This window comes from Sus scrofa, chromosome X (assembly GCF_000003025.6).
Source record: "Sus scrofa isolate TJ Tabasco breed Duroc chromosome X, Sscrofa11.1, whole genome shotgun sequence".
Lineage (NCBI taxonomy): Eukaryota > Metazoa > Chordata > Mammalia > Artiodactyla > Suidae > Sus > Sus scrofa.
In genome coordinates this window covers 78,558,477-79,711,909 of record NC_010461.5, presented here as the reverse complement: position 1 = coordinate 79,711,909, position 1,153,433 = coordinate 78,558,477, and the positions used below count along the sequence as shown (strand labels likewise).

Here is a 1,153,433-nt window from a genome sequence, read left to right as displayed (position 1 = left end):
CAAGCTTATTTGATTTCAAATAAGGCTAAGAACATCTTTTCCTATTTTATTGGTTACATTTATATTCCTTGAAATTCTTTATGTACATTAGCCATGGGGGGGGGCGCCTTCTTAATGATTTGTAGGAGTTCTCTATGTATTATGATATGAACTCTTTGTCTATCATGTATGTTAGAAATATTTTTCACCATATCTGGTGTTCTGATCTTTTGAAATAAATCCAACTAGGAACCATGAGGTTGCAGGTTTGATCCCTGGCCTCACTGCTCAGTGGGTTAAGGATCCAGCATTGCCAAGAGCTGTGGTGTAGGTCTCAGGTGCAGCTCAGATCCTGCGTTGCTGTGGCTGTGATGTAGGCCGGTGGCTACAGTTCCAATTAGACCTCTAGCCTGGGAACCTCCATATGCCGCAGGTGCGGCCCTAAAAAGACAAAAGACAAAATATATATATATATATATACATTTTTTTTTGCCATATCCAATCCCTATCTTATCTTTTAATTTTGTTTAGTATACCTTTCATAATATATAAAGAAAATTTTAATTTTCATGTAATCATATCTCTCCATTTCTTCCTTTATGGCTTCTAAGTTTTATGCTCTATTTAAGAAAGACTTTCCCACATTTGAAACTATTTTCAAGATAGATATTGTTTTACATTTTCTTACAATATATTATTGCAAGTTTAGGTCCTCAGTATACAGAATCTGAAACAGAGTTTAGTCTTTTGGATGTTTATTATGGTATGTACCAACACCTGTGAAAATGGAGGTTAAGGAAGCAGAAGTGTTAAGAGGAAGAAGTTGGCTGCCATGCTTAGCCAGTGACAGCCTCAATCCACCTCAAGGGAAACCCTGGGATTCTAATGGCACTTCAAAAACTTTTTGCACTGGGCTAAGATGGCCAGGTCTATATGTTCCTGCCTTTTCTTCAGTCATTGGATGTATACTGCCTTGGAAAGGGGTGTGACTCTTCATGAGGCAGCTCTTTGCAGCTGAAGCAGTTACTGAAGAGACCAGTCTCTGAAGACTATCTCCTGGCAGTACTCTCAGCAGATGGGACAGTAAGTCTTTTACTGAAGAGACATCTGGGCAATACTCACAGTGTCCATATATGTATGGTTTAGAGTCTTTAATCCATCTGGAAATGACTTTTTGTGTATGATACAGGTAGACAGAGGTTCTGATATTCCTATTCCAGTAGCTAGTCAATTCTTCCAACGTTTGCTTGCTAATCCACCATTTCTCTTTAAACTTTTCTGCCATTTTTTTAAATTCAGTCAAAACGTTATTAAATTTTAATCTGCTTTCTTAGGGTTTATGTTAACCTGGTACAAGGTGGGTATTTCCTATTAAGATAGAGAAAAATAATTGTCTTCATTCAGGCTATTATAACAAAGCACCACAAACTGATTTATAGCAACAACAATTTATTTTTTATAGCTCTGTAGACTGGAAATCTGAGATCAGGGTGCCAGCATGGTCAGGTTCTGGGTCAAGGCCCTTTTCAATGTGGCAGACTGTTCCCAACTTCCTGTTGTGTCCTTGTATTGCAAAAAGAAAGAGGGCTCCACCCTCATGACCTAATTACTTCCTAAGGCCCCACCTCCTAATAGCATCTTATTGGGGGGTGGGGTATCATCATGAATTTAGGGGGAGAAACATGTAGTCCATAATCAAAAAACAGAAGAGTGTATCAAATCATAGGCCTACAGCAAAGAACTTTTTTTTTCTTTTTGTCTTTTTAGGGCCACACCTGCAGCATATGGAAATTCCCAGGCTAGGAGTCGAATCAGAGCTAGAGCTACTGGCCTACCCCACAGTCACAGCAACTTAGGATCTGAGCCACATCTGTGACCTACACTATAGCTCATGGTAATGCTGGATCCTTAACCCACTGAGCAAGGCCAGGGATTGAACCTGCGTCCTCATGGATGCTAGTCAGATTTATTTCCGCTGAGCCACGATGGGAACTCCTTTTTTTTTTTTTTTGGAGAAATTTTTATCATTGAAAAGTTTTTTTTAATCATTAGAGTCATAAATTGTCAAAACCATAAGGGAACATAGTATACATTTTCTAGCCTCATTTCCCAGATGAGAAAACTAAGACCTGAAGAATGGTGTGGAAAGATTAAAAACCAGAACATAAGACTTATTTTGAGATCACTGTTGCTTCTTCTATATCAGGTTGGCTGCTTCTAATATATCACTTTATAATGTAGGCCCCTGAGGCCTTTTAATACTTTCATGAAAGTATTTACTTGTTTATATTTATTTATATTTCTAGTGTGTCCTCCAGTTGAAAATAAGAAAACAGCACTTCTTTAAGTAATATTCTTTACTATAGATTCTTCACAAAGCTCAACTGGCCTCTCCTTGCATCCTCTAATTATTTGAAATTAGTATAAAATTTTTGTACCGGCCCTACTCTCTTAGAAACCATGGAGTAATTAGCAAGTAGAAGGCACACCAAAGGCAGATAATATTATATTGGCTTGTAAGGATAACTGTAAGTTTACTGATTGAAATCAATTTTTACCGGCTCACTTACACTTCAATAATAAGGCCACTGTGGCACTTCGCTCAAGGCACACAAGTGAGAGCTAGTGTGTATTTGATTTTAATAAATACTGTCTGTGGGAAGCCTGGACAGAAATGAACAGATGTTGGAAACATATGATAATAGTGTGGCAGGATAAAAAAAAACCTGTGCATTTATATGGCACACCTGGTGTTTATGATACTTTTGCAACTTTTATAACTATAGCATCTGGCCCTTTGCTGCTGTTCTTTAATTTCAAATACTCGGGATCTTATGTCTCTTACAGTGTAGACATGGCCATCATAAAACAAAAAAAAAAAAGGAGTAAACATGTCTTGAATTGTGCAGAAAGAGACTACTGCCTCCCCACAAGGAACTTATATTAAAATTGTTAGTGAAATGAAAAAATATGAGAAAACATTTGGATCAGCTTTTCCCAGCTTTTAAGGGATAAGAAAAATTCACTCAAGGATTTCTACATCATTCATCTGCATTGCAAATTTTCCCAATATTTTAAATTTGCAATATAGATAATTTATGGGGACTATCTAAAATTTGTATAGCACTATAGGCTCTATTTGATCCAAGCGATATAGGTTGAAGTGGACAAAGAGAATGTGATTTGATGTAAACTTAAGCTTGATTGAATTTCATGATTCTTTTTCTCTGAGCTTTAGGGGATGTTGATGTGTTAAAAGATACAAAATATGTAACCTGAAACTAACACAATATTGGAAATCATCTATACTTTAACAACTTTTTTTAAATAACTTTTTAAAAAGATACCATGTGTGAAATAGTTTCTCTAAATTTTCAGTTTTTCTAAGGAGTAAATCAGATTAATAGTATAACTCACTCAAAATTAGATTTTTAAAAACATCACTAGACATACACACATAGCTTTATACTAAAGTTCATTTGGTAACCCTCTAATCCTTCTGAAGTTTTCTGGAATAGAAGTTGGAAGAAACTTCAGAATAGTAAATACGATCTAAGTTCAATAGCAAAATATCCCCCCTGTAGAAGACCCCAATTTGGAAAAGGCACTTTTTTCCAAAGAACATATCCTACTGGGATTTTTGTGATGCTAAACCTGCTAGGGTTTGTCAGATATCAAGTTTATATTAAGATTTTCATGAATAGATGGATGTCATTGAGGAAGAAATCCCTCAGATCGCAACCTGAAACCCCTAAATCATGGATGGAAAACACTCAGTGGGGTAATGGATCATGGATTCTTTTTCACTGAGTACCAGAAACCTTCCACACAGAGCCATAGGAGCCCACTCGCAAGCATTCAGAGTTGGCTTATGGGATAAACCAGGAATGAAAGACAGAGGGCATGAAACAAGGAAAAAAATGAGAACCAATTCAAGGATACATTATCTGGTGGCCCACCACTATGAGTGTTCTATCATGTAAGGCCATCTAAGTTTCCTCAAGAAATGCATCCCAAAATCATCCATGTAAAAGAAAAGGAAAAGCGTGAAAAGTTGTCTTACAGAGTGTGCACTTTCTCCACCCTGCTTCCAGGTTGCCCCTGCTTGAAAGCCAAATGCCTTCTTGGAGCATCCCTGGGCAAGGAATCAGAGCAGTCCTGTGCCCAGAAGTGAGAGTCATTTGTGGCTGGCCAGAGACAAGGAGCAGCCAGTGGCCCTTGGCCTTGAAGCTGGCCGAGGCCAACTAGGTTGCCCAGGTATGACTGAGTGGGAGATGAAAACAGAGAATTTGAAGTGTTGCACAAGCAATGTTTAATATAACTTATACAGAATTCTTATGAGAAAATATCAAACTATTTCATACAGCAGTGACCAACAGAAGAGCAGTTTGTTTTTTACAGCTGTTATTTTTAAACTCTCCCACATAATTAAAGCCTAAACTATAAAATTTTGTCCCCCTTTCAATTAGTATTAATGAAGTAATGCCATTGAGATTGTTTACTGTGATAAGCACCATGGAACTGATGAAAAATGGATTTTTTTATTAGTATTTTATCCTAATAAGGAATTCCACAATCATACCATTAAACATAATTTTGAATAAGCAGCTTCTCATAATTATGAAATATGGAGTTATGGAATCTAATTTAAATAGTTCCACTTATTCTCTGAGATTCTTAATCATATCTGTGTTTTTTTTTCAAACCAAAGATGACAGGTTTACCTTTCATGAAAGAAAGCAATTTACTTATCAACAAAATATTATTGTATCATAATTACTAATGGGTCTGTTTCTCTTTCCAGCATTGATTTAAAATAATTGAAGTAATTATATTGCTATAACTTAACTTCGTGGATATGCTTCACAATACTCCTACTTAGCCTGTTTACTAAATTACTCAAGCAGATATCCATGCATATTGAGAATGGGGTGGAGCATTGAGGGGGGAGTGGAGGAAGTTCATTCTGGAAGGCAGTATTATTAATACCTGCCATTTATTGAACTCTTTAATTTTTTAAACTTTCTTTTTAATTTAGTAAACTCTTGAAATGTGCTAGTCACTGTGCTAAGCAAAGCTATTTGTATATTATGTTATTTAATACTCACCAATAGGTGTTTTCATCCTCATTTCATAGATAAGGAAAGTGAAGATCAGGTAGATTTAGTAATATATCCGTGGTCACATAGTAGTAACCGATTTAGCCAGGATTCAAATGAATATCTTTTATTTCAGCATTCAGGCTGTTATTCAGCACAGTTAGCTGCCTATGATTTAGATGTCTGGAATGACCAGGAGAGGACCTATAATTCTTTGTATATCAAGTCCATTAGAAATTGTGTCTTTTGCTAAGTGTCTGTAGCCAAATGTCTGGAAGTATCTGTCACTGCTCCCTCCTTTTGCCACATAGAGCCATGGATGTCCTGTCTAGCTTGGCTGCCAGGTACTGTCATTTCCTTGTCAGCTATAGTCAGACCATATTACTTGCCTTTCTTTCGGTATATTCTTAAAGCATTCCAGGCAGTGCCTTGTTCCCCCAAAAAGTAAAGCATAAAAAAATCACATCTCTATTCATTAATTTTTCATTAGCCTTACAGATGTCCATTTTGAGAGTTGTTAATGAAGTTTCTAAATATTAGCAATTTGAAAGCTTTGATGCTGTTTGGGCCTCTTTTGCAGGAATAGTCCGCATGGCCTCCCTATTCACTTTAAGCCCACATCACTCCCATCCACATTCTCAAATGTTGAATTAAACAATATTCATTAACCTCACCTATTTTTCTTTTAACATGTCCAAGTAGGGAAATAGGTACTTAACAAAATTATTATTCTTTATTTCTCATCCAGCAGAAATGACTCAGCCTAGGCAAAGTGGGCTAGAGGCAATATTCTGGGTTCTTTACTTCTAGAACATGTATGGCTCAAATTGGAGACAACCACATTTTCTCTGCCCCAGTCTCAGCAAATATTTCTCTATAATTGGTAATGCTTGACCAAATTAGCCTGTATGTCATGAACCAAGATGACTGAAAATCCATGAGCTTAATTAATTGGCAGGTAGAATGTCTTTCTACACATCCTAGTTCCTACTGGAGCAGTGTGAGTTCAAGTAGGTCATTACACCAAGACAGAGGTTGAATCTTTCATCTTGTTTTGCTTCAAGTTTTCAGTTGACATATGATACCATTTAGCAGTTATACGAATGATTAAAACACTATTAAAAAAAGAAGCATCTATAGCAATAATTAGCTAACTATACATCAGAAGGACAAAAGACATTTAGAAAGTTTGCTTACCTAACTATAAGCATTTCTCTGGGAGAGGTCAGGGTTCTTTTACTTTGGCAGGTTGTTAATGTCACTTCCTTGATAGAGAAATGGACATTGATGAGGACAGTTAAATTACCTACAGAGCAGTTACTGAATTGTAGAATCAAGATTCTTTGTGACAGCTCCCAAGAGGAAATAAATGCTTTTTTGAAATGTTCATATCACTGTCTCAAATTCTTAAATTAATCCTGGTCCATCAGAGGCTACAGTCACCCTATAAGTCAAGGCAGTCTAACTGTTGTAACAAAGAATTCCAATGTATCAGTGACTACACAGAATAAAGGTTTAGTTCTCATTCTCCATTAGCTGATGAGTAGGGAATATTCTACAAAGCCATTCAAGAACCATGACTCCTCCCATGGTGTGATCTGCCATCCCTAGGGCCCAGATTCCTCCACTGGATCCTCTGCTTCTGGCTAGATGACAAGGGGAGGGAGAAAATATGGAAAAGTTTTGCCTGTTTTTAACAGCCTTAGCCACACTGTGACATGCATGGCTTCTGCTCACATTCCATTGGCAGGAACTAGTTACATAGCCCCACCTAGATGCAAGAAGACTAAGATATAGTTTAGTGATATGCCCAAGAAAGGAAGAAAATGGTTTGCACCTGACTCAACCACAACACTAAGCACATTCCAAAAAGATGCATTTTGTAGCCCCTTGTTTATTTACTTTGTAACACATCACACAATGCCATTACTTTATATGTTGATTAACTTGAGGCTTACCAGGTGTTTTGTTTGTCTGTCTACCTAACAAGAATGGACTGAGGATAGTGACCATGTCTATGTTTTCCACTATTCTATTCCAGCCTCTGGCATAGTGTCTAGTACTTAATAGCCACTTAAAGAGTTGTTGAATGAATGAATGCCAGTGCTATGGTAACAAAAACTAGGGAATAACAGAAATAGTTCCTTAATTCTAAGATGTACCATCCAACAAGTAACAAATTTTCATTGAGGCTGGGACTCACCATCATAATAAATGCCCATTATGATAGGACACATCAAGATACCAGAAATATTAATCAGGAAAATATATAAAAATGAAGGCTAATTCTGCCTGATGGGTTCTGGTAAGTTTCACTAAGAATATGTTATTTGAGCTAATGGAGAGATGGCATTGTCAGTTTTAAAAAAGTTGGGAGAAGACATTTTGGACATGGAGAAGAACATACACAAAGGCAGTGCACCTTCCTCCCTTTGGGATGAGTGAGCAATTCAGTAAAGTTAATGTAAAGAGTGCTAGGGGGAGAAGCTAAGATGAGTCTGGAAAGGCAAGCTTCAGCAATGGGGTGTCATTGATTAGCTTCAAAGAAAAGAACTGTCATTGTCAGGCTCATGTTTTACCATGTTCATTCTGGCAGCAGTAAGAAGGATATAACTAATATGGAGCCAAGGAAGCCAGTTATGAGATTATCAGAAATGTGGGAGGTAAATGGAAGAGTGTATTTGCTCTATACATCAGCTCCATAAAATGCAGTATGAAAATACATATCCCTTCTTTACAAAATATAATTAACATAAATTTGAATAGAAAAAAAAACATTTGTTGTATGGGATTATTTATTGCAGACAATTCCTCATTATCATATCAAATTAGCTTGAACCACCCTATGAGAAATAGAAATGATTTTGTTGTACAGAACTCTTCTTTATAATGATATTCTCTGTAATGTCCTATATTGAAACCCAATTTTTCTTTCTGTATGTTTTAGCAAGTAATAGCATTTCATCTCCATCATCTGTTAAACTATTGTGTATGTGGGGATGGGATGTTTTGCCTTCTTTTTTTTTTTTTTTTTTTTTTGTCTTTTTTAGGGCCGCATCTGTGGCATATGGAAGTTCCCAGGCTAGGGGTCCAATCGGAGCTACAGCTGCTGGCCACAGCCACAGCCACAGCCACAGCATCGCCAGATCTGCGCTGTGTCTTCGACCTATACCACAGCTCATGGCAACACCAGATCCCCAGCCCACTGAGGCCAGGGATTGAACCCACGCCCTCTTGGATACTAGTCAGGTTTGTTAACCGCTGAGCCACGACAGGAACTTCCTGTTTGCCTTCTTTATGCCCATTTTCAGTTTGTTTCTTCTCCTATGTGTATAAGAATTTATTAATTTCTTGTTAATGTTTGGTTGACAGATTTGAGGCACTCCTAACACACCTCTTGTTCTTAATAGCATTGTAATTTTGGAGCTTAGACATGTCAAGCTCAAGAGGACTACAACTTCTACTAAATATATTGCAAAGATGAACTTGTGCTTTCTAGATATATCCCAGTTTAATGGAAAGAACACAGGCTTTATAATGAGAACAACTTGGGCTGAGTTCTAGCTTTGCCACTTACTAGCTCTGTGACTTTGGGCAGGTCGCTTCACCACTGCCTCATTGGTTAGTTGTGATAGGGAAGAGGAAGTGCCTCTCTACTGTAGGTCAAGGGCTTAGGACTTTGCTCAGGGCTCAGCTAACATGAATCTGATCCACCCTCCATGGCCCTAGCCAGCCAGATCCCTGAAGTTCAGATTCACTCCCCACCACCCCCCTTTTTTTTCCCACATCAGCACTACATTTTGGCTAGCATTCAAACAGTATTTGTTTTCCTTTTGTTATATTTATTTATAGAAAACATTTTTTCATAGCATTCCTTGTTGCTTGTGTTACATGTAAAGTTGTTTTCTTCCCTAAGTGGCATGGCAGGCAATTCTGCTCATTTCTTCCCATCGCCTTTTTCAGAATTTTCTCCCACAAGATTTTGTTTCCTCATCAGCAGTAGGGTTTGTTATAAAATTACATCAACAGGAACTATTTCTTAGCTGTTCCCTTTAACATATGCTTTTCTTTGTTTGCTTTTCCCAAGTAAGTAGTACTCTCATGATGTGTCCCTACAATCCCCCTTTTAAAGTCTTAAAAAAAATTTTTTTTTCTAAATTTGGAAATATTACTTCTCTCCCATTCAGAAGACAGTTTCAATGAAATCTCAATTTTCTAATTTCCAGTTTAGTGCACACAAATGTATTAATTTTTTAGTAGGTTTTAATACTTTGGATCCAATCTTCTCGTCCTGAACTTTTACTGAGGCCCCAGCCTTATAAAATCTTTTCTTCCACTCCCACACAGCTAGTTATTCTCGGTCCTTTCTCGGTCCTTAATCATTCCATTTGGGGTCTGACTCTGTTAGTTTTTACTTAACCTCTGCAAACATTCTTGCTTATTCCTCCTACTCTATTGCTTTGGCTATGTAAATTTGATTACATTAAAAATAGATTCCCCCCCCTGCATTTTATGACTGTCTTTCTTTCTTTCTTTCTTTCTTTCTTTCTTTCTTTCTTTCTTTCTTTCTTTCTTTCTTTCTTTCTTTCTTTCTTGATGGTAGTTGCAGGGAAATCCTTTAAAAGTTCTTATTTAAGAGAATTTTTTTTTGTTATTGTACAAGGTGGACAAGAATCACCACTTCTGTGCAGTCTTTCCTCTATACATTAAAAACAGCTTAAGACATCAGTCTTGAAATCTCTTGGGAAGTGGAAATTATCTCAGTATCTCCATCAGTGATTCAGAGCATCCATGTTTTCTACTGATGGAATTGAAAGGGACATTACTAATAGCACTTCCTGCCTCTAGCTTTATAGCAAAGGACTACCTCCCAAACCACTGAATATACTCAGAGAACTGTTAGGGAGGAGGATGTTTTCCTCTACTCTTCTAGGTCCTTCTGGCTGGCCTAAGAATTAAATTGATGTGAGACGGATTAATGGGAGAAAATCACGCAAAATGTTAATAACATGTATACATGGGAGAGACCCAGGAAAACTGAGTAATTCTACAAAATGGCTGAAATCCCCACCTTAAATACCATCTTCATATAAAGAAAAAGAAGATGTTTGTGGTAGTGTTTTATAACTTCAAAGGTGAGGAAATGGTAGTGTTTTAGAACTTCAAAGGGGTGGCTAAAATCCCCACCTTAAATACCATCTTCATATAAAGACAAAAGAAGATGTTGGTGGTAGTGTTTTAGAACTTCACAATGAGATAGAAAAGCAGATGTTTGATAAACAAATGTTTGCTGGGCCATGCAGAGACCCTGGAACATAGGAATTTTAACAATCTTTGCTAGGTTCCTTCCAGTTTACAAACCTAGTTCATACCATAGTTTATGATGACAGCTCCCTTTCTGGAACAGGTCCTCTGTCTACAATCTTTTAGAAGTGAGCAGAGAAGAAAGCTCTTTATACCTTTTAGACAAAGAAATAACATATTTGTGAAGAACTGAACAGACAAAGGGTTTTGGGCTCAGGGGAGCAAATCAGGAAGAAGTAAGTATGTTTATTTATACAGCCTTCTAGGTCCTAAATTACCTATCTCCAGTGGTAAGGGTGCTTATCTTCCTGGTATAGGGAGCGTTCCTTTCACATAGGATATTTATCTCCCCTTCTTTCACGAGGACAAAAGAGATTCACCAGTGACCTTCTTGTATCAGATGTTTCCTAAGTATATTTAATTCAAAATAATCAGTATGCTAAAGGGACATATTTGGGGATGACTTATTTTGCTACCCTTCACCAAAATGGCAGAATGGTTTCCAGTCACATATGCTAGAGCTTTTGTTTTGCAACTACATGAGGAAAGAAAAGGTTTTGGTTGGGAGAGGGGGGCTGAGGGACACTAGAGTGAAAGCTCAAGGGGATGTAATGAGTTCTATCCAGGCCAGGTCTTTGGACTGGACTAAGCACTCTTACATGGAGAGTAGGTCAGAGGGAGAAGCCAAGAAACCAAATACAACATTGCTACCCAGAAACAATAAGCTTGATGTAGACAAAGGCCTTATCTTGTTGAGGAGGAAAATAACTTTTTATGTTTTTCTATATTTTGGGGTGGATATTCTATTATACTTCATCATTATGGTCTATAAAAGCAGTGAGGTCCCACCAGGATATTATAAGGGCAGGGGATATAAACAAATGGGAGCTGCAGAGTAAGGACACAGAAGAACCTAGTCAGGAAAGTAACTGACACGCTGGTTTTTCGGCTAAGGTGAAATATTCCTCTGGGGACTCTGGAAGATAACTGGGGAACATGTGTAAGTTGTAAGTCTGAGACCCTGCTTCTAACCCAGTTGGAAATTAGCAAGTCAATGAACACCTGGGTTACAATTGGTAACACTTTCCCATACTAGCATGCAAAGCACAAGGTATAGAGAACTGTAACTCATAATTGTTATGTTCTGGTATCAAAAATAATTTAGGCTACTAACTAACCACACCTCCAGAAATGGAAAAATCTCCAGCCACTCTCTGATCCTATCCCCATACTCACCTCAACACAAATGCACACACATCTAACTTTGTTTAATTTAAAAGCAACTCAAGACAGGATTAACATGGCGGAATAGGACTGGAGCTCAACTTCTCTCCTAAAAACAACAAAATTCACAACTAAATTCACCCAAATGGACTGGAAACCTTAGAAAAGATGCCCTACTCCAGAAGAAAAAGAGGAGGCCACATCAAGAGGTAGGACAGGCGATTTCATGATATAAACAACCCCATACCTCCGGGATTGGAAGCCCCACTGACTGGAAAATAACTGGTCCACAGAGACTCACCTACAGGAGTGAGAGGTCTGAGCCCCACATCAAACTCTCACGTGGGGGGATCTGGCACTGGGAGAAAGAGCCCCTGGAAAATCAGGCATTGAAGGCCAGTGGGGCTTGTGCGCAGGGGCTCCACAGGACTGGGGGAAACGGAGACCCCATTCTTAAAAGGCACACACAGATTTTCACGTGCAATGGGTCCCAGGGCACACAGCGAGGTCTCCATAGGAATCTGGGTCAAACCTGACTGCAGTTCTTGGAGGACATCCCGGGAAAACAGGGGTGAATGTGGCTTGTTGTGAGGGAAGAACATTGAAGGCAAGGCTCTTGGGAATATTCAGCAGCATGCCTTTCTCTGGAGGTGGCCTTTTTGGGAAAAGCTGGCCCACCCTTCAGTCAGCTGCTGAGAAGCCCCAGGGCAAACAACAATCCAGGTGGGATCATAGCCCCGCCCCTGAGTAAACAGGCTACCTAAAGATCCCTCAGGCACACAGCTGCCTCTAATCCCATCCAGAGACTAAGCCCCACCCACCAGAGGGATTAGAATCAGCTCCACCTACCAGTGGGCAGGCATCAGCCCCTCCCATCAGGAAGCCTACAGCAAGCCCCCCATACCGACTTCAGCCACAGGGGGGCAGACACCAGAAGTAGGAGAGGCTACAACCCGATTATCTGTAAAAAGGTCACCACACCAAAAACCTATACAAATGAAAAGACAGAGGACTATAACTCAGATGAGGGAGAAAGGAAAAAAAAAAAACCAGAAAATCAGCTAAGCGATGAGGAGATTCTCAGCCTCCAGGAAAAAGACGTTGGACTGTTGATGCTGAGGATGATGCAAGACATTGGAAATAAACTGGAGGCAAAGATGGATAACTCACAGGAAACACTCAGCAAAGAGATACAAGATATAAAACTTAGGGAGAGATGCAGAATACAATAACTGAAATAAAAAATTCACTAGCAGCAGCTAACAGCAGAACACAGAATACAGGCAGAAAAACGAACAAGCCAGGTGGAGGACAGATTAGTGGAAATCACAGATGTGGTACAGAAAAGAGAAAAAAGATTGAAAACAAATGAAGAGAGTCTCAGAGAACTCTGGGACAACATTAAATGCACCAACATCCATGTTATAGGGATGCCAGAAAGACGAGAGAGAGAGAGAAGGGAACAGAAACCATATTCCAAGAGATAATAGCCGAACACTTCCCTAACACGGGGAAGGAATCCCTCACTGAAATCCAGCAAGCACAACGAGTACCATAGAAAATAAACCCAAGGAGGAATACACCGAGACACATATTAATCCAACTGACCAAAATTAAAGACAAAGAGAACATCTTGAAAGCAGCTAGGGAAAAGAAGCAAGTAACATACAAGGGAACCCTGATAAGGTTATCGGCAGATTTTTCAGCAGAAACTCTGCACGCCAGAAGGGAGTGGCACGATATACTTAACGTGATGAGAGGGAAAAAACCTCCAACCAAGACTAGTCTACCCAGCAAGGCTCTCATTCACATTTGAAGGAGAAATCAAAACCTTCACAGATAAGCAAAAGCTGAGAGAATCCAGCAACACTAAACCAAACTTACAACAAATACTAAAGGAACTTCTCTAGGCAGAAAAGACAAGACAGCAACAGGAAACAAAACTTCCACAAATGACAGGGCTCACCGGTAAAGGTGTATATATACAGTAAAGATACGAAATCATCCAAGCACAATTATACCACCCAAATCAGGAATCATGAGAAGAGGAGGGTACAAATGCAGGACACTGGAGATGCACTTGCAATTAAGAGAACAACAATCTCATATACATATACATATATATATACATATACATATAGACTCTCATATCAAAACTTCAGAATAACTGCAAACCAAAAATCTACCATTGATACACAAACAAGGAATCTCTGGAGAAGAAATATATCTCATAGTAAATAAGTGCATAATCCACCATGAAGGGGGCCATTTGACATCATTCTTGGAATGCTGAAGTCTTCTTAGATCTGATTCTGATTTCCTCTCCATCAAAGAATTTATGATAATTATAATTAAATAATGCCACTGTACAATTAAATAATACAGTTCTACAATTGTATTAGTAAGAACCATTTCTCTCCATGGTACAATGTAAGGTCCATAAAGTCTTGTTTATCACATCTCCTAGAATGGTGTAATGCCTATATTGAAGAATCAATAAGATGTAACAAATTTTCAGGACGTATTTATATAGTTACACTGTTTTATAACCAATTTATGCATTTTATATTTTACTTATTTTCAGAGGGTATATTATTTTTGTTATTCTTACCAGGTAAGTTATTCTTTTTATTATGCTATATAAAATATTTAATGGTATATAAGGCTTTCTTCTTTATAAATTTTAGTTGATTAATATACACGAGGTTAATATAATGCTAATTTTTAAAGGAAAATTGAAATGTACTAGATAATACTAAATAGTAAGGATGAGAGCCATACAAAATGGGGTAAAGTATAGAATAAATTTCCTATTTGTCTCAGCATATTTTCCATTCCACTTCTCCAGAGGAAGTCACTTAATCTGTTGCTTAAGATCCATGATATAATAATCTGTTTGAATGTAATTGTGTTTAAATGTATGTATTTTATTTTGTAAAAAATAAAAATAAAATTTCAGAATAAAAAAAGAAAAAATGAACAAAAAAATAATTTTTAAAGCAGCTCTTTGAAGTTCTCATGTGGTTAGTGGGTTAAGGATCTGGAGTTGCTATAGCTGTGGCACAGGCCACACCACATATCTTTTTCATATTCTTTTCCATTATAGGTTATTACAAGATATTGATTATATTTCCCTGTGCTATACAGGAGGACCTTCCTTATCTATTTTTTTAATAATAGTGTGTATCTGCTAATCCCAAGCTCCTAATCCCTCCCCCTTCCTTTTCCCCTTTGGTAACCATAACCATAAATTTGTTTTCTATGTCTGTGAGTCTGTTTCTGCTTTTTAAGTTTGCATCATGTTCATTTGTATCATTTTCTTAGGTTCCACATATAAGTGATATCATGTATTTGTCTTTGATGTATCCATCTTTTTTTCATTTTTTAAAGCTTTACTGAATTATATTTGATTTATAATGTGATTATATCTGCTGTACAACAAAGTAATTCAGTTATACATATACACAGATCCATTCTTTTTCAGATTCTTTTTCCATATAGGTTATCACAGAATATTAGGTAGAGTTTATCTTCTTTGTACATTCTACCCACCTTACTACTAGAAAGGGCCAAATAACCTGCTTTCAATAGGAAGGTAAGGCTTCTTTGCATTTAATCCCCCATGGGACTGACATTTGAATAAGGGGCAGTCCTCCAACCAATTACACCTGGGGAAAATGGAGACTTCAGCAAAAGGTCCTAAAAAGTTGGTAGGGAGAGTGTGGACTTTCTGCAGATCCTACCCTACCACTTAACAATTGCACACTTAAGGGTAGAGTAGGGTCTTTCAGTTTGGTAAAGCCTTGAGACTTCAAACCCACACACTCTTCCCTTCATCTTTTCTTGAATTTCATTTCTGTATACATCTTTCTCAAGTTTTCCAGGGAAGGAAGCATTTTCCCATGACAATAATAAAAGCTAGATTCTGCTGATCCTAGTTGTTTTCCAGACAAAGGGAATAAAATCATACTTCATGTAAGATGGAGGGAGAGACAACTGATCTTGGTGAGGGAATTTTCCTTGTCACTTTTATATAGTTACTAATTTATCTTTGGTAGCTATATAGTCTAGGGTTCCTTTCCGCTGAAGAATTTCATATACTCTTATTGGTCTAAAATTTGAAATAACAGTAGAAGTTATTTTGGTAATCAGTGAAAAACTGTCTTAATATGGTCTTGAAACAAGACCAGAATGGCTGGGAAAAAGCCATCAGTGAGAAAGGGGTCATTCTTGGTCTAGTTTGCAGTAATGAGGACAGGACCTTAGTGGGTGAGCCTAAATTATGCTGTTTTGTTATTCAGAAGCAGTGGGATGGAGACAGAGCCACAGGAATTGTATGTTCGTACGTAGAAGTAGGTTAAAGTAATTAATCCTATGTCTTGCAGCTCCAACATTCTCTCCCTTAAGAGAAATTACCCAGGGTCCAAGGCACCTAATAGCAAGTGGTTGAGCTCTCTTTGATTTGGGACCTGTTATTTGTTTAAATGTATGTTGTGTTCAAAGCACATGTTTTAAGCCAAAGAGCAATTGTAAATTTGGTGTCATCTCGAATCCTTCCCAGTCACAGATGTGGAAAATGCTTTAAGAAACATAGTCACATTTTTTTTATAATTTTTTTTTTTTATTTTCCCACTGTAAAGCAAGGGGGTCAGGTTATCCTTACATGTATACATTACAATTACATTTTTCCCCCACCCTTTCTTCTGTTGCAACATGAGTATCTAGACAAAGTTCTCAATGCTATTCAGCAGGATCTCCTTGTAAATCTATTCTAAGTTGTGTCTGATAAGCCCAAGCTCCCGATCCCTCCCACTCCCTCAGTCACATTTTTAAAAGCAGCTCATTGGAACTATTCAAGAAGCAATTAGATGCCATCCTACGGGGAAGAAAGCGTCAATAAAATGATTGGGTGATTTCTTTTAGCATTTCTTATATTTCTAGTTTCATGCTTAATGAAATGGAAGCATGAGAAAGAAGCTCTGCCCATTACTGTTTTTTTTCCCCCCTAGGGTAACATTGAAGCCATTTTTGAAAATTTCACCATTATTTAGGCTACTGGAAAAATAACTGCATTTAGGAGTCTTACTGCTACCATGTTAACCCTAGAACTAAATGCTTCATCCAGTCACACAATCCTAAACACCAAAATAACTTTCATAAATTCATCTATAGAACCAAAAAAACAAAATAAAAGGATGGATCTGCAATCTTAAGGCTTTGCCAACACAGTAATTGGCACATTCCTTTAGCACAAACAGAGAGTGCTTATTATGTGCCAGGCACATAATAAGTGTCATACCTAAGTTAACTCACTAAATACACAAAAATCCTCAGACAGAGGAACTTAGACATTCCCAGTGTAAATAGGGGGCAACTCAGGCTCAAAGAGGTTAAGTGGTTTGCCCCATTAAGTGGTAAAGCTGCTTCAAAGTGGTTCCAAAGTCCATGAATTCCTATGTATTCATCCCAGTATTTAGCTTTCCCTGTATACAACATGCTTCTAAGGCACATAAGTAAATACATGTGCCAGTTTGTGGGCATTAGCATTAAAACTCCTGGTCTGACACTGATTAGAAAGAGCCCCAGGCAGGTGTGGAGGAGCAGAGTTGAAATATAGTTTGCCTGGGAAACAGAGTCACTCGCTAGCTCAGCAACAGATCGGAAATCCAGGGGCTGTTAGTTCTCCTTAAAACTTGGAGCACAGATTGACCTTGATCTGGCCTCAGTTTTCTCATCTGTGACTTAGAAATGGAGATTTAGAACATACCCAGATGACAGGAAATCTCAAGAACCTAGGCTCTCATACTTGATACACAATACAGAGTTCTGCATAGAGTTAAGTATATGCTCTCTGCAGAAACATGAACAAAAAACCTGTTCCCTTTTAGGAAAAAAAAAGGCTTCATTTACCAAGTTTTTCCTCTGCTAATAAATGTCACCTTGATGGGATATGGCTAAATAGAGTATTGAAAGAATGGAAAGGCCTGCCATTTCCAGGGATAAGCTTTTGAATATTCTTTGGTTCTAGACTTAGTCAAAATAATACAGTTTTAATAATTATGGAACTAATAAAATAGTATCATTTTTTGAGCTTATGAATTGTAAAGCCTATTTTTATAATGATTAATGATGAATCATTTTATAAAGCTTGGGCGATTCATCAAGAAAGCAGCATGCCTTTAAAACAGGTGTTCTGGGAATTTAGAACCTCTGTAATGTAAAGGTTTTTTTTTAAGTTCTCCAGTTTGGGAATTTCCAAATTACCTGCAAATAGGAAGAGGAACCAGGAAAGTGGGAGATAAATACTCTTAACTCACATCTTCATGGGATCTTAATAAATTCAGCTATAACAAAATGTAAACTACAAACAAGTAGAGTCCAATTTCAAAGGACATCTAGCAGTATTATCTAAAAAAGATTGTGTGGCTTTTATACCAGTATTTTTCTTTCAAGTATTTTGTCACTGCTGTTATCTTAAAGGATTAAAAAGAAAACAACAGCAAAAAAAGGAAGAGTAGCAAAACTATGTCTGCTCCAGAGCTCAGACGTTTTTAAAAATGTGGACTGCTGCCCTGGAATTATTTTTCGGAAGGAAGGGTATAAACTTTATTTTAGATAGAAGATATAAGGTGATGTGACAAAGATCAAGGAGGAAAAAAAGAAACTGATAACTGTCCACTGAATTCCACTCCTCTGAACTCATAAAATTATCAGTTGGTGGAAAGATAATGATCATGACCATACTTTTGTCTCACGGTATTTTAGCTTCTCTGAAGGAAAGTACACATAAATGACCAACAATAAATGCTTAAATTTCAATATACCTGTCTGATAGAATATGCTGCAGCTATTATAGCAAATGTTTTAGAATATCTAATAACAGGTTGTTTATAGCATAAATGAATAAAAATAGCAGAATACAAAACTATAAGAAGAGTACATACACTCAATTTCAAATATATAACTAAGAAAAAAGAAACATTAATATTAATGAGTATTTCTGGTCATGGTTTTATTTGATTTTTTATACTTTTCCATATTTCTCAAATATCCTACAATGAACATATATTTGTTTTGCTATTAGAAAATAAATAATAATTTTTAAAGTCTTAAAGTTTAAAACTTCCACTTATTTTCAGACGACATGTCGACTTATCTTTATCATTCATTTTTATTTTTCTAGAGACAAAAGTTACTCTGACATAAGTCCAAGAGTGACAGAATTTTACTTTTTATACTCTATCTCTCTCATGCTCTGTCCCTTATTCTTGAGAGTTCTATAAACCTAAGCTCAGAAAACTCGTTTTACATTATATTTGGCTTTCTTCTATAAAGAAATCCATTGTGTTTATAATTGTCAAGTGTTAATGTTTGTATAATTATTTGTTCATTTATTCACTCAGTATTCTCTTATTCAGGAACACAGGTGTAGTACTACCTCAGTGTGGGGGATAGTTTGGAGGAGGAAAAACCAAAGACGGGAGACCAGTTAGACAAGGAAAGATGTACGCCTAAAATAGGCTGGTTAGTGTGAGAATGTGAAGGAAGAAAGTCAAAAGATAGCCTGGGACAGAGAAGACAAATATCATATCACTTATATGTGGAATCTAAAAAAAAAAAAAAATGATACAAATGAACTTGTTTACAAAACAGAAGACTCAAAGACAGAAAAAAAACATGGTTACCAAAGGGAAGGTAAGAAGGGATAAATTAGGAATTTGAAATTAACAGATACAAACTCTTATACATAAAATAGATAAACAGCAAGGACCCACTTATAGCACAGGAAACTATATTCAATATCTTAATATATAATTACAAGATGTATATGAATCAACTGAATCACTTTGTTGTATACATGAAACATTGTAAATCAAGTATCCTTCAATTTAAAAAAAAAAGATATCCTCAAAAAAAATTTTTAAATATATCCTGAGAATACAAAGAATATTGTGTTTGATGACTTTTGTGTGTAGTTTTGCCTAACATGTTCCAGATAGTGTGCTAATGTAGATTGTATGACAGTAACACCTTCTCTTCCTTCCTCAAACCTCCACCCCAACCTCCTCCCTTAGTCCCTATCACTCTCAACTGATGTTCTGGGAAAACAGAAGAAATCAGAAGAGAACTTAATCACAATTCTACCTCCAAATTTACAATTCTCTATACCCTATGCTATATATGCTGCCTTTCCTCCTGTTAAAATGGAAGACTTGTTCATCCCTTCATGTATGTCCCGAATCTTATCCCCTGTCACTTCATCAAGATCACTCTTATTATTGCTCAGCTATTCTGCATCTTCGAAATTCCCCCTACTAATGGATAATTTTTTTGCTTTTTAGGGCTGTACTTGCGGCATATGAAGTTCCCAGGCTAGGGTCGAATTGGAGCTGCAGCTGTCAGCCTATGCCATAGCCACAACAACACTGGATCTGAGCCTCACCTGCAACCTACACTGCAGCTCATGGCAATGCCAGATCCTTAACCCACTGAGCAAGGCCAGGGATCAAACCTGCATCCTCATGGATTCTAGTCAGATTCATTTCTGCTGCACCATGAAGGGAACTCTCTCTAATGTATAACTCTAATCAGCACACAAATATTCTGTTATTCTCTCCTCTTAAACAAAATTTTCCTTAGGCTCAACACTCTGACCTGCCATTGCCCCATTTCTGCTAAAATTAAGACTCTAAGAGCACATGGTCATATGATTTTGTGAAAATTATCATGTAAGATACAACTTATTCTAATGTTGAGAAGCAAACTTGAGAAGATGCTTTGGATACTTTCCATAAAACAAGCAAAAATTTAGACTCATGATTTGGCTGAATATAAAAGGCACTCCTTTTGTCATCTTTAAATTTATTTCTTAAAGCACAGAGAAAATTCAGATAAAAAATTAATGACATATGAAGTGAGTGATAAAAATGATGAAATCAATAGAAATTATTCTGACATTCAGAAGTGAATTGAAATATTTTTCCTGATTATGCCAAAAGCAGTAATTCATTAAGAGGAAGAGATAAATTTTGAATAGAAGTAATGAATAGGCTCTTGGATTGTTTAAGAGTTCAAATAGTGAAAAGAAGTGAATCATGGGAATATATCAGTAAAAGATTTAAATTTCTTGCTGATTTGATACAAAATAATGACATTGATGAAGATAACATAAAACTCATAATAATGCCACTCATAATGAGCACATCGATGCAAAACTGGTTAATGAATGTCACAAATTCAAATAGTATTTAATATTAGTCACTGTACAAAAAATTGAAATATCCTGACATCTTACAGCTCATAAATTAAATAAACTTGAAAGAAGTTTCCCAAATTTGGCAAAAATTCTAAATCTCTGTATGATGTTACCAATAATATATTGGGAAGGTGAAAGAAAGTTAAAAAGCTATCAATAAAAAGAATTGATTAAGGAGTTCCCATTGTGGCTCAGTAAGTTAAGAACCCAACTAGTATCCATGAGGATGTGTGTTTGATCCCTGGCCTTGCTCAGTGGGTTGAGGATCTGGCAATGCCACGAACTGCAGTGTAGGTCAAAGATGCAGCTTAGATCCAGTGTTGTTGTGGCTGTGGCAAAGGCTGGCAGATGCAGCTCTAATTCAAATTGGGAACTTCCTTATGCTGTAGGTGTGGCCCTAAAAAAGAAAAATAAAATAAAAAGAGAATTGATTAACCATGATAGAGATGGTTGACTTCTCAGAGTTTGCAGACAAAAGCCATAGGAAAAAAGATAGTATAGCCATGTATCAGACAGTTAATTACTAACAGTATTATGCTATTTTCTTGGATTTCTGTCATGTTTGTAGTATTTGTCAGCTTTAAAAAAAATAGATGATTTCTCATGATATCTTTTCTCATTCTGTCACAACTGTTACTGTCAATTGCTTCAATAACGAAATAGCCCCAAACTTAATAGCGTATGTATTATTTCACATCTATAGGTCAAGAATTCAAAGGTTATTAACTTGGTAGTTGTCGTTTAGGGTCTTTTTGTGAGGCTGTAGTTAAGATGGCAACGGGGACTGCACCTATGTGAAGGCTTGACTACTGACAGTGTTGGTAAACTTTCCAATGTAGTAAGAATTCCCTCTCCTCCAGTTTCCAACAACATTTCCCACTTACCTTTAAGACCTCATTTGAAGCCTCCTTAAAAGTCATCAAGATGCTGTAACAGTCTCATCAATGTTCTTTAGGCTTAACATAACACTTCATGAAAATCCTCCTACCTTCTGCTTACTACTTGGTTTCAAAGTTGCTCCATGTTTTAGGTTTTTATTATGGTAGCACGCCACTTCTGGCACCAAAATCTGTACTAGGCATCTTTTCTTATATAACAAATTAGCCCCAAACTTAGTGTCTTAATAAATATTTATTACACTTTTTCTGTGGGTCAGGAATTCAGGAATGGCAGAGCTGGGTGGTTCTGGCTCAGGATCTTTTATGACTGCAATTTAAGCTATTTCAGGCTGCCATCAAGATCATGCGGGACCATCTTGGAAGCAGACCACAACACATTCAAAATAAATATTTGCCTTCCTGTCTTGTTTTTATTTGTAATTTTATATTCATTACATGTATAATGCTTCTTTTCCACAACATGTGGTTCTCCAGTAACTCAGACCAAAACTCTTGACTTCTCTCATTGTCTCAGACTGCACAGATGGTCTCTTAGTACTTCTTGTTAGGTCTATCATTAAAATATATCCTCAGTTCAGTCACATATCACAACAACCACAGTTTCCATGCTTCTTCAGATGATAATCATAGCTCACTGAGATTTATTGCAACAGTCTTTTCCTTAGTCTTCCTGCTCTGTCTTTGTCTTTGTATCATCTATTGGTAACATAACAAAGTGGTTATTTGAAATAGCCATGTCATGTTACCACTTTTTGCAAATCCTCCAATGACTTCCTATCGTACCTCAAACAAAAGCCAACATCCTTATGTGTTCTATAAGGCCCTGTGTGATCTGATGCCTGTCTATCTCCCTGACACCATAGCCACTTCTCTCCTCCTTCTCACTGTATTCCAGCTACAATGGCTTCCATGCTGTTGCTACCTTGGAAATTTTGTATTTCAGCTATTTTCCCGAACAGTCTTTACCCAGTCACATCTCATATTCCTTACCCTCTGCTAAAATGTATGCTCTCTGAGGGCAGGATATTTGTTTTGTACGTGGTAATATTCCTAGCACATAGAACAAAGTCTAACACATGATAGATAGATATTCCAATCAATATGAATAAATGAAGGCATTATGGACAATTGAATTTTTGGAGAGATCATATTAGAACTAGGATATGCTGTATTAATAGGGTCAAGAGGAAAAATAATGATATGATTATGTTAAATGCTGTAGAAAGGTAGAAGAAAATGAGACTGAAAAAGAGAGAGAGAGAAAGGAAAAAGAAAGGTCAGATTTGGTGTTTTGAAGATTATTTGACGGAAGAGCTGTAATGCAGCTGTGGAAGCAGAAATCATTGCCAGAAGTTAATGAGGGAGGTAGGAAAGCAGAGATGCTGTGAATATCCTTTTACGAAAAAGGATAATGAAAAAAGGGAGAAGGGAGAAAGGGAGGGGGAAGAGAGAGAGGGACAGGCAATGTAAAATTTGAGTTTGATCCACTTCCTCAAGTATAGTAAGAGTTTAGCTAGTGCTAGCTTAAGAATAACTACATTTTTAAAAGTCACAGGGTTGAGAAAGGAAGCTCTAGTATTTTGGGAAGATATGGGAAGACTTGATCATGCTTAAAGGCCAAGGGGAATAAATTAGTGGAGGGAAGAGACTGAAGATTTTAGAAGTGTTCAAGTGAAATGGGAGAAGGCAAATATTGATAATCCTGAAAAGAGTGGGATTGAATGAGAAAAGCTTCTTTCTGACATTGAATTAAGTAAGGACAATTGAATGGATGACATGAACAAATTTAAGAGAAGAGAGAGAGCTGACCTGTATTTAATAAAGCAGAAGAAGTCAAGGCATCTGCTCAGGGGATGAAGATGAGTTTAAAGCTGTACAATGCACTTCCTCATTTTTCCAAATTTGCTTCACTTTATAAAGGCTCAGACATTATTTTTATTTGAATATATTCACTTTTCTACTTTCTCCAGGACAACAAGGTGCTGTCTTATGCCTGTCTTTGTAAGCGAGAGAACTTTGGAAGTTCTTTTGTATTTTATTTTATTTTATTTTATTGCTGCACCTTCAGCCTATGGAATTTCCAAGGCCAGGGATTGAACCCGCACCACAGCAGTAACCCAAGCCACAGCAGTGACAACACCAGATCCTTAACCCACTGAGCCACCAGGGAACTCCTGGAAGTTCATTTTTAAAAGATGATGTTCACAACCTGATAGATTGTACACACACACACACACACACACACACACACGCACATATATACACACACAAAGTGTGAATTGCTCTAGATGCATCTTAAAAAATTATTTAAGAGTCTTTTGTATCTCTCATACTAGGTTGCTAATAAATATATCAAAAATGAGTAGGTAAATCATTGGGCATTGTACTACATCAATCATCATGGTGATTGCGTGACATACATTTTCTACTTTTCTGTTTGCTAAAGCTAGTTAATCTAGTGTTTTGTTGGTGGTGTTTGTTTGCTCTTAAGGAGATGCGTTTCTTCTGGATTGAAATTAGGAGCGGATCAAAGATAGAGGGGACCTGGTAGGCTGCTCAAATATTCTACAGTACAGTAGTCACACTGAAATAGTCACATTGAGTAGAGTTGGTTCCCTACCACTGTGACAGTTAAGGCTGGTTAAAACAAAACAAAAGCTTAACAGCACTTATTGCTTCCTGGTGACATCACTCCAAGGTTGACCAGTTCTACTTGTAGCTTTAAATATACTGAGTGGGGTAGGAGAGGATGAAGGGGAGAAATGGTGGGTCAGCCCTTAGATTCGAAAATGGTTTTTTGGTCCAAAAATACCATCATCATCAAGAACAAAAAAACATTCATTGAATTCTTAGTACTTGAGAGTAATTCTAAGGTCAAAGGAATGATTTTAAATGTCACTGTTTAATGTTGGGAAATTTACCAAAGAAAAAGAAGACATAAGGGTGAAAATTACTTGGATGGCTTTTTAAAAGACAAATGGATTATCTAAATCATCCCCTCTTGTGTCTTCTAAATTCTTAGAAGCCAAAAAAAAAATTATTAATTTAATGTGGAATATGTATTGCATTTTTTCACACCTTTGATTTAGATAGGATCGTGATAGTTGCATTTTTTTTACATAATACTTGCTTTTGAAAACATGTAGAGGACGTAATATATCATTTGCTTAAAGCAACAATTATTATTTTTTTTGCTAATTATTCCTTAATGAAACTTCACTCAACCCCAATGATAATTGTTACTATGGAAAAATTAATTCATTTTATGATAGTTTTTAGAAACACAGTGAAGCAAGTAATAAGGATTGCAAATACATATTTTTTTTTCTATTTCAAAATATGTCTCCCTTGAATCCATACCATAAGATTTCTGACCAGCCTGAGTGTCTTGATTGGAATCAGCTGAGACCCATGCCCTTCCCACCCCCACCTCCCCAGGGTCAAGTCTTGGGGAAGTTCTGACTTGTTAAAAGCTCAGGTAGAGATTTGCTTTGGAGACCTGTTAAAGAATCTCAGGGAGAGAGGTGTGACCCAGGGGAGAAGGAAAAATGGCTAGAAGGGAAGTTGTGTTCCAAAGAAATGACTTTTTAAAAGGAAGGGTACTTCAGGATGTTCCAGAAAGAGACTATTCCGAAACTTTGAAGAAGCTGCTGGCCCTTCTGAGTTTCAATAGGATGGTGAGAAAGTAAGAACTTATATTAAACTGGAGTCTTAAGAGAACCTTGAGTGGCTTAGAAGCACCCCTGAGCAAGCTCTGTTTGGTGAAGTGGCCAGGGATATATGTTACAAGATGATGTGAAAATAGAGTATCTGACTTGTATTTCAGTTTTGCTTCATTTTTCTTGGCTCTGTATTTTAGTGTGCTTTATTTATTTACTTGGGGTTTGTAAAGTGAATGAAAGTGAACTAGCACAACCAATTCACCAAAAGTTTCAGCAAAGAGAACTGTTAGGTAGGAATAGAAATTGGAACAGTCTTTATAAAGGAAATTCACGTTGACTTTAGGTCCATAAAAATATTTGTAGCCTCTGACTCAGTAATTCCACTTCAAGAAATCATAAAGAAACAATCACATGTGCATATAGTTTTTGTTCAAATTTAAGTAATTTATTTGAATCAAGATTTTATACACAAGATTTCTCTAATCTAAAAGACTAACAATCTTCTCTCTCCTCTTTTACATTATAGGTGATTTAGAAACTACAAAAAACATCATAATAAAAATTACCTAGAAGTTCCCATTGTGGCTCAGTAGTAACAAACCCGAATAGTATCTATGAGGTTACAGGTTTGATCCCTGGCCCTGCTTAGTGGGTTGGGGATCACACATTGCCCATGAGATGCAGAGTAGGGCACAGACACAGCTCAAATCTGGCATGGCTGTGGCTGTGACTGTGGCTGGAAGCTGGAGCTCTGATTCGACCCCTAGCCTGGGAAACTTCATATGCCACAAGTGGGGCCCTTCAAATAAAAAAAAAAAATTAAAAATCACCTGTAATTCCGCTAACCAGAAACAATCATTCTAATTATACTCTTCTTGGTGTTATTTTCTTCCAAACTGTGTTGTTAGGTTTCTATTTGAGGCCACCATAACAAAGTGTCAAAAACTTAATGGCTTGAAACAACACAAATGTATTAGCTTACAATTATGTAGGTCACAAGTCAGATACACGTTTTACTAGGCTAAAAATCACTGTCTGCAGGGCAGTGTTCCTTTCTGGGGACTCTGGGAAAAAATTAGTTTCCTTTCCTTTTCCCCCACATTCCTTGGTTAATGGCCTCCTTCCTCCATCTTTTAAAGCCAACAATGTTATCTCTTTGTGCCTTTTTTCATATCTAGAGAACCCTCAGATCACAGCTGGGAAGGACTCTGCTTTGAAAGATCCATGTGATTAGATCGAGCCTATTCCAATAATCCAGGATAATCTCCCCATTTCAGGGCCCTTAAATATAATCACAGGTACCAAGTTCTTTAGGCCCTTTAAGGGAACATACGCACAGGTTTTGGGAATTAGGGCATGGGCATTTTTGGTGGGGAGAGGGCCATTTTTCTGCCTACTATATAAATGTTTTTATATATTCAAAATGTGTATTTTCTAAAGTTGTAAACAATAATTTTGAATCATGCATTCCTTCTACTTACACACATGTAATCTGCTTCCAGATGAAGAAATAGATCATTACCAGCATTCCTGAAGCCCCTCCTCATGACTCTCTCTAGTCACTCCCACCAAAGTGACCACTATCCTGATTTATAACAGCATAGATTACTTTTGAATGTTTTTGTAGTTAAGACCGCATGCATTTGTATCTGATTTCTTTTATGCAACATTATAAATTTCATCTGTATTGTTTCATATAGTTGCGGTTTGTTCTTCCCCCTACTCTGTAATATTCAATTGTGTGAGCATAACACAATCCATTTATCCATTCTACATTAGGTATTTAGGAAGTTTCTATTTGGGGGCCAGTGAGCATATAAACATGGTTATTAACCTAGGAGAGAAATTGCTGTGTCGAGCTTATGCATATAGTTAGCATAAGTAGATACTGCCAAACCATTTTTCTGAGATGATTTTACCCATTTCGCTCCCATCAACAATGAGTGGAAGTTCTGCTTGTTCTATACTTTGTCAACACTTGTTATCTTCTATCTTTCTCATTTTAGACATATTGGTGGGTGGACTCATACATTTTTATATTTATTAATCTTCAGTGTATTTCTATAGTTTCAGCTACAGTTTTTCTTAGTTGATTAAATACAGATTGTCCTCAACTTACCATGGGGTTACACCTCAATAAACCCATCATGAATTGAAAGTATCAAGTCAAAAATGTATTTAAGACACCTAACATATCATAACAGCCTAGCTTTCAGTTTCTTTAGTACATTTATATTAGCCTATGGTTGGGCAAAAATCATCTAACATAAAGCCTATTGTATAATAAAGTGTTGAATATCCTATATAATGTGTTCAATACTGTACTGAAAGTGAAAAAATGGAATGGTTGTCTGGGTAGCAGATGGTTTTAAGTGTATACCCTGGTGATTGCAGGGCTGACTGGGAGCTGGGGCTCATGGCTGCTGCCCAGTATCATGAGAGAGAATCATACTGTACAGTGGTAGCCCGGGAAAAGATCAAAATATAAAAAGTGAAGTACAGTTTCTACTGGATGTGTACTGCTTCAGCACCATTTTAAAGTCCAAAAATCCTAAATCCAACCATTATAAGTTAGGGACCGTCTCTAGTTATTTCGGAAATTTGTTTTGTTTGTTTTTTTAATTATAAATATTTGGGTCCTTTAAATTGTTGTTAAATTTCAGTTTTAGAACATTGTGATGAAATAATGTGGTCTTTATTATAACCTCTGCTTTTTGGAATTTGTTTTCTTTTAGAATCTAACGTGATAGATTTATGTAAATGTAAAAAGGATGGTTGAAAGTAATATATATTCTCTGTACTGTTTTTTAAGTTTGTTATGATGGCCTGATTAATATTTGAATCATTTATTGTTCTTTCTACTTAATCTGTCTAAGAAAGGGTGGATTAAAGATTTCCATTTCAATTGTGTTTCTCTCATTTTCTTGGAGGTAGCACACGTGGTGCAGAGGCTTTCAAATTTTAGCATGCATAAGAATCAACTGGAGTACTTGTTAAAATGCAAATTTCAGAGATTTAGAATATATCTGAGGTGACGCTGGGAGTTTGCATTTTTAGTAAGCATTCTGATTCAGTTAATGCAAGGACTAACCTTTTAGATATAGTAAGGCTCTGTTTTAGTGCTTCTCGAGTCATAAAGACCTGAGTCCAAATCCCAGTTGTACACTAATAGTAAGAACCTTGAACAAGTCATTGAACCTCTTGGTGCTCAGTTTTTTGAAGAATGAGAATAATAACCATGCCTACCATGTAATATTGTTCTGAACATTAAATTAGCTAGTGCATGTGAAAAATGGTAGTGCAGTACCTGGCCATGTTGTTCTTACTATATGACTACTCACTGATTGTATACTTTTATCAATGTAAAGTACCTCTGCCTCATTTATTGATTTCTGCTTTGATTATTATTAGTCACCACCTATGCATTTATTACATTTTTCTATTACATTTTTGCTCATTTAGAAATATTTTTAAATTCTAAAGCACTTTAGGTATCTCTCATAAGTTGCAAATAGTTTTGCTTTTCTTTTGTCAGTTTGGTCTGAAACTTAGAGGTGTTAACTCATTTATATTTGCTTTATCTTTATAAGCTCTTTTTGCTTTAATATTTTTATATTTTTATGCTCATTTTGTTGTATATAGTATATTTTTATTTGCTTTTTCTGTTTAGATATTTGGAAGAATTAACCATCTTTTAAAATTTATCTTTCTGTTTAAAAAGTTGTTCTTATATTTCTCTAGTCAATGTTAGGGATGAAATGGTATATCTTGATTTCTTCCCTTACACTATACCTAGAGTAATGTTTTACATACCTAGATATTCATAAGTCTTATTGTTAAACGTTGAATTTTAAGAATTTCAGGAGTTCCCATTGTGGCTCTGTGGTAACGAACCTGACTAGTATCCATGAGGATGAGGGTTCAATCCATGGCCTCAATCAGTGGGTCAGGAATCCAGCATTGTGGTGGGCTGAGGTGTAGGTCACAGACACAACTTGGATCCTGCATTGCTGTGGCTGTGGCTTTTAGGGCTTGACCCTGACAATTAAGCAGCATCAACTCTCCAATATTGTCTCAATATCCCCTACTGGGTTCAAAAGGCATTTGCTCAGCCCTAGCAAAGTATATGTTATCTCTGAATCTCTGATATAGAATAAAAATTAAATGGAGCTAATTAAACCACAATAAACCCTGACTCCAACATATAGGTCCTAAGTGGACTGAGCTATGGTGTGTGTAAGAATGAAGTTCTAAATGTCATAAGCCTACCTTATTTTCCTATCCTTCATTGTCTGCCTGCTTGGTGGAAGATCTCTTCCCACATGGATGCCCTGAGTTTAGGATGTATTGCCAGCAGAAATAAGGCCCTCAAGACCTTGCCTCTGCCTACTTCTCCAGCTTTATCTTGTTTTATTCCATAATCTTGTTATACTGTATGTCTTTTACTCTGTCAAATGCTCCATCAGTCAAGATTCTATTGATTTTAGGTAGAAAACACCGACTCAAACTAGCTCAACTAATGAGCATATTAACTCAAAACTAGAGGTCCAAAAGAATGGCAGGCTCTAGATATGATAGAATTCAATTGTTACTCAATTATTACTATGAAATACTTCAATTTGTTTTAGTTTTGTGCTAAACTCTCCAGTTTGGTTTCATGTTAAGGCTGGTTGACCTTGGTGTAGCAAGAGGATTGCCATTGGAAATAAGTGCTACTAGCTTTTTTTGATCACATCCAGCAGAAAAGAAAGGAAAATCTCTTCTTAAAGCATGGACTAGGGGGTCTTTCCCTTTAAGTTTTTTTGTTTTGTTTTGTGTTTTGTTTTGTTTTTGTTTTTGTTTTGTCTTTTGTCCTTTTAGAGCCACACCAGTGGCACATGGAGGTTCCCAGGCTAGGGGTCTAATCGGAGCTATAGCTGCCAGCCTACGCCACAGCAACACCGGACCCTAGCCACATATGCAACCTACACCACAGCTCACGGCAACACCGGATCCTTAACCCACTGAGCAAGGCCAGAGATCAAACCAGCAACCTCATGGTTCTTTGATTCATTTCCACTGTGCCATCATGGGAACTCCCCCTTTAAGTTTTATAGGACTGAAAAAATAATAGTCACCAAGGAAATGCCACACACTGATTAGCTTAAACTAATCAAAATATTCTGAATATCCAGAGATGGATCTGGCTATCTGAACAAAATTGAAATCAGAGTAAGAAAAGCGTAAATGGAAGAAGCAATGAATAGTGTCTACCACGGATGCTATCTTCTTTCTCAGATCATGATCTTTGCACACAATGTTTCCTCTACCTACTTTTTATCTCCCTCTAAGCTTACTCTTGCTTATCCTTCAGTTCTCATCTTTTTTTCACTTTTTTCATTCTTCCAAGTTTTATTGAAGTATACTTTATTTACAATGTAGTGAAAATTTCTGCTGTACAGCAAAACAATTCAGTTATATATGTACACACATCCATTCTCTTTCAGATTCTTTTCCCACATAGATTATCACAGAATATTGGGTAGAGTTCTCTGTGCTGTACAGCAGGGCCCCATTGGACAGTTATTCCAATACCATAATGTGCGTATGCCAATCCCAAACCCCCCTATCCATCCCTCCCCACCACCTGTCTCCTTTGGTAACAATAAGTTTTTCAAAGTCTGTTTCTGTTTGGCAAATAAGTTCATTTGTATCCCTTTTTTCTAGATTCCACACATGAATGATTTATATGGCATTTATCTCAGTCTGACTTCACTTAATATGATAATCTCTAGGTCCATCCATGTTGATGCATGTGCCATTATTTCATTCTTTTTTATGGCCGAATAATATTCCATTGTATATATGTACCACATCTTTATCCACTCATCTGTTCATGGACATTTAGGCTGCTTCCATGTCTTGGCTACTGTAAATAGTGCTGCAGTGAACATTGGTGCATGTATCTTTTCTAATTAATGGTTTTCTCCAGATAGTTGCCCAGGAATGAGATTGCTGGACCATATGGTAGTTCTATTTTCAGTTTTTTGAGGAACTGCCATAATGTTTTCCATAGTGATTGTACCAATTCCCACTAACAATGTAATAGGGTTCCTTTCTCTTCACACCCTCTCCAGCACTTATTGTTTGTAGACTTTTTGATGATGGCTATTCTGGCTGTCGTAAGGTGGTACCTCATAGTAGTTTTGATTTGCATTTCTCTAATAATTAGTGATATTGAACATCTTTTCATGTGTTTTTTGACCATTTGTATGTCTTCTTTGGAGAAGTGCTTATTAAGTTCTGCCCATTTTTTGATTGGGTTGTTTGGGGGTTTTTTTGTATTGAACCATAGGAAAGGATATAACTGAGATACAGCACTGTATAAGTTTAAGGTATTCAGTGTAAAGATTTGGCGTATATGTATTATCTAATTATTACTATAATAAATTTAGTTAACATCCATTCATCTCACATAGATATAAAATTTTTTTTAAAAAAAATGATTTTTTCTTCTTGGGATAACCATTCTTAGGATTTATTATGTTAACTTTCATATATACCAGATAGTGGTGTTAACTGTAGTCATCATGTGTACATTACATTGCCAGAAATTAAGTTATAACTGGAAGTTTGTACCTTTTGACTGCCTTCATCCAATTCCCCCTTGCTCTACTTCTAACCTCTGGTAAACTACAAGTCCATTCTCTTTTTCTTTAATTTTGCTTTTTTCTTCCTCTTTTTTTTAGATTCCACATATGAGATCATATAGTATTTATCATTCTCTCTGACTTATTTCACTTAGCATAATGTCCTCAAGTTCCATCCATGTTGTTATAAATGACAGGGGTTCTTCATTTTTAATGGCTGAACAATATTCCATTGGCTATATATACCATATCTTCTTTATCTATTCATCTGTTGATGGACACTTAGGTTACTTCCATATATTGGCAATTGTAAATAATGCTTCTATGAACATTGGGATGCACACAGCTTTTCAAATTCATGTTTTCATTTTCTTCAGATATATACCCAGTAGTAGAATTGCTGAACACGTGGTACTTCCATTTTTAGATTTTTGACAAACTTCCATACTGTTTTCCACAGTGACTTCACCAATTTATGTTTCTACCAATTGTGTACAAGTGTCCCTTCTTCTACATATCCTTGCCAACACTTGTTATTTCTTACGTTTTTGATAATAGCCACTCTGATAGATGTGAGGTGATATTTCATTATAGTTTTGATTTGCATTTCTTTAATAATTAACGATGTTGAGCCTCTTTTCATATGCCTGTTGTCCATCTCTATGTCTTCTTTGGAAAAAATGTGTTTTCAGTTCTTCTGCTCAGTTTATAATCAGGTTTATTTGTGGTTTATATAAAATTTGAGTTATGTGGGTGTTTTATATATTTTTGGCATCAACTCCTTACTGGACATATCATTTACAAATATCTCCTCTCATTCCTTTGGTTGCCTTTTCATTTTTTTTTTTTGCTGTGTAGGAGCTATTTAGTTTGATGTAGTCACATTTGTTTATGTTCTGTTTTGTTGCCTGTGCTTGTAGGTATCATATTGAAAAATCATAGCCAAGACCCATGTCAAGGAGCTTTTTTTCTTGGATTTTTTTTTTTGGTCTTTTGTCTTTTTTTGTTGTTGTTGTTGTTGTTGTTGCTATTTCTTGGGCCGCTCCTGCGGCATATGGAGGTTCCCAGGCTAGGGGTCTAATCGGAGATGTAGCTGCCAGCCTATGCCAGAGCCATAGCAACGTGGGATCCGAGCCGCGTCTTGGATTTTTTTTTTGTTCAGTCTTTATTTTGAGTTAATTTTTTTGTGAGTAGTATAAGGTAGGGGTTTTATTCCTTTAGACGTGAATATCAAAACACCTTTTATTGAAGAGACTACTTTTTTCCTCCATTAAGTATTCTTGACTCCTGGGAGTTCCCAGTGCGGCTTAGCAGGTTATGAACCCAGCTAGTATTCATGAGGATGTGGGTTCCATCCCTGGCCTCACTTAGTAGGTTAAGGATTTGGCATTGCTGTGAGCTGTGGTGTAGGTCACAGATGCAGCTCAGAATCTTCCTGTGTTGCTGTGGCTGTGGTATAGGCCGGCAGCTACAGCTCTAATTTGACCCCTACCTGGGAACTTCCATAGGCCACAGGTGTGGTCCTGAAAAGGAAAAAGAAAAAGTAGTAGAGTATTCTTGGCTCCCTTGTCAAATATTAGTTGACTCAGCTCTCATCTTAAACATAATTCCCTGACCCATGCAAACTGCTTTATGGAATTTGGAGCATGTCAATTTTGTAGGTTAAGTGCAATTTTGCAAATAGGCTGAGAATAACTCAACGATATTAGAAATAGTTGTTCCTAAAACAAATCTTGGGATAGAGGGGGACTGTACTGTGGAAACTCATGGGCCATGTGCTACAAATGAATGATGCCTCCTTGCCTAGGGCCATGAGGTCAGCAAACTATGGCCAGCAGACCAAATCCAGCCACCACCTCCTTTTGTAAATAAACTTTTATTCAAGTACAACCACATTTATTGACGTATGGCCTATAAGCTAAAAATATTTACTATGTGTCCCTTTATAGGAAAAAAAAATGCCATCCTCTGACTTGGACAACACAGAGGCCCTGTATTTAGGCCTTGTCTTACTGAGAGTTGCTACATGTGGAGAACTGACTTGAGATTGACTACCTGCACTATAAACAATAGGAATGTAAAGGGGTTCTTCTGATCCTTTTACTTATTCTTGGTGAGCATACAGACCCGTGACCATAGTCTCTATAATAACTGTGGAGGAGGGTGTGGGTATGATAGGAATTTAGAGAAATATCATGAGATTGACAATGATGGGTGGCTCATACTTGTTAAGTTCCTCATCCCATGCTGTCAGCAGCAGTTGTAAGTCACTGTGGAAAATTGGACAAATTGGAAATCTATACATCCACCCAGGTTCTTGCTGCTTTATCTTCTGTTTCATGCTATAGTCTTTGAATTGATGGTTTTCTGTATGTGATGTCCTTTATTTATTTATTTTCTTTTTCTTGGATGCCTGGCAGCACATGGTGTTCCAGGACCAGAGGTCAGATCTGAGCCACAGTTGCAAACTATGCTGCTGTGGCAATGCCGGATCCTTTTTTTATTATTATTTATTTTTTTTAAATTATTGTTTCCCCAATAAGATTTTTTTTTTTTTACTGTACAGCATGGTGACCCAGTTACACATACATATATGCAATCTTTTTTTCTCACATTATCATGCTCCAATGCCAGATCCTTTAACCCACTGTGCAGGGCCACAGATCAAACCTGTGTCCTGGGGCTGCAGAGATCCAGCTAATCCCATCATGCCACAGAAGGAACTCCTATATCTGACGTCTTTAAATAAATTTAACATCCTTTAACTATACAGGATATCCATCAATCACATTACTTATAGCTAAGACCAAATATGTCAATCTATGTTGATGGCTAAGTATCTTATGGGGATGTAAGGTATGTAGGTATTTACTTGGAAAGTTGAAGCTGATTCCTTTTTCCAAATGGTGAACTTGTTGAAGACAAGACCATATCTTATATTACTTTCACCTAGAAGAGGATTAAGTGCTATGTTGCTCAGTAAATGCTTGTGAATGTGGAATAAAAATAGCATAGTCTAGCTGGGCAATTAAGCAAGATTGAATGTTTTGGTTAATTAATTGTTTTAAGGAAGGAAATATTCACAACACTTCCTACTACCTGTAATTTTATGTGTTCTCTTATATAAAAGATGTAAGTGAAAGAATAGGAAACCCAAAATAAGTACAACTAGAATGTTATATTTGCTGTTAAAAGCACACATAAGAACTATTATGGTAGACTATAACCTTGATCGGTAGTCATAGCCATATTCATAAAAGGCTCAAGGACTTAAGCATGCTTAAGCTGTCCCAGACTACCAAAACAACTCTGCACTCTGTTTCTTGCAAATAGCATGTTAAAAAACAAACAAACAAAAAAAGACTTTGTCAATATCAGAAAGCTCAAAGTCCAATTACTCAGAAAGATGAGGCCTTTTTATAAACTCAAAAATGCTTGAAACCAAAGGTTAATTATGATTCCAGCCTACAAGTTTGGTTCATGAAAGGTAGTAAAGTTAGCATAATGCCAGCTATGTACTGAATATGGAGTCCTAGCTCTACCTTAGTTCCTGGCTCATTGCAAGAGACATAAGGCCACAATGTGAATTCAATAATTCTTCCTACCATGTGCCAGATACTGTTGAAAGCACTGTAAGTACAATATTGAATAAGATAAGTAAGGTCTTTATCCTCATGGAGTCTGTATTCTATTGGGGAAAGACATGTAAGTAATCACATTCATTGCAATATAATGATTTCACATAATAAGTGATAAAGTACTGGCTGCTATGAGAGCACAGATGAGGAATATTTAAATGACAGTGAGGATCTAGCAAGATCTCCATGAGAAATTACACAAATACTAACAGATGGGCTGAAATTGACTCAACACAGGAGGGAAGTGAAGAGTTGGTAAGAAGAGTGGCAAAAAATATCCCAAGGAAATGGAACAATGAATGCAAAGGAACTCACAACAAATGCAAGTGGAAACAACTTGGGAAAAATTGAAATTTTAGATGGAATAGGTGACTTTTTAGAAAAAAATGTATTTACCAATAATAATTTGAGAAACACCCTGACTGACATAAGATTAGGCATAAGAAGTAGGTTTGTTGATTGTGCTAAAGATTTTGAATTATGTTAATGATTTCGGAGCAATGAGGAAGTTACAAAAGGGTTTTTGAGCAGAATAAGAGCATGATCATATTTATATTTTCTTAATATCACCAATTATTATATAGAAGTCCAGGAATAAAGACAGAGTGAAGGCAGTTTGCCTAGTTAGGATACAATCCACTTCCTTCCTTTGCCATTCTTTCATTTCTAGGGAGTACTGTGTAGTATAACAACTACTACCTATAAGTCAGTTAATTTATTTGAACATTTGATTTAGGCAAGGCTGTTGTTATTCTTTAATAGCAAACAACCCCCAAACCTCCATAATTTCAAACAACAAAGTTTGGTTTTTGCTTATGATACATGTTCATCTTAAGTCAATTTTCCATGTCATACTCATTCCAGGACTCAAGCTGACAGAGAAGTTGTGAACTAGAGTATTATCCATTGCTGGGACATTCCCTTGGGGTTACATAAGTCAGCTAGCACAGTAGCCCCTAGAGTTTCCATCTAGATAAATATCACTTCTCACATCGAAGAGTTGTGAAGAAGTACAGTCCTATAATATAACTGAAAAGAGGATAATTTATTATGATCAAAAGACAATCTATAGAATGATAAAAAATATTTGCAAAACACATATATTATGAGTCTAGTATCCAGAATACAGAATCCATAAAACTCAACAATAAAAAGACAACCCAATTTAAAACTGGGCAAAGGAGGGACTGGAACTCAACTTCTCTCCTAAAAACAACAAAATTCACAACTAAATTCACCCAAATGGACTGGAAACCTTGGAAAAGATGCCCTACTCCAGAAGACAAAGAGGAGGCCACATCAAGAGGTAGGACAGGCGATTTCATGATATAAACAACCCCATACCTCCGGGATTGGAAGCCCCACTGACTGGAAAATAACTGGTCCACAGAGACTCACCTACAGGAGTGAGAGGTCTGAGCCCCACATCAAACTCTCACGTGGGGGGATCTGGCACTGGGAGAAAGAGCCCCTGGAAAATCAGGCATTGAAGGCCAGTGGGGCTTGTGCGCAGGGGCTCCACAGGACTGGGGGAAACGGAGACCCCATTCTTAAAAGGCACACACAGATTTTCACGTGCAATGGGTCCCAGGGCACACAGCGAGGTCTCCATAGGAATCTGGGTCAAACCTGACTGCAGTTCTTGGAGGACATCCCGGGAAAACAGGGGTGAATGTGGCTTGTTGTGAGGGAAGAACATTGAAGGCAAGGCTCTTGGGAATATTCAGCAGCATGCCTTTCTCTGGAGGTGGCCTTTTTGGGAAAAGCTGGCCCACCCTTCAGTCAGCTGCTGAGAAGCCCCAGGGCAAACAACAATCCAGGTGGGATCATAGCCCCGCCCCTGAGTAAACAGGCTACCTAAAGATCCCTCAGGCACACAGCTGCCTCTAATCCCATCCAGAGACTAAGCCCCACCCACCAGAGGGATTAGAATCAGCTCCACCTACCAGTGGGCAGGCATCAGCCCCTCCCATCAGGAAGCCTACAGCAAGCCCCCCATACCGACTTCAGCCACAGGGGGGCAGACACCAGAAGTAGGAGAGGCTACAACCCGATTATCTGTAAAAAGGTCACCACACCAAAAACCTATACAAATGAAAAGACAGAGGACTATAACTCAGAGGAGGGAGAAAGGAAAAAAAAAAAACCAGAAAATCAGCTAAGCGATGAGGAGATTCTCAGCCTCCAGGAAAAAGACGTTGGACTGTTGATGCTGAGGATGATGCAAGACATTGGAAATAAACTGGAGGCAAAGATGGATAACTCACAGGAAACACTCAGCAAAGAGATACAAGATATAAAACTTAGGGAGAGATGCAGAATACAATAACTGAAATAAAAAATTCACTAGCAGCAGCTAACAGCAGAACACAGAATACAGGCAGAAAAACGAACAAGCCAGGTGGAGGACAGATTAGTGGAAATCACAGATGTGGTACAGAAAAGAGAAAAAAGATTGAAAACAAATGAAGAGAGTCTCAGAGAACTCTGGGACAACATTAAATGCACCAACATCCATGTTATAGGGATGCCAGAAAGACGAGAGAGAGAGAGAAGGGAACAGAAACCATATTCCAAGAGATAATAGCCGAACACTTCCCTAACACGGGGAAGGAATCCCTCACTGAAATCCAGCAAGCACAACGAGTATCATAGAAAATAAACCCAAGGAGGAATACACCGAGACACATATTAATCCAACTGACCAAAATTAAAGACAAAGAGAACATCTTGAAAGCAGCTAGGGAAAAGAAGCAAGTAACATACAAGGGAACCCTGATAAGGTTATCGGCAGATTTTTCAGCAGAAACTCTGCAGGCCAGAAGGGAGTGGCACGATATACTTGATATACTTAACGTGATGAGAGGGAAAAAACCTCCAACCAAGACTAGTCTACCCAGCAAGGCTCTCATTCACATTTGAAGGAGAAATCAAAACCTTCACAGATAAGCAAAAGCTGAGAGAATCCAGCAACACTAAACCAAACTTACAACAAATACTAAAGGAACTTCTCTAGGCAGAAAAGACAAGACAGCAACAGGAAACAAAACTTCCACAAATGACAGGGCTCACCGGTAAAGGTGTATATATACAGTAAAGATACGAAATCATCCAAGCACAATTATACCACCCAAATCAGGAATCATGAGAAGAGGAGGGTACAAATGCAGGACACTGGAGATGCACTTGCAATTAAGAGAACAACAATCTCATATACATATACATATATATATATACATATACATATAGACTCTCATATCAAAACTTCAGAATAACTGCAAACCAAAAATCTACCATTGATACACAAACAAGGAATCTCTGGAGAAGAAATATATCTCATAGTAAATAAGTGCATAATCCACCATGAAGGGGGCCATTTGACATCATTCTTGGAATGCTGAAGTCTTCTTAGATCTGATTCTGATTTCCTCTCCATCAAAGAATTTATGATAATTATAATTAAATAATGCAGGTGTACAATTAAACTTTAAAAAATGGGCAAAGGACTTCAAAAGATATAGGCCCAAAAAAGATACACAAATGGCCAACAAAAACATGAAAAGATGCCAAATATCACTAGTCATTAGGGAATGCAAATCAAACCACCATGAATTACTACTTCACGCCCACTAAAATGACTAATTTTTTTAAAAAAAAGGAAAATATCTAGTGTTGATAAGGATGTGAAGAAACTAGAACCCTCATACTTTGCAGGTAGGAATGTAAAATGGTTCAACTACTGTGATTGCTCAAAAAGTTAAATATAGTATTATCACATCACCCAGCAATTCCACCCTTAGGTTTATACTCTGAAGAACTGAAAACAGGTACTCAAATACATATGAATGTATTCATAGGAACACTATTCACAGTAGGCAAAATATCCATCAACTGATGAATGAACAAATTCTGGTGTGTGTGTGTGTGTGTGTGTGTGTTTAATAAAATATTATTTAGCCATAAACAGGAATGAAGTACTAATACATGCGACAATGTGGATGAACCCTGAAAACATGCTAAGTGAAAGAAGCCAGGCACAAAACATTACATATTGTATTATTCTGTGTATGTGTATTATCCCATTTATATGAAATATTCAGAACAAGTAAATCTATAAGCAATAGAAAGCAGATTATTTTTTGCCAGGAGCTGGGGAATAGGGGAAAGGAGAACAACAGTTTAATGGGTATGGGGTTTCCTTTTGGAAGGCAGCTATGCTCACCACTATACCACCAATGCTGGGGTTTCCTTTTAACGTGATGAAAATGTTTTCAAACTAAATAGAGGTCATGGTTGCACAACAGTAGAATGTACTAAATGCCACTGAATTATTCACTTTAAAATGATTAATTTTGTGTTACATGAATTTCCCCTCGATAAAAAAAAAATTATTTATGACAAGAACTAATGACTACCACACCTCTCTCTAAAAATCTGTCATGAGGGAGCTTGTAGGTTATTTTGAAATATTTAAGGTACAAAAATACATTTTAGAATATAAAGTGTTTCTTTTAACTATAATCCCCATCTTCCTTTGTAGTTCTTTTGCCTCTATGTCAACATTGGATATTTTGCTACACATTTACGTATTTTAACTTTCTCTCCACAAAGGTTATAATCAGCAAGAATTTTAACCAAATATCCAATCCCTGAAGATCATTAGATATTCCCTTTTTCCTTTGTATAGAGATCAGGTGTGGTTACCATCTGATTATGTAAGAGCCAAAGTTAGCAGAGTATTCGTTATAATTGTTCAAGAGGAACAAGCTTTTAGTAGGGGTCAAAATGATCAGACTCTTTAGATCTGGCACTAAGTGCTTGTTCTGTTTTTTAATGATATCTTGGCCAGCTTTGAAAAGAATCCATCAAAGAAGCTAAGAAATAAAGAAGGTTAGGTATGCTGGCTAAGGAAAGAAGAACAGGCACCATTACCATTTCAGGCTGCAGAGTTCAGGCTATTCAGACCTTAATATGCTTGCTGATTAAGAGCATATTGATAAAAGTCTGAACACTCAAGGTCACTCTGGATTGTACTTCCTGCCCAGAGATGATTTGGTGGTATGGTCAAGTCATGAAATTCAATTTTTTTTTATTTGCAAAATAAAACAAAAAGATATTTAAATTGTTAGAGCAGGTCAAAATAATTTGTCTAATGGTTCCCCAAACAGTCACTGTCCTTTGTAATCTAAGTTGACACTGCTGACAGTAGTGTTTTTATGTCAGACTTCTCTACCTCAGCAAGCAATAGACAGAGAATCACTCCAGTGGTATGGCCATGCGATACCTGCCCTTTCATCTCTGACCAGCCTCATGCAAAGCATTATAGGTATTCAGGAGCAACTGCACCCCAAGAGTGGGAATAAGGCAATAATAGGTGGTCATTTTTTTTGGTGCAGAACACTAAAGACATGAGGATAGATAGAAACAGGCTATGATGTCAGAAAAGGGGAAGAAGTGGAGGCAGAGAAAGGCTAGTTGGAAGAAATTTTTGAAATGTTGAAAATTTTTAAATGGGGATTAAATTCTTGTTTCTACTTCCTACTGGTTGTGTGACCTTGGTCACTTATCTTCACTTTTGGTGCCTTAGTTTCTTCGTCTATAAAATAGAGATAATAATATTTCCTACCTCACTGGGTTGTTATGAAGAATAAATGAAATCATTTCACATGAAATGCTTAGAACAGTCATTCTCAAACATTTGCAGGCCTCACAACCACCTGGAAGTGCTTGCTAAAACAGTGCTTGTTTCTACTCCCTGACTTTTTGATTCAGTAGCTCTAGGATGGGGCTTGAAACCAAGCCTTTTTAACAGTTCCCAGGTGATTGTGATGCCTCTGGTCTGGAGAAACACGACTTTGCAAACCATTGTATTAGAATGATACTTGGCATGTGATAAGTTAGGAATTACTGTTTTATAAAATTACAACTATGGGGAGTTCCCATCATGGCTCAACAGTAACAAGACCAGTTAGTATTAATGAGGATGTGGTTCGATCACTGGCCTCGTTCAGTAGGTTAAGGATCTGGCATTGCCATGAGCTGTGGTGTAGGTCACAGACACAGCTCAGATCCGGCGTTCCTGTGGTGTAGGATGGCAGCTGCAGCTCCAGTTCAACCCCTAGCCTGGGAACTTCCATATGCCGTGGGTGCAGCCCTAAAAAAACCCAAAAAAACAAACAAAAAAAAAAACATGCAACTACAATTTATTAAGCATTTACTGTTTGCCAAGCACTGTGGAGATTAGTTTATGTGTATTACCTCACTTAAATATCACAACTCTCTGAGAAGATGCTATGACCAAGTAAATGATGAGAGAGGAAAAATGAACACCCAGAGTGGTTGGGGAAATTGACCAAGGCCTCAGAGCTTGTAAGTGGCAGAGATGCAAATTAACTCAGTCTGACTCCAGAGATTATGGAGTACTGCCTTCCATCTCAGTAGTGCCTTGACTCTGAATCTGGTACTGCCTTCCATCTCAATAGTTCCTTGACCTTGCCCCAGGAACTTTTGTGTTCTTGTCTTTGGTGGCACCAAGGCACTGTTCTCTAGTTCCAGGCTGTATTAGACCTTTCAAAATGTCTGTTTATTCTTCCCCATTATTTCTACCTTTATTTTCTCCACCTGTTAACCCCAATCAAAGCACACTTCCCCAGCGATCATAGCCTATGTCCAGACTGCCCCCAAAATAAATGGTTCCTATTTTTCATCAATAACTAGCCCAGATATCATCTTTAGAAATGCTTCCCTGATCACTTCTCTCTCTTTTTCCCCCTCCCTCTTGCCTTTTCTCTTTCTCTCCCCACCCTTCTCTCTCAACCCAAAAGAGTTGATCATAGTCTTTCTGAGAATGTAGTATAGTGGATAAGCACACAAGACTGGATTTGAATTCTAAACCTACCTCTGCTCCTTACTAGCTGTCTGACCTTGAGCAAGTTATTTAATCTCTCTGAGCTTCAGTCTCTTCATCTCTAGAATTGTGATAATAATAGTGCCTACCTCAGGATTATTGTGAGGATCAAATGAGTTTATCCATATAAAATGCTTAACACAGTTTAGAGGGTATATACTGTGATATATTTTTTAAAAAACCCAAAATATTAGCTATGATTTTTTTTCATACCATCTTTATAATACAGACCATACCTAAAGTCTATACCCAATATTGTCACCTTATCACCCTGTATTATTACCATCTGTTTCCTTACTCACACCCTTTGCTGGGCTAGGAGCTCCCTGATAAGCTCCCTGCCTCTGAAGTCTCTATACCAGTCGTTCTCAAAGTGTGGTCCCTGCTTGCAATGTGATGCTTGAGTTTGCAGTCTAGGCCATGAGCCTGAGTTGACAGCTCACTGGGTTCCGTTCCTTTGACTCCAGGCCATAAACATCTATTAGTTCTCTCAGCACATTGCAATTCTCTAGGGATGCTGTAAAAAGGAAGTTTTGGGGTTTGGGTTTTGTTTGTTTGTTTGTTTTTGCCATACCTGCAGCTTGCAGAAGTTCCCAGGCCAGGGATCGAACCCATGCCACAGCAGTGACAAAGCTGGATCCTTAACCCACTGAACCATCAGGGTACTACTTTAAAAAAAAATCTTAGGATTCTCACTATGTGGTCCTTAGACCAGCAGCATCAGCATCACCTGGGAACTTGCTAGGTCAGAACCTCTAGGAGAAGGATCCAGCAAACTGTGTTTTCATAAGCCCTCGGCTAAAGTTTGAGAACTGTTCTCCCATGCCTGGCTTAAGAAATACTTGATTTCCTAAGATTCTACTTTCCATCTGCATGCTTTTTTTTTTTTTTTTTTTTTACAAAGCATATTGTTTTTGAGATTTTTCCAGGGACATAGTCTAGTAACATCACAGTGAAATACACATTACTGGACTTGGAATTCATATCAAGGTTATGAGGAGAAAAAAAATGTGGATCTCAATATTGTATGTAATATTCTTAAACACACTGAGCATCAGGCAAGCTGAAATTTTCTAAATCTATGCCATTCCTAGGAGGACAATATCACTTTTAGCCATCCTTATCACAATTAATAAAGCATCAAAAGAAGGCCTCTGTCAACAACAACAAAAACACCCTTCTTTATGTTAAGCTAAGACAATTTCCCATTGATTTCAAGACATCTCTTAATCATATATTTAACTCCTGTTATTGAATTGTACTGCCTATTTGTGCATACACACAATTACTGAAAACTGTAGTGAATTTTCACTCCTTGAGAGGGTTCCAGAGGCAAATCCTTAGTGAAGAGAAGAGTGGCAACTTTATCAAAATACTGTAGACTTCATTTTCACACCGCAGTGTATTCAAGACTCTTGATAGCTCCTCAAACCATTACAACATGCTTTGTTGGCACAGTTCTAAGCAAGAGACCGGGCTGGTGAGGCCAAAAAATATCTCTTTGGGGGACGTCAGAGAACACTGAATGAGGAGTTAGGGCACCTGGATTCTAGCCCGGGCCCTTCTGTATACCAGCTATGCGACCTTGAACAAATCATTCCCCCTCTCTGCTGCATTTTCCCATCTATAAAATACGGAGGTTGGGCCATGTGATGTTTAAAACATATTGCTTCTCTGAAGTTTCCAGATGGCCTGAAGGTCAAGATTTAGAGTTAAAGTGATAGTAAAAACTGAGCTCACTTACTTGTAAATGGAACTGTAGGAACATGACTCTAATAGGGTCTTGCTAAGGGCTGTGTAGAAGCTACCGGTGATCAGCATAGATGTTATTATACTGATAGTGAAGGAGGATGCTTCCCAAGCTGAGGTTACTTCCTGAGCATAGGTCAAATAAACAGCAGATCCAGGGCCTCTTAGATTCACCTCTTCTGTTAAGGACCATCCAGGCTCATGCCATTTAATTTTGAAACCCCTTCCAATAAATTCTGACCCTCTCAAGGTGTCTAACACTCTTGGACATCTCTTTCTAGCATTAGGGACTGTGTCATCAAAGGTTCTGAAAGTAGCATGACTTCTGGGGTCTCTGTGGACTTAGGTAGGACTTCCTATGGAGGCTCTAGGCTTGGCGTACTGACTCTCTCTTCACTCTTCAGGTCATTTTGCCTTAGAGTCTGCTTCCATCTCAAAGGCTTATGCAATGTGAGAATTCACCCCTGTGTGCCATTGAAGCAGGTGCCAGAATAATGTGCCCTTGTTTTTTTTTTTTTCCATACTTTTTGTTAAATGCAAAACACTCATTAGAGCATCTTGGATGTCTAAGAATGATCCAGAAAATATCTTTGGATGTGGAAAATGTTTAGGTCATAGAGTAAATATCTATTTAAATATATATTTTATATATGTGTGTGTATATATATACATATATATTCTTATATATATATACATATATATATTCTTATACATATATATTCATATATATATATATATATATTCTTAAATGGCCACACCAGCAACATATAGAAGTTCCTAGGCCAGGGACTGAATCTGAGTCACAGCTGTGACCTATGCCACAGCTGTGGCAACACCTGATCCTTAACCCACTGTGCTCCACCAAGGATCGAACCCATGCCTCCACAGCAACCTGAGCTGCTATAGTCACATTCTTAACCCCCTATGCCACAATGGGAACTCTGCCATATACTTTTAAGGTATTAACCTATTTGTCTTCCTTGTAATATCCATTCTTAATAAATTTCTCAGAAACATGACCAAAGTAAGAGAGAGCTTCTGATTCCCTCCCAAGAAAGGAAGTAGTGATACTTGCATTCTCCACTAAACCCAGCATTTAAAAGCTTTGTATTGATATTGCTAATAAAGCTATGCCAGAGACATGTCAAAAATTACAGTTAGCCGCCCATGGCAACATTAATTGGCTCATTCTGTAGAAGTTTGTATTGCTACTTTAACGTCTAAATATGTGTTTGGCTCCACAATTATAACTTTGATAGCTCCTGATTTTGCCTGCCTGATTTGGATCATTATCCTTATTTTACTATTGGTTCTCATGTTTAAATTCTAAGGATTTTTTTTAAAGCTGGTAAATACTAAAACAGCTTCAAGATGAACATAAGCAACTGAGTGCCCTGGGATCTGGCAGTTAGATAAACAAATACAGTCTAAGCAGATGCTTGAACAGCCAGGGGAGGCCTTAGGCAGAACGGAGTACTCAGACTACAGGAGATGCTGGCAGAGCCCAGAGACCATCATTTCCTAGCTTGTAAGCAGCCTAATCCTCTAACATTATGCCTCCAGCTTGGGGAGTTTTATTTCAGGCCTCAAAGTACATTCCAGGAGCTTTGCCTTTCTTCTTCCAAACCTCTGCCTGAAAGGCCCCATCCCCCAGAGGCTTATGCCAAGAAAACCAAGTGAGGAAGCACAAACTCCAAGCAAGAGAAATGAAATCCCCAAAGTTCTAAAAACACTTCCATGAATTTTAAAATAAGAGTTAACATTTTTAGAGCACTTCTGATTTGCCAGCCACTGCGCCAAGTGCTTTACTGGGATTATCTAATTTAATCCCCACAGAAATTGAGGGGAGACACTGTTAACTTCCTCACACAATAGCAGCAAGGAAACTCAGGCTGAGGGAAGTTAAGGGGCTTGTCCAAGGTCCCAGAGGTAATGAGGGAAGGAACTAGAATTTGGAGTCATACAGTCTGACACCGGGCCCATGTTGTGAACCCCTACACGACACTGTGTAGCATGTGGGAGAGATGTCATTGAGGGGGCAGCATGTGTGGGAGTGCTACTGCTAGAGATAGTTGATTGTTCCAGATGTGCTGTGCAGGAGGTCAGCTGCATGCACACAGCCACTGTGCACAGCACTCAAGCCCAGGGCCTGGCCCTGCTGTCCATTGGCCACGTGTCTGTCAATATCCCTACAGTATAGCTTTGCTGGAAGAGGTTATTCTGCCAGGTACAGCTCCACAGATAAAAACCATGGCATTCAAAAATTGGCTTGACCAGGTGGCAAGGAATAAGAAAGGGAACAGTAAAGGCCTGAATGATTTGAGGGGAGCTGGAGGGTCCTTGGAGGCAGAGAATGAATAGCTTCTATAGATCGTTAGCTAAACGCAAATAGTAAAATTCTCATAAAAAAAATATCCAGCCAACACAACAATGAGAAGGTGAATAAGTGGTTGCTAGCAGGTGCACAAAACCATGAAAAAAAAATTTTAAAACCCTGCTCTTCCTTCACAGTCCCATCCTCGATGGCTCTTCTTGATGATTCTAGCCTGGCATGGCAAGGTTGCTTCAGCATCTGCCCTTTGAAACACAATTATCCTCCCCAGAGGAGTCCCTAGACTCCGGGTCAGCGAGAGTTCTGCAGGTCACCAAGCTGTTCTCCTTCTGGTCAAGGAGGCGGTGCAAACAGGAAAGCCTTCCAGAGGCTTGAAGGACATGCACCAGGAGGGAGGAATGGGTCAAATGGAAAAGAATGCTACAGAGAACCCAAGGTGATAGAGGCTCCTCAAGAAGTCCCCATGTTTTTTCCTCTTGCCCCATATATAAAACATTGAATTTTGTCCCCTAAACATTAAAATCCAGTTTACTTTAGTCATGATCACGTATAGTAGTAGTCAGGGATGTGAAGCATCTGCATTTTGATCATCCAGATGGTCCTCCTGGAGTATTTCCCTATCATCACTCTGCCCCACACCCCTCAGTTGTTATGTCTGGAGAATTTAATGAAGCCTGAGTATCTATCCCAGATTATCCTGCCTCCCTGCCTTGGATGCTCTGGTCCATTCATTAACTTGTTGGTGCATACTCTGAGCCAAGTTCTGTAGTAAGGCACCACCAACACTACAAAAGATCCCCCACCCTGGCCTCAAAGAGGAGAGAGAGCTGTAAAGAAGTGTTTTTCAACTTTGAATTTCCCCAGCCTCAGGAACTACAAGTACAGATGAGGCCACTTAATGGCAATGACCTGGTTCTCTGCTGCTTACTCCCACCTGCTGATGTAGGAACTGAAGGCTCTATGCCAATAATTTTAGTGTTTTCAGCAACGAGGCACTTGCAAGTTTTTACTTCTAGCTCAGGCCCTGCTCTCTGTGAGGTTTAGACAGGAGTTAATTAGGTAGCTGAGCTGGATGTTTACTCAAAAATCAGCACACAGTAGATGGGGGATACGAACTTGGGTCTCTTTGACTTCAGGATCTGTGATGGTAACATCTGTACTGTTATTATCTCCATACTCTTAGAATTTTGCTTGTTTGGGAATGTGAACCAGTGGAAATTATTTTGCCCTTCCATTTACACATTCCAAACTTGAGTTAGGAGTGTGAGTAACTGGGGACACCAGACAAGGCAATAAAAAAGATGAAAACCCCACACCCCTTTAAAGTCACATTTACAATCTCTCTCAGCTATGGAAACTAAGAATTGGGCTTTTCACAAAGCACTTCCCTGTTCTGAGGCTAGAGAGTTCCCAGAATTTTCCAGCTAGAAACACTAGACTGACAAGCCAAGCCATTCTCCACCTTTATTTTTAGATTCTTTTCTGTGTAATAGTGGTAGCTGAGGCTGCCTGCAATCCCTTCTTGGAATACGTTCTGCCCTGTTTTTCTCCCTAAGACTTTGGTTTCAAATCCACCTAATTACTTCCCTCTGCAGCATTAAATCACAGGAGCTTCAAAATGGAGATGACCCAGTGAGTTTAATTATTCTCTAATGTGCCTCACTGTGGCAAATGTGTTTACTACATAAATAACCATTCTAGAGGACATCAAGGGGTTTTGTTTGTTTTTGTTTTGTTTTGTTTTATAGAGTGTAAGATTTATCTGAGTTTTAAATCTTGAGTGCCGTTTTTTCAAGGAATGGTACACTACAACAAAACTGTTCACACGAACTCACTCAGAATTTTTCTCCCTGTCTTCTTTAAAGCAAGAGGCTGAGTCCAATTTTTAGGGAAATTGCATCAGCTATCACCCCAATGATTCTTTCTTTTTCCTGTGGAAATCAGTGATGTATTAATAAGCATTGGCACTATTCATCGTGGCATTAAGCTGGAACATAGCAATATATGTATTAAAATGAAAGCAAGATAAATGAAAGGATAGGAAAATAAAATTTGTTGGCTTTTTTATCCTTTGACCCATGTCGACTGGAAAATCAAAATGTTATTTCTCTTTGACTCCTTCTCAATTTCCCTTTTATTTTTTTCCTACAAAAGCAGAATTCAGTGTGGCTTTAAAGAGAAGGGACTCAATTCTTTCTAAAACAAGATGGTCACCTCTCTTAATTATCAGAGGCTATTTCATTCAGAAATGAATCCACAGAGAAGAAGATTTCTGTTGTTTTTTGTTTGTATGTTTGTTTTAAGAAGAGAGAGACTTTCTGGAAGGGCCTCGTGTATCCATTTCACAAGGAAGTAGAACCAGTTGCTCTGAGGTTGCTTTGAGTCATGATGTAGCATGGGGCTTTAGTACCCACTATAGTTAGACCCTGCTTAACTCTACACTGCAAAGAGTATAGCAAAGATATCCTAGGGGTCCCTTGAAAGAGGGCATCAAAGTTCAGGAGGAATTTGTCCATTTCACTTGTCATTCATCTCACCTTTCATCCTTGAGGAGATTTGTAATCTCATAACAAAATAGAGCATAGCAAAAGTGTTATGCTGAATTGAGTCAATTTAAGATCATGGGGTTCTGCTGGGACCAAAGAGCACAGGAAAGAAGGGCAGTATGCAGTAGACCATATTCATTTGTGCCGCCCTTTCTGATCCACACATTGCAGGGCCTGGCTACCTTGCAGGGCTTGGCTATCTCCACCATTCCATGCCTCTTTCACCAAGATGCCAGAATTTCCCATCCCTGACAAACACAACAAAGGGAATACTATGAGACTAGTGGTTCCTACATAGATTAAGAATTTTTACCAGATAAGTTAGAGCCATGGAACAGCATTGTCCTACAAATAGAGACTTGAGTTCTAGGTCAAGATGTGTTCATCTCTAACCTGGGGATTTCTAAGCCTCAGCTTCCTCATCCTTAAAATAGGTAGGTTGGATAAAAGACGTCTCTGTAGTAGCTTTCAGCTCTAGCGTTCTGTCATATTTCTCTTCTCCTCCTCCTCTTCCTCCTTTGGTTGAAAGCTAACCACTGGGCCTGAAGACTGGTTCAGTGCCATTGCCAAAAGACATTTGGGATACATGAGGCTTTGGGGCTCTGCACACATAACCTGGGTATACTCATGGCCAGATCCATCTTTATTTCCTAGGCAATGAACTACTATCCTCACCAAAACTCTGGTAAATGTACCTATCTTCTGGGGTGCAAGGCTATAAGCCATATTGTATCGTTCTTTCATTCTGCTTTATGATCTCTTCTACTTTCGGGTTCTGTTTTGTTTTGTTTTTTAGTTGGTTGGTTGGTTTTTAGCCAGGTAATGGTGATGATTATACTTTCTTTTTTCATACACCTTCAATTCTGCAAGTATTAATTAAATACCTGCCAACTTCCCACTGACTGGAGGTCACGGTGGGTTGAAGATACGTATGTATTTATATATATTATACACACACATGTATGTGCACATGCACTCAGGAGAGATGAGATTTACACAGGAAGTAGTTCTATACGGGCCCCATTTGTAAGTGTATTACATGTAATAAATTAAATGTTGTATTATATAATGGAGGCTGTATCAGCCATGGGCCATCAACAAGGAAAGAAGTAGTTCTAATGATTAAGGAAGACTTCATGAAGGAAATAGGGTTGTAATTGGTTCTTGAATAATGGGTAGGATCTGAATAGGTAAAAAAGTGGGAAGGAAGGCCTTACAGGATGGGGTTACAACCTGAGAAAATGTACTGCATTAAATTAAGGTTCTTTTGCTTTAAAGCAATAGAAACCATGCAGAGATTTGCTACTCAAATGTCATGCCTAAACTAGTGGCATCAACATCATCTGGAAAATTGTTGGAAATGAAGCATCTTGGGCCCCACTGTAGACCTACTGAATTAGAATGTGTGACTTACTCAGATCATCAGGTGAGTCATTGTGCACATTAAACCTTGCCTAAGATTGGAATAGGGTCACCATCCCCAGCCTTCAATGAATATTGGTATCCAAAATACAGAAGTAGCTAAATTAAAACCACTGAATCAATAAATAGTATTTAGTAAGAATTTATTATACATGTAAGAATAGTCTGCAAACTGAGGACTTGCAAATTCAAAGGTTCTTATGAAGCTGAGCAGCATGAAGTTACAGGATGGCCAAAAAAGTTAAAATGAGGAGATTACTTCTCCTTTACAATGACTGGTTATTACACTGGAGTTTCCAGATAGAAAAGGATTGGTTAAAAGTGATTATCTCATATAATTTTTAGGAAGATGACTTGTTTCTTTTATGTATTTTATTTCATTTTTGTCTTTTTTTTTTTTTTTTTTTTTTGGGCTGCACCCACAGCATGTGGAGGTTCCCAGGCTAGGGGTCAAATCAGAGCTATAGCCACCCACCTCCACCACAGCCACCGCAACACACAATCCAAACTGCATCTGTGACCTACACCATAATTCATGGCAATACTGGATCCTTAATCTACTGAGTGAGGCCAGGGGTTGAACCTGCGTCCTCATGGATACTAGTCAGATTCATTTCCACTGAGCCATGACAGGAACTCCATATTTTTTATTAGAGTATAGTTGACTTGCAGTGGTGTGCCAATTTCTTCTGTACAGAGTGACCCATTCATACATATATATACATTCCCTTTCTTATATTATCTTCCAACATGGTCTGTCCCAAGAGATCAGATATAGTTTCCTGTGTTGTATAGTAGGACCTCATTGCTTAACCATTCTAAATATAATAGTTTGCATCTACTAACCCCAAACTCCCAGTCCATCCCACTCTTTCCCCTCTCCCCCTTGGCAAACACAAGTCTGTTTTTCATGTGATTCTGTCTCTGTTTTGTAGACAGGTTCATTTGTGCTATATTTTAGATTCCACATATTAGTGATATCATATGGCATTTTCTGTTTCTGACTTACCTCACTTAGTATGAGAATCTCTAGTTGCATCCATGTTGCTGCAAATGGCATGATTTTGCTCTTTTTTATGGCTGAGTAGTATTCCATTGTATATATGTACCACATCTTCTTAATCCATTCATCTGCTGATGGACATTTAAGTTGTTTCCATGTCTTGGCTATTGTGAATAGTGTTGTTATGATAAAGTTCTTTTATGATTGTCAGAGGCATTTACAAGAAATAACCTGTTTCACTTATGTTCATGAAATAAGATAGATTTAATTTTGCTTACATGGTTTAGATGGTTTCTCTGCTCAGGGAATTCTCAAGTCCAGTCTCCATCTTGTGTTTAATTTTAACATTGGGATCATCTGGAGAACATTAGAAAAAATAGCAGGTCTCACTCCCATTGGCCTGAAGCTGACTTAATAGTGGGCAGTGAAGGGTAAGTTTACTGAAATGTCACTAGAATGTTTTTTGGAATTAGTGAAGAACTAACTCAAGGAGGCCAGAAACCAAGGTAGCTGCAGAGAAATATGAGGTGTATTTCATGCATCTTCCTTCTAGAGAAGAGCTTCTCAATTTTAACGTTTACCATCAAACCGGTAAACTGTGGACAGAAGATAGGAATGACTACTTTCTATTCAGGGTCATTTTCAGGGAAGGTAAAATTCTGAATGAGGCAGCTGCCCTACAAAACATCCACTATAACTGTCAGGGCAAAAAATGAGCATGAAACATGAAATTTCAGAACACAGAGGAGTTGGTCCCTCCTTTCAGTTGAAAGCTTCTTGCCTTAGATAACCATGATTGTGTTCATATATAATCTTACTGCTTCTTTGTTTTGAAGGTGTGGAAAAAATTTATCTTCTTCCGTTCTAGGTTCTTGGGCTAGTCTAATAATTAAATTGATATAAGACCGATTAACAGGAGAAAAACAAATTTTGTATGAACAAGAGCCCTATAAAAATATGAGACCCAATGAGCATCTAGGCAATTGAGGCTTATAAAACATCCTGAACTAAGGACATGGGTAGGAGTCTCGAGATACAGAAGGAAAACTGTTTATAATAAGGCAGGGAAGACATTCAGAAAACAAAGATTACCCTGTTATGCAGATAAGTTTCTTGGGTAAAAAGGTACCTCTGGTGCAGGCTGTCTTCCTGGTATAGGCCCCCTTTCCAATGTCAGTTTAAGCAGTTGAAGGGGAGGTAAGGAGCTTTTCCTAAATCTGCTGGATTTTGTTTGCCTTTAGTTCAAAGTAATCCCCAAGCTAAAGAGACATGTTTTGGAGTAGCAAAATCAGCTCCCCTTCGGTTTCATTTGTTTCCTTTTATATATATATATATACATATATATATATAATTATTTTTGGTTTTTTGCCTTTTCTAGGGCCACTCCCGCAGCATATGGAGGTTCCCGCAGCATAGGAGTCTAATCAGAGCTGTAGCCACCAACCTACACCAGAGCCACAGCAATGCAGGATCCGAGCCACGTCTGCAAACTACACCACAGCTCACCGCAACGCCGGAACCTTAACCCACTGAGTGAGGCCAGGGATCAAACCTGCAACCTCATGGTTCCTAGTCGGATTCCTTAACCACTGAGCCATAACAGGAACTCCCTATATATTTTGTAAATGGTTAATTTTTAAAAAATCTCTGATAGTACCAAATAGTGTACAATGAAAATTAAGTCTCCCTTCTGCCCTAGGTTATCTATCCTGCAGTCTTTTTAGGTTCCCTACCAGGAGAAAACCATACTTTGTCTCTCACACTTCTACTTTTGAAAAGCCCACTGTTTCTAGCTTTGAGTTTGATGCAACAAGCCTGTGCCATTTGGAGAGCTTCCATAAGCATTTTATTATGAAAAGATTTTCTAGGAAATAAATTTTATGTTAGCCATTTAAAATGGAAACAAGTAAATCAAATTAACATTCTAATACCACCTTACCCTTCTATCAATCACAAGAATTTAAATTTTACAAAGCACCTTTGTATGCATTATCTTAGTTGATCTTCATATTGTTTCTGTGAACTTCTGCAGGGCAGGTATTTTTCACCAATTAAGAAGTTTCTGAGGTTCAGTTTATGATTTGTCCCAAATTACATTGTTCACCAAAATAAAAGGACTTCTGAGGATGCATCGTGTATTTCATGTGTAAAATTGAAGTGTAGTCAACTATTTAGTTTCAACATTTCTCTTAGGAGCCCTCTTGCCCCTGCCTGCAAAATTCTACTTGGATTACACACCAGGAAAAAGCATCTGACCCCTTTTACACATTAAAATATTCTCTAGGTTTTCCCAGGCCCAGCTATTATAATTAACTAACCAAACTCAGGTAATAATACCTTGCTGTTAACTAAATTTCCTGGTTTACCACACAGCTTGCTGTTCAGGTAAGCATCAGTTCTTTCAACAGATATTCCATCCTACTCTGTGTCTGGTACTGTTCTAGGCACTGGAGACAGAGTGGTACATGAAATAGGGGAACCCACTACTTTCCTGTAGTTTACATTCCATTAGAAGAAGAGAGTCAAAGAAGCAAACAAAGGATAAGAAATTTTAGATGACATGAGTGCTATAAGGAAAAGAAAAGAGGAGTTCCCTGGTGATGCATCAGATTAGGGTCTGGCATTGTCACTGCTATGGCTCGGATTGCTTCTGTGGTGTGGGCTTGATCCCTGGCCTGGGGAATTTCCACATGCTGCAGGCGTGGCCAAAAAGAAAGAAAGAAAGACAAAATGATGGGTGACAATAGAGAGAATGACTCATGCAGGTTCTCACTGCTTTAGACAAAAGGAGTCAGGAAGACTCTTTGAGGAGTTAGGCCTTTTGGCTGAGATTCTAGTCCTGGAGCTGTGCCATTTGCTAGCTGTGTGAACCTCGGGCCAGTTACTTAACTTCTTTTAAGTATTACAAATGACTCTTGAACAACATAGGGAGTTAATCTGCCTATAACTTATAGTCAGCTACTCATATCCTTGGTTCCTTCACATCTATGGATTCAACCAACTGCAGACCTTATAGTACTGTAGTGTTTATTGTTAAAAAATATCCACATATGAGTGGATCTGCATAGTCCAAACCTGCACAAGGGTCAACTGTAATGTACTCCTCTGTAGAATATGGGTTATATATATAGTAGTATAGTGATATCTACCTCATGGTGTCATTTTGAGAATTTAAATGAGGTAATATATGTAGCAAATTCAAAGATTACTACATCATAAGTGCCCAATGAAGATTACTGTGTGGTTATTCATAATTTCACTTTGTCCATGTAAACAACCAGTTAAATTATGTTAAGGAAATTGAGATTTAGAGAAATGATGATAATGGGTCACTCCACATGGTTATAACTCACTCAGGTTGTCTATTTGCAGTTAAATAGCAAACAGTGCTATCTTTGGGATACTTTGACAGGTTGAAGACCAGAGCAATTTGGGGACAGCCAACCATTTCATGCTATTCAAATCAGAATAGAGCTTGCTATCCCATTCTCACACTTCTAGAGGAGTATGAAGCAATCATTTCAATAGTCTCTAGAAAGAAAACATTACAGGGAATTAGTAATACTAAATACAGTAGGTAAGTAGGTATAAAGCATCTTCATTAGGTTAGTTGAACACTAATAAGCAACACATTCATAAAAATGAATATTCTCCTGTAAAACTCTTAACCTATTTTTTTGCTTTGCCCAGAGCATTTTTAATCTAATAGGATTAGAAAAAATTAATTCACATGTGCTCAAATCATTACATTTTTATATTCAACAGTGCCTGATATATAGAATCTATAAAACTTGTGTTATTACAAACTGATAGGTTGTGATGGTGCATAATAAAGTTAAACCAATGTTCACAGGAAGGATTCACAACCCTATGACAAAAACAGCCAACTTAGTGAAATAATCTGCTCTAAAGGGGAATGCTAAACGTGTCTTCCCATGCCCATCAGAGAGGCAATCACAACATTCCTATTAGGATACCTAGAATCTAGAATCCCATTCAGGACAGAATCTGGGTTCTACTTTCATCCAGATCTTTAGCAAAATGACCTCGAAGAGACTTGACTCCCTGTCCCAAGTAAGATAAGAGGCCAATGGGCAGATGGATTGAATTATACTTGACAACAAAGATAGTCCCTTTTTGTAGTTGCACTTACTAGCTAACATACAGTTGTATTGAGGAGCCAGAGTTGGGGTACTCAATGAAGGCTATTCAGACTGTGACCTACTAGATAAGGATAAGGGAACTCCCAAAGCATCCTACCTTCCACTTTGGGGAAGTGAAACTCATGGGGTAATTTTGATTAAAGGCACAGTTTCTTTTTTTAATTTTTAGGGACACAACAATGGCATATGGAGGTTCTCAGGTTAGGGGTCGAATCAGAGCTGTAGCAGCTGGCATACACCACAGAAGCAGGAACACCAGATATGAATCATGTCTGCACCCTACATCATAGCTCACAGCAATGCAGGATACTCAACCCACTGAGTGAGGCCAGGGATCGAACCTGTGTCCTCATGGATGCTAGTTAGATACATCTCCACTGAGCCATGACAAGAGCTCCCAAAGGTGCAATTTGAATCAATTCATCCACACAAAGGAAGCAGAATCAAAGAGTTATTACTATGGAGAATAGCAGACTAGAGGAATGGACATCAACTTTTCTACTAAAAACAACAAAATTCACAACTAAAGACTGAGCAATCTTCAACCAAATGGACCAGAAAGAAGCCTTAAAAAAGATATCCTATTCCAGAAGACAAAGAGGAGGCCACATCAAGAGGTAGGACAGGCGATTTCATGATATAAACAACCCCATACCTCCGGGATTGGAAGCCCCACTGACTGGAAAATAACTGGTCCACAGAGACTCACCTACAGGAGTGAGAGGTCTGAGCCCCACATCAAACTCTCACGTGGGGGGATCTGGCACTGGGAGAAAGAGCCCCTGGAAAATCAGGCATTGAAGGCCAGTGGGGCTTGTGCGCAGGGGCTCCACAGGACTGGGGGAAACGGAGACCCCATTCTTAAAAGGCACACACAGATTTTCACGTGCAATGGGTCCCAGGGCACACAGCGAGGTCTCCATAGGAATCTGGGTCAAACCTGACTGCAGTTCTTGGAGGACATCCCGGGAAAACAGGGGTGAATGTGGCTTGTTGTGAGGGAAGAACATTGAAGGCAAGGCTCTTGGGAATATTCAGCAGCATGCCTTTCTCTGGAGGTGGCCTTTTTGGGAAAAGCTGGCCCACCCTTCAGTCAGCTGCTGAGAAGCCCCAGGGCAAACAACAATCCAGGTGGGATCATAGCCCCGCCCCTGAGTAAACAGGCTACCTAAAGATCCCTCAGGCACACAGCTGCCTCTAATCCCATCCAGAGACTAAGCCCCACCCACCAGAGGGATTAGAATCAGCTCCACCTACCAGTGGGCAGGCATCAGCCCCTCCCATCAGGAAGCCTACAGCAAGCCCCCCATACCGACTTCAGCCACAGGGGGGCAGACACCAGAAGTAGGAGAGGCTACAACCCGATTATCTGTAAAAAGGTCACCACACCAAAAACCTATACAAATGAAAAGACAGAGGACTATAACTCAGATGAGGGAGAAAGGAAAAAAAAAAAACCAGAAAATCAGCTAAGCGATGAGGAGATTCTCAGCCTCCAGGAAAAAGACGTTGGACTGTTGATGCTGAGGATGATGCAAGACATTGGAAATAAACTGGAGGCAAAGATGGATAACTCACAGGAAACACTCAGCAAAGAGATACAAGATATAAAACTTAGGGAGAGATGCAGAATACAATAACTGAAATAAAAAATTCACTAGCAGCAGCTAACAGCAGAACACAGAATACAGGCAGAAAAACGAACAAGCCAGGTGGAGGACAGATTAGTGGAAATCACAGATGTGGAACAGAAAAGAGAAAAAAGATTGAAAACAAATGAAGAGAGTCTCAGAGAACTCTGGGACAACATTAAATGCACCAACATCCATGTTATAGGGATGCCAGAAAGACGAGAGAGAGAGAGAAGGGAACAGAAACCATATTCCAAGAGATAATAGCCGAACACTTCCCTAACACGGGGAAGGAATCCCTCACTGAAATCCAGCAAGCACAACGAGTACCATAGAAAATAAACCCAAGGAGGAATACACCGAGACACATATTAATCCAACTGACCAAAATTAAAGACAAAGAGAACATCTTGAAAGCAGCTAGGGAAAAGAAGCAAGTAACATACAAGGGAACCCTGATAAGGTTATCGGCAGATTTTTCAGCAGAAACTCTGCACGCCAGAAGGGAGTGGCACGATATACTTGATATACTTAACGTGATGAGAGGGAAAAAACCTCCAACCAAGACTAGTCTACCCAGCAAGGCTCTCATTCACATTTGAAGGAGAAATCAAAACCTTCACAGATAAGCAAAAGCTGAGAGAATCCAGCAACACTAAACCAAACTTACAACAAATACTAAAGGAACTTCTCTAGGCAGAAAAGACAAGACAGCAACAGGAAACAAAACTTCCACAAATGACAGGGCTCACCGGTAAAGGTGTATATATACAGTAAAGATACGAAATCATCCAAGCACAATTATACCACCCAAATCAGGAATCATGAGAAGAGGAGGGTACAAATGCAGGACACTGGAGATGCACTTGCAATTAAGAGAACAACAACTTAAAACAATCTCATATACATATAGACTCTCATATCAAAACTTCAGAATAACTGCAAACCAAAAATCTACCATTGATACACAAACAAAGAACAATCAACTCAAATACAACACTAAAGATAGTCATCAAACCAGAGGAGGAGAGAACAAGCGAAGCAGGAAAGAAAAAAGAGCAAGAAAAACAAATCCAAAGCAATTAATATAATGGCAATAAGAACATACATATCAATAATTACCTTAAGTGTTAATGGACTAAGCGCCCCAACCAAAAGACATACACTGGCTGAATGGATACAAAAACAACACCCATATATATGCTGTCTTCAAGAGACCCACTTCACTTCTAGGGACACATACATGTTGACAGTGAGAGGATGGATGAAAATATTTCATGCAAACGGGGATCCAAAGAAAGCTGGAGTAGCAATACTCCTATCAGACAAAATAGACTTTAAAATGAAGAATATTTTAAGGGACAAAAAAGGTCACTACATAATGATCAAAGGATCAATCCAAGAAGAAGATGTAACAATTTTAAATATCTACGCACCCAACACAGGTTCACCACAATATATAAGGCAACTGCTAACAACCTTAAAAGGACAAAGCAACAACAACACCATCATAGTGGGGGACTTTAACACCCCACTTACAGCAATGGACAGATCATCCAGTCAGAAAATCAATAAGGAAACACAGGCCCCGAATGAAGCATTAGACCAGATGGACTTAATAGATATGTATAGGACATTCCATCCAAAAGCAACAGAATACACATTCTTCTCAAGTGCACATGGAACATTCTCTAAGATTGATCACATCCTGGGCTACAAATCCAACCTGGGTAACTTTAAGAAAATTGAAATCATTTCAAGCATCTTTTCCGACCACAATGCTACGCGACTGGAAATCAACAACAGGAACAAAACTGCAAAAAACACAAACACGTGGAGCCTAAACAACATGCTACTAAACAACCAATGGATCACTGAAGAAATCAAAGAGGAAATTTAAAAAATACCTAGAAGCAAATGACAAGGAAGAAAACGACACTCCAAAGCCTATGGGATGCAACAAAAGCCGTTCTAAGAGGAAAGTTTATAGCAATACAAGCCCACCTCAGGGAACAAGAAAAAGCTCAAATAAACAAGCTAACTTTACATCTGTAGCAGCTCAAGAGGGAACAAAAAGGCCTAACGTTAGTAGAAGGAAAGAAATCATAAAGATCAGAGCAGAAATCAATGAAATAGAAGTGAAGACAACCACAGAAAGGATCAATGAAACGAAAAGCTGGTTCTTTGAAAAGATCAACAAAATTGATAAACCCTTAGCCAGACTTACCAAGCAAAAAAGAGAGAAGACTCAAATCAATCAAATAGAAATGAAAAAGGAGAAGTAACAACGGACATCACAGAAATGCAAAGGATCATCAGAGACTACTATAAGCAGCTATACACCAATAAAATGGAAAACCTAGAAGAAATGGACAGCTTCTGAGAAAAGTACAATCTTCCAAGACTAAACCAAGATGAAATAGAAAGGATGAACAGACCAATCACAAGTACTGATATTGAAACTGTGATTTAAAAACTTCCAAGAACCTATGAGGCCACCATCACGCTGACACCAAAACCAGACAAAGAAGATACCACAACAAAAGAAAACTACAGGCCAATTTCACTGATGAACACAGACGCAAAAATCCTCCACAAAACACTAGCAAGCCACATCCAACAATACATTAAAAGGATTGTACGTCATGATCAAGTGGGATTTATCCCAGGGAAGCAAGGGTTCTTCGATATCCACAAATCAATCAGCGTGATACACCACGTTAACAAACTGAAGAAGAAAAACCATATGATCCTCTCAATAGACACGGAAAAAGCCTTTGACAAAATCCAACACCCATTTCTGATCAAAACCCTTCAGAAAGTGGGCATAGAGGGAACCTACCTCAACATCATTAAGGCCATATATGGCAAACCCACAGCAAACATCATTCTCAATGGTGAAAAGCTGAAAGAATTCCTGCCAAGATCAGCAACAAGACAAGGATGTCTGCTCTCGCCACTATTCTTCAACACAGTTTTGGAAGTCTTAGCCACAGCAATCAGAGAAGTAAAAGAGATCAAAGGAATCCGAATTGGAAAGGAAGAAGTAAAACTATCACTATTTGCAGATGACATGATCCTATAGCTAGAGAATCCTAAAGACCCTACCAGAAAACTGTTAGAGCTCATCCATGAACTTGGCCAAGTTGCAGGATACAAAATTAATACACAGAATTCAATGGCATTTCTATACACTACCAATGAAAGATCAGAAAGAGAAATTAGGGAAGCAATCCCGTTTACCATTGCATCCAAAAGAATAAAATACCTAGGAGTAAACCTACCTAAACAGACAAAAGCCCTGTGCTCTGGAAAGTATAAGACACTGATGAAAGAAATCAAAGATGACACAAATAGATGGAAAGACATACCGTGCTCTTGGACTGGAAGAGTCACTATTAACAAAATGACTATACTACCCTAGGCAATCTACAGATTCAATGCAATCCCTATCAAATTACCAAGGACGTTTTTCACAGAACTCAAACAAAATATTTTAAGGTTTGTTTGGAAGCACAAAAAACCCAGAATAGCCAACGACATCCTGAAAAAGAAAAATGGAGCTGGAGGAATCAGGCTCCCAGACTTCAGACTATACTACAAAGCAACAATCATCAAAACCGTATGGTACTGGCACAAAGGCAGACATATAGATCAGTGGAACAGGATAGAAAGCCCAGAATTCAACCCACACACCTACAGCCTACTAATCTATGACAAAGGAGGCAAGAAGATACAATGGAGAAAGGACAGCCCCTTCAATAAGTGGTGCTGGGAAAACTGGACAGCCACATGGAAAAGAATGAAATGAGAACACTCCCTAACACCATACACAAAAATAAACTCCAAAGGGATGAAAGACCTAGATGTAAGACCAGACACTATAAAGCTCTTAGAGGAAAACACAGGCCAAACACTCTCTGACATAAACCACAGCAACATCTTCTCAGATCCACCTCTTAGAGTATTGACAATAAAAACAAAAATAAACACATGGGGCCTAACCAAACTTCAAAGTTTCTGCACAGCAAGGGAAACCCTCAACAAAACGAAAAGACAACCCAAAGTAAAGTAAACATAGAAGTACCATTTGATCTAGCAATCCCACTCCTGGGCATCTAGCCAGAGTAAACCATGACTCACAAAGACACATGTACTCCGATGTTCATTCCAGCACTATTTGCAATAGCCAAGCCATGGAAACAACCTCAATATTCATTGACAGAGGAGTGGATCAAGTAGATGTTTTAGATATACACAATGGAGTATGACTCATTAAAAGGAACGAAGTACCATCATTTTTAGAACATGGATGGACCTAGAAATTACCATGCTAAGTGAAGTCAGCCATACAATGAGACACCAACATCAAATGCTTTCACTGACATTTGGAATCTGAAAAAAGGACAGACTGAACTTCTTTGCAGAACAGATGCTGACTCACAGACACTGAAAAACTTATGGTCTCAGGAGGAGACAGTTTGATGGGTCTGGGGATGTGCTTGGGTTGTGGGATGGAAATCCTGTGAAACTGGATTGTGATAATCATTATACAACTACAAATGTGATAAATTCATTTGAGAAAAAAAAAGTTACAACCAATCAAAATCTATGGGATGCCACAAAAGCAGTGCTTTTTCATACCATTATAGGCCTTCGTCAAAAAAAGAAGAAAAATCTCAAATATACAACTTAACCTACCACCTTGATGAATTAGAAAACGAGCAATAAAACCTACAGTCAGCAGAAGGAAGGAAATCATAAAGATCAGAGAGGAACTCAATAACATAGAGATTCAAAAAACAATAGAAAACAAATTTAAAAAAATAAAATGAGAGCTGGTTCTTTGGAAAGGTAAACAAAATTGACAATCCTCTAGTCAGTCTCACCAGGAAGAGGAGAAAAAAACACCAAATGAACAAAATGAGAAATCTCAACGGATACTGCAGAAATACGAAAAAAACATAAGACAATAATACTAAGAACAATTATATGCCAACAAATTTGACAACCTAGAAGAAATGGACAACTTTCTAAAAACTTAGAGCCTTCCAAAACTGAATCAAGAAGAAATATATCAACTGAACAGACAGATCACTAGAAATGAAATTGAATGTGTAATAAAAACACTCCCTACAAATTAATGTCCAGCACTAGATGGCTTCACAAGCGAATTCTACCAAACATACAAAGAAGAACCTATTCTCCTTGAGCTTTTCCAAAAGGCCGAATAAGAAGAAACACCCCCAAAGACATTCTATGATGCCAACATCACTCTAATACATAAACCAGATAAAGATACTACCAAAAAAGAAAACTTTTGGCCAATATCTTTGGTGAATATAGACACAAAAATTCTCAACAAAATTTTAGCCAACGGAATCCAACAACACATAAAAAAGCTCATGTACCATGACCAAGTGGCAATCATCCCAGGTTCACAAGGATAGTTCAACATACGCGAATCAATCAACGTCATACACCACATTAACAAAAAAAAGTCAAAAACCACATGGTCATCTCAATAGATGCATAAAACGCATTTGACAAAGTCCAACATCCATTAATGATCGAAACTCTTACCAAAGTGGGTATAGAGGTAACATACATTAACATAATCAAAGCCATTTATGACAAACCCACAGCCAATGTAATACTCAATGGAGAAAAGATGAAAGACTTCCCTCTAAAATCTGGAACAACACAAGGATGCCCACTCTCACCCCTGTTATTCAGCATAGTACTGGAAGTCCTAGCCATAGCAATCTGACAAACAAAAGAAATAATAGTTATCCAAATTGGAAGAGAAGAGGTAAAATTGTCACTGTATGCAGATGACACGATACTATATATAGAAAACCCTAAGGACTCAATCCAAAAACTTCTCAAATTCAGCAAAGGAGCAGGATATAAGATTAACATTCAGAAATCAGTTGCATTTCTGTATACTAACAATGAAATATTAGAAAAGGAAAACAAAAATACAATACCTTCCCAAAAAATCAAGTACCTGGGAATAAACCTGACCAAGGTGAAAGACTTATATGCTGAGAACTATAAAACATTAATCAAGGAAATTAAAGAGGATTCAAAGAAATGGAAAGATATTCCATGCTCCTGGATTGGAAAAATTAATATTGCAAAAATGGCCATACTCCCCAAAGCAGTCAACAGATTCAATGCAATCCATATCAAATTACCCACAACATTTTTTCATAGAGCTAGAACAAACAATCCAAACATTTATATGGAACAACAAAAGACCCAGAATTGCCAAAGTAATCCTGAGGAATAAAAACCAAGCAGGAGGCATAACTCTCCCAGAGTTCAGGCAATATTACAGAGCCACGGTCATCAAGATAGTGTGGGACTGGTACCAAAACAGACAGACAGACCAATGGAACAGAATAGAGAACCCAGAAATAAACCCAGACGCATATGGTCAATTTATGTTCAACAAAGGAGGCAAGAACATAAAATGGGAAAAATACAGTCTTTTCAGCAAGGGGTGCTGGGAAAACTGGACAGACACATGTAAATCAATGAAACTGGGACATACCCTCACACCATGCATGAAAATAAACTCAAAATGGCTTAAAGACTTAAATGTAAGACAAGACACCATCAAAGTCCTAGAAGAGAACATAGGGAAAACATTCTCTGACATCAACTTTACAAATGTTTTCTCAGTCAGTCTCCCAAGGGAAAAGAAATAAAAGCAAAAATAAACCAATGGGACCTAATCAAACTGACCAGCTTTTGCACAGCAAAGGAAACCATAAAAAAAAAAACCAAAAAGACAACTTACAGAATGGGAGAAAATAGTTTCAAACAATGCAACTGACAAGAGCTTAATCTCTAAAATATACAAACAACAGCAAAAAAGCCAACAACCCAATGGAAAAATGGGCAAAAGACCTCAATAGATAGTTCTCCCAGGAAGATATACAGATGGCCAACAAGCACATGAAAAAATGCTCAATATCACTGATTATTAGAGAAATGCAAATCAAAACTACCATGAGGTACCACCTCACACCAGTCAAAATGACTATTATTAATAAGTCCACAAATAACAAATGCTCGAGAGGGTGTGGAGAAAAGGGACCCCTCCTGCACTGTTGGTGGGAATGTAAATTGGTACTACCACTATGGAAAACAGTATGGAGGTACCTTAGAAATCTATACATAGAATTACCATATGACCCAGAAATCCCACTCTTGGGCATGTACCTGGACAAAACTTTCCTTGAAAAAGACATATGCACCCACATGTTCATTGTTCTTCACAATAGCCAAGACATGGAAACAACCCAAATGTCCATGGACAGATGATTGGATTAAGAAGTTGTGGTGCATATATACGACGAAATAGTATTCAGCCAATAAAAATAGTGAAATAATGCCATTTACAGCAACATGGATGGAACTAGAGACTCTCATACTAAGTGAAGTAAGTCAGAAAGAGAAAGACAAATAACTTATGATATTGATTATATCTGGAATCTAATATATGGCACAAATGAACCTTTCCGTAGATCAGTACATCATGAACCTGGAGAACTGACTTGTAGTTGCTAAAGGGGAGGAGGAGGGAGTGGGATAGACTGGGAATTTGGGGTTAATAGATGTAAACTATTGCCTTTGGAATGGATAAGGAATGAGATCCTGCTGTATAGCACTGGGAACTATGTCTAGTCACTTATGATGGAGCATGACAATGTGAGAAATAAGAATGTATAAATATATGTGTGACTGGGTCACCTTGCTGTCCAGTTAGAAAATTGACAGAACAGTGTAAACCAGCTATAATGGAAAAAAATCATTAAAAAAAAAGAAAATTATAATGTGGCAACTCCAGAAATAAGCCCCCCCGCTCCACGGGACTGTTGGTATTGCTTGGTATAGTATTACCAAGTAGTTTGTTAGAGACTTTCCTAAACTAGTTTTGTAAACTCTGTATTCTTTGTTGCAAATGGCCACTGAAGTCTCTGTTCTTTCAGCTTAGTGGTCAGCCAATAATTGCACAGAAATTTCTTTACAATTTAGAATTTTTAAAAATCTCCTAGACTTTGCAGATGGGCCCTGTGTGAGTGTATGTTTCAGGATATGCCCTCAATACTCAGTCAGGTGATTTACAACTCTGCCATTTTCTTCACTTCCTGTTTGTGCAGGGCCTGAAAGTCAGACAGAGGTGAGAGCTGAGGGCTTTCTCAGGTTGTGAGCATATATGTACAGCCCTTTGTGGATTTGTTAATTTCTTCCTTTAGTTTTACCAGCTTTTACTGAAGTAATATTATTAGCTGCAAAAACAAATTTTGTTGTCTTCCCCATATATTAACCCTTTTATAGTATGAAATTTACCTCTTTATCTCAGGTTATATTCCTTGCCTTAAAGTCTCCTTGGTCTAATAATAAAATAGACATATAAGCTTTCTTATATTTATTGTTTGTACATCTAATTTTTCCATACTTTTATTTTCAACCTATCTGTGTCATAATATCAAAACGTAATGTCCATTATAGCATAGATAAGGTTACTTAAAAAAAACCAGTCTATAAATCTTTTCCTCTCAGTTGGAGAGATTAGTCTACTCACACGTAAAATAGTTTATTGACATGATTGGGTTTAAGTCTAGTATTTTGCTCTTCAATTTGTTTTCTACTAGTCCCATTAGAGTTTTGTTTCTCTGTTCCTCCTTTGCTGTTTTCTTTTGGGTTAATTAATTTTTTTTAATTTTCCATTTGAATTCCTCTTGTAGCTTTTCAACTGTGACCTTTTGTATTATTTTTAGTGTGTGTTTTAGGAATTTTAATATACAACCTTAATATTTCACAGTCTACTTAGTGTTAATAATCTAAAAACAGTTTCTATGTACTTGGTTTTGGGGAAATTTTCTTATGAAGAGCCTTGGCTTTTGTTTTACATATTTATACTTCTTGAGAGTTCACTAAGCTTCTTAAGTTCCTTAGATTAGTACATTGATGCTTTTCACCAAATTTGGAAAAATTTCAGGATTGTGTCTTCAAATGCGTTTTTGCTCTGTTCTCTCTCTCCTCTCCTTCTGAGAATCCAAATATATATACATTAGATGCTGCAGTCTTATTTGCTTGAGTTACTAGATCAGGGGTAGACAAACTATTGCCTCCTGGCCAAATCTGGCCTGTTTCTTTAGGGTCCTCTAGCTAAAAATGCGAACTAAGAATGGCTTTTATATTTATAAAAGTTTAAATAAAAAAAGATAAATAAAAAAGAATATGCAACAAAAATTGTATTGTAATGTCTTAATTATTTACAATCTGGCTTTTTATATAAAAACATTCCTGTCTCCTGTGTTAGAGGACAGAGTCCGTGGCTGCTGTAGTGATTGTAATTTGAGGGGGGAAATCCTGGAAAGGAAGGAAACATACAGGGGTGGAGCTTGCAACTGTGCTTCTAAGCTCCCCTCTATTTCCATGATGCGCATGATGCTCAGGCTAGGAAAAGGGGAAAAGATTTATGAAGGAGGTCCTCAGTGTGATTTCCTTTTTTTAAGAGTCAAAGAACCCTACAGTTTCTGAAAGCTTCGTTTACTCTCCAGTTCCTTCAAATAGCAATTATGTTTGTTGTTGTTGTTTTCCCAGAGTTTATAATTGTTAGCTCTAGAAGTTTTAGTTGATATAAGCTACTCTTTCATCACCAAAACTTGCCAGACTCATTTTTTTTTTTTTCTAGAGCTGTACTGCGGCATATGGAGGTTCCCAGGCTAGGGGTCTAATTGGAGCTGTAGGCGCCGGCCTACACCACAGCCACAACAATGCCTCATCCTAGCCACATCTGTGACCTACACCACAACTCATAGCAACACCGGATCCTTAACCCACTGAGCGAGGCCAGGGATCAAACCCGCAACCTCGTGGTTCCTAGCTGGATTCTTTACCACTGAGCCACGATGGGAACTCCCAGACTCATTGTTTAATAGAATATGAATTATAATAAAGTGATGATCAAATGGGCAAATTGATAGACCTAGGTGTTTTGTTATAGAGTTCTGGGCTATACCTTGTTACCTTACCAAAGGGAGCATCTTCTAATCTGCACGGTGTCTTAAGTAAGAAAACTACTAAAATCATCAGGATAAGGCTATGCCCTCAATACTCCTTTTTAATAATTCTACCTCCAAGTCATAGAATCAGAAAGTTGGAATGGACCTCAGAGGATACACCCAATATAGAAATCTCCCTCATAGCATCCTGGATGAATGGACATTCAGACTGTGATTAAATTCCAAGAATTAAAAGCATTATACTTTTTATATTTTCTATACCAATGGCCTTTGATTTCAAATACTTCTTCCACATCATGATATGGCTTATGTAATTCAACTTGAGATTTAACAACTGCTGAGCTATGGATCAAAGCCAGTCTTTTCCCATCTATGCTGTAATTGGGTTAGTTCTCACCATGGACTATGGGCTATGGAAGGAGCTTTAAAAAAAATGTGAATGATACCCAAAAATTCATGGACATGTTTGAGGACTCTTTTAAGTTCTTAACTAAATCCTCTCAGGTAATCTTTAGACTGAGGAAGCAACTCACACTGGATGCCCAGGGAAAGCAACAGAAATACTATTTTTCTGATGTGCCTTTTTCCAGTTTAACAGCTGGCTGAGACACATCTGACATGTGGAAAACCAGAGATAACCACTTATAAAAACTTCTGCAGTAAACCTACCAATTAAGGTGTGGCAAATGCACTCTTCAAAGATGTTTGCAAGATAACTCTGATCTTCCTTTTCAGTCAACTGAATTTTTAATACATGAAAGATTCAAATTAAAATAAATATTTCCAACTTGAATTATTCCCTTCAATGGAAATCTTTTAACCACTTGACAAGATGTAGGCTATGAACTTTATTTATCTTGCATTTCTATCCACCTACTGCTACCTATATAAGTTAATGGGGAAAATGGCCATCAAGTAATAACTTGTGGCCATAATTTCATGTACAGGTTCATGCTGCTACTCTGGTATTATAATTTTACAGATAAATAAAAACTATATCTTAATATTTGCTCTCTAATTTCATTGTGAGATATAGGGCAGTCATTAGTCATATGAAGATTTACAACTTGAAAATACAGTTTCTAGCTAAGGCAATTTATCACCCACAAGAAATCTAGTGAAGAATACGAAGTATTTTCTTTTTTTTTTTTCTGTCTTTTTGCCATTTCTTGGGCGGCTCCTGCTGCATATGGAGGTTCCCAGGCTAGGGGTTGAATTGTAGCTGTAGTTGCCAGCCTACAGCACAGCCACAGCAACGTGGGATCCTTAACCCACTGAGCAAGGCCAGGGATGGAACTTGCAACCTCATGGTTCCTAGTCAGATTTGTTAACCACTGAGCCACGATGGGAACTCCAATTTTCATCTGTGTTAATTACCGTGCTTACTTTCATTTTCCATATATGTACTTGAACGATTTGCTTGCCCATAATCTCACCCTATTTTCTGTATCTATAAATAAGATATCTCAGGGATATTCATTCAAGCCCTATATTCCTCAAGTGAGAAATTAAAAGATGAGAGTGGTTAAAAAGAAAACACATAACCAATATTTTTGGGGTAGGGGAAGGTAGAATTCAATCATGGATCTTAAGATTTAAAATACCTTAACTGTACCATTTCTAGGTTATACACCACGGAAATTTTTATGCTTAAGTTTTTCTATCCAAAGTGTGTGTGTGTGATAGAGAGAGAGAGAGAGAAAGAGAGCTAGCAAGAGGTTTTTGTGTCTTGCTAAATACCATACTTTAGGTATAAATGCTAAAACCATAAATATCTTTTATAAATTATTTTTCTAAAGTGGAATTAAATTGTGTTTATTTGAACATATTGCAAGTAAGAAGGTATATGTATGTGCATGTAATTGTGTGTGTGAAGGCCGGACCAAATGGGCATTTGAACCATTTCTTTTATCAGTGTTGTCTGCAAAACTCACGTGATGCTTCGCAAATGGAAATGAACAAATAAATCCTCCTATTCTTCCAAGAATCAAACCACTCCTCATAGCACTACATTAACAAGCCTTTGTTTGCATTTCGAGGTGGGAGGTGAGGTAAGGGAGCAGGTTCCTGATCCCAGTGGCCACCACCAAAAGAAATAAAATTATTGGCCTTTTTGCTGTTGAGTTGTATAAGTTGCTTATATATTCTAGAGATTAAGCTCTTGTCCATTGCATTATTTGAAACTATTTTCTCCCAGTCTGTAAGTTGTCTTTTTGGTTTCTTTTGGGTTTCCTTTGCTGTGCAAAAGCTTTTCAGTTTGATGAGGTCCCATGGGTTTATTTTTGCTCTAATTTCTATTGCTTTGGGAGACTGACCTGAGAAAATATTCATGATGTTGATGTCAGAGAGTGTTTTGCCTATGTTCTTTTCTAGGAGTTTAATGGTGTCCTGTCGTATATTTAAGTCTTTTAGCCATTTGGAGTGTATTTTTGTGCATGCTGTGAGGGTGTGTTCTAGTTTCATTGCTTTGCATGCAGCTGTCCAGGTTTCCCAGCAATGCTTGCTGAATAGACTTTCTTTTTCCCATTTTATGTTCTTGCCTCCCTTGTCAAAGATTAATGGACCATAGGTGTCAGGGTTTATTTCCAGGTTCTCTATTCTGTTCCATTGGTCTGTCTGTCTGTTTTGATACCAGTACCACACTGTTTTGATGACTGTGGCTTTGTAATATTTTTTGAAGTCTGGAAGAGTTATGCCTTCTGCTTGGTTTTTGTTTCTCAGGATTGCTTTGGTGATTCTGGGTCTTTTGTGGTTCCATATAAATGTTTGGATTGTTTGTTCTAGTTCTGTGAAAAATGTCCTGGGTAATTTGATGGGGATTGCATTGAATCTGTAGATTGCTTTGGGTACAGCCACTATGGAGAACAGTTTGGAGATACCTTAGAAATCTATCCATAGAACTTCCATATGACCCTGCAATCCCACTCTTGGGCATATATCCAGACAAAACTCTACTTAAAAGAGACACATGCACCCGCATGTTCATTGCAGCACTATTCACAATAGCCAGGACATGGAAACAACCCAAATGTCCATCGACAGAGGATTGGATTCAGAAGAGGTGGTATATATACACAATGGAATACTACTCAGCCATAAGAAAGAATGACATAATGCCATTTGCAGCAACATGGATGGAGCTAGAGACTCTCATACTGAGTGAAATGAGCCAGAAAGACAAAGACAAATACCATATGATATCACTTATAACTGGAATCTAATATCCAGCACAAATTAATATCTCCACAGAAAAGAAAATCATGAACTTGGAAAATAGACTTGTGGCTGCCCGATGGGAGAGGGAGGGAGTGGGAGGGATCAGGAGCTTGGAGTTATCAGACACAACTTAGAATAGATTTACAAGGAGATCCTGCTGAGTAGCATTGAGAACTATGTCTAGATACTCATATTGCAACAGAACAAAGGGTGGGGTAAAAAAATGTATACATGTAAGGATAACTTGATCACCTTGCTGTACAGTGGGAAAAAATAAATTAAAAAATTTAAAAAAAAGAAATAAAATTATTTTAACAATTACCAAAATAAAATGACTGCATCTTCTTAAATTTGTTCTCAATGCTCAATTTCACACTGACTTGGCTCCATTGTTTGAACCTTATAAGATCCATTCTCACCATTTGCTTTGTGAATGAAGTTCATGGAACAGTAGTGAAGACAATTTCCTTGGGGCTCAGTGGAACTGTTGACCTCAAGTGTTATGATATTGGAGACTCTCTCCAGTCACACTCACTGACCCTCCTCCAGCACACATACACACTCCAGGAATTAGAAAGAGAAAGATGGTGTGTGGGAATGGTGTATTTTACTACTAAGCTTACCTAACTCGATAGGAAGAGCTATTTCCTAAGCATTCTCTGGAAGATTTGAGGCCCAGAGATGAACCTACAGGGCTAGTTATTGGTTGCTTGTATACTGATTCAATATTCTGCTAATTCTTAAAGGAATATGTGCAGAGAATTACCAAGAAATGTCAAAGCTCCTTTAAATACATTTGACAATTAAACCTTCTGTGCTTATAAGAATGCCCTCCCCCCATATTAGTCACTGTTGACTGGAAAAAAAATATACAACCTAAAATTTGAGAATTATGTTTTATCTGGAAGACTTTCTAAGGACTTAAATCTGGGAGACATTCTCTCAGAAAGCTCTGAGAGATGCTCCAAAGAGGTAAGGGAGGAGCCAGGATATACAGGAGTTTTGCAACAAAAATCAGGTAGTCAGAACACCAAACAATTAATGTTACTTAAAGAAAACCAGACATCTCGAGTTAATGAGTTTAGTGTTTTCCTATGTATGGGAAGATACAAGAATCTGGGCTCATTGAAATCATTCTGTTGATATGCACCTTAACTATCTAGGGCCTATATCCTGCTTTTCTCCATCCTGAGTCTCCTCAGGGTACACAATGGCCACAACATCCTTTGTTTACTGATATGACAGGTGACATTCTTTGTTCACAGTGCCTCCTCTTAGTCAGAGACTCAATGTTTAGGAGGCATTTTGTAATGTTCTTTGTCCACATCACCCACAAAGTCACCAGTTGTTGAATATTATCCAAATATCCTAGTCTGTACTCACCATGTTGAACTAGAACTAGACACTCTACTCTGCCTCAGGAAATACTGCTTTTCCCCCTATTTACGAGCACATATAAGAACCAGGTCATACTGCGTTGCAGGGACTAAGAGAGATTAGACACATATTTACTTCTTAGTTGAAAAAGAAAGGGTTTCCTTTTCTTGAGGCCCAAAATATTTAGCTAGGATGAAGGCTTACTTAATAAAAAGAATGTCGATTCATGCCATTTTAATGAGAGTCTTCAGCTGCATAGCCTTCTGATATGAATCAGTCACAGCTTGGCTGGCATTTAAAGTAGATGAAGATGAACAATAGGCAGACCTTAATATTATTTCTTCAAGGGTGTGGATAAAACTAAGTGTTTGGGGGACATTTATGCTCAAATAATTTAGTACATCTCACAGCCTTATTAACATATAAGGCTCTCAGTGCCTTCTTTCTCACTCAAATGTGTGCTGCATTTCACCACAGGCACTAAAAAATGTACTACATTTTATAGACCAGGCAGACATCAGAATAGCAGCAATAAGCTTTTTCTTTTTTCTATTTGGATTGCATTTGTATGTCTCTCAACTATCATAAGAATTTGCTCACTAAATGTGTTTTCATTTCATTTCATTTTTGTCTGCACACCCAAAGTAGTCAATCAAATGATTTTTACAGATAAACAATGCTAGATTTTTTTTTCTTTTTCTCTTTACAGACACGCCTGCAACAAATGTAAGTTCCCAGGCTAGGGGTCAAATCAGAGCCATAGCTAAGGCCTACACCGCAGCCATGGCAACACTGGATCTAAGCCACATCTGTGACCTATGCCACAGCTTGTGGCAATGCTAAATCCTTAACCCACTGAGTGAGGCCAGGGATTGTATGGCATCCTCACAGAGACTATGTCAGGTCCTTCACCTATTGGAGCCACAAGGAGAACTCCCAGTGCTAGATTTTTTAAAAGTCTAAATTGGTGACCAGATGTAAAAGGAAACTCTGCCTCATTTTAAAAGGATTTAGGGAGTTCCTGTTGTGGTGCAGCAGAAATAAAACCAACTAGTATCCATGAGGATGTGGGTTTGATCCCTGGCTTCTCTCAGTGGGCTGGGGATCTGACGTTGCTGTGAGCTGTGGTATAGGTCATAGACGTGGCTTGGATCCCATGTTGCTGTGGCTGTGGTATAAGCTGGTAGCTATAGCTCCAATTCGACCCCCAGACTGGAAACTTCCATATGCTACGAGTACAGCCCTATAAAGCATAAATAAATAAATAAATAAATAAATAAATAGTGAATGCTTTTAAGAAACCCAGGTAATTTAATTTATATAGCTTTCACCCAGATATCCGATGTTTAAGAATTCATCCTAAGAAAATAATCGTGGTTTTACACAAAATATATCCACAAAGTGCTCATCTCAGTGCTATTTTCAATATCACAATATTGAAAACAAGCTGAATGCCTCACATCAAGGCATTGGAATTAAATAAATAAAGGTGTAAACACCTGATAGAATTCTATTATGTGCATGAACACATACACACTACTTATATAAGTTCACAAGTGGTTCCCTCTAAGTAGAATTTTGAGTGGCTTCTGTTTTACTTAAAAATTTCCCCCAAAGAACAATGGTTTATTTAGCTCAAAAATATGCAGGCAAAAATTTAGACTATTTTCATCAGGGAGCTTCTGCTGATCTGGGTTAGGCTCAGAAGATCTTTGCTGTGGCTCATGCATGTGTCTGTGATTGGCTGCTGGGTTGGCTGGTGACTGGTTAGCTGTCTGGAGCCTGATTAACTATCTGCTGAGATGTGGTCTTATATTGTTCAGTAGGCTAGCCCAGGCTTATTCACATCCTGGTAATGTTCCAGGCTCATCAAGTCCATAAGGAGCAATGCACATTTGTTTTTCAAGTTATTGCTGCTGCTGCTTTTTTTTTTTTTTAACATTTTTGTGATTTTTATAAAACTTAAAATTTATGTATCTTAACCATTTCTAAGTGTACAATTCAGTAATGTCAACTACATTCACAGATCTCTGGAACATTTTGGGCAAGAGATCTCTAGAACTTTTTAATTTTGCAAAACTAAATTTCTATATCCATCGAATGGCAACTCTCCATTTTCCCCTCCTTCTAACCCCTGGTAATCACCATTTTCTGTTTCTAAGAGTTTGATTAGTTTATATATCTAGTGTAAGTGAAATCAGACAATATTTTACTTTTTGTCATAGGTTTATTTCAGTTAATATAATGCTCTCAAAGTTCATCCATGTTGTAGCACAGGAGAAGATTTCCTTTTTTAAAGCTGAATAGTATTTCTCTAATAATCAGGGATGTTGAGCATTTTTTCATGTGTTTGTAGGCCATCTGTATATCTTCCTTGATGAATGGTCTATTCAGGTCTTTTGCCCATTTTTCCATTGGGTGATTGGCTTTTTTGCTGTTGAGTTGTATAAGTTGCTTGTATATCCTAGAGATTAAGCCCTTGTCCATTACATCATTTGAAACTATTTTCTCCCATTCTGTAAGCTATTTTTTTGGTTTCTTTTTGGTTTCCTTTGCTGTGCAAAAGCTTGTCAGTTTGATTAAGTCCCGCCTCACACCAGTCAGAATGGCTATCGTTAATAAGTCCACAAATAACAAGTGCTGGAGGGGTTATGGAGAAAAGAGAACCCTCCTGCACTGTTGGTGGGAATGTAAGCTGGTACAGCCACTATGGAGAACACTTTGGAGATACCTTAGAAATCTATACATAGAACTACCGTATGACCAAGCAATCACACTCTTGGGCATATATCCAGGCAAAACTTTTCTTAAAAAAGACACATGCACGAATGCATGTTCATTGCAACACTGTTCACAATAGCCAAGACATGGAAACAACCTACATGTCCCTCAACAGATGATTGGATTCAGAAGATGTGGTATATATACACAATGGAATACTACTCAGCCATAAAAAGAACAAAATAATGCCATTTGCAGCAACATGGATGGAACTAGAGACTCTCATACTGAGTGAAGTAAGTCAGAAAAAGATAAATACCATATGATATCATTTATAACTGGAATCTAATATACAGCACAAATGAACATTTCCACAGAAAAGAAAATCTTAGACTTGGAAAATAGACTTGTGGCTGCCTGGGGGGAGAGGGAGGGAGTGGGAGGGATTGGGAGTTTGGGATTAACGGATGCAAACTATCGCTCTTGGAATGGAATTACAATGAGATCCTGATGTGTAGCATTGAGAACTATGTCTAAATACTTACATTGCAACACAACAATGGGAGGGAAAATTATGTATACATGTATGTGTAACTTGGTCCCCATGCTGTACAGCGGAAAAAATAAAAATAAAAATAAAGCTGAATAGTAGTCTGTTGTGTGTATATACCACATTTTCTTCATGCATGTACTGGACATTTGGGTTGTTTTTGCCTCTTGGCTACTGTGAATAATGCTACAATATGCGTGGGCCAAATATCTTTTTCAGATCCTGCCTTTTTTTTTTTTGGTTGTGCCTGCTGCATGTGGAAGTTCCAGGGTCAGAGACCAAATTGCACCACAGCAGTGACAATGTCGGATCCTTAACCCCACTGTGCTGTCAGCAGACTCCACTTCTTTTGGATAAATACTAAGAAATGGCATTGCTGGATCATATGGTAATTCCACTTTTAAAATTTTTGAGGAAACTCCACACTATTTTCCATAACACTGCACCATTTCATATTCCCACCAATATTGCACAAGTTCCAATTTCTCCACATCCTCACCAACACTTATTATTTCCTACTTTTTTAAATAGTCATCATTCTAATGATATCTCATTATAGTTTTGATTCACATTTTCCTCATGATCGGTGATGTTGAGAGTCTTTTCATATACTTTTTGGCCATTTGTCTACCTTATTTGGAGAAATAGCTATTCAGGAAATTTGCTTTTGTTTTTCTCTTTGTGGTTTTCTATATATTCAATTTTTTTTTTGCAGTAAGCACTTATTAAGGAGTTATTTGGGAATAATAATTTTAAAAAATGATGTATCTAACAAGTTGTTGCAATAAGTAGATGGGCCAATCTTGAGTGGCTAATTGAGGTAACATATGGGTGGAGCAATTGCACTTGTTTAGGATTAAATACTAAAAGAGGCAACTTTATTCCAAACCAAGGCCCCTCTATCTTTTGTGGATCAATTAGCTTGGGTGACATAAAGCAGGCCAGGCAGAGGATTAAGCAAGTCAAGCTGAGCTAGCAAGGCAGCCATGAAGCAGTAACAGCCTGTGCCCAAAACCCGTGTGGGATACTTGGTGATCTTGCATACAAAATCTTGGTCTGGATACTGCAAATGATTGCTCTCTTAGGGATTTTGATATTTAGAAGGGAACTTTATTATGTAATTAAGGTTTATGGCTTTTATCTAGCCAATTCAGAAGGGGTAACTGGCTAAATCACCAGTAATTTTGTAATCTGGGTTTCAAGAAATGCTCTGTAAGCATTTCAGGGGCCAACTTTGTATAAAATAAAGATAAGCAAAGAAAAGCTCATAACAAGGTTTTAACTTTAAAATTCCAGTCGAAACTTTAAAGCTTGAGTTAATGATGGGTGTTAATGAAGTGGATTTCCCAAAGGTCCAGACTGGTAACAGTACTAGCAAAACTTGCTGGATGGAATTCTGCCCTGAAAGGAAATAATGGGGAATGATGGCATTTAAACCTCTTAATTTAGAGTGCAAGGTATGATTATTTTCTTAGAGGACAGGCTAATGGGATAGCAGAGTGATCTGTCCAGGTGTACACGTTTATTCTACAGAAGCAAATGCAAACGGGACATCTAAGGCAATTATGGGGAAGAGATACTGGGTTCAATGAGCCAATCATATATATGAATATTTCCATTCCTGCTTCAGAACTCCTTTATTCAAATCCTAGAGAGCATGCATGTCTAAGACCCAAGCTCAGTCTTATTACCCTACAAATCTTTTCCTGTAATTTCCTGCCCCTCCCCCTCAGTGTCATCTAATTTTCAGTACCTCTCTCTTTCTTTGTGTTATTTTTCCTTTTTTCCTTTCATATTCCAATACTTTACTGCAACTGTATTTTTGACCACGTTGTTGTCTCACTGTCCACCTCCTCAGCATTACCTTGCAGCCGTAAATTTTCCATCTCATTCTCAATCATTCCCTGCAGTCCTGACTATATCATGTTTCCACTCCTACGTTTTGGATCAGCAACCTTGATTTGGTATTATAGTGTCCATCTACCTACAACATTAATATAACCCACCTCCTCTTCCTCCTGACTTATTTCCTCTGGGACAAGTCCATCTAATTATCCAGTCTTGTCTCTTGCTTTCTGTACCACAGTTGCTTCCTGCCTCCTAAGATCAGTGTCCTATTTCCTTTCTTGAAAGATTAGCTTTCTGTTTTGTTTTGTTTTTTTCCCTAGCCACAGATCCTTGCTCTATATTATTATATGGTTCACCCTCGTCCTCACTTGGCCTCCCATCTCTAGTCACTGGTTATGGATCACAGTATTCTATTAGCTTCTGATGATTTTTTTTCTCAGCTTTCTTCTCTTTCAGCTTATATAAAGTAATATACCTCTTAAGGATATTCTCTTCGTATCATTCCAAAATAAGAATGAACAAACACTCAATAGTCTATCACTATATAGCTGTTCTATAATTCTCTTACCCCTAACACCCCACCCCAATTCCAGTCTCTCTTTTCCTCTGGTGAGTTCAATCTTGCACATGTTTATTTAGCAGATTTCCACATTCAAGGCATTTAAGAAGATAATTGATCCTTAAAGTACTCTTCTGGGATGCATACCCAGGCTACAGAGGTAGTTGACATTAAGGCTGGGGAAAAAAAGCCCAAGAGTTTCTGTTTTCCAACTGTTCAGACTGTTTTCTTTCACTCTGTCTCTCTACAATTGAAAGTGAATATGAATAAATTACTTGGATTTAATTTACAAGGAAGCTGCCAGAAACTGTGTGACCTTCCTGATACCTCAGATTTCTCTAATCAGACCCAGGTCAGTCCTCTGTGAGCTGCTTGGGAGCAGCTGAGAGTCAAACCACAGAACAAGACTAATGCATATCATATGTTTTTCTTTCTCTTTCATGCAGAAAGACAGAATTATTCACCCAAATCTGCTATCACAATAAGTCACTTCTAAGAATATGGTAAGGAAATCATGTCTGGGAGCAGGGGGTGAACGTACAAGTTGAGAAAGGGAGAAGAATAAAAAATAGGAGGACTAAATCAGTGCACTGATTTGTGTTGCTGTGGTGACCACATTATTATAAAGATACAATGGGATAAGAGAAAGAGCTCCCTTATCCTCAACTCCTACCAAGATCCCTTTTTGAAAATATACTCTTTTCAGCCCTCTGGCTTATATGCTATATGGGCCATTTTGGATTTATAGTTTGGCTTTTAAAGAGCAAAACAAGTTATTATTTGCTAAATCATTGTTTTATCTGGCTATTATTATTATGCTACCAAGAAGTAAGGAAGCCTTTCTCTATAATGAGGAAAAATTACTAACAATTAAATGAATTTCTTCTTTTTTCAGTTCAAATGCAAAAGGTAATTGTTGAACAATACATCTAAATTAAGAAGGCCATTGGTAATCATTAATAAATAAAACTGTAAGTGCAACTGCACACTGAAGAAGCCAGCTCAGTCAACACTTTCTTGATCAAGTGAAAAATACAACAATTTGAAACATAGTGGACTTTCCTTTTTCTTTCTTTCTCTCCCTCTTTCTTTCTGTCTGTCTGTCTGTCTGTCTTTCTGTCTTTTTAGGGCCACACCCATGGCATATGGAGGTTTCCCAGGCTAGGGGTCCAATCAGAGCTATAGCTGCCAGCCCATGCCAGAGCCACAGCAACACGGGATCTGAGTTGCGTCTGTGACCTATACCACAGCTCACGGCAATGCTGGATCCTTAACTGACTGAGCTAGGCCAGGGATCAAACCCCCCTCCTCATAGATGCTAGTCGGCCTCATTAACCTCTGAGCCACAACAGGAGCTCCTAAACATAGTGGACTCCCTTTAATTCCTGTTGCCTTTCTGTGCAATAATGGACATTACTGTTCAGTCTTATGTGAAATATGGTAATGGTTGTAAGAAGAGCCTCATTAATTGAAACTTTTCCTATTCATAAATACCATTCATAGAAGACTAGACCATGGTCCTTATTGAAAGATGCAGGAAAATTGCCACATCCACTTTGGTGCAATTGTTTTAAACTAACTTAGGTCAAATAGTCATCTCAATATATATGTAAAAAATATTGACTTTCTTCCTATTAACCATCAAATAGTGCATATAACAAATATCCTGATCTTATCATTCCTGGGGTTCATTTCATATTAATAATTATTATGCAAGCAACAACAACTACAACTCATATTTATGTGTTTAAGTGCCAGGCAAATAAGTATTAAGGCTCAGCTTATACTTGCCATGTGTTATCTCATTTAACATTCATTTATTTACATTTGCAGATGAGGTAACTAAGGTTGAGGGATGAAGTGACTTGACAAATATGATCACTTTAGGAAATGGTGGTGCTAGAAAGTAACATCAGGTAGCTTGTTCTTTACTTAGTCTGTTTGGGCTTTTATAACAAAATGCTAGATACTGGGTAGCTTATAAACAGCAGAAATTTATTTCTCACAGTTCTAGAGGCTGGAAAGGCCAAGATCAAGGCACTGGCAGATTTGCACCTGGTGAGGGCCCACTCTTTGGTTCACAGATAGTACCAGAGTCTGGTTAACAGACAGTACCTTCTCTCTGTGTCCTGACATGACAGAAGGGGCAAGGGAGCTCTCTGAGGAACTGAGGCATTAATCTCATGCCCTTATAAAAGGTCATGAGAGTCCTCATGACTTAGTCATCTGCCAAAGGCTCACAACCTAATACTATCTCTTTGGAGGTTAGAATTTCAACATATGAATTTTGAGGAGACACATTTGGATCATAGCAACTGCTGTACTATATCACCTCATCCCAGGTTTAGGCATGGGAGAAGACCTTGAATTTTGTTTTAAAAACTTACTTGCTAATAAACCTTTCTTTAAAGCATGTAATTCAATGATTTTCTTTTTGGAACACGTACAGATGTCCCCAAGTAAAACAAACACATGGAACAACAAGAGCAACAACAAATATAATATAGGACACCACCATTTCAAATTGCCATGAATTCTCATCTATTTATTTATTTCTTAAGGTTCAAATCTTCACATCTACCCGGTAACAATGATTGGAAGACATAAGCAGTTTAAGGAATGTTAAAGTATTTCCTTGTTAGGCGAATACTATTTATAAATTACAGAAAATAGTAGTAATTTACTTATGGTTTACTATTTACCTAGATGGGGTGAGAATGTTCTACCTTTCTATCCCATGTCTCCCTGGGGTGAGCTATAGGAATATCACTTTCAATGTAAAACAAAATAAATCAATGTATTGCAGTAATTAAGGGAGCAATGATAATTTCCAATGACTTCCACACTCCTGGAGCACAGTTTCCAAGTCTGTTTTCTCATCTTCTCCACTCCTTTTCATTTCCATAAAGCGGGCATTAATTAATTTCTGATTTTGCTCAACAATGCTACGTGTGTGTGTGTGTGTGTGTGTGAGTGTGTGTATTTAATGCGTCAATGAGTTGTCCAGAAAGGAAAGAATATGCAAAAGAAGCAAAACTAAAACAAGAACAGGAACCCAGAGAAGTAACCTTGCTTTTTCTTTGAGGGCATTAACAAAACTGTGAACTAGAGCTTTCATTTTTTTATGACCTTGTGGGGTATGGTAAACCAGAGGCAACCAGGTGGGACATCTACTTTAAGATGCCTACTCTCTTGTAAAACTGGAATTCCAAAAAGCTATGTTTCAGTAAAAGGTAAACTGGAAATAAAGATACTCCTCCTCACACACTAAGGGACAGTAAAGAAAAATCACCCATCTGAAAGCTTGGTATTGGATAGTGGGGCAAAAATCCTCCCTGAAAAATAAGTTTAAATTGGCCTTTTGTTGGTAGTGACCCCATGCAGGTTTTAGTGGGTCAACTGGTTATATACATTTGGGAAAAAATTAATTTGGATCCTATGGCCAGTTAAAAATGGTTTCAAATGCTTGGAAACTCCCTTCATTGAGAGGTGGGATCTATTTCTCCTCTGATGAAATCGAGTGGCTTCTGTGTCTTTTTGTGAATAATGGAATATAATAGAACAATAGAATATGTGCCACTTTCTGGGCCTGGACCTTTAAAAAATGGCAGTCTTGGAGTTCCCATTGTGCCTCAGCGGGTTACCATCCCAAATAGTATCCATGAGGATACCGGTTTGATCCCTGGCCTTGCTTAGTGGATTAAGGATCTGGCATTGCTATGAGCTGTGGTGTAGATCATAGATGCGGCTTGGATCTAATGTTGCTGTGGTTATGGCTGTGGCTGACAGCTGCAGCTCTGATTTGACCCCTAGCCTGGGGACTTCCACATGCCGCTGCAGATGCAGTCCTAAAAAGCAGGGGCAAAAAAAAAAAAGTGGCAGTCTCCATTTCAGATCTCTTGGAACACTTGCCCTGGGGGAAGCTAGCCAACACCTAAGATTTTTGATTATTCTGAGATTGTCATTCTGTGAAGAAGCCCAAGCCAGCCACCTAGAGAAGCCATGTGGGCATACCATAAATAATATGGGCTGATCCAACCCACATTGTGTGAGCCAAAATATTTTGAAAAGGAATTTGTGATGCTGATCTATTCCTTTTTAAGAATGCTTGCTCATTCTACAACACAGTCATCCAACCAAAACATTCAAATATGAGGAAGAGAGCATCCTCCAATGGAAAAAGCTGTAACATAGGTTTGTGATTAGTGCATGGGTACCAGAGCCATAGACAGCTATACATAGATGGAAGATTAAGTGTATATTCTGAAAAGTGGAACAAATATTAACTTGGAGTTTACTTAGAAGTTTCCATTGTGGGTGTACTAATTGCATTTCTAGACTGAACTCCCAGCATACATTCCTTTACCTTTTCCAGCATAACCTGCATTTTTAAACTCAGGCCCACAATGTTTCATCAGAGTACCCTTTTATTTACCATTAGTCCCTAACTATTGCTGGGAAACAGACACAGAACCACGAAGCAGGCACAAATCTCAACAGTTAATGATAGATTGAGCAGGAGGGCATAAAGAACCCAAAGAATGATGTCTGAATTGCAGATTTTCCATGAAAGCTAAAGAAATGATGGGCTTCCTCTGATATATTTGCATTGCCAGAAATGATAAATGAAGCACAGATTCCATTATTAATAGTTTTAAGTAAAAGTTGTTTACACTACTGCTTAGTATTTATTTAACCTCCCTTAAGAAGTGCTAATTTAATAGCCCTCAGAATCCATCAATAAAAAGGGAGGTCACTGTTACCTAACCCATCTCAAAAGTGGAGAAACTTAGACTCCTACGGCTAGACTTCCCTATTATTACACAGTAATAATATGAGTTTGGGGGTTAGGTGGTGATGTCACTCCACACGTCTGTGATTGGATTTCAGCATGTACCTAAGATAAACTTTTATATATTTTTGTCCCCAGATTTCCTTACCTCAGCATGATATAAGCTGTCATGCAAATGTGAATTCATCTATGCATCTCATTGTGGGTCCACAGACATTCCAAGAACACATGACTCTACACAGAGAAGAATTAAGAAATGGTATTTTTTAAATGCTCTGATTAGTAAATAAACCCTAAGAATAAAGTCCAGACATCAGGTTTCTAGACCTGAAGGAGTTGGGATGGCAAAGAGGGAGGGGTGGGGGTGGGGTTTAAAAATATCGTGAAATGAGGAGCTCTGAGCAAGACAAGGCTTGGTGGCAGCAGGTACCTTAGACTATACTCTGAGTTGGTGTTTAACCACCTTTCTTTTCCCAATTGCAATACAGGATCAAGAATGTTGCTGTCTAGTCATATGCCTTTGAATATGCCCAGAGTTATATGCAATACCCTATTTTCTGTGTGTAACCCTGCCTCTTTAGCTGCTACACAGCTATGAATGGAATGCAAGTAAATGAAAGTGATGTCATTAGAAGGATCACTTTGGGGGAGTTCCTGTTGTGATGCAGCAGAAACGAATCAGACTAGTATCCATGATGATGTAGGTTCAATCCCTGGCCTTGCTCAGTGGGTCAGGGATCTGGAGTTGCCATGAGCTGTGGTGTAGGTCACAGACGCAGCTCAGATCCCGCATTGCTGTGGCTGTGGTGTAGGCTGGCAACTGTAGCTCTGATTTGACCCCTAGCCTGGGAACTTCCATATGCCAAGGGTACTGCCCTAAAAAGCAACAAAACAAAATAAAATAAAAAGTATCACTTTGGGAGTTCATGCTGTGGCACAGCAGGTTAAGGATCTGGCATTGTCTCTGGGGCAGTGTGGGTTTGATCTGCATCTTGGTGCAGTGGGTTATGGATCTGGCATTGCTGCAGCTGAGGTGTAGGTCACAGCTGTGGCTTTGATTTGATACCTGGCCTGGGGACTTCTATAAGCAGTGGGTGCAGCTGAAAAGGGAAAAAAAAAAAAGGATCGCTTTTGCTTTACTCTCCTTTAAAAAATAAAATCATACCCAAATATCAGTACTTTATGTATGATTTTCATCAAATCCCTTGCAACACACCTAATAACTCACAGACATACACATCCACTAGTAAAGCTTCCATCTTTCTCATCTGACAAGTCATACCCTTAATTTGTATGGCTAGAGTCTGAGCAAGGACTGATCTCATTCTTTGAATTCCTCACATGCACCTGGGTCTGCTCCTGTGGGTAATGTACTGATAAATACTTTTGAAGGGATAGAGGTTGGCAAATAGTTTATGCAGTGCTCTTAGACTAAGCTGCTAAGGAGGAATAAACACTGCTTTTTGAGAGGTTTGTCATTCGGTAAGAGATCACAAAGAACATGCTCAGCTGACTGACTCTAGACAGACTTTTATTCATTTTGTTATTCTGTTCTATTCAATGGATGCTGTATGGAGCTTTTCTGTTGGGCAATTGTGATCTATGAGTATGTCTTCAAAATCACTGAAGTGCCGTGAGCCTGGGAATTTCTTCTGTGTATACAATATGTTGTGGCATATGGAGAATCTAGGTGGCAGGCAATTTGGATAGTGGCCACAGTCACTAATCACAGGACAGACTTCACATGTGTTTAGTTTGGAAGGTCCTATTGATCCCACAGTGACCTTTTCAGTTACACTCACACACAGTTCATAATGGGTTTTCAAGTAGTGTCAATGCATAAAAATGTTAACAGAGGTTTAGGCACTGTGCAATGGCAATGGCAGAAGACTAGGAATCTAACTGGCTAAGCTTTTTTGTTTGTTTGTTTGTTTTTGTCTTTTTGCTATTTCTTGGGCCACTCCTGCGGCATATGGAGGTTCCCAGGATAGGGGTCAAATCAGAGCTGTAGCCACCGGCCTACGCCAGAGCCACAGCAATGCGGGATCCGAGCCGCATCTGCAACCTACACCACAGCTCACGGCAACGTCAGATCGTTAACCCACTGAGCAAGGGCAGGGACCGAACCCGCAGCCTCATGGTTCCTAGTCGGATTCGTTAACCACTGCGCCACGACTGGAACTCCCACAAGCTTCTTGCAACTAACCACCAATAGGACTGTCTGTCCCCTTTAAATTTGCTCAATTCTGTTACCCTGCTATGCCCACTCAGTAAATATTATTATTAATCATAATGATAGTTATAATAATGATATTTCCCAGGCAATGTGCTAAGCCCTTACTCTTGAGATAGGGAATGTAGTCCCCATTTTATAAGTGAGGAGAATGACTAATATAATGCTTAAGGTAGAAGAAGAAAAAATGGAGTCTGAACTCTGTTGTCTTATGCTCTTAATTAAATGAAATGCTGCTTCTCCAGTGAGCATATTTGCTAAGCCAAGGGACTAAGTCTTGGGACTTAATTAATAATAAAGCAACTAGCTGGATCACATGATCTACTTTACCAAAAAGCCATTGATATTAAATGTATGATAAAGGATATTATGTTGGTTTTAGTTGTATTAAACATATATAATTACTCAGATTTGTGACTGGGCTGATCAGATCTATAAAAATGAAGAAAAACTTTCAGTGCCATTCTAATCATCCAAGATCATTGGCTGCGACTTGATGTAATTGGACTAGAATCAAAGTCTGAATATCTGACCAGTGCCTTCACTGAGCTCGTTCAAATCTTATAAATATTTCTTATAGTTTTCAGTTATGCTGAATGTTTTTCTTCATGGGAGCAGGGCTAGTTGGTTCATTTGCAGAAATAGTCTCTAATCTACAAATGAGTTAGGTTCAGCCTATGGATAGCCAAATATATCTCTATGCATACAGGGAAACTCAATGATACAGGCCAAATACAGAGAGGCTCAGTCTAAATTTGTGAAGGGTCTACGTTACATATTTAAAAAATTAAATGTAGTTTTATTATTTGCAATAACATCTAATAACAAAGTCACTGGTAACAAAATATTTCCAAATGAAGCCATGTTATAAGAGTTTTAATGACAAAATAAGACATTTCAATGAATATCACTCATTTGCATGCAAATAATTAATGTGTCAAAGCCCTTAAAAAGAGATCAATCCCTCCTAGGTGAAACATGCCCCTTTGCAATCTTGTTTACACTATTACTTTGCTTAACTATCCATGCATTCAGAGATAGTACAATGATATTTTGAACAGGAAATGGGTGGAAATTTAATCACAAATTCTGAATTACTGGGGCCCCAGATAATGATGCTTTACTATGTAGTCATTTCTTGATTATCCACATCAATGAATGTGACACTGATAATTTTGAAATCATCTTTATTTTACCTTGCATATTATTTTGGGGAAAGTTACCATCTCAATTATATCTTGCTTAGGTTCCTGTTAAATTTGTATTCCCTCAGCACTCATAAATGGGCAGTCACAGAGACAGCCGAGAAGCATATAATAGAAAGTTATGTAAAGCCTGTCTGGGATGAATCACTGAGCATGGTTAATCTAGATTGAGAATCTTTATTAGAGATTTCTTCATTTTTGAAGATGTGTGCAACAAACCTCCCTAAACAAACAGGAATTCTCAGTTCCTAAGAAAGGATTCCTAAGAAAGGAACTATGTTTAGCCCCAGGAAAACCATGTGACCCCAGAACTGGGTTTTGGACCCCGGGTACATGGTTTAGGAACACCTTGAGGCTTCAAGATTCCACAAGAATTCTTATGAACAACCAGGACATCTGGAGCGGTAGGTACGATAAGTAGGTAGCTATGTAGGTAGGTGCATTCTGGAGTATTCAAAGCCACATGTTAATTATCTTTATTTAAAAAACAGTAATGGTTCAACTGATGTGCTTTAATCAGAGTAGCAAATGCATTGCCACCCCCACCCCCACCTCAGCATCATATTCTTAGCTTATCAGAGTAAAAATGAGACAGAGGTGATGTCCAGACTGTGTCATCAATAATGAACAAGTGAAACAAAATGCTTTGAAATCACTTGTGGGAGAAATGTTGATATTACATATGTGCCTTCCCCTTCTCTTGGATCTTTCTGGATACTTTTCTATTTTAAGTTGCTGTAAAAATTTTAGATTGGTAAAGATGAGGGGAAATGGAGAGTTGTTGATACATGATGACAGGGGGAAAATAGGAAAGCTTGATTTAGTTATTTTCTCCTTACCTGCAACATACACAGCATTTGGGACAGAGACTGCTAGTTGACCTTCAATATCTATTCTCTCTATATGTAAGAGAATTTTGAGTTTTAGCAGGACACATGCTTAATATTTTATTCCTCAACTGCACTTGTGCCTCATAGGGTCATGTGGCCAAGTTCAGACAATTGGTATGTAAATGAAAATTTCATGTGTGGCTTCTGAAAAGTGTCCTTAAAGGAAAATGGTGCACCATCCTTTGCCCCATTCTTACCTTCCGTTGTGTGAAAAGGTGACACAATAGCCAGGTTTAAGCAATCATCACAGGGTTATAAACATTAGAGACACACCCTAGTGATGATGGAGCTAAAATCTGGGAGAAGCCCATGTCCTGGTAACTTCATAGAACTGCTAAGCCTGCCCTGGATTGTCAACCTTTAGATTTCTCATGTGGGAGGATTAGATCTTGTGTGTTTAAACTACTGTTAACTTGGGGTTTCTGTCACTCACAGCTGTACCTAATCCTATCCGTACAGCATTTACTCAAATTCTTTCCTTTAGAGGGAATCTATTTCATGGGCAAAGGGTAGAGAAAGTCCTTCAGAAGGGGATGATTTGTTGGTGATTTTCTTGCCACCAAGTCAAAGCAGTCCTGTGTGCAGGAACGATCTCCTTGGCCGTAGCCTCTGTGTGCCAGTCAGCAGCTTCAGGCTGACAACATTTTGCCTCAGTGTTTATCTCCTGTTGGTTTGCAGCAACAGATGCTACTATTAATCCTTCCCTACCTGTAGACTAACTGCCTGAATGCTAACTTAATACAGATCTGCTTATTCTCTCATGACTGCAGTCAGGATGGGATGAGGGAGGGAGAATGGATTTTGGCAGCACAATCTGACTGTGCCAAAGAGCCCACTAGTGCCTGTGTCAGCAGCAAACACAGGAAACAGCTGGGAAGAGAACAGCCGATCCACTCCACGTGCAAATTGCTAAGATCCCCTCCTCATGTCACCATTATGGAAATGTTCAGACTGTACACTATGAGTTAATGGGGTTGACAATTGACTGTACCTAAATGGTATTAAGGTAATGCATTTAAACATCAAAAGTTTACAACCCAAAATTGATCACCTTGGCCAATTTATACAAGAGGGATCAATATAATCAGCTCCCCCTCTTTAAATGTTAACAAATGCTTGAACACAACATGCCTGACCATGGGATGAAGATTAAAATTAGATACAGAATTAAGTTCTTTCTACACAGTAGAAGAGTCAATTTGAAAATCCTGATAATCAGCCAGAGCTGCCCACAAGGCTTGACTTTATAGCATTTAACAAGAAACTAAGCTTGCTCCCCACACAACTAATGATTTTTTTCTTTTAATTCAGCTCTAGGAAAGACAGGGACAATAATAGAGTTTGGGATTTTTCAGGAACGGTCACCATTCAGTCCAGGGAAGGAAGAGTTTTGAGTTGTGCATGGAGGGTCCCTGCTCCCATCCCCCAAGAAATGCCTGCAAAGGAGAGCAGGAAGTTCCCCCTGCCCCTCCCAATTAACAGAACCAAGTGCAAGCTGGACCAGCCTTGCCTAGAAAAGTCCCGTTTTACCTACCGTAGGGGTTCATAGCAGGCCTTCCCAAAATATACCACTTTGGCACGTGGCATTTTTGAGCTAAAGCCAATAGAGATTTTGTGGGCTCAAGAGAAACTGCTGCCCCTCCCTAACTACCTAGAAGAATTTAAATTGGGGAATTTTCCCAAGGAAAAAAAAAAGTTATTACTAGAGAGAAAGTCTGTCGAAGTGGCCCCATCTACACAGCAGGGCAAATATCTAATTAGTAAACATCTGTTCTTTCTCTTATCATCCTATGAATGACCCTCCTGTCCCTTGAAGCCCCAGGTCTCTATCCCGTTCCTCAGCTCAGATGGCCTAGATACCTTGTTTTCTCTTTCTGTCTTTGAACCTCTCCTGTCTGTGGGGTCCCTGCATGTATGAACATAAATTTGATTTTTTTCCTGTTGATCTGTCTCAAGTCAATTTAATTCTTTACCAGCCGAAAGAACCTAGAAGGGGAGAGGAAAGTCCCCCCCTCCCAATACACACAGCAAAGACTACAATCATCCTCAGTAGCAGACCTGCCTGTCAGGTAAGCCTGATACAAGCTCAAGTGCAACCTCTGATGAGATGACACCTCATATCCAAGAGCTTCCACATATGGCCCATCTACTATGTGGAGGCAGAATAGACTTGTGGAAAAATTGTGAAGTAGTGCTCTCTCCACCAGGAGCCTGTGTCTTGCTGGTCCCTGCATTCTCACCTCATTCCAGTCATGCTGTCTGTGAACTGTGGTGTTGTATAGCTGGATACAAATTAACTCACATTCATTACATTCACATCTTAATGTATTATCTTTTCTAAAAATAGTTGCAACTTAGGCCAGAACCTACAACCAAAGAGTCTTTGATGGTGGCATTTCAGGTCTCTGATTCTCAAGCTCAGCCAGCTTATCAATCACCAGGGACGAATGCCATAATCACAGATTCCTAGGTTCCATTAGCAGAGAATATGATTCAATGGATCTGGGTGGGGGAAACCTAGAAATTTACTTTCTAAATGCACCCTCATGTGATTCCAATGCAGTTGAACTCCAGACCACTTTGTTCTAGGTAGTTGCCTACACTTTTGGTCCATTCTGTGAAATATTAATACTTTAAGGAAAATTCTTAAAATGAAGACCATTTGTAGTTTTTTTTTTCTTTTTTCCCCAAAAAATAAGCTTATTTTATTCAGGATCAGTTCTGGTCTGTTTGGCTTTTCTTTCTATAAATAGTTCTGAGGTTGACCATAATAAGGCTTGTACTGCTGGAGGAGTAGAAATCACCAAGGGATATTTGGGGCCCCAAACACAACAACTACCCACTGTCATAGTCATAGAGAAGCTGAGAATAAATTATTGACCCCAGCTCCACCTTCTTCTCACCATGTCTTTCTTCTGGGGAGGGGAAGAAAGAGCAAAAAACATATAAATGAGTTACAAAGGTGGGAAGGCGGATTGTTGCTGGGGACACTGATAGTGAATGACACTTTCTGAATTATGAAAGTCAAGGATACAGAGGATTCTATGCTTCTGTAGTCCTTACACCAATACCTGTCCATATTTGCCCTCCTTCATAAGCCTTCTTCTGGCTATAGCCTGTTTCTTTGCAGCTTCTCTTTCTCTCTCTCTCTCTTTTTTTTTTTTTTTTTTTTTTGTCTTTTTGCCATTTCTTGGGCTGCTCCCGCGGCATATGGATGTTCCCAGGCTATGGGTCTAATCGGAGCTGTAGCCGCCGGCCTACGCCAAAGCCAGAGCAACTCAGGATCTGGGCGGTGTCTGCAACATACACCACAGTTCACGGCAACGCTGGATCCTTAACCCACTGAGCAAGGCCAGGGATCGAACCCACAACCTCATGGTTTCTAGTCAGATTTGTTAACCACTGAGCCACGACGGGAACTCCTTCTCTCTCTCTCTCTCTCTCTTTTTTTTTTTCTTTTTATGGCCGTACCTGAGGCATATGGAAGTTCCCAGGCTAGGTGCTGAGTTGGAGCTGCAGCTGCTGGCCTACACCACAGCCACAGCAATGCTGGATCCAAGCCGTGTCTGTGACCTATACCACAGCCTACAGCAACGCCAGATCCTCAACCCACTGAGAGAGGCCAGGGATAGAACCCACGTCCTCATGGATCCTGAGCCACGAAGGGAATCCCTTTTTCAGCTTCTCTTTTCAACAACCATCCCCACTTATTGCACATATATACTTAGTACCAGAGACTCTAATATGCTTTATATATACATGTACATATTCCATTTCATCATGAAATGAACACTGATAGAGTTAAATTTATATATTAAGACCGACAAAATGGACTCCACCCCAGTAGCCCTAGCCCATGTCACAAATCTTAACCTAGGTCAGCCTACACTTACAGGAAACTCCTTATTGTCAAGGAGACCTAACCCCAATCACAATCCTTCAACTCAGCTTAAGCTGGTTTACCTTCTAGAAAATAGGATATGCCAGCTTTGTAAGGAAATCCTCCACCTCCTGGCCAACCATGCCCTGTTTCCAGGAGCCCTCTTCTAATGCCCTATGAAGCTCAGTTTGCCCAAATCCATGGAAAGAGTGCTCTGCATTTCCCAAATCCATGGATTGTTTTCCTGTGAATTAAAGGACATCAAATTAGTTAGTACATTGTTTTCGTTTTGTCATTTGATAACTCAAGTGAGATGGGTACTGTTTTATCTCTTTTCCAAGTGGGAATAATGAGAAAAGAAAGGCAAGAAAATGGAGCCAAATACCCTACTAAAATATGAACTCTACAAGGGCAGAAATTTTAGTTTGTATCTTTCACAACTGAATTCGGAGCATCTAGAACAATGTTTACAACATAACAGTCATTCAATAAATATTATACCTACCTGTATTTTTGCCTAGGGTCAATTATTTATTTAAAAAAATATGCACAGACTAAGTTAGGCAAATGGGATTTAGGTTAAGAAATACATGAAATCCCACAGTCCGCAAATAATAGGAAATACAGTCTGATCACGTTGTAATCAGCTCCTTTACCCCTTTTCTATTTGTTCATCCCTGTTTTCCTTAGACCTTAATTTAAAAAGATGAGATCACTAGGCAACATTTAACTTAACTCCTGATTTTTGCTTTACTAAATATATACAACACCTTACCTAACCTGTTGATTCCTCTCCTGGATTGAAAGGAGTAAGAATGAATAACTAAGTAGTTAAATAATGACTGACCCAGAGTTCCCTTTGTGACTCAGAGTGTCAAGAACCCAACATAGAGTCCAGGAAGATATGGGTTTGATCCTTGGCCTTACTCAGTGGGTTAAGGATCTGGCATTGCTGCAATCTGAGGCATAGGTTAGAGATGTGGTCTGGATTCCTTGTTGCTGTGGCTGTGGTGTACACCACAGCTACATCTCCAATTTGACCCCTAGCCTAGGAACTTCCATATGCTGTGGGTGTGGCTGTAAAAAGAGAAAAAGAAAAAAAAAAGAATGACCCTTTACCCCTATTTTCCCCTTAGTAAATTTGCAGGTGGACAAGAGAACATCCAATTGCAGGTGGACCATGTGAGCAAGACAGCAGCCCAGGAAGATGAGGAGAGGTCAGCAAGTCTACACACAATGGAAAAATGAGCATCTGACCTCCTGCCTAAATGATTAACTGAGATGGTTTCCCTTTAAAAACTGTCATGGCCAAGCAGAATCTTCAGAGTTGGTCTCTGGACACAAGTCCACCTTTCCCCTAGATTGCTGGCTTTTCTGATTAAAGCATCTTTTCTTTCTTCCAACGGTTGTCCCTTGATGTCTTATTGGCTGGCGAGTAGCATGCAGCCGAACCTGCGTTCAGTTACAAAATGGGTCTTAGAGAGTGCTGAGACAGATAATCTGCTTCTCTCTGTCACTTGCAGCCTTGAGGTCTCTCCTATGTGCTGCTATGTCTGCTCCCAATTTCCCTTCTGCAGATAGAAACTTCCCTACAAAGTTTACAGCTCCTTTTCCCTCTTCTCATAAGCTTGCACATAAGTTTGATTGGCCATAATAGTAACTCTGGCTTCAACCTTGCAGATGCCAGGTAAAATAGTTTCTCTTGCCAATTTTCATGGGCAACTGGGCCAGGTTTCCAGCCTGGATCCTATTAGGTATGATCAAAAGGTAGGGCCACGTGAGCTACCCTTTCCCACCAGCGTCTGGGTCAGATTACCTAAAGAGGTTATATAGGCAAGGAGGATATGACTGTCATCTCTGGACCAGGCAGGTAGCCAGAGACCCAGAGTGGCATCAGAAGAGCTGTGCTATATGCTAGAGGTATCTAGGGCAGAGGTCAGCCCACTTTTTCTGCAAAGGGTCAGATAGTAAATATTTAGTCTTTGAGGGCCAGTCTGTTTGGGCAACTACTTAACTCTGTTATTATAGTACAAAAGAAGCTATAGATAGTAAGTAAAAGAATGAGCATGGTGGTGTTCCAATACGATATAAAACACAAAAACAAGCAGGAAGCTGATTTTGGCCTGAGGGCTGTAGTTTGAAGACCCTTCTTAGACAAAGTCCTCACCAGGAAATGTGTTAATTGTCCACATTCCCATCAATCTGGCTTCCGGTTCTTTGGACCAATGACTTTTTTTTAATTATTATTATTTTTAATAGTTATTTCCCTAATACAATTTTTTCTACTGTACAGCATGGTGACCCAGTTAGACATATGTGTACACATTCTATTTTCACACATTATCATGCTCTATCATAAGTGACCATACATAGTTCCCAGTGCTACACAGCAGGATCTCATTGCTAATCCATTCCAAAGGCAATAGTTCATATCTATTAACCATAAGCTCCCCAACCACCCCACTCCCTCCCTCTCCCATCAGGCAACCACAAGTCTATTTTCCAAGTCCATGATTTTCTTTTCTGTGGAGACGTTAATTTGTGCTGGATATTAGATTCCAGTTATGTTATATCATATGTTATTTGTCTTTGTTTTTCTGACTCATTTCACTCAGTATGAGAGTCTCTAGTTCCATCCATGTTGCTGCAAATGGCATTATGTCATTCTTTTTTATGGCTGAGTAGTATTCCATTGTGTATATATACCACATCCTCCTAATCCAATTGTCTGTTGATGGACATTTGGGTTTTTTCCGTTGGACCAATGACATCTTTATTTTACTGATGTCTTCTCTCTTTCTCTTTTATTTTTAGCCATCAATGATTTTCAATGGCCTAATTGTTAAGATGTATAACCCTCTGTTAAACAGGGAATGTAAGTATATTTTGCTCTACTCCAAGAAGGGTGCTTTAAGGACCAAGTCATACTCACATGAGCACCTTAAATGAATGTGAGTGTGCTAGGGGAGTGTAATTATCCAAGCTCAAAGGGCCATTTTCACAGAAACAATTCATGTGCTCTTCCTCCCCCCTTGTCAACACTGGACCAGCATCTTAACTGGGAAATACTGTAGTGTGTGCTGTATTCTCGCTCTTTATAAGATACCTTTTCCAAAGCATCTTTATATAGTATAAGAAATAAAATAAGGGTCCAAAAAATGATGGGAACTGGAACCAATATGTACCATCATCAACTGCATGGATTGGTCAAGTACAAAGGCAGAGAGTTTTAAATGTAGTTTGATTTTAAATAGTCTGTGTTTGTAGATGCAGCCAATGTGGCTGGGGATAAGCTTCTAATATCGTCACAAGTGCTGTGAAGAAGCCCCAATTTCTCTCTGAAAGTGGTTTTGTCATACTGTAATATAAAAGGATAAGGGAGTAATCTGACCATGTGTGGTTGGGCAGATGCTGTTGCCTGCAGTTTATTATATTTAGGTAATGCTTAACTGCACACTTGATTCACATTACTTTTATGTTGTGGCTCCTGGACTGTTTTATGCTCCCTGGTCATTATGCTAAGAAAGGAGGTTCTCTTTCCTCTCCGAGTTGAAGTCCCCTGCTCTTACCCCATGTCCTACTAAAAGATTTTGACAGTGTTAACTTTAAAGCTAAGATCCCTCTTTTTCAACAAAAAGAGAGACTTCTCAGAACAGGCTTGTTGGAGCCCTAAAGATAGATAGATTTATGAATAAGATAGCTGGGTAGCAACTGGGTCAACACATTAATTAAGTGCTATTAAACAGAGCTGTCCTCAAAGTGCGGTGCAATTATCCAGCCACTGAGGGGAAGAGAATGCAATGAGAGTGTCTGTGGTGAGCACTAGCTCCTAATCATCTTCCTCTTCAAAGCCAAGGTTGGAGAGTTATGCCACCATCTTCCACATAGCTCTGTCTGTAACTGAGTAGGACCTTTATTTTACTGATGTCTTCTCTCTTTCTCTTTTATTTTTAGCTATCAATGATTTTCAATGGCCTTCCTGGGGCAGACTCCTCCCCCTTATCCTCTGGTTTAGCTCCTCTCTGAAGTACCTAGATAATAGGATCTGATGCCCGTTTCCTGAGGTGTTTTACAGATGCTAAATCTCCCACAAAATGGAAAACTTAATTACTTGATGACCATGAGCACACAGCCCCCAGGCCTACTAGAGCCTAAGCATTGATAATGTTAACGGCTGTGACACTGCCCTGGTATCACACCATCAACCAATCAGAGAAATATGCACCAGCTGCTCACATACCCTGGGACCATCCTCCTTTACCTGACCTTTAAAAAGACCTCCCTGAAACTCATGGAGTTTGAGTATTAGCTGCCCTGGAGTCCTTGCTTGGTACCTTGCAATAAGCACTGCACTTTCCTTCACCACAACCTGGTGTCAGTTGATTGGCTTTGCTTCACATGGCTGAGAAGACCCAAGTTTGGTTTGGTAGCAATTCCTTAGGCAGCATCATGCTTCCCCAGCTTCTCCCTTCAACCATCCCATCCTCCCTGGGTAATGAGCGTTGCAATGAGTAACCTATCCGAAGAAAAGGAAGATTAGAATAAATGATAGAACTGCTCTTTTCAAGCCACAGCCAAAATAGTCACTGCTATCTGATCCTCACATATTAGATGGTGCAGAATGACACCTTAGGCCCTCAAAGAATAGCAGCCTTAGTAAACTGACTTCAAGTTTCTTACTCTTTGTTTTTAGTAACCTCAAAGCCACAGAAAAGTTACAATTACAGTATAAATTATGTTTTTGCCTTGAACCATTTAAGAGAGTCAGTTGATGCCCCATCACCTCAGAATACTAGTTTAGTGCATATTTCCTACAAACAAAGACATTCCCCTATGTAGCCACAATATTATCACCCAAATCAGGACATTCATTACTACCATCACTCTGTAGGGGAGCAGAATTTGCCACCCCAAAATATGTATCTTTGGTGTATTAATTGTTTTAAGCCAGTTATTTTCTAAGAAACAGCAGACTTGGAAGTTAGTTTTTCTGGGTCTTTCTCATGTATTCATGCAATTTAACTTTGATTTTCTCCTGTTAATCATGTTAATGTCATTCTTAGACCAGCCAGAAGAACCTAGAAAGGTAGAGGAACATTTCTTCCTTTTCCTAAGAGCTCATTCAAGTTTTGCCAATTGTCCCAATAATGTCTTCTAGAGCAAGAGGATCCAGTTCAAAATAAGGAGTTGCACTTAGTTTTCATGACTCTTTTCCCACCTTGAGCCTGGAAAGTTTCCTCTGATTTTGACTTTCCTGATCTTGACACTATCGAAGATTACAGGCCAGTTATTTTGTAATTCTTCCCTCAATCTGTATTGTCTGATGTTTTGTCTTGTGTAGGATCAAGTTATAGAGCTTTGGGAGGAATATCACAGAAGTGATGCTGTTTTCTTCGCATTGCATCCATCATCACATGGCATGTAATCTCTATTTGTTCCATTATTAGTGGTGTTCACTTTGATAACTTGATTAAATTAATGTCTGTCAAGACTCTCTGCTATAAATTTAATCTTTTTCCCTTTAGCACATTTTGAAATTTTTAAAAAATATTCTTTTTAGGGCCACATCTTTGGCATATGGAAGTTCCAAGACTAGGGATAAAATCGCAGCTGCAGGCCTACATCACAGTCACAGCAGTGCAGGATCCAAGCTGCATCTGCAAACTACAACACAGCTTGCAGCAACGCCAGATCCTTAACCCACTGAACAAGGCCAGGGATCAAACCCACATCCTCATGGATACTAGTTGTGTTCTTAACCTGTTGAACCACTAAGGGAACTCCCTGAATTTTTTAAACTTTAAAATTATTTTAGATTTATAGCAAATATATGTTACAGCAAGTCTCATGTATCCATCACCCACTTTCCCCTAATGGAAGCATCTTGAATGACAATATTAATATTTTATGAGAGGGTACATTGAAGCCATATAGAAATCCATTCCTCATCAAACTTTCAGTTTACTCAGTTTTAAAATTTACATCACCACAGACTTAGGACATCCTATTTTATTGAGTATAGAATAATCCATTACTATCAATAACTATTGATTTTTATTGAGGTCAAATTCACATAAATTTGACTAATTTAAAGTCAACAATTCAGTGGCATTTGGTACATTCACAATGTTGTGTAATCACTACCTTTATCTAGTTCCAAAACACTTCCATAATCTCCAGATAAAATCTTGTACTGTTTTCCACAGTGGCTGAGCCATTTTACATTCCCATCAGCAATGTATGAGGGTTCCAATTTTTCCACATTCTCACCAACACTGGTTATTTTGTGTTGTTTTGATTCTAGCTACCCTAGTGTGTATAAAATGATAGCTCATTGAGGTTTTAATGATCATTTCCCTAATGACTAATGATATTGAGTATCTTTTCATTTGCTTGTTGACTATTTGAATATCTTCTTTACCGAAATATCTATTAAAGTCCTTTACCTGTTTTCAAATTGGATTGCCTTTTTTGAGATTGAGTTCTTTATATTTTCTGTATGAGAACTCTGTGTGAGTTCTTATATATATCTGGACAATTGACCCTTAACAGATAATATGATTTGCAAATATTTTCCCTTTTCTGTAGGCTGTTTTTTACTTTCTTGATAATGTTCCTTGGTGCAAAAGTGTTTTTAATTTTGATAAATTCCAACCTACGTCTTCTTTATTTTGTTGTTCATGCTTTTTGTTTTGTATCTAAGAATCCATTATCAAACACAAAGTCATGAATACTTTACTACGTTTACTTCTAAGCGTTTTACAGTTAGTTTTTCTTTTAGGTTTTTGATTCATTTGGGGTTAATGTTTGTATGTAGTGTGAGGTAAGAGTTCAACTTCATCCATTAACATGGGATATCCAATTGTCCCGGCATCATTTCTTGAAAAGACTATCCTTTCCCCCACTCAATGGTCTTGGTACCCTTGTTGAAAATCAATTGACCATAAAACTATGATTTTATTGCTGGATGTCCAATTCTATTCTGTTGGCCTATATATCAATCACAATGTTAGCACCACAGTATTTTGATTACTGTAGGTTTGTAGTAAGTTTTGAAATTGGGAAGTATGAATCCTCCCACTTTGTTCTCCTTTTACATTTTTGTTTGTGTATTTTGGGCTATGACAATTCCATATAAATTTTAAGATAGGCTTTTCCATTCCTGAAAAAAAAAAGCCTTTGGAAATTTGATAGGGAGTACATTCGATCTACAGATTGCTTTAAGGAATATTGCTATCTTAATATTAAGTCTTCCAATTCAAGGGGACAAAATGTATTTCCATTTATTTTATGCTTTCTTTAATTTCTTTCAACTATGTTGTATAGGTTTCAGTGTACAAGTCTTGCCCCTGCTTGGTTACCTTTATTCCTAGGTACTTTATTCTTTTGGATATCAAATTGTTTTCTTAAATTCCTTTCTGGATTATTCATTGCTATTACACAGAAAAACAATTGTCTTTGGTACATTAATCTTGTATTCTGAAACACTGTTGAATTCTTTTATTAGCCTTAGAAGTTTCTTTTTAGCAGATTCTTTGGCATTTTCTACATATAGGATCATGTCATCTATAAATTCAATATTTACTTTGATGCTTACATTGTCCCAGATTTGGCCAATGGGAGATTCATTCAAAAGAGCTCCTCTGTCCTTTAGACATGTTCTCATTATTCTCTGAGCACCCCCTTACTTTCTAGCACACACAATATTCTATGATCACTTTGTTTTTTCCCTGCCCTAGCCCCCAAATGATCCATTTCTCCAAAGAGTCCTTGTTCCTTTTAGTGCAGAAGGGTATTGATGAATCAAGATTTGAGTGGTAGATGTGTTTGTTGTCACTGTTCCCAGGCCCTCTCCATGAACAGAACTAGGGGACAAACATATTATATACTGTATGTACATATACACATACAAGTTAACATCCATGTTTAACTTTATCTAATTATGTATATTTATGAGTTGACACCAATAACTCATTCCAATCTAACACCACAGAATTCATTCTAGTTTTTTCCTTTTCCATATTTTCACTTTTGTCAGATATAAGTTTGCTCCTATTATTCTTAATGTATTTGATTATTTGATAAATCCTGTTACAAGTACTAATTTCCCATTGTTGGTGCCATGTCCTCCCCTGAGCAAATATTCTTGTCCTACTTAGGCTTTGAACTCCAGGCTACACAGCGGTCACTGTCCCCAGTGTGGATTCCTTCTAATCTGGCTTATGCTCCCACAGACATTACCAGTCATCCCCCATGCAGGCTCAGGCACTGACACTCTCCCTAGGTTACCTATTTCTGGACTGTCCCTCCACAGGGCACCCTCTTCACTCTTTTTTCTTCATACATCCTTTACTTGGTCACCCATAGGTATGGATTACTCTCTCATCCTGTTTTGCCTTCAACACCCTTCTTTAGGTCCCTTAGGTATCCCTGTTCTTCACAGTATGGATGCCTACCTTGCTTGGACCCTTCGAATGACTTTAGGACCAAAGAGTTCAGGAAGGAAAGGGAAGGGAGATAGATGGGGCATGGTTTGTTTGTTTGTTTTGACAAAAAAAAACTTAACAGTTAAGATGCTCTGATTTTTAAATCTGACTCTTATCAATATAACCTATGTTAAAAGTAGGGATGGGGCTATTTAGTACCATTGACTACCTGATATTGAGTTCCTTAGATAGACTATCTGACAAGGAGTTATCTAACTGCTTCTTGAACAGCTCATAACTATCATACTAGAAAAGAGATACCCTATAGACATATTTAACACAGGTGAATTTAACTATGAACACATAGATCAGAAAGGAGGGGAATAAAGAGGGGATGCGGAGGGAAAGGGAGAGAGGGAAAGGAAGAAAAAAAGAGGATAGGGAGAAAGATAGAAAAACACCATGAAAACAGTGCTGTTTGTTTTATTTACCTTTGTACTCAATGGATACATGCCTTGGATTCAACATTTAGTCATCACAGCATTCCTATAAGGTGGCCATTATTAGCCCCATTTTATATAAGAGAAAATTGAGGCTTAAAGAGACTAAGTCATGCCCCAGGTCACACAGCTAGTGTGTAAAGCAGAGTTGAGGTTCTGACCTCTCCATCTGACTTGACAGCTATGCATTCCTGCATCCAGGAATGTGAAGCCCACTTCCTGCCATGGCAGCCCACTCTAGCCTTGAACTGCCTTAACTATTAGAATTTTTTATCCTTTAATAGAATTGAAAATCTGTCTCCCTGAAGTCTTTCCACCCATTGGGCTTGGTTTTGCCCTTTGGGGATGTGCAAAACAATTCTAATTGCTCTTCCACATGACAGCCCTTAAAATATTGTAGACAGCTATCATATCCCCTGAGTTTTCTGCTCTCTAGGCTAGACAATTCTAGTTCCTTCAATCGTTTCTCTTATGAATGAGAAAATGACTTTCCTCTAGCTTCTTACACTGTACAAGTCTTCCAAGGTAAGGATTCAATTCATGCCCCAAACATATTCCATTGTATTGAGGGCAAAAGAAGAGTTAGATATTTGGTTTTAAACTGAAATGGCAAACATGGAATTCAATCTGTCTTCCACTGCAGAAATCTATTAGATTCTGAGATAAGTGCTAAATTATCTTTCTCACTTGGGTCTTTCTCTATATAAGGCCAAGCCATTGATCTAGATCTCATTCTTTTTCTGAGGAAGGTCCAAGAATTTCCATGAAAGATTACTACCAACTGTCACTAGGAATGTATAATATTATAGCTAGTTCAGTATACCTCAAAATTATCTGGAGCTCATGTATCTGGTAAAGGCCTAGTACCCAGAAGATACAAAGAGCTCTTACAACTCAATGACAAAAAGACAAACAACTCATTAAAAAATGGACAAAGGACTTGAATAGAAATTTGTCCAAAGAAGATAACACAAGTGGCTAATAAGCATATGAAAAGTTGCTCAACATCATTAGTAGTTAGGGAACTGCAAACCAAAACACAATGAGATACCACAATGAGATGCTCAGTAGGAGAGCTAGAAAAAAAAAGTGTTGGTGAGGATGTGGATAAATTGGAAACATCATGCATTGCTGGAAGGAATGTAAAATGGTTAGGACACTGGAAAACAGTTTGATGGTTGCTCAAAATGTTAAAAATGGAAATACCATATGACCTAGCAATTATACTCCTATGTACCCAAAGGAATTGAAAACAAATACTTTATACAAATGTTCATAGCAGCACTGTCATCAATAGCCAAAAAGTGGAAACAATCCAAATGTCCAACAAGAGATGGATAAAGAAAGATACAATGGAGTATTATACAACCACAAAAAGGACTAAAGTACTGACACATGCTACAATGTGGATGAACCTTGAATACCTTACGCTAAGTGAAAGAAGCCAGACACAAAAGACCAAATGTTGTATGATTTCATTTATATGAAATACACAGAGAGTAAATCCATAGAGTCAGAACACAGAGTAGTGGTTGCTGTGTGCTGAAGGTAGAGGAGAATGGGGAATTACTGCTTTGTGGGTATAGTGTCTCCTTTTAGAGCAACAGAATGTTTTGGAACTAAATATAAGTTACAGTCTTACGACATTGTGAATGTTCTAAATGCAACTTAATTTTATACTTTAAAAAGGGTCAATGTTATGCTATGTGAATGTCACCACAATAAACACATGGAGCTCTCTCTGGTGACTGACAGGATGGTGGGGAGGGTAAACAGTGATTTTCCCTACTTCTGTCATTCAAGGTTGAGTTACTTATTTCAAAAGACACTCTAAAGAAATCAGTGAAGCTGAAATCATACTAACTTAAGAATATGGTAACTGTACTTATCAGAGACAAGCCATGTTTTCTAGCCAGATTTTTCTTAAAACTATGTTAATTCAGTAAAATAATGACAATTATAAAGAAATAGCCACAAACACCAGCCTTCGTAGATGAGTATATTTATCACTTAAATATACAGTTGTTAAGTCAAGCATTTCTCCATTACGTACAATTTTGGATGGAACCAATCCTTATTTTCTGGAAGAAATAAATTTTAACTAGAACCATTGCACTTTAAATTTCCATGCAGTGCAGGACTAACTCAGTATTCATTAATATTTGCCATACATACTTTCACTCACAAGGTGTTTTCTTCTAGGATTCAATAGTCTACCAGAGAGTTGTGAAAAGGGATTGTCAGAGACAAAATCTCAAACTGCCTCCAAAAAAGCCATATTTTATCTCTGCTCCACATTCATTGAGTAAACTTCACGTATCTTTCATTGTTAATGAGCCAGATTCTCCAAGGGTTTCCATTCCTTCCTGGAGAAAGTTAGACACTTGGAGAAGCTGCATCGATTTACAGACTGCAAGGGTGCCATTTTGCAAATTATAGCTTCCATGTTCTGGGACCCTAGAGAAAACTAATACACTTTCCTAGACAGTCAAAGTTCTCATACGTAGATGGGGAAAGCAGTTAAAATACTGAGTAAAACTTGCATGTACTATTTGGATCTGCTGAGTCAACAGGTAAAATTAGATCGCTGTCCTGAAAATTAGTGGATGAAATAACTTTTTTTGAGTGCTAAGGTTAGGGTAGGTAACTGTACTTTAATTGCTAAAGTATCAGGAGGAAACTTTTTTTTTCCATCCTAAAGTTGGAAGGTTGGGAATTCTTTTAAATATTGCTCAACATTGCCTACAGCAAAGCAACAGATTCATCCAGAGTCCATCATCAATGTTTCTCCAGCCTGTCACCTTCCTCTGGTTATAGAGAGTATGTTACATGGTATCCTATAAAGAGGGATGGCAAGGGACTGCACTGGGAATTTGCTGTCTGAGTCAATCATTTTTTGTCTTTTTGTTGTTGTTGTTGCTATTTCTTGGGCCGCTCCCGCGGCATATGGAGGTTCCCAGGCTAGGGGTTGAATCGGAGCTGTAGCCACCGGCCTACGCCAGAGCCACAGCAACGCGGGATCCGAGCCGCGTCTGCAACCTACACCACAGCTCACGGCAACGCCGGATCGTTAACCCACTGAGCAAGGGCAGGGACCGAACCCGCAACCTCATGGTTCCTAGTCGGATTCGTTAACCACTGCGCCACGACGGGAATTCCTCTTTTTGTCTTTTTTTTTGTTTTGTTTTGTTTTTTTGTGAGTCAATCATTTTTTAAGGGGCATATGAATATCAGAAAAACGTACAGTAACTATTAAGTCAGTAAATTAGCAGGATAAAACATTATATCTGAATTGATTTTTCTCTTTTTCCTTTTCCTTCCCTTCAAAGTTCTATGTCTATAAGCATATTCTTTGTGATTATGTATCACTACAGACGGACAAACATTGAGTAACCAAAACAATTTTACCACCAAATCCATCATCTGGCTCATTACCACCACATTTCACATATGGGAGCAATAGATACAGAAAGCACTAAATAAAACAGTGTTGCTCTAAAGAAAGGCCACATTTATTTAAGAAAGCTTAGGTTTTTAAGAAAAAAAAATGCAGCTAAGAATAATGCATTTTCTCAACCCCTCTGCTTATTTGTCAATGGCTGTAGAAGACTGTGAGTACAATTACTAGTACAATTACTAGTTAGGGTGTCTTTGCTACTATGCTTCCCATCCATAATCTATCAATTATGCTTTCTTATCTTGCTATCTTATTGGAGATATGGATAAATAGGATTCCCCTAGAAGTGTGCAATTTATATTTGAGCTCCCATTCTGTAGATTTTGAGGTGAATTTTCCTTTTCTAGCTACAACTGTTTCATAACAAATCGCTTCAAAACATGGATGCTGAAAATGTTAACAAATATGATTTCTGTGGGTCAGGAAATCAGGGAAGGTTCATTTGGGAAGTTCTTGTCTGGAGTTGCCCATGTAATTGCAGCCAGACATTGTCTAGAGCCAGACAGCAGTGGGCTGGGGCAGAGGAAGTGGGCCAGACATTTCTCTCCTCCTATAATTTCAGTGCTTCTCCATATGAAGAGGTGGCCTAGGCTAATTCAGGCTTCCTCACAGTGTGGCAGCCTTGGGGCTGGGGACTGCTTAAAGGGTATCTAATGACCAGAATAGTGTATTGAAGTGTCTTGACATACTGGTATCTCACAATCTGTTATGAGATATGATATGGTGGCTTAAGATTTTCTGAAGTTTAGAAGATTTTTTTAACTTGAAGTATAATTAATATAAAATGTTGTGTTAGTTTCAAATGTAAGCAATATGATTTAGTTATATATATATAATATATATATATATATATTTTTTCTTTTTCATATTCTTTTCCACTATAGGTCATTACAAGATATTGAGTATAGTTCCCTGTGCTATAAAATAGGTCCTTGTTGTCTACTAAAAGGTTTATTTAAAAACTAAAATAAAAATAGAACATGTTCAAAGATAGTCCTACAATATCACCACCTCGACTTCTTCCGACTTGTATATACTTTCTTTTTTTGTTTCACATATTAAAATTTTTATTTGGTTCACAGACTTTTTTTTCCATTTTGTTTTAATTTTTATTGAATATAGGTGTTTTTTTTGTCTTTTTTTTTTTTTTAGGGCCATACCCAAGGCATAAGTTCCCAGACTAGGGGTCAAATCAGAGCTGTAGCTGCTTACCTACACCGCAGCCACAGCAATGCCAGATCTGAGCTGCATCTGTGACCTACACCACAGCTCACAACAATGCCAGATCCTTAACCCACTGAGTGAGGCCAGGGATCCAACTCATGTCCTCATGTATGCTAGTCAGGTTTGTTACCGCTGAGCCACAACAGGAACTCCATTTTATTGAATATAGTTGATTTACAATGTTGTGATAATTTCTGCTGTATGGTACAGTGATTCAGTTATCAGACACACTTTCTTGAGTGGGCAAGAATTATAGGGTGTACATAAGGAATTGTAGAAATCCTGGTATGTGATGGTAGTCATGTCATGTATGTGAATGTCATCAGACACATGCACTGCAGTGGAGAGAAGTTTGGAAACCCATGCATTATGAATCCCGAAGAGCTTGAGAGAAGATCCAGGAGAGATCAATTTCCATTTGATTGCAGGGCTTAGGGAAACCCTGGTGAGGGGAGGGCTGGGTAAGTAACTCTACTCTGGACAGGGAGGTGAGAACCAGAACAGGTCCCTGCAGAGAGAGAGGGCTGCTGCAAAAGATCTGAAGTACTGACAAAGGGGGAAGGAGGCAGGGCACCAAGGAGAGGTTTCACATAGCTCATCATTTTGTCCCCGACAAGCCCTGTTTATGCAACCTCGTTATCATACACTTATGATTTTTCATCAGGACAAAATTTCACATAATGAGATTCCATCTGTCTCATTAACAAGTTAATCAAAGTATTCATGAGGCACATACACAAGGCCCATAAGCTCACCTCCAACACTCAACAGTCTATATATACTCAAAAAAAAAGAGGATTCAATACCCCTGCCAAAAGGCCAAGTTATCTCAAATTTAGAGACAGCAACCCAGAGATAGTCCACTTTAGCAACTAAGGAAATAAATGCACAAGTAAATGGCAGAAAGGGGATCACAACAGTCTATCTCTATAGGGAAGTAGACTAAGTGCCCACAAATAGACTCTAAGTACCTGGAAGAGTATGTGTGATATTTTCTGTCCTTCATATTTCTAATTTTGTAGCATTGCCCTGTAAGGAAATACATTGTTTAAAGAAAAAGTAAAAAAATATCTTACAAAGGCTCAATTTAAGTATGCTGCCACCAGGCAGTGGTAGTATGGCACCACTACTACAGTCCAAGCAATAAGGAGCAAATTCGTAAATGTGTTTTAGGGAAAAGATTAGCACCCTATTCCCATCATCTATTGTAAAAAAAAAAAAATCTTTTTTTTTTAAATCAAAAACTTTGCTTAAACCTATAAAGAAATAATTTGGATTTTAAGATTTTCTTTTGTTTTATCTTTGTCTTTTTAAAGAATCTTATGACTATGTATAATTTGTTGTCAGTTTTACTAATATCTCATTTTTTAATATCATTCTTAATTATAGCTTAAAATCTAAAAGCTATTCTATGGATTTGATCCCAACTGCCAGGAGGCCAAAGCCCTGGTCAAAAGGACCAAGGTACTTCCCTCTCAGGTACTTTGTCTTTTAGTAAGCAGCCAATTCACCTTGCCTTGGCTAGTCTGAAATAAGTTTCTTCTGTCTTTGCACTGTATAAATGCCCTGCTTCTCTTCCCTAAACTTACCCAAAGAATAAGAAGAGAAAGGCACCTTGTTATTTGGAGCAACAACTTGTCTTCATAATGTTATTTGCTATATTTCCTCATTAACTTTCTCTCTCTCAATGAGAAGAGGGAGAAATGTATTATGTATTATATGATACATTCCAATTGGATATTCCTTTAAAAGGGCAAGTATATATATATATATATATATATGTATATTCATATATATGTTAGAATTTATAAAATAGGTAAAGTTTCTATCTCTTTAATATAATATTTAACTGCTTTGATTAAAACCACAGGTCTCTTGATTTATATAAAATGTTCTCTGACTTTGCTTTTAGCTATTTAGTAGGAAAATGGCCAGAATAGTGTTTCTAAGACTATTTTACAAAAAATAGAGCATTCTGCATTAAAAAACAGATTGGTAGAAAAAAAATTATATTGCTTACATCATAATATGTCCAAGTCTTATGGTTGGATTATGTGAGACTAATATTATCATCATCACCATATCATCATCATCATTATCATTATCATCATCATCACCATCACCATCCACCATTCTCTGAGCAATTGTTACCCACCAGGTGCTAGGTGCCGCCTACGTTTGTTACAACAGAACTCAACCAAAGATATCCTATTGTTCACAATGACCTTTCAGGCAAAATGTTCTTCATGTTACAAACCTCATGCGAAGTCCTCCCCTACAATTTTCCATGACAGAGAGCAGATGTTATTATAAAAATTTCCCAAAGGTGAATCAAAAGAATCAGAGTCTTTACTATAATGTATAGTAGCACATTCAGAACTCTATATTTGGCCACAGGAAGTTCTGTTTAGGGTGAATCAAACATTTTCAGAGTCTAGGCTTCTTGGCCCTCCTTTTTTTTTTTTGCCATTTTTTGGTGTGTATCTTTTACAGGCAATTTGTATAAATTGTCCCTGATGTGGCATTTATTCCCAAGACCATTTTTCACTGTGGCATAGGATAGTGACTAGGATGATGGTATAATATGCATTGCTTTTGGTATTGATCTGAAAACCAGGGACTTTTCACAGAAAGTTTATCCCATAGTAATGGCTTTTGTCATCCAGACATTTATCTGTTCTTCACAGGTAGTTCTGCGAGTCATTTAGCAAGATGACAGGGGTGACACATGGGCCTTGTTCCCTACCTTTGGGGTCCTGGTGATCAGATCAAAGAAAAGTGAACCTTGGGAAATCCAACTGAGCAATTGCTGCATAACTTCCAGTCTGAACCCCAATTTTTTCAATCATCAACTTTTGGAAATCTTAGTTCTATTGCTTTTGTTACCAAAAAGTATTATCATGTGGTATGTTATATTCAATTTTTAAAAAGAATTTTTTTAAAAAAATTATCACAGGTAGAACATATTCCTATCTGTTTGAATATCATAAACTGAAATTTTTGTCAACTTAGGCTATTGCTAAAAAGAAGATCAGCAATGGAGTTCCAGAACCTAGTCAGAATTCATTCTAGCAAATGTACCCCTCATCAACTTCTAATACTGCCAATCACCAATCTCCAACTCTTGGTGTGACTACGTGGAGGTGGGGATAAAATTGCATATATGACTAACCTTGTGAAAGATTTCCAACATTATTATCTCACTTTTGGGAACCAGCACTTTTAGTAGGTTCAGGAACATAACATCCAAGTCACATCTATTGTTGACTCTGACACAGAGAGTCAAATAGCAAAGCCATGGGTCCCAAGAGTACAATGAATTATGCTGGAATTATTGTTGTGAATCCTCTGAGTTTTACCTGGACTAACAACTCTTTTGAAACAAGTACAATATTGTACCTCTAGGTTTAGCACAGCATTCATGATTTCTTTCAAAATAGACCAGTATTACTGCAGATACTTTTTAGACATTCTACAAAAAATAGTTTACATCCACCTGAGATTAACCTACTGGCCATAGGACATGCATGGTTGATTTCTGGAGCTCTTGATCAACACCAAACTCTCTCCAATGTAATATTTGACAACTCCACTAATTTTAGGCAAATAGTGGCCATAGTGGTTCATTGTTTTCACTGTGAATTTTAGATTGTATGTAAGAAGATGGGGCTCATCCTGGTATTTAATTGCACATTTTTTTTCTTTTTCCTTTTTAGGGCCATGCCTGTGGCCTATGGAAGTTCCAAGGCTAGGGGTTGGATTGGAGCTACAGCTGCTGGCCTATGCCGCAGCCATAGCCACTTGGGATCCGAGCTGCCTCTGTGACTACACCACAGCTCACGGCAATGCCAGATCCTTAACCTACTGACTGAGGCTAGGGATTGAACCCACATACTTATGGTTCCTAGTAAGGTTTGTTAACCACTGAGTCATGAAGGGAACTTCTAATTACACTCCTTACTGAAGCAATGAGCTCTATTTTCACAATATCAAGTACAGCAGCAAATAATACACTGGACTCATTTTAGTGTATTATAGTCTACATTAGAGATCTAGTAAGTAGGGTTCATGGGTAAAGCATCAAACAGACCACTGTAGAAAGAAAGAGAAAGTAAAAATTCTACAGCTTTAGAAACAGAAAGACTTGGAATTATAGATGACAAATGGAGGAAGATTCAAAGCCGTATTGGACTCTAGATTTATCTCCCCCCATGTCTAAAGTAAGCAAGCAAAAGCAAAAACACCTGACCTACCATAACTGGTGTAGTACATGAGAGTTATTAAGGTAGAGATTGCTGATGACATTTTGAAAATTATTTAAGATAAAAATAAGTTAAAATTGAAGTAATTTCAAAATAAGGCAATTAGAGCAACATTAGCATTTGTTATTGTTTTCCCTCTTCTAGCATAAAAAATTTTAATAGGAAAAACTCAATGCAATATTAGAATGACTTAATTCTGTCTTAATATTATTTATTAAACTGAGGGTTTGGCCATCGTTTTTATCCAGGAATTATTGCCTCACTGTGCACCACCACAAGAATGGGATGGTAGATGTTACCATGGCAGCTTGGGATTTGCAAAAATTTTTCACAAGAGAGAAAAATGGGTTAGCAATTCAGAGAATGAAGGGGATCATACAATCTATACCAGAAAAATGAATGATGTACGAAAAAACACAAAAGAAGAACAAGTTAGGATTTCAAATTAAAGAAGGAATATTAAAATATATATATTGGAGAGTTGGGATTAGGATGGTGGAATAGAAGGACTGGAGCTCAAATTTTCTCCTAAAAACAACAAAATTCACAACTAAAGACTGAGCAATCTTCAAAAAACTGGAACGGAAACCTTCAAAAATATATCCTACCCCAGAAGACAAGGAGGAGGCCACATCAAGAGGTAGGACAGGCGATTTCATGATATAAACAACCCCATACCTCCGGGATTGGAAGCCCCACTGACTGGAAAATAACTGGTCCACAGAGACTCACCTACAGGAGTGAGAGGTCTGAGCCCCACATCAAACTCTCACGTGGGGGGATCTGGCACTGGGAGAAAGAGCCCCTGGAAAATCTGGCATTGAAGGCCAGTGGGGCTTGTGCGCAGGGGCTCCACAGGACTGGGGGAAACGGAGACCCCATTCTTAAAAGGCACACACAGATTTTCACGTGCAATGGGTCCCAGGGCACACAGCGAGGTCTCCATAGGAATCTGGGTCAAACCTGACTGCAGTTCTTGGAGGACATCCCGGGAAAACAGGGGTGAATGTGGCTTGTTGTGAGGGAAGAACATTGAAGGCAAGGCTCTTGGGAATATTCAGCAGCATGCCTTTCTCTGGAGGTGGCCTTTTTGGGAAAAGCTGGCCCACCCTTCAGTCAGCTGCTGAGAAGCCCCAGGGCAAACAACAATCCAGGTGGGATCATAGCCCCGCCCCTGAGTAAACAGGCTACCTAAAGATCCCTCAGGCACACAGCTGCCTCTAATCCCATCCAGAGACTAAGCCCCACCCACCAGAGGGATTAGAATCAGCTCCACCTACCAGTGGGCAGGCATCAGCCCCTCCCATCAGGAAGCCTACAGCAAGCCCCCCATACCGACTTCAGCCACAGGGGGGCAGACACCAGAAGTAGGAGAGGCTACAACCCGATTATCTGTAAAAAGGTCACCACACCAAAAACCTATACAAATGAAAAGACAGAGGACTATAACTCAGATGAGGGAGAAAGGAAAAAAAAAAAAACCAGAAAATCAGCTAAGCGATGAGGAGATTCTCAGCCTCCAGGAAAAAGACGTTGGACTGTTGATGCTGAGGATGATGCAAGACATTGGAAATAAACTGGAGGCAAAGATGGATAACTCACAGGAAACACTCAGCAAAGAGATACAAGATATAAAACTTAAACAGGGAGAGATGCAGAATACAATAACTGAAATAAAAAATTCACTAGCAGCAGCTAACAGCAGAACACAGAATACAGGCAGAAAAACGAACAAGCCAGGTGGAGGACAGATTAGTGGAAATCACAGATGTGGAACAGAAAAGAGAAAAAAGATTGAAAACAAATGAAGAGAGTCTCAGAGAACTCTGGGACAACATTAAATGCACCAACATCCATGTTATAGGGATGCCAGAAAGACGAGAGAGAGAGAGAAGGGAACAGAAACCATATTCCAAGAGATAATAGCCGAACACTTCCCTAACACGGGGAAGGAATCCCTCACTGAAATCCAGCAAGCACAACGAGTACCATAGAAAATAAACCCAAGGAGGAATACACCGAGACACATATTAATCCAACTGACCAAAATTAAAGACAAAGAGAACATCTTGAAAGCAGCTAGGGAAAAGAAGCAAGTAACATACAAGGGAACCCTGATAAGGTTATCGGCAGATTTTTCAGCAGAAACTCTGCACGCCAGAAGGGAGTGGCACGATATACTTAACGTGATGAGAGGGAAAAAACCTCCAACCAAGACTAGTCTACCCAGCAAGGCTCTCATTCACATTTGAAGGAGAAATCAAAACCTTCACAGATAAGCAAAAGCTGAGAGAATCCAGCAACACTAAACCAAACTTACAACAAATACTAAAGGAACTTCTCTAGGCAGAAAAGACAAGACAGCAACAGGAAACAAAACTTCCACAAATGACAGGGCTCACCGGTAAAGGTGTATATATACAGTAAAGATACGAAATCATCCAAGCACAATTATACCACCCAAATCAGGAATCATGAGAAGAGGAGGGTACAAATGCAGGACACTGGAGATGCACTTGCAATTAAGAGAACAACAACTTAAAACAATCTCACATACATATAGACTCTCATATCAAAACTTCAGAATAACTGCAAACCAAAAATCTACCATTGATACACAAACAAAGAACAATCAACTCAAATACAACACTAAAGATAGTCATCAAACCAGAGGAGGAGAGAACAAGCGAAGCAGGAAAGAAAAAAGAGCAAGAAAAACAAATCCAAAGCAATTAATATAATGGCAATAAGAACATACATATCAATAATTACCTTAAGTGTTAATGGACTAAGCGCCCCAACCAAAAGACATACACTGGCTGAATGGATACAAAAACAACACCCATATATATGCTGTCTTCAAGAGACCCACTTCACTTCTAGGGACACATACATGTTGACAGTGAGAGGATGGATGAAAATATTTCATGCAAACGGAGATCCAAAGAAAGCTGGAGTAGCAATACTCCTATCAGACAAAATAGACTTTAAAATGAAGAATATTTTAAGGGACAAAAAAGGTCACTACATAATGATCAAAGGATCAATCCAAGAAGAAGATGTAACAATTTTAAATATCTACGCACCCAACACAGGTTCACCACAATATATAAGGCAACTGCTAACAACCTTAAAAGGACAAAGCAACAACAACACCATCATAGTGGGGGACTTTAACACCCCACTTACAGCAATGGACAGATCATCCAGTCAGAAAATCAATAAGGAAACACAGGCCCCGAATGAAGCATTAGACCAGATGGACTTAATAGATATGTATAGGACATTCCATCCAAAAGCAACAGAATACACATTCTTCTCAAGTGCACATGGAACATTCTCTAAGATTGATCACATCCTGGGCTACAAATCCAACCTGGGTAACTTTAAGAAAATTGAAATCATTTCAAGCATCTTTTCCGACCACAATGCTACGCGACTGGAAATCAACAACAGGAACAAAACTGCAAAAAACACAAACACGTGGAGCCTAAACAACATGCTACTAAACAACCAACGGATCACTGAAGAAATCAAAGAGGAAATTTAAAAAATACCTAGAAGCAAATGACAAGGAAGAAAACGACACTCCAAAGCCTATGGGATGCAACAAAAGCCGTTCTAAGAGGAAAGTTTATAGCAATACAAGCCCACCTCAGGGAACAAGAAAAAGCTCAAATAAACAAGCTAACTTTACATCTGTAGCAGCTCAAGAGGGAACAAAAAGGCCTAACGTTAGTAGAAGGAAAGAAATCATAAAGATCAGAGCAGAAATCAATGAAATAGAAGTGAAGACAACCACAGAAAGGATCAATGAAACGAAAAGCTGGTTCTTTGAAAAGATCAACAAAATTGATAAACCCTTAGCCAGACTTACCAAGCAAAAAAGAGAGAAGACTCAAATCAATCAAATAGAAATGAAAAAGGAGAAGTAACAACGGACATCACAGAAATGCAAAGGATCATCAGAGACTACTATAAGCAGCTATACACCAATAAAATGGAAAACCTAGAAGAAATGGACAGCTTCTGAGAAAAGTACAATCTTCCAAGACTAAACCAAGATGAAATAGAAAGGATGAACAGACCAATCACAAGTACTGATATTGAAACTGTGATTTAAAAACTTCCAAGAACCTATGAGGCCACCATCACGCTGACACCAAAACCAGACAAAGATACCACAACAAAAGAAAACTACAGGCCAATTTCACTGATGAACACAGACGCAAAAATCCTCCACAAAACACTAGCAAGCCACATCCAACAATACATTAAAAGGATTGTACGTCATGATCAAGTGGGATTTATCCCAGGGAAGCAAGGGTTCTTCGATATCCACAAATCAATCAGCGTGATACACCACGTTAACAAACTGAAGAAGAAAAACCATATGATCCTCTCAATAGACACGGAAAAAGCCTTTGACAAAATCCAACACCCATTTCTGATCAAAACCCTTCAGAAAGTGGGCATAGAGGGAACCTACCTCAACATCATTAAGGCCATATATGGCAAACCCACAGCAAACATCATTCTCAATGGTGAAAAGCTGAAAGAATTCCTGCCAAGATCAGCAACAAGACAAGGATGTCTGCTCTCGCCACTATTCTTCAACACAGTTTTGGAAGTCTTAGCCACAGCAATCAGGGAAGTAAAAGAGATCAAAGGAATCCGAATTGGAAAGGAAGAAGTAAAACTATCACTATTTGCAGATGACATGATCCTATAGCTAGAGAATCCTAAAGACCCTACCAGAAAACTGTTAGAGCTCATCCATGAACTTGGCCAAGTTGCAGGATACAAAATTAATACACAGAAATCAATGGCATTTCTATACACTACCAATGAAAGATCAGAAAGAGAAATTAGGGAAGCAATCCCGTTTACCATTGCATCCAAAAGAATAAAATACCTAGGAGTAAACCTACCTAAACAGACAAAAGCCCTGTGCTCTGGAAAGTATAAGACACTGATGAAAGAAATCAAAGATGACACAAATAGATGGAAAGACATACCGTGCTCTTGGACTGGAAGAGTCACTATTAACAAAATGACTATACTACCCTAGGCAATCTACAGATTCAATGCAATCCCTATCAAATTACCAAGGACGTTTTTCACAGAACTCAAACAAAATATTTTAAGGTTTGTTTGGAAGCACAAAAAACCCAGAATAGCCAACGACATCCTGAAAAAGAAAAATGGAGCTGGAGGAATCAGGCTCCCAGACTTCAGACTATACTACAAAGCAACAATCATCAAAACCGTATGGTACTGGCACAAAGGCAGACATATAGATCAGTGGAACAGGATAGAAAGCCCAGAATTCAACCCACACACCTACAGCCTACTAATCTATGACAAAGGAGGCAAGAAGATACAATGGAGAAAGGACAGCCCCTTCAATAAGTGGTGCTGGGAAAACTGGACAGCCACATGGAAAAGAATGAAATGAGAACACTCCCTAACACCATACACAAAAATAAACTCCAAAGGGATGAAAGACCTAGATGTAAGACCAGACACTATAAAGCTCTTAGAGGAAAACATAGGCCAAACACTCTCTGACATAAACCACAGCAACATCTTCTCAGATCCACCTCTTAGAGTATTGACAATAAAAACAAAAATAAACACATGGGGCCTAACCAAACTTCAAAGTTTCTGCACAGCAAGGGAAACCCTCAACAAAAGGAAAAGACAACCCACAGAATGGGAGAAAATCTTTGCAAGTGAATCAACTGACAAGGGATTAATCTCCACAATTTATAATCACCTTCTGCAGCTCCATACCTAAAAAACCAAACAACCTCATCCAAAAAATGGGCAGAAGATCTAAACAGACAGTTCTCCAAAGACATACAGATGGCGGAGAAACACATGAAAAAATGTTCAACATCAATCATGGTTAGAGATATGCAAATCAAAACCACTTTGTGGTACCACCTTACATCAGCCAGAATGGCCATCCTCCAAAAGTCTACAAACAATAGGTGCTGGAGAGGGTGTGGAGAAAAAGGAGCCCTAAGACACTGTTGGTGGGATTGTAAATGGGTGCAACCACTGTGGAAAGCAGTGTGGAGATTCCTCGGAAAACTAAAAATAGAACTACCACTTGATCCAGCAATCCCACTCCTGGGCATCTATCTAGAGAAATCCACGACTGAAAAAGACACATGTACTCCAATGTTCATTGCAGCACTCTTTGCAATAGCCAAGACATGGAAACAACCTCAATGTCCATCAACAGAGGAGTGGATCAAGAAGAGGTGGTACATATACACAAGGGAAAATGACTCAGCCATTAAAACGAACGAAATACCGGCATTTTTAGCAACATGGGTGGACCTAGAAATTATCATGCTAAGTGAAGTCAGTCAGACAATGAGACACCAACATCAAATGCTTTCACTGACGTGTGGAATCTGAAAAAAGGACAGACTGAACTTCTTTGCAGAACAGACGCTGAGTCACAGACTTTGAAAAACGTATGGTTTCTAAAGGAGACAGTTTCTGGGGTGGCAGGATTCGCTGGGTTTTTGGTGTGGAAATCCTATAAAATTGGATTGTGGTGATTATTATACAACTATAATTGTAATAAATTCATTGAGTAACAAAAGAAAAAGTAAATAACATATATCGACCTTTGATTTTTCCTAAAATTTAAGGGGATATTTTAAAAGGCATAAACCTACAATAACAAGTAAATATGAAAGGTGCCTAACACACTAAATTTTTAGAAGCTGGAAAGCTTATGGATATATAATACCTGATCTATAAGAGAGCCTAATCCCAAGAGATCCTCATCCTAAACTGACAATGGGGAAAAAGAAACAAGTTGACATTTTCAAACTTTACATTAAGAAATGACTAGATCTAATAAATCCCCTTTTCCTCTCCATGCAGTGCAGAACCAGCCTTTTCATACCTTGACAGAAGATTAGGAATTTATTCTCTGTAAAGGTAATGAAGAGGCTCTGGGCAGGAGTCGCCAGTCTGACAGAGGGTTGGATACTACACTGAAAACAAAAGCATTAATTGAATATAGAGATCCCCGGAACACTCTCCCCACTCATCTCTCATAACGTCATTATCCAGGCAGCAAATCTGAAGTGCTTTTTGGTGAATCTAACCAACATAATAGGGAAGACCTAAAAATACTGAAATCAGAGTTTCTTCAATGAAATTACTCAACCAGAAGACTCTACAATGAAACATGTGAGCTCAGAGTTTATAACTGGCATTTCAATTTCTCATTATTCAGCATGACCAGATAGCAAAGAATGACCAGATATTTGAGGAAAGTCTCAAGTGAATGACAGAGACTGAAACAAAACAAAACAAAAAGTTAAACAAAAGGAACTGGGGGAGAAATAGACCATGCAGTGAGATATATAACATGAAGAAAAGATCCATGAAACAATAACAAGTTTCACACACACACACACACACACACACACACACACACACACACCCTGCTCAGGAATTAAGAAAGATACCTCAGAAATTTAAAAACATAGCAGAAATGAGAACACTCAAAAGAATACAATGTTTTAAAGACAAAGTCATTGGAAAATTTTCAGAATGTTGAGTAAAAAGGCAAAGTAATAGAAAAGGGAGAAAAACGGCAAATGGAATTAAAGGATCATTATAAGAAGTCCAACATTAGAATATTAGGGAGTTTCAGAAAAAGAACAGAGAAAATATAAAGAAGAAAATCAAAGAAATACTTCAAGAAAAAATCCCACTCCTAAAGGACATCAGTCTATAGATTGAAGGGGCCCATTTCCAAAGCATATTACTATGAAATTCTGGATACTTGGGAAAAAGAGAAGATCCCACGCTTTCAGAGAGAATGAACTAGATTTAGAATGCAAAAAAGTTTCTCAGTTGCAATATTGGAAACTAGAATGCCATAGAACAAACCTTCAAAATGGTTAAGAGGAAATTATTTTCACCTTATACTGCTATACACAACCAAACTACGAATCTACTGTGAGAGTAGTATTAAACACATTTTCAAACTTGAAAAGTCTCAAAAAACATCCCTCCCTCCCATGCACACTTTTCCAGAAAGTAACTAGGGCATATCTTCTTCTGAAATGGAGGGGTAAATCCAGATGGAGGAAGGCTGATCATAAAAGTCACATGGACTCCAATTTAGAAGAGAGGCAGGGAATTCCAAGAATGATGGTGACAGGTGGACCTGGTACACTCCACTCCAAATGCTATAGGAGACATTTTTGCCATGCAAATGAAATTGAGAGAATACTTGATGTGTCTGTATGTATTAAAGGAGGTTTTTACATGGGAAATAATACATATATAGAAAGCTAAGGGAAAAAAAAAGACAACTTAACTATAATTTTTGATTTAATCAAATGAGATAATTACTAGGGAAGGATGGGAGGATAGGAAGAGGGTATGCTTATATGTGTGTGAGGTTGGGGATGATAAAAGCGTTAAATCTTGTTTTCAACAATGGGATATTAGGGAGTTCCTGTTGTGGCTCAGCAGGTTAAAAACCCAACTAGTATCCATGAGGATGGAGGTTCTATACCTGGCATCACTCAGTGGGTTAAGGATTTGGCATTGCCCTGAGCTGTGGCATAGGCTGGCATCTGTAGCACTGATTCGAACCCGAGCCTGGGAAGTTCTACATGCTGCAAGTGCAGCCCTAAAATGAAAAACCAAACCAAACCAAACCAAAAAACCCAGTGGGATATTAGATTATATTGAGAACTAAAAACTAAAAAAGAAACAGTATAATCATATTATTTAGACCTGCATTCTCCAATAAAATAGGCACCATCCACATGTGAATATGGAGCAGCTGAATTGTGGCTAGACCAACTGAGGAACTGAATTTTTAAACTGTTTAATTTTAACCAATTAAAATTTAATGATCTTATGCTTAATTCTGTTATTGCAAAGCTTTTAAGTGTGTCCGGAACAACTTGAGTATATGAATTTCTTTTCAAACTATAGGGAATCTAAACACAGATCAAACATTTTTCAATGAAAATTTAACAGCTAAATAGAGATGTGCTATAAATGTAAACTATATACTGGATTTCAGAAGCTGAATATGGGGAAAAATGTAAAATACCTAATTAATCTTTTTATTGAATGTATCTGCAAAGATAGTATTTTGGAATTGGGTTAAATAAAATATTTTTAACATTTTTCATTTTTAAGTGTTGTTAATAGAACATTTATAATCAACATATGTGTTTCTAATATTTCTACTGGACAATGCTGATTTAGATTAATGGCATTATGTAGCAAAAAAAAAAAAAACCCACTGAAATAAAGTTATTTCCAGGGAGCAAGATATAGAATATAGGGAAGGTCAAGGGACCACTCTTTTTCATATATTATATTACAGAATTTTTATTTTATTATTCCAGAACTCTGTTGCATTATTTGATTTTTTTTCTTTGCTTTTTAGGGCTGTACCCATAGTATAGGGAAATTCCCAGGCTTTGGGGTCAAATCAGAACTGTAGCTGCTGGCCTACACCACAGACATAGCAATGAGGGATCTGAGCTGCATCTGTAACCTATACCACAGTTCAAGGCAATGCCAGATCCTTAACCCACTAAGTGAGGCCAGGGATCAAACCCTCATCTTCATGGATACTAGTCAAATTCATTTCCACTGTGCCACAATGGGAACTCTCCATTATTTGACTCTTTAATCTTTGTGCATGTATAATGTGGACAAAGAAAAAATAAGAGTAGAAAACCAACTTCTTAATATTTTTACAACTTCACAGGACTACACCTATTTTCATTTGCACTTGATGTTATTCTCTGGAGCTAGAGAAACACTGGAAATAATGTTTTTGAAAGAACCAGGATGCTAAGAAACTACCCAGTATTGACAGGCTGTGTGTCCACTCTGCCTTCTCAGTGTGTGCATCAGCTAGCAAGCTGTGCTTTATGCAATATTTTCTTTTTCCTCATAGGAGTCACTTGAGTCTTAGGAACTAAAGGCATAAAAACATAATAAAAATTCAATTTTCTGAAGCATTCAAGCTATATACATAAACAAAACCCCATGACAATTTATCATTAAGATCTGAAACTTCCTTTATTATCTCCTCTAACATGCCCACAATCTGCAATCCTTTTCTGGGGAACCATAGCATATTCTTAAAAATCAACTATTGTTGCTAATCAGGAAAGCAGCCAGCAACTTTGAAGCTCAGTCACTCCAGTGAAAAATAAGGTTGGATCTGCATTGTTTCTGGTCAGCTTCAGTACTACAGTAATTAGAAATGATTTTCTTGATTTTTCTTCAGTCTTACAAGGCCGTAGAACTCCCAAGAGAGAGGTGATGATTTGCAGTTCAGCTAACAGGCACGACAATGCATTTGAAATAGCAGTCCCCTGGAGAACTGTCAAGCACAGGCTGTAAGGGGAACTGAAAAAAATTCATGTGGGAAAATAGAAGAAAATATTAAAAAAAACAAACAAACCCTCTTCTTGACTCTTCCCTACTTGCCAAACCCATCTCACCATTGGAAAATACCTTTAAAAAAAAAAGAAAAGGCTTATCCTTATCATTTTTTGTGTGTATTTGTATTTTTAAATAGACTTTAGCTAAATTCCATTTATTTTTGTAATCTTTTGAATATTTGACCTCTGTACTTTCAGAGTACTTTTAGTTCTTAAGAGGGATGAGAAAAACATAGAGGTTCTAAATGAGAACTAAAGAGATGACTAAAAACTCAAAGTGGTAATGATTATTCAGTCTAGAGAAAGAGATGACAGGGGCAACTGAACGCTGGTCTTCAAAGAAACAACTTGATTTCTGAACAGTGAAGGTCATCAGCATTTGGAATATTTTACTACAGAGGGTGTGAAATTTCTTTGATAGCCTTCAACAGCAGGATAAATGTGTATTTTGTAGAGGATTTAACATGACTTTTAGAAAGTTAGGGAAATTAATCATATGGCCTTTCTTAAGGTCTTTTTCAGCCACAGGAGTCCCTTATCATTTCCATTTTAAACTACTTGTTGAATACCTATCACAGGCCAAATGTTGTGCTACGCCCTGGAGAGACAGCAGTGAACAAGGGAAATCAGCTCCTTACCACTGAAGCTTATTAAATGATTCCACCATGCTTTATGAAGGAGCTGGGCTAAGAAATTGCTATTATTCTTTCAGCTTGAAAATTCAAGAAGAGGAGTTCCCTAGTAGCTAAAGACAGTAAAGGACCTGGCATTGTCACTGCTGTGGCTCTGGTTACTGCTGTGGTGTGGCTTCATTCCCTGGCCTGGGAACATCCACATGCTGCAGGTGCAGCCAAACAAACAAAACCAAAAAAAAAAAAAATCAAACAAACAAACAAAAAACCCCAAAGCCTACACATTTATTGAAAAAAAAGTAAAAGAAAATTCAAGAAGATTGGCAAGGTCATTTCTTGTTAATGGCAGAGGGAGAAGTATAACCCAGAAAGAACCAGTTATGAAGCAAACCAATAGGTAGACTTATTAATTGCAAATTCTTAATATCTTGACAAAACGTTGTCCAAAAAAGTCAGTTTTTGGAAACCTGGCCATTTTTTAATTTAATTTTATTTTATTTTCCCACTGTACAACAAAGGGATCAAGTTATCCTTACATGTATACATTTTTTCCCCACCCTTTGTTCTGTTGCAACATGCATATCTAGACATAGTTCTCAATGCTATTCAGCAGGATCTCCTTGTAAATCTATTCTAAGTTGTGTCTGAAAAACCCAAGCTTCTGATCCCTCCCACTCCCTCCCTCTCCCATCGGGCAGCCACAAGTCTATTTTCCAAGTCAATGATTTTCTTTTCTGAGGAGATGTTCATTTGTGCTGGATATTAGATTCCAGTTATAAGTGATATCATATGGTATCTGTCTTTGTCTTTCTGGCTCATTTCACTCAGTATGAGATTCTCTAGCTCCATCCATGTTGCTGCAAATGGCATTATGTCATTCTTTTTTAGGGCTGAGTAGTATTCCATTGTGTATATATACCACCTCTTCCGAATCCAATCATCTGTCGATGGACATTTGGGTTGTTTCCATGTCCTGGCTATTGTGAATAGTGCTGCAATGAACATGCGGGTGCATGTGTCTCTTTTAAGTAGAGTTTTGTCCGGATAGATGCCCAAGAGTGGGATTGCAGGGTCATATGGAAGTTCTATGGATAGATTTCTAAGGTATCTCCAAACTGTTCTCCACAGTGGCTGTACCAGTTTACATTCCCACCAGCAGTGCAGGAGGGTTCCCTTTCCTACGCAGCAACCTCCAGCACTTGTTATCTGTGGACTTATTAATGATGGCCTCTGACTGGTGTGAGGTGGTATCTCATTGTAGTTTTGATTTGCATTTCTCTTATAATCAGCAATGTTGAGCATTTTTTCATGTGTTTGCTGGCCATCTATATATCTTCCTTGGAGAACAGTCTATTCAATTCCTTTGCCCATTTTTTCCATTGGGTGGTTGGCTTTTTTGCTGTTGGGTTGTATAAGTTGTTTATATATTCTGGAGATTAAGCCCTTGTTGGTTGCATCATTTGAAACTATTTTCTCCCATTCTGTAAGTTGTCTTTTTGGTTTCTTTTGGGTTTCCTTTGCTGTACAAAAGCTTGTCCGTTTGATTAGGTCCCATAGGTTTATTTTTGCTCTAATTTCTATTGCTTTGGGAGACTGACCTGGGAAAATATTCATGATGTTGATGTCAGAGAGTGTTTTGCCTATGTTTTCTTCTAGGAGCTTGATGGTGTCCTGTCATATATTTAAGTCTTTCAGCCATTTTGCGTTTATTTTTGTGCATGGTGTGAGGGTGTGTTCTAGTTTCATTGCTTTGCATGCAGCTGTCCAGGTTTCCCAGCAATGCTTACTGAATAGACTTTCTTTTTCCCATTTTATGTTCTTGCCTCCCTTGTCAAAGATTAATGGACCATAGGTGTCAGGGTTTATTTCCGGATTCTCTATTCTGTTCCATTGGTCTGTCTGTCTGTTTTGATACCAGTACCACACTGTTTTGGTGACTGTGGCTTTGTAGTATTTCTTGAAGTCTGGGAGAGTTATGCCTCCAGTTTGGTTTTTGTTTCTCAGGATTGCTTTGGCAATTCTGGGTCTTTTGTCATTCCATATAAATGTTTGGATTGTTTGTTCCAGTTCTGTGAAAAATGTCCTGGGTAATTTGATAGGGATTGCATTGAATCTGTAGATTGCTTTGGGTAGTATGGCCATTTTTACAATGTTGATTTTTCCAATCCATGAACATGGAATATCTTTCCATTTCTTTACATCTTCTTTGATTTCTTTGATTAAAGTTTTATCGTTCTCAGCATATAAGTCCTTTATCTCCTTGGTCAGGTGTATTCCGAGGCATTTGATTTTGTGAGGTGCAATTTTAAAACGTATTATATTTTCGTATTCCTTTTCTAATATTTCATTGCTGGTATCCAGAAATGCAACTGACTTCTGAATGTTAATCTTATATCCTGCTACTTTGCTGAATTTATTAATCAGTTCAAGTAGTTTTGGGGTTGAGTCCTTAGGGTTTTCTATGTATAGTATCATGTCATCTGCATACAGTGACCGTTTTATCTCTTCTCTTCCTATATGGATGCCTTTTATTTCTTTTGTTTGCCTAATTGCTGTGGCTAGGACTTCCAAAACTGTGTTGAAGAGCAGTGGTGAGAGTGGGCATCCCTGTCTTGTTCCAGATTTGAGTGAGAAGGCTTTCAGTTTTTCCCCATTGAGTATTGTATTTGCTGTGGGTTTATCATAAATGGCTTTGATTATGTTCAGGAATGTTCCCTCTATACCCACTTTGGCAAGGCTCTTGATCATGAATGGATGTTGGACTTCGTCAAATGCTTTTTCTGCATCTATTGAGATGATCATATGATTTTTGACTTTTCTTTTGTTAATGTGGTGTATGACGTTGATTTGTGAATGTGGAACTCTTTGTGAACCTGGGGTGAACCCTACCTGGTCATGGTGTATAATTTTTTTTGATATGCTGTTGGATTTGGTTGGCTAAGATTTTGTTGAGAATTTTTGCATCTATATTCATCAAAGATATCGGCCAATAGTTTTCTTTTTTTGGTGGTATCTCTGTCTGGTTTTGGAATTAGGGTGATGGTGGCATCATACAAGGTCTTTCCTTCTTCTTCAGCCTTTTGAAAGAGTTTAAGGAAGATGGGCACCATTTCCTCTTTGTATGTTTGGTAGAATTCACCTGTGAAGCCATCTGGTCCTGGACTTTTATTAATTAGTAGGGAGTGTTTTTATGACATCTTCAATTTCATTTCTAGTGATTGGTCTGTTCAGTTGGTCTGTTTCTTCTTGATTCAGTTTTGGCAAGCTGTAAGATTCTAGAAAAGTGTCCACTTCCTTCAGATTGTCAAATTTGTTGGCATATAGTTGTTCATAGTATTCTCTTATGGTTTTTTGTATTTCTGCAGTATCTGTTGTGATTTCTCCTTTTTCATTTCTAATTTTGTTTATTTGAGTTCTTTCTCTCCTCTTTTTAGTGAGTCTGGCCAAGGGTTTGTCAATTTTGTTTACCTTTTCAAAGAACCAGCTCTTGGTTTTATTCATTTTCTCTATTGTTTTTTGAATCTCTGTTTTATTGATTTCATCTTTGATCTTTATAATTTCCTTCCTTCTGCTGACTTTAGGCCTTTTTTGTTCTTCTTCTAATTCGTTTAGGTGGAGGGTTAAGTTGTCAATTTGAGATCTTTCTTCTTTTTTGAGAAAGGCCTGTATCACTATAAATTTCCCTCTGAGCACTGCTTTTGCAGCATCCCTTAGATTTTGAGAGGTTGTGTCTTCATTATCATTTGTCTCCAGGTTTTTTTTTTTTTTTTTTTTTTTTTTTTTTTGTCTTTTTGCTATTTCTTGGGCTGCCCCTGTGGCATATGGAGGTTCCCAGGCTAGGGGTCCAATTGGAGCTGCAGCCACCGGCCTACGCCAGAGCCACAGCAATGCAGGATCCGAGCCACATTTGCGACCTACACCACAGCTCACGGCAACGCCGGATCGTTAACCCACTGAGCAAGGGCAGGGACCGAACCCGCAACCTCATGGTTTCTAGTCGGATTCATTAACCACTGCGCCACGACGGGAACTCCCAGGTATTTTTTAATTTCCTTCTTGATTTCCTCATTGACCCATTGGTTTTTTAATAGCATGTTGTTTAGTCTCCATGTAGTAGATTTTTTCTCATTTCTTTTCCTGCGGTTGATTTCTAGTTTCATAACATTGTGGTCAGAGAAGATACTTGAGATAATTTCTATGCTCCTAAATTTGTTGAGGTTAGCTTTGTGTCCCAATATGTGGTTGATTCTTGAGAATGTTCCATGTGCAGTTGGGAAGAATGTGTATTCTGATTTTTTTGGATGTAGTGTCCTGAAGACATCAATTAAGTCTAACTTTTCTATTGTTTCCTTTAGGATCTCTGTTGCTTTATTGGTTTTCTGTCTAGAGGATATGTCCATTGGTGTGAGTTGGGTATTAAAGTCTTCTACTATGATTGTATTACCATCAATTTCTCCCTTTATATCTGTTAGTATTTGTTGTATGTATCTGGGTGCTCCTGTATTTGGGGCATATATGTTGACAATAGTAACATCCTCTCCTTGAATGGATCCCTTAATCATTAAATAGTGTCCTCCTTTGTCTTTCTTTATGTCTTTTGTTTTAAAGTCTATTTTGTCTGATTTGAGTGTTGCAACTCCTGCTTTCCTGTCATGTCTACTGGCGTGAAATATTTTTTCCCACCCCTTCACTTTCAATCTATATGTATCCTTTGTCCTAAGGTGAGTTTCTTGTAGGCAGCATATTGAAGGTTTTTGCCTTTTTATCCACCCAGACACTCTGTGTCTTTTGATTGGGGCATTCAGTCCATTGACATTTAAGGTGACAATTGATAGATGATTATTTATTGCCATTTTGAACCTCGTGTTCCAGTTGATTCTATGGTTCTCCATTCTCCTTTTTTTTGGTTGGATGGTCTCCGGTTATTATCTGCTTGAGCGCTTTTTTTTTTTCTTTTTTTGCGAATGCAATGTTTGGTTTTGGCTTGTGGTTGCCCTGTTTTTTAAGGATACTAACTCCTTCCCATAATTGTGTGTTTTAGCCTCTTGGTCCTGTAGGTTCAAACACTTCATTACTATATTAAAATTAAGAAGAGAAACATACAAACAAACAAACAAAAAGGGTTATTTATTTCCTAACATCCCCTGGCCACATTTTATGATTTTGATGACTCGTTTTTTTTTTTTCTTTTTAATTTTACTTTGTTTGAAACATCTTCATGATTAAATCTGTATGCTGGCTTATTTGAGTGACTGCTCTCTGATTGCGGTTTCCTCAGTCGTAGCTCTTACTCTTCTCTCTCTTTTTTTTATTCTTTTTCCTCCCTTTCTTTCCTTCCTTTCTTTTTGGTTTAGAGAAGTCCTCTCAGTATTTCTTTTAGCCTGGGTTTTGTATTGCGGTATTCTTTTAGCTTGTGTTTGTTGGAAAAATTTTTATTTCTCCTTCTATTTTAAATGATATTCTTGCTGGATAGGGTATTCTAGGTTGCATATTTTTTTTTTCCTTTTAGCACTTTAAATATCTCTTGCCATTCCCTCCTGGTCTGTAGTGTTTCTGTAGAGAAATCAGCTGATACTCTTATGGGGGTTCCCTTGTAGGTAACATTCTGCTTTTCTCTTGCTGCCTTTAGGATCCTCTCTTTATCATTAACTTTTGCCATTTTTATTATTATGTGTTTTGGTGTGGGTCTATTTGGATTCAACTTGTTTGGGGCCCTCTGTGCTTCCTGTATCTTGAACTCAGTATCCTTTAGATTTGGGAAGTTTCCAGAGATAATTTCTTCAAATATATTTTCCATTCCCTTATCTTTTTCTACTCCTTCTGGAATTCCTATTATGCGTAGATTGGCCCATTTTATATTATCCCATAGGTCTCTTATATTGCTTTCATGTTGGTTTTCTGTCTGCTGTCCTGATTGTGTGTTTCCATTATTCTATCTTCCATATCACCGATTCATTCTTCTGAATTATTCATTCTGGTTTTTACTGCCCTTAGTTCAGTTTGCATCTCTGCAAATGAATTTTCTAGTTTTTCTTGGCTCCTCCTTATATTTTCTAGTTCCTTTCTGAGAGAGTCTGCATTACTGTTCACATCTTCTCTTAATTCCTTCAGTATTTTCACTATTTCTCTTTCAAACTCCAGGTCTGTCAGACTGCAGAGATCTATTTCATTGTTGACTGCTTTAGGTGAGTTCTCCTGTTGGTTTAACTGGGGGTGGATTCTCAGCTTTTTCGTCTTGCTTGTTGTTTCCTTTTTCCTGAGGGAGTTGTACTCTCTGTGGCCGGGCAGTGTTTGCCTTGTCACTGCCATGGAATGTTTCCTGAGAGCTGGCATTGTTGGTCAGTCTTTGGAGGCAGTGTGGCTTTTCTGGAGTGTTGGTGGGGCTGACAGGGTCTCTTTGAAGCAAAGGAGGACTTCCTGAGGGCAGACAGAACTGGGAGGTCATGGGAGCAGATTTCACTGGGCAGGGCAGAGCTGGCTCTGGTGTTTTTGGGCTGTGGGGCTCTTGCAGGGGGCTGGCTTTGCTGGGCAGCTGTTCCGCGGGAGTGCAGCACCCCCCAAGTGCTGCAGCAGCTATCTGGGTCACTGAGAACCCAAGAGGCTCTTCCCCAGGGCAGCCCGACTCAGAAGGACTGTCTGAGAATGTAGGCAGATCTTTTCACAGCCCAGCCAAGCTTGTTCTAGCTTTTCTGGGCTGCGGGGGCTCCTGCAGGGAGCTGGTGGTCTTGGCAGCTGTTCCGAGTGAGTGTGGCACCCCCTGAGGGCTGGAACGGCTAGCTGGGCCACTGTGAACCCAAGAGGCTCTTCCCCAGGGCAGCCCAACTGGGAAGGACTTTCTGAGAATTAGGCAGATCTTTTCACAGCCTGGCCAAGCTTGTTCTAGCTTTTCTGGGCTGCAGGCCTTTTCCTGGGGGCTGGCAGTGTTTGGTGCTGTTCTGTGGGGGGTGTAGGCCCTCCAAAGGGCAAGCAAGTCAGGGCAGGGACAGCCCCTGTGGTGGTAGGTTTCTGGCAATTGTTGAGGCCAGCCCTCCCGGATGGCAGGCAGCCCCAGGTCCAGCATGTGCATAAGGGGTAGCGGGGGTAGGGGTAGGGGATGCAATGGGAAGCACAGCTTTCTGATAGCCAGTGGGCCAGTAAGCTCTCTGTGGCATGGGGAGTATTCTATGGGACCCACCCCTTCTTCTCTTCCCTCCCCAACACTGGCACAGACCCAGCTCTTCTCCCAGGTTCCCTCTGATGTGGCTTTCCACTTCCCCGATCTTAGCGTATTGCTTCCTCCCCCTGCTACACTCTGTTTTCTAGTCTCCCAGGCAGTCTCTGCCCAGTCAAACTTGACAGACCAGTTTCTAGACCTCCCAAGCAGTCTCTGCTCCACCCTGCCCCCCTCCCTCAGCCCTTTCCCAGGGACTAACCTCTGGAGCCGAGGTCTCGGTGCCCAGCCCCCACCCAGGCGTCTCAATTTTTGGTGACTGTGCCTGTAGTTCAGATGATCTGATTGGTTCTTGCTCTGCTTTTCAGAACTCTGACTTACTGCTATACTCTTCTCTGCCTCTGGAGATTCCTCCAGTTCAGTTGATCTTTCCATCAAGTAAGTGACTTTCCAGGGTGTGGGATCCTTTTCTCCTCCACAGTTCCCTTTCAGGAGCACCTGTCCAGCTCAGATTCACCTTCTCTCACTCTCGTCTTTTCTCTTATTTTACCTAGTAATGTCACGAAATTCTTGCCATTACTGGAGTTTAGGTTCTTCTGCCAGTGATTGGTTTCTGTTCTGTGTGAGTCATTTATCCTGCAGATGTGTTTTTGTGTGTGTGTGTTTGTGGGAGAGGGCAAGCGTGTCCCCCTACTCTTCCTCCACCCTGCCTCTCAAAACTTGGCCATTTTTAAATCTTTTCAAGTATGACATTTAAACAGCTAAAGGGACTTTGTTTTTCAAAGCAATTAATGATTGTGGATTTACCCCATAAATCTGGAAGTCTGTGGCTCTTGGAAGCCACTGACAAATATTTCTCAAAACCATCTCATCAGTGCTGGAATAGTACTTGCATAAAGCAAACTTCTACAGTTACAGCACATACAAATTTCTTCCTGGGAACTACACATTGCTCTTCAACCTCCTGCTTTCAAAAAGAGAAAGATTCTGTTGAAAAGAGTTCTTCAGAAAGGAGGAAGGCAGACAAAGTTGATAACAATCAGCTCAGGTAACAAGCAAGGCAGGATGTGACCTGTTTAGAAGTCAGAAAGATCTCCATGATATCTCAAAAGCAGAGTTTTCAGGGGTTCAGGCCACCTTTACTGTTTGTTATTCTCATCTTCCTCACTGAGAACAGGAAGTGAGACAAGTGCAGAGCATACCCAGTCACCGGAAGGTCTTGGGAGAACTGACATTGGGAAACTGGGAGAGAAGCCAAGTTCCTCTGGTTCTGTTCTTCACAGAATTTGTTGCATCCCAGATAGAATCATAAAAATATAAGATACAGGGATTTCCCTCAGAGATATACTCTTCTAGGGAATGCTCACTCAACATAGGTTGTTCCTTGTGTTAACAAATGCTATCTGGCCTCTCCTTCTCCCAAATTCAAAACAATAATAGAATTCTGTTAGTAATAACTGCCATAGGTTTGCCTCCATCCTACATATAATGAGAAATTGTGCAGAGAAACCAGTCTTCTAAGGGGTATCTGAGGAGGAAGTAGGGAACCCTACCTTCCTGTTACACAAGGTACTCTCAAGTGTGAGTAAAAGCTTGCTAATGAAACCAAGCAGGACATTGTAGGGCTCTGGACATGAAAGCTTTTGTGTCCTCACACTTCTTGTTTGTAGGGAATAGGTTTCAGCCTCCTCCACTTTCTCTAAGGTTCAAACCACTGCTAATCAGGAAAGGGAGAGGATGCAGAGAAAAGGGAGGGGCAATCAAGAGACAACATGGAGCCCTGGGGCAGGGTCCTGGTTCCTCTTCAAGGGATATACATAACAATTATCTTTGTTCTCTTGTGCAGAACTAAAACCCCCAACAAATGGAAAATGTTAACTGTTTAATGAAACAGTCCTCATTCCATAGAGAAGGTCACAGTTTGTTAACCTCAAGAACCACAAAAGCTCAATCAGGAGACCACCTGAGGCCAGATTAAAGGACTACAGACCCTGTACACATCCTGATCCTTATCGACAATCCCGTCCTTGAACCATTGCTATAAAACTCCTCACCAAATCCTCCTGGGAGGACATACAGTTTTTAGCAGGGTGTGTGTCCCTTTGCTTCACAAAGCAATAAAGCTATTCTTTTCTCCTTCACCCAAAACTCTGAAATCCCTCTCACCCTGGTGCATAGAGGCTGGGTTTTGGCAACATTATCTCAGGTGCCAAACTGCTCTGGTTCAATTTTCAGTAATGCCACTTATTAGTGTGGTACCTGGGCCAGAATCCCCTAGAGTCTCAATTTCCTCACTTTTAGAGCAAAGATAATAACAGTATGTTATGGGTTGAATTGGCACTTTACTCCCCCCTAAATTCATAACTTGAGTTCCTAACCCCAGCACTTCAGACTGTAACCTTATTTAGAGATAAGATATTTAAAGAGGTGATTAAGTTAAAATGAGGCCATTAGGGTGTGGCCCTAATCCAATAGGACACTTATCCTTTCAGAAGAGAAGGAAACACCAGGGGTACACATGCACAGAGGAGAAGAAGCAAGAAGGAAGCCTTCTATAAACCAAGGAGAGAGGCTTCAGAGGAAACCAACACTGCCAGTACCTTGAACTTGAACTTCTAATCTCCAGAATGTCAAGAAAATTAATTTCTCTTGATTAAGCCACCTGCTCTGTGGTGTTTTGTTCTGTTCTTTGTTAGTGGGTTTTTGTTTTTTTTTTTTTTGGTTGCACCCATGGCACATGGAGTTTCCAGGTCAGGGATCAAACCCATGCCACAGCAGCAACCTGACTCACAGCAGTGACATTGTCATATCTTTATCTGCTGCACCACAGGAGAACTACCACTCTGTGGTATTTTGTTATGGAACTTATACTAAACAAATACATAGTACTTATCTTAGTAAGAGTGCTATGAGTATTAAAATAGTCTGTGTAGAATGTCCTAAATGAAGGCCAGAACAGAGTTAACATTGCTGTAATGAGAAAAAGAACTTTTGAGAAAAAACACCTTTTGCTTTCCTGAGTTGCTACTCAGGCATTTTAGAGTATGATAGCCTGATCACACCTAGAGTCTAGACATTAAATAAGGACTTGAGTTTATGATACCGGCCTTAAGTGCCCAATATACCTTCCCCTGGGATACCTTTGAAAATAATCACACTTACAGTAAAGCCAGCAAAGTTAGTGACTTCTGCTGTAACCACCTTATAAGTAATAGCGGCTTCCTACTCTGATTTCTATCTACTTCTGGCTTGTGACCTGGAATGGAATCCTGCTCTTCCCCTGGCTCATTGTGCTGCCAGGTCCCCCAACCCTGGATCTGTATGTAATAATAAAACTTTTCTTTTAATTTAAATTTTTTTATGACTGAAATGAATTTATCACATCTGTAGTTGTATAATGGTCATCACAATCCAACTGCACAGGATTTCCATCCCACAACCCAAACACATCCTGCCACCCCAGAAACTGTCTCCTTTAGAAACCATACGTTTTTCAAAGTCTGTGACTCAGCGTCTGTTCTGCAAAGAAGTTCAGTCTGTCCTTTTTTCAGATTCCACACGTCAGTGAAAGCATTTGATGTTGGTGTCTCATTGTCTGACTGACTTCACTTAGCATGATAATTTCTAGGTCCACCCATGTTGCTAAAAATGCCGGTATTTCGTTCGTTTTAATGGCTGAGTCATTTTCCCTTGTGTATATGTACCACCTCTTCTTGATCCACTCCTCTGTTGATGGACATTGAGGTTGTTTCCATGTCTTGGCTATTGCAAAGAGTGCTGCAATGAACATTGGAGTACATGTGTCTTTTTCAGTCGTGGATTTCTCTAGATAGATGCCCAGGAGTGGGATTGCTGGATCAAGTGGTAGTTCTATTTTTAGTTTTCCGAGGAATCTCCACACTGCTTTCCACAGTGGTTGCACCCATTTACAATCCCACCAACAGTGTCTTAGGGCTCCTTTTTCTCCACACCCTCTCCAGCACCTATTGTTTGTAGACTTTTGGAGGATGGCCATTCTGGCTGATGTAAGGTGGTACCACAAAGTGGTTTTGATTTGCATATCTCTAACCATGATTGATGTTGAACATTTTTTCATGTGTTTCTCCGCCATCTGTATGTCTTTGGAGAACTGTCTGTTTAGATCTTCTGCCCATTTTTTGGATGAGGTTGTTTGGTTTTTTAGGTATGGAGCTGCAGAAGGTGATTATAAATTGTGGAGATTAATCCCTTGTCAGTTGATTCACTTGCAAAGATTTTCTCCCATTCTGTGGGTTGTCTTTTCCTTTTGTTGAGGGTTTCCCTTGCTGTGCAGAAACTTTGAAGTTTGGTTAGGCCCCATGTGTTTATTTTTGTTTTTATTGTCAATACTCTAAGAGGTGGATCTGAGAAGATGTTGCTGTGGTTTATGTCAGAGAGTGTTTGGCCTATGTTTTCCTCTAAGAGCTTTATAGTGTCTGGTCTTACATCTAGGTCTTTCATCCCTTTGGAGTTTATTTTTGTGTATGGTGTTAGGGAGTGTTCTCATTTCATTCTTTTCCATGTGGCTGTCCAGTTTTCCCAGCACCACTTATTGAAGGGGCTGTCCTTTCTCCATTGTATCTTCTTGCCTCCTTTGTCATAGATTAGTAGGCTGTAGGTGTGTGGGTTGAATTCTGGGCTTTCTATCCTGTTCCACTGATCTATATGTCTGCCTTTGTGCCAGTACCATACGGTTTTGATGATTGTTGCTTTGTAGTATAGTCTGAAGTCTGGGAGCCTGATTCCTCCAGCTCCATTTTTCTTTTTCAGGATGTCGTTGGCTATTCTGGGTTTTTTGTGCTTCCAAACAAACCTTAAAATATTTTGTTTGAGTTCTGTGAAAAACGTCCTTGGTAATTTGATAGGGATTGCATTGAATCTGTAGATTGCCTAGGGTAGTATAGTCATTTTGTTAATAGTGACTCTTCCAGTCCAAGAGCACGGTATGTCTTTCCATCTATTTGTGTCATCTTTGATTTCTTTCATCAGTGTCTTATACTTTCCAGAGCACAGGGCTTTTGTCTGTTTAGGTAGGTTTACTCCTAGGTATTTTATTCTTTTGGATGCAATGGTAAACGGGATTGCTTCCCTAATTTCTCTTTCTGATCTTTCATTGGTAGTGTATAGAAATGCCATTGATTTCTGTGTATTAATTTTGTATCCTGCAACTTGGCCAAGTTCATGGATGAGCTCTAACAGTTTTCTGGTAGGGTCTTTAGGATTCTCTAGCTATAGGATCATGTCATCTGCAAATAGTGATAGTTTTACTTCTTCCTTTCCAATTCGGATTCCTTTGATCTCTTTTACTTCCCTGATTGCTGTGGCTAAGACTTCCAAAACTGTGTTGAAGAATAGTGGCGAGAGCAGACATCCTTGTCTTGTTGCTGATCTTGGCAGGAATTCTTTCAGCTTTTCACCATTGAGAATGATGTTTGCTGTGGGTTTGCCATATATGGCCTTAATGATGTTGAGGTAGGTTCCCTCTATGCCCACTTTCTGAAGGGTTTTGATCAGAAATGGGTGTTGGATTTTGTCAAAGGCTTTTTCCGTGTCTATTGAGAGGATCATATGGTTTTTCTTCTTCAGTTTGTTAACGTGGTGTATCACGCTGATTGATTTGTGGATATCGAAGAACCCTTGCTCCCCTGGGATAAATCCCACTTGATCATGACGTACAATCCTTTTAATGTATTGTTGGATGTGGCTTGCTAGTGTTTTGTGGAGGATTTTTGCGTCTGTGTTCATCAGTGAAATTGGCCTGTAGTTTTCTTTTGTTGTGGTATCTTTGTCTGGTTTTGGTGTCAGCGTGATGGTGGCCTCATAGGTTCTTGGAAGTTTTTAAATCACAGTTTCAATATCAGTACTTGTGATTGGTCTGTTCATCCTTTCTATTTCATCTTGGTTTAGTCTTGGAAGATTGTACTTTTCTCAGAAGCTGTCCATTTCTTCTAGGTTTTCCATTTTATTGGTGTATAGCTGCTTATAGTAGTCTCTGATGATCCTTTGCATTTCTGTGATGTCCGTTGTTACTTCTCCTTTTTCATTTCTATTTGATTGATTTGAGTCTTCTCTCTTTTTTGCTTGGTAAGTCTGGCTAAGGGTTTATCAATTTTGTTGATCTTTTCAAAGAACCAGCTTTTCGTTTCATTGATCCTTTCTGTGGTTGTCTTCACTTCTATTTCATTGATTTCTGCTCTGATCTTTATGATTTCTTTCCTTCTACTAACGTTAGGCCTTTTTGTTCCCTCTTGAGCTGCTACAGATGTAAAGTTAGCTTGTTTATTTGAGCTTTTTCTTGTTCCCTGAGGTGGGCTTGTATTGCTATAAACTTTCCTCTTAGAACGGCTTTTGTTGCATCCCATAGGCTTTGGAGTGTCGTTTTCTTCCTTGTCATTTGCTTCTAGGTATTTTTTAAATTTCCTCTTTGATTTCTTCAGTGATCCGTTGGTTGTTTAGTAGCATGTTGTTTAGGCTCCACGTGTTTGTGTTTTTTGCAGTTTTGTTCCTGTTGTTGATTTCCAGTCGCGTAGCATTGTGGTCGGAAAAGATGCTTGAAATGATTTCAATTTTCTTAAAGTTACCCAGGTTGGATTTGTAGCCCAGGATGTGATCAATCTTAGAGAATGTTCCATGTGCACTTGAGAAGAATGTGTATTCTGTTGCTTTTGGATGGAATGTCCTATACATATCTATTAAGTCCATCTGGTCTAATGCTTCATTCGGGGCCTGTGTTTCCTTATTGATTTTCTGACTGGATGATCTGTCCATTGCTGTAAGTGGGGTGTTAAAGTCCCCCACTATGATGGTGTTGTTGTTGCTTTGTCCTTTTAAGGTTGTTAGCAGTTGCCTTATATATTGTGGTGAACCTGTGTTGGGTGCGTAGATATTTAAAATTGTTACATCTTCTTCTTGGATTGATCCTTTGATCATTATGTAGTGACCTTTTTTGTCCCTTAAAATATTCTTCATTTTAAAGTCTATTTTGTCTGATAGGAGTATTGCTACTCCAGCTTTCTTTGGATCTCCGTTTGCATGAAATATTTTCATCCATCCTCTCACTGTCAACATGTATGTGTCCCTAGAAGTGAAGTGGGTCTCTTGAAGACAGCATATATATGGGTGTTGTTTTTGTATCCATTCAGCCAGTGTATGTCTTTTGGTTGGGGCGCTTAGTCCATTAACACTTAAGGTAATTATTGATATGTATGTTCTTATTGCCATTATATTAATTGCTTTGGATTTGTTTTTCTTGCTCTTTTTTCTTTCCTGCTTCGCTTGTTCTCTCCTCCTCTGGTTTGATGACTATCTTTAGTGTTGTATTTGAGTTGATTGTTCTTTGTTTGTGTATCAATGGTAGATTTTTGGTTTGCAGTTATTCTGAAGTTTTGATATGAGAGTCTATATGTATGTGAGATTGTTTTAAGTTGTTGTTCTCTTAATTGCAAGTGCATCTCCAGTGTCCTGCATTTGTACCCTCCTCTTCTCATGATTCCTGATTTGGGTGGTATAATTGTGCTTGGATGATTTCGTATCTTTACTGTATATATACACCTTTACCGGTGAGCCCTGTCATTTGTGGAAGTTTTGTTTCCTGTTGCTGTCTTGTCTTTTCTGCCTAGAGAAGTTCCTTTAGTATTTGTTGTAAGTTTGGTTTAGTGTTGCTGGATTCTCTCAGCTTTTGCTTATCTGTGAAGGTTTTGATTTCTCCTTCAAATGTGAATGAGAGCCTTGCTGGGTAGACTAGTCTTGGTTGGAGGTTTTTTCCCTCTCATCACGTTAAGTATATCAAGTATATCGTGCCACTCCCTTCTGGCGTGCAGAGTTTCTGCTGAAAAATCTGCCGATAACCTTATCAGGGTTCCCTTGTATGTTACTTGCTTCTTTTCCCTAGCTGCTTTCAAGATGTTCTCTTTGTCTTTAATTTTGGTCAGTTGGATTAATATGTGTCTCGGTGTATTCCTCCTTGGGTTTATTTTCTATGGTACTCGTTGTGCTTGCTGGATTTCAGTGAGGGATTCCTTCCCCGTGTTAGGGAAGTGTTCGGCTATTATCTCTTGGAATATGGTTTCTGTTCCCTTCTCTCTCTCTCTCGTCTTTCTGGCATCCCTATAACATGGATGTTGGTGCATTTAATGTTGTCCCAGAGTTCTCTGAGACTCTCTTCATTTGTTTTCAATCTTTTTTCTCTTTTCTGTTCCACATCTGTGATTTCCACTAATCTGTCCTCCACCTGGCTTGTTCGTTTTTCTGCCTGTATTCTGTGTTCTGCTGTTAGCTGCTGCTAGTGAATTTTTTATTTCAGTTATTGTATTCTGCATCTCTCCCTGTTTAAGTTTTATATCTTGTATCTCTTTGCTGAGTGTTTCCTGTGAGTTATCCATCTTTGCCTCCAGTTTATTTCCAATGTCTTGCATCATCCTCAGCACAAACAGTCAAATCTCCTCATCGCTTAGCTGATTTTCTGGGTTTTTTTTTTCCTTTCTCCCTCATCTGAGTTATAGTCCTCTGTCTTTTCATTTGTATAGGTTTTGGTGTGGTGACCTTTTTATAGATAATAGAGTTGTAGCCTCTCCTACTTCTGGTGTCTGCCCCCCTGTGGCTGAAGTCGGTATGGGGGGCTTGCTGTAGGCTTCCTGATGGGAGGGGCTGATGCCTGCCCACTGGTAGGTGGAGCTGATTCTAATCCCTCTGGTGGGTGGGGCTTAGTCTCTGGATGGGATTAGAGGCAGCTCTGTGCCTGAGGGGTCTTTAGGTAGCCTGTTTACTCAGAGGCCCGGCTGTGATTCCATCTGGATTGTTTTTTTGGCCTGGGGCTTCTCAGTGCTGACTGAAGGGTGGGGCCAGATTTTCCCAAAAAGGCCACCTCCAGAGAAAGGCATGCTGCTGAATATTCCCAAGAGCTTTGCTTCCAATGTTCTTCCCTCACAACAAACCACCTTCACCCCCATTTTCCCAGAATGTCCTCCCAGAACTGCAGTCCGCTTTGACCCAGATTCCTATGGAGACTTTGCTTTGCCCTGGGACCCAGTGCATGTGAAATTCTGTGTGCCTTTTAAGAGTGGTGTCTCCATTTCCCCCCGTCCTGTGGAGTTCCTGTGCACAAGCCCCACTGGCCTTCAATGCCAGATTTTCCAGGAGCTCTCTCTCCCAGTGCTAGATCCCCACCCGTGAGATTTTGATATGGGGCTCAGACCTCTCACTCCTGTAGGTGAGTCTCTGTGAACCAGTTAGTTTCCAGTCTGTGGGGCTTCCCACCCGGGAGGTATGGGGTTGTTTATATCATGAAATCGCCCCTCCTACCTCTTGATGCGGCCTCCTCCTTGTCTTCTGGAGTAGGATATATTTTTGAAAGTTTCCGTTCCAGTTTTTTGAAGATTGCTCAGCCTTTAGTTGTGAATTTTGTTGTTTTTAGGAGAAAATTTGAGCTCCAGTCCTTCTGTTCTGCCATCTTAATCCCATCTGGATGGTTGTGTCTTCATTATCATTTGTCTGGAGGTATTAAGTAATTTTCTTCTTGATTTCATCATTGACCCTTTGGTTTTTTGGTAGCACGTTGTTTAGTCTCCATGTAGTTAGTTTTTTCTCTTTTCTTTTCCTGTGGTTGATTTCTACTTTCATGCCATTGTGATCCGAGGTGATACTTGAATCAATTTCTATACTCTTAAATTTGTTGAGGTTATCTTTGTGCCCCAGTATGTGATTGATCCTTGAGATTTTTCCATGTGCACTTGAGAAGAAGGTGTATTCTGATTTTTTTGGATGTAATGTCCTGAAAATGTCAATGAAGTCTAACTTTTCTATTGTTTCCTTTGGGATCTCTGTTGCTTTATTTATTTTCTGTCTTAAGGATCTGTCCACTGTTGTGAGGTGTTAAAGTATCCTACTATGTTTGTATTCCCATCAATTTCTCTTTTTATGTCTGTTAGTATTTGTTGGAGGTATCTGGGTGCTCCTATATTAGGGGCATATATATTGACAATTGTAATATCCTCTTCTTGAATGGATCCTTTTACCCAAATAATGTCCTTTGTCTTTCTTTATGGTTCATTTTAAAGTCTATTGTGTCTGATATGAGTATTGCAAGTCCTGCTTTTCTTCTCCTTTGTCATGAAATATCTTCTCCCATCTCATCACTTTCAATCTATATGTGTTGTTTACCCTAAGGTGAGTCTCTTGTAGACAGAAGATTGTAGCTTTTTGCTTTTTATCCAATCTGCCACTCTGTGTCTTTTGATTGAAGCATTCAGTCCATTGGCATTTAAGGTAATTATTTATAGATATATGTATTTATTGCCATTTTAAACCTTGTTTTCCAGTTGATTCTCTGTTTTTCCTTTCTTCCTTTCTTTTTTGGTTGGGTGATTTACAATTATTTTATGCTTGAGTACTTTTCTTTCCAGTTTTTGTGAATGTAATGTTTGGTTTTGATTTGTTGTTGCCTTGTTTTTTAAGTAAGTTAACCCCTTTCTGTATCTGCTTGCTTTAGCCTGATAGTCATATAGTCTCAAACACATTATTTTAAAAAATAGAGCCTAGATTTTCTCACTTTTCTTCCCCACATTCTATGATTTTCAAGTCCTTTTTTAACATCTTCATGTTTGTCCTTTTGCTGTTTATCACCACTTTTATAGTAGTTATTTTTTTTTGTTCTTTCTCCACTTTTAGATCTGCATGCTATCTTATGTAAGTGTTTACTTTCTAATTGTGGTTTCCTCCATCCTATTTCTTCTTATTTATTTTTTTTATTTAGAAATGACCTTTCAGTATTTCTTTTAGAATGGGTTTAGTATTGCTGTATTCTCTTAGCTTTTGTTTGTTGGAGAAATTCTTTATTTCCCCTTCTATTTTAAATGATATTCTTGTTGGATAGAGTATTATAGGTTGCAAATTTTTTCCTTTCAGCACTTTGAATATATCTTGCCACTCTCTTCTGGCCTGTAGTGTTTCTGTAGAGAAATCAGCTGATAGCCTTATGGGGGTTCCTTTATAATTAATACTTTGTTTTTCTCTTGCTGCTTTTAGAATCCTCTAACTTTAACATTTTCCATTTTTATTATAATGTCTTGGTGTGGGCATCTTTGGATTCAACTTTTGGGGCCCTCTGTGCTTCCCATATCTTGATATCTGTTTTCTTTAGATTTGGAAAGTTTTCAGACATAATTTCTTCAAATACATTTTCAATCCCCTTTTCTTTTTCTTCTCCTTCTGAAATTCCTATTATGTTTAGATTGGACAGATTTTTATTATCCCATAGTTCTCTTGTATTGCTTCATGTTTTTTCATTTGGTTTTCTGTCTGTTGTCCTAATTGGGTAATTTCAATTATTGTATCTTCCAAGTCACTAATTCCTTCCTCTGCATTACTCATTTTCCTCTTTAGTGCCTTTAGCTCAGTTTGCATTTCCGCAAATGAATTTCCTAATTTTTCCACATTCCTCCTCATATTTTCTAGTTCCTTTCTAAAGGAATCTGTGTTACTGTTCATATCCACTCTTAATTCCTTGATATTCAGCCTTAATTCCTTCAATATTTTCACTATCTCCCTTTTGAACTCAGTGTCTGTCACACTGCAGAGGTCTGTTTCATTGTTTGCTGCTTCAGGTGAATTCTCCTGTTCTTTTAACTGGGAATGGTTCCTGAACTTCTTAATATTGCTTATGTTTTTCTTTTTCCATGAGTTTAGGGAAGCCAACTACTGTAGTCTTAAAGGGCTACTTCTATGCAAGAGCACTCCTTTGTATTTTGTAGGGGGTTACTATTTATTTTTGGTGTGGGAGTTTGGATATTTGCTGTCTCTTTCTTTGGTATGAATATGCTGTTATCCACATGGTGCTGAGTGTGTTTCTGGGGAGAAGGAGACAATGGGTAGGGCTAGTAGTCAGTGCCTGGTTGCTGGGCTGTTAACAACAGCAAGGACCTGCAGGAAGGTGCCACAGGCTACTCCTAGTTGCAGGGCCCTGGGAAGTGGTAATGAGCCTTAGGCCAATTTATCAGGTGCCCAGTGCATTTGGCAGTGGCAGCTGCAAGATATGTGAGTTCCCAGGTGAGTGAGGGCAACAACAGGTGGTGTTCAATCACAGTGCCCTCCTCTGAAGTGACTAGGACCACAAGTGGTGCCTGTTCAGGGACCCCTAGTGGTAGATCTCCATGCCCACCTCTGGAGTCAGTGATAACTGTGATGGTTTGCCCACACCACTCATAGACCACACAAGAAGTGAAGCACCCTGTCCCACTTAGCCCACACAGGAGGTGCTACACAGGCTGCTCCTAGTTCTAGCACCCTGGGAAGTTACAGGGATCAAGCCTGTGGGCACTGCCCAGAGTGTTTGGCAATGGCAGCAACAGGGCGGGTATGCTCCCAGGAGAGTGAGAGTAACACCAGGTGTTGTTTGGTCAAAATGTCCTCCTCTGTGGTGCCTCTGATGTGATTGGGCTGTAGGTGGCGCCTGTTCATGGACCCCTAGTGGTGGTGGGCCACAGTCAGTGATTTGCCCCCAAAACCTCTAGACCATGCAAGAAGAACCCCATCCTGCTTAGCTCATGCAGGAGATGCTGCACCAACTGCTCCTAGTTGCAGGGTCTTGGTAAGGGACAGTGATCAAGTGCCTGGGCACTGCTCAGAGTACTTGGCAATGGCAGCAACAGAACTGGTGTGTTCCCAGGAGAGTGAGAGCAACAACAGGTTGTGCTCATTTGCAGTGCCCTTTTTTTTTTTTTTTTTTTTTTTCTTTTGCTGACTCCTGTGGAGACTGGGACTGCAGGTAGAGCCCACTCACAAGCCCCCAGTCATGGCAGGCCATGCCTCCCTCTGGCCTCCCAGACAACCACTGCAGTCCATCCCTGCTGCCTGTAGATCATGCAAGAGGCACCACATTGCACTTTGCCCCCTGATGCCCTTCACTGGCATAAGAGGTGCCCAGGCAACCATAGCCTACACAAGAAGTGCCTGGTCTCCTGTAGCTCTAACTAGTGGCTTCTTGCCACCTGTAGCCTGCACCAGGGGCGCCCCACCCTCTGAGAGCTCACATGTGTGCAAGGAGATTCTTATGGTGGTCCGCCCCACCTGCTCTTGCCCTCCCCAGTAATGGCACCTTGCTTCTCCTGCAGGCCCAGACCTCCTCCCTGGTTCCTTCTGCCATGGTGTTCCACTCCCAAGCCTGTAGCACACTACTCCCCCACCCATGGCATACAACTCTTTAGCCCCTCAGGTTGTCCCCACAAAGCCAAAACTAGTCCTCTCCCCAGAACTGACCTCCAGAGCCTGAATCTCAGCACCCAGCCCCCACACAAGTGTCTCAGGCTGTGGTGTCCAGGCTGGTGGTGCAGATGATTTGTGTGGCCCTCACTCTACTTTTTCCCTCCTCAGTCCAGCCACTGCACTTTTCTTGGCGACTTTGAGGTCCCTCCTTCTTGGCAGATCTCCCCATCTGTTAGGTGGCTTCCTAGGATACAGGTTCCTTTTCTCTTTCATTGTGCCCACTCAGGAATGCTAGTCCCATTCTGATTCATGTTCTCTCTCTCTTTCTTTTTCTTTTGTTCTATCCAGTTATGTCAAGAGTTTCTTGCCCTTTTTGGAGGTTTAATTTATTCTGCAAGCATTCAGTAGATGTTCTGTGTGAATCATTTTGTGTGTAGATGTGTTTTTTTGATGTATTTGTGGGAGAAGGTGAGCACGACATCTTATTCCTCTGCCATCTTGATCCTTCCCCCCACATTATAATTTTCAAAATGTTCAGATTTCAACAACAAAAAATTATGAGACATGCAAAAAAAATAAAGTATAGCCAATGTATAGGGTTTTAGCAATCAATAGAAACTGTCCTTGAGGAAGCCTAGATATAGGACTTACTAGACAAAGACTTTATTTTAAATGTGTTTATAGAGTTAAAGGAAACCACGTATGTACAAAAAATCAGAAGGAAACTATGAGAACGACAGCTCATGAAATAGAGAGTCTCAGTCAAGATTTAGAAATTATAAAGAGGAACAAATAGAAATTCTGGGGTTAAATAGTATAATAACCAAATGAAGAATTCACTAGAAACACTCAATAGCAGACATAACCTGACACATAAGTTTGATTGAGACTTTCTAGTCTGCGGAATCAAAAGGGAGAAAAATGAGGAAAAATGAAATAAAAAGAGCGTAAGATAACCATAGGACATCAACCCTAACAACATATGAACATATGAATAATGGGAGGCCAAAAAGGAGAGAAAGAAAGGATCAGAAAGAATATTTTCAGAAATCAGGAGTTCCTGTCATGGTGCAGTGGAAATGAATCTGACTAGGAACCATGAGTTTGCAGGTTCAATCCCTGGCCTGGCTCAGTGGGTTAAGGATCTGGTGTTGCCACAAGCTGTGGTGTAGGTCACAGACACAGCTCAGACGCAGCTCAGATCTGGCGTTTCTGTGGCTGTGGCATAGGCCAGGAGCCACAGATCCAATTCAACCTCTAGCCTGGGAACCTCCATATGCCATGGGTGAGGGCCTAAAAAAACAACCAAAAAAAGTTAGTATTAATGGCCTTTTTCTATTTTAATTTCTCTGTTGTTCATGTTTAAAAGACAGCTGTGCAAAACAATCATTATAAATCTACATTGATGGGCATAGAAGTTAAAAAGATGTAGTTTGTAACAATAACAACTTAAAGGGGAGGACAGAGCTATATAGGAGCAAAATTTTTGTTATTGAAATCAATTGGCAATAATCCTTTTATAAGTAGTTCATTGTAATTCTCAGAGGAATCACTAAGAAAACAATATTCACAATGGCCAGATGTACGATCGACACAAAATCAACCCAAATGTGCATCAACTGATGAAGAGATGAACAAATTGTGGTGAAGTCATTTGGTGGACTACTGCTCAGCAATAAAAAAGAATAATTAATGCATGGAACAACTTACTGAATCTCACAAACATTGCATTGACCGAAAGAAGCCAGACCCAAAAGATTACATAACTATATGATTCACTTTATATGCAGTTCTAGAACTGACGAAACTAATCTGTTGTGATGGAAATCAAAATAGCCATTTGCAAAGTGAGGTAGAAATAGGGCTAGAAGGAGGCACAAGACCACTTCCTGAGATGATGGAAATATTTTCCACTTAAGATTTGTGCATTTCGCTGACTATAAATTTTGCCCCAATTATTAGTGTGGTCTATCTCGTGGTTTATGAAATCAGTCATTTTAATAAACTTGCTCTAAAATGTAAAACCAAAGTTTGTAATGTTGTACTAGGGAGAATACTTTTCACCATTTTGCCAGTGAAGAAAGAAATTTTAAAAATGCTTTAATCTTGGATTTTAAAAAATTCCATCAGATTGTTCCCATTGTGGCACAGTGGAAATGAATTCGACTAATATCCATAAGGATGCGGATTCAATCCCTGACCCTGCTCAGGCATTGCCATGAGCTGTGGTGTAGGTTGCAGACATGGCTCGGATCCCACATTGCTGTGGCTGTGGCATAGGCTGGCAGCTGTAGTTCCAATTCAACTCCTAGCCTGGGAACTTCAATATGCCATGAGTGCGGCCCTCAAAAAAAAAAAAAAAAAAAGGAATAGGTCAGGTCACTCATTTATACAAAGGCTGTTTTTCCTTGCAAAGACCACTTTCTCCAATGTGCCAAAAAGCAAAATTTGCTATATGTATAAACTTCTTTGTAAAGATAACATTGTTTCCTTGCAATGTCCACTTTGCCACCCCCACCAAAATAAAACCATGTTTTGTAGAATTTTAGGTAGTGCTTATGTGGGCATGTTCAACCAGGTCTCTGCAGGGTTTACAAAGGGTTCATGTTTCTCATGATAGTGACACTACTTAGTAGATGGTTTCCTTTGAGGTGGAAATACCTGTTAAGATATCTTTTGCTTCAGTAGCTACTGAGTTTATTTCATAAGCCTCTGACAATGTAAACATCTGTCCAAGGGACATGGGAGGAATTTGGCTGGTGCATTTGCTTTCTTGTCTTTAGTTTATATAAAGTTGGGTTATTTGTGTGGTAAAGCATGCAGTTCGCTCAACAGAGAACATCTCTTTGCTTTCTCCAGGAGGGTCATCATTATATTACCTAAAAGTGGCAGAAGCATATTTTGTTAATGGTTTTCACAAAATCTTTAAAAAATATCTTTTAAATAAAGGAACTTATTTCCACAGGGTCAAGTGCTATCAAACACCCTTTACTCAAATTCCATTCACCAGCATCTCCCTAAGTGAAAGGTCTTAATTGGAGATATCTTAATGAAGAGATACCATTCATTCCATAAATACTCACTGAACACCACCTGTATGTAGGGTCTGAAGTGGGGAAAAGAACTTTCATGCCTGTCCTCAAAATCTCACACTCCAGTAATGAGTTTTTTTTTAATTCATGAGAATTAGGTTGAATCTTATAAAACTGTCATTTTTGTAGGTCGAAAATGGTAGAGAGTTCCCATCATGGCACAGCAGAAATGAATCCTAGTCAGAACAATGAGTTTATGGATTCTATCCCTGGCCTCGCTCAGTGGGTTAAGGATCCCGCATTGCCATGAGCTGTGGTGTAGGTGACAGATGCAGCTTCGATCTGGCATTGCTGTGGCTCTGGCGTAGGCTGGCAGCTGTAGCTCCTATTAGACCCCTAGCCTGGGAACCTCCATATGCCACAGGTACGGCCCTCAAAAGACAAAAGAAAAAAAAAAAGGTAGATTAACAGTAATTTCAAAGGATTAATTTAATGCAGTCTGAAGGGAAAAGTGTTCAGCTGGATGCAGTCCAGAGGAAAGGAGAGATTACTTTCCGATGAGGTGGTCAGGGGGTAGAGAATAGTAGAAAAGAGGGAAGTTGATGCCTTTTTGTGACTCATTTCTTTGTTCTTTTTGTGGTCATCACGAAGATTCATTGCTGCCAATCCAGATTATATAAATACTAAATTTGCGCTTAAAGGGGGAAGAAATGTGAAAATAAGAAGGATGATATATAAATAGAATGTAGGTGTGGAGCTGCCCACAATCTAGGCCTGTGAGTAAGGCATTGTGTGATCCTGAGATGTCTCTAGAGTGCTTACCACCTGGAATAGAGTGTGGGGTACTCTACATTTGAAAACTGGAGAATCTTTGTGGGGGCAGGGGAGATGCCTAGAATTCTTGGAATTGTAAACAGAAGTATCTGTGTGTTTGGACTGGGATATTGCATGTAATTTTCTTGGCAGGTGTTGGGGGACAGGTGACATGGGAAGAAATTCTACAATATTCATCAGATTCTCAAAAGGTCTATAACTCAAAATGGGCTAAGTACCATAAAGATGTGTACACACAGACTTTGAAAATGAATTATTATGCTTGGAGGGAGACTGTGATCAGTGCCATGATGTCCAGAAGAGGAAAATTATCTGTTTCAATGAGAGGGATCAGTGAAAGTTTTGGGAGGGAAGTTTAGCATTCAAGGTTAGGAGATTTTCTACACTGGATTTGGTGAGACTAGTGAAGTCTAAAACCATCGCAATGTCAGGGAAAATGGAGAGGTGAGGGGCAGAGCAAGAGCTGCAGAGATAAAATTAGCAATAGTTGGAGGCTGATTCACTGAGGGGCCAAGAGAGGTGGAAGATTTGAAGTTGAGTCTAAACTTTTAAGCCTGGGTAAATGGGAGGATCAACATCCCACTAAAAGAAATCTTGAAGTGTTAAATATTTCTTTATAAAAACCATGCTTCTGTTTTCTTCTTTAAAAAAAAAAGATTGACATTTTTAGCTTTTAGACTCTTTATAATGGAAATTTTCAAACATAAACAAAAGTAGAGATAATAGTATATTGAACTCTCTTGTCCCCATAACCCCATCACCCAAATTCGACAATGATCAATACACAAAGCCAGGTTTCTAGTTTAGCAACACCATAGCCTAAAATTAAATTCTCCAATAGCTCAATTCTCCATAGATAGGATTTCTTCTATGATCCCCTAAAAGCGTACATAAAATTATGTGTCTATGTGTACTTGGAGATCCACACAGAGAACAGATCCATAGCTTCTGATAGGTTCTATGATACGGCCCCATCCCAGGCCTTCACACCATCTTCTACTTCATAGGAAGTCCTGCTCATATAAAAAGAGAATGTATTAAGACATGCTCTCTGGAACTTGGATACAGATTAAGCATTAGTCTTGAAGAGTTATTCTGATTCTTCAAGAGTACAGTATTAAGGAGTTCCCATCGTGGCTCAGTGGAAAAGAATCCGACTAGGAACCATGAGGTTGCGGGTTCAATCCCTGGCCTTGCTCAGTGGATTAAGGATCTGGGGTTGCCATGAGCTGTGGTGTGGGTCGCAGATGCAGCTTGGATCTAGCATTGCTGTGGCTCTGGCGTAGGCTGGCGGCTACAGTTCCAATTGGACCCCTAGCCTGGGAACCTCCATATGCCACGGGAGCGGCCCTAAAAGGCAAAAAAAAAAAAAAAAAAGTGCAGTATTAAGGAGATAGGACACCAAGTGAGTGCATTCTCATCTGGGGCCAGGGAGGTCTTGAACATGGAATTATGCCCACAGAAGATGTGTCTAGATGGTTGTGGCCTATGGATCAGCCTGCAAGCACAGGTTGCCTAGGTATGTATTGAAGTTGTAGGATTAAAGGAGGAAGCTTAACAAGGAAATGATGTTGATTATATACAGAGTCTTCATTTATTTATTTAGCAACTATTTATAGTCTGTCTATTATGTACCAGGCACTATACTAGGCCCCAGAGGTACAGAAATAGTCTCTATTTATGTGAAACTTACATTCTGGTTGGGATGATAGATGTCATCCCAATTATCATAAAAATAAGCATATAAACAATAAGATATGGTAACTGCTAAAATTGAAAGATGCAAGGAGTAACATGTGCAAATGCCCTGTGCTAGGAATGAGCATGAAATTGTATCTACACCTTAAACCATGGCCAAAACTAGTGAAAACTAAACTCTTAAAAATAGCTGATGCTCAGATCGTGAGGAAAATTAGAGCGTAGGAGGAAGTTGAGGGAGAGGTAGGCAGAGGAGAACCTGTGGGATATTAAAGACCATAGTAAGGAATTTTGTCTTTGAAAACTATGGGAAGCTTTTAAAGTTTTTAGCACAGGTTCTGGAAGGAGGGAAAGTAAGTTAACATGATCAGATCTGCATGTAGAAAAGATGACTCTGCATGGTGTATGAATAACGGATTTTGAGAGGGGGCACAAGTGCATAGTGGGTGACCAGTTTAATGGCTATTGCAGTTTAGGTGAGAGATGATGGCTTATGTTAGGGTGGCGGTGATGAAGGCAGAGTGGTTTAATGGTGTGTGGTACTTTAGTCCACTAAACAACTTTGACACAACCCATTGCATTGGAAAGCATGAGCCCTCGGTCTGCATGCATGTTAAGTGAAAGAGAGTTTCTTAGTATTTTAGGTGTTCAACTAGGGTTAAAACTCTGGGACATGCCAAAAGCCACAGAGTATGTAGCCAAGTCAGACTTTGAGCACAGATACAGGCTCAGGTTGTGCATAGTACAACATAATAACCACTGAGTAATTCTTTAGAAACAGTTGATCAAGTGGCCCTGTGTAGTCGTAACCTCAGTCCATCAGCACAAGATGTCGACTGTGCATTATGCTGAAAACAGAACTATCCCACAAAAGTGGCCTCTAGTGTTCAAAGAAATAAGCACTATCTCAATATGTATGATCCACTCAATGAATACATTCTAAATATTGAATAGATACTCTTGAACCTAGCACTTAGGTCTACAAAATTGCTAAGGGCAATTCACAGCGTGGATATGCGAAGTCTATTTGGGCAATTTCTAACTATCAGGATGGGGATGTAGGGGAAAGTCAATTGTCTTAGGTGTAGATAAAAGAAGCTTAATGATTCTTTCTCCTAAACCAAAAGAGTAGCAAGTCTGATTTCTTTTTTTTTTTTTTTCTTTTTTTCTAGGGCCGCACCTGCAGCATATGGAGGTTCCCAGGCTAGGGGTCTGATCGGAGCTGTAGCTGCTGGCTTTTGCCAGAGCCACAGCAATGCCAGATCCGAGCTGCATCTGTGACCTACACCACAGGTCATGGCAACTCCGGATCCTTAACCCACTGAGTGAGGCTAGGGATCGAACCCGCAAACTCATGGTTCCTAGTCAGATTTATTTCCACTGCACCACAACAAGAACTCCAAGTCTGATTTCTTTCTTGATTCATCTTCTGCAATGGTGGTTTTTTTCCCTTCTCTTTTAGGATCTGTATATGACTGCCATTTATAAAGGTGTAGAGGCCCTTTAAGACTGAATAAGAGAATCCACAAATGCCATCCTCTAAAGGCCTTTAGTTTCTGGGAGAAGTTTGTGCACAATTTATCTCATGAGTCTCAGTTTACAGTAGCCCTCTGATTGGTCTGGCTGATCCTGCTCTGCCAACTCTCCATAATCTCTAGCACCTTGCTTACCTCTCAGATCACCCTCTGGCTACTTGTCTCCCATCTCCATCCTTTCCTGGATCTTGCCAGCCTCCCATTCACTCTCTGCCATCTTTATCACTGCCCATTTCTATGTTAACATCAACTTTCTTAATATGGCCTTTTGTCCTTCATTGGGACATCCTTGGAAATCCTTGGAAGAGTGCTCTCAACCAGTAGTTCTCTGTCCTCAGCTGTTGTGTCATAATCATTTAGCAGATCGTACAAAGGGATTCCTTGGTCTGCTATTGTGTTAGACTCTCTGAATAGTGATTCCCAATTGTGTGCATTTTCAGCAAGCTTTGCATTTGTTTTAGAAGCAGTAGACCAGTGTTTGGAAACCCCTGCAAACTCTCTGACTTCTGTTCTACTTAGAGGTTTTTTTCCAGAGGAGGAAAGATGGGTCAGTGTGTTTCTCTTTATCTTCCTCCTAAGAAAGAATTTACAATTTCCTCAAGCATGATACTGAATTAGAATAATAGTCTGAACTCCAGTTGATAGAGAACACATCATTCTCATTCATGATAACCATCATTTATTGAGTTCCTAATATGTGTTTGCCACCATGCTAGGTATTTTTCACAATTTTTGAAACTGAGTCTTTAAACTCCCATGAGGATTTACATCAATCAGATGAGAAAAAATGACACTTAGAGGTGTTAAGCAACTTGCAACAGGAGGCAGTGGTCAAGTGAGGATTTGAACCCAGGACTCTCTGATGGCAACATCCATGTTCTTAGCCTCATGGCCATCATCGCATAATAAGCAGGTGGCAGAACTGAGAACCAAATGAAGTTCTCTCTCCGCTTGTGGGTTCTCTGGAGCTCAATCTAAAGTGCTCCATAGTGTGGGCCAGACATCCTCCCTGTGGTTATCGGGGGAGTTAGGACAGGTAAGACCTGTGGTAGCTGCCCCTCAAAAAGGATTTGATCTCACTGGTGAGTCTCATGAAATGGTCTAAGGCGAAATCATAAGTGTTCCATACATTCAGGAGGTTTTTAGGTTATTTCAGGCACAAAATTCCAGTTCAATTCTCAGCCTCTTCCTCTATTTTTGCCATGATGCTGTTTACTCACTGTGAAACCCCCAGCTGACTGGAGATTGCCAACACTGCAGGTGAATTGGCTTGCATCAGCAGCAGTCCCTTGATACTATTGTCTTTCTGATCACTCTAACTCCCGTGGTCTCCTCCCCCTTGGTAAGCAGGGCTCAGAGTTCCCTAGCGCAGCCAGCAGCTTTTGTTCAGCCCCAGAGGAGTAGAATAAACACAAAAAGGTACCCTCTCCTTCATTGCTGTTAAACTGCTGTAATCAAGGCAAAGTGCTCTGCTAGTCACATGAAGTTGATGGATCTGTGGCAGAGTTCTAAGAAGTGGACAAGAAACAAAAGGATTTTGTAACAGATGGGATTCCTGTTGAGTTATTAACATTTGTATCACAAGTTCTATTTCTGCTACATTCACTAGGGACAAATAACACACCAGCTTTGATCCTGCTAGTCAAAAGGAAGCTGTAAGGTGTAGTAGTACAGAGGCTGCCTGTTACAAAAATCCTATTGGAATGCAGTACACTGTTAATTGCTCTAAGATTCCTCATAATTAAAATGAACTTATTTTTAAATGCAAAACTGTATTTTAAAAACTACTTGCACATAATGTTGGCACCAAATGCTTAAAGTAAAATTTGGTGGTTTTTTTTTTTTTTTGCATTTCCTTTCTCATTGTGCATATATTGCATTTCATTTTAAATTGTGTTACACAGTATTATAATCGCAAGAAAGTACACAATGAACCAGTCAATAGAAAGGGCTTACCCATTTCTGATTTTCTATGGAAATCAGATTTCAGTGAGGTGCTTCCTGAACAACCACATCTTAAATGTAAGGGGTAAAAGCTACAACACATGCAGACAATGGAGATGGTGCAGGGGGATGGACCGTTCAGCCATAGAATGGTCCCATGTGAGGATTAGAGGCCTCTTCTCTTTTGCCGTCTTCTGAAATGTCTCCCTGATCCAGTTTGCACAAGCAGAGAGATACTGAAATAATTTGACATTGGCAAAGTGTCTGTCAACTGTCTGAAGTGACAAATGAGGCATAAATTAGTTTTCTTTGTCACATCTCAAGACACAAAAGTGGGCAGAGCAATTTTGAGTTAATCTTTCAGGAGAGTCCAGATTCAGAGGCTGATACAGTCCAAGCTGCTTCTGTTCACAGTGCGGCAGCTGGGAAAGATCGGATTTGATTTCTAGTTGCCCCTCTCAAGAAACACAGGTCTCTGATTGTCCTCTTCCTGTCATCTGAGTGTATAGATGGACATTGCTTGGCAAACCAAGTCAGGCTTTAAAGAAAAAAAACCCTGGAAAAGCAACACCTTGCCTCTTCTTTTCTCCAAAATCTGAAAAACAGTTGTTTCAAAAGTTTTTCTCTTTGTTTTCAGAGTTGACCACAATTCTCATGACCATAGCAGGAAAGCTTCTGGAAATGCCACCTAACCTATCAGAAGTTTCTTTCCTGAGCTCAACTGCATACCCACAAGAAAATAGGCATTTGGGATTTGCATGGAGGGCTCCATCCACTAAACTTGACTGCAGGCTAAATTCAAAATTCTGACAACCTCTGTTAAGGAAGACATGAGTTCTCAGCACATTATTCATTTTGAAAAATCTGTATTTTGACTCCACAGACATGTTGTTTGTTTGTTTTGATTCAGGGTCATCCCAGGATCCCAGGACTTTAAAGGTAGAAATGATCTCAGTGTAATGAACATAGAGTAATTTTTCAAGGCCATTTTTTGTCTTAAGCAGAAGCTATTAACAAGCATGCCAGCGCCCTGGTGTAGGGACTGTCTACATGTACTTTTGTCTGTATTTAAAACAGAGTCTTCCTGAAGTGAGTTAGTGTTTTCTAGAAGCATTTGCCTACTTAGCTCCTTTAATTTATTCTTCACTGAAGAGAATACCAGATACGTAACAAAACTTATATTTTGTTGAGTGTCAGTATAGGTACCATCAGCAGATTTCTATGACAATCAGTTTTTATTGTTGATTACCCAACTGTCTGGTCAAACACAAATTTTTTCCACCATCTGTTTGGAAATTTCTGAAAGGAGAAATTGAAGCTGGCAAGACAAACATTTCCAGCTGTCTTTGGACAAGAGCATACCTCTTTGGGGTGATTTCCTCATTTTCTCCCCAGGTTTGCACATAATACAATGCTGGTTTGGAGGGTAGAATCCACAAAAAAATGGTGACTGGGCTAAAGAAGCAGTATTTAGAACACTGCACACATTCCACCAGACAGAGCTTTAATAGAAGCAAAATATTACATTATCAGTGGCAATGAAATTTGCTTACAAAGCTAGCCTCATCAGTATTTCCACTCCCAACTATCTTTTTTCTCCCACCTCCCTTATTTTTCCCCTTCGGTTGGCTCCTTAGAGCTGCAGTAAATCATGTTGTGAAATAAGATGAGTTTGAATAGCGAAAGCATTAAGATTTCACATTTTGCAGCATAACAATGAACTGCCTCATGTTAGAATTCAAGCTTGTTAGTAAAGCTCACAAATATCATCATCTCCTGTGGTGGCAATTTCCTATCCATCCAGGAAAGTGGTTTTAGCTGCTAGAGCCAACATCAGCCAAGCCTTCTGAGCTGCAGATGGGGTCTCTCCACCACCGTTCCACATTCTCCACTGCACAAGGCCCAATTCATAGTGATACACATGGGTGTCAACATCTGTGATGGATTGTACTATGGTGTCATGTTGATCACATGATGGGAAAAGTAGCTCATAAGTGCTTTTGGAAAGGCAAGGGCTGTTCCAAAGAAGAGGGGCAGTGTCCAGGCACAAGCCTGCTGGGCCTGTTGGCTGTGTGGAAATGGAGCAATGCAATGTCCTAGTCTGAAAGGGAGGCAGGTAGGCAGGCAGGAGGCTTTTCTAGTTAGTCATGATTCTTTTCAACAGCCTGCCTATTCAGTAGCTTGGAAGCTACCATTTATCCCCAGTAGCTATGCTCCAGTTCAGCCATGGGAATTTGGGGATAGTGGAGTTAGAGCATGCATAGTCAATTTGATGGGCAGGAAACACTTTGAAGATGATGGAAAATTCATTTTGAGACTACCAAACAAAGGAATTGCTGTCTTGGAGTGCCATCAATCTCTCCCTCTCTCACCTTCCCTCCTCTCTAACTAGAGGGGCTTAGAGTATTTTAAAAAGCCAAGAAGAAATATATTATCCCACTTGCTAACAAATATGGAGGAATAGGTCAGATGTGGAATTTTTCAGGCAGTAAACTGTTCGTGCTTGGAGCAAAATGGTAAACTTTTTTTTTTTCGCTTAACTCATAGCATGCAGAAATTCCCAGGACAGGCATTGAACCCATGCCACAGCAGTGACTACACTGAATACTTACCTACTAGGCCACCAAGGGACTCTTGTTTCTTTTTTTAATATTAAAGTTCCTATGACAAGAATGGGTCAGCAATCTGAATAGATAGAAAAGTTTAACACTAAGCAAGTAGATTTTTTTCATTTGATTATCAGAATTAAACTCTAAACCTCTGAAAGCCTGGAATTTGGCACATTTCAAATCTTTATCAAGGGCTAATGGCTATGCCTAGTTAGGATATAGATGAATAAAAATGTCTTAAAATTGACAGAAAGATAAGGGAAGAGATAATATGCTGATGGGAAACATGTTTGCATTCTCCTAACTCAAAAATAGTTTTCTAATTGGGGTTTTGACAAGGAAAGTTAACCTCTGTGGGGCTCTGGAATGGAAGTAGGTATTTTGATTTCTAATCATCAGGTCTGACCTTGAATGCAGGTTGACTGTGAATTTCTGCTCTTGCAAGAATGAAACCTAAGGTAATATAGGAATGAAAGCAAAAAAGCGTTTTCATTTTTTCAAAAGACTTGAATACTAACAATAGGAACAATGCTTTTGAAGGTTTATCTTCCCAGAAGGAGAAAGGAGATTGCTAGGAATAGTGCAGCAAGATTCCTGCTGGGGGGCTCATTGATTTACCCACATAGGAACCCTGAGATGCATAATTACATCTCTTGGTCGCATGGGAGAGATGAGGAAGGCATTTTAGGACTGAGTGGCTTCTGAGAAATTAAGGATAAAGACTCTTGAATTTGAAAATGTGCTCCAGTCTCTTTTCTTCCTGTGTTGCCTTAGGTTCATTCCCCAAGACTTTGCAGTTAATATAAATTCCATGTTATAGTCAATGAGTCAAAATCCTAATATTTACTTTGACCCCAGAGGCAATCAGCAGCAGCAACAGTAAAACTTTTCTCTGGAGTCTGTTTACTCCTCTTGATTCCATTCTACTGTTCTCCCTTCTCAGCCAGATTCCTCCAAAGAGTAATATAGTTGAGATTTACTGTCTCACAGTTACTTCTCAACCCACTGCGTAGTGGTTTTCCTTCCAGCTCCTAGAACCCCACCCCCAACACTGCCACTCCACTACCACTACTCTCTTGAGAATGTCCTAAGCATGGTAGCTGGTGTCCTGCATGTAATAAAATCCCAAGTGCTCTTTGTAGTTTTATTTTATCTTGTTTGACCTCCCATCTGCATTTGACATTTGACCTTCCTCCTTCCAATTCTGTCTTCTATTGGTTTCTGTAACACTGCCATCTATTGTCTTATTTTTACTTATCTGACCACTCCTCGGACTTTTTGTAAGCTTCTCTCTTTCCATCAAGACCTTAAAAGGCAGGCATTCTTAAAAGCTATCTTCTAGATCTTACGTCTTTTTACTCTACATGCACTTCATGGCCTACTTCATACACTCACTTGCCCTCACAAATATAACTTCATTCCTGATTTATCTTTTGTGCTTCAGCTCCCTATATCTGTCTATCTAGTAGGCATATATCCACTTGGATGTCTTTTTTTTTTTCCCCCTAGGGCCACACTTGTGGAATATGGAGGTTCCCAGGCTAGGGGTCTGATCGGAGCTGTAGCCACCGACCTTCACCAGAGCCACAGCAATGCCAGATCTGAGCCATGTCTGCAACCTACACCACAGCTCACGGCAACGCCAGATCCTTAACCCACTGAGCAAGGCCAGGATCGAACCTACAACCTCATGGTTCCTAATCAGATTCGTTAACTACTGAGCCAAGATGGGAACTCCCACTTAGATGTCTTAAAGATACCTCATGCTCCAAGCTCTGGCACTGAAATCATCTTCCTCCCCCAACCACCTACTTGTCTTGTATTTTCTATCCCGATAAGTGACTTCGCCACTGACCCCAGTAAGCTACCCAATCCAGAAATCAGATGACATCTTTGATTCTTTTCCCTGTTTTCCGATATCCACTTTGAATATACTCTCTCTCTCAAATCTGCCCAGTCAGTTCTATGCCCAGGCCAGGACCTCAGCTCAGGTCACCAAGACCTGTAGCCTGGCCACAACAACAATAGCCTCTTAACTCTTTTTCCTTCACCCCTCCTGGTCCTTCTCCAATTAGTTCTGCCACACTATAGTCAGAGTGGTCTTTCCAAAGTGCAACAATTGTTTATATCTCATATGTGGATTTCTGTTACCAAATGGTAAAGTCTAAAATTTTTAGAATGTTACACTTTTCCTGTCTTCCCAGTCCTATTACTTCCCTTTGTGTTCTACATTCTGTCTATGCTTAAGTTTTTTTGTTTGTTTTCAAAATTGCCAGGTTTTCTCTTTCTCCTATACTTTCATACCTGCCATGTTCAGAGAACAATCTCCACCTACCTCTTTTGCTTCTAGTAAATGCCTTCATGATTCATCTGAAGTATCTTTTTTTAAGAGTGGCTGTTAGATTCTAGTGAAAAATCTTTTTTCCCCTGCATAACACTTATTACATTTTTATGGAACTGCTTGTTTCCCTGCTAAACTGTAACCACGGCAAGTGTAGGAACCTTGTATGTCTCATTCACCACTTTATCCCCACTATGCAGCAGAAGTGCTCAACAGACATTTGGTGAATGATTAATATTGCATGAGGGAGTAACGGGAAAGGAGGTGGGGTAGAACTACTTACATATGCATTATCTTGAAAGAGTGGTTAATAGTCAATGAGAAATTCCAAGAGTTACTCAAAAACTTCATGATCCTTTCTGGAGGAAATTGCTGTAGTACTTCAAGAATTGTAAACCTGAAGGAGTAAGTCTACTTTGGATTGGGGATACAAAATCATTGTAATAATTATTTGGGACATTTGAAAATGCTATGTCCACGTGATAGAAAGACTCTCCTCCAGAATCAAGGGCAGCAGCACAAGGACGCAGGCGGTAGACATAGATCATGTGTCAGGGAATAAGACCACTGGCGAGTTCCTCTGTAACAGGGTGAGGACACCAGCTGTAACAGTGGCAGAGGAATCAATGATGAGCTCAATCATCATCAAAAACAAGAATTGCAGGAGTTCCCATCGTGGCGCAGCGGTTAACGAATCCGACTAGGAACCATGAGGTTGTGGGTTCGATCCCTGCCCTTGCTCAGTGGGTTAACGATCCGGCGTTGCCGTGAGCTGTGGTGTAGGTTGCAGATGCGGCTCGGATCCCACGTTGCTGTGGCTCTGGTGTAGGCTGGTGACTACAGCTCCGATTCAACCCCTAGCCTGGGAACCTCCATATGCCGCGGGAGCGGCCCAAGAAATAGCAGCAACAACAACAACAAAAGACAAAAAAAAAAAAAAAAAACAAGAATTGCAGATGCTAACGTCCTTGCAGTGGAAACTATAAGCCACTAGGAGCCTTTGGAAAAGGGCTGCTAATTTGGGGAACTGTTTGCATTTCCCTGGAATGAAATTTTTGTTTTTGTGACAGAGAAACAGTAAGAGACTCTTTGTATTTAGGATTCTCAATTCCATTCCCCACCCACAAATAGAGTGACCATTTCCTCTGAGGAAGATGGGCAAGCCCTCCTGACTTGCATACTCTCTTTTTTCCATTGAGCTATCATGTATATGCCGGCTATCACCCACTTCTTTTCCATCTGAGGTTTATGTCTATAGCTAATACAAGCTTTTTAAAGAAAAATCACCCAGTCCCTTTCCCCAGATACAGTGATTCCTCAAATGCTGCTTGCTTTCTAAACTCCAAATAGATGGGGGAAAAAAAAAGCCCTCCAGGTGGCAAAACAGATACTGAGAATGATATAGCTACAGAAGAAAAATCAAACTTAGCCCCTACATGTTTCTGACCAAGCAAAATACTTTCCCTTTATCTGAAGCTATGTGATTTTGGAGCAACAAAGTTCTAATGAATTCAAAACAGCATATTGAGCATATGTAATGCCACATTTTCTCTGTACCTTTACAAAGGCATGCTGAGAGGTGTTCCTTTGAATGTTCACACATGTGGTTATTAGAATATATGATTCAAAAGGATGGGAAAAAGAAACAGACAGGAAAAGACCTTGAGGTGATATTAAGCACTATGAAGCAAAATTGATCTCCCTTGATCGTGTTTCTTCCAGGAAGCTAATATGCTCGACAGCATCACCCAGAGCAGAAGCCAAATTACCTACTCTTAATGGTTGGACTCATCAGCTGCAAAGGGCTTTCCAAAAGTTTCACAAAAACAAGAAAATGAATTCAAACAATAACAAAAGTTTGTGAAGGGGCCACATTGTGGTCCTGGAGAATTGTAGGAGCAACCATTTGAGATTCTCCTTTTAGATCAGTTCAGGAAAAAAGCTGCTATACTTTTGGATACTGTATTATGATCCTGTCCTTAATTATTAAATATATTAATGATATATATGCCTACTTTTAGAATTATAATCAATATCTCCCCTAAAAATAGCCATTCATATATAGCAAATGTCATCAAGAATGAGCAAATGTGGTAATGTTTGTATCCTATACATTCAGATTAACCAAGGCCATCAGCAAGTCTTCTGAGAAAGTGTATGCATATTGGGTGTTTTCTTTCATCATGATGTCATGTTAAAACAGCACTGAAAATCCTATAGTATGGGTGAATGTAACTATTTTTGTCATCTGGATTTGCATCTCCTTCTCTGTGCCTTTTCTGCTTTCTCTGTCTAATTGGGATTTCTCTTTGTGTGTGTGTGTGTGTGTGTGCGTGCATGCGTGTGTCTTTTTTTCTTTCTCCTCTTTATAGCTGTCTATTTTTGTCTTATTCTGAAACTTTCCCTTGGACTATATAACTGTTTGTCTTAGCCTTTCCCTGGCTCTGTTAGTCTCTTGTCCGCTAGCCGCTATGCATTCTTTTTTTTTTTTTTCTGTCTCCTTGGTGAATTTCTACTCACCATTTGAGAACTGAAGGATAACTCAACTTCTTTGTAAAGCTTTCCATGACCTATCCTCCCTACTCCCTTTGCTTGCCTGTTTTGTAGCCCTTTCATGTTGGACTATAACCTGCAGAGAGAAAAGACATTATGATTGACCAGGTCTGCCCTCAGAGACAGTCACACATAATAGTTAATGTGGTTGAAGAGTTCTGGAAGGGAACCCTTGATTGAAATGACTTCTACTCCAGTACTTCAATACTCATTATTTTTAGTGCTGCAGCCTAGGCCTCTTGGTGCTAAAATGAGAAGGAAGTCTCTCTGTCTATGGTGTTAAACAATGGTTCTAAACCAGTGGTCCATGAAATGGCATAATAGTTTTTCAGGTCACTTATTGGAGAGAGGCATATACCTTTCCCTGAGTACACCCATATCTACTCATATGTTAGAATGATGTACCTTAAACTTTGCTGTGCATCAAAATTCCCTGGGGAAGCTTGTTATAAACACAAATGCCTAATCCTACCCTAGAATCAAACTTGGGAAGGGAGATGCTTGTTATTTGTATTTTTAACAAGTTCCTCAGGGTACTCTGATGCTCAGTTAAGGTTGAAAATCAATCATTAGAAAAGAATTTCCATTAGTTAAACATTAACCTCCTCCTGGCCCTCATTTAAAGTAAAAATACTTCTAGAAGAGAAATACAATAAGAGACCAACGCCTTGGTATGAATAAGTTTACCATGAGGGTCTTCAAAGCATGAAGGAAAGTATTAACATGTGTTTAGCACACACTGTGTTCCAAACTGTATGGTTACTAGGAGAACCCTCCACTCCTACGGCCTTATGGCTAATGCTCCTTCTGCTAGAGCAGCACTCCTAAATTTTCTTCTCATGCTTATTTATTTTCACCCCATGTGTAGGGTTGCCAGAAAAAATACAGGGTACCGCATTCAACTTGAATTTCAGATAATGTTGGGGTCATAAGTATGTCCCATAAACACTGCATGGGACATACTTATACTAAAAGTTATTTATTTTGTATCTGAAATTCAAATGTAAGTGTGTGTTCTATATTTTGTATGCTAAGCCTGACAATTAGACCCATGGGAAGAGGAGTGCATTACTTGAATAGATCCATTGGCCCATGTTTTGCAATTGGGTAGAACTAACAGGACATTTTGGGTAAATTTGTGCTGTGGATCCAAAGTTTCCTTCAGGGAAACCATCTCAAAGATTAGAGGTAGAGAAGAGGGAGCTACTAAGACCATTTGGCTGCATGTCAAAGTTATATCCTTGAGTTCATTATCAGTAATAAAGCTGATATTTTATCTTCATTTTCCCTAAGCCTGTGTATTATTTCTCAGTTGGCTTTGAAATCAGATATTAATTATTTCTTCCCCTGACAACCACAATGGTTATCTTATTTACTTTAATCTTAACAGTCCCTCTGTGAGTTGGTGCTGTAATCCCCATTTTACAATTAAAAAATAATGGGGACCTGAAATAGGCAATGGAAGGAGCAAAATTCAGATTTCCCAACACATGATTTGGCCTCAGGCATTTGACTGGGGTAGATATTTTCATCCTATTAAAGTGAAACTGACATTTGAATCTGTGTTTGATTTGGCTACTTATACTAGGCTTAAATCATGAGAAAGGAAAAAACCCTTCAGTGCTAATGGTGACTTTATCCAGTTTGACAAAAGTAAAAGTTAAGTATTGTCCTTTAACTCTCATCCTATGCTTTATGAATGCACAAATAATTTTTTTATATAAACAACAAGGCCACTGACCAAGATAAAAAGCAGCATGCCTAAAGGGAAAAATTTCCCTCTTCTCGAACATCAATTAGAAACGTTTATTAGTGGTATTCAATTGACAGTTCACATTTCTTTCCAAGAAAAGGGAATGAATCCTCTTTAGGCTAGAATGCTTAAAAGGCTACAGGTAGGATGTAGTGCTTCAGAGTAATTGCTAAAGACAAGTGACCTTTGGAATCTAGCATTAGCCAGTTTCAGGAAGAAAAAGAGAACATAGGCAAAAGACCTGTTCAAAACTCATCTTTAGATTTATTCACTGGCTCTTTATTTTAATCCATGAATATATGCATGAGTATTAGCTTTCTAAATAAATTAAAGGAAGTAGGAATAAGCAGTCACTTGAAAAGAGATTGCATGTTGACTCTTGAATGTGGATCTGAATAAGAGTCTATAGATCTCTGTCTGAATCTTTGAATGAGAATACTGTTGTGTGGTTTCAGATGTTTCTGTACATACCTGCTATGCTTTACCTTGTAGCTGGTGAGTTCTCTCTCTCTCTCCCTTCATCTATTATGGAACAAATAAAACAAAGACATTTGATGTCAGGCCTCCCCAGCTAGAGTCACTAATGCTGGGGATCTGCAGGTGCATCCCAGCCAAGTTATTAAGCTAGCCCTGACTGGGGCAGAAAATATGCAACATTAGAAAATATTAGAAAGTTTTAGCCTTACTCATTGGTGAGGGATGAAGTTAGTGCCATTGCCCTAGAACCATTATATCTTGTACCTGCAATGACCCTTTGACATCTGGGAGCTGCTTCCCAACCCCACCTTTCAGATAAGACCCTTCTGCTATCAGTTCCTATTGAACAGAGCCCAAGGTCATGACTCTTCCATGGATGGTCTACATTGGATTTTCAATTATTATCTTCATAATAATTGGTAAGTTCTGTACCCTCCTCTTCCATTGTCATTTATTTCTTTATCGTCTTGTAGCTATTCTTCCTTTTCTGTGTATTGAATTCCATTCTAGTTCTTACCAGATGATCATGTCCCAATACCAGGTCTATTGATGCTCACAGCAGAAAATTCTCACCTTCTCTGCCCACAACTGTGCAAATGTTATCCCTTAAAGTACATGAGCTTTTTGCCTCAACTACAAAAAAATCACTCATCACACCTCTGTTGGTCTATTATACAAATCCAAGTGATGTAAACATTCTGGTTTGCATAAATGTTGTATAGTATTTGCTGCTAAAAGAAGGACTTCATTTGGACTGCTATGGTTTTAAGCAGAAATAAGAATGTCTTCTTGGCTAGGGAAATATTTTCCTCATTCTTCCAATAGCCTTTTGTAGGTTTCTTCTAGACTTTCCATAGGCTTGAGAGACCCAAGCCATAGTTCTTCTTTACCACTATGTATACAGCATGAGTCTTGAGCAAATTGCGAAATATCTCTCTCTGCGATGCCATCCACCCTCCTTCCTGGATAATAATAGGCATAAAGATGCTTAACAGATGTTAAGCTTAACATGCATAGATGTTTCCCAGATGCAGCCACGATGCTCAGTTCTCCATGTCCATTATCTCATTTAAGCCTCAGAACAATTTTTTTAAAATATTTATTTATTTGTTAAAGTATAGTTGATTTACAATGTTGTGCCAATTTCCACTGTACAAAAAAGTGACTCAGTCATACATGTATATACATATATACTCTTTTTCTTGTATTATATTCCATCATGGTCTATCCCAATAGTGAATATAGTTCCCAGTGCTGTACAGTAGGGGCTTATCCATTCTAAATGTAATAGTTTGCATCTATTAATCCCAAACTCCAAATCCATCCCACTCCCTTCCCCATCCCCCCTTGTCAACCACAAGTCTGTTCTCTATGTCTGAGAGTCTGTTTTGTAGATAAATTCACTTGTGCCATTTTTAGATTCTGTTTATAAGTGATATCATATAGTATTTGTCTTTCTCTTTCTGACTTAACTCACTTAGTATGAGAATCTCTATTTGAATCCATGTTGCTGCAAATGGCATGATTTTGTTCTTTTTTATGGCTGAGTAGTATTCCATCAAATATATGTATTATATCTTCTTTATCCATTCATCTTTTGATGGGCATTTAGGTTGTTTCCACATCTTGGCTATTGTGAATAGAGCTGCTATGAACACATGGGTGCGTGTGTCTTTTTGAATGAAAGTTTTGTCTGGATATATGCCCAGGAGTGGGATTGCTGGATCATATGTTAGTTCTATATTTAGTTTTCTAAGGAACCTCCATACTGTTTTCCACAGTAGTTGTACCAATTGACATTCCCACCAACAGTGAAGGAAGGTTCCCTTTTCTCCACACCCTCTCCAGCTTTGTTATTCGTGGTAACTCACTGTAGTTTTGACTTGTATTTCTTTAATAATTAGTGATATTGAACATCTTTTCCTGTGCCTACTGGCCATCCATATGTCTCTGGAGAAATGTCTTCTGCCCATTTTTCAATTAGGTTTTTTGGGTTTTTGTTGTTGAGTTGTATGAGTTGTCTGTATATTTTGGAGATTAAGCACTGGTTTGTTGCATTGTTTGCAACTCTTCTCCCATCTGTATATTGTCATTTTGTTTTGTTTATGGTTTCCTTTAACACTCAGAACAATCTTAAAATGTAGAGTTTAAGCCCAGTGGTGCAGAGACCCTGTCTGGCTCATTACATGCAGTATCCCTAGGCCAGCACTGGGCCTAGCACATCAAAGGCCTGCAGATCTGTTGAATGAATAAATGAAGTAGATTCTATTATTAACCCCCTGTCTTACAAATGAAGGAAATGGGCTCAGGGGAGTTAAGAGACTATCCTAATGTCACACAACCAGTCAAGGGTAAAGCCAGAACTGTGACAGATCCATCTCACTCTAAAACCTGCATTCTTAGCTACTCTTTTGTGCTGGGTCCCTTTTCAGTAAACCTGTTCCCACCCATTTGGTGCTCAATAGCCCCATGTCCTCTAATAGAGAATTCCAATTGGGCTATACACATGAAGCAATACCCATGCTCACTGTATGACATCTAAAGGATCTGCATCATGAATGCCATCATCCCTGTCAGCTCACTTATGCTAACGAGCTCCTGGACTAACATTCCCATTTGAACCTTATGATTTTTTTTTTTTTTTTAGGGGCACACCCATGGCACACGAAGATTCCCAGGCTAGGGGTCCAGTCTGTCACAGCTGTAGCTGCTGGCCTACACCAGAGCCACAGCAACACCAGATCCAAGTCACGTCTGCAACCTACACCACAGCCCATGGCAATGCTGGATCCTCAACCCACTGAGTGAGGCCAGGGATCGAACCTGCAACCTCATGGTTCCTAGTCAGATTCATTTCCGCTGTACCACGTCGGGAACTCCAAACTTTATGATTTCAATCTAGTTACTTAACAAGGTAAGTAAGAGTGGCAATTTCAGGCAATGTGGCAAGCCACTGAAGAAATATTTCTAGCCCAGGACATTTCAGTAGGACATTTTGAATCACAACACATGGGAGTCCTAGTATTTAGGGACATTGTGAGACACAATCACTCTTTCACTACCTTCAGCACATTAGTATAAAAATGTGGTGAATGAATCCCTTCATGGTGTGAACAAGGTAAGAGGTAATGCACTGTAGTAAATTACCACATGTGACAGGACACCATACAGAGTTCTGTCAGGGAGTGGGGAGGATCGTGGTACAAAGCTGGATCAGGCAAGGTCCCTACCCTTCATAAGCTTACAATTTAGTTTTAGAGTTAAGGCAATTTAAGAGTAAAATCAATTCCATAATGCATGAGCTGTCACAAGGCTATCTGTGATTAACTTCCAAATGAGTAGTCCAGTCAATGAAGGCTGAGCTCAAAGGCATAAGACTTAAGTGTGGACTGGAAAGGCTTAGTTGACATCTCAGAAAGCTGCTTTATTGCCTCCTAGTATCTGGCCTATTATTTCCAAAGCACTTACCATTCAAATATTATCTTTTCTTTATTCAAAACATTGCTGTGTCTCTGTGAAAGAATGAAGGAGTACCTGTCTTCTAATGACTTCCCCTGTCTACATTCTATTTCTCTCTATATTAAAATCAGAATCAAATGCAGCTGTTGCCATATTTGTAGATCAGGTTCACCTATTGCAAAATACAGATTCTTAGGCCCAGTTCCAAACCCATTGAATCAGAATCCCAGTAGTTCGTAGTTGGAAAAAAAAGAAATATATATATAAATATATATATGCATTTTGCAATATTTATGGATGAAATGCGCTACAGAATAATCCAGGGGTTAGGTGGATAAGATATAAATGAAGCAAGATTGGCTATGGATGGTTAATTGTGGAAGGTTGGTGATTGTTATCTGGGAATCCCTTTTGATATGCTCTTTTTTATGTGCTTGAGGTTTTCATAATAAAAAAGTTTAATAAAACTAAAAGCAAATGTCTGTATTTGTCAAAGACCTCCTGGGTAACTCAAATGCTGTTGGTTTGCTGGTGTTTAAGAGCCTTTAGATAAGATTATCTCTCAAAGCTTTTCCAGGTAAGACATACTGCTCTTGTGCAAGGAGAATGACTTGAAATAGGACAAAACAGGAAGTGCCTTCTTGGTTAGGGATGTATGTAAGTTTTCATGGGAATAAATTTAGATGTAACCATCAAAAGTGGAGGAGCAGACACATGAAAAAAAAAAAATACTGCCTATTATTCTGCACAAGGCTAAAGCCAGGATAGAAGGTTGATTTTGTTGTTGTTGCTGTTATTGTTTTGGCTGGGGGTGACTGAAAAATAGACGTCTTTCCAATCCAGGTAACCAGTAAGTACGCAGCCCAGGAGCTCCTTTGGAACAGTTAGTAATAATGGTATCATTCAAATGAGAAACAGAGTGAGGAGTTCCCGTCGTGGCGCAGTGGTTAACGAATCCGACTAGGAACCATGAGGTTGCGGGTTCGGTCCCTGCCCTTGCTCAGTGGGTTAACGATCTGGTGTTGTGGTGAGCTGTGGTGTAGTTGCAGACGCGGCTCGGATCTCGCGTTGCTGTGGCTCTGGTGTAGGCCGGAGACTACAGCTCCGATTTGACCCCTAGCCTGGGAACCTCCATATGCCGTGGGAGCGGCCCAAGAAAAAGCAAAAAGACAAAAAAAAAAAAAAATAAAGAAACAGAGTGATAATGTCAATAGTTTGGAGAATCTTTCTAAATATATCTACATTGGCCGTTTGAAGCTCAGACCTCACTCCGTATGTAAAGGAGGAGGCTGGATGAGATGATTTGGGTGAGGCATTTCCAACATTCATGTTCTAGGATTCAGGGTGTTACATTGGCGTGGCAGGTTTTGTCATTCTCATTTTACAAATGACCACAGAGGTACAAAGAAATTGAGTCAGAGTATTTTTTAAGCTGCTTTGATACTTAAGATTAGTTGAACCTACCAGTATTTGCAAAGGGTTAGAACAGGCTTCACTGATCTGGACACTTCAGAGTACACAAAATTTTCTTGGGATGGGGGTGTAGAGTTTGAAAAATCAGCATCAGAGTTTAGGCTTCTTTGATTAATACAGGTACAGCTTCTTTGTCTTAGAATAATATCTCAACTAGAAGGTTGAGTACCGGGTTCTATCCCAAGAAGTAAAGGAAATGTTGGCACTGTCCACAAACTTTAGGCAGATCTAACAGAGACAGATTTATCTAGAAAAGTTACATTTAGGAAGATATAAACATACAGTGGATGTTTAAAGGCCTCTTTTGAAACATTTGAGAAAAAGTATTTCCTGTTTGATGGGTTCTGAGTTAAGTGTGATTTTGGATGTGGGTTTCCCTCACCAGGGCTTTAAATGATCACATGGAGCTATTTTTCAACTAATTCCTAGGAGTGTCATTTTGTCAATCAAATACTTTATACATAACAACCTGGATATTTACCTGTCACAGAATCATTACTAACCTTTTCTACACATAATCTAACATCATACTGTTGATGCAGTTGATAGCAGCAAGTCTGAAGAAATGTATTATCTCAACTACGAACTAATTTTTTAACTAATTAAAGGCTAAAGCTTTTTTTTTTTTTTTTTTTTTTTTTTTTAGGGCCACACCACCATTATATGGAAGTTACCAGGCTAGATGTTGAGTTGGAGCTGTAGCTGCTGGCCTATGCCACAGTTGCAGCAATGCCAGATCCAAGCTGCCATCTGCAACCTACACCACAGCTCAGTGCAACACCGGATCTTTAACCCACTGAGGAAGGCCAGGGATCGGACCTGCATCCTCATAGATACTAGTCCGATTTGTAACCTGCTGAGCCACAAGGGGAACTCCAGCTACAACTTTTCTGATAGGAAGTAAAGTTGATCTTGCTAATACTACTACACAGTAAATAAAGAGACCTGTGTTCTTATCTTAGTTCAACTTCTGTTTGATCAACATTGACAACTGGACTTCAAAAAGTTTTAAAGTTGATTAATCTCTTAGACACAGTCAGGTTACAAAGGAATAGTGACATCCTCAGCATAGTTCAGCTAATGAATGTTTCCTGTAAATAAATGAGCCACACATGCTCATTGTGTGAACTTGACCATCATTCCTTGTACAACAGTAAGCTCTCCTCTCCCAAGGAATAGTCCTTCATCTTCTACTGTGCTGCTATTCTGTCTCTGTTTCTACTTCTCCTATTACCGACCAATGGACTGAGTCTTTCTGAGTCTCAAATTGAGACTCCCCATGAGTGAGTATCTGGTTAGGATTCTTATGCTAGTCCACCTCAGAGGCCACTGGTCAGCCTATAAATACTACCTTTGGGTCTAACGTTGATACACAGTCTAGTTATCTCCAGGAAAGTAGCTAGGTCATGTCATAAGTCATCATCTCATCTGATCTCATTTACTGCCTTATTTTTGGAAATTTCTCATGCATGCTTTCAGTAGAAATTGGAAAAAAAAGAGTAGGCTAGGGACAATTATATCTAGTGGACACTTTCCAAACATTTCACAAATGAATTTTTCACAAAACAGGGAGATTATTTTGTACAGCAGATGGTTTTATCAAGAAACTTAAAATTATATATTGAGCAAAAACTATATCACAGAAGACATTTCCTAGTAGTCTTCCTAATCATAGAGACTAATGTAAATATGTATAGAGGATGGGCTACAATTACCTGAAAACCATAGCACTTTGACAGAATATTGCCCTTTAAATTTTCAAATTAACCCTACTTTTGGTTGGCTTTTATTTCATTTGCCCATTTGCTGGTTGGAACTAAAAAAGGAAAGTCCTAATACACAAACATTTGAAAAATCATTATATTAAAAATGGCTTTGTAAACTCTGTATAAATCTACCCAAACTACTCAGGATCCACAGGTCCTGCCAGTAGCATCTTATATATTGAAGAATATCCCTTATTGTATTGGTTGAAAGGGCAGATAAAATAACCACAATTACAAAAAAAATCCAAATAGCAGAATATTTGATCAGATAGAGTAATTGTGAGACCAATTACTTTTATGATTTTCCTGTGGCATGTCTCTTCTCAGATGAACTACAGAAACAACATGTGATATTAGAATATTTGGAGAATTATGACCAATTAGAAAATCATTCATATTGTCTAGTTGCTCTGTAGTTAAGGTTTTCACAGACAGAAGCATTAGCATGTTGTGCCTCCAGCCAGAGTCATAGGATTCAATGCAGAGTTTATCTATGATGGGAACTAAGGCAACCTATTGACTCAATCTGAGTTTTAAAAAATCTGGGTCTTCAATTGTCTTCTAGCCTAGTGTCCTAAATCTTTTTGTGTCTATGATTTTATTGGTTGATCCAAAGCTTAGAGACAAGCAGTTAATATATTTGAACTGTTAGATCTTGATTTGAGCTGAAGCTTTCCAAGTTGTTAAGACACCCATGGCGTACGGAGGTTCCCAAGCTAGGGTCAAATTGGAGCTGTAGCCACTGGTCTGCATCACAGCTACAGCAACACCATACCCAAGCCATGTCTGTGACGTACACCACAGCTCACAACAACACTGAATCCTTAACACACTGAGAGAGGCCAGGGATTGAACTTGCATCCTCATGGATACTAGTCAGATTCGTTTCCACCGAGCCATGATGGGAACTCCAAGGTAGCTCTTCAGTCCAATGCTGGCTCCACTCTTGTGTGAAATTCTTAATGACATCTGGTACTTAGAAATGGTGCATAACGCACTACACTAGCCATCCATTCTTCATCATCAGCAGCAGTTTCTTATACTGCTCCTCCTTAATTTCACTTCAAGAACCATAATTATATGCATACCACAAAGAGTGGGGTGGGTAACCTAATTGTTCCATTGTTAAGTGTTTCATGTAGAGGGCATTTGCTGGTTAAGGTGATAGCTCATAAGATTTGAACACACTGAACTGCAACTTAACCACTTGAACAGGGATTCCATTGTTAACTTCCAATGCCTAGACTAGTTCTAGGACCATGCTATTGAGTGCAGAAGCCAGTGGAGAGGGGTATTCAATGTCATGCTTGTCTGGCCCCCTGGCTGAGAATCTAAAGCAGATCTAAAGCTTAAGGATTTGTGCCAGTACCATATGGTTTTGATGATTGTTGCTTTGTAGTATAGTCTAAAGTCCGGGAGCCTGATTCCTCCAGCTCCATTTTTCTTTTTCAGGATGTCTTTGGCTATTCTGGGTCTTTTCTGCTTCCAAACAAACTTTAAAGTATTGGAATCCCCGTTGTGGCACAGGTTAGCAAATCCAACAAGGAGCCAGGAGGTTGCAGGTTCAATCCCTGCCCTTGCTCAGTGGGTTGATGATCTGGTGTTCCTGTGATCTGTGGTGTGGGTCGCAGACACGGCTCGGATCCTGTGTTGTTGTGGCTCTGGCATAGGCTGGCAGCTGCAGCTCTGATTAGACCCCCTAACCTGGGAACCTCTATATGCCACAGGTGTGGCCCAAGAAGTGGTAAAAAGACAAAAAAAAAAAAAAAATATATATATATATATATATATATATATAGTTCAAGTTCTGTGAAAAACGTCCTTGGTAATTTGATAGGGATTGCATTGAATCTGTAGATTGCCTAGGGTAGTATAGTCATTTTGTTAATAGTGACTCTTCCAGTCCAAGAGCACGGTATGTCTTTCCATCTATTTGTGTCATCTTTGATTTCTTTCATCAGTGTCTTATACTTTCCAGAGCACAGGGCTTTTGTCTGTTTAGGTAGGTTTACTCCTAGGTATTTTATTCTTTTGGATGCAATGGTAAACGGGATTGCTTCCCTAATTTCTCTTTCTGATCTTTCATTGGTAGTGTATAGAAATGCCATTGATTTCTGTGTATTAATTTTGTATCCTGCAACTTGGCCAAGTTCATGGATGAGCTCTAACAGTTTTCTGGTAGGGTCTTTAGGATTCTCTAGCTATAGGATCATGTCATCTGCAAATAGTGATAGTTTTACTTCTTCCTTTCCAATTCGGATTCCTTTGATCTCTTTTACTTCCCTGATTGCTGTGGCTAAGACTTCCAAAACTGTGTTGAAGAATAGTGGCGAGAGCAGACATCCTTGTCTTGTTGCTGATCTTGGCAGGAATTCTTTCAGCTTTTCACCATTGAGAATGATGTTTGCTGTGGGTTTGCCATATATGGCCTTTATCATGTTGAGGTAGATTCCTGCTATGCCCACTTGCGGAAGGGTTTTTTTTTTGTTTTGTTTTGTTTTGTTTTTGTTTTTGTCTTTTTTTGTCTTTTGTTGTTGTTGTTGCTATTTCTTGGGCCGCTCCCGTGGCATATGGAGGTTCCCAGGCTAGGGGTCCAATCGGAACTGTAGCCACCGGCCTACGCCAGAGCCACAGCAACATGGGATCCGAGCCTCGACTGCAACCTACACCACAGCGCACGGCAACCCCGGATCGTTAACCCACTGAGCAAGGGCAGGGATCGAACCCACAACCTCATGGTTCCTAGTCGGATTCGTTAACCACTGCGCCACGACGGGAACTCCCTGCGGAAGGGTTTTGATCAGAAATGGGTGTTGGATTTTGTCAAAGGCTTTTTCCGTGTCTATTGAGAGGATCATATGGTTTTTCTTCTTCAGTTTGTTAACGTGGTGTATCACGCTGTTTGATTTGCGGATATCGAAGAACCCTTGCTTCCCTGGGATAAATCCCACTTGATCATGACGTACAATCCTTTTAATGTATTGTTGGATGTGGCTTGCTAGTGTTTTGTGGAGGATTTTTGCGTCTGTGTTCATCAGTGAAATTGGCCTGTAGTTTTCTTTTGTTGTGGTATCTTTGTCTGGTTTTGGTATTAGGGCGATAGTGGCCTCGTAGAATGAGTTTGGGAGTGTCCCCTCCTCTGCGATTTTTTGGAATAGTTTCAGAAGGAGAGGTGTTAGCTCTTCTCTAAATGTTTGATAGAATTCGCCTGTGAAGCCATCTGGTCCTGGACTTTTGTTTGTTGGAAGTTTTTTAATCATGGTTTCAATTTCAGTTCTTGTGATAGGTCCATTCATCTTTTCTATATCATCTTGGTTTAGTCTTAGAAGATTGTACCTTTCTAACAATTTGTCCATTTCTTCTAGGTTTTCCGTTTTATTGATGTATAGTTGCATATAGTAGTCTCTATGATCCTTTGCATTTCTGTGATGTCTGTTGTGACTTCCCCTTTTTCATTTTGAATTTTGTTGATTTGCGTCTTCTATCTTTTATTCTTGATAAGTCTGGCTAAGGGTTTATCAATTTTGTTGATCTTTTCAAAGAAGCAGCTTTTCGTTTCATTGATCTTTTCTATGGTTTTCTGCGTTTCTATTTCATTGATTTCTGCTCTGATCTTTATGATTTCTTTCCTTCTACTAACTTTAGGTCTCATCTGTTCTTCTATCTCTAGCTGCTTTAGATGTAATATAGATCAGTGGAACAGGATAGAAAGCCCAGAATTCAACCCACACACCTACAGCCAACTAATCTATGACAAAGGAGGCAAGAAGATACAATGGAGAAAGGACAGCCCCTTCAATAAGTGGTGCTGGGAAAACTGGACAGCCACATGGAAAAGAATGAAATGAGAACACTCCCTAACACCATACACAAAAATAAACTCCAAATGAATGAAAGACCTAGATATAAGGCCAGACACTCTAAAACTCTTAGAAGAAAACATAGGCCAAACACTCTCTGACATAAACCACAGCAACATCTTCTCAGATCCACCTCTTAAGAGTATTGACAGTAAAAACAGAAATAAACAAATGGGACCTAATCAAACTTCAAAGTTTCTGCACAGCAAAGGAAACCCTCAACAAAAGGAAAAGACAACCCACAGAATGGGAGAAAATCTTTGCAAGTGAATCAACGGACAAGGGATTAATCTCTGCAATTTATAATCACCTTCTGCAGCTCCATACCAAAAAACCAAACAACCACATCCAAAAATGGGCAGAAGATCTAAACAGACAGTTCTCCAAGGAAGACATACAGATGGCTGAGAAACACATGAAAAGATGTTCAACATCACTCATTATTAGAGAAATGCAAATCAAAACCACTGTGAGGTATCACCTTACACCAGCCAGAATGGCCATCATCAAAAAGTCTACAAAAAATAAGTGCTGGAGAGGGTGTGGAGAAAAAGGAACCCTAGGACACTGTTGGTGGGATTGTAAATGGGTGCAACCACTGTGGAAAACAGTATGGAGCGTCCTCAGAAAACTACACATAGGACTACCATTTGATCCAGCAATCCCACTCCTGGGCATCTATCCAGAGAAATCCACGACTGAAAAAGACACATGTACTCCAATGTTAATTGCAGCACTATTTTCAGTAGCCTAGACATGGAAATAACCTAGATGTGCATCAACAGAGGAGTGGATCAAGAAGATGTGGTACATATACACAATGAAATATGACTCAGCCATTAAAAAGAACAAAATACCAGCATTTTTAGCAACATGGATAGACCTAGAAATTATCATGCTAAGTGAAGTCAGTCAGACAATGAGACACCAACATCAAATGCTTTCACTCGGAGTTCCCGTCGTGGCGCAGTGGTTAACGAATCCGACTAGGAACCATTAGGTTGCGGGTTCGGTCCCTGCCCTTGCTCAGTGGGTTAATCCGGCGTTGCCGTGAGCTGTGGTGTAGGTTGCAGATGCGGCTCGGATCCCGCGTTGCTGTGGCTCTGGCGTAGCCCGGTGGCTACAGCTCCAATTCGACCCCTAGCCTGGGAACCTCCATATGCCGAGGAAGCGGCCCAAGAAATAGCAACAACAACAACAAAAAAGACAAAAATAAATAAATAAATAAAAAATAAAATAAAATAAAATGCTTTCACTGACGTGTGGAATCTGAAAAAAGGACACAATGAACTTCTTTGCAGAACAGATGCTGAGTCACAGACTTTGAAAAACGTATGGTTTCCAAAGGAGACAGTTTGGGGGGTGGCGGGATGCACTGGGTTTGTGGGATGGAAATCCTATAAAATTGGATTGGGATGATCATTGTACAACTATAAATGTAATAAATTCATTGAGTAATAATAAATAAATAAAATTTTAAAAAAGAAAGCTTAAGGATTTAAGTGTATAGATATGCAATCTTATTACCTTGATTGGGATCTTCCCTCTAGGGGAGTTCAAGCTCATGTCACTCACACAATCCTGCACAGAGTCAGGATAATGTTATATTTGGGAGGAGAATAGAGGAGTTTGTTTTGTCATGGTATGCTCTGGAAGAAACAGAAGGGATTGATCTTGTCCATTGACTTAAATATTTATTAAGTGCTTCCTCTCTCTGATAGTCACTGTACTAGATACTGAGGATATGATCTGGGCCCTCAGGGAGCTTGCTGTCTAAAAGAGAAGATGGACTTTAATCAATTACAGTTACACAAATCATAATGATTGTATAATCACAACCTGGTATTCTGAGGAAAAGAAATATTATTATCTGAAAGGGCCTAGTAAAGGAAACTGACCTACAGTAGGGAGTTCAGGAGGTTTCTCTGTGTTAGAAACATCTGAGACAAGATCCAAAATATGAGTAGGGACTAATGTGTTTGTGTGGGTTTGTGGGGTGGGGAGGGGATGCTGGAAAGAACATTCCAGATCCATGGATGAGTATATGCACAGGTTCTATAGCAGGAGAGATGGGGTCTTGTCATAAAACTGAAAGAAAATCAGCATGTCTGAAGCACAAGAGAGCCAGGGAGATGGAGAGAAGATGAGGCTGAAGAAGTAGGTAAGGCCAGATTCTGCAAAGCCTTGTAGACCCTTATAAAGAGTTTGGTCTCAGAGTTCCTGTCATGGTGCAGTGGAAGCAAATCTGACTAGGATCCTTGAGGACTCAGGTTCGATCCCTGGCCTCACTCAGTGGGATAAGGATCACAGTGTTGCCGTGAGCTGTGGTGTGGGTCACAGACATGGCTCAGATCTGGCATTGCTCTGGTTGTAGTGCAGGCCAGTGGGTGTAGCTCCAGTTTGACTGCTAGCCTAGAAACCTCCATATGCTGTGAGTGCAGCCCTAAAAAGCAAGAAAAAAAAAGAAGGAGAAGTGTTTGGTCTCTATTCTACCAGCAACAGAAAATCACTGAAAGGTTTTATTTAAGGAAATTGATTTAAGCAGAATTTTATTTTGTAAGGAGCATTCTGGTATCTATATGGAGAATGGACTATTGGGCAGTGAGAGTAGAAGTGAAAGGCCACAAAATAGGCTAGAGCAATAATCCAAATAAGGGAAAATGGTAGATAAGGCCCTGAATAGCCTAATCAAGGAAATTTCAGTCAATGAATAAATCAGCAAGGAATTACTTGGCACCTATATAAATATGCATGGCTAGCTCTACTCATCATCTTGAAGGGAGATTCATCTTCAGCCTCCCACCTCTCTTTTGGGCAGCCCAGCTTCTGTCCAATTATCAAGAATTCCAATTTAATGGAGCTGAGTTAATAAGGTGTTACTTTATTAAAAGTATTAGCATTTAAGGAAATCTGAAGAAAGGATTGATTCAAGTGCTGCTAACTAGTGTCTTCATATAGAACACTATTTCTCAATCTGTGATCCAAAAAAAGTCAATGTTTCATAGTCTCCTGGGGGTTGGAAGAGTGGGGAAGGAAATGCTTTATGAAAAATCAAATTCCTGGGCCCTACCCCAGACTCACAAAACCAGAATTGTGTTATGATGCTCAGGAAAGGACATCCTTAATGGGCTCCCCAGGTACTTCTATAAAGATACTTCTTAAAGTTTAAGAACCACTGCATACAAAGCCTAATTTGGAGGTTGAATTTGAACAAAGCAAATGTCTATGACAGAAGAAAGGAGGGGACATTCCAGGTTGAGAGTGGGCCTAGAATCAGCTAGTTGAGTACAAGTAAGGAGAGTAGTAAGTAGACTGACTGACTTACCCAGGATGTGAAAGCTTTGATGGGAGCAATGAGAAAACCCCTTTAGTAGAAGAGAAGAATGCAAACTTGGAATTTTTTTTCCCATGAAATGAAGGGAACATTAATAGCACCCGTGGGCCACATAATAACAATAGCCAACCTCACTGAGGTTGCATGATGTGCCAGGCATTTTTCAAAGTATTTTAAATGCATTGCATTATTTAATCCTCACAGCATCCTTATGAGGTAGATACCCTAATTATCCCCCATCTATAGATGAAGAAACTGAAGCACAGAGAGGGAAAGTAACTTGCTTAAAGTCACATAACTGCTAAGGGGCAAACCAGAATTCTAATCCAAGTCTGTCACTCCAGATCACACCTTTAGTTACAGTGCTGGGTTATATCATTTCTAATTTATGCCCACAAGGATTCATAGTCCTCTAAATAAGAGTGCCTTCATTCCTTTGGACATGGTAATCATTGTGTATGATAGAAGCTTGGCCCTGGGACTCCAAAGACAATTCAGATCATAAGAAGACCTGGCTAAGCACATGATCTCATGCAATGCTCCCTACATTTTGCTTCGTAGATTGGTGATGGTCCACAATGAGACAAGTGTACCTGGTGAGAGTGAGCATGTGGAAACCTTATAGCAGTTTTACAGAGTACATTTATGTCTACTGATGCTCACGAAAACAATGGGGGCTTTTACTTTGCATACCTTCTTAAATTATATTTTTCTACTTTTTTTTTTTTTTTTGGCTGTGCCCATGGCATGAGGAAATTCCCAGGCCAGGGATCCAACACAAGCCACAGTAGTGACAACACCAAATCCTTAACTGCTAAGCCACCAGGGAAGTCTCTAGTAATTTTTTGTTGTTGTTGTCTTTTTGCCTTTTCTAGGGCCGCTTCCCACAGCCTATGGAGGTTCCCAGGATAGGGGTCAAATCGGAGCTGTAGTCACCAGCCTATGCCAGAGCCACAGCAACACAGGATCTGAGCCGCGTCTGCAACCTACACCACAGCTCACGGCAAAGCCGGATCCTTAACCCACTGAGAAAGGGCAGGGACCAAACCTGCAACCTCGTGGTTCCTAGTCGGATTCGTTAACCACGACGGGAATGCCATCTCTAGTAATTTTTAAATGTCTTATAAAGGTATCTATAGGCTGAAAATTTAGAACAAATTAAAATAAAAAATGCAGTTCTTCACCCAAGATGTTTGGTGACACATAAGTCTAGTAGATAAGAGAAAAATGTAAGCAACTAACCATACTAAGGTATTTTCAAGTTGAGGTGTGGGTGGTAGGTTGACTGGTAGAGCTGATCTGAACATTTATTTTGATGGCAGCCTCTTCTACATTATAGAAGCAACCCCCTTGAGGGTTATTATGATAGATTACAATGTGAAACCAGCTCTTTTTTAGTACTTATACTCTTAGAGGTCATGCATTCAATTCTAGGCAATTACTGTCAGTTTAAACATTCAAGATGGAAGAAGGAAGTGTATAATTAATCCAGCAGAGGCACCTAGATCCTGAGCAGTAAAGATTCAATGGGATAATAGACAGAATAGAGGAAATAGGGAAGGGAACCCTTGTCATTTTTATTGACACTGTTCCCAGAGTCATATGTTAATGGATCTTAAATACTTCCAGTGTGTACTTTTGCTGAAAACAAGAGTGAGATGGGGAAAATGATGTAGTAGCATTGAAAAAGTCCTCTTCTTGCACTGTTTTTTTCTACATTTTATTTATTTATTTAACTCAATGAATTTTATTACATTTATAGTTGTACAGTGATCATCACAACCCAATTTTATAGCGTGTCCATCTATAGCCCCTCTCCCCACTGGCACTGTTTATTTGTTCATTCACTCAACAAATATTTAATGTGTGTCTGTCACCTCCCTGTCACTCTGCTTGGCACTTGCAGAGATCAACCAAATTATATCCTTGTCCTCAAGGAGGTCACAGTCTAGTAGGACAAACATGAAAACAGTTATAATAAAACTTGAGAATCACTTCTATTATCAAAGGGATTTTTGAGAATTATATGTTTCAGAATGAGGGTGGGAGAGAAATGGTTTGAAAGATCATATCAACATTCTATCACTTTATACATAACAAAAAATAAGCATTTTTGTTTTTTTAAGAACAAAAGTAAAGATCAGTAAACTTTGGCTGCTGGGAAAATAAGATAATTGTTATCCAAATTAGGAGTCTGGACTTTCAATTGGAGGTGAATGTGTATACCAGTGTTTTGCAAGGAGCAGAGGAAAGGGGAGGAATGGCAGGTAATTCAAGATATTCATTTAAAGGGGGCGTAATTTTAAAAAGTCAAGAAATGCTTTTGAATTTAGGTATTAAAAAAATACCTGGAGTAAGATGGAAGGAGACATATAGAAACAATGCCTTTTGGGTCATAAATATTCAGTAAGGAGTCAGAGTATAAGAAATAAGAAGTGAATCCCCAGTGTTCATTGCAGCACTATTTTTTTTTTGTCTTTTTGTCTTTTTAGGGCGGCACCCACAGCATATGGAGGTTCCCAGGCTAGGAGTCTAATCGGAGTTGTTGCTGCTGGCCTACGCCAGAGCCACAGCAATTCCAGATCTGAGCCTCATCTGCAACCTACACCACAGGTCACAGCAACACAGGATCCTTAACACACTGAGCAAGGCCAGGTATCAAACCTGCAACCTCATGGTTCCTAGTCGGATTCGTTTCCACTAATCTAAGACAGGAACTCCATGCAGCACTATTTATAATAGCCAAGACGTGGAAGCAACCTAAGTGTCCAATGACTGATGAATGGATAAAGAAGATGTGGTACATATATACAATGGAGTACTACTTGGCCATAAAAGAGAACAGGATAATGCCATTTGCAGCAATATGAATGGACTTAGAGAATACCGTACTAAGTGAAGTAAGCCAGATAAAGGAAAATACCATATGATACTTATATGTGGAATCTTAAAAAGTTATTAAAAATGAACTTATTTCCAAAACAGAAACAGACACACAAACATAGAAAACAAACTTATGGTTACCAAAAGGGAAAGTGGAGTGGGAGGAGGGATAAATTAAGAGTTTGAGATTAACATATACACACCACTATATAAAAAATAAACAGCTAGCACCTACTATATAACACATGGAACTTTGCTCAGTATTTTGTAATAACCTATAATGGAAAAGATTCTGAAAAAGAGGGCATATGAATCATTTTGCTATACGACCGACACTAACAAAACATTGCAAATTAACTATAATTTTTAAAAAATAAACTAAAAAAATAGAAGTGAGTGAGACAGGGAAAGGAGCCCCTGATGGCCCCCTTCTGAAGCACATGGCTATCCCCCACCTCATTGGCAACCTGCAGTAACAGTGATGCAGAAAGCTGCTGCCTTTGAAGAATCTGAGATGGAGCACCATTGGAACTAGAAACTCTGGCTTTGAAATGCAGCTCTTTCACAAACAAGGCATGATAACTTGCGTAGATCTCACAGACCTGGTGTGAGGCTCAAAGAAAATACTAGATGAAAAAGCATTTTGTAGACTCTTAGAGAGTATGTGCTTGTGCGTTGATTTCCTCCGGCCCCCAAAGCCCCCATGGGCTTATCAAAAACCCCCAAGGATAAGTGAGTTTTATAGATCATCATTGTAGAATGTACTAAACCCCTCAGAAGGAAATTAGTTTATGGAAATATTAATAATAATGATCTAAATCTGCTTCCTTCTGATAATTCCCTTCTTTCAAGTCTTGACACCAATAAAGCCCACATACCATGCCCTCTACTGTTGAAAATGTGCTGCACGGCCATGTTGTTAGTTGCCTAGCATTTTGTTCCCAATTCAAAGGCAGTGGTTGTTTTTTCACTTTGTTTTTTTTAAATTCAATGCTTCTCACCAATATCTGGAGACAGGCTCTTACATAAATGTCACATGCATGCAATGCTCATCATTTCCTATTGTTTGAGGCCATATATCCAATAGCAGATCACAATGAGCTATTGGTCACATCTGGCAGAGCCCTTCAGGAAACTTTGATATTGGAATCACTGGTGGAGCAGAGCTGACTGAGGGCAAAAGATGAAGAGTGTGTTTTTTGAAAGTGAAATAATGAGATGATAACTCTCAGCCAAATGTCTTGGAATGCTCATGGTCCCTTACAATGCAGTTCCGCTCTTCCGACTTGAAAAGGCTTTACCTGTCACTAGGATCTCTTCTTTATCAGTGGGCTCAGACCTGAATCAGATAAAAGGTAAAACCAGGCCCAACCCAGCATGACCCATCAGGGAGAGAATTGGGCAACCCTTAGGCAGGGAGGGGTGGGCAGCGGTACCATGGACCAAGAAGAAATATTTCACATCCCCTTAAATACCACTGCTCTTCCTACTCCAGGCACTTCCTGGAGCTTCTTGGAGTGGTGTAAAGGTGAATCCACAGAAACTGTTAGTGAAGGCAGTCAGCAGCATTGTTCTGACCCATAAGGAGGAAGTAAGCAAAGTTGACCTCTGTGTAACTCAATTACCCTCTCATCCTCCAGAGCCCTCTCCTGGCCTTCCCTGTGCCTAGGCTTCATTTCCTCTTCTCCTTCATATGCTCTTGTCTTGTGTCCTATTTCTGAGTGTCTTCCCCAATTAAGTTCTGGTCTGATCAATTTATTAGAGCTAAGAAATGAATAGATGCTAATAGTTTTGCTTCTGAACATGGGCTTTCTATCTTCAAGCAAAGTAAGTAGAGCAGCAATTAGGTGTTAAGGGTGGAGTAAGGATCTGTTTCTGGATCTCTCCCTGTCAATTGATGGATAATGCAGGTGATAGACTAGCACTATAGGGAAGAATTTCCATTGTAATTTCAGAGGTACAATACAGGGCATGGTGATATATTTTGCCTTTACCTCAGACCGAGAGAACTGAGAGAGTTAGACACTACAATTTAATATACCAAGATTAAAGCAATTATTGTAAATTAGCTTAATCATTCCTCCATATGCCTTCAGAGACAGGGTTTCTTTCTTTTTTTTTCCTATTGTCACTACCAAATAAATGGAGGCTTGTAAATACAGATAAAAACTTAATTTTTAAAGGATTATCTGTGCTCAAAGGTTCCAATGCTCCTAATTAAAAATTTCCTCATTATATATAGGAAAGTGTGTTGAGGCAGTATGGGACACCAGGAGAGCATGAATGACATATGGGAAGGAAATACGTAGCTGTCTTTTCATTTCACCTACATATATTTTATTCTAAAGACAGCAAGATCTACTCTGAGCATGACTTTTTACTGACTCTGGAGTACTTTAAGACCAGAGAACCGGGAGAAGCTTAAATGATTCAGCCTTAGATTTTAGACTTGGGTTACTGGAATACTCCAGTAAGAAATCACTAAAGGGATATTCCAGAAGATGGAGAACAGTACTTTTCAAGCTTTAATGGGCATACAAATCACCTGAGAAATCTGTTAAAATGCAGATTCTGATTCAGGAGTCTGGAGTGATGCCCAGCATGCGTCATTTCTAACACGTTCCCTGGTGATGCTAATGCTGCTTGTCTGTGAACCACATTTTGAGTAGTGAGGAACATTCTGGATACAGAGTCTAGAAGCTGAGCCCTCTTTGGCTATAGCAGCGCAAGTATGAAGAGGCTCAGTGGAAAAGTAGCACAGTTCTATCTGGACCAATGAAGGGCAGAGGAAACAAAAGGGAGGCAGATGTGGGGCTGATTGCACTCCTGCTCCTGATTCAGATAGATGGGGCTCAAGCAATACATACCAGAAGGGTAGTTGCTTTCTCAAGCTAAGGCAGGAAATATGCCTAGTGATGAAGAACATATGTTCTGGAGTCATATTCCCTGGGTCTAATTTCTACCTCTATCACTTCCTAATAGAGATCTTGATCATGCCACCTTACCTCCCTGAGCCTGAGTTACTATTCTGTTAAATTTGAATAATGGAACCTATCTTGGAATGGATGTAAGGATTAAATGAAATAAAGAACATAAAGCCCAAGAATAGCACCTGCTATAGAATGCTTAATAAGTGGTAGCTATTGTCACACTTTCCATCTTTGAGCTGATCACATTTAAGTATCACTGGGCTTTATCGAAGTGTTAGCTAGCCATGGTAGTGCCATATCTGCTTTTGATGTGACTCTCAAAGCAGCTTCAGTTGTTTGAGACTTAAGAAAAGTTGGTGATTTTGGATTTAAATAAATGGGATTCTAGACAAAAGCATGAAAATGGGGGAAAAAAACTCCCTGGCAGGAACTATGCTTATTTTGTGTTTTAACCCTTGTCACTGCTTCTGCTTACAATTTCTTTGGCTTGAGAATCACTTGAAGAAAGAATGATTTAAAAATAAAATGGATTAGAGAAACAAACTGTCTTCTGTTTCTACAAAAAAGGAAATGTAGAATCTGGGCAATTATCTCCCAGCCTGAGGCAGGCCAGGCCCAAGGGAAGGGAAGGGAGGAAAGAAGGCCTGAAAAAAGACATTTCCAAGTCTATCATCTATACACAGAGCATCACTGAGTTGTAGGTGCTGTCCTGGGGTAAATAAGGGCACTATATAGAACCCCTGGGTTATGGTCTAGTTACGAAGATATTGGAGTAAAATATACAAACACATGCATGCACACACAGATGGATAACCATACGTGTCAACCTATGGCAGAACTTCAGAGAGGATACCCATTGATTAACACAAAGGGTGTGCTTCTAGGGAGTAGATTCATCTGGAAGGGTTCTAACTGCAAAGGTCCTTGAATATGAAGAGTATCCTGTGGGCAATTACAAGTTAATGGTGTTTTGATGAGGGTGGGTGCCATGTGTAAAAGAGCACTTTAGCAAGGTTACTCGGCTAACAGTTGGAGCAATTCATTTTAACACTTAGTGTTATGTATAGCACCAGAGCCCAAGGTGCAGAGTTATGCAAGGATACTGAAAAAAAAAAAAAAAACAAGACAAAATTTATATCCTCTGAGAATTAAAAGCTTTGTCAGGAAGACAGATACACTTTATGTATTAATATGAAATGATTTCCAAGACAGAGTATTATGTACAAAAGGGTAAGGTACAGAACAGTACATTTAAAACTTGCTGCCGTTTGTTAGGAAAGAATGAAGGGAAGACATGCATATTTACACATGTGTTTGTATATATATATAAGATTTAGCTGTAAGGATACACAAGTCTAAAAACTTTGGTTTCCTCTAAGGGAAGAAGTTAGGGTGGCTAGTAAGTGGGGGTGGGTATCATTGTATGCATATCCTCTGGTATCCTTTGAGTTTTGACACAAATGAATATATTATTTACTAATATTTTGAAATACATAATAGTGTGTATGACAGCATGAGAGGGAATTCTAGTTGAGAAAATCTGGGAAGATTTCTGAGAGCATGGGGGCTATGAAGCTAGGTCTTTGGAAGGTAGCATTTCCACATGTGATGGTTTGAGTGGGAGGTATTTCAAGCAGAGGAGAGAACTTGTCTTGAATCCCAAGGTGGGGGCTAGATCTGCACTGGTCAATATGGTAGCCACTTGCCACATGTGATGATTGAATACTTGAAATATAGCTAGCAAGTGTGAATTGTGATGTGCTATAAATGTGAAGTATTCATGGTATTAGGAGATGTAGTAAGATAAAAGAATGGAAAGGTTTTTGTTGATAATAGATTACATATTAAAAGGATATTATTTTGTATATATTGGGTTAAGTATATTAAAATTAACGTTACTCATTTCTATTTACCTGTAAGAAAGGTATCTACTAGATCATTTAAAAATCACATCTGTGGCTTGCATTAGATGTTTCTTGAACAGTGCTGATCCAGATAATGGAGATTTCCAGAGAGTGTTGAGTTAGGTCAGTATGGCTGCAGTAGAGTGTATATGGGTAAGAGTTGTGGGTCAGGCCAAACTGTTAAGGGCATAGGCTGCTGGGCTAAAGAGATTAGAGTTTAATTTTATATTCACCGGTAAGCCCCTGCAGGGCTTGAAGTGCGGGAATCAGACAATCAAATGGACAGAAAGAGCAGGTGTGACCAGGAGTGAGGGCTTGGGTGCTAGCTTGGAAATCAGAAAGAGATCAGTGTAAACTAAATTATGAAGGGAGAATTAATAGAACTGAGTGGAAGTGTAGTTATTAGGGACAACATGAAGTTTTGCATCCCTAGTGATTAAAAGCATATCTGTGCCAGTAATAAACATAGTGAAGCCTGGAGACGGAGTTGGACGGGATTTTCCTGGGAGAGAATATGATTTTGATTTTTTTTAATTAATTTATTCATTTTTCCACTGTACAGCATGGGGGCCAAGATACACTTACATGTATACATTTTTCTTCCACCTTGGTTCTGTTACAATATAAGTATCTGGACGTAGTTCTCAATGCTACTCAGCAGGATTTCATTGTAAATCCATGAGATGGCTGGCTAAAAGGTAAGAGTGAGGGTATGAGAGAACCAGATTTTGGGGTTGTAGTAGAGGTGATCAAGGCAGTCAGATAATTATAACAATGATTGGTATTTATATGGCATTATAATACACAGAAAATGCTATAACATAGATTATTTTACATAATCCTTACAATATCCAAGGCTCAAAGAGTTTGGTACTTGCCCAAGGTCACAAAGCAGGTTAGTGGCCAAGGTCATATGCCCAAACTTGCTTTCTATCACTGTGCTTGAAATAAAATGCTAGGGGGAAATGTAGAGGAAACTTTAGACTCTAGACTATACAATTTCAGTTCCTCCAAGCTGCTGCCTAAATTGAGGGTTGTACCTAACCCTGGGAAAACTATCTTAGGTTTCCATAAGTTGTTTTAAACATCCTTTTTAGAGATAAGGAATCTGGGGTCCTGGGAAGTTAAGTAAAATGTCAAAAAAAGTCTACTAGTAAGAGTGATAGGTGGAACTCACACAAGGGCTATGGTAACTTGTATGATTGTTTCCAGGTATTAACGTTTCCTCCCTGTTAGATAGTGTGTCTCTGTCTCCTGCTATGAGCCCTGCCAAACTGATGTAGGCTTGGTCATAGAACTTGCTTTGATCCATGGAATATGGGCCAAAGTGACCTCCAACGTATATACTCAGAAGCTTTAACAGCCATAATATGGTTCAGTCTTTGTGTTCCCTTCCGTCTGTGATGAGATGGCATGCCCCAAAGAAGGGCTCTTCCTTCAGTTGAGATCCTGGAATAAAGAAGCCATATGAAGAATTCCCGTTATGGCTGAGCTATAAGGAACCCATCTAGTATCCATGAGGTTGCAGGTTCAATGCCTGGCCTCGCTCAGTGGGTTAAGGATCTGGCATTGCTGCGAGCTATGGTTTAGGTTGCAGACATGGCTCAGATCTGGTGTTGCTGTGGCTGTGGATTAGGCCAGCAGCTGTAGCTCTGATTTGACCCCTAGCTTGGGAACTTCTTTATGCCACAGGATGAAATAGAGCTACAGATGTGCTGTAGCTGCCACAGGGCCCTTTGCTATATTAATTGAGTTTGAGGGATTGTTTGTAACCATAGTACAACCTAGCCTAAGCTGACTGACACAATCCCCAATTATATGTACTTTGTTTCCATAGACTCTATACAAATGCTCAGTTTTCACCTGGTTAACTTCTTATCCTTTCAGTCTCCAATGAAATGTCACTTCTTCAAGATGCTTTTCTTTACTTTTTTTTTTTTAATTATTATTTTCCCACTGTACAGCAAGGGAGTCGGGATATCCTTAGATGTATACATTGCAGTTACAGTTTTTCCCCCACCCTTTCTTCTGTTGCGACATGAGTATCTAGACATAGTTCTCAATGCTATTCAGCAGGATCTCCTTGTAAATCTATTCTAGGTTGTGTCTGATAAGCCCAAGCTCCCGATCCCTCCCACTCCCTCCCCCTCCCATCAGGCAACCACAAGTCTCTTCTCCAAGTCCATGATTTTCTTTTCTGAGGAGATGTTCATTTGTGCTGGATATTAGATTCCAGTTATAAGTGATATCATATGGTATTTGTCTTTGTCTTTCTGGCTCATTTCACTCAGTATGAGATTCTCTAGTTCCATCCATGTTGCTGCGAATGGCATTATGTCATCCTTTTTTATGGCTGAGTAGTATTCCATTGTGTATATATACCACCTCTTCCGAATCCAGTCATCTGTCGATGGACATTTGGGTTGTTTCCATGTCCTGGCTATTGTGAATAGTGCTGCAATGAACATGCGGGTGCATGTGTCTCTTTTAAGTAGAGCTTTGTCCGGATAGATGCCCAAGAGTGGGATTGCAGGGTCATATGGAAGTTCTATGTATAGATTTCTAAGGTATCTCCAAACTGTTCTCCATAGTGGCTGTACCAGTTTACATTCCCACCAACAGTGCAGGAGGGTTCCCTTTTCTCCACAGCCCCTCCAGCACTTGTTATTTGTGGATTTATTAATGATGGCCATTCTGACTGGTGTGAGGTGGTATCTCATGGTAGTTTTGATTTGCATTTCTCTTATAATCAGCGATGTTGAGCATTTTTTCATGTGTTTGTTGGCCATCTGTATATCTTCTTTGGAGAAATGTCTATTCAGGTCTTTTGCCCATTTTTCCATTTATTGATTGGTTTTTTTGCTGTTGGGTTGTATAAGTTGCTTATATATTCTAGAGATTAAGCCCTTGTCCGTTGCATCATTTGAAACTATTTTCTCCCAGTCTGTAAGTTGTCTTTTTGTTTTCTTTTGGGTTTCCTTTGCTGTGCAAAAGCTTTTCAGTTTGATGAGGTCCCATGGGTTTATTTTTGCTCTAATTTCTATTGCTTTGGGAGACTGACCTGAGAAAATATTCATGATGTTGATGTCAGAGAATGTTTTGCCTATGTTTTCTTCTAGGAGTTTGATGGTGTCCTGTCGTATATTTAAGTCTTTCAGCCATTTGGAGTTTGTTTTTGTGCATGGTGTGAGGGTGTGTTCTAGTTTCATTGCTTTGCATGCAGCTGTCCAGGTTTCCCAGCAATGCTTGCTGAATAGACTTTCCTCAAGATGCTTTTCTTGACCACACAGTCTAATTTAGAACTCCCTCCCCACTATACACATGTACTCCTTTATTTTCATCTATAACATCTGTATTTTTTCCTTCTTAGGCACTTAAAACAATTGTCCTTCTGTATACATTTGTTTATCATTGGCATGTTCCACTTTACTATAAGCTCATGAAGACCTGGATCACATCCATTTTTTCTCACTATTATAGTGCCTGTCACACAATAGTTGCACAGTAGATATTTGTGGAATAAGTAGTTACCAAATGAATAGCTTATTGTTATCATGGTTATTGGATCATAAACCAAAAAGGTAGGGGGATGCTGTGGTTAGGCGAGATAAATCTCCTAAAGAAACTTTTGGGTACAGGGATCAACTATTCTTTTTGCTTTTCTGTCATTTTATTTCAAGGAACTTTGAAAGCAGTGGCACTTTTAAAAACACTTAAAAACAGATTCACTTGCCAACAGACCTTTGCAGACTGGCAGGTTTCCTGCCTAATACCAGGAAAGACCATGGATGCCCACAGAATAGACTAGAAGAACTCCTTTGAAAGAAAAGAGGACCATTGCCATAGAATGCTTAGCTATATGGAATAAGAGTCACCTACCCTTCCCTTTCGGAGTGGGTGGTGAGATGTGGGGAGGAGCGGAAGAGAAAGAGACAACTGGGAAATAGAAATTATGGACAGGGTATAGTGGAAGATTTTCTGGTCCAAACCAAAGAAAAAAAAATCAGGCCTACTTGCCCTTACTTTCATCTGCCAAGAGACCACTTGCCCTTACTTTCATCTGCCAAGAGACCACTTAAGCAGTGGCTCTGGATTATATCACACCAAGCTGGCGATCAAAAGTTTGAAGGCTTTGTGCAAAATTGTCAGCCTCTTCCTGACAGGGACATATACACATGCTCAGGTGGTAGGAAGGAGGAAGAAGCAATAGTTCTGTATTTTATATCATGAAATCTCTTGTATGGAGAAACCCACAGTATCTCCTGGCTTGAGTTGTTGAAACATACAGTGAAGCCTGAGGTCAAGGCTACAGTGGCAATAGATGGAGTAAATGACCCTTTTTTCCAGGGATGCCCATTAACCCTGTGCCCCATATAGCCAGGATAGGTTCTTTAGGCAGGGATGGAGAGGGGGAGCTTATGGGGATATACCGCACTTTAAAAAAGTAAAATAAATTTAATAAAAAGCAGGCAGCATAATTGCCACGAGTTATACCCCATGACATTTGATAATAACAAGGTTGGTACACTACAAATAGGTTCCACATTTACAACTCTGCCTTGATATTTACACTTATTAAATTGTTTAGGGAGGTGGTTTCTAGATGCGGGAGGCCCATTTATAAAACATATTAGCATAATTGGAGTACAGCCAAATCCCTCAGCATACATTGCAGGTACTTGTTAAAAACCTGACCTTGAAGGGAAAGCCTTCCTCCTTGTCTTCGGTCGGTCATCAGCTCCTGAAAGTGCTCCTTTGAAATCAACCTCCAGTCATCCACAGTTAGGGGAGTTTGTCCATGATGCTGACCTTAGGCAGGCCCTCAGTTTCCAGGACAATGATGAAGGCTGCATTCTCACCTGGATGAGGAAATTAGCCATGATTTTTCCATTACCTATACCAAACATTCCTTTTGATTTGTTTAATTCACTGAGACTTGACACTACACATTAATTCATTGAGCAATTGCTTTGTGTAAAGGCCTGGAGATGAATGAGACCGTCATGGCCATTGAGAAACTTACACTTTCATCAAGGACACAGACAACTAACTCTAGTAGAAGGCAGAATGATATAAGGGCCATAATAGGAGTATGAACAAATTGCTGTGGGAGCATAGATAACACAATTTATTTTAATGAGGAAAGGGGAATTGAGGAAGGCTTCAGAAAGGCAGTATTGGTCCTTGAAGGATTAATAGGAGAAAAAGGGTGAAGTTGGCGGTTGAGGTTGTACCAGTCAGAGTAAACGGCATGTGCATAAAGTGGCATGAAGGTATATATCTGCTTAGGGATATATCATACATTTGTTTATCATTGGCATGCTCCAATGAAAAATCCAGTACATCATGGCTGGAGGGATGGCAAAGAGGCTTGAAAGTTCTGTTTGAGTCTGCTCCTGGAAGCTCTGAAGCTCATACTAATTTTGTTAACTAAGAGAAACAATCAAAATGTTTGAAGTGGATCGAGAAAAGCATTTTAGGAAGTAATTTCTAGCTGTGTGGAAGATGGGTTGAAGAAGTAAAAGATCAAAAACAGGGAAATCAAGTTTTAATGCCTGACTGGATATTAGCGGAGAGAGAATAATATAGATGTTTCTGGTGATTCTAGCTTTAGAGACTGGGAGAAGTATGGTGCCCATAAGGAAACAGGCAACCTAGACAGAAGGGTCACATTGCTGAAAAAGAAGATATGGTGGTTGGAAATATACTGAGTTTAGCATAGGAATTCTCCTTTACAGAAATATACTGAGTTTAGCATGTAAATTCTCCTTTGGCATGTGAATTCTCCTTTACAGGGTTCTGGTGAGATCTCAGCATCTGCTCACAGCAAATTGTCGAAGCTGTAGATATGGCTAAGATGACCCTGATGGTAGTGAGAATATGAATGAACACCAGAGATACTGCCTATATTTAGTGGTCATGGGAAGACAATCACTAATAAATGGGAGTGAAGAATTTTCTGCAGGGTGGGAGAAGACAGGGCTAGGTGTCCTTTGTGCAAACCTGGGGAAAAGTAGGCAGGATCAGGATGAAGGGGAATTCATAGGATTTGGCAGTTAGGTGGTCAATGATAGCCTTGAAGGAGAAAGAGTGTCACAGGAAGGTTGCTGTTGTTGTTTAATCAGATAAAGGAGACTTGAGGATGCCTGTAGACTGAGAGGAAATGAGATGATGAAATAATGGATGTGAAAAGTGAAAGTCCTTTCAAAAGTACAAAGCACCACACAATACAAGGTCACAGCAAGTCAGCTTTTTATCCCAGTTGCTCTGGAGTCAAAAGGTCATTGACATCTAACAGATGCTTTGATTTTTATTATTATATTGAGTTTTGATAAGGGGGTCTTATGCCTGACCCCTTTCATCTCCCTCCGCTTCCTACCCCAAGCACCACTATAAGTGATAACCATCCATCATTCACTGGTGTAAAATACTCGTTACTTGATTTTTGTTAGCAAGTATAGGCCACTCTGCTATTATATGTCATAGGTTTAGAAAAACCATTCAAAGAGAAAATTCATAGTATTTGGTTATTTTCAATGTAATTCCTATTGTGATATTCAGGTATTTGTAGAAAAATAGACAATTACACAAAATATTTGTGGGTTGGAGATGAGATGGAATAGAACCAGGTCCTCTTCTAAAGCAAAAGAATATTAGCTAAAATAAAGCCATTCAGTGTTGCATGTACCTAGCAGTTGAATATATTGAGGAGGGAAGCCTTATGGTTCTTTGAGTAGAAAGGTATTTAGCATACAGGGAATAGACCTGGGTAGAATTTGAAAGTTTGAAAAATTCTTGAGAAAACAGTCAAACGGAGAATTTGCTGTTATTTTAGAGAGTAATATTTGTTCAAGGCCCTCTTAAATGTATGGCTTAAAATATTAACCAGACACTTAAGAAGTCCTAGTTATGAACTAATTAAAGCTTTTCCCATAAATTATACTTCAGCTAAATGCCTTCTTTTCTGTCAATATGAGACCAACATTGAATCAGTATATTTTAGTGTCCACTCAATCTTTGTCAGCTTTTCGTTTGAACAGCCATTCAGTTTCGACTTTCAGTATTATTGAGAAGAAAAGAGAAGGAATTGGAAATGGAAAGAGAAGGGGAAAGAGAAGGAAAGAAAAAGAATACAGCCTAGAGAGTTTACACTGGCCCTTATTACCGTAATCACTGTAATATCACTAAATACGCCCATATGTGGAATCATGTTCTCCTGTCTGCTCTGTGGTTCATGACTTGATGCTCTTTGTATATGAGGCTTGTATGAACCATTCAACAACACAGATAATAGGATCGTATAAAGTGTTGGAGTGGCCGCTGTACATATCCATGACATCACGGCAAAGATGAGCTCTTCCTGTGTTCAATTTTTTCTGTAGAAAGTGGCCTACCATTCACTCAGACCTGAAACCTTGGTGTTGGATTTGAATCTTTCCTCTCCTCATCCCTCAACATCTAATTGGTTGCCAATTCTTCAGATGTTGCTTGGATCTGTCCCGCTGATGCTCCCCTAGCTAGGCCCCTCATTAATTATCTAAAGTGTTATTGCAAAAATAAAAACAAAGTATTATTGCATTGCAATAATTAGCCTCCAACAAAATCAGCCTTCTGTGACCTCTCCCCTCTGTCCTACACAGAGCTTCCAGCATCACCTTTCTTAAGTAATCTTTGTCATTTCTTTCCTCAAAATTCCTCAGTATTTCCCAGCATTTATGAAATCAAGCCATGAACACATAATCACTGCTGCTTTTCATGGATCTTACACATATTCCTTGCATGTGCATATCAAAGTTAGTACTTCTGCTCACACATTTCCACCCTCCTCAAAAAGACATTAAGTTCTGTGAGAATAGGGACCACATCTATCTGGTTCACTGTTACGTTCTCAGAGCCTAGCATTGCGGTTGGCACTCAGTAGGTGCTCATTAAATTTTGGTAGACTAACATCTCAAATGCCAGTGCTACCAAAAAGTCTATATCAATAACTGCTTTTTATCCCAATACCTACCTCACATCACCTCTCTAAAACTTAGTGAATTGTTTTTTCAGGACTCCTCTGGGCCTTATCTATATCACTTTTACGACATTGATGACTTTTTTAAAAAATTTTTATGGCCATACCCATGGCATTTGTAAGTTTCTGGGCCAAGACTGAATCTGAGCTACAGCTGCAACCTGAGCTGAAGCTATGGCAACCCCTGATCCTTTAACCCATTGCACTGGGCCGGGGATTGAACCTGTGCCTCTGCAGCAACACATGCTGCTGCAGTTGGATTCTTAACCCGCTGTGCCAGGGTGGGAACTCCCAGATATTGATCTCTTTCTTTTCACCTTGGATTATGATTCTTTTTGTAATCATTGTCCTACATCTTACTAGACTGTGAGGTCCCTGAAGGCAGGAACTGTATGTAATTCATAATTGTGTCCTAAAAAGTGGTATCCCCTGAATGGGCACTTGATGATTAGAATAGCCACAGTGGAGCTTTTAGCAAAGTAGAGAAGTTAAAGGTTTTTTATTATTATTTTTAATAATATAAGTGCTTATGCTTTGCTCATACACATCAAAAGGTGAAAATATTGCTTGCACCTCAGCCAAAGTATAGGTAAAAATACTGGCCAAACCTCTATTAGCCAAGATATGTCATCATGGCTAAAGTCTGAACTCTGGCTAATCTCCAAGAACTAGGAAAAAAGTCATAATTTGAACAATTCATGAATTTTGCAAGTTGTTTTTCCATACAATGGAAATATATTTATTTGGAAATATATATATATATATATATATATTTATTTGGAAATATACAATGGAAAATAATAACATTTTATTTGTGGCTATTGGGACACTAGACATCTAAGTAAATTCAGACTGTAAATGGGATCTTTGGCTCTTTCTTTTTACTATAAATCAAAACTATATACCATGTCACATGTATTGCATATATATCAGTTTCCAGATTTCTATTTTCCTTTGAGCCTTAGCAGTAAGCTTGAATTCCCCTAGTTGTGGACACTGATTTTCAGACTACCTACTAAGGAGTTTGCCTACTTGGGTCTCTGGGGGAGAAAAAAGCCAATGTATTTGATTCCTGAAGCAAGTCATTAAGGGGAACAATGATCTTGCCAGGTACTTTGGACCATATAGATCTGGTTATTACTTTGTGCAACCCTCCATCTTCAAGTCAGCCTACCTGTAATGAGAGATTCTTTTGAAACCCCTCCAGAGAATAATTATCTACAATCCTTTAATAATTCCAGATTTCGCCCCTCTGAGCATTTGAAGCACATTTACTTTTGTTCTTTAACCAAGGTAAATAAGCCCTTTTCTGTAGACAGTTTCTTTGGAGGATGTAAATAACCATTCTGACTTTTCTGGACTTTTTTTTTTTTTTGGAGGTGCTGGTAACATTTTATTTCTTGATTTGTATAGTAGATACACAAATTTTTTTTTTAAATCAGAGAGTTCATTTATTTGATTTTATGGTGTGTTCTTTATGGCTTCCCAATAGGATTATACATTTCTTTTTTTTTTTATTTTCCCACTGTACAGCAAGGGGGTCAGGTTATCCTTACATGCATACATTACAATTACATTTTTTCCCTCACCCTTTCTTCTGTTGCAATATGAGTATCTAGACAAAGTTCTCAATGCTATTCAGCAGGATCTCCTTGTAAATCTACTCTAAGTTGTGTCTGATAAGCCCAAGCTCCCGATCCCTCCCATTCCCTCCCATTCCCTCCCCCTCCCATCAGGCAGCCACAAGTCTCTTCTCCAAGTCTATGATTTTCTTTTCTAAGGAGAGGTTCATTTGTGCTGGATATTAGATTCCTGTTATAAGTGATATCATATGGTATTTGTCTTTGTCTTTCTGGCTCATTTCACTCAGTATGAGATTCTCTAGCTCCATCCATGTTGCTGCAAATGGCATTATGTCATTCTTTTTTAGGGCTGAGTAGTATTCCATTGTGTATATATACCACTTCTTCCTAATCCAATCATCTGTCGATGGACATTTGGGTTGTTTCCATGTCTTGGCTATTGTGAATAGTGCTGCAATGAACATGCGGGTGCACGTGTCTCTTTTAAGTAGTTTTGTCCGGATAGATGCCCAAGAGTGGGATTGCGGGGTCATGTGGAAGTTCTATGTATAGATTTCTAAGGTATCTCCAAACTGTTCTCCATAGTGGCTGTACCAGTTGACATTCCCACCAACAGTGCAGGAGGGTTCCCTTTCCTCCGCAGCCCCTCCAGCACTTGTTATTTGTGGATTTATTAATGATGGCCATTCTGACTGGTGTGAGGTGATATCTCATGGTAGTTTTGATTTGCATTTCTCTTATAATCAGCGATGTTGAGCGTTTTTTCATGTGTTTGCTGGCCATCTGTATATCTTCTTTGGAGAAATGGCTATTCAGGTCTTTTGCCCATTTTTCCATTGATTGATTGGCTTTTTTGCTTTTAAGTTGTACAAAACATCTCTCCACTACTCTGGCAAGAAGTGCTAAGGAATATTTTTTTAAAAATCTTATGATTCCCATAGGTATGTGTGTCTTTGAATATATCCCATGATTTCAACCTGATCAGTTCCTTATAGAAATACTTTTTTTTTTTGTCTTTTTGTCTTTTCTGGGGCCGCTTCTTGCGGCATATGGAGGTTCCCAGGCTAGGGGTCGAATCTGAGCTGTAGCCACCAGCCTAGGCCAGAGCCACAGCAACGCAGGATCTGAACCGCGTCTGCAACCTACACCACAGCTCATGGCAATGCCAAATCCTTAACCCACTGAGCAAGGCCAGGGATCGAACCCGCAACCTTATGGTTCCTAGTTGGATTCGTTAACTACTAAGCCACGACGGGAATTCCACTTTTTTTGTACTTTTGTTATGTTGAAGCTTCTGCTCTCCTTCTAGAATGTTGTTACATCCTGTCTTTATACTTCAGTTTGTGCCTTTTCACTCCTCCTTAATATTAATTATCATAGGCAGCACAACATTTAATGTAATCTTAACTTTATTGAATAAGTAGGCATTACAGATAGATCGAAAGTCATTCTTGGTCCTGCAAAGAGGCAGGTGTTTATTCCGAAGCAAAACAAAAACACGAATCCATGGTTCTACTGCTATTGCAATACTTGTTCTGAATGTCTTGGTATGGGCACAAGTTCCCTCAGTATCCATTCAAACAGGCCTTGCTGTCACCTCTCCTTTAAGCTGAGGGATTACAATATCTAAAATAAACTTATAAAGAACACTTCAATATCAGAGGTAGTTTTATACCTACATTATTAATCATAGAAGACATTTGGTCAAAGACTCCATAAAAGGGGTAGCAGAGATACACCAGAGCTCAGATTTGGAACCAAGTATTTTTTTCAAGCTAATTGGCCATAGTAACAAAATTATCAACTGAATTTTGACTAGCCTGTTCAGCCATTTAACATCAAAGCATGCAGTAGCTTGTGCATACAATAGCTTTTAGAGACAAACTCGAATTTAGCTTGAGCACCAAGGATACATTTTAAAAAGTGAAAAGTACATTTATGTGCAATGACTAGTGTCATGAGCTGCATGGTGGCTCCCCAAAGATACATCCATATCCTACTTCTCAGAACCTATGACATTACCTTATCTGGAAAAAGGGTCTTCATAGATGTAATTAAATTAAGGATATTGAGATAAGGAGATTATCATGGATAAACTGGTGGCCCTTAAATGCCTTCATAAGTGTCTTTATAAGAGACAGGCAGAGGTAGATTAGATATACAGAGGGAAAGGTTATATGAAGACAGAGCAGAGATTTGGCCACAAGCCAAGGAATGATGACAGTCACAAGGATCTGGGAAAGGCAAGGAACAGATTTTCTCCTAGAGGGAGTGCAGCCCTGCCAAGACCTCAATTTAGGACTTCTGGCCTCTAAAACAGTAAGATAATAAATGTCTCTTGTCTTAAGTGGCCACAGGTGGAGCAATCTGTTAACAGTAACTACAGGAATAGAATACAGACTTTAGTACCAGAAAGTCAGATACTGCTCTAACAAATACCTACAAATGTGTAAGTGGCTTTGGAATTAGATATTGTGTAAAGACTAGATGAATTTTTATGTATATGATAGAAAAAGCATAGATTGCCTTAAATAGACTGTTGGTAAGAATATGAACATTTAAGGTGCTTCTTGTGAGGGCTCAGAAGGAACTGAAAAATTTTATTGGAAACTAGAGGAAAGGTGATCCTTGTTATACAATGGCAAAAAAAGCTTATCCAAATTTTCTCCAACAGTTGTGTGGAAAGTAAAATCTATAACTAATGATTATGGATATTTAGCTGAGGAAATTTAAGAACAAAACATTGGAAGTATAGCCTATTTTTTTTTTCTTGAGCTTATATGAGAGGAAAGAGATAAATTGAAGAAAGAACTGTTAAGCATAAAAGAACCAGCACTTGACGATTCAGGAAATTCTGAGCCTATTCAGATTGCAAAAGATGATAAAATTAGGAGATTCACTATTAGGATAGCGTGCTCTGGAGATAAAGGAAGCCTGGATAACATTCGGCTGGTGCTGAAGAGATTAGCCATTGACTCATTAATCCACACAACCATCTCAGTAGAAGCCAGGAAGAGAGATGGGGTCATCTGGCAAAGATCTGTCAAGACTTTCTTTTCTCACTATTGAATCAATGTGATATATATGGGGAGCCTACAAAGTTTTGAAGAAAGTTATACCAGCAGAAACAGTTCCGACTTAGCCTGGAAGGGACAGAGACAAGACAAAACAAGAGAAGGTTGTAAGAGTACCAAAATTTTACAGGCTGCAAACAGGTGCTACTCTTCAATAGAAAGGACCAACCCTAGGGCAGAGCTGCAGATTCAGAGGCAGAAGTACAAGCCATGGCACATAGGCAAAGACTCAATCCATAGGCCAAGAGGCCAGAGCTGCAGCCTAAAGGGTGTAGCTCTGAGAAAAGGAGGATTATTGCCAGTCCTTGAAAGCTAAATGGATTCTTCCTGGCTGAATTCTGAAAATTATCAGAACAAGTGACTCCTTTCTCTGTTCCTTTTTCTCCCTTTTGGAATAGGAATGTCTACAGCTATTACCATATGCCTGTCCCACCACTGTATTTTGGAAGCAGATAATTTGTGGTCTTGTTTCACTGATTCACAGATGCAAAGGAATTCTGATTTAGATAATCTGGATTATGAGAAAAAGCAGTGATTTCATAGCAGCCTGGGCCAGACCTAGCTGCTGAGGGTCTCCTGGGGGAAATAGTGGCTGTGGCTCACTGTGGGATAAGAATACTGATGGTGGAGGTTGCTAGCAGTGCTCATCGGCATGAGCTCTCTTGGAAGTTGTCATTTTGATACCAAAACCTGGCCCCACCCAATAGGCTGTAGGCTCCAGGGCTGGGACCCCTCAGGCCAAATAACCAACAGGGTGGGAACACAGCCCCACGCATCAGCAGACAGGCTGCCTAAAGTCATCCTGAGCCCATAGCTGCCTCTAAACACACCCCTTGACGTGGTTCTGCCCACCAGAGGGACCAGACCCAGCTGCACCCACCGGTGGGCAGGCACCAGTCCCTTTCATCAGGAAGCCTGCACAAGCCCCTAGAACAACCCCACCAGGAGGCAGACACCAGAAGTAAGAACAACTATGATCATGCAGCCTGTGGAAAGGAGACCAAAAACACAGAAAGCCGGACAAAATAAGATGGCAGAGAAATATGTTCTAGACAAACGAATAAGATAAAACCCTAGAAGAACAACTAAGTGAAGTGGAGAAAGGCAATCTACCTGAAAAAGAATTCAGAGTAATGATAGTAAAGATAATCCAAGATCTCATAGAGAATAAATTTCTGATGTGTTAAGCCACCAGGTTTGTGGTAATTTGTTATAGCAGACGAAGGAAACTAATACAACCAGTAAACATTTTTAAGGGTTTTGCACTTTTTAAAAACTTTCTGAAAAATCTGTATAAAGTGCTGCTTCTCAAATGTGACGGTAATAAACTCAACAAAAGACTATAGTATAATTTGGTTCTATGCTAAAAATGTCACTAATGCACTTTTTTGGTGATAATTTTCAATCCGAAACAAAACTATAAATGGCTAGAGCAGGACCATTATACATCTGGGGAGCAAACCCTTTAATTCAGTGATCAGAACTTCCTGAAAGACCCTGAAAGGTCTTATAATGTTTGTGAAAAGCATGTGGGATTACTCTAAATACAAATATATAATTTATCAATAATAGTACTTCTTTTTTTTCTCACAAACTAAAAAATAAGGCAAGTTCACATCTGGAAAAGGTGATATGCATCAGTATTTCTACCTTGACCAGCTTGATAATAATGGCATGGCAAATGCCCCTAAATATTAGTCAGGGTTAATATTTCAAAATATCATTTTCCTACAGCCTGAAAACCTATCAAAAGACTCGAAAAAGCCATACCATGAAGATTTCAGAAAAGACTTCGTGAAGTTAAAAATACACAAAGTATTTACATAAATTAGTAGAACCTAAATCTTTGTTGTTATTATTAAAAAAACAATGTGTGAAGCAGATATGTCTCAAACTTTTTTGTGTGTGTATATGTATATGTCTTAATATAGGATAAAATTGTAAATCTCAGATCCTGTTACTCTTTTTGATTTCTCTATTGTAGCAGCTTTAGAACTTTGTAAAGGTTAGGACCCAAGTAAGAACGTACTGGAGGAAAAGGTAGCAGTTTGAATCACTATACATCTATATAAAGGAAACTGAGCTACTGGTCACTTGTTTACACTATTGTAGCTTCTCAGGTGGTGACATGTCAAGCCAGTCTATTTGTTCTTTCGGAATGTCTTAATGTGCTTTGAAGAAGTAGAAATAGGATTTCTATATAAGAAATATACATATAAGAAATCTTTTACAATAATCACAATCATTTGCATGGATTAGTCTTAAAATTGCACTCCAGAGAAGTTATACCACATTATTTCAATGCATTTTAAAAAATAATAGTCAAGTTAAGTATAACTGTTCCCCCGTCATCTATTTAAGAAAAATGTAGAGCCTGTTTTTTACTCCTAGAGTTGTTTTGGCAGCATCACTGAAATTTGTTACTATAAGGTAAGTATGACAATGATTGAGAAATTCACTTAATCACTGGGATGTGGAATTATTGTAGCAGGAGATATAAATATCTACACATATATACAGATACATACACATAATTTCTTTTTCTTCTTCAGACCACCGAGGCAGAATTGGAAAGGGAATTAGAAAGGCAGATAAAACAATTGACCTTTCAGACAGTTTTCTGCTGCCTCCTGCAGAGAGGAATCTTTTTCCTCTCAGGTCTCCTAGAACACTATTCCATGCCTTTAAGGGGGTCATGGGAAAAAGAAGCAACAAAGAGAAGAAATAAACCATGGAGTATAGGAATCAAAATTTACCTTTAAAAATCTAAATGAAGGTAGCAGAATTTGCAGATTCATCCCTAGCATAAACATTAAAACATGCGGTTTTTCTCAAAAATAGCCATACAAAGTCTTTGTATAAAGTAGATATATGTGCATCATTAGAAAATACCTCTTTAAATAAAGTTTAAATCACTTTCTCTAACTGCTTCTGTTAAACTTTGGTTTATTTTTAGCCACGGTAAGTGCCTGCAATATCATGCTGAAACTCTAGATTAATGATAAGTTTAATTTCAGCCAAAGCAGATGAATCCATCAACTTTCACTTGAGATAAGATTCTAAATAACTTGATGGGGGTGAAGCAGTACTTTTTCTGAGTTTCCAAAATGACTTCTCGTATAAAGTGTGCAATATCAATGCTTCTCCAAACCATTAACATACACATTTTCCTGGCCTTTTCCCTTTTTTTTTTTAACAATAGGAATCAGAAGCAGACATTGACTAATTCTTTCTATTCTTTTTCTTCTCTTTACTTCCTTTTTGAGGGAGGGAAGTGACTTCAAATTCGAGAAACATTATACATTTTTGACAGACTGAATGGTTTTGAAAGCCTCAGAAAGAACTCTTCAGTTTCTCACACTTTTCATTATCACTGTCAGGCCACACACAATAATGAATAATATACATCTTTGCACTAAAATGGAACACACATTTTATAATCCTGATGATTGTGTTGTATTTGTATAACTGTGGGAGGAGTCTTTCAGTAGCTTTAGAGATGCACGCTATTTTACACAGCTTGATCTTTGCAGAAACGCACTTATTTCTTCTCCATCCCTTGAGTGCATGTTTTGTTCTTCTCAGAATGAATGACTTTGTTGACTTAAATATTTTCATATTCTTTGGCATCAGGAATCACTTAGATGAGATAGCTCAATTGTGGCGAGAGCGTGACCTTTCCAAAGGTACTCGTCTGTTATCTGTAAGACAGAGTAAAAGAAACAAAAACATGGTGAGCTTTAGATCCTGGCTATTATGCAATGTCAGGTCAAAAGAGGTTTTCAAACACTCCCGGAAAATCACTTCAAATGAATATGTAAATAAGTAACGAGGAGTTCAGATCTCAGGAGTTCTTGCTGAAGCTTCCAGGCTGAGTTCAAGAGTTTGCAATCAGCATTAAATGACTTTTCTTGGTAAGTGAAGTCAGAGTGATAAAAGAAATGGAAGGATTCTCTCAAGCACACAGTCCCCTTGGAAATAGCAGGCGACAATAAAATTCCTTGGTAAAGATGTTAAATTGAAAGGATCTATGTACAGTGCCTTTTGTTGGAAAGCACTTCAATTCCCCATGAGTTTTCAATCTGGATGTTGGTTACCTCTAGAGGACAACAGCATGGGCAGAGCGAAAACGTTCTTATTTTTTACAATGATTTCAAAGTGTGGCAATCAAACCAGCTACTGATTCTTTGCCTGACTGTGTGATGTAAGCATATTCAATACATTATATAGTCATTACAGGAATGAATAATGAATAGGTCCCATTCCCCTCACCCATCACAGGAGAAAGAATCACTGTAGAGATAACTGTTGGCACAAAGCTTGGAAAGCAAAGTTTAAAAGCATTGAAAGTTGCTGAAAATAGTTTCAGCTTTAATAGGAAAAAGGATTACAGCTCTGTATTGTGATGATCACGACTATGTTATTATCACCTCTGTTTTATGCTCAGCTCAAATGCAATTGATGTGGGTGAAAATCCCTTTTTGACAAAAGCGTAATATACTTAGATTCTCTATTTAGAATGATACTAGGTCCCTAGAAATAATGACAACCACCAACACTTACATAAATGCTAACACTTTATACTCATTAATTTGCTAATTCACACAACATCCCCGGGAGGTAAGCCCATTTCATTCTATCCTATTATCTCTGCTTTAGTGATGAAGGTTATACAGCAAATCACTGGTATGACTGGGGATTATGATGCAAAGTTAATGCCTAAATGTCAGGCCTGCTTTGTTCAGAGGTAGATGTTGGGTCTCCCAAGCTTCTAACCATTTCCTAAGATGATGATACTCAAGGAACACATCCTTCCTGTCCCATGGGGAGGACAGACTGTGAGAAATGCTGAGGTTTTGCGATGGGACCTTTCTCATCTGTGCTAGTGGTTTTTTGTTTGTTTGTTGTTTGTTTGTTTTTTGACTGATTCCTGGTAGTCTGTGGTCAATACACAGAGCAAAGCTAACTGACCTTGGCCTCATTAACACCACAGTATGAGTGCACTGAGTCAAACAACCATAAGCTTAAATTGCCTTATAATGCAGTAATACCATTGAGAGGTGAGAAAGAAAGAAACATTTTCTCTCTTTAGAGATATATCTGAGGGATGAATTATTTGGATATCCTTTTAAGGATATCATTTTAAAAATCTATTATTTAGTTTGTGATATGAATCACAATTCAGCTAAAAGTGTGAGGATAACATTCCTAGATAAAGGGCTTATTACTTAAATGTCACTGGTTTGCATACAGATTGGTTTGGAACTTCTTAGAAAACATTTACAAATGAGATTGTAATATGGTGGTTACCATTGCATTGCTAATGTTTAAGCATTCAGTGTTAAAGCTATCAGATACGACAATGATGGTACCATTCACAAAGGATTGTCTTGGCTCAAAAAAAGGCTTGTGCCTTGGTGGTCGTACATACTAAGGTCAGCTGGCACCCACAGTTACTCCAGGAATGCTATTGGTACCTCATACCATTATTCACTGACCACTGGATTAAAGAGAAGTACCATATACAAGAACCTAGGCTTGCAGCAGTAATGATGTAATATGAGGATTCATATCAACCTGTAACTTATTTAGTAGCATCTAGTGTGAGAAAATAACTTTCAAGTCAAAACTGATCTGAGGAAAGGACACTGAAGCTTTTGGAAGGCAGGATAAACACCGGTTCAGAGTCCAAATCCAGCTTTTATTATACGCAAAAGAGAATTATTCTACATTTCCTCTGTTCCTTTCTCCTTCTTTCCTTCCTTCCCTTCCTCCTTCCCGCCCTTCTTTTGCTCTATCTTACCAATTTTTTGGTACCTAATTGATCCCTATGTTAATGAGGTGATTTAATAAGAAGAAATTCTGTAAAGGTCATTATTTGCATTTTTGAAATGTCAACGTATGACCTCATGTGTGAAAAATGCCATTAGAAACAATGGCAGCAATGACTGATCTGGATTTTTGTGCTTTATTTACAATTCTCTGTCTTTATGTTAAAAATATTTTCGGTACAAAATATATATTTATACTCTAGTATGGATCAGAGCAGAAGTGCAATTTCGAGATGTTATGTATATATAATATGAATATAAATATTCATCTCTCCTCACATTTGAATAGCTTGCAACCTAATGACAGCAACTCTTCATGCTTGCATTCATGCCTTCTTTGAGGCAGAGATTGAGTCACTGAATTTTTAAAAATGCAACTTGGATATTTATAGTATTAAATACTAATGGGTTAAAATCAGTGGCACGACCCTCAAAAGGTCAGCACATGTAGTTGGCATCAAATTTATGGGAAAAGAGCAAATGCTAGATAGTATTACTGTCAGAGATGATGGGGTAACTGAAGTGATTTGAGAGTTTATTGCATTTCCTTTCTTTTTTTTTTTTCATTTTTTCTTTTTTTCCCCCCTTTTTTGGCTGCCCCACTGCATATGGAGTTCCTAGGCCAGGGATCAGATCTGAGCCACAGTTGCGACCTATGCCACAGCTGTGACAAGGCTGGATCCTTTAAACCTCTATGCTGGGCCGAGAATTGAACCAGTATTCTTGGCATTGCAGAGATGCTGCTGATCCTGTTGCACCACAGCAGGAACTCTTTATTGCATTTTCTACTTGGAAACATAGATGGAGGGGGCAGGTGCCCATGTGATATGATTTGAGAGCTCCAGGGGACCCAGACTGAACCAAATATACTTTTCTAACCAGTCTTATTCTCCCAACACTACTGATACTAGAAGAGCTTTGATGAAAAAAAAAAAAAAATAGGAGTTGCTCCTCTAAAAAGTCAATAGTTTAAAACATATGCATTTACCTGAGATGATGTGGAGGGCTTTGTTAACAACTAGTGGCTTCCTTTTCCAATTTGCCTTGTCGTGTTTGGGGAAATTAAAGAGGAGAAGATGAGGGTGAGGGGAGGCATCTATCTATGTCTGTATACTTATTGGGCATATTGTGCAATGAGATACAGGAAGATGCATTTTACTAGATGTTGAGGGAACTTAATTTGTCATAACGTTCCCCTTGAATGCATGAGGTAACATAGTGGATAAGAAAGCCTAGAGAGTCTAATATAGCTTCATGGTTTAAGAATTTATTAAGGGATTCTACTGTTTATAAACACAGGGATTAATGCAACAGTAAATCTTGAGATTTTGGTCCCAAGACATACCCTCCAAACCCACCATAGTTGGGCATACCCTAAGAGATTTTCTTTGGTCAGCAAAGACTTGTCTTTGAAATGTGCTCATGTGAAGGTGAAAAGATTATGATATTACAGAGAGTGACCTGGTCAGAGTATGAAATTGAAGAGAGGGACAAAGTTACACGAAAACGTGCAGTCTGTGGAGGAAAGGTGACCAAATCTAAAACAATATGCCAATCTGCTAAAAAGAATATAACCACATGGACTAGCTTTAACATGCTTCTGCACATTCTGAATATCAGATTAACCAGTGCAAGCCACTGTCATAGCTTTCCCTACTGTCATAAGAGCAAGGAGCTTTATACTTTTTCTGAGCATAAACTGACTTGGCATTCATCTGAAAACCTTCCCAACTGAGCCCAGAGTGAATAGATTAAACTTGTTATTGTATTGGATTCATACAATCATTTATTCAACAATTACATACGAAGCATGTCATCTGTGAAATACCTGAATGTCACAAAATTTCAGATCCATACCTAAATCTACATTGCTAATTTTCTTCTTACTGGAAACTTTGTCAAATGAAATAACCGAGAAATAAGCATATCATAGATAAAGCCTAAGCAAAACTTGGTGTGAGACCAAAGGACTCAAGTGTCTGCGGTATGTAACCCCGGAATGTTCAATTACACCCCACAAAGTGAGTGTATGCCAAAGGTACTGTATGTTATATATTGCACGAGTAGGTCAAGTTGAGATTGAAAACCTGTGATAAAAAGACCATGCCCATTATTTATTTCCCCCCGGGTTAGGTGTCCATCTGTTGTCTATGGAAGAACCATTTCCTTCCCTGTGCTTCATAGGCATGTTAGATGTATCAATGTTGACCTAACAATACAACGATACCCTCCCAGCAGGGTAACATAAAATAAGGGTGCCTGGCATATATTGCACATTGTGCTATAAAATACCCCATTTGAATGCAAATTAGTTGGCGAGAAAACAAAGTAAAAGAAACTCTCTGTAATTTACTATGAGCTTTCTTTTCTCCAAAGCTCTTCAAAGATGATGGTGTGACAGATTGACCATAAATGGATAGGCATTGTTTCCAGCAAAAAGAGCAAACAGAGGATTGGGTTTGTGCAGCTCAGGCTAAGAACACCAAGAAAACCTTAGGTTGGTTTAGGAAATGTCTATTGGGTAGCTATTTCCATGCCAAACACTGATGAAAGAGAATTTATTTCAGACTGTTATATTGAAATCATTTCATATGAACTTACATCTTTTTTTCCCTTCTGTTCCACGATTCCCAAACTGTTTATTTATTTATTTTCTGTGCTTCTGGGGTTCCTAAATTGATAACAGTTTCTTACTCACTAGAAACGACTAAAAGGAAGGTAGCAACTAAATTAGGCTTGGGGCTAATTTCTTTGTGGAAGACAGCCAATTGCTCAATTTGTTGACCAGATTTGTTCTCTTCACTTACCAGAACAGTATCTTTAAAAAAAAAAAAGTTTGAGCTCAAACTATATATGCAGTTTAGTGTTCTACTTTTTCATTTAACATTTTATTGTAGAAATTTTCCATGTCTTTAAACTTCTGAAGCATGATATTGGAAACATGATTTTTAATAGATAAATATACCACAAATTGGTTAACCATTTCTCTACTTCTGGACATTGAGGTTGCCCCTCATTTTTTCTATTATAAAAAGCCTTGCAATGGACATCCTTATAGTTTATATCTTATTATGTGAATCATGTGTAGAGGTGGCATTGTTAAGTATGCAAAATTAAGTCCAAATTGTATTCCAGAATATATGTATTAATTTAAATCCAAATGATGGGAGGGGGAGGGAGTGGGAGGGATCGGGAGCTTGGGCTTATCAGACACAACTTAGAATAGATTTACAAGGAGATCCCGCTGAATAGCATTGAGAACTATGTCTAGATACTCATGTTGCAACAGAAGAAATGGTGGGGGAAAAACTGTAATTGTAATGTATACATGTAAGAATGACCTGACCCCCTTGCTGTACAGTGGGAAAATAAAATAAAAAAGATTTTGAATAAATAAATAAATTATATAATTCCATAATATCCATTTCGGTATACTTGGTATAAGGAAGTAAGCTATAATAATAATAGAAAATAAACTCTTGAGCACTCAAAAAAAAAAATCCAAATGGCAATAGGTATATGAATTTGTCTGATCTCATTGTTGGGTGCTAATCTTTTTAAAATGAGCTAATATAAAAATGTGACTAATGGCATCTGATTCACTCCTTTTGCTTTTCTTTAAATCCTAGTGAAGTGGAAACTTTCATGTTATTATATTTCTTCCTTTAAATGCTAGTCATATCCCTTGCCCATTAATTTATTAGGGTCTTAGGTTTTTGCTTTTTTCTTTTGAACTCTATATATTAAAGATGGTAACCAATTGAAATATTTATATAAAATATTTCCCTCAGTTTTTTGATTACCTATTTATTTGGTTTGTGTTATGGGCTTTTAAGGAACATATTGTTTCACTTTTATTATTTTTACATAGCTAAATCTATCAGTCTTTTTTACATTGTGATCTGTTCTTTTATTTTAAAGCTTAGAAAGTTCTTCTCTCGCCAAAGACATGTGATAAACATTCAACTATATCTTTTCTTGTTCTTTAAGGTTTGATTTTTTAAAAAAACATCTATTTAAACGATCTAGAATTTATTTTGTTGTACAATGTCAGGTAAGTTTCCACATTGCTTGGTTTTTTTCCACGCAAAGAGTAAATGGGTTGTTCCAGCACCATTTGTTGAATAATCATGAATTTCTACACTAATTGATGATACCTCTATATCATATATTATCGATACTAGCATACATTTCTGTTCCAGTAACCTAAGTATTTTTCCAACTATTTTTGTGCCAATTACTACTGATTTCATTATGTTAGTCTTATGTTTTAATATGTGGTAGAGATAATCCTCCATAATTTATATTTTCCTTTCAAATATGTCTTTTTTGGGCACATTTTAGAACTCTACATCATGGTATAATCACAAAACACATTGAAAACAATACAACCTGACAAACAAACACAGTGGGTACCAACTAGGCTATCCTAGTAAAACTAGGCATATGTCTATTTGTTGAGTGCCAATATGTCAAATGACTCTAAAGTCCCTAATGATGTACTTAAAAGTTCTCCTCAGGTGCTTCATTGTCTTAAAGACTTAACAAGCCTCTTTTCCTGTCTTCTGAGCACTTTTTTTCTGTTAGCTGACAACTTTTCTTCTGGAAATACAGCAGAGGCCAGCACAAAGGAAAAGAGCATCACCAATTCTACTTAGATGTTATAATACACTTATTATCACCATCTTTGCCTTATCAAAATTTTGAATTGGAATTAAATGTATAGTTTTGATCAAGTCTAATGCTTCTAGTTTGTAAACTTTTTCTCATGTTTTATAATGTTTTATAAATTCTGTTTCCACTAGATACCACAGCTGTTAAAATATATCAAATAATTTTATTCCAATAGAATTACATACAGAGTGCTGTGCAAAAATGCATGCCTAGAAGCCAAAAAGTTACCTCTACTTAATTAAATGGTTCTAACCCTATTCTAATCTCAATGACATTGTAATATTCTTAAAACTAGAAACAGACAATGTTGTATAATCTATATCCTTCATTACATGCAAATAAATCCAAGCAAAGAAAACAGAATCCCAGGTTACCATGGTAGTTCAGGTTAGCAGAGGAGATGAAAGTTATTTTAAAGAGGATGGTAATGGGAAGCAATAATGTTAAAGTAGTTCAGAGGTTACTATGACTATAGACACACAAGTCCCATTAACTGTAATTGGAGTTAAGCACATGTAATGATAACAAAATAGACCCCTAAATATCTTTCCAATTGGAAAGTAAGCAAATGTGTTCCAGGAAACAGTGTGCTTTTGTGTGGAAAATACAGAATTCTAATTGAGAAGCACAAAATATTTTCACAGGGTATGACGGTATTTTTCCTATGCTTGGGAATGTAGGTCTGCTAAGAAGTAACATGTGTACAAAGAATGCCTTTTCTTTTCTCTTCTTAATGCCCAGCATTCGTTATGTTATTAAAGGAAAAGTCTCAATAGTTGCAATGGATTTATTAATTCAGTAGCTTGTTATCAGCATGAAACTCTGCTGTGCTAGGGGAAAAACAAATTATATTTTACAAAACTGCAGTAGTGAGATTAAATCACTTTTCTATATTTCACTTTCTTCTTATCCTCCCTGCCAGGTAGTAACTCGACTCTCTATCTCTATTATGAACCTCATATTTTGCAAACTATCAAGTCTCATAGTAATATAAAGGTACATTATCAAGCAAACTCAATTATAGCAACTTTAGGAAGACTGAAATATGTGATAAAAGTAAAACCACAGAGTACAATAATATTACTTCGAGGCATTAAAAAGTTAATCCATATTAAGCTACAAATGTAGAAAATACATAATACTTACTTTTACCTATCATAAACATGATATTTTCATAACATGTACAACCAACTTCTTGGAATTTTAAATGACTAGGATTTACCTAATTGATAACTTGAGTATTTTAAAGGATTTTAGAAGGGTATGGCACAGAAAAAATAAAATCAGTATATTCAGCATTTCAACTGCCACAGACTTTCCTGTTGATTATCTTTGGACACGATGTCAAAGCTAATGATTAGGATTTTTTTTTAAAAATATCTTTGGTTTTGTTTATTAGCCAGGCATTATGTTTGCTTCTTTACTAGAAAATATAAGTGGTCCCTAAGACAAATTTTTTTATGAGGTTGAAAGTCTGATGACAATGCCTGCATATCTGGAAAATATGGGGAAAGGCAACAAAAATGTGAATAATGTTAGAAAATAGTTGGAAAAGCACCCAAGTGCATTATATATGTGAAATTTATGTTGAAGAGCAAACCAGCAGAAAGCACACAAACTGTAACACAGCCACTCAGGTGTCTATCATAGTGGACTACACATAGCAGTTTCTCAAAAACGTCTGCTGATTAAGTAATCATCCAATCATTAGCAATGAATCAGGAACTGGTCCTGCAATTCACCTTCCACTATACTGCTCACACACAGGGAATATAATTTGCCATTAATATAGGAAAAGGAAGAAAACACTTCCTTTTCCTATATTTTTACTGAATAAACTATCTGCAGAATACCATCATAGGCACTCTTATAAGTTATTAGGGAGGAATGGATAAATGTATACAAACAACTAAAACATGAAACTATAAAGTCCAAGTGCAATGGAAGTTCAGAGAAGAGAAAAATATCCCTTGAGTGAAGGAACTGGGGGTCAGGGAAAACTTCATCCTAATTCATCCTTAACAGATAGGTAGGACTTCAATAAAAAGAAATAAAAATTGAGGAGTTCCATTGTGGTGCAGCAGAAACGAATCTGACTAGGAACCATGAGGTTGTGGGTTAGATCTCTGGCCTCGCTCAGTGGGTTGAAGATCTGGCGTTGCTGTGATCTGTGCTGTAAGTCACAGACAGGGCTTGGATCCAGCATTGCTGTGGCTGTGGTATAGGCCAGCAGCTGTAGCTCCAGTTGGATCCCTAGCCTGGGAACCTCCATATGCTGTGGGTGTAAATAGACAAAAAAACCCAAAAATATAATAATAAAATAAAAATAGAGCTGTTAATTTTTGATTAGAAAAAGTGAGTTCTTACTCTTTATATTGCTGACTGTTTAATTACCAAATCTTTCATGAAAAGGAATGAACGTATAAAGGGAAAATCGGAATTTCTATACGTATTTAACCACTTTTTTTTCTAGGAAAAGAAGGAAAATAATGAAAGGTAATGCACCAAACTGGTTAGATTCATAGTGATAGCTATTTCCATAAACGTGTGATTTTTAAAGTTAATGCTATTTTTTTTTCTTTTCTTTTTACGGCCGCAACTGCAACATATGGAAGTTCCTGGGCTAGGGGTCAAATGGGAGCTGCAGCAGCTGGCCTACACCACAGCCACAGCAACACTGGATCGGAGATGGAACTGCAACCTATGCCTCAGCTTAGTGAGATGCCAGATCCTTAACCCACTGAGCAAGGCCAGGAGTAGAACTGCATCCTCACAGAGACAACATTGGGTCCTTAACCCACTGAGTCACAACAGGATCTCCCCTTAAGGCTATTTTTAAACAAAAAATCCTGAATGTTTTACAGAGAAGAGAATGGTTTTATTTCAAAACATACAAACAAAAAAAACCACCCAGAAAACCCAAACCAAACCAAATCAAACTACCCAGCAAAAATCAGGCCCTCTTTAATCATCTGCTTAGTTTCTGCTTCTGTTTCTGTTGTTGAAGCACTATCAAGAGGGGCAGGAAAAGAGCTGATTAAGGCAAACATAGACTGCACTGACCTGGGCCAAGAGTATTTGACAAGATGAGAGCATGAGCAACCATTTGGGTTGCTGTAGATAAACTAGCTGTTAAATGACAATGGGGATAAAGGGTCAATTCATTGCTACCACCTGTCATCTCTGCCTTTCTACTCCACATATGACATAGATCCATATGACTAAGAATGTTAGGCATCAGCTATTTCTCTAACTTTGACCATATGATGGACAATTATCTGTCATTCTCTGCGGCAGTTGTTTGTGATCTGCCTGAGCTTTGTTGGTGATATGCTGACCTAGAATATATTTACCTGTCATTTGCTTTCGTTTCTAAATCATTCTCAAACTGTATATCTACCCTTTGTTTTTAAAGTGTACAAGCTATCTCTTGGGTCTGGGCTACCTATTTCGTGCCAATGATGGAAGTTGGAGAGGAGTAAGGGCAGCTCCCCAGCTTCAGGAGCCCCAGGTACTCTGGGGTTATGGAAGCTCGCCGGCTTCTGCAGCAAGGCAGAAATGGCAGGCTTTCTCCTGCATGATGCTTCCATTTCCCAAAGGACAAGATCACAGAAATATCCCACTGGCTAGGATTTTGAGGAGAGATGCTATCAAGCTACAACTTACAATCCATGAGACTATATAAACAGATGCTATCCATTAGTAATGTTCCCCATGCCAGTCTGTGCTTAATTACTTAACCAGTTGTGAGGACAAAGGCAACCTATATGGTTAATCTCACATACACTTTAGCAGCTGCCAGTGCCATTGTTTTAAAATATAAACTGTCCCTTAAGGTAGAAGCCAGTCAGCAGTTGCTTTAAATATGAGCAATTATGACAGTTAAAACACAGCCTCTCAATGTCATATTCATAACTGACAGAAGTTCCTTTGTAATAGTTTCTAAGGCAATCTCTGCACAACCCAAGTGAAGGCTGAGCCTTTGAATGATTAAAAAAAGGGCTACTAACCAGCAACTTATCTCTCATAAAAGAAGTCTCAAAAACCTTTCCTGATATTTAAGTGTATTGGAATAAAGCCAATCCTCACATTATCAGACAAATGTGTAAATATGGATGGCTGGACACATGTTCTTTGCAACATTGTTAATACTAGTGAAAATTATAAAAAGCCTATCTGTCCATCATGGAATAGTGTCCACATACACTCAGATATAATGCAGCCATTTTAAATCATACAGATCTCTATGTGCTTGACAGAGGTTCATATTATGAAGCAAAAAGGCAGGTTACAAAAGAGGATATCTTCCCTTTCTTTGGGTGGGGAGTAGGGCCACATGCATGGCATATGGAGGTTCCCAGGTTAGGGGTTGAATCAGATCTGTAGCTACTGGCCTACACCACAGCTGCATCTGTGACCTACACCACAGCTCATGGCAATGACAGATCCTTAACCCACTGAGCAAGGCCAGGGATCGAACCCACATCCTCATGGATACTAGTCAGGTTCATTAACTGCTGAGCTATGATGAGAAACAAAAGAGGATATCATATTTTTATTTTGAAAAAAAAATTAATTTTTAGAAGTTTGGAAGGCTATGTACCAATTAAAAAAGTGATTATCTCTGAATGTTGGGATCATGATTTTTTTCATTTTTGTATTTTCCCATGTCTGAATTTTTGGCAATGAGCATGATTAACTTGGTAAATTAGGGAAACAACCTAGGTAGGATATAAAATTTTCAGCTTTGAGAGAAAGCACATACTGTTTTCAAAGGAAGAGCCGTTTAAGATTCAGTAATCTGCATTAACACTGTTGATTATACCATCAATAAGTACACTGTAATAGAAAGGGAAAGAGAAAGGAGGTGAAAGACTTAAATACTGAGAACTATAAAACATTAATCAAGGAAATTAAAGAGGATTCAAAGAAATGGAAAGATATTCCATGCTCCTGGATTGGAAAAATTAATATTGCAAAAATGGCCATACTCCCCAAAGCAGTCTACAGATTCAATGCAATCCATATCAAATTACCCACAACATTTTTTCATAGAGCTAGAACAAACAATCCAAACATTTATATGGAACCACAAAAGACCCAGAATTGCCAAAGCAATCCTGAGGAACAAAAACCAAGCAGGAGGCATAACTCTCCCAGAGTTCAGGCAATATTACAAAGCCACGGTCATCAAGACAGTGTGGGACTGGTACCAAAACAGACAGACAGACCAATGGAACAGAATAGAGAACCCAGAAATAAACCCAGACACCTACAGTTAATTAATCTTTGACAAAGGAGGCAAGAATATAAAATGGGAAAAATACAGTCTTTTCAGCCAGGGGTGCTGGGAAAACTGGACAGACACACGTAAATCAATGAAACTGGGACATACCCTCACACCATGCATGAAAATAAACTCAAAATGGCTTAAAGATTTAAATGTAAGACAAGACACCATCAAAATCCTAGAAGAGAACATGGGGAAAACATTCTCTGACATCAACTTTACAAATGTTTTTTCAGGTCAGTCTCCCAAGGGAAAAGAAATAAAAGCAAAAATAAACCAATGGGACCTAATCAAACTGACCAGCTTTTGCACAGCAAAGGAAACCATAAAAAAAAAAACAAAAAAACAACTTACAGAATGGGAGAAAATAGTTTCAAATGAAGCAAAGGACAAGGGCTTACTCTCTAAAATATATAAACAACTTATACAACTCAACAGCAAAAAAGCCAACAACCCAATGGAAAAATGGGCAAAAGACCTCAATAGACAGTTCTCCAAAGAAGATATACAGATGGCCAACAAGCACATGAAAAAATGCTCAACGTCACTGATTATTAGAGAAATGCAAATCAAAACTACCATGAGATACCACCTCACACCAGTCAGAATGGCCATCATTAATAAATCCACAAATAACAAATGCTGGAGAGGGTGTGGAGAAAAGGGACCCCTCCTGCACTGTTGGTGGGAGTGTAAATTGGTACAACCACTATGGAAAACAGTGTGGAGAAACCTTGGAAAACTATACATAGAACTACCATATGACCCAGCAATCCCACTCTTGGGCATGTACCTGGACAAAACTTTCCTTGAAAAAGACACATGCACCCGCATGTTCATTGCAGCACTATTCACAGTAGCCAAGACATGGAAACAACCCAAATGTCCACTGATAGATGATTGCATCAGGAAGACGTGGTATATATACACAATGGAATACTACTCAGCCATAAAAAAACCCACAAAATAATGTCATTTACAGCAACATGGATGGAACTAGAGACTCTCATACTAAGTGAAGTAAGTCAGAAAGAGAAAGACAAATAGCATTATGATTTCACTTATATGTGCAATCTAATATATGGCACAAATGAACCTTTCCACAGAAAAGAAACTCATGGACTTGGAGAACAGACTTGTGGTTGCCAAGATGGAGGGGGAGGGAGTGGGATAGACTGGGAATTTGGGGTTAATAGATGCAAACTATTGCCTTTGGAATGGATAAGCAATGGGATCTTGCTGTATAGCACTGGGAGCTATGCCTAGTCACTTGTGATGGAGCATGATAATGTGAGAAAAAGCATATACATATGTATGTGTGACTGGGTCACCTTGCTGTGCAGTAGAAAATCGACAGAACATGATGGAAATCCTGTGAAATCAGATTGTTATGATCATTATACAACTACAGATGTGATAAATTCATTTGAGTAATTAAAATAAATTAATAAATAAATTAATTAAAAATTTAAAAAATCGACAGAACACTGTAAATCAGCTATACTGGAAAAAATTAAAATCATTATAAAAAATAAAATAAAAATTAAGAAAAGAAAGAAGTCAGGGAGTTCCCATTGTGGCTCAGTGGTAGTAAACTCAATAGTATCCATAAGTACTTGGGTTTGATCCCTGGCTTCGCTCAGTGGGTTAAGGATCTAGCATTGCTGTGAGCTATGGTGTAGGTCGCAGACGTGGCTCAGATCCCATGTTGCTGTGGTATAGGCTGGCAGCTGCAGCTCCGATTTGACGCCTAGCCTGGGAACTTCCATATGCTGTGGGTGTGGCCCTAAAAAGACTGAAAAAAAAAAAAAAAGGCAAATCATACATCATTTTCTGCCCTGTTTAAAAAAGGGCCACAGAATGTTTCTGGTTCAGAAAATAATGCCTTACAAGTAGGCTGGTTTTAGAGCACAAATTTGACTTCATATGCTATTGTCATTTATAAAATGATTTTATGAATCTTCAGTTCTAAATTCTAAAAGATCTAGCCTTAAGAAGTGAACCTAGACATTGCCTCTCCAAAAAGATATGTATAAATTCAGGAGGATGAGAAGGTATGTCATGGTATCATATGGATATCATTCTTCAGTGGTAAAATCAAATGAGACAAAAATTTCTTTGCAGCAACGTTTTACCTACAAATGGCAAATTAAAAACAAAGGCTGTCCTTTGATGGTGGACAGTACTGACCTATTTTCAACAAGACATGCATAATGGGTTATTCTATCCAGTCAATGCATGTGGAGGCGAGTGTTTGACACAAAGCATTTCTATACTCTTCCTTACTACCCTTTCTACTAGTGGAACAAATAATGATGGGACAAAATAAAGCTAATGGGTATTTGATGTCTTTGAACTTATTAATGAAGATTACTAGACACAGGTTTTCTAATGAAATGGGCCACTCTCTTATATGTATTTGCAAATGATTCTTTCTAAACATGTTCCCCATCTGCAAAATAAGGATAATAATAGTACATACATTGTAGGGTATTAACAGAATTAAATGAGATAATCTAGTACTTAGCCCATATTAACCTTGTGATAGATGTGAAACATACACACACACACACAGGAATCATCAACAGTACCCAAGCAAAAACTGATTTCTACATCTAATGGTTATTCACAATTTTGTATTACAAAGTTCTCACTGCATGACCATAAGGGTTCAAATCTTTGTTCTTTTACTTAATAGCATTGTTTTCCTAAATGTATTTTCCCCTTCATGAACATGAAAATAATATTTAAAGACCCTCCTATTAGCATAGTTATAAGAGCTAAATGAGGCAATAATGTAAAAGGACCAGAATGGTACTTGACACAGAGTAAAACCTTAACATTTTTTTTTTATATTTGATATTCTAAGAGTCGCTTAGCAAAGATTTCAGCATCAAGATCTCATTATACTTCTTAAAGTTAGATAGCCTCATTATGGTGACTATGACATGTTTTAGCCACTTTTGGGGCAATGGATAAGATGCAAACAGATGTTTATAAAAGTCTTTGTCAGATTAGCCTATAAAAGCAAAGACTAATAAAGATCAGTTAGGAAATCAGAATTTATCAAGGTTCTGACTTTTTATTATTTATAATAAATTTTTAAAAATTAAAAAAAAATAAAAAGTCATCATGAGCAAGGGTATTTTTTTATGCCCTTGGGAAGCAATGAAAATCTTTTACATAAATTTATTTATTTTTCTTATTGTCATCCAGTGAGTAGAGATATGTAGCCAGGCTGCTTTCTATTACGTCTCTGCTTTAGGATTCCAGTTGTCTGGACAGATTCATCCCCTAGGGAAGGAAGAGATTATTTCTAGAGATTCTAGCCTGGCTTGAATGATGCATCTAGTAAAACTAGTCAGTCATTTTTTTTTCTAGGACAGCAGATTCACCAGGCAACCTGCTGGCCTTTAGTTTGGTTTCCTGAGTAGGCTTATTCACTGGAAAAAGGGAGCCTTGCCCTCATACCTGGGCTCTGTTCCCATGTCAGGTAGATTTTCTTCTGTCCTCAAATTGCACTTTATTTCAACTAGTCTTTCTCAAGCACTCACCATGTGCCTCTCACAGTGCCAGAGAGAAATGAACTAGTCTCTTCTTTCAAGGCAGGTACTAGGTAGTGATGGTAACCTTCTGGTTTAAAAATTAGTCCGATGAGATGCGTTAGAGCTTCTTCTGTAATCTGCTACACAGTTCTGAGTCACTTTTAGAGCCTGGATTATATCATGTCCCCTGATACAAAACAGAAAGTCTCAGAGCTTTCCCTCAAGATATTCTCACTGAAATGAGGGTAGCACATAAAGATAACTAGAATACGGTTACACTGAGTATTATGATTAGGATTATACTCTTCAGGAGCACAGAAAAGGAACACCTAGCCAAACCTTAGGAGAAGCATCTCTGAAAAGGATTTCTAGAGAAGGCAATGTTCTAGTTGATTCTTAAAAGATGAGAATGAATTAGCCTGGAGGAAAAGTATATTCCAGGTAAAGGAGACAGTGTGAGGAAAGGGAGAAAAGAGATAAGAAAAAAAAAAAGTGTGTGTACAACTACAAGTAAATCTATGTTGATTTTTAGCAGGGAACTATGGGTTCTGAGGCTAGAGAAGTATCATCCAAATTAAAGGCTCTTGGACTTTAGATGTTCAACAGGGAGTGAAATTGTTAAGATCGATCACTTTGGTGATCATGTAATTGGATGTGGAGGATAGAGAAAGAGTTAAGGATAACTCTAAAACTTCTAGCTTACACATTTGGAAGAATGGTGGTTCCATCCACTAAGATATAGGAGGAGAAGTTGCATTCAAAGAGAAGATGATGAGTTCAGTTTGGGATTTTTCAAGTTGGAAATGCTTTTAAGATATCCAGGTAGAACTGTTCAGCAGTCAGTTAAATATTATAAGACTGAGATTCAGGGAGAGGTCTAGAAATAGTATGAGAGACTTGGGAGACTTATCATAGATAGTAATTGAAGCCATCTCAAGAAAGTATGTAGAGTGAGAAAAGCAGTTAGCTGATGATCAATTCCTAGGAAACACTGATATTTAAGAGATGAGCATGGGAAGAGGAGTCTTTGAGGAAAGCAGACAGCAAATAATCAGACAGGTACAGAATAAAACATTAGAGCAGGTATCCAAAGGAGCAGATATTTTGAAACATGAAATAGGCAAAAAAAAATCGAATGCCCTAGGAAGATGTAGTAAAATAAAGACAGAAAACTATCAGCTTTAGAAATATGAGCGTCATTAGAGACCTTAATGAGAACAATTTCAGTAAAATAAGGGGAGCAAAAGCCATATTACAGAAGGTTGAGGAGTAAGTGGAAGCAATGAATATAACTTACACTTGTATTTCCCATGACCCTGAATGAACTGCTATTTTCATAGAGCAAAATGTTATCTCAGGTCATTGTGCCTGACATGCCCAATACCACTATTTGAAACTCTCCTGCTCACAGTTTTTTATTTTATTTTTTTACTTAGGGAAACAGCACTGAATAGGCTTCTTCCCCATCCCTCCCCCACCCCCCGCAAAGAGGCCAATGAATGGACCACAATGGACATGCTGCCCCCTCAAGTGCAGTCAATTCATATAGGCTGGCTAGTAACACATGGCATGCCTTGTGATGAAAAGCATTACTCAGTAGGATAATAAATCAGTTGAAACAGAAATAAAAAAGAACATAGAGACACAGAGAAGGAAGCGAAACCCGTCTGTTTCTTAAGTTGTTCTGAGTAATCTTCTGTTCTAAGAGAGCCCAATGTAACAGATATGGATTATAGGATGCAATTCCTAATATTGGGACCAGCTGCATTAAAATATAGTGAAGTTTGGAGTTCCCATCTGGCGCAATGGAAACGAATCCAACTAGGAACCATGAGGTTGCGGGTTTGATCCCTGGTCTCGCTCAGTGGGTTGAATATCTGGCGTTGCTGTGATCTGTGGTGTAGGTCACAGATGCAGCTCGGATCTGGCGTTGCTGTGGCTCTGACATAGGCCAGCAGCTACAGCTCCGATTCAACCCCTAGCCTGGGAACCTCCATTTGCCGTGGGTGCAGCCCTAAAAAGACAAAAAGACAAAAAAAAAAAAATAGTGACGTTTACTGGACCATTATTTCATAAAGCACGGTATATTTAAAGTTCTGTATTTTTCATTTTTATGTAAAAGCTATTGACATAAGCTTATGGTGTATCACATAAGAAACTAGTGTATTGCTCATGGATATATATATATATATATATATATATTTGTTTATTTTTGTGTTATATAAAATCCAAGCAATATCACATTGTACTGAGGTAATGACCATTTCACAATAATATGAATAAAGAAAATTTTTCAGAGAGTTGAGTCATCCCAGAGAGTGACACTATTAAGTACCATAGCTTAGATAAACTAGACATATAAGAATCTGTGACAAAGAAGTCAGTACCATCTTCACAGCAGAACATAGTCTTTGTGAACCAACTTGCAACTGTTAATTAGCTATAAATAGAGTGGTAAATGCACTGAAAAATTTTTTATGTTCCTAACTTCAACAATAAATGGATTCAATATCCATATTATGAAAATTTCGATCCTAGTCTTACTTTCATGTGAGCAAGACAACTTTACAAAATTATTGAGTTGACACCCTATTGAAACTAGAATTCGAGAGTTGCTCAATACGAGAATTTTCACTGTGTGGAGCCTGATGATCCTGAGTTAGATTACAAAGCCTTGATTAATACCATCTTGTTCAGTCTCCTAATATAGCAGAGGTTCTCTGCATTTGTATCAGTGAAGTCAAAATATATAAATAGATTCAAAGCCAAATCTTGCTACTATTAAATCTAGCATCAGTAGACACATTAATGTTAGTTTTATTTTCATGTTTTATAGTTTTATTCAAATTGTTAAAGCATAAGGAATTTATGCCTATTTTTATATTTGTGATAATTAAGTAACAACATATTAAAAGTAGTTTTAAGCCAATTACCAGAGACCCAAAAGAATTAGATTCCCATTAAAATGATATCCACAGATCCCTTTTACTACTACTAAAATTGAGAAACAAGGTACTGGCTGGGCTAATGACACAGATTGTCCTCCATTCAAGTTATCCTCCAACGTGCCTTTCTGAGCAGTGTTCCCAAAGACACCTTACTCCCCAGCTCAACAGGCTACAGTGGATTTAAACCAAGACTAATTTGGCTCAACTCTAATTTGAAGTGGTGGGGAAAAAAAGAGCAAACAACAGTAAAAATTGTAACAAATTAACTTCCACAAGGACTTTGGTGGGATGATAGATTAAAATTCATTGGACGATAAGGCATCTGAACATAAAAAGTGAACAGCAGCTCAGGGAGATTAGACTGTATATATAATAAATTTGGCTCTAAAATTTATGGCAGCTAGAAAAGGAAAGGATAAATTTATGGATTACATACTTGGTTTTGTTTTCTTACACAGACCTCACCCTATCCAATCAGGTTTTGTCCTATTCTCTGTTTTGTACCCTTGAAGCTAGTTCAGTTGGCTTCATAATTATTCTGTGAAAACTTTATACACATTCCAAATTTTTGCTTGTGTGCCCACCCCTACCCTCTCTCTCCCCTCTATTAAAGTCTACCCATCCTTCAGAGCCCAATTCAAATCCCCTCCTCCCTGACCTTCCTCGCCTTCCTTGATCTTTTTCCTCTTAACTCCAAGAGCACAGACTTTATCCCACACAATTCAGCTTTTAATTTTAGCCAGTTTCATAGTTTTCATTATCATTTCATGTACTGCCTCTCCAAGATGATAGTTCCATGATAGCCAAGAATGCGTTTCTTTGATCTCTTTATTAGCCTTTTCAATACTAAAGGCCATTTAATATATACCTGTTGGTTCTTTCCCTGAAAGAAAGTTTTATGAGGACTTATAGACATAGATATGCATTTGTTCCCATATACCTATATTTGTAAGGGATGAGAAATAGTTTACAAACTCTACCTTACCTTTTCAATACTTTCTTTTACTAAGGAACTAGATGGGAATGTCTGAATTTGGTTCTGGAGAGAGCTTTGTGTTTTTAGAAGAATTGGGGGAAAAGGACAATATGTGTGGTTAGATTGTGAAGCAGTACATAAAATGACATTACAGCCCTGAGAGCTCCAATGTTGACCACATGCAAACAGACAATGACTTTAAGGGAAGGTAATTTCCTTAGAAGACTTTCTACTAACCAACCACATTACAATCTCATTCTGAGAGGATCTATTTTATCCTATTCTGAGTTTTGGTCACAAAATACAATAATCATGCATATCAGAATTTTAAGACCAAGGCATAATTGTATGTATTGCTTCTAAGAGTATGTTCTGTCAGGATTATTTAACGACCTTTTGAAAGATACTCCAATAGTGAATACTTTCTTAGAGATCATGTAGAAAAATACAATTTCTCTAAGTATAACATGTTATACTGTATAAATAAATTCATTCTTTTCTCTATTAATACAAATAGAGTGAAATTCTATTGAAAATACAAGGCATGCTCCATGATGACCATATTTATGAATAGACCTTTTCTGAATCAATATCACATTCTTTCCTTAAGAATTAGAATTTTTCTTTTAATTTTTATTTCCTTGACTTTTCTGTAGCACCTGACACTGTTGACAATTATTGTGTCCATGAAAATCTCTCCTTTCCTAGCTTTTATATTACCATTCTTTCTTAATTTTCAAATTACCTCTTTGCCTGATGCTTCTCTATTTCTTTTATAAGCTACCATTCTTTTCCTTATTCCTTATATGTTAGTAATTTTCATGGTTTTATTCTTTGCCCTTTCCCATATTACTCTATATATGTTCCATGAGCTATCCTCTATGGGGATATTTATCTACTGGCCAAACTTCAAGTACTGTACTCTACTTTCTTTATGCTAATGGATCTCAATTCTACATTTCCTAAGCTACGGTTTTGATCACCTTCTAAACATTTCTCCTGATTGTTCCAAAGCTACCACACACTCGATAACTACACTGATTTCCTTTTCTTTTAATCCTATTCTCTCCTTTCATATTTCTTTATTTTGGTGAACAGGGCTATGATATGTGTTGAATTGGGTCCCCCCCTTCCAAATTCTTACGTTGAAACCCCAACCCCCATTACCTCAGAATGTGGCCTTATTTGGAGATGGGGTCTTTGCATAGGCAATCAAGTTAAAATGAATTCAGTCATTAGGATGTGTTCTAACCCAATATGACTGGTGTCTTTATTAAAAATGAGAGATTTAGAGACAGACACAAATGGAGAATGCCACATGAAGATAAACGTAGAGAGCAGAGTGATGCTTCTACAAGCTAAAGAATGCCAAAGATTGCCAGCAAATCCCTAGGAGCTAAGAGAGAGGTGAGGAACAGATGCTTCCCTAGCACTTTCAGAGGGAGCTTGGCCCTGCTGACACCCTGACTTTGGACTTCCAGGCGCCATCCCTATAAGACAGTAAATTTCTATTGTTTAAGCCACTCAGTCTGTGGTACTGTGTTATAGTAGGCTTAGGAAATGAATATGGCCATGATACATCAAGTCATAACAATGAAAACAAAACCATAAAAAACCAACCATTGCCCTAGGCTCCTTCCCATTTTCCATCTTCATATCTAATTGCTCAATAGGTTCAGTCACTTCTAACTCCTGAATCAAACTTGATCTATTTCTTCTTCCTGGTCATCTCCACTGCCATTGCTCTAGTACAGGCCTTCTTCCATTGTCTAGGCTCTTATAATAGACTCCCACTGAATCTTTCCTGTCTCTAGCCTTGGCCTAACTCAACCTTCCAAATTGCTAGGAGATTCTGTAAAAGAAGCTGGAAATGGCTCCTCATCACCCATGCAATAAAAAAAATAAATAAATAAAAATCAAACTCCTTAGTATCCAAGGCCTTTCATGACAATTCCTTTTTTCACCATGTCATATGTCAGCAACATTAAACTGCTTGCTCTCCTGTTGCCTCTGTAAATGCTGTTCTTTTCTTGAAACATGTTTCCCTTCCTTTTCCTTTTCCTGCCTGAGAAACTCCTACTCATTTGTTAAGATTCAGCCCAAGCTTTACACTGTGACTGTCCCTGTGTCATCTGTTTCCCTCACTTTACTGGGAACTGGAAAGGCAGGACCTGCCATTGCCATCTGTTTCCTTGATACCTAGAATATAGCAGGCACTCAAGAAATGGTGTTTTGAAAAAAATAAACATATTAATATGTTCTTTTGTTTATCCATAAAGACAGTGAAAATATTACAGCACAATATTTATGAGTAAGTGTGTGTGTGTTCAAAACTATTCTTTAGATAAGTTAATTCAGCTTTGGTTGTCTCTTTTGGTAACAAGGACTGGCTATATCTGCTTTTCTTTTTTTTTTTGTCTTTTGTCTTTGTTGTTGTTGTTGTTGTTGTTGCTATTTTTTGGGCCGCTCCCGCAGCATATGCAGGTTCCCAGGCTAGGGGTTGAATCGGAGCTGTAGCCACCGGCCTACGCCAGAGCCACAGCAACTCGGGATCCGAGCCGCGTCTGCAGCCTACACCACAGCTCACGGCAACGCCGGATCGTTAACCCACTGAGCAAGGACAGGGACCGAACCCGCAACCTCATGGTTCCTAGTCGGATTCGTTAACCACTGCGCCACGACGGGAATTCCATATATCTGCTTTTCATAGTTGTTCAGGATATACTGAAAATCTTTTAATTTTGTTGTGTGCTCTGAAGCCTCTAATGAGAGAGTTCTATTGAAAATACATTAGTTCAATGGTCATTATAGGACAGAATTAAATTCTTCTTTCCACTCTTTAAATCTTAATTTTCTTTTTTAGGTCTTTCAACTCTCCTTAGATATCTTGTAGGAGAATCAAAAGCAGTTTGCTCCTACAGTCATATAGTGACATAAGAGAAATGAAACAGAGCATTACTACAAAATGCCTAATTGCTCCTTGTGGCTTCAATAACCAAAACCATGCTTGATACCATTTTATTTTATGAAGGGAAAGAGTTAAGTGATCCTCATTTCTACTACGTTATTTAACAAGCCCCTTCCCCAATCCAGAGAGTTTAGTCATCTCATAGTACTGCCTCCAGGTGGCAAATGCTTGAGTGCACTTTTATTGTCTTTGATGGGAAGAAAAATCATTCCCAGTTATACACATCTCCCTTTTCATCCTCCCTAGGTAGGGATAGGGCACCAATATATACACACGGAGCTTAGTTAATACACAACAAATAACATATTGCCAAAACCTATTCAGTGCTTTCTTGTGAAAACAGTAGCAGGTCCCTTTGGACCACAGCATTGAAAGTGTTCCACTAAACCTTTGATGTGAATTTGCTCAATGGGACTGTGCATACAGGTGTAGAACAATTATTAGATTTGATATCTGAATGAGTTCAGGTTCCCATAAGAGCCTGACTGCTTCAATGACCCCATTATTTTGCTTCCACTGCTCCCAGAACTGATCAACTTAATTATTCTGACTAACGAAACATTTAGGACATGAATTTCTGATTTGTTTTAAACCATATGGGACATCTAAAAGAGCTTCACTTAAAAAAAATCATAATACAGAAAAAATGACTATGAGGATGTGTTGGATGCTTGGAAGTAGGGCAGGGCTGAGTCTCATGTTGGGGACATAGATATTGTCTTTCCTGTAATGGCCCATCTGTCTTGATCACTCTTTGGGATCAGTTACATCTTAGCAATTTCGCTCTTCCCTGAAATTTCACTCACTCAAAACAAGAAAGCATGCATTTGGCAATGGGGGTAGGGGCATGGAAGCAGCTGACGTTAAATCTTGCACTTCCTACCATAATACCTTCAGTTCCTTAAAACAACTAATGTTCAGAAGTGCAAATAAAACACTGCGCAGAGCAAACCAATGACAGTGATTATTTGGCAAGGAGAATAAAGAACAAGAAAAGTTAGAAAATGGGACTAACTTTAGAGTTGATGAGTAAGGAATGTGGACTTTTGGTGAAGGGTGTCCAAGGCATTTGGAAATTCCTGGGCCAGGGATCAAACACACCAGAGCAGTAACAACACTGGATCCTTAACCTGCTGAGCCACCAGGGGACTCCAGGAATATAGCCTTTTATTTGTGGAAAGTTAAAGTTGAATTATATGTCTTATATCATCTTTGAAATATTGGATTTTGACATTAACCACGGTGGTATATTAGTTACAGTATATACCTAGGAAAGCAAAGGATATGCTATTATTTTGGCCATGCTCACAGCATGCAGAAGTTCCCAGGTCAGGGATTGAACCCGAGCCACAGCAGTGACAATGCCAGATCCCCAGCCTGCTAGGTCACCAGGGAACTCTAAGGATACACTATTTTGATATAGAAATATACTTATTCTAATAAGTCACAGTTGTTTCATAAATGGCATTTTAAAAAGCAACTCCAACATCATCCATTCTTTCATTTTATATTAATGACTGTTAAAAAGTTTTATGTTTGCCTACAGAAATGAGGGCATAAAAGTATTGCCAGTCTCTAAAATTTTACAGATGTCAGTTTATTTCCCATCAGTGAATGCATCTGTCTTTAAAAAAAAATGAAAGTGACATAAAGGGTTCCCTTTGCCCCTTGCTTCCTTTCCCTAATGATATGTAACGGCTGCTAAACCTGCAATAAACGTGTTTGTGTCCAGTCATATTCCCATCATTTTACAATCCAATCTGATTTGTAAAAGAAAAAAAAGAAAGAAAGAAAGTCATAGGAGATGAGTCCAAGTTCCTGCTTCCAGGCATTCCCTGACATCAGCCTTCATGTCATACTTGTGCTCAAAGTGCCTGATTTGACAAAGCACACAGAAAGTCAGCAGACAAGTCTCTTCGCCTCCTCTCCAAAACTGTCTGACAGTAGTCAATAATGATTCTTTCACACAGCTACCATCTAACAATTTTAGATGAAAGTCTGAGGGGAAACTTTTTAGCTATTCCTTACAATATTTTATTAAAGAGGGGTGTAAAAATGCATTTGCCTCAGTGGTGCTATTCTCCTCCTCTGGTTCAACTCAATCCATTTTAACAGTTGGCAGTTTCAATAACAGAAGTTACAGGCTGCCATGCACAGACGCTTTGCATGCCACATGAAAGCTAAGGATTCAGAGATGGAAGCAAAAACGGAAAGAGAAAAAAAGCAGCCTCTCGTCTATAAAAGAATTTCTTTAATAACAGCAGCTGGGAAAAATTTCACTGAGCTTGTGTCCTTCTCCTACTGTTTTATATAAAGTGGCTACCAGACTTTTCTTCATAGGCTACATTTACTGACAGACTGTCAAAAGCAAACAACTTTTCCCCTTATATTGCAATAATTATCTTCTGTATTTTTAATGCACTCAAAACAGATTTTCTTATTACAACATCACAGTGACAATCCCCCCTGTATTCCCAATGTAAAATGATATATTTTAAATATGATAATCATAAAAGCAGCCTATTCATAATTACTATTTTTAGGTTAAATAAAATATCAACATTTTTTATTCATGTTTAGGTTAACATTTACAATTCAGCTTTTTGCAATATTTAAATGGAATTGAATAAGTTAGTTATAGGAATTTTTTTAAAAGAACAAACTTTAAGACTGGTCCTTTCTTGACTGCCTTGTCATCCTCACTGCCCACTCATGACCTTCACCATATAACATTAAAGAAGAACTTAACATTCACCAGATAAGCCCATTATTAACTATTACCTATGTCTCTGTGCACACCAACTGTGATTTAATGATTATTTAGAAAGAATGTCTATTTTTATACAATGTCCTGTGATTACAAAGATTAATAGAAACAACATAATTCACAAGCTTCTGACATTCAGATTGTAAATTGGTTAGTGTGGAGGAAGGGGAGCGATCGGGTTCTGTCAATGCATCTTGATACATATAAACTAACTACATATAAACTTGTGCATACAAACTAACTTTGTAGGCTAGGTCTGACAGTTTTCTTTTAGGAGAAATAGTTCAGGAAAAAAATTAGTAAATATATAAGTCAATGCAAAAAGTGCTTACCTGTAGAATTAGGAGAAATAACTCCAATCTTGTTTGGCACTTTCCTCCCCCTTTTAAAACTCCATAGATTGATTGATTGATTTTTGGCTGCACCCATGACATATGAAAAAGTTCCTGGACCAGGGATTAAACCCATATCACCAAGAAACAACCACACTGGATCCTTAACCTGCTTTGCCACAGCAGGAATTCCAAAACTCCCTGGTTTTCAATAGCTCTATTTTATAACAAGTGGCTACCTTACATTAGCATTTCCAGCTTCTATAGCATCTTTTAATGCACCATTACATTATCCACTCAGGATATGGGGCAGCTTGTTCCCTCTTCTTTTACCAAGAGAGTGAAAACTAGTCACTATTTAATCATAAACCTGGAGATGGATTATCCCTGTACTTTCTCTTTTCTTAGGCTAAATATTTCCAAACACATGTTCATATCCTTCCATCAAGGAAAAAAGTAGGTGTTTTTTTTTTTTTAACTTTCAAATGATTTTTATTTTTTCCATTGTAGTTGGTTTACAGTGTTCTGTTAATTTTTTACTGCACGGCAAAGTGACCCAGTCACTCATACATATATACATTTTTTCCTCACATTATCCTCCATCATGCTCCATCACAAGTGACTAGATATAGTTCCCAGTGCTATTACAACAGGATCTCAATGCTTATCCATTCAAAATGCAATAGTTTGCATCTATTAACCCCAGATACCCAGTCCATCCCACTCCCTCCCCCTCCCTCGAAAAAGTAGTTTTTGATATCACATCAGTTCTCCATTCATCCAGGACAATAAAGTATTTTTTAAATATATTTATTTTTTTAAAAGCCTTATGAACCCTCGCCCTGCACAATAAGATATGAAACTGAGAGGCTCTAAAGAAGGGAATGGGATGTAAAATAATGAACCACATAATTATAATTGTGCTTTCATTTATTGGATAATAGATGATTATGCTTTTAGAAAATATATATTCATGAAGAAAGATAGCAATAGACCATGATCTTCTGATGGTCCTATATAATAAACACTCTAAAGAAGTAATTAAGGAGGGCGTTCCCTTTTTGGTACAGCAGAAACAAATCTGATTAGTATTCATGAGGATGTGGGTGCGATTTCTGGCCTCACTCAGTGGGTCAGGGATCTGGCATTGCCATGACCTGTGGTATAGGCAGGTCACAGATGTGGCTCAGAACCCACATTGCAAAGGTTGTGGCTGGCAGCTGTAGCTCTGATTTGACCCCTAACCTGGTAACTTCCATATGCCTCGAGTGTGGCCCTAAAAAGAAAAAAAAAAAAAAGACATTAAGGAATAACAATAAGTTCAAAGTTCCTATAACATTACAATACAACATTCAGTAGATTCAGGTTTTTGGTAAGGGAAAGTTCACTGGACCCTATATATAAATCCTATAATAATATGTGTATATATATATTTTTATATATAATACAGATTATAGGAATATATACATATATGTATGTATATATCATATAATAGGATATATATGTATATATCCTATAATATGCATTTTAATGCACCTAAAACACTTTTGTATCATGCACTGTCCACAAAATCCTTACATGTTTATACAAAGACCTGAGAAGAAAAGAGCATAGTTGTCTGGGCTAGTGCCTTGCTGAGATGCACTTCGGGCTGGATGGATGGCTGTGTATACATACACACACACATACACACAAACCTATGTAAATGTAGATATGTATATATCTGATGTTTAGCAACACATCTTTTTTTTCATTTTTTACTTTTATTTTTATTGCTATTTTAGGGCTTCACCCATAGCATATGGAGATTCCCAGGCTAGAGGTCGAATCAGAGCTACAGCTCCTGGCCTACGCCACAGCCACAGTAACGTGGGATCCGAGCCGTGTCTGCAACCTACACCACAGCTCATGGCAATGACAGATCCTTAACCCACTGAGCTAGGCCAGGGATCGAACCCACATCCTCATTGATCCTAGTCAGGTTCGTTAACTGCTGAACCACGAACAGAACTCGGCAACACATCTTTATTGAGAGGCATTAAGACTTCTATATAGTTAAAATCAAAAAGTTTGGAGTTTCTATTATGGCTCAGCAGAAACAAACCCAACTAATATCCTCAAAGATTTGGCTTTGATCCCCGGCCTTGCTCAGTGAGTTAAGGTGCTGGCATTGCCGTGAGCTTCGATTTAGGCTGCAGATATGGCTAGGATCCCATATTGTTGTGGCTGTGGTGTAGGCTGGCAGCTGTAGCTTTAATTTGACTCCTAGCCTGGGAATTTCCATGTGCCACACCTGTGGCCCTAAAAACAAACAAACAAAAGATCAAAAAGTTAAAAGCTCTTTGAGTTGTAAATTTAAGTTAGAAAAGTCATAGCACTGCACTTTCTGGTGACTCCATCATGTTCCCCAACACTGATGGAAGGCACTCAAACCTGCTGGTATCACGTCAATATTCAGTGTCATTGCTTTTGTTAACCTTTGTCCTAACCTTCATGTTACTGACATACAGTATGTGCTTTAGTATCCAAGACACAGTTTTCAGGGTTTTGCAGTGAGCTGGGTATTTTAATTTAGGTTGATTGGTAATAAAATATAAATCAAAGCCAGGTGAATAAGTTAAATGAGTACTTGGTTTCATAAGTCTCTGTTCCCAATTATTCTCTATCATTAACAGAGATATTTAGAACTTGACTAGAAAGCAATACCTTTTTTGCATGCATTCTATATGCCACTTACTATTGAGTATCTGTTTTAAAATTCTAGAAAATACTGTCCCTTTCATTGACTTCAACTCAAATTATTTTTCTGAACAACGACTTCCTCATCAAGGTTTCTTACTCCCATGAGTCACAAACATAGTGACTAGAACAAAAGAAGGATGTTTGTATATACATGATTTATATTACATTACTCATTACATTAAAGCTACATTTCCTATTTCTAAAATATTTACCTTTCCTCCCAAACTCCTCCTTTTCTTCTATTAAACAAGATAGTTTTTCAATTCTTTTTACGTGATTCACACCAGCAGCCTCTCCTGCTCCCACCTTAAAATACTGGTGATCATCTGGTACACATTTCCAATCTCAATAATATTCCAGCAGTCACATAGAAGCTAGCATTGTAATCATCCCAATAGTCTTAATAATGTTATATGATGAGTCAGAAAACATTCTAATAGTTAATATACTTTATTTACCAATCACCCCTTGATGCTTCCATTTAGTCCCTGTAGTTTGTTATTTATGATTTTCTACAGCTTACTTCAAAATTATCCTTGTTTGCATTATGTGTTATATTATGCAATGCTACATTAATTTCCTATTGTAACTGGTCAGCATGCCAACATCATGCACCTCTTTAAATAAAGCTTCAAAAATTTTTATCAGCTCATAAGTTTTATTTAATTGAGATCATTAAAGTAGTAGAGAATCCTGCTGCATGTTTGGATTCCATTTAAATTGCTGGTATAATTTTGAATTGCTTTGTATCAAGTTTTCCAAATGCCCTTATAAAGAAATTTTACAGCAAGAGTATGCAATTTTTTTTAAGCGATGAAAAGCAGCACTCTTTTGTTGTTGTTGCTGTTTTTAGGAAGATCTTTCTTAAAAATAGGCTGCTTTCTAAAAATTTATGTCATATATTTAAAACAATACTGTGAGCCATAACACACAGTGTACCTTCTTTTTGTTGGAAACTAGCCACTTAAAAGGTACCATGACAGAAAAGAAAGCCCTGTCCTAGGCTCTGGAGAGAACTGACTACTGAAGTGATCCCTAGAGTATGGATTATATTTTAGACCTCAGATGGTTACTACCAAGATCAAGTGAGATATCACAGATATAGAGAACAAACTAGTGGTTACCAACAGAGAGGGGGATGGGGCATTTAGGGGTGGGGGAGTGGAATGTAGAAACTATTGGGTGTAAGACAGGCTCAGGGATGTACTGTACAACATGGGGAATATAGCCAATATTTTCTAATAACTATAAATGGGGTATAAACTTGAAAAATTATAAAAATTATTTTTAAAAAAAGATCAAGTGAGATCTTCTCTGTAGAATGTCAGGCAACAATGCAATAATGTTTGACATATAGCAGGCATTAAATTCATTCAGTGGACTAGATGCATATAAATCTGAACCTTAGAAATGTGTGCTAAATAAACACATCTTAAAGTGTCAACTTCGGGGGACAAAAACACAACTATCAACTAACAGAGTTTAAGAATGAGCTACTGATTATTGAGAGGAAGGGAGCTAGAATGAGCAATAACAAGCTTACATTTTCTGTATTTATTGTGGGGTAAAGAATTCATACTGAGGAAGAATTTAAAACACAGATTGTGAGGATTTATGAGGAAAAGATCTCTTCTCATTACTATAATAGACAGTGATCAAAAAATGGCTCATCAGACTTATGGCACAAATGAAGGGAAGTACAACTTTAATTACATCCTTGATTTATAGATAATGTTGCAACATCTCAAACAATGAACACCAAATTTTACCACAATCTATTTCAAAGATGTGTGTATGTGTATGTGTTTTAGAGGTATGATGGGAAATCATTTTTCATTTCATTCTTTTCAAATTAGAATGTACTTAAATAACTGTTCCAGAAAGAAAATGCAAATGAACATTAAACTACTTACATTCCTTTAAATTCTAAATTCTTTTCCAATATGTTTCAACATACACACATTATTATAGTATAACCAGTGTTTATATATTCTTGTGATCTAATTCTTTCACTTAACATTGTTTCATATACACACTTTTATGAGTTATCATGCAACAGCACCATCATCAAACTATACCTGTTTCCCTACAGTTCTTCTAACACCTCACTTTGTGCTTAGACATTCTAATAGATATATGTTACTACCTTACTTTTATTTTAATTTGAATTTATTGCTGGTAACAATTGCGTTTTTTCATGTGATGATTCAGTGTGTAGGTTTTTTTTTACATGTAAACTTTCGCTCTTCACCTTTTTTTTCCCCTATGTGAACTGCCTTGGAAACCATGTGTCTAGGACCTTTAACATTTATTGTAGTATCAACATAGTGAAATTTGTTGATTACTCCACTAAACCTCTACAACTAAATGCTACAGCTATTTACCTAATATACACATCATCCATCTTCCTACGCTTTTAAACCCAATATCCAAATGGGCTCCAAATCCTCTAATAAACCTCTAAAATTTTCCCCGTTCTATTCTTCTCTAAGACTACTTCCATTTCCTCACAGGTACTTTTAGAAATCAACCTAGAAAGATAACTAACATATAAACCTAATCACATAACTCAGTCTACAATTAATAAATCCTTTACTGCTTTATAGGATAAAAAATAAACTCTTTGAGCACAGCCGATAAGGCCTTTGCAACTAACCTAATCTCACCTACAGCACATCATTCCCCCAGTGCTCCCATAAATTCTATATTCCATATAAATGCAATATCTAAATGGACTACTCATTCCTAAATAGCCTTCTTGTTTTTCTTCAACCATCCCTTTGCTCATGTCATTTTGCCCCCCGATTAGGCTCAGGTCCCCTTTATCTGTATTCTACTCCAAATCCCTAGGAATATCTTACATGTCCTTTAAGTTTCATCTCAAATATGACTGAACTCCTGAAGTCTTTTCTGATATTTCTCAACTGAACATGGCTTCTCCTGCAGGGAATCCGCAGATCAGTTTATAGTTTTTTTATTTTCCCAGGTTAAGAATTATTTGTGTATTTGTTTTATCCCCTTGGAATAGCTTGTAAAATGCTGAGAACAGAAGCTGCAACTCACATCTTTCTCTCTGCAAATGTTTTGCACATAGGCATTAATACATTTTTCTTGAATTTAATATTCTCCAAGGCAGAAAATTCCTATAACTGCAAGAACTTTGCCTCCTAATTGGTTGTATCATCCCAGCACTCAACATAAATATGGAATGGATAAAAAAAAGAATCATGAATGCTTTCAAAGTCATATAATTAGATGAAAATTAAGAAAATGTTTATTTTATCCTCCTATGTATAAGGCATGCCTCCCCCTCCCAGTTATATCTCAGAAAAAAAAGCTGTTTTTTATTCAAGTCTTTATAAATTTATTAATTATAAGGATCCTCATCTAAATTACTATACTTTTTAATATTAGAGTACTCATTGGAGAACACACATTTGTCTGGAACAATCTCAATTGACTTGAGTTTTAGGTGATTTTAGAGGTAAATTTATAGAATTAGTTGGGGGGTTGGAAACAACAAAATGTGACACAGATCTAAGAATTATTTATAATATTATATCCTCTCAGTATTAAGTATTGGATATGACGGTAAAATAAAAATTTAAAAATAAAGGCCTTTGAAAGATCACCTAAAATTACAATTTGGTAAATATTTAGAGAATATAAAATACATACATATTTAGAATGAATGGAATAATCAACTGACCTAGTGTTATGCAAATGGATTATTTGTGGCTTAGGATGAAGATGGCAGTGATGCTACTCTACACTGATTAAAGTCCTGTATTTTCATCTAACAACTGAGATGGACATGAATGTGATGTGTTCCAAAAAACCATTAGGTGACACAAATTGGCTCTTGTGCATAAAACACTGATGTCAGAGCTATGTGTGAGGATGGAACAGAACTGTTTTACAAAATGGAATAGTGAGGAGAAAAAGCAATTTTTCTATGTGATTATATTACACTATATGCAATCTGAATACATCTATACAATTAAGTACATTTTGTATCATAATTAGACATTTTACTATTTCATCTACATTTTTGAGAGTCTATATTCAAAATGGTCAAAAGCTTTTGAAAAATCCTATTGGGAAAGTAGAGGCACACCTTATCTAGCATACTTGTTATGAATTTTTGAATCCAGGGTGGTGGTCATGGCTCATTAAAGCCACAATAATAGTAAGTGCAGCCACTTAGCATTTGCTGGATACCACGGACTTTGTTAAATGACTTGCATATGTTATATGTCAATGATTCTTCAAACATTTGTCAAGCCATTTGACAAATGAGGAGAGGGTGCCTCCAGGAAATTAAAAAGCTTGCTCAAGATCATGCAGTTAGTAAGTAGTAGACATCTGTGGAGTTTCAAAGTCCATAACCTGAACAACCACATTATAGGGACCACACAAACACTAAGCCTGAATTTCTAGCTCCATAAGTTTGACAGGATGGTGCTTTATATAAACTAAGGTAAAGTCAAAAGGAAGACAAGAACAAGAATTTTTGTAATCCATAAATGCATTACCGTCTTTAATAATAATGCTTTTAATACATTTTTCAACTAAAAACCTGAAGAATTCCATACTCATGATCTACTTAGCGCAACTCTACTTTCGGTGAGGGCCACCAAGTGATGCTCTGTAGAAAGGAATGGTCTGTCCTCCTTTGCTCCTCTACCCTTCTCTTTGCTAACCATGTGTCTATAGTGCTTGACCTGAGTCACTTTACTTTTAAAAATATGCTAGTTCTTTACAACTTCTGTGATAAATTATCCAATAAGTCATGAATAGTATTTCCTCTTCTCCATCACTGACCTCTGTAATGTTTCAAGGATATTCCTTAGTTCCAATATTCTTGCATTTGGAAAACAGGTTTGCGTATGTCCTATCCAAACCTTTTATGATTTCATTTGAAGGACTCTCAGCATAGCCTCACTCGACCATTATATTTTCCAACAGAAAAGCCCTCATCATTTCAAAACGGAATACTCACTATTTGCTGGTTCATTATAAATGCCTTCTCTGGCCTGACACAGCAACGGCAGCTTTTTTCAAAGGAGCAGCTATGAGAATTACGTGCACTATTTCATTAAGTCTGGAGGACCCTACTTATATACTAAGGAAGCAGAACATCTTTTGTTTGGATGCCAATCTCTTTCCAGATGCTGACTAGCAGAATGTTGACTTCTGTGGCTAACAGCACCTTCCTGACATCATTTTTTTTTTTTTTCAGGGAATGGCTACCAGTCACTCTTAAGATCCCTTTTCAAGACTAGAATGGAGAAGCCAGAGCCTGCCAGCCTGTGAATGCAACCTGGCTTATATTTTACTTTCTTTTTTTTTTTTTTTTCTTTTTAAAAAATACATTTTACCCACACGGAAGCACATCTGACACTTCTCGACCCACTCGTGAGCTTTGGGAGAGCTTCCTGCAGCTTATCCCTGCCAGCTTCGCATTTCACTCGCAGTGAACTCAGAACAGTGGAGTGTCAACTACAAGCTCTCCTCCTTCAGTTTCCTTAACTTTTAGACAGAGTCAACTACTTCCTCGAAGTAATTAAAGTGATAATGTTTGAAATTGAAGGAGAAATATTAAGTATAAAATTATCCTCCAATTAAACAAAAATGCTCTGCACAGTGATAGCTTTTTTTTATTTCACCCTTCTTCACGGTGGTGATGAAAAGCAGATCGTAAGAGAAGCCTAGATTTAGACATGCTAACGGCCTCATATCTCTGAGGGCATAAAAGCGAAGGATTAATATGCCAAATATCCCAAAATGCATTTACTTTCATTGTCATCAATCCTTCCAATTGGTCCCTCCCATGTTGCTTTGTAATTCTATATGACTCTTACATATTTAAAGAGCTTAATGTTTATCATTACTTCATTTTTAAAGCTTTTTTCCTTCTCTAGGAAGCCTTATTAATTTTTATAATATTCCCTTTTCAGACTGCAAAATAAATAAAATAGATTTCTAGTCTTCTCAGTTATGCCTCAATTGTATGAAGGCTTATTATGAATTAAAAAAAATCAATTAGCAGAATTCTAATTTTCCCATAGACGTTTCAATAGAAAATAATGAAGACGATTAAAAATTTTGTTGTAGCTAATTTAGTACATGAAGAAAAAGAATTCTAAGGGTATTTTTTTTTTGATCAACATTAATTTGCGCAACCCAAATAGCCTTACTTTTGGGGGTGTCTATGTGAATGTATACCACAGAGCAGTGATGTTGGAGGAGGAAATCATAACCTAGGTTTTCCCTTGACTACAACCTAGACCCACATGAATCCAACAGTTACACATTCTGTAATTGCCTTCATATCTACCTCAGTTTTAAGTTCTGTCCTGAACATAGGTTTTTGTGTCAAAGTTCCTGAATGATCCACCCAAGTCACATGTCAAAAGTAGATGCAGCATGATATAGTGGAAGGAGTACAGAATTTGGATTCAGAAGTCCTTGGATTAAATTTTGCTCAATCTCAATCAAGCCAGGGAACCAGTAAAGCGTCACTTAGTTTCTAATCCTCAGTCTCCTCACCTGCAAAGTGAAGAGGTCAACTTTATCTTACCCTGTTCACATGTTTCCTATGAGGCTCAAATAAGATATTGTAAAAATTTTAAAGGTAGTTAATAAATAAGTTACCAGGTAACTATAAAGTTTTATTAAAATGGGCTTTATTAACTATAAGTCCTATCTAAAAATAGACCCTCTTGCAAATGGGCCACTCTGTATCTTTTCTATTGTTGGCTCTCTATTTTATACTGTGGTCCCTTGAAAAATATTCATGGCTTTATGGTTGTGTTCATAATTAAAATTAAAAAAAGTATTTTTTCATACCATCTTAATAACACAGAAGAAAGGGCCTTGTTATTTTAGCATTTGTTTTAGTTAACTTTCTTCAGCACAAGTCACTCTGATGATGTTTAAAACCAAGATATCAAATGACACTGTCATGATCTGGAAATGTCTGCAAAGTCCAATAGAAAGTCTTAGCAAATGTCAGAGTACCTCTGAGGCAAGGCAGATCCTCAGGATGGATAATGATTCAAGAGTATAGTACTAAAGATTCAGCAGGGTGCCAGGGAAAGGCCTGCTTGAGGCTCAAAGGTCAAGCAGCACAAGTTTAATGCCAGTAAAGTAAAAGGTCACTTAGCATTGTGATTAGTGATGCTGAATGGGTGCAGGGTGATGTAACAGATATAGTCAACTAATACTTTCACTTCAGGAGGTGTCAGAATGGATATTTTCATCCATTCCCCTTCCTTTTTGACAGGTAATTAAAAAAATAGAAAAGCCAACAACTGAAAACATATCCTAGGCAGCAGTCAACTGTTTGGTAGTTAGTAGTCTATTGTGGTTGAATTGCATTTAAAAGGCATTATAGTGGAGAATAACTTACAGACTTTAAGGGAAGAAAAAATTGTCTCTACACATCTGTTAAGAATGATCTGGCTGGTGTATCCCTGGCAATTCAACTGTTGATTTTTCTTTTAAAGCAAAACAAATACATGCATCAAGGCAACAGAGGCACCTGGACCAGGAACTGATCCAAGCATATGATACTAATCAAGGATACTAAATATGGCAGATGCATAGTGATAAACACTAAAAGAAGGCAGCAAAATTCCCCCAATAACAATATTCCACTACTACCACCACTACCAACAAAATGTTCCTAGAAATGAAAAAATTAAAGGTTCCCCCTCCTCATCTGCTTTAAAAAAGTATAAGGAATGTTGAGATATATGGTAATGTGTGAAAATTAGCCCTAATACAAAGGATTTGTTACAGTGGTTAACATAATAAAATCCTTGTTAGGGTAATGGCCCATTCTAGGATATTAGGTATAATGGGAGTTGGACCTAAGGGTTTTTCATGTGGCATCCACAGGGTCCCAAGAAGAAAGTGAAATCAAAATGACACATTTGAAAAACAGAATATATATTTTAATCTCATTTTTGATCTAGTTAGAGCATTAAAGGATTATCCACACAGCTAACTGGCTATTCATGTGTATTCTGCAGTAGCCTTCTAGGGTTTATACAGGTTAGAACTGTAAGGTACTCAATGATTGTTTTTCTACCTTTTTGTATCTTTAATACCTAACATGAAACTTGCCACAAAGCTTGTGGAAAATAAAAGTATGTTGAATTAAACTTATAGAAACTTTGCTCTTATGGGCCTTAGAATCTTATATATAGATGGGAAAATATTTAAATAACAAGCAAATGAAAATAGATGCTAAGAATTATAATGAGAGACACTCCATCATGTCTGTATTTTAGAGATCTAGTGCTGTTCCTGGCATGGGGCAACCTTCAGGAAATATTGAGCTATCCATGTGTCACATAGATAAAGTGGAGTTTGAGAGGTGGGTAGGATTTGAAGATGTTTGTTCCCTACCCTTCTTAGCAACAGTTTCTAATGGAACTGGAGAAGGACATCCCTCCTCTAACCCCAAACATATTTATATGAGTCTCTTCTTTCTTAGTGCATGACCTCATCCTGGTCTTCATAGGATAGGTATGATGTGATGCCAATTTTCTGGTAGGTCAGGATTATATAAATCAGAGTTGGAAGTTGGACCAGAGGACAAATACCTGTGAATATCTGTCTTGCTCTAGAACAGAGCTACTTTTAACTTTATTTTATTTTATTTTATTTTTGTCTTTTTGCAATTTCTTGGGCCGCCCCTGCGGCATATGGAGGTTCCCAGGCTAGGGGTTGAATCGGAGCCATAGCCACCGGCCTACACCAGAGCCACAGCAACGTGGGATCCGAGCCGCGTCTGCAGCCTACACCACAGCTCACGGCAACGCCGGATCGCCAACCCACTGAGCAAGGGCAGGGACCGAACCTGCAACCTCATGGTTCCTAGTCGGATTCGTTAACCACTGCGCCACAACGGGAACTCCTACTTTTAACTTTAATCCTTATGAAACATACTATTGAAGTATGTATTTTGTTGGTTCAATTTTTGCTTTGTTTTTAATGATTTTAATTCAGCAGATATTCACTATGTCTACTGTGCAAGTAGAAACAAAAAGTGAGTATGTAAAATAAACACATAACACTATAGTTTGAATGATTTTAGCATTTTTAAAAAGTTTTGAATGTCTCTACTTATGGTAAATTATTTGAGCTGCTGTGACTATTATTAGGGATTTTTACCATATCTGTCATTTTTTATATTTCTAGATCAGTTTAACTGAGGCAATCCATACCCTGACATGACAAGGAGAGTAAAACTTATTATTTACAACAACTCATCACTGCAAATAAGAATTGTCTCAATGTGGTACGGTAATAAATCAGACATAATTTTGATGCTGAATCTGATGTAACATGGGAGCTGTAATGTATAGTCCCCAATGTTACATTTTTCAGTTTGGAGCTGTCGGTTTTTATGACCTCATAGTAAATAAATGTTCTACCTTTGAACATGCACATTTATTCTAAGAAAACACCATTCTTGGGGGAGTTCCCATCACGGCTCAGTGGTTAACGAATCCGACTAGGAACCATGAGGTTGCGGGTTCGATCGCTGGCCTTACTCAGTGGGTTAAGGATCCGGCATTGCCGTGAGCTGTGGTGTAGGTCGCAGGCGCAGCTCGGATCCCGTGTTGCTGTGGCCGTGGTGTAGGCTAGCAGCTATAGCTCCGATTAGACTCCTAGCCTGGGAACCTCCACATGCCACGGAAGCAGCCCTAGAAAAGGCAAAAAGACCAAAAACAAACAAACAAACAAACAAACAAAAAACCCCGCAATTTAAAACACTACTCTCATCTTTTAACTATTTTGGTTAGACAGAGGATTTTATTTGGAAAATTTTCTCTGCATAAAAGAACAAGTGTTTAAAAACTACTATTCTAGTCTCTTCCTCCAAATTGCTCCCAGAGGCCACTTTCTAAAACCCAAATTTGATCATGGCACCCTTCTGCTTAAAACCTGTCAGAGGATCTCATACCATATCAAACTCCTTTGTATCAGCACCCTTCTCAGCTGCTGTCCAACTCCCCAGCCTCATCTCTCATCTTGCCTCCTCACATCTATACCTCAAGTCAAATACACCCCCTACCAACCTTGAAATATATAGACTTTTAATTTCTTGCAGTTCTAGGACCATGGCAGAGCATTCATTTCTCCTAGCTTTGTAAAGAGCTGTGCCCCACACTTGGGACACTGACTGCCCAGTCTGGCCTCCTTGTCTATTAGGAAAACCACTTTTTATCCTTCAAAGTTCAACCTAAATGTAAAGCCTTCCCTGATCACCTGCTTCCCTTCTCCCACTAGAGTTGCGTCTTTCTTCCATTTCATTCACCCAGCAACCTGTATACACCATTATCCAACTCAACAAATTTGAATGTGATTATATCTGTTTCCACCTTAGTTGCTCATCCAAACTAGAATGTCAGTTATATGAGGATAGTGTCCTCTCATATCTTTGAGTCCTTGCTACTTAGGACAGAATCTGGCTCACAGATGTTAAGTAATACAATACTTAAATAAATAAAAAGTGACTAACAGAATTCATCAGTTATCCAGAGACTATGGTTGATTACTTTTGTTTAGCAATCTCCTTCCCCATAGATAATCTAAAATTAATAGTATAAATAAAATTATAAGAATATTTAAAATGCTTAAGAGAATAAACTTTTCAAATTCCAAGTACTTTATAAGCATCAATTTATATACAATTGATATGCTAATTACAATATAGCCATATTTGTTCATTAAAACTGGGTCCTTAAGGACCTTTACTAGGCAATGGTTTGAATGACTGAATCTTGTTAACTTAGTTGAAGTTAGTGAACATACTAGAGATAAATAAACATGCATTTACTTAGAATTATTCCATAATTCAAATAGTTTTCACTAAATCAAAATGGCCATTCTAATATTGCAAGATGCTTTATTAACTATGGTTTCACTTCATTTTATGATACTACTTAAATCAGTTCCTTGTTTTTTTGTGTGTGTGTGTGTCTTTTCTCTTTTTAGGGCCACACCCATGGCATATGGAGGTTCCCAAGCTAGGGGTCCAATTGGAGCTGTTGCCACCGGCCTATGCCAGAGCCACAGCAACACGGGATCTGAGCTGCATCTGCGACCTACATCACAGCTCAGGGCAATGCTGGATCCTTAACTCACTGAGCGAGGCCAGGGATGGAACCCACATCCTCACGGATACTTGCTAGGTTCATTAACCATTGAGCCACGATGAGAACTCTCATTCCTTGTTACTTTAAGGATTGGAAAATATCCACAATAGTATTGGTAAAGGCTTTCTATTATATATTATAAAGCCAAATTTTTTGACATGAAACAGAAGGCCCCTTACCATGTACCACTGATTCATTCTCTCCTGTGTAGCCCACCTGTGTACCCTACCACTCCCTATAACTAACCCTATAGTCTAGTTACAGCAACTCCTTGCCTTTCCTGAAGGATGCTGGGTCTTTTCACAACATCATCTTTTATACATATTGTGGCTTTTTTCCTGAAATGCCCTTTGCATACTCATGACCATGAATTCACCTTTTTCTTATGCCTCAAAAGACAGCTCTATAATAAAGCTTTTGGGTCACCTAGGACAATGGTTGTCTCCCATTTCTCTATGTTTCCATAGAGTTTTGTTGAGCCATCTATTATTTATGACAACATATCTTTAATTATGCATTTATGTCTATCCCCATTTGGATGAGGTCTTTGAGTGAAGAGACTACATGCTATTCATCTTCCCATCCCCAGTATCCAGCATTTTGTCTGGTACAAAGAAGGTACCTGTTGTGGGTTGAATTGTGTCCTCCAAAAAGATGTGTTGTAGTCCTAGCCTGTGGTACCTGTGAATGTGACCTTATTTGGAAATAAGTTCTTTGCAGATGTGATCAAATTAAGATGAGGTCATACTGGATTACATTGGGCTGTAAATCCAGTAACTGGTGTCCTTAGTAGGTAGGAGAAAGAGATCTGACAACACAGAGACTCAGAGGACACACAGAGGGAAGAAGGCCATGTGACAGCAAAGGCAGAAAGGCCAGTGATGCAGTTGTAAGCCAAGGAATGCCAAGGATTGCTTGCAACCACCAGAAGCTAGCAGTGAGACATGCAGCAGATCCTCCCACTCACAGCCCCACAAAGGAACCAACCCTGCCAATACCTTCATTTTGAACTTTGAGCCTCTATAACTGTGAGAGAATAAACCTATATAGTTTTAAGCCACCTAGTTTGTGATAATATATTATGGCAACCCTAGGAAACCAATGCAGTACCCGATATATTTTTTGAATAAATAAATAAATGGATGATGAAAGACTTAACAGAGGAGATCCTTTTACTCGGTAGAGGATCTATGTCCAATGAATTCTCCAAAGCATCTATCCTTCCCTGCCAGCTACGAGTCTCATTAAGCATTTGAGAGTCCCTGTACAACTTCCAAGATGATTCTGGATGAAAGGAAGGGAGCAGACATAAAACCCATGGAAAATTGACTGCTTCTCTCTACCATCATATCCACTGAGAATAGAGCAGAGATCTCAAAGCCACAGCTTAAATATTCAGGATCATGATTCACCCAGTAAAATCACTTCTCTATTGTGGGATATTCCCTTTGAAGTTGTGACTCATGTTCTGTACTATAAAGTGGGCCATAAGGTGCTAGAATCCTCATGTGAATGTTCCCGAGTCTGTGGTGGAATGGTATAATAAGGGGGTTGTTGCTACTATTGCTGTTGCTTACGAAACCTATTTTAGGTAGGGTTGCAACAAAAATTACAGTAATGCACACAGCAGATCCACATATAAAGCCAAGTAAGACATTACTTCTCTAGCCATTTCACTAACATGGCCTTTGCTATACAAACATAACCATCCTGGACAGTCACATAAAAATTTATTGTTTATGAAACATTTTGACACAGTCTTATTTGAAATACAAATAAAATCATCTTTTATTCATTTTTTTCATTAAAGAATTCCTTTTCTCCCTTACTTTTTTCTACACTGACATTGATTTCCAAGTTTTATTCTGAGGTCCTTTCCTTCATCTCTAGTGTCTACTTTTCTTAATAAGGCTTTCTCCCACTCACCCTATTTACAACTATAGTCATTCACATTCATTATAATAATGTCTCTGTAAAAATATTTCAACTCTCACCTTTGTACCTAGCTTTCTCTTCTTATCTCCCTCACTTAAAACTTGTAGAGTGAAATAAAACACAAACTGAAGGTAAAGGGAGACTGCACATCATAGAGGTTAGCATATAATTGCTTTTCTGAAGAATGAGGGTCTGGTTTGCAGCCAGTGGACATGCAACTATTCCTTTGTTGGCACCAGAGCTATCATGATCCAGAAGTATTAGAACTCAGTGAGACCCATATTCTTCCTCTCTTCCAGGAACTGGTTTAAGTCCAAATGACACAGATACGTAATGACAGAGAGCAAGCCCAAAAAAGACATATACTAGTGATGCAGACATGAAGAACACAGACTATAAAGCATCAAAGAGACACATACCAAATGTTCCACCAGCCTGTTTTTTAAAGCTCTTCAAGAAGGGGTTGGCTGAAATCAAATTATATTTTTCTGCTGATGAACCCCAACAACAGCACTAAGAGATCTACAACTGCCTTGCTGGGAGATCTCTAAGTGTATAGTGGCTCTTGGTCTGGAAGACCTGTGTGGAACAGACTAGTTTTGGGGCCACTATTTTAAGTAGCTTTGAGATGCCAGACGTTATTGGATTTTATTTATGTCACACATACTTAGACTAATTGCTATCACTTACTTTGTGCCAGGAACTATTTTAAGCATGTTATAAATATACATTTACTTAACTTTGGAATTCTACAGTGTAGATAATCTGATTACCTCCAGATTATAGGTGAGGAAAATGTGGTACAGAGAAGTCAAACGGCTTGCCCAAATCATACAACTATGAAGCTACAGAGCTAGATTCAAATCTGGGGAGTCTCTTTTCTGAAGTCTATGCACTAACCACTACCCATCCTGCCTTTTGCTTCTAGACTAACATGGTTCCAGAGGAGGGAACATCTTCAGCCTTTCTCAGTTTCCTGGATTATGGGTTAGTTTAGGATCCCACCAGACTTCATGGTTTACTCAGCATTTAAAGTGTGAGAAAGCTTCTAGCTGGTACTGTTGGACTGCATGAGGGAGAGACTTAGTCTTTGTCTTCTGGAAGCTTAAAAATGAGTTAATTATAAAGGCCACCTGTAGATCAAAGAAAAACTCAAGGACCTTTACAAAGCTTTCTACACATCAAAAGATTGTTCAAAGAGTTCCCATTGTGGCTCAGCAGAAAAGAATCTGACTAGTATCCATGAGGATGCAGGCTCTATCCCTGGCTTTGTGCAGTGGGTTGGGGATCCAGCGTTGCCATGAGCTGTGGTGTAGGTTGCAGACATGGCTCAGATCCCTCATTACTGTGGCTGTGGTTTAGGCCAGCAGCTGCAGCTCCCACTTGACTCCTAGCCTGGGAAATTCCATAGGCCGTGAGTGGGGCCCTAAAAAGAAAAAAAAAAAAAAAAAAAAAAAAAAGATTGTTCAAGTTCCAAGAGGCATGAAAGGAAGGGATTTGCATCCTGCACTATAATTCCCTTCTAGGCTAGAAGTAGTGTCTGAGGCAATCACTAGGCATGCTCTTAAGTATCCTATGTGTCTGCTTACAGAGAGATGTACCATTTGAGACTGATTTTGTCAGCTGACTATGTCTCCACTAGTTCCCACCATGAGAGCAGGACTAGCTTTTATTTGACGTATGTACACTCTAGTAGTCTACCAAAGGGAGGTGGGCAATTATGAAGATGAACTATAATATTTACACATATTACGTATGTGAACCATAATATATATGTGTATATATTAACCCATAATATGTATGTGTGTGTGTGTGTGTGTGTGTGTATATATATATATATACATATACATACACATGCAAGTACACATATAGTCACATAAACATATATAACCAGAAATTACTGAGAATTTACTCTTTGCCAGGCTCTGTACTAAATGCTTTATGTAAATTATTTTGTTCATCATTACATCAAGGCTATAATATAGGTATCATTATTTACTCCCTTTGACAGATGAGAAAACTGAGGTACAAAGAAGTACAGTTAGTAGCGAGTGGGCACTGTCAGGATACAAATGCAGGCTGTCTGTCACCATAGCCATTTAATCTATTGTTTATAGTTTGAGTTAGGCCTTATGCATTATCATACTTTCTCAAAACTCTTTTACATTTACATTTTCCCAAACATTTTTTTGACCTATTCATTATACAAAGTCTTTTAATGTCAGCTAGAGAATAGAGTTGAGGATTCAGTGAAATGTCATAAGTTGCAATTTTGTGTTCCAGCACTGGGTCACACTGAACTTGAATATTTTCCCTCTTAGGATTTCTATTTCAGGTTTAAATAACTGCTGCATATATAATATCCCTTGTAAAAAGTCCCTTGTGTTTGTAATTAATGGAGTCTTAGAAGTTGAAGGCAATAAAATTTATTGTTGCTATGCAAAAAAAAAAATTCCTTATCAACACAGAGAATGGTAAAAAAAAATGCCTGGTTTATTGGCTGATCTGTAATATGTGAACAACCAATTCTCTGTTGTGTTTAACAAGGGAAAAAAATCAAATGCTATGAAAATGTTGTGAATATTTAATTATCTTAATTAGGAAGTATTTTGAAGCAATAAATTTCACATCCTTGGCACATGGTGATAAGCTGATACATAGGCAAGGCAATTGTACAATCAAAATTAAATTATATTCAGTGCACAAAAGCAAAACCATAGTAAGAATAACATAAATCCAGGTTCATTATTTTAGAGATAAACATAGTGTTATGAGCTGAAATATATCCCTCCAAATTCTTGTGTTGAAACCCTAACCCCCTAGTACCCTAGAATGTGACTGTATTTGGAGAGATGGCCTTTAAAGAAGTAATTAAATTAAAATGCAGTTTTTAGGGTGGGCTCTAATCCAGTATGACTGGTGTCCTTATAAGAAAAGGAAATAGGACACAGACAACACAAAGGAATGACGATGTGAGGACACAGTAAGAAGGCAGCCATCTGCAAGTCAAGGAGAGAGGCCATAGAAGAAACCAAATCTGCTGACACCCTGATCTTGGACTTCTAACCTCTAGAATTGTAAGGAAGTAAATTTCTGTTGTTTAAGCCACCCAATCTGTGGTATTTGTTATAGAAACTCCAGTAAATTGCACACATAGCAATGATTAAGAAGTCAATAATTATTACTAGTTCTTCAAAACTGCATGATTTAGAAATTCCTATTTTAGAGGGGTTGTTAAGATCCCAACACATATATTACTTTTCTATATGGAGTTGTATTATCATTAAAACCAACTCTTGCCATCCTGATATTTTCTTTTTACTTTATCTTATGGGAAAGGAATTTATACTTTCAAAAAGAAAATCCTGAAGAGTGAAATAGATTAGATGCTATATTTTGAGGTGATGGTTCCAGAGAATAAAAACCTATTCCTTAGAATTCCTTAGGTATTCTCAAATAAAATTCAGCCCTGAATTTAATGATTCCATCCATTTAGAAGTCTGCTATTTAATTGGGATTGTATTCATTGATGATTCAATTTAATATTTATCTATTTATTGCCAACGGTTATTCCTGATTTTTCACACAAACTTTTTACATTCTTTTCCCTAGATACATACAAACAAAATAAGTTAATAGGGGTTAAGATAACTTTTTCATTTCTATGGAATGTGGTATAGAGTAGGAACTCAATAAATTTGCATCAATAAATTAATGAAATTTCCCCCCTTAAAATCCCCACTTTTGTAAATTCCTAATACTAAAACTATTGAGTTTATAGTTTGGGAGATCATCTAGTCCAGTGACCTCTTTTCATGCAAGGGGAGACTGTGGATGCCTAGAGAGCCTTAGTGACCAGATCAAGGTCACACAGTTGTGGAATAAAATGAGACTTCTGTAAGCCTTAGTAAGTCTAAGTCTATATACACTTGTCATGACCACTAGCTGAGTCAGTGCTATTTTCACAAATCATAAGTCAGAAATGTTTCATACGTAACTATGAATGATTTGACTCATTTTCCAGACTTCATGCTATTATTTGTTGGCTTTTACCTTCACAACATCGTTTCTAGAGAAAGGGGAGAAGGAAAAAAATATCTTAGGAAGGAAGTTATATGTAGAATAACCAGGATGGGAGACTCTATATTTTGGGAATAACCAGACTGAGAAACTACCTAGGGCCTTCTAAAAATAGCTATTGGATTAAACAAATTATAGAGGAAAAAAACTTTTAAAAGAACATACCATGACACATATTTTATTGTATCATAACAATGCAAATACAAGTTTCAAAATTCATACCACCAGACAATAACCAGGAAGTGTTAACTAATATTTGTTTTATCATCATTTGCAGATGTGACCAACTCCAAACCAGACTTGGGCTGCCTGGATTGGTGTTACCAGGCAAAACTGCAAAGTAAGTAGCCTTCTACCTATTTTTTGGTACCCATGCCATGACTCTTAGTTGATGTACAGGGTCCTCTTGCTACTCAATTCCCTAGTATAGGGGCACAAAGAGGCCCTTTCATCAAATATCCCTTGCTCTACACCACTTCCTCCATTCTCCCTGCTCCTCTCTAAGATAGTCTAACAAGCACAATCCAGAAAGTACTCAGAGTGGAGTCATTAATATGGAGGTGTGAAATATTGACAGCAATAGATACTCTTATTTGTAATTTACTGGAAGATATTGTTTAACTAAATGTAGCCTTAATTGGTAGAGGCTCTGTGGGAGGTCTTTTGGGGGAGATGAATCTTCCTAATTTCCCTTACCTATCCCCCCTTAGAAGAAAGATTCTTGAGAACTTCACTTGTCATTTTCTAGACTTTTGGGCTCAAAGTTAGCGTCCATATGCATGGTAGTAGGAGATGGTTGTGCAGTAGAATGTAAAAAACAAAAGTACTCAACAAGCAGCAAAATGTTCTTAGTTTAAACGTCCATGGAAGAAATATTGCTCAACTCAGAAGGAACAAGCAGTTATCTGAAACCTGTATCTGAAAGATAGATTTTCCTTATTATATAATACTGCTTTTTGAAATGGCTATTCTATATTTAAATTGAAATTTGGTTTGAGTGTTTTTCTTTGACATTCAAAAGTATCTTTATTTGGAAACATACTTAGGCATTATTTTGAGTTTTTCTTCTTTCTTAGAGGAAATTAAAAAGGAAAACATGCCTATGTACCTCTTTGGAGATGTACTATAACTTTAAAAACTATACTGTTTCTGAAGAGCACAGGTAAATTAGTTTGCAGAATGTGGATTTGTTTGATGTTTCCTCATGGTTAGGTTCAAGTTATGCATTTTGGGCATGCAAACTGTTCAAAGTTAAAGGGGGTTAAAAAAAGACATGATAACTAAATGCAAGATGGAATCTTGGATTTTTTTTTTCTTTTGTCATAAGGATATTGGTGAGAGAATTGATGAAATTTGAATAAACTCTATCCATTACATAGAGTTTTATCAATGTTTTTTCTTTTTTTTTTTTTTTTTTTTTTTTTTTGTCTTTTGTCTTTTTGGTTGTTGTTGTTGTTATTGTTGCTATTTCTTGGGCCGCTCCCGCGGCATATGGAGGTTCCCAGGCTAGGGGTTGAATCGGAGCTGTAGCCACCGGCCTACGCCAGAGCCACAGCAACGCGGGATCCGAGCCACGTCTGCAACCTACACCACAGCTCACGGCAACGCCGGATCGTTAACCCACTGAGCAAGGGCAGGGACCGAACCCGCAACCTCATGGTTCCTAGTCGGATTCGTTAACCACTGCGCCACGACGGGAACTCCGAGTTTTATCAATGTTAACTTACTGATATTGATAAACTTACTTTTACATAAAAGAATATTTTAATTTTGGAAAAATACATTTAATTATTTAGGGGCAAAGGAGCATCATGTTGCAGTTTACTCTCAAACATTCTGAAAAATATAATGCATGTGCACTTGTGTGTCTAGAAATAGAATGATAAAACAAATGTGATAAAATATTAATATTTGGGGACTCTGAATAAAGGATATATCGACATCTTTGGACTACTGTATTTTTTGTGACTTTTCAGTAAGCCTAAAATTATTTCAAAATTAAAAAAAAATTTAAATGCTATGGAATATTTTTCAATGTCTTTATGTATATTTTCTTTTCTTTTTTGGCCCACCCTGCAGCATATGGAGTTTCCAGGCCAGGGATCAGATCCAAGCTGCAGTTGCGGCAACGCTGGATCCTTAACTCACTGCGCTAGGCTGGGGATTGTGATCAAACCTGCATCCCAGCACTCCCAAGACACCACCTATCCCATTGCACCACAGGGGGAACTCCTATGTTAGGTTATTTTCACATTTATATATATATATACCTAGGCAAGAAAACCTGAAAGGCAAGTTTTAATGTGAGATTTTTATTTTTAAGATCCACTTTACAGTATATTAAATCCAAATACTGAGGCCATTTAGCAAGCCAGCCTATCTACAAATTGCCCCATAGGTGAATAAAAGCAAATAAATTGAATCAAAAGCAACTTAAAATCACAAAATGTGTTAAAGGTTTTTAAAATTAGTTTCTTTTCTTTTTCTTTTAAAATTTAGATAAACTATTTTCCCAGCACTTGGGAAAATCTTCCCATTTATAAAATCTGTCATTTTATAAATAGGCAGATTTCTCAATATGGGTTTTAATGTACAAATAACTCAGTAAAATTCCAAAAGATTCTTTTTAAAAATATCAAATATATAAATTCACTTTATTTCAGTTGCAAGTAAGTTGGTGTTCTGCTTGGACGTGTTTCAAGTTCTTATTGTGACAAGAAAAAAACTTTGAAAGCAACATAAAGGTTAGAGTCATCTTTGTCAATTAATTAAATCAAACCAAGGTCCAGAAAACAAAGCTATATTAGTCTTTTTACAGATTTTTTTTCTTCAAGGTGTCGTCTTGCACACAGCATACAAGAAAAATTATATATGGCATACACAAAAAACCATTCACAAGAAATGAGCAAAATATTACACTTTGGTTTAAAGGCATTGCCAATTTTGGATACAAGTGGGCTTCCATTTAATCCCCAATACCCATATCACTGTACATTTGGTTAAGTTAGATTAGAAAATGGGATTATATCATTGAATAGTGATGCCTTTTCATGATTAAGAAAAGCAACAATGGCTTCAGAGCCCTCCTGATACAGTGTTCTTTCCAGCCAAATGCTATTCCAGCTCTTTTGAGCATATTCGAAAAGGAGACATAAAAAAGAGAACTCATAACAAAGAACCTCAAGGAGAGTCCGAGAAGGGAGTCATACTGTTGTGAGCAGGTTGTAAGGCCAAGTAATCGGGAAAGAAGAGAGGAATAAATTCTCAGATTAAGAATGACCTTAGGGTTCCTGTTGTGACTCAGCGGGTAACAAACCCAACTAACGTCCATGAGGATGCTGGTTCAATCCCTGGCCTCGCTCAGTGGGTTAAGGATCCAGTGTCACCATGAGCTATGGTGTGGGTCACAGACATGGCTTGGATCCCGTGTTGCTGTGGCTCTGGTATAGGCCAGTGGCTACAGCTCCGATTAGACCCCTAGACTGGGAACCTCCATATGCCATGGGTGCGGCCCTAGAAAGACAAAAAGACAAAAAGACAAAAAGAAAAGAGAATGACCTTAAAATCATGTGTCCATAAAAAAATGTGTGTGAAGGGGGATGGGGTGGTAGTGATAGATTATGAATGAATGAATGAAAGAGTAGGGAGTTTGACTTTGGATTACACAAAGCATTCTGGCATCCTCAGGTCTTAGAAGAGAGTGGTTTCTGTTGTCAGGTATTAGAGCATGGGTTTGAACTTACATCTATCACAGTGGCCACTGGAAAATTTCCATCCTCACTGTTGAGCCCAGACTAGCTCACAGAACTGATGCTAAACTCACTATAGCTTAGTTCCAGTAGGATAGATATATATGAAGGACAAACATAAATAAGGTTTTTAAATAGGGAGGCAACACAAAGATTCCCAATCAGGCAGATCTGAGATATTTAGCAGTTGGATGAACTTAACTTCTCTGGGCCTCAACTGTTTCATCTATACAATGAGGATAATGATATCTATCCTGTAAAAATTCTTTGAGGATTAGATGAGTGGTAGTTCTTGCCCCAAACTGATACAAAAAAAAAAAATATATGTGTGGGAGCAAGGTTTAGAATGCTACCAACTGAAACGAGGCACAGAAAAACGAAAACTACCTCAAAGGAGACACTGGAGTTAGGAACTTCTAAGACAGGTTATCAGCATCCAATCTGCAGGCTGATTTTGTTTTATTTTATTTTTAAATTTTTATTTTGGCCATGCCCACAACATGCAGAAGTTCATGGGCCAGGGATCCAACCTGCATCCCAGCAGTGACCTGGATGCCAGATCCTTAACTGCTAGGCCACTAGGGAACTCCTGAAGGCTGATTTTAAAACCAAGGCCTTGGGTAGAAATTCAAAGAACAGCACATATGCAAAGTAAGAGGCATGCTGGTCATGCTTCAATATCCTTTGAAGCAAAAGCTTTGGGATTTGCTAACTCTCAATTATCCACAAGTGAGTAACTAGATTTTGGCCTTGATCCCCTCCCTTCTTTATACTTGTTATACTCATATTGTTCCATTTGTTGACATTTATACTTTTCTGGGTCTGGGACTACAAGAGCTAGAAGAGTAGGTCTAGTCAACGTAACCAGAGAAAACCCTCCACACCATAAACAGAGTTTGAGCTAGAAAAGTAATGTATCTGAACTAGAGAGAAGATAATTTCTTGTCAAGTTTTACCATCAGTCTGATAGGTGATACCACTGATCCCCAGCAAAAGTGGGGGAGGCAGGGAGGAAGGATGAAATATCCACGGGCATTCAGCTCTTTCTGACTGGGGTCCTTACACTTTGACCTCATTCTTTCAAGTGAAGTATAATGACTATCATGAACCATGTCTATATTCAAATGCTCAGTATAGAACTGGAGTTGCAAACAAATAATTTGGAGTTGTGTCTGCTACCAGTTCCTTTTACATGAAAAAATTAACTTCAAGCAAACTGCTGCCTGGTTGGAAAAAAAAAAAAAAAAAGCAGAAGTGAATAATACCCATGAGGTCATACTGCACAGATAGATACACTATCCTCCTTATTGCTTCAGTGAGAACGTGACTGTAATTCTACACTGCCTAGTGGATGGACATCTATCAGCAGCCTTATGACAGCTAAATGTACTGCTGAATAGTATACGATGCAACTTGGGGTAGGAAAAAAGAATGATTGGGGGAAAAAGAAATCTCACAAGGTTTTAAGCCTATTCATCATTTTCTCTCAACCTTTTGTAATTTTAATGAACTTTCAATCTAAGTTCATGTACAGATGTGTAGCTTAAATTAACATTAAGAGCTATATTTTATTAGTTTAATGTAAGTTAACATCTCTATGGCAATAATAGAACAGTTGGGTTTTAGAAACAGAGTTGTGATTTCAATAAGTGTTAGTATCAGTATTTGACAATAAAATTCATTTGGGGGAAGGAGGAGTGGGAGGCTTTGCTTGTAGAATAAACACTATTTAAATCTCATGCAAATCAATTTCTGTGTTATTGTAATGAATTTTCCTTTGATTTCCAGAGAATCACCTTATAGACTTAGCTATATGGACTGTCCATGTATTTAGTCTCCGGAATTTAAGAAACCTCTCAAAGTGAATGAAAATAAATTCCTCCCTCCCCCAGTGAGAAAGAACTATACCCTTCCATTTTAACTCAGTTAAAAAGGGGAAAAAATATTAAAAAGGAAAGAACAGCTTCTGAAGCCAATTGATTCTTTTCTTCCTATTAAGACTAAGTTGAAAATTGGATATCCAATTTACCACCGAGAGGGTATTCAAATATTTCTGCTCAATCCCTCATTGCTCCTAAATTCACTCAAAGGCAAGATTATTAATTCCTCCTGACAGAAAATCAAGATTTAATGAGCAGCTGACACCCCTTAGGAATTACTAGGGAAATTTAATACAATAGTTTTGACTAAATAATGTGCTTTTACATATATGAGAAACACATTATGCAGAACAATGAACATACAGAAAATGTTAGTTTAGTGGCTATATTTTGGGCAAGTGATTCATCTTATAGGAATATATATTTTTATCAAACTTCCAAGAAAAAAAGCTACCTCATCTCCTACATTGTTACCTAGACTATACATTTTGGCAGATGGCCACAACATTTTCTTGGCTTCAAAAATTTTTTTTTTTTTTTTGGCCATGACCATGGCATGCAGAAGTTTCTGGGTCAGGAACTGAAGCTGAGCTACAGCAGTGACAATGCCGAGTCCTTAACCACTAGGCCACTGAGTAACTCCTCTTGGATTCATTTTTAATTGAACTAAACAACTATTTTGCCTTTTACTAAGTACTAGGTCCAGGAGTAGATAGAGCTCAACATTGTTTCTACTTTCAGGCCTCCAAATCTAGCGGGTGGTGGAGATAGAATACAGGGACAACCGTAACACAAAGAATTTGTGCAGAGGGACAAGGGGAAATAGCACTAGACTTGGGGTAAGTGGGTGTCGTATATGTGTTCAGGGGGAAAGTCTTCATGAAGGAATTTGAAAGTGATGGGGAAAGCCATAGAGGTAGGAAAGGTAAGGTATAGTCAGAGAAAAGGGAGTCATTCAGTTAGGCTGGAGTAGAGGTTAGATGATGAGAGAAGTAGTGGAAAACACAGGCAGAAAAAGTCTATTGAAGGCTATACCACGGAAAGTCTTGAATGCCAAGTTAAGTCCATAATTCAGTGTTCAGTTTGTCTCACCAATGGGATTCTAAGTACCTCCGGCATAGAGATTGTTTCCATATGTCTTTGCTATTTCCATAGCAGTCAGGTATAGGAAGCTTGGATACAGAGTAGGTCTGCCATATATACTCAAGAAATTGAGTGGGTTGTAAAATTATTTTTCAATGGATTTTTTTTCTTTAATTTTTCTTAACCCTTTTTTTCAAACCTCCTTTAAAAGTACACTTTAAATTGCCTTTCTAAGATGAAAACATGAATAGAATGTTAGCTCAATGATTCAGACAAGCATTAATTAGAGTCCTGCCTAAAAGAATATGCCACTGTTGGAGGTCAGGTAGTCTGCAGAGCCTGGTGCCCCTTGAACCAAAACTGTTAAAGTAATATCTTGTGGTACATTTTATAAGAAATCTGACTTCCAGTCAGTAAAAATGACATGGCCTAAGTGATTTTTTATATAGGATTTTTAGCTTTCAGATAGCCTCCACAGGGAAATAACATCAAAACTAGAATTGAGGTGGAAAAACGGAGATGCAGAAAAACTGTGTCTTGTGCACTGAATTTATTTCTGGTCCTCTCTCTCCTCAGAGGAACACTCTACAACAAACTGAAAAGATGCTAGCGACAATCCATTTATAAATTTCATTTTGTTGACTGTATAGGCAATTGAATCACTTTGGTTTTAGGTATTCTACATGGTTAACTATCGCATTAAATAATATTCATTTAAGTACCTATGTTATTGAGTTAATATTCTATTAGCTTTCATTTCTTGGGAAGAGGATATGTTTTGTGTGCTTGCAATGTGATTTAAATAAGCCTTACTGGTTTTCCTCTTCCTTTCCAGCTACAATTTCATGTGACATGATATGATACTATTTGAATCTGAGGGAAAGTAGAAGGGTAATAGCTACAGGAGTTTGATAGGGAAAGGTACTTCTTATGTTTTTGATGAATAAATATAATATAAATTAATCTTTTTTTCTATCAAGGGTCAGTAATGCACTTATAAAAGAAGTCCCACAATTATTATAATAAAGCAGCAAAGAATCAATCTAGATCTAAGGTTGCTGATAGATTTGAGTGAGAGAGAAATCACAGTGCCTGACACCCATTAGTATTCAATGTTATTTGTCTTTTTTTGTTTGTTTGTTTTTTAGGGTCACACCCTCAGCGTATGGAAGTTCCCAGGCTAGGGGTCCAATTGGAGCTGCAGCTGCTGGCCTATACCAGAGCCACAGCAACGCAGGATCTGAGCTGCATCTGCAACCTACACCACAGTTCACGGCAAGGCCAGGGTTCGAACCCGCATCCTCGTGGATGCTAGTTGGGTTCATTAACGGCTGAGCCATGACGGAAACTCCTATTCAGTGTTATTTGAATAAATAAAATATAAATATTTCCCATTACTATTAGCTTTCAACAGATTCAAGAACAATATATGCAGAGACATTTAAAATATGTTAAACAGATGCTCTTCAAGGAGTACTTTAAAATGCTGGAAATTAAAAATGATTCCACTTAAGAATATACTAGACTTGGCCATGATTTTTTCCATAGTCCTTTAAATTCAATGACAGATTAAATATGAACACCTATTATGTGCAGCTTCTCCCATCTAGAGGTAGAATCTATTTCCCCACTCCTTCAATCTGGACTGGCTCTGTGACTTGCTTTGACTAAAAGAATGCAGTATAAGTGACAATATGTGACTTCTGACCTAGGTGTCCTGAGACTGTGTAGCTTCCATTCTTGACCTCTTGGAACACTACACTGGCCATATATAAGAAGCCTGCAATTTCTTCTGAAGAAGCATGGGATTGGAAATGCTGAGCTGAGAGTCCCAACTAACCACCAGACATGCGAGTGAGGCCACCCTGGACCATCCAGACCCCACAGAGCCTCTGTGTTGACTGTAGCCACATGAGTGGCCTTAGGCAAGCCTAGCAGGAGAACTGCCCAGTTTTAAGCCATTACATTTGGGGTGGTTTGCTATATAGTGATGAATAGTGGATATACCTTCCAATATTAATATCCACACTGTCTTGAGCCCCTTATCCTTTCTACTCTATCTTGTTTGCTCTTCTTACTTTTTACCTTGACCTCAGCCTATTTATTCCAGTATTCTTGGTTTTTAAATATGTCTCCTCCTTGTCATGTTTCCACCATATACTGGTGATATTTTTGCTATTGAGTTTAGCATATATGTTTAAGACCAATAAGCAGAATCACATGTTCCAGGATACAGAATGATACAACCTCACCCAGAGCCCTGGCAGGTAAAATTATGTCTCCCTTGGCCGTGGTGCCATAGCTATACAAGACTGTGAAAAGGCAACAGGTTAAACTGTTAGTTTTGAATCTAAAACACCATCACTGAGAAGTCCTGTTTCTTCACATTTAGCAGGTAGCAGTGAATCACGTTTTTCTGAGCTGAAAATCACGTTTTTCTGAGCAGAAAGAATTGCCTTTGAAAGACTTAAATCAGAATATGAAATTCAATGATCAAACCCATGTCTATATTTACTTACAGATAATACAAGTAATGTACCCACAATATATCTGAGTTCTCCGAACCAATAATTTAGCCTGGGCCTCTAGCACTCATTACTAGATAAATTCTCATATAAACCTCAGCAAGGGTCTTGACCTACCCTGATCCATCATCCCTCTACTTGAAGCCTGAAACACTTACTGAGGTGAGGGGCTTCTGAATGAGAGGTTGGCATAACTGGTCATCATATGACTATGTGAAAAATTAATTATGCTGTGGGAACAGCTCCAAGATTGTCCAGCAATCTGCTTAATCTCATGCCTAGCCACCCAAAAGAACCCATTTCATATTGACTCCCCATCTGATTCTGCTGAAATCATTTGGTCCCACAAGTAGGCTTGTGTGCCAAAACCACCAGAAAAACTGATCAGCTGCTATCTTTTCAACATGTTCTCGGAGATTGCACTGCCTCCCTTTGAAACACTTTTTCACAATCCTTATAAAATGAAACAATGCTTTAAAGTCCATGATCCTAGTTAGTAATTTAAATTGACTCTTTTTATTCCTTCTAAGAGGAAACAGAAAAACACCTCCTCTTTAGATTTATAGAGCCACATTTATCTTTGTTTTTGTGATTATGCTGCCCATCTACCTTGTCCAGAGCTCATAATGAAAAAAAAAATTCTAGAAAGCAATCAGTGAAGCCAAATTTTTCTTGGCATGTGCACTCATGCATGCACGTGCACACACACACACACACGTATGTATAAATACCAGAAAAAAGAATATCACTCTGGAAGTTCCCATTGTGGCTCAGTGTTAATGAACCCAACTAGTATTCATGAGTCATTGATAAGATCTAAGTGAAAAATCTTTACATTTTTTAAAGGCTTAAATGAATGGACACAGTTTCCTCTTGTTTTATTTATCTTTGTCCTATTTTCCACTCCTACCCAAAGAGTGCAGGTGTATTTAAAAAAAAAAAAAAAAAGAGGAGTTCCTGTCGTGGTCCAGTGTAAACAAATCCAACTAGGAACCATGAAGTTGCAGGTTTGCTCTCTGGCCTCGCTCAGGGGGTTAAGGATCCAGTGTTGCCCTGAGCTGTGGTGCAGGTCACAGACGTGGCTCAGATATCACCTTACTGTGGCTGTGGTGTAGGTAGGAGCTACAGCTCTGATGCGACCCCTAGCCTGGGAACTCCCATATGCCTCCGGAGAGGCCCTAGAAAGACAAAAAAAAAAAAAAAAGTTAAAAAGAAAAAGAACAATCACCCTGGGTTTGTCCTTGCCTTTCTAGCTCAAGTGCATCATGGCATACATAGCAATGTAGAAATATTTGTATTTCCTTGGGATATGTCAGGTATGGAAAGAGTCACAAAAGACTTAATTTAGGTCATTATATCTTCCTGTTGAGTACTTCAGTAACCTGCCCCCCTTTTCACTGTGTGTGATATGCAGGCAATGGTGACCAGAAATTTGACTTGAGAGAATGAAAGTTTGCTTTCCTCTGTGAGATGAATTTACTTACACTTTACCCAGCTTCAGTAACTGTATTATAGTACTTCTTGGAGAACTCATAATGATTCCTCTAATACCTATAAAAACCATTTCATCCAAATTTAAAAAATGCTAAATGCAAATGCTGCAGTGAAAAAGTGCCGAGTACCCTAGGAAGTATCTAAGTGAATTGAGACCCTCACAAAATGTAATTAACTCTTTTCTCTTCTCCTTATCCTCTTGACTTGAGTTTTCTTTAATTTACTTTACTTCAGAAACAGAATTCTAGCTTGACATATAATATCATGGTCAGTTGGGGAGTTAGGTTACCCATAAGGAATGGGCAATTTTCACCATGCATGTAAGTAGTAAGTAGTTCACTTCTCTTATTTCCCTGCTCCTGCCCTCTCTTTCACTTTCCCTCTTCCTCTCCCCACTGAGAGCCCAAGAGAGATATATGGACATATCTTCTCTAGAAATTTCATTATATGAAAAATTACTAGAAAAGTTACAGAATTTTTAAAAATATAAAATTTTAAGTATCTGTAACTGATGATTAGCAAAGGCATTGAAGGTCATGTTATCTTCTAAAGAAAGTTTCCAATAAGGCTGCTAAACCACTTGGCTTCCAGACTATCTTTACAGCTGTTATTTGTCAAGCGCTTGCCTTCATGGCTTTAAAATTCTGTAATACCTACCATTTTATACATGATGGATTTGTATATTTATATCTGCTAATCAGTTGCATAATGATGGTCAATTCTCTATTAATAACAGTGATATTAAGATTTTCTTTGTATTTTTAATTTGCAACCCTGTTTTTAAAAATATGCAAAATAATTACATATGATTATAGTCCATTAAACCATTCCAAAGTTAAGTATTACTTCACTTAATCTCAGCAAGATACTAATTATTAGAAAATTCTACTGTGGATTTTGCAAATCAAGGAAAAGCTGTTAACATCTGGTTTGCATTTGTATAAAGGATAAATTATATAATATCTCAGTCCCTGTGAGAGTGTCCATTTCTAGGTGACATTTCCCTCTTGTTGAACTCTTTTTCTTTCTTTTGTCTTTTTAGGGCCGCACCCATGGCATATGGAGGTTCCCAGGCTAGGGGTCCAGTCGGAGCTACAGCTGCCGGCCTACACCACAGCCACAGCAACATCAGATCTGAGATGCATTGTCTGCAACCTACACCACAGGTCATGGCAACGCTGGATCCTTAACCCACTGAGCGAGGCCAGAGAGCAAACCTACAACTTCATGGTTCCTAGTCGGATTTGTTTCTGCTGCACCAGGACAGGAACTCCTTTTTTTTGATTACACCCGCACCCTTGGGGTAGGAGTGGAAAATAGGACAAAGATAAATAAAACAAGAGAAAACTGTGTCCATTCATCTAAGCCTTTAAAAAATGTAAAGATTTTTCACTTAGATTTTATCAATGACTCACTGCAGTTCTTATATTTCTCTCTTCTGGATCCTGAATTGAGCTATTTGGGGCAAATATTTGCCTAGGCCAACAGCATACTGAGTATGACAAGGATAGAAGACAAGCATTGTCTTTGGCCTTTCACTGCTAGAGCGGATGGATAATCACAGGTCAATGGCTGAAATTAATGCCTTTGGATAGCAAATTACTTTATATCCAGTGGTATTTCTTTGCTCATATTTCTCATCAGTAAATTCAGCATAATCTTAAATAATTTATAATGGAGTAAACATGGAGTCCATTTCTTAATGAATGGGAATTATATGCTTATAGTATGGTGGGGATGGTCTATGAGGTATAAATTTGTATATATGTCTCTCTATTTGTTTTCTTTTTCTTCTTTTTTTGATATTTTAGGGCCTGTGGCATATGGAGGTTCCCAGGCTAGGGGTCTAATCGGAGCTGTAGCCGCCAGCCTACACCACAGCCACAGCAATGCGGGATCCAAGCTACGTCTTCGATCTACATCACAGCTCATGGCAACAACAGATCTTTAACCCACTGAGCGAGGCCAGGGATTGAACCTGCATTCTCATGTATCCTAGTCGGGTTCATTACCTGCTGAGCCACGAAGGGAACTCCTTCTATTTGTTTTCTCATTCTCCATGGTACCACCCAGTACTACAGGGTCTCAGTATAGAATTAAGTTTAGTTACAAAAAATAAAGTTGCGTGTCTTATGTATCTAAATTTGTGGATTTCAGACTCATGTCCATTATGTATATATATGTGTGTGTATATCAACAGTCTAATATTTCTGAGCTCTTTATTTTATTTTTCTTTTTAGGGCTACTTCTGTGGCATATGGAAGTTCCCAGGCTAGGGGTTGAATTGGAGCTACAATTGCAGTCTACATAACAGCCACAGTAACTCTAGATCTGAGCTGAATTTGTGACGTACACTGCAGCTTGTGGCAATGCTGGATCCTTAACCCACTGAGCGAGGCCAGGGATCAAACCCATATCCTTACAGATACTACGTCAGGTTCTTAACTCGCTGAGCCACAATAGGAACTCCTTCTGAGATCTTTTAAAATTGAGTGCCAAAATTAAAGGAATAAATATAATGATATATCAAAAGAAGTTATCATGTATACCTGTCCATACCAAGGGAGTCTTAACTGCAATTGCCAGGTCACCTGTTTCTTCTTTGTAATAGTCTTATTGCTTTAAATTTAGATTATTTTGCTTTTAGAAAATGACACATGCTAAGGGTCTGGCTCAAATCTAATGAAACGCAAGTGAATTCCAATTTTGAACCTGCAAATTTTCCCAACATTTGTCCTTTAAAAACCCTAATACATTTGAACGTCAGTATCAAGAAAGGAGAGGAGGGACTATATTGCTTTAAGTCAGAATTTGGTCACCCTTTTTACTCTTTAGAGAAGCTTGGACCTTGTGCAGGGACCTTTCTGGAAGATCTACTCTAATCATAATTGAAAATCTGACTACATCTTTTTCAGGCTACCATGCCTCACTGCTGTGATTACAGCTAAGGCACCATAGAGAGTGGCAAGGACCACTCTGACTGCTGACAAATATTTCTGTCCATGGATAGATCGGGAGGGACAACTTTTTAATATCCAGCTGTTTAATAATTTTGATTAAGTTACAAAACCAGTTGCTGTAATGCAGTGAGCAAGGTGGTGTTTTTCTCTCTTCTTTCTAAGCACATTTAGCATTCAGAAAATGAAAAAAGTGGGTTACAAATGAGAACAAAACAAGCAACAAAAACTAAAAAGCAGACTGATTAAATATAGTTCAAAGTAATTGTGTAGAACCAAGACAAAGTATAGAGTTTTAGTGAAGGCTTGAATCTATGCATAGGTGCAACTTTCTTTCTTCAGTGTTTTAGTGATAGATCTACTTAGATAGAAATCAACCACAAAGGAAAAGTCAATTTAGTTTATCTTCAATTTTGACTTTATTTGAGAGGGAGTTTCTGGCTAGCACAGCAATGTTTTCAATTTGTTTCCGTATAATATGCAGCAGATACACTTGATTAATGAACTGATTAGCACCTTCTTTAATTATTTTCCAGTAGGGTTTTTTTTTCTCCTCCCATTATCAAAGCTGTAACAAATCTGTAAAGTTACTGTTCTATAACTATGGTACTCTAAAAACTATAAAAATAAATTTGTTTTCTTAAGGATAAATAGAAAATGTGAGAAATGTCTAATTTCAAAATAGGTTCCTAAGATCTCCCTTACAAATAAGTCCTGTATCTTTCATTTCTCGAAAAGCTTTAAATGTCAAGGGATCATAAAGATATTTGTGAATGAGTACTTTACACACAGCCAAAACAACTAGAATTATTACTGGAGGGGAAAATATTTTTAGAACAAATATAATAGCTAAGATTATACAAAGAAATATGGAAAATATTCTGGATATTATTAATAATTCAGTAATCTTTAAGCTGTATGAAATATAGAAATGACAGAAATGAACTCTGATAATTTAGCACAAAGACAGGCTAGATATTGAATTTGAATAGTTATTTGTTACTTATTACGGCCTTAAAAATTACCCCCAAATTTAATGGCTTAAAAATAAAGTTGATATCTCACAGTTTTTACATGCTGAGAATCCAGGCTTAGTGGTTTAAGGATCTGGCATTGCTGAAGCTGCAGCTTGGATTCAACCCCTGGCCTAGAAACTTTCATATGATGCAGGTGTGGCAGAAAAAGGAAAATAAACAAACAGACAAGTCATAGGCCCAGCTCATACTCAAAGGACATGAATAACTGGAGGAAAGGATCATGAAAGGACTATCTCAGAGGCTATTTACCATAACAGTTAAAATTAAGCTAACAAATCAACTTAACATAAACTTGAGTCTTACTATTGTATCACCTAAATGCTCTCTGTCCTTTCTATCTATCCTTCATGTAATTGCCCAATAGATCATTCAAATGTCAGGTGTGGTTTTGAAATCTATCCCTCAAGAAACCTTAATGGTTCCCTACTGTGTGCAGAATGTTGTTCAAACTCCCCAGTCATCTATTTGTTCTCTTGTGATCTGACTTGTTCTCCTCACACTAGACTATTGTAAACGCTGTACACTTTCCCACCTTGAGTCTTCCTCTTTCTGAAATGCCTACACTCCACACTTATGTCCCCTCCTCCTACTGCAGTTTTGCCTGTCGAAGTTTTAACCCATTCATTTAAGACCCAGTTCAAATGTTCTGCCATGAATGCTTCCATGAGTTCCCTAGTAAGATCCAATCCTTCCTTCCTCCATATTTCCATACAGTTTAGTTTTTACCTCTATCACAGAATTATGCACATGTACTATCTATTTTTCTCTTTTTTTGACTGTACTCATGGTATGTGGAAGTTCCAGGGCCAGGGATTGAACCTGTGCCATGGCAGTGACCTGAGCTGCTGCAATTATGCCAGATCCATAACCTGCTGAGCCATGAGAAAAGGCCCCCACATGTACTATATTAAAATTACTAGCTTCTATATTTGTCTCTTCCAATGAACTGTATTTTCCTTGAAGATAAGGATTATAGTTTATTCAGCTTTATTTTTCAACTTTATAGCACCTAGCACTGTGCCTTACTTATAATTCAGTAGTAAATACATACATTTTGGACTCAATCATTTGTGTATAATTTTGTGTAATTTTTGTATAATACAGATTTCTATTGGATCTCACTCAGTCTGATGACATATTCTTTGGCAACAGTATTTTATGAGGTTGCAAGGTATCTGCTTCTCAACCCAATATTAAACATACTTGATAAGAGGCAAACTGGGCTGCTGGATTTACGGAAGCAGAGGGTGTGAAGCCAAAATGCCGCTGAAAGAAGAGGTAAATGATCCAGTGCAGAAATTCTACAAATAGGTATTTCTAGTGTGGGATATTTGAAGGCCTTGGTAATTTAATATACTCTGGTACAAATATGAGATGGCTATCTGTCTTTTAGGATATTTGTCATACCTCCAAAATATTCTATTTAAAAACAGCTGATCCAAATGTTGAGGATAATTTTCATGTAGTTATAATGAGTTAAGATCAGACCAATAGAATTTTTTTTTTGTCTTTTTAGGGCCACACCCGCGACATATAGAAGTTCCCAGGCTAGGGGTCAAATCAAAACTGTAGCCGCCGGCCTATGCCACAGCTACAGTACGTCTGCAACGTACACCACAGATCATGGCAATGATGGATCCTTAACCCATTGAGTGAGGCCAGGGATTGAGCCCACATCCTCATGGATACTAGTCCAGTCCATTAATGCTGAGCCACAAGTGGAACTCCAAAATTTTTAAAAATTAAAAAGCTGACTCATATAATATTTTCATTCTAAAGAGCCAGAAATGCTCATGTGGCTTCATGTGGTCAATAATACATCTGAGTAATTTGGTAACCAGGGTATTTATTTCATGGCAAGAGTTACATTGAGTATTTATGGTAAAAGATGGTATCAAGTTTTCAAAGAGATTTATTTTCTCTTTGTCCATAAAATGCCATATATTGCAAAGCTGAGTCTGAATTTCCATTGATACATTTTAAAATTTATATTCTTTATGATCCACTTATCTGCAGTTTCCTCTACTTATTCATTTAGTAAAGTCCTTGAAATTCTTAGAATTCCTTGCTATTACAAGTGTGTTAGCTATATGGCATCTCCATGAAGTATAAAGCAGTTATCTCATTTATATTGTGCTTTTCCCTAAGGATGCATAAATTATGTTCACCTATATTACCATGTACAGGGACCACAGCCTTTTAATCATTTTCTATTATTTTCAAGTTTTCTATAACATATAGTACTTGAAACACTAAGTAATAATAATGAGTATATCAGCAAATATCAAATTATATTTGCATACTTTGTTATTTAAAAAAAATAAAGCGAGATGATAGTGACCTTTATCAAGTATCAAAAAATTTTATGGTACTTTATACTTTCGAGAGCTTCCTGACTTTAGAATTTTAACTGTATATCTCATATCAAATATAGTATTCCCAAGGCACCTAAGTTTTTAAATAATTATTTTAAAATAATTTTAGATTTGCAGAAGAACTGCAAAGGTAGTACAAAGTTTCCCATATTATTATTTTCTTACAATAGTGTGGTATATTTGTCACAACTAATGAACCAACATTGATACATTATCATTAGGTAAACTTTCATACTTTACTCAGATTTCCTTACTTTTTCCTTAATGTCCTTTTTTGGTCCCAAGATCTCATCCAGGATATCATATCACAGTGAGTTATCATATCTCTTTGGGCTCCTCTAGATTGTGATAGTTTCTCAGACCTTCTTTGTTTTTGATAACCTTGACAGTTTTCAGAAGTAACGGTCAAATATTTTGCAGGATGTCCCTCAATTTGGGTTTGTCTGGTATTTTCCTCATGATTAGACAGAGGTTATATGTTAGGGGGAGAAGACCACAGACATAAAGTGTCATTTTTATCACATGAAGGGAACATAACATCTACATGTCTTATTATTAATTATGCTGACTTTTGATCACCCAGCTGAGGTAGTCAATGAATCTAGTTTCTATAATTTTTGTTTATTCAAAATGTATCAGAGACTTAAGGGAATAACTAGGAAGTTGTCAAGTAAACACTTTTTTTTTCTCCTATTTCAATTTACTTTTTGCGGTTACTAAGTAGTTAGGGTTCTGAAGATGCTGAATTTTATTTTCATTGAAACATTAAAATTGTGGGCTATTTATGGGCAATGCTAAATAAAAAAGATTAAAATTTTAAATTGAGATTAAAATTAGGTTTGTCAGGAGTTGCCTTTTGTACAGTTAACTCAATATATGACATCAGTTAGCACCTATGATACAAAACATTTTACAATATTGATATAATACAACTTGGATCTCTTTCATCATGATGCCTGAGGAGTCTCATCTCCAATTCTAGAAAATGGCCAAGAATTTTAAAATGTATGATACACATAAAGTATAAAAATAGGTATGAATGAAAACCTAACTGAAAAGTTTAAATACTCCCAACCACAAAGGATTTAGGCAATGTGCAAGGGCAAAATGAAAGAAAAATAGAAATACATAAATTAGATGAAAAATGAATAAATGGATGAAGTGATAATTTGTTAAAGATAGAAAAGGAATAGCTGAAAAGTTTGAAAGTACATAAATGAAATCTAGAAAAAATATGGTAGTTGGAAATTCTGCCATTGAATCAATTAAAAATACTTTCATTCTTTCAAGAAGCACTGAAATCATGTTTGTATATACCCGGTGTACTGTTTTATTAGAGTTTATTGTATAATCTGTTAGATTGCATTTATACATTTATCTTGATTCTAGAGCAAAAATCATTTGATTTTAATTTCTGCTGATTTTAATTGAGTTACATTGAACACACTGTTCTGTGATTCCATAGAGAACAATTACCTTTATTAGAACATTGTCAAAGGAAATCAACTGGATTCTTCTGAAAATTACCAGAATAAATGATTGGTTTTTTTCCTGCTCCAACAAAAATTAACACAAGATGACTTGCAACCACTGTGGTAAAGATTGGTTCAGGCAAGAATCATCAATAGTTGTTAAATCTACAGGCGAACTCTGACATGCAGCAATATATTTATATGGTCTTAAAGTGTCTTCCCACAGATTGCTTATTAGCTAGAACAGGGAAAATAATACCAGGCAACACATCGACCAGGTAATCAAAATGACAGTCACCAACGAGGGACAGAGAGACACTGTGTGCCTTTAGATGGGAAATCTTGAGGACATACTTGTTTTATGTCTAATAAACATATTCCAAATAGAAGTACATAACTTGAATCTAATCATCAGAAGAAACCAAACTAAGGAATGTTCTATAAAACAACTGACCAGTATTTTTTCATATTTAACAAGGTGGTACAATGTCATGAGGAACTGGTCCACAGTAAAGGAGACTAAAAAGACAACTAAAATGCAATAAAGGCTCTTGAAAATGCTGTAAAAGAAATCATTGGGACAACTGACACAATTGGAATATAGACTCTGGGCTGTTGATTAGACAAAAGTATTACATTAATGATAATATTCCAGAATTTGATAATTATACTATGGATACCTAAGAGAATAATCTTGTTCCTGGAAACAGCCACTGAAAAATTAAGAAGTAATGGGGCATAACCAAACAAAGGTGGCTAATTGTTTAAAATGAAATCTGAGTAAAGGGTATATGGGAATGCTCAATATTATTCTTGCAACTTTTCTGTGAATTTGAAATTACTGCAAATAAAAATTAAAAAAAAGGATGAGTTTGGGGAACCCAATCCAGATGTCTTGTCCCCTAAGATAAAAATTGCCTAATTACATATTAAATACAACAGACAAAAACAAATTTTCCCACATCACTTGCAAGTTGCTGGGCTAGCTCACTATGCTGTTAGTCAAGTGTCATTGTCCTCAAGACAGTCACACAGTCTATGAAGAGGTTCTTCCTTTTTTTTTTTTTTTTTTCCTGCTTTTTAGGGCCACACCCTGGGCATATGGAAGTTCCCAGGCTAGGGGTCTAGTCGGAGCTACAGCTACAGGCCTATGCCACAGCCACAAGCAACAGGAATCTGAGCCATGTCTGTGACCTTCACCACAGCTCACAGCATTGCCAGATCCTTAACCCACTGAGCGAGGCCAGGGATCAAACCCACATCCTCATGGATCCTAATCAGGTTCGTTAATGGCTGAACCACGATGGGAACTCCAGGTTCTTCCTTCTGTTGAGGAAGAACTAACATCTTAGGATTGATTTTAATTTTATGCTAAGTGGGGCAAAGGAATGTTTATCAGTTTGTTTTTACAGTATACTAGTGATTTTTACTTATAGTAAGTCGATACTTCTTTTTCAAATAGGATCACAAGAGAAAAACTATAGAATTAAAGCTGCCTATACTTTTGGATTTGGGATTTACTCTTTGAATTTTAACTTATTTCTAACTCTTAAGCATTCTTAATATTTGCCTGCTGGCAGAGCCATGCACTTTGTTTCAAACTGCCCACTTGCCCAGTGTAGGGGAAAAAAAGCCTTTGCAGGCGATGATCCTGCCACAATTCAAGATGGAATCAGATTTAGTGACACTTAAGATTTGGCCTGGACCAGAATGCAAAAGCAGAAGTTTTACAGTTCACCAAACTGCCTCTGCATTCACCCAGAAAAAAATGTTCCAAAGTGTTCAAGCTAGCTTTTCAGAAATATTACAGTTGTAAAATCTGTGACACCAGTATTAATTGTGCCAAGCATGGGTTTTATTTTTGTAAGTTGTTTACCTATGCCAATGTTTAAGTGTACGTTCTGTGCAAAAAGATGTGGATAATAGTTCTCTTTATAGAAAAATCAATGCACCCAAACAGTCATAAAATATAACAGTGTGTACATGTACATGCATTATGCAAGTACAAATAGATCTACATTGGGCCAGATGTGATCTAATCATTCTGGAAGTTCTGTTTAGGTATATGATATTAAAAAATGCTTAACAGGCTTTTTTCCTCAGAGTGAAGCCGTACATTTCACATTACTCCCGGAAAATTATATTTGACATGTAATTTTAAAATGAAGTTACTCTAATCTAAAGTAATAGTGGAACAACAGGAATAAGCACTGAAGCCTTTCATAAGACAAAATGGATTTTAAAATTCTAGAAAGTTTTAGTTACAAATAATTAGAAATGCAATTTAGAACATTTAAAATGTATTTCTTTCAATGGTTAATTACATTAGAACAGTTATTATTTTAAATGGTGATGAACTAATAAATTGTAATAATCATCTCACTAAAAATTGGATTCCAATGCTTTAATAGGTAGTCTGCATATGACTAGAGAAGGCTCTTTTCCCAACTCTGGAAATTTACTTCAGTAAAGTATGGATGCATATAGATACATGCACATAACAAATAAATATTACATGTATATATGAATATACACATTTAATTGTGGTCTTATATATGGGACTCTAAAAGGATTTTAGTTGTCATGTATGCTATGTCTGTACAAATTCATGCAGTAAAGTGGATTGTACTAGAATACATATCACTTCTAAAAATCATCTCAGATGTATGATAGCATGGCTTGGGTCTAAGTAGGTCTCTTTGGATATAGGCTCCCTCCTCTTAACCTACAAAAGTTATCACTCTTTCCACTATTAGAAACAAAGAAAGGAAACAAAGAGAGAAATGGAAAGGAGGAGAAAGGAGAGGAAAGAAAAAGGATGCTAAACACAAGTGGAAAAGGAAGCAGAAATGGAAATGTACACGGGTAGGAGAGGGGCGGGGAAATCCACCTTGTTCTTGAAGGTGTGAAAACTCACTTCCACCAGTACTCTGACCTCAGGGAAGAAGGACAATCATTAGGAAAAGAACAACCTAAGATTTTGGTCACACCCAATTTTGCCACCCTACCAATAATGTGAATTATTTTGTTTGTTTGGCCATATCTGGGGCATGCAGAAGTTCCTGGGCTGGGGACCAAACCTGTGCCACTGCAGTAACAGAGCTACAGCAATGACAATGCCATATCCTTAACCCACTGAGCCATAAGGGAACACCTATTTTATGTTTTAAATCAAAGTCAAAAGCAAATAGATGGTGATGAAAACATGATTGGGAATTTGCTATGATTTTAATGGAATTTTAATAAACATTTATTTTATATTTTTGGAGATTATTTTTCTCCTCATATAAGTCTGTACTCCATACCCTTTCCCCCCATGGGCACTCCTTACTCTCTGTTCCTCTCATAGCACACATACATCTATTTCAGTCATGGACGCCACACATTTAAGATAGTAATTAAAACAAATTTAACTCACTCTACCTCAGAAATGATAAATAATAACTTCATGTATCTTTTTCTTTGACCACAGCCTCCTATGCTTCCAGCTCTTTCACATAGTGACACCAAGTATACCCATTCTTCAGTTTAAAAGGCATTTCTTATTTCTGGACCCCTCTACTGTGTTTTTAGCTATATGTCCCTTCCTGTCCTAATTTCTCTTCATCTTCAGCCTAAAGCCCAGAGTGTATCTGTTATTTTCTTGCAGATACCAGTGGTTGCCTAATCCAACAACCAATGCTATTTACATTGTCTCTCACCTTTAGAGTTTAGTAAACTGAATAAATAGCCTTTTTACCAGCATCTTTTGCATGGAGAAATGTAACACAGGTCTTGCCAGTGAAATGACAGTGAAAGTTTTCCTGATAAAATAAATGATAGAGCAGACATTTTCCCTTTTTCCCATTCTCTTTGCCTAGAATGCCTGGAGTTGTGAAATCTGTCTTGTGACCGTGAAGGAAAAGTGGAAAGAATGAGACTCTAGCCTCAACACACTTGAGCCACTGAACTAAGGGGAGGAGCCACCTAGTTCCACATTTGTTATGTGAGAATAATAAATGCTTATTTGTTTAAACCACTCTAAACTGGGTCAGGTGTTACTTTCAACCAAAAGCATTCTTATTTTCTCTTACTAATACCTCAATTCTCATGATCCATTGTTCTTCTCCCTTCTCTCTTCAGGGTAATCATGCTATGAAGAGTTCCTGATCTCCTTGTTCTTACTGACAGCTCAATTCATACAATTTTGGGGAATTATCACACCGGTATAACTTGAACAAAGCCAAGCTCCCCACAGTTCCCTACTGGCATGGAGCTGCATGCAAGTAAAAATCAATCTGAATAAAACATGATTGAAAAACAATGTAAATAGTTACTGAATTCTCTCTAAGGATACCAAAGCAAGATTCCATTTATTATGTGCAAAAAAACTGAAAAAAAATTTCTTTCAAATCTTTCTCAGACTCAGCCTCTCACAACTCAAATCAACAAACGTTCCCTCCTCCATTCTAAGATCTATCCTCTACGACTGAACAAAAAAAGCCAATAAGTAGTTTTTTCCCTCTTCCTCAGCTCATGTAAACTTGGTGGCTTATTCTTTACTTTCTGTATTACCTCTTTATAATGTGGCCAAACTTAGCCTATCATATTTCAACTTTTCTATTTACATATATAAAAAATGGCCTGAGAGGAGTTCCCTGGCGGTCTAGGGGTTAGGATTCAGCACTTATACCAGTGTGGTCTCGGTTCAATCCCTGGCCTGGGAACTGGCATGCCACGCTGCATCCCCTCCCCCAATGGCCTGAGAAGTTATTAAACAAGCAAGAACTCCTTTTCCTTTGGATGGTAGTGCTTGTGGATTGCAAAAGCATATATGTTATTTACTTCTTTAATCCTTCACATTTGTATATGTCTCCTCTTTCCAAAATTTTCCTGATACCATATTTCCACCCTCCCCCCTTGCTTTGTTTTGACCTCCATTGTAGTATATTAGTTCCACTATAAAAACCCCTATTAAAAAAAAAAAAGCAAAAGTTCGCCATTTTTAAAATCCAATTAGGCTTGATAAAGACCATGTGTCATTTAAAGTCTTTTAAAATGCTCAAGAGTCCTATTCTGAGACTTTACACAATTTCAACTAACTTTGGCATCCTCTTCTAATTAAATCTCTTTTTCCTCGAGTACCACCATTACAGGTCAAAATATAAAATTCTCTTATCCAATGGTAGTGCTCTTGTTTTAAGACTGTATCACAAAAGTGTTTGCTTCTGTTCCCTGAAAATGTATGTGATTTTGTTGACATTATTGGTATCCTGGGAGAGCCCAACCACCATTTATAACATTGCTTCTGTGGGAAAATGCTTTCTGGATTCCAAACGACTGACATCCAAACAAAGTTTTCCCACTTGAGTAATCAGGATTCAAACAATAATATGCCCTACATCTGTCTACAAGCCATTTATAAAAAGGGTACTGCCTTTATTTGAAAAACACATGTTAGTATGTTGCTCTTAATCAGGGAAAAAGAAATATTAAGATGATGAGGTTTCATGCCTGGATTTTTCTTCCTAGTTTTCAATTACATTCCTCCGATCTATCAGATTAGACTCATGTAAATCCTAAAGAATATTCTGTCACTACAACAGATGCTCCATTTTTAATCTTTTGAGAATAATTTCAACACGTAAAACACCAGTTAAGCATTCAGGTTATGGAAATCTCTCAATAATTACAGAAAACAGATTTTCAGAACTAAGTAGATGGATTTGAACAGATGCTTTGCTTTCAAAATTTTACCTAATAAGTTGTAATTTTTTCTTTCACTAGAATGTACCCAATCAACATACTGCTATTGAATAGCATTCCCTACTGGTACAAATTAGCCTGGGGTCAACAGAGGAAGAAATGGTCAATGGCTATTTCCAGGGTTAAGGGTTGCAAAGCCAAGAGCAACTGAAAAAATTATGTAATGAGTGAATTAGGTTGAGTACAGTGCTAAAATGGCTGACAGCAGAGTCATGACTGGGTAGGGACAGAAATGAGACCAAGTAGAGTGCGCATGATGGAAGGAGAAGTGGCTGTGTTCAAATAAGAGAACTTTAGAGTACTGAAGGTGTAAGAGTTTCAAGTGATCTGCACTGGCAATCTGCACTGGTAATCACTGAATCTAGGGAATCCATGAGAGGCTTGAGTCAAAGTTGACCCTCAGGGTTTGAACTTAGGTGGCTGGGCTCATTATTATTAGAGATAGAGAAGGTAAAAAGAATAACATGCTTTGGAGGGAAAACAGACACAACCCTGTGCTGGGATGGATACTAAAGATGGTATAAAATTCAATGCCTGTTCTTAGCTTTTTGTAAACAAGTGACAAATGGATATGATAGCACTGGTTTTTATTTTGCATTCCTTCTTCTCAAGTCGCCTGAACACAAAACTTTCCATTCCCATGGATTCAATAAGAGAAGATTCTATTTTAAGACCTCAAAAGCAACGGCATTTTACCCTTCTGTTTGATGGGTCACTTCAGGACAGCCATTCAAATCCCTCATGTTCAGTGTCACAATCATCTGTATAAAGCAACCACTGCATGACTGCTTCAAAGACATTCGTGGAGGCTACTATCTGCTCAGGGGAAGAAAAGCTTTCTCAGAGAAAACTACACATTCCTCCTTGAGGTCATTTTTGTTAGGAAACAGGTCTGACAAGGCTCCACTGATACTAACTCAACCTGCCATACCAGGGTACAGTTATCTAAAGATGACAAGGAATTTCTCTGGACAGTAAAAATTGTGAAGTGATTGCCAGAGGCCTCGTTTGCTGACATTGATCAAGGTCAGGTTTATGTATTTGAAGTAGGAATGGAAGAAGCATTTTTCATTTATAGCAGTCATGCAAATTAGGTCTATAGTCCAGGGGCTTACATGGAACTAAGCCATGGGCAAGAGAGTTTCTATCAAAACATTCCAGCGTTCTGGCAGTTTATGTAGGCCCAGATACATTCTGTAAAATCAATGTCAAAACAGCCAAGGTGGATGAAATGGCAGTGGAACATAAGACTGCATGTGGGCTAGTAGATTATTGCTCTTTCGTGTTTTTATTTTCCCTAATCAATTTAGATGGATATCTAAGGTATCAGGAATATAATTTTATATTCTTTGATACTGTAATATTATACCTCAAAGGCACCCTCTCCTGGCCTGTTTCTTCTTTTGTGCATTCATCTATTCATTTACCCAAACATCTTGGAAGGGTCCATTAGGTTCCAAGTGACATGCTTAATTCTGGGGCTACATGCATGAATAGGACACTGTGCCCCCCAGAGAGCTCACAGTATGATAGGAGAGGCAGGCAAAGAAACCAACACAGATTGGTGTGGGAGTTCGAGAGGGCAATGTGCTGAAAGCATCAGAGGGAGGGCTGAGGAGATGTATGCAGCCCTTTTGGTTGTAGGAGCAAACTGGCTTTTGAAAGAGGAGCCAAGAGTAAATCAGGTGAAAAGGATAAGGGAAGGTGGTAGAGGCAGAGAGACACAATGAACAAAGTTAAAAAAGGACTGGTGGGTGAGATGGTGAATAAGACAGGAAGTTGGAGTACCATTTTGAAGATGGCTGCGCTAGTCCTGGCTACGGGCAGTGACAGATGGAAACAGGGCAGGGGAAATTAGGATGGCACAGGGGTCACACATTCAAGAAATATGTAGCAGCAAAAACAGGCAGGATGTGTAGACTTAGAGCAAAGATGGGGGTCAAAGATCACACCTAGTCCTTAGCCAGAGTGACTGTCTGGATGGTGGGGCTGCCTATGAAGAATCAAAAAAGGGAAGAGACTTTAGAGAAAAAAGCAAAGGGAAGAGTCTGACATGTAGTTGAAGGTGACTGTGAGACATATGGGTAGAACCACCCAGCAGGCATTTAGCTATGTAAGTCTGAAGTTCCAGGGAGAATTGTGGGCTACAGCTACAGAGCTGGGAACCATGTGATGACAGATCAATAAAAACATGAGAGTGCAAGTTCCCGTCGTGGCTCAGTGGTTAATGAATCTGACTAGGAACCATGAGGTAGACTAGGGATCAGGTGTGTCTGTGGGCTGTGGTGTGGGTCACAGATGTGGCTCGGATCCTGTGTTGCTGTGGCTCTGGCATAGGTTAGCGGCTATATCTCCTATTGCACCCCTAGCCTGGGAACCTCCATATGCCATAGGTGTGGCCCTAGAAAAGACAAAACAACAACAACAACAAAAACCATGAGAGTAGGCAAAGTCTCTCTCTCTCTCTTGCACACGCACGTGCACACACACACACACGGAGAGACTCATGTAGAGTGAAAAGGGCAAGGATTGAGAGTGGAAACTTGGTCAACAAGAGCACTTAATGTGCAGGGAGAAAAGGAAACATCAACTGAAGGAGGAGACGCAGAAAGGTATTAAACACTCAGGGGAACGGCTGTGTCACAGAAATGACAATGAAGTACAGTTTTGTGGAGAAATCCACAAATGACTATAGAGATGGTAGAGATTCTAAATTTTTTCCTGGAATTGTCCTAACAGAGTTGTAGCAAGGGTGTGGTATCTTAATTCTTTGTGTCCATATTTCTGAGGTATTGCCTAGCTCACTCTTCTCAATATTTTTTGAATGACTGAATGAATGCTTTTTAATGTGAAAACTGTATTTTTAAGTCAAATATAAAGGCACAGAGCTCTGTGGGTTACAAAGCTGACTAGTATCCATGAGGATGTGGGTTCAATCCCTGGCCTCACTCCATGGATTAAGGATCTGGCATTGCCACAAGCTGTGGTATAGGTCACATGCACATCTCAGATCTGGCATTGCTGTGGTTGTGGCCGGCAGCTGAAGTTCCATTTGAAACCCTAGCTTGGGAACATCCATATGCCACAAATGCGGCCCTAAATAAGAAAAAAAAGAAAAGGTACAAGGACGTGGAAAAACAATAAAGCTATTTTTTTTGGGGGGGGGGCTGTGCTCACAGCAGGTGGAAGTTCCCAGGCCAGGGATTGAACCCACACCATAGTAGTGACAGTACTGGATCCTTAACCCACTGAACCACCAGGGAATTCCCACTTAAGCTACTTTTATTATAACACCTTATTGATAATCAAATGGCAAATGAAGGTAATGCTAACCATCCAGTCTAGGGCAATATAGAATATTCCTTACAGCATTTGAAATGGGCAAGCTGTATAGGTCATGCTTACTAATCAATTCAACATTGACTACCTACTATAAATATTCGCCAGACATGGTTCTAGGCACTGGGGAGTCTTTGGATAACTAGAAGAGTCAAAACTTTATCCTCTCATGGAACTTACATGTTGACAGGGGAGGAAGAGAAAGAAAAATAACTAGATGGCAGATGTTGACAGACACTAAGAAGAAAATTAAAGCAGTAGGTAGGGTAAGGGGAGCTAAGAGGGCAGGTACTAGTTTATACTTAAATCTAGCTATCTCTTATTTCTATCATGAAGATGACTAGAAACTTTATGAAAAACAATACAGAAACTAAGTATAAGAACCAGATAATTCTAATACTAGTAACAGTTTAAAATATTTTTAAGTAGCTTAGCAAATAGAAATCAAATATGTTTTTAAAAAAAAAGTTGTAAAGAGGAAGCAATAACTGCTCTTTATTTCAAGTAATATTTTTAATGGACAAACCTGTTTTTGAAGCTGCTCTGGATTTTCTTGAATGAGTTCTCCCCCCTGGATTTTTTTTTTCAAATATTTCCCAAAGGGGTGTGGCAAGTAGGCTTCTACAAAGTGAATCCTGGGAGTTGTGGAAGCAGAGAAAATAAGTTCCCTTGGCAGGCTGTGTTATTATCAACGTTAGCATCCTTTGGCTAATTGGAATTCCAAAGTACAAAGATAACTACTTAAATAAAATAGGATTATGAATTGGAATTGATATGAATGAGATGTTCAGTCCATTTAATCTTGGTCATTATCTCAGGCTTGTATCTGAAGTTAGAATTCTTTCAAATGCATTTCTGTACATATTAGGAAGGGAGTACATTCTAGACAGGAGTCAGAGACAAAGGAATCCCCCATTGATCGTTTTGCCTCTGTTTGGTCTCAAAATACAGTGGCAGGGGTATGGAGGTGTAGAGGGACAGAGTGAGGAGAATATTCAAATTTCCCACTAACTCGATTTCAAAGTTTATAGGTAAAAAGGACAAAAGTCTTATAATATGACATCTTCTTTGCCTCTATAGGCGGAAATGAATTGCCATATTTTGTGAAAGCCCTATGAGACTGAGGTTTTACTCAACCAGCTGCCCTTTTCCTGGGATATCCAAAGGCATGGGGGAATGGATGGCACCGTCTTAAATAATGAAGCAAACAAGCCCTGTGTGAATCACTTACATAAAGGGTTAAAAATGCCTTCCATTCTTTGCTGGTGATCACCAGCTTTACTTTCCTGTACTACGATATCAGGTCTGGGCTGCTGCTGGGGAACAGACAGGCCACTAGGGAGGCCCTGAAGGAGTGAACATCAAAATCTTCGTCAAGTCCCTTAAACTGAGAAAGGTGTAGTAATGGGCAGGGGGAGGATATAGATTTACTGTTTGTGGTAATGATGCTCCTTTTCCTAGTAAAAACAAGAGCACACACAATATTAATAATGAACATGAGGGACAAAAAGTCAGGATTCCATTTGCCTAAAAGGCATCTTATACAATTATCAGTTAAACCCAGTTCCTGGTTTTGCCTCTCTGAAACACAGAATTGGGCTAATTAAAGTGCTAATGAGAGCCATTATGATTTTAAACAAAATGGACCTCAAATTATAAACTATATAGTTCCGAAGTATTTGTTGACTGAACGGATGGATCAAAGACTCAATCTGTTAGACAATTTCATTATGAAAGTTAAAAACTGAAAGTCTACATGATAATCGGGGATATAAGTTCTGTATAGAGAAGGAAAAGATTATACGAGGCTTGGGTCTGTCACATGTGGGGTTGCCACAACAATTTGAATGCATATCTAATTCTATGAATCTATGTTGAACAGTCATCAGAGGGCATGAGTTCTGTAGTGATTTTTCTACTAATGAGGTATACGAACCTGCACAAGTCCTTAACCTTTACATAAAAGGAAGGAATTGGTAACAGTACTTTAAGACCATGTTCATCTTGAAATTTCTTTTTTTTTTTTTAAGGAAGTGACATTTAACTTTATTTATTTATTTTATTGTTATTTCTCCAATACAATTTTTTTTCCTACTGTACAGCATGGTGACTAAGTTACACATACATGCATACATTCTTTTTTTCTCCCATTACCATGTCCCATCATAAGTAACTAGACATAGTTCTCAGTGCTACACAGCAGGATCTCATTGCTAATCCATTCCAAAAGCAATAGTTTGCATCCATTAACCCCAAGCTCCCAATCCACCCCACTCCCTCCCCCTCCCCCTAGGCAACCACAAGTCTATTCTCCAAGTCTAAGATTTCTTTTTCTGTAGAAAGGTTCATTTGTGCCCTAGATTCCAGATATGTGATATCATGTGGTATTTGTCTTTCTCTTTCTGACTTACTTCACTCAGGATGAGAGTCTCTAGTTCCATCCATGTTGCTGCAAATGGCATTATTTCATTCTTTTTTATGGCTGAGTAGTAATCCATTGTGTATATATACCACATCTTCCTAATCCAATCGTCTGTCAATGGACATTTAGGTTGTTCCATGTCTTGCCTATTGTGAATAGTGCCGCAATGAACATGCGGGTGCATGTGTCCATCTTGAAATTTCTATGACTCTAGGGCTTATATGCAAATAACTTCCATTGGCAGATATGCAGATAGTTATCACAAATTCCTTCTATAAGGGCTATGTGGTTGAATAGTTCTAGGGTTAACATTTCCTGTACACTTGAAATTGTTTATAATTTGAAAAGAGGGAGAGGCGCAGGTTGGCACTTGATACAGGCTTACAAGTAAAATTAAGATTTTAAAACTTCTTAGAAATAAATGAATTTTTCCTGCCCCAGAACTATCACCAATCACATAGTTTTGGGAGTGAAGAAAGGCAAGGAATGTGGGTAAATGGGAAAAGGGGAGTGGGGAGTAGGAAGAGGACTTATTCCAGAATAAATATTGTTTTCTATAACATCTTGCAAAGGTATTCCAAAATGCAATGATATTTAATTGTGCTTCACAAATGAACATAGTCAAAGGGGATAAGGAAGTGGCTTGTTGATGAAGCAAATGGTCATGAAGGACATTTTGGTACCATTCCCTATTTCAGAGATGATTTCATATCATCTCTCTCTAGTTTGTATCTCAACTTGCTATTGAAGACAATGTCATTCTTTGCCTACCATTTTGAACTCTTTGTCGTAATGAGAACTATAAAGTATATCACGTTTTTCTTTCTGGTTTGTCTTCTAGGAAGCTTGGAGCTAAATTTAATGCTCAGTAATAATAACATCCTTAATTTAGGTATCTGGAATAACTGTCTAAATGTGTCCATCTAATTTTTAATCTTATTTTAATGGCTTTTTGTTGTGAACTACCTGAAATTGTTCTAAGAAGTAGATGCGGGATAAATACATGAATGCATACAGAAAAAAAAGAAAAAAGAAGGAAGGAAGAAAGGCCTGCTAGCCAATTTAGATGGAAAGAGGGAGGCTGAATAACTAGCATTTTCAGTATTTAAATAACTCGGCAAAATGAATCACAGATACCTAATCTAGTTAGGATGCAATCAACATGTATCCATGTTCTATTTAGAGGGGGAAAACATTTCCATATGTGGAAATTAAAGTATATTTTAAGACCATGGTCCCAAAAAAATTCATTAGAAATAAATCAGCTTTGAGTAATTAATTCCATAAAAGCACTACTATGTGTGGGAAAAGGTATAACTTAACTAGCTGTGGAACCCTGAGACCAATCTAGAATGTAAAATTCAATGCCTTCAGCCATCACTGGGACTACACAGAGCAACAGGAAGTTTAAAGAAAAACAAGATAAAACATTTTTGAAAATGCAACATTTGGAAACTCTTTGAAGTTGTACAATTTTAAGTTTCCCTAAAAAAACAGAGTCTTACATACATCAAAAATTCCTTTTATTTCAATTGGAAAAGACTGAGAAGAAAAGAAGTTCTAAGGATAGCTAAGATTAAAGTAAAAACTAAATAATATTCTTGTTATCTAGATTGAGTAGGCAAATTTCTTGATGCTCTTTTAGAAAGGAACATAGGGGAAAGGGGGAGGATGAATATGGGGAAGAAGAAAAATTAAGGTGCTGCAGAAAAATGAATTAACAAATAGCTATTTGACCAAGATTGACTGATGCATATCTGGGCCACCAGAAAACAGTAACCTCTGTTGAAATTCACAAGCATCCTTATCAATCACATTTACAAGTAGACTGCATCTTCTTAGGTTGGTGGAAGGCTAGGCACAGACTACTATTCCTTTAAACATTTAAAGACTGTTTTAAAGGCATCTAAGCATGTTTAAGGAAAAGACAGAACATCTAGCTGGTGAGTGATATGTGGCAACGACTATCTTCTAAACTGTTCTGGCAGATGCAGATGACTTTTGATATATTTGGTACAGGAAAATTCTTCATAAATTTCATGTTTTTCTTTAAAACACAGATGTTCTAAACGCCATCAGGGAAATGACTAACTAAAGTAACCCTACAGGAGTTCCTGTCATGGCATAGTGGTTAATGAATCCAACTAGGAACCATAAGGTTGCGGGTTCGATCCCTGGCCTAGCTCAGTGGGTTAAGGATCTGGAGTTGCCGTGAGCTGTGGTGTAGGTTGCAGACACAGCTCGGATCCCGAGCTGCTGTGGCTCTGGTGTAGGCTGACCGCTACAGCTCCGATTAGACCCCTAGCCTGGGAACCTCCATATGCCACGGGTGCGGCCCTAGAAAAAGACAAAATAAAAAATAAAGTTTCCCTACAGTGAATCTCTTTATAAGGTAAGAGATCCATGAAGGGGGAAAAAATTACCTTCTTGGCTTATCATTTTTATAAAATACTATTTCCATTTATTGAGTTGGCTTAAATAGGGGCATTTCTGTATACCGCTGTGGGCAAAAATGAAGTAGCCTGGCCTGGCTTTGTGTATCTGAAATTGCAGCTGCTAAAATATACTGTTCAGAATGTTCAATTCTTTTTCTGGGTACCAGGTAATACATAGCCAACTCTCAATTATCTAGGCTAATGGAGAGGAACAGTGGCATGGCTAATTTAAAACAGCAAATAATCCAAAAATTATTTATGTAGATTTGGAAAGCCGTTTTAAATCCAAAATTATCTTTGAGATATGAGTCACTATTCAGAAAAGATTAGAAACTGAGCTTGCATCAGGCATCCTGAGGGCTGAGAAGACTTTCTTAATGGCCACACCCATGGTATATGTAAGTGCCCAGGCCAGAGATTAAACCCAAGCCACAGTTGCAACCTATGCTGCAGCTGCAGCAATGCCAGATGCTATAACACACTGCGCTGGGCCAGGGATCGATCCTGTGCCTCTGCAGCGACCTGAGCCATTGCTGTTGGATTCTTTGTTTTTGTTTGTTTGTTTGTTTGTTTGTTTGTTTTTGGTCTTTTTGCCTTTTCTAGGGCCGTACCCCCGTGGCATATGGAGTTTCCCAGGCTAGGGGTCTAATCTGAACTGTTGCTGCTGGCCTACACCAGAGCCACAGCAACACCAGATCAGAGCCGTGTCTGTGACCTACACCACAGCTCAGGGCAACGCCAGATCCTTAACCCACTGAGTGAGGCCAGGGATTGAACCCGCAACCTCATGGTTCCTAGTTGGATTCGTCAACCACTGAGCCACGATGGGAACTCCATGGTTGGATTCTTAACTCACTGCACCACAATGGGAATTCCTAAGCAAACTTTCTTTATGGATTCTCGAGGCTTTATTACACCTGCTTTGAGAATAAATGCAATAGAAGGCCTTTATCTATTATGCTTGGCTAGAGACAAAAGCTTAAGAATAGGAAAGGCAAGAAGGATCCAGGAGGATGAAGCCAAAAAGTTTCTTGGAAAATCCCATATTTTCTCATTTGGAAGTGTTCTACTTCATTGAAGGACTGAAACTGCACTCACAGATGTTCTAATCCACACACTCTAATCCATAGTGAAATCCATGGCTTGAGTAACCAGCCAGATTAAGTGGACACTACTGACAGAAAACTGGAAGACAAAAATATATATAAGGTTTAAAAATAACTGGAAGGAATTTTTCAAAAAAAATCTGCAGCACGTTTTCTAGCAAGGATTAAGAAAATGTCAAGCTGTTCAGGGGATTCTTCCCCATTCTGCTTTTTCAAACACAGTCCTATATTCTTCCATTGTCTCCTCTAGTTTTATAACTGCATGTAAAGAAGCTACTGACTTGAGATCTATAGGAGATATAAATATCACCATCAAGAACTCACTGTTTAACAACAACAACAAAAAACAAACAGACAAACAAAAAAGGAGTTCCCGTCGTGGCACAGCAGAAACAAATCTGACTAGGAGATTGGGGGTTCAATCCCTGGCCTTGCTTAGTGGGTTAAGGATCTGGAATTGCCATGAGCTGTGGTATAGGTTGCAGACACAGCTTGGATCTAGCGTTGCTGTGGCTCTGGCATAGGCCAGCAGCAACATTTCAGAATATTTCACTGTAGTAATCTCGTCCTTCCCTGAAGTCTTATAATCATGGAGGTTTTTCTTTCTTTTTTTCTCTAACTATGTGAACACATGATGAGATAATGAATTGAGATGATTTTGGAAAATCCAGGATATACCAGACCTGTAGAACAACCTTTTAGTATACATTTATTATTGTGTGTGTGTAATTGATTTTGATAAGTTTGGTTCCCCATGGAAAGGGACCATGCTTTCTACTTTTATACTTCTCTTAATACCAAGCTTATATTAGTTCCTCAATAAATACTGTTGATTGAATATCTCCATGGCTTAATGAGCTAATTTTATTGCATGAGTAGGATACTTTGGAAGTAGGGTTCAATGATCTAGAACCTTTCCAGAATGAGAAGTCCCTTCTCTCTTTTGCAACATAAGGGCATCAGTTAGATTCAAACTGGTATTATGAAAGACTGCTTTGCCCAGCAACAAATCCTGTGCCAAAATTGGATTTAATGAATGTTTCTTTTCTATCATTACCCAGCATTATAGCCCCCTTGAAAGGGAAGTTTAAGCTCTGTAAATTATAAACTCTGATGAGTATGAGGGTTTCCTATGTTTGTTACTTCATAATGTAATGACTTGAGATGCATTAACCATAGATTTGAGAGGATGGAGGTGGGCTGGGGGTGGGGAGCAATAGGTGCAGTTAAAGAGACAGCACATGTAGGTTTGCTGGCATAACTCTCCGCTTTACACAATTCCTAACAATGCAAATTAGGCATATCTATTAAAAATTTTATCCATTCTCTATGCTTGATATGTAATCTCATTACTCTTGACAATGGTCAAGAAACTGAAAGTAAATCTGTACATACAGTAGTATGCTTCAATTTCCTTCATTTATAATTAAGATTCTCCGCTACTGCATTTTAAACTCTCATTTTGTCAACTCTAAGTCTATGCAAGGAATGAGGAATGAGCAAGTCCTTAATAAAGCCAAGTATTTGGATTCATAGTAGTGCAGTATCTAAGAGGAAGTGTGCAGGATACTTGGAATAGGGGCCGTACAGATTAAAGGGCCAATGGATATAATGATTTAAAGAAAAGATCATGTGACTTTTCTTTTCAGATTTGGTTTCTCATCTACTTCTAATTTTCAATGTTAAAAGACATATAAGGAGAGTATAGGAAATTACTTGCTGGTAGTGATGGTTTGGGGTGGGAATAGGTGGGTGTTACAGCAGATAATTGGTGAGATGAGGGTGCTGGGATGGAGAAATGGGGCTAAGTGGGACACTTGGCCACTTAGGGGCTGGATAAGGCAATTATATAATCCTCTTTACTACCACAACCATAATTTGTTACCCCTACTAACCCCACCCTTTCCATTTCCAGTGTCCTTTCACAGGCCTGCCTTCCCTTGCACTCTCCCTTCAGCACTCTTCAACTGATCCCCAGTATCCAACCATTAGTTTCTAAGGGCTGTATGCTCTTCTGCAGAATTAGTGGCATCTAGGGCCTGACTTTATGAAAAGTTGCCATAATATTAGTCAACTGTGAGTCTCAAGCAGAAGACTTGTCTTTTGTAATGTGAAATAAAAGTCTTTCATCTGAATTCCAGTTCTCTAATAGCACAAACTTAAGAGAATTCAAGGATGGAGACTCCCTGGAAGGCAAACTCATTGTTTTAACTCTCACGTATTCAAAATGATCCCTTATAAGATATGCACCATTCTAGAAAGTGTTCAGAATCAAATGTAATTATGGTTACCTCTCATAAGAAGGCTCCATAGTCAGGACCTCATCAGGAATAAAAGTTACACTAAGATAAGAGACCATTATATTAAGTACCAGAATAAAATGTCTTTGACAAGTAAGCAGTGCTCCAGTTTTTTTAGTCTAAAAACTCTAGGAGCTCTGTGCTCAGCCCTGGGGCTGAGGTGTCCACACAGGGGTCTTGCTCTGGGAACTCTGGTCTGCAGCTCCAAGCGTGAGGCCTCTGCACCTGGTCTTCTATGAGCAAGTGACACTGGAATAAGCACCAAGGAGGAAAAAAGTTCCGTCTGTGAGGATGGGATTAAGACGGCGGAATAGAAGGACTGGAGCTCAACTTCTCTCCTAAAAACAACAAAATTCACAACCAAAGGCTGAGCAATCTTCACCCAAATGGACCAGAAACCTTAAAAAAGATACCCTACTCCAGAAGAAAAAGAGGAGGCCACATCAAGACGTAGGAGGGGCGATTTTGCGATATAAACAACCCCATACCTCCTAGATGGGAAGCCCCACAGATTGAAATTAACTGGTTCACAGAGACTCACCTACAGGAGTGAGAGTTCTGAGCCATACATCAAACTCTCAAGTGTGGGGAGCTGGCACGGGGAGAAAGAGCCCTGGAGCATCTGGCATTGAAGGCCAGTGGGGCTTGTGCACAGGAGCTCCACAGGACTGGGGGAAACAGAGACCCCATTCTTAAAAGGTGCACACAGACTTTCACGAGCATTGAGTCCCAGGGTAAAGCAAAGTCTCCAAGGGAATCTGGGTCAAACCTGACCGCAGTTCTTGGAGGACATCCTGGGAAAACAGGGGTTAACGTGGCTTGTTGTGAGGGAAGGACATTGAAAGCAATGCTCTCGGGAATATTCAGCAGTAGTACCTTTCTCTGAGGTGGCCATTTAGGGAAAATCTGGCCCCACCTGTCAGTCAGCTGCTGAGAAGCCCCAGGCCAAACAATCCAGGTGGGATCACAGCCCTGCCCAAGAGTAAACAGGCTACCTAAAGGCCCCTCAGGCACACAGCTGCCTCTAATCCCATCCAGAGACTAAGGCCCTTCCACCAGAGGGATCAGAATCGGTTCCACCGACCAGTGGGCAGGCATCAGCCCCACCCATCAGGAAGCCTACAGCAAGCCCCTACACTGACTTCAGCCACAGGGGGGGCAGACATCAGAAGTAAGAGAGGCTACAACTCTATTATCTATAAAAAGGTCATCACACCAAAACCTATAAAAATGAAAAGACAGAGAACTATAACTCAGATGAGGGAGAAAGGAAAAACCCCAGAAAAACAGCTAAGTGAGGAGGAGATTCTTAGCCTCCAGGAAAAAGATTTTAGACTGTTGCTACTGAAGATGATGCAAGACATTGGACATAAACTGGAGGCAAAGATGGATAACTTACAGGAAACAATGACCAAAGAGATACAAGATGTAAAACTTAAACAAGAAGAGATGCAAAATACAATAACCGAAATAAAAAATTCACTAGAAGCAGCTAACAGCAGAAGACAGGAGGCAGAAAAAGGAATAAGCAAGGTGGGAGGACAGATTAGTGGAAACTACAGATGCAGAACAGAAAAGAGAAAAAAGATTGAAAACAAATAGAGAGTCTCAGAGAACTCTGGGACAATGTTAAACACATCAACGTCCGTATTATATGGGTGCCAGAAGGAGAAGAGAGAGAGAAGGACACAGAAAACATATTCCAAGTGATAATAGCTGAAAACTTCCCTAACATGGGGAAGGAATCACTCACTCAAATCCAGCAAACACAACGAGTACCAAATAAAATAAACCCAAGGAGGAACACCCCAAGACACATATTAATCCAACTGACCAAAATTAAAGACAAAGAGAACATCTTGAAAGCAGCTAGGGAAAAGAAACAAATAACATACCAGGGAACCCCAATAAGGTTATCAGAAGATTTTTCAACAGAAACTCTGCAGGCCAGAAGGGAGTGGCATGATATACTTAATGTGATGAAAGGACAAAACATCCAACCAAGATTACTCTACCCAGCAAGGCCCTCATTCAGATTTGAAGGAGAAATCAAAACCTTCACAGATAAGCAAGAGCTGAGAGAATTCAGCAACACTAAACCAGCCTTACAACAAATACTAAAGGAACTTCTCTAGGCAGACAAGAACAAGAGAAGAAGAAAAGAAAAAAGAGCAACAAAAACAAATCCAAAGCAATTAATAAAATGGCAATAAGAACATACATATCAATAATTACCTTAAGTGTTAATGGACTAAGCGCCCCAACCAAAAGACATAGACTGGCTGAATGGATACAAAAACAACACCCATATATACGCTGTCTTCAAGAGACCCACTTCACTTCTAGGGACACATACAAATTGACAGTGAGAGGATGGAGGAAAATATTTCATGCAAACGGGGATCAAAGGAAAGCTGGAGGAGCAATACTCATATCAGACAAAATAGACTTTAAAATGAAGAATATTTTAAGGGACAAAAAAGGTCACCACATAATGATCAAAGGATCAATCCAAGAAGATGATATAACAATTTTAAATATCTACAGACCCAACCTCGTTTTACCACAATATATAAGGCAACTGCCAACAACCTTCAAAGGAGAAACTGACAATAACACAATCATACTGGGGGACTTTAACACCCCACTTACAGCAATGGACAGATCATCCAGTCAGAAAATCAATAAGGAAACACAGGCCCCGAATGAAGCATTAGACCAGATGGACTTAATAGATATGTATAGGACATTCCATCCAAAAGCAACAGAATACACATTCTTCTCAAGTGCACATGGAACATTCTCTAAGATTGATCACATCCTGGGCTACAAATCCAACCTGGGTAACTTTAAGAAAATTGAAATCATTTCAAGCTTCTTTTCCGACCACAATGCTACGCGACTGGAAATCAACAACAAGAACAAAACTGCGGAGTTCCCGTCGTGGCACAGTGGTTAACGAATCCGACTAGGAACCATGAGGTTGCGGGTTCGGTCCCTGCCCTTGCTCAGTGGGTTAACGATCCGGCGTTGCCGTGAGCTGTGGTGTAGGTTGCAGACGCGGCTCGGATCCCTCGTTGCTGTGGCTCTGGCGTAGGCCAGTGGCTACAGCTCCGATTCAATCCCTAGCCTGGGAACCTCCATATGCCGCGGGAGCGGCCCAAGAAAATAGCAACAACAACAACAACAACAACAACAACAACAAAAAGACAAAAAAAAAAAAAAAAAAGAACAAAACTGCAAAAAACACAAACACGTGGAGCCTAAACAACATGCTACTAAACAACCAACAGATCACTGAAGAAATCAAAGAGGAAATTTAAAAAATACCTGGCAGCAAAAGACAAGGAATATATGACACTCCAAAACCTATGGGATGCAACAAAAGCCGTTCTAAGAGGAAAGTTTATAGCAATACAAGCCCACCTCAGGGAACAAGAAAAAGCTCAAAACTCTAGGAAGAGATTCTTAATATAAAGATTTTTAAAAATATTTAGACACATCATATAGAATGTTTATCTATATTTTGTGATATTGAAGGACAGATTCCATATAGAAATCATTTATTCATTTCACAACCACTCATTGAGTATATATGCAAATAGTGTGGGGACAACAAACATGGGTTCCTATTCTGTGTAAGATAGATGTAGTAAATAGAATTCAGTCTCCCTGAAAGTAGGGAATTTTGGTCTGCTTTGTCCATTGTTGTATCCCCAATATCTAAAACAAGGGCCAGCAACCTTTTCCTTCCAAAGTGCCAGAGAGTAAACATCTAAGGTTTTGATGGCAACATATGGTCTCTATTGCACATTCTTCTTTGTTTTTACTACCTCTTGAAAATGGGTTCTTAATTCATTCCAGTCCTGCAAGTTGGATTTATCCCACTAAATGTAATTTGCCAACCCTGGTCTAGATAATTGCCTGGCACTAGGAAGAGCATATTGAGTGTTTGTTTAAAAAAAAATAGTGAATGAATGTATTCAATGGAAGATTGATAAGCAATGGAGAAATAAGAAAGATAGCATGGTTGATCCCCTCTACAAGCTAATGGATAAGGGAGGGAGACAAGGGGACAGATGTATATATAGAACTAATGAGAGTTGGAGTGAGAAGACTCAGAGGAGGAAAGTTGGAACGAACAAGGAATATACATTTGAAGTGATCTTGGACAGAACTTTTTAATGAAAAAGAGTTTAAATGAGTCCTAGGTGGTAAGAGTTCCTCCAATGACTTGAATTAGGGAGGTAATTTTGGAACTCACAGATGACTATATCAAGTTATTTCTGCACCTCTCAGAATGTATAAACCAAGAGTTATGGCACATGCTGAGTTTACAACTGTATTTCCTCCTAGTTCACTATTTGTAAGAATAAAAAACAAACAAAAAAACCTGGATATCCAGAAACATTATGCTGAAATCTTTTCTTTGGATGAGGGTGATGAAGTCAATGGTCCACTTTTGGTATCACACAAATGCCACTGCTACAAGGTGAACAAAGCCTCAGAGTCAAGACAAATCTTGCCAGGCTGGCTGTTAACTATAATCAAAGGAGTACATTTCACAAAGGGAGAGACAATTAGCAGACATACAGAGCCAAACCAACCCAAAAATTAATTTAGAGCATGATAAGTAGGACGGACAGTGACAAACCAGAGACCTTGTTAGTGAAATTGAACATCAGTATTTGTATACAAATTATTTCACATTTTCAGTTTGTTAGTATGGGTGTGGAATTGGCTTTAAACTGCTGTTCATTTAGGTTATAACAGATGCCAGAGATTTTTTTAAAAGCTCATAACTTCCTGAAAAGATAAGTTTGAATGTTCTAGGACTGATGAGTTACAAACAAAAGAAAATGAAAAAGCCCCACCTCATTTGCTGCATTATGCTTCAGTGATGGCTATGGCAGAATTGACCTTTCTTTACTAAGTACTGCATATGTTCATACTTTATATGGCATCCAAGTGATTCAAAAGGTGGTGAGGTTATTGGCTCCATTACTGCACATTCCAGGATGTTTGTTTACACAAAGGAGGTCAGTCTGTTCTTATTTTTCCTCAACTCAGAGCTAATCTGCACCATCTAGGATGCCTGTAATCATACTCAAACGGTTCCATGCATGCAGTTGTCTTTGTTAACATTGCTTCTGAGTCTCAAGTTTTTCTTGCTAAATTACATGATGATCGATGCCCTTTCACTGGTTACTTCTCCCTGTTGAAAGTCACTGTTGTCAGCAGCATGGCCTAACATGACTAGTGTCATACCCTATAATGATGATGATTTCAAGGCAGACACAACACAGAAAAGAAAAGGCATCATCAGCTACACAAGAAGAGGCCTGCTCTGCAATTTAGGCATCACAGCGCCTTTAATTACACAACATAACTAGGACTTTTATAGGCATAACTGGACATTTATGTCTATTATCATGGTTGTACTGATAATGTTGACCATTTTGTACCTGATCATCTAGAATTCCAATTAGGAAAGACAATATATTAAAAGAGTTTCCTGGCATTTGACTAAGTGAACCACAATTCTGACCTAAGTTTATTATAGCCCCATGATCCATGATCCATTTTATACCATGTCAGTGTGTCTATTAGTGATTTACTCTTAGAGACCCACATGACACTCTGATTTAGCTTGTGAGAAAGACTGGCAATTTCAAACTCATCCTTTGGGAACTAATACTTGAAAAACTTAAAATTAGTATATATATTTTTTCTATTACTGTATCTTTTGGGGATTCAACAGAAATGCAGTGAATTTGGATTTCTCCTCTCTATTTTACCTGGCATCGCTTCTGACATGGAAACTGACCAAGTTTCAATTAGGTTGACCGCAGTCATTGTGCACATGAAAGAAACAGTAAGGGCAGGACCTGCTTCACAAACACAGATCCAGGAGCAGTGATTTATTTGTCACATACATGGATGCTAGAAAATGGAGCCAGGATGCTTGGCTGGCAGTGGACTTACATTTGAGAACCAATGAAAACATTCTAATCTTCCTTTACTACCATAGCAAAAGACTTATGAGGCAGCAGAAGGTAAAATAACCTATTTGCACAACATGCATTTTCAAAGCATCATTGGAATGAGATGGGCAACAATTGGGCAGGGCAGGGTCACATTGTGACCAGCTGTGTATTCCACATTTCATCTGAAAAGGAGCAAGAGGATTCCCTGGTAGCTTAGCAGTTAAGGATTTGGGATTGCCACTGCTGTGGCACAGGCTTGTTCCTTGGCCCTGAAATTTGCACATGCTGCAGGTACGGCCAAAAGAAAAAAGAAAAGAAAATGAGCAAGAAAAGTAAGGAATTAAAAACAAAAAAAAACCTAAGAAAGGAAACATCTGGAAGGACAAGTAGGACAATGTAGGATCATTCTCATTCCAGTAAAAACTCTACTCTGTGGCTTAGCTATGTTATGAAGTGCTGTGGTGAACTTACGACAATTTCATAGATAATTACCAGAGATATTATCATAAACATAGTCCCCGTTTTCTAAGACTTTGAATATAAAATACGGTTAACAATGAAAGTAGGCTGAACATAGTAGAAATATTTTTTTGATGGTTCAAAAGGTACTTGTGGGTAATACGCTGCCTCAGGGTCATCATTATGCACATCAATCATCACTACTCAGCAGCTGTACAGATGTGCTGGGCAACAGAGTTCTGCAGTTTAATACATGGGTACCTAACAGAGCTGACTCTATTTATTTTGAAAAAAAAAATGTTGAAGCAAATTGAATGCATAACATTACACCCATGGCATTTTACCCTGTTTTTCCATAAAAACAAGTGCTAATAATTATTTCTTCTTTTCTTTTGATTTTGTTGTTGTTGTTCTTGCCATTGGGTTTCTCTGAATTTTCTCTCTGGTCTGTATTTGCTCCCTCCTTCTTTTTAATGATTTTTTCGCCCCATATTCCAATTTCTTTATTGACCTCATGAGCATTCTATCCAGAGCTTTTTTCCCCTCGTTCAGGGAATTTCATTTTTCCAAAGACTCCTTGTGCCATTATTTTTTACAATTAAAATCAAGGGGAGGATGGGGAAGAGATCTTAAAGCTAAAGGTTTGGGTTTGTCTTCTCCACAAAGACTGGAGTGAGAATCAAAAGAGCTGAATCCTAGTCCCCACTGTCATGAATTACTGTGTGACCTGGAATAAATTACTTACTTCACCCTCTCTGGGCCTAGTTTTCCTCTTCTGAGAAATGACAGATTTGGACCAGGTGATCTCTAAGAGCACTTCTGGCTCCATAATCCCCCATCTACAATTTCGTTGGCAATCACAGAGGATGACAGTTACACAGGGCTGTTCAAATACTGTAAGTAGCTTTGTCCATAATATGTCAATTCATTATGAATTCCTTTGCCATTGGCCCTTTGGAGGGTTTCTTCTCAGTGTATAGTTTCTCGAGGAAAGAAACCATCTCTTACTCCTCTTAGTGTCCCCAGCACTTAAAACAGTGCAAGGTACTTGGTAGCAGCTAATAAAATGGTCCTTCTACTTTGTGTTCCCTCACCTCACAGCATTTTCAGTCCATAAACTTTATAAGTTATTTTTAAGCTTTATATCATAAAAGTTTATCACATTTAACTTAAACTATTCAATGTCTATGGTGTTTGCCTACTTAGCTACCAAAAATATCCCATTTTGGAATGTAATATTTTCTCGTAAAATGGTAGGACCAATGGGAATGACACTATTTTCAGAAAGAGACCAGACTGACTCATAAGAGAATCGGTGTTCACCTCCTAAATAATTCACTAAAATTTACTACAAGGACTCTGCACTGGTATACTACTTGTGTTATGAGAATTTCTGTTCCTGCTTGAAATTGTGACTTTCAGAGTGAAAGGCTTAAATTGAAATGCTGTGACTTCTGGAAGCAGGTTTGAAAAATAAGCTACAGAAAAAATTAAAAAAAATTAATAATATGTTTCTGTTGCTCAGATTTCATAAGTAAGCTTAAAGTGGTATAATAAAAAATACTGTCACAACTTAGACTTACCATCAGTAATGGATTTTAGTGAGGGAACTCTATTAAAAGAAGTTCTTGGATTCATACAGTGATCTTACAAAAATAGGAAAGGAATATTTGTAGACCGGTCACAGATCTCAAATTAAAATACTGGTATTTGTTTGGATCACTTTGTATAAAAAGTATGCTTTCTTTACATCTTAAATTTTACATTTATAACATTTAATGATGATTAATCATAAAGGACACATGTAAAACTATAATGCAGCTAAATGATACGTTTGTAATTCGTGTAAAACACCATAATTAGTTCTCCAAGGGTTCATCAATATATTACTCTACTAAACAGAATACTTGAAAGTCCCACTTGAGTTTTAAATGCAATATGAAGCCTTTATTTTAAGCATGGCTTCCTCTGTGTAATATTCTCATAATTATTTTCCAGCAAGGAGAAATATTAGGTTGATTATTTTTATTCTAGCTGTTCGCCCCTCATGCTGCGAAGAAAGCAACTTTGTGAATTCATTTATTTTACTACAAAATTGGCATATTTTGGGAGCTATGTTTAAAATAAGAAAAACAAGAAAAGACCTAGGTTCAAAAATCTTACAAGAGGTGAAAATTTGAATCAAAATAATTCTTTTAAAAGCCTGCATTTTTTAAAAGCCAGAAAATATTTCTATCCCCCCCCCAAAAAAAAACCTATCACAACTATATATAAACGAGTAGAAGTCAGCTTTAAGTACAAAATCTGATTCATGGAAATAAATTACCATCTTTAAATAGAAAACATTGTATATACTAAGAAGAAAAACAAAAGGCCATCTTCATTTGATACATGTCTCTAAGTATAACACAAACTCCTAACACAAACTTTTTTTTAAAGAATATTATATATTGGCTAAACTGTTAGATATGAGTTAATGCTAGTCATACTGCTTACATAGTTCAAGAGAGTTCTGCTTCTTCTTGCAACTACTGTCTGGTAATTGTCTCCAGAAACTCTAAAACTTGAAAGATACATAGGGCGTTTGAAAAGAAGCTGAATGAGGTCATTCAATGTCTTTTTTGTCTTAAACTTCCAGGTGATGTGATTTTCAGCCACTGTTTTCAGTTTGTTTAGAAAATCCATGACCCCAAAGAATCGTGTTTGTCTTTGTCCAGTGGCCTGTCAACATGCCTTGCTATATAGGAGAACCCAAATTAGTGGCATGTGGAAGCAGTTGCTTAAATATTGCCAAAAGGACTGATGAGATTTCTATTCCTGATGCTGGATTTGAGGAGGGGGGCTGGTGGGGGAGTGTCTGCTAAATTAGTTTCAGACAACAGTAGCCTGCAGCGTTTCCTTCACATGAGCTGTTTTCTTTATCCAGGAATGGAAAATAGAAGATTGAAATAAAAACCAAAAGAAAGGAAGGAATAGAAGAGTGGAAGCAAGGAAACATGGCATATGTGCAGGACTGGGAAGGGAAGATTGAAGGACACATGTTCCAGGGTCCCTAGAAGGCACCTACAAAGACTAAGACCTAACCTTACCACCAAAGGACCAGTGAAAGGTCATTTAAGTAAGTCACTAGGAGGGCATTATACTAAGTGAAATAAATCAGATAGAGAAAGACAAATACTATATGATCTCATTTATATGTGGAATCTAAAACATACAGCAAACTGACTATAACAAAAAAGAAGTAAACTCACAGATAAAGAGAACAAATAGTGGCTACCAGTGAGAATAGGGAAGGGGGAGGGGCTTGATAGGATGGGGTATTAAGAGGTACAAATTATTAGGTATAAAACAAGCTATAAGGATATATTGTACACATGGGAAATACAGCCAGTATTGCTATATTTCACACCTGTAACTCATATATATTATATATCAACTATACTTCAATTTTTTAAAAAAAGAGCATTTACCTATTTGGAAGTGGGGTTGGAAATTGGGCAGAGAGGTATGAGAAGTAGACTTTTCACCTTACATATTTTCATACTTAATTTTTACATCATGTGAGTCATTATTTTCAAAAATATTAAATAAAAAATTCTGTGTTTATTTAAAAAAAAAGTTACTTGGAAATTACTCAAGGTAGTTAACGCTTGAACAACTTGGAGGTTAATCCAAGTATAACGTATTATCAGCCTGTGGATTTAAGCAATCATAGACTGTGTAGCACTACAGCTTTTACAATTGGAAAAGTATCTGCTTAGAACTGGACTCGCACAGTTCAAACCAACCCTGTTTAAAGGTCAACTGTACTTCATCCTATTCTGCCCATCAAAATATCAATAAATGGCCGCTGTGGAACCCAAGTGTATTTATAGACATAATTCTTCCAGTTCTCCAATATGTATAACAAATGGTACTGAAATAACAGATAGAAAGGTACTGTGTATAAGAGAGGGATTTTTATCATTAAAGTTTAAGCTCATTCTTAGGATATGTAAAGTTCAGGTTCATCAGGCTGGCCCTTCAGGTGTGCTCTAAGGACAATATTGGAGATTTGAATTCCTTCCCCAGAGCATAACTGAGAGTCTAGTTTGGGCTTAGAAGCCAGAATGCCCCCCTTGTGAAATTCTTCTTATGAAATATCTAGGGCAGTGACACATATAACCAGGCACTGTGTTATCATCCTAAGCCAGCTTTCTCTGGTTCATAGTTTCAAAGGAATCCCCTTGGGGTTAGGCTTGTGCTATAGTCTTAAAGTGTGTAGGAAAAGATTAGTTATCTTAAGCTTGAGGTCTCAGAAGGTGAAAGGGCCCCAAGAGACCAACCTGAAAATCATACCAGCTATCGAAATAAGACTGTAATAGCTGTGGAACCTATAAGCAGCACTCAGAGATTCAGCAAGAGAGAGTCCTCAGAGCCTTTTACTTTACCCAGCATTTTTACCCAACCCTTTTTTTTTTTTTGCACAAGATGTATAGCGACATGTGGTACAACAAATATTCAGTGGAAATACAATGGAAAATGTGGTCTTAACCAACAGCTATCTCACATCTCATATCTACAGATCTGGAGTAAACCTATCCCTGAATACTGGGGCCATTGCCTGGGAGCGCTTTCTCAGATAACTACCCCATTGGCATGAGAGCAAGTAGAGTTTGGTAAGGACTTTCTTCCATGCCAATCACATTAATATTGGACTTTACTAACAGAGAAGAGACTAAAAGATAACCATATTAATTCATAATTATGATTAAAGCTATGTTACTCTCCTAATAACAAAAAAAATGTCAACAACTAGGGATTATTCATTAATGTATCACAATTGTAAGCTTAACTCTCCTTGGCCATGCTATTTTAGGCACCTTCCAGACAAAACACAGCACTTATTGTTGTTGTTTTTGGCCACGCCCGCAGCATGTGGAAGTTCCTGGGCTGGGGATTGAACCATTGCCACAGCAGTGACAATGCCAGATTCTTAACCACTAGGCCACCAGGGAACTCCAGCATTTGTTTCATTAAATGACTCTGCTTCCAGAGATGTAGTTAAGGTACAAGTAATAAACAGAGAGGTGTTTTAAAAGACAAAAGAAATGACTTAACTGACTATAAGTGAGGACGTAATAGAAACATACCTCCCAGATCTATCCATGTCATTTAAACCGATATGGGAACGTGCTCCTCTCTCCCCTTGAATCCACCTTCTGATACTTGTCAGTTCCCCAAACCACACCCTAGACTGGTGTCTGGTCTCCTCTTCACTTGCAAACAGATACCCGGCTACCTTTTCCCCAGACATTACCTTCTAGACTCCCAGATTTGTGACCTGACCCCTAGCCTTTAGCATTTACTTCACTCTATGAGACACTCCTCAGGGACCTTCTCTGGGGGCTCACTTGACCCACTTTGATCCCATAACTATCTCAGATACATGATAGACACCATGTTCGCCTTTTCTAAAATGTACATTTTTCCCCATAACACCTTTGAGACTGGGGTACACCTAATAACCAATGGCATGGTGTGGTTTAATTGGCAGCATTTCTTCCTTTCTTAAGGGAACATAAAGTAAGTATATTTTACAACTAATTTCATCTTAGAATTAATGATAAACGGAATAAATATTAGTACCTCAAGTCCCTCCATGTGATGGTTCAATATACAGAATATTCTGGACATGATGCTTCTAGTTTGCACTGCCCTCTTCTGAGGTAACTTAAAGAGTCCCCTTCTAAAGAGGCACCTTATATATGGGCCACAATGCTTGCTATCAAATGTTCCCAATTCCAGTAGATTAGGTAATGGGTAAGTGCCAAAGAAAAATATCCATAGGCTATCTGGAGAGCTTGTTCTAGCAAGAACCCTCTGTTTTGAACCAAACCAACCAAACCTTTCTTTAGTGGAATTGAGTGAGACATATGCAGAAAGGGATACAAATGGTAGGCCACAGCAGAAGTTAAGAGAGATATGAAGCAAAAGCGACATTGCAGTAGAGGCCGTGAATAAGCAGACCCCTTGATGTAAAAGAAGAGAGAGCATCTTCATTGTTGATGGGTACAAAGAAGAATTAGATAGACAGAAAACCAAAATGCCCAGTTACCACAATAGCAAAGCATTGAGAGTAAGCAGATTAGTAAGCACAGGTGGAGTTTGGCACAACAGACATCTGTTCCAAAAGGAACACTACCAGCAGAGTGGTCACTGTGTCACCAGAGCTTCTGTCAGCCTGCCAGAGCCGCTGTTGTAAACTGGGACATTCCAGTTTTGAGGAGGCATGGCTGAGCCACCACTGTGTTATTTTTTTCCCCAGGTTTCCTTAATACTCTGCCATGCCTCTGTTCTCCGAAGTTGAAAAAGCCCTTGATGCAATATTAAACAACTGTGAGAAAGCAAAAGACAAAGTCTAGAGAGAATGAGCCACAGAAAGGAAAAGGAGGTTAGCTTCAAATCTTGAGATGGGGGAGGGCTGGGGAAGAGGTACAGATCAGAGAGGGGTAGGACAGAGGTAGAGAGCCAACTCCATTCTGTCTTTTCTTCCTATTCTTTCTATCTTCGGAAGGAGCATTAGCACACATACCAATTTCTTCTCAGTGATAGTGTCTTATTGGGTCCTGGTCAAATCCTAAAATTTGATTCTCATTCTGCTCCCCCCACACCTACCCCAGTAACACGCAGCTCACCTCCCTTCCCCAAATCACCTTGGACTAATCAAATTAGGGCTTCTTTCTAGCCAACAGATCTAACAATACTCCCAGGATTATCTGCATGAACTCAGGCCAACATTTATTAGGACATTGTCTTCCTGTCCAACAGACCTTAAATGGGCCCAAGCTCTTCATATTGAGGACCAAAAGAAACTACAAGTCACAGATGTATTGGTCTCTTTATTTTGGAATTTTTTAATCTGAAAAAGTATTGATTTTAAATTTTCATCATTGGAATATAAAATAATGAGAATTATTCTAAGAGAAAATTATCAATTAAAAGCTTCTCCTAATTTACGGTCACAAGGAACTACTTACCCAGGAAAGTACTAATTTGGAGGAGGGTATTTAAGAGAACTATTTTCATTCATTGTATTACCTCCTGTGAAGATTGCAAACTAAAACATGGTTATGCTCTCTTTTCTTTTTTAACATTTGAACAAATTTAAGACTTGAAATGTTAGTAATTCAAATCCAATTTGTTAATCTTTGTAAAGGTGCAATTCTATTGCTGTCTTTAGTATCTGAATTCTAGCAATAACTTCTGGGATAGTTTCTGCTCCTAAATTCAATGCTTTTCTATCACTTTTTTGGTTTTGAAAAGACCAGAGCTTGTTTCATTTGGGTATCTTTGTTGCTTTTTCTATGGTTTGACAATATGGAGTGAGCTGTAATTTTCTCACATTTTGGCTACCCTAATAGGCAATGATTTCTTAACATAACAGAATGACACTCTCCAGGACTGGTCATCACTATGGATATTACTGTGTAAGGGAAGGGATAAAATGAAACAGAGCAGTCATCTTGGCTCAGATATACATTTATCACCAGGATAAGAAAGAGTTCAAACTGTATATTTAATATGTGACAGCATTCCTTTGAAAACATGCTTTCAAAGACTTTTATCACTTCTCTCTTACCCTTTCATCATCTTGAATACATTTGTAGTCACCTTCTATGATCTCATTTTCCATCAACTTCATTAATAAAACTTAATTGTGGGAATTCCTGCCTCTTATCCTCTAGACTGGTGGCCTATGAGGAATATTTGGTTTTATATTAGCTTTCCAATGGCCTGCAGGGATCCTGTCAGTTACCTGGGGACCACACTTAAACCCTTTTTCCGCTTTGACAGTGCCAGAGTGGAGCAGGGGGATTCCAGGCGGCCTTTTGTAATTTAGTCATTCAAGGGGAAATATGTAGATCAACCTGCATTACATTATATTACTTACTTAAGGAAAATGTCCATTTAAATAATTGTCTGTTGTTTCTGGGGGAAAAAAAGCTGTTGACACTGAGCTAGACTAGTATCTGAGCAGGTAGGCTAAAAAGATATGTGGATATATACCACTAGTAATGTAAACTCAAGCTCTGCAAGTAATTTCCAGGCAATGCTTAGAATGGCTACAAGTCATGTACCCCCAAAAGGTTAGGAAATTTTCCCACAGCCTGGATAATTTTTGTTTGTTTGTTTGTTTAGGCCCACACCTGCGGCATATGGAGGTTCCCAGGCTAGGGGTGGAATCAGAGCTACAGGTGCTGGCCTACACCACAGCCACAGCCACTTGGGATCCAAGCCGCATCTGCAACTACACCACAGCTCACAGCAATGCTGGATCCTTAACCCACTGAGCGAGGCCAGGGGATCCAACCTGCATCCTCATGGATGCTAGTCAGATTCGTTAACCACTGAGCCACAATGGGAACTCCTATAAGCAACATATATACTGTTGCAACATATATACTGTTTAGGTAACAGATAAATAGTAGGTTGGGTTTGGCTTCATTTTTTATAACCCTCTCATTTTCTCTAGCTCTGGAGTCCAAAAAGTACCCAGAGAACACTGGTGCCAGGAAAGATATATTCAAACTACATGTTCTTTTCTTGGTCTAGAGTTATTTCAGAGGATACAGTTTAAGGCAATTAAAACTAGAGCTGTACTGTAAGTTCCATAATTGGTCTCAAAAGCTATTTTCCAATAGTGAAAGCTACTCATTTAAGTTAAAGGGTATGTAACATTGCGACAAAATAATTACCAATTGCCATTTCCATCAACTTTTTGTTTTAAATTACTTAGAGTATCTCATGTATATCTTCTTTAAGAAAAGAAGCACGAATGAGATAAAGTTTATTTTTCTTGAAAAGAAATGCTGACCTCTATTCAGAACCTGCTAATAGCATTATTTCTCCTCTTTCTATACATGCAGAGGAAGGGAGGGGAGGGGTATTGAGGGAAGGGAGTGTTACAAAGACCTTTTTGTAGGAGTGTTTTTTGCACCTTAAATTGCCTCATGGCAGGTGCAATGACCACTTTGTGCTCTCTTGAGGACAAAAGTGGCAATTTGTACTTACAAATACATAACTGTATCAGTAAAAATGAGGCCATGCTGAAAATCTGCCCCGAGATGTTTAAAGGACACTGAGTTTTGACACAAATTTACACATAAGTTAATGCCAAATGACAAATTTCAAGCTTTACAAGTTCAGGCATTGATCAGGGAATTGAAGATTCAAAGCTATAAAGCTGAAAGCTTTTGGACCAAGGAATTTTCTACAAAAGCTGTATAAAAATGCATCAATGAAATTTGGTGACCTCAAGGAAAAATCAGTACAGCACAACAAGGATTTGTTTGTTTGTTTTGTTTTGTTTTGTCTTTTCTAGGGCCGCACTCACAGCATATGGAGGTTCCCAGGCTAGGGTCCATTCAGAGCTGTAGCCGCCAGCCTACGCCACAGCCACAGCAACTCGGGATCCGAGCCGTGTCTGCGACCTACACCACAGCTCACGGCAACACCGGATCCTTAACCCATTGAGCGAGGCCAGGGATCAAACCCGCAACCTCATGGTTCCAAGTTGGATTCGTTAACCACTGAACCACGATGGGAACTCCACAACAAGGATTTGATGAATGATGAATGAAGAATTCTAATTTCATCTATTCTTTGGACTTCTCTAGAAAATGAGAATGCAATCACTGTCAAAAGTTGATAACTACGTTTTCCAAATGGACTTTCATTCCATTTGAAAAGGCATGATGTAATACCTTACATTTGCATAGAACTTAACAGTGTACAAATGGTTCCCACATATATTACCACATTTCCTTCTCACATCAAGGCTCTGAAATACGGCAAAAATGATTTATCCTCATTTTATACATAGAAGAGCTGGGGGTAAGAAGTCTGTCTCAGGTAACAGAGTATTATGGACTGCATGTTTATATCCTCACCTAAATTCGTATGTTGAAGCCTAATGCCCAATGTGATGGCTTTTGGAGGTGGAGCCTTGGGGAGGTAACTAGGTAATAAGGGTGGAGCCCTCATAAAAGGGTTTCTCATCTTTATAAGAAGAAACATTGTGAGAGATGATCTCTTGCTCTGTCTCTCTCTGTCAGGCATGTGAAAACACAATGAGCAGGCTGGCTATCTACGAGTCAGGAAGTGAGCCTTTATCAGACAAGGGATCTTTAGCACCTTGGTCTTGGACTTCCCAGCCCCAAGAACTGTAAGAAATAAATATATGTTGTTTAAGCTACCAAGTCTGTGTTATTTTTGTCATAGCAGTCCGAGCTAAGATACAGAGCTAGGAACATTGGTATTAGATATGAAAAAAAAAAAATTCTAGTGATCTTTTTTCTATTCCAGGCTATGAGGATAAAGACTCTTTCTTCCTGTTTAGACATGACTATCTTTGGGTGTAAAATGGGTGGGGCTGACGGTCACACTGTGAATTGCTTTTGGTGTTTACAGTATCACATTGACATCCTAGGCAATTTTTTTCCCCTCATTCAATAAGTTCCATACTTTAATGATTTTTAATTACACATTCATATAGGAATAATGTATAAAACTGGTTGCATACATACAGCTGAAATTAATAAGGATATTCTAGTCTATGAGAATAAGCATGTGCCATTATTTTAGTCAAAGATAGTTTTGTTTCCCTATTGGATAACATGAATTGATGGTATTATTAATCTTATAAACTCTTTGATGCATGGAAAATACATTAATATAATATTGAAGTAGAACCTAATATTTACTTTAAATGGAGGCAATATGAACAACCCATAAGAAAGAATCTATTTCTAAATCATAAAAGATAAAAAAAAATCAACTATAGGGACTATATATTGGTATTATAATCACCAGCTACTGTGCTAAGTACTTTACAATAATTACTGTATTTGATCTGCAGAATAACTCCATTAGGTAAACATTGTTAAGTACATTTGGTAGGTGAGGAAACTGAGTTTTAGAGAGCCTAGGTAATTTGTCTAGGTTCACACAACTAGTAATGGTGAAAAATGGATCAGAATTCAGTTTATCTGATTAAACACTGCTCTTTAACCATTACGTCTCTAATGTCCAAAGTTCAGTAGTACACAGAAGAATGACCTAGGGCACTTGCTGAAATGTGATTCTTGTGCACCATATACTGTGATTCAGTAGACTCAGGTGGGGGGGTCTGAGAATCTAAATTTTAATAAGCTCCCCAGGTAATTCTCATGCAGATTTTTTAACAGACTTTGAGAAATACCGCCATCCATTATACTGACATAGCTAACATTGCTTCCTCTGTATCAATTTCATGAGTCTATTTAAAACAAGTCATATATTTGAGGTTGTTTTCCTTTTTCTAAAACTCATAATGCTCATCGTCTCACAGTAATCAAGAAACTTACCAGGAGAACAGAAACTGTGATATGATAAGTGAGTGTATTGATATTTGCATAATGGCTGTATATGTATGAAACGAGTTTAGTCTGATTCAATGAGGCCTGACAACAACAGGCTCCCTCTATAGGTTTAAGCAAAGGCAGGTAGATAGGGAAGTAGGAGAAGAGGAGAGAAGGGAGAAATGAACACAGAAGTGAAAGAGGGCAGAAAAGAAAGAATGGGAACACAGTAAAGGATTGAGCTACTCTTGAACGCTAATTATTACATTTCTCTCAAAAGACAAACAGGTTCTCAAATATATGAGATCACTAATATGTGGAATCTAAGAAAAAATGACACAAAAGAACTTACTCACAAAACAGAAACAGACTCACAGATTCAAAACCAAACTTATGGTTACCAAAGGGGAAACGAGGGGAGGAGAGATAAATTAGGAGTGTGGGACTGACATATATATACTAACTATATATAAAATAGATAAGTAACAAGGACTTACTGTATAGCACAGGGAAATCTACTCAATACTGTGTAATAACCTATGTGGGAAAAGAATCTGAAAAAGAATATGTATATATATATATATATATATATATATATATATATATATATAAAACCGATATACTTTGCTGAACACCTGAAACTAACACAACTTTGTAAGTCAACTATACTCCAATTTAAAAAAAAAAAAGGACAAACAGATTCTGATTAAAATTTGTGTTTTGACAGCCATGTCTTTTATCTGGTTTTTGTTTAGGTCCTTAAATTGATGACAGGGCATACAATTCAATTGGCAGTTGTGATTAAGAGGTCAGGCAGTGAATTCAGTACTTAAAAAAAAAAAAAAAAAACTCTCTCTCTCTCTTTCTTGTCCCCAGTTCAACTGGCACTTCAGTCTTCTAACTTATTCATATCAGCAGGAAGCAATGGCTACACACCATCGTCCACACACAAATCTAAGGACAAGCTTCATTATTACTTTTTGCTTCATGGAAATAAGTTCAATGATGTTTAGGTAATCCAGGCCCATATACAGCTTTTCAGTCTCAATTATTGTTTTCTTTTTCTCTTTCTGAACTATTAATCTAGTAATGAAAAGCTTAAAAAATTAAAGGGGTTTTTAGAAAAGGAATCACTTTTGTCCCCATACAAAAGAACAGCAAAAAAGGTACTCTCAAGGACAAAGTCTGTTAAAAATCAGATTATTTCCACCACACTCCCCTATTATTCACCTGTCAGTAAAATATGTCCTCTCATTGTCTTGGTTTGAATGCCTATTTTTATCTGACTGAAGCTATATGGTCATTTTTGTATTTATTACTAAGTCCTTTAGGTTTCCTCCCCATTCTACTCTCCCCACCCCAGAGCATGTTTTTCTGTTCTTAAAAACTGGGCCACATGCCTCTGAGGAGAGAGTAGTGCATTATTTCATTCCCACCTTTTCTTCTTTTTTGGCATCTCTGAGGCCTGCTATGCCCAGAAGTGCTTCCACTCAAGCTGGACCATCAAATCAATTATCACAGCAGTCTGCTTTCTAAATATGAATGGCAATGAATGACAACAGAAAAGGCAAACTTTCAGCTTTGATTTGTCATTGGTAATGTAAATCTTTTTTTCCCCCTTGTCCCCTCCTCTTCTTGTTTTCTATCTCTCTCAATTTCTTCTAGTCTCTCCCTCTCCATCTCTCCCTCCCTCATAGATGTTTGAGAGGGTCCAAGCCCCTCCCCCACACCCCGCCTGCCCCTGCTGACTGCAGCTGCATTGTATCAAATCTTCGAATAAAAGCTTCACCTCTGTGAGTCAAAGTCACAAGAGAAAAATGGTACTGGGAGCCATTATTGCTATAAAATCTCTTCCTACTAACCTCTGAGCCTCTGAAGAAGCACAACAATGTTGCATCCTAATTCATTTGGGCTGTTTAAAATTCCTGCCAGCTCCAGTGTTTGAAGCTTCAATTGTTTTGTGCTTAATGTTGCTCATTTCATATCAAGTTCTTGGTTATGTGAAATACTTTAATTTTTAAAATGTTATTATATCCTAGCTGTTTAAAAAGATTGAGGAAGCCATAAAGAGAGAGACTGGTTTAAGCAAACTCTAACTAGCTTTCCTAATGCTGTACGTGATCATTAATCCATCACTTTGGCGGGGAGGTCTGCAATTTTTAGTATACTATAGTGTTTTTGTTTCTTTTCTGCAACTGGAAGCAATTCTTTTCATTGGCCAACGATGCCATACTTTTACCAATTATATTATAAATACTGCTTTTAAAAATGAGTTCAAAACAATAACATAACTTGAAAATAACAGGTAAGAGAATGAATCATGCCTACAGCTGTTAACCCGAACTTCTGTGCCAGAGTCTTAGAATACAGATTGTCTTGATTTTGTCAAATAATGATGAATTATGTAAGGCTATGCCTAGAACCAGTTAACTGTTGAACTAAGTTGTTGATTCTGTCATCATTAGTCCATCATAATAGAAAAATACTTATCACAACCTATTTTATGACATGTGTACACTGCTCTTTGTGTATCACAGGTATAGGACAGGGATCTAAGGATGTGAGTTATAATTCCTATCCTCTAGGAACAATCTGATTGAAGAGATAGATCACACACAGATAGCTTTTTAAAAATTATAACAAAGGATACTATTTGCTAAGTCCCAAGGCAATTACATAGAAGGCACAAATTATGTAATTGTGGGAAGCAGATTATTTCAAAATAGTGTGGTTGATGGTGCCTTCAGCCTAGTGGAAGCATGGATGAGGTTTTCATAGGTAGAGAGTAGGAGAGAGGTTATTCCAAATTGGCAAGTAAATATCTTAAATTCATTTATTCACTGTGCATTCTTTGAAAAAAATATTTTTGAGCTCAAAGATCTTTAGCATCTAACTGTGTAGTTAACTAAAATGGACAAAGAAAATCTGCATAAAGTTGAAAAAGGTATATCAATAAACAGATAAGAACTTGAGGGTGTAGTCTTTCTGTTGTTTACCCTTGGGTTTGTCTGTATGAAATCCTGGGTCAAAGGTGGCTTTCCAGGAACCAGTAATAGCTATAACAAATAGGATTCTAATTCAGGCTGATCAGGCTTTTATGTGCTCTTTTTTTTAAATTATTTCCCCAATACACTATTTTTTTTCCTACTGTACAGCATGGTTTTTAGAAGATCGTTCCTGATCTTTTAAGGAATTGTGAGTTACTCCAAAAGAGATCTTAATGGTCAATTTCCATCAAGATTTATAATAATGTGCTAGGCTGAAGGTGGATGTCTTATAGTGGTTGCAACCTATGACCTGTCCAGTCCAGAGCTGTATCCCTTGGGGACTCTTCCTAGTGTAGCGTCCAAACCTTCTGTATTAGTTGTCTAGGGCTGTTGTAATGAGTTACCTCCAACTGAGTGGCTTAAAACAACAGAAATGTATTCTTTTATGGCTCTGGAGGGTAGAAGTGTGAAATAAGGTACTGGCAGGGTTGGTACTTTCTAAAGGCTCTGAGGGAGAATTTGTTCCAGAACTCTCTCCTAGCTTCTGCTGGTTGCCATCAATCGTCAGCATCACTCCAATCTCTGCTTCCATCATCACACAGCTTCTCCCCGTGGGCCTCTGTATGTATCCCTTTATCTCTACATGGCCTTCTTATAAGCATTTAGGGCTCACACTAACTCCGTACAATCTCATCTTAACTTTCTTATATCTACAAAGACCCTATTTTCAAATAAGATCATGTTCACAGGTACTGGGGATTAGTACATCAACATATTTTTTTTTCCCAGTGGGTGGTTGTGGGGGGGATGCAATTCAATTCAATCCATAATGCTATCCCAATGATTCATTTAGCACATTTTTTTCTTTTGAAACTCACAAGTTCATATGACATCTACACCTAATAAATAACCTGACTTTCAATTAAAATGAAATGTCTAATTTCTAAACTAGTTTAGTACCTATTAGAGCTGTCTTCAAAATCTATTCTCTACTTCAAATAGCAGGAGCAAGGTAGTGAACTCAAAGTTACATTAGGCCCTGTGGGGAGATAAAAAACGATAAAAAAAAAATTGGCTTCTACTCTCATATAGTTTACAGCCTTGAGGTTTCACTGCATGGAATGTTCGCAATGTAAGGGATCATAAAGATCATCTATTCTAAACCACTCATTTTATAGATGAGGCCTTTGAGACCCAGAGAGGTTAACTAACTTGCCCAGGGTTCACAAAGTTAATTGGGGAAATAGAACATGCAAAAGAAACAAATGAAGGGCACAAACTTAAAGAAACTCCACAAAGGCTATTATTTTGCTTTCATACATGTGAGGTTATACACAAATGTTGATGATATGCTATGGAGAGATTAGGTTGAAGCTTAGCAGTTGAGAGCAAATCTGAAGTAGATGCCAAGGCTCTCTTCCTCCTCTCCTTTGCCCTGATCTCTGAAGTCTCCCAGAAAACAAAACGATTCCGGACCTTTCTTTTCCTGGGGCACAGGTGTAGCTCAAGCTTCAGCTGTCTGGGTAAGCAACACCTTTCCAGGAGAAAGGGAAGACACACTCTCATGGCCATGCTGTTCTGCCTGGTGTAATTCTCTGATAAGCACAAACTAACTGGGGAAAATTAGCCCCCAAGGAGGGTAGAAGCTGGAAGGAAAGACCTAGGAATCATAGATCTGCCACAGATAAGAGAACCGTGATACATGTTTCACTCTTTCCTGTCTCAAAAAGGAAATACGTGGTACTACTGATTTTGGAGGGGAGAAAAAAGGTGCATCGGTTACTTCAAATACAACCAACTGCTGGAATGCTTGCAAGTTACTCTGTAAATCAAAGCTCTTCTTTTTCCTTTTACTGAAAAAAAATTGATACTTAAAAAATGACTATCAGGAATGAAATTAAAAATAACCAATCACTAGAGTTAAAGAACAGTGAGGTCCCATGGTATTCTTATTCCGATCTAACTGAAGATTTAACAAACTAAGAAAAAAATCAAGAAAAAAAAGAAAATTATAGGAAGGAAGCAAGGATTTGCTTCTCTTGTTTTTTTTTTTTTTTGTCTTTTTTTTTGTCTTTTTGTTGTTGTTGTTGTTGCTATTTCTTGGGCCGCTCCCACGGCATATGGAGGTTCCCAGGCTAGGGGTCTAATCGGAGCTGTAGCCACCGGCCTACGCCAGAGCCACAGCAACGCGGGATCCGAGCCGCGTCTGCAACCTACACCACAGCTCATGGCAACGCCGGATTGTTAACCCACTGAGCAAGGGCAAGGACCGAACCCGCAACCTCATGGTTCCTAGTCAGATTCGTTAACCACTGCGCCACGACGGGAACTACATATCTTGTTATTTTTTAACAAGCATTAAATTATCATCAAATGAGCCTTGTTTCTCTGAATTAATGGGACTAGCATTTAATCTGACTTACCTGATGTAGGGACAAGCTTGATTCTTGTCCATAAAATGTACAGGATTTAAAATTAAAGTAGAAAAGCACCACTTTCCAAACCTACTGTTTTGGGATGTATTGAAAAATTAACTATGTTTCCACTAATTTATTCAATAGTTCATTCAAAATATTCTTTACATAATTTCATTTCTTAGAGCTAACTCGAAGAACTGCAATTTCAAATTAGGTGATTTCAAGTACCTATATGCCTAGATATGAATTAACACAAATTTTAGCATCATCAGCTTGAAAACAGAGCTGCATAGAAACCAAATAATGTGTTATAGATTAACAAAAACAAATTTACATACTCAGAGATTCAAAGACAGTAGAATGTCACATTTTCTCTGAGATTTTTTTAAAAAAGAATAAAATTTGACAAATAATCTGTGGTAATTACTATCTCCATGAGAGCATAATTGTGGAATAAAATTTTTGGCTTTACTAGCAAAAAGCATTATGAATTGAATGCTGTAAGTGTATGCACGTCATGCTTCTTTGGGGATAGTTATACAGTTGTGACAATACCAAAAGCTTAATTCTCATGAAATTTTTCTCCTTATTGGAAAGTTACGATGCTTGCTAATTTTGGAAAACTCCACAAATGAGTAACTAAGCAGAAGAGTCACTCTTCCACTTACCACTGGCTTCTACTTGGAAAGCTAAGATTTTGTCATTTATGAGATGTGGAGCTCTTTAGTATTTTTTTCATTAGAATCTTCATGAAGATCATAATTGGAAAAGTACCCATTACCCAGGCATTAAATCTAAATTTTATTAACAGTCCCTACACGTTACTTCACTGGTCAAACATACACACAGAAATCAATGTAAGCTTTCAGTAAGACATTTATAGGAAAATACATTTACACATGATAGTTGGAATGGAAATGTACTTCAATTTGTAATTATTTAATTCACCTTTTGAACACTATAGAGATGATTCACTTGCATAACTTTTTCTAACACAATGGATTATTTAATCTGAAAAGGATATATGTTTTTAAAAGTACTACTTGTTCAATTAAAATAAATTAATTCTATAGTCCAGGTTTTATTGAAGTCATATCTCATAGCACAAGTTCTGTACAAAAGCACTTTTTAAGTCCTTAAATACTAGTTGAATTTCAGAATTTCTGTCCTCAAACCAAGGAGACATACAATTTAATTAAGATTAGGCAAGATGCAGGCGTGGACACAATGGTGACAGAAAGGAACTTGAGCTTTGAGAGTTTACATCATCGTTATTTCCTCTCTATCACAAGCCCCAGTAGAACTTGGCCAGTTTATGCAGATCTTTGGCTGGAGGGAATGACTACATGTAAACTTACACTTTTACTATACTAATGTGTAAATCCACTACTCCTGTTGACTCTGTGTGAAAAGTACAGCTATATTTTTTAACCAAATCAAAACACCATAGTAAATTACAGGTGTATAGTTCATGACTTAAACCAAAATCTGACCATGCTTTTCATAGTCTCTACATTAATGTGCTGTGACTTACCTCTAAATAGACTGAAATTAATGAGAAAATGTGGACACTGCACTTAGAATAAAAGATTTAGATGACAGGAAATTTCTCTTAAGTTTGAATGTACTGGTTTCTACCAACACAAAGTAAAGCTGCAACTGAGCTGAATTTTACATGTAATGTGGTGCATGTAGGTGGATTTCTAATGTCTTCCTGATGACTCATGTACAGTGCTTTATTTTTTAAAATGGGTCATGTTGTTCACTTTGAAAGACTAATGCTTTTTTGTGACCATTTCAGGAAGCCCTACAACCTTTCCCTAAATTACTGAGAGATGCAGCTTGACAACTGTATTTACTTAGCTAGAATGATAATTAGAATCTAACAGTTTCATTTCAAGATGCCCTGTCACCTATATAGCTCTGACAATAAGCCACTTTCTTGGCAAAGAACTGATTGATGGTTCATTCTTAACATGCTTGGAGAAACACATTAATAAGATAACCCATGCCTTTTTTCGTTCTTTAATATCTACAGATGATCTCTATTTTAGATGACTCTAAGTAGCTAAACATGAATAAAAAAGAATACCTTTCTGGCTCATTAAGGCAATTGCTCAAGCTGTCATTACCATTACCTCTGTGAAAATGCAGTACAGGATGCAGTAGGCCTTGTCTGCTGTAGAAACTAATGGCACACAGCTACCTTTTGACAGAGGGACTAAATTTACATACTTCACATATTCAGTGAGTAAAGAATAATTTACATTAATCAAATAGGTTATGTTTGGGGGATTTCCCCCTCCTCTATTTGAAATATACTTATACACCTCATAGGCCTCATCACCCACGACTGCATACTAAACGAATTAATTGTGCCAAAGCAAAAGGGGCCTTTTTTCCTTATTTAACCCTCCCCATTATCTACAGTATAATGGTAAATTATGCCTTAGAAGGTAAATAGCCAGTCAGGCCTGGAAAGATGGGATGCTGTGGTTTTCGTCCTTAGACCTGCTAGGCTGAAGACCTATCAGAAAAGGTGAAGCCAGGATTATGCCTTGAAAAGCTGACAAACCACAGATTTTTAATCCCTAAGTCAAACCTGCTGGGTTGAAACTCTATGAACATTAATGATTTCATGTTTAATTAAAAGAACTAGATGGAACCAAACATGGTGGGGGTGGAGGTTTTGGCAAAGGAGAATTAAGAGAGTTGTTGGGGATGAGGAGGTTTCATTTTCACAAATCAAATTTCTCATTTCTAATAAAGCAAAGTTTACAGAGAGAGGAAATTTCAGGAATCACTGAGCTGCACAATACTAGAGGTTATCTGGTATATCTGAGAATGATAATCATTTACCCTGTTCTTAAGAATCTCCACAGGAAGAGGTTCTGCCTGGGTTGAGGTTTCAAACTGCTAAGGACACTACATAAGTTCACCAGACTTGGAGAAAATAAAGTGTTGCACTTCATCAAATAACAGACAAGAATGATCTGTGTTCCAAAGGTTGCTTTTATGATGATTTTTTAAAATTTCAGGAAAGATAGCGTAACTACCAGTCCTTTGAGAGTATCTTGTTTCATAATGGAATACTCATAAGATAACTGAATTATTTAACCAATAAGTACTCGCTGACGATCTATTCTAGCACTTGGCAAACTTTCCCCATAAAGGGCCAGGTAGGAAGTGTTTTAGGCTTTGTGGGCCATAGGAGCTCTGTCACAAATGCTCAACTCTGCTGTGGTAGCCCCAAAGCAGTCATAGAGAACACATAAATGAATGAACGTGGCTAGTTCAGAAAACTTTATTTATGGAAAGTTGAATTTCACATAATTTTCATGTCACAAAGAATTCTTCTTGTGACTGTTTCCAGCCATTTAAAATGTAAAAATCATTCTTAGATTTGGGGCCAGATTTGACCTGTAGTCCAAGGTTTGTCATCTCCTCATCTAGTCTATAATTAAATCATTACGTAGATGAGAGCAAATAGTGTAAAACATGGCCACTTTTCATGATGGTTGGAGAACCAAGGGTAAAAATATGAAAAGACTGGCAAATAATACAATAAAGGGCTAAGGCATGTGGGACTGTCCTTGGGGGCTAAAAGAATGGGGGCATGGGGGACACAATGCTGTGATAGCTAGAACAGTCAGGACAGGACTCATGTATTGACTAATTGTACCAGGAAGAACTAGTTGGATTAATGTAGATGGAGAAAAGAAGAAAAGATATCTCTACGGGAGAGAAAGATTATGAATGAAGACAGAGAAAGGTGAATTAGCAGGATGCATTGGTGGAAAAGTAGGAGAAACGCCTGTCTAAACAGCATCAGTTGGAGAAATTCATTCATTCATTCAATACATAATTATTGATCATATCTGTATCAAGTATTATGCTAACGACTAAAGATACTGTGATGAATAAGACAATTCCTGCCCTCCAATTGTTTGTAGTCTTATTAAACGCACAAACATGAAGTTACAATACAGGATAGAATGGGGGTAGAATAATTAAATTGAAGAGTAAAACTATCTGAAAACAACCGCAACAATTTAAAAAAATTATGTCACTTCTCAACATCCCATTCATTCACATTTAGGTTAGAGATCTGTGATTTAAACCATAAAGGGAATCTAAATGCAAAATAAAAATCTCTCTGTGACCCACCCAAGGCCTGGTCACTTAAATATTCACGTTTATCTGCCTTTCCTAGAGAAATGGCAAAAATCACATAAACTTCCTATGAGTAATTTCCAGGGACACTTTGAAGATCATAATTTTAAAAGGGATTATGATTTTATTGGCTCAATTCACTTGAACTGGACATCGTGTCGTTGGTCCTAACGACAGAAGTCTTTTCAGCAGTCAGGTAAATTACTGTGGAGAAGCCTGAGTGTTTTTCATCACAGATCTTTAAGAAAAGGATTTATATCTACCTGCATGAGATGGTTCAGGATCAATAGCTCCTAGAGCACAGCATGAATTTTCAACTCGTATGATTTGAAAACTCTTAAAAGTATTCCAGCGAATATTTCCACAAATTAATCACTCATTCTTTAAGAATGTAGTGGTGTTATTAGTCTTATATGAGGCCAGAACTAAAAATTCAGCTACTAGGAGTATGACCGAAGAAAATCTGAGTGATCTCATAAATCTTTTTGTATGAGCTCCCAAGTGAAAGGCTACATTACAAGGAAAATAGCAGAGCATGCGGTTTGGAATTGGACCCATTGGCGTTCAGATTCTGATTCAACTGCTCACTAGCTGTGACCTTGGCCAAGCTCCTTAACTTCTATAATCCCCCATTCCTTCTCCTATAAACTTGGGAAAATAAAACCTAACATTCAAGGGTGGTGTGAAGATGGAGTGAGATGGTTACTTAATGCAGTGCCTTGGCAGAAAAAAGAGAGAGAGAAAGAGAGAGACTGGGTAGAATGAATAATAGCTTGTTTTGCCATCTTTATAAGTCATGTTGTACAATCATGCCATCTTGTTTAAAACAAGCTCTTAGGCCATTTATGTAGCTGATCTTGGATTAGCCCTTGTTGTGCAAGTATGACTTACCATTGCAGAAAAGAAGAAACAAACAGAAAAATTCTTTGAAACGAGCAAAAAAAAAAAAAAAAAAGAAAAAAGAAAAAACAGTAAGTGTTAGACTGCCCCCAGAACACTGAGTACGAAAAAATTATGAACAGTTCACTTATAATATTGGCTCAGGATAAACATTAAATTATAGATTAGACACAAATCTCATTTTTATTTCATTGGTTATTATGTAGTTCATGATGAATATGTTACACAATAAAGGAATGAACTGGTTATTGCCAGCATTCCATCCTAAGCTGCATTCTTGCTTCCTTCATTGGAAAGTAGTAAGTTAATGAATAGATGCTATTTTCTATGATACGGATGTCCTTCGCTATTAGAATCTATTGAATTCAACAATGAATACATATTCATGAATGCATACTGTTCTCAAAACAGGGATTTAGACAGTCTACTCCATTAAACATAAGTTTATTTTTCTTCCAGGTGTCAGCCAGGAAATCAATATTTTGGTCAGTGGCCTTTTCATGATGTTTGTCCTAATGGATGCCACCTGGAAATAAAATCAACTTATGTTTAATGGAATAGATTTTCCAAATCTCCATTCTGAGAAGGATATTGTTTCAGGAAGAAGTGATTAATTCTAAATATTAGAATTAAAACACAGATTCATAAATATAACTCTAGCTTATTTTGGGGCTGATTAAAACAAGTTAAGCAAAAACTACATAATTTGCATTTTATTATATATGCACATTATATTGATGATGCTAATAATTAGAGCCTGCATGCCATCATCCACTTGTCATTTTCTTAGTTGAATTGTTTATTCTGCTAATACTACCAGGGCTTCTTGCATTTTTGATGAGGTCAACTGTGTTACCCATCAGTCTGTTTGAGTTACAAGTATACAGAACAGATTACCTTTGTGTTGATCTAGTGATCAAAATTTCTGATCACCTAAATGGCTAATAAATATTACCTAATGCATTAGTGTTAAATAAAATGTATACATAAAACCTAATAAACTGCATATTCAAACTGCATATTTTTGGTTTCCTATTTACCAGTAATAATTCAGTATTTTTAAAAAAGTGCTTTGAAGTATTCTATTCATGCTCAATGAATAGTTATACCACAGTCAAACTTAAATAACATAGGCTTGCTAAATACAAAACAATATACACTTGACAATATGGAAGAAAGACAATAAATAATTTTGGTAAATTTAGTGAGGGAGAGGGAATGGGGTGGTAAAGGCCATATATATGCTGGATTCACAAGTAGTTTCTGCTTTGGGTGTTGAATTGAGACCAACCAACATCTGAGTACCTTCTACGTTTCTGTCCCATGGTAAGATACTGGGGCTAATGGATATGACATGAGTTCCTACCTCCTTACAGTCTTGTGTAAGGAGAACCATTAGATTCTATTCACTCTGGGTGATGATGATGATTACAAAGAGGACAGCAGCAGCCATGCTCATAAGTGACCGTGGTAAGAGGCTGACATCTGGACATAATAATGGCCTAATATTCTACTTCCTGGGGTGGACAATGTGACAGCAGTAGGGATAGAATGTGGAAAACTCCTAAGTGGGAAATTTTTGCTTCTATCTATCTATCTATCTATCTGTCTATATATATATATATATATATTTTTTTTTTTTAAAGTATTCCCCTGCCAGCATGGTTTGATTGACAGCTCCTACAGACTGACCTAATGAACCTTCAGCCTGGGAGCCTTCACACATTTCCTGATAAGCAATGAACTCAAGTTTCACTGTAGGCATCATCTCCTAAACCCCAGTGATCTGACTAAAGTGACATGGCCTCCAAATACTACCACAAACAGTTACTGAAGGCCAATCCCAGCAGGAATGTTGTCAGACTGATTTTTCAGCTTTTATAGTCCCTCTGCAAATCAGCTCAAATCGCATTGTTCCAGGTTTAGATGAAGCAACTAATTGTGTATCCCCACAGAAAATATATGGTCTACTAGAATTTTCCAAAGGGGTAAAGTACAGTATATGAAAACACCAGACAAACACAAGGAAATATGTAAATGATCTGCTTATTCTGCCTGTAGACTGTGAACTATTTTAAAGTTCAAGTTTTTTTTTAATCGACTATTTATCTTACAGTTGTTTTATTTCTCTTGTTTTCTTCCTTAGCCATTAGAGCAGCTTATAAATGTAAAATAGGAAAGATGAGACATAAGCCTAGGAAAAGAATGAGTCAGGACTGTGATTAACACCAAAAATATGTCCTGTACAAAGGGATTCCCTGGATTGTGTTTAGAAGGATTCTACACTGTATATCTTAGGTCTTAAAATATAAATCCGCAGGTGTGCAAACCAGTATACTAGTAGAAAGAAGGAAGACTGTGCATTGGTTTCAAATCTTTGTGTAACAACAAAAAGGAATTCGCCTACTAGTAGTTTTCATTTGATCTTAGCCAAAAGGCCCAGAAGTGATACTAGTACTTTTCTAGAAATAACAAGTGACTTGCCTTGGAATTAAATGAGGATTATGAGACTTTAGTGTATGGAAGCTCTGATTAACATTTCAAACTTCTGAAACCACTTTTATGTTGGACTTTTCTAATCAGTTATTCTTTTTTTTGTTTGTTTATTTTCTTTTAGGGCTGCACCATGGCATATGGAGGTTCCCAGGCTAGGGGTTTAATTGGAGCTACAGCTGTCGGCCTATACCACAGCCACAGTACAGCAATGCCATATTCAAGACACTTCTGCAGCCTACACCACAGCTCACAGCAACTCCGCATCCTTAACCCACTGAGCAAGGTCAGGGATCGAACCCAAAACCTCATAGTTCCTAGTCGGATTAGTTTCTGCTGTGCCACAATGGGAACTCCTAATCAGTTACTCTTAAATTAAGGAAATTCATTGCTCTAAATCTTAGATAAAGTACATGTTCATGAGATTATACTGCCTAGATAGAATTCTAACTTTAGCTTTAAAATTCTTTTTTTCTCTTAGAAATTAGAATGACTAATCTACAAAGACTCATTTTTAAAAATGAGAGAAATGAAGACATCTGAATCTACAGTAAAAGAGAAAAGTATATATACACATAGCAGTTTTCTCAAATCACTTTCTACATACAGCATATTGAACCCAGTGATTTTGAACTTGTCAGCAGAAATACATCACAAACATACCCCCTCCACACACACACATTCAAGCTATACAGCTATCGTGATAAGAGAATGTCTAAACAACATGAAACCATGTAGATCTATTTTGCTGAACTCCAACTACCCCATCTAGAGTTTCTGCCTGTGCTGATAGCACTGACTTTACATAACTGTGGCAAAACAGTAACAACAAATAAGGGTTAATTAAACTGGCTGGTTCAGGAAGAGGTCTATGGCAAAGTGTTCTTTTCCTTCTTATAAAAGTTCTAAATTCATCTCCTTAGTTTCCCGTGTATACAAACCAATCTATATTTTTTTCCTCTGTGGACATGAGAAAAGTATAATGATGATGGGTCAATGTAGTTGAAGTAAATGGACGACAGAATTATTTTTAACACTTTTCTAAAGGAGTCTGACCAAAATTTTAAATTTCATAACTGGCTAACTACAGATTGAATTGGGTATTTGTATTTTGTATGCTTCCTTATAATATTGATACTATAAATCATGTGAATGATTTTTTTAAAATAACCCACATGTGTTGGTAAATGAGATATATCCTCATCAATGTAGTTGCTTTGGGAATTACAGAATCAAGCAATGATTGTGTGAAACATTTGTGAAGTGCCTCTTTGGGATATATTTAGAGTCAGCCTCACATTCTTTTGAATAGTTTCAGTGACAGCAAATCTTTTATCTTTTGCAGTACATTTGAGTTTTGGAAAACAGATGAGTATTTCAGAGCCAGATAGAATAAATAAGGTGGGTAATTAAGCAATGTAATACTAATGTTAGGTTAAAAACTAGTTGAAACCCTAAAAAAATGACACTGAATTTCTTCTTTAGTTCAAATCATGGCACTTTGAAGAACATATATTGGGATAAATAAGTACTTGTTGGTTTAGTAATAAAAGCAATACATCATTAAAATATAAATGTACAAATATATGTGTATGTGTGCATGCATATGCATGCGTGCATGTGGCAGAATTCTAAAGCTAGACAGTATCATTCGTTTTACAGTTAAGGAAATGGAGGCCCAGCACTTTATACTCTAGTAAAGTACCCAATATATAGGAAAGGGTTATTAAATCATAAAATATTATCTATGTAGCCAAAACAATGATCTATGGAGAAATACGTACTATGTTTGAAAAGAGCATTAGTGTTAGGGTTATGAGTACAGCAAACATCAGACCATTCACTGGCCTTCCTTCTCTTCTTTCTCGAGAATCTGCTATTTCCAAACCGTTCCTGCAAGAGGCAGCAATCCTATGCAATGTGTGGTCTTATCCCTCCCTGGTTGAATGTACACAGGTTGGACACCTGACCCGAGGGGAACAAATCCATAGGCTAGGCTGGGTCAGATGGATTCTGTCACAAGAATTTGCACTCAAAGAGACAGGCACTTGAGGAAAGGGTCGTGCTGTATCACAGCTATGGCAGTCACAGTCAAAAGAAACTAATGAAGAAAAAGAGACAGAGATGAGTGAGACCACAGAAGGACGGAGAAAGCAACTTACATTTCTAACTTGCCAGTTTGGGTTCTAGTCCAAGGCACACTATAGTCTAATGGTTGTTTCCTGCCCTTGAGTGTCCAAAAGGTCACTTATCATATCCCTGAATAAATTCCCCTTTATTCAAGCTACCTTAAGTAGATTTCTACGCCTTAAAACTAAGTGAGCCAAGACAAGGTGTTATTTGCCTGCCATTCCCCCTCTAAGCTTTTCAATAAAACCATTGGAAAAAAATAATTTTTAAACTGTTCATGGAAGGGCTGTATGCCATTAAGAAAAGTTAAGTGGGAGTTCCCATAGTAGCTCAGTGGAAACGAATCTGACTAGCATCCATGAGGACGCAGGTTCGATCCCTGGCCTTGCTCAGTGGGTTAAGGATCTGGTGTTTCTGTGAGCTGTGGTGCAGGTTGCAGAACGCAGCTCAGATCCTGTGTTGCTGTGGCTGTGGTGTAGGCCAGCGGCCACAGCTCTGATTTGACCCCTAGCCTGGGAAACTCCATATGCTACAGTGCGGCCCTAAAAAGACCCCCCCCCCAAAAAAAAAGTGATTCCCACCAAGTCATTCACATAGTGGCAAGTCAAGGACTAGCAACCAGATCTCTTAATTCAGGACATAACACCTCCCACTAGAGTATGCTGGTTTAGAGTGAAGACCCTAGAGCTACATGACCTTGCAAATGTTACTTAACCTCTCCTTGCCTCAGTTCTCCTCTCTGTAAAAGGGGGTATAATAATAGCACTTAACCTATCCAATAGGATTGTTGTGAGAATTAAGATAGTTATCACATGGCACATGTAGTGATGGCTGACTGAACCTGAGTAGAAACCTGACATAAAGGCCAGCCATCCTAGGCTCTGGTAAAGAAAACCCAGGAGGGGACCAGTGTACCAGATATCATTCCTCACACAGGAATGTGGAGTTGGGACCCAGGAATCTTTGTTGAGGGGTAAAAGGGGGCAGTTAGACAGGGGTAACAAAGTCTCCTTCCAAGCTCAGGATAGCAAAGTATCCCACCCCCCACCCCCTGCAACACACACACATACAAGCCCATGAACTTGTGTTGTAGAGAACCTGAGAGCTGTCTTGAATATAGAACAAAGATCCCATTTCCAGGTACTTAGATCTAGATGTACATTTCCTGTCCTCAATTCCCTTGAACCTCTCTGTATCTCTTCAATAAATACTCAGTTCAAATAGCTTTTTGTTCCTTGCAATCAAGAGACATAATTGAGTAAAATGCTTAATATTATCTTACCCTTTAGTGTGAACATTAAAAGTAATGACATTTATAGGGCATAGGCCCATATGCTTCCCACCTCAAACATATTTTTCTAGCATTCTCACACTGTTTTCCAGCTTCATCAACACAATACTCTCATTTCTCTCTTTCTGGGTAAAAGTGCTTTATCACCATCTTATCACCAGGAATTAAATGGCACAGGTCTTAAGAATGAGTAATTAATTATTCTATATCCATTTAGAGTCATTGGATTCATTTTGTTTAACATGATAGATAATATTTTAAGCCTACATTCTCCCAATTAAAATGTGAAAATGTTCCTTACTGAGGTCCTTTACTCTTAGAAGGATAACCAAACTCTAGAGCATATTCTATAATTAGCACCCTGAAAATAATTTTTAAAACAGCAAAACAGCAACTCGAGCACAAACGAGAAGAAAAACAAGACTACTGCAAATTGTAAACAACTTCAGATGATTTATAGGGAGAGAGTTCTACAAAGCTTCCTTAATGTCAGGATATAAACAGTTTTTAGTGCTATTTAGTTAAATGATAATTATAAAACTCATTGAGCTGAATGAGAATCAGGATTGTCAGACAAATGCTTGTAAGGGGTTAATTAATTCATATGAACCGCATAGCTCAGCTGAAAATGGGCTCATTATTCTAAACCACCAACTTTGTTTCTTAGTAATGTCCTCCTTTCTCCATCAGACTCACCCTGTTACAACCCACCCCTGTAGCAAATGCCAGGAGACAGAAATATTTTAAAAGGAATGTGAGATAAAGGCATTTAACAAGGGTATATTGGGGCTACAAAGATGTCTGATGGAACTCTGAAATGGAAAGATCATTTATTAGTATACCATGGTTCATAACATCCCAAAGGGTTCAATATTTTCATTACACACACAAACAGACCTCCCCCCCTTTTCAAATGCCTCATTACAGCTGAGCCTGGAGCTTTTTGCTTAAAAAGCTTTCCTCTGAAATTATTAATAATTTGAAGTTCCCTACAGGCCAAGAGTATTATTACAGTCAAAATGCATCAATATGTATATATACTTATATACTTTCTTTTATGCTATTTTAAATAACAAAGTATTTAGTGGGAACAGTATAAACTATATACAGAAAAGCCTAGAGGAAGATGGCAATATCCCAGGCTCTAAGGAAATGGCTCTTGAAGCTTATTAGGTGGGTGTAGGAGACTGTAATAGGATTATGAGTTTTGGTTTAGCCTGTCCATCATTTCAAAATCCCCATAACTAAAGGGAATATCTTCATAGGGGTCTGAGTTTAATATTGAAGCTGCTTTATTTAATTCTTCCTATTTTATAATGCTGAGTGCTAATTAGTTCCATCCACTTTCTTCAGGCTTGTCAATAAGGCAACTTGGAAGCCAGGAACCTGCTGAATAATGGATTAAACCAGTTCTGTAATAGCATGTTCAAGCAACCTAGTTAGCGACTCCCAAGCATAATGTTATTATGGGCACAGGAGAGCATAAAATACTCTTTTGTTGTCTTCTGCTAAAACGCAGAAAAATAACTCCCTAGAAGTAAACTGTTTATTCTGGATGTGTTAATGAACAATTTGGATACGTAAACTAAAATAAGTAACATTTGCTTTCATGTGTGTCCAACATAGCCTATTAAATTTACAACACCCACAATATCTACCACAGAAAACAACAAACTAGTCCTAAAATTTGTCTTGAACATACAAATTGTAAAGGCAGAAAGGACTGAGAGAGTGAAGTTGGCTAGTGAGTTCCCTCATCTACTTTCACTCTGAATGAAATTACATCCTAACCTCCCTGATCCTTCCCATCATTTGCTCATTTTGGTATTCCAATTGACTCCTTTCTTGTGCAGCTGGCCTCTACAAACAGTCCCTTAGGGTCATAAATTCTGGAGTAAGAAGGGATGTTAGAGATAAACAAATGTAGCTCTCTCATTTTACAAGGAAATTAACTGAGATCCAAAGATCAAGTGACCAATTTAAGGGTCATATAAGCTAGGTGATTGCAGAGTTGAAAAATGAACCCAAGTCTCCCAATTCCCTGCTCAATGCTCCTTCACTTCTACTTACCCTCATAACACTTACACTCTACCATGTTCCAACTTGCTGGCCTCATTAGGCTGCTCAGCTACCCCTCCAATAATCCAGGATCCCCACCCCCTAGACATTCATTTCCTTAGCCTCCAGAAACAGAGCTATGATTGAGTACAGCCAAAACTCGACTTGGCTGTGTCTACTATGTGCTCCCTGGCTCAGTCCCCAAGTGTGTCCAAACTCCCCTTGGGTCCACAGGCGTACAGTTTTACCTTCCTTTCCTCATTCCTAAAGGATGATCTCAATTTCTTGCTTGTCTGAATGAGTCTGTCTCCCAAGAGTTTTGACATCTGCCATTGCCTAGACATCACTTACTTTCTCTCCTGTCCTTCCCTGTGGTAGAAACAGCTCTCCTTCCTCTTGCCTCCTAAAGGTTAGTGCTCCTATGTTTATTCCCTTCCTTCTGAGCATCATCGATCTCTCCCTCTTAACTGCTGCCGTTTCTTTAAACTCAAACTAATAAAATAATTGATAATAATAAATCATGCAGTAATAACAACTAGCTCATATATACAAAGTGCTTATTACATACTAGGTAACACTTTAGGTACTTTGCAAGTATTCACTCATCTTATTATTAATATTTAGTATTAATCCTCATAATAACCTATGAGGTAGGTATTACTATTATGCTTGTTTTATAGATAAGGAAATTGAAATACAGAGAAGTTATGTAACTTGCCCAAGATCCACAACTATGAAGTTGCAATGCCTGGATTTGAACCCAGACAGCTTAGCCCCAGATTCTGTGCTCCTAATCATCACGCTGCCTCGTTAATATGTACCTCTGTTACTTTGGGCAACTTACTCAACTTTTCAGAGACTAAGTTTCCTTATATGTAAAATGAGAATAATATTTCTAATCTTGTAGGATTAATGAGGATTAAGTGAACCAGAGAATATATGTAATCCACCATGCCTGGCATATATGAAGCAGTCAGTAAATAACAGTTAATTTTTTTTTTCTTTTTAGAGCTGCACTTGCAGCATATGGAAGTTCCCATGCTGGGGGTTGAATTGGAGGTTGCGGGTTCAATCCCTGGCCTTGCTCAGTGGGTTAAGGATCTGGCATTGCTGTGAGCTGTGGTGTAGGTTGCAGACACAGCTCAGATCCTGCATTGCTGCAGCTGTGGCGTAGGGCAGCAGCTACAGTTCCGATTAGACCCCTAGCCTGGGAACCTCTGTATGCTGTGGGTGCGGCCCTAAAAAAGCCAAAAAAAAAAAAAATCCTTATATCTTGAGGATTCATATAGAAATGTTTACAGATATAACCACTATGGAAAACAGTATGGCGTTACCTCAGAAAACTAAATATAGAACTACCATATGATCCAGCAATCCCATTCTTGGGCATATTTCCAGACAAAACATTCATTCAAAAAGATATGAACATAGCACCCCTATGTTCATCATAGCATTATTCACAATAGCCAAGACATGGAAACAACTTAAATGTCCAACAACAAATGTATGGATTAAGAAGATGTGGTACATGTGCACACATACTACTCAGCCATAAAAAAGAATGAAATAATGCCATTCACAGCAACATGGATGGAACTGGAGATTCTCATACTAAGTGACGTAAGTCAGAAAGAGAAAGAAAAATACCATATGATATGAATATTATGTAGAATCTAAGATATGGCACAAATGAACCTATCCTAGCTATATAACAGAAACAGACTCACAGACATACCGAACAGACTTGTGGTTGCTAAGGGGGAGGGGAAGGGAGTAGGATGGACTGGTAGTTTGTGGTTAGTAGATACAAACTACTGCATTTGGAGTGGGTAAGCAATGAGGTTCTGCTGTATAGCACAGGGAACTATATCCAATCACTTGTGATGGAACATGATGGAAAATTTTATGAGAAAAAGAATGTATGTGTATGTATAACTGGGGCACTTTGCTCTACAGCAAAAATTGACAGAACATTGTAAATTAACTGTAACAAAAATTTTTTAAATAAAAATACTAGAAAATCTGAAAAAAAAAAAGAAATGTTTACAGGTAAAAATTTTAAAAAGTAATGTCTAGGATTTGCTTGAAAATATCCAAGGGAAGGAGTATAGATAGACCAAGACCGACTGACTAGGAACCGATCCTTGTTGAAGCTGGGTGCTTAATTCATTACATTATTCTATTTTGTAAATATCTGAACATTTACAAATGGGGGGGGGGACCAGAGAGCCACTAAGGTCCCACATCAGATGAAGCAATTCCAACTAAACCACCCAATTCAGAGAGGCAATTTCCCAATAGCCATATAAGGTTTATTGATGGGTGGCAGTATGTGCAAATCCATATACACAAAGGAAGGAGATAAGAGCAGTGAGATGAGCACAATGTGGGCCTTGGGAAGGGGGACTAAGGGAAATTGAGGGAACTTGGAAGGTTAGGTAATCTACTAAGATTGATGGGTATGTGTTTTGGTTTGCAAGATGGGGAGAGGACAGTAAACCTGGAAAAATCACCAAGGTATATGACTCAGTGAAATTAATGAATAAGGAGATTGCTAAGCAGGAATATAGACTCTATTAATGCTACAAGCATACTGTATACATAAACGATGGAGATAATATTTGAGATTATTCCACAAGGGTGATGAATTTGTTTTTGTTCTGTTGTTATTGTTTGATTTTTATCTTGAGAGGATTGGGTAGCAACTGTGCTTCAGTTGTGACACAATTAGCAAAGAAAAATGATTCAAAATACTATATTCTTTATGTTGTATATGTTTTTCTCCGGAAACTTTCCAAATAGCTTGAATAATTTAGGATGATTATAATATTTTGCAATAGTTTGTAAATATGTAATTATTTCCTCTCTTACTTCATGAAAGTCTGAAAAAGCAAGGGTAAACCAGCAAAGGCAACATCAAAAAGTAAAAAAACCAACAATGAAATATTAGAAAAGGAATACAAAAATACGATACCTTTTAAAATTGCACCTTACAGGGAGTTCCCGTCGTGGAGCAGTGGTTAACGAATCCGACTAGGGACCATGAGGTTGCTGGTTCGGTCCCTGCCCTTGCTCAGTGGGTTAACGATCCGGCGTTGCCGTGAGCTGTGGTGTAGGTTGCAGACGCGGCTCGGATCCCACGTTGCTGTGGCTCTGGCGTAGGCCGGTGGCTACAGCTCCGATTAGACCCCTAGCCTGGGAACCTCCATATGCCCCAGGAGCGGCCCAAGAAATAGCAACAACAACAACAACAATAACAACAACAACAAAAGACAAAAAAAAAAAAAAAATTGCACCTTACAAAATCAAGTACCTCGGAATACACCTGACCAAGGAGGGAAAGGACTTATATGCTGAGAACTATAAAACTTTAATCAAAGAAATTAAAGATGTAAAGAAATGGAAAGATATTCCATGTTCATGGATTGGAAAAATCAACATTGTAAAAATGGCCATACTACCCAAAGCAATCTACAGATTCAATGCAATCCCTATCAAATTACCCAGGACATTTTTCACAGAACTAGAACAAACAATCCAAAAATTTATATGCAACAACAAAAGACCCAGAATTGCCAAAGCAATCCTGAGAAACAAAAACCAAGCAGGAGGCATAACTCTCCCAGACTTCAAGAAATACTACAAAGCCACAGTCACCAAAACAGTGTGGTACTGGTATCAAAACAGACAGACAGACCAATGGAACAGAATAGAGAATGCGGAAATAAACCCTGACACCTATGGTCCATTAATCTTTGACAAGGGAGGCAAGAACATCAAGTGGGAAAAAGAAAGTCTATTCAGTAAGCATTGCTGGGAAACCTGGACAGCTGCATGCAAAGCAATGAAACTAGAACACACCCTCACACCATGCACAAAAATACACTCCAAATGGCTGAAAGACCTAATTATAAGCCAAGACACCATCAAACTCCTAGAAGAAAACATAGGCAAAACACTCTCTGACATCAACATCATGAATATTTTCTCAGGTCAGTCTCCCAAAGCAATAGAAACTAGAGCAGAAATAAACCCATGGGACCTCATCGAACTGAAAAGCTTTTGCACAGCAAAGGAAACCCAAAAGAAACCAAAAAGACAACTTACAGACTGGGAGAAAATAGTTTCAAATGATGCAATGGACAAGGGCTTCATCTCTAGGATATACAAGCATCTTATACAACTCAACAGCAAAAAAGACAATCACCCAATGGAAAAATGGGCAAAAGACCTGAATAGACTATTCTCCAAGGAAGATATACAGATGGCCAACAAACACATGAAAAAATACTCAACATCCCTGATTATTAGAGAAATGCAAATCAAAACTACCACGAGATAAAAAAAAAAAAAAAACAACCAAAAAAACCACCATGAGGTACCACCTCACACCAGTCAGAATGGCCATCATTAATAAGTCCACAAATAACAAATGATGGAGTGGGTGTGGAGAAAAGGGAACCCTCCTGCACTGTTGGTGGGAATCTAAGCTGGTGCAACCACTATGGAGAACAGTTTGGAGATACCTTAGAAATCTATACATAGAACTTCCATATGACCCCACAATCCCACTCTTGGGCATATATCCAGACAAAACTCTACTTAAAAGAGACACATGCATCTGCATGTTCATTGCAGCACTATTCACAATAGTCAAGATGTGGAAACAACCTAAATGTCCATCAACAGATGATTCGATTCGGAAGAGTGGTATATATACACAATGGAATACTACTCAGCCATAAAAAAGAATGACATAATACCATTTATAGCAACATGGGTGGAACTAGAGACTCTCATACTGAGTGAAATAAGTCAGAAAGAGAAAGACAAATGCCATATGATTTCACTTATAACTGGAATCTAATATACAGCACAAATGAACTTTCCCACAGAAAAGAAAATCATGGACCTGGAGAATAGACTTGTGGCTGCCTGGGGGGAAAGGGAGGGAGTGGGAGGGATGGGGAGCTTGGGGTTAATGGATACAAACTATTGCCCTTAGAATGGATTTACAATGTGATTCTGCTGAGTAGCATTGAGAACTATGTCTGTATACTTACACTGTAACAGAACAAAGGGAGGAAAAAAAATGTATACATGTAAGTGTATCTTGGCCCCCATGCTGTACAGCAGAAAAATAAATAAATAAATTTTAAAAAAAGGTAAAAAAAAAAAAAGCCTCACATGTGAGATAAAAAAGATATATTTTAACATCTATCTTGGCCATTTACAAAGACAATCACTTAAACATTTATTTCCGTGGCCATTTGAGAATAATGCCTCAATAAATAGCTATAGACATTTAGAAGAAGACACTTAGATAGAATAACACTGCACAATTTAATACGACAAATAGTTGAAGAGCAATTTTACTTTTAAAATAGAAAAACCTAAAATGAAAGCTATCCAGAAACTTCAGAGAATGAGTTGGTCTGGACAGCTGAGGGTTTACACATTTTAAATCACAACATTTTTTATTCTAGCTATTCTGTACAGAAATGTTTTAAAGATGTATTATACACTTTGCTGCCTTCACAAAGGGAATCTACTAAAAACACATCTTCGCTGATTCACGTAATTATCATGAACATCCAATACTATGCTGTACTCTAAATCCACTGAGGTCCTCAGGGCATACTTGAGGTGTGCCTATTGGTTTCTTTAAATACACCAGACTGTCTTTAAAGTTCTTTTTCATCTTAAATATTCATGTTTAAATTATTTTATTTATTCTAATGATATAATAGGCACATGGTTATAAAAGAATATTTAGGAAAGTAGAAAGTAAAAATCACCCAAAATACTATGACATAGGCCACAAAGACTGTTAATATTTGGACATATTTCATTGCGATTTTTAAAAGAAACTATATACATATATTTTACTTAGCCAAGATCAATTATAACCAGTTTTGTATCCTGTGCTTTTGCTTTGCAAGATGTTAACCTGCTTTGAGAATTAGTTCATCTCCTCCACTGGAGTCAGCATGTTACTGATCATTTCTTATTGCTGCCAGTGGGTCTTAACATATCCAGCCCTCTCTCAACCTTACTATGCTATTTCTCAATTGCTGGCAGGTGAAAAAAACAAAAAACAAAAAACAAAAAACCCCAGAAAACCCAATTTGACAGAAATGTCTTTAATAGAAGAATAAATAGATTTGAGTGAGGGACTGGGAAGGTGCTCTTCAGATGAAAGGCCATGTGCTGCTGTTTAGGGACTTGCTCACATTCCTTTTGCCTATTCAGAGATACTTGTGTTTTTGCTTACTTCCAGGCTTATGGTCATACTTTGAAGAGATAGATGGCATTTCCAGGTAGGCATGATCATTAGAATAGCTGAATTTCATAGAAGTGAGGTGTTACTGTCCTGCAATGCCAATGAACACCATAAATCGAATGCATGAGTCTGACCTAGCATCTTTCTGGTACAGGCCTGTGCAGACAAGAAAGTGCCCCACTCCAATTCATTCTTGCTGAATAAGCAAGAAAAAAAATCTACATTATCCCTCTTAAGAAGAACAAATTGCTTATACATCTGTGTTCCTATACTGCCATGTATTTGCTTAAATATTAAAGCACACTGTATTACACTAGGTGGAAACAAATAAAATTAACATTTTTGTAGATCAAATACTGACAGTTTCATATGGCTGAACTTAATGCTTAATTGCATGTGTCTCTGTTTTCCACACTACTCTTGGGGGAAGGTTCATCTTTGTGCCCTAAAGGTCCTGCTATAATAGATTACTAAAAATATTTCTTTAGGAGTTCCCGTCGTGGCGCAGTGGTTAACGAATCCGACTAGGAACCATGAGGTTGCGGGTTCGGTCCCTGCCCTTGCTCAGTGGGTTAACGATCCGGCGTTGCCGTGAGCTGTGGTGTAGGTTGCAGACGTGGCTCGGATCCTGCGTTGCTGTGGCTCTGGCGTAGGCCAGTGGCTACAGCTCCGATTAGACCCCTAGCCTGGGAACCTCCATATGCCGCGGGAGCGGCCCAAAGAAATAGCAAAAAGACCAAAAAAAAAAAAATATATATATATATATTTCTTTAAAGAATGTGAAAAATAAGTAGATTGAGCTAGATTTGGATTTATCTATCTATCTAAGATCAGCAATTACAGATTTTATGCTCTGACTTGACCCAGATGAATGATGCTTTTTACCTGGTAAGCTATAAATAATTCTCATTTCACTTCATTTACTTTTTTTTTTTTTTTAAAGATAACGTAGTGGATCAACTTTCTTCCCCCTTCTAATTGTGCATTTTTAGGTCTCTTGCCTGGAGTTGTTCTCATAAACCTTTATTTTCTCCTCAGCTTTACTGAGATATAATTGACCTATAACATGATGTGAACTTCAGGTGTACAACACAATAATCTGATATCCATATGTACTGTGAAATGATTCATCACCTCACGTAGTTACCATTTTCTTGTTGTTGTCACCAACATTTAGGATTTACTTCCTTAGCAACTTTCAGGTATACAATACAGTATTGTTATCTATAGTCATCATGCTGTACATTAGATCCCCAGAACTTATTTCATTTTCTAACTGAAAGTTTATACTCTTTGACCAACATCTCATTTCCCACACTCTCCAGTTCCTGGCAACCATTAATCTACACTGTTTCGATGAGTTTGTCTTTTTAATATTCCACATACAAGTGAGATCATACAGTATTTGTCTTTCTCTGTCTTATTTGACTTAGCATAATGCCCTCCATTTGGTCTGTAATGTTATTCAAGTCCACTATTTCCTTATTGATTTTCTGTCTAGATGATGTATCCAAAGTTGAAAGTGGGTATTGAAGTATCCTAACATTACTGTATTGCTGTCTATTTTTTCCTTTAGTTATTAATATTTGCTTTAAATATTTAGGTGCCTCAATATTGGGTGCATATTTTTCATAACTATTATTATCACCTTGATGAACTGACCCCTTTGTCACTATATATTAACCTTCTTAGTCTGTTGTGGCTGATGCTGACTGAAGGCCTATTTTATCTGATATAGCTATAGCTACTCTGACTATCTTTCAGTTAGCTCTTACTTGCAGGGAATATTTTTTTTTCCATTCCTTCACTTCCAGCCTATGTGTGTCCTTAAAGCTCAAGTGAGTCTCATAGGTAGCATATTATTTGAGATACACACACACACTTTTATCCATGCAGCCACTCTGTGTCTTCTGACTGTAAAATTTAATCCATTTATGTTTAAAGTAATTATTGCTAGATAAGGACTTACTATTGCCACTTTATTCACTGTTTTCTGACCGATTTTTAGTTCTTTTGTCTCTCATTTGCTGTCTTTCTTTATGATTTACTTTTTATAGTGGTGTATTTTAATTCCTTTATCTGTTGTATATCTATTATAGGTAGTTACCATGAGGCTTATACAAAACATATTATAGATTTAATAGCCTATTTTAAACTGGTAACAACTTACCTTTAATTGCTTACAAAAGCTCTCTGCTTCTACTCCCCCACATTTTATGCTATTGATGTCACACTTTACATCTTTTTATATTGTGCATCCATGAACAAAGTATTATAGCTATAGTTATTTTTAATACTAAACTTCTCATTTTGTTCATGCATCGTTTTGCTGTTTGTTTACAGGCTTATCTGTATTCTCTTGAATTTCATCAAGTTTATTTCAAATAATTATTCCGAATTCTTTGTCAGGGAATACATAGATCTCTCACTTTTTTGAGGTCAGTTACTGGACCTTTAGTTTCCCTTGGTAATGTCATATTTGTCTGATTCTTCATGATGCCTATAGCCTTGCATTGGTGTTTTTACATTTGAAGGAGTAAACACTTCTTCCAGTCTTTATAGACTAGTTTCAGCAGGTAAATACCTTCTCCTGTTGGTTCTCCAGGCTAATGTGGTTATCTTTGGAGTTACAATCCTGATGTGTTGGAGCTGCATCACAAGGCTATTGTTAGGTCTGCAGTTGGCAGGCTTGTTGCTGGCATCACAGTGGGTGTAGATCCTATCCGATCCCTGGGTGGATGGGATGGCCTCTAGGACCTTGTTCAGTAGGGTAGTTCTTGGACAAGGGTCTGCTTCAGGATCCACAACTGGGTCCTCAGACAGTATGTCTGTTACCAGGTGCGTGGATAAGTGTGGCTCTCACTAGGTCCTTGGGACCTAGGATCCTTTTGGGTCACAGGGTGGGTCCCTAGGCAGGCAGGACTGGCCATGGACTGGGGTTGAGAAGTGACAGAACCAAGTCCCAGGGCAACTTCAGGGTCTCCTGCCAGGATTGAGGTCTGCAGACCTGCCCCTGGAGGCTTAGGTGGGTATCTCCTGCCAGGACTCTGGGTCAGCTGGACTGCTCCCTGACCCTACAGGAAAGGAATGGAGCCAGGTACAGGGTGATTTCAAGATCTTAAGAGGTTCAGGTAGAAGTATCTCTAACTGAGTTCCTGCACTGGCAGGAATGCTTACGAGCTACAGCTACGAAAGACTAGAGTCTGGTAACATGGATGTTTTACAACTTCCAGTTGGACTGAGTTTGGTGGCCTTACCTCCAGGGGCTTCAGGATCACAACTGAGAAAGGTTGGAGCCCATTCACTGGCCATTTCAGGGTCAACAGCCGGGACTAAGGTCTATGGGCTTATTACCTGAGGCTTGGGTGGATGTGACTCCTTCAGGTCCCTTAGTATATAGTGCTGATGACAGGACCCAGGCCATATGAGGAGATAGCTGAGTCCTCTGGGGTCTAGAGCTATTTCTGGATTTTAGGTGGGATCACAGCCAGTGAGTCAGGCATCCAGGTGAAAGTCTGCCTTCCTTTTTTTTTTTTTTTTTTTTTTTGCTTTTTAGGGCTGCACCCACAGCAGATGAAAGTTCCCAGGCTAGAGGTAGAATCAGAGCTGTGGTCACGACCTACACCACAGCCACAGCAACACAGGATCCAAACCACATCTGCAACCTATACCACAGCTCATGGCAACACTGGATCCTTAACCCACTGAGTGAGACCAGGGATTGAACCCTCGGCCTCATGGATACTAGTCGGGTTTGTTACTGCTAAGCCAGGACAGGAACTTCAAGAGTCTGCCTTCTTGAAACAGATTTCCTTGGATGGACACGACCAGCCTTTCATAATCAGCTACCTAGATTCCAAAGCTCCCACAAAGCACCTCTGTCTGTGGATGGCTGCCAAATTTTTGTTGCTGGGGGACATATGTGCAGGGGACCTCTTATTCCACCACACTGCTGACATCACTCCTTTACATTTACTTTCTGAGCCCCTTGTAGCACAGAGGTGTGCTGATTTCTAAGTATATGCACTGTATGTTGAAAAATGTGTGCTACAACATTTATAGTAGCAAAAAATAGAAATGAATTCAATGTCCAAATTAAGGGATTCATGGAGTAAATTATCACATATCCATATACTATTATAATATGCAACCATTAAAAAGGTGAAATATAAAGAGATGCATTAATATATGAAAATGCTTACACATTTAAGTGAAAAAGAGACACAACTGCATATAACGTATAACATGAATAATGTAAAATAATGCACAGAAATGCAAGATAGAAAGAAATAAAATGAAATGTAAATGGTGGTTGCTTCTGGATATTGAGACTATACATATTTTCATCTTTATATATTATATATTTCCAAATTTTCTACAAAGAGTATATGTTAACTTTTGTAATGTAAAACATTCCAATAGAGAAAAAATATATGATGATAGCATATTTAAAATTATTTGGTCAAAGAAAGAAGAAAGGCAAAAGGGAAATATAAAAGATAAGCTAAAAGAGATAATATACTTATTTAGATAATTTATCCCACAAATCCTTGATGAAGATACACAATGTGCCAGGAATATAAACAATCTTAGCCTTTCTTTTTGAAATCGGTGAGAGAATACTTCAGAAGTCCATTTCCATTGTGTTTTGTGTTTTATCTTTTTGAAAAAGGAATCAAACCATAATATTTTAGTCAGACAGTTCTAGAATACTAGCAAGGGGGCAAAGACCAATTTGTAATTCTGTAAGTGATGTCCTTCATGTGGCATGGTTCCCTTTCACAGTCATATTATTCATCATCAAAATCAAATATAATAAGAGCACAAGAACTTCTAGAGAATCAAAGTTTTAAATAAAAATAATATTGATGAGTAAGAATGCAATCATGGTCATTTCTCAGGATGGCCAAATTCTGGATGACCTCAGCAGGAAATTCTAGTAACATTTTTTGGAGCATGCTGAATTTGTCATTTGAGGCCAACCCCTAGATACTGATAGTGTCTGTTCATAGGTTTCATGAAAGCAAGTGGAAAGCTAAAATATTAATAGTATGTCTCTGCTTCTGACAGGGTCATGATGTCTATGGCCCCTCTGATCATGAGACTTAAATATATATTTGTCTCCAGGAAGAGACACTTAAGTCAGAATAACAACACGAAAATCTTTGTGGTGATATTATTATAAGAGATATTTATCTCTTACATGCATATTTGACTATATGAGTTTCTTTTTTTTTAAGAAAGAGATATTACTTTTGCAGGCTCGTTATCACTAAAATGTTTAAATCCTCATGTATCAAGCCAAAATACTAGTACCATACATTTAAAATTTTTTTTTCTAGATTGAAAAATAATCAGGGAAAAGATTTTATTTTAACTCCAGGAGTTGCTTGTTCTTGATCCCAAATAATTTTTCTTTCAAAATTTTACTGCACTGTAGAGTTCCTGTTGTGGCTCAGCAGTTAACGAACCCGACTAGTATCCATGAGGACGCTGGTTTGATCCCTGACCCTGCTCAGTGGGTTAAGGATACAGCATTGCTGTGAGCTGTGGTATAGGTCGCAGATGTGGCTCGGATCTCGCATTGCTGTGGCTGTGGCGTATGTAGTTCCAATTCGACCCCTAGCCTGGGGAGTTCCATATGCCACAAGTGTGGCCCTGCAAAAAAAAAAAAAAAAAAAAAAAAAAAAAATTACTGCACTAGAATAGCTTATCCAGGAAAACAAGATGGTTTCTATATTACAGGTGTAGCCACACAAACAGTCTGAGGTTGAACTATGAAGGCCAGGGTACAGGAACTATTTCTACTGCTTTGTAAAGTTATAATAGTAGAAATACTAGATTTCATTATAAATATTGAGAACTGGATTATGGAGAAATAGATACTTTAAAATAAGATTTGTTCTACTTGTTCCATTTAGAAAATATCAGAACCTATATTAAAAGTCTGACAAGCAAAGCAATTGAAAGTTCAATATACTCTATTTACTGCTATTAATTAAATATCTCATAAATTCCAGCTTACATTTTAATTGTTCATTACTTTAATCAATTATAGATATAAATGAAGCCAATAACATTTACCTATTTTCATAATAATGGCCAAACAATCATAATAAAACTTATCTGGCATCACATTTTCTTCTTTTTTTTTTTTTTTTTGACTGCTGCGTACAGTGGCTTGATGTGGGATCTCAGTTACCAGGCTAAGGATTGAAACCAAGTTCTAACCACTAGACCACCAAGGAATGCTCTTGTATTACATCTTCTTAATCATCAAATTACTACTCAAATTTTACCAAAAACTCCAGTTTCTGGGATGAATACTAGAAGATCTTTTCACCCAAAACAATGCTTCTCTTTTTAATATGGTAGCAGTTTTGTAGCTGAGTGCTATGTTTCCTCACAGCCTTGAACTATTCAAGAAGAGGCGAGCAATGCAGGTACAAGTTGGATCACACAGAGCCTTTTCAGCTACTGTAAACATTTTGGATTTTCCTAAAAGTAATGAGAAGCTGCTGACATAAATGGTATTGATTTAATATAGTAATGATAATAATCTTTAAACACTTTAAAGCTTTGTTCAAGTTTAAATAAATACACTTTAAAAGTTTAAAAAAAATTCATATCCACCATCTCACTTTTTCCTCATAGTCACTATAGGAAATAGGCAAGGTATCCTGATTTGTGATTATCTTATGGATTCATTTATTAAAGTATGTCAAATGTGCTATCAGTATGAAGATTCCACCATTTTTCAACACTGAAACTTCCTCTTTTTTTGACAAGGGGTGGGTTGGGGTGGAGTATTAAGTGGATTAGCCATGGTAGATTTTCTGAGAGGCTTTAACATTTTTAATTACAAATTTTCTCTTCCTTCAAAAAAAAAAAAAGTGGACCATTTTAAAAGAGGCTTATTCTGTGACCTAAGGCTGTCACTCAAATAGGCAGTACATCTTAATGAATGGTGCTAATCGCATTAATATTCCATACTAACATACAAAAGCATAGCATAGAGATATGTTATTAAGAGATAGAGGCTGTAGTTAAAGCATTTCTGTAAATTGCAGACATAAGAGCTTGCAGATGGGAAGAGAAGAAAAGAGATAATGCAGTTGATCAGGGCAGAAGTCGTGTGGAGGTGGGGGTTGAAGAATGAGAAAGTCTCAGACATAAAATAGCCAAAGGAGAGAGTGGAAAACATGCCAGAATGGTACCTAGTTCTTACTTGACGCCAGATGAGCTACATAGAGGTATGTATACATATAACACAGCTCATTTTACCAAGTCTGACTTTCAAAAAGGCTTTTATAATTAAAATCCATCCTTCACAACCCCACATACTTTAAAAGAAAGTAACCAAGCCTATCATTCTAGAGCTATTTTTCCAAGGGTGTTGTAGGTTAAAAATTGTATACATACTTATTCATGGTACACACAGATGTCCCTAGAGTTGAACCACTGTTAAAACAGAGCTATGTAACATGATTTTACAATATTTTTGAGGATTTTTATCTCTTGATACCCATGTGCAAATTCCATTAAGATTAAGGTGTGGATTTATATGTGCTCACCCATGGATGTATATATCTATGTTTTATTGAAATAGAAGGGTCCTATAGTCACTGTTTATTTCCAGTCAATGTAGAATTTGAAGACTGGCATAAAGGTCCTTTTTAAAAAAGCCTAATGTTTATTTATTACCTTTCACCTAGATGCCGCAGCACTCAAGAAACTTGAACTGATATTCACAGAATAACATAATAATCACTTGATCCACTAAAGAAAAAAAAAAAAAAGAAAGCAGCTGCTTTGTAGGCTTAACCATGCAACATAATGCTGAAGACAGAACATGATAAAAACCATAGCCAATTGAAATTGTATAAGCAATTTTAGTAAGTAGAATGTAAGACATACAGCATCATTCAATGCTGAGTATTTTCACAAGCAATGGTAGGAGGTTCTAACCCAGGGCATAAAGGGTCCCTCTAAAGGGCACCATGGGGGGGGAGGACTCATTCAGATATTGGACCCCTTAGCCTTTGTTCCTTTGACTACAGCTCTCATTCCTTGCTTGTCATTTGAGTGGGGATTTAGGCAGATGAAATTCTCTAGGATTATAATAGGAATTGTTTTGTTAAAAGCCTGGTAACCAATTGAAAATCCTACCTTCTCCCACCCCTCCCCAACAATCTTCTTTTGGAATGACCATCAGTTGTTTCACAGGATAAAATACATTTATACTATGTCAAGTTGTTTACCTGCTAGTTAGCCGGGACATATTATACAGTTTTACTATTTTAATTACAAAAATCATAAAACAAAACATACATGCAATAAAGACAGATTATGCAACAAATACCTGTTTTCATATTGCCTTGGGTCTGTTTATGTAAGGGTTTGGCCTAATGCAATGACTAAAACCAGATTTGAATGCTATTATAAATAGGCATAGGCTTTCCTTACATAACCCATATTTATATTTATCAATAAAAGCTGAGACTTAAGGCTTGCTGTAATAACTTTGTGGAGAAAGCAGGGCAAATTTATTATCTGTGATCCCTTCTTTATCTCTCCCTATTACATCTGGGACAACTCTGTAGTACTTAGATGATATGACTAAATCTTATTAGTAGAGGGCTTTTCTATTTTCAGCACAAATCTGGAATTTAAGAATCCCAAAGTAAAAAATTAACATAGAGAATGTCAGGAAATTAAGCAAATTAAAAGATACTGTCAATAGCATGCAGTACTGTCAAAGGACTAATAACTTCAGTTAAATAGTATCAGGAATGTGTACTAGATTTTTGAAAAGTAGATATCAAAGCAAGAGAGACATTTTATGTCAAAGTATAAAAGAGCTTTAGAGCACAATAGCTATTATATTAAACCATCAGTCCTTTGATTATTATTTTATCATTTGCACAGTTGACACATATAGGTACAAATAACAGTAAAAATCTATGAGGTTTTTAAATTATCAGCTTGCACCAGGGCTAACCATGAATCATAACTAGTGCTACCATAAGTAAGATTCATTTCCAACTTAACACATTTATGTGTTTCAAAACTATCTTATTTAGGAAAGTATAATCTACCAAAATTGTTCATGATACACAGTCTTTTCAAAGCAGGCTTATTTCTTTTCATTTCAAAGCTTTATTTTTCCTCCCATGAGTTTTTCAGGTAGTCAGTAATATAAATTACTCATGTGAATTGTTTCAATTAGCTTAAGAAGAATTATAAGTTTGAGAAAAAAGAATTTTTAAGTTTGTTAGCGTAGGAAGAAAACACAACTTTACCATAACGAAATATTAATTCCCTTTTCCTTCTGATGCAGAATCTTGACATTATTAAAGGAGTTAGAAGAGTAGAACACTTTGGAGTACATATTGAATTTCTCACTTTAATAATGAAGATACGGTTCTGTGTAATCTAAAATTAATTTAAAGCTAGCAAAAAAGAAGTAATATTCCACTATCTCTGTTTTGTTCACTCCCATTTAAATTTAACAAGTGGTAGCAGCGTTCTGGGCAGCATGCACAAAAGATTCAAATTAGACATCAAACTTGAATAATTCAAGTTTGCCTCATTCTATTATTTGAATGGGACTAATTTATTTGATAACCTAATTTCCTAAAATTTATTATTCTCTTTATTTATGTTTTGGCCACGCCTGTGACATGTGGAAGTTCTGGGGCCAGGGATCGAACCCATACCACAAGAGTAACCAGAGCCACAGACAGTGACAATGCCGGATCCTTAACCTGCTGAGCCATCAGGGAACTTCAGACTAATTTTTTTATATAAAATTATTTTCTTCTCAATAAAACGTAAAGCTATGGAAAGTGCACTTCAAAAGTGGTGACCATAAATACTATGATATTCAAATTGAAAGCAAATAAAATGACAACTGGATGGGGAAGAAAAGTGGAAGAATCACATAAAAGAAATACTCTGACAGAAGGGGGATAAATGAGGCAACCCTTAGCAAAGTCCTCTCATTCTCTACCCCAAATGCAAGTCAAAAAAGACCTTTTCCTTTGGTAGCAATGTTGTCATATGACCAAAGAACCATGAAAAATATACCAGCGACTTGTTTTCATTTTACCTGCATTTCTGATGTTTTATGGCCTGTGGAGATGTCCTCTGTATCATAGGTAATGCACTGTGTGTCATCTCTAAAGATCACATTCTTATGACTGTATTCACACAGCTCTTCTTTGGGTTATTTCTCTAATAGGAAAAATTGACTTGTAAGTATTCATTTCTACTCTTTTACCCTGTCCCCATTATTCCTGCAAGCTGCATGGTCAACTGATGTGAAGTAAGTTGACAGAGAAACAATGGGCTTTAAAAACATGACCGAAGCCTTCACATCGTTTAGCAGAGTAAAATTCCAGGAATAAAAGAGCTTGGGTCTACCTTAATGCAGGAACTTCCCTGCAGAGAGAAATAGAAAGAAACAAAGGCACGTAATGTCACTGCAGCTGCAATATTTCTGAAGTAGGACACTCAGAAAAGGGCACACACTATTCATGTTTCCAGAAACATTACATTTAATTCCTCTGTGAAAGATTTAGCAGCTTAGTGGGAAGCAGTGGCACACAGGGGGGGAGGGGCGTTGTGGGGGGGGAAGGAAGACCACCACGAAAAAAGAGCACTGTAAGCAAATTTGCTTAAGCTAATATTAGAAAGAAAATATTTCGGAAATGGTTGCATCTAATAATCTCATAGCCTAAGGCTAGAATAAAAGGTCAGAGCTAATTGGTATAAAAGCAGCTTTGGATATATGGTTAGGAAGTGAAATTCTATGATGAATTCTACCCAGTCACTACCCTTTTTACCTTCAATTAGGCCAGGACATGTATCACATGTTATAGAGCCCCGAAAAAAAGCCCAAAGAAGGCATACTTCAAAATGGAGCTTCTTTTCCATTTAAAAAAAGCCACATGTAACTTCTATAGCCAAAGCAAGTAGGGTAACAAAATTTATTTGATGGTCAAGAATGGGAGTTAAGTAGCAGTTTGATAAATTACGCAAAATATGTAACAAAAATGTTTTTGCATAATTTGATGAAAACAATCACAACTGATAAAAGCTTCTACTTTCCAAGAGCTACACTTGGGTACAGGTAAACAGAGAAGCATGCACACTGTAGAATCTCAATTTTACCGGAGTTAGTCTCCAAGTTTTAAAAAAAATTTTTAAAAAGTGAATGAACAGAGGCATATGTTTTCAAATTATTAAAGAAAAAATTAACATATCAATTAACTTATAAGAAAGATGCTTTTCAAGAAAGTTTGTCTTAAGTGCCTTAGTAATAAAGAAAGCTCCTTGGAGTAGAACTTAATTATGACCTGTTCCCATATAATCTAATATTTTATTTGAATGAATTTAGAGAGGAAAAATTAAAAAATACTAAACCTGCCAAACTACTTTTGAAACCCAGAACGTCTTCCTTTTCATTGAACACATTCATACTTGTCATGCTGTAAATAACTATGCATTGTGGTTTGAGGAATTTTTATGAAAAGGTATTTTTGGTTTTCTTTTTAAGAGTGTATACTTTTTGAGAGCACAAAGATCATGTAGTCATTTAACAACTGTCTACACCAATTGATGCTTTATTCACAATCAGGAGGCATTTATAAATTTCAGCAGTGATGAGATCATAAAGGCTGGGAGCCAAGAGTCCCTCCAGGAATGTTTCTCTGTCCTTTTCAAATGTCCCTCATTGACCCCCTTCCCTGCCACTAAGATTGGGAACAATTTGCAAAAAGTCAGAGAGGGTTTATTTGGAACAGTAAGTACGGTCAGTGAGGGGTTTTTGTTTATTTGTTTTCCTAAAAGAGACAAGATGCTGAGATTTAAGAGGAGTGAAATAGACTCCAAACAATGCTGATACTATTTTATTTTCCCCCTTCCCCCTCGCGCTTAGTTTTTCTTTTCCACAGCTAATGTGTGGAATATTAGATTGGGACAATGGAGGTGAGAAATAGTGTTGTGAGGGAGATAAATTGATAAAACAGGATTCTTCTGAAGCAGCACAAGGAAAGTGAAGAAAGTGGTGTACAAAGGGCTCCAGAACCACAAAGTACGGTAAGTCGGAAAAAAAAAATTAAGAAACTGGAAGCATAAGGATAATGTATAATGCAAAGAATCTGTGTGGACAGCATTCAACTTGACCATAATCCTTTTTCAGTACTTTGCATCTTCCTCTGCCAGGAAGTTTCAGTTCTAAATGAGCCATGTAAACAGATCAATACTCTTTAAGGCAAATGAAAAAAAAAATTAAATTGCTAGATGTGATCCTTTTCTTCTCATTTGCCCTTCCCAATCTGATACCACATGAATTCAACATTTAAAATACCCTCTAATAATTTCCTAGAAGTTCATTATGCTGGACTTCATTTCTAAATTTATTTTGCATCTTAGACCATTACCCCATTACCTCTTGGTACCTTCATGTTGTAGGTTTTTAGGACTATTGACTGAATTTGTTTCAATGTTCTCTCTATGTGCATGAGAGTTCATTGAAATATGGACCTTAAAATGAAATCTACATACTAGAAAAGTTTTTTTTAAAGTCCTATTTCTTTTCAATTCAAGAATACTTAGGTTTGATTCCGATTATCTATTAATGACAATAAAATGAAATCTACAAATATTATTCATAAAGCACAGTCATCTCTCATGATCTCTGCCACATAAAATAATACTGATATGGATAAGTAACAAGGTCCTACTGTATAGCACTGGGAACTTATATTCAAAATCCTATGATAAACCATAATGTAAAAGAACATGAAAAAGAATTTATATATATATATATATATATACATATATATATATAACTGAATCACTCTGCTGTATAGCATAAATTAACACATTATAAATCAACTATATTTCAATAAAATAAAATAAAATAAAAATAAAAATAGTACTGATATAGATGACTGAGATGAAGTCATAAATATAGCTAAAATAAATACTGGAGTATCCACACAAAGCTATAATGCTTATCCCTTTCGGTACAAATTTCACTTCATAGGTTAACTCCAAATATATGAAGATAATCTATCAGTTTATTGGGAAACAAGATAAACATGAATACTTTTGATTAACAGCTATAAGGCTGCTAAAAATCTAACAGGAATTACAACTGTGCAAGAAAGATGAAATCCATGCACAATAGTATTAACTTTCCAAACAACAGCATGAAAAATCATATCTTTGTTTTTGTGTTTTTTCATTTCTTTGTGTCCAAGATATACATTGACTTTCTGAAACCACTGCAGAGTTGTGAATAATGCATGAAAGAAAAAAAAAAATCCCTGTTTGCTGTCCAGAGAGTACTGTACTGCTTGCTGTATACTACATCTATGCAAGACAAACAATAGAACAGACCAGTAAACCCAGAAATCTCAAGCTAAAACCTTCCCAAGTGGAAAGGGAAAATATCATCCTGGATTCTAGAGGTCACTGAAACAAACAGTTCAAATCCTTAGAATACTCCTACGTACTAGATAAAAACCCTTAAACTTCAGAAAGCTCTGTCCTCCTGAGGAAATCTGTGAAAAAACTGGAAAAACAATTACTTATTCAATGTTATTCTAAAGAGATTCACTAATTTCTGTCCACTTCCTCTATCTTGTAGAACATATTTGCAAAGACTGATGAGAAGATAAATAAAATCTAAGCAAAAGGCAGTTTTCAATCTATTTTTCCTGTGTTTTCTTTAGCAGCATTTAGGAAATTTGCCCTCTAAGTAATAGGAATAGAACAAACTACGATTTGACTTGAGAATGACAAAGAGGCAACAGTCAAATGTAAGCACAATGGACGCAAGAATAAGAGTAATGGCATATAGTTATAGTTTGTTTTTTATAAAAACTCAGCATTTTTCTTCACTTGTCAAGCCTAAACATAAGTGAATGGAAAGGTCATGTGAAGGTAACATACATAGGATATTCGAGTTTGTCCATAAAATAAACTCAGCTTTAATAGAATTCCATTTATAGTGATGCAAAATGGAATTTCTATGTCCTGCATCCCCCAAATTTCAAACTTGAGAGAAAACTTTAAGTACAATATATTGAAAAGGCTTTCATGTAGATTCAGAATTTCTTGTGGATATTTGTGAAGTATTCAACAAGCATTTATCAAAAGTATATACTATACTGAAATATGGGCTGGGTGCTAAAAATAAATCACAATCTTAATAGTGAGGTATAGTTATAGGCCTTGTAGTATTTTAACACTTTGTATCATCAATATCTTTAAGAGAGTTGACACTGAGCATAACCTTAAAAGGCTTCCTGGAATAGGTGAAGTACAATATTAGGTTTAAGGTGTCTGGGGCTCATAATTTTGCAAATGCAAGAGAATACCAATGAATAATAGAAGAACTTGAATCTCAAAAGGGTATTACAGAGCCTTAGATAACCACTGCCCTCTGCTCTCCTTCTTTATCCTTCTGCTCCACTCATTTTATTTATTTATTTATTTTTGTCTTTTTGTCTTTTGTTGTTGTTGTTGTTGTTGCTATTTCTTGGGCCGCTCCCGGGGCATATGGAGGTTCCCAGGCTAGGGGTTGAATCGGAGCTGTAGCCACTGGCCTACACCAGAGCCACAGCAACGCGGGATCCGAGCCGCGTCTGCAACCTACACCACAGCTCACGGCAACGCCGGATCGTTAACCCACTGAGCAAGGGCAGGGACCGAACCCGCCACCTCATGGTTCCTAGTCGGATTCGTTAACCACTGCGCCATGATGGGAACTCCTGCTCCACTCATTTTAACAGACACAAAGAAAGCAAGGCTCAAATTGTAATACACAGGAGAGGTGTGTACAAAGTTTTCATAAAAACTGGGAGATGTGTACAGAGTACATTCATTTCCAGGTCAATCTACCTGTCTCTGGCCACTGGGGCAGCAGATGGAATCCAGCTGGATGGGAAGCAGAGTTTATAATTTCTTATCCCCGATTAAGAAAATTTTCAATAATATATTACCAAGTCCATAGGAGAGAAATAAGCCTATTATCACAACCACCAATTAGAACAATTATTACCCTTTAGTTTTGAAAACAATTGGTTCCCTATAAAATTTAAGATACTTATAACAGTCTGATAAATACCTTGTCATTTAATATAGTTACAAGTGCACAGAGTGTCTGCTCATATTAGAACAGTATCACACACCTGACATATAGGGTCCCATTTATCCCTGAACCGAAGGTTTGTAAATAAACAGGTGGTTGTGTGAGCTTAGCTACCAACATTAGCATGTCTGACAATTTTTGACATGGAATTAAAATGACCAAGAGAAATTTACGGCTGAATAATAATTTCTTGTCCTAACTTAGCCCATATTCTAATATCTAAAGCAAGCCTCCTAAATTCATATTCTCGTAAAAATCAACTGAAATTGACCTTATCTCCTACTGGCTTGCAGAGATCATCAATGAAGAAATTGGCGGCAGAGCTGATTATATTGTGTAAGAGAACAGACAAGCAAAAGTGATTGAAATTTCTATAGAGAACATCATCAGTGCTCGCTTAGAACAATTTTGCATATAAATAGGGCATAAATGGTCTGTGTTCAATTTATTCTCTAGTTGTCAAAGAATAATCAAGGATAGACTACATAGCAATCTTCTGTTTCTAGCCTCCCTAATGCAAACCTTGATCTTATTAATCAATACATGTTTATGTTGGTCCCCAAAGTAAAATTTAATTTCCATAAATAAAAAGAAAAAACAAAAAATTAAGTAATACAGGTACACACTTCATTATAATATTCATATGAAGTGATTAAAAAAAGGACACTAAATTAAATGGACTTAAAATTAGTAGCATTTTAGAACTCAAAGCATCTACCTCACTCTCATCCATCCAAAAATACTCTCCTAAAACTGTTTTTGCTAACGTCACCAGTGAATTTCTAATGGTTAAATCCACTGGATCCTTTCCAATCTTTATTTTATTGGCCCTCCTGGCAACATCTGATGCTACTCAGCATTTATTTTTTGAAAAGCTCTATATCCCTTCAGCCTAGGTGATATACCACACTAGCTTTTTCTCCCCACTCCTTCATAATCAACTCCTTCACCTGCTCTTTCATGTGCTTTGGCTTCCAAGCTAGTCCCATAAATTGGTAGTTCTCAACACTTGTGGCACATTAAAATCACCTGAATTACTTTTTTAAATTGAAAAATAGTTGATTTACAATGTTGTATTAGTTTCAGGTGTACAGCAAAGTGAATCGGTTATATCTATTCTTTTTCATACTCTTTTCCATTATGTTTTATCACAAGATATTGAATATAGTTCCCTGTGCTACACAGTAGGTCCTTGTTGTTTATCTATTTTATATATATATTAGTGTATATTGGAATCACTTTATTTTTTTAAATTTTTTTATTTTTTTGTCTTTTTGCCTTTTCTTGAGCCGCTCCCGCAGCATATGGAGGTTCCCAGGCTAGGGGTCTAATCGGAGCTGTAGCCACCGGCCTACGCCAGAGGCACAGCAACGCAGGATCCGAGCCGCGTCTGCAACCTACACCACAGCTCACGGCAACGCCGGATCGTTAACCCACTGAGCAAGGGCAGGGACCGAACCCGCAACCTCATGGTTCCTAGTCGGATTCGTTAACCACTGCGCCATGACGGGAACTCCTGGAATCACTTTAAAACATACTATTGCTTAGGCTTGGACACTATAGATTTGGATTTGATTGCTTCAGAGAGGAACAGATGTGGGTATTTCTTAGAAGTACCTCAAAGTGATTCCAGTATGTAGCCAGGGCAGAGAACCAGTGCCACACATTTGTTTTCTCCAGGGTTCTCCCTTTGTCCACTCCCTTTGCTCTACTCATTTTTCCCAGATTATTGTACCCATTCTTGTATTTTTAACTGTCACCTGAATGTTGGTCAATTCATCAAGATGCTAGCATTTACCCTCTAGTTATTGCTAAGAGATAACCAAGCTAATACTATTGGGAACACTAAGTGGCTGACCTAAGGATTATTTGTTCCTTTTGGTCTCCTTCCCTACCTCCACTTCTAACCTGTACTTCTACTCAGTTCAACTCAAGAATACCCTTCCTTCACTTCCCAATCTATTCTCTCTATATTTGAGCCACACATCCTTCATTGTAACTTATAAGACTAGAACTCTGCATTGGATAGCTATGAATTGCACTCACACAACAGATGAGAAAGCACTTTGTTAACTGTAAAGCACTAAGCATACTGAAGTATTTTAACTACATCACACAGTATATGCTCAACAATACAGTTGAATTAAGAGGGGGAAATGCCATACATACAGAAGTGAAACTAGGCATAATAATTTAGGACTGGCAACTCCATTCAAGACATTTGAAAGGATCTAGAGTTCCCTGGGAGAATCTCTAGAAGAGACAAAAGTTCTCTTTTCATTCTCTAACTACATTCATTTCCTTCAAGCCCCAACATTTAAAGTACAAAAGGCATTCTTCCTTGTTTAATCCATAAAATTCTTACTCTTGACCCTCACAGTTACTGAAACTGCTTGGGAAAAGAACAGCTGTTACCTGCTAGTTGACAAACCCACTGTTCTATTTTCAGTCATCATTCTGCTTACTTAACTCTCTGTAGGATGTGACCTTGCTGACTTTCTCCATTCTGAAATTCTCTCTGCCCTCAGTGTTTCAGGCATCACTTTTTACTGCTTCTCTTCTTCCCTTTCTATTTTTTTCCTCAGTCTCCTTTGGTGATTCTTCCATTTACCTCTTAAATACTATAATTCCCAAAGGCACAATTCTTGGCCTTTATCTCTCATTGGACATACGCTTCTTCCTCTGTGATCCCAGGGTTTCTATAACCATAAATATGCAGATATCCCTGAAATCAGGGGTGTGTGTGTGTGTGTGTGTGTATGTAATCAGATAATCTTCTACTTAAAAACCTCTGCTGGCTCTTTGTTGCAACAAACTTTTAATCATTGCCACTGTATCCTCCCATGTCGCCACTGAATGTATTTGTCATCATTCCCCGTTCTCCTGACAAACTACTATTCATCCTTCAAAACACAGTTCAGGTGCTACTTTCATCATGAAAAGTTTCTTGAAATCTCTAGGCAGTTAATTCCTCTTATAGCACTTTATCCATACTTACAGCATGTATTTTGTGTATAACCCTGTCTTCCCCAGGAGATGCTGAGTTCTTGAGGGCAAAACCCATGCTTATCCAACTTCGCCCTCCAGGGTTCTAGCACTGTTGCCTGTCTTCTAGTGTTTGGTCAAGAAATGGTTGGATGAATGCCGTGTTTTTGTTTACTTATTTGCATTACGTCATTTTCCTTTACTAGATTTGGATTGCACATTACAATATAATAACCATACTACAGACAAAATGAGGTTTGGTCAGCTAATCTAAGATTCTAACACTTACAAATAGAATTTGAGGAAGATCCTGGGAAAGAACTCATCCTAGGGGAGAAAGAAGTAAACATATTGGAATGAATGATCAGCTTGACTTAGTAATTACATAGCCAAAACAAACAGAGATCCCCACCAGAACTTGTTCATCAAAAAAGGAAGATGAACTGAGGACCACATGGGATCGGTCATGGGCTTGTCTTTGAGCCTTGCTGTATGGGGCCAAATGCAAGAGAGATCAAGAGGGCAGTAACCTAAACCTGAAAGCTGTTTTTCTAAGAATGTCTGTAAGACCTTGAGGTATAAGTAGTATGCTAGCTTAGTGCACTGATGGAGTATCACACTAAATGCAGAGGCATTTCCCCCCACTTTGCCACTGACCACTCCCCAAGCTCTGGCATAGTGAAGGCAGGGGAGTGCCGGCTGCTACAGTAAACAGCAGGCAGGGAAATGCACAGTATTACAGGTGAAAGCAGAGGAACAGTGGCGAGTGACTGTGTTTATGAAATGCCCCCACTCAGAACATCTAGAAACACTTTAGAGGTCCCTCCTAGGCAGCTGAGGTCCTGAATGTGTATGTGGAGGCAAGAGCCATGACAACTTGGGTTTTAGTATTGATATGAGGTAGAGAGGCCTAACAAAATGTGGGTTTTGTTTTGCTATTAAAATCTTTTCCGTCTCTGTTCTCAAATGGTAGATTCTGCCTTCTCATTTATACTGTTATCTTGCTGATCCATAAAACTAGTACCATGTGTTTTTCCTGGTGTTCTATCAAATTTAGTTTTATTGCTTGCCCAAAGCCCAATTTAGTGTGGGTTTTGGGGGTTTTTTGGTTTTGTTTTGTTTTTTGCTGCACCCATGGCATGATGCAGAAGTTCCCAGGCCAGGGATCAAACCCACACCACAGCAGTGACAACAACGGAACTTTAACCATTAGGCCACTAGGGAACTCCCTCTGTGTGGTTCTAAAACAAAATTACATTTATTCTGTTTCCTGCTTTCAGTGCTTCACAATGCTTCTCTTGTGTGTGTTTTTCAATGTCTAGAACTATATATCAAAATCTACTCATAGCCAAGATAGCTAAGTTAGGTATCTATTGATTTGCTGAGAAGTCTGTTTATATTTATTTACAGTGGGAAAAAAAAGGAAGAAATGGAGTTGGTTGAAAAAGAAGAAGCTGTTCTAACCACCCACAGCTATTCAGAAATAAAACAGATGTGGCATTCTGTATTTATATTTTAAGTATGGTTTTCACTCCTGCAAGGTTTTTCTTTATGTGTTTCTTTTTCTTTCAAAGCTTACCTTTGATCTTAAAATGACAAAGTCAGGAATACTGATGGGCGATTCTTTACAAAGTAGATTGTAAGCATATGGGACTTATTACCATAAGAGCTAACAAAAGTTGTAACAGAGGGTCCAGATATATTTAGCAAAAATCACGGACGATGAATCCATACTAGATAATTAAGGAAAACTGAGATGCTCCTTTTACCCACCGAACTTCTAGAAAACATAATCTTCATTCTAGGGAACGCAAAGGTGAGAGGGCTGCACACGATTCCTGTCTCATTACGGCATGTACAAGATTGCATCGCATTTTTAATCATGTAGATTTTATTCATGCTTTCCCAAATGGTATGTGAGCTCCTTGAGGCAAGTGTTCTGTTTGGTGTTTGTCCTCAGTACCTAACCCAGGATGTGATGCTCAGGGGGCATTCGAGAGAATTGTGTAATTGTTGAATGAATACTCTCTATCCCCCCCACAGCCTTACCATCTATCCACTTCTTAGTCCCCTGCCTTCTGGCTCCCAGTACCATTCCAATATTGAAAAGATGCTCTTAAAATGTCACTAGAAAGCTCCCAAATGGCAAATCATTCTTCTTTATCCTTTTTGATTCCAATGTACCATATACCACTGTTGCAAATACCCACCTTTTTAGCCTTCCTTTGCTCCTAGTACAATAATGTCTTAATTGTCCCTACCAGCTACTCTTCCTGGTTAATCTCTGCTAGTTCTACTTTTAGTCCCCAAGAGGAGGCATTTTCAAGGTTCTGGTTTTGGATGTCTTTTCTCTTAATAATCCTTCTAATAGTCTCTTCCATTTTGAACAATAACCAGAAATCTCATTAGCTCAACCTTCTTGTGATAAAATCTACTTCAAATTTCCAAGAAACTTCTGGATATCCTGACCTCAATGCTCTGTTACCACTTTTAGTTCCACTTGCCCCCAACCAAATTTATTTTCTATCACCTTTTCCTGATTTTTCTTAATAGTTTTCTCTCATAACTCAACTGTCCTCCCAGCTAATTGAAGTCAAAACTCTAGGATTATCTTTGACTCCTATTCTTCTTATCCTAAATTAAGTAGAATCCTAATTCACCACCTACACCCCTAGAAATGAAATGTCCTAATACATAGCTTTGATCATGTTCTTCCACTGCTTAAAAACCTTCACTATATCCCCATTGCCTAAAGAATGATATACTAACAACAAAGCTTCTTGTTCTAGCTACTCTATGGTGAAGCATCAACCTATTTTTCCAGAATTATCTCCATACTTTTACACTTTATAGAACATATTTTCTTACTAGCTATACTATGCCATTCTCCCAAAATTCTTTGGACTTTCTAAACTGTTAATGATTTTTCATTAGACTAAGGCGCCCACTCCAAATCCCCACCTCCAACTCCTGCTAAAATCCATACTCATCCTTCAAAGCCTTTTCCTCCATAATTTTTTTTCTGATATATCAATAAGGCATAATATTTCTCTCCTCAGATCTATCTATCTATCTATCTATCTATCCGTCTAATGTTTTTATGGCCACATCTGTGGCATATGGAAGTTTGTAGGCTAGGGGTCAAATCAGAGCTGCAGCTGCAGGCCTATGCCACAGTCATGGCAACACTGGATCCAAGCCACATCTGTGACCTATGCCACAGCCTGTGGCAATACCTGATCCTTAACCCACTGAGTGAGGCCAGGGATTGAACCTGCATCCTCATGGACACTGTCGGGTTCTTAACTCACTGAGTCACCACAGAAACTCTAACACCTCTTGTATAATGCCCCTTAGTCTCTGCCTTGTCCTGTAGTCTTTCTGTATTCATCTTTGCTATAAAACACAAGGATCTTTTTTTTTTTTTTTTTCTTTTTGAGCCTTACCCATGGCACATGGAAGTTCCCAGGCTAGGGGTCGAATGGGAGCTACAGCTGCTGGCCTGAGCTACAGCTGCCAGCCTACGCCACAGCCAGAGCAATATGGGGTCCAAACCACATCTGAGACCTACATTGCAGCTCAAGGCAATGCAGGATCCCTGACCTAATGAGTGAGGGCAGGGATCAAACCTGCATCCTCATGGATACTAGTCAGATTCACTTCCACTGGACCACAACAGGACCTCCTAAAACACAAGGATCTTATGACTAAGGAAATCTTACCTATTTCTGCCTCTTTCATCATGTCTAGCATAGTACCTTTCATAGAACAGAGGTCCAATAAATTAAAAATGTTGAGGGGCTCATTTCCTAATATCTGAGTTGACATCAGCAAAGCCATAATCTGGGTTGATAGTCAGCCAGTAAGCATTGGAACAACCATAGTGCCTACCTGTTGCCTATGCATGTTCTGAATGGCTGGGACCCACACTATACCAGTTATCAATATTTTTAATATTTTCAATATAACTGCTGATGTGATCATCTCCCTAAAAATGGCTTTTGGTGCCTTTAACTGAAACAGCACACTCAACTACATGGGCTAGAGGTAGTATTTTGGAGCTCCTTCTGAGTTAACTCATGTGAGTTCTTGGGGAGGGGAACATGAGCTCACTGTGGAAGATTTTCCATTTAGGCAACTAATCATACCATTTATTAACATTTTGATTTTCTAATGAAGAATACAGACTCTCATCTCATTTTGTTTAAATATGGAATTGAAAACACTGCAATTAGAAGCACAATTGTAGGGCTGTGTATTTTACATACTGTGGTTTCCATCTGTAAGCAATGACAATGGAGTTGACAAGTAAAGCAGTACATCTTTACTGTTTGTGGTTGACCCTGATCTCAGATTTTTTTGTCTAGTTCTCTGATTTGACTCTAGTTGGAGAAAATAGACTTCTTTATAATTTGGCTTTTCTGCTTGTATCTCATCATGGTGAAACAGAGGTTTTTGGATAGGAACAAGGATGCTGGCTGGAGTTGGATAGTAAAGTATAGCAATATTAAGTCAGTGGGATCTTGGAAAGGAACCAAATAAGGTGCTTAAGAAAGCAAAAAAAGAAAAAAAAAAGAAAGAAAAAAAAGAAAAAAGGGGCCAGCAGGAAAAGATGATCTGGCTAAGAAAGGCAGAAACAAGGAGGAAATCTGGAAAAGCTCCTAGTTCTGTTGCTTTTAGAAAGAGGGAAACAGACAGGGGAATTTTGGGCAGACTTGCTAACTCTGCGCCAGCCTTCCTCTCTCGCTTCCCTTCAAGTGCTTCTACTGATGTCCAAGACACTTTACCAATCACTGCCACTGTCTGCCTTCTAGTCTCCTCTTACTGTTGGACATTTGCATTGGCTGCTGCCACTTAAAATTACTGCCAGTGCTAACTGGGCTGATATTTTTGACCCTATGTGTTCATGGAGGCCCTCCAACTTACAAATCAAAAGAGGTCCCAATTTAGATTACTTGGAATGAGTACTAAAAAAAAAAAAAATTATGCAGTTTGCGAATATATTCTTGGTGTTTCACAGTTGACAACACTATATTCCCTTGAGTACCAAACTCACAGAAACCCCATGGAATGATCTTTCTCTTGGTAGTCCTTCTAGAGTCAATGTGAAGAAGTGAGACTAATCAGATGGGGGCCTTAGCAAATTTATTTTAAAAATAAACAGCCTAGAAAGATGATGGCAGTTCTTTTATGACTCAGAATGATGTGGTTTTAATTATCAGTTGCTTAACAGAGAACTGAATTGATAGAAACATTATTTCATTTTGCTTTTCACTGACTACTAATGCTCTGATGGTTCAAGAAAGAGCAGGGAAGGTTTCTACTTTCCTTAAAAGGTAGAAAGGGGCCTCTGAGAGCGCAGTAGAACATTATCATTTTACAAATAAAGACTGAGGACAGATGGAATGGCTGCCTCATTGTTAGAGATTGGTAGTATTCCTAACAACCTGCCGTGCAGCATCACCTTAAAAAATTAGTGTGGACATATAAATATATATGTTAATTTTCTTTCCTCCAGCTTCCCACTTTTCTGTAGGCCATCTGCAATGTCTTTATCCACATAAAGCAGTCTTATACCCCAACCAAAACACTTTCTTCCACTCAACCAAATCTAACCTTCAGACTAATCTACCCATCAGGATTCACTCCAATGTGAAAAAGATGAATCTTTGATTGTCTCCTGCCATGAATTTTACCATTGCCAAAAGCTTTCCTGACAATTCTGCCCTGGGCTCCATTTCTTTCACTGGTTTGTTGGAGTACAATGGTTTTAAGAGGAATCAATTTCCATTTTAATGAAATATGGTCATTTCCATTCCAAACACAGAATATTTTTGAATTATAGGTTATTCAAGGCAAATCTTACTAATCTAAATTATGTAGAGTTTGCATATTTACTATTAATTTTCCTTTTTTCATTTACTTTTCCATATAGCTCTACAGCCCATGAAGGAAACTTTTACAACAAACACACCTAATTTATCCTACTTCAAGAAAGATATGAACTGAAAATACAAAAATTTCCATAGAAGAGGTGGATAGTGCAGCCTACTTGGATTATTCTGAGAGGAGTGATTATTTACTTTGGCCACAGAATATGAAAAGGAAAGATATAGCAATTTCTGGTTCCACTTGAGTGAGGGAGGTTGTTTTCCTTCTTTTATGTTTTTTTCATAAGATCATTTTTCATAGTGTGGCTTTGTTACTAATCAAACACATACAAAAAAGGGGTTCCAATGCTTTTGGACTTTGGGGGATGTTAGATTACCTGTGCCTCTCCTCTCTTTAGAAACATACAGAATGGAGAACGAACTGCACTGCAAAGTCAAAATGGCCTCTGGAAAGAGCTTTATCTCAGTTTCCTTACGTGTAAATAGCTAACGTGACATCTTTAGGGCCAATTACTTGGAATGATTTAATTACATGTCTGGTTTTTAAACCACCTATCCAAACCACATGCTCATAAAACAACTAAAAATATTTAATATTAAACACAGCAGGAATCCTTGTTTCTAAAATTTTTTGCCAAGTCTACAGTTATTTGAAGTTACTTTTATCAAGTTGAAACTTGTGATCAAGTAGATACAGAAGCCTGCTGAGACTTCACATGTGAACTGAGATGAACTGTCAAAAAAAAACAAAACAAAACAAAACAAAAAAAACAAAAAACCTTCACAAGGAAAGTTTCTGGCTTTGTTTTGGTTTTCTGGGTCTTTTTTGGTACTTGGCTCTGAACATTAACATTTTATAATACCATGTGAGCAGGAATGGGTTTTACCTGGATTCCTTGGAATCCTCTTTCTGCGGTCCCGGAATGCTGCACCTGATTGCAGGGCTTCTAGAAGATTATCCATCACGCCAGTCTCATCACCCTCTGGAGGAAGGGAGAAATCAGAATTAATCTTGGAGCAATTAAAGTTAAACTACGGGAAAATAAAGGAAAAACTCCTGTCAGATTTACATAATACCCCTAAATTAAAGACATATATCTGTTTTAACATAATGGATCCTGTCACTTTCTGGCACCACAGACTACTTTGCTTATTACGCACCATTAAGCAAAATTCATGCCAATCCCACTGTTCTTTCAACTTAAAGACCTTGTCTTTTGTATTATTGATGACATGCTCAGTATGCAAATAAACAGTAGCTGATCAGCTACTGGGGCCTTCCTGTTAAGATTCTTATAAGATATTCCTAAGCAAGAAACCACTGACCCAGCTTAATGCAATCAATGCACAGGGAGTGATTTGATGAAGCAGAGTTACACAAGGTTAAATACTGATTGTATTAAGACCTTCAGCATTCAACCATCATCTGCCATTATCTTAAGAAGACACTATTTGCAAAACACATTTACATTCAATTCCTACCTAATCCATATCCTTTATCCATTTTGAAATGCTGACATTGTAGAAGGAAAAGGTGACCACATCATCTGAAAGGCCACATTTTACATTTGAGAGACATTAGCAGGGTCTCATCACCCTTTTTAGAATGCTGTTGTGTTTCTAAACTTTTTCTATGAGCGGACTACTCAAAAGATGTTCATGGAAAATCCTAGTGGAAACGTATATAAGACATTTCCTGCTACTCTTATTTTTGAAAACCCTGGCCATCAAAACCACTTTTAAGATGTGTTAGAGCAAGGTGCCTACTGCCAGAAATTCTCTACTAAATTGTGGATAACCCAGAGTGAGTTGATGGTCCTCTTCTCAATGGGCCTCACTGAGAAAAAGGACCCTCACTAGGTGGTTAATTTCAGTGGTAACTAAGTGTGTACATACATACAATGGAATATTATTCAGCCATAAAAAAGAATGAAATAATGCCATTTGTAGCAACATGGATGGACCTAGAAACTATCATACTAAGTGAAGTTAGTGAAAGACAAACATCACATGATATCACCTATGTATGGAACCTAAAAAAAAAAGGATAAAAATGAACTTAAGTGCAGAGCAGAAACAGACTTAAAGACTTTGAAAAACTTATGGTTATCAAAGGGGACAGGTGTGTGTGCGTAGAGGGGGGATGGACTGGGAGTTTGGGGTTGGCATATGAACACTTGTATATGGAATGATTGGCCATTGGGGACCTGCTGTGTAGCACAGAGAACTCTACCCAGTATTCTGTGATAATCTATGTGGGAAAAGAATCTGAGAGAGAATGGATATGTGTATATGTATGACTGGATCACTTCGTTGTACAGAAGAAATTATCACAGCCTTGTAAATTAACTATACTTCAATAAAACTTTTAAAAAAATAAGAAAAAAAAAAAGATTTGTTGCAGCAAGGTGTCTATTGCCAGAAACTCTCTACTACACTGTAGATAATCCAGAGTGAGTTAACAGCTCTCCTCTCAATGGGCCTTACTGACAGGACCCTCACTATGTGGTTACTCTGAGTGGTAGCTAAGTGCGTAGGTATGGGGTAGAGGACATTTGTAGCAGGAGGGTAAAGGGAAGAAAAAGAGGGGATTGAGGGAGAAGAAATGGCTTCTGATGTTATTACAAAGTTAAACTGAAATCCTACTTTGTTTAAAGAATTGATGGTGGGTTACGAGATCGGAGGAAAAAAAATTCTCATAATGGGACAAGAATAAGGTAAAATCTTTCTTGATTATGCTCTTCATTTGACTTGAGATTTTTTTCAACGCTACAATCATTTATTCTAGGACAAGATTTTAAAGGAAAAAATAAAAGAAAACAGATGTTCTCAGGTATAACATTTGATAGAAATGGGAAAAATAAAGAGAAAGTAGAACCTCAATGATTAAACAGGGGGAGAGGATTGTAAACTTGCAGGAATATTAAGGCTGCAAACCATCTGAACCATCACCTGTTATTTGTAACAGAAAGAAAAGAGGAACAGAAGAAAGTTTGGCAAGGCTGGAATGTATCTGAGAGAATTAAATTTTATGCAGTAGGCACATTAGTAATACCTTTTAATCCTCCCAACGACATATCGAAGCAGGTAATATCTGTTTTTTAGCTGAGGATTCTGAAACCTTGAGAATTTAAGCATCTAGCTCACTCAGCTGGCATGCAGAGAGGCCCAGGTATGAACCCAGATCGATCTTTGCATGACAGCTAGGAGAAGATGAAATGGACTAGGCATGTGATGCCAGATGATGAAACACTGTAATTCTATCATTAAAAAAGAGAAAACAGACACAAATGGAATGACTTGTACTAAGACTCACATCAGCAAATGGAGACTTAATACTTAGCCTAATTGCAGTTTTAGCCCCTCTCAGGAATGTTCTCTTAACTACTCAGTATACAATTTCCTGGTCAAGTTAGTAAGGAAATCTACTGGATAGACCTCCTCCCCACCCCCACACTGTCCCACAAAGAAAGGTGACTTTGCCTGAACAATCCTCTCTTTGTTAGAATAACTTCCTTGTCTCCTCTCCTTCTACCTAGAAAAGTCTTCCATTTTGTACAGCTCTTTGGTGCGCCTATTTGCTAGATGAGATGCTGCCCAATTCATGATTCACTGAATAAAGTCAATTAGATCTTTAAAATTTACTCAGCTGAGTTTTGTTTTAAACACTATGACATGTGTTTGAGCACTATCCTATAAAGCCAGCACTCTCCAACAGATATACAATGCAGGCCACAAATGTGAGCCATATGAATAATTTTAAGCTTTCTATTATCATATTTAAAAGTATAAAAGAAATAGGTGAAATGAATTTTCATATATTAATATTCGATACATGCAAAAAATTATATATTTTGCAGTCTTTTATCAGACCAAGTCTCCAAAATCTAATATGCTTTTATTTCAGTACATTTCACTTCAGATTAGCTACATTTCAAGCACTCAGTAGGTATATGTGGCTCACGGCTACCATACTGGGCAGCACAGCCATAAGTAACATAGGAAGTGACTTGATCAGATTTATACTTTAGAAAGCACTGTGGAGAATGACTCAGAGGATGGCATGACAGAAGGCAGAGAGATGTTTAGGAGTGTAGTATAACTGTCTACTAAGAGATAAAGGACTAAACAAATTAGCAGAATGAATAGAGAGGAAGGATATTTTAAAGGTATTAATAGTATTAATAAAGTTAATAGGACCTGGCTGGGAGGATGAGATCAAGGGGGAGAGAAAGAATCAAGAGGACAAAGGATAAGCAGGTTTGAAAAAAATTATTTTTTGAGGAATATCTGAGTAGAAAAATCCAATAAGAAGTTGGAAATATGAATCTAGAACCCAGGAGTGAAATCTGGGCTGAAGCTAAATATCAGAGTACCACTGGAAGATGGGTGAGATTACCTGGAGATAATGTATGCGAAGAAGGTTCCTGAGGATCCTAGTTTATAATAGGCAGTCAGGAGAGAAAGAATTGCCAAGAAGATATGGAAGGATTTTTTTTGAGATACAGAAGTACGAGCAGAAGAGAATTGCAGTAAAACTTAATTTCATGTATCCTTATAAAAATAGTCATTATAAAGGCTGCAGAAAGATGAAGATATGTATACGAATGAACAGAACAAAATACCACAGTATGCATTTATGATTTATAATAGACAAACATGAAAAAAATTTTTAACATAATGACATTATGGATGCCATCTCATTAAAATTCTTAAATGCTATTATATTTTAGTTTATTGACTAAAAAAATGGAAAGAACAAATATGACACATAAAGAGGAATTAAAAATAAATCCCTTTGCTTAATTTAGTTGTTGACACCTGACAACACTTACCAAAATATTATGCCAGATCACTCTTTCTCGACTTTTTTTTTGCAATTATCATTCACTCTTCCCCAAAAAGAGCCCTGTTACATATTTTTCCTAATCACCACCATGACTAAATTCAGTATCACGTCTAAATTCAGTATCACAGATATAATTACATATCTATTCATGTATTATGGCCCTTTGGAAGGTCACAAACCATTGTAATATCTTAAGAATTTTCTCCACCCACCTCTCCAAAAACCAATATTCATTCCCTCGGGGGTGATATTGCTCCTGCTGAAAAGGCATATGATAGATGGTTCTTTAAAAAAAAATAAAAACAAAGCAAAAAAACCCCCAAAGCACAGGTCTTTATAAACATCACTAATACATTTAGGAAAAGAAATATAAGCTTCAGTCTAACACACTACCATTATCTTTTCATTTCCTTCATGATAACTTTCAAAGGGAGAGATTTTTATGAAATTTTCAACTCTAAGGAATTGATTTATGAATATATTATAGATTTATATTTCAGTTGGTATTCCTAAAGCAAAAGGAAAGCCAACATCATCATTCAAAAGTTACCCTTTATTGGAGTTCCCGTCGTGTTGCAGTGGTTAACAAATCCGACTAGAAACCATGAGGTTGTGGGTTCAATCCCAGGCTTTGCTCAGTGGGTTAAGGATCCAGCATTGCCATGAGCTGTGGTGTAGGTGGCAGACATGGCTCGGATCCCGTGTTGCTGTGGCTCTGGCGTAGGCCAGCGGCTACAGCTCCGATTAGATCCCTAGCCTGGGAACCTCCATATGCTGTGGGAAGCAGCCCTAGAAAAATGCAAGAAGACAAAAAAAAAAATTACCCTTTATTTTAAATAAATTTCAGTGAAATTTGGTCAGTGATTGAATTGTATGTGAGGCTGACAGTTCATTGAGAATTTCCACAGTCACAGAACCATTCATTCTCATTTACATGTGATTAGTAGTGAGTAACAGTTTTGATTTTTTAATTTTTTGGTCTGTGAGATCAGACTCAGGGAAAAAAATCTTTTACATTTTTTTTTTCCACTGAAAAGGAAAAGAGCTTTATTGAATTACATAGAAAAATGCATTTTCTTACAACTTACAATACCTATTTTACTGAGTGAAAGAATATCAAGGAGACATTTGGTAATGCTTTTTAGCCACTAAAATGGTAATATACGAGAATATCTGAGAAATAACAACTCAGAGGCAACTTTCTAATCTTTCACCTTGAAATTAGATCACAGACAGTATTAAGGAGCTAGGAGGGCTGTGAGCTACTTATCTTTGGGTAAAATGAGAGGCACTGGTTGTATCTTCTATTTCATGTTTCCAACAGTGTTGGTCATTCAGTAGATGTTGAATGCCCACTGATTTCAATTTTCAGCATCAATGCTTACCTGTGTTGTGTAGACTTAATTTCCCCAGAAGAGTTTGGAGATATCACAGATAAAAATTAGCACTAGGTAAATTAATGATCTCTACTACATGTGTAGGCAAGACTATTCCCCAATGGCTGGCATGAACTTATTTCGAGGAAATTTCAACGGGTTTCTCACATTTCCGTACATTTTGTGGGCACAGGCATTGATGACTTTTATTCTGGACTATATTTTCAAGGATATTTTTATAGTGAACAGCCTTGAAGACACAATGTCTCCTATCAGAGCAGTGGGTATGTTTGTTTACTCTGAAGACAGATTATATCAGGATTTCTGTTGTGGTGCAATGGAATCGGTGGTGTCTCTGCAGTGCCAGGACACAGGTTCAATCCCCAGCACACACAGTGTGTCAAGATAGCCGCTCTGAATCTGATCAGATTGTCTCACACCTGATCCCTGGCCTGGGAACTCCATGTGCCGTGGGGTGCCCCAAACCCCCCAAAGAAGTCCTAAAATGAAGACAGATTCTATCTCCCTCTAGGACAGATATCAGACAGGTTTACTTTCTGTCCATTATAAAACATGTGGGTTCGCTAAGTGTGGGTTTCTCACCTGTGACATAAACCCAGTGTGCAACATCCACCTGGGCCCACTTTAGTATCACCCTGTGGGAGTGGGAAGACAAGGGAAAGCAATCTGAACATGAAGCTCACACTGCTCACTGTGCTATGAATAAAGTTCTTTGTTTCTGAACTAGGAATCTTGTGTCTTCTGGTAGCATCCCTGAAACTGTCGCAGGTTGACTTGTTAGCATGCAAGTAGAATAAAAGCTCTGACCTTTCACAGTTTTTGAAAATACTCTGAGATCTTCCTTTTTATCAAATATTATTAATTAGCACACCCCTTATTCTTCTAGGAACCTAACACCTAGTACCTTGGACTTTCCCTTAACTAAGACCCAATTCTAGTTTATTATTCTTCAAAAGTGGCTAAAATAAAGCCAACACTATAAAAATAATTTCCTAAGATCCTAACAACCTGGGCATGTTGGCTTCTATATTCACTGCGATCGGCTCCTTGAATTCTCATATATAATTAAGGCTTTCTGGAAAAGTTGATCTATTCCTTAGAGATGTTACCATCAACCAATAATAATGACTTGATAGTCAATAAAGTGACCCAAAAAAAGCAAAAGGTTTATTAATGAGGGTAGGAGCCTACCATGTGAACTAATGCTTAAGTAAACTCAATAATTTTTAAAAAATAAAATTATGTTCTCTGTGGGCTTGAAGAGTTGGAAAAGACTCATGGAAGAATTAGGGCTTAAGACTCTGAAAAAAAATTATATTTAAAAGGTTGAATAATGACTGGTTTAAAGAGACAAAAATCTAGATTTACTATCCTCGTATACACATATAAGCTTACTTGTTCACCCTGTATATGTGTGTATATGACTTTACAAATATTATAATGCACATATCATGTGTACAGTGTGATGAATTTTAATGATCACCACCACAATGAAGATAGTGAATGTTTTCATCACCCCTAGAGAGTTCCCTCTTGTCCCCACCACTCAGAGGTAACTTCTGCTGATTTCTATAACCATATATGAGTTTTGCCTATTCATATCGTATAATGTTAAGAGAATAAAGTGTGTGAAAGTGGTTTTGAATCAGTGTAGCTACCTGAAATCTAATATGCATGGTGTCCATGATAAACCATGAGGAGAGCAACATCAGAGCGAAGTTCTAAAGGGCCTAGGATATCAAAGTAAGAAGTCTGTATGTGTTGAAAGGGCCTCTAAAGTGCCATTGGTAGATCTTCAGCAAGATAATGATGTGAGAAAGGTGACATTTAAGATCAGCCTCACAGTATTATGCAAAATAGACCGGAGTGGGTGAGAAATTCTACAAAGAAGACAACTGAATTTGCAGTGACAAACTTTTTGCACATAATCCTGGGCAAAGTTAGATGGTCAATTTTGGCATTCTTCGTACAAGACTGACTAGAACAGTAAAACTGGTTTGATGAGCAAGGTCATAAGCGGTGGTAAATGGAAGCTGACAGCATAAGAAGGCAGTGATAAGTGGAATGCAGGAAAAATCTGTATTAGATTCAATCTTTTTCACACTATCTTTTATAGGCCAGATTAAGACCCTGCAGCAAGATGTGGATTTGTAGATGACACAAAATTAGAAGACTGCTCACTTATCAAAAAGGAGTGAAACAAAATTCCTTCTCTGGGATCTAAAAAAAAAACTGAAGCCCTGGGGCTGACAAATGGCTCTTATAATTCAACACAATAAGAGGGAAGACATGCCAAAAACCTGAGCAAGTTGTATTGCCATTCACAAGCATCTAGAAAGCCTCTACCTGATGGGAGGTTTTTCGTTACTTTGCAGTTTAATTGGAAGTGAGTGAAGAATGGAGATAATGGTGACTTGGAAAACCAACAGATGGTAACTAAGATAATAGTCTATGAAGTTGTTTACCACCATAAAAAGTGTTTAAGAAAATCAAGATATTATTCCCTAGAGATTAAAAGAGGGCATAAATAGAGTGTAGAAAGTTCTAAAGAAGATAATGAAGGCAGATGCTCCTGTTCAAAAGAAGAAAACTTTCAAGAGGGAAAAGAGGACACAGGAGCTTAGAAGAAATTACCAGAAACCACAGGATGAGCTAGGGGGCAGAGTAGTAATTACATTATGCGGTAGTTGGAGATTTGTAAAACAAAACAGAAAAACATTATGCTCCCAGGTTGAGGCCTTGCACAGTGGTATGCACCAAAAAGCAAAATTAATCTCAGAGCAATTAAAGTTAAAACTATAGGGGAAAATGCTGGTTAGAGAGTTCATTCATCCTGTTATCTCATCTCCTTGCCAGAACAGGTAATGAACAGTTTCCTATAGGGAAGGAAATCATGAGAATCAGATAAACTTCATAGTGAATTCTACTCTTCCTTACCAATTTTAATTGAAGGTTAATGTTATGGATACATTCTATCGTGGGATAAATAATTGTATTAGGGGTCCCAAGCTAAATGGATATTCCACTCCAGAGAATGGTAAAGGATGAAATGATTTTTCTTCCAAATAGCAACGTGGTTGGTGCTACCTAATAGTCTGTCAGGGTAACTAAACTGGTGAGTTAACTCTTTAATGTATCTGCACTTAAAAAAAGAAGGGGGGCCTGCTAACACTCCTGAATGGATTTCTCCTGGTAGTTTCAATGAAGGAACTTTTTTGGCCAGAGGCACCTTTTGTCTTGCCTATGGTAAAACAGCTTGATAGTAAATGGTAGTAAAAAAAGTAATGTTTATGCTTGTTCATTTTTTTTTCCCCACGTACCTATATGCTAGAAGATTGGGAGAAGAAAATTACACATTCTATAAATAAGCAAATATCCAATAAACCTGAACGTTAATGCTTACCAGAAAACCACTGTTGATGCCTCTGGTAAAATATCTCACATTCAATGTTTTAAATAATTAATATTTCAAAGACACCTTTGAAATACTCTGTGTGTCTTATCAGAATCAATCATTTACTAAGGGCACGGAACACCTGTGAAGGGAGAACTAAGCAAAAGCAAACTTGGAAAAAGAATAAATTTTACTTGATTCAAAAGCATCCACCAAAGTAAATCTCAGTGACATTCTGAAAAGATAAAACACAGATGTTTTTAGAGGTAAGAATAGTAATAATACTTGCCATTTATTGAGAGCTTACTATATGGTAGGCCCTGCTCTCAGAGATTTACATTGGAGCTCCATACCAGACTATTTTTCAAATAACAAAACTGTGGCATATTTAGGTAAAGTAACTTGCTCAAGGTCACAGAGTTGGGAGATGACAGAAACAGCCTTAGAATCTGCGGAGCATGTGTCTAGAGAAGGGGTTCGCAAACTATAATCCCAGTGGTCAAATCCAGCCTACAACATAAAAATGGTTTTGACATGGTAAGTGTTTTGTGTTTGTTTGTTTTTTTTTTTAAATCAAAAGAAGACTCTTTCAGGCTACATTAAAATTTTCCCAAATTCAAATTTCAGTCTGGAACTTTTATTGGAACATAGCCATGCTCATTGATGATGTTATTGGTCTATGGCTACTTTCGAGCTACAACAGCAGAATTGAATAGTTGTGACACAGACCTTTTGGTCTTTGAAGTCCCAAATACTTACTATCTGGCCCTTTACCAAAAAACTTTGTTGAAACCTGCTCTAGAGCACACAGTGTCAACATCAACATCGTGTTGTGTATAGATACGAGTGGAACTCACAATCTTCCTCTGAACTGCTAAAGGACCTTGGCAACCTCCATGCCAGTAAAACGAGGTCTCATCATGGGTGGAAGGTGGGAAAGAACATGAGAGTTCAATATCAGCCTACTTGAAATTGAGATGCTTCCAGAAGAGTGCCAAAATCAAGACTGAGACAGAATCACTAATGAAGCAACAATTATGAATATACCTCTATATGGATTTATATTTAAGAGCCCTTGAAGTCCAGTTAGTTCCAAAAGAGTTACCAAAAAAGAAGCGAGTGTTTTCAAAGGCCGATGGGAGACGTGCTTTCCGAGTTTTGATTTCCTGTCTAAGAACCAGCCACTGACTGACACATGGAGTGAATTCAGCTCCGTTCCAGGAGACTTAGCTTCTTATCTATGGACTTCAACTGGACAGCTATAGCAGAACATAATACCATACAGGGAGCCTAACCGTCTTCATAAGAAATACACAACCCTAGTGAGGGAGAGAAGAAAAGGGATAGTTTTCAGCTTCCAAGGCACCATCAGGAGGTCAAATGCATACCTGTATTTTCCTCCTTGCCTAGTGCAGGCACCAGCTAAGGGAGGGATGGAGGTAAGGTTTCAAGAATGGCCCTTACGACAGTGCAGTCAGGCAGTTTTAACAAATGTCACAGACCGCAGCAATAATGGGAGTCCACCACCAGATATAAAGTGTTGTACATGAGGGAACTGGTACTTTTAATTACTGATTGTTGGAGTACAGGAAACAAGTAGACAAGTCATCTGTTGCTAGGCCCACCTTTAAATTCTTCTTCTTTTGTTTACCAGATTCTACATTGGGTTGACTCTCCAGCCAGAAAGGCAATGACAACTTCACACTACTTTTATACAGAAATTTAACTGCTAGTTATCTATTTTTAAAGTCCAAGGAGTCCTGTATGTGTGTGTGTGTTTCTGATCATGTCATTTTTTTTTGAATGGCTAGAGAATGTACACTGCTTCAAATGGAATTGTTCTTATTATAATTACCCCTTTCAAATAGAGGAGCATATATCTTATTTTAACAAGATGATGTTATACACTTTTATAAAAAAAAAAAAAGCAAAAAGCAGTTTGAAAAAAAAAAAGGCATGTGTAACTAACTAGTTGATCGAAAAGTCCCAACTCAGTAAACGTATCAACATGAAAAGCTTTTTTTTTGTTTTCTTCACCACTGTTCCTAAACATACAATGTCAAGCCTTCCTTTCTTTTTTTTTTTTTTTTGTCTTTTTGTCTTTTTGTTGTTGTTGTTGTTATTGTTGCTATTTCTTGGGCCGCTCCCGCGGCATATGGAGGTTCCCAGGCTAGGGGTTGAATCGGAGCTGTAGCCACCGGCCTACGCCAGAGGCACAGCAACGCGGGATCCGAGCCGCGTCTGCAACCTACACCACAGCTCACGGCAACGCCGGATCGTTAACCCCCTGAGCAAGGGCAGGGATCGAACCCGCAACCTCATGGTTCCTAGTCGGATTCGTTAACCATTGCGCCACGACGGGAACTCCAAGCCTTCCTTTCATGTCCCTTAATGGCATCTTGGGAAAATTCCCTAATTTTCTGGTTGTAATTTGAATATTAATCTTACATTTGCTTCAGGGTGTTTCCTTCCCTCATCGTTAGTTAGTCATTTGGACCCAAGTGCCCAAAGGGGTGAACGGGTGGCATAATCTATTGGCCCACTCACTCCCCCAGCCTCTCTCATGGAAGAACTTGATCCCAGTGGGTTGGGGCAGGGAGGAATAAAATGGAAAGAAGAGAATGTCATTATTCTCTTGATGAACATGTTAGATAGTTTGCAAGAGACAGAAGTGGGGATTTAGCGTACCGATGTATACAGAAATAGAAAAGGACTAGGAAACATGCTATAGCAGCAATATAGTCTGTGTGACTCACAAAGAACTCAAACACCATTCAAGACACAATCATGATTCTAATCCTACAGCTACAACAGCTCTAGTCACCCATTCATGTTATTACTTCAGTTATCTTGATGTCCATTCTCACTTACCATGTATACCTACTCTTAATGTTTGTTCTTATTTTCTCTTCTGCCACTTTCAAACTAATTCTCTGTCTTTGTGTCTTTGAGTCCAAACTCCCCAAGAAAAAGAATTGACTTGATTCAACCAGTACAGACCAGTCTTTTGGGAAGAATGTTCATGACAGGCTCTTTCTTATGAAATAGACAAGGCTACAGATGGCTGTCCTTGGGTCAAGAATCAAGCTCTGGCCAATTTTGAAGGTAGGGGAGGATTGCATGGCACAAAGCCTGGTCAGCATTGCTTAAGATGCTGCCTATTGCCACTTGCCTCAGCAAAGGAGCTGAAGGTATGCACTTCTGATATGCATTGTCATAACTCAATAGTGTAACTTACATTGATGTTTCAAAATGGGAGAGGGAAGGATTTACCTTTAAGCTCTGATCTAAATCCCTGAATAATTCCTTAAGAGGAATTCAATAATCTGCTCCAGGAGAGAGCCAGCCTGACTCAGAGCACGGTGGGATTCTTTCTCAATCAACTAGAATGGATTTGTACTTCTAGCAATCTCATTCCTCTCTCCTGATGGAATTGAAACAACTTGCTGAAAAATTATTTAGAAAGCAGAACAAAGTGTCATTGGACAGTCTGTGACCTTTCTTTCTCAGACTCTGGGAAGTGATCTCAGTTTCAAGGTTTCTGGTTCCCTCCTGTGATAGAGATGTCTTAATTCACAACCCTGCTATTTACTTTCATTCCCATTTCCAGCCTCAATCATCAGCTAGTCCCAAACAATGTTATTTATAGAATTTCCTGTCAGCTCAGACTCAATGTGTCTCAGGCTGATTGAATCATTCACAGATTTTCCCACCTAATCATACCCCTAATGACTACTTATCCCAATTTTCTCATTTTTGATTATCCCCTAAGGCTTAGAACCTTGGAATGGTCTCCAAAGTCAAATAGTGACTAAGCTATACCACATCTTCACAGGCAATACAGAGTCTCCTCCCCAAGTCTAACACTTATCCCTTAACCTGGATTACTGCTACATGAAATAACTTGGTGAATTTTGTCTCTAGTCTCTCCTCTCACTAAACTACAATAATCACATTATCCTCTCTTCCAAGATTCAATGCTCATCAGATCTAATCCAAACTCCCCTAGTCTCACTGATTATTTCCAGATTTTTCTTTGGCTGCTCCAACCACATCAGCAGGCTACCTCTATTATTTCTACAGTGTTCACACCTGTATGTCTTCTAGCATGTACCTAATTTAAGAAAGAAAAGATTAGTGTGAATTCTAAATAAAGAAAAAAAAAACCCACAAAAGACAGATACTTTATACTTTCAAGTTAAAATATAGCTTTTGGAAAGATAATTAAGTGAATATACTTTAGCTCACCAGATCTATTCAAGGGGTCAAATTCCTAGAGTGAGTGTTTTGGAAACATAAATAGCCTAAATCCAGATAATTTTAGGCAATTTATACAAATACATATTAACAATATCCTGCTCTATTAAATAATTAAAATTCAGATAGACCTTAATTATATGCTTTACTAAATAAAAGGAAGTTGGTTTCCAATAGAAAAAAAAACTTAATTTCAAAATAAATAAATAAATAACTCCCTAAGGCACATACTCATAGTAAATTTAACATACTGCTACTACCATTTAATTGAATTCAACCTTTAAATTAAAAAAAGAAGACATATTAAAAGTAATATGGTAATTGTATATTTGGCGTTATTGCCTTTTTTGTGTTTCAAACAATCAAGGCAACAGTGCTTAACCTCTTCATTACTTTATAACGTTCATCTGGGCAAAAAATAGCTCTTCCAAGTTCAAATTTTCTAAAATTGAAACCCACAGGGCTCCTAAGAACACAGGGCAGTAAAGCATAGGGTGCTTCATTAGAGGAAGTCTATAATTACAGATTACTGAGTAAATAATATGGATGCCATTGAATTACATGGGAGTCAATCTTAGTAGAAAATGGCATAAAATTACAAAATTAGGCACCAATACCTCAGAGACATAATTATGTCAATTTCTGAACATTACGTAGTTCTCTTAAAATAAAGTCATAGATGATAATTATGCTTAAAGAACCCACTGAAAGCTGGTAAAACCGGAGAAAATACTGGCATTTAAAGGTTGTCATTCCTTGGAGCTTAACTTCAAAAGTGCTTTATTTGGGTGTATCTATTTCACCTCTACATTTCTTTGATTTTACATTTAGATTCAAAATATATGTATTTCATGAAGTAACTACATCATACCCTAGCTACTGTTTGTAAATATTTTTCTATATTTCTGAAATGGATGGAGCTCTGTTCAGAGACAGATTTGCAAATAGGCACTTAATTCCTTACTTTGGATTGAGTAGAAAGATTTGCAATTTCAAATGTGTTTCAACCATGTCTCTTCTTGGGACAGTCGCCTCCAGAGAGGAAAGCAGGGAGGAGTTAGACATGATTAATTAGCATTGCTTCAATCAGAACCCCAGCACATTCCTTATCTAGCTTTTAATTCACTCTTCCAAGCTATCAACACACGATCACTGGGCACTTACTCAGAGGATAGCACTGAACAAAACAGGCAACTGTAGGGCATCCTTCTAAGATGTATTGCCAGAAATAGGTCAGTTATGTATTTATTTCACTGTGTAGTCTAATTTGGAAATTAAGAGAATTTTTGGCTAATAAAGAGTCTTGGTGATAAAACTGAATAAAACTGAAATAATCTGAAAATCTCTACTTGTTTCATATATAATATATCTGAAGAACTGAAAGAAAAATATTGTAGATTTCTGGCTCTTTGACCAATAATTTGACAGAACACCCTAGTTTTTACATTACAATTTGGGCATGGCTCAAGTGTTTGCAGAAGCTAAGATTCTACAGTTTGGAAAAGCAAATTATTTTTGTACAGCCCAGATAGTGATAAATTACCTCAGACAAATATGTTATAAAGGGAAGAACTGCTGATTTTATTCAATAAAAGGATATTAAAAAGACTTTATTTTGCTTGTCCACTCAACGGTAATAATTTTTAATACTCAAGTATTTCTCCTCTTTTGTATAAGTGAAAAAAAAAATCAAAAACAGGAGTTCCCATCGTGGTGCAGTGGTTAACGAATCAGACTAGGAACCATGAGGTTGCGGGTTTGATCCCTGGCCTTGCTCAGTGGGTTAAGGATCTGCCATTGCCATGAGCTGTGGTGTGGGTCACAGATGCGGCTTGGATCTCGCATTGCTGTGGTTCTGGCGTAGACCAGCAGTTACAGCTCCAATTAGCCCCCTGGCCTGGGAACCTCCATATGCCACGGGAGCGGCTCAAGAAAAGGCAAAAAGACCAAAAAAAAAAAAAAAAATCAAAAACAAATATCTGTTACTCTTCAAGGATGGGGTTAAAAAGTGGTAACCACCAAAAGGGTAGAAGGTGAAGAAGTTACTAAACACTCCTTGGCAAAGATTTAGGACCAAGTAATATTTTATTATTTTTATGATTTGTTTATCTAAACTCATCAGTGAAATCTTTGCATACTATCTGATTTCATTAGACTGTTTATTTCCTATTTATAGCCTATATCAAGAGGGTGGAATTGCAGTCCACAAAGAAATAAGGACAATTTTTCACTCAGCATTTTGGTGGCAGTTGGTGATGTTTAGTATAAGGGAAATTTATTCCCATCCTTTAGAAGGAATACACAACTTATGCTCTTATGACATAGAGAATCCTGGGTCGTCAAGAAAACTAGGATTTTCTACTTCAGGAAAAGGAAGAGGAAAACATGTACCACAGTTTCTTTAAACCAATTACCTGCCTTGTGAGGCTTTAAAAATGGAGTTCTATTTGTTTTAGTAAGTAAGTACTCACATTAGCACTGTCTTGAACAAAGAAGAAATACATTTAGAGAACCTATTCACTGCTGAAATCTTTCTATCCAGTCTAGAGAAAGCTATTTTAAGGTGCATCCTGAATTGGGGAGTAAAGTGAGGAAGAGGTCACTTCTACCTCAGAGTCAAATCTAGACAAGTCAACATGTCCTGGATAGATTAATCATTCTCACTGAAGAGGTGATTTGGAAATTGGTGGCTAAGGAAACCTTGTCAACATCCAGCTCCATCCAAGATATGACAATGTCGTTTAATCTCATTAGAATGACCAGGGCATATTCATTTGGAACAATAATAAAGAAAATGATAAGTTAACCAACCACATGGCACTTAGTCTGAAGAAATACAATGCAGACAGAAGAAATGTAACCACAGGAGACCAAGCAACTGATTAGGTGGTTTCATTAAGGCCTCTTTCCCAGGGAGCAGGTTTTCCTATTTCAAATCTCTCTTTTAATGCAAAAAAAAAAAAAAAAGTCTGCTCAAAATTTCTCCTACATGTCAAACTTAGCCAGTAAATGAGCAACTAAGACAGACTGAGTTTCATACACCAGAAAAAGTGGTTAATAGCCGAATATTACCTTTCTGTGTATCTTCTTATTAGATTGAGCCATGCAAGGTTGCCATTTTTATAGGCCAAAAAGTAGTCAAACAGAAGCAGTTTCATATGGTTCAAAGTAATATTTAGGGATATAATGAAGTCATTTGAACTATTACCAACTCTCTGAAACACGGTTTCAAAAAGGAGGAGGGAAGATTATACAAGGCAGGTGGCCATGACAATGACAAAAAACATTTTAAAGTATTTTCTGAAATGCAGAATTTGAAAAGCAAATCTTTCTAATAGTCCCTATTTTCCATAACTCCAACCTCTGCATTCTAACTCTGTATGAGTCATCAGTACAAAATCAAGACAAGCCAGGGCTTGACACACAGTTGGCACGTCCTCTGGGCTATTATACTCACGATGGCTAGGTTGCCAATTTTTCACTGAGGTCAGTAATTTGCATTTCTTTCCCTAAAGCTTAGGAATGGTTTTACAAGATCTCCCAGAACTCTGTCCCTTGCCCCTATTCCAGCACAGGGATGGAAGGCAGATTATCTTGTCATTTTAATGAAACATTTTTGAGGTATGATTTCACTGGGGAGGGATTTAGAAATCAAAGCATAAGTAGGGCTGTGAAAGTAAGTTATGCAGTACTGAGCAAAACACAATCTCTAGAACTCATTTTTTCCCTCAGCAAGCATTAATGAATGTCAAGCCTTTATAGATTAGTTAATATACTTAGAGATACAGAATGCATGTTTGTTTTGCCAAAACCTTGATACAGCCAGTACCTCACTGAGAATTGAAAAAATAAATCCACTCATTACAGTATTCTTTTCAGAGAAAAATTCAGCAATATTTGCCAAAAAAAGTCAAATATCTTCTTTTTCTATAGTAATCACACGGAATAATGACAATTGCTTCAATATTACATAGAATGCCAATATATCTGCCATGTTTGCACTTTCTTATTAATTATGATTTTATTTCTGTGTATTAGAATTTATCAGATAGGAAAACAAAACAACCAACCCAGTTCAACCAAACATCTAATTACAATTTTCATGCTCTTTGTCATTTTAGTGAGTTTCTTGTAAGAGAACACCAGCATGACTTTTATTAATGTCAGAGAATGCATTTTTTCCTTTTGATAAAAGAAGAAAGGACCTTTCACATTCAAAATTCAATTTTTTTCTCCTAACATTTCCAATATGACACAAACATATGATAAATAAAATTATTCTAATAAATATTAGAGCCAGTGGACCAGTGAGGGAAACTCTGAGCATGCTGTGAATATATTGAATACTAAAGAGCATCTGAAATATAAAAATCATTGAACTTTTAAGAAAAACTGAATAATTCAACAGTTTTTCATTAAAAAGAAAGAAACATACACAAGAGTAATGATTAACCAGGATATGTCTACATATCAAAAACGGCTGACAAATGGACGAATGTGATGACAAAGCTTTCAAGAGTTTTACATGGTGGTATATACTGGTAAGAAGGGTCTGTTTTCTTTTTCCTCCAAAAGAATAATTAAGGTTAGGTTTGGAAAGAAAGCATTTTGCCTGAAGTAAAGAAATAAGACATATCAAATAATTTCAATAAAAAGAAAAGAATAATGATTGCATTCAGGAACAATCACTTGCGAGGAATATAAGTGCATTGATGTCTCCCTGGACATCCCTCACTATATAAGGATTATTGGTGTTATTACACTTTCCTTCTCCTGGGACATTTAGAAACATGCTGTCTAACCATTTGTCTTACAGAGTTACATACGGGTATACCTTGAGGCAGGGAACTGGCCTGGATAATCTAGAGAGCATCTTAATGTTTTATGAAAACCAAATCAAAGAAAACAAATTCAAAGGAAGGATATTATTCTAAGTGCAAAAAGACTCAAAGACAATGCTGCAGAATGAAATCCTATAAGTCTTATTACATTACTTATGGAGAACGTGGTGTCAACTATCTGTAGATACGATACCTTGAGCCACCAGAGATTAAAAAAAAAAAAGAAATAGGAATTTCTTTGGAAAAATACATGAGAAATCTGAAGCTGTTTGCTCAGAGTATGTAAAGTATTCATCAGAGAAAAATGTTCAAACCTACTTTAAGAGAGGTGAGAACTATTTCTTAATATATCAGAAGAGGGCCGTGGAAGATTGTTTCTTGACAGAAGTTCTCATGGGAAAAGCTCCCTCTTTTATTTGCTACAGAGATCAGGCTGGAATTGATGGGGAAAGAACAGACATTATGAAATAAATAAAAGAGGTCACTTGCAGGAAGAGGTTTTTTTTTTTTAAAGAAGTGGATTCTTGTTAAAAGATTTTCACTTTTATTCAAGGTAAAATGCTCATTTTGTTCCATGAACAAAGGTGTTCAGATTTTATTTCTTCCATTCATGTATACTTAGACAAAATACATGGCTTCCCGGGCATGTGACCCATGCAGTCACATAGGGCCTCATGCTCAGAAGGGCACCACACTTGGTTTACTGCTTTGCTGCTGCCATCTTGAAATTTTTAGTTGTCTTTGAACAAGAGGCCCACGGTTTCATTTTGCAGTGGGCCCCACAAATCATGCATCTGATGCTGGTAAAATAAAACCCATTTGTAATATAACAAACTATCTTGATTGTCCATTTTTCACACATTTTTATTAATATTTGAAAAAAGATTATAAGGTCTTCGAAATGATGGAGTACTGACTACTGATAATTTCTGCATGCTACTTTCTTTAACATTCATAAAATCATATCAAAGAAGAATTTCCCCATGGTTAAGTCACTTCTTTAGAGGCTACATTAACTTTTTCGATTCTCTCAAGCGTGATTCAGTAAGAAAATAGTCTCAATGCTCCAATTATCATTGAAAAGAAATATTTGGCTGTTGAAAATAAAATTGAAAGCAGAAAAGATTGAAATAGTAGCTGTGTATTTTCTTTCCTCTAAGTTCATATCCATGAGGGTATATGGGGTAAAGATGTCAAGCCGAAAGAAGTGGAAACACACGTCTATTTGCTATCTGAATCTGCCCATCAAGAGCAAACAAAAGGCCTGTAATTACATACAAATAAGGATAATTATAGAACAAGTACACTAATACTTAGTAACTAATATAAAGTAAACTTGCTCTTCAAAAGATATGTTCCTAAATAGTTAGGTAATTCATTATCCACCTCCTCTCTATAACCAAGGAATTATATTTTAACATATCAGGGACATTGCTACTTCAGAAAATTCTTTGGTAATTCACTTTACATACACTTTACATACATATACATATATATGGAAATGGAAATGATTGTTCACTCCTTAGTAAATCAGTTGCTTGAGTTCATTTTGGTATGTTATAGTCAGGAAAGCATGGCAGTATCAACCCATAAAAGCCATATTGAGTTCCCTGTAGATTTCTAATGCCTAGGATATCCTCCAAACTTGTCATTGAAAAACACTTGAATCTGACTGATCTTGTCACATGGCAGAAGGTTCCAAAATTATAGGAATGTACATCTTGGAGGATAAGTCTCATTTTTCCCATGGACAATAATCTGTTGTGAATAAATTTAAATAATTAAAATCAATTTAAAGCACTAGCACTGCGGAGTAGTACAGCAGAGGGAGTGGTAGGCTGAGTCAGGGACCACACTTTGAGAACCACTGGTCAAGAATCTGAAGGGCAAGAATATGAACCCACCCACTGTGGAAGAGTTCTTGAGGCACTGTGCCCAAGTGTCCTTGTGACACCAGTGGCCAAGTGTCCCAAGGTATCAACAGATGACAGTGGTGGGAGTTCCCACTGTGGTTCAACAGTAATAAACCCGACTAGTATCCATGAGGTTGGGGTTTTGATCCCTGGCTCTGTGCAATGGGTTAAGGACCCGGCATTGACGTGAGCTGCGGTGTAGGTCACAGACACAGCTCTATCTGGTGTTGCTATGGCTGTGGCGTAGGCCGGTAACTGAAGCTCCCATTTGACCCCTGGCCTGGGAACCTCCACATGATTCAGGTGAGGCCCAAACAAAACAGAACAAAACAAATGACAGTAGTGTTCTTTTGAAGGAAGAAAGTCAAGGTGAAAGGTGGCACTGCATTAGCCAGCCAATTAGCAACAGGAGCAGGGTTGGGGAGAGGAGTTGGGTGAATCAGGAGGAAATCAGGAAATTATGACCTGAAACTGAGCGGAATAAGATTACACAATGCCCTAAATCAGGCAATAGAGCCAGGTTGAGCACAAAGCTACATGAAACACTTTGGCTTATAAACTAATGGATGGGGGAGTTCCCATCGTGGCACAGCAGAAACAAATCTAACTAGGAACAATGAGGCTGCAGGTTCGATCCCTGGCCTTGCTCAGTGGGTTAAGGATCCGGTGTTGCCATGAGCTGTGGTGTAGGTCACAGACATGGCTCAGATCTGGCATTGCTATGGCTCTGGCATAGGCCGGTAGCAACAGCTCTGATTAGACCCCTAGCCTGGGAACCTCCGTATGCCGCGGGTGTGGCCCTATAAAGACAAAAGACCAAAAATAATAATAATAATAAATAAATAAACTAATGGATGGGAGAAAAAGACTGAAATCAAAGAGTCAGGACACAGGGGTAGCACTTTTGGTGAGATGGAACTATAGGAATGAAAACTCCTGTGAAGTTAATAAGAAGGTCAAAGGTCCTAAGCTTTGGTGGAAGTGTGGGACAAAACTTGGATTTCTCTTGGGCCAGAAAAGTCCTAATGAGGCTTGACTCAAATAATGTACCATTTTTACCCAAAGGAAATTCTAAAATATGTTTTATAGGCAGAGTAATTCCAGATGTATGGTCTGAAATACAAAAAAAGGAATGCAGAGCAATACATTGGTACTATAAATAGACTGTTTGAAAATAATCATCATACTGTCTTGCTCTAAGGTGGGTAATGCAAGAACCTGACATCCATATTGTAGGCCTTTCTTTTTCAAAAAAATATTTAAATTGAAGTATAGTTGATTTATAATGATGTTTTAGTTTCAGGTATTCAGCAAAGTGATTTGATTCAGATTATTTACACACACACACACACACACACACACACATTCTTTTTCAGATTCTTTTCCTTTTAGGTTATTACAAGATATTGAGTATAGCTCCCTGTGCTATATAGTATGTCATTCTTGGTTATCTATTTTATATATAGTAGTGTATATATGTTAATCCCAAACTCCTAATTTATTCTTCCCCTGCCCCCCCTTTCTCCTTTGGTAATCATAATTTGTTTTTTGTCTGTGACTCTCTCTTTTGTTTATGAGTTTATTTGTATCAATTCTTTTTAGATTCCACATGTAAATGATATCACGTTATTTGTCTTTCTCTGTCTGACTTACTTTACTTAGTATGATAATTCCTAGGTCCATCCATGTTACTGCAGCTGTACGCCTTTCTAACTAGCTTTAAATGCTTCAACAGAATTTGAAAAATGAGTTATGATAGTTTGATTCTATTATTACATACACACATACAAATAGCCATTTATTTGTGTATACATGCATTATATACACTGTAACCTTTGTTATATTTAAAAGGTATCTGAGCTCATGCAGTAAAACCATATCCATACTTGCTTTTGAGCATATTAAATTTTTATTAATTTCACACATAATTCCACATCTACCAAAGCACCCAAAGCAACTGTGAATATATGTCTACATAGTCAAGAATAAAGGTCCAAGTTTAACGCATTCTCTCTTACCACTCTTTCTAAATAAAAACTCATTTAAAATCAGAGAAAATAAAAACATACTGATTGAAGTATTCATAATTCCTGAGATGTTTCTAGAAAATTAGCAGTTTTTTTTAAAGACATATTCCTGTCTGTGTAAATGTTTGGGAGGGCACCCAGAGTTGACAGACTTCTGGTTTTACTTTGGATTGTAAATTCCATTCAGTCCTTAGTTACTTTTGTCTTTAAAGAGCTATGTCCTGCAGAAGAAGCTTTAACTCCTGAAGTCTAGAGCACACAATAGCAGCTATTTTTAAGAATTTCTTGATAAAAAATGTTACTTTGTTCTGGGGGCTTAAAGTGGGAAGGGACAGGGAGGAGAGGCTAGGAACCACAGGGCAAATCCCTCACACCCATCCCCTCTTTCCACCTATAAGGAGAGAGGTACCTTTTGGGAGTTTCATTTACTGTCATTGTTACTCAAGCGAAAAGGGCTAGTTTTCAGCAGAAATTGACAATTATTGTAAATCAACTATGATAAAAAAAATTTTTAAAAACAGATTAAAATTAAAAAGGCCAGTTTTCAACATCCTCAGAGCACAGGAGCTTGCAAGAGATTATGGAAAAGCCCAGTCTGTGTGTACTGTGGGGCATGGAACGTGGGCACATGGAGCACTTAATGCAGCCATAGTTCATCTCTATAGCTCAATCTCCATTTGCCTTCAAAATATGATCAGATAGCCCTTGGAACAAAGCTGCACTGACTCTTTGAGCAAAGAAAAAGAGATGCAAAGAACAGTATAACAAGGCCTAACAATATAATGGATTCTGGTTATGCCAGATAGAGCTCTGACTCAGAACCAGTTGCCTCAAACAAGTAAAGCATCTTTTTAAAACACTGGGGAAGACACAGGGGAGGCAGTTTCATATACCATACTGAAGTTCAGTAGAACGAGGTCAGTTAAGCACTCTATCCTGAGACATACACCTTTCATTTTCAATTGTTTTCAAATAAAAAGAGAGAAATCCCCTTTTCAAGTTGGATTGTTTAAATGCACCTACAGTTACTCCTGTCTAGCAAAGGCTAGGCAAGCTCTCCCTACTGATGCATTTCAAAAAAGGTTCAATTGGCAAAAGAAAGCGAGTGCAAAGGGTTTTTGACAAAAGAGGACTAGAGGGAACACATTTTCCTTTCACAGAAATACTGTTCTAGAAAATCAGACCAGGTAGCAGCTCAAACCAGGAATGCATACATATTGGTGAGATAAACAGGGAATTTGGAAACTTCAACTTCAGACACTCAACTGCACAAAATTATTAGCTTAAAAACTGGGGTGGGGATAAATTAGGAATTTGGGATTAAGAGATACACACTACTATATATAAAACAGATAACCAACTAATACCTACTACATAGCAAAGGGAATTATATTCAATATCTTGTAACAACTTATAACGGAAATAATCTGAAATATATATTATATACATATATATGATACATATATCATATATATGTATGTGTGTATGTGTGTGTATATGTATATATGAATCACATTGCTGTAATCTGTAAAGTAACACAATATTGTAAATCAACCATATTTTTTAAAAAAAAAGGGAGTGGGAGTTACGTAATAAAAATGAGACTTAACACTTAAACAAAACAAAGTATTACGACTTTTAGATCACGCCACAGCCTAACCCAGCATACTTTGAGAATGTGGTTCTTGTACCGCAGAAGCATACAGGTCTATAAAGAACCCCTGGGACCCTGTCCTATCCAAGGTAGAGCTGTGCCTACAGCTCCCTAGGCCCATACACATCCATCCTGTTTAGAAGTGCTCCAAGTAATTCCCAGGCAGCCCTGTCCAGGACTTAGCAAACAGAAGAGAGTAAACCCAAATCAGAAGCAACAAAATATCTCCTCTGATAAAGAGATAATTTTTGTTTTTTTACATAATATACATTTAAAGTAGATTCCAATACTGGTTCAAACAAATAAAAGTATTATAGTATCCATAGTTAATTGCACATTTAAAAGGATAATTATTTTTTGCTTCGCAAATGAATCACATTGTCTTCTTCTGAGCTCTTATGAAATAGCATATAAAACCCATTGTTGATTTAGATAACAATCAAGAATTCTAAGTTTAGGTTATAATGTTTTTCTAGTACCATTACAACAAAAGCATAACTACTTTCTTAAACTAAGATTTTTTTTCCCTATATTTTTCACCACTAACTAGTCAAGATATTTTATAGACTGTTTGTATGTGAAGGGAGCGACCAAGGACTGAGGCTTGACTAAACATAAAGAAGAAAAATAGAAGTCTACATATACCAAAAATATGTGAAAAATGAAATATACATGTTATATGCAGCACACGGTCTATGTGAGTGGATACATATGTAGGTGGCAAGAGCCATTATTTCTTACAGCAGAGGCACACAGAGGGAGAAAGACTATCAGTTAGTAACCCCTGATGTAGGTTAATGTTGCTGAGTTATCAGACAACAACACTATGATTAGGGTGTGTCACCCTGTTCAACACACCATAGACACTCAATATACACTTTTAGAATTAAATTAAAAGTCACTGAAAGGTTTTCATCCACATTAATCCCTTTGAACATTTAACGTAACAACAGATTTTGTCCTGATTCTGAAGCAGTCCAGGAGCTCAGGGATTCAATGTAGGTGGAACAAATATAATTTAAAAAAAAAAAGTCATTAGAGACTCAGTTGGGTCCAGTGCAGTTAGTTGGGTTCTATGAATCTCTTAGGTATAATTATGGACGTGAATCTAAATACATTTGACTGAGAACAGAGCCAGGTTAAATGCAGTGTTGGTATATAACACCTGTCATTCATCTGATACTTTTCTTTAATAAGAATTAGAATGCTGAAGTATGGAGCTGAACCATGTTTCTAATAAGTGGTTAGGCCACCTACAATGTGTTTTGGTCATTTCTTATGTAGTCAATTTGACTTTTTTTTACCCATCTGCTCCAATATTTTCATGCTTTTCTGGTTCTTGAAGTTACATAAGGTGTGCGTGGCAACAAGCACATACTGTAGAGAAAAGCCAAGTTTGTAACTGCCAGCATTATCATTTTCTACATAAGAATTGATGAAATCTTGTTAAATGCTCAAGATACTGAAGACAGCTCTTCCAGTTTTTGCAAATCTGAGTTTCTGCATTTAGAATGTAACAACTCTTAATGAGATCTAAAGTGTATTACCTCTCGTTTCACATATTTATTTTTGTCTTCTATTTAAAAGAATATTTTTAGTTGATGTAGAAATTTGCTGTACTGCTAAGGCAGATAGAATGAGAATTTAGTACTTATTTCCAGTGAACTGATGCTAGAAATGTAATTATTCTAGTATGAGGTCAGAAAAAAATTACTGGTGATAAGTGGCTCAAAGAGACTACTGGAAAAAAATAACTAGAACCTTCAATTAATCTAGAGTGTATTCCAGAATTAGTACAGATGAAGCCAACTCTCCAACATTTGTGTGCTGTGATCACTGATGCTATGAATAAAGGCCTAGAACCAATAACAAAGTCCTAATGATTTATCAATGAGCTATACACACATACACATATATAGTACACTGGCTATATGTACAAAACTATACTTAAGTACTCTATGCTGCACATTTTTACTTGTGTTAAATGTAAAGTAAAAAATCCTGGGGTTTGGGAGGAGGTAGTTGAGTAAATGAGAGGAGGATTGTGGACTAATAGACTTCAGAAATATTACAAATAATAAAGACTGATGCACAAATGGCTTTCTATAGAATTTCAAAATCAGATTAATCAAAACACCTTTTCCCCTAGGCATTCTAGTCAATCAAGATTTTATTGCAGTGATTATTGCTATTTACCATTTTCCACTGAAGAACTATTAAGGGGGTAAGAACATTTTACACTTATTAAGCCCTAACCTTGTCCCAAGCTGGTGCTAAGAAATTTGCACCTACTGTCTCATTTCATTCTTATGAAAATTCTAGGAGGCAGATGCCATTCCTTCCCCAGTTTTATAGGCAAGACAGATGAGGATCAGAGGGGTTGGGTGAATTGCCCAAAGTTACACTGTTTAGTGGGGAGAATCAGGATTTGAATTCAGGTTTGTCAGGATTGAACTCATTTCAATTGCACGCTAAACCACTGAAGTCTGTCTGACATGTCACTGGGGGTGGGGGTAGGAGATGTCACAGAATCACCCAGCTGGGTGTGATGCATCATTTGATGGTTGCTACTGTGGGAGCTTCTATTGCACCTCAATGCCTCAATCCAGGGCTTCAACTTAGAAATTCAAGAAGTCTTTATTGAATGAATGTCACAATCATGGCATAATGTTACCTGAAATGGACCTAAAGATGTTTCACTAAAATAACAAAGTCCCGGAAGTATCCTTGTGGCTCAGTGGAAACAAACCCGACTAGTATCCATGAAGACTCAGGTTTAACGCCTGGCCCTGCTCAGTGGATTGCTGTGAGCTGTGGTGTAGGTTGCAGATCTGGCTTGGATCCAGTGTTGCTGTGGCTGTGGTGTAGGCCTGCAGCTGTAGCTCCGATTTGACCCTTAGCCTGGGAACTTCCATATCCCCTGGGTGTAGCCCTAAAAAGCAAAAAAAAAAAAAAAAAAAAAAAGTCCCAAGTTTATACTAGCTATCTTAGAGTTTGCTAAAAGCTCTAAAGCCCTGGGTAAATCTTTACTGGATAATTTTATTTGGGGAAATCTAACCATGACACTCACACACCACATTATTTCCATTGGGGGGGGGGAACAAAGAGAAAAAGTTCTGATTTTGAGTAAGCAGATTTCTTAAAATGTTTGCTGATATATGGAGCAAGGCAATTTATATAAATGGAATATCATCCAGGTAGTTTTTTTCTTCATAAATAAAGCTTATTAGGTCAATGATTTTCTTTTACGTCCACCACATATACACATTTGTTTAGCTTTGCATTAGCATCTATGAGCTGTTCATTATCATTTGTAAAATATGCCAGAATGGTGGTACCTACACTGTCTCAGGAATTTATACTATCAGGGGTGCTTTATTACTATTGGGATCAATTCCATTATATATAGGTGTTCTAATATATATTATTGGTTACTATAATTTAATGCCTGGGGTATGACATTAGGAAACATAGTTTTTGTCTATTGAGATTAAAATAACATAATGTAAAATGAACTGATTCACTTATAAGATGTAATTGTTTTAAAACTTAGAAAATAGAAAAATAAAATTGCTATCCACCACTAATGATAGAACTTAAATGTTTAGGTTTCTTGGTTAAAATGTGCTTATTCACTCTCAGAAGACTCATTTAGCATCAGATCTGATTTAGGTAAGCTTTCTTTATCATCATCATCTTTGCCTAGAAGTAAACAGGCAATTCTAATTTCCATATAATCTTATATAAGGAGGAGTAAAACTGTTCCTGATTAAATAATATTTGCATAAGAATCACACTTGGAGTTTCCAATTTCAAAATATCCTTTTAAAAATGCATTTTTTATTGCTTCCTCCAAGTCCTAACAATTAATTTGCTGATTTCTAGAAACGTGAAAAGCAAGAGATTTATTCACAAATATTACAAATATTTGCTAAGCTTTCTTACTCTACCTACAGAATTAATTTATTTTTAGTGATCCCTAAATTGATTATCATCTATATTAGTATAATCAAAGGTTGGAGAACATAAGTTATGCCAAGTACTTTGCATAGTTTATAACTATTACACACATTTTAGAGTACATTTATTGATTTAGCCTATTTTTTTGCTGCATTTAAATTAGCTTTCTCAACTTTACATTTAAATAAATGGAGTATTACTGTGCGTGCTTTAATTATAATTACATGGGAAATAGTGCAATAAATGTTGGTTGGATGAATGAAATAACCTTATGTCAAAAAACATCAATACATAGTTACACACTGATGAAACCATCCTGTTCTTAAAAAAAAAGTTTGCACACTAGTGAATCCATTGCTTGCAACTCCCACTGGCTTTTTTTTCCACATCTTTGTTATAAATTTTTTCCTTCCTGTTACCACCTTCTTAAACTGCCACAGATTGAAACTCCTTTGAAGAGAGCATCAGATATGAGCTCTCTCTCTTTTTTTTTTTTTTCCACCTTTCACTGTTCTTTTCTAGCTACATCCACCCTGTGTTTGTTCATCTCTCCTTTCTTGTGTTTCTGGCTCACTAACTGGGTAGGGAGAAATTCCTAAAATCACCTTGGCTATCCTACCTCATTTCCTCATAACCTATCCTCCACCATCTGACTTGGAAGGCTCTTCACAGTCTTTCCAACAGTCTTCCTACTTTTCCAATAAGTTCCCAATTCAAATGCTCCTCTGCCGACAACAACAAAGAGGACAATCGCAGCGAGAGAGAATGTTTCCTGGACATTGACCAAAGACATCAGAAAGAGAAGAAATCAACATATACGTAATAGAGTGTCAGTAACACCAGTCTCTGTGTTATCTCATCTAACTCTCACAGTCACAAGGAAAAGTACTATTATTTCAATTTTATAGAGGAGGAAATTAAAGAACATAGAGAGATGAAATACTTTGTTAGAGAATACATGGCTAGTCAGTTGTGGATCTGAGACCTGAACTTAGGAACTTTCCTCTTCATCATTCTGATATACTTTCCCATGAGTCACTGAAGAGATCCTCCAAGAAGCTTGCTGCCTTCCGTGCTGATGTGTACCACTGTTAATATTAAAAGTCCCATTTACTTGAATAGTTTCACCTCTGCTTAGCCAAATATTACCCATCCTCCAGCATCTAGTTCATCTGGTACATTCAGAGACTATATTTAGCCTTCTCTATGAAACTTTACATCACTTTACTAGACTTCATAGATCTCTCCTTTGAGATAGTTTTAAATATTCTCTCTTACGTATCATTACACTGTTTGCTGCCTCAGCTTTATTGAATCTGAAGAGTAGCATAATATGTCACCCCAAAATATGCCATTTTGGCATATGGATTATTTTTGAGCTGAAGGCAACTGAGAAGCAGACACCAGACAAACTCTGCCCTCTTGCTATCTGCCTAAAAGCAGGGTATAAGTGTGTAAGGTCCCTCTTCCCCTCTTTACCAGGAATAACATGTTATTCACCAGAGACAACTCTATCTAGATAGACCCTTATCAGCCCAGAGATGGCACCAGAGACTAACCCTTATCTTCCATTAGTTGCCAGTATATTTACCTTCCCACAATTTGCCACACTAGAAATGCAAAGTCCTTTTCCTTTACTTTATTTAAATATTTATAAAAATGTGTTATTCTTTTGTGAAGGTGCTATATAAGCCCAGGTTCTAACCACTCCTTTGAGTTACTCATCATTGAGGTGCTTCCACGTGTATGCACAACGCACGCATTAGTAAATCATTTTTCTCCTAGTAACCTGTCTTTTTGTCAGTCTAGTTTACAGGGACCCAGCCAAGGAACAGTTTTTCCTCCACTATGCATCTCTCTGACAAAACCGTAAACTTCAAAAAGAAGGGGACTATGTCTTGAACTATTTCCAGATTCTTCAACGAGCATAAAATGACTCTTTCATCATCATCAACAGCAGCAAAAATATTCTAGGACCCTTGTTATGTACTGTACTTAATTATCTCACTTTATTTTCACTAAAATGATAGGAGGTAAATGTCAGTATTCTACATTACAGATGAGCTAACTGAGGCATGAAGTGATGAAGGAACAGAACAAGGTCATAAAGTAAATAGGTAGCAGACCAAAGACTGATCTCCACTTTTTTAACGTACAGACTTTAATAACATTTTAGTCATGCCACTTAATGTTTACAAATGACTGTATCTTTAATATATAACCGTGTCACTTTCTCCTTTACAATTAAAAAAATACCATTTATTATCATGGCCTTTGCCTTCAGATCTCCAATTCTTTCAATGGAGCCTTGAAACATTTTTTTTTAAACATGATATTTTTAAATGGATTTAACGAACTGAAAAGATATAATTCTCTGCCTGCTTGGTTTCCATGATACCTTTACTTAATTCTGAACTCAGCTGATCATATCTAGATTACGAAAATAATCTTTTGCATTTGCTTTATCATACTAGTCTTCCAAATAGATTCTAAAATATTTCTCCTTGATGAATATATAAATTTTGCATGCCAGATAAATATATCTTATTGTTGTTACTTATTAGCTATATGGGATCACAGGAGATTTTAAAAAAGGGGAGGGGTTTGTAATTTTGCTAATTTGATATGAAATAGAAACTTTCCAGAAAGAGTTTTTTATTTTTAAAGCTGTAATTTTATTTTACACAGCAAAGGAAACCATTAAAAAGCAAAAATAAAAAGACAACCTAAGGAATAGGAGAAAATAGTTTCAAACAATGAAACTGACAAGGGCTTAGTTTCTAAAATATACAAACTCATACAGCTCAATAGCAAAAACTCCAACAACCCAACTGAAAAATAGGCAAAAGACCTGAAAGGACATTTCTCTAAAGAAAATATACAGATGGCCAACAGGCACATAAAAAATGCTCAACATCACTAATTATTAGAAAAATGCAAATCAAAACTACAACAAGTTACCACCTCACAACAATCAGAATGGTCATCATTAACAAGTCAACAAATGACAAATACTAGAGACAGTGTGGAGAAAAGAGTACCCTCCTTCACTGTTTGTGGGACTGTAAGTTGGTACAACCACTGTCTAAAACAGTATGGAGGCAGCTCAGAAAACTAAACATAGAACTACCACATGACCCAGCAATCCCACTCCTGGGCATATATTCATACAACACTTTCACTTAAAAAGATACATGCACTGGTATGTTCATTGCAACACTTCACAATAGCCAAGATACGGAAACAACTTAAATGCCCATCAACAGATGAATGGATTAAGGAGATGTGGTATAGATATACCATCGAATACTACTCAGCCATAAAAAAGAATAAAATAATGCCATTTATAGCAACATGGATGGAACTAGAGACTCTCATACTAAGTGAAGTAAGTCAGAAAGAGAAAGACAAATACCATATGATATCACATATCTGGAATCTAATAAATGGCACAAATTAACCTTTCTATAGAAAAGAAACAAACTCATGGACTTGGAGAACAGACTTGTGGTTGCCAAGGTGGGGAGGGAGTGGGATGGACTAGGAGATTGGGGTTAGTAGAAGCAAACTATAGCATTTGGAGTAGATAAGCAATGAGATCCTGCTGTACAGCCCAGGGAACTATATATAGTCACTAGTGCTGGAACATGATGGAGGATAATGTGAGAAAAAGAATATATATATATATATATATATGAATGACTGGGTCACTTTGCTGTAGAGCATAAATTGGCAGAACACTGTAAATCAAATATAATATAAAAAAATCTTAAAAAAATCCATACATTTGTAATTTTCAAGTGACTTTCTTTACCCAAGGGACTCTTTACTTGACCATCTTTGTTATAAGTAAGATCCCCTGGTTTCAAAGGCATATATCTCTAGGCACATGTGCATGAACTATCTCTACAGTCTACATTATATATATCTCACAATGGGAATCTAATACTCTATATCATCTTTCTTTCAGAGGAAAGTGGGTAACACTGTTCTAACTGAACACATTTAAAAGTTCTCTAAATCACTTTCTGATGGCTCCTTATTCTCATGTCTCCCATAGATTGACATTTTATGTAGTTCCACCATGATTCCTCCCAGGCTCTCAGAAAGTCTGCAATTGATTTCCACCTAGTTAACAATAGCATCTTATAAGATACTGAGAAACTCGATGACATCAAGCTCCAACTTGATACCCAATTACCCATCTCTGTTCTTATTCTTTCTTCTCTGCATCTTTTCATCTTCTTAATACCATACAATTTCAATGGGAGGATCTCTTTTTAAAACATAGTTGTAAGAACTAAAACAGAGATACCCTTAAGTGGAAAATAATATTACAATAAATAATACAAGAAGAAGTAGTAATAGTAGTAGTAGTATTTGAAACATATGGGCCACAAATCAAGAACCTAATGGTGATGTTTACTATTTAAGTGATCTATAAATAGAGATATGGTAACAATACACAAAAAATTAATCCTAAAATGTGTCTTTCATGTTCAGATCACTCCGCTAAGTACTTGCATAAAAATTTTATAGTACGTCTTCAATGATATTTGAAGAGGTCATCAATCAAATCTTAGCAAGTGAAAATATACATATGCTATAGATACACACAATCAAAACTGGTCCTTTCTTTCTTGTTTTCTTTCTATTGTAGGTATGTTTTTAAGCAAATAGTGAAAGGTTGATAAGTACTTAGAGAGGATAGGGGAGGGGGGCCAGTAAAATGTGGAAACACTATATTCTTGGCAAAAAAACTGGATATATTTTGTGTTGACTACTTACACTTTTCACCATTCACTCTGGAAATTCTCAAAGTGTAATCTTGGAACTCCTGGAGGCCTGAGATCATTTCAGATCTGCAAGGTTGAAACTGTGTTTGTAAGAATACTGACATATTTTTGCCTTTTTCTCTCTCATTCTTTCATGAGTGTATAGTGTTTTCCAGAAGTTTCATGATGAACACTACTGCATTAGACTGAATATATGAACAGGTATAAGAATCAAGCTGTCTTTTAGTTAAAATTTGAAGAGATTTATAACACTAATTTTTTCTCTTCTTACTACTTTTTTGAGAGGATTTTGGAGGATAAAGATACTTTTCATAAAAATGTTATTTACTAGGTAATATATTTATTAATATAACTAATCCAAACACAACACTAAAGATAGTCATCAAACCACAGAGAAGAGAACAAGAGAAGAAGGGAAGAAAAAAGAGCAACAAAAACAAATTCAACCAAATTCAAAACAGTTAATAAAATGGTAGTAAGAACATGAATACCAATAATTACCTTAAATGTAAATGGACTAAATGCCCCAACCAAAAGACACACACTGGCTGAATGGGTACAAAAACAATACCCATATATAGGCTTTCTTCAAAAGAGCAACTTCAGTTCTCGCAACACTTACAAACTGAAAGTGAGGGGATAGAAGAAAATATTCCATGCAAACAGAAATCCAAAGGAAGCTGGAGTAATAATATTCATATCAGACAAAATAGACCTTAAGATAAAGAATGTTATAAGAGACAAAGAAGGACATTACATAATGATCAAAGGATCAGGCTAAGAAAAAGATATAGCAATTGTAAATATATATGCACCCAACATAGGATTACCTCAAAATATAAGGCAACTGCTACCAGTGTTAAAAGGAGAAATCAACAATAACACAATCATAGTGGGGGAGTTTAACACCCCACTTATAGCAATGGGCATATCATCCAGACAGAAAATCAACAAGCAAACACAGGCCTTAAATGAAACATTAGACTAGATGGACTTAATAGATGTCTAGAGAATATTCCATCCAAAAGCAGCAGAATACACATTCTTCTCATGGGCACACGGGACATTCTCTAGGATAAATCACATTCCGGGCAAAAATCAAGCCTCAGTAAATTTAAGAAAATTGAAATCATATCAAATATCTTTTCTGACCACAATCTACTAAAACTGGAAATCAACAACAAGAAAAAAAGCTGCAAAAAACCCACAAACACGTGGAGACTAAACAACATGCTACTAAACAGCCAATGTATCACTGAAGAAATCAAAGAGGAAATTAAAAAATATCTAGAAGCAAATGACAGCAAATACACAATAATCCAAAACCTATGGGATGTAGCCAAAACAGTTCTAAGAGCAATACAAGCAATACAAGCCTACCTCAGGAAACAAGAAAAAGCTCAAATAAACCACCCAATTTTACACCTAAAGCAACTAGAGAAAGTAGAACAGACAAAACCCAAAGTTAGCAGAAGGAAAAAAATCATAAAGATGAGAGCAGAAATCAATGAAATAGAAATGAAGAAAACCATAGAAAAGATAAATGAAACAAAAAGCTGGTTCTTTGAAAAGAACAACAAAATTGATAAACCTGTATCCAGACTCATCAAGAAAAAAAGATAACTAAAATCAATAAAATTAGAAATCAAAAAGGAGAAGTTACAATTGACATCACAGAAATACAAAGGATCATAAGAGAATACTATATGCCAATAAAATGGACAACCTAGAAGAAATGGAGAAATTCTTAGAAAAATACAATCTTCCAAGACTAAATCAAGAAGAAATAGAAAAGATGAATGGACAAATTGCAAGTACTGAAATTTATTTATTTATTTATTTATTTATTTATTTATTGTCTTTTTGCCTTTTCTAGGGCTGCTCCGGTGGCATATAGGGGTTCCCAGGCCAGGGGTCAAATCGGAGCTGTTGCTGCCAGCCTATGCCAGAGCCACAAGCAACACGGGATCTGAGCCGTGTCTGTGACCTACACCACAGCTCACGGCAATGCCAGATCCTTAACCCACTGAGCAAGGCCAGGGATTGAACCCGCAACCTCACGGTTCCTAGTTGGATTCGTTAACCACTGTGCCATGACGGGAACTCCAGAAGTACTGAAATTTAATCTGTGATTAAAACACTTCCAACAAACAAAAGTCTAGGACCAGATGTCTTTGCAGGAAAATTCTATCAAAAATTTAGAAGAGTTAATACCTATCCGTCTGAAACTATTCCAAAAAATCACAGAGGAGGGGTCCCTCCCAAACTCATTCTATGAGGCCACCATCACCCTGATACCAAAACCAGACAAAGATACCACAAAAAAAGAAAATTCAATATCACTGATATTGAATATCAGTGATGAACATAGATGTGAAAATACTCAACAAGATACTAGCAAATCAAATCCAACAATACATTAAAAGGATCATACACCATGATCCAGTGAGATTTATCCCAGGGATGCAAGGATTTTTCAATGTCTGCAAATCACTAAGTGTGATACTATACACCACACTAACAAACTGAAGAATAAAAACCATATGATCCTTTCAGTAGATGCAGGAAAAGCCTTTGACAAAATTCAACACCCATTTCTGATAAAAACCCTCCAGAAAGTGGACTTAGAGGGATCCTACTTCAACATAATAAAGGCTATATATGACAAACGCACAGCTAACATCATTCTCAGTGGTGAAAAGCTAAAATGTTTCCTGATAAGATCAGGAACAAGACAAGGATATCTGCTCTTGCCACTACTATTCAATATAATTTTAGAAGTCCTAGCCAAAGCAATCAGAGAAGAAAAAGAAATAAAAGGAATCCAATTGGAAAGGAAGAAGTAAAGTGATCACTGCAGATGACATGATACTATGGCTAGAAAATCCTAAAGATGATACTAGAAACCTGTTAGAGCTCATCAATGAATGTGTTAAGGTTGCAGGATACAAAATTATTACACAGAAATCAACTGCATTTCTATATACTAACAATGAAAGATCAGAAAGAGAAATTAGGGAAATAATCCCATTTACCATCACATCAAAAAATTGAAATACCTAGGAATAAACCTATCTAAAGAGACAAAAGACGTGTACACTGAAAACTATAAGGTGCTGATAAAAGAAATCAAAGACAACACAAACAGATGGACAGGTATACCATGCTCTTGGATTGGAAGAATTAATGTTGCCAAAATGCCTATACTACCCAAGGAAAACTATAGATTCAATGCAATCCCTATAAATTTGCCAGTGGCATTTTTTTCACAGAACTAGAACAAAATATTTTAAAGTTTTTTGGAAGTACAAAAGACCCAGAATAGCCAAAGCAATCCAGAGAAAGAAAAATGAAGCTGGAGGAATCAGGCTCCCTGACCTCAGACTATACTACAAAGCTACAGTCATCAAAACAGTATGCTACTGGCACAAACACAGAAATATGGATCAGTGGAATAGGATACAAAGCCCGGATTTAAACTCATGCACCAAGAGTCAACTAATCTATGACAAAGGAGGCCAGAATATACAATGGAGAAAAGACAGTCCCTCCAATAAGTGGTGCTTGGAAAACTGGACAGCTACATGTAAGAGAATGAAATTAGAATACTCTCTAATACTGTACACAAAAAATAATTAAAGACCAGAAGTGCCCATAGTGGCTCAGTGGAAACAAATTATTTTTTTGTCTTTTTCTAGGGCCACATCCATGGCATATGGAGGTTCCCAGGCTAAGGATCTAATAGGAGCCACGACAGGAACTCCTCATTAATGTATTGGTGAGGGCAAACCAGTTATTTTATGGAATGCTTCTCAGAGACTCCCTAGTCTGGCATGAATAGATTTGGATACAAATTTTAGTATACCATAAACTTATTAGCTAGATGACTAGACATCTCTTCTCCCTCTGCAAGCCTTCATGCTCCTCATATATAAAATTAGTAGACTTTCTTTAGATGATCACTGTGGTAGTTTATGTACCAGCTTTTTTTTTTTTTTTTGACTTTTTGTCTTTTCTAGGGCCACACCCACAGCATATGGAGGTTCCCAGGCTAGGGGTCTAATCAGAGCTGTAGCCACTGGCCTTAGCCACAGCCACAGCAATGCACGATCCAAGCTGGCAACACCAGATCCTTAACCCACTGAGCAAGGCCAGGCATCAAACCCACAACCTCATGGTTCCTAGTCAGTTTCATTAACCACTGAGCCAGGATGAGAACTCCATTGTGGAAACCAATTTGACTAGCATCCATGAGGACACAGGTTTGATCCCTGGTCTCACTCAATGGGTTAAGAATCCAGCTTTGCTGTGAGCTGTGGTGTAGGTCGTAGACATGGCTCAGATCCTGTGTTGCTGTGGATGTGGTGTTGGCCAGTGGCTACAGCTCCAATACAACCCCTAGCCTGGGAACCTCCATATGTCGACCTAAATATAAGACTGGATACTATAAAACTCTTAGAGGAAAACATAGGCCAAACACTCTCTGACATAAACCACAGCAATATCATCTCAGATGCACCTTCTAGAGTAATGACAATAAAAAACAATCAAATGGGACCCAATTAAACTTAAAAATTTTTGGGAGTGCCCATTGTTTCTCAGCAGTGACCCCGACTAGCATCCATGAAGGCACAGGTTCGATCCCTAGCCCCACTCAGTAGGTTAAGGATTTGGCATTGCTGTGGCTTAGGTCGCAGGTGCAGCTTAAATCTGGTGTTGCTGTTGCTGTGGTGTAGGACAGCAGCTGCAGCTCTGATTCAGCCCCTCACCTGGGAACTTCCATATGCCACAGGTGCAGCCCTAATAAGACAAAAAAAAAAAAAAAAAAGGTTTCCCATAGCAAAGGAAACTCTAAACAAAATGAAAAGACAACCTACAGAATGAGAGAAAATATTTACAAATGAAGTCACTGACAAGTGATTACTCTCCAAAATAGATAAACACCTCCTGCAGCTCAATACCAAAAAAACAACAGCCCCATCAAAAAATGGGCAGAAGATCTAAACAGACAATTCTCCAAAGAAGATATACAGATGACCAAAAACAAAAGAAAAGATGTTCGACATCAGTAATTATTAGAGAAATGCAAATCCAAACCCCTCTGAGGTACCACCTTACACCAGCCAGAATGGCCATCATCAAAAAGTTTACAAACAATAAATGCTAGAGAGGGTGTGGAGAAAAGGAAACCCTCTCACACTATTGGTGGGAACATAAATTTGTGTAACCACTATGGAAAACACTATGAAGATTCCTCAAAAAACTAAAAATAGAATTACCATATGATCCAGCAATCCCATTCCTAGGTCTCTATCCAGAGAAAACCATGACTCAAATATATACATATACCCCAGTGTTCATTGCAGCACTATATACAATAGCCAAGACATGGAAGCATCCTAAATGTCCATTAACAGAGGAGTGGATAAAGAAGTCAGTTGCATTTCTGTATACCAGCAATGAAACATTAGAAAAGGAATACAAAAATACGATACCTTTTAAAATTGTACCTCACAAAATCAAATACCTCGGAATACACCTGACCAAGGAGGTAAAGGACCTATATGCCGAGAACTATAAAACTTTAATCAAAGAAATCAAAGAAGATGTAAAGAAATGGAAAGATATTCCATGTTCATGGATTGGAAAAATCAATACTGTAAAAATGGCCATCCTACCCAAAGCAATCTACAGATTCAATGCAATCCCTATCAAATTACCCAGGACATTTTTCACAGAACTAGAACAAACAATTCAAACATTTATATGGAACCACAAAAGACCCAGAATCGCCAAAGCAATCCTGAGAAACAAAAACCAAGCAGGAGGCATAACTCTCCCAGACTTCAAGAAATACTGCAAAGCCACAGTCATCAAAACAGTGTGGTACTGGTATCAAAACAGACAGACAGACCAATGGAACAGAATAGAGAATCCGGAAATAAACCCTGACACCTATGGTCCATTAATCTTTGACAAGGGAGGCAAGAACATAAAATGGGAAAAAGACAGTCTATTCAGCAAGCATTGCTGGGAAACCTGGACAGCTGCATGCAAAGCAATGAAACTAGAACACACCCTCACACCATGCACAAAAATAAACTCCAAATGGCTGAAAGACTTAAATATACGACAGGACACCATCAAACTCCTAGAAGAAAACATAGGCACAACACTCTCTGACATCAACATCATGAATATTTTCTCAAGTCAGTCTCCCAAAGCAATAGAAAGTAGAGCAAAAATAAACCCATGGGACCTCATCAAACTGAAAAGCTTTGCACAGCAAAGGAAACCAAAAAGAAAACAAAAAGACAACTTACAGAATGGGAGAAAATAGTTTCAAATGATGCAACCGACAAGGGCTTAATCTCTAGAATATATAAGCAACTTATACAACTCAACAGCAAAAAAACCAATCAATCAATGGAAAAATGGGCAAAAGACCTGAATAGACATTTCTCCAAAGAAGATATACGGATGGCCAACAAACACATGAAAAAATGCTCAACATCGCTGATTATAGGAGAAATGCAAATCAAAACTACCATGAGATACCACCTCACACCAGTCAGAATGGCCATCATTAATAAATCCACAAATAACAAGTGCTAGAGGGGCTGTGGAGAAAAGGGAACCCTCCTGCACTGCTGGTGGGAATGTAAGCTGGTGCAGCCACTATGGAGAACAGTTTGGAGATACCTTAGAAATCTATACATAGAACTACCATATGACCCCGCAATCCCACTCTTGGGCATCTATCCGGACAAAGCTCTACTTAAAAGAGACACATGCACCTGCATGTTCATTGCAGCACTATTCACAATAGTCAAGATGTGGAAACAACCCAAATGTCCATCAACAGATGATTGGATTCGGAAGAGGTGGTATATATACACAATGGAATACTACTCAGCCATAAAAAAGGATGACATCATGCCATTTGCAGCAACATGGATGGAACTAGAGAATCTCATACTGAGTGAAATGAGCCAGAAAGACAAAGACAAATACCATATGATATCACTTATAACTGGAATATAATATCCAGCACAAATGAACATCTCCTCAGAAAAGAAAATCATGGACTTGGAGAAGAGACTTGTGGTTGCCTGATGGGAGGGAGCGGGAGTGGGAGGGATCGGGAGCTGGGGCTTATCAGAACAACCTAGAATAGATTTACAAGGAGATCCTGCTGAATAGCATTGAGAACTATGTCTAGATGCTCATGTTGCAACAGAAGAAAGGGTGGGGGAAAAACTGTAATTGCAATGTATACATGTAAGGATAACCTGACCCCCTTGCTGTACAGTGGGAAAATAAAAAGAAGATATGGTACATTTACACAATAGAATATTCCTCAGGCATAAAAAGGAATAAAATAATGGCATTTCCAACAACATGGATGGACCTAGAAATCATCATGCTAAATGAAGTTAGACAGTAAAAAAGAAATATCATATGCTATCGCTTATACGTGAAATCTGAAAAAAGGATATAATGAACTTCTCTGCAGAGCAGAAACTGACTCACAGACTTTGAAAAATTTATGGTTACCAGAGCAGAGAGATTGGAGGGGAGAGATTGACTGGGTGTTTGGGATGGAAATGTTCTAAAATTAGATTGTGATCATGGTTGTACAAGTATAAGTGTAATAAAAGTCATTGAATTAAAAATGTTAATAGGTGATAGGTTTATTAACATAATTTAATAGAATAAAAAATAATTTAAAAATTAATTCTTAAATAATTTTATTACAGCTCTGTTTAAATTCTAATCTGATAAGTTGAAGTAAATATATAACCCAAATAAGCAACAGGTAGTTTAGGTGCTCAATAATTTTTAATCATGTAAATAAGTTCAGAGGCCAAATACTTTTAGAACTTCTGAGTTATATTTTACTCTGTAATCTCATTCAGACTCATGTGTTATATAATAAATTGTGTAATGAATTAAGGTGAGGTCATAATGGAGTAGGTTGGACCCCTAATCCAAATGACTGGTGTCCTAATAAAAAGAACACCATATGAAGAGAAAGCCATCAACACAGGGAGAATGCCATGTGAGGATCAAAGTTATGCTGCCACAAGCCAAGGAACCAACTAACTAACAAACAGGAGAGAGGCCTGGAATGGATCCTTCCCTAGTGTCTTTACAAAGAGCAAGATGCTTCCTATACGTTGATTTCAGATGCCTGTCCTCCAGAACTCTGAGACTGTAAATTTCTTTTACTCTAAGCCACTCAGTATGAGGTCCTTTGTTACAGAAGCCTTAGCAAACTAATATACCCTAACTTTAATCATCAAAAACCAATGATCCCCCAGGTCTGTCTGTCTAGTTAAAACTTCTTTTCTGAATTTCATAACACACATGCATGTGTGTGCGCATATATACACACAATGGCTTCTTTGACATTGCCCATCTTTACAAACTTTCTGAAAATAAAACGGGTTCAAAATGTCACTCATCATTGCAATCCTCCTGATAAAGTCTTGTCTATTCCTGAATTGCTTTTTCTTTATGAAGGGTACCACTTTCTTTAATAGCTCCTTCCCTTAATTCCCACATCTAACATCATCAGTGTCAGTCAGTTCTACCTTTTAACAACCCTCTGGTGATGGTGAATTTCATGTGTCAACTTGGCTGGACCACAGTACCCAGTTATTTGTTCAAACATTACTCTGGATGTTTCTTTGAGGGTGTTTTGCATTAATTAAATTAATCCATGTAATTCAGTGGATTTTGAGTAAAGCAGATTGCCCTCCCAAATATAGGTGGGGCTTATTCAATCAGTTGAAGGCCTGAATAAATAAAACACTTGATCTCCCCTGAGCAAGAGGGAATTCTACCAGCAGACTGCCTTTGGACTTGAACTGCAATACTGATTCTTCCCTGGGTCTTCAGCCTACCACTCTACCCTGCAGATTTTGATCTTACCAGCTTCTATAATCATATGAGCCAATTCCTTAAAATAAATCTGTCTCTGTATATCCACAAACTATAGAACTCTAATACACCTCTTACTGGTAACTCCTGTAAATTCACTCCCACTGATTAGTTCAGGCTACCATCATCTCTTGTCAGGACTGTGATAATAACCATAACCTCTGTTGTCTCCGGGCCTTCCCTTTCCAGTCCATTCTCCATGCTTCTGTCACAATGATCCTTCTAAGAAACCTATCAAAGCACATCACTTTCCCATTTAGAAACACTCATTGGTTTCCCATCACTTTCAGGGTCAGACCCTTAGTACAGCCAAGAGAATACACAATCTGTCCCCTACTTCTTCAAACCTCTTCTCTCACTACCCCTCCCATGCACATAAGGGAGCTAATGTTCATCACTGTTCTACTCACTCCATCAGCTAGCAAGGGAGAACTTCTTACAAGTGCCCATTGCCATGCCATGCCTAGTACTTTTCCTAATTGCATGATCTTCAGTCAGGACAGCTCTTTTGATCATAATTATGAGGCTTATTTGCTAAATTATGCTGATACTACTCTTTTACTTTGGCTGTTTACTTTTTTCTTTTTTAAAAAAGGATGTTATATTTATTTCCTGGGTGAACATTTCAACTCTTGAAAACACATATTATTTTAAAGGTATGAAGAAGAATGGCATAGACATTTTAGCAGAGTTGCCATTAAGAGATATTATGGCAGAATAATCAATATGATTAATAATTATATTAAATAATGATAATTAAAAGTACATAGTAGTTAATAATAGTTAATAATTAACTCTGGCCACAGACTGCCTAGGTTCAGATCTTGGTTCTACCTCTTAGAATCTTTCTGAATTTGGGCAACTTACTTAACTTCTCTGTGTCTCAGTTTCCTCACCTTAAAATGAGGGAGTAGCACCCTCCTAATAGGGTTTTATGAAGATCAAATAGTTCCAATACACAAAACTCCTAGAACAGTTCCTGGTACATAGTAAGTGCCACATGTTAGTTGTTGGTATTGTTATCGTTACTATTATTTGAAAATGGCATTTTAAGTGCAAAGATTCTATAGGCAGACTATTTAGATTCTAATCTTGCTGCTAATACTTCTCATTTGTGTCATCTTGGAAAGTTCCTTAATTTCTGTGAGTTTCAGTTTCCTCATCTGTAAAATGAGATGATAACAGTACCTACCTCATAGAGATATTATGAAGATTCACTGACTTAAAACATGTGAAAGTCTTAGAACACTGCTTGGCATATAAGTCAATATTATACAGTACTTGTAATTTTTACTATAATTATATTTATAAATAGGTGATCCATACTAATCATATCTTATATCTTATTCAGATTTTGTTTTTTATTAAGTTCTCTAACTTTCAGTGGCAAAGCTATACTTTTTCATTCTTCAATTGAAGTTATCTGGTACTAATCACTTTCCTTATCCCTCTCTTCTTTAAAAACAAAACAAAACCAAAAAATCCACCTTTAATATGTAGTCTTTCTTGCTAACCAAGCAAACAACTTACTTTGTATTATGTGGATATACCAGAATTTTGTTCTTAGGCTCACAGCTGGAGAAGGTGCCTCTCCTTGTTTTTTTGTTTTTTGTTTTTTCAACTTATACTAGTGCGTCAATATCCATTATGATTTGAAATTTCCAAGTCCCCGAAAGAGGGTGTTAATTGCTACTGTATTGTCAACTAACATGCATCAACAAAATAAAATTAGAGCCATAAAGCTCATCTCCCAAACCAGTGTTTGTCTTTCCATCTGACTCTCTTCTTCTTTTACCACTGCTTCAGCCATAACGTAATATAACTTGCTAAAACAAATGAAGAGAAAAAGACTTGTAACAACATATTACCTTGCATTTGTTACCAAAAATCCTGTGTTCAGTGTAGAATGACAAGAAAAACAGATAATATAATGAGAGACATTTGATGCAGGTGGCTAAGAATATTGTGAATTTTCTACCATGCACATGATTATTTATTTATAATTCAAGATATGTGTGACTGGGTCACTTTGCTGTGCAGTATAAATTGACAGAACACTCTAAATCAACTATAATGGAAAAAAATAAAAATCATATTAAAAAAACAAAAAAAACCCTAATTGATTACAATATTTTGCTCTTTATAACTCTTTTTTTTTGAAAATAGAAATACTTCATACCTTTGTTTATATCAATGAGTTGTTTCTTTTTCTTCTGGCGTTCCAACTTTTCTCGTTCAGCTTTTTCTTTTGCAAGCTTTGCCCTTCTAGTCTTCTCTTCCATTTCTTTTCTCTTATTGTTTTCTTTCACTGCTTCCTATACATATAAAAAAACAAAAATTCTTCTATTATGTATATATTGGAGGAGTTGTGCAATTTTAGAATTACATATACACACATGTGGATGCTCAGAGGTGGAAAGGTATAGCAGCTTCAAGGTACGTGCACATACTTTTGAGAGAAACAAATAATCCTAAAATATTTCTTCTTGAAAAAAATTACACACAACTCAGTCTTTAATTGCCATTACCTGGGTTGCTAGAAAATTAAAAACATGAAGGGTTTTTTTTTTTTTTTTTTGGCTGCATCAATAGCGTGTGGAAGTTCCCAGGCCAGGGACTGAATCCCAAACACACCTGTGATCTATGCACAGTTGCAGCAAAACCAGATCCTTAACCCACTGTGCCATAGCAGGAACTCTGAATGTTTTACAGATTTACCAATAAGCATATTGTCTTGTTGTTGAAATATGAAATTGTTTTGATACATAAAAAAAGATTTAATATGGAAATATGGCTTAGCAGGTATTTTACCAGTCTATTTCACATTTTCCCCTGATCTGAAAAATGTGTTGTTTTTTTTTTCTTTTAAAAAACTGACTGATAAAGTTTTTGTGAGGAAAAATGAGATACACTTATAAAGTGCTTATAATGCTTAGTCTATGATAATGATGGTAGTAGTTGTGATTACATCTAATGGTGCAGGGCATGAAACACTCAGCCATATTATCACAGGAAAGAAATCCCTGCAAGATTAGTAGCTTTTTACATGCCAAGATCTTTAGGAAAGCTGAAACTTATTTCAAGCTATTGTCTGTTTTATATTGGATAGGTTATCTGTGAAACTCAAGGTAATCAGTACATTCCAGTAGACAGTATGGGAGAATGTTGAAGTAAACTGTTCAGCTGGATTGATAGTATTTTTGAGTTCAGAGAAATCACTAATATAGAGATATACCAACTACAAGTTCCTTCAATCAAGCTGTTCTTTTTTTTTCCTATTGTGATTCATTAGACATATTTCATAGCATGTACCAACTCCTTCACAAAGACCATTTTGTTCCATAAACGCTGAAGATTACATATTCAATATAACATACTCATATACTCATATAGTATAAATAGCAAGAATAACAATAATCTATAAGGCTAGGCCTGAAGGTATCTATATTAAAATAGTTTCTTTCATATTAAAAGATATGATAGTTTTCAAAAGCACTGAAAACACTTTTAAAAAATCCTCCTGGCTTGCAAGAATTACTGGTACCTTCCCCTCTCTATTAACCCCATCAGGCTGGTACCTCTAGCATTAGGCTAAAAGTACAAAATGACAAACTCAAAGGTAACCACTTAAAGTGGAATAATAGAATTATAATTTTAGAGCAGGTGTCTTCACTTTAACATTATCTGACTGTCACTTTGGGTGAGACAATTCTTCGTTGTGAGAGCATCCTGTGCACTGTAAGATGTTTAGCAGCATCCCTGGCCTCTATTCACCAGATGCTGTTGCACTGCCTCTCTGGTTATGACCACAAAAACGTCTCCAGGCATTGTGAAATGTTACCCACGTTGAAAACCACTAACCTAGGCGGTTTTCATGGAGATTAACTGATTCACAAAAAATTGAAAAGTGTCTGTTCTGCTGAATCCAGCTTATTTTCACAGATCTGGAAACTTGAATTCTGAATGAGTTGAAAGACTTGCCTAAGGTCACAGATTTATGTAATTGCTAAGTTGGGAAAAGAACTTATGTCTCTCTTCTCACGGTTGAGTGTCTGTTTTATTCTTTAAGGAAGAAAAGACAACATGGCTATGACAACAAAAGCCCAAGAAAGCAAGGGAAAAAATTGATAAGTAAGACTTTGTCAAAACTAAAAACTGATCCATCAATGGACACTGCCAAGAACTTGAGGAGATAACTTAGAGAATGGGAGAAAATATTTGTGAATCACATATCTGATAAGAATATATAAAAATTCTTAGAGATCAACAATAAAAAGATACATAACCCAATTAAAAATAGGCAAAGGATTTAAATACATATTTCTGCAAAGAAGATGGAGAGCAAATAAGTACATGAAAAGATGTCTGACACCATTAATCACTAGGGAACTGCAAATCAAAACCACAGTGAGGTACCACTTCATGCGCACTAGGATGACTATAATAAAAAAACAACAAACAGATAATAGTAAGTGAGGAGGTGGAAAAATGGGACTGCTTTGCATTGCTGGTATGAATGTAAAGTAATGAGTCATCTTGGAAAGCTGTCTGAGTTTCTCAAAATGATAAGTAACCATAGAGTTAAAATATGACCCAGCAATTCCACACCAGATATATATCCAAGAAAAAAGAAAACACATATTCATTCAAAAACTTGTAAAAGAGTGTTCATTAGCAGCATTATTCCTAATAGCCAGTAAGTGGAAGCAACACAAATGTCCATCAGTTGATAAATGGATAAACAAAATATAGAATATATGTCCACACAATGGAATGTTATTCAACCATAAAAAGAATAAAGTACTGACACATGCTGAAACATGGATGAACTTTAAAATATTATGCTAAGTGAAAGAAGTCACACAAAAAAAGGCCACATATGGTATGATAGCATTTATATATAGTGCCCAGAAAAGGCAAATCCATGGAGACAGAAAGTTGACTAGTGGTTGCCAGGGAACGGAGGACGGGGAACGGGGGGGTAACTGCTAATGAGTATAGGGTTTCTTTTTAGGTGTGATGAAAATGTTCTGGAATTATATAGCAGTAAAGGTTGTCGAACATTGTAAATATCCACTGAATTGTATATTTCAAAATGGTGAATTTTATGATATTTAAATTATATCTGAATAAAAAATAATAGCAATTAAAAATAGATGTTTGAAAAAGGCAGGATTGACAATAAAATTTTAAGTAAGAAAAAAAGACAACATGAAAATAGAACATATATTCAGGCTCTGATACTAACAAGTTGTATCTTTGGTAAGTAATTTAAGAAGAGAAAACTAGAAAAAAACTGGTAACTTGCATTTGTATTGTTTCTTTGTTATAATAATAACGGCTACTCTTTAATGGAGATTTATTATGTACCAGGTGTTTTAAGTAAGTAACTTCAAATATTTGTAGGAAATCTGCAAAATAACTATTATTTGTTCTCATTTTATAGATGTTGCAATTTAGGTTCAGGTAGGTTAAGTGAGATACCCAAGGCTATACAATTACTTAATCAGCAGAACTGTGTATGTTCACTCACATTATCATGATGCCTTCTAAGTAGAGTCAGCACATAAAAAACAAGACACTCAGTTAAATCTGAATATCAGATAAACCATGAATAATTATTTATTATTGTTTTTCTTTTTGGGGATGCATCTGCTGCATATGAAAGTTACTGGGCTAGGGGTTGAATAGGAGCTGCAGCTGCTGGCCCACACCATAACCACAGCAAAACTGGATTGGATCTAAGCCAAATCTACAACCGAGACTGCAGCCTGCAGCAATGCCAGATCTTTGACCCAACGAACAAGGCCAGGGATTGAACTTGCAACTTCATGGATACTATGTTGGGTTCCTAACTCACTGAGCCACAGTGGGAATTCCATGGATAATTTTTTTGGTATATCCTATTCAGTACTTGGCATATACAAAAAATTTCATACACTATTTAGAAATGTTGATACTAAAAATTATTCACTATCCATACACTAGTTGGGATGTACTTACCCTAAAAAAATCATGTGATATTTGGGACACATTGATCACAAAACCATTTTTCATGTTTTTTAAATTTAACTGGGAATCCAGTATTTTTATTTGATAAATTTGATTGGCAATCCTATTTCCAAGATTCTGTTGATTTTTGTTGTTTTTTTTTTTTTTTTTTTTTTTTTGGCTGCGTCCTCAGTATGCAAAAATTCTCACACCAGGGCTCAAACCTGTTCCACAACAGTGACAATGCCAGGTCCTTAACTTGCTAAGATACTAGGGGAATGTGAGACTGTTGATTTTTTATAAGTATCCTTTCACAGACTAAGATTGTCTAATGAAAACAGTAATAATGAAAACACTTAAAAAGCTGGAATCTAAACTATATTTTGAGCACAGAAATGTTGATATAGATCACCGATAGGCATTATGTGGTTTCATGGATGTGAGTCATATTACTCCTGTAGCTTCTCCACATTTCATTTCTTTTTATTCCTTGAAAATATAGTAAAATTTTTATTTTAAAAAAGCTTATATATATATATTGGAGTTCCTGTCGTGGTGCAGTGGTTAACGAATCCGACTAGGAACCATGAAGTTGCAGGTTTGATCCCTGCCCTTGCTCAGTGGGTTAAGGATCCGGCGTTGCCGTGAGCTGTGGTGTAGGTCGCAGACATGGCTCGGATCCCATGTTGCTGTGGCTCTGGCTTAAGCCGGCGGCTACAGCTCCAATTGGACCCCTAGCCTGGGAATCTCCATATGCTGTGGGAGCGGCCCTAGAAAAGGCAAAAAAAAAAAAAGACAAAAAATAAATAAATAAAAAATTTAAAAAGCTTACATAAAAATATAAACTAATGCAATCTGGGGTAGAAGGAAACAAGTCAATAATTAATATCAGAGAATGCCTAGTGAGGAAATGTAGTATATGGAATAGGTTAAATTTCTATACGAAACAGAGGGTTGTAACTGGTACAACTAAAACCACCTGAATGTAGATCTGCAAATGATGAAACAGAACAAGTAATATGTCCAACAGCTATATGTTAAATGTTTCATGAATTAATTTAACTACAAAATAATCACACATCTTGAAATGAGAAATGTAATCCTAAGGAGACCAAAACAAAAGAGGAAGATAATTTTGGTGGTATGGCATTAATAAAAACAAATGAAAGCATCTACACAGGCATATATTGTTCAAGTTACACAGACTCTGGAGTAAAGATTCTGGTTTCTGATGTCAGCACTTCTGTCTTTATGAAGAGACCTCATGCTAAAAAGAAGACCCTATTCCTCTTGGTGTCTTTACTCTTTAGCTCTGGTTTTAGGAAATTAAGGATGGAACACACATGCCTGTTTAATTCTCTCTCCTTAAGCAATAAATTAAAAAGAGAAAGGGAAATCTTAAATATGGTTTCATATCAATAACCTTTAGTTTTACAAGAGAGAAAGATAAATTTCAAGACTGTTTAATTCTTCTACAAAAGTGAAAGCTGGAGTTCCTGTCATAGCTCGGCGGTAACAAACTCAACTAGTATCCATGAGGACGTGGGTGCAATCCCTGGCCTCGCTCAGTGGCCATGAGCTGTGCTGTTGGTCACAGATGTGGCTCGGATCTGGCATTGCTGTGGCTGTGGTGTAGGACAGAAGCTGCAGCTCCAATTCGACCCCTAGCGTGGGAACTTCATGTGTCGTGGATGCAGCCACGAAAAAAAAAAAAAAAAAAAAAAAAAGTGAAAGCTGATGGAGAGTGAACTATTTTGGGAGATGGGACATATTCTTTTCACTCTAATTCCTATAAAACAAAACCCAAATAATTAAAAGGATAAAAGCAACAGCAGTGGTTTTGAGCTCAGAACTTTCAATAAACCTTTAAGTAACTGTCTGTGATTCACAATACTTTATATTTGTTGAGCCTCACTAAATATTTCTAAACTATTTTAAAACACAAAAGACCCAGAATTGTCAAAGCAATCCTGAGAAACAAAAACCAAGCAGGAGGCATAATTCTTCCAGACTTCAAGCAATATTACAAAGCCACAGTCATCAAGACAGTGTGGTACTGGTACCAAAACAGACATACAGACCAATGGAACAGAATAGAGAACCCAGAAATAAACCCTGACACCTATGGTCAATTAATCTTGGACAAAGGAGGCAAGAGCATAAAATGGGATAAAGAAAGTCTATTCAGCAAGCATTGCTGGGAAACCTGGACAGCTGCATGCAAAGCAATGAAACTAGAACACACCCTCACACCACGCACACACACACACACACACACACACACACAAAAAGGCTGAAAGACTTAAATATAAGAGAAGACACCATCAAACTCCTGGAAGAGAACATAGGCAAAACATTCTCTGACATCTACCTTCCAAATGTTTTCTCAGGTCAGCCTCCCAAGGCAAAAGAAATAAAAGCAAAAATAAACCAATGGGACCTAATCAAACTGACAAGCTTTGCACAGCAAAGGAAACCCAAAAGAAAACAAAAAGATAACTGACAGAATGGGAGAAAATAGTTTTAAAGGATGCAACTGACAAGGGCTTAATCTCTAGAATATACAAGCAGCTTATACAACTCAACAGCAATAAAGACAATCAATCAATGGAAAAATGGGCAAAAGACCTGAATAGACTGTTCTCCAAGGAAGATATACAGATGGCCAACAAGTAAATGAAACAATGCTCAACATCCCTGATTATAGGAGAAATGCAAATCAAAACTACCATGAGATACCACCTCACACCAGTCAGAATGGCCATCATTAAGAAGTCCACAAATAACAAATGTTGGAGGGGGTGTGGAGAAAAGGGAACCCTCCTGCACTGCTGGTGGGATTGTAAGCTGGTGCAGCCACTATGGAGAACAGTATGGAAGTACCTTATAAATCTATACATAGAACTACCGTATGACCCAGAAATCCCACTCTTGGGCATATATCCAGACAAAACTCTACTAAAAGAGACACATGCACCCGCATGTTCATTGCAGCACTATTAACAATAGCCAAGACATGGAAACAACCCAAATGTCCATTGACAGATGATTGGATTAGGAAGATGTGGTATATATACACAATGGAATACTACTCAGCCATAAAAAAGGATGACATAATGCCATTTGCAGCAACATGGATGGAACTAGAGTCTCTCACACTGAGTGAAATAAGTCAGAAAGAGAAAGACAAATACCATATGATATCACTTATAACTGGAGTCTAATATATAGCACAAATGAACCTTTCCACAGAAAAGAAAATCATGGACTTGGAGAATAGACTTGTGGCTGCCCAGGGGGAGAGGGAGGGATTGGGATCTTGGGATTAATGGATGCAAACTATTGCTCTTGGAATGGATTTACAGTGAGATCCTGCTGTGTAGCACTGAGAACCATGTCTAGATACTTACATTGCAACACGACAATGGGAGTAAAAATTATGTATACATGTATGTGTAACCTGGTCCCTATGCTGTACAGTGTAAAAAATAAATAAATAAATAAATAAACTATTTAAAACACTAACTTGTGTACTTCAATATGATTCCCAAGTAAACATCAATCATTATTTCTTAGGGGTAGGAATGCCAACTGATTAGATTCTGTTAATGCATAGAACTGCATTCTGTTTAAAGGATGCTAATTGACCTGTTTTGGTAGCAGCCTCATACAAGATAAGAAATGTTAACAGAAAAAAAAAGTCAGTTTTACTGGCATATCTATTTTTTAAGAGTCAGGAAAAAGCACAAAAGCAGCAAAATATAACAAAAAATGTCTCTAGGATTTACTGCAAAATATATTCACCAACCTAATTTTAAATCTCTCACTAATTTTAAGTCTCTAATGCCTCACTGAAAAACACGAATAAATTAAAAATCTTATTTCCCTTGTTTTGCATAATTAACAAATTAGCCCTATGGACTAAAAATGTCACATGCAAAAATACAAAACAAAACAAAACAAAAAAGCACCTGAAAATGCTAAGATCTCTCATATCTTCCAATTAAGCTTTAAGAGATTTATGAAACTGGCTTAGAAAATTCCAAGGGGCTCATATGCCGGTCTCTTTCATGTCAGTTCTACAAGAACCCAGTATCTTCCAATCTCATGATATATAAAAACAAAAACCATTGCCCACCAAAAACCATTCCTTACTTCTATTGCCTTCAATCACTTTCTATCCCAGTCCTAGCTTCAGAAGCAGTTTGTAAGCACTGTGATCTCACTGAAAGCAGAATTATACTTGAGGGTTGGAGAGGCAGAGCAATTAGGAAGAAAAATGGATCTTGGAGTCACCTTAACCTGGTTTCAAATCCAAGCTGCCATCACTTATACTAAAAGCTGTATGACCTTGAATAAGTTAGTTACTTCATTTCTCTGAGCTTTAGTTTCCATATCTGTAGAATGGAGATACCCCTACTCAAATCACTTCGTTGTGAAATAGATTAAGGGAAATGATGTTTATATAAAACACTGACGATGATGCCTGGTACAGAAGTAATGCTCAACATATGGTGACACTAATTATTACGTGTAAAAGAAACATCAGAAAATTTAAACAGTAAGAACTCGGTCATTAAGGCATAAATGACCTCATCTGTTTTCAATAGTTTATTCTGAGCGACCCCTTCCCTCTTATTTGGAAGACATGAGGATATGACACATAATTAGTAATGTAGCAACTTGACACCATCTACCCTCATAAGCATTCTGAACGTGATTTTTGTTGTTGTTGTTGTTGTTGTTGTTGTTTATTTATTTATTTATTTTAGGGCCACACCTGAAGCTTATGGAAGTTCCCTGGATAGAGGTCAAATTGGAGCTGCAGCTGCTGGCCTACACCACAGCCAGAGAAATGCCAGATCCAAGCTACATCTACAATCTACACTGCAGCTTGCAGCAATGCTGAATCCTTAACACACTGAGTGAGGACAGTGACCAAACCCACGTCCTCATGGATACTAGTCGGGTTCTTAACCCGCTGAGCCACAATGGGAACTCCGTTTTTTAATTTTTTATTACAGTAGAGTTGACTTACAATGTTGTGCCAATTTCTTCTCTACAGTGAATGTGATTTACTTGGTACTCATGGGAAAAAAAATTGAAATGTATTCTTTTCTCTTTTGAGTTTTTGATCATCCTGGCTACCTATGTGAATGTATTTGGCAAGATTGTGGTTTATTTCAGTATGAGAAGCTGTATTAGAGAGTCACATAACCTAAAAAAATGTATTAGAAATGTTCTTGTGAACAAACTGGCAACTCTAGTGCCAGAGGCCCACTGTGATCACACTGCTGAGTGTTTCTTCATTCATCAGGGATGTTAGGAGGATTCACAAATGATACCGAGTCATATCATTTGGCAACAATATAAAGAAAACTGGTAGGTTTTATACTGAAAATCTTTTTATACACTAGACTTGAGTCACCAAGATATTACTTTTTAATGAAAACTCAATGAAATAGGTGAAATTCTCCCCACATCTTTTATCTTGAACTGTCCTAGCACCTGATCCTCTTTTAGCTTTAATTCAAACTGGGCTTTTGGAGCTCCTTTTCTTTTAGCTTCTTTCTGTTTTATACTAACCGCTTCAGAATTTGAAATTGTTTCTTTTAATCACCTCTTTTAAAATAACATAGAACCCTGAAAATTTCAATCAGAGGACTGCTGACATGGATACTGTAAATTTCTCTCTTTTCTAGATGAGTATGATGACTCTAAGGCTTCATTTTTTTAATGCATCTTTTTGATAAAATTTCTAAAAATTCCCAACCTGTAATGTTATGCCCAGAGTAAAAATAACGGGAAAGAGGCCTATATATTTTGCTCTTCTGAAATCAAGACCTACAATCCAAACATTCTGAGTAGAGCAGAATACCCTTAGGAGCAGAGGATGGCCTTTAGGAGCTGAGATCTGGTTTAAATCCTAGCTGTTTAGGGACCATCATGCTTTATCTCCTTGCGCCACTTATCTTGAAAAGCTCCTACTTGCTAAGCCTCCTTTCCTGATCTATGAAATACCTGTACTTCACAGTGTTGGTCTGTGATTTAATGAGATAAGGCACAGTGCCCGGCACAGAGAAAAGTACACAACGAACAGAGTGGTTATTATTATTATAGAACTCCACAGTCGAACAACACCAATTCAGGATCTGTACTCCATTTCCTGCATATGCACATGTGCCCTGGGGTGGGGGTGGGGATCTTTTGTGATACGGAAATCTTGTGATATCAGGTAAAAGTATGAAGAAAAGAAACAGTCCCTCAGACCCAGAACTTTGAACAGATGATAGGACTTGCCTTCTTGAGTCGTGAGAAAAAAAAGATATAAACAGAATGAACAATAAGTTTTGGGGAAAAATTCATGTGCTAGTATAGCATATATGACAAGCCATACAATCATAGAATATTTTGCTATGTGAACTAATAATGACACTCATACCTTAGTTAAGTTTTGATACACTGTATGAGATCATGGCTTAAACAGAGTGATGAAGTTTCCTGGGAGAAGGAATGAATTTTCTTTTTTTTTTTTTTTTGGTGTCATTGCTTTTTAACATCTGGAGTTAGTCCTGCCATCTCCTTTAGAAACTTTTTTTTTTTTTTTTGTCTTTTGTCTTTTTGTTGTTGTTGTTGTTGCTATTTCTTGGGCCGCTCCCGCGGCATATGGAGGTTCCCAGGCTAGGGGTTGAATCGGAGCTGTCGCCACCAGCCTACGCCACAGCCACAGCAACGAGGGATCCGAGCCACGTCTGCAACCTACACCACAGCTCACGGCAACGCCGGATCCTTAACCCACTGAGCAAGGGCAGGGATCGAACCCGCAACCTCATGGTTCCTAGTCGGATTCGTTAACCACTGCGCCACAACGGGAACTCCTCCTTTAGAAACTGAAACATAGATTTTAAGGCCATTTGATTTGGAAATTAAAAGTTTGATTTTATTTCTTTCATGAATATTTATCTCAGAATGTAATATTCACTTGGTCTGCTTATAGGAGAATTAGTCAGAGTTCCCTGGTAGATTAGTGGGTTAAGGACCTCGTGTTGCCACTGCTGTGACTCTACTGCTGTGGTATGGGTTCAATCCCTAGTCTGGGAATTTCTGTATGCAGCAGGTACAGCCAAAAAAAAAAAGGGAGAGAGAGAGAGAGAATTAGTCTACACTCAGTCTGCTACTCCAGGAGGCCTGGCTAAACTTTCTCAAACTTTTCCCGTATTACTCATAGGAAGCTGCTAGTCCTGCTAGAAAACCATCTACCGAAGGATTTCAAAGAGAAGGTAAGATGAATGGTACAATCTTTTTGCTTGTTGGCAGGGTTCTCATTTAATTCCAGGCATAACAGGAGGTAAATAGGTAGAGATGGAAAGGTTGTCCAGACCAATGAACTAGGGTTATAGCAGCAATATCCTTTCCCTGTCCCATAGATGTGCTAAGCATGACAATGAAAATGAAAGGCAATTTTATGTATTCTATGTATGATGCCTTTTTGTCATTTTCCAAAAAGATTTTCTTTGATAAAATTTTCCTTCCCATCTACTCTGCTTCATATAGACAGATACCTAACACGCTCTTTGCTTGAATTGTTATGGCAGCTAGACATTTCTGCAGTTTGCTGCACTTGCCCGTAACCAAGGAAAAGAGTTGCTGGGAAACACAGATCCCAATATATGTTACCACTACTGAAGTGTAACTTGGGCTGAGGCTGCTATTTGTTAGTAGAAGTAGGTGAGAATCCTAAAGAATACTAAAGGTCATAGTCAACCAGGACTCATCTACTCTTTCAAGTCTTTCTCACTCTTATTTGAGCATGATCATGTCAGGTTACAGATAGGAAGCTGTCATGTGAGCTGAGAGGAATTTTTCAGCATTTGCACAAAGAATTGAACAACAGATGATTAGAGAAGAAAACCTACATAAGATGGTTGCACTGCTTCGATTTTTCCACTGTAACTGGGCACAAATTAAGGCTTTCCATTAAAGAAAAGGAAAAAAACTTTGTGTGTGTGTGTGCCTTGCCTATGGCATGAGGAAGTTCCTGGGCCAGGGATCAAACCTGTGCCACAGCAGTGACCCCAACCACTGCAATAACAATGGCAGACTCTTAGCCTGCTGTCTCACCAGGGAACTCAAGAATCTTATTTTTAATTAACATCAAACAACTTTAGATATTTCTTTTCTCTACCTTCATGGTGTTTAAAGGGCATCTTGGATTGAGGGAGTCATAACAAATGCTCAGGGCAAAGCAGCAACCACCCTCTGAAAGTACAACTCAAAGACTCTATCAGCATCATCACGCTGCTAAACTTTTTCTTTCCCAGAGATTTCCACTTATTATGGTACAAGTGACCTATAAAATTCCTCTTATTCAAGATCTCATGAATACTTCATCAACCAATCAACTATGATGGTAACCAAGAGGTATAACTTTCTTTCTCATTGGGGTAATTGAAACGTTGATTAGCTTGCTCGAGTACTTAGTTGTTTCAGGAATAGACACGGAACAAATGTATTGATACTGTAGTTGGAGATTCAAGTTGTGCTTATTAATCTATGTAAATATGATATGAATCATAGATGTACAGGCTAAATAACCAAATCAAATAGACACTTTTTGTCTTCTTAGATTCCTGAGATGCTGTGTTCACTTCCTTCCTATAGACTGGTTTGCTCACTTTCTATCTCCTTTCTAGACTACAATGTCATCTCCCCCCCTTAATTTTCACCTTCCCCTAAATCTCTGTCCTTGGCTTTTCCCCTCTTCTTCCTTCCTCTTCCATTTGTCAGAGAAAAAAAAAACCCTTCCAACAGCCCACAGTGCCTGACATGATCTGGCCCCCTCCTACTTCTGCAAGGTCATTCCATCCCATCTCCATTTCCCAAGTTCCCTCAGAGCCTTTACACTTGTGTTCTCTCTGCTCTCAGATAGTGCCATCAAGTCTCTGCTTAAATGTCTCCTAATCAGTGAGGACTTCCATCTTACCTACAATAACCCCCAAATGAATTTCCTAGTTCCATCTTCCCTAGGTCAAAGCATAGTTAAACTTTAAATATACTTAACATTTTCTAAGAACTGGAAGCTGGAGTTAGTTGATCTTACATGATAATAGTTTTCAGCCTGGGAATTCTCAAAACATTAAATTACCAAGAACATCTTGACACAGAGTTCCCTACACATCTCATATTTATTTATTGTGGAAAAACTGAGTGGCCTTGTAATAAGCATCACCCACCTTCGAATGGTGGGTTTCTTTCCTAATCATCCACAGGTTACGGTTCACTGACTTCTTCATTTTTTTTCTTAAAAATGCCAATGCTGGAGTTCCCGTCATGGCGCAGTGGTTAACGAATCTGACTAGGAACCATGAGGTTGCAGGTTCGATCCCTATCCTTGCTCATTGAGTCAAGGATCCAGTGTTGCCATGAGCTGTGGTGTAGTTACAGACACGGCTCGGATCCCGGGTTGCTGTGGCTCTGGTGTAGGCCAGTGGCTACGGCTCTGATTATACCCCTAGCCTGCCAACCTCCATGTGGCAGGAGCGGCCCTAGAAAAGACAAAACGACAAAAAAAAAAAAAAAAAAAAAAATGCCAATGCTTACTGTTCTGAGGCCTGATATCCATGACATCTGTCACACTGACATAGCTGTGAATGCTACAGCGAAAATTCACTTGTGTAGAGATTAGTGTTTACACTGAAACTCCAAGGTTGTAAGATGCGTTCGTCCTAATTTTGCAAAGGAGATCTTGTTTTTCATGAGTTATTTGTATGATCCACATATATTAGAAACACATGGCTTTGCCAGTGATCTTTTGGTTTAAGACAAAACCATTGCAGGTTCAGGTGGAAGGTTGATATGAAAAGTTTCTTGAGTTTATTTGTATAAATGAGTCCCTTTTGGCAGAGGTTAGGAGAGGAAAGCAGTTAAGTGAATCCCAGTCCATGTTTACTAAAGTAGCCCTCTTGTGTTCAGCACAACCAGCTTACTGTTCAGCCTCCTTAGGAAACCAATAAAAAATTAATGCATCTTTCACACGCTGTACCTATCAGGAGGTTTGACAGACAAACAGATCTTTGCACACTAGCATGGTTGTGAAGAGAATCTCAAAGGTAAATTATTTTTAAAAAATGAGAAGGAAAAAAAGAGGAATGTTATGTGCAAATCTCCTTGGGTATTAAACTTGCAGTTGGTTACAAATCAGTCATGCACCAATAATGAAGGCTGGCGGTAATCCAAGGCCTTCTTTTAAAATTTGCCTTACAACTGCAAAAACATGTGATCTGAAATTGGAGGGAAAACTGCCTCTTCCATCACAGTTCTTTAGAATGCTGAACTCTGATTAGCTAGGAGTTAATCTACAATCTATAGCATGGAAGAGGTTTTCAAATGCTGCAAGTTTCTGCAGACGTATTTTTCTTAGTAGGTATTGGAACATCCGTCTTTCCATCTGGGAAAGGAAAACGATTGAATTTGACATGCCTCTGTGGACCTCGACTTGATTAAAATCTATGAAGTGCTTTGAGCATCTATAGGAAGTCTATTTATAATTTTTAAAAAAATTCTATTTTGAACCAAAGAAACAAAATGAAATTCTAAAGTGACTGATATTTTAATGGGAAAACATCTGGGGGGAAGGTTGGGTAGGGGAAAAGGGCCAAACAAGTGGTATGTTACAGCTCTGAGAGGAGAGTTTACCACCTTATTACTGTCATCATCTTAGAAGATGGACGAAGCAGCACAATCAATAAGGTTTTTGATAAGACCAATTTGGATGGGTTGAAAAGCACCTCGGAGACTTGGATAAGAATATCAAATTACCTTGACACAAAGAAATATCGACTTGAAACAGGAAAGACCCTCAAGAAATGCTCATTCTAGTCTTCTGCCTGGGAGTAGGGTTCCGTGATCTCCTGCAGGAATCTGGGCTAATACTTCATCTCTTCTAAAAGGAACTACTTCCTGATGTCTAACTAAAAGCTATCAGTTTCTTAAGCCCATATCTTATCTATTGGCTGTTGAGAAATAGAAACCTGGTCAATATCTTCCTTAAAAAATTCTTCATGAAGGAGTTGCCATCGTGGTTCAGTGGTTAACAAACCTGACTAGTATCCATGAGGGCATGGGTTTGATCCCTGGGCTCACTCAGTAGGTTAAGGATCTGCCGTTGCCATTAGCTGTGGTGCAGGTCACAGACGTGGCTCAGATCCCACATTGCTGTGGCTGTGGTATAGGCCAGTGGCTGCAACTCCAATTCCACCAGTATCCTGGGAACCTCCATATGGTGGCCTTATAAAGACAAAAAAAGAATTCTTCATGGAGGTATAACTCGTGTCCCTGAGAACCACCGTGGTGTCTGAGTTCCACAAAAGTGAGGCTGATCCTCAAATACGATGTTGGGGAAGATCTTCTTAATTTGTAGGGTAAATGTTGGGAGGAGGGATGGGGTCAAAGAGGCCCTTAGGAAAATTTGTTTGGACTCGAAGTTAAGCTATTCAATATCCATTTCTAAAATAAAAACTCTCTCATAGAGAGTCCTTTCTATAAATTTAATAATATTTAGGTTTTTCTCTGGGGCTTCTCTAGATGTTGGACATTATTTTTTTAAATTATAGTTTTCTCCATCCTCATACATATGCCCCCTCCCAAAATGAACAAAACTGGAAAGAATACCCTAAAAGATGGGTTAACCAATATCTGAAAATATTTCCAGTTTTCCATGCTTTAAATCTCTTAACAAATAATAGCATTTGTTTTATAACATTTCAAGGTGTAATTGGTTCCAATATGTCTGTTGAAACTGTGAATTCAGTCCATCGAATGGCCACCTTGGGAAGCAATAAACTTATTTTGGTGAGAGCAATTACTCCATGATTAAAACTCCTCTTTCAGAGAATTGACCTCTGTCTGAGTCAAATAAAATCAATGTTATTATTTTAGATTCACAATATTTTTGACCAGAGATTTTGTTACTCAGTTCAATCATACATCGTATCAATAAAACTTGGCTCAATATCACTTTTGGCAATTTTCAAAACTCAAATCCACCCTCAAATTGCAAAGATTTTGTACGCCTGAAAAGATCTAAAGCACATGCTACATAACCTTAAGAAAATTTTAAAACAAGCATTTCTAAAACCTTTAGGGAAATGTCATTATCTTTCAATAAAGATAACAAGGCGGATAAAGTTCCCTTGACTCTACACATTTCTGATTTGTCCTTAAAAAATAGTCGTAACTCATATACCGCTGATTCATACTTTGCATTAGTTACACTAAGAATCAAAAATCTTCTATGCATGTTCTTGTCTCTATACTGCCAGCTTAACGCTCTTAGTTACTTTATATTTTACTAATTCCTAACTGAACTTACGTTTTTGTCTTTTTAGGGCCGTACCTATGGCATATGGAGGTTCCCAGGCTAGGGGTCAAATCGGAGCTGTAGCCACCGGCCTACGCCAAAGCCACAGCAACACAGGATCCAAGCCGTGTCTGTGACCTACACCACAGCTTACGGCAACGCTGGATCCTTAACCCACTGAGTGAGGCCAGGGATCAAACCCATGTCCTCATGGATGATAGTTGGGTTCGTTAACCGCTGAGCCATGATGAGAACTCCCCTAACTGAACTTTTTAAAAAATAAATTTTATTGGAATATAGTTGACTCACATTTTTGTATTACTTTCAGGTGTGCAGTAAAATGAATCCATTGTATATATAAACATATCCATTCTTTTTTCCCATATAGGTTATTACAGAGTATTGACTATATTTGCCTGTACTGTACTGTAGATCCTTATTAGTTATCTATTTTATATATAAAGTGTGTGTGTCCTAACTGAACTTGATCCTATTTACAAGGGAACATGAACATCAAAGATCTCCATATATACAGATAGATATGAAATTATGAAATGTTCATATATATATTGAATTTTATTTGCATATATAAATAAATAAGTTTTCATGAAATGTTAGAAATTCCTCTGGACATTATTGTCATTGATAATTTTTCTGTCCCTTGATTGAGGAGAAAGACAGGGAAAAGAAGAGGCCAAGGAAGCAGAAAGACTAAGACAAATGGAGGCTTATTTGCATCCAGTGACTTGTACCTCCTCAGAGAGGCAGGAAACATTCATTGAGTAACAACCATGTATTGTTATATACAGTTCTGGGCCCTGGGGGATCAATGGTAAGTATTATAGACAAGGCTCTTTCGTTCCTGGCACTTAGGGATCATCCAAAGAAGCACTAGAGTGTTAGTCTTTTATTAGTCAATCTCATAGACTGTCAGTTGAAATAGTATTGTAGAGTCTAGATCCTATTTTTTTTCCCATACATCATTGAGAATAAATGTCACATGAGAGGGAATCAAATTCATAGTGAGACTTCTTTCTCTTGGACTAACAAGGCACTTATTCTTTCACAGAAGTAAACTAAGATGGTTTTGCTCAATTTGCTTTTCGCAAAGCATCTTGATTGCCAGTCAGAACTCTATGCTATTGCAGGTAGAGTGATTGTCTGTTGAGTTGTTGTCTTACTTTCCAGGATATTGAAAGAAAGACGTCCGTCCAGTAATTATAGGGTAGCACCTTTCCCTGTATTAATGTCTGAACAATCAGGGTAATATTTGTATGTCGAGAAACATATATAATACTAAACAACAAGCGGAAGCCAAGAAACACAAACAAAATAAGGAAGGCTGATGAGGTTACAGCAGACCCCTGAAGTGAACCTGACACTTCCACACTATATTGTTGGTAAGGGACATGTCATTTTCATTAAGTAGAAGAGAGAGAGCATACCTCTAAACTTCTCTTCCCTTAGATTCACATGGAGACACCAAGGGACTGCTTCCCTAACCATTACATTAAGATACACTCATCCCTTTTCATACATAATATTAATATATGTTAAATATTTAACATGCATTCAGATACCCATATATTTCCTTTATGTATGTTTGCATCAGTCTTGGCTTAGTTTAACAGCCTCTGAAAGGGCAGGTGCTGTGCTAGTTTTAGATTGCTATATTTAGTTGATATATTTAGATAGGTACTCGAGTATAAGCTGAATAGAGCATCTAATACAAAGGGGGCATGTAATAAGTATTACTTAATGAATGGAGACAGTTATGATTCATTTAGTGTAAATACTAGCTTAGCAGGTGTGATAACAACATTCTGACTTGGGTTTATCCCTTTTGACAGATTGCCCTTTTTTAAAGAGCTGTGCTTAACGTATGGGCTGAACAACTCTAAAGGCAGAGGCAGATTCACCATGAAGCTAAATTAAGCAAGAACATCGGGACCTTTCACTTGCATGGGGTGGGGAAGGGGTGCTGGCAATGTGTTCACCTGCCCATGAGCTTTTTGTCAAATTTTCAAAGAAAAATTTTTATATTCTTTTCCTTAAATGGTTCCTCTGAAATTATATAAACTTGGGTCTCAAAAATCTGGGTCTCCTTTTGTTTACGGGATATTTAAAAACCTGAGGAAAAGTCTGATGAAGAATAAGAGAAGTGCAGAGAGTTTGGGAAATGCCAGACCACAAACAAGAGGTGGATAATTAAGCTGAAGGAAGTGGAGATTAAAGTATATAACTCGGAGTTCCCGTTGTGGCGCAGTGGTTAACGAAACCGACTAGGAACCATGAGGTTGCGGGTTCGGTCCCTGCCCTTGCTCAGTGGGTTAACGATCTGGCGTTGCCGTGAGCTGTGGTGTAGGTTGCAGACGCGGCTCGGATCCTGCGTTGCTGTGGCTCTGGCGCAGGCCAGTGGCTACAGCTCCGATTTGACCCCTAGCCTGGGAACCTCCATATGCCACAGGAGCGGCCCAAGAAATGTCAAAAAGACAAAAAATAAATAAATAAATAAATAAAAATAAAGTATATAACTCTATACAGGGACATGAACTGAATATTTATTTAAAGGACTAAACAGAACTGATATCTTCCATATTTCCAGAGGTAGAATAATAGGGCTTGCAAATAACAAATGCTGGAGAGACTGTGGAGAAAAGGGAAAACTCCTAAAATGTTGGTGCGACTGTAAATTGGTACAACCTCTATGGAAAACAGTATGGAGATTCCTCAGAAAACTAAATATAGAACTACCATATGATCCAGCCATCCCACTCCTGGGCATAAATCCAGATAAAACATTCAATGAAAAAGATACATGCACCCCTATGTTCACAGCAGCATTATTCACAATAGCCAAGACATGGAAACAACCTAAATGCCCACTGACAAATGAATGGATTACCAAGATGTGGTACACATACACTATAGAATACTACTCAGCCAGAAAAAAGAACAAAATAATGCCATTTGCAGCAACATGAACGCAACTACAGATCCTAATACTAAGGGAAGTAAGTCAGAAAGAGAAAGATAAATACCATGTATCATTTATACGTGGAATCTAAAACATGGCACAAATGAACCTATCTACTGAACAGAAACAGACTCCTAGAGATGGAGAACAGATTTGTGGTTGCCGAGGAGGGGCAGGGAAGTCTGGGGTTAGCAGATGCAAACTATTACATTTAGAATGGATAAGCAATGAGGTCCTACTATATAGTACAAGGAACTATATCCAATCTCTCGTGATAGAACATGATGGAAGATAACAGAAAAAGAATGTGTGCGTACACACACACACACACACACACACACACACACTTTGGGCCACTTTGCTGTAAGCAGAAATTGATAAAATATTGTATGAATCAACTATACTTTAATAAAAAAATTTTTTAAATGTGGCCTTCATTTGAATTTTGAGAAAATCTGAGAACTTACAAAAATTTGAGGAGTTCCCTTCGTGGCTCAGTGGTTAAAGAGTCTGACTAGGAACCATGAGGTTGTGGGTTCGATCCCTGGCCTTCCTCAGTGGGTTAAGGATCCGGCGTTGCCATGAGCTGTGGTGTATGTCGCAGGTACTGCTCAGATCCCGCGTTGCTGTGGCTCTAGTGTAGGCTGGAGGCTACAGCTCTGATTCGACCCCTAGGCTGGGAACCTCCATATGCCGCAGGTGCGGTGCTAGAAAAGACACAAAGACAAAAAAAAAGACAACAACAACAACAACGACAAATTAGATGGTCAGAATGGCAAAGCAGTGGAACCAAGTCATGAACCTGATATCTCTAAAAATCTCTTTGCAAGAATAGCTAGTCAGCTGCTAAAAGGGTCTGGAAAACATGCCAGGAGCCTGAGTTATGAGAGAAACCCACAGGGAATTCCTCAGCTTCTATCCTAGAGGTATACATGTCTGAGACATTAGTTTATAAAACAGGACAAATAACATAAATACCTTGTAATTCAACATCTTGAATCTGGGATTGCTATAGCCAGGAAAGATTTGATCTGTGAAAATATCTGAAAACAATTTTATAGTGTGGATCACTTCAAAATTGGGTTTGGATGGGACAGAGGTCAGAACCAGGGTGTTCTGCTTTAAGATCCTCTTTGTGAAACTAGAAATAGCAAGGCCATTGTTATATAGTGGTGACTGCATTCTGGTAAGTAAGACATTCCATCTGTATAAGAGCACCTCAGTTACATTCCACAATGTAAAACCCATCTCACTTGTGATTATACCCTTGATCATGACCTAGATTTGGCCAAATATCACTGCTTACTTACTGATGGGAATATCCTTGTCTTACTATGCTAATGATCTACTGCCCTCTCCTTTACCTTCTTCCTCCCTGGATAATATGCCATTATTTATAGAGGCGTTTTCTGGCTTCATCATGAATCTTCTGCTTAAGTTGCCTTATTTATTGGTATAGAGGGATTTTGCCATTAGGCTTGACCTGTTAGACAAATAACTTACTAGGGGATTTAGGGAGTTTACAGACACAGTGGATTTTATTTCCTGTACCAAACTTAGCAATGATAAACATCAGGTTTTATATCTGACTTTTTTCAATGTGAACTTCTGTATTAAACCTTTTTGACTCACATATACTCTTCTGCAATGAAATCTCAATATTACTTTCTGCATATTGTGTTTATGCTTAAGTACTTATAAATGTAAACTATAATACTATACTATACTTAAGACATTTAATATGACTAAATTTTATCCTATAAAATATGTGACTATTTTTCTTCTTTTAAAGTGCAGCAACTCCCCCAAAAGAGAGAAGCTGAAATTTTTTTATTCCCTTCAAAGGGTTTTTTAAGATGGCAAGACTTAGAGAAGGTAGAAAGATCAGGTGTATGTTTGAAGAATAGTCCTTCTCTAATGAGTTTTGCTGTAAAGAGAAAAACATCCTAGAGACATAAGCACGGGAGTAGCTGGCTATGGAAAAATAATGAAGACTTAAGGGGTCATAGTCAGTCATAAGGGAATAGTAAATCACAAATTAATGCTGACAAATGAGAGGCTAGATACTAGAAAGTACCAATAAAATGCAGTAAACATGAGGTACTTCCTGTGCTTTTGGATAGCTCTTACTCAAGAGTTATGTGTATGTGGAAAATACAGTTCATTTTGGGATTTCATAAAGACAAGTGATGGGGTGAATAAGGAAAAATTGAAGTACTTTCATCAAATATTTGCTGAATTGACATTGATGAAGAGTCAAAGGAATCATTAAAATAATGAAAGGTTTTTGCAAAACCGACCGAGAGAGAGCAAGAGAAGGGGGAGGAGAGAGAGAGAGACCAGCTAGAGGGCCTGTGAAGCATTTAATACAAAAGACCATTTATGATCAGATGTCTAGCACACGAGGAACATGATTACCAGTTACAAATATGGTTACGGATCAATAAATATCTGCTCGCGACCTTGTGCCACACACTCTGCTATGTGATAAAAATCCAAAGACAGATGTGATACATTTATTCCAGAGGAACTCAGAGCACAAAGGAGAAAGCAGGTCTGCACACTAACGATTATAGTAAGTATGGTGTTACAACATGCGATTAACAACGTGATGTAAGCAGACAAACTAGGCAGGGATGACTTCTCCCTGGAGTTGAGAAGGAGAAGGGATTAGGAAAGATATAATGGAGAAAGTAGCCATTGAATGACGTCTTAAAGGATGATTAATGATTTTACCAGGTGGAAGGATGATGGTAAGCATGAAGGCATTCCAAGCAGAGGAAAAGAATAGTGGTTGGGAGGATGGGTAGTTAGAAAAGGATTTCCAAATGCTAGTTTAGATTCTATTGTCACTTGTGGGAATGTGATTTGGGCAAAACTGACATGAACTGGGGACTGCATAGATGTCAATGGTGAGGAAGAAGAGGACATTAGTTGTATCATTAACCAAAACAGAGAGTACGAGAAGAAATCAGGACAAGATATAATGAGTTTCATTCTGAATATGCTGAGTTTGAGCCAGCTGTTGGAAATCTAATTAGGGACATCCAACAGACAATGAACTTGAAGCTAGAGCTAAAGAATAAGATCCCAACTCAGGAGAGAATAGAAATGAGAATAGATATAAATCGCCAGGAAAAATTATGTAGGACAAAGGGCAGACCTCTGGCAATGCTATATTTAAGACTGGAGAATGCAGATCCAAAGAAATAGACCTAGGAGATATTACTACTGAAAGTCAAAACCAAGAAATTCTGCCCATTCCATGACAAAGGAAGGATTGTTCTGTGGATATATGTGTATCATACGCTAAGGTAGAACAGGAGGGAAACTGGGGGTATAAAGCACATATTCTGTACCTAATATACTATAGGCACTAAAAAGACAAAAAAAGTCTTTTGTTTCCAGGGACATATAAGTGAGATCAGGACTATTGGCTGAGCAAGACATGGGTCTCACACACTAAGCCTGGGGTCATCCCCTGCCAAGCATGCAAAATGAGGGCTATGCCTTTGACTCAGGGGCAATATACAAAGATGTGAATGTCACCTGGAAAGGAAAGTGGAAATCAATAGCCCAGTTGAAACTACAGCTCTTTCAATGAAACTCCTAATTCCCATCTACTCTGAAAGTTATCTCCTCTTAAGGAGGGACTGCATTTGAATGTTAATATGCAAGAGACTGTTTCTGTGTTGTATGATTTCACCATTAGAATCGTCACTTCCACACGCTTGTTTGCATGTACTATATTAAGGGTCAGCAAGCTTTTTCTGCAAAGGGCCAGATGGTAAATATTTTCAGTCTTATGGGTCATGTGGACCCTGTCTTGACTATTCAGCCATCTTGGAGTGAAAGCAGCCAAAGAAAATACAGAAATAAAGGAGCCTGGCCATGTGCCAAAACAACTTGATTAAGAAAAACAGAGAGCAAGTTAGATTTGGCCCTTGGGTCATAGATTGCTGATCCCTGATCTATATCAGGGGATGGGGGTAGGGGGGACATTACCAGAGAATGCCATCTAAAAAACATAGATATAAAGCTGGATTATGAGAGCATAAGAGACAGGTTAATTTGTGGAATATCCTTGATGGGAAGAAAAATTTAAAAAATCCTAGATTATGCAGCCACATACATGATACTCTTTCAGAGGTACAAGAAAAGCTGCCTTTTTCCCCAATATTTCCTCTATCAGCCAGCCATGCTGCAAGAAGTTCTGGACAGCAGAATCGCTCTGCCAGATTAAGGCACTGTCCTGAATTTAAAAGGCATGCATGTAGTACAGAATGAGTGACACATTAGTACTGCATTAGTTTACCACATCAATTAGCTGTCAGCTGGCAGAGAACAAGGACTGGGGGCAAAAAGAATCCAAGATCAACTAAATGTCTCTGTAAGTTCCCTTAGAATTTTTCATACTTTTGGCACTAAAACTATGCTTTTACTATACTACATGCTTTGCTATCCATCATGTCTTTTGTCAGAGCTTCCTGTCTGCTTTCATGTAAAGATCTCCATTTGTATATCCTCCATATTCCACAAGATAATGTTACAATTATTTAACTGAAATGATAAAGCCCTTAGTAAGACTCTTTCTCTCTCAAGGGGGGCAGAACTCATTTTCATATCTCCTATATTATATAAGGATATACAAGTTATGAAATAGGGCTTGCATAAAAATCAGCTAATTGTAACTAGTGAAGTCTTCTAAACAGGAAAACTCACTGGTTCCTAAACTCACAGGAAAAGAAGTTATAATGCTAAAATCTAAGTCTTAATTTAAAATATTGATTGTGTAAGGAACTTTAATGCTGAAATCTGTCACCTGTTGCCTTTTGCCTTTTCCATTTGGCACATTTTTTTCTTTCTAAAGAGTTTATTATATTCTAACACAAAATATAATTTTCCTAATAATTATGTTTATACTTTATTATCTCACTTTCCCCATTACAAGTCAAACTCCATGTGGGCAGAGGTTTTAGTAAACTAAACAGTGCCAGTAGCTAGAATGGTGTCTCTAATTTAGTGGGTTCTCAATAAATACTTTCTAGAATGAATTAATGAGAAAAAGTAAGCAAGCAAGCCAGAAAAGCAAAGCTGTCATGTATAAGTATATTCTAGCTAAAGACAGAAAAGAAACAAGGAAGGATAACTTAGAAATAAACAAATAATCTTTTCTATTTAAGTTTCTATTCCCTCAGATTCTTCTTAAATTATTTAAACAAAGGGTGCATTTCACCAATACATCTCCTTCATTTGTATTTTGTGAATTTAGAACTTGATGATTTCAACAATGCTGAGCAGCAATGTACTTTTGTGTTGTCTATACTGTTAGCTGCCTGCCCTAATCCATCCAACAAGAACCTTCTCACTTGCTGGCAGAGCCTTGGATCGGTTTGCCTGCTCACTCTCTACAGTCACAGGTTCAGGGAACGGGCCCTGCCCCGTTTCAAGGGTGAATCATGATTAATCTGGGATTCTCCTTGATGATAATTACTTTAGAGGTGGACATGTAATACAACCCTGGACAACAGAATTTGACAGAAAAATCTGTCCAGGGGCTTCTGGTAAAATCTTTATCTTTAGCAAAAACAAAAAAAAAACAAAAACAAAAAAAACACCTTCATAGGAAGCAACACCTTCTTTGCTAGATATCGGTATATTTGTATGTGATACCTGGAACCATTGCAGCCATTTTGCAACCATGAGCCAACATGCTAAGGATGGCAGGACAAAAATACCTGGAAAATCTCAGGCCCTGGGTGGTATCACTAAGTTACTGAATTAATCAATCCTGTAACTGCTTTACCTCTACATTTCTTGTGATGTGTTAAAGTGAAATCATATTCTAAAGCCAAATTTAGTTACAGTTTCTGATACCTGGCGGCCCAAACCTTCTTGATAGACTACGAAAAAGGGTAAATACCAAAACATGCTAGTCTGTTTAAAAGCAAAGTTAAAGCAATTATTTTCAGACACATATGAAAATATTCAAGCAATAATATCTATATACATAAGCAGTTATAATTTTAGTAATAGTTATAAATTAATTTGGCCTATGTAGTAAAGCTTATAGTAAACCTAAAAGGTTACCTAGAACATATATGGCCGAAGTTATGTTCAAACGTAATAAAAATGTATTTTATTGAAAATACTATATACTATAGACCTTTTATATAGTAGGAGAAAACAGCCCCATAATTATGATGGATTAAAAAGGCTTAATCTTACATTGATTTTTTACTTATAAATCTTTGTATTTTAAACTAAGGAACAAGTACTTGGGCAAATACTTTTGTATAGATATCAGCTGATGAAGGAGGATGGCTTATAACACTAAAAACAATTAATCTTTAAAATAAAGTTTCCAGGTTGTTAGGAACATCAACCTATATCTCCCATTCGTTTCATTCACATTTATTATTTCATTCACATTTTAGTTGATCATTAGTCTTGGTCTTCTGAATCACTATTGTGTTTATTTGTCTCTAATGTACATGAAGCTTTAATTTCTTTTACTCCTAGATCAAAGACAATTCAGCAAAAACAAATTATGCACTATTCCAAGCTGTACCATCTCCAGTATAAACAAGTTTGGCTCTTTTGTCTACTATTAATGAAATCTGAACAAAATGACTTCAACTTAACCATCATGTTGAGGAATCCACATATTTGAACACAGAATTTATAAGATCTTGAAGAATAACAGACCTTGAACATCTTCCAATTCCAAATTCCAAGATTTAAATGGATGACTATTCTATTCCCTGGCTTTTCAGGAATACCATACAATCTCTGATTTGCCTAAAAGTCCCATTAAGAATATCAGGAAATTCTGATTCTTGTGAGACCAAACACTTGGAGAAAATAAAATCAAAACAGATATAGGAGCAAAAATAGGAACCATTTTATCATTAGGATTATAACATGTTTCAGATCTAAAGAAAAAGAAACTGGCTTCAGAGACTGTATTCTATGACTTTGAAATGTGGTTCAAGGAGAGAATGAGAGGAAACAAAGGAAAAGACACACACACACATTTAGAAGGACTTTTTACTTCAAATCATACTATCACTTTTGTTAAAGGTTTTTGTGATTTTTAAAAAATTATAAAATTAACACACAAAAATAAAATTAACAGGTTGCATTGTTAGCTAAAAAACAGTCTAATCGTGGTAAATAATGGTTCTTAAATCAAAATATATAGCGGATACAGGTAGCAGAAAGTTTATGAAGCACTAGTGTGAATGTGCCCAACTGGCAATTTACCAACTACCAAATTAAGGCCCCTTGACACAGCAGCGAAGTTTGATGAAGGTATTACATAACAAACAAAAAGAGAAAGCATGATTCTATCTGGTCTATTTGCAGGTGACTTCCAAAAGTCAATGATGTGAGATCCTGCTGTGCTGCACTGGGAACTATGTCTAGTCACTTATGAGGGAGCATTATAATGTGAGAAAATAGAATGTGTACATGTATGTGTAACTGGGTCACCATGCTATACAGTAGAAAAAAAAATTATATTGGGGAAATAACTATTAAAAAAAAAAAGGTCAATGATGCTTAACATGGCACAAAAGACCAGATATTCTGAAAAAGGCATCAGAAACTGAGCTAATTAACATTTTAAATCACAACTGAAGGGATAACCAATGTCACTATACACTAAACGCTGATGATCATCTACATACAGGCATAATAAGCTGCTAGGAATTCTTGTAAGTAAATATAAATTTTAGGACTTAAATTTTCAGAAGACTTTTTGTTATTATTATTTTAAAAAATATATTCACAATCTAAATACACACATACACTCATAGAGAAATGTCTGAAAGAATATATGGCAAGCTATTAATATTATTTATCTCTGGATAAGAGGATTTTAGGTTTTTTTTCCCATTTTTGCTTTTATCTTCCAATTTTCCTACAATTTACATGGATGATTTAAAAAGCTTTACAAGTCATATGATCAGAACATCTTTCAATGATACAGAAAATATTAGTAATTAAAATAATACTTTATAGGGATCAATAATTGAAATTATGGTTAAAATCTTAAAGTGATGTGACAAATAGATGCAGTATTAATTGAGTATGAATTTTGCTTAATAATTTGAGTCATCTCTCATTGTTTTCTAAATAAAAATTTAAAAATCTTTAGCAGATAACCCAAAAGATGGGTTTTTCAATCTTGGTGATCCTTTTTTGTGCAGGACCATCCTGTACATAGCAGGATGTTTAGTGGCATTTCAGGCTTCACCCACTAGATGTTAGCAGCACCTCCCCCTGATTTGTGACAAGCAAAAATGTCCCAGACCTTGCCAAATGTCTCATGAAAGGCACGATCACTCCTGGCTGAGAACCACGGCCCTAAAGTAACACCAGACAAGTCAGACTTTAAGCAATTGATTTTGCCCTAGATAATCTGCATTGATTGGCCTATTGCTCAGGATGGCTGTCAGTCATGGGAAGTAAATGAAGCTTGGTTACTGCTTGTCCAAGCATACGATGCATAACCTTTAGATCATAATAATTACCTGAAAGATGTTTCCCTGGAAATGAAATGGCTGTCTTTTCATCTTTCCAATTTGAACTCAGCATGGAAAAATAAGAAATAATATATGTTTACCACTAAATATAAACACCAAATCAGTTGGGGAAGAACAACAACAAAAAAGGCCTTCTTTAAATGTGAAAGGCCCCAGTTTACACGTCTCTTCTTTGAAGCCTTCCTTAAATCAGAAAGAACAAATGCCTCTCTCCTCTGTGGTCACAAGCCCTTTGTCTATACGTATCATATTTTATTGTTAGTGTTTGTTCCTTAGACTGCCTTTCCCACTGCAATGTGAACTCTGGACAGCCAACATTTTGATTATCTTTGGTCATATTGACTGTTATATTAATTCACTGAGTCATGGAGATATATATATATATATATATTCTTGGTGATAAGCACTGGGCTTGAGCTATGGTAGGCTAATTATAGTGCTGGTCACTGAGGATATGGAGAGGTGAATATATTACAGGATAAAAGGTTCTAGGATGCTAGAATGGTATTCTTGGCTAAAGTTGGAGCAGTAGGGAAGGCTTCTAAGATCAAGTGACTTGAAGAAGTAGGCAAAGCAACTGGAGAGGAAGTGGGGGAGGACAGGAGGAGGGAGAACACATTTCTGGGAAAAGGAACTCCTTGGACAGGGTTCCAGGTAGAGTCCTGCCTTATACAGGAGATGCTTCTTTTCTGATAAACAAACAAAGATGAAGCAGAATGAAGAAAAACAGTAACCTGATAGGGCGGTACCAGTAGCATTAGCCTCTGGGATCTTCCCGCTCAGGTTTTAACAGGCAGACTTCGATAACAATCAGTAGCTTTGGCCAATCCCAGAGCCACCGGAAAAGGTCATACCTTCCCCTTTTTTTTATAACTTTCCTACTTCCTGGTGTTTGGACATGATTCAATAATAATTTATTTATGGGAAACACTTCCTTGAAAAATTCTACTGAGGTGTTACTGCTAGATCTAAAGATATTGCATTTTGTTTCCTGGCTCTAGTTATTACTAGACTTTAGTAAGAAAAGTAGGCATTGAACTTATTTTGTTAATATTTTCAGTGTTAGCTATTACATTGTCTTAGATTTCCGAAGGGCAATATCCAGCTAGCCATAAGTAATTCTGACAACTTTTCAAAATATTTTTAGAAACATTTATGATATCTTAAAATTTTATATTAATCTAAAATGTGTACACATTTAAAAACCATTTATATTAGCATTTTTAACATGCTGGGAAATGTGGGGTTTTTTTAAACCATGTATGCCATTATTACATATTCTTTTAGTTCCTTATGATGTAGTATTTAGCTTTTTTATACAGGAAGTAATCATATCAGAAAAATAGGACATCTACTTCTGGCCCAAAGCAAACAGGCAAACAGAATACAGTGGTTGATAGGTGACATTGTTTTCTAAAGAAGAATTCAATGATGTCTGTATAATTGAGTAAAGACTTTTCTGGCACAGCTGGGGAATGAGGTATTCTGGTCAAATATTCTGCTTAAGAGAGTTATCATATATTTTACATGGATTGCCGGTTTTCAAAGAGTTGCAATAGCAGAAAATAAACCTAAACCATGTAGCCAGGGTGGTCCCAGCTGAGTTCAAAGGGGATTATCGGGGTGTGTGTGATTAAATAGAGGGAGTTGGTGGGCCCTTAGGACTCTACTTGCAGAAAAAGTTTTATGCTGGTACTTTATCCCTGGCTTCTAGGAAAAGGAAGATACCTGCCTAGGTGCCTGAACAAAAGGGAGAATGGACCGCAGTGGAGGGGTGTATGGTCATAGGATCCCCTTTCAGTCTCTAGGACTTGAAGAAAAAATTTGTTTAAGCTTCCAAGGAGAAAGGGATCAAAAGAGAGAAAGAAACTGTTTTTAAGAAGGGAATCATGGCTAACTCTGCACTGAGCATAACCCCACACTACAGTACCACAAGGATTGGTGGAAAAATTGGAGCAGCATGAGGAGACTGCAACCTAGGCTGGATGAGGGCCTTATCACTGAGGGCAGTACAATCAACTTTGCCAACAAAAGGCATTCAGCAGAGGGGAGCAGGAGCTGCAAAAGGACAAGAATGGCAGGACGTTGTTTTGTGCAATGCTATATTGTCATCACCATAGAATAGTAGGTACTCAAATATTTGTGGGCAAATATCAAATGCTGACTATAGATGACATGGTTTTGAGCCCACATGAGATGACTCCCCGTATACTTGTGGGAGTGGAGAATTTGCAGAGAGCTTGAGTCCTGGCAGTGGGGGTAAAGAAGAGATGATTTGGGATATTTGGATTATTGTTGCTAGGGCAAACCTAATCTTAATTCAGAGGTGACAAGACAGCTTACAAATGAAACTATTTCATTCACGAGACACATCAGGGCATTTCCTGTTTCCCAAGGGCATTTTCATAATATTAATTACCATTTTATTGGTAAAACAAAGATGCATCAACTTATGAGGCATCTAACAGAGATTTTGGATGATGGAATTCCAGATAATAGAGTTTATATTACTGATTAAGATGTTTCTTTGTTAAAGAATATATTTGGTTTCTTACATAAGTCCAACATTTCTACAATATTGCACTAAAGTTTCTTTTAAATGTCAAGTGCTTTGTGAATTGAAGGCTTAAAAATATGTCAAAATAACTTAGTCTTCTTAGATCAGGAATTAAATACACAATCTTTTTATGCAAAAATTCATCCTCATTTCTTTAAAGGTAAATTGCCTTTAATGAATGAATAAAGTGTTCTCTACATTATCAATTTAGACTTTTGAGTCTAACCAAACGCAGATGCTCACCTTGGTTTCCAATTATAGTTCAGATTGAGGCCTTGTAAAGAGGAAGGAAGATGGCTTGAGGAAAATAAGAGCGTCTCAAAATTAAGAATCTCCATAAGCCAAAATGGCTACAAGGAGCTCTCAAATAAGGTTAGATTTTTAAAAGAACAACTACTTAAGAGAGAAGGAAGAACATCCCTGAGAATTAAGAGTGACCTCTGTTGTTATAACTCCAGATGCCATAATAGCTATGGGAGAAATTAACACAGGATGACAATCACACATTTGCCTCTGAGCCTTCAATTAATTTCAATCCTGTGGCCCACAGTTTCTCTCTGTTCTAAGAGGCTCAGGTTGTCTTAGGCACTTCCTGTTATTTTGTTCTGCTGCTTCCACTGTCCACACTTGACTTTTTCTAATGTGGTAGGAGAGTTCAGGTTAAGTGATTATGGCTCATTCAGCCAACTTCAAGATGGTCTGTGCCTGAAGTAATCTTAGTTCTTTAGATTTTGTAAACCATGTTAATTTTTGACAATTTAGATTTTCTCCTGAGGACACAAGTCATTAAAGAATATAAAGTCTGGAAAGTAATGTTATTTTATTTGAGTTCTACTCTGACTATAATGTGGTGAATAGATTCGAAGTTAGAAATGGAAAGAGAGGAGTTCCTGTGGTGGCTCGGTGGTAAGGAATCTGACTAGTATCCATGAGGACGCAGGTTCGATCCTTGGCCTCGCTCAGTGGATTAAGGATCCGGCATTGCCGTGAGCTGTAGTGTAGGTTGCAGATATGGCTTGGATCTAGCATTCCTGCAGCTCTGGTGTAGGCTGGTGGCTACAGCTCTGATGTGGCCTGGGAACCTCCATATGCCTTGGATATGGCCCTAAAAAGACAAAAAAAAAAAAAAAAAAAAAAAGGAAAGAGAAGTGTGTACAGACATCAGTTAGGACATCACTGTAATAGTCCCGTTGAGAGACAGTGGATGCCCAGAACTAAAATAGCATTAGTGGGCTTTGAGAGAAATGGGTGGATTCCAAAGATATTTAGGAAGCAGAAGCAACAAGACTGAACAGTGGCATTCAATTCCATGATTTGTAGACAACACTTTGCCTCCTAACACTTAGCCATTTTAATGTTCCTCTAAAAGCTATTGAAAAACTGGGAGATCCCATTGTGGTTCAGCGAGTTAAGAACCCAACATAGTGTCTGTGAGGATGCAGGTTCAATCCCTGGCCTCGCTAAATGGGTTAAGGATTCAGCGTTGCTGCAAGCTGCGGTGTGTAGGTTGCAGATGCGGCTCAGATCCAGATCCAGCATTGCTGTGGCTGTGGTGTAGGCCTGCAGCTGCAGTTCCATATAGACCCGTAGCCTGGGAATTTCCATATGCCACAGGTGTGGCTGTAAAAAGAAAAAAAAAAAAGTTGTTGAAAAACTGTTGAGTCCTAATTTTAAAAAAAGTTGAAATTTATTTATCAAATGTATAGTAACAAATACTTATTTTGTTGAGTGGAAATCTGCTAGTATGATTAAGAGTAATGGTAATTATCCTACAAAGCCTCGTTCCTCATATTTCTAGTATATGAGATCTAAAATGAGGACACTCACACAACAAATATTTATTGAGTGCCTGGGTAACAGATTGTTCTTTAAAAAACAAAACAAAACCAAAACACACAGAAGCAGCAGGAAACTGACAGATTTAAAAGAGAAAAGAAATATTTTCTATAATTTATTTGGAGCTATGAAAGTTATTGAAGTATAATACTTGCCTCAAACACTTTCCCAATAGCTGAAATTAATTTTTACGCCTAAGCAAGATACTGCATGGTGGTGAAAGCTATAAGGTCCACTGATTTTGAATATTCTATTCAAAATATGTTGAAAGGAAAAAAGACTGTGCAGTCCACTATCCGAACTATAGAATGACTGAAGTATAAAGAAGAATAAGCAAGAGATATTTTGCTATCACATAAATATGGGATTTCATTTTCTTCCACAAAATACTCAATTTAAATTTGGGGATTATTAATTATTCTTGCCTATATCATAAGCGGTTTTTAAAACTCATTTGCTCTTAGAGACGCTAACTAGAGGGTCTTAATTCTGAAGTTAGAAATGTTTCCAATTACATATATCTTCATGCCAATATATAGGACATTCAACTGAACATCTTTAATATCCCTATTAGTCGAGTGATATATAACATGAAGGATATGAATAATTTATTCATATCTCTTTCATAGAGATTACCCAATCTTGCTTTCATTAATTTGAATGTGATTATTTTGGAAAGGGTCTTAGTCCAAAACGTCAACCTTTTTGGTTTATTTCCATTTGCTCCAGCCTCTTAGAGGCGATCTCTCTGAAGAGGGTTTTTTAGTGTATGCATTTTGTTTATGCTACACATGCCAAATAGATCTCTCAAAATGAAACTGTGAGCTCATTTGGAAGTCATTTTTGGTAGCACATGAATCAGAACCCTTATTTTCTTCTCAGCACTACTGGTATTTTATTGCTTCCATCTATAGTCCAATATGCTTTTAAGCGCCAAGAACCCCAAGGCCAAACACACAAAGCACTAAGAAAATGGGAACTTCTGGCGATTACAACTTTTGTCTCTCTTTCAGGATTTTTCCTTCCCCTGGGAGAGTAAAATCACTTTTAGCTCACTATGAAACAGGGGCATGGTGAGCACAGATGATTGACTAAAGTTGGTGATGTTGATTTAGGAGTCTTCGGCTTATAGGTCAGGTGTAAAACCCTTAAACCTGCTTATCAAAGTCAGCTTGTCAGAGGCCTTTGGATTTTTCCAGACTCTGCCCAAATGTCACTTTTTCTATGAAGGCTTCTCTGGCCAGCTCAGGCAGAATTAGGCAGCTCCTCCTTTGTATTATTAGAACACCCTGACATATTCCTATGGCAGCACTTATCAAACTATATTACATTTGTCTCTCTCCCTCCACTCTATATGGATAGAGAAACTAATCTCTTCCTTTTATTCCTGGATTGGAGCATTACCAAAATCAAGTTGGTTCTCAATAAGTAATAACTGAATGGATGGGCAGAGGATGCCTACTAATACTCTCTGTCTGCATAGCATATGTTATGAGGTGTTTTCACATCATGGTGAGGAAGAAATGGCAGAAATTACTACTCACATTTTATAAATGAGGAAACTGATGCCCAGAGAGTTTATATTACCAACTGTGAACTGAAGTTTGGCACTTGCCATCTGCCTCTACATGGATTAAATCATGAGCCATTGCAGCTGCTGACCCAGTAGAGACCAGGAGTGAGGCAATTTGTGCTTGGGGAAAACTGGAAAAGCAGGTCTTCAGATAGTTAGATATTTTTAGAAGATTTTATGAGCCCACTTCTTGCATCTCCTCATATCTGGAAAAATACTGAAACTCTTCATGGTGATATCAGCTACTTGTGACTTGTAGTAACCTTCCTGAGACCAGCAGCAAACTTTGTAAAATGTGTGCATGGCTGCACGCACCAGCTCCCCTTCACCTTTATCATTTATATCTGGATATTGCTCCTTTTCTCTTTGGGGCAGTGCTTCAGAGATATCTGAAATACTATTGCCTCCTGGCAGTAGTTAAGTGGATAAAACAAAAGCTGTCACAGTCATCAGTCAGCTTAGTCACTCCCAAAGGTGGGCTGGTAAACCCTGAGGGAACTCAGGAAAGAAACAAAGAAGACTGGCCAGAGCTAAGGTGCCTATCAAAGGAGTGATTTCAGTAAGCCCAGACCTTTACATCTTCCCATAGAAACTTGTGCTCTCTAAATCTGGTAATCTGTAAACCTTTTGTTCCTACTACATTCCCTTTGTTGCAAAAACTCTTATATCTAGCTTCCTCCTTTACTTCCTTGGAGTGGTTTCTCAGGGCTGTCTCCAAGGCTTAAGTCCTAATTTTGCCCCAAATAAAATTTAACTTTCAACTTTCAGGTTGTGCATTTTTTAAGTCGACACAATCCAAGTTCAAAACTGCTGAAAAATTGCAAATCCAGGAGTTTCCCTTGTGGTTCAGTGGTAACAAACCCGACTAGTACCCATGAGGATATGGGTTCAATCCCTGGCCTCGCTCAGTGGGTTAAGGATCTGGAGTTGTTGCAAACTGTCGTCTGGGTTGCAGTTGTGGCTTGGATCCCGTATTGCTGTGGCTGTGGTGTAGGCTAGCAGCTACAGCTCCGATTTGACTCCTAGCCTGGGAACTTCCATGTCCCAAGATGCAGCCCTAAAAAAAATAAGGTGTACACCAACTTCTCACACCATCAAGTCGATGAGGGTGTGTAAATAGAAATAGTAGTAGTATTCTGTTGGACAGATGATAATGGCTGGTCAAGACACATACTGTAAAAGCTGCTTACCTGTTTTGGGAACTCCCAAATAACTCTTACCAGGTTCTCAAGAAGTTAACTTAAATGCATACAAAACCAGACTTAAGAATGTCAATGTATTTATAAGTAGAATGATTTGTGACAAATAATTTTCCTGTACTCAAGCTACACCCATAGCGAAGCCAGCAGACAAAAACTATGTCCTATTTATGCATGCAATACAGATGATTCTCTCTGAAATTCCCACCATGACTCATAGACTCTGAAGAGGAATAAGTTCTTAGAAATCAGGAATGTAATCCCTTAATTTTACTAACGAGCTTCCTAGCTATCTAACTAGCTAGAAAAATAAAAGACTTAACTAATCACACGTGGCTTGTTAGAATCAGTTCTTCTTCTTTTTTTTTTTTTGTCTTTTCACAGCCACACTTGCAGCACATGGAAGTCCCTAGACTACAGGTTGAATTGGAACTGCAGCTAGGACCTATGGCACAGCCACACAACAAGGGTTCCAAGCCACCTTTGTGACCTATGCCACAGCTTGTGGCAATGATGGATCCTTAACCCACTGAACAAGGCTATGGATCAAACTCACAACCTCAGGGGACACCCACAACCTCAGGGGTTCTTAACAGTCAGTCACAACTGGAACTCCATAATCAGTTCTTCTTAACCATAATATTCTTAACATTTTTAAAAACAGGTTATTTTTGAAAAGTAATAGAAGTATAGTTCTCAGCAAGCCTTCTAAGCATCTGGCTAACGTGACTGAACTAAACATAGTCTTCCATACAGAAATAGTCCTTCAACAAATGCTGCAACATGAGAGAAGTAGCGTAAAGCCTACTCTATGTCTGTGTATTGGTGAGTGGGGGTACATAACATGATAGGCTGTGTTTTAGGACCTCATCCATGTTAAAACAAGGTACTTTTTAATAGATATTGACAATATTAACTATATTTATCTCTATCCACCCATAGACATGGATGCTAACCCACAGATTTGTATCAACTGAATTTCCTTGTGTCAACTGAAGTGTATTTTCTAGCAGCCATCCTTTTTCAGCATACTTTTTATTTTCTTTTTGAAAATAACCCAAGTAGTTATAGACTGGGTGTGTTCTTATGTTCATGGTGTAACTGAGCTAGGGCCCTGTGGGGCTCCTAGGCACACCTGCCTTTTTTTTTTTTTTTAATATTTTTTTTTATTTTCCCACTGTACAGCAAGGGGGTCAGGTTATCCTTACATGTATACATTACAATTACATTACACCTGCCTTTCTATGTCCACCATTTCTTGTTTTTAGGGAATAAGCTTCAGTCTCCAAGATCTTCCCTGAGTTCCAAAGTACAGTTGCTAATCAGGGAAGGGAGGGGATGCAAAGACCAGGGAGGGCCAGTCAAGAGAGAGTAGTGCAGCCTTGGGGCAGGGTCCTGGTTCCTCCTCAAGAAATATACATAACAATATCTTTGAGCCTTTCTACAGAACTAAAACTCCCAACAAATGGAAGAGCTACTTGACAAAGCATTCTTCATTCTGGGAAGAAGGACCACCAGAACGAGTCCTGGGGCCACTAACCACCAACTTTGACAGACAGTGCAAGGAAGCCTCTACACTGATCCTTATCTACGGCCCTAATTTCCATTCCCCAAACTATAAAACCACCTCCTAATCTCTCCCAAGGAGGGCACAGTCTTTAAGGCATTAGTCTGCTGTGCCCCGCTTTGCCTGGCAAAGCAATAAAGCTATTTCTATTTCCACATTTGTATTCCACCTGTGGACAGAGGCCCAGTTCTGGCAAAAATGTCATATTTACAATTTCTAAGTTTTGAAAAAATCACTTATTGCCGGTAGAATACATTTTACTACTTCTTTTTTTTTTTTTTTTTTTTGTCTCTTTTTTGGTCTTTTTTTTTAGGGCTGCACCCGCGGCATATAGAGGTTCCCAGGCTAGGGGTCTAATCGGAGCTACATCTGTAGGCCTACACCACAGCCACAGCAATGCAGGATCCCAGCCGCTTCTGTGACCAACACCACAGCTCATGGCAACGCCCAATCCTTAAACCACTGAGTGAGGCTAGGGATCAAATCCGCAACATTATGGCTCCAAGTCAGATTAGTTAACCACTGAGCCACAATAGGAACTCCCATTTTACTACTTCTTGACCAGCTAAAAAGTTATGTGTGTCTATTAAGGGGCAAAGACCAAAATAAGCTAATATTCTCAGCAAAAAACATGACAAATAATCATATTTATGAGAGTTTTGGGTTTAGCTTCTATTATCAGAGCTGGGGGATGCTCTGTTGTCATATGTACTAAATCAATAGAAGAAAGCAAAAGCTTTCTATAAGTATATTTGTATCTCATAGACTGCAAATCACACCCAAATCAAATGGTTTCATGGGGTAACACCATCAATTAAGAGAGAGAGCCTTATTTAGCAAATAATTGCTTTGGGGATAGAAACATACTTCAAACTGCAATGAATTAGTTTGCTAATTGATCTTCCTGCTGGGGATAATTGCTAGAATTCCTTCTTTAAAATATATGGACTTTTACCTGTTCAATATCAGCAACTGTGCCTATCTTTCTGTTACTATCATAATCGGAGACTGTCTCTTCTTTGCCTTCACTGGGTGCAGAAAAGTATTTCCACAGCATTCATACAACAAAGCTTTTGTTTTCCTCTAGCATCATAAGTGGCACCCTGATGGTCCATCTCCAATTAATGCTAATGCTTACCATTATCCTCAACAGTTAGTTTGAAAAAGGAGAGCCTGTATTTTGAAAGTTTAGTCATTTGAAAGAAAGAAAGGTCATTTAGATGGTCCAATTTAGAATCAGTTTCTCATTTAGACTATGAAAGAAACTTGTTCATAAATCACAGCATTTTAATGTATTGAGTAAAATATGACTTTAGATGCTAATTTTTAAGCTAGGTCAAATTATATTATTATGCTGTGTAAAATATTAGGGTCATTTGAGTATCAATTCTTTCATTTTCTATAAAATTTCAGTAAAGAAATTCCCATGTGTACTTAAAGTTGAAGATAATTCATTTAGGTCCCCATTATACATTAAGCCAACCAACAATTTTTATCCATGTATCACAGGTATAAAATATCTGTCAGTTCCTGTTAAAGGACTATAACATGAAATCAATATGGTCAACAGGTACATAAAATAAAATGCCTATAGCAGAAAGAATTTAAAAACAAAAGCAACACGCCTTAACAATGCTTTAAGATCTATTTATTACTTACCAGGAACAAAGTTCGGAAGTTGCTGAGATCACCAAAAAATTCTTCTATGCTTACTGTCTTAGCGTCAAAAATAAAGTATTCTCCAAGAGTTTCATAGAGCTTTACCATGTTGTTGTGCATGGTATACAGTTTTTCATATTGGTCTCTGGCACTTTTTGTAAAGCTGTAGCTTTCTGTTAAGGAACATGAACCACAAGTACCTCAAACATAATCATTAGATGTTAAGATTGAATTACAGCATCATTTCCATAAATATTTATGCATTAGTTTGCTAGGGTTGCAACGACAAACTACCACAGACTGGGTAATTTAACGGAAATTTATTTTCTCACAATTTTGTAGGTTAGCGACACAATATCAAGGTGTGGGCAACTTTGCTTTCTTCTGTGGCCTCTCTTCTTGACTTGCAGATGGCTGCCTTCTTGCTGTGCCTTCACATGGTGGTCCCTCTGTCTATGCTGTCTGTGTCATAATATCTTCTTCTTAAGGGGACACTAGTCATACTAGAGTAGGGCCCACCCTCAGGACATCATTTCAACTTATTTCCCTCCATAAATGTCTTATCTCCAAATACAGTTACATTTGGAAATTTTAGGGGGCTAGGGCTGCAATGAATTTGATGGGGGGTACAATTCGGCCCATAACAACTTGCTAGAGTCATTATATTGGTTAGTGAGTTTTGAAAATCTATAGATTAAGTAGAACTATTTATTTATTTCTTTTTCTTTTTTTTTTTTTTTTTTTTTTTTGCCTTTTCTAGGACCACACCCACGACATATGGAGGTTCCGAGGCTAGGGGTCTAATCTGAGCTGTAGCCACTGGCCTACACTAGTGCCGCAGCAACGCGAGATCCCAGCCGCGTCTGCCACCTACACCACAGCTCATGGCAACGCTGGATCCTTAACCCACTGAAGAAGGCCAGGGACTGAACCCGCAACCTCATGGTTCCTAGTCGGATTCGTTAACCACTGAGCCACAACGGGAACTCCTAGGCAGAACTATTTATTGTATAACCACAAAGAACATGTTTGCTAAAATATGTCTGCCAAATGAAAGCACAAAAGTATAAATACCAGAAAACTGCTTCATCTTTTTCTGACAGGGTAGGGTAGAAACAGCAACAAAAAACTGAGGGAAAAATGTATATATTCTCTTTTTTTTAGTCTACATATTCTATATAGATGGAGAGGTTACTGTGATTTCTATATATAGGTTATGTGTGCACACATATACACATATATCCCATATGAGGAGAGGAAGGAGAGAGAGAAGGAAGGAGGAGAGGAGAGGGAGAGGCATGAAGAGAAATGGAAAAGAGGGAGAGGGAAGAAGGGAGAGTAGAAAGAGGGGAGAGAGGGGCAGAGAGAGATTCTACTGCAGCGCTAGAACCTTAATCACCCAAAGGGCTTGTTAAGACCCAGAATGCTGTTTGCTGTGCCTGAGCCAAGGGGCCTGAGGATTATAATTTCTAACAAGTTCCAAGGTGATGCTGAGGCTGCCACTCCAAGTCTAACCCAGCAGGACTTTATGAGGTCTTCCCAGAAGAGATTCCTCCTCCATATACTCTGTATTAGCTCCTCTCTGAACTACCTAGATAATATTATCTGATGTACATTTCCTGAGTTGTCTTATAGATGCTAAAACTCCCACAAAAAGGAAGTTAGCTACTTGATGGCCATAAGCATATAGCCCACAGACTTACTTGCACCTAACGATTGACAGTGTTAACCCCTGTGACACTGCCCTGTTCTCTCACCATAAACCTTATCAAAGAAATATGCACCAGCTGATCACATACCCTACAATCCCCATCATTAACCTGGCCTTTAAAACTGCTTTGCTGAAACCCTTCTAGGAGATCAGGGCTTTTTAGCACAAGCCACCCATTCTCCTTGTATGGCTCCTACAATAAATACTTCACTTTCCTTCACCACAACTTTGTGTCAGTAGATTGGCTTTACTGCACATGGGTGAGTGGACCCAAGTTTAGTTCGGTAACACCAGGACTACACTTTAAGTAGCAGTAGTAGCAAAGGATTTATCCTGAAATTAGTTATATCACTGTTATAAAATTTTTATCAAAAAAGTGAAAACAATTACTATTACCAAAGCATAAAATGAACCAGATATATAAATGTGTCTGAGTAAAGGTCTCTCATAAATAAATTTATACTTAACAGAAAGAAATTATCAACTTTATTCCTGATTATAGAAAATACGGATACAGCAAATCATGTCTTTAGGTGACTGTGAAATACAAAACCATGAGTAAACTAAAATTTCCAACAACTCAGTATTGTGATCATTTTGGAACATTTCCTTCGGGTCTTTCTTCTACGGCTGATAACTTGCATGTCAATTGATAAGAATGCTTCACAGAAAGGTAAGTAGGCTTATGAAGAACACAAAGGAAACTATGTACCTTTTGAAATTAAAGTTAAATCTATTAAAACTCAATAATGATCCCAGAAGTGAAATCCCTTTAGATGCAAAGCTACTAGACTTAAGATCATAAAAGAAGAATAATAGCACAGTTTGGGGTGTGCTATTTTAAGATCTACCACAGTGTATTCATGTTTTGTGATAATATCATTTTATCAGGTACTGATTACTGTGTCTTGAAATGCTGGATTTTATAAAATTTTCTGAATTCTTCAGTGTGTTTTATCATAACCTAGGGCCGAATTTATTTTCCATGGGAATATAGCTCTAGTTTCACAATGGAAGTCAGTGGGGAAATCAGACCTTTTCTGGAAAATTGCTTTGCAGCTGACACTTATGGGATACGGCAGGATTTTAAAAGTGAGAGGCCCCCTTTCTAGCTTCTTTTTTATGCTACTTAAGTATGAGCTTTCACATTAGCAATACAACAACCTCTTTCCTGCTAAGGAGTGACATTAAATCTTTCAGGCCTCAAGTCCATTTTGATGTCAATAGACTGGAAAGAATTAATGCATTTCTGACTTACTCTACTTTGTTTTTACCAACAAAAGTGTTGTGTGTCATGCTACTTATTTATTCTGATTTTACCTCTGAGATCATATATTTTTTGATTTTTAAGGAAGTGTTAAAACAGCCTGTTTGAAAGTTGCAGATATATGACAATTCTTTTTATTTCACAGCACAGAATGCAAGTGAGATTTTTGTTTTCTATTCTCTCTTCCCTAAATAAAACAGACTCATGCCAGAAACTTGCTAAGTCCAGACACTTTGCAAAGGTCACTTACCTTATTTGCAGCAAGGTACTAAACTGTTTATATGTTTCATAAGGCTCAACATGTGTACAACACAGAGAAAAAGTCAAAGATTAAAAAAAAAAAAGAAAAAATCCCTGTATGTTTCGCATTTACCATAACACATTTTTTCACCAGCTAAAATACGCCCATATGGTGATATAAAATTTCACAAATTCGTTCTCCTACAAGACAAACTGATTTCAGAAATTCTGTCTGTGTGCCAAAGTGAGAAAACTTGAAAAATTCTGGGAATGGTTTAGCTTAGAAATCTCAGATGGAAAGCACCCCGATCCCCAGGTCCTTTTGCTTATGTTCACAGTGATGACTCTGTAAAAGGGATGGAGGGCACTAATTGGCAATGAAATTGAAACCAAGCAGGCCCCTGTGGGGCTCCTGGGCACAAGAGCTTTTCTGTGTCCCTCATTCCTTGTTCTTAGGAAATGGGCCTCATTCAACCTCCATGACCTTCCCTGAGTTCCAAGAGACAGGTTCAGACAGCTGCTGATCAGGGAAGGGAGGAACAGTTAAGCAACAATAATAGTACAGCGTTATGGCAGGGTCCTGGTTCCCTCTCAAAGGATACACATAATAATATAGGCATCTTTTACACCTAAGAGAAAAATTATATTCCTATGCTTGTTTTAGAAATGCATACTTTAAAACTGAACAGCTTAGAGTTCTTCCTTGTCCTTCTCCCTGGTTTAATTACACACTAAACACAATCACCTCTAAGCTAAAGATTAGGCACCCTAAGCATAATTGCCTATGGGTTAAAGGTTATTAGCACATGTTGTTTTTCAGGAACTTTCCTACTTTGTTCTAATCTCTGATCAATATGCCCTTTTTGCAAGTACTGTTATCTAGGCAATAATCCAGAAGACCACCGCCAGGATCATGCAGAGATCTCCTGACTCCAGCTTTGATGACCAAGATTCCCTTCAGAAAAGAAGAATGCATGTTTGTCCCAAGCCTGATTCCTATCTGAAAACCTGTTTTTCTCCTTTTTACTCTACAACTCCTTGCAATTCTTTCCAAGGGGGGCAGTCTTTAGGGCACTAGCCTGCTATGAACCTCCTTTGCCTGGCAAAGCAATAAAGCTATTTTTTTTTCTCCTTTATCCAAAACTCTTGTCTCCGTGTTTCAATTCAGCACTGGCAGACAGAGGACAAATTTAAGCAACAAAATCTTTCACAATTGCAACACTGTAACCAAATCCTACTTGGGACTACAGTTGAAAAAGAATTATAGGCCATCACTCTTTTCCACCTCTTTAAGATGATTTTATTTTTAATTATTTATTTATTTTTAGGCTGTGCCTACAGCATGCAGAAGTTCCCAGGCCAGAGATAGAATCCATGCCACGGCAGCAACCAGAGCCATGGTAGTGACACCACCAGATCCTTAACCACTAGGCCACCAGGAAACTCCTATTTTTATTTTTTTGAGGGGCCACTAAACACAAGAATACTGTTTAGTATTATGCTAAGCATCGTGCTTGATGAAATGATCACCAAAGCCTAACCCGGACCCTGGGGCAGTTTATCAGCTAACATAACAAAATGATTCTATTATTAGCCATTTGCATTTGTTCAGGACTTTATAATTTTCGATATACTTTGACTTCCACTATGTCCTACAATCTTCACAACAACCTTAAAAAGGCAGAGAAATAACACTATTCCAATTTTTAGAGTTGTGGGAACTAGATAAAAGGCACTCATTTTACGAACAAAATCGCAAACATAATACATTACATTTTCCACACACACAAAAAAAACATAATACATTACATTTTCCACGCACTCATCTATCTCAGGTTAGAAGGTAGTGAAGGGGAGCAGATGCACCACCCCAAATATGTCTCTTTGGAACAGATTACTTTGAGCTATTTGAGGAACAGCAGGGCAGGAAAAGCTCTGCAAAAGAGTAATAAGTTACCCTTCTCGAAGGGAAATTTCCATTGATAAAGGAAATCTCCATTTGCACAGGTGTCTTCCTGTGTGTACCAGGAAGAGAAGAGTAAATCTATCACAAGACAATCAAGGGTATCAAGAGTATCACAGGTGAAGTTGCAAATTTAAATCTGCCTAACAAACCTTATCCTGGTTTCTGGTGCTCCCCTGCCCTATAACCCCCTCTCACCCATCATGGGCATCCTCACACCTTTCTTTTGTCTTTAGCTGAAGACAGTATAAAAGCTGGTGGCTTTGGCTACTTTGGAGAGCTCCTCATTTCTCTCTGTGTATCTTCCATATACACAGGAGGTATACATGTTAATTAACATCTGACTGGTTTTCTCTTATTGTTCTCTTTTCTTTTTTTCTTTGTTGGCCACACCTGCGGCACATGGAAATTCCTGGGCCACAGACTGAATAGCAGTGACCTGAGCTGCTGCAGTGACAATGCTGGATCCTTAACCCATTGTGCCACAAGAGAACTCCTCATGATTCTGTTTTTTATTATGGGGTTGGGAGGCGGTCTCAGCCAATAACTCAGAAGGGTAGAGAAAAAAATATTTTTCCTCCCCTACAGTAGGCATCATGATAGTCCCTTGCATGATACTAGTCTAATGCTCTCTCTCTCTTTTTTGTCTTTCTAGGGCTGCACCTGTGGAATATGGAAGTTCCTAGGCTAGGGGTCGAAATGGAGCTGCAGCTGCTGGCCTATACCACAGCCTCCGCAACTCCGGATCCTTAACCCACTGAATAAGGCCAGGGATTGAACTCATGTCCTCATGGATGCTGGTAGCATTCATTACCACTGAGCCTCTAATGTTCTTTTCATATGGTAGAAGTAAATTATTTATAATGACAATGACATTCATGCTGCCAAATCCAATATATATCCCTCTGCCCTCCTTTTGATGTCTCCTCCACATCTGTCACATTTAGCCACTTCTCTTAGTTTCTATTAAACACACCCTCATGCTTAAAATGCTTTTTTTCCTCCTACCTCCTCTCCTTCTCTGGTGACTTCTATAAAATGTACCCTGAGGGCTTGGTCCTGAGTCCTGGATCTATAGTCTATCTAACTGACCTCATCAATTCACATGAGATTAGTATCATCCACATTGATGACTCCCAAATTATATATGTACCTTGAATCTATCCAAAGATACCTTTTTTTTTTTTTTTTTGGCCACAAGCATGGGATGCAGAAGTTCTCTGGCCAGGGAATGAACCTATGCCACAGTAGGGACCTGAGCCACAGTAGTGACAACGCTGGATCCTTAACCTGCTGAGTCAGAAGGGAACTCCTCCCTTAAGATATTTTCATAGTCAACTGCCTGCTTGTCCTCTCTACTTAAATGGTTTTTTGGTTTTGGTGTGTTTTGTTTTGTTGGCATGTATTGGTATTGCAAATGTAAATACTCTGCTGAAAATCCTATAATAATATATCATAACACTTGGAGTAAAATTCAATTCATTTCCTAGGGTTTATGAGGCTTTACATGATGTGGCTTCCACCCACCTCTGCACCCTAACCTCACACCATTCTTGATATTAAGCACTATGCCTAGCCTCATTAACCTTCAAATTAGGGCCTTTACACTAGTTTTTCTTTCTGTCCAGAAGGTTTCCTTCCTACCAGGTTGAGCTTTCAATCTTAGCTCAACTGTCACCTCCTCAGAGAGGCTTTCCCCAACCATCCAATCTAAAATATCTACTCGCATCACTATTACTCTGGCCTATTTTATTTCATTCTAAGAAATTATCACTATCTGACACAATCTCTCATTTAATTGCCTGTTCACTGCCTGTCTTTCTCCACTTAAAAACATAGCCCAAGAGAGTAGACCTTGACTGTCTTGTTGACCAACTGGCTCACTGAAAACAGCTCTTTTGTTCCTTTCCTGTTTGCCCATTTCTGTTCCCCTTTAACCTTAAAAGAATCTATTAGGTTATTCCTCACTTCTATAGGCAAATTAACCTAACTCCCAACTTATGCTGTCCTGAACACACAGCATGCCTTGCCTAACCTGATTCTTTTCCTAGATAAAAAGAATGAAGAACTAAGCTGTTATGGAATTATTAGCTCTCTACCCCCAACAGCCCCCTTAGCACTCCTACAGGCAGATCACAAGGGCAAAATAAGATCTGAAGAGAGAGTCAGCCAGTCTTCAGTCAATGGAGAATGATGCAGAATCCAAATTCCTGCCTTGATGATTCACTGAGATTCTTCCCCCCTTTCCCCTTTAGAAACTGTCATGGAGAGCAGAGTAGGTAATACATCAGTCTCATAATAACTGCCATGGCTGAGCAGGATCTTGGGAGTTGATCTTGGGACATGAGTCCACCTTCTTCCCAGATTGCCAGCTTTTCTGATTAAAGCATCTTTCTACTGACATTTGCCTCTCATTTATTGGCTTTTGAGGGGCAAACAGCCAAACTTGAGTTCAGTGACATTAGCAGTCCCTAGGATGGCATATGACATACAGCAGAGATAGCAGCAGTGATAAAATATCTTTTTTTTTCATTTAACTTACTCTGCAGGAGGCACTGTGGAATGCTTCCTATGGATTAATTCAATAAATCCTCACAAGAGCTTTTTGAAGTAAGAATTTACCAAAGGTCACACAGCCGGTAAGTTACAATAATGGTAACAAAATGAGAATAGGTTCAGAACTCATATTCTTAACCACTATGCTGTACAGTTTCTCAAGAAATATTTGGTGAAGTAGTAATGTCTTACTTTAACACCATATTGAAATGTGAGCGATAGGATTGATTTGGATACTTGGGAAGATTAAACCCCTCTTATAAATATTAAGATAAGTTAATTTCAGAACAAACCTTATTTATAGATTATTTTTACAGTTATATTTCTGAGTATGAGAAAAATTCAATCCCCTCATATGTTTTTACCAATCTTCACATTTTACATTCATTTTTAAAAAGTAGGCTTCAGAGTTCCCACTGCGGCATAGTGGGATCGGCAGCATCTCGGGAACCCTGAGATGCAGGTTCGATCCCCAGCCTGGCAATGGTGTTGCCACAGCTGCAGCTTAGGTCACAACTACGGCTCAGATTTGATCCTTGGCCTAGGAATGCCATATGCCGCGGGTGGGTGGCTGGCCAAAAAAGAAAAAAAAAAAAGGAGGCTTCATCAATCATATTGATTTCATTTTAAAGCTATATATGCAATAGAGAATATATTTATCAGTAGAATGATGGGATGCTTAAGTAAAGTAGTTTACTTAGACCTAGATGTAGCCCTAGTGGATATTTTAGTAGATAAAATTTTAAACTGGGCATTTTATTTATCTCTCATGTTAGAGAACAGAAATCAAGAATACATTTTAGAGGAAATAAGTCTCAAAGTTATCTTCTGGGATGCTTGGTAAAGAAATAAAATATTTATAAAAGGTATTTTCATCCTAGAAACCAAATACCACTTTCTTGTCATAGAGATACAGGGCACTCTTATGTAGATTTCTGTACCATTTCTAATATAAAGTGGGTATAACTGGATTGCGCCCATGGAGAAGGGGGAGAAAATAGAGATTTGAATTGGGCTACTGCTCCTCATTTGGGATTATTTAAGATTGACTATAAAAGAGATTTTAAAAAATGTGTCGTAGACTCTTATGATGGACTTCTTTGGGCCAGGCAGCCTGCCCTTAGCTGGGTTTTGAGAATGGTGAATGAGAAGCCTGTGGTCATGTTCATAGTGTAACGGAAAAGCCCATTGTGGACACATTGCTTAACTAATGCTTGAAGCTCTTCTGATGCCTTTCCCTGAGGCACTGTTGAAGAGACTGATGAGAGCAGCAGGAAAAAGCCATTTGCTCCTGAAGGCCCAGAATTTTTGGCCTTTGGTGCCCAAGAGATGGTGATAACAGCTGTAATGGCATGAAAGAATAAGGCACTTTGGGGAAGATGATTAGACTATTCTGGGACCAAGACATAGAATGACCTCTTCTCACCTGCTTAAATAACCTTGGGAGTCCTTGTAATATTTAGAGAGAAGAACGTTGGGAAAACAATGGACTTTCCAAGATGAAGTTCAATGATAGGGGTAATTCATAGTAATTTATACCCTAAAAGAAATATAACCTTAAAGTGGTAAAGTGGGCATATCCAATATATACAAACATCAAATATAAGGGAAGAAAAGCAATTTAAAACAATTTTCCCTTTACTAGTTGACTTTTAAATTTCTTGTTCTACAAAGACAAGCATTTCTGATTTTTCAGCTCAGAAGGTATTCAAGATAACTGTGAACTAAAATTACATCATCTACTCTCTCAGAGAAGTGTTCATTGCAGGATTTATAAACTAAAATGTGGTCAGCATGTTAAAAAGCTAGGAGGTAAAAATAATACTCTCTTAAAAGTATTATGAATTTTAAACCATTTGATCTCAGTCATGAACCTGGAAACTTAATTTATTAAACACATATTTTAAGTCCCACAAAGCATTTTTATATTAACTCATTTGAAAATCTGACATAAGGAAGCCATTTTCACAATTATTTGGGTATTTACACACTATATAGATTGTCTAAAGTTTCTATCATCTATGCTTTTGTATGACTATATACAGATTTATAAACTATAGTCCTTACTAATAATACTATGGACTTAAAATTCAACCTGAAACAGCTATAATTCACCCATAGGCATGTATTCATATAGGAAATAAATTACTTTCTTTATACTTTCAGGTACATTATATATAGCTTTTAACTATTTTCAGTAGCTATAAGTACCTGCCTATAAACTGATTCAAGGTAGGTGTTCTAACCCTTGCCCTCTAACTGGTTCAATAGCCAGTGGGGTTCAGGACACATTACCTTAAAATATGGCACTGGGGCATATTGAATACTTTAAGCTGAAGGAATTTGAGAAAATGGAAGTAGGAAGGTCACTGACCTTCCCTCTGCTCTTCTCTCCTGAAACAGATCAGAAAATCCCCGCGTGAGAAGTAGCTTCCCTATACCTGGAAGAAAGGAAGAACCTTCTCTCCAAGATGATGGGACACCAAGAAGAACCTGAGTAAACTGGCCTTTTTTAGTTCCTCCCAGTTTACTATACTTCATATTCTTTGCCCTATCATATCTTTCCATGATTTTCCACTCTTTATCAAACCTAGCATAAAACCACTCAGAGTAAACCATTTCTCTGGGTCTCCATTTCCTAGTGAAAGCTTCCATGCCACATAAAACTTATAGTCAATAAATTTGTTTGCTTTTCTGCTATTAAATGTTGTCAATTTAATTTTCTGACTGAGCCAGGGACCTTATGAGGGCCTAGGAAAGCTTTTTTCTTCCCTGCATCGTATTGCTACATCAAATATTAGGCAGAGAAAACTATTTGTCATTTTACTTAATTTTGATGTAGAGAGTAATTGTTAATACAGAAAACTTTTTCCATTAGAACTGAAATAAGCATTAGCAGAGCACTGGGAATGAAGGAGTTTATGTACCTCACAGCTAATTGAGTTAAATCAGTTCTTACAATTTCTCATCTTCACAGGCAGTACATTAGTTATGATTTTAATAAAAAAACTCGAAATTTGAAATAACATTATTGCCAAATTGCTGAGAACATAGAAAAATCAACTTGAGATCCACTTAACCTTCACATAAGCTTTAGTTAGCAACATGTCCTAATTATCCATTTAAATAAAAGGAAGTAACAAATATAAAATCTATTAAAAAATATAGATATCATTCCCTCTTTCCATAGCCTGTCAGAAAAGATGACTCTAAATGCTAAAAACCAAATATTAATTTTTCCATTTAACCTGAATGCATCATTTTTAGTTAAAAATGATTGATATTTCACAGGAATTTATCTTTTAAAAATAATATTAAGGCATATTAAAGTAGCTGGAATTTACTTTGATACCACACATTATGTGATAAATATGCAATGATAAATATTTTTAAAATGTGAAACATTAATAAGAACAATATAGACTATATATGTTAATTTGCAATTGGATTCAATACCATAGTTTAAAATAGTTCAGGATTTAGATTACATAATTCTGTACAAACCAGACTACAAAATTTAGGCATAGGACATTTGATAATATAACAAAGATGGCATAGAAATGGTAAGGATTTTGAACCAAAGTTCTCAGTTTTTAACATATAGGAGGCAATTATGCTACCAGAGAAATGAACCTATTTTGTAATGAGCCCACTTTTCTACAGATGGCCTGAGTTGGCTGAGTATAAAGAAAATGCTTTTAAATCAGCTTCTAGGAGTTCCCACTGTGGCGCAGCGGAAATGAATCTGACTAGGAACCATGAGGTTGCCGGTTCAATCCCTGGCCTCCCTCAGTGGGTTAAGGATCCAGTGTTGCCATGAGTTGTGGCATAGGTCACAAATGTGGCTCAGATCCCATGTTGCTGTGACTGTGGCATAGGCCAGCAGCTACAGCTCCGATTTGACCCCTAGCTTAGGAACCTCTATATGCTGCGGGTTTGGCCCTAAAAAGCAAAAATCAGTCCTCAGTTAAAGCCACGAATGTGATGATTATTAGGTATAATCAGTTCTCCTACTTTTCCCTACCTTCTTTCATTATTCACTAATTGTGTTTCTTCTGTACATTTTTTACTCTTCCTTTAAAGATAGACTCCATCTTTGCATTCTGAGGCACCTAACAGAGTGATTTTTGATTTACTCAAACATTTATTAAGCAGCTACTGTGTGCCGGGTATCTTCCAGGTGCTAAGGATACTATATAGTAGTTAATATTGCCACAAAGTAATTGGTCACTGCTTTCCTGGAGCTTATAGTTTAGTGGGAAAGCATACATTAGACAAACAAAAAAAAATTTGCAAATTGAAAAATGTGATTGCAAAGCATAGGTTGCTAAAGAGTATATATCTGAGAGACATAACTTAGGCTTGTGAGGGTATGGATGGGCCATGAGTCTGGTAATGGCTCTTGAAGGATGAAATATTAAAATTCAGACCTGAAGGGGAAGGGCCAGGAGTAGCACTAGGGTAGGGTAAGTGAAGCTTCTGAAGAACAGTGAATATTTTAGGAGCAAAAGGAGAGCAGAAAAGGCCTGGAGTACTAAAGTCTACAGAGTAAGTGGGAGATAGCAGGGAGAGGGTTCCTGACATATGCAGGGGCCAGATTCTACAGGTCTCTTAAGCATTTTGTAATCTGTCCTGAGAAAGATCTAAGCCATTGAAGAGTTTTAAGCAGGGAACTGATAGTATGTGATTTCTGTTGCTCAAAAGCATAATAAAAATGCTAGTTAAATTAACATATACATATGCATACATACACTAACAACAATAAGGAAAAACCCTAGGACTAATGGAACACAGAATACTGTTCAAATAACAGTAAGGCTACTTGTTAGTTCTTAACTACTGATGAGAAGAGTATATATTATATAAATATCCAATTAAAGTATATTTGATAAATTATTGAAAATTTGCATAGTATCAAAGGAAATTAGAAAATAGCAAGTGCTATGCAATGTATAACTATTGAGACTGGCATATAAATAGTGGTCTTTAGAGTAACACAACTGTTATGATTATCAAATTTTGAGATTGATGTGTATATTCTGGAATGTCAGTATTATTGTTGAATATTCATAGTTGGCACACCCAACTGTTAATGAGATCAAGTACTACCTCCAGCCCTAACTCACGTTCTGCTCTCAGCATCATTTATCACGTGGCAACAATGTATAAGAAACTGGGAGATTAAGTAGAGAAAAAGAAAGCAAATAAAGTGATTAAGACGTGGCTCCTAACCCTCACTGAATTTATAAACTAGAGTTGGGAGATAGATAAATAACAGCAGAGCAATAGCAGCAGGAACTAATGTTTAGTGAACTCTTACAATGAACCAGGCACTGAGCTAAATGCTTTACAAGCATTGTCTTTTTTAACCATCCTAATGGCCCTATGATGCATATATACCATCATTAACTCCATTTTACACATGATGAAATTCGCCTCTGGGAGGTCAACTGACTTTCTCAGTGCCATCTCCAAAGTAAGTGGTGGATTCAGGATTTGAACATGGGTACCCTTACCACTCCCCCATAATATAAAACTATGAAATTAACCAAGATACCATACTGCTTCCTTTGTTAAAAAAAAAAAAAAGTTCACGGTAAAATAAACTAAGCTCCACAAAGAACTTCCAGAAAAATGTGGAAACACATAGAAAGAAGTGATTCTGAGGGAGTTCCCTAGTGGCCTATTAGTTAAGGATCTGGCATTATCACTGCTGTGGCTCGGGTTACTGCTGTGGCGCAGGTATGACCCTGGCCCAGGAACATCTGCGTGCTGTGGGTGGAGCCAAAAAATAGAAGTGATTCTGAGGTTATTAAGAAAAGTTTCAAAAGGAAATAACTTTCCAGTTCCATCTTGAGGTACAGAAAGGATTTCTCTGTCCAAAGAGAAGACACCACAGGCAAGGAGAACAGCACAGCAAAAGTCTAACTGTATCTGGAGTTATGAAAAAACTTGGACTGTTCAGAGATAACATAGTGTAAGAATGCCTCTTTGGCAGAAGAATTATTTTGAGTTGAAGGTACTTGGGAAAACAGCAAATGCAAGAAGAGGCTTTCTCTAAACTCCCCTTATCTGTGTAAAGACAGATCCTTTAAAAAGAACTCAACTATCATAAATTTCCTCCCTAGGGCAGTTCCCATCTTGGCACAGCAGAAATGAATTCAACTAGGAACCATGAAGTTGCTGGATCAATCCCTGGCTTCCCTCAGGGGATTAAGGATCTGGTGTTGCTGAGCTGTGGAGTAGGTCGCAGACGTGGCTTGGATCTGACATTGCTGTGGCTGTGGTGTAGGCAAGCAGCTGTAGCTCCAATTCAACCCCTAGCCTAGGAACCTCAATATGCTGCAGGTGGGGTCCTAAAAAAACAAAAGATAAAATAACTTTCTTCCCTGGGAGTTTCATTAACCAGAGAAGATTCACTCTTATCAAAAGACAGAAGGCTAGAAGCTGGCACCGCATACCACACCCAGACAAACTTTGCCTCACACTACCATATCTTCCATTTATTCTCCTGTGGGCCCATTCATCTTGCCTAAAAATCTGCTACTGTCCTCTAAGTGGCCTACAATTCCCTCTCCTTTCCCCCTATGAGGATGGTATATAAGCTCTCAAATCTGACTGCTCATTGGGGTGTTCACTTTTTTTCCCCCTGTAATGTCATAATTTTAAATCTTAATACATGTGTATACCTTATCTTCATGATAATATGCCTAGTGTCAGTTTGTTGCATAGACTCAGCTATTGAACCCAGGAACATGCAGGGCAAGCCTTTCCTTCCCTATGCCTGGAAGGGGGTTGAATGCATGTTAAGGTTTTCACATTTTCTTTGGAAGCAATGAGTAATCGATAGTTTTTTCATGAGGAGCAATATGATCTTACTGGTTTGTCAGAATCTCACTCTGGCAACTATGAGACGGATGGTTTGGAAAGATGGACAGTGAACCCTGGCAGAGCACCCAGGAAGCTAACAGAGTAGCACTGTGAATAGCAAGCAAAGGGTAGCTATAAGAAACATGGAAGACGTAGAGTACATGGGACATGGTGACTGACTAGATTATTAGTGGTTAGAGAGAGGGAAGCATTGAATATACTGGAGTTTTCTTGCCTGAGTAGCTCGGATATGTTTTGTGTATACTTTTTTGTTTTGTTTTTTTACTGAAAAAAGTTAACAGTTTATTACAATTTATTTTATTTAACAATCTAGGAAGTTCGCAGCCATCAGCAGTTCCAGTGCAATTTCAGGTGCAATTGGGAATTCAGGAATCTCCGTGGAGCTCTTAGTGTAGTGAACCTTGTAGGTAAAATACATGTGCACTTTTGATAGCACATGTGAGGGGATCTCTCTAAAATTGACTTCATTAGTTTCATTCTCAGCAAACTGACCAGGGCCACTCAACATGGCTTTTATTGTTCCCGATGTTAGTGCGTGTTCTCTTTTTACAATAAATTCATGAACATCTGAAGATATCAATTTGACATACATGGCATCAGGGCCCTCACAGCCACCATAGGTTTTCTCTTCTCCATCCATTATGTTCTCATGAAATTCTACTTTGCGTCCACGGGAACTTTAGGTTCCTGGTGAGGCAGGGACGCACTCTGTGTATACTTGTTTTTTAACAGAACTTGGGAGACAAGAAAAGGAACATGATTTTTTTTTTGGGGGGGGGAGTAATCACTAGTTTTGAACACACTGAGTTTGAGATTTCCAGGAAATATTGGGATGGTAATATCTAACAGATAGTTGGAAATAGTGGCCTCTTTGTTAAGCTGGAGATCAGCTTGTATGATAATGGTGAGAACTGCAAAGCCAAGGCAAAAGGAGCAAAGACTTCCCCATATTCAATCAGATCTAGATCAGGACAGTAACTCAATACTACTCCCCAAGAGTCTTATGGGTTCAATGAGTACGGTCTTAGTCTGAATATGTTTGGCCCTGATATGTTCTCCACAAATATAAACTATTCTGGAATGATGACTTCAGATAAGAGAAAAATATCAGATCCCACAGTATGTGCAAATGTCAATGAAGCAAAATATGTAGTCGGTGTGAATTTTGCTAAAGGATATGGTCCCAGGGGAATTGAGTTTTATTGTCTTGGGTAGTGACAGAGCCAAGGTATAAAGGAGTTTGACATATTACTACAAAAAAAAGTTAAAGTAAAAATAAAAGGATTTCCCTGGTAGCTCAGTGGGTTAAGGATCTGGCATTGTCAACATTGTTACTGCTTTGTTGGAAGTCATGCTGTGGTGCAGGGGTGTTTGATCCTTAGTCCCAGAACTTCCACATGCCACAGGGAGAAAAAAAAAATTCTGCACTTAAGGCATTTACAATCTAATCAAGGAGTGAAAACTAACCACAAGGGAGATTCTGAAGTATGTTGCCCACCCCCCCAAAAAGAATAATAATAATAATAAAGAAATATTACTACAGACTCAAGAATAACTGTATACAGTTTATGAGATTAGTTAGAAATGGTGATGCCAAATATCTGAGAATCCCTGTTTCTCTTCATTATTGTGCACTCTGTATTTTCTATTTTTTAATTTTTACTATACCAGGTGATTCTGCCATGTCTGCTGCTTTGGAATGAATGTCTAAGTACTTGGGATTGATTGTTTACTGTAAAATAATTCTCTGGGCATTTAAGTTTTCTATTTTTCCTACATTTGTTTTCAAGTGCCCTGTTTCAAGTTTGGGGATTAGTGCACTGAACTGCAGATTTGATTGCATTTTCAATTCAAGCGGTAGTTTCAAATTCAGCTGATAATGCTTTATCATTTTTTGCTTATCTTTCCTTAACTAAAATCATCAATGAGGTAAAGAAGTGGTAACAAAAAAAAAAGTCTTCAGAACCAAGTCTGAAGCCAACTCTGTATTGGCTCTTTTAAAGATCTATGAACTGAGGCAAGAGGTTTAATCCCCCCCCTTTCTTTTTTTTGCATGGACAGGGTGATCTGCAGGATTTTCTTCCCTCAGTTGTAAAATACAGCAACAAGAGTAGAAATTCTCTAGGGTTCCTTCTAGCTGTAAAATGCTAGATTCCATACATACTTAGGCAAAACAGAAGTACTAATATCTCAATAAAAAGTAAATGCTTTGTTTTCCTTAATGGAAGTACTTGAACATATTACTTAAATTAGTTGTATATTTTTTATTCAGTCTTCCACTTCTAGAATAAAGGCAGCTGATGGTAAAAATATATTCTGCACATCGTTTGTATGTTCTATGATCTCCAAAACAGGGATAAGAACCTAGTAAGTACATGGCAACCTCATCCTGAATTTAACAGACTATAAACTTTCCCAAGGACAGACACAGTACTCTAAGATAAAATAATGGCATTCAAACGTAACTTTATTTACTTTTATGACTGCACTTGTAGCATATGGAATTTCCCAGGCCAGGGGTCGAATCAGAGCCACAGTTCCCAGGCAGCCACAGAGACAACACTGGATCCTTAACCTGCTGCGCCACAATGCGAATTCCAAACATAACTATATATCTAACCCAACTGCTTATTGACAACTCTTATTTCTTTTGAATCTGGGCTGTTTGTCATCCCTGACATTCAACTTCCAGTTCCAAGTTCTCTAAACTTTGAAGATGTATGTTCACTTATCAGAATCTATTCATGCCATCACCTTATATAAATTTTCTTCAGATGAATGTTTAGCCCTAACCCTAATCTCTTCTTCGCTTATTAAAATTTTTTGCAAGGTTGAAAACAATTTGTTTCAGGATATAAAAAGCATTAATCTAATACCTCAGTCATGGCAGTGAATCTTTTTAGAATGTTTCTCTGCATTTATTAAATATGGACAATTATTCTGGAACAACCCTGGGCCAGAAATTCCACTAGGGAAGTTTCATTCTTGCTACATTAGAATTTTCTTAGACAAAGCTGTTTTTTGCACATTTCTTATGCCTTTCAAGTCTTCATCTATTTTCTTTAAGGCTCCTTAAATATGTATGCATGTGTATGTGCATTTATGGACCTATGTCTGTGTGCACATATATATGTAAGAATTAATTTTACTGCATTGTTAATGGATGCTGATGGATGCTGTTTTCTCTAGTATCAATTTAATGCATCTCAAACATGAAATTGAATTATTTAATTCTGAAAGGCATTTTGAGATGCTTTCTGTAGAAGAAGCTATTCAAATATAGTGGCATTACTTCCAAACAACACATCCCTTTTCTTTTCTCTCTTTTGTTGGAAAGATGAAACTGTGCCCTGTGAAAATGTTCTGCTTTAGGAAAACAAATAATAACAAAACAGCTTCAGTAGCGTTGCATTTGTGACATGGATATAAACTAGGACTATGAATCTCTCTTTAATGTGTCTGTTGTATCAAGGTTGTCTGTGACATCTCAAAAAATTACACATCTTAAGAACATGTACATATGTTTCAATGTCAATGTGCTATCCAAAGCCAGCACTTGGACTAAAAAAAGAAAAAAGGCAGGATTTCAAAGAAATATTTGCATTCTACCGCATCATTCACAATAGCCAAAAAGTGGAAACAATCCTAATCTGTGGATGGATGAATGAATGGATAAAGAAAATGTGGTATATACATACAAGGAAATATTATTCAACCATACAAAAGAAGGAAGTCTACAATATGCATAATATGCTAAGTGATATTAGCCAGTCACAGAAGGATAAATACTGTGTGATACCATTTATATAAGGTATCTAAAGAAGTCAAACTTTCCAAGGGCCGGGGAAGGGGAAAATGGGGAGTTGCCATATAATGGATACAGTGTTTCACTCATGTCAGACGAAAAATTTCTAGAGATCTGCCATACAACTTTGTGCTAAAAGCTAAGAATACTGTATTATACACTTAAAATGTTGTTAGAGGACAGATCTCATTTTAAGTGTTTTTTACTACAATTTTTATTTGTTTGTTTGTTTATTTATTTTCTTTATATGGCTGCAACTGTGGCATATGGAAGTCCCCAGGCTAGGGGCCAAATCGGAGCTATAGCTGAGGTCTACACCACAGCCATAGCAAGAGCAACACCAGATCTCAGCCACATCTGCGACCTAAAGTGCAGCTTGTGGCAATGCCTGATCCTTAACCCGCTGAACAAGTCCAGGGATTGAACCCGCATCCTCATGGCGGGTTCTTAACCTGCTGAGCCACGATGGGAACTCCACTATGATTTTTAAAAGGGCAAATTTCTGTTGAGGTCACTAACTTTACATAGAAACACACATATAATGAATCTAAAATTTTACTTGTATGTCTGAGTAATCTCAGGTTTCTGTGCAATTTCAAGGTAGAGGGGCCAGTGATTTTATCCTTCCTCCTGACAATTTAGTACACAGACTTTGCTTAGCAGCCCAGAGGAAGTGTAAGTGTGTGTGTGTGTGTGTGTGTGTGTGTGTGTGTGTGTGTGTGTGTATGTAGGAATGAAGTGAGGGCAGAAAATGCCAGCGGATGTGCCTAGATAAACTTTGAGACTTACATTTTAGAGCTACCTTATGATAGTGCCAAGAGAAGGCTTCTAAGTGTTAGGCAGAGTTACCCAGGGAACAGCAACACAACAGAAACATTCTGTGATTCTACAGTTAAGCTGACTCTAAGGAGAGAGAACCCTGCTGTCTTCCTTTGGTGTGTTCCCCTCATTATAATACCCCATGGCCCTGAAAGTCATGTTGCTGCCTGAGAATACTGAAAGTAGTTATTGGCTGGTCTAAGGAAATTCAGATGTTTCTACAAAAGCTCTACAAAAGCTCCAAACAAGTGAAAGAATAGGTTATATACACCATTCCCAGTTTAGTGAAACAGTCTCAAAAAGAAAAAACACTTAGTATATGTTTCTTTTGTATATTAATACTCAAATCACTCTGATATATAAGATTTAGTGTTTGTTTTAAAGTGGGTACTTTTCTTTAAGCATCTCAATGTATTCTCATTTTAGTGGAAGGAGTAGTTGGGAGTGATTTTCACTCATTTATATGTACAAACAAAACTGTATCTCTTTTATTCACAAATGCCCAGGCATTGTCAAGACATTAGAGCAAAGTGTGCCAAAATGTTAGGCTGTTAATTATTTTGCATAAAACACACATCCAAACACATATTAACTGAACAGCAGATGGCAGAGAAAAGAAAATCAGATTGCAGTGTGGGTGAAACACACCCAATAAGTTCTGTAAAGATGGAAATCTAGGCATAAGATGACACCATATTGAGTAAGCAAATGGAATATCTAATATGATTCTTTTATCTCTACTGCTTTTGATTTATCTTGTTTCTATAAATACATTATTGTTTTTATCATAATGCCTTAGAGCTACTTTTTGATGGAAAAGGGGAGTGGAAAGAATATGTTTATAAAGTAATACATCTTGGGGAATAATTAATCTAAGAATGAAGACTTTTAATGATGTACAGTGCTTCCTAATATTCATTAGTAGATGAAAATTAATTTAGATTAAACTATTCATGTACCAGCCAAAACTGATGAATATAGCTATATAGTCTAACATATACACGAGACGTGTCCTGAGCTCATTTTATGAAGCAAATTAACAGAATATATATTTTGTTTTTACTCAACTTATCAATTCTTTTCCCAGTCAAAACAAAATAAAAGTAGAAAATAAGGATAAGTGTCTGAAAAGAACATGTGGAAAAGAAGGACAATATTTGCACATTTACTATTGATTTAGAATTTGTAACTAACAAAGATGACATTTTATTGAAATTGGATTGAAACTGAGATGCATAAGTTGAACAAGAGCAAGGACAGATACTAGATTTAGAGAAAACAGTAAAATAACCTAATACCTAAGGAGCTAATGATATATATTTTAGGGCAAAATAATTATATGTTGAAACTAGACCCCCCAACACTACATACCTATATGTTTTGATATTATCATAAAACCAAAAACACATGCCCTAAGCTAACAACAACAGGAAAGAAAAGTGACTGCTTCTCAAGGGGCATCTTTGTTTTTAGACAAATTAAGAAGGAATTAATTAAACAGGTTGTAAGAAGGGTATGAAAAATGCTATTTAAAAAGGCAATGTAAATATTAGGGCCATTTAACTTTGAAAAAGGGTGAAATATATAACGAAGAAATTTCTTAAGCCTGCAGATGCTTGTCTATGCAAATAAAACTGGGTGAACATTTTTATATTTCAGAATGCAGGCATAGAAATTCTAATATAACTGTTGTGTTTGTACATGATGGGGATTTTTTTCTCAACGAGATTTTCGAACTGTCCAATTAAAAAACATCCTTTTCCTATTTACTTTAATCTGCTCCTGTTTCCCTCTTTTAGAAATGACCCAGTGAAAAGAGCACAGAGACCCCTTTCTATGAAAACACAAACAAAAGCAATACATACATTGGTCCCAAGGACAGGTGGGCATCAATTACCATGGCAGGCTGTGAGTGACTCTTAGCTATTGTGACGCTGAGTTTAATATATGCACATTTGCCAAGCAGAGGATATTAATCAATCACCGAGAGTCACTGAGTGATCTCAGCACAACTGTGGACCCATCTAGCTTGCCCTTGATGTCACTTGGCTCAAATCTTAACACAAGCAGCAATGTTGTCCTTCTGAGACTAGGTTTTGTGTCATTCTGGACAAGCTGAAAATGGTATTGTCACAGCCCATTATAATTTTCATAGCAGACATCCTGCAGCCCTAGGAAGCAAGTCTGTTTCGTATGCATAAAAGAGAGTCCCAAGTCTTGGGCAGGTGGGTAGGTGGTTACTTCTGGCTGCAATTTTTCTAAGTTTCTAAATCACTCCTGCTTTAATTAGGAGCTTTTCCTCTGAGTTATTTTGATGTTAATAATACACAGATGTCACATTCCTTGTACATGTTCCCAAACAGTGATACAAACACTATTAAATCTAATCAGTGTTTATGGAGTATTCCATATGCTACCCACTGTGAATCTTTTGAAATGCCATTTTATTGGATAATGTATAAAGAAAAGTTGATATGTACAATGATGTGCTTTTGTTCATGATTTTGTTCAAAAGCATAAAAAGTCAATGATTTTTATGAAAAATTTTCTACAGATGGTAGTTGCTTTCAATTTATATTTGACCATCTTTAAAAAGGAATATTTGGAGTTCGAATCTGACTAGGAACCATGAGGATGCGGGTTTGATCCCTGGCCTTGCTCAGTGGGTTAAGGATCCAGCATTGCCATGAGCTGTGGCGTAGGCCGGCGGCTACAGCTCCGATTAGACCCCTAGCCTGGGAACCTCCATATGCCACAGGCGTGGCCCTAGAATTGACACAAAGACAAAAAAAAATAAAAATTAAAATTAAAAAAAGGAATATTTTATTTATTAGACTATAGAAGTCTATAGATAATGTATATTTAAAAATCACAAAGGAGGAGGTCCCATCATGGCTCAGCAGAAATGAATCTGACTAGCATCCATGAGGAAGCGGGTTCGATTCCTGGCCTCACTGAGTGGGTTAAGGATCTGGCACTGCTGTGAGCTGTGGTGTAGGTTGCAGATGCAGCTCAGATCCCGCGTTGCTGTGGTTGTGCTGTAGGCCAGCGGCTACAGCTCCAATTCAGCCCCTAGACTGGGAACCTCCATATGCTGCGGGTGTGCCCCTTAAAAGACAATAAATAAATAAATAAATAAATAAATAAAAATAAAATAAAATAAAATCCCCAAGACTTTTAACCCCAAGGAGTACAATCATTAAATTTTCCTTCATTAAATTAAAGAACCAAAACAGTGCAGCAAATAGCTTAGATCAAATAAAGAAGATTATGTTAAAATGAGGCCTCTTTGGAGGTCCCGCCGTGGCTCAGTCCTTAATGAATCCAACTAGGAACCATGAGGTTGCAGGTTCCATCCCTGGCCTCGCTCAGTGGGTTAAGGATCTGGCGTTGCTGTGAGTTGTGGTGTAGGTCGCAGACGCAACTTGGATCTGGCGTTGCTGTGGCTCTGGTGTAGGCTGGCAGCTACAGCTCCAATTAGACCCCTAGCCTGGGAACCTCCATATGCTGAAGGTGTGGCCCTAGAAAATACAAAAAAAAAGAAAAAAAAAAAAAAAAAAAAAAAAAAAAAAAAGAAAAAAAGAGGCCCCTTAGAAGTGTGTGCTAAGAAATATTGAGCAAGAATTGAAAACCGGGCATAACAGCTGGAACACCTAAATTTTAGGAAGAAAACTTAAATTTTTGCCTCAGACACCTAAAGTGCCTGCTGCCCAGACTGAACCTGTGCTGTGCATTTCAATATAACACCTTCCAGGCTCACTGGATTAATGATCAACTACTAATATTCAATGTGGCCACTGAAAGTAATTCTAAACAGATGGTCCTATACTTCTGAAGATGTGTATGTGTGTTTTCTCTCATTGATCAATGCTATCAAGCACATTGTATCTCTAAGAAACAGGACTGCAGGTGCAGAGTCTGTACTAAGGCACGTGGTCAACCACAGAAGAGCCAGGTCACCACTCGAATGCATGAAGAGGACACTGTAGCTTGTCCATTTACCTCTTCATCTATAGCCATGTGCACGAAGAGCCGTTGACACTAGGGTCACTGTCTTTAAACTCTGAGATGAACAATATATGTTTACGAGTTTTCAAGAGTCATGAATATAGACGGTTTAAGTGAAAACTGCTTGAAGAGAGAGGCTAAAAAGAGCTGATGAGTACTGTTTTCCGCGTTCTTAAATCTTAAGCTACCAAGGGCTTTTCTACTGCACAATTTGTAGGTTCTTTCAGATCTCACAAACCTTTGTGTTTGAATACAGACTATCAAAATGTCTCTTAGATAAGACAGAAAAACAACAAGAACAAAAATTGAGACGCTATCATTAAGAAATGAGAGATGAAAAGCAAAAAAGTTGTAAAAGACAGATTTTAAAAATTTATAATTTGACTAGTTGATTATATCTACTGTGAATGTGGGGTTGACTGTTTTGTCATTTTACTGATCTTATGATGCTTTCCTATCACTATGGCATTCGTTTCTAAGATGTTATTCAATGCTGGTAAACTATAAAGGAGTTTCTCCCTTTTTTTTTTTCTTTTTGCAAATCTATCCTAAAAAGCACTGGAAGTGTATGATTTCTTTACTGTTTACTTTTATAGTTAAAAGAAGGACATTCAAAGGCTGGCAGGCAGGTACTGCTTTTTATAGTTAATGAAAGGAATTTTATATGAAATGACAGGGCAGTTGCCACTTGAAAATATTAAGTGGTACACCTGACTTTTAACTACATGAGGTATTTATTTGCTTCATTGATTATAACTTTCTATATAGAAGTGAACAATGTACCCCTTTTCATAAGCCCCCATCAACCTCTGTTGAAAACTTGTTAGAACCACTAGAGAAAAATAGCTTCCTAAATGAATATCATAGAAGTATTGGTATTACCAGCAAAACATTCATTTTCTTTAAATATGTTTTATTAAAAGCAGAATCATTTGGGGGCACCAAAGAGTAATTGTTTCCCTTAAAGTTGGTTATAAGCAGAGTCAGATTATAGAATTGAGAAACTGAATACAAATGAAGGCCAGATTTAGATGAGGTCAAATTAAGTTATTTGATTTGGCCTGTAAAGTGCCTCTCTTTTCTGTGCTTGCTTTTTAAGGACAGGGAAAAAATTAAGAGTTAATGTTAAACTATTTCTATTTGCAAAGATAAATCCTAGCAAATATGAAAGTTGCAAATGATTTTTTTGCTATGAACAACCTATTAGTAAGGAAGAAAATCTCAAAGCACCCTATCTCATCTAACAAATTTTGAGTGGTAGGTTTTCAATTGAAAATGTTTGGTTTTTTTCCCCTTTCTTTTTCTTGAAAAACTAATCAAAATCAGTAGATTTGGCCGGACTCTCAAACCTCTCCAAAACTGTACATATTAAACTAGTGGCTAAGATTCAATGATAGTTTCTGGCGTGTTTCCTTTCCATATGCCTTCAGGCACATACATGTAATTTTGTGCTTCAGGGAGTTAGTACTTCATAAAAACAAAGATGAACAGTTATAAAACATATACCAGTACCCTTTGGAAGTAATTAAAAATATGGCCTTTCCTTGTATTCATTTTCTTTCGTTGTGGCATTGCCCTTTCTATATCCTATGTGTGGCTTCCCCTCTAACTCACAAAATGTATTATTTCTTTTGTACTGTCCCCAAAGAGAGAAATGTGCCATGAATAATACTATTAGGCTTCTAAATACATTTTTAAATTGCATTAAAACTAATAAGAATATACTCTGAAGAACATTGGGTTCAATCCATAAACTATGTAGACTATTTTCTGTCCTGAAAATATGCTTTTGTTATCTTCTAAGGGGTCTCCAAAAGTGAGAAATATAAACACTGTATTTTTATGTAATACACTGGGACATTTATTTGGTGAATACATTAAAATCTACTTACAATTAAATGCTTAACTCTACTGCTGTGGGTTTTTGCATTTGACACTACCATTTGTTAATCCAAATACTTTAATAAAATTGTGTCTTTCCAAATTATACCACAGGCAAATATATTTCTAAAGGTATAAATTAGCATGTCATTTTGTTTGACTATGTATAAAATCAAAACAATATCCAGTCTGATTTTCAACCAAGATTTGAAGGCAACTTTAAAGATCTGGCAAGTGGGCATTTGAAACATATGTATGCCGGTATATGTGAATATATACCGGCATTCATAAATGTATGTGAATAGGACTGTAATTATACATAAGTTTGTTTAACTTGTTTTACTTATTCTGCAATGGCAATATTCTAAAAAGAAAACTTAGGAAAATAACCATTATATTAATGACAGTTAACACATTTTGTTGCACGCTAGGGGCTATGATAATGTCCAGATATCATATGCTATTTGGATTATTTCAGATTTTAACTGCATAGTAATGCTACTTTTTACATGACATACTTTGATCTCTGACATATATAAAAGGAGCCAGGTTATGAAGATTACTCCAAGACACTTTATCCTTAAATTTGTTTCCATACCACTGCAAACGAAACCCTAATTTCCTAGTATATAACATGAATCAGAGGTTAATTCTCCATCTAGCACTCTCTCTTTTAAACTCTAGCTATTAAAGAATTGCTTAATGGTATTCTAAATAGTTCAGCTTAGAAAATGTGCTCCTATTCAGTCATATTATAAATGATGCCATAAAGGATAACTGACAATCATAGTGGACTCATAAATATTAAATGAATTAGTAATAAAATCTCTACTATTACCATTTGAAATTAAAGATCTAGCCTTAAATGAAAGTAATTTTTAGACTCTTCTTTTTACTCCCTCTATGATGAATATAATGTTATATATTTCAAGTAAAAGGAAGGATCTTTCATTTGCCTCTCAGGTTTTGTTTTGTTTTTGTTTGTTTTGTCTTTGCCACAACAACTGCATATGGAAGTTTTCCAGCCAGGGATTGAATCTGAGCCACAGCTGCAGCAACACCAGGTCCTTAACTCACTGTGCCACAGTGGGAACTCCTTATCGCTCAGGTTTTAATGTAAGAAATTATCCAAAAGCTCAAATTTACCTATATACAATGCAACTGCAACTTAAGAAGTAACTGGGAGGGTGACTGGTTTGTTCCAGTTTCCCTAAGACTTTCCCATTGTAGCACTTAGAGTCTGTGGAAAGCCTGTGGTGCTTGGCAAAATCTGCAGGGTTGGTTACTTCAGAGATAATACTCAACTACAAGGTCCCTTAGGCTGTTTAAATACTTATGGCCTCAATAGTCCGCAAAAACAAATAAATGGACTTTGTTGTTGTTAGAAAGAGATGTGTCTCTTAGCACAAAAAATAACTTTTAAGGAATATATTTAAATGTGTGTCATTAGGAACACTGACTATGTCTTGAATACCTACTAAGTACCAAGTGCTATACTAGGCACTGATTCTTCTTTGAAAGCATATATAAGAATTTTATATAGAAATACTTGAAGGTTCTGATGACCTATTAAAGAGTTAAATCTTTCCAATTAAAGTAGGAAAAAAGATCTTTTTCCAAACTTGATTTATTATCATCTTTTGCAGGAACATACCCTAAAATCTCTGAACTGCCATGGGGGAAGGGGGTAGGCAAGGAACATAGACTAAAATTTCTTTTTATTGAAGAAATAGGATAGAAAATGTTAAGGACGGCTCTAGAGATAAGCAAATTCCTTATCAAATTCTGTACTACCTTTTGTTTCTTACTGTATAACCTGTTTAATCATCAATTTCAGAAAAGTCTCAAGATTATGAATGGAAAATAGTCATGCTCAGCATTCTATATTTGAAGAATTTTGGAAAAAAGTGTTTTGAGGAGCATATCAAAATACAGTAATTTAAACTAATTTAATCTGATCTTTTCCTTGGAAGGGAAAAAAAACAGCTACTATTGTTTCTTGAAAATTCTTTTGTGTTTGAGTCTTTACGAGAAAGCATTCTATATTTCTGATTCTATTAACAATAAAATTGAGAAGTTTTATCTAAGTTGAATGTTAGTTTTATCACTATCCTTTCTCTAATTATGGGTGATGTTTAAGACACTGGTGATGATTTGACATGTTCAAACTGTAATCAAGTTACAGTGGAGTGATTACAATCACTGACAAGGTCAGGAAACATTGGTTCATAAAGTGGAAGGGGTACAGATAATTACTGTTCCCTTCAGTCACATTTATGCATATGAACAGCAGTACTAGTATCATATTTTGTGCAAATGCAAAGTGTAATATTCCACAATTTCATTAATTTCCCTCTGCTATTATGAGTCAAAAATATATGTTCACAAAAGACTCTTATCTCTAAGATCAAGTTTGACATGGTTTGGTGTTAATACTGATATTTCTTCCAACAAATCAGTGTATGAGTTTTAACATCTGGCTGATTTAACCTGAATTATCATCAGGTAGTAGGAAGTACAAGAGCAATATCTGTTTATAAACAATTAAAAAAATGAAACAATCATCCCTAAGAAAGGAAAATGATATTCAAGTCTGAATTTTGCCTTGCATTCCCTAAGCCAGAGAAAGTGAGTCGTTTTAAAAAAAATATGCTCTTGAACCTCTTACTTTAAAACATTTTTCCTAAGTTATTTAAGTTTGGAGAAGTTAATCATGAGAACTACTGACAAAAAATGTATAGGACTGAAGAACTCACTTTGCAATCAAGAAAGTGGTGGTTGGGCTGTGAAACAAATGATGACACTTGAACATTTTCAGTGTTCACCTATTTTAGTTCATTTCCTCAGATTGCACCCAGAATGGACATGGTAATCCTTCCGGTTAAAGCTCAACGTAAAGCCATCCTGAATTTTCAGAAAATAATAGGAACATTACAAGTCATGATGTAATTCATATTCAAAGCAATTTGCTTTCTCATCTTGCCTAGACACCCTGCACTGGTTTCTATTACCTTTCTGTTTCAATTCGTGCTGTTCCCATTATGGGAGCTAGTGCACATCTAACTTTTTCATTTGGCATGGACCCCAATATGTAAACACATTTGCCCCATGTACACAAGACTGTTGTAGATTTTGCTCGAGGCAAATAGAAACCCAGAGGGAAACTAGTCAACTTGTCAAAACATGTTTTTCCCCCTTAATGTGTAAATAAAGTTTATCTAAATAGGGCTTGAGGTACAGAAAAAAGAATTGGACTCCCTTGTCTTGTTATCCCTACCCATAGTTTCCTCTATTATTTGGTCTTTATCAATCAGGGGGTTTGAGGACAAGAAAGTGAGAAGAGAAGGGAGAGAGAGGAAGAGGACAAAGAGGAAGGGAAGACGGGAAGGACCATCTATGCTTCTCTATGCATCTATATACAATTTATATATTGTGGTATATTTCAGAAATGATAACATTTTTCTGGCACCCTGGGGTAAACAGATGAGGCTGCTCATGTACTAAAACAACAGCTTGAGGGGCTGCTCATGTACTAAAGCAACATCTTGAGGGCACTGGCTACCCCTAGAGCTAAGGGGTCTGATACCTCATCATAGTGAGGCTAAAATTTGGGGATTCTCTGCTCTGGAGCCCCAAATTCTATACAAGTTAGAAAGACAAAAAAGTAAATGCCACAGATTCAAATTGAAAGGCTTATCTGTTTTGTGGGGAACAGAAACGAGGACAAACATATAGACAGTTTAATGAATGCCAGCTATGGTTATTTAGCCAAAGTCACATGAAGAAACTTAGCATAGACATGAAAACAATAATCATCAGCTTAAGATCTATGTGAAGCTGCTTTTTTTTTTTTTTTTTTTCCTTTTTAGGGCCACACCTGCGTTATATGGAGGTTCCCAGGCTAGGAGTCAATCGGAGCTACAGCTGCAGGTCTACGCCACAGCCATAGCAACGGGGGATCTGAAACGCATCTGTGACCTAGACCACAGCTCATGGCAATGCCAGATCCTTAACCCACTGAGCAAGGCCATGCTTCCTAGTCAGATTTGTTTCCCTTGTGCCATGACAGGAACTCCACCAATTTTTTAAAATACTGCCCATGATATAAAAATGGTTGACAAGAATCCACATTCTTCTAATTCAATAGAAATGTTTGTAGAGCCACGATGGAAAAACTTAGGTAGAGGGCTTATGGTGATGGATGACGTAAGCATCATCTAAGGGAAGAAATGAAATTTCAACCCTGAATCCTCTTATACCATATGGAATATCCTTCTCTTTCTACCATAGCTGTGATTTAAAAAAAATTTTTAATAAAAAGAATGCTTTCATTTCACAAAGCCTTACTTACACAAAAACATGAACCTGATCAAAGTGGAGCTGCTCTGTGTTTAGGGGGATGGGGGTGGCGGGCGGTAAGGTTCCATCTCATCAACAACCTTGGATACAGCTTGAGGAATATCCCTAGGACACCTTGGAGCACATTTTGAGAAACAAGTGCATTGAATCATGAAACCATGTAATTCACATCTAATCACATGCTAATTTCCAGTAAAAAAAAAAGGGGGGGGGCTTAAAATATAAAAGTATCTGTTATACCACATCAGGTCACATTTCCCGTTTTATCTGTGCACTTGTTTTATCTCCCTTACTGGGTCTTTAAGGGTAGACAAAAGAAGGATAAGAGTTTAATAAAAAGAGGGAGAATGATAAATAAAACTAAGTATAGAGTCAACATCCATATATTAAAGGTAGCTTTCCATCCTAAGGGTAGAATATTGTTTCTTATCATCCATTTCTAAGGGAGGGAAATGTTAAAGATGTGGACTAATTTGCTGCTAAGGATTCTTTAACTGAAACATTTTCCAGCGACAAAACCAAGCATACTTTCCAACGACTTGGGGCACCACTTATGCTCATACACAACATGTTATCTTGAAAATAGTAGCTTGAACAAACATCTTTTATGGTTTCTAAATTTGGGCACAGTGAATGATACATTTAACTATTCCTCTAAATTCTCTAATGCTTTTTCAGTCCAATTCTATTTTTTCCTCTTATAATTTCAAATGCAAAAGAAGAAATCAGGCCCCATAATAGACAAAGATATATATCACAGAGACTGCTAGTCAGGCAAAAAGATAACGTCAGGCCACCTCATAGACCCTTATCTTTAACCTGTCCTAGACAAATACTGTGACCCCTTTAAAAAGTATATTATCATCACTCTTCCTGACAAATAGCCATCAATTTTTGCTAATTTCTGACTTAAATGAAACTCAGTAGTATAGATTTTCCACAAAATTATATCTTGCTGTGATGAACTTGCCTCGTATCCTTCGCATACCTAAAGAAAATACGTTGTCAAATATTTTACTTTCACTTTTATGGATGGATATAATAGTCCTTACAAGGGCATCCAAGTAAGTGAGGATATAAAGTTAGTTCCATTTGGGCTTATGTGAACCTTCCTTCATTGTTTCCTGAGAGCAGTATTACGAAACAGTAAATGCTTACTCTATCCTTACTCCATGGTCCTATTTTCCACATTTGATCAGAGAACATAAAGGCAATTTTTCCAAGTTGTATGTACCAACATATACTTAGCCTAGTTGAATCTTAACTGATGTAGAGAGACAGGAAGTCGTGAGAGAATATAATAAAACAGGAAGAAAATGATCTGAAACAACAGAAAGTTAAAAGATGAGGTATGAGGAGAACCAAATATTGAAATCACATATTTTAAACCCTATTATATAAAAGATACGAGTAACACACTAGCCTTCTCCCAAGGAGATAAACATGCTGATCCAATATCAATCAGTATAAGAGGAAAGCTTGATTATTTTTTGCCAGCAATGAGGAGAGACCTACGATGAATAATGCATCTTATTATCTAGTGTCCACTTGTGACCACTGGTATATAGCAACAAAACAGTTGGCAGAAATTAAATTAATTCAGTGTCTTGAAAGGGAAAATGAACTAGCTCACATGGGTATCAAACTAACAGCCTTCGGTTCCCCATTATCTCAATTCATGGCAACTCTATTTTTACCCATTACTTAGGTCAAAAGCCTTGAGACTGTTCCCTGCCTCCTCTCCTATCTCATACGTCCATTCTATTATTTTAATAAAATTCTATATGTACTACCTTCGAAGGATTAGAAAGAACGCTACTAGAAGTCATTGTTTTTATTGATCAAAAATGGTCACATATTGGCAACTTTATATGGTTCAAACTAATATATCCAGGTATTCAACCCCTTTTTACAACCTCCACTAATACTACCCTAGTCTAAGCCACCATTATCTCCAGCCTGGATTACTGCAATAACTTCCTATCTGGTCTCACTTCTTCCAACCTGCCACACTTATCAGTCTTTCTTAACACAGAGTGATTTTGTCAATTCCTTAGAGCACGTCTCTCCTTTTTTTTTTATCCTGCTGAAAACCTTTCAATGGCTTTTAATCTTTCTTTAAATAAAAGTTCAGGTCCTTATAATGACCCATAAGGTCCTACATCATTTGGGTAGACAACTCTCTTCCCTCCTCAGGACTTTTCTGACCTTATCTTCTATTCCTCTTCCCCTCACTTAGTTTGCTCCAAGAAAACTGAACTCACTACTTTTTCTGGAACACATGGGCACACTTTTGTCTCCAGGTCTTTGTGCTTGTTCTTGCCTCTGCCTGAAGTGCTCTTCACTCCATATGTCTGCATAACTTACTTCATTTAGATCCTTATTTCAAAGTCACCATGTTAAGGAAGCTTTCCTTGGCTACCTTATCTCAAATACCAACATACCCTCAACTTCTTTCTTACTTTCTTTTTTCCCCTGGCATTTATCATCTTCTGACATACCCTGTAATTAAAAAAGAAAAAAAGCCTTATTTTTCTTTTAGTATATAAGTTCTAGAAAGGCAGACATTTTGACTTGTCTAGGACATTAGCAAGGTACTCAGTAACTTTTTGCTAAATAAATGAATCTTAAAAATTAAGCTAATCCATTAATTCACCCTTTGTTCTAGTCTATCATTCAAAACTCATTTATACTGATTCTTTACAGCCAAATTTGTCCCTTTGCAAATGAAGAGTGAGGAAATCTCATTGGACTCATGAGTCATTAAGTTTTCCTCTAGTCGGAGTTCCCGTCGTGGCGCAGTGGTTAACGAATCCGACTAGGAACCATGAGGTTGCGGGTTCGGTCCCTGCCCTTGCTCAGTGGGTTAACGATCCGGCGTTGCCGTGAGCTGTGGTGTAGGTTGCAGACACGGCTTGGATCCCGCGTTGCTGTGGCTCTGGTGTAGGCCGGTAGCTACAGCTCCGATTCAACCCCTAGCCTGGGAACCTCCATATGCCGCGGGAGCGGCCCAAGAAATAGCAACAACAACAACAAAAAAAGACAAAAGACAAAAAAAAAAAAAAAAAAGTTTTCCTCTAGTAGAGCATGAGGTAAAGCAATATAGGAAGGATTTCTCTAAATTTCTCTCTGGCATTCTTTAGGACTAGAATACCAATCTAACCTTTTATTTTCCTTTCCTTTCCCTTTTTCACTCCAGGAAGTTCATGATTGCTTGTCCACCAACTTTCTTGTTAGTCAAGAAGAGAACTGGCAGAGATAAAATAGGTTTGTGAATACTCCATGCCCTGGGCACTAAAACTGTGTTTCCTTACCCAAATTGCTCTATCTCTCAAGGACTCAAAGAGATCCTTCACAAGAGGAGATGAAATCCTCTACAGATTTTCCATAGTTTCCTATCATTGATATTTAATGCTGTCATTTATGAAAATGGTTGAGAACTGACCAGTACCTACACACAGCACTTTCTTGGGAGACATAAGAAAAATTGCCGGGAAACATTCTGGCAGCTATAAAAAGATTAAGAGAAATATTGCTCTTGAAATGTTATTTATAAAGCACTTTCTGTAGCCACACTAGCAAAACAAACCATTTAAAAAGTGTAACCACAATTCCTTCAGGTTCTTCTATGACAAAGTTACCTTATTGCTAAAGCCCATGCAGCATATTAGAAGACATTATGTCTGGCAGGTGCTTCATTATTATTTAAGCCTTGAGAATGCATCAATGAAAATTGGGTCTACGAAAAGTAAAAGTGAGCAAGCCACTGATAAAATGTTGAGTCAAAATCTGCTAGCAGAGGCTTTTTAACACATCAGACCTGTAGGTGGTACAGAAGTGAGGGGAAAATGGAAGACAGTAAGCCAAGCAAAGGGGCAGGATTTGAGGATGAGAGAAGCCCTGCCACTTCAGATACGAGGGACCACAATAAACACATTGTGGGAAGACTTCTGACCCAGAAGTGAGTCAAGGTCCATTTGTAAGATTGGAGGAGGTTAAGCAGTAATGAAATATCATTTCACTTAATTAGTAAGGTATTTGATTTAGGCCCAGGTCATTTTCTTTCTTTCCAATCTTGCCTAGGACTTTTTTATTTAATCATTGCTAATATGCACATCTAACTAATTACTGTTTAGACAGTGGTGACACTGTTTGAAAATGATTCCTTTTAACATCAGAAACTTACTGAAATTTGATGACAATATTATCTCTGAGATTCATCAGGCTATTAGACTCTATATGACATGCCTTTCAAGCCACCTGGGGGCACAAATGCTACCCAAGAGCCAGGTCGCTGAATGGCAGGTGTTAAAATACTAGGTAGCAACAACCAATCTCTAAACGAGATTTAGTTATGCCAATCTTGTTTTTGCTAATACTTTCTTACAGCTAATAGCCCTACGTGCTAAATGAGATTTATAAAACTAACATTTGTTCTATTTTCTCCTCAGAGCAAATCTGCAATCTATAAAAGCTTAGTAAATATTAAGAAAAAAGAAAAAGAAAACTTTACATGGCTTCCCAGTCTTTACAGGCAAAATTTATTGCTTATAAATCACATCTAATTATAGTCTTCTTGCAATCAAGTGATCGTTTAGTTCTCATAAAAGATTACTATCATTCTTTCCCAAAAGGGATTCCCTTCATGACAAAGAGCAAGTCTGTTTCAGACTAGGGCCAAATAAGACAGAAGGATTAAACCTGAATGGCAGGCAAATGCTACTAGCTTTTGCAAATGTTCTTTGCATATTCTTTTGTCATCAACTATGACTATTTCTACCTTTTTATTTTTTTCCCCTTTGGCTGTGCCCATGGCATGCAGAAGTTCCTGGGCCACAGGAGTGACCCAAACCACAGCAGGGACAATGCCTGATCCTTAGCCCTGTGTACCACCAGGGAACTCCATGACAATTTCTGTCTTAAAGGAATAAACTTCTAGCTTCCCATACCAAAGAGTCTGTGTAACTGGCAAGACCATTGTGATGATTCAATAGTGGCTTTTTCCTCATGTATGCTTCCTAACAGTAACACCCTACTTAAAAATCTGGTTTACACATTTAATAAAAGCTTCTTCCTTAGGCACTCAAGATTCGGAGGCGGCTAGTCTTGATGGGCATCTTCAACCTTATTTTGTACTGTATCTCATCCACATTTCATTATCTATCCAATAATCCAATTAAACAGAACAATCTGCTGCTCCTTAACTTTTAGGTTTTCCCACTTCCTAGCCTTTGTTAACTGTCCCTTTGATATGGAATGTCTTTCTTATCTTCGTTCCTATTTCAGATACATAGCTGAAAGTTAATTTCTTTGCGGGAGGGGATAAAGTTCCAAAGCAAGTGTTGATGGTTCACCAGGAAGCTATATTGATAAGCATGAAAGTACCCATGGTGACTATGGTTCTCTAAATGATCAGGCAGTATCATAACCCTTCAGATGAAAGGAAATTAGAGAGATTAGTGCATGTGGAGGAGGACAGGAGTGGCAGACTGACTGCAGGGAAGTGGGGAATGAAATTGTTCCAGGATACCTGGCTTTGTCTCTTTATCAAGTCCATGGTCTTAGTAATTCAGAATTTGGTTCAGGGGATGAGGAAAGCCCAGTGTGTGTACATATTCCATTAAATGATGATGTAGAGATGGGAGAAATATTATGTGAAAGGTGAGGACAGGTAGGTAAGAAAAAGAGCAGTGGGATGGCAAGGGTTGAACTTTCTGATCTGGTGACAGCTGATGATAAGGGGACAGCAAGCTTATCCCTCCCTATGGCTACGTCCAATGGCTCTATCCCCTTGTGCAACTTGGTGCTAAAAGAACTATGCTGAACTCTACTGTCTATACTTCTGCCCTCACTTCCTACAGAATGGTACATCCTAGGCTAACTAAATAGAGAAATTTTTCTCACCTGAGAAAGAGGGACTAAAAGAGGGAAGGAGAGCGGGGAGAAGTGGGGTTGAGTGCCCCACTAGTCTGTACCTGATTAGAGATGCCTTCAATGGCACTTGCATAGAACACTGTACATTAATTATACCAGGTTTCTTAAAGCTGCTTTTTTATATGCTTTCTATTCAACCATGTTCAATTTATTTTACAGACAAACCTTTCTGGGGCCAGACAGCAACTTGAAAATGCCACTGGGCATGGGATTGCTAAAAGCAGCTCCAGGTAAGAAAAACACTACCCAGGACAACTGATTGAACTGCCCTAGTGACAGCTTCCAGCCTCCTTGCCTCCCATTCTTTGGTTATTTTTTTTAGCCTGGGACCGCTCAGCTCTGACTTTTGGCCATGGCATTAGACACTGCCTCAGCTCAGCTTCGGAGAGAGAGAGATGCTTATTGACTTTAGACATTCTCCTCACATGACTCCTGGACTGTGATGAATCTATACCCCATCTCTTACTGCACACCCCTCTCCCTGGTCTTAAACTTGTTCTTCTATCAAGGCATGTTCAGCCACGTAGTATTGTCTCCTTTGCTATTTTTCCTTCAACGTGTACACTATTTAAAAACAAATACAAAATAAAAATAACACTGTGTCCTTACTGATAACAAAACAACAAAATATACTAATCGATCTGTTAAAATAACATAATCCTACTCCCTTGGTGGCAAAATTCTCACTTTACAACGTCACAGTGACTAGTGCAGCATACAGAATGTAATTTCCGAAAAGACAGCTTCCTGTCAGTGTTTATATGCAACAGCATCCTTTATTAAAAAGGAAACAGCTATAATAAACACAAATCATAGTGACAGCAGGAATCATGCTAGCAACAAACCCATCAAAATGGAATCAAACATCACGAGATGAATGCCATCAGAGAGATATGTACAAGGGCTTTTCCCATATGGGAGTCTCTGTGACTTCAATATGAAACTACAGAACTGGGGCAACTGTTTCTGGTGATGTATCTATGCAGGTTTTTCTCAGTGTTACTCTGTTCTCAGTAATGGTTCACAGAGGGTTTTCTGCTGTTTAACAGGAGAGTTTTTCACAATCACAGCTTCACTGCAATCCTGTGTTTTTAATATTGCTGTTATACATATTCCAGTTCAGCCACTGTGATTTATTTTGAGATCAACTGATTCTATTGCTAAACACCTTTAGAATGTCTTATGAGACTCACACAGCAAATAATATGTTTATAAACAGATAATCCTTAGGCAGTGGTTAAGGCACATTGGTGTAAATGGATCACACGTTCTGAAAGCACCACCATTCTTACTAATTAACAATAATTGAGCTTACATTCAGGCATAGCTTTATAATGTTCTGAAGTCCTATAAGTCATACAGTTTTTTTATATACTAGCTAAAAGTTTTCTATTTTTTCTTATATACAACAATAGGGGTGTTCTCAATGCATTTTTTTTTTTTTTTGTCTTTTTGCTATTTCTTGGGCCGCTCCCACGGCATATGGAAGTTCCCAGGCTGGGGGTCTAATCAGAGCTGTAGCCACCTGCCTACACCAGAGCCACAGCAACGCGGGATCCGAGCCGCGTCTGCAACCTACACCGCAGCTCACAGCAACGCCGGATTGTTAACGCACCGAGCAAGGGCAGGGACCGAACCCGCAACCTCATGGTTCCTAGTCAGATTCGTTAACCATTGCTCCACGACGGGAACTCCTCAATGCATTTTTAAAAGTCATCCTACTTGATTTTTTCCCTCCTCCTGATCGTTTCCGTTGGAATTTCCTAAAATCAGGAAGCTTTGCTAATAAGGTCTGTAGGCATTTAAGGTATGGTGTATAATAAAATTTTAACTTTTTTAATGCACATTTCATCTATATCATATGCATATAAGAATAGCTAGACCTTCCCAAACAGTGCACCATGCTTGAGATGTTAAAAGGTATTAAACACACACATGCACAAACATACAAATATGTATATATGGCTAAGTTGGGAAACATTTCATATTATAGCACCTCTTAGAAATTTATAATGGAAGTAGCATATTAAGTCAGGAGAAATTCTGCAGTAAATAGTCTTGTTGAACTTTATTTGACCTAGCATATCCACAACTTATTTGCCACAGACAATTCCCTTGCCTAAACCTCACCAACCTTTACTTTTTTCTTTTTAAATTTTGTTTTAATATCCTATGGAATGGAATGCTGTGAAATATAGTTTGAGAGCACTAAGTTCAATAAATAAATAATATCCCCCATGTATAATTTAACATAATCTCAATAAAATAACAATGTATGACAACCTTCTTTCTTGAGAATGCTAACTTATCAAGACGGGTATGTTACATTTTCTGAAAAATATGGGATTAAGAAATAAGAGGACAACACTTGGAACTTGCAGTGCTCTCTGTATATCTTAAAATATAAGCAAGCTACAGTTGGGTGTCTCATGTTGGTAAAAAAAAGTAAGATGATCCCTCCTTCGGGTGTTTGGATGGAGTTGAAAAGCAAAAGCAATTGGAAAACAGACCATAATCCAGTTGAGGTTAAACCAAATCCCTTCTCTTTACTACAAATACAAATACATTAAGTATCCAAAATTCAAACCAATGAGGGCACAAACCGTTTACCTATACCAAGCAAAAAGAAGTGACATGCACATCTGAAAACCAGAAAGTTAAGTCAAAGAGTGTCAAAAGTAGCAAAAAACAAAAACAAAAACAAAAACAAAAAACAAACAAAACAAAACAAAACAAAAAAACGGAACTGAGATCTGAAGCAAGTCTTCCTGGCATCACTGGGATATGCAAGGTATAGAGGGTGGCTAGTTGTGTGAGCCAACATACAACTCCCTAGAACCATATTAATAGTGAGTTTCAGGAGTTCCCACTGTGGCACAGCAGGTTAAGCATACAACATAGTAACTGTGAGGATGTGGGTTTGACTCCTAGCCTTGATCAGTGGGATAAGGATCAGGCATTGCCACAAGCTATGGTGTAGGTCTCCGAGGAGGCTCAGATCTGGCATTGCTATGGCTGTGGCAAAGGCTGGCAGCTGCAGCTCTGATTCAACCCCTAGCCAGGGAACTTCCATATGCCACAGGTGCAGCCCTAAAAAGAAAAAAAAAAAAAAATAGTGGGTTTCATGGTGAGCATATGCATCAGAAATCAGAGCTGCAGGTAAGGGATATATAAGAGAAATCTTCTCCTTTTTTCACACCGTTTCACTGACTCCACAGAAGATGAATAAAGTGAGTTTCCAGTACTTTTATGAAAGACTGCATAAGCATTAATATTAACACATTGATTGGAGCACACAGTTCTATCTCTGGCTGTGTGTGCTGAGTTCTACAGATCTCAAGAAATCAGATGAGCAAATACTACCCAAAGAACCAATTCACTCTGTGATAGGGGCTTGTACAAGAATGTCAATCAGCTATCTCTATGGGGGGAGGGGACAGGTACCTCACGACTGGCAATGGTCAAATCAGCTCTTGGTAATGAAGGTTTTCTCAGAAAATGAACTGCATCTCTTTTTTTTTTTTTTTTTTTTTTTTTTGGCTTTTTGCTATTTCTTGGGCCGCTCCCGCGGCATATGGAGGTTCCCAGGCTAGGGGTCTAATCGGAGCCGTAGCTGCCAGCCTACGCCAGAGCCACAGCAACTCGGGATCCGAGCCGCGTCTGCAACCTACACCACAGCTCACGGCAACGCTGGATCGTTAACCCACTGAGCAAGGGCAGGGACCGAATCCGCAACCTCATGGTTCCTAGTCGGATTCGTTAACCACTGCACCACGACGGGAACTCCTGCATCTCTTTTATTTCATCATTTTGTTCCTATAAATCTCTGGGTTTGAAATTTTGTTTAGGACTGAAAAACATCTCAGGAGAAAACTAGTGTTGTCTTGAGAACATATTTTGTGCTGATTTCCTATAAGTAAGCCACTTAAGACTGAGTCAGAGGTGGGTAGTAAATGATAAAGAACAGTCTGAGGAGTTCCCATCATGGCTCAGCAGTAACGAAGCCAACTAGTAATCATGAGGATATGGGTTAATCCCTGGCCTTGCTCAGTGGGTTGGCAATTCAATGTTGCCATGAGCTATGGTGTAGGACACAGACACAGCTTGGATCCCATGTTGCTGTGGCTATGGTGTAGGCCAGCAGCTGTAGCTCTGATTTGACCCCTAGCCTGGAAACTTCCATATGCCACGGGTACAGTGAGGCCAGGGATTGAATCCGCATCAGCATGGATACTAGTCAGGTTCCTAACCTGCTGAGCCACAACAGGAACTTCTTGCATGCTATAATGGAAAAAAACTAAAAATCATTATATAAAATATATAAAATAAATAAGCTTGGAGTTCCTATAGTGGAACAGTGGAAACGAATCCGACTAGTAACCACGAGGATGGGGGTTCGATCCTTAGCCTTGATCAGTGGGTTAAAGATCTGGCATTGCCATGAGCTGTGGTGTAGGTCGCAGATGCGGTTCAGATCTCACATTGCTGTGGCTGTGGTGTAGGCCAGCAGCTGTAGCTCCTATTCGACTTCTAGCCTGGGAACTTCCATATCCTGCACCTGTGGCCCTAAAAAGAAAATAAATAAATAAATAAATAAATAAATAAATAAATAAATAAATAAATAAAAAATAAGGAAATTGGAGTTCCTGTTGTGGCTCAGTGGAAGTGAATCTGACTAGCATCCATGAGGATACAGGTTCGATCCCTAGCCTTGCTCAGTGTGCTAAGGATCTGGCGTCACCAGGAGCTGTAGTGTAGGTCACAGACACAGCTCGGATCTGGCATTGCTGTGGCTGTGGTGTAGGCCAGCAGCTGCAGCTCCGATTTGACCCCTGGCCTGGGAACCTCCATATGCCACGGCTGTGGTCCTAAAAAAGCAAAAAAAAAAGAAGAAGAAGAAGAAAAATAAAAATAAGCTAATGACTAGCTACTAGTACAGTCAATCACTTTGGACATTGGAGGGTTATAAGAGTTAGGGTCCTGGTAAAATTGGGAAGACTTACTGAATTGTTCCCTCTCTATATATAATTATATATAGTTATTACAGTTATATATTTCATTATTGATCATATGAATTCAATTTCAAAAAAATAAAATATTGGCATTCCCGTCATGGCACAGCGGAAATGAATCTGACTAGGAACCATGAGGTTGCAGGTTCGATCCCTGGTCTCGCTCAGTGGGTTAAGGATCCGGCATTGCTGTGAGCTGTGGTGTAGGTTGCAGATGCGGCTCGGATCTGGTGTTGCTGTGGCTGTGGCGTAGGCTGGCGGCTATAGCTGATTTGACCCCTAGCCTGGGAACTTCCATATGCCAAAGGTAAGGCCCTAAAAAGAAAAAAAAAAAAAAAAAAGTTATTTATTTTTGGCAGTGACAATAAGAGATCTGAAGCTTGACATCTTTAATTTCTCCTCAAATAGGTCTAGGGACAGTCTAATTTGCTAAAACTTGTAGGATAAAGTGTCTTACTCATGTCTGTAAATATCAATCTCCATTACTCACTTGACAGTTTTTTTCTTCAGAAACCCAAAAGACAAGATGTCTGACTAACATAAATCTTAGTAATATGTTCTGGAATGTGACTATTTGCCAACTAGGAAACAAATCAAGATGCCAGTCAAATCTTTTCACTGTTGGTCATTATCAATCACAAGTCTGTTACCAAATTTGATTGGGTACTTCACTGTTGAATACATCTTTTATTCTATAACTTATGAGACCTTAACCACCCTGAGATGCTGTATCACCATATATACAATATATAGAGTTACATATTCTAAGATGGACAATATATTGGAATATACTTATTCCAAGAATTACTACAGGGAATTTCTGTCACTGTTTTAAGTCTTTTGGGTATCAGAAAACCTCCAAAACAAATTCATATGCAAATTCCTAAGAATAGCAAAATATGATATCTCTGCAAACAGCATAGAATTGCAAATTACCTATTCAATATCAAGCCAATGTTTGTCAGTCTTACAACACACAACTGGGAATAGAATTATTGTTACATCACTTATATCTACAATTATGCTTTCCTGTTCTATTACCAAGCACAGTTCTCAAGCTTCTATTGTTCTAAAAGAAAGAAGTGCAATAAACAAATCCCAACTAGTTTGAACGAAAAGAAAATTGACATGGTTTCTTTAGTTGGAGCACAATTTGGTCTTGATATTTGATTCTGAATGCATTTTAAATGTATGACATAGAGAATAAATTAACTATAAATGGCATTTATCATGCGGCTTAGATGAAAGTGCCTTAATTGAAATTTTAAAAGTCTATTTACTTTGATCACTATGGTTACATCATCTCCAATGTATATATATAATTCTTTACTCTCTAAATATTTTGCTTTAGAGTGACATTTGGCACCCTTTATAATATCCATTTGGAACACTGCTATCAGATTGTTTAAATGACAAGAGCACTGCACTATCTATGTGTCAGGTGTCTGAGGTTCAAGACCTTGTTTTGCCAATGACAAATGGTATGACCTCGGGTAAATCACCCAAACCTCACAACATTCTGAAAATTGGAGGGGTTGCACTCAGTAATGTTTAACGCCCCTGAAATTCAAATCTTTCCATCAGTGCATTTTTTATAATGTACAGCTCAAGCTATAGACAATCTACAAGTCAGGATTCTCAGACTTTTCCTTCTAGCATTTTCTACCAGAACTCTCCAAAATGTAACACTTTACCAGATGAGCTGATAGTAACCCTCACTGGGAACTTCATTATATTTAAGCCTGAATTGTTTAGTTTTCATATGTATCTCTTGTCACCTAAAAATAGAATAGTATTAACAATAGTAATATCTACATTACTATTATTAATGTCAATGATAATTCCAGGCCCCCAGGCTAATTTAGTTCAAGGCCTGATCAATAACAACTTTCTTTTTTTTTTTTTTTTTTTAGGACTGAACCTGTTCCCAGTTCCCAGGCTAGGGGTCAAATTGGAGCTGTAGCGGCCGGCCTACACCACAGCTCATGGCTATGCCAGATTCTTATCCCACTGAGCAAGCCAGGGATTGAACCCACATCCTCACAAATACTAGTTGGGTTCTTAAACTGCTGAACCATAATGGGAACTCCAAATGCTAACTATTATTATTACTTATGGGACATTATAGGCCACATCTGGGCTAGGTCCTTTTTAATTGGCTGATTTAGTGCTCACAAATGGCTCTTGTTACTTTCCCTTTTTATAGCTCTTTTCTAGTCTACCTCAAAACTGTGGTGAACCTCACAAGGCAGGTAGGCTAGTAAATTAACACTCTTTTTAGTTTGTGTGACAGGTACAAACCCAGAAAGAGGGAAGAAAGGAACTGTAAATTAACATACATCAGACCTATAATTTTACAGATTGTTTAATAACAAATTATATATCCTGGGCTGCCTAATGATGAATTTCTACATTTCTGACTTATTCAAATGAGTTTTGCAAGCATGATTTCTTAAATCTTATTTCATTTTCATTCCTTTAAATGTAACTAAAGTTAAACTATGTTGTATGTATCCTATAAATTCATTTCCATATTGAAAAAATAAGGAAATGATAATAAAACTCTGCTGACTATTCCTTGTTATCAATAATGTCAGGTGTCACTTTTAATCCATGTGTCTATTTTACAAACCAAATAAAATTCATTTATATCATGTTCATTATTTATTAAAATTTCGACTACTTAATAAATTCAAAATGCTTAGCATCAGGGTTTGAGGATAAAATTAATTTAGTTATGATAACAGCCAGAAAGAGTCAGGAAATACAGCCTTAGTTATAACTGAAGCAATATGCCTTAAGTCCTCAAAATCATAAGCAGAATTACGTACAGGACTTAACACTTGCACTTGACCCCTGAAACAACTATGATTGCACAAATGTGTTCTATTTTTGTTTGTCCAGAAGATTCATTGATAAAAATGTTAATTCTTATATCCAACTCAATACCATGGTATCCTTATATTAAGGGGTTAGGGTGGTTAAATATGGTATAAAAATAAAGAATTTCCCAAAGTCATGAAATTCACAAAAGAATCAGGACTAGGCTTACTTTTCACAATAAAAACTTGATTGAATTCCATCCCATATTTTGTAAGGTGGAAACAAAATTGTAATAGTAATAGCAATGCTTATCTTAGGGGGAAAAAATCACCCCCATGATAATATTTGGCATCTCTCCATTCATCAAAACAAATAGAACCATAGCAGTTTTTACTTGTACTCTGCTTTAGTCTGAGAACACTGGAAAAAAAAAATCAGTGCACTTACACATCACTAAAATAAACTGGTAGAGTAGTATAGGGAATTGTGTAGGATACTTTCACTCACTCACTCAGTCATGTTTGCCACTAGTGCTATTTCCATGAACAAAAATCTACAGGAAAATTGACAAAAACAAATTATTGACAGCTGGTTAGAGCTCTGTTTCTACATAAATTTACATTATAAAAAAAAAGAAAACAGTATGTCAGGACAACTTTCTTGCTTTCAATAAGCTATTGCATTGTTTTTCACTCTTAAAGCAAGCAACTCTGGAGGATCAAGAATTTGATATAAGCTGCTAAATGCAGGTCTCATTTTGGATATGTTCTTTAAGAAAATTATTTCCCAAAAGGCCATATTTTAGTTCTGTTTTCTCTTATGATTTGTCACTTGTGTAATCTCTACATGTCAGAGTTGGTTAGCTTATGGTGCTAATGAGGAAAAGGTCATGAGTCTGATTCTTGTATGAGCTAGTTAGCTTTGTAAAAAGGAAAAAAAAAAAAAAAAAGGTTCTGTAGCCAGTACCTATAGCTACAGATAGTCAGGGTGCAAATTCACATCTTCGGAAAAGGAAGAACCACAGAAGATATACATGGGGCTGTAAACACACCCCCAAGCAAAGGTCCTAATGGCAGTGAGTAAAGAATTTCTTCTTCACATTCAAAAGCCCTGTAATTTCACGTAAACAATGGGGAATTATGTTGTAAAAAACATTTTCAAAATAAACCCACAATGTATGCTTCCATACGAGAGAATTTTTTTTTCTTTTTGGCTTTTTAGGGCCATACCCACAGCATATGGAGCTCCTAGGCTAGGGGTCCAATCGGAGCTAAAGCTGCTGGCCTATGCCACAGCCACAGCAACACCAGATCCGAGCCGCGTCAATGACCTACACCACAGATTACAGCAATACCGGATCCTCAACCCACTGAGCAAGGCCAGGGATCGAACCCGCAACCTCATGGTCCCTGGTCGGATTCATTTCTGCTGCGCAACTATGGGAACTCACATATGAGAGAATTTTAAAAGTCTCAGAGGGAAAATAAGCAATACATATGATGACTATTATGTGGCCTGGAGATATATATGTACATAGGATGATGTATCCTATGGATAATTACAAAATCTCATATATAAATAAGAACATAAAACTGACAACTTCAAGCCTAGATAAATCAATACTTAAAGATAATGGTGTTTAAGCAAGTGATTAGGTTTGCTTACAGCACAGAATTAATGAAGAAGGACAGTTCCTGTAAAGGCTAGTGAGTTTGGAGCCACTCCATTTTTCTTTGAACTAGGGACAGTTAAATGCACCTAGCCATGCACTGGGACAATTTATCACAGGACATTACATGAAATGGACTGGAGGAGAGGAGACTCTGGGGAAATTGGTTAAACTACTATGGTATGGAGTTGCTATTATGGCGCAGTGGTTAACGAATCCGACTAGGAACCATGAGGGTACGGGTTCAGTCTCTGGCCTTGCTCAGTGGGTTAAGGATCCGGCATTGCCGTGAGCAGTGGTGTAGGTTGCAGACGCGGCTCGTAACTGGCGTTGCTGTGGCTCTGGTGTAGGCCGGCGGCTACAGCTTCGATTAGACCCCTAGCCTGGGAAACGCCATATGCCATGGGAGTGGCCCAAGAAATGGCAAAAAGACAAAAATAAAAAATAAAAAATAAAAAAATAAACTACTATGGTAGTAGTCCTGGCAAGAGGTAATGAGAGCTTGTAATAAGGTAAGAAGAGAGGTAACTGGATGGATACAAATCTACTCTACAAGTAGAAATTATAATACATATCAATTAAGTAATTGGTTGCATGCAGTGGCTAAGAACCTGCATTACAGAGCTAGATTGCATGGATTTGAATCCCACCTCTTCCGAGTATGAGTCTCATGACTTAAGGAAGCTGCCTAATTTCTCTGTACATGGTTGTTCCAACTGTAAAATGGGAATCATAACAACCCAACTCACAGAATTGTTCTGAGAATGAAATATCAAGTACTTAGGGTTTGGCATATGCAAAGTGCTGAACAGATGTCAAAAATTGTTATTATTATTAAATGGATGTAGGAAGCAAGGGAGAGAGAAATGTCAAGAACACCAGCAGTGATTGAATCTATATATAACTAAGGAGGGTGTTGGTAACATTAACAAAAAGGTTCCAGAGGACAGTGTACAAGTTTAGTACTCATTATACTGAGTCTGGGGGTGTGGGGATATAAATCTAGGTAAAAATATGTAGCTGTTTACTAGAAGATTAGGTCTAGTGTGTGGGAGAGCCTGTACAGTGAAGGATTTTGAACTTCTAGATTGGGGAAGACTGCCAATGGATGGTGAGGCAAGAAGGGAAGAGGGTAAAATTATTAAAGCAGATGTAGTTTTTCATATCCAAAGGCAAGATCCACTATGTTAATGGCACAAAATAAAATATAAAGTCATGTACTTGGGGACTTCCCGCTATGGCGCAGCAGAAAAGAATCCAACTAGGAACCATGAGGTTGCGGGTTCAATCCCTGGCCTTGCTCAGTGGGTTAAGGATCTGGTGTTGCCGTGAGCTGTGGTGTGGGTCGCAGACAGGGCTCTATCTGGCATTGCTGTGGCTCTGGCGTAGGCCGGTGGCTACAGCTCTGATTAGACCCCTAGCCTGGGAACCTCCATATGCCACAGGTGTGGCCCTAAAAAGCAAAAAAAAAAAAAAAAAAAAAAAAAACTTAAAGTCATGTACTTGGATCTTCATAAACATTAGTTGAAATTTTCCTAAGTTATAAAAAAAAACCTCTCTTGTTTTTAAAATCCAGTTCAATCGCCTACACATTTTTTAGAGAAAATAATATGACATGTTACAAATAGTTCCAAGGTTCAATAGAGTGTGATATATCTAAATTATTATGTTAATTAGAATTGATTTTTTTCTTGTGGTTGCTCCTATAATTATGTGAAAAAAAACGCAAAAAAAATAGTCCCCTTCTGTAACTAATATACACATGTGCAACTTGAATAACCCAACGGAAAATGTAATTCCTTTAAAAATTCTACAAAGCTCCACAGAAATTATCTTCAGATTCCAATAAAAAGGTTATAAAATGTTATTCATTGGAGACATAAGTCACCTTTCCTTCCTAAGTCTCAGTTTACCCATTCATAAATTAAGACCAATAGACTAGATCCTGCTGAGTAGCATTGAGAACTTTGTCTAGATACTCATATTGCAACAGAACAAAGGGTGGGGAAAAAAATGTAATTGTAATGTATACATGTAAGGATCACTTGATCCCCTTGCTGTACAGTGGGAAAATAAAAAAAATTTTGAATAAAAAAAAAGAAAATTTCTAAATTGTTTTCTATTCCTAATAAAGGTATAGTCTTTATAAAAATCTTGCTTGGATAGTCTGATAGTAGGTAGCAAAAGTAAACATGTCAGGTCACCATCAGATAATCCATGAGTGGAAGTCAGGGCCTATCTATGGCTTGAGAGGTGAACTCCAGGGTAGATAGATATCAAGGGCCAGTCCTTTACTGTGAGCATACCCATGATAAGAAGCCAAGAAATCCATCCAGGCATAGGGGTGACTAGGGGACTACAGGTTGGATCCATCTACTAAATTCTGCTATTGTTTACTTCAAGCTGTTTTGACAGAATCTCTTCCATATATGGCAGCTTGACTTCCACATGGTCTCAAATACTAAAATTGTACCTTAGATACTTTTAACATATTATTATCATAAAAGAAATAGGGTAGTTTTTGAAATACAAGTATTTTCAGTTTTAGGAGCCACTCTGAACTGTAATCATTCTCTGTGTACAAATTAGGAACAAACTAAAAAAGACAAGAGAATCAAGAAAATGTGAAACCCAAAGTATTAAAAACATGTCATTTTTCCCTAGAGTGCAATTAAGTCTAACTACTTAAATTACAACAAAGAAATGAAAATCTGAAACAATCCAAAGTGATCCCATCAAAGTAACCACATCTGTATAAAACATACATTTCAAAAATTTACTTGTTATGGGATACGGGACAAAGATGGCGGAATAGAAGGACTGGAGCTCTACTTTGCTCCTAAAAACAACAAAATTCACAACTAAAGACTGAAAATTCTTCACCCAAATGGACTGGAAACCTTAAAAAAGATATCCTACTCCAGAAGAAAAAGAGGAGGCCACATCAAGAGGTAGGAGGGGCGATTTCACAATATAAACAACCCCATATCCCCCGGGTGGGAAGCCCCATAGACTGGAAACTAACTGGTTCAGAGAGACTCACCTACAGAAGTAAGAATTCTGAGCCCGACATCAAATTTTATGTGTGGGGATCTGTCACTGGGAGAAAGAGCCCCTGGAGCATCTGGCACTGAAGGCCAGTGGGGCTTGTGCACAGGAGCTCCACAGGACTGGGGGAAACAGAGACCCCATTCTTAAAAGGCAAACATGGACCTTCACGTGCACTAGGTCCAGGGCAAAGCAAAGTCTCCATGGGAATCTGGGTCAAACCTGACCGCGGTTCTTAGAGGACATCCTGGGAAAACAGGGGTGAACATGGCTTGTTGTGATGGAAGGACACTGAAAGCAAAGCTCTTGGGAATATTCAGCAGCTGTCTTTCTCCAGAGGTGGCCATTTTGGGAAAATCTGGCCCCACCCATCAGTCAGCACTGAGAAGCCCCAGGCCAAACAACAACCCTGGTGCGATTACAGCCCTGCCCCTCAGAAAACAGGCTACCTAAAGACCCCTCAGGTACACAGCTGCCTCTAATCCCAGCCAGAGACTAAGCCCCACCCACCAGAGGGATCAGAATCAGCTCCACCACCAGGGGGCAGGCATCAGCCCCTCCCATGAGGAAGCCTACAGCAAGCCCCCCATAATGACTTCAGCCACAGGGGGGCAGACACCAGAAGTAAGAGAGGCTACAACTCTATTATCTGTAAGAAGGTCACCACACAAAAAAACCTATAAAAATGAAAAGACAGAGAACTATAACTCAGACGAGGGAGAAAGGAAAAACCCCAGAAAAACAGCTAAGCAAGGAGGACATTCTTAGCCTCCAGGAAAAAGATTTTAGACTGTTGATGCTGAAGATGATGCAAGACATTGGAAATAAACTGGAGGCAAAGATGGATAACTTACAGGAAACACTGACCAAAGAGATACAAGATGTAAAACTTAAACAGGAAGAGATGCAAAATACAATAACCGAAATAAAAAATTCACTAGAAGCAGCCAACAGCAGAATACAAAATACAGGCAGAAAAACAAATAAGCCAGGTGGAGGACAGATTAGTGGAAATTACTGACTCAGAACAGGAAAGAGAAAAAAGATTGAAAAGAAATGAAGAGAGTCTCAGAGAACCCTGGAACAAAGTGAAATGCACCAACATCCATATTATAGGGGTGCCAGAAGGAGAAGAGAAAGAGAAGGGGACAGAAAACATATTCCAAGAGATAATAGCCGAACACTTCCCTAACACGGGGAAGGAATCACTCACACAAATCCAGCAAGCACAACGAGTACCAAATAAAATAAACCCAAGGAGGAACACCCCGAGACACATATTAATCCAACTGACCAAAATTAAAGACAAAGAGAACATCTTGAAAGCAGCTAGGGAAAAGAAACAAGTAACATACAAGGGAACCCCAATAAGGTTATCAGCAGATTTCTCAGCAGAAACTCTGCAGGCCAGAAGGGAGTGGCATGATATACTTAATGTGACGAAAGGACAAAACCTCCAACCAAGATTACTCTACCCAGCAAGGCCCTCATTCAGATTTGAAGGAGAAATCAAAACCTTCACAGATAAGCAAGAGCTGAGAGAATTCAGCAACACTAAACCAGCCTTACAACAAATACTAAAGGAACTTCTCTAGGCAGACAAGAACAAGAGAAGAAGAAAAGAAAAAAAGAGCAACAAAAACAAATCCAAAGTAACTAATAAAATGGCAATAAGAACATACATATCAATAATTACCTTAAGTGTTAATGGACTAAACGCCCCAACCAAAAGACATAGACTGGCTGAATGGATACAAAAACAAACCCATATATACGCTGTCTTCAAGAGACCCACTTCACTTCTAGGGACACATACATGTTGACAGTGAGAGGATGGAAGAAATGTTTCATGCAAACAGGGATCCAAAGAAAGATGGAGTAGCAATACTCATATCAGACAACATAGACTTTAAAATGAAGAATATTTTAAGAGACAAAGAAGCTCATTACCTAATGAGCAAAGGATCAATCCAAGAAGAAGATATAACAATTTTAAGTATCTACGCACACAAGATAGGTTCACCACAATATATAAGGCAACAGCTAATGACCTTCAAAGGAGAAATCGACAGTAACACAATCGTATTGGGGGACATTAACACCCCACTTACAGCAATGGACAGATCATCCAGACAGAAAATCAATAAGGAAACACAGACCCCGAATGAAGCATTCGACCAGATGAACTTAATAGATATTTATAGGACATTCCATCCAAAACAGCAGAATACACATTCTTCTCAAGTGCACATGGAACATTCTCTAAGATTGATCACATCCTGGGCTACAAATCCAACCTCGGTAACTTTAAGACAATTGAAATCATATCAAGCATCTTCTCTGATCACAGCGCTATATGACTACAAACCAAAAACAAGAAAAACTGCAAAAAACACAAACATGTGGAGACTAAACAACATGCTACTAAATAACAAATGCCTCACTGAAGAAATCAAAGAGGAAATTAAAAAATACCTAAAAGCAAATGACAAGGAATATATGACACTCCAAAACCTATTGGATGTAGGCAAAGCCATTCTAAGAGGAAAGTTTTTAGCAATACAAGCCCACCTCAGGGAACAAGAAAAACCTCAAATAAAAAAGCTAACTTCACATCTAAAGCAGCTAAAGAGAGAAGAACAGACAAGAGCTAAAGTTAGTAAAAGGAAAGAAATCATAAAGATCAGAGCAGAAATTAATGAAATAGAAACAAAGGAAACCATAGAAAAGATCAATGAAACGAAAGGCTGATTCTTGGAAAAGATAAACAAAACTGATGATCATTTAGCCAGACTTATCAAGCAAAAAAGAGAGAGGACTCAAATCCATGAAATTAGAAATGAAAAAGGAGAAGTAACAACAGACGTCACAGAAATACAAAGGATCATAAGAGACTACTATATGCAACTATATGCCAAATAAAGCGGAAAACCTAGAAGAAATGGACAAATTCTTAGAAAAGTACAATCTTCCAAGACTAAACCAAGATGAAAGAGAAAAGTTGAATGGACAAATTACACAAACTGAAATTGAAACTGCGATTAAAAATTTCCAAAAAACAAAAGTCCAGGACCAGATGGCTTCTCAGGTGAATTCTAACAAACATTTAGATATGAGCTAACACCTCTCCTTCTGAAACTATTTCAAAAATTGAAGAGGAAGGGATACTCCAAAACTCATTCTACGAGGCCACCATCACCCTGGTACCAAAACCAGACAAAGGCACCACAAAAAAAGAAAACTACAGGCCAATTTCACTGATGAACATCAATGAAAAATCCTCAAAAAAATACTAGAAAAGTGCATCAAACAATATATTAAAAGGAGTATACATCATGATCAAGTGGGATTTATCCCAGGGAAGCAAGAGTTCTTCAATATCCACAAATCCATCAGTGTGATACACCATATTAACAAACTGAAGGATAAAAACCATATGATTCTCTTAATAGACACGGGAAAAGCCTTTGACAAAATCCAACACCCATTTCTGATCAAAACCCTTCAGAAAGTGGGCATAGCAGGAAGCTACCTCAACATGATAAAGGCCATATATGACAAACCCACAGAAAACATCATTCTCAATGGTGAAAAGCTGAAAGAATTCCTGCTGAGATCAGGAACAAGACAAGGATGTTGGCTCTTGCCACTATTCTTCAACATAGTTTTGGAAGTCTTAGCCACAGCAATCAGAGAAGTAAAAGAGATCAAAGGAATCCGAATTGGAAAGGAAGAAGTAAAACTATCCCTATTTGCAGATGACATGTTCCTCTACCTAGAGAACCCTAAAGACTCTACCAGAAAAATGTTAGAGCTCATCCACGAATTTGGCAAAGTCACAGGATACAAAATCAATACACAGAAATCGACAGCATTTCTATACACTAACAATGAAAAAGCAGAAAGAGAAATTAGGGAAGCAATCACATTTACCATTGCATCCAAAAGAATAACATACCTAGGACTAAACCTACCTAAAGAGACAAAAGACCTGTACTCTGAAAACTATAAGACATTGATGAAACAAATCAAAGATGACACAAACAGATGGAAAGACATACCGTGCTCTTGGACTGGAAGAGTCACTATTAACAAAATGACTATACTACCCTAGGCAATCTACAGATTCAATGCAATCCCTATCAAATTACCAAGGACATTTTTCACAGAACTCGAACAAAATATTTTAAGGTTTGTTTGGAAGCACCAATGACCCAGAATAGCCAAAGACATCCTGAAAAAGAAAAATGGAGCTGGAGGAACCAGGCTCCTGGACTTCAGGCTATACTACAAAGCAACAATCATCAAAACCACATGGTACTGGCACAAAGGCAGACATATAGATCAGTGGCACAGGATAGAAAGCCCAGAATTCAACCCATGCACCTACAGCCAACTCATCTTTGACAAAGGAGGCAAGAAGATACAATGGAGAAAGGACAGCCCCTTCAATAAGTGGTGCTGGGAAAACTGGACAGCCACAGGGAAAAGAATGAAATCAGAACACTCCCTAACACCATACACAAAAGTAAACTCCAAAGGGATGAAAGACCTAGATATAAGACCAGACACTCTAAAACTCTTAGAGGAAAACATAGGCCAAACACTCTCTGACATAAACCACAGCAACATCTTCTCAGATCCACCTCTTAAGAGTATTGACAATAAAAACAAAAATAAACAAATGGGACCTAATCAAACTTCAAAGTTTCTGCACAGCAAAGGAAACACAAAAGGACAACCCACACAATGGGAGAAAATATTTGCAAGTGAATCAATTGACAAGGGATTAATCTCCAAAATTTACAAACACCTTTTGCAGCTCCATACCAAAAACACAAACAAGCCTATCCAAAAATGGGCAGAAGATCTCAATAGACAGTTCTCCAAAGAAGACATACAGATGGCCAAAAAACGCATGAACAGATGTTCAACATCACTCATTATTAGAGAAATGCAAATCCAAACCCCTCTGAGGTACCACCTTACACCAGCCAGAATGGCCATCATCAAAAAGTCTACAAACAGTAAATGCTGGAGAGGGTGTGGAGAAAAAGGAACACTAGTACACTCTTGGTGGGATTGTAAATGGGTGCAGCCACTGTGGAAAACAGTATGGAGAGTCCTCAGAAACCTAAAAATAGAACTACCACTTGATCCAGCAATCCCACTCCTGGGCACCTACCCTGAGAAAACCATGACTCGCAAAGACACATGTACTCTGATGTTCATTGCAGCACAATTTTCAATAGCCAAAACATGGAAACAACCTAAATGTCCATGGGCAAAGGAGTGGATCAAGAAGAGGTGATACATATACACACTGGAATATGACTCAGCCATTAAAAAGAATGAAATACCAGCATTTTTGCAACATGGATGGACCTAGAAACTATCATGCTAAGTGATGTCAGCCATACAATGAGACACCAACATCAAATGCTTTCATTGACATGTGGAATCTGAAAAAAGGACAGACTGGACTTCTTTGCAGAACAGATGTTGACTCACAGACATTGAAAAACTTATGGTCTCTGGATGAGATCGTTTGGGGGGTGGGGGGATGTGCTTGGGCTCTGGGATGGAAATCCTGTGAAATCAGATTGTTATGATCATTAATCAACTACAGATGTGATAAATTCATTTGAGCAATGAAAAAATATTGTAATAAAAAATAAAATAAAATGTCAGAAAAAATTTACTTGTTATATGTGCTATTAAAGACTAGCTCTTCTAACATCTAAATCTCTAGCCATGATACCCACAAAATAATAAAGAAATGACAACAAAGGAGCGAGCAAAAATAAAAATTATGAGGTCTGAGCATGAGAGATGACAAAAAACTAAGATGATGTGTAGGACATAGAAGTACTGGAATTTATAGCAAAATTATACAATCTCTGTGTAGATGATTGGCTGGCTGAAGTCAACTGCAGGTTGACACATGCTTTCTGACTTGCCTGTTATCACTCAATGTTATCTTTCATTTAATTAGGGAATGCTTCTTTGACTTGTCAGCTACCTCCTGCTCAGCCACTTAACATCCCTTTGTACTGCTTCTTTTCTTTTGCATAAATTGCCAAATGGGTATTATTTGGTTTCTTAAGTAAGGACTTATATCCTGAATGATTCCAAATGGATTTCAAGTAACTTATCAAATTAATAGAAAGAAATTCAATATAACGTGAAAACGGTACTGTCAAGGATAGAAAATAGCAGCACCATCTAAAAGTGCCCCTTTTAGATGTCCGAGGGATTGGATGAGCTAATTTTGACAACTGGGTGCTGAGTGTGAATATAAATTCCCTGACAGGCTAAACAGTGGTGAACGTAACATTATTTAATATCCAAGTAAATGAAAACTGACATCTTTGTATAAAAAAATCTTGCTAGCATTAAACTAAAAAATACATCACGTTGATATTTGTATGAGGAGCTTTTAAAGCACTGATGTCAACTACAATTCACAGCAGTCCACCAAAAAATGCAAATGGACAAAAGATGCTTTAAAAATTGCTCTCATTAAACAGTTCTAAATAATAAAACTAGCATTATCAGTAGAGTCAAAACATCCAGTAGTGCAACGTCAAAAGAGCCGTTTTGAATCCCTTATACATCATTCACAAGTCATGTAATGTTTGGCAAGTCACTTAACCGTTTATCTATAAACCAAGGATAACAACATAGGCCTTGCGTGATAATCAGACAGTTGAAAGGTCAAATGACTGTACTGTATATGAAAGCATTTAAATGCTACACTAATGGAAGCTATTACTATTGCCACACTAATGGAAGCTATTACTATTGCCATCATAATAGTTAAAAAAAATCACAGAAAAATATGGAGACAGATACACCAGTTTTCACAAAAGTCCTTGGTAGTACCTGCTGTTTCTGCTCAACAATCTATTTTTCACTTAGTGACCAGAACAATCTTTATAAGGAATCTTAAGTCACTCCCTTCCCTAAGTCTTTCCGATCTCCCATTACCTTCAGAATATAATCAAAGTCAAGGCCAGTTCTGTGGGAAGGGACCTGGGCTGTAACACAGGGACCCATGCTTAGAAGGGTTCTGTGCTTGATTTAATGCTCCTCTGACACCATCTTAAAATTCCTAATGATTTATGAAGAGGGGACCCACATGTCACTTTGCACTGGCCCCACAAATTCTGTATTTGGTCTTGATCAAACCCCTTGATATAAGATCTAAAGTCCTTCAGTGAGGCTCATACTTATCTCTACAGCCACTCCAAGGCTCTGTCACACTAAACCACTATTGGCTCCCCCATTATCTCAACCTCTTTCATCTCATTTGTCTTGCTCAGTCTCCTTACCTGCTCCCTTTATATCACAGTAACATGAATGCAGAGCCAACGGATCTCCTTTAAAATCTTCAAATACAATAATCTTACTTCCAGAATCCTGTTGCATTTCGCAATGGCATTTGAAGCAGATGGAGAAATACTGAGCTCTTAGAACCCATCAATGTAATGGTATTTAATCGTATATATATATATATATATATATATATATATATATTTTTTTTTTTTTTTTTGTCTTTTTCCCCTTTCTTGGGTCGCTCTCGTGGCATATGGAGGTTCCCAGGCTAGGGATCAATCGTAGCTGTAGCCGCTGGCCTACGCCAGAGGCACAGCAACGCAGGATCCAAGCCGAGTCTGCAACCAACACCACAGCTCACGGCAATGCCAGATCTTTAACCCACTGAGCAAGGCCAGGGACCGAACCCGCATCCTCATGGTTCCTAGTTGGTTTCGTTAACCACTGAGCCACGATGGGAACTCCTAATCGTATATTTTTAAAAATACTTCTAAATGGAAAAAAATAGGAGTTCCCATTGTGGCTCAGCAGATTAAGAACCCAACTAATATCCATGAGGATGTGGGTTCAATCCCTGCCCTTGCTCAGTGGGTTAAGGATCAGGCATAGCCACAAGCTGTGGCATAGTTTGCAGATGTGGCTTGGATCCCGTGTTGCTGTGGCTACGGCCTAGGCTGGCAGCTAGAGCTCTGATTTGACCCCTAGCTTAGAAGCTTCCATATGCTGCAGGTGTGGCCCTAAAAAGAAAAAAGAAAAAAAAAAAGAAAAAAATTTAAAAGGTTGAAGGGATGAAGTAAAGAATTGGATTGTTTCTATTCTCATTACTTCAACCTCACACCAAGCAGAGTGTTCTAGGTGGCACTGGTCAAAAAATAAGAATTATCACCATGGTTCTCAGAGCTACAACTCTCAGAGATTCTGATTTAACTGGTCTTGGATGGTGCCCAGGCATCAGTATTTTTTAAGACTCCCCCAGATGATTCTAATGTGAATCCAGGGCTGAGGACCACTGAGTTACAAGAACTTTAAAGAGCAATAAGTTAAATGAGATGTAGCAGCTCAAGGTATTGAGGTATAAACAAGCTAACTAATTACCAGAGCAGGACTGCTGGGGAGGCCTATTAAATGGACAGTGTAAATGAAGACATACCAGACCACTGTTTAAAGCAAATCAAATCGAAAAGATTATAGACATTACAGCATATGTTGTATTTGTGATTTATCTTGAATATGCCCAAGTTCGTAAACAAATTAAACAATGTCCATACATGTTGACAGGTGAGCAGTGTGAAACTACGATTTTAACACCCGAGATTACAAATAACACAAGATTATAGATGTCACATTTTAATATCAACTTAGAAAGATATTATATCCATGCTAAGTGTTCACATTTTTCTCTCAACAATTCTGGATTTGGCTGATAGAGTTCACAATTCATTTGAGCAAAAAGTAATATGTTTACCTAGTAAACAACCATAAGAGCAGCAGTACCCTGGACTACAAATTGCTATGCTCAAAAAGTATCCTGGAAGAATTCCTCAATATAAAATCATTGGTTAACCAAGAAGTTGTTATAAGAGAAGGAAACCTGCTCACAATTGACCTGGCACAAATGATATGTTAAGTATGTGGGGTGCTAAGTAACCAAGAAGGATAGAGGAGGAGATGAGCCAGTTTCAACTGGTTGGCTTTCCAGTGCTATAGGCAAGTGCTCCTAGAGTGCAAGATGTTCTTAAAAAGAGAAAATAATGGTTTATAGGGAAAGAGCATGGTGTCATGGAAAGAACGTAGGCTTTGAAAGTCAGATAGATGTGGGTTCAATTTCTGGCTTAATCACTTACAAACTAGCTATGGAATATTGGGTAAAATGCTTAAACACTATGAATCTCAGTTTTCCTCATCTAAAAAAGGGATTAATTGGTAAAATATTAATAACTGTTGTAGTTGAATGACGAGTACATTGGAGTTCATCATGTCATTTTCTCTACTTTTGTGTTTGCTTAATATTTTCCGTAATAAACAAGTTAAAAAATAATATGTACCTTGATGAGTTAGGGTACAAATTAGTAATAAATATGAAGAGCACAATCAATTGTAGACACAAATATATTGGTCTTCTTTTCCTAATATAACTTTAATTTTCCTACCTTTCCACTCTTATCCTTGTTTCTTACAGGTACGCTGTTCAACCATAACACCACCCTACTACCATTCCATTGATACAATCTACAGAAAATTCAACCATGCCTATGAAAGCCTTGGTTCCTGACTCATAGATTCCTCCTCTACAGTAAATCCCACCTAAAATCATTGTGCATGACTCCAGTAGCATTCTTCTCTCTCACTGCCACACACTGGAACTTTGCTATCGCCCAGATGACATGTACATGCTTATTCCACTTCTGAAATCTTAAACTCAAAACCCCCCTCTATGACAAGAGTCTCAAAGGCCTTCCACCCTCACATACTCTCACTTTCCACAACATTCATTCCTTAATTTCACAGAGCAATTTCATTACTAACTTCAGGTATGTGATCAGACTACCCAGGACTATACTGCTCTTGGAATCTCCAAGTAAACACCACATTTTGTGATCCACTGTGATCACAGCCTTTAAGTCCTCTCATTTCCAGTCCACCTGCTCTTCACCTGCAGCAATCCTTTTATGGAAGCCATCTGTTAGTTGACTCTTGGCTTCCCTTACTTTAGTACCAAGCATGGCCCCATGGTTAAACTATGATCACTAGCTCTGTGAATTTCCTTCTAGCTTTTTTCTTTTTCTTTTGCTTATTCATCTGCCAAGGAAAGTGCTGATTCTAGACCAATACTACAAATACCATCTCTGCTTTGATACTAATGTGACTGGGTGATAGTGAAGAAAATCACGTAACTACAAAGTAACAATAAAACATCATAAATTCAACCTCAACCAAGCCCTCAGCATCATGCAAGCCCCTTTTATTTGAACATGGTTAGCCCTTCCTCCTATTCTGCAGCTAGTGGGAGCTAATATCTAAGACCCACCATCTTTCTAAAGTCCCATAACTAGACTCTCCCAGTCACATAGATAATTTAGATCTACTTTTAAGTCTTCTTCTCCAAAGACAAGAAGATGTTCGTCTTTTTGAAGGTATAATTGGCTTTCTTAAACTTCTTTTTACAGAAATCAGATATCAATTTCAAAAGAGGACAGTTTAATTCTGCAATCTAGATATGGTATCATCTATACTCTGTAGGTTCGTGGTGGCAAATGAAAACACCACAGATTAAAGAAATGCCTTTCGAAGCCCCACATTGCCTACTGACATATGAAGCATCCTAGGTGTGAAAATAACAATAAAAACATACTTAATATGTAACTAGATATTAAAATCGGACTCTGCTCAAACTTGACTGGCATGACAATGTCAGATAAACATTCAAAAGAAATATGTCTATAGACAGACTTCCATATGCAGAATTTTCAGAACTATAAAAGAGAGCAGCAGAGGAGGGACAGGATTTATAAAGAGATTCCATGGAGAAAGCTGTCATCATGAAGTGAGACCACATAAACACAGGCCAAGTGTGTATGTAAATGGAGATGCTACACCCTTTGATTTAAGCTTAAAGAAGGCAGCTTCCATCAGACTATTCAGAGCATGAATATGTTCTATGAAGTTGGGGGACATATAAGAGGGGTACCTGAGTCATTCCTAAAGAAGCTCAAGTGGCCTAGGCTGGTGGCATAGACACAGCTGGCTTCAATCCCTTCACTCATACAGTTTTTCAGGACAAAGAATTGCATGTTTTCCATGGACTAGAAGTGAGTCCAGTGTCAAGGGATGGAGGAGATGATCTGGAGCCTGAACTGAAGTCCTATACAAGAGGAACATCTGGGGGGTGAGAGGGGGTTACGCCAGTGGAGAATTCTTGGTATAATGCGTCTGGCATGGAGCTCTGATAAAAGTGGGATAAGGGGGAATTGGTAAACTGTAGGAAAGGCATCAGCCTGGCTCAGGGGATTTGCAGGGGAAACTCCCCAAGCAGGGGCAGCACTTCATCCCTTGCAGTGTTGCAATAGCCTAGCTTGAGAAGCAGAAATAATTTTACTTTAAATCTGTGAGTTCAGATTGCTAGTATTACTAGCATGCTAGATGCCAGCATTCTAATATCTGGATTGAGACTGTGTCTGCAATTTAGAGACTTCACAGATCTGAGAGCCATGGGGGACTGCCCATATTCTCCTCTAGGGGCAGGGCAAAATGATCCCCATGGAATAAATGTTCAAGAGGTGCAGGAGACATACAATTGCATTCTGACCATTTCCTATGGGACCTGCTTGCTCAACATACAGGTTATAAGTACAAGTTGTACGATGATAACAACAACCAAGTTTGCAGTATCTACCCTGAAATCTTGCTGCGGTATTAAAAATGGTGCAATGAAGCCTTTGAAGGAATCAGACAGAATGTTGGTCTGACTATAAGTGGATCTTAAAAGCCTTCAGTAAATAATGTGAAAGGTTCATGTCATGATGCATGAAATACAAGAAAGGTGGAAGGGGAATAATTAATTTAAATGAATAAGGCTGCTTTCAGTTTTCTATCACTGTCAATCTGATTGCTATAAACACTCGGCAGTTTGCTTTATAATTTGTACAATGAGGACATTATCTTTTTTTTTTTTTTCTTTTCCGGGCTGCACCTGTGGCATATGCAAGTTCCCAGGTTAGGGATCAAATCAGAGCTACAGCACCAAGCCTACACCACAGCCACAGCAATGCGGGGTCCAAGCTGCATCTGTGATCTACACCATAGCTTGCAGCAACACCATAACCTTAACCCAATGAACGAGGCCTGGGATCAAACCCTCACTGTCATGGATACTAGTCAGGTTCTTAACCCACTGAGCCACAACAGGAACTCCAACACTGTCTTTGTTTTATAGATAACAAGTAATCTTTCAGCTAGGTTAAAGACTCTGGCAAGATTAGAGAGCTTATTTCTTTTACTTAGGCTGTGTGATTACCAATAGAGTGGTATTTTATTAGTGGGGCAGAGATGAGTAAGATAGAGCCCTTGCCCTGGATATACTTATAGTCCAGACAAGAGGAAGATGCACAAGTAAGGTATGGCTCAATGAGCACATTCTTTCTCTATCTCTTACTATAACTCCAAATAGTCACAGTTGGAGAATTTCCTGGTGGCTAGTGAGAGGAAGAAAGGGGCTGAGGCATGTAGCTACTCTTAGTACAAGGGCTCAGAGCATATTCATTCACTTGTTAGGAATCTTTTCCCTCTTATGTATTGAACATAGGAACACCAATAAGAGATAACCTTATGAATTTTTCTTAATAAGGTAATAATTTGTCTTAATAAGATAGGTGACAACCATCACTGTCAACTATCTTGGCCTGTAGCATACTATACTGTGCTGATATTCTGCCATTGTACATCAGAATGGTCATGCTGGTTATTAAAATGTTAAAACTACTACCCATGTGACCCAGCAATTCCATTCCTGGGTATATATCTGAAAAAACATAAATATTAATTCAAAAAGATACATCCACCCCAATGTTCATAGCAGCATTTTCTGGAAGAAACCTAAGATATGGAAGAAACCTAAGTGTCCATCAACAGATTGATTTAAAAAATGTGGTATATATACTTAATAGAATACTTCTCAGCCATAAAAAAAACAAAATTTTGCCATATTCAGCAACATGGGTGGACTTGGAGGGCATTATGTTAAGTGAAATAAGTCTGACAGAGAAAGACAAATACTATATCATATCATTTATATGTGGAATCTAGAAAATATAACTAGTGAATAAAACAAAAAAGAAGCAGAACCAGGAGTTCCCATTGAGGTGTAGTGGAAATGAATCTGACTAGTATCCATGGTGATGTGGGTTCAATTTCTGGCCTCGATCAGTGGGTTAGGGATCCAGCCTTGCCATGAGCTGTGGTGTAGGTTGCAGACATGGCTTGGATCCCATGTTGCTGTGGCTATGGCGTAGGCCAGCAGCTGTATAGTGGAATGGGGTAAGGGCAACACAGGGGTGGGGAAGAGGAAGGCACAAACTATTGGGTGTAAGATAGGCTCAAGGATGCATTGTACAACTCAGGGATTATGCTATGTAAATCATGACACAAATCATATTTTTGTTGTTCTATAATACCAAAAAGAGCATTTTTGTTAAGGTAGAAAAAAACCAAAATAAACTACAAGCATAAATTAATTCAGAAAGCTATTACTATCATATTAGATCTGTTTTTCACCTCATTTAGTTACACCATGCCTCTGGTTGAAATCGTCAAAAAAGCAAAAATATAAAGTACATCTATCAAGAGGACAGTAAAAGGAAAAGATTAAGGATGAATTCAGTAAAAGAATGTGCTTTTCTTAATTCAATTGGCCTGTTATTTGGATACAGTCTTTTAAAAATGCACTGAAAGTGGCTACTGGGAATTGTAATTTGGCATTTCTGGGTGTGACTCAGTTGCAGCTGTAAAATTGGAGGTGCATTAAGACAAAATACAGGAGCCTTTTTCTATATAAAAGCCTGTGAGACTTCATCTAGTTTATTGGTGAACTCTAAGGGCATAATTTGACAAATTAGTTTTCTCACTCCCCAAACTTCACAACTGACACAACTGAGCTCTTAATCTGTAAGTAAAATTTTCATTTCCCCTTCCATTTTTTTTCCTTAAAAGCAACATACTGATGATGTAGGTTTTCAATAAAAAGACTCCTCCTTTTCTCAGAGTTAGAAAATTTAAAAGGCTAGCTTTTTCAATAAGTTATTTATTCCCAGTGCCAATATTGCTTAGTATATTTAATATTAATGCAATCTTTACATTTTGCGGTCTTATATATCAAGCTAAGGGGTTTTCCATTATACTTTTTTCCCAAAGACTACAATGAACTTCGTTGCAAAATGTATATGCTGTGAATTCTGTTTTATCCTAACCTTTCTCATAGGTCTTCTAAAATATTCCTCTACTTCTAGGTAATATATTAAAGGTTATCAATGATCTCCCCATGAATTTCAGTAAATTTCAAGAAATTTGTGAAAAGGGACCAGAGAGATCTGTTCAATCATAAATAGCTACAGGAGTTCCCGTCGTGGCGCAGTGGTTAACGAATCCGACTAGGAACCATGAGGTTGCGGGTTCGGTCCCTGCCCTTGCTCAGTGGGTTAACGATCCAGCGTTGCCGTGAGCTGTGCTGTAGGTTGCAGACGCAGCTCGGATCCTGCATTGCTGTGCCTCTGGCGTAGGCCGGTGGCTACAGCTCCGATTCAACTCCTAGCCTGGGAACCTCCATATGCCGGCGGGAGCGGCCCAAGAAATAGCAACAACAACAACAACAAAAAAAGACAAAAGACAAAAAAATAAATAAATAAATAAATAAATAGCTACAAACATAGTATATATAAGGGTATTAATCTATTAAAATCAAATTCTGAAGAACTTGTTCCAGATGGATTATGTTATTCCAATGATGTATTTATGCATAAATATATATCATTTTTCTAAGAAATATCTTATTTGCATGTTTTGTCTCATGTGAGTTTCAATAGCACTATTAAACATAAAACAATCCTCAAGGAGTATAAAGAGTTTTACTCTTGTATTTGGGTTTTAAGAAAATGTATCATGATACAGAAAGTAGAAAACCTTTCAATGTAAGTGCAACTTAAACACATTTCTACATTTCATTTCCTTTACTTTGGAAACTACTGAAGGTATACCTATGAAATAGTCACTACTCGATTTAAATTAGTGGTAGCTGAAAGCTATAAAAAAAAATCTGGTGGTTTTAATTTTATTTATCACATCTCTACCTCAGAGACCCAAGGAAATGCAGAGAAGTGTACTGAATATTTATAAGGCCTCTGGGACCCTAACAGGCTTCCAAATGCCTTGTTTGTTGCAATCTGCTTGTCAAACTATTAAAGAAGTAAAATTCACACTCTATCCCCTACTGTATATGCAGACTTTCTCTGTTAATTAAATCAAAACTGATTCTAAGAATGAGAAGTGATATAACTTCTAGTGTATCACACCATTTCTCATCAACCTTAAGACATAACAGCTCGAGTAACTGGACTTTCACTTAGGAAAAAATTGCTCTATCATGTTCAACAAATATTTTAACCCTGATTGATTACTCAAAATGTTCACTTAAACTTCAGACTTAACAGATATGTTATTAAAAATGTCTCCATTCTCATCCTTAATTGTAGCTAGTTACTGTAATTTTTTTTTCAAAATAAAATCATGTTCTGTCCCAAGAGATGGATATAGTTCCCTCTGCTATACAGTAGGACCTCACTGATTATCCATTATAAATGTAATAGTTTGCGTCTGCCAGCCCCAAACTCCTTGTCCATCCCACTCCTTCTCCTTCCTCCTTGGCAACCACAAGTTTGTTCTCTAGGTCTAATAAGTCTGTTTCTGCTTTGTAGATAGGAACATTTGTGCTATATTTTAGTTTCTACATGTAATGATATTATAATTGTCTTTCTTTTTCTGACTGACTTTACTTAGAATGAGAATCTCTAGTTGCTTCCATGTTGCTGCAAATGGTATTATTTCATTCTTTTTATGGCTGAGTAGTATTCCATTATATATATGTACCAAATCTTAATCCATTCATCTGTTGATAGACATTTAGGTTGTTTCCATGTCTTAGTTATTGTGAATATTGCTGCCATGAACACAGGGGTGCAAGCATATTTTTGAATCAAAGTTTTGTCTGGATAGATGCCCAGGAATGAAATTGCTGGATTATATGGTAGTTCTATATTTAGTTTTCTGAGGAACTTCCATACTATTTTCCATACTGGTTGTACCGATGTACATTCCCGCCAACAGTGAAGAAGAGTTCCCTTTTCTCCATACCCTCTTCAGCATTTGCTATTGTTAGACTTGTTTTTTTTTTATTACCCAAATTAATTTATCACATTTGTAGTTGTATAATGATCATAAAAATCCAATTTCACAGGATTTCCATCCCACAGCCCAAGCACATCCCCCCTCTCTACTGTAATATAATTTTACTATAGTGTAGACCTATTTATCCCTTAGTTGTAAGAAGTTAACACTAAACTAAAAATGACTGAGTCTAAGAAAGTTTGTAAAGATTAAGGGAAAAGAAAACTCAATGGTTTTAAAAGATGAAGAAAGGAGGGAGAAAAAAAATCCAAATCTATATATCTATATCTATATCTCTTTCAATGTATTTATAATGTAGAAAATGGCCGATTTTGGTACCCACCTGAACTTCAAACAAATAAGTGGAAGGACTAACTCATTCACCTTTCTTCTAGATAAGAACTTGGTCACAGGTGGTTACAGCATTACAAGGCTACAAGTGGCCTGACTGGAAACAGTTAAGAGACACCCCAAGAAGCATACTCCTTCATTTATTTTCACCAGTTACATTCCACAACACTATTATGGATATAAATAAATATTCACTATCCTTTAAGATCTACTATGTATAAGGGGAATAAGAGTTCACCTCCAGAACATTATGGAATTACACGTTTTAGAAACAGAAACCTAGATAGACATTTTCAATGCAGCCCAAGCTCAAACAAAGAAAAAAGATTCAGTCCCTTTCAATCTCTAGTTCTTATCTTTTCCACCTGGCCATTAAAAAAGAAAGACAGGTTGCTACATTAAAAATCAGGAAGCATGGGGTGAGATGAGAGGGGGAAAAAATGCTAGACCAATGTAGAGACTAAATTTCTAGTCCAAGCAGTGCCAACACTTTGCTGTATTATATCATTGAGATTAGTTAATTTCCTTCTGCTTTCTTTTCTCATCTCTAAAACTCAGATAATCACATTTCAGAATTTAAAGGACTCTTAGAGTTCATCTTGCACCTGCCTTATTTTCCAGATCAGAAAACCATAGTCCAGAGAGGCAAGCTGCACTGGTTAAGGCATTCAATCAGCTGCAGAACAAAGCCATGAGCTGCAGATGCCTGAAAGCTTGTCTTGCATCCTTGTCCTGTGCACATTGTTCTGTCCAGCAAGCCAGCACTGCAGATCCATCCCTCATCTCAGTGGTTGTGATTCTATGGTTGTGACAACAGATTACGTTACACTGATAAACTGCAGCTTGTGCCAGGGACAAAACCAAATAAGGACATGCCTTGGAATTATTTTTTTCAAAAACCCTGCCTGTTTTTCAGCATCCAGACAATGGGATATTATTCAGCAATAAAAAGAAATGAGCCATCAAGCCTCGAAAAGCCAAGGACAAACCTTAAATGCATATGACTAAGTGTAAGAACCCAATGCAAAGAGGCTACATACTGCATGATTCCAAGTGTATGCCATTCTGGAAAAGGCAAAACTATAGAGACAATACAAAGAGCAGTGGTTGTCAGAGGTTTTAGGGGATGGAGGGAAGGAAGGAGAGATGAACAGGGGGAGCACAGGGATGTTTAGGGCAGTGGAACTATTCTGTATGGCACTATAATGGTGGATACATGTCATTATACATTTGCCAGAACTCATAGACTATACAACACAAAGAATGAACCTTGACGTAAACCATGGACTTTAGTTAATAATAACATGTCAATCTTATCAATTGCAACAAAAGTTCTGCACTAATGCAAGATATTAATTACAGGGAAAGCTCCGAGGGGGTGGTGGGGGCATATGAGAACTCTGTACTATCTGCTCAGTATTTCTGTATACCTAAAACTACTCTAAAATAGAGAAAGTCCATTAGTTAAAAAAAAAAAAAAAGCAAGCTTAAAGAAGTTCTTCTTTTCAAGGATTTAAAATGAGGAATGCTAACAATAGAGCAGCATGGCCCTAAATCCATATTTTTGGAATAGATTTCAACTGGCTATAGTCATTTCTACAGATTGTTCTCAGTTAGGGTAATAGCACAGATTTGATCAGAGTTCCCTGACAAGGGGCATTCAAACTGAGGAGTAGGGTTGGGAGTAGGGATGGGAGGGGTGGGAACAGCTCAGAAATCTAGTGGGAGGGGTGCTGGGAGAGGACACTGATGGACTTACTAGGTGCTTTTAACTCAGCTAGGTCTTTGGGATATATGGAGCATCCTTAACTTGGCTAAAGCTGCCCTATCCACTCAAGCCTTTCTTGCTACTCCCTTCCAAAGGTGATCTTCTTCACCTTTGATAAATCCTTCCAGCATTTGGTCTAATATTTGAAAAGTTACCCATTTAGCCTTGCAGTGACATCTTTCTATACACAGCTCTTGGCTTCTCTTCTGGGCTATATATAGGCTGCTTTGGGCTTGGATTTTATAGAATGTGATATATACAACAGGTGCTCCATAGATGTTTCTTGGTCAATTTTCTTTACTACGTTGAACAAGCTAAAAGGTTTTTGGTTGGTTTAACAAACAACTCTCTCAATGAAGATACTACCCCCTATGTTTTTTTTTTATTTTATTAGAGTTATAGTTGATTTACAATGTTCTGTCAATTTCTGCTGTATAGCATAGTGGCTCAGTCATATATACATATACACTCTTTTTCTCATACTATCTTTCATCATGCTCTATCCCAAGAGACTGGATATAGTTCCCTGTGATATACAGTAGGACCTCATTGCTTATCCATCCTACATGTAATAGTTTGCATCGACTAACCCCAAACTACTCCTATATTTAACTGCATAATTTATTCATTTCTATGAATGGCTTTGTTGTACTTTTCAAGTTTTTTTTAATGGTCTTTATTTTATACAGGATTCATAGGAATTTCCAAATTGAAAGAGTAAACAATATTTAGATTCCCTGTGCAACTGTGGGAGCAGACTCGACTGTCAGAGCTAGAAAGAACTATAAAGAATACCTAGCCCAAATTCTTTATTTGCATGGATGAGGAAGATGATAACAGAGGGATGAACCAATTTTCAAACAAATGCACAGTTGTTTTGTTTCGTTTTTTGCAGGTTCAGGATTTGAATTCATATATTCTAATTCCATACTCTACTACTCCACATGCATTTTTAGCTGTAGCATTTTTTTTAGAATATTTTTTTAAAGCAATTTATTTATTTTTATTTTATTTTATTTTATTTGGTCTTTTTGCTATTTCTTGGGCCGCTCCCGCGGCATATGGAGGTTCCCAGGCTAGGGGTCTAATCGGAGCCGTAGCCACCGGCCTATGCCAGAGCCACAGCAACGCGGGATCCGAGCCACATCTGCAACCTACAGCACAGCTCACAGCAACGCCGGATCGTTAACCCACTGAGCAAGGCCAGGGATCGAACCTGCAACCTCATGGTTCCTAGTCGGATTCGTTAACCACTGCGCCACGACGGGAACTCCTAGAATATTTTTAATTAATCATGCAACAAGACATTTTAACATTGACCAGCAGAAATGGTCAAAGGTCAATCACAGATTACACCATTGAGACATTCCAATTTCATTTCAATTTTTTTTCCTTAATTTAAACACCTTAAACACTTTAAACATATAGCCACCTAAGTTGCTCTTCTTCTATGGAGTGAATAGAGTACAACTGTATATATTTCAGGCACAATTCTCATCTAAACGCTATTTACCATACCCCAAGGAAAGTATTTATGTCCAAACTGCTTAATATAATACTGAGTCATGATTATAGATGTTCTCCATTCATGAGGAGACATTTAAAAAAAATTTTTTTTGGCTGCAGTATGCGGCGGTTTGATGTGGGATCTCAGTTCCTAGACCAGGGATTGAACCTAGGCCACAGCAGTGAAAGCACCAAGTCCTAACCACTAGACCACCAGGAAACTCCTATGAGGAGACATTTAAATGGTAAACTCTGGAGTGGATAACATGTATGTTTCAGTTTACATACTCAAAGCAATGGATAAAGATCGCCTAGGATGCTGCAGAAGGTCTGAAGTCATATCTGACAGCGGAAAAAATGTTGATCTATCAAGTCTAGAAATGCGGATTGTTTCCCTGGCTCTGCTTGGCAAAGGACCTTCTGTGGGGTACTCCACTGCTCAGAAGTTTAAAAAAAAAAAAAAAAACACCAAACCAAAAAACAGATGAGGCTGGAATTTTGTGGCTCATGTAAATGTGCCTGGCTTAGCTGTGGAAGGAACTCACTGTAGTGGATCAGCAAGATAAAGCCTGACTTTGCTCCAACTTTCCTACCACATATAGTTTTAGGACTAGAGACCAACAAAAGATATCCTCCCCCAAATAAAAAGATGAAATCTTTTAAAAACTTGGGCTGATAAGATGATGGAAGAAAAAGATTGCCCTTTATATACTGATATGATACTTCTTATCCCATTACCAACAAGATACATGACTTTCAGTTATGTTTCTTGTAGCCATAATGGATTCTAATTATCCAGAGTCTTCTTGGTTCTTAGAAATGTGCCCCTGATCAACTAGTGGACTCAAAGATGTGTGTTTAGTTCATGTAGTTTAGATACAGAGAAAATCAAAACTGTTTCCAGGCTCTCTCTCTAAACACACACACATACACACACACACAGAGATTACTAGTTTTATTTGCTGTGAAAGTTTCAAGTCATTAGAAGGAAACTGATGATGACCACTTTTACTTCTTGCTGATAATGATGTCAAGGCCAAGAGTAAATATGTGGAATTACTGGCTTAGCGGAAAAGTTTCCTAAGGCCCAAATATTCATTAAAATGACCAATGTCAAATTATATATGAAACAGGGTACTGACTCAGGGCAAACCTAAAATAACTGTTATCTTGGCCCCCAGGTGGCCTGATTAGTCAAACAGACTTCTGGGGCCATTTTTATTTTTTAATTAATTATTTTTTTTTGCTTTTTAGGGCAGTACCTGTGGCACATGGAGGTTACCAGGCTGGGGTGGAATAGGAGCTGTAGCTGCCGACCTACACCATAGCCGCAGCCACACAGAATCCGAGCCGCGTCTGCAACCTACACCACAGCTCACAGCAACGCTGGATCCTTAACCCATTTGAGTAATGCCAGAGATCGAACTTGCATCCTTATGGATGCTAGTCAGATTTGTTAACTGCTGAGCCAAGCTGGGAACTCCCTGGGGCCATTTTAAATGTAAAAATTCCCCCTTGAGCATAAGCTTAATGGAGAATACCTGAGCATCACTGAATAGTATGTCATGAAGCTGATGGTAAATGTTTTACACATACATACACTTATGCAATCTTTCATATCATTATTAGAAGCAGCATAGAAGAATCTGAGTTCAAACTCAGCTCTACCATAAATGGATATGAAATCTTGGGAATTTTTGTAATGTTTCTTAACTGAAGAACATAAGTATTTAAAGTACCTAAACACAATGATACAGTTTACATTAAATAAATGTTAGCTTCTTTACAACTCTGTCATTCAGATGATGTAATTATTTTGATAGTTTCTAAAATGCACAAAGCTAACCTATTTATATGTAGAAATATATTCAAAGCCCCAATCACAAACAATAGCTGTTGCTTCATTGTCGTTGACAACAATATTTATTTATTTTATTTATTTATATACCCAATGAATGCAATGAATATTGCCTTTTATTTGCTGGAGTAAGGGATCACATGTGGCCAATGGAATTCCCATTACACTCCGGTATCTTATAAATTCTCTGGTCTATTTGAATTATCTTCCTGTCTTCATTGGTATTTTCTGTACCTATTAATTTATTACCCATGAACTTAATTAAAGTGTTGTTTATTGGTACTCCTTACAGATCATTAATGAAAATGTTAATTAATTACAGGCCTAGCACTATCAGAATCTCTAACATAATGAAAGAACCTCTCCCATCCCATTATATTTTAGGTCTTATCCTAGAGTCATTCCACAGAGGTCCTGTCCAATAAAATATTGACTTATTCTTAAATGATTTTTAAAAATTATGTATGTTAAAGTTCTCTATCATAGTTAATTATCAGTAAGGTAACACAAATAAAAGCATGATGTTAAGGTTATGCTAAGTGAGACAGCAAAAAGGATAATGATTTTCTCATAAATAGGCCCTTGAAGTTTTTAACATGAGCCTGCGTCATTTTATTATTTATAGTACCCTGCCACTCATACAGCTTTCACAGACTACAGGATAGAAAAAAATATTACACACACACACATCCATAGACAGCCTATCCTCCTCAAAAGCAGAGCAAACAATAATGTACTGGGGTAAAAATCTGATCTGAACTTGACTGCTTGACTGTGTGATGCTCTATAAAATTTCCAATTGAATGGTCAGAATAAAGATTTTATGTTTTTGCTGAATCCTCCACTATGATAACACTATTGGCCACAACAATAGACACCAAAGGAACACCCCACAGTGGTTACCTAGAAAATGCCTCTACTGGGCTTATCTGGTGGCAGAGAGCTTCTCAGATGATAACAGTGAATCTTTTCAGAGAGCTGAGCACCGATCAATACTATTAAAGTCCTATACTTCTGGCTGCTGAATCACCTTGCTGTCTTTCAAACATTTTACTCAGACATTTCTCCTGGGGAAATTTGCTTCCTTAGTGCTATTATTTAACTTGGCAAAGTGAATTTTTTAAAGAAATTCAAACAGCAAAGTAAAACTGTCTTCCTTATTGTTATTATCACATGAGAATTTCATAAGAGCAATCATCTGAAGCACAGCATTAATGAATACTGTTATTTCGCCTACTCCTTCGCTCACATACTCATTCATCCATTCAAAAATATTTATTGCTTACCCCACACAAGGCCTGGTGCGAGGTGCTGAGAGGGAATACAAAGCTGGATGAGCAGTCTCTGCCTGCAGGTTTATAATCCTGCCCCACAGTTAAGGCCTGCATACAAGTGCACCTAGCAAGCTACCACTTATTTAAAGCCTTACTTCCATTAGTGCAGACAATAGGTCTATTCCTCGGTTTGTATCTTAAATTATAATTACAGTATCTTGGGTAAGAACGAACAGCTCAGTGCAGAGAACATACTTTACTATTCATTCTCTCTCCAGTTGATAGCACCTGGTGTATCACAGAGTAGGAACTCCGTAAATAAATGTTCAATTAAATAATGGAATCTGCAAATTACTCTCAAATAACACTTTCTTATTAGAACTTGGTGCCCAATGAATGGAAGACAATGCAGAATTCAAGCAGAGGCATGGGAAATGTTTTCTGATACTTGAACAGTCAGCATGTGGAAGGAGGTACAGAATTAGTCTGTGTGGTGTCAGAAAGTAGACACAGGATCAATGAGTTTGGCTCAAATTCAGAACTCGCCAGTAATCACAGCTGTCCAAAAGTGTAGCTAGCTGTTTCAAGAGGTAGTTAGCGCCTTGTCATTTTTCTAGGTTTTCAAGTAGAGATCAAAATGGCCACGTGTCAGGATGTCATAGAGGGTATTCTAGCCCTGGTTTCAAGCAAAGGTGTCAACTTCTGTGTCAGTGGGTGATGGGGAAGCAGTGTAACAAACCTAGTTAAGGATGCTACCTCTAGAGCCTGACTCTCGAGTTCAAAATCAGCTCTGCCACTTAGTAGTTATATAACCTGGGACAACTTAGCCCCTCTCTACCAATTTTCCCCTCGTGTAAAATGAACTTAATAGCATCTATCTCACTGTAATTGTTAACAGGATTAAATGAGTTACCGTTGTAAAACATTTACAACAGGGTCTGGCAGATAGCAAATATTACACAAATGTCTATTAAAACAAATAAATGACATTGATGGTCTTCATATCTATGAAGAGTTTTTGAAGGAATTTTCCACACCTATCTCCTTTTATCCTCATTTTTCTCCTATTTCTCAGTCCCTGGTCAGAGGTCATTGCTTCCACTTCTTGCCAGCTCTGACACTTCCATATATCACACCTGTGCCACCGATTCCATCAGGAATTTATCATATTTGTACGCTTGGCTTCTTCCACTCCCCACTATACTGTAGACTCTTAAATATGGGGACTTTGTCTTGCCATCTCTCGCTCTATTTATCTGAACAATGCCTGAGTACATGGGAGGTTCTTGATAATCTCATTTCATCAGACAGTTATACCAGCTGGTGTTAACAATGGGGGAAACATGGAACTTAAATATTTTATCTGCACTGGATATTTATTGCATTGATTATTATAACCTTTTTAAGGTTTGGGAAGATGAGCAAAACCCTCTAATTTTAAAACTGAGTAAATTTGAGCAATAAATGGCAAGTGACTTTCCCAAGGTCACACAATTGGTAGAAGTAGGTACATAACTCTAACCTAAGTTTATATTCTTTCCCAATAGACCACATCACCTCCAAACAAGGAATATTAAACCCTAGGCAAGACATTTTGTTAATCCAGTCATTTTTAGGTGATCAGAGAAATACTATAATAATCCACATATCAGAGTTTCCCGTCATGGCTCAGCAGAAACGAATCTGACTAGCATCCACAGGGATGCAGGTTTGATCCCTGGCCTCGCTCAGTGGATTAAGGATCTGGCATTACTGTGAGCTGTGCTGTAGGGCACAGATGGGCTCAGATCCTGTGTTGTTGTGGCTGGGATATAGGCTGGCAGCTAAAGCTGCGATTTGACCCCTAGCCTGGGAACCTCCATATGCCATGAGTATGGCCTTAAAAAGACAAAATAATAATAATAATAAACATAACACAATAGCACAGTAAGTGTGAAATGATATATGATAACAATAGTCTTTTCAAGTTAGGACTTGGGAAAAATACCCAGCTGACTGGAATTAGAAAGATTTTAAAGTAAGCCAGAACACATTGTTCTGGAAGTAGGTAGAGTGTAAATAATAAATAAATGAAGTTCTTTGTAAATGAAATGAAATTACTCAAGTGTGGATAATAGCACAATTCAAGGGCCAGTAATTTGTTTCATTTTACAAATTAATAACAAGGGGCAAGAGCAAGCTACTCAAAATAACCCAGGGAGCTGCCAAGAGCAACACTGCACAAACACAAATTGGCTAGAAATCAGAACTTGCACATTTTCTGCTGAAACTCTCTGATTGTGGTAAATTGCCAGACTTAACAGTGCTTAACTTTTTCAGGCCACAGTGATTCATTTGGTAAATGGCTCTAAATGACATGCAAGTTTTCTTCATTTAGTGACCTGAGAGAGCAAGCCAACAGGGTGCAAAGAACTCCCTTTCTCATTTGAGAGAGGAGACTGCCTTGAAGCAGACCCTCCCAGGTGAGTAAAATATTTGGGGAGGGGTCATAGTTGTACAGTTTGGCTGTACTTAAGTCTTTTATGTCAGGTGGGTACCATTTTGCACACTGAGGTCACAAGAACATCAATGGTGTCCAGGTGCCCTAAAAGAGTTATACATGTAAAGTGCCTAATTTAGACCCTAGGGAATATCTTATTCACTAAGCAGGAACTGACACACTGTGACATGAGTTTTCCATTCAACTTAGTGAAAGCAAGTCCTAAGTTCATTCAATCACTGCTCCTGAGAAGATGCAGTTTCAGAAACGATATCTCATGGCCAAATTTAGTTCTTGTCTGAGGAATTAAGAAGTTAATGGTACTTACTACTTCTTAGCAGTGCAACTTGGAGCTTGGCATGTTCCATTTCTAGGGATTGTCATTCTTTATCTTAATGAGGGCACAAAAACAAAAACTGTTTTAAAAAACCCCTTGTAATTTAGGACACTGGAAAGGTCAGTGGTCACAGACTACCTCTTAAAGATTTTTTTGCTACAACTGAAGCAGGTTGCTTTTTTTAAAAAAAAAAAAAAAGACACATTTTAATGGATTAAAATATTATGCAAAAAGAACATGTGACAGATGGTAAAGCTGAGCAACATTTACTGCAATATCTCACTCGGATCTAGCTGATGCACCCCATTACATTTCATACACAGCATTCTTATTATTGATAACTCGGAAACTCCTTGCAGATCCTTAATGTGTACAAGTCAGACGGAACAATCAATAATTGGAGAGTTAATTTATATTACAAATCAGCTCTATGTACAGTCCAAGTGGCAGCATCCTGTGTAAGAAAATCATTTCTTTTATACATGGACATTTCTAGCCCAACACATCATTTCTTGGTTTGATAGCAGATATTAGAAAGCTTATTCTTGTAGATTAGCTATACTTTGCAACCTCAAAATAAGCAATTTGTTCTATGCCATGGGAATCATAACCACAGAAAAGAATGTTGCAAAAAACAAGTTGTGCTACACTTCAGAAAATCAACAAAAATCCCATTTCATGTACCCTGTTTTGACTCAAAGAATTAGTCTGTCATTTTTTGACAAATACAGCAAAGTGCAGTGATTTTTCTTTAAGGTAAAGCCAAAACAGATTTGGCAATTAAAAGCACGTGTGGATCAAAAAATTTATTACCAAGAGTAAAAAAAAAAAAGTGTACTTATAGTCATATTTTTTGTTTGATACTTTACTGAAGATTTAAGATGTGAGCTGCTTAACCAGGATAACGGACTGATGTGCTATTTTTTTTTCCTAAATTTTATTTTTCTCCCATTCCACTTTACAAATTAGATTATAGCAGAGAATTACATAAAAGGAGAAGTTACAAGATATCCAACCACCAATGAATCATTTGTTTGCAGCCAGACGGCATAACTGCTTTATATTAAACATGCTGCCAGATGTCCTGGCAGTGTTCCAATAAGGATGATGACAGTCACTGCATTAATTCTCAGGCACTGCACATAAAGATAATACTATCCAACCTTAGAGTGAATGAAACTCACACTTTCAAGTCTATCATCAAAATAAATGCTTATGGGACAAAATAATTTGCATAAAACAAAATAGAACATAGTCTATACAGTTTTTTCTGAAGTTGTGGGCAGGATTCAAAAGACTTATATTTTTATTTTTTTAATTATTTTTATTTCTATTTTGGGAAGAGAAGAAAAGAAAAAAAATATTGCTTTGACAGGCAAAGGAGGCCACAGCAGGCTGATGCCTTAAAAACTGTGTCCTCCCCTGTGAGAGATTAGGAAATGATTTTATAATTTGGCAGGGGAATAGGGCCACAGATAAGGCTCAGGATAGATGCAAGTTTTTATTCTTCTTCAAAATGGTCTTCAATGGCCCCAGGACTGGTTCTGGTGCTCCTCTTCTCTGGTTTACATTTTTGGGAGTTTTAGTTCTACAGAGGAACTCAAAGATATTGTTATGTATATTCCTTGAGGAGGAACCAGGACCCTGTCCCAAGGCTGCACTATTGTTTCTTGATTGTTCCCCCCTGGAAAAGGTACTTACCTTTTTAAATCAAAAAGATTTATTACTTATACTGGCAACTCCTTTGGGGACAAGTACCATGACTTATTCTCTATGAGATCTCCAGCACTGAGCTAGGGTTAATCCTAAACATGAATTCCGTGGGAGAATTTACTCAACTCAGGACTTCCTTTGTGGCTCACAGCATAACTACTCCATGTTGCTTCTACAGTGGCTGTGGCTTGAACCCAGCTTGGGAACTTACATATGCCACAGGTACAGCCACATTTTTTTTAAAGACTAAATTCAATAGCAATAATAGTATTACTCAACATCTAGATTGGTTCACTTATGTTTAAACTTCTTATTCTAGCCAACAAGGACCGACGTGGTCTATTTCTTTTCTGTTTCTCAGTTTTCATCTTATATTGTCACAATTTTGAACAAGCGCTTCTCCCAGCCCCAAGTGCTTTTACCCAGATATTTGTCAAATGTCACTTTGACAAAAAGGTCTTTTCTGGCCTCCAAACCTAAAGTAGCACCTTAGCCTCTATCACGTAACTATTTCACTTCCTCTAGTGGCACTTAATACTACATAGCACCGAATCTCCAATCCTCCCTGCAGCTCCATCCTAACTAAAATGTAGGCTCCTGAGTTCCCACGGTGGCTCAGGGTTAACAAACCCAACTAGTATCCATGAGGCTGCGGGTTCAATCCCTGGCCCCACTCAATGGATTAAGGATCCGATACTGCTGTGAGCTGTGGTATAGGTCACAGATGTGGCTTGGATCCTGCGTTGCTGTGGCTGTGGCATAGGCTAGCAGTTGCAGCTCTGATTCGACCCCTAGACTGAGAACTTCCATATGCTGCGGATACAGTCCTAAAAAGACACACACACACAAATGTAGGCCCCATAAAAACAGGAACCTGGTCTGTCACATTAAGCTCTCTACCTGAATAGCCCAGAACAGTGCCTGGAACATAGGAAATATTTGAATTTCTTAACTGATACTGCTATTTTCAGTCTCAATCCTTTCTTAGTCATGCTGCATGCTATGGGCAGAGGATCTTATTAAAGCACCACTCCTTTACAGGCCCCAGCTTTCTACCACAAGAGGAGAACATGTTTTGAGTGTGTCTCTCATCCTGACTGCTGTCAGCAGCCTCCTGCTTTGATAGTCTTACTTTGTACTGACCTGGATTGCTGAGGAAGTGGAACAAAAAATAATGATAGAATAACCCTTGCAGAAATGAAGAGCAATAACACAGGTAGTATACCCTGACAACAGAGAGTAAAGTCAGTTCTAAAGAGACAGAAGATTGACCATCCCTGCATTCCTGGAGGATGTAAGGTGAGGAGGACCAAAAAAAAAATGTAGCCCTGGAAGCCAAGGAACTTCTCTAAAATGTATGCTTGCAAGGACTAATTAACCACTTGACTGGGTTGCTCTGATGGCTTCAAAGGCATTAGTATGTGTGTGTGCATGTGTGTGTGTGAATGGGAAGTAAGTGAACAGCCACTTTTGCTTCAACGTAGTGCCCTGAAATAATGCATGGCATGTTCTGTGTGTGTCTGTGTAGGCATATTTCTGTGAGAAACACATGCATGTAGAGAGACTGAAAAAGACAGAGGAGAAAGGCACAGACATATATTCACGTATTCACGCATGTATTCACACACAAGGCACAATCATCTGGGCCTCAAGAGCACCCATGTGATATTTTTAAAGCAAAAAAAAAAGGAAATATACTTGCAGACCTCAGCATGGACAAATATAATACTGCATCATTAGGAAAAATATTTCTAAAGCACTTCACAGGAATTGATAATCCAAGATTATATGGATAAGGTTAAATTATGGTTGGAACATTTTTTAGGAAGGCAGATAAGGGTATAGTTTCTGTGCCTAAGGCAACGCCTAGCACACGGCTGACACTCAATTTAATAATGGACTTCGGAAGGCTATCCCCTTTCCCTCCAAAACAAACAAAAAACCAAAAAAATGGTGTACTTCTAGCATTTTACAAAGGGATATATGCTACTGGAAGTTCAGATAATTGAGATTTCGCTGAATACTTGTTCAAAGCATTTCATAGCCTTTAATGCAGAGGATTCTAAAAACAAGAAATGAATGGCTCATGGCAATTATTTGTGACTTAACTGACAACTTAATGGGGACATTTTGATTGATCTGGAAATACAGAGTCAGCTATGATTGAAGAAAAAAAATCTAACATAACTCTGTGTGCTATCTGAACAAACAGCGAAGTAAAAGAAGAAATGCATGACAGGAGCCTACATTTTGTCAATAAAATACTTAGAGGGTTTTGAAGTCACTAGCTCCTCTCTGCTGCCTGAGTTCAATGCCTTACATGTAATATTGGTTGAGAATTTAGCTAAACTCCTCCATGACACTGCTGCCTCAGCATCCATTTAGTGTGGCCAAGTGGCCCACAATGTCCTTTGAATGACAATGATGAAACTAAGTTCCCCTAAAACCAAGTGCCACTGTTGAGTTTATGATTAACCTCACTATCCAAAACGTTATTCTCTTTCTTGTCCTGCCTTCTGGTCCCTTGAGGATTGAGGAGTATCAAAGAAAAGGGGGAACTGAAACCTAGCAGGACCCTGTGGGACCCTCCCAGATAAAGAGGGGAGGGTCTGTTCCTTGCTGATAGAAAAAGACTTTGATCTCCTAGGCCTGCCCTGAGTTCCAAAGAGCAGGCACAGACAGGTATTATTTAGGGAAGGTAGGGAATGCAGAAGCAAAGGAAAAGCAGTTAAGAAATAAGAGTTCAGCTATAAAACAGAGTACTTCTTCCTCCTCAAAAGATATACATAACAATCTGACAGATATATTTGAGTTGTTTTGTAGCAACTAAGGCCCCTACTCAAGTGGAGGGTGGTAATTACATATTGACCACAAGAACAAGACCTCAGCCTGGTTGGAACCAGAAGGCTGATGACTAAGATTCCTGAAACACGAGCCTACCTCATCAGAAACCAATCAGAAGCAAGTCATATGGCTTGCAATCCTCACCCCAAATGTTCCTTTTAAATGCCTTCCTGAAAACCATCTGGTAATTTGGAGCTTTTGAGCAAGAGCCACCTCTACTCTTTGCTTAGGACCTACAATAAACACTGTACTTTCCTTCACTAACAACCTGGTGTCAGTACATTGACTTTGCTTTGCACTGGGTGGGCAGACCTAAGTATGGCTTGGTAACACTAGTCCCTCCAGAAAAACAGCCCTGAGAGTCACAAGCAAATATAAGTTCCTGACATGATATTCCCAGCAACCAACATAAGCAACAGCCTCCCCCACCTCCTGGGCCTTCACCTTTGGCTTCAGTAGATAAGACTCGGACAAAGCTTAACAATTGCCCCACACACACTCTTTTTGGTTTGAATCGCCAAATCCAGCCTTGGCCAGGAACCAGAAAGCATTCCACATTTGGACCTTAATAAAGGCATGTGCCCCAGTTCCTGCCCTCTCTCTCTGCCTGTACCCTGTATTCCTGCCGGCATGGGGCCCCTAGAGGCCTGCTACGTACTTCCTCCAGATCCCCTGAATAATAAACTTCCCTTGCAGACTTTTTTTTTTTTTGCTTTTTAGGGCTGCACTCATGGCATATGGAGGTTCCCAGGCTAGGGAACTACAGCTGCCAGCCTATGCCACAGTCACAGCAACATCAGATCTGAGCCGTATTTGCGACCTACACCATAGCTCACAGCAACACCGGATCCTTAGCGCACTGAGGCCAAGGATCGAACCCGCGACCTCATGGTTCCTAGTCGTTTCCACTGAGCCATGACAGCAACTCCTCCCTTGTAGTCTTTTGTTGAACTGGCTGGGGCTCTATTTGACAAATGTTAACAAAGTTACAACAATACCTTTTAAATCAATGCATAGAATAATGGGTCCCATCAAAAGGATCCTTCTTCAAACATTTTTGTTGCTTGGCTTTCAGGCCAGTACAGTTTTCTGGTTTCCTCCTACCACACTAGCTATATCATCTATTTCTCCAGTTCTTTTTAAAAAATTCTTCTCATCTTCCTAATTTCTCAATGGTGGAGTAGTCCAGACCTCAGTCTTTGGACTTCTCTGACTGCACTCTGTAGGTAATCTTATCTAGTCTTATAACTTTAAATATCACCTATATGCTGATGGGTTCCTAATTTTTTTCCTCCAGTCTGGATTTTCTCTTTATTTTAGGTTCAACTATTCAAACATTCTAGGCTCTGCATCTCCACTTGGATGCCTAATAGTGCCTCAAAACTGAACAGATATAAAACCAAACTCTTGATCTACTGCTGCCACAATTTCCCTTCTTACTCATCCAGTTATCCTCATCCCTCTGTCATTCAGCTCTTTTCAATCCTCAAATGGCTTTCATTTCATACATCATACATCAAGGTTTTCTATGATTTTACCTTCACTACCTTTTCTCCTTACCTTATATAAGGCAGCCACATTAGCCTTCTTGCTATTCCTTGTGTAGGGGAGAAAATTGTGTCACCCTAAAAAACCCCTTTGGCATCCAGATTAATTTGAGCTGAAAAACAATCAAGACCCAAAAGACTCAGAAAGAACCTTTGGGAGATCCTATGTGTCTCAGCGGGTTAAGAAACCAACTAGTATCCATGAGGATGCAGGTTTGATCCTTGGCCTCATTCCATGGGTTAAGGACCCAGCATTGCCACAAGCTACAACAATGATCGTAGATGGGGTTCAGATCCCACTTGCTATGGCTGTGGTGTAGGCCGGCAGCTGCATCTCCACTTCAACCCTTAGTTGGAGAACTTCCATATGCCACAGGTGCAGCTATTAAAAAAAAAAAAGAAAAAAAACAAAAAGAGAGAACATTTGGCCTACCCCCTAAGGACTTTTAAAATGTAGACAGAGGACTTGTTCCAGGAAGGAACTATCACTGTAGATAACTAGAATATGAACTAGGTGTGTAAATGGGGAGGAACCTAGCAAAGTGTTAAAATTCCTCTCAGCATGTCATAGTTTCTGCATGGCCCAGAAAACATTTGGTTACCAAACATTTGCTTTTCTATCTCCATGCCAATTGCCTTCCTTCCCTTGCAGGCCCAAACCCCTACTCGAAACATCCTCTTCTGTCTCCAGCTGAAGATGGTATTTAAAATGAGTGTTTCAGGGGATGGTGGGAAGATGGAGGAGTAGTAGGATGTGAGGCTCAACAACTTCCATAAATACACTGAAATTTCATCTAAATATGGAACTATTCATACAGAAAATTTGCTAAAAACTGATAAAATGAGGATTTCACAAATTTTATAGAATTACTCAATTGTCCTGGGTCTCCCCCATATATACATGTTATTAAACTTTTGTTTGATATTCTCCTGTTAATTAATCTGTCTCATGTCAATTTAATTCTTACACTAGCCAGAAGAACCTAGAAGGGTAGAGGGAAATGTCCTCCTCCCCGACACTTGCCACTTCAAGCACAGTCAAGTTCACATCAGAGAGCCTTAGGGTTGTTTTCTCTGCAAGGAAGGCTCTTCCCTCAGTTAATCACACAAATTATCTCCCTAGGTGATTTAAACCTCTGTTTAAATGTCACTCCCTCAGAGGAGTTCCTACCTGACCAATTTATTTTTTAAAAAAGCAATGTTATTGTTTATAATCATTTTGCACATCTTTATTTTTCTTACCACTTATCACTCTCTGGTATTATACAAAAAAATTTATTTTTCTTTTTAGGGCTGCACCCATGGCATATGGAAGTTTCCAGGCTAGGGGCTGAATCAGAGCTACAGCTGCCAGCCTACACCACAGCCACAGTAAAGCCAGATCTGAGCCACATCTTTGACCTGCACCATAGCTCTTGGCAACACCAGATCCTTAACACACTGAATGGGGCAAGGGATTGATCCTGCAATCCTCATTCTGATACTAGTCAGGTTCATTACTGCCGAGCCAAAGGGGAACATCTGTATTTTTTGTTGTTCATCACTGAAAAAAAACAAGCTTTGGCATATAGTAGGTATTTGATAAATAATTGCTGAATGAACAGATGAATTTTTTATCAGTAAAAATAATGTTACAGTATTATATTATCAATACTGGTAAAATGAATCAGAGAGGAAATTAATGCAACATCTATGCATTTAATATTTGAGCAAAACAAGGATGGATAATACTATATTGGATTAGGAATATAAGAATATTTTAGAGCTGAAAGGCACATTCAAGATTACTTAAAACAAGCTCTTTGTACTTAAAATGTATCTATTTGCATTAACTTGGAATTATCATTTCATTTCTCTGATTTTCTGGGTTCAGACTAATTTACTGAAAGCTGATACTTTTATTTCCTCTAAAGTAAATGAGTGTTAAAACACTTTATTTTTAGTAACATTAAGACAAGTAATAATCATTCAAAGATTCTGGATCAATATTAGCACATCTTGGCATTTTATGTTATGAAGAAGATAAATAAAAACATAAAATATACGCAGAAAAACAGTTAGGCTATATGTCCTATTTGTAGCGTGATTGAGTTAATAAAAGTAATTTTCCTTTAATTAACATGTCAATAGTTAATTTCATTAGTCTTCTGGTATTTCACACACATGCACACGCAAGCACATATTCACACGTGCACACACGCAGGACACAAATCAGAAGTGCCAGGTTTTTATAAACTTCCAATTGAAAAATGTGACCTCATAAAAAAAACTATATCTTTTGGTATTAAAAAAAAAACCCACCATTTTAACACCTAAACTTCCTGCAGGCAGCAGGGTTTCTTCTCTAAGACTAACCCATGGCAGCTGCATTTCATTTTTATTTGAAAAGACTGATCCAGTGTTTTTACAGCTCTTGATTAAGCTGTTTAAATAAAAAAAAGTAAATGTTGAAAGTGGAAACCACTATAGTTAAGATCTATGTAAATGAGTAATGGGCAAATCTCTGATGGTTTGAAAGTTGGATTTGGATAAATCTAAATCCATTCGAACCGCTTTAGTTAAAAATTTCGAGCTCCCACAAGATCCACTGGAACTGACAAAGCTTTTCAAAAATACCCACATTCGATTCCTAGCCAATAGCATAAGCAAGTTTGGTGGAAAAAAGTTAAGTTTTTGAAACAGAAAATGTCTTCAGTATTTGATTTGAGAGGTTTCTAACTCTCCAACTTTAAGACTCCACTACAAGTGCAAATCCAGTAAGACCACTGACAAGAATCCAGCTATTTTAGAATTGCAATGAACCAAATCATCATCAATGTCCAATCTGTCAAATTTTTTGTTTGTTTTTGTTTTGTCCACACCTTCAGCATGCAGAAGTTCCCAGGCCAGGGATCAAACCTGAGGCACAGCAGTGACAGCGCTGGATCTTTAACCCACTGTGCCACCAGGCAACTCCTGTCAGATATTTTTAACACCCCTAGATAAACAGGCAGAAGTAAAGATTCATCTTCACCTCTTCTCTGACTTCTTATCCATTCTTCAAATCTCAGCTCAAGCATTATATTCTCAAGAGGTATCTCCCTAACTAGATTGCTGACTGGCATAGCATTATAAATCTCTTCAATGGCACCTGCCATGGTTGGTTGTGTAGTTGGTTAATATATATCTCTTCCACCAGACTAAAACCTCCCTGAGGCTACGTCATGTCTTTTTTGCTTACCACTGTATTCCAAGTACCTAGCACAACACCTGGCATCAACGAGAATCAATCACTAAACAAATATCTGTAGAATGAATAAATCCTCAAAAATATCAATTAAGAGCAAGACGTAATGTAATAGCTTTCATTATGGAACATTTCAAAGGAGACACGAGAAGGTAAAAGAGCTCTATAAACTGTAAAATACTACACAAATATATAAGTTGTTATTGCTGTATTATAAATCCAAGCTATAGGGCCATTAAATTGAAAGGTAAAAACACTCATCTGCCCCATCAGACACATGCACATGTACGCAACCTTTCTAACACTGGAACCCGTTCTGATTTTAGTTCTTACTTGGATCTGTAGTTGGCAGGTGGCAAGCAACTATCATGTGGTAGTTGGAAACAGTGAGAGAAAGAACTAAAATTATTTGCCTTTCAGCTCTTTACATACAAGCCACCAAATACTATTCAAATTCTTCAGACTAGTATTCTTGATTTTTTGGGGATCTGACTTTTTACCCTTTTTCCCAGTTGTAACTCTCACTACTCTGAGCTAAACATGTGTACTTGATATTCTTTCAACACATTATTGATCTTTACAGATTGAGTCTTTACAGCTTGCCTGTAGTCTGTTATTCTCTCTAAAACCTTTGCCCAAGTTTTCAGTCAGTAGTGATCTTTCATTGGTCTGAAATACTAAGATGATGTATATGAACATTTTTTGAGGACTGGAAACTTCCATGAAGGTACTAGGATTTATTATTTTACAGAACAAATTTTCCATTTTATATTGCATTTATCATATCCATATTGTCTTAGAGTCATCTGAGTATATTGTTGATTCTGTTTTCAAACTTATATGTTCTGAAATGAAAAGTCAATGTCTTACTCATTTTTATATACCTTAGAGACCTAATGTTTTATTCACAAGGCATACTCTGGCATTAAAAGAATGACAGTATACATGCGGGCAAAAGGGAGATATGACTTAGAGCAGAGAGCAAACTCTCTGTGTTAACTATGTATTGCTACCTTTGAAGTTTTAGACAGACATGTTAGATAACTAAAACATGCCCATCATATGGCATCCCGATGCCTATAAAGCAATGAATTAGTTTTTAACATGAACTGTGAATTTAAGTTATCTAATTCCATAATATGGGAATTTCTGAACAAAACAAAATTTAGTAATAAAAGCTCCTATTTGTAAAATACCAAATGGCCTATAATGTTTAGTTGATCACCTTAGATCTTATTTTCTGATTTCCTTCAACTCAATCCAAGAATATCTGCACACAGTCCAGTTTGGGTGAGTTCTTTGACTACAAAATCATTTTGAAATTTATCTAATCAGACATAATTAGTGAGGGGTTTTGGGAGGGGTTTTTAAACATTAAATGAATTTCAAAGTCAAATAGAATCACATTTTGGATGAACTATGAGAGCATGTAGCAAAATATTTTTTTAAAATCTTGCTTTTTAAAATTCCTCATGTTTGTTTAAATTTTAAAGTAATAATTATAATTAATGAGAAATATAGGAAGTAAAATATTTCTATATTCTGCTGCACCAAAGCTGTAGCAAAAAATTTTTAACTATTACCTCTACAAAAATACTCTAATATCCTTGAAGTGAAACACCAGCAGAGAGCAAATCATGTATTCATTCATTCACCAGACATGTACTGAGCCCTACTATATGCCAGGCACTGGTAGTATAAAAGATGATCACTACAAAACCAACACAGTAAACTTCCTGCACACAGAGAGTTTATGTTGCAGCAGGAGTTGAATCTCTTCTCCCCACAAAGCTGCTCCAAACAACACCCTTCCCTACCTGGTTAATACATTTAAAACCACTATTACTGAGCAGGATCCTATGCAGCCTTCCTAGGACAGAACTCTCCCACTATGTCTTGTTTGTAGAAATGCTGCAGTCTCCCAGGCCTCCCCTGAGTCATAAAAACCTGGTTCATGAATTAATGATTGAAAGGATGTAAACATGTAGTGACAAAAATAGCACTTAGACTAGGAAAACAAAAATTCAAACAGTAAAATCAGTCATATGGCAGTCTCAGAATTTTTAGTTCTTCCCTGAAATACATAGATAATACTATCTGATGCACATTTCCGGAGTTGTTTTACAGATGTGAAAACCTCCGCTAAAGGGAAGATGTTAACTACTTGATGACCATGAGCCCTCAGCCTCTAGGCCAACTAGAGCCCAAGGACTGATAATATTGAACCATGTGACACTGCCCTGCTACCTTACCATGAATCAGAGACCTGTACACCAGCTAATCACATACCCTGCAACCCTCCTCCCTCACCTGGCCTTTAAAAATGCTTTGCTGAAACCCTTCAGGGAGGATCAGGGCTTTTGAGCACAAGCCACCCATTCACCTTGTGTGGCACCTATAATAGATGCTGCACTTTCTTTTACCACAACCCATAGTCAATAGCTTGACTTTAGTGTATGTGGGCGAGTGGACCTAAGTTTGGTTCAGTAACAATGTCATACGACTAAACTTTATGAAACACCATCTTCTGAGTTACTTATTTCTCATAGGCGTGCTCTTAACTAAGTGTTAAACTTCTTTAGAACAGAAAGAATATTTTCTACTTCTTTTTCATGCTTCAGTCTCAAGGTGCCTAGTATAGTGCTAGGTTCTTCAGTAGCTGCTTAATGAATACATGTTGATTGACTGATAAAAACATGAAAAGAAACTTATTTTTGAATCAGAGAAATTGTTGGTACAGTCAGCTCTTAATTATCTGCATTAAGGGAGATAGTTAATACAAAATAGAGAATAATATACAAGTCATTTCCATTTGGCTTTGGAATGCATTTTCATACTTTTCATTTGGGTCTCTTGCTTGGTTTGAGAATACATTTCTAACAAAATAATAAAGTTGCCATCTTAATTCCCAACTGTGGTCCAAGCTGGAATTCTGCCTCGCTACAGACAAAAGAGGTTAAGAAATATCAAAAATGCCCATTGCAATTTTAGCCTGTGCTACACTCATTTACAATAAAATCATATTGTATTCTCTGTTGTTATTTTCTGTCAGTTTTACCTTCCTGACTACATGCCTTTTGGAAAAGCAGAAAACATACCGGCATCTTTCTTTACAAGTGTCCTACCATTTTAGAATATCACCTTTCATGGAGTATGCAAGTCTCCTCAAATTCCATTTGTTGCTTCTTCCTCTCTTATACCTAAGAGCAAAAGGTAGGGATTTGTTTAAAACCAGATAAACATGCTCCTAGAACAATGAAGTGCAAACATCCTACTTCTTCCATAGACATTCACTACATGAATATAATTTTTCTCTTTCTGTCTTAAAAAAAAGAAACAAAATAGATAAAATGAAGCAGATTGTGGTATTTGTAAAACTCTTTCCTTGGGAGAAATGATTTCCCATTTGTGAGGTAAAGGGTAGAAAGATAAATGATACTTTGTGTTTTTCCCATGTTATAAAGCATGTTCAAAGTCATTATTATAGCTAGTCCTAATAATAAGATATGTAAGGTGGGCAAGGAAAGTACTGTACTATTGTTTCAGTTTTCCAAATGGGAAAGCAGAGTGTCTTTCCTGAGTTTCCAAAGACAAAACTATAACTTAGGTCTACTGATATGTAGACAAATGTCTTTTCATTTAAATGGATTAATAAAAATGTTTTTTTTTGTGTATATATATACACACACTTTCCACCGTATATATTTTTTCCAATATATATATGGGGCAAATAAGGTGGACAGAGTATTTCTTGACGGTGTGCAAAATGAAATGGGATCTCTTTAGGTTTTGAGTTAAGACCATAATATAGAAACCTGTAGATGAGTAATCGAAAAGAGATGCTGTACACAAATTTGACAATGCCTTAGCGGATATGAAAAGGCCATTTACTAAAATTTGCTTTGGATAAGGTAAAGAGAGGTTAGTATCTTCACCCCTTGGAGCCATTTTCAACTTAGCTACTCATGATTTTTCTTATCAAAACATTAACTGGTGACTGAATATGTCATTTTCTCCTTCTCACTGAAGATCTTGGGAAAGCTTTTCTATAGTTCCCTTCTAAATTTTTCATTAATGTTCCATTCTCCCCATTGGTGAATGCCTTAGCTTTAAATGAGTAGCTGAGATGTAATCCCTTCAAATTGATTATAATTTTAATGGCTTGTCTTATGAGGTATATATGTATATCTATGTTTATAAATATAAATATATACATCATCAAGATTCAAGTGGAAGGTTTCATTTATGGTTATTATGTTTTTATTTCTAACTTCAGTAATGAATTGGGACAATGTCATAGGTTATTATCCTATTTTTCCTTTGGAATCCAAAGAAGAGTATTATAATAGGATTATTAAATACATTAACTTGGTTTATTTTCTTGCATTTTTTTTTTACCTTATAAAACTAATTCATTTCCTAGAACTCAAAGTTTAAAACCAGAAGAAAGGAACAGGGAAACTTCAATGAAAAGCTAAGTTTACTTGATACAATTTTCATAAGTTATATCTCAAACAGATCCTAACTATAAATAACTGGAGAGATAGCTAGTGTAGAAAAAGATATTGATATATTTTTCTCCATTATATAAATAGTACCTGATTGAGATTTTGCAGCAAGAGTATATTAATCGTTACGTTAATGTCAACATCACTGCCATAAACTGTGTATTTAACATTCCATGCATGCCATGCATAATTGAAAATAAAGAGTTTTACTTAATTTTTAAAGCAAAAGGAAACGAACTTATAATTCATTGCTATGATATCCAATTTAAGCTTTAAATCATATCTTTATGTATAGGTATATGTATAAGCTACATGTTTTCTAGTATGTATGCATACACAAAAACATAACCATATTGGGTTATTTATTTTTTAAAGCTGTTTATATTATTTCTGCTTGGTATGAATAAATCTCATCGAAAGGTTTTTAATCTCTTCAAACTCAGCTTCTGGTGGGAATGAAAATTTGTCTGGTTGAAGGCACATTAACTCTTTCACACAACTTGTGTCCCATTTTATGTTCTGAAAAAGATGGTTTCCCAGATGAGTCTCTAGTGGCCTGAAAGGGTTCATGCACCCTTCAACCAAGCAGTGTGTTCTTTTCTCATCATTAGAATCATGCATCAACTGTCTATCAATTCCCTAAACAAAATTTGAAAAATGGAGCTTGTGGTAATTTCAGGCTGAAGTTCAAGCAAGCAAGTCTCTTCAAATAGAAATTTTTGAGCTGCCTGATCCTAAAAACATATGCTCCATTGAATAGTTTCTTAGAATGTGCTAAGAGCTAAAGAGATAATTCTTAATGCCTGCATTTTGAATCAAAATATATAAAGGAATAACACTGGAAACATGTTATACCCCTTTCTCTTGTCAAACTGAAGTGATGCCAGGATAGCAAGCTAATGTTTTCTATTTACTTTCCAGAACATTGTTTAACATTTATCATTATACATGACCTTTAACATATTAAAATAAACATTTATTAAGACAAATTTCTATGAGTTCCCATCGTGGTGCAGCGGAAACGAATCTGACTAGGAACCATGAGGTTGCAGGTTCGATCCCTGACCTTGCTCAGTGGGTTAAGGATCCGGCATTGCCGTGAGCTGTGGTGCAGGTCGCAGACGTGGCTCAGATCTGGTGTTGCTGTGGCTCTGGCGTAGGCCGGCAGCAACAGCTCCGATTACACCCCTAGCCTGGGAAGCTCCATATGCTGAAGGTGCAGCCCTAAAAGGACAAAAGAAAAAAAAAGACAACTTTCTATAAAGTATTATGCTAGGCTTGTTGTATTCAAAGTTGAATAAGGATTTTTATCTCAAAAGATTTTATAACCCAGTGTACAAAACAGACATGCACATAAGCAGAGTATAGGGAGGCCAACAAATACCATAATCAAAATATTAAAATGTTATGAGAACACAGAGGACAAGGAAATGAATTTTGATTGCTATAATTAAGGAAGACTTTGCGGAGGATATGGTGTAAGTGAGCAGCTAATTTTTAAATTAGTTTATAAGCTTTTCAAAAAGAAATTTATTTTCTATATGAGAGAGATTGAAAAATGAAGCAATATATAGTTTCACAGTGAACAAATATGGAATTCATCTCAAATTTATGAAGCTTTCTGACCCCAGAGACAGCACAATACCATGGTTACAAGCACAAGGCTTGGAGTCTGAAGGACTTTCTTGAATCCTGGCCCTCATTAACCAGATGTATAATGAACATGATCTCACACACCTTTGTTTGAACCTCTGAACCACCACCGTAGCCTCGATCTTCACATATTTGAAATGGGATTAATAATAGTACCTACCCCATAGGATTGCTTTGAAGAGCACTTAAGATTATATAGATACCTATACATTCTTAGTACTGTGATTGGCACATGACATTTACCAAATGGTTGTTATTATTACTACTTTATTTTCATTTTTATTTTTATTATTATGAATGATTATACCTTCTATTCCAAATCAATGTACAACTGAAGTTAAAAAAAATTCCAATACTATCATGAAGAGTGTATATCTCAAAGAATGCTAATGATCTTGCCATTTTTTTTTAAAAGCAATATTTCCCAATGTGATTTTCTAAAACAATTTGTTTTACAGTGTGTGTATTTTTTCTATTACTGATCATGCTCCAATGCTCTTTTCTCTTCTTTTTTTCTTTTTCTTTCTCTCTCTTCTTCCAGAACCCTCTCTCCCTGGTTAATCTCATAAAGAAAAAGGAAAAAAAAAAGTTTTGTTTTGATCTTCCTAATTTTCTGATTTAAAGACCAGCAGGCAATTGAAGGTAATGAGAAAGACTCAGTGAACTTTCCCTCCAGTCTAATCTAAAGTTCTTGATTTTTCTTCAGGAACTAGAAAATAGCCTGTATTACTACATTCACATTAAAAAAAAAGATACTTTTGTATTACTACATTCATTTGGTCTTTTATTTTTTTAGAAAATTCAAAGTTAATTCATTTCAAATTAATATAGTCCAAATGATTAAAGGTAAGAGAAAAGGTATTGATGAAGGTTTAACATATTTTATACGGCATATTCTCTACAAAGCATGGATCAGGAGTTCCCATCATGGCGCGGCAGAAATGAATCTGACTAGGAACCATGAGGTTGTGGGTTTGATCCCTGGCCTTGCTTAGTGGGTTGAGGATCCGGTGTTGCTGTGAGCTGTGGTATAGTTCACAGATGCGGCTCGGATCTGGTGCTGCTGTGGCTCTGGGGTAGGCCAGCAGCTGTAGCTCTGATTAGATCCCTATCCTGGGAACCTCCATATGCCGCAGGTATGGCACTGAAAAAGACAAAAAAAAAAAAAAAAAAAAAGAAGAAGAAGCATGGATCACCCTCTGCCTAAGATCTGTCCTGGGCATGTTCTCAAAGGTGATTAATGTTACCGTGGTATCCTCTTAATAATGAATAGTGAAAGAAAAATCAACATAATTGCAGTGCAGTGGAGACCCCAAATCTGTCTTGAATTGTCTGCTCAGGACGATGTGCTTCCTCAGTAACTTGATTTTTAACCACTTCAAAAGACTCTCCCTCCTACTACAAGGAAATCCCAGGTGTTGATAGTTGACAGGGTGTTAATGTCATTAACTTCCTGTCAGCTCCTCTTGTCAATGTGTTAATGGTTACCCCCACTGCTCAGTCCTTCCTCTCCTCCAGCTGGTGAAATAAATGATTTAGCCAGCAGTCAATCAAAAAGCTAAGCTGATTTTGGGCCACAGACAGCTCTGCGATTGACAAAATCTATGTGAGCAAATGTGGTAAGAAATTTGTCAACAGGACATAAGCAGTAAGGTCAACATTATGGTTAATGTGCTTTTTAGACAGTTTAAGATGTAAAGAATGGATCACAACACATTTTCAAGTCTAAAAAGCCTTCTTTGAAGAACAGTCTTTCCTGTTGTTAAAGCAAAGAGAAGTAAAAGTGATGCTTGTATTCAAATGAATGAAAGAAAGACTCAGTCACATGATTGGTCAAAAGACAAAAGCTGCAAAAATAAAAATCCACATATAATGTCAAGTCCAAGAGAATGGGCTTCAGATTGGTACACAGTCCATTCACACTGCTCCTTCTCACCTTCCTCAGCATGGGTTATTTTTGAAAATGTTGAAACAGGATGTGATTCTGAACCTCACCCCCCTCCAATTTCTGCAATGCATGCCAAACACAGACACAGACTACAGAATTCCTGATAATCTTAAAAGACAAAAATAGATGACCCCTCAAAGTCAGTTAATTTAAAACAATGGGGTTATGACAAATAACTTTTCTATGTCTATAAGTCTATATTTTAAAATAAATTCATTTATATCATTTATTTTCTGGAAGTTATCCTTAGACAACCTGAGCTCACTATAAGGACACAGGGATAATTGTGATCATTTTCATCACCAGATATGGAAAATGTTCATCATTTAATGAATAGGAATATTTCTTAGAAGATGAAGTCTAGAAAAATCAGTGTCTGATATATAGTAAACTTTTGATAGGAGTGAATATTATCATTTTTAACTATATATATATATATGGTTATATATACTGTTTTTCAGATATATGGTGTATATATATATGTGTATATATATATATATATATATATATATATATACTCTTTCTCAGATTTTTTCCCCTTGTACCCTTCTTTTTTTTTTTGGATTTCTAGGGCCACACCCACGGCATATGGAAGTTCCCAGGCTAGGGGTCCAATTGGAGCTGTAGCCGAGCCGTGTCTGTGAACAACATACACCACGGCAGTGCTGGATCCTTAACCCACTGAGCAAGGACAGAGATCAAACGTTGTGTCCTAATGGAAGCTAGTCAGATTCATTTATGTTGTGCCACGATGGGAACTCCCCCTTATACCCTTTTTATAACCTTGGGTATTACAAGATATTGAGTATAGTTCCCTGTGCTATACAGCAGGTCCTTATTATTTATCTAAGTTTTATATAGTAGTGCATATATGTTAATCCCAAACTCCAACTGATCCTTCCCCACCCCAAGTTTCTCCTTTGATAATCATAAGTTTTCTGTCTATGAGTCTATATCAGTTTTAAAATAAATTCATTTATATCATTTGTTTTGATTCCAGTTAAAAGCGACATATATTTTTATAACTTACTAAAAAAAGAATAGAGATTCTATTTGAATTTTCAGTACAAACAACTGACTTTAAAATTTCCAACATGGTTATGATGAGCATATTCACAAGAAGAATACAAAGAACTTTGCTTTAAAAAAATTTGAATTGCATATTTCGTTGCCCTCTGGCCATCATTCCACTGCTATAGCACTGAGGCCCTTCTGAAAGCCCAGAGGAGTAGCACTGGTATTCAGTTTTTGAACTCACAGTCCTTATAAGAGAGGTTACATTTAGGTAGGTAAGGTTTCTTTCAAAGCAAACTACCCCCATACTTGTGCCTGTCGTTACTTAATTTAAAGGGCCAGTGACCTGAATCAAAACAATTTATTGGCAGGGGACAGAAACATTGGAAAGATCATCCACTACAAAGAATCCTGTACTAGAAACAGAATCATGGTTCTAATTTTAAAACAGAATCAAGTATCCCACAGTAAAACATCCCTCTCTTTTGGAATTGCCAGAAGAGTAGAAAAAATATTAAATGGACACCAAAATTCATATAAAATATATGCATATGATGATTAGGCATTTTGTTTGTCACTTTCTAGAGGACTGAAACTCTCAAAGGGTATCCAAGGAGTATCCATTCTTCCAAAGCAAGAATAATTGGAGCAACAATTCTATCATTGTAATTTTTCAATTTGGAGTTTTAAACCAACTCAATTCAATATCCTAACTTTTTCTCTAAAATAAATTGCTGTATATTTTATTTTTTTTCTTTTAAAATATGATATGCAAAGTAACAGCCCTATACATTTTAATACAGTTTTCAATCCCCTTGTGGACAAATAGTCACACTTTAGTGACACTTAAATGAAGAATAACCATTCATCTGTAACATACAGATACAGAAGGCTCTGGATTTTCATTTTAAAGTGCTTAATTATCTGCATAAAGAGAGAAATAAAATAAAGAGTCCAGGCCAAGTTCATGAAGGTTTGAAATTACTTTTCTTTTCTAAATGAGCAACAAAGATTCCTCAGTGCTGCAAGCTGTTGTGTGGCCATAAGCCAACTGTAAAGAAAATGTCAAAAAGAACAAGAGGATCAGGAATTAAATAAATTCAACTCTGTGAGACAAGAATCAAAATCAAAAGTTGAAAAATGTAGGTGGTGTTTCCAGCCACAGGATAATATAACAGATTTGAAATAAAGCTCTAATCAGCAACAAAGTTAAACCTTCACATTAAATATTCCAATGTGGGTAGTTATGTAATTCAAGGTTATTTTTGAGGATTTCCTGCCTCTAATCACCCACAAACTAATGTTCTCAATATTTCTATTTATATAAATACTCAGCATGACTAAAGGACCACACAAAATACAGTATTAATTCATGAACCAAAAGACTGAAAATGAAAAATTTTTCCACATAAGTCGAAATTGCCATTCTCAAGTAATTCAAGTTCAGTACCATAACTTCCAAGCTGGGCAGGAAAGAAAGCATATATCAAAGAAGAAAAAGGCAATCAGATTTAACCTTGAAACAAGGTGACAGTCATGTAGTTGTTGAAGGAATTTACTTATTATCAGATAAAGAATTTATAGTATTTATTCTCACTAAAGATAGAAAAAGGTGACTCAATCTGCAGTTCAAGATATTTATTTAAACCCAGAGGAGGAGGATATGGTTCTGACTTTTGAAAACCAAAATAGAAAAAAAAAAAAAAAACAAAAAAACCCCAGCTCTAATGTAGTTTATCTGTAGACACCAGATTTAACATTAAACAATTCCAACTAAATAGTATTTCTCAAGTTTTCCTTTCATATATTTCTGTAACTTATATGAATATACTGTATGTAAAATAGGGATTTGAAAATATTTATGCACCAGGAAATGCTTAATGTTATACAGAGAGCTACTACAATTTATTTAAATACATAATCTACTGATCAATTCCCCTATCTGTCCAACCATGCATCCATTTTATTCTTCCTAACCTTTCAGTCTACTGATATTAGCTATCCTCTGATTGCCCTTGAAAATGCATGTCCCCTCAGAAAATATCTACATATAAGGAGAAAAAAAAAATCTCTGACCAAAAAAAATTCTTCTATTGATCATTTCCTTTAAATAACTGGTTATATAAGGAGAATCTTCATTTTGTTTTGTTTTGATTTAGGTCTAAACAAGCCTCATAACTGGAGTTCCCATCCTGGCTCAGCAGAAACAAATCTGACTAGGAACCATGAGGTTGTATGTTTGATCCCTGGCCTTGCTTGTTTATGGATCTGGCCATGCTGTGAGCTATGGTGTAGGTCGCAGAGGAGGCTCAGATCCTGCTTTGCTGTGGCTAAGGCATGAGCCGACAGCTGTTGCTCGAATTGGACCCCAAGCCGGGGAAAATCCATATGCTGCCAGTGCGGCCCTATAATGCAATATAAATAAATAAATAATGATATACATTAAAAAAAAAATAAACAAGCCTCTTAAGACTTACCTTGCATATCTTGTAGGCCTTCAAATTAAATTCTTCTTTGAGAAATGACATTATTTTCTTATATAATTGTTCCCTTGCCTACTCAATGGTTCTAAACGTCATGAACTAAAATTTATGGTGCTAATATAACAAACAGCCTTTAAACAAATTCATCCAAATTGTGTAAACAGACTGGTAGGTTTAGAACTAACCACAGACAATTAGATAGAGGGACAGACAGACAGACTCATATATAGAAACTAACAAAGAAACAAAATACTTAAATAAATAAAGGATATTGTCATCTTTTCCACAAACTTATCATGCTGATTTTCTGTTTGGGGGAATTGCTTGATGTCACGTTCCAGATGAACTATTTGTTGCTCCATTGCTGCAAGATTGCTCTTGAGAATTTGAGCTGAAACTAAAGAACAATGTGCAAAGTGTTTAGAACATTTTATCAGGTAGTCCACAAAACAATTAAAGGAAAACACTATCAGTTAAAGTATTTTTTTAAATGTGGAGAAGAGTTCCATGAAGTCAACTCATTTTTCTGAATTACTGCTCATAAAAATTCTACTCTCTATGAAATAAGTGAAAATGTAATATACCAAATCATCATGTTTAATATGAGAATGTCATCATTTTATTCAGCCATTAGCACAAATGAATCCATCTCTATTTAAATTTATTGATGGAATTCCTAATATTTCATTCTTTAAAATTTAATTTGAAGATTAAAGAGAAACTAAGGTTCAAAGAGATCCTATCTTATTAAGGCATGTTCTTGGCTATATAAATGATTTAAAGTTAAATTATATAAAAGGATCAAACATTTTTCTTTTGTTGAAACATCCTGATTTTTACAAACCAATATCTCTGGTAAAAGTTCCTGTCTTTAGTACATTTCATGCCCATAGAAACATGAAAAATAACTGTTGATACTGAGGATTTAGAGCTAAATGAAAGGAACACATATGCGCATACACACCCACAAAGCTTCAATGCACACTCAAATGCTATCATTACTTGCTTTAATTACCCCTAACATTCTCTGCACTTTTCTTTTCTCTCCCAATTGGCAACCAATAATTTTAAGTAATTTTAAGTATTGTATTCAAACTGCTCCTCAATACATGCACACTTTCCAGATCTCTCATGATGCTTTCTTTTCACAGAGGTATTTTTTTTTTTTTTTTTAGCTTTCACTATTTTATAGATACTCTATTACTATATTACTGCCAATTATGTATGAAGACACTTCTGGAAATATCAAAAGCATTTGTCAAGGTTCTAGTTGAAAAGATGAGGTAAGTATTAGAATCTGATAGGTAGCCTGTGGCATTGATTTTTAAATTCAGGCCTCGGAAACACAGTTCTTTTCATTAAAGGACCATGAAACAGAAATACAATAATATTCCAATTATTTTTTTTAAAGTAAATTTCAGTCTCATTCAGAGGCAAATAAGAATTACAATGAAAAATTCAAGAGGCTCACAAAAAAAAAAAAAAAAAAAAAAAAACCCTGGCAAATTTCAGCCAAAGTCTTCTGATGCAAATTCATCACACTGACATGAACACCTTTATAACTCAATGAGGAGAAATTGCCGTAAATATATACGGAAGTTCAAGGGACTGAAAATCAAACACCAACACTAAAGATGAATTATTTTTTTCTATTAATCTGTCAGTTCAAATAGCTATATCCAATTTAGTTCCATTTGTTTAGAGCTGACAAGCTTGAAAATTACTCTTTATTGGAGAAGTAGAAGAGAGTTTTGTCTTGCCAAAAATTTGCTAATGGCTCAGCAATCATTGCTTGCTTTATTTAAAGGATGAGTTTGCTGTGGAGGAAATCATTCTCTCTGACTTGAACTTGAATTTTTTCACTTGGGTTTTTCCAGGAGATTCTTGGTAAGTGGTCAAAAGGTTTCTCCATTCCCATGGGCTTGATTGAAAAACTGAAGGTATGGAGTTCCTGTTGTGGCTCAGTGGTTAACGAACCTGACTAGTATCCATGAGTATGAAGGTTCATCCCTGACCTTGCTCAGTGGGTTAAGGATCTGGTGTTGCTGTGAACTGTGGTGCAGCTTGCAGATGCGGCTCGGATCTGGCGTGGCTATGGCTGTGGTGTAGGCCAGCAGCTACAGCTCTGATTGGAGCCCTAACGTAGGAACTTCTATATGCTGAGGGTGCAGTCCTAAAAAAAAAAAAAAACCTGAAGATATGAATTTGACAAGTTGTTTGTGTTATTTAGGCTACACAGAAGAAATAAGCTCATGACAGCTTTTTGCAGTAAACAAAATGTGTCCAAAGGCTAGGTTTAAGTCACAATAGTAATCCTCCTACTAAAAAGCTAGAGTAATTCCAGTAGTAAAAAAGGGGATGATGAGAATTCTTCTGCTTGTTCAATAAAGAAACAGCCTAATCTAGTTGCTATGAACACAAAAGTCTAGATATATAACTCAAATAACAAGAGACATTATTTTTATCTAGTGAAATTGTTTTTATGCTAAAATTGGATCCTGAATAAAACAGTATTTTCTAGACATCTGTCCTCCTCAATTTCACATGTGGAATCCTTAGTCCTCTATAAATCCCTCCAGAGTTTTAGACCAAATTCTCTAGCATTTACAGATACCTTGGTTTGCTTAAGTGATCTTCCACATAACACCTCCTGCTTTAAATGAGAATTACTTTTCTTTCAGGTACCTGAACAAAGTGTCCATTATAAGACTTCAAACTACTTACATGTTAAGACCTCTATCTAATACTTTGCTTTTTCCTCAGCACTTATCAATAAATAGTTTGTTGAATGAATATGTATATTTTGAGACGTTTTGATTTGGATTTAAATGAATGCCCACTTATGCAACTGATTATGCAGGTGGAAGTTAGATACAACCATAGTGACTAGAAGTTAGCATGTCAATTATTACGTGACTATGAAAAGGAAGCAGGAAGTGAAGTGTCTAATGATAGGTAGAGGAGGTAGGGTTGCAGGGGATGTTTAGACAAAGGAGAAAGTGAGAAACTGACATAAGGAAGAGAAGTGAGGGGCACCTTTTCTTTTTATGGTTCTCTACTCTCCCCCTCTAATAAATTATTAAAATTAGGCCTGAACAAAAGAAAATAAAACACTGGAGATGTCATAATCCAAGGGTTTTAGCCCACATGCAAACTGATGGCTGCAAAAAAGGAAGAATACATTATATAAAATGTATCTCCTTAAATTGGTAGAAGTATGGTATCTTAGAGTCGGAAGTGACATTAGAAGGGATTTGAACCAGCCTCTCAAATTTTAAAAGCTCAGGTTACACAGCATCATAATCTACGAACCCAGAAAACAGAGCCTAAGGCAAAGCTTGCATGTTATAGCCTGACTGGGCAGGAGGGTCAGGCATGATGCCATGGCAACAGGCCTGAGGCAAAAGAGGAGAAAGCAAATGCAAGAGAGGAAGTTACTGAACTGGCCATAGCTTTACAAAAACTACAGCTGGTTGCTTAGTGTCTCAGGTTGTCTCCATCAGGGCCAACTTCACGGGCATGTGACTTGTGCAGTCACATGTGCCTCAGGCTTATAAGTGCCCTGCACTTTGCCAAATGTTTTGTTGTCATCATTTTGAAATGATTAGTAATTTTTTAACTGAGGCTCTGCAATTTCATTGTGCACTTGGGTGCCCTAATCCTGTAGTCAGTCCTGGTCTCTAGATAAGGTAAATGAAGCAACTCCAACCTGGAAGAGTTGGTTAAAGGGGTTAAGCAGTTCACCTGCTGGCTCCTTGTCATTTCCTATTCTCTCGCTGGTGAGATTTGGTTTCAAGGGGTGTAAACTCCTACGTCTGGCTAGCGAGCAAGACAAGTGGCCCAGGCTTGGAGGTGGGGCACTGGCACAGAATGGGTGCCCAGGGAATCTATGGTGGAGCTAAACTAGATCCAAAACAGAGGATTCACTCTATCCCCAAGCAGCTTATTTACTTTTTGACAGCTGACAGAATTAGAAACCATTTTATTTACTTATAATTAAAATCAGCCTACTTGAATTCTTCCTACCCATTAGTCCTTATTTTGCCTTGAAGCAACACTGCTCCAGTCTACTGCCTATTCTACAGGAAATCTCCTTAGTCTGCCCCAACTACAAACTGCCAGTTCCTTCAACTAGTCCTCATAAGACACAAGGGTTAGTCATTACTTATGCTCCTAAGTAATAACTAGCATTTACTGAGTACTTCCTACGACTAGTTGAGTTACTTTAAGCCAGACACGTAGCTTCTCTGGGTTATCATTTCCCAATTTGCAAAATAAAGATGATAATACCTTACTTAAAGGGTAGTCATTCAAGGTAAATGGATTGATAAATAAAAAGTTTCTATCATTGTAACAGGTACCTAATAGGTAATCTATAAATATTCATTTCATATACCACTATCCTTCCCACTATACCTTCCAACAACAAATTCCTACTATAAATGTGCCGCCAAGAATTAAACAACAATTTAGATGTAAAATGAAGAACAAATAAGCAGTTATTCCATACCTGCTACCTCACTGTGGCCTGATTTAATACAGGTCCTCTTTCTAATGAAGAGAATTAAACTTAGATTGTGTTTACAGGGTCCATGGAATTTTAGGTCTGAGAGGCAGTGACAATTATACTAATGAACAGCCAATTTGTTAGAGATATTAGCAAGTTTCAAATTTAAAGAACATCTTTGCAAATTAAAACCTGTGCAGTAGTCTGTATTTCTCTGGAGACATTTAAAAGTTACTTACTTAGCTTTTCTAGACATGTCTAAAAGATAACAACTTTTTTTTTTAAAAGTGTTAAACAGAATTAACATGTGTTTACCTGCCTAATTATTTGCCTTGAATACATCTGCTTCAATTTTAAAAGTTAGGAGACAATGTCGATTATGTAACTAATTAGATCCTAGCCTACATTACTTCTAATACGTCTTCAGGTTGTGTGTGTGTGTGAGACAGAAATACATATATATTTTATATATATAATATATATTTTATATTATATACACATACGCACACACACACACATATATATATATTTTACCCAAAGTGATGGGGTGAGGAGATGCAGAGCACCTGCAGTTCCAGGAACATTCAAACACCAAAGTGTGTTAGAAACGCTTGTGTACTGCATAGCTCCAGCCTCAGAGTATGTGAGTATATTTTTGTGCCTGTCATTATATTAGTTCACTAATATAAATTAAGGAGTCTTTAATGACAGTGCAAACATTTTCTATCTGGGTAAATTCCCACTACAGGCACTTTCAATGACAGATTAGTCAGTCTGGTGGCACTTTAATTTTCTTCTCCCATTTCATTTTTTACATCTACTACTGAATTACTGAATCTGAATTATAACACTAAAAAATTAAATTATAGCTATCGGGTTCTTTATTATAGCTTTCTTCCTTGTACTCCATAAATAACCTTTTAGGTTCAGAATACCCTCTTGAGTTATATGTAGGGAGAAACTTTGCCCACAAATCTTATTTATCTACTTACTTCAGTTGAAAAATATACATACAGTACTTCTTTCCCGGCTTCAAGCTAATATGTGAGAATGGACCGATCTTCACTCAGAACATTTTAAATGGCAGATTTGCTCCAATTCATAATTTCAAGACAAGTGTAGGATAAATATTTTAAGTGAGATTTTATATGGAAAAACTATTTAATTCCATAGTACATAAGAGAACTGATATGCAATTAAGGAAGAAAACTCACAGTACTCTGTTGACATCTTCTAGACCCTGGACAGAATGTTTAATTTTATGTAAATATAAAAGGTTTTCCAGGAACTTGAAGAATTTCTCTGAATTAAATTTTTCATTAATTTTAACCATTGACAAAGTAACTGAGTACTTCTTAACACCTTTGCTTTAGGAAAGGCCAAGTAAAAATTTACTCTTGCAAGCCTATATGTGAATAGGCCCAATGATTATAAGCACCTTGTATTTTCTTTAACTGAATAGATTGAGTTGAAGAATTACTATCAGCAGAGTGGCACAACATTAAAATGACTCATCCAGAAAGCATATGTAAAAAAGAAAAGTACATTACAAGCAGTCTGAACAATAGGCACCATTGTATTCTTTCTCTAGTACATTTATAAGTTAATAGTTTCATTTTATATGAGTGCTATACACGGAAATGAAGCAAATGTGTTTCTATAATAACAAGAGCAAAGGCTTAGCACTGTGGGCTTCTCAGGCCTTTAAAGAAAATGAGTGGTAAATGGCACAATTAAGAAATTCCTATAATTTAAAAAAAAAACTGTTAGAAAATGACTTTTTTTTCTTCTTTTTGCCATTTCTTGGGCTGCTCCCGCGGCATATGGAGGTTCCCAGGCTAGGGGTCCAATTGGAGCTGTAGCTGCCCGCCTACGCCAGAGCCACAGCAACATGGGATCCGAGCCACCGTATGAGACCTATACCATAGCTCAAGGCAACGCCAGATCGTTAACCCACTGAGCAAGGGCAGGGACTGAACCCACAACCTCATGGTTCCTAGTCGGATTCATTAACCACTGCGCCACCACGGGAACTCCTTTTTTTTTTTTTTTTTTTTTTTTGTCTTTTTAGGGCCATACCTGAAGTATATGGAAGTTTCCAGGCTAAGGGTTTAATCTGAGCTGTAGCCGCAGGCCTACACCACACCCACTGCAACACCAGATCAGAGCCGTGTCTGAGACCTATGACCTACACCACAGCTCACGGCAAACGGGATCCTTAACCCACTGAGCGAGGCCAGGGATCAAACCCAAAACCTCATGGTTCCTAGTCGGATTTGTTAACCACTGAGCCACGACGGGAACTGAAAATGACTTTCTTAGGAGAAAAAAAATCATTACAGTGTCACCTTAACAGAAAACACAATTTAACTAGCATCCTTATTAAATGACATTTCAACACATGTGTCCTCACTGTGTGTTCATGAGACCTCACTTGCCCCTGAACATGTGCCGTTGAGGATAGGGTGAAGGTTTTCTCAATTGTATCCATAATATGGCCTGAATTAATGCTGAGAGCAGAGGAACATCCATTACAAAACATGAAAATTACTTTATAAACCATATACATGTTTAAACAAAAACTTTGCTAAGAATATGTCACTGTCTGAGTTGATGCATTTGTACAAGTTCTCAGCCTGCAAACCTCAGTCTGAATGTTTTGTTTGTTGTTTTGGGATTTTTTTTTTAAAAGAAAGAAATAGGGCTTTCTAAAAGAAAAGACAAAACAAACAAACAAACAAACAAAAACCCCCAAACCAAAACACTCCTTACTAATAACCATGGAAGGCTTGGTCCAAGGAGAACTGGGGTAAAGGAGGAGAGAGAAAAAGTTTAAAACCTTCTGAATAATGACTTGCAGCCCCAAATTCTGCAGCCTAACCACTGACCCACCAGCAATGGACAGTCCAGCTGCCAGTGAAGTACTGAGTTCTTTCACCTCCTATCTCTTCTGCAACTGTTATTCCGCCTACAGCAAGGAATATGTGTGAATTTTTAAATCAAAGACTAAAAAACAAACTGAAATTTCCTACTCTTGTTGACAGTCTTAGCTCAAGGCCAGGATTGGGAGGTACAGATGCAAGCAGAAGCTTCTATAAAGTGATGCTGGATATAGTCTTGTTGGAATAGTTTGTTCTTGTTATGAAGACTCTTTTTGTAAAGCTCATTTGTTTTTCTTATGCTAAAAGATCTCTTACTCGTCTGCATCTCCAAATGGAGTAATTTTTTTTTTTTTTTTTTTTTTTTTTTGGTCTTTTTGCCATTTCTTGGGCTGCTCCCTCGGCATATGGAGGTTCCCAGGCTTGGGGTTGAATTGGAGCTGTAGCCTCCGGCCTATGCCAGAGCCACAGTAACGCGGGATCCGAGCCGCCTCTACGACCTACACCACAGCTCACGGCAACGCCGGATTGTTAACCCACTGAGCAAGGGCAGGGACTGAACCCGCAACCTCATGGTTCCTAGTCGGATTCGTTAACCACTGCACCACGACGGGAACTCAAGTGGAGTAATTTTGATGGGTCAAGTTATGTCTTTTTTGAATTGAGGCTGGGCTATACTGAATCATCCTCCCCTGGGGATTTTATGTAAATGGCTGGAATGGTATTCTCCTTAACAAAAAAGCTTGGAAGTTCCCATAGGGGCTCAGTGGTTGACAGATCCGACTAGGAACCATGAAGTTGCAGGTTCGATTCCTGGCCTTGCTCAGTGGGTTAATGATCCAGCGTTGCCGTGAGCAGCTGTGGTGTAGGTCGCAGCCGCAGCTTGGATCCCGCGTTGCTGTGGCTCTGGTGTAGGCCAGCGACTACAGCTCCGATTCGAACCCTAGCCTGGGACCCTCCATATGCCACAGGAGTGGCCCAAGAAATGGCAAAAAGACAAAAAGACAAAAAAAAAAAAAAAAAGCTTGCCACAAGCTTCAGATACTGATAAATCCTTTATGACAATCCATTACTGTCAAGTTCATGGAATACATTCTTCTTTTGCCTTGGAATCAGAACATTAGCAGTAAAAGGGACCCTTATGAAAGGAGGCTATTTAATAATAGCTATAATAGTAGGCCTTAAAAATAAATTAGTAAAATTATGGAAAATGTGTAAAATGTAAACTTGATTAAAACTAGGAGGGACAAAAGTCTTAATTTACAAAATCTGAAATTACCTGTTCGTTTAGTTTTGAGCTATAATAAATACTACTGGAAAAGTTTAAAAAATGTGAAAAGCAACTATATTCAATATTGTCACAGTTCTGATAAACTAGGTGTGAGAAATGAGCACTGTCTTTTTCCCCATAGCAAAATAAGTATCAGCTTCTTGATTAAGCATTCACAAATGTTTTTATCTGTGCAATCATGTAATGGCAACTTTACTAACACTCTCACTTCTGGTATATTATACCCTTAATAAGGTACAAATATTATATGGACTGATGAACCATTTGGAATACTTTCTTCCACATGTTATTTGGCAAGAATTAAATAGATGTAAATAGTGTCATCATAAAGCTATAATGCTATATTAAAAGAATGTTAGCCTTCTTGAGTGTAATTTTTGTGACTGTGCTCAAATTATCAATGAATGCATTCCTGAACTCATTAGGGAAATTAATGGGACTATGTGGTTTCCCAGTTATTCTTGCACTTGACTGGGTTTTCTGGAAAAAAATCTAATGCACGAAGTCCACAAGTTTGTATACAAAGCCATTAACTTTCACCCAAGCTGAATGCAGGTTGTCATGAGGTCAGTGTCAAAGCTGAGGTCATAACGCTGGCGTCACCAGAGTCCCTTCCACATTAGTGCTGTTCAGACTGGCAGTTCTACCTGGTAGTAGGGCTACAAGTCAGGTTGGAAGGGTATAGAAAGCTTATGGTTACATTTTTGTTATTCATTAATGGACTGTGGATACTAACAGGATTACTGTATGCTCACAGACAAGAGATTGGCAATGCAGACTAAACAAATTAGAGGATATAATAATTTTCTAAGTTCCTCATCACTGAAATTAGTCCATAAATAAAGCAGGGTTTTATCTGGGTGTTACCATAAATCTACTACGTCTTAAATATTTTTGCCCAACAACAATGGATTTAAAGGGGAAATGAGGGAGTTCCTATTGTGGTTCAGTGGGTTAAGAACCCAACTAGTATCCATGAGGATGTGGGTTCGATCCCTGGCCACGCTCAGTGGGTTAAGGATCAGGCATTGCCATGAGCTGTGGTATAGGTCGCGATGTGGCTTCGATCCTGAGTTGCTGTGGCTGTGGCATAGGCTGGCTGTTGCAGCTCCGATTTGACCCTAGCCTGGGAACTTCCATATGCCATGGGTGCAGCCCTAAAAAGAAAAAAAAAAAAAGAGGACATGAGGTTTGGAAGGTAAGTGGGGCCTTTGAGACCAAAATAAGGAGTTTAGGTTTCACCCTAAGAGTAATGGGAATGCACTAAAGGGCTTTTAGCAGCTGAGAGGTTGATTGAAGTTACAGTTTAAACCATATTAAACTCTGGCAGCTATGTGGTGAATGGGGGGAAGGAGTCAAGAATAGAAAAGGGGAGAAGAGTTAAGAAACAATGATTATGGTCAAGACTGGAGATGATGGTGGCTTGGATTAGAGTAACCAAAGATGAATGCAGTATGTATTTTATTTCATTTTGTTTTATTTTTCCTTTTCCAGCTGCACCTGTGATATATATATGTAAGTTCCCAGGCCAGGGATCAAATCTGAGCTACAGCTATGACCTATGCCACAGCAGCAGCAACATCAGATCATTAACCCACTGTGCCACAGTGGAAACTCCTTGCAGTATGTATTTTAGAAGTAGAGCTGACTGGGCTTGAATGGGTGAAATGTGAGAGGTAAGGAAGAAGGAATTATTGAAAATGATTTCTGGGTTTCTGGTATGAACAAAGGAAACGGAGACGTGGGGAGAGGAGATTTGTGAGGAATGTGCAAAGGTTGATTTAGCTTGGGACCTATTTAGTTTTCAATTGTATGAAGCATCCAAGTTGAGATTGCAAATAGGCAATTGTATATATGGATCTGGAGCTCAGAAGAGAGGTCTGACACAAGAAATAAAGAGGTATTTGCCTACAGATCCAACTTCAGTTATATTACAATGATATAATTTAGTCTACAGTTAGTTCTCTGGCTATATAAATCTAGGAAATAATTCCTGCATCCTTGACTCATTCCAAGTACAAACATTTCTAGATGTTGTGTAAGGTCATCTTCCTCTGGGCTATGCTTATAATTTATTTCTATTTTTCTTCTTTACTTTGCTGTGAGTTACTCTAAACTTGCGTAGGTACCATGGATATTCCTATTAAGCCTTTTTTTTTTCTTTTTTTTCCCAAACATCTTGCTGTTATCTTAAAACAAATGTTGCCAATAACAACCACACAGCTAATTGCATTTGGAAGTGGAGAAAGTACACTAAATAAAAAAGCTGCAGGTCTTTAAAGCACAGTCATGAAAATGTTTGCCCAGATGTCCTTACAAGAAGAAGGAGAAATTTAAAAGACCCAATTACTTTTCCTTCATAGCATACATAATTGGTACACTAACACTGGTACAGGGGTAAGGGTTAAGGGTGGTTTAGCCAATACAAGACAAAGTAGGTCTCATCTTTGTTCCCTGTCTCCAACTGGCTCCACTTGAGATATTCATGATAAGCATGTCTTCTTCCTGCCTGTAGCTCTACAGTTTTCTTTTAGGGTATACACATTTCTAGCTTTCACTGTGGGTTGTTTTTCTTCAAATGCTTGTTGCAAATAATTGCAGGGTTTCTTATCAGTGAACTGTTCTTTTAAGGCTAACAGCAATGCTTACCTGTATTTTAATCAGAGTGGAACAATAAAATTACTACTCCTGAGCATACTAAGTAAAATGGGATGCTGCACACATCTGCTTTAGTCGCCATGTCAGTGATTCTGTTGCTGCCCTGGATGTGATAAAGTCCTAAAAGCCTTCTAAAGTCCTTCTCTCCTTTATTTTTATTTTTTAATATTTTTAAAGAATTTCACCTTCCATTAATTTCAAAAGGTCCATCGTTGTCCCTCCAGTTAGTCAGCAAGTTACATTTGCTACTATAATCTCTAGCCTTAGTATGCTAAAAAAAGGTTTAAGAACTATGATCCTTTTACCCAGGTTAGTTTGATGACTTGCAAAGGATTTGGAGATCTTCTATGGAGCCAGTAATGGATAAGAAAATTCAAATAAGAATTCCACCCAAATGATCATTACTTTTAACTGTGGACAACTAGAAACAAACATTCATTATGTAGGTCTTATCAACTTTCCACCAAAACCAAAAACACTTAACTATTTCAGTATTAAAAATAGATGGCTGTGTAAAAGTTGAAGAATAAAATTTTTTAAAACTGTGATCACAGGAAATTCTAACAATGACACACAAACAACCTGATGGCATACAACCTTTTGTCATACTTCCTGACAAAAGAGATTTAGGCCCACATATCACATATATTCTTCCAAAATAGTTTTTCTCGTAGCTCAAACAAGCCAAACGTTATAAAACCTATTTTTTTTTTTCTTTTTGGGGCATAACCTTTAGCATATGGAAGTTCCCAGGCTAGGGTTTGAATCAGAGCTGCAGCTGTGTCCTATACCACAGCCACAGCAATGCAGGATCTAAGCCGCATCTGTGACCTACACCACAGCTCACAGGCAATGCTGGATCTTTAACATAAAGAGTGAGTCCAGGGATCAAACTTGAGTCCTCATGGATACTAGTTGGATTCTTAACCCACTGAGCCACAACAGGAACTCTGCAAAAGATGTCTTAAAACTTTATTACCTACTTTGAGAAAATTATATCATTCCATCAGTCTCCTGCAAGAGGAAACATACTAGTTTGGAATAAAACAGTCCCTCTCCCTTCTAAATTAAATGGAATTCTTGAACAGAAACTGTGGGTTTTATCAAAAAGAAGCAAAAGACAAAAAAGGAAAAGTAGGGAGTTCCTGTTGCTGCTCAGCAGGTTATGACCCCAACTACTATCCATGAGGACTCAGGTTTGATTCCTGGCCTCGCTCAGTGGGTTAAGGATCCAGCATTGCCTTGAGCTATGATGTAGGTCACAGACATGGCTCAGATCCTGCATTGCTATGGCTGTGGTGTAGGCCAGCAGCTGCAGCTACAATTCAACCCCTACCTGGGAACTTCCAAAGGCCATGATTGCGGCACTAAAAAGCAAACAAAACAAACAAACAAACAAACAAAATTTATGCTCCATATTGGGAAAAAAAAACTAATATTACCACTTCTCATTTTGTTGTTTTTGTTTTCCCTTCCCTGCTTTATTGAGATATAATTGACCTCTTCCATTGTGTAAGTTTAAGTATACTGATATGTCTATTTGACACATTTTTATATTGCAAAATGATTACCACCATAGTTTTGGTTAACACCTCCATCCTGTCACATAATTATCATTTCCTTTTTTGTGTGGTGAGAACATTTAAGATGTACTGTCTTAGCAACATTCAAGTAAATGATAAAATCTTAGTTACAGTACTATGCTGGACATTAGATCCTCAGAACTGGAAGTTTGTACCCTTTGACTAATATCTCCCCATTTAGTCCCCTCATCCACCCCATTGCCGTAGTAATCAGGTAATCACCACTCTACTCTGGAATTCCCATTCTTCTAGAGGTCAACTTGATAGAGTTTTTTGTAACATCTCTTAGAAGTAGTAATTCCGTTCTCAGTGCCCCCACAGTGCTTTTGATACTTTTAGTTTATTTACTTATTTATTTATTTATTTATTTATTCATTCTAGTAGTTTATATGGCTACTTCTTTCAAGGGAACTTTAGTTCCCTGAGAGCAGACTGAGGCCATTAAAAAATATTTTCCTTTTCTCAGCCTTTAACACTGTATCAGCCATACAATGAATGCTATGAAAATTTTGTTTGAATTAAGACCCCATGTTTCTCATTTATGCAACTAGCAAACATGGTTTTTTAAGTGTAGACTAGTGTACTGCTAAGGGTATAGTTACAGAAACTATTGAACAATGTAAACAGGAAAAAAAATCATAAATTTCTAAGAAAAGAATTAGAAAGCTAAATGGCTTACAATTATTCATAATCTTTGATACAGTAATACTAGTTGTTATAACTATCTTCAAGAAAAAAAGCCTGAAAGAGAAGCAAGCGTTTTTGGCCAAAGAAAATCATATGGTCTCATTTAAAATGGCAAAAAAAAAAAATGACAATCTAGATGATGAGAGATAAGGGAATAATTAAGTAAAGCTGTAGAGCAATGGTGTGATTACATAGGCAATAATGTAAAAGTCACAGAAACTTTGTAATAACAGAGAAATACTTGTGATTTCTTTCATATCAATTAAAAAATCACCTTATGAAAGTTTAGGTACAGCATGATCTTAACTGTGAAATGCATTTTCTTTTAATGTCTTTGTAAATGAAAAGAAACTCCCTCACTTTAAACGGTATCCCATGTCATTTACACGTTCATTCTGCAGTTTATAGGGGATAGAATACTGAGAAATAGGATGACTCTGACAGATAACAAAGAAGGAAAGGAACTTTTTTAAGTGTACAGGGAATTTCTATGAAGCAACACATACACCACCCCCAAATCATTAGAAATGTCTTGGGTTCTGAAGAAAAGAACTATCTTAGAAGTACAAAGGATGTTTTAAATCTGTCATCTTCCAAAAGACCTCCTCCCGGAAAAAATATCTTAACTTTGTTATTCACAGTTTTCAGTCTACTGAAATATGTTCCTGAAAAATCCCTACACCCCTGCAAAAAGGGACTCACCACATATACAAGGAAGGGCTACAGACACTTTTGTGTAATTTAAATAGCAACTAGACTTGAAAGTCATGCAAAGAAAAGCTGTTGAAAATTTTCATTCATCTACACGGGGGAGAAAACATTAGACAAAGTAAAGATGAATAAAAAGCCCAGGGACTTTGAAGCATTCTGGCAAAAATATCTACAAGCATACACACACACAATCTGGTCAAAGGCCCATCAGATTTTTCAAATGCCTCGTGATCATTTATGAAATAAGGGAAAGGAATGTGAAAATGATCATGAATACAAGCACTGCAAGGTAATACCTTGCATACTGTATGTCCTCAAATATATATATATGTGTGTGTATACACATACATGCACAAGTATAAATTGTTATTTTAGATCAGGAGTTGGCAAACCACTTGCCCACAGGCTAAATCTGGCTCACTGCTCGTTTTTACATGGCCTGCAAGCTAAGAATGCTTTTTACATTTAGAAGTGGTTGCAAAAAATGAAAGAGTAATATTTGTGACACATGAAAATTGTATGAGAATTCAAATTTGTGTCCATAAGTAAAGTCTTACAGGTATATGGCCATTTACATATTGCCTACGGCTGCTTTTGTGTTAAAGCAGCAGAGCTGAGTCCTTGTGACAAGGACACTGTGTGGTTGGCAAAACCTAAAATATTTAACATCTGGCTCTCGATGGGAAAGGTTTGCTCACCTTCATTCTATTTTTTAAATTGCAGTATAATTGACGGATATCAGTGTATTAGTTTTAGGTGTACAACATAATGATTACATATATATATATATACACACACACACACACAAACACATTGTGAAATGATCATCCCAATAAGTTGAGTCAACATCCATCACCTCACAGTTACAAAATTTTTTTGTATGTGATGAGAAATTTTTAGAACTACTTTCCATATAAGAAAGGGAATATGTATATATTTTTATATATGTATATCATATATATAATATATAATATGATATATATATAATTATATATATCTGGGTCATTTTGCTGTACAGCAGAAATTGGCACATTGTGTGTGTGTGTGTGTGTGTGTGTGTGTATTTATGACTGGGTCACTTTGCTATACAGCAGAAATTGGCACACTGTAAAACAACTATATATACATATTTAAATTTTTTATTAAAGTATAGTTGATCTACAATGTTCCTTCAATTTCTGCTGTACAGCAAAGTAATCCAGTCATACTTATAAATCATTCTTTTTTCATACTATCTTCCATCATATTCTATCCCAAGAGATTGGATATAGTTCCCTGTGTTATACAGTAGGACCTCGCTGCTTATCCATTCTAAATGTAATAGTTTGCATCGACCAACCCCAAACTCCCTGACCATCCCATACCATACCCCCTGGCAACCACAAGTCTGCTGTCCATGTTGGTGACCTGTTTCTGTTTTGTAGATAGGTTCATTTTTGCCATATTTTAGCTTCCACATATAAGTGATATCATATGGTATTTGTCTTTCTGACTTACTTCACTTGGTATGAGAATCTCTAGTTGCATCCACATTGCTGCAAATAGCATTATTTTGTCCTTTTTATGGCTGAGTAGTATTCCATTGTATATATGTATCGTGATACTTTTTTTTACCTTTTGTATTTTTTCTACTGTACAGCATGATGACCCAGTTACACATATATGTATACATTCTTTTTTCTCACATTATCATGTTCCATCACAATGATACGTGAATAAAAAAAAATTCAACAAAAAGAAGATCTACTCTCCTAGCAACTCTCAAATATATAATACAGTGGTGTTAATTATAGTCACTTGCTATCCATTATATCTCCAAAATTATTTATCTTGGAAGTTTTTACCTTTTAACCACTTTCACCCACTTCCCTCCCCACCCTTCACCTCTGACAACCACCTTGAATTCAAGATAAATAAAAATACACTATTGGGAGGGGCAACAGCAATTTCCTAGTCTAGATTTCTCATGATGATACGGAGACAGAGTTAAATCAAAAGTGACTGTCCAAAACTCCCTAACACCATACACAAAAATAAAATCAAAATGGATCAAAGACCTAAATATAAGATCAGACACTATAAAATTCTTACAGGAAAACATAGGTCGAACACTCACTGACATAAACCACAGCAATATCTTCTCAGATCCACCTCCTAGAGTAATGACAATCAAAACAAAAATAAACAAATGGGACCTTATTAAACTTAAAAATTTTTGCACAGAAAGGGAAACCCTAAACAGAATGAAAAGAGAACGCACAGAGTAGGAGAAAATATTTGCAAATTAAGTGACTGACAAGGGATTAATCTCCAAAATAGATAACACCTCCTGTAGCTCAATACTGAAAAAACAACAACCCCCTCAAAAAATGGGCAGAAGATCTAAACAGACAGTTCTCCAAAGAAGACATATGGATGGCCAAAAAACACATGAAAAGATGTTCAACATCACTCATTATTAGAGAAATGCAAATCAAAACTACTATGGCCATCATCAAAAAGTCTACAAACAATAAATGCTAGAGAGGGTGTGGAGAAAAGGGAACCCTCTCACACTGTTGGTGGGAATGTAAGTTGGTGCAACCACTATGGAAACACTATGAAGATTCCTCAAAAAACAAAACTGAATTACCATACGATCCAGCAATCCCACTCCTGAGCATCTATCCAGAGAGAACCATGACTTGAAAAGCTACATGTATTCCTATGTTCATTGCAGCACTATATACAATAGCCAAGACATGGAAGCAATCTAAACATCCATCGACAGAGGAGTGGATAATGAAGATATGGTACATATATGCAGTGGAATATTACTCAGCCCTTAAAAGGAATGAAATAATGGTATTTGCAGCAACATGGATGGACCTAGAAATTATCATGCTAAGTTAGACAGTGAGACACAAATGTCATTTGCTATCACTTATTTGTGGAATCTCAAAAAAAAAAATACATTGAACTTCTTTGCAGAACAGAAAGTGACTCACAGACTTTGAAAAACTTATGGTTACCAAAGGGGACAGGTTGGCGGGGAGGAGGGATGGACTGGGGGTTTGGGATGGAAATGTTCTAAAATTAAGTTATAATAATGGCTGTACAATTATAAATATAATAAAATTAATTGAGTTAAAAAAAAAAAGAGTCACTGTTCACATATACACAGCCAGGTCTCTGGATTTATGGTTCCTCTCCAATCGCAATGCAACTGAGTCTCTTTACAAGGTATTTCTATCTGTCTGGAGATAATATGCACAATGAATTCCAAAATGTGAAATTGATTATATAAGTATATTACACTAAATACGTCAATATAATAATCATTAATGGGACTATAAAAAGCATTTTATACAATTAGCACAATACCACAATACCAAGGCACCCATGGCAAAATTCATCTGAAAAACCTTCAAACTATGTAAATAAAATATAACAGCAAAAGGTACATACAGAAACTCAAAGCCAGGTCCTTTAAGCCAGTCAGTATAAGAGGAACAATCAGGCTATAAAAATCAGCCTAAAGTAATATGAAATTTAATCTCAATGGCCAAATAATCACTTCTCAAAATAACACAGAGGGATGCAAATCAAATTCTCCAGTTTTATACTTCCTTGAGTATTATATCTTTACCTTCATATTTTCTTTCAGACTTTTCTAAAGACCTAATAATTGAACAAAAAGTAACCTATATAACTTATTTATTTATAGTTCACCCTATAAGATATATCCTGTTATTTTCCTATGTACATGTGAGAAATCTAAGGCAAAGAGAGACTAAGTAATTTCCTCAAGGTCATATACATAGTAGGTGGCAGAGCTAGTATTTGAAGTTATTTAGTCTAATCTGTACTTTTAAGCAATATGCTCTACTGGCTCTCAGGAATGAGTAAAGGCATTTTAGTTAAGCAGCATTTCCAAGTATGAGAAGTAGAAGCTGAACCTGGCATGTGAAGTTCTTTTATATCCCTAATTTAACACATGATTATTTAGTGTCTGCTAATGGCGCAACACTGCAATGGCAAAGGACAGGACCAGAGAGATGAGTACGCACAGTTTCTACTATGCACCCACCTTGTAATTTTCTAAGGAGATTAAAACATGCACATACAAGGATGGATAAATTGATGAGAGTGACCAGTCAGATTACAATGCATTAAAGAATGAGTAGGCACAGATACTCACAAACTTATGATTACCAAAGGGGAAAGGGGGGGGGATAAATTAGGAGTTTGGGATTAACAGATAGATACATACTACTATATATAAAATAGATGTCAAAAGGACCCACTTTACAAAGGACCCACTTTATAGCAGAGATAACTATACTCAATGTCTTGTAAATAACTTACAATAGAAGAGAATTTGAAAAAGAATACATATATATAACTGAATCACTTTGCTATACACCAGAAACTAAAAAACAGTGTGAATTAATTATAATTCAATAAGAAAAAGCATGAGTAGGAAGTCAGAAAATTTGGAAAGAGAATAGAGGATGATGTATTCCTTGAGACATGTGACTGCAAATGAAAGGGGCAGTTTCCATATTCTCATTCAAGAGTGAGAAAAGGTGATTTTTCTGGGATGGACTTGGAGGCTTAAGGAAAACAAATAGTTTGGAATTTCTGCGGAGGGGGCAGGGGCCTAAGGTTAGAAATTATGGGATAGTAGATCCTACCAGATGGATTGTATGACTTTTGTCATCTATTCAGGACTTGGAACAAAGCAACAGGAATAGCTGGGTGTGAATGACAGAAGACTAAAGGAGGGAGGCATGAGGGAAAGTGTGGGGTTTCGCAGTGCTGACAGCATGTGCTAGAAATACACAGGTTATTTAGTAAGCACAGAGAGAGGGGAACTGATAGGTAAGAAGAAACGGGAGAGGGTAAGTTAAGAGTAAAGGTGAACCCATAATAAGGCCAACAGACAGGCTGGAGAGGCAAGGGCTGTGGGTAGAAAGGCACACATCGAAGTGTGGAATCCTGAAGGCAGCTATATTCTATGTGACGACAAAGTCTACTGTTTCCATGCTTACGAGGGAGCTGAAATGGAGAGAAACATTCACACTGATAGAATCAAGGCCCAGGATCTTTTGAGCCGAGCAGTAGAATGGGACATTATCAATGGTGGAGTCATCAACATGCATCTCTTATTTCCTCCTAAAGAAACACTTATTTCTTGGATTTTGTATTGCTTTATAGTTCTGCAATTTTCTTTCTTGGAGGATGTTTTTGTTTTGTTTCTTGTTTGGATGGAGCGTTATATTTAGAAAGAAGTAGGAGAAGAAGTCTGAGAAGGAGGGTATGATTAACATAAGGTGAAAATCAGATTTTAGTAGAGCAATATTTTATTATCTCTCAGGGGAAATGCAGATTAACTAAAACTGTGTTTTGGTTCATAGAATGACACACACGCAAACATCTTGAATAATTTTGTCTCCCATATTTCCAAAGGAGATAATATAAAAATAACTGGTAATTCTTTCAAAATGAGAATGGAGTGTTACTGCAAAAATGTTTTTCAGTTATTTAAATTACATGGAACTCATAAGTTACATAGCTACACTGGGATATTTTTAACATGGTGCTGTAAACTTGAAGGCTTTTTCTTTTTCTTTTTTTCAGCATTTTTATAAAGTGTCACTGAGCTACAGTGGATTATTATTAATTACATACCTACTGTTTACCATATTTATTTTTAAATGGCCACAGTTTTCAAACATGAATACATAATAGTAAAAGAAAATGAAACAGTACATCCAGATGTTAAGAGATGAGGGAAGTATTCCCTGACTGCAAAATCTACATATGTTTTGTAAGCCAGTTAACTTTTCTGGGTCTCTGGAGGGTACCAATAAGAACCCTTTCAAGAGCAATTTCTTGGAAAAGCTTGAAAGAATTGATATGCCTCAAAATGTGTCCCCCAAAAGCCCAGTAAACAATCACTTTTGAACTCTGACCTGATGTATGGAATATTGCTTAAATGGATTTTTATTCAGTAAAAGAGAGCCAAATCATAACATACCTTTAGGATTTGCTTTGATGAAGTTCTAAAGTTTCACTTTACAGGAAAGTTATAATAAATAGGAGTCAGCAGGAAAACAACAAAAAGAAAGCTGGTCTTAGAATCAGAAGACCTGAGTCCCACTTACTTTCCATATGACTTTTCACAAGACACTTAAACTCTTTGAGGCTGTTTTCTCACCTGTAAAACAGGAATAACACTACCTGCCTTGCTGACCTCAAAGGGTGGTTATAAAGATACAAATGAGTTGTGAAAAAACTCTTTGTAAACTGCAATATAAAAAACTTGAGGTGATGGTATTAGTGATCTTGCTATAGGGAAATTATACTTGGCAGCAGGATGGGGCCTAAATAGCCCCTTAACTCTTTTTAAGTTGCTATATATAAAGGTAATATTGAGAGAGCAAGGCATAGTACATGGGATATATTATTCATAGGAAACATTTCAGGAACGCCTCTATTCTACAACATGGATACTTGTATTTGTTAGAATTCTATCAACTCATAAAATGGTTAATTTTAGGCCCAAAGTATATGATATGAGATTTCTACGTATCTGGAAAAATTATTGGAGGCCAATACTGTAAGGCTGATTCAACTCCAAATACAAATCTCGTTCATTCTATACAGCAATATTATTCTTCTTTCTAAACTGTTTCCTTGGCTGCCTTCTCTGCCTCTTCCTACCTTGGAAGCATTCCCAAGACCCTCTGCTCTTTTCTCTATAAAAACTTCATCTTAAGGCACTGCTTTCATATCAAGTCTTTTGTTATTATACATAAGTTGAGGATTCCCAAATCTCTCTAAGGCCTTTGTCTCCTTTATTCACATGCCAACTAAACACATCCAATAGGGTGTTCCACGTCCTTATAAGCAACATAATCAAAACCTAAGCAACCATTTTGTCCCAGAAAACAGTATCTATTTCTGATTATCCTGTTGCTGCAATGGTATTCCCATTCTTTCAGCTGTCACTGCTTAAAACCACAGAGTTAGTTTTCACTCTTTATCCTTTTTATTAACCATATTTAACTGGTCACCAATTTTCATCAAGTGTTATTTTTGAAAACCCATTTCAACATCCATCTTTGCCTTTCCAATGCAACTGCCACTATTCTGAGGCTCTCATCACCTAAAGGTTAGACTAATGCCACGGGTCTCCATGCTTTCAATCCATCTCACAAACGCCTCCTGGGGGAAAATGTGTTCTTTTTAGAACACTGATGTCACCATATCACTCCTTGATTGTATGAGTTAAAATTAAAACCTTCAATTACATTCAAAGTTCCCTAAGCTAACAGAAGTTACAGAATGCAATTAGAAACTAATGAATATGACTAATATCCTGAATGCAAATCAAGAGGTTTTTTAGATAGAATGTATCAAAGTAATACAAATTAATAGAAGACTACCAAGCTATCCCAGAGATTAAAAAAAAAAAAGTCACGCTCTCCATGGTGGATATAAAATGAAATAGCTTCTGTAAACTTCATACACCAGCCTTATTGTCTCTACGAATTAAAAACGCACGAGCATACTTTTGGTAATCACGTGGACTCAGCTACACAGCGATGGACAATGGTGCATCCTTGTTATGCTACTTTTCTCTCTGTGGTGAGCATTATAAACTGTGATTTAAATCAATTCTTTAAATATGCAAATCACATTTCCTGCAGAGATCCCTCATTGATCTTGCAAAGACCAGCTCTCAGCTGCAGTTTTAGCATGACATACAGAGAGAAATCTCAATTTTGCCGAGATAATCTTGTTTTATTGCATTGCTACAGTTTCCTCTTTGCAAATTGTTACTTGTGTCACCCTTTAATGAGTAGCAAGGTACAGGGATTCTAATTTTATTTGAGATTTTATTCATTTAGAGGGAATAAGTCCTCTCTATTACTTTTCAGAAACAGAAAAACTATGTCTTATTTACATAATTGTAAACTGCTCATTTTCTTTTCTCCATTAGCTGGGTATTGCTGCCTAATAAAGGGTATGATCTTAGAAAGAAAAGTGATCATACAGTAATGAGTAGGACTAGAGCAACAAGCAAAGTTGGAAAACACTTTTTTTTTCACTTGTCTAGCCATACATCATCAGACTTCATTTTGTACATGAATTCTTTCCTCGTAAAAACAGTATTTTCAAATTTTCAACCATAAATACAGAACCCAGTGTTAGGATCCATCACCTCATATTATCGCCCCTGAGCGGGGCCAGAGATCGAACCTGCATCCTCATAGATACTAGTAGGGTTTGTTACTACTGAGCCACAATGGGAACTCCTGGGCAATCAGTTTTATTTAACTATGTCTTATATTCACTGCCCTGAAAGTGCCAAAATGGGTTTGACATTTTGATTATCACCTCTTATATGATTTAAAAAAGAATCTCAGTGCTTTGTTTTAGGATTCACTATCTCACGTGACTTTGCAAGAGTTGGAATAAGCTAAGAACTGTTTGAAATGTCTTTAAAACCTTTCTCTCAGTTACAGTTAACCTGATTACATTCTTTGCAATCATTTTATCATTTTATTCCTGTCACCTTTTCGAAGGCCAGGGGTCCCTTTTGTTCTTCTCACTGGGCCCATTACTGTGCATCACATACAATATAACTAAATAAATATTAAGTGAAATGAAAAAAAGATGTTACTATCCAATAGTCAACTAGTCAACTAAGAATAAACTATATCAAGTCCTAAATAATAAATGGACAGAATGGGGAAAGACCCTTATGTTATTCATGCATCATGTTGACCCAAACTGCTTCAATGATTTTGTCTAAGTCTTACACTGTGCCCAGATCACTTAAGTGCCATGAAGAGTTCAGGTATTTTGTCAGTGTTAATCATATTATGTAACTGAATTAATGTGATATAAATTTTAATACTAACATTTTCTATATTGTTATGGAATACTTATACATATTAAATGTGACCATTGGCTAGATACAGATATAAACATAGATATAGATATATGCATGTATACATGTCAACTGATGAATGTCCCCAAGGAAATTTTGAATATAAATGCAATGGTTGAACTATATGAAACTGCCATTTGTAGGCCAGTATATCCATGCCAAGGTTTAGATGATGGAACAAGTTCTAATTCCATTTTTTTTTTTCTTTTTATGGCCGCACCTATGGCATATGGAAGTTCCCCGGCTAAGGGTCAAATCAGACCTGCAGCTGCTGGCCACAGCCACAGCCACAGCCTCGATGGATCCAAGCTGTATCTGTGACCTATACTGCAGCTTGTGGTGATGCTGGATCCTTAACCCACTAGGCAAGGTCTGGGATCAAACCCACATTCTCATGGACACTATGTGGTGTTCCTAACCCTCTGGGCCATGACAGGGAACTCCTAATTCCATTGTAAGAAACAGAATTCCTTCAATTGACCACCTGAATATTTGCATTACAGGCTTTTAAAAAACATTCATTCTTCACCCTTCAGAAACAAGTCTTTGCATGTTTTTAATTACATTATATAATAACTCTTAACATGGTATTTATTTTTGTAATCTTATGTTTTATCAATTATTCTCCAATTTACAATGGAAAGGACATTCCATTGGTAACACCTAGATTTCTACGGTTTCCTGAACCATTGGTTTATTCAGTCATTAGACATGAGTAAACATTCGGGGATTGGTACCATAATTACGCTTTTTAGCTCTTCTTTCTCTTACTTCCTAGAAAGTTTATAATCTGCCTTGTACCATCTAGGCATGAGAGCATCGTATATGGCTGAGTGTTCCTTGTCTATACAGCCTATCTCTTCAGTAAGAAGGTCTAGAGCAGAGGGAACACATTTTTCTCGCAGGTTGTACTATGATTAAACCCCACAAGAAGCCCTCCCTATTTATCTCTGATAAGATTGCCAACAAAATTATGCTCACGCCACCATTAAACTCTCTTCTGCAGATGGTCTATATGCTAGTGATAACATATTCAAACCGGTAATAATAGTCACAATAGAGTGAAAAGAGACAAATGCCTTCAATATGTTTTTTTTTTATTTTTATTTTTTTGTTTTTTTATGGCCACACCTGCAGCATATTGAGGTTCCCAGGCTAGGGGTCGAATTGGAGCTGTAGCTGCCAGCCTACACCACAGCCACAGCAATGAGAGATCTGAACCGCATATGTGACCTACACTGCAGCTCATGGCAACACTGGATCCTTAAGCCACTGAGCAGGGCCAGGGATTGAACCCACATCCTCATGGATACTAGTCGGGTTCATTAACCACTGAGCCACAATGGTAACTCCTCAGTTTGTTTGTTAATACCTTAATTGGGTAAAATGACAACAGCCTATAGAAACTGAGTGTGTTTTGAGGGAGCAAATAGAAGTAAAAACACACATGGCCCATTTTTACACTGCAGAATGGAGGAAAAAATGATGGATTTAGAATAAGAAGTTAACATTTCTAATGAATATGAGTGAGTAGCAATAAAGTTTTTATACACTAGACATGACCAGAAAGACAATTAGAAAATCAGGCAAGGTCAGTTAATTAAAGAGTTCATTTAAAGTAGGTGTTCATAAAACATGATATACATCTTAAATTTTTTAACCGAAAAAGTATAAATAATATTCATTTGCTAATATTTTGATGTAGAGCTAAGGTATTCTATTTGAGTTAGGATCAACTGATTTGCTCTGTGCAGAGGCTCTTGCTTGCATATAAACCACATACAAAATATACCCTCTAAGAGTTCCCATTGTGGCTCAGCGGTTAACAAATCTGACTAGCATCCATGAGGATGCTGGCCTCGCTCAGTGGGTTAAGGATCTGGCATTGCCTTGAGCTGTGTGGTGTAGGTTGCAGACAAGGCTTGGATCCTGCATTGCCATGGCCGTGGCGTAGGCCAGCAGCTACAGCTCCGATTTGACACCTAGCCTGGGAACCTCTATATGCCGCAAGTGCGGCCCTAAAAATAGCAAACAAAAAACAAAAAACAAAAAACAAAAAAACAAACAAAATATTCCTTCTAAGCCAGTTTACAGATTGGTTTTGAGATTTAAGTTTCGAGACCTTAAATACATTAATGAAGCAGTCTCCATTCAGAAGGCTTTGGGGATAAGTTCTTATCTTTTAGGTTTGCTTATTTACCCCGATGAAACAGCAAATTTAAAAAGACTTTATCAAGCATTTCCAAAGCATTCAACATAGTTTTCATAAAAAATGGCAAACTTTTAAAGCACTTTTTTTTGGTTCACGTATTAATTCAAGGACATAAATGAAACCAACAAGTATAATTGACATAAAGGAGGTATGGAGAGTAAGAACAATAAACTCATGATAAGTCAAGACCTCAAATGTTAACAGTAAAAGTGCCAGTATGTACTTGAGAACAACCTACTAGCTTCAGTGAGTTAGAGTGCCCTGGAGATTAGTCAACACCTTATATTCAGTGAAGTGTGAGCATTGATTTCTCAGGCAACTTGGCTAAGAGGAGGTGGGTTAAGAGAATTTCTCCCATAAAGGTGAGAGAATGATAGCCCCACAAGAGATGCATCCTTTCTCAACCCCTCACTGAGATCATTTTCAATTCTTAGAGCATTCAAGTATTTTGAATTGGAAATTTTATGACAGATATCTTTCTAAAATGAATGACTCATGTAAGGATTAAGATGCCACTGATCTTGGAGTTTATCTAATCTTAGAAAATCTATTCCTCTGTCAAATCTATGTTGAAAACCTGAGAAAGAACGCAGTCTATGTCCCTTAAAAGATATATCGGTTCACCTAGAATTAATGGCTTGCCTTCATGAACACATCCCCCCATCCCCCCCAAAAAATCAAGGAAGCAGAAAAGCAACATATAAGCAAAGCATTTCTATTTAACAATCTTCTCCTCAAGAATGAAAGAAGAAAATGAGTTTGTTGTTAGATTTGCACACAATCAGAGAGAAGTAGAATCATTAGAGGCAGAAAGTGGTTTATTGATGGGACTCATTGTTCTCAGTCCATAAATGAAACCATTTTACTCCTAATGACCATAATCCCCTCCTTAATCTTGATAGTGCTAAATTGCTGTTGGATAGCTAATGATCTTAATCTTTCTCTTAGTTTATTAAAGCATAAAAGATTAAGTAGATACTAAGTGACCTGATGATAGTTAAAGAAAGACCATATCATAATTCTACGGACTAAACTCTGTGGTGATTAGCAAGACTGGCATTCGTCACTATAGTCTAATTGAAAAGCTTGACATGCTAAAAACTGCTATTTTCAGAAACTGACAACAAACTACTGAGGTAACACTACAACCTCAAGAAATTAAATACCATTATGTTTTTGTAGTTAATAAAGAATCTGATTTGGTGAGGAAATGGTGGGTTTTCATGAGTACATGCAATTTCACTTGATATTCAAGACTCATCTAGTCATGTGTTTTTCATTTTATTTTAAACTGAAAAGGGTAACAGTTATGGTTACTAATGATTTTCTTTAAGTTTGACGCACCCACCCGTCTGTTTTTTGAACAACCAAACCAAACCAAACCAAAAACATCAAACTTCAGAAATACATAATTGTTGCTTCCTAAATTGCTAAAGCTGAAAGTCTTCCATTCACACATCTTTGACCCTACAGATCAAATTCCTAAACTACAAGAAGTACAGTGTTGGCTTAAAGTCATTGTTATATGTACTAGGATACTACCAATTTAATTAGGTGGAAATATTGGTTTTACTACATTTAGGGAAAGTTTATGATCAATTACCCTACTACATGTTTTAGTAATTGGAAAGTACACAGTAAAAAATGGAGAAAGGTAGTATCAGTTATCAAAAATGATATTTGTAACTTGACTTACATTAAATATTATTTGTAAAAACATACAATCAAATAAATGAAAATACCTAGAAAATGAGAAAATGACAGTGTTTAAATTTAAAATAATCAAGCCACAGTGACTATAACGATAGCATACAATCCACCATTTTCTATTCCAAAAGGCCATGGGGTCTAAAACATTTACCAAAAAACAAAAACAAAAAAAGACAAGCTCACTCTTATTTAAGAAAATAAGAAAAACACTAAAAACTAAACCACACGTATAATAAGAAAATTTCCTAATTTAAAGTAGTAAACATTACATAGGAAGAAAATTCATTTTGGACTCAAAAATAAGTAAAACTCAAGGCCAAAAGCAAACTAATATTCCTTTTGCACTTTAACATAAACCACAAAACAGAGAATGATCTCCAAACAGTTCTCTCTCAGAATTCAGGGGTTACATTATACTAGCACTGTGCTTTATTTCAGGCTTGTGAATGAATAAGAAAGAATACAATATCATGACCTTTAGACATTCCTTGAGAATTTTTCCAAAATATCATAGATGTTACCACGAATTTAAGAGAAATCCAAGAAATGATTCATATTTAATATGTGTGCTTATCATTAAAAATCTATTTTAATTTCTGTATATAGGTTAACTTACTTTGGTTGGAAACAGTTTGTCATTCATGAACACTTATTTTTCTTTTTGATAACCTAGATTTTCCCTTTTTTTTTTCAAATGCTAAAATAAACAATAAAATGAAGGAACAAGCCTGGATATGATTAAGATACTTCTCAAAAATGATATTTGCCACAGTGTAATTAATATTATGAAGTTTGCTACAGACATGTAATTAACACTTTGATATAATAACTTCATCAAAATACAAAGCCTAGTTTAACTTTCATCTCAGTTGAAAAAGTAAGCACTTTTAGACAAAGGAAACAGATATTTAATACTAATATGGGCACGTTAATAATTCATTCTAATCTAAGAAATATCTTAGAAAGAAAAAAAGAGGATAACAAAATCATTTTTTCAAACTGTGAGACACATTTAATGCTATTGTTCCAGACAAAATTTTGAGCAAGAAATTTCAGTGACCACCATAAGAATGAATTCATTAATTTTTAAACACATTATTTAGCTGCCTTTCTGTTGTATCAAATATGCTTATATACAGCAGAGTTACTTCGGAGTAGCTGTATTAGCAAAAGAAGCTTTGGTTAATAAGATACATACCAACTAACCTTCTCAGAGCACTTTTATGAAGACAAATCTCAACACCTGTGCAAACACTATTTTTAATTGAACTAGGCACTCTGAGGGTTTGGAAAATTACATAATTCTCTTTATTTAGATGCAAGATTAGACACACATGTACATGGATTATAATTTATTCATTTCATCCAAACTCAACATAAAGAATAAAAAAAAAATTGATCAGATTGAACCATGCCAAATGATTATTTTATAATTCAAAACTGGTTAACTATCAGCAATTACATGTGGTTTGAACTAATACTATTTTTTTTTCTTCAACCATGCCATATGGCTAAAAACCCCAAGTCAATACACTATGTATATCCTCTAAGGGCATTTTAGGCATCAGAAATGGCAGTAATGTTTTCAATGGATGCATTTTTACAGAAATACAAGACTTTAGTCAAGGACCTATTTCAACTTAAATTAGGCAATTTCCTTTTTTTTAAATAATGGAAACCAGAATTTCAATGAAAGATGAGACAAACGCTCATATGAATACTACAACTAAATGGAAAAAGAGGAAAAAAAATCCACTGAACTGTGTTTAACAGTATTTGCTCCTGCTATATAAATAGATTCTATGGCAAAGCTATTTAAAATGAACCACATACACACACACCATGTGTATGTGTTATTATTAGGGCTGTTACATGTATTTACTATTCACCAAAATACCAATAAAAGTGAATATTTATTTTCTATATATGAGTAGGTTAAAACACACAAAAATAATTTTTAGACTACATTCAATGTCTGGAAAATGATGCTTTATTGGGGAACTGTTTGCAAAAGGGGACACTATATGGTGAAAGCAAAGGAGTAAGGTTTGAGATCACAAGCCACAAAGGGGTACTGGTGAAACATTCAGGCACTGGCACAACTTCTTAGCACATCTATCTCTTGGTAAGCATTCCAGCAATGCCATGGAGGGCCTCTCTTCCCAGCTACTCTCTGCCCCACACCAGCTTTCCCGTGCTTACCTCATCTCTATTGCACTTTTCCCCCTCCTTACCCTCCATCCTGTCATTTCACTGTCACACTGCTACTGGTGTGGCGGGGGGCGGGGAGCAGGTGGAGTAACAGAAATGTTTATCAGTAAACCTGCATCTTCAGGTCTTCAGGCTGTTGCTCTATTTGCTCTCCTCAAGACCCAAGTTAAATAATGACATTAAAGGACATCTTAGATTTCTTCTTCTTTTTTATAAAATTCCCTTCTAAAATTTGTAATCACTTATAAGGTCATCCTGAAAAAGACGCTTGTTAGAATGAAATGTATGCACATTCAGGTTTTGAAAAACAACTTTCACCTCTAGCTGGCTGGGAAGTACAAAAGTGGCAGAATCCAGGGAGTGAGGCCTGAACTGAACTACTTTCAACAAAAGATAGCAAAGGAAATAACGTTTTGACAGAAAGTGAGGTACATCTGGGAAGGAGGAAAATGCATTATATAACAAATGTGGCTTGACAATAAATACAGGTGTAATTTTCTACTCCCAGTGTTTATTCTGCAAACAATCTCAAAATCTGTTCCCCACCCTCTTCCTACCATGAAAGGAAAATATCCCTGAGAACTTATGGAATCACTGCTCTGATTCCACATGCCTATTGAGAGACCTATATTCAGTTTTAACTTGTCCTTGACAATCTTCTAAGTGGTCTATAATTCTCAATGATGAGTACTTTGCAGACAGTAAATCTAATCATTCTGACATCTATAAAGGATATTCAGTTGGTGAGTATGATGAAAAATGATGGTGCAGAAATATGAAAAGTCTATCTTGGGATAACAATAAGACTACAACTATGAGTAAGCATGTACTTTTACCAAGGTGGTTTCTCTTTAGCGCTCTGCTTCTATTCATGCATTATTGAAATCCCTGAAAAATCATCAAACATAAAGGTTGTATTTGTGTATTTGGTCATATTTATTCAGTGGATTTCATTAAAATTTTAGCTGTGAATCCCTAAGAATAAAAATGTGGCTCTACAGATGCAACTATTACATATAGGATGGATAAATGACATGGTCCTACTGTACAGCACAGAGAAAAATATTTAGTATCTTATAATAAACCATCATGGAAAATAATATGAAAAAGAATATACACATGTAACTGAATCACTCTGCTGTACAGCAGACATTAACACAACACTATAAATCAACTATACTTCAATTTTTAAAGCTGTGGCTCTAAAATGTGATCTTTAAAATATGATGAAAATTACAGCATTTATAAAATCTATTGGATTATGGGTACATTTTTCCTTCATTATCTTTACATTTCAAGCTTTGTGAAATACCATGGAAGAATATTTGTTTGCCTTCTTTTACTTGTGTTTTCCCTTAAACTTAATGACAACAACAAAATAATCCTAAAATTTATTTCAAATAATCAACAAGTAAACTATTTACATTCCCATTTGGTATCCTATAAGAAAAGATAGTTAAATAATGTAATATACATATGTATGCTTACTGTCTATCACAGGAAACACTAAGATATTAAAATATAGCAAAGAGTTTTAAATTTGACTATTTAAATTATTATATTCCTTTCTCTATGACTTGCTTACAGAAGAATCTGCTAAACATAAGAAAGAAGTTTGTACTCCTAGAGCTTTCCTCAGCTCTAATTTTTCAGAAATCCTAAATTTCTTTTTCTAAAAGTGTGTACCTGTTGTGTCACACATTTCCTCACTCCCCCATTCCCAATTATAGAGTCTAATAGTTGCGAGAAGGCAATAAGACATACCTTCAAGGTAGAAAATCATGAATTCCATAAAAGAATTATTTTTTAAAAAAGTGCTTGACTGTTCAAAGGAAGGTACCATGGCCTCCAGAGTGAATATTGCCACTGAAGAGAAAGTACTTGAGGTGAAGAGCTAAGGATGGTATATTTTATTTATAATATGGAATACTTCTCTCAGGGTCATACAAATGTCACAACTGGATTCCTCTTTCCTACCTTCCCCACTTGCTCTCCTAACCAACACATTTGTTGCTTTCTTAAATTTGTAGCATGAGCTAACAATTTTATCTGTAACCCACATGACAGGCCTCTGAACAATTATGAAATATCATTCACATAGTTAATACTACTTTATTTATTTATTTATTTTTGCTTTTCAGGGCTGCACCCACAGCATATGGAAATTTCCAGGCTAGGGATCGAATTGGAGCTGCAGCTGCCAACCTCTGCCATAGTCACAGCAATGCCAGATCTGAGCCATGTCTGTGACCTACATCACAGATCATCGCAATGCCAGATCCTTAATCCACTGTGTGAGGCCAGGGATGGAACCCACATCCTCATGGATACTAGTTGGGTTCATCATCCGCTGAACCGCAATGCAAACCATCTAGATAATATCACATTAAAAGGTGTTTACTAGAGATTGGAAAGGTGGTTACCAGGGGCAAGTGGGTGGGTGAATTGGGGAGATGTTGGACAAAGAGTACAAACTCCTACTTAGAGAAGTTGCATAAGTTCTGGGGAATCTAACACACAGAATTTTGATTATAGTTAAGAACACTGTGTTGTATACTTGAAAATTGCTAAGAGAGTAGATCATAAATGTTTTCATCACAAAAAAGAAATGGTCATTATGTGATATGATGGAGGTGTTAGCCAACACTATGGCAGTCAGCATATTGCAGTACTTAAGAGGATCAAATCGACATAATGTATGCAAACTAACACAATATTTTTAAATTTAATTTCATTGAAGCATAGTTGATTTACAATGTTGTGTTAATTTCTGCCATACAGAAAAATGATTCAGCCATACATATACACATATCCATTCCCATGAACACAACAGTATATGTTAATTATATCTCAAGAAAGCTGGAAAAAAAGTAAAAAATAAATAAATAAAAGGAGTTTCCACATAAGAGTCATACAGTATCTGCATGGGTATAAAGACATTCTTGGCTAACAAACGCAAAACATAACATCTCATAAGTAAATCTACCAATTCTTGGAAGGATCCAAATGTTAGTGAAAAATTCCTTCAACAGATGAGTCCAGTGAACAAGACCCTGACATTATGAGAAAGGGGTTAATCACTACACAAAAAACAGAGAATAATATAACTTTTGTCTCAAGATTTGATTGTTGAACCTGCTGGGTCAATTTCACACCTGTATCTTCATAAGCAATATATATATATATATATATATATTTTTTTTTTTGCCTTTTCTTGAGCCGCTCCTGCGGCATATGGAGGTTCCCAGGCTAGGGGTCGAATCGGACCTGTAGCCACCAGCCTACGCCAGATCCACAGCAACATGGGATCCAAGCTGTGTCTGCGACCTACACCACAGCTCACGGCAATACCGGATCGTTAACGCACTGAGCAAGGCCAGGGATCGAACCTGCAAACTCATGGTTCCTAGTCAGATTTATTAACCACTGCACCACAATGGGAACTCCATAAGCAAAATATCTTAAAGTATGTGAGCTATAAATGGAAATAAGCCACAGTTTTTCCTGTCTATAGGATATACATGTTCTATATAAATGTATGAGCCATATGTATATATGCATGTGTGTCTATATAGGTAAATATATTTTTTCTCATTATGGAAATGTAATTAACTTAGGCAGAAGGTGGCAGCTGTTTAATAGCACAAAAAACCAGCTAAACTGCCATTATTTATCTAATAGACTTTAAAAAAAAAAAATAAGAGGTTTCATGCTCCACTTTGCAGCCTCTCATCATATAGTCTCGTAGCTAGAAGGGCACATGAAGGCCTGGTGAATGAATGACAGAAGACCCAGCAGAGAATTTCTCTCTTAAGCCTTCATCTTCAATGATTATATGGCTGATGGTGAGCTAAGAACTTGATTCCCTTTTCTCTTTTCCATAGGCAGTGATGTGATTCACTTCATAGAGCTACCCATGGTTAGAACTAGAAATTAACAAGTTTTTTTAAAAAAACAACTGGAACCTATTTCCCTCTTACTGTACATGAATGATTCATATCACTGTTAATAACAGTTGAATTCATGCATGACTAGGGAAGAAAAATCTCCTCAGTGAAAAATGTTGACCCAACTCAGTAAAAGGCTTTTAAAGCAATCAACTGCTGAGATTCAATGAAACAAAACCTAATATCCAAGAAAACTGTATTACAAGAATTCTGAGAGGAAGCCCAGTAGTTCCCTGTCTCTCAGAAGGAGACAAATTTAATGAGATCATTATATTTCCTTTATACACGTTGTTACTAAAAACAAAACAAAACCTAAACCTATTCATCTAAATGGCATGCTATATAGAAATTGAATATCAGAGATTTGTTTTTTAAGCAAGATTACGAGAGGCTAAACCAACACTGTCATTTTCATTACTAGAATCTCTAAAATTTGACAAAGTTAAGCATGTCTTAGCTAAACTTTCCTTATTATTATAGAAACTTGAATAACTCAAGAAAAGGAGAAATTCGGTACCCATGTTTATAACAGGCATAAAAATCGAGGATTTTTTTTAAAAGAAAGAAGTTTCTGGGAAAAATATAAATATGAAGACATTATAATTTTTAGTACTATACACAAAAGAAAAACTTTTCATTCTCACTTTTCAGTGTAAACATGTTCTATCCAAATTCTATAATTAATATGGTTTGGCCTGTGGAATGTCAGACTAGAAGATTGGCCTTTAAGTTATCAAGTAGCATACATTTCATTCTATGCTCCTACGATTAGCTAAACTGTTGCCTATGAATATTACTTTCTTGACTCCATTTCTCTGCACATGCAATTCTATGTCCTTAAGCTCCTTCCCTCAGTAAACTGAGCAATCTCTTGCTCGTCCTCCAAGATCAAGATCAAAAGCCAGTTGCTCAGTCAGTATAGCTTTCCTGGACTTCAACAGTGGTTGTTATGTCCACTGTACTCCAGGCACTGGAGCTGATATTGGTACAGTATGAGTTCACATGCTGTACTGTAATTTACTTGCTTATATATCTGTTTCTTTTTCCACAGTGTGGGATTCCGGATGGCAGATGCTATGCTGTATTTATCATTGTATCCTCAAGATGTCTAATATATAGATATATAATAACTGTTTATTGAATGAATTAGTGGAAATGAAAATATAGCCATGCAAACAAAATGATTCTCTAAAGTAAATCGAGTGCATTTGCATACTGCCTAAGTAATACATTCAGCCCTTCACTAACATTTAATGTAGTTAAGAGTTATTGGGAACATTTTTAAAGATACAAACCAATATTTGCCCCATCGTAGCATCTGATAGTGCAAAGCAAAATTTTAAAGCATAGAATTTTAGATGGCTTTGGAAACTGATAACAATTTGATGAGAAATGAAAGAACTAACAGAGAGATTAGTCTTTATGTTATTAACACCATTGTGCCACACAGTGTGCGTATTTCAACATTTCAACGAAAATGCATTTCCTAATCTTGAGAACAAGTGAAAACAGCAGTATTCTTAGAGGAATATGATGAATAGTATAGAAAGGGGGAAGAAAATATATTGGTTGGGAGAAACCAAAACTTGATCCACATGTTTCCAACTGAAGTTAGAGCCTGATACATGTCTATTATTTCACTATTTTAACACATTTTCATTTCATATTGTAGTAATTAGTCTTGGGTTGCCTTGTTAAAGTTCATATACTCCAAAAAGAAAAAAATATGCAATTCTTTTCTCTATAGTGACGGTAATTTCTAGAGAGAAAAGAACATTAATCTATTATCAAAATTTGATGTGAATTCATAATTTAAATGTCAAAACATAAACAACCCAAACTGCATTTGCTACGCATTTCAACCATTCCTTTATAGCAGGCAAAATCAACCATAAAAAACATTCTATAATGATGAAAATACCCAAACCTACCTTACCAGTATTCAAGAAATGACTTACATAATGTAATAAATCACAGATGCTCCTGTGTGTGCAGTGAACCAAACACTTTTTATTTATTTTTTACTTTGTTCTTTTAATGGCTGCACCTATGGGATATGGAAGTTTCTGGGCTAGGGGTCGAATTGGAGCTGAAGCTGCCAGCCTACACCCCAGCCACAGCAACGCCGATCCAAGGTGCATCTGAAACTTATGCCGCAGCTTGTCACAATGCTGTATCCTTAACCCCCTGAGCAAGGCCAGGGATTGAAACTGCATTCTCACAGAGACAACAATCAGGTCCTTAACCTGCTGAGCCACAATGGGAACTCCAGAATTCATATTATTTAATATCACAGAGTTTATCTTTATTTTAAGAAAGGGAAAATCAGTCTCTAAAATACTTTTTTCTTGAATAACCTAGAAAATTGAGAATTAGGATCATTACTTTTTAAATGCCCTAAAATGCAGACTGATAACTTTCATTAAATATCTGTCATACTGTCCACTCATCATCTGACAATTTTACCTACTCCTAACTAGAGTTCACAATGTTAATTCAAGTGGCATGTTTGATGCAAAAAGGGATACCTTTTACTCAGTAGAAGACAGAATAAAGATGGTTATACCATATTATTTCAAGTCACATTAATAATCCTTATAGATTTTAGAACTAAAATTCATCATTACATGGAATGGAAGAGTCCCAAGACGCTACTAAAATACGTATTGAAATGGTCCCAGATATTCTTTTCTTGCCTTTTTACCAAACATGGAGGTTGACTGAAAACCCTTTAGTTGTTCTATGTATTTAGAGGTCTCTGGTTTGCTATCTTTAAGTTAATTTTTTTATACTTAAAAGACTGCTGTGATTCCTGTACACAGGGGCAAGTTTTCAAAATTTCAAATTTGAGTAGGTAGCACACTAACATGGTTTACTAAGTGAAAAGCTTCAAATCCAAGATACTTTAGGCAACCATATACAATATGCCAGATAATACTACTTATTGACAATGTGTTAAGAGGGCAGACTAGCACTCTAATAAGCAGTGTAAAGACTCAGGAGAAAAGGAAGAGCAGAGTTCTACAGATTCTGGTTCTTTGAGTCAGGGGAATGGTACACAAAGGTGGAATTCCTATGTTATGAGTGTGCATTATGGCTGGGTGGCGGGATGCGGGAATCAAGAAAAGAAAAATCAGCTGCTAGATGGTGATCCCAACCCTACGGAAGTATTCATAACTTGTCTTGCAATGGACAGTATGATCCAGGGCTGGCCAACATCTTTATGCCTGGATCACAAAGTGTTTTCAATTCAATCTAGGGGAAGATTCACCTTTCTCCACCTCTCACCCATATCAACCAATGAACATGGACCAGATTCTACAATGAAAAGTAAGAGGGAAATACAGTTGTTACAAAGTTGTTTTGTTTTGTCTTTGGATTCTTCTGTTTCTAAGGTAAGAGGAACATCTTTTGAGATAGCCCCTTTACTGAAAATGGATAGAATATTACACTTACCTTCAACTCATCTTGTGTAACACAAAGAATGTGAACATGCTTTTCCTAAATGGTGCTGGGGAAGGGAAGGAGTGTTGGTATCTTAAGTAGAGATATTCTGTTTGTCCAAATAAGGTAAAATGGGATTAAAACAAAATAAAATAATGCCCAATAATATATTTTGTAGTCATTCTTTACACTGATCTACTTCTTATGTGTTTTTAATCTCTCAATCCCACAGGTCTATTTTAGCAAAACAATATTTCAGTTTGTCAAAGATAAAGTGCATTGATGTCATTATCTTGCCCACTTCCTTTGCCAACAGGGACAGAACAAAATTTTAAGATAAGAGTGCTTCATAACAAGTTCAGCCCAAAGTAGCTCCTGGCCTCATCAGAGTTTAATGAGACATTCAATCTAAGAAATAAATTAAATGACATTTTGGGATCATGCTTAATGAAGCGGGTATCTGCAGAAGCTCTAGACTGCAATAGTGTTCTTATAATCTGCAGAGAATAGGGCAGGAAAATGTCATCAATCATTTGGGACAAAATGGCACTCTGTGGAATAGAAACTGTTGAACCTCAGTAGTTCCTGGTCTCAATCATAGCCCAGAACTGGTTTCTTGTTATGTCAGTATCATAAAACCGTTTGCACATGTCTACGTTAATTCCATAAGTCAGTGTCTCATCATTGTCATAACCACATAAAAAGGGAGAGTATCTGTGAAACTTCAGAATGAACAAAGCCAAGACAATAAAATGTTGGGAAGGTAAAGTAGAAAATTGTACAATTCTCCTATAAAAGAAATGAAAGTAAGTTAAGTGTAGCATGTCTAAATGAAATACTAAGAGCTGTCCTAGTTAAGAAGAGATTTTCTGTATGAATCTTCACCAAAGGAGGAGAATAAGTGGCCCTACTAAAAAAGGATACAGTTAGCCTATAATTACAGTTGTGATAAACCTACAAACTCATTTTGGCATCTATGATTCCAAATTAACAAGTTATTTCGCTTAAAAATTAAGTGAGAATAATTTTGAAGTAACTTAATATTTGCAAATACAAATATACTACGTCATAGGTACAATTTTTAATAAGATTTTTGAAAATTATAATTACATAACTATAATTAACCAGTGAATGAGGAAAGATTTATAGCAAATACATGACATCATAGAAAATAAAAAACAAAACACTTGACCTCAATCAATAAATGAACAAAGCAGAAAAGAAGTGACATAAAGTTAATTTTTAAAATGGGAAAATAACTTTCTTTCATTCACAGCCATAGGAATTTAAATAATAGCAAGAGAGATTCCTTAAAAGTTTCATTTGTGCTTCTACATTTTTATTGAGTTTGTGCATTTACTTCTTTTCACAGCTGTCTCAATCTCTCTTTGAAAGCAGGAGGGATATAAACAAACTAGATAAAAACTACTGTTTCTGAGCTTGCGGTGAATCTCATATATTTATTTATTCCTGATGACTGATACAATCTTCCTAGAGGACAATTTTTCCAGAAAATTCCAGAGCAGAAAAATGTTTACAGATCTTGGCATATTTAAAGGAAATAATCAAATCAAGGAAAGGTATATATAAAGAGAAACTATAGAGTTATCTTTAAGAGCGAAAAGAGAGAAATCTGTCTTATATAGTATGATACTGATTTGATGAAGTTAACCACATATTTGAGTCAAGATTACATAATAAAAAGAATCATGAAGAAAATATTGCAACATAGAAAGATTACTGTGTTTTTAAAAGATTACATATAATAAATGCAAATAAAGATCATATAATTCTGTAAACATTGTCTATGAACAAAGACTAGGGGAAAAAAACTAAAATGGAGACAAAAAGTACTGATCAATGTCTTAGATTCTTGAGAGAGGGGATCTTAAAAACATCCTTTCATTTGCCTAATGAATACCATAAATACCATAGAAATTAAAATAATTTCTATGTTTAAAAAACAAATGCCATAGAAATTAAAATAATGTAAAGGCTTACATAATAGTCCACTTAATTCTGGGCCAATAGAATGAGAATCCTACTCAAAGATATTTTTTGTAAGAACATTTGTAAGAATATTTTTTTATCTTTAAACACTAAAAGATGTCACACATTCTTCCCTAAATATATACTGCCACAAAAAAAAGACTATTCTGCACCTTAAATTGATATAGAATTGTACTAAACAATACATTTTGGCTTAAGTAGCTAACAGAGAAAAGCAACCCTTTATTTAATAGTAACTAATCCATTAATTAGATCCAAACTAATCTGAAAACAGACAGAAACAAATTAAGCAAATTAAATTCTATTTTGAAGCAAAATTTATTCTTACAATCTGAATCACAGAACTGGTGCTCTTTGAGAGTCCTTTAGGCTGATGAATACATAATAAAAAAAGATAAATGAATTTCTCTTTTCTTCTTGAGGTTAAGTTTTTTGAAAGCAGGGATCATGTCTTATTTACTATTATATTCTTATCACCTATGACAGTGTTGGTTGTACAATAGGTCCTAGGTGGATGGATATAGAGAATATTTCTAGGAAAATACACGAGACTTCTTTTCATTTACATGATGACTCACTCTGGTGGAAGAGTTCTTCCTTTTACAAATTAAAATAAGAATTTTCAGTAGCAAAAAAAAAAAATCACAGCTGTATATGGGTTTGTCTACTAAATATATGGGTAATGACTAGAAAGCAACACTTACTGAAAGCATTATATTTGTAAAGCTCCTTGAAGTTTATAAATTGGATAATAAGCAGAGTTAAGTTAAGACAACTCTTACTATCTCAATTTCATGCATGAAAAAACAGGGGTCAAATTCTGGCTCTTAGACTTCCTAGCTTTATAATTTTGGGCATGTTATGTCTGTTTTCTCACCTCTAAAATGGGATGATAATGGTTGATGTAAGGATTACAAAACCTCATGTAAAGTACTTAGAACAGCCCTAAAATATGCTAAAAACTCAACATATGTGAATTGTTATGATCATCATTATTTTCAGTATTAGTACTGTTGTTACAAATTTTTCATAGACAATCTTAAAGGATACCCCTAAGTGCTTACAGAAAGAGTATCTTTCAACCTAATGTGGGCTTATATTATGTTCATACTGTTAAAGTATTTCAAATGAACTCTGTAGACATGGTTATATGGCATCTATGCTATATGACTGATAACATTTTTTACTATATAGATATTTTATTTACGTGATTAGATGAAACATACAACATTAGATAAACATCTAGTTCAGCTACTAACTTGATCAGAAAGATCAATAAAGACACAGCTAGCATGATAAAGAAGTAGTTAGGAACAGTGACAAAAGTCAATAAAATGACAGTAGGTTTGATTCATGGTCCAAGAGATTAGCAGTGGGAAATACCAGGAGGCAATGAGGAAATAATTGGAGGTCACTATGAGATACTGAGAATAGAATGAGGGAGATGCCAAAATCTGAAATCCAGAGCAAATTTAGAAAACATAATCAAGGTAATTGGTAACGAAGAGATAGAAACAGGGTCATAGGCCATTAAAATCACCCTGCCAAATAATATCATTCCTGCCAAAGATGCTTGTAATGTGTCATGAGTATACATCACACTGAGTGTGCCTAATCCACAGCATCTTAAGAGCACTGCCTGACCTATGACAGGTATGACTATCTTGACTTTTCTGATCAAGCATAAATACTTTATGGTCACTAATTTTCAAAATTTTGTTTTAGTATAATCTCAGCCAAGCTTAAAATGACTCAAATACAAAATATTTATGTTTAATTATTTTTCAGCATCACAGGAGACATGACAAAGACATATGGATTTTATAAACGAACCGTCTAAACATATGCACTTCTACACGCCTCTACATGGTTCTTAATGTATGATCCAAGTCTTTCATTATGCCTGTTTGGACAAGATTTTCTGACGCAACTCTCCATTTTCCCTATTAAACTCCACGGTAAGTGTGAAACAGCAACTTAGGACTACATGATAAAGTACATTTACAATCATTCCACCATTGAAAAAGGTTAGTCTTTTTATAACATGTCATTTCCAGAAGTGGTCCAGAAAAAGACCTGAAGAATGGTAATAAAAAGGTATATATTTTATTATACTTGGTCTTGCTCTTTAAAAGTAAGTAACCTTTAAAAAGTACTTAAGAAAAGAAATATGAGACCACATATTCAGATTTTTCATGGGTGAAAAAGTTTCAAATAAGTCAATTCCACAGAAATCAGAGTAAAAGACAAAGCATTAAGTTGCTATTAAAATCAACATGTTTTTAAGGAAGTCTCCTTTCTTCAGCCCCATTCCCCCTAGCCCTAGTTCAAATCAGACCTGAAAACACCAGTTGGTATGCAAAGGTCCCAGCTTCAATGCTAGAAGACTAATATTCACAAGAACTAGAACATTCTGGGAGATGTATTAAAAAAAAAAAAAAAGAAGAAGGAAAAATAGGCATTACTTCGAAATTGCTTCAATAAAGGGGCAAGGAGTACAATGTGCAGGAAAAAAAATGTCCCTAGAGTTAAGCTTTCCATAAATGTTTGCTTGGGAGACTGGAATGTAGAATTAGTCCACTCCATATATTAGTATACATTATAAATACACATCTGCATACAAATATACATGAGTAGGTATATATACATATATATATTCCATGTGCATATACAGAATAAAAGCAATTTAAATATATCATGATAAAGCAAATTATTTTTATAAGTCCCATATTATCAGTTTTTGTGCTGAGATTTTATATATATAATATCTATACCTATAGATATATAATCATCAAAAAACAACACTACTGGGTAATTTTTTGAATCCAGGCTAGCTGACTATTCTAAACGGAGGTTGCAAAAATGGGATAAGTGAAAAACAGTGAGGTCTGCCTTCCCCCTGAAACTTGCTGATGGCCAGGTTCCCATCCTCCCACCTGCTACTCACTCGACTCTACCCTCCCAAGCCACCTTACTCTCTGCTTGTTAATTCTTTCTACATTTACTTCTCACCTTTAATAAAGTTTGACCACAGCACCACAACTCACATGCCAACCTAATACATTTGAAATACAAAGTATATCTCCTGCTTTCCTTTCTTAACAGAGTATAGCACTGTCAAAGTGTGAGGGGACTTGTGAGCTGTGAGGGATAGAAATATCAAATGAGTATGTTGGGAAATCACTGTAACTTTATGATGAAGAAGGGCCACACTGATAAAACTCTGTAGGTGAAGGTAAATCTATGTGATGGAACACATCAAGTGCTTACTTGTCTATACTCAGCACTGCACTAACAGATTAAAAATGTGGTAGCTAGTATGGACTGTTTGCCTGAAGTACTTATAGGCTTCATGGAATAAAAGATCAAAAGAAACAATATACTTAAGGCATTGCTGATGGTTCTGAAAACCTGTAATGACATCTTACATAAGGATATTGTATAATTATGTAATTATGTGAGAGTATTGATTATGAATGCAAATATAATGAATATAATTTCAAATATATTTGTGCCTGTATATATATATACATATATATGCATAATATACATGTTCAGATTAAATATATTCTAGTTTCATACCCTTTGTAATTTTTATGGGAAGCACCTTTGTGACCTTATAAAATATTGGACAATTTTAGCCTAAAGGAGATGAGGGGATATTAAACATTGTATTTCATATATATAGACAGATTATATTCCTTATATATATCCCTTATACTATATTCTATATATATCTATATACACTCATTATATATATGTATGTGTATATATAACACGTTTTTTTCTTTTCTCTCCTCACTGATTTGACCAACATGTTTTAGGTAAAACATCTTTAGGTTTCTTACATAGCTCTCTAGAGTCATCCAATGAGTTTAAGTTCTTTTAACATAAAATGAGCTTCTCAACATTCATGCCACAAGCACCAGAACCATTCATTCCCATTGTCTTTTGAAAGAAACAAACGATGTTCAGATGACTATCATGAATCTGCCAGTCTCTCTGCCTGAGTCCTATAAATATAGCTAAGTGATACAAACATAATGGGCTTGCTGTAGAATACTGAGTAGTCCTTTCTTTTCTATTTATTTTTATTCAACTAGAAATACACAAGGCTTGGGAAATACAAAATAACAGGTTTGGAAAGAACAACCTGATAAAATGACATTAGCAAATATCTTAGCCTTTGACAGTCACCTTGGTTGTGGTCAAGACCATAAAATGACCCAACACCTCTAACTTAACCTAGGGAAATGACCCAACACCTCTAACTTAACCTAGGGAAAATTATTAAGGGGAAGCTACAAATTTTGTAACTTACATATATCACCCTCCCTTGTCCCTGGTAAATAAATGAACTGAAACAAACATCACAAATAGTAGGCAAAGTACCTTAAAATGTATTTTAAACTGCAGATGTAGCTCATTTTCTACTGTAGAATTCTCTTCCAAAAAAGTAAGCTCATTAAATTTCTCACACATTGAATCAATTGTTAGCTACCTGAAGGAAGTTGCTAAGTATACTTACGCTGTAACCTTTTAAGAGATGAATAACCACCGAAATACTTCTCCTTTTTATGAACCTAGATGGTTTTACTTTTAAGTATTCTTAAAATTAAGCATATATACAAATTGAAACACAAAACACTTGATGGCTATGAAGATGTTTTGAGGAAATATGTTTTAAAAACCCAATAATGAATAATTGGAGAAGGAAAATGAAATGGAAGGAAAAGAGAAGGTAACTCCACTGCTTACGTGTTTTACATACCACAGCCACCTGCTACTTATTTACTTTCATGCACCAGAATAAAGATTGCTTCCCACCTAACTCATAAGTGTATAGTGAGGAGAAATCACATTCCCCATATTATGTGTTCTGAGTTACACGAAGGTTATCCATACATATATGCCTTTACACATAGAGACACAAATCATAAAGAGTATACTTTATAATTGTTATGTTCAATGCATACCCTAAAAAGTTTCACAGATCGTGATAAATCCATCTATTTGCCTCAGAAACAAACCATGGAAATAATGGAGTTAATTCACTATATTCAATGGAATGGGTCAAATCTTTTATTAAAAACCTTTTTTTTAATTTGCATTTTCTGAATGAAAATCAGATGTGCATCAGCTTCAAAAACATATTCTCAACATAGAAATCTCCTTTAAAATAACTATACAGTGGTATTGGCCTATTTTCTGTATTTTTTTCTTGAAAGAAGTGGTTGGTAAAGGGAATAGTGAACATTTTCCCTCTTTCTGTCAAAAATTTCCAGTACTAGCTCATAATTGAAACATTTCATGTTATTCCTTTCTTGGTATCCCTACCGCTTCTCTGTTTATTAACATTTGATGACTAATCCCTCGTTATTAGTTTTGTGAATTTCACACCACTAGAGCCATATTTTCTTTCAACAAATTTCTGTTAGCATTTGATGATATCCTAATGCCTACAATCTTCTGTTATATCCTGCTTAGCTTCAAAACAGATAAGAAGGCAGTAACATGGAACTAAATGAGAGACAGTAAACTATAACACTGAAAATACCCTTTTTTATTGTTCTTTCTCCATGCACTGCAATATAACAAAACTATACACACATACCTACCCATGTGCGTGCAGATTTTTCTTTGTATGCAGTTATAGTTCCAATTCTACATTCCAGATCCAGTGATTAGCTACCAAGTGCTGCTATCCTCTGCTATTGTCAGTATATATTTCAGGTGACTGATCATTTCTTAAGACATCAGCAGTATATTCTTTCGGTTGTTGTATCCCCATATTTTTTAAGCAAATCCTGCCAGAATTATATTATTTTATTTTTAAAAACAATGACATCCTATCATTATGTTTTATTTACATGTGCATTTTCTTATTTGCCTATAAGTTAATGATCCAGCTACAGGTAAAAACTCCTCTGAATACTAACATTCAGTATCACTATCCCATGGATATCTAGTCCTTTTTTAAAAATAATACAGTGTATTAGCTTCCCCTCTATTTCATTAAGATGTAGAACATAATACTTGAGTACCATAAACCTGCAAGATGGTAGGCTAGTGTTAGCTATCCTAGGGTCTGTGCCACTTTGTATTTACCAGCAACCTATATGCTTTTAACCATTTCCCATTTTGCCAAAGAGACTAGTCTATAGCAATTTCTAAAACCCACTGTAAGGGATTTTGCTGCACTTAAGTTACATTTTAATAGTAAAGTAGAAATTTATCCTGATAGCCATAATTTCCGAACTGTTATATATCTGGGTGTGACATATGTTTCAACTATTTCTCAGAGTATATCATTTGCCATTTAATTTTGTTTATACCTTTTTGGATTATAGAGTTTACTATTTGATAAGCATCTAGTAAACTGTACCTGTGTTTTTAAACCAAGATTTCACTATCTGGTTTATAGCAAGCCCTACTTTATCCTAAGATCAGACAATAGTCACGTTATGTTTTCTTCTACTGATTTATTAACTTTTGCTTTTTAAAATATAGATGGAAGGAATTTGCTTTAGGATACAGTGTAAGGTTGGTATCTACACCTCCCATCTAAATAGTTAACCAACTATCATAGAAATATTGAATAAGTAATCCATCCTTGACAAAGATAAAGAATGTGAGATATGGTTTTGATGGGCCTAAAATAAAAATGGACTTTTAAAACCTGAATGTGGACTCTTTTGCTTGCTAACATGGTTAACATGCTTCTGCATAGTGTTAGGCTATAAAATGGTTCATTGAATAAAGTTTATGAATTTATACTTAATTCAGGTTTAAACTCTAGAGCAATACTATTTATTCTCTTCCCTCCCTTTTCATCATCGTGGTTGAAGTGAGTTACCCCAAAAGGTGGAAATGTTAAAACAAATTCAATAATTTGAAAATATTTCCAGGATATTAAAATGACAATGGGATGTTTTATTAAGAATGGCATCACTGTCAGAGAGTGAAGGAGGAAGACATTTTGAGAATAATATGCAAAGAGAAGCACTAGCATGGAGTGGAGGTATGGAACAAATGCAGGACTTGCACTCATATGACCTGAGGTTCCAGTCCTGACTCTGCCATTTATTAGCTAGTGCTGCAGTTTGGGGCACATTGCTTAGTTATTTGAGCTTCAGTTTTGTCATCTATAAAATGGGAATAATAGTACCTATGTCCTTACAGCTTATTGAGAAAAAGTCTGACAATATATGTAAAGAATACACTGAAAACCAAAAAGAAATAAACACATTTGTATTATATAAAGTTACTATATGAATATAAATTATTATTATTATAACAAACTTATTTATTGACCAGGAATTAGGACCCATCATAGATGTATTTAAAATTTCCACCTGGCTTCATATCCTATTTCCAGAAGAGAAAACCAACTGACTAGGCATTTTCTTGGGTCAGATAACAATTTCTACTGATGCTAAAATCCTGATTAATAAACAGCAGAATAAAATAAATGAATGCAACATGCTATTAAATGCATCACACCAGTACCCATTCCACTCAACTTATCAGCATAAACTTTATCAGAAAAGAAAATAACTTTTCCATCACCAGGAGGCAGTCAAGTAGAATGCAATCAATGCCTTTCTTACATGATAGCAAGGGGAGACAATTTCCTAGTAAAAGAATGATGAAACAACTTACATTTTTCTTTAATTAATTTATTTATTTTATCAGAGTAGAGCCTGGGGCCCAAGATAAACTTACATGAATACATTTTTTTTCCACCATTTGCTCTGTTACAATATAAGTATCTAGACATGGTTCTCAATGCTACACAGCAGGATCTCTTTGTAAATCCATTCCAAGTTGTATCCAATAACCCCAAGCTCCGGATCCCTCCCACTCTGTCCGGCTCCCCCCCGGGCGGCCATAAGTCTATTCTCCAAGTCCAAGATTTTCTTTTCTGTGGAAATGTTCATTTGTGCTGGATATTAGATTCCAGTTATAAGTGATATCATATGGTATTTGTCTTTCTATTTCTGACTTATTTCACTCAATATGAGAGTCTCTAGTTCCATCCATGTTGCTGCAAATGGTATTATGGCATTCATTTTTATGGCTGAGTAGTATTCCATTATGTATATTTACCACATTTTCCTAATGCAATCATCAGTCAATGGACACTTAGGTTGTTTCCATCTCTTGGCTATTGTTAATAGTGCTGCAGTGAACATGTGGCTGCACGTGTCTTTTTCAAGGAAACTTTTGTCTGGATATATGACCAAGGGTGGGACTGTGGGGTCATATGGAAGTTCTATGTATAGATTTCTAAGGTATCTCCAAACTGTTCTCCATAGTGGCTGTACCAGTTTACATACCCACCAACAGTGCAGGAGGGTTCCCTTTTCTCCACAGCCCCTCCAGCACTTGTTATTTGTGGACTTACTAATGATGGCCATTCTGACAGGTGTGAGGTGGTATCTTGTGGTAGTGTTGATTTGCATTTCTCTTATAATCAGAGATGTTGAGCATTTTTTCATGTGTTTGTTGGCCATCTATATATCTTCCTTGGAGAAAAAGTCTATTCAGGTCTTTTGCCCATTTTTCCATTGTGTTGTTGGCTTTTTTGCTGTTGAGTCGTATAAGTTGCTTGTATATCCTAGAGATTAAGCCCTTGTCCATTGCATCATTTGAAACTATGTTCTCCCATTCTGTAAGTTGTCTTTTTGTTTCCTTGTTGGTTTCCTTGGCTGTGCAAAAGCTTGTCAGTTTGATTAGGTCCCATGGGTTTTATTTCTGTTGCTTTGGGAGACTGACCTGAGAAAATAATCATGAGGCTGATGTCAGAGAGAGTTTTGCCTATGTTCTCTTCTAGGAGTTTGATGACGTCTTGGCTTATATTTCAGTCTTTCAGCCATTTTGAGTTTATTTTTGTGCGTGGTGTGAGGGTGTGTTCTAGTTTCATTGCTTTGCATGCAGCTGTCCAGGTTTCCCAGCAATGCTTGCTGAATAGACTTTCTTTTTCCCATTTTATGTTCTTGCCTCCCTTGTCAAAGATTAATTGACCATAGGTGTCAGGGTTTATTTCTGGGTTCTCTATTCTGTTCCATTGGTCTGTCTGTCTGTTTTGATACCAGTACCACATGGTTTTGATGACTGGGGCTACATAATATTGCTTGAAGTCTAGGAGAGTTATCCCCCTGCTTGGTTTTTGTTTCTCAGGATTGCTTTGGCAATTCTCGGCCTTTTGTGGTTCCATATAAATTTTTGGATTGTTTGTTCTAGTTCTGTAAAAAATGTCATGAGTAGTTTCATAGGGATTGCATTGAATCTATAGATTGCTTTGGGTAGTATGGCCATTTTTACAATATTAATTTTTCCAATCCATGAACATGGACTATCTTTCCATTTCTTTACATCTTCTTTAATTTCTTTGATTAAAGTTTTATAGTTCTTGGCATATAAGTCCTTTACTCCTTGGTCAGGTGTATTCCCATTTTTTTTTTTTTGAGATGCAATTTTAAAAGGTACTGTATTTGTGTATTCCTTTTCGAACATTTCATTGTTGGTATACAGAAATGCAACTGATTTCTGAATGTTAATCTTATATCCTGCTACTTTGCTGAATTTATTAATCAGTTCAAGGAGTTTTGGGGTTGAGTCCTTAGGGTTTTCTATGTATAGTATCATGTCATCTGCATACAGTGACAGTTTGATCTCTTCTCTTCCTATATGGGTGCCTTTTATTTCTTTTGTTTGTCTAATTGCTGTGGCTAGGACTTCCAAAACTATGTTGAAGAGCAGTGGTGAGAGTGTGCATCCCTGCCTTGTTCCAGATTTGAGTGAGAAAGCTTTTAGTTTTTCTCCATTGAGTATTATATTTGCTGTGGGTTTGTCATAAATGGCTTTGATTATGTTCAGGAATGTTCCCTCTATATCCACTTTGGCGAGGGTCTTGATCATGAATGGATGTTGGACTTTGTCAAATGCTTTTTGTGCATCTACTGATATGATCAAATGGTTTTTGACTTTTCTTTTGTTAATGTGGTGTATGATGTTGATTGATTTGCACATGTTGAACCATCCTTGTGAGCCTGGGATGAATCCCACCTGGTCATGGTGTATGATCTTTTTGATATGCTGTTGGATTCGGTTGGCTAAGATTTTGTAGAGAATGTTGCGTCTATATTCATCAAAGATATTGGCCAATAGTTTTCTTTTTTGGTGGTATCTCTGTCTGGTTTTGGAATGAGGGTGATGGTGCCATCATTGAATGTCTTTGGGAATATTCCTTCTTCTTCAACCTTTTGAAAAAGTTTAAGGAGGATAGGCACCATATCCTCTTTATATGTTTGGTAGAATTCGCCTCTTAAGCCATCTGGTCCTAGACTTTCACTAATTAGTGCTTTTATGATATATTCAATTTCATTTCTAGTGATCGGTCTGATCAGTTGGTCTGTTTCTTCTTGATTCAGTTTTGGCAGGCTGTAAGATTCTAGAAAACTGTCCATTTCTTCCAGATTGTCAAACTTGTTGCCATATAGTTGTTCATAGTATTCTCTTATGGTTTTTTTGTATTTCTGCAGTATCTGTTGTGATTTCTCCTTATTCATTTCTAATTTTATTTGGGTTCTTTCTCTCCTCTCTTAGTGAGTCTAGCCAGGGGTTTGTCAGTTTTTTACCTTTTCAAAGAACCAGCTCTTAGTTTTATTAATCTTCTCTATTTTTTTTTGAATCTCTATTTTATTGATTTCCTCTTTGACCTTTATGATTTCCTTCCTTCCTGCTGACTTTAGGTCTTTTTGTTGTTCTTTTTCTAATTCATTTAGGTGGAGGGTTAAGTTGTTAATTTAAGATCTTTCTTCTTTTTTGAGGAAGGCTTATATTGCTATGAATTTCCCTCTGAGCACTGCTTTTGTGGCAACCCATAGATTTTGAGAGGTTGTGTCTTCATTATCATTTGTCTTCTGGTATTTTTTAATTTCCTTCTGGACTTCCTCATTGACCCATTGGTTTTTTAGTAGCATATTGTTTACTCTCCATGCAGTAGGTTTTTTCTCATTTCTTTTCCTGTGGTCATTTCTAGTTTCACGCTATTGTGGTCAGGGAAGATACTTGAAATAATTTCTACGCTTCTAAATTTGTTGAGGTTAACTTTGTGTCCCAATATGTGGTCGATTCTTGAGAATGATCCATGTGCACTTTAGAAGAATGTGTATTCTGATGTTTTTGGATGTAGTGTCCTGAAGTTGTCAATTAAGTCTAACTTTTCTATTGTTTCTTTTAGGATCCCTGTTGCTTTATTGGTTTTCTGTCTAGAGGATATGTCCATTGGTGTGATGTGGGTATTAACGTCTCCTGTTATGATTGTATTCTCATCAATTTCTCCCTTTATATCTGTTAATATTTGTTGTATATATCTGGGTGCTCCTGTTTTTTGGGCATATATGTTGACGAAAGTAATATCCTCTTTTTGGATGGATCCGTTAATCATTAAATAGTGTCCTTCTTTGTCTTTCTTTATGTCTTTTGTTTTAAAATCAGTTTTGTCTGATATGAGTATTGCAACTCCTGCTTTCCTGTCATGTCTATTGGCATGAAATATTTTTTCCCACCCCTTCACTTTCAATCTATATGTGTCCTTTGTCCTAAGGTGAGTCTCTTGTAGGCAGCAGATTGAAGGTTTTTGCTTTTTTATCCACTCAGCCATTCTGTGTCTTTTGATTGGAGCATTCAGTCCATTGCCATTTAAGGTGATAATTGATAGATCATTATTTATTGCCATTTTGAACCTCGTGTTCCAGTTGATTCTATGGATCTCCATTCTTCCTTTCTTTTTTTGGTTGGATGGTCTCCAATTATTTTCTGCTTTAGTGTTTTTGTTTTAATTTTTTGCAAATGCAGTGTTTGGTTTTGATTTGTGGATGCTCTGTTTTTTAAGAATACTAACCCCTTCCTATAATTATATGTTTTAGCCTGATGGGCCGGTAGGTTCAAACACTTCATTACTATACTAAAATTAAGAAGAGAATCAAACAAACAACAAAAGAAAGAAATAAAAGAAAAAATTTTTAAAAAAGAGAATTTATTTTCTCACATCCCTTGCCCACATTTTATGATTTTGATGACTCTTTTTTTTCTTTTTAATCTTAATTTGTTTTAAACATGTTCATGATTATATCTGTATGCTGGCTTATCTGAGTGACTGCTCCCTGATTGTGGCTTCCTCAATCCTTTCTTTTTGGTTTAGATAAGCCCTTTCAATATTTCTTTTAGCCTGGGTTTTGTATTGCTTGTTGGTCTTCTTTGAGGCAGTGTGGCTTTTCTTGTGGGTGGGTGGGGCTGACAGGGTCTCTCTGTAACAAAGGAGGACTTCCTGAGGGCAGACAGGACTGGGAGGCTGGCACTGCTATTGAAGCAGATTTCATGAGGCTGGGCAGAGCTTTCTCTGGTGTTACTGGGCTGTGGGGCTCTTCTAGGGGGCTGGCGGTGCTGGTCAGCTTTTTCAGGGATTGCAGCACCCCCCAAGGGCTGGAGCAGCCAGCTGGGCCGCTGAGAACCCAAGGGGTTCTTCCCCAGGGCAGCAGGGATTGGCAGCATCACACCGCAATGGAGGCAGATTTTGCATGGCCAGGCCGAGCTTGTGCTAGCTTTTCTGGGCTGTGGGCCTTTCCCTGGGGGCTGGCAGTGCTGGGTGCTGGTCTGTGGGGGTGTAGCCCTTCCAGAGGACAGGCAGGCCAGGGTAAGGAAAGCCCCTGCAGTGGTCAGCTTCCTGCAAATGGTGAGGCCAGCCCTCCAGGATGGCAGGCAGCCTCAGAAGACCTTACACTTTTTACAAATGTACCTTTAATTCACTTTAATAAACTAATATGCAAATCAATAATTAAAAAGAGCTTGACAAATTAACAACTGTATAGTGAACATAACCAAATGAATCACTGGCATATCAAAATATAGGAGATATGAATCTGCTAAAATGGGACAAAATTAAGGTTAACTTAAACATATAAATGTGTTATTTAGGAAAAAAAGCAGACCACTGATTCCTTTATTCAGAGCCCTGAACTAGGAATATGGATGCTTGGGTTCTAGTTTCAATTCCATGGTTTCCTGATACTGAAACATGGGAAACTCACTTGAATTCTCTAGGCCTTAACTTTTCTCAACTGTGTAATAAGGAGTTTAAACTATATCTGCTGTTGCCAGGTATTAGGAGTCCAGAAAGCATGTACCCCCAAAGAGGGAGGATGACTTTTCTATACTGCCAAATCAGGCTATTATTTTTTAAGGGAAACTGCCATTTATCACCACCAGTATCTCCTAAAAGTAAGACACTGATCATGAAAAATGGTGGAAAGAAAATCTTAGAACAAAGAAGCAGTTCCTCATATTTAATATGTTTAGCTTAACTTTCTGAGTGTGTATGAGCACATGCAATTAAATTATAATTTAACCACAGACTGGTGAAACATGACAGACTGACACTAGCCTATGCACCAGTGTTTTAGGACCAATGAGGCCTAAGAGTACTGCTACTAGCTCTTAGATTCTGTGGCTCTCCTCTCCTTTTGGCATAGCTTATAGTTTATAAAATTGGTGTATGTACTTGTAAAAAAACACATATTAGTGTTGGGTATTGGAGTGGGGATGGAGAGAGCTTCTGTTTTTAAGTACTTATGTTTCCTGGTGCCAAGGCAGTGTCTAGTCAGGTGTACATTCTTTTTTGCATGTGGCCATTTTCACATTAGAGTCATTGAACATACTAATCACTGATGTTTCATTCTTTCCTTTTGAGATGAATAAGTAGACTCACAGTCATCTTTTCAGTTCTGATTTACAGGTCAATAAAGCTTATCTACTTTCATTTTCCTTTCTTTTTCCTTAATCAACCTAATGTTTGATTGTAAATTGATTATTATGAATATTTAAGGACCAGCAGTGATTCATATTCTAAAGTCCAACTTACCCAGCTCATTCAGCTCACTTTTGCCTGTCACTCTTGCTAAAGAGAAACATGGGACAGCATCCCCTGTGAGACTGACCCTCACATCGCCTGAAGCTGCTTAGATGTATACTTTGTAAATTTCTCAAAGTTACACAACATGAGTTTAAACACTACTGGCCATTAATTAAGGGTACTTGGTTTTGAATTCCTGTCACTCTGCTGAAATGAAAGAAAGCCTGCCAAAAAACCTTTAAACCTTTAAAATCTTTTCCCAATCAGTACTAGCACAACATCCTAGAATCCCAAATCTCCCCATTTACCCTGGTGATGACTCAAGCCACTTGAACTAAAAACTTGTATCCCTCAAGATATAGGTGCTTTGGAGACTGGCGTACTAGACAGACACAAAGAATGTCCTACAGGAGTTTTCATTGTGGCTCCCTGGTAATGAACCTGACTAGGATCCATGAAGACATGGGTTCGATCCCTGGCCCTGCTCAGTGGGTTAAGTATCTGGCACTGCTGTGAGCTGCAGTGTAGCCTGCAGACTCGACTTGGATTTTGCATTGCTGTGGCTGTGGGTAGGCTGGTGGCTACAGCTCTGATTCCACCCCTAGCCTGGGGACTTCCTATATGCCATGAGTGTGGCCCCAAGAAGACCAAATATATATGTGGTATATGCAGCATACACAAATGCTACAAATGCACATGAAATTTGGTTAAAAGACCACATCATTGGTAGCTAAGCAAGTAACTAGAAACTGAGATTAAATTCTAAATCTGTTTCTGCTACTTCTTTGTTAAGAAGGGTAAATCTGTTTTTATACTGTCTATATGAAACATGCATTTTTCCACCAGCACTGGAGTTTTCCTCCTGAGCCAAACACCCATGCACAGAACATACAACTAAACAAGCCAAGAAAAAGTGCCCAGAGTTTGAGTAGGCAACCTTGACAGCCCACGTGGTGACAATCTCCGCCTCTGCTCTCACCCTAAGAATGGTGAAATCATCACACCTGCCTAGTTAAGCACCTGTCAAGGGCCTTGCCCTACAGAGGCAGGTAACACATCCTGCCTACTAGCTTTAAAGGTTACATTTTCTAACAATAAATCCCACTCACTTTTTGTTTTCTTTTTGGCTAGGCAAAGGGCAGGATTTTTTTTAGTTGCTTTCTTCTATTTCTTTTTTCTTCTCTTAGTTTCGACATTAATTTGGTACTTCGGGCCATTCAGGGCCAGCAAATTTTTTTTTTTTTTTTTTTTTTTTTTTTTTTTTTTTTTTGGGCCATGCCCAGGGCATGCAGAAGTTCTCAGACCAGGGATCACACACACGCCACAGCGGTGACCTGAGCCACTGCAGTGACAATGCTGAATCCTTAACTTGCTGAGTCACCAGAGGAAATCCCAAGGGTTGGCAAATTTTAATGAACCAAATGATTTTCTTTGGTAATAGGGAGTTCTAAATATCATTTATAATTCACTATCCATATTCCTTAGATACATCTGGAGATATGCAGATCTTCTGTAGTGTCTAGCCACTGCTTAGCATAGAAGGAAAGAAAGAAAAGAAAAAGAGAGGGAGAAAGGTATCCTGATGAAAGTAGAGCAAATTTTCAGAGGCCAATCTCTTTTGTGTTTTTTCTCAGAGTCTTTGGTTAACACAACCTGGGAGTTCTTTCTTTCTTCCATTCTTCCAAATACTATTGATGCTGGACCTCTAATCCACCGTAGTTATTGATTATTCTGGGTTCACATATGGCATTTTGTTAGTCCACCTTTCTCCTGACTTCCTTCCCTCAAGAGTCAGAATAATGTTTTCATTCATCTCTTGGACTTGCTTATATACCTGAATTATTTCCCCAGCTTTTCTCTTTCTATCTACCTAATTTTAAATTACTGTCCACCCTTTCCCACTTATTTTCAGCTACAACAGCTGTCTTAGCACAGTGAAGAAAGGTAATCTTGCCAACTCCTCTGCTGTTATTTACCTTTTTCATTTCTTAGCTTTCTACTGGCACCCTGTCTAGCACATGCACATATATATCTATGGAATTCAAAACTGGATTACTAGGGAATGTAAATGCCGGTGGCAGTTTGAAAGCAAGAAACATGAAAATGCCAAAGTTACAATCATTTTGTACCCCTCTACACAGAATATTTTCCATGTTGCATGATGTGGCATAAATGTGCTTCTATTACCATAACAAAATGTTTTTAAATTATTCTTTTAAATTATGCACATATGAATGTAATTAAAGTGCTCTGTAGCATTATAAATCCAAAGTAATTTGGAGAACAACTTTTGTTGCTTTTGCTGAAAAACTAACATCTGTCTGTTACTGCAGTTATGCAGAGCAAAGAACTCAATTAATTTCATTCCTGTGGTGGTTAAACTATGTACTCATTATTGAACAGTCTGAAGTAAAAATCAATTAAAATAGTAGAGCAAACTTCCAGTAATTTTTCAACAAGTAAGTTGAACTTCCCATTCCCTTTCTTCCCCAAAACTTTTGCTTAAACAGGAAGAAGCAAAAGTACAGCCATTTTCTTACCATCACAGCCATTTATATTGGCTAGAGCAGTCTTTTGCTTGTGCTTCCTCTATTCCTGGTCATATTACAAAAGGTCTTTTCAACCTGCCCTGGATATTTTCCTGAACCTATCCTATGGAATATCTCTAATAACTATGTCATCACCAAAAGTGAAGGCATGACACCAGTTTATACTTTTCAACTTCTGTGGGGAAGTTGATGATGCTGTTTTAGTAACCCTAATACTCTGGGGGTTTTGTGTTTTTTTTGTTTGTTTGTTTGTTTGTTTTTAAAGACTTTCTCTCCTTGGCTCCTGAAATGCAGCACCAGTTTTTTTTTTTATCCTCTTTCTTAATGCTCTCTTGGCAAATTCTTTCTAACCCTTATCCTAAATGCAGGCATTATTCTCCAAGATTTTATCTGTAAGTCCTTTCTCTTCTGCTCCAAAGACTATTCTGTACAATCTTTCTGGCAACAAATCCCAAGCATCTCTCTAGGTAGGAACTTCTAACTGTATGCTTAAAATAACCCAGAGTGTGCTAGTACCATTACCAACCCATCATGATTTTCATCATGCTCACTTCCTCCAGTAGATATCATTCCTAACTTCCTTGTTCCCCCAAAGAGTATCCCCTTTATTCAACCATCTTGGCTCAAAGCCTTTACTTATTATGTGATTCTTTCTTTCACTTGTTTCATATTTTCTCAATTTACCAATTCTACTGCTGGACCGTCTACCTCATTCACATTGCTACAAACTAGTTAAGGTACTCAACATGTCTCACTGGAAGACCATGTCTCACGTGGAAGACAATAACAGCTATCTAACTGATCTTCAATCCCTATTCCTTCCCCATTTTCCACTTTTCTGCCAGATTAAGTGGCAGTTTATGACCATACTCCTGGTATTGCCGAATGTCCACGTTGTCATGTTATAAAAAGTTAGGATTGTACTGAATCTGTATGGGAAAAAGTCATAACAATGTAGGAAGAGTGGAATTTCACAGAGAGGATACAGTCATTCCTGGTAAAAATCATGTTGAATTAAAGCATCTCTTTCACTTTAGAATAAGGGATAGAGAGAGTAGGACGGAGGTAGACAGGTGAGAGGACATAGCTTTTCTTGGTCTATATTCAAAGTTTATAAAATACAGGATGGTTTTCCCAGATAAGTATCAAATTAACACTCAAAACATGGATGCAGACCAAAATAAGGGGTCAAAGTGAAGCCTCTCATTTTCTATAGGCATCCATGTGGAATGGGTCAGACCCTGTAGGGCACATTTTCTAGAGAGGGATTCGACTTCTATACTTTGCAAATCAGTTTATTTAGATATCATATACCTCCCTGTTCCTCCCTTAGCAAAAGACTTGATTAAAGTATCAATGTTTCTCAGTTGTGTTAAAGAAAAGAAAGCATCTACAAACCTGTCACATGTGGGTTTGTCAAGCAATGGGTTTTAATGAGTTTCTAAAACATTTATGTGGAAAATCAAGAAGTAGCATGGATTGTGGAAAATAACTGACACCATACTACTGACAACTCTTTCTTAGGGAAAATTAATTGAAAGGTAAACACAGAAAATTTTTATTTCACAATGACGTTGGGGAAATTCTCTCCATACTCTTATGAGAAAGGAAAAGGCACACAAGTGGGATAACAGTATAGTTGGGTGGATTTTAATTTGGTGCAAAAATTAATTCAAAGGCTATTAAGTATTATAATAATGTCAAGCCAGTAGGAGGTTTCTGATAGTTAGTTCCTGGCATTTCTTCTTCTTCCTGTATTTTCCAACATATTAATGACATAGAAGATGTTTGAAGATATGCTTGTTAAACCTGCAATTGACATAACACCTAAAGAAATTCTAATAAGACATATGACAGAATAAGGATTCAAAGTTTTTCTAATAGGTAGCAGTACTGAACTGAAACCAAACAAAATTAAACAGGGATAAACACAATCTTACAGGCAGTTGAAAAAAAATCAATGGTGTAAGTCCAGGATTTGGGATAATATAACTTGACTGTGGTATGTATTTTTTAAAAAATAAGATTCTACTTGATCAGATTTAACATGTGCCTGCTATAAGATGCAATTACTATAAAAACTAAAAGTCTTAGTCTGTTATTGATAATCTAAAATGGGAACCTGTGCTCTACAGATTTGATCTTTAAACGTAACGTGTAAGATTTAAGTTGTATTCTGCAAAGATCAGACTCTATTTGGAGTGTTAGGTTAAATAATGCATGGTATTTTAGGAGGGGCATTGATATAATAAATGAGAAGGTAAGGAACCAACATTCTGTAGAGGTCAATGATCAAGGAACCATATAAAACTATGTATAAAGACCACAGCAAAGTACTTCGGAAAAGTGAACAAAATGGAAAGGACTTCAAATATTTGAATAGATATTATGAAGAAGAGATAAGTCTTGAATTCTGTATAGTCCTTCAGGGCAGAACTGAGTAAGAGCTTGTATGAAGACAGATCACAATTCACTATGAAGAATATATTTTTAATGGAATGGGAGCCCACAGAAAGTAAGGAATTCCCTGTCATTGGACATTTATCTCTCAGGTGTGTTAACAGAAAGTACTGCTGTGTTGGAAAAAGAAAACAAATTAGATGATACTCTAAGGTATCTTCCAAAAAACAAGACTTCATTATTCTATGAAATAGATGTTACCCTAAATCACACGAGGATCACGACTTCAAAGTTTTCTACCATTCTTCAATCTGCTACTCATTCAGAGTATTACAGTTTGAATGCTGTGGAAACAAAATCCCTGACTGCCTTAACATTACTAGGATAGTGTTTTGAGTTCCTTTGCCAATCATAATGATTGGTCTCACTGAGTCATATATGCTTTAACCCAATCTCCCAGGTTCCAGAGGCATATTTGTAAAAATAGCTAGCTGGATTTAGAACTTCAGTTTATGATCATGGAGTTTACATGGCGACTCAACAACATGCTACTAAAAAACCAATGGGTCAATGAGGAAATCAAGAAGGACATTAAAAAATGGAGTAGACATTTCCTCATATGAAGCTAAGGATCAAAACCTGCCTCATTAGACTATGTGCTAAACAGTTAACCTTTCTGCCTTTCTGCTTTACAGCCTTGGTCACACTCCTCTGTGATATGAGTTTATGCATGTATATATGTATGCATGGGGTTATGTATGTGTGTGCCTATACATATGCATGGGGGTATGTACATGTGCACGCCTATCTGTGTATGTACATGTATGTATAAATGACATGATGCAATAATAACAGAATAAAGGTGAAGGAAAAGAAGAGACAAGTGACAACAAAGCCATGTAAGATATAAAGTTGTTTACAACTAAGACAAGTTACTAGCAGATTTCCAAATTGAAAACCAGAAGAAAGCCTTTGTTTGCCAATGGTGGGGAAAAGAGAAAAACAAAAGCTCCTGGCCCTGGTGGCAGACAACTCAATTGAGAAATTTTAACTGGAGCTCAATGAAAGTATGATTTGCCCAAACATAATATTTTTTTCATGGTAAGCATCTCATTATTTGGCCACAATTAGAAATATTGGTCAAATAAAAATCTCTCAAAATGGGAAGTTTCACCTGGTATGGGGTTATAGTGCTACAAATCAACGGAAGATAGTCACAAGTAAATTGTGCATTGGCAAATCATTTTGTTGCTCATTAGCGTTTGAAGATTAGCACATTCAGTTCCATATCAGGGAACCTACAAAATACAAATAATGTCCTTTTCTTTCCCATTTTTTTGTTGTTGTTGTTCATGCAGCACATATTTATCTTAATGAGTACACGGCTTTTTAAATGATAGCTGTAAAACAAAACAGCACTATTTGCGTTTCAGAGTAATCAGTAATATCCAGCTTGAATGTTGTCCAGAACTAAAATGGTGCTGAAGAGAATCTGTCTCATGCTGATCAGTTCAAAATCTGAAATTATAGCTTTAAAAATCTGCCACAAAATGATAAAAATGCTTCTTGCATGTAATATTAAAATTGATAACAGACCTAGTTTAACACTGTGAAAGCAAAAAAAAAAAAAAAAAAAAAAGGCAATGTTCACCTTTGGAATATGCCAATTTATAAATTTGACCTCACTTCTTTATCATCTAGGACCTGCTGTGCCCCTGGCAGTCTCATCCCTAACCTTTTCACTCTCCTGAAACTGTCCTGGCAGCATCAGGAATCTGACCAAGGCCAACTTACTTTTTTTCATCCTCAACTCACCTATTTTCTCTTTATAATTTTCGATTGTTGATTAACCCTTCTTCCTGAAATTCTTTTCCACAGGCTTTCTAAACTGCTTTTGCATGATTCCCCCCACCCAAGCCTCTTTTCTTTCTCTAGCTACTCTCATTTCTGTACTCAAATGAGGTCTTCATCAAAGTTCTTTCCTTGGCTGTCTCTTTCTTACACTCTCTTCTCTAGTGACCTCTTTCAATTTCTTGATTGTAATTTTGATTTTCTTTGTAGGGATACCTCCAAGAACAGGTAATTACTTATACCCGCACAGACAACATATGTACAGCTCCCTCTTAGGCAACTTTAACTATATACTCAATCTATACTTCAAATCAGAGAAGTTCAAAAACCATACCCTCATCTCAATCCTAGTTTTCATCCCTCCTGAAGGACTAAACTTTATCCTTCCTATGAATTTATAACTCTCTCACTTAAAAAAAAAACACAACATCCCTATTCAGCAAGTTATTCAGGCTCAGAATTGTCTTTGAATTTTTCCTATTCACATTAAAAAAAAAGATCAAGTACTATGGAGTTATTCTTCCAAATGTCAGTTGCATCTATTCTGGTTTGCGTTCTTCTTTAGCAGACTATTGCAATAATCCAGTAAGTAGTTCCTCACTCTTCAGTTTTTCCTCCTCCATTTTATTCATATGTATCAGATCAATCTTTTCAAAACCACATCTGAAAATATTCCTCTGCTATTTAAAACTCTTCAATGGGGAGTTCCTGTTGTGGTGCAGCAGAAATGAATCTGACTAGTAACCATGGGTTTACAGGTTCAATCACCGCCTCACTCAGGGGGGTTAAGGATCTGGCGTTGCCATGACCTGTGGTGTAGGTTGCAGACATGGCTCAGTTCCCAAGTTGCTGTGGCTGTGGTGTAGGGTGGCAGCTGCAGCTCCAATTGGACCTCTAGCCTGGGACTTCCATATGCCTTTAGTGTGGCCCTAAAAAGCAAATACAATACAATACAATACAATACAATACAATACAATACAATACAATACTTCAATGGTTTGCCTACTGACTTATAAATAAAATCTAAACTCCTTAAAATAGTGTTCAAGGCTATCTTGATCAGGAGCCAAGCTTCCTTTTCAGCAGAATTTCTCTCAATACCATAAAAATATCCTGTTTCACAAAGACAGACTACTCACTGCTTCTCAAATTTACTCTGTACTTTCTTCATCTTTTATCTTAGTTCTTTCTACCTTAAGTTGTAGCCTCTTCTCTTGCCCCACAGCTTGCCTACCCACAAAGGCTATGCCAAGATCTCAACCAATTGGAATCCCAACAAGGAATTCCACTATTTATGAAGTTTTCCCAGTCCCCTAGCCAGAAGTTGCCCCTACCATCTCTGAAATCCCAAAATATTTTCTGTATTCTGTTTTGGGTCCATTTGCATTGTTAAGGATACTGACAAATGACAGCAAACAATGAGAGGCAAAGCAAATGTTTAACAGATGATATATATCCTTAAAATAGTGTTAATAAAGTTTTTAACAACTATCCTACAGATTATTCATATTAATGTACCATGATCTTTTTATAAAAACTAAATGTGCATGCAATTATTGGCAGCAATCTGTGTACCACATAAAATGTTAAAAGAGTTACCTACTTACATACTTTTGTAATCTTATAAAATATCATTGCCACATTAATTAAAACTAGGATTGGGATGAGGGTATGGCACAGAAGGCCTTTGTTAAAAGCACAAATTCAGAGCTGAGGATCACTACAAAATTATAGCCTCCTGTTCAACCAACATATATTTAACATTTACATATAAGTAACCCCACCTCTACCACTAACATCACTTTACTAGGTGTTTGGTAGAGGCTGGGTTAATTTAAAGCACAAGTACTAAGATAAGTGCAAAGAGAAATACAATCTTGTCACAAGGTTGCTAAATCATGGTACTGAAAAGCTATGGATATATTAGTCTTTAAAAATTAATAATAATAACCACCAATACTAAAACAATCATCTTTCTTTCCATATCTTAAAACATAGTAATACCATCATATATTTTCTGTGCACCATTCTCTGAGAAAGCCCTAAACATATCGAGACCTTTAAATTACATTTGGTTGATAACTCTGCAGCACAGAGAAAAACCACTTTATGGGTAGAAAACTGGAGCAGAGAGAGTTTATGTCATTGGTCAAGGTAAGAAAAAAGCATCAAGCTTTTCTTATTCCCAATCTAGTGCTTTATTCAGTAGACCAGGAAGAAAAGCCAATTAGCAAGGTGATTATTATTATTTTTTATTTTCTTTAAGTAGACTTTTCAGACGTTTAACAAAAAAGTGATGCAGGATAAAGAAACAAACAGGAAATTCAAAAGGAAAATTATAGATACAGCTATGGTTTCTGAAAATGCAGTAATGAAGGAGAAAGGAAGATCTTATGGGTCGGCGAATGGAAGAAAGGGAGATAGGAAATGGAAATGGGGCATAAGTGAAGATTTTAATATCAGTGTTCTGTTCTAAATATGAATTTCAAATCAGGGATATCACTAAGTTTGGTGAGAAAACTAAAGCAGCAAAGTATAAAGACATTCAAATGTACAAAGTCATGTCAGTTGGGAGGAAAAATTACCATGTGAATAGAACACTGGAATGCCAAGAGACCTAAATTCTAATCCTATTCAAGCCACTTAATCACTAGGTGATGTTTGACAGGTTGTTGAAACCCTAAGGCCTCAGGTTTCTCATCTGTAAAATAAGGTTGGACAGAAAAGCATCTCAAGCCCATTTCAGAACTAAAAGCATAAGATACATGATTCCAAAGGGCAGCATCATACCCAGCTTTGAGAAGAAGAACAGGAAATTGCTCAAAGTCTATAAGGTAGCTGGATATGGCAGTGTTCTCAGATATCATGGAATAGATGGAATGGAGAATCTAAATTCACTTGTATTCAACTAATCAAATTTAACACATTAATCACTAAGAGAATTTCTAGAGTATAATGTATGCTGAGAGAAAGGAGGGTAGAAGAGGAAGATTGAAGATAAAGAAGGAGAAAGAATGAGAAAGGACTTTGAGAAAAGCAATAGTTTAAAAAAAAAGGAAAATAAAGTATTTATCATGGATCCCTCTAAACTGGAGCTAAGGCACTTGACAGCAATTCTTAAAAACAACTTGTTCTGAGTAAGACCTTCTTTGTTGATGTTGGATGGTAGAAGTAGCTAGAGAAAGAACCTCTCATTTTTATGGTCACTTTCTTACCCAGATGTTCCCAGTTTTACCCCACAACTCCCTAAGTCTTGGGGCACAGGAAATTCATAGAGGATACATAACATACAGAAATTTCTAAGCATTCCATTTAGAAACACCTGTGAATGATAACTCCACCAATTGTTCTATAAAGTAGAAAAATGAGTCAGAAATAAACACCAAAGAAGACAGGCTGTCAGTTAATTTGCATAGTCATCATGTACTTGGAAAGTAACTCACTTTTGGAGTCCCCGTAATGGCACAGCGGAAACAAATCTGTCTAAAAACCATGAGGTTTCAGGTTTGATCCCTGGCCTCACTCAGTGGGTTAAGGATCTGGCATTGCTGTGAGCTGCGGTGTAGGTTGCAGACATGGCTTGGATCCTGCATTGCTGTGGCTGTGGTGTAGGCTGGCAGCTAGAGCTCAGCTCTGATTCGACCCCTAGCCTAGGAACCTCCATAAGCCGTGGATGCGGCCCTAAAAAAAAGCTAAAAAGAAAAAGAAAAAAAAGAAAGTAACTGACTTTTTATACATCTTTGTCTGTAAAAATATTTTTGTTAAGCTAGCACTAATCTCTGCACTCTTGTCTAATGCTTAAAATGAATTTACCAGAGCAAGTAGCATCTGGCTCAACTAATCATAGGTGGTCATCAGCTATTTTGCTGACAGTCATCAGTAGAAATGACCAAAGTTGGAGGTGGTGGGCAGAGTTTGAAAGGGCAGCAATTCCAACTCAACCAGTACATTAAAAAAAAAGTCATAATTAATCTCCATGGAAGCTGACGTCAGTGTTACAAATAATACCACCTGCCATTCCAGCCCTGGTATATTGCCACTCTGCCTGCCAGCAGATTCAAGAAGGCAGTCAAGCTATTTTATTAACAGAGAATGAAAGAATGCGATCTTTTGGACAATTTTTAGTTATTCATGAATTTCCTAAAAGCAGGACTCAGAAGACCTGTTTACATTCTCCCCTTTTGATATCACTGGTCAAGTAACATTTTATATTTTTCAACAATGTCCATCAGTATAGAGCTATGGCACCACCTATTGCGACATTACTTGAATGGTGATAACAAATGACAGCCTATTAAATACTGGAGGACTAGAACAAGACATTTAGTGTTCGAGGAAATGTAAATGATTATTTTCTCCAAGAGCTCCTTTGGAGGCCATAATGATACAAAAGATGACTGCGAAATAGAAGCCTGAAACCTTCTATTATAACTTTTTTTTTAATCTGATGGAAATAGGTTCATAATGCAGCATATGCACATGACCACCTTGAGTAGCAGTAGGACAGTGCATATTAACAACATTTTCATCCAAGTGGCCAAAAGCTGTGATAATGGTTACTATAATCTCCTGGCCAGATGCCTCTTTCAGGGTATTCAAACTAAATTCCTTTCCTCCCTCCCTCCCTCCCTTCCAGAAATTCCTGATACTATAACAGGTAGTGTATACTCACTGATAGAGCCCTCTCTAAGTCACTGTCCTTTAAGGAAAGGGAGGGTGGCAGTCCTAAGATGGTGTCTGTACATGTCAGGTCAAATTGGTTCAGGTACCTCTCCTTAATAAATGTTTTAAGAGGTTGTTCTAATTTGGAACTTAGAAGGTAGGATCAGTCAAAAAATAATTAAGATGACACAAGAAAATCACGTATGTGGAGTTTTACTAATGGCTCTTTGAAACAGACACAGACTCTTAGAAACTGAACTCCAGGAATTACGGTTCTAAAGAATCCCACTCTGGGGTAATTCGCTATTGACAATTTTCATGTTTCACAGGAAAATAGCTTCACAGGCATAAAGGAATCAGAATTATTTTATGAAAACTTGGATTTTTTTTCCCATTCATATTTAAGGCCACTAGAGATATATTCATCTAAGCTCCTTCCATTGGTGAGGAGCTCTTTTCCATAACAAAGTCATAAAGTGTATGCATCATCATTTCTTACCTGAAGTAGTGACCTCCTTCCTTATACACATGGGAAGACCATCCTAAAACCGGATATAATTTCTCTTATTGCCCTTTCTGGGTCCTAAGACTTTATTTCAAAACTTTCTATTCTGTCTTGGCCTCTCTGTGGAGACAAGTCTCCCCAAGTTCCACTTTCTTCATTTGTAAAATAAAGTACCTTATGGAGTGTGTGTGAAGTGTAAAGGAGATAATGCATATGAACAACTTATAATGTGCCATGTAATAAAGGCTAATATCATTCTATTCCTCAATATTGCAATTTTAGCTACTATTCTATTAAAATCCTTTCTCTCACTTTTCAAAAATACTCTTAAGAGGAATACTTATGACTTGAGAATACTCAATCTAAAACTCTTAAAGTTGCCACAAAGCTATATAAATATAAATCTACAAATGCTAGAGATTTTCATAAGGAAAGCTGACACTTATGGATTGTCTATTACATACTTCATACATTATAATAGTGTAAACAACACATCAAGAGTCTGCACAGTCACAGCAATGTTCCAGCACAGGGGTGGTCTGTGGGGACACAGAAATAAAGTTTAATGGAAGAGACTGTACTTTTAGTTGTGGTATTCAGGGAGGCCTACTTGGAAGGGGTAGCAGCTTAACTGAATATTTAAAATGATAAATAAGATTGAGATTTTCAAAGTCTTAGATATAGGAAATCTAGGTGGAGAGAATAACATACACACAGGAGTAAAAATGTATAAATTGTGACTAGTGAACAGAAAGTAACTCAGTTTACCTGGAGTACATAGTTCTCAGTGGGAAGTTTTAGGAAACAATTTGAACTAGGGGATTTGATCTTCAAACCAGAGTGTTTGGATTCTGATGATTATTAAATACAGTATGATAACTTCTATGCATATGTAATAAAGAGTCCCCATGAGGTACATCTGTTAAACTCTTCATTTGAACCCTCTTTTAATCCATCAAAAATAATAATCTTTAAAAGCTTTATTTCCCCCCCCCAATTTTTCAAACAGTGCATACTTACTGGGAAATAGAGGTGATATAAAAAAGAAAGGGGCTTTTTCTCTTATTTGCTACTGCTTTAGTAAATACAACATTTGAAAAGGAAAGTTAGAGATGCAGATTTTGCAGCAAGCAATAATAATATCCAAGCTATTTGGCCTTGGAAAATCTAAACTAAGAAATTACTCCTCATTGTCAATTGAGTTCCTAAGCAAATTCAACATCAGATAAAACACCATCTACAGTTGTCCTTTTTGCTGGAAATCACGACAGAAGCTTCAAGAAAAAAAAATTCTTAATTGACCCATCATGTTCCTCAAGACAGTAAACAAACTGGAAAAACTATAGAGTTCAAGTAGTTCAAGGTCAGGAAAAAATACATAAGTTTTATTTGTTCTCAGAAAATTGAATCCTTTCCAAATTTATTTTAAAATGTTTTTAAATTCTAGAAATCAAAACTTGTGTTCTGTAAACTCTAAGAATAACATAGCAATGAAAGTTCCTCACTTAAAACAGAGACATACGTATACATATCCCATAGGGCTGTATAACAAACATCATGGGACCTACAATTCAGTGAAACAATGGAAATTTCTGATTTAAAAATTGCTCCAAATACACATAACCACTGTGGATTCCATCCAGATCTTTTCTATGGATGGGACCACTTCCTGTTCTCCTCTCTACCACTCTCTGCTGCTAGACACATCTTCTCTTCCCCAGGAACCCTTCCAATGGTTGCTATGGGAACAACTCTTCCTATGTCCTCTCTTTGTATGACATGGTTGCCAGACCTATGATCATCAGAGTATTTCACTTTTGGACACGTTCCAGTGGATTTAATAGGCTAAACCATTAAGAATATATTAGTGAAAGCTCATTTTTACATATTCATATGTTCGTTGCAATGCTTTTCTAAAAAATAATGTTGAAAACTGAAAATAAGCTAAATGTCTAATCTGAGGTTATTGGCTGTAAACCATGCTACATAATAAAATGTTACACCATAAAAAATCATAAAAAATATTTAGTGAAAAGGAAAGATAAACATGTATACTGTTATACAAGAGAATCACAGTAAACATATGTACACTTTATTTTCATTTTGAGTCTAGAAAACCAACTTACAAAAATGCACACACAAAAATAAACCTAAAGCTATAAATCAAAATATTAACAGTGGTTATGGATGAATCATATAAAAGATTCATTTTCTTCCTTTTAAGCCTTTTCTAAATTCTCTACAATGAACATTAATTGTGTAATAAGTAAAAAGCAATGTATTTAAAGAATATGATACAAATGTAAATGCTTTAGAAGAAAATACTTATTATTACCAATTCCTTCCTTCTCCTCTCTTCAATTTACTACACTCAGGCTCTTCCCTGCCCCACCCACCCAATTTACCCACCACAACCTACCCGAATAGCAGTTGTTAAAGGCACGTTTTTCAGATCCCATGTCTAATTCTCAGTCTTCATTTTACTTGACCTCATTTTATTCACAAATTAGATCAGTCTCTCCACAAAAGACTACTTCCAGGTAGCTTCCTGGACATGATTTAAATATTACCTTATTATTTTTTTCTTTCCTTGCATGCTGATTTCTAAATTTTTTAAGATAATTATGGATTCATATGCAGTAGTAAGAAAAAATGCAGAGAGATCTCATGTAACCATTACCCAGTTTCCCCAATGGTATCATCTTGCAAAACTGTAGTGCAACCTCAGCACCAAGATATTGGCACTGATACAGTCAAGAAACAGAACAGTTTCATGACTGCAAAAACCCCTCATGGTGCTCATTTATAGCCTCATCCACTTCTTTCATATATTCATCCACTCAGCCGCTGGTAATCATTAATCTATTCTCTATTTCTATAATTTTGTTTAAATGTCATTTCAATGTCATTGGTCATGCCTCAGCCCCTTTTGTTGGTTCTTTTTCATCTTCCAAAACTCTAAACATTGCAGTGTCACCTGGATCAGAATCCGGGCCTCTTCCTTTTTCTATCTGTAATTACTCCCTCGATAATCTCACCTGGTCTCATGACTTCAAACACTATTTATATGCATCAATGCCTCCCAGAATGGACCTCTCTAAATAAGTCCAGACTCATATATCTTACTAAGTTGTCTTTTATTTCTTTTTTTCTTTTTAGGGCCACACTTGCAGCATACGGAAGTTCCCAGGCTAGGGGTCAAATTGGAGCTACAGCTGCTGGCCTACACTACAGCCACAACAGCAGGATCCCAGCTGTGTCTGTGACCTGCACCATAGCTCATAGCAATGCCAGATCCTTAACCCACTGAGCGAGGCCAGGGCTCGAACCTCCATTCTCACGGATACTAGTCAGATTCATTTCTGCTGAGCCAGGACAGGAACCCCTTACTATGTTGTCTTGACACTGCTATCCAGAAAACTCATGGGCAGGGGAACATTAACACATCTAAAAGGAAGTCCTTACACCTGAAACTAAATTTGTTCTACCTACAGCCTTCCTTTCTCTCTCCATTTTGCTTATGTAAAAACCTCCCACCCCAAATGAGGACTTGCTCATTTTTGACTCCCCAATTATTACTATTACTTTTTTGGTTGCATTCACATCATGCAGCCACAGTAGCGACATGAGCCATAGCAGTGACAACACCAGATCCTTAACGTGTTGTGCCACCAGGGAACTCCTGACTCCTCTATTCTTACAAACCATGCCTAACCAATTTCCAAACCTTTATCTTCAAAATAAATCAAGAATCTGATCATTTTTTTTCAACACTGCTACCACCTGGTGCCAGTGGCCACCAATTCTAACTGGATTATGAAAAGACTCCTAACTGTTCACCTGGTTCCCTCCCTTGCTCGCTAAAGTGATCTTTTAAAAACCTAAGTTATCAAAACATGTTATTTATGTGCTCTAAACTTAACAGGGACTTCCATCTCAAAATCAAAGCTCAAGTCTTTACAATGGCTCCGGAGGCCCTGCCTGCTTTGGGCTTCTCTTATTAACCTGGCCTCATCTCTGAATGTTACTCTTCCTCTAGTTCATGCAATTCTAACCACCCAGTCTTCTTACTTTTCCTCCAACCTTTCAAGGACACAACTGCCCTGGGAACTTTGCATTTGCTGTTGTGTGCAAGAACCTCACCTCTGACCACTTTTACTGTCACCATATTTATGATTCTCTATAATGTTTATCATCATCACATGAAATAATTACATTCTCATTTGTTTATTGTTTTCTTATCTGTCTCCAAAACGTAAACTCCAGGAGTCAAGGGTTTTATATACATACATATTTTTCACAGTACCCGAAACACTGTCTGACAGTAGTAGATGACCAAAATATGTTTGAATGAATGAAAGAAAATAATAGATGAGTATCTTTATGACCTCAGAATACAGTTTCTTAAACAAAACACAAAAAGTTTAAGTCATAAAGGAAATAAATGATAAGAATGACTATATTAAATTTTTAAAATACAGGTACCTCATAAAACTAAATATAGAATGACCATATGATTCAGCAATCCCATTCCTGGGCATATATCCAGACAAAACGTTCATTTAAGAAGATACATGCACCCTTATGCTCATTGTAGCACTGTTCACAATAGCCAAGACATGGAAACAACCAAAATGTTCATCAACAGATGACTGGATTAAGAAGACATGATACATATATACAACGGAATACTACTCAGCCATTAAAAGAACAAAATAACGCCATTTGCAGCAACATGGATGGAACTAGAGATTCTCTTTCGAAGTGAGGTAAGTCAGAAAGAGAAAGACAAATACAATGTGATATCACTTCAATATGGAATCTACTATATGGCACAAATGAACACAAAAGAAACAAACTCATGGATGTGGAGAATAGATTGATGGTTGCCAAGAGGAAGGGGGAGGGAGTGGGATGGACTGGGAGTTTGGGGTTAGTAGATGCAAACTGTTGCATTTGCAGTGGATAAGTGGATAAACAATGATGTCCTGTTGTATAGCACAGGGAACAATATTCAATCACTTGTGATATAACATAATGGAAGATAATATGAGAAAAAGAATGTATATACATGTATGACTGGGGCACTACTGTACAGTAGAAATTGACAGAACACTGTAAATCAACTATAATAATTTTTTAATAAAAAGGCATATAAAAAAGGCATGGTTTTAAAAAGTAAAAATAGAAGCCATAACTGAGATATTTGCATCACATAACTCACAATGGATTAGTATCTCCAATATTTGAAGAATTCCTTACTGGAATTAACAAAAGGATAACCCAAAAGAAAATGGGAAAAAGACCTCACAGTTTTTTGAAAGGGCAATAAAAATTTTGAGTCTAATTAGTAATCACAGAAATGCAATTTAAAACCACAGCAAGACATCATTTTACATCCACTAAAAAACTCTGCCAATACTTAAAGTTGGCCCAAATGTGAAGCAAAGGAAATACTTACGTCATGCTACTGAAGTATAAATTGATACAAATGCTTTGGAAAAAAAAACAGGTATTACTGAGAGTTCCTGTCGTGGCTCAGTGGTTAACGAACCTGACTAGTATCCATGAGGATGCAGGTTCGATCCTGGGCCTTGCTCAGTGTTAAGGATCAGGGGTTGCCATGAGCTGTGGTGTAGGTCGCAGACGCGGCTTGGATCTGGCGTTGCTGTGGCTGTGGTGTAGGCTGGCAGCTACAGCTACAGTTGGACCCCTAGCCTGAGAACCTCCGTGTGCCGCACGTGTGGCCCTAAAAAGACAAAAAACAAAAACAAAAACAAACAAAAAACTGTGTATTAGCTAGTAAATTTGAAGAGATGTATGCCATGACCTGATCATTCAAATTCTAGATTTATGCTGTCTAGGAACAACACAGATCTCAGAGGTTTCTTCAGCAAGTCTGTGAGGTGAAAACTACTTTCATAATATTACTGAGACTTTGTCTTTTTCACTCTCATTTCAGAAGAGTGTGCAGTGGAGTTTCCTACAGTCTCCATGAGGTGTAATAACATCATTGCTTTGATGGTTAATACGATGTGTGCTTTTGTATTCTTCTGTTTTAAAACTTTCTCAGTTCTTGTTGCTAACATAGCAGTGATACTTTTAACCCACATAAGCAAAAGTTCTTGGAGTCCTCAATTCTTTAGAATGTAAAAGAATTGTTCTGAGATGAACAAGTTTGAAAACAGTTGCCCTAGAGGAAAATCTCTGCATACTTGCATCATTGTTCACCTCAACTCTATTTGATGTTATTTATTATCTGATTAACAAAAGAGGAGGTTGGGGGTAACGGCATATACGACGACAATAGAGTAGATATGTAAATTTTGGTGTATTCATCCAATGGAATGCTATGTGACAGAGGAACTGAAATTCACGTATATATACCAATACTGGTAAATGTTAGGAACTTAATGTTTAAGTGGGAAAAAAAAACTAATTGTAAAATAATGCATATTTTACGATTCCATTTATCGGTTTAAAAGTGAGCAAAAGTAGATGATGTATTTTTTAGGGACAGCTCATGGTAAAATTACAAGGAAAAACAAAGGGATGATAGACACATAGCTGAGGACAATGGTTATCTTTGGAGTGGAAGAAAGAGGATGGAATCTAAGAGGAGCACAAAGGAGACACTCAAGAGCATCAGTAAAATTTTGATTGATAAGTTGAATACTAAGTTCATGAAATTTTAAATTCTTCTTTATCCTTTACATAGTATGCAAATGTGTGTATTCTTTTATAACCACAAAATATCCTGTAATAGTCTTTAAAAAGTCTTTACTAACATCTTAAAAATATGAAAGAGCACTGCTTAGATGTTATTTTCTAGGCTTTATAGAAGGGAGTGAGTCAGATGCTCTTTAATAGCCCATGTAGCCCTATGTGTTTATGCTTCTGTTTTCATTTGTCCATTTCTCTATAACATTCTAGCCTGATTTCAAAAAGTTGATATCCTCGTCTCTCAGTTTTTCTTAAACTTTTTTTTTTTTTTTTTTTTTTTTAGGGCCACACCTGCAGCCTATGGAAGTTCCCAGGCTAGGGGCTGAATCAGAGCCATAGCTGCCAGCCTACACCACAGCAATGACAATGTTGGATCTGAGCTGCATCTGTGACCTATACCACAGCTCATGGCAATACCGGATCCTTAACCCACTGAGCAAGGTAACAGATCAAACCCACATCCTCATGGATCCTAGTTGGGTTCGTTAACCACTGAACCATGACGGGAACTCCTTTCTTAAACATTTATTTATTCCATCATCATTAATGCATCAGAATGCTAACAATCATAAGGTCCATTTTATTGACACTACTGTATATCATAGAATGATATTCAAGACATTAATAAGCAGTAGGATACATTCCATTATGTCAAAGGCTCTTTGTTCCCCCATAAAACAGCCTTTGGTGATGATTTCTTAACTTTTTCCCAGATTATATAATTATTTAGTACACAATACCTAAGATAGTAGCCAATTAATAAACATTAAGGAGGAATTTTTGATAAATGTATAGTTTTATAAGAAAAAATCAAAGAAAATGTTTATAATTCAATGAAGAATAATGTTAACGAATATTTGGTTATCCTCAAATAACTCAGTATTTAAGCAACATGCAAACAGATTTAATATGCCTAAAGACAAGACAGAGGGAGAAGGGAGGGGTGGGAAGAAAAGAGAGAGGAGGAAAAGGGATGGAGGTTTTATGAGGAACTGAAGTTTTAATCACACAGAATACCTTGAACTTCCTGCCTATACTTGTTTGTTCTGAAATCATATCAGTGTGTGAAGAATGGATATAAAATGAAACATTCACGGAGTTCCCTTCGTGGCTCAGTGGTTAACAAACCCGACTAACATCGATGAGGACACGGGTTCGATCCCTGGCCTTGCTCAGTGGGTTAGGGATCCATCGTTGCCATGAGCTGTGGTGTAGGTTGCAGACACGTTGCTGTGGCTGTGGCATAGGCCAATGGCTATAGCTCAGATTGGACCCCTAGCCAGGGAATTTCTATATGCCGCGGGTGAGGCCCTAAAAAGACAAAAAAAAAAAAAGACCAAAAAAAGAAATATTCACAAACAAATAAAGCACAATTCACAGGTTAAGTTATAAAGCATCTTATTTTGATAATGTTTCTTTGGAAAGAATTTAATGCCTACCATGAAACACTAACACTGTCAACAGAAAAGACCAGAACCTCTTTCTCAGCCTTTAGGCTAAGTGGTCACTCTTCAGAGCATACCATCTCTGAGCATACTATCAGAAGTAGCATTCCTGCTACACCCACCCCGTGGTATTATTGTCCGTTTTTGTACCTGGTATGTTCCTTTCCTAGCCTAAATCAGAGTCTATAGTTATATAATTGTTATTGTCTGTTTCTCCTATGAAACTGTAAGCACCAAAAAGGCAGTGACCAGATGTGCCTTGACCATCAGTGTATCACCGGCGCATAGTATAATCCCGGGCATGTATTCAGCATTCAATAAATGTTTGTTGAAAGAATGAAATACAATGCATGTAATGTGCCTTCTACTGCTTTATTATTTACCTAGAATATTTCTCTCTTAGTTCTCTGTTGCAGTTTCCATTTTGTTTTGATGATGCCATGGGGTATTCATGAGAACAGATATATGACAGAGGACCACAAAACAAACCCCATGATGTATATATACATGCTATTTTTATATCACTTTATAAAATCATAACCCATCATTCATGTTCACAGAACTTATAAAACATTATTAGGTGAAGGGAAAAAGAAGAGAATTTAAATTCATGCTTAAATTTAAAAAAAGTAACAAAGACTTCTAAGAACTATTGGTCAAGAATGTAAAAAAAATATTTAGCATAAGAAAGCAGATAATAGGTACATATTATCTGAGAAGCTGTGTATGAAGATGACATACAATTCTAAAGCTGATGTTACTGCTATGGCTCAGAGCTGAGCATTTCAGTTTACCTAAAGCAACTTAGTTACTCCTTTTTGATTTAAAAAAAAAAATAATAGTGTTCACTCAGAACCATAAGTCTGCCTCACTTTTGCTGACTGATAATAATAAAGAATGAGGGGAGTTTACGGAACTTATTTTTGGAAGATAGGAAAGATAGGCATGCCTCAGGCATGTATAGATATAGCTGTATAACCTGAGACTTTAAGGTACTCCAGCCCAGATGACTCTGACCTACAGGAATTTTTGCAGTTTTACTTACTGCTTTTCATTATACTTCATTCATTTATTCCTTGCCTCCAACTAGACTATAAGTACCTTACAGATTCCATTTTTGAAATGGAACATAGCAATGACCTTAAAAATGTACTAGACTCCCAATAATTAACTCTTGATTTTAGTGACTCTTGCTTACCTTATCTGAAATCAGAGATCTTAGATATTACCACACACACAAAAAAGGTAATTATATGAGGGGATGAAGTTGTTAACTACCCTTATTAGAGTAACCATTTTGTACTATATATGTGTATCAAATCACCACACTGTATACCCTAAACTTACATCTGTTATATATCAATATCTCAACAGAGAAAAATAATATGTAAATGTATGACTAGGTCTCTATGCTATACAGCAGAAACTGACACAACACTAAAAATCAACTATACTCTAACAAAAAAAAAATTTCAAAAAAATCTTAATAAAGCTGGAAAAGAGGGCTTATGAATCAATTAATGCATACATTGAGCCACTTTATTCATTAAAGAAATATAACCTTGGTAAACTTACATTCTTATTCTTGACCATATGCCACCAAATGAAATGGTAGCATAAGCTAATATAAAAAGCTACCTACTGCTGCTATTCAAGTTATTCTATATCATATTTAAGGGGGAAAAAAAAGCCAAGTTCAAAGTTAAGTTTGGCAAATTCCCAGGGACGAGAAACAAAAAAGAAATTCAAAGCCAAAGTTCTGATAAGGAGCTAAAGGCTATGCCAAGAGGAAAATGGAACTAAATATAAGCATAAAGACTAGGGATTTAATATTGGCAAAGAACATTTATGTCACGAGCTTCATGTACAGGAGGAGCTAGAACTGAGGTCTCTGAGTAAGCATAGGAGCCTAAAGAGGTGTCCTATCTGGAAAACTAGGTGTAGAAAACCTGCAGCCACTTGCTAAGGAGTATAATAGGGAAATAAGCTAACCATGTAAAGCTGTAGGAAGAAAAGTAGGATGCCATGCCTGACCAACCTGTGTGGAAATCTTGTACTGAAAAATGAACATAAAAACAGGTAAAACTTTGCAGAGGCAGAAAAACAGAAACCATTCCAAATTGTACCTCCACAGCCCAGAGTGTCTGGAACATCTGAAGAAAATAATTTCTGCTGAAGAGTTTTCCCAGTTAAAGAAATTACAAATCCTATGAACACACCAACCACTAAGGGATAGTCAGCAGAAATAACAAATGGGGAAATTCATCTCTTAAGAAATACAGATATCAGAATAATTAAAAGGAAAATTTTAAATAAACATGGTCAATAGTCCAAGATATGGGTAAAAGAATGGACACTATAAAACAAAGGGGAAAAAGCATGGATAGATTAGAAGAATGAAAGAAGCTCTATATTTAGCTAACTCCCATACTAGGTTGAGTCTATGGAGGGAAGGGACTCAATTTCATTCATCTTTATGTCACCTTGCTGTAGTTAGCACAGAGTATTATACACAGTAGACAATGTTTATTTAACTGAATTATATTCTCTGACCATATTTTAATGCTACCAATCTTAAGAATAAATAAATATTCTTCAGGAAACCATTCTTTTTTTTTTTTTTTTTAAACCTCTAGCCAGCCTGATCAGGAAAAAATAAACACAAATTACAATATCAAGAATGAGAGAGGGGACCTTACTACAGATTCTAAAAATATTAAAAGGATAATAAAGGAATATTATGAACAACTTTATGTCAAAAAATTCCATAACTTAGATGATACAGACAATTCCCTTGAAAGATTCAAATTATTAAAGTTCACTCAAGAAAAAAGAGATAATTTGAATAGCCCTATATTTACTAAAGAAATTGAATTTGTAGCTAAAAAACTATTCTCACAAAGAAAATTCCAGGGAACCATTCTTAATGGCAGTCTTTCAATTCCATATCATCATATTTGTATTAAAAATATGATTGATGACATTAAAGATATGAGATTTAGCCAAAATATAACAATAGAATTTGTGTGTATCATAAGAATGAATGCTGGGAGATCCTGTCATGCTGCAGTGGAAATGAATCCAACTAGGAACTATGAGGTTGCAGGTTCAATCCCTGGCTTCGTTCAGTGGGTTAAGGATCTGGCATTGCCATGAGCTGTGGTGTAGGTCACAGACGGGGCTCAGATGCTGCATTGCTGTGGCTGTGGTGTAGGCCAGCAGCTGTAGCTCTGATTGGACCCCTAGCCTGGGAACCTCCATATACCACAGGTGTGGCCCTAAAAAGCAAAATAAATAAATAAATATTAAAAATCTTTGCAATTCTCACTTAAGATAAAAAAAAAAAAAGAATGAAGACTTTTTCTTGCCTACTTCCATAATATTAGGCAAGAATATATATGGTAGTGAAGGGTAGCAGGATGTGTCACTCTAGAATATGCCATGTTAACATATGCATTATTTTTAGCTGAAGGCAATTAAAAAGGAGAAATGAGGAAAACTCTCCCAACTCCCCTCCATACAGGGAAGGGCAGGATGATTCTTAATCACTAGTGACAACCCTAGACTCTCATCAGCCTGGAAATAGCAAGAGAAGTATATATACCACAAACCTCACTAACTTGCTCTTATCTTCCTTTAATTTTCCATATACCCTGATTTACCTTCTTAAAATTTGCTGTGCCTCAAAGCTCAAAATCCTTTACCTTTGTCTTGTGACTTCTCTACTTTTGTCTTTGTCTTCTACACTTCTTTTGTTAAGATGCTATTAAAGCTCAAGTTCTCACTCTTTTGAGTTACTCATCACTGAATACTGAATAACCAGGTGCACAGGTTAATAAACTTCTGTTTGTTTGTCTCTTGTTAATCTATCTTTTGTCAGTCTAATTTACAAGGACCTAACTAAAAAGACTTCTGAGGGTAGAGGAAGTAAAGTTGTTCCTCCCCTACAACAGGTATAATTAATAAAAAAGAATTTGGCAGGGAGACTTTGAAATGTCAAATGTTATTAACTTATTTTTAAAAGATTCCTCACACTAGAAAAAATAAATGTACTAGGAGAGTATTTAAAGAAAATGTTAAAAATTATCAGAAAAATATGTACTCATTATTTTTAACATGAATAATGCTTGCGTATTAAAAATAATGTACTGATAACACTTAGAAATAACACTTAAAAATTGTGAAGCACAATTTAAGACAAGTAAAGTCAAAGTTGGTACATTAGGGTTAGTTTCTGCCAGTAATAAAATCACTTGTACAATGGGCTCTTGAATTTCAGGTCTGTGTGTTGTTCTCCTTCATTGTCTTTTGTTATAAGAAACACTTTAAGTTGTTAGTTGGTGACTCAACTTTTCACTAATGACAATGCTATTTTTGTCAAAATCTTGTTAAATTTTTGTCATAATCTTGGTTTCTCTTGCTTAATACCAAGACATCTGAGGCATGAATTCTGCGGGGCACTTTAATAGACCAATTTTTACTGGCATAGGTCTCTACAAGGTTTATTTATTAGTTCCATGGAGAGTAGGTAACCTTTCTGGTAGAAAGATTTCGTTTTAAAGATTCACCATCTTGAGAAATTTTTACACATGAGTCTTGCTATTTTATTGACCTCTCACTGATCTGCAGTGTTCGCATGGCAAATTCTGATCATGAGCTACAAAGGAATAAGCAAGAGAAGAGAGGGTGAATCCTGGTAGAGGAAAATACCCGTAACGAGCTGGTATGAGGAAATATTGGCCAAATGAAAAAAGCCAAGAAAAATGGAGCTGGACAAACAGGCGGATTACTTATATGCTTCTAGGTTAGTGAGGTGGTGAGGAGGGGAGAGGTAAGAAGAAAAGGGGCTAAAAAAAAGAAAAAGAGGCATCTACACAAAACTTAGAATTGAGGCTGAAATCATTTATGATCATGAGGATGATAGTCCAAATTAGAGTAGAAACATGTACATAATCTCCAGAACTCAGTATAACTAACTTGACCTCCAAAATCCCTTGGCTGAGACCATGTCCTCTCTAAAAGCCCGAAGGAAGGCAATGTGCATACTCACTGAACACCTCCCTTCCACCAGGCACACAGCCAGGCACTTGGGGTTCTCGCTGACGCAGCCATTGTGTACCTTCCCAGCCTTAGCGTGTGCTGCTGACCCTTTTCTTCACTTGCTTATTGTCCTAGAACACGTTAAACTCTTTCTGCCTCAGACCCACTGTCCTTGTTATTTCCTCTACCTGGAAATCCTCAATGCCACATCCACAGAGAACATTCATCAACTCATCTGACCTTAAATAGGAGCCCCTGTCATTTCTTTTCATAGCACTTATCACAATTCATAAGTATATATTTATGAATCTGTTTGCTTGTCCTCAGTGTCTCCTACTAGACTCTAAGTTCCATGAGGGCAGGGACTAAGTGTCTAGTTCACTATCACATCCCTAAACATATTACCAAAAGTATAGCAAATGTTTAACAAACATCAGTTGAATAAATAAATTTTGTGTAATAATCTATTTAATGTTTATAACACAGTACGTATTATCTACATCTTAAGGAAGAGAAAAGTAAGGCTCACAAAGGTGTCATACCTTGCTTAAAATCATATATATAACTAGAAAGGAGACTCCAGATTTAAACTCAGGGCTTTCTGATCACAGAATTCTGTATTAAATTATACCTTATTTCTGTGGTGAATGTTTCCCCTTCAAGAAAAAAAAAAAAAAAAAACTTGGAGAAATGTTATTTGTAACAAAATTTCCTCCTTACCCACTTGTCAATAAGAATTCAAAGGAAATGATTATTCTATTGCTTGCTAATTTATAAATTTCTAAAATTCTTTTCCATTTATACTATAATCATCAATAGCAATCATACCAACAGAATTTCAGTATTTGGTAAGCACCTCTATGTAATCAAAATATAATAAATTCTATATTTTAAGTATTTTTTCTAATCCACAATTATAAATTGTTAACATTTGGGGAGGCAGTAACTAAGGTACCAGAAGAATGTCTAAAAACATATAAGACCAAGATTCTGATAAAGCCCTCGTTGTGAAAAATTTGCATCAGATTTCAATTCTAAAGTAAGATTAAATCATTAAACAGATTTCAAAATCTGCAACTATAGGTGATAAGTTAAATGTCACTAGATCCATATAGTGGAATACTGTGCAACTAGGAAAAGTAGGCCTTAGAAAAACATTTAATGATAGGTTTCTGTTCTCCTACATAGGAAAAAAAATCATACTGTAATTCAGCTTTTGATATCAATTTTATAATATATGTATTGTGTATATGCATAATACAAAGATTTAAAAGACATATACCAACATTTAACCAGCGGTTATCCCTGGTGTTTATTATTTTTATGTTTTTAATTCTTCTAGATTTAATAAATTTCTATAATATTTTAGTTTTCCTAACCAGTGAATTTTATGGACAGAAAAATGAGATTAACTCAAAAGAAATACATTTTTATTTTTAAAAAATCTTTTAGGTACCTGTTCATGTGGCTACAGATATAAAAATAAAATCTCAAAACTGTCAGTTTAACCTTTCAATCCTCATGGCACTCACTGATCTTTGAACAGAATTAACCAGTTTTTGGCTATAGTATTAATAGATAATGGAGTGCTCTTAAAAGCTACTACTCAAGCGGTAACAGGAAATGTTTTGGTTCAAGGCTCCAAGACAAGTTCAGAGTTTCTTGGCTACAAGGACTAATTAGATTGAGAAAAGTTTTCTTTAACTCTGTTAATCAGTTACACCAAGGTAATATTTTCAGGCGGTTTCTATAATTAAGAAACCACAATATATGATTCTATTGAACTATTTCATGGCATAAAAAGCAGTATATGTTCATTTGAATGTTTACTACATATTTAATCACACATATTCCCATCACTACCACCACAGTTTAAAAACGCATATGCCAACCTTCAGCCCAGGGTGACTTCTAAAGCTGAGTTATGAACCCCAACCAAAACAGTGGGGCTGATAATGGAAATGCTGACAACCCTGACTATAGCGACATGAACAACACTGACATAATAAAATCCTTGTTCAGATGTAACTCATATAAAAAGTAAAAGCCAAGGGCTGTGGGCAGCTCAGTACATTTAAGCCATTTTTCAACACTTTCAAAATCCATATAATTCTGTATTCCTTTCAAAGCAATACCTGATGGCTTTTCAGACTCTGGTGTTTTGTTTCTAAAAATCTGTAAACAGTAATATCTCATATGACTCCTTGTGAAACATTTTCCGCCTTTATCTTCAGCTAGTGAGAGTACTAACAAAACTTTTATGAAATGAATGTTATTTTTGTCTTGCTTTGCATTTTCAATATCCCAGGGAATGGATTTGTTCAGTGGATTGAGAGAGAGAAAAAGGGTCCAAAGAATTCTGATTTGCAAAGCCTGTTAAAGTGACTCTACATTAAAACTGTCAGTGTAAAATTGAAGAGGATAATATTGTTTCACAACAGTTTAATTAGCACTTCACTTTTCCCCCGTGGATGTCAAAGGCAGGAATTTTTTTTCTTTCATGAAAATAATAATAATAGTAATAATAATAATAATAGCAGAGGAAATCAACTACATGAGTGAAAACGCTCTGGCCAAAGCAGCAGTGACAGTCACTATTTATTTTTTAATTAAGGTGTTACAATACTCTGAGCACTCACAGCCACAAGCACCCTGCACACTTGGACAGCTGGCAGTAAGCACAGCCTAAGGGAACATGCTGACGAGCCACAGAGCTGCTGCTCTTGTCTGAAGATGATCCCTCAAGTCCGGCTGGCACAAATTTAGAATTTAAGGATCTAGAGAATGATATGGATTGATTTAGCTTATATTAACTGTTTCTAGCAGAATTTGAAAATAATTTATGGGAGACAGGGCTCTTTGTTTCCTCCATCTCAGATACTTGCTTATAATTTAAACATTATATCAACACAAACATGGTCCTGAACATCATCCTGCCAGTGGCCTCATTAATCAAAATCATTTCCCACTGTTTTAACACTGTGGAAGACCAGAAGCAGGCACAGAATGAAGACGATTAAATGATTACAGTTGTTAGGCAAGAAAAAAGGCTCTTTATAGATATAGATTTCTTTTTATATATAATAAATTGTGAATGTGATTGACTTCATACAAGACTACTTAGAGAGTGGCAACTCTGCCATGATTAATATCCATAGAAAATTAAATTATATTTTGCAAAATATTTGAACTTCACAAGCCTTTAACATCACAGTGAGGCTTGGCATACACTTTTATGTGCTAACTACTTTAAATGGCAGTAAATCTTAGAGAATAATTAGTTTTGACATTAGAAATACAGCTAAAACATAAAATTGCAAACATGGTAATTATCTGACCCTGCTATACACTTGTTTTGAAATTTGATCAGACAGAATAAATACTTCTCTGCTTTATATTTTCTTTTGAACTTAATTGAAGATATTGAATCTGAAATTACAGCTAATTCTAGAATTTTTATTTAAAGTGTTCGTAGTATGACACTGCTAATGCTAGAAGTGAAATCCATTCAGGGGATCATGGGTATTTTGAAAAATAGATACAGGTAACTTCAAATTATTATATATATGTTTTGGGTACAATATATGCATACAAATATTATTTCTATGGTTTTTGCAACCTGTATTCCCATTGGTGGTTTCCTTAACTACCACTCGTATCACATCCCAAATCCAGCAGACTTTTAGGTCCTGCATTTTTTTCCCAAATCTCTCCTTTTCTTTCTAGTCTCACTAATATGGTTCCTTAACTACTAAAAAGGGAATCCCAAATGGTGGAGAGCTTGATAGTCCTATAAAATAAAACTTGACTGTATAATGAAAACAGTTCAATTTCTGTTTGTAAAGCATGTAAAAAAATCCTCAAGTCTCAGAAATATTCTTCTTTCTGGGTGTTAATTGCAAGTCTATTAGTTTACTTATTAAAGACATGACAATATGGAGAATTCTGTAACCTATATTGCATCTTTTGAAGGGAATCATAAGAGAGAAAATTAAAATGTCAGTAATCACTTCTGCAAAATCCTCTCTAGGATACAAACCAGATAACACTTCTAGTGCTGGACCTTAATTCAAGATTAGATGGTTATCTACCATGCAGATGGAGTTTACTAGGCACATACTTGAATTTCACTTTTCTAGGCTTAATTTTGGTAAATAAGATTTCTCAAAAAAAGCAATTAGTTGGGATGATGTTGGCTAATAGTTTTCTGGAAGAACAATTATCTAGCTTCACTGCTAGCAATGCAAAAACTTCAGAAAAGTGTTGCTCACTACCATGCAACATTGGTGTCAGGTGTTACGACCAAACCCTGGCTTACTGTCTACTTAGTCTACCTATGTTTTAAACTGCATCTATTTCCTGAAATTACTTGCCTGTTTTAATTTCCCAGAATGATATTTCAGCACGTGCAAAAATAATAAACACACACACACATCAGTCTTTCCTTTATAAAAAACTGCTGGTTACAAGCAGGTATTTTGAATAGGTGTTGAAGGGATTTTTAATATTTAAAAATGCAGGAGTTCCCGTGGTGGCGCAGTGGTTAACGAATCCGACTAGGAACCATGAGGTTGCAGGTTCGGTCCCTGCCCTCGCTCAGTGGGTTAACAATCCAGCGTTGCCGTGAGCTGTGGTGTAGGTTGCAGACATGGCTCGGATCCCGCGTTGCTGTGGCTCTGGCGTAGGCCAGTGGCTACAGCTCCGATTAGACCCCTAGCCTGGGAACCTCCATATGCCGCAGGAGCGGCCCAAAGAAACAGCAAAAAGACAAAATAAAAAATAAAAAAAATAAATAAAAATACGGTGAGTAGTTGAAACAATAAAACTTTTAAAAGAAGAGACAGGGAAAAAGCTCCTTGACATTTGTTTTGGTGATGATTTTGTGGATTTGACATAAAAAGCGCAGTCAACAAATAAGCAAACAGAATTATATCAAGCTAAAAAGCTTCTGCACAAGAGAGGAAACAATCAACAAAATGAAAAGGCAATTTACGAAATAGGAAAAAATATTTACAATGTATTTGTAACAAGGGGTTAAGAGCTAAAATATATAAGGAACTCATGTAATTCAATAGCAACAAAGATTCTCAATTTAAAAATAGGCAAAGGATATGAAAAAGTGTTTTTTTCAAAGAAGATAAAGGAATGGCCACCAGGTATATGAAAAGGTGATCAAATCACTAATCAGAGAAATACACAAAACCACAATGAGATTATCACTTTACACCTGTTAGGATGACTATTGTTAAAATCTCAAAAGATAGCAGGTGTTTGTGAGGATGTGAAGAAAAGGAAACCCTCATGCACTATTGGTATGAATATAAATTGGTACAGCCACCATGGAAAACAGTAGAGGTTTCTCAAAAAATTAAAAATAGAACTACTATATGATCCAATAATCCTACCCCTGGGTATTATCCAAAGGATATGAAGTCAGTATCTTATAGAGATATCTGTTCCCTCATGTTCATGGCAGCATTATTCACAGCAAGCAAGAGATGAAAACAACCTAAGTGTCCACTGACAGATGAATATATAAAGAAAATTACACATGCAGACACACATGCACTCAACTTCTCTGGTGGTATGAGTTCAATTTTTTTTCATTTCACAAGTAAGTGAGATCATGCAATATTTGCCTTTTTGTCTTGCTTTCTCACTTAGCATAATGTCCTCCAGGTTCATCCATGTTGTTGCAAATGGCAGGATTTCCTTCTCCTTTAAGGTTGAATGATATACCATTTTCATTTAGATGTGAAGTGAAAAAAAAAAATTGATCTTATAGTACCAGAAGCTGAAGGGTGAGAAGGGGTTCAAGGAAAAGGGGAGATTTTGATCAAAGGATACAAATTTTCAGTTTTAAGATGAACAAACTCTGGAGACCCAATATACAGCATGGTGACTATAGTTAATAATAATGTATTGTACACTTGAAATCTGCTACAAGAGTATATCTCAAGTGTTTTCACCAAAAACACACCCCCACCCCCATACCAACACAAGAAAGGTAACTATGTAAGATGATGGATTGTGAATTAGCTAGATTATGGTACTCATTTCACGATATGTAAATTTATCAAAACATCACATTGTACAACATAGCTGTACACAATTTTTATTTGTCAATCATTCCTCAATAAAGAAATATATAATGAAGAATACATGGTGGTGGGGTCTCAAAGTACAAAATGGATTTTGTGGCTTTTTCCCTAATGCATTCTTTTGAAGGATTTCAATATGCTCAGAGTTCTAATTAGAAGATGTTGGAAACAGATTTACAAAATAAATAAAAGTAATTATACATATTAAAAAACAAGACTTCCTAGGTGATAAATATTTGTGCACTGATAGACCCTCTCAACTCCAGAACATAGCACAGTATTTCATATGTATTAATCTTCAAATAATCACCTACAGTAATTATACACAGGATTAGCTACAGGATCCCTCATAGATACCAAAATCCTCATTGCCTGAGTCCCTTACATGAAATGGCATGGCACAGTCAGCCCTCCATACCCTTGAGTTCTGCATGAGCAGATTCAACCAACTCTGGATTGAAATTCATTGAATCTGTAGATGCAGAACCTGTGGATTTGGAGGGTCAACTGTATTGAGTTTTTGATGATCAATAATTTATCAAGGCAGTAGTTCCCGTTGTGGCTCAATAGGTTACCAACCTAACTAGTATCCATGAGGATGTGAGTTCAATCCATGGCCTCACACAGTGGGATAAAGATTTGGCAATGCCATGAACTGTGGTGTAGGTCACAGATGCGGCTCGGAACCCACACTGCTGTGGCTATGGTGCAGGCCGCAGCTGCAGCTCTGATCGGACCTGCAGCCTGGGAATTTTCATATGCTGTGGGTGGGGCCCTAAAATGAAAAAAAATTATCAAGGTAGAGTTCTCTTTGTGGCTCAGCAGGTTAAGAACTCAAGAGAGTGTCTGTGAGGACGCTGGTTCAATCCCTGGCCTAGCTCAGTGGATTAAGGATCTGGTGTTGCCAAAAGCTGCGGTGTAGGTTGCAGATGCAGCTTGAATCTAGTGTTGCCAAGGCTGTGGTGTAGGCCGGCAGCTGCAGCTCTGATTTGACTCCTAGCCTGGGAACTTCCATATGCCTCAGGTGAAGCAGTAAAAAGAAAAAAAGCAAAGTATTTTATCAAGGTGCACATGTATCTACATGTGTGTGCACACACGTGTGTGTGATTTTCTACATGTATTTGTGCATGACTACATTAATGTCGATCATATGCCTAGCACCATTCTGGATCTTTGGGCTTTAGTAGCAAATAAAACAAAGTTCTCAGATTCATAGGCTCCTTCATAAATAATACAAAGGACTCAAGTGCAGAATAGAACAACATCTGGTTCACTGGTTTAATAGAGCATATCTAAAAGTTGTACTTTTCATTATTCTTTATAGTTTCAACCCAGTTAAATTATTTTTAGGACTAATATTCCACTGTATATATGTAGTACATTTTCTCTATCCATTCCTCTACCAAAGGACAATTAAGTTGTGTCCATGTCTCAGCTAATGTAAATAGTGCTACAATGAACATTGTGGTGCCCGTATCTTTTCAAATTATGCTTTTTTTCCGGATATATGCCTGGGAATGGGATCATATGGTAGTTCTATTTTTATTATTTTGAGGAACTTCCATACTGTTTTTGATGGTGGCTGTAGCAATTTACATTCCCAACAACAGAGTAGGAGGATTCCCTTTTCTCCACACCCTCTCCAGCCTTTTTGTTGATGGCCATTCTGGCTGATACAAAATGTTACCTCATCATAGTTTTGGTTTGCATTTCCCTAATAATTACTGATGTTAAACATCTTTTCATGTGTTTTTTTGGGCATCTGCCAGTTTTATTTGAAGAAATGTCTACTTAGATTTTCTTTCCATTTTTTTGATTGGGTTGTTTGTATGATATCATTTATATGTGCAATCTAAAGAAAGGATACTGTGAAATGAAGTTTGGCACTTGCAATCAGCCTCTACATGGAGCAAAACATGAGCCACTGCATGGAGCTCAGGGTGGAGACCAGGAGTGAGGCACTCTGTGCTCTGGGAAAACTGTAAGAGCGGGTCTTCAGATAGTTAGATATTTTTAGGAGAAGATTTTTATGAGCCCAATTCTTGCATTTCCTCCTATGTAGAAAAACCCTAAAATCCATCAATGATGACTAATGTCTGTGACTAGTAGTAGCCTTCATGAGACCAGCAGAAAGCTTCTGTAAAATGTGAGCATGGCTACATTCACCTCCCCCTTCACTTTTATGACTTCTATCTTGATATCCCCCTTTTCTGGGCTGTAGTTAGTGGGCAAAACAAAAGATGTCCTGGTGACCCATGAGAACAGCCACTCCCAAGGGTGGGCCAATGAGCCCTGAGGGAACTCAGGAAAGCATATCAAAGGAGTGATTCCAGTGAGCCCAGACCTCTACTTACTCCCACAGAAAAGGTTTTCTGTAAATCTGGTTATCTGTAAATCTTTTGTTCTTACTACCTCCACATTTTTGCAAAATCTCTCATATCCTAGCTTCCCCTGTTGCCTCTTTGGAGCAGTTTCTCAGGGCTACCTGAGATCCTGTCTCCAGGGCTTAAGTCCTAATTTCACCCCAATAAAACTTAACTCTCAAATTTCAGGTTGAATTTTTTTTTTAGTTGACAATACAAATGAACTAACTTATTTGCAGAAGAGAAACAGACTCACAGACTTTGAAAACAAAACTTATTATTACCAAAAAGGACAAGTGGGGAGGGGGTAGGGATAGACCAGGGATTTGGGATTGGCATATGCACACTGTGGTATACAGAGTGATTGGTCAACAGAAACGTGCTGTTTAGCAAAGGGAACTCTACCCAATATTCTGTGATAATCTATATGGGAAAAGAATGGATGCGTGTATATGTATAACTGAATCACTTTTTTGGATAGCAGAAATTATAACATTGTAAAGTATCAACTATACTTCAATAAAACTAAAAAATTGAATAACGAAAATTAAATTTTTCTGCATGCTGGAAGTTCCTAAGGCACTTTTATGCCCTTTCAAATGGGTGTCCTAATTCACTCAAAAGTACTCTCTTGGTTACCTAGATCCCTAGTCCCATGGTTGACTATTCCAACCTCTTCCCTTAGCTGTCTACTCTCACTCTCTTGGTGATCTTATTGACTCAAGCGCATTTAAATACTATCTATGTGCTGATAACCTTCAAATATCTATTTCCAGCCCCAATTCCTCCCTAAACTCTAGACTCTCTTATTATCTTATTATATAGACTCTCTTATTATCTCTCTTATCTCTGGACTCTCTAGACCTGCCTACCTGACATCTCCATTTTGGCATCTAATAGGTATCTAAAGGTTATTATGACCAAAACTGAACTCCAGATAGTCCCAACTCCAAACTCAGTCCTTCTACAGTCTCCCCCTTCAACTAATGGCAAATACATCTTATTTCAGTTGTTCTATTCACAACTTTTGGAGTCAGTGTTAAAGAATAATTGTGTCATGCTCCTCACCTTATATTTATAGGCAAACTCAGATGGCTTAATCTTTGGAAAAATAGGAAATCTACACTTCTCCTAAGCTCCACCACTGTCACCCTAACTGATGCTAACATCTTTCCTCATGTGATCAACTTCAATGGCCTCCTGATCTCCCACTACTCTTGCGATACTTCAATCCATTTCTCCACCTGGCAGCCTGAATGATTCTTTTAAAGCTAAGTCAGATCTCATTACTCCCATACTCTCTGCCTGCTAATAGTTTCCCATTAAACTCTGAATAAAAGTAAAAGTCCATTCCAGGGCCTACAAGGTTATACATGCTCTTGGCTACAACTTCAATCTCTTTGCAGATCACTCTCCCACCCACCTACACAAACCTTCACTCACTGGCTCCCTTGGTCTTCCTCAACTGCATTATGCACTTAGAAGGCTCAGGGACTTTTACATTTGCTGTTTCCATTGCTGGCAGTGTCCTAGACTGAGAGGTGAACAAGGCTTGTTACTTGAGTTTAACCAAGTTTCTGGCCAAAGGTCACCTATAACAAAGAGCTCTCTGTGACAACTACATGTAATAATATAGCACTTTCTGTCATTCTCTAGTCTCTTATCTTGCTTTATTTTTCTTCATAACACTCATGACTGAAGGGAACTATATTAGTTTTTCATATGAAAATGAGAACGTTGTTTTATTCACCACTAAAGCCAAAAGGTTCAGAATGGTGCTAATGCATATAACTGGTGCTCAATTTGTTTGTTCAGGAAATGAGTGAATGAATGAATGAATGAATGAACTGTATGATGAGCTCTATTTTTTTTTTTTTTTTTGGCCATGCCCGGAACATGCAGAAGTTCTCAGGCCAGGGAACAAACCCACACCACAGCAGCAACCCAAGCCACAGCAATAACAATGCCATATCCTTAGCCTGTTCAGCCACCAGGGAATTTCATGCTGGGTTATATCTTAAAGTTATTTCATGATTATAAATACATAGTTGATTCTCATTATTCATGGATTCCATATTTGTGAATTCACCTTCTTGATGAAATTTATCTGTAATCCCAATCAATATTCAAAGTGATTTTGTGCTCATTCATAGACATGCACATATGCAGAGTGATGAAAAAATTTGAGTTGTTGGGGTCATATGTTTCCAACTGAAGTTGAACAAAGTGATAATAGTGTCTCTGCCTTTCTTTAGCTCTCATACTATAAACAAGTAGCCTTTTGCAACCTATTTAGTACTCTTGGGGGTGTTTTGTTTTTTGGGTTTTTTTTTTGGTTTGTTTTGCTTTTTAGGGCTGCACCTATGGCATATGGAGGTTCCCAGGCTAGGGGTCGAATCAGAGCTACAGCTGCCAGCCACAGCCACAGCCACAGCCACAGCCACAGCCACGCGGGATCAGCGTTGCATCTGAGACCTATATCACAGCTCACAGCAACGCTGTGATCCTTAACCCACTGAGCAAGGTCAGGGATCAAACTCACAACCTCAGGGATACTAGATGGATTCGTTTCCACTGTGCCACAATGGGAACTCTGGTTTTGGTTTTTAAAATGACCCCCAAGAAAAGGGCTGAAGTGCTATCTAGTGTTCCTAAATGCAGGAAGACTGTGATATACCTTATAGAGAATATATGTGTGTAAAATAGGTTTCATTCAGGCATGAGTTATAGTGCTGTTGGCTATGAGTTCAATGTTAATGAATCAACCACATGTATCAAATAAGTTATCTTTAAACAGAAACAGACATAAATAAGGTTAAACAGAAACAGACATAAACAAGGTTATGTATTGATCAGTTGATGAAAATGGTGTGACCAGAGGCTTGTAGGAACCTAACTCTGTATTTCCCCTAGGAACAATGATTCAGCATTCCCTAATTCAGTGTTTATGATGACTTATTAGAACATAACTACTATAAATAGCAAGAATCAATTCTATATACCACAGAAATTAAACGGAAAATACAAAAATACTACTGATGGCTGTTATTACTATTAAGTATAATATGATTAATAAAATTTGGATCTTATATTATTTAAATTTACTATATTATTTGTATTCCCGTGTCATTAAAGTTTATTGAAAACGTCAGTTTATTGAAAACATGTTACATCATATGTGTGTTCTATGATTCATTTTATTATTTCTCTTAATTCTTAGCTCTAAGGGATATTTCTAATTTTCAATGTTACAAATAATGTTACAAATGAAATTCTTGCACATAAAACTTGATAGCCATTTTTGATCATCATTTTAGGACAAAGTAAAGGTCTGAAATTAGCTTGAGGCTCTTGGTACATTTTGTTTTCTGAAAAGATGAAGTCATCTTGAACTGAAACTATTAATGCATGTGTATCTCCCCAACACTACCTGTATTAGCACTGAGTATATGACAGTTTGTTTTTAATCTTTGTCAATTAAATAGTTGCAAACTTGTATATTATTCTTTTATGTGAATTTCTTCCATTACTGATGAGGTTGAACATTTTAGGTATATTTGTCTTCTGAGAACATTCTGTCCATAGGTCATTTGTCCACATGTATGGGATATGTATTAGAATTGTTTCTGGAGCTCCCATCGTGGCTCACTGGTTAACGAATCCGACTAGGAACCATGAGGTTGCGGGTTTGGTCCCTGGCCTTCCTCAGTGGGTTGAGGATCCTGCGTTGCTGTGGCTCTGGTGTAGGCCAGTAGCTAGAGCTCCGATTGGACCCCTAGCCTGAGAACCTCCATGTGCCACAAGAAGCAGCCCTAGAAAAGGCAAAAAAATACAAAACAAAACAAAAAAAGAATAGTTTCTAATAAATTTCTAAGTATGTTGGGATATCAACTGAGGTAATTTATAAAAGTGTATGAGGTAACTCATTTTCCTCTGACAAACTCCTATTCAGTGTGTTTTCTAATAGTAAAAGATACATGAATAAATGCCCAAATTAATTTAAACAATGTCCACACTTCCACAAAAGAGATAACTGCAGAAAAGTGACACGTTTGAAACAAGGGATACAAATGTGCAATTCAGGGACTGCACGTCCTTATACTACTAGAGATAAATAAACAAAAGTTTAGTTGGTGACCATATCCATCAAGAAGGGTGGTCAATGGAGATAATAATTGTTCATCATCACAGGTGTGTTACTGTTCTCTGTGAACATGTAGAAGGAAAAAATCAATTGAAGGAAAACATAAATCCTAACAATACCATTTTACATATTTAACAGTTTAGTTTTAAAGTAAACTAATAAGTCTCTGTATTGTATGATTTCATTGGGTGTTTCTAATTATAATAATGTTCCCCGTAAAATACAGAATTTATCTAAGTTTACATTGACTTCTCAGTTTTATCTTAAATTTATGAAAAAAATTATCTATTTTATATCTTTTTCAACTATGTTTTTGATATTACTCTCAGTGTTGCTATAATGAAAACAAGGGATACAGAAGTAGCCAAAATTTTGGCTCTTATTGTGTTATTTGAACACTTAATGTTCCTGAGACTCAGTCTCCTTTTCTCTAAAAGCAAGCTTACTGTAGTGCCAGACACTTAGTAAGCTCTTTATAAATGGTAGAGATTAATATTATCATATTAGCTATTATAAAAAAATGCATAATTAAGTGAAGAAGCAATAGCTAGCATAAATATTAGGCTTAAGTTTTGTGTTACAAATGCGAGCAGAATCCATTTCTTAAAAATGATCACAAAAGGAATGTTTTATTATCACTTGTATTAGTTATAATATTTTAAATTCACACCTGTTATTTTCCTCTAAACATTTACTATTAATTATTTATAATATTCAATTAAAACTTTTTTCGTTGCGTCTATGTTTATACATACATACAAAGAACAAAGATAACCTATCGAAATAGGATATTGGAAGTTTTATGATCAATTCTTGAATGTGGAATAATGATTCTTCCATCATAGCTTGGGGCCAGATGAGCCTATGTGATCATGTTTTTAAGAGTCTAACTTCTGGGCATTCCTGTTGTGGCGCAGTGGTTAACGAATCCAACTAGGAACCATGAGTTTGTGGATTCGATCCCTGGCCTTGCCGTGTGTTGGGGATCCGGCATTGCCATGAGCTGTGGTGTAGGTCGCAGACACGGCTTGGATCCAGCATTGCTGTGGCTCTGGCATAGGCCTGCGGTTACAGCTCCAATTGGACCCCTAGCCTGGGAACCTCCATATGCCACGGGTGCAGCCCTAGAAAAGACCAAAAAAAAAAAAAAAAAAAAAAAAGGAGTCTAATTTCAAAAAGACTACAAGACGGCAGAAAGTAAAAGAACATGCAAAAAACCCAAAATTAATGACATCATGCATTATTTCAGACAGCTTTGTGACTTAACAAGTGAATTTAGACCTTCATTTAAAAAATTTTTACATTTATTTTTTTATAGCCACACCCTCAGTGTATGGAAGCTCCTGTGCCAGGGATTGAACTCAGGGATCAAACCTTCATCTCCACAGAGACCTGAGCTGCTGCACTTGGATTCTTAACACACTGTGCCACAGCAAGAACTCCAAGATATTCACTTTTTTTTTACCTTTAATCAAACTGATCAGTAGCTTTATTAAATGATTTACAGCTTATTATTGGACTAAGTTTTAATAGAAATGTAGGACATGTGTTTCATGTGAGAATGAAACACAGTGCTGTGGCTGTAGCATAGGCCACAGCTGCAGCTCTGGTTTGATGCCTAACCTGGGAACTTCCACATGCCACAAGTGAGGCCATAAAAAATATTTTTTTCTTTTTTTTTCTCTTATTCTTTTTTTTAATTTAATTTAATTTTATTTTCCCAGTGTACAGCAAGGGGATCAAGTTATCCTTACATGTATATATTACAATTACATTTTTTTTCCTCACCCTTTGTTCTGTTGCAACATGAGTGTCTAGACAAAGTTCTCAATGCTACTCAGCAGGATCTCCTTGTAAATCTATTCTAAGTTGTGTCTGATAAGCCCAAGCTCCTGATCCCTCCCACTCCCTCTTTCTTTTTCCCATTTTATGCTCTTGCCTCTCTTGTCAAAGACTAATGGATCATAGGGGTCAGGGTTCTCTGTTCTGTTCCATTGGTCTGTCTGTCTGTTTTGATACCAGTACCACATTGTTTTGATGACTGGGGCTATGTAATATTGCTTGAAGTCTGGGAGAGTTATGCCCCCTGCTTGGTTTTTATTTCTCAGGATTGCTTTGGCAATTCCAGGCCTTTTGTAGATTAGATACTGTTCTTTAGTCTCCCAAAAGCCCCAACCCTTATGTCCCTAAACCAGCCTCATCCTTATTGCTGAATGCGGCAGAAGAATTGGTAGTGGTAAAAACTACAGAGACTGTAACCAAGTTGATTACTAGATTCTACCAATTTTCCCTAGATAATCTGTACTCAGGGCCACCCAAGACAAGAACCTCTGCTTCCTGACTCTGCTGTGACAGCAAAAGCTGGTTCTTTCTTCATTTCTTTCTTTCTTCCCTCTTCCCTTACTCTTCCCCTCTCTACCTTGACATTACTACTTACCACCAGTCCTTTAACCTCTTGCATCAAAGATGCCCCTGTGTTTTATTTCAGGAGTCAATCATATTGTAATTTTTGATGCCTGAATATTTGCTTTTCAGCTAACAAGACTGAATCCATAGTGAGATTAAAATGAGCAATACTCCCACATATCCTATTTCCTGACATTGAAGCAAAGATAACAATGACAGTAGTGACAGGTTCTTGGTGAAAATTTTAACTCAGGATGTGCTCAGGACATGTTAGGATTCAGTGATATACAAGACAGCATAATATTGACAATAGCTGCAGAAAAAAATCACCCTGAATATTTACATGGTATATAATGTGCTTGGTGGGTTCCCCCCCCTTTTTTCCTTTTTAATACTAGGACATATTGATTCATTCTCAAACTAAAAGACTCAAAGATAAAATTCTTAAGCTACATACAACTTGCAGAAAAAATCATAATCATTTACAATAATATCAGATCAACTCTGATAGCAGTTATTTATACATGTAATCATTATAACGAAGCACAGGGGGAAAAATGAGGACATTTTGAATTAAAATATAATATACTTCTCACTTTTCATCAGTCTTTACGCATTTTTTAAAAATCTGAATACCAGCTTATAAAAAATATGCTTTCTTGAAACACGTACATTTTGCACACAGTTGACAAGCTGGATGAATTTTCAGAAACCAAACACCCATGAAATTAAGCTTGGCCTTCAAAAAGATACACTGGGCTGAAAAGGGCCAAGAGAAGACTCAGAGTTGGGGGGATTTCAGTCTGGAAAAATACAGAAGCCCTGAGAGAGGCAGGGCATTGGCATGGGTGTGAGACAGATAAGCTGATGCATACATTTATCTAGCAGAAAAAGATTCTGGGTTCCAAGAGCTAAGATACCCTGACAGCTGCCTATATTAGTCTATCAAAATTTGTTGGTTTATACTGAAACATTTTACTGAAGTTCAAACGGCCATGGTCTCTGCTTCCTTTCACTGATCCCTGAAGATATTACTGTTTTCAACAAATAGTTTCCTCTGGAAATGAAAATGAAATAGAGTGTTTACATGTTATGAATTAAAAACACTGGCTGGTAATGACTAGATTACTGACCAGCAAGAAAACATGACCTTCTTTCCTAAGTCTTTTTGATATTTCAGGTTGAAAATATACCTTCAATGCATGTGTTGGACTTCTTGTGAATTGTATTCTTTTAAAGAAATTCACTTTGTTTGAAAGAAATTGGGGTGACTTGGTGAGAGTAAGGAAGAAAGAAGTCTATCAAACTGGGAAATGTATGAATTCGATTGCCTAAAACTTAATATTCCTCTAAATTTTTATAAGATATTTAAGGTGTTGATATGATAGAATACAATTCATTCAGCAAAATGATTTATTTTAAATAGTATATAAAAAAGTCCCAAAAAAGGTAAAAAATTTAATTTTTTTTAATTAAAATGATGTATTGGTATGATGTGTACTCAGTTTTATTCAGACTGCTAACCTCTAAGTAGGGTCAAATCTACTGACATTTTTAACCCTGCTTTATTATCATTCTATGCTTCTAAAAAGTTAGACCCAACTGAAAGTTTAAATAGCTATGAAATCCTACAGTTTAATATTTTTTCACTATCTTGGGTCCTATGAGTCATTGCATATTGAATGCTCTACAAACAGCAGGATTTTGTCCCATAACGCAAAAAAGATTTTTCAATAAAACAGTAGACACCATGAAAGTAATTTTTTTTCAGGAATTAGAATAAAAGAAGTTTTAGCAGTTAGTTAGATATTACATTAAGATAGCCATTTATCTTATGAGTCTTGGCTGCCATTCATTCCTATGAGACTTTTAATCCTTATTGTTCACCATAAACCTTTATGGTTTGGTAGTCTCCATAAGTTTAGATTTTTCTCCATTAATACTTCAGTGGTTTCCAATTTTAACTTTCTCCTTCAAAGAAGTAAAACAGGGGCCAGGAAATACTGTTTAGTCCTAGTATCGTCTCTAAATTATCTTGTTTTTCCCCTTCTAATTACAGTAAACAGTAATTTTAAGGTTGCTATTCTCTGTCAACTTTCCACAAGGTCTTATTTTGAAATACACGTGCTATACTGTAAACGGATCTACAATGATTCACTATAACAAACATTTATTGAGCATTTCCTTCTCTCTGAGATGCTATACTAGCACTGAGTACTGGGGCACATAGAGCATATTGAGCAACTCAGTCTAGAAGGTACAGAGAGAAGCAAACAACGAAGTAAAAAATGCAAATGTGGCATATGCTGTATTACTAAGAAGACTAAAATGCTGCTGTGACTCACAGAAAGGAAAGGGTAATTCCATCAAGATGAGTCTAGAGACACTGGACCATTATATAGAGGAAGTAACATTTATACTCTAGCAAATCTTTTATTTGGTCAGCACTGACCCTCTGTATGTTTTCCAATATGTGCGCATGAATCTCTGTTGTATATTTTAGACCACAAAGGAGGAAAAAAATGAAGCTGAAATATATGTAATAAAATAATGTAAGACAAAGGTCTGCAAACCTTCATTGACTTTCCCGCTCAGCTGTGTTATCATGGGCAATTCTTTCATCATTCTAGGCCTCAGGTTCCTTAACTGGAAAATGATGAATTCGCACTAAATGCCATCGTGAGTGTCTTTTTAGCAGGGAGGAGATGATCTCTAAAGCTTTTGCCAGCCCTGGAACTCCGGATTTTTTTTTTTTTTCATTCTGCCAAATTTTTCACTTTATGATTTTTTTTTTTTCCTTTGGTCTTTTCTATGGCCGCACCTGCAGCACGTGGAGATTCCCAGGCTAGGGGTCCAATTGGAACTGTAGCTGCTGGCCTATGTCAGAGCCACAGCAGCACAGGATTTGAGCCACATCTGCGACCTACACCACAGCTCATGGCAATGCCAGATCCTTAACCCACTGAGCAAGGCCAGGGATCAAACCCGCAACCTCATGGTTCCTAGGCGGATTAATCACTGAGCCATGACAGGAGCTCCGCACTTTATGATTTTACTTTTTTCTTTTTATTTCATAGATTTTTACCCTGTAATATTTCCTCTAATCTAAACTTTCATCATTATTAATCTTGTGAAGGAGTCAGAGTGGATAAATAGCTAATCAGAGTTACTAATATGACGTGGAAAGATGGCAGATATTAAAAGGTATGCTTGGTCATTAAAGTGTATATTAGTTGAAGTTCAGGTCATGGTGCAGTGGAAACAAATCCGACTAGGAACCATGAGGTTGCAGGTTTAATCCCTGGCCTCGCACAGTGGGTCAAGGATCTGGCGTTGCTGTGAACTGTGGTGTAGGTCGCAGACGTGGCTCAGATCCTGGGTTGCTGTGGCTGTGGTGTAAGCCGGCAGCAGTAGCTCCGATTTGACCTCTAGCCTGGGAACGTCCATATGCCGTGGATGGGGCCGTAAAAAGCAAAAAAGTATAATAGTTGATTTAATTCATAAGAAATTAACAATGTTTATAGAAAACTTAACTAGCTTTTATTTTCTAGGATGGTACTAATTTAACTGAAGTGAAACCCATTTCAGATTTATATAAAACTTTGGGATTAATAATGCCGTCAAATACATTAATACAATTTTTTCCGATTGAATGGAATAGTTTCGATTAAACTTTACCAACCCTTTTGGTTTAATCCATGGAGCTGACCTATAAAACACTAGAGGTTTTAAATCAAACTGTAAAAATCCTCAAAGCTGAAAGATAAATTGATAGTCATGGGGAGTTGGGGGAAGATAAAGGATTTATAAATTAGGTCTAGTAAATAAGCTTTATACAATATAGACCTATATATCTACTATATATACTTATACACACACACACTTATAATCTTTAAAATCAGTCATTGGAGAAAAGATAATGGTGGTTTATCAAATGTATTTCCAATATTTTAAAGGCATTAGAATCTCTATAGCAACCCCTGTTTTTTCCTCTAAAGACTCACTGGTATTTCAAACATGAATGAGAGGACATGCAGATATATCATTTAACTTAGAAGAAAATGACCACAGAAATATTATTTTATTAATTCCACTGGTAACAAAATTACATTGTACCGTTTGACTCTGAACTTAAGTAAGCCGATAGGAAGATCTGTTTAGAAGAAAGGCACTCTCTTCCCTCACCCTGCTGTGTTCCTCCCTCCTCCCTGCAGTAATAACTAAATAGATAAATAAATAAGTGAAATCAAACCAAAATAAAACCACTCTACAATTCTTTAGGCAATGCTTCATAAACTTTTCTCACCCAAGTGCCCTTAATGGAAGAGAAGATTGAACACACTCCCCTAGGGATCTGCAGCAAGTGTGAAATTTCCTTGAAGTCATCTATTTTATTTTAAAAATTCATGTGAATTTTGCATCCTACTCCATAATATATATCTGTTTTAATGTAAAAATGATGTGTTTTTCCCCAATATCTTTGAGTTACAGAGCTCTAGGAAAATATGCTAAGTTTATACCATAGCTTTGCATCTTTCAAGACGCACACAATTTTAGAAGCTCAGCTTTATAAGCAATCAAGGCAATTATAAAATACACTTTTCCAGCGATGTCGCATATTTCCTACTTTCAGTTTTCTTTTCACTTCAAGGTAATTTTATTCTTTGACAGTTAATTTGAAGTCAGTAATTTTAATACTGAACTGAAATACATTTATTTGCTATACCAGACAGAAAAAGATCCTTACTCTATCAAAATAGGTACTTGTTTTTGTTTGTTTTTTATGGCTGGACCCAGAGCATATGGAAGTTCCCAGGCCAGGGAATTGGATCTGAGATGCAGCTATGGCAATGCCAGATGCTTTAGCCAATGCACCAGGCCAGGAATTGAACCCATGCTCCACAGCAACCTGAGCTGCTGCTGTCGGATTCTTAACCCACTGCATGACAGCAGGAACTCTAGTACTTGGGTTTTATAATCAAAAACACAAAGAAGAGGAGAGAAATAAATGAGGAGTATGGGATTAACAGATACATACTACTATATATACAATAGATAAGCAACAAGGCTTTTTTGTATAGCACAGGAAACTATACTCAGTATCTTGTAATAACCTATAATGGAAAATAATCTGAAAAAATATCTATGTATATATAATTGAATCACTTTTCTGTACACCTGAAACTAACACAATATTGCTAATCAACTAAACTTTTTAAAAAATTAAAATAAAAGAAATAAAAAAGAATTTTCAAAAGTGCAAGAAAGGAAAAAAAACACTACAAATATAGATGATATTAGAAGATCTTGTTCTAATCTTCTAATTGGAAGATCTTGTTATTTAAATACTTGTTCTTTAAATAAGAGTTATATAATTCAATAACTAAGAGTTAGTTTCATTGTATCTATATTGCTCCAGTTTAAAAAGAAAGGCATTTTTTGTTTTTGTAGGCAATCATTTCACAAGGAACTAGTCCATGAGCAAGTGAACTCAATTACTCTATAGTGTTGATCTATTTTTATTTTTGTTGGTTGGCTATGAATATAGGTATGCTTTCTATATACAAAGTACTGGAGGTGACAGAATGGGATTCAAGCAGAACTGAAATCTATATTAAGCAAATAAGACAATTTAGACTCAAATACCAAGGAAAATATTTAACTATAAATAAGAGGCAACTGGGTTGACGTTCACCATGTTCTCTTCTTTTCCTACAGACTAAATTCAAAAGTATTTTCTCCTAAGGCTTTAGTAGCAAAACATTTAAAAGAAAAAAAAAAAGAAATGGATTTTTAACAGTGATTTGACAAATAGTCAGCTGTCTTAGAGGACAGGGCAGGTGAGATTTCCAGGCATGGGAGACAGCATGAAATCTTACACAGAGACAGGATTATTAAAAAGGAACAAAATCAGCTCAAAAGAAGAAAATGTCTGGGCACACTGAAATGAGAACCTGAAGGAAATGAAAGGGGGAGGTGTAAGTGGTGGAATATACTTTAGAACTTTTTTGAGTTGAGAACTCTGAGTCTGAATTTCATAGGGAAAGAAAAGGCTGGATTGCTGTAGCCCAAACAGTGAGATGGGAAGAGGATTTTTGGCAACAGTCTTTTGAATACAGTGGCAAGAAGACCACACAAAAGCAGAAATAAGCAAAATTTGAGAGAGACATTTTGCTCTTGAAATAGATAGGAAGAAAGAACTTGGTGATATTGTAAAAGAAAAATATGAAAAGATTTACCAAAAGCCCAGACATAGGAAAGAAACAGAACTGAACATAATATATTCTTAGCCGAGACTGGAGGAACTACAGGCATCTTTATGATTATTCCATTCTAACAAAACAACAGCAACAACCATAATATTCATTAAATTAAAGAACAGAGAAATATTATTGATTTCATTCAAGAAATATGTTGAGGATGTGATACCAGATCTACAGAGATGACCACTGAAGTATATTATACAAATGATATTCTGAGTTTCAGAGACATAGCTTTTTTTGTCTCCTTCAAAGGACACTAATGGGTTTATATGGTTTGTAATAAACTCGCTTTAGAGTCCTTTTTGAAAGTCCTCAGAGAGAAGTGGAATTACTGGAGTAAAATTTCAAATATAAGATTTATGGCGGACTTCTCTTATCTAAGAAGAAAAATGCACTTGTCTACATATATCATTTCGCCTTCCAAAAAACCACATTTCCTTGATCCTTCCTCCTTTCTTTGACTTTTCAACTTCTTGCAAGATAATATTTACTAACCAACAAAAGCTAATCAGCTCTAATTAAAGTCTTGGAGACATTTTTCTTCCCCCTCCTCCTGTTCTTTACAGGAGCCAAGTCCTGCCCATTCTCGTCCTTCTAGGATGCCCTGCTGCCTACTACATTAAGAGCACACTGCTTAACATGACACTGAAGTCTGTGATGACCACCTTACTGCTCCTGCCTGACAGTCAGTTTCCTCCATCCATCCTACCACCCACCTTCTGCCACCGTGCCTTGCTCATATTGTGTGCTCTCTGGAGAGCATGTCCCTTTTCCATGTCTAGGAAAATCCTATTCTCATGCTTCACCCTTTGGCCTCTTTCAAGAAGCATTCTCTTATCAATCCACTCAAAAGTACTCTCTCTCTCTCATCTAAACTACAGCCCATTATCTTTTCTCATATCACTTCTCAAAATCATTTTTGTTTCTTAAGGTATTTGTATATGTCTCTTTTACCCTCTAGATTTTAAACATATTCATGCAAGAACTATCTAACAATCATCTTGCTATCACCAAAAGCTCCACAACATGGTTCCTTCACAAACAATATATACTTAAGTGTTTATGAAATGAATGAACAAAGTACTATCTGATCAGAGATACAAAAGTTTCAATAACCTAGAAGCACTAAAAATAAAGTCAGTCAAAAACAAGACACTAAAACACACTATGCTGTTAAATATAAGCTAATGGAAACTATCTTCCTGCTTTTCTTATATCTGTAACCAAACAAAAAATATGATTAATGTTTATAGATTATTTAATCCTACTATTTAAAATATAGTATTTAGGCAAGACAAAGTCTCAAAGCAGTTACAAATCAATTACCTTTGCTTGCACTTTCTACATGTTCCAGTTCTTCAGGAAATTTCAGGATATCCCGGTATTTTTCTTCACAAATTTCAGCAATAAAATGCAAAAGGGTTGTTTTTTGATCTGCTGATTTAGTGTCTCGGATCTGGAAAGAAATAGGAGCAACTGGTTTTAGTATTTTTAGTAATGTAAATATGGACTTTTTCTTAAACAAGTTAAATAAATGAATGAATTCAATTCATTATAATGAATTTAAAAATTTTTTAAAGTTTGAGATAGTTCCTAATGGGGTCTACTAATAACGTTCTGGATTTTAAAATGAACTCTGTATTTTAAAAGTGAGAAAGATTACCCAAAAAAGTAAAAAATTAGATTTTAATATGTATTTCTTTAAATGTCTAAATTATTATGATAAAACAAACTATTCTTTTTATGAAAAAAGAACATTCACTTAAGTATTGATAATAATAGTCCAAGTTAATGTGTGCTTATGTTATTAGCATTTGGTTCGTTGCTTTATCACAGAAATATATTCTTAAATCTGGATGCTTCTGTAAGGTTGTATTAATTTCTAGCCGTCATTGATGCAAATTAATGTAAAAGAACAACCACATTTTACCCTCCTTTACTTGCAAGGGCCATCAAAAAAGGATAACTGAAGACTTTTTATGCTGATTTATAAACAGAATCTGACCATACAATTGTGATAATGTCAAATTTTATTTGTTTACACACTGTATTTTTTTTTCAGCGACACCAGAAAAGGGAAGCTACGTTTAAAACGATAAAAATCTTTAAAGTATAGGTCAGAAAAAAAATCTATGATGAGAATCTAAGTGTTTTCTTTAATATAACTCATACTAGACTAAGCTGGAAATGAATCAAGGATTTACTTAAAAATAAAGGATAAATACAGCATAATGTATCAGGTTTTCTCATTCTATTGGATGTTTTAATTCTATAATCCTTAGATGATGGGTTTGCCCACTGATGTTCATACTGATTTGGGGTTTTTAGCTTTAAGTATTATTATTTAGAATAAATGAGTACTCTTTACAATCAGGTATATGAAAAGGCTGAGGAGGATATTTAGGTAATTTTAGAGTAATTTAATCCTTATTGTTTTAGTGGCTAAGAAAAAAAATCGCATTTAATCATTCAGGCCCATACCTTTTTGTGCTACAGCTTATGAACAACTGTTAGGTCCTCATGATATGAACAATATAAAAGAAATGTTAGTCTCAAGGTTCAACACAAACAGCCACAGGAGGCGGGACACTGACAGTTCAAGTGGTCACAATGATTTCTTTTAGAATTTCTGGGATTAAGTTATCACACATAAGTAGAATATTTTAAAATATGCATTATCATGCTGATCCACAAAACACTTTTAAGTACTACAGCACTGAAAGGACACAGTTCAAGGACAAGCTTGTAAGAACAAAAAGCGACAAAAACCTCAAGGGCAATTTAAGTAAGGGATTGCAGCTATAGAACAATCAATGGGAGGTTGGTTTTCTTTCCTAAAGAGAGGTCTTTACCCAAGATTACAGTGTTATATGTTCACAAAGAGCATCCCTTTCAGTATATACTGGATACTCCAAGTAATAAGGCAATAAACATTTTCATTTTTTCTTACAAATTACTTGAATTGCTAAATCCTAAAATTCTAAAAACATTAGATGCTAAGGGAAACTGAAGCCACATCTCCCTAAAGGAAAGAAGATTGATCTATATTTTATCATCTCTGTGGAGGCAAATTATTTGCACGCGCACGCGCGCGCATGCACACACACTCCCCACTACCAAAAACCTACCCAACTTTTAGGACACTGAATTTTATAAGTATATAGTAATTTCTTTAAATGCACATGGCCAGTACTGGAAAGGAAAACACAAAAATAGAGAAATAGCACTGTGTTCATGTGGCAATCTTCTGGGTGTTTTAAAAATTTAGCTTTTGACATGCATGCTTATAAGCACTTAATTTTCACAAACTGTATTTAATTGATAATTATTTATCCAGAATGAGATCCATAAATTTACTTTCTATTAAAAACCTTAGTAGAGACAATGGTTACAATGGTTATATATTAAATAGAAACAAAACATAAAATTTTAATGTCTTTGCCAAAATCAGAAAGAGTGATAGAAAGAGTATGCATGTACTTTTTAGAATTTAACATTCCCTTCAAAGCACGGACAGATATGGCCAAGCACCTGTCTTGTCAAGATGAGAAATATCTTAGTTGGTATGGGAAACAAATGGCTAAATCTATACTGCAATATTTATTTTTTAAATAACCTCACACAGGGAGTCCATTGTTAAGGTTTCAAACTAGCAAGGAATAATCATGACAAATATGCCTTTTTTTATTTTTCCTCTATGGGCATGACACTTAGACCAACCATTTCAAAATGAATACAGAATATTAAAATATAAGGACAAAGGGTTTTAATTTATTAAAGTACATGTATTTTGTATTATCATGTCTTCAGTCTCTTTTAGCACATCTACACCATTCATACATTAGCCATTGTCTCTCTCAGGATCTACTGTATGGTTCAATGTCAAGGCAACTAAGAGTATTCACCTTTATCACTTCTAATGGCAAATGGCATTTATCCAATAATTTGCTCTTCCAAGTGTACTAGCTGGATAGAGACATCTCTTGGGGTAATACAAAGGTAATCTAATTTGAGTATGTGCAAAATCACTTCCAAAGTGTTTGGGTTAGTTTATTAAGACGTAAAATTGAAAAATAAATCAATAAAATCGACTTCCTTTGATATCAGGTTAATTCAAAATTATGTTAATTTTACATTAACATCAAATGTTTCAGTAATACTTGTCCAGATTGCCTAAGTCTCAGTGGTGGCTCTACTCTAAGCATTTCAAGGTTTGCTCCAGCCAGAAGCCAAGTGCCTTTGTGCATCCTGGCCTGTGCCTTCCCTCTCACCAGCCACAGTTAGGCATTAGACAGATATAGGAGTTCTCTTTACAATATGCAAAAAGATGAACAAAATGGTCACCCTATAATCCTCTGCCTTGTATATATTTTCAAGCTATACAAACACAAACAATTATTTGTTTGAAATTGGAATTATTTGAAAAAGCTGAAAACGTTTTATAATTTTTTTTTTTTTTTAAGGGCCGCACTCATGGCATATGGAGGTTCCCAGGCTAGGGGTCTAACTGGAGCTGCAGCTGCTGGCCTATACCACAGCCACAGCAATGCAGGGTCCGAGCTGCATCTACGACCTACACCATTCCTATGGCAACGCCATATCCTTAACCCACTGAGCAAGGCCAGGTATCGAACCCATGTCTTCATGGATACTAGTTGGGTTCGTTACCACGAGCCACAATGGGAACTCGCATTTTGTAATATCTTAATAAGGTGAGTTATCAATGCATGATAAGAACAAAAAGAGTAATTCACCATACTCACTGATAGCGTGCCATCAGTTAATAAACCGTAGAGTGATTTTAATTATCTGACCAATAAATGTTAACATAAAGATTAATAACTAAATTTATACTAATTGTATCTATCTAATCTTTTTAACTTTCTGAAATGGTATAAGAATACAAAATACCTTTAACAGATCAACACCTATTTCTCCTGCAAACTCTGTCCCTTTCTCTTTTTTTTCTAAATAAATGGGAGTGCTATATTATGAAAAATATATTTATATGTGATGTGTTCAAATACATTTCCAAAACTTCGGTTAGGCAGATAGCAAAATATCTGAATAACTAAGAGCCTTTTAAAAGTTTTTTTTAATTTTGAATACTCTCATTCGAGCTTGAAAATCTTCCATCTTCATCCTGTTTTTGAAATCAGGAGGGTATAGCACACAGAAGCCAGCGCACAACCAGAGAGCATGAGCCAACAACATTTTAATCATCTACGTCAGTCACACTCAATCTTTCTGTGAAGGACCCCATCTGGAGGTAATTTTCCCTTATGCTGAGATTTAAGCCTATTTCTTCTTGCTCTGTCCTCAGCGGAAACTGAAAATAACCAGTCACTATCTTCTTTTCTGTATAACCACCTATCACAGAGTGAAAGTTCCGTTCTCATATGTCCTGTTTTCTTAGGCCAAACAATTGCAGTTCATTTAACCTCTCTGCACAGATGTTAGTTTTCCAATGTTTAATTTTGTCAGGGTGATTAGAGCCCATTCAAAGTTGCCATTGCAAAGTCTCCCTTCAGCCACTAGAAAAGCATCTAGTTTTCTCAGTTCTGCATTTAAGGCTCATGCCTTGAGTTGGCTCATGCCTACCTTTCTAGCATGCCCCCTGCTGCCTTCTGACCCACGCCCTTCTCTTCAGTTTGACAACTGCTTTAACATACCATGCAGTGTCATACTACTGTTTTTTTGTACACCTCGTTCTCTTAGACCCCCCAACTTTTTTTCCTATCTGCCAAGTGAATACCTATTCAATTTTCAAGACTACTCAACTACCACCTCCTATCTAAAGACTCCTCTTTCTTAGGAATAATTAATACCTTCCTTCACTATAAACATTTCAACACAGTAGTTTCTCCCAGTCAGTATGAGCTCTTTCAAGAGAAGAGACCCTATTTTCCTAATATTTATTATCCATGGTACCTAGGAGCATGTTAGGACATACCAGGGAGACCATAAATATTTCTAAATGAAGATTTTTCTCCACATAAGCTCCCATTTGTGTGGGCTATAGATCAATATTTCTAAATTAAATTCTACTCTTACTAAAGAGAGAGAGAGAGAGAGCGAGAGAGAGAGAGAGAGAGAGTGTGTGTGTGTGTGTGTGTGTGAGCGCGCGCACACAAACACAGAGTGAATCCAAAGCCCAGATTATTCCAGGACACCATATTTGTTGAGAGCCATGTTGCAGTAAATGCCAGAATAAAGTAATAACATGCCTCTCAGGAAATGGAGCACTCTGTTTGTAAGGGGAGACAGGCTAGGAACAAAGCAATTATGAATGCAGAAACATATCCGATGATCCACCGTGGGCTACAGAACTCTGCTGGGCACTATGGATCAGAGATTTACTAATGCACAGTACTTTCTTTTTTCTTTTCTTTTATTTTTTTAATTTTTTTTTTTTTTGGTCTTTTTAGGGCCACACTCACAGCATATGGAGGTTCCGGGCTAGGGGTCAAATTGGAGCTATAGCTGCTGGCCTATGCCACAGCCACAGCAACGTCAGATCCAAGCCAAGTCTGAGATCTAAACCACAGCTCATGGCAACACTGGATCCTTGACCCACTGAGCGAGGCCAGGGATTGAACCTGCATCCTCATGGATGCTATTCAGATTTGTTTCCGCTGAGCCACAATGGGAACACCTGAACAGTAGTACTTTTGAAGATTTGGGGAACCCAGAAATCAGGGGGAAACACAGAATTATACAGAAAGGAGATGATGTAGAAGAGTAATTTGGTGGCAAATGTCAAGGACTGATATAATTAAAATGAAGACTAGGGTACATATTTTTAAAAAGGCAGAGAAAGGACAATTTCAAAACACATTGTGAAGACAAATAGGATTAAGTCACTGAAAAGAAATAGCTGGAATGAGTGAAAGGGAAAAATCAAACACTCCAAAAGTTTTACGTTCTGGTGATTAAAAGAAATGGTTGTATTATATCAATAACATGGAAAGAGATAACTCTAGAATAAGCTGATTTTAGGAAGGAAGCGGCAGCTCATTTTTTAAATGTAAGTCGTAGTAGCTATGTGGAGCTAACCTATGGGAAGGTGGTCATGGCCAATTCATTCTCTGCTTCATTTTATCCTATATTATTGCACTTAATAAAGCTTCTTAAACATCCACACGACCATGTTACTCTCTTCCTTCTAAAAATTGAATGGTCCTCTACAACTTACATAATAAAGTTCATACGTCTAATCAGAATCATTATTGAGCACAGACTTTGCATTCAGACATAACTGGGTGTGAACCTTGACTCTACCATTCATTAGTTATACGACCCTGAGCAAGTTACTTAAACACTCTGACTCAGCTTTCTCACCCATAAAATGAGCACCTAATAAGACATGAAGAATTGAGTAGGATAATGTAGTATCATGGCCATGATCATATTCCAGATGAGAAGTGATGAGAGCTCATTTTAACTTCCCATTTTCACCCAAATTCATTACCATCACCTAAAAGTCTCTCTGGGATCTGGTCCCCTGTTACCAGGGAGATCGTATCTCTAGCTATTATCCCTCACCGGCCCCCTTCAGCCATACTGGCCTCCATTCTGCTGCTCCTTGAAATCACCAGGCATGCGTCTTACATGCCTGTGCGTGCTTTACTTTGTGTGAGTGCTTTTTTTCTGCCTGGAAAGTTTTGCTTTTACTCATCTGCATGGCTAGTTCCTTCCCTTCCTTCAAGATCTGTACTCAAAAGTCACTTTCTCAGTATGCTCTAATATATACCCTATTTATTTATTGTCTGTCTCTGCTACATTGTCAGCTACATAAGTACAGGGCTTTTTGTTGTCTGCTGTGTTTACTTAATGGCTGCCATATAATAGGAGCTTAATTCATGTTTATTGAATGCATGGATGGGTGAAGGTTTCAACCCATTTCCTTATGTTCTTTCTGACCTTAGATGCTTTCTTCCTTCATTGGATGGTATTATACTATACTACCTTTAAGAGGAAGGAGAACCAACATTTTTAACCCATGTGACTGTGGGTCAAGCACTTCGATACATGTTTTATATGCATTACCTTTTTTTATGCTCAAAAGAATTTAGTTAGTTATTAATGTGCCCATTTTATAGGTAAGGGACCAGGTTTAGAATACCTAAGTAGCTTGGCCTAGGTCACACAGATAATAAGAGCTGGTGCCACAACACAACATGGTAACTTATGTACATTGGGTGCCTAATGCATACTGGACTGAATTAAGTGTCATGGGTAAGGAAGGTGACAGGAGTGGTGGGCAGGGTCATTCAGGGAAACTGGTGCTAATGATCCTCTTTTAACTTTCCTAAATGGAATTAATAAATTCTGGTTTTGTTTTCCCACAGTGATTTATATACATTATAATTATAGGATTTATTCCATAAAATATAATTTTGTTAGACAAGGAGTCTCACCTACTAAATTGTAAACTCCTCAAGAAAGAGGACTATATCCATTTTGTTGAATAATTGTTTGTTGAATGACTAAATGCTACAAAGAGGCCAAAGACAATTAGGACTTGATGATTAGAGAAACCTTCAGTGACCTTCAAGCAGAGTTTCAATACAGTGACAGGAGTGCAAAATTAAAAAGAATGGACAGTCAGAAAGAGGAGTTAACATGTAAGGTAATTCATTCAAAATATTGATTATGGATAACAAATAACTAGATAATTGAGGAATAGAATTATCTTAATTATGCTGCTAGTTTGGGTCTGCAACTACAATTTATTATTCGGATTCAAAAATTCTTGAGTAAATATTTACACAATAATTCAAATTTGCCAGTAAAAAGTGAGTTTGCTGCTTGAGTGAGAGTTGGAAGGCATGAGCGATCTGCTGGGTTATCTAGTCCATCACTGCTAATACAGAGTAGATAAGACACATTACAGCATCATATAAGAGTTTTTTTCAATACATTTTTGGGTGAAAAAGGGCAGCAGAACTAGCAGCTGGAAATTGGTGAGGCTAGTAAACAAAGGTTATTGGAATTATTTGTCCCGAATAAGTTCAGCATAATTAGGGCTGAAGGGAATCAGGCAAAGGAATAAGAATTAAAAATCATGAGAAAGGAAAAATGGATGGACACTGACTATTACACTGGTTCTCAAATCATGGGCCCTGAACCAGCCGCATCAGCATCACCTGTGAACTTGACAGAAATGCAAATTTCGGGCCATAACGGAAATCAACTGAATCAGAAACTGAGGGTGCAGTGCCTCAGTTAGTGTTTTAAAACACTGGCAAAAAAAATTCTGATAGCACCTCCAGGTGATTCTGATGCATGCTTAAATTTGAGAACCACCAACCTTTTCTGAAGGAAATTTCCAGGCAAGAATATGCTAGGCAATTGTCCACAGCTTGCCTGGGCCCTCTCATAATTACTTTCACATGTAGCGAGTTGATGTACCAACATGATGTCAAAGCTTAGAGGGGAATTGTCTAGCAATCTGTGGCACCTGAAGGACAGAATCACTCTCAATGTTCTTAATTTACATTAAAAATGAGACTGCTTTGTATCATAATTTGCCATCTACTTATTTAAGAGTAGATGATCCAAACAATATGTCCCATGCTGTGAAGCTTCTAAATGTGTTGTTCATAAGTCTTCTAAACTGTCCCTCTTTCTTCACCCAAAACTGTATTGAAAATACACTTTTATGATGCTGTAATATGTCTTATCTACTCTGTATTAGCAGTGATGGACTAGATAACCCAGCAGATCGCTCATGCCTTCCAACTCTCACTCAAGCAGCAAACTCACTTTTTACTGGCAAATTTGAATTATTGTGTAAATATTTACTCAAGAATTTTTGAATCCGAATAATAAATTGTAGTTGCAGACCTCAGGTTTCAATAATTTCCATAACAAGTCTTACATTGCAAATGTATTTTCACCAGTCCAAATTTCAGGGCAAATGTATATTGGCCCCAAGTAGATTAACGCCATGACCTATATGCGAAACAGAGGTTCTTCATAGGAAAGTACAGCGATCAGACCACAGTGGGTGAATGTAAGGAGAAAGAGGGCAAAAGGAGGGAACATCATCCCTGTCCATTACATGGGCACATTCTGATATTGCATTTCCTGTGTCAGCAACCCAATTTGTGGTGGAAGGCCAAGAATGAGAATGTGTTCGTTCATTACTGCACATTAGGTAGGAACAAAGCTATGGATCATATGCTCCTAACAAAAAAGATCTTAAACCCAACTTGCAGAGTGTTGCTGAGAATTATCAGAATGACTAACAAAGCAAACATCCAGCCAGCTGCCAGAGAATGTTCTCTTCCAGAAGAAGCAAGAATATGCAGAAAGAACATCAGGTTTTCTTGCATGGATTGCTGCAGAATGAATATTTATCAGAGATGAAACTGATTTTCTGTAAAGAACAGAAGAAATGCAGTGATAAGGCAGAGTGGATGTTACTTGAAAAATTTCAGGATGCATTTAAGCAGGTCGAAGAGTATTAAAACTTCAATGTGATGGAATCCAAAAAAATACAACAAACTAAGTGAACAGAACAAAAAAAGAAGCAGACTCGCAGATATACAGAACAAACTAGTGGTTTCCGGGGGTGGTGGGGAGAGTGAATGGAGGGTTGGGCAATATAGGGGTAGGGGATTCAGAGGTACAAGCTATTAGGTATAATATTATACATTAACTATACCTCCAAAAGAAAACTTCAATGTGAGGTAAGAGTCCATGTCTCCAGATTACATCAGAAGGAAGGCCTTTCTAGAAATGCTCTCTCCTTTTTCCCCCAGTGGTCATACAAATGGCCACATGAAACTCAGCAAACTTATCTACAGGTCCTTTACTCAGGAGAACTCTGGATTGCCTAATCCCTCTGTGTCAAGGACAGAGCCTGACAGATAGCAACACTCCAGGATCCACATTGTTATTGGAGTGGCCTTGGAAAAAACTAGAAAAGGAAAATGCAGTGAAGGAATGTGTTTGCATCATTGGAATAAACCCACCCAAACTACCAATATGATCAGATCATTCAACTTAATTTATTTTAGCAAAAATTGTCCCTAATCATGGTTCCTTTTTTTCCCTATTATATTTGTATATTCATGGAACAGTTAATATTTAAGCAATCATGAATGCTCCAGTGCATATATCAAAACAACTACTACTGTGTGTCAGTCTTGGTACAGCATGTGTATTCTAATGTTAAGCTCCTTTATTTAAACCAAACTCAGTTCTGTGCTCTCTATGAAGGGTTGTTTACAAATTACTGCTTTCTTCAACATCACCACACACACCACAATAGCACTGAGAAAGATAATGTATTTTTAAGGATCATATAAGGACATTAGCTTTGTAGCTACGACCAGACAGGTTTCAAACATGCTTTCCTGGCTATATTCCTAACTCTCACTCCAAATGCTTTTCTGGGTGCTCCATGACTAGGGCTGACGCTAATTCAGCTAAATGTAATTTACAGTAGAAAGATGTCTTAATTCTTTAGGGCCTGAATTGCCCCCCTTTGCACTCTTGGTTTGAGTATTATAATGTAATTTCCCCCCAAAAGAGCACAGATGATATCACTTGTGTAAAAGTCAAGCACTTTAAGAGTTTTACACTTGTTAGCTTAATTTATGGCAGCAACCTCTGAAAGAAAAGCTCAAACTTAAAATCATGACAACATTAACAGGCATAAGGATTCATCTCAATTGCCACCTCCAGGCCCAGCAGGGCACGGGTGACATTAGTTTCCCAGAGAAGACAAATTTTGCTTTGCTATTCTTCCTGCTCCACCTCTCAAGATTTTATTTTCCCTTCTAGCCTTACTTATTCAAGGAGAATGCCCTGCATATGCATTGGCCTGAAGTAGCCAGTCCCAGTGGCAAATCAACACCCATTTGTCCTTATTTTAGGAAAGGCCAGATAAAAATTAATGAATTATGTCTATACTTTAAAAAGAAAAGCTAGTCTGGCACTTTCAAGTGCTCGTAGTTATTCAACCTGCCTATAGGAGGCTTACCAAGTAGAAGTTCCTCTGAGAATAGCTTTAACAGAAATCAAGTTATTCTAAATTGGTACAGAATTAGTTTACAAGCATGAATATCCCTAAGGTCTTAAGTGGTTTCCTCTCAGAAATGGTTTAAGCATTTAACTAAAACTTGTAACATTTATTGTCATGAGTATTTTATTTAACATAACTGTTTGTATGCATGAGGCTTGAGAGTGGGTGTAACAATTTTGTGGTTACTTTTCTTTACATAGCTTTAAAGATTATCACCACCAAAAGGATATATAGAACTGACCTTGCTCTGTATATGCAATGTAAATAAGCAACGTTTGGAGGTGCAACATTAGTGGTTTTAGCTATTTAAGAACAAGATATGTAATACAGCTAAAGAATAATTAGAATCTGATACTGAGGAGTACCTCTTCAGAGGTGAGTTATATAATTAGTTATATCCATTCATTCATTTTCATGAATGTATACTGCTCCACCATATGACTGTAAATAATTTTACTTATATTCTCACGTTGAACATTTCCATTATCTAGCTTCCCTTTTGGGGGTGGTGGGGGAGTCATTACTGATATTATCATAGGTAATGCTGCAGTAAACATACTTTTATTTTAGGAAAATATACATAAAATCAAACTTACGATTTTAGCCATTTTTAAGTGTACAATTAAGTGTTGTTAAGTATAGTCAACATCATGGTGCAGTCATTACCACCTTCCATCTCCAGAACATTTTCATCATCCCAATACTACAACCCTGTACCCCTTAAACAATAACTTCCAACCCCCTCCCCTGCAACCTCTAGCAACCACTACTCTACTTTGTCGGTATGAATTTGTCTATTCTTGGTACCTCAATTAAGGCGAATTTTCAATATTTGTCTTAATGTGTCTGGCTTATTGCACTAAGCATAACGTCTTCAAAGTTCATCCATGCTATAGGATATACCAGAATTTCCTTCTTTTTAAAGACTGAATAATATTCCACTGTATGTGTATACCACATTTTGTTTATCCATTTATCTGTCAGTGGACAATTAGCTTTGGCTACTGTAAACAATACTGATATAAATACTGGTGTACAAATATGTGTTAAAGTCTCTGCTTTCAACTCTTTTATGTGTATACACAGAAGTGGAATGTTCCAGCATACTGTAATTCCAACCTTAATTTTTTGAGTACCATTTAACATTCATACAAGCAATGCACAAGTGTTCCAGTTTCCTAAACTTTTCTTCTTCTGATTTTTAGATAGTAGCCATCCTAATGGATATGAAGTGGTATCTCTCTGTGGTTTTGATTGACATATCCCTAATGATTAGTGATGCTGAGCATATTTTCATGTGCCTATCAGCCATGTTATTTATTTATTTATTTATTTTTGTCTTTTTAGGGCCAAACCTAAAAAGCATATGGAGGTTTCCAGGCTAAGGGTCTAATCGGAGCTATAGGTGCCAGCCTACGCCACAGAGAAAGCAACGCCAGATCCAGGCTGCATCTGTGATCTACACCACAGCTCACAGCAATGCTGGATCCTTAACCTGCTGAGCAAGGTGAACCCACAACCTCATGGTCCCTAGTCAGATTCGTTTCTGTTGCGCCACAATGGAAACTCCCCAGCCATCTTCTTTAGACAAATGTCTATTAAAGTCTTTTGCCCATTTTTCAATTTGGTTGCTTGTGGGCTTTTTTTTTTTTTTTTTTTTGGTTGACTTGTAGGAGTTCTTTATACATTTTGGATGTTAATTCTTTATCAGATATGTGATTTACTAATACATTCTCCCATTCTCTGTGTTGTCTTTTTACTCTATTGAAAGTGTCCTGTGATGCTACAATTATTCTTATATATGTCTCTAGAGTCCTTATGTAATAGCTTATCTAGAAAATATACTAGGAGTGACATTTCTGGTCACTGTATATTCAGCATTTCTAGATAGTTCCAAATTGTTTTCTGAAATAGAGGTACTAAGTTACATTCTCACCAGCAGTTCCGTTTGACACATATTCTTACTCATACTTTATTATCAGAATTTTAAAGTTTTTCCAGTCTCATGGGTATGAAATGGTATCTCATTGTGGTTTAATTTAATTGTAGGTGTGAATATAAAATGATATAGACATTTTGGAAAACAGTATCTTTTAAAATTAAACCTATACTTTCCGTAAGACAGTGTTCCCACTCCTAGGTATTTACCCAAGATAAATGAAATTTATGCCTTGTACATGAATATTAATAGCAGCATTAGGATTTCTATGGTGGCTCAGTAGGTTAAGGATCCAGCATTGTCACTGCTGTGGCAAGGGTCAATGCTGTGGCTTGGGTTCAATCGTTAGCACAGAAATTTCTGCATGCCACGGGCATAGCCAATAAATAAATAAATAAAAGATGCATTATTTGAAATAGACAAAAAGTAGAAATAACCCAAATCTCCATTAACTGATGAACGGAAACATGTCATATTCATACAAAGGAATATTATTCGGTAATAAAAAGAAACCATTGATATATGCCATAATGTACATGCTAAGTGAAAGCCATACTGAATACAAAGTAACACAAAACACTACATTACTTGATGATTCCATTCATACAAAATGGTAAAACTATAGTGACAGAAAGCAAACAAGCAGTTGTCTGGAGCTAGGAGTGGGGACTGACTGCAAAAGGCCACTCTAGATTTCAATGAAGGTTACACAACTGTATACAAATAACAAAATTTATCAGACTGCATATTTAAAGTTAATATGACAGTATACCAATTATACTTCAGTAAAGATACTATTAAAAATTACAGGTTAAGTTCAAATTGCTCTTGAAAGTGTCCTTTGATGCTGAACATGTTTTGCTTCTGAATTAATACAACAAACAAACAAAAGTCCTAAGAAGATACTTTCAGAAATTGATGGGTACCCTGGGGCCTTTCTCCTATATTTCTTGAAAGCTGAAACTTGTAAACATAAAGGGATCCTAATGACCCAGGTCATGATTGATAAAAATATCCTTGGAATCGTATACCTGCATCTCTCTCCAAATCTTTGAATAGCTTATGATGCTTTTCAGCTTTCTTTAACACGTTTCCAAGGAAAATATTGTTTTAATATAAGTATCCATCTATCTGCTTGAATTTTAATTTTGAGCTCCTTTATCTAAATAGTAAGCCTCTGAATAGCTTAAATCTCCTCAAAGTTTCCTGGACCCTAGAGTGAGTCCTCACATAGAACATTAAACAGTGACATTCTTCATTCCCATTTAACCTGAAAAAAAATCTCACAACATTCTCTTATTAAAAGAAATATTATTTTTCGTTTTGTTTTGTTTTGCCCAATTAGTGAATAATGAAGGGTACGGGCATCTAACAGCCATACAATAGTACGACTGTATTACTGGTTTTGAACAGGTATTGATTCACTTTGTCCAAAATTTCAAAAATACTAACATTTAATCATAGAAAGCAGGTAAAAACTTAAGAGAAGCAGTTTTAAAGCTACTCTTACCAGGACATAAAAGGGAAAAAAAGTATTCCGAGAATACAGATTAAAAAATAAAGGAAATGGGAGTTCCCGTCGTGGCGCAGTGGTTAACAAATCCGACTAGGAACTATGAGGTTGCGGGTTTGATCCCTGGCCTTGCTCAGTGGGTTAAGGATCCAGCGTTGCCGTGAGCTGTGGTGTAGGTCGCAGACACGGCTCGGATCCCGCGTTGCTGTGGCTCTGACGTAGGCCAGTGGCTACAGCTCTGATTAGACCCCTAGACTGGGAACCTCCATAAGCCATGGGTTCGGCCCTAGAAAAGGCAAAAAGACCAAAAAATAAAATACTAAAAAAAAATAAAGATAATGAAAGAAAAGAAAAAGTGAATGGCAAGTTTTTGTGTTTGTCCCAATGACAGAGGTCAGGAAAAGCAAAATCTAAAGTTTGGTGTGGGGAAGAGAAGTAATGCGCATGTAAATAAGTCTGGTATTGTGCTTTTCCTTTCTAAAGAAGAGGGGCAGCTTTATAGAATGGGCTACCTTGTAACAGAGGTATTTTGCTATCTTGTAGTTAGTTAACCAGTATTTATAGCAACATAGATTACTTTTCATGCTGTGCTATTATATAACAGCCTTCTCCCTTTGCTACTCACCCTGTCTCTTATTTTAGTCTTAAAACTAGCTGCATTACAATGGCATTGGCAACTAGTTCATCAAGCTCTCAAAGACTAGAGATGTATGCTTTATTTCTCTTTATCCTACAATGCATCCAGCACTGTTCCAGAGAAAATAATAAATGGGGCCATCTTACTGACCAAATACTACCTGAAAAGTATTTATGAATAAAGGTAATTCTTAGGTTCCCTAAAATTGTCACAGGGATGATTGGATGTTTAGAATTTTGTTTGAATATTAACTACTCATAAACCCCTTCCATGGGCATCAGCCCTCCTTCTTAAAATTATGCCATGCCCTCATTAATATGGTTTCATTGGGCAGGAAAATCAGTTTCTAAGATGATCAGTCACATGCAGTCACCAGAGCCACATTTTTGGAACAACAGTTTTATACAGGGTTGAAATCCTCTTCGAACAGAGCTTTTATAGAGTAAAAAGGCATTTGTTTTCCAACTTACTAATTATATTCACTAAATGCTGTTCATGTTGTCAACTTTCCCCTACTGTGAGAATTACAAAATCAGTCATAAGATTAAACTCAGAAAATGACTACAGCAATTCACAGAATACTAAGCCAGCTGGGTTCATTTAAATCTTCCATGGAAACAGTCTTTGTGGCAAACCTAGTAAGACCTACAGCTCGTCCCATAAATCATCATTTTTTTTTTGTCTGCTCCAGTGCTGAAATTGTTTATTGCCACCCCTGATATATGGGAGACTCATCAAGAATAAAAAAAGATTTTTTGTAACCTAGAGAATTATTCATCTCATCTCTGCCAGACATACTACCTAATATAACAGTTGACTATATTCATTACTGTTTAGTCACAATGACTTCAACCAGTATAGTTGTGGCACAGTATTAAGTTGATTGCATTTTTTCATATCAGTGCAGTAGGATACAATTTAAAAAATGAAAGCATATACAGATGTATTCTTTTTCTTTTTTTGCTTTCATTGAGATGTATCTGTATTTAATGAGTCATAACCAAGCCATACACAAGTCCTGTACTGGAAACAAATTCTATCCTTCACTATAGTTCTATATACAAATATATGTTGTTGGCTTTTTAATAATTATTATTGGCAGGAGATAAGAAGGATAATATGGCAATGCTTAATTTGCATTTTTAAAAGCTCTTTATGGGTTTGTCAATTTATGTATAAGAAGAAATATTTAACTCAATCCTATTTCTCTGGAATCATTCAATTCTGAAAATCACTACTGAAACATTCTTAAGCTTTCATTCCTTTTCTCTCTTATTTTGCCTCTCCATCTCTTGCTCTTTCATTCTTGTTCTACACACACACACATTCACTCACTCACTCACTCATTCACTTTGGGGCTTGGTCTGGCTTTTATTTCCTTTTTCTCAGTCCTTTTCCTAATATAAGACTCAAAAATTGGAATCCCTTCCATATCAAAAAGATCATGTGTTTGCAAAGGGGAGTCCAATAACTAGGCATAACCGGTCCACAGGGCAAGTATGTAGGTATATACCATATTATTACTCCACACAGCAAATTATCCAAACATATGGGAAGCAGATTTAACTGTTACACAGGAGGTAAAACCATGGATAGAATAAGAGACTCCACTATATTACAGATTACAGTTAAGGGCCTTGGTGTGTGTATGTGTGTGTGTGTATGTGATTAGAGGACAGAACATTTTTACATATCTAAGTAAAATAGAAAAGCTTATTGAGTGGAAAAAAAGCCAATGTCTCCAAAGCAGTCTGTATTGACAAGAAATGCTAATCAAGCCTGCATCAGACAAATTACATTTCCAAACTACTGTTCTCCAGAGAATTTAATAAACTGAAATTTGGGGAGGATAATGAAGTTTTCACACAACCTAAACTAAAGTGTTGTAAATGTGATAATATCTAAACAGATGTAATCAAATTCTGAGAAAACAAACAAGTGTTACATTTAAAGTATTAGCTGACTAATTTGCAGCAATGAATGTAAATTAATGAATATTTCAACTTAGAGAAAATCTTTAAATAAGCTCATGGGACTTCTGTATTTTTAGACACAAGTAGGAGAATAAAGGTGTGAGTTTGTTTTAATCAGAGCTCAAGATTTCAAAAAAGATATTCTGATAGACACTCTTTCATAACTATACCAACTTGAAGATGTATATCTATAAAACTGGTTAATTCCTGTGCCTAACATAATCATATAGTTTTAGCCCTGAGGAGACAGAAGTCAGTCTTTTCTCCCATCTCAATTCCATAATGTAGGCTACAGAGAATAAGATACAATGCATCTCCACGTTAACATAAATAAGCAAATTATTGTAACCATTTGGAAAAATTGAGATTACTTTCTTAAAAGAAAGCATCTCCAAAGACAGAAATACACCAGATAGAGAAAGAGACTAGGTATGCTACATCTTAGAATTGGGAAAAAAGGCTGATTTTCACACTGAAGGACAGTCTTCAAAGCAGACAGTAATGTATTCATGGGATAACAAAATTAGGGATGTGCACTCACTCATATGTTTTCAACTCTTAGAGGGCTGCATTTTTAAAGAAGAGAAACTCAGAAGTAGCCTGTGTTTTGCTCAGATCTTAAATGGCATAGAGGGCATTGGAGGTGAGGGCTCTGGGTTGGGTATGAGCTGGCATCCTGATTACTGAAAAGATGCAATGACTGAAGAGGTCTTTCACTATTAACATTTGCCTACACGCACAAGTCCACATGCACTGATTAAACAGTATGTGCCTCAGGACATATAATGAATCACATACGGGAGCTAAAAGAGCTTACGGAAAGTCATTTCTCAAAAAAAAAATAAATTTAGCATTCTATACATTTCAACATTTCTGCACTTACTGACTTAAGTAATATTAATGCTTGCTCTTTGAAAATCACAAATTTCAGTATACTGATTTTCATGAGGAACTACAGGAAACAAAAACCCCTGGCATAGTTATGGGAACGGAATTTAAAATGTCACAACTGGCAGTAACATAAAGGTTCAACATTCATCTTTAAGCTCAAGAAACTATTCAGTGGTTATCAATGATGAGAGCCCATTAAGCACAATACAATACAACACAATGGATTTAAATAAAGATCAAGGAACAAATATGCTGAACAAAGGAAACCATTTAAGATTAAGAAAGATATCCTGTCCTTATGCCATTCTATGGTGCTTAGTTATCTCAGAGATCAACAATGGTGAATGTTCTTGCTTCAATGTATGTAATACAATGAGGCAGAGACAAACCTTTACCTTGAGATGTTTGTGTCTACTGGTCATAAATGATGAGTGAATGATACAGTGTATCACAATATTATGTGGTAATATTTTAAAAATGCATAGTAACAGGAATGAGCCCCCTTGTATTTTGAAGTAGCATTGGATCTTATATCACTGATTATAATCAGGGATTCAGGGAGATCACCAAGTGGAAACTCAGCTGCAAAGAGCCCCACATGGAGGAAAATTTAAAGAACCCACAGGAAAAAAAAGGGAAAAAGAAGACTGAACATTCCATTCAACTCCATTCTTGATAGAGAATCTAATCTCTTTCACGTAATTTTTCTAAGACAAATTATATCCCTTGAAGCAACTCTCTTCTCAGCAAATTATCAATCACATGTGCCCCAAATCCAAATAATGTCAAACACTGTCTTCCAGGAAGAAGCATATTTGAGCGAAGCAAAAGAGATGATCAAATTCTAAAAAATACACTGAGCCACTGAAATAATTTGAAATTGTGGATTCGAATTCTGCTTCCGATCACTGAGTGATCCAGGTAAGCCAGCTCTCCTGTGAACAGATCATTTGTAGAAAACATGGTTTGAGAAGAATAGCCAACCTTGCCTACGCCAAACTGATATGGTCTGAATGCCTATACATGCACACATGTGATTGATCTATAATTATTCAGATTACTGAATGCTATTTAATTACAAATATAGGGGTTCTACTACCTGGATAATTAAAATCTATTACAGGAGAAACTTTCTATTAATATTCCCCAAATGCCTACTATTTCTATTTGAATAACAAAAAAGAGACACTCGCAATTTTACAAACTACTAAGGAGTCTAAAACAATCACATATGATTCTCCCTGTTTTCAGTACTCTGCAAGAGGCAGAGTTGGTTCTGTAATGCTTCCTTGAAATGAACCACATGTAACTAAAAAACATTCTGTTACAATGCAGTGAGAGGCAGTGTTGTAAATTCTGGACACAGAAAATTTAGATTTAAGTCCAAACTTGGGCATTTACCAGCTTTTGGATCTTGAAAAAGGTGTTTAACCCAACAGGGGTTTAGTTTTCTAATTTGCAAAATGGAGTTAATAATAATAAACTTCCCTGAATCACAAGGAAATTTATTTTATAAACCGTAAAAACAGAAGCAGCCAAATGCATAGACTACTCACCAGGATTTATTGATCTTTGCTAGGATGCCTTTTAGTATATCCTATAATGATTATTTTCGCAAATATTTTTGGTTATATATTAATAGTCCCATATTTATTTATTGACCCATACTTGAGGGTGAATCTCTGCTTTATATTTATAGCAAACAACATTTTTATGTTTTTACAAATAAACCATAGCAAAGTGTTACAATTCCAAATGCAATAGTTTTGAAGGTAAAAATACACTCTTTAATCTGTGAGGAACTAAATTCTCTCACTTTAAAAATGTTAATACTTATGCTGAACACTCACAACATATCCTTTATTTAATCAAATTGCCTAGCTTTCATGCAACGGTAGTTTATTGAGGGCTTCCTATACAATAGACACTGGGAATAATATGTAGAATAAAATAATAACCACCACCCCCCATGAGTTCTGACTTCTTAGAAAAAGAAACAAAATAATTATAGTAAAGTGTGGACATTCCTATAATAATTATCCTCACAATATGTAGTGGGAACCAGAGAAGAAGAGCTAAAAGGTAAAAAGCAGAAGAAGCAGAATAGCAAAGGACATTATAAAAACATGAAAGGAAAGCTCTTCCAATTACATTTTTTTAAAAAAAAGGGTGAGAGAGGGAGTTCCCGTTGTGGCGCAGTGGTTAATGAATCCGACTAGGAACCATGAGGTTGCGGGTTCAATCTCTGCCCTCGCTCAGCGGGTTAAGGATCCGACATTGCCGTGAGCTGTGGTGTAGGTCGCAGACGCGACTCGGATCTGGCGTTGCTGTGGCTCTGGCGTAGGCTGGCAGCAACAGCTCCGATTAGACCCCAAGCCTGGGAACCTCCATATGCCACGGGAGTGGCCCTAGAAAAGGCAAAAAGTCAAAAAAAAAAAAAAAAAAAAAAAAAAAGAGTGAGAGAGGGAGTTCCCATTGTGGCTAAGCTTTATGAACCTGGCTGTTCCACAGTGAGAAGGTGGCTGGCAGCAATCCAGGAAGAGAGCCCTAACAAGATATCAACCAGGTTAGCATCTTTATCTCAGACTTCCAGGTCTCCAAAACCATGAAAAAATACATTTCTGTTAAGCCACCTAGTCTGTGGTATTCTTTTATGGCAGTATGAGCTGACCAATACTCAACCAAAGTATTTCACTCCTCTGAGCGAAATACTTCTCATCTGGAGACTGAAGAGGTTAGACTAGATAATTTCTAATGTTAAGGTCCTAAGTTTAGATAAAGACACTCCACATTATTTCAGTTACAAATGATTAGATATTGTGAAATATTTAGAGTACTTAGATACAACTTTTTTCTTAGGTCCTTTGTAGATTCTCTCTCTCTCTCTCTTTTTTTTTTCCCTTGGAGGGCCGTACCCGCAGCACATAGAAATTCCCAGGATAGGGATTGAATCGGAGCTGCAGCTGCTGGCCTATACCACAGCCACAGCAACACAGGATCTGAGCCGCCTCTTCAACCTACACCACAGCTCACAGCAACGCCAGGATCCTTAACGCACTGAGCAAGGCCAGAGATTGAACCTGCATCCTCACAGATACTAGTCAGGTTCATTATTGCTGAGACACAACGGGAACTTCCAGTTGCTGCTTTTTAAAGCCAAAGTTCTGCAGCCTCTCCTCTGTTTCCAGCTGAGCTTCTCCCTATAAATTCCATTTTTTTCTTAAATCAGGCGGAGTCACTTTCTGTTGCTTGCAAAGAAAGACCCTTATCTGATATACCCATGAAGGTTAATGCCTAGGGATTTCTAAGTATTTTAAAATGTTTTGTTCCTATGTAGATTATACATATTATACATTGAAAACATAAACAACAAGTGACCCTGAAGTACAACATTTCTATTGGTTAGAATTTTAATAACCAACAGGCAAGCAGGGGCCAAGCTAACACTGGAAACACATCTGCATAGAAATGATTTTTATTACAGTTCAGCACCCTGGTTTGGTGACTCACAAGTGATAATACACTGCTGCAAATTAACAAAGCATTTTGTGGTGAGGGTAATACTTATAGTAATGATACCCTTTAGTGATATTTGACATCTAGGTTAACCTGTCTGTTTTCCTTTTCTTAGCAAATATTATAGGAGTCAATTTTGACCATTTGAATAACATTACTTCCCCACAAGAAACATCTGATAAGTTCGACTTCTTACGTCATCGTTCCTTTTTAAGTAGATGAATATAACATGATCTATAGCTTCTTGTGAAAAGCAGTGGGTTACAGTTTTAAATTCACTGAGAAAGAAATTATCATCTGGTTAGGTAAATAGTATCATTTTAAAAACATAATCAGTACTCTGCAAAGAAAGTTCCCATTGCTATTTTTTAAGGAAAAAAAAAACACTAAGAAAAAAAAATCAAATAATCTTCTATAAAATAACTGGAATTTAACAGCAATTCTAACTACATCTGTAGTTAGTTAACCCCATTTTAAACCTAAGCTAACTATTTCAAGGTATTTCAGTAAATTTCTGTCATTTTAGACATTTACATCTACTCAGAATCCTTTGTATTCCATGAACATCCTTTTAATCCTAGACATTGTAGGAATATCATGCATGTATATGATATTTCTCTTTCTTAATGACAAGACTGTCCCTGAAGATAAAAATTCTGCTGAAAAGTGGGGGAGGGGTAGATTTTAAAACATTCACTTCTTTTTCTTTTAGAACTTCTATTACTATATGATAATATATCCCACAAGATTATTTTTTACTTTATTTGGAGTTGGCAAAAATCTTTGTGTTGAATCCTTTGAGCATACCTCTAGTGATAGATGTCAGACCAGCACTGGCTAGAAGAACTTTTATTTGACAGGTAGATGACAGGAAGAAGCTTCTCTCCAAAATATAAGATGCAACTGTTCAATCCTTCTGTAAGATTAATGCAATCTTTTGTTCCTATGTATTAATGACTTATTCATTCTTACTTCCAAAAATTCAGTTCATGTAATTAATTTGAATACGTGAAATTAACGCATTTAAAAAAGGTAACTAGTTATTCAAATTAGGATAGTTTGTTCTAAATGTTTCTTACATGAATTAAATGTGAAAGAGGTAATGCTACAAATTTCTAATAATATTCTCTTTTAATCTATAATATTTTTGTAATTCTCAACCAAAAATACTTTAAGATTCACTCACTGTGCATACAGCATATACTCTAGACAAGCAGCATCTTGATAAGAGATGTTTTCACTAGTATTGAGAATATGCTATGCAATAAAATGAAAGGGTCTTAAGTATTTAGTTTTATCCTACAAATCTAGCTGTGAGTTATTCCAATTTATTCGAAACATTGCCTTATTCTCTTTGGCATTGTCAATAATTTCATGTTCCCTAATATCACAAGAAGAGGGGCTAAAAATGTTCTTTTGACAAAAATCTAGCATGCCAGACATCTTCCCTATTTTCCTTCCTTACACCCCTCAAAAATAAATCGGGAATAAACAGATACAATTTCATTATGCATCCTATTATCTCCAAATGTTACTTTTTATGTCTATCTGGGTTACAACTATCAGGAATACATCATTTTTGATACATACTAAAAATGCTAGTCCATGTGTATGTAATGCACATCTATTTAATGTATGAATAGAAAAGAAATTTATATCTGTTCTTAGATTGGGGATTCTTGTAATAATATACCTCAAGAACTAACCAAAATACTGTAATGTTTTCAGATGTTAAAGTAAAAAGACAAGTGAAAGAATGGTGAGATGTCAGCGATAGATAGCTTGTTTTCAGATTTTTGTCTCTAGCTTTCTTATAAGCCTTCATCTGAGTGTGTTCCATTTTCTTTGTGTAACAGTTCTTTTCCTTGAATAACTTGGTTTGCTCTAATCTAAAAGTGGATATATAAATCACTTTTGCACTGTCCTGTTTCTTTGTTTACTTTCTTTCTTTTCTTCTTTTTTTGCATTTTAGGGAAATCACTTTTGCACTGTCCTGTTTCTTTGTTTACTTTCTTTCTTTTCTTCTTTTTTTGCTTTTTAGGGCCACACCACAGCATATGGAGGTTCCCAGGTTAGGAGTCAAATCGGAGCTGTAGCCGCTAGCCTATGCCACAACCACAGCAATGCAGGATCCGGGCCACATCTGTGACCTATGATTGTCACTTGATTTTTTAAAAACTTTTAGTTAATGGTCTAGACACCTAGCATAAACTTAATAGCAAAAAACTATTCAACAATAAATACTATAATTTTCTTAGAGGACAATAAGCAAAGCATATTCAGAAAGGAATTTCTGGCTATTTACCTCATTAAATTTAGCTTCTCAACTACTTTTTGAAGAAACATAAATTAAGTGTGAAGGGATTGATATACAAGATTGTGGTCTACTTTATAAAAGGAATTGTTTTTAAATCTAAAAACTCCAGAAAGAATTGATCAGCAAGAGTTCAGTACTACACTAGAAAAGAATTTGCAGTCTTTGAGATTTCACTACAGTAAGATTTTTCAAAATCATTTATCTGTTTTAATTGAGATACCATTCACATGCCATAAAATTCATCCTTTTAAAGCATACGTGTTTTGGTTTATGTAGTATTGCTATTTAGAGTGAGCTCTCTCATAGAAGAGATTATTACTGTAAATTGGCAATATAAAATGTGACCTTACCTTACAGAGAAAGTTGATCTTAAAACCGAAAGACTGGGCATTTCTTGAGCCTGAGTTCATGTAGTTTCCAACCAAAAGGATTAACTCTAAAAGTCTGTGAAAGCTTTCACTTTTCTTCAGTTCTTCACAGGCCAGAGTTACTGCTATGATGCTTGGTTTGATGTTGTTTACATGTTCTTCAAACATGAGCTTGAAAAGAATGCTATTGAGACGAGGCCGCAACATTTTCACTGAGCTCATCTGTAAGATAAGGAATGCTGAATAAGAATATATATTTAAAGCCTGTTATTCTTCTCTCTAGTGGGGATAGTTTTATAGACAATATTGTAAAATTTCTGCATAAGATAAATTCTCACTGAGTTTTAACACATATTATTCTTGTTTGTTTTAGATATTTCAAAGGAATATTTTTATCAAATTTAAAAAGTACTTAGCTGTTGAGTTTTAAAGAAATAAATGAAATCATCATTATAGCATTAAGAAAATATTATTGAAGCTAAGCAGTTGCTATATTTTAACTGCATAAACATTAGTCATCAATAACATTTAAACTACCAAAAATCTATTCCTAAGGCAAATTACAAAAATATACAAATATGACAGTGAATTGAGTGAAATGTTGGGCCATGTATGAAAAATGCACATGATGATAGAAAATGTAAGTGAACCACATTCCCTAAAAAATTACCTATTACTATGCTGTTTGAAATCAGAGGACTAGCTCTGATTGAGCATTTAATAATTTTAAACTTATGATTTCTATTCATAAAATATATTAAATATTTACATATGTTCTACAGAATTTCACCTACTTGACAGAATGTTGATGTTAATTAAGTTATGGTAAAACCACATGAAGTTACTTTTAAGTACATTATTCAATAATTCTATATTGGTTTTCTTCAAAACAGTGCGACTTAGGTTTTAATTACTTGTTTCATAGTATTGGTGCACATTCTTTATTCCCTTTGGTATAGCTCCTATGATAATAATTTCCTTTAGTCTTTAAATTCCCATAACTCCAAGTCATTTAACTAGCTTTCATTCACCAAATGAATTCTGTGAGAGAGGCGAGGGGAGGGTAGACACCTAAGAACATGCACGAGGACATGCACAAATGAAAAGAATTATTAACAATCCAAGTTATATATATATATTACATATAGCTTAGTTTATGCCAGGCACAGATTAGGAACTAAGATATCTGTAGATAACATGAAAAGATTTTGACAGCATAAACAGAAGTCCTTAAGCCACAAACTAGCCTTCAAAAGCAGCAAAATGAGCTGTTTAACAGATTCTGTTCTAATACCAAAGCAAAGAATAATCCGTCATTTTTGCTGTTTGAAATGAATTTTCCCATTAACCATGGATGCCTCCCTCTCCAAAAATTAACCTTTGCCTTCTGCTAATTCCCTATATGCTTTCATCATTTTTATAGGCAAATGTATAAGAGTATGCTGAGAATATTTAACTGTTACTATATTTATGTAGGTCCTATCACTTACTAACAGCTTTTAAAACTATGATCAGAATCATATCCAAAGGATCCTACTGCTTCTTCAGTACTCACGTGGCAAGTATAAGACACACCATCTACTCATAGAAAGTTTTCAGTATAGCCTAAAACTCATAACACAATCACTTGAAAACCGTAGCTAGCAATAAAACCAGCCCATGATTCTAAATGGGTAAAGAAGAAATTAAGTGCTGGAAATGTTCAATGAAAGAAAACTTTAAACTCTATGACTACAATGTTTAATGAAGGCTTCACAGTAGAGGGGATACAAATGGGTAAACAGATAAAAATAAAACAATGGGGGCAGGACAGAGGGAGAGGAAGAGGAAGTAGTGGGGAGAGAACAAACACAAAGGGGGACCAAAAGGAAGTTGTACAGAGAAAGAATGGTGTGAGAAAAGTTTTATAGATTAGGAATATATGAGGTGTATACCTAGGGGCAAAATTTGGACAAAAGTACCATAAAATTTCACAAAATTGGAAGTTAACCATGTCTAAGTCTACAGCTCCATGAATGTGCAAATCTCTACCACTGCCTCCAAACCCTTTTGACTTAATTCCTCCTTTCCTTTCACTGTTAACTGGCTATATCATTAGCAGAGAACCATGTTTTCCATCATTTTATATATTCAGGGAACAGTTTTTCAGTTTCCTTGGTGGTTAAAAGCCCATCGAACTACTCTGACCAGTTGTTACTCACCATGTACCTGTCCTGGACATGTTCTGGAGGGCTTATAGGAACCCAATTCACTAGGGTAGCTTCTTTCTGAGATTGACAAGGAATTTAAACCCCAGGCTTACATAGATTTTTTTAGTCTTGCTTCAGTTCTAATATCACCTGCTTTTATTCCTATTTTTATCCACTCTGGGCTTTGTATTTCAATCCTTGGCCTACAAACCAGAGAGCATAGATTTGATCTTTTTTTTTCTTTAATACCAGATCCAACTGAAATAATGTGACTGAAGGTGTACTTTAAAATTACAGTAACATTAATAACAGCAATTAACATTTATTGAGTACTTTGTGCTGGACATCCTTCTACAGATATGTTTTATATATATATATATAAACTAATTTGATTCTTAAAACAACCCCAGGAAAAGATTATTAGCACCAGTCGCATTCTAAAGATGAGGAAAGTGAGGCACAAAAATACTAAGTAACTTGCACAAAATCAAATTAGATGTTGAAGACCTGGAGAGTTGACCTCAGACATTCTGTCCACAGAACCCAGACTCTCAACCACTATACCACACTTCCTCTCAAGTCATATTGGGAGTATATGTATAATTGGCTGAAGGAGAGATTAGTGGCAAGGATAACATTAGTAAGTCTTCAAATGGTCTTAGAAACAAATAGTGACCTAGGGTATTGACAGTAAGAAGGGAAAGGAAGTAACAGATACAAAAGGCAGAATTAAGGAGGAATCAATGGAACTTAGTAATGACCAGTTACGAGAGGAGAAACTCAAAGTTGACTCCTAAGTTTTGAGTCTGTTGTGAGATAGAAAGCTGTTGGCATTAATAAAGGCAGAAGGATGTGCTAATTTGCTGTGGTTTACTGTTTAGGTTTTTTGTTTGTTTGTTTGAGATGATGAGGGTATAGGAATTTGCTTCAACTGATCCGCTGCTGTCTCCAATAAGCTAATGAAGGACTAAGGCAGTGGGGGGCAGGTAGGGTACAGCTCAGTCGCAAATTCAGTCAAAGGACTGAACCTACCTACATTTGCATAGTCTGACTGTGTGAAACTAACCTACCTAATTTCTCTGCTTCAGTTTCCTCATTAGTAAAGAAGGGAAAATTCACGTCGAGTAATCTTATTTTGATAGTTAGGTAGGAGAAAAAGAAACGATCCATATATATTACTTCCTTCTTTTTTAGTGTTTGCCTTTAAAGTTGTGAAAAGGTGGGGTAAAGAGTACTAGATCTGCAAACGGAAAATACCACTTGGATGTTGCCAAAGGATTTTTATTAGCATTTAAGTGAACTTGATGTGCCATCTTCTCAGACATCAGTATATTTCACTACTAACAAAGACACTAGTAGGTAGATTCCCACTATTAGCTCCAAATCTTGGAGTCATATTCAAGTAGTGGTGAACACAATGTAATTGTGTAAATGTAACACCATTCCTTACTTATATTTTAAACTGAAGAATTTCTTACAATTGTCTTATTTTCCATTCTTGTCATTCAAGCTTAAAATTTATGTACTTCATAGCTAAATTACTAAAATAGACCATTTATTTTTTTTTATTTTTTTAATAATTTTTTTTTAATTTTCCCACTGTACAGCAAGGGGGGTCAGGTTATCCTTACATTAAAATAGACCATTTAAATGTGTTCCCTGATTCCTCCAGCCTTTTCCCCTCCAAATCCTCACATGAATCGTAAAATGACACCTTTCTAATAGGGAAATAATATTGCCTTCTTGGCATTTTGAGTTTTAGGGATTGTTCTGATATCTGTTAGCATTTGGAAATTCAGACCTTGAGTTTAGGAGGGGATAAGTATTGGAGTTGGCAGATGTGGAAGTTATCAGAATAGATGCTGTGGGAAGCAGGTTGTTGATGAGGAGAATGTATAGAGAGAAGAGTCAAAGACTGCACCTCATACAGCACCTAGCACAGGCTCCTGCATATATTAGAAATTCAGATATTTGCTGATTGATTTTAAAAGCACTCCTTTGCTGACTAACCATTTTCCAGATCTCCCAAGAAGGACAGATTGTCTATTGAACAAAATTAACAGTGAGTGGTAATGCTTTACTGTCCCCAAAATAGTGTCTTCAGCTAAGATGTCAAACCAGAAATGTGAGGGAATTAACTTTGTTGAACTGCTGTTACTGGTTAGATTCTATCATCAATCAGCTTGATTTAGGGCAGAGGTTGTGCATTATAAGGGGGTCAGAGTTGGCCTTTGATCTGCCAGAATTTCTTCCTTCATTTACCCACTAGAATAAAGTTTAGCACATAGCAGATGATAAATATCATAGGTGACTAGAAAAAAATCCTTGTAAAATGAATGAATGCATGGATGTATTCATTTACACAAATAGAAACTCCAGTATCTGCAAAGTGATGGACTAGGAAGTATATGCAAGGTATGAAGAGGGATCATAACAGGCTGATGTGGGGAAGGGGTAGGTACTCTACCTCCCATGTAAAGTCATTAGCTACCATGTGGGTCATTCCAATGACAGCCAAGGCTCAATCTTAGCCAAAATTCAGAGCCCTATCATATAACTATTTTGAAGGGTAGTTTTGAGAGAATTTCTACCCTAATCTTCAGAAAAGGAGAGAAACCATTCTCTAGGCCCATAAGGTAAGCTGTAGTGGAGGAAACAGGGACTTTTGAGTTACACAGACTTGGACTTGAACAACAGTTATGTTACTTTATACTTACAACAATGCGAGTTAGCTAGTGTTTCTGGGACTTTATTTCCCCATTGGTAAGTCACCCATGCAAGTTGTAAGAAGACTTAAATGAGATCCTATGTGTAACATTCCTGTTATGTTCAAGGACACAATGGAAGAACTCTAAAACAGTACCTATTATTGACATTACCCTGTTTACTCACCCTAAGAAATTCCCAAGAAGGAACCACAGTTCCTGACTGTTCTGCCAAAACTGAGATGAAGTTTCTCTCATCCACAATTAAGGGATATGTGTTTCCAGGGCTTGGTGAAGAACAGCCCTCATTATCTATTCAACACTTTGTAAATATCATGCAGCGCTTCCCTTCAGTCAGTTTCAATGCATACTAAGCATTTATGATTAGAAATGTGAGCACTGAAAATGTGTTACTGGGAAAATCAAGAGACTGTGGAGGAGGTGAAGCTATACGGTCTCTTAACAGGACCCACCAAACAGTATGCTATGATCATAGGAATAGAATTTGCTGCAAACAGAAGGGTAAATTTTTATGATCAGACCAGGGAACACTGAGAGACAATAGTTGAATCTCCATTAGAGGATCTGGGTGAGTAAGGGAATGTCTTAGATAACTAAGCTTAGAAATAATAATAGGAAGCACTAAGCAACATCCCCAGTCACAGATACAATTATTAAAAGGCTCATGTTTCTTAAAGGTACTTGAGTGCACCTAAGTGATATAAGCAAATATAACAAAAACTCAGCTGAAACGTATGTTTGTTTTTACTTGTGGTCCCTCGCAGCATTTTAGTTGACTGGCATCCTTTGTTTTATAATTCATTCTGTGAAGTGCTGTGGGATGCTGACCACGGTGTTGTATTATGTAGGGGATTTATTTGTGTTACAAGATGCTTGTCTATCAAAACACATCAAACAGCTATCATTTCTTTAGCTGATTTGCTCTATATTAAAAAAAAAAAGTACACTGACAGCTTCAGTGAGAGCAGCTACAAGTGGGTTATTTCCCCAAAGAGCTAGACACAGTTTTGTTTATATAATTTGAATTTTATACACTTCACTACCTATGCAGCTGGTGAATATTGATGTACTGCCAAACTACTATAAGAATCCATAGAGAAAGGAAAAAGGCCCAAGTGAAACAATCATGTGTGAAGGAAGAGGAAGTGGCTGTATGCTACTCCTCCAGTCACATGTTGCCCATCTTTAAAGTGATTTATATTATCTTTCTTTTTGTACTGCTAAAAAAAGTACCTTTAACTATTATCATATGTGAGCATAACTGATCCTCTAGTGTCTTAAAACAACAATATTAAAAATTCAATAGAATTAACAGATACATTTGTGACAAGGTGTTTCCCCCCATACCTAAATATTACTGTAATCCAATGTACATTGAATATATGGAATAATTTCATATAGTAACAATAATAAAGGTGATGATTATAAAGTGACAATAAAGAAGGGTAGATTCAAGCTAGACAACAGGCAGAACTGCCTATAAAGTTTGTGAGATCCAGACTCAGTGCTGAGCAAAAAAGCTGCTTGGAAGTATGGAAATAAGGCAAGGACATCTGTGATTCTCTGTTAAATAAATAATTTTCTTATCCTCTCGTAGGCATAACCCCCTCCAGAGTGGGCTCTCTACTGTTCATTTCTGTACTTTCTGTAGTACCTCTAGGACCTGGGCTGGACAAAATCATCAATACAAGGGCACCTGGTCTATAGAGCCAGTGGCAAATGTTTATATATTAGATGTCAGGAGAGAGAAGAGGCAGAGTTAATCTGCAAAAATGAGGCTTTGGAAAAACAGTGTTGAAAACACACGCTATTCCAGAAAAACAACGATGTGCTGATAGAGAATATTTTCCCTGAAGATAGTGATATGTAGAAATTATGCATCAACAAACATATACTCATCTTTAGTCTGGAACAAAACATGGTAACAATGTCTGTCCGAAGAGACATTGGAAACTCAGAAGAATTACACTAAGAATTGGAGCAAGAATTTCAAAACGTCCTACTGGAAACAAGGTCTGAGGCCAAAAACAGCCACAACAGCATCTGTAGTACTATGCTGTTATCTTAGGGATTACTGATATGTGGAGAGGAAAAGGGGGTTAATTTTACATTTTTAAAAAATTTAATGAAAAGCAATCAATAGCAAAATTGACTGACATTCATAGACTTAATTTGAACATTCAGCTTTCAGGTGGTTTTCTTTTACCTCATTTTTCTGCAAAAGCTGATGGAAATAAGCAGTCTTCACAAAATGGATTATTATGAGAAGTTAGTGAAATGAACAAGAATCTGAATACATGGATTTGGGAAAGAGTCATGGCAAGTTTTCTTTTACTTGACCTCACAATTATTAAACCAGCTCTTTTTTTTTTCAGATAAAATGAATGCACATCTCTAAGTAAGAGATTGTATTCATATTTACAGAAGGAATGAAAATAGAAACAATCAAGGCATTACATATCAAAACACTGAACACTTTGAATGAATGTAGATAAAGAAAAACGCAATTTTCCCAGTGAATATGCAAACCTGAATAATGATTTAATATTAATGGAACAGAAGAGCTACAATTTTTCATCCAAACTAATTGCCTTTGATGATATGTGGGAGAAAAAAGAAGCTTTTAAGAATTTCCTTTTCACCTAGTTAAGCTACCTTGAATAGAGCTCATAAGCTCTTAGGGGGATTTAAAAAAAATTAAAAGCACATCGACTTTATGGTTGTATTTTCAACTACAGGCGCAAATCCACTCCTCCTGCCTTCACATATTACATAGAGAAAGAAAAAAAATTAAATGTGCTGTCAGCAATATCACATAATCTTCGCTTTTCATTATAAACATTTTTATGCACAAGCCTACATCAACATCTTTCTCTTAGATTATAGCTTTAGAATGTTTTTAATTGAAAAATATGGGTAATTTTCAAGTCAGAAAAACAAAGTACGGTTTACTAAGAGAACTAATTATTGCCTTCTTTTTCTCAGAAGATGTGTTAGTTTAATAGATACACACAGTATGGGTCTCCATCCTCAGTGCAAGACAAGTGGGAATTTTCATAGCTCTGAGGTTTGAGAACAGCTGAGTTGCAAACATATTCGGAAGAGTCTAAAAGCTCCTGCTGGGGGTTCTAACTGGCAGAGATTTCAAAGATCTGTGCCTTTTTCCCCAGCAAAGGTACAGCACATAATTACAGCAATGTACCGAATTCAATTCTGTGGGAGGCAAGTTGGAGGACAAGTCAGTGGGAAGCTATGCAGCCAATCTACCCCGCTAAAGAAAAGGACTATTGATCATAGAAGGTGTAGGAACTAGCAAACCCCTCTTCCCAGGAGGTCTGCCTCTAGATAGAGGAAAGGTCCCAGGGTTTTTTATTTGTTTCTTCTCTCTCTCTCTCTCTCTCTTTGGTATCTTTGAAACTTATTATATGTGATAAGTAATGTCATACTTGCTTAAGCAAGCCCAATGATATGAATGCTAAAAAAAAAAAAGTTCAGAAAAAGCTTAGCAGCCCAGTCACTGTCTCAGTTAAGTGTATTTATTTTTTTTTTTAAAAATCAAAGCCAGATTGTTGTCCCCAGTTTTGTCAATTTTATTTTTTTCTGTTTGATGATGATTTTAAGGAGTCTTATAAGAGTCATCCCACTTCCGGCACGTGTCTATTCCTAGCTGATGAGATTTGGTTTTTATGATCCAGAAAGTTATATAGTAATGGAAACTCTACAGGACACTGGCAAAGATGATAGAAGTAAAATTAGAAAAGAGTATTTAGGAGTTCCCGTCGTGGTTCAGTGGTAACGAACCTGACTAGTATCCATGAGGACACAGGTCTGATCCCTGGCCCTGCTTAGTGGGTTGAGGATCTGGCATTGCTGTGGCTGTGGTGTAGGTTGCAGACACGGCTCAGATGTGGTGGTGGTGTTGCTGTGGCTATGGCATAGGTGGGCAGCTGCAGCTCTGATTTGACCCCTAGCCTGGGAAACTCCATATGTTACAAGCGTGGCCCGAAAAGGACAAGAAAATATAGGAAAGAGTATTTGTCATTAGAGGAGACAAAAACACAAAAATGATACAGTAAGGAATCTAACTTCTTCAATGTTATCAAGTGCCATGGGGATACAGAATTCGACAGGACCTAAAAGAGCCCACTTGATTTTGCATTCAAGTTATACATTCAGCAAACATTTAAGTACATTATCATGTGAATTAAATCAATGTGATATATACACTTAAAGAAGCTGCAATCTAGTAGGGGTTATAGATATTCAACAAATAATCTCACAATTAAACATTTAGTTAAAAACCATGATAATTTTGAGAAAGGAAATGACAAAAGGGGCTCCGAGAGAGTTTAACAGGGAGGCCTAATTTTGATTAATAAGTGAAGGCATCAGAGGAAGGGTGAAATTTAAGCTGAGACTCAGAATAAGCAGGAGAGAGACAGGCAGCAAGTGGCAGAAAGAGGGGAAGCATATGTTATGGTACAGAGGCAGGAAAGAGCATTGTAAATTCAAAACATAACGCACTAATGCTTTAAGCAGATAAATAATGATGCAACACAAATGCACTCTAGAAATGTCACATTGAGGGCTGTGCCAAGAGATTGATTTGGAGGAGAGCAAAAGCGTAAGTGGAGAAAACAGGCTGAAAGTCTATTACAATGGTTGAAGGGAAAGATGACACTGGCTTGGGCTAAAGTGCTGATAGCACAGAAGAGGAAAAGTGAGTCAATCTGATGTAAATTTTAGATGCAATTAGATGGTAATTCATGATCTCTCTTGGATCAGTTTCAATGTTGTCTTTTTTTTTTTTTGGTCTTTTTTTTGCCATTTCTTGGGCCGCTCCCACAACATATGGAGGTTTCCGGGCTAGGGGTTTAATCAGAGCTATAGCCACCAGCCTACACCACAGCCACAGCAACTCAGGTTCCAAGCCGCATCCGCAACCTACACCACGGCTCATGGCAACACCAGATCCTTAACGCACTGAGCAAAGCCAGGGATCGAACCCGCAACCTCGTGGTTCCTAGTCGGATTCGTTAACCACTGAGCCACGATGGGAACTCCTCAATGTCATCTTTAAGGCTGAATTCTGATTGCCGTTTGTTGAATAGTAGTAACTAGAGGTAAGGAAGTAGAGTAAAAGGAGATGATCTTTGAAAAAACTGATGCCAGGTAATGAGGAGAGGCCAATAACTATCATGGACCTCAGGACCAGTGAAGGGTTTTCATCCATCCAGCTATTCATTTATGCATTTTTAGTCAGGGAAAGGCTTAAGAAGATTTTTTTTTTTCTAAAGAGAAGGGCAGACTAGAAACTGATGAATTAAACAAGCAACAGAGTAACAGAAGAAAAGTAGGCAGGAGATAATGATGCCCTAAACAGAGTTAAGTAAATTATCATGTAGCAGAGTGTCTCACACATGTACACATGTGTGCATGTGCACACACACGCACACACACACACACACCAGTCCAACAGTGGTTAAAATCACTATCCTTGTCATTCCACCACCTGGAATTGAATGCTGCACCTCAGAAAAGGTCCCCAGCCTTCCTTGGCCTCAGTTTCCTCAGCCATAACATGCAGCTAATAATAGTGCTAATCTGTAATAGGGCCATGAAGAATTCCTGAGATGGTATGCATAAAGCTGCTTAACATAGCATAGGACACAGTAATACCTCAATACATTTTTGTTTCTGTCACTAATAATGACAAGAGAAATAGTATTAGTCATAACACTGCCCGTTTTATAAGGTTGAACAGAGCAAGTTAATGAAAGTTATGGGTAGAGATAACTTTGTAGATAGAAGACATACTGGAGGTTCTGAAGCCTACATGCTTTCCCTTTTCTCTGGTAGGAGATAATATTATAACCACAAGCCTGTTCTCTACGTCTGTGAGTCTGTTTCTGTTTTGTAGATAGGTTCATTTGTGCCAAGAGGGAGTGGGGAGGGAAGGGGATGGATTGGGAGTTTGGGGTTAGTAGATGGAAACCATTTAGATAAACAACAAGGTCCTACTGTATGACACAGTGAACTATATCCAATCTCCTGGGATAGACCATGATAGAAAAGAATATAAAAAAGAATGTATATACATATGTATATGTATAACTGAGTCACATTGCTGTACAGCAGAAATTGGCACAACATTGTAAATCAACTGTACCTTAATTTTAAAAGAGATTAGGATGTTTGCAGTAAGTGAAAACAATAAGGAGGGGAGGGAGAGAAAATCTGAGGAGAGCAGGTAAGATATGGTAGAGCCACTCTGGAAAAACAAAAGACTACGGAATAGGAACAAGTGAAATAACTGCTGAAATGGCAATGAGAGTCCCTCTGAGGCAAAAGCTAAAATGTCGTAAAGACATCAATTCACTCACTTCACCTAAGAGAACAGTGAGATATAAAGCCAGAGAGTTAGAGGCAGATTTAGAATGCTAAGGAGTTCGGGTTTTATTCTCTAAAATCTGGGAGACACTGAAGGGTTTTACTATAGAAATCATGAGATGAATAGAGATTTTAAAAAAAACTACACTAATTATTTTGGTGAGGGAAGAAAACAGAAGCAAGACAAGTTTGGAGTATTTCTCATTAGGGCAGACTATTCTATACATTTCCAAAATTATCCTAAACGTGGGCTATTTATATATTTTGAGGGTTAAAGAAGTATTTGGGCATTTCCAAACAGAAGTGAATCTAACTTCAACATAGAACTGGAGAAATATATCAACATAATTTTTACTTTTAGAGAGCTAAACTATGCTAATTTTAATCTCAGGCTTGCACTTGGGTTTAAGAGTTTACCTATAATTCAATTCAATAAATACTTATCTACTCTCTATTATATACAAGATATACATGCTGACATATGCGCTTAAAAGACTAAGTCAAATCATTATTTCAAAAACATTTTAGATAGATATGAGATTATTTAACCTTTATTTGGCAAATCCTGATTGATGCTGCCTTAGGTAATTTACATAACATGAACTACTTTGTAATGTCCTTCACTATTTTCCCTACAGACGTGTAGCTAGGAATGGGGAGAGTAAATAAGAGGACCAGGTGACCTCATGAACACAGCCTCAGAATTATTTATGGTTATGGGCATAAACAAGAAATCTCTTCCATTTTCTATTTTGCTTTGAGTTCAGACAGTATATAGCTTTTTATGTCCCCAAACTTCATTTCCTCAGTGTGGTACCAAGGATATTCCTCTTGAAGGACTTGCTTGGCAAACTAATACATCTCCCAAAATAAACTACATTCATGAAAAAAAATGGCTTCAGAGAAATTGTGTAATGTACCTACTGTAAAACTCATAACCATCATGACAAAGCCAAATTCTCAGATGGTCTACAGCTCTGCTTCAATTATAATATGAATCCATACAGCTTAAGTTTCAAGTGTTGACTTTGGTCTAGAAAATTTTATTATTTTGTGTTGAGTTAAAGTGCTGCTACTTAATAAATAATGTCTGGCAAGTTGATTAACTTTCATAATTCAAAAATGAGAGAATTCTCTTCCTCAGGTACCTTTCTGTGTTCTATATCACCCTAAATATAAATTCCCGATTTGGAGTTCTCATCGTGGCTCAGTGGTTAACGAATCCGACTAGGAACCATGAGGTTGCAGGTTCGATCCCTGGCCTTGCTCATCGGTTTAAGGATCGGGTGTTGCTGTGAGCTGTGGTGTAGATAGCAGATGCAACTCGGATCTGGTATTGCTGTGGCTCTGGCGTAGGCCAGTGCCTACAGCTCCGATTCGACCCCTAGCCTGGGAACCTCCATATGCCGCAGGAGCAGCCCTAGAAAAGGCAAAAAGACAAATAAATAAATAAATAAATAAACTCCTGATTTGCTTTTCTAGGATTTGACAGAATGCTCCTACATCAAAATATGTAATGCCATATCTGAGAATTAATAAACGCTAAATATGGGCAAGCAGTTATTGCATCGTTCAAAAGTAATGTTCTCTGTTCCATCTATTACATTTTGACTTTATTTTAATTTTATGTTTTTATTTTTTTACTATAGCTGGTTTATAATGTTCTGTCAATTTTCTATTGTATAACATGTTGACCCAGTTAAAAATACATGTATAGGTTCATCAGAAGTGATTAGACAATAGTTCCCAGTGCTATACAGCAGGATCTCATTGCCCATCCATTCCAAAGGCAACAGTCTGCATCTATGAACCCCAGACTCCCAGTCCATCCCACTCCCTCCCTCTCCCTTCCTCTCCCTCTTGGCGATCACAAATCTGTTCTCCAAGTCCATGATTTTCTTTTCTGTGGAAAGGTTCATTTGTGCTGTATATAAGATTCCAGACATAAGTGATAGCATACGGTATTTGTCTTTCTCCTTCTGACTTACTTCACTTAGGATGAGTCCCAAGTTCCATCCATGTTGTTACAAATGGCATTATTTTATTATTTTTTACAGCTGAGTAGTATTCCATTGTGTATATATACCACATCCTCCTAATCCAATCACCTGTCGATGGACATTGGGGTGTTTCCATGTCTTGGCTATTATAAATAGTGCTACAATGAACATGCGGGTGCATGTGTCTTTTTCAAGGTACATTCTGTCCAGATATATGCCCAAAAGTGGGATGGCTGGGTCATATGGTATTTCTATGCACAGTTTTCTAAGGTACCTCCATACTGTTCTCCATAGTGGTTGTACCAGCTTACATTCCCACCAACAGTGCAGGAGGGTTCCCTTTTCTCCACACCCCCTCCAACATTTGTTATTTGTGGACTTATTAATGATGGCTGTTCTGACCGGTGTAAGGTGGTAACTCAAAGTAGTTTTGATTTGCATTTAAACAGGATTTCAAAATTGCAAAATACCAAATCAGATCAATTTAAATACATTACTATTAAAGAGGTTATAAAATATTTTGGATGAAGCAGAGTGTTTGACTATTAGGTCTGATGGCAATTATTTTTTAAATTTTTATTTATTTATTTTGCTTTTTAGGGCTACAACCATGGCATATGGAAGTTCACAGGTTAGGGGTCGAATTGGAGCTACAGCTGCTGGCCTATGCCACAGTCATGGCAATGTCAGATCCAAGCCGCATCTTTGACTTACACCACAGCTAACGGCAATGCCAGATCACTGATCCACAGAGCTATGCCAAGGATAGAACCCGTGTTCTCATGGATACTCGTCAGATTCCTTTACACTGCACCACGATAGGAATTCCCAGTGATGGTGATTTTAAAATCCTTAGTATGCAGATGGAAAATAGTCAAGGAGCTAGGGTAGAACTGGCAGCAGTAAGAGGAATGTTTATTCACATGGTGAACAAACTTGTATTGAACATCTAAGTCAAAAATAGCATTTTCTTCAAGAAATTAAATAACCATGCTCTCTTTCCCATCTTTTGCTAATTCTTTGAATAAAAGCTTTGGGGAAAACTTACAACATATATATAACTATATTTTTAATGTATAATTTATATCTAGTTATCTTTTGTGCCCTTCAAATAAAGAGGAGATAAAAAAACATAATTCATTCCAAAAATTATTTAACCATGCTATAGTAAAAGTGTATTTAAAGCCTTCAATCAATTAATGACACTCTATGGGAAGTCTGAAAATTCTTGTGCTTTTTCTGATGCAATATACACCACAGAAAAGTGTCTCGAGAACAATGTTAATTATCTAGTTTCCACCCTTATTTTTAGCCTAACTTATTAAGGGCCAAATTCTAACATCAACATCTAAACTGAAGAAAAAAATAGTCAAAATAAATACATATATATATTATTTTTCATATATTAAATCAGCATTAATATAGAGGAAGATATCTTGAGGTATTTTGTAATATAAATCTTAAATTCTTTATTTTTCAATAATTATATAAATAATAAAAGATAAATAAGGATTTTTTTCTCACAATCAATGTTATATTAAATTATGTGGTTATATAAAAGGAAAAAATATCATCAATTAAAATGTCTTTTTTTTTTTCATGGTTTCTGATAATTGTTACCACCAAGGTGAGTTTGTAAGCCCTTGTGCTAGATACATACCACAACTCCAAATTGTTCAGGCTCACAAAGGTCATCATATTCATTCTTCAGGTGTGCTAATTCACTGAGTACCTTCTGCTCAGGAAGATGTTTTATAAGATTCTAAAAAAAAAATAATAAAAGCACAAAAGCTTAGTATTTCATTATTAGGATTATAAATGTACATTAACAACCTTAAAAGAGATTAACTGGGATAGTGGATAAGTTTCTGATTATGGCTCTGTTACAGTATCAATGTATTTTCTCCTTCTTCCCCAAAACCAAACTATAATTTAATGTGATTAAATATAAAAATGTGTTTGGTTTCTGTGCACTACAATGCACAAATGCTAAATTAAAAAAGCATATGACAATAAATAACTTTTCAAATTTGACTATCATTCTGGGCCTTAAACACAAAGCAAAATTTTTAGGTTTTATTTCCTATTATGGTAACTAGTCGATTCATGTAAAAAACAGGAAAATTCTATGTAGAATTAACTTGTGCAATAATAAAATCAACCCTACTCTCTGTAATTGCAAAATCTGCAATCATCTTCAACCTTATAAACTACACCAAGCCTGTAAAAAATAATTTCCCATTATTTACAATTCTGTATTTAAATATACAATATGTTCCTAAAGTTTCATGCATGTTCAAGTTTCATGCCTAAGAGAATCAAAATTAATTAATTTTTCTCAACATAGCTTATCTTGGACTTCAGTACAGTTCTAACTATCATCACATAAGCCTGCAGCCAACGATTCTGGGACTTATATGTAATCTCAAAAGACATGTGAAAGGGAAGAAAGCAGAAAACAAATATTTAAGAAAGAAAAATTAAAAAAAAAAGGCCGAGAAGGAAGTTCCAGAGATAGACCCCTCCACTAATGTAACCATTGAGCTGAAAAGGATGATTTAATAAACCATTTCAGAATGCTGGAATATGACTGAATAATTACAACAAGGAAAATGTTTGATGAAGAGAGATACTGCTGTTCTCTAGTAAGAGAATGACAGGCACAAAACAGGTACTTTTCCTCAGCACCACTGTGAAGATAGTGCGTGAGTTACCAAAGGGAATGCCAGAGTGAGTACTGGGGACCTTGTTCTCAAAAATTTGGAAATGTGCATTTTCATTGGTTTGGCAGTTCCCTAAAGTACCAGTGCAAATGCTTGCCTTGGTTTCAATACTCTCTGGTTGCAACTGATTTACCTGATGGTATATATCAGAAGATGTAAACAGAAATAACTTTCCAGCCTTTTAAACCCAGACATTTAAGGAAATCTTAGGTCACTGGCTGACAGAAGACATAATGAAACCCAAACTATAATAACCACACACAAGGATACACATTTTGCAGCAACTGTTTGAAAATGTAATAAATGAATGGCTACCACCAACAGCAAACAAAAAAATCAGCAGTTTGTAAGGAGTGGAGAATCAGATTCCCAGAGGTATAGTATACTCGAATATCCAGTTCAAAAAAAAAAAAAAAATCATGAAGCATAAGGAAAAACAGGAAAGCATTGCCTGCAAAAAGGTAAAAAAGGGTGTGACAGAAACTGTACCTGAAAAAGCTCAGACTTTTAAGGTATTAGTCAAAAATATTAAATCAATGGTCTTAAATATGCTTAATGAGCTAAAGGAAACTGTGGACAAAAGGAAACTATGGACAAAAGTAAAGGAAACCAGGAAAATGATGTAAAAACAGAATGAGAATATCAATGAGAAGTCAATAAAGACAGACAAATTAAGGAATCTAACAGAGATTCTGGAAGTGAAAAGTTCAATAACCGAAATGAAAATTTTACTAGTGTGGTTGAATAGCAGATATGAGCAGATCGAAGAAAGGATCAATGAACTTGAAAATAAGGAAATTGAAATGATCCAGTGTGAGCAGAAGAAAGAAAAAAGAATGAAGAAAAACACACAAAGCCTGAGAGATCTGTGGTAAACCAAGCACATCAACATGTATTTACATCACAAGATTCCTGGAAGAGAAAGGGGCAGAAAAAAATATGTGAAGAAATAATGGATGAAAACATCCCAAATCTAATGAAATACATAAATATACACACCCAAGAAGCACATCAACTCCAAGCAGGACATGAAAGAGGTCCATGCTGAGACAATTTCTAATCAAATTGTCAAAATGTCAGAAGAGAGAATTTTTAAGCAGCAATAGGGAAGTGAATTGCCATATTTAAGGGATACGCAATAGGATTAATATGATTTCTCCCACAGGAGACAAAAGGTAGTGCAATAACATAATTAAAGTGCTGAAATAAAAGACCGTCAACAAAGAATTCTATATCCAGCAAAATCATCCTCCTTCAAGAATGAAAAACTAAGACAATACCAGATTAACAACAACAAAAGACATAATTTTTGTTAGCAAACATGTCACGCCAGAAATACTAAAAGAGGTCCTACAAGCAGAAATGAAAGGTAATTAAACAGTAATCAAAAACATAAGAAGAAATAAAGAGCAATTATAAAAGTAACTACATATGAAAATATAAAAGTCAAGTTATACTTTATAACTCCTCTTTTTTCTATGTAATTTAAAAGGAAAATGCATAAAACAGTAATTATAAATCTGTTAATGGTATATAATGTATAAATGTAATCTGTGACAATAGCAATATGAAGGAAGGGAGAAAGATGTATAGGAATAGAGTGTGTATATATTATTGAAATTAAATTTCATTATTAAAACTAGGTTATTAAAAGTTTATGATGTTCATTATAATCTGTGAGGTAACTACAAAGAAAATAACTAAAAATTATACAGAATAAAAAGAAGAATCAAGGAGTTCCCATTCTGGCTCAGCAGTAATAAACCCAAATAGTAACCATGGGGATGCAGGTTCAATTAGTGGCCCCATTCAGTAGGTTGAAGATCCAGCATTGCTATGACTGTGGTATAGGTTGCAGACATGGCTTGGATCTGGTGTAACTGTGGTTGTGGTGTAGGCTGGCAGCTGCAGCTCCAATTCAACGCCTAGCCTGGGAACTTCCATATGCCCTTGGTGCAGCCATTTAAAAAAAAAAAAAAAAGGGCATCAAAATAATAGGCTACAAAAAAAAAAACTACCTACAAAAATAGATCGTAATAGTGAAATTAAGCAATAAAAACAGAAAACAGCAGCTAAATGGCAGAAATAAGCCCTTCCTTATGAACAATTAAATGTAAGTGAATTAAACTCTCCAGTTAAAATAAAAGAGTTTTGCAGAACTGATTTCAAAACAAACATAGTATACTGTTGGTAGGAATGTAAACTGGTACACCCACTATGGAAAACAGTAAGGAGGTTGCTCAAAATATTTAAAAAAGAACTACTATACAATCTAGAAATTCCACTTATGGGTATATGGAGAAAATGAAATCACTGTATCAAAAAAATATCAATATGCCCATGTTTGTTACAGCATTACTTACAATTGCCCAGGTATGAAAATAACTTAAGTGCCCATCGATGGATAAAGAAGATCACACGCCACACAGATGCACACACAGACACATACCCAGAGTTACACCCCTTCTCCCCTCCACACACACAATGGAATGCTATTCAGCCCTGAAAAAGAATGAAATGTTGCCATTTGCAACAACACAGATGAATCTTTAAGGCATTACACTAAGTGAAATAAGTCAGAAAGAGAAAGGCAACTACCATATAACCTTATATGTAGACTCAGAAAACAAAACAACAAGAAAATCAAACTGATAGATATAGAACAGACACTGGTGGTTACTTGAGTGGGGAGTAGGCAAAATAGGTGAAGGGGAGTCTAAAGGTATAAATTTCCAGCTATAAAATAAATAAGTCATGGGATATACAGTTAATATGCATATTTGGAAGTCACTAAGAGAGTAGATCTTAAAAGTCCTCATCACAAGAAAAAGAAAAAAATTCTATAACAATATGTGGTGATTTATTGTAGTGATCATGTTACAATTACACAAATACTAAATCATGCTATATACCTTAAATTGATATAATGCTACATATCAATTATACTTCAATGAAAAAAGTAAGTAAATATACAAACATAACCTTCCATATGCAGCCTACATGAGACTCACTTTCAATAAAAAGTCACAAAGTGGTTGAAATCATTAGGATGGAAAAAATATTGCATGTAAATAGTAACCAAAGCAAAAAAAAGGGTGAGGTGTCTAAATTATTGTCAAACTAAATAGACTTTAAGTCACAAAAAATAACGAGACAAGAATATTATATATTCATAAAAGTATCAACTCATCAAGAAGATATAATTATTATAAACACATTCCCATCTAAGAACAGAGCTCTAAAATATGTGAAATAAAAATTCACAAAATTGAAGGAAGAAATAGTTCTACAGTAATAGTTGGAATGCAGGGGTGAGTCAACATATAAAAACCAATCAATGTAATATACCACACTAATAGAATGAAGGGGAATAAACCCACATGACCGTTTCAGCTAATGAATAAAAAGCATTGGACAAAATCCAACACATGTTTGTAAGGAAAAAAAAACCAAAAAACAAAAACACTCTTTTTTTTGGTCTTTTGAGGGCCGCACCCGCAGCATATGGAGGTTCCCAGACTAGGAGTGGAATCAGAGCTGTAGCTGCAGGCCTGTGCCACAGCCACAGCAACGCCAGATCTGAGCCATTTCTGCGACCTACACCACAGAACACAGCCACAGCAGATCCTTAACCCACTGAGTGATGCCAGGGATGGAACCCTTGTTCTCATGGATGCTAATTAGGTTCATTAACTGCTGAGCCATAACAGGAACTGCAAAAACACTCTATAAACTAGGAATAAAAGAAAGCTTTCTCATGAATGAAAGCATATCAGCTAAGAATAGGAACTAGGCAAGGATGCCTGCTTTCACAACTTCTATCATTTTACTAGAAGTTATAACCAGAGCAATTAGGCAAGAAAGAAAAATAAAAGGTATCCAAATTTGAAAAGAAGTAAAACAAGTCTCTGTTTGCAGATGACATGATTTTTTCATGCAGAAAACATTAAATAGTCCACAAAAAAACCTCTTAGACATAATAAATGAATTCAGCAAAGTTTCAGGATACATAATCAGCACACAAAAATGGGTTCTATTTCTATCAACTAGCGATGAACAATCTGAAAGGAAACTAGAAAAACAATTCTATTTACAATAGCATTTTGAAGCACCCACAAGGACATATCATTTCATACCCACTAGAAAAAGTATCATCCAAAAATTTGAAAACAAGTGTTGGTGAAAATGTGGAAATATGAAACACTCACACACTGCTGATTGGAATGTTAACTGTGGAAAACAGTTTGGTGATTTCATAGAAATTAAACATGGGAGTAAGATATGACCCAACAATTCCCTCCTAAGTATACACCAAAAAGAACTGAAGACAGCCTCTCAAACAGATACTTGCACACAAATGTCCATCAACAGATACACTAATAAGATGTGATAGACACATACAACGGAATATTATCCAGCCAAAAAAGGAAACTTTGATATGCCCTAAAACGGGGATAGAAATATTTCTGCTTAGTGAAATAAGATAAACACAAAAGGACCTATATTGTATGAACCCACTTATGTGTGGTATCTAGAATAGACAAATTCTTAGACAGAAGAATAGAGACCACCAGGGGCCAGGGGTAGAGGTCAGTGGGGAGAGTTATTGCTTAACAGGCAAAGAGATTCTGTTTAAAATGATGAAAAAAAGTTATGGAAATAGTGGTGTGCTTGATCAACACAGTAAATAAACTTAAGGCCACTTAAATCATACACTTAAAAACAGGTAAGTTAGAACATTGCAATACTACAGATTTTTCCACATTAAAAAAAAATCAAGAGTAGACAACATCCTGTCCCACAGGAAACAACTATATATCATAGTCTACTTAAGTCCTCTTTTGTTCTCTGTTTTTATCTTTTCCCTCCTCCCACTCAAGTTTGCATTTCCATTAAGCTCTATATCTGCAATGGCAGCCACTGCATAACTGAAGAGACTGAAGATTTAAAATATCATGTCCTTTGACTTAAACGAAATATAAATTTTGATATAACAACAGAAACATATAATCAAATGAAATTAAGAACACCTACAAGTTTGCTTCATTAATATCTTGTCTTTTATAGAAGGAAAAGGTAAATAAATACCAAGGTGTTATTTCTATTTTTTCAGGACTACTTTTGACGTACATAAAATAATTGCTATTAAAATTTTTCTTGGAGTTCCCGTCATGGCTCAGTGGAAACTAATCTGACTAGTTTCCAGAGGACACAGGTTTAATCCCTGGCCTTGCCCAGTGGGTTAAGGATCCAGTGCTGCCATGAGCTCTAGTGCAGGTTGTAGACGGAGCTTGGATCCTGCGTTGCTGTGACTGTGGTGTAGGCTAGCAACTGCAGCTCGAATTCGACCCCTAGCCTGGGAACCTCCATATGCCACCGGGGCAGATTTAAAAAGACAAAAATAAAATAATTAATGGGACTGTTAATGGGACTTTGGGGACATATGATTTTAAGATAAACAAAGAGATTGGTAACATAATTTTCACAACTGCGAAACAATTAGAAATATTAAGGACATTATTAAAATTGTTAAAATAATATCAATTCTGCATATTTCAAACTCTCCATCTCAATTTTAAGTTTTAACTGTGAAAATAACTATAACAGAATGAATCAAGCCCAAAATAGAATTTCAATAGAAACCCATTGCTATTTTGCTTCTGTTCTAGCTATAGGTAACCTGTTATCTCTTCCATACAATGCAGGCCCCACAGTAGGTGACATATCATCTTTCTCTGTTAACCTATATGAAATATTTAGCAGATCAGTGGGCTTAGATATATTCAAATGCTGAATGCAGTATTATGACTACATATGAGCTTATATAAGTGCCAGTGCTTAATAGGTTCTATTTGCAAATACGGTTTAGAATAATTCTCTCAATGTGTGACAGATGCAGACTACATTATATTACTTATTGTGTATTAACCACATTGTCTCTAGAACTCCATGTTCTAAGTGGCCATCACAGCCAATACCTAAAGATACTTGATTTTATTTTTACATACATACTAAACTTATAGACAGTAATAGAGTATTAGATTGGACATTAATAATGTTTTCATGCTCATAAATTCTTGAAAGGAAAGGAAGAAGGATTAGAAGATAGAGGAAAGTGGAGTTCCCGTTGCAGCCCAGCGGAAACAAATCCGACTGGCATCCATGAGGATGTAGGTTCAATCCCTGGCCTTGCTCAATGGGTCAGGGATCTGGCGTTGCCATGAGCTGTGGTGTAGGTTGCAGATGCAGCTCAGTTCCTGCGTTGCTGTGCCATAGGCTGGTGGCTGTAGTGTAGGCTGGTGGCTGTAGCTCCAATTTGACCCCTAGCCTGGGAACTTCTATATGTTGTGGGTGCAACCCTATAAAGGAAAAAAAAAAAAAAAGATGACAACAGAAGAGAGAAAGACATGGCAGTACTCTTTGGCCTCTTTGCTCCTTCACCTACTCTTCAAAAACATGTCAAGACAGAAAATAGAAAAATGTTCTAGGCACAGTTCCTAATGTGGACAGTTCTTGGAATCAGAAGTCTATTTGTAAGGCTTCCTGGGAGAGAAATATCCCATCTCACAGAAAGGAAGTGTGTATCATACAGTCAGGCCAGTAAGAAAGCCAACGTTTTGGAAAGGATCAGGGTGATTCTGAGTGTAGTACATTTGTTTCTCGGATGTGTCTCCAGGTCTGGCCTACCCACCTGCAACATAGTTGTATGTCTGAGTGCTCCAGAAAGGGGAGCTGTGTGACAAGCACAGCTTGTGTATCCCCCCCCAAATCAAGGATGATATAAAAGAGGAGAAGGGAAAAAACACATATCTCTGAATTTTGCCACATACCAGCTGTGCGCCATGGGAATTTTTCCCCTCTCCCCACATACAGTCATTCTAGGAAAGGGTTCAAAACAGGGAATAAGGAAAATCACCTAGAGCTGCTACATGGAAATTGACAAAATTAGTTCATGAGATGTGGAACATATTCATGAGGGCCACAGAAACATCTAATGTAGGTGATTTTGAAAAGAGGGTCCTGCAAGCTAGGAGCCAGAGGAAGAAAAACAACTATGTGGATTGAGCTGGAGTTTAAAGGTCATATTGCCAAAGGACTCTGTACTTCAAAAATTTTAAATAGTTTTTGACTTTAACTACCGTATTGATACTACGGGTACTTATGTTCTACAAATAAATTGTAAAGATGAGCTCAGACACCCAGTATACTGTAAGGAAAAAGCTGTTAATAATAGCCAAGGCTGGAGTTCCTGTCGTGGCGCAGTGGTTAACGAATCCGACTAGGAACCATGAGGTTGCGGGTTCGGTCCCTGCCCTTGCTCGGTGGGTTACCGATCCGGCGTTGCCGTGAGCTGTGGTGTAGGTTGCAGACGCGGCTCGGATCCCGCGTTGCTGTGGCTCTGGCGTAGGCCGGTGGCTACAGCTCCAATTCGACCCCTAGCCTGGGAACCTCCATATGCCGCGGGAGCGGCCCAAGAAATAGCAAAAAGACCAAAAAAAAAAAAAAAAAAATAGCCAAGGCTAAAAATTATAAATTTTAAAATATAACTTAGATTCTGACAAACTGTGAGTTAACAGGCAAATACCCTGTAAAGTTACAACTCTTTCATTTTTCCCTCCCACTGCTCTTGCTTACTACTGAGCATCTTCTTTCAAATATTGTTAAGATTTGTGTTTAAAAGATCAATTCTGGGTCAGCATAAAAGTTTAATCTGAGAAAATGTCAATGAGTTGAAGTTCACAAAGAAAATAAAGGAGAACGCAGAAATGAGCACGTTTTTCCTCATCTTTTACGCATCAAAACTTCACTTTCTGATGACTGTCACAGTTATCTAAAGGGATTTCTTCTAACAGAACATAGGCTTTTAACCACTTTTTAGATTTCTGCAATTACTCTTTAATACTTTCAAAACTTTATTTCCGTTAAATGTTAACTGCACACTTAAAGGTTAGTTAAGTGAAGGTATGGAACCATAATGCCCTTTCCTTCTTGCAAAAACATAACCTTTCTTTTTTGTCTTATATCTCATTACGTCATTTTAGTGGGAAGAAAGCAGAATTAGGTTCACTGTGATTAAGTCTAGCATTCCCCAAGTAATTGGACTGGTGCCAATATTTCTTTATTAAAGTATACTATTTATTTCTTTAAAATATGTATTGGGGAGTTCCCTGGTAGCTCAGCAGGTAAAGGATCCAGTGTTGTCACTGCTGTGGCTCAGGTCACTGCTGTGGTGTGGTGTGGGTTCAACTCCTGCCTGGCCCAGGGAACTTCTACATGCTGTGCATGTGGCCAAAACAAATACACACACACACACACACACACACACACGATTTTACTTATGTCCTATACTAAATATCATTTTAACTTAGGTTGTCAAATACTTAATTTTTTAAAAAAATCAGATAAAAAAGTTCCCCAAAGTCTCAGATAAATTTCTGTGACCTTAACACAACCCTCCCCCTATTTTTCCTGGTCAAAAACTCTCAATCCCTTGACTACTATAATTATTATATGTTTTTCATCCACTTTCTCATAGCATGTCTTAAAATTTGTGTGTGTATTTAGTGTTCTTAATTCACATTCATGTGTTCGTTTTCTTTACATTGAGTTAAATGGCACAAACTTTGATGCCGGGCCTGGTACTACACTTATTTGTGTTTCATCCATCCGTTCAGCTAATATATACCAGTGGCCAATTATATGATTGCTACCATGTGAATGTGAACCACTAAAGATTCTGTCTGCATGAAGATTACAGGACCAAAAGGGCAATGTATACTCCCGCCTACACAGTGGAACCATAATCAACATATGACTGACAGTAATTTGTGTTGCATTTGATCCAAAATACACTTCTTATCAGGTGGTCATGCTACAATTTTCTCCTTTTGGTTAGGAATTTTGAACATTTTTGTAACTCCTAAAATAGACTGGAAGGCTCCACCATATTAAAATGCTGATTAAATGGCCTAAAGCATTCAGGGGGAGCCTTCCCAGCCTTCCTCTTGGAGCCATTCATTTCAAAAAAATATTAGTTTATTAAAAGACACTCAAGCATTGAAAACATATTGGAAAAATCTGTGACCTTGGCATAAGACAATTACATCCATTACAAAAACACAGTCTTTTACAAATTTTCTACCTATTTAATCTTCAACTTGGCCCATATAGGAAAACTTTTCACTATCACCTCAGCACTAATAACACCAAATGAACAGCTCCAGCCCTAATCACTCTTGCCCATCTATGAGTTCCACGTTTCTGACAGTCCGTCCCACCCAGATGGCCCATCATTTACTCAAATTCAACGAATCTAAAGAATTCGTCCTTACTCTGACCCCTCATACCTATCTCTTACTAGCTTCTCCTTGAGGCTCCATTCTGCCAACAGGACAGGCATCCTCCCCATTTCCTAAGTTTCCAAACTGGCACTTGTCACTCCGTCACAAGGTTTTAAGATTCTTTCTGTCAAAATCTCTTTTGGGTTCAACCCTTCTTTTACATTCTATAGCCAGAAATCTAGGCCAGAGAAATCACATATATCTAAACTTTCCTAATTTAAGTTCAGTTAAATTCCTCAAAGTGTTCTAGTTCTCTATTAGATTAATGGAGATCACAGATATATTTACAACTTCTATAAATATAAAAGGAAAAATTGTGACTACTTTGTACATAAAAATTTCAACTCCCACTGATGTCAGGATCCTATTTGAAGAAGAAATGTATTGATCTAAAATAATTTATAAGATTTACAATTAATCTGAAAGATAATTACTAATGGTATTCATTCTTTTGATGCTAATTATCTTTTACTTTGTTTATGTCCCACTCTGTACTCAAAAATAAGACTTGAAAATCTTATTAAACCTAAAAGGAACAAAGAAAAAAATATAGAACATACAGAATGAATGACTCACTATGGATATTGAGTAGCATGTGAGGTGGGTAAGGCTGTGCCTAAATGTAATGTATTCTGCCTAAGTATAATACAAATGGTATCCACGTTACTAATATTCCTTCACAAACTATATGGCCCTCATGAATTTTAAATTAACATTTTTCAAATTAAACATGAAATATATTCTCATTATAAGAGGACCGATATTCTCAGATATATAATAAAAGATTCATATGAGCTAAAATAGGTTGGCGGGTGTACAATATCCAGGTTATGCTACACGGCTTTCATTAGATATCATCTTACCATTGCCACAACAAACACATGCAAAGATGCATTACTATAAAATATTTTATATAGATGTTTCCAAAGCTAAATCCTATCTGAATAGTCAAAACACGTATCTAGGATAACTATAGAGCTTGAAGGACACTAATATCTTATAGTATGGAATGAAAAGAGTAAAATGTACTTTATGTGGAATATCCCAAAGGACAATCTGCAAATTTCATCCAAGTAGACAGGAATGTATGCTAATGCAATATAATGCAATCCTTTTACTTTGAGAAGTCACTGTTTCTCCTCCACAGTTTTTCTTTGGGCATATGGAACAAAGCAAGCCTAAGCAGACTATGAAAATTAGCACATTAACAGAATGTCCATATAAATGAAATATGTCACATCCAAATGCCACCACTCCTATGCAAACCCAAAGGTAGACACGCTTCACCATCTAGGAAAACAATCCACACAAAAACATGAAGTTGCTTCTATTTCCAAGATCATCATAGTACCACTAAATCATTCCAACTACTTCCGAAGAGTTGTAACAGGAACATACATGACTGGTTACTGTGCAGTATTTACTTCCCTCTTTTCATATAAGTACTGATTAAAGACACCTGCATCAAATACAAAAGTAGAAGTATGTAATTATGCTTTGAATTAAAGAAACAGTCACTTTGAACTATCTATACTACCCTGGGCATTTTTTGACACATCAAGTATACATGTCAAGCTGACAACATGTTTTTTTAAACTAAGCAAAAACAACATTTCTTTAAAATAACTTAAACATGGTGACAGATTAACAGTATCTAATATGTTTCTCCCAACTTCCCAAAAAGAGAGTCATCAAGATTATTTAGAAAAGACTTCTGTTTCTACCTGGTTACCCTACCCAATTGTGCAGTTAAACTGCCTAGGGATGTCAATTTACAGAGCACATAAAATTCTCTAAAAATACCTTTGGATGAAAAGTTAAGCTGTCAAGAAATTAAGAAATAAGCCTCCACTGCCCATTAAAGAATGAAAACTAAGGGAGAGCATTAATCCAGAGACAAAACAAAATACTGAAAGCCAGGCCTGCCCTAGGAACATCCACCAGTGTCCAGTGGTCTACAATATTTAGCTTTAATGGGCCTCACACATCAGATGGTACACAAAGCCTAGACCTTACACAAGATATAGGCAAACTCAGTTCCTGATATAAATCTTAAACCGCAAAAGGTAATCTTCCTAGTGAAAGGTTTACCTTAAATTTAAAAACAAACAACTATGGAGTTCCTATTGTGGCTGAGTGGGTTAAGAACCTGCTGTGGTCTCTGTGAGGATGTGGGTTCAATCCCTGGCCTCACTTAGTAGGTTCAGAATCTGGCATTGCCATAAGCTGATGTGTAGGTTACAGAACCAGCTCAGATCCAGCGTTGCCATGACTGTGGTGTAGGCCTCAGTTGCACCTCCAATTTGATCCCTGGCCTGAGAACTTCCATATGCTGCAGGTATAGCCTAAAGAGAAAGAAAGGAAACACACACACATATGTTTGTTTTTGCCCTGATTCTGGGTTTAGGGGTAAGGGATTTATTCCTATAAATCACTAACTACAAGACATGAAGGTTTTCGGTGGGAATTCAAAATTATTGTCCAAAAATATGCTGACAATTTAAATGTAAAGTCATTTTTCTTTGGCAGGGATCCCATATACCTGGCAGTAACTCATGCATATTTCCAAAAAGAAAAGTGCCTTTAAACTTCAGTTTCAAAATAGTTCCACAGATAAAGACTCGGCAATCATTAGTTCAGAATAAAGATACAGCTGATACAGAAAGAAGTAAATAGACATTGCGGAGTCAGTATAAACAAACAACAGAATTAGACACATAAATATGTAACACAATATTTGATAAGCAATCTCTATATATAAGACACATAATAAATGACATTAGAAACTCACTGGATAGGTAAAACAGATTGGACACAAATCATAAAAGAATCAATAAACTAGAAGTTGGACCTGAAAGAAAAACGCTGGAGTACATACAGTACATTAAAAACAAAATATGAGAAGATGGCGGAATACAAGGACTGGAGCTCAACTTCTCTCCTAAAAACAACAAAATTCACAACTAAAAGCTGAGCAATCCCCACTTGAATGGACTGGAAACCTTAAAAAAGACACCCTACTCCAGAAGAAAAAGAGGAAGCCATATCAAGAGGTAGGAGGGGCGATTTCACAATATAAACAACCCCATACCTCCCGGGTGGGAAGCCCCACAGACTGTAAACTAACTGGTTCACAGAGACCCACCTACAGAAGTGACAGTTCTGAGCCCCACATCAAACCCTCACGTGTGGGGATCCAGCACTGGGAGAAAGATCCCCTGGGGCATTTCCCATTGAAGGCCAGTGGGGCATTTCCCATTGAAGGCCAGTGGGGCATTTCCCATTGAAGGCCAGTGGGGCTTGTGCACAGGAGCTGCACAGGACTGGGGGAAATGGAGACCCCATTCTTAAAAGGTGAACACAGACTTTCACGTGCACTGGATCCCAGGGCAGAGCGAGGTCTCCATAGGAATCTGGGTCAAACCTGACTGTAGTTCTTAGAGGACATCCTGGGAAAACAGGGATGAATGTGGCTTGTTGTGAGGGAAGGACATTGAAAGCAAAGCTCTCAGGAATATTCAGCAGCCTGCCTTTATCCGGAGTTGGCCATTTTGGAAAAATCCGGCCCCACCCTTCAGTCAGTGCTGAGAAGCCCAAGGGCAAACAACAATCCTGGTGGGATCACAGCCCCGCCCCTCAGAAAACAGGCTACCTAAAGACCCCTCAGGCACACAGCTGCCTCTAATCCCATCCAGAGACTAAGCCCCACCCACCGGAGGGATTAGAATCAGCTCCACCTACCAGGGGGCAGGCATCAGCCCCCCCCATCAGGAAGCCTACAGCAAGCCCCCAGACCAACCTCAGCCACAAGGGGGGCAGACACCAGAAGGAAGAGAGGCTACAACCCGATTATCTGTAAAAAGGTCACCACACCAAAAACCTATAAAAATGAAAAGACAGAGAACTATAACTCAGATGAGGGAGAAAGGAAAAACCCCAGAAAAACAGCTAAGCCATGAGGATATTCTCAGCCTCCAGGAAAAAGACTTTAGATTGTTGATGCTGAGGAAGATGCAAGACATTGGAAATAAACTGGAGGCAAAGATGGATAACTCACAGGAAACACTGAGCAAAGAGATGCAAGATATAAAACTTAAACAGGAAGAGATGCAAAATACAATAACTGAAATAAAAAATTCACTAGAAGCAGCCAACAGCAGGATACAGGAGGCAGAAGAACAAATAAGCGAGATGGAGGACAGATTAGTGGTAATTAGGGATGTGGAATAGAAAAGAGAAAAAAGATTGAAAACAAATGAAGAGAGTCTCAGAGAACTCTGGGACAACATTAAATGCACCAACATCCATATTATAGGGGTGCCAGAAGGACAAGAGAGAGAGAAGGGGACAGAAAACACATTCCAAGAGATAATAGCCGAATGCATCCCTAACATGGGAAAGGAACCACTCACTCAAATCCAAGGAAGCACAACGAGTACCATAGAAAATAAACCCAAGGAGGAACACCCCGAGACACATATTAATCCAACTGACCAAAATTAAAGACAAAGAGAACATCTTGAAAGCAGCTAAGGAAAAGAAACAAGTAACATACCAGGGAACCTCGATAAGGTTATCAGCAGATTTCTCAGCAGAAACTCTGCAGGCCAGAAGGGAGTGGCATGATATACTTAACATGATGAAAGGAAAAAAACCTCCAACCAAGATTACTCTACCCAGCAAGGCTCTCATTCAGATTTGAAGAAGAAATCAAAACCTCCACAGATAAGCAAAAGCTGAGAGAATTCAGCAACACTAAACCAGTCTTACAACAAATACTAAAGGAACTTCTCTAGGCAGAAAAGACAAGACAGCAACAGGAAACAAAAATTCCACAAATGACAAGGCTCACCAGTAAAGGTATACATATAGTAAAGATATGAAATCATCCACACACAATTATGCCACCCAAATCAGAAACCATGAGAAGACATGGGTACAAATGCAGGACACTGGTGATGAACTTGCAATTAAGAGAACAAGAACTTAATCTCATGTACTTATAGACTCATATCAAAACTTCAGAGTAACTTCAAACCAAAAATCTACAATTGATACACAACAAGGAATCTCTGAAGAAGAAATATATCTCATAGTAAATAAGTGCATAATCCACCATGAATGGGGTCATTTGACATCATTCTTGGAATGCTGAAGTTTTCTTAAAACTGATTCTGATTTCCTCTCCATCAAAGAATTTATGATAATTATAATTAAATAATGCAACTGTACAATTCAATAATATAGGTCTACAATTGTATTATTAATAACCATTTCTCTCCATGGTACAATGTAAAGTCTATAATGTCTTGTTTATCACATCACCTAGAATGGTGTAATGCCTTTATTGAAGAATCAATAAGATGTAACAAATTGTGAGGACATATTTATATAGTTACACCGTTTTTTAACCAATTTATGCATTTTATATTTTACTTATTTTCAGAGGGTGTATTATTTTTGTTATTCTTACCAGTTAAGTTATTCTCTTTATTATGCTATATAAAATATTTAATCATTAAAAAAAACAGATAAACAATAAGGATTTACTGTATAACACATGGATTAATATTCAATATCTTATAATAACCTATAATGGAAAATAATCTGAAAAAATGTATATGTAAGTGTATCTCTTTCTTGTATACCCACAACTAATATAATACTCTAAATCAACTATACTTTAGTAAAAAATAAAAAAAAATATGAAAGAGGTGTAAAGAAAACAAACGAAAAAACCAAAACAGAGTGAGAATACTTCAAATGTGCTCAATTGTAGTTATAGAAAGCAATAATAGAGTATGGGAGAAGAATAATATCCTAAATGAAAATGGGTAATAATTTTCCAGATTTGATGGAACAAAACAATCTTTAAATTCAGCAAGCCAATGAATGAAGATAAATAGAATGAATAAAATTCATATCGATACATCTTTATAAAACTATAGAAAGAAGTTCAGAAACTAACAAAAAGAAGATCAAAAAGGAGAATATACAGGTTACCGCTACAGAATGTTAATTTACACTACAGCTTAACAACAACTGAAGCCAGAATATGGTAAAATAATTTGTTCATAATGCTGAGAAAACATACTTAGCAAGCTAGAATCATATATACATGGAACATATCGTTCAATAACAAAGATGAAATAAATACATTATCAAACAAATAAAAACAGTGTTTACCATGTCCAGAATCTCACTATACGTACTTTTAAAAAGATGTACTTCAGTAAGTGATCCTATAAAGAAGTTCTGTCACATAAGAAGGAAGGTATTCATGTCAGTTAAATATGTCACTAAGTTTAAGTAAATATGCATGGAAGAGCAGAATTAATGTTTAACCTGTTAAAACTTTTTAAATAACCCAAACATGGAAACAACGGATAGATTTAGGAAGGTGTTAAAAAAGTTTTTGAAAGTCATGAAGAAATAAATAGACACACATGCCATTTTCAAGGATAGGAAGAATCAAATATCATATAGATCTCAATACACCAAAATTTTTCCAGAGTTTTTACAATTCCAATAAAATATCCTAACAGAATTTGTGTTGTTGCTGGATCTTGATAAGATAATTAGAAAATTTATATGGATGAAGAGAAAATAATCAATGCATTCCTGAAAAACAAGAATGTGGTTGAATTCTCCTAGTATATATCAATTTTTTTTACAATTATATAATGAAAGAATTTAAAGAGTGTGTGATATTAGTACAGGAACAGATATATGGGTTGATAGATCAGGGCGAAAACCATAGAAGAGCCACACATACTTGAAAAATTGATACATAACAGAAGCAACATTACAAGAATTAGAGGAATGATGGATTACTTAATAAATAATGTTGGCACAACAGTTATTCACATGTAAAAAAATGAAATTAAATCTGTTCCTTAGAGTATACACAAAAATCAATTCCAGGGAGATTAAAGATTTAGGGTAAATGACAACTTCCTTAAAACTTTCAGAAGAAAACATGAGAATACCTAAATGACTTTAGATAAGAAAGGAATTTCTTAAATCAGACACAAAAACACAAATACTGAAAGACTGATAAATTAAACTACATTAAAATTAGCAATAGGAGTTCCCATCGTGCCTCAGTGGTTAACAAATCTGACAGCATCCATGAGGATGCAAGTTCGATCCCTGGTCTTGCTCAGTGGGTTAAGGATCCAGAGTTGCCATGAGCTATGGTGAAGGTCGCAGATGTGGTTTGGATCCTGCATTGCTGTGGTTGTGGCACAGGCCAGCAGCTAAGGCTCTGATTCGACCCCTAGCCTAGGAATCTCCATATGCCACGGGTGCAGTCTCAAAAAGCAAAACATAAAAAATAAAATAAAATTAGCAACAACTACTCATGAAAAGGAAAGATACTGTGAAGAAAATGGAAAGACAAGTGAACAGGAGAATATTTGCAATACATAAGAAAAAAATGCACCATTCCAAATATATCAGAAACTAATATAAAACAAATTTAAAAAGATAAGCGACAGAAGACTGAATCAAGCATTTTACAGAAGAGGAAACACAAATGGTCCATAAGTGGCTCACGAATGGCCCCAAAGGGGGCTCAACTTCATTCCTACTCACGAAAAAAAAAAAAAAAAAAAAAAAAAAAAAACACTGAAAGGAAAAATTAGATTCTTTATTCACATCTGCCAGCCTGGCAAAAATATAAAATTCCTTAATAGCAAGTGTTTTTTTAGGGTGTAGAACATTGGTTTTCAATACCAAGCTCACGTAAAAATAACCTTGGAAGCTTAAAAAAAGAGTACACTCAGAATAGCAAAAGCAACCTTGAGAAAAATAAACAAAGGTGGTATCATCTCACTGATTTCAAAATGTGTTCCAAACCTAAAGCAGCCAAAGCAACATGGTACTGACATAAAGACAGACATATGGAAAAAAAAATTGAAAGCCCTTATATAAACCTATACATATATAGTCAACCGATCTTTGACAAGTGTTCAAGAACACATGATGGGGAAATTATAGTCTATTCAACAACTGTTACTGGGAAAATTGAATAGATATCCACATGACAAAAAAAGTGGGATTTTTATTTTAAATTTTACAGAAAAATCAACTAAAACTGGATTAAACACTTATACATAAGACCTAAAATCATAGAGGAACAGTTGCATCATTTTGGTTGCGGTAATGGTTTCATGATAATGAAACTATATGCAGAAGCAATGAAAGCAAAAATAGACAAGTGGAAGTACATCAAACTAAAACCATTCTCTGCACAGCAAAGCAATAATCAGCAGAAAAGACAACAAAGGAATGGGAGAAAATATTCGCAAGCCATAATAAAGAGTTAATTTCCAAAATATATAAGGAACTCCTACAACACAATAGCAAGAAATCAAATAACCCTGGTAAAAAAGGACAAAGGACTTCAATAGACATTTCTCCAAAGACATACAAATAGCAAACATGTACATAAAAAGGTGTTCAATATCACTAATCACCAGGAAAATGCAAATCAAAACTACAGTTAGATATTACCTCAAAACTATTAGAATGATTGTTGTAAAAAAAAAAAATAACAAGTTTTGGTAAGGATTGGGGAAATACTGGAAATTGTGTACTCTGTTAGTAGAAATATAAAACGATGCAACCACTATGGAAAACAGTATGGAAGTTCCTTAAAATATTAAAAATAAAAATACCATATGATCCAGCAAACTCACTTCTGGATATAGAACTGAAAGAAATGAAATAAGGATCTTGAGGAAATATCTGAGTTCCCATGTTAATTGCAGCACTATTCACAATTGCCAAGACAAGGAAACAACTCAATTGTCTACTGATAGATAAATGGATAAAAAAATGTGCACACACACACACACACACAGGAATATTATGCAGCTTTAAAAAAGAAGGAAACTCCACCATTTACAACATGGATGAAGCTAGAAGACATGCTAAGTCAAATAAGTTAGACACAGAAGGACAAACACCTCATCACTCCACTTAAATGAAATATGTAAAAGAGGCAAACTTATAAACCCATAAAATAGTGATTGTCAGGCATGAGAGGAGGGAGGAATAATGAATTGTCACATGGTTATAAAGTTATAGTTATACAAGATGAATAAGTTCTAGAGATCTACTGTACAATGTTGGGCCTATGGTTGTCAACATGGTATTGTGTACTTGAACATTTAAGAGGATAGATCTCATGTTAAGTGTTCTCACCACACACATACACATTTATACACACACACACACACGTGCATTAAATGGACATAAGGAAACTTTTGGAGGTGAAGGATATGTTTATTACTTTGATGTGGTGATGGTATGGTATATGGGTATATGCCTATGTCCCAAATGAAAAAAATTGTATAAATTACTAAAGCAGTGCAGTTTGGGGTATATCAATTATAGCTCAAAAAAGCTAAGGGGAAACCAATTATGATTTAATCGGTCTGAGGGGAGATCTGGGCAATGGCATTTTATTAAGTTTTTAAATGACACTAAAGCACAACTGAGTTTGAGAATTACTCATTTAAAGCAATGAGAATTCTCATACAGTGTTAGTAGGAGGATGAACTGGTACAAGCACTACAGAAAATAATTCCATGTTCCTAGATTAAGCTGAAGAGGCATACACTCCATAACCCAATAAGGATCAGACTCTAGGGCCTGTGGCAATCTATTGTGTGCTATGGAATCACATGGAGGGCTGGTTAAACAAAGATTTCTGCCCCCTATATCAAAGTTTGATTCAGCAGGTCTGGATTAGGGGCAGAGATTTTGCCTTTCTAACCTGTACCCAGATGATGCTAAAGCAGCTTATCCAGTAATCACACTTTGAGAATTGCTGATCTCTGAGGAATGCTACAAGATTTGAACCAAAAGACATGTATAAGAATATTCACAACATGATTCTTTCATGATAATGATAACAATAATAACAACAAACACCTAGGAACAACCCAAATGTTCACTGACAGGACAATGGGGAAATGAATCCTGGGGTATGCATACTATGGAGCACTATATTATGGCCAAAACAAACAAACAAAAAAAGTACATACATCAAAATGGATGAATGAATCTCAAAAAAAGGTAGAAAACTAATAACAGAACGTGTATGCAGAATGATTCCACTCATTCGAAGTTTTCTTTTTTTGGGATTTCTTTTTTTTTTTTTTTTTTTTTTGTCTTTTTGCTATTTCTTTGGGCCGCTCTCACGGCATATGGAGTTCCCCGGCTAGGGGTCTAATCGGAGCTGTAGCCACCAGCCTACGCCAGAGCCAGAGCAACACGGGATCTGAGCTGCGTCTGCAACCTACACCACAGCTCACGGCAACGCCAGATCGTTAACCCACTGAGCGAGGGCAGGGACCGAACCCGCAACCTCATGGTTCCTAGTCGGATTCGTTAACCACTGCGCCATGACAGGAACTCCGAAGTTTTCTTTTTTTAAAGACAAAAACTAAATATGTATTTTAGGGATATATATCCATATATCATAAAATTATAAGGAAAAGCATGAGATGATAAGCCCAAGATTCAGAACAGCAGCTTCATAGATATTAGTGATGTGGGCGTATATGTTTACATTTTATTAATACTATGCTTTGCGTTCATACATACAGCCAAATATCAGAAAAGTATCCCAGATGATTTTTTTGTAAAACTTAATCTTCTGTTCTCAAATATTCTTCACCATTCTGGGAGATTTCATATTGCTACCTTAAAACTTTACAGCTTGGGACTTAGCTTCTATTCATCTGATTCAATTCAATATTGACTTCTGTTGAGCCCATCAGGGAGATCCTTCACCCAGTCATCATTAGGGAGATAAAGACTCTTCACATTTGCCAAGTCTAGACTTACTCCTCAGCTTACTTTTCCTCTACAGGCTAAGTAATAATCTCCAAAGTTTTAATCTATCTTGTTCAAATTTGTTATTTTTTAATGAAAAATAATTGTTGGCTTGTTGATTATTCCAAATATCCTACACATTTTCACATGGAGAAATTGCAAAATGAGTCTGAAAAGAATGTGATGAGAAACAATGAGATGATCCTGAACAATTGTTTTTTTTTTTAGGGCCGCACACTCAGAATATGGAGGTCCCCAGGCTAGGGGTCGAATTGGAGCTACAGCTGCCAGACTATGCTACAGCCACAGTAATGCAGGAACTGAGCCGCGTCTGCAACCTACACTACAGCTCACGGCAACACCAGATTCTTAACCCACTGAGCAAGGCCAGGGATCGAACCCGCAACCTCACAGTTCCTAGTCAGATTCATTTCTGCTGCACCATGACAGGAACTCCTGATCCTAAACAATTCTTATGCTTAGGCATTTATTTCCACCATCAACCAAGGGGAGCCAGTCAAAGAAATATCAAAGAAATCCTACAATAAAACACAAATCTAGTTTTGTTTGAAATATTTCCCCCTCGAAGCAACATTCAAATTATCTGTGAAAATAACCCATAAGATATATTTGGCCTGGGTCACTAAGTTTCTATACCAAAAAGAGTCTTCACTGCAATCCTCAAAAATTGATTGTTTTCCCAACTAGTGACATGTTAATGTTTATTTATAAACATTCATTGAGCAAACTTGACCACTGATCTACCATCACATGCAAAGCAATGGATTAGATTATTTCTAGAGAGGATCTGGAATATAAGCCAATGCCAAATTCCAAAAAAATAAAATGATTCTTAAGACAATATATCAATATAGGGTGACCAAATGCATTTGTTATCCCATGCTGTTTGTTGTTGATTAGGCAGAGTTTACCACCTTAGGAAATCTTGACTTCATGTAAGATGCAGTCCTACACCAAGCAGTCACTTCTATGTGGCTGCTCACTCCATCATCAACTAATTATCCACTCCCTGGATGTCTGCCCTCTTTATGACACATGACCTGTTGCCTCTTCTGAGGAGACTTGGGCATAAGATCAAATAAGTGAAGTCCATAGGTTCAGGATCTAAAGACAGTATCTGGTAAAAGCTCCCAAACTCCAATATTGGTAAGCTCAACCCTTCTCTAGTCTGGCGATATGTCCCCTTGTCCAAAGGGGAAGCATACGTTCACATTATATGCTTCCTGTACAGGATCTTGTCTTTTTTATTTTGCCTGCACCTGCGGCAGGTGTTAAGTTCCTGGGCCAAAGACTAAACCCGCACCACAGCAGTGAACCAGGCCACTGCAGCAATAATGCCAGATCCTTAATTCACTGAGCTGCACAGGAACTCTGAATCTTGTCTTTATGCTAGCTCAGATGTTCTTTATGTATTTAGGGCAACCAACAAGGTAAAGTTCCCTGTGTAAGATGAGACTCTTCACCAAAAGAAAATCTCTTCATCTGAAAGTAGCCACAATTTTTTAAAAATTATATACATCATAGGACTTACATAAAGTGGAACTAGTGGCTGCTTGCTTCAGATCTAAAGTGCTAAAAACACTACTTGCCTATATTTAGGGTCATAGAGACCACCAATATCCCTTTGGCTGAAACATACTCCCTCCAAAAAGGCAGTTGGGGCCCAGGGAAACTGTATAGACTAGAAATCTTTTCACCTCTCAGTGCAAAAGAAATTTCAGAGCAGAGTCATCTATAACAGAAATAATTAGGACAAACAGAAACAGCTACTACTAATCACAACTGTATATAAGTATTGCTTGACATTGTATGGAATCCTACACTTATTTACATAAGGAGCTTTGGTTCAACAAAGAAGGCTTATAATTCTCAGAAATCCTTGAGAGGTATCACAGACCTAAACAGTCAAGAAGAGAAAATACATAAATTATAAACCAATCTTAACATGGACTGTTCACCCCCCTCAATATGCACAGAGGGTCAATCAAACAATTTGATAATCTTTAATGTGTCAAAAAATGACATGATATGATAATATTTATCATATAAGCAGAACACAGTATCACAAATCTGACTGGTTCTAAAAGGATTTTTTAAATGACTAATACTGAGAATGCTTATGATATAGTTCAGAATATCAGCATCACAAGGAAAGATCATTTTCAAAGACCATTATAAAAAGCTGTGAATACCATAGTACAAAAGTGCAGATAAAGAATGAACACAATGTTCAGTTTGGTATAGAAAGTAGGGAGTATTTCCAGGGGAAGATGAGCTTAAAATCACATTTTGAAAGACATGAAAGAGACTTAAAAGGATGCAAAGGCATGGAGAAAAGCAAAGGTAAGTCATGTACGGATCATTCAAAATTAAGACTGAGAAATTCGACAAATCTATGAAATTAACTAGAGATCCCCTACAGTATTTAAAACAACCAACTAACCAAAATTAAATGGCAATCACTGCTACTGATTCTTAAGGAAGAAAATTGATGGAGGAAAAAGCAAACTGAGTTGAATCAAGTAAGATGCACTGGATGGGAGGCAGCCTAGAGACAAAAAGATCAGCTAGGAAAAAAAAAATAATAAAATGAGTGAAGTGATGAGAGCTAAGTCTAGTCCTGTGGGAATGGGAGGTAAGTGTGGCTCAGATAAATCTTTAGTCAAAGGATCAGTAAGAATGCATGATGTGCTGGAATGAGTCTCAGGCAGACTCAAAGAAGAGAGAAAGGATGAAAAAAATTCCAGGCAATAAGGAAGGGTCTTTATTTGGAAGACAGAAGAAGAAACTGAGTTCTTTGAGGGATGCTCTTTCAAGTAATAGGTAAACATTCAAGTGGAGAGTTAATTATCTTTACTAAATGGCTAGAAAATATGAGTGGTCAGGGTGAAGTAGATATCCAAGGGATGCGTCCATATTTGTGTTCTGTTTGTTTAGCATTTTATAGCTTGCATATATGCCCATATTTAATCATTATAATAATCCAGTTTTGTAAGTACACATTCCCCCCCTTGTAGAGGCAAGATATTTAAGGCTAAAAGAAGATAAGTGATTTGCCCAAAGTTCCACAGGGTTTAAGGGACTAACACCCAAACACAACACTTTTTTCCAACTACAATGATAGTGATATTTGAAGAATAAACCATGAAGAAGAGAAAGTTCAAGGAGATAATATAGCAATTAGTAACAGAACTCAAAGAAGAAAAAGACACCTTATTTCCTTTTCCTAAGAAGCAACTCATTTTTCAACTTTATTCAACTATATACATTGAAGAAAAATTATAAAATGAAGGCCAAAATATTTACTTATCTTTCTCAGAAAGTTCAAAGATTTCATTAAAAGAGTGCATCATTTTGAATGCTTCATATGGGAAAAATAAATTATATATTTGAACTACACTTTCATTTTACTAAAATCCTGCTTATTAAAGCAGAAATGGAATCCTATGCTCCTTATACTGCATTAAGTAAAATTAAGTCTTTATTTCTGTGCACTTAATTATATATTTCACAACACCAACAATACTGAATGTCAATGAAGACATTTATAATGTGTTCTAATACTAGAAAAAAGTATTTTAAAAGATAATTTAATTTCCACTCTGACTTCTGATGATAGATATTGCATTAACTGTTTAATTAGTAAACTTTTTGTGGCTACATTTTACTCTGTCCAACAGTAAACTCCCAACCTACTCAACCAATCAGCCTACCGTAGCAGGGAAAAACACAGGCCAAGTAACAAGAGTAAAAAAATAAATCGATGAACTCGGTATCACACAAACTAAGTTGCTGTAATACCAGATGAGCTGTGTGATATAAAGCTCTATGACCTCTGTTTCTCCTTCTACGAAATAGGGAAAATGAATAAAAGAAGGTATACAGTTAATTTTAGCTATAACTTTTGATGGTCTCTATTTCCATGATCGAGATACAAAGGCAAAATTTGAGTACAAGGTATATGGTCTGCGAGTCAATGGTCACACCTTAGGAAATACTTCATAGAAGAAAGTTCCATAATTGGAAGAGAAGGGAAAAGATCTTTTAAACTTTCCATCAGGTATTCTCTGTATCACATCTACTCTCATTCCCAGGCTTTCTTCCCATTCCTAGGAGGTTACACCCACGTAACTATCTTCCCTTTCTTTGCTGCCAAATAGCAATCCTACCCCAAATACTTCTGAGGCCATGTTTCAGCATTGTCATTTAAGCTTGTTAGCCCCTAAATGTGTATTATCTTTTGTGATTCTTTATTAGAACAAATACCTAAAGTAGCTATTAAATCATAACTAATTACTTGTAATGGATCACAACATTTCTGATTAACTGTTGAATATGACAAATTCACGTTCTCAATTTCAGGTACTTTGATTGACTGATTGATTTTTATTTATTTATTTTGCTTTTTAGGGCCACACTTGAGGCATATGAAAGTCCCCAGTCTAGAAGTCGAATTAGAGCTACAGTTGTGGGTCTACGCCACAGCCCCAGCAATGCGGGATCCGATCTGAGTTGGTGAACTACACCACATCTCATGGCCACGCCAAATCCCCGACCCACTGAGTGAGGCCAGGGATTGAACCTGCACCCTCAGGAATACTAGTTGGATTCGTTTCCACCGTGCTACAACGGGAATTCCTGATACTTTGATTTTTATAAAATATTGTTTACTAATGCTCAAATGAAAATAAACAATTTTATCCATAATAGATGGTAATTTCATAAAGCCATCATTTCATATGTTATCATATTTTATTTATTTTTTATTTTTATTTTTTATGCCTGAACACAGAGCATGTAGAAGTTCCCGGGCCAGGGATTGAATCTGAGTGCTTGCTGTAACCTACACCACAGCTGCAGCAATGCCAGATGCTTTTACCCACTGTATTGGGCCGGGGATTGAACTCACACCTTTGCAGTGAATAGAGCAACTGCAGGGGGATTCTTAACCTACTGTGTCACAGAGAGAACTCCTATGTTATCATATTTTAAATGATTCTAAATATAAAATATATGATTCTAATACTATCCAACATAACAATCCTAAACAAATAAAACACAAATATAAAAATGCCACGCACTTATCTAAAACATTTTCAGATCATCTTCCCTGAAGACCTCAAATTATGATAGCCTTATCTCATGCTTAATAATAGTAAAAACATTGAAAGCTAAACTTTACAACATGAAAAGAAGACATGAATAACTTACAGTAATATAGATTCGACCATGCAGGAAAAATTGTGGGAAACAATTGGTGCATAAAGTTTTATTTCATTTATTCAAGGAGAAAATTAAAAATCTGCAAAACACTTAAAAATAGTAAAAGAGGAGTTCCCGTCATGGCACAGTGGAAACGAATACGACTAGGAACCATGAGGTTGCGGGTTCGATCCCTGGCCTTGCTCAGTGGGTTAAGGATGCGGCGTTGCCATGAAATGTGGTGTAGATCACAGACGCAGCTCAGATCTGGCATTGCTGTGGCTCTGGCATAGGCCAGTGGCTACAGCTCCAACTAGACCCTTAGCCTGGGAACCTCCATATGCTGTGGGTGCAGCTCTAAAAATAAATAAATAAATAAATAAATAAATAAATAAATAAATAGTAAAAGGTTTTGATACCACTAGAGAGTCCCAATCTCATCTCTGCAAGTCTCCCAGAGTCAGCTCCACCAGCCAATTCTATCTTAAGTCAAGTATATCTATCCCCTTGGAAGGTTGCATTTACTTTTCCAGCATGCAAATGAACAGAAATACAAAATAAGGAATGTGATATAAAGGATCAAAGAGGATGAAGTGAAGCTTCTGAATTATCCCCTCCAAAATGGTAGACTTTTCATGGAGATTTCCTTTGTCCCTATTTGATGTCTCTATTTCTGACATTCCAGACAAGGCAGAGAAATGAAGAAGCCCCAGGAGAATTATCATCCTTCTGAGAAATCTTTTTATTAACATAGAAAACTGATGGTTGACTATTCTACTGAACATTTTGAAGGAGAATGTTTAAAAAAGAGCAAACCTAACTGAACTGATCCCACTCACTTCAAAGGACATTTGTTGTGTGCCTACCACATGACCAGCACTGTGATAGGGGGACTTCTGGGTATATGATTTAACTTAATCCTCACAAATAGACTCATGAGCTACTTAGTGTACGAAGACAACGTGAACAGAGAAGTTAGGCAACTTTCTAAGCTTCACACGGCTGGTAAGTGGCAGAGTTGGGATTCAGACCCAGCTTTTGACTCCAAACTTAAAGCTGTTAACACTATATTTTTTTGCCTTACCTAAATGACATTTTTAATGAGAATGAATTCTATCTGAATTTGAACTTAACATGAATACGTTAAATTCCTGGGAAAGAGATTTTTTTAAACACCTGGAATCAAGTTTTGGTTTTACCTATAATAATCCAATGTCCAAAATCTCTACCTTGAGGTTTCTAATGAACATAAGAAAAAAAGAAAGAAAGAAAGAAAATGATTGAAAGCTTATTATATTCTGAAACTTTACTATCTATATTTCAGAAATAATAACAATTCTTTAGACAGTGATTCTCAACCAGGGATCATTTTGCCCACTAGTGGACATGGGTCAAAGTCTGAATCATTTTTGTTTGTCACAACTTGTGTTGGAGGGGGAGGTGAACCTAGTGGGTAAGAAGTCAATGGTACTGTTAAACATCCTACAATTTACAGGACAGCACTCCACAAAAAAGAATTACTGAGTCCAAAATGTCAATAGTGCCAAAGTTGAAGAGCCCTGTCTTAAACATATGCTTTCAGCACTTGTCAAGTACTGTAAAATTTACTTAACGTGTAATATTTAAGACATATAAAAACATGTACACAGAGTTCCTTTGTGGTATAGTGGTTTAAAGATCTGGCATTGTCAATGCAGTGGCTTGGGTTCTATCCCTAGTCCAGAAACCTCTACATGCCATGGGAGAGGCCCCCCCCAACATATATATATATATATACATACACACACACACACACACACACATACAAGTGTACCCATACATACATAAGATAATGACTCTATATGCCTACCACTGAGCTTAAGAAATAAAGAGCATTTAATCTCCCTTGTGTATTCCTTCCTGTCTAAAACATTTTTTAAAGAGATTAAAATATTAATCATGCTGTATCTATATTATACTGTTAAAACATGCCATAGCATGTTAACTATACTATATTAGGTTAAATTATGCTATAACTATCATATATATTGAAGATTTGATGACTAGGTATATTTCTACTTTATATAGGAGATCTAGAATTAGAACAATAAAAGAGTTCCCTGGTGGCCTAATGTGTAAGGATCCAGCATTGTCACTGCAGTGGCAAGGGTTCAATCCCTGGCCCATGAACTTCTGCACACTGCAGGCACAGCCAAAAAAGAGAAAAAACAAAACAAAAAAAGAACACTGAAAAAACAGTACAGTATTTATTCCATATATAGAGAAAGGAATGTTTTGTTTACCCACTGAATACATAAAAGAGAGGAAGTGGTTTTATAGATGTAATCAATTACAAAGGTGTTATACTTCATTAAATATATTACTAGCCAATAATCTTTGGATTCAAAGAAAATTGATTTGTTGGGGGGGGCACCCATTGGCATATGGAGTACCCCAGCCAGGGATCAGATCTGAGCTGCAGCTGTGGCAATGCCAGACCCTTAACCCACTGTGCTGGGCCAGGGATCAAACCTGCATCCTGGTGTTCCAGAGATGCCTGCCAACCCATTGCACCACAGTGGGAACTCGGATTCAAACGAAATTAATACAGCAAAAAGTGACTAGGAAGCTAGCTTTGTTAGTTTCATTGAGGACATTGGAGACAAGATACTCTGCCCTCCATTTCTCTTGGGATGAGAGACTTCAGCTTTCTATCTAAAAGTGGCCTCATTGCTACACTTTAGAGTTGGGCGATCGGGCTTGAGTCTAACCTTGCTTGTCATTTCCTAGTTCAGGGTTCTTGAAGTCTGAGGAAAATGAGGGCACTTTCCAAGTTCTACAGTTGCAAGGGAATTCCTGGTCTCCCACAATCATCATCTCACTTCAGTAGACCCAATGGGTCTGTGGTACAAAACAGCCAGAATTTTAATGAAGTTCTTTTATGGCTTAAAGTCTACAAGACAGCATAAAATATGATCTTTGAGGCATATCTTGCTAAACTACTAGTAAGACCTATGCATTGTTCAAAGTATAAATAGACTAAACTTTTTTGCATTTAAAAAATGTTTTACAATCCAATTAGTATAAAAAAATAAATGAGTTGTTTAAAGCTATCTTTTCTTTCTTTGTAAAATGGTCCTGTATCATTTATGGACAATAGCACAACCGGGGATAGTAACAAATGAAATACCAGTATTAATTAACAATAGATATAGATAAAATGAAAATAAACAGTCATCACACTTGTTTGGAACAGGTGTAAGTTTACCAACAGACTAAAGTAGCAAACAAGTTCCAAAGAATACTTCAGGGAAGAAAAGAAAAGAAAAACTTTACTCAACAAACCAGTTAGAAGCAAAAGATGAAAAAAGAACAGCAGCTCATGGATACAAGTATTTTTAGATTGCAGTAGCATGCCATAAAATGACTATTTATCCACCATGATGAGAAGTGGGAAAGAAATGTTTTATGATTGTTGCTGTCATTGCTAATATTTCATTTACCCTAAAAAATTATGAAAATGAATGTGGTGAATACAAGTTGTTACTTCAGAGAAAAATGTTTTCAAATTCTACAATACTAATGCCATTATAGCCTTAATTGATATACTTGAAGTCTTCTAAAGTCATCACCCTTGTAAAGTGCACGAATACATGCAGACTTACAAGCCTGCATAAAATACAGATGGTCGATAGCAGCGTAAATAGATCAATGATTACAAAGATGGATTGAGGAGACAAAAACAAGCTCTACTATTACACATGCATGAACTTCCTGACTGTAAGAATAATTATATTCTATAACTGGTTAATTGAGGGAAGTTGAAGAATGTTTTTTCCCTTAAGAATCGATAGATACCCATCTATCTTTGATGACTTAGGAGGAGCATTGCCTGGAATCAGGGGAATGGATTGGATGACCTTTGCTTTCCCCTAATCATTTGGTCAGGACCCAATAATAGGTTCTATAAATCATAAAAATCTGTTTTGAGATGTAAAACAACATCTAAAAACATAATCATGTGGCTACTTGTAGACCCTACACATCAGGTTCTGGGCTGGATACTTGAATGGGTTTCAGAAAAGTAATTCAGTCAGCATAAGCATTAATTATCTAGGGGGGAAAAGGCCAGCTGGAATATTCCCATGCATGTGAAAGCAGTTCTTTTGTCCCTTTCCTGTTTGCCCATTTCTGTTCCCTTCTAACCTTAAAAGAACCTAATTATAGTAATAGCAAGTGACCCCTGACTTTTATGCTCTCCTGAATGCACGCCATGTCTTGCCTAACCTGTTGATTCTTTTCTGTGGGGAGACATGTTTCTACAATATTTTTGTAGCCTCTCTGTTTCTATTTTCTATGGTAAAAACTCCATCTTGTCCTGCTTTACCTTTACCTCTATTCCTGCTTGAAAAACAGTCATAATGCTGGCAAATGACTTAAGCTTAAGAACAAAGACCTAAAGGCATAAATTATTCATGTGGTCAGCTGAATGACGACATAATGCATTGGTCTAGGCATGCTGGACCTGTGCAGATAGGCATGCTATTTGCACAGCATGATATGTCCTCTTAAGTGTAAGAGGAAGATGAGCCTCATGGCCCCAAGGGGTTTATGAGGGGTCGTTAGCAGGATATACATTAGCAAGGAGTACCAAGATGCAAATCTAGGCATCCTGGGTGCTGCAGGTAGGCATGCCAGCCATCTGCAGAAGCACAATGGTGATTCTCTATATGCTATGCATAGATAGCTGACCCCAAGCTTCCCCAATGCTATTGATTGTTAAATGCCTAAAGGTCAGAATAAAAGCTTAACCAGCTACTGGCTATGTGACTTTTAAAATAATTTTAAAAAAACCTATATACTACACCTATAGCTTCCCTCCTCACTTGACTTAATCCTAAAGAGCACAATAAAAGCAGTATGGTTTCTTGAGGCTGCACTCTTGGTCCCTGAGACCTTGAGTCCCTGGTTCCCACCTTTAATTAAGATAAATTGGAGTTCCCGTCGTGGCGCAGTGGTTAACGAATCCGACTAGGAACCATGAGGTTGCGGGTTCGGTCCCTGCCCTTGCTCAGTGGGTTAACGATCCGGCGTTGCCATGAGCTGTGGTGTAGGTTGCAGACTCGGCTCGGATCCTGCGTTGCTGTGGCTCTGGCGTAGGCCGGTGGCTACAGCTCCGATTTGACCCCTAGCCTGGGAACCTCCATATGCCGCGGGAGCGGCCCAAGAAATAGCAACAACAACAACAACAACAACAACAACAAAAGATAAATGTCTCTGTGTCTTGTTTCATGTTAACTTTTTCCTTAAGTTTCACAGCACCCATTCTTCAGCCCTCACCTGCTGAGCTGGTCTCATCACTTTTCCTCAATAAAAAGAAGAATGAAGAAATAAGCTGCTAAAAAATGACTAGCTCTTTACTCCAAACAGCCCCCTTAACATTCCTGCAGGCAGATCACTGGGGGAAGGTAAGATCTGAAGAGTCAGCCAGTCTGCATTCAATAGAGAATGATTCAAAACCCAACCTCCTGCCTCCACTGGGATTCTCCTACCCGCCTAATTTTTCCCTTTAAAACCTGTCATGGCTGAGTAGAATCTTCAGATTGGTTTCTGGACATGAGTCCACCTGCTCCCCAGATTGCTGCCTTTTTTTTTTTTTAAATCAAAACACCTTTCCTTTCTACTGAAACTAGCCCCTTCAATTATTGGCTTATGAGGGGTGAGCAGCAGAACCTGGGTTCAGTAACACATTTATCACAGAAAGACATCTATAGAGGTATTTCTGTAATTTCCAGGTAAGAGGGAGGTATATTAAAGCCCCTGGAGCTCTACCTCACTAAGGCACTATTATGAAGAAAGATCAGGAACCTTTATATAAAAAATAATTTATTTAAAAGAAACAAAGGAAGAAAGGAAAAGAGGGACAGGAAGAAGGAAAGAAAGGATAGAAGTGAGAGAGAGGAGGAAAAAGGAGGGACAATAGGGAGGACAGGAAGGAAAATCCAGAGGAATAAAGCAAGTGCAGGGGGAGCAAAAAATAGTACACTGGACATTTGCATGCCCAACAGAAATGCATCTGTCCCTTAAAAATAAGGGAGACAGAGACCAAAAGACAATAAATAAAACATTCGCTTAAGGAGTAAAGGTGTCTGGTATGTAGTGTGGATTGTTTTAACAAAGAACTGTAAGAAAATAACTACTTCAAGTAAGTCACTGCAATTCAGGATATCAAAAGAAGTATTTTCCCCCTGATATCATTACTGTACTAGTTTCTTTCTTATTAGATTTTATTTTTTAGAGCAGTTTTAGGTTTATAGAAAAACTGAGAAGGAAATAAAGGGAATTTTCATATATTTCCTGCCCTCATGCATGTATAGCCTCCCCCAATATTAACGTCCCCATTAGAATGGTGTATATGTAACAATTGATGAACCTACATTGACATGTCAATATTGCCTAAAGTCCATAGTTTACAGTAGGGTTCACCCTTTGTGTTGTACGTTCTGTGGATTTTAATAAATGTATGGCATGTATCAACCATTATATGACTAAGCAGAACACTTCCACTGCCTTAAAAATCCTCTGTGCTCTGCCTATTCATCCCTCTCTCCCCACTAATGCCTTGTAAGCACTGATCATTTTACTATTTTAAGGGAAAAGCCTTGTAAATCATTTAACTGGGAAACCTTTTTCCTTTTCAAATTTTTTTCCAGTTTTGTTAAGATATATAACATTATCTAAGCTTAAGATTTGAAGTATGATGGTAAATACGAAAATATAAAAGTATATATTAAAATGATTAACACAATAAGGTTTGTTTAAACACCCTAAAAGATATAGTCATACTTTTTCTTTATTCCTATGAGGACTTTTAAGATCTACTCTGTTAGCAACTTTCAGATATACAATACAGTATTGTTAACTATAGTCCCTATGCTGTACATTACATCTCCAGAACTTATTTTATAGCTAGGCTTTTGTAGAGCTGGACCATTTCACCCATTCCCCCCTTCCCCTCACCCTTGACAATCAACAATCTATTCTCTGTTCCTATGAATTCCATTTGTCTCAATTCCACATATCAGTGACAGCCCATAGTATTTATATTTTCCTGACATGTTTCACTTGGCATAAGGCCCTCAAGTTCCATCCATGTGGTCACATATGACAATATTTCCTCCTTTTAAAAATCTGAATAATATTCCTGTGAGTATTGTGTGTGTGTGTGTGTGTGTGTGTGTGTGTGTACATACAAACATCACAAATTCTTTATCCATGCATCAATCAATGGACACCTAGGTAGTTTGCATGTCTTGACTATCATAAAAACAATGCAGCAATGAACATGGGCATATGGATATCTCTTTGATACAGTGATTTAATATCCTTTACACTGAAAACTAAGAAATTTAACTGTAAAAGACACAAATAATTGAAAAGATATTCCATGTTAATGGATTAGAATAGTTAATTTTGTTAAAATGTCCACGCTGCCCAAAGCGATCCACAGAGTCAATGAAATCCATATCAAGATTCCAGTGGCATTTTTTTTAACAGAAATATAAAAAACAATCCTAAAATTCATATGGAACCACAAAAGTCCATGAACATACAAAACAATCCCAAAAAAGAACAAAGATGGAGTATTCACACTTCCTAATATCAAACTTTATTACAAAACTATAGTAATCAAAACAATATGATACATAGATCAATGGAACAGATTCAAGAACCCAGAATTAAAATGCATGCATACATACTCAACCAGTATTTGGCAAGGGAGCCAAGAAGGGGAAAAGGATAGTCTTTTCAATATATGATTGAAAATTGGATTTTCATATGCAAAAGAATGAAACTAGACCCTTATCTCACACCTCTCACAAAAATTAACTTGAAATGGATTAAAAATTTAAATATAAGGTCTATACCATAAAATTCCTAATAAAAAGAACAGGGAAAAATCTCCTAGATATTTTTGCATGTGACACTAAATTAACAAGCAATAAAAGCAAAATTAAATAAGTGGGACTACATCAAAGTAAAATCCTTTCACACAACATAGGAAATAACAGAGTGGAAAGACAATCTATGGTCTGTGAGAAAATATTTGCAAACTGCATATCTAAGAAGGGGTTATTATCCAAAATATACAAGGAACTCATAAAATTCAACAGAAAAAAACAACTAATCTGATAAAAAGTGAGGAAAGGATTCAAATAAAATTTTTTGAAAGAAAATATTTCAATGCCCAACAACTACATGAAAAGATGTTCAATATCACCAAGCATCAGGGAAAAGCAAATTAAAACTACTATGAGATATCATCTCACACATATCAGAATGGCTGTTATCAAAAAGAAAGATAATGCTGGCCTCTTGTTTATTTCTGCTCTGATCTTTATTTCTTCCCTTCTACTAACTTTGGGATTAGTTTTTGCTTATTTGTCTATATTCCTTGAAGTGTAAAGTTAGGTTTTCTGAGACCTTTTTTTCTTGATGTCTTTATTGCTATAAATGTGCCTGTTAGAAATGCCCTTTTATCTTCCATTCAATTAGTTCTGTTATATTATATTTCATTTTGATTTGTCTCAGGATATTATTTTATTTCTTTCTTTTCATTCTTTGATCCATTAGTTGATCCACAGTGTATTGTTTAATTTCCATGTATTTGTGTATTTTCCAACTTTATTCCTATTATAGATTTCCAGTTTTAAACCACTGTGGGAAGAAAAGATATTTGATCTAAATTCAATAATCTTAATTTTGCTAAGCCTTTCGTTACCTATCCTATGATCTATCCTGGAGAATGTTCCATGTGTACTTGAGAAGAATATGTATTCTTCTGCTGTTGAATGAAATGTTCTGTATGTATCTGTTAGGTCCATTAAGTTATAATACTGTTCAAAGCCACTGTTTCCTTATTGGTTCTCTGTATGCTCTACCATTGTTAAAAGCAGGGTATTAAAGTACTCGATTATTACTTTATTGTTCTTTACTACTCCTTTTAGCCTTCATTTTAGTACTATTAGTATTTACTTTATATATCTAATTGTTCCAATGGTAGGTACATAAACATCTGTAATTTTTTTTATGGCCACACCTGCAGTAAATAAAAGTTCCCAGGCTAGGAGTCAAATCAGAGCTGAAGCTACCAACCTATGCCACAGCCACAGCAAGGTGGGATCTGAGCCACACCTGTGACCTATGCCACAGCTCACTGCAATGCCAGACCTTAACCCACTGAGTAAGGCCAGGGATCAAAACCACATCCTTCTGGATACTAATTGCGTTCTTAACCTACTGAGCCACAATAGAAAGTCCCCATGTACAGTTGTTATATCTTCTTGATGAATTGATCACCCTATGGTTATATAATGACCTTCTTTGTCTGTCTGTCTTGACCTTTTTTTTTTTTTTAACTTAAAATATATTTTGTCTGTGATAAGTGTAGTGACCTTTGCTTTCTTTTGGTTACCATTTGCTTGAAGTATGTTTTTCTATCCCTTCACTCTCAATCTATGTGTGTACTTAAAGTGAGACTCTTATGGACAGCGTATGTTTTCAATCTTATTTTTTATACATATAGCCATTCTGTCATTGACAAGAAAATTTAATACATTTGCCTTTAAAGAAACTGTTGGTAGGCTGGAACTTGCTTTTTGTTTTTTATTAATTATTTTCTGAATGTTTCATTCCTTGCTTCTTCCATTGTTTTCACCTTTTGTCATTTGAGTACTTTTTGCAGCAGTATGTTTTGACTCCTGTATTATAATCTTTTTTGAATCTGCTATAGGTTTTTCCTTTGTGATTACTATGAGGTTTACATAAAATATACTTATATAACACCCTAGTTTGAGGTGATAACAACTTAACTTCCACAGCATATTAACCTTATAATTTTACTCCCCCCCCCATAACTTATGCTATTTTAGGCTATTGATGTTACAATTTCCATTTTTACCCTGTGTATTTTATAATAGATTATTTAAGTTATGATTATTTTTAATATATTGGTGCTTTAACTTTTAAACAAGTCATAAATGAATTATGCAACACCATTATATTAGAGACTGACTATATGTTAACAATTATCAGTGAGTTTTACACATTTATATGTTTTTATGATTTGAATTAGCATCTTTTCATTTCAGCTTACAAAACACCTGTTAGCTGTGGCTCAGATTCAATCCTCAGCCTGAAAACTTCCCTATGCTCTGGGTGTGGTCATTAAAAAAAAAAAAAAACCTTTTAAAAACAAAAAATAAACCCCCCCTACCCTTTAGTATTTCCTATACAAGAGGTCTAGTGATGATGAACTTCTTCAGCTTTTGTTTGTTTGAGAGAATACATTTTCTTCATTTCCTTTCTTTTTTTCTTTTCTTTTTCTTTTTATGGCCATACCTGTGACATATGGAAGTTCTGGGCTAGGGGTCAAATGGGAGCTACAGCTGCCAGCCTGTGCCACAGCTACAGCAACGAGGGATCCGAGCCAGATCTGTGACCTACACCAGAGCTCACAGCAATGCCAGATCCCCAACTCACTGAGCAAGGCCAGGGACTGAAACTGCATCCTCATGAATACTAGTCAGATTCATTTCCACTATGCCACAATAGGAACTCCTTTCTCCTTCATTTCTAAAGGACAGCTTTTCCACATATAGTAGTCTTGGTTGACAGTTTTTATTCCAATATTTTGACTATATTATTTCATATTTTCCTGGCCTATAATGCTTCTCTTGAGAAATTTGCTGATAGTCCTGTAGGCTTTCTTTACTTTTTTTCATTCTTTTTCCTTTTTACCCCTATGACTGAATAATTTCAAGTGGATTACCTTCCAGGTCACTCAGGTTTTCTTCTGCTTGATCAAGTGTGATCTTGAATCATTCCATTGAATTTTTCAGTTCATTCGCACTATTCTTCAGCCCTAGGACTTTGGTTTGGTTTATTTTGATGGTCACTTTTCCTTTGTGGAACTTCTAGTTTTGTCTATACACAGTTTTCCCAATTTTGTTTGGTTGTCTGTCTGTATTCCCATAGTTCAGTGAACTTCTTTTAGAAGTTCTTAGTTACTTTTCAGAAAGTTCATACATCTTCATTTCTTTAGAGTTAGTTATTGGAGTTCTATTAGTTTCCCATAGTGGTATTATTTTTATCTGAATACTGACTAGTATTCTGCATCCTCATGATTCTGCATCCTCATGATTCTTTGTGATTCTTGATTCATTGTATTAGTATCTGTGCATTTGAACAAATAGCCATCACAGGGTAAGTCCTTCACTCGTCAGCTCAGCCTGAGGTATTGGATAAGTCAACTGGGGTCCCTAGTTGGGTCAGGCTACTGGGGTGCCAAGTAGGGCCACTGGCTGGACTCCCTGATTGGGTGGGGTTGCTAACTGTGTGTTCTTCAAGTGGGGCCATTAGCTAGGTTCTGTAATAACCTCTGGTCAGTGGAGACACAGGTTGTGTTTCCTGTCAAGGTAAGGTCACTGGTTGGATTTAACAGTTGTGCAGGGCCATGTGATGGGCTTTGCAGTTGCTACTGGTCAGCTGAGGTTTCAGGCTGTGCTCCTTGCGTGGATGGCACTGCTGGCTGGACTATGTTCACCTGGAGCTGTAGATTGTGCGGTGCCACCATGTGGGGCTTCAGGCTGTGCCCCAACCCTGGGCAGGGCCACAGGCTAAGCCTCAGGATTCAATAGGGCTCTCTGGTGGGATGTGGCCTCCGAATGTATCCTGCAGTCTGGTGTATTGTGCTCTGTGGTCAGGGAATGGTCACTGTCTATGATCCCTTATTAGGCAAAGCAACAGGCTATGTTCCACAATTGGGCAGGGTAATTTGCTGGGTTCCCTGCCTATGTGAGGCTGTGGGCCTGGGCAAGTTTGGGTGTTTAGCAATTGGGCAGGGTCATAGACTGTACTCTGCTACTGAGGGGGACTATAGGCTGGACTCCATAGCTTGGTGTTATTAAAGGTTTAGCTCTGAGACTACCCAGGGTCACTGTTCAGGCTCTCTAGTTATGTGAAGACACAAAATATGTTTAACAGCTGGGCAAGACGCCTGCTTGGCTCCCTGACCAGGCAGGGCTGTAGGATGGGGTTCACAGTTGCCTGGGTTCTTTAGGCTAGGCTAGTTGTTCTGGTAAGACTAGAACCTATTCTCAGCAGTTATACAGGGCTGCAGATTTACTTTCCTTTCCAGGCAGGACAGCAGAGCAGGCACCATGTCTGGTAGGGCCCATTAACTGGGGACTTAAAGCAGGCAGAACTGTCAACAAAACTCCCTAGCCAGATGGGGTCACCAATTTGACTCTGAAAATGGACCAAGCCACTGGCAAGGATCTCTGCTTAGATACTACTACAAGCAAAAATGCAGTCTACTAAGAACTGAGTGCTGATTGCTGTAAGCCCCATCCCGCCTCTACTTCTATCTGATCTCCAATGTTTGAGCCCTAGATTCCCCCATTTACTTCTATGAAGTGAGGTCCAAATGGGCCTTCTGGGAAATGTTTCACAATGCGGGGGGACCTGAAAGTTCATCCAGATTTCTCTTTTCCCCACTGGAGAAACTATTGGCTCGGGGGGGCGTGGGGGCGGGGGACGCTCAGTGTGGCAATGGGCCAGTCTGGAGAGGGGAAATGTGGTCAGAATACAGCTGATCATCTCACCCTTCTAATGTGATAATTAGACTCTCTGGTCTAGGAGGGTGCTTTAGCCTCACCCCTGGGTCTGGAATTTTCACAATGGTACCTTTTCTATGGATAGTGCGAGGGTAACTAAAGGTGGGAACAACTTATGTTTGCCATCTTGATTGAGAAACTTTTCTGTACTAATTTCTATCCTCCTTGTTTTTTCCATGAACTCTTTAACATCAGTTTATGGATCACTTCTCGAGATAAAATACATAAGAATACAAAATAAACCAATTATACTGAAATAGTTATCAACATATTTACGAAAATAAATTATGATATAATAATAGATCTGCTCTTGATTAAAGCATTAAAAAATAAGATCTAGTGGCAGCTTTAATAACCAGTATAATTTTGAAGTAGGAATGACTATAAATATTATTTCAAGATATCTGCCAATAATTTAATGTGATATGAAAATATTTATTATTTCCATTAGTGACAAAGTTTGAAGTACTATTAATTCTACTTTGATCTGCTGCTAACATTGTTAATCAAATGAAATCCAAAATATTAGTGAGAAATTAAAGAAAATAAAGATGTAGTTTTTTCACAACTAAGTTAAGACGACCCTGAATTCTCTCCATGGCACCTCAGATAAGTCTTTGAACCCCTGGTTATCAGCACCTGCTTTATATATATATAAATCTTTATAAATTATTAATACCTTTGTAAATTTTTCTGTAACAATTTTATACTGTCTTCTATGTTAACCATATTTTTCTGCATAAGCTTTGTGAGTATGACCATAAATGCCCTACCAATATTAAAGAATTATTTGCATGCACTAATGTTCTAAATTAGAATACATTTTTATTTTCCCTTTAACACTTGAGTCATTGTTTTAAAACTTATAATTCCATTTCTTTGTCAATGTTCTATATGTAAGTGGGCCTACAGATATTTCATTTTTGTCACTGATACCCTAAAAATACTCACTGGTCTTAGATTTTTCTCTCAATAGATCAAATTCAATTATGCCAAAGCAGATTTTCAAAGCTGAAATAATGACTGCAAGTATCACCTAAATTTAGTGCACATTATTTGGAACTAACTCATAATTGCATATATTAAAAACTCCTCAACAATCTCAGGATATCATGTACTTTTTAAGTGTTTCTATGTGTTAAGTATTTTAGGTCTTTTCAACTTCTTCTATATAGTGAACTTGGTTTCTAGCTTATATGTATATATTTTGAAATAAAGGAAACATTAATAGTTTTTATTAATAATCTTATATTTGGGGATTGATCTTGCTGATTAAATAAAAGGGTTTTTATTTTCTTTTTTTGATGGTGTTATTTTGGTTTTGTTTGTTTGTTTATTTTTGTGTTTTTCTTTAAGTAAGACATTTATCCTGCCAAATAACTAAAATCTATTAATTGTCTGGCAGGAAAGAGCCTACTGACCCATACAAGCAGAAGTAATACTGATGTTAATTCAAGTCTCTGGGAAACAATGTGTCCTTAATTGTTTTTTGTTGTTATGAGGAGACAACCATGCACATGAGCAACAAATTATGATTATGCATGGAAGGAGTTAGCACTGCAATCAAATAGAACTTACAACAAAGTTAATCTGATGATACATATTTAATGCTATGCATTATCGATGTGTTACATGGTAATTAGACATAAATGGTAAACATCTCCCTTGAATGGCAAATTGATGTTACTTTTGCATCATTGAAGCAAACTCTTTCTAGGATGAGAGGGAGAAAGGCACTGGTGAGTCTAGTCTTTTCTTTTGCCTGAGGGAAACAATCTCCTCTGGGTACTTAAAAATCAAATAATTGTTTCTACCCCAGACCTTCCTCCTTACCAGATGGTACTCAAGACATTTGATTTGTCTGGATAAACATCATACTAACTTTAATAACTCAGATGAGTTATTCACCATTTGTGCCTCGTGCCCAAGCAGCACAATTCCAATCATGCATACTATTAAATTACATGTTAAATTGTTTTCTCCTACAAGCAGAACTGAGAAAATGAGTTTTGGTTGAGCAGGGTAAAGAAGGAGAGGAAATTTTAGAGTATCTGGCATTGAGGAAAAAAGCAGGCCAGCCTGGAAAAAAGTCCTCAAGTGGCATGCCTTCCACAAACAGAAAGCACAAAATTGGTGAGGCAAAGGATGCGAGGGGTAAAACACAGAGATGTGAAAAAGAGAAAAGATAAAAGGCTTGGAAAAGGGAATGGGGTCTAGAAAAGAGGAGGAGATAAGACAGGCCCAGGTTAACCCATTCCCAGTAAACAGTATCCATCCCATATAAGGTGCACAGAAGGTGCCTGGCTGGATCTGTGCTTTGTGATTCTCCTTTGCTCACTTTCCCAGAGTACAACCCAAGATTTACAATAATAATATGATTTCACAACTAGTTTTTTTGACTGCAGAGTGGATAAGATTAAACCAAGCTGAATTTAAGAATTTAGACATAATTTACTGCCATCTCCAAATTGTAAGCAATTCATTCCTCCCAAGTGGACCAGGCAATTTAAAGAGAGAAACAAATATGTATCATTTATGCAACAAAATAAAGTGAAACAAACAAAAAACCCCAGGTAATACATTTCTATATATACGTTTTTAAAGCTTGTGGCATATTGGAGGGGCATTCATAAGTGAGAATTCTTCTGTTTTTCACATTCCCTAAAGAGTTGAAAATGTGACGTTAAAAATAATATTTTTTAATGCTACTGGGTAAATACCATAGTAGCATTCTGCACATTTACATCCTTTTTCATTTACCAAGACATGTGAAGGAAAAGCTATGGTTTTAATGGGTAAAATAAATATATCTGTAGTTTAATTCTTCAAAATACGGTTCTTTTACTACAATTTAATTACACAGAAAAGGCTAGAAAGCTTCAACTACTGAATAGGAGTCGGGAGTTTATTTGCCTTATTGTACTTTAAAATTAAACTGTCCAGTTGGGGGGGAAAAAAAAAGAGGGAGAACAAAGTCACATTTAGGCTTCCTGTCTTGCTTATTCTGACTTTTATGCAAAGAATCATGGGACTAAGATGGGGAGGACAAGTGTGATCGGCTCTCCATTTCAACTCAGAGAACTCTGGACTTGCTAGTTGGACAAAGGAAAAACATTTTTGAAAAAACAGTTCCACAAAGGGATTTCTTCTCATGGTGTAACTTTTGTTGCAGTTAATATGTGTCATAATGATAAAGAGCCTACATAAACTCATTAAACCTTTGTCCTCTAGAAAAGAAATACATCTATATTTAACACATATATATGAGATAAACTAATGCAAGCCTACACTACACAATGGAGGAACTTCCATATAGACATGGCCTGCTCAAATGACAGACACTGGTTCTCTGAGATTGAGAAATAGTCTAAGGGTGATATGATAAACTTATTACAGTATTAACTACTTGATCTTCTTAAAATCAAAGAAAACTGCATGGATCGAAAACAAATAACAACAAAAAACCTTCAATGACTATGCCTATCCATGAAAAATCTTTGCAGTTCTTCCTTCCAAAAATTAACCAGAGAGGGCCAAATATACCAAGAATTGTATGAATTAGTTCTTATATATAGCACTTTATTCTACAAAGCAGTTTATTTGGTTTAATCCTCACAGTGACCTAGTAATCTCAGATGAGGAAAAAGGCTTTGTCAAACTGAAAGAATTCACTCATTGGAGGCAGAAAAATCAAATAAAAAGAGCAATGGCTTAAGAGTCATGATAGGCTTTGTTCTGAATCTCAACTCTACCACTCTACCACTTACCAACTAGGCGACAGTGGGCAATCTCTCTAAGCCTCTAGTTTCCTTATCTGTAAAATGAGGATAATAGTACTTGTTCCATATAATTGTATATATAAAGTGCAGAATTCCTTGGTGGCCTAGCAGTTAAGGATTTGGCATTGTCACCGCTGTGGTGCAGGTTCGATGCCTGGCCCAGGAACTTCTGTATGCCATAGGTGTGGCCAAAAAACAAACAAAAATAATTAAAAAAAATTTTTTTAAATACTCATAGTATTTTTATTTACTTATTTATTTATTGCCATTTCTAGGGCCACTCCCACAGCATATGGAAATTCCCAGGCTAGGCGTCGAATCAGAGCTGTAGCCACCAGCCTACACCAAAGTCACAGCAATGCGGGATCCGAGACGTGTCTGCAACCTACACCACAGCTCACAGCAACGCCAGATCCTTAACCCACTGAGCAAGGCCAGGGACTGAACCCGCAACCTCATGGTTCCTAGTTGGATTCGTTAACCACTGAGCCATGACGGGAACTCCTATTTTTTTTTTCTTTTAATGTATAAAGTGCTTGGCACAATCCCTAGCACACGTTAAGTGCCTAACAATGGATAACTTTAGCTTGATCTTTACTTTATATTGAACCTGAAGAAGCTATTTACCATCTTGACCTCTATACTTTTACGTCCATATAAGGGTAATAACAATATGTACTTAACAAGTCATTGTTATGATGAAATACTTGTATTTTTATGTACAGGGAATGATGCGTCTATATGTGTATGGACTTAAATTTAAGAGGTCACATATCTAATAAATGGTGGAAACATAGCTAGAACTTCGAACTGCTATGTTGAATCCTCTTACTATCCACACAGCTAGATATTCCTAATCCTATTATCCAAATATGGAACATTTTCACACAACTCCGTTGAGAAGATAGAAATCTAGAAATATCTATGAAAATGAAATTTAAAAAGAAAATATGCAAGTTACCTGAATTAAGGCCTCACTCAACATATCTTCATTAACCTCCAGAATGATGTTTTTTATATCTTCATATGGCATACGATATGATCCTAGGAAGATAGCTAAAATAAAAATTGATTTTATTAAAGTGAGCAGCATCAGAATTTTAACGTCCTGTCAAATAATAACAAATACCTGATTCCCACTTCATAAACTGAAAATATGAAATTCCTGTCCCTAAAATTAATTTACAGAATTATGAACAAACAAAAGTAGTTTCCATTTGATGGACTACACTACTTATTTAGGCAAAATGGCCTATTAGCTCAGGTTCTACTGTTTATAGCTCATGCATATTTATATATGAGATAAAACTACTAACAGCACTGATGACCACATGCTTATGCATTTTAGATTAAGCTAATACAAAACAGCCTATGAAAAGTAAGAAGGTTTATTTCAAGTTGGCCTGTTAATTTAATGTAGGATTTACTGTGGAGATTGTCAGAGGCATCCAACAAAGTACTTCTCAAGAATGACAAGAAAAGTAACCCAGTACTTTAAAAAAACTTATCAATCTACTTTGTAGTTCTCCCACATAAGAAAAAATTAAAGTGTCTGAATCATTAATGTTCTCTGAATTCCTAATAACATTCATGCGGTATGCTTTTAGTTGCTTTTAGGTTGAATCACAATTTCCCTTGTCAACTTTTTCTTAATTGGATATATATTATGTTATATTGGAAAAACACAACCAATTACACCTAGATAAGCTTACACTGACTGAGAAAGCATTGATCAACAATACATTCCACTTTAACCTCCACTAAACAAACTTTTTAAAGAAGGCTCACATGGAGGTCCCATTGTGGCTCAGCAGTAACAAACCAGACTAGTATCTATGAGGATGCAGGTTCAATCCCTGGCCTCACTCAGTGAGTGGGTTAAGGCTGTGATGTTGCCCTGAGCTGTGGTGTAGGTCACAGACATGGTTCAGATCCTGCGTTGCTGTGGCTGTGGCCTAGGCTGGCAGCTGCAGCTCTGATTCGACCTGTAGCCTGGGAACCTCCATACACAGCAGGAGTGGCCTCAAACACACACACACAAAAGAACATTCATATGATCTTATCACCAGAAAATGAATATGTTTCTGAAAATTACTTTTTTGCATGGAAAGGTTATATGACTTCACTGATATCTAAAGAAAAAGCATCCTCCATGTCCAGGCAAATGATTAATCAGACATAAACACCAAATGAGATATCCATAATCCAAATAAATAATGTTGACAGATATCAAGTAGCAATTAAGATCATACTGTTTTTTTTTTTTTAAGTACTGAACATCCACTTCATAAAGAACATGGACTGTCAGGTAAGCAATGTACACATGCAGAACAGCTATTAAGAGATTGCTTTTCTGACCACAACATTCTTACTAACAAGAGAATGACGAGATGTTTATTTTAATCTGATTCTCGATAGCACATTCCTTCAAAAAATAAACTCCCATGGCACTTCTTTGAGTAATTACAAATGCTTGACATGTTGAAATTTCTCATGCATAGTGTTTTAGTATCTGCAGAATATAAACACAGTGTATTGTGGTGACCAAAAAAAAAAAAAAAAAAAAATGCTGAATTCAATACAGAGGGGAGACAATGTCAAAGAAAATGAAAGGCCTGCTTAAGTGAAGATGGTTTTGACTGTCCAGTTGCTTCAGCACAAGCAAACGTAAGGGATGACTGGTTTGTTTAAGGTTTTAAATTTAACTAACCAGTTTTAAAGTGCAATGGTTAACAATTTAACAGGCTCACATCACCATTACTTCAAAGGATAAAGGAGGAGCAGTAAAAGGCTTTGCCCAATGTGACTGGTGAATACTCTAAAACTGTCATTTCCAGGCTCAGGCAGGAGGAAAAAATAACCAAAAAACAATACTTTTTTCCCTTTCTGCGTTTGCTCTCACGCTGTTTCCTCTAACAATGCTGAATTATCAGTAATTTTCAAAGCTTTACTATTCTTAAGTTTCTCCTGGCCTGGCCAAGGCTAAATTATGGTTGTCTCTGTTCTGGCTGAATGACAAAAAGGCAACTTAAATCATGTTTACACAGAATTTTGTTTCTAGTAGATGCTAAATATACCTGTTCCAAGAAGTTACAACTTTGTTTAAATACATCCAACAATCCCTCATCACCACCATCACCCCAAGGCCCTGTATGGAAAATATCACATACACAGATTCTGGGCTGTTTTGGGATCCAAAATTCTCAACTCTTTCACTCTCTTCTTTGTAGGCAGGCTCTTCTTTTCTTCTAAAGCTTCTGCATTCTTTTGAACTGAAAGAAAAACGTCGATTCATAAATAACGGTGCTCATCCAAATACACGGAACAACATTAGCAAGACATATTAACTACCTTAATAAAGCTCATGCCAAAATCAACAAATGGGTTTATTTCAATAGTTCAAGGAAGAGGATAAACATAAAAATATAGACCTGTTTAGAGGTTTCCCTTCAAATTAAATATCAGCACTTAAGCAAAAAAGATAAGCCAAATAGAACCAAAAATCAATTGCTGCTTCTAACCTAATGTGCAGCATGAATTACTCCTTTACCAGGTTCCTACAGCAACACTGGAATTAAATATATAGTAAAATCTCCCTAATTTGGACTAATTGAGGAAAAAGGCAGACATGCATTTTTTTCTAAAAATATGCTAAAATTGAGGCAGGCCTTTAATTCACTGAAATTGCTTTAAAGCTATCTAAGGTAACTTTAGCTGCTAAACAGGTTGCCATATTAGAACTGTTGAGACTGCTTTGAAGAATAGATGTGAACTATTTGCAAGTTAGACAAGAGCAGCATCTATTTGAATGCCAATAATTAACTAACCTCAAAGACAAGGTCTTTTGAGTAAGTTCCCTTTGTCTCCCCCACCATTTTTTAGTACTATTTGCTTTGCTCAAACAAAAGATTGGTTTATGCTGTACTCAGCAGGTAACCCTCTACTTCCAAAAGGTTAAAATGTCCTGAAACTGTGAGGAGTGGCAGTGCCAAGGAGAGCCTTGAGACCCCAATCACCTCCCCTCAGCCAAATGAATATCCCCCACATCAAAGCAAAAACAAGTTGGTGTCTGCTATGGAAATGAAGCTTTATGTGAAATCCCTCAACTCCTCCCACATAGAAATTCTACAGCTATCACTATATTCATGTGTTGGCACCTTACCTCTACTAATATAAGAACAGGGTTATAGGTAATAGGGTTATAGTTAACAGAACCATGAGAAAAGTCAAGCTGAAATTTTTTTTCCAGTCAAGTAGAATGAATAGTACGCTCTTGCCCCAAAACACTTGCTGCTAAACTTCATTGCTAAATCATATGGCCATAACCATGCTGTTTCTTTATTACTTTAAAAAAATATAACTTCATTTTGAGGAAATCATCATTATTATTATTATTATTTAGCTGATCTTTGCTAAAGAAATCACAAGCAGGAAAAGTAACACAAGACTAGAGTACATTTTTTGCTAAGCTACATGTTCACAGATGTAAGCATGTGGAAAACTTTCTAGAATGCATCTAACTACTGTGGGTCCAGTAAGACCCCCGTTGGAATTCCTGCTGTGGCACAGTGGGTTAAGAATCTGATTGCAGCAGCTTGGGTCGCTGTGGAAACAAGGGTTCTATCCCCAGCCTGGTGCAGTGGGTTAAAGGATCTGGCATTGCTGCAGCTATGACGTAGCTTAGGGCTGTGGCTCAGATTCAATCCATGGCCTGGGAACTTCCGTATACCACCGATGCAGCCATTAAAAAAAAAAACAATTCCTTTTGTCTTATTGGTGTAAAATATTGGAAAATTAAATAAACTTACTACAAAAATAACAGGAAAAAAACTACCTGAATAACTAAATTCCTAACAGTTAGTGCTAAGTGTGGAAAGTAACATAATGTCTTTTCTATCAAAGGAAATCTTGGTTACTCCATTTTGCTCCAGTTTTGGCTGAAATGCCCACTGCAAACCCCTTCCTCTTTACCTCTTTTCTCAGCAGCAATTTGTTTCAATTAGCCAACCTGGAAGAATGCGCACCCTGACCTGACCAATGGGAAGGGGACAGGTACATCACCAGTGTTAGGGATAAATAGGGGAGGTTCCTTTGTTCGGTACGTGCTTTTTGGAGCACCCGCGCCCTTCTGCAGAAGTAAAGAGCCTTGTCGAGATTTCTCCTTGTCCAGTGTCCCACTTTCTGACACCGACAACCCAAGCCAGAGTTATCTTAATTTCCAACGTAAGTATGACTAATCTAAAGTGATTCAGAGTCAAAACAGACTAGATAATTACACTTGATAATCATGATCTTATAGGAGATGACAAGCAGTTTGACATGCTTACTCAAGACAATAGAGTTACTGCTACTACTCAAAGAAGAATGACTTTTAATATATTTCTTTTAAAGTCATCACAAATATTCCCCAAAGGATCTTTCTAAGAGCACAGTATCTTTCCTACAAAATAATCGGAATTTTAATTTCTCCTAATTTTTGAGCCACTTTCAGCTAAGGGCAACTCTACATAAAGAAATGACAGTCCAAGAGTCATTCCTTCTGTCAATTAAAAAAATTATCTGAATTGTACTGAAATCACTTCTAGAATCATTCAGAAATTTGTCCTAGTCAAAGAAAGAGTCAAGAAAACTGTCCTAATCTACCAATATGCCTTAAACCCTGCTATGGGAGACTAGTTAACAAAGTATATATACAATGAAAATGCTGTAGTAGGAAAGATACATTAAGATTACTTTGCAAACTAACAGATTTCTGATGAACCCAGGCATAAATAATTCACATTTTGTACTTCATATTTTTGCATTTTCTCATTGAAGTATATCTCAACCCCTCTTTTCAAATGAACAAAAAGCTATTATAAAATTAAGATTAAATGTCTTGAATACATAGAGTTCACAGTTTTGTTTTTTTGAATCCCAGTATATTTTCCTTGTATCATACATTTTGGCTTTATCTTGGGTTCAAGAAATAGTAAGAATTCCATGAGTGGGCACTGCTGTCCCAAGAATCAGTAGAGCAAAGCTAGTTTAAAATAACTCCTTAACTAGACAGGCTTTCAGAAATCATCATGATCAGTAGATACTGGTGGTTATTATCACCTTTGGCCTTCTTTAAAAGCCTTAGCAATCATAGCCACAGGCTTAGATAAATAGAGAATGTGAAGACAGGAAATGATACATGAAACTTACCTGGATAGTACTAAAGCTTTCCTATGTTAAAAATCTCCTGCTATCATAATGACTATAAAATGGCACGTGTCCTAAAATACTTTCATTCTATACATGCTTCTAATGCTTACAAAACTAAAATATTCCATAACTTAAAAATGGGCAATTCCATGACTGCATTAAAATGTGAATAGATATTTCTCCAAAAAAGATGTGGCCAACAGGTTTATGAAAAGATACTCAACATTGCTAATCATCAGGAAAATGTAGATCAAAACTACAATGAGATATCACCACAAATCTGTAAAAATGGTTATTATTAAAAAAAAAAGAAATAGGTGTTGGTGACGATGTGGAGAAACTGGAACCTTTGTACACTGTTGCTAGGAATGTAAAATGGTACATGGACTATGGAAAATGTTATAGAGATTCCTCATAATTAAAAAAGAGCTATCATATGACCCAGCAATTCCCTTCTGGGTATATATCCAAAAGAACTGAAAATCAAATCTTGAAGAGATAACTGCACTCCCATGTTTACTGTAGCATTATTCACAATAGCCAAGATATGGAAACAATCTAAATGTCCATCAAAGGATGAATGAATATATAAAGTGTAGTATATACATACAGTGGAATATTACTTAGCTTTAAAAAAGAAGGAAATCCTGCCATATGCAACAACATGGAGGACACTGTGCTAAGTGAAATAAGCAGGTCACAAAATAAAGATGACATGACCCTATGCATAGAAAACTCTAAGGACTCAACCCAAAAACTACTTGAACTGATCAATCAATTCAGCAAAGTAGCAGAATACAAGATAAATATAATATAATACACCTTTTAAAAATATACTACCTTTTAAAATTACACCCCCCAAAAATCAAATACTTGGGAATACACCAGACCAAGGAGGTGAAAAACTTATGTGCTGAGAACTATAAAATATTAATCAAGGAAATCAAAGAGGATTCAAAGAAATGGAAAGATATTCCAGGCTCCTGGGTCAGAAAAATTAATATTGCAATAATGGCCATACTCCCCAAAGTAGTCTACAGATTCCATGTAATCTCTACCAAAATACCCATGACATTTTTGAAAGAACTAGGACTAACAATCCAAACATTTATATGGAAAAACAAAACACCCAGAATTGCTAAAGCAAACCTGAGAAACAAAAACCAAGCAGGAGGCATAACTCTCCTAGACTTAGGCAGTATTACAAAGCCACAGTCATCAAGACAGTGTGGGACTGGTACCAAAACAGACATACAGACCAATGGAACAGAATAGAGAACCCAAAAATAAACCCAGACACCTATGGTCAATTAATCTTCAACAAAGGAGGCAAGAATATAACATGGGAAAAAGACAGTCTTTTCAGTAAGTATTGCTGGGAAACCTGGACAGCTGCATGCAAATCAATGAAACTAGAACACACCCTCACACCATGCACAAAAATTAACTCAAAACGTCTTAAAGACTCAAACATAAGACCAGACACCATCAAACTCCTACAAGAGAACATAGGCAAAACATTCTCTGACATCAACCTTACAAATGTTTCTCTGGTCAGTCTCCCAAAGCAAAAGAAATAAAAGCAAAAATAAACCAATGGGACCTAATCGAACTGACCAGCCTTTCAACAGCCAAGGAAACCAAAAAGAAAACAAAAAGACACCTTCCAGAATGGGAGAAAATAGTTTCAAATGATGCAAATGACAAGGGCTTAATCTCTAAAATACACAATTTATACAACTCACCAGAAAAAAAAGCCAACAACCCAATTGAAGAATGGGCAAAAGACCTGAATAGATGATTCTCCAAAGAAGATATACAGATGGCCAACAAGCACATGAAAATATGCTCAACATCCCTGATTATTAGAGAAATGCAAATCAAAACTACTATGAGGTACCACCTCACATCAGTCAGAATGGCCATCATTAACAAGTCCACAAATAACAAATGCTGGAGATGGTGTAGAGAAAAGGGACCCTCCTGCACTGTTGGTGGGAATGTAAATTGGTACAACCACTATGGAGAACAGTATGGAGGTACTTTAGAAAACTATATATAGAAACTTTCCTTGAAAAAGGCACATGACCCATATGTTCATTGCAGCACTATTCACAATAGCCAAGACATGGAAACAACCTAAATGTCCATCAACAGATGATTGGATTCAGAAGATGTGGTACATATACACAATGGAATACTAGTCAGCCATTAAAAAAGAACAAAATAATGCCATTTGCAGCAACATGGATGGAACTAGAGACTCTCATCCTGAGTGAAGGAAGTCAGAAAGAGAAAGACAAATACCATATGATATCACTTACATCTGGAATCTAATACATGGCACAAATGTACCTTTCCAGACAAAAGAAACTCATGGACATGGAGAACAGACTTGTAGTTGCCAAGGGGGAGGAGGTGGGAGTGGGATGGACCGTAAATTTGGGATTAATAGATGCCAACTATTGCCTTTGGAATGGATGGGCAATGAGATCCTGCAGTATAGCACTGGGAACTATATTTAGTCACTTTTGATGGAGCATGATAATGTGAGAAAAAGGAATGTTTATGTGTGTATGCGACTGGGACATCTCGCTGTACAATAGCACATTGACAGAACACTGTAAATCAGCTATAATGGAAAAAAATTAAAATCATTAAGTAAAAAAATAAAAAATTAAAAAATAAAGATGTTTATAATTTGTAGCAAATATAAAGATAATATAAATGGGTAACATTGAATAATTTACACAGTGAGAACTAACCATAAATCCTAACAAAGTTTTTATAATTATCTCAAAATTCATGTGAGCAAGACTGATTCTGAAGGTTGGCATCAATATTATTGATTCGTTTATCCAGCAAAACCCGTTGAACCCCTACTTTGTTTTAGCCTAGCATGAGCATACAAAGTTATACAAGACTTAAATGTCTACGCATATGTTTTAAATTAGCGGTCATAGGAAAACTGCTAATTGGGGAATTAGCTTCAAAAGATATTTAACAATTTTAATTTTCTTATCCGTAATAATATATGAACGAATACATGTATATCACTCAGCAAATTTTCTTTTTTGTTACTAGAAGTCATATTATTAGAGAATATTTCTATCTTTGAATCAGTATCAACTAATGTGTTACATCATATTATAAGGAATATATGGAAAAGTAAAATATGACACTTCCTATTAAGTACACTAAATACAAAGCCATGGTAAATAAAGCTATAACAGTAATGTGACAAGCCACACTGAATATTTATGTAGCTTCATGCATACATATATACATGTATAAGTATATTCAATAAGTAATGCCAACCTGTTTTTTAAATATGTCAGACAAATAAAGGAACGGTGACCTCCCTACATACATATTTTATCCATAAATATGCAATTCCAGAAGTGATTCTGAATAATGGAAATAATTTTCCATGTATTGGTTGAAATAGGTGTTATTTTAACTTCAATTAAAAATTCACTCTTTTGGAGTTCCTGTCATGGAACAGTGGAAATGAATCCGACTAGGAACCATGAGGTTGCAGGTTCAATCCCTGGCCTCACTCAGTGGGTTAAGGATCCAGCATTGCTGTGAGCTGTGGTGTAGGTCGCAGATGTGGCTCGATCTGGCATTGCTGGGGTGTAGGCCGGCAGCTACACCTCAGATTAGACCCCTAGCCTGGTAACCTCCATATGCCGCAGGTGCGGCCCTAAAAGGACAAAAGACAAATAAATAAATAAATAAATAAAATAAAAATTCAATGTTAAAATGAATAAAATTATGACAAGGTCAGGCAAAGAAAATCAATTCTGATTTTTGTGTCATAGCTGCAATGATTTTTTTTTCACTTGTTTTCTTTTACCTTTAAGCCACCTTTGCCCTTCCATTTCTGGAAATATTATACAAACAATAGAAAAATAGGCAAAGGATTATATATGTATACACACACATACATATTTACATATGTATGTTATGCATACGCAAACAAGAGAAAAGTGTAATAATAACTACAACAATAATAATGGCAGTAGTAGTACTAGCAGTGGTAGTAGCTACAACCAAAATCTTCACAAAACCCACGAAAATCAACTTTTATTAAACATCTGCCCTATGCCTGGAACTAACTAATTTAATTTTTATATTACCATATACGATAGGTATTATTACCATTGTCATTTTACAAAGGAGGAAACTAAGGAACAGAAAAACTGAGTCATTTATCCAAGGTCATATAGCAAAAAGATGCTCAACCTCACCCACAAATCAGGGAAATACAAAATAAAAAACAATGAAACACCATGTCACATTCACCAAATTGGAAATAACCAAATAAGTCTCACAATACTAAGTATGGATGAAGAGGTAGAGAAATAAGGATTTTGATTGTGCCAACAGTGACAAGCAAACTCAGGACAACACCAGTAAAATAAACAATACCTTGTATTAATGCAAGGTACTCTCACCGTAAGTATAACCCAATCCTTCCACTTATATGTCAAAAGGTCACAAAGACAAGAATGTTCACTGTAGCAATGATTGTAAGAGCACAAACACTGGAAACAACCCACATGCCAGGGATTATACAATGAGTAAACAAACTGTGGTATATTAGTATAATGAAAGGCAACCCAGCATTTACAGTGACTGTACTATAGCTAAATACTTTAGCAGGAATAGATCCCAAAGACGATGCTGAATGGAAAAATAAAAGTGGTAGAAAATGGTACACGCAATATAATAGCATTCATCTAAATTAAAAGTATTTTTTAAATTTATTTTTATTTTATAATGATTTTTATCTTTTCCATTATGTACTGTTTATAGATGAGTGTGTGTGTGTGTGTGTGTATATATATATATATACACACATATATTGAGATTATAAAAAACATGGGATAGATTCTCAGCAGATTAATGCTGGTGCTTGTGTTGGGGGAGGAAAGTGATACTGGAATAAGTAGAACCCTGGAAACCTCAACTTTAATGTGTTATTTCTTTAAAAGCAAAGGATCTGTAGTAACTATGACTAACTGTCGGCATTTGTTCATTCTGGGTGTGTGCTATATCAGCCTGTGCAAAGTTCCAATTGGTTTCTACACAAAAATAAAAATATGACTACATTGCCACTGAAATAGACCCATCCCTTTTCACACTTTACAAATTACTAGCCTTGGCAATCCCAAGGACCAAGTATAAACAGGAATCAGAAACAATAGGGAAGGAAATAATCAAAAATACAGGTAAAAGATTAGTCAGATTGGTAAAAAAACACAATTTTGTTCTCAATTGTTTGTGAATCCATTTTGGGAGAACTAACACAGTTGTTTACCAAACCTTGAGAGGAAAGGCTGATGCAACAGGCAGTAGGAACTCTCATTTCTGTCTCTTCTTACAAGCCTTGTGTTACAGCTGTGAAGAGCCCTCTCTTCTATGTTGCCTACAGCTGTGCACTAACTAGGGCATCCTACAGAAAGGTAGATTTCATTCTGACACCTGCATAGTACCTGAAGCCATAGGGATGGCATTACCAGGAGTGTTCCCGAAGGTTAGAGCACATTAAACAAGACTAATGGTTCTGATGGTGGGAATCACACACACATACTTTGTAATGATTTCCTAATTAAGGAACAAATCTTACTGGTTGTAGTTGAGACAAGAACCCCCCAAATCAGGCAGCACATGTTACTGCAAATTAACATCTGCGTAACTAATATACTTGTACACCTGTTCATTAAGCCAATTACTGAACACTGCTAAATGTCACCAGAACACGGTGTTTAACCACGTGCATAGCTAATGTTGTGTATCTTCAATTGGGCCGCCATCACTAAGCAGGTAATGTATATTTGAGGAAGGACAAATAAAGTTGGCTTAGAGGTTTTCAGTAGAATTTCCCTTGTTTGAAGTGATCATTTAAATGCCAAAACTGAAGTATGGTTCTTACTGCAACCTAGTAGTTGGGAGTTCTTCCTGTTAACCTATAACCTGTGCGAAATACCTTACTCAAAATGTAGTTAGGTTGAGGTGGCTCTGGTTTTGTAAGTATGCACTGATGTGTTTCTGGCCATCCCATACACTTGGAGGACCTCCGGTAATGATAAATTTCCTTATTCATGTCACAAATCAATAAGTCCAGCAAGAAACCCCAAGAGCTAAGTGTGTCCAAAAGGAGTGTTAAGAAAACATCACAGCAGGAATTACAATGCTAAAACCCAGTACTGCTAGGCTAATAAGGCACTTCTTGTTGAGAACAGAGGTTGGGCACTCATCACTTTCAGGCTCTTCTTGGTGAGCAAGAGTGAACAAAGTAACACCCCAAAAGATTTGGAGCCAGGGTTTTAACTTGACAAGGCAAGATTTTTCAGTCTGGGTTTCAGGAATACCTGAGCATGTCTAGAAGAGGAACCATGTTCTAGATCCCACCAGGGATTTACTCCAGAGAAACTATATATTCTAAAAAGAAACTTCTCATCTCCTGGATATTTCAATTTGATTGCCCAGTAATTGTCTCCAATTTAGCACATTCCCAACCAAACTCCTTGTCTTACTCCCAAACTTGCTGTAGTATTTTTCTCAACAAATGATAACTCAAATGCAATTGTTCAAGCAAAAAAAAAAAAAAAAAAAAGGGTCATCATTGACTTCTCTTTCACAGGCCACATCCCACTCTTTGGCAAATCCAGCATTTTATCAGTTCTCATCACCTCCAATTCTACTGAAGGGTTCCGAGCTACCATTGCTTCCAGCCTACATTATCGCAGTAGCCTAATAAGCACTCTCCACCCTGCCTTTGCCTTTCTTCACTATATTCCGATTATTCAATTTCTCCCACTGTTCAGAACCCTCCAACGGTTTTATGTTTCATTCAGAGTAAATTCCAAAGTTTTTACAGTGGCCTAGAATGCCCTAATGTATATTTCACATCCTCTCCTTAGCTGCTCTGACCTCAGCCCTGCTGCTTTCCTCTCATTCATTCTCCTCCAACCATGCTAGCTTCCTTGCTGTTCTGCAAATATACAAGACCAACTCCCAAGCAGCGCTTTCGCACTTAAGGTTATATCATCCCCAGATCTTCCCACACTTCTTTTCAGACCTTTTTTAAATTTTAATTTTTTTATTTTTTGTCTGTTCAGGGCTGCACATGCAGCATATTGAAGTTCCCAGGCTGGGGGTTAAATTGGAGCTATAGCTGCTGGGCTACGCCACAGCCACAGCAACACAGGATCTGAGCTGCATCTGCCAACTACACCACAGCACATGGCAATGTCAGATCCTGAACCCACTGAGTAAGCCAGGGATCGAATCTGGGTGCTCATGGATGCTAGTCAGATTCGTTTCCACTGAGCCACGACGGGAACTCCTTTTCAAAATTTTTTTTTGTCTACTTTTTTTTTTCAGATCTTTGTTCAATGTCACTTTCTCATGGAGACCTTTCAGCACTCCTTTCCCCTTTTGGCTGCTTAATTTTTCTCCATAGCATTTATCACCATCTGACATGACCCATGTCTTATTTACTTGTTTATTGTCTATGGCTTCCACTTGATGTCAGGCCCATTCAAAAAAAGGTACTTGATTATTTTGTTCACTGTGATGTGCTAGACCTAGACCTGTGCCTGGAAAAGAACAGGCCCTTCATTTATCTTGGGCTTTTGCTTACATATATATTCTCATGATTTATGTATAAGGTTATTTATTCCAGTATTGTTACTAGCAAAAAAAATATGGCTGTTCATTAATGAGAAACAGATTTACTGAACTATGGTACATTGGGCATTATTTTTACATTTTTATTATTATAGTTGATTTACAAAGTTCTGTCAATTTCTGCTGTACAGCAAAGTGACCCAGCTATACATTTATATATTCTTTGTTTTTCACATTATCCTCCACCATGTTTCATCACAAGTGATTAGATACAGTTCCCTGTGCTATACAGCAGGATGGGCATTGTTTATAATAGCAAAAGGTTTGAAATGACCTAAAAGCTCGTCGATAGAAGACTGCCTGATTAAACTGCAGTATTTTAATCAGATCCACTCTGCTGCTATATCCATGACCAAGGAGTTTCTTTATGGAATGATATGGAATGATTTTCATAAATACCTTTAAATGAAACAAAGTATACAAGACTATATAGTACTTGCTACCATTTATGGGGGAAAAAGAGGTTATAAGATTTATATGTATTTGCTGATACATGCATAAATGTTTCTGGGAAGATTTATAAGACATTTATTATTATTTTGTTTTTGGTTATGTTTTGTTTTTGTTTTTTTAAGGGCCGCACCCACGGCACGTGGAGGTTCCCAGGCTAGAGGGTCAATGGGAACTGTAGCCACTGTCCTATGCCACAGCCACAGCAACACAGGATCCAAGCCGCATCCTCAACCTACACCACAGCTCACGGCAACGCTGGATCCTTAACCCACTGAGTAAGACCAAGGATCGAACCCGGGTCCTCATGGATGCTAGGCAGGTTCTTGAACCACTGAGCCATGACCAGAACTCCTTATTGTTTTTTAATGATTTTTATTTTTTCCATTATAGATGGTTTACAGTGTTCTGTCAATTTTCTACAGTACAGCAAAATAACCTAGTCACAGACACACATATAGCTATATATACATAGTTACTTCTAGGGAAAGAACTAGCTGGGATACAGATAAGAGCCCTTGAAAAGCAGATGAGGCAAATTCTAGGGATGGCGTAAGTGTCAGTCCTGGATAGAACCAGACAGTCAATACTTAAGGCTTTGCAGGCCATACAATCTCTGTTGCAACTGTACTTCAACACTGTCTCATAGATAATAAAGAAGCATGGCAACCAATGAATAATACCTTACATATTTTCAAAACTAGATGGTAGGCCAGATTTGCCTTTTGTAGTTCCCCAACCCTTGACATAGTAAGTGCTTAAGTAAGTATCTGTTCCCTTATCCCCTTCCTTTTGCAACAGAGGTCAACTTATTCTTGCTTCATCTTCTGAAAATGTGAGTAAATGTTCAACCTTTTCCCTGCAAAACAGCACGTAGAAGTACCACACTACATCTGTTGATTGATAATAATGCTGTTCTTCAAATTATGCTCACAAAATAAAACACATATCTACCCCATTATGCCTTTTTAAATTTGTCAATCCTGCAGGGATCAACAATGTAATCCCAGATCATAACAGTCTCTCTCTTTTTTTGTGTGTCTTTTTTTTTTTTTTTTCTCTTTACAGGGCCACACCCGTGGCATATGGAGGTTCCCAGGCTAGGGGTCCAATTGGAGCTGTTGCTGCTGCTGGCCTATGCCACAGCCACGTGCAACGCCAGATCTGAGCCGCATCTGCAACCTACACCACAGCTCACGGCAACGCCAGATCCTTAACCCACTGAGTGAGGCCAGGGATTGAACCCACAACCTCATGATTCTTAGTTGGATTCGTTTCTGCTGCACCGGGACAGAAACTCCAAGTCTCTTATTTATTCTTCATATATTCTCATATGATTTTATATGTCCACATGTAAAATAACCATATAAAAAGGGAATTTTCATTTTGGCCCAGCAGTAACCAACTGTAATAGTATCCATGAGGACACTGGTTCGATCTATGGTCTTGTTCAGTGGGTTAAAGGATCTGGTGTTGCCATGAGCTGTGGTGGAGGTCACAGACACAGCTCAGATCTAGCATTGCCGTGGCTGTGGTATAAGGCGGCAGCTGTAGCTACAATTAGGCCCCTAGCTTGGGAACTTCCATATGTCACGGGTGAGGCCCTAAAAATACAAAAAACAAACAAACAAAAAAATAACAAAAAACATAAAAACAAATCAGCCTTAATAAAATCATAAAATTACTTTCTATAATCCCATCAATATCTGGATAGAAGGAGCTACACTGTTTGGTAATGTTTCACTTGGGACATACCAGTTTATGATAAGATGAAAACTAAGTTCTATAAAACACACACACACATAAATCAGACCTTTGAATTTCATCTAATACAAAGTTCTCTCACTTTATGTACATAAAAATATTACTGAGTATCTCAATTTGGTTTGTTGCTGGCTGAGCTCAATGGGAAACAACCACAGTTATATTGTCTCTGTTTTCCCCTTTCGGATTCCAACTGGTTTCAATTTTATCTTTCAGCAGTAATTTTCTTTAGCTCAGAAACCACATCAGTGTATTTGGTTCAAGGTAAAAATTTTGAGAAGAGTCGGAGGAGTACCTAAACTTTTTGTTTCTTTCCTTTTTCAAGGTCAAGTTTAGTTTGTTGGTATCTATTTAAATCAGTGAGCAATATGTGAGACTATTTGGGAAATGTTGCAAAGATATACTAAGAACAAAATTTGAATAAGCTTAGAGTTATCCTATTTTTTAAGACAGACTCATAACCCTCTTCCTTCCCCATCTATCACACAATAATACTACCAATAATGTTGAATGTGTGACGCCACTTCCTTGTCCTTCCCTACTCTCTGATTCATTTAAAATCTAGATTTGAACACAGCCATAACTATAGTCAAAATGTCAAGGTCTCTATAATTAGGGCCCCAGGATCTGGATCTCTCCAAAACTCCCCAGGCAATCCTGGATATTAGAAAGGTTTGGAACGACTGCTCTGTGGCCTATAATGCAGCATTCTGTAACAGCTCAATTGAAAATTACAATTATCATCAACAGTAACCCATAGAAGTCCTGTTTCTACTTTCTCTCACAGCTCAAAATCTAACACTGAAGGCAATGCTCGGTCAAGAGCTGGGAACACACTAATAACAAGTGATGAGATTTTTAAAGAAAGCAGATGGTCCTCATGGCATACTCTTTATTTTTAAATCAGATATCAACTAGATATATTCCTTGACGGCAAGGATCTTGCCCTATATTTCTATAATCTATCACTCTGCTAAGTATATAGAAATTTTAAGAGTAAATAAGAATGCATTTTGTATATTAATTAAAAACATGTATGTACGTAATACATTAACACGTGATACTAAAATATTAGACACCAGTGCCTATCTCCCCTTTTATAGATGTAGCTATCACAATTCTAGAAGAGAAAGGTAAAAAACAATGATTTGCTATTGAAAAGGAAAGTGAAAGGTGACTGAAGACAGACTCATCTTTTTCTTGATGTAAACATGCTCTTATTTTATCAAGTCACTGAAAAAACAGTCAGGGGAGGTAAGGGCTTGGAATATATGAAGCGGAGAAAGAAAATATTTTGTTCCGGAGTTCCCGTCGTGGCGCAGTGGTTAACGAATCTGACTAGGAACCATGAGGTTGCGGGTTCAGTCCCTGGCCTTGCTCAGTGGGTTAACGATCCGGCGTTGCCGTGAGCTGTGGTGTAGGTTGCAGACGCGGCTCGGATCCCGCATTGCTGTGGCTCTGGCGTAGGCCGGTGGCTACAGCTCCGATTAGACCCCTAGCCTGGGAACCTCCATATGCCGCGGGAGTGGCCCAAGAAATAGCAACAACAACAACAACAACAAAAAGACAAAAGACAAAAAAAAAAAAAAAAAGAAAATATTTTGTTCCATGAAAACTATAGTTTTCAAAAAAGGGAAAATTCAGCCTAACCAAAATCCAGAGTTGAACTAAATGGAAGGCTACCTAAGCAAGCACACCAACACTTGGTTTCACTGCTTTTACACACCAGAGAGCTGTTTAAATCTTGTACACCTTAGACCAATAGATCTCCAGAAACATATTCTAGTGAAAGTACACAGTCCCCAAAAAGAATACTCAGTTTTACACCAAGGTCAACTTCAGTTATGTTCCTAACTAGTGGCATGTTGATATCACCTATAAACAATGATAAAACAATGATAACCTGAGTTCAGCATGTAAGCTATTCATCAAAGCAAAATTAAGTTAACTTCTCTGAAACTTAGTCCAGAGCTGCACTTAGTTTAATATTGAGTCATTGATAACCACAACTGGCAAGTGTGTGTGATCACTAAATAGATCATAATTAGGTGGCTTCCACTTAACAATGAGCTTTCATGAGGTACTTTATTCTACTAAATGCCAGAAACAGTTTGAGTTGTAAGCTTTTAAGAACTTAAAAAAAGTTCTTGGATGTGAGCCCAGCTCTAGGAAACTCTGTCTCCTATGAGAACTATCTTTTAATAATACTATATTCAGTACTGTAGAGCATTTTTAACATAACTGCAAAAGATACTGTATAAAGCAAGAACATAAGCCTAGTAGTTTATTGTTAAATAATAATTGCCTACTGTGTACCTTTTATTAATTTTTGAGCCTAAGAGCTAGATAATAGGGTCCTGTATTGTTTATAAAGGACATAGAACATAAAAGCAAAGTTTCAGATTAAATACTAAATCTCAGAGCAAAGCAAAACTCAAATGTACATTGCATCCTCAATGTATGGCTCCCCAAATTCTCTGAAATCTGTAGAATTCAGATGGAGCTACACTATAAAACACATCTCATAAAGATTACAGTGAAACCTACATTATGTGTAAAAAAACAAAAACAAACAAACAAACAAACAAAAAAAACAACGAAATCCCTTGAATTGAAGGTTTTACCAGAAATGTAAAAGAGAAAGTAATAACCCAGGTAAGCAGCAGCTGCTAATAGTCACAGACAGCAAATAAATTTGACTGGATCAGGACAGCACTGGCTCTTTTTCCTAGCAAACTATTTCAGACCTGCTGTATTCACCCTTAGGCTGGCCTTTATTTCACCCCAGCCACTTCAGTCCCATCACTGTGGGGGCTCATTGTTGCCTTCCTCGTGGCTGCCACCAAAATGGGCCTCTGGTTTCAACCTAGAATTCTTTCAATCCGAACTTAGGCACTGGTCATAACTACAGAGAGGGAGCCAATACATAAAATTTAGAACAGAGGTATCATAAAGAAATATAATTAAAAGCTTTAAATTGGCTAATAAGGAAAATTCATTGTTCTTACTGGAAAATGGTGCTAAAATATCAGGTAAAAAACATGAACTCTAAAGTTGGGTGTGACAATCCATCAAGAAGAATGAAAAAGGCACTAACATATATAAGTTTCCACTTTGAGCTCATGGAAATAAATCTGAAAAATCATCTGGTGTAGTATTTTTAAAAACCAAGGCACACAAGAAACGAGTAAGCAAATATAGAAAGCTAAATGCTTATACTTATTTAAAATCACATTGCAAATTCTGCCTCTAAAATATATGCATTTTTAATATATTATGGGTATGACATGAATTATTGTGCATACTGTTATTCTGGGTGCCTAATACAGATGAAAAAATTGCAGGTTCTAATTTTAAGCAATTTTTGCCTATTGTCTACCTAAAGAGAGAAGAAGGATGATAAGACTCCCAAATGATTGCAAAACACTTTGAGTTTACCTTCCTTCACATCTCTGCTGTAAAACCTCTATCTATCCATTAAGACCCAAATAAAGTGTCACCTTCTTTAGGAAACCTTCTCCAATTACCACTACATTTTTTGCCTTCTACATCACTGAAAAGTATTTCCAACTGGTGTCCTACTTAACTAAGGCTCATGTGTGCATCTTATCACCTTCCCTAAGTTACAAACTCACAGGAACACAACATGTTTATTAGCACAACCTCATTCCCCACATCCATCCCACATCCCACATCTAGAAAATGTACTCGATAAATATTATGTGAATAAAACATGTGATATATGAGAGTGGAAAATGATGAGAGTGCAGGAAGAGAAATGCAAATTTGATGATCTTCTGTCTTAAAAGATTTAACTTAAGTCTAAAACAACGGTTGACCAGTCAGTCAGAAACAGTCCAAGACAGAAGATTAGACCCTGGGGAGAATGCCTGAAGTTGCGGACACAGAGAACAAGAGCCAATTAAGAGGACAAGAAGAACAATCAGAAAGGTATGAGAAACAATCAGAAAGGTGTGGGGAGAGCACACTGTGCCCACAGTGAGAAAGGAAAATGTTACAATAAGAGAAAGAAATCAAGTGTCAAATATAGCAGGAAGGTTAAGCATAGTCCAAGTCCGGACAAAAACATCAGAAAAAAATGGGGCATTTCAGACCAGATAGAACAATTTCAAGAGATCAAGGACAACAGAAACCATCTGAGAGGATGCAAGGAAGAAGAGAATGGAAACAGGGAATAAAGCAACTCACTTGAGAAGTTAGTAGGAAGAATAACTCTCTATATAGCATGATGGAGACAGATACAAAATGATTGAATCTCAGCTTTGTATAAGTTTGCCTATTACAAGAAGGCACCTGATTGTCAAATTCAAGAATAGCTTTTATGCCCAAAATGATTTCAGAACAAATCCAGCATACAATGATTTACTGGACAAGATCAATAGAAACTGTGCAAAAGAGATTATACTGTTCAGCGAGCCATGTTGCATCAATATCTATAATGGAATGAGACAAGGTGATACAATGGCCCAAAGCTTCCTGGAATTGCTCGTTAATGAAATCAAGCAGGAAGAGAAAGTCCACACAGACAGTAAGCAGGTACTCCACCCTCTTTTGACTGATGATGAAAGAGCATTTTCTAGGGTCATAGAAAGAGAAAAGTAGTATTTGGCAGCATCAACAGAACTAGGCTGGAAATTATTGCTTAGAGAGATAAATGTTTATACAGCTAGCACATCCCAGAAGGTCCTATCAACATCTATGGCAAAGAAACAGAATAACTCCATCTGAGTCAAGAAATGAACAAAATTGGTATGTTCAATGGTAAATGCTCCAGAAGCTGTAGCCTATGACATTTTATTCAAATACAAAAGTTTCTATATAACAAAGTGCTGATAAAGAATAGAGCACTATTTAATTCTGTCATATCAAGACTAAACTAAAATATGACGTGTTTATGTACAAATTTAACTGAAGGAAATAAACTGGCTGTCACCCAATCACCCATGGTGTCCTGAAGGTGTGAAATATGACAATATGCAAACCTAATAGTAGTTATTAAAGCTTCCCTCTACACCGAGTCCAGATGGACCAGCTAGGTGGCCTACCAACAAGACAGCAGGTAGCTTTTTGAACTTACTGATTGCATGTATAGTCTTATTAAGAGAAAGTAGTCAAATGAAAGAATAGAATCTGCTGGGTCAACTTAGTTACCAAATCAAACAATTTCAATGCAACACAATTAAAGTAATAGTTAAGTTCCTAGTAGGGGCAAGGTGTTACCCTAGGAAGTGAAGGCATTCTAGAAAATAGTCACTGACCTTAAGAAACCTATGGTATCCAACATGATTGCAAAATTAACATTTTAATTACATTTTTAAGTTGTACTTAAAGGTTGATTGCCTATACCTTCCCATGTCTCTGTATGCCACACATGAATTATCATTTAGTAATAGCACTCAGTGAAAACCAAATATTTCCTTTCTAATATTAGCTATTACTAATGATATTGATTATTATATCATTTCCTATTTAATAACTGCCTTAGGTTATGTATCTCCATCCTTTAAATCATCATAACTCTTCAAGGTAAATATTCTGTTTTTACTATACAAAAACTTAGGCTCTGAGCAGTCAGGTAACTTTGTCCATCTAATGAGTAATAAATATGGGATTCAAACCCAGATCAGTAGAGCTTTCCTATCCATATTCCTTCTGTCACAGCAAGCTGCTTCCCTTAGCGTGTTTGCCTATCCTATCATTAAGTGAACAAACATGTGTAAAACATGAAGCAGAGTGACTGGCATTTAATAGGAACCTCCCTAAATGCCCATACCCATTCCATAGTCTCCATAAATCATTTTCAAATACTGTGCTCCATGCTATCCAGCCCAGTGAGTTATTCAAAGAACAGGAGTTCTGTAAAGTTACAGGTAAGCATACCAGACATTCCAAATTCCATCTCTAAAGATGATAAAGGAAAAATCTGTTTTAACAAAAAGAACAGAAATGAATCAACGAGTATATCCACTGATACATTTAATGGTAATTGAAGCATGATGCAATGACTTAACTGCTTCCCAAAGGCAAGGATGATTATTTGTTGGCAGTTTTCTAGGCTAACTTTCTAATGTATATGGTCATTATCAGTTTGAAAATACAGAATCTCAGTGTGAATTTTGTTTCAGTAATTCCAGTAATTTACGATCCACAGTAAAAAATACACACTCCAAAGATAATATAAAACCTAGCCTTCTATAAAAAGTGGAATGAAATTTCCCTGACAAAAAAAATACCTTTGGGAATGAGTTACCTCTTGGCAAAAGAAGAATATCAAAATAATAACAAAAACACTGTCAAACATAATAAGAGAGAAGACATTGCATTTTCAGCAGTTATTAAATGCTGAAGTTCACCACCACATAAAGGCTCTTACAGCTACATCCTCAATACTTGGCTACATTAAAACCTTTTAAAGCATGTAATCAATGAAACTGAAATGCATAAACACACACAATCAAAAAAAAAAGACTACTTCAAGCTGATCACTTGAAAAATGAGAGAACCATTCTATTAAAAGAGGCATAAATCAAGAACTGTTTGCTTTTTTTTTTTTTTTTTCTGGTCACTCCTTCCTAGAAACTGTTCTATTGCTTTAAGATATGAAATTATGTAACACCAGATATGGGTGATCTCCCTAACTTTCAAACCTATATTAATATCTTTATGTTACATATATATCCATAATATCATAGACATCAATCCAGGAAACGAATGAATGGCTCTGTTTACTGAGATTACTAAAATAGTTCCGGAAACTTTCTCTTCAATGACTTTGAGGACCAGAGACTTCCCTGATAATCAAACCTATGCTTCTGAGTAGCCTTTGATGTGACACATTGTCTTCTCTTCTGCCTACTCCTTAAACAGCAGTGATGGTGGGGGGATGTGCTTGGGTTATGGGATGGATATCCTGTGAAATTGGATTGTTATGATCATTATACTACTACAGATGTGATAAATTCATTTGAGTAATAAAAAAATAATGTTTAAAAAAATAAAAATTTTGAATGCTTAAAATAAAAATAAATAAATAAACAGTAGTGACCCCAGGTTCCTCAGCTTTTTACTTTATATTCTCACCCTGTATGATCCGCTCCCCTGACTTTGATCATTAATCTATGTGTTTAAGTTTCTTGAATCTGTATCTCCAGCCCAGGCCTTTATTTCCTGAGTTACAGACTTATAAATCCAATCTCTTACTTCTTCCACAGGACCTACAAATAAAGATGCTCCAACATGAACTCACATCCAGTAACCTGAAAAGTAGTTTGTCTGTTCCCAACATTGGTTAAAGGCATCATAACCCAGTATCTATCATACAAGTAAGCAATCATCAAGTCATCTTTGATCTTTCTCTCCCTAAGCCTATTCCACACCAGGCAAAATTCTGCCTCCATTTCTAGTACCTTGTTTAGAGTCTTCAACAATCATGGCCTAGACCATTTATTCATTATTCTATTCATTCTACAGCTATGAACTACGGTTGGCAACATGCGTGCAAAAATGATTAAAGTACAACCTCTGTCTTAGGAAAGAACAAATGAGTAACTCCAACAGTGTATTAAGGTGTATGAAAGAGCTATGAATTTACAGTAGTTTCCTGGATTTTTGTTTTGAATTTTCTTCACTCCAATTTTTTCCTACACATACAATACTGTGGTTACCTTTTTAAAAATATTATGATGCTACTACTTATACATAATGTTTTTCACTGACTTAGAGGATAAAGCTTAAGTGTTAAGCATGGTAAAACCTGACTGGAAATTAAATAGCCGCCAAGGAGCTCAGTGCTCCAACCATACCAGAGAACTCACCATTCCTGGAGAAAGTCAGGAAAATCCAAATCTATGTGTCTTAGTTGAAAGCTCTTTATATCCCACTCCTTCTCAGCCTGAAAATATTTGGCTGGGCTAAAATACCATATCCTCCGGGATGACTTCCTGAACTCTTCCAAGTAGAATTAATTATTCCCTCCTCTGGGCCTCTACAGCTTTTTGTTCCTAGTGTGGATGTGGAACTTAATATATTGCATTACCATTAATTTAGATATCCAGCTCCGTGATTAAATGTGAGCTTCTTAAAGCCATCAGGCATAGCTTGACCATATTTATATCACTGGAAGCTAGTTGGTACATCACAGGTATTTTTAAAACATGATTGCTGAATTAGATGAAAGTGCTCTATGCCAAACCATAAAAAGTCTTCAAATTCCCTACATTAAAAAATAAAATGCATTCTAATTTAACAAATTAAAAGTCAGCCTTTCCATGGTTCTTGGACATCAAGAACCTTATATTCATAATTAAATTGAATTTAAGATGCCATGATTATTCATTGCTGCATATTGCATTTAATAAAGGTGGTTCTATGACTGATTTGTTTTCTGTTTCCATCACTAGCATGAAGCTTAACAGCTGGCATATGTATTTCTCTGGTAAAACCCATTATTGGTGGCAGATAACAACTAAGACAGATTTTCCTATAGCAAAATCCTACTGTCAAGTTACTCTACATGATATGCAGAGCCTCTGTGAATTCTTCTAAAGCCTGAAGCAACTGTATGTGGGCAGCTTTCACTCAATGCCCTATCCTTCTGAGCTGAAAATTCATAAACCATACAAATACACACAGAAGCACACATGCATTCTTTATTAGGGGCCCATTAGTAAGATATGCAGACTGTATTGATTTTTTTTGTCTTGGTCTTCTCCCCGCCTTTTAAAAAAAGTTCTTTTGTGAAAGACGAGGGGAATAATTCTGTGTAAGTGGGACTAGAAACTATACCTGTTGATAGAACATAGTTCTTGCCCATGAAATCACCTCTTGAATCACTATGATACTTCAATGGCTCATTATAATATTTTTCCTGTTCTAAATATGAATATTAACATATAACTAAGTCAGATCAGAAAAAGACTGGACACTATAATTTCTGTATTCAAATACCAACGTCTCATGTTTAGGAAATGCAAGCTAAGCAAAAAGATGAGAAGTCATTTTGAGATGTCAGGTATCCACAAAAAGGGGAGGGGGGGGGTCACCTGAAATTCTACTTCTAAAAGCGTGACTGGAGTTCCCGTCGTGGCCCAGTGGTTTGTGAATCTGACTAGGAACCATGAGGTTGCCGGTTCGATCCCTGGCCTCGCTCAGTGGGTAAAGGATCTGGCATTGTGATGATCTGTGGTGTAGGTTGCAGACACGGCTTGGATCCCATGTTGCTGTGGCTCTGGTGTAGACTGGCAGTTACAGCTCCGATTCAACGCCTAGCCTGGGAACCTCCATATGCCGCAGGAAGCAGCCCTAGAAAAGGCAAAAAGACAAAAATAAATAAATAAATAAATAAAAACGTGACAAAATATATATCCCGACTTACCTCCCACTGAAAGAACTAAACGTGATGAATGTTTTTAAAATAATTTTAAATGCATAGATTATCTGGCAAGAAAGTAAGGAATACCTGGAAGCCAAAGACTAAAGAACTCAGAGAGGTAAACATTGGTAGAGCCAACTTTGACCTTGAGTGAATCTGCAAAACCCAGACGAACTTGAGCTTCAGTTTCCAAGGCATCAAGTATGGGGGGATGGAAACCAAGTCCAGGATCTGATCAAAGTGGAAAGAATAACAGAAAATGGCCCTATAAACCCAGAGGACTATAACTAAGTTTAACAGTAAATTAGAAATAAAGTTGCTCATCTCTAAAGGGACCTAAGAAGAAAATAGCTCATATAAAATCTTGGTGCTAAATGGAGAAGGTAAAGATCTTCTCTGAAAATTACTAGTTGAAAGCCAGTCCTCATACAGCCTGAACTCACACTTCCTCAAGTCTAAAGAAACTCAAGCCAAAATGTTAACATGATCCTAGTTTCACAGCAACCTAGGAAAAGCAGACATGAATCTCCTAAGAAGGAATATTAGCCCTCACATGAGGCCTTAAAATACTCCCACAGATAAATGTACAAGAAATAATATGTTTAATATGTTTAAAGAAATAAAAGATTGAAATTATTAATAAAGAGGAAGATACTATTAAACCACTAATACCAATACTAAGCAGATCAGCAAAAGAACCAAATGAAATTTCTTAAAATTAAAAAAAGGTAATAATTGAAATTTTAAAACTCAGGGGGTTGGTTTACCAGCATATGAAACAGAGCTTAAGAGAGATTCATTTATTAGAAGATATAGCTGAAGGATTCTTCTAGAGTGTATCAAGAGATAGAAAATATAAAAAAGAGGTTAAGCAAAATATAGTATAGAGTGACAGATAAGGTATAATTTCTATAATCTTTTTTTTTTTTGTCTTTTTAGGGACCCACCCACAGCATACGGAGGTCCCCAAGATAGGGGTCAAATTGGAGCTGTAGCTGCCAGCTTGCACCACAGCCACAGCAACGTGGAATCTGAGCTGTGTCTGTGACCTATGCCACAGCTCATGGCAACGCTGGATCATTAACCCACTGAGCGACGCCAGGGATTGAACCACTTCCTCCTGGATACCAGTTGGCATTGTTAGCCACTGGACAAGAACTCCAACAAAGTCATTACCTTAAAGGAAAAAAAGAGTGAGAGCTAACTTATCAATAACAACAGCAGCCAAAACTGGGGGACCGATCTCTTTAATGCGCTGAGAGAAAATAATAATCCAGATTATCTGGAGAAAGTATTTTTCAAAAAAAGGTAAGATTAGGGCACTTTCAAAAAGGCAAAACCTGGGACTTAGTCACCAATAGATCCTCAACAGAAGAACTGATTAAAGGACATACTTTAATGAAGGAAAATGATTCTGGAAGGAAGGTAGAAAATACATGCCATGATGAGCAAAGAAAGGGATAAATACATGGGCACATCTAAACAAATGATGATGTCATAAAGCAACTGCAATACTACTTTTGTAGATGATCATGTGTATATCCTACAACCCAGCACATTCAGTCCCAAGAATAGACTTTAAAGGAATTTTCATCCAAGACTAGACTAGCATTTCTCAGCCTATTGGTTCTTCCTGGATACTGAGAACTAACAAGCCAATCTCAGGGTTTCCCACAACCCATTCATCATCTTCCTCTGAGCCTATTCCTCTCACTTTCCCTTCCCGAGTTATGTTTAAAGCATCGCCATTTTCCCAGTCACATAGTCTTAAAACTGCGTACTTGCTATTAACTCTCCCTATAATGCTATGACAGGACAATAATAAGTTGCCTAGTCCTAGAGATTCTAACTTAAAGCATTCATTCTTATTCATGCCCTCAGGCACTTTTACCTCAGCAATTCCACTAAATTTTCTTGAGGACAGCTTTGCTCTAGTGAGTCTTCTAAGAGCCCTCATTCCTTCCAAGTTTCTTATCAGCTAAAGTCTACATTTCTTAATCTAGCAATTAAAGGCCCTCATAATCTAGTTCAAACATATCTTTCTAATACAATTTTCTGCCATTTCCTCTGAAGTGCCCCCCTTCCATCTCTAACATGAACTCTGCAGTCTAGACACACGTTAACACACCTGCGGCTGCCTGGGGAACATGACATTATAAGCTCCAGATTTTTCAACATACAATTTGTTCTCCTGAAAGTACTATCTTTTCCTCTCAGCCATATTATTTAAATACCTGAATCTCACTCATCTTTAAAGGTTCAGCTAAAGTATCTCCACTTTAATGACACTTTCCACTATCTCCAATGACATTTTCACTCTCTCCCCTTCACTCATCCCCCTAAAACCAACACCACTTCATCTCAATCTCACCTACATGACTTTGGTTTGTTTGATATATTCTTATTAGCTGTGTGCATGTCTCATCCTTGAACATTAAGCTCCTAAATGTAAGGGTCCAAGTCTTAGTCATCTTTGTAGACCTCAAGATACTTAGCAAAGTTGCTTTTATATAGCTCAATAAATACTGTTTGAATTAATCAATAAATTGGCCTTAAAAGCACATATCCAATAATAACTATATTAATTGGCTATAAACTGAATGATGTGCACCCAAAATCCCTGTTGTCAGTTTTTCTTTTTAACCAAAGCAGCTAATGAGGTAAATGATTTAAAAAAAATCAGATTAGCCCAAGTTGTTCACATGCTGCCTCAGCTCAGATGAAATGCGTAAAATTGTTCTTCTTTAGCCTAGGTAGGTGATTTTACTATAGAAATGAGCCATGGAAATGAGGCTGGCTGTGGTTTTCACTTTCTTTCTTATATATAAACTTTTGAGCTAATTACATAAATCCTACAATATCCTTAAAAATACATGCAGCTAATTAATAGAAATGTCCAACTAATTTAAAGGTTATAATATATATATCCCCTAAGCCACTGAAATTCCATTGGGGGCAGGGGACAAAAAAATAAATAAATAAAAACCTGATGGTTTCATATGGTAAAGACTGCAAAGAAACAGACATTACAAAATGTTAAAATACCGAACAGATATCTGTGTCTCTACGTATTTGAGAATACTTTAAACTATGTATTCTATGTATTTGAGAACACTTTAAACTCCAGATTCTACAAACATCTGCTAAACATACCCCCCAAATCCACCAAGCTAACAGCTGTATGATCTATTCACATACTCCCAATGCCACCTGGAAAAGTGCAAACTGTACAGTCTCGTTCATAAAAGAAAATAAATAAATGTCTCTAGTGAATTTCTACCTTCCCTGTATCATAAAAGTTAACAGCCCTGCCAAGCAAGATTATACAATTAAGAATTAAAATCTTAATGACTTAAATACTCTAATCAGTCTTTGAAATCACCTTAATTATATGATAGATGGCCGGAAAGAGAGAAATTTGATTTGCTATATGAATTTAAGGTCTCCTTAAATCAATAATAAAAATGAGAATGAAGGCATATTTAACATTCATACTGTTCTAGATATTACATAGAACCAGAAACTACTACAACAGTTTAAGAATTTATGCAAACTGATACCTAAAAAAAAAAACATTCTGAGAGAGAGGACAAGATGGCGGAGGAGTAGGGGGACACGCTCGCCCTCTCCCACAAACACAACAAAAAAAGCACATCTACAGAATAAATGACTCGCACAGAACAGCAACCAATCGCTGGCAGAGGAACCTAAACTCCAATAACGGCAAGAAGTTCGTGACATTACTGGGCAGAACGGAAGAAAAGAGGAGAGTGAGAGAAGGTGAATCCGAGCGGGAAAGGCACTCCCTAAAGGGAACTGCGGAGGAGAAAGGGATCCCGCACCCTGGAAAGTCACCTACACGGGGGAAAGATCAAACGAACCAGAGGAATCTCCAGATGCAGAGAAGAGTGTAGCAGTAAGTTGGAGTACGGAAAAGCCGATCAAGAACCGAATGGACCATCTGAACTACGGGCACAGTCACCAAAAATTGAGACGCCTGGGTGGAGGCTGGGCACCGAGACCTCGCCTCCAAAGGTTAGTCCCCGAGAAAGGGCCGGGGGATGCCTGGGTAGGGGCTGGGCACCGAGACCTCAGCTCCAGAGGTTAGTCCCAGGGCTGGGGGGGCGGGGCGGAGCGGAAACTGGTTGGGAGGTCTAGAAACCATTTGACGGGGCAGAGACTGCCTGGGAGACTAGAAAACAAAGCTGTCGCAGAGGAAGGGAGCAATACTCTAGGGGCGGGGAAGTGGAAAGTCGCATCAGAGGGAACCTGGGAGAAGAGCCTGGTCTGCGCACGTGCTGGGGAGGGGAGAGAAGAAGGGGTGGGTCCCCATAGAATACCCCCCATGCCACAGCAAGCTCACAGGCCCGCTAGCTAGCTGAAAGCTGTGCTTCCCAGTGCATCCCCTCCCCCCACCCCCACCACCCCCTACGCTCTCACTGGACCTGGGGCTGCCTGCCATCCAGGAAGGCTGGCCTCAACAATTGCCTGAAGCCTACCACCGCAGGGGCTGTCCCTGCACAGGCCTGCTTGCCCTTTGGAGGGGCTACACTTCCGCAGAGCAGCACCAAACACCACCAGCCCCCGAGAAAAGGCCTGCAGCCCAAAAAACCTAGAACAAGCTTAGCCAGGCTGTGAATAGATCGGCCTAATTCTCGGACGGTTTTTCTGAGTCTGGTTGCCCCGGGGAGGAGCCTCTTGGGTCTCCAATGGCCCTGCTACCCGCCCAAGCCCCCAGGGGGTGCCCTAGTGGATCAGCTGCATAGGACTGCCAGCTCCAGGCAGGACCCCCTGCAGCCCAGAAAAGCTGCAACAAGCCTGGCCGAGTTGGGAAAAGATCTCAGACGGTTTTTTTGAGTTGAGCTGCCCCGGGGAGGAACCTCTTGGGTCTCCAATGGCCCAGCTAGCCGCCCAAGCCCCCAGGGGGTGCCCCACTCCTGTGAAATAACTGCTCAGCACCACCAGCCCCCTGGAAGAGCCCCTGCAGCCCAGAAAAGCTGCAACAAGCTCGGCCAGACTGTGAAAAGATCCGCCTACATTCTCAGGCTGTCCTTCTGAGTTGGGCTGCCCTAGGGAAGAGCCTCTTAGGTTCTCAGTGACCCGGATAGCTGCTCCAGCCCCCAGGGGGTGCTGCACTCCTGAGGAACAGCTGCCCAACACCGCCAACCCCGTGCAAGAACCCCACAGCCTAAAAACACCAGAGCAAGCTCTGCATGACCAAGTGAAATCTGCTACCATCGTGGTGTGGACCTCCCAGTCCTGTCTGCCCTCAGGAAGTCCTCCTTTGCTTCAAAGAAACACTGTTAGCCCCATCAACACTCCAGAAAAGCCACACTGCCTCAAAAAAATTGACCAACAACGCCAGCGCTCAGGAAATATTCCACAGCAGTGACAAGGCAAACACTGCCCGATAACGGAGAGTACAACTCCCTCAGGAGAAAGAAAACAACAAGCAAGATGAAGAAGCTGAGAAACCACCCCCAGTCAAACCAACAGGAGAACTCACCTAAAACAGTCAACAATGAAACAGATCTCGGCAGTCTGACAGACCTGGAGTTCAAAAGAGAAATAGTGAAAATACTGAAGGAATTAAGAGAAGATAGGAACAGTAATGCAGATACCCTCAGAAAGGAACTAGAAAATATAAGGAGGAGCCAAGAAAAACTAGAACATTCATTTCCAGAGATGCAAACGGAACTAAGGGCAGTAAAACCAGAATGAATAATGCAGAACAACGAATCAGTGATATGGAAGATCGAATAATGGAAATCACTCAATCCGGTCAACAGACAGAAAACCGAATCAAAAAACTGGAAAGCAATATAAGAGACATATGGGATAATATAAAGCGGGCCAACCTACGCATAATAGGAATTCCAGAAGGAGTAGAAAAAGATAAGGGAATGGAAAATATATTTGAAGAAATTATCGCTGGAAACTTCCCAAATCTAAAGGATACTGGATTCAAGATACAAGAAGCACAGAGGGCCCCAAACAAACTGAACCCAAACAGACCCACACCAAGACACATCATAATAAAAATGGCAAAAGTTAGTGATAAAGAGAGGATCCTCAAGGCAGCAAGAGAAAAACAGAATGTTACCTACAAGGGAACCCCCATAAGAATATCAGCTGATTTCTCTACAGAAACACTACAGGCCAGGAGGGAATGGCAAGAGATATTTAAAGTGCTACAGGGAAAAAATATGCAACCTAGAATACTCTATCCAGCAAGAATATCATTTAAAATAGAAGGGGAAATAAAAATTTTTCCCAACAAACAAAAACTTAAAGAATACAGCAACACAAAACCCAGGTTAAAGGAAATATTGCAAGGGCTTCTCTAAACCAAAAAGAAAGGAAGGAAAGGGAAGAAAAAAGAAAAGAAAAAAAGAAAAAAGAAGAAGAAGAAGACGAAGAACTAGGACTGAGGAAACCGCAATCAGAGAGCAGTCACTCAAATAAGCCAGCATACAGATTTAATCATGAACATGCTTCAAACAAAATAAAATTAAAAAGAAAAAAATAAAAAAGAGTCATCAAAACCATAAAATGTGGGCAAGGGATGTTAGGAAGTAAATAACTCTTTTTGTTTGTTTGTTTGAATGTCTCTCTTCTTAATGTTAATAGAGTAATGAACTGTTTGAACTTACAGAACCATCAGGCTAAAACACACAATTATGGGAAGGGGTTAGCATACTTTAAAAAAAGGGCAACCACAAGCCAAAACCGAATATTGCATTTGCAAAAAATGAAAAAAAAAAAAAAACTCAAGCAGATAATAACACAAGACCATTCAACCAAAAAACAAAAAAAAAACAAAAAAAAAAAAGAAGGAAGAATGGAGAACCATAGAATCAACTACAACACGAGGTTCAAATGGCAATAAATAATCATCTATCAATTATCACCTAAAATGTCAGTGGGCTGAATGCCCCAATCAAAAGACACAGAGTGGCTGAGTGGATAAAAAGGCAAAAACCTTCAATATGCTGCCTACAAGAAACTCACCTTAGGACAAGAGATACATATAGATTGAAAGTGAAAGGGTGGGGAAAAATATTTCACGCCAATAGACATGACAGAAAAGCAGGAGTCCCAACGCTCATATCAGACAAAATAGACTTTAAAACAAAAGACATAAAGAAAGACAAAGAAGGACACTACTTAACGATTAAGGGATCCATCCAAGAGAGGATGTTACTATCGTCAACATATATGCCCCAAATACAGGAGCACCCAGATACATACAACAAATATTAACAGACATAAAGGGAGATGTTGATGAGAATACAATCATAGTAGGAGACCTTAATACCCGCTCACATCAATGGACAGAATCTCTAGACAGAAAACCAATAAAGCAACAGAGATCCTAAAGGAAACAATAGAAAAGTTAGACTTAATTGATATCTTCAGGACATTACATCCAAAAAAATCAGAATACACATTCTTCTCAAATGCTCATGGAACATTCCCAAGAATCGACCACATATTGGGACACAAAGCTAACCTCAATAAATTTAGGAGCATAGAAATTATCTCAAGTATCTTCTCTGACCACAATGCCATGAAATTAGAAATCAACCACGGGAAAAGCAAAGAGAAAAAACCTACTCCATGGAGACTCAACAACATGCTACTAAAAAACCAATGGGTCAATGAGGAAATCAAGAAGGAAATTAAAAACTACCTTGAAACAAATGATAATGAAGACACAACCTCTCAAAACCTATGGGATGCTGCGAAAGCAGTGCTCAGAGGGAAATTTATAGCAATACGGGCCTTTCTCAAAAAAGAAGAAAGATCCCAAATTGACAACTTAACACTCCACCTAAATGAATTTGAAAAAGAAGAACAAAAAAGTCCTAAAGTCAGCAGAAGGAAGGAAATTATAAAGATCAAAGAAGAAATCAATAAAATAGAGACTCAAAAAACCATAGAGAAAATTAATAAAACCAAGAGCTGGTTCTTTGAAAAGGTGAACAAAATTGACAAACCCCTGGCCAGACTCACTAAAAAGAGGAAAGAAAGAACCCAAATCACCAAAATTATAAATGAAAAAGGAGAAATCACAACGGATACAGCAGAAATACAAAAAACCATAAGAGAATACTATGAACAACTATATGGCAACAAGTTTGACAATCTGGAAGAAATGGACAATTTTCTAGAATCTTACAGCCTGCCAAAACTGAATCAACAAGAAACAGACCAACTGAACAGACCAATCACTAGAAGTGAAATTGAAGAGATCATAAAATCACTCCCTACAAATAAAAGTCCAGGATCAGATGGCTTCACAGGTGAATTCTATCAAACATATAAAGAGGAATTGGTGCCCATCCTCCTTAAACTCTTTCAAAAGGTTGAAGAAGAAGGAATACTCCCAAAGACATTCTATGAGGCCACCATCACCCTCATTCCAAAACCAGACAGAGATACCACCAAAAAAGAAAACTATCGGCCAATATCATTGATGAATATAGATGCAAAAATTCTCAACAAAATCTTAGCCAACCGAATCCAACAACATATCAAAAAAAATTATACACCATGACCAGGTTGGGTTCATCCCAGATTCACAAGGATGGTTCAACATATGCAAATCAATCAGCATCATATACCACATTAACAAAAAAAAAGTCAAAAATCATATGATCATCTCAATAGACGCAGAAAAAGCATTTGACAAAGTCCAACACCAATTCATGATCAAGACCCTCGCCAAAGTGGGTATAGAGGGAACATTCCTGAATATAATCAAAGCCATTTATGATAAACCCACAGCAAATATAATCCTCAATGGGGAAAAACTGAAAGCCTTCTCACTCAAATCTGGAACAAGACAGGGATGCCCACTCTCACCACTGCTCTTCAACATAGTTTTGGAAGTCTTAGCCACAGCAATTAGACAAACAAAAGAAATCAAAGGCATCCATATAGGAAGAGAAGAGATCAAACTGTCACTGTATGCAGATGACATGATTCTATACATAGAAAACCCTAAGGACTCAACCCCAAAACTACTTGAACTGATTAATAAATTCAGCAAAGTAGCAGGATGTAAGATTAACATTCAGAAGTCAGTTGCATTTCTGTATACCAGCAATGAAATATTAGAAAAGAAATACAAAAATACGATACCCTTTAAAATTGCACCTCACAAAATCAAATACCTCGGAATACACCTGACCAAGGACATAAAGGACCTATATGCCGAGAACTATAAAACTTTAATCAAAGAAATCAAAGAAGATGTAAAGAAATGGAAAGATATTCCATGTTCCTGGATTGGGAAAATCAATATTGTAAAAATGGCCATCCTACCCAAAGCAATCTACAGATTCAATGCAATCCCTATCAAATTACCCATCCCATGTTTCACAGAACTAGAACAAACAATCCAAACATTTATATAGAACAACAAAAGACCCAGAATCGCCAAAGCAATCCTGTGAAACAAAAACCAAGCAGGAGGCATAACTCTCCCAGACTTCAAGAAATACTACAAAGCCACAGTCATCAAAACAGTGTGGTACTGGTATCAAAACAGACAGACTAACCAATGGAACAGAATAGAAAACCCGGAAATAAACCCTGACACCTATGGTCCATTAATCTTTGACAAGGGAGGCAAGAACATAAAATGGGAAAAAGAAAGTCTATTCAGCAAGCATTGCTGGGAAACCTGGACAGCTGCATGCAAAGCAATGAAACTAGAACACACCCTCACACCATGCACAAAAATAAACTCCAAATGGCTGAAAGACTTAAATATACGACAGGACACCATCAAACTCCTAGAAGAAAACATAGGCAAAACACTCTCTGACATCAACCTCATGAATATTTTCTCAGGTCAGTCTCCCAAAGCAATAGAAACTAGAGCAAAAATAAACCCATGGGACCTCATCAAACTGAAAAGCTTTTGCACAGCAAAGGAAACCAAAAAGAAAACAAAAAGACAACTTACAGAATGGGAGAAAACAGTTTCAAATGATGCAACTGACAAGGGCTTAATCTCTAGAATATATAAACAACTTATACAACCCAACAGCAAAAAAAACAATCAATCAATGGAAAAATGGGCAAAAGACCTGAATAGACATTTCTCCAAAGAAGATATACAGATGGCCAGCAAACACATGAAAAAATGCTCGACATCGCTGGTTATAAGAGAAATGCAAATCAAAACTACCATGAGATACCACCTCACACCAGTCAGAATGGCCATCATTAATAATTCCACAAATAACAAGTGCTGGAGGGGCTGTGGAGAAAAGGGAACCCTCCTGCACTGTTGGTGGGAATGTCAACTGGTACAGCCACTGTGGAGAACAGTTTGGAGATACCTTAGAAATCTATACATAGAACTTCCATATGACCCCGCAATCCCACTCTTGGGCATCTATCCGGACAAAACTCTACTTAAAAGAGACACGTGCACCCGCATGTTCATTGCAGCACTTTTCACAATAGCCACGACGTGGAAACAACCCAAATGTCCTTCGACAGATGATTGGATTCGGAAGACTTGATATATATACACAATGGAATACTACTCAGCCATAAAAAAGGATGACATCATGCCATTTGCAGCAACATGGATGGAACTAGAGACTCTCATCCTGAGTGAAATGAGCCAGAAAGACAAAGACAAATACCATATGATATCACTTATAACTGGAATCTAATATCTAGCACAAATGAACATCTCCTCAGAAAAGAAAATCATGGACTTGGAGAAGAGACTTGTGGTTGCCTGATGGGAGGGGGAGGGAGCGGGAGGGATCGGGAGCTTGGGCTTATCAGACACAACTTAGAATAGATTTACAAGGAGATCCTGCTGAATAGCATTGAGAACTTTGTCTAGATACTCATGTTGCAACAGAAGAAAGGGTGGGGGAAAAATATAATTGTAATGTATACATGTAAGGATAACCTGACCCCCTTGTTGTACAGTGGGAAAGTAAAAAAAAAAAAAAAAAATCATTCTGTAAACATACAAACCATTTAACTTCCTTCATATCACAGGACTATAAATTCAAAACACAATATTCCACATAATGTGCTTTAAATTCAGCAAGGAACATTACTGAGAGTAATGAATGCATAGATAGTCATTGAGACAGTATGAAAAATAAAATAGAAATAAATGCCAAGTTTTCCAAAGACGAGGCAAATCAAAGGAAAAAGGACTAGAAAAAAATCGTAAATCAGATGGACATATTAACTAGGATCCTGAGGCAATGATCTAGTTTAATGTAACACTCAAAGAGCATAACAAAGTTCTTCTGTTCCCTTAAGCTAAGCGAACATCTTTGTATGGTTTCACAAAACTGACACATTTGAATAAAGTCCAAAGCTGACTCCAGTTTCAATGTTAGTACGAGTATTTCTTTCCCAAAGAGGGTAAAAAAAAAAAAAAAGCATGATTTAATTATCTCTAAGTTGTCGATATTTCATATAGATTGGGTCAATCTAAAAGAAATTCTTTAAATATGCTCTCATAACTATGCTACTACTACTTAATGAACCAAGTGAGAATACATGATTATTCATAAAGCAAGAGGCCAAAAAAGGAAAAGATGAATCCAAAAGAAAAGAAGAACTGGTTGGAAAGAATACCCAATTTGGGCATGTCAGGAAAATGTCTAGAAAAGAAAGCACTTGATTCTAACTGTCAATGGTAAAGGGGGAAACAATACACGTAACATCAAATTCCAAGATATATTTTAGAGAAAACTTAATAGTTAAAAATATGAGATTTTAAGAAAAATATATTTAGAGAGAAAGGAGATAAAACATATATCTGCTCTTCACTACCAGGTATGGCACTGAAAATGAATAGAGAGGAGAAACTTCAAATACCATTAGGTTATAAGCTTCAAGCTCTGAACTTAATGCTTTAGTAACCTAGTAAGTAATGTATCTGACCAGTCGGTCTAATGCAGTTTGGTAGGGAGGGGACATACTCTACTACCAGCTTCATCAGAAACACCAAGTAATTCAAGCAATTTCTTTTTTTTTTTTGGGGGGCTGAGCCCACAGCGTATGGAAGTTCCCAGGCCAGGAATCATACCTATTCTAAACCTATTCTATGGCAGTGATAACACCACTGGGCCACCAAGGAATTCCTCAAACAATTTTAAAAGGAATAGATCTCTTCACAATGCCTTGAATGTTGTGAAGGTTTCAATTAATGTCTTGAGCATAAAAGAAAGTAGGCAAATGTGTTAACTTTCTGCTGCTGTAGCTCCATGTATGCTGATTTCTAGAAAGGTTAAGTATTTAGAGATACTAAAGAAAGAGAAAAATGTAGATGCTTAGGAGGAGGAAAGGAACTCAAATAAACAGGGTGATTTCGGAAAATAAAGTAAAACACTGAATGTAGGAGTTTTGAATTGAATTTTGAATTGTATTAAATTAATTGAATATGTAGGAGTTTGTTTCATCAACTGTTATTTCCCAACAACAATAAGATACACTCAGAAAAATCAAAGAGCTATTTATACATAGAGCAAACTCTACTAAACCCCATAACCTGGCAGATTTTTTAGGTTGAAAATATAAATTCAAGAAAATTTTGTTCATCTATAGTACTCCGTAGCGCATTATTAAAGTAATTGCTTAACTGAAACTTTCTGAGGTGGAAACAATTTATATTTTCTCACTAAAATCTCTTGCAAAATTCTGTTAGATATTTCAATTTTTCATTTTACAAGTTACCAAAGCAACTCGAATCAAGTATTAATGTACATCAATTACATAAGTTAGCAGTATTTTCTTCATGTTGGGGCAGTTAGGTACTTGCTACTTCCTTACCTTACACATTATTATTTTAAAAATTAAAATTAATTAGGCTACCACATATGGGTTTGAGATGATTTAATACCTCTATCACACCAGTGGGACATATATAAAAGTAAAACCCAATAACTTAGCTAAAAATGTCATATTCTAACGACATTTTTTAGTTTTTTAAATTATAGTTGATTTACAATGTGCCAATTTCTGCTGTACAGCAAAGTGGCCCAGTCATTCATTCCACACCTAGCATCTACGTATTGCTCTGTCATACAATTCCCCACTAAGAGGAACCAGATTCCTTAGATAAATAGCATATTCTAAGGCTATGGATGAGTAGGTACAAGATGAAACTAAAATATCTTCATATCAAAAAGTAAGGTAGTGCTAAAAGAAGGCAGAGGTGAGGTATGTCAAAAGGATAGCATAAGGAGGCTCTCTCTCTGACCAAATCTGGGAAAATTTGAGCACCAAAATAATTCAGTACAGTAATGAATTATAAACCACTGTAAAAAAAGAATTTATAAATCTTATTTTATAAATTCATAGTGATAACAAATCAATTATTAAATAGATTGATCAATAGACTGATCAATTGAGATGAGAAAGGATAGGTCTTACAGTAGAATGTTGATTCCAACTGTGTGGAGGGACTACTGGAGTTGGAAAATCTTTCATTTTACAACCATTGTGACAAATATCAGATAACCTAGGGGAACATTTTGATGAGGAGTAGGATATTTGCAGGGTCTTAAAATGTCTCTCTACAGACTGCTTATTAATTTCAAGGGAAAAATAGTAATTACACATTACAGAAAGCCTAGCATACCTCAACCAAGTGATCAAAATTAACATCAGCCATGAGAGTCAACCAGATATTGTGTGCCTCTAGACATGATACTGATATAGCAAGACCTCTGTATAATTCTGCCCAAGAATTCATATCCAAAATCTAATCATGAGGAAACCCTCGATATAAATAAGATGAAAAACATCCTATTAAAGAAAAATAGATTTATATTGTTCAAAAAATGTCAATGTGGCATTCCTATTGTGGCTCAGTAGAAACAAACTACAACTTGTATCCATGAGGATGCAGGTTCAATCCCTGGCCTTGCTCAGTGGGTTAAGGATACGGTGTTGCTGCAAGCTGCAGTGAAGTTCATAGATATGGATCGGACTTGGTGTTGCAGTGGCTGTGTTGCAGGATGGCAGCTGCAGCTCCGATTCAGTCCCTAGACCAGGAACTTCAATATGTTGCAGCTGTGGCCCTTAAAAAAAATATCAGTGTTATAAAAGCCAAGAATGGCTGTTGAAACATTACAGATTCAAGGAAGCTGGAGAAGCAACGGAGGTGGAGGTGGAGCTGGTGATAGGTCTGTGGTAGGGAAGAAGTGAGATGGAAAGAGACAAAGGTTAATGGGAGCAGGGACAGGGCAGAGTGGGAATGGTATGGTATCAATGGTAGGCGACTCTGAGTAAAAGATATAAACAAGTGTTCGTTGTTATATTCTTATTCTTAAAATTTCTGTAAGTTTGAAATGATTTCCAAGTAAAATTTTTTGTTTGTTTGTTTTTTGTCTTTTTGCTATTTTTTGGGCCACTCCCTCGGCATATGGAGGTTCCCAGGCTAGGGGTCGAATCGGAGCTGCAGCTGCTGGCCTATGCCAGAGCCACAGCAGCACGGGATCTGAGCCGCGTCTGCAACCTACACCACAGCTCACGGCAACGCTGGATCATTAACCCATTGAGCAAGGGCAGGGACCGAACCCGCAACCTCATGGTTCCTAGTCGGTTTCGTTAACCACTGCACCACCATGGGAACTCCTCCAAGTAAAAATTTAAAATAGGAATTCTTGTTGTGGCTCAGAGGTAACGAACCTAACTAGTACCCATGAGGATGTGGGTTCAATCCCTGGCCTGGTTCAGTGGGTTAAGTATCCAGTGTTGCCATGAGCTGAGGTGCAGGTTGCAGACGAGGCTCGGATCTGGCATTCCTGTAGCTGTGGTGTAGACCAGCAGCTGTAGCTCCGATTCAATCCCCAGACTGGGAACTTCCATATGCTGCATGTGTAGCCTTAAAAAAAAATAAAAAATAAAAAAAACGTTAAAATATAACTCATCTTTTCTTAGAGTTTCTTAGTTTAATGTTATGCTGTTTCCCTGGTCTTATTTTAAAGAAAATTATTGAATGTCTATTTAAATGATATTACAGAATAAGAAGAATATCAGAAGCATTAAATCACATAATCACCAATAGCTTGGAATCTTGTATCAAGGGGTTACAAATATACATAGCATATATTTATATTTGTCTACACTCAAAGTTAAGATATAATTTTCAAAGAAACATTTCAAATTAATTTTTTTAGAATCATAGTACAGAATCAGAGGATCCTTTAAAAATATCCTAATACAACTCCCTAATGTTTCTCTGTATGGAACTGAGGTCACACAGCCACAGAGAACCAAAACGTTTTAGTGTTTTAACTAGGAACTCCTCTTGAGCCTTGTTACTTTCCAAAATGTATTCTTGGCTAACATGAACAATCTGAGCTGTTCCATATCAATCCCTTATACACCATTCCTATGAAACAGAGTTAAAGTATGTTTTATCACTTAAACTGTGAAGACTGTCATATATTATTTTAAAATCATTTCTAATTACATATTTCTTTCCTTTACAACATGCTTTCTTAGATAAAGGAGAATATGTAAACATAACTGATCAAACTAAGCTTGACAAATTCATTGTAATCATAGCCAGTCATCATTAATGTCGTTCCACTTAAACTCTCCTCATTAAATGTACCCTCCGAACGAGATAAACACAATGGAATTCATTTTCATTGGGCTACCTCTAACAATGCATGAAGTGACCTTCATTTAATCATTGGTTTATAGGGTAATTGGTTTGCCAGTATTTAATTTACATACTATCCTTGTGAGATAAATAGGTAGTAGCTAGCATAATGCAGCAACACCATTTTTTTCTATTATTTTCAGATCTCGTGGTCACTGCCTTTCATTTACTGAGGACTTTAGCAACTGACATCATCTTTTTGTCTACTCTAAAATCTGTTGTTTTCACTGACTTTATCAGCCAGATCCAAAAGCGTATCTAGTCTTTCACCTTCTTGTGCTTCTTCATCTCTTTCACTGAATTCCACCAAAGCCATTCAACCTCATGGTCACACTGTGGTCACCAAAAATAATCTAACCTCCTAAATCCCAATTCAATCACAATATCTGATCACCTTTTCACCCACAGTTCCAGCTTTATCGATCGAGTAACCCTGCTGAATCAATCTCTAAGTGTCATTGAGATCACCAGTCCTTTGACCCACTATCCATCACTCCTCTCCTGTCCTCACTTTTCTCCCTTTCTAGTTTAAATTCCGAGGCCAAATAAATGTATTACTTGGCATTAGTAATCACTGCCTAACATACCATACCCAACACACTTGCCTCTTAATGTTTCTACTGTATTTCTTAGGCCTGCATTTGCACAGCTGATTATTTCTGCAAAAATGACACAACCGAGAAAAGTCGTATCACTCTAAAGTAATAATCACCAGTTTCAAATACATACTTAATATTGCCCAGCAATGATGGCACCTCCTTGCCAAGAGTTATTTCAAATTTTTTCAAATGACCTACTCCTCATCAAATCAACTCACACTGTTTCTAAACTGTTAGGTAATAATCCTGATGACTAATTTATGAGCAAATAGAAACCCTAATCGAATGGAAATACCCCAATCATGCCACCAGCAAATAGACCTGCACTGACACCATTTGCTTCTTTCCTATTTTAAAGGAGAAAAGGATCCTCTTATCAAAAGTAAATTTTTCTACATATGGATCTAGCCCTCCTTCTTTTTCAGTTTTTTCATTTTTATTTTATCTCTCCTACATTTTCAACCCTTCCTTCCCAACTCTGTTATTCTTATCGGCATTCAAAGATGCTATAGCATTTCCTATCTTAACAAAAAAATTAAACCGACTAATAACATACCACCTGCAGATACCACCTTCTCTGTGCTCTTCCAGAACCGTGCTTTTAAAGAGTTATTGAGCCACAGTGCATACACTCCCCACACCTATTTCACTCTTTAACTCACTCCAACATAGCATCTAGGTCAAACTTTATTCTGAAACTTCCTAAGGGCATCAATGACCTCAAAGTTGTCAACTCAATGGATATTTCGTAGTCCTTCTCTCTCATCTGTCAAATCATATCTTCTTTCTTAGAACATTTTCTTATGTTGGTTCTCTGACACCACATTATTCCACTTTGTTCTGGCCATACTTTCCTCAATTTGCTTTGCTGAATCTCCTTCTTTCTCTGATCTCTGATAGAATATACCAGAGCTTTGTCCCCATACTTCCTTCTCTTCTCCATGTACACACTTGCACAAAATGATTTCCTTTTTTTTTCTTTTGTCTTGTCTTTTTAGGGCTGTACCCGCAGCATATGGAAGTTCCTAGGCCACGGGTTGAATCAGAATTGCAGCTGCCAGCCTACAGCACAGCCACAGCAATGCAAGTTCCAAGCTGCATCTGTGACCTATACCACAGTTCACAACAACGCCAGATCCTTTAACCCACTGAGCAAGGCCAGGGATCAAACCAGGGTCCTCACATATACTAGTCGGGTTTGTTACCACTGAGCCACAACAGGAACTCCCATACAAAGTAATTTCATGCAGACACACTATTTTAATACCATCTATGTGACAATGATCTCAAATTAATATCTTTAGCTACAATTAATCTCTGCAATTCCAGACTCAAATCCAACTACTAACTGACATCGTCACTTTGATCTCTATCTAGAAGGTATCTCAAACATACCATGGCCAAAGCAAAATTATTTATTCCTAACCCTGACTCTACCACTATCCAAGTCTTCCCCTTCTCAATAAATGGCACCATTATCCCATTGCTTGGGCCAAACAATTAGGAGTCTTTCTTGATTCTTCTGTCTTTTATACCATATATCCAATTCACGTGCAAGTCTTGTTGACTCCTGCCCCCAAATATATCTCAAAAGCAATGAAAACAGTGAACAAAACAAACTGAAAAAGAATGGGCTAATGAAGAAGGAGGAAACCCAAAGATTATGGAGTCATGTATAAATGTCATCTATGAGAAACAGAATGATCAGCTGTATCAAATGCTTCTGAGAGGTTAAAACACTAAGAAGCAAACATTGAAGGTCGTTGGTGATCTTGACAAGAGTAGACTCTGTGGAGTGATAGGGATGAAAGTTTAGTTGGAGGAGAGTGAAAGAGTAATATGAGAATGTGAAGTCAGTATCAACAGAGATCTTTCAAGGGGTTTTGCTCTTGGGAAAGCAGAGAGATGGGTAATAGTTGGAGAGGGCTATGAGGGCAAAACTGGTTATTTTTTTTTTTCCTCAAGAGAGGAGATACTAGAGCTTGTTAGTATGCTGCTGAAAATGATCCATTTGCAATGAAAAAAATAAATATAGCATGGTGAAAGGAGATAAATCACTGAGGACTGGGAACCACTGCCCAAGTGGACAGGAGCAAGGACTCTTTTGATCCATAGTGGCAGGAAATGTAGATGCAGGAAATATAGATGCAGGACAATTTGGTAGATTTCACAGTGGAAAATGAAGAGTTTTGATTGAGTGCTTCTAGATTTGCCAAAGAATTATGACGCAGGTTATCACAGTATTTGTATATCTGTGTGTCTGTATGTGTCTGTGTGGTGTGTGCTTTGGGGATTGAGAAGTTGGGCACGAAAGAGGTTCAAGAGGAGAAAAGGTAGAAATTAGCTGTTTTAAAGAGAAGATACTAGGACATTTACAAGACAGAATTGAGTGTGTTTGGTTACATGTAAGATTTATATTTAACCAAAGAAATTCGTGTCTGTGTGTGTATGTGTGTGCACGCGTGTGCTATCAATTTGGTGGATTTTCTTTTCCCCTAAAGTTAGAATTTCTTATTATACAGCAAACTATTTTTGGAAGAAAAAACAACATTACTTATTTTCATTGTTGTATGCCCAGGCAGAAACTCCATTATAATGGTCCACAAATGAAATAACATTCTTGTAGACAAACAAGTTATTCATTTTTCTCTATACAAGTCTATTTCTGTATAGAGATGTCACAAATTAATTTGAAGATATAGAAGCATACAATTAATATTGCACTGTGGTAAAACTATGCCTATTTCAAACATGTTTCTATTATTCTGAGGTTTACCATTACATGATCAGAAAGCATTATGTCTTAATGTCAAAAGTATTTATTTAAAATTACATCAAGTAAGCAAGTTGTATTTACAATACCAGCAGCACCAGCTGAAATTGTTTGCTTTCCTTTTAGCATTTTAATTTAGAGCTTTCTAAATGCAAATTAGGGAAAGAAAGTCTCTGCTCACTAGATGGGAAGCTAGTTTTGTTTTTGTTGTTTTTTAATATCTCAATTGTATTAGTGGTGTTATTTTATTGGTAGTATATTTAAACACAGGCTGCACACAACATGCATGGCCCTGAAAATACTTTAATATTAAAAGCATGCCTACAATTCCCTCCTACTAAATCCCTGCAATGTACCATTAAAATTATCCTCCAGAAAAAGGAAGATATATCACTATTTTTATATAAAGAAGGGAACTGATATTCTGGACAACTGACTTCCCCAACAGGAAAAAAAAAAATTGAACATCAGAATCTATTACCTCCCCTAACACAGACACCTGGTATTTAATACGAAGTAAATCCATGAAACTTAAAACATCCCAAGTTATAAAATTCCCTCTGCTTTGGCCTTTCAATTCTCTGCTCCATTTTTATTATAGGAACTAAAACACTATGGGACTAAGTAGCAGAGGGAGTTTTCAGAAAGTCATCAAATTCCCTCTCTCTGTCAAAGAAAGATAGCAAAAGAGTTCAAGAGATAAAGCCTTTTGTGAAAAATGACTCATTTTAGGTTCTCTAAAATTGAAATGCTGAAATTGGTGAAGCTTGCCCACTTTCACAAAAAGGCATTCACTCATTTGAAAAAATACCAACAAGGAAAACACTCTAATCCCAGTAACACTTGCAGCCATATATTTATGAACTTTATTACCAAAAACAAGGTCCACTTGATTTTGCCAGCCTTTACTACGGATAAAACAAAATAAATCTCATTTTAAACATCAAAATAAATAAATTTAAACTTTCGGAATTAATGTCCACATATTTTAATCTATAGATCATTGCCCAACAAGTATGATTTAAAAATTCAAATTTTATTGTTTAAAAAATAAAAGCATCTTTGACAGATTTTATACCTACTTTAAAACAGCAGGTTGAAAAATCGATTTGACATATTTTGACCAACTACAGTGAGTTACAAATTTTAGCAGTGTTTTTTAATATAAACACACTTAAATTTTGCTTCAGTGTCAATTTCAGCAGCAAACAAGATGATAATGAGTGATAGTTTCTCCAGTTTATGATAATAACTGTTTCATTTCTTTTATTCTTACAGGATTATCAAAGTTGAATTGACCTCACAAAACAGAAATAAGCACAAACAGGATTTCAGTCATTTAGGTTAAAACACAATTACACAAGGACGAAAAGAAGCTTATTATTATGATAGTAAAACTCAAAGGCCAAGGATTCTTATTTTAAATTATAAAACAGTTCAAAGAATTTTGACTAGACTTTATTTTCAATGACTAACTCCTCTATTTTCTGAATTTCATCTTATGACATTAGCAATAGTCTGATATTCACTCAATGAAAATATAAATCAGAAGCTTGAGAGGGAGAATATAAAGTACTAGCTTCCAATTTACATAGAAACAGGACTATAGTTCTACATTTAACAGGAAATTTTTCCAAAGCACAGCCATTAGCTATGAAAAGAAAGCTCTCCCAATGTTCAATCAACTCATGTAAGAAACATTAGAAATGTATTCATGGATCAAGAAGTCCAACCTGGTCTATTACAACATAAAAGTCATTACTGTCACAACAAATTATTAGTGAATAATGGCAATATTTTTCATGTACATTTTTCTCTTTAATCACAATAACAACCATATGAGAAAGGTAGTATCATGACTCAGAAGAAACTGAAACTTAGCAAAGCTAAGATATTTGCTTTTGGTTGCAGAGTCAGAATTCCTGACTTCAAATCATACGTTTTCAATTAAACTCTTGCAAGAACAATAATAACGAACCTCTGCAAGAAGAACAGTTAGCAGATTATCTAAGAATTTAAGCTAACAGAAATTATGATGCCTGGAGCCATCATTGCCAGCTACTCAATGTACAATCTTATAACTATTAAGAGAAAAAGAATGATAGAACTAGAAAAGAAGATAAATTAACTCAAGTCTACATTTATCCTCTTCATTTCTGCTAATATTTAGTTACTTATTTGGAATTGTTTGTTCTACTAACAAAAATGATCCACGCATGCATTGTTGACCACCGAGGGAATGTAAATATTATAAATTTTTTCACAAATTGATAGACTGATTGAAGGAAATTTATAGGGGGAAATTCATTAAGTGAAATGAAAATTTCCCATTTACTTAGTTTTCCAGAAGTAAGGAATAATTAGTCCCAAAGAAAAATACTTTTTCTGATGCTTCCACTAATTTCTAATAAGGAAGACATGAAGATATGTCCATCATGAACAGGAAAATGCCTAGAATGGCCATCAATTAAAACACTGGACCACCATTCTGGCCACAAATTAAAAAGAATATAGTTAATTCTTTCAACTATATTTCTATCTTTTAACTATATTTGCCATTTCCTTGCAAATAAATGTCTAAAACATAATTGGAATACACCACCCCTGTTTGAATTTAGGGAAACACTTCACAAGCAGAAATCTAAAATCAGTAATCAGTTATTATACCATTTGGTCAGCAAAGGGTTTTCCCTTTTAAAGCCTTTTCTCATGTTATCTCATTTCATCACTGTGTTGTTGCATAGGTTGGCAACTTCCTGCAGTCAGTGTCTTAACACAGAAAGCATTCAGTAAATAGTTACTAGAGAAAGGTATGATTGAAATGAGTGAGTGAATGAATAAGTAAACCAAAGAAGAGGTAACTACACTATCATCAAAGGATGACTTAAATATCAGTATATGATATACAGGGTATTATGTATTTGTCAAAACTTATAAAATGTACAACACAAAGAGCGAACCCTGATGTAAATTATAAACTTTAGTTAATAATAATATATCAGTATTGGTTCACCAATTAAGACCAATGTGCCACATCAATGCAAGTTGTTAAAGGAAATTCTGTGGTTTGAAAGAAGGGGCATACAAGAATTCTGAACTTTCTGCTTAAATTTTTTGTAAGCCTAAGACTGCTCCAAAGAGAAAGTCTATTTTTAAAAATGAACAGTATATATTCAAGTTAGGAAATGCCAGGCCTGTCTGAAAAGCTGACATCATCATCATCATCATCATCATTATTAAAACTGGAAAAAGAAAAAAAAATCAAGGAGAAAAAAAGAAAACGAAAGATGTGTCCGTAATACTTCCCACGCAAGGTTATAGTCATCAAAAGAAAGACTACCAAGAGAAAAACAATGAACACTATATGTATTATTTATTATTTTGATTTCTAAAATGTAGCACTGCAAAAACGCCAGGAGCAACATGTATCAAAATGTGTCAATCTACATATTAAAATGAAAACCCTTCAAAACGACACAAATAGAAACTAATAAAGCTGAGATACACATGAAATTCAAAGTACTTTCAATGCAAGCACAAGTCTCAAATCGTTGGAAAAGATAAACCACCCAGAGGCAAGCTTGTTCAAAGCCCCGACATCTGATGATGTGAGCCATAGTCCTGTCAGGTCAGGAGGAAGTGATATATTTCATCTGAGGGCCCCACATTTCTAGCCTACAAAATCTACATCTTAAGCTGGGAAATGATAGCTAGCCCAAACTGCTGTGAGACCTATACCTTAAGTAGCACTCAAATTGACTGAGATATGTTTAAGTTATGTAAACTGTGAAAAAGTTTCTTTTATCTCACTATGTTAACAAACACATATATGTGTTTGATAAATGCTTTTCATAATAATGCCATAGATAGAATACCACCACAGACAACACATTCTGGGAAAAACCTGCAAATGGCTAGGTTATTTGTCAAGTTTCACCTCACAGAGTTTGTGATGAGAGAAAATCATGCACTATAGTAGCCAGGCTGATATTAGATTAAGAAAATGTTATACTCCCATATATAAAGTTCAAAGTAAATGTGTAATGACATTAATACCAACAAAGTCTCTACAACAGAATATGACTATTGGGGACTCAACCAAGTTCATTGTTTTTCAATAAAGTCTGTGTGCCTGAGAAAGAAAGCAAAATTGGTGTCTCTGGATTTGACTCATCTGGAGGGTGCAATTTTTAGACCATGATCCTGAAGGTCGCTTTCAGACTGAATACACTTTCATTTGATGACACAGATAGGATCCACTTGAGTCTTGGAAAACTCAGATGTTCTATACATATGAATGTATTGTTCCACCAGTACAACAGCTCCAAGCCAATCCATGTACAGTGACAGGGAAATCCTCCTAGAGAGCAGGAGAAGCTGGCTCAGCTCCAACCACAAATACAAAAGATAGAAGTGGACTGAAATCCTGCCAAGAGACTGTCACAGATGACGACTCAGGAAGGGGAATGTGAAAATAACAAAGCTAGCTTCATTTGAATGGAAGCCAGCAATAATGAATAGCACTACTTGAATAACTTCTCTTGAGTCTATATTATAATTATTAAACTCTCTTCTGTTTCCCTAGAGTAACTAAAGGAAAATTTTCTACCTATAAGGGAAATTCTAGTTTAAATGGTTCCACCAACTTTCCATGAAAACAAACAAAAAACTTCACTTCTTTCTAAAAAAACTTCCAAACAAAATTAGAATGCAAATGAAAACTTTGGGGGAAAAACTGCACATGCAACAAAGGTGACAAAGGGTTAATATAAACATACAACATGATCTTTAAAGAAATAAGAAAAATACTATGTCTATAATATAAAACTGAGTAAAAAATATGAATAATGGACAAAAAACACATGTGCTCAATAAAACTGTTTAACAAAATTGGTAAGCAAATAAAAACAATCCCCTCATCAATTTGTCGATTTTTTTTTTTTTTGTCTTTTGTCTTTTTCTTGTTGTTGTTGTTGTTGTTGCTATTTCTTGGGCCGCTCCCGCGGCATATGGAGGTTCCCAGGATAGGGGTCGAATCGGAGCTGTAGCCACCGGCCTACGCCAGAGCCACAGCAACTCGGGATCCGAGCCGCGTCTGCAGCCTACACCACAGCTCACAGCAACGCCGGATCGTTAACCCACTGAGCAAGGGCAAGGACCGAACCCACAACCTCATGGTTCCTAGTCGGATTCGTTAACCACTGCGCCACGACGGGAACTCCCGATTTATTTTTTAATTATGATACTCAGTGTTGGTGTGGTTCAAAATGACTACCACTCATTTATGGCTAGCAGGAATGTAAATGTAAACAGCCTTTTTAGAAACAATTTAGCAATACATAATAAGAGTTTAAAATAACTCATAACACACTTTTTTTAGTAATTTCAATGAGATTAATAAAAAGATTAATATATATAAGACTATTCCATGTGGCATATTAAGATCAAATAATTGGAAATGACCTAAATATTGAACAAAAGGGGAAGTGTTAAATAAGTCATGGTATACCCTTATAAGGGAGTTTCATACAGCCATTAAAATCATTTATTTGGGAGTTCCCATGGTGGCTGAGCAGAAGCTAATCTGATAGCATCCATGAGGACACAGGCTTGATCCCTGGCCTCATTCAGTGGGTTAAGGATCCAGCATTGCCCTGAGTTGTTGTGCAGGTCACAGATGTGGCTTGGATCTGGCCTTGCTGTGCCTGTGGTATAGGCCAGCGGCTGCAGCTCCAGTTCAACCCCTAGCCTGGGAATGTCCATATGCCGTGGGTACAGCCCTAAAAAGACAAAAAAAAAAAATCATTTACCTGTAAAATATTACTGTTTATGTCCCAAGAATACATTATATTCAAAAAGCAGAATACAGTATACATTATAAATACAGTAAAATACTATTTGATTAAACAGTATATAAAACAGATTAAAAAAGAACATAGAGAAATTATCACTGAAAGAATATATAAGAGTGGCTATCACAATTAGGTGACAAATTCAAGAGATAGTTTTTAAAAGTCTCTTCTATACTTTCTAAATGGTATAAAATGAACATACATACCAGAAATGGACATGAAATAGAACATTAAAACAGCACCCAAGGTAGCCCTTGGGGGAAATAGATACTATGTTGTAGCAACTACAGTGTCAAGACAAAATAGGCCAAATTACAAGCATTTGCAAGAGCAAAAGGTACATGGAGAAGTACAGGGGAATACATGTATCCCTGAGATCTAAGCAGCAGAAAGCCTAGTACGATTTTCTAGCAGCAGTATTTCAGTACAATACACAGAAGATGGAATGCAGTCATCTATTGCTCAGCTAAATCAAAAAGTTGGTTGAAGAGAAATTTTCATTCATCTCAGTGTTTAACTAGATAATTCAACTGTATTTAATTGGATTAAACAACTGAATTTTGGATCTACATTTATAAGTTGTGTGACTTCAAGAAAAATGGTTAGCTCTATAAATTTCTGCTTCTTCAAGTGCAATTTTTTTTTCTTCTTTAAGGGCCAAGGCCGGGCCCAGGAGGCGAGCGGGAGTGCAAAACAAGTGGCCGTACCTGTGGTATATGGAAGTTCCCAGGCTAGGGGTCCAGCCACAGCCACTGTAGAAGCAATGCCGAGTAGTTATGTTGTGAGCCATATGGGAAGTCCTTCAAGTGCAATTTTGAGGTTAAAAAACAGTTCCTTTAACTCACAAGGGATCTGCTAGTACTAAACGAGGAGTCTTGGGTAAACTCATCTAGCATATTATGTAGAACAATCTAAACGCTCAACACTCAGCAAGTATCCACTGCTATTTCGATGATTGCCGTGTATGTACTACATACTCCCAAGTAATATCCCTAAAGTTAAATATGTTCCCACAAAGTAAAGAGCAGTTATAGAAAGAATTAGTCTGACGCATGATCTGGTTTTTGTCAGTCAACTCTACTCAAAAATGCCTTAAGGACGAAAAAACAAACAAACAAAAAAACATGTGCTTTTTGACTCGTTCAAAACTGGGACAGACAGAATGATCATTATTTCTGAATTTGTTACTATTCCTATTCTATTTTCATCACCAACCATACTAATCCCCTGCTCCAGTTGTACCCAATGAGTACATATGAAAGTGTACCATGAGACCACTGAACACTATAAGCACTAAAGAGAGCCTGTTTTTCCACTAAATGGCACATAGCACCATGATCCTACATGCTAATAATCTGCTTCTTAGAAGAACTCTATAATGTAAATATAGAGATTATTTTACCTTGGTTTGTTCTAATTTCACATCTCAAAAACACTGACTTTTCATCCAGAATATTATCTTCTGTAGCAGTTTCTAAGATGTTCACAGACAGCACATGAAAAATGCTACTGTGGTCAAATATAAAATAAAATATAACATTAATTGTGTATTTTATATAAAATATAGCCATACATTTAACTAAGTAATATAATGTTTAACTTTTCTGAATGGGGTGGGAATGGTGAAAATAATTGCTTAAATTTAGATTAACAGTTATCAAAAGTAGTTTTAAATTCTAGGTAGTCCTATGCTAAATTGCAAAACTTAGATTAAGAATAAAAATAGTATTTATATTGGATGAAACGTCTAGTTTTCAAATGGATATTATACTGGCGGATATTTTTCCACTGGAGTTAAACTTTTTTTTTCCTTTTTCTTTGGGCAGCACTCACAGCATGTGGAAGTTCCTGGGCCAGGGGTTGAACCTGTGCCAGAGGAGCAACCCAGGTGCTGCTGTGAAACACCAAAATACTTAACCCACTGAGCCACCAGGGAACTCCAAATCTGTTTTTGAATATTGTTCCTCCTACCATTTCTTTGGTTCCCCTCCCAATGAGCCTTAAACAAACTTAAATTAATTCCATTCTCTCTCTAAATCCTTCATCTACACTGATGATTTCTTTGGCAAAGATATCATAGCGTCCCCAAAGAACTGAATCCAAGACTTTCAACTCGCTGGCTAGAGACACATATTCTGGAATATAGAGATCACCTTATTTAAAATGTCAAAATGATAATATCTACTGCATCTCTATCAAACTAGTCATTAACTAACTTAATTGGTTCTATGAAGGATAGCTACTATTTCCCACCTTGTGTATTTGAGACTTTGAAGAAAACGGGTCCATTTCATTTGATCATACTATTTCACATATGCAGTATCTTTTTTTTTCCTCCAGAAACTGAGACTATGCAGAACCAAAAAGTTAAAATACTATTTTAAAATTCTTTATACAGCATAACTCCCGAATTTCTCTTCATTAATTTGGTGCAAAATCATTCCCAATAATGAAGGAGTCCCATAGATCAAGACTACTTATATGAATGTATTCATATTTCATGCTAATTAGTCCCTGTACACATAATCTCTTTCCCTGGTGTGTCCAGTACACGTGTCTCTGTCCTGGATTGCTCATTAAATCTGCTATAGTTCATTTGAGCACTGCATCACTGTGACTGATGCACTGCAGAATCCAAGACCTATGAGTCCTTCCTCCTGTGTATTTCTTAACAAAATCTTACAAGCAATTCTCTGGTAGTGTTGTAGAAATAATGCATACAGTAGTCGATAGGGTCTGTAAGTATATAAACAAGGTTATCACAAAGCTAGACTGCTACCCTTGATGCCTCCATTGTGCATGCAGGTAATATGCCCAGTATCTGACAAGGTTTGAGGAGTAGCAATTCTTATTCTTTTTAATGGGGACCTCTGAGACCAACAATGTCTAGAAAAATACCAGGCTCACTGTTACACAGGGACTTTTCCTAGATTACTGGATATCCAGGCCATACACACACACACACACACACACACACACACACACACACCCTTTTTAAAAATTAGGTACCAGAGAGTGTTCAGTAGTTACAATAGTAATACATTCTGGTCTGAACTATAATGTTCTGAATCTAGTTCTTTATAAGTGACAGAAAGAGGTTATGTTAAAATAACACAGTGGTGCAGGGGTCTCAAATATGGATTAATTTTTAAATCGTTACATGGCGGTGGTTTGATTTCTATCTTTTTTCTAGTCCTACGTTATGAAAGAACATTGCTGGAGGATGAAGTTTTTGACTTTTCTTTCAGAACCAGTTCTGTACAATCCCAAGGTAAGATATTTTGCAGACTTGACAGTTCCACATTGATTTTTACTTTCCTATTTTTTGGAACCTTAGGCTAACAACATTTTAAAAAACCATGTTCTGTATATACCATATAGATTGCTTAAAAGACCTATCTCTATCATGTATGTGTTTCTACTCAGAATATATTTGAAACTGTTGATTAGCTATGTATCAATAATAAAAGTGGACTGCAATGCTGAGTGGAATAACAATATTCTCTTTTTCATTGACTTTTCAAATAGAATTTCTATACACAAACAACTCTGACCAAATGCTATCTGGCAATACCTGTACTTTTTTTACTTTTCACTGCTAGCAATAATAAAATATTTGCCATTAAGTTTAATTTACAAAACAGTATTATGGTCTAAGAAAGGCATACATTAAAAATGCCTACTCTACAAAAACTACCAAATTTTAATAACTGTAGCATTTGTCTAATTTATATTTGAAATACCTATTAAATTATGAATAACCTTCAATAGTAAGATATAAGAAACTGACTTAAGACATTTCCAGCTGAAAGATAGTTACAACTGGTAGAGCAGTTGTCTTTATGCTAATTAAAACTTACATATAAATATGAGGAATCATCATCAAAAGAGCAAGTTAAATAAGTTTGGCCCTTTAAATCTTTCTCTTGGGGGCCCTAGTGGTTAATCAAAAAACTTCATAATCATTAAGATATGGATATACATTTATAAATTTTTTAAGAATTTAAAAAGTTACCTTGATCCACAAATAATTAAAATAAATTACTCATATGTGTCACAAAATATCTGACCCCGAGAGAATTTGCTAATCCTTATGATAGTGACTTTTATTTTCCAACTCTTCTCTTTCAAACATCTTTGAAGAATGTGCTTATCTATGTTGTTTTGCTACTTAGACATTCTCTATTACTTTATTTTGCTTAAATACAGAGGCTTTAAATAATTCATAAAGTTCTCTATTTGGTTAAAAGTAAATTATGGTATACCTGTGGTCATTGTAAAAAGAAAAGAGAAAAAGAGAGGGGAAAAAACCTCAAGTACAGCAGCAGAGGAACTAATGGAGATGACCTTTCAAAAAGACATTTACTAGCACTCTAATGCAACTGACTCAGTTTATGAGATCTGGAATCTTTCTGCTCTCCAATGCTATTATCTTATTTCAGAAAATAAGCACAATTTAAATGTGAAGCGCCTCAATATTTAACGTTCCTAACGGATTTTAACTCTTTTCTGATCTTATTCCAAAAAATCTCATATTTTCATTTCATGACATAGAATGGATATCTCATTTACAGGCATCTATGCAAACCTAGCTATATATGAAGATTAAATATTCTGAACAAAAACATTAAAAGCCTAGGAGAAATTGTTTTTACAGTAGAAAAATAAGAAAAGTCTTTGTGTATGGGAGCAATGGATTTGAGACTTTCAAAATACAGAATCCAGAAACTTTGGGGGGAATACCATACAATGGTTTGCATGTGTTCCATAAGAGCACCATAGTGTCTTATGTAGTATTCCAGCCTTTCGAATAGAGTAGGACCTTAGTAAATGTCTGATTGAGATACCAACCATCATATCTGAAATGCTAGTAAGGGAAATTAAGTTATTTTGACCAAAAACAGGTTTACTATTTGAGAAAAACATAAAACCACCAAAGTAGTTAGTGGTACAAGTTAAACCATCTTAAATAAAGGAGTTCCATCCCTTTGGGCAAAACTTGAAGGATAAATATAAAACAAAGTTTTTATAATACATTATTTTCTTTTTTCTTTTTATGGCCACACCTGCAGCATATGCAAGTTCCCAGGCAAGGGGTCAAATTAGAGTTGCAGCTGCAGGCCTATGCCACAGCAGGCCTATGCCACAGCCTGGGACAATGCTGAATCCTTAACCCATTTAGTGAGGCCAGGGATCAAACCCCCATTCTCACAGAGACAAGTGGGTCCTTAACCTGTTGAGCCACAATGGGAACTCCTATAACATATTCTTTATAAAATGTTCTATGAAACATTATACAAGTCTTTGTGTAATTGTGATAATCTCTTCCAAATTATTTTAACACTGAAATTTGTGGATTTGAGTGCTTTTTAAAATGGAATGTGCCAGTAATAGGAGATGTAAAAGGAGCCATGAATGAAATGCCCCATCAGCCCCCAGGAGCTTAAAAATTAGAGAAATAAGACTAGTAAAAACCCTACACATAATAGCTATTATTAGCTATCTAGTGGCATAAAACTGAGATTAGTTCAAAGACATGGGCACCAAATTGCCAACCAACACTCAAAATTCTAATCAAGATGACAGGGATAACCTCAGGAAATAGAAATATAATTTAGTAAATTGAGTAATATAATATAATAGCCCTTATCATGTTTTAGGATTTAAATTTTATACTTTCTACATCTATAGAATTTGTGCCAGCCTTTATTCCCACTACTTTAGTTTCCCACTAGTTTAGTGTGTAATTGTCTTGCTTAGATTTCTACTGCAATAAGCTCCAGACAGGTTTCTCTTCCTCAGGTCCAAATGTCCCCTCAATACCTACAACCTTGTCCCAGTCATCTCATATCATAATCGGAGTGATCTAGTGTTTTTTAATCTGAAAATATCACTTCTGTGCTTAAAATTCATATTCCATGCTGCCTTTATGAAAAAAATCCAAACTCATAAATACTGCAGAGTAGGCCATTAATGAGTTGATGCCTTTTTGCATCTATACACTTATTTCTTACAACTTTCCCTAGAATTACACTACAAACTTGCTGTATCCAACAACTTAAGAGTTTCCTGAATACAGTCTGATTTCTCATATCTTATCATATGCCTCAATTTGTACTTCCACTCTGTCTAGAATTCCCTGTTAATGTAATCTCCTTTTTCCACTTTTGATTCTTTATTAAGACTTTGAAACTCAGACCTGGCACCTATATCCATGATTAATTCCTGTTTACGACCCTTCATCCAAATTCAGTGGTCCTCCGGTAGCCTACTGATCTCTATTTCGGTGTTTATCACATGTTTTGCCTAAGTTCCCCACTGTACTTGAATTCCCAGTGAACACAGAGTCTTATTCTATACCCCAGGCATTCAGCACAGTGGCTAGAAAAAACAGGCACTTAATACATGTGTATAGAGTGAAGAAAATAGAAAGGGGCAACTAGCATTTGCAGTTAAAATCCTATTAACAAGATTGGGTACAATAGGCAACTCCCAAATGGAATAACTGAGACAAAAAGATGGGCCTATATTACATGATAAAGTCAGAATGTTCATCATCAAGAAGTCTACAAACAATAAATGCTGGAGGGGTGTGGAGAAAAGGGAACACTCCTACACTGTTGGTAGGAATGTAAACAGTACAACCACTATGGAGAACAATATGGAGGTTCCTTAAAAAACTGAATCTAGAACTACAATATGATCTGGCAATTCCACACCTGGGCATATATCCAAAGAAAATCATAATTTAATTTGAAAAGATACAGGCACCCCAATGTTCACTGCAACACCATTTACAATAGCCAAGAAATGGAAGCAACCTAAATGTCTATCAACAGAGGAATGGATAAAGAACATGAGGTACATATATAAAATGGAATATTACTCAGCCATAAAAAATAATGCCATTTGCAGCAACATAGACAGACCTAGAGATTATCATATTAAGTAAAGACAAATATCATATATTACTTATATATGGAATATAATAAATTACACAAAAGAACTTATTTATAAAACAGAAACAAAGTCACATATTTTGAATCAAATTTAGGGCTACCAAACAGGAAACTATGTGGGGAGGGACAAATTGGGTAGATGGGATTAAAAGAAGATTATTTATAAAAATTCAAAAGACAACCCAATTAAAAATAGCAAAAGATCTAAATAAATATCTGCAAAGAAGATATACAAATAGCCAATAAACACATGAAAAGCTACCCAACATCAATAGCTACTGGAGAAATGCAAATTCAAATTGCATACCCTTTAGGATGGCTGCAAAGATAAATAGTAACGAATATTGGAGAGAATACGGAGAAACTGGAACTCTCCTATACTGCCTAAGGGAATGTGAAATGATACAGCCACGTTGGTTTGGTAGTTCGTCGAAATATTAAACACCCAATCACCATATGGCCCATTAATTCCCATTCTGAGGTATAGCCCTCCAAAACTTGAAAAGTCATTCATATACTTGTACATGAGTATCATAAGCAGCACTTTTCACAATAGCCAAAAAGTGGAAACAAACTTTATATAATATCTATCACCTGATGAATAAATTAAAAATCTGTGGTATATCGAGCAATGGAATATTATTCAGCCATAAAAAAGGAATGAAGGGCTGATATATACTACAACATGGATGGATCCTGAAAACTTATGCTAAGTGAAAGAAGTAAGATATAATAGGCCACAAATTATATAGTTCCACTTTTACGAAAGGTCAAGAATAGGAAAATTCATAGAAACGTAAAGTAGATTAGTGCTTGTCAGGGACAGATGATTAAGGATGGGAAAGGAGGAAAGACCGCTAGTGAGCTGGGGTTTACTTTTACATGCTGAACATGTTCTAAAATCAGGTTGTGGTGTAGCATAAAAGAATCCGACTAGGAACCATGAGGTTATGGGTTTGATCCCTGGCCTCATTCAGTGGGTTAAGGATCTGGCATTGTTGTGAGCTGTGGTGTAGGTCGCAGACGCAGCTTGGATCTGGTGTTTCTGTGGCTGGGCTGTAGACCAGCAGCCATAGCTCCAATCTGACCCCTAACCTGGAAACCGCCATATGTTGCGGGTACAGCCCTAAAAAGCAAAAAAAAAAAAAAAAAAAAAAAAAAAAGCAACAGATAAAGTATGTATCAAGAAGATCCTGTGAGGAAGTTCCCATTGCGGCTCAGCAGTAACAAACCAGACTAGTATTCATGACGATGTGGGTTCAATCCCTGGCCTTGCTCAGTGGGTGAGGGATCCAGCATTGCCATGAGCTATGGTAGGTTGCAGACATGGCTTGAATCCCATGTGGCTGTGGCACTGGCCCGGCATCTACAGCTCCAATTTGACCCCTAGATTGGGAACTTCCATATACCACAGGTGCAGCCCTAAAAAGCAAAAAGATCCCGTGAAGCATTATATAAAAATGAAGAATGATAAGAAATAGCTAACAGAAAAGGTTGCAAGGTAGTAGCTAGAAGTCAGAGAGAAGGTGGTTTTGATAAGAGTAGCAAACATGGGAGTTTTCTTATTGTGCAGCAGGTTAAGGATTTGGCTTTGTCACTACAGTGGCTCAGGCTGCTGCTGTGGTGCAGGTTCCATCCCTTGCCCGGGAACTTCCATATACTGCTGGTGTGGCCAAAAAAAAAAAAAAAAAAAAAAAAATGCTATTAAAAAAAATAGTAGTAAATATGGGCATCACACTGACAGGAATCAATGAAATTGACAGAAGTAGCAGAAGCACTGCATGTGGACATACCTATTGAAGATGACTAGCTATAAAAGGAATACAAAAAATCATTTAGATGCTAGGACAATAAGCACACTGGAAACAATTCCATGAGCATTTTTCAAAGATATTCTATGGAATATTTTGGCATCAGTGCTTCTATAATGCAATTAATTTTTTAATACCTTAAGAAGATTAAAGTAATATTTATGCAAATGACCAAGCTTATATATGACATTGCCATAGCTTTTTACGTAATACAGCTTTGGAAATTAAAAATTGCAGCTCAAACTTTTTCCATTCTGGTTCTGCATCAATTAGTTTTTTTTTTCTCCCCCTCAAAAAATAAAGACCTGGATGTAATTGCATGACAAGTGAAAAAGAAACATAGGCAGACTGAGTGTTTACAAGTACCCCACTTGTGGGAAGCACTGGTGTTTTCTGGCGTCACTGGAATGCTACTCTTTATGTAAGCCCATTGTGCAGTGATGAAAGCAATGGCAACTGATGCTCTCAAAATAAAAGACTCACTCTCCCTCAACAGAAGCAGGTGCTATCGAACAGCTACTGTTTGCACAGTGACTTTCCAGACAAAAACTTGACACAAAAGGAACATACAAATAATTCCTGGGAGGCCTCCTTTGTGAATCTCCTAGACAATAGCCCAGCTGCAGTAATGCCACATGTGTCATTCTTAAGGTCAGTTTGGTATGGGTGCCTTTTTTTATAGCACTACTACGAGCATATTTCTAAGGCACACATCACAGAGAATTCGACATTTGGGGTTTTATTTCTTTATTTGATGAATGTCTTTGTGTTAAGACCTTTATCGCAAACTATCTTTCCGCCGTTGATGCTTACAGCTGTAACACAATTAAGAATGGGCAAGAAGTCTCTTTATAGCACTTTTTCTATCACCCATCATATTTTAGACTAATCTCTTATCTTAAAAAGTAGCAGCTGCACATACTTTATGTACTCAACAAATGGAAGAATTAGATTTGTAGCTTATAAAAATGTAAAGCGATATTATTATTCAAGATAATTCAACAATCCACACTAAAGGCTCTGTTATTTCTAATTTACTTCTGCACAAAATTTGCGTAAATGTTTGTATCTCCACGCCTTCATGGTCCCAGGCAATTTCAATAAAATAAACATTAAAATGAACAAAGGTATAGATGAGGCTTAGGTTTCCACCTGGAGATGTATCAACAGGTTTTCACTTCCAGTTATTTGGGTACTTCTAAAAGCCCTTAGTAACCAGGTGAGTCCAAAATAAATTATGGGATAAAATAGCAATGCTACTCTGAAAATCAGAAGAAATATGAATATAATCATCTTTTTAAAAACAATGCTAGAATACTAGTGTACTTTTTAGAAGCATAATCTAGGATTGATATTTAATAAATCTTCATTTAAGACATACAAAGGAAAACCGGAAATATTCTATAGAAAGCTTAAGTAATACGTTTTTAAAAACCAATCTACAACATGTAAGAATACAAAGCTATGTTGCTTATGACACAATATTAAGACAATTATCAGAAGTTTCAGGAGGATGTCTGATAATCTGAGTGAAAATGTTTTTTCCAAGCAATCAGGGGACAGGAAGAAGGTAGAGCAACAGTTCTTAATCTAAACTTAGAACTGAAAGATCAAGAGAGCCACCTGCAGTTTAAAGTCCAGAAATATGAAAATTCCCCTGACCTTCCATTTAAAAAGAGTTTCTGATTAAGTTAGACCTGGTCAGGGGTACATATCATGATATAACCCAGATCTGCTGTAAAAGTAAAATTCATGTTTAAAGTGCCATGATGCTTTCAATATGAATTCTTTCTAATATAATTTTATATTAATGACCACTTGAAACATATTTATTGAGCACCTATTACATTGGTTACATTTTACTCCCTAACCAAATGGCAGCTAGGGCTCTATTACAAACGATAATCTTCCTATCTACATTACCACATTACTCTTCATAAGAAGAATCTTCCACTTTGGGGGACACTACAAAAATATAACATCATCATGTTGTTTAAAGTGAAGTTTCCATTTTCAACTGGATTACAAGATTCTTGAATGATTTTATTCCCGAGATCCCTAGTCAGGTATCATAATGTCCTCATGGCCCAAAGCAAATACACCCTCAGGAGTCCCCTGGTGGCCTAGTGGTTAAGGATTTGGCATTTTCACTGCTGTGGCTTGGGTTTGATTCCCAGCCCAGGAACTTCTAGGGCGTGGCCAAAAAAATATATATCCTCAAATAAAGGTACCACTGTTAACATATAAAATTGTCAGGCAGGAGCACAGTCTATTATGAACCATGAATCTAGGGTATTAGAAGGTAATGCTACACTTGGCATTGGCACCTAAGTCTCTGCTGGATCCCATCAAATTTCAGTCAGGAAAATAGACTATTTCCCATCTTCAGTTTTCACAGTGGATGACAATCTGTTTCACATGAGATTTAGGAGAAAATTGACTAAAATGATTTATAAGTCTTTTTACAACTTATAAAAATTACCACATGATTTTTAGAGTATTGACGACAATGGAACACTGGTTTGGAGATTACAGCATTTTTAATTGACCTCTGGGTAGGTAACTCTGAAATCTGAAGCTGAAACTAGCAATCGTGCATAAAACATGATAGAACATCAAAACTGTTGCCACCACAAACATTCCCCATAGAACCAGATGCCAGCTATATCAAGAGGAACAACATTATTCCCAATCTAGGATATTGGGAAAATTAGGTAATATGATCTAATCAACAGTAGCCTATTGGTTTTATAAAGGAGTGATCAGAGATGCTACACTGGCCCATCTCTAGTAAATTAGATCATTCCCAATGTGAGAAATGAATCAGCTGTTTTGAGCCAGGCATCAAGAACAATCAGCTATTATCCAGAGAGTGATAAAACTAGCTTTCATACTGGCTAGTTGCTTTGTTTCCCCACCTCTTCTCATCAGATTAGATTCAGGAGGAATAAATGGAAGTATAAGTGAATCCACTCAAGCCTGCTACTATAGCATAGCTCTGGTCAATTTACCTTTGAACATAACCACCCCCCCGCCAAGCTCCAACAGGGTTGAAGGAGAGGAGACAGGGTGGAAGAGAAGTGAAAATGGCTGACAAAGAGAGCTGTTTTTGCCTCTCTAGCTTACAAAAACCAAAGCATGTCTTCCCTGGTGAAGGAACATACTGAATATGCATCTCTTTCAGAGACAGTGCCTCCAGAATATGCATAGATAAGAATACTATTCCTAGGTGTTCCTTTGAAGGCAAGCTGAAGGTTTCACAGACACTCAGGGATTTTATAAATCTCTCCATTTCAAAGAGTTTGACAACATTAACTGCTAACATGAAAGACAATATCACATTTTTAGCAAAATCTATACAAAGAGTAGAAATATTTTTTTTCTATGTAAAATAGCCTAAATGTAAGACTGTAAAGATTTCTAATCCACGTTGATTAGCCCCAGTGTTCTAAAGAAACAATGTCTATCTTCCAATGTGATTTGAGATATAAGAAAACCTGCAATAACCCACTGTATTGCAGATGGAAACAATTTCTTTCTAGACTAGTACTTATACATATTTAGATGACCCTAACTTATAGGAATGAATAGTGTGTATGTGTGTGTGTGTGTATAATTTTGGTTTCAAAGGCCTGCTTATTGATTGGCATTAATTTCACTGGAAATCTGACTTCCCTTTGGTAACACTGGAGTAAACTGTCATTGTTGTTTTTCGCTATGCTTTAGTGGAAAGTGTCTTATGTGTAGTATACAGCAAAGTTAAGCAGTTTGAATGGTTTATTTACCCAGGTAAAAAGTAAATTACAAATAGAATATTGAATCTAAAAATCTTACCTATACTAATGTAACCTTTTCTCTTAATGATTATATTCGTAATTCTATAGGCATGAATCCAAAGCTATTTCTAATATGTTGCCCTTAAAAATATTTAATATTATACAAATAGCTCCTACAAGCCAACAACAAAAAAGCAAACAACCCAATCAAAAAATGGGCAGAATATCTAAATAGATATTTCTCCAAAAAAGACAGATGCACAGGAATAAGCATAGAAGAAGATTCTCAACATCACTATTTAATGCAAATCAAAACTACAACAATGTATCACCTTATACTGGTCAGAATGGCCATCATCAAAAAGTCTACAAACAATAAATGATGGAGAAGGTGTGGAGAAAAGGGAATCCTACACTGTTGGTAGGAATATAAGTGGGTGCAAACACTATGAAGAACATTCTGGAGATTCCTCAAAAAACTAAAAATACAGTTATTATATGATCCAACAATCCCACTCCTGGGCATATATGTGGAAAAAACCATAATTCTAAAAGATACATGCACCCCAATGTTTAGTGCAGCACTATTTACAATAGCCAAGACATGGAAGAAGCCTAAATGTTCATCAGCAGAGGAATAGATGAAGGAGATGTGGTACATAAAGTGTAATACAGCTCAGCCATTAAAAAAGAAAGAAATAATGCCATTTTCAGCAACATGGACGGACCCAGAAATTATCATACTAAATGAAGTAAGTCAGAAAGAAAATCGCATGATATCATTTATATGTGGAATCTAAAATATGACACAAATGAACTCAAACAGAAACAGATTCATAGATAGAGAGAAGAGACATGTGGTTGCCAATAGGGAAGGGTTGGGGAAGAATGTAGTGGGAGGAAAAAAACATTTAATATCATAGAGGTTAAAATGCATAGACATGTTTGACATGTAATATCAACAGAAAACAGAAAGTGAAGTGCTTTGTTTGGTAAATCTATTCACTTAATAAAATGTCCCAGAAGCCAAGAGAAGCAGTGATGAAGGACTTAGGAAAGAGTAAGAGCCATAGAGCCAGACTGCCTAGGTTCAAACTCAAGCTTCTTCACTTACTAGCTGTGTGGCCTTGATTCATTTAATTAATCTGTGCTTCAATTTCCTCATTTATAAAATGAGGATATTGTCAGCTTTCATTGGGTTATTGCAAAAATTAAATGAGTCAATATGTGTAAAACAGAGCAATGTCCGGCATGTAAGGAAGTAATGTATATGTGTTGGCTTTTATAGCCTTTAGAATAATCTGAATCCATTACAGGTATACAGAAAGACAATAAAACTACGAAATTTTCAATAAAATTAAACAGAAGGGAAATATTAGAATCAATAAAATAAGAAAGTCTAATATCTAACATAAAGCAATTAAAATTGTAATGTAAAATTACATCATTCCCAATGGCAACAGAATATTATGGATAATTTCAAACTACAAATAAGTGTGAATCAGAAATTTAAATTATTCAATCGGTTTCATAGTTTTTCATTATCCTTAAAATATCCCTAAAACTAGCTAATTAAGCAACTCAATAAATAGTGAGTCACCCACAAATCAATAACAGTGGGTTATGAACTAAGGGGTTCATTCTATGAACCTGAGGTACCCTCCCTAAAAAAGGAGGGATAAAATAGCACCAGCAATACAAAACTAAATGCATGATCTAGCAGTCACCCTCCTTGATATTTACCCAAATGAGTTGAAAACATATCCACAAAAAAATCTGCACAAAAATGTTTACAGCAGCTTTATCCATAACTGTTAAAACAGGAAAGCAACCAAGATGTCCTTAAATAGGTTAATAGATAAACTCTGGTACATCCATACAAGGGAATATTATTCAGTGATTAAAAAAAAATGAACTATCAGGCCAAGAGAAGATATGGAACAACCTTAAATACATATTGCTCAGGGGAAAAAGTCAATTTGAAAAGGTTACACAAAACTATGGAGACAGTAAAATGATCAGTAGGGGTGAGGGGTTTGGGCAGGGTTCAGAGAGGGAAGGATGAATAGACAGAGAACAGAAGATTTTTAAGGTATTGAAATCATTCTGTCTGATACTATAATTGTAGATACATGCCATTAAACATCTCTCAAAACATAGTAAGCATAAATGTAAAAAGGATTTAAGCTAATAACAATATTGGTTCATCGGTTGTAGCAAATGTACCACAATAACCCTAGGAGAAACTGGGAGCAGGGTGAGGGTATATGTAGAAACTCTGTACTTTCCACTCAATTTTTTTGTAAACGTAAAACTGCTCTAAAATAGTCTGTTAATTAAAACAATAACAATTATAATACCATGTCATTTATGAATACCTAATTAAACACATGGGTTTATAGTATACTATAAACTCATTTCTTTCTATCAAAGCCAATGTATGGTAAGCATGATACAAAATTATAATATATAAAATATGTTGGTATTTTGGTAATGTCATATTTGCAGCAAAGTAAATTTTGGACTTTTCATAAAAATAAAAACTAAAAACCAATAATAATAAAATCTTTTTTACCACCCTAGTTTGCAACGACTGAAGGGTATTTTTTTTTAAATCAACCCAAAGCTTAATAAACTAAATATATGTACATATAACTCTCAAACTCAATTTCTAAGATGCTACCTTCTCCTGTTTCACAGATAAAGAGGCAAACAAAATTAGAGGTTTGCTAATATAAGACAGATATGTTTTATTATTTATTATTTTTATTGAAGTATAATTTATTTACAATGTTTAGTTTCAAGCGTATAGCAAAGTGATTCAGATTTATACATACATATATATATGAAAAATTTTAAGGTTCTTTCCCACTATAGGTTATTATAAGATATTGAGTATTAGTTCTCTCTGCTATACAATAGGTCCTTGTTGTTTATTTCATATATAAAAGTGTGTATACATTAATCTCAAACTTTTCAGTTATCCCCCACCCCTTGCCCTTTGGTAACCATAAGTTTGTTTTCAATGTCTGTGAGTATATTTCTGTTCTGTAAATGAGTATGGTTGTATCATATTTTTTAGATTCCACATATGGGTGATATATCCATCTTTCTGTCTGATTTCACTTAATGTGATAATATCTAGTTCCATCCATGGTGCTGAAAATGACATTATTTATTTTTTATGGCTGAGTAATATTCCATCCTGTGTGTTTGTGTGAGTGTGTGTATCTTCTGCATCCATTCAATTGTCAATGGGCATTTAGGTTGCTTCCATATCTTGGCTAATTTTAAATAGCGCTGTTATGAATATTGGGGTGCATGTATCTTTTCCAACTAGAGTTTTCATCTTTTCCAGCTATATGCTCAGGAGTTGGATTGCAGGAAATGAAAAGACTAGTGGTAACTATTTATAATCCTTTACTCAACAGGCCATATTAGAAAGATTCCATATTACCAAGTTTGTATTAAGAGACCTTAAGGTTAAAGTTTCCAGGCAATTATGTTTGAGAAATATTAAATTAAGCATGTTTCAATACATGTACCTAAAAAGTTCCTGCAATTGACCTTAGGCAGCTCCAAGAAAAGTGTTCAACACAGAAGTGATGCTCAACTCCATACCCAGCTTCACAATGGGAACCAGTGACTCCCAGTTTTGTCAAGGAACAAAATCAATCACATTTAACCTTAACCAGTAAAAGTATATCACCACAAGAAACTGCTAGAAACTGATATATTATCTCCTGCTCACTACACCATCCAAAAGACCTGTGGTGTGAATTAAAGCACCTACAGACAAAGTAGATGGATACTACTTTTAGGAATTTAAGGAATGCTACAATTTAAGAGATTAAAACAAACAATATGAGAAAAAGAATGCATATATGTGTGTGTGTGTGTGTGTGTGTGTGTGTGTGTGAGAGAGAGAGAGAGAGAGAGACTGGGTCATTTGCTGTATAGTAGAAAATTTACAGAACACTGTAAACCAACTATAATGGAAAAAATAAAGATCATTAAAAAAATTACATTGTGGTGGGCAGCCTGGAAACCATAGAGGAATGACAAAAGATAAATAGGCAGCACCTAAGAATTGGGGGGCTCCTTTTGAACAACTTTCGTTGGTAAGAGACAGAAGCCACTTGTCAACCAACCAAAGGACCCCATTCTATAAGTAGTAAGCTCTCACATCAATGTAAAGAAAAAAAGGACTTCTCTATCTTGATCTTTAAGAATAAAGCAGCTTAGAGCAAAAACTCTATCAATACAAGCAATTCCTTATACAAAAAGCAACCCACAATATACAACATATCTATAGTTATAAAAAAGCTGATTATTTCTAATTTTATCTGATTTTTTCATAAAGACATTCTGATAACACTAACATTACCATTCCAAAATGAAAGGTCAAGAATAAGTTCATTTTAATATTTCAAAATACTTTCTGACAAATTGTATAAACTCACAGGCCTAAGTGAGATGTTCTGTAAGACAAATGAGAACAACTTAACATTAAGAAAAGCTGAGCATCAGTTTTTCAAGAATTAGCCACTGGTGGGTTTGTATTTCATAAAAAGACAGATTAAATGTTGATTTCACACTTGGTGAACTGCCTCACCTACCGATTCAAATGAAAACAGAAGAAATTTATCACAACACATTGGCACCTTGTGATCTGTTTCAAGACAAACCTTTTACCAGTACTCTAGTTTGAGAATCATATATTCCTACAAAGTTAATAGAAGTTCCCGACATAATCATTTTACTTTACTTCTAACAAAAAGGTTGAATATCTTTTTAAGACATTCCTAGCAACAGAGCTATTTAAACATAATTTGCTCAGGACTAAAGAAAGCATACAAGAATTGATCAATATAGAGTTTCAGTATACAAATATTAGAGCACTCTAGGTATAGCTATTAACTTTCTCTTAATACAGATCATCTGCTGCAAATGGATAGATGAAGAGACTTTTTTTTCTTTATTTTTTCCTTTTTTTTTTTTTTGGCCACACCCACAGAATGCAGAAGTTCTCAGGCCAGGGATTGAACCTATGCCAGAGTAGCAACCTGAGCCACAGCAGTGACAACCCTGTGATCCATAACCCACTGAGCCACCAGGGAACTCCTGGGAAGGCTTTCAAAAAAGAGATTTTGAGGTAAAATTTGCTTTAACTGAGGAAAGTGTGTTACACAGCAACCCTGTATTTTAAAAAAGTGACATTAAAATGTACACAGACATGTACTTGCATGTGAGTTATGAAGCACAGATTTAAAATTTTTTAAATAGAAAGAAAATATAAATTGGGCATAAGGTCAGCAGATTTGTTACTATAAGAAGCTTGGAAAGACTGCCAGAGCCAGGTAACTTAAAGAACAAAGAGTGAATGCAGGTAGGAAAGACAGTATGATAATTATTGAATTCAGTTTTTTTATTATTGTGAATTCATGAAAATCAAAATAAGGCCTTCCCTGAAATGAAAACACTAGAGGATTTATGAAGGGCAGAGCATTTAGATAATTGAAAATGGCCATATCATCAATGTGCCATTTAAAAATAATATTCATTAAAAATGCTTATTTGTTCACATATAAAAGTTGATATTAAAGAATATTTGAAACTAGACATGGTAAATTTTGATGTCTCAAAGACACTATACACAAGCTAATTTCTTTTCTGTATAACTGTCATGTTACTTTTATTTTTTAGATAAAGTGCTACTTTTCCCCATCCACCCTGAAATACTTAAATTTTTTTAAAAAAATTTATTATAGTTGATTTACAATGTTCTATCAATTTCTGCTGCACAGCAAAATGACCCAGTTATACACATACATACATACATTCTTTTTCTCATATTATGAAATACATTTAAAGACTGAATTAAATACCTATTTTAATAAGGAAATCCATTACTTTGAGGATAAATTTCCTCAGAATACAAAAAATAAAATCAATTATAAATGTGGAATATGTGACTAACTCATACCTATGCTTCAAGTCTATATAATAAACTAAAGTAACAAGAAGAAAATAATGGCACCTGACAGTCATAACATTGCTATGGACCAAGCTGCTATTCTAAACATTTTAATCCTTTAATCCTCCTTTTACTAAGTCTGTCAGGTAATATTCTCCTCTCTCCTATTTTACATATGAGGAAGTTGAGACATAAGAGGTTAGGTGACCTGTCAAAGTCACTCAGGGAGTAAGTGGCAGAGCCAGATATAACCAAGCACTCTGACTCCAGAGTTCATTTCCTTTAAGCACTAGGCTGGAGTTGTAATATCTCTACCCACTGTGAGAAAGCTGATGGTATCTCGGAAGTAGTTTTGAATTGACAAATGTCTATAACTAGTTGTCAGATGAGGAGAAGCTGTGGAATTGATCTGGTTCAAGTTGAAAAAGGGAATGTCTGGGATTTATGACAAGATTAGGAAAAAAAAGGAATAAAAAGATGATGTTTCATGAGGGACAGGAGGAAATAAGTGAGGGGAGAAACAGAAGCAAGGAAATGTATACGACACAAGTACAAAGTCTGGAAATCTGAAACGAAAAGAGAAGTGAATTTAATCAAAAGAATATACAATCACTCTTAAAAAGTAAAACCAACAAATAAATCACACTCCCATCTTTCAGCTCCAAAAATCTGGTTTGCTGATACACCACTTGACTGAAGCTGCTAGTTTTACCCATAAATTTCCCCTGAATTCTTCTCCATTCTTTTTCTTCTGGAACTATGACCCAACCCTAACCACCATCACCATACCCACTTTTCTACCTCTTTTCCCATTTTTTTAAGTGCCACACCCGCAGCATAGGGAGGTTCCCAGGCTAGGGGTTGTAGCTAGAGCTGTAGCTACCAGCCTACACCACAGCCACAGCAATGCAGGATTGGAGCCGCATTTGCAATCTACACCACAGCTCACAGCAATGCCGGATCCTTAACTCACTGAGCGAGGCCAGGAATCGAACCTGCAACTACATGGTTCCTACTCAGACTCGTTTCCGCTGTGCCATGATGGGAACTCCTACTTCTTCCTTTGTCATTAACCATGGCTACTTCCTCTGTTCAATGCTGAATTTCTGGTTCCTCTCTTCAGTGGCAATCTTTGAGAAGCTGGGCTTTCAACATCTATATTTTTAGTTACTGAAAACTCATCTCTAATTATGCACCCCACTGAATCATGGAAGCAAACACAGTAAAAATAGAAATGGCATTCTGTGTCACAAAAAGGCTCTTTCTCATTTCTCCATCATCTGGGACATTATTTCCTTAGGCTTATCAGTCAAGTGATCCTTTGGCTCCATATTCAATGCTCACGGATCTTTTAAGACGTGCCTCTTTCTATAGCCACTGCTATTAGCACATTTTCTCAGCTTTCATTACCTCCCCCCCTTGGTTGCTAAAACAGTCCAATATCTCATGCTCCTACCCAAACTGCCCCCTCTTCAGTGTCCACATCCACCTACACAATCAGTGCATCTCAAGCATCACCATGCAAGATCAGCCAATGTTCCCTCAGGCTGGCTGGATACAACCTAATCATCAACATTTCTTTTCAAACAAAGAAGTGAACAGTTCTCCTATCATTTCACTTGCCACCTCCTTAAATGCATTTCTTATTGTTCTTCAATGTACTAAGCTAGTCGAACCAAGTTGTACACTCCCATCCAATGTAATTTTCACAAACTCCTTACTCTGTGCCTTCAAAGGTAAACACCTCAAAATATCAAGGCCTTGGGTATTCTGAATAACTAAGGGCCCTTAATTCCTTACTGAGAGGTGGGACTATAGAAAATTTCACACTGATGGAATGTCTACCCTAGTGAAGGAACAGTTAGTCTTCATCACAATAGTGCAAAGTAGGTATTATTAAACAACTTCCTACCTAAGAACAGGTTAAACTATTTGTCCAAGTTCACACAGTGGAATCTCAGTTCAAAGTTTATGCCCACAAATTTTCCTCTTCTTTTCCTTTGCACCTTCCACCTTGGACCCCAAGTGGAAGCCACAGGCACCCTTGCTGCCCCTCTGAACTCAGCCATGTTTCTTCCTTGCTGTGCTGCTCTTCACCTGCTGATACTGGAGGATTCAAACAGTCAGGCTAATTTGGTAACATAGAAAAAAAGGTATTGCAACCTTTAATTTCTTTAATGCCAGAACTTGGGCCCTGACTACTGAGGTATGGCAGGTGGACTGACAATTGTACAAAATGACTGCTGACAGCAAGGGAGAAATCAAAATACCTATAAAAAGCAGACAAGGAAACTATTAAATGACAGCAGACTGGGACCATGAGCTGCTCCTGGTATTCGCTCTGCACATTCCTCTCCAACTGAAAGCTGACAAGCAAGAACAGAGCAGCCGTCCACTCCCTTTTCTCCACAACTATTTTCTATTCAATGAACACATGAATAAAAAGGCGGGTATCTCTCCAGTCCCTTCAGTCTTCTCTGCAGTTGGATCACGAGTGCCTCCTTTTCCTTGTAAAGATGCCCACATAACAGACCAAGGCAATGCTCAGCTCTAAGGAACTCTGTAAACAAATTTCAAGGGTTTTTCCAAAGGAGGCCTCTTAAGGCAATCATCCTTGTCTTTTAAACTGCTTTTCTGAAGTGAACTCTTACTCATTCTCCAAGGCCCAAGGCTACTTCTTCACTGATACTTTCCCTAAATACCCAGGGAATTTATATAAAGAAATACATGGCCAACCCATGAACCTGGTGGTATTGTTCTATACCTGAGGCAACTATGACACCAGGTATCCAAGGTCTCAGACCTAGTAAGTTTTATCTAACTTCAAAGGCCCTATGCTCTCCAGCTGTAAGTGCCTGACAATTAGCTTTTTTGACTGAAATCCGAGTGTCTGACATTAAGCTTTTGATTGCTGGGGCATCCACTTCAGAGACACCCTAAAGACATTGCCAGCTACCAGACTAGATAAAGAGCAAGGCTGCCCCTCTCAGAAATTTCCTAGAGAGGTATGGTTGACTTAGATAACTGACCATTTGACTTCTTTCCTTTCCCTTCCAGAGATTTAATTCCCACTCTTGTGTTTTAAATTCATCAATAAAGAATGAACCTGTGAAACCCGAGGGACCCCACTCTCAACCCTAATAAAAGACAGAACCTCAGGTTCTCACTCTCCTCCCGAACCCCACCTCTGTGACCACCCTGTGTGGCACCAGCAATCCCATGTACCTTCCTGGGCCTATCAGTAGTAAAATGTATTTTTTCCCAAAGTTTCGTGATGGTTGAGGTGCGTCTTATAATCATAAGAAGAACCATAGTGGCCAGTCTGGCCACAACACTGGCTCCATAGGGGAAATGTCTGTGGTAGGGGGCTCACGACCTGGGTGAGGGTCCCCAGGCATTTCTAGCCAATAGCATCATTACCCATAGACTGAGACTGGCACAAAACATCAACACCACCAAGTTTTCTCAAAGGAATGCTCTTTGTTTTTATTTGAAGATAGTAGATTCAAAAGTTACTCAGTGCTTTGTAGAGCCTTCTTGGTTTATCTTATTAACTATTCATCATAGCCCTGTAAGGCAGTTATTATTAAACTCAATTTACAGACTCCTGAGCCTCAAAGAAGCCAGACAAATTGTTGAAAGTTATACCGGTTGAAAGTAGCAAAAGCAGGGATTAAACCTGTATCTTTTGCACCAAACCCAGTGGTTTCCTCAAAATTAGAGCGCTGCCTCCAGTGTAGCATATATCATTTTACTCTATAATTATTTGAGTTGAATGGCCCAAGTCCTCAAATATCAAATCCTCAAGTAGAGAGGGTTTATATTTTTTCATTTCCACTGTAATATAGGAGATCGTTCATTGCATGGATGTTTATGTGAACAAAGGATCTAGAGTCAAATAGACTGGGCTTAAACCCCACTTCTGCCTTTTCTATGAGAGTTTTTGGGAGTTAATTACCATCTGGAGCTTCACCTCTTAAAAAACTGGGCTTCAATAACAGTATCTACTTCAGAGGGCTGTGAGGATTAAATGAGAGAATGCATTAGAGGTACTTGGCACAGAGACTAGAACAGAGTAACCCTTTGATAAATGTTAGTGGCTATTATTTTTATCAATGAGGCCTTTCACCTTAGGAACTACTCCTTTCAGAACCAGAGCTGTTGGCCCCAGAAAGCTTTCCCAGATGGGGCACAGTTAGGGATATCGGCCCATGCTCCTGTTGCATCTTTTTTTTGTCTTTTTTGTTGTTGTTGTTGTTATTGTTGCTATTTCTTGGGCCGCTCCCGCGGCATATGGAGGTTCCCAGGCTAGGGGTTGAACCGGAGCTGTAGCCACTGGCCTACGCCAGAGCCACAGCAACGCGGAATCCGAGCCGCGTCTGCAACCTACACCACAGCTCACGGCAACGCCGGATCGTTAACCCACTGAGCAAGGGCAGGGATCGAACCTGCAACCTCATGGTTCCTAGTCGGATTCGTTAACCACTGCGCCACGACGGGAACTCCTCCTGTTGCATCTTAACAGACACTATTGCTAAATAAAATGGCTGGTGGTTATCTGGTATAACATCTATCTTCAACTCTATAGGAAGCATTCCTTCTGGGTAGGAACCATCACATTCAATTTTGTCACATCATCATCTAACAGTGCCTTATGTGCATGCATAAACCTCTTTGCCTGGGATATCCTTTACTATCTTTTCTACCTGGAAAATCTCTACCTAATCTTCAGAAACAATGGGAAGCCCTTTACAACTATCTCGGGACAAGTTACAAATCCCAGACCTGTTTTTTCACACCTTGACTATACTACTTAGCACAAAATAGTATAATTTATTTGTTCATATGCATGCTTAAGTAGACTGTGAACTCTTCCATGTCAAGAATTCCATTTTATTCCTTGATTAGGTGATGCCCAAACAAACATAACATATAACAGATACTCAGAAACTAGTTGTTTTGATGAACGACCGATGAACATGCAAAGTTAGCAGGAACTAAACAATAGCTAATATACATGTTAAATGAAATTTGATGTATTATACAGTAACTAGGCTCCAGATTACCATTTATGAATTGTTGTAACAGCTACAGTTATTACAGGGAAGGGTATTTGAAAGGGATTCACACCTTCATGGATTACTTCACAATGAAGGGATTATAGAAAAGTATATGTGTAGGTGAGACATAAGAGGGCAAATAAGATTTTTGCTTCATGTCTTGAGTTGTTTAGAGAGCAGAACCATTGGACAATTTCAGCATAATAATAAATAATATTACATGGGATAGACTTTAAAAAGAGATAAAAAGATCATTTCCTCCTTGACTATAGGTTTGGGTAAAAATGAGCAAAGAAAAGAGAGAAGACAGAGTACAAACTGGAAATGGGGAAAAGAAAATGCAGACATGGAGGTAAAGACAGGAAAGGGGTGTAGTTTGCATCAGAAAACTAGAATGGGAAAGATCTATAGGTCATCATAAACTTGGACTACAAAGTTGCCTGGCTTTGATCTAAGGCTGTTTAGCCTGACCATTTTCACAAGCACCGATGAAAATAACACCCTATAGAATTTTCCATTGGGAAAATCACACTGTGCTATTTCCCTTTTCCATTTCTTGGTGATTTGGGAGCAAATAAAATGAGAATTGGAAATACTAAAAAAAAAAGTTTATTTTAGTCTAATCTCATAATTAATCATATACTGAAAAGTAATCAATCTGATACAGTGAGTTAATAAAGGAGAGGATTATTTTTAATATGTTACAAATTTTTTACTAGAATACAAAGAAAGTTGTCTTCATATTTGTCACTGTTTATTTGGGTGAAACAATTCCTCCTCTTTCTGAGTGTCCTTGATGCTAAGACCTAGAGTCTTAGCATGACTTTTTTGTACGTCTGATTTTAACATCCTGACTGAACAGCTTTACAAGTAATCTCAACTAACGAAGCTACGTGTTGCTTTGAAGGAAAGAATATTTAGATCTTAAACTCACAATTAAATCAAAATCTTCTATGGAATCCACATAGTCATACTTTAGGAAAATGTCAGTGCTGGAGTTCCCGTCGTGGCGCAGTGGTTAACGAATCCGACTAGGAACCATGAGGTTGCGGGTTCGGTCCCTGCCCTTGCTCAGTGGGTTAACGATCCAGCGTTGCCGTGAGCTGTGGTGTAGGTTGCAGACACGGCTCAGACCCCGCGTTGCTGTGGCTCTGGTGTAGGCTGGCGGCTACAGCTCCGATTCGACCCCTAGCCTGGGAACCTCCATATGCTGCAGGAGCGGCCCAAGAAATGGCAAAAAGACAAAAAGAAAAAAGAAAAAAAAAAGAAAATATCAGTGCTATCTATTGGCTTTATTCACATTAAGAGTTACTACCAGTGTAAATGAAATCACAGGTTTGCATTCAGATATTCTTTTTCCTTGCTACAGTCTGTACAGGATGGGCCACAGAACACTGAAATGTACATGTGTTCAATACAAGTTATCACTTCTTTTCATTGGGTAGTAAAGATAATGGATAAAACTTTTAATAATATACTCAAGCTTAGATATATAAAAACATGTAATGCCTAAATACACAGAGTTAAACGAAAGTGCAAATGAGCAGTTAAAACTATAGATACACGGATTAAGTTTGAGCCACTGAGTGACAACAGACTCTGAGCAAGTGAGACTAATACACATTCATGAATGAATGACTTGAATTATCAAGACAGTATTTGGTCATCAGCCTTTCTTTTAAGAAAAGAGTTCATTATATATCTATGATTTCATTTTTCTCTCTGATCTTGGAATGTTCATTCTGATTCCCACCCCCACAAAAAAGAAAACTGAAGTTACATAAAATAATGTACAAAATTTAGAAAATGAATATTCTTCCAAATGTGGTGCTATTTAAACACATGGCCAGATATGACTACCTTTGTCAAACAGGTTGGAAAAAAATTCAAAGCTACAGGTACAGTTTTCATTACCTAACATTTCTAGGTCCTGCTTCTCTTCAAAGTCAAAAATAAAAAATAGGTAAAAAGACAGTTCAATGTTGATACTCGCCACACTACTAAGGAATACATTTGGTTTGGGGTTTTAAAGAGATTTTAAATCTGGGGTTTTAAATCTCCCCAACTCCTTCATTTGCCTACTTTTCTATTATGTAAGCTAATTTCAAATAAATCTATAGCCTAAGGATTTCCGCACTGAGGAAGTTAGTTAGGAAAGAGCTTGAACTAAACAAGCAATGGTGTTGTGAAGGGAAGGAAAACAAATAGATGATCTGTTTCCTACCTTCAGGAAGCTAGAAACAGGTTGAGGACACCAGAGAGAATATTTAAAAGTAGCACAAGAGCATTTAGAAAACAAAAGGTACACCTTAATAGAATGCATATTAAGAAAATGATGAGATGGGATTAAGATGGCAGAATAGAAGGGCTGGAGCTCAACTTCTCTCCTGAAAACAACAAAATTTACAACTACATGATGAGCAATCTTCACTCAAATGGACCGGAAACCTTAAAAAAGACACCCTACTCCAGAAGAAAAAGAGGAGGCCACATCAAGAGGTAGGAGGGGCGATTTCACAATATAAACAACCTCATACCTCCCGGGTGGGAAGCCCCACAGACTGGAAACTAACTGGTTCACAAAGACTCACCTACAGAAGTGACAGTTCTGAGCCCCACATCAAACCCTCACGTGTGGGGATCCAGCACTGGGAGAAAGAGCCCCTGGGGCATTTGGCATTGAAGGCCGGTGGGGCTTGTGCGCAGGAGCTCCACAGGACTGGAGGAAACAGAGACCCCATTCTTATAAGGCACCCAGAGACTTTCATGTGCACTGGCTCCTAGGGCAAAGCAAAGTCTCCCAGGGCAAAAAGGAACCAAGCACTCAAATAGGAATCTAGGTCAAACCAGAATGCAGTTCTTGGAGGACATCCTGGGAAAACAGGGGTGAACATGGCTTGTTGTGAGGGAAGGACATTGAAAGCAAAGCTCTCAGGAGTATTCAGCAGCATGCCTTTCTCAGGAGGTGGCCTTTTTGGGAAAATCTGGCCCCACCCTTCAATCAGCACTGAGAAGCCCCAGGCCAAACAACAATCCAGGTAGGATCACAGCCCCGCCCCTCAGAAAACAGGCTACCTAAAGACCCCTCAGGCACACAGCTGCCTCTAATCCCATCCAGAGACTAAGCCCCACCCACCGGAGGGATTAGAATCAGCTCCACCTACCAGGGGGCAGGCATCAGCCCCCCCCATCAGGAAGCCTACAGCAAGCCCCCAGACCAACTTCAGCCACAAGGGGGGCAGACACCAGAAGGAAGAGAGGCTACAACCCGATTATCTGTAAAAAGGTCACCACACCAAAAACCTATAAAAATGAAAAGACAGAGAACTATAACTCAGATGAGGGAGAAAGGAAAAACCCCAGAAAAACAGCTAAGCCATGAGGATATTCTCAGCCTCCAGGAAAAAGACTTTAGATTGTTGATGCTGAGGAAGATGCAAGACATTGGAAATAAACTGGAGGCAAAGATGGATAACTCACAGGAAACACTGAGCAAAGAGATGCAAGATATAAAACTTAAACAGGAAGAGATGCAAAATACAATAACTGAAATAAAAAATTCACTAGAAGCAGCCAACAGCAGGATACAGGAGGCAGAAGAACAAATAAGCGAGATGGAGGACAGATTAGTGGTAATTAGGGATGTGGAACAGAAAAGAGAAGATTGAAAACAAGTGAAGAGAGTCTCAGAGAATTCTGGGACAACATTAAATGCACCAACATCCATATTATAGGGGTGCCAGAAGGACAAGAGAGAGAGAGAAGGGGACAGAAAACACATACCAAGAGATAATAGCCGAATGCATCCCTAACATGGGAAAGGAACCACTCACTCAAATCCAAGGAAGCACAACGAGTACCATAGAAAATAAACCCAAGGAGGAACACCCCGAGACACATATTAATCCAACTGACCAAAATTAAAGACAAAGAGAACATCTTGAAAGCAGCTAGGGAAAAGAAACAAATAACATACAAGGGAACCCCAATAAGGTTATCAGCAGATTTTTCAGAAACTCTGCAGGCCAGAAGGGAGTGGCATGATATACTTAATGTGATGAAAGGAAAAAACCTCCAACCAAGATGACTTTACCCAGCAAGGCTCTCATTCAGATTGGAAGGAGAAATCAAAACCTTCACAGATAAGCAAAAGCTGAGAGAATTCGGCAACACTAAACCGGCCTTACAAAAAAAAGTAAAAGAACTTCTCTAGGCAGAAAAGACATGACAGCAACAGGAAACAAAACTTCCACAAATGACAAGGCTCACCAGTAAAGGTATATATACAGTAAAGATACGAAATCATCCATGCACAATTATGCCACCAAAATCAGAAATCGTGAGGAGGGTACAAATGCAGGACACTAGAGATGCACTTGCAATTAAGAGACCAACAACTTAAAACAATCTCATATACATGTAGACTCATATCAAAACTTCAGAATAACTGCAAACCAACAATCTGCAATTGATACACACACAAGTAAGAAAAATCAACTCAAATGACAACACTAAAGGTAGTCATCAAACCAGAAGAGGAGAGAACAAGGGAAGAAGGAAAGAAAAAAAAACAAATCCAAAGCAATTAATAAAATGGCAATAAGAACATACATATCAATAATTACCTTAAATGTTAATGGACTAAATGTCCCAACCAAAAGACAAAGACTGGCTGAATGGATACAAAAACAAGACCCATATATATGCTGTCTTCAAGAGACCCACTTCACTTCTAGGGACACATACAAATTAAAGTGAGAGGATGGAAGAAAATATTTCATGTAAACGGGGATCCAAAGAAAGCTGGAGTAGCAATACTCATATCAGACAAAATAGACTTTAAAATGAAGAATATTTTAAGGGACAAAGAAGGTCATTACATAATGATCAAAGGATCAATCCAAGAAGAAGATGTAACAATTTTAAATATCTACGCACCCAACCTTGGTTCACCGCAATATATAAGGCAACTGCTAACAACCTTAAAAAGACAAATCAACAATAACACCATCATAGCGGGGGACTTTAACACCCCACTTACAGCAATGGACAGATCAACCAGACAGAAAATCAATAAGGAAACACAGGCCTCAAATGATGCATTAAACAAGATGGACTTAATAGATATTTATAAGACATTCCATCCAAAAGCAACAGAATACACATTCTCCTCCAGTGCACATGGAACATTCTCTAAGACTGATCACATCCTGGGCTACACATCCAACCTGGGTAACTTTAAGAAAATTGAAACCATATCAAGCATCTTTTCCAACCACAACGCTACACGACTGGAGATCCACAACAAGAATAAAAAATGCAGGAGTTCCCGTCGTGGCACAGTGGTTAACAAATCCGACTAGGAACCATGAGGTTTCGGGTTCAGTCCCTGCCCTTGCTCAGTGGGTTAAGGATCCGGCATTGCCATGAGCTGTGGTGTAGGTTGCAGACACGGCTCGGATCCTGCCTTGCTGTGGCTCTGGCGTAGGCCGGTGGCTACAGCTCCAATTGGACCCCTAGCCTGGGAACCTCCATATGCCCTGGGTGCGGCCCAAGAAATTGCCAAAAAAAAAAAAGAAAGGAAAAAGAAAAGAAAAAAACTGCAAAAAACACAAACACGTGGAGACTAAACAACATGCCACTAAACAACCAATGGATCACTGAAGAAATCAAAGAGGAAATAAAAAAAAATATGTAGCAGCAAATGTCAACAAAGATATGACACTCCAAAATCTATGGGATGCAGCAAAAGCCGTTCTAAGAGGAAAGTTTATAGCAATACAAGCCCACCTCAGGAAACAAGAAAAAGCACAAATAAACAAGATAACTTTACATCTAAAGCAGCTAGAGAGAGAAGAATAGACAAGAGCTAAAGTTAGTAGAAGGAAAGAAATCATAAAGATGAGAGCAGAAATCAATGAAATAGAAACAAAGGAAACCATAGAAAAGATCAATGAAACAAAAAGCTGATTCTTTGAAAAGATCAACAAAATTGATAAACCTTAGCCAGACTTATCAAGAAAAAAAGAGAGAGGACTCAAATCAATAAAATTAGAAAAGAAAAAGGAGAAGTAACAACAGACATCACAGAAATACAAAGGATCATAAGAGACTACTATATGCAACTATATGCCAATAAAACAGAAAACCTAGAATAAATGGACAATAGCACTATTTTCAATAGCCAAGACATGGAAACACCCTCAACGTCCATCGACAGAGGAGTGGATCAAGAAGATGTGGTACATATACACAATGGAATATGACTCAGCCATTAAAAGGAACGAAATACCAGCATATTTAGCTACATGGATGGACCTAGAAATTGTCATGCTAAGTGAAGTCAGCCATACAATGAGACACCAACACCAAATGCTTTCACTGACACGTGGAATCTGAAAAAAAGGACAGACTGAACTTCTTTGCAGAACAGATGCTGACTCACAGACACTGAAAAACTTATGGTCTCTGGAGGAGACAGTTTGGGGGGGTGGGGGGATGTGTCTGGGTTATGGGATGGAAATCCTGTGAAACTGGATTGTTATAATCATCATACAAAACTATAGATGTGATAAATTCATTTAATTAAAAAAATACAAAAGAAAAAATGAAAATTCTTCATATTCTTGCAAAAAAAAAAAAAAGAAAGAAAGAAAATGAAAGCCTCCACACAGGCGTACTTAGCCCTCCTCAGTATTCTCAAAGCTGGTATCAGGAGTAATTAGAAGTAAACAAGATTGGAAAGGAGGTAAATGCTGTGATTAATTGAGTCAGAGGTATCAGGTATTTCATTTGGAGAAGTCTACCTGACAAGAAGAGCAGACTGTGTCATGCACATGCACAAGTGAGAGCAACCAGACCTGCCTAGCAGAAGCAAGAGGACGGTTAAAACACATTGAACCCTAAGTTTGAAAGTAGTGAGAGTTAGATAGGGAACTAGTAAGTAAAAATAGTAGATCACAACAAGAACACATGAGGGATTATTAATTTGCATTGTATTACTGAATAGTGCTATAGGTATTTTTAAAACAGATATTATAATTTACAAAATTCATAAAATAGGCATATATTTTAAGTGTGTTCTAGAAACTCACATTTATGGAAACCTAAACCTCTATATTAGGAGGTGAGAGACGAGAATCAATACTATTCAGATAAAAGCTGCAAGACTGACTGAGTCTGAAACTTTCAGCAGTTTCTGTTTATTGAAGATGGAGGAATTTACCATCTCTTGGTTGTCAGACCTTTATTCTAAAAGTGGACAATTTGGAAATAATATATTCTACCTTTATTTTGAAAGTATGCAATTTGGTACTATATTCTTATGATTGATTTTTTTTTTTAATCCTATGTCTTTTACTCACAATGGTCAAAGCCCATCCCTAAGTCTTTTACATCTTTTATTTGTCACTAACCATATTCCCCTCCATTTTCAAATCTAACTTTAATCTCATATTATGAGTACATATACACAATTTCATAATAGACATCAACAGAAAGATAATTCCATAAAACTGCACTTTGGAGTTCACTTTTTTCCCTGAGAAAACCAAAACAACCATACCTATACTAACATTTCATACACAGTGCTTACACTGAAGAAATTCATTATTTAAAACTGAAGCAAAAAGATATGGCCAAACTTAAGCCATTAAAAACTAGCACCAAAGAAGCCATTAGAAGAACTATATTCTAAATCAGACTCTTAGTTATAAGCTTTATAGCCTAAAGTAGATACACTTCTGGCCCACAGTTTCTTTTTCTACAAAATGAGGTTGCTGTCTGTATTAAGTGCTAGCCAGACTCTACACGGAAGTTGAATGGGTAGTAATGGTGTCAAAGATCTTGACCATACTCTCTGCAAACAGATGACAAAGAATTGACTACACCCCTGGATCAAAAGATACCTTCTGATATAATAATCACACATTATTGGTAGAGACAAAAATGATCGCAAGAACTACCCCATCTACTACATGGCAAGTACTATTTCAAGCACTTTTCGTACACTGACTCAATTGTCACAATAAACCTAAGGGGTAGGTACTATTATTACCTCCATTTTATAGACAAAGAGATTGAGATATTAAGTATCTTGCCTAAGATCACACCAGGTACGAAGTGGTAGAAGTGAGTTTTGGGCCCAAACAATCTGGCTCCAGAGTCTTCTTTCCTAATTCTGCTTCTCTAAACAACCCAGCCCTACTTGTTAATGGGCCTTTGTTTCTCTTGTTACCACAACACCCTGCCACTCAATATAAAGTACAAATAAAGCAAGTGAAGTTCACTAATTTTTATTCTATCATAAAGGGCTACCTTTAACAGAAAAAAATGCATGTTAATCAATGTTTCATTCTCATCAAAGACAATTAGAAAATTAATATATGAGTTTGGCTTCACTTAACAATAAAAACTATTACTAATATTAAAGGAATCCAGTTTTTCTAATGAACAATGATTAATATATCCTCCATTAACTTTTTCATTTCTTTCTTTTTGGGGGGAGGGATCACTAAAATGTCATTTTCCCCCCAGTCAAAACTCTACTCAATAAAGTATGACAGAAAACATGTGAGTAAAATAGATTTTCGGGTTTTTTTTTCCTTCTTCTATGATAAATAACAGAGTATATTCACATATTCTAAACAGAAATGTTACAGAGCTTAAAGGCTAATATATATTAATTACTATCTTTATTGAGGTACAGTATAAACATTTCTTTCGAGTGTAACCATTTGTATTGACTGGCAAAATACCCAACTTAAATCACAGAAACTAAAAGCTAGAGATGTCCTTTAAGGAAAAAGCACTTGCTTCCTCTGTAAAATGCTGTGATTTAACTATGAATACAGCCTCCCACAATTTAATCTGATAAAACTAAGCCAGTCTTAGTGGACAATGACATTTATAATAAAAGCATGAATTACACAAATGATAGTTGGTTGCCTACCTTACATAGTTTAGCACTAAATTCACCATTTTACCTTTACTGTTTATGCTATCTTTTGAAATATCTTTTCGAGGCAGGAATATTAAAAGCATGACATTTAATACAATCAAAAATGATCGCAATCACTAGATGGAATGAGAAAATCCAACAGAGTACATAAGACATTGAAGATGGTTAAGAAAATGGTGATGATATCAGGGTGGGGGGAGGAATACAGCCCTTCCTAGAGAAAGGGCAATGATGGCTCAAGGTCTTATGAAGACCCACAGAACTCACAAATTCTCAGAAAATAAAGAATAGCTGTGTTCAGGGCTTTGAGATTCTGAGACACATCTATAATCATTAGTAACCAAGAGTCTCACCATTCTTATATGCCATACAAAATTTAATAGGATTGAATACTTCAATGAAGATCTTGAAGAGAAAAAAAAAACAAAACCTCAAGAGACCCAGAGAGTGTATATCCATTTGCTAAATGTGATTGAAAAACCCAAGTTAAAAGGTCATTTATACAATGGGACAGCAGGTATGGGGGAATATGATGCCATAAATACCATGAAAGCCTCTCTCATACACTAAGGCCAAAGTACTTAGAGGGCTAATTCACAATACTTACATAATTGGCTAGTTACCACAACCATAGCATCTCCAAGGATGCAGGAGTTTAAAATGTGTCTCCACATACATATGATCCCCTAGTTAACCAGGATTCAACTTAAAAATTTTTGACTTTATGATGGAAAAGCAATATGCATTCAGAAAAACTGTACTTCGGATTTTGAATTCTCATCTTTCCCTAAGGTAGAGATATGCAATACAATACTCTCTCATGATGCTGGGCAGTGGCACAGAGCAGCAGCTCCCAGTCAGCCCCATAATCGTGAGAGGAAATCATCGATATACATTACAACCACTCTGTACCCAATCAACCATTCTGTTTTCTACTTTCTGTAGAGTATTCAATAAATTACATGACTTTATTATAAAGTAGGCTTTGTGTTAGTTGATTGTGCCCAACTATAGGCTAATGTAAGTGTTCTGAGCAAGTTTAAGATAGGTTAGGCTAAGCTACCATCTTCTGTAAGTTAGGTGCATTAAATGCATTTTTGGTTTGTCATATTTTCAACTTATGATTTAGTCTTTAAGGATATAACCCCAACATAAGTGGAGGAAGGTCTGTGCTACATCAATAGGACATATATGTCCATACACCTAAGTGTGGATAAACAAATATCCACAGAGAAAGAGAGCAGTTGATATTTGTACAAGTCAACCTAAGAATTTTCTATCCAAGTACTCACTGACATCTGTAAATAAGAGGCCATCCTGAGATGATGGTGACACTATGGTTATATATCCATTGAAGGGGGGCAGAATATGCTACCCCAGAAGATGTCTCTTTGGCATAAAGATTATTTTGAATTCATTGTTGTTGAGAAGCAGCAGACACAGGCGAAGCTCTGGAACCAGAATAGAAGTTACGGTTCCATAAAGGAAATTCACATTTATAAAGGAAATCTCTGTTTAAAAGGACATCCCCCTGTCTGTACCAAGAGAAGGATGACTAAAATCATAAGAAATCATAAGAGAACCTTATCAATGGAGAAGGCAATGATTCAAATCTGCATAAAAAGCCTTATCCTTCTTTATTGTGCTTTTCCTGGTCACCTCATATCTGGCCTCTCTCCCAAACCCAACATTCTTCTTTTGTCTTTAGCTGAAGATAGTATTTAAGTGGGTGGCTTGGACCTTGGTGGGGGGGGGGTAATTTCCCCAGGTAAATAGGAGGTGTACATATTAATAAACTTCTCTTTGTTTTTCTCTTGTTAATCTGTCTTTTATTATAGGAGGCCTCAACCAAGAATCTAGAAATGGTAAAGGGAAAAAATTATTTTTCCTCACATATACCACATACTCATTATATTTCAATATTAGGCCTTCAGCCAACTATTGTGTTTACTATAACCATCTCCTTAAAGAGGGCTACTGTGAAAAATAAAAAAAAAAATACCTATGTAAAAACAGAAACTCTTGTTTAGGTGCTAAATAATGAAGTTAATTGTTCACAAAATATATTGTTATGACTAGGTGATAGGTATGTTATAAATAAGATGATTAAGACAATGTTCCAACTTTCCTTATTGTTTTTGTTTTGAGACTTTATTAGCTTTGAATGTGACTTTGTAGATCAAATTGTGGGTGTCTAAACTCAATACTGAATTCAAAAATATATTAAGATCAATTACCAATGCTCTTGGAATAACCACACAATTATATCTCATTCAAATGCACGAAAAGAATGTATACATGTATGTGTAACTGGGTCACCATGCTGTACAGTAGAAAAAAATTGTATTGGGGAAATAACAATTTAAAAAATTAAAAATAAATAAAAAATAAACAAATGCACGGCATATATACATAGTCATTGAAGAGGACACAACTGTAGCAATTTAAACTAAATATCTGTTAAATAAGAATTGAGACTGTGACCACAAAGTTTTGACACTTAACACACTCTAATTAAGGCAATATTTAATGAACTAGTGGTTGTTACTATGAAAAATAATGAGCAAAATCTGGCCTTATCATTAGACAATTTCTTTAAAAATGAGACAAAATCGTCAGTGAGGATTCAACCACCTAGTTAATTTCTGTCAACATTTTACTGACAAAAATGCCCTAATAGAATCCTTGACCTTCAATAAAGAGTTGAAACGCATCAAGCACAAATCATTAAGTATTTTTCAGAAGCATACAATAGCAATTTTGACATTTTACAAGGTCATTTTTCAGAAACATAAATGGATAAAGGTTTCATTCTGTAAAATCACAAACATAACTTTTATTAAATTGTATAAAATTAAAATTAATAAGGTCAATCACATTTCATGTTTTCTTTACTAGCATCAAAAACTATGTGACAAAAATAATTTAAATCAAATATCATCATTTTCATATTTCTGACTACTACACACCATTGTGAATGAAGTAGTACAAGGGGGAGGGAATTTTACTAGAGAATTTACTTCCAAAATAACTATTTTAGAGGAGTTTCCTGGCGGTCTAGTGTTTAGGATTTGGTGCTTTCATGGTTGTAGCCAGGGTTCAATCCCTGGTCTAGAAACTGAGATTTCACATCAAGCCACTATATGCTATGGTGCACCCCTCCCCCCACCCTAACAAATTAAATTTCAGCGCTCTCAGCTATTTGTCTTATGGTATTTTTGTCTCTTCGTGAAAAAGAGAGATAAATAAGCATATAACTTAAAATAGTACTTCATGAAAATCTAAAGTATAAGTACAGTAGAAACAACTTAATGATTTATAATAGTCTTTCTCTTTTTTCAAGGCTAGGTACTTAAATGGGACAAATCTTTGATTAAGTTTGGATTTTAAAAGGATGCCTGATTTTAACATTTTTTTTTCATTAACCAACATAGACTCAGAAAAATACACTCTTTAAGTATTAACTCTCTTAACCAATATAAGACCATACTCAAGTGATTAGTCTTTAGAGAAGGCTAAGCTAACACATTTCATTTGTTAACTGCCAATTGTCTCCTTTGCAAACTGTGATGTATGTATGTATAGCCATGATGAATTATACACAAAAATTGTCAATTGCCCATAGTGAACTTAACCCAATTTTATGTCAAATGTGGCTGAGGATATGCAGTGAAGCTTCAACTACTGAATAACCTCCCCAATCCTTCTCTCCAGGCCAGATAGCTCTCATGAGTTCCAGATCATATACTTTTCTAGTTACTGACCATCTCCAGCTGAGTATATTTAACAGGATCCACAGTTCATTCTGTCTTTCTCCTACTAAAGCTCAGATTCCTTCTGTACTATTCTCAATGGCTGGCACCCCAGATACCTCCAATAGTCCTATACTCCAAAGAATCTCAACCTGGTTGCCATTCACACCAACCCTTAGCAAATATGTTAAGATCACTAATGTTCCCCATGCTGCCATAACTAAGTTTTTTGCTGACCTCATCTGACTTAAGTTCCTGGCAATATTCTACCTGATTAAACCAGGCCCTTTTTTCTTCCTGAAATATTTTCCTCTTGGTTTTTAGTGACACATTTTCTTAATTTTGCTATGTCTTTTGTTGGCATTTCATTTGCTAGCTCTCCTCTTCCATCTGCCATTGAAATGTTGGTGTTTCTCAGCAATTAATCTTGGACCCTCTTTTTTTCCTGTCTCTAAAATTCTTCTTTAGGTAATCTCATCCATTCTCATTATATTAAATTCCATATACATGTAGATAAGCTCCCAATCTCTCTCTCAAACCCAAATATTCTTCTGAGCTCCAGTTTTCTGTACACAACTCCTATAGGACATGGCCAATAAATTATTTCATATCTCAAACTTAGTGTGTCAGAAACCTAATTTTTGTTTTTACTACTCTTCCTTAGCTCAGTAAGCAGCACCATCATCCTCCACATGGAAATCATATAAGATTTCTCTTTCCTCTTTCATCCCTCTTACCTCCACAGTTTAATGCCACTAATAACTGTTAATTTCACTTCCTAAATATTTAGTTCCCTCCTCTCCATCCCCACTGCCACAGCCTTAATTCAAGTCATTAAAATCTCTCAGATTATTGAAAAGCCTGTTAAATACCCTCCCATCAATCTTTCACTTTCCTATTGAAAGTGATCATTCTAAAATGCAATCTGATCATATACTGCAAACCCCTAATTAAAAATGCACTAAAGGTTAACCGTAGGTCATAATAAAAACATCCTTTACTAGTTGACTTCAACCTGTAATTTCCCTCCTATCCTTCACTCCACATTCTCTGGCAAAACATTTTATGTCTCACTCCCCAAAGTGTGATGCTTTATCATGCCTGCCCTTGTTCATGTTGTTTCATCAGCCCTGAATGTCCTTCTTTTTTGTGTGGTGATGGGGGCAACTACATAAACTTCAAGTCTCAATTCAAATCAATTGTTTTTCTTCCGAAAACTTACTGATTTTTAATTATTGTTCAATATATAGAGCAGATACTTCATGTATCTACTTCTCTTTGAGGAGGCAAATCCTTTCTTATTCATCTTGGTATACCTGAACTGTCAAGAACATGGCAGCCTGAGATGTAATACTGTCTCCAAAAGAGCCAACATATTAGCCTTTTGCTATTGTCCTACTTCACCAATAAACCCATAACAGGAGGTGCTTCCTCCTGCTGGATTAGCATGGAGCACCCTCTAGTGGACCACAATCAAAATGTCTTGTAACACTGGTGCAGTATCATTGATTCCAAGGTAAAATGCAAAGTTTTTTAGTTTTTCTCCATCCCTTCTCCCCTCCCAGGTCTTTGCAAATATGTTTTTGTTTGTTTTACTTTTATAAATATTGAAATTTGTGAATCCATTGCTTAAAAAAAACAAAAGAGATTCCATGTTTTCCCTATAATAAAGTTATTCTGACTTGCTTTCATTCCAACATGTGTTTTGACAGAGAAAGGGCACAGTAAAAGTTGCTGCTAGCAGAGGGGTAACTGCACAACACCTTGTATACAACCTCGGAAACAGTCATGATAGCAACATTGTTCACTGACTGAATTCTGTCAGGCAATGATTTGCTTGAGATCTTCTACCCAAGATCTCTCAACTAGGGGCAAATTTCTAGATCTTTTTTGATTCCCCACTTAGAGACATCCCAATGTTCTGCCTTTGTAGTAACTTCCACATAAGTCTTTCCTCACTTATTCTGCTCGTAGGCATTGGTCATATCACTACCCAACCCCATTCCCTGAGCTGTAACCAGTTGTGACACATGGATTACTATGGCTAATAAAAAGAAAAGCAAAATCAGATTGTCTAACAACATAAAAACATGAAAAAAAAACCTTAAATGAAAGGAACAAGAAAACCATTCTTCAAGGGAAGTGGCAGGGAAAAGATAAGCTGGTCATTCTGTACCATGTCTATGGTATAAAAGAGAAAAAAACATGGTGGTGTGAGATATAACATGTGTACTGTTATAAACTGTCATCCATTATTGGAATTTCATCAGGAAACTTCTGCTCTTGATGTCCTTCCCAAAATACTTTTAATTCGGAGCAAGTACCAAAGTACTCAAAAGGAAAATGGCAGATAATACAGCTTGTGTTAAAGAGAAAGTACACGTCCTTATCTCCTAGATGCTTTGATTATCTTGGTTATCACTGTTCTTTCTTCAATCACCTTTTGATGGTTCAATTGAGGTTTCATGCCAACTAACCAGTCAAAATGCAATCATCAACAATCTTCTTGTTTAATAGGTCCAAATGGATCCAATCTCCCTATACTCATCATATTAACATTTCAGACTCAACAGTGGTCCAGCAGCATGTACATCAAGTAATTCCCCTATACTTGTGAAACATATATCTATGAACTTTTAATCACTATTGGAAATCTCAGCTATTACAAAAATTCAGTTAGGGTGTAGGTCTTTTTGTGCTTGTCTACCTGGAGAGGTAAATATAGATTCCAGGAGAAAAAGACTAAGGGCAACTCCTCCGAAAGATGTAACAGACCAAATTTTTCATTACTTCCTTGCTGTATTCTAAGTATTTTGGAATACTTCTTCTAAAGAAACTGTTAAGTTGAGGCACAATAACTGCACTTAAGTTACACTGAAGTCTACACCATCCCTGTAGCTTAGAGACAGACAAAACAAATTGTTGGTTATATATGTGTTTACATATATACAATAAGCTGGTTCTTCCAGTCATCCATTATGGAAATGGAGTTTTTATAATACACTAACTTATAAAAGCACTACATTGATTAAAAAGAAAACCTCTTATACCTACTGATATGATGCTACTTTATCTCCAGTGAATAGCAAGAAAAAAATAGTAGTGATTTATGGCAGAGCAGGATGAAATGTTAAAGGAAAAACAATATTGAGGTAATTAGCAAATTCATAAATTATAGCATAGGAAAAAATGCCATGAAACAGAATAACTAGGTTTGAATCATCATTTCCCCATTTATTATTTGTGTTATCTTGGGCAAGTTATGTAACTTTACTGTGCCTTATTTTCCTCATATATAAAATGGGACAAATAACAGTAACTTCAAAGAGTTTATTGAGAAGATATACTGACTGCATGCACGTAAGAATTATAACAATGCTTGGCACAGAGTAAATGCTACATAAGTGTGAGCCATTACTATTATCACTTCCTTCCCAGCCTGCATTTGTGAGTTTATTTAAATTGGATTTTCTTTTTAATGTACAAGAGTACAATCATTCACCAAGAGGTCAGTAAGTATGCAAACTGCAATTAAGGATGCTGCATGTTGAAGTAAGGGGGTGCTGAGAAAAGAAAGGAAATGCTGAGATATATGCCAGATTCCAACGATATTGACATAATAATTACAGCAAATATAACTCTCCAGGTTAACATTTGCCTTATTCCCAACAAAGACAAATAATTAACCACCTTTAATGAAATTAGCTTCCTGCTAGCAAAGGAAAGGTAAAGAAGAGGCGAGAATAAATTAGCACAGAACAGGAAGCACTGCAGAATACACTTGGAGGGGAGTGTGTATAAAGGCCAGTAGTCATGCGTAGTGCTGTGTAGCATATGGCCAGACTGAGCTGCCTCTAGACACTATAACACTATTGCACAAATTAAACAAGTTAGATGTATACCTGTAGGTACATGGCTTGGCAAGTACAGCCTGTACCAAACTGCACCTCCCATTAATGGCTCAGCAGGGCATCCTTCTGCAGGGAACAACCAAAATGGAAGCCCGTGCCCTCTGGTACCATGCCCCTAGAAAGAGCTTCTCTAGAATACTGAAATGGAAAGACTGGGGTCTTCCAAATCCTGCGTGAAACACTTTTTGTACTGCTTAGTTTTCTGCTTTATCTAAGTTGAACTTGGCTTTTTCCCAGACTTAACAAAAAGCCCCAGAATGACCAATGAATTACTAAGCAGACCAGAATCTACTTTAGTAAAGGGCCTGCAAAAATGACTGAGATTTTATGTAGAAATGTAGAAAAGATATATAAATTGAAAGATTAGAGGAGAGAGGACAAGATGGCAGAGGAGTAGGGAGACAGGCTCGCCCTCTCCCACAAACACAACAAAAAAAGGCACATCTACAGAATAAATGACTCGCACAGAACAGCAACCAATCGCTGGCAGAGGAACCTAAACTCCAATAACGGCAAGAAGTTCGTGACATTATTGGGCAGAACGGAAGAAAAGAGGAGAGTGAGAGAAGGTGAATCCCAGCGGGACGGGAGCTCCCGAAAGGGAACTGCAGAGGAGAAAGGGATCCCACACCCTGGAAAGTCACCTACCGGGGGAAAGATCAAACGAACCGGAGCAATCTCCAGATGCAGAGAAGAGTGTAGCAGTAAGTCGGAGTACGGAAAAGCCGATCAAGAACCGAACGGACCATCTGAACTACGGGCACAGTCACCAAAAATTGAGACGCCTGGGTGGAGGCTGGGCACCGAGACCTCTGCTCCAGAGGTCAGTCCCAGGGCTGGGGGTGCGGGGCGGAGCGGAAACTGGTTGGGAGGTCTAGAAACCATTTGACGGGGCAGAGACTGCCTGGGAGACTAGAAAACAAAGCTGTCGCAGAGGAAGGGAGCAATACTCTAGGGGCGGGGAAGTGGAAAGCCACATCAGAGGGAACCTGGGAGAAGAGCCTGGTCTGCGCCCGTGCTGGGGAGGGGAGAGAAGAAGGGGTGGGTCCCCATAGAATACCCCCCATGCCACAGCAAGCTCACAGGCCCGCTAGCTAGCTGAAAGCTGTGCTTCCCAGTGCATCCCCTCCCCCCACCCCTGCCACTCCCTACGCTCTCACTGGACCTGGGGCTGCCTGCCATCCAGGAGGGCTGGCCTCAACAATTGCCTGAAGCCTACCACCGCAGGGGCTGTCCCTGCACAGGCCTGCTTGCCCTTTGGAGGGGCTACACTTCCGCAGAGCAGCACCAAACACCACCAGCCCCCGAGAAAAGGCCTGCAGCCCAAAAAACCTAGAACAAGCTTAGCCAGGCTGTGAATAGATCGGCCTAATTCTCGGACGGTTTTTCTGAGTCTGGTTGCCCCGGGGAGGAGCCTCTTGGGTCTCCAAGGGCCCTGCTACCCGCCCAAGCCCCCAGGGGGTGCCCTAGTGGATCAGCTGCATAGGACTGCCAGCTCCAGGCAGGACCCCCTGCAGCCCAGAAAAGCTGCAACAAGCCTGGCCGAGTTGGGAAAAGATCTCAGACGGTTTTTTTGAGTTGAGCTGCCCCGGGGAGGAACCTCTTGGGTCTCCAACGGCCCAGCTACCCGCCCAAGCCCCCAGGGGGTGCCCCACTCCCGTGAAATAACTGCTAAGCACCACCAGCCCCCTGGAAGAGCCCCTGCAGCCCAGAAAAGCTGCAACAAGCTCGGCCAGACTGTGAAAAGATCCGCCTACATTCTCAGGCTGTCCTTCTGAGTTGGGCTGCCCTAGGGAAGAGCCTCTTAGGTTCTCAGTGACCCGGATAGCTGCTCCAGCCCCCAGGGGGTGCTGCACTCCTGAGGAACAGCTGCCCAACACCGCCAACCCCGTGCAAGAACCCCACAGCCTAAAAACACCAGAGCAAGCTGGTGGACTTGGAGAAGAGACTTGTGGTTGCCTGATGGGAGGGGGAGGGAGTGGGAGGGATCGGGAGCTTGGGCTTATCAGACACAACTTAGAATAGATTTACAAGGAGATCCTGCTGAATAGCATTGAGAACTATGTCTAGATACTCATGTTGCAACAGAAGAAAGGGTGGGGGAAAAACTGTAATTGTAATGTATACATCTAAGGATAACTGACCCCCTTGCTGTACAGTGGGAAAATAAAAAAATAAATAAATTAAAAAAAAAAGAAAGATTAGTTTATTTGTACAACTTACAGAAGACACTAAAATATTTTGGTTACCCTTCTACATACAGATGCACATGTATGACTATACACATTTTGAAATCCCCATTATGATACCATATCTAAAAGACAAAAAAAGATTAGAATTGTGTGATCCCTTTTATACATTACTACTTCAAAATGTCAAATGATTTTAACACTGGAAACAGAAAAAAGAATGTAAGCTAAAAGATTTGTTCTGAAACTCTAATGTACTTACTTTCCAGTGGATCCCACTAATCAAATAAACCATGCTATATTAGATGTAAGATAGCATATCTCAATTGCAATATCCTTTTACATCATTAGAAGGCTGTTTGAAAAGATTATCATATAGAGAATTTACATTTTCTTTTTTAATACAATTTTCCAATGCTTTCACAAATCTAGTTGTTACACTCGTACTAAAACATCACTGTGCTAAATGGTAATGAAGAAAAATACTGCAAATGAATATATATCAATGGTCATGAATAAAGCTGGAAATCTCAACTAACCCATGAAGATTAAGATTTGGTGCTAAGTTTTCTGGGATAAAAAAGACAAGGAACTAATTTACAATCACAGTTGCTTTACTAATTCCATTCATTCTGTGAGACTAAGTTATCCGAGAAACAGTTGCTTAAGCATGAAACACCAAGAAATGAATGAGAAGGTCCTTTAGTACTTACCATAGATAATGCAGCCAAAGTAAGAACACTTTAAAAGTTAGGTGAACATTTTTGTCACATGTGTATAATCTAGTTTGTCAATTTCCCAATAATTAATAAATGCTGGATTTACTCTCAACTCCTAGAACAAGGTGATGCATAATGTTTTACAATTTCCTGGATAGTGGGTATTATTTCTATCTGGAAAGTGGAGTTTGGAATATGGTGCTTCAAGCCATTTAGCAGCAAATCCAAAAGAAATGACCTACATTTCTTTCTGAACTCGACATACGGTTTTTATCAGTATACTTTTGGTGCCCCTCAGGCACACAAAGAAAGTAAAGATCTTCCTTAGATCACAGATTTAGTTGGAATGAGAATAAAATTTGCTGTTCACCAGAGCAAAATGGTTCATTCATAATTAATTCACACGTAGTACACAGTATGACCTCAGCCTAGAGTAAATCAAAAGAAACACTTAAAAGTGCAGTGTTCATTTGACCGAATATTTAAACACACAGAAAAAAGTAAAGGTTGTCTTTACAGCCAAATCAAAAGAGGCACAAACCCCCAGAGTTGAAGCGAAGGTTAATGCCAAAGCAATGTATCTTATTTCCATGTCTCAACACTGAACTAATTTGAGCTACAATGTACTTCCTACCTTTGGAAATATTAGCCTAGTACATGCAAAGATGGTTTTATTTTTATTACCACATTTTTAAATCTTCTGACCACTTTTTCTGTCAACATCACCCCTCTCAGCCTTTTCTGATTCAGTGGCTAGAACAGGATATTCATTGTACAGTAAGGACTTTACTTGGCTCAAGCCCCAAACATACAAGTGATCAATGATCCCTTGTGTTTTCCTTACCCTAGGTACTCAACCCATCAACCATCCCCTTTGGCTTCTGCTTCTGAATATCTTTTTTAAATTCCCCAATTTATGTGCTTTTAAATTACTTCCCTCGGCAATGCCCTGATGGCCTAGCTGTTAAGGATCCAGCATTGCCACTGATGTGGCTTGGGTTCAATCCCAGGACCAGGAACTTCCGCATGCTGTGAGAACAGCAAAAAAAAAAAAAAAAAAAAATTACTTCCCTTAACCATTACACTTAATCCTCCACTTAAGGAATTCTCTATCATATTACTATATTTTATTGTCTCTACAATATGTAACACCATCTGAAATTCATATTAATTTAATGACATGCTTATTATTGTATTGCTTCTGTTAGACTGCGAGTCAAAATCACATCACCTTTTTTTTTCCATAGATGATTTTTTCATTGAAGTATAGTTGATTTACAATGTTGTGTTAATTTCTGCTGGGCAGCAAAGTATTTCAGTTTGATATTTTATATATATATACATATATACATATACACACACACACACTTTTTTAAATATTCTTTTCCATTATGGTTTATCATAGGACACTGAATATAGTTCTCTGTGCCATACAATAGGACCCTGTTGTTTATCCTCTCCATGTATATTGGCTTGTATCTGCTCACCCCAACCTCCCACTTCATACTTCCCCCAACTATCTTAATTATAGCTATACCCCCTCCCCCTTACCCAAGGTGTAGACAAGCATATTGCACAGAGTAGGTGCTTAACATTTTTATCTGTGAATACAAGAATGCATAGAAATATAAATTTACAGATTACTATTAATGGATTAATAGTTAATAAGAAAGACTAGTACTTACTTCTTAAAAACAAAAAATATATTGTTGAGAAAATATAAGCAGTTCCCTCAAAAAAAAACATCCAATCACTGTATTAATTTTGTAAACCAAATGCCATAGTGAGGTGACAAGCAGACCATATCACTCCTAAAAGTCTTTATCACAAACTTAGTTTTTCTTTTATTGGACACTCTAATTACTATCATTTTCATTCTCATTTCCAAACCTCAAAATATAAGTCAACGCCAAAGTTTACTGGAACTTTCTGGTCATACTGAGCCCTAGGAAGCAACAAGAGGACGCAGATAAAAATAGGGCAGAAATATGAGAATAATTATGCAGAAAGTTTCTGGAAAACACTGTCCATCATTGGATATCATTGGCTACTGTTTTGTTAACACAAAATAGTTTAAGCATGTCTAACCACCACCACCAAAATAATTCAGATCTTAAGAAATTTTTTTGTGTGTGTGTTCATGTACTTTATCAATTGGTATAAATTCTGTTTTAAACTAGATCTGCTTTTCCTTTATTTTATTTTTTTTTTTTATTTTCCCACTGTAGAGCAAGGGGGTCAGGTTATCCTTACATGCATACATTGCAATTACAGTTTTTTCCCCCACCCTTTCTTCTGTTGCAACATGAGTATCTAGACATAGTTCTCAATGCTATTCAGCAGGATCTCCTTGTAAATCTATTCTAAGTTGTGTCTGATAAGCCCAAGCTCCCGATCCCTCCCACTCCCTCCCCCTCCCATCAGGCAACCACAAGTCTCTTCTCCAAGTCCATGATTTTCTTTTCTGAGGAGATGTTCATTTGTGCTAGATATTAGATTCCAGTTATAAGTGATATCATATGGTATTTGTCTTTGTCTTTCTGGCTCATTTCACTCAGGATGAGAGTCTCTAGTTCCATCCATGTTGCTGCAAATGGCATGATGTCATCCTTTTTTATGGCTGAGTAGTATTCCATTGTGTATATATACCACCTCTTCCGAATCCAATCCTCTGTCGATGGACATTTGGATTGTTTCCATGTCCTGGCTATTGTGAATAGTGCTGCAATGAACATGCGGGTGCGTGTGTCTCTTTTAAGTAGAGCTTTGTCCGGATAGATGCCCAAGAGTGGGATTGCGGGGTCATATGGAAGTTCTATGGATAGATTTCTAAGGTATCTCCAAACTGTTCTCCATAGTGGCTGTACCAGTTGACATTCCCACCAACAGTGCAGGAGGGTTCCCTTTTCTCCACAGCCCCTCCAGCACTTGCCATTTGTGGATTTATTAATGATGGCCATTCTGACTGGTGTGAGGTGGTATCTCATGGTAGTTTTGATTTGCATTTCTCCTATAATCAGCGATGTTGAGCATTTTTTCATGTGTTTGCTGGCCATCTGTATATCTTCTTTGGAGAAATGTCTATTCAGGTCTTTTGCCCATTTTTCCATTGATTGATTGGTTTTTTTGCTGTTGGGTTGTATAAGTTGTTTATATATTCTAGAGATTAAGCCCTTGTCAGTTGCATCATTTGAAACTGTTTTCTCCCATTCTGTAAGTTGTCTTTTTGTTTTCTTTTTGGTTTCCTTTGCTGTGCAAAAGCTTTTCAGTTTGATGAGGTCCCATGGGTTTATTTTTGCTCTAGTTTCTATTGCTTTGGGAGACTGACCTGAGAAAATATTCATGAGGTTGATGTCAGAGAGTGTTTTGCCTATGTTTTCTTCTAGGAGTTTGATGGTGTCCTGTCGTATATTTAAGTCTTTCAGCCATTTGGAGTTTATTTTTGTGCATGGTGTGAGGGTGTGTTCTAGTTTCATTGCTTTGCATGCAGCTGTCCAGGTTTCCCAGCAATGCTTGCTGAATAGACTTTCCTTTTCCCATTTTATGGTCTTGCCTCCCTTGTCAAAGATTAATGGACCATACGTGTCAGGGTTTATTTCCGGGTTCTCTATTCTCTTCCATTGGTCAGTCTGTCTGTTTTCATACCAGTACCACACTGTTTTGATGACTGTGGCTTTGTAGTATTTCTTGAAGTCTGGGAGAGTTATGCCTCCTGCTTGGTTTTTGTTTCACAGGATTGCTTTGGCGATTCTGGGTCTTTTGTGGTTCCATATAAATGTTTGGATTGTTTGTTCTAGTTCTGTGAAAAATGTCATGGGTAATTTGATAGGGATTGCATTGAATCTGTAGATTGCTTTGGGTAGGATGGACATTTTTACAATATTGATTTTCCCAATCCAGGAACATGGAATATCTTTCCATTTCTTTACTTCTTCTTTGATTTCTTTGATTAAAGTTTTATAGTTCTCGGCATATAGGTCCTTCACCTCTTTGGTCAGGTGTATTCCGAGGTATTTGATTTTGTGAGGTGCAATTTTAAAAGGTATCATATTTTTGTATTCCTTTTCTAATGTTCCATTGCTGGTATACAGAAATGCAACTGACTTCTGAATGTTAATCTTATGTCCTGCCACTTTGCTGAGTTTATTAATCAGTTCAAGTAGTTTTGGGGTTGAGTCCTTAGGGTTTTCTAGGTATGGAATCATATCATCTGCATACAGTGACAGTTTGATCTCTTCTCTTCCTATTTGGATGCCTTTGATTTCTTTTGTTTGTCTAATTGCTGTGGCTAAGACTTCCAAAACTATGTTGAAGAGCAGTGGTGAGAGTGGGCATCCCTGTCTTGTTCCAGATTTGAGTGAGAAGGCTTTCAGTTTTTCCCCATTGAGGATTATATTTGCTGTGGGTTTATCATAAATGGCTTTGATTATATTCAGGAATGTTCCCTCTATACCCACTTTGGCGAGGGTCTTGATCATGAATGGATGTTGAACTTTGTCAAATGCTTTTTCTGCGTCTATTGAGATGATCATATGATTTTTGACCCTTTTTTTGTTAATGTGGTATTTGATGCTGATTGATTTGCGTATGTTGAACCATCCTTGTGAACCTGGGGTGAACCCAACCTGGTCATGGTGTATAATTTTTTTGGTATGTTGTTGGATTCGGTTGGCTAAGATTTTGTTGAGAATTTTTGCATCTATATTCATCAATGACATTGGCCTTATAGTTTTCTTTTTTGGTGGTATCTCTGTCTGGTTTTGGAATGAGGGTGATGATGGCCTCATAGAATGTCTTTGGGAGTATTCCTTCTTCTTCAACCTTTTGAAAGAGTTTAAGGAGGATGGGCACCAATTCCTCTTTATATGTTTGATAGAATTCACCTGTGAAGCCGTCTGGTCCTGGACTTTTCAGATCTCAAGAAATTTTTGAAGGTAATAGAAGAAATAGTTACATTGACTTTAAGTAAGCAAGCAGGGTTGAAAGTACAGAAATACAGGGATGCTGTTACAGCAAAATGAGATAAACAAAATCCTTTTCCACCACTGAGAATTCACAGTTACTCATTCTATGGGTCACAGGCCTAATGGAGCAATAAGCATTCTGAGAAAACTAATAGTGTATAGCATATGATAGAAATTCAATACATATTTGTTGAATGAGAAAATAAGACAAGGAAGACATAGACACGACGGCAGCTTGGAGGAATTGCTAGAGTAATGCTGTTATCTCATTGTTACAGTAAATTAGTCTTTGTGTAGGCCATCACTTCTTATTATTAATACCTACACATGAAAATATAGCTCCCAATACCCAAGCATCAGTGGATCCAAGTTTTGTGAAACATAAATTTGTCACCATATTGTTCATGCAGGTATCTGGATCCCCTGGGAGATGGCTGACTGCACCCCTGAGGGAAACGGGAAAAGGGACTATTTTACAAAGCTTAGCAACATTGAATTTAGACATGTTATTATGTGTAAGCTTTATAAAAAATTATTTCATTTTTCACTAAAATTTAGTCTCAGAAAGTCTTTAATCACTGCTTAGTAATGAATATTAGCAGGGACTATCTCTCGGGAAATGTATTGCCCACAACTAGCAAATTCTGTACAGTAGTGAGCATATTAATATATTAAATGTATTAGGTGGTTTATTTATAGCTGGTGCCTTCACTAAAAGTTATTAGTTCATCAAAATATGTCTGTTTTGACTGGCAAAGAGCTGTCTAATATTACATGTGCCCCAGTTTCCCACCCCTATATAGTAAAGGAAATAGGTTGCTTTAATTCTATATAATTCAGAGCACACATCCCCAAAAACGAAGGCTTTATTAAAACGGCCATTGCTTAAGTTTTATAGTTCTATTACTCAGTTATATGTAACATAAATAATAAAGCAGGGAATATTTCCATTTCCTCTCAAAGGATCACAATGATGAATTTTAATATGATAAGTAAATTACTGATATTCTATAAGCAGCCTTCCTACAAACTCCAGTGTCTTAGCAACTGTGTTAGTTTCTACACAGAGAGTCGCTTGGTTCCAAGGTAAATTTCCTTAATGACAATGTTAAGGCTAAGATTTGTTCAGAATGCTCAAAGCAACTTGATTCTAGGTAATTACTGATAGGTTTCATTATTCATATGTGCAACCATTAATATGCTGCAAATGCACATATTATTAATACCACTATGCATCAAACCTCATTTATATAACTCCTTTTGATGATTCAAATTTAAAATATTAAACCCTCTCATCTGACCTTAATTCAAAATTGGAAATAGCAGAAAATTTGAAGGGAATGCCCATGGATACCAAACATTTTAGCAAGCCAGTACTGATGGACATTAAACAGAATGATTCTTATAAATGATTGGGTGCTTTCCATACAAAAAATAAAAATGGCATAGCATGATTTCAATTTAAAACTAATTTGATAAAAACTGTTATAAAATTAAGCTTTCCACAATTTTTCAAATGGTTTATACACTTTCAGTAACTTGGTTAAAGCAATCTATTTGAAATAGTATAAAAAATGTATGTTGATAAGTTGACATCGATTTCTTTCAGTCAAAGAAATATGTCATGCCTGCAACTGCTATACACAGTCACCTCCAGCATACATTTGGAAATGACCTTGAAACTCAAAACTCCACACTTGAAAAGACTATTAGGAAAGCATTAATATTTATATTATGGGTGTGAAATGTAATTTAGGTACCTATATTATAATATTTCTGGGAGTAAGATGAACTGGAGGCCCTCAGGAAGAGAGGAGAATATTATATACTGAATCTAACTCCCTCCATTTAGTAAGATATACGTATGTGTGTGTATATATGATATTATACACACACACTATATCAAATGCACAACATAGTGTATCTGTTAAGAATCCTCAGCTTTTAACAGATGAGTGAAATACACTTGCAAAACATTTTGCAGTAATTCCTAATAAAAGAAACTCTGGGAGTTCCTGTGTTGGCGCAGCAGAAGTGAATCCGACTAGGAACCATGAGGGTATGGGTTCGATCCCTGGCCTCATTCAGCAGGTTAAGGATCCAGCGTTGCTGTGAGCTGTGGTGTAGGTCGCAGATGCGGCTCAGATCTGGCATTGCTGTGGCTGTGTGTAGGCCGGCAGCTGTAGCTCCAATAAGACCCCTAGCCTGGGAACCTCCATATGCCACAGGTGCGGCCCTAAAAAGACAAAAAAACAAAAACACAAACACTGGAACACTTCCTACAGAGCAGTTACAATAGGAAAGTCTTTTTGGAAAGAATGAATATAGAGTTGAAAGGGTTAAAACAACAACAGCAACTTGTTGAGTTTTTCATGTCCTTCCCAAATTGCAAATATCACCTTTAAGATGATTCAAAAACAAGTACACTTAGACACCAAGAATGAATAATATTATTCAGACTCCGAAGCAGCTCAGAAATGTGGATGGTCTGGAAATTCTCTCACAGCCAGCATATATTACTGAACCAGACTCTCTTTCTTGCTGTCACACCCATTCTGGCTTCCAAACAAACCCTAGACCTGCCTGGGCATGTATCGGGAAGGTGGAAAGGGACTCTGGTTCTATGATGTATATACTTCACGAATGTATAAAAAAGAGCCATATGTTACCAGTCCTATAACTGACTGAGCCAGTCAGTTTATAAAGTAAGGGCATTGGTTTCAAACTCAACTTTGTTATCTACTACCCTTGTTACCTTTGGGCAAGTCACTTGATCTTCCTATAACTCAGTTTTCTGATGTACATAACTGGAGAAAACAACTTCATCTCATAGGTTTTCTTTCTTGAGGATTAATTAAATGATTGAATATATGTAAAAAGTTCAGAAGACCATATGGTATGTAACAAATGCTTTGTGAATCAGCTCCTCTGTGTGTCTATATCCATTCTCCTATTGATAAATGCTGAAGTCCTAGTTCACATATAAGTTCCTGGTTGTCACCTGCTGAGTGGCTAAGAAATGCAGAGTACCCTCAGCAACCAGCCAATGGAATGCTCACAGACCAAACTGAATCCACTATAGATCATGAGTGAATTTGTTTTACATAGATGTATCACAATTGTAACCATACCAATCTTGAAGTGTTTGTTGGACCCTTACCAACAATACTGCTATTGCTATAAGAGACAAAAAATGGAGATGGGAGAATTAAGACAATCTACAAAAAGAGAGTCTTACAATTTAAAATAACACCCCATACATGGCAAACCCATTGTAATTCTTATGACCGTGAAGAAATTCAATAGTAGATACAGGGATTTCTGTAATGTACAGTCCAGAAGAAACTTAAAGCATGAGAGAGGACCAATGTAGGTTTCCCAAAGGCCAAGAGTACATTTTTCTCTCTGCTAACAAAAGTTTAAAATTATCTTTGAAAAATTTTTAAACAAGCCCCAGTAGATCTGACCAAAGGAAAGTTATTCTCATAGCTTCTTTTGTTTCTTACTCCCAATTCAAAATAACCCCACAAATAAGCCTGAGTTAAATATACTGTAGTACAAGAGAAAAAGCACTATAAAAACACTTAATTGCCTTTACCTTCTATTTATACTCTCGAAAGTTCCATACACTCTTCCACTTTGTTAAAGTAGGTAACTGAGACCTATCACACGTCATATATACTAAATTATAAAAAGATTACATGTTTATAGTCACTTGCAATGTCTATAAAAACCAGAGCAAACTCTTAAGACAATTACTTTATTAGATGCTGAAGTCTAGTCTAATTTAATAAACTTATTTATTGGTAATAATTGCCAAGCAAATATTATGCAATATATAAATGTTGATACATAAATATAATCTGTCCACCAAGGAAACTGAAAATGGTATTTTGAAAAACATAATTAAATCTAAGAGAGCTGATAATAATAGCTGACGATAATGAGCAATTGCTTCAACATCTCTGAAGGTATGAAGATATGTAGACTAGCACTAAAACAAAGTGAAAATGATACCATAATATTAGGATAATGATGAAAAGGCTTTGTACAAGTGACTATCTCTCTCAACAAAAGCTTAATATATTCACTTATGTTCCTGAAAAATAAAAAAAATAAGAATTTACTGACATATTTTTTTTAATTTATTTTTTTTCCCCACTGTACAGCAAGGGGATCAAGTTATCCTTACATGTATACATTTTCCCCCCACCCTTGTTCTGTTGTAATATGAGTATCTAGACATAGTTCTCAATGCTACTCAGCAGGATCTCCTTGTAAATCTATTTTAAGTTGTGTCTGATAAGCCCAAGCTCCTGACATATTTTTCTAAACAAAATTAATGACATATTGTTACATCCTGAACTGGTAAAGTAATAAATTTAAAAAGCACTTAAGTAAGTCTTCAATATTAAACAATGTAAGAACCCTATAGTATGAAGCTGTTCTCAGGCAAGGCTACTGCAGAAAGCAAATGCTACCAAATTCATATATACTATATATATCAAATTGTTTAACGTGGTTATAACACCACACCAAAATTATGAGTTCAACGCTTACTGGGTCAGTTACCTTGGTTCTACATCACAGACACAAACTTTCCCCCTAACCTATAGTCACCATAAATGAGTATCACTGGTCAGAAGAAGCATTAGGCAAAAATAGATGAAATGATTAGCTTAAAAAATTCCTACCACTGGAAATTAAAAGAGTTATCATGTCCTATTAATTATGATGGGTAGCACAATCCTTTTATAAGGATGACTGACATTAGTACACCAAGTAACTGACATATTTTAACAAGCAGAAAATAGTATGAAATACATCGCTGCTTTCATAGCAGAAAGTATTTTATATATTAGTGAACCTAAAAAACAATATGGCTGACTAGAAGTCATCTCAGGAAAGGGTAAAAAATTCTAAGTTTTTAAGAAATTGTTAATTCTAAAGGAATCCCTTGACTAAGTTATAGCTCAGTCTGAAATATTAAAAAAGGACTAGAGGAGTTCCCGTCGTGGCGCAGTGGTTAACGAATCCGACTAGGAACCATGAGGTTGCGGGTTCGGTCCCTGCCCTTGCTCAGTGGGTTAACGATCCGGCGTTGCTGTGAGCTGTGGTGTAGGTTGCAGATGCAGCTCGGATCCCGAGTTGCTGTGGCTCTGGCGTAGGCCAGTGCCCACAGCTCCAATTCAACCCCTAGCCTGGGAACCTCCATATGCCGCGGGAGCGGCCCAAAGAAATAGCAAAAAAAAAAAAAAAAAGGACTAGATGTGTCAAGTCCTGTTTCAAATCTAAGAAATTAATTGCCTATAACTTTATCTTTGTATGTCTTTATAAAGAACTTAATTTATATACTAAAATGGATTAGGAAGTTGTGTAATACCAAATGATCTTATTATTAATAAAATGTCTATAATTATGATACAAGGATTTTAGAACCACATTCTATTCCATCATATAGATATATCAACATTTGATAATAAATTATTAAAAAGTTGACAGCATTTGGAAAACAAAAGCATGTGAAATGCAATAAAAATGCCAATTATTAACAGGAATTTGATCTGATTGGTGCTGAAAGAGCAAATAGTACATAAAACCTAGGAGAGGAGTGATACCATTGCTATTATTCCTGTTAATGGAACAAAGGTACCTAATCACACCAGCTTCTCTTTTCAAAGAAAATTACAAATACCCTAATAGTATCACATGTCACAGAGCAGTTACTTCTGCTGCCTTCTATTAAAAGCAATTACATGCTAGGAAACAACACATTGCCCACACATTGCCAGGAGCATGTTATCAGTCTATTCTTATCACATGAAGCCAGACACAGTCAACTCTCGCAGTAAGCCATTCGCATGGAGGGAACACTGATAATCCATAATAGTTATATTTGCCATTTGAATGTATCACATGGTTTGTTTAAGCTCCTATAAAATTAATTTAAATTAAAAATATGATTCTTAAGCCTGCATCGATAGACGACAAAAGAGCATGAGGAAATGGTGCTGGGGAGGCAGGGAAAGATCAGACTACTAGTAATATTTGATCATGGACAAACCATAGGCAGATCACACATACGTGGAGAACTTAGCCAAGAGTGGCTAGGAACTTCAACACATTTTCCCTCTTTATAGATTGGTTTTATATTGGGAGCTATGTTCTTCCAGACACTGAAATTTTTTTTTAATTGAGTAAATATTCATTTAGTTTTGTCACTTTATGAGTATAATTTTACTGAGTCCAATTAATAGAAATATATTAATAGTCTACATAATTAGGTAAAATTGAGTACACAAGAGTAAAATACTTCAAAGGGCAAGATGACACAAATAGCCTGTGTCCTGTGAGATAGACAAGCAGATCTCGAATTGAGGATTTGGAAACTAGGACTTTTTTTTTTAATTGAAGTACAGTTGATTTAGATAACAGAGATTTAACAGGCACAATCATACTACAGAGAAACGCAGTAGTGTTGAAAAGCACAGTCTGCAGGTTCAGGCTTGTTTTAATGTACCCTATTTCCATAAATTTACCCACAGAGTATGCAGAGTAAAGCAGTGAAGCACGTAGGCTGTGGAACGCTTGGGCTGCTTGAGCTTGATTTCCATCTCCGCTGTGCTCATCTGCAAAATGGCTACAATAATAGTACTTACAGCATAGGCTAGATGAAAAAATTAAACATAATAATCCATGGAAAACACTTAAACTCTCTGGCATACAGCAAGTGCTCAACAAATATTAACATTTATAATTGTTAAAACTGGTAGTCTTGTTGAGTTGGTAATATACATTTATCTTCATTCTCACAAAACTCAGATTGATGGCTTTTCTGTTTTAATGATCATTATTCTACTTTATAAAGGTTGTTTAAATAGAGACAATAAGAAATTAGCTAGTTTCTTTACGGTCAAACAACAAATCAGGAAATAGACAATCACTTTAGCACACTAAACTTCTATTTATTGAAGTAGACCAACCAAATATTTTAAAACTTTATTGACTAAACCAATCATAGGTTGGATTTCACATTTGAAAATTTTAACACAGACACAAACACACACACACAGACACACACACACACACACACTCTCTCTCTCTCTCAAAATGAAGTGAATTACTACATCATAGAAACTTAAATGCAAATTAGCTTTAACAAACTACCACAGCCAGATTCAATTACGTAGATCTCTGGTATTTAATCAGTTATAAGAAGGATTTTCACAAAACAGATTCTTTTACATATATCACTGAATGAATCATTAAATACACACACACTTCCTACCATGTGCCTAAATTTTGGGTTAGCACCCATACGACGAAATTAAGTACACATAACTGTAATTCACTTGGGTGTTCACTGAACACACTAAAATTTGCCAGAAGCTGTACCATATTCTGGGAAATAACAATAAACAAAATAGAAACATTTCTTTCTGCTTTCAAGAAGTTCAGTGTCTAATGGGCAGTCAAATGAACGAAGACAATTATATAATGTATTATGAAAACCGCATTCTGACAGAAGTGTCATCTAAATAGAGACTAAATGAAGAATTGGTGAAGGTCCAGAAAGAAGTTGCAAAGTCTTGCAAGTGTCTCTGCTCCAGGAACAAAAGAGTTTAGTCTAAGAATATTTTAGGGGGAGTGAAGAAGCAAATCACCTTGAAAGACATTAGTTTAAATGTCCCCTTGAAAATAAAATGGGTGGTCGGTGAAATGTTCCAAGAGTGCCATGCTAATTTATACTTTAGAAAGAAAATCGTATTAGGTTGTAAAAAACTGATTGCAAGGAAAGACCTGAAGGCAGACACCACTTAGGATTCTGTTGAAGTCATCAAGGAGAGAGATGTCATTGCACTTGTAATTACTGAGAAATTAAATTGTATATATCCATATGGTTGGCAGCTTCTGAAATGGGTCCCGAATGCACTCTGTCTCCTGGTATTCATGGCCTTGAGTAATTTCTTCCCCATGTGTGTGAGGGCTAGACCTAGTTAATTGCTGCCAATGGTGAAATCGGATTACAAAACACTGACTTCCTTTTTGCTTTCATTTTCTCTTCACTTCTGGGCATGCACTGCCTTTTGTGAGCTGCACTACTGGGAGCCCCATGAGGCAAGGAACTGAGAGCAGCCTCTAGACAACAGCCAGAAAAGAAAAATGGAGGTCCTCAGTGCAATAATCCTGGAGAAACTGAATGCTGTCAAAAATTATACAGGTGAGCTTAAAAACAAACATCCCCCACTTGATCCTTCAGATAAAACCACAACCCTAACACCACCACTTATGCAGCCTTATGAGGGACCCTGAGCAAAAAGACTCATCTGAGCTCTGCCAAAACTCCAGAAACTGTGAAAAAATAAATGTGTGTTCCTTTAAGTTGCTAAATTTTGGAATAATTTGTTATGTAGCTATAGGAAATTAACATTATCCACAACAATAAAATAAAAAGGTAAAATTCTTTCAACATGATAGTCACACAAAAATGTGCATCTGTTTTTTAGAGTAATTGTATTACTAAAAAACTTGTGTTAAAATGGAAGTGATACTTTTAAGTTATAATTTTGAATTTCTTGGATCATCTTCCATACAGTGTCTGAAGGGCACTTAATTTAGCTCACTCAATCAACACACCTTACGAGGTGTTAAACATTGTTTTAAAATAATGATATACTCATAGAGAAATTTGTGATTGCCAGAGGTGGGGCAGTGTAAAGCAATAGGGTGAGGATGGACAAAAGATACAAATTTCCAGTTATAAAATAAATATGTTCTGGGGATGTAATGAAGAGTGTAACAACTATAGTGAATAATACTTTACTGTATATTTGAGAGTTGCTAAGAGAGTAAATCTTAAAAGTTCCCATTACAAGGAAAAGAATTTATAACTATGCGAGGTGATGGATGTTAACAAAACTCACTGTCCGTGGTAATAATTTTGCCACATTCATATATCAATCATCATATCATTATGTTGTACACCCTAAACTTACACATTATATGTCAATTATACTACAATAAAATTGGAAAAAATAAAAAAACTACAACAAAACCCAAAAAATAACAATATGAATATAATTTTTAATAATAATACCAAAACTATAGTTAAAAATTAGGGGAAACAAGATAATACCCAGATATTATTGAATAACATATTAAAAATAAACAATTTACTTTCATCAACAAGGACTGACCAAAGGGATTACTTATATATAATGCTTCAGAAAAGCTGCCAGATTTGCACTTCCCTAAATTAAATATATTTCTCTTAAACAAATCAGAGAAACCTCTCACTCTTACTTCTTACATCATGCAAAATATACATAGCCTGGAACTGGTTTAACTGCCATCAATATACAGCATGAACAAAACATGCCCTTTTATAGTTTGATATAGCTGTGGTTAAAAATTCCACTGGATTTCAATGTAAATAATTTCTATTTGCCAAAATACAACTAATTTAGCTTGAATAATAATTCTAAATGTGAGTGAGTATCTGTGTGAATTGTACATGCTTCCACCGAACACCTGTTATTGTGCTTAATTCATACAATGTTTAGAAGCAAAAATTACTAAAATGGGGAGAGACAGTCTCACTAACTCATAGCTAAAAAGTGTCATATTAAAATAACACGAGGTGTCTATAATGTTATAAAGCTAACCTCAAAGGAGCCATGTGAAAAATTGATTTCATTACTTTATGTATCCCATGTATATTGATATACCCTTACCAAATGCCTAATGACATGAAGACCACATCCCTTCATTCATTATTAGAAGAGACAGACCACAAGTCATAGCAGTGCTTTACAACTGATAGGTTCTTTGCAGAAAATGTCTTAAAAAAAATCTTAGCCATACAAAAAATAATCTTGTTCCCTGCCAAAAATACAACTTCCTAGCTTTGGTTTAAGTTCTAAAGAAGCATCTTCAGCACCAGAATAATAAGAGGATTATGCATTTCACAAGATAACATATGTGAAACTAAAGCTTTAAAAAGGGATCAGTTAACTATGCAACAAAACGTTCAGATTACTAAGAGCATAAAAGCCACTTAACAATGCAAGGAGGTAATTAAAGAATAAACCTGGGTTCAAAACTCAGCTTTGCCACTTAGTAGTTATGTAAACAAGCTACACTGCCTCATCTTCCACAGTGTCAGTTTCTTCTATAAAGCAATAATGCAGGTATCTAGGGTTGGTGTGAGGGCTAAATGAGATATGAATTTAAAATGCTTATCACAGCTCATGGGACATAGCAAATGCTTAATAAGTGTTCTACTATTGTTATTATTATGATTGCTATTAGTAGTAGTAATAGGAGTGATGGTGTAGGTAGCAGAAGTGGTGCAGTCACCACACCATCACCAACATATAAAGAAAGAGCTATTTTGAAGCTTACTCATTGAGAAGGCTGAAGATACACTGTTTCCAATTCTCTCTACAATTAGTGACTCTTATAATGAAACAATGGCATATATCTCTGGTTCATGAATTCCTTGTTATCTCTTCTACATGAAAGAGGTGACTGATTGATGCCAGAACATGCCAATGGAAATAAAAGCATGTGTTACCATAAATTAAATCACCTAAAATGTTCACAATAAAAAGGTTTTCTGATAAGGTGATAAGGATAATTAGTTTATAGAGAGAAACGCAAATAATTTAGATATAATAAAAAAGGAGGAAATTATATACACATTATGTATGGTAGTTGGTTGCCTGAAAAAATTAAAGCCTTCTCCATATTAAAGCTTACACTACAGAGCATGCATATTATGTCATTAAAATGACAAATTATTTGTTAGGACACCAGCTCTCTCGGGACACTTTAGAACCATTTATGGGGGTATGCACACTGAAAATGACATCTAATTATTTTCAAGTCAATTTCAGTAATTTCTACATTATGAAGACAGAGGTGAACTCAGTTTTAACACTTTTTTTGTGCTTTACATTCCTTCACTATATATATAAGACTCTATTAAGCAAGCAAACAAGGATGGGTATTTTCAAAAGCTGATTGTAAGACTAAGAAACACAGTTTATCTACTTAAAAGAGACACGTGCACCCGCATGTTCATTGCAGCACTATTCACAATAGCCAAGACATGGAAACAACCCAAATGTCCATCGACAGAGGATTGGATTCGGAAGAGGTGGTATATATACACAATGGAATACTACTCAGCCATAAAAAAAGAATGACATAATGCCATTTGCAGCAACATGGATGGAGCTAGAGAATCTCATCCTGAGTGAAATGAGCCAGAAAGACAAAGACAAATACCATATGATATCACTTATAACTGGAATCTAATATCTAGCACAAATGAACGTCTCCTCAGAAAAGAAAATCATGGACTTGGAAAAGAGACTTGTGGCTGCCTGATGGGAGGGGGAGGGAGTGGGAGGGATCGGGAGCTTGGGCTTATCAGACACAACTTAGAATAGATTTACAAGGAGATCCTGCTGAATAGCATTGAGAACTATGTCTAAATACTCATGTTGCAACAGAAGAAAGGGTGGGGGAAAAATGTAATTGTAATGTATACATGTAAGGATAACCTGACCCCCTTGCTGTACAGTGGGAAAATTAAAAAAAAAATTATAATAAAAAAAAAAAGAAACACAGTTTAAAATATGATACTAGAGGAGAAGTACTTTTACGTAAATAAGTCTTAATACTCAGTTCCAATACAATTTTCAAGGTAGGCCAATATTTCAAGCACTGCAAAATGATATTTAGATGCATTTAAATATTTATAGAACCTCAATTTTTCTATTATTAAAGTAAAACTGCACTACAGAAATATATTATTGAAGACACTAAATTTCATTAACCTTTTATGTTTATTTCTTACATTTCCTTCAAGCAACATTAAAACCAAAGAAATTGCTTACAACTTCCATACACACTATCTTTGTTCTTCCTCAAGCCTAGAGAACCCTAGAAATTCTAATTAGAATTAGCAGTAATAACCTATATATTTTATTATTTCAAGTTTAGTTAATAATAACCATCATTACTTTAATTCTTATATCTTATTACTATTGCCTATAGTTACTATATTTTTAAGGAAAAGGACACTATTGTTATAGGCTTCATGTTTATATGTCCCAAAATATCATCAAATTGAATAACAAATAAAACTAGAACACATATACAAATTCCAATAGCTACATATATGATGGATAGTCAAAAGTACCAATAGCATCTTTTCCAACTGCCTCTAATATAGACACTTTTTTTCCCCTTAATCCAGAGAGCATTTGAGGCCTAGCTTGTCATACAGCATCACTATGGCTTGTAAGAAGATCCTAAATATTATAAGCATAAGGACATAGGATTTGGAAACTAGAAGAAACCATAGAGATGAAGAATTCATACAGATCAGGATATCATCCTATCTTATCTAGCCTACTGGTATTTACTCACAATCAATGGTCCATCACCTATCTGTGAATTTTCATCATTTGTCTGTCAAAGGCCTGCTTGATGGTTAATCATCAAATTATTGGGCCCCTAAGGCTTAAACAACAAAAACCTCATTCCCTCAGTTTGAAGTTCACCTTACCACCTTCACTCCCCAAGCTCCAACCCAACAAGCTGTGCTTTCATCATTTCTCCCTCCCCATATTTTGCTAATGATGTTCTCTGCCTAGCATGCCTTATTTCCATCTCCCTATTGACGTTTTGCTTACATTTCAAGGACCAACTCAAATTATACCCCTTTTGAGATCTCCATTTGCCCTACTTAAAATTAACTATTTCCATTTTGTGCTCCTATGGCTTCTTAAAAATATCTAGCTTCAGCTAATGCTTAATACAACTTGACTAAATGGAATGCACCTCTTTCTCTCTCCCTCAACAGATAAGTCACCTACCTGATACAGAGATGAGACCTTATTCATTTATCTCCCTCCTATTTAGTATAGTATTTTGTACATAGTGGGTAAGCTACAAATATAAATTAACTTAAATGAGGAGTTCTCTTGTGGTGCAGTGGGTTGAGGATCCAGCATTGTCACTACGATAGCATCACTGCTGTGGCGTGGGTTCAGTTCCTGGCCCAGGAACTTCCACATGCCACAGGAAAGGCCAAAAAGAAAAAAAAATTTTTTTTTTAATTAAATGAATTAAATGAGAGGTCCAGTCCTTCCTAAGAAATAATTATTTGTATTACAATAGGAAATTTAAAATAATTTTCTCTACAACTCTAAGAATAAGTAACTCAAATAGAAAGTATAATCTGATGATACTCTCCCATATTAGACATTTATATATTTAACTATCATAGGTATTAGAACTAGTCTATGTTAAAACTTCTATTTAGCAATCTGAAGCAACTTTAAACTACTAAGTTAAACACTTTCTTAAAACACAGACCAGTAATGCTTTATAGCGAATTTAGGGAGAACAGAGATAGGAGCTCTCCAAACCCCCTGCAGTAGGGGGAAATTCTCACAGGGTTTGTAACACTGGGTCTAAGAGCTTTGGAAATAGGTCTTAGAGAGAATGAGTGTATTACTCCTTCCAGAACACAGCAGAGAGGGTGGCAAACAATAATACCACAATAGGCAAGAGAAGTTCCCATTGTGGCTCAGGGTAATGAAACTGACTAGTATCAATGAGGATACAGGTTCAATCCCTGGCCTCGCTCAGTGGGTTAAGGATCCAGTGTTGGTGTGAGCTGTGGTGTAACTCACAGGCATGGCTCGGATCCTGCACTGCTGTGACTATGGTGTAGGCTGGCAACTTCAGCTCTCAATATGCCACAGGTGTGCCCTAAAAAGCAACAATAGCAAAAAGAATGGGCGAGAAAGTGGTGTCCTGGGACTAGGAAAACCAGGGCAGTGTGGTTTGAGTTCCATGGAGCCAGAGCTTTCTGCTGATTTCTTACTCATCCTGCAACCTACTGACCAAATTATGAATCAAGGTCTAACAAATGACAAGGCACTTCAACTATTACAGTAAGATCAATCACCAGTTATTAAAATAAATGGCAGCTTGTATCATTAAAATTTGTTTTGGCTGTGTTAGACATGCCTGGAATATGCTGATGCTTAATTATTCCTTTAAATGTCCCTTCAGAAATAAATCTTAGTAAAAGTAATGGTACTGAAAGGTGTTCCTGACCCGATTTGAACTCAAATATTCAAAATCAGGAAAATAGAAGTAGTAGTAGTTTCGAATAGAAAATTCAGAGAGGAGTTACCACCACGGCACAACAGGATCAGTGGCATCACTGCAGCAGTGGGACGAAGGTTCAATCATGGCCTAGCACAGTGAGTTAAGGATCCCACATTGCCACAGATGTGGCATAGGTCATAAATGAGGTTTGGATGTGATGCCTGGCCTGAGAACTCCATATGACACAGTATAGCCAGGAAAGAAAAAGAAAAAAGAAAAAGAAAAAAAAAAGGAAAATTTAGAGAATCAGAGTCAAGAGAAATGGGAAAGTAGAATTCTAAGCAGTGAGTAGATGAGAGCCTTTATAGGACTTTTCTTTAGTTTTACTTTGGTTTAATTAGGTTTTAGCAACCATGGTAGAAATGGCTTGTACTGATCAGCTTTATGAAGTACTACTGAGAAGAGCAGAGGCTTCTCTTGCTAAATTAACAGGTGCATTGTCAACAACTAAAACAACACACACACACACACACACACACACACACACACCATGATGTTAAATGAAAGGGAAAGGGGAATTGATATTTATTGAGTGCCTCCTAAGTCAAGCACTATGCTGGGTGCTTTAAATATATAACCTTGTTTAATTCTCAGACTACTAGTTAAACATTAGCCTTACCCATTTTATAAATGAGAAAATTCAGTGTCAGAAATTGCTAGTATCACAGTGAAATACAAATATGTGTAATTCGATTTTCTCTGGGCTTTTCTCACTACACCACACTACCTTTAAAAACTCTCTAACGGGTTTTATACTAATATCTATCTCTCAAAATTAACTTTATTCATTTCTAAAAGAGAGTCTGCCATAATCACTCCTAAGGTCCAGACTGACTCTAAAATTTTATGAAACTTATAATTCTTATGGGACTCAACAAATACATTAGTAAGTAAAAGCAAATGTTCAATACAAAATGTACAAAGAACTAGAGAGAGAAATTCACAGAAAAAGAAGTTAAAATTGCCTATGAATATAAGAAAAACTACTCAACTTCACTCTTAATTGAAGCAGTAAAACTGGAGTTCCCATCATGGCTCAGGAGAAATGAATCTGACTAGGATCAATGAGTATGCAGGGTCCATCTCTGGCCTTGCTCAGTGTGTTAAGGATCCGATGTGAGCTATGGTGTAGGTTGCAGATGTGGCTCAGATCTGGCATTGCTATGGCTGTGATATAGGCTGGCAGCTACATCTATGATTCGCACTCTATCCTGGGAACCTCCATATGCCACAGGTGCAGCCCTAAAAAGACAAAAAAAAAAAAAAAAAAAAAAAAAAGAAGTTAAGGTGTTCCCATCATGGATCAGTGGTTAACGAATCCAACTAGGAACCATGAGGTTGTGGGTTCGATCCTTGGCCTCGATCAGTGGGTTAAGGATCCGGCGTTGCTGTGAGCTGTGGTGCAAGTGGCAGATGCAGCTCGGAACCCGCGTTGCTGTGGCTCTGGCGTGGGCTGGTTGCTACAGCTCCAATTCGACCCCTAGCCTGGGAACCTCCATATGCCATGGGAGTGGCCCTAGAAATGGCAAAAAGACAAAAAAAAAAAAAAAGTTAAAACTATAACACAAATGATTTACCATTTCACCTTTGAGATGTGGAAAGATTGCAGGGAAACAGATACTCATATATATTTTAGTTGTAACACTACAAATGGACAAAAAGATTATAGAAGGAGCTTTGGTAATGTTTATCAAATTTATAAATGTACAGAACATTTAATCCAGGAATCTCACTTCTAGAATTTATCCTACAGATATATATTATGTGTGTGAAGGTATACATGTTCACCACAGGATTGCTTGAAATAGCAAAAGATGAGAACTAATCTAAATATCTGGCAACAGGGGACTGGTTAAATACAGATAGGCTACTACTACAGACTTCTATGGAGTGTGTAGAGAGAACATAACAGATATGCATAAACTACTGTGGAATAATATCCAAGTATAATAAAGTGAAAACAGAAGCAAAAAAACAAAGAACAATACACATATATATGCTTCTAGACGCAAAGACTATTTCTAGGAAGCAATGTGAGAAATCAGTAAGAGGGGTTTTCTTTGGGGAAGAAGCTGTAAGTCTGGGAAGGAAGGGATATGTTTACCACACATTTTAATATTAATACTTTGATATAGTACATTACATTTTTTCAACTTCAAAAAATGATTACAATAAACAATAACCTCAGGAGTCCTTGAAGAACTCTTAAATATGAAGTCTACTATAGCAAAAAAGACAGAGGAAAAAAAGACTTTAATGGAGGGAATTTTTTCAAATATCAAACTTCTTCAGAACACTCTAGTCACCCCAGATTTGTGTGTATGAGAGCTTCAGCTGACACAGAACAACAAACACAGCACAAGAACCTCCAGTGCACAAGAAAAGATAGAAGGACTGAACAGGAATAATTTTCACCTCTCTCCCTCTCTCTCTCTCTGAATCTTTCAAAATTGACATTCACATATTCTAGGGTATGTTGTGACAAATCAGACAAATGAATGGTAAAGGTGCTAATTCCAAGGGCATGGGAATGTGGAATACATCAATTTCTTAGGTATAAAGACTCAAGCTGAAAAAACTTCTATGCTTAACTAAACTATCAATTTGGCACTAATTAGTAAAACAATGTTTAAAAAAGCACAAAAGTTCACAAGCCACGATGACTAAATATGAGATTGAGAAGTACCAATATTAGGTGTAAAATTCATAAGAGATTAAGGATCTAATCATAAAGAAGGTACTCAATTATCAAATCAGTAAAATATACTTATAAGGTATCATATTTTGATGTAATTTCAGAAAATCTGCTTACAAAAAAAAAACTATTAAATTTCCTAAGAAACCGAATGAATTAGTAAAAATGTACCACTAAATAAGCACTGTACTACCAATCCTATTGCAATTTCATGAAAACTTATCAGCCATTAGTATTCTGTTACATGATATTCTCTTTTATGGTGAATGAAAAATTCATCTCCTCTGCTTCTCAGTAAAAATGAAAACTTTAGGATTGGATTAAGATGGCGGAATAGAAAGACTGGAGCTCAACTTCTCTCCTGAAAACAACAAAATTGACAACTACATGATGAGCAATCCTTAACCAAAAGAACGGAAAACCTTAAAAAAGATATGCTACTCTAGAAGAAAAAGAGGAGGCCACATCAAGAGGTAGTAGGGGTGAAAATGTGACATAAGCAACCCCATACCTCACGGGTGGGAAGCTCCACGAACTGAAAACTAACTGGTTCACAGAGACTCGCCTACAAGACTGAGACTTCTGAGCCCCACATAAACTCCCACATATGGGGATCTAGCACTAGGAGGGAGAGCCCCCAGAGCATCTGGAATTGAAGGCCAGTGGGGCTTGTGTGCAGGAACTCCACGGAACTGGGGTAAATGGTGACCCATTCTTAAAAGGTACACACAGACTTTCACATGCACGGGGTCCCAGGGCAAAGCAAAGTCTACACAGGAATCTGAGTAAAACCTGACTGTAGTTCGTAGAGGATCTACTGGGAAAACAGGGGGTGAATGCGACTTGTTGTGGAGGTAGGACATTGCAATCAAATATCTTGCGAATATTCAGCAGCATGCCTTTCTCAGAAGGTGGCCTTTTTGGGAAAATCTGGCCCCACCCTTCAATCAGCACTGAGAAGCCCCAGGCCAAACAACAATCCAGGTAGGATCACAGCCCCGCCCCTCAGAAAACAGGCTACCTAAAGACCCCTCAGGCACACAGCTGCCTCTAATCCCATCCAGACTAAGCCCCACCCACCGGAGGGATTAGAATCAGCTCCACCTACCAGGGGGCAGGCATCAGCCCCCCCCCCCCATCAGGAAGCCTACAGCAAGCCCCCAGACCAACTTCAGCCACAAGGGGGGCAGACACCAGAAGGAAGAGAGGCTACAACCCGATTATCTGTAAAAAGGTCACCACACCAAAAACCTATAAAAATGAAAAGACAGAGAACTATAACTCAGATGAGGGAGAAAGGAAAAACCCCAGAAAAACAGCTAAGCCATGAGGATATTCTCAGCCTCCAGGAAAAAGACTTTAGATTGTTGATGCTGAGGAAGATGCAAGACATTGGAAATAAACTGGAGGCAAAGATGGATAACTCACAGGAAACACTGAGCAAAGAGATGCAAGATATAAAACTTAAACAGGAAGAGATGCAAAATACAATAACTGAAATAAAAAATTCACTAGAAGCAGCCAACAGCAGGATACAGGAGGCAGAAGAACAAATAAGCGAGATGGAGGACAGATTAGTGGTAATTAGGGATGTGGAACAGAAAAGAGAAAAAACATTGAAAACAAGTGAAGAGAGTCTCAGAGAACTCTGGGACAACATTAAATGCACCAACATCCATATTATAGGGGTGCCAGAAGGACAAGAGAGAGAGAGAAGGGGACAGAAAACACATACCAAGAGATTATAGCCGAACGCATCCCTAACATGGGAAAGGAACCACTCACTCAAATCCAGGAAGCACATCGAGTACCATACAAAACAAACCCAAGGAGGTACACCCCGAGACACACAGTAACCCAACTGACCAAAATTAAAGACAAAGAGAACATCTTCAGAGCAGCTAGGGAAAAGAAACAAATAATATACAAGGGAACCCCGGTAAGGTTATTGGCAGATTTTTCAGCAGAAACTCTGCAGGCCAGAAGGGAGTGGCATGATATACTTAATGTGATGAAAGGAAAAAACCTCCAACCAAGATGACTTTACCCAGCAAGGCTCTCATTCAGATTGGAAGGAGAAATCAAAACCTCCACAGATAAGCAAAAGCTGAGAGAATTCAGCAACACTAAACAAGCCTTACCACAAATACTAAAGGAACTTCTCTAGGCAGAAAAGAAAAGACAGCAACAGGAAACAAAACGTCCACAAATGACAAGGCTCACCGGGAAAGGTACATATACAGTAAAGATATGAAATCATCCAGCGCAATTATGCCACCCAAATCAGAAATCGTGAGAAGAGGAGGGTACAAATGCAGGACACTGCAGATGTACTTCAACTGAGAGAACAACAACTTAAAACAGTCTTGTATATATATATATAAAGACTCTTACATCAAAACTTCAGAGTAACTTCAAACCAAATATCTACAATTGATACACACAGAAATTAGAAAAATCAACTCAAATGACAACACTAAAGATAGTCATCAAACCAGAAGAGGAGAGAACAAGGGAAGAAGGAAAGAAAAAAGAGCAACAAAAACAAATCCAAAGCAATTAATATAATGACAATAAGAACATACATACCAATAATTACCTTAAATGTGAATGGACTAAACGCCCCAACCAAAAGACATAGACTGGCTGAATGGATACAAAAACGAGACCCATATATATGATGTCTTCAAGAGACCCACTTCACTTCTAGGGACACATACAAATTGAAAGTGAGAGGATGGAAGAAAATATTCCGTGCAAATGGGAATCAAAAGAAAGCTGGAGTATCAATGCTCGTATCGGACAAAATAGACTTTAAAATGAGGAATATTTTGAGGGACAAGGAGGTAACTACATAATAATCAATGGATCAAAACAAGAGGAAGATTCACCAACTTTAAGTATCTAAGCACACAACCTAGATTCACCACAATATATAAGGCAACTGCTAACAACCTTAAAAGGACAAATCGATAATAACACAATAATAGTGGGGGACATTAACACCCCACTTACAGCAATGGACAGATCAACCAGACAGAAAATCAATAAGGAAACACAGGCCCTGAATGAAGCATTGACCCAATGGACTTAATAGATATTTATAGGACATTCCATCCAAAAGCACCAAAATACACATTGTTCTCAAGCGCACATGGAACATTATCTAGGACTGATTGCATTCTGGGCTACAAATCCAACCTCGGTAACTTTTAAGAATATTGAAATCATATCAAGCATCTTTTCCGACCACAATGCTATGCAACTAAAAATCAACAACAAGAAAAAAACTGCAAAAACCACAAACATGTGGAGACTAAACAACATGCCACTAAACAACCAATGGATCACTGAAGAAATCAAAGAGGAAATTTAAAAATACCTAAAAGCAAATGACAAGGAATATATGACACTCCAAAATCTATGGATTGCAGCGAAAGCCATTCTAAGAGGAAAGTTTATAGCAATACAAGCCCACCTCAGGAAACAAGAAAAACCTCAAATAAACAACCTAACTTTACAACTAAAGCAGCTTGAAAGAGAAGAACAGACAAGAGCTAAAGATAGTAGAAGGAAAGAAATCATAAAGATGAGAGCAGAAATCAATGAAATAGAAACAAAGGAAACCATAGAAAAGATCAATGAAACGAAAGGCTGATTCTTGTAAAAGATAAACAAAATTGATGAACCTTTAGCCAGACTTATCAAGCAAAAAAGAGAGAGGACTCAAATCAATAAAATTAGAAATGAAAAAGGAGAAGTAACAACAGGACATCACAGAAATACAAAGGATCATAAGGGACTACTATATGCAACTATATGCCAAATAAAGCAGAAAACCTAGAAGAAATGGACAAATTCTTAGAAACATACAATCTTCCAAGACTAAACCAAGATGAAATGTAAAGAATGAATGGACCAATCACAAGAACTGAAATTGAAACTGTGATTAAAATACTTTCAACAAACAAAAGTCCAGGATCAGATGGATTCACATGCGAATTCTATCCAACATTTAGAGAAGAGCTAACACCTATACTTCTGAAACTTTTTCCAAAATATTGCAGAGGAAGGGATACTCCCAAAGTCATTCTCTGAGGCCATCACCCTGATACCAAAACCAGACAAAGATACCACAGAAAAAGAAAACTACAGGCCAATTTCACTGATGAACATCAATGCAAAAACCCTCAACAAAATACTAGCAAACCACATCCAAGAATATATTAAAAGGATTGGACGTCATGATCAAGTGGGATTTATCCCAGGGATGCAAGGGTTCTTCAATATCCACAAATCCATCAGTGAGTTACACCACATCAAGAAACTGAAGAATAAAAATCATACGATCCTTTCAATAGATGCAGAGAAAGTCTTTGACAAAATCCAACACCCATTTCTGATAAAAAAAAAAAAAAACGCGGAGTTCCCGTCGTGGCGCAGTGGTTAACGAATCCGACTAGGAACCATGAGGTTGCGGGTTCGGTCCCTGCCCTTGCTCAGTGGGTTAACGATCCGGCGTTGCCGTGAGCTGTGGTGTAGGTTGCAGACGCGGCTCAGATCCCGCGTTGCTGTGGCTCTGTTGTAGGCCGGTGGCTACAGCTCCGATTCAACCCCTAGCCTGGGAACCTCCATATGCCGCGGGAGCAGCCCAAGAAATATCAACAACAGCAACATCAAAAGACAAAAATAAAAAAAAACCCTTCAAAAAGTGGGAAAAGAGGGAACCTACCTCAACATAATCAAGGTCATATATGAGAAACCCACAGCAAACATCATTCTCAATAGTGAAAAGCTAAAAGAATTCCTGCTGAGATCAGGAACAAGACAAGGATGTCTGCTCTCACAGACATCCTTCGACACAGTTTTTGAAGTCCTAGCAACAGCAATTGGAGAAGAGAAGAAAATAAAAGGAATCCATATTGGAAAAGAAGAAGGAAAACTATCATTATTTGCAGATGACATGATCCTATACCTAGAGAACCCTAAAGACTGTACCAGAAAACTTTAGAGCTCAACCATGAATTTGGCAAAGTCACAGGATACAAAATTAATACATATACAGAAATCGATGGTATTTCTATATACTAACAATGAAAGTTCAGAAAGAGAAATTAGCGAAGCAATTCCATTTACCATTGCATCTAAAAGAATAAAATACCTAGGAGTAAACCTACCTAAAGATAAAAGACCTATACTCTAAAAAGTATAAGACACTAATGAAAGAAATCAAAGATGACACAAATAGATGGAAAGACTTATCATGCTCTTGGATTGGAAGAGTCAATATTAACAAAAAGACTATACTACCCAAGGTAATCAACGTAGTCAATGCAGTCCCTATCAAACTACCAAGGACATTTATTACAGAACGCTAACAAAATATTTTAAAGTTTGTTTGGAAGCACAAAAGGCCCAGAATAGGAGGTCCCATCATGGCCAGTAGTTAACAAATCCAACTAGGAACCATGAGGTTATAGGTTCGATCCTTGGCCCTGCTCAGTGGGTTAAGGATCCCGTGTTGCCATGAGCTTTGGTGTAGGTCACAGATGCTGCTCGGATCCTGCATTGCTGTGGCTCTGGTGTATTCTGGTGGTACTGCTCCAATTAGACCCCTACCCTGGGGATCTCCATATGCTACAAGAGTGGCCCTAGAAAAGGCAAAAAAAAAAGACCCAGAAGAGCCAAAAACATCCTGAAAAAGAAAAATTAAGCTGGAGGAATCAGGCTCCCAGACTTCAGACTATACTACAAAGCAATGGTAATCAAAACTGTATGCTACTGGCACAAAGACAGAAAGACAGCTTGGTCAATAAGTGCTGCTGGGAAAACTGGACAGCCACAGGGAAAAGAATGAAATGAGAACACTCCCTAACACTGTACACAAAAATAAACTCCAAAGGGATGAAACACTAGATATAAAACCAGACACTATAAAACTCTTAGAGGAAAACATAGGCCAAACACGCTCTGACATAAACCACAGCAATATCTTCTCAGATCCACCTCTTAGAGAAATGACAGTAAAAATAAAAATAAACACATGGGACCTAATCAAACTTAAACGTTTCTGCACAGCAAAGGAAACCCTAAATGAAAGGAAAAGACAACCCACACAATGGGAGAAAATCTTTGCAAGTGAATCCACTAACAAGGGGTTAATCTCCACAATTTATAAACACCTTCTGCAGTTCCATACCAAAAAAACAAACAAGCCAATCCAAAAATGGGCAGAAGATGTATACAGACAGTTCTCCAAAGAAGACATACAGATGGCCAAAAAACACATGAAAAGATGTACAACATCACTCATTATTAGAGAAATGCCAATCAAATCCACTACGAGGTACCACCTTACACCAGCCAGAATGGCCACCATCAAAAAGTCTACAAACAGTAAGTGCTGGAGAGGGTGTGGAGAAAAAGGAACCCTAGGACACTTTCAGTGGGATTGTAAATTGGTGCAACCACTGTGGAAAACAGTATGGAGAGTCCTCAGAAAACTACACATAGAACTACCATTTGATCCAGCAATCCCACTCCTGGGCATCTAGCCAGAGAAAACCATGACTCGCAAAGACACATGTACTCCAATGTTCATTGCAGCCCTATTTTCAATAGCCAAGACATGGAAACAACCTAAATGTGCATCAACAGAGGAGTGGATCAATAAGAAGTGGTACATATACACAATGGAATATGACTCAGCCATTAAAAGGAACAAAATACTGGCATTTTTAGCAACATGGATGGACCTAGAAATTATTATGCTAAGTGAAGTCAGTCAGACCAATGAGACACCAACATCAAATGCTTTCATTGACATGTGGAATCTGAAAAAAGGACAGACTGAACTTCTTTGCCGAACAGATACTGACTCACAGACTTTGAAAAACTTATTGTTTCCAAAGAAGAGTGTTTGAAGGGTGGGGGATGCACTGGGGTTTGGGGATGGAAATCCTATAAAATTGGGTTGTGATGATCATTGTACAGCTATAAATGTAATAAAGTCATTGAGTAATGAAAAAATGAAAACTTTATAATACAGGAGTATAAGTCTCATATTAAACAATAAAAAACACATTTTCAGTTGCATAATAACATTTATGGACAATAAGTTTAAAAGGAAAAAGAGCTATCCTTTAGTTGCCAAGTAAAATATAGTTCATATGTCAATCGACTTATGTTTGAAATATATACAGTGTGGAAAAATTATACTTGTATAAGCTACTAGAAATTTTTAGCAAAGCACTGAATTCAATATATCAGGATAAGAACTTTATATTAAAAAAAAAACATACCTTTCATTTGTGTAGCAAAATTCAGTGCCAGTTTTGCAAAAAGATCTGGATTTTCAAACTTGTCCTCCTTAACTTTCAACCAGAAACAGCTCTCAGATAATTCTTTGGGTTCAATCTAAAACGAAAGTAACAAAGAATAGTTTGTTTGTTTGTTTGTTTTTGTCTTTTTTTGTTGTTGTTGTTGTTGCTATTTCTTGGGCCGCTCCCGCAGCATATGGAGGTTCCCAGGCTAGGGGTTGAATCGGAGCTGTAGCCACCGGCCTACGCCAGAGCCACAGCAACGCGGGGTCCTGAGCCGCGTCTGCAACCTACACCACAGCTCACGGCAACGCTGGATCGTTAACCCACTGAGCAAGGGCAGGGACCGAACCCGCAACCTCATGGTTCCTAGTCGGATTCGTTAACCACTGCGCCACGACGGGAACTCCCAAAGAATAGTTTTAAATTATCATTTCATACTTATTTTTTCAACTAATTTACTTTCCCCAATGTTGAATAAAATTATCTTTATTTATCTACCTACTAAATTGATTTTAGGATCTTTCAAAATAACACTTTTTAAGTAAAAATTCATTTGGGAAAGCCACAGACTTCTATCAGTGTACAGAAAAATACATGATAGCAATAGGCAACATAGAAAATTACATTTTAAAAATCTTCTACTAGTGCTCGCTTCGGCAACACATATACTAAAATTGGAATGATACAGAGAAGATTAGCATGGCCCCTCTGCAAGTATGACACGCAAATTCGTGAAGCGTTCCATGTAAAAAAGCATTAAAAAATAATAATCTTCTACTATAAGGAATCTTAAACACATTTTAGTAAATCCCTCCCCCAACTTACATACATTCTTCTTGCTCCTGGATTTTCCAAAATGGAGAAACTGAGATTAAACAAAGTAATTTCCCATGTTTCCCGACTAGGTTCCCTGCAATAATCATAACAGCTGACAATTATATACCCGCTACAATGTGTCAGATATTGTTTTAAAGTGATTTCACATATTAACTCATCTAATCTAATCCTCACAATAATCCTCTGAAGCAGGATTTATGATTATCTCCACGTTAAAGATGAGGAAACTGAGCTCCAGAAAGTTTGAATGGCTGCCCAAGCCAATGAATGGCAAAGATGGGATTTAAACCCAGGCAGTGTAGCTCGGCAGAATTCTGCTCATAGCCACTACCCTGAAACTCAGTATTAGAAATGTGCATTTTTCAGTACATATCATGATGCTTTGTGATATGTAAGTGCCATTACACTGTGTGCTTAATTAATATATTAACATATCATTACATTTACACACACAGATAACTGGGCCATCAGCTTCTGGATCTTATAGTTTGGTGAACTGCACTTAATAAAACATAACTACACTCCAAAAATATTTATACCTCACTTATGAGTAAAGCATAAGTATATGTTTAACTTTAAAACTGATTTAAAAAGGATATGTATATAAGTGAATCACTTTGTTATACAACAGAAATTATCACAATGTTGTAAATCAACTATAATTCAATAAAACTTTAAAGAAACTGATTTAACCATTATTCTGGCCAAACCAATTTTATATGCAGATATTTTGGATATATCACTGTAAGTCTTGGAATAAAATGGTGGCCTGGGTAATTGTATTTTCATTAGATTAGTTTCTACCTATTTGAAACTGTGTCAATCTTGATAATAAGCATTTTATAAGACATGTTATTTGATAATAATAAAACAAAATCACATTCAAAAGAAAAAATTTTCATATATCATATAAAAAACTCAATTAGCTCATGTCTCTACTGAATGCTGTCACAAATTCCACACTATCTGAAAGTTTAAAACTAAAAAAAATTTCTAAGAACAAAAATAAATAAAAAGGCTCATTAATACAAGATTATTTTTAAGACTGTTACAGCAATTCAACAATGGTAAAATAACAAAACTATTTTTCATATACTATCCTCTAAAACCACTTTCACTTTGATTTTACTTTTGCCCTCCACATTAATTTCAAGATATCTATGGAGTTTCTGATTCTCTAGCTACTCGAACTGGAAGATGGAGGTGAGATGGTGAACGCAAACAAACGAAAGCAAAAGAATCAGCAGTCATGATCTCTAATATTTATCATACTTACATGTAGCAATGTTAGCATTCACACATTAATGATCAACAGTTGCTACACAAAGCCAGAAAGCCCCAGAGTATTACCTTTGACCAGTTGATTCTCTTCATGGACACCTCAGGTTTATATATTTTTTTCTGCTTCATTCCATGTGGTAGATCAAGTACTGTTCCTGGAGGAGGAGGAATTCCTCCAAGGGGAGGTGGTGGAGGAGGTCCCCCAAACAAAGGCGGTGGTATTCCAGGCCCTCCAGGTAAAGGAGGTGGAGGAGGAGGAGGACCTACTCCAGGTAGAGGTGGCGCTGGTGGGGGTGGGGCTGAGGGTGGCCCAACACCTGGCAATGGAGGTGGTGGAGGGGGGCCGGGAATGCCCGATGCACCTGAGAGTCCATGTCCCTGAAATATACAAAACCCAATGTTTATTTAAATGCTTACAGTAAAGTATAGTAGCAAAGAAAACTTAATCAGGAGAGACATTTGTGGTTGGTTTCTCTGCAATTTACTTAATTTAGCAACATCTAAGGGCCTAATAGTACATGTAAAAGACTTGCAAAGGTTTTCAATAAGCATTATATAGCCTGGATAATGACTGACTGTGTTAATATACTAAGGCTAGGAAAGTTGGCATCCTCAAAGATTTTGTGAAACACTCCTCCAAACTAATGAAAACTTACCTCTCATCATAAATACATGCAATGAAGAAGTACTATATATGTCTTGGCCCTGTTAGACTGGTTGGTATGTATATGGGGTGATTCATACAAAATCATAGATTTTATTTTCTTGGGGCCAATTAGCTTTACACAAAGAGTCTATCTCATAGCAGCAGTAACTTAGTTGTCTTCTAATACCAAGAATTAATGCTAGGTAACATTTATTTGCATAATAATATACATTTATCAAAATAGATATTTTTACATCTATTATCTCTTTTAATCCTTATTATAACCCTATAATATAGGTCAGGCATTTTCATCTCACCTTTATCTCACCACTTATAGATGAGCAAACTATAACTACAAAGACGTTCAATGACTAACCAAAGGTCCAACAGTCTGAAATGTGATTAAGATTCAAATGTGGTTCTTCTCATATCTAAGGCAGTTCTCTTTCTACTATAGCAGACTAGCTCCTCATGAATGGGTGTCAGGTGCCATGAGAGGAACTAATTCATACAGACTGCAGTGTGAGAAGATTATAACTTTTTTCTACCACCAGGAAATAACTTCAGGCTCATTCTCTAATGACAATGGATGACAGCTGACAGAGAACATTGCATTCCATATTGTCTACTTTTTTGATGATTAATCTGTACATGTTTCCTTAAACCATTACTGATTACAATGGTTTACTTTCCAAAACAAATGAATATATAGAAGTGAATGTGCTAATTATAAACATTCCTAGGAAATTCCTACAAGGAAACATATCTATTGTAATTGAGATATAACATTAGATTAAAGGAATAAAAAGTTTAAAACAGTTAAACTTTCTTTGTATCGTGTTATTTTTATTTGGAGAGAGACTCTTAAAATCTTTACTAATACTTAGCAATATCTTTACATAATAAATAAGTTGAAGCATATTTTTGGAGCAGTCGATTTAAAGGATTGACTCATTTACAAGAATATTAAATTTTAACAATCATAGGTAGAGAACATCACAATATTTTATTCGCTAAAGTGTTTATATACTGAATAATTGACAATCCTGGGATTAGGAAGAATTAAAGATAGGATTAAATTATTCAAAATTCTTTTTATTTTTAATGCAACAAAAAAGCCAAATTTTTTCTAATCATGATTGATATATCAGAAATTCTGGGGAAAATTAAAATAATTTTTCTAAAAAGCTCAGTAAATTAGTAATTTACTCTCCAAGTTTTGTGTATAAATGGATTTGTTGAATAATTTGGAAGGTAAAATGTATGTCCCATTTCTATTAGCAGGCAGCAAAAGTAAAGTAATACTTATTGTAAACATCACTTTTTCTATTAGATCATCTTTATAATATTAAACTTGTGTAATCACAAACATTTTATCACTTTAAATTAAGATTTTTCTTATTCAGCCATTTTCTTCTATCAACCATTAGGAATGGAACAATGAAACCACAATAGAGTATTAAGAATTGAATACGGCAAATGAATAATTTAGTATTAGACATAATTTGGGGTGTTCTAGAAAGTATTGTTTAACTCTGCACTTTTACAGATCAGTTAATAATAAATAAGCAACTAATCACTGAATGGCAAGGCCTTGTGCTAGGTGTAGTAGGGATTGTAATAAAAATAGAAGTAAAGCCATTGTCCTAAGGTGCTTATACTGCAGTGGCAGAAATAGAGTAGGCACAAAACCAAATATACTACAAGTGGTCTACAAAAATGATATAGAAGTTCAAAGAAAAATTCTCTAACAGAGTGTTGTTTCGTTTTGTTTTGTTTTCTGGCCATACCTGCAGCATATGGTGGTTCCTGAGCTAGGGGTCCAATCAGAGGTGCAGCTACAGGCCTATGCCACATCCACAGCTACACCAGATCTGAGCCAGGTCTGTGACATACTGCAGCTTGCAGCATGCCCAGATCCTTAACCCACTGAGCAAGGGCAGGGATTGAACCCAAATTCTCTATGAGACAGAATCAGGTTCTTAACCTGATGAGCCACAATGGGAACTCGCCTAACAATTTTTGGTGATGCTTTCCAAAGGGTATTTTTCTGAGTTTATTCTTAAAGTAGATATTTCACCAGCACAGATGAGTGAGCAAAGGAGGGCATTTCAGAGAATAAGTCAGCATTTCTTAACCAAGTTCCATGAAAATGCAATTTTGTAAGAGATGTTAAAAGGTGGTCTGAGATAAAGGGTTCCATGGCTAAATGAGTTTGAAAAAGAGACAGGTTTCTTCAGTGTAGGACCTCTCAGACCCTTTACTATGCTAATGAGTGTCATGAATCTCCAAGAGGAGAATTTCAAGTGTACCAAATTTATTGGACTATGGAATGCTTTCCTAATGAAAAACCTATTAGCATCACTGTAACTAATGTCTGGGAAATGCTGGCAGAAGGAAAACTGTGGGGACAGTAAATTCTAAATGTGGAGGGAGGAAAGGTGACTTAGCTGCAACAGAGGCTGGAGTTAGGGGAGCAGAGACGAGGCTGCAAAGGGGAGATAAGGGAGCCCAGGAGAGAAGGCCTTCCAATTCCCGGTAAGGAGATTTTTCTTTAATCCTGAATTCAACAGGCAACCAGTGAACATATTAAAGCCTGGAGTGACAATAATCGGCAGTGTTTTAAGAAGATTAATTTGCAACTGACATAAAGGATGAATCTGAAGAGGAAGAGACTATAGGCAAGGAGGAAATTTAGGAAACAATTGTAATATTCCAAGCAGGATATATAAGAGTGTGACCCTGGGGGTTTCTAGGTTTTGATGCAAAGGGAAGAAAGATGAAGAACTGACATAAAACAGTGACCAGCGTAATTGGTCAGGTGGCAGGGTGGGGAAAAGGCAAAGAAATCTCCAGCTTCGTAATGCAAAAAATTGGTGCTAAATTTAAACAAATAAGAATAGAGCACAAGGAACTACATTCAATATCCTGTGATAAATCACAATGGAAAAGAATATTAAACGAATGTATATAGATAGAGATATATATGTATACTTCAATCACTTTGCTGCACAACAGAAATTAACACTTGTAAATCAACTATACTTCAATGAAAAAAACAAACAAACAAACAAAGGAGACCAAGGTGGTTTGAGGAAAGGGAAGTGACCATAAATAAAGGGCTTGATTTCAACATGCAGCAGGACTGTCTATGCAGAGATCTAATCAAGAGCTGGAAATAGATGACAAAGCCAGGAGACTTGACATCCACTAAAACATGATATTTGAATTTACGATATTGAATTGGATATTAGCGCAAGGACAGAGGGGGGAAAAAAACAGAAGACAGAACACTGGGGAACATCATCATCTGGGGGATAAAGACAAAGAGAAAATGAGTTCTGAGAGATATAAAAAAGAAATATGACACAAAGAGAAAGATTTAGTGAAAAGAAATGATCAAATATTATAGAAAAGTGAAAGAGTCTAAGGGTAGGAAAAGGCCACTGCATTGGATAATTTGGAGTTCACTAGTGACTTCTGATAGAAATAGACCTGGTCAATCAAAAAACACCTACTGAGCATCTACTATGCTAAGTAATCTTAACGTTTTACAATATTCATTTAAAACTACATTATGTTGAGAGTACTTAATAGACTCTAAAAGACACCATCATTATGATTTTAAGTGTATATGGGAGCTTTTCTTCATAGGGAATGTAGGTGGAAATATAAAGTTTATAGATTTTGAAATTATAGTAGTAGAGATTTAAAGAGATCTCAAAAAACTTTTGGGATAATTAAAATTAATGAACATTTTTCCACATTCCTTTTGAAAGAAAATACTACGCATCTAACTTCCCAAATCACCATGAAAATTTCATCTCAAAGAGAGTTTTGCTCATGTAATATATTCCATTAAAAATATTCAGGGCAGTTTATGCAACTAATGACTTATTTTTACCCAAACATTAAAATGATTTATTGTCTTGAAAAAATCAAATCTGTAGTTATTTCACCTAAAATGTGGAACTGCCAAAAAGTCTGCTTCTGGCCACATTTTTCCTTCCATCTAACAAGATAATTTCCTACCATCGAACTCCCTGTGACATGACACAAATTCTATATCTTGTTTCATTACCTGGGTTCGAAGTTGCAGGATTTCTGTTTCAAGCTCTTTGATTTTTTCTTCCCTTTTTTGAAGCTCAGCTTGAGCTTCCTGTCGAGCTGTGAATTCTTCATCAAACTGAAATGATCACCACCACAAATGTACACTTAATAATACAGTTTGGAGTAAGCTTTAAACGACATTATGTATTAAGTAAGTGAAGTATGTTTTGCTTCTTAAATTTCCCAGATCACTCACAAAATCAGAATCTCAATTATTTTTATGGCAATTAAACATCTCTGAGAGGATGGTCTACTGCTTGTGGTGGAAGGATAGAAGAAATATGTCCCTCACCCAAGGTAAACAAACCCATTTCCACTTCTGAAAAAAATAACATGAAACAAAATTTTAAAAGTGTGAACCCAGAAGGCTCTCTTCATATATAATGGACATTTTTACTGTTTTATTCCTGAAAGTTAAATTTTAAAATTAATCATTTTAAAATGTTTCATCCCATAATTTTATGTTTAATTACAAAATGAAACCTAACAATTAGGCCACCAAGCAGTTCAGCTCCTTAAAACTATATTTAAACTTGAAAAGAGACTGCAGTTTTAGAACACTCAAATGGATGTACATTAATATAAATTAGAATACTTTTATTACAGTCTTAATTGTCTAACATCCAAAAAGTGATGCTCCACAAAATCTGAGAGCAGAATGATATATGCTGTAATGGCATTCTCATTCAGATGATTAACCCAAACACCTGTATAAAATGTTTTAAGAGGGAAAATGGGAGGTTCAACTATGGTGTGCTAAGCCAAAGAGACCATTGGAATGGTGACAATCCACTTCCTGCATTCTGCCCAGTCCTTACTTCAGTCAGGGCTCTAAGCAGACCCAAATAAGTCTTGGAATGAATACTGCTTATGTCCAGCTATACAACATTTGGCCTTTATTGTCGCTGTCACTTCAAGTCATTTTAGAAGTCTATATACATTATTCCAACAATGTTACTCTGTTACTAAACGTGATACATCTTACTGCCTAAAACTGGAACTATAAAAAGGCACGTTCACTGTTAATAAATACTCATCATCACAGTAGATTTGACCTTCAGAAATTGTAAAATGCCATTCAGATCCAAGTCTAAAGAAAGAGTGGGTGAGTAATTTGGATAATAGTGTTTGGGTCAAAAGAACCCTATGACACTGTTGGTGGGATTGTAAATGGGTGCAACCACTGTGGAAAGCAGTATGGAGAGTCCTCAGAAAACTACACATAGAACTACCATTTGATCCAGCAATCCCACTCCTGGGCATCTAGCCAGAGAAAACCATGACTCGCAAAGACACATGTACTCCAATGTTCATTGCAGCACTATTTTCAATAGCCAAGACATGGAAACAACCCCAGTGTCCATCGACAGAGGAGTGGATCAAGAAGAGGTGGTACATATACACAAGGGAATATTACTCAGCCATTAAAAAGAACAAAATACCAGCATCTCTTGCAACATGGATGGACCTAGAAACTATCATGCTAAGTGAAGTCATTCAGACAATGAGACACCAACATCAAATGCTTTCACTGATAAGTGGAATCTGAAAAAAGGACAGACTGAACTTCTTTGCAGAACAGATGCTGACTCGCAGACATTAAAAAACTTATGGTCTCCAGAGGAGACAGTTTGGGGGGTGGGGGGATGGATGTGCTTGGGCTGTGGGATGGAAATCCTGTGAAATCAGATTGTTATGATCATTACACAACTACAGATGTCATAAATTCATTTGAGTAATTTAAAAAAAAAAAAAGAGAGAAGAACCAGTGCCTTCCCATTTCTGCGTACAATGGAACAGAGGTCATAGCTGTTGGAAGAAACCAATATTCACTTCTCTCATTACACGTTTATTAAGAACCTCTACCTATCAGGCATTGGGCTGGGAACTGGGAACATGAAAATGAAGATTTGGTAGAATATAAAATTGCTAAGAAGACAAGGAATGGTAATTGGTTACAGATAGGCAGTAAGATGGGTGTAGGTTCATGGGGGACATTCTTTCTAAAAAATTCAAATTCAAATACTACTAATGCTTATAAAATATGAAGTTTTGACTCTATCCTACCTCTCATCACTATGCCCATCCTGAGATAAACATTGTTATCAGTATGATGTGGACCTTTCCAGATGTTTCTCTATGCATATACATGTAGCACATGCATATCAAAACCAATTCCTTATTAAAAATAAGACCACACCAGAAAAAAAAAATAGTGTTTGGGTCAAACCTGAAATACTACTTAATTAATTCTTTTATTCATCTCTGCTTGAGTCCCAGGAAAATGTTCCACAGAGCTTGGTCCAAATCATTTCTAATCTCTTTAAATTCCAAAGCCATCCCAGATCCTTCAGTGTCAGCAAATGACCTTGTTTCCTAGTTCACTGTGAAGATGGAGCTTTTTCAACTTCACTAGAATCTGTGTTAAAATTGATCTGATTCTCTACTGCCAGCCTCCTTCTCAGAGTTGGCTTCTCCTGTGTGCTTCTCAAGCATGCTGTCCACACAAACACACTCTACACAATTTTCCTCTATTAGTACACTTCAGGGTAGGCACACAATGCTTCTGCTGGTAATCTAAAACAATCTTAATCTGTAAACCCACAGAGTAGGAATCAGAGGAGCCTGAGATATGCACTAGAAGACTTGTTACAATTCCACTAACCTTATTCTCTCCTTTTAATGATGAAAACACTGTAAGATCCAAGGAGAGTAAGTGGCTTACTTAAAGTCACAGCTAATTAGCAGAAAAGCTGAGGTCAGATCTTACAACTGTTTCTCATTCTAGATGCTCCCTCTCCCCCCTTCTCTCTCTCTCTTTTTAAACTGCTTTATACTGCCTCTTAAAATCACCCAGAATAAGAGAAGGCATGCAGATAACCACTGGGAAACCAAATATGTTTTCATTATAAATGTTGGTGATATTTCATTCTCAATGTTGGTGAGAATAAAGCATCTAATACTGAAATTTTTTTTTTATTATTTCAAGACCCTTTTCCAATAATATATGCTTATAGAAATTTTTTACCAGATGGATCAGCATGATTTGCTCTAGTCTTGTGGTTGCTAATCATAGAGCCAGAGAAAAATTAAGGAGATTCCAAGATTTTCAAAGGGAATTTTAAATGTGCTACTTAAAAATGAACATTAGAAATATAAAGGTCTATTAATCAAAAAGCATGCATTTTTGTTTACCAATAAAATGACAGCTTCACAAACATTTTATGCTCAAACTCTTAAAATCTATTCCAGTAACTGAAAGAGCAAAGTCATTTCTTCAGATGCCCTGAAGTAACGTCAGTAATACTCTCTAATTTCTAGAGTGATAGCAAAAGTGATTATCTAATCTCCAAGGTAAGTCATAACTTTGAAGAGACATCAATATGTAAGCACTTTATCTTGCTTGTCAGAAGGATGAAAACTGGGGAGCTTTTAGACCCGTGCTTCAATCCTTCTCCCTGCCACCAATAGGAGAGAAACACTCTACTAATGCTTTTTAGGACCTAGAACCCAAAAAAAAAAAAAAACCGCAACTTTTGGTAGAAGCTACTAAAACTGCAGCTATGATTTCATGAAATAAGGAAAAGACTATCTGAGATACAAATAAAATTCAGATTAAAACTGGAATTTACATAAAGCATTACACAAAGAAGGGGAACCTTAAATTCTACCAAGCTTACATCCATGAAGTAGAGGCATCATTTGAAAAACTGTAATTATAAAATTCAAAGAAGATAAGTCTAAGTAGAGAAAGAGAAAAAATACTGCATCATTCTACTGCTATGAATAGCACTGATTTAAAGAATAAAATAGATAAAACTAGCTAAACATCTAACAGTTCTCCGAAGAGCTACTAGTTAAATAACAGTGGCAGAGAAGCAATGGGGGAATGTACTTTGATTAACCGTTTCTAACTCCATGCTTCCATCAACCTAATTTTATTTCATTTATCACTTTAGTAGAATACAGTTAGTGTTTTTCTTCCATAATGGATTAAAGGTGACTAGCAGGGAAGAGTAGCAACCTTATCTTACCAGCAAACAATATTCTGCAGTTGTGCTTGAATCCGGAAACAAAAAGTCCTATGTAACTGAAACATTTATAAGGACTTGCTTAATAAAACAAGGTAGCATATGTACTGTAATAAAAGTATAAATTTAACAAATATGGCTAGTATTTTATAAGCCTTACCTTCTTTGAAAATTCCGCTGCTTTTTGTTCACTTTCTTCAACTTTTGCCTTGTTCACACAAGCGTCTATTAAGATTGACCAAAAATGGTAAGAAATTACGGCATTGAATCACTAGGCAAATGATGGCTGCCAACATATAATTATACTATGTAGACTATTATTTTTATGTCAATTGCTATTAGAAAGAAACTGACTTATACTACACATCAAACAAACTACCAGGTTTTTCTTTCTTTGCATACTAACTGAATTCAATGATAGCATTGTTGAGGCACAAAACCTAGCATCTAAGAATATACAACAAAATCATCATCTTTTCAAAGATATTATTTACCAATTATTTAGCAATTATTCACTGTTTAACAATTACATAATTCTTTAAAATTTTTGTAATGTACTAAGGGTGGAGAAGTGCCAAAGAATCTATGCTTAAGATTATTAAAACTCAAAATGATCCTTAAAATAAGGCTGGAGGACAAGATACAATAACATTCATAAATTCAGGTTTCTTAAAGATTTCACTTGAATATCTTCTGATCAGGGGCAAAATATATTACGTAAATAAGAAAACAAACATCCAAAGTCTCAAGTCTAATCAAATACTTCAGAATATAAATAACTGAAGAACCCTTTGGAGGCAAAATTATTATATACACAGTCTATTCTATATACCTATACTTAGTCATTCCATACTTATTTATTTAGCCCAAAGAAATGAAAGCATATGTCTATACCCAGACTTGTATGTGAATATCTACTGAAGATTTATAATATCCTAAAACTTAAAAGAATCCAAAAGTCCATCAACAAGTAAATACATAAATAGATTGCAGTATATTCATAAACTGGAATACTACTCAGTTACAAAAAGGATTAAACTAGTGACACATAAAATGACATGAATGAATTACAAAATAATTATGCTGAAGAGAAAAAGCCAAAAAAGAGAAAAAATACAGTATGTTTCCATTTACATAGATTTTAGAAAATGAATCTAATCTGTAGTAAGAGAAGGAAGATCAGTGATTTAATCAGTACAGGGAGAAGTTGAGAAGAATGGGAAGGGCAGACTACAAAGGAGAATGAAGAAATTTTACTGGGTGACAGAGATGCTTATTATCTTGACTGTGATGATAGTTTTGAATATCAAATATCAAAATGTATCTAATTTTATACTTTAAACATATACAGTTGTTCTTATCAAGTATACTACAATAAAGATTTTCTTTGTAAAGAACTATGTGGCTGGAGCAAGGCCCCTAAGGAAGAAAGTGGGACATGATGAGATTAAAGAGAGGCCAGATCTGTGCTGTGCTGGCAATAGCTGGTAATTATTTTGATTTAAATTTCAGTGGGAAGGCATTGAAGAAATTTAGGCCAGGATATGATCTGATTTATACATTGAAAAAAATACTAGACTTACAGAACTGTGCAATGGAAAAAGGATCTATGCTTCTCAAATCCAGGTGATCTTAAAATAGCCATAGATTTCCTGGAAGTTCTTGAAGTATCTGCTAATTTGTGTGTCTATGTATGTGTGTTCTAATGAAAGTTTCACAACCTTTATCAGCAATTTAAGACTTCTGAACATAAAATATTAAGAAACACACATTCATGTAACTGATTTGAATTTAGAGTTTGAGGAGACTGAAGCCTAGAGAAATTAAATGATTTGTTCACAATTGCAGAGATGACATATGGATGTGGTCATAATGGGCTTTTGATACTGACTATGCTCTCTCACCTGATCCCTTCATGTCTTCCCACCCCAGTGCTCTGGATTAATTGTACACAATCCTAAGTACCTGGCACACAGTACACAAAACAAATGTCCGTTGAATATTGAATAAGTTAGCCAAAATCAGCAGCAGCAGCACATGTGTGCCAACTATGGCCCACAACAGATTATAAGCCAATACAAATATTTGGAAATAGTCCCTTATAACTCTTTAAACAAGATGTGAAATAAATACTGAGTTTATTATGCTCCAGGAAAAATATGCATTGAGTCCTGCATTCACATTAATTGCTGGGGCAATGTGGATCGACACAAGCTTTCTGAAAAGCTTTTGGCCTTTCAAAGTTCATACCCTCACTTAGAGAAATCAATCCTAAGGAAATAGTGAGAATAAGTCAAATATCTGTACAAAGAATATTTACAGCAAATTCATTTATAACTCTGAAAACCTGAAAACAATCTATAAGGACTAAGATGATTATGATATTCTATAAAATGGACTATTATACAGATATTCAAAGTCACATTTTGAAGGTTAACATGGAAAAAGTCTAATAATAATGCTCCATGAAAAATCAGCATATAGACAGAAGAGGGATGGAGGGACGGAGGAGAGGGGGAGGGGATAGGGGGAGAGACAGAGAAATAAGGAGATGTACTGAGCTAAAAAGAGAGCAATTGTGAAATGTACTGAGCTTGAAAAACAAGATTGGTAGTTTATTTTGTCACTTATGTTAAGTCTCTAGATCGCCAACAGTAAGTGAGCATTTGTTTTAAAACCAGAGAATAACACATGATATATAATAAGGAATTCGTCTTTCAATATTACTGTGATTCTTCCCTGTGCTATGGAGTGAAGAATTACATACAATTGGCATTCAACAGCTGTTGTTTTCTACCTTTAAAGACAAGACAAATGAGTTCATGCTTGAATCTTAGCAAGTGATTTTGATTAAGTATAAATAAAACTGCTAACCTATAAGGTCATATGACATAGTGTATTTCTCAAGAGATGTTTCACATCATCCTTCAGAGATTGTTTCAGAAAATGCAGCTAGCTACCAATCTTGGATGACATAAGATCATTTCCTCAACAATCCAAGTAGATGAACTTGATCATCTCGAATTCTCTCCTGGCTGTAAAGTCTATAAAAATATAAATTGATCTACTTTGAAAGAATTAAAAGGACTTAAGTTACTGAAATAATCCTGAGTTTCTTTTCTCAGACCTGAACACTAATAATACATTATTACTAAATAGACCCTATTGTACGTATGACTTCTACAAAACCACTAAGGTACCAGCATAAACTGAATCACAGGATTTCAGAATAACGTTTCTAAAAAGCAAGGCATTCATGTATAATATGTTTTTGTGAGGCACTGATTTCTGAATTCAAGAGCGTTGAAACTTAACAGACAGACTGGTACTTCCGATCACACAGGCAGAACTCTCATGACCATCATAATTAATAATTATAGCAAATGGGTACCCATGGACACAATGATTTACCAGCTGTTAATACAGGAAGTTTAGTGAGAGAACTACATTTTAAAAGTGTCTATTATTGGAGTTCCCACCATGGCTCAGCAGAAATGAATTCGGCTAGTATCCACGAAGATGCAGGTTTGATCCCTGGCCTCGCTCAGTGGGTTAAGGATCCGGTGTTGCCATGAGCTTGGTATAGGTCACAGATGCGGCTCAGATCTGGATCAGATTGCTGTGGCTGTGGTGTAGGCCAGTGACTACAGCTCTGATTCGAGCCCTAGCCTGGGAACCTCCATATGCTGAGGATGCGGCCCTAAAAAAAAAAAAAAAAAGTGTCTATTATATAAAAGAGAGTAAAACACAATCAAAAGACATTGAGGATTATATCACATACCTATCAGATGAGTGAAATCAATGTCTAGTCTTTGTCTATACTTGAAATCTGGGTCCATACCACTGCAGTGCAGCACTATCTGTGTAACACACTCCTCAATTATTTTGTAATACTGTGGCCTGAAAAAGAAAGGAAATATTCTTGAATACCTTCTCTACCTATACACATCAATTTTCGTAAGATGTGATTCAGCATGATAAAGAAGACTAAGTTATTTTCCAGCAGTTTAGAAAACTCTTTTCTAGCCATTACACTCCCTCAGGAGAAATACGCCTAAGCTTAAAGATGGTCTGGACATTATAATGTAAACCCATTTTGATATAATCAACTGTGAACACTTAGTGACTTAATACACCAGTTTGCAGGGATTCATGTGTGTGTTCAAAGATACTTATTAACTTTATCTACTTACTTAAGCTATTGTTCCTAAAGTTAGCAAAAATAAATGACTTTTTAGTCCTACATTTATGGATATAGAAATGGTTCTACACCCCTCCAAGTTCTCAATTTCAATAAGGAATGAGTATCTTGGCATTACATGGCAAACAATATCATGAATTTACAGCTACACTTTTACTCAAGATAGCTATAATAGCTTTTACAAAACTGGACTGAGCCACTTATATTACAGACTACTCTGGAGATCTATTTATAAACATATTTTAAAAGATCCATTTTATAGAAGCATCTACACTAAATATGCATGGCTATGGCTTCAATTTGCTCAAAATGTCAAAGGTTTTAAAACATATCCTAATTCTGTCATCTATCAAAGTAATTCTGGCCTTAAAAGTGACCACTTACATCAAAAATTTTGAAAAGGCACTTTTTGCATTAAAATTCAGGGAGAATTTAGCATTTATCAGTGGCTGATAACATTCAACAGAGAAAAATCGGAAGGAAATACTACTATGGACAAATCATGACATAAACACCCCTAAAATTAGTATGCTGATAACCAGCCAACCTAGTAAAAGTTTGCAAAGGTACTCAAACATATTCTAATTGCTCTTACATGTCTTTTGTCATGGGGCTGGTATCATGGATTACAATAAATAGTAATATATACTACATGTTTGAGGCTCTTTCAAGTCATTATCAGATTTAGAATAAATAATATTGGATTATAATTGATCTAAGTCAATGACTTTTTGGGTAAACAAGGAAAACACAATCCTTCTCTTTCAGGACAGAGTAATCATCCATAAGTAGAATAAAAGTGCTTGTCACACTTCTACCTCACATGGATGTTCTCGGGATGAAAAGATCTTATATTAGAAAAACTTTTCATTTATTCAAAGTTACTAAGGAGTGGATGGTCTCACACAAATTACCTGCCCAGGTAACTGTGTACCCCTGGGCACAGTACCCCTTTAGTTGGCAGCACTTATTCTAGAAAACAACAGTTGTTGAGTTGTGTTACTAACTTTCCTACTGAAAAAAATGGCAGATAATATTTTTGACATTTTTCTATGTCATATCATAACACTATGATGTCCATCAGTTATTATACTGGGATGAACTATAGAAGTTCTCTATGGGCTTCAGAACTGTCAATTTTGTTGTGACTGTACCTGGCCCCATGGTAGCCTTCCTTTGCCTTTTGATGGAGCAAGTTTTGAGAAATTAGAGAACCTAGGTTGCTAGACTTCCATGCATATGAGAGCATGAAAACCATGGTTAAATATAAGATCATGGTCAGCAGCTTATGGATAATTTCATTCACTCAGAAACCTTTCTCTAACTATCTGTCTTTCAGATATATTTCCAGTTGCTAGACTATGAAAGATCTGACTTTATGGTATTACTATACTCTTTTATTTAGAAGAATTACATTATTAGGTATAAAGCTGAAATATCAGCATTATTATTTTCTTAGATAAGATCACATCTACTACTAGATAAATAATATGCAAGAGGAACAACAATAAAGTCTTAACTTATTAAAATGTACAAGAACTTAAAAGTTCTACCAGAGAGTCTTTGAGAGCTTACTCTGTGCTACAAAAAAAATTCATCATGGGGTATGTAAAATATGCTGGGTTCAGTGCTATTAAAATGGCATACTCCTTTTTTTTTTTTTTTTTTTTTGGTCTTTTTGCCTTTTCAAGGGCCGCTTCCCACGGCATATGGAGGTTCCCAGGCTAGGAGTCCAATCGGAGCTGTAGTCACCAGCCTACACCAGAGCCACAGCAACGTGGGATCCAAGCCGCGTCTGCAACCTACACCACAGCTCACGGCAACGGCAACGCCGGATCCTTAACCCATTGAACAAGGGCAGGGACCGAACCCGCAACCTCATGGTTCCTAGTCGGATTCGTTAACCACTGCACCACGACGGGAACTCCCTCTATTTTTATAAGTAGATTCTTCTGACTCAATTAACGATAAATCAACATCTTTTAAAAAAAATGTCATCTAAAGTCATCAAACTCTTATTCTCTCTCTCTGCATATACTGTCTAGGCCCCACTACATTGTTAACTTTCCTTTAATATCTGATTCAAGTTACACAAATTATACTCTCAGAATGGCCTCTTACCTGATATAATAATCATTTCTGATGAGCAAAAAATGTTGTAGAATGGATAATAAGTAATTTTCAGCAGCAGTGTCCTTCAACATGTTATACAGAAGATGGTATACTTCATTCATATCAGTGGAAAGTAAGTAAAGGAAAAAATCAAAACTTCTTGATAAAAGTCTCATTCATAACAAAGACAGCTTCATTTTTTAAAACACTGATATTTTATTTCCATTACTCTTTCTAAATCTTCAATTCCATGATCCAGGATTTAAACAGTTGCATAACTAAATTTACTCTATGGAATCTATTTTTTAACAAGAGAAACAGACTTAGAGTATTTCTAAGACCATTTATCCCTTAAAAGCTTAAATTATCAGTTATTCACTTTATTTTAAATTCCAGATTATAGTTTGGACCCCTCATTGGAGAAGCAATGCCACTAATGAAAGTGGTTTTCTCTTGACCTTCCTGTGGCTGTGACAGACCACCTATATTATTCATGCAAGCCACTACTCCTCTCTTTTCACTGCCACATAAGACTGTATGGCAAACAAGAATTGCATGGACTGCTAAAAGTTCATAAAAGCCAGCTTTACTTTATACACATGAAGTCCTTTCTACATCCAAAATCATTACTGTTTGCATTTGTATTTCATTATTTGATAAAACAGAGAGACTAAAGACAAAGGAACATGAAACACATTTTCCTTAGGATATAAAGAGTGGTAGAAGTTTAAATGCTTTTAGTAAATTAGGAAACAGATTTCAAAAGGGGATTCACCGACTAGGAACCATGAGGTTGCAGGTTCGGTCCCTGCCCTTGCTCAGTGGGTTAACGATCTGGCGTTGCCGTGAGCTGTGGTGTAGGTTGCAGATGCGGCTCGGACCTGGCGTTGCTGTGGCTCTAGCGTAGGCCAGTGGCTACAGCTCCGATTGGACCCCTAGCCTGGGAACCTCCATATGCCGCAGGAGCGGCCCAAGAAATAGCAAAAAGACAAAAAAACAAAACAAAACAAATCAAAAGGGGATTCACTTTTATGATAAAGGCAAGGACCTGAAAAATTGATGTAAAAGAAGAGTAGAAGAGGACATGTAATCTAGCCTCTGAAAAATAACCTAAAATGTCAACATTTTCTCCTAAGTAGAATTAAGTATATGATGGATTACTTCTTAGACCCCATGTAAGAGTGTTGTGTTAAAGTCTCACAAGGTCCTTTTGATGACTTAAAAAAGATTAAAAAAAATAGCTTTATGGTGAAGAGAAATTCATATAAAGCAAGATATTTATTGATATAAAGTATTTTTTATATTATGTAAACCACCATAGACTAGAGTCACAAAGAAGGATAAGAAATTACTAGAAATGCATTTATTATAATAACAAAATATCCATTCCATTTATCCAGTGCTTATGTGTAAGACACTTTGATAGGGATGTTAGAAGAAAAGGTTGAAACACTTCTGCCCTCCATCTCACAGGGGCATAGGAGTGTACATAAATAAGACAAATGCAAGCAAAATACTACAGGGTGGGAAGGAAGACAGAAGAAGACATCACAGAGAAAAAGTCCAGCTCAAAGATCATTTTAGTTCTGAAGTATTTCCCAATTTCCCCAGAACACGTAAGTAAAAAATTCAATGGGTGTAAAACGAATAGCCAACAATGCTATGACAACCATCTTTTGGATCTAAAGTCATTTTGTATAAAATCATTCCCATAGGCAGGTTACACACTAGCTGTATTTGACTCAAAGGCTTCTACTTTAACAACCTTGCTACATTCAGACCCTATCTAAACTTTTTATTTTTATTTTTCCACTAAGGAAGCAAATATTTGGATTGAAAATGACATTTATTTGAATTGAATACTATCTCTAAATCACTGGAGTACTATTTAATAAACTGAAAAAGTATATTACCCATAGTCACAAATGAACTCAGTGAACTTTTCCCCCAATCCTTATCCATGAGGAAATACTGCCTTAGGCTCTTCTCTATTCAAGACCATTGAGCAGGGCCTACCCATAATACAGCAAGCCATTGTGCAGATTTCAATATAGTCTGTATAAATCATCAGGACAGTCTGACAATTCTTCAACATGAATCTCAAGGACGGCATCATAGTAAGGTTCTAATATAAATAAATGGATATAAATTGGGCTCCCAGACTAGAATTCTAATAATGGTTCACAAAATCTCCCATGAATCTCTTTTTCACAGTACACGCAGAATGATTTTTGTGCTTTGTCAAAAGGATATTCCATTTCTGCTCGAATGTCATTGAGACGGTGTGATAATTCAGTTAGGTCGTCCTCTTTGTTCTCATCAAATACTTTCAACTGAATATCAAGCTCATCATTCTCCTTTTCTTTCAGATCCTAATATATAAACATAAAACTTAACAGTCAAATAACAGTTTGACAACACTGTACTTTAGTAATAAAGGCCTGACACTATTATTCATTTACTTATACAGAAGAAATTTCAAATATTGACTCAGGTACTTGGATTCCTGAAAGAAAGTAAATGTGCTATGTTTTTCTATTTTAAAATAAAAGAAACTCATTGCATTCACTGCAATTTCTTTTCATGCCCCAGAATTTGATGATTCACATTACAAAATTAATGATCACTTTTACAACAGAAAAAACTAATTGCTAACAACCCAAATTAAATGCTGTCCTTTTGACCAAACACACTAATCAAAGATTGCAAAAGAACTCATGCAGTTAGAACATTTACATATGCCTCTGGCAAAATGCAAATATAGATCAATTGTATTAATGAAGAACAAATGCAAGGATATATTCAACCACAACAGTCCCAAGTATGGTGTGAAAACTTGTATAAACAAATTTATTTTAAATTATATTTTGTGATTTTAAAGCAAAGAGGCATTAGGGCTTTTTAATCAAGATGCATGTCTAGCCTCCTCCACCACTTTTCGTTTTTGCTTAGCCACATCACAAAATACCAACTTGGGCATCAAAGATTTGTTTTTGTAATACATTATAAGCACATGCATTACAAACCTGATAATTTTCAAAATAATAGTATAAACAAAATCTTTGGCAGCATACCACACTAGAGATTATTGGGCTTAATATATATCACCTGGAATATCTTTTAATATGTGTCCATTAAATTGCAGGTTTCAAAACCCAAAGAGAAAAATCACAATTGCGGATACTCAAGGGTGATACCGAAAGTGGGACTAGGATATTCAGAGCCGAACTTGAACTCTAAAAGGAAATGCAAGCACGGTGTACTTCAAATTAGGTTGCGAAAAGCAAAATCGGATGCATTTCTTGTTTCTACATTTATTCAATATGACAATTACAAATGGAGATGCAATGGCTATTATTGAAGCCAAACAAAAATGTATGCCATTTCTAGGTGTTTTCTTCCTAATATTCACATACATAATTTACTGACAATTTACCTACAGAGCAAATGAAAATATTAATATGTATACATGTATAACAAATACATGCATTCATACTTAGTTTTCTCTTTAGCGATAATTTGTTTCACGCCTAGTTTTACACTTTGAAGGGGAATGAATAAATTTATTGAAATGTAAAGTTAACTAACATTGGAGAGTTATATTATCAAGTGATTTCTGAACTCTATTAAGAGCAGAAACCAGATACACCCAATATGCTGGTCACTGCAGAAACAACCACCAACACATTTTAGAATATGGAACTTCTCCTCATTCTTATGTCATGATGCATTATTTCTTAGAAGCTCACTATCAACCTTTAACATATTCAAACATGTTTCAAAAATAGAAAATTAAATACTGTCATTTAATCAGCATCAGAAACATTTCATGTTATAAAACATGGAATCAATCTCTATGATTAAAATATTTTCAGTGAAAATAACTGGTTGAATGTTTCAGTTTTTCATTAGGACAACACATTATTTATATAATATATATGGTATGGGAATATACACAGCACAGTATAAAAATATAGAAATGTATAAGTGAAATATATTGTGTATTAACAATGCTCCATTAAAATACATGTATGCATATCTACATATACACACATATATAAAAAACTTCCTTTTAGTCAAATGTCAAACTTTGAAAGGTGTATTCAAATATTCTCTTTTTTTGTTTTTGTTTTTTTTTTGCTTTTTAGGGCCACTCTTGTGGCATATGGAAATTCCCAGGCTAGGGCTCAAATCAGGGCTACTACCGCTGCCTGCTTACACCACAGACGTGGCAATGCATTATCCAAGCCGGGGCACTGGATCCTTAATCCACTGAGCGAGGCCAGGGATCAAACCCGCATCCTCGTGGATACTAGTCAGATTTGTTTCCACTGCGCCACAACAGGAACTCCCGGTATATCCAAATATTCTTGATAAAATAAACATTTACTGAATTAATAAAAATTTTAAACAGCACGAATGTGACAGATGCTCTTGACAAAACAGAAATGCATCACTAAAGTTTTATATTTTATTTTTGTCTTTTGTATTTTTAGGGCCGCACCCGTGGCATATCCAGGTTCCCAGGCTAGGGGTCGAAATGGAGCTGTAACTGCCAGCCTATGCCACAGCCACAGCAATGCGAGATCCGAGCCAAGTCTGTGACCTACACCACAGCTCATGGCAATGCCAGATCCTTAACCCAATGAGCGAGGCCAGGGATCAAACCTGCGTCCTCATGGACACTAGTTGGATTCGTTAACCACTGAGCCATGACAGGAACTCCAAGTTTTATATTTTAAAATGAAGAATGCCATAAAATTACTGAATTATACTATTAATAATTACATGAAATACTGTAAATATGTTTCAGTTATTTTTTAAACGAATTGGCTGTACATATATAGAACATTTTCAGCAGATTCTCTAAAACATATAATTAAGTCTCTATAACATAGTGTACTTCAAAAGAAATCAAAGTCCATTGATTAACAGTCAAGCAGTCAAAATTGAATCTTCAAAAGAATTAGAAAGGGTTTGTTGGTCTAGATTAAGAATGATTGCTGCCTACAGACACAATTTCTTACTATCTTGTTCCTTCACATATCTGATTTATCTAAAATTTTCGTAATTTATTTAACTAAATAAAAGACAGATAGAGAAAACTTCACAAGAAGTCAATGTAAGTTAACTACAGAGCAATTATTTTAAAAATCACTGCATAGCATTTAATAACTCATTTATTCCAAATTGCTAAAGCAAATTTATAAAAGTGAATTTTCCATATAAGTGAAACATAAATTCTCTTTAAACATAATTTATCCATAGAGATGGGGAAATTCTTGAAAATAAATTTCTCCAGAATACAATTAAAATAACTGCCCTTGTCCTGAGGATTCCAATAATTGTATCAAAAAAAGTTTCACTCTGCTATAATGATGGTCTCAGGGGTTACTGAAATACTAAGAACTATTCTTCCCTCTTAATGATTCCAGATAGATATAATTTTTGATCTATGTATCAAAAATTTATTAGCCCTAGCCATGTCTAATTTGCTGCTTTGAATATGAAATATTCTAGAAAATTAGGAAGCTCTGCCTGTTAAAACACTATAGAAAATAAGAGTAAATAGGAAAGAAGTAAGTATATTAAAGATTCATCTATCAATATATTATTAGGCTTCCACACATGTGTAAAGGATGTTTAATGTTACCATAAATTCTAGCGCTTTAAATGTAAATTTTTAGTAAATGAGATAGTCAGTAGTTGACATATTAGGTACGTGAGTATGCATTAAAGCAAGACCATTCTGACTTTTGTTCCATATTGAAATTTGCTCCAAATTACAATTAAAAATCATTGTAGTGATAATACAACTACAAGAACAATGGCAACAGCAGAGAAACATATGGTATTAAAGTAAGGACTTCTAATCTTCTCAGCATCTATCTGCCAGGATTCCAATTCTCATCTTATAAATCAGAAATACCTGCGGGGGCTTCTTTTTTTTTTTTTCAAATGAAACATCTCTGTTCTACCTCTAATAAGATTCTGATAGAATCTCTTTAGGGGAACATGTCCAACTTCATGAGAACCAGAGCCACAGTTATCCATATTTCACTCCACTGTCATAGGAAGAAGAAAACATTGAGAATCCTTGTAGGTTCTATTCCTAAATATTAGGGGGCAGAAATATGGCACTTCTCACTTTCCTCTTGCTGAGGAATCACCGAGATCTAAGAATCAGGGCATACTAAAAAAATGTGAAAGTTAAAGAAAAATGTAACTGGAGGCATAAGAAGTACAGGGCACCCCCAGAGGCTTTATATATGGATATAGATAGAGCCAATGGGAAAGTATAGCTTAAAAACACTGATACAAAATCTCAGCTGTCAATTAAATGAAAAATACCATGAGACTACTGCAGCCAGCAGAGATGAGCACACCCTCACAAAAGTGCAAAAGATAAGGACAAGAGCTACTATGCATTCTCTTTGAAAAGATGAGGACTTAAATAAAATGAGAGTCATAGTTTTCTTGAACAGCCATTCAGTAGTATAAGGTAGAAGATGAGTGCTCAATTATAAACAGATACAGAGAAATGAAAGCTGGAAGAGTAACAACAACTAAGGCAGAAAAACATGACATATTAGGAAATGAGTAGAGGATATACAAGAACCCCTAAAGCCAGCAAGTATCCAAAGACATGATTACCCTCCCAGAAACAGGATGACCCCTGTGAGGACACTCATGGAAACCACTGAGCAGGCAACTCAAAAGCACACTAGAATTAATGTCAGAATATTACCTCTAGCTACAGAAAGCCACGGAGTTTTCAAGAGGGGAGATTTGTGATAAAACAAGAATAAAGTACATACACTAAAACTAGTGAATGTGCCTAAGCTAACTGCATATTGAACCCCTATACGGATCACTTACAATGATGCTTTGATTTACTGCAACCAATTCGTTGGTTTTTGAAGTCATAGATGAAAAAAACATTCAAAAAGTGGGACTGAAAGAAAAATTTCTAAAATGACACAGATGCAATCATATCTTACTAAAATGGGTTTCTATAGACCCAACTGTGTACATTTTATGATGATTACTTTCAACCACTTTCAGTTAAGACTATCAGAAGACAAGTTACAGGTACATGCTACACACTAGATCTTCACGAGAAAATTGCCCTGATTTTGGAATTTCTAGTAACAAGTGAATACTTTATAAACATGCTCATTGACATTTGTTTTTCTTCTTTCCTCATTCCTTCCTCCCACCCCACGCCCACGCCCACATGTACTTCTTGTTTATCAGGGAGGATCTAAGTAGTTTAACTAGACTATTGAGATTTTTACTTGTCTCCTTTAACAATGCCATGGTATTGAACAAAATGCTTCTTCAGTTAACATTATAAAGTCATGGTCATTGTCTTTCTATTTATAGAATAAGTGTGCTTATTTATCTCAGATCAAGCTTATAGAGTTATTTCAAAAACTTTTTTTTTTGGTCTTTTGTCTTTTTAGGGCTGTATCCGCGGCATATGGAGGTTCCCAGACTAGGGGTCTAATCAGAGCTGTAGCCGCCAGCCTATGCCACAGCCACAGCCATGTCAGATCCCAGCCGCACCTGCGACCTACACCACAGCTCATGGCAACACCGGATCCTTAACCCATTGAGCAAGGCCAGGGATTGAACCCGCAACCTCATGGTTCCTGGTCAGATTCATTAACCACTGAGCCATGACAGGAACTCCTCAAAAATGTTTTTAAGAGCATCATAACCAGAGCAAATATTCATACTCAATTTAAGAAATAAAACTGTTTTTCTTTAGTAAAGTTTCTACAGAATTGGTAACAAGAATACCATTCATAAGTAATATATCTAGAATATATGAATCTAAAGTCTATGCACATTTATGCTGAATATAAAGGATATCAATCCAAGTTATCAAAGAAGAAAGGAAAAAATTTTTAATGAAAATTGAAATTGAAAAAAAAAAAAAAACTAGCAGTCTTTTTATGTTCTCAGGACTGAAATTCAAAGAAAAGAAGTTCCCTTTCAACTTTAAGAAGAACAAAAAAAAACCCATCACGTCTGGACATATCATTAGCTGAATTCTGAATCATCAGTTGTAGGTAGAGACCAACACTACTGCTATATCAAAAGGCTTACAAAATGTCTAGTGCTTCACAAACAAAAACACAAGGCACATTTTTATTTACTCTGCTATAAGTACATTTGTCTAAAGAGAGAAAAATATTAAATTCTCTAAGCATAATAAATGTGCACATTCAACTTACAGGTAACATTGTTTTTAGTCCTGAACGAAGGAATTCATTCCTTAAATGTATTCGAAAATCAAGCTCATAAGGAGATGTAACCAGGGCATTTATAAACTGCATACAAGCCACCTGAAATTAGAAAACAAGCTTTGTTTAAAAAAAAAAGTTTTTTAATTAAAGAGACATTTACTTTTTGCATTCAGATCTTCTTTTTCCATTGACTAAAGGTATACATACATATATTGTAACATATATGAAGAAATACAAACATTTACACAAGTATACTGATTATGACTTTAAAGTAGAAAAAATAATAACAATAAAGTTTCTAATGTCCAGAGTAATTCTAACAAAGATAATGATGGATAGTTAAGTACTGCTTTGCTTTGCGGAACAATCTGAAGTAACATGAAACTCTCTCTGAGAAACCTCAAGTTCCAAAAATGTGGATATAGAGTGCTTTAAAAAAAGATCATGAAATGTATCTTTCATATCTGAGCTGTCCTCGGAGTGCACTTGGCCTCAATTCTATATGGCCATAAATACTTTTCTAAAATAAATCAAATAAGGCTATAAAATTACCCTGATATTAAACAGGGAACAGTGATAACTTAGAGATATTATTACATTGATTTATACTCTCTCCAACTATTATTGGATAGATTTGCACAAAATACATAGTATTAAAATATATGATTAAGATGAACTAATTTACTATGCATAAAAAATGAATCCAAGTGAATTAAGATTCAACTAGAAGGCAGTGAAGATACCAATACTTATGTGCATTGCATGATAATGTAAATATAAGGGCTTGTTTTCCAATAAAGATGATTCATTGCTTAGGCTGATTCTGAAAAATGAATTTTGCTATTCTTCTGATATTGAGGCTCCCTATTATAAAAGGGAAGGAACTTATTTGGGGGTAATTGCAAACTAAGAGAGTAGCAACCAAATGATGCCAGGTGTTCCATAGATTATTCCTCATTCTTGGAAAATGCTGCTCAAGTTTAAATCAATCGGCTAAAAGTGAAGAGCTGCACATTTACATTGATTTTTTCTGGCTGCCCCCACAGTATGTGGAAGTTCCTGGACCAGGGTTCGAACCCATGCCGCAATTCCTGCCTGCTCTGCAGCTGTGGCAGGACTGGATCCTTATCTCACTGCGTCAGAAGGGAACTTTCCTACATTGATTATTTTTAAAGTATGCAGTAAGTAGTAGAATGTTCAAAGAGTTGAATGCAAGGGGATCCCTGGAAAATATGTGAAGATATTAAGTATATACAGAGGGGGACAAAAATCAATAGTTAGCATAGGAAAAACCCATCAGCAAAATAAAAATATTTCAATGTATTTTGCGTTGACCTTATCCAGACCTGTTATTATGAGAGTGATTTTTTTTTCAAGTAAAGAGAAAATATTAAAAAGCATATTGCTTTTATTTTTATATCTTTATCTTAAGCATTTAAGCTTTTTTACAGGAGATTAGCCTATCTAGCTCACAGGCAGGTTCAAAAAAAAGCAAAAATTGCAAGCATTAAAGGGGATGGATCGAGGTTGTCTCTAACATTATTAGATATCTAAATGATAATTGAAAGATGCAGTCCAATTGCTATGAATGCTCAAATGTCAAACTAAATCACTTAGACATCTGACTAAATATTTGCCATTGACTTGGCATTACCTTAAAAGTCATATCAGATAAGTTATTAATTCACTTATGCCTTAATCGGTTACTTAAACTTCCTATTTACAGTAAAAAAAAATGCTTAAGTCTTTAGATAGTTTCAATAGGCTGGGATATAAGTTTGCACATTGTACATGTCCATGGCTATATTATCATTGCATTTTCTTGAATGGTTCTTATTATGCTACAACTATGACCTGACCGAATAAGCCAAAGTACATGTCCCAAACAAAATTAATAGAGAGAAAAGTTGCCATCTGCTAGGATTTTTTTTTGCCAGAAGAAAGTCTAGCTTAATGGCTTGTATTAATACCCTACAAGTAAAGAGAACATTTCCCTGAGAAACAAGTTAATGAGTCTTGGAATTGTACCTTTATACAAATAGAAGTAGTTAGATTAGAAAATGATAAAAGTAGTAAAAGTCAATAAAACTAATGCATGTGAATAACATCAAAATAATTTTATATTTAATAAGATAAATGTTGCAATGCTATTAAAAACTCAACTATAATATATGAATATGTAACTAAATATTAAGAAAAGAAGTTTATATACCTTGTGAAATAATTAGCACACACTTTTAGGTCGTTAGTTTAAACAGGTAACAGCACTGTCTTATCAATGTACTATTTATTATCATTATCATTTATAATCATAAATTAATTAATTTAATTAATTATAAATAACATAAAATGAATATTCATACCGTCATGTAATTTTCCAACATAATCTGCTAAAGCAAAGCTCTTTATTAGGAATATTTATATTTTATGAATGTGAAGAACAAAAAAAGTCATCTTAATTATCTCCATTCCTTTATACTACTACACAATTACTGCATTTTTCAGAGGACAGGAACAAAACCAATCCAACTGTCACTATTTACAAACACAAAATTAAATTTTAAAAATATAGGCGTTCCCGTCCTGGCTCAGTGGTTAACGAATCCGACTAGGAACCATGAGGTTGTGGGTTCGGTCCCTGGCCTCACTCAGTGGGTTAAGCATCCGGCATTGCCGTGAGTTGTGGTGTAGGTTGCAGATGCAGCTGGGATCCCACATTGTTGTGGTCCTGGCATAGGCAGGCAGCTACAGCTCTGATTAGACCCCTACCCTGGGAACCGCCATATGCTGTGGGTGCGGCCCTAGAAAAGACAAGAATGAATAAATAAATTTTAAAAATATAATTTAAAGGGAAGAATATATTATTACCTAATTATAGACCTGAAATGCCCATTGTGTGGATTCTCATAGCCAAACATAAACCCCCCAAACTATTACCATCATTATTATTTTGTTTTAGTTTTTGTTACCAGAAAATAGTAGGTGCTTTACATAATTCACCATCTAATCTCATCCTCACAAAAACCGTGTTACTATTATTTTTTTTCCACAGATGATGAAACTAAGGCTCAAAGCAAATAAATAACTTACACAAGGTCACATAACAAGAAGGAAACTCATGGAACTAAACCATATCACTTTACTCCAAATACAGTATAATTTTCAGCATGTATCAAAGGCCTCAAAAACTCCATTCTTAGATTAAAACAACAAAATATTTTAAGGATAAGTAAGACAATAAAATTCAACTAGTGCCTCATACATAATACAGTGGGAATGCCTAACTTTGAAACTATAGATTAGAAAAATATATTATTTTAACAATATGTTGTCTAGTATATAAATTGGTTATATGTCAATTATACCTTAAAAAATAGTGGTTATCATAATACATAATAAAACGCAAAAGAAAGAAAGGAAGGAAGGGAAGAAGGGAAAGAGACAGAAAATGGTTCCTTAGAATGTGTTACATCCTTTTATATATGTGTGTGTGTATATATATATATATATGCTGAACGTGACCTATGGATAGCATCCCATCATCCAAAACAATAGCCTCTCATTCTCCTTTACTTCTTGCTACTCCACTCCCTGCACTCCCCATTCAGCAAAGATGTGTATATGCAAATGCACACATACACACAAGCATGCCATTCAATAGAGATACTTACCACAACTTAAATTCATCTTAAATATGATTAAATAAAATTTAAAATCCAGTTGCTCAGTGTCATTAATCACAGTTCAAGTGTCCAACAGCCACAGGTGGCTAGTGGCTACCATATTAGATAGCAAGGACATAGGACACTGCAGAAAGTTCAACTGGGTAGCACTGCACTAGACACTTTGGCCTAGTATCTAAAATCTAACCACCAAAGCAATACAAAAATCATTCCTGAATAATGAAACTTTCGAAATTGGTATTTTCAATTCCCAAGCATATAAATCGTTAAGAGCACAATTGACTACATTCTCTTCTTACAATGCAAAATCAATCTGCTTTCAAAAAACAAAAATCCTAGAGTTCCCATCATGGCTCAGTGGTAACAAACCCAACTAGTATCCATGAGGATGCAGGTTCGATCCCTGGCCCTGCTTGGTTGGTCAAGGATCAGGCATTGCCATGAGCTGTGGTGTAGGCTGCAGGCATGGCTTGGATCTCAGGTTGCTGTGGCTGTGGCTCTGGCCGACGGCTGCAGCTCAGATTCACCCTCTAGTCTGGGAACCTCCATAAGCCACAGGTGCAGCCCTAAAAACCAAAAAGTTTCAACACCAGAGAAAGAAGGAAAAAAAAAAGGAGTTATGGGATTTTATAGCTATAAAGAACATAAAATATTCTGGTCCAATATCCTCATTTAAAGATAAGGAAACTGAAAACCTAGGAAAATAAGATGATTTGCCCAAGATTATATAGCTAATATTAAGCCATAAAGATTGGGCCTCGTGGCTTTTAGTCTTGGATTCTTTCTACCTCACTACAATGCACAAATCTAGCATTGCTGAATAGTATTTTTCCTTGTACTGAAAAGGAAACAACTGCCTTTGAATTGAAGTCAAAAATCCAACTATCCAGATTCCATCTATTGCTCAGTTTCTTTACAATGACTCTAAGGTTCAGAATAGGCTGCCATATCTATTTGTTTTACATTCTTCCATGAGAATTAAAATTTTAAAATCATAGAAAGTAAGTGAATTTTCTCCATGATTGATAAATATGCTTGGCTAGGACCACAATTCTGATTTTTAACTAGTAAAAACAGTTTCTATATTTGCAATTTTATTAAATGATCTCCTTATAAGGAGATTACTACATGGTATCCATATATACCTACTGAATAAATGCATGGACCTATAGATAAAAATGACCAACTTTATGCATGTCACAATGCACTCAATAATTTGTGCCATGCAAAATTATACTAAATTGAATGACTATCAGCTATTCCATCACATAATGATCCTTCCTTTATCATAACAGTATATGTTCTTTCAACAACAATCGCCTACATTCTTTAGAGGATGCTATTGTCTTCATTCTGGGTGTGGGATATGGTATAGAGAGTGAAATATCACAAAAAACATTTTAAACTTCTTCAAGATATGGCTATGTACTTGTTTAGGGTTTTCTTTGTAACTGCTAACTGCCCGCAATAAAATGTTTATAATGGGTGAACAGTCATTAGATATTTAAATTTTATCAACATTTTAGAACATTCTAGAACTTTAACTCACCAGCTTTGAAAACTATACATATAACATCTATCTGTCAGTTTGATCACCATTCATAGAGCTACAGAGTACAATAATTGCCAACTCCAGGACATTCTCAGACAGATTATCCATATTGCCATTAGCTGTGACAAATTGTGCTTTTAAAATGTTATTGACACTCTCACACATTGACCTTATTAAGTACTCTGTTGACATTAACAAGATCTTTCTTTATCCCAGCCCAGCAGGATTTAGGAAAAAATATGATTTAAGTCAAAAATAAGAACTAAAAAATTTACAAATGTACGGTGCAAGTTAATTAAGTCAAAAAGGTTGAAATATTCCAGGCATGGCAAAGCCATACACAATGGTATAGAGGTAGAGGGATAAAATAGCATACAATGTTCGGGAAACTGAGTATAGTATGACTAGACCAAAAAACTATATGTAGAAGAGTGGTGGAATTTGAACAAAGCAACAGTTAGATAAGGACGTATTTTCTGTGGACTGTTATTAGACTTTACTCCCAGAGGCTACTGGAAGATACAGTAATTTAAGCAGTGATTTAACAAGAATTGCATTTCAGAAGTATAACTTTGTGGAGTATAATTTAAAAGGGGGGCTATAATGAAAGGTATAAGATAATTCAGAGTCCAGGGAAATGATAAAACATTGAGATGTAACAATGCCTGGAACAAAGAAATGAGAGCAGGGTGTGGGGGATACCATAACAAGGAATGGAAGCACAACACTAAGGAAGTAGAATTGGTAGGATTTGGTGACTGAGGAAATAGTGAACGGAGAAAGAACAGATTATTATAGCAGACAGCTACGTTTCTGGTTCATGCTACTTGGTAGGTAATCTTAAGGTTAACCAAGAATGGGCAAACAAGAGAATGGCAGGTCAGTGTTGGAAAGGTGACTGAAGTAGGAAGGAGAGGATAAAGAAAAGGAATATATGTATAGTTAAGGACAATATTAAATTTGAAATGCAGTCAGGAGGCAGGTGAACATGAGACCTGTGAGTCAGGACTGTATTTGGAGTGAGGCAGAAAGATGCATCACATAGAATGCTGGTTGAAGTCATAAGGATGGATGAGGCTGTCCAAGGACAATGTAAAGAATGAGCAAAGGATGAAAGGACTAAGATCAAGCTCTAGGGATAAGTATATTTAATGGTCAAGTATACAGAAAGGAGAGTTTAAATGTAACTTAGAGATAAAAGAAAAATGAGTAGAGATTAGTATCACAGAAGTTGAGGGAGGAGAGAGCTTTGATACAGCAGTGACCAACACTGTCGAATGGTACTAGAGAAACCAATATGATGCCTTCAAAAGTGTCTGTTGCTTTTTACATCATACAAGTCACTAGTGACTCCTCCCTGTTATCAAAAATGATGGACTTGACAATTATGCAACTTTGAAAACATACTTAAAACACATTCTTCTTCAAGTCAGAAGTTATTTTTGTAAGTATTTGAAAAATAACTACAATGGAGAGTTCCTGTTGTGGCTCAGCGGTTACCTAATCTGACTAGTAACCATGAGGATGCAGGTTCAATCCCTGTCCTTGATCAGTGGGTTAATGAGCTGTGGTGGTGTAGGTCAAGACATGGCTCAGATCCCACATTGACATGGCTGTGGTGTAGGCCGGCAACTACAGCTCTGATTAGACCCCTAGCCTGGGAACCTCCACATACCTCAGGTGCAGCCCTGAAAAAAGCAAACAAACAAAGAAAAAAAAGAAAAATGACTACATGGTATAAATATCTCTATACAACCTCCATTTTACTAATTTTACTTTTTAAATGGTAGCAATATAAAGCTGTCAGTAAATAGAGAAAGTTTCCTAAGCAATATCAGGCATTTCTTCAACACTTAATATTTAACACACTCATTTATTTTCCACAAATTTTCTCCTTATTCATAGCTGCAGTGCCTTGTTTTGTTATAAATGTACCTTTACTGACAAATGATAAATGATCTGTCCAAAGTTACTTCCTTATATGTGATGATGCAAGGGCACTAATAGCTAATTTACAGTTAGGCTTAGAGTAAATTCTCAACTGTTGAGAACCACTGTGGAAAGAATCAAGCTACAAAAAATGAGTTCATATAGATGAGGGTTTGTCTCCTTAAGCATGAACATCTGTTTTTGCATAGAACTCTTTCTGAAGTGAATTCCATGACTCCCACATTCCCAAAATACCATATACATATGATATTTTATATATATGATAATATATATATATATATATATTGTGTGTGTATAACTTTTTTTTTTGCTTACTCTGGGACATGATTAAATACATGAATTAGTGAGTTATGATAGAACACAGAGAGACCCTCAGAACTCCTGATATATATATATATATATATATATATATATAGGGCTCCTTGCCCTGACACTAAGTGAAACCAAATGTTATAATTTTGGAATTTCAGTTCCTGTCTTTTATTATGTTTCTATCTCCTCCTCCTTTGCTTTCATTGTCAGTTGTCACTTCTTGATCATCTCAGTGCGCAAGTCTGAAATAAATCATCTTCCAACCTCCCAACTTGTGCTTTTAGTCTGTTGTGGATGGAAAACAGATAATCAAGCCCATTAAGATAGAGACTCTCGTACTAAATGAAGTAAGTCAGAGAGAGAGAGACAAATACCATATGATATCACTTATATCTGGAATTTAATATATGGCACAAATGAACCTTTCCACAGAAAAGAAACTCATGGACTTGGAGAACAGACTTGCAGTTGCCAAGGAGTAGGGGAGGGAGTGGGATGGACAGGGAGTCTGGGATTGATAGATGAAAACTACTGCATTTGGAATGTATAAGCAATGAGATCCTGCTGTACAGCACTGGGAACTATATCTAGTCACTTGTGATGGAGCATGATGGAGGATAATGTGAGAAAAAAATGTGTGTGTGTGTGTGTGAGAGACTGGGTCACTTTGCTGTACAGTAGAAAATTGACAAAACACTGTAAACCAACTATAATGGAAAAAAATCATTAAAAAAAAAAGATTCATAGGAAGAGTTAATAAGCTCTGACTAAAGGCCAAAAGGTCTTTGTCATCACGAGGGCATACTTGATGCATTTGGTGACATTTTGTAGGCTGCTCAGATTATTTGTTGTTTTAATTTTTTTTTTTTGGTTCTGAGTTACATTCCAAAATGATAAATCCATCCAATAGGTGAGGTCAGGATAAGTAGATCAACTGTGTATTTTATTTCTATGTTTTTGTGTACCATATCGAATTTTAACATGTACCTTTTTTTATTATTTTCAGCATTTTAGAAAACATTTTTGCAATTTTTAAGTTGTTATATTTTAAATTTATTTAATATATTTTTCTTGGCCATGCCCACAGCATGCAAAGGTTCCCAAGCCAGGGATTGAACCTGTGCCACAGCCGTAACCCGAGGCACAGCAGTGACAAAGCCAGACCCTTAACCTACTGCACCACCAGGGAACTCCTAAATGTTTTAAATCATGCTAAGAACACTTCTGCACACAACTCCTGAAGTACTTCAAGACATTGTACCTTTCAGACTAATAGCAGCCTGTGAAGACTGGGGATATTTTAATAATACATCATTGGAGGTTAACTATATGACTTTCTCTCCACAGACAACTATCATTAATGCTCAGTGTACCCTAGCTTTTCCTGCTGGACTATATAGAAATCAGTTTCAACTATATGTAGGTAGTACTTCATTCTGTCTTTTGTGAAGTGACTGGCAGACTACTCTGGCCTCTTTTTTTTTTTTTTTTTTTTTTTTTTTTTTTTGCCTACTGGAAACCCTTCTCCTGCCTCCATAACACTGGTTTTCTACTAGCAAAGGTAATTTTCTGGAAAATTCCCATTGATCCTTCGAGACCCAGTTAAAGCATCACCTTACCACTGAAGCATTCCCTGACCTACGCAGAACATACCTAAATTTTCCTTGTGTGCTCACTAAACCTACCAAGAGGAAAGGGATATGTGTGGAAAAGTGTTGCTATGTCAAGCAAAGAGTTCTATATGATACAATGTTAGAAGGAATTTAAAAGTCTACAGAATATTTGGGAAACACCAGGTTTAGTATGGCTGAAACATTTGGGAGAGTGACAAGTTTTAAGACCAAAATGTTAGGTTGAGGTCACACTGAAAAAGATCATTCACCATGATTAGGCTTTTTACTTTTCTCAAGCAATGGGTCAATAACATAGGTTTCTAGGAATGCTACCATGTCAGAATCAGATTTACTTTTTAAGGATAACTGACAGCAGTACAAAACATCTGTCTGGAGGGGAAGAATGTATCAGTTTGGGGTGCTAATTAGGAAATTATTGAAATAATATTGCTATGAGAAAATAAAGGCAGTGGGGATAGAGAGACTGGGATAGATTCATAGTCTTCAGTAAGCCTTGAGGATTGACTAGATGAAGGGAACAATGAAGAATGAAGTCTTGAGGAAAATTAAAGATTAGGCAAAAGATGATACTTCTATAACCTAAAATGAGAAAGACAGCAAGAAGAGTAGACTTCTTTGGGGGGAATCGTATGAAAGGACAGAAGAAAAATGAACTTACTTCATTAAGACGAGGCACCATGTATTAGTTAAGGGCATGTACACTGAAGCTTGATACCCTAGGGTCTAATGTGGTCTTTACCTCCAATTTACTGTGTTACCCTGGAAAAGTTATCTAACCTCTATGGGCCTCAGTTTACTCATCTATAAAATGAGGATACTACTACTGTCTCTCTCAAGAGAATTGCTATAAGGTTTAAAATGAAGTGACATATGTAAAATATTTAGAACTATGACACAGGGTTAATAAATGCCACTTTTAATTTTGTTTTTGATGATCCCTATAAAACATCCAGTTAGCTATTTGGACAGGGAGGTTTGAATAGACAGGGATGTGAGCTGGAATTACAATCCCTAGAACATGGTTGGATGTTAAAGTTAGAAAGGCAATTGAGAACATTCATGAGGAGGATAAAATATGTATGTGTGAACATATAGCTGTCTATGTATATGAGCGTACACACATATGTGTACATACGTGTGTGTGTATACAAAGTGAAGACAGAAAAAGACCAAGAATAGAATACAGAGAATACAATACCCAAGAAGTAAGCATAAACATGACAAAGATAGAGAAACAACAGTTAGAGGTAGTAAGAGAGCAAGGAGAAGACGGTGCCTGGAAAGCAAAAGGCAGGAAAATTTTCAAGGAAGAAATGATCAATGGAGCCAAGTATTCGGAATTGGAAAGAGGCCATTGGATTCTGAAATTCAAGGATCATTGTCAACCTTTCAAGAACTGTGAAAAAGTTGAGTTGTGATAGGGTAATTTAGGAAACAGAGAAAACAAGTACAGATGACTCTTTTAGAGATTTAGACTGTGAAATGAAAAAGGAAGATGAGAGGATACTTTGAAAGATAAGAGGATCAGAAGAAGGTGCTGTAGTATGGGGGAGATGTGAGGATGCTACTCAGCTAAAGGAAAGTCAATAAACAGAGAACATATGAAGATATATGGCTATTTCACGAATTACGGAAGATAATGAAACTCCTCTCACAGGTACAAATTTTCACCTTAAAGATGAGCTAGAAAACCTCTGTGAGAAGTTAATAACCTGTTTTTAAATCCAAAAAGGGGGGGCAGGTATATAGTAGTTATTTTAAAATATATTTAGTCCTGTATTTTAACAGAATTACTTCCTGAGACTATAGTAACATTCTGAGAAGTCTCAGGATCCTACAGAAATAGATAAGTAGTTCTGTTAAAATACAGCACTAATTATATTCTTTTAAACAAATTTAAACTTTTGCTTTTCATTCTGTATCTTCAATATATTTTTTAACTTTTAGATACTTTTTCATCCACATGAAATAATCCAGATAAACCTACTTCACAATTCTTGTGAGAGTAATAGGCTCGGTATAAAACAAATTACTAATTTTTGTACCTCATTAAAATAGGAAATTTCAAATTGTTATTTGCATATGTTTGCATCTGTAATTAGTATTCAACAATTTCTGGAATATCTAGCAAGATGTCTATGATTCTTCCTCATGTTACTTGTTAACAACTTGCCACTTTATCATTCCATTCAGTCCAGCTTCCTGAAGGCTAACAAATGTCATTCCCATCTCATTGTGTGGTTTAAACTACATTACAGCAGGGATGTCATTTTAAAGGTCAGCTAACACAGTATACAAATGTTGGCATCACAGAGACCTAGCTTCAAATCATAGCTCTACGTCTCAACAGCTGTGTGATTCTGAATGAGTGATTTGCGTAAATAATGAAAGCTTTGAAAATAGAAAAAAACATTTAATTCCTGCTAAACAAACTTTGCAAGATAAGTACAAATTCCTACATATGACTGAAAAATCAATGAAATATAGTTAGGTTAGCCCAAGCACAGGAATAAGAAGAAAATTTCAAGACGACATCTTAAAAAAAAAAAAAAAAAAAAAAAAAAGCACCTATTTTTGAAGCTTTCAGTAGAGATATTAAATTTTATTGAGATAAATCACACACTAAAAAGTGGATTATAGAAAGGGAAACACTGGGACTTACCGTAGTGACTCAGTGGTTAATGAACCCAACTAGTATCCATGAGGACACGGGTTCAATCCCTGGCACAGCTCAGTGGGTTAAAGATCTAGCGTTGCTGTGAGCTGTGGCGTAGGTCAGAGATGCGGCTTGGATCCCATGTTACTAATGGCTGTGGTGTACGCTGGCAGCTACAGCTCCGATTCAACCCCTAGCCTGGGAACCTCCATATGTTGCAGGTGCAGCCCTAAAAAGACAAACTAAACTAAAATAAAATAAAAAGGGAAACACCGAAGGGAAATAATCTGAGCATTAAATGCTGTAATACACTGGAAATCAAAGGCACACTATAAAGTTTATCCAAAATGGTCAACATAGTTGGAGTAGAGCAACAATTAATAAATTTGCTCAAACATCTGGAAAGAGATTAGCATTTTGTAACACTACAGTATTCTCTTTGGACAAGCTGTTTATCTATCTGTTAGAGTTTGAAACTCTGTTGAAAATAGGTATCAACACTTAATGATACAATTAAAAAGAGGAAAAGAGTTTCCGGTGGCTTGGCAGGTTAGTGATGTGGCCTTGTCACTACTGTGGTGCAGGTTTGATCTCTGACCTGGGAACTTTCACCTGCCATGGGTGAGGCCAAGAAAAGAAGGGAGGAGGGATAAAACTGCTTTATATAAGATCAGAAATTTGAGTATTTAAACACTATTAAATAATTCGATAAAATTAAATGTGGAACCATCTTTGTTGAATGATACTATAGGAGATTAAAAAATATTTCAGAAAGTGTTTTCCATGGTACATTAAATGCTAAGCACTGTCTAAAAGAAAGACATGGGCATCAAAGACCACAGACCAACAAACCTGGCATCAAATTCAACCATGCTGCTTACAAGGTGTGGTACCATAGACAAGTTATTTAATCTCACTTAACTTAGTTGTCCCATAAGCAAAATGGAGATAATAATAGTACCTACATAGCTACTAAATCTACTATCTATTAAATCAGATAATATATGTAAATTAAAGTGTTCAGTCCGGGATCTCACACTGTAAGTATTGCCAAAAAATGAGTTCTCGGGAGTTCCCATCGTGGCGCAGTGGTTAACGAATCCGACTAGGAACCATGAGGTTGCGGGTTCGGTCCCTGCCCTTGCTCAGTGGGTTAACAATCCGGCGTTGCCGTGAGCTGTGGTGTAGGCTGCAGACCCGGCTCGGATCCCGCGTTGCTGTGACTCTGGTGTAGGCCAGTGGCTGCAGTTCCAATTTGACCCCTAGCCTGGGAACCTCCATATGCCGCGGGAGCGGCCCAAAGAAATAGCAAAAAAAAAAAGACAAAAAAAAAAATGAGTTCTCATCATAAAGAACCCAAGTTCTCATTTATAAAATGGGTCATTTACTGAAACCATCAAAGAAAAGATAGTGAATTTTGCCATTTTTCTAAAGAAGACACGTACGCCAGGTCTACACAGAGCTATCAGATAAATGAGGACCTAAGAGTTGCAGTTCAACTCTCTATATTCTGGGGAGTCAAATTTCTCAATGCTGTGTGAATTGCACAAAAAGAGATATGTTCAGTGTTCTTAAATTTCTAGGACAAGCCCACACAGACTTCATTAACACTTGTTAGGATAATGGCAATGGCTGAACTGCTTGCCCTCTTGCCCTGATTATTGCTAAGACTTTAATTTCCGTGGCTTATTACACTAATTACTAAATTTCTACCCAAATACTAATGATAATCATGATCATCACATTTATAATAATCCGAAATACCTCCCCTAATTTTAAACATATTGTCACTTTCACTAACAAAACTTCTAGCTTTTACGAATGACCAAACAACAGGAAGAATTTCATTTTTACATTCCATTCTAGTTAAACACTAGCTAAAATGGAGTTAGTGTCATACAAAATGAGTACTCTAAATATAACCCTAGATGTAATTTAAGACTAACTCACCTGTAATTGCAAAGCTTCATGGTTTTCTAATCCTTCCACAATTGGTGAAAATCGTTCTCTGTTATTTCGTTCTGCTGCTGTAGTTATAGCTCCTAAAAGTTTATCTAGACTATAGACCAAAAAAAAAAAAAAGAAAAAAAAATATATATATATATGGAAAAGAGAAATACTTCCTAAACACAGAATATGAAAATGTGTTATCTCTTATACAGTCTTCCCTGTTTCCTTTCTGGTGCTTGATGCTTATATAAATAGACCACTACAGTTTAAGAATTGTGTTCTTGTCCATATACTTCTACAAATCAAATATTATAGCATTAATATTTGATATTAATTGCATCGATATTACAGCATCGAATATTATAGCATAATATTTGATCAAGGTATCAAAACGAAAATTCAACTTGAAAATCTTGAGGCAAATAATTTTTCTGGGTGATACTACTTAAAAGATAACTGATAAACATTAAAACTTTAAATTTCAGGTTTTGATATTTCATTTGTTAACATAAATACTAATGTCACTTAAAACATGATTTGGCATCTACAATTATTAAAAGTTCATTCAAGTGTAAACAGACTGTAATTTTATAATAAAGTGTTGGAGAGAGTAAATAATTTTTTAAGAACTTAAAAAAACTAATACTCTTTCAAAATGGAACAAGGAAAAAAAACCTGAAAGAGAAAGCCCAGTAAATTAGAGAAGCATCTATAATTGAATAGCACAAGAAATTTTTTCACCATAACAAAAATATTGGAAACTATCTCTGTACAGTCTGAGGCAAATTAACCTTGATGTAGTATACTATTCATATGAAACTACATCTGAAATTCTAATTAAGTCATAAAATATACCAGAGTAGGTTGAAATATATGAATTAAGTACTGAAAATCCAATTGACTAGAAAACTATTTCTTACTCATGTATACTGATTTATCTATAAAACTTAAGGAAGTCTTACTTTTGCACACATTATCTTATTCTCAGTTTGTTCTCATTGAGATAAGATAATGCTGTGTAATATTATTTCTGTTTAGTGTTTGTCTTTTAGTTTCAAAGGACTAACCAGCACCAATCAGTATCTCCTTTATTCCAAGAAGTATGAGATGGTCAACATATTACAATATTCTTAAATCTTTGCCTGGCCCTGTTCTGATTCAAATCAAAATGACTACTGTCACACAGAGTGTTGAGAAGAAATATTTTAGTTTGTGTCCTTAGCAGGCATTTCACTCTTTATCACAATGGTTTCTTACCAATCAGACATTAAATCTGAAATTTTGCTTCTGATTCAATATTATTTCCATAAGAAGAAATGATCTAATGCATGGCACATACATGCACTTGGAATAATTATGAACAGCCTTTTTGTTCTTTTTAACAAGTTAGTTTATGTCATTCCATGAATAATTGCTTCATCTTTTCACTTACCACAAGCAGGTCAAGTAAAATACTACTATAAAATAATACTACAAAATAATACTACAAAATAAAGGCATCTAATTAATTCAGTAAGTTAAAGTAGTCAAATGTTGTGATGTACACTGCATGGAGGTATGTTGTGGAGGGTGTGTATGTATATCTTTCTGGGTGTGTTTAGCAATAATTATTCTCTAATCTATTTCCATTTTTCTACTAATTTTTTTACCTTCAGCTAGACAAAATTCCATTCATTCACTTTGAATATTCAACTTAGAAGAATTCCCCATTAGAATTCTATCTTTTTAAACCTATTTTTCAAAGAATCCAAACAGAAAAGCTAAAATATAAAGTATCACTAATGTTTTCTATAAAATTTAATACTATTCTCATGCAAGTTATCAAAAAAAAACCAGCACAAAAGTAGAACTTGTTAATTTCGCAAGTGTCATTTTCTATGCGGTTAATTTAGTAATATGTAATACTTACATGTTCTCTTCCCCAACAATGCAAATAGCAGAAAGTATTTTTACTATTTCAGTCATCATGTTGGGTTGTTTGGGGTCAATTGCTCTTGCCAATAATAAAAGACTTCTTTCATCTCCTAGGATCCTTTGCAATCCAAACTGAAAAAAAAAAAGTTCATCCAAAATGTTTTTGGAATACATTTTTAATTTTAAAAAGCAACATTATAATGATTTTCTAAAAACCAATACCTCCACAATGAGGTTCTTTCTTCTTAATGATATGAATGTTTGTCAAATAAGGTTATTTGTCTTTGTTTATTTGAAATGACGGCATCTTGTAGTTTTTGCCCCGTGATCAAATATCTCCATTAGCCTGCCTAAAAATTCCATAAAAATTTGGGAGAAATATAGGAACAACCAGCATTTCTTCAACAGAGAAGCAAATGTAAAGCACATACTGATATGATTTTCTAAAGTAGTTCTACTTATGTCATTGGGTCTCCCTGGAGATGTCTGGAACTTACAGTCAAATTCTCCAATATGCTTATATGGTAAATTAAGTTGAAGAAAAAGGGTCAAAATGTTGAAAAGCTCTTTTGCATATACTACATGTCAAAGAAGCAATAAAGCTCTTTATGGATTTTCCCAAATCTTCTCTTTCTTAGCCTCCCTCTTTCAAGCAGCTGTGTAGCATTATAGAAGCTATAAACCCAAAGAAATGGTGCCTGGTTTTTAGGAAGTGTCAGTCAACTAGGAAAAGAGAGACACCATTTTAATTTATTCTCTAGGCTTGAATATTTGCATGCATGTATGACTCATAAGAATGAATAGGTAAAGAAATCTTGAAGAAAGACCCAAATTTGGGTTTTCACAACATTAAGAAGGTAATATTTTCTTTGATCTTTGTTCCACAAAATACTTCTCAGATTTCTTATGAAGTATGTTTGCTTCTTTTTACAGTACAACGATGAAACCTGACAACATTTCATTGGAGCAAAACTGCCATTTCAAACTAACATTTAGTTAAGTACCAAACATTTGAATATTTTTAGGGTTCCTAATTTTTCTTCTAAAAGAATTCAGGAGAAAAAAAAACAACATAGCTAAAGCTCTTAAATATGATTTTACTGGAGATCATAATAAATAAGAAATATACTGAGACAAAACAAAAAAAAAAGGAAATGGAAGAGACAAGATTAAAAAGAAGCAAACAGAAGAATAGGAATATGTATGTATAAAGGTGCCTAGTAGATAATAAATAGTAAGGAAAATAAGTGAATAACTCATGTGTAAAACTAAGAGATTTTTAGCACGCAATTACCAAACTTAAAAGAACAGCTTTAAAAGTTAGGCTGAGGAGTTCCCGTCGTGGCGCAGTAGTTAACAAATCCGACTAGGAACCATGAGGTTGCGGGTTCAATCCCTAGCCTTGCTCAGTGGGTTAAGGATCTGGCATTGCCGTGAGCTGTGGTGTAAGCTGCAGACGCGGCTTGGATCCCGCGTTGCTGTAGCTCTGTTGTAGGCAGTGGATAGGATACAGCTCCAATTAGACCCCTAGCCTGGGAACCTCCATATGCCACAGGAGCGGCTCTAGAAAAGGCAAAAAAGGCCAAAAAAAAAAAAAAAAAAAGTTAGGCTGAGAGTGAAATTGCTTAATTTTCAAATTTCCTTTTTATTATTTAAAGTAGTTTCTAATATATAGGGACATACTGAAAATAAAAATGAAGATATGAGAAATGATGGAAAACCACCAATCAAATCATAAAAGCAATTATTACAGCAATGGAAATTAAGAGACATATATGTTGCTTTATATGGTCCTATTTTACATGCATTATATAAGCAAAAAGTTTTTGAAGTAGGTAATCAAAATTCCTTGGGACCAGCAAATTTGATGTATAAGTCATGTCAGACGCAAGCTTCATTCTTTGATTATGACAATTTATTCCAGTATGAAATAGATACATCACTCCATAATTTTTTTAATTTTGAATGTGTACTTTATGCCTATTGTTTCACACACCTATAATTTAAAAGACCTACCATTTATCCATATTTGAGCACCTATGTGCAAGACATCAGCATGCTCTAATTAAAGCTTAATCTTAGTTGAGATTAATCTAAGTTAAACCACAACGTTCTTCAAAACTTCCAAACTCTTAAGTAATAATTACGTACTGACGTATCAATTTATGTCTTATGCGAAAAGGTTCTCCAGGAAATCTCACTAACATGACTTTTCTCTAGTAACTATACTAATTAGAGATATGTCCTGGAAAGCTGTAAGAGTTGACAATGCAAGTCAATAAGAATCTAGATCAGAGTCCTAATTTTACAGGTGAGGGAATTGATTGCCCAAGAGGTCAGACGATTTTTCTAAAGGCCACACAACGTAGTGGCAAAGAATGAACTATATTTCCTGATTTCTAGTACTGTGTTGTCTTTCCATTAATTCTGTTTCCCTCAGTTGAAGAAAGAGATCCATCTTGAGCTATGGAAAAGCAAAGCTCATTAACTGCTTTTGTGTAGGTATCAGACTCTGTATAACTTTGTCACCAAAGACTAAGAGCACAGAAGTTGAGAAATTCTGTACTAGTACTGATAGAAATCTTTCTGGAAGAAACTTCCAGAAACAGCACAATTAGTATATTCTATATGGGAGTCACATGTCAACTGGCAGGCATACATCAATTCCACATGCCAAAAAATTTTTTGCTAATACATGTGTGTATAATATAATCCATACTTAAATACAATCCCATACACTTAAAAAAGATTGCAGATTACTTACATAGATAGTCTTATTGCATTAGTTATTAATAGCTCTATTTCATATCTGACAGGTTTTTTGGTACTATATTTTTATTAAATATTTTGAGATTATCAGAACACCATCTAAAGGGAATTATTTAATTAGTGAATTAGTCAAAAGTATTTTACCTATAAGAATACAGGGAAAATCAGGTATAAGAAAGTAATAAAATGGTTTATAGAAAAAAAAATAACTATAGCTTCATAACCTGAGCAAAGATCACTTTTAGAAGAAAAACCTTAGCCTGGAATTCAGAGTCCCTCAAAATGCTACTGACATCATACATATATTTAAAAAACACTGCTATCTTCCAGAAATATGTTTTATGTATGTTAACTTACTGACACTCATTGAATATATAAAGAAAGAAAAATCTTAACCTTATACCCTTCTGAAACCATAAAGAAAAGAAAAAAGAAATCATACCATAGCAATGAATTTTCCTTTACAATGGAATAAAAACTCTGTAAGGAAATGATATTCAACTTATCACATTTAAATTTTCCTACTATCATTAAAAAAAAGGTATTACCTGATTTAGAAACAAGACTTGCATGTTTGCATGACTGCAAAAACCTGCCAATAAATATTTTGTAAAGCAAAATGTTTTATTTTAAATAACATTTAAATGAAACTCATGATGATTTGTATTACAAAGGCCCTTTTGAAAACTGAATAAGCAAGCACCCACTATTTTGCCTGTTTCAAACTTACATACTGCTAGTCAGACAAGTTTCTTACCTTCTGTGACAGAGGCATAAATAAATACTACTTACCTTATTGTTCATAAATGCTTTGAGGCACTGAATAAGTTTATACTGATTCTTCTTATCAATGTTTTCTTGCCTAAATAAAAGAAACATATTATGTTGTACCTAAAAAATTTCCCCCATGGTGATTTTTTTTTTAATGTTTATTCTTACTGTTTCTTGTCCAGAAGCTTTTCCAGCACATCCAACAATAGTCCAAGACCTTCATGGCCAAAGTTGTTCACCCAGCTATTAAAAAAAAAAAAGTATAAATAACTTTGTATAAAATATTAAATATCCAAAATTAAATTTTGATTTTCAAATTTTATAATCTCATCTTCCTGTTGTTTGTCATTCTTTTTTGCTACTCCCATTGCTTCAAGTGTTGACTCCATGAGGATGACCCAGGTATCTCAACCCCAGACTTTTCACATCTTAGAATGCCCATTCCTTGGTTGTTTCACCAGCATCAAATGCTTATACCAGAATTCTTAAGCCAAATTTATCTTCTCCTGTGCCTCTGTTCTCCTAAATCAATTTCTCTTCCATAATCTGTTAACACCATTATTCTTTGACTCCTTCAGACTTGAAATACTGGCATGATTTCTTGATCCCCTCTCTCTTTCACCTTTGCATTTATTCTGTTCATTTATTCAACACATATTTATTGAGTTCCCTCTAAGTACCAGGCATGTTCTATGTGATAGAGATATAACATGCCACAAACTAAGCCCCTACCCTCACGTTGATTACCATCTAGAAAAAAAGGAGACAAATGATAAATAAACAACTACATAATAATAATTGGTACTATGAAGAAAAATAAACCCTGCTAAATGGACTAAGGAGAGCTATGATGTTTTTGTTTTGTACATTCTTTTTTTATATATTCTTTTCCATCATGGTCTATTCCAGGTGATTCAAAATACTTCCCTGTGCTATACAGCAGAACCTCATTGCTTATCCATTCTAAATTCCATACTTTGCATCTGCTAACCCCAAACTCCCACTCCCTTCTCCCTTCCCCTTGGCAACCACAAGTCTGTTCTCTATGTCTATGAGTCTGTTTCTGCTTTGTAGACAGGTTCATCTGTGCCACATTTTAGATTACCCTTATAAGTGATACCATATGGTATTTGTCTTTCTGACTTAACTTCACTTAGTAGCAGAATCTCTAGTTGCATCTGTAGGATACTATTTTTTAACATGCAATCGGGGAAAGATTCTTCGATAAGGTGATATTTGAGCAAAGCCTTGAAGGAAATAAGGACTTTCCTAGTAGAGGGAATAAGGGCAAATAGGGTGCTCAGGTAGTAGCTAGTGTGCTTAGAATATTCCAGAAACTGTGAGGAGACCTGTGTGGTTAAAGCTAAATAAGCAGGCTTAGGGGAATGACAGGAGACAAAGTCCCCTGTGTGTAGAAGACTCAGAGATTGACCAGAGAGCTTAATTTTGACTTATTATCATCCAGTTATGACTATTCTACTTCTAGAATGAATCCTCTTTCATTGCCTCTTCTACCATTCTAGTTTAGCCCTAGTTACCTTTCCTTTTATATTCCAGAAGCCTCCCAACTAGGATCTCCGAGGTACTCTGCCCAAAAATTTTCTCTGCACTACCTAACATATTTCAAGTATTGATTCTGATCTAGCCTCAACCTACCTTTCTAGCCTCAGGCCTTAAACCACATGTTCTAATAAAAATCAGACATATTCTCTTTCCTGGAGTCTTCCCTGCATTCCCTGCTTTACTTCATTTTTCATTCTTTCTTTCCAGAAAGTAACTCCAACTCCATCTTTCCAAACCCATCAGGTTCAAACTGACTCAATTTCTCCATTAGTGTGTTTTCCCTCTAAGTCCTCCATTCAAATGAGTAATTTTCTCTTTGAATGCCCATGTATCTTTATCTCTTACTGCTTGACCTTATCATTCTTACAAGTGTCTTATCCACCTTTCTGAAGACTGTTATATGATCTCATTCATCTTTCTGTCTCCCACAATGCTTTTTAGAGTGGATTACCTACAGTCAACACTATGTATTTGCTAATTAAAATTTTATTAAATTTGCTGGCTTGTGTGGTTAAGAGAATCAGCAGTCTCATACTGCCCAAGAACTTCATAGGCATAAATTAATATATAGCAGAATTCCTGTGAAGCAATAATTAAAATCTCTACTCTACATATTTAAACTATGACTATAGTTCAATTCCACAGTCTTTAAATCATATCTCGTATCAACCTAAGGTAAAGCTTATCCGCAAAGTAGAGAGCTAAATTCTAAGAAACTGTCACTAAGAAATAGCCGATCACTAAAGAAAATATATTTTAAAAACAGCTCAAATATTCAGAACCAATCACATCCACAATATATATGGAAGCTCATTTTAAACAAATTGTGCTTTAATTTCCATAGTGGAAATGAGAAAAAAATCAATATGGCATTGTAATGATAATTGGCAGCAAGCTCCTATTCAATTGAGGCAAGTAATCAACCAGTACAATGAGCTATTTTCTTTAAAGACTCTCAATAATCAGTGGGGTGGTGGTAGAAGGATAAAAGGACATCAGCCCTCTAAGCATAAAATACCGTATTTCTACCACAGAGAGAAATCAGCAGATAGCATTACAGCAAAAAATACCCTGTGGCAACCTTAAAATAATAGGAATTCTGAACAAATTTATGTATAAAGCCCGCGGTATGTGCTTTGGCATTTGGGAAGATGAAATAATCTACGATTTCCTTATATTCAACACTTAGAAATTGTTTTAAGATTATAAATTTTCTTCATCCCTTTTTATACCTGGTGCTATTAAGGTTAATAGAATTACTTCTTTTTTGGTCTAGGGAAGTGTTTGACACAAAACCATGATTTCTATTTGTTCACTTGAAATCAGTCACCGACACATCCCAGAGTGTTTCAAATTGTGCAGTTTATGGTACTTTGGTTTCATTCAGTGAAAATTACTATTGGTCTGGGGAAAAAAAAGATACAATCATGAAACTTAAATGCGAGGAGGCAGGGCAGATTTATTACAAAGCTGGCAGTGAAAAGTCTTAACAGACTATGTTAGGCCAGTGGGCAGAGGTGGCCTAGTAAGAGTGCTCAGAGCTTTTAAAGAAGAGAGAACGGGAGTCCAAAAGGAGCCTATGGCTAGAAGGATAAAATAATTACGATATAGTAGGGTGATATTCAAGAGGTGAAGAGGAAGGGGTACAGCTATAGACATACCTTTTTTTCATTTTTCTCTTACCAACACCATTTCTCTGTCTTTCAAGTATCAAACACTTTGTAGCCTCTAGTCAAACTCTCTGTGTTCTGTTCTCTTTCTCTCCTCCCACTCTCCTCCCTCCCTCTCTCCTATATATGTTAGCCAATACAATTTCTACCACACCAAAATACTGTCTCATTCCTCTTTGCAATCAATCCCTTTTCCCTACTCCCAGCCCCATGGCAACCACTTATCTGATTTGTATACCTATAGTTTTGCTTTTTCCAGAATGCCATACATGGAATCATATTGGATACAGGTTTTTGTGTCTGGTTTCTTTCACTTAGTCTAAATACTTTAATATTCATCCATCCCCCCATTCCTTTTTATTGTATGGATATACCACAATTAGTTTATCCATTCATCAGTTGATGAATATCTGGGTTATTTCCAGGTTTTGATTATTATGAACAGAGCTGCTAAAAACATTCACATGCAAGTATTTGCGTAAGCATGTATTTTCATTTCTCTTAGGAAGTAACTAGGGGTAGAATTGCTGGGTCTTAGGATGAGTGCATGTTTAACTTTTTACAAAACTGCTTTCCAAAGTGGTTATAGCATCTGGCATTCCTTCAGGAAAGTGTAACAGTTCTAATTGCTCCAAATCCATCAAATACTTCATATTTTTAATCTTCTAGACCATAGTCATCCCCAAAACAGTTTTCAGATATGGAAACTGAGAAACAAAGTAGTCAAGCAATTCACCAAATGTCACTCAACAACTAAGTATCAGTTCTAGGACTTCCACCCAGGTCTGACTCCAAAGCCTATTGTTTATTTCAACCATATCATTAGAAATTACTAACAGGACCAATACAAACTTTTCTATAACAACATCTGGTTGATGGCTCCAGCAGTAACTCATTGAAGAAGAATTAGTGGTTGTTCCAAAACTGCATTGAGCTTATATATCCATGTCTAGACACACATATATATGCTTTGTATTATTGTTATTTTTTTTTTGCCTTTTTTTTCTTAGGGCCACACCCATAGCATATGGAGGTTCCCAGGCTAGGGTTCAAATCGGAGCTGTAGCTGCTGGCCTATGCCGCAGCCACAGCAACGCCAGATCCGAGTTGCATCTGCAACCTACACCACAGTTTATGGCAATGCTGGATCCTTAACCCACTGAGCAAGGCCAGGGATTGAACCTACATCTTCATGGATGCTAGTCAGATTCACTAACCACTGAGCCACGACAGGAACTCCTATGCTTTCTATTATTTAATACAGCTTAATTCATTCATTTATGTGTGATAAGTAGTTTTCAATTCATGTTTTTATTGCCTTTCAAAGTCCTAAGCTTCATAAGAAATTTACCAAATACTGTTAAAGGAAGCTATCTGGAGACTCCAACTAAAACTTCTAATCAAGATAAGGTAAGGAAGCTTATAAGAATAAAGGCAGAATGTAGCTTGTATTTTTGCTTTTTTGGGGGGGGGATGGGCTATATTTCATAATCTTATTTCTAGTTATTAACATATTGGTGATTTTGTTATCAAGTTACCTAAGTTAAAGAGTTGTCTTGACACACTACACATCTATGCTGATGTTTACAATCATCACATGACAGGGGCCCAGGTGGAAGAAACAAAAATAGAAAGATCAGAAAGGACGGTTAACATACGAGTGAGCAAGGGGTTAAGATTAAATCTGAACAGTGAAAAAGAAGCCAGAAGATTATTTAGGGAAGAAGAGAATAGATCCACAAAGAGACCGTATTTTCTGATCTTAGGTGTAAAAGGCACGGCCATATCTATCAGGCAGTCCAACATACGTACATTGCTCAAGAAGTCAAAAATTAGAGATCTTTTCACAAGTTTACTCAAAGATCAGGAAGATAATCCAACATCCATAAATGGAATTTCTCTGTAAGATCACAGAGTGGCAAGGTTAAATGCCTAAACTTAAGACGACAGATCTAGGTTCCAATCCCATATCTATCATATTCTAGCTGTGTTCTTTTTGATCAGTTACTTAAACCCTCTAAGCTTGTTTTCTCATCTTCGAATAAGTAGGGATGAGAATAGTCCCTATAAGACTAAGGCCTTTGTGACTATTAAATGAAATAATGTACAGTGAATAATGTACAGTGAAGCTTGTACTAAGATATTTTTGAAAATGCTGGAGTTCTCTGGTGGAATATCAGGTTAAGGATCTGGTGTTGTCACTGCTGTGACTCCAATAACTACTGTGGCACCTGTTCAATCCCAGGCCCAGGAACTTCTGCATGCAGCAGGTATGTTCAAAGAAAAGATATTTTTGAAAATGTTAAAAAATAAAAAACTTGAAGGCTCTTTGAATCTTCTAGTCCAAAATATAGTGTGAATTTTAGGCATAAATTAAAGACATTCTTTCAATAATATTAACACTTAATAACATTTCATCACTTATTCATTGAAAACTTTTAATTATATGAAATATGCAGAAGAATCTAGACACTAGACTTTTTGATTTTTTTTAAAAGATGTCATATTTGACACTGATATTACACGTGCTTTCTTTAACTCATTACTATTCAACTTTGCATATATTTATTATTACATTTACTGCTGGCCAATTCTGAATGAAAGGGACTAAGAAATTACAATGGTGGGGGAAAAGGGATGTAAAGAGAAAGTCTATTTATACTTCATGCATAGCTCTAACAGAAAGATATCAAAATATATTAAGGTTTTAGAACAGAAATCTCTCCTAAGCTTCAGGACTTCTGAGGTCATTATTTTTAAAGGGCCCACTTATACTGATCAGCACAAAGGAAAGAAGATCTTATATTTTATGAAAATATCAGAGGATTCACTGAACCCTAATAAGCCCATGAGAAAGTAAAATTCTTCCCTCTTCAGCTCTCCAAGGAAAACCAAATGAGGAAAACTCTATATAAATGTGCCTATTCTGCAAAGGAATAAGATTCTGCTCCCCCACATATACAGGAAAAGGGAAACACTTGACAGTTTCAAAAAATGTCAACTTTCATCCATAAGCTGGAAATTCAGATTCTGAATTATTTAATCAAAATTCATGCAAATATATCTGCAAGTCAGATATTTAGTGAATGGATTAGTTCAGTACACTACATGCAATACAGACATAACAGGAAGTACTGACTGCATGTACATTTATGATTGGAATGTCCACATTGATTTCTTTCTTTCAAAAGGGTTAAAGCTAAAATTAGAAAGTTCTATCCTGAGTCCCATAAGCTGTAAAGACAATTGGTCTCATGTGCAGGAGTCCAATATTAGTCATGTCATCACTGTTTGTGCAGTGCTAAAGTGTAGTATAGAAGGTTATGTGTTCTGTACAAAGGATTTTATTTCTCTCTAATGGTGTTCTATTCCCATGTGTAATCCCATACTACAACCCAAATCACTGGAACACCAAATAAAATGAATGATAGTTCAGAGTTTCTAGAGTGAATTCAGAAAGTTGGTAAATTTATAAGATATAAAACAACTAATTCAAAGGGTTGAAGAGAATTTAAAGATGACTGCAAATGGCGTTTACATATTTTCATACCAGGGAAATGTCTCATTTTAGTAACAATGTTGTCAGGGTAATGTTTTTTAATGAAATCAAAACCAAACGCTACTCCTACACCCTTACAAAAAGAAAAGAGGTGCCCAGTGATGAAAACCAATGTACAACCCACTGCAAACAGTATTATACCTTCAGCCCTTGGATCAATATCTCCAAATAGCGAAGTGAAACTTGGTATTTTCAGCCTCTTTAAAGGATAATTTGTTCAGTCAAATCAACTTCATAGTTACACTATCAATATACACATGCATTAAAAAGTAAAATGTTAACAAAGCAACATGGATTTGTAAATGCTATGATTGCCTTAGTTTTAGACAAATACACACACACACACACACACATATATATACACATACATATATCAGATTTGTCTATGTGAAAATAAATACCATAGCCTTGGGCATTTCAATGTCCTTCGAAACTATTCATCATAGTAGATTAGCGCATGAACTACTTCTGACCAATATAAAATATCTATTATTTTAATACTGCCATTTCCAGGCATTTGTGCATATTTCTTTGAAGCATGACATTCACTGACCATTTATTTCACCCGATTCATAAAAAGGTTGAATATGTCAATTTTCCAGCTCAACCTCTCAGTGTTTTTGACTTCATTATTGAGACAGATTACAATTTCCTTAGAAAACACCAAAGAAGATACTCCATTTTTCTCTACAGCCCCTGTTTTTTACTTAAGAAGGTTGTACCTGGCTGCATTTATTCTCACCAACAGGTCTCCCTGGAAAAATCCTGCTCTGTTTCATGCTACTCACACTTTTTAGAGCTCCTCACCAGGGAGGAAAGGCGTGCTCTTTCTAGTTGCTCTTATTAAATAAAAACAAATTTCTCTTACATACTTACAACAAATTGTAAGTGCCTGAGTTACATTTAAAAATCTCCCAATAGCAATATTTTTAAGTAAAATTCTCCCTCAAGGATAAAAGTTCCTTATTCATTAAAAACAATTTCTTAAGCTCTCAAAATTATTTTGGAGACAGTTGTAATGGCTTAAGTACAAATCTGTCAAAATGCCCAACAGTCTACAGAACAAGAATATTTTCCTCTGTATCCACCTTAAAAAATATTGTTAAAAAATATGAGATGGTCTTATCCCACAGTAATGATGAAAACAAAATATACAAAAAATGTGAAATTAAAAGTAGAATATTTAATCTACAATAAATAGAAGGGAAGCAGGGAGAAAGAGCATTCCAAACATTCAAGCGAATGCTAGTCATAGTTTATGTTTTCATCCTGTGTTTGAAATTGCAAATGCAATTATGTAAGACAACAACTAAAGTCATATTCGTAGTGATATAATGAGTCTAACTTATAAGAAAATGTTAACTTCCACAAGAAAAATGTATTGGTTTATTTTCCTAAGCTAAGTAATACAGTTAAAATTCTATCACACACTCCACAGGACGTCTAATTTCTTTTAATAGTGGAATTTTGTTAAAATGAACTTACTCTTAGAAATCACATTCCTAATCTATAAACCCTGGAAGAGAAACAGAGTTGACATCAAGTTTATCTGTTGTGAATAAGAAGTTCTTTGAATGCAAGTAGGAAAACAGACAGGCATTAGCACATACTTGTGCACACTTCCTCTTTTTCTAAACCAATTTGCATATTATACTGGCTGGTTCTGGTGGGCAGCAGCAAAAGTAAATGAATGTTCTTTCATGGTAATAAGGGTAAGGAGAGTTGAAAGATAATTGCTATTTGATGACTGAAAAACAGAAATACAACAGTCCTTCTCACCTACCAGGTGCAGTTCCAAAAACACATAATTAAAGACTCATTATAGAGTGTGATAGCTACATAGACAAAGATCAAAGATTTGTCTATGTGAAAATATTTTTGTTCTCCAATATTTTTGTTCTCCAATATTTTTGTCACAGGATAACTGCAACCAAACCAAAAAGAACCATTTCATTAGGTCCTCCTGGTGGATGTCAAAACATCTCAGCAAGTTCAAATGTTTTATTGTCTCAGAATGCAATCTGTACTGGTAATTTTCTGGTCTTTTTTGGTTTCTCCTAATATTTTAAAACCCTTTCCTCCTAAAACTGATAAAGATATTATGGAAATTATGTGAGGATCTGTATGCACATACTGTTAACTATAGTTAAATATCATAATACATCCAACCTCAATAAACTTTTTCAAAATATAATCACTGAACAATGAACAGTCAAAATCTTTAATAACCACACTAAACAACTTGAGAATTATTAAGGCTTATCAACCCAAATTAAATTTTAAAAAGCTCATTATTTTTCTCTTCTACACTGATATAAACCATCTAAAGCAATGACAACAACAAAATAATAATAAACCATATGTGACAAAGGGATGTGAAAAGTAACATAATGTCTTTTCTATCAAAGGAAATCTTGGTTACTCCATTTTGCTTTGGTTTAGGCTGAAATACCCTCCTGTGACTCCCTCCTCTTTCCCTCTTCTCCCAGTTAACAATTTGTTTCAAATTAGCCAACCGAGAAGAATGTGTGCCCTAAACTGACAGATGGGAAGGACACAGGTATATCACCTGCGTTAGGGATAAATAGGGAGGGTCTTTTCTTCTAAGCGTGCACTTTTTGAGTACCCGTGCCCTTCTGCAGAAGTAAAGAGCCTTGTACAGATCTCCCTGTGTTCATGTGTCTCATTTTCTGACACTGACGATCCAAGCCATTTCCCCAACAGGGATAAAACATTTATAGAGTTACAGTGCAGTATAAAGTCCCTAAGAAAGAAATATTAGCTTTTTACTATATTCAACATGGCTTGCGCTCATCTTCAGAAAAATCTAGAAAACATAGCTACTGCTAAAGGTTACAAATTTGGCAAGTCTTTCAGAACATACAAACGATGTTTTAAAGAAAATATAAAGTTTTAATTGCTGAAGTAACTCTTATCTCCTTCAAAATTGCAAGGACTTTCTTTTGAACAGGAACAGTTAAAACCCAAACAAATACTAACAAATTAACAACATGGTTTTATCTTCATTTATAAACAAAGATCTGTGAAAGAACACACACTAATAAGAGTGGCTTAACTGGTTATGAAATTAAACTAAGTTACCCAATATTGGCGACTTTATTTTACAGATGAAAATAATTTTATTGACTTATCTTAGATCAGAGAGCTTGTTAATAGCAAAACCATAACTGGAATCCAGCAATCAATCCTCAGACCTTACATACTTTGCATTCAATGATATTAGTAACAACTAACATAAATATAACCAATTAGCAGTTACAAGTTATTTTTGGCTATTTTCCTTTCATGAAGGAATATCAGAAGAAAGTGAAAATTTATTCAGATATCATCAATGTGTATATTTAGACACATAAGCAATACAGCTGAGGGTTTTTTAAAAAATTATATATTATGGGTTCCATCATGAAGCAGGGGATACTTTAGATAATAAAAACATTAGAGATGTCCAAAAATATACTTTCTTTCTTCTTTCCATATAACAATAAATAAAACAGTTACTTGCTCAGCACAGATGCAGGCCCTGTCATATTTTAATTCATTAGTTAGGATTGTAGACATACCAGTGAAGTACAAATGTGTAAAGATCCACTTCAAAAGAAGGACGCCAATTGTTAGTTGATATTTGGCCTGACACAAAATATAAATATTAGGAAGCACTTGGAAAAAAGGGGAGCCATGCAACTCTACTTTGGGAATTACAGTTCTTGGTTAGCCTTACTTGCTTCTTTACCTGGCAATGAATGAAGTGGCCAGCCATCTTAAGATTGCTTCTGGAGTTCCCACCATGGCACAGCGGAAATGAATCCAACTAGGAACCATGAGGTGGCAGGTTCGATCCCTGGCCTTGCTCAGTGGGTTAAGGATCTGGCATTGCTGTGACTATGGCATAGGCTGGCAGCTGTAGCTCCAGCTTGACCTCTAGCCTGGGAACCTCCATATGCCTCAGTGCGGCCTTAAAAGCAAAAAAAAAAAAAAAAAATTTCTGATGGAGTTCAGAACACACTACCCCAAAATATGGCACACTGGCATACTGAATAGCTTAACCTACAGAAATCTGAGAAATGGGCAGAAGAAGGTCACTCTGACTTCATTTCTCCCCACCTCACCCTTCTTCCTTGAAAGCAGGAGAGAAATTTCCCACCAGAAAGGTACCTATTCTGTCTGTACCAGGAGGAGGGGAGGCACTCTTATCATGGGAGACAGGGAATGGAGGGTACAGAAGGCTATATAAATAAACCTTGTTAAACTAACCCTTATCTTCCTAATTCTTCACCATTTACTACCCCAGTCCAAACCCTTGTCTTATCAATTCTTCACAAATTTGTTTCTTTGCCTAAAAGGTTAAAAAGTTTCAGGCTCTGTTTACTCCTTTGGGTCTTCATTCTCTTGTGAAGGCTACCATGTATACATAAAAACTCCGTAAAATGTGTATGCTTTTTCTTGTAAATCTGCCTTTGTCAGTTTAATTTTCAGACCCAGCCAGGGACCCTAAGTGGGTCCAGTAAAACTTTTTCCTCCCCTACACTTCCTGCTAACTTAACTTCCCCATCCCTCTGTGCTTTGCCTTAGTCAATTTGACTTTATTGAATTTTTAATGAACACAGTGAACTCTCTTGTTAGGTCATTTAGTTCCTCTGTCAATTCATGTCTGCAAATAGAATGAGGAACACTGAACTAGAACACTGACAATGGAAATGTGAAAACTATGCAAGAGATACTGCAAATAAGAAAATGAGCAAGTGTGATGAACAAGGAGTGTCAAAGCTAACTCCAAATCATTGTTCAGATTTCAGAGCCAAAACCTTGAACAGATGAAGGAGTGCTCTAAGTCCAGCATTATGCTTGTCTATAGCTCTGCAGCATGTGTCTAGTGTGATGCCTGTATCTCCATTGTTCTATTTGATAATTCATATTTTTAGCACTCTTCCCATCAATATGTTTCAGAAATTTCCAGCCACATATGTGAAAAAAACAATGTGCATGTATAATTTGTTCTTGCCTCTTAAAATTAACTCCTCTATAAGCTTTGCTTCCTTCTTAACTTTTATTACTCCCATTTTCCAAGAACATTAAAAAGAGTTGAGAAATGCACTAAGGTGAAAACTTGCATCAAACTATTGTCATCAACAAACTAAGACATATGATTTCAACATACAAAATCAGGACTATTATTTATAAACAGTGCGAAATAACAGAATAAACCAAAACAAATGAAAAGCTCTCACAAATAAGAACTCAGCACAGCATATCCTGCATTCCATTCCTGGGAGAAAGTTGTTTTTTTCCAAGTACAAAATATGTCATAGGGTCAGAGAATATCCCCATATCACTGACAATTAAAATATTTTCCCTCTTAACTGATTCTTATAATGCTGACCTCAAAAGAACTACAAAATTCTTAAGCAATTTCTATATCAAAGAAAAATGCTTAATGTAGTTTTAGTGCTGGATTCATTTTAGAATATTCTTATTCTCTGACAAATGCTAATTCACATAACGGAAATTTATGATAACCCAATTTTTTCAAATCCATTTAACACTCCAGTTCAGCACTTGGTCTTCAATACTTTTGATGAATGAATATTGAAGGTACCATTTAAGAAATGATCTCCAGGAAACTGTCTTGGAAGCTGATATCAAGGGTGGTATGGTAACAAAGCCTTGTGGCATGGAAAACTAGAGCAATAACCAGAATTCAGGCAGCATCCTCCAAAAGACACAGAATTAGACCCAATCTGCATATTTTCAGTAACTCTGGAAGCTGCAGAACAGACCTAACAAATAGAGGAGTGGGGTGATTTGGGGCATATGAAGGCTTGAGATTCATTTTCCTATGACAGGCTACTAAGCTATCTCATTTGAAGTTTGTTTTTCAAAGTCCACTACAATGTTATTCTGCCTTCTATGTTCTCCCTCCATGGATTCCACCTCAACAGAATACCTTCAGGTTTACACTGCCTGACACAAGAAGTTACCACCTATAGCTTTGCTGACCAGGTGGGAAATCTCCCCAAATTAGCCATCCATTATCTAACACCAGTCAAACAGCTGGGATCATAGAGTAAACACTGTTATCTAGTGCACATGGATCTTCTTTCAATCGACCACACAGAATACCTGCACTCCAGGTGCTAGCTGGCATCTAAATTGTGAATTGTCAGCTATCCAGCTCCTATCAAAAGTCCAGCTGAGATGATAGATAGTCCAAAGGGAAAGCCTCAGGGATATTTCTCAAGCACACCTTGGTAGCAGCTTAGATTATGGGGAAGCTGTATACCAGTACTATTACTCTGAGTCTTTGTAGAAACATCAGGAATTTTTTTTATCTCAAGCCCCCATGTAGGAAACAGACATTCACTGAAATCCTCTGTACTTTATGGAAAACTATCAAAGACTCACTCTACTGTGGTATTCAATACCTCTTGTTTAAAGAATCACAAAATAAAATTCTGAGTTTAGAATTAGAAAGAATGTCCTTCCTTCCCTGAAAAATGAATGTACTGTCATTCATCAGAAAACAGCCGTATCTGTCAATACCCTGCCTTTCCTCCTCCTTGGCTACAGGGAAAACTGGAACTATTTTATACTCTAATCATTACCTGGGAGTTCCCATGGTGGCGCAGAGCTAACGAACCTGACTAGTATCCATGAGGACACAGGTTCAGTCCTTGGCCTCGTTCAGTGGACTAAGGATTCAGTGTTGCCCTGAGCTGCGGCAGGTCGCAGATGCAGCTCGGATCTCGCATTGCTGTGGTTATGGCATAAGCAGGCAGCAATAGCTCCGATTCAAGCCCTGGTCTAGGAACTTCCATATGCCCTGGGTGTGGCCCTAAAAAAGCAAAAAAAAAAAAAAAAAAAAAAAAAAAAAAACAATCGTTACCTGGCATTGTCCTAGGCTTTTTGAAAGTTCCTCATTTACATGGAGCTTGTATTTTTACCCTCATCTCAATAGTGGTGGAATATCTGCATCTCTTCTTTGTATGTGTCTAAGACATTTAGTAAAGTTAATTCATATAAATCAAAGTAAAAATATTTCAAATGACTCATATTTACAAGCATTTTCTACCCAAGGCTAATTTTGAATATCTATAAAATATAATAAAATGCATATAAAATATTCTCAATGGAAGAAGTTAGCCTTCTATTAAGAAATCCATTTAATGTGCCTAGACTCTGCTGCTAGATTTTATATACATTTATAATTACATGTCCAGTCACAAGTTTCTAAAATTTTAGACAACTATTATATATACACATCAGTTCTCAAATTTAAAACATATCATTTATATGAGAAAATGCACTACCTTGGTCAAGCTTCATATGTTATATAATAATAAAATTAATGCCAACAGAGGAACCATCATTTATTCTGCCTGAATTTCTATAACATTTTCTCCTACTAAAATAATACTTCAGAAATTTGAATCAGTATTGCCTGTTCCCATGTTCTTTTTTTTGAAAATAATAGAGGACACATAACTCTGGTTTGGTCCTATTATGAGATATAATATTGGATCTTCCTTAAATTAAAATTCTGTTTTGAAGCTAATATTATAAAATTAAAATCCAATGTCACTGAATATTTAAAGAACCAACTTAGCTAAATGAGCGAATATGGTTGCTGTTAAAGCAAACTGTTGACAAAGATTTTAAAAGAAAGCATAAAGTTTGACAAAACTGCTCTGAATTTACTATTTTCTATTCTATGTAAAAATGTACTAGAGTCTTGTAAAATGATGTATGCATTTGAACTTGCATTTGAAAGTTAAAGTGAACAAATTTAAAATACCACCCTGCTTTCACAATACTGCACATAATACTGCCTTATGAGATGTGTTCACAATTTTAAGTCCTGTTCACATTTCTGCACCATAAAAAATTGTCCTCATTATTCTGTTTTTCATAGGTAGTCCAACACAAAATGTTCTAAGAGTATTGATCTGCACCTAACCTTATATTAACTTTGTAAGTGGTGTCAGCTGCTTTGCCAAGCTTTTAATAAGTTTAATACAGGCTGTTCAAGTAGTTATTAACACTCATAACTCAGAAAGTACTTTCTTTTCCTAATTTGTATTACTGTCAAGAGTCGGCTATTTTCATTACGATGATTATGTTCGAATGCATATTAATGTGCTAGAAAAAATATTTTAAATCTAATGGGAAGTTAGAAAACATCAAGTAAAAACAAATACACCAGAGGTAATGCAAATAACTACATATACAGAAACTCTGAAAAATATTTTAGCTGTTTTTACCTGCTCGAAAACATTGGCTGAGGAAGCTATGGTCACAGAAAGGAATATACACACTGTGCCATGAATCTGGCAGATAACGAAGATTCCAAGTGAAACAGAAAAAACAGTTTCCTAGTCGGGTAAAATACCCTTCAAGCTATAAAGCAATTTCAACGACAACTCTGAAAGAATTCTACACAATCACAACTCTCATACTATTCTTCAAACCAGTATTTGTTGTTTTTGTCATGTGTTGAGAAAGCTTAGTGACAATGATTTATTGCTACACCTTTCTTTGGATCTTCATAAAATGTATTGCCAAATACCTATACATTGTGTAATGGGTTGGCTGGGAATAAATTTGTCCAAAGTCACTGGTCACTTCTCAGCAGGCACTGCTTCCTCTCATAAATTTTAGTAAAGGAATATGGACAGCAATCTGTAAATAACATAGTTCTCATTCTGAAACACACAGACCACTCTTATGTGCAAAATCTAACACAATCTGTGATGGCAGATTGGGATTTACTTTATAGTCGAAACTCATGGATTTTTAGGGTGTTAAATAGAGTTGTAAACATTCTATTTCATTAACTCACCATGCAACCATAAAAAGATCATTGTGGAAAGCATGCTACATTGTCTGTAGCTGATGAATATGGTTCAAGTCAAACCAATAGGTTTCATTCCTGTGTGGAGGATGTTAGCTCCATTCTTTTTCTCTGATTACATCTAAAAATGCATGGCCACAAAATAGAGCCAGATTAATGCAAATTCATTCTTACTGCCAGAGAAGCATAGGTTGTTATTGATGGTGGGTCAATATCTACATCAAATCACACATTACTGTATATAAATTACACCATACCTGCCATCATGAAACAAATAAGAGGACAGGAGGGTCCCTTCCCTAGAAGAGTCTAAAATCTAAATGAGAAAAGCAAACATACATGCATGAAACTATTGCAGTTCCTGTTGTGGCGCAGTGGTTAATGAATCCGACTAGGAACCATGAGGTTGCGGGTCCAATCCCTGGCCTTGCTCAGTGGGTTAAGGATCCCACGTTGCCGGGGCTCCGGTGTAGGCCGGCGGCTACAACTCCGATTTGACCCCTAGCCTGGGAACCTCCATGTGCCCTGGGAGCGACCCTAGAAAAGGCAAAAAGACATGCATGAAACTATTATAGAGCATAAGCAGGTGCAGATGAATGTATACAGTATAAAATAAACACTGAAGGAATGTACAATAAGGGAGTGATTTGGAATAAGGCCAGTTAATGATGGTTTATAAAAGGGACTTTTTGATCCCTGGCCTGGAAACTTCCACATGCAACAGGCATGGTCAAAAAAGGGAGGAGGGGGGATTTTAAAATAAGCAAATAATAATATAATTAAATTACTTTCTTAGAGCCTTTATTATCTGAGTGATTAAAGTCTGTATGAATTTGAAAGCCATGACTCCATATGGTATTCTGAGATGACTGTGCTCTGAGAATATTTAGTAAAGCTATTAGTGTATGTGTGTTTGTATATTTATTATTTTACTAGGAGCCGAACAAAAAGAGACCAGTTAAAACTGTGATACGGAAGGAAATCAGCCACGAGTACACAAATGCTCATATTCTACCAAATATCAGCTTTGGAAAATAGTTATGTAACAGAGACTCAGAAGCTGCTTCCTTCAATATGTTAAAGGAAACTATAAATACCTGTCTGGAATTGGTTAAATATACTTACAATTTCAAGAAAATAATGGAACGCTAGGAAATGTTTTAGTCTTATGGAAGAACATTTTTCTCACTCTTCAAAATCATATCTAAACAATAATCTAGTTCCTATAGCTAAAGTAAGAGGATTGGAACTAAGCAAAAGAAAACACAGAACATAGAAAGGCTCCAGTCTCATTTACATATGGAAAAACCTAGGCCCAAAGAGTTCACTGATTGGACTAAGGTCATAGAGAATAAGAAATCAAGGACTGGAAATCAGATCTCAGGACAAGCAGCCTAGTGGTACTCTATCATAGAATGTGCTCTCTTACTCCCTCTCTGAATTTCTTCGTATACAGAAAAAAATTCGTTATACAGAGAACAAGACTAACAAAATTTAATTTCATTAACGATGGTTCTACATAAGGAAAAGTTCTATAAGTAGTACATGGTTCTACTCTTTCAAAAATTCCGGGCTATTTTATGTTTTTACCTTGACAGAATTTAACTTATTTAATTTTGTTACATTAGTGTTTTTAAGGGTAATTTTCTTTTGCATGATTGTAGTGGGTTGAATGGTATCTATCCAGAACCTCAGACAGAATATGACCTTATTTGGAAATAGAGTCTTTGCAGATGTAATCAAGGGAAGGATGGACATAACATCATACTGGATTAGGGTGGGTCCTAAATCAAATTATTCTTTTTTTTTTGAGTGTTTACTTTCTGTTGGTTTTCAGATACATTTAGAAAGCTGATAATCGGAGTTCCCGTCGTGGCGCAGTGGTTAACGAATCCGACTAGGAACCATGAGGTTGCGGGTTCGGTCCCTGCCCTTGCTCAGTGGGTTAATGATCCGGCGTTGCCATGAGCTGTGGTGTAGGTTGCAGACGCGGCTCGGATCCAGCGTTGCTGTGGCTCTGGCGTAGGCTGGTGGCTACAGCTCCGATTCAACCCCTAGCCTGGGAACCTCCATATGCCGCAGGAGCGGCCCAAGAAATAGCAACCAAAAAAAAAAAAAAAAAAAAAAAAAAAGAAAGCTGATAATCAAATTAGCTATTTTCTTAGCATTACTTTAGATACAGTAATTTAGCTCCAAGCATAAATGGTCACTTTGTTACATTGTTTTTTTTAATCAGTTAGATATCCCCTACCACAATTAATTTATTGTGATAATGAATTCATTGATTTACATTTTACCAACAAGTCTTTTTTATTTGCCTCCCTCTCCCTCACCAAAGACAAACCTGGCTCAACTGTAGACAGTCACCTGACCAGTGGTGTGGCAAGCACTGAAGTGGGCCTGTAGGCTGAGATGGCCTGGCATGAAAAGCTTTTCCAGAGTAAAAACAAATGGGAACCAGAGTTTCCCCATTAAGAATTTGAAATGGGGAATATAGGAAAGGCCAGGCAGTTACTTTCAGGAAAAGAAGCAGACTCAGGTAGAGTCCAAGTTCATAATGGAACAAATTGGAGAGATGCAACATGAATTTCTGCTGCTGAGTTGAAGACGACTCATGACCAAAATACTAAGGTTCTAGGACTACTTTGGGATGTCAAATGACCTTCCATGTCTGCCTCCATGATATATAGCTATACGGCTGTCTCTACAATTGCTGTGACATTTCTCGCTCTTTTACTGCAACATATAACATGGACTCTCTGCTTCTACTCAGAGTAATCCTTCAAAAAATCTAGGTCAGTGTATTACTCTCCTAAAAACCTTCTAACAGGTTCCCAGCTCAATCAGAGCAGGGGAGCCAAAGTCCTACCAATGGCTCACAATTCTCTGCCTCCAGCCACACTGGCCTCTTTGACATTCCAGGAACAGGCCAAGCATTTGCTCTTGCTATTTCCTGTTTCTAACAATGTTCTTCCTCCAATGGACAAATAATTCAAACCCACACTTCCTTTAGATCTCTGCTCACATATAACTAAAGTCAAGGAGGCCTCCACTGACCATATGATATAAAACAGCAACATTCCCTCTTCAAAACAGATCTCACCCTGACGTCTTAGGTGTATGGTGTTTTTGTTTTGTTTTTTGTTTTGTTTTGTTTTGTTTTAGTATCTGACTTCTCTTACTAGAATGTAAATTCCATACAAACAGGCCCAAATGGATAAGAACTGATTTATTTATGGGATAATTATCTGCTATAAAGAAAAACAAACTACATAATATTAGTGCTATTCACTGAACTGCTCCAAACTAAGGTATAATCAAAAAAATAATAATAGTAAAAAAATTAATTTATCATAAAATGGTAAATTGGAATAAATATAACATGGATGGCATTTGAATTACTAAAGGTATCATCCATAATGTATAGAACAAAGAAGTCCCAAATTTCACTACACAGAGCCCTGAGGTCATAAGAAAAGGACTTTTCAATGTGATTATATATATTAAGACAGTTCATTTCAAATAATAAAAGCATTGGTTTCTAGAAAATATAGAAATTCTCGACAAGTATAATAAAATAAAGTTTTGTTTCTTAAACTGCTAGATAAATACACAGGTGTTTTTATATTCTCCTTTATATTTTTGCTGAAATATTTTACAGTGTTTTAATTCACGTCAGGCAAATTTTAAGGAAAGAACTGAAGTAAAGATTTAGTATGTGAAATGAATGAAAAGAGACTATTTTAAAATATTTTCCTTACTGTGAGATAATATGAAGAAATGGTTAAACACCCAGGCTCTGGCATGGAACCTTAGATCTGACACTATCCATGAAACACTAAAATGGAACAAATTACTTAAACTTTCTGAGCCTCAAGCTCCTCAAGTATAAAATGAGAATATTAATAATAATAATAATAATAATGACTTCCTGGTCATTATTTCAAGATCTTAGAATATTTCCTGGGGGACAGTAAATGATATATATTTGTGTTTCTTGGTATTATTTTACAAATGTTTTTAAAGGTGCCTATAGGGCATCCAGGAAGACATTTGGAGACAGAGTCTGAATTTCAAGAGAATAGTCTGAGCTGGAAATATAAATCCAGGCATCACAACGACATACACACATACTCTCTGTCTTAGAACAATGCCTAGCAGATAATAAGTACTATACAAACGTTAAAATATTAAGTATTATTTTTAATAATCATTTCAGAAGTCAATTAAATTTAAGCTTATTAAAATGAAAGTTAACACTTAAATACATATAATCAGTGCTCACTAAAGGTTTAATGACTGAAAATAATTCTCAGTGGTTACCTTTTATGATTCGTCATTATGAAAAGTTATCAGAAATTGTAAAAAATAAAAGAATTTATATTTCTCATATTACACTTAAGACACAAATCTAAATTTAGTAGGTAAAACTATTACTAACAATTGTGACAACAATATTAGCTCTGACGTGAAAAAATTTTCAAATTTATTTATTCAGTTCATTTAGAATCAAGTTCAATATAAATACATACACTTTATACGCTTATAAGCCATAGAAAAATCTGATTCAAATCAACAATTATGTTCTTCAGGCTCCTCGGACTTAAAAATCCCTGACCAAAATATTCAACAGTATTTCCCCAGGATTTCTAATCTTATACTCAAAAGGTCTGGCTCACATACAGGGCAGGACTCTGTGCAATGGCCAAGTTTATTCACCATCTAAATAAAATTGAAAAAGAAGTCTACATGCCAGGTAGGTAAAAATGAATTTTAAATATCTGCTACCCCTAACATGCATGAAATATGCATATATAAGACAATGAGGCAATTGTTTTCTGCCTCAAAATATTTGTTGATTTCCATTCACATCGGAGCTAGACCTACTTACTATTCTTCCACTGCAGTCCAATTACCTGCAGCAGAATCCCAGTAAAGCACAAGAAGAATTAGGGGAAAGAGGTGCTAGGGTAATTAACAAAGCTAAAAAGTACCCCAAGGAACAAAGACGAAGGACAGTTCCCCTCAAAGAATGGGTGAGGTAGTGGGGGTGGTCCCTATCCTTAAATTCAGGTATACATATTGCAACATACCAGTTCCCAGGCACAAAGGAGGCAAAGGCAGCCAAAAGGGCTCTTGGGGGCAGGGTTGCTATTTTCCTAGTTCTGAAAGAATATTGCCAGAGTGAGGGGAAAAGTGGCTACTCATCCAATCACCAATTGAGTCAATTCTGACAATTAGGAAAGTGACCTATACATATCAAATTCTAATCTCAGGGTTCCTGCCTTTGTATAAGTGATACTGCAAAAGAATAGTATGTCTCTTAGACTCTTTCTTTGTGCACTGAGATTCTGAGGAAGAAACATGCCCCTCATCTGTAAGTATGATTTTCCGCAGGGCAGGCAATCTTTTCAATAAGTAGTGGTTCAGAATTTCTTATGTTTATGAAGATGAGAATTTGGGAAGATGTGTGATAATATAAATAATAAACAGGTATGTAGCATGTTAACCATTTGTGCTTTTTAAAAGTGTCATTTATGATTTCTTTGCTTTTGAAAAGAAGAAAAGTTAAGTTTTTGCCTTAGGAGGCTTAAGAATTGGTGATAAGTTTTCCTAAGAACTGGCAAAGAGAGGCCACATTCTGACAGTATAGATTGCTAGCAATGGTGCATTTAAAAGATTTTTCTGGTTTTGCACCTTTTCATGATTAAGACAAGTAATATTTTTCTCTTCTACCTATCTGAATGAATACATATATTTTTTCTACTAATGTAACATAACTACTAATTTAAAAGATAACATCTTCAGCATATATACAATTGAGTGCTTGCTTTATTCAGTTATTTAAAAGCCTCACATAATTACTACAACCTATACTAGAATGTATTTATTACAACTACAATATGTTATTAATATCATAGAACAATTATTCTGGATAATAATATTAATATTCAAAAGCAAAATACTTTTCAAATGAATTAGAAAAAATCAGCCAGGTAAGTAAAGATTTTGCAAAACTATTTTAATAAAATGTTTGAATAAATTGTGGTTAACATGCTAGGCTTAATAATATTCCTATAAATACTTTTTGTTTGTCTAACTTATAAAAATAACACCTTTGTATACATAAAACAGAGCATTTAGTATTATAGATAATTCATAAGAACATGAAACTTACATAAAGTCTGACATGGGTGTTAAAATGCAACTACAAGAAATTGTACTTTAATCCAAATATCATCATATTGTATTGGAAATAATCATTAATCATATTTTAAGAAAAAAGTAGTCAAAGCTGACTGCCATTTAACATGGCACAATCATATCTTTTAAAAAACATAAACCAGGAGTTCCCGTCGTGGCGCAGTGGTTAACGAATCCGACTAGGAACCATGAGGTTGCGGGTTCGGTCCCTGCCCTTGCTCAGTGGGTTAACGATCCGGCGTTGCCATGAGCTGTGGTGTAGGTTGCAGACGCGGCTCGGATCCTGCGTTGCTGTGGCTCTGACGTAGGCCGGTGGCTACAGCTCCGATTGGACCCCTAGCCTGGGAACCTCCATATGCCGCGGGAGCGGCCCAAGAAATAACAAAAAGACAAAAAAAAAAAAAAACATAAACCAATGCTAATAAGAGCAAATCAATCAATGAACATTTGAACTGGGTACTTGAATTCATAAATTGCTTTCTTTAGCACATCTGAATTAATTACTATATTTAACAAGAGATAATATGACTATAATACACTAAATTCAAACTACAGATCATAAATATAATGTAAAAACAGAATTTTTTAAATCACACCTTGCTTCTTGACTGCATCTAATAAGCAGTTGTCTCAGAAAAATAAGTTCCCATGCAACTAAATAATTTTCAAATTTTTCTGTAAACCACCCCCCACCCCCATTCATCCATCCAGGAATGTTTTAATTTGCTTGCTGGTAAATCCTATAGAAAAGCCAGTCAATTTATCCATCTCCCTCTGAGCTTCAAATAGAGTTAGAAAAACAGAAAAGTTCAAAGCAGCTGTTACAGCCTTGAGGTTCCAAAGGATGCCAGTTGCGATCTTTTGTTCAAAAAAAATCTACTTCCTGAAAGTCAGAGTCAAACTCAGCCACAACTGGAGGCAGTGTCTTCGGAAAATGAAATAATGTTTTGCTGCTTCAATCAGCAAATTTAAAGTGCTTGCCATCCACAGTGGGGTAGATGTGGCCCTCGACAGTCAGATAATCTATGGCTTGCTTGATGGTTCTGATGCTCAGGTTGCGAAGCTCCCTCTGGAGCGCATCGATGCTCTGGCCTTCCTATTGAGGACACCTCCTTCTGAGCCTCATCCATCTCTGATGGAGTGACAAGGGCACTTTACCTAGAGGCCAATTGGTGGGCTTTATCCAGCATCAAGTGTGCATTGACCATTTATAGAATATGTGTGGTGAACTCATTCATGTCTTCTATAACACGGATTTTCACCACGTCAATGCTCTTCACTTCCTCAGAATATTTGAGGATATTGAACACTTTAGCATATATTCCCACTGGAAGCAAAGCCATCCTCTGCTTTGCTTTATCTCTGCTGACCCACTTGTGGACCTCGACAGGCTTTGCGGTCATATCATCAAACTTGGAATGAATGTAGTTTGCAGCCCTCTCTGCCTGTCTGGTCATCCCCACAATAGAGACCTGGGAACCTCGATTCCCCTAATCTTGAAGACATTATCAACCAGAGTGGAGGTGAGCATCTGGTTCACACAACAAGGTATATAATACCTTGGATTTGGACCCTAAATTGAAGAGCTACCCTGCCCTGAGGCGGTGGGTCGTTGCTTCCTCTGGCTCCACAAGAGGCAGAGATGCTGCCAAAGCTCCCAAATCCACTCTTACTCATTTTAAGGACAGCTCCAGCAGACGAGGAGGTGGGGTTTTGACTCTGATCAGGAAGTTCCGCAGATGGCTTGGAGTTATAGCTTGGGCTGCCGCGAAAGCTGGGTCTGTGACCACACAAGTAGCCCCGCACAACAATAGAGCCAATCAGCTGCCAGGATGCAGCTGATTCTAGCCAATCAGAACCTGGCCTCAGAATTCTTCTGAGAAGTCTGGCAGTTACTCTGCTACATTTTTAAAGATCCACTTGTAACTTCAAACCTTTCCCGCTATCTTTATAAAAATAAATTTTACTACCCTCTTCCACAACGCTTCATTCCTAAATGTCATGACTTCTGTACTCCCTTCTCAAAGATTCATTTATTCACTCTTCCATTAACCGTTCAACAGAAATTTCCAGACCAAGAAGTTCACTATAGGTTGCGTGTGGCAGCGGCGCAGGGCAGCTGGCAGGTACAACTGAGGGCAACATGTTTATTGTCGTCAAAGAACTCACACCCTTGATCAAATCATTAAAACCAGAAGCGTGCTGATAAAAATGGCAAAACGGCCACCTCTGAAAAATTATCATATTCAAACACAAGTCATATCCTACCATTACGCTTTAAATTTTTTTTTTTTTTTTTTGGAGAATTACACTTTCCCCATTCTGCCAAATGCATTACAGGTAAAAATAAATAGTATAGTGTACTTCAATTTATATATAAATTCAAATGGAACAACTAAGCTCTAAGTTATTTTCAAGGCCCTGTGGATAAGTCAGGAAGAACAAGATGTGAGCCCCATCATATATAAGGAAAAACAAGAATAAAATCAAAATACAGTTTCTACATGCTTTTATCCAGTAATTTCTGAACTCAAGATTTTAGTAATTGTGTAAATAGATCCCATAATATTTTTAAATTACATTGAAAATCTATTTTTCCTTATAAAAAACATTTTATTTTAGGTATAATTCATTTAAAGCCTTGTTCTTAATAAAAGAATGTCAGTTATTAGAATCCACCATTGACAAGAACTCCTCCTTAAAAATCTTTTGTTCCTTCATAACTTACATGTATAAATTTTTGAGGATTTATATTTTCCTATTTCTTTTTATTGGTTAAAATAATTTCTGCTATTCCAAATTACAGAAATGTGTGGATAATATATATCTGAAACTTATACGATGTAAAATTATATTTACTTTTCAAGTTAAAAAGTAGCATCATAGGGCAAACACAATATGTTCTACAAATAAACATATAATTGTTATCCGAGTACAGATTTTCATATAAACATGGATATTTAACTTGTAGATCCATATTTTATATAATGAAAGAGTACTTAGCCATTGGAGTAATATTTGTATTCTTAAAATTGCACATTATTAGAGATCAGATTGATTCTATTTTTTAATGTTCACAACCTCATAATTAGACATTGTTTTCTTATTAGCGAATATCACACTTCTGGTCAAGAAATCTTGAGGTTACAATGATGTAACTGGTTATATTCCCGACACTTATATACAGTACGAACTGTATAAATTATACCAAAACAGTAAAAAGCACTTACCTTACAGGATTGCTGGTTAAAGAAACCCTCAGAGATTCTAGGCAGTTAAGAAGTTTCTCATCTGAAATACCAGATCGTAATTCATGAACATACTCTTGTGAAGACAGGGTGCACTCATGTTTGCTGTTTTTCAGCCCTCCCTATGAAAAAAGATAATATTTTAGATAAACAACAGGTTTTTCAAAAAACATTTAAATAAAATAATGCATAGAATATGCAAATATTTTACTAGATAAAAATGTGTGCAGAGGGCCCAGTGCTTAAAAACTCTTGGTTATAGAACTGACATGGTAAAATCGTGTTGTGTATATCTCAATACTCTCTTCAGCCTCATTTAAAAGAAAATTACACTGATGGTTTTCATAACGTGAACAGAATATGGACTCGAGTGGCATAAAGTATCACTGACAGGAATTCTTAAATTTACAATATCCATGTATTAGGATTAACATTAGCTGGTCCTCCTTAACCCACAAGATGAACATTCAGAAATTATCTTATTAATTTTCCTAGTTAAGATATTTACATTCTATTCTACAAAACACAATGAACAAAATTTAATGCAAAACATTACACATAACTCAGCTCTATTGAAATATGTCAGTATATCAGCCTATTTCAAAAACAAAGTGAAAATAGTTATTAAAACAATAGTCTCCAATCAGCAGGTTAGTTAACACATTAGTCAAAGTAATCACCAATTCCCAACTATTCCTTCCAAAGTGTGTTACTCCCAAACTATAGATTAATCTTAAAAAGTCATTAAATGTGTTTATCTGATAGTGACAAGTTTTTAGTTTAATTTCCAATGTACATGGGGTTATTTCTAGAACTCATTATCTCATCACAACTCCTTAGCTTCATCACCTTGCCTTAACTATGTAAGTAGTTTGGAGAAAAGACTGGGAGAAAAACATCATCAACATACTCATTTTACTAATAACTCATAGTTTCACATTCTAGACATACATAATCATAACTGCCCCTTTCCTATATTACAAATGTATCTGCCTGAATTAAAATTCTAGCTTGAGTCCCATTTTGTAAGTTCATATGAATTACTCTCAGTTTATGCTAAGTATCTAAGCTAGAAGTGAATTTTTTCTCCAATTTCATAGAAGTCATCATCAGAGAATATAGAATTTAAAAAAGAACAATATGTTAATAATGAGAAATAGATTCCCTAGGGTTTCATACTATTTGGCTTTTTATTGAGAATGCCTTCTGATATAGAAATTGTCAATCATGTGTAATATCTGAATTTTTTAAATTCCATTAAATAGTAAATGTTTAAAGTCTTTAAATGATAAAGTCTCATGTATAGGAACTCCATTCCCTTATGCCACTGTGGCACTATCACTATTACAGCACTTAGGACACTGAAACAGAGGGCATTATTTGTCTGTCTTCTAGAATGGGAGCTCCATGTATGCCAAGTATCTAACACAGTGACTGAGTTTAGTGAGCCTCAACAAAAGTGTGCTGTTATTGAATCTGTCCATAACAATTTTAGAACAAGGAATACAATTTCATACATTTTGCTCCCATGTTTTGTGTAATGGCCACTGACTTGATTTTTCTTGCTTTGGTGGGATATACAGTAGATACCAAGTAAGTCTACTAAATGAGTCACCACGATAGATGGTTCAGTAAGTAAAACCATCACTGAAATCATTTCCACATTTCTGTAATTTATTTGCCCATCTCTTAAGGCTACAATTCATAAGAGCCAGTAAACATTTATTGTATAAAATGTTTCAGATCTGCTGTCACATTCCACTTTCATATGATCCATAAATGAATTTTATTAATTAATGAATGACAAGGCCCTACCAATCCTTCCCTGAAGATTTATATAGAGAGCTTATTCCTGTAGAATGACCTTTGCATTGACTGTTTTCTCTGCCTCTGATCTCTTCATTACTGGATCTCATCTTTAAGTCTCAGCCCAAGAGTCTTCCCCCTGCACACTGTACTTATCATAACAACATCATTTTAAATCTCATTTATCTTAAAATAGCTTTATATAAGTTTATCTTATTGAGCACTTTACTTGTTTACTGTCCTTCTCATTAAAACATAAGCTCCAGGAAGCCTGCCTATCTTGTTCACTCGTTCTAGATCTTAACACAGGGCTTTGAACATAATAAGAACTCAATACATATTTCTTGACTACATAATGGATATATGGATGGTCAATAACCAAATGAGTGAGGGATTGATGAGTTTCAAAATATTGAAGCTTCCAAATTCACTTGAGTTTTGCTTCAGAATATTACCGTTCTGAGACAATTCATTACAATATATTCAGTGATATTACTATAGAACAGTTAAATTTAGACAGTATATGGTATACTAGGGATGCTCAAATTGCCACTGGGAATGAATCATGTCCCCATCACTTACCTTCCAGGTAATCTTTGAGAAGGCAACTGAACTGATCTCTATAAATTTTTTTGCTCATCTGTGGTATTGGAGTAATAAACACCTCCACCTCATATTTGTTATAAAGATTAAGATAATTGGCATTTAGATAACAGGTATTTCTTGTGTGGTGTCTCAGAGTAAGGTGTTCAGAAAATGTTAGTTCTATTCTTCTACATGGTTGTTGGTGAGATATTCTTTAGGAAACAATGGGGCCAGCCCATCACCTTGGGTCTGACCCCTCCCCCAAATCTTAGAAATAGATTTAAATTTTATAATAGAGGACACTCTGGGTAATAACAGATGGAAGTAAAGAATCTAATATGGAGCAAGACAGAAAATATATAACTTTATAGAACAAATGCCTTCTAGCAAGCTTAGAAAGACTTGGGGATTTTAACATTAGTTCATATTTGAAAATTATGAAACACTATAACATGGAAAGGCTGTACTGGTCCTTAAAGACAAGCTCTTCCGATACCCTCACTACATAAGTTGAGAATCAAGTTGATTTCCCAAGTTCATGTAATTAGTAAGAGAATAAATCACTAACATTCTGATCCTTGGGTTACTTCTTTTTCTATATCACTTTTCTCAATATTGAGTAAAAATTAAAGTAAAAAGTATTTAATTCTGAAATCTCTAGTACACAATATCAAAGTATCTTCATCATAATCAATATGGTACAACACAATATTAAAGAAATCACATAAAAAATGGTGCAATAAATTAAACTAATTCTCACTATATTTAATAGGGCTGTAATATAAGAATAGCTTATTATTAACATCATGTCCTGATATTGAACAAAGGAAACAACTAGATAATGGATGGATAATAATGGAAATTTTAATTAGCTGCTCTGTATGAGATTAATGAAAATTACCAGTGTGCCCATTTGATCTTTAAAAAATAATGCAGACAAAGTTAGCAATTAGCATACATCATGCTATTCCAAAGATAGGTGAACAAAAAGCTTTCCTAATTTGAAACTATTCCTTAATTTGAAAATCATTAGGATGGAGATACTCGTCAGTGTGACAATGTTTGTATTATTCTAACACAGTACACAAAGAATCAAAAGAAGCTTTGGACCAGTTTAATAATCATAATCACGCTTCTCTGATTAAAAAAAAAAAAAGAAGTTAGTATCAGAACCAGACACACAATATTATTAAAAAGAACAATTTTAATTTGCAGTGGAGATACCACTTCTGATTTTAAATTGACTTGGTCTTTAAATTGACCTGTCATTCTTTAATGTAAATACAGATTTGCTTATAACTTGAGGAAGAGGCTACATAGTTCTCAACTGTAAAGGTATCTTGCTGCAGACAGCAGGGAAACACTATTGATTGTACACAGGTCTTTTCAACTACAGTGTGCACACAAATAGCAATTACTATCAGTAGTATCATCTTCAAATAGGAAAAAAAATATTGTTGTGAAAACAGTAATAGCATTACTGTTATTGACCATGATTTATAAACCCTAATGTAGTCAGGTTTCTTTGGCTACTATAATCAAGTGAATTTTTTATCTTTCATTGCAATTCTCTGAAAAAGCAATGTTATAGATTAACAAATTTAGAATTATATCTACAAAGGTCCACAGTGTTGTTTTTGAGAGGCACCTATGAGTTGAATCTCATACTGAGTGAAATGAGCCAGAAAGACAAAGACAAATACCATATGATATCACTTATAACTGGAATCTAATATCCAGCACAAATGAACATCTCCTCAGAAAAGAAAATCATGGACTTGGAGAAGAGACTTGTGGCTGCCTGATGGGAAGGGGAGGGAGTGGGAGGGATCGGGAGCTTGGGCTTATCAGACACAACTTAGAATAGATTTACAAGGAGATCCTGCTAAGTAGCATTGAGAACTTTGTCTAGATACTCATGTTGCAACAGAACAAAGGGTGGGGAAAAAATGTAATTGTAATGTATACATGTAAGGATAACTTGATCCCCTTGCTATACAGTGGGAAAATTTTTTAAAAAATTTTTAAAAAAAAAAGCATAAAAAAATTGAAAAACCATTTTCCTCATCATCAGTTCCTTGAGTTCCAGTAGAAAAAGGAAACAAGCAACAAGTGCCTGCGCCAAGTGGATCTACCTATTTATTTTAAGGGTGATGTATTTGGTTGTCTATACAAAGCTGAATATATTACTGCACCTTTAGAGGGCTTCTCTCTAATTATATAAGAAAAACATCTCATAAGGGAAAGTTATTATAGTTACATAATTAATTTATCCCCAAAATGTAAGTTACTTCAAAATAAATATAACAATATTTCAAATAATTTTATATACAACTTACAATGAAAATTCATTTAATTGCATGAAAATTATAGTGTAAAATATACTATATATTATCAACTCAGGGTTTGTAAGATTAAAAACCTACACAAAACATTAGTACTGTGAGTAAATTCATATACTGTCACTTCCCACTGCAGGACATGGTTTAAAATATAGTCCTGGAGTTCCCGTCTTGGCGCAGTGGTTAACGAATCCGACTAGGAACCATGAGGTTGCGGGTTCGGTCCCTGCCCTTGCTCAGTGGGTTAACGATCCGGCGTTGCCATGAGCTGTGGTGTAGGTTGCAGACGCGGCTCGGATCCCGCGTTGCTGTGGCTCTGGCGTAGGCCGGTGGCTACAGCTCCGATTGGACCCCTAGCCTGGGAACCTCCATATGCCGCGGGAGCGGCCCAAGAAATAGCAACAACAACAACAACAACAACAACAACAAAGATAAAAAAGACAAAAAAAAATATATAGTCCTTTTCAGAGGGTGAAAATAATATGCGAAATGAGAACATATCCTACCACTAAGCAGAATAACATCTGCATTATGGTCCCAGAAGGAAAATAGAGAAGGGGCCAAAAAAAAAAAAAAAAAAAAAAAACAATTATTTGAAGAAATAATGGCTGAAAACTTCCTGAATCTGTAAAAAGAAACAGATATCCAGGTCTAGGAAGCCCAGAGAGATCCAAATAATATGAACCCAAAGAGAAATGCATCAAGATGTACTAAAATTAAAATGTTTAAAGAATGAAGAGAGATTCTTAAGAGCAGAAAGAGAAAAGCAGATTATGACTAAGGAAATCAGATAAGGTTATCAGCAGATTTTTTTTTATATAGAAACTTTATAGGCCAGAAGGGAGTAGCAAGACATATTCATAATGCTGAACAAAAAGACCTAAATGTGAGACCAAAAACCATAAAACTTCTAGAAGAAAACATAGACAGTACAGACTTTGACACAGGTATTAGCAATATTTGGGGGAACCTGTCTCCTCAGGCAAGGGAAATAAGAGCCAAAATAAACAAATGGGACTCAATCAAAATTTTTGCATCAACAAAATGAAACAGCAACCTACTGAATGTGAGAAGATATCTGCAAATGATATGTCTGCTAAGAGGTTAATATCCAAAACATATAAAGAACTCATACCAACTTATATCAAAAAACCAAAGAACCCAATTAAAAATTAGCAGAGGATTTGAACATTTTCACAAAGAAGATATACAGATGACCAAAAAGCACATTAAAAGATGCTCAACATCACTAATCACCAGGAAAATGCAAATCAAAACCACAATAAGATTATCACCTCATCCTTGTCAGAATGGCTATTAGCAAAAAAAAAAAAAAAACAAAATAACAGTGTGTTGGTGAAGACTTGGAAATAAGGGAACCATTGTACACGATTGGTGGTGCAGCCACTACAGAAAAAAGTATGGAGCTTCCTCAAAAATTTAGAAATAGAATTACCCTATGATCCAGCAATTCCACTCCTGGATATATATATATCCAAAGAAAATGAAAACACTAATTCTAAAAGATATATATAGCCCTATGTTCATTGCAGCACTATTTATAATAGCCAAGATAGAGAAGCAACCTGAGTGTCTATTGATAGATGAATAAAGAAGATGTACACCATACACACACACAAGAATATAACACAGGCACTAAAAAAAAGAATGAACTCTTGCCACAGCCACAACATAGTTGGTCCTAGAGGGTACTATATTAAGTGAAATAAGTCAGAAAAGAAAGACAAATACTGTATGATTTCACTGGTGTGTGGAATCTGAAAAGCAAAACAAAAACATACTCATAGATAACAGAGAGCAAACTGATGGTTGTCAGGAGAGGGTGGGTAGGAAGACAGGCAAAATAGGTAAAGGGGATCAAGAGGTGTAATATAAGAGGATAATTACTCTTTAGATTATACATACCATTTGTCTCAAAAGGATCTGACTAAGGTTATTTAAGTATGATTTTTTTTTTTTTTGTCTTTTTTGCTATTTCTTGGGCCGCTCCCGCGGCATATGGAGGTTCCCAGGCTAGGGGTCGAATCGGAGCCGTAGCCACCAGCCTACGCCAGAGCCACAGCAACGCAGGATCCGAGCCGCGTCTGCAACCTACACCACAGCTCACGGCAACGCCGGATCGTTAACCCACTGAGCAAGGGCAGGGACCGAACCCGCAACCTCATGGTTCCTAGTCGGATTCGTTAACCACTGCGCCACGACGGGAACTCCTATTTAAGTATGATTAACTAAAATGTTTTAAGTATAAGGTTTTCTATGAGAAAACATTTATTATTTACTTATTGACGATTCTACATATTAAAAACCAGATTAAATATGTGACCCCCAAATCACAGAGTCTAAGACCATCACAGAATGAATACTTAATCATTCTTTCAGCGCAAGTACTATTAGAAGAAGGAAATCCTTAACATATATTTAAATTCTGTGGCTGTACTGTTATCTCTTCTCTTGTGAAACACATATTTAATTTAAAGTATGGAAGACAATACTTTGTAGTAACACCAAATTACTAAATTAAATACACAATAAATTTTAATTTTTATCACTGACTGAAGCAAAAGTACGATATTTTAATAAGGAGAATTTTGACCCACAAACACTCAACTACATTTCTTATAAAACAACCTTATCTGCTCTAGACACTCTGGGAGACATTAAGCATGAACAGCTAAACGAAAATGATTTGTTAGAGAAAGCTAATTAAAATATTTAATGAGGAGTTCCCGTCGTGGCTCAGTGGTTAACGAATCCGACTAGGAACCATGAGATTGCAGGTTTGATCCCTGGCCTTGCTCAGTGGGTTAAGGATCCCACGTTGCCGTGGCTCTGGCGTAGGCTGGTGGCTACAGCTCCGATTCGACCCCTAGCCTGGGAACCTCCATATGCTGCGGAAGCAGCCCAAGAAATGGCAAAAAGACACAAATAAATAAAATAAAATAAAATATTTAATGATATTCAAATGAGTCAACCTGCACATTAAGCAATCAGTCTGACATGTTTTTCATATCAAACACAATAAACATGTGGTCTATTTCACACCTAAAAACCTATCTATGCTTAACCTTTTATAAGTAGTATTTAGCAATAATAGTGAACAATGTTCATATGAGTAAATGGACACCAAGTAAAATTTTAAAACTGTAAAGTGTTGCTACTAGCATTTTTATGAGCCCTTATCACCACTTACTATACTTGATAAAAGAAAGCTTAAGCATTATGTTTATCTTTTATTTGACAGAGGCCCTAGAGATATTTCAGATAATGAAATATAAACAGATAGAAAGTAACCCAAGGGGTTCTTAACCCTGGGTCCCAATTCAGGGAGAATGTAAACTTGGAAGATGAAAAATGACATCTTTATTTTCAATTCATAATTGCATCTCTTTCAATTATGAATATAGGCAGCAGACCACAGTGAAGTAACCAGCACTTACCTACAACTTGGTCACTGTGACTAACAGAAAAAGTCACAGATATTTTCCTGTCACACCACACATACCGCATTTGTGTGGTATTAAAATACCACTTATATTCATCATTTATTCAAAATTCACCTTGGTATACAAGTTACCACTTTGTCTTGTTTCTTAACAAATCTTGTAAAGAAACCCATCACTGTCTCGTTTTTTTCATTTTTGAAATAATTGTAAGTATCCATGCAGTTGTAAGAAAAATGCAGAAACCCTTTGTTTTCACCCAGTGGTAACGTTTGGCAAAACTATATTACAACATCACAACTGGGATATTGACATTGAGAAAACCCACCAATCCTACTGAGAATACCTTAGTTTTACATGCACTTATGTGTGTGTGTGTGTGTGTCTATTTGAGTTCCTTGCAAATTTGATCACCTGTAGATTCATGTATCCTATCATCAAAATCAAGATTCAGAACAGTTCCATCACCACAATGATCCTTCATGTTGCCCCTTCATAACCACACTCAAATCCCTCCCACAATCCTAGCACCACCCCTGGCAATCATTAATCTATTCTCCATTTCTATAAATTTGTCTTTTCAAGAATGGTGAATCAGGAGTTCCCGTCGTGGTGAAGTAGTTAACGAATCCAACTAGGAACCATGAGGTTGTGGGTTCGATCCCTGGCCTTGCTCAGTGGGTTAAGAATCCAGCGTTGCCCTGAGCTGTGGTGTAGGTCGCAGACGGGAGTTGGATCCCATGTTGCTGTGGCTCTGGTGTAGGCCGGTGGCTACAGCTCCAATTAGACCCCTAGCCTGGGAACCTCCATGTGCCGCGGGAGCGTCTCAAGAAAAGGCAAGAAAAAAAAAAAGGAAAAGAATGGTGAATCATACAGAAGTAACCTTTTGGTATGGGGTTTTTTTTCACTCAGCATAATGCCCTGGAGATTCACACAAATAATTGCACATATCAATAGTTTGTTCCTGTTTGTTGCTGAGTTGTCATCCATGGTATGGATATACTACAGTTACTTAACCATTCACCCTTTGAAGACATTTGTTTCCAGTTTTTGTCTATTATGAAAAAAATTGCTATGAACATTCATGCTCAGGTTTTTCTGCAAACATAAGTTTCTACTTCTCTGCAATGTGCCATAAATTTTAAAAATACTTTGATAAATATACTTTAATATAGTTTCCTTAATGTCCAACAGGATAATCAGTCTATTTGGCACAGCCAGTTTCTTCATGTACCATTTAAAGATAAGAACAATAATCAGAGCTGCAGCTGCCAGCCTACACAATGCCGTGTCGACAATCTGCACCACAGGTCATGGCAATGCCAGATCCTTAACCCACTGAGCGGAACCAATGTCCCCATAGATACTAGTCAGATTCGTTTCCACTGAGCTACAATGGGAACTCCCTGTAATGGTCTATTAAGAATTGCTGATTTTATAAAATGGAACTATTTCAGTATCAGGAAGTCTACATTATACTCCTTTGTTTTTGTCTTTTGTCTTTTTAGAGCCGCACCCAAAGCATGTGGAGGTTCCCAGGCGTGATCCAATCGGAGCTATTGCTGCCAGCCTATACCACAGCAATGACAGATCCAGATCCGAGCCACGTCTTTGTCTTCGACCTACACCACAGCTCATGGCAATGCCACACCCTTAACCCACTGAGCAAGGCCAGGGATCGAACCCAAATCCTCGCAGATTCGTTTCCACTGTGCCAAGATGGGAACTCCACATCTTTTTTTTTTTTTTTTTGGAGATTATACTCCTTGTTCGCTACTAATAATCCCTGATATATTTGAGTTTCAGGTTTTTTGATTGCAAAATGAAGAAGTTATGTATATCAAGTGGTTCTGAGATAACACTGACATTAAGAGAAGACAACTATCAGACTAGCAACAAAGAGAATAGGACACAAAATGAAAAGAGCAAAATCACAGCAGCTGGGGACCATTGTGGACAATGAAATGTAATCCTGTATACTGAGGTAAAAGGTGTCACTGTTTTGCTGTATGGCATAAATAACTGATAAAATGTGATCATGCTAAGTCATCAATAAAAAGGTGAAACTACAAAAAAACAAAAAAAAGAACAATAGGGAAAGGTACATCAGCATGTATTACACCGGGCAAAGAATAAAAAGTTATTGAAGCATAGCACATTGCATATCAACTATACTTTAATAAAAAAATTAAAAATAAAGACATTTAAGTATAAGATATTTAGGATATTCAGAAAACAAATTTATGGCTACCAAAAGGGAAAAGGGGGAGGGATAAATTGGAAATTTGAGATTAACAGATATACACCACTATGTATAAAACAAATAAACAAGGACCTACTATATAGCACAGGGACCTATATTAAATATCTTGTAATAACCTACGATGGAAAATAATCTTAAAAAGAATAGATATTTTTATCTATGTATAATTGAATCACTTTGCCGTATACGAGAAACATCATAAATCAACTATACTTTAAGTACAATCTTCTCCCCCCTGCTTTACCATTTTTGGTGTTTTTTTTAATTTGTTTTATTATAGTTGATTTACAATGTTTTTGCCTTACCACTTTTGGATCCACTTCAAAGAGTAACTTTTGACACTGTAAGAAAACCAGTTTAATAATACTTTTGCAGATTATGTTTCCAAAAGCCTAGATAGAAACTATACTTTAAGTAGGTAATGAAGCTATAAACTCTAAATGAAATAAAGAAAAATTCCTTCCACAAAACAAAAAATACCCTATTATTTTTAGACACCTAGCTTTCTAAATATTTTACCAAGTGCTCTTCACCAAAATGAACACACTGAATCTTATTCAATTCCTTGCCTACCTGTAATAATAGTGCATCAATAGTAAAATACCCAAAGGATAGAAAAACAAAAAAAAAGCAAAAGATCTATGACTAATTGACATGTAAATAAATGGACGTATGTCTTCATCACTGAATGACATTCATAGATTTAGATATCAAAAGGGCCTTAAATTTCTATAGCCAAAAAGCTTTCAGAACTTTTCCTGTATACGCTTTCATCTTAATCTAACAACAGGGAAAGATATTGCTAAAACCATTTTTCTTTCGTGCAGTTGTGAAAATTGAACCATGGAGAAATCATGACTTGTCTGAGACTATCTAATTGGCAAATAATTGTCAGAAACAGGCTAGAACCTAAAATAGAGAGTATCTTTCAGAATACAGGGTAGAACTATATTCAAGGGAGCACAACTTGCTCCCAATATCAGATTATAACAAAAAGAGGAAATGTGGGCAAAAGTTTCAGAAATAACCCTTACCCTCAAAAGCTGTGTGAATGCAGTTAAGTTATTACTTGACCGCAGGTTCTTAATCTGCAAAATGGGAATAATATAGCACCTATCCTCGGGGTTGTTGGAAGAATGAAATCAGAATCCAGGTAAAATAAACTGCCTGGTATATAATAAGCACTCAGGTAATGCTTGCTGCCATTATATTTTATCTTATCATTAATTTAGGGAGAACTTTCTTTAAAAATACCCTAATGAAAGAAATACTGCTTTTCTGAAAGTAGTCATCTCTTGTCACCTTATTCAGACGATGCTGAGTTGGGCTGCTAACTTTCTGAGATATTCAGGAAAGGATTTCTACCTTAGGCAAATTAGGTTATTATTTTCAAACTGTATTCTGAGGGTCCACAGAGTTCCTTAAGTTGTATTCAGGGCTTTGGTGGCTGAAGAGGCTATGTGTAAAGAGGAAGGCTCACTGAGATCCTGTCTTCCCTGAGAATAAGGACACTTGCACATTTGTCTGCTTTATCTATTCCTGTTCCACATGCAATTTCTTATGTATAAGAAGTGCTTAGTCTTTTTCTTTTTGGCCATGCCTATGGCATGCAGAAATTCCTAGGACAGGGAACAAACCCGCTCTGCACCAGTGACCTGGGCCACAGCAGTGACAAGTCCAGATCTTTAACCCACTGACCCACCAGGGAACCCCCTGAGAAATGCTCGGATCACCCACCAGGCTGGGTGATCTCAAAGGTCTTGCCCTTGTGAATCTATGACTGAGAACAGGTCACCATTTAGGCACTAAAGCATAAGCTTTTTTAAAAATATAAAATTTAATTGACTGCCATATTCTCTGCACACACATGGATGAGTCAAGTTTTCAGTTGCTTCACAAAATAGTACTGCAAAAAGATATAGCCTCTCTTTTGCATATGGTGTCCTTTTCTTATGAGAATATTCCCATTCAATATTTACTGAGTTTGCATAGGTTCCAGAAACTGGGAATAGAGACATAAACCAAGACATACATACCCCTGACATCAAAGAGTCTGCTCCCTGGGTAGGGGTGAGGGACCAAAAGCAGACTTATTAAGAGATGTAATCAGATGACAGAAGTAGATGTGGGGAGGTATGGGAATTTGAAGGATAGACCATCTGATTTTATTTGAGGGAAGATGGTCAGGCAAGTTGTAAAAGGTGAGTACATGTTCACCCAGGGCAGATAAGGTTATTTTCGTGAGAAGTTACAATAAACATTGAGGTACAATAATTAGGAATTTGCTAGTAGGTCACTAAACCTAGAGCTAAGGGGTAATGGCTTCTGAATTGTGTAAGGTAACTTATAATCTGCAATTTCATTTCATAAGATAATGTGATAAAGTTACACATTAACTGGATTATCTGGATAACCATGTCATACCCAAGTACTGCCACCTCATCTCAGCATGCACAGTTGCATTTAGGATCACACTGTCACTGGGAAGGATGACTTTCATTACCTCAGACTAATGAGCAGAGATGGGTGGCCTTAGCAGGAAAACAATGTATTTATACCAAGTAAAAGCCAAATGACATTTCAGCATGCTATACTTATCTAAATTTAACCACAGATGGAATAGAGAAAACGGATGGTACAATTAAAAAATAACCACTTGTACTATAGTATCTTCAGATTGTAAATAGCAATTTAGGTTCGGCAAAACATCATTTATCACTTAAAATAATGTTAATTTAAATTTGATTAGTTTTTGTATTTTACTTTTATAAGTATATTTGTTTTATAAGTTGTAGAAGAGCTCTTGGCACACTTTACATATTATTTTGTGTTGGCACATATTTAAATAGTTTAATTAAAATATTTTGAGTCTTTGCTAAGGCTTTTCCTTTAAAAGGAGTCTAATTTTTTTTTTTTTTTGGAGGGGGGCAAATCTGAGAAACTGCCATAGGTGAGAGGAAGGCACTGGAAGAATTTAAACTCTGGAATGACCAAATATATCTGTATATTATATATCTGCATTTTTAATAATGGCTTGAGCAGAGAGGTGAGTAGAAAAGCACCTAGGGGAGAGAACGGGGCAGTATGTTTGTTTAGGGAAGAATATGGTGAAGTGCTACCTCTTTAACATTGAAGTTTGAAAGAAGGCTGGATTGGAGAATTGTTTTAAGACCTAGACTTCTTTCACCTGGGGACATGAATGGGGACGCTATGTCAGGTAAGACAGAGGAACTAAGATGTTCCCCAGACTTAGGCAGCTGCTCTGAGCTAAATGATAAAGTGATCTGCATTTTTACAGATCAAGAAACTGAGGTTTCAAAAACTTGAGCAAGATCACATTGCTATTAAGAACCTGAATTTGACCCCAAGTTTGCCTGACTCAGGCTTAACCACAGAGCAGCACTGCCTCCATATTAGCATTGATAGAGGTGTGTTCAAGATTCCCACAGAAAATGCAGAAAGTGATAAGACAAGGCCAAGTAAGAAAACTTAATTGTTGTTTATATTTAAAAGCAGAGAGCAACAACTACAGAATAATTTATAGCTTGACCAGAATAAGTGAAAGGAAAAGGATATTTTAATTTGTGTATATGAAATACCCAATTTTCCCTTTTTGTGATCTAGCCTCTAAAACTTATTGCAACATTAAAAATGACAATTTATTTACAATAAAATCAACTAGTCCATAAAAGTTCAGTTTAATGAAAGAAACTGACATCTTTGGGATCAAAGAGTACTTTACTAGGATAAATGGGCTTAATATTTAAAAGAAGAATGAGTTGTTTAGGTTTGTATATGTAAACTCTAAGACTAACTGGAAGTTGACCTTTGGTTTCATTTCAAAAAAACTGATTTTACCTAACAAAGTCAAACATTTGTTTGTATTTTTTACAGTAGTGATGGATTTATGGGTTATTCAAGACATTTTGTGATAAATAATTCATCTATGCTGCATGAGAACCAATTCTAGTTCTCAAATAGTATACAACGAATATCACAAAACACTGCTTGCTCAAAGCCCTAACCTAACTTGAAAGAACAACCTGATAAGAATACTGAGCTAGTACTTGAGCATGTAGTCTTCAAAGGTTTTTTTTTTTTTTTAATAAAAGTACAAACAAAGTTCTGGCTCGTAAGAGCCAAATATCATGTTAGAGTTTATACCAATAGAAATAACAGTATCATATTAGCCAATATGGCATTACTTTCATAGATTACCAATCATCTGTTTCAATTTGTAGCATTCTTACCTCTAAAAACTTAAGTTGAGAATTTGACTGTAAGAGAACCCACATTTCTAGTTCATCAAAATAATCATTCTAAAAATAACATTTCTTCATGGTCTATTTTCAATGGTATATTATTTTAGCATATCATTTACTTCTCAGAGAGAAAAATTAATATAATCTAACAACTCAACACACACACACCCCTTTAAAAGCCTTTATTTCCTTCTACTACTACCCAAAGTAAAACATCAATGTTTAATCTCCTAAATAGTTAAGATAATCAGGAGTTCCCATCATGGCTCAGTGGAAATGAATCTGATTAGCATCCATGAGGACACATGTTCGATCCCTGGCCTCACTCAATGGATTAAAGGATCCGGCATTGCCCTGAGCTGTGGTGTAGGTCTCAGACACAGCTCAGATCCTGCATTGTTGTGGATGTGGTGTAGGTCTCAGACACAGCTCAGATCCTGCATTGTTGTGGATGTGGTGTAGGCTGGCAGCTACAGCTCCAATTCCTGGGAACCTCCATATGCTGTGGGTGTGGCCCTAAAAATTCCAAAAAAAAAAAAAAAAAAGAAAGAAAAAAGATAATAATTTCTAAACATCTTCACAAAACGAATGAGCCTTTTAATTTATCAAATATATTCAGTGAGGGTTTTGTACAGCAAAGAATAAAGAGTATAACTCGTGATTTTTTAAAGTGTGTGTTTACTCTACAAGCACAACAATTTATACTACCCAAATCTGACACCAGTCTGAGGGCTCTGCTGTCATTTCTACATACCTTTAAACAAAACAAGACAAAGCAAGACAACCCAAAAAAGTCAGCCATCTGGAGTTCAGTAGGTTAATGCACCATTCTGACATTTCCAACTGGAACAATTAAGGGTAAAACATTTTTAAAAGAGGCTGCTATGTGATGTATGCCTTGGAGAAAAAATAAGGAATTTTGCAAAAACAAAAAACCTGAAGGTTCCTTAGGTTTCTTCAAAAGTTGTGGCATGTTGTTGGCAATTATACTGTTATGCACATCCACTTAAAGAACACAGTAAGAGTTTCTAGGAGGAACAAGATATTATCCCAAGAATTGAAAGGAATGTGAACAGGCAGGAACATTCCTGCCCTGCAAGAGATATTTATGGAACATAAAAGACCGAGCTCACCTCTAAAAGTATGTATAGTCACAAATTCCATTTACATACAAAATCAACCAAGACATTATAATTCGTTTACTCCCTTAATATAGTAGTAGGAAATAATAGCAAACTTACGTTGGCGTTATGGAGATTTGACTTTAAACCCAGTATCTACTACTTAGGACTGTTTAACTGAACAAGTAATACTTTTTCTGAATTTCTATCTTACAGAATTGGTTTGAGGATTCAAGTAGAAATACATGTAAAGCGTCCAGGACTATGCCTGACACATAGTTAGGTATGCAATGGAGATTTATTGCTTATCATTATCATCAACACCCAACATCTTGAATGTACTATGCACCAGTCACTGTACTATCAGTTAAACATTTTTTATCCTAATCCTTCTAAACAGTCTGGGAGAGGAGTAATCACTCCCAATTCACATATGTGAAAACCGAAGCTCACCGAAGTTAAGAAACTTATCTGAGGTCACACCGCTAGTAAGTAGCAGAGATTCAAACACTGGTCCATTTGAACTCCTTGCTGAGGTCTACAAAGCCCTGTGTAATTCTGCCCCTTCCTATCTCTACAGCTTCCTCTGGCTCCATCTTTATCCCTACTTCACAACCATGGCAGCCTATTATTTGGCACTCAAACATGCCAAGCCCATTCCCACATTAGAGCCTCTGCGTGTGCCCTTTTCCTGAATATGTGCATGATTATCTCCTTCCCATTATTCAAATACCACCCCTTCACACAGGCTTTCTCTGACCATTATATATGACTTAACCCATCATTGAAACAGCATCCTAAAAAAAGAAAACTCATATCACTCTGTCTTTTTGGGATCTTATTAATATTTGGTATATTCTTTGTGTATCTGTTAGATTACCTATTCCCCTGCACTAAAATATAAATCCCATGGCAACAAGGACTTTTGTTCTCTCTTCTATTAGGCTGTATCCCCAGTCCATAGCACTGTACCCAGAACACCAGAGATACTCTTAATATATGTTGGATGAATTAATGGATAGATACACACCAGAGCTTTCAACTCTGTGGCTTAAATACACAAAAATACACATACATATAAACATGGATAAACCCCAGATTTGAAAAGCAGATGAGTTATAGGTGATTTTTCATGAGACAAACTTGACAGAGTTTCTGGCACGTTTCCTTGAAATATTGCATAGTATACATATTGGATATGCTCATTAACCTGCTATGAGAACAAACATCTTCCCTTTAGTCAGATTCCCTTACATCTAGAAAGCTATACCTTCTGTGACTCCTGGAAACAAATTTCTAGGTGCCTGATCTTGGAGTTCCCACTGTGGCTCAGAGGGTTAAGAACCCGTCTAGTATCCATGAGGATGGTGTCTGATCCCTGGCCTTGCCCATGGGGTTAAGGATCCATCATTGCCATGAGTTGTGGTGTAGGTCGCAGACATAGCTCAGATCCCACATTGCTGTGGCTGTGGTACAGGCCGGCAGCTGCAACTCTGACTCGATTCCTAGCCTGGTAACTTCCTTATGCCGAGGGTGCAGCCCGAAAAAGAAAAAAAAAAAAAAAAAAAAGAAAAAATAATAATAAAAACAATAGATTCCTGACTTTGCCCAAACCTCCTAGAGCAACTTTTTTTAATCACACAGCGATCCATAAATCAGTCCATTTGACCTGACCAGCTGACGTCCCACATGAGTCATTTTAGTTGAGCAGAATGTGGTAAAAGAGACTGTGCTAGTCTAAGTTGCCAATTAAAACACAACAGTGATAAGAAGGAGGCTGGGTGCTAAAGAGGGAAACTTACTGGAGCGGAAGTTATGGCATTTATATTTTAAGCCTGGATCAGTCACAGTTTGCTTTGTGCCATGAGATATAGAGGTTCTCTAGGAGAATATGTTCCCTTCTCTTAGGAAAATAAGGGAGGTGTTGCCTAGAATACAATCTTAAAGGTTACTTATACCTGGAACATTCCACAGAACAAATAAGGAATAAAGTAATTGCTTGGGGCATGTGAGAAAGTGTGGCCACTATCAAGAGAAAATACGGGGTAGAAGGACACACATCCCTGAGAACATTAAGTCTCTCCACAAAAATGATATTCCACTGAGATCCTGAGTCCCATATGACTTGCCATTTTTCAATTTATTCTCTGTCCCTGCATAGATAGCAGAGCTAAACATATTACTTACTCCCAAGTTTACTTACTGTTCCATTATTATTCTCAATAATTCTTTCCTTCATCCACCAGCCACTATAAGTTTTACTCATTCAGCAGACTTTCCCAAGGGCAGTGACTTTTTTGTAATGGTTTATGTAATTCTTCAGGGATAGATCTATCATTCAATGTGTGATATATATTTTACATTACTAGAACTTTACAATACTCTAGGATTGGGGGAAGGGGCTTCTTTCCTCCACTAGATTTTTTTCATTTACTGAAGCACAGAAATCTGCATGCATGCATGGCAGAGAATTTTTATGAAAAATATATACATTAGTAAATTTATTAAGGTAGATCTCACAACTAATTTGCAACAATTCAAACAAAATGGTATGTTCCATTAACACTAAATATGGCCCCCGAAATTAAAACGATTTTGAAACATTACTGACATTTCAAAGCATTCAAAAACAGAATTTCTCTAAGAATACTAAAATTTGCTACAGATCCACTATCAAACTGGCTAAGTCCCTGAAAGCAAAAATAAAATAAGAGCAAAAGTATGGAGTTCCCCAGTGGGCCAGTGGTTAAAGATTCGGCATTGAAGTTCCCATCACGGTGCAGTGGAAGCGAATCCAACTAGGAAGCATGAGATTGATGATTCGATCCCTGGCCTCGCTCAGTGGGTTAAGGATCCGGCATTGCTGTGGCTGTGGAATAAGCTGGTAGCTGTAGCTCCAATTAGACCCAGAGCCTGGGAACCTCCACATGCTCCAGGTGCAGCCCTGAAGAGACAAGAGACAAAAGACAAAAAAAAAAAAAAAAAGTTTTGGCATTGTCACTGCTCTGGAGCAAGTTTAATCCTTGGTCCTGGAACTTCTGCATGCTGTGGATGTGACCACCCCCCAAAAAAATTTTTTTAAAAAGAGAAAAAGTGCTACTCTTCTCCCAGAAAACAATAATTTGTGTGGCTTTACGTAATGCATGAGCTCTTGGTGGTCAAAAGAGAATCAATCTGAAATATCCTCACCAAGTATTGTTTCTACATCAGAAATGCAAATTCTGAAGAGCAATAAATGCTTTGAATTCTTACAGAAGTACACTACATGTGAGAAATGTTATTTCAAAAAACATTTTAACTCCTATGTTGCATTATTTTTCTTGGAGTCAGAAGGCCTTTATGTATCGCTTTTCTTTTATGTCAACCAGCAGTGTAATTTCTCCACTAAACATTTCCTAAGCACCTATTGTGTGCTAGGTACTGGGTATACAAAGATGTCTAAGACACATCCCCTCTCCTCAAGGAGCTGAAAGTGAGGTTGAATACCATTTTCTTTACCAGGAGAATTTTTAATGAAAGTTTCTAAGTGAAGCTTAGGGATTATTTAAATTTGTCAAATAACTCTTCTACTAATCTCAAGATTCCCGCTATTTTTGGAAAATACTCACTGTAGATTAGAAAAAAAGGGGATCAATTTATAGACAGAACTTTGCCAAATTTAGGGGAAAAAAAACACTGATTCAAGCAATGAGGATAAAGAAATTCTTTTTCATGCTACAGTTTGCTAGCCCATTTCTTAAATTTATTTTCTTTTCTCTTTTTTTTTCTGTTTACTTGTTAGCTTATTTATATATATCTCTCTCTCACCATCATTCCAGGCATGTAGGGGTTTTTTTTGGGGGGGAGGGGATTTATTTATTTTTTGTTATTTCCCCAATATAATTTTTTTTTCTACTGTACAGCATGGTGACCCAGTTACACATACATGTATACATTCTATTTTCTCCCATTATCATGCTCCATCATAAGTGACTAGACACAGTTCCCAGCACTACACAGTAGGATCTCATTGCTTATCCATTCCAAAGACAATAGTTTGTATCTATTAACCCCACACTCCCCAACCACCCACTCCCTCCCCCTCCCGCTTGGCAAGCACAAGTCTATTCTCCAAGTCTATGAGTTTCTTTTCTGTGGAAAGGTTAATTCGTGTCTTTTATTAGATTCAAAATATAAATTCTCTTTCTGACTTACTTCACTCAGGATGAAAGTCTCTAGTTCCATCCATGTTGCTGCAAATGGCATTATTTTATTCTTTTTATGGCTGAGTAGTATTCCATTGTGTATATATACAACATCCTCCTAATCCAATCACCTGTCGATGGACATTTGGGTTGTTTCCATGTCTTGGCTACTGTGAATAGTGCTGCAATGAACATGTGGGTGCATTCATCTTTTTCAAGGAAACTTTTGTCCAGATATATGCCCAAGAGTGGGATTGTGGGGTCATATGGAAGTTCTATGTATAGATTTCTAAGGTACCTCCTTACTGTTCTCCATAGTGGTTCTACCAGCTTACATTCCCACCAGCGGTGCAGGAGGGTTCCCTTTTCTCCACACCCCTTCCAGCACTTGTTATTCGTGGACTTGCTAATGATGGCCATTCTGACTGGTGTGAGGTGGTATCTTGTGGTAGTTTTGATTGACATTTCTCTAATAATCAGGGATGTTGAGCGTGTTTTCATGTGCTTGTTGGCCATCTGTATGTCTTCCTTGGAGCAATGTCTATTCAGGTCTTTTGCCCATTTTTCCATTGGGTTGTTGACTTTTTTGCCGTTGAGTTGTATCAGTTGCTTGTATATTCTAGAGATGAAGCCCTTGTCCGTTGCATCATTTGAAACTATGTTCTCCCATTCTGTCAGTTGTCTTTTTGTTTTCTTGTTGGCTTCCTTTGCTGTGCAAAAGCTTTTCAGTTCGATGAGGTCCCATGGGTTTATTTTTGCTCTTATTTCTGTTGCTTTGGGAGACTGACCTGAGAAAATATTTGTAAGGTAGATGTCAGAGAATGTTCTGCCTATGTTCTCTTCCAGGAGTTTGATGGTGTCTTGTCTTATGTTTAAGTCTTTCAGCCATTTTGAGTTTATTTTTGTGCGTGGTGTGAGGGTGTGTTCTAGTTTCGTTGCTTTGCATGCAGCTGTCCAGGTTTCCCAGCAATGCTTGCTGAAAAGACTGTCTTTTTCCCATTTTATGTTCTTGCCTCCTTTGTCCAAGATTACTGGACCATAGGTGTCTGGGTTTATGCCTGGGTTCTCTATTCTGTTCCATTGGTCGGTCTGTCTGTTTTGGTACCAGTCCCACACTGTCTTGATGACTGTGGCTTTGTAATACTGCCTGAAGTCTGGGAGAGTTCTGCCTCCTGCTTGGTTTTTGTTCCCTCAGAATTGCTTTGGCAGTTCTGGTTCTTTTGTGGTTCCACATAAATGTTTGGATTGTTTGTTCTAGTTCTGTGAAAAATGTCATGGGTAGTTTGACAGGGATGCATTGATTCTGTAGATCGCTTTTTTAGGGCCATACCTGCAGCATATGGAAGTTCCCAGGCCAGGGGTCAAATCGGAGCTACCCCTGCCAGCCTAAACCACAGCCACAGCAATGCCAGATCTGAGTCGCATCTGCAACCTCACAGCAGCTTACAGCAATGCTGGATCTTTAACCCACTGAGTGAGGCCCAGGATCAAACTCACATACTCACAGAGACAAAGTTAGGTCCTCAACCTGCTAAGCCACAACAGGAACTATTATCTTCTTAAATCTTCTTACATTTCATTTCTTTTTTTTTTTTTTTTTGTCTTTTTTGTCTTTTTGTTGTTGTTGTTGTTGCTATTTCTTGGGCCGCTTCCGCGGCATATGGAGGTTCCCAGGCTAGGGGTTGAATCAGAGCTGTAGCCACCGGCCTACGCCAGAGCCACAGCAACGCGGGATCCGAGCCGCGTCTGCAACCTACACCACAGCTCACGGCAACGCCGGATCGTTAACCCACTGAGCAAGGGCAGGGACCGAACCCACAACCTCATGGTTCCTAGTCGGATTCGTTAACCACTGCGCCACGACAGGAACTCCTACATTTCATTTCTTAAATGAAAATATCATAAGTGAGCAAAGCAAAATACTTGTATACTATTTTTAGACTCACCTTATTAAGTCACAGTGGATTTTTTTAAAGGAATTCATTCTCCTTTCATTTTAATGTAATAAGTGATAAATACAGAACATATGTAAAATGATGAAGGTTTTAGAGGAGAAACTAATTGATCATAAACCCAATATCATTTTTTGCCACATCTGGAGAAATACTGTATTTAAGCTATACTTTGTATAAATAACCACTAAAGGCTTTAAGTTAACAAACTAAACTGGGGATATAAAAGTTTGAATGTATAAATATTAATTTCTACTTTTAAATTCACTTTGACTAGTTTTTTATCTCTTTTGGAAGAACATAAAATGTACTACAAAGAAAATTACATTAATCCCTCTAGCAGTCCTGTAAGGTGAAACATATTATTCCCATTTTACAGATTGGGCAAGTTCTTTAATCACATTTGACCATGATACACAATGACAAATGGAACTGGGAACAGAAACCAGGGCATCTGACTTCTAGTCCGGCATTCTATCCATTAGTCTTTTTCTCTCTCATGTCTTTGGCACTTCTCATTGTCCTAAAAGACAGTCCAGGATCACTTATTCTTCAAAGTACAGGCTCTGTTGTCAAGGCTACAAAGACACAGAACTTACAAAAAGAAAAAATTAATTGCTTTAGTTTGGGATTTAACAAAGTAGTATAATGTCAGAGTAATAACCCAGCAGAAGAAATGATGCCAAGTGTAGAAAAAATATATCATGTAACTACTGCTTTCAAAATATGCTGGGTAAGATTCAAATATGTGTACATAAAATAATACACTTGTTTAATGGATTAATTTGATAATGCAATACACAGAGCTATACAGAAATTAAGCACTTATTGACATAGAATACAATTAAAGCAACTAAAAACCCTGCACATGTGGTGAGATGGAAGTTATTTTCCAATGCTGAGAACAACATAGAGGCTTAGTGTAATCTTCCTGTAAAGCCATTTGGGAAGAAGAATCAAGAGTGTCAAAAAGTTGGAGTTCCCATTGTGGATCAGTGGGTTAAGAACCCAACATAATGTCCATGTGGATGTTGGTTCGATCCCTGGCCTTGCTCAGTGGACTAAGGATCCGGCGTTGCTGTGAGCTGAAGCGTAAGTCACAGATGAAGCTCAGATCCGGTGTTCCTATGGCTATGGTGTAGGACCCAGCTGCAGCTCTGATTCGACCTCTAGCCCAGGAACTTCTATACGCTGCAGGTGAGGCTATTTAAAAAGAAAAAAAAAAGTAAAGAGTCTCAAAAAAGTATGCATTTTCTTTGACCTACTAATGCTGCTTCTAAGAACCTATCACAAGAAATGAATTGTCAACTGAGCTTTATGCTCTAAGATATTCAAGACACCATTTTTTTGAAAAGAGGAACTTGTAAACACTTTAAGACATCAAATACAGTGAAAGGAAAAGGTAAACTATGGCATCTACTTAAAATGGAATATTATGCAGACATTAAAACGTTTCTATGATGTGGAAATATCTGAGTCAAAGTTATGTGAAATGAGATACAAATCTCCTTGTACAGTATGATTTCAATTATGTAAAAGTGTTTCTATCATCTAAATGGTAATCTATGTTAATGGTAATTATTCCCAAGTAATAGAATTTTAAATGTATATTTTCCTCTTTAAAACCTACTGTGTTTCCAGATTTTCTAAATTTAAGATTATTACTTTTATAATTAAAATACATCAAATATTTTTAAAAGAAGAGTCTAGCATCTGTTCTGGTTGAATTTATGCATATACACAGGTATATACACCTGAATAAACAAAAAGTGAGTAAAAGAGATAAGGGATAAATAAATAAATAAATAATTGATAAATGAGAAGCACAAAATAATACAGGGAAAATGTAGAAAGGGGCGTTCCCATTGTGGCTCAGCAGAAACAAATCTGACTAGTATCCATGAGAATGCAGGTTCGATCTCTGGCCTCGCTCGTTGGGTTAAGGATCCAGCATCACTGTGAGCTGTGGTGTAGGTCACAGACAAGGCTCGGATCTGGCATTGCTGTGGCTATGGACTAGGCTGGGGGCTACAGCTCTGATTCACCACCTTGCCTGGAAACCTCTCTATGCCATGGGTGTGGCCCTTAAAAAAAAAAAAAAAGACAAAAAATAAAAATAAATATAAAAATGGAGAAAGAAATAAAATTGAGGACACAAAAGAAAACCCTTCTCTCATAACAAGGCAGGTACAATCTCTCTTGCTTTAATCACAAAGATTGGTACCCTTTCAACCTCAATCACCAAGAGGATGTTTATTCAAACATGTATCACCTCTGTTTGTTACAAAGGCCCTGAGACATCTCTAGAGGCAGACATTTATAAGTAAACATATTGATGAAAGGAGAAGGAGGTGAAGGAATATAGATTACATATGATCTGAAGTTCTATGCTCAAACAGAAATGAAGGAAAAAAAAGAAAGAAACTTCCCCATAAAGGGTTCCCCACACATATTTCCTTCAGTTAAAGATCCTTTCTCAAATCCTAGTACACTCTCATTGATTACAGAGTGAATGATTAGGACAAGCCCTGGACTTTGTCTTAAAAGTTACAGAGCAACCCAGGATCCTTTGCAAGATCAACACAAAAACAGCCACAGTAAAAACAAATCAACAATGCAACAATGAGAATTTTGACTCTCTGTAGCGTGGGGGTATCATTTTAATGTGACTAATCAGCATAAATGAATATGAAACTAGTCTTCTACCTTTAAATAATGTATGTTGACATGACCATGCATACATGTACATAAATATACAGAGAAGTCTAGCTAAAGTTCAAACTCTAGACATGATCAGGATCAACTAATTAACACTAGCATTAGGTGGAACTCTAGCTAGTGTTCAATCTTGAGAATAATTATTCACTAAGTGCCTACTATATGTAAGTCACTATGTTAGGTACGAGAGATTAAACAGAGACAAATGAGACAGTCCTTACCTTCAAGGAACTTAGAGGAAGAATGCTTATTAACTTCAGTGAGGTACAACCATTACAATGATTCATTCATTCAAATATTGAGTTATTCATTCATTTCAAACCATTACTGAAGATGTACTGTGTGGGGGAATTAGTGCTTGGTGTTGATGAACCGACAAGTAAGAAGACAGTGCTCAAAAAAACTGAAAATATAAATCTTCAGGGGTTTACAGTATTCACAGCAGACCACAGCCAGAGAATCATTCAATGGATACATATTGAGCAGCTCCGAGGGGCCCAAGCTGCTAAAATTGACCACGCGAGAGCAAACCAAGTAGACAACGGGCTCCACTGGTGGGGTGGTCCTTACTTTCTAGTAGTATGGATAGAAAGAGAATAGTATGGATAGAAAGAGAATAGTATAGGGTTGTATGGGAACACAGAAGGACCCGACCCATATATCCCAAAAGGCTGCAGGGAGGAAGGAATGTCTAAGATGAAACCTGAAGGATAAGCGAAAATTGAGGAACATAGGAAAAAGCTTGAGTGAGATTTGATGGGTGAGAGAGAGCCTGAAAACTCAAGTGATGGGAAAAAAATGTGTTAGAGAGAAAGAATGAATGAATGAACGGATGGATGAATGAATGAATAAAGGAATGAATTTATTTGCTGGGAAGCAGATGCTGGTGAAGCAAATAGAGGCTAAGGCCTGAAGTCCCTTGAAAGCCCCACTAAAGGATCTGGACTTTATTTAGCAAAGTAAAATCACTAAGGATTTTTGAAGCTGTGAAGTGATGTGGAAAGTGGAAGAAGAAGCAAGGCTGAAAGAGACTGGTGGTATAATCTAGGTGAAGAGGATAGCGATGGGAACGCTACACTGTATATGGGAAGTAAAGGATGAACCTAGGAGATATTTCAGCAGTTAAACTCAAGAGAATGTGGGACCAGATTGGAAGTTGAGAAAGAGGAAATGTGAGGAATCACAAAGGCCAAACTTCTGGCTCAGGCATCTGAATGAGTGGTGGTGACCATTCCCCAAGGGTGGAGAAAACAGGAAGAGGAAAGCATGTATGTTTGTTGCTGTTTTGTTTTGTCAACTTTAAGTCAAGATCTCTTTTCTATCATTTTTCCATTGCTGATAATATTTGATTTTTGTTTTGAATTACTGTACTGGAATGAGAGGACTACTCTAATGGCCCTTTCCTATCACAGCTCTTCAATGATTTGGAGACAAGTATATCCTTCTGCTCTCTTTTTATACTTTCCTTTTTTTTCTTGTCTTTTTAGGGCCAAACCCACGGCATATGAAGGTTCCCAGGGTAGGGGTTGAATCAGAGCTGCAGCCACTGGCCTACACCACAACACTGGATCTGAGCCGCATCTGTGACCTACACCAAAGCTCACGGCAACGCCGGATCCTTAACCCACTGAGTGAGTTTAGGATTAAACCTATGTCCTCATGGATACTAGTCAGATTTGTTTCCGCTGAACTGCAATAAGAACTCCTGTTTTCAACTTTCAAACATTTCCGAATGAGAGACTCCATGCAAAACACTGAAAGTGGTTCCTGGTCCACTGAACATGATCAATACAAGTTTTTATGCAGCACAGTTTAGCATTCCTAACATTATTCTTAGAAGTCTGGGCCATTCTCATTTTCTCTATACCCCCTTAAAAATAAGTTTGGCAAGAGGAATGTTTTTAAAAAAATCAGTAAAAAACCCCCTCATACCAGACACTAGTTTTTACATTGTCATCTAATCTTCGATTATATGCTTACTAAAATGTAATAGTTGAAAGCATACATCACACCAGGTACATAATTCATTTTAACCACTGTATCAGAAGAACGTCTGCATTTTTCTACATCACCTATATAAGTTATTTTAGTACCTAACTAATATTCTCCTAAGGGTTTGGCTCATAATTTCAGCATTCCTTTCTTACTGGAATTAAGGTTTCCACCCACCCTGATTTTCCATTAGTATGAACTATCCTGCAAGGAATCACTTTTTCTTTTTTCTGGATAATTTCCTCAGGATAAATTCTCTGAAGTACTATATAACAAGGGTCAAAGGGTACCAGCATTTTTTATATTCTATCAGATTGCTTTTCTAACAGATTTAATGCTACCAGCACAACACAGTAAGGTATAAATTTCACTGTATTAGATAATATCACTCTTATTGTTCCAACTGAATAGACGGAAAATGATACCTCATTTTCAAAATTTGCACTTCTAAATTGGTATATTAAATTTTCTCCCATTTTCCTGATTTTATTTCCGCTTATGTGAATTATCTATTTCTTTCACACATTTATCTATCCAAACCTAAATGCTCTATGCAGTGCTTAGACACTAACATTAATCTCTTGTATGATAAATTTGTAAATATATTTTTCAGTGTTTGTTTTAATAGTTTCTGTACAATTTAGCTTTTATTTATTCAAAGGAGTAAATATTTTCTCTGTAACTTCAACTACTTCAAAGCCTACAGAGTTTTCACTTTGATACTTTTAATCGCTGAGTTATGGACCTATCTTTTCCTCCAGATTTATATATAGGCAGATTAATAAATGGTGTTGGAGTGCCAATCTCCTCCCCTTATATTAGATATATATCCTTACAAAATATTTTCCTTTCCTTCTTCCTCTCTTTCTCTCCCTATTTAGCCAATCTATCTATAATATTATCGGATTTTCTTTACTCATACTTATCTACATGAATGTGTATGCTAATCAAATATCTTCAAATATCTCTCTTCTTCAAAATTTTTAATTTTTTTGCTTTTTTAGGGCCGCACCCATGGCATATGGAGTTTCCCAGGCTAAGGGTCTAATCGGAGCTACAGCTGCGGGCCTACACCACAACCACAGCAACACAGGATCCGAGCCACGTCTGCAACCTACACCACACCTCACGGCAACACTGGATCCTTAACCCACCTAGTGAGGCCAGGGATCGAACCCACAACCTCATGGTTCCTAGTCAGATTCATTAACCACTGAGCCACAACGGGAACTCCTAAATTTTAATGCATTAACTTCTTATGGGAGAGTTCCCTACCACGAAAATATTGTCCTTGGTTCTCAAAATGATATTTTATATTCTTGCCAGTTTCCATATATATAAAAATCTTGTCATATTCAATAAATTCAGTTAAAATGTGTGTTTTTTCATTATAGTTTATGTTAAATGCATAAATTAATGAGAAATTTTTATCTTTATGGTCTTTATTCATCCCATCCAGATGAATAAAGACCATAAAGATCTTTTTTTTTTTTTTTTTAGGGCCACACCCATGGCATATGGAAGTTCCCAGGCTAGGAGTCAGTCAAATCAGAGCTGTAGCTGCCAGCCTATGCCACAGTCACAGCCATGCAGGATCCAAGCCGAATCTGCAATCTACACCACAACTCACGGCAATGCTGGATCCTTAACCCACTGAGCAAGGCCTGGGATCAAACCCACGTCCTCATGGACACCAGTTGGGTTTGTTACCACTGAGCCACAACAGGAACTCCCAGAATTGTACTGTCTTTATCTTTATTCTAGTCATTTTCTATAACTCTCAAAGTGAGATAGATCTATTTATATAGATCATATACATCTCCTATTAAGTTCAATCAAGTCATCTTATACTTAATTACTATTTTGATTGTGATATTTTTCATTGCGTTCTTTTTTGAAATTGTGGTTAAATACACATAACATAAAAATTTTACTATTTTAACCATTTCATTGTGTTCTTTAACTAGCTATCAGATTTATATTGGCTATTTCCAGACACTGACATGTTCAATCTGCAGGCTCAGTTGTGACCGAGGAACTTGAAATATTTAGGATCTTCATCATTGCCTATAAGTGGTGTCTAGATTTAGCTTTGCTGTCATAAATCTAGAGCCCATTTTACTTAGGGTAAGCATCACCTGCTGGGATAGGAACTTGCCATGAACCCTAGCTAGCTTGGCATCATGCTAACCTTATCCCCTAGGACTTGAATACAGCATCCTAAATTATGAATCCCAAATATTGGCAAGTTTTTTTCTCCCAAACCACCAATCAATGTGGAACTGCATTATTGCCAAAGGTCTGCCTAGAAGATCAAGAAGCTGTATCCTAATTATCAGATCAGAAGACTCCTTGGATATTGTCAATGGGCCAGATAAAAGACCACTTCCCACCATCTCTAGAAATCTTGATTTCAGCCATGGCCATCCCACATGGACCTCAACCAAGTTGCAAAACTGCCTCATGGTTGTCAACTTACTCCCTTTTTATTACTGGCCATTACATCGGTGGTCACAGTAGCCTCAAGGCTGAAACTGCCCAATATATAGCAGAAATAACCAGTATCCACTGTGAATCACTTCCTCTAGAACCCTGGAATACAAAGTTAAAGCTATCTACATATGTACTTGAAAAAATCAAATGAGCATTGTTATTTTACTTCACATACTATTACATGCCTTGTATTTATCAGATTTTCTCATTGATTAATCATCAAAAAATTATCATTATGTGGATACACTTACTTCAAATATTTACTGTGACAACATAAGTCATTTTAACAGGGGGAGAAATTTAGATCTGTTTTTTAAAACATGCATAGGGTTAACTCCCTTTACTTCATAAAAATACTCATAGCTTAGCTTCCAAGTAATAGGTATACTTGACATTACATAACAAGTTATAACTTAACATTTTCACTTATATTATGCCATTTAATCCTCATAACAACCACGTGTGATATTTAGGGCAGATAAGTACAGAAAAAAGAAAACAAGGACCAAGCAAGCTGAGTGTTTCCAGCTGATCACGGGAAACAACAGAACCCAGGTGTTCTGGCTGTTTTGGTCAGTGGTTTTCTTCTACATCATGTTCGTTTTTCTTTTTGGCCATGCCCACAGCATGCAAAAGTTCCTGGGCTAGGGATTGAACCTGTGGCCCAGCAGTGACAACATTGGCTCCTTAACCAACTATACAACCAGGGAACTCTGAAATCTGGTTTTTTGAAATGGGAAGAAAAATCTAACTATATAATAAATACCAGCATAATTTTCAATAAATATGTGAAACACACAAGATTGGTGGCAGTGATACTTTTGAAAAATAGGTTTTTCTATGGAAATTTAACATATATTGCAGGAGTTCCCGTCGTGGCGCAGTGGTTAACGAATCCGACTAGGAACCATGAGGTTGCGGGTTCGGTCCCTGCCCTTGCTCAGTGGGTTAACGATCTGGCGTTGCCGTGAGCTGTGGTGTAGGTTGCAGACGCGGCTCGGATCCCGCGTTGCTGTGGCTCTGGCGTAGGCCGGTGGCTACAGCTCCGATTGGACCCCTAGCCTGGGAACCTCCATATGCTGCGGGAGCGGCCCAAGAAATAGCAACAACAACAAAAAGACAAAAGACAAAAAAAAAAAAAAAAAAAAAAAAAAAAACATATATTGCAGGAAAATTTTTAGAAATCTGTATTTAAATGGATTGTGTTTTTTTTGAGAAATGGACAGAGCTTTAGAAATAGTAGTTCAGAACTTTCACTGCTATGACAAATCTTGTTAAAGTAACAATTTGCAATTTCTAAACATTTTAAAAATATGTAACTATTACGCTTGAGTGTATTTTTCAGTCTTTCCTATAAAAATGGAAAGAACACACACCTGCAGATGATGTAAATAAGCTTGCAGAAGTTCCAACAAGTTCTATAATATGAATACTCAAAGAGCACTCACATTATATTCATGTATAATACATCAGAAATGAAATACTAAGGCAAGTATTTTCAATCTCTCCCTAATTTAAAAACAAAACAAAACAAAACCAACCCTCAATTCAGAAGGATACTTGCTGTTCCCATCTCATGGTCTGGTGAGAATGTGCATATCTTTCATTTCACTGGTTATATTGAAAACTCCTCAAGTGCAAAGACCATGTTTTTGTTTCTTAAGGCTATCCATTCAAGGCCACACACCAGAGACACTCAACAAACACTTGCTGAAAGAGTGAATGAGTAGGTACAGAGAGCTTTGAATTATCAGAAAGCTTCTTTTGTTTTGCCTCTGAACAAAGCTTTTTTTCCCCCTTTTTAAAAAAATCTTAGAACAAGTAAATATTCAACTCTTCTGAAGTATACAAATCTAATTAGGACCTGCACTACTGAAACACAACACAAACTTTAAAGACAATGTCACCGCAGTAACAGCACCACAAAAAAAAAAAAAAAAGAAAAAAAAGAAAAACCTTGAATTCTATTTTTAAATCTTCTAACTCATTTAGCAGCCACACAACTTACTTAACTTTGTGAGAGCTAGAGTGTCTGAAGGCAGCTAATAAGATACCTTTTATCACCCAGAGGGCCCAAGCATTCCTAGAATAGACACACTGAAATTTGTTGTTGGAGTAAAATTATCTAGGTAAACACTTCAAAATCATGAGTTACTTGGGTCAAAAAGTCAGACAGGAGTTCCCGTCGTGGTGCAGTGGTTAACGAATCCGACTAGGAACCATGAGGTTGCGGGTTCGGTCCCTGCCCTTGCTCAGTGGGTTAACGATCCGGCGTTGCCATGAGCTGTGGTGTAGGATGCAGACGCGGCTCGGATTCCGCGTTGCTGAGGCTCTGGAGTAGGCTGGTGGCTACGGCTCTGATTAGACCCCAGCCTGGGAATCTCCATATGCCGCGGGAGCGGCCCTAAAAGGACAAAAGCCAAAAAAAAAAAAAAAAAAAAAAAAAAAAAAGTCATGGGTAATATGCTTATTGAATGAGAAGGAGAATTCAATATCATGATGGCTTCTTATAAGCAGCTTTCATGTTTTGCTCTATCCTCCCACTCCATTACACAGACACACATATACACACACACACACACACACACACACACATGTTAATGGATTCATTTTTATTTATTAAGTACTTGTGTTCCAAATTCTGTTCTTAATCAAAGTAGCCATTGACATTTGCCTGGCTGCCATATTTCCTTCCCAAGACTCTGTTTATAGGCAACTGAACCAAAGTGTGGCCTAGAGGTTCATTCAAAATAAAACCTAAATTCAGTAAGATTAATCTTCAGCAAGGTTCTAAAACTGGCACATTTTGTTATTTCCATGCTGTTCCAGAGCTCACAATGTTTAAAAAAAAAAAAACAACTTCAATCTTGGTTTTAATTATCCTCCATCTCAGATTCTATTTATGTTTTTATTATATGAAACTCTACCTTGCCCATATTGGAAAATGTTCTTCCTGCTTTCTTTGATTAATCCTTACTCAGCATTAAAGTGTCAGCTTAAATATCAATTCCTCAGGGAAGCTTTCCCTGTACTCCCAAACTAGATTCCTCTAATTTTCTGGATGTCTCCCTTATGCACTTGAGATAACTAAAGTGAATGTTGGTGTTATACATTTCCCCCTTGTCTTCATCAGGATAAGGGACTATGCTATACTTGCCTATTGCTGAACCTGCTTGTACAATATTCAACAGAAAAAAAATGTATACTCAATAAAAGAATATACAACAAAACATATTCCTTTCTCAATACAGATCATATATATCTAGAAATCAGAAGGCTACATAAACCTTGCTCTTATAAGCTATGTACATAATAAACCAATCCTAATTTGAAGGGTATTACAATAAGGGTTAGGAATGTTTGGGGTTTTATTGCCAAAGCTAGGATCTCAGCTCTCAGTTCGAATTTGGATAAAATACGTTCAATTGTGAATTTAATCATACTATTTCTCTAGTTTATTAAATGAAGAAAAACTATCATACTAAACCAACATCTCAGAGAAAGTCTGAGAAGATATACATTTCTAATTACTTCAGAAAGATATTCTAAACAATAGAAAGAGGGACTAATCATAAAATATAAAATTTCAAATTTAATTTAAAGTGCAGAACATAGCACAAATTAAATTTGAAAATTTAGAGTTAAGAAGGAAGCCTAGATTTAAGGAAAAGATAGCTGATATAAAATATTCACTCAATATTTCAATTTTCAATTCAGATGCATCTGTGACTACCTAAAATGCAAAGATTATGTTTTAAGCCCAACACTTGCTCAGGGCTTTAGATTTTTTGTTTTTCAACTAATGGCATTTCATTTCAAAGTATGTTAATATAAAACCCATAATAGAACAAGCTATGCTAGGGAGGGAAAATAAGACTGCCTGTTTTTTTATCCTGCATGTCACTACTTTGCACATTTTTGTTTGTTTCCTTTAACTGCTGAAAAGATAAATGAGACCATTTGTATTTTTGTTAGTTTCAATATAAATTTTTGTACAATATTATTAGACTCTCTCATTGTGATGTAAGGGAAATATCTAGTACCAGTAAAAAGACTTAGCTTTGGATTAAATTGAATAAGAATACAGGGGGAAATAAAATTTCACCAGTACTATAGTACCTAATATTTTCATACATCATATAAGGTGACACCAGTTAGTGCTGGTATACTGTGATACAAACTGAAGCTATCCACAATAATTTTAAAAGCACGATTCTTCAATTTCAAAAATAAATATAGAGCTAGTATATAGATCTTCTTTACTAGGTTGTCAAAAGCAAGCATTAAACATTTAAATCTAGTATATGTACAATATCATACGTGACTCACCTATCTTCCATTAAACTATGAAACATAAAGCAGCTTTCAAAAAATATAACCAATAAAATGCTATAGTCTTAAAGCGCAATTAACCTATTTTAGAAGCTATAACTAATAACAGATATTGTAAATAGTAAATGTTTTAAGATGGGTTCAGAAATACTACATTTATAATGCTTAATAAAGTTTTACAGCTATTTCTGAAAAGTAAAGTCCTAAAATAGGGAACAGTAAGAAACAGTAGTGAATCTATTTTGCAGTATAGGGTATCTTTGAAGTGAATGTATTTGAATATATTAATGGAAAATGGGAATTTCTCTTTAATGTGAGAACCAACAGAACATAGGGTGATCTTTTTGTCTTAAGACAACTAGGAGTCTAAAACAGGAAAACTCTCTGTGATCCTGCTAAGTCTGAAAACTTGAAAAGGGAATATAGAATAGGGCTGTGAACTAGAAAAAAATCAAAGGATTAGAATTCAGTATTGTCAAATGCTGTCATATACCAAAATAACATGTTCTAATAATACTGTTTAATAGTATACCAGTTAACTCTTACCTATAAAAATAAATGTTTAAAACTTCTTGAAATAATTCCTCATAAAACTGATTTACTAAGCACAAGAAAAGTATACATAAATGTGTCATCAGTTAAGTACTCTTCCATCTCCCGACCTCCATTCCCCTCCCCGGCCCTCAGAAATCTAAAAATAAAATTATTTATACAAAGTACGTGTCTTCAAGAATGGCTTAATGGAAAAACACTAACTGGCCTTAGAGCTTAGAGCTAGAACACCGGAGCCAAGTCCCAATGCCTCCATTTTAATCACCTTTTGAGGGCAAGTCACTTTGCCTCTCAGAGCCTTGGGATATTAAATAGGGGTAATAATCTCTGCACTCCTCAATGGGTTGTTTTGAGATTCAGACTTAATAAAGGCAGTTTTTGACCTGAAACTTGCTTTGGTAATATCTTTCTTGGCATTGGGATCCTTTTGGCAAGGGGGGCTCTAGCATAAGTCAAAGAAACGCCTATTTGCCAAATGTCAATTCATGGTAACATCAATTAGAATTTACAAGGTGTCTCAGGAATATTTTTTCTCAATCATTTTTAAAGTTTCAAATGAGTCACACTGAATGGATTGGCAGAACAATGTAAACTGGGGAGTTAGAGCTTTTGGAGACCTCCAGCTCTTAACTCTCCCACCTGAGACAGGAGGGAAAGTGGCAGGACACAAATGTTAGATAATGAAGGGGCTCAGCTGTTGGGATGCAATACAGATCAGCTGAAACTAGAATGGCTTTGGGACTAATAGTCCAGTCATTGACCCTTAGCTCATTATACCTTCATTCTAATACTAAAAATCACTCCCCCATATGCCATGACAGTTCTGAGATGAACCATAAAAAGCCAAAGAGTGGGCAATAGCTCAATTCCTGGGAAATCCCCACTCTACCTCAAAAAAGCAAGAATATTCCTCCAACTCATTGTATGAAATTACTTAGCCCATAAAAATAAACGACCCCATGACCTGGTACCACTCTCCCTTCCGAGACAGACCACATTTCTGCCTCTGTAATGTGTCTCTCTAAATAAACTTGCCTTCCCTTTACTCTGGCTCGCTCTTGAATTCTTTCCTGCATGAAGCCAAGGACCCTCACAAAGTCAAGGACCCTTACTTGGCAGCCCATCCTAAGGACTCCTGTGGAGCTGGGTAGAAACAAATATTCCTCAAATTGCTGTTATGAAAACAATATGAAAATTAGTCAAGTAAAATCTCAGAGAACTGTTGAACATCTACCAAAAAGCACTGCACTCACTTTAAGTGCTGTAAACTTGACATAAATATATTCAAAAGAAGAATAAAGCCATTTAATAATTTTAAGAAGAATGTTTCTTAAAACAAAGTTTTGGTAAATTGGTAAATTTGATCAATTTGATCAACAAGACACTTGGAAAAGTCTGGAAGCACACGAACCATTTCCTAATGGTCTTTGACATGTTCAGTGCCTAGCACATTCAAAAGATGTTTGGCTGAAATAGAATGAAATAAAAGAGAAATCTGATGTCGATTTTATTTCAACATGTTAAATTTTAATTAAAATCAATTATTATCTCAGGTTTAAAATATGAAATGGACTAAGACAGCTGATATTCAAAAGTAAGAAGGTTTTTTACAGATAGGTTAATATATATATTAAACTCATTTACTAATAAATAGGAATCTGAATTTAAAAGTTTTAACTACCATAAGAAAAAAAAATATCATCAATCTAGTCTGTGACTTACCTACAGTGGAATTCTTACAGCACGTGTACAAATACTTCTCTTTCAAAATCCAAATATTGATCAAATGGAATGATTGTTTGGCATGAATTATGGTAGATGGCAGTCAATTCAACTTTCACTTTAAACTTTTCAGAACTGCACTACCTTTTTTGGTTACTGCTATTTAAACCCATGCTGATAAAAATACTTCTGAAAAAAAAGAATCATCCACCCTACTGCTTCAAAAAAAAAAAACACCCCAAGGAGCAAAGATCTTGATACCTGCTCAGGGTTATCATTATGAATAACAATTATCAATAACTTCACTGCTGAAAGGGGGGGAAAAAAGACAAGATCTAGGCAAAATCTTGCTCATCTCATTACATAATCTCAAAATCAAGATACCATGTAAACCAAACTTTATTTGCTTTATTAGTTTCTATTTTAATTGCTATTTAAACTAGCATTTATAAATGTAGAAAATCAATATGTTTGAAAATAACTTCAAGTATTACATGCCTCAGAGAATGAAGCAATTACTATGATTAAAATCATAAGACATAATAACAGTTCTTACAGACCTCAGACAGTTCATACAGAGGCAGACACTATGGGATGAGAGTCTGGAATAAACAGGTGAAAATGCAGAGCATCTATTTTCCCCCTCACTATGCTTTCTCTATGAATGAAGGGCCAATTGAAAATGAAATTGAGAAAAAGCAGAAAGCATGGTAGCATCTTAAAATATCTACCAGCTTTACAACATAGCTAAGAGAATAGATCCTTGAGTCAAATTACCTGGGTGGATCCACTTAACTAGCTACGTAATCTTGGGAAAATTACTTAACCTCTCTGTGCCTCAGTTAGGATAAAATAGAATAAAAATATTACTTACTTCATCGGGATGTAGTGATGAAACTGAGCAAGACCCTGTGGGACCCGCCTGGGTAGAAATCCTTTCCATGCCCCCAACCCCTACCCCTGTGTCCCCCATTTCCTGTGTGTAGGGAAATAGGCTTGCTGAATACCAAGGGGGATATTCAAATAGTTGCTAATCAGGGAAGTGAGTAGATGCAGAAACAAAAGAGGTGCTGTCAAGAAAAAATAGTGCAGGAACTAAAGCAAGAGCCTGGTTCTTCTTCAAGGGATACACATAACAGTACCTTTGAGTTCTTTTTAGGTAACTAGGGCCCCACCCAGGTATTGGAGGATAACTTCAGGCTGAGCACAAGATTCCGGGAGCACTGCCCTGTTACCTCATCACAAACCAACCAGAAGATAGTCACATATGCTGCAGCCCTCACCCCAAATGTTGACTATAAAAATTTCTCCCAAAACCATAAGGGAATTCATGTCCTCTAAGCACGAGCCACCCATTCTTCCTGCAATAAACCTTTCTCTGCTCTAAACACCAAAGATTCAGTTTGTTTGGCCTCACTGTGTGGGAAACAGTGTAACAGAGCCAGGCCCTGTGGGGCTCCTGGGCACAAAATGCTTTGTGTTCCCCATCTCTTGTGTTTAGGGAAGAAGCTTCAGCCTCCATGAGGCTTCCCTGAGTTCCAAAGGTTAGGCTTAAACATTTGCTAATCAGAGAAGGGAGCACATGCAGAGACCAGGAAGGAGCAGGGAAGAGCAGAGACAATAGTGCAGCCTTGGGGCAAGGGTCCTCCTCAAGGGATATATATAACATTATCTTTGAGTTCTTCCCCAGAACTAAATGCCCCAACAAATGGAAGATATAACTACTTGATGAAGCATTCTTCATTCCAGGAAGGAGGACCACCATATTTAGTCCTGGGGCCACTTAACACCAGCTTTGAAGAATGCAAGCTTGCATCTACCTTAATCCTTATCTGCAGCCCTATTTTCCACTCCCAAACTATAAGACCTTCTCCTATTCTCTCCCAAAGGAGGGCACAGTCTTTAAGGCATTAGCCTGCTGTGGACTCCTTTGCCTGGCAAAGCAATAAGTTATCTTTTTCTCCTTCACCTAAAACTCAGCATGTTTCTATTCAGCACCAGTGGTCAGAGGCCAAGTTTCAGCAACAACAGTAAGTGTTCAGGAAAGATTACATGTTGTTATTATCTCATTAGGCAATCTATCTCTAGATTGTATCTATACTTAATAAGAAAGGAAATGCTTTTTTTGGATGTGAGATCAGTTCAATGCAAATTCACCATGTTAGATTATGTCAATAACTACAAAGGATCTAGTCCAATAGGGTTTACTATTTACTGGACCAGGAGGACCTTGCTGAAATACCTGAACCCTAAGGACAGAAATATCAGAAGGTATCTAGGAATAAATTTTCTCAGGTTTTTTTTTACTAGATGAACAGAAGTAGAAATGATGTGAAACTGTCAGGTATGAGTCCCTTCAGTGCTACATTAAAAAAAAAAAATAGAGGCTTTCCTCATTATTGTCACACTTTCTAAAGTAAATATTCTGCATTTGTAGAGGTATTAAAAGGTTCCTAAGCTATTAAGCAATATAAAGGTTACTGCACTCTTCCAAACAACTGTTTTGTGATAAGGTCCCTCCAAGAACAAAGAGAGGCAACGTGGCATAACCAGTATGTGTGTGCGCATGCGTAACTCCGTGGCAGCAAGACATAATCAGTATTCATGTGCAACTTTGTAACATAGACCGTGTATGTTATCTTATAAGGGGGACAAAGAGACCAAAATGTAAAAGGGAAAATAACGGAGGGTGTATAAAACAGCGCACCGTTGCTTTCAGGGCTCAACCTTTGGATGTGAATCTGCTGAGCCAGTGCCGGCATGAATAGATGCTGCTTCTTGTCAAATAGCCTCAGTGTCCCGTCTCTCTGTACGAGAATCCTTCAACAGTTTCACATATATTCTGAATGAATAGAAAGTGTATGGGTTCATTATTCATTCACAGATAGTTTTTGCAATATTTTGCCATGTAACTGTTTCCAATCCAAAAGTATTCCAAATTTCTAGTAACTTCATCATTCATGAGGAAAGATTTTTATCAGGTATCTCCTTCTGACAAATGATAGTTGAATAAAAGGAGCCAATGTTTAAATTAGAGTAGATAACAAAAACTAAGAATATCTTTAATAGTGGTGCAAAAACAGTATCATTAAGTATTTGCCCTACACAAATAATGGCCATCCTTGGGGAAGGAAGCACCTCGAAGTGAGGCAAACTTTGAAAATAATGTTCATGCTTTACATACCAGATTCAAAGAAGTTAAAAAAAAAAAAAACATGCCGGAAAAGCATATTACATAAAACCAGAAAGTCATTATTCCAATGTACTGTCATAAACGAAAAGTTTTGTTGGCATTTTATGAAGTTTTGGGGTATCATTCTCTCTTACATACATCCCCAAAACTCTTATGGAAAAAAATCATCACCACTCCTGTCACTATCATTTATCACTTAAGAATCTCCCAGCCAAGAGGCTTGTGCCCTTGAAGATTCTCTTCAAAAAGGGAGAATAAAAGTAAATGCAGTTTACCATGATCCTCCTCAATTTCCTACTTTGTCACAAAAATTTATCAGCAATGCAGACAAGAAGATTACTTTAATAACTTAATGTTGGCTGACTTTGAGCAAATGGTCAATTTACTTACAACAGGCTGAAATGCATCAAATTGCCAAAAAGCTCAACCCTTGTATCCATGTATTCAACAAAATCATTTACCACTGCTGACTGTGGAGGAACACGCACATTGTTAGGCATTGTAGAAATAAAGATGTGGAATATGCTCTGAAGATCTACATGAGCAATAGCTCCAGATTAGATTTGTGAGGGGAGCGGGAGGGGGGCGGCGAGTGAAGTGGTTGCCATACCCATAAAAAACATAATAGTAATAATAAAATGTTCCTGTATGACAATATATACTTTCACTTAAAACGTCAATGGGAGGGTCTGGAGAGCTAGGCATAACCCTGTTTTCTCTCTATTAACCACTAACCTAGTTACTATACTATAGAGAGAAAAAGATAATGCTCATTACCAGGTAATGAATATCTTTAAAAGTGATATAGGATCACATCAGCATCAGTTAGATGGGACAACCAAATTATCAAATTTATTTCACTACCTTGTGCAATTTTTCAACATTATTTTTAAAGAGTAGCCTTCGGTCTTATAAAACAATAACAACAGCAACTACTGTTCACTGAGTAACTATTACATGCCAGGTATGGTGCTAAGGATCTTTCCACACATCAACTCTTAACCCTTATAACAACCTGCAAGGTAAACACTATCTGCCATGTTAGAGATAAAGAAACTAAGGTTCTGTCACTCAGTGACTTGCTTATGGCCACACGGCTGTTAAAATGTAAAGCCAAAATTGGAATACAGATCTGCCTGGTTCCAAAGCTCACACATTCTTTCCATTACACTTCACTGCCTTGTCAACATTCCATTCAGTATCCCTTAAGACAGCCATTCCATAACTGCGCATCTTGAGTTATATTACCAATCACTTAATTCCTTTACTGATGTGAAACATGCCTCACTGTAATGTATTCCTCGGTTCTACTTACTCCTTTCAGGCCTAGAGAGAACAAGGCAGCTGCTGCTTCTATACCACACTTCTTTAGATACTGGAAATTGCTATAAGACCCTGCTGCAAGTTCCTTCCTAGATTTTGTATTTTCACCCACAGAGGCAGCAGCAAAGGATGAGGGTCACAGGGGTGGGGAAGGGGACAAAAGACTGGTAGCAACTGAAATGACAATCAGGCAATAAAAGGCAATGCATATATGAGATGTATCTAAGCCAGGATAGCCTCTCTCAGGAAACACTTATTAACATAGTTATTGATTCCACTAGACCTGAATGTTCCAGCAGTCACAGTGACTATACCATTAAAATAGGTACAATGCAGGATCCAAGCTAGGCGTAGCAAAAGCAATTGAGATTTCAGACAGAATTCCTACTGTACTTTGAAACATGGGACCAAAATCTCTGTCAAATTCCTTTAAAAAAAAAAAAGTATCTTTTACATAACACCTTAGATTTTACAACATACTATTAAAAAACACTAAACATATAATTAGAAGAATATTTACACTATTGATTCATGCAGCCAGAAGATTTTGCAGTTTCAAATGCAAATTATAATACTCAAGATATGCATATTTTAGCCTTGCTTGCTTCGTTAAATGTGTGAAATGAGAAACTGGACTAAATGAATATGAATATAATTGGCTACATTTATACATTTGCTTTAGTTCAAAGTTTATCTCGGGTTGATACTGAAGTTTTCACAATTGAGGGAATTCAAATAAACATATATAAAATAGAGTGCTATTGTGGAGATCCTAAGAAATTCACTGCTTGAAGTAAATCCTTTTTTCTTTCTAACCATTGTCAGGACGTTTCACACTCAAGTATAAATGGTGCTTTTGCTTTAACTCATACTTCCTATTAGGTGAAATTAAAAAGACTAAAGGTGAAATACAAAAATATTCTTGCCATATGCAGGTCTGTGTGAGAGCTCCACTAAATAAAATTCATCTCAAATAATAACTATAAATGCACAGTTTTCCTGCTTCCCTACATGAAATAATTATTTGCTAATCAGGCTTAACAGACACAGAAACAGGGAAATAATTAATCATCTCATTAAAGAAAAGGGTAACACACCCCTGTCTTTTGAACATGTAAATGGTGCCTCATCAATAAATCGACTTCTACATACTTAAAGGGAGAGCCCACCAAGGTGATAACGTTCTGAAATTTATTGATGGTTTGCTCTTTTCACTAGCAGTTAGCCTTGGTTTTGGCTACTAGGATTATTGTCACTCTGTTTTAATCAGGTAGTCACTCTAGTGTCTATGTGAAAAGGAATCAGTTGAAGGGAGCAGAACTTACCACCCCAAAATATGTCACTTTGGCATGAGGATCATTTTGAGACAAAGACAAGTAAAACACAGCAGATTCAAGAAAAACTCTTTACCTTCTCACCTCCCCCCAAGACTGCCTAAATTGACATTGGAAAGAAGGCCTGTACCAAGAAGGCTATGACCAAAGCTACCTTTTTACCTAAAAAACGTATCTGCATAGCAAGACAACCTTTAGTTTTCCAAACATCTCCATTCTTCCTGTGACTGTCCTTCCTCTACTTTGTATCCCCAGGGCCCTAAACCCATTCCTTGGCTTAGGATGTTACATTGGCCTCACTTGCCTGACTGCCTTTGGCTCTCGTATCTTTATGGGACGCCCATACACCCAAAATTAAAATTTGCTTTTCTCTTGGTCATTTGTCTTATGTCCATTTGATTATTAGACCAACCAAAGAAGCTAGAAGGATAGAAGAAAAATTTTCCCTCTCCTACACAGTGTATATTTGCAAAGAGTTGAATACCTATTTCTGAATAATTATCTCTAAATAATTATCTCTGAAGAGACCAGTCACCAACTGGTAAACAATATGCCACTTATAAATAAGAACAAGTGGTATCAGACAGCTATCATTTTAATTTGGCAGAAAAATTGCAGTGCTTCCTTAAGATATTTACAGCACTTTCTAACTTAAAAATCCAGGAAGAAAAATGATAAATTTATGACAGGAAGACAAAAATCTTTTTATAAGGAGAGGTTTTTGCCACTAAAAATGTTTACTGATTAACTGCCTCCAAGATAAGTGGGACCAACCCATATGTAAAACCAGATTAATGATGGAGTAAGAAGAAATGTGTTTTCCTTGCCAAAGTGTTTTTAAATAAATCCTAAAATATTATTTTTCATATTTCATAACCACAACTGAATTATAAGGAGACTGTTAAAGCTTGGTAGCTTTTAAGAGTTCTGGCTTGTGTAATGAATGGTGTGATCAGTGTTTTCAATGAACAGGAGTTCAGGGAGGGTTAGTACACTGATGTGAAATAGCACTTCCTCTGCAATATGCTAAATATCCCTGAAAATATCTGTGTGTCAACATAAATTTCCTAGTCTCATTCAGGTTTACTGTTATCCACAAAACCATATGAAACAGAGCTATCACCATGTACTATGGTGGGCCAAGAAATTTGATTGCCAAAAATAATTTAGCATATAGATCTTCAGAGTTTATATATAAATCAATGACAATTTTACTATTGATATTAAAAGGATGGGATTTATTTCATGTTAACTTCTTTCAGTTTAAGTAGAATAAAAAATTTGACTTTCCTAAAAGTAAGGAAAGGTGAAATAAATAACTTAGTGAAAAATATTAATATCATTTTTAAAGTGTGACAGAGTAACTATTACCTTTAAATTGTTCATTTAAGCAAGTTTGTTTAATGAAAAATAAGCCACTTCACCAATGTAAAGCTTATGCATAACTGAAAAGAAGGAACTGATTGATGACAGTTTAAATGGTTACAATATGTTTTCATTTAGCATGTATAGTGAAGAATTATGCATGTGGATTTTGGATGCCTACTGATAGAGCAGTTCTGAAATACACCTTTGTGCTACTTATGAAATATATTTGCTAATAAAATTAATGGAGTAACAAAGAGCACAGAAAGAATATTGAAATTAGTTATTGGCATATCTGAAAGGGCATGTGCTTTGGGGGAGCTGGAGAAATACATATTTGAATGCTAATTCACACTTATTTACTTTGCAACTTAAGCAAGAGATTTAACCACTTGGAGCCTCAATTTACAATTCTCAGGTTACCTGCCTCATAGGGCAATATGAAAACTACATAAATTATGCCACTCAACAAATGCTAGTTTTCTACCTGTTTCCAAAATACTTCAAAAGCCCCTACTTATTGACAAATAATTGACACGCTAACTACTAAAAGCTTTTATACATTCAGTAAATCAGGTTTCCTAATATCCTCTACTGGTCAATCATTATATTAACCGACTCCCAATCCTTATATTTCTCACAAAGAAACATTCTGTGGTTACTTTTTACACATTTAGAAGAGTCTTTTCTTCTACAATCATGTTTTACTAACTTGCTTTTTACATAAGTACAATAACAATAATAACCATTCCAACGTTTAGGATACACCAACATAGGGAAATGGGAACAAAAGATTAAACAAGTTGGGGAAGTCAGGGTTATCAGGTCAAAAATGCCTGAATCAGAACATTCATCATGGGAGTTCCCATCCTGGCTCAGTGGTTAACAAATCTGACTAGGAACCATGAGGTTGAGGGTTCAATCCCTGGCCTTGCTCAGTGGGTTAAGGATCCGGCGTTGCTGTGGGCTGTGGTGTAGGTCACATACCTGGCTCAGATCCTGTGTTGCTGTGGCTCTGGCATAGGCTGGCAGCTAAAGCTCCGATTGGACCCCTAGTCTGGGAACTTCCAATGCCGTGGGAGTAGCCCTAGAAAAGGCAAAAAGACAAAAAAGACAAAAAAAAAAAAAAAAAAAAAAAGAACATTCATCATCATGCTTGGCCCAGTTGATCTATTTAGCCAAGATTGTTACCTCCTACCACCACCAAAGTTTCTTTCTTTACCCTGAATCTGTACTTTTATTTTTCATTTTCTTGTCTTTATTTTTTAGGGCCACACCCCCAGCAAATGGAGGTTCCCAGGCTAGGGGTGGAAAATCAGAGCTGTTGCTACTGGAGTATGCCACAACCATAGCAACTCCACATCCAAGCCGCATCTGCGACCCACACCACAGCTCACAGCAAGGCCAGATCCTTAACCCACTGAGAGAGGCCAGGGATCGAACTTGCATCTTCATGAATACTAGTCAGATTCATTTCTGCTGAGCCACAACGGGAACTCCCTGAATCTGTGCTTTTAAATCTAAGAGGGCATCCTTCAATTATACCTGAATTCAGATCCTAGTTCTACCAGTTACGTGGTGAGTGATTTGGATAATTAATTGACCTCATTTAACTCTACCAACTACTAAAGGTTATTGCCAATATTAAATGAAACTGAATGTATAAAGCACCTAGTAGGCATTTAATACATGTCCACACCCTCTCCATATGGAACTGCTAAATTAGGATTCCAAAAGGAGTACCAATGGATTTTTTTTAATTTTATTAGAGTATTGTTGATTTCTAATGTTGTATTGGTTTCAGGTATACAGCAAAGTGAATCAGTTAACCAATGGATTTTAAAAGCTGTAAATAACATATAATTCCACAAGTATTTTTTACATCACTACTACATTCTACCAGTGCTGGGATTGCAGATATAAACTAAACATACCTAGCACAGCACCTGAAACCTAGATGCTCAATAAATGCCAGTTGTGTTTCTTTTCAGCCCAAGGAGTTTACTATCCAACAAGCAAGAGATGTAAAACTACCATATAATATGAAAAGCAAGAAATCGATAAATAAAAATGTGTTATGACACTGCAAAAAAAAAAAAAGAATAATTCCAATGGATGGGAGGGACATTATGAAAAACAAACAATGACCTTTACAGTGGCTTGAGGGAGGAAGGCATTCTGTAAATGAGGAAAATCATGAACAGAAGCAACAAAGTTTGTATTATGCTGGGAAATTATGAATAGCAGAGCTAGGCTCGAGGACTAGATGTTCAGGATTGTGGAGGGTAGGGCGGGGGAGGGGCAGTGCAGGTGGAAAGCCAGGCTGCTAAGGAGCCTGGAGCCTGTCACACTGAGCTGGATGGTGGCAGGACAAGAAACAGCATGATTTAATTTAGTTTTTGAATAATACCTCTGGAGGCACTTTCAAGGGGCTGGGAGGCTCTCCTAAAACTAGCCCAAAAAAAAAAAACATTGAAGTGGGGAGGGAATTTAAAAAAAGAAGGCAATTATTTCAAGAGAGTTCACTGGAGAAAGTGTGAAACACAGATGAATGGAATACAGTGAGCCAGCTTCCTTCATTTCCTGAGTTCTTTCTCTGTTTGCCCTCCTTTTCTTAATTCTAAACTTCTTGGTTCCCAACAAACTGTCACATGATGGGCTTTCCATAACCTTATTTGGTAAGAGGGTACCATCGGCACTAAAGTCAAGGGAAGAGAAGACCCTACAAATGCTTAGAAGAGACTAAAGAACCAGGCAAAGACGTAACTCGCTTCCCTCTGGGCACATGTACATGGTGGTATATGGAATGACTGGCCAATGGAGACCTGCTATATAGCACAGGGACCTCTACGCACTATTCTGTGATAATCTACATGGGAAAAGAATCTGAAGAGAATGGATATGTCTATATATACAACTGAATTACTCTGTTGTATAGCAGAAATTATCACAGCATTGTAAATCAACTATACTTAAATAAAACTTTCAAAAATGAAAAAGAAGAAGAAAGCAGAGTTCCCGTCCTGGCTTAGTGGTTAACGAATCAGACTAGGAACCATGAGGTTGCGGGTTCGATCCCTGGCCTTGCTCAGTGGGTTAAGGATCTGGCATTGCCGTGAGCTGTGGTGGAGGTCTCAGATGCAGCTGGGATCCCTCGTTGCTGTGGTTCTGGCATAGGCCAGCGGCTACAGCTCTGATTAGACCCCTAGCCTGGGAACCTCCATATGCTGCAGAAGCGGCCCTAGAAAAGGCAAAAAGACAAAAAAAAAAAAAAAAAAAGAAAAGAAAGAAAGACATGCAAGCCCATCTACAAGCATAGGACAATCCTACCAGACTGTCCTATGCTTGCAGGCACACAAAGCAGGGGAAGAGTAAAGAACAAGGGGTTGTGCAAAGAGTGGATTAGGTATGACTCTGGAGTGGAATCACTGAAGGTGACGCCCCAGCCTCAGAGCTCAGTGGCTGTATAAAGTTAAGCAAGTCATTGCAACTCTCTGAGATTTGATTAATTCATTTTAAAATGAGAGAGAATGAGAGAAGTCAACTTCTTTGGTTGTTATAAAGATTATGTGAGATGATTCAGGCAAAGGGCTTAGAAGAACACTGGGCACACAGTAACTTATCTCAGTGGTAGCAGTGCAGTAGAAACACACTTTTGAAAGGAACAAAAGGACATTACCAATTAATAAGAGAGAGGAAAGATGTTTTTCAATGCAGAGAATAGAATGGCAATTTATTTTCAAAATGCAAAGCAATTAGTTCTGATTTGTTGAACCTACAACTTAAATGATAGAGATTCAAACAGAATAGAAACGGTGGATACATTTTTTTTAAATTGCATTCACAGAACCATCATTAATGATGTGTGATGTCTATTCCATTAGATATCGATTTTGTAATAGAAGGAAAAGGGATTTATGCAAAAAACACACAAACATGAGGAAACAAGGGGAAAGGCAACTGCAAGATAGAAAGAATCAGAGACTGCCGACCTGATCCATAACAGTGGCCCTGAAATGAATGTGGACCTTGTTTCCTCATGGTAAGATCAGGAGATAAAGTAAGATCAATGATTCTCAACGAAGAAGGTAGCTCCCCTACTTTAGGGTAGAGATTCATCAGATCATGTAAAATGCACTGTCCCGTCAAAAAAGAAAAAAAGAAAAAAAACTATAGAAGACATCTCTGCTCACCTGAACTTTCATCTTACGCCTTACCAGGGATGTATGTCCTATCTGCACTATTAGCACTATTCTCATGCGCCATATCATCAGGGACATTTCGATGGAAAAAAAAATCGACGATCTAGATCTGCACTGTCCAATATGGTAACCACACTTCATGTGTGCCAATCAACACTTGACATGCGGTTAGGTAGAACTGAAATGTGCTTTACATGCAAAATACACACTAGATATTAAAGCGTTAGTATCCAACCAAAATGTAATATATGTCATTAATATAATGTAATATATGTCATTTTAAAATGATAATGTTCTAAACATGTTAGATTAAATAGAATACATTACTAAAATGAACTTCACCTGGTTCCTTTATTTTTTAAATGTGGCTACTACAATATTTAAAATTACATGTGTGTCTCACATTATATTTCTTCTAGACAGTTCCGCTCCAGTTGAAATTTTTATGTTGCATCTGGTGCAATAATTCTATGCTATCATGACTCCACTGTTAAAAGGGTAAAATAAAGTATAACTAGTTCTTACATCTTTGTGGAGAATAATATAAAAAATGTTTTAAAAACATAAAAGACATACTAAATACCATACTGACACTAAATACCATCAAATACAAAAGAACATTATAAGCACCAACATTAATTTTAAGAAAATGAAGTTTATTATTTAAAAGCATTCTCACACTGACAGTAGGACAGAAAAGTTCATGCCCAAGGTATTTTTTTGTTTCAATTAAACTCTTAATGTTTAATATAATTTGACAAAAATTACATATTTGTTTTAGGAATGTAATTGTTTTAGAAGCCACTCATTGACATAGGAAGAAAAAATTAAGTCTCTTAAAATTAAAAATTACGATGTACCATTTTTCTAAGCAGTAATTAAATCATGGTTGGCAATTTAACATGGAGATAATCTCTACAATGTTTTACTTCCTGACTATAGGCAGGACATTTGAGGTGCAGAAGGTAAGAGCATTAAACACTATATAATACATGATGACTGAAAGATAAGTAATGGAAAAAAAGGATCTATGCAATGGGGGTCGTAGCAGTGTAAGCATTTAGGGGAAATGACACATTTAAACTTCTCTGACCATAAGTAAAAGCTACAGTTTGGGAATCATACAGATTAAAATCTACTCTGCCTAACTACAAATCCTATATTAAGCATTCATGTATCTTCCTATATGTATATGATTATGACTCTCTATATCAACACAGACACTTACTCTTCACTCCTGGCCAAACTTCTTGAATCAGTAATTTACAGCAGTTTCCTTAATCCTGAGCAGATATATGCCAAGATGTATTTATCTACATCATTTTGCCCTGCTCACATTTTTTTCTTGTAACCCTTCCTGACAATTTCTCTAAAATAATTCTCCTATATTAGCATATCTTGTAACATCTTACGCTCTATTCAATGTGGATGTGGTATAGGATCTTGGGTTTTTCCCCTGTAATTACTAAATGAGAATTATCTACAGCTATGAAGATTCAAATGCATAGCTAAAAATTTGATGATAAACATTAGAATCCAAATTTTCTGGCAGGAGAACTACCTTCTCCGATAACACATTTAAATACTGACTTAAGGAAATTCATTACGATTCAGCATAGGCTTAGCTCCAATATTAGAAACATGCCTCTAGGCTCATTTGTACAAGAATTTCTTATTCAGCATCTCAGCTGCACAGGTTTCCACACAGAAATGAGCAGGTAAAAATGGCTGGAGCTTCATAATGAGTCAACATTAACATAATTACTTTCCATTTCATCTATTACGGTACACTGCTTGAATCTCTCATTTCTTTTCATTTCAATCATTCCTTTAGAACACCCACAAGGCCCTGTTAAAGTAATGAAACTTTAGAGGCTATGCTATAGAAACTGAGGTGAGCTAAACACTTTTGAAATTTTCCCTTAGAAATGATCAAATGTTCCACACTAACATGGTGTAATTTTGTACTCTAATATTTCTTTATATCTCTTAAAACAATGTATACAATAAGATAATGGCATGAAAATTATTTACTCTGGCATCACAAAGCATGACTATAAAATAACAATCCTGTTTTGTTTTTTAACAAACAGAACTTAATCTTCCAAATGTGAATTGCCTATCACAGTTATCTCAAGGGCTATATATGTGCTATAATTATGCTGCCACTGCTGAAAACCTTTCTGAACATCTCTTTTGGATGAAAGAGTTATCTTCAAGAACAGTTTACCACCCAAACAGTAAAACATGTCTCATTGCTTCATATTTTAAGGCTAGGATTTGATTAGTTTAGTCACCCATCTCATTCATCACATTTAAGGCAGAAATTTTTGGCCATTTCTAAAGATTATTTTCACTCTCCGAAGATGAAGATTTACTACCGGCAAGGATATTCAAGAGAAACAGCACTTGAGTTTAAATAAAAGCCCCAGTGCTTATTATCAAGCAACTTTTGGGCAGCTTGCTTAAATACTGAGTCAGAATTTCCCAACTTAAAAAATGGAGATTATAATATCTGCTCTCAGGCATATAATGAGAATATCTGGTAAATAAGATGACATCTGTAATAGTACCAGCGTGGCGCCGAATAAGAAGGGATCAATAAATGAAAACATTATCTTTACACTGGAGGAAATACATTCCAGATGCCACCCACACATGAAAAATCTTAGTAAAATAGTTCTGATGTGTTGACAGTGGCACAAAAAGTCCTGCTCCATTTTAATTACAGAATTATCCTATTTGATGCTCTACATACATTCCTGAAAATAGCATAAACGTTTTTATTGTGAATATGCAAGTCTCCCTTTTACTTACAGAAATACGAGCAAAAATTTTGAGCACCTATTTCCAGGCACTATTTTAGGCACTGAAGGAGAAAAAGAAAATAAAGTGTCTGCCCTTAAAAATTAGAATTGACTAAACAGTTGCTTTATTTTGATTTGGTCAACCAGGAGACTATACTCTCCCACCCTGAAGTTCACTGGCTGCTCCCACAGGTACATAGACACACACACATAGACACACACACACACACACACACACACTTACACAAAAAGTTGTTAATAATATGTAAACATGTTCATCCATGAAGCTATTTATATGGTTCCTTTAGGAACTGGTCACTACCTAATGTGACATATAGTTCACATTTTTAGATCCATACTTCACAAAATACTCTTACCTAATATTAAAAGATAAAATAACTAAGATCTAAAATACCAGTGCTTGTCTTCCCAGTGACATAATTTCTCTTTGACACACACAAGAAAAGGAATACATGGTATATAAATTTTACTTCACTACTCTTCTGGCTAGAATGTCTCTATTCTTTAAGTATATCTGTACTGCAATAAAATGAAATTAACCAAGTGCCTAAGATTGGAAGTTGAGAAAAATAGAGCCATCATGCAAAATAATATTTTGCAGGGTTTTTTTTCCTATTCTGTAATGAGTATAAATAATTGGTCTAGGTCAGCCTGATTATTTAGCCTATCAGAGGAAAGAAGAATAGTTAGTCATTAATTATATCATTAAATTATGCAAAATCCAAGACTGTTTTGCTAATAAACTAGAGTATAACTAGCTATGTAATTATATGGAAATCAATATGCCTTTGAGAACAGTCATTTATCATGAGAAAAAATTCATTTCATAACCAAACAGCATTTTATGAGTACCTTAAACTCTAGATAACAAAAGTTCTCTAAATCATTTAGATTATATAATCCTATAAGACAAGGACTCTGGGTACAAATTCCTGTCTAGCTTTCAAGGCCCTTAATACCACCATGGCTAAGACTCCATGCCTAACCACAGTGGTGCAACTGCAAAAACTAGGCAGATGTCAAATGTGATCCTCAGACACTACCCTCCCAGCACAAAAGAAAGAAATTACTGTATTAGAGATAGGTAGATAACTGTATTTACAACTAAATAATATTCTTTTGGATACAAGCAAATATCTACTAAATTTTTAAAATCTTTGAGACATAAAATCTAAAACAGGAGTTCCCGTCATGGCGCAGTGGTTAACGAATCCGACTAGGAACCATGAGGTTGCGGGTTCGGTCCCTGCCCTTGCTCAGTGGGTTAATGATCCGGCGTTGCCATGAGCTGTGGTGTAAGTTGCAGACGCGGCTCGGATCCTGCGTTGCTGTGGCTTTGGCATAGGCTGGTGGCTACAGCTCCGATTAGACCCCTAGCCTGGGAACCTCCATAGGCCGCGGGAGCAGCCCAAGAAATGCCAAAAAAGACAAAAAAAAAAAATCTAAAACAAAACATGAGAAGACAAAACACTTCCAACACAACGAATATTTAAAATTTATAAGATACAGAACCATCTTCCATTTTGCCATTAGGCCTGGTGAGGCAGGCGAGGGTAGAAGATGGCTAGATGACTCTTCCTCCCCCTTCTCTTTTGAAAAGGTCTTTAAAATCACCAAAGGGAATTTCCATCCAACACAAGAATCTTTAGGTGGTTTTATTGCCCCCTTGGGGTCGGCCCTGGTGGCCATGGGGAAAGGGAGAAATCTCTCACCTCTGTTTGGAAGGGGGCAAATAGAGGATAGAGGGTAGGACCCATGCTTTAGCGATATAGTAAAAAGAGAAACTGAGGGACCTTGCCATTGCTCTTTTCTCAATTCTCAGAGGTTTTCTTTTTTTTTTTATCTTTTTATGGCCGCACTCCCAGTATATGGTGGTTCTCAGGCTAGGGGTCGAATATGAACTGTAGCCTCTGGCCAATGCCACAGCAATAGCCACGCCAGATCTGAGCTGTGTCTGCGACCTACACCACAGCTCACGGAAACACCGGATCCTTAACCCACTGAGCAAGGCCAGGGATTGAACCTCCATCCTCATGGGTGCTAGTCAGATTCATTTCCACTAAGTCACAACAGGAACTCCATCAGAGGCTTTTAACATTCAGTGAATTCTCTGCACTGACTGGCTACACTGACTTGATGTTACCACTCTTTACTAATTTACACAGAGGCAACACAGCATCAAGGTTAGACAGAGTGTGATCTCTAAAGCAAGAATACTGGAGGCTTCAAACATTGGTTCCTCCACTTACTACTTATGGAATTCTGAGCAAGCAAGCTATTTAACCTCTCTGGACCTCAGTTTCCCCATCTGTAAAATGGGAATAATAATTGTACATACTTCTTCTTGTTGTGATGGTGAAATTAGTTCATATAGTAAAAGCACACACTCAGAACAATGCTTGACATATAATAAGTGTCTAATTAACATTAACTATTATTGTTCCTGCTGTTGTCATTTCCTAGCACATGCCTTCTTTTTGGATTGGCCCAGTTTCCTCCTTACTATTTTTTAAATTCCATTTTTGTTATTCCTCTCCCAGTAACATCCTTTAAAGTCCAATTCAACTGTCATGTATTCCATTAAGTCTTCCCTGCTGTGGAAGAGGCAATTTAACATAGTAATGAAAATGCCTCTGGAGTCAGAAGGCTCTCTCTCAGCTCTGTCACTGACCAGCTATAATTCCTTAGACAAATTATTTAACCTCTCTCTCAAGATCAAACAGGAAATTTTTAACTTCCTTCAAATAAAGATATTTTGTATTTTTTTTTCTGTATTCTCCACACCTAATTGTAGTGTTGAGTAAATAACAGGAGCTCAATAAAAAAGTTGAACAGTAAAGCCTGTCTTTTTTCTTTCCAGCATGCTTTATGCTAGAGTATGCAAGACAAGTTGACTGTTTATGACCTAATATATTTCAGTTTTTATTAAGAATTTTTTTAGAGAGTTCCTGTTGTGGCTCAGCAGGTTACAAACCTGACTGGTATCCATGAGGATGCGAGTTCGATCCTTTGCCTCACTCGGTGGGTAAAGGATCCAGCATTGCCATGAACTGTGGTGTTTTAAAAATATGACCAAAAGATAAAAGTAATATTTACCAAAGATGCCTTGTTTTCCTAATGTAGCATACTACTAAAATTTAAATAAGGGCTTCCATCCGTATCAGATATATAAAAAATCTGCAAGCTTGTATATTATACGATCCTGTTGTTCACTATACAGCTTTTGATATCCATTTGAATATCATACCTGGTCACTTTCCTAAATGTATTAATTATGCATGAGTAATTACCAAAGAGAAAAGTTCAGAGTTACTAGAAATTGAAGGAGAGGGAGAACATGACACCTATTTCAAAACACTTCTTCAAGATGTAGCTCACATTGTTGAGCAGAAATACTATCTCACTAGTTGATACAGACCACCAGCCTAGATGTATATGGTGAGTGACACAATCTAAATGTACCTGATTTAAAGAAAAGATACTTACACTGAAACATTCCTTGACATAACTAGGTGCTCAGTAATGTTGAAGAAATCCTGTTGTCTTCATTATAATCATGCAAGAGCAGTGCTTTCATGTATATCTCTGCGTGGTAATAAACCCTCTGAAAGGTCTTCAGGTTGAGTAAGTAAAAGACCAGTGAACTATCTGATTTTTCTGAACTCTTTTTTTTTTTTTTTTTTTGCTTTTTAGGACTGCACCCATGGCATATGAAAGTTCCCAAGCTAGGAGTTGACTCAGAGCTATAGCTGCAAGCCTACGCCACAGCCACAGCAATGTGGGATCCGAATCATGTCTGCAACCTACACCATGACTCACGGCAACGCAAGGTCCTTAAGCCACTGAGCAAGGCCGGGGATCAAACCCATATCCTCATGGATGCTGGTTGGGTTTGTTATCGCTGAGCCACAGTGGGAACTCCCAGACTCATACAGTTTTATATATACATAAATTATATAAACAAAAAATATATTTATATAATTAGTGAATCTAATCCTTTAAAATTGTTGACCAATCTTAGAGAGGATTGTGCTTGCCTTCCTATGTAAAATAAAAGTGTTATATGCCTCATTTTAACCCAAAGCCATGAAAAAAGAACCAAAATACTTATTTAAAATACATTAAATCAGGGAGCTCCCTTGCGGCACACACAGTGGGTTAGGAATCCAGCATTGTCACTGCAGTGGTTTGGGTCACAGATTCTATCCCTGGCCCGGGGAACTACCCCATGTTGTGGGTGCAGCCAAAATAAATAAATAAATAAAATACACTATGTCAAAATTTTCTACCTGAGCTAAAGCTTTAAATACTAAATAAAATACATAATACCAATTTTAAAAATATATTACAAAGAGTAATTAAGGATAATTAGAAAAATCTCCTCTCAGAGTTTTCTACATACAAATCCTCACTTATTCCACTTTGCAAATTAGTAAGTACTTTTTTAATTTCAAAAGTCCTTCATTTTACCACTCTACATACTTTATAAGATAAAGCCATGCCTCCATACAGAACTTCCCATATTTGTATCTCCCTCTCAAGAAGTACACATCCCCCAAAAAGGCCAAAAAAGGTAAATAACAAGAGGTAAATAATAATTAGGCATATTAAAAGGTAAATAATAATTAGGCATATGTATCTACCCAAGTCATTACAAATAACAAAAATCTAAACAGAAGGAATTATTACCTCAACTCAATGCCTCTTCCACTGTTGTTTGCAAATCATTACACAAGTATATGCTCTGATGTCAAACTTTTTTTTTTTTTTTTTTTACTTTTTAGGGCTGCCTGTACCTGCGGCCTATGGAAGGTCTCAGGCTAGGGGTCGAATCAGAGCTGCAGCTTCCAGCCTACGCCACAGCCACAGCAACATGGGATCCGAGCTGCATCTGCGACCTACACCACAGCTTGTGGCAACATGGGATTCTTAACCTACTGAGCAAGGCCAGGGATTGAACTGCATCCTCATGGATAGTAGTTGGATTCTTAACCTGCTAGGCCACAACAGGAACTCCTCCTGGTTTCTTACTTTTTAAGAAGTACGAAAATGTGTCTTTTTCAATCTGGGAAAAGCCCTGGAATGACTGCCAACAGCAACTTTAACAGATCAGAAATATACTACCTCCCTGGGTCATGTTTCTATCCAAGTGCAAAGTGAGATAAAAATCTTTTCGTGGTCTGCCCCTACTTGCCTGGCATTTAGCTACCCAGAAGACTAGTAAGTTTGAAGATTTTACCATGCAAATTCCCTTCACCAGATAGTTTACACAACTTTAATACTGCCACTGGTCCTAGAAGAAGCTATATAATAAAATAATCTATATACTCTATAGATCCCAATTTTAGTAGTATCTGCTATGGTGCACTGTCAAAGTATATATGAGGGGAAGTTGGGAGACAATTTTATCTTAGTCAGGAAAGTAATACATGTGCACATTGAAAAATATATCAAACAATACATAAAGATATGATGTGAAAAGTAAACATCCTGCTTCCCAAAGCAGACTACTATTAAGAGTTTTTGGCAGATTGTTCTATACATTTTGACAATATAAACCCAAGAATATATATATATATATATATATATACACATACATACACACACATATACATACACACACATCTTTGAAAAGATAGACTCTTACCATACCTGCTTTTTTTGTCCCTTTTATCTCTATTATATTTCCATTATTAATAACCACTCACAGAAAGGCTTTTCTCCTTGGACTAAAATGACAGGAATGTACTCTCCCAGCCCTTGAAGTTAGGTGTGGCTATCAGACTTATTTAGATGATGCAATGTGAATAGAGTGAAGGATGGTACACTTACTTCCTTTTGCAGTATGGTGGAGCCCAGAATCCTGAGTGAGAATAACATGGGACAGAGCCCAACACTGACACAAGATAGGTGGCACGAGCAATAAATAAGCCTTTACTATTTAAAGACTGAAGTTAAAATTTCAGTGTATACTAGCCTGTGCTCAATAATATCTTTTTTTTTTTTTTTTTTGGCTGCACCCACAGCATGCAGAAGAAATTCCCTGGGTCAAGGATTAAACCTGCACCACAGCAGTAACCAGAACCACAACAGTGACAACACCAAATCCTTAACCAATTGAACCACCAGGGAACTCCTTCATATATCTTGATGTCCATTCATATCTTAACACAGAGATCTACCTTAACTCACTGAAATGGTTCCATAACATTCTTTTTTCATGGTTCTTATTTTAAATCTTTTTTTACTTGAAGTGTAGTTAATTTAAAATGCTTCAGGTATATTATAATATTCTTTTGCATAAATAAATGATAATTTAATTCACTTGATCAACAAAATTTTTGTGCATATTTGCCTTGTCTTAAATACTGTTTTAAGTGCTTTAGATGTTAAAATTCATTTAGGAGTTCCCATTGTGGTGCAGCAGAAACAAATCTGACTAGGAACCATGAGGTTCGATCCCTGGCCTTACTCAGTGGGTTAAGGATCTGGTGTTGCTGTGAGTTGTGGTGTAGATTGCAGACCACAGCTCGGATCCCAAGTTGCTGTGGCTGTGGTGTAGGCCGGCAGCTGTAGCTCCAACTGGACCCCTAGCCTGGGATCCATATGCCGCGGGTATGGCCCTAAAAAGCAAATAAAATAAAATTCATTTAATTCTCACAGTAAGTCTAGGAGGTAGATTCTATCTTCACCCACAGTTTTGCAGGTGAAGAAGCTGAAATACATCAAGATAAAAGGACATTATGTCACTGCTAGTTTAATCTACATTTAATTCTGTTTGAAGTATCTTCTATATATTTATCAGTTATTTGTATTTCTTTAGGGGTATGCTGCCTGCTCAAAGGTTTTCTCATTTTTAAATTGGGATTTTTAGTTTGCTTGTAATTATGTCATAAAGTTCTTGTATATTAAGAGCATGAGGCCTTTGCCACATGTGTTGCAAATATTTTTTTTTCACTCTTTAATGTAGTACTTCACTTTATGATCTTTTTATCAAATCAGTTTGGAAATGGAATAACTGATCTTCACTGAGTTAAAATGCCTCTTCCATCATACAATAAATTCCTATACATATTAAGTAAGGTCTATTGCTGGACTCTGTATTGTCCGGTAATCCATCTATATCTAAAACAGATTCAAAGTATTTTACTTACAGTAATTTTAACATATTTCTCTTATTTAGTAGGATTAGCTACCCTTCACTGCACAGCTATCCTATTTTTTTCCTAGCTATTTCCAGATATTTATTCCTCTAAACAAAATGTAACACAACATTGTCAGTTTCTAAAAAAAGAAAAATCCTTCAGAAATCTTCATTGGTAGTTCATTGAATGTTTCTTACTGCTAAAATCAAATAACCATTTAACTCACAATTTGGATACAGAAGTACTATTAACATTGATTATATTTGTCTTGTTATGAGATATTCATATAAAGTGCAAATAATTTACACATTCCTTTCTCTTATCTCACTGCATAGGCTAATAGACACTGTCCCCTTTGCCTCCTAGTCTAATAAAAAAGAATAAAATGCTAAAAATTACAAGTTTGTTCCTGACTTTAATGGGAATTCTTCAAGTTTTCTTTTTGTTTTGTTTTTTTGTTTTGTTTTGTTTTTAGGGCCACACTTGCAGCACATGGATATTCCCAGGCTAGGGATCTAATCGGAGCTGTAGCTGTGGCCTACACCACAGCCACAGCAACACAGGATCCGAGCCGTGTCTGCAACCTACATCACAGCTCACAGCAACGCCAGATCCTTAACGCACTGAGCAAGGCCAGGGATTGAACCCGCAAACTCATGGTTCCTAGTGGGATTCATTTCCGCTGCGCCACGACGGGAACTCCCAGGAATTCTTCAAATATTTTAAACATAACTCTGTGTAAACATAACAGTGATACTTAGTTCGTGATAAATACTTTTATCATGTTAAGTACATAAGTAACTTTTCCTACTGTATCAAACTTTTTTCAAATTATAAAGCTGTTACATTTTATCAAAGACCTTTTGATAATATATTTGAGATAATGAGGGTTTTTTTCCCTTTTTATGTGGCATCTTAAAAAAATCAAAATGGAATGCATTCACTATATTTCACTTATCTACCTAATTATAGTCCTCCCCAAAACCTATGCATATTATTTAAGCACATTTTCCCTGGCAACAATGTGCTGCCTTTCCACCAAATGATGTGTATCTAAATAAATTTCTGTGGTTTGTTTATTAATATAAACCACACCAACTTCCCTGGTAAAGAAATGGGAACAGAAATTCTACAATGTAAAAAATGGAATCAATATATTCATATTATACAAATCAAGATCTCTCAAATTCTTTGGTAGGGAACTCATTATCCCATGAGATGATAATAAATGCCCTCAAATCACCTAAGATTTAGAAACAATGAGTTAACTAAAGTTAATCAATTTATCTACTATTGGATATTTCAGAATATTTCCTACGCTTGTATTTTAAAGTTAATGTGCACTGTGTTTCTTCAGTGGAGGTGTGTGTGTGGAGGTATACAGCATGCAAAATTTCCCAGTTATTTGGCCAAGACATATCCTTCATCCATGTACAACAAAACCCATGTCAGCGGGCACTGGCATCAAAATATACTGTTGGTAGAGCTGTCCAGCCAACCTGACTGCTCTTGTTGCCACTGGTAGCCAAGACATCTCCCAAAAGAAGCCTCTGTCCCACAAGTGAGAATGAGGCTGACCCACTGAGAGAAGAAGAGGTAAGAAAAAGACAAATATCCTAGTACCATTCTCATCTCTAATTATCTTGAGCTTCACTCCTATTCAAACTGGCCCCGGGTATACAGACAACAGGAAGAAAGCAGCAGTTCTCATACTGTGCTTAAAGGACTCCCTGATGACACTGGGACCCTTTCCAGGGTACATACAAGGTAAAAACTGTTCTCATAATAATAATAAGATATTACTTCTTCACACACAATTCTCTCACAAATCTCTGGTGAAGTTTTCCAGAGGCTACATGACCTGAGATGAACTATCACACTGATGGTAAATGAAGTGTGTGCCCTTGTATATGCTTGTATTTTTAAAGTTGCTCAATTTTTTATTTATTTATTCACCACATCCACACAGAACGCAGAAGTTCTCAGGCCAGGTGATTGATACCACACCACAGCACTGACCCGTACCACACTGGATCCTTAACCCACTGAGCCACCAGAGAATGCCCTGTTATTCTAATTTACTTTTCATCATTAAGGGTCTTTTCCTTGCCTTTAACCATTAAAACTGCCATATTTTATTTGTTTTCATTTTATTTAAGTATAGTTGGTTTACAATGTTGTGTTAATTTTGCTATATGGCAAAATGATTCAGTTATGCATATATGTATATATGCATACGTTTCAATATTATTTTCCATTTTGGCTTATCATAGGATATTGAATATAGTACTATGTGCTATACATATGACCTTTTTGTTTAAAACTGCTATATTTTGGGAGTTCCCGTCGTGGCGCAGTGGTTAACGAATCCGACTAGGAACCATGAGGTTGCGAGTTCAATCCCTGCCCTTGCTCACTGGGTTAACGATCCGGCATTCCCGTGAGCTGTGGTGCAGGTCGCAGACGTGGCTCGGATCCAGCATTGCTGTGGCTCTGGCGTAGGCTGGCAGCTACAGCTCTGATTAGACCCCTAGCCTGGGAACCTCCATATGCCGTGGGAGCGGCCCAAGAAATGGCAAAAAGACTAAATAAATAAATAAATAAATAAATTTTTTAAATGAAACTGCTATATTTTGAAGTTCCTCTGTTGTTCAGTGAATTGAGGTCTCGGTGTTGTCACTGCTGTGGCTCAGGTCGCTGCTGTGGCACACATTCAATCCCAAAAAAATTAAAAATAAAACTGCTATATTTTAAATTCACTTTCAGTTGTACAATACAAAACCACAATGAAAAATTAAGTCATAATGTGGAAAAATGACTTTGAGAAGCAATATTCTTTTCAGGGGTACTTTATTTGAACACTGATTAAAATTTAAAGAAATCTCTATCTAAATATGTGGTTGAGAGGAGACTAAGCCTCATAAAAATTATTCTGAAGGCTTTTGGGATAATAAATTCAGAGACAGAATGTGGAGATGATGACGGTGAAAACACAAGAACCAGTCAGGAATTGATAGTTTCTGAGGTACTGGTCTACTAGAAAACAGGGAGAGCAATAAATAAGGGATAGAACAGGGGTGGTTGATAGGGTGAACAGGAAGTGACAAGAAACACAAAGAAAAGGCAAAGGCTAAAGTGAGTAATAAGGAAACATGATAGAGTCTATATTACATATATTAAGTATAAGGTGGCAGCAAAACACTGACATACAGCATAAAGGAATCACCATAATGGTGATTATAATGTTCTTACAATAACAAGAAAAGTGAAAAAAGAAATTTGATCTAAGAGAAGAACATAGCTATCTAGATTAGTAGTAGACTCACTTACACAGAAGAAATAGCTCTTGTTTTGGGAGTTCCCATTGTGGCTCAGCAGTAACCGATCCAACATAGTATCCATGAAGATGTTGGTGCAATCCCTGGCCTTGCTCAATGGGTTAAGGATCTGGCTTTGCTGTGGCTGTGGAGTAGGCCAGGAGCTGCAGCTCCAATTCGACCCCTAGCCTGGGAACTTCTATATGCCATGGGTGCTGCCCTAAAATGACCAAAGGAAAAAAAAGAAAAAGAAAATAGCTCTTGTTTCTAGTTCTGTGACTTTGCATAATTCTGTGCCCATATAAACACAGCCAATAAAAAATTCCACTTAAAAATCTCCATGAATGTATACATGGTACAACTTCACAACTAACAGTATTCTTTTTTTTTTCCCTTCTCCATTCATACTGTTTTATGATTTGTCTCTCCCACTACAGTTTATCACAGGATATTGAATATAGTTCCCTGTGCTATGCAGTAGGACCTTGGTGTCTATCAATTCTATACATAATGGTTTGCATCTGCTAATCCCAAACTTCAAATCCATCCCTCCCCCACCCAATTCTGACTTGGCAAACACAAGTCTGTTCTCTATATAACTGACAATATTCTTTAACAAGACAGTTTTTAAAAAAAAATGGAAAGAGGAGTTCCCTTCATAACTCAATGGTTAACGAACCTGACTAGGATCCGAGAGGCTGCAGGTTCGATCCCTGGCCTCACTCAATGGGTTAAGGATCCGGCGTTGCCGTAAGCTGTAGTGTAGGTTGCAGATGCAGCTCGGATCCCTTCTTGCTGTGGCTATGGCATAGGCCGGCAGCTCTATCTCCAATCTGACCCCTAACCTGGGAACTTCCATGTGCCGCAGCTAAGGCCCTAAAAAGCAAAAAAAAATTAAATAAATTAAATTAAAAGAAATGGAAAGAAAGAAAATAAATGCAGTAATTAAACAATTTACAAAAAAACTTGGAAGTTTTTCAAAATGAAAATTTTATCTGATCAGAAAAGCACCTAATACTTGTGAGGGAGAGAAAAGCTCCTATTAGTTACATATAAATAACCACTTAACAAAGGGTTCAATGTCTCAAAGAGATAGAACTAAGTAAAGCAATTGTCTTTGCTAACATGCATTTGCTAATATGCAGCATAAGTCTGTAATATGTGATACATGTTCAATTTAAACCATTACATAAATAATCAGGGGATAAAATCATATGGTCCACAGCCCCAATTGTTTACATATGCAAACTAACTGATATTTTCTTAAATAGCTCATGAGATTGGTCTTTTGAGAAAATCAAAAACACTTTGAGGGAAAATCATCCTGATGAACATCTGTAGGTAAATTAAACTAGTATATTTGTCCCTTACAATGATGCATGATGTTATCATCCCTTTCTGAATACACTATCTAAAAGTGAAATTATAAAGCATTTATTTGTTTGTTTTTTAAGAGCTTAGTGCCATGAGTGTGGACAGTGGGACTTTTACTTATTATACACAGAGCAGATGGGAAGATGTTACCAACTTTCAAACTTGTTTTTATTTTACTATTCACATCTGTACCAAAACATTCCAGTCTCAATAAGTTGATAATTTAAGGACATACAATTTCCCCCATGTGTGCTCTTCAACTCTGGATGTCTGGTGTTCAGTTAAATTTCATCTGTTTGCAATTTTTTCCCTTACAAGGCGTTATTTTTAGCATCCCAGTCTATTAACAAAACAAAAAAACCTGGATACAAATCTATTTCTAAATGTTAAGTCCCATTAAATCTGTCATCATTATAATTTCACCAAATATAACCCCCAAATGTGATCAAAATATATTACTAATATGATGCCCTATGATGTCTAAAGTAAAATCCCCGATGTGATCAAAAGATCAGGGTTTGGAAGGAAACATGGAGGTATTTACATATCTATTTTCTCATTTTCCCTTAGTCTGATCAACAATATATACAACATATTTGTCTTTTTTTATATCTAAAAGAAATGGTAGCTAAAGAATTGCTGTGGTTTCCTTCACCCTCTGCCTTCACACCATGAAGAAAAGAGAAAATATATTTTCACCCTTTATAAACAAAATGGAACCTAAATAATATTTCATCTTGCTAAACTCAGAGTTGATAAACAAGGCAGATACAAGGTTTATTAATTCTATCCATGAATGCTACCCTGTGAACACTGAGAATAAAGATAATGTAATCCAACCCCTTCTTCTGGATCATTTTTTCCTTTTGTCTCATTCCAAAACTTACTCATTGTTGGAAATTTAGAAAAAACAGTTAACATAAAAAGAAAATAAAAATCACCGTAATTTTAGAACTGCTATTAATATTTTAGCACATAGTTTTATCTTTTTTCCTACGTAAAATATATTCTTAAAACTAAGGTCATACTATATGTTGTATATATATTTCATATCCTGCTTTTATCATTTAATATATATCTTTCATATAATTATATAGACAATTAGTTTTAATTATCATGTAATAATTACTTAACAAACCCTTATTACTGGGCATCTGTTCTCTAACTTTTTACTATTAGAAATAATGCTGGAGTTCCCATCGTGGCTCAGTGGTTAACGAACCCAACTAGGATCCTTGAGGACATGAGTTCAATCCCTGGCCTCACTCAGTGGGTCAAGGATCTGGCATTGCTGTGAGCCGTGGTGTAGGTTGCAGATGTGGCTCAGATCTGACATTGCTGCAGCTGTGGCATGGGCCAGCAGCTGTAGCTGCAATTCAACCCCTAGCCTGGGAACTTCCATATGCCGCAGGTGCGGCCCTAAAAAGGAAAAAAGAAAAGAAAAAATGCTAAAGTGTGAACATCCACACACAAGTATCTTTTTCATATACCTGCTTCATTAGGAAATTTTTCCAGAATTAGAATTGCTGGATGTTAGTATAAATATTTGCATTACTATGTTTCATTTTGCTAAAGCTGCCTTCTAGGAGGACTGTACTAGTTTATAAATTAACTATCAAGAAATGAGAGTGACACTTCTCAGAACCCTCGCTGATCAGGTAATTATTTTATATCTTTTTGTCTATTAACTTGCATCATTATTTAATAGGCATTTTTTATTACTAGTAGGGCTGAACATATATACATGCAAACACACCTACATAAGCCCACCCTTACATACCACACATACCATGTACAGAACATATGCTTATACTATGTAAGTATCATGTTCATTCATTACCTTTGTTTATATTTCTATTAAGATGTATATTCTTGTTGTTAAGAGCATTATCAAAATTTATAAAGTTTTTCCAAATTTATTAATGCATACTGTATTCTTTTTTTCTTTTTCTTTTTTCCCCTAGGGCTGCACCCAAGGCACATGGAAGTTCCCAAGCTAAGGGTCGAATCAGAGCTGCAGCTGGTGGCCTATGTCAGAGCCACAGCAATGCGGGATCCAACCCACACCGCAACTTGCAGCAATGCTGGATAGTTAACCCACTGAGCAAGGCCAGGGATCGAACCCGCATCCTCATGTATACTAGTTGGGTCCTTAACCTGTTGAGCCACGAAGGGAACTCTGCATACTGTATTCTTGATTTACAACAGTTCCTACTTTTTATACAGTCAGAAGGCTTTCTTCCTTTATGTCTTCTATGTCACTACACCTAACTCTTTAATTGTTCTGAAATTTATTTTGATGTTTGATGTGAGGTAGGAAATCAATTTATATCTTCCCTTCAATAATTTGTCAACTGCTCCAGCAACACTTTTCCCCACTGATTTGAAGTCTCTAACATAAGTTATAAAATTAGGAGTTCTCCTGTGGCACAGCAGGTTAAGGATCAAGCATTGTCAATTCAGTGACTCGGGTCGCTGCTGTGGCACGGGTTCAATACCTGTCCTGGGAAATTCCATATACCATGGGCACAGCCACACACACACACACACACACACAAAGATTAAATCATCAAAAAATAAAAAGTAACTTATAAAATCAGAAAAAGCTTCTTGCCATAACTTTACCTGGCACGTTTTGCTCTCAGAAATATAACAGTAGCAACAAAATGATTGTGAATACTATCCACCTATCTATCTGAATAAAAGTTTTATAATACATGCTCAAAAGCATTAAAACCAACTTTGATTTAACACCATCCCTTTCTCTGAAACAATACTAGGGTACCATTTGTGTATTCAATCTCTCTTTAATTTCACGCACAATCCAACAGTAAGCCACTGAGTATGGGGAAGGCAGGGAAGACAGGAATACAGTATTCAGGAAACCAAACACAATATTCCTTTGTTTTTAAAATTGCATTTTACATAACAATTATTTTGATCTTCATGAAATAAATTGAAGGAATACAGTACAAGGAAGTAGGGTTTAATGTAAATTTGATGGCTTTTTATACTCAGAAGGTCTAAAATATCATTGTTCCTGACATTTAACTGCACTTTATAATCTAGATGTAACCTAAGAAAGAGTAGTACAGAAACTTTTCAAAGAGTCAAGACAAAAAAACCACAACCTAGCAAGTATGTCTTTGATGTTTTAAAAGCAGCCAAAACAATGTATTCTATGGGAAAATCTAAAGCAGACATATAGAATTTTGCCTGTTGTGAGCCTTGTATGGGAGACTTTTACATTACTGTGTCTTATGTATATAAATGGATTATATAGCTTTAGAAAAATGGTTCAACGCATCTTTAAAGTGTTTCCAAAGTGAAAATAACTTTCTTAAAGCTAAAAGTCACACACAGTACCAGTTTTAGTGACAGCAAACTATCAGAGTTACATTCAGCCTTTTACTTTCAAAGGCAATAAAAGCTATATAACAGAACCAAATAAAAACCCTAGTCTTAAAGTTATGGGAGGGAGATTGATGCTAGATTTAAGATTGAAAACTTGCACTTTGGCCAAAAGTTAACTTAAAAGAACAACAACAACCAAAAAAAAACTCAATATTTTAAAAACTATTAGTATATCCTTTATAGAATTTACCTGACTTCCAATTATTTTTTTTTTTTTTGTCTTTTTGCTGTTTCTTTGGGCCGCTCCCGCGGCATATGGAGGTTCCCAGGCTAGGGGTCTAATCAGAGCTGTAGCCACTGGCCTACGCCACAGCCACAGCAACGCGGGATCCGAGCCGCGTCTGCAACCTACACCACAGCTCACAGCAACGCCGGACCGTTAACCCACTGAGCAAGGGCAGGGACCGAACCCGCAACCTCATGGTTCCTAGTCGGATTCGTTAATCACTGCGCCACAACGGGAACTCCCCCCAATTATTATTTTTTTTATTTTGCATTTTAGGGCTGCACCCGCACCATATGGAGGTTCCCAGGCCAGGGGTCTGATTGAAGCTACAGCTGCCGGCTTACACCACAGCCACAGCTATGCCAGATCCAAACCGTGTCTGCTGACCTACCCCACAGCTCATGGCAACACCGGATCCTTAACCCACTGAGCGAGGCCAAGGATCGAACCTGCAACCTCATGGTTCCTAGTTGGATTCGTTTCCACTGTGCCAGGACGGGAACTCCAAATTCCAATTTTTATCTGAATTTCAAAATTGTTAAATGTTTGATGCCATCACCTGAGAGATGTAGACATGACCATCATTGGTCACCTACCCATCTAGCAAATTCAAAAGCGTTACACTCCTGCCTGCTATTGCCCTGGCTTAAGGACTCTCGCAGCTCCATCTGTGTGCACATATTCAAGGAAGAAGGTAATTGAAACCTAGACTAAAGCAAAAAGTCAATGGTTCTGCTGTTTAGCCAAAAGGAAAAAACAGCAAAGGAGAATATAAAACAAATACCTTAACATGAAACACTGGTACATGAGTTTGCTTATGAAGCCTAAATTATTATGATTTACTTCCGGCTTACAAGCAGCTGGAAAGTTCTCCGGGCAACTCAGGAAGTGGTTTTGTTTTAAAGAGAGATAGCAGTTTTGCCTAGTTGGTAGATATAAATAGCTCTGCTGGATCTGGCCCTTGCTCCTCTGTGTGCTCTACCCCTATTCCTTGGCCCTCATGCTACTTCACATCCAAGGGATTTTTTTCCTGTTTTTCCATCATGCCAAGAGCTTGCCAATGTTAAAGCTGTAGTATTAGCTGCTCCCTTAGCCTGGAAGGGTTTTCCACTTGACCAACCCCACAGCTGGTTTCTTTATATTAAGGATTCAGGTTACCAATCACTACTTCAGAAAAGCCTTCTTTGATTATCAAGTTAAAAGAGTCACTCTGTCACTATCCTATCTCTCCACTTTAACTGTCTGTATCATTTATGATTGTCTTTTTTTGTTGTTGTTGTTCATTTGATCACTACTCTTTGCTGCCAGCTCCATGAGGATAGGGACTTTTGTTTGTTTTGTTCAGTGCCCTAGCCCCAGTACCCAGAACACTGTCATAGGCTAGCTGTCCAATAGATATTTTTTCAGCAAATACCCTTAGCTGGTTTGCAGAATTTTTTTCCTGGCCACACCTGTGACATGCGCAAGTTCCTGGGCCAGGGATCGAACTCATGCCACAGCAGCAACCATAGCTGCCTTGACAATGCCGGATCCTTAACCCGGCATTGTCATTGAAGTGCTAGAGAACTCCAACCAGCTATATTTCTAATCAGCTTTTTCCTGCCCATATGCCTCAATATAATGAGGTTAGACAAGAGTCCATTCCTCTGCCTCTAGGTGGATCTGGCCTTTTGGTCTCTAGTACAGCCACATCAAACAAGGCCATGATTCTCAACAAGAAAATGAAGCAACACTGGTGCACCTAAGGAGGAGGCACTAGGAAGCAATCTTTCCCATTAATCACCTTGATCATTAAGAGTTTCCTGGGAGTTCCCGTCGTGGAGCAACAGAAACAAATCTAACTAGGAACCATGAGGATGCAGGTTCGATCCTTGGCCTCACTCAGTGAGTGGGTTAAGGATCTGGCGTTGCCATGAGCTGTGGTGTAGGTCACAGATGCAACTCAGATCCCGAGTTGCTGTGGCTGTGGTGTAGGCCGGCAGCTCAGCTCCGATTTGACCCCTAGCCTGGGAACCTCCATATGCCACAGGTGCAGCCCTAAAAAGCAAAAAAAAAAAAAAAATAGTTTCCAGAACTGGTATTGAAGTTTAGTCTCATTAAAATGTAAGTTCTTTGAGTGAAGGAACTTTTCGTCTCTTTGGGACATTGCTGTATTTCTAGCACCTAGAAGAGATTTCAGTGCATATTATGCATTCAGTAAATGTTTCCTGAATGAAGCAATGAATGAAAATGAATGGTTATATAATAAGCCCCAAATACTGACTTAGAAACAAAGATACTTAATTGCATGGGTTTGCTCTGCTTCTGAAGCCATATGGAGAAACATAGACCACAATTAGATTTTATATTCCTACTTCTAAGGAATTCTATACCATATGCTATTGCTCATAAGGTAATCGAGCTAGAAAGAGATCATAGTTTAAGAAAAGTCATCACTGATACTAGAAAAACTGCTAATGGTAAAATGACTCAAATACCCTAGAAAAATGGACAGCCTAGAATATTGATTACTTACATAAATTTTGGTTTGGGTTTTTTTTTTGGGGGGGAGGGGGTCTTTTTTGTCCTTTTAGGGCCATGTCCGTGGCATATGGAGGTTCCCAAGCTAGGGGTCCAATCGGAGCTGTAGTCACCGCTCTATGCTGGAACCACAGCAATGCCAGATCCGAGCCGCGTCTGCGACCTACACCACAGCTCATGGGAACACCGGATCCTCAACACACTGAGCCAGGCCAGGGGTCGAATCTACAACCTCATGGTGACTAGTCGGATTTGCTTCCGCTATGCCATGACGGGAACTCTCTTACATAAATTTTGTAAAAAATTTGAATGGTTGTAAATCACTAATATTTACTTATACTTTGCTCTGTTGTTAAGGAATCTGAAGTCTCTTGCAAGATTATGAAAACAACTAAAAAGACAGGAATAGAAAAAAAATATGTATCAGAACAGGTCAAGACTAAGAAAAATATTAGAACAAAGATTTAACTCTATTTTCTGGTGATCAAATAAAAAAATGTATAACCAGTTACTTTTCAAGGAAGCAAAGGCTTTTCTAGCATGTAGACTTGAGAAAAAAAATGGTTCGTGTGGGTTTTCATAAATGGACCTGATGATATAGTGAACCACATCCACTACAGAATTGCTGTATTAAAAATAGTAACAGATTTTTAGAGGAGTAATTCTTGTAACATTCCTCAGTGTAATCTAAACAAACATCAAATCAATAAAAAAATAATAATTCTTCTGTGACACAGGGGATTAATGAGAAAATGGATCTAAGTACATTACTCTCTTTGGGTCTGGACTGATCCAGAGTTATATATAGGACACAGAAAATTGATTTCATCTTGCATACCAAATTGGACTGATTTCTAGTCCATGTCTTTCATGGTGAACTGCCTGTAGTACTGTGTTAAGAATAATTAATAATCATAATCATAAATATTTTAAGCTTTACAAGGCATATGGTCTCTGTAGCAACTACTCAACTCTACCACTGTAGCATGAAAACAGCCATAGCAAATATTTAAAGAAATGGACATAGTTAGGGTCCATCCAACAAAATCTTATTTAGAAAAGCAAGTGGCAGGCAAAATTTGGCCCATAGGCCACAGTTTGCTGACCCTTGATTTAGAAGGACAGAGAGGCTACTATTCCTTCAAATAGGCCCCCAGAAATATAATTTTTCTTGATACAGCATTTGATAAAATTTGGATACATGACAGTTTGAACTTACGTCTTCTTTCCTGAGCCCATAGTTCATGTTTTCTAGGCTGCTGATTAAGGGCAAATCCATCTTTGAATAGATAAAGAAGCAAATAGCAAAATTGCCATTTTAAACTACTAATAAGCATCAAAAGTAAGTTTAATTTATACTGGCACTATGCAGTAGAAATTTCTGTGATGATAAAAGAGTTTTAACCTACACTTTTTCTTATCTGATAACAGTAGCCTCTAGCCACTCATGGCTACTGATACTTGAAATGTGGCTAGTGTGACTAAGGAACTAAATATCTAACTTTATTTATTTTTAAATAGCCACATGTGAATCAGGGCTATTCTATACTTTAATATATCATTCAGCACTTACCTAACTATATACAGACAATAAAAAAGTAATGCCTTGACTCGAAACGTTAGTGGGTATTATTCCCTTCACCCCAAAAGAGGTTCCTTGGTAACATGATTGGAGAAAGTAAAACAACAGACTTCTTATAGCTGTTAATATACTAGCACAATTCACTAATTTTCAAGAAGGGAATACAGTATTCAACTTTCTTTGTTTAAAAAAACAGCCCCCAATATGTCACAAGTTAATGTCTTCATTTGCATTTGAATATAGTATATTTATCTGAAGAATTGGAAATTCACAATAATAAATCTTAAAAGCATCAGTATTTTCCTTCTTTAATTAATTTTCTATCACTTCACAAACTGATGAAAAAGATAGCCATATAAGGGAATAATGGTCAATGAGATGGTAGAATACGAAGCCTCAGACTCCCCTTCCTACCACAGAGATACTGATTCAACAACCATACACAGACCACTTTTCCTTGTTAGAAATATAGAAACCAGTTAAGAGACTCCTACATTCCAGGTGAGTGTGAAACCAGATACATGAAAGCCAACAGGAAAATATGTGGTACACTCCTGCCATAGTCCCTTCCCCCAGCAAAGAGCCATGCAATTAGGAAGAAATGCCCAGCTCTTTCTGGATCTTCCCTGATGAGGGTAAGAGAAGACGAGTCCCTATATCCAACTTTCTGACATTTAGGGTGACCTTGCCCAAAAGAGTAGAGCCTGACTTGGAGTACCAATGAGGCTTGGCATACTCTAGGTTGCTTGGGGCCACTGAGGACAAAAGAAAAGAGGTGGATGACATGCAGCTACTACAAGAGGACCAATGAAACAGCAGACAGATATCAGAGGGCACAAGCGATTACAAGCTCCTGAAAAATAAATTAAATAAACCAGAAAATCCCTCAATTTAAAATATACACACGTAAGTCCAGAATAGACATGTCTAGAAAAAAGGCTTCAGAGGCCCCCAGAACTTCTAGCAAGGTTGATTGGTGAAGGCCCTTCCTTGTAGGAACCAGTTATTAAAGACTTAGTTGGCTGTTTTTTCAAATGCACAGAAAACAACACAAAGTTACAATGAACACACACATATATATACACAAACCAAGGAAAAATGGCCTAAAAGGAATAAAAAACTATAGAAACTGACTCTAAAAAAAAACAAAAACAAAAACACAGAGGTACATTATATGACAAAGAATTCAAAACAGCTATCATAAATACGCTCAGAAAAATCATGCATGACCAAATTAAGAATTTCAACAAAGAAATAGAAAACAGAAAACAGGAACCATGGAGGGAGTTCCCTCTGTGGTGCAGTGGGTTAGGGATCCGGTGTTGTCTCTGTGGTGGCGCATGTTCCATTCCCAGCCCAGCACAGTAGGTTAAGGATCTGGCATTGCTGCAGCTATGGTGAAGGTCACAGCTACAACTGAGATTCCATCCCTAGCCTGGGAGCTTCCACATGACACAGGTGTGGCCAAAAAAAGAAAAAAGAAAAAGAACCAAACAGAAATTTGGAAACTGAAGAATGCAATAATTGAACTGAAAAATTCAATAGAGGCATCCTTTTTTTTTTTTTTTAGCAGTATGCTTTATTGACAACACAAATGTGTGAATTCATCATTTCCTTTTTTAGGTATAGAGCTAAAGGCACAGGGGGTGTCTTAGGCATCCAACAATAGAATTGATCAAGCAAAAGAAAGAACAGCATATTCAAAGACAAGTCATTTGAAATTACCCAAAGGAGCAAAAAGAAAAAAAGAATAAAAGAGTGAAGAATGCCTAAGAGACTTAAGGGTTATAAACAAGAAGAATAACATATTAAAGGAGTCCCAAGGGGTAAGAGAGAGAGAGAGAAAGGAGCAAAAACTTATTTAAAGAAATAATGGCCCCTTTCCATCAGTGCAATCTACTCTTGTCACCCAAGTATTTGCAAATGATATGACTGATCCAATATATATAAACAGCTCATACACCTGAACCTGAAAAAAAAAAACAAACTGATTTTAAAATGGACAGAGAACTGAATATAGACATTGTTCCAAAGAGGAAAGGCAAATGGCCAACAGGAACATGAAAAGGTGCTCAACATCATTAATTATCAGGGAAATGTAAATCAAAACCACAATGAGCTAGCACCTCACACCTATCACAATGATTGTCATAAAAAAGAATACAAAAAGCGAATGTCAGTGAGGATGTGAAGAAAGGGGAACCCTTGCACACTGTCAGTAGGAATGTAAATTGGTACAGCCCCCATAGAAAACAGTATGGAGATTTCTCATAAAAATAAAACTATAACTACTATATTGCCCAGCAATTCCACTCCTGGAATTTTGTTTCAAAAGGAACAAAAACACTAATTCAAAAAGATACATGCACCCCATTGTTCATAGCAGCAGTATTTACAATTGCCAAGTGGAAGCAACTCAACAGCTGAGTGGATAAATAAAACGTGGGGGGGGGCGGTGTACACATACATACAATGGAATACTACTCAGCCACATAAAGAATGAAATTTTGCCATTTGCAACAACATGGATGGACTTGGAGGGTATTATGCTAAGTGACATAAGTCAGACAGAAAAGGACAAATACTGTATGATATCATATGTGGAATCTGAAAAAATACCCAAACAAGTGAATATAACAAAAAAGAAACAGACTCACAAATATAGAGAAGAATCTAGTTGTTACCAGTGGGGAGAGGGAAGAGGGAGAGGAAATATAGAAGTAGAAGATTAAGAGACAAATTATTATGTATAAAGTAAGCTATAAGGGTATACTGTACAATACGAGGAATATAGCCAATATGTTATAAAAACTCTAAATGGAGTATAATCTTTAAAAATGGTTAATCACTATATTGTACACCTGTAACTTATATAGTATCATACATCAACTATACTTCAATTAAAGAAAAAGAAATAATGGCCCCAAATTTCCCAAATCAGGAGAAGGTAGTGAACATACAGATTCGAGAAGCAAGATGGAACTCAAAAAAGACAAACTGAAAGATATCTACCTCAAGACACATTATAATAAAAGTCACAAGTCAAAGACAGAGAATTTTGAAAGCAACAAGAAAAAAAGCAACTTGTCACACACAAGGGACCAAAACTAAAGATCTCATACTTTCTGCTTTCCAAACATATTACATGCTACAGTTAAAAAAGTATAATATTGGGAGTTCCCATCGTGGCGCAGTGGTTAACGAATCCGACTAGGAACCATGAGGTTGCGGGTTCGGTCCCTGCCCTCGCTCAGTGGGTTAACGATCCGGCGTTGCCATGAGCTGTGGTGTAGGTTGCAGACGCGGCTCGGATCCCGCGTTGCTGTGGCTCTGGCGTAGGCTGGTGGCTACAGCTCCGATTCAACCCCTAGCCTGGGAACCTCCATATGCCGTGGGAGCAGCCCAAGAAATAGTAACAACAACAACAACAACAAAAAGACAAAAGACAAAAAAAAAAAAAAGTATAATATTGGCACAATGACAGACATATAGGGACCAACAAAACAGAATAGTGAGGCCATTAGTAACACCTACACATATATAGTCAGCTGATCTTTGACAAGGGTGCCAAAAATACACAAGGAGGCAAGGAGAGACTCTTCAACAAATAGTGCTGGAGAAACTGGATATCCACATAAAAATGAATGAAACTAGACCTACTTGTCTTACACCAAATCAATGAAAAATGGGTTAGGAGTTCCCTGGTGGCCTAGCAGTTAAGGACTCAGCATTCTCAATGTGTGGCTTGAGTTGGATCCCCGGCCCAGGAACTTCTGCATGCTGTAGGTATAGTAAAAATAAATAAATAAATAAAAGATTCTGCTGCTGTGGTGCAACAGGTTAAGGATCCAGCATTGTCACTTGAGTGGCTAGGGTCACTGCTATGGCAAGGATTCACTCCCTAGCTCAGGAATTTGCACATGCCACAGGCTCAGCCAAAAAACAGAAACAAAACAAACAACAAAAAAATAAAATAAAAAAATGGCTTAAAGACTTATAATACAAGATCTGAAACTATAAAACTGCTAGAAGAAAACAAAGGGGAAAAGCTTCATGACATTGACTTTTCTTGGCAATGATTTTTTGGATATGATGCAAAAATAGGGTAACAGAAGCAAAATAAACAAATGGGACCAGATCAAACTAAAAACCTGCTGCACAGCACAGTGAAAAAAATCAGCAGAGTGAAAACGCAACCTGAAGTATGGGAGAAAATAATCTGCAAACCATATATCTGATAGAGTTACTATCCAAAATATATAAGGAACACCTACAACTCAATAGCAAAAAAAACCCCAAATACCCTGATTTAAAAATGGCAAAGGACATACATACTTCTCCAAAGAAGACATATAAATGGCCAATAGGTACAAGATGATCAACATCACTTAACAGGGAAATTAAAATCAAAATCACAGTAAGAATATCACCTCATACTTGTTAGAATGGCTATTACAGAAACAAAAAACCAAAAAGAAATGTTGAAAACGATGTGAAGAAATTGGAACCTGGAACACTTCTGATAGGAATGTAAAATAGTGCATCCACTATGGAAAACAGTATAGAGATTCCTCAAATACTTAAAAATAGAACTGCCATAGGATCTAGCCATCCCAGTTCTGGGTATATATACAAAACAATTGAAATCAGGATCAAAACAATTGAAATCAGGATCTTAAGGACAAATCTGCACTCTCCCGGTCATTGCAGAATTATTCACAACAGCCAAAACATGGGAACAACCTAAGTGTCCATTAACAATTAAGTGGATAAAGAAAATGTGAGATACACACACACACACACACACACACAATGAAATAATTATCCAGCCATAAAATAAAGGAAATCCTGTCATATGCTACAATATAAATGAAACTTGACAATATTATGCTAAGTGAAATAAGTTGGTACCAGAAGGCCAAATACTGTATGATTCCACTTACATAAGATATTTGAAGTAATCAAACTCATCGAAGTATAAAGTAGATTGCTGCTGGCCAGGGGCTAAGGGGAAAGGGAAATGGCGAGTTGTTGTTCAATGAATATACAATTCCATTCATGCAAAATGAAAAGTTCTAGAAATCTGCTATACAGCATTATGCTTACTGTTAACAATGCTGTACTATATGCTTAATACTTTCTTAAGAGGGTAAATCTCATGTTCTACATTATCACAATAACAAATTTTTTAAAGACAACCATGTTAAGCAAAGCTGAGGTCTCTGCAAACCTACTGTTTCATTGCTTAGGGAAATCAGTATTTTTGTAACAAGAGGCATTCTCTTCCAGCTACTAATGGACTAGAGGTGTAAAGAGAGATCACATTCAAGTCTCTAGAAAAGGTAGAATGGAAAAAGGGATAGACAGAGAGAGAGAGATGGAGATTTTGTTTCCATCAAATACCTAATAGAATAGCAAGAAAAATCACCAGGGTATATCAGGAAGCATTTGTGGCTGGATGTCCAATAACTTAATAATTTACTATTTTACTTTATATGGCAATCAATGAAATATGCATAAGCAAGTAAAAACATCTTTGCCAAGCATATCTTTAAATACATTTAAAATACATAAATACATGATCCTGTTCGAGGTAGTCTAAGAAGACACTTTTGAGTGACAAGAGAGAATAAAGTGAAGATCCCTGGCATCATGTAATTTAAAACAATCATCAATAGAAGAAAATTTAAGAGAAAATGGTGAGATTATCTTTAAATGGTGATACCCTCAAAAAAAAAATCACAAAATCAAACTCTAAACTAATCTTATAGTCCAATGGTAATGATCATTTTTTGGTGTTATCTGGATTACCGTTATCTGGATTTCCCTCAATGTGGTATTTCAAATGTATTTCTACCACCATTCCTGACAGAGCAGTAGCTGAAAAACATCTCCACTACTGCTCGCTGTGCCGGCCTTCCTTTGTTGAATAAATGGCTTAATAAAAATGTTTAGAGTAGGAAACTGTTCATGTTGAAAATGTGAAATGTCTTCTTTAATGGACAATTAAGCATTACCACATCTACGTGAAGTGCATACCTTTTTTTTAATGTAAACTTTTAAGCAAGATTTAAACCAGCCTTGCGGATATAATTCAAAATAGAAGGTGGGAAGAGGAAAGAATGCACAATCTTAGTTTCTTTGGCTTAATAGGAAATCTTTGTCCCTGTATCTATAGAACAATAATTAGTCTTTAGAGTGATACAGACCCTGGTGCAATTAATGTCATTTTGTAAATTTTATTACTATATTTTTTATTCCCTATCTAGGCCTCCCTTTGAGTTACCAATCAATGATGGGTGGGATTTTTGTCTATCTACTGAGTTATTTGTTAAATCAGCCCCATTATGAAGACATGAGAGAGTGGAAAGGATGGCACCTTTGTTAAAGTAGCTAGGAACTAAAGTGATATGAAATACAAAAGGTCAAGAAGAAATTTTCCCAATTAAGAGTGGGCCAAAAAAACCAAACACAATTTTTAAACCAACTGTGCTTTGAGATACGTTATTTTTAATTTATATGGAAAATGGACCTCAAAAAGGGCCCGCATATTTTTTTAAGATCCAAAGGAGATTTTGTTGTTTTTCTTTTTTTTTTTTTTTTTTTTTTTTTTTAGAGTCACGTGTGCGGCATATGGAAGTTCCCAGGCTAGGGGTCGAATCAGAGCTGCTGCAGCCGCCAGCCTACACCACAGCCACAGCAATGGTGGCAGGATCTGAGCTGAGCTGTGTCTGCAACCATCACCGTGACTCATGGCAGCGCTGGATACTTAACCCACTGAGTGAAGCCAGGGATCGAACCCACATCATCATGGATACTAGGTGGGTTACTGCTAAGCAGGAACTCCTTGTTGTTTTTCTACAACAGCAAATCTCATTTGTGCTGGACAACAGATGTTGGAGGGTCCTCCTTCCCAGTCTGAGCTTCCTGGACCAGAGTCCCTCTAAGTCTCCTTTTTACGCTAATATGCTCCTCAGATTGTGTATAAAACGTTTAGCCCATATTGAGTTTTATGAATTCCTAGTATCCTTTTTCCTTTGCCTAGCATCTCTGATTTCCACCTAGGATTTTCTCTTAACCCAGATGCTGTTCCTGGGTCCCAGACACTGTTTCTCAATTTCATAGACTATTAATGATTCCTCTTCAACCCTAAAACCTAGCTGTCTGACCAAATGACATTTACCTATATTCCCTGCCTTATTTAAAGTCATCTAGGAAATGGCATTATTTTGCTTTTTTTAATGGCTGAGTAGTATTCCATTGTGTCTATATGCCACATCTTCCTAATCCAATCATCTGTCGATAAACATTTAGGTTGTTTCCACGTCTTGGCTATTGTAAATAGTGATGCAATGAACAGCGCAAATGAACCTTTCCACAGAAAAGAAAATCATGGACTTGGAGAATAGACTTGTGGTTGCCAAGGAGGAGAGGAGGGAGCAGGATGGATTGGGAACTTGGGGTTAATAGATGCAGACTATTGCCTTTGGAATGGATAAGCAATGAGATCCTGCTGTGTAGCACTGGGAACTGTATCTAGTCACTTATGATGGAGCATGATAATGTGAGAAAAAAGAATCTACACATGTATGTGTAACTGGATCACCATGCTCTACAGCAGAAAATTGACACAACACTGTAAACCAGCTATAATGAAAAAAAAATAAAAATTACATAAAAAAATTAAAAAATTGAAAAAATGGTCATCTAAGAGTTCCCATCGTGGTACAATGGAAATGAATCCAACTAGGAACCATGAGGTTGCAGGTTCAATCCCTGGCCTCGATCAGTGGGTTAAGGATCTGGTGTTGGTTGCTGTGAGCTGTGGTGTAGGTCGCAGAGGCAGCTCGGATCCTGCATTGCTGTGGCATAGGCTGGCAGTTATAGCTCTGATTCGACCCCAGGCTGGGAACCTCCATATGCCATGGGTGCGGCCCTAAAAAGCAAAATAAATAAATAAAGTCATCCACTGGCCCAGCTGGATTATTATTGACCTGGTTCCTTCACCAATGAGTACAGGATGTCTATACCTCTCCTTCCTTGTTGCAAGAGTGAAATACATACATACCATCAGCTAACCAAACCTATGACATTTAACTTTAATGTTAAAGTGGCAGTTCCAGTTTAACAGGAACTAGAAGCCAGGAAACTAAGCAAAAGTACATTGGATCATATATAGTTAGAACCTATAAAATGTAATATCTAATCTTTAATTTTTCAAATTATAAACCCTGCATGTTTGCACTGAATATGAGTGGTACATTGCTATAATAAAAAGCTAAGGATTTATCTGTAAAATTATATAAGATAGAAGGAAAAATTCCCAAGTTGATGACAGAATTCTGAATACTGAGTTGAAAATTCATGATATAACTATTAGGTTTCTACGTAGAATAATCACCAAAGACCCTGCAAAATGACACCTATATTTACACCAATGATACTCAGCGGTAACACAACAAACTAAGAGCTCTCTATTTTCTCTACTCAAATTTCGCTTTCTAGATATTCCAGGTTTCTCAATTACAGTGATGGTGAATAATGGGGAAAATCAGTAACCAGAGCAGATGCTACATAATTGGACTAGGTAACTTCCCATACTGTGTGGTTTGAGGACTACTTTTAGGTCTTATCGCCTTCACCCTTACCAGAAATACAGCATTATTCCATTCGGTATATAGTAACATCAGAAGAATTATTTCTGAAGAATCACGGTTACAATGGCTTCACATTACCTAGGCATTTCCAGTAAACTTTCTCACATTCACATTTTTAGATTGGAAAATCAGCACTCAAAATGAACCAGGTTTAGGGTCTGAGGTGATAAGATAGTTCCTATCTAAGTCAAATTACATCGGATGTGCAACAGTACAGTGACATACTCCACTCTCAGTGACTGGACAGCATGGAACCCCAGAAAACACACTAACAATAAAACAGAAGTCTAGGCAAAGCACTTCCGAAGAGTAAACTAAATTTACCCTAGTGTGGGATCAAAGACAGAAAATGTCATTGTATCATATATTACTTTAGTTTTGAGCTACTAAATAATTCAGGCACCGTATCGTTTCAGGAATGAAGTGAGAAATAATTTTAAAACCTACTAAATAAATACCATGCCAAGTGCTTATTTGGCTCACTCCCTTACCTTGTTCCTGTCTTTGCTCAAATATCACACCAAGGCCCATCCTGATCATCCTATTTCAAATTTTAAACCCATCCCTAGTACTCTCTACTCTGCTCTATTTCAGTTCTTTTTACCATAGCATTTATACCTGGGATTTTATATCTGTATATGTGTGTATATATATGTATGTGTTTGTATATGAGCGTATATACACATGTCCGTATTTCTTTGCCCTCACTATAATGTAGTCATATGCTGCTACCACAATGCCTGGATCATAGTAGACACTCAAATATGCATTATATACCTATGTTAGACTTTAATAGGTTGCCAGGAAATTCACTTAAGTATCCTACATCCTGGCAGTATGTTAGGGATATTAAAGAATTTCAGTGACTCTCCCCATTCCCTATAAGATTAAGGGCTTCCACATTTGGAAATGACACTCTGATGAATTACATGCTTTTCTCAAAAGTTTTAAACTAACTCCATTTAGATTCAGAGAATATTAGTGCTTCACTGGAAAGAGATGCTTTTTCTTACCACCCAGAAGCAATTCCTTTTCCAAGATGACAGTTATCACTTATTTATGCTGAATAAATTATTTTTAAATTTTAGCATATATTTATAACTTTATTTTTGGAACACTAGGAAGAACTGAACTATGACCATTATTCAATTAGAATGATCTAGCACTACTCTTTACTATTTTCCAAAATTACCTTGCCTAACTATCCCAAACCACAGCTGTAAAATGAATTATATTTGGTGAACAAATATTAAAATTAATAATATTTCATATTACTTTGAATACAGCTATAATTTCCTTTTCTAATACAACTTTTATAAAATGTGCCATTCCTTCCCTTTTGTTTCATTTAACCAACAAGAAAAATTACTTTACTCCTCGCTACTTATCAAAAGTTAATAAAACAATCCTACCTACTCTATTTGCTAAATGGGGAAAAGGGGAAGTTAGGACTTTGGGGGGAGAGAGAGAAGAGAGAATAAATGTGAACATTATGAGTTCCCTTCCGATATTTAAATTTGAGGAGGTGAAATAATAATACTGTCTAGGTATCTGGAAATATAAGACCAGAGGCAGGCGAAAAGTCTGGATCAAAGATATAAATTTAAGAACATACACATAAGGATGATAATATGAACTTATCACGGCAGGCAAATTTCAGCAGGAGAAAAAAAAAAGCCTTGAACAAAACCTCAGGAACTAGGCAAAATTATTGGGGCAGAAAGATGGGAAGCTAGGAAATAGAAGCAGGGTATAGACAGGTAGAATGCACTGGCAGTTCAAGAAAGAAAGGGTAGAAGTTGATACCAAATGCCAAAAAAGAATTTCAAGAAGATGACATTTAAGAAAAGGACTTTAGATTTAGACTTTAATATAAAGGTCACAGGTAATCTTGGAAGAGGCTATTAACAGAGTACATGCACAGAAATTATGCTGTCTAGCATTGAAGTGTTCTCTTCTGCTCTGTGTGGCTGCTCTAAAGCTACCATTAGACATTTGTTGAGAATAAAAGTCAGTTCAATACATAATTTACATAATGTATGCTGTGGACCTCCTTTAACACATTAGGGTTAAGGAAAATAACAATTGGTTTGACAAGAGGCTACTATATTACATCAAATTTTCTATATGGAGTTGTCTGACTAAATAATTGATATATGGGGTCACTAATGTTTTAATTTTTAATGGAGGTATCATTATGTAATATGTATAAGTTAATAAAGAAAAGATCTTTTAAAAATACTGACAATAACAACTCAGGATGTGTGTAATACAGGTGGGGTGTAAATTAATCCAACACTTCGGAAAACCACTTGACATTACTATTGAATTTAAACCTAGGTATGTAACCTTTGAGGCAATTCTCTATACTAAATAGAAATGCATGCACAGGTACACAAAACACATGTACAACAGTATTCATAGCCAAAACACAAAGGTCTGTCAATATCTGAATGGGTGAGTTAATTTTGATACATTTTTATAATGGAATACTATAGAGCAGGGCTTGGCAAACTATGACCTATGGGCTCAGATCTTCAGCCTGTTTTCATAAATAAAGTTTTATTTGAATACAACCACATCCATTTATGGCTATCTTTGTATTACAATAGTCAAACGGAGCAGCTGTGACAGGACAGTATGATGCACAAACTCAAAAATATTTAATATTAGAGTTCCCGCTGTGGCACAACGGGATCGACAGTGTCTCTGCAGCGGCAGGGATATGCATTCAATCCCCGACCCAGTGCAGTGGGTTAAGCATCTCGTGTTGCCACAGCTGTGAAGTAGACTGTAACTCTGGCTTGGATTTGATCCCTGGCCTGGGAATTCCATATGCTGCAGGGCAGCAAAAAAAACGTTATTGCCTTGCCCTTTACAGACAATGTTTGCCTACCTGGGCTACAGAACAAAAAAATGGCAAATTGCAGTTACACTCAAGACTCTGAACGACTCTCACAAACAAGAGGTTGAGTGAAAGAAGCCAGATATAGAAAAGGAGACACTCTATGATTCATGTCATATAAAGTTCAAAAAATAGGCAATACTAAATATAGTTCTTCCAGTTAAATTTGAAGAGGAAGAAGGCAATGGGAATTAAGAAGAATGAGGTGTTGGTTATGTGCGTGAATCGATCTTGAGATTATTCATTGAACTATATGCTTATGATTTGTGCACTTTTATATGTAGTGCTTCAATAATTTTTTTAAATATGGAGAAGGATTATATACCAAACTATTAATAGCCGTTATCCACAGAGAGTATAGGAGGGGAAGAATGAAGAGATTATTTTTAATAAATCTATATCCATGTTTTTTAACTTTTTAAATAAACCTATTATCTTAGAACTCTGAAAAAAGTTATAAAATGATATACATTATTATATATCTTTATCATGATATGATTATATTTTTATTCACAGGACTTAATACTTTGTAGGCACTCAAGTGACAACAGAAGGTTAGAAACTAAATGTTTAAATCACTCAGTGTCTCTAAATTCTGTGGCCCCACAATAGAAAATACATTTTATACCTGTTATATTCTGTGTTTTATCTAAAAGTTTCATAATCTTATGAAACCTTCTCATATGTTTTTAAGACACGATCTTAATTACCTTTGTCAGATTATATTTGTTATACATCCCCTATCTTTAGTAATACTGTGCATTAACATCATGGTCTTAACCATCCCCTTAAGCTAACTCTCCTCCTTTTCAAAGAGATAAAAGACTTTAGGAATTGAAAGTGACATTGAAAAAATGGTGCTGGCATCTACCAATTGTTGCTTAAAGTAAAGATTTAAGAAAGAAATATCTCTGCATGATTTAATGATTGCTTGCTATAGCAAAGTTCTTTTGTCTGGTCTCTAATACAGCTCCCTAGAGTGTCATGTTCAATATGCAACAAAACAATGATGTAGAGGTTTTGACAAAGAGCCCATCTCCCTATTGAGGTGGCATTACAGGATAATAGCTGCCTGAGCTATATAATTCAATGAACTATATTTTAGTATTAAAATATCTGTTAATCAGCTTTTAAAGCCACAATGTTCAAAACTCAGAACAATATGTAAAACATTCCTTTACCAAAGGGAATGACTAATCTTCTGTACAGCTTTGATAAGTTACAAAAAATAGGTTTATCTCAGAAGACTGGTTATGATTAATATGCAGTTCGTAAAGCTCCTTAGCACTGTATGGTCTCTCTCTAACTAAATCTAATAAAGATAGGTCACGCATTTTTCATATTCCTTTTTCACCCATGACAGATCTCTAATAGGATTTATATGCATTTGATATTAATTGTATCGAAGACTGCACCAATTGCAATAATCCTTCATTTCTTTGCCTTTTTAAAGCTATACATAAATTACGAAGTTTCCATTTTTGTTTGACTGCAGCTCTCACTGACAATCAAACCATGTTAATGATAGAGAGGTAGAGAAAGATTAAGAACAACCTCACCTAGTTCAGTGAAATACCAAATGATACCAAAGATTATAAACCTAGGTTTCAGAGCTGTTTTCGCTCTCCTCTCCCTTGTGTCAGAAGAGCTCAAGTATATAACATCAGTGAAAACCTTGTACTCCAAATTGGAGAGGAAAGGACATGCTTTTAATAACCATCTCACAGAGGGGTGCTGGCAGTAACCCATCGTTTTGATGAAGTATTGCTTTTCTAGCCATCTACAGAGACAACACAGGAAATGTAAAAATGAGATAGTGCTACCTAGAATGAAAAAGCGAGTGTCCTGGGGGCTCAATCTAAAATAGTCCTTAATTTTAGCTCTGAACTCAAAAGAGGCTTCACTTATATCTGGGGAAAAAGAAATGTATCTTGTGAGACTATTCAAATTGTAATTGCAGTTAAGAGAAGTGGACAATTATATTTTCATATTCTATATTCTGCACTATGACATAAATAGTGAAAAATTTCATCTGCAAAAGAACATACCAAGGGATTTGAGAAACTAATAAAATGTTGCTTTACATTCTATCAAAACACTTGGCTATTAGTGGGTAAAATCCAATGGAAAAAAAGTAGGTCACAATTTTAATGATTTTCTTTAGCTGAAACAGACGACATACAAATTCAGCATTTAAATGTCTCTCATACACACAGAAATTATTAAAAAAAAAAACCCGCAAGAAAGTCTGTATGACAAATTAAAGTTACAGAATTACCTCATGGATTATATATATAACTTTTGCCTTTGCATTAAGAAAGGTTACTTTTTAAATGCAATACTCATGAAAAAAACATGAACACAAATTCAAAAGTCAATTAACTAAAGAAAGGCAACCAAACACATCTCATCCATCTATAAAAGCTATATTTGGGAATCTTTCTGCCTCTGGTCATAAAGGAGTAAGTGATATTAGACTAGTCCTCCATCTGTAAACAACTAGAAAACTAGACAAAATATATGAAACAACTGTTTTCAGACCTTGGACAACATGCAGCACAAGCCTGTGATCCCTGAGAGAAAGGAAACACACAAAGTGAGCCCTGTACTCATCCCAGCTTTGTGTGTGGAGGCACCTTCCATATTGTAGTTCAGGAAGGGGGAAATTATGCAGAGTACTGGAGTCTCACAGAGCTAAAGAGAGAAAGAGAGAAAGATGTAAGATCAGGGAGGCTGAGGCAGCTTAGATTTATCAGGTACAGTATCAGAGAAGAGAAATCCCCACAGAAAAATTGTTCCAGACATCCACAATGGAGTCCCCTTGAGTTTTTGGCTGAATACCAATCTACACAAAGGTAGGGCAGACTTGATGAGGATGGGCACAGAATACTACTAGAGAAAGAATGTCCACCAGAAAAGAATAAACTTAACTTCTACTGCAGATCACACAGGACTAGGAGACATTTTGATCAACCAGAGTGGGGAGACTTCACTGAACATTCAGAGATCCAAAAAAGGCCACACTTTAGGAGTAGGATTAAACTAGCCCTATAGGAAATGCTACTTTAGATTCACACAAAGTTTAAAAATAAGTCTTGAAATGATCAGGATGATCTACATATAAATTAATGGCCAGAACAAAGCCTAACACTCTACAATATTCAACAATGTCATATTCTATCTAAAATTCAGTCAAAAATTACCAGATAATCAAAGAAGCAGGGAAATATGATTCATAAACATGAGGAAAAATCACTCAATAGAAATAAATGCAGAAGTGACAGGAGTTCCCGTCGTGGCGCAGTGGTTAACGAATCCGGCTAGGAACCATGAGGTTGCGGGTTCGGTCCCTGCCCTTGCTCAGTGGGTTAACGATCCGGCGTTGCCTGCCGTGAGCTGTGGTGTAGGTTGCAGACGCGGCTCGGATCCCGCGTTGCTGTGGCTCTGGCGTAGGCTGGTGGCTACAGCTCCGATTCAACCCCTAGCCTGGGAACCTCCATATGCCGTGGGAGCGGCCCAAGAAATAGCAACAACAACAACAACGACAAAAGACAAAAAGACAGAAAAAAAAAAAAAAAAAAGAAGTGACAGAGATGGTGGAAATAGCACGCAAAGATTTTAAAAACATATTATTAGTACATCCAAGATTTAAAGAAAACATGAACACAATGAGAAGAGAAATGTAACTACAAAAAAGAACCAAAAAAGACTCCAGAGCTGAAAGCTGTAATAAATGAAAATTTCACTGTATGGACTAATAGCAGATTAGACACTGAAATAAAAAAGACGAGTGAAGGAGTTCCCATTGCGGCTCAACAGTAACAAACCTGACTACTATCTGTGAGGACATGAGTTCAAGCCCTAGCCTGGATCAGTGGGTTAAGGATCTGACATTGCTGTGAGTTGTGGTATAGGTAGCAGACACAGCTTGGATCCCACGTTGTTGTGGCTGTGGCATAGGCTGGCAGCTGCAGCTCTGATTAGACCCCTAGCATGGAAACTTACATATGCTGCAAGTACAGCCCTAAAAGACAAAACAAAACAAAACAAAAAGGTGTAAAATAGAAATAATGGCAATAATAACTACCAATCTGAAGCACAGAAAGAAAAAAAAAATGGATGGCTAAAAAAATTATCACAGAGTTTCAATGACACATGGGACAATATGTGATGTAATATACAAGAAATTTCCAAAATGGTTAAGGGATCCTTCTGTATAGCAGAGTACTCTACCCAGTATTCTGTGATAATCTATGTGGGAAAAGAATCAGAGAAAATGAATATGCATATATGTACGACTGAGTCACTTTGTTGTACAGTAGAACTTATCACAGCCCTGTAAATTAACTATACTTCGGAGTTCCCGTCGTGGCGCAGTGGTTAACGAATCCGACTAGGAACCATGAGGTTGCGGGTTCGGTCCCTGCCCTTGCTCAGTGGGTTAACGATCCGGCGTTGCCATGAGCTGTGGTGTAGGTTGCAGACTCGGCTCAGATCCTGCGTTGCTGTGGCTCTGGCGTAGGCCGGTGGCTACAGCTCCGATTAGACCCCTAGCCTGGGAACCTCCATATGCCGCGGGAGCGGCCCAAGAAATAGCAAAAAGACCAAAAAAAAAAAACTATACTTCAATAAAACTTAAAAAAAATAAAGCTGCTGTGAACACTTATGTTTAAAAAAAGAAAAGTCAAAAGAAATATTTGAATAAGATAGCCCACAATTTTCCAAGCTTGATGAAAAATATCAATGTTCAAATGTAAGAATATCAAAGAACCCAAAACAAAATAAATACAAACCCAAGGTATATTATAATAATATTGTTGAAAACCAATGATAAAGAAAAAATTTTAATAGTAGCCAGAGGAAAAAACATGTTACATAGAGGGGATCAGAGTTTAAAATGATTGCTGACTTCTCATCAGAAACAGTACAGGCCATAAGAGAATAGAAGACATATTTAAAGCAATAAAACAAATGGCAGGGGGTGGAGAGAGTGAGGGGGGGGAAGGGGAGGTCAATCTATCATCTTAGAATTCTGTATCTCATGAAAATACTAGTTATCATGAAGATACTAATAGATAAATATAATCTTAAAGAATCCAATTGAAGAGAACTTACACTACAAGAAATGTTTAAAGGAAGTGTTTTAAGTGAAAGTAAATCAATGCCAGAAACTCAGATCTACATAAAGTAATGAAGAGTACCAGAATTGTGTGAAATAAAAAGATGAAAACAGATAAGACATTGTTTCTAGTTTGTTCTCCTTAAAATGTAATTGATTATTTAAAGAAAAAATAATACAATGTATGGTCAGACCTATAACATATGCAGAATAAAATATATGAAAATAATAACAAAAAAGATGAGAGGGAAGAATGTGAGTATGCTACTGTAAAGGTCTTATACAGAAATTACAGGGAGTTCCTGTCATGGCTCAGTGGTTAACGAAACCAACTAGGATCCATGAGGACACAGGTTCGATCCCTGGCCTTGCTCAATGGGTTAAGGATCTGGTGTTGCTGTGAGCTGTGGTGCATATTACAGATCTGGCTCGGATCCTGCACTGCTGTAGCTGTGGTGTAGGCTTGCAGCTGTAGCTCTGATTCAACCCCTAGACTGGGAACTTCCATATGCCACAGGTGTGGCCCTAAAAAGACAAAAGACCAAAAAAAAAAAAAAAAAAAAGAAAGAAAGAAAGAAAGAAAGAAATTACATAGTATTTAAAGCTAGATTGTCATAGGTTAAAGATTCATGGTGTAAACCCTATAGCAGCTATTGAAAATTAAAATAAAGAGATGTATCTAATAAGCCAATTGGTGAGATAGAATGGAATATTAAAAAAATACTTAATCTAAAAAAAAGCAGGAAAAGAAATCAAAGGAACAAAGGAAAGGTGAAACAGATAGAAAACAAGATTGACTAGAAACATAGTTACATTAATAATTGTATTAAATGTAAATGGATTAACCATACAAATTAATAGGCAGAGATTTCTAGACAGCATTAAAAATACATGTGCCCAAATTCATGCTTTCTACCAGAAACTCACTTTAGATATAAAGATACAGATTGGTTAAATATAAAATGATAGAAAATGATGCATCATGCAAACAGTAATCATAAGAAAGCTGGAATAGCTAAATATCACACAAAAGTATACTTTAGGACAAGGAATATTACCACAGATAAAGGAGGACATTCCATTATTATGAAATGGTCAATTAATAGGGAAGACAATCCTAAATGTGTATATAATCAATAACAGTTTCAAAACATATGAAGCAAAAACTGACAGAACTCAAGAAGAAATAGACAAATCCATAATTAGAGTTGGTGATTTTAACACACCTCTTTCAGTAACTGATAAAAAATGAGTAAATAGAAAATCATTAAGAATATAAAAGATGGAGACATCACTATTAACTGACTTGATCTAAATAATGTCTATAAAATAGTTTAAACCAACTGCAGAATATATCTTTTTTTCCAAGTGCACTGGAAACATTCAATAAAACAGACTATATGTCAAGCCATAAAACTAGCCTTAATAAATTTAAAAGTAATACAATAAAGCCATAATCGCTCAAGATTTTCAATTTTTGGGTGGTAATGAAATAAACTGCCACCTCTCAGGAACCACTAAAAGACCAGAACAAACCGTGGAAGTCAGGGTTCATTTCAGTACAAGTACTGCTGCTCTAAACCTTTGTTGAAATGGTAGGTTGAATGGTGGCCCCCCCCCAAAAGATATATCCATATTCTTACCCTGAGAACCTGTAAATGTGACCTTATTTGGGAAAAAAAAGTGTTCTTATAAATATAATTAAGTTAAGGATCTTAAGATGAGATCATTCTGGATTATCCAGATGGGTACTCAATTCAATGAAAAGTGTGCTTATAAAAGACACACAGAGAAGAGTCATACCAGGAAAAGAAGACAATGTGAAGCCAGAAGGAGAGACTAGAGTAATGCAGCGACAAGCCAAAGGATATCTGGAGCTATCTAATGCACAAGAGGCAAGGAAGACGTCTCCCTTAGAGCTTTCATAGGGAGTGCAGCCCTGCCAACACCTTGATTTCAGATACCTGGCCTCCAGAACTGTGATACAGTTAAGTTTCTGTTGTTTTAAGCCATCAAAGTTGTGGTAATTTATTATGGCAGTCTTAAGAAACTAGCAATCACATAGGTAAGAGTTTCTCCAGAGTCTATATATTAGAGATTTGTTATGAAATAGGATATACTAATCTTCAACTTGAAATGATGCAACCAATTTACTCTCCAATATGACTGTACCTATTTACAATTCCTATGAACAAAAAAGTTTCCAGTACCTGGTACTACCAGACTATTGGAGGAGAAGCAATTTAATGAGTGAGAAATGGCATTTGGTTATTTCAATGTTCCAAGTGGAGTTGAACTGGTTTGGGCAACTGGACCACTTGATTTCTAAGGTCCCTGCCAACTCAACAAATCTATTTCCATGATTTTTTCATTTACCCATTCAATACAACTTTATTCAATACCTATTTGTGTCAGCCAGGCACTTTGATCAGCACTAAGGACACACATATGAACAACATATCGTCTCTGTCCTTCTACCTCAATGGCTGTTTTACCTCCCAGCTTTCTTCTACTCTATATTCTTATGACAGGGACTTTGGCATTAGACGTGAATTTGACTCCTGATTCTATTCCACAAATTATGTGACTTTAGGCAAATTACTTTACCACTCTAAGCTTCCTTTTCTTCATCTCTTAAGAGAACAAGAATTCCATCTACCTCACAGAACTGTGAGGATTAGAGATAAAGGTAAATACCCACTGCATAATAAGTACTCGATATTAAAGTTCTTTTCTAACTTCCCTTAAAAAAAATGGAACACAGAAGATATGAGCGAGGGTTGGCAATTAACTAATAATTATCAAGTGTTCCCTTATCCAGAAATTCCACTTCTTGTATTCTAAAAACAAAAAATTAAAGTCTTCAAGGTTATGTAAATAAGGATGCTCATTTTAGAATTATAATGGCTAAAAACTGAAAATAAACCCAATGTCTTTTAATGGTGAAATGGCATGAGATATGTTTCCAAAGAAGGGAGGGACTTTCACTCTACTCTCTGGAAGGGAATAGTAATAGGAAGAAGACTTATAATCCTCCTGTCCAAGCCCTCACTTTCTTCTTTCCCTGGAAGGACAGATGTATCTAATTAAACAATCGCTAGGTCTCTGTCACTCATTAAGTTTCCATTCTCCATGGGCAGAGTTATTCTGTTAAAGTTCATTGCTCATGCACTGACCCATGCCTTATTTCTTTCTTCTCTTCACTTGCATCTACATGCCCTCTCTAACTCTGTTTCCACCTCTGCTTTATCTCCCCCAGATAAGCCCAATAGGATCTCCCTCCACCCCCAAATAGTCTGTTGTTTTTTGGAGGATGGGGGAAATAAAGCAGAGGTGGAAGCAGAAGTGGAAACACCAACATAAAAGAATACTATGGAGCCATTAAAAATTATTTAGCTTTCTATATTTTGACATGGAAAGATAATCATACTATCTTCTTGAGTAAAACTAAAAAACAAACACAAAAAACAAACACTAACTGCTTTTCTCAAGATGGTGAAATTAAGATGCATTTAGGGAGAGGGAGGGGAGTCTGTTTTCTTAACTTTTCTATAAGATAGTTATACAATTTGCATAAAATTATTGTTTTCTTAAGTATGGAAATAGAATGCGAAGAAAATAAGAACAAAAGTTCCTAATAGGGAGCAAAATCAAAATAGATAATGAGTAGATAAAAATAGATATTCTTTCATCATTCTCCAGTGGTTATAATAAGATTCTAGGAGTTCCCATCATGGCTCAGTGGTTAACGAACCCGACTAGTATCCGTGAGGACACAGGTTCAATCCATGGCCTTGCTCAGTGTATTAAGGATCCAGCATTGCCGTGAGCTATGGTACAGGTCGCAGAGGCAGCTCGGATCTCACATTGCTATGGCTGTGGTTTAGGCCGGCAGCTGTAGCTCTGAGTCAACCCCTGGCATGGGAACCCCCATGTGCCGCAGGTACAGCCCTAAAAAGACAAAAAAAGAAAAAAAGATTCTATAACAAGTTTCCAAGTATGTTTTCCTCAAACAAAAGTTGTAATACGGTAGAACCTATATTGCAATATCCCAAAATAATAGAGCTTTTAATATCTTCAAGTCCTACTGATCCTGAAATTATCACTCTATGTAGTAAAATCATGAAATAGCAAAATTAGTCCTCATAACAGGTAGTGTACCCTGTAACAGCATCATTAGAAAGAGATTCTACTGCAGCTTCATTATGTTTATTCATTGACAAGTATACTTTTTTTCCAAACATTCCAAACTCATTACTAATAATCTAACTAACACCTCCTTGGAGCTTATTTTAAAGTAACTTTCATTTCCAAATGTAATGATATTCAAATAAGAAACAGTACCGGGCCTACACAAACAAACCTATTTTAAAATATCCAAAATTTAAATAAATTAACATTGAAATGAACAAACCAACTCTAAGTCTCCAAAGTTACATTAAATTTATATACTCTTGAAATTATGCTTTTATAGCAACTGAAGTGTTAAACTAACTGCAGCATACACAATTTTGTATATATCACAGGATTCAAGTTGACAAGAATATTCAATCTAATCTGATAGAAAAAAAGTATTCCCCAACCCTATCTGTGTTATACAAGAAGTCCTGATTTACAAGTTGGTTGTATTCTAAAGATGGTTTGCAAATCAGCTAGAAAAAATGCTGGGACAGATTTAATAAGAAAAACAAGTTTAAATAAAATGCTCAAGTGCCAAGGCTATCCTGAAAAACACAATTAACCCATTAAAATAATGTGCTACTTTAGTAATAGAAGTTCTAAGCCCTGGAATGGAGTCAAGAAGCCCTGAAAAAGAATGGATATGTGTATATGTATAACTGAATCATTTTGTTGTATAGCAGAAATTGTCACAAATCAACTATATTTCAATAAAACTATAAAAATAAAAAAAAAAGAGGAAGCCCTGAAAACTGAGTTGTTCATTGGGGAGCTTTGGTGGCAGCATAAGCCCAAAAGCAGCAAAGGAGAGTTCCAGCATTATGAGGTCCAATCACCCATGTTCAGAAGGATAAGCGAATTGTCTGTAAAATGAACAATCAAGGACTACTCATAAGAAAGTACAATACAGGAAGAGTAACTGTACAAAACCACACAGAGGCTACCAAATATCATGAAACAAAGCATTCTTTCACAGCTTTGACCTTAAAAATAAGGGCTGCTAGGTCTGCATTTCATTTACCATAAGTAAAGTACCCTCCTAAAAACTCCTAGAAGAATAGGGAGCCATTTTCCATTCACTACATATTCTTACACCCATAATTATCCCTGTTGCTCAATAATAACTGGGGAAAACTTGCTGGATATTGCGTCATGGTGCCCAGGGAGCACATTCAGATAAGAAGCAACACAGCATAACAGTTATAAGATCAGAGTTTAGCATCAGTCACAACTAATCTTGGGTGGGTTAGTTAATTTCTTTGAATTTCAGCCTTTTCCTGAATTGGAGATGAAAATAATGACTGCCCCACAGGGTTATAGAGGATTAAATGAAATCATCCATGAAAAACATTTATCACAGCAATTGGCACAAATTGTAAGTGGTCAGTAAATGTTACTAGACAGTTACCTAGCAGAGATGTTGGGACTGGGGTAGACCTTTATATAACAAACTGGCATAAGCCCTCTCCCCCCGTTGATAAGTAAAACAGCCAGCTTGCCAAAGAACTGCATACCTTAAGTCGGAAAAGTAGGAGCTTTTTTTCCTCCCCTTGAGATGGCACCAGGGTTTAACTATCTTTTATCCTATTTCTAGGCTTAACTGCCTTCACTCTCTCCAGAAAGTGTTACGACTTCTTTACCTCAGCAAGAACAGGAAACATCTTTGAAAAACAAAGTAGTTTGTCACCAACTGCTGTCTCTGGAAATCAATCTCAGAAATATTAATGTGAGGCAAGGGGGAAAACATGCAAAATGCATTCCAAATTTTACCAAATACTTCTGGAAACTTCCCTCTTGCACTTGGTGCAGTGCTTCTGTAGTTACACACGTAACCTTTTAAATTATATTAAGTATTGAATAAGTCACAGATATGTATTTGTCCCACGATCTTTTCATAAGAAGAGCTAAATATGAGTCATTCACCTGGCATAGTCAGTGAACTATGAATGTTGATCTATGAATGTGTGCTGTATGCGTACTTGAAAGACATCTCTTTGAGTATAACAACTAAAAGGGCGGGGGGGGGGGGAACTAATCGTTCCTGATGGAAACTTGCTGAAAATAATATTATGCCTAGATTGCACTGATGAAGAGTACATTGAATCTCCTCTTGATGACTCCTCATCAAGACCAATTTCTATTCCATACAATAAACAGAGATGCCCTCCAAAACCACTGAAGAGCACTGGGCTGCTTTTCTGTGAAATAACCAAAGACTACTATATTTTTATAGTTCCTCTTTCTGCTGTTAGCTGTCACATCTCACTGTCAATAGCACCTTTTTTTTTTTCTTTTCAAAACACAAGATTAACTAGGTGAGAGCCTGAGTTGACACCCACGATTCTCTAAGACACATAAGACTCTCCCCTCCCCCTTAATTGGCAGAAATTCAGGTCATACTCCAAATAGTTGAGATCAGCCAGAATACTGAGTTCCTGATCAGGCAACCTCTGTTGAATACAAAACTGTCATAATTGTATTCCAAAAAGCAGGAACGTAAAGCCCAACTGATAGAAACCTTTAAAACCAGAAAACATGTTGTCACAGCAAACTACATAAAGCAGTTATCAAAAGTGATTTTCTATCCATCGCCATGGAGATGCCGTCTATCAGGGATTCATCTAAACAGCCCAGAAATTAAGCTTTGAACATTTTAGGACATGTGATACTACAACAATATGCCCAGATTTTTGGGAATCTTCACTTTTTCCTTTGTTTTACTGCTTTCTTAGCTTTTGTCCTATGAATACCCCAACCCACCAACCATAATAAAGAAAACTAAAGATTCGGAATAGAAGCTGTTATAATATTATGGGGATTTATAATAACTGTCTGTAACCAGGAATCAACAGAGTCTATATCCTGGTTTACAATATTTGCAAGAGGACATTGACTATAAGCAACCGTACCTGCATAAGCTTTTTGGGTCTGTTGTGGAGCTAGGGAAGACAGGTGTGTTTGGCACATTCATAAAGCTCAAGAAAGGAATTTAAGGCGTTCCCATTGTGGTGCAGCGAAAACAAATCCGACTAGGAACCATGAGGTTGTGGGTTCGATCCCTGGCCTCACTCAGTGGGTTAAGGATCTAGTGTTGCCATGAGCTATGGTGTAGGTCGCAGATGTGGCTCAGATCTGGCATTGCTATGGCTCTGGCATAGGCCAGCAGCTGTAGCTCCCATTAGTCCCCTAGCCTGGGAACCTCCATATGCCATGAGTGCAGCCCTAAAAAGACAAAAGAAAAAAAAAATTAACAATAATGCAAATTGATGAACACACATTTAAAAACGCCAAGGTATTTGAGGTACCCCTAGTAAAGAAAAGAAACCTTAATCTCCCTAATGAATTAACCATAAGACTAGTTTGAAGCACTAAAAAAAAATGCAATCCAGCTTCCTTTTCCTCCCCAAAGTGATATTCATACAAATCCACAGTGTGCAGAAAAGCATTAATGTAGCAGGTCTAAGATTAAGGCTTGCTAGCAAGGTTTACCCTTGGCTGATGTCTGGGAACTTGGTTTTAGGGAGCATTCCTATTGCTCCTTAAATGATAAGGATGCTTGTGCCAGCTTGTACAAATAATGTGGATTATATACCGAGTGCCTGCTGTACTTTGGGGCATCTGAAATTTTGGTACCTGCTAAATATAGTGCCTACATGACAAGCCCCCCATAAAAACCTTGGGCACTGACTCCCTAATGGGCTTCCCTGGGCAGGAACATTGCAGATATACTGCTTCATTTTCACTGATGAGGGAAGAGAACACATGGGAGGGAGGAGAGAGAGAGAGAGATCATAAGGAAGCCTGCCCATGGATCCCTCCAGAATCCACCTGTAGTTCTCCCTCCCTTATGATGTGGTTGTGTATCCCCACTATGTCACTGTAGTAAATCTTAGCCATGAATAGAACTATATTCTGAGACCTGTGAGGCCTTCTAGCGTATCTCCAAATGTGAGAGTGGTCTTGGGAAGCTCTGACTATACATGTGGAACTGTTCTGAATGTGGGACAAAGGAGAATTTTAAAATGACTAATACCTGGGTCCCACCCTCAAGCTGCTTATCATCTAGTAGGAAAGTTGGGAGGGTGTGCTGGGAATAAACCAGTAAACCCTGATCATTCATTGAACATTTTAATGAGTATCTGTTCTATTTCTGGCAATGTCAGGTAATAGGCATAAAAGGAATATAAAAAACACAGCCTTTGTGTGAAGGACACAATAACAAACAATCCTCTTGGAAATAGCACTGCCTGAAATATTAGCAACAAAAAGATAGTAACTATTCCATCATGGACATTCCAATTTTCTGTGACCCATAATTTGACTTGCACAATTTATATGCTTCCTTGGGTAATACTAGGGGAGTTAGTCAATTTTCCTCAAAACATTCTGGAAAGGCAGGATTGTGGGCCCCTAAGTCTTGCCAGATACTTTAAATATATGTTGTCGATGCCTTCCTAAAGTTTACCAGCTATCAAGTATCAAGCACTATGCAAAATCTGCTTGAAATAGAAATATAAATACAGTCCCAACCTTCCAGGATCCCACAGCCTCCTGAAAGAGACAGAGAAATAAACAAATCATTAAAATTTCATGCTAAAGGTGTGAGAAGTTTGCAGGAAGTGATATGGTGGTGCTGAGGAAGAGCAAACTGGTTATCTCTACCATTACACGCCATTATTGTTGTTAGAAAACAAATGTGTGAAGAGGAGCTAACAATTTTCACACCTGAGTGGCAGAGTCTTAAAATTAACGATGAGTCTTACTACTAACTATACTTCAACACTGTTCTCAATTTTCTTTCAAGTTCTAAAATTAGAGAAACATTTTATCAAAATATAATTTTACCTGACAGAAAATTAAGTATAAAGATCTCTTATGGGTGATCCTTATTAACAATGGTATTGGTGAATAAATTACACCAGGCCCTGTGTAGGTAAGTCCTCACCAACAATTTCGTCTTGTTACCATTAGGAAAAGTTCCCAATGTTCAAAGCTATGTTTAGTTCTATTTGGTGTTACATCAAAAAGGAGTTTAAATTTTTAACCAATTTCCTCTAAGCCACAAAAAACAATTTTTATAAAGAGGAAATAAATCTTGAAATTACTTTTAATCATTTCATTAAATTTAAACCTCTTTACCTTAAAAAAATCACCAACTTTTTTTTCTTTATACAGAGTATTACAATCTCCTATCTTTGAAGACTTCAAAAATACATTAGTTCAAAATCCACTTCTTGGTTCCCACTGAGATTTAAATTACCTGAAACTAATAGCCTCACTGCAACAGTTCTATTCCATGGCTTGTAAGTTGAATTCACCAGCATGACATCTATGTTTTATATATGTAAATTCCACGGGTTTACTGTAAATTCATGACATCGACAACACTGGCTGAAAAAGATTGGTACTGCTACTGAAACAAATACACAAAATGAGACAGGAAGTAGCCATAATTTTTCCTACTTGCCTATTTTATTATGGTAATCATAGAAAAAATGGAGATAGTCTAGAGCACAAAAACTAAGATAGCAGCTGAAAGCAATGTAAACTATAAGAATAAGAAATATTTGCATATAAATCAAAGCAAGCAGTAAGGTTTACATCATGACACACAATGTAAAATTATTTTATTACAGAAGCTACTGCTTGCATACTACCTTCAATTATTATATTTTCTAAAATTTGGCACAGGCTATATTAAAAGAAAATTTACTGGCAATAGCATATACAGGGTTGACCAGAGTTATCCTTTACCTTTTCAGTTCTTTCTAACATTGCAATGAGTCTGGTCCGCAAAACAAAGCATTAAATTATTACTGAAATAAAAGGATGAGTGTTGTCATCACTGGAAGTCAGCACGAGGAGGTAGTTCAGTGTGAGGCTCTTTCAATGTTTTTTCCTATAACTGTTTCTTTCCTCTGTTAAATAGCTATGCAAGTAACATTGTCAATGCTCATCAAATTGGAATCAATAGTTTGTGTTTTTTTTTAACACAAACTGACCTAAATATATCTGTTATCTTTTCTGTAGTAGGAATTACATTTAGAATAACTGAACTGGGGAGTGGGCTCTCTATATCTGTGGGTTCCACATCTGCAGATTCAACCAACAGTCAATCCAAAATTATTTGCTGAAAAAAAAAAAAAGAATGCCAGAAACTTCGAAAAAGCAAAACTTGAATATGCCACGCACCAGCAAATATTTACATAGCATTTACATCGTATTAGGTATTATAAGTAATCTAAAGATGATTTAAAGTACACAGGAGGTTGTGGGTAAATTACACCCAAATGTTATATGAATTTATATAAGGGACTTGAGCATCCTCTGCATTTTGGTATCCAAGACCAGGGTGGGGGGAGGGGTGCTGGTGCCTGAAACAAATCCCAGTGGACAGGAAGGGATAATGGTAATTGTTACCGGTCTTGATGTTCTCCTAAAACCTGCTTACAATTGCAGCTACTCACAACAGACAGGACTAATTCCAAGTTCTAATTACCTGAAGCCCCATTCTCCACAGTGCCTTAATTACTCCCTAGTAATCAGGTGAGCACTTACAGTAGGATACCAACTTATTCAGGGGTTATCAAGGGGCCGTTTAGTTCATTTCAACTATTGCACTAAATAACTTTTCTACTACGCAACGGTATAAAGTTTCACCCATGGTGACAGGGGATTTTTAGTACCTTTCTATGGAAAAGGGCCTACGGATACAATCATATTTTGGATTAACTCCCTTGGTTTCTTCAAACATAAACAGATTTCCTCAACCTTGTGAAATTTTGCTCACCTCCCTGCAAACCTCTATTCCTCAAGGACATCCTCCTCTGCTCTATTTGTGCCATTAGTTCCAGCTCATCCTTCCACTCACTCAACATGAACACTTCCCTGTATACACTCTTTGTCCCCCTACTCTTTCCTGTTCACTCTCTTCCCCTCAGGCAGGCTCAAATTTTCTAAGGTTTGGACCATGGCTCTGATATGAGGACTCACAAAGAAACAGCTCTTGCTCTCCCCCTACCTAATTTCTATTCAGCTTCTCCACAGCTTATCAGACATTTACACTTATATTTGACCATGTGTCCAAAATCATATCCATTTCACTCCCTTAGTAATGACAACACTCTCAGTGGCTAACATTTAACCCTCACAACATACCTCACAACAGACGCAATTTTTTTTTTTTTTTTTTTGTCATCACCATTTCACAGAGGAGTAAACCAACATTACACTGTCTGCCAGGATTTAAACCTAGGCCAACTGACTCCAGAGGCTGCCTTCTTAACCACTGCTGCTCACCATACCTGTGATTATCTGACTATGATTTAGCTAACCTTACAGAAATGGCTATTTTCCAAACTGCAATCAAGGTCTAGCCACCATTTCTCAGGTCTCCATTCTGTATTGATGATTTCCTCCACAATAATCCAGTATCTAGATAGTTCAAATAGACTAAAGTCCAGCTTTATCATTCAGACCCTGATGTTATTGACTGCCCTTTAAACTCATGGACCACATACCAACACATCTTCCTCTCTATAAATCCTATACATAGGTCAGGGACATTAGAAGAAATATGTTTAAGTTGTTTGGCTATGTGGCCACCTCCACATTAATTTTTTGCAAACTGCACACCTTTTATAAACCCTGATGGTCAAACCAATGAGTTTAATTATACTCACTCAATTGTGGATGCTTATATTGACACTATTGCTATTACATATATTTGAGATGGGTTTTAGTGTATGGAGAAGCCTCCTCCTAATATACCAATATTAAAAGGACTAGATTATATTTCAATCAGTAACACCGATCCCATACATCTATACCCACAAGAAATCAAAGGCCAGAATATGTTTCCTGACTCAAACCAATGAACAGTGAAAAAAATCAATGACAAGAAGTTTGAATATGGATCTTAATATTTTAATAAAAATAAATGGCTTATTCATTAAGATGATATATGCATTCATCCTGTTCCAGTATTATTTTCAGCCACATGAGACAATTCTATAACTGTAATTATGTAATCTGGCTGGGAAAACTGGTGCACCTATGCAGCATGTTAAAATCCCTAATTGCTGGAAAGCAGATCAATAAAGCAAAATACCTCCTGATCTAGAATCAGTAGAGAATGAAACATTTTAAGAAAAAATATTCCAGAAGATGAAAGTTTCCATTCCAATGCATCTATTTTAAGTTTTTTGGTTGAAATACATCTTTATTGACAATACTATTATACCTCCCAGTGATCTGAACATGGTACAATATACTACAGATAAACTGGGATATCCAGATGCAGATGGATGGTATCTAAAGCCAAAAGACTGATCACTGGGTGTCATAGGTTCCACATTCACACAATAGCTTTAGTTCTCAAGGTAACAGCAGATGTTTTTGTACAGACATAAAACACACAGAATAGAGGAGTGTTTCTCATGGGGTGGGGGGGCACTTTCTCCAGTTGCAAGAGTCCCTTCTCAGAATCAAGGGTGTTAGGTGGGGACGTATAAACTTCTCAAACTGTTGATATTCCTCATCTGTAGTTGAGAACTACCACAGAGGCGCTACCTTGTGACTTTTGTCTAAAAAGCCTCTTTGCTCCTTGACCTGCTACGATATGGAACTCGTCTTTATTTACATTTCTCAGCAGCCAGCTACCTCAATTACTCTTTCTAAAGTCCACTAGAAAACTGCTACCACCATCTATAGTTTGCATCTGTCACTGAGGATCTGCAAATCCGAAGGCCACAGCTGTTGATGCTATCACTGATTGCCTCCACTCTTCTCTCACTTCTTAGTTTCTCTTTTTGGCTTCTGTGCAAGAAGGTTAGGCTTTTCCAGCCAGTTACCAGTCAGAACATGCCTTTTTCTCTTATCATCAAACCAATGACTTAATGTGTAAAATCTCATCCCTAAGTCTTCTTTGGCTGTAGCTCTGGCTGGTGCACTCTTGTGTTCTCTGTCTCTCTCTCCTCGCCTTGCATTTTAGTCTTAACTGAGATATTCAGGGCTTTTCTCACCACCACAGTAGATCCCCACCCCACCCCTTACTTGTAGAGTGATATTTGATGTGGTTGTTTTATGCGTATCAAAAGATCTAGCCTTGGCTTACTACTAAGATTGCACTGCAATCTGATTTTATGCACTGGATGCTTCATACTAAATAAGCCCTTGTGGGAAAACAAAATACTTTATGACAGGCTAATGCAACTACAGTTTTAAAAAATAAGATGATCAATTTACACACTAGAAAATGTGACCTCTCCTCCCTTTACAGTGAAGAAACCAAGACTTACCCCCCCCCCAAAAAAAACCTATGTTTCAGTGAGCTACTCTAATGCTAGCCCAACTAGACTCTAAGTTCCAGGGGACTTTTTTTCCCCCTATTATTTTTATTTCCCCTCTATACCTAGAAAAATACCTGACACCTTCAATAAATACTCGATATCTTATAAATAAATAAATAAATAAATAAGAAATATTGAGGGTAAAGAATGGGATTTACGTAGCATTAAATAGCAGTATAAAAGTCCTGATATAGATGTCACATCTTTAGTGGAGTTTGTGTCCATTTAAAAGCACTATAGAGTTATTTTTACAGCTCTATTTCTCTATTTTCAATAGTATTAATTTTTTTCCCTTTTTTTTTTTTTTTTTTTGCTTTTTAGGGCCACATCTATGGCATATGGAAGTTCCCAGAGTAGGGGTCTAATCAGAGCTGCAGCTGCAGGCCTTCACCACAGCCACAGTAACAAAAGATCTGAGTCGTGTCTGCGACCTACACTACAGCTCATGGCAACATGGGATACTTAGCCCACTCCGTGAGGCCAGTGATCAAACCTGCATCCTCAAGGATACTAGTCATTACTGCTGAGTCACAATGGGAACTCCTAATTTTATTTCTTAAAATTGATGTCTGTAAGAAAAGGTACTTAAGTGTATAAACATATATGTTCTAACAGATTTTAGTGTTAGTTCATTCTTTCTATTTCCACATAAGTTATCTGAGTATACTGTTTTACCTAAGGTATTCTCTATGCATTAGAAAGCTATACAAATACAATTTTAAAGAATTAATTTATTGGAGTTCCTAATGTGGCACAGCAGGTTAAGGATCCAGTGTTGCTACAGCTGTGGCACAGGTCACAGCTGCAGCTTGGATTCGATCCCTGGCCCAGGAACTTCCATATGCCATGAGTGCGGCCAAAAAATTTAAAAAAGAATTAATAGCTGTTCCTTACGTAAGGAAATTATTCCATGTTCTACCTTCATCCTTAAAAATCCTTATGTATACTCATGTAGTCTCTTTTTATTTATATGATACATTATTTCTACGAAAATAGTTTTGAATATAGAACCAAAGGATAATTTTGGCAATTAGGAAAATGCTTTTTTTTCCCTAACCAGGCATCAAGTGATGCTTATATAATGAAACTTCAGAAACTGCTTAACCTAATTACTCAAAGAGCCTAATTGGAAGGGCAGATATCAGGAAACAGATATAAACTGGACAGTAGAATGTGGTAGAGGCAACAAAAAGAACCTGGAAACAGATTACAAAGGGCCATAAAACTTCTGGCTAAACTTTACCCTGATCTTATAGACAATACGAATTCCAGTGTCAGCTCTGAAATACCGTAATGCCATGAGATTGCTACCCAGCTCATAGCTCCCTGACCATTTCGCCACCATCTATACAGCTGCAAAGATTTACAGTTAAGGGTGACTGCTGCTTTTCAACTCTTCAATCCAGACCACTAAAAGTACTTTTGTTTTTACTTAAGAGCAGCACAAATTCCTAATTTCGGCCCTTTCTCTTATTTTATTAGGATCAAGGAAAGCTAATTTTAAAGTCCTGATTCAATGTTCCATGAAAGGAAATACATTTAAAATTCATGCAGACACACATAATTTAAATAATGGGTCTCCTAAATTTACATATTGAAATGGATATTTTCTCTAAGATTGGTAGTTTAAAAACTTTTCTGCAGAGACTAACCATTTTTTCAAGTATATTTAAGTGTATTCCATTAGTGGGAACTGATTTTATAAGTCAATCAAGAAGAACAATGACTATTTGGATAAACAGAAACATCTAACATCAGGCACTTTATAAAAGAGCTACAGTCCTATCAAAAAAAAGCATAGGAGTTCCCGTCGTGGCTCAGTGGTTAACAAATCCGACTGGGAACCATGAGGTTGCGGGTTCGGTCCCTGCCCTTGCTCAGTGGGTTGACGATCCGGTGTTGCTGTGAGCTGTGGTGTAGGTTGCAGACACTGCTCGGATCCCGCGTTGCTGTGGCTCTGGCATAGGCCGGTGGCTACAGCTCCGATTCGACCCCTAGCCTGGGAACCTCCATATGCCACGGGAGCGGCCCAAGAAATAGCAAAAAGACAAAAAAAAAAAAAAAAAAAAAAAGACAAAAAAAAAGCATATAGATGATTTACCCATTTTGTTTTAGCTGTATTATATGAAGAAAACCCACATTTTCACAAATAAGTATCTATATATGGTAAGCATTTTAAAATAGCATCTCTTGGAGTTCTCTTGCGGCACATTTGAGTTAAGGATTCAGCACTGTCACTGCTGTGGTACCAGTTTGATCCCTGGCCTGGGAACTTCTACATGCCAAGGGCGCCACAAAAAATAAATAAATAAAATAACATCTCTTGCAATCTTAGGATACTTTATCATTAAAGATGCTAAGAGAAGCTACATTCTGAGGTGTACACAAAAATGAATTTATCTGGTCTTATAAATTACTAATCTGGATGGGAACATGGGTGCTATTTTTGTAACCTTTTAAAATAAGTAGAGCTCTCTTTTTAAACAGAATCAGGGAAAAAAATTTGCAGAACTCATGAAGCACCTCTACCAAAGCCTCGGGTGAAGAGCATGCAAGGAAGACAGTTTGCAAAGCATTGCTCTGGACGATCAAACACTATGGCAACCCACATTTCTATATGCAAAAGCCTTTTTTTTTTTTCAGAAAACACATTTGTGGGTGTTTATAGATTCCTGCTTGATAACGGTTAAAGGTAAACTGTCATGACTTTGTAAAGAATACTAGAACTCTGAAAAGAAATATGTCTAAAGGCACTCTGATTCAAATAGGAATCTAAGACTTCTTATATCCAGTAAGATACAGAAGATTTTAATATTTAGAATATTCAGAAGAATATTCAGTAATTAAATTAAGTACCAAATATAACCATCACAATGGATAAATGTCTTATATTATAATTACTTCAAATGTCACTATATCTGTCTAATGTTTTCTTCTGGGAAGCTGGGGGTGGAAGGAAAAGTTGGGATTTGGGAGTGTGAGGGAAATAGAACTGCCCCTGGATGAGGGTTAATAAATTAGTATGGCTATAATTACATCATAAAGTTCAAACCAAACAGATATTGTTCAATTTCCTTATTTGTTATTTTCAGTAAGTAACTGAAAGCTTTTAACAGAATTTCTATCATAAACTATGGCAGTGAACAGAATTTACATAAAGAAACCATTAGTCCGCACAAATATTTTTTTAAAAGTTAAAAGCAGAAGGGGAAATAAGGGGAAATGCTACTTTGAAGAATGCCACATGATAAATGCATACAGTATGATGAAATCAGAAATAACCATTTTGTAAAAACCCCAGTTATAATTTGATTCAGGCAAAAATCGTCAACCGATGTTTAAGCCATGTGAAATGATGCTGGGGAACAGGTGTATGTATATGTGATCTCAAAGTGTAACGCCACACACCACTTACTAATTTCAACGAAAAATATGGAAGAGAGCTTCTTGACCAAACGACCACACTTACCATTACCAATAATTGGGCAAACTGATATCCAGGTGCCTCACGATGGGAGGCACTGAGGGCAAACATCACCTACCTACAAGCATCCTTGACAAAAATGTCAATTAACTTGAAACTAATTATGGGGAAACAATCAGAAAAATGCAAATTGAGAAACATTCTGCAAAATAACTGGTTTGCCCTCACCAAAACATTAATGAGGAATTCCCATTATGGCTTGGCAGTTAACGAGTCTGACTAGCATCCATGAGGACGCAGGTTCAATTCCTGGCCTAACTCAGTGGGTTAGGATCTGGCATTGCTGTGAGCTGTGGTATAGGCCAGCAGCTGTAGCTCTAATTTGACCCCTAGCCTGGGAAACTCCACATGCCACAGGTGCGGCCCTAAAAAAAGAAAAAAAAAATTTAAAGAAATGAAAAAAAATGTTTTAGGTCTAGGAACTGTTCTAGATTAAAGAAGACTAGAAATGTATGACAAATAAATGTGACACATGACCTTTGATGGCATCCTAGAGAAAAGTTATAAAGGAGATTCCCAATGGGGTAATTTGGGAAACTTGCATATGGGCTGTATATTAGATAACAGTATTTTATCAGTCATAAATTCTCTAAGTTTTAAAATTATACTGTGCTTAAGAGACGCTAAAGTACCTAGGGGTGAAGTATTACAAATCAGCAACTAAGACTCAGAAAAGAGAATAAAGGAAAAATTAAAAAATATATATAGCAAATATGATGATGTAAAAAAATTAGGGAATCTGGGTGAGAGGTGTGAGTATTCATTGCAATATTCTTGTAATGATTCTGTAGATTTGAAACTTTTCAAAATAAGAAATTAGAGCAAATAATAAAAAGTGGTAGTGAGTTTCTTACCAAAAAGGACAAAATGGGTAACTATAAAATAATCGATCAATTCCTTTAATAAAGGTATTGACTGCCAAACTTTCAATCTTGCTTTAACTTAGTTCAAATGGTTAATTTATATACAAAAAGCTTATAAAATATTTTGGGTGATTTTAATCAACTTGAAATGTGATAACTCAGAAATTAAAAGTATGCACTTGTATACTCACACACAAACTGATGTGACATTTTATAATTGAACTACATTAAAAACAAAAGCATGAAATTGTGTTAGCAGCTATTTCAGCCTAGTCATCTGTTTAATACAAGTAATTTTTCCATATGAAGATCTTGCTTCATTTGCAACAGTAATTCAATAGCGTCCCCCCAAAAGTAATGATATATAGAGGTTTACAAAATTTCATGAGACTTATGGATACATTTTTCTACTTTGCATACATTCAACACCTCTAGATTTTTCTCCAAATTATTCATATCTCATAAATAAGAAAAAATATAAAGTTATCTGTGACAACTGAGATTTAGTGTTGTTTCATATCTTGATAGCAATTTGCATATTATGCTCACCCAATAATGGAACAGATCATGGACATTTTTCATTAGTTTTTTTTAAGCTATCCAGGAAAACATGTAAAAATGGCCTGTAATTGTTCACACACTCAAACATTACTAAAGATAAAATCCTACCATAACTATTAAAGTTATCAAGTGCTTTCAGACAGAGTACAATAACAAGACTATAATTAAATGAAGTGAGGGTGCAAGGATTAGTTAAAATGCTACTTTGCTATCAGAAGGTATAAGCTACCAAAAATTATCTGTATCAATTTACCTCATCATAAAATAGAGATGCTTTTATGAAGGGGAACTATAGCTACAAAGAGAGGTAGAAGCCATGTTAAAAATATAACAACACAGTAGAAATGACTGGATATAGTATCAAATTATTAACAGTGCTTTATGTCAGGGTTAAGAGTGTATGATTTTAATTCCCTCTCAAACTCCATTATTCGATTTTCTGAAACATATTGTATTAATCTTAGAATGAGAATAACAAACTTGAAAAGCACTTGCTTTCAATCATGTTTGCTTTAAAACATATTTAAACACTGTGTATGTAAACATTTAGCACTACTTTAAAAAAAAAAAAGGCAAATTCTTAACTACTACCACAATATCAAAATACTACTCCAGAAACTTTCCAACCTCTGAGTTCATGTGACCTTAGTTAGTTGCTGAACCCCTAATCTGTAAAGTATATTCAACAATCAGCTGAAGAAAAGAGTTCCAACAAATTGAGAAACGGAAACCATATGTGTACAATTTAAAATGCAGATATTTTAATATTTATATGGAAGATTGGGGATAAGACTCCTGATTGTTTTGTACCTTTTCATAACAAGGGTGACTTTCAAATGTAGCTTGTGATCCAGGGGCCTTCTTAGAAGACCTGAGCGTTTACAATGATTATAACTGGCTTGGAAACTGACCCTGAAGAATGAAGGAATGAATGCATGCATGCATGTGTCACTGTAGGCTGGCAGTAGTTGTGGTTCAGCCCTTTCTTCCAAAAAAAACGTGTATTAGGGACCAGCGTGAGAACCATTTCTTTGATCATTGCTATAGCAATTATTTCAAAGTGTAGTGTGTTTTACGGTTTACCAAATTCTATTAGGACAGCAAGCAAGCTACAGATAAAGAGACTTGGGCTCAGGGAAGGTTGAGTGTTTCACCCCAAATCACTCAGCAATTAAGAGACAAAGCCATGAACCAAACCCCAGATATTTCTGAGTCCAAATGTTTTCATTTTACTGTTATAATTTATGCTATAAGCATCCATTTTGTGTGGTGGCTTAACAATGGGTATGATTTACTTTGTACCACAAGCTGTGAGCAGAAATAATTGGTGAAAAACTCTGGATGAAACATCTGGGATGTTTCTAGCTGGTGTGATGAGGAGCTATTTTTGGAGTTTCCCACATAATGAGAAAAGGATGGGGGGTGGGGGTGGCCTCAGTATTCTTAATTCACATACATATAGAAAAATCACAATCACTATCAATAGCGTCACCACTAAAACTACAAAGACATACACGCACACGCTGAGTAAAATGAAAATGAGAGCATTAAGGTTGGGTGTATTATCAAGTGGCACTTTACAGTTCTGAGGTCCTAAACTGTACAGTCCAAAAGCAATTAAAAAGAAGGCAGCACTATATGGAGAAGTGAAAGCAAGTGGGAGAAGAGGAAGCTGAGCAGCCACTTAAATCTACAAGCACCTAAAAGAGACTGCATGGGTGATGATGAACAATCGTCCTTAGTGGAAGTCAGAAACCTATTAAGAGGAAGGGACCTGAACTGCAATAGGAGAAATTTTGTTTATTCTTTAAAAAAATATGTAAGATTTTAAGATACTGGACTGCATTTCCAATGGAAGAGGGCATCTATTCTTGAAAAGCATTATGAAAGCAGCTTTCTGATACAGTTTGGTGTCAGTAGTTGTGACGACATAGAGTAAACAAAAGGATGTTTAATTATTTTATCGCTGTTATAGCCTTGGTGTATTTAAAAATGTCTAAGGTGTATTAAGACATAGTCCTTGCCCTTTGAGAGCATATAAGCATTTTAATTACATAATATTAATTAAACAAAACTAATGTTTAATTGAAATTAATTATAAGAGGCAAGAGTGCATAAGAAAGGTGAACACTGATAATATAAAACTTGAAGAAGCATAATGTCTAATCTAATTTAGACACAGGGAAAATGGCTTTAGGAAATTAAAGGCAATTGCTAAAAATGGGATTATCTCTAATATTTATGTTTGGTTTATAAAGCAGCAGTATCTTTTTCCTCACATTTATGGTGCTATGTTCTGTTGATGTTACCCATTTTTGAATATCTGCTATGAAAGCACAAAGACCATGTCTGCTCAGTCATTTTTGGCCCATAAAGCAACATTTGCATAGAGGCATTTAATTCTGTGATAGAGTAGCTTTCCCACAGGCAGGGCTCTCTCTGTGTTATTAGTGTGACTAGAAGCACTCTATAGCTGGTGGAAAATAATCACCTATTAGCAATCCATGAAGGAGTAAACAATCATGTTAAGAGAAAGTAAACACTCAGGGTGATGATCATTATCATCACCAAATGATGATATGATTTGCTGGAATCCACCAAATAACCAAATTCTTACTCAGGTTTTGGTTAAGAGGCCAAGCTTTAGATTCAGTGTGACTGGGTTCAAGTCCTGGTTCTCTTAAATACTTACTGTGCAACCCTAGATAATGTACTTGGTTTCCTAAGTCTCACCTTTCTCGTCCATAAAATGGGGATGATAACCATTATGAAGACTAAAGTAGTTTTTACATGAACTTGCTTAGCATAGATCCTGGCACTTAGTGTTCTCTAAAGGTTAGTGTCAAATACAATGGAATGAATGTTATATGCTATATTAGTTTCCCAGGGCTGCCGTGACAAAGAAAAGTAAAACTACAGAGTAGGTAGCTTAAACCACCGAAATTTATTTCCTCACAGTCTGTCGGCTGTAACTCCAAAATCAAGGTGTCAGGAGGGTTGATTTCCTCTGAGGTCTCTCTCCTTGGCTTACAGATCGTCTTCTCTCTGTGTTCTCATATGGTGTTTCTTGGTCCAAATTTCCTCTTATAAGGATACCAATTAGAATGGATTATGGCATACCCTAAAAGCCTCCTTTTAATTTAATAATCTCTTTAAAGGCCCTTATCTCCAAATAGTCACATCCCCGAAGTACTGGGAGGTTTGGGTTTCAACATATGACTTTTAGGAAACAGAATTCAGCTCATAGTATATACCTTAACTCATTCTAAGCAAAAACACTCCACACAATAAGAAAATATGAAATAATTTTGAAGACGTCTCAGTTTTCTTAACTTCTCAGCTTTCCAACATAGAAGGAACGTATGTAACCTCATTTAACTTTGAGAAGATAGACAGATGGATATACAGATACACACACACACACTATCTAGTATACAGTTGCCGATCACACTTTGTAAAACAGCCCTATGCAAACCACTCTGTCAAAAAATATCATCAATGAAAATAAATGATTCGCCTAAAATATACAAAGTAGTTACTGTACTCAAAGCATAAGAATTATATTGCATGAGCAATTATTTTCTCCTTAGATCATAAGTTCACTGAAGAAAGGAACCATGACAGGTTAGTAAAAATTTACAAACAGATCAGCATAAAAATGTATCCAAGAAGCTTTTGATATTTTTGATTGATGCACTTGAAATTCATTTTTGTTTTTGATATTGTTTTGATACATAATTGTGGTTACAGCTATAATAGCACATACAATTAATGTAGTAATTCTGGTATCTGAATTATGGTGACCACAGTAAAAAAAAATTATCCTAAATGTTACTCACATGACCATTATTTAGAGAAGAAGGCCCACAAAGCATTAGGCTCAAAAACCATTTCATACAAGCATGTAAACTGGATACTAATTCAGATTATAAATATTGTGGCTGCCAACAGAAAATACCTTGTCAGTATCTATTACTCAAAAAAAAACTTCATGGAAAATGGCCAGACCCCAGGAACCTGGGGATGGAAGCAATGTGCTCCTAAAAAAAACTGATGCATAATTTCTATATATGCAGAAATACATATAATATATAGCTCAGATGAGAAAATATGCGAAAGTGCTTTAAAGACTCTGAAGCACTTTATAAATCTAAGGTGGCATTTTTACAAAGATCTTATTCTGCCCTTACCCCCTTCAAAGGAGCTAATTTTGGTTCAACCAAACCATCGTTTTCTAACAGATGAGCAAACATAAGAAACCTGGTTAACTAAAATGGGAAACTGAATCAGATGTGAGAAAAAGGCCAAAATTTTATATGTAGTGAGTTAGCTCTTTAATACTGATCGTGATCTTATCACGTCCAACTTTTCCCCTGCTGACAATGCTACCTGGATCAAGAAAGCACTGCCTCATAAGAAATATATTTATGTCATGCCACTTTAAGTTTTACTATGGTCACAGCAATTTTTACACAAAGCTTTTAAAGGATATGTGGTATAGAAACCATATTACTTAACAACAAAAACAAACGTAAAAATACATATCATGTAATTATCTCATGCTATATAGCTGATCAAAATTTTTGCCATAATTGAACAGCTTAGAAAATCAATGCAATATGAAATAATGACTACACTGGTTTTAAATGTCTTATTCAAAGCATCGGATTTTAAATGTAATCTATCTGATGATATGCATAGAGAAATATCCTCAATTGAAATTTTTAACATGATCACAATCTAAACAGACAGAAAATAAGCTTGCAATGCAGAATCCTACATGAAAAGGGTATCTCTGTGTTTCCAGTATCAGGATACACTATAAAATATAACTATCCCATCCTCATAAATATTAATGCAATCAATTTATAAAATATATGTCTAAACTAAATTCAAAGTTTATACCGCGTTTTCTGTGTCTCCAAATGTCCAAGGTAAGATGACTTGCTAATGTTTTTTAATCGACATTACCTTAACATTCCTTCAACAATGAATTTAATCTGGCATGATGAAATAATGTAATTTAAAACAATGCACTGGAAAGGAAGGGACTGATAAGAAATTGTTCTAAAAATGAATGGGAGTTCCCGTCGTGGCGCAGTGGTTATAACGAATCCGACTAGGAACCATGAGGTTGCAGTTTCGGTCCCTGCCCTTGCTCAGTGGGTCAAGGTTCCGGCATTGGCATTGCCGTGAGCTGTGCTGTAGGTCGCAGACTCGGTTCGGATCCTGCGTTGCTGTGGCTCTGGCGTAGGCTGGCAGCTACAGCTCCGATTAGACCCCTAGCCTGGGAAACTCCATGTGCCGCGGGAGCGGCCCAAGAAATGGCAAAAAGACAAAAATAAATAAATAAATAAAAATAAAAATAAAAATGAATGGAGGTTTAAATAATAAAACCTTTCAAAACGTATGCAGATATTCCTATTCAAAACAAGTATAACACACAAGCCGGCTTGCAGTATCAAAACATAAGGAAATAGGAAGGTAGCTACTCACTGCACATAATAAATGTGAAATTAGAAAAGACTGAAATTGGAACTTCAATAGTGCTTGTGCTATTTTTAAAAGATCACATATAAAATATACCATGATTAAACAGTCTTAGGTCTTATTTTCATCTGATTACCAAATGAGTTTTTCTATTTTATATACACCAGTTAAAAATAATTGCATTGATTATTTTTATTCTGATTGAATTTAGATTTTTAGCAAAACTGTCACCACCATAAAACTAAGTATTTTACAGTAGCAACTCTCTTACAATTTCTAAGCCTATAAGAAAGAAAAAAAATCAAAGTGAGTGGAGTGTAAGAAAGTCCTGTTTATCAGGAAGCAGCTATTTCAAACTCCAATAATCAGTGTTTTGTCTCCCCCTTCTGGACTATACAATTTTTTTTTTTTTTTTTTTTTTTTAAAGAAACAGCAAAGTAAGATTTGATCTTTTGTCACAGGGTATATTCAAATAATTGGCCTGACACAAGTGTAACATTACACGAAATACACATCATGATACTGTTCGATCAGTAAACTAATTAAACTGCAATTTAACAATGCAATAGCAGCTTAACAGCCCACAAATACATACTGCCATGCTTAGTATTATTTTACGGCTTATTATAATTACTAGGTAGATTGTAGTAAAAAATACATCAATGGCATTTTGAATTTACTACTTTGAGCCTGGCCATAAGTTTATACTTTTAACAGGAACTTTCAGTATGAGCTTCTTCACAAGCCTAGAAAAACAAATTTCATGTGGCTCTATTTTGAGGAAAAGGTCCTGAAAAATTCACTCATTCGGGCAAAGAAACATTACATTTGTAACTACCCTTCCTCTATGATGGGGCATCCTTTTGACAGATTACTTAGAAACATTGTAAAAGGTACAAATGTGATATACTGACTATATAAAATGGCTTATCTAGTAAGCAATACTACAGGCCACCAAAATGACTAGCTCTTTTCTATTTGGGTCCACTGAGTCAATGAGAAGTACACGTGACTTTCGCTGCCTGGTACAGATAATGAGACTGTGGTTTATAAACAGGTAAATGTTATCAGAATGATAAACAACGTACGTTCAGCAGCAATGTGCAGAGAATATATTTAAAAGAGTTAAAGTAGGAGTTTGAAACCAAATTATAAAATTCTACGCAATGCTACAAATGCCAAAGAAATGGTCTTGTGTGATGATAACCTTATTCTTGTTTCTGTGATTTTACATCTCTTCTTGATTAACATGTCTAAACTGAACTCATCCTGTTTTACTCCAAATGTGGTCTTGGCTCCTGACTTTTTCAGGAATGTTCAAGTCACCATCGCTTTAGTCACCCATGCTTGCAATTTCAGTCACTATTGATTCACACATCTCCTGGGCCCTTTTTTAATCATTTGCTGAGACTGATATATTCTACTTCCACAATCTCTCGCTCTCACCTATAACCTCCATTTAGTTCTTAGAAACCACTCTCTAGTTCAGGGTCTTAACTACTTAAACTACTGCAACAACCCCCAGCTTGATCTCCCTGCCCCAGTCTCTAACTTCTCCAATTTCCACTGCTCCATTAATCTTCCCCCAAAATAGTTCAGATTTTGTCATTCCATTGCTCAAAACCTCCCGGGATTCCTCACTGACTCTTAAAGTACTAACTCCTTGGCATAGCCCTCCTAAAATAACCTTAACCTATCGTTCCATGTTTACAACTTATCAATATGTTTCACCTATGTTTTTAGTCACCTTAACAAAGATACCCCTATACTTCCACTTGTTCACCCCGCTCCATCCATGGTGGCCTTTTGCTATTCTTCAAATACTCAAGATACATTCTGGCCTCAAAATTGGGGTACCTGATGCTCTCTGCCTGGAAAGCTCTTCCCTAGCTATTTGCATTGGCTCTCCCCAATTTCATTCATGTCTCTGTTCAAATGGTATTTGCTCAGAGAGCTCATCTATCTAAAATAGTGCTTCCCTAATCACACTCAGCTTTCCTATCTTGCTCTTTGGCCTTCATAGCACCTGCCGTTATATTTGACATGTGGCTTATTGTGTCTGTGTTCTCAAGTAGAATGTAATCTCCGTGAAGAAAATTTATCTGTATAGTTCATGATCTAAACATGTAGAATAGTGCCTGGCACATAATAGGTGTCCAGTAATTTTTTTGTCCAAAAAGGAATGAAACTGTGGCTAGAGAGATTACCAAGGTCATGGGAATGAATGACTGCTGAATCAGGGATTCAAATTCAAGTCTTTATGATGCCAAAACAAGCACTATCCCAAAAGACACCCTACCATTTGTCCTAGGTACTCAACTATTTGTCACTAAATTACCTTATATTTAACATTGTTAGTTCTGGTCATTATAATTCTGTTTTCCAATTATCATATGTAATCATGTCAATTCTTACTCTTTTCTTCCCCCACAGAACAGCTTTTTTCTACCTGTGGATAAAGTATTCCTGGCTTGCAGTAAAATCAAATCAGTCATTTTAGCTGATTTCTAAATCAGTTTTTAAAAATAATGTATTTTTCTTCAAGAAGTTTATAACACTTACAACTAGAAGCTACTGAAAAAGTCATTCAGTTCTTTCTATCTCTATCCTAACTCTAGATTCTCTTTTGCTAGTTTCAGATATTGACAAGAAGGTATTCTATCATTTCCTTTTATAGATGGCATCTATAACAAATCCTAAACTGTTGTAATAAATCTTTAAAATAACTTTGTCATGGGAGTTCCCTAGTGGCCTAGCAGGTTAAGGACCTGGCATTGTCACTACTATGCCTGGGTCACTGCTATGGCACATGTTAGATCCCTGGCCCAGGAACTTTCGCATGCTGCAGCCAAAAATAAATAAATAACTTTTTCAGTATTATCTTGAAACCACATGTAAATTTTTTAATTTGTTTTTCAAAGCCCAGCAATAATCTAGACAACATAACTTCCAATAAACAGGCAAAACATTCTCTTTTTTTCCATCCAGGTGAATCCTTACCACCATTCTTTTTTTTTTTTGTCTTTTTGTCTTTTTGCTATTTCTTGGGCTGCTCCCGCGGCATATGGAGGTTCCCAGGCTAGGGGTCTAATCGGAGCTATAGCCACCGGCCTACGCCAGAGCCACAGCAACATGGGATCCGAGCCGCGTCTGCAACCTACACCGCAGCTCACGGCAACGCCAGATCGTTAACCCACTGAGCAAGGGCAGGGACCGAACCTGCAACCTCATGGTTCCTAGTCAGATTCGTTAACCACTGCACCACGACGGGAACTCCATTCCCTTGGTCTTTTCTAGGGCTGTACCCGCAGCACATGGAGGGTCCCAGGATAGGGGTCCAATCGGAGCTGTAGCCACTGGCCTATGCCACAGCCATAGCCACGTGGGATCCAAGCCACATCTGCAACCCACACCATAGCTCAGAGCAACACCGGATCCTCAACCCACTGAGCGAGGCCAGGGATCAAACCCGCAACCCCATGGTTCCTAGCTGGATTCGTTAACCACTGAGCCACGACGGGAACTCCTCCTCCCCCCATTCTTGACCCAGAATAAATCATTCTATCAAGCAGCACACATCTTGAATACTTAACCAAAAAAAAAAAAAAAGGCAGCTCGTAGTCTTATATTACCATGTAATCTTTGTGTATTATATCTTTTATTAACAAGCATTTCATAGAGTTTAACACATTTACAAAAAATGTAATTGAGACCTACTATTATTTGCAAGGTTCTTAATATGTTAAATATATTAAATATAAACAATAAACTTCCAAAACATCGTGAACTGGGTTTTATTATCCTCACTGTATTGATGGAGTGACTGAGATTCAGGAATGTTAAGGAAATTATTTAAGGTCAATCAGTTGGTATGCAACAGAGTTGCAATCTGAGCTCTAGTCTATTTGCCTTTCTAAACCCATGACATCTACTAAAATTTGCATTCCTTCATAGGGTCTATACTATGGACATAAAAAGACAGGGCCACAAGGTAATAGGATTATTCAAGGACATACAATATGATAAACTGAAGGAATACAGGAGTTATTACAAAACTTAATAATTTTATTATTCAGGCCCTTAAGTAACATATAATGTAATAGAAACTATAAAACAGAGTAGAAAGTGAGTCCATAAGAGAGTTAAAAATAAAGTACTATAGAAGTTTAGATAAATTACTAGAAGGAAGTCAGGGGATGGGGAAATAGGGAGAAAACGAATCAGAATAGACTTCATCGAAGAACAGAGGATGGGCAGTATGTTGAAAAAGGAAGGAAAACATTCTAAGCAAAAAGAAAAAAAAATCCAATGAGCCAAGTCAGAAGCAAGACTGTATGAGGCTGAGTGGGTAGTCATGTTCAACTAACAGCTTGATTTTTAAAGTAAATTTATAGAAGAGAATAGTTGAAAACTAAGGCTAATGGTTTTGACATATGGTACTGGCACAAAGACAGAATATAGATCTGTGGAACAGGATAGAAAGCCCAGAATTCAACCCACACACCTACAGCCAACTTATCTATGACAAAGGAGGCAAGAAGATACAATGGGGAAAGGACAGCCCCTTCAATAAGTGGTGCTGGGAAAACTGGACAGCCACATGGAAAAGAATGAAATTAGAACACTCCCTAACACCATACACAAAAATAAACTCCAAATGGATGAAAGACCTAGATATAAGACCAGACACTATAAAACTCTTAGAGGAAAACATAGGCCAAACACGCTCTGACATAAACCACAGCAACATCTTCTCAGATCCACCTCTTAGAGCAATGACAGTAAAAATAAAAATAAACACATGGGACCTAATCAAACTTAAACGTTTCTGCACAGCAAAGGAAACCCTAAATGAAAGGAAAAGACAACCCACACAATGGGAGAAAATCTTTGCAAGTGAATCCACTGACAAGGGATTAATCTCCACAATTTATAAACACCTCTGTATCTCCATACCAAAAAAACAAACAACCCCATCCAAAAATGGGCAGAAGATGTATACAGACAGTTCTCCAAAGAAGACATACAGATGGCCAAAAAACACATGAAAAGATGTACAACATCACTCATTATTAGAGAAATGCCAATCAAATCCACTACGAGGTACCACCTTACACCAGCCAGAATGACCACCATCAAAAAGTCTACAAACCATAAGTGCTGGAGAGGGTGTGGAGAAAAAGGAACCCTAGGACACTCTTGGTGGGATTTTAAATTGGTGCAACCACTGTGGAAAGCAGTATGGAGATGCCTCGGAAAACTACACATAGAGCTCCCATTTGATCCAGCAATCACTCCTGGGCATCTAGCCAGAGAAAACCATGACTCGCAAAGACACATGTACTCCGATGTTCATTGCAGCACTATTTTCAATAGCCAAGACATGGAAACAACCTAAATGTCCATCGACAGAGGAGTGGCTAAATAAGATGTGCTACATGTACACAATGGAATATAACTCAGCCATTAAAATGAATGAAATACCAGCATTTTCAGCAACATGGATGGACCGAGAAATTGTCATGCTAAGTGAAGTCAGCCATACAATGAGACACCAACATCAAATGCTTTCACTGACATGTGGAATCTGAAAAAAGGACAGACTGAACTTTGCAGAAGAGATGCTGACTCACAGACATTGAAAAACTTAGGGTCTCTGAAGGAGACAGTTTGGGAGGTGGGGGGATGTGCTTGGGTTATGGAATGGAAATCCTATGAAATTGGATTGTTATGATCATTATACAACTACAGATGTGATCAATTCATTTGAGTAATTTTAAAAAAAGGCTAATGGTTTTGAGATCAGGAAGACCTCAGATGCCTCAATTTCTGTTTCTAATAAACACTGGAAAGATAAAAGAAAGATAAGGTCATAAAGACCTAGTTCATTACATATTCCATCTTTCCAATTTCAGTCTGGCTTCTACATCACTCATTTTTTTTGACCAACATCTGTAGTCTTTAGGCAACTATAATACATAAAGTGGTTATTCTAGGATTTATTCTCCCTGGAACACTTCTTATGAAATTCTTATCAAGCCATTTTATCAACAAATTTTCCATCTTGTATAGACTAATGAGACCATAAAAAATAAGCCCTTTTGTACCAGACTTTCACCAGGTGATTTTAAATATTTTACTTCACTCCTCTCTCTAGTCTCAACAAGCAATCAAACGCCTCTCTGCTGAAGGTACCCTTCCCACATAAACTCTAGAATTAATTCTGTCATCACTTCTAGACAGTGATCCCTAGAGTTTCCTCCCTTTATTGCAGGATTTGCAAACTCCAGTGTTGAGAAGCAGCTCACAGAGCAAACAAAGGGAATGAAATCGTTTATGTTGCTGATTAATGATAACTTCTATCTCATTATATTGTCTTTCTAACACTCCCGGACAAAACTTTTTATTAAACCATATGCAGCCTCTCTGCACACTCTGCAACCTTTCTATGTGGCAATTCGCATCTTTATTCTGTTTACCTGTCTGTGTTCCCCATTAGATCTAGTATTTTGGGGTCAGGCGCTATGTATGTTGGGGAAGAAAGACTATTTATTATAATAAAATATGCTAAATATTACAATAGAGTTATATACATGGTGTTACGGGAAGTAAGGAGTTATCTAAGATGGCTTTTCCTTCAAAGACTGACAAGAAGCTTAATCTTGATGGATATTTAGGAGCTTGCTGGGCACACTCAAGAAGAAAGGGGCATTCAGGCTCAAAGAATTAAAATATGCTTGACTTAGAGGTATCAAAAATAGGATGTTAAGGAATTGCCAAGTGATCTGTACAGAGAGGATGGGTGCATGTAAGAATGCTGTTGTAGATGAATTAGAAAAGGAGGTGGGGTTGAGATCACAGTTTCTTTTATTGCCCAAAACTCTGCTATTTAACCCCACTCTTCTGTACCTAAGCCTCCAATTGAAATTCTGAAAATTTTGAGGGGGATTAGCAGTGTGACCTCTGGTACCATACAGAAACATGCACGGGTGGGATGAGAGCAAAGACTAGGAGAATATTGAGGCGGCTATGGCAATCACAGGTGGGTTAAATGATGAGTCTGAACTAAGGAAGCAACAGTGTGGCTAATTACGGAATAGATTTGAGAGGAGAAATAATAATCAACAGAACTTGATAACTGGATGTAGAGAAATTAGTAATATTTCAGAGGCCTCTGGCATACACCATGGGATTGCTTATGGCACCAAGACCAGAAATATAGGCCTGCTCTGGCCCACTCTGAGCTCCAGATTCTTTTATTGCCCAAAACTCTGCTATTTAACCCCACTCTTCTGTACCTAAGCCTCCAATTCAAATTCTCACTGACTCACACATGTCTCCTAGGGTAGCCCCTCAAACAAATCTCTATCTATCCTAATCCAGTATTTCTCAAACTGGGCTCTTCAGGCTAACTTCGCAGAATCTCCTGTGCTGCTTGATAAAAACGCAGACTTCTTGGCCCTATCCCAGACCCCGTAAGATACAAAATTTCCATTCTGATACACTTTTGATTTTGAGAACCATTAGCCTAATCCAGTCTACCTACTGCTATCAAATTTACTTTTCTTAAACCCTGCTTTCCTCATGTCACTTGCTTGCTCCAACTAATTTCTAATCTTCTACCTGGACTTCAAGATCCCCTTTCAAATTGATTTTTAAATCTTTCCAATATACATTTTTGTTCTTTGTTCCAACAAAGTCAACCTCATCTCTCACTTCCCTCTTCCCCCACAACACTCCTCCCCACCATACACAATTTGGCTCTTTCTCCAAACCTTTGCATTGAACATTATTTCCATAATCTGAGAGCTTCTCCATCCGCTCTGCTCCCCAGTCAAATCCTAGCCACCATAACTAGCTATTTCTAGAAGCCCAGAAGTATGCATGGCATTTTCTCTAATTAATCTTAACCCTGCTTAAGTATTCCTATCACACAATCAACAGGCACAATTTAATAATGTTTGATTACTTCAACATATATTATTGAAACTATTAAGGTCTTATCCCATTCTTATTTTCCAGGCATCAGTGTGCCTAACATAGTTTTCAGCACAAAATAAGCACTGAAGAAATATTTGTTGATTTTTAAAATCATCCCAAAAGATCGATGGCTTTTTCACCTAAATGTCTTACAAATTAAAAAAAGGGAAAAAATATATCCACTATTCAAGATTCACTATTCAAGGTACCTAGTGATATTAAAGATAATATCTCCTACCCTGTTTTCTAAATACAGACTGTTTAATCATGAAAGCAAGGTAATTAAAAATAGCTCTTAATTACAATACAGGCCATGTTTGGTATATTAATGAAACCGTGTATCATGTAACTGTGGCACGGAAATACAGCATTTTGAGAATAGAACATTAAGAAGGCAACAAGAGTAAACCTTAAAACATAATGCAAGCCTGCTGTACAGCAGAAACTGACAGAACACTGTAAATAAACTATAACAAAAAATTTCTTTCAAAGATAATGCAAGCCAATCACTTCAATTTATCCACTTAATAACTAAATCTAAAAGAAATTACACTTGATTTGCCCCAAGTCACAAAGCCCATGGGTAGCCCCCAACAAAGACAAGCACCTAGGACTCCTGACTCAACATCAAAGGTTGCTTTCATTACACTATGTGCTCAGTGATACTATAGTCCAAGTGAGATGCTTCAATAAGAATTCCTGTTAGCGTCAACCAAACTTTTAGGAGTCTATCCCTGCCATCCTGAAAAACTGAGGGAAAACACACAATTTCATCAGAACCATAAGGACTTACACAGGCACAATTCAAAAAAAATTTTTTTTTAAATTGTGGTGCATCAGGTTATGGATCCAGCACTGTCACTGCAGTGACTTGGGTTGCTACTATGGAGTGGGTTCGATCCCTTGCTTGGGAACTTCCACCTGCCACAGGAGCAGCCAAAAAAATATAAATGAATGAATGAGTGAATTTTTAAAAAGAAGTAAAACTTTTTGAGACAAAATATACAAGCATATTCTAGTTCTAAAGCATTTCCCAAAGCCACAGGAAAAATACTTATCAAGTCTAATCACTTGATTTTAATATTCATCTTACTGCTTTGGCAAACTGTACACCAAAAGAAGAACGAAACATATAAAATACTGTGAGCAGAAAATCATTCAATCCCCAAAAGCACAAAGTCACATCTAAGGGTAAAACACATCTTTTGTACTCACCATAACTTTACTTCCAACTATCTGCATGCAGTGGCCAACGAAGAGTGGTTATGGTGTAAAAACAAACAAACAAACAAACAAAAAACAGCAACAGTATTAGTAATCAGAAGCTTTTCACAGAAGTTAATTGTTTAGTAAATTAGTTAGCTATCTACCCCTATACTTTTAACACTTTTAGTACTTTAGATCTAGAGACTAACACAACTATATCAGTACTGATTTCTAAATCCTTCAAAAATGTGTACTGTCTACAGAATAAATATTCTTAAATAAAAGATTATTACTATTTGAAGATTTTTTGAAGGTTCTGTAATGGGCTTCACAGCTAGTGAAATCTAATTATCAAGTAATCCAAGATTAAGTGTAATCAGACAGCAGATATCTATCAGCCCACAACCCCTCAAAAAATTATCAATGGAAAATTTAATTATTTTCCAAATATTGCTTTTTTTCCTCTTTCCTTGTTTTAACAGATATACTATTAAGGTTGAAATGAAGTATTTTAGAATGTAAATGTGGCATTTAAAGTCATGCATTAAGAAATAAACTTTAGGTTGAAAATTGGAATATTTTATATTGTTATAAATTTAAAGTTTAAAATATTGTTTTGTACTATACTTGAAAATTACAAAAAAATAAATAAAATTACAAAGATGATAGATTGTTTATGATTCTAGTTTTCTAAGTCATCCCAGCATTTCTATTTTAAGAGTAGAGTTTTCTATATAATGTGAAGACAAAGAAGCAGTTTATATTTAAACATAGAGTTATTCATTAGGAGGAAACAGTTCAAGAATTGCAACTTTGATTGAGATTATCTAGTGGTAAAGAGAATTTCTGAAAGGCAGAGTTGTGTTTAAGAAAGCAAGAAGTAAAATCATAGTCCTAAACCTAATTTTATACCAAAATCCAAATATAAATCACTGTTATCAGATTCCTACATTTGAATATCAAGCAATGTTCAAACAAGAGTTAATCCACGATCTTAAACCATTAATCTGATAGCAGTTATTACCAATATGTGTTCTATTTTTCAGCTTCTACTTTAAAAATAAAAATCAAATATAATTGAAATTCCCCACAAGAATTTTAAGTTGAACAGGATACCACAAGATACAAAAAGATAATGACAGTTTCCCAGTAAATTATTTCAGAGGAATCCATGAATCGCTAAATAGAGAAGCAGCTTTCTTAAATATTCCTTCAACAGACTATTATTTAGTTGAATAAAAGTCTCTTTGTTGCCATTAACAGTTTTCTGAATTGAAAGATATGCTATTGACCTAAATTACTTCCTCCCACCAAAAAGACAGAGGTCTTATTTGTCCCTTGTTTATTTAACACAGACATGAAAATAAAAAAAGGCAATCCTGTCTTAACAATTAAGGCAAGTCTATACTCAGTGAAACAACCAGAATATGGCCCATTTAATGATTCATTCAGATTGCAAAATGACTGCATTTGGCTAAAGCACATACCCCAGACAGATTAGATGGGCCAAGGAAAAGCCAAAAGAAACAGGTTTGGTCATGTTTGAATTCAACTGTTTCACCCTATCTAGGCAATGCCTGGAAAAGACCTGAGAAAGAAAATATCTGATAATGGCAAAGGCAAAACTATAATACTGTATACACACATAAAAATAGACATAATTCTCAACTGCTTATTATGTGGGTCAATCAAAAAATGTATAATGTGTTTGCATATCACTATTTTAAATTATTTCCTATTGGTATTTTTTAATAAATGATATCTTTCACTGTGTCTTCATAAAAATGTAAATTCACATTTTTTAAATCTCAATTTCAAAGACTGTGATTTAAGTTAGAAATAAACTACTTTCTCAATATTCTCATACGGACACTGACATTTGGCAAACTGATATTAAGATTTCAGTGACTAATTTTTCCCCATACATATCTACATAGACTGTTAAAATTTAACATGCAAAAGTCTGTTATCACTGATGTATTGTTGCCTCTTTCAGGATCATGAATTGGTATGATAATGCTGCAGTATTAACAAAGCTTGGTTTTCCAATTCTGAAAACATATGTTGAACTTTTGAAAAACACAGACTCATTCAGATTACTGGTAGCCAAATTATCTAAACGTTTATCAACTAACCTACATCAGGTCCATAATCACACTTGCTGCAATGAGCAAACCAGTCCAGCTTAAGCAGAGGAGAGGCTCTTTGCCACTCCCTTATTTAAAGCCATTCATCACTGTCAGTTACCCAAGCTACTTTTTCCTTTGGCATTCACACAACTTAACATTTTCTATTATGGGACCTGAAGAGGACAAAAACTAAGCAATAGTTTTCATCATTATCTTTTAATTTCCTTTATCTTATTCCAGGCTAATTTTGTCGTGGTCAATTACACAATTAAAGACCCGCCTTCGTTTTAGAAGCAGGTTTTGAGCACAAACCTGTGTATTAGTTTCACCTTGCTTTACTGTCCTGACCAAGGAAACCCAGAAAAATAGACATCTCTTATTAAGCGCATATTTTGTTTGCTTTTCAATTCCATAAAAAATGACTAATGCAGGTGTTAAAGGGGGTAATGAACATTTTATGTTCAAATTTAACTGAAATTCTCACTGGTTTAACATATGACTATAAAACATTTTTCCACCAGGGACTCTAGCCCTTAACTTTGCTTTTACTTCAAATTGAAAAGACGATTATAAAGCTATAGACTATTTAGACTATTTATAAAGCATTTTCCTAAAGAAGTGGTTACAATCATATCTACCTTAAATGTGGAAACATTTTTTTTTTTTGTCTTTTTTTTGCTATTTCTTGGGCCGCTCCTGCGGCATATGGAGGTTCCCAGGCTAGGGGTTGAATCAGAGCTGGAGCCACCGGCCTACACCAGAGCCACAGCAACGCGGGATCCGAGCCGCATCTGCAACCCGCACCACAGCTCACTTCAACGACGGATCGTTAACCCACTAAGCAAGGGCAGGGACCGAACCGAAACCTCATGGTTCCTAGTCGGATTCGTTAACCACTGCGCCACGACGGGAACTCCCTGGAAACATTTTAAATCAGTGTATCATAGTGAAAATGTAAGCATAAAAATGTATGACATGAAAAGCATATCTAGGACTTCCCGTGTGGCTCACAACATAACTACTCGGCATTGCTTCTACAGTGGCTGTGGCTTGACCCCTAGCCTGGGAACTTCCATATACCACAGGTGCGGCCACTTGTTGAAAAAGAAAAAAAAAAGACAGCAGGATGGAAACCTTGGTTACACATAGGTAAATGGCCATAGGCTAGGTTTAAATTTATGCAAATGTCATTGTCATGAACATGAAAAGGTCAAAAGATGAGAGGATGTTTTGTCACTAAATGGCATCTCTCTCACCCTCAAAAGGAAATCACATATGCAATTTTCTTTGTTTTCATCACTGAAAACACAGCACTAATGAATGTCTCCCCGAAGCGAGGAAGCTTTAAAACATGCTTATCAACAGGCTTTCTTTCATCACAGTATTTGGTTCCTGAAAAATATTAGCAAATAAAATGTAAAACCTTAGAACTCTAATGAAAGTTCTATACACATCAGGTGTTCATATGTGTGCTAAATGAAACAAATAAGGGTCATATACTAAATTGTTACAGTACACATTTTAAGGCTAATGCCTTAAATAAAGAGTTTTCAGGAGTTCCCATCATGGCTCAGTGGTTAACGAATCCGACTAGGAACCATGAGGTTTTGGGTTCAGATCCCTGGCCTTGCTCAGTGGGTTAAGGATCCGGCATTGCCGTGAGCTGTGGTGTAAGTCGCAGAAGAGGCTCTGATCCCGTGTTGCTGTGGCTCTGGTGTAGGCCAGTGGCTACAGCTCCTACTCGACCCCTAGCCTGGGAACCTCCATATGCCGTGGGAGCGGCTCAAGAAATGGCAAAAAGACAAAAAAAAAAAAAAAAAAAGAGAGAGAGAGTTTTCATGTCTTTTGAGAATCATTCAATTTCCATCTTTCAAATATAGTAATTTAAGAGAGCTCATCCAACATCTACTCAAATTTTACTATTTTAATCTGAAAAAAAATGAGTATTTAAAAGTGGGCATTTCTTTGATCAGTTGAAAAGGAAACAATATGAGAATAAGTTAAAACAAGTTAGACATAGAGTCAAAATCCAAAGGTTAAAGCCTAAGAGCTTCATATAATCTTCATTACACTCAGTCCCACTTACACAAACAAAAACAGCAAAGGAGCCAGAGACACTAATCAAATCTTGTCATTAAAAACACCACATAATTATTCATATATTGTTATCTGTACTTTGCACTCAGATTTAGCTATAGATTTACTAGTAGTATTTGCCTTTAGGTATTTGAAAAAGAACACAGAATGTACACCCTGCATTTCCTAAAGCATTTTACTGTGAACAATTAACTTGAGTGCAAAAATGAGAGGAGATTCATCAGAATTTCAAAGTAAAACCCTATGCCTCACCTAATTCTATTGAAAATGGCGCTCATGGCAAATTTCACTTATCACTTGAAACATATTTCTGCCCTTGGATATCAGAAGCAAATTAAAAAACATGCTGTTGCTCTGCTCTGGCAGAGCTGCAATGTGTTATGTTTAAATAGTTCAGCATTCAGATTTAGCTTGCTTAAAGTACAATATGGAATCAATACAATCGTAGAATTCAGGGCAAAATGCATCAGTAATTGCCACTGCAATTACTGTACTAAAATAGCATTAATAGGAGAGCCAAATAATTTTAGAACATCTTTTTCCGATGATAAACTATTTTATTCACTGGTCAACTTTTTAAATTTAAAATATATTATGTCTTAAATGCAAATGTGTGTGTGAAATACATACCACACAAACATAAAATCACAATGTGACATATATATACATACAAACACATATGTAATATATACATGCATAGTGATTTATGAACTCTAAATGTGAAAAGCTTCTTCTTTCCAGAAATTTAAAAGATACATGTCATGATTAAAAAAATACATTTTTTAATGAAAATAAATCAAAGTGGAAGGCTATTTTCAGAAGCAACTTAGGAAGTGAACAAAGTGAACACAGTCCATTAAAACACCAAGTTTTTCCTGCTCAAGACAAGTGTTTTCAGTGAACTCGACCTTCTAGTCTTTTGAGACTCAAACAGATTTCATTAAAGCTTCTATTATTAACTTATACACACTACTATATATAAAATAGATAACCAACAAGGGCCTACTATATAGCACAGGGAACTATGCTCAATATTTGTAGTAACTTATAAGGGAAAAGAATCTGAAAAAAAGATAAATATGTATGAACTGGCCATACACCTGAAACTAACACAACATTGTAAATCAATTACATGGCAAAGAAACCAAAAAACAAATACAAAAATCTCCTATTAAACACCCTCCTTTATGTTATATTAAACTAAACAATAACAATTCTGAGGTAGTTTACATAGGTAGTATCACAAAAATGAAAAACTGTCTTAAAAATATTGCTAAAAATTTCATGCAAGCAGATATCAGACACACTTCTTTAATGTAAACTTAGTTAAATCTTGTAACTAGGCTATATTTGTGTCTTCTCAAAATCTGAAATGTTCATATAAGAAACTGTATATTATGCTGAATATCTACAAACTGCAGACGTCACTAATTGTCATTAGTAAGTGCACAAAACCTCGGCCCACAAACTTACTGGATTAACTCTGTGCCCTCTATCCTTAGTCTGTCTTCTATACAAGAACATAAGTCTAATTAAGAACAGTTTTGAGGAAGTTCCCATAGTGGCTCAGCAGAAACTGATTAGCATTCATGAGGACACAGGTTCGACCCCTGGCCTCACTCAGTGGGTTAAGGATCCCGCGTGGCCATGAGCTGTGGTGTAGGTCGCAGATGCAGCTCAGATCTGACGTCGCTGTGGCTGTAGTGTAGGCCAGTGGCTACAGCTCTGATTCAACCCCTAGCCTGGGAACCTCCACATGCTGCGAGTGTGGCCCTAAAAAGACAAAAAAAAAAAAAAAAAGTTTTGAAATTTATACAAAATGTATTAGAGTACATGTATGAGCTTATTTTATGCATAGTCTATATGAGTACATCGAGGCAAGAACTTAAGAGATCTAAGGCTTGGTTATTTTTAAGCAGATAATGCTAAGCTCATTATGTGGGTGCCAGGAAAGTCTCAGTACTTACAGATTTGGCAGTAGCAGAAATATACTGGACAACCATCTCACGCTTGGTGGTAAAATCTTTGTTTCGTAAAGGAGCTTTTCGTTCTTCATTAAGGTTCATGTCCTCCTGTTAAAAGAACATTTATTGTGAGCATGAGCAAATTTCTGCTTAAGAGTTTCAGAGATGATTTAATAAATAGTTCATCTAAAAATGGTAAGTCATGCTGTGACTAACAACAATCATCATCTTGTGACTCATTCACTATTATTTTTCACTTATATACCATAATCTGGTATAAATTTCACCATATATTTATGGTTCATATTTCTACCTATTCAACTAATGAGCAGAAAGAAAAAAAAACATTTTAAACTCTTCCACAGAAAAAATTAGCAGTTTATAGCATAGATACATACCATCCAGCCTTAGCAAAAAAAAAAAAGCTATTTATTTACCACAAGGGTAAAAATAAACAATAAACGAACACTTTACTATTTGGCATATGCTCCCTTAGGATCATTATTATATAAAAGAGATATGATTTGTAAATTTCCATCTAATAAATATCTACACTATGTCACTAAAGAAAGATTCATGAGAATTTGTTGAATTCGCACAGGGGAAAAAAAAAATCAGAAACATAGTTACCTATATTGAGATAACAAAAACCACTCACTGGAGAGAAAAATATTCAATACTCTTTTGAGGTTCAAGTTTTAATTTGGTTGGAAACTTCACTTTATACTATGCAACATGCACGTGTATAACATTTTCACTAGACAAATTATTTGTCATCATTTTGAAACTCATGTGAATCCCTGAAACATACTAAGATGTACTTGAAGGACCACAAAACCAAGTTGGAAAGGATCATGCTTCAAAAAGCAACATCAATAAAAAGACCATCTACAGAATTGGTGAAAACATTAACAAACCGTATGTCTGATGAGGGATTTGTATCCAAATTATAAAAAAGGACTTTTTGCGGTTGCCAAGGGGGAGGTGGGAGAAGTTTGGGGTTGGTAGATGCAAACTATTACATTTAGAGTGGACAGGCAATGAAGTCCTACTATACAGTACAGGGAAGTATATCTAATCTCTTGAGAGAGAACATGATGGAAGATAGTATGAGAAAGAGAATGCGTATATATTGAGTCACTATGCTGTACAGTAGAAATTGGCACAACATTGTAAATCAAATACACTTTAATAAAAAAAAATAAAAAGAGGACTCTTACAAATCAGTAACAATACAAATCAGTAAAAATACAAATAACCCCAATACAAGTGGGCAAAGGATTTGAATAAACTAAAGAAGACATACAAATGGCCAACAAGTACATGATGTTCAACATCATTAATTAGGGAAATACAAATCAAAACTACAGTGAGATACCACTTTGCTCTCATCAGCATGACTATGACCAAAAAGATAACAACATATCTTGGTGAGGATGTAGAAAAAATTGGAACCCTCATACACTGCTGGTGAGAATATGAATGATGCAATCACTTTGGAAAACAGTCTAGCAGTTCCTCAAAAAGTTGTACATAAAATTATCACATGACCCAGCTTATACCCAAGAGAAATGAAAACATATAATATGTCCACACAAAAACTTGTACATGAATGTTCGTAGCAGCAGCATCAAAGAGTGGAAAAAATCCAAGTGCCCATTAAGTGATGAATGGATAAACAAATGTTATGTCCATACAAAGGAATATTATTCAGCTATAAAGAGGAGTACTGACACATGCTACAGCATGGATGAACATTAAAATCACATTATGGAAAATGAAAGAAGCCACTCAGAAAAGATCACACAGTATATGATTTCATTTACACTAAATGTCCAGAATAGGCAAATCTATAGACAGAGAAAGTGGATTAGCGGTTATCAGGGGCAGGGTAAGGGGCAGTGGGGAGAATTGGGGTGTGACTCCTGGGAGGTATGGTATTTCTTTGGGGGGTTATGACAATGTCCTAAATTTGATCATTGTGATAGTTCCACAATTCTTTGACTATATGAAAAAACACATTGAACTGTATACTTTAAGAGGATGAAATTTGCAACATCTGAATTGTATCTCAATTTTTTAAAAATCAGTATTATTTTTATCCCCTCACTTGCTTAGTCATCACTACAATTAAAACCTTTATAATTTTTTAATTGAGTAAACTAAAGGGCAAACAGAAATATTAAAATTACCTTAAAGAGTCGTATTTGAGAATGTGAAGAATAAAACAAAAGATCATAAAAAGTAATCAAACAATATCTGAATAGTAACTTCAATGCAGCAAGAATCTCATGAGCAATATTTGCACCCACTGCAGTGACTGCTATGATGATTAATTCACAATCAGTACCTGACCCCCCCCTTCCTAATCACTGTCTCTACCTCCCTTTCTATCTTATCTCCTTATTTTTCATCTACTTGTTAATGACTTACTTGAAGGCAGGCTCTCTTTCTCAAAGACTAGATCTAGCATCATTGAATCAAAGTAGGATCACAGAAATGAGGCTGGATTAAGGATCTTATAAAGTCCACATATACTCATCTGTGTTCTGTATCAATTTCAACTAACAGGGAACTCACTACCTCCACAGGAAACCCATCCCATTACAGGGCACCTTAATTTTGGCCAAGTGTTCTCTTGAAGGACTGTATCTGAAATATGTACAACAAACTACTAATATCCTGTTACAGTGATAGGACTGTAATTATTTTTTCTTCTCTACTTTTTAAATTCTGAATCACTTATTTACTGAACATGTAACACGCACCACAGACTATGCCAGGCTGAGTGGTGAATGCAAAACTCAAAGAGTACTTGAGTCCACAAGTTAAATGAGTTATTACTTGTGAAGTACTTAGAACAATGTCTGCTACTTAGTAAATGCTATATTTGTCTGTCAAATAAGAATAAACAATTCATGGCCTAGTAGGGAGAAGAGATATGCAAGCACATCATTATAATAGAGACATGCAAAGAATGTTTCAGGAACACAGCAGACAGATGGGAAGGTCAGCAGAGAATTATCAGGATCTGGGTCTTGAAGGATGGAAAAAAAAATCTTGAGTGAAGGCCAGGAGACTAGCTACCAGACCACAGTGGTCTTCTGTCATGATTGGCTGCCCAACAGCACTTGAACATGCCCACTACATTTTAAAACACCCTCACAGTGGCAGCCCCACCAAAGAAGAATCCATAAAAACCGCATTTCTCATCATGCTTATAGTTAGAGTACATAGGTGGCTTAGTTTCCACCCAAGACATACATATATGTAGGAGGTGTAGATTCAAAACTATTTAAGGAAAGACCATGAGTAATCAATCTGTTTGGTTACTACGAGTGACATCAGAGATGATGTGGTTATGGAACTGATGGCAGCAGCCACATCTTTGTTATCACAACAGTTTGACCAAGTGGTTTTGGGTTGGCAACAGCTCCTTCATAAGATTATATATCGGCTGTGTGGTTCTGGAAGTTATTCCTATACTAATGTTACCTGAAGCCAGTTTTGCAACCCTTCTGATTTATTATATACGAGATGTTGTATATATAACATATAAAATAAATGTTTCTAAAATATATTAAATATAAAATACATATTTTATATTTAAACTAGCTAGAATGCATTCTCTTATGTTTAATAATTTGGGGAATTTCCACTGTGGTGCAGCAGAAACGAATCCAACTAGTATCTGTGAGGATGAGGGTTCGATCCCTGGCCTTGCTCAGTGGGTCAGGGATCCTGCATTGCTGTGACTGTGGCGTAGGCCAGCAGCTGTAGCTCTGATTTGACCCCGGGCCTGGGAACTTCCATATGCCTTGGGGGTGACCCTAAAAAGCAAAACAAAAAAAATCAAAGTAAAAAATAATAATTTGGGCTAACACAGTAATTCAAGTAAAAGTGATAAGAGTCCAAAGGAAGAGAAATGGCAGTCAGATTGGACAGAGGGAATAAAGAATAATAAACAAATGTTATATGAAGGCAACACCATCTCCTTAGGGATAAAGTATATTACCGGCTTCAATTTATCTTCATGTGACATGGCTCAGCATCTCTCTCAAATACTCTATGGTTTGATAAATCCAAGGAAGGAAAGAACTTCTGCCATCTTCATCTTGAAATAGTATACCTCTATTAATTCAGCCTCTGATTTTATGACCTTATTGGCACGTACATAATTCTGCTGACTCGTGTTTGTTTCCATAAAAACCACTAAACACTGCTCCCGTACACTAGACTATGTCTCTACTATCTCTAAATATTCTAGTTACACTTTAAATATAGTAGTATAGTATAGCATATATAGTGTAGTAGTAGTATACAGTATAGTAGTTAACTATATAGCTAACTGTAAATGTAGTTAGCATGAATCTGCATCCCCCTTATAGAATCAACTCTGGAACGTTGACAAGATAAGCGTGTCTGTATTTGTACTCCTCACAACCAAGCCTAAGAGTGTGGTAATGCCACCTCTGCCAGTCTCTAGGTAGAGTTTGCTCTTCTTCCAGTGACATTTCTACATTACCATGTCACTCCAGTTCAGTTTTTACCAGCACACACTGCTAAGATTATGCTATGAAAATAAAATCATGGAGGCAGGCAGGTCAATAAGGAGAATAAAGACCTCAGAGGAATGTCAAGATTAAGCGTAACCATGCACCCAAGCCTAGTGTATATTAACTAGTTGTCAAAGAATGGTGTTATTATCACTTCCCTAGTCTCATTTTTTCTTTTGTTACTTTTCGTCTTACCCTTTATGTTTTAATAATGAACAGTTATTGGTAGTTTTCTACATACACTATGCTGTTAATACACTTGCATTACTTCGCTTATGACACTATTCTATCTGCCTAAAAGGCTATCAACTTAAACTTAACCACCCTCTAGCTCTATTAACCCCCATCTCATCCCACCCCACCCAAATCCTTATCTGGCTAAGTAATATGCTTGTTAATTCTTGAGATTTCCCCCAAAGCACCTCATTTAGAAATGACTATATTCATTCTATTATTCCACATTAACTTCCTATTACTGTAGCACTTCAAATGAAACTCTCTCATAAATCCACCTTCCCTAAACTATACGCTAACAGAGGAAAGAAACTGGGTTCTTTTTTATCTTTGTTTTCCCAAAGAAAACGTATGCATTCCCAGAATGCACCGAGCATTTAATAAGTACTTGTTAAGCCAATGGGATATTTAGGAGCTTTTCTCTTAATAATTTGCTTTACATTAACAAATTTTTTTTATACTTATAAATTTGCTGCATAGCTTGACTGGGAATAAGTACCATTCACATGAAGAACAGACCATAACGATTCATCTTATAGAAAGCAGCAGCATCCTACTAATTAGGCAGCTAATACTTCCAAATCATTAACTCCAGCTTTATAAAACAATTATAAAACTAAATAGAACAATACTCAAAATTCAATATTAATTCTAAACAATGTAATTGAATAGGAAACTACTTCTAAACTGAGTTCTTACAGTACTCAAAATACAAAAGCAAGCTTTTAGTATATTTAACTTTCAGTACTTCCACAATACATAAGAATGTAGTATTTTACAGTTTTAAAAAATGGTGGAGTCAAAATATTATACTTATAATATTTGTATTGTATTTGTGTCAAGTCATATTTATAAACACTAAACCATTTTTCCTCCTACCACTTATGCTATGATGCAATTTTCCCATTATAGACAAACTCCTTCACCTCTTCATCAAATAAACATTGTATTCCTAAAGTTATTGCTGAGGAGCCATATAAGAATAGAGTCAAATAAGAAAGTTAAGGAGTTCTCTTGTGGCACAGCAGGTTAAGGATCCGGCATTATCACTGCAGCAGCTTGTGTTGCTGCTGTGTGCAGGTTCAATCCCTCTTAGGGGAACTTGCCCAGGAACTTCCACATGCCGCAGGCCAAGGCTTAAAAAAAAGAGAGAGAAGGTTAAAAGTTAAACCAGCTCCCTATTCATTCATTTGTACTTTTATTCATTCGTTCCCATCTCACTCCCCATAAATGTTTAAACAGATAATGTTTAAACAGATAACTTCCTCATCTCTAACATTTTCTATTTCCTGAACCCTTCCGTTGTTTATCTCACTTGCTTTATGAGAGGTAAATGTCAACCCTTTGTTTTTATTTCTTACTTCTCTGTAAGAAGTAATACTTGCTCCTTCTTTCTATAAAGTTGTAAATTTCTATATATTTCTATAAAATAACTGTTTCTGTTTCTGCAACATGTATTGATCCCAGTTTAAGGCTGGATTTTCCACTTGCTGTTTTTAAGTCTGAACTTAACTTCACCATCAACTGTTTGCCCTCTTCGTTCTGCTTCTCAGTAGTAAATTATCAAGTATTCTCTAACTTCTATCTTGAGAGGATCTGTACCCCTAAAGAAAATGAACTGGAGTTCCTGTAGTGGCGCAGCAGAAATGAATCCAACTAGGAACCAAGAAGATGAACCAATGATACTTCAGTACCTAAAAATATACCCTAGCATAAATAGCAATTAGAGTAATCTTTGATTATTTTAAGATTATTAATTAATGGATTTTTACATTTCTTTTTTTCTCAAGAAATGTTCATATAAAAATGTGTCCTATAGATAATTCCTCTAACTTCTATGAACTTGAAAGGACAGAACATTTCTTTTTCAAACTTCCAATAAAAGCATCAGGGATTTTCTACATAAATAAATAATTGGCCAGTTGTTCCTGGTATTAATTAACTATCTCATGTGCTCCAAAGATCAAGTTAACTTTACCTGTACAGACTACAGCCACATACATAATTGGATCTACATAACATATAGAAGCTCATGTGGAAGACAAAGTTAAAGGGAAAAATACTGTCCAAATACATTATCTCTACGAATACTATGGAGCCAAAGGCAGGAAAAAAGCATGAAATTAAGTGACCGTTACTGAGTATTTTATAAAAATCTTCATATATTTATACTTTCAGATCTTATTGGAGAGAACCAACTATAAATATCTACATACACCTCTTCACCATCAAGAAGGTAAATTCAGAGTGTATCTTTAGATATTAGAAAATACAAATACTGTTTTCACTCTCCCATAATCCTTAATTCTGAGCTCAATGTTCAACCAGTGGTGTACATAGTTTAAAGATTACTTAAAGGATCCACTGTGGTTTGTGAAATATTTTTACTTAAAAATCATAAAAGAATATTTAACATGAGAATAACACTGAAACCCTCATTGGATCCACAGGTCCAAATGGCACATGAGGTATCTTAAGGGAAGAATGGGGTATTCACACCACACATTTGTTTACTGTCAGTGTATTGCAACATACTGCAGCTTACAAGTACCTGATTAAGTGGACTTATAAAAGTTATTTTATCTAGCTTTAACTAAGTCAACCCTCAAAAGAAACAACAACAAAATAGAAAAGTAACTTTAAAAGATTGCTACGAAGACAAAATATTGAGGTTAATAAGATAACACCATTAATGCAAGCACAAGGGAACAAGAAAATGCTGGAATGTTATATATCCTATTCACAAGTCTGTGCCTTTCGTCAGTCATAATGTATAATAAAAATAATAAAAATATAAAGCTAATAAGAAACGGATCCCACAAGATTGAAAATTAAGGTAACTACCTGAAATATGCATGTACATCAATTATCAATGATGACTCACTTTATACGCATATTGTACCTTAAAATATTAGCTAATGATATTATACAGCTACCTCAAACTGGCAGGCAATTAAAAATTCAAACATCTAGAGCATAAAGGAAGCTTTTCAATTTTCTCAGCCATAATCAGAATTATGTGATATGCAATCCAGTACTTAGTGAAATTTTGTAAACTTAATGACATATGTTTAGAAACCTCTTTTGAATGTTTTCTTTCTTTAATAGCAAAAGACAAAAGGTCCCATGACACTGGAGGAACACTTGGTAGAAGCAGATAAAAAATACATGCAAAACAACATGACAGTAAACTAAAACACACTCCTTTGTCAGCAAATGCTGTCAGAAGATACACAAAAATCATTGCTGAAAATTTGCTAAAACAAGTATTAGAAAAATTACTCAGTTGGGAGGGTTATCACACCATTGAATGAAAATACAGCTGTTTTTTTTTTCTTTTAAACAACTCAGCTTATATTATTCGCTAGATTGTTTCAATAATGAAATATAAAAACTACTTGAGTTGCTAATAAAACAATCTAACAGAGAAAACATATTGCCAAAATAAATGATTTATTTAATAAAAGGATGCCTTATGAAAAAACTGTTAAGTGGGAAGCATTCCCGAGTAAGGAAGGTTGCCCCGCATGCAAAATTCAAACCACAGCAAGAAAGAAGTTGAAACCCAAATACACACAGTGAGTCAAAAATGTAGGGTTTTTTTTTTTAATAAAAGCAAGCTATTTCAATACAGTAGAATATTTACAGTATTTTTAAATGAGATTGAAAATGAGCATGAAAACACATTGTACCTTACAAAGATATCTCTGGCTATCTTGAGACGAAGTAATTTTTTTTTTCTTTTCTTTTTTTCTTTTTTTAAGGGCCACATATGCAGCATATGGAAGTTCCTGGGGCTAGGGGTCAAATTGGAGCTGCAACTGCAACTGCAGGCCCACACCACAGCCATAGCAACACCGGATAGGAGCCACATCTACAACCTACACCACAGCTTGTGGCAAAGCTGGACATTTAATCCAATGAGCAAGGCCAGGGCTCGAACGTGCATCCTCATCCTCACAGACACTATGTCGGGTTCTTAACCTGCTGAGCTACAATGGGAACTCTTAGTGTTTTATTTTTGGCCACACCAGTGCCACACGGAAGTTCCTGGGCCAGGGATCCAACCTGTGCCACTGCTGAGACAACACAGGATCCTTAAAGAGCTGCACCACACAGAAACTCCAAGACGAAGCATTTGAAAACTTCTGAAATTTAGCATGACTTGGGCATTTTTCATTCAAAAAAGTACAAGTAATCCCTTAACAGTTTAACAACTAGCAAGAAAATAACTGTTTTTCAAATGGACTTCATTGAAAAAGATACAACCCAACTGCCAGGTCAGTCTCCTTCACCCTTGCATAACTCACCTCTTCTTCTGAGCACTAGGTGCAGTGACTGCAGGGGACATGAGTAGCCAAACACAGGCACAAGGGTCTACACATCAAGGATGTGGAAGGAAAAATGCAAAGAGCCCATGTCCTTGATGACATCTAGTGAAGTCCATTTTTTAAAGCCCATTTATTCACAAATATGAAACTGCAATACTTCAGATTAGGTCCAGAAACAACCAACTGTCATCAAGGGAGATGGGAATTTACTACCCATGGCTTAGCAGGAAACCTTTGCCTGATTCATGGATTGCACAGAGCAAAGTTAATACTATGATTTAATAAGTGTTGTTAATGATGTTCTCATTTCCACTTGGACCTAGGTATCTTTGTCAGATTTATGTTTCAGCTGTAATAGACATTAAACCAAATATCAAAATGAAATGGACTTGGAACTAAACCTTCTAATTAGTCACTTTTTTAAACAAGACATAAAAAATAATGACACATGGACACTGTTCTCACTAAAAAGCTATTAATCATGACAGCAACGGCTTTTGTACCATTAATAAATAAAACAAACTCGTTTTAAATCGTTTTAAAATCTTGTTCATTTCATGTTTGGAATTCTTTACTATGTCTGTATTTTATAACATACATAGTATTAATACATACATATTTATAAACAATTTTTAAATAAAACATACTGGCGTTACTTGCTCAAATATATGTTTGTGTGTGTGTATGTGTATATATATATATATATATATATATATATTTTTTTTTTTTTTTCTAACGGGATTGGAAATCAGAAAGTTTAAGAGACTACTACACTACACCAGAGGTTAACACTTTTTCTCTAAATGGCCAGACAGTTGAACGTTTTAGTCTTTGCAGGTCAAAGGTTCTTTGTCACAAGTACTCAGCTCCATAGTTATAGTCCAAAAGGAGCCATTGACAACATGTAAACCAATGGCTTTGGCTGTGTTCAGCAAAACTGTATTTATGAACACTGAATTTCACACAATGTTCATGTGCCCTGAAAAGTCTTCTTTTGATTTCTCTGCAACCATTTAAAAATACGAACCTATTTTTACTTTGGGAGTCATACAAAATAAAATCTTAGAGGCAGCGATGGTGCCTTTGTCATCTTTGTGTTCCCCTGCACCTAACAAAGTATCTGGCATTCAGTAAGTTGTCAAACTTCTCCATGACACAGAAATTTGTCTTCACCTTTTTTCTTTTCCACAATTACACCTTGCGTTTTGCTCTATCACCTCTATTGAACATAAGCTGCTTTGATGGTAGGGATTTTCCTTTAGTTGTACCTGGTATATAGAAGGCACTGGACCTTGATGAAGTAAACCATTCAAATTTTGAGAACACTTTAATGCCAAAAAACAGACTGAAAATTCACAAGTGAGACTGGGCTTCATAGTATATTCAGATCTCTGTTTCCTCCCTGTGCCCGTGTGCTGGATTAAGTACCCACAGTAGCCTATTCACAGCTGTCCCACTACCATGGAAATCCTGTGTTTACTGGTTTGTCTCCCTGAGTTCAGTGGGGGCATGGGAGGGAGTGCATTCATCTTTGTGCCTCCGGCACACAGCACACAACTGGCACACTGCATATATCAGTACATGGTGGCAGAAATACAGTTATGGGAAAAAAAAAAAAAACTAGTGGAACTTTTCAAACAGAAAAAAATATTTTGGAAAACATTTCTAAGTACAAAGCAAGAACAGAGGGCATGAATTGTGACGATTATCAGCTACAGTCAGAGCAAAAAACTCCATGCCTTTCATTCTTCTTCCTGGGACTCCTATCCTACTACTCCCTCAGTTGTGAACCTTTGGTGAGAATTTATATATATGTGTATATACATATATATATATATATTAATTACCCAAATGAATTTATCACATCTGTAGTTATATAATGATCATAACAATCCAATTTTACAGGATTTCCATCCCATAACCCAAGCACATTTTGGTGAGAATTATATTGGGGAAGGAAATTTAATAGTAACCCAGATTTAGTTAAATTTGAGACCTGTTTACGGGGGTAAGTTTCCCTCCTCCTCTATATGCTTTCCTTAGGAGTATGTATATTGGGGAAGGAAATTTAATAGTAACCCAGATTTAGTTAAATTTGAGACCTGTTTATGGGGGTAAGTTTCCCTCCTTCTCTATATGCTTTCCTTAGGAGTATGTAAAAGAAAATAAAATGACTAGAAATGATGCTGGTGTTCTCTCAGTCTAAGGATATGGAGTAAACATATTGGAAATATACATGTAAAAAATGGAAAATTGGAGTTTCTATTGTGGCTCAGCAGGTCAAGAACCTGACATAGTATCTGTGAGGATGCAGCTTCGATCCCTGGCCTCGTTCAGTAGGTTAAGGATCCAGCATTGCTACACATTGCACAGGTCGCAAACACAGCTCAAACCTGGCACGGCTGTGGCTGTGGCGTAGGCCGGCAGCTGCAGCTCCAATTCAACCCCCCAACCAGGGAACTGACATATGCCACGGGTACAGCTGTGAAAAGGGCGGGGTGGGGGGAAGGAAAGCAGGCTATATAGACAATTTCTAAGGATCTAGTTATTTCTAAAAACTATTTCCATGCCTTATTAAAAATTTTAAGACATATGCTACCCATAACTTATTTAATGGTAACTTAACCATTAATTAAAATTCCTTAATCTGACAGACAGCACTAAAAGTTTCTCATCCAAGCTAACCAACTCCTAAAAGACTGATGATGGGTAAGAAATATACCCATGAGAACAGTCAGGTGAGAACAAGCAGAACATCTGAGGTCCAAAGTCAAATAGACCTTCAAAATTGATAAAAGGCAAAAGTAAGAGAACAAACTGAACAGCTTTGGGATTATTTATAAGAGATCTACCAGATGGAATACAGGATAGATAATTTAATATTTATTGCATATAAGTACTTAAGTACTATCATTCAATTATGCCAACAATGCAAAATGTATTAATGTAAATTGCTGAATAGAAACAAAGTAAAAAAAATCATATTTGCAGGTGGAATCATATATTAAACATTGCCTTAATAATTGAAGTTGAAATGAACTGTGCCTAGAAATCATAAATCACATTACTAGCCTCATCTTCTGTACACAAACTACTTAATTACCTGTATTAGAACACAGTCCTCACTGACATATTTATGTGAATCTAAAGTGGCCAACACAAGCTGGACCTCCACAGCAATAGATCCTTGTACTAGCTAAAAGAAATTAAATTCCAACTTGAACTTCCAAGACATCTATATGTGTGTTTTTTTATTTGTTTGTTTGCTTTTTAGGGCCACACCCGTGGCATATGGGAGTTCCCAGGCTAGGGGTCAAATTGCAACTACAGCTGTCGGCCATAGCCACAGCCACAGCAATGTGGGATCCAAGCCGCATCCGCAACCTAAACCACAGCTCACAGCAATGCTGGATCCTTAACCCGCTGAGCGAGGGCAGGAATCAAACCCGTATCCTCATGAGATACTAGTTGGGTTCCTTCCTGCTGAGCCACAAGGGCAACTCCTATATGTTTAATTTTTTAAGCTTAAAATGAAAATCCCCTAACCCAACTGCCCCCTAAAACAGAAAAGAACAGTTACTTACCAAAGGACAATAATACTCAAAAAGGAAATGGACAGTGACCAGACACTTTTCTCTCCTTGATGTAACTGCATTAATTGTTTGGATAAAAATGAGCTATCGCTATTAAATATTTAATAGTCCTTAAGCAGTATACTGAAGGTACAAAAACCAGTTCAGTTTTTCTCAGTAACCTCAAAGGTGCACGACCTGGCACCCTGCATATATCAATACATGGTGGTGGAAATGCAGTTATGGCAAAGAGTTTCAATTATCAGAGTAACAGAGGATTATATATGAATATTCCTTCTCATCATTTAAGCTTTTCACCAAAAGTTTCACTAAGATAATATCACCGCCCAGAAATTCCAAATAATAAATTATATTAGCAATTTTTTTTTTTTAATGGCACCAAGTTTCCAGGCCAGGGATTGAATCCAAGCCACAGCTGTGACTTAAGCCACAGCTGCAGCAATGCTGGGTCAGACATTGAACCTGTGCCTCCGCAGTGACCCAAGCCACTGCAGTTGGATTCTTCACCCACTGTGCCACAGCAGGAACTCTTATATTAGCAATTTTAAGTAATTTACTTCTTTTCTTCATCATATAATACATATAATGTTGTGCCACTTTATGCAATTATTTTAAATGTTTCACGCCTCAAGGTATGTTATCCTTAAACACATATATGGTATTTAGGCCCAATGGTCCAAACATTTGTAGTTCTCCAAAGTCTAAAAAATCTGAGGACAAGATTGTCATAACAGCCTTCAAGTAGGACAAGAACATCTATTAGAATATCTATACAAGGGAGGATACCTACAAAGAATGAAATAATAAAGGGAAATTTCATATCTGGAAATCTGAGTTTGAGAGACAGACAACTTAAATGTCTTCTCCCAATCAACTGTGAAAATGGCATGTTAACAGTTTTCCATTACTAAATTGTGGGCCTCGTTCTTTTCAGTTAATGCTCTGTAAAAAGCAATAACATGGAAAAAAAAAAAAAAACAACAAAAAACAACTTTCCATCATCAATAGGAAAACAAGCCATCCTAAGCTGGCTTTACCTACCAGGCAATGTACCTCAGAGTTGCCTTCCACTTCCACCAAATATGTATGCAACGAAAAAGTATTAATTTGATATTTAGCTTAATGAGACATTATTAAAGATAGAGGTTACCAAAAATGCCAAATTTTTTAGATTTTTATGTACCTAAATTTAAGTTCCAGCTCAGCCCCTTACTAATTTAGGCAAGTTACAGCACCAATTTCTTTAGCCTCTAAGCCTTAATTTCCTTGTCTGAAAAACAGGATATAACTATGTTGCCCATTTTGCAGCATTCTCACAAGCATCAACTGAAATAATACATGTATATCATTCAGTTACATGGGGAGCATAAGTGCACAGTAAATGAAAGCTATGACAATTCATAAAATAACTTGTTTACTTAAACAGATTACACTCAAAGCAGAGATAATAAAGAAAATACATAAAGTTAAATGTGCTAGTAAACTTCTCTCAAAGAAAAGATACAACCCCTTAAAAAGATTTTTACTGGTCTTTTGTTGTTATCTTTAAGCAAACCATAACTCACTTCCAACATTCCCATGAAAGGAAAAATTCTCATTAGGAAAAATGTGGCACCAAGTTGTTCCTTTCTTTAAGTCACATTTATGAATCCACAAGCAAATCTTTGTAAAAACATAACACACTGAAAGAGGAAAGTGCTAATTTTCTGATGAAACATTATAATAAATATTTAGCAGTTCCCTGGTGGTGCAGTGGATTAAGGATTCGCTGTTGTTACTGCTGTGGCTTGGGTTTGATCCTTGCTTCAGGAACCTCTTCATGTTGCGGGTATGGACAAAAAAATATATATATTCAAACCACAAAACAGAAATGTTGTAAAAGGTTTAAAAACATTGTAAATGCTGTACATAAAAAGTTCAAAGCTGCCAGGATTCAGTTTTGCTTAGGGCTATAATCATGTAAAAGGCATGTGTGTGACTGAAGCAGAGTAAGAAAACAAAGAGGATAGTAGTAGAAGATATCAAAGAGATAAAGTGGGGGGTCAGATCATATGGGGCCTTAAAGGCTCTTACAAAAACACTGGCTTTTGTACTCTGAGGGAAATGGGGGCCGATGGTAGAGATTTGAGAAGCCAAGTGACATGACATTGTTCAGGTTTTAAAAGCGTGATGTTTCTATGTTAAGAATATACTGTAAGGGTCATGGTGGAAGCAGAGACATCAGTGATGAACTGTGTTAGTCATACTATATGAGACTTCAACTACTGTGGGACCAGTGAAGGCACTAAGAAATGGTCAGCTGTTTTAAGTACCTTATTGTGAAGGAAGAGCTCAAGGGTTTCCTAATGAATTGAATGTGAAAGTGAGGAAGAGAGCAGTCAAGGACAATTCCAAAGATTTTGGCTTGAGTAACTGGACAGATGGATAAACCATCAACTGAGCAGGAGAAGACACCAGAAGTAGCAGTAGTTCAGTTTGGGACATGTTACTTTTGAGAAGTCCATTCACCATCCAAGAAGAGATGTCGATTATGAAGTCTGATTATGAGAGTCTAGAGTTCAGACACGAGGACTAAGCTGGAGATAAACTTAAGAATTGTAAGCAAACGAATGGAACTTAAAGCCATAGCCCTGGTTGCAATCACCAAAAAAGATAGTGTAGAGAAGAGAAAACGTCCAAAGACTGATCCCTGGGCCTCTCCAACATTTAAAAATTTAAGACATAAAAAGGAATCAGCAAAGACAGCGAAGAAGACTGAAAAGCAGCATCCAAAGAGACAGGAGGAAAACCAAATCAGTGTTGCGGTGGTGGGGTGGATTTCAAATTGGAGACAATGACCAAGTGCATCAAATGCTGCTGATGGGTCAGTTGAGAACTGAGAAATGAACATGTGACTCAGAAGCATGAAGGTCTTTGGTAACACTGACAGCCATTTTGATGGAATGGTGGGATGGAAGCCTAGGCTAGAGTGAGTTTAGGAGAGAAAGTATAAAACCAGAGAAGTCAGAAGCAGCGAATATAAAAAAAATTATTTAGAGGTGTTTTGCAGCAAAGAAAGGTAAAAATAGGGAGAGGTAGCTGGCAAGGGAGATATGGTCATGAAAAAGTAAAGTAAGACAAGCATGTCTATATGCTGCTGGGAATGGCAGAAGAGAGAAGAGAAAATGATGGGAGCACTGTCCTTGAGAAAGTGAAAAGAATGGAACCTTACACACAAATGGAAGGATTGGAAAATGAAAATTTCATCTGTGGTGACAGGTAGCGAGACAAACTATGTGACTGCAGCCACTCAAACTTAGGTAGATGTGGTGGTGGGAGTCTGTGGAAGTTCTCTGATTGCTTCAACTTACTCAATAAATTAAGCAGCAAGGTGATCATCAGAGCATAAAGATAGGGAAGAGTTCAGAGGAATGAAAAACAAAGGAAAGTGTTAAATAGTCTTCTGGAAGCATAGTGGAGGGAACAGAGTAGGGACATATAAAATGACTGTCTGGGGCGTTCTCTGGTGGTCTAATGTTTAGGGCTTGGTGCTTTCACAGTTGCGGCCCAGGTTCAATCCACGGTCTGCGAACTGAGATCCCATATCAAGCCGCTACATGACATGGCCCAAATAAAAATACAACAACTATCTAAAAACAGAAGGGCCTACTTGGGGCTTGGAAAAGGAATCTGTTTCAGAAACATTATCAGAATCACCCTTGGAATTCCTGCTGTGGCACAGTGGGTTAAGAATCCTATTGCAGTGGCCTGGGTCACTGTGGAGGCATGGATTTGATCCCCAGCCCAGCACAGTGGGTTAAAGGATCCAGAACTGCTGCAGCTGTGCCGTAGATCGAAGCTGTGGCTCAGATTCAGTCCTTAGCCCAGGACCTTCAATATGCCATGGTGTAGCCATAAAATTAAAAAAAGAAAAAAAAAGTCACACTAGATTAAAATAGGCAAACCTGGAAGACAGGAGGAAGACAGGTTAGGAGGCTATTTTCATAGCCCACAAGAAAAAACTGGAGAGAGATATTGTCTAAAGTAGGGCAAGAGTAGCTAAAGCACGACTGAGGAAACAGATGTAAGAGTCATTGCAAAAGCAAAACCAATGGGATTTGAAGTGGCAAATTGAAGGGCAATCTCAGGTGGTAAGGAAATACTGGCAGTGAAGAAAGAAGAGAGTTTTATTTGATAAAAGAAAGAGATGCAATGAACATTTATAAAATTATTTTACAGAAACCTTTATGCCACTATATTAGGAATATCATCTCCTTTAATCCTAAAAAGAATTATATGAGGTAGACCCTCTTATACCTTTGCTACAGTTACAAGAAAATAAAGATTAGAGAGGATACTTTACCTTCACTGGGTGATGTAATTAATGGCAGAGCCAGAACTTAAACCCAAGTCTAAATGACTCCAAAGTCCAAGCTCTTAGCCACTACACAAACATGCTCTGTAAAATTAAGGGCCTGGTAAAGGTAATATAGGTGGTTTGGCTTCCGAGAAGAATTTCAGAGCTCAAGATCTCAGAGGTGGAATTATTCCAAAGAATGACACAGTCCAAGGTGTAGTCATGCTTGTAATTAGCTAAATACATAGATGCAAAGGTCAGAGTACAGGAAACCAAGGAACTAAGGGCAAAAATGCAATGACAGGGTTGTTAACGTAATAGTTGAAATCACCAAAAGGAATAGCAATGGAAAGGTCAAAAGGATATTCAGATGCTATCAATATCAAGGTTGGTCAGCAAATAATAGAGTTTACAAGGGAAAGGAGTGTTGAAAGAATGGTTCAAAGAATATTACATAGAAGAAGCAATGGGAAAAAAGGATGTACCATAGGACTAGGATGAAGGACTGAAGAGAGTGGGAATGTCAGCACTTGTGTCAAGGGAGAAGCTAGATGCCAGCTCTGGCTAGACAAAAGGAATATTAAAGGAAAAAGAAAAGATAGAGGCAATTTGTATTCACTCAACAACTTTCAACAAATAGTGGGGGTGGGGCAGGGATGGTAACAACATGGTCCATAATGGGTAGAAGGGTCTAGATTTTCAGTATTCTTAGGCTTTTATTTTGGTATAGGTAAAGAGACCTTTGAAACTCCTGTGGATCTTAACTCAAAATAGACATTCACCAAAAAAAAAAAAAAAGAAAGACCATGATAAGCATGACAGAGTTAGAACTAGATATTCTCATACTAAGTGAAGTAAGTCAGAAAGAGAAAGACAAATACCATGTATCACTCATATCTGGAATCTAATACATGGCACGAATGAACCTTTCCACAGAAAAGAAAACCATGGACATGGAGAACATACTTGTGGTTCCCAAGGGGGAGGGGGAAGGAGTGGGATGGATGGGAGTCTGGAGTTAGTAGATGTAAACTATTTCACTTGGAGTGGATAAGCAATGAGGTCCTTCTGCATAGCACAGGGAACTATACTAATCACTTGTGATGCAACATGATGGAAAATACTATGGAAAAAAATGTATATATAACTGGATCACTTTGCTGTACAGTAGAAGTTGACAGAACACAGTAAATCAAGTATAATTAAAAAATTATGGAGTTCCTGTCATGGCTCAGTGGTAATGAACCTGACTACTAACCATGAGGACAAAGATTCAAGCCCTGGCCTCGATCATTGGGTTAAGGATCCATCATTGCCATGAGCTGTGGGGTGTAGGTCACAGCTCAGATCCTGCGCTGCTGTGGCTGTGGTATAGGCTACAGCTCTGATTCAACCCCTACCTTGAAACTCCCATATGCCACAGGAGCAGCCCTAAAAAAAAAAAAAAAAAAGTTAAAAATTAAAAAATAATCTACACTAGAAAATGGATTAAAATTTATTATATTAGTGGGGGAGGAAAAACTAAATGAATGAATCATCAATCAGGATCTCTACTTCCTCTCTGGTCAAGTAAACCAATGCAGCATGGACTAATGCCTCATTCTCCCCTCTCTTATCATAAACTGCTTAATAATCAAAATATTATATTAATATAAGAAATAATCTAAGCCACAAGCTATAAAATATAAGAAGCATGCTAGAAAATATAGGTTGCAGACTGTTGATAATAGAATTTGGAAGAATTAATTCCTTGGTCTCGTCTAGTGTTTTTTTGTTTTTTGTTTTGTTTTTGTTTTTTACACTCTGTCCTCCCAAGTGTATTTCATATACTTAACAAGATACCTTGTACTGTTTTTATAAAAGTAGACTTAGGCCTGTTTTGCTTCACAGAAACAGGAACACAATAAGGTAGTTAAAAATTGATTTAGTCATTGGAAACTTCTCATAGAGTAACCATGTGGTTCCCTTTACTCATAGAACTAGATGTTAGATCTGTGGGGAAGAACTATAAGACAGAGCTGCTAAATAAACTATGAAAACCTAACAGTCAAACTTTTTTTTTGGGGGGGGGTCTTTTCTAGGGCTGCACCCGCAGCATATGGAGGTTCCCAGGCTAGAGGTCTAATCGGAGTTGTAGCCGCCAGCCTACACCAGAGCCACAGCAATGCCTACACCACAGCTTTGGCAACGCTTGATCCAAGCCGTGTCTGCAACCTACACCACAGCTCACGGAAACACCAGATCCTTAACCCGCTAAGCGAGGCCAGGGATTGAACCCGCAACCTCATGGTTCCTAGTCAGATGCATTAACCACTAAGCCACAACAGGAACTCCACAAACTTTTTTTTTTTATCTTAAGTATTGGCACATCCCAAGGATCTGTACTGTTCTAGGATGGTAGCTTAGTACTGAATATGATTTGAACTTAATGCAGGTTTAAAGTGTGTCCAAAATTCAGAACCAGGCAGATCCATCTCTTCTGACCCCAAACATGGTCCTACCTAAAGTGAACGGCTTGAGTTTATAGGATCCCAAAGATTACAGGTGGGGAATTTTAAAGTGTGTCCATATTTCATTTGAGAGCAAAGAAGCCCAACTAAAACAACTGTGGACTGACATGACATATGGTTTGAGCAAAAATTCTTTTTGAAAGGGCTACCTTGAAGATAATGACTCAAACACTGAAATAACTCAGAGAAGGCAGAAGAAAGAGAATCCTTAAAAGTTTATTGACTTAAATAATTTTGCCTATGTTACATACAGTAAAAAAAAAAAAAAAAACTTTACAACTTTGCAAACACACACCCACAAAAAAATTCAGGAGCTCCCACTGTGGCACAGGGGTTAAGAACCCGATGCAGCGGCTCAGTTCACTGTGGACGTGAGGGTTCAATCCCCAGCCTGGTGCAGTGGGCCAAAGGATCTGGCATTGCCACAGCTGAAACATAGGTCACAACTATGGCTAGGACTCAAACTTCCATATGCTAGAGGTGCAGGCATAAAAAGAAAAAAAATATTGATTCGGTGTGCCAGAAATTACTGAACACTAGAGAATAAAAATAACACAGCCCCTGCTTTTAGGAGCTCATGGTGGAAGAGATAGATATGTCTTAGCTCAAAAAAAAAAAAAAAAAAAAAAGATACTTCCAAAAACAGTTCTGGCAGTTCTGGTGTATCCACAAGTTTCTGGTCTCTCCTTTATGTGATGTAAACACATTCCATACAAACACTGCTGCTTGAAATCCAGTGCTATTCTGGGCACCTGCATTTTAAAATTACAACAAAATTAGGGGGTCTAACTTACCATCATTTTTTCAAAGAGATCCAATACTTCTTTTTCAGACAAATTTAAAGATCGTTCATCATATAATGGCTGAGCCGCTGGAAACTCACTCATGGCAACTTGAGAATCAATAGGATGTTGGATAAGAGGTTTTTCTTTTTTGACAGTAGATTTTCTAAAACTTGTAATTCGGTCACGCTGTAAACAAAAAAAAGAAGGCCTAAGGAAGAGATCAAGAATCACAGACATGAAGAACTGAAACATCAAGATGGCACTTAGTATAATATATGTCAGTATTGTCTTTTGATAAAATGTTATTTTAAGCTGCAAGCTCCAGTTAGAGATTGTACTATTTTGAAATCCTGAAATAGCTCTTCAGCCTAGGGAGCCTTGGGGAAGGAATGAAAAGTATTCCTCAAAAGTAAAACTTGGTGCCTTGTCATATCTATTTTGCATAGTAAGTAGGTGAGAAAAATCCAGCCTCAAAGTTCTGTAGTGGTTTGAGAGATGATGTGTCTTTGGTGGTAACTTTTGAACTATGAGGGGAAAAAAGCAAGAAAATTAAATATCCAGCTCTAAGGGGAAAATTATACTAATGTTTCTCTTCTTCAAAGTGCCAAAATAATTGTGACAAGTATCTATGAATACTCTGTCAGGGTAGTGGTAGAATATAATGGCTAAGGGCATGAACCCTGGATTTGAATCTGCAATTTACTGGCATGAACCCTGGATTTGAATCTGCAATTTACTATGTCAGTTAGCCTGTGCAAAGAATTTGGGTCTCTCTATGACTGTTTCCTCATCTCTAAAATAGGGAAAACAAGTTATTGTATGTGGAAGGAAGGAAGAAAAGAAGGGAGGGTGGGAGGAAGGAAGGAAAGAGGGAAGGAAGGGAGGGAGGGAGGGAGAGAGGAAGAAGAGAAAGCAAGAAAGTTACCATGAGATTTAAGTAAGTATTATGTTTAGTGTACTTAGCTGCTATTACTATTGTTGTGTTGTTACTATTATTTCCCCTACCTTTTACTTCCCTAAAATGTGGGAACAACAAGGAAGCTGAACAAAATTTAAAATATTACCTTTTCCATTTCCTGGAAACATAACAAACAGAAATATCTTACTCCTACAAATACTATTATGAAGAACCTGCTATATTATGGATATTGACTTGGCACCATTAATTTCATGTACAATCTCTAATAATTAGCTTGCAATTTCACATAAAGTGAGTTAACAACCCCAGTTGCATGTAAACAGGCCCTTCTGTTTTAAACCACAGAACATTGGATATCAGAAATTAGTAATGACCATAAAACTGAATACAACTCAGTTTTATTCTGGTTTCTGTTAGGAAGCACATGCATACTGTCAGCTCACATTAAACAAGCAGATATGTTAGATAGGAGGACACTGCCTCATGACTGCCATGTTACCCAGTCCTTATAAGTCACTTCAACAATACAAAAAGCATCACAGAAGTTCTTACCACAATTAATATAGATTTCTGTTGCCCTCCCACTTAAAGAACATACTTTTTGATTCAAAGAACACTTTTTTTCTAAAAGGTGTACTTTGAAAGAAACATGAGCAGTTTTAAGCAGCTTATTTAGGATTACAAAAATTATTTTAGTACCTGATTACTTACAAAGAGATTATATAAATCATAATATTTTAGAGCTGGAAAGAAACTTGAAAAATCATCCAGATCAACTCTCTCACTTCACAGAAAAAGTGACTTGCTAAATTCACGAGTCCCTGGTTCCTATCCCATTGCTGGCATAAAAGATTCATTTCTTCGAATCACCTTCCGTATTTTCAAATTTTCTTTTGAATTTGAATTTCCTCGAGGAAAATTAAATTGGATTAGGTATTTAGTATATCTCCAACTCAATTAAAAATGTTGAGCAACCCCAAATAAGCTGAGTACATACCAAGAGTCAAATTTCACTGAAAGATAAGGTGGACATAAAAGCATTTAAATATGCAATCGACCATTAAATCAACATATCTCTGTTCTTTTCCCTTCATATCACTTAATATTTACTTTTGCAGTGCTGGCTTTTTTACTGAGTAGCATTATTTACATATATATTTGATCTTTCACTGTGCCCTTCACTTAGATCTAGAAAATTGACTTTTGTTTTCAGCTACATCTTGATAAGAAAATAAAGTTAAGCCATATATTTTCACTTCCTTAAATCACGAACAAGATTCTACACTATTTGTAGAAAGGAATTTGTAGAAAGAAAGAAAAAAATGACACTGCTTAAAATACCAATTTTTACAAGTTTAGCTATAAAAGGGCACATTTAAATTTTAAGCCCATAACTTTTAATAAGTTTTTCTATAAAAGATTCAAGCTCAAAAATATTTGAGGATTTTAAATTTAATAGTATATATCTAACATAATGAACTTAACTTCTTTTCTGTCTTAATTTCCTTCACTCAATATTGTTTAACATATTTGACTCAATTAATATGGCTACTGAGAAAGGAAAAAATTTGTTTTCCAGAGTTAGATTTACATACATTTTTTTAATTGGTTAAGGTATATATCAGGATGGTAATATCAAAATTTTGTTGAGATCTCATAAAACTGTTTATATTAGTATTCAAAAAAGAAGTCACTCTGACAATTCTTCCATCTACTGTACTACATAGACATCTAGATATTTTATATCTTACATATATCAATGCTTTAATGTCCACCCACTTCAATAAAAAGGTAACATGCATAAGTAATGTAATAACATGCTACTAAGTCCACCTTACCACATCATCTGCCAAAGTTTTTATTTGAATGTTCTATTAAAACCAAAAGAAAAAAAAAACCTGTCAGATAAGAGAAATTCATTAACTTAAATAAGAAAACAAATGAATGATTCTCATTTTATTATTTTCTCAACTACAACTAGTCAAAAATTAATAAGTTTAAATATAATAAAAACATACATTCTTTACAAAAGAAAAAACAATTTTTCAGGATTAAAAATGAAGGTTTGGAGGAGAGGATGTCTATCTATTTGTTTTTAAGATGACTCCCAAGGTTCCAAAGTCAGGTTTGGATCGAACTTCATGACCACAGTGCTCGAACACAAGGAAAGATGTAGCAAAGTCACAAGTCCTGTCAAGATTTTTTTGAAGTGTTACCATGAATAATCATATTTTTAAGATATGCAATTTTAAAATGAATACATAAGTCACATTTAATAGTAATGAAATATAATGAAACAGCTCAGTCTAGAATTCAGTTGCATCTGATATTTAAAGAACCCCTTTCTAAATATTATGGCTAAAATGGAACTTATTGATTCTGTTCAAATATACTTATTTCTCACAAATTCCCATACTTTTTATTTTTGACGTGTGGTTTTCTACTTCTAATGCTCCAAATCCTTGGAAAATGGTATATTCTAGTTAATAAAATACAGTGGTTAATAAAAACTACCATACAGCATATACAGGCAGCACTATTTGAAGAATTAGAGTACAGCCATACTAAATAAAGCAATACTAAAGCAAGCACAGTAACAGCTAATAATGTAGTAATATTCCAAATTCAGAAGATACTTCAAGATCTTACAATAACATACAATCATCATGAACGCACTTATTATAAATACATTAAAATGTATTGAAGTGATAGTTAAGAGATGTTATTAGGAAAGAATGCAGATTGTCTAAATCACTTGTTAGGAACTGCAACAAACCCTTCTGCCACATCTTGTGCATTTATTTCCTACAACAGAAGCTGAATGGTGTGCATCATGTATGTTCACATCCCTTTTTCTAAGAAAAACAGTCACCTCACTGGTGGGGAGAATTCTGTTAAGAGTTTTAAGTGAGAATTATTTGGTTTCAAGATCTCATAAAGATGTCTTCAAACACCACCAACCAAATGCTGTTAAAGATCATCCTCCCCTCAATCAGCTGGAGAAATATACTACTATAGTAGAGTTCTTTTTCTACTTTTAATCCACTGATTCCCTCAGGTATCTACACTTTTACATCTTTGCACTATGTCTTCCTCACATCCTGCTGACATAAACCCCAATCAATCTTTACTGCCTAGAGAAAAGAAAAGAAGGGGAATTATTTATATCCAAACTGAAGCCATTTTAAGAGAGATCAATTTACCCTAGTACTATCTCTACCTACTATTTTCTCTTTAATTTTCCCAGTGGGGTACAGAAAACTGTCTATGCACAATGACAAGCTCCATGATTTCCTGTAATGTAAAATCAGAGTGATAAATGTCAAAGTCTTAAAAGTGACTCAACTACCCTGCTGCCATCCAGATATGTACCTGTCCACCTGTTTTATTATCAAACAGGTTATATACTTCTTCAAGCAAACCCTGCTTTTCTTTTCTTCCCATCCTTTGGGGTTATAAACTCAAGACTAGAAACACATATATCTCCAAGGTGAGAATGTAATTTCAGGGAAAATAAGATTTGATTTAGTCAAATTCTCTAAGTTAAGCTACATATATGTCTGGAATGCTTTAAATCTGTATCTCAATTGAATATATGCTGACAGTTTAATCATGGGGGACAAAAACAAAAAAAAATTGCTAGCAATATTTCCACCTTGTCTTATGGGAAGAGATGAGAGTTTTCTTCTCTTCACCCATCCCATGCTATTTTTTAAAATTAACCTAGTCTTTGTGTGTGTGTGTCCATATTAAATCCCACGGTAAGGAGTTAGACACTATTAAAGTTGGATGAAATTTGAGATAATCTAGTCAAAAATCTCAATTTATAAATGATGAAATTGAAACTTAAAGAAGCTAAGGATCCACTCAAGGACCATAGATCTGATTGTCACTAGATACTAACCTCATCAATACATGGTCTATTCAGTTAGTATAATCAAGCCGTAGGATATTAGGGTTGAATTGCTGTATTCAAACAGTCCCTGATAATCACAAATTTGCAAATACTCCCAAGCCCCATTGGTTTCATTTCCCTTTGAGTAACTGCCTTATGCCATCATTACCAGGGGGTCAAGCATCATTGCAAGGAGAACTCCCCTGGCAACCAAAGTCCTTCCTAACATGTCATAAATGTCATCTACTGAACTCACTTTGACCAATATACACTAATGTTCTTCAAGTGGCTAGTTATTCTTCATGTGTCAATTATATAAAATTTAGATTCTTTAGTCTTCCATAATTCTTAAATTTTACCTAATTATACATTAAAACTGCCACAATTGTTAAGAATCAGAGCTCTTCTCCCAGCTTTATTCTAGTTGATTGCCATTGTTCTGTCAATTTCTGCTGTATAGCAAAGTGACCCAGTCATCCATCCATATACCTATACATACAATCTCTTTCTCATATTATCTTTCATCCTGTTCCATCACAAGTGATTGGACATAGTTCCCTGTTCTCTACAGCAGGACCTCATTGTTTTCTCAGCTTTCTAGGTGCAAATAGGAGGAATACCATGGTAGGAAAAAGTGAGTATACAATTAATAACCCAATGGAAACACTACATGAGCACAAAGCGTTGTTGCAGATGGTCAGGACAGACTTTCAAAAAGGAGGGTAGGAGTTCCCATCATGGCTCAGTGGAAACAAACCCGAGTAGGATCCATGAGTATGTGGGTTCCCTGGCCTCCCTCAGTGGGCTAAGGATTTGGTGTTGTCATGAGCTGTGGTTTAGGCTGCAGACAAAGCTTAGATCCAGTGTGGCTGTGGCGTAGGCCAGCAGCTACAGCTGTGATTCAACCCCTAGCCTGGGAACTTCCATATGCTGCAAGTATGGCCCTAAAAAAAAAAAAAAAAAAAAGAGGTTAACATTTATGTTAATGGTAACAACTGCATTCCACCCATTCAGTTCCAAGACTTCCTTGTCACCTTGGTCTCCTCCTGTCCTTCATGCCCTACAGCCAAGCAGGTGTCAAGTTCCATGGCGATCTTTCTGCAGTTTCTTCTTCATTCCCACAAAAAAATCCCAGTTTAGATTCTAATCACTAATAATTAGCTCTACTATCATTCTCTCCCCATGGCCAAAGTTATTTTCTTAAAGCAAAGATCTAGTTCAAGCCACCATCACATCACCTCTTACCTACATTTCTGTCATAACCACCTATCTCCCCCCTCTTCCACCTTTACCCTGCTAGAGTTCATTCTGAACACACCGAGAAAATGACACTGTTAAAACTGAAGTTTTTAAAAAAAAAGGAAGTTAGATTATGTCACTTCTCTGCTCGAAACTTTTCTTTTTTTTTCTTTTTTTTTTTTTGTCTTTTTGTCTTTTGTTGTTGTTGTTGTTGTTGATGCTATTTCTTGGGCCGCTCCCGCGGCATATGGAGGTTCCCAGGCTAGGGGTTGAATCGGAGCTGTAGCCACCGGCGTATACCACAGCCAGAGCAGCACAGGGTCCGAGCCACGTCTGCGACCTACACCACAGCTCACGGCAACGCCGGATCGTTAACCCACTGAGCAAGGGCAGGGACCGAACCCGCAACCTCATGGTTCCTAGTCGGATTCGTTAACCACTGCGCCACGATGGGAACTCCTCGAAACTTTTCAATGGCACTCTATTATCACTAAATGTCAAAATCCTTACAATGGCCTACAAGACCCTACGTGGCTTCACACTCTCCATATCCCTCTGATCTCACCTCCTACTATAGCCCCTTCATTCACCCAGCTCCATTCATACCAACCAGCTCACTGTTCCCCAATAAGGCAATAAGCCACATGCACTGGCTCTTGTCTCTGCCTGGAATGTTCACTAACCACAAGGCTTCCTCCATCACTCCTCCACCTTTCAAGTTTGTGCTCAGTAAGGCCTCCTCTATTCATCCTATTTAAATAGAAACACCCACCTTCTCCACCCACTCCTGAGCTGCTTTACCATGCTCTATTTTCCCTCTTTTCAATAGGACTTGACAAATTCTAACATACTAAAAATGTGAGCTCCAAGATAATAGAGATTTTTGTTTTCAGCCATGGCCACAGTATGTAAAAGTTCACAGGCCAGGGAGGAAACCCAAACTACAGCAGTGAATCAAGCCACAGCAAGTGACAAAGTCAGATCCTTAAATCACTGAGCCACCAGACAACATTAAGAATAGATATTTTCATCTGTTTGGTTCAGAGATGTATCCCTAATGCCTGGAGCAGTGCTTGGCACACAGAATCCAACAAAAACTATCACATGCCCATTCACATTCAGTGGCTCCTGATGACCTACAGAATAAAGACTAATGTCCTTAAGATGGCATCCCAGAGTTCCTGTGGTGACTCAGGGGTTAACGAACCCAGCTGGTATCCATGAGGATGTGAGTGCGATCCCTGGCCTTGCTCTGTGGATTAAGGATCTGGCATGGCCATGAGCTATGGTGAGCTCAGATCCCAAGTTGCTGTGGTTGTGATGTAGGCTGGCAGCTACAGCTCCGATTTGACCCCCTAGCCTGGGAACTTCTGTATGCCACGAGTACAGCCCTAAAAATCAAAAAAAAAAAAAAAAGGCATCCCAAGCCTTGTATTCTTCACCCTAAGCCACCTTCTACTTCTTCTCTAATGATCAATATGCTATGGAACAACAGAAATCCTTTGTTCCAATGTATGGCTCATTATGTCCTATTTGTGAACCCACTGTTCCATCTACTGGAATGCCCATCCAGCTAGGAAAACTTCTACTTCTACAGCTTCCCTTGAGTTCAAAGTTTGGTAATTAATAAACCAAACATGGAACCCTATCAAAAAAAAAAAAAGCAGAATTGGAGTTCCCATCATGGCTCAGTGGTTAACGAATCCAACTAGGAACGACAAGATTGTGGGTTCAATCCCCGGCTTTGCTCAGTGGGTTAAGGATCCCACATTGCCATGAGCTGTGGTGTACAGTCGCAGACGTGGCTCGGACCCTGTGCTGCTCTGGCTGTGGTATACGCCGGTGGCTACAGCTTCGATTCAACCCCCAGCCTGGGAACTTCCATATGCTGTGGTTGCGGACCTAGAAAAAGGCAAAATAAATAAATAAATAATAAATAAATAAAGGAAAAATGTGCTTTCATTAGTGTCTTCCTAGAGAGTTTCCTTCCTGGAGATCCTGTCATGGCTCAGTGGTTAACGAACCCAAATAGTATCCATGAGGATGTGGGTTAGATCCCTGGCATCACTCAGTGGGTTAAGGATCACAGCATTGCCATGAGCTGTGGTGTAGGTCACAGACATGGCTCGGATCCTGCGTTGCTATGGCTGTGGCAAAGGCTGGCAGCTGTAGCTCCCATTCAACCCCTAGCTTGAGAACCTCCATATGCTGTGGGTGTGGCCCCAAAAAGACAAAAGACAAAAAAAAATGTATTTCCTAAAAAGCATCTTCAAGAATGATAGAGCACCTTAAGACAAATAGGAAATTATATTCATATAAAAAATTATGCAAATTACTTCTGAGAGAACCATCAAGAAAAACACTTTGAGCTCTTGATTTATAAGTTTTATTCAACTACAGTGTGTACATCCTGTATAACTACACACATTTGACAAATGTGGGTATTTTTTCATAGATTTCCCTCATGTAAAAACCTGCTTTCATAAATATCTTCTTGATAATATTGCTGAGAACTTTTCTTTATAACTGTTCAGGAAAAAAAAAAAGAGAGAGAGAGAGAGAGAGAGAGAGACAAATGGAGTCTACCAAAAAGGAAAACCTTTAAGGACAGTTGAAGAGTTTGAGTTTAAGAAGGAGCAATTTGGAGTCTTCATTTTGGTTCCGGGGGTTAAGGGCCCAACACATTCTCCATGAGGATCCAGGTTTAACCCCTGGCCTACCTCAATGGGTTAAGAATCCGGTTTTGCTGCAAGTTGCGGCATAGGTCGAGGATGAGGCTCGGATGAGGCACTGCAGCTCCGACTGACCCCTAGCCTGGGAACTTCCATATGCCACAAGAGCAGCCCATAAAAATAAAAAAATAAAACCAAATAAGACGGGGCAATTTTTTGCCACTGCACATTAAAAACAACATTGAAAGTAATTATAAATTACATCATCTAAATTATCTGCAATAGGAAATAAATTATTTCTGCCACACAACTGTATTTGTACATTAATCAGAAAAGAATAACAATAACAAAAACACTACCAACAGGAAAAAAGTTCAAACAGCTATTTCTTTGATAAGATTAAATCACAGTCCGGGATTGGGCAAGATGGTGGAGGAGTAAGAGGTCATGCACAGCTTCTCCCACAAACACATCAAAAAAAAGTATATCTACATGTAAAACAACTCACACAGAACATCAACTGAATGCTGGCAGAAAACTTAAACCTCCAAAAAGAGCAAGAAACTCTTGACAGAACTGGGTAGAACAAAAGAAAAAAAGAGAAAAGGAATCAGGACCGACTAGCATTCCCAAGAGGGAGCCGTGAAGGAGAAAAGGGACCCACCTCCTGGGAAGCCACCTAACTAATGAAAGATGAGCTGAGTTGCCGGGGCCACAAAGTCGCAGCAGCTGGACTGAGAACAGCAAAAAAGAGTGAGAGCATGGGATCTGAAAGTTGCTGAGAAAAACGCAGCAGCTGGACTGAACAGCAGAGTGAGATCCACACATATCATCTGAACCACTAGCACGGTCTCCACAAAATGAGACGTTCACAGAGGGGCGGGGCACTGAGACTCAGGCTCCAGAGAGCCCTGTAAGTAGGAGTAGCCTGTGCCACCTTTCGGCAGGTCCTTGCTGCTATTGAGAGCCCAACGACCAGGCACTTATTGCTGACCCTAACCATTGCCTCTTTCTCCCTGAAAACACACTGAGCATCCTAGGAACAACAGCCTGCTCACACTGAAAAAAGAGACAGCAAATATTCAAACTACCACAACAAAAACAAATAGTAACCCCCTCAAAAATACAAAGGGGTATGCTTGCATAGAAGTAGCCTTCAAAGACTACAGTTTGGCTTCCCCGAACTCACAAAAAAAGAAAAACACTAGCAGGATGAAGAAGCACAGAAACCATTCCCACTTAAAGCAACAGGAGAATTCACCTAAAGCAATCATCAATGAAAGAGGCCTCTGCAGTCTGACAGACCTTGAGTTCAAAAGGGAGAAAGTGAAATACTGAAGGAATTAAAGAGAGGATATGAACAGTAATGCAGATTGCCTCAGGAAGGAGCTAGAAAATATAAGGAGGAGCCAAGATAAACTAGAAAATTCATTTGCAGAGATACAAACTGAGCTAAAGGCAATAAAGAGAAGAATGAATACTGCAGAGGAACGAATCAGTGATGTTGACAACAGAATGATGGAAATCACCCAAACAAGATGACACAAAAAACCAAATGAAAAAACATGAAGACAACATAAGAGACCTATGCAATAATATAAAGTGGGCTAATCGACACAGAATAGGAATTCCAGAAGGAGAAGAAAAAGAAAAGGACATTGAAAATACATTTGAAGAAATTATGGCTGAAAACTTTCCAAATCTAAAAGGATACTGATACAAAGATACAGGAAGTACAGAGGACCCCAAACAAGTTGAACCCAAACAGGCCCACACCAAGATATATTATAACAAAAATGACAAAAGTTAAAGAGAGGATTCTAGAGGCAGCAAGAGAAAAGCAAAGCATTAATTATAAGGGAGCCCCCATGAGGCTATCAGCGGATTTCTCTACAGAAACACTACAGGCCAGAAGGGAGTGGCAAGATATATTTAAAGTGCTGAAAGGAAAAAGTGTGCAACCTAGAATACTCTACCCAGCAAGAATATCATCTAAATTAGAAGGGAAAATAAAGAATTTCTCCAACGAACAAAAGCTACAAGAATACATCAATACTAAACCCATTCTAAAAGAAATACTAAAAGGGGTTCTATAAATTTAAAAAAAAAGAGAGAGAGAGAGAGAGAGAGAGAGAGAATTCGGATGAGGAAACCACAATTGGAAAGCAATCACTTCAATAAGCCAGCATACAGATCCAAACATGAAGATGTTAATTAAAAAAAAAAAAAAGACATCAAAATCATGCAATGTGGGTAAGGGAAGTAAGAAAAAATAGATTTTTTGTTTGTTTGTTTATCTTAATGATGTGTTTGAGCCTATACGATTATCAGGCTAAAGTAAGCAGATATAGGAAGGTGTTAACATACTTAAAAAACAGGGCAACCACAAATCAACGCCAAACATTACATTCACAAAAATGGAAAAGTCCTCAAGCATAAAATAAATGGAAACCATCCAACCCAAAAAAGAAAAGAAGAAAAGAGAAACATAGAGTCACCTGGAAAACAAGGCTTAAAATGGCAGTAAATAAATATCTATCAATAATCACCTTAAATGTCAATGGACTGAATGCTCCAATCAAAAGACACAGAGTGGCAGACCAGATAAAAAAGAAAAAACCTTCAATCTGCTGTTCACAAGAAACTCACCTTAGAGCAAAAGACACATACAGATTGAAAGTGAGGGGGTGGGAAAAGATACTTCATGCCAATGGACAAGAGAGGAAAGCAGGAGCAGCGATACTCATATCAGACAAAACAGATTTTAAACCCGAAGGCCATTAAGAAAGACAAAGGAGGAGTTCCCATCGAATCCGACTAGGAACGATGAGGTTGCGGGTTCGGTCCCTGCCCTTGCTCAGTGGGTTAAGGATCCAGCGTTGCCGTGAGCTGTGGTGTAGGTCGCAGACGCAGCTCAGATCCTGAATTGCTGTGGCTCTGGCATAGGCCAGCGGCTACAGCTCTGATTAGACCCCTAGCCTGGGAACCTCCACATGCCGCGGAAGCAGCCCAAGAAATAGCAAAAAAAAAAAAAAAAAAAAAAAAAAAGAAAGACAGACAAAGGAGGACACTATTTTATGGTTAAAGGATCCATTCAAGAAGAGGATATTACAATCGTCAATATATATGCCCCTAATATATGAGCACCCAGATACACACAACAAATACTAATAGACATAAAAGGAGAAATTGATGGGAATACAATCACAGTAGGAGACTTTAACACCCCACTCACATCAATGGACAGATCCTCTAGACAGAAAATCAGCAAAGCTAACAGAGATCCCAAAGGAAACAATAGAAAAGTTAGACTTCATTGACATTTTCAGGACATTACATCCAAAAAAAAATCAGAATACACCATCTTCTCAAGTGCACATGGAACATTCTCAAGAATTGATCACATACTGGGGCACAAGGCTAACCTCAACACATTTAAGAATATAGGAAGTATTTCAAGTATCTTCTCTGACCACAATGGCATAAAACTAGGAATCAACCACAGGGAAAGAAAGAAGAAAAAACTTACTACATGGAGACTAAACAACATGCTACTAAGAAACAAATGGGTCAATGAGGAAATCAAGAAGGAAATTTAAAAATACCTCGAGACAAATGATAATGAAGACACAACCACTCAAAATCTATAGGACATAGCAAAAGCAGTGCTCAGAGGGAAGTTCTTAGCCATGCAGGCCTTCCTCAAAAAAGAAGAAAAATCTCAAATCAACAACTTAACCCACCACCTAAATGAATTAGAAAAAGAAGAACAAGAAAAACGTAAAGTCAGCAGAAGGAAGGATATCATAAAGATCAAAGAGGAAATCAATAAAATAGAGACTAAAAAAACAACCGGAGAAATCAATCAAACCAAGAGCTGGTTCTTTGAAAAGGTAAACAAAACTGACAAACCTCTGACTAGACTCACCAAGAAGAGGAGAGAAAAAACCCAAACAAACAAAATCAGAAATGAAAAAGGAGAAGTTGCAACGGATACTACAGAAATACAAAAAAAAAAACCATACAAGAACACTATGAACAATTGTATGCCAGCAAATTTGACAACCTAGAAGAAATGGACAACTTTCTGGAGACCTACAGCCTGCCAAAACTGAATCAAGAAGAAATAGATCAACTGAACAGACCGTTCACTAGAAATGAAATTGAAGATGGCATAAAAACACTCCCTACTAATTAATAAAAGTCCAGGACCAGACGGCTTCGCAGGTGAATTCTACCAAACATACAAAGGGGAACTTATACCCATCCTCCTTAAGCTTTTTCAAAAAGTTGAAGAAGAAGGAACACTCCCAAAGGCATTCTATGATGCCACCATCACCCTACGTCCAAAACCAGACAAAGATACCACCAAAAAAGAAAACTATCGGCCAATATCTTTGAGGAATACAGACGCAAAGATTCTCAACAAAATTTTAGCCATCCGAATACAACAACACATCAAAGAGACCGTACACCACAACCAGGTGGGATTCATCCCAGGTGCACAAGGATGGTTCGACATACACAAATCTATCAACGTCATACACCACAGTCACAAAAGAAAAGGCAAAAACCACATGATCATCTCAATAGATGCAGAAAAAGCATTTGACAAAGTCCAACATCCCTTCATGATAAAAGCTCGTAACCAAAGTGGGTACAGAAGGAACATTCCTTAACATAATCAAAGCCATTTATGACAAACCCACAGCAAATACAATACTTTATGGAGAAAAGCTGAAAGCCTTCCCACTAAAATCTGGAACAAGACAAGGATGTCCACTCTCACCACTGTTACTCAACATAGTACTGGAAGTCCTAGCCACAGCAATCAGACAAACAAAAGAAATAAAAAGCATCCAAATAGGAAGAGAAGAGGTAAAACTCACTGCATACAGACGATATGACACTATACATAGAAAACCCTAAGGACTCAACCCAAAAACTACTCGAACTGATCAACCAGTTCAGCAAAGTAGCAGGATATGAGATTAACATTCAGAAATCAGTCGCATTTCTGTATACTAACAATGAAATATTAGAAAAGGAATACAAAAACACAATACCTTTTAAAATTGTATCCCCGAAAAAAATCAAACACCTGGGAATACACCTGACCAAGGAGGTAAAGGACTTATATGCCAAGAACTATAAAACATTAATCAAGGAAGTTAAAGAAGATGTAAAGAAATGGAAAGATATTCCAGGCTCCTGGGTCAGAAAAATTAATATTGCAAAAATGGCCATACTCCCCAAAGCAATCTATAGATTCAATGCAATCCCTATCAAACTACCCATGACATTTTTCACAGAACTAGAACAAACAATCCAAACATTTATGTGGAACCACAAAAGAACCAGAACTGCCAAAGCAATTCTGAGGGAACAAAAACCAAGCAGGAGGCAGAACTCTCCCAGACTTCAGGCAGTATTACAAAGCCACAGTCATCAAGACAGTGTGGGACTGGTACCAAAACAGACAGACCGACCAATGGAACAGAATAGAGAACCCAGGCATAAACCCAGACACCTATGGTCCAGTAATCTTGGACAAAGGAGGCAAGAACATAAAATGGGAAAAAGACAGTCTTTTCAGCAAGCATTGCTGGGAAACCTGGACAGCTGCATGCAAAGCAACGAAACTAGAACACACCCTCACACCACGCACAAAAATAAACTCAAAATGGCTGAAAGACTTAAACATAAGACAAGACACCATCAAACTCCTGGAAGAGAACATAGGCAGAACATTCTCTGACATCTACCTTACAAATATTTTCTCAGGTCAGTCTCCCAAAGCAACAGAAATAAGAGCAAAAATAAACCCATGGGACCTCATCGAACTGAAAAGCTTTTGCACAGCAAAGGAAGCCAACAAGAAAACAAAAAGACAACTGACAGAATGGGAGAACATAGTTTCAAATGATGCAACGGACAAGGGCTTCATCTCTAGAATATACAAGCAACTGATACAACTCAACGGCAAAAAAGTCAACAACCCAATGGAAAAATGGGCAAAAGACCTGAATAGACATTGCTCCAAGGAAGACATACAGATGGCCAACAAGCACATGAAAACACGCTCAACATCCCTGATTATTAGAGAAATGTCAATCAAAACTACCACAAGATACCACCTCACACCAGTCAGAATGGCCATCATTAGCAAGTCCACGAATAACAAGTGCTGGAAGGGGTGTGGAGAAAAGGGAACCCTCCTGCACCGCTGGTGGGAATGTAAGCTGGTAGAACCACTATGGAGAACAGTAAGGAGGTACCTTAGAAATCTATGCATAGAACTACCATATGACCCAGCCATCCCACTCTTGGGCATATATCCGGACAAAAGTTTCCTTGAAAAAGGCACATGCACCCGCATGCTCACTGCAGCTCTATTCACAATAGCCAAGACATGGAAACAACCGAAATGTCCATCAACAGATTATCGGATTAGGAAATTGTGGTATATATACACAATGGAATACTACTCAGCCATAAAAAGAATAAAATAATGCCATTTGCAGCAACATGGATGGAACTAGAGACTCTCATCCTGAGTGAAGTAAGTCAGAAAGAGAAAAACAAATACCATATGATATCACTTATAACTGCAATCTAATATAAGGCACAAATGAACCTTTCCACAAAAGAGAAAATCATGGACTTGCAGAATAGACTTGTGATTGCCAAGCGGGAGGGGGAGGGAGTGGGTGGTTGGGGAGTTTGGGGTTAACAGATACAAACTATTGCCTTTGGAATGGATTAGCAATGAGATCCTGCTGTGTAGCACTGGGAACTATGTCTAGTCACTTATGATGGAGCATGATAATGTGCGAAAACAGAATGTGTGCATGCATGTGTAGCTGGGTCACCATGCTGTACAGTAGAAAAAAAAAATTGTATTGGGGAAATAACTATTAAAAAAAATTTTTTTAGGAGTTCCCGTCGTGGCGCAGTGGTTAACGAATCCGACTAGGAACCATGAGGTTGCGGGTTTAGTCCCTGCCCTTGCTCAGTGGGTTAACGATCCGGCGTTGCCGTGAGCTGTGGTGTAGGTTGCAGACGCGGCTCGGATCCCGCGTTGCTGTGGCTCTGGCGTAGGCCGGTGGCTACAGCTCCGATTCAACCCCTAGCCTGGGAACCTCCATATGCCTCGGGAGCAGCCCAAGTAATAGCAACAACAACAACAAAAAGACAAAAAGACCAAAAAAAAAAAATTTTTTTTTAAAGCACAGTCATTCTTCTGTGAAGTGACGTTTAAAACATTTATTTATATATATATATATTTTTTGGTCTTTTTTTCGGGCCGCACCCATGGCATACGGAGGTTCCCAGGCTAGGGGTCTAATCTGAGCTGTTGCTGCTGACCTACACCAGAGCCACAGCAATGCCAAATCCGAGCCGTGTCTGCAACCTACACCACAGCTCACAGCAACACTGGATCCTTCACCCACTGAGCGAGGCCAGGGATCAAACCCACAACCTCATGGTTCCTAGTCGGATTCGTTTCTGCCACGCCATGACAGGAACTCCTAAAACATATTTTAAAATGGTTTTATTAAGATACATTCTCATTTATAATGATGTTCTACCGGGAAAAGCTCTCAAATTTTATCTGAATGTGATTTATATAGGTGTACACATCTCTCTCACACAGAACTTGCAACAGATGTTACAGATTTTACTCCTGTTTACAACTATAGTTACTATGCAGTTAAAACAAAACAAAAATGACCAATGTTTATTAGAGTCACACCCCTGAATTAAAAGCACTGATTAAAGTCATTTTAGTAAGTTTTTATTGTGCAAATCTAATAATAGTCCTTAGGGTGAGGGCATATTACAACAATAATTATAGTGACCATTTATTTTCATTAAAATCAACTCTGGAAAAGCAATGAGCTTGTGAATTAGTCAAGCAATTAGAGCTTATTAAACTTCATTTATGATCAGTTATATTAAATATAACTTACTACAGTTCTATATGAGTATTGCATAATTGTCAAAGTTTCTCTCCAGACTCTCAACCCCTTAAGAATAAGAGAAATGTTTGATTTACTTAACCAACTCTAATGATGAAGTTCTGATTGAAATGTAGGACTCATTATTACAAGAAAATTAAGTTTTAATTTTCTCAATCAAGCAGAAATCAACAAAAACAGCAAGATCTAAAGATTCAACTCTCTTACGGCTCTCTCTAATGTTACATGGTAATACAGTGTCTTATAAACATCTTGCAATTACTCTAGTACCACAAAAATTGGACAATTAAATTGCATATAATTCAGAAGTCTCACCACTAACTCAAAAACTTCGCCACACTATTTGACTATTTTCTTCTCTTTTAGAGAAAATAAATAAGTTGGCCATCACAATAAAGATAAAGGGTCAATTACTCACCCAGCTTAAGTTTCTGTTCTCTAAGAAGGACAGGAGCAATATGATGCACAAAACCATGTTCAATTCAATTGAACAAATATTTAAGCATCTATTATGCACCTGTTCAGTGCTGGGCACTAGGAATATAACCATAAACAAGATAAGCATGTGCTCTTCCTTTATGGAAATTGTAGTCTAGTCGAAGATCCCAAGAATGAAAGAACAGGAGTTCCCGTTGTGGCTCAGTGGGTTAAGAACACAACTAGTATCCATGAAGATTCATGTTTAATCCCTGGCCCCACTCTTTGGGTTAAGGATTCGGCCTTGCCATGAGCTGTGTTGTAGGCCAGCAGCTGCATCTCTGATTTGACCTCTAGGCTGGGAACATCCATATGCTGAGTATGTCACCCTAAAAAGCAAAAAACAAACAAACAAACAAACAACACAAAGAATGAAAGAACAATCAATCACAACGGAAAATTTCTGAGAGTGCTGATTGGGTGGTACTCTATGGTAACCTCCATATACTTTCAAAATAAGGAAGGTCTTTAAGAAAGGCCATCCATCTCAACCTCTGATTCAGGGGTTCAAACCTCTAAATGACATCGCTGACCAAAACTTAAAAGATCAGAAGCAGCTGCAAAGAAGTAGTTATTCTTCAAAGGACTGCCTTCCAACTCATCAGATCCTGTTATTCACCCTGAACTTTTACAAATTAGTAAGATCGATCAAGACAATTCAAGGCTATTTAACCATCTAGCAACCAAGTTGAACATTCTCTTCAGCCATTCAAAAACTTTGCTATAAAGACTGTTTTAGTTGAGTATCTCTCCATTGCGTTTCACCAAGAAAGGTATATAATCTGATTTTTAGAACTGAGATCAATGTAGAAGAGGTTTGATTCCAATTACACAGGAGGAAAAACAAATTTTGGCTTTAAAAATCATTGAACTATTACTTCCTATGTTTAAAATTACTCCAAAATACTCTCTTACCTCCTTTCTAACAGTGAGGAGCATTTTCAGACACCCACCTGTCATATTAGGCACCATTCCTTTCTGTCACCATTAACACTTACAAAGAGATGGCAGACCAGCTGGCAGTGTGCTAGGCACTGAGATTTAAAGAGACATGGCCCAGAGTTCCCGTTGTGGCACAGTGGTTAATGAATCTAAGAACCATGAGGTTGCAGGTTCAATCCCTGGCCTTGCTCAGTGGGTTAAGGATCCGGCGTTGCTGTGAGCTGTGGTGTAGGTCGCAGACTCAGCTCAGATCCCACATTGCTGTGGTTCTAGCGTGGGCTGGTGGCTACAGCTCCGATTGGACCCCTAGCCTGGGAACCTCCATATGCCACGGGAGTGGACCTAGAAAAGGCAGAAAGACCAAAAAAAATAAATAAAAAATAAATAAATAAAGAGACATGGCCCTGCCCTCAAAGGGCAAAAGCCAAGTAGTTGAGAAGATGAAGTTACAGGCATTAAGCTCCAATTCTCCACCTTACTTTGCTGTTGTAAGCATCTCAAAATGTCCATTTCATCACTTTAATAGAGCAACACTTTTCTATTTTTGTAACTAAAAGGACACCATCTCAGAAGTACTGTCAAATCAAAAGCCTCTAATTTTAACCCACCAGAGTTCTTGGCTATTACAAATCAAAATTCTTTCCACCATTCTTACAACAAGAAAAAAATTCTTTTTGGGATTTGCTTCTCAAGATGCTCTCTCAATATAAAGAACAACATGTGTACCTACCAGAAATCAAGTATGACATCACAGCTTAAGGCTGCAGTTTTCTTCATGGAGCAAAAGACCATGTTAAGTTCATTGGATAAGTTTCATCAATCTGTCACAAGTTCTGCTCAAGCTTAAACTAACTGTCTGGCCATGAACTTCAATCTTTAACTGCCAAGAGGGGTGTCTATGATATGGGAATCCGGCTGTCTCTTCTATGACACAAGAATGCTCAGCTAAAGACTAGGGGTGGAGTGTTCCAGATATGTTTGCCGCTTAGGCCCTAAATGTTCATGTTAATGACTTGGAGGAAGTCACTTAGTATTTGAAATAATCAGACAACTGCAGAATAATCCAGGTTTTTCAGAGTAGAAACTTCTACAGGCACTAAACCATTTCAAATGGGAAAACTGGTGAGATATGAAAGTGCTTTCTTATTCTATGAATAAAAAGCAACAGAAATGAAAAGAAAGCCAGCTTTACCCAGCACGGTACTTTGTACATAATAGATATCCTTTGATCAAGGAGTTAGCCAAGTGGGGCTCAATATTTAATAAATAAAATTTTACCTTCTCTCTCTCTCTCTTTTTTTTTCCCTTGTCTTTTTGCCTTTCCTTGAGCCACTCCCATGGCATATGGAGGTTCCCAGGCTTGTGGTCGAATCGAAGCTGTAGCCACCGGCCTACGCCAGGCCAGAGCCACAGCAACATGGGATCCGAACCGCATCTGCAACCTATACCACAGCTCACGGCAACGCCAGATCCTTAACCCACTGAGCAAGGCCAGGGATCGAACCCACAACCTCATGGTTCCTAGTTGGATTCGTTAACCACTGTGCCATGACGGGAACTCCCACCTTCTCTTTTTTAAAAAAGACAGATGTCTCAACCAAACACGAATGTTTGAGAACCCATCATATGCTCAGCACTTTGTGGCACAAAGAAGTTTATGATTCTGCACTGAAGGCATTTACAATCTAACCAGGGAGTGCAAACTAACCACATAGGAGATTCTGAGCTATGTTCTTCCTCCTCCCTGGGAACCATCACCTGTCCTGTCTTACTATATTCATAGCACCAGCCACTCTCTGAAATTATCTATTTATCTATTACTTATTTGTGTTCTAGTTTCTAGAAAACAAGTTCCATAACAGATTAATTTACCTGTCTTAATCACTTTTGGATCTCTAAAATTTACAACAGTAGCTGGAAGATAATACCTGCTCAAATATTTGGTGAATAAATTAAAGTACAATAGGAAATCAGAGAAGAAATAAATATAGCTTCATTAGCAAACTATAAAGAATTGTGCCCTAATTGCTGGGTAGGATTTGGATAGCCAGAAAGAGACCAAGGAAAGGAAATGACACAGGAAGCAGTGTTAACATTTTCCTTTAGGGAAGCAGCCTTATGAGACAAAGGGTTCAAGTTGGAGGGTATTACATTTTGAATATGTAGGGTGGTGGGGATGAAAAATATTGTCTGCCAGATCAGTAAACAAAGGATGTTGTGGCCATTAAGCCATCAGCCTCAGCAGCCCTGAGGGGATTCAGAATAGAGAAAAGCAGGATACAGGCCCCAGATAGTTAAGGTGCATATCAACAGGATGATTTCAATGAGCCCAGACTCTTGCCTCTTCCCATATATAGAAAAGCACTAAATTCATTAACTGCAATGTCTGGTTTTCTTGGACCAGTAATCAGCTGATGTTCCCATTATCTGGTTTTTGTTGCGAAAACTCCTACATATCCTGATTCCTCCCTTACCTCTTTGGAGCATCCTTCAGAGCTCTCTGAGAGGTTGTTTCCCAGGCTTGAGTCCTCAGAAAGTCCACCAAATAAAACATAATTCTCAACTTTTAGGCTGCGTGGGTTTTTTTTCAGTCAAGAGTGGGGACAGATTAGAGACATCTTGAAAACCACAAGGGTAGTCTAGACTAAGTCTGACAACCATTGAGGGGCCTTATGATTTCCTGATTCAGAGAGAGACATGGAGAAGGTGGTATTTTAGAAAGATAACTTCAGGTGGCACAGGTCCACAATCTCTTATCTGAAAGCCTTGAAGCCAGATGTGTTTTGGAATTCAGAGTGATTCATATTTTAGAAAGGAATATGGTATGTGTACCATATATTACAAAACATACCCAGCGGGATCCAGGGTAGCCCCTTGAATCAAATGCATTCAAGGTTAGCAGGGAAACAGGAATACTCCACAAAACAGGCTAAGTCAAGATTATATACAGCCTCAAGCCAGATTGGGTTTTTGTGGCCAAATGATAAAAATTCTGTTTTCAGAGCTTTTAGATTTTCGGATTTCAGAGAAGGATTGTAGGCTATATTATTCAGGACAGACTGAGGAATAAAACAAAGGCTAAAAAGGCAACTTGTAGAGATCAGCAAGTCTGATTTATTCTACTTAAATACTAGCTACCATTTATACTTAGCATTTATTATATGCCAGACACTATGCTAAGAGCTTCACTTACAGTACCTCACTTAAATCCTTACAGCACTCCCATGATTTTACCATCCTATTTTGCAGGTCAGGAAATCAAGATTGGCAGTCATTTGCCTAAATGCACAAAGATAATAAATTATACAGTTGGGATTAGAATTTAGGTGTGAGTAGCAGCCAAGCTCTAAAACCTCTTATCCACATTCTGAAATTTGTCCACAAGTGTCTTCAGCATATGTAATGGAATTGGTTAGAAGCAAGTTCTTTTTCAATCTTGGCCTTCCCATATAGAATTTGCTCTGCTTCGAATGCTCACCCCACGCCCCACTCTTTCCACTACTCATCATCTCTGGTCTCAGTTGAGCTTAAGTCCATCCTGTTATAGTCTCTCATGGTTCCTGACTTCTCCTTTGGTAACACAATCCAACTATCAAACTATAGTTGCCTATCAATACCAGTCTTCCCTGCTATACCATAAACTCAGTGCTATAAGGACTAGGTCTCTCTCTTAGTCCCCACTGTGTCCTCAATTTTTGCACTGTTTCTAGCAGAGTTGCACTCAAACCTGTCATGATTTACTGAATTAAAGATGCAAACAGAAGAGAGACCGAGACAGAGAGAGAAGTCCAGTTGTGAGGTGATAAGAGCTTAGACAAGGATGATTGCAAAAGAAATAGAAAGAAGGTAGTTACTATATATAATTTTCTTTAAAAGTATGCATGTTATTGAAGCAACTATACCCAGACACATGATTGCTGCTTGTATTAGAGTAATTTAATATCTCTTGTTGTGATTACTATCTTTATAACACACAAATAACCTCTAAATGGCTATGATTATCACTCTGGAGATATTTTACCTCACAATGACTTGCCATGTATCTACTTTAAGTAGCTTTTATAAATAACCACATCATTTAGTTTTCTGATGTAGCTGCAAAATTAATCTGACAAAACAATTCACTCTTAAAGATTCACAAGTATGAATCACCTAAAACTGAAAATGATAGCTAAGCTGTGAATACAGTATTATTATAACATATTTTCTGTACAAATATATACATAAAAGTCAACCAATGATTTCAGTCAATTTCACTCTTAACTAATATTCTTGACTTTGCAAACAATTCCCAATGGGAACGGGTTGTGGTTCACTTGTTGGCAGTTGTTTAGCTCCTGGAATACAGGTTTCTAAAGGTGCAACTAGTTAAAATGGCTTCCAAAATGAAAGTGGACAACCCTCTCCTCACGTAAAACAAAAATAGTTTACTTGGACTCATACAGGAAGGACACTTAAAATAACTATAATACTGAACACTTAAAAAGTAAGCAAAACATGATTATATGGTGGATATGGTAAACAAAAATGATTTAAAATTTCAACCAACTTCAAAAGGATCTTTCAAAAAATTTAGGATTAACAAAAAATTATGTGGTAACCTTTCATCTTTTCCCCCCTTACTTTCAGATTCTATGCTCAGTACTGTTAACTCCCTTTAAACCTTCTGTCCTGTAGTGATTCTTAGTTTTTTATTTCAGTTTCAATTTAGATGAAGAATGCCATCTGAAAACAGTGACAGAAATTCTGTCAAAATAAAGAACACATTGCAGAAAAATTTCACTTATATCCCTGTGTTTTACAAATACTATCATCACAAATTAACAGGTAGTTTCATATTCTTGTTATGATCTTAGGGAGAGCAACAACTGTGTTTGCTATAAATCTCAAATTTCTTCCACCCTAACTGCATTTTTCAAAATGGACTCTTCATGTATTTGAATTAACCAAGGTAGAGTTAAGAACTAAAATTATAGGAGTTCCCATTGTGGCTCATCAGGTTAAGAACCTGATATGGTGTCAGTGAGAATGCGGGTTCAATCCCTGGTCACACTCAATGGGATAAGGATCCAGCATTGCCGCAAGCTGTGATATAGGCTGCAGATGCAGCTCAGATCTGGTGTGGCTGTGGTATAGGCCACAGCTGCAGCTCTGATTTGACCCCTAGCCTAGGAACTTCCATATTGTACAGGTACGGCCATAAAAAAGGGGAAAAAAAAAAAGAAAGAACTACAACTATAAAACTAAACCAGCCACTATACTTTTAGCCTCTGAAGCCTTGTATGTAACATGTAATCACTATGAATTACAATATAAAAAATGATTAACTGGAGTTCCCATCGTGGCGCAGTGGTTAACGAATGCGACTGGGAACCATGAGGTTGTGGGTTCGGTCCCTGCCCTTGCTCAGTGGGTTAACGATCCGGCGTTGCCGTGAGCTGTGGTGTAGGTTGCAGACGCGGCTCGGATCCCGCGTTGCTGTGGCTCTGGCGTAGGCCAGTGGCTACACCTCCGATTCAACCCCTAGCCTGGGAACCTCCGTATGCCACGGGAGTGGCCCAAAGAAATAGCAAAAAAAAAAAAAAAAAAAGATTAACTGTATGTCCCTTTGCCTGAAAAATTACAGGCAACTCAAGAGCGAACATGCCTTTACATGTGTAAAGGGCAAAGAACGTGACTCAAACTCCCTTCTAGTTTTTTCTTTCTATTTTTTTTCTTTATTATAGTTGATTTACAATGTTGTGTCAATTTCTGCTGTATAGTTGCTTTTTATAATATCGCAAAGTCACAGACATTTTTCAAACGATTTTGATGTTAAAAACATTCTTTTCTTTTCACCTAGACTTTAAGACAACAGTGGTGTCTCCTATCCATAAATATATAGATCCCATGTTGCTAAAGCTGGAAAATACGATGCGGCTATTAACCTCTTCTGCAATTCTTTGACTTTGCTGATACCAACAAAGGCTGCTGACCAGCAAAATCAAGTTCTTTTCTGGGTGCTCCTAAAAACCAGTAAGAAATACATATACATCTCCACATATAATACTCCAGCCATCTTAAATTTGCCAGTAACACTCAGATATCAATGAGAGGTATTTTTGATAAAATGGAGAAAGTTTCTAAATTATACAGGCTAAATTTTGAGAACTTCTGAAAATATTCTCAGTTTTTGTTCAAATTTCTATTTTCCTCACTGCTGAGTAATTTGGTTTTATAACAGGTTAGCCAAATTAGGGATTGGGAAGGTTGAAAAACATTACTCTGAAACTGACAAAGATTTATAATCAGCAGATTACTGAAATATAAATATAGATATGCTTTAAGACTTATAGAATTTCTTACTGTATTGTCATGAGTTCTAGCTCCAAATTAATAAGCCAGCATCAAAATCATAGCCAAGTTTTTTACAAAATTCCTGAGGTTCTCTTCTAGTACCATTCTATTTGCTAACAATGTTTGACTTATTTTAAACAAAATTACTTATTTAATGGCCATATCATCAATACTATTGAATTATTTGACGCACATGGGCCCTTTGTCGCCCTGAGGCAACATGGAGACTCCATTCTGCTACTATACTTTGCTACAAAGTTCTCAAGGATGGTTGAATTCCCAGTTCTGTCTACAAACTCTTACTTACACTTTCAGACTAGCACTAGTATTATTCCAACAGTATCTTCCTTTGAAACATTTTCTGTAGAAAATATATATTCTAACTCAGGATGTGAAAAACTTGACTTTTCCCTTTCTTCAAGCAGCACTGGCTACCCTAGCAAGGGTACCTTTGGGGACAGAAGAGAGACAACTGGCCACTTATTTCAGTATACAGGTTTACAGAGTAACATAAGAGGGGTATCTTAACTGGGAAACACAGGGCAATATATCCCCCTTCCATTAAAAAATAAATTGTCCTGAAAGCTAAATCTCTTCATAAAGACTGACTTGAGAGTGCTTACATGGAATCTGTTGAAGACTAAGTATAAATGATCTACCAAGTTGAAAAGTCCATTTTCAGATATCCATTGAGTTGGCTGAACACCACAAATTTCTAAAACTACCACAAGTTTCTTCCTGAGTTTTTAAATAGTGATGACCATTTATTTGAGGAAGGTACTAGAATGACCCCTTCTCTGGTAACAATATAATATGCTAAGAAAAGCATTTTCTTTCACATGAACTGCTGAAATGAAACTTCATGTAGGTCCAAAGCTACAGTGACTAAACATGGACATGTAACCCATAGATATTGAAAGGGTGGCACAGTTTTTAAAATTCAAAAGGTAATGAAGCATGGTGTCTGTAAACAATAGTCAACGATGCTGAATGTTTTCCTTGGCAAGAGCATGCCTTATAAGAACCTGGAAATATCACAAAAGTGGTACTTTTTTTTTTTTCCCTGGAGGGTATCTTTCTTGATGCCATTCCCAAGGTCTTGGTTCAAACCTTGATCATAGCATATATCATAGTATATCATTTCCCACTAGAGAGTATGAACTTCCTAAGGTAGGGACTGGCTCTTAAATAGTTAGGTGATATAAATGGGTAAAAGATGGCATCTGCATATTGGCCCTATGTCGTCTACTTCTTTACAGCAGCTAAGACCCATTAAAAGCCCACAGGTGCCAACTTCAACTGTCTATACACCTGATTGATTTTAAATATAATCCCCAAAAGTAGATTTTCAGCTATTAGAGCCTGGCTGGTTTACCTACACTGTGAAGCTCCACCCAGTATCTGCTAGCCAAAGATAAAATAAAACCCTGTAGCTATAAAAGACCCCAGTCACTGCTATTCTCTGGAGCTCTCTGACCCAAAGACTCCCATTGTGTTGCTGAGTGACACCATCAAGACACATATACTCCCTCTCTGATCCTCCTCCCCTTCTGGGTAGTGACCCCTGCTGCTGCCTCTGGAAGATCTCAGACTATGAGGAACCCACCCACCCCCCCACCCCCCCACCCCCGCCATGTGCAAATCTGTCAAAGCAGTCACCCAAATAAAGCTCACTGTGTATTACTGTCATTTCCCAGTCATCCTTTTTTTTTTTCCCCTTGATCAGCCCCCAGACCCCTCAAATCTACTATACAATACCTAGCTAATGGCCCTTGGAGCAGCAGCACACTTATCAAATGAATTACTAGAAGCTGGTAATTTCTTAATTTATGGCTTTTTTTTGTTGTTGTTGTTGTTATTGTTGCTATTTCTTGGGCCGCTCCCGCGGCATATGGAGGTTCCCAGGCTAGGGGTTGAATCGGAGCTGTAGCCACCGGCCTACGCCAGAGCCACAGCAACGCAGGATCCGAGCCGCGTCTGCAACCTACACCACAGCTCACGGCAACGCCGGATCGTTAACCCACTGAGCAAGGGCAGGGACTGAACCCGCAACCTCATGGTTCCTAGTCGGATTCGTTAACCACTGCGCCACAACGGGAACTCCTAATTTCTTAATTTAAATAGGATCTCTCTCAAGTTTGATAATAGCCCTTCCCACAACTGGAACATCACAGAAAGAACCTCTGTGATAGAACAGTGATGGACACAAAGCTGAAATGGTAAGAGAGAAGGGATGGGTAGCCATAATACAGATGCCAACAAGACAAGTATAATTATCATTTATTGAAGGTTAACTATGTTCCAGGTACCATACTAAGCACTTTTACATATATTTTAAGATTAAATTTATGCAACAACCCTTAAAGTATATTCCATTATTTAGCCCCATTTTACAGATGGGGAACCTGAGTCTTATAGATGTAATGACTTGTAGATGTTAAAAGACAAAAGCGACTTAATCCAGATTTGTCATTCTCTGAAGCCAATGCTCATAAACAATATCCCATATCAAAGAAATAAGAGTACCTAAGGACTCAATGACAGCTAAAGAAATATCAGTAGCCCAAGAAAAAGCAGGAAGAGAGAATATGTAATAGGCATTTAAGGACAACACATCCAACTCAGCTAGAGGGCAAGAGGGTGTGGGGTTAGAAAGTTAAAAGAGAACAATAGAGAAGAATTCTAAAACCAAGAAATAAACATATGAAGGAAAATCCAGATGCATAAAGAATTAACATCACCCTAAAAAAAGTGAAATCAGGAGTTTCCTGCGGACCTAGCAGTGAAGATCCCTAGCCCAGGAACTTCCACATGCCACAGGCTCAGAAAAAAAAAATTCACTGAGCCCCTACTATATGCCAGACATTATACTTAGTGCTTTATTATTTTATTTTATTGGTATTTTTGTCTTTTTAGGGCCAGACCCACAGCGCATGGACGTTCCCAGGCTTGGGGTCTAATCAGAGCTATAGCCACCAGCCTAAGCCACAGCAACGCCAGATCCAAGCCGTGTCTGTGACCTGCACCACAACCACAGCTCGGTGCAACGCCGGATCCTTAACCCACTGAGCAAGGCCAGGGATCAAACCCGCAACTTCATGGTTCCTAGTTGGATTCGTTTCTGCTGCGCCACAACGGGAACTCCACTTAGAGCTTTTTTAAATTAATCCCCATAACAAATCTGTAATGTAGATATTATTATCCCCATTTTACTGATTAGAAACCTGAGATACACAGAAGTTAAACAAAATGATTTTCTAATATTCTTTGACCAGTTTTCTCTGACCTATATGCAGTACTGCCATGCCAGCTAACAATATACCTTCACATAGTAACTAAGAACATAGAACTACAGTATGATGTGATCCATCATAGTACCGATGGCAGAATCTTACCATATTCAATAGTAATCTTGGTTGAAAACCAAAGGAAGTTTTTGTTTGTTTCCTTGGCCACACCCATGGCACATGGCAGATCCCAGGCCAGGGATTGAACCCATGCCACAGCAATAAACAATGTAGAATACTTTACCACTAGGCCACCAGGGAACTCCTTTTTTTTTCTCCCCTAAGGAAGTTTTTAAACTGACATCTTAAGTCGTTTACATAGTTTACTTTCGGAATCCAAGCAAGAGCTATGGATAACAAAGGTCACATGCCTTCCTGATAACTCACATGAACTCAGCCTTGTATGACTTAGCTTGCCTATAAAAGCTGTTGAACTTATTTTCTGATACCCATACACACGGACCTTTCCAGGTGTTCTTTAATCAACACTTGACCAAGAAACCGTAAAATACAAAACAGTCAATAAGCAAGAAAATGCACTCATGAGCACACATGAGAAGACTTTCCCACGGTGTCTGCATTTTAAAAATATAGAAGAAGGAGTTAAGACCCAGCAGGTTAAGGATCTGGCATTGTCACTGCAGCACCTTGGGTCACTGCTGTGGCATGAGTTCAATCCCTGGTCTGGGAACTTCCACATGCCACAGGCAGGACCAAAAAAAAAAAAAAATTTATATATACATATATATATAAAACTTTATAAAATAAATGTTAATGATCTCTGTAAAATGAATTCTCAGTTTGGGATTTGCATGAAAAATGTTTATTCTTTTTATTTAAATCACATGGAAATAATTAGGTACTCCCATCTTACATAATAAGCCCTACAACAGAGATTAAAAACATTCCCGGAGTTCCCATGGTGGCGCAGTGGTTAACGAATCTGACTGGGAACCATGAGGTTGCAGGTTCGATCCCTGGCCTTGCTCAGTGGGTTAAGGATCCAGCGTTGCCTTGAGCTGTGGTGTAGGCCGCAGACGTGGCTCGGATCCTGCGTTGCTGTGGCTCTGGTGTAGGCCTGTGACTACAGCTCCAATTCGACCCCTAGCCTGGGAACTCCCATATGCCGTGGGAAGCAGCCCTCGAAAAGGCAAAAAGACAAAAAAAAAAAAAAAATTCCCAGTTTTTGCTTTTATCACCCTAAATTTAGTTTTAGCAACATACAAAATGAATATTTTAACTTAATCCCTCAAAGACTTGACAATTTGAACATAAACTTTGGAGACAGCAATGAAGAATTCACTCTCTTTGATCTAGCTTTGTCAAAGAGAAGCTTCCCTTGAATTCCAGAAAGGTAGAACCACAAACTTAGCAGTCTCACTAAATGGAATCAAGAGGGGAAAACCCGTATAAAATGAGATCATGAATTTAATATGCTACTAGGCTCTACATCCAATACGTTTTAACTAAATCATTATAGGGTATAGTTTCAAAGGAGGGGAAAAAAACCCAGAACTGAAAACAAATCAGAATTACTTCAGAAATATCCATTTACAATTGAGTAGTTTGTTGCAAGCTCGCCAGAAGTACATTTATCACAAGTAAAATCTGTCAAATTGATGGGATATTTTCTGCCAAAATCCATGTTGATGTGACCATATAGCACAAATGTAACATTTGTTCTGAGTAAACAGTGACTTGGATTTTCTTTTGCCTTCTCTTCTCCCTGTCAACATGACCAATAAGAGTGTTTCAGCTTAAAGAATATATGAGGTCATACTAATAAAATAACCCCTAAATTATATTATGTACTTAAAACATTCTAAAAAGCATTTATCTGAATGTTTATGATAATCAAGAATGAAAATAAATATCTTAAATATCATGTGACAAGGCAAAACTTAAACGGCTGCTTACTAAAGACACTGAGAAGTTCGCTCTCAATGGCTTCAAATCTAAGTGATAAACTGTAAGGTTCTCATTAGCGCTAAAATTCTAAGTTTCTAGTAAATATATGATACATGCTTGAGCTGGAGACTTTGATATATGAACCCAGAGGGATTAAATTTTGACCAAGGCTAGAAAAGTTGTTGTAATAAACAACTAGAAAGGAATAGATGGATCACATGACCCGGAAGAGAACAGGGGAGAAAAAAGTTTGGAAACTGGGAGTAGCTATATGTATGCAATTTTTCTGAACTATCCCAGTTCAGTAAAGGAAAGAATTGCCAAACAACTACTGACCATAATAAAAGGATACTGCCAGATTGAGGTTAACATAATTGCTGGGTAGACAGTTTTGACTTAAATCCAAGAGATAATACCTGGAGACTAAGTAAAAAAGTTGTAGGGGTTGGTTAACATTCAGCCAAGATGGACCAGGTGCCGGGGTGGGGCAAGAGGTAGCAAAAGAGAAACATAAAAATCTCAATCAATTTAATTACCTATGTCAAACCGGTTTGTTGTTTTTGTTTTTTTTTTTCTCTCAGTGTGACTAGGGCTTCCAGTTCTGCCTAGATTCACCATCCTGCCTGAAACAACCAAAAAAAAAAAAAAAAGAAGAAAAACAAACTCTTTCAAACAATGGCTTTCAAGACACTAGACATCAGGCAAGAAAGTCCAGTGATCCCTAAAAAAAGTAAACAATTGCCCCAGCATACTGCACTGAGAGAGTAGGTGGATCATGGCTCAGGGAAGGGACACAGGCAAAAGCTCTGCAGACCAACTGCTTCTGAGTTGAGGAACTGAGAAACCATGGAGACCAGACTCCTGGAGTTCACAAAGCCAGTGTCAGAAAGGAGAAAGCTACACAGAGACAGAAACTCAGGAGACCTGTGGTGGTCCACCCTGCGTGTCCAGCAGAGTGCTGATTGGTCCATGTATGTAAGAAAACTACCTGAGGGTGGGGAAAGACATCCAAAAGTCTCAGAGAGAGGATACTGCCTGGCACTCACACAGAGCCAGAAATAAAACCTTGTCTCTACCAGCCAGAATGGAAAACCTCATGATTAACAAATCACTGCACAGAGCTCTCAAACATTTCTTGCTTCAGTAAGGGAATAATTAGCCCTAGACTAAACCTTGCTCTTGTCTTTCCATACAAATCCTAAAAAGTGAGACCCAAAAGGATCAACCTGTTTCCAAGTAACTTAACTGCATTCCAGAATAATGCTCTAGAATAATTACAGCAATACAAAAATATCCATGACCCAACAAGACAAAATTCACAAAATTTGGCATCCAAATATTGTCAGATATGCCAAAAAAAGGAATATATGATCTATAATAAAGAAAAAAAAAACAGATCCAAAAGACAAAAAAAATTACTAAAAACTAGTGATAAAGAGAAAATAGTAAAAGCAGCCAGAGTAGAGAGAAAAGACATATTACATAAAAGGATGGAAGAAGATAAATAATGCAAACACAAGTGAAGAGAAGGCTAGAGTAGCCATATTTTAATATCAAAGTGGACCTCACAGCAAAAAAAATATATATATTTATATGTATATTACCAGGGATAAAAAGGTCATTTCCTAATGACAAAGGGGCAAATTAACCAAAATGGTATAATAATTCAAATGTTTATGCCCATTATAACATGAGCTTCAAAATACATGAAGCAGAAACTTTAAGAACTACAAGGAGAAACAGAGAAATCCACTTAGTAGTCAGATTTCAATACGCCCTCTCAATAATTGATAGAACAAAAGTTGACAAAAATCAGCAAGAATATGGAGGAGCTGAACAACACTATCAATCACCGTGATCAAACTAACATTTTCAGAACATTCCACACAACAACAGAGGCATTCTCCAGTACACATGGTACATTTACCACAAAACAAAGTCCCAATAAATTTAGAAGTACTCAAGTCATACAAAATATACTCTCCGATCACGGTAGAATTACACTTGAAATCAAAACCGAAAGATTCTGGAAATTCTCCAAATATTTGCAATGAAATACACTTCCAAGTAACAGAGGAGTCAAAGAAGAAAGCAAAAGAGATATTAGAAAGTATTTTGAACTAAATGAAAAGAAAATCACAACATATCAGAACTTGCAGGATGCCACAAAAGCAGTAACTGGGTAAATGTATAACAAAAAATATTTGTATTAGAAAATCAGAGAGCTCTCAAAGCAACGACCACAGCTGCCACCTAAGCAAACAGAAAAAGAAGAGCAAATGAAACCCAAAGCAAGCAGAAGAAAGGAAATCATAAACATCAAAATGGAAATCAATGAAATAGAAAACAACATAGAAAAATCAATAAAACCAAAAGTTAAGATCCACAAAACTGATTTTAAAAGAGAGAGAGAGAGAAGACCCACCACACTATGGCTTCACTGATAAAGTCTACCAAAATCAATTGTGCAGAAATGCTTTCAGAAAACTGAAGAAAATGCAAACTGATTCTCAGTTTGGGGGTGGAGATGAGATGGGAAGGGAGAGATTCTCAAAGGACATAACCCCTTTGCTGAGGGGAAGTGGATATGGTCACTATCATGATTGTGGTTATGGTTTCACAGTGTGCACATACGCAAAACTTGGCAAGCTGTCCACTTTAAATATGTGTGGTTTGCTGCATGTCAATTATACTTCAGTAGAGCTATTTAAATAGATTGATAGAACAGACAGATAAATAAATGACTATAAGCCAGTAAGTAACCAACTTATCTCCATTCACAAGGTATGAAAAAAATTGCAGGACTGAATTTATTCTTTAATATACTAGAAGGTACATATTCAAATCACTTTGAATTCCCTTTCTAAGATAGTAAACTCTAACTACCTACCAATGCAGGAACTCAAATATATGCCAGACTCAAAGCAAAATGTGACCTTAAACGTGGCTTTCTGTGTCTCTTATAAACTGGTTCTGAATACAGTTCCCAAACATTCCAAAAGGCATTTTGGGAAAATGGTAGCAGCATCACTACAAAATAAAAACAAAACCCGTATCACTCAGGGTGACCACACTGAGGGACAAGAATTGAACATACTTAAAAGGATTTGAGGGCTTAATATTTTATAGCCTTGGTTTATCACCTATAATCTGAGTTTTTTTTTTTTTTTAACACTATGACAAAATAGGTCTTACACCCTAACCAGATCACTGAAAGTTTTACCAGTGACCCAGTTCAGAGGAAAGGTACCCAAAATACATTAATGGGTTCAGGTTATGCCTTTAGCTTTGGAGCCAAGTCACAAGACATTAAAAAGAAAAGATTAATCCAAAAGTCAATGCAGGCGTCTTATTCTCACACTATTATGTATATGAAGTAATTTCCATGATAAGACTCCTAACTTTTGGCTATATTTAAATACATACTGAGTAGCAGACACTCCCTCAAACCCTCATCTTTTCTCATCAGTAATCAAACATGAAGACACTCATTATGTGTGAAATTTCTTGAAAGATGCTCTAGTTTAAGTCATGGTAGCTTAAAATAGAAATAAACATGAGGCAAAGCATCACATTACATCTTATATGGGCCCCACTTCTTCTTAACTATGACTACTTAACTCCAATGATGACAGAGAATAAATCTTCAGCATCTAGTTAATATTGCCATGGGAAAGCATATATGATCCAGTCCTAACAAGTGAAGCACTGCAATCAGTTCCCTAGAGTGTGACTTTCAATGAGATTTGGCTCCATTAATAGCTTGCATCATTACTCAGTAATTGTTGCCTCTAGTTGAAAATCTTTGGTTTGAAATTCACTTTCAATTGCAAGGATTATTTTGCTGCACAATAATGCTTGGCTCCACAGATTTTTTTTTTTTTTCAGGTTAAAGAATAATCAAACGACTATCCCAAGAAAACCACAGCAAGGCTTAAGATTTTAAGTTACATGTATTTCTACTGTACATTATACATTTATCCTCTAAGAAAGCAAGCAAAGTTTTAGTGTAGTGCTTTTTTAAAGAAAAAAAAAAAACACACAGAACTTTCCACTTCATGATTTAACCATTCATGGCACTTAAGTCAGGAATTCTCTCTTGTTTATTAATAACACCAACACACTCCTCCAAAAGAATCACCTAATAATTTTCTTTGCTTGGTCAACAGCCATCACAAATTGATTAAATCACTTGAAAATATGCTATTTTTAATGTTTAAACATAAACATACACAAGCATGTGTATATATGTGTGGATATACACTGTGACACACACAGAGTTTAAGGATTAGAGAACTTTTGAGGTTCATCTCCTCTTAAGTTCCAAATGACTCTGCCTTTTTTCTACAGTCTTCTAGGTAAAATTCTTCAAGCAAAATAAACTTGTCAAATCAAAGCATAATTATAAATCATCATGGAAAAAGAATACTGATACAATTGATTTGTTTACTCACTCATTCACTCATTACTTCCTAAAAATGCCACACTGTGCTAGGTGCTAGAGATAAAATGATGAGCAAACAATAAAACACAATCCATGTTTTCATACAGCTTATAAACTAGTGGGAAAAAAAGACATTAAAGAATCATACACACTTACAATATGGTAACATGGTATGTGCTTATAACATGATAAGTGCTATGAAGGAGAGAGACGTGCTATGAAAACAGACAATGGGAGGAAATTACTGAGTTGAAGTAATGAAAGAAAGAACTGAGCTGAGGTCTTAAGGAAGAGCAGAGGTTAAGTAGGAAAAAACTGGGGAAGAACAGCCCATACAAAATTCTTGATATAGTCACTTCAGAAGAAAATCTGTCAGTCTGTTACAAAACGACACATAACTAAGCATACTCTCACCCCTCCTTGCTATTTACCCAAAGGAGCTGACACTTACATCCTTACAAAAACCTGCACACAGATATTTATAGTACCTTTATTCATAACTGCCAAAACTTGGAAGCAAGCACACAATGTCCCTCAGTAAGTGAATGGATAGATAATCTGTGGTACCTCCAGACAATAGAATATTATTTAGCATTGAAAAAAAATGAGACATCAGGCCCTGAAAAGAGATTGAGGAAACTTAAGGGCATGTTACTTAGTGAAAGAAGCCAAACTGAAAAGGATATACACTGTATTTTAACTCTATGACATTCTGGAAAAGGCAAAACTGTGGAGACAGTCAAGAGATCGGTGGTTACCAGGAGCTAGAGTGGGGTAAGAGATAAATAGGAGAAATACAGAAGATTTTTAGAACAAAAATCTTAAATCCTACTCTGATGCACTATGGTGGTAGATACATGTCATTATACATTTGTTAAAACCCACAGGATATACAACACCAAGAGTGAAGCTAATGTAAACTACGGGCTTGGACTGATAACAGTACGTCAATGTAGGTTCCACCTGTGTAGTAAATACACCATCCTGGTGCAGGATGTTGACAGAAGGAGAGGCAGTGCATGTGTGGAGGTAGAGGGTATACAGGCACTCCCCATACTTTTGGCTCAATTTTACTGTGAATATAAAACTGCTCTAAAAAAATTAAGTCCACTTTATAATAAAACACACAATACTTGAGGTAGGAGTGAGCTTGACACTACTTGCAAAGACCATGGATTGCAAAAACTAAGGAGGACACACTCCTAGGAGTAAAAGAAATAAAAACAAAATTAAGAGAGAATGTGTGCCTTGAAACAGACTCAAGTTCAGGCTGTGAATTACTCCAGCTCACCTTTATCATCTCCTCTCACATGCCAGGAGTTTTGAAATATGTACTAGGGTGTGCACACACACAAGCATGTGAACCAGAACACACACAAACACAACACACACACACACTTCATCCCACTCTTCACAGTAGGTAGCCAGACCAACTCAGAGATAAATGACCAGAAAGGGACCAACAGAGAATCTATGCATAAAAAATTTGGATGGGAGGCTGGCAAGATGGCGGAAGAGTAAGAGGACATGCTCACCTTCTCCCACAAACAAAAACACATCTACATCTAAAATGATTCGCACAGAACATCAACTGAATGCTGGCAGAAGAACTTAAACCTCCAAAAAGGGCAAGAAACTCTTGACAGAACTGTGTAAAACACAAGAAAAAAAATAGAGAGAGAAAAGGAATTAGGACAGGTCTAACACTCCTGTGAGGGAGTTGTGAAGGAGAAAGGGAACTACACACTCAGAAGCCACCTAACCAATGGAAAGATCAGCCCGAGTCAGAGAGAACTCCAAAAAGCCAAGAAAAGCACAGCAGCAGCTCTGAGATCCAAAAAGCAGAGTGAGAAATGCACAGACAATCTGAACCACTGGCACAGAAACCACAGACTGAGATGCTGGTGGGGACTAGGCGCTGAGACTTAGGCTCCAGAGCTAAGTCCCAGGGAGTGGGCTGGGGTTGGTGGTGTGGAGACAGCCTAAGGCAGTAGGGAGAGGTGCACTGCTGGCGTGGAAGGGGGGTTACACTAAGGGCGGGGCTGTGGAAAGCCACAGCAGAGGGAACCGGGAAGAAGGTCCGGACCAGCAAGAGAGACAAGGTGCCACTGCTACGAAGGGGAGAGGAGGAGGGAAAACTCCTTGGGCCCCGGTGTGCATTCTTGCCCACTGGATTGCAGAGAGCTGAGCGCTCCCTCCCAGTGCCAGTGCCTCACCTGCAGGCGGGCACCTTCATGCACTCCTGGTGCCCATGTCCCGCCCTCACGGAGCGGGCTCCACCAGACAACACAGGACTCTGCCAAACTACAGTTTGGCTTCCCCGAACTCACAAAAAAAGAAAAACACTAGCAGGATGAAGAAGCACAGAAACCATTCCCACTTAAAGCAACAGGAGAATTCACCTAAAGCAATCATCAATGAAAGAGGCCTCTGCAGTCTGACAGACCTTGAGTTCAAAAGGGAGAAAGTGAAATACTGAAGGAATTAAAGAGAGGATATGAACAGTAATGCAGATTGCCTCAGGAAGGAGCTAGAAAATATAAGGAGGAGCCAAGATAAACTAGAAAATTCATTTGCAGAGATACAAACTGAGCTAAAGGCAATAAAGAGAAGAATGAATACTGCAGAGGAACGAATCAGTGATGTTGACGACAGAATGATGGAAATCACCCAAACAAGATGACACAAAAAACCAAATGAAAAAACATGAAGACAACATAAGAGACCTATGCAATAATATAAAGTGGGCTAATCGACACAGAATAGGAATTCCAGAAGAAGAAAAAGAAAAGGACATTGAAAATACATTTGAAGAAATTATGGCTGAAAACTTTCCAAATCTAAAAGGATACTGATACAAAGATACAGGAAGTACAGAGGACCCCAAACAAGTTGAACCCAAACAGGCCCACACCAAGATATATTATAACAAAAATGACAAAAGTTAAAGAGAGGATTCTAGAGGCAGCAAGAGAAAAGCAAAGCATTAATTATAAGGGAGCCCCCATGAGGCTATCAGCGGATTTCTCTACAGAAACACTACAGGCCAGAAGGGAGTGGCAAGATATATTTAAAGTGCTGAAAGGAAAAAGTGTGCAACCTAGAATACTCTACCCAGCAAGAATATCATCTAAATTAGAAGGGAAAATAAAGAATTTCTCCAACGAACAAAAGCTACAAGAATACATCAATACTAAACCCATTCTAAAAGAAATACTAAAAGGGGTTCTATAAATTTAAAAAAAAAGAGAGAGAGAGAGAGAGAGAGAGAATTCGGATGAGGAAACCACAATTGGAAAGCAATCACTTCAATAAGCCAGCATACAGATCCAAACATGAAGATGTTAATTAAAAAAAAAAAAAAAGACATCAAAATCATGCAATGTGGGTAAGGGAAGTAAGAAAAAATAGATTTTTTGTTTGTTTGTTTATCTTAATGATGTGTTTGAGCCTATCAGGCTAAAGTAAGCAGATATAGGAAGGTGTTAACATACTTAAAAAACAGGGCAACCACAAATCAACGCCAAACATTACATTCACAAAAATGGAAAAGTCCTCAAGCATAAAATAAATGGAAACCATCCAACCCAAAAAAGAAAAGAAGAAAAGAGAAACATAGAGTCACCTGGAAAACAAGGCTTAAAATGGCAGTAAATAAATATCTATCAATAATCACCTTAAATGTCAATGGACTGAATGCTCCAATCAAAAGACACAGAGTGGCAGACCAGATAAAAAAGAAAAAACCTTCAATCTGCTGTTCACAAGAAACTCACCTTAGAGCAAAAGACACATACAGATTGAAAGTGAGGGGGTGGGAAAAGATACTTCATGCCAATGGACAAGAGAGGAAAGCAGGAGCAGCGATACTCATATCAGACAAAACAGATTTTAAACCCGAAGGCCATTAAGAAAGACAAAGGAGGAGTTCCCATCGAATCCGACTAGGAACGATGAGGTTGCGGGTTCGGTCCCTGCCCTTGCTCAGTGGGTTAAGGATCCAGCGTTGCCGTGAGCTGTGGTGTAGGTCGCAGACGCAGCTCAGATCCTGAATTGCTGTGGCTCTGGCATAGGCCAGCGGCTACAGCTCTGATTAGACCCCTAGCCTGGGAACCTCCACATGCCGCGGAAGCAGCCCAAGAAATAGCAAAAAAAAAAAAAAAAAAAAAAAAAAGAAAGACAGACAAAGGAGGACACTATTTTATGGTTAAAGGATCCATTCAAGAAGAGGATATTACAATCGTCAATATATATGCCCCTAATATATGAGCACCCAGATACACACAACAAATACTAATAGACATAAAAGGAGAAATTGATGGGAATACAATCACAGTAGGAGACTTTAACACCCCACTCACATCAATGGACAGATCCTCTAGACAGAAAATCAGCAAAGCTAACAGAGATCCCAAAGGAAACAATAGAAAAGTTAGACTTCATTGACATTTTCAGGACATTACATCCAAAAAAAAATCAGAATACACCATCTTCTCAAGTGCACATGGAACATTCTCAAGAATTGATCACATACTGGGGCACAAGGCTAACCTCAACACATTTAAGAATATAGGAAGTATTTCAAGTATCTTCTCTGACCACAATGGCATAAAACTAGGAATCAACCACAGGGAAAGAAAGAAGAAAAAACTTACTACATGGAGACTAAACGACATGCTACTAAGAAACAAATGGGTCAATGAGGAAATCAAGAAGGAAATTTAAAAATACCTCGAGACAAATGATAATGAAGACACAACCACTCAAAATCTATAGGACATAGCAAAAGCAGTGCTCAGAGGGAAGTTCTTAGCCATGCAGGCCTTCCTCAAAAAAGAAGAAAAATCTCAAATCAACAACTTAACCCACCACCTAAATGAATTAGAAAAAGAAGAACAAGAAAAACGTAAAGTCAGCAGAAGGAAGGATATCATAAAGATCAAAGAGGAAATCAATAAAATAGAGACTAAAAAAACAACCGGAGAAATCAATCAAACCAAGAGCTGGTTCTTTGAAAAGGTAAACAAAACTGACAAACCTCTGACTAGACTCACCAAGAAGAGGAGAGAAAAAACCCAAACAAACAAAATCAGAAATGAAAAAGGAGAAGTTGCAACGGATACTACAGAAATACAAAAAAAAAAACCATACAAGAACACTATGAACAATTGTATGCCAGCAAATTTGACAACCTAGAAGAAATGGACAACTTTCTGGAGACCTACAGCCTGCCAAAACTGAATCAAGAAGAAATAGATCAACTGAACAGACCGTTCACTAGAAATGAAATTGAAGATGGCATAAAAACACTCCCTACTAATTAATAAAAGTCCAGGACCAGACGGCTTCGCAGGTGAATTCTACCAAACATACAAAGGGGAACTTATACCCATCCTCCTTAAGCTTTTTCAAAAGGTTGAAGAAGAAGGAACACTCCCAAAGGCATTCTATGATGCCACCATCACCCTACGTCCAAAACCAGACAAAGATACCACCAAAAAAGAAAACTATCGGCCAATATCTTTGAGGAATACAGACGCAAAGATTCTCAACAAAATTTTAGCCATCCGAATACAACAACACATCAAAGAGACCGTACACCACAACCAGGTGGGATTCATCCCAGGTGCACAAGGATGGTTCGACATACACAAATCTATCAACGTCATACACCACAGTCACAAAAGAAAAGGCAAAAACCACATGATCATCTCAATAGATGCAGAAAAAGCATTTGACAAAGTCCAACATCCCTTCATGATAAAAGCTCGTAACCAAAGTGGGTACAGAAGGAACATTCCTTAACATAATCAAAGCCATTTATGACAAACCCACAGCAAATACAATACTTTATGGAGAAAAGCTGAAAGCCTTCCCACTAAAATCTGGAACAAGACAAGGATGTCCACTCTCACCACTGTTACTCAACATAGTACTGGAAGTCCTAGCCACAGCAATCAGACAAACAAAAGAAATAAAAAGCATCCAAATAGGAAGAGAAGAGGTAAAACTCACTGCATACAGACGATATGACACTATACATAGAAAACCCTAAGGACTCAACCCAAAAACTACTCGAACTGATCAACCAGTTCAGCAAAGTAGCAGGATATGAGATTAACATTCAGAAATCAGTCGCATTTCTGTATACTAACAATGAAATATTAGAAAAGGAATACAAAAACACAATACCTTTTAAAATTGTATCCCCGAAAAAAATCAAACACCTGGGAATACACCTGACCAAGGAGGTAAAGGACTTATATGCCAAGAACTATAAAACATTAATCAAGGAAGTTAAAGAAGATGTAAAGAAATGGAAAGATATTCCAGGCTCCTGGGTCAGAAAAATTAATATTGCAAAAATGGCCATACTCCCCAAAGCAATCTATAGATTCAATGCAATCCCTATCAAACTACCCATGACATTTTTCACAGAACTAGAACAAACAATCCAAACATTTATGTGGAACCACAAAAGAACCAGAACTGCCAAAGCAATTCTGAGGGAACAAAAACCAAGCAGGAGGCAGAACTCTCCCAGACTTCAGGCAGTATTACAAAGCCACAGTCATCAAGACAGTGTGGGACTGGTACCAAAACAGACAGACCGACCAATGGAACAGAATAGAGAACCCAGGCATAAACCCAGACACCTATGGTCCAGTAATCTTGGACAAAGGAGGCAAGAACATAAAATGGGAAAAAGACAGTCTTTTCAGCAAGCATTGCTGGGAAACCTGGACAGCTGCATGCAAAGCAACGAAACTAGAACACACCCTCACACCACGCACAAAAATAAACTCAAAATGGCTGAAAGACTTAAACATAAGACAAGACACCATCAAACTCCTGGAAGAGAACATAGGCAGAACATTCTCTGACATCTACCTTACAAATATTTTCTCAGGTCAGTCTCCCAAAGCAACAGAAATAAGAGCAAAAATAAACCCATGGGACCTCATCGAACTGAAAAGCTTTTGCACAGCAAAGGAAGCCAACAAGAAAACAAAAAGACAACTGACAGAATGGGAGAACATAGTTTCAAATGATGCAACGGACAAGGGCTTCATCTCTAGAATATACAAGCAACTGATACAACTCAACGGCAAAAAAGTCAACAACCCAATGGAAAAATGGGCAAAAGACCTGAATAGACATTGCTCCAAGGAAGACATACAGATGGCCAACAAGCACATGAAAACACGCTCAACATCCCTGATTATTAGAGAAATGTCAATCAAAACTACCACAAGATACCACCTCACACCAGTCAGAATGGCCATCATTAGCAAGTCCACGAATAACAAGTGCTGGAAGGGGTGTGGAGAAAAGGGAACCCTCCTGCACCGCTGGTGGGAATGTAAGCTGGTAGAACCACTATGGAGAACAGTAAGGAGGTACCTTAGAAATCTATGCATAGAACTACCATATGACCCAGCCATCCCACTCTTGGGCATATATCCGGACAAAAGTTTCCTTGAAAAAGGCACATGCACCCGCATGCTCACTGCAGCTCTATTCACAATAGCCAAGACATGGAAACAACCGAAATGTCCATCAACAGATTATCGGATTAGGAAATTGTGGTATATATACACAATGGAATACTACTCAGCCATAAAAAGAATAAAATAATGCCATTTGCAGCAACATGGATGGAACTAGAGACTCTCATCCTGAGTGAAGTAAGTCAGAAAGAGAAAAACAAATACCATATGATATCACTTATAACTGCAGTCTAATATAAGGCACAAATGAACCTTTCCACAAAAGAGAAAATCATGGACTTGCAGAATAGACTTGTGATTGCCAAGCGGGAGGGGGAGGGAGTGGGTGGTTGGGGAGTTTGGGGTTAACAGATACAAACTATTGCCTTTGGAATGGATTAGCAATGAGATCCTGCTGTGTAGCACTGGGAACTATGTCTAGTCACTTATGATGGAGCATGATAATGTGCGAAAACAGAATGTGTGCATGCATGTGTAGCTGGGTCACCATGCTGTACAGTAGAAAAAAGAAATTATATTGGGGAAATAATTTTTAAAATTTTGAAAATTTTTTAAAAAAGAATTCAACTGCAGCAGCTCATGGAATGGTCCCCTGGGCCAGCGCAGTAGGCTATGAAGGATCCTGTGTTGCTGCAACTGCAGCAGAAGTTACAGGTGTGGCCTGGATTCAATCCTTGGCCCAGGAATTTCCATATGCCATGGGTGGGTCCATTTAAAAGAAAAAAACAATCAAATCATAGTTTATCATGTTCTAAAACCAACTCCAAATCATCTGGTTTACTCTTCCAATGATGTTTGTAAACTATCTTTATTAGACACTATCACCTAAGTAGTGGCATTTGTCTGCTAAATGACAAAATTAAGTGGTCAAGTAGTTTTTACTAAAAAGTAAGAAGTAACACTATGTATTAAGTAAGTAAAAACAAAAGTGTGGAAAAAAAATTTGGATGGACTTAGGTGTTGTTCTTCATAGTCTCAAATCACACATGAGCATGTAAAAATAGATCAAAGAAGGTATACTCTTAAACCATAAAAACTAAAAACAGTGATAGCAGTATTGTGATGATAAGGATGGGATGAGTAAGGGGTGGCATGAGCTCAATCCTCTTGTATTGTAGCAGGAAGTCAATAGATAATATCTAAAATAGATAAGGTAAGACAGGGCAGTACAAGCTTATTACTTGGAGATAAGGAGCAAACTACCAGACAAAACAGTTTAAGAGTTAAAAAGGGGTTGTTACTGGTGAACAACACCAGGGATGGAAAGATGCGGGGCATGAGATGGTTACTATTCATTACAAACCTTTCTGTACCACTGACCTTAATTATTTGCATGTATTATTTCAATAAAACTAAAGATCCTTTTAGGGAAAAAAAAATGCAAGCAATGAAGGAAATAAAAACCATGCTGGCAGAATTCTAGAAAGGAAAGATGAAAAACATCATAAATAAAGCCCACAAAGGAAGCAACAATAAAAAGAATAAAACATTGGAAAAACAAAGTTAGGGAAGAGGTTGACAGGCCTGAGGAAGTCAAAAGAGACAAAATTGAAGCAAACAGTATATAATGACTATAGAGAAGATGACAGATAAGGAAAACAAAGGAGAGTCAGAGTAGTGAGTGGTGTGGCCAAAAAGTGGTGTGGCAGAAGAGTCAAAGTTAGTACCCAGCTCTAACATTTTACAGCTGCTTTGTATTAAACCGGATTATTTAGCAGAGTTCAAAATTCTAAGAATTCAATATCTAGCCAAATAATCACTTTAGTTTGTCAAGAGTGCTTTCCATTCAGAAGTTTGAGGTTTTAAATTTTGTTATTTTTTTTTTAACTATAGGCTTGTTTTCTGTGGAAAGTCCACTTTGATTATGTGCAAGAACAGAAAATGCTAGCAAATATTGCGATATTTGAATAGACTGTTACATCTAAAACTGCTCTAGATAAACAATACTGTAGTAGACTAAAAGAAAAAGCAAGTTATTTCTGAAAGGGTAAAAAAACGAATTTTTTAAAAACAGACCCATTCTTCACAACCTCATATAACTTCTCTGATATTTCACCCATTTAAGTATTCAAGGAGTACAGGAACACATAAGCAATTAATCATCTTGAATCAACAAAACATTTACCATATGAGGAAATTATAAAACTATTTTCCTAACCACTGGCTAATTTTCCCTCCTACCCCACAGTGAGAGAGGAGTCATGGAGGTGTTATATATGTTATTCAGATTCACTAGCACTAGCCCTTCAAATCCAGGGCACTAATCCATATAAAGGAACAAAACAAAAATGGAAAATTTCCTTTTCATCCATCAGAAGCAGTCAACTCACATTTTAAAATACCAGGAAAAATATGGCAGACAGGACAGTGAAGCAGCAATTTGCAATAAAAATTGTGATATGGTATACACCTCTGCATATGAATTCTAACCACTTGACTATTATACATTCAATCATTAAAAAGACATAAAAGTTTGTGGTTAAACTTTTTTTTTTTTCCAATACAAAGTTCGTGGTTAAACTTTTTTTTTTTTTTCCAATACAGTAGGGACAAAAAGTCAATCCAGCAAACTCCTTAGGGACAAACTGCTTTCTTCATCCTATCCTGAAGGGTGAGCCAGATCAGAGTAAGCCTAGGTAGTAGAATGATAGTTCATCTGCATTTGAAAAGAACTGTTAGGATAAGCGAAGAGTTCCAAAGTATCCATCAGACCTCACCTGTAAATGACACTTAGCAACTTCCCTACTAAAAATCCTACTAAAAATGCCGAATTCTGAGACAAATGTCAAGGTACAAATATACAGAATCCCTTAAGACTACCTTAGACGACAAATGTTCCAGAAGTCTATCCCTGGATAAATTCTTCAAAAATATTTATAATTACACGGGTTCAATCACTGTATGTTAAAATCATTCCCAGATTTTTCACTTCCACAAAATTTCCATATCCAATAAATATCATCTGTCATAGAAAGAAAGTTACAATAAACTAATTTGTAATTAGTCAATTTTGAAGAATGAGAATACTAAGTTCCCTGGTGGCACAGCAGGTTAAGGACCTGGCGTTGTCACTGATGAGGCGCAGGTTCAGTCCTAGCCTGGGAACTTCCACATGCCATGGTGTGCCCCCCCCCAAAAGAGTAAAAATTATCTTCAACATTTTATTGTAACTTGTAAACATGAAATATACTTCATCAATCTTCTCATGCGGAGCTAAGGCCCTTTCTTTTAATAGTGGCTCCTTAGCAACAGTTCAAAGCAGACTTCTTTTCATTAACCACAGCCTCAATGTATTTACAATTTGCATTTTCTTAGAAGAGAGAACTTAAAGATACCTGCAAAGCCAGAGGAATCCTTTTAGATTTTTATCTTCCCCTAGGCATTCAGCTCCCTAACCTATGCTTAATGCAGTGCGTAATCTTTTCAGAAGCTTTATCAATTCATGCAAAAGACAATTTTCCCCACACATTTCATCAATTTCATCATGTTTAAGTAAATCAAATAGCAATTACAGTTGGCAGTATCGGTTTGGAAACAAACTGACTTTGGTAAGCATACAACTTAACAGAAACGGAAGGTACTTCATAAATTATTAGAAACCAATGCTTTTAATGATATTAATCATTTGCCTCAATAATCAAATTGCCTAAGCTTAGAAAGTGCATGTCCTCCTTTATAGGTAAGAAAGATGAAAACAATTATTAATCATTGCTTATATTAAGCCAACTTGTTAAATACCCTTCAACTCAAAAGGTCATATAAGCAGTCTCAAACTTAGAAGAGCCATTCTTCTTGCCCCTCTTTGGCTACACACCCTTAACTCCAGAAGTCTCTCTGCTACTCTCACAGAAACAGTCATGAATAAAGAGAAGCTCTGAGAGAGATGGGCTCCTAAAGGAATAGAGGCAAGACTTGAAAAGTAGAAATAGCTTAGAGCTGATTATTCCCAAGGGAGAATCTTAAATCAGGGCTGCTTATATAATAACCCACTCCCCTAAAACATCCTCCTTTCATTGTCTAACTTTATTTATTCACTTTCCTGTGGTACCTGCCAGATATTTTGCCAAACAATTCATGTTTTTAACAACCATCTTTTTAAAATAATAATGATAGCACCTGCAAAAATGATTTTAGCATAACAGTTCATTCTGATAATTAGGAGAGAGAAGTATGACAGAAATGAGGCACTGAGGAAGAAGTAGGAGATTCTGGAACACTGAGAAACATAGAAGATCTGGCAGGGGGGAATCACAGAAGGAAGGGTGTCATCTGAAGGGAGGGGCACCATTATGTGGAAAAGGGGTACAGAAAGGGATTTGGGGGATCCCAATGATAAAATTTACCAATTTCTGCCACAGGGTGACCAAAAAAAATTTTTTTTCATTCTTTTTGTCAATTTCAAGATACAACCTATGGTCAGCCCTACACCTAGAAAAGAAGCAGGTAGGTACTCTCTCTTCATCATTCCCATACTACATGGCACATGACTGCTCCCAGAGCCCAGACTCATACTATTAATAGGGAGTTCCCTTTTGGCTCAGCAGGTTAAGGACCAAGCGTTGTCAATGCTGTGGCTTGGGTCCCTGCTGTGGCACAGGTTCAACCCCTGGCCCAGAAAGGGGCATGGCCAAAAAGAAGGAAAAACAAACAAACAAACAAAAAACAGCTCATGTGTAATGTACATTAAGTAGAATTTGCAAAAAGGGAGCTACCCTGGGAACCTAACCTCCCTACATAACCTGCTGCCAAAGAAACAGTGTTCTCAGAGATATGAAAAAAGAAAAATGTCTTACAAACACTTTTTGAAATACAGCATGTTCCTAGTATCTACAAGACTAAAGAATACTCACAGAGCAAAACTTAAAATGCAGAGATCAAAGAAGAAAGAAACTAAAGTTACCATTTCCAAGAAAGCTGTGGTTGTTATTAAATCACTCTGTCATTATAATATGCCATAGCAAGTCAACCTTTGCTAATCTTTGACTCTCTGTATAAAAATTTCACACCCCAAGGGTTTTAACACACCTCCACCTGAGGGTTCTTCCTGCCACACCTGCACCCAGGTTAAGGTGAGGATATGCTATTTTCTGTCTATTCCTGCTAGTCACGATTTTGTATATTTTTTTGCAGCTTGCATTAGGAAAGCAGGTAGGTTTTTAAAGACAATCACAACTCATAGACCCAAGAGATTCTTTGGGAGGGGCTCTGCTCCCAAAAACAAGCTACCTCAGTACCTAGTAACAAGGTCCCACAATCACCTAGAGTTACTGTGTCCAAAAGCACACTCATCTTCCTACCTACTTTCGTCTCTCCCTAACTCCACCATGCCTGTTCTTCCTTCTCTCTTCCAGATCCTACCCCAGTTCAGTCAATCACCAAGGTTGACAGTTCTAAATACTAATCTTCCTCCTTTTCTCCACCCCTATTACCAATGTCCTGGTTTAGCAGTTTATTTCTTATCTCTACAATTAAAATCACTTCCCTGGACTCTCAGCCTCCAATATTTCTAATGCATTTAGAAGACTTTATTCTCATTTGCTGTCTCAAGGAAATACAACTTAGTATCCTACTTGTTTCAACTTGGAACAATAGTGCTGACTCATAAACATATTTTCAAGCAATATATGAAACCAGTTAGACTGATTAAGAAATTACTTTTTTCAGAGTGCTAGTCATGGCTCAGTGGAAACGAATCTGACTAGCATCCATGAGGACACATGTTGATCCCTGGTCTTGCTCAGAGGGTTAAGGATGCGGCGTTGCCATGAGCTGTGGTGTAGGTCACATATGCAGCTCGGATCCCGCGTTTCTGTGACTGTGGTGTAGGCCAACAGCTACAGCTCCAATTTGACCCCTAGCCTGGGAACCTCCATATACTGTGGGTGCAGCCCTAAAAAGACAAAAAAAAAAAAAGTACTGTTTTCAATGTACTGGACATCTTTCATTAATAGTATGGCAATAGTTATAATTAGCATAAAATATATAAGGTGGTCTAAAAAAATCAGGAACAGATTTTGTTTACTAAAAAATCTACTTTGAAAATACAATTTGGTTTTTTTTAATAAAAATTTTAATTGATCCAGTCCACGTGAAAATCCTGAAAATTAAATATACTATAATCCGTGAACTCACAGTGAAGTCTTCTGTTCTGAATGCGTTTTTCCCATGTGGAATGTGGGGGGAGGAAGGAGTAACTGGTGAGTCAGTTCCTAGCCTATTTTAGCCCAAATTATTAATCTTTCCTGTCTCTAAACTTCAGCCATTCATATGGTGCTAATAAAATACTGATGTGTATATAAGTCATATTCTCCTTAATACTGTAAATCCTATATTTCGCAACTTTCTACTGTTCAGCACTAAATAGAATATTAGGAAACTGAACAGCACTACAGTATTTATCAAGTAAGGGAATAATGTCTATGGGAAATGTGTCCCACACTTTAAGGCAAGGGAGTGGGAGGGGGCGAGTGGAAGCGGAAAAAGTTCAGACCTATCATCAGCCCCAAAATTTGGGCCATAAAGTCAGGCGAAAGGGCAGGCAGGAGAGAGACTTGAGATATAAATTGTTTCCAGCACCACTACATTCATGGAGGCCATTGAGAAAGAAACAAAACAAAGACTGACTCCTACTGCCATGGAGTCCCACGGCTATCTCAGTGGGACGGGGAGGAAAAAAGCTGGGCAGTATTTTTGGGTCTAACATACCTGGGGAGCCCCTGCCCAAGGGCCTTTCATATGGCCATGTATTTATAACTCAGAGAATTCCTGTCCTCTGCTTTGGTAGTAGTGTTCTTCATATTTTGAGGGCTCAAGAGGGATTTTGCAAGAATCACAAATCTCTCATGAGAAAGTTGTCTAGTAAAGGATGATTCATGTCCTACAGACCTATGTCTTTTCAGAGTAATTTTGCAATACAACAAGGAGCTTGAAAAATTTCCCAGCCTGTATCTTGCAAAATAATGTCCTGTTTCTATAGCTACAAACCACTACACAAAAAATAATCATTCTCTTTCAGTAAAACACATGATAGGTAATATCCCTAAACTCAAGAAATTAGAAAATAACCACAACACATGCCACTTTGGCCTAAATACCTTTGCCCTCAACTCAACTAAAACACTGAATAACAGGTACGTATATAACAGAAAGGGAGTTCCACTTCATTTTTACAGGAGCAGCTAAACCTTAAAAGCCTATATTTTAAGTTTTAAGTTCAAATCAACATAATAATTAATAAAAACAATGATGACGGATACCATTTGTCATGTGTAACAAAACCAGTTTTTTGCAAAAACTAGATTTGAATACAGATTAACACATACTTTTGATACCCTGGATATGTGAAATCCTTTGTATATAGACAAACTTTCATTCCTCTGGCTCCTATCTCAAATCCATTCGGGCCTCTGTAGTAATAAAACCTTTAAGAGCTGTAGGAATCAAACTAAGTTGAGAGTGTCTCTTAATACAAAGCTCACTTGTTTAACTGAATTAAACTAAGCAGAGGATTTGAGTTCAAATCATGGCCTTAGGATGACTTTACCATAGTTGGGAGCAATATATCTCTTCTTACACTGTCACAGAAGATTCATATGTGAAAAGGGAAATAAACAAGTGAATCATGACAACACCTCAGTGAGGGTAATTTTACCTGGTTCCCTGTATCATAGATCTTGCAGCTTCCCTTGGATTATTCTGAGGACTGTAATTCAGCCTACAATGAATGCAACACCTTCAGTGTGACAGCAGCAGCCTTGTATGCTAAGCTACCTGACCTTTAGACAGTATCTATTTGCAAAAAAAAAAAAAAAAAAAAAAAAAAAAAACTTTAGACTTAGAATCACTGCTCTACAGAGAAGTAAGATGGGAGAGAGGGCCAATTAAGTCACTACAAAACCATAAGTTATCAAAGTGCACGCTATTTACAGTACATGTTTAATTTCACAGGTTCAAAGCTGTCAAATTAAAGCACGTCAAAAGGTGGCACAATTAATAGATGCCTTTCTATTTACACTACAAACAGACCAATTACCACAGGGTTTTGACAAAAGATTTTAGACTTCATGATATTTCCAATTATAAAAAGTTCTGCAGGAAGGTCTGATTGTAACGCCTAGCACATCACTTCCCTGGCTTAGATATTCTCCTCGGGTTCCAGAATGGAGTCCAAACTCCTTCAGAGAAGCACTGCGTGCTCACCAGGATGGCCCTGCTCCATGGCTCTCACAGGTACACTCGACCTCCCTAGCCTAACACATCGGTCCTCAAACTCGCCCCAACTTAGTGCCCCCTGGCCCTGGAGCATCCTGTGCTAGGCAATGCCCTTTCTCCACCCTCCATCACTGTTTAAAAAGAACTCCCTGGACTTTAAGATGCTCTTCTATTGCCCATCTTTCAATGAAGTGGGGCCTACACTCCCAGCACTTTTTACCTCTGCAGTAGCCCTTAGCACATTCTACCACCCACCACAGGTTTCTACACTTCAGACTCTCCAAAGCTGTGTTCCCAGGAGCAAGGTAATTTCTTTTTAATTTTTTTTTTCCTTTTAGGGCCACACTCGTCGCATATTTAAGTTCCCAGTCTAGGAGTCCAATCAGAGCTGCAGTTACCAGCCTACACCACAACCACAGCAACTCGGGATCCAAGCCACATCTGCAATCTTTTTTTTTTTTTTTAATTTCTTTTTTTTTGTCTTTTTGCTATTTCTTTGGGCCGCTCCCGCGGCATATGGAGGTTCCCAGGCTAGGGGTCGAATCGGAGCTGTAGCCACCGGCCTACGCCAGAGCCACAGCAACACGGGATACGAGCCGCGTCTGCAACCTACACCACAGCTCACAGCAACGCCGGATCGTTAACCCACTGAGCAAGGGCAGGGACCAAACCCGCAACCTCATGGTTCCTAGTTGGATTCATTAACCACTGTGCCACAACGGGAACTCCCACATCTGCAATCTACACCACAGCTCACAGAACACCAGATCCTAAACCCAGTGAACAAGGCCAGGGATCGAACCCACATCCTCATGGATAGTAGTCGAGTTCGTCACCTCTGAGCCATGATGGGAACTCCAGGGAAATTTCTTTTCATACCCTAATAATGCTTAGCACAATCCTGGAGTGGATTTCTCCAAAAGCTTTCTTAAATTAGATGAAGTCTTAAACAAGAAGAATTTTAGAGCCAGAACTTTTCCAACGGAGTAGCTTGCCCAAATTCTCAGTTAGTAATGCTAATGGTATTCAGCTCTCAGTTAGATGTTTGCAGACAACTCCCCACCAAATCCCCAAGCTCTATATTCTTTCTTAGCTAACTTAATCTAAACCATAAAATGTGTTAAGATGCATTTCTTTATTCAACTAAATAAGGTTTGTGATAGGAGGAAAAATAAAATATAAAAATACAAAAACTGAAGTTGACTTTCATAAAGTAGAAAAACATTAAAGTCCATTTCTAAATTTGAAATATAGTCTGGTACTTCTAAGAAGGCTGCATGTATTTTGGAATCAGAATCAAGTAACCTGAGATTCATTTCCCTTCTTTATAAAATATGGGAAATAACCATACCTAGCAAATATATTGAGGATATAAATTAAGACGGTAACTTAAAGCTCCCCAAACAAGGCCTGGAACATTGTAGATGCCCAGTAAATGCTCCCTCTCTCCGTCTCACTTCTGAGTTGGTGAAAAAGGCATCCTATGATCATCTATATTGGGTTACAAAGCAAGTTCGGTCACAGCCTTTTTTCCCTCCAAGATCATAACACTTTTAAATCAATGACCCTTAAAAAAAAATACTTGCTTTTAGATAACTCTAAACTTATGTACATGATGAACCCTCTATCAAGAACATCTTCCCTTTTAAACTTACCAATTATTCCTCATTCTCCAAGACTCAGATTCAATCAAATATGGCCTCAGTGAAGTCTGTCCCCTCCCTGCCAGGCACAGTAGGTGGCATTCCCAAAAGCACTCTGCTCAAATCTATTATAGGACTTACTGCTTTAGACTTGTCAGTCCCTCTTTTCTCACTAGGCCACAAGCTCCTCAAGACGATGACCTATGTGCAGTTGTGTTTTTACCCTCAGCATGATGCCTCAAACATAATGAGGATTTTACATGTGTAGAATGAACATACACTATAACATCCATTTATAATAAGCACAAATGTGAATACTGGCTCGCTATGGGAAACTGAAAGCTGAATGAGAATGAGTTGATCATGTTACTTTCAATCAAGCAATTAAGATTTTAAGGGGGGAGTTCCCGTCGTGGCGCAATGGTTAAAGAATCCGACTAGGAACCATGAGGTTGCGGGTTCAATCCCTGCCCTTGCTCAGTGGGTTAACAATCCGGCGTTGCTGTGAGCTGTGGTGTAGGCCGCAGACGTGGCTCGGATCCCGCGTTGCTGTGGCTCTGGCGTAGGCTGGCGGCTACAGCTCTGATTAGACCCCTAGCCTGGGAACCTCCCATATGCCGCAGGAGCAGCCCAAGAAATGGCAAAAAGACAAAAAAAAAAAAAAAAAAAAAAAAAAAAGATTTTAAGGAATTACATGAAAAAAAAAGAGGAAAGTACACAGAAGTCACTGAGAAAAAAAAAAAAAAAAAAAGGACCAGAGGTTAGTTCAGACAGATGGACCAACACAGTTAATAGTTTCACTTAAATAAAGGGACAAATAGAAAAAGTAACCCTAAATATGAAAATAAACTTGCCTCTGATGAGTTGGGGGGGAAGTAGTCACTGACTTTCACTGGTCAAACAGGGAAGTTAAACTTGATTCCAACTGGAACAGAAATCATAAAGGTCAGTCAGTGACTAATATTATAGTACTTCAGTCTGGTGATAAGCAAGGCAAGAGTAAACCTCATCTTGAATATGTAATCGTGATAAACACTGTGTGGCGTGTGAGAGAGAGAGAAAAAAAAAGGGAGAGTGGTGTCAAGTTAATTTTAATTTTCTGCCAAGAGGAAGAACATTAAAACATCCACTGCCATCAAGTATTTCAGGTTACAGATGGGTCTCAGATAAATCAATCAATCAACCTGATGCTGATTTTGGTGGCCCTGCACCAATGTTAGATGGCTTTCGGCAAACACTGATATAGTATTGAACTGAGATGTCAGAGTAATTAAAGAGGTTTGGCATCAACTGCACTCAGGTAGCATCTGAAGAAGCAACTGCCTGCATATGGATATGGAGAAGAGCAGGTAGAGCGAGAAATTTTGGGGGATGGCAGGCAAGGAAAGCTGTTACTTTTGGCAGTCTACATTCAGAGGCATAAGCTGCCAGAGAAAACGATTCCATGGAATCTAAAATCTGTACAGATGATGAGTTCAAAGGGATCAGCATAAAAACTTGTTGAGGGTTCAAGGAATCAGCAGATGGGAAAAACAGCCTTTTAAGCTCATTAGGGTGAGAATGAATAGTTTTTTTCGAGGTCAGAAGTGAGATAAGTGATGAGGTGTCACTTACAACTGCAAAGTTAAAAACAGTCCAGTCCAGCATACATCCAGTAATGGAAAGGAAGGGAAATGAAAACAAAATTGGTGGAAGCCAATGAAATAAATAACACTTCCTTGAAGACAGGGATAATTTGGCCCAGTCTCAATACAGAAGAAAGGACACAATGGAGAATGATGTTTAGCTAAGGAGCTACAATATGTGTTTACCCTAAATAAACAAAATGTGATAGGATCCACAGCAAGATTCTCAACCTTGACATTACCGACATTTTGGGAGGGATAAATCTTTGCAGTGGGGGCTGTCTCACACACTGAAGTATGTTCAGCAGCATCCCTGGCCTCTACTCATGAAATACCAGTAGCACACTCCCCTATTTGTGATAATCAAAAATGTCTAAACATTACCAAGTGTCCCTGGAAGGTAAAACTGTACCCCATACCTAGAACCACTGTTGTAAAGAAAAAGAACACACTTGGGGGACAGAGGAATGCCATATCCTTCCTGATATATTTAAACACAAAGCTCTTGGCATTTAGATGAGATCAAAAACAAAAGGACATCACCAATCAGGACCAATATATTTGGAGGAAACGTGAATTTGAAAGAATAGATTAAGAAGGATATTTGCAAAACAGAAATTTTTTTTTAAATGCTGTCTGCTTAATTAACAGCTGTCCTGGGTATGTTTATATCATTATGTAAGCTTAAGGTACCCTTTACCTCGTTTCTTAAGGTGCCCTTTACCTCCTAGTTTCATGCTTAACTGTACATGGTTCTATGAAAAGAACCAACCTAGAAATTTTAACTTGTGAGATAAGTGAGCATAAGTATGAAAATAGCCCAATTCTAGGCCGATACTAGTATACTCATGATCTATTTAACTCATTGCATTTTTTGAAAGTTTCCCATTTTCTTTGGGGAGGGATAATGGTTAAGGCTGAGGGACTAGAACTCAAATCACATTCTGCACTTCCGTATTATCTGGCACCAAAGCCCATAGTTTAGGGCTCTATTACTTGTCACACATCAACACAAAAATAGTTTGTCACAACACTTTCAGCAGCCCAATTAAAAAAGATAGCACTTGGCTGAATATGCTGCACTTTTTTAGCAGCCAGTCTTTAGGCAAAGCAGACACAGGAAGCAGCAGGAGAAGGTAGGTGGTTCTTGGCACTCCCCTAAACAAGAAACAATGCATATCGTGTGTACTTGTGTAAGAGATAGCATTAGTTTTCTCAAAGCAGTTTTACTTCACACAAAATTTCACAAACAAACAGAAGGAGAGTGGGGAGGCAAAGATAGAAACTAAGAGATGAAGTAGACAGTATGGCTTGGAGAGTAACCTGTTCAGAAGCTACTCTCTTCACAGTTAACATACAAAAGACAAAATAAAAGAGAGACAGAGACAGAATTGCATACAATATACAACAGTAGTACAGTACAGGAGGCCTTGTGTTGGCCATGAAATTATTTGATAGAGGCTAGGCTGGCATTTTTAAGAATTATGTTCATGCACCCTTAAAATCCAATCACATCACTTTCATCCTCATCTTTTTTCTAGTAGATGATCACATATCTATTTCATGGCAGTGATTCAAAGAATTCTACCTTTTGATTACCAGTGACACTAAAATGAATGGCCCCTGAACTCTGTCTTCTAAATTAGACATAAGCATAATACAAATCCAAGTCCACCCATCACCAGTTTAGAGAACCACTAGGTCGTCAGGTCAATTTAGAGCTACTCGGAAGTTTAGGATCTTGGGCAGTATAGGAAATGTTAAAAACATGGATTTTAGAGTCACGCTGGTCTTGAATTCCAAATTCACCACTGCATATCCTTGGGCAAGTTACTTATCGGCTCTGAGCCTTTCTCCACACCTACAAAATAACTGTTATGAGGATCAAATAAGTTACTATTATGGGGGGGGGCGTAATCCGTCATTGGTCCCCATGCACCCCTGCACCTTCTTGCTAGGTTTGCCAAGACTGAAAGGCCCTGTTAGGCCATTTCCCAAGGCTGTGTTTGTAGCAAGTGACCATGATGATGAGGTAATAATATCACCCCTCCCCAAAGAGTGGGCTTGACTTCTTCCACTTTCCAGAAAAGTGGTAAGTCCTCCAAACTCGGTGTTCCTCTCTGCAGTGCAACTGCCTGCCAGTGTTGGCATCCATCATAGTCTACCTGGTGGGACTCAGGACCACAGTGAACCAGGGTGTTGTGGTGACATCCTGGCCACTGCTTCCACAATGAATGATAAACCATCTCTGTCACTGGCCCGGGAGTCTTGAGTCTTCTGTAATCCAGGAAATAGCAAGGGGTGGGGAAGCAGGATAAAATCCCAGACCCTGCTCAGTTCTTAACAAATACATACAAGGCGTTTAGAGGAGCAACCGGCATGGGTGATATTGGTGGTTATCCAGAATCAGTTCTGGGCAGGCTTGAGTACTACACATGGCCCAGCAGGGCCCTGCACACAATGTCTGGTTACAGAAATGTTGACATTCCCTTCACTGAACTAGACTACCTCAGACTCCAGAAATAGAACAGCAGAGTTAACGTATATTTTCTTTTGTTAGCATCCAGCTCTAAACCAGTCATCTTTCATGACTGCCAACTTTTCTAACTAGAACTCAGATGTCATGTTTTTATGTTAGGGCAGCTTCACCACTCCACCCATCCCCAGCTCTCGATAACCTTTGACTTCCAGAACGACAGAGCCAAGTGGAACCTTGAACACTGTTTATTTCAACTGCCTTATTTTGCAGAATAAACTGACACCCAAAGAGAGAATAAATGACTTCCCCCGAGTTACATTTTAAAAAGTGGCTGGCTTACTCTCTGTATAACCTGTTTAAATTTCCAGAAATTAACTTTTTAAAAAAAATACAACTTGATAGGATCATTTAACCTATTTAGCTTGTTTCAACTCTGAATAGCATATAAAGTACTTTTAGATTCTATAAGATGCACCTAGAAAATGCAAAGGCATGGTGCTAAGATCAAAATGCAGTTTCTACCAGTTTATGGCAACATGGTTGGTAATGGGTGTAGACAGAAAACACTTTTAAATAAATCTCTGTCACATCCAGTAATTGCTTTTACATCCAGTGCCATCATTCTACATGTTATTTCTGTGGCCAGGTAATAGGATACACCATTAATAATATTCACAAAAGCCAATAAAAACAAGAAGGAATAAGCTGATCTTCAGGGTTAGAAACATGTAAGTGATAATCGATTATTGAAAGGGAGGGGGTTGAAAGCAGGGATCTGTAACATAACATTTTGATCAACAATTAGCTACCACAGAGCTGGTAGAACAACATGGAAAATCAGGCCCAGAGCCCTGTACAACTCCTACTTTAAAGTATAACTAATGACTCAATTCCATTTTGTACAGAGATATGGATACTTCAAGTTTAGGATCTGGTCTCAGAACTACTCAGCTTATATAAAAACGGAGGAGTTGGATCTCTCAAGAAATTCACAAGGCCATGTGAAAACAGTTTGATGAAGCAAGCACAGGATATTCAGAGCAAGCCTGAGAATTTAGAGATCAGAGAACATGAGTTAGCCCTGCTTGAGTAAAACAAATACACGAAAAGCCAAACCACCAGCATGGATAAAATCCAGGCCATTTTTATTTTTTTACATTGTAAAATTATTCTTCCCTTTAATAGCTTGTTTAAAGACCATTAGCTACTCAACCAAAGGGGAGGAAAAATGTAAGCTAATGCACTGCCAATGAAAAACAAGCTGTGAGGTCAGCCTGAGGAAAGATTATGTCTACTCACAAATGTTTTACGTACACACTGACTCTTCTGGAACACATTGATTTTGTAATGCGAGGTACTAGACAGTAAGCATATTATTAGAGGACATGTTTCTGCCAAATTTATTTTAACCCATCCTTAGATAGCTTCTTGCCTTATATCATGGGCAATGTAAATGACATTAAAATTCTGACAGAAACTTCCCAAAAAGTGCAGTCTTATCTATACAATCTGTAACCATGTGAAAGCACTTTGGGATAATAAAGTCCAGAAAGTTACTGGAAGGAAGGCAGAGAGGGAGGAGCCTTAGGTTAGAGAAAGTAATCAACATCTTGAACCTGTAGCCTAGGCCTTCAAGGACATAGCCCTATACATTTGAGGACTGTAATCATTTAAAGCCAGGTTTAGGACAATATAGTACATACATCTTCACCTTTATTCTTTTTTCAGCATCAATGACAAATGGAAAATACTTACTCTTAATGAGACATTAAACCAAGTCCTGTGCCTTGCAGAATTTTTTCTCAGGTGTTGAGAAGTAAATCCACCTGATTTTACACACAGTAAGTAGCTAGCCCATATGGCACCTCTGTGTGAACAAGATGCAGTCCCCAGAAGTCAGTCTTGCGACTAGGCACATGATTTAGTTGGCGATGTGACGTCTATGGTCTCATACCCTTGAGTAGGGCCCAACTGTACACTCTGGCCCTGGTCTCAATTACACATATAAGTTCAAAATGTAAATGTTCAGTCTATATACAAGGTCTTGCTTTCTCCATATGGAATCTGCCTAAGCAGCTTCAGCCAGCATAATACACTCCTAAGCATTTGAGATTTTATCAGGGATGGATTTTAAAACACAGAGAAAACCGCCTCTAGCACTATCTCTCCCTCAAGAGATACAAGAGAAAAACGCCAGCTGTCCAGCCCCAACGATCACCTGTATCCTGTTTTGAGGAAAATCGCCCACCTGAGTCAGTAAATGGTCAGCCTAGAAGTTGCAGGGGGCGGGGAGATGGTTTACTAGTCTAAACCTACTTGAGTCCACAAAGTGTGAGAAATTATATGCCTATTGCCTCCCAGCAGAATAACAGCACTAAATTGCTGTCTGCAAAGTTGTGGTTACACCATTTCTTGACTCAATCTGTGTTGAGTCGGGGCCTTTTGCCCAAGTTGAGTTCTCACACTTCACCACTCCATCCCCAGCCCCATCACCTCATTAGTGTAGCCCAGTTTTCAATTTTAATCCCACAAATACCTAAATAAGGCAACTTAATAGTTCAGAGTTCTTTGTAAATGTTTGCTCACCCAACTGTCCACATTCAGCAACCTGGAATGTATTTAAAAGGCTAAAAAAAAAAAACAAAAACACTTCAGGTACGGAATTGGCCCTTGTGTTGCAATTGAAACTAGAACCAGTAACATAAACTTATTTGTATGGGTGTGCGTATCAAGAGCCATATGAACCCTTTATCTACAGAACTCAAGAATATGTTTCCTTTGTCCAACTACCTACAACATTTCCCTGGGAGGTAAATTATTACACATAACCCTACACCACTTCACAAATTGCAAAATGAAGAATGAGTGATTACCCAATTACTGAGGGGAACCAAAAGTCTTAATTTGGTCTCTCTTCTACACACATAGCAGCTGCTCTAAGGAGTCTCTCTGCACTTGTATACTCAACCTTTCCAGATGTTTCTACAGAATTAAAGACAGAAGTGAACTTAATTGGAGCTGATACTTCATGATAGCACTTGATGTGGAACAACTTTAAATGACATTTTTACCATTAATTTAAAGCAGTATTTGTTTAAAGAGCTTGGCGACATGTACATTAATTAGGCACATATTAAATTAAAAATCTGTTTTTGAGGCAACTGGGGATATATGCTTACGAAATCGAGTATTAGATGATTTTTAAAGATGTGACAGTGGCATAGTGGTTACATTTTCTAAAAGTCAGTAATTTTTAGAGATGCACCCTAAAGCATGTAGGAGTAAAATGACAAGATATCTGGGATTTGCATTAAAATACTTTAGCAAGAAAAAAAAAAAAAAACCAAGGCTGGATGAAGCCAATGTTGAAAATTAAAATAACTACTATATATAGTTAATGGATAATAATAGCCAATGGTGATTCATTATACTATCCTCTCTACTTTACACTAAGTTGAAAATGTTCATACCTTTTGTTTAAAAAGCCTTATTAACTACTCATTTTACAAAAAGTGAAAACTCTATTTTTAGCTCTTTTAGCGAGATAAAAGACCAACAGATTAAGGGTAGATAAAAATTCCTCCTAATTTTGAGTAGATCTTTACCAAAGCATGTGGATATCTATCACAGAAGAAAAAATAAGATTTTTTTTTTTTTTTGTCTTTTTACTGCCACACCTGCAGTATATGGAAGTTACTGCACTAGCGGTCACGTCGGGGATGCAGCTGCTGGCCTTGCCACAGCAATACCAGATCCGAGCCACATCTGTGTCTCAGGCACCTAGGCCACAACTTACAGAAACACTGGATCCTTAACCCACTGAGTCACAGGGGGAACTCCAGATTTTTTTTTTTTTTAAGGATTATACCCAACATCTCTTCTCCCTTGAATGAGCCCAGAATTGTCAGGTGACTGAATCACTAGGCTTTGAGAACTAATTCATTCCTAATGAAGTGGTGGATTCCTACTTAAGCCTGCCTGAATAGCCACTAAGAAGCTTCTCACTTGCAGTAGGCATGGCTACAGAGTCCAGGCAGGAGAGACTGGAGGCCAATTTGCTGTTCTGTATTTGGCAGTAATGCAGCTGACTCTGGCTAAAGCAATACAGAAAAAAATTTTATTCAACCAAAGCCTATGTAAATGGTGATTAGTTAAGATTTTGCTTTCCACATTCTTTCATGAGAAAGGCACCCATACCCTTTCCCCAGGCCACCTCACATAAAGCAAGCAACGATCAGGATTCAGTTGAAAGTCTGTTCAACATCCAGCCAGAGTAAATCATTTAGAATGAAACCGATTCAGCCTGATCAGGTAAACAAGTTTTAAATTGGTACAAATTGATTTATTTCTATTACTTACAATCTGAATAAAGAGCTATGTGAAACTGTATCTCAACCTTTCTTTATATGCATTACTTTTGAGTGTCTTCTACAAGATGCCCACTTAGATATCAACTAAATACCTATACGTCAAGTCACCTGGCCATCACCTTCATTTCTCTAGTCATGAGGCAAAATAAAGTATCAAACAGCCAAAATCTGATGGAAGGAACTGGTCTCTTCTGCATGGCAGACTGAATATAGGAAAAGGAGAAAGCTGGGTCTTCAATAATAATTCCTATAGTGCTACTGATCCCCAGTCTTATTTAGTCCAATGTGCCAATTCCTGTAAATTGGCATATATTATGTGTGCGCTATTTTCAGAGCATCCTATGACTATTAGGGTTCTTCGAGACCAGGTTGGAAAAGATGATTTTACTTCAATGGCATGTTGCTATTGCCAGAGCTCTTGGCACTGAGAGTGATATCTCGGTGGATTACAATTATAATCATTCCAAAGAGGAGCAAAAAAAAAAAAAAAAGATTGAATAATTTTTCACTTTCAGAATCCCTGAAGCATGATGACTCAGTGCTATAGCTAACTTTGACAAAAGCACTGACAGCTTTTAAACTTATCTCTAGGTCAAACCCCTTAACACACCAGTGACTCAGTTTTCTTATTTGTACAACAGCAGTAAGCTGCCTGACAAGACAGTGTCATAGGTATCTAGTGATCATTTTTTTCACAGAAACTTTAAATGCCTCAAATTGATAAATGGAAAGAAAAGGATAGCCTGATTCTTTTTCAAAAATTACAGTGGGGGGCAGTTCCCGCCGTGGCGCAGTGGTTAACGAATCCGACTGGGAACCATGAGGTTTCGGGTTCGGTCCCTGCCCTTGCTCAGTGGGTTAACGATCCGGCATTGCCGTGAGCTGTGGTGTAGGTTGCAGACGCGGCTTGGATCCCGCGTTGCTGTGGCTCTGGTGTAGGCTGGTGGCTACAGCTCTGATTCAACCCCTATCCTAGGAACCTCCATATGCCACAGGAGCGGCCCAAGAAATAGCAAAAAGACAAAAAAAAAAAAAAAAAATTACAGTGGGGGAAAAAAAAGTTAAATTCACGCCTTATATTCATTAAACAGAAAGGATTATTAGCAGAAGGACAGGATATATCACCTTCCACAGAGACAAATGGAATCGGCGAGAACAAGGAATCAATCAGCACATTACCGTGTTATGGCATTCTGTATAATAATGTTAGAACTATCGAAGTGCAAAAAAGCCATGAAACCATCCAATCACAATACAATGGATTCAGGTAATGTAAGGGGTTAACAATAATGCTCCATCTTTGCATAGCAATACAGAATGTCCTATATGCTTTCATATTCATTATTGTGCTTTATCTAAACCACCTTGTGAAGCAAATCAGGCAGGCATTATCTCCGACTGACAGACAAGTAATCAAGGGTTCAAATCTCTGGTATTAAATAGCTCATCAGAGACCACAAGCAAATAAAAGACAGAAAAGGTACTAGGACCCAGGTCCTTAAGTCCTCCATTCAGTATTCTTTTGCCAATAATCTGATATCTTCTAATAACAATAAAATGCTACTTGGATTATCATCAGTTTTGATACTGGTTCTCCACGTGGATGTTCAGGCTGTAACATCACAAGAATCCAACCCAACAAGGCGGGGAGGGATGAGATCTTCCAGCCCAAAAGTTTCTTGGCTTTCAAAATTATAGAAAGGACACAGAAGAATGTACAAATAGGATGTATACTCCATCAGATGAACCTGAGAAAAAAATGGCACATTTCTTTTTTGAAAAGCCTCCTTTCAACAATTTACACTCTCAAAATGTCTGGCCTATAGGAAAAGAATTTCCAGCTAATAATCATGAGTTGAATAGTTTTGCAACACTGGTCAGCAAGGTTTTCAAGAACAGGCCTCAAGCTGGATCCTTGCCCATAAGCACTTTAAAATCTTTTGGAGATACGAAATCAGTATGTAACTTTCAGACTCATGATGGTTAGGAATTCAGAATAAGGAAAAGCCTTCAGTAAGCTGAAGGTTTCATGAAAGAATGAGAGAAGTATGAGGCACCAGTGGGACTTTGAGAAGTGGATTTAATTTATAAAGGACAAACACAGTGGGCATTCAGATTGGTGAGGATGTGCAGGGTGGGTAGCAGAAAGGAAAGGCAATGGAGCGGCAGGAGGAAACTGAGATGCAGAGAAACGCGCTCAGTAAATGGGCGAGCTAGTAAAATGAATGAATCGATGTGCTACAATTAGAATCCAGGTCTCACCCCCTAAACATGGAACTCTTATGCCATTCTGCTCCTTCTAACTTGTCTTCCTGCCTCCACTCTGGCACCCCTGTCCAAGAAGTTCTCCAATGTCTTACATTTCTTTCTGAAACACAATTCTGATCTGGTGAGTCTCCTGCTTAAATGGCTTCAATGACTTGATTGTGGCTTTCAGAAAGAAGTTGAAACTCCAACATGGCATAATAATATCCATCATGATCTTTCCTCTTTTCCAGCAGGTCCACCATATGTAACCTTTGTTTCAGCCACTAACATCTACCCACAGCTCCCTTACCGGGCATTCTACCACATCTCTCTCTACCCTTGTGTATGTTGTTCTTTCACCCTTAGAGGCCTTTCCCTCCCCTTCTTCAATTAATGCCTTATTCTTGGTGCAAAAGTCACCTACTATGCTAAGCCTTCCTTTACCACACTCAAGCAGCCAATTAGTTTCAGATGCCTGTCAAGTTTCTCATTCTCCCTCCTAAGCATATTCCCATCCTTCCTTATCACACAGCTCTTTAATAGTGAATTAACTTCCCTGTCTCCCTCACTGGACAACCGAATCTTTATATCACCAACCTTCAGAATAATGCCTAGTGTGTAGTAACTGCTCAGTAATGTTGCATAAATATTGAACCCATTTGCTCAGTCTTTATCAGTTAAAACCCAAACATGATTTATCCAATTAAAAACAAATAACCAAATATTCAGGAAGTTATATAAGAACCAGAACATTAACTTCTGTTACTTCAAGTTACTAATGTGACTGTTTTCTAAACAACCAAAGGCTTCAGGAATTTTACAGAAACACAAAGTCAAAATGCAAAAACATCAAAGAATGTTAAGCCACAGTACAACACAGTATATGTGTGAGGGGTGCTGGTTCTACCATAACACTAGCTTCTCTTCACGGTTAAATATGTAGGATTTAGGATGTATCCTTCATTAACACTTCTAGAGCTCTCTGTACTATTTGAGGTGACAAAATACATTCCATGGTTGACATCAAATTACTAATTAAGACTCATGCTGCTTGATGACATGCTACAATCTGGGCCTAAACAGATAGCTACATAAAATACAAAGCTCTACTACTAAGGCATTATTCAAAATGTGATGAGTCCAAAACAAGGTTGCATTCATTAAGAACCAAAATAAAAAGTCATTATGAGGATGCACAGATGGAGAAAAGAACAGTAAGTTTTGTTATATTTTGATTTAATTAATCTCAAACAGAAGTCCTTGAAGTCATGAGACGTCGCTCTGAAAAAATTCTAATACTCATTAAAAGGTATATATAAATGAAAGCAGTCCTCTATAGAACACATGCCTTCCTTTTCCAGTTTCCCAGAACAATGAGCAACTAAATGAAAACAATTGAATCACAAGCCTTACACTATATGAATCTACTACACCATAGCTATTAAGTTAAATTTTCTATGTAGTAGAAACTTTCATTTTAGCTAATACCATATAGATGTGTGTAATTAACTGTTTACTCCCAGATGAACTATCTTCAACATCAACCACCTGTGTGATCCACGATATTTCCCTTCTCTCTTGTCGGTGACCTCCCCTTCTTCCCAGTTTTAAGTGTAATCAACTGGCATTTCCTTTTCTCTCTCTGGTAACTCAATAGTTCTTATTCTTCTATAGGAGACAGATTCCTTTGAGAAACTGATAAAAACTATGGGGCCCAGAAAAATGAATGTACCTACATATACACTCAAATTTTTCAGTTTCAGTTTAAGAACTCTTACCCTTACCCCCATAATCACCTACACAAATTATTTCTACTACCATATGGCTCTCTTTTATGATCCCCCACTGCAACTCCTTTACACAAACATAATTAAGGACTGCTACAGTGATTAACAACATTAACACAGAAAATTAAATGTTGTCTAGGTAAATATGTATTTTACTAGCAATATTTTACGAAGCCCAGATGAACTCCTCTCTAAAAGGCCTTAGAAGACCATGTAGACCACTTCAATAAGACAACTCAAAAGGAGTAAGGCATTTATTTAAAAAGTTTACCAAGTCTTGTTATTTAGACAACGTTCCTTCCTTAAAAATGTGCTGAAATGTCTTCCTAAATTTGTTTTCGTTAACTCTGACATACTTGCTTGTAAAATAACGTATGGCTTAAAAGTTATTTTGAGCAAAAAAGTCCCTATTGATATTAAACTCTTGGATTCAAACTCTTGTTCTGCTATACCAAGCTAGGCACTGAAAGTGATACCATCTCATAACTATCTAGTTACCTTGTCAAAGCATAAAAGATGAAACAGGACAAATGGCCAAATGGAAGGGAAGAATATAACCAAGGTGTTATTCCTGAGATGAGTGCTTTTTCCTTAAGCGCATAGATCCTAAAAGTGGAAAGTTCTTGCTGAAAGTATCAAACTGTGGAAACTATCAGCTCACTTTAATTTTTCACTAAAACTTTTCCTCACCGTTTAAACCACAGTTTTGTACTGAGTCCAAAAGAAAATAAAAAGGAAACGCGGTCACTTTTCTACCACAAATTGATAAATTTCAAAATCACAACATCACAATTTTTAAACACATTAAATTCTGGCGACACCCACAAAACTTCGAAGTCTTTACAATAGGAGCACCATTAACCCTCTGCCAGCAAAGACAATTCACAAAGAACTTGTGACTCAATTTCTTCACTTGTAAATACCTGGGGGTGGGGGGTGGAGGGAGTGAGAATTACATCAAGTAATTCTCAATTTGCCTCAAGTTAGGGTGGACTTGATGAGACGTTAGACCTGGTTATTTTATTCTACCCGCCGGGTCCCTCTCCACATAACAGAAGACTTCGTATTTCCTATAACCATAACACTTCGATCACTGTTTTCCAATATGGACAATCCATAATTGAAAGGCAAATAGGAGGCATGAGAACAACAGGTACATACCAAATGGCCAGATGCCATAAGGGCTTTAGTTATATGTCACTGCCTCCTTCCTTCTTAGAATCAAGCTGCAGGTTAAAACTGAAAACTAGATATGCAACACGTGGCTTGTGCTTCAGACCTCAACTAAGAAACTTCACATTGAAGTTGTATTAGCTGAAATTGTTCAGGAAAACCATCTGCCTTCATGCTACCCGAATTAGAAAGTTTATTGATAAATGTCTGCCTCTATCGGCTAAGGGTTGGCAGAAACAGTCTTTAGCTAATATGCTTTATTAATTTCACCAGTTTTTAGGTTTCACTATTATTAAACTGTTTTCCTATAAACTGAAGAAAAAAAAAAAAAAAGAGGAACCGTTTTTACTGATGAGCTGAAAAAAACTCCAGTATTTCCCAATCTAATACCAGGCCCCATAGATTTCATTCCTCTGCACATGAAGTCAGTGGCAGGAAATGGACTGCTCCCACTGGTTCACACACTCTCAGGACAGGGAGATTTGTTCAGTCTGCCTGCCGCTTTTGGAGCGTTCTCAATCAACTAAGTACAAGTACTTAGACTCTGCCTATTACACACACGACAGCTGTTGGCACCTCAGCAGCCTCCAACGCCCACACTCCCCCCACTCTTCCAAAGAAATGTTTCTTGGGAGAGCACATGGAGAGGCAAGGGAGGGGTAAAAAAAAAAGTCACGTAGGCGGCTCTTTCTTAGATTTCTGGTCCAGTAAAAGACTGGGGGCCTACGTTGTGTGGTTTTGTTGTTATTGTTTGGAGGGATTGGTTAGTTGATTGGTCTGGGGTGTTTTTTTGTTTGTTTGTTTGTTTGTTTGTAAGTCTGTGGGTGGGCTTCCAAGTACTGAGACTAAGAGAGGTTTCCCTGCCCGGACCCTAACCGTTAAGAGGTAAAGCCCAGCAACTGACAAGGGTGGAAGGGGAGTGGAATCTCGCAAAAAAGGTTGGTGGCCGCAAGTTAGACAAACAACAGCCCCTACCCAGTACACGGGGTCTCCCCAAGTTGGGGTGGGGCCTTCCTCCTTCCCGCACTGCCTCTCGGGCTGCCAAGAGGGAGAAAGGGATTAAGTGGAAAGGGGGTGCTCTTCCGCCCCCACGCCGTCTCCGCGCCTCGGCGTGGCCGCTGCTTTCGCGGCTCCCCGAGTTGCACAGCGAGGTCGCGGTCACCCTTGGGAGGGGGCCCCGGGTCCCCCTGTGTTCAACGGCAGGAGGATCCCGGGGCTCTCGCTGTCCCCAAGAACGGCGGGGGCTGCGGGAGCACTCACCAATTTTGGTTTGTTTTTCGTTTCCTCTTCGTTGGCGGCCCGGTTCCCCGCGCTCCGCTTGTTGCTTCGGCCCCCACTGGGTTCCTCGCCGCCGCCTCCCGCGCCCGCCGCCGCCGCCGCCCCGAGCTGCTCCATCTTTCTCCGGCCCTGTCACCTGTGCCCTGGAACCCCACCTCTCCTCCACTGAGGAAGCCCCTCGGGGCGGTCCAGCTGCCCCGCGCAGATTCGGCAGCACCTCTTTCCGGGAGGGAGAGTGGGTCTGTCTGGGGAGCTGCCGATCTCACGTCCCTGAGGCCCCCGGCTCCCAGGCACCCCCGACGCGACACGCCGTTGCCACTATTCTGCGCTGGGGCAAGCCCTGCCCCTGAGCGGCTGCTATTATCCCGGTCGCCGCCGCCGCCGCCGCCCTCAGGGCGGTGTTTAGGGTGGAGGGAAAGTAGGTGCCTATCTCTTTAAGAGGGCCTCCACACACGTGATTCATCAAAGTGCCCGCAGTCCGCCGCCCGGACGCGGAAAGCTACTTCCTACTCCCGCTGCCGAGCGGGTCGGGCTACTGAGCATGCCCGGCGCAGCGAAGGCAGCCAAACGAGGGGAGTTTAAGCTGCGGTTAAGCACTGATTTCCCTTCCTAGGGGCCTAATGTGAAATGGGAGGGAACTAGCCGAGAGGGAGAAGGTGTAGCCCATTTCAGAGATGGGGACACTGAGGCCCGAGAGGATTCCCGTGTGGATTTCACGGGGCCGTCTCTCTTAGTGTCCGCTTCCACTCGTGTAGGCCTGAGCACCTTCCCTGGCTGACCGAGGCCTTGCCAGGTGGTTTGGTTGCGCTCCATTCTGTGGGAGGGGTTGATTGGCAAGGCAACCCGCGTCCCGTAGGAAAACCGCCACAGGGAGCGCTGATTAATTGCCTAGACAGACTGCACGGGTCAAAGTGGAAAGAGTGGGTGCTTTCTGTTGCCATGATTGCGTTGCGACCAAAGAAATACAGTCGTTCCTTTATTCCCAGGCTGCTGGGTAGAGGCAGCTGACGCCCACTGCTTAATCCCTAGGGGATGTAAGGCTCTCTAGCCAAAGCACCTATGGAGAGCTAACAATTGGATTGAGTACTATTTTTTAAGTTTTCCGAAACACTTCAGGTTTAAAGTTGTTTCGCGGAGTAAGATCGTGTGTGTCAAAGATCATTTGTTGAAAATGTAAATCTAGACAAATGCTAGGTGTTTTTGTGCAGCAACAGCAACCACCAAACACTGTGGGTATTCTTAGTCTCTAGTACCAGAGTTGTCAGGAAGAGGCCCACACCTCTTTAAAAATAATGCTCACATTGAGAACATTAGCAGGGCCAGGCAAGACCTGAATGAACCATCATGGTACAATCTGGAGAAGCTACCTGAAAAGTCAATTTAGGTCCCAAATCTATGAACATGCCCATGTGCCTGTTATTCAGATATCTTCAGACCGTGACCCTTTTACCATTCTCCCCTTCAGCCTAAATTTGTCTGTGCTGAAACTAATTTGTTTATGAACACATTTATTGAGAGTGCATTAGGATGAATTTGACCAGGCTAAAGGGGTGAGGAGGCAATTAACTTGGAAAGTAGAATAAAAAGAATGTTAGCTATCTGAAAGCAGTCTAAATCCTGGCTTGGCCTTTGTCATCAACATTCTTTTTAATCAAACAGGTAGTAAACTACCCAAGGACAGCAGGCAAAAGGGAATACATGCTCCCAGACAGGGTGGGCAAAGAGCCCCAAGGTAAATTTGCTTTGTTGAAGTTCCTATTTGACTTAAAATTTGATGTATATTTTGAACTCACTACACACACACACTCACTCCCATGTGATTTATTTTTTTTTCCCTGCATGATTTACATTACTTAAATATCTCCCCTCCTGAGAAATGGTGTAGAAATGAATGCTGCAGAAAGACACGACCTGATTATGCAGTACTTTTGTAGAATTCCCGTTGGAGAGATGTGGGCGTGGGCCATAGCTGAGGGTCCTCCAAGTTCAAATGTGGCCTAATAATCTTCTCAGCAGTTATTCATTGAAGTGATATCCATAATGCTGTGGGTTAGGAGGATGAAGCTCATAGTCCCTACCCTTTAGAACCTCCTGGTCTACTGGGAGACTGATTATTAATTTCACTTCAATACAACAGATAGGAACAGGGAGCCCATGGAATCCACTACCAGTGTCAGAGGCTTCGGGACACCTCCCCAAAGAGGATGATGTTTGAGCCGAGTCTTAAGGGCCTAATTAAAATCTCTAAGTTCTCTTCATGGCTCATCAGGTTAAGAACATGGCTAGTATCCATGAGGATGTGGGTTTGATCCCTGACCTTGCTCAGTGAGTTAAGGATCCGGGGTTTCTGTGAGCTGTGGTGTAGGTCTCAGATTAGGCTCGGATTCCACATTGCTGTGGCTGTGGTGTAGGCTGACAGCTGCAGCTCTGATTCAACCCCAAGCCTAGGAACTTCCATATGCTGCAGGTGTTGCCCTAAAGAGACAAAATAAAAAATAAAAATAAATAAAATCAGTAATTGTTTACTAATTGACAGCCTACTAAGTGTTAGAAACCCTGCCTGGCATTGGAGGTCCAATGGTGAACAAGATGAATATGCTTTGCTCTTATGGAACTTTCTGCCTTTTGGGAAGGATATTAAACAAAGAAGTAGTAAGCAATTACAAGGCAAAAAAAAAAGAGTGAAGAGCATCCCAGGCAAAGGAAATGACCATAGCATGTGCTGAGACTCTATGCTTAAGAAATTGGAGGGGACAGGCGGGGCCCCACTGTTGGCAAGGGAAGAAGCAAAACAGATAAGCAGGAGTTCCCATTGTGGCTCAGCGGAAATGAACCCAACTAATATCCATGAGGACACAGGTTCAATCCCTGGCCTCGCTTAGTGGGTTAAGGATCTGGCGTTGCCCTGATTGGACCCCTAACCAGGGAACTTCCATATGTCGCGGGTGCGGCCTAAATAAATAAATAAATCAGATAAGCAGTTTCGAGATCACGAAGGCCCCCACTTGTAGATCTATTTGGTGTGGTTTTAAAAGGAGTGAAGGTGTTGTACTACAGGTGACTTCTGTGTGGAGCGTGTGAATAGACTTGAATACACATTTCGAATATAAGGCCAGGTTAAGCTACATTTGAAATCAAATACATATTAAAAATGCATGATCATTACAGTCAAAAGGGAGAAAAATCTGTTCCTGATATGGCTTACATTTGACTTTATTGTGGTTGTCTCAGCCCCATCTAATTCTTGATTGTTTTTCAGCATTTTGCTCCATTTAATATAAAGTCATTACAAACAGACAAACCCCTTTCCTTCAAACTTCAGGGTCCGCAGCTGTTGCATAAGTTGCAGATGCAGCTCAGATTCGATTCCTGGCCCAGAAACTTCCACATGACACAGGTGTGACGGGAAAGAAAAAAACAAAACAAAATAAAAAACACCCAGCTCTCTCTTGGAAGCTAACACATGAAAGGAACCACTGGTCCCATGCAAGGACACTTTGTCCACTGACTATGAACCAAGCACCTCGCCAAGTGCAGGGCTGATCCCACTGCATCTATATTCCTTTATTTTTACCTTCCTGGGACACACAAATAGGCTGATGGGTGGAGAGACATCTTTTCTCTGATGATGCAGAAGAAAGGAGGCTACTAGCATCAATTGCGATTTCAAAAGAGTGTATTAGACCTGCTGACCTTGCAGTATCTCCCCCTGGCCTCTCCTAGGTTTAGCACCTGGTTAACATTAACAGCCAGCCCTGGGAGAAAAGAAAGATAAAAGTCTGCTAGGCTTTATCTTTCTTCTAACTGATCTTAGAGCCATCCCTTACCACAGAGGCTTCTGATGATCCTTACTAGAATTGCTCTAGCTTTCTGTGTTTCTCTTCTGCTGTGTGTTCTCATCTAAACAATCCAGGCCATTAATAGAGAAATTAAAGGCAATAGGGATTAGACAAAAATGAAAAATAACCACCTCCAGGGTCATGGAAAAATATTTATGAATTCAAGAGTTCCCAGGAGTAAACAAGTCTTTATTAAGCACATACTATATGGCCAACACCAAACTAGATGTCATGAGAATTAAAAAGTACCAGATGTTCTGCTCTAAAGGCATATATGTCTTCCTGAAGAATCTCCTGTTCTGCAGAATTGCACACTAAAAATAACAGAGCTTCTAGGGGAAACATGGTTAGGGAAGATCACTTAAATCCAAAGCACCTTGGTAATCAGAGCTCTAATGAAAACCATAACCATCCTAATAAAAACACTCAGGAGGTTGACTCTCCACTGGCATCTGCACCAAGCATCACAGCCAGTAGTGCTTGGTAGCCCTTGATGCTTCCTCTTTCCTCAACGTGAATCCTCAAAGACATTAACTTTTTTTTTTTTTTTTTTTTTTTTGGTTTTTAGGGCCACACCCACAGCATATGGAAGTTCCCAGGCTAGGGGTCAAATCAGAGCTACAGCTGCTGGCCTACAACACAGCCACAGCAACACGGGATCTGATGCTTGCCTGCAGTTCACCGCAACACCAGATTCTTTAACCCACTGAGTGAGGCCAGGGATTGAACCTGCATCCTCATGGATACTAGCCGGGTTCATTTCTGCTGTGCCACAAAGGGAACTCCAGGCATTAACTTTTAATAGATGCCAATTTCATCAGAATTTTTAAAAATCTAATTGAGGAGTTCCAGCTTTTTAGAAACACATGATGAAAGGTCTTCACTTCTTCATTATCAGTACTCACAGCTTCTCCACCTAGTTTCATGTTGTGGGAAATGTACAAGTTGTTGAACCCACTAAACCAGCCACATGAAAGAGGCAGTTTTATACAGGATTCTTTTTTTTCTGAAAGTCTTCATATATTGAGAAGGCTTCTCTTTAATTGTGAGAAAGTTGGCTCCTGATCACTTTAGAACTTAAAGTGCTAAAAAACTTCACAAATGAACCCACTGGACTTCTACCTTCTTTTAATGACATCATTCTCCTGTTTACCCATCACTAGTGTGCTCTTTGTGATACACAAACACTTGTAATGAAACAGACTGTTAAACAGAAATTCTCCACCATCAGTATGAATAAAACCTACTTGAGAAAACAAACAAAACTAATGAGTGGAACCAGAAGTGAAAATCAGCAACATAATTCAGAGGTATTGACTCTAGATTCAGTATACCATGGTGAAAGGGTGAGATTAGTGCCAAGAATAGGTAAAGAAGTTTTCAAGGAGAGCTTGAGCAGCCAAGGTATGAAACAGAAATCAGATGTGAATAGGCAAAGCAAAGAAAGAAAGTAAGGGAAAGACGACATATGGAATGGCCTAGAAACAATACTAACCAATAATGTTGAGGGGCCAGTGGGGCTTGAGAAAATGGTGAGAACCTAAGAGGTTGAATAATAGTAGGAAACATGGTTATCCCCATAGCGTTTTCCTAGTATGTGAACAGATTTGAATATGAGACATAATAGTAGTGACTGCTAAGAATCTTTAGCAGAAATGTTATAGAGAAGCGTTTTAAGGAGCTGGTCTGGCACTGCTATGCAGAACTACTGAACACTGATTTTCCAACTTATTTTTCTATCAGTACAGAATTTTTTTCCCCCAAACAAAACCTTTACCAAAGCTCAATATGTATAACAGATACAAATCTAAATGACCTGTTTGACGTTACTGTGGGAGTGGAGATTACAGCCCTCATAACCACTTGGCTTCTCTCTCATCCTCTGAGGCTAACCTTTGAGGCACCAGTGCTGAACTCTAGCTAAAACTAGATAAAGTCCTGCTGGATAAAGTCATGAGGGTTGGAACTAGAGTAGCCCCAGAGGAAATGAAGAGAAAGGAATGAATCCAATGTTGTTTAACGGAACAAACTATTCCTCTCCACAGATTACATACAAGAAACAAAGGAAGAGAAAGAGTAAACAAGAATTACTAAAATGTTGGAATTAAACAACTGAGTAGTAAACTGAGAGATAGTATCTCAACAGGTACTTGTCATTGGCAAGCTGAGCCAGACCAAGGAGCCTGGTACCCAGACACTAAAGAAACTAGTTAGGGCAGGTCAGGAAAGCTAACAATGTTCCTGTGATCACCAACAGAAAGAGTCTGGAAAGGCTGGTAAAGCAGAAGGGTTGTGTAACAGTAGGCCATAAGCAGGCAGACAGCTAAACTCTGGAGTCTAACAATGGATGTCCTGGCAGGCAAGCAGAGAATAGAATCCAGACAGTCAGTGGCAGGCAATAGGCAGAGGTTGAAACAAGCCGTTCATAGCAGGAATCCAGTCATGGGGATTGGAATTAAGAAACAAATGAGCAATCCCTTAAGAGGGCTGGCAAAACAGTACAAAACAAGGCAGTGCACCAAGCCAAAAGGAATTGACCTGTTAGAAGTCCATGAAAAGAGGCAGACATGGGTGAATAAAAATGGCACCCAGGAATTCCCTGGTGGCTCAGTGGGTTAAGGATCCAGTATTGTCACTGCTGTGGCCTGGGTTCGATCACTGACCCAAGAACTTCTGCGTGCTCAGCTCAAGGCCAAAAACAAACAAACAAACAAAAAATGGCACCCAGACACCCAGTTACTTCAGCCGATCTGTGAGATCAGAGTAGGACAAGAAGCAATAGGTCCACTGGATGCTAAACCACCAAAACTACTGAAATACGGCTCCTTATATCCTCTCTGACTAGGAGCAGGATTGGTCTCAGTGGAAGAAAAGTGGAGAAGAAAAGGCCTGAAACACTAATGAGCAGTAATGGTCCCTTACCTGAGGGTAAAGGTTAATGTGTTCAGTCCTGATGGCTACCAGGTTTGGTATGGCTGAAACACAGCCCTACAAAAATTAGTCCAAGAGATGACAGTGCCAGTTTCTCCTTTTGGGAAAGTCCCAAGACTGGTAAGAGACTAAGAATTCCCAGTTTCATGTCATCTATGGATTTATACAATATGCTGAAAAGCAACCCTTTGAATTTTATCTGGAAAACATGCTTCTAACAAAGAACAGACTTCCTGTTCTACATTAACCAAAGCCACAAAGTGATTTTCAAGAGTGTCTTAACAGATCATGAATGGCAATTATCCAATCTATATGTTACTAAGACATAGATGTAGTAATAAACAGTGAGAGAAAAGCTTTCAATTTGCTTGCTAAATTATGTGGATCAGAGAAACACACATGGGTGGTCATTTATTTTATGAATTCGTTTTTTTTTTAATCAGTATAGTCTCCTGAAGATGAATATCGTTCAAAAGTGAGACTACAATTATGCAATTAAAATCAATTGTCTCTTTTACTTTGTGGTTTGTGTTTATTTTTTGACCTTTTCAAAATATATTTAATTACATGAAAATTAAGGAATAACTCTCTGACATCTGTAAACAGTAAAAACGTGTTTTCATATCTGGGCATCAGTAGTTAAGCAAGTCTTAGAAATAGGTTTGTTTTTGTTTTATATATTATCCCACATAAATGTTAACAGCTTTACTGAGATATAATTCATGTATCATACAATTCACCTTTTTAAATGTACAATCCAGTGGTTTTTAGAATAGTCACAGAATTGTACAACCTCTATGCAATCAATTTTAGAATCTTTTCATCACACCAAAAAGGATCCCTTCCTTGGCTATCTCCCCTCCCCAGTCTTCCCAAAATGCTCCCTCGCCCACCCCAGCTCAAGGCAACCACTAATTCACTTTACGTCTCTCTAGTTTTGCCTATTCTGGACAACTCACATAAATAGAATCATACAATATGTGTTTTGTGACTGTTTTTTTTCTCTGAGAATAATGTTTTCAAGGTTCAACCCTTCCGCATCAATTTTTATTTGTTCATTATTACCTTTTTTTTCTTGGACACAAATACAAATCAGTCATTTAAGCCACCCCCCCCACCATTCACACAGTGACACAGACTTACTTAAAATCCCAAGGAGTTGATATTTTCACGTGAACACCAAGCTTGCCCCTCCTTTCCTGGCAAAAGTAGGAGGAGATTTGGGATATGATTTTCCTATACAATGATGTAACAGAAGCATTTCTTTCTGACTTAGGGCCCCATGTCCAATGTTTTATGGAAATGACCATAAACACCATATGATCAAGTGTACATTATGTACCAGAACAACTCTTAGAAGTTTATATAAATAAATTAAACAGGGAAACCCAGAAACCAATTACATTAAATTGTATTCTACCTAATACAGTAGCAAAGAATATATAGTCTTCTATTTCAACATATTAGAAACTAAAATGTACATCAGACTCATTCAGAAGGCCTTCTTTGAGATTTACACATGAATTTTTAAGAAAGTTTTTGGGAAAGACTTTTGGTCACTGAATGATTTCTTGAGGACTAGATGCAAGGATATATATTTTGCTGCTACTTTTATTATGTTTATTTTTCTCAAATAGCTCTGTATTGTTGTCTTTCTGCTGCCTTCAAAACAGAAAGGCTAATGTGAGCTGCCATCTCATCAGTAGTAGCAGCTTCACCTCATACTGTGATATTGTACAAGGGCAGACCTGCCTCTAAACCCCATGAACCAACCATGATTTGCAGCAAGATTTCCATCCTTTAATCCCTCACCATGTTGTTGCTTTACACCATCAAAATGCCTCAAAGACTTGGCCTCAATAATGGACAAATTCAAAGCTTGATCCCACCAAAAAAATAAAAATAAAAGGAAGTTCCTGTTGTGGCTTAGCAGTAACAAGCCTGACTATTATCCATGAGGATGCAGGTTTTATCCCCGGCCTTGCTCAGTGAGTTAAGGATCCAGCATTGCCATGAGCTGTGGTGTACGTCACAGATGTGGCTCAGATCCCATGTGGCTGTGGCTGTGGCATAGGCCAGCAGCTGTAGCTCCAAATCAAACCCCAGCCAGGAAACTTCCATATGGTACAAGTTCGGCCCTACAAAATAAAAATAAAAACAAAAACAAAAAGCCTGATCCCAAATCTAACGAATAAAGCTTTTCCATCACAAACACAGCCCTGTGATAATATATAACTATTAGAAGATTACTTTTTTCATTGTATGCTATTTTCAATGATTAAAACTATAAAGTAATTATATTTTAGCTAGCATGTTATAAATTATACATATAATTTTAATTAACTAATATATTAACAAATATTGAGTAGTAGCTACGTCTAAGGCATGGTGCTAAGGATGATTGATACACTATTCATGATCTCATCGGGCTTAAGACATAGTTAAGGCAACTGACAGTTATACGTTTAACTGCAAAAGAATGTTACTGAAGTGTATAGGAGGAAGAGAATATAGAGAAGGTTTCACAGAAAAGCTGGGCCTGTAAAATTGTAAGTAGGATCCCAAAAGTTGAAAATTAGAGGAAAAGGGCACTTGAAGGACAGGGAACAGCATCACCAACAGAAAGGAAAATGTGAGCTGGGTTTGGCAACTGACTAGTCATCTAACGGGGATGGTGAGTAGGGTTTGTAATTGTATAGTGGGAGATAAAGCTGGGAAAGCACAGTGGGGCCAAGTCGGGAAACTTTGAATGCCATCTTGAATTCTGAATTTATTCTATAAGCTGTGGAGAGCTTCAAGAGATACATCAACAGGAAAAACATATGATTAGCCCTATGTTTTAGGAAATGCTCTGGCATTGGTATACAGGATAGTTTATAAGATGAGAAACTGGAGGCAGGGAGATAAATTAGGATACCACTTTCAAAAGCCATTCTTTTATGGGGGAATGAGTATGTTAGCTCAACCTGAGTGCCAAGTTGAGTGCTCGACAAATCTGACATAGTTAACCAAGACAGTCCAGAGAAAGAGGACTGGAAGGCAAAATCTGCTAAGAATAACCAAGAGTCAAAAATAAAGATAATGCAAAAGACTAGATTATCCATTAGACTTGCCTTGTAGACCCAAGAGTTTTAAGGTAGAGTTAGGATCATAGCAAGAAGGTGTCTTAAGGAAAAAAGGAGAATCAATGGTAAACAGCCTGGAGGCATCCATAGCTTAACCTTATTTGTTGGTAGATAAGAGATGCATGGATGTTTTGGGCTGGTTCAAGGGACCAGGGAAAATTAGATATTTCAGTGATAGACTCACAATAATGAGACCATTAACAAGGGCAGTGGAAAAGAGAATGGAAAGATGGGAACCGATTTCACAGGTAAAAGTCCCAGGATTTGATATCTGATAAAGGCAATGAGGGAATGGAAAAGGTAGAAGATAATTCTGAGGTTTCAATACTGAACAATGGGGAGATTGACAAGATTATAATGCAGATTAGGAATCTAGGAAGAGAAATATATTTGGAAAAATTATAATGCTGAGTTATATATGAAAGAAGCCAAATTTCAGGTGCCTGCAAATGGAAATGACATTAGACATTAGGCCTGGTGTTTCTGAGAAAGTTTGAAGACAGAGCTGAAGCTTTAGAGTCATTTATGCAGCCATTAGATGAAGATGTGGGAGTAGGTGAGCTAACCAAGGAAGAGAATATAGAGAGTTATGAGAATCAGAGAAAGAATTTTGTTAAAAGCTCATTTCTGGAGTTCCCGCTGTGGCTCAAGAGGATTGGCAGGGTCTCTGAAGTGCCAGGATGCAGGTTTGATCCCTGGCTGGGCACAGTGGGTTAAAAGATCTGGCATTGCCACAGTTGTGGCGTGAGTCACAACTGCTACTCAGATCTGATTCCTGGCTCATTTTCAAGTGTGGATGGGGGAAGAAAGTCATCCAGTGATATAACCTAACAGAATTTATTGCTCATGGTAGATTCTATGATTTCAGTATGAGTGACAGGGAGGGTTGTGATATTGAGGGATACTAGAATGCAGATTGGGAATATGGGAAAAGAGACATTTTTGATATTGTATGGTGGGATGCTAAAAAAAAAATTCAGACACATAGGTTGGGATACAGGTGAGTACAATAACACAGAAGAAAGACATTAACTTTAAAGAGGTGGTAGCCAGCAAAAAAGTCAGAAAGGATTTTGAAGTCTTTGGTGATATCAAATGTAGAAATCAAGAAACTTATATGATCTTTTTTTTTTTTTGGAAAAAACACACACTTGGAATACTATCCACACATTAAAGTGAAGCTAATGTTGCTCAGAACTCCAACTTAGAGATTGCTTTCAGAGACGGTTCATTGGCTAAAGGAAAAGAGTCTGGTTTCTTCAAAGAGTTCTAGTCTTGACACACACGTGTCTCTGTCAATTTCTTTCTCTCTGATTCCTCCTCTCTCTTCCCTCCTTTCTCTCCTGTATTCAGCTTAGTTCATTATCCTCCCCCTCCTGCCAGATGTAGTAGTTCAAACCCCTCACTGCTTCATGAAAGTCTCTGCTGGTGTTGGCTTGTGACCAGACACAGGGTAGAGGGGTTCTGTACAGTGGAGGTTAGGTCCAAGGAGTCAAGTTGAAGCTAAGAGCTGGGGGGAGCAGCATTCAGAATGTATCAGAGAGGAGACTACTGCCACATTTTATTTGTGTGTTGGAAGCCTGCTCTCTAAGTGCTAGAGGTTTATATCATGTAATTTACATTAAGTTAAGGACTGCCTAGATGTATCCTTATATATTAAAACCATACACAAAGAACACAAATAGACACATAGGTAATCCTTCGTTGCCATGTTAATGCATACACAAACATGTCCAAATTAATAATGACAAAGAAAGAGAATGAGTATGACTGAGAGACTGTAGTTACTTTGGTTATATTCAGGAATAAGTTGCATCTCATTTTCTAAATTTATTCATCCTCTCCGTTACTTCTAGAAAGCTGAACTAGCTTAATTTAGGCAGTGAACTACACTTTAGAAATATGTTTCAGAAGCTTTAGCACATAAATCCTACATCTCGATACTGAGTTCTTACCTCTAGAGAGCACAGTGAATTTCTACCCTAAGGGTAACTCAATGTCATGGGATCTCATTTAAAGACTTGCCTATGGATGATGGTGGCATAATCAGAGGGTTTACCACGTGAGTTTCAGAGGTCAGGATTCTTAGCCACACCTGCCAGCTTTGTACATCAAGTCAATTCACAAGAAAGGGCCTAATGGACAAATCATAGAGTAGAATGGTGATATATAGGAACAGCCTTGAGTTAGAACAGTGGTTCTCAAAGTATAGTCCCCAGACCAACAGCATCAGCATCACCTGGAATGTTGTTAGAACTGAAAATTCTTGAGCACCAACCTGGACCTATTTGATCAGAAATTTGATGATGCAATCCAACCATCTATGGTTTAACAAACCCTCCAGGTGATTCAGATGTATGCCCAAGATTGAGAACCACTGCTATAGAAGAAAAAAAAAATCATAAGCAGGAGGGTTCTAGGATAGAAGCAAAAGAACAGCAAGGTACCAGCAAGGGAGATTGAGTTGAATGAAGGAGGAGGAATCCTGAATTGTATCTCTGTGACTGCCACCCCAAGAACAGCACTTCTATTCAGATGTTTTAAAAGTGCTCAACTTCATGTTTAAAATATAGCCATAAATGGAATGGAATGGGAGACCAAATGTTAAATGAAGGCCCAGAACAGAATTAGGAGTAAATGACAAAAGAAAAGGATCAAATCTGAACCGGCAGGAGCTGTCAGGAGTAAAGCAAAGCACAGCAATGAGCAAAAGAGGTAAATTGGTTGCTTCTTTAGGAAAACTCTGATGCCCCTGACACTCAATACTGTTCTACTAAAGAGAACAAGAAGCAGCTCCAGGAGTTCCCATTGTGGCTCAGAGGTTAATGAACCCGACTAGCATCCATGAGGACGCAGGTTCGATCCCTGGCCTCGATCCATGGGTTAAGGATCCGTCATTGCTGCAAGCTTCAGTGTAGGTCAGAGATGCAGCTCGGATCTGGTGTTGCTGTTGCTTTGGCTGTGGCATAGGCTGGTGGCTACAGCTCCAATTCGACCTCTGCCTGGGAACCTCCATATGCCACGGGAGCGGCCATAAAAAGACAGAGGAGGAGGAGGAGGAGGAGAAGCTCCAATGGTGGGAAGGCGAGTTGAGGAGATAGGATATTAGGGTAGTGGAAAGGCAAGGAAGCCATCAGTCAGGTCGTAAGGTTTTGCAAGCTCCACTGTAAAGCAAGCTGCAAGGCAGTGAGGAAGCCACACAGCACACAGCAAATGTCTGTGTTCAGCTTCAGGCAAAGAGTGACCTGTCTGATCAGACAAGTATCAGATCCATCTGCATGCACCACAGGCCAACAGGCCAAACTTCTTAGCGGGGAAGTGCTCAACTTATTTTCTACTGGGACTCAAGATTCTTGGTTCACATCTCTGCTCCTCCACTATATGTTGTATAATTTGGGGTATGTTGCTTCATTCCACTGTGCCTATTTCCTCCTCTGTAAAATAGTACCTACTTCATAGTGCTGATGAGGCTGAAATGAGATAGTGCATGTCACATGATTGACTCAGGCTCTGCTCCATAAAGTGCTGAATACATTCCAGATATCATTGAGAGGAAGTACACATTATGGTTTACTTCACCTTTTACAAGACTTTCTGACTTTGGCCAAATCAGTTTCCTCATAAATTAAATGTTTCAGAATAATGCCTCCATCAGAGGTTGCTTTGAGAGTGAGATTAATTAATACATATAGAAATTACTTAGTGCAGTACCTGGCACATAGTAAGTATCCATTAACAATTACCTGCAATTATTATTTCTCAAGGTTATGCATGATTCCCTGAACTCTTTATTGAGGTATAATCAACATACAACAAACTACATATATTAATGAAATTTATATCCAAAATAGTCAAATTCATAGGCTCAAAGAATACAATGGTGGTTGCCAGGAGTTAGGGAAAGTATGGAAAGGGAAATTGCTAATTGTCAGGTATAAAATTTCAGTTATACAAGATGAATAAGTTCTAAAGACTTGCTGTACGGCATCATGCCTATAAATTACATAGTATTATACACTTAAAATCTGTTAAGAAGCTAGATCTCTTCTTAGCATTCTTACCACAATAAAATAATATTTTTAAAAGGACATATGTAAGAGTTCCCTCATGGCTCACTGGGGTAAGGACCTAGTGTTGTCACTACTGTGTCTTTGGTTACAGCTGTGGTACTGGCTCAATCCCTGGTCTGGGAACCTCCACCTGCTGTGGACGAGGCCAAAAAAAAAAAAAAAATGTATATAACCTTGTGCAACTCTCACCTCAGTGAAGAAAATGATCATATGCATCAACAAAAAAATTTTCCTCCTGACCTTATGTAGCTCCTCCTTCCCACTCCAGTCTTACCCAGGCAAATACTGATCTGCTTTCTTGTTGCAGTTTACACAGTTTCATAGAAATGGAATCATCACATTATGTATTCTCTGACTTATTTCACTTTGCTTATTTATGTATTTATTTATATCCTTTTAGGGCTGCACCCATGGCATATGGAGGTTCAAAGACTAGGGGTCGAATTGGAGCTGTAGTTGCCGGCCTACACCACAGCCACAGCAATGCGGGATCCGAGCTGAGTCTTCGACCTACACCACAGTTCACGGCAATGCCAGATCCTTAACCCACTGAGCCAAGGTGATGGATCGAACTTGCATCCTTATGGATGCTAGTCAGATTCATTTCCACTGAGCCACGAGGGGAACTCCATGCATCTTTATTTTGAGATTCATCCACGCTGTTGCATCCTTATTGCTGAGTAGTATCTGTTGTATGGCTATACCACAGTTTGTATATTTAAGTATAAGTCTTCATGTATACATAGGCTTTCACTTCTTTTAAGAAAATACCTAGGAGTGGAATCGGCTTGGGTCATATAGTAGATGTATATTTAACTTGTTAAACTGCCAAAATTAGGGTATATCCATATAGTAGAACCACTCATCAATAAGAGAATGAACAATTGATATGACAAAAAAAATAGTTAAATCTCAAATAATTATACTAAGTGAAAAAGCCTGATAGAAAATAGTGCATAGGCATTCCTGTGGTGGCTCAGTGGTTAACGAATCTGACTAGGAACCATGAGGTTGTGCGGGTTCGATCCCTGGCCTTGCTCAGTGGGTTAAGGATCCGGCATTGCCATGAGCTGTGGTGTAGGTTGCAGATGCAGCTTGGATCCCGCATTGCTGTGGCTCTGGCGTAGGCCGGCGGCGGCTACAGCTCCGATTAGACCCCTAGCCTGGGAACCTCCATGTGCCACAGGAGTGGCCCTAGAAAAGGCGAAAAGACAGAAAAAAAGAAAAGAATATAGTGCATAGTATATGATTCCATTTCATAAGATATTCTTGCAACTGTAAAATAATCTATAGTGACAGAAAAGACTCAGTGGTTGTCTGGGCGTCGGAGGAGGGAGACTGTAGGGTCAAGAGGGAGGGCTTAAAGAGGAAATAAGGAATCTTCTGGAGCTGAGGTATGTGTTAATTATCTTGATCATGGTGATGATTTCATCAGTATAGCAATATGTCAGAGATGTCAAACTGTGGTTTAATTTTATATCGATGATGTCGCAATAGAGCTGTTAAAAATTCCCTGGCTGCTCAGCAGGTTAAGGATCCAGCATTGTCACTGCTGTGATACAGTTTCGATCCCTGACCTGGGAACTTCTGCATACCTTGGGTGCAACCAAAAAAATGTGTCATCAATACAATTTTTTTTTGGATCTCCAGAAAAAGATATACAACATGATTAACATAATTAACACTGCTGTATGTTATATATGAAAGTTATTAAGAGTAAATTCTAAGGGTTCTCATCAAAAGGAAAAGTTTTGTTTTGTTTTCTTTTTTATATCTGTGTGAGATGATGGAGGATCATTAAAGTTATGGTGGTAATCATTCCATGATGTATGTAAATCAAGTCCTTATGCTGTACACCTTAAACTTACATGGTGCTATATGTTGATTATATCTCAATAAAATTGGATGGAAAAGAAAAGAAACTGCCAAACTGTTTTCCAGGGAAATTGTATCATTTTACATTCCCAGCAGCAATGAAAAAGAATTCCAGTTGTCCTACATCCTTGGCAATACTTGTTAATGTCATTCTCTTTTAATTTTAGCCATTCTGATAGATGTGTGCTGGTATCTCGTGGTTTTAATTTGTATTTCCCTCATGATTAATAATGTCGAGCATCCTTTCATGTGCTTATTTCCTATCTAAATGCCTTTTATGAAGTATCTGCCCCAATATTGATTTTTAATTAGGTTGATGGGTTTTTTTTCTCATTTTTGAGTTTTGAGATTCTCCTTGTATCCTGAACACAAATCTTAGATATATACTTTGCAACTATTTTTGCCCAATCTGTGGCTTGTTTTCTTACTGTACTAACAATGCCTTTGGAAAAGCAGAGGAATTTTTTCGTGGGTTTTTTTTGTTTGTTTTTTTGTTTTTTTTTTTTTTTTGTCTTTTTAGGGCCACACCCGCAGCATATGGAAGTTCCCAGGCTAGGGGTTGAATTGGAGCCATAGCCACCGGCCTATGCCACAGCCACAGAAGGGTGGGATCTGAGCTGTGTCTGTGACCTACACTGCAGCTCACAGCAATGCTGGATCCTTAACCCACTGAATGGGGCCAGGGATTGAACCTGCATCCTCATGGATACTAGCTGGGTTCCTTTCCACTGAGCCACAATGGGAACACTGAAGAGCAGAGGTTTTACTTTTGATTAAATCCAATTTACCAATTTTTGTTTTATCAACTGTACACTGGGTATGATATTTAAAAAAAAAATCTTTGGAGTTCCTGTTGTGGTACAGTGGAAACAATCCGACTAGTAACCATGAGGTTGTGGGTTTGATCCCTGGCCTCTCTCAGTTGGTTAAGAATCCAGTATTGCTGTGAGCTGTGGTGTAGGTCACAGACTAGGCTCAGATCTGGCGTTGCTGTGGCTGTGGTGTGGGCCAGCGGCTGTAGCTCCTATTCAACCCCTATCCTGGGAACTTCCATATGCCACGGGTGCAGCTCTAAAAAGCAAAACAAAAACAAAAACAAAAACAAAAACCCAAACTTTACATAACCTAAGTTCATGTATTTTTTTCTCCTGTATTTTCTTCTAGAAATATTGTGGTTTTAGGTGTTACATTTAGGTCTATGATCCCTCCTTTGAGTAAAATTTTGTAACGGCCTAAGGGATTGAAATTCTGGTTTTGGTTTTGTTTTTTTTACATGGAATCCAATTGTTCCATTACCATTTGTTGAAAAAAATTATCATCTTATCCACCTTGCACTTTTCTCCATATCACACATTTGTAAAAGATAAATTGTTCAGTTGTCCATATATGTGTGGGTTTATTTCTGGATCATTTATACTCCATTCCAGTCATTTATTTGTCTATCTTAGGTCAACATCGCATTGTTTTGATTGCTGTAGTTCTATTTTAAGTTTTGAAATTATAAAGTGGAATCCCTCTAACTTTCCTCTTCTCCTTCAAAGTTGCTTGCATTTCTACAAGAATTTTAGCATCGGCTTGTAAATTTATTGTTTTTTAAAAAAATTGTAATCTTTACAAAATTTAGTCCTTCGATCCATAAAAAAGTATCTCTGTCCATTTATTTAGGTTTTTTCTAATTTCTCTCAGTAATGGTTTCTATTTTCAGTTTAAAGTTTTCACTTCTTTTGTCAGATATGTTCCTAAAAGTTTCATAGCTTTTGATCTATTATAAATGATATTTTTAAAAAATTTAGCTTCTTATAATTTATTGCTAGTATATAGAAATTTATTTTTGTATGTGGATCTTCTATCTTTCAAATTGGCTAAACTCACTTATGAGTTTTAGTAGCTTTTTTGAATTTTCAACATAGACAATCATGTCTTCTGCAAATAAAGACAGTTTTACTTAATCCTTTGCAATCTGGATATATTTTATTTCTCTTTCATGCTGGATAGCCAAGCTAAAACTACTAGTAATAATATTGAATAGAAATGGCAAGAGAGTGTTAGATTTTATCAACTTCCTAACTTCAAAATTTAGTTGAAAGCTATAGTAATCAAGACTGTGTAGTACCCTCATAAAAATAAACTGTAAATAAGGACTTCCCGTCATGGCACAGCGGAAACGAATCCGACGAGGAACCATGAGATTGTGGGTTTGATAAAAGACAAATAATCCAATGTAAAAAAGGACAAAGAATTTTAATAAACATTTCTCAGAAGAAGATGTGATAATGGCCAATAAGCATATAGAATATTCAATATCATTAGCCATCAAGGAAATGCAAATTAAAACCACAGTGAGATACCACTTCACATTCACTATGATAGCTATAATCAAGGCAGGAAGTAACAAGTGCTGGCAGGGATGTGGAAAAACTGGAACCCTCATACATAGCTGGTGGGACTATAAAATGGTGCAGCTGCTTTGGAGAACAGTTTGGCAGTTTTAAAAAGAGCTGAACATAAAGTTGCCATATGACTACAATTTCACTCTTAGTCATATATTCAAGAGAATCTAAAATATATGTCTTCTGGAGTTCCCGTCATGGCTCGGTGGTTAATGAATCCGACTAGGAGCCATAGGTTGCGGGTTCGATCCCTGGCCTCGCTTCAGTGAGTTAAGGATCTGGTGTTGCCGTGAACTGTGGTATAGGTCACAGACACAGCTTTGATTTGGCATTGCTGTGGCTGTGCCATAGGCCAGTAGCTACAGCTCCGATTAGACCCCTAGCCTGGGAACCTCCCCTCCATATGCCATGGGTGCGGACCTAGAAAAGCCAAAAAAAAAAAAAGGTATGTATATATATATATATATATATATATATATATATATATATATATCTTCTAAAACTGGTACATGAATATTCATGCCACCATTATTTATAATAGTCAAAAGATAGAAACAACCCAAATACCCATCAACTTATGAATGGATAAACATAATGTGTTATATCCACATTATGGATAATACAATAGATATTATTTAGCCATAAAAAATGAAGAACTTAAAAAAAAGAAAGAAAAAAATGAAGAACTGCTTCACGTTAGAACATACATGAACTTTGAAAACCTTACGCTAAGTGAAAGAAGGCTGTCACAAAGAGGTCATACACTGTATGATTCCATATTCATAAAATGTCCAGTATAGGCAAATCCACAGAGACAAAAGTACATTAGTGGTTCCCAGGGGCTAGTGAAGGTGGGATGGGGAGTGGCTGGTAATTGGTATGAGGTTTATTTTTCAGATGATGTGAAATGTTCTGGAATCAGAGTGGTGATGTCGGTGCAATTTTGTGACTATCCTTAGAACCACTGAATTGTATGTGGTTATGATATGTGAGTTATATCTCAGATTTTTTTTTAATTTTTATTTTTTGCTTTTTAGGGCCACACTCGTGGCATATAGAAGTTCCATGCTAGGGGTCGAATTAGAGCTGCAGCTGCAGCTGCAGGCCTACACCATAGCCACAGCAACGCCAGACCAAACCACATCTGTGACCTATGCTACAGCTCACAGCAACGACAGATCCTTACCCACTGAACCAGGCCAGGGATTGAACCTACATCCTCATGAATACTAGTTGCGTTCTTAACCCACTGAGCCACAACAGGAACTCCTATATCTCAGTTTTTAAAAAAGAATTAAAAAACCCCTGAGATATAGAACTTTGTGAATAACCATGGAAAATAGAAATAGTGTTTTCCCCTGAGATGACTCCTCGTTATAAGGTGACAAATTCAAGATTTCTCTCTTATGATGTACCCTACTGCATGGGCTGGTATCTTCCCAAACCTCTTTGCATCACCCTGTGAGAAATGGGGCTCAGAGAACTGGTGCAAATACAGATACTTAGCAAATGCTATTGTTGATATTATTAAATTTGTCCTTTTGTCTCTGATCCTGGAGTCTTGCCAGCACCTATGAAACTGTGACTAACTTGTTAACTTGTACATGGGGTAAAATCTTAAGACTCTCAAAGATCTTGACAAGGACCATAAAATTAATTTAGTTCAACTTTCTCATTTTACATATTTCAGAGCTAAAGTACATAGCTATGTATTTTATTTCACAAACCAAAGAAGAAGAAATCAGTAGAAAAAAAATGTTTTCTTATGGAATGGGTTCATCAGCCCTTGACAACTTTGTCCTTAATTTGTTAGTATTGGTCATGAAATATTTCTTTGTATTTGTTAGATTCATATTAAAGTACAATTTTAAATACGTGACTCTAAAGAGGATTCCCTGACCTTTTCTTGGTGGTATTTACTGACCTAAAATTTCCTTCTTCCACTTGTAATAGCATCTGTGAAGGACCAAAGAGAAACAAGATCTATAATGAAGTTTAACTGGTGTATATAGCGATTTGTGATCAATTTATCCTTGGTTATCAGGAAAATGTTTTTGTGAAAAATAATCTAGAATTCGTTGAATGTTTCTTTAAGTGTATCCTAACTTCAGGATAACTTTTACAAGATAGATATCTGCTAAATGTTATTGATAATGAGTTGGATTATTTCATTAATTTTGTACCCTGATTCTTATACATCTTTAGGGTTTGTTCTAGTTCTTGGCAAACCATTTATGTATACTTTGATATTTTTAGTTTAAAAGGACAGTTTAGTCCTTGGATCGCAGAGTTCTTACATATAGCCTTGTGTTCAATGATAGCTTAGCTTATGATATCTTATCAAGACTGATTTTTGATTTGTAGCACACAGTCTGCAAGGTCATGACCATTATATTATGACAAAAAATTAATGCATTTCTGCTGAATTTTTTCTACAGTATAACTAGCATTTCATAAAATTTATTTTGTCTTGTTTTTGGCCACAACCACAGTATGCAGAAGTTCCTGGACCAGGAACTGAACCCACACCCATAACAGCAACCCGGGCTGCTACAGTGACAACACCAGATACTTAACCTGCTACACCACATGGAACTCCCTAAAGTTTTTTTTTTTTTTTAATATCTACATGGAATATATTTTAAGGCTTTAGGCAAAAAATTAAATAGATAAATAAATTGTCTCAAAGCAATAAGCTCTAACATTTTATGCAGCAGTATTACTTAGGCAGTATTCTAGAGCTTAATATATTCCTTTGTCTTGGCTGGGTCACCATGGGTCTAGATAAGTTTGCTCCTTCAACATTGCATTTTTTTTCTATAATAATATTTAGTACATTGTATTGTACTTGCTTGTTTATATTGACTCCCCTGCTCCAGACTGCAAACTCCTCAAGGATAAGAAATGTATTTGTCTTTCCATCTCTCTGACCTATGCCAGAGCCTAAAACAAAGTAAGTATTCAGGAATGAATATTGGTTCCCCAGGCAGATTAGACCTTTAGAAAAGTAATACACAGCCAACTATATTTTACCAAAAACCCAATATTTAAATTTATACTAGATATATATTTTTTCAGTTACCTTTCTTTATATTAATCTGTATGGAAACTTGAAATAGTATCTATTAATGGGGATGAATTGTATTCTCCCAAAATTCATGTACTGAAGTTTTTTTTGAAATTGAAGTATAGTTGATTTACAATGTTGTATTAATGTTTGCTCTACAGGAAAGTGATTCAGTTATACATATACATTCTTTTTCATGTTCTTTTCCACTGTGGTTTATCACAGACTATTGAATATATTTCCCTGTGCTATACAGTAGGATCTTGTTTTTTGTCTATTTTATATATAGTAGTTTGTATCTGCTAATCTCAAAAATCCTAATTTATCCCTCCCCTAAACCCTTCCCTCTTTGGTAACCATATGTTTGTTTTCTATGTCCTTGAGTCTGCTTCTGTTTTGTAAATAAGTTCATTTGTGTCATCATATATTTAAGTCTTAACCCCTGGTATCTCAGACTATAACTGTATTTGAAGATACGGTCTTTTTTAGGTTTTGGCCTCCCCAAGGCATATGGAGTTTCTGGGGGCTAGGATCAGATCTGTGCTACAACTGCACAAGTTCAGATTCTTTAACCCACTGTGCCAGTCCAGGGATCAAACCTGCATCCTGGTGCTGCAGAGATGCTGAAGATCCTGTTACACCACTACAGGAACTCCAAGATAAGGTCTTTAAAGAAGTAGGTATAATAGCTTATATCTGCTAACCCCAACCTTCCACTCCATCCTTCTCCCAAACCACTCCCCCTTGACAACCACAAGTGTAAGCTATTATACGCAGAAGGGATAAACAACAAGGTCTATTCTATAGCACAGAGAACTATATTCAATGTCCTATGATAAACCATAATGGAAAAGAATATTTTAAAATGTGTATACACACACACACACACACACACACACACACATATCTGAATCACTTTGTTGTACAACAGAAATTAACATTATAAATCAACTATACTTCAATAAAAAATAAATTTTAACTAAAGAGACAGGTAAGATGAAATGAGGTCCTTACAATTCATCCCCATTAATAGATACTATTTCAAGTTTCCATACAGATTAATATAAAGAAAGGTAACTGAAAAAATATATATCTAGTATAAATTTAAATATTGGGTTTTTGGTAAAATATAGTTGGCTGTGTATGGCCCATGCTCTTATAAGAAGATATTAGAACAGAGACACACAGAGGGAAGATCATGTGAAGACTCAAAGAGGAGATGGCTTTCTTCCAGGTGAGGAGAGAGGCCTGAGAAGAAACCAACCCTACAGATATCTTGATCTCATATTTCTAGCCTCCAGGATTGTAAAAAGATAAATTTCCATTTAAACCACCAGTCTCTGGCACTTTGTTACAGCAACCCTAGGTATGAATACAATAGCTAGAAAACTAATACAATAACTAAAAGATGGTTTGGGTAAGTATGGAATTTTTCAAGAGAGGAATCTCATGGTCCTTTGGAAATATTGCTTACATTAGAGCTTCTTCTCCTCTACCGAAAATATAACTTTATAGTAACCCAGTATTTGTTTTCTCTAATATCTTTACACAAATTTGCACATGCACTGTAAATTCCTTTTTCTCTGGCTCTCCCCTCTCTAGGTTTCATGGTTCTTTTTTTCTTCCTTCCTTCCTCCCTTCCTTCCTCTTTCTTCCTTCCTTTCCTTCTCCTTCTTCCTTCCTTCCTTTCCTCCTTCCTTTCCTTTCTTTCTCTCTTTCTTTTTCTTTCTTTCTTTCTTTCTTTCTTTCTTTCTTTCTTTCTTTCTTTCTTTCTTTCTTTCTTTCCTTCCTTCCTTCCTTCCTTCCTTCCTTCTTGCTTTCTTGCTTTCTCACTTTCTTTCTTTCTCACTTTCTTTCAACACAATCCCTCAGTTCCTGGGTGGAATTACAGTAGAGGTAACAGTTTATTTCCACATCACACGTCTTATGTTTTCTAAAGCATCTTCTAATTTCTGTGTCACCAGGGGCTATCATCTGCTTCCACTGTGTTACTAACTTACTAGCACAATGTATGAGCCAGGAAATGTATTTTAGAAAACTGGAATAAATGGAATTAGTGGATTGACAAAGAGAAAAGTTAGTTTTCTTATGAATCTCATTTTTTCTTCAGATTTAATTTTGGAATCAGAATTGTCTTAATTTAATGACAAGAAAGAGTCTTGTATAGTAGTCTTTTCAAAGGAGGTAATTATTTTAGAATATGATTTGTTTTCTAGAAAAATTTACAAGGAATGAATAGAAATAGTAACAGTTTTCCTCAAAACAATGTAATGTGTTACAATCCTTTGAAGTTAGTGTATTTCCAACAAGATATAGCCAACTCTGGAGACCCATCTAGATAGCTGTTTTGGCAAAATAACAAAACCCATTAGACAATTTCTCAGAAGAATAATACTTCTAGCCATAGCAGAATAGTCATTGGCCATCAAATTTAGTTTGAGAGTACATCCCTAGGATTCTATAAGGATACAAATTAATTCTCAAGAGTAATCTATTTCACAATTAATTTTAAATTATGTATTTCTGAACATATAGTTATATTTTTTATGAAGACATAGATAGAAATATTTTCTGAGTGAACAGAAGACAATAGCTCAATTTGAGATTTCCTCTTTTTCAGATAAAAATTATGGGAAACTTGGAAATGTGTACCCCTGGAATTATTGATCAAATGAAAGACTAACATTTAGGCACTACAGATAAGATGGATTCACTGGGAAGAGTTGAGTAAAAAGTGTCAGATAACCAGCTGAAATGTGAAAACAAAATCGGAATTCATATGTGTGTCGTTTTTGTTGGCTGTTGTTATTGTGTCAAGGAACTCATTAAATCCACAAAATCAATTGTTGATCTTTTTCATCAAGATGCCTATATGTGCTTCCTGGTTGATGTAGGACTAGCTCAGAGGAAAACTACTCTTTCCTTATTCTTATCTGGTTCATTTTTCCTTTCTAATGAGGGAAAACAGATGGATTCAACTGTACTTTTGCAAAATCTCCCTCCTGCCTGTTTTCCCACTAGGCCTTCTTGCTAAAACTGGCAAGAAGAGAGTAGCAAGTTGAAGATCACAATTCTTTGATTTCATCAACCCCAAAGCCTTTTATCTCCATTCCACTTTAGCTGAATGTTCCCATGGTCACAAACTAGTTTGTACAAAATTTAGCACACAAACCATCTATTTCAGCATCACTTATAGAGAACTTGTTTCAAATGCAGATTCCTCATGCCCCCCCAACCCCGATGACACTAACTCAGTAGATATAAGGTGGAACCCAATAATATTCAGATCAACAAAGCCCTTAAGTGATTCCCATGCAAGTGAATTGCTGAACATTTTTGAGGAACACAGCTCTACACAGGAATGCGTCAGGGTGGGGGATACTTGAGAGAGCTTTCGTGTGAAGTCCTCTGTTTTCCCTGTGAAACAGGTGAGTTTGTCTTCTTTTCTGACCCTCATCCCATTGGCACACTTCTATACATCCATCAGTATCCAAAACAAAGTAAAACCTTTGATGATAACTTCTCCCCATCCAATTCATCAATCTTATTTTGGGTCGCTAGGGTATCTCATGCCTGTCTTTATTATGGTACATATCACACACTGTAACAATTGCTTCTGTCTCCTGAAATCTTGGTGTTCCTTAGGGTTTTATTGTTTGTCTTCTTTCCTTACTCTTTACACATTCCTTGGACAATATCATCCATGCCCATGGCTTCAACTATCGCCCCCATAAAACTAATGACTTCATATTTCTCCAAATCTCCAGATCCTTACTCCCATTGGTCTTCTGGGCATCTCTACTTGATTGTTTATAAATATCCCATGTCTCAGTGCCAAAAAATGAATTTATTTTCTTCCTGTGTCCCAAGCCTCTCCCCCAAACCTGCTTTCCTCTTCTATTCTTCTAAATGGCACCAGTTGTACTCAGTTGTTGAAGGCATAAATTAAGCAGTCATCCTCATTCCTTTTCCCCTCTTTCCCTCACTGCATACTACCAGATCTTCTTCTGAGATAATTCTCAAATCTCTATTTTCCATTCCCCTACTTCTACTACACTGGATAAAAGCTAGTTTATTAGAGTATATGGTAGAGCCAAGAGTAAATAAAGATATTACTTGGTAAAAAGCAAGTAATTATATATATTGATTCCTCAGAAATGTTCCATGTTTGTTTCATTCCTAAAGATGTTGAAAAGGTAATTAGAAAGAGAGAAGTATAGAATAATATGTTAACCAAATCCTCATCTTTTACAGCTCAGAATAATGTCTAAGATCAATAAATTAAGAAATAGCAGAGCAACATGCTAAAAACAACATAAGCATACATTAAGGCAAATTCAGAATGTGGGAAATTCCTTGGCACGAGTGACCTGGATTATTAAGAGAAAATAAATGGGTAATTCCCACTGTGTCTCAGTGGTAACAAACCTGACTGGGATCCATAAGGATGCAGGTTTGATCCCTGGCCTTGCTCAGTGGGTTAAGAATCTGGCCTTGCTGTGTGTTGTGGTATAGGTAAGAGATGTGGCTCAGATCCCAAGTTGCTGTGGCTGTGGCATTGGCCAGCAGCTGTAACCCCAATTCACTCCCTAGCCTGGGAACTTCCATATGCCGTGGGTATAGCACTAAAAGAAAAAAAAAAGCAAATAAAATAAAATGAAATAAAATAAAAGGCATGGGAAAATGGGACAAAGGAACCATTATAGATTATTAGAGATTCAAGAAAAATGTCAACAAAATTCAATATGCTGATTTTGTTTAGATACTAATTTAAATAAACAAAAAGATATTTGGGAGACAATTGGGGAAACCTGAGCACAGATTAGGTACTGGATATTATTAAGTAATTATGATAAAGATATTGGGGTTATGTTTTTAAAATTCTCCTCAGTCTTTTAGAGACATATACCAAAGTGTCTGAGGGTGAAAAGATATGATGTCAAAGATTTACTAATACTTCAAAGCATATATAAAAATTAACTCAAAATGAATCATTGACCTAAATGTGAAAGCCTAAAACTATAAAACTGCTATAAGAAAACATAGGAAAAATATTTTCTTCCTTCCTTCCTTCCTTCCTTCCTTCCTTCTTTCTTTCTTTCGTTCCTTTTTTCTTTCTTCTTCTTAGGGGTGTACCTGCAGGCAATGGAAGTTCCCAGACTAGGAGTCAAATGGGAGCTGTAGCTGCTGGAAACAGCCACAGCCACAGCAATGCAGGATCCAAGCCACATCTTCAACCTATACACAGCTCACGGCAACACTGGATCCTTAACCCGCTGAGCAAGGCCAGAGATCAAACGTGCATCCTCATGGATACTAATTGGGTTATTAACCTGCTGAGCCACATGGGAACTCCATTAAAAATATTTTCAAGCTGGGTTTTTGGCAAAGATTTCTTAGCTATGATACCTAAAACACAATACATAAAACAACAAATTGATAAATTGGACTTCATCAACATTAAAAATTCCTGCTATTCAAGGAGGCAGAACTCTCCCAGACTTCAGGCAGTATTACAAAGCCACAGTCATCAAGACAGTGTGGGACTGGTACCAAAACAGACAGACCGACCAATGGAACAGAATAAAGAACCCAGGCATAAACCCAGACACCTATGGTCCAGTAATCTTGGACAAAGGAGGCAAGAACATAAAATGGGAAAAAGACAGTCTTTTCAGCAAGCATTGCTGGGAAACCTGGACAGCTGCATGCAAAGCAACGAAACTAGAACACACCCTCACACCACGCACAAAAATAAACTCAAAATGGCTGAAAGACTTAAACATAAGACAAGACACCATCAAACTCCTGGAAGAGAACATAGGCAGAACATTCTCTGACATCTACCTTACAAATATTTTCTCAGGTCAGTCTCCCAAAGCAACAGAAATAAGAGCAAAAATAAACCCATGGGACCTCATCGAACTGAAAAGCTTTTGCACAGCAAAGGAAGCCAACAAGAAAACAAAAAGACAACTGACAGAATGGGAGAACATAGTTTCAAATGATGCAACGGACAAGGGCTTCATCTCTAGAATATACAAGCAACTGATACAACTCAACGGCAAAAAAGTCAACAACCCAATGGAAAAATGGGCAAAAGACCTGAATAGACATTGCTCCAAGGAAGACATACAGATGGCCAACAAGCACATGAAAACACGCTCAACATCCCTGATTATTAGAGAAATGTCAATCAAAACTACCACAAGATACCACCTCACACCAGTCAGAATGGCCATCATTAGCAAGTCCACGAATAACAAGTGCTGGAAGGGGTGTGGAGAAAAGGGAACCCTCCTGCACCGCTGGTGGGAATGTAAGCTGGTAGAACCACTATGGAGAACAGTAAGGAGGTACCTTAGAAATCTATGCATAGAACTACCATATGACCCAGCCATCCCACTCTTGGGCATATATCCGGACAAAAGTTTCCTTGAAAAAGGCACATGCACCCGCATGCTCACTGCAGCTCTATTCACAATAGCCAAGACATGGAAACAACCGAAATGTCCATCAACAGATTATCGGATTAGGAAATTGTGGTATATATACACAATGGAATACTACTCAGCCATAAAAAGAATAAAATAATGCCATTTGCAGCAACATGGATGGAACTAGAGACTCTCATCCTGAGTGAAGTAAGTCAGAAAGAGAAAAACAAATACCATATGATATCACTTATAACTGCAGTCTAATATAAGGCACAAATGAACCTTTCCACAAAAGAGAAAATCATGGACTTGCAGAATTGACTTGTGATTGCCAAGGTGGAGGGGGAGGGAGTGGGTGGTTGGGGAGCTTGGGGTTAATGGATGCAAACTATTGCCTTTGAAATGGATTGGCAATGAGATCCTGCTGTGTAGCACTGGGAACTATGTCTAGTCACTTATGATGGAGCATGATAATGGGAGAAAATAGAATGTATACATGTATATTAACTGGGTCACCATGCTGTACAGAAGAAACAAAAATTGTATTGGGGAAATAACAAAAAAATTAAAAAAAATTCCTGCTATTCAAATGATACCAAGGACTGGGAGAGAATATTCACAAAGCATATATTTGATAAGTTATTATATAAAGAATATAAAAAGAATATATAAAATTCAATAATAAGTAAACAAATAATGTGACAATAAAAATGGTTGTGAGAAAAGAGCACAGCAGGTCTTGTTGCTCACTCCTTCCTCATACATCTCCAAGACATCTTGGAGCCATTACGGATCATTGGACAAGTTATCTGCAAATGTGATATTTGGATGGTTCTTTGCGTTGAGGATTGAGGATTTTATTGTGTGTATAATGGGCATTATTATACTATCTTTTTTTTTTTTTTTGTCTTTTTGCTATTTCTTTGGGCCTCTCCCGCGGCATATGGAGGTTCCCAGGCTAGGGGTCGAATCAGAGCTGGAGCCACCGGCCTACGCCAGAGCCACAGCAACGCAGGATCCGAGCCGTGTCTGCGACCTACACCACAGCTCACGGCAATGCTGGATCCTTAACCCACTGAGCAAGGGCAGGGAATCGAACCCGCAACCTCATGGTTCCTAGTCGGATTCGTTAACCACCGCGCCACGACGGGAACTCCTATTATACTATCTTGTCAGTATTTCTTTGCATAAACATCAAGTTCATCATGTGCACCTGACTTTATTGTTGGTGTCCTGAGTTCTGCTTGGTTTAGCTGGTTGCACAGCAGGATGTGTTCATGTGTCCAGCCCTCCATAAAAGCCTTGGATTCTGAGATTGAATGGGCTTCCCTACATGGAGAGTCTTCACATATGTCCCTATAGTACACAGCCAAAGAAAAATATGTCCTGTGGGACTCCAGATGGCAAAGAACTTGGAAGCCTGTGCCTCACCACCCTGGACTCCACCTAGTAGATACCTTGTTCCTGTTGCTTATGTGCTACATATTTTTTTCTGTAACAAATGTTAGCTATGAGTAAAACCTGTTGTTGAGTCTTGTGATTCCTTCCGGTAAATTAGTAAATGTGAGGATGGTCTCGAGACAACAGGAAAATAATTTGAATAGCAACCTCCCCAAAGAAGATGTGAGTGGCTAATTAGCTGCATCTTAAATGCCTGCATAATAACATTCGTCATCTCAGAAATGCAAAATAAACCACAATGAGATATTGTTTTGTACCTTTTGGAATGACTAAAACTAAAAAGATTGATCATAACAAGTGCAAGGAGGTGGAAGAATTGGAATTCTCATACACTGAACATATAAAAACGAAACAGTACAACAATTTTGGGAAAACAGTTTCTTGAAGTTGTACACAGGCCTACCATACAATTCAGCCATCCCACTCCTATATATTTACCCAAAGGAAAAGAGAGCATGTGCATGTATTCATATAAAGTCTTTATACATGAATGTTCCTAATAGCTTTATTTGTAACAGGTCAAAACTGGAAATCATCCAAATTTCCATCAAAAAATTAATGGATAGGAGTTACCTTTGTGGCTTAGTGGTAACAAACCTGCCTAGTATCCATGAGGACATGGGTTGAGGATCCGATGTTGCTCTAAGCTATGGTGTAGGCCACAGATGCAGCTCGGATCTGGCGTTGTTGTGGCTGCGGCTGTGGCCAGCAGCTACAGTTCCAATTTGACCTCTAGCCTGGGAACTTTCATATGCCACAGGTGTGATCCTAAAAAGACAAAAAAAAAAGTAGTGAATGGGTAAACTAATTGTTGCCTATTCATCTAGCCAATGGCTAACTACTCAGCAACCAAAATAAAAGAATTATGAATCCACGCAATATGGATAAATCTCAAAATAATTCTACTTAGTGAAAGAAGCCAGAAAAACAGTACTTACCCTATGATTCCATTCTAGAATTCTAGAAAATGGCGACTGTGGTGTCAAAAGCAGATCAGTGGTCTCCAGAATGGGGAAGGGGTATGGGGAGAGGCAAAGGATATGAAAAAATATTTGGGAGTAAGGAATGTGTCCATCAGTTTGACTGTAGCAATGGTTTCATAGGTGTATACATATTTTGAAACCTGCAAATATGTGTGATTCATTGTATGTCAATTATATAAAAAAAATATAAAAATAACAAACACCATTTAGGGAAAACTGTGGCTCAGTGTTACAAATTCCACTTTACCTCTTATGTTCCCAGAAACTTAAATTGTTTCCTTTGCAAACAACAAAGCAAAAGCATAGAGTTTCCAGGCACTGAGCAAGGCATGGAGGAGTTGGATATTGGAGCTAAAAGTTACACTTGACTCCTGCCCTATGGACTGGTTAGCTAGGGATATAAAACCTGAAACTATAAGAAACTCTAAGGAAAAAGAGGAGGAAGTCTTCTAGATGAAGCAATATTGGAACAATGTTCATAACTTGTGTAGCTGAATGATAGATATATGGGATTTTTAAAATAGAAAATGTGTCATTAACTCAACATATGAGCTAACAGAAGAACTAAAGACCAAAATATTCAAAAATGGTTGCCTACTGGTAGTGGAACTGTGGGAAAAAGAGGTAACCATTTATTTATTGATTAAATTTGTACCTAGTTTGTATACTACTTTATTAAAAATAAAAACACTTTTGGAGTTCCCTGGTAGACTAGTGGGTTAAGGACCTAACATTGTCACTCCTGTGGCTCTGGTCACTGCTGTTTTTAGGGTTCAATCCCTAGCTCAGGAACTTCTGTATGTCATGGGTGCAGCCAAAATAAATAAATAAATGAAAATAAAAAATAAAAACAATTTTGCAAAAAGTCAACATCAGACCTATGTTAAAAAAAAGTGTTCTTCCTTCTTTATGTGAAGTCACTAAGTTGTTTAAATCAGTTAATGATTCATATAGTAAATTTAGCCATTTTGATGATCACTTGATTTTTGAAAGGTAAAGTTTTTAAAAAGTTTTGATTTATTCTTATTTGTACAATTTTGGTAGAAGAAAAAGGTCCTAAATTTGGAGGTTGTAAGTACTCAGATATTTGAAAGCTATTAGGTTTTATTAAGAATGTATAATTTTGGTAAGGCTTTATGAAATGAAAAGAATTGTTGTCATGCTGATTATACATATATATCAAATATCATGTACTTCCAATTCTGAGGTATTTTTATTCTACATCACTATTATTCTTCTTTGCATAATGGGAAGAAAAATTTCAAGAACAAGAGTGAATTCAAGAAAGGAAAAAGAGTATTTTCTTTTTTTTTTTTTTTTTTTGTCTTTTGTCTTTTTTGTTGTTGTTGTTGCTATTTCTTGGGCCGCTCCTGCGGCATATGGAGGTTCCCAGGCGAGGGGTTGAATCGGAGCTGTAGCCACCGGCCTATGCCAGAGCCACAGCAACGCGGGATCCGAGCCGCGTCTGCAACCTACACCACAGCTCACGGCAACGCCGGATCGTTAACCCACTGAGCATAGGGCAGGGATCGAACCCGCAACCTCATGGTTCCTAGTCGGATTCGTTAACCACTGCGCCACGACGGGAACTCCGAAAAAGAGTATTTTCATGCTTCCTCCTCTCGTCACTTGACGTTGCAGGAATCTTTGACCACCATAAAGGAAATAAAAATTTTAATATGTATTTTTTACATTTCTTTTTTCTTTTTATAGGTACACCTGCAGCTTATGGAAGTTCCCAGGCCAGGGGTCAAATTGGAGCTGCAACTGCTTACCTATACCATAGCCACAGCAACACTGGGATCCACACTGTATCTGTGACCTACGCTGAAGCTTGAGCGAGGCCAGGGACTGAACTTCCATCCTGACAGAGACTTTGTCGGGTTCTTAACCCACTGAGCCACAATGAAAACTCCTATATATTTTAAAATATGTTAAAAGTGTATAAATTGGAGGAATTGGCGGTTCTAAGGATTCAGTAAAAGGGTTCTAAATTCATAGTGAATTTGAAAAAATTGCTGCTAACGGTGCCCTAACAGAATAATTGCTGAGAAACCCAAGAAGGTAAGAACACAGGAAACGCCATATCAAATCTGTGACTCTCCCCAAGATATCAAGGGATATTTTGGTGGAAGAACTCCATGCTTTCATTACAAAGCAATAACCTCAAAAATTTTTTCAAAACACCCCGATATCCTAAAAGTCCTTTCATAGCTCATTAGGAATCTACAATCAGTGAATTTCCTAAATCTTCCTTTGACCTCTTTGTGGTAAAATCTGTATAGCAGACTGAAGGGTACAAACTGCAGTCAAGCAAACCTGGGTTGGAATCTTAGATCTTAGACAGGTAGTTTCTCTGAGCCTCATTCTTGTCATCTGTAAGATGCAGATAACTAAATCAGCCACTTTATGAGTTTACTGTGTGTTCAATGAGAAAATTCATGTAAATCATTTAGCATAATGCCTGAAAATCAATACTTAGTAAATCCTTGTTATTTTGTATTTTCAGCCTGTACATTTTCTTGGTACTAGTTAGCAGGTCCATTCTATTAATTAAAAGAAAAATCCTTTTTTACTATAAAGGCTGAGCTTTAAAAAGGTGAAATAGCTTTTCCCTGGTGGTTACGAATCCAGCATTGTCACTGCTGTGGCTCTGGTCACTGCTGTGGTGTGGGTTTGATCCCTGGCCTGGGTACTTCTGCATGCCACAAGTACAGCCAAAATACATCAATAAAAAATAAAAATGTGAAATAATCATTTACATGATTTGATTTTAAGAGTGTCAGGAAGATTTTAGCCCCTTCCTTTCCCCTCCTCCCACATAAATGTTACAGGCTTCAAGTCCCCTTCAAGGAGATTAAACCCAAAAGCTTCTGGCCACATCTCATTGTAATGCCCCTTCCCCCACCTTGACCAGCCTGGGCTGCTCACTCCTGCTAGAGAAGGACTGTTGCCCATTCCTCACCCCACCTCTATATAACCTGTTTCCCATGCAAATAAGGTATCCTGCCCAAGACCAATCGGAAGATCAAATATGCCCCATACAAGATCAAACAACACTCAGCCCTTACCCAGGAATAGGGAAAATTGGATCTCTACTTAGGTCCAGGGTGTAGGGATATAAAAACAATTGTAACGAGAGGTGGGCCCTCTTTCTTAGCCCCTTCATTTCCTCTCCTCCCACATAAATGCAGCATACTCTACTACTCACTCAATTTCTTTCCACCAATAAAGCTCCATTTCTTTATTGACTGTGATCAAACGTCAAGTCAAAATTCAGATGTCATTAATGCGGGTACTTCTGCACATTCTAACAATGCATTGAAGACAGGTGAAATTTAAAAAAATAAAACAGATGTCCACAAAAAAAAAAAAAAAAAAGACTGAATGAAGAAGTCTCTCTGGGGAGAGACTAGGTCAGGAACTGAATGGGGGAGAGTGGAGCAAGTTTGCTAGGAACTACCAGGGAAAAGGAACTGTCTTTTGCTTTAGGGCTAGGGAAGCTATTTATTGGAGTAAACTTTTTTCCAAGATAAGAATTACCTGGGTACTTTGTTTGACAAAAGGACTCCCAGGCCTTTGCCCTGGAATTTGATCAATTTAGGGAGGGGTTAAGAAATCTGAAGGGTTAATGAGCACTTGGGATTTTTAAGACCTGACCAATTTGAAAAAAAGCTAGAGAGCTTAGGAGCCAAAGCTTTGGAATCAGACAACACCTGGGTTCAAATCCTAATTTCCCTCCTTAAGGATGACTGATCATGAAGTTAATTAACCACCTTCAACCTCAGTTTCCATCTCCATAAAATGTGTGGGGATTAAATTAATGTGTACAAGACATTTGTCTCACAGTAGACACTGAAAAAAATAATTGGCATTATTATTGTCTTTCATTTCAATTCATTTATACTTATATATAAATCCTTAGAGGCTCCTGGGCAAGGTGCCAAAGTGGTCAATGTTTTTCTAGAACTTTTTGTTTGCTTTCCAGCATGTCCTTATCTTGGAAGCCAGAGTAAGAGAAATTAGCATTGTTATTGTGATTAGCTGTTGCAGGTCACCTTTTATATCTTTATGCCTTGTCATGTAAATTAGGCATTCAGAACATCTGAGGATTTCTACTCAAACCCTCTTCCACAGGCACTGATGTCACCTGTCCCCGAGAGTTGATTTGCTCCTAAGTTACAAGGTTTTTAGACTTTAGCCTTCTCTCTGAGTTCCAACTTGAAAAGACCCATAACACTTGATTTTGAGTTACAGTTTAAGCAAGGCTTTGAAAGAGCTTCAGAGATTGACTTCCAGGTAAGAAGGGGGCAGGGTGTCAGAGAAACAGAAATGGACAGAGGAAGACAATGCAGGGAAAATGTCAAAGACACCTTGACAGTAAAAAGGAAAAGACCATGAAAAAAGAGGTAAAGGTAGGTTGCCAGATAGAGGAAAGGGAAGGGTGAGGAGACAGAGAGAGACAAAGCTAGAGAAAGCAACAGAGACAGAGCTAGATGTGGGGGTACAGAGATAGACAAGCACAGACAAAGAGAAAGAGATCAACACTTGGGCTGGGAGGAAACCTCTGTTTTTAATAAAAGTAGGTTTCTATGGAAATTTCCCAAGAAGTTGAAGAAGGGGAAATTCATTTCTTTTAACAATAAAAAGAAATTCTTTTTTAGGGCCACACCCGCAGCATATGGAAGTTCCCAGGCTAGGGGTTGAATCGGAGCTGTAGCTGCTGGCCTACACCACCACAACAGCAATGCAGTGGGACCTGAGCTGCATTTGCTACCTACACCACAACTCACAGCAATGCTGGGTCCTTAACCCACTGAACCACGGCCAGGGATCAAACCCACGTCCTCATGGATACTAGTTGCTTAGTCTCTGCTGAGCCACGAGGGGAATTCCTATTTAACAGAATTTTAAAGTAATTACCATGGGAAAGGCACTGCTGAGCATAGTGTGGAAATACAAGATTTCAGCCCCTAGGTGGGTGGGTGGGGGCTATATGATAAGGCAAAAGGTGATTAAAACAAAGTAAAGATGTAAAGTGCTTCTTAGGTCAGAGGAGGAAAGAATGCATTCAATTGGAGGAAGGAGGAGGTGGCATTGGAGCTGGAGCCTGAAGAATGAATAAGAATTTAACAGATGGATGGGAAGACATTTTCAATGAGAAGGGCAGTAGTAGAAACTTTGAGCAAGGGAAACCAGATATGAGTTCAGGAAAAAGGGAACAGTATTATTTGGCTGAAGTTCAAGTTACAAGTAGGGGAATAGTGGGAGAAAACTAAAAATCATTTTGTGTGCAGAAAGAGGGGTAGAAGGTAAGACTGAGGAGCAAATAAGGGCTTTTAGATGGGAGAGTAACAAATCTGTGGGTGGGAAGCATTAGGAAGAGGGGAACAGGAAGCCAGGAAGTGAAGATGTGAAAGATACTGTTGTTATTGTGTGTTTCCAAGAGGTGAGTTCCATTGGCTGTCTCCTGAACAGCCCTTCCTCTCTGTTCTACAGTGTCCTAGTCATTATCGCTTGAATCACTAATGGTCTAAAGCCTTGATTAAAAGTAGAGGATAAAGTCAAGGGAGAAATTGAAGACAAACTGTAGGTTTCTAATTGGGAGGATGATAATGTCATTACCAGAAATTGGTTTGGAGGAGATAGGTTTAGTTTTTGATATGCAATATGTGGATGAAAAATGACACTTGCAACATCACTAAACAAAGGATGTTGCAGCCATCTAGCCAGCTGCAGCTACCCTGACTGTACACCCTGAAGGGATTCGGGATGGAGGAAGCAGGATGCTGATTCTAGATAGTTAAGATGCATTTCAAAGGAATGATTTCAATGAACTTAGACTCTTGCATCTTCCTATAGAAAGAAAAGCACTAAATTCATTAACTTGAAATGTCTGTTTTTCTTTAAGTAAGAGTAATATTTTGGTGTTCTGACTACCTGGTTTTTGTTGCAAAACTCCTATGTGTCCTGGCTCTTCCCTTACCTCTTTGGAGCTGTTCCTCAGAGCTGAGAGGCTGTCTTCTAGACTTAAGTTCTCAGAAATTCTGCAAAGTAAAACATAATTCTCAACTTTTAGGTTGTGCATTTTTTCTTTCAGTTGACATTAGAGATGCAAGTGCAACATTTAAATGATGTATGGGAGGTGACTGCATTGTGGATTTGGACATTTGTGAAGAGTTTGGTGCTCTAAAGCCTGGAGGTAGATTATGATGTGTTCCAGGAGATGGGCTGAAATAGGATCTGTGGAAAGAGTTCTTACATACTTCCTTTTAGCCCTGAGATCCTTTTTAGTTAAACTCTGGAACCCTGTGAAGGTATCAAGACTCTTGGTAGTAGATTTTTTTTCCCACTTAAAAAGGCATTTATTTATTGATTTTTGTTGAAGTATAGTTAGAATATCATGTTAGTTTTAGGTGTATAGCACAGCTATTCAGTTATATATATATATATATATTTTTTTTTTTTTCTTCAGATTCTCTTCCCTTATTGGTTATTACAAAATATTGAGTATTGTTCCCTGTGCTATACAGTAGGTCCCTGTCGGTTATCTATTTTATGTAGATAACCGACATATAGTGTGTATATGTTAATCCCAAGCTTGTAATTTATCCCTCCCCGCAACTCCCCTATCCCCTTATGTTTGTTTTCTATGTCTGTGAGTCTCTTTCTGTTTTGGAAATAAGTTCGTTTGTATCTTTTTTTTTTTTTTTTTTTTTTTTTTAGATTCCACGTTATAAGTGATCTCGTATGATCTCAGTAGGAGATTTAAATTAGTTTCATTCTACTTGATTGTCACCTCCACCCCAACACCCCTTCCAGACCCAGGGGAAGAAGAGAGAGGGAATTAATAGGCAGTCATAAGCTATAGACCGTGGGATGGGATGAAGGAATGAAGTGTTCTTTTTTTCCAGCAGAGCATGGCACCTGCCTGCCTACATGGGTTACTCCAGCTATAATAGCAGATGGTGTGAGAATACTGGTGGCAAAGTGAGCTGGCTCTTAATCTATTCATACTGTCCTACTTTGCTCCTCAAGCTAGGGAGAGGGTATTCTGCTGACTTCTATAGAACCAATAGGACTAGCTTTAAAATGGCTAAGGACAGAATCAATCCTACTGTCTCCACGTGGGTACTTGCTTCTTCCTTAAGGATTCCTTAACCCTCAGCTATTCATGTTGGGGTAGGGGAGGGTGATTTGCCCTGAATAAAAAGAAGGTAAGGCTAGATGCAGAAACACTTGGATATCTTAGGACCTGTCCCCTACTACCTCTCACTGTGATATATTTTATTGATTGATTGATTGATTGATTGTCTTTTTGAACCCACACCTGCAGCATATGGAATTCCCAGGCTAGGGGTCGAATCAGCTGGCCTACGCCACAGCCACAGCAATGCTGGGTCTTTAACCCACCAAGCAGGGCTAGGGATCAGCCCTCATCCTCATGGATACTAGTCAGGTTCTTAACTCCCTGAGCCACAATGGGAACTCCTGTGGTATCTTTTAATTCCTCCTTTCTTTCATAGTGTTGAAAACATTTTCTTCCCTCCATCCCAAAAGTGCTTATTACAACCACATTTGGTGTAAAGTATCTCTTATATGTCTAAAAAATATGTCTAACTTTGTTACCCCCCTCCTAACCCCTCATTTTTTTCTTTTTGGCTGTGCCTGTGACATGTGCAAGTTCCCCGACCAAGGACTGAACCTGTACCACATCAGTGACCCAAGCCGCAGAAGTGATATTGCCGGGTCCTTAACCTGTTGAGCCACAGAGGAACCCTAGGTCCTTTAAAACATGTAAATTCCAATAATGAGGAATGGGTGCCTGGGTCTTCTGTAAGTAACCTCTTTCACTCTGCCAGCTGCTGGATCCCTTGAAGCAATTGATCTAGTGCAGAAATCTCAACTCTTAAAATACATCTCAATGACCTAGAAGAGCCCTTTAAACATACAGACACCCAGGCCCATCTTATGATGATCATTCCTTTGGTTTTGGAGGTAGAACCCAGAAATATGTATGTTTAACAAGGTTCCTAAGTGATCCTCATTCACATGAAATGTGTTCTCAGCAAATTGTAGTATTTCCATCTTGGCCTTGGACCACTCTATTTGGTCCATACAGGTGCTATTCCCTCCTTGTATCAGCATCACCAATTTAGTAAGCATGAGATTCGCAAAAGGGAACATGTTAAAATGTATATTCTCAGTCCCCATCTCATAGCTCCTTGATCAGGATCTCTGAGAACAGGGCCCTGGAATTGAAATTTTTACAGATAGTACAATTACTTGCAGTGCACTAGTCTGCAAACCACACTTTGAGAAATACTGATCTAAGTCTGGGAAGTTAAAGTTGGACTCTCTTGGCAGGAGCCATGTGGTTTGGGGCATAGTGGAAAGAAGTAGATCTGATCAGCTGTTGAGTCACTGCAACTCAGTGGACCAAAAAAGACATGGTTGGAGTCTCTGCTTCAGTAATGTACTGAGCTGTGGTTACAGCCTAGGCAAATGAGGCCAGATGACAGCTGGAGAAGACCACTAATTAATTAAGCTTGGTCTAAGGTCAGGCCACCAACTGGCAGACACAAGTTCTTTTTTAAGTTGGAGAATATGGATGAGAGGGATAGGGGAGATCTGAAATATAAGAAGTTTTCCTTTGATTTTTCAAACTCCTTATTTATTTCTCTCAGGGCTTAAGTAGTTTCCTCTGTAACAGTATCAGAATTGACTCATGAATTATTATTCATTGTTAAATTATGTTAGGAATGCATTTGAAATGCAAGAACAAGGTGCACAATGTAGAAACTCTTTGAAAAGGCACTTGGACTTTTTTTTTTTTAAAGTGAGGGAGGAATTTTTTTTCAGTGATATTTGAAAAATGAAGGAAATGTTTGTATTTGTCATACTGTATATTTTGTGAAACTATCTCCTGATTTTCTATTACGTGTCCTTCTACTGTGAAAAGCCATGTAAGGTAAGGCTGATTGCTTTTCTGTTAATAGGGTAGCCGGAGGGTATAGCTCCTACCGGAAGTTAAACTGACTTTGAGATTTTGCATCTATTGTAATTTTCGGTTGTGATTTAAGCCTTTGACTGCTACCTATTGCTCAGAGTATTGTCTCTTCTTCCAGTCTCTTCTCTTCTTACAAGACAGTAAGCTTCCTGAAGGCAGGCATCTTGTCTAGACTATTTTTTACAGTGCTCTATCTGGCAGAGGAACATGCCCAGAGCAAGCTCTCAATAAAGACTGAACTTTTCATTCTTTTCTATGGCTGAGTAGTATTGCACTGTGTATGTGTGTATGTATGTGTATATATATATATAAAGTATACTATATACATATATATATTAAATGTATATGTACATATATATCACATCTTTATCCATTCATCTGCTGATGGACACTTAGGTTCCTGCCATTTGCAGCAACATGGATGACTTGGAGGGCGTTATGCTAAGTGAAATAAATCAGACAGAGAAAGACAAATGCTGTATGATCTCACTTATATGTGGAATCTAAAAAATAATACAAGGAGTTCTCTGGTGGCCTAGTGGTTAAGAACTCAGTGTTGCCACTTCTGTGGAATAGGTTCAATCCCTGGCCCAGGAACAATTTCTGCATGCTGTGGGTGCAACCAAAAAAAAAAAAGGAATTATTTGAGTTCTCTTGTGGCATGGTGGGTTAAGTTTCTAGTGTTGTCACTGCTGCAGCTTGGGTTGCTGCTGTGGTGCAGGTTCAATCCCTGGCCCAGGAACTTCCACAGGCTGCAGGTGTGGCCAAAAATAAATAAATACATAAATGATGCAAACTAGTGAATATAACAAAAAAGAAGTATACTCACAGATTAGAGCACAAACTGGTGGTTACCAGTGAGGAGAGGGAAGGGAGGAGAGGCAAGATGGGGGTAAGGAATTAAGAGGTACAAACTATTAGGTATAAAATAAGCTATAAGGAGGAGTCCCCTGGTGGCATAGAGGGTTAAGGATACAGCATTGTCACTGTTGAGTCTTGGGTTGCTGCTGTGGTGCAAGTTTTAACCCCTGGCCTGGGAACTTCCCTGTGCCTCTGGCGCTGCCAAAAAGATTAGAAAAAATAAGCTACAAAGATATATTTTACAACATGGGGAACATAGCCAATATTGTACAATAATTATAAATGGAGTATAGCCTTTGAGAATTGTGAATCACTGTATTGTACACCTATAATTTATAAAATGTTGTCCATCGATGATACTTCAATAAAAAAAGATAGAACTTACATGAGAGTACTGAGATGGGAATAACAGAATTGTATACATCCATTCCACTCTTGCTTAGTTGTAGCCCTAAGACACAGAGCAGCATGGGATATGGAATGGGACAATTTTGGCAAATCTGCCCCCACCCTTTCTGTTTATTATTATGCATCTTCAGCTGTGCTATTTAGAGTTGATGGTAGCTGAACCATTCTTGCAGAATGAGTAGAAGACAGAAAATTAGCAGGTCTCATTTGGAAGAGTTGAAAAGGAGGAATTGTCCTTCTGCTTTGTAATAGTGACACTGTGGTGACAACAGGCCCTAATGTATGAGTCATAGAAACTCTTATGAATTTGCCCACTTCCGCGATATTTGTGCAGACATGAATTACCTGATGATTATCTCTGTACATATGATTTCAGGTGAATCTGTGTATAAGCAAACTAGCAGTGAGGAGGAATTGTTCCCTGTGTGGACGTTTGGGCATAGAGGTAAAGCCATTCTTTGTAAAGGAGAGGACCTGATTTTACATATAGTGATATTTCAGAAAAAGCAGATATGTTAGATTGTTTTTTGTCTTCTTACTGACACTTCTATTTAATAACTGCCATGAGAGAAAACAACTCTGTTGTGAAAAACACTAACCTTACACTATCCAGCAGCTACAACCATAAATCTGAAATAGAAAGGTTGGTGGTAACCACCACTTGTATAAATAAGAAAAATGCAGTTGTTGACTTCCTATGACTTAGATAAGAAATAGAAAGCATTATGCAAATTAGTTGAGGCAATGAGGTATTTAATAAAGAGCTTGGTTTCATTCAACTATCTGAATATTTCTCAGAATTCTTATCAAATATCTGCTTCTCTCTTTGATTCCAGGTCTTCTCTGATAAAGTGCTCCTGGGAGTTCCCCTTGAGGCTTGGTGGGTTAAAAATCCAGCTAGTATCCATGAAGATATAGGTCCAACCCCTGGCCTTGATCAGTGGGCTAAGGATCTGGCGTTGCTGAGAGCTACAGTGTAGGTCACAGACACAGCTTGGATCTGGCATTGCTGTGGCTGTGGTGCAGGCCTGTAGCTGCAGCTCCAATTGGACCCTGAGCCTGGGAACTTAACATATGCTGCAGGTACAGCCATAAAAAGAAAAAAAATTTTTTAATTAAAAAAAATAGTGCTCCTTAGGTGAACCCAGCCCCACTCATCCCCAGTCAGCCAGGCTTTGGTTGAACTGACAAGATGGGTCAGAGATGGAGAGGATGGGGCTGAGAAACTAGATAGACTTACAGGTGTCAGGTAGGCAGGCAATCTGGAAAGTTCCTAGCAGTATGCTAGGGACTACCTAGGAAAACATCCAGGCAGTTAAACAGAGCCTAGGTGATATGCTGTGGTCCAGACAGGCTAATAATTGGTATAAAAGGGGTCTGCTAACAGATGGTAAAGAATAAGTCATGAAGCTAAGATTTAATGCAGACAGAACCTAATCACAAAGACAAATTCTAGACATGAATTCTAGGTTAGGTCTGAAGCCCAGATTGTTTATAATAAGGCAGGAGGCCAGAATGAAATCTAAGATAAAGATGGCAGTACTAATCATTGAGATTATGATTCCTCAATTGGAGACGAAAGTGAACCTATGGACAGAAATAGAATTGCTTCAGCTATTGGAATTACTTAGTTGTTGGGGTTCTAAGCTAGATACTATATTCCTGTGATAATTTTATTTAGATAGATGCCTGCTGCCATTGCCCGACACAGAGGAAAATTTAATCTTTATGTCCTTCTGGATATTGCAACTTGCTTATAAAATTTTATCTTATAAAAAAATAAAAATAAAATTTTATCTTAAAATGTCCTCTTTTATATATTCATTCCATGAACATTTATTAAATTACTATATTTCATATACTGTGAAGTAATGAGTTGAAAAAAACACAGCCATCGACATAAGAAAATTTGTAAGTTCATGAAGGAGCATCTAAAATGATGATTAGGAGTTCTCATTGTGGCTCAGTGAGTTAAGAACCCAACCAGTGCCCATGAGATTGCTAGTTCAGTCCTGGGTCTCACTCAGTGGGTTAAGGATCCAGCGTTGCAGCAAGCTGTGGTTTAGGTCACAGATGTGGCTTGGATCCTGTGTTGCTGTGATCGTGGTATAAGCTGGCAGCTGCAGTTCCAATTTGACCCCTAGCCCAGGAACTTCCACATGCTGCAGGTGTGGCCCTAAAAAGAAAAACAAAATTAAAAAGTGACAATTAAAATACGGTGTGCTAAAAGCACAAGGCATAGAGGTAACTTTCATTAAGCCATTCAATCAACCAAATGCATTGAGTGCCTTCTATTTTAGAGGCACTAGTCTGGGAACACAATACAAACCTGAGCCTAGACTTGTGGGGTCATGAAAACCATCCAAGAGAAAGTGAAGCATGATCTGCATTTTGAAAGAGGTAGCCAAGTAAAAGGATGTGTACCCATTCTCCTCTTCCTGCATACAAATAAAACACTGAATTTTTTGAGGCAGCATCGTATCTAGTTAAAAACTGCTTACCAGTTCATACACCATTTTGGGTATGAGTGACCATATATGTGAAAGCTTCTTGGACAGATGTTTGTTGAAAATCATTTTTTTCCCCAATGAAAACAAACTTGACTGACAGGTTCTTCACTCTTCCTTTTCTTCACACTTGAGAAGCAGACCTGAAATTTATTTATTTATTTATTATTTATTTATTTATTTTTGGTCTTTTTGCTATTTCTTTGGGCCGCTCCCGCGGCATATGGAGGTTCCCAGGCTAGGGGTCGAATCGGAGCTGGAGCCACCGGCCTACGCCAGAGCCACAGCAACGCAGGATCCGAGCCGCGTCTGCGACCTACACCACAGCTCACGGCAACGCCGAATCGTTAACCCACTGAGCAAGGGCAGGGACCGAACCCGCAATCTTATGGTTCCTAGTTAGATTCGTTAACCACTGCGCCACGACGGGAACTCCAGACCTGAAATTTAGAGATGAAATCATTATCTCACAGCCATGAGTACAAGAGCCTTCTTACAATAATGGTAAAATAAAAAGATAGTAGGAGTCTTGGTCCCTGATGATACCAAGTGACTTATATATCATTTAGACTTTTGTTTAAGCCGTTGTAGTCCTTTTGTTATTATGCACTATTAAACACAATTCTAAGTAATAAAAGGGGATGGGAGTTTGGTAGCAGAGAGTTCAAGAGAACATTCCCAGGCATGGGAAACAATGGCACATGCAAAAGTGTGGAGTGAGAAACTTTCAAGATGAAGACACTGTAAGGAGACCAAATTGGTTGGAGCTATGAAGGGAAAGTGGCCAGAGACGAATTGGAGAGGTAAGTAAGTAAAAACCAGTTCCTTGTCACTCAGATTAAGGAGGGTGGGCTTTGTTGTAAAGGCAGTGGAGAGCCTCTTATGGATTTTTTAATGATTTTTTTTTTTTCTGTTCACAGCATGCATGACTTCCCTGGCCAGCGGTTGAACTTGAGCCACAGCAGTGACAATGCTGGATCCTCACCCTGCTGAGCCACCAGGGAACTCCTCTTAGGGATTTTTTTAATGGCTTAATATTTACATTTTAGAAGGAACATTTTATTAGGATACTTAGGAACATTTGGGAGAGGAGAAACTGATAGTGGGCAGACTAGACAGGAGATTTATAATCATCCAGTGGTTAAAAACCAAAACCAAGGCAGTAGAAATGGGAATTGATAGACCAGATTAGACTTACTAATTATAGATCTGTAGAAAAGATTCAAAATATGTCAAGGAGGAGAATCTATGTAGATTGGATGTGTGAATTTGAAATGAAGAACATCTCAAAGATGATTCTCAGGTTTCTGTCTTGGGTGACCAGATGACCCACCAAGATAGGCATTATAAGAGGAGGTGTTGGTTAAGTAATGATCCAAACTCTGATATCTCTGATAACCAGAGGGAATTTAAATATGTTT

The 1,153,433-nt window shown here is 37.2% G+C and overlaps 1 protein-coding gene and 1 pseudogene across 5 annotated transcripts; both read right to left on the bottom strand.

Annotated features, from left to right (window-relative positions):
• DIAPH2 (diaphanous related formin 2) lies at nucleotides 191,469–1,109,525 on the bottom strand. 5 transcript variants are annotated; one of them, XR_002340795.1, is made up of 29 exons: nucleotides 1,109,031–1,109,525; nucleotides 1,045,381–1,045,413; nucleotides 1,042,633–1,042,809; nucleotides 1,022,282–1,022,386; nucleotides 1,016,098–1,016,118; nucleotides 896,669–896,808; nucleotides 871,745–871,819; nucleotides 871,598–871,667; nucleotides 868,032–868,168; nucleotides 866,123–866,231; nucleotides 852,374–852,484; nucleotides 846,384–846,502; nucleotides 844,140–844,256; nucleotides 841,599–841,717; nucleotides 837,978–838,042; nucleotides 833,758–833,862; nucleotides 829,100–829,408; nucleotides 826,892–827,006; nucleotides 707,401–707,502; nucleotides 705,192–705,286; nucleotides 661,321–661,422; nucleotides 646,338–646,577; nucleotides 622,491–622,620; nucleotides 522,273–522,397; nucleotides 427,237–427,401; nucleotides 389,150–389,285; nucleotides 345,824–345,919; nucleotides 331,006–331,130; nucleotides 191,469–196,852 (listed from the first exon to the last, which is right to left on the bottom strand). XR_002340795.1 is itself a non-coding variant. In XM_021080479.1 (28 exons), exons 1-28 carry the CDS (start codon nucleotides 1,109,163–1,109,165, stop codon nucleotides 196,806–196,808), a joined length of 3,300 nt encoding a protein of 1,099 aa, XP_020936138.1. In that variant the 5' UTR covers nucleotides 1,109,166–1,109,525; the 3' UTR covers nucleotides 191,469–196,805. The 5 variants fall into 5 exon arrangements, 4 of the variants coding, with proteins under 4 accessions (XP_020936138.1, XP_020936139.1, XP_020936140.1 ...); XM_021080479.1 differs by lacking the exon at nucleotides 331,006–331,130; XM_021080480.1 differs by lacking the exons at nucleotides 331,006–331,130; nucleotides 1,016,098–1,016,118.
• Nucleotides 441,242–445,911, bottom strand: LOC110257803 (annotated as a pseudogene).

Coding starts and splice junctions, on each gene's coding strand:
- DIAPH2 (XM_021080479.1), bottom strand. CDS start 1,109,165: ATGGAGCAGCTCGGGGCGGCGGCGGCGGCGGGCGCGGGAGGCGGCGGC. Junction 852,485..866,122: donor ATGAAGCTTTGCAATTACAG/GTGAGTTAGTCT, acceptor TTCTAATTTCAG/GTGGCTTGTATGCAGTTTAT. Junction 705,287..707,400: donor CAAAACAGCCCAGAATCTGT/GTATGTGATATT, acceptor TTTTTATTTTAG/CTATCTTCCTAGGATCATAT.